General features: G+C 37.6%; 45 protein-coding genes, 4 long non-coding RNA genes and 1 pseudogene across 120 annotated transcripts; 25 read left to right on the plus strand and 25 right to left on the minus strand.

Annotated features, from left to right (window-relative positions):
* Nucleotides 1-1092: 1092 nt before the first annotated feature.
* LOC127962565 (methylthioribulose-1-phosphate dehydratase) lies at nucleotides 1093-8872 on the plus strand. The gene is made up of 7 exons (XM_052562179.1): nucleotides 1093-1297; nucleotides 1426-1526; nucleotides 7764-7812; nucleotides 7900-8017; nucleotides 8092-8227; nucleotides 8392-8559; nucleotides 8650-8872. Exons 1-7 carry the CDS (start codon nucleotides 1244-1246, stop codon nucleotides 8747-8749), a joined length of 726 nt encoding a protein of 241 aa, XP_052418139.1. The 5' UTR covers nucleotides 1093-1243; the 3' UTR covers nucleotides 8750-8872.
* A 55193-nt stretch (nucleotides 8873-64065) lies between these two features.
* LOC127961328 (leucine-rich repeat-containing protein 4C-like) lies at nucleotides 64066-88216 on the plus strand. 3 transcript variants are annotated; one of them, XM_052560399.1, is made up of 3 exons: nucleotides 64066-65058; nucleotides 67003-67106; nucleotides 84818-88216. In XM_052560399.1, the coding sequence occupies exon 3, from the start codon at nucleotides 84868-84870 to the stop codon at nucleotides 86761-86763; it is 1896 nt and encodes a 631-aa protein (XP_052416359.1). In that variant the 5' UTR covers nucleotides 64066-65058; nucleotides 67003-67106; nucleotides 84818-84867; the 3' UTR covers nucleotides 86764-88216. The 3 variants fall into 3 exon arrangements, with proteins under 3 accessions (XP_052416359.1, XP_052416360.1, XP_052416361.1); XM_052560400.1 differs by having other exon boundaries at nucleotides 67003-67064; XM_052560401.1 differs by lacking the exon at nucleotides 67003-67106.
* A 45343-nt stretch (nucleotides 88217-133559) lies between these two features.
* Nucleotides 133560-151885, minus strand: LOC127962458 (very-long-chain 3-oxoacyl-CoA reductase-B). The gene is made up of 11 exons (XM_052562026.1): nucleotides 151619-151885; nucleotides 142926-142972; nucleotides 142449-142524; nucleotides 138508-138615; nucleotides 138144-138208; nucleotides 137969-138013; nucleotides 137392-137426; nucleotides 136314-136395; nucleotides 135987-136052; nucleotides 135606-135755; nucleotides 133560-134604 (listed from the first exon to the last, which is right to left on the minus strand). The coding sequence occupies exons 1-11, from the start codon at nucleotides 151773-151775 to the stop codon at nucleotides 134497-134499; spliced, it is 939 nt and encodes a 312-aa protein (XP_052417986.1). The 5' UTR covers nucleotides 151776-151885; the 3' UTR covers nucleotides 133560-134496.
* Nucleotides 151886-159934: 8049 nt separating this feature from the next.
* Nucleotides 159935-163272, minus strand: LOC127962531 (uncharacterized). Its single transcript, XR_008154599.1, has 2 exons — nucleotides 163003-163272; nucleotides 159935-162689 (listed from the first exon to the last, which is right to left on the minus strand). It is a non-coding gene; the product is annotated as an uncharacterized LOC127962531 (long non-coding RNA).
* A 5453-nt stretch (nucleotides 163273-168725) lies between these two features.
* LOC127962454 (tetratricopeptide repeat protein 17) lies at nucleotides 168726-186139 on the minus strand. Of its 2 annotated transcripts, XM_052562023.1 has the most exons (26): nucleotides 185871-186116; nucleotides 185400-185489; nucleotides 185093-185262; nucleotides 184892-185003; nucleotides 184295-184426; nucleotides 183704-183813; nucleotides 183411-183558; nucleotides 183059-183198; nucleotides 180317-180477; nucleotides 180012-180124; nucleotides 177785-177931; nucleotides 176883-176998; nucleotides 176632-176782; nucleotides 176411-176482; nucleotides 175585-175809; nucleotides 174412-174598; nucleotides 173632-173772; nucleotides 172358-172620; nucleotides 172113-172263; nucleotides 170948-171068; nucleotides 170701-170860; nucleotides 170506-170589; nucleotides 169661-169780; nucleotides 169417-169560; nucleotides 169178-169330; nucleotides 168726-169134 (listed from the first exon to the last, which is right to left on the minus strand). In XM_052562023.1, the coding sequence occupies exons 1-25, from the start codon at nucleotides 186078-186080 to the stop codon at nucleotides 169199-169201; spliced, it is 3600 nt and encodes a 1199-aa protein (XP_052417983.1). In that variant the 5' UTR covers nucleotides 186081-186116; the 3' UTR covers nucleotides 168726-169134; nucleotides 169178-169198. The 2 variants fall into 2 exon arrangements, with proteins under 2 accessions (XP_052417983.1, XP_052417984.1); XM_052562024.1 differs by having other exon boundaries at nucleotides 168726-169330; nucleotides 185871-186139.
* A 1290-nt stretch (nucleotides 186140-187429) lies between these two features.
* Nucleotides 187430-196042, minus strand: LOC127961180 (protein regulator of cytokinesis 1-like). 2 transcript variants are annotated; one of them, XM_052560169.1, is made up of 15 exons: nucleotides 195895-196042; nucleotides 195357-195489; nucleotides 195151-195273; nucleotides 194704-194937; nucleotides 194432-194602; nucleotides 194208-194357; nucleotides 193966-194113; nucleotides 193749-193885; nucleotides 193587-193682; nucleotides 191577-191723; nucleotides 191269-191379; nucleotides 190913-191020; nucleotides 190615-190791; nucleotides 189893-189924; nucleotides 187430-189178 (listed from the first exon to the last, which is right to left on the minus strand). In XM_052560169.1, the coding sequence occupies exons 1-14, from the start codon at nucleotides 195903-195905 to the stop codon at nucleotides 189898-189900; spliced, it is 1773 nt and encodes a 590-aa protein (XP_052416129.1). In that variant the 5' UTR covers nucleotides 195906-196042; the 3' UTR covers nucleotides 187430-189178; nucleotides 189893-189897. The 2 variants fall into 2 exon arrangements, with proteins under 2 accessions (XP_052416129.1, XP_052416128.1); XM_052560168.1 differs by lacking the exon at nucleotides 189893-189924.
* Nucleotides 196043-197431: 1389 nt separating this feature from the next.
* vps33b (VPS33B late endosome and lysosome associated) lies at nucleotides 197432-204414 on the minus strand. 2 transcript variants are annotated; one of them, XM_052562242.1, is made up of 24 exons: nucleotides 204277-204414; nucleotides 203875-204003; nucleotides 203692-203772; nucleotides 203502-203563; nucleotides 203371-203420; nucleotides 203221-203288; nucleotides 203091-203136; nucleotides 202916-203010; nucleotides 202006-202110; nucleotides 201792-201882; nucleotides 201601-201678; nucleotides 201414-201487; nucleotides 201241-201327; nucleotides 201071-201161; nucleotides 200234-200308; nucleotides 200075-200139; nucleotides 199930-199984; nucleotides 199254-199300; nucleotides 198990-199122; nucleotides 198807-198880; nucleotides 198613-198714; nucleotides 198444-198519; nucleotides 198148-198270; nucleotides 197432-198049 (listed from the first exon to the last, which is right to left on the minus strand). In XM_052562242.1, the coding sequence occupies exons 2-24, from the start codon at nucleotides 203968-203970 to the stop codon at nucleotides 197970-197972; spliced, it is 1854 nt and encodes a 617-aa protein (XP_052418202.1). In that variant the 5' UTR covers nucleotides 203971-204003; nucleotides 204277-204414; the 3' UTR covers nucleotides 197432-197969. The 2 variants fall into 2 exon arrangements, with proteins under 2 accessions (XP_052418202.1, XP_052418203.1); XM_052562243.1 differs by lacking the exon at nucleotides 204277-204414 and adding an exon at nucleotides 204079-204270.
* A 254-nt stretch (nucleotides 204415-204668) lies between these two features.
* Nucleotides 204669-205938, plus strand: LOC127961898 (guanosine-3',5'-bis(diphosphate) 3'-pyrophosphohydrolase MESH1-like; annotated as a pseudogene).
* Nucleotides 205939-206394: 456 nt separating this feature from the next.
* Nucleotides 206395-210688, plus strand: LOC127961652 (microfibrillar-associated protein 1). Its single transcript, XM_052560862.1, has 8 exons — nucleotides 206395-206626; nucleotides 207106-207322; nucleotides 207417-207549; nucleotides 207643-207830; nucleotides 208454-208723; nucleotides 208814-208973; nucleotides 209052-209141; nucleotides 210242-210688. Exons 1-8 carry the CDS (start codon nucleotides 206545-206547, stop codon nucleotides 210419-210421), a joined length of 1320 nt encoding a protein of 439 aa, XP_052416822.1. The 5' UTR covers nucleotides 206395-206544; the 3' UTR covers nucleotides 210422-210688.
* A 66-nt stretch (nucleotides 210689-210754) lies between these two features.
* Nucleotides 210755-211818, minus strand: LOC127961653 (huntingtin-interacting protein K). The gene is made up of 4 exons (XM_052560864.1): nucleotides 211610-211818; nucleotides 211240-211295; nucleotides 211103-211154; nucleotides 210755-210984 (listed from the first exon to the last, which is right to left on the minus strand). Exons 1-4 carry the CDS (start codon nucleotides 211769-211771, stop codon nucleotides 210889-210891), a joined length of 366 nt encoding a protein of 121 aa, XP_052416824.1. The 5' UTR covers nucleotides 211772-211818; the 3' UTR covers nucleotides 210755-210888.
* A 738-nt stretch (nucleotides 211819-212556) lies between these two features.
* On the plus strand, nucleotides 212557-228119 carry LOC127961651 (serine incorporator 4). Of its 3 annotated transcripts, none has more exons than XM_052560861.1 (12): nucleotides 212557-212701; nucleotides 219555-219722; nucleotides 219928-220106; nucleotides 220469-220548; nucleotides 221948-222041; nucleotides 222483-222694; nucleotides 222863-222958; nucleotides 225938-226064; nucleotides 226147-226219; nucleotides 226658-226697; nucleotides 226810-226957; nucleotides 227212-228119. In XM_052560861.1, the coding sequence occupies exons 2-12, from the start codon at nucleotides 219639-219641 to the stop codon at nucleotides 227420-227422; spliced, it is 1344 nt and encodes a 447-aa protein (XP_052416821.1). In that variant the 5' UTR covers nucleotides 212557-212701; nucleotides 219555-219638; the 3' UTR covers nucleotides 227423-228119. The 3 variants fall into 3 exon arrangements, with proteins under 3 accessions (XP_052416821.1, XP_052416820.1, XP_052416819.1); XM_052560860.1 differs by having other exon boundaries at nucleotides 212659-212814; XM_052560859.1 differs by lacking the exon at nucleotides 212557-212701 and adding an exon at nucleotides 217113-217544.
* Nucleotides 228120-228350: 231 nt separating this feature from the next.
* On the minus strand, nucleotides 228351-242726 carry LOC127961650 (ADAMTS-like protein 5). 2 transcript variants are annotated; one of them, XM_052560857.1, is made up of 14 exons: nucleotides 242560-242726; nucleotides 241837-242076; nucleotides 239749-239821; nucleotides 236998-237149; nucleotides 235866-235926; nucleotides 234963-235068; nucleotides 234725-234852; nucleotides 232547-232670; nucleotides 231465-231548; nucleotides 230994-231157; nucleotides 230674-230881; nucleotides 230317-230424; nucleotides 229263-229334; nucleotides 228351-229159 (listed from the first exon to the last, which is right to left on the minus strand). In XM_052560857.1, exons 2-14 carry the CDS (start codon nucleotides 241884-241886, stop codon nucleotides 228831-228833), a joined length of 1659 nt encoding a protein of 552 aa, XP_052416817.1. In that variant the 5' UTR covers nucleotides 241887-242076; nucleotides 242560-242726; the 3' UTR covers nucleotides 228351-228830. The 2 variants fall into 2 exon arrangements, with proteins under 2 accessions (XP_052416817.1, XP_052416818.1); XM_052560858.1 differs by having other exon boundaries at nucleotides 241512-242076.
* A 9534-nt stretch (nucleotides 242727-252260) lies between these two features.
* LOC127961602 (CREB-regulated transcription coactivator 3) lies at nucleotides 252261-287207 on the minus strand. 3 transcript variants are annotated; one of them, XM_052560791.1, is made up of 15 exons: nucleotides 285834-287207; nucleotides 280323-280433; nucleotides 279565-279693; nucleotides 275200-275261; nucleotides 268094-268156; nucleotides 267398-267501; nucleotides 262030-262068; nucleotides 261655-261740; nucleotides 260648-260697; nucleotides 260330-260547; nucleotides 259364-259629; nucleotides 257709-257945; nucleotides 257510-257593; nucleotides 257228-257423; nucleotides 252261-256009 (listed from the first exon to the last, which is right to left on the minus strand). In XM_052560791.1, exons 1-15 carry the CDS (start codon nucleotides 285963-285965, stop codon nucleotides 255804-255806), a joined length of 1983 nt encoding a protein of 660 aa, XP_052416751.1. In that variant the 5' UTR covers nucleotides 285966-287207; the 3' UTR covers nucleotides 252261-255803. The 3 variants fall into 3 exon arrangements, with proteins under 3 accessions (XP_052416751.1, XP_052416750.1, XP_052416752.1); XM_052560790.1 differs by having other exon boundaries at nucleotides 257228-257426; XM_052560792.1 differs by lacking the exon at nucleotides 268094-268156 and having other exon boundaries at nucleotides 257228-257426.
* Nucleotides 287208-289234: 2027 nt separating this feature from the next.
* Nucleotides 289235-331388, minus strand: LOC127961601 (ras GTPase-activating-like protein IQGAP1). Its single transcript, XM_052560789.1, has 37 exons — nucleotides 331142-331388; nucleotides 328098-328200; nucleotides 311495-311651; nucleotides 311330-311407; nucleotides 311074-311150; nucleotides 309623-309690; nucleotides 309125-309238; nucleotides 308767-308945; nucleotides 307517-307604; nucleotides 307260-307423; nucleotides 306158-306242; nucleotides 305819-305982; nucleotides 304157-304317; nucleotides 303613-303737; nucleotides 303358-303521; nucleotides 299273-299363; nucleotides 298957-299124; nucleotides 298654-298796; nucleotides 298317-298487; nucleotides 298100-298183; nucleotides 297823-297894; nucleotides 297654-297723; nucleotides 296323-296687; nucleotides 296077-296240; nucleotides 295103-295327; nucleotides 294783-294923; nucleotides 294078-294162; nucleotides 293266-293498; nucleotides 293036-293168; nucleotides 292715-292817; nucleotides 292496-292631; nucleotides 291636-291723; nucleotides 291337-291546; nucleotides 291076-291242; nucleotides 290827-290949; nucleotides 290627-290735; nucleotides 289235-290214 (listed from the first exon to the last, which is right to left on the minus strand). Exons 1-37 carry the CDS (start codon nucleotides 331185-331187, stop codon nucleotides 290101-290103), a joined length of 4968 nt encoding a protein of 1655 aa, XP_052416749.1. The 5' UTR covers nucleotides 331188-331388; the 3' UTR covers nucleotides 289235-290100.
* A 347-nt stretch (nucleotides 331389-331735) lies between these two features.
* Nucleotides 331736-333309, plus strand: cartl (cocaine- and amphetamine-regulated transcript-like). Its single transcript, XM_052562264.1, has 4 exons — nucleotides 331736-332078; nucleotides 332435-332567; nucleotides 332800-332874; nucleotides 332956-333309. The coding sequence occupies exons 2-4, from the start codon at nucleotides 332439-332441 to the stop codon at nucleotides 333061-333063; spliced, it is 312 nt and encodes a 103-aa protein (XP_052418224.1). The 5' UTR covers nucleotides 331736-332078; nucleotides 332435-332438; the 3' UTR covers nucleotides 333064-333309.
* Nucleotides 333310-349417: 16108 nt separating this feature from the next.
* LOC127962444 (cocaine- and amphetamine-regulated transcript protein-like) lies at nucleotides 349418-350384 on the plus strand. Its single transcript, XM_052562003.1, has 3 exons — nucleotides 349418-349729; nucleotides 349826-349909; nucleotides 350089-350384. Exons 1-3 carry the CDS (start codon nucleotides 349568-349570, stop codon nucleotides 350194-350196), a joined length of 354 nt encoding a protein of 117 aa, XP_052417963.1. The 5' UTR covers nucleotides 349418-349567; the 3' UTR covers nucleotides 350197-350384.
* A 2901-nt stretch (nucleotides 350385-353285) lies between these two features.
* LOC127961612 (protein CDKN2AIP homolog A) lies at nucleotides 353286-358186 on the minus strand. 2 transcript variants are annotated; one of them, XR_008154477.1, is made up of 5 exons: nucleotides 358047-358186; nucleotides 357318-357564; nucleotides 355188-355309; nucleotides 354107-354971; nucleotides 353286-354035 (listed from the first exon to the last, which is right to left on the minus strand). XR_008154477.1 is itself a non-coding variant. In XM_052560817.1 (4 exons), exons 2-4 carry the CDS (start codon nucleotides 357560-357562, stop codon nucleotides 354400-354402), a joined length of 939 nt encoding a protein of 312 aa, XP_052416777.1. In that variant the 5' UTR covers nucleotides 357563-357564; nucleotides 358047-358186; the 3' UTR covers nucleotides 353286-354399. The 2 variants fall into 2 exon arrangements, 1 of the variants encoding a protein (XP_052416777.1); XM_052560817.1 differs by having other exon boundaries at nucleotides 353286-354971.
* Nucleotides 358167-365692, plus strand: LOC127961609 (gamma-tubulin complex component 4-like). 12 transcript variants are annotated; one of them, XM_052560805.1, is made up of 14 exons: nucleotides 358167-358339; nucleotides 358721-358849; nucleotides 358941-359063; nucleotides 359155-359208; nucleotides 360784-360840; nucleotides 360937-361016; nucleotides 361112-361316; nucleotides 362479-362644; nucleotides 362718-362842; nucleotides 363633-363683; nucleotides 363739-363844; nucleotides 363931-364093; nucleotides 364165-364281; nucleotides 365199-365692. In XM_052560805.1, the coding sequence occupies exons 1-12, from the start codon at nucleotides 358262-358264 to the stop codon at nucleotides 364050-364052; spliced, it is 1296 nt and encodes a 431-aa protein (XP_052416765.1). In that variant the 5' UTR covers nucleotides 358167-358261; the 3' UTR covers nucleotides 364053-364093; nucleotides 364165-364281; nucleotides 365199-365692. The 12 variants fall into 12 exon arrangements, with proteins under 12 accessions (XP_052416765.1, XP_052416766.1, XP_052416770.1 ...); XM_052560806.1 differs by having other exon boundaries at nucleotides 364224-364281; XM_052560810.1 differs by having other exon boundaries at nucleotides 363739-363769.
* Nucleotides 365693-391120, minus strand: LOC127961608 (TP53-binding protein 1-like). 5 transcript variants are annotated; one of them, XM_052560801.1, is made up of 29 exons: nucleotides 390990-391120; nucleotides 388248-388453; nucleotides 388084-388165; nucleotides 387924-388005; nucleotides 387741-387802; nucleotides 386832-386948; nucleotides 386684-386738; nucleotides 386349-386497; nucleotides 386124-386250; nucleotides 385130-385218; nucleotides 384848-385047; nucleotides 383399-384611; nucleotides 383178-383294; nucleotides 382823-383023; nucleotides 382496-382562; nucleotides 382210-382293; nucleotides 378420-378711; nucleotides 378261-378320; nucleotides 377941-378090; nucleotides 375682-375902; nucleotides 375245-375391; nucleotides 374599-374987; nucleotides 371867-372058; nucleotides 370922-371104; nucleotides 370164-370352; nucleotides 369660-369754; nucleotides 369359-369555; nucleotides 366083-366219; nucleotides 365693-365971 (listed from the first exon to the last, which is right to left on the minus strand). In XM_052560801.1, exons 2-29 carry the CDS (start codon nucleotides 388425-388427, stop codon nucleotides 365790-365792), a joined length of 5259 nt encoding a protein of 1752 aa, XP_052416761.1. In that variant the 5' UTR covers nucleotides 388428-388453; nucleotides 390990-391120; the 3' UTR covers nucleotides 365693-365789. The 5 variants fall into 5 exon arrangements, with proteins under 5 accessions (XP_052416761.1, XP_052416760.1, XP_052416762.1 ...); XM_052560800.1 differs by lacking the exon at nucleotides 390990-391120 and adding an exon at nucleotides 389302-389464; XM_052560802.1 differs by lacking the exon at nucleotides 390990-391120 and adding an exon at nucleotides 389218-389236.
* A 1822-nt stretch (nucleotides 391121-392942) lies between these two features.
* LOC127962556 (microtubule-associated protein 1A-like) lies at nucleotides 392943-417404 on the plus strand. 4 transcript variants are annotated; one of them, XM_052562166.1, is made up of 8 exons: nucleotides 392943-393097; nucleotides 393477-393578; nucleotides 406353-406435; nucleotides 406609-406749; nucleotides 406855-413833; nucleotides 413923-414155; nucleotides 414403-414599; nucleotides 416711-417404. In XM_052562166.1, the coding sequence occupies exons 1-7, from the start codon at nucleotides 393028-393030 to the stop codon at nucleotides 414556-414558; spliced, it is 7764 nt and encodes a 2587-aa protein (XP_052418126.1). In that variant the 5' UTR covers nucleotides 392943-393027; the 3' UTR covers nucleotides 414559-414599; nucleotides 416711-417404. The 4 variants fall into 4 exon arrangements, with proteins under 4 accessions (XP_052418126.1, XP_052418127.1, XP_052418125.1 ...); XM_052562167.1 differs by having other exon boundaries at nucleotides 414403-414576; XM_052562165.1 differs by having other exon boundaries at nucleotides 414403-417404.
* A 1525-nt stretch (nucleotides 417405-418929) lies between these two features.
* LOC127961674 (inositol hexakisphosphate and diphosphoinositol-pentakisphosphate kinase 2-like) lies at nucleotides 418930-449444 on the minus strand. Of its 7 annotated transcripts, XM_052560897.1 has the most exons (32): nucleotides 449373-449444; nucleotides 445907-446382; nucleotides 445456-445651; nucleotides 444965-445055; nucleotides 444773-444858; nucleotides 444122-444276; nucleotides 443424-443525; nucleotides 442967-443128; nucleotides 442679-442800; nucleotides 442496-442597; nucleotides 442257-442343; nucleotides 442087-442162; nucleotides 440366-440475; nucleotides 439688-439773; nucleotides 439485-439610; nucleotides 438042-438163; nucleotides 437767-437949; nucleotides 437532-437673; nucleotides 437176-437399; nucleotides 436632-436759; nucleotides 436416-436530; nucleotides 434805-434912; nucleotides 434526-434639; nucleotides 434265-434405; nucleotides 434024-434117; nucleotides 433033-433158; nucleotides 432669-432698; nucleotides 428928-428990; nucleotides 424991-425170; nucleotides 422970-423107; nucleotides 422749-422862; nucleotides 418930-421084 (listed from the first exon to the last, which is right to left on the minus strand). In XM_052560897.1, exons 2-32 carry the CDS (start codon nucleotides 446054-446056, stop codon nucleotides 420525-420527), a joined length of 4233 nt encoding a protein of 1410 aa, XP_052416857.1. In that variant the 5' UTR covers nucleotides 446057-446382; nucleotides 449373-449444; the 3' UTR covers nucleotides 418930-420524. The 7 variants fall into 7 exon arrangements, with proteins under 7 accessions (XP_052416857.1, XP_052416858.1, XP_052416860.1 ...); XM_052560898.1 differs by lacking the exon at nucleotides 432669-432698; XM_052560900.1 differs by lacking the exon at nucleotides 424991-425170.
* A 255-nt stretch (nucleotides 449445-449699) lies between these two features.
* mtfmt (mitochondrial methionyl-tRNA formyltransferase) lies at nucleotides 449700-454045 on the minus strand. Its single transcript, XM_052560904.1, has 9 exons — nucleotides 453500-454045; nucleotides 453209-453409; nucleotides 452940-453062; nucleotides 452722-452824; nucleotides 451732-451807; nucleotides 451517-451608; nucleotides 451350-451428; nucleotides 450801-450877; nucleotides 449700-450090 (listed from the first exon to the last, which is right to left on the minus strand). Exons 1-9 carry the CDS (start codon nucleotides 453742-453744, stop codon nucleotides 449893-449895), a joined length of 1194 nt encoding a protein of 397 aa, XP_052416864.1. The 5' UTR covers nucleotides 453745-454045; the 3' UTR covers nucleotides 449700-449892.
* A 1991-nt stretch (nucleotides 454046-456036) lies between these two features.
* LOC127962323 (zinc finger protein 280D-like) lies at nucleotides 456037-471659 on the minus strand. Of its 4 annotated transcripts, none has more exons than XM_052561862.1 (19): nucleotides 471521-471659; nucleotides 469762-469924; nucleotides 469448-469674; nucleotides 466024-466126; nucleotides 465412-465642; nucleotides 464988-465035; nucleotides 464801-464886; nucleotides 463893-464119; nucleotides 461953-462110; nucleotides 461352-461452; nucleotides 461132-461278; nucleotides 460403-460537; nucleotides 460101-460312; nucleotides 458369-458509; nucleotides 458229-458291; nucleotides 458030-458148; nucleotides 457911-457938; nucleotides 456931-457105; nucleotides 456037-456824 (listed from the first exon to the last, which is right to left on the minus strand). In XM_052561862.1, exons 2-19 carry the CDS (start codon nucleotides 469922-469924, stop codon nucleotides 456810-456812), a joined length of 2379 nt encoding a protein of 792 aa, XP_052417822.1. In that variant the 5' UTR covers nucleotides 471521-471659; the 3' UTR covers nucleotides 456037-456809. The 4 variants fall into 4 exon arrangements, with proteins under 4 accessions (XP_052417822.1, XP_052417821.1, XP_052417820.1 ...); XM_052561861.1 differs by having other exon boundaries at nucleotides 465412-465645; XM_052561860.1 differs by having other exon boundaries at nucleotides 456037-457105.
* Nucleotides 471660-473659: 2000 nt separating this feature from the next.
* On the plus strand, nucleotides 473660-579845 carry tcf12 (transcription factor 12). 7 transcript variants are annotated; one of them, XM_052560890.1, is made up of 21 exons: nucleotides 473687-473875; nucleotides 474747-474839; nucleotides 475284-475356; nucleotides 504403-504476; nucleotides 512332-512434; nucleotides 536197-536258; nucleotides 542738-542870; nucleotides 543142-543194; nucleotides 559808-559907; nucleotides 561322-561461; nucleotides 561547-561691; nucleotides 562290-562360; nucleotides 565517-565658; nucleotides 570292-570365; nucleotides 571055-571126; nucleotides 571501-571692; nucleotides 575235-575349; nucleotides 575533-575698; nucleotides 575906-576138; nucleotides 576895-577045; nucleotides 577319-579845. In XM_052560890.1, the coding sequence occupies exons 2-20, from the start codon at nucleotides 474768-474770 to the stop codon at nucleotides 577035-577037; spliced, it is 2163 nt and encodes a 720-aa protein (XP_052416850.1). In that variant the 5' UTR covers nucleotides 473687-473875; nucleotides 474747-474767; the 3' UTR covers nucleotides 577038-577045; nucleotides 577319-579845. The 7 variants fall into 7 exon arrangements, with proteins under 7 accessions (XP_052416853.1, XP_052416850.1, XP_052416852.1 ...); XM_052560892.1 differs by having other exon boundaries at nucleotides 565517-565619; XM_052560893.1 differs by lacking the exon at nucleotides 571055-571126 and having other exon boundaries at nucleotides 473660-473875.
* A 4215-nt stretch (nucleotides 579846-584060) lies between these two features.
* On the plus strand, nucleotides 584061-611524 carry LOC127962040 (cingulin-like protein 1). Its single transcript, XM_052561453.1, has 19 exons — nucleotides 584061-584512; nucleotides 586867-588514; nucleotides 588611-588705; nucleotides 590242-590347; nucleotides 590773-590874; nucleotides 591153-591301; nucleotides 591776-591917; nucleotides 592413-592625; nucleotides 601276-601482; nucleotides 601770-601874; nucleotides 602455-602607; nucleotides 602807-602977; nucleotides 605448-605606; nucleotides 605724-605813; nucleotides 608395-608478; nucleotides 608628-608752; nucleotides 608846-608954; nucleotides 609163-609326; nucleotides 610188-611524. Exons 2-19 carry the CDS (start codon nucleotides 586916-586918, stop codon nucleotides 610336-610338), a joined length of 3924 nt encoding a protein of 1307 aa, XP_052417413.1. The 5' UTR covers nucleotides 584061-584512; nucleotides 586867-586915; the 3' UTR covers nucleotides 610339-611524.
* Nucleotides 611525-615948: 4424 nt separating this feature from the next.
* On the plus strand, nucleotides 615949-633847 carry LOC127962522 (myocardial zonula adherens protein). 3 transcript variants are annotated; one of them, XM_052562126.1, is made up of 15 exons: nucleotides 615949-616141; nucleotides 618385-618758; nucleotides 619889-619963; nucleotides 626367-626462; nucleotides 627921-628079; nucleotides 628171-628263; nucleotides 628372-628485; nucleotides 628592-628744; nucleotides 630467-630592; nucleotides 630948-631076; nucleotides 631155-631249; nucleotides 631924-632029; nucleotides 632152-632235; nucleotides 632562-632623; nucleotides 632713-633847. In XM_052562126.1, exons 2-15 carry the CDS (start codon nucleotides 618690-618692, stop codon nucleotides 633047-633049), a joined length of 1698 nt encoding a protein of 565 aa, XP_052418086.1. In that variant the 5' UTR covers nucleotides 615949-616141; nucleotides 618385-618689; the 3' UTR covers nucleotides 633050-633847. The 3 variants fall into 3 exon arrangements, with proteins under 3 accessions (XP_052418086.1, XP_052418085.1, XP_052418084.1); XM_052562125.1 differs by having other exon boundaries at nucleotides 615952-616145; nucleotides 632517-632623; XM_052562124.1 differs by having other exon boundaries at nucleotides 615952-616141; nucleotides 632517-632623.
* Nucleotides 633848-640947: 7100 nt separating this feature from the next.
* On the minus strand, nucleotides 640948-644152 carry gnrhr2 (gonadotropin releasing hormone receptor 2). The gene is made up of 3 exons (XM_052559959.1): nucleotides 643393-644152; nucleotides 642160-642364; nucleotides 640948-642023 (listed from the first exon to the last, which is right to left on the minus strand). The coding sequence occupies exons 1-3, from the start codon at nucleotides 643921-643923 to the stop codon at nucleotides 641530-641532; spliced, it is 1230 nt and encodes a 409-aa protein (XP_052415919.1). The 5' UTR covers nucleotides 643924-644152; the 3' UTR covers nucleotides 640948-641529.
* Nucleotides 644153-653485: 9333 nt separating this feature from the next.
* Nucleotides 653486-670388, plus strand: slco3a1b (solute carrier organic anion transporter family member 3A1b). Its single transcript, XM_052559960.1, has 10 exons — nucleotides 653486-654048; nucleotides 656542-657001; nucleotides 662856-662954; nucleotides 663115-663375; nucleotides 664576-664740; nucleotides 664866-665064; nucleotides 665291-665426; nucleotides 666545-666717; nucleotides 666838-666902; nucleotides 668019-670388. The coding sequence occupies exons 1-10, from the start codon at nucleotides 653911-653913 to the stop codon at nucleotides 668393-668395; spliced, it is 2073 nt and encodes a 690-aa protein (XP_052415920.1). The 5' UTR covers nucleotides 653486-653910; the 3' UTR covers nucleotides 668396-670388.
* A 954-nt stretch (nucleotides 670389-671342) lies between these two features.
* LOC127962035 (katanin p80 WD40 repeat-containing subunit B1-like) lies at nucleotides 671343-682029 on the minus strand. Of its 3 annotated transcripts, none has more exons than XM_052561442.1 (20): nucleotides 681784-682029; nucleotides 680914-680960; nucleotides 680088-680202; nucleotides 679870-680000; nucleotides 679679-679796; nucleotides 679040-679140; nucleotides 678868-678909; nucleotides 678414-678497; nucleotides 678213-678328; nucleotides 678004-678075; nucleotides 677767-677917; nucleotides 677314-677498; nucleotides 676598-676749; nucleotides 676352-676470; nucleotides 676056-676274; nucleotides 674150-674299; nucleotides 673876-673952; nucleotides 673720-673794; nucleotides 672044-672160; nucleotides 671343-671763 (listed from the first exon to the last, which is right to left on the minus strand). In XM_052561442.1, exons 3-20 carry the CDS (start codon nucleotides 680125-680127, stop codon nucleotides 671628-671630), a joined length of 2085 nt encoding a protein of 694 aa, XP_052417402.1. In that variant the 5' UTR covers nucleotides 680128-680202; nucleotides 680914-680960; nucleotides 681784-682029; the 3' UTR covers nucleotides 671343-671627. The 3 variants fall into 3 exon arrangements, with proteins under 3 accessions (XP_052417402.1, XP_052417401.1, XP_052417403.1); XM_052561441.1 differs by having other exon boundaries at nucleotides 681597-681795; XM_052561443.1 differs by lacking the exons at nucleotides 680914-680960; nucleotides 681784-682029 and adding an exon at nucleotides 681597-681777.
* A 227-nt stretch (nucleotides 682030-682256) lies between these two features.
* Nucleotides 682257-684853, minus strand: LOC127962036 (transmembrane protein 208). Its single transcript, XM_052561444.1, has 6 exons — nucleotides 684644-684853; nucleotides 684419-684514; nucleotides 684276-684335; nucleotides 683572-683708; nucleotides 683385-683469; nucleotides 682257-683290 (listed from the first exon to the last, which is right to left on the minus strand). The coding sequence occupies exons 1-6, from the start codon at nucleotides 684647-684649 to the stop codon at nucleotides 683147-683149; spliced, it is 528 nt and encodes a 175-aa protein (XP_052417404.1). The 5' UTR covers nucleotides 684650-684853; the 3' UTR covers nucleotides 682257-683146.
* Nucleotides 684854-686013: 1160 nt separating this feature from the next.
* On the minus strand, nucleotides 686014-690786 carry LOC127962648 (lysosomal protective protein). Its single transcript, XM_052562278.1, has 12 exons — nucleotides 690518-690786; nucleotides 689915-690026; nucleotides 689578-689715; nucleotides 689333-689494; nucleotides 689094-689185; nucleotides 688922-689006; nucleotides 688696-688836; nucleotides 688469-688605; nucleotides 688210-688372; nucleotides 688028-688117; nucleotides 686778-687828; nucleotides 686014-686445 (listed from the first exon to the last, which is right to left on the minus strand). Exons 1-11 carry the CDS (start codon nucleotides 690769-690771, stop codon nucleotides 687745-687747), a joined length of 1458 nt encoding a protein of 485 aa, XP_052418238.1. The 5' UTR covers nucleotides 690772-690786; the 3' UTR covers nucleotides 686014-686445; nucleotides 686778-687744.
* Nucleotides 690787-693173: 2387 nt separating this feature from the next.
* slc38a7 (solute carrier family 38 member 7) lies at nucleotides 693174-699714 on the minus strand. The gene is made up of 12 exons (XM_052562060.1): nucleotides 699547-699714; nucleotides 698118-698547; nucleotides 697935-697988; nucleotides 696931-697075; nucleotides 696650-696794; nucleotides 696400-696498; nucleotides 696252-696309; nucleotides 695897-696011; nucleotides 695643-695790; nucleotides 695348-695547; nucleotides 695195-695246; nucleotides 693174-694740 (listed from the first exon to the last, which is right to left on the minus strand). Exons 2-12 carry the CDS (start codon nucleotides 698379-698381, stop codon nucleotides 694623-694625), a joined length of 1398 nt encoding a protein of 465 aa, XP_052418020.1. The 5' UTR covers nucleotides 698382-698547; nucleotides 699547-699714; the 3' UTR covers nucleotides 693174-694622.
* Nucleotides 699715-700739: 1025 nt separating this feature from the next.
* On the minus strand, nucleotides 700740-706502 carry got2b (glutamic-oxaloacetic transaminase 2b, mitochondrial). The gene is made up of 10 exons (XM_052562171.1): nucleotides 706331-706502; nucleotides 704535-704691; nucleotides 703966-704094; nucleotides 703804-703863; nucleotides 703098-703259; nucleotides 702705-702809; nucleotides 702384-702534; nucleotides 701521-701686; nucleotides 701293-701443; nucleotides 700740-701185 (listed from the first exon to the last, which is right to left on the minus strand). The coding sequence occupies exons 1-10, from the start codon at nucleotides 706411-706413 to the stop codon at nucleotides 701063-701065; spliced, it is 1287 nt and encodes a 428-aa protein (XP_052418131.1). The 5' UTR covers nucleotides 706414-706502; the 3' UTR covers nucleotides 700740-701062.
* Nucleotides 706503-709262: 2760 nt separating this feature from the next.
* LOC127962560 (bone morphogenetic protein 15-like) lies at nucleotides 709263-711931 on the plus strand. Its single transcript, XM_052562172.1, has 2 exons — nucleotides 709263-709958; nucleotides 710375-711931. Exons 1-2 carry the CDS (start codon nucleotides 709625-709627, stop codon nucleotides 711181-711183), a joined length of 1143 nt encoding a protein of 380 aa, XP_052418132.1. The 5' UTR covers nucleotides 709263-709624; the 3' UTR covers nucleotides 711184-711931.
* Nucleotides 711932-715256: 3325 nt separating this feature from the next.
* Nucleotides 715257-717342, plus strand: LOC127962563 (liver-expressed antimicrobial peptide 2-like). Its single transcript, XM_052562178.1, has 3 exons — nucleotides 715257-715781; nucleotides 716092-716261; nucleotides 716357-717342. Exons 1-3 carry the CDS (start codon nucleotides 715713-715715, stop codon nucleotides 716394-716396), a joined length of 279 nt encoding a protein of 92 aa, XP_052418138.1. The 5' UTR covers nucleotides 715257-715712; the 3' UTR covers nucleotides 716397-717342.
* A 456-nt stretch (nucleotides 717343-717798) lies between these two features.
* LOC127962557 (phosphorylase b kinase regulatory subunit alpha, skeletal muscle isoform) lies at nucleotides 717799-739555 on the plus strand. Of its 4 annotated transcripts, XM_052562170.1 has the most exons (34): nucleotides 717799-718874; nucleotides 719952-720087; nucleotides 722117-722353; nucleotides 722534-722692; nucleotides 723156-723203; nucleotides 724000-724168; nucleotides 726206-726288; nucleotides 726403-726483; nucleotides 727096-727194; nucleotides 727299-727445; nucleotides 727550-727603; nucleotides 727702-727824; nucleotides 728149-728244; nucleotides 728342-728449; nucleotides 728565-728643; nucleotides 728749-728883; nucleotides 729050-729159; nucleotides 729343-729487; nucleotides 729591-729669; nucleotides 729774-729937; nucleotides 730722-730892; nucleotides 731189-731277; nucleotides 731368-731513; nucleotides 731599-731752; nucleotides 731922-732001; nucleotides 732092-732170; nucleotides 736738-736867; nucleotides 736953-737054; nucleotides 737147-737262; nucleotides 737777-737821; nucleotides 738486-738647; nucleotides 738782-738835; nucleotides 738932-739132; nucleotides 739230-739555. In XM_052562170.1, the coding sequence occupies exons 5-34, from the start codon at nucleotides 723171-723173 to the stop codon at nucleotides 739401-739403; spliced, it is 3408 nt and encodes a 1135-aa protein (XP_052418130.1). In that variant the 5' UTR covers nucleotides 717799-718874; nucleotides 719952-720087; nucleotides 722117-722353; nucleotides 722534-722692; nucleotides 723156-723170; the 3' UTR covers nucleotides 739404-739555. The 4 variants fall into 4 exon arrangements, 2 of the variants coding, with proteins under 2 accessions (XP_052418130.1, XP_052418129.1); XM_052562169.1 differs by lacking the exons at nucleotides 717799-718874; nucleotides 722117-722353 and adding an exon at nucleotides 719610-719738; XR_008154600.1 differs by lacking the exons at nucleotides 717799-718874; nucleotides 722117-722353; nucleotides 738782-738835; nucleotides 738932-739132; nucleotides 739230-739555 and adding exons at nucleotides 719610-719738; nucleotides 737407-737445 and having other exon boundaries at nucleotides 738486-738576.
* Nucleotides 739556-739702: 147 nt separating this feature from the next.
* On the plus strand, nucleotides 739703-773478 carry LOC127962561 (histone deacetylase 8). 6 transcript variants are annotated; one of them, XM_052562174.1, is made up of 12 exons: nucleotides 743496-743707; nucleotides 746400-746438; nucleotides 746867-746919; nucleotides 747011-747141; nucleotides 747971-748112; nucleotides 748369-748481; nucleotides 749199-749276; nucleotides 750806-750914; nucleotides 751036-751208; nucleotides 752098-752192; nucleotides 761029-761134; nucleotides 773317-773478. In XM_052562174.1, exons 1-12 carry the CDS (start codon nucleotides 743633-743635, stop codon nucleotides 773331-773333), a joined length of 1131 nt encoding a protein of 376 aa, XP_052418134.1. In that variant the 5' UTR covers nucleotides 743496-743632; the 3' UTR covers nucleotides 773334-773478. The 6 variants fall into 6 exon arrangements, 5 of the variants coding, with proteins under 5 accessions (XP_052418136.1, XP_052418134.1, XP_052418135.1 ...); XM_052562175.1 differs by lacking the exon at nucleotides 773317-773478 and adding an exon at nucleotides 768376-769141 and having other exon boundaries at nucleotides 743498-743707; nucleotides 750806-750893; XM_052562173.1 differs by lacking the exon at nucleotides 773317-773478 and adding an exon at nucleotides 768376-769141 and having other exon boundaries at nucleotides 743515-743707.
* On the minus strand, nucleotides 744438-746401 carry LOC127962564 (uncharacterized). 2 transcript variants are annotated; one of them, XR_008154604.1, is made up of 3 exons: nucleotides 746228-746401; nucleotides 745279-745463; nucleotides 744438-745136 (listed from the first exon to the last, which is right to left on the minus strand). It is a non-coding gene; the product is annotated as an uncharacterized LOC127962564 (long non-coding RNA). The 2 variants fall into 2 exon arrangements; XR_008154603.1 differs by having other exon boundaries at nucleotides 744438-745463.
* On the plus strand, nucleotides 773357-773788 carry LOC127961899 (cbp/p300-interacting transactivator 1-like). The gene has a single exon (XM_052561206.1). The coding sequence runs from the start codon at nucleotides 773357-773359 to the stop codon at nucleotides 773786-773788; it is 432 nt and encodes a 143-aa protein (XP_052417166.1).
* Nucleotides 773789-776186: 2398 nt separating this feature from the next.
* LOC127962329 (40S ribosomal protein S4, X isoform-like) lies at nucleotides 776187-780002 on the plus strand. The gene is made up of 7 exons (XM_052561867.1): nucleotides 776187-776247; nucleotides 776729-776806; nucleotides 777067-777247; nucleotides 779021-779118; nucleotides 779224-779395; nucleotides 779484-779641; nucleotides 779849-780002. Exons 1-7 carry the CDS (start codon nucleotides 776245-776247, stop codon nucleotides 779948-779950), a joined length of 792 nt encoding a protein of 263 aa, XP_052417827.1. The 5' UTR covers nucleotides 776187-776244; the 3' UTR covers nucleotides 779951-780002.
* Nucleotides 780003-782816: 2814 nt separating this feature from the next.
* LOC127961088 (NHS-like protein 2) lies at nucleotides 782817-854613 on the plus strand. 5 transcript variants are annotated; one of them, XM_052560021.1, is made up of 8 exons: nucleotides 782817-783521; nucleotides 839551-839703; nucleotides 845315-845457; nucleotides 845951-846140; nucleotides 847529-847666; nucleotides 847939-850428; nucleotides 850520-850667; nucleotides 851321-854613. In XM_052560021.1, exons 1-8 carry the CDS (start codon nucleotides 783245-783247, stop codon nucleotides 851640-851642), a joined length of 3861 nt encoding a protein of 1286 aa, XP_052415981.1. In that variant the 5' UTR covers nucleotides 782817-783244; the 3' UTR covers nucleotides 851643-854613. The 5 variants fall into 5 exon arrangements, with proteins under 5 accessions (XP_052415981.1, XP_052415982.1, XP_052415983.1 ...); XM_052560023.1 differs by lacking the exon at nucleotides 782817-783521 and adding an exon at nucleotides 793638-793994; XM_052560024.1 differs by lacking the exon at nucleotides 782817-783521 and adding an exon at nucleotides 822114-822244.
* Nucleotides 854614-855860: 1247 nt separating this feature from the next.
* On the plus strand, nucleotides 855861-888040 carry LOC127961090 (rho GTPase-activating protein 6-like). Of its 5 annotated transcripts, XM_052560029.1 has the most exons (14): nucleotides 864803-865016; nucleotides 868572-868700; nucleotides 869950-870106; nucleotides 872553-872621; nucleotides 877550-877830; nucleotides 879409-879607; nucleotides 881878-881933; nucleotides 882247-882397; nucleotides 882571-882719; nucleotides 883459-883635; nucleotides 884055-884143; nucleotides 884955-885154; nucleotides 886875-887191; nucleotides 887817-888040. In XM_052560029.1, the coding sequence occupies exons 3-14, from the start codon at nucleotides 869971-869973 to the stop codon at nucleotides 887886-887888; spliced, it is 1896 nt and encodes a 631-aa protein (XP_052415989.1). In that variant the 5' UTR covers nucleotides 864803-865016; nucleotides 868572-868700; nucleotides 869950-869970; the 3' UTR covers nucleotides 887889-888040. The 5 variants fall into 5 exon arrangements, with proteins under 5 accessions (XP_052415987.1, XP_052415986.1, XP_052415989.1 ...); XM_052560027.1 differs by lacking the exons at nucleotides 864803-865016; nucleotides 868572-868700 and adding an exon at nucleotides 855861-856397 and having other exon boundaries at nucleotides 884958-885154; XM_052560026.1 differs by lacking the exons at nucleotides 864803-865016; nucleotides 868572-868700 and adding an exon at nucleotides 855899-856397.
* Nucleotides 888041-889655: 1615 nt separating this feature from the next.
* On the minus strand, nucleotides 889656-905077 carry LOC127961091 (ubiquitin carboxyl-terminal hydrolase 12). Its single transcript, XM_052560031.1, has 9 exons — nucleotides 904853-905077; nucleotides 903240-903320; nucleotides 902712-902925; nucleotides 901955-902226; nucleotides 900925-901001; nucleotides 900751-900834; nucleotides 900229-900426; nucleotides 896001-896079; nucleotides 889656-892780 (listed from the first exon to the last, which is right to left on the minus strand). Exons 1-9 carry the CDS (start codon nucleotides 904898-904900, stop codon nucleotides 892679-892681), a joined length of 1155 nt encoding a protein of 384 aa, XP_052415991.1. The 5' UTR covers nucleotides 904901-905077; the 3' UTR covers nucleotides 889656-892678.
* Nucleotides 905078-906488: 1411 nt separating this feature from the next.
* Nucleotides 906489-910763, plus strand: LOC127962631 (ras-like protein family member 11A-like). Its single transcript, XM_052562251.1, has 4 exons — nucleotides 906489-906971; nucleotides 907298-907354; nucleotides 907566-907648; nucleotides 908291-910763. The coding sequence occupies exons 1-4, from the start codon at nucleotides 906821-906823 to the stop codon at nucleotides 908759-908761; spliced, it is 762 nt and encodes a 253-aa protein (XP_052418211.1). The 5' UTR covers nucleotides 906489-906820; the 3' UTR covers nucleotides 908762-910763.
* A 2428-nt stretch (nucleotides 910764-913191) lies between these two features.
* LOC127961486 (retinal guanylyl cyclase 2-like) lies at nucleotides 913192-924619 on the plus strand. 2 transcript variants are annotated; one of them, XM_052560625.1, is made up of 21 exons: nucleotides 913192-913451; nucleotides 913576-913920; nucleotides 914548-915396; nucleotides 916214-916518; nucleotides 916599-916947; nucleotides 917043-917127; nucleotides 917234-917330; nucleotides 917408-917533; nucleotides 918389-918469; nucleotides 918735-918911; nucleotides 919160-919316; nucleotides 919391-919540; nucleotides 919750-919898; nucleotides 920657-920820; nucleotides 920980-921172; nucleotides 921339-921513; nucleotides 921600-921698; nucleotides 921883-921977; nucleotides 922142-922227; nucleotides 922304-922392; nucleotides 923153-924619. In XM_052560625.1, exons 3-20 carry the CDS (start codon nucleotides 914658-914660, stop codon nucleotides 922389-922391), a joined length of 3315 nt encoding a protein of 1104 aa, XP_052416585.1. In that variant the 5' UTR covers nucleotides 913192-913451; nucleotides 913576-913920; nucleotides 914548-914657; the 3' UTR covers nucleotide 922392; nucleotides 923153-924619. The 2 variants fall into 2 exon arrangements, with proteins under 2 accessions (XP_052416585.1, XP_052416584.1); XM_052560624.1 differs by lacking the exon at nucleotides 922304-922392.
* Nucleotides 924620-926436: 1817 nt separating this feature from the next.
* Nucleotides 926437-950911, plus strand: LOC127961485 (insulin receptor substrate 2-B). Its single transcript, XM_052560623.1, has 2 exons — nucleotides 926437-930222; nucleotides 948600-950911. The coding sequence occupies exons 1-2, from the start codon at nucleotides 926754-926756 to the stop codon at nucleotides 948602-948604; spliced, it is 3474 nt and encodes a 1157-aa protein (XP_052416583.1). The 5' UTR covers nucleotides 926437-926753; the 3' UTR covers nucleotides 948605-950911.
* Nucleotides 950912-957028: 6117 nt separating this feature from the next.
* Nucleotides 957029-1004276, minus strand: LOC127961637 (collagen alpha-5(IV) chain). The gene is made up of 49 exons (XM_052560846.1): nucleotides 1003949-1004276; nucleotides 983841-983900; nucleotides 982977-983066; nucleotides 982800-982844; nucleotides 982674-982718; nucleotides 982344-982406; nucleotides 982209-982262; nucleotides 982080-982106; nucleotides 981877-981957; nucleotides 981001-981063; nucleotides 980791-980826; nucleotides 980664-980705; nucleotides 980482-980574; nucleotides 979345-979398; nucleotides 979110-979166; nucleotides 978970-979014; nucleotides 978834-978887; nucleotides 978431-978475; nucleotides 978218-978311; nucleotides 975846-975881; nucleotides 975435-975686; nucleotides 975237-975326; nucleotides 973946-974016; nucleotides 973650-973841; nucleotides 972687-972855; nucleotides 972390-972482; nucleotides 972172-972276; nucleotides 971823-971920; nucleotides 970440-970590; nucleotides 970213-970326; nucleotides 969697-969864; nucleotides 969486-969575; nucleotides 969245-969391; nucleotides 966263-966361; nucleotides 966051-966140; nucleotides 965814-965953; nucleotides 965425-965731; nucleotides 965280-965330; nucleotides 964981-965166; nucleotides 962281-962414; nucleotides 961851-961923; nucleotides 961665-961736; nucleotides 961456-961584; nucleotides 961141-961239; nucleotides 959655-959867; nucleotides 959373-959550; nucleotides 959165-959279; nucleotides 958446-958618; nucleotides 957029-958334 (listed from the first exon to the last, which is right to left on the minus strand). Exons 1-49 carry the CDS (start codon nucleotides 1004024-1004026, stop codon nucleotides 958253-958255), a joined length of 5043 nt encoding a protein of 1680 aa, XP_052416806.1. The 5' UTR covers nucleotides 1004027-1004276; the 3' UTR covers nucleotides 957029-958252.
* A 649-nt stretch (nucleotides 1004277-1004925) lies between these two features.
* Nucleotides 1004926-1095263, plus strand: LOC127961635 (collagen alpha-6(IV) chain). Of its 6 annotated transcripts, XM_052560840.1 has the most exons (47): nucleotides 1004926-1005000; nucleotides 1005139-1005266; nucleotides 1005424-1005469; nucleotides 1048081-1048158; nucleotides 1060869-1061003; nucleotides 1061187-1061231; nucleotides 1061316-1061432; nucleotides 1061834-1061893; nucleotides 1062698-1062775; nucleotides 1062871-1062906; nucleotides 1063225-1063266; nucleotides 1067877-1067963; nucleotides 1068515-1068607; nucleotides 1072106-1072159; nucleotides 1072248-1072310; nucleotides 1072413-1072457; nucleotides 1072539-1072592; nucleotides 1072680-1072740; nucleotides 1072919-1073029; nucleotides 1073900-1074049; nucleotides 1074225-1074314; nucleotides 1074418-1074575; nucleotides 1074870-1075049; nucleotides 1075731-1075914; nucleotides 1080493-1080543; nucleotides 1083019-1083090; nucleotides 1083216-1083323; nucleotides 1083751-1083969; nucleotides 1084083-1084244; nucleotides 1086759-1086929; nucleotides 1087146-1087289; nucleotides 1087484-1087603; nucleotides 1087816-1087997; nucleotides 1088179-1088242; nucleotides 1088356-1088430; nucleotides 1088576-1088683; nucleotides 1088788-1088895; nucleotides 1089039-1089110; nucleotides 1089208-1089327; nucleotides 1090948-1091064; nucleotides 1091259-1091420; nucleotides 1091535-1091633; nucleotides 1091728-1091877; nucleotides 1091989-1092105; nucleotides 1092919-1093110; nucleotides 1093240-1093526; nucleotides 1093730-1095263. In XM_052560840.1, the coding sequence occupies exons 2-47, from the start codon at nucleotides 1005256-1005258 to the stop codon at nucleotides 1093988-1093990; spliced, it is 5139 nt and encodes a 1712-aa protein (XP_052416800.1). In that variant the 5' UTR covers nucleotides 1004926-1005000; nucleotides 1005139-1005255; the 3' UTR covers nucleotides 1093991-1095263. The 6 variants fall into 6 exon arrangements, with proteins under 6 accessions (XP_052416800.1, XP_052416801.1, XP_052416803.1 ...); XM_052560841.1 differs by lacking the exon at nucleotides 1080493-1080543; XM_052560843.1 differs by lacking the exon at nucleotides 1068515-1068607.
* On the minus strand, nucleotides 1037228-1038893 carry LOC127961638 (uncharacterized). The gene is made up of 3 exons (XR_008154481.1): nucleotides 1038767-1038893; nucleotides 1038574-1038638; nucleotides 1037228-1037870 (listed from the first exon to the last, which is right to left on the minus strand). It is a non-coding gene; the product is annotated as an uncharacterized LOC127961638 (long non-coding RNA).
* LOC127961639 (uncharacterized) lies at nucleotides 1093630-1095597 on the minus strand. The gene is made up of 2 exons (XR_008154482.1): nucleotides 1095431-1095597; nucleotides 1093630-1094012 (listed from the first exon to the last, which is right to left on the minus strand). It is a non-coding gene; the product is annotated as an uncharacterized LOC127961639 (long non-coding RNA).
* Nucleotides 1095598-1109647: the final 14050 nt, after the last annotated feature.

Below are 1109647 nucleotides of genomic sequence, written 5' to 3' on the forward strand. Positions count from 1 at the left end.
ACTTATTCTCACAATACTTTTAATAGTCAAGTTATCTGGCAGACAGGGCTGGAGTGGGACAAAAAAAAAATCAGCCTTGCCATTTTTTGGTCCAGGCAGTCCACCACACACACACACACACACGTGTATGTGTGTGTGTGTGTGTGTGTGTGTGTGTGTGTATAATTTATAATTTATATAAAAGGTCAGAGTATAATTTCCAATTAATATAAATAAGTATGCAACTGTGTACAACATATAGGCTACTATAATTTAAAATGTTGCCAGTAATTTTCACATTAATGGACAGCACAGACCTCCTCTGAATACAACCCTTATGAGAATAAGAGAGAAAGGTGAAGAATGAGTTAATACATTTTTTTTTTTTTTTTTTTGTAATACTTAACTTTCAATATTAAAGAGACCAGTACTGTAATAAGTGATTACAGTACTGGTATCTTTAATATTGAAAGTTAAGTATTTGAATATACTGCAAACTCACAAAATAATGGCGTGTGAATGTATTGTTTTTGATGAGAATAAATTGTCAAGTCATATTTAAATCTAGATCTAGGCTTATCACTCTGTCCCTGCATGATATTATGCAGGCCCTTGGTGGAAAAAAAAAAAAAGAGAAAAAAATAATAATATTTGCCATTCCAGCACTGGCACTATATACATAAAATGAAAAAAACAGATGTCATTTATTGACTTCTATCCAAAACTCTTTTATTTTATTACAATCCAGCATACAATTAATTAATTTACCTCTTGTTTAACCTTATGTGTGTACTTTACCATATTTGTATTAAATATTTATATTAGAATATTATTTAAATATTATTAAATATTCTTAAAAAAATCTGTAAGGCATAGGTTACAGTTTATAAAGCTGTATGTATATAAAAACAATAAAAAGGCGATGTCCACAGTTAGGTATCTAAGCAAACCATAGACTGTAAAAAAAATATATATATAATAATAATAATAATAATAATAATAATAATAATAATAATAATAATAATAATAATAATAATACCTGCCTTTTGACATTTTTGCACGTGCCTAGCTCCTTGTTTGGGGGTCTTTTATCGTATAAAGATCTGCACTTCCGTCTTCCGCTGCATCGCTTGCTGTTGCTTCACGCGTTGTTCAAGTTGTTTGAGGCTGTTTAGCGCCTCGAAACTAAGTAAAATATTTATCATAAAAGCTTGAGTCTTTTCGTTATTTATTTATTTTTTGTGTTTTTTTCATTGTGTTAAGAATGTCGTCGGTCGTAAACACTGTACAAGCGGTGTGCAACAGGCAAGAAAAAGGGGTAAAAGTGGTTTTGTGGAATATGTTAAATATTTGATATCGCTGTTTCTCCAGAATCTTATAAGCTTCCCTCTTATCGAGACATTCTTATCGCATTAAAGATTAACAGATCTTATATTATTGTTTAAGGATAAGGACCATCCTCGTGTGCTGATCCCAGAGCTTTGCAGACTCTTCTATCAGCTGGGCTGGGTGACAGGAACCGGGGGAGGAATCAGCCTGCGGCATGGGTTAGTCAATGCATTATACACCAAAGATAAAATCCACTGTGTTCCGCGATATTCATTTGCTATGTGGATCAGTGACGTGAAAAGTGTTCATAATAAAGAAATGGAAATGCCTTTAAAACAGATGTAGCCTATTGTGGAAAACCTTTTTAACATTTAAGCTAAATCGTACTAGTATCTAGTTAACGTTACTAGGGCTGTAAAGGTTTTTCTGGTCGACTAATCGCACGTTTATTAATAAGCCGTTTGAATCGTAATACCGATCCTGTAATTGACTTCATAACCTTAATCATCCATTTACTCCTCGTGATGGATGATTAAGGGTATTTGGCATTTGTGTTCCTCATATTTATAATCATGTGGAACAGGAATTACAATTTCATGCTCAAAAAATAATTTCTAGGGGTGCCAATAATTGTGGTTAAACACGCATTGGAGAAAAACAATTATTTCATCATGAGATTTTATCCCCACTTTCAGTCGTTTTACTTTAATAATACATTAGAGTTTTGAGAATTTTTGGAATGAAAAATCAAAAGGATAAACAATGCAGATTTATTTCCACAGCCAACTTTGCTCATATTTAGCAAGGGTCCCAATAATAGTGGAGGGCACTATACACACATTTTTTTTTTTTTTTGTGAAAAGTGGGGACATCCCATAGGCGTAATGGTTTTTATACTGTACGAACTGTATAGTCTATGGCCCTACACCAACCCTAACCCTCACAGGAAACTTTGTAAATTTTTACTTTCTCAAAAAAAACTAATTCTGTATGGTTTATAAGCGTTTTGAGAAATGGGGACAAGGGTTATGTCCTCATAAGTCACCCTCTCCTTGTAATACCTGTGTCAGTTGTGTCCTGATATGTCACAAAAACACACACACACACACCCACACACACATTTTAGTTGGTTTATATTTGAGAGACATACATCACTGCTGCTAAGCTTGTTTTCTACTTGGAAGGGCCTCTTGTAGGGTTTCTGCACTGTAATACACATATCTTGGTTAAATTAGTCAGAAGGGGGTGCAACTGTAATGGTGGACTGGAGGAAATGTCCAGTATCCAGTACCTTTCAGAAAAAACCCCAAGGTTCTCCAGAAGGATAAGGGTCCACCATCGCCATATATTTGTAAGGTCACAGTGGAAGACAAAAACAGAGAAATCTTGAAAAATCTAGTGTTACAACATAATAGACTTGTTCAGTATTGCATCATAGCTGTGTGGGCGGAGTTGGCATGGAAAAGCATGGCGTTGATACAGAATGGCCTACATAAAATAATTTCTGCTGCTCGACAGAACAACATACACATAACAACTGAGCTGTATTGGGTCAAACTGTGCATAAGGTATCTGAATGGACAAATGACCCAAGTGTCGGCGGTGTCGTTTCCCAACATTTTTGTCTCCTAATTTAGTAAGAGAGCACTTACTACAAGCTAATATGAGAACTAGACAGCTTGTGAAAGTAAACATTTGTTGTTTTGTTCTGCTTAATTTTAATAAAGTGATAAATACTTGAGTAAAAGCCTGTTGTACTTTTTTATTGATATATTAAAACATTTTTAACATGGACAAAACGGGTAACATTAAGGTCTTCTGAAGTGCCTTGAAATGCGCAGCATTATTCTATGTGGTGTGTGCTGTGGCTGCCTAATAATTTTCACAAATACGTGCTGTAAAATAAAAAGATAACATGGAAATATGTATATAAAATACAAAAAAAACAAAAACATGTTTATTGGTTACTATAGTTAAACTACGGTGACTTACATGACTAATGACATATCATTGCAGGGTAAGTAAGCCTATATGTGCTACCCGCTCAGTGCTAGATAAAGTTTTTTAACTTATTAGAGGTAGAGAACACCACACGGCTAATTTTAGACACTACACCAAGCAAAAATCAAAGGAAATCATCACAAAAAGTAAAGATCAAGTGGCTAACAATGTGTCCACGTGACATAAGATGTAGAGAATACGGTTAAACAACAACAAATAAGTATATTCTTTCTGTAAATACCAAATAATAATAATAATAAAAACCTCCTTGTTACTTTTTTTAACAAATAAAAAGTAACACTATGATTGGTTTATTTATATCAAAATAGAATTTGTCTCACCATCTAAATGAAGAAGACTCCACAGTCCACACCACCAATCTGTTGGCACTTGTCCCAACTTTAACAAACTTCTTATTACCAACCTTGATTTTCAGTAGCACCCATGTTCCAGGTGCATTTTTTTCCAGGTGTCATCTTACTGCAACAAAAATACATGAATAATAAACAGATTTGTTAATATGCTAAGTTACATATAATTTGAAGCTCTGAATCCATGTTCTGAATCCATCATGTCATAATTACTGTGATTCCGAGATGACAACACGTCATCTAACCGACTAAGAACTATTGTACTATCAATGCCTAAACATATCACCTAATGATTCTGAGGTGGTCAGGTGGTACATGTCATAGCTCTCAGAAAACTCCCACTTCACAAGTTGTAATTACGAGTACTTTGAGGACGTGAATGCATTTATTAAGTTATTATATTATCTCATAATAACTGTAATTAAGATATGGCATGAACGCACCTACAGCAGTCAACAGTATTTGGGTCTTTTTAGTAAAAACTGTCACAGCATGCAAAATCAGAACATCATGCAAGTAGCCATAAAGCAATCTTATTAAACTCTAAAAACATCATACCCTGAATGGCAAAACTTGAAAACAAACATTGAACAGCAAACCTTGAACAGCAAGCCTGAAAACCTTCTGTTGAGAACCTTGAACATTTTCACTTCTATTTATTTTTGCAACCTGAAAACTTTCACATATCTCTCATCACCCAACCCATATAGATTGATTGAATCTATGGAACGTGTGCTTATATTTTGGCTTCATGACCTGCAAAATATAGTTAGTAGTTCTTTATCATGACATGGTATCCCTGAATTGTGATAAGACAAATGCAGACAGTTTCCAGACAGCACTGCAAAGTTAAATAGCCAGATTACAAATGACATACACACAACATCCATTGTCCTGGCTTCCTAGTAGGGAAGACTATCTTTCAGTGGAATGTAATCCTATAAATAATATACAAAAAAAAAAAAGTTCAGTTGGTTTAAAATAAAATTGGTCACTGCTGTGAATGTTATATAAATGTGTGGCCTCACTGGAAATGCAAGGATGGGTCCAGATTATGTGGAGGCAACCACGTCACCACGACATATGCATTAGCTGTCCACACATCCATTCCCTAAAATACAACTTTGAGATTTGCATCTTTACAAATACTTGTTCCTTAGCCAGCAGTTCAGTTACCTCAAGACAGATGTTTGCAATCTGCAACTTTTAAAAACAGAACTGTAAAATTACAGACATTTCTTATTGTTTTTGTGTGTTACTTTGTCAACTCACTGTTGCCTCCAACTGCTCATTGAGAACTATATTCCAGAATTATTTCCTTTTCAGAACAGTTTCCAACTTCAGCAGTTGTCTCATATTTGCAGATTATTTGCCCAAGCTTAAAGACAAATTATAAAAGAAAAATAAATTAAATTAACTTCTGATTTATTGTGGGAGTGCCATTGTGACACAATGTTCTGCTATAATAGTAAAAATGGGTAATTACACAATGACTTACATCAGGATATGTTAAGGGGTCACATGATGTGATTTAAATTTTTCCTTTCTCTTTGGAGTGTTACAAGCTAAAGTCTCAAATCCAAAGAGATATTCTTTTTAAGAGTTAAGACTCGTCCAAACCTCCTAAAACGGAGGTCATTGTGTGGGAAGATTTGGAAAACACCGCCCAAAAGTTTACCCAAAGAAAGAAGGCATAACTTTGATGGTTGCTGTAGTATTGTTGCCACTGCCACCATGTCGTGGAGATGATGTGTTTAGTTTCGAACACATAAATAAATAAATAAATCAATAAAAAACACCAGTATGCTGTACTTGTAGGGCTGCACAATTTGGCTTTAGGCTTTCGCTATATAGATGTAGTAGCTGAATAACATGCAGATAGTTGTTTTACTGATGAAACATACAGACAATTAACAATGATTGCGACAATATATGGTTTGTGTGTCCTTCAAGCCATCTCAGGTATTTTTATAAGGATAAAGTATATTTAAAATGCAATGTTAATCGACATAGCCTTTATCACTGTATAGAATAATGTAAAGTCAGATCACAAAAATAAGTTATTGTAAAGACTCAAAAGGCTGATGTTATGAAGTGAATTTGGAGTAAAACATATCATTATACTTTTGTTGGACAACAGGTTTGTAATCCTTCCTTGTGTATTCATGATAACCCATTACCAAGATAGGCTAACATACTGTACAAAGCCAGTTAGCCCTACTTAATCTAATTAATTCAGCATTTCAATGTATTGTATTACCATTTGGACTCTGATTGGACAGCGGAGAGGTACTCATGTTTATGTAATGATCTGTTTAAATGAAGATATCTCCAAATACATTTTCATTCGTATTTATAAGTTTCAAGATATCTACAAAAAAAAAAAAAGAAAGAAACTTTTTGATTTTGATATAATGATTGATTGTTACTCTTTTTGATATAATCAGTTAATTAGTGACTAGTGATTATTCTAATAGTGATATTATCTATTTAAATATCACTAGTAAGCAAGAATTCTTTTTTTTTCTGCAGCAATTTAGAGCTCTTTTCATACTCTTTATACTGGCTAAAGCACATTCGTTTCAATCTATAAGGATAATCAGCCTACACTACTAGTCAAAAGTTTTTGAAAAATAAGATTTGTAATTTTGTTTATTAAATTTTTTTTATTATTAAAGGGGTCATATGATGTTAAAAAGAACATTATGTTGTGTATGTGGTGTAATGTGTTTATGCAGTTTAAGGTTAAAACAAAACCACATTATTTTCCACATAATTAACATTATAAATAAACATTTATAAACATTTGTTGCTCCTCTATGCCGCACCTTTCTGAAATAGTGTAAAACTTACATAACATACGCCCTGTGTCCCGGCGCGACAAGACAAAAACAATAAAACCCAAAATCAATTAAATAACACATTTCCAAAATCACCTTAAATAAAATGCAAAAATCAACAAGCTATTCAAAATCCAAAATATTGCCAAACAGGCCTCTTTGATTTGAAACTAAATCAACTTGTCTGTCTCAGCTCAATCTTCTTGTCAGTCAACGTGACTCACTCTCTTCACTGGATGAAGAGAGAAATGAAATCTGATCAATAATGCGACTGTTGTTTGGCATGATTCATTTAGCAGTTGTGTTCAGTTTTTAATTGCAGTGTCTGCTCTTTTACTGAACTAAATGATTTTTATTACTACACAAAAACAAAATGGTGGGGGTCAATGCCGGGGTGGGAAAGTGACATGAATGGTGTTGCGTCTTAACTTTGTGTATAATTTTGTGTCATAGACTTGTCAAATTTTTTTTTGTAAGTTTGTATGCACAGACATCTGTTATGGGCATTCTTAACCATTTTTATGAGGCTTTTTTTTTTTACAGTGTTCACATCAATATTTGAATTATATTGTTTCGACCGAATTAAGAAATATATATCTTAATATAAATTTTGCCTATATCGTCCAGCCCTACTTAATTGAAAATATACTAGTATCTAAAAAATAAGTAGAAGCATGAAAACAGATACTCGTAAAGCTTATAGATTAAATGTAAAAAAGGCTTGCCACAGATGTACAAAATATTCACAGGACTTATATTTTATGATGACCAAAGTTTTTTTGATGTAAAAATGCTAATACATCTTAACCATGACACAGTATTGAGGATCTGCAGGTGTCCTCTCTGAAATATTCCCTTTTAAAATCAATTAATGAATCTGTCTATACATCCATCCATGAAGTTTTTTATCTTAAATCCAAGAATGAATTTTCTTCACAGGCGTGAACAGGTTGTTCAAAAACCCACGAGACTGTGAAACACTCATTAAAATGTTTCTGTCTCTCCATTGAAAGTCCAGGTAACCAAATCTTTGGAGGTCCAAAAAAGTTATATTAAGACACATGCATAAGCTTCCTTGCGTACCATTCGTAAAACAGTGTGTGAGTGCTCATGTGTGCATCAACCATTGCTTTGATTCAAATAAAAAAAAAATCACATTTTTATTTGAAAAATTAAAAACATGCATGTACCATATACTTGCAAATGTATGACATTTATTGTAATGTATAATTTCTTCTTGCAGTGAGCACATTTATATAGCTCCCTCAGGTGTTCAGAAAGAGAGAATACAAGTAAGTGGGGTTTTTTTTCATACTACCATGATGCGGCATGTAATGAAATAACTTCAACAAACTATCTTTCCACTCTCCTGTTTATAGCCAGAGGACTTGTTTGTGTGTGATATTGATGAGAAGGACATCAGTTGTCCACCTCCACAGAAAAAGCTAAAGAAAAGCCAATGCACGCCCCTCTTCATGAACGCCTACACAAAGAGAGGTGCCTGTTCACACACAGTGGGTTGCTTCTGTTCTGTACTCTATTTACAAGACATTGGCATTTCTTTTCCACAGGAGCTCAGGCAGTTATCCATACACACTCAAAGGCTGCTGTTATGGCAACTCTCATGTTTCCTGGCAAGGAATTCCGCATCACGCATCAAGAGATGATCAAGGGGATTCGAAAAGGAAACTCTGGTACAAACTACAGGTTGTACTTGCTGCTAAGAGGCTTCACTCTTGCCATATTACATTAATAACATGTAACACTTTCTTGTCATATATAGTAGTTCATCCAAAAACAAACAGTTGTGATGGTAATGTCAGCATTTTAATTCCTGCTTTTACTTACTGTTTGTATGTGTTTTGACTCAGGTATGATGACACTCTAGTTGTTCCAATTATTGAGAACACCCCAGAGGAGAAAGACTTAAAAGAGTGCATGGCCCGAGCCATGGACATGTACCCCGACTCCTGCGCTGTTCTCGTCCGCAGACACGGGGTCTACGTCTGGGGAGAGACCTGGGAGAAAGCAAAGACAATGTGAGGCTATAGGAAATTAAATGCACACCTTATGGCTATATTCTGTGTATGGATACAATATTTAACTTTTAAATCTGTATTACTTTTCAGGTGTGAATGTTATGACTACTTATTTGACATAGCTGTGCAAATGAAACAGTGTGGCCTGGAACCCTCTGATCTTCCCACTGAAGATAAAGGCATTGTTTGATACATTTAAGTCTGTAAAGTTACCAAATGTTACCACTATGTTTTCAAAATAATAACCAATGTGATTACCAAATGTTACCACTATGTTTTCAAAATAATAAATTCTTAATGCATTTTTGCACAATGTATGATGTTCACAACAATATTATTTTCAGCATTTGTTGTACAAGTTTAAGTTTAATGCCAATTACCTGCAAACAGAATGTATTGTAAGAATAATGATTAGAATGGCTTTCATGCCATTCTACAGCATTCTGAAATTAATTAATGCCATTCTTCTTTTTGTGTGGATGCTATGATGCATAGCAACAATGGCATCATAATGTCATAATTAGCATTTGTTGCCTAATTTGGCAGCTGTTTGAATTCAAATTAAATTGCTATAAAATAAAAGTGCTTTAAGCTAAGATTGCTTAGAGATATAGATTTATAACTGTTTATTTGTTGGTTTTGTGCACAAGTGTGTATTATTTAATTCATGAAGAAAAAAAGAATAATCAAACTTTTTAAAAATAATATCCACTTAAAGAATTATAAATGCTGTTAAGTGTGGGGTTGGTGTTTTTATATTTTTTTTTTTTTTTTTTGGCAGAATTGCTTACCAAGGCTGCATTTATAAATTTTTATTTTCCTTTTTTTTATATTTATATATATATATACACACACACACAATCTTTTTGTCTCATTTGTTTGATTGGGTTCTCTTTGTCTACTTTCAGAACTTTGTCAACAAACAGTAATAGTAGTATATATTTTATATTATTCATGAACTCTCATGAAGTGATCAAAATGGCCATGTCAATTATTTTAATGACTCGAAGGTGCCGCAGGATCAGTTCAACAGGTCTTAGTATTGTTTGTTAAATATTATGCTTTTGATTTAATGTATTATTGTCCATGAATGTGTGTGTAGTAGGCACACGATTGAGATTCAAACCAGAGTTACTGTATGTACAATTCAGGTCATCTAGCCAGGAGGTGGCAGTGTTGTCTCAATGGCCTTTGTACTTTGCAAGAATTCTTGTGGATGTGCCCTCTCTGCAACTTCAAACATGTTTGTATTAGTCATTTTCAGTATGTCTGCATTAAACAGCTTGAGTGTCAGTGGAATATGAAAACAATTCTGTTGTGCCAGAGTCAGGGTTCAGAAAAAGACTATCAGATGTTATTTGAGGGAATCCATGTAGCCATGTTTTACTGCCATCCATTTAATACTGCTTCTGCTTGCCCATCCATTTGAATGAACATTATTCTCAAAGGCCCTGTAATTCACAAGCTGCCCGTGCCTGCTAGAAGCTACAGGGCTGGTCTGAACTGAGCCTGGGTGATTCAACACCCCTCAGAGGCTGGTCTCATCATCCCTCCATATGCTGTTGCGGTTAACATATCTGAGGCAATGCCTCTTGTTGTTGAGCAGGTTTCATCAGCGTACACAGTGCAATCAAAATATAATCAAATCTGATACACCCTTCTTTCAAAACTGCTGCAGACCATCACTGGCAAGATATGCATGCAACTAATTCTGAGTGAACAATGTCCATCATGTTTAGCATAACACATTATGACTTTTAAAATTGACACAAGATCATTAAAGATATCAAATACCATTTAAGCAAATGTATGTTATGGAGTACAGTCCATTATGTCAATAAGTCTATCATCTCCACGAAAAGTTCCTTTCAGTGAAGCCCAGGGATAACATTCAGATTCATATTTCCGATGTAATGTTCAGGCTGTTTCACTAAATTGAGATATTAGACCTATCTGTTTAATATATTTCTGATATTTTGGTAGGCCCTAATACCATGTTACAGGATTTAGTTTCACAGTGGGTGACACACTGCAGCTTTCTTTTATTAGATATACAGTAGACTATATTAATTGATACAAATTGACTCAAAGGGAGCAACTGAACAAAACAATTGAGGGGGAAACTCACATTATGAAATAAATGTTTTTTCTCAAATGCATGTTGGGTACCATTATTGGTACCCCTGTAAATTCTTATGAGCAAAATTATCCAACCATGGCTTCCTGTTTTTTATAGGATTATAAACATGAGGAACACAAAGTCCAGATTCCCTTAATCATCCATCACAAGGAGTAAAACCAAAAAAATATAGTTTGGTAACACTTTAGAATAAGGTTCCATTAGTTAATGTTAGTTAACTACTTTCGTTAACATGAACTAAGCAAGAACAATCCTTCTACAGCATTTATAAGTCTTAGTTCATGTTAATTTCAACATTTACTAATGCATTATTTAAATCAAAAGTTGTGCTTGTTAACATTAGTTAATGCACTGTGAATTACCATGAACTAACAATGAATAACTGTATTTTCATTAACTAACATTAACGAAGATGAATAAATACAGTAATAAATGTATTATTCATTGATTGTTCATGTTAATTAATACCCCATGTCCAAGGTTAAATATACTGCTTGATCTTTAATGTTGTGGGTCTGTTTTTCTACCGGAGGTCCGGGACATCTTGATCAGATACATGGCATCATGGATTCTTTCAGATACCAAGAGATAAAAGATCTTCCATCCGGACAATGATCCAAAACAAACATTAAAATCAACACAAAAATGTGTCCCTGAGCCCCAAGTATAGGTCTCTGCAGGAAAGTAATGGGAGTTACAAGATCAAGGTGTTTTTATACCATGATACCTGATTGGTTGATGTAATAGTGACGTTAGGTTTAGGGGTGGGGTTGGGTAAGGGGGATCATTTAGATTGCATGATTCAGAAACACCCAGCAGTTTTAAACCACCCACCTTTTGCTCTGCAGAGACCTAAGTCTCCCCTGAGCACAAAATGAAGCTTCTGCCATTGCTGTCCTCTGACCTGAACCCTATAGAAAATGAGTGTGGTGAACTGAAGAGAAGAAGCACTAACATGGAGCTGGTATTCTCTGAAGGATCTGTAGAGATTCTGCATGAAGGAATGGTCTCTGATCTCTTATCAGGTGTTCTCCAAAATAATCAGTTATTATAAGCGAAAACTTAGAAATGTTATCTTGGAAAAAGGGCATTTCAATAATTGGGTGCCAATAACTGTAGCTAACATAAACTACAGAAAAACATGGATTTTATAATGTGAGTTTCCCCCACACTGTTAAAAAAAAGCTGTCAAAAAGACAATACGGTATACTGGTTTTGTAACCCTAAATTTTACAGTAGACAACGTATTTTTTTACCAAAATCATGGTAGAAAAAAATATATATATTTGTCAATTATACAGTAATTTTATGTAAAAAATGCAACTTTCTATAGCTTTTTACGGATATTTGCAGTAAAAAAACAAGTTATAATATAATAATATACTTTCCATTGTTTTACTTCAATGAAACAATAGAATTTTGTAAATTCTTTGAATGAATGGTCAAAAGGATAAACAATGCAGATTTATTTTCACAGCCACCATTGCTCATATTTACCAAGGGTGCCAATAATAGTGGGTGAGCCTCTTTTTTACTTTAATATATGACAGTAATGTACCAAGTAAGGGGTTCTCTATAGATTACTGTTCTTTACAACATATCTTACAAAATTAAATTTAATCATAACCTTGATCAAATTTAATTTAAACCTTAATATTAAATAATTAAATCAAACTCAGTCAAGCACTTGTGAATCAGAAACAAATCAAATTGTGAAATCTGTATTTTTCATATTTTTGTCTTCTATTTGAGACAAACATGCCTGCTTGAAGGCTACATTCAAGAGTATCTGGACATTGTGGGTTATTCTGATTTGCCAGACTGTGTATTGATAAACTTTTTCTGGGATGGAGTAAATTAACCTTTAAAGTCACCATTAATCCATGAGAGTCCCTGTTCTTTTCTAAGCTATTTTTTGGATTTTGCTCTGCTGTGTGTCGGCTCTGTGTTCATGGTGGGTGTCGTGGAGGAACATGACACAGAGTCTGCTTGTGTAATGGTGACTGCACTGGGGCGAGTTCACAAAAAGAGATCAACAACAAAGCCATGTCGTGATACTGCTGTCTTTTCCTAACAGTCAAGTCACAGTTAGTCCCAATGCCAATTCTATTTTATACCCTTTCCCCTACACCTTCCCCTTGTCCCTTGAAACAGAGTGTCAAGGGGTAGGGGAGAAAATATTCCCCTAAGGATTGGGACACCACTACTATGCTATCACATGTCATCATTCGTCGTCTAGCTCTTACAATACACACAATAATTATTATTGTGTAATTTAATTATCGTTCTGTATTAATGAGCTGCTTACTGACACACACACACATATCGGAAAACGCGCAGCTCACAGAAAATAAACTTGTCAATGCTGCCCCACGACTTTTATTAAATACAGTTTAAATACTGAATCGCTACATTATATTTTCCAGCGATGAGAGGATACAATCGCTGTTTTTAAGTAAACTCACTCTAAAAAGATAAATGAACAGATGCAAATACACGCAACTTCCATTTCTCTTTCTCTCTCGAATAGGCAATATTTAAAAAAATTGTTTAGCGATTTCTAATTATTGGGGGGATTAGCCCCCATCAAAGTCTACAGCAGTTATCGCCCTGATCAGACATATGCGGTGGCACTATCATGCAGTCTGTAATGATCTGACGTTAACAAATATTAGCGATTTTTTGAAAAAAAAAATTGAGTAACATTCAATTCAATTCATATTTATTTTTATAGCGCTTTTTACAATACAAATCGTTACAAAGCAACTTTACAGAGAATTATGTTTCTACAATATTTAGTAGTAGCTTATGGTGGTGACTGTCAATTTGTGCACGTTTGACGGGATTTTTAGAAAAAAAAATCATACAAGACGTAGTCAGCTAGACGATGAACAATATTAATATTATTAATTAATAATTGTTATATGATGCAGTGACACATGTAGCAATAATTGTTAGTTATGTTTGTTGATTCAGGGTTAGCATCATCTGAGGTCCTCTGAGGGTCAGCATCATCTCTTCTCAGGTGTTCTGGATCCAGACTGGAGCTTGTGTAAATCCTATCCCGTGGCAAAACATAGAAACAAAATAGAGACTTAGCTTAGACTTAGTCATAGCTGCTGATCCAACAAAGTAAAATTAGTTCAACCCAAGCTAATGAATAAAAATGCACATTTGATCAGATGCAACTACACTCACAATTTAAGAGATACATTATTTGAATGCTTGGCGAAAGAGATGCGTTTTTAATCTAGATTTAAACAGAAAGAGTGTGTCTGAACCCCGAACATTATCAGGAAGGCTATTCCAGAGTTTGGGAGCCAAATGTGAGAAAGCTCTACCTCCTTTAGTGGACTTTGCTATCCTATGAACTACCAAAAGTCCAGTGTTTTGTAACATGACTGTTAATATGAACTCACAATTGAATGTAACATAAAACAAATGAATACTTTTCATTAAAATCTTTATTTATGCCAAAAAAGCTTTTTGTTTGCTGAAGCAGCTATGTTGCCGAGATAATTCATACCCCTACATTCGAAGTGTGGTCCCGAAAAATCTTCATTTAAAGGGCTATCTGGCCCTTCCCCTTACCCCTTCCCCTCCAACCAAAAGAGAATCGAGACACCACAACCCTTTCATGTGAACGTGTGAAACGGAGGGGTAGGGGAAAGGGGTAAAGGGTTGAATTGGGACCTTAATCTTCCTGAGTCCAGCCAAGTCACAGTTTATCGTCATGAGTCAAGTCAAGTCACAGTTGATCTTCATGAGTCTAGTCAAGTCATGTTTAATCGTCATGAGTCAAGTCACAGTTGATCATCATGAGTCAAGTCAAGTAATGGTTGATCTTCATGAGTCCAGTCAAGTCACAGTTGATCTTGCTGAGTCCATTCAAGGCACTGATGATCATCAAGAATCAAGTAAAGTCACAGTTGATCTTCATGAGTCCATTTAACTCACAGTTGATCTTCCTGAGTCCATTCAAGTCACGGTTGATCTTCATGAGTCAAGTCAATTCAAGTAAAGTCACTGTTGATCTTCCTGAGTCCATTCAAGTCATAGGGAAGTCGTGGCATAGTGGTTAGAGAGTTAGAGTGTTTGACTCCTAATCCTAGGGTTGTGGGTTCAAATCTCGGGCTGGCAATAACACGACTCAGGTTCCCTTGAGCAAGACATCGAACCCCCAACTGCTCCCCGGGCACCGCAGCATAAATGGCTTCCCACTGCTCCGGGTGTGTGTTCACAGTGTGTGTGTGTTCACTACTCTGTGTCTGTGTGCACTTTGGATGGGTTAAATGCAGAGCACAAATTCTGAGTATGGGTCACCATACTTGGCTGAATGTCACTTAACTTCACTTAGTTCATCACCATGGGTCAATTCAAGTCACAGTTGATCGTCATGAATCAAGTCAAGCTACAGCTGATCTTCCAGAGTCACATCACATCTCAGCTGTTCATTCAGATTCATGTCACATCACAGCTAATCATCCAGAGTCACATCACATCACAGCTGTTCGCCCAGAGTCATGTCACATCACAGTTGATCGTTCATTGTTACATCACTTCCTGTCTGTTGCACCCAGTTTATCAAGGTCAGTCCTTTGGTATCCCAGTCTGGTATTCAGTGTGAGATGCGCGGCTGGTATCCCCAAACCCACTCACTCTACCCCTCCTGTTCCTGAACTGATTCCCCTGTTTGAAGCGCTTCCCATGATGGGGATCGCTTTTTGGTGTGTTTGGGCTGCATACACCACAACAGAACTTCCTGAGGTGTTGGCGTCCACTATGGCGTCTCCAGAGGTGGCGTCTGAGGCTGCAGAACCTCCCGAGGTGGCTGCGCTCCCTTCAGCTCCTTGTATGATGGAGTCGCCAGATAAACAGTGTACCTGTCCTGTTTAGGATGATGTTAATGAACTCAACCCATTTTCCTGATGTTAATATTGTAGAACCTCCAGAGGTGGTGGCATCTGTTCCAGAACCTCCAGAGGTGTCACTGGTATCCATCTATGAACTCTCTGCTTGTTTAATCATGGCTAAGGAGGCCATCTGTGAATTCTTGCCCTTTCCTCTCCCGAGCAATGAGTCCGACTATGAACTCTTGCCTTGCTCTGAACCTGTTATGAATCAGCCATGGAGGCTGATTGTGAACTGTCTGTCCATCTGGTTTCAACTTGTGAGTCTGATGTTGAACTGTCTGTCTTGCCAGTTCTTGTCACTGGATTGTCTGATTGTCTGGTCTCAGTTAACAAACTTGATTTTGAAATATCTTTCAGTCTTGTTTCAGTCCGTAAGTCTAATATTTGAGCCATTTGTCTGTCCAGTTTCAAGTAATGTGTATGTCATTTCTGTTAGTCTTATTGGAATCAATTAACCTGTTATCTGCCCCCTCAGTCCAGTCACCACCCCTGTAGACTCAAACGTTGTCATTGCCTACAATCCAACTTTAAACTCTTAACTCTGTCTGTCATGCCATGCTCCACTTCACTGATTATACTCTCTCAGTTGCAACCAATGACAAACACTATATAACACTCAATCAAATCTTTCTCATCGCCAAGTTTTTTTTTTTTTTTTTGCATTTATCGCTCCTTAGCTGATAGCACATTACAGAGCCATCTCTTGTTTTCATACTTTAGTCTTGTTTATTTCCTGATTCATTTGTTTCTTGATCCTAGCCTGTGTATCTTGTTTCTGTGTGTTCTCTGCCGGGCCTGAAGTTTATAGCCCGTCTTTGTTTACCCCTCTCATCTCACCCTGTTTGAGACGATACTGTTTACCCCTCGCCTGGACCATAGACTGTGTTTCGGGTTTACCCTTTGTGTTACCCTGTTTAGACTTTGTTCTCCGGAGATCGACCACACCTGTTCACTGGACTACTCTTTTGTCTTGCCCTCAATTGTCTGACCCTCACCTGTTTTAACCATGTCTACCATATCTGTAAATAAAAGCCATAAATATGGATCTGCACATCTTACATCTTGTTCGCCCTATAACAATAATAATGTCTTTAATATAGAATAATATAATATAAAGTTAAATACAACATAATAGTACTACTATTAATAGTAATATGTTATTTAACAAATAATTGATGGTTTGCTGAATGAAAAAATGGCTTGCTTAACCAATATACAATTGTTATGCATAGTTTTAAATGATTCTTAATATTCAGTGAACTTTTTATATCTGAAGAAGAGAAAATCTTGCAAAGAAAAAAAAATATTCACTGGACTTTTTTAGATACACATAGAGCTCAGTACATAATGCACAAACATCAATCACTGTGACAATCAAAAAAACATCAAGTAAAAAAGATGAACTATGAACGTCATCACATCACAACTAACTAACAATGAGAATGAAAAACAATAACAACAGCATAAATAAAGTCAGCAAAAAGCAAAACAATATTAACAGTAGGCAAATAATTAATCCATGCTACAGTACATGCTGGGAGTTCCCTAGACAAATCAGCAATATTCTTGAATATTAAATATTTGCTCAGACATTTGGAGGAATATTGTTGGGCTAACATGTTTGTATGTAGATTAAATGTAATTCAAGGTAATTTATTTGACTCAACAAACTCTGTTTGCAGGAGAAAAATATTTTTTTTTCCATTTTTTTCAGCAAGACTGTAAAATACCTTTGAGCCACATTGAAAAGTTTTGAAATAAGTCACACATTACTCAAGGTGGGCAATGAATTAGCAACAGGATATGTGATTTTTTTTTTCTGTTTGTAATGTATGGCCATCTACCAAGTTATTGTATTATCATTATTATTATTATCATTATTTTTATTTAATTTGAAAGTGATTAAATTTCTAAATGTTTTAGATGACCAATTAAATAAGGCAGGTTTTACTGTTCATAGAAGCCAAGATCAAATTTTATTTTATTTTATTTTATTTTATTTTATTTTATTTTATTTTATTATTGCCATTTTGAATTTGACATAGTTAATATAATGTAAACCACATTTTTTTCAGCAAGACTGTAAAATACCTTTGAGCCACATTGAAAAGTTTTGAAATAAGTCACACATTACTCATGGTGGGCAATGAATTTGCAACAGGATATGTGATTTTTTTTTTCTGTTTGTAATGTAGGTCTGATGCAGTTCACTCTTGCATGGCTAACAGAAAGGAATCTGGTGGAATGGGCATATGCACTGTGATACAGTAAACAAGTAATCACAATGCTTTTTTTGGCTACGCTTCGTCAATGCCTAGCAGTGGAAAATCAGGGTATTCAGCTCTCGCTGAGCTGCGTCTCTAGAGACATCGATCATCCCAGGCCCCTTCCACAAGCTTTGCTTGTTTTGCACACATGCTCATTTGCAGATTGATTCAGACCCCATCGATTCAAAGCCTTGAATCAACCAGCTATGTTCTTCTCACATTTCCAAAAGTGACATCTTATATCTCTGGCCATCGCTGAAGTAAAACACAAGCTATTGATGATTTAAGCTGTGAGTGACAAGTGGGCATGTGTGAAATAGCAGTGTGAAATTATTTGTGATTTATGTTTTAATTTTAATGAGTATATTTGCAAATAATCTATTAAAGGTGTGTGGTATAAAATGCATACCAAGTTCTTGATGGAAAATCTCTTGTCTGTTTTTCGATGAGACTTCTATTTCAAGAGTCAGGTGTGTCTGAGAGCAGTCAAATTGCAGGTAACAATGCTCACATTACTTCATGGAGGCAGCCATAGCAACAGAGATATGCAGCTGAGTGAACAATGAAAAACCTGCATTATACTACTATAGTTAAATATCCTAAAATACACTGAAAACAATTCCAGAACTCAAGGACATAACCATTACAGACACTGAGGGGAATAAATAATCCTAACTGTATATGGCCAAATTGTCCCCCCTTGTATTACTCCATTATGCACAGATTATTATTATTATTATTATTATTATTATCATTATTTTTATTTAATTTGAAAGTGATTAAATTTCAAAATGTTTTAGATGACCAATTAAATAAGGCAGGTTTTACTATTCATAGAAGTCAAGATCAAATTTTATTTTATTTTATTTTATTTTATTTTATTTTATTTTATTATTGCCATTTTGAATTGGACATAGTTAATATAATGTAAACCACAATTATGTTAACTATGTAATGTTATATAAAAGTTATAGAACAGTTATATAAAAGCGTAAATAATTTGAAACCCCCCCAAACACACACACACACACACACACAAAAAGACTGATTAATAAGACTAGCTAACTGCTAACTCATACTTAAGACTGTATTAACATAGAGGCTAAATTTATGCCACTGGCCTCTGGTCTGAGGGTAAATGGAGTAGCTAAAACATCAGGGTTTCCATTACTTTACTACAACTGATGGAGTGTTTATTGCGAAAACAGCAATTTTGCAAGGTGTCTGGAGGCACAACAGACGTGTGAGTCATCTTAATATTACTTCAAGCTTTGCAAATGGTTGTGAGATGGTTCTTTGCTCTGTAATCCAAATTTGATCTCCCTATTTTTGATGAGTCATGTGATGCTTTGCTTCATGTCAAGATGATCTGAATCAGTTCCATCAAGCAAAATGGTGCAGATTGTTTTATAAAGGGATCGTTCTGTCTTCATTTAATCCCCCTCATGACATTCCTAACATCTATGACTTTCTTTCTTCTGTGGAACATAATTATTTATTTATTTATTTATTTTTATTTTAAAAATAGTTTTGACACCAACATTCTACAAAATATTGATTAAATATTATAAATAATTAAATAATCAATTTGACAAGTAAACTAGGTGCCTTTATGGCCATTTTCTCTCTCCATCTCCTCCCTCACTCTCTTTTTTTCATCCTCCTGTCTTTTTCCTGCCCACTGCTCCTCTTGCCGATCCCTTTGTATTTCTTTGAAATTGCTGGCTATTGCTGGGAGATTCCTATCAGAACAGGTTTTGAACTGAGGGGAGACACAGAGCACTTGTAGAATAACAATGAGGCCATGGCTCTGGCTCTAATATTAACTTATTGAAAGAGTCCCCAAGAATTGTGTTGCCATTGCTGTCTTTAGGATATGTCAGCATGAATATTAGACTTTTGATTTTGATGCTATTAATAAAGGCAATGGAAAGGTTAGTCCATCAGAGGAGGCAATGAGTAACATTCAGGAGTCTCAGATGTTTCAATTTCATGTTAGGAAGATAATGTCTTTAAACTCTGAAATTGGTGGGGGCTGGGGGGGGGGGGTCTCTACAGAGCTCTGTATTTCACAAATTCATTGAAAGTATTTTATTATCCTTAGTTTTATTCAATAAATTGGCATTGCGTCATACATAACTGCAGGGAATTGTGTTCACACAGTGTTCTGTTATGCAGCACAAGCCAGCTGCTGGTGTTTAGACACACCACTCTCATTTTGCAGACTTTTTCCAGACACAAAAATAAACCAGGATTGAAATAAACCCAGTGTTACATAACATCAGACAAATAACTCTTGCAGTCTCTCAGTCTGTGCCTGCCTTCCAATTTGTTGTTCATGATGTTCTGTTAGTTTTACTCTTCGCTTCTTAACAAGGACGCAGGTGCCTTGACGGAAATTCAATTTGATACCATTAACAAGAATATTCCCTTTGTATGAAAAACACAGAAGTGCTTAAAGGGGTCCTATTATGCTTTTTCTCTTTTAGAATTTTAGTCAGTGTGTAGTGTGTATGTTTGGGCGTAAAAAGATATACAAAGTTACAAATCAAAAAGTCCATGTCAAAGGGAGATATTTCGTTCTTTGTTTACATTTTTTAATCCCTGTTAAAGAACTACAACGAATTGTGGAATTTGGACTACGGCATTGTTTTTTCCGGGTTTGGTGATAGGCCAAGCTCTGAAGTTTTCACATGAATTGTCATCCAGTTAAGTTCAGTTTAAATAGTATCTGTGCAATCAAGTCAACGAAATCACTGGTAATTAAGTGTCCTCAACTAAGCAAGCCAGAGGCAACAGCGGCAAGGAACCAAAACTCCATTGGTGACAGAATGGAGAAAAAACCTTGGGAGAAGCCAGGCTCAGTCTCTCAGCCAGTTCTCTTCTGACCAGACAAAACCAGCTGTTAAATTCCAGGCTGCAGCAAAGTCACATTATACAGAAGAATCATCTGTTTCCTGTGGTCTTGTTGGCTGTATAGGAAACAAGGTCTTGACTGGATCTGTCTTTGAGGCTCATCTAGTTGTCCTGGTCTCCACTCTCTTTCAGGACTGTAGAGGTCATCTCTAGGTGCTGATCCACCATCTGATCTGGCTGGATCTGGTGGCTACGGTGACCTCGGAATAAGAGAGAAACAGACTAATATTAACATAGATGCCATTCTTTTAACGATGTAGCAGGTACATTGTGTGTTTTGGGAAGTTTTCCCGGTTCCGGTTTTCCTAATTAATGCAGCCTAAAGATTTGTTGAATATTAGAAATGTGTTACTGTGTAATGTGTAAGCCAGGTAAAAGAGGTGGGTCTTTACTCTAGATTTAAGCTGACAGTGTGTCTGCCTCCCAAACAATGTTAGGTAGGTTATTCCAGAGTTTGGGAGCTAAGTAGGAAAAGGATCTGCCGCCCGCAGTTGATTTTGATATTCAAGGTATTATCAAGTTGCCAGAGTTTTGAGAATGCAGCGGACGTGGATATATATATATATGAAAAAGTTTTTTATAAATGATTGCTTATAGTACAATGCTGGACAATGATATAATCTGCAGAATTTACACTTCAATAATGAGACTACAGTGTTTCTCATACATTAAGTGTGGGTGTTTTTATCACTGTATTTCTGAAGGATGTCAAAATTGAATGTCATTTTCATTTAATCTTGAAAGTAATGTTTGATAATGTTTGTGAGTGGAGCACTTCTTTGTGTATGGCCGTTACTGGGGAAACCGCGACTTCTACCACTCCAACAGCGAATCCTGCTGGCAGAGAAAGAATTCGCATGTCCACACCTACAAGGGTATTTTTATGAACTGAGTTTCTCCTTCTTCCACATGAAAATGCAAAAGCATGAAATGAAGCATTGTCAAAAGCATGCCAAGCCAACAGGTGGCAATATAATCTCAACCATAAAGCCGTATTAGCCAATCAGAAGCCTGAAAAAGTTTCCTATAGGTTGAGATAACAGTGTGTGCTCCAACGTCACAAGCCAAAATCTCCGGTTTTGCTGTTTACCCGATAACGCTGCATAATCTTTACCATGGCAGTAGTTTTCAATAATGTTCAGTATCAGTGATCTGGTGCTGCGTTTGTGTGTTGACTAATGGCCAAACTGCATATAAAAAGCTGCATTTTTGAAAATACCTGAAATTTCAAAAAACAAAACAAACAATAGGTTAAACAAAAGTTTCTGCGGGATGCTCTTGCCCAATATTCTCGGGTCTGAACCTTTCTCAAATTGATTTGGCAATATTGACGCCATGCTTAACTATTCTGGAGCAGACAGAACTTGATGCTTTGGCAAGGAGTGTGGCAGCACTGAAACACCGTCTAAGCTGTTCACCAATCAAAATGCACTGGAAACGCTAATTAATCACATCACATTTAGTTTTTCGAAAGGCAGGCCTTCATCAACCTGGAACTAATCGAGCCGATTGTGCCAGACTGGGGAGAAAGGTATTGTAATAATGTAAATTATGTGAAGACTAATGCATTTTTCAAACTACCAAGCATGAGAGCACATTCTAGTACACCCCCAAAACAAAATCGAGACTTTGTAAAAACACATAATAGGACCCCTTTAAGGGAATTTTTTGTGTGTAGATTTTGTGCTACAGTCTAATAACATTATGCACATTTCAGAGTTGATCTATCATGTTAGGCTGGAAGTGCTCATTGCTTTCCAAGGAGAGGTCCACCCTAAAGTGGGCATCGCTTAGCCAAAACCCTTAGAAAAGAAAGACTACCTAGTCATGAAAGCCAGCAGCGAGCACTCAAGCATAAATCACACTCTTTAAGATTCTAAGCCTTCCAGTTAGTAAGGTGCCTGTGTGATTTGTTTCCAATTAAGCCTTGTTTATTGTGTCTATTCAGGCTTAATTCTGGAATTTGGAGGGTTTTAAAGATAATAATGTATTGATCTGAAGACTGCATGCTGTTGTTTTCAATTTTATAAATTTCTATACATTCTCTCTGAAGACAACTCAGAAGAACTGATTCAAAGTTGTATGTTTCATAACACTCCTTTATTGCTAATTATAGGATTTTTGACAATATTCCAAATCATTACGGAAGCACTGGATTACAGAGAGAACTCCATAGTGGTAGATATGAAGGTATTGTGACTTTCCTAGTAGTGACAATGTTTGCCAAGTATAGTTATTGCCTGCAGCAAACTGCACCAGCAGGTTGTGAAGATGGAGCTCATTGAGTGATGGGGGTGACGTCAATTTGTGAGTCCTTTGGGAGCTATTCTCCAGAGCTCCTTATTTTTAACATTCCATATAGTGCGGTAAGTCTTCTGATGGATCTTGTGCTTATTTAGAGAGGGATCGGTATCAAGTGTGAGAGTCAGGCAACGGAGACATTGGTCCCCTTTTGCTAAGCAGATAAAACACTATTGTCGATATTGCCAGTTCCTTTTATTGAGACTTTTCTCCCTTATGCGATCTTTGCAGCGAACAGGAGGATTGATGGATCTACACCCTGCAATTTGATGAGTCTTAATCAGACTAAACAGAGACGCCTTGGGAAGTCATTACCCTTCTATTATTTGAAAGGACATGAAGGAATGACTACATGGGCAAAGCTCCTGCAGAGAGCCCTTCCATTCAGCCTTGTAAATCAGACAATCCATAGAGGAAGTGTCACAGGAGCATTGAAATACTTTGCCTGTGATTAGCCTTTGACCATGTGGCCACATATTTGCTTAAAAACCACTCTGGGCCATTATATTTCACAGCCCTTCAAAAACACTCTTACATCCAGAATGCAAGATGGTGCTTAGATTCAAGCACTGTATTAAAGATGAAATGTATTTGTTCTGGTCTGAAATGCTCTAATCAGCATGACATCTCAGTAAACTGCCCAAGAGAGAATAAAAATTGAAATGAAAATACAGAACGGCATGATTGGTGTCCTTGAAGTCAAAGTTTTCTAATATCATATCATGCATGTTTTAGATGAGGAATGAGATGAGTCAGCAGTTTAATTAATGAGCAATTCCATTTCATTGTTGGCACAAGCATTTTGAGGTTACCTTTTGATATACAAGCTTACAGTTAAATATCCGATAGGATGACTTCCTTGACTTTGGTTCCAGCCCAAGAGACAATTCGTTACATGTGTTTTCATAGGTTTAAAAAGGGAGCACAAACGAAAATAAACATGTCTCCTCAAGATGAATTACATTCCCAGATCATTTTCCCCTCAAGCCCCTTGAGATAGCACTTGCTGAAAGTATAAAGGAGTTTTTGTACTTATTGTTATTGTTATGTCCACTTCATGTGTAGTTATTTTTTGCTTTTGCTCACCACGGGACTCATTCTTTTAATCTTACCCAAATATTGAGCAAATACATTCTCTGCTGCGTCCTATATTTTAGTGCTTCTTATCACAGCTTAAATAATGTCCCAGCTGTGGTTTGCGGTTACCAAGATAAAAGGTTCTTTAATGGCATTTAGCTAAATTAAATATGGAGGAACTAGGCTTGATATGTAATAAAGTTGTATTTTGTTGATTCATAATGCAACGTAGCACATCAATTTCCGGGCCTGGTGCTTGCAACCATCTTACCAGCCGTCATCTGCTTCTGGCTGAGTTCTTATAGCTCTTTAAGCTGGAGAGGAGCATACATTTGAGATGAGTCTCATGAATCTATTTCCTTTCCTTGATGAGCCTTCCATAATTTTCAATCTATTGTGAATGACGAAGCTCAGATGCACAACCAAATGAAAACAAAGGAGCAGCGAACACTGAAAGTGAATCTAATAAAAATGACTGCTCTTTATGTATTTGCTATCACAGCTTACTAAACACCCTGAATGATAATAAACACAGTCTCTTATTTGGCTAATGACAGGCCTGTTATTGACTCTGTTCCATCTTTGTATTGTGAACCCTTGCTCCTCTTTTACCATCAGCTCAACCAGCGGCTCACGTTTGCAATGGTTGGGTAGCTTTTTCTGTAGGAGGGGAAATGAGGACAGTTTGTCATTATCAGAGCAGGCTTGAAAGGAATTTAATCACAACTGCACATTCAGCAAGTCTCTGGCATTATTGAAAGAGATTTTTTTATTTTTTTTAAAAAGAGCACAAGAGAAATATTAATACAGAGAAGCAGACAGATCACTCTCATTAATCAGAAAGCAGTGTGCCTTCCTCCAAATGCATGCTGTGCACGCTGCAGGTTCACGGGACTGTACTGCTGTTACTGTCCTTCCCATTCAGCGAGGTGAGACCAGCCACATGAAAATAGCTTGTGGATTTAGGACCGGTGCCATCCTTGGACTTGTGACATAGTCTCTGTTTCAGATAATGAATTGGATTCAATTTGTTTTAATTTATAGAGAACGGATCAAAAGGTGCAGAGTAGGTGAATTAATAAATAAGGATGGAGTCATGAGAGGAAATGCGTGTGTACAGGGATTATGTGTGATGTGAGACAAAGATAACAGTTTTAGCGCTTATAATCATTTAACAGCAGCGTTTTAATAATGTTTGACTTTTATTTTATCTGGATTTGATTTCAGGCAATTGACTGGGCCACTCTTTGCTATCAAACTGGGACAAGCCCTTGCTTGTTGGAAGGATAGAGTAATTCCAGTGATTCCATCTTGGAGTATTACGCTGCCACAACTCTTTCTTTTGCCACAGAATATGAGATACAGAAACACAGCCCAGAGATAGCTAAATAAATGCAGTCTTCTAGTATTTTTGTCTAAACTTTGTCTTGCTCTCCATTTGCACACTGCATTAAACAATGTTAAATCATCCAGTAGGTCATCTGACAATTTGTAAATTTCAGAAAAGCGATGTTCATTAATTGACTAATCATATCAGCAGCACATGTAAAAGTGTGAATGAGTACTAGTCAGGTTAATCACTATAATAATAATTCGATTGTAAGACCAAACTGGTGGATGGAAGAAGCGCTTCCAATCATTCTGTTCTTGTTAGCAATGGTTACCTCCAAAGAAACATGTGCAGCTAACATCGCTTTGTATCAAAATGGCCACACAAGCAAGTAACATGTTACAATGAATTTTGCCCCTGAAAGAACCATTTACCTGATCATCAAAGGCAATTTTCATAAGGACACTTTAAACCCTGCTCATACTGAGACAAATTTTGAAAATCCTAAAAGATTCCTATAATTCTATAATCTGTAGTCTTGTATCGTTAGTTTGACAGGTTCACCCATCAAACTTGATCCTCTCCTCTGCTATCAATGAGAGGAACATGTACTTCCTCAACAGACAACGAAACAGACATTTTTGGCATATATATATATATATATATATATGGTCACACTTTATTTTAGGGTCCAATTCTCACTATTAACTAACCATTAACTATGACTTTTGCCTCAATTAACACCTTATTTGCTGCTCATTGATAGTTTATAAGGTAATTGTTAAGTTTAGGGTATTGGGTAGGATTATGGATGTTATGCGTTATATGTACTTTATAAGCACTAATAAACAGCCAATATGTTAATAACAGACGTGCTAATAAGCAAATAATTATTAGTGTGAATTGGACCCTATACTAAATATATATGTATATATATATATATGTGTGTGTGTGTGTGTGTGTGTGTGTGTGTGTGTGTGTGTGTGTGTGTGTGTGTTCACAAAAGCACTGTTAAATTAAATAGAAAGGCAAGCAAGTTTGCATGATTTGGCGTGGCAGCCAATACAGCCAATCACATACAGTACAGAGCAAAAGTTTGGACACACCTTCTCATTCAAAGAGTTTTCTTTATTTTCTTGACTATGAAAATTGTAGAGTCACACTGAAGGCATCGAGGGCTATTTGAAGAAGGAGAGTGATGGGGTGCTGTGCCAGATGACCTGACCTCCACAGTCACCGGACCTGGACCCAATTGAGATGGTTTAGGGGTGAGCTGGACCACAGACAGAAGGCAAAAGGGCCAACAAGTGCTTAGCATCTCTCGGGGAACTCCTTCAAGACTGTTGGAAGACCATTTCAGGTGACTACCTCTTGAAGCTCATCAAGAGAAAGCCAAAATAAAGAAAACTCTTTGAATGAGAAGGCGTGTCCAAACTTTGGTCTGTACTGTATGTGCTTTTAAAACATATTATCTTTCTCTAAATAGTTTAGTAGTTAGCTTTGTCTGTGTCGTATGTGGCCGCTTGTTTTACTTTAAATTATTATTATTATCTAAATTCTGAATATATTAACGTATATAGCATGCGAAGAGTGCCCTTTAAATTTATTAAAAACTTTCATTCATCATGATTTCACAAAATTCCAAACAAAAAAAATGAACGTGATGAATTAAATGTCTTTGTTAGAAAGAAGTTACAAGCATGATAGAACTCAGGACTGGACAAAAAAACAAAAAAACACCAAACTAAACACCTCTGATTGGCCATTGCGTCTTAGAAGAAACGTGTCTGTGATTGGCTACATTTCTTTTGACGCTTTCCAAAGCAGAAGGGCAGATACACTGGATCAGTGGTTCCCAACCACGTTCCTGGAGGTCCCCCCAACACTGCACATTTTGTATCTGTCCTTTGTCTGGCACACCCAATTCAGGTCTTGGAGTCTCTACTAGCTGATGATCTGATCTGACTCAGGTGTGTTTGATTAAGGTGACACAGAAAACATGCAGTGTTGGGGCACCTCCAGGAATGTGGTTGGGAACCACTACACTGGATACTATGCCAAATCCATTTTGTTGCTATTATTATGAATAAAACAGATACTAGACCAGGGGTTATAGGCAGCTTTTCCATCTAAAATCAAAAGCAAAAGCAGGCAGTTGTATGAGTAAGACTATTATACACACTAAACTCAAGTTCGACCGTCTCCCTCGGTCCGTGGGGGTGGGTGGGGGTCACATGGTCCATGATGACCCCCTGAAATCCCTCCCCACCCGCCCTCATTCTACTTGACCTTATTCTACATCCCTAATTTTACCCAATTCCTAAACCTAACAACTACCTAACTATTAATAAGCAGCAAATTAAGAATTTATTGAGATAAATGTTGAAAAAATAAACTTGAATTTTATCAAAAATACAGAAAAAAAATGTAATATTGTGATATATTTTTACAATTTAAAATAATTGTTTTTAAATGTATTATACTTTAAATTATCATTTATTTCTGTGATGCAAAGCTGAATTTTTAGGATCATTATCACATGATCCTTTAGAAATCAGTCTAATATGATGATTCATTATCAAAGTTGGAAACAGTTCTGCTGCTTAATATCTTTTTCAGAACATGTGATACTTTTTATGGATACTTTGATGAATAAAAAGTAAAAAAAAAAAAAAAAGAAAGAAAGAAAGAAAGATGATGTTTTTAAAATATAAATATTTTGTAATAACAATATACACTACTGGTCAGTAATTTGGGGTCAGTAATTATTATTTTTTCTTTCTTCTTTTTAAATAAAATCAATACTTTTATTCAGCATGGATATGTTAAATTGATAAAAAGTGATAGTAAAGAAAATATGTTATCAGAATATATATTATTAGAATTTTTTATTTTATTTTAAATAAATGCAGTTATTTTTAACCTTTTATTCATCAAATATATTAAACAGCAGAACTGTTTCCAACACTCATAATAAATCTGAATATTAGAATGATTTCTGAATGATCATGTGATAGACTGGATGTTACATGTGACACTGAAGGCTGGAGTAATGATGCTGAAAATTCAGCTTTGCATCACAGGAATATTTTTTTTTAAAGTATATTCAAATACAAAACTATCAATTTAAGTTGTAATAATATTTCACAATATTATTGTTTTTTCTGTATTTTTGATCAAATAAATGCAGGCTTGATGAGCAGAAGAAACTTCTTTCAAAAACATTGAAAATAGTAATGTTTGTGTGTGTGTGTGTGTGTGTGTGTGTGTGTGTGCGCGTGTGTGTGTGTGTGTGTGTGTGTGTGTGTGTGTGTGTGTGTGTGTGTGTGTGTGTGTGTGTGTGTGTGTGTGTGTGTCATGGTCTGTGTTGGTTCGGTTTCTGTTTCCACATATTTCCCTGAGTTCCCATGTCTACTTTCCATGGTTTTTGATTAATTAGCTCCACGCCTGTTTCAGTTCTTCCTAATTACGTTTCTGTACTGAAGTTCTGTGTTCTCCCCGGTCCTTGGTCCGTTATTGATTTGGATTTGTGTTGCTGAATGTTGAAGTTAGTCTTAGATTCATGATTAAATACACTGTTGACTCTGTTCCTTTGTTGTGCGCTTCCTTCTTAGCCAGCTCACACGTTACAATATGTCTGTGTGTTTGTGTGCGTATATATATATATATATATATATATATATATATATATATATATATATATGATTACATAAAGCACTAGAATTTTGTATAGTCACTGGGTTAACTGCACCTCCTGGTCCTTCTTAGAGAGGACTCGCTAATCTCTCTTCTGCTACAAGAAGACAGCTTTAAAAATACATCCACACACTCCTCATAGCCACAGAGATTGTCCCCCATTGTACTTCCATTTCAGCTGTTTGACTGAGGTGAATCGGGCAGACCATGTGCTGGGGTCTCACAGGATCCACTGGTGCATAACATTGTTTACTGGCCAGTTTTAAGCAAGAAAATCTGTTGCAGAGGATAACTTTTTGAAGAAAAATAAGACTCTCTAGCAGTGTGTTTTGTTACACTTGTGGATGTGAATTAATGTCATTTGTAGATGAAGGGACAGTGAATTTAGGATGACAAGCAGCAGACAAGCCTTGCAAATCCTTTTTGCACAATTTTTCAAGAACATGAAGGACCTGGTTTAATATTAATGGTTTAAGATTTGGGCTACCTGCATAAAAGCAGCTCAGTCTCTCTAATTATAGCTGACACGGTTCCTCTGCTCATAATACACATGTGTGTTCACCACACACTCCTTCTTCATGAATATTCATTCCTGTGATATTATCATACTCTGAGCGGTGACTCATTGTGCTTCACATCTGACTGACATGAACAAGATTGAAAGTGAGGGCCCTCATGAATATTCATATAGCCCTAACAAAAAAGTAATTATGCATAATGTCAGATGGAGTATTTCGCAAATGTGAATGTAAAATGAAGGGAAAAAACTCAGTCATATTAACTTCAATTTGCTTCTCTAATGGTGGGGCACATTTAGTCTTCAAATAACCTCCAAACAAAAATATACACAAACATATTTATATATAAACAAGTATAATTATTTACGCACACAGTATACTATGTATACTATATATATATATATATATATATATATATATATATATATATATATATATATATATATATATATATATATATATATATGCACAGACAGACATTTTGCTGGACAAGAAAAAGGATAAGAAAAAGTGGCTGCCATGCTTACACATCAAACAGTATGGCAATATCTGCAGTGCAGCATCTACCCTGCTGTACTAGATTTACAGCAACAGTGTCTGACATGGAACATGGTGAGACTGGAAAATAACAGTGTTCCATCAAAGCTGTATTTTTGGGGTGCTTAAAAAGCACGTGCCTTGCAGAGACACACATATCCTCGCAAAAAATGTAGACAGCTTCTGCCCTCCTTTGCTCTTTTTTGTTCTCTTTCTATCTTCTTGTTTCCTTACTCCTTGCCAAATCTATTATTCATTCAAGCAAGTTTTTCAGCTGTTATGATAAAGCCATTATCTGATACCCTGAACAAACTTTTCAGTCTTGCCTGCAGCATTTTCTATGAACTTACTCTCTTTCATTCATTATTGGTTGAATTTGAAGTTTTTTAAAGGACAAATCACTACAGTTTAATTCACTCATGGCTTATTTAGGTGGTGCTTCAACATCTTGATCTATTAGATTTCTCACAAATGTGTTTCCAGAAAATAGATACAAATCTGATCTATTCCTGTGCAGTATGCAAATATTCACTTCTGTGTTTATGCTAATAGCAAGCAGCAGAATTTTGCTGCACTTGATGTGGCTCATTAAAACGAAAAACAGCAGGCGGCTAAAATTGTTGATCAATGATTGCTTGCTCACATGTGGAAAACAGGGCTTTTTAACTTCCATATGTGCTGACACAGGTCTGTTTGTGGAGAAGTAAAGGTTATGCACTGAAAACATGCATTTATATGCATTTACCCTTTTGCATCTTATTTGCATGTTAAACAGGTTATTGAGCAGCTATCCATCTTGAATTCTTCTCGGAGGGCATTTATGTTTTGTTTTTTATTATAATTATTATTATTATTATTTTCATTATTGGATAGTTATTCAACCAGTAATAATGTAGTAAGTGTAAATACCACCTCTGAAATAATGCACAAAAGCCTAAAATTTTGCTTCCTCTCCTAGGGAAAATTAACATGTTAAACACATACATATTAAACAACCAAATCATGACAAGTGAAAGAAAAACTGATTGTCTTTGATCATTTTTATATACTGGAGTATTGATAAAAGGCATCATGCTGGTTAAAAACATCTAGATAGGCCAAATTGTGGAGTACACTTTAATCTAAATCCAAAATCAAGTCTATTTTCAGCCAGACTTTAATGAAAATGTTTGCTGCAGCAGATCCTGGCAGACTGGAACAGAAAACAAAGGCTGTTTTTAAAAGAACTGTGCAAAGGGAATCCAGGAACAAGGTGCCCTAAAGTCTACTGAACATGTATCTAACAAGAAACCAATTTATACTGCTCCCAGCTTCTCCAGTATTTTCTTTTGTCAACAAAATGTAGTCCAGGCTTTCTGCACTGTAAATACCAGGATAAAGAGAATCCAAGTCTATAAAGGGTATCATTGTTCAAACAGCACTGCAAGGTCTTTAAATGACTATAAACCGTGAACAGCTGTAAAGTGAATCTTTTCAATACCATAAAACATGAGCTCTCGGGAGCACTCTTATCAAGAGAACAACAGGAAGAAATGTTTATAGAGTTTTATTTGCATATTTCTATAAGGACATTTTTCTTTCTTAATGGAATCATAAACTAGCCAGTGCCCATATGCACATGACATTATCACGCTTGAGAAATCAAAGCCAATGATGTCATCAAAAAGCTCCTAGCTGGCGACTGTTACACTCATTAAACTCTGCTATAAAAGCTCGTCATTCTCAGACATGCATCAAAGCATTTGTTGTCCTTACTCTCTCCACTGGCCCTCTCCTTTAATTATCGGTTAATGAGACAAATGCTTTGTCAGATATAGTTGGGATCGAATCATGACATGAGGTGTAGTGCACAAGTGACCGTCCTAGACTGCATGATACCTGCTTAACCCGAAGACAGACAGGCTGTGCTCCTCTCTGCTGGCTTGCTGAGTGGATTAGCCCTCAGACAAGCTCCTAAAATTAGCCTTCTGTCCAGTCCATCAGCCGTTGCATAAACAGGTTTAATTCTGTTTGGCAACATAATCCAAAACATTGCTTTAATTGATGGAAAATGCATGCACCTTTAGCAGAGGTTGGGTTTTGTGTAAGGACAGCATGGTAAACGTATCTCTGTGTTCATAAGCTACATGTTTATCTTCATATTGTGCGTAGAGGTGTTGCAATATAACATATTAATGTCAAAAAATTCAATAAAGCCAATTAAGCTGAGAACTGTGTCGAAAAAATCTACCCAGTACTAATTAAAATCATGCTTTTTTTAACAAATAAAAGAGAATATGATTGTTTCATATATTGTCAGTAATATTGGGCATTGCTATTTGAGCTGTGTGAGCTGAAGCTGGAGGGTGAATAAAGACTGGTAGACAGAGAAGCTTTGATAGAAGCTATTTAACTGCATCCAATGCATTCAAACAGACCCAGCATCAGATATTCACAATATAAATAATTATTTATATAGCATTATAACTGATAGCATTATTTTAGTAGTAGCATTTTCAAAATGATTATGTGATTATTATTGAGAATTATTTTTGCCATAGTAACCTTAATGAATTTGATGTTGTGACAGTCTTGTCACACCTAAGTTATCTGGTTTTATAGATAGATAAATAAGTAAATACCATGGAGGTCTATGTCTTCAGCTAAAAGTTCAGGAAAGCTTAGCTCAGTTTGGGAAAATTATTTGACATCAACCATTGGAGCAGACCCAGTGCATTTTACATATTTAATTTAAGAGAGCCCTGCAGGCATAACATTGTCTCCAGACAGCGTCAGCTATTGTGCTATCCAATGAAATGCAGTGCTTATGCAAGCGTCAACTGTACTGCTACTAAAAAACAGTTTCACAATTTCTTGATACACAAACTTGGAAGCATAACTGTAATATGGATTCAGTGGCTGCACACACAATCCATTACTATCTATCTTTGCATGGCTTCTGCCAGGCAGGAGATATATCTATGTTGTCTTCATCGCTGAGGTCTGTCAGTGCTGCTGTGTGATTTGGTGCAAATCCTTCTGTGCTCTTGCTGTTTTGGTACTGTGAAACTCTCCAGTCTGCCAAAGCTATATAAGTCAGCTCTTATCAAAATTGTCGTCTCAAAGACAAAAGGTTCTTGTCACAGCCGTGAGATGCAGTCACATCGTAATTCAGTCACAGAGGCACACTAGCATCCACAACCTGATCTGTGCTTTCAACAACTTGTGTCCTTGAGAGGCAGATCTCTCCTTAGCTTTCTCTTTTTTATTCGCGACCACCATTTTGCTAATCCTCAGCAGGATTATATTATCATTATTGTTACTCTATTTTGTTTTGTGGATAGCAAATCAGTTTTACACATTTTGCATTTTGGTATGTGTTTTGTTGTTATCTATAATTTCCCCAAATACTATATATATATATATATATAGAACACACACACTTGTCAGGGAAACACAGATGCATATTTTGCAGAGACTTTATTACACATTTGGAAAATGATGAAGGTGAGTAAACAGATCAACAATGGGACTGCAAATGACTTAGCTACTGTAGATTAACAACCGCATCTTTTTTCAGGACAGTCAGCAAAAAACTCTTAGAGGTTAAGAATACCACAATAAGGATGGAGATACAGGTAAATGCAGACGAAACTGTGCAGTCTTTGTGGTAACAGGAATGAGACTACAAACTAAGAGTGTGACCAAAATGAATATTTGTGCAGCCACTGTGTAAAACACCTACACTGAACCCATAAAGCAAACTGATACTGTAAACAAAAACAAATGTGAGATCAAGCATCGTAGCTGTGCATGAACTATGCATGAATTTGTGTAAAAGGAATAGAAATTAGTTGTGTTTTTCTTATGGGGACTGCAGTGAATTGTATAGACATTTTGGAGTTTTGTAACATTGTAGGTAGAGGTTATTTTTCCACCTAGCCTGTGTTGCCAAATTCATAATATTAAGGGTATAGGGACACAGGCAATTGATGTGTTTAAAACTTTAAAAACAAAAGAAGCAACCAATCATGAATCAGTCAACTTGTATTATATTTGTGCAATATGTAAATGTGCAACTTGCCTGCGGTGGAAAACACAGACTACCTAGTGGCAGCCAGGTAATTTTAAGCTTTCAATCAAATGTATTGCCATTAATATTACAAAACAGAAAACAATAACAGGAGTTTAATAAATTTCATTTCAATTAAATATCCTCACTTTGGAGTAGAAAGAGAGCTAATTAAAATGAGTTATCGTCTAATGTTTTAATATCGTAACTCTCTTTGTGTATTCTGGGGTGTAAACAAGTCGGAGCAAATAAGACAAAATGTGGAGGCTTTTATAATATGAAGTGATATAATTCAGCATTTCACTGAAGTCTGCAGATTTCATCTGATAGCTGTCTGTTATCAGCCGTCTGCTTGAGCTGAAGCTTCATGGGTAAATTCATCGCTCTGTTGGAATCTTGATTCAACTCTCAGGTGAGAGGTCCTGTTGGGCTCCTCCAGCGCCTTATTTAGAAGTTTTATCATTGCTTTAGGGTAAAGAAGCAGACAGAGATAAAGTGGGAAAGACACATCTCTGTTTCCCCAAAACAGAGACATGTTGTCTTTGAAGCAAATGCCTGTTTTACTCAGCTGCATGCACTGGAATTCCTTACTAAACAGTATGAGAGAAAAAGATTGCTATTGTTGCATTTATGTCATAAACTGTTTGGAAGTGCTGGTTTATTTTTGCTATATCAAGCATAAAATTGATAAGCTGGTCAAAGCTGTTTGATTGGTTTGACTTTTTGCACTCCAGTGTTAGGAATGCAGGCTGAGTATGTCATTTTTACTGTATCTACCAAAAACAAGGCCAAATGCAAACGAACAAGTCTTTTAAAAAGACAAGACTGTACAAACCAGTGGTGAGTGATTTAAAATTCTGTTGAATGGCTTACTTGAAAATAATGCATTGAACGTCAACATAAAACAGATTGGTCCTGTGGAGTGCTAGTGGTCGTTGACTGAATATTTTTTCTCATGTAAAGCTGGTTTTATACATAATTTAATCCTACATTGACTGTGTTTTTTATTGCTCTGCTTGTCAAACAAATTGTCATAAATATTTCATACTGGTCTGTTCTCTGGCCAAAACTATGAGGCAATAACTTTTGAGGACTTCAGAGATGTATAAGTAGCAATGTTACTCTTGAAAGAGTTACTGAGTAATTCCTTGGCACATTCTCCATTGGTTTTAATGCTAATTATTTCAGCTTGAAGAATGGAGCTCCAGAGGATAAGCACAAGCACGATGAGCACAAAACACAAAATGTCTGCATTTATAATACTGTGAGCAGGGCTGCAATCGCTCAGCTAAACCCATTTGTGCTTTATACACAGGGCTGGTAATGGCAAATGAGCTGAGATGGTGCAAACATATTGCATAAATCTTACGAACCAGATATTTTGTGCAACATATTGTCTCAGGGGTGATTTCCCTCTAATGTTTGATTTCCCTTAAAGTGCAGTTTTGTCCAAATAAAAATCCAATTGCTTAAATATAACAGGTTCCTAAATACCATTTGGGGCTAAATGTAATCTAGGGTGTAAAGATGCATTGTGTGTCAACATGTTTCCCAGTAAGCCCTCTGACATGCTGTCGATTGCATGCTGTCAAAAGATTATCTATCCGTCAAGGTGGAGCCAAGGTCAAGACAGCACACATGTTCGCAGGAGGTTGAACAAACAAGACAGGACCAAGGGGACCAGACATGATTGCTTTGCATGTGAAGAAGCAGAGCGTTGTGCCCGGAGAGCCATCAGGTCCATCTGTGACACACAGACCTCCGTTTGGCAACTTCCTTTCACACTCTTGTGTCTCTGTACAATAGCCAGAGGAGTTGGATGGGTTAGCTGTGAATAGGATACTTAGAAAATTCAGCTTGACCTTCTGCTTAAGTGAATTGTGTTTATTTTCATAGTTCATGCTGATCTGTCTACTAAAGATATAGCGGTAACACTTAAGAATATTGTTTCTTACTGCATAACTAGTAAGGAATTATTGAAGAGCTAACAGGTAATTATTCATTAACACTTAACTCACTACTGTTAACTACTAAGGAAGATATGTTAACTAATCAGTATGTAATACAATTTTATGATTGTGTTAAGTAACCGTTAGCTAATCGATAAATGGAAGCTTTAGCCTAAGTTCTGCCAGGAAGACTCAATCACTTCGTCACTAATTACCTTCATCATTATCCAATCACGTCTTTATACTCCTGTATAAAACATCATAGTTTTGCATATAACTATGAAATAACTACTACTGAACAGTTATACACAGCTACATTGAATTGTGACCCTTTCATATAAATGTTATTAGCAGAAGTAGAAGTAGTATGTAAATGCAATATTAATGAATGCAATATATTTTATAGAGGATTTGTCAATTAACAATTGTAGTGAATATGACTTTAGGACTATTGTAATTAAGGGCATAAAAGTACCCAGTTGTAGACTTTTTTTCTTAATGATGTTGTGCATCATTTAATTTTACTTGTTTACTTGTGTTGTTAAAAAATACAAGTTAAAAATTTTAAACTTTGTCATTCAGCTGAACTGTGTATGGATGTTTTAAACACTTACAATCCATGCATTAAGTGCACGTCCTTAAAAAGAGTGATTTTTTCTGGTGTATTCCCTAGTAAAAATAGAATAAACTTAGAATCTAGATTTTGTTATATTAGGTATAGTTCAAATCTATTGACATATTTACTGACATATCGCTTGAGACTTATATTGAAAATTATAATTAAACTTTATTTGGAGTATCACTTCTGCACAATGCACATTTCTTAATATTAAGCCTGAAATGTTTTTTTAATTTCACTATTGATGAGGACTGTATAAACTATGAATAATAGCAGTCTTTATATGGGAAGATATTTCAAGTGTACCTGAAGTACACTTCTAATAGTTCCACTTCAGCCCACTCAAACTCTAGTTTGACTGCAGCACTACTTATGCACAATTAAAGTGCATTTAGTGCAAAATGAGTTGTTCCAGTTCAGACTTTAAGTATACCAGTTTAGAATACTCATACTGCAGGCTATTTTATTAAGCATATAAATATGTCTTAATACGAAATAAATCTATTTCATATACATTTTAGTCTATTTTTCACTTGGGTTTACTTTTACTTTTTCAGGTAATGTCAATGGTATGATTCATTTCAGTGATTGCATATAAATATATTTTATTTCTTTGATCAAAATTATTTATATTGGTAGGGAGTCGGGACATGTTGTCCCTACTAAATTCTACACCCTTGGCTGTAATATTGTTGCGGTTTTTGTCTGTTTGCTTAGTGTTTTCTACATTTGTAGCTGACTATTTAATGTTCTCAGTCGAAACATTAAGGTAATACATATTGTGGTTCTGTGGTTCTGAGCACCCTTTGGGGTTTATTTTGTGAAAATGATAGGATGATTGTACATTATGCATATGTACTAGTGGGTATCTTTTCGACGGTTTACAGTAAAGCAAAGAAATATGTTGTTTTGCTGGAAAAGGTTTACGTTCCCTATTATGATACATAACAGCTCCCTTTGTGCTCCCTACAAACCTATACTGTACATCCATTTCCTGTTCCAAACCATCTGTTACTGCAAAATTACCACTAATCTACTTTTGAATGTAATACCTCATTCAACTATTCTGTCATTCTAGACTATCTGTTTCCATACCACCACAGTCCAATATATAGTGCATTCCCTCAGCCATAAGGAAAGGAGGGTCCCAGAGGATGAATTTGTTGTTAATAATAAATCTTATCACTCACTGTGTCATGCATAGCCTCATGGGTCTGTATGTCAATGATGAGTGACACAGGGAATCACACTATTGAATTTCTTGCTTGCAACAAACTACTTCTACTATAAGTTTTTATTATTTGTGCTCAGCATACTCAGCATGGTGGAAGACCAAGATTTTAAAGGCTTGAAGTGAATGTTTGAACCTGCTTTATATTTAATGTCTTTAACTAGTCTATATGTAATGCAAAATTTGCTATGTACATGTTATGCTATATTTAAAAATACCTCCATATGATTACATCTGGAAATAATGTATGTAATTACATCTATAATTGCAGTGCTCCTACCCTTTAACCAAATTTACCTCACTATTTATTTATTAATTTACAATGCATAATAATTACAGACACCTATGGTGAACATGCTGAAAATATGTAAGAGGTTAAATTCATTCTGAATATGAGATTTACACAGACTTATTTGTATGCCTATGGGTCCTAATCTCAAGACATATATGTATTATTATTAATACTGTTGGGAACGTTACTTTAAAAAAGTAATTAGTTATAGTTACTCACTACTTGTTCCAAAAAGTAACTGAATTAGTAACTGAATTACTCTATAATAAAAGTAACGTGTTACCAGGGAAAGTAAATATTTGCGTTACTGTAAAAAAAAAAAAAATTGCTATGTCAGATAATTTGTATTTATTTTTTTGCAGTTTTCACAAGTCAGTTGAAATGAGTAGAACAGACAGGTGTTCGTACATTACTTTCAATATTTATTTCACGTCAACAGACAGCAAGAGATTTATCCTGCACTTCAAGTATTATCTTTGTAAGAAAAGTGTTTTTGGCCACTAGCTTTGTATATATGCGTGTATCACACATTACATGTAGGCTACACATTACATGCACGTTCTTGCCTTTGACCACAATGAATTTGTAGTAGTGCGTGTATCTCCACCTTGAAAATGTCAACTCTGCTGCTGCTGTGAATCTCTGTTTAGCTGTTGCGTGTGTTTGTGTGTGTGTGTTTGGCGCTGCTGGCCAGGCGGCAAGGAAGTCGGCCGGAAGTTGAAGTCGGCTGCGTGCTGCCATCTTGTAGCAGAACTTCACTTGCGTTAGCATTCCCATTGACTCCTATTCATTTTGGCGTCACTTTGACAGTGAATGACTTTACATCTGAGGCGTTTAAAGACTCCGTTTGTCCATTATTTATTTTCAAAGATACACCACAATGTATAAAGGGCTCCATTACCTTGTATGTTACATTATGGCCCCGTAGAAACAGTTTTTGTAAAAAATAGGCTAACGATTGCGTCATAACCACTCGACTCTCTGTCGCATTACTGTACAGACAGGAGGAGAAGCTCGCAGGCAATTAACTTAATATGGCGTACTGGCGTTACATTTTAAAATACTACACAAAATAATTAATCAGAATACTTACTCCTGCTCACTCATGCCAAAGAACTCCCCGCTCAAGCTCGCCGTCTCTGCAAGATTAATGATGGCAGTTTGCACGCACAGCTACTAGAAGATTTACATCTGTCAGACAGGTTGCTGACGTCGTCAAGCTTCGTTTGAGTCTGTGCGTCAGAAACGGAAGTGCTAAAAAACGCTAAAAATGGGCTTCAATTGTCTCAGTTGAGTTCCAATGGGGTCACTGTGTCCATTTCTTTTACTGTCTATGCTGCTGGCGCGTGTGCCAGCATGTGTGTAAAAACACTGGTTCTGATTGGCTACCATGAAACACATGACTCTGCCTTGGCCAATCATAATCGCTTATCTCGTTATCAATTAACCCACCTCCTCACTCACTGTGTGAGCCAGGGGTGCGTTCGGATTACATAGTTTATTAAATCAATTAGGTCTGTAGCTATCGAATATTTTAGTAATCGAGTATTCTACCCAAAATTCCACGATTAATCGAGTAATCGGATAAAATGTTTTTGCTTAATTAAAGTGCAGTATTAATTATGCAAGAGAAAATAAGACTCCTGGGTCTCTTAAAATGAACAACTAAGTTTTCTTTTTTAGAAAAAAAATATATATTTTTTTTTAAATGTATAGAATGAATCAATAAAAAATGCACATCAAAAATAAACATTTAATTATTACCCATTGTTTCTCTGTCTGTACTTGTACTGTGAACAATGACTATAAAGTTGAAAGATGAACTAAGTGCAATAAAGCATTTTCTAAGATGCACATTAAACATTAAACACATAAAACATGAATTAAATTTTATCTTTTAATTATTGAAAATTAACCAGTGAGAGACGCGTCTGTCGCTAATGTTGCACGGCGACCAAGAGATCCCAGCACCGGGCCCTGATTCAAGTACCAAGGTTTCTTCCATTTGAAGGCATTGCCGCATGACCTTGATAGTTTTAGGGATTCCTCCTTGGTCTTGAGCCACCACTGTAGGGGTCTCATGTGCAGGAGGCCAAAAGGTATCACGTTGGACACCGCTGCCATAAGCCCTAACAGTCTCTGAAACTGCTTGACAATGTGTGACTGGCCTTCTCTGACTCTCTTGACTGAGGTAAGGATTGAATCGATCCGAGCAGGAGACAGACGTGCCTGCATCGTGGTTGAATCCCACACTACGCCTAGATAGGTGGTTCTCTTAACTGAAGAAAGTACACTCTTCTTGGAATTCAGTCTCAAACCCAGCACCCATATAGGCGAGAAGACATCTCGATGTCGAACCGCCATCTGCTCTGATTGAGCTAAAATCAACCAATCGTCGGTATAGTTCAGAATTCGGATGCCCTGCATATGGAGGGGAACCAGAGCCGCATCTACACATTTCGTGAACGTGCAGGATGAGAGTGCAAGGCCGAAGGGAAGTACTCGATATTGATAGGTTTTGCCCCCAAAAGTGAACCTCTGAAACTTCCTGTGTTGTGGAAGGATGGATATATGGAAGTATGCATCTTTGAGATCTATTGTGACAAACCAGTCCTCGGATCTGATTTGAGCTACAACATGTTTGACAGTGAGCATTTTGAACTTCAGTGACATTACTGAGAGGTTTAGATGATGTAAGTCTAAGTTCGGACGCAACCCCCCATCCTTCTTTGGAACTATGAAATACCGGCTGTAAAACCCGGACTCCCTGTCTAGAGGAGGGACCACCTCGATGGCCGCCTTCCTTAATAGGGTATTCACTTCTTGTTCCATCACCAGAGCCTGCTGGGGGCCAACTACTCTCGGTGTAACCCCATTGAATGTCGGTGGTGGATTGCCGAACTGAATGCGATAGCCTCTTTCTACTCTGTGCAGGACCCATTGAGATACATTTGGCAGTAGTTTCCACGCTGCTAACTAATGTGCTAAGGGAATCAGTCTCTCAAGACTGACCTCTGGTGTAAGAGGCCCCCGAAGAGGTGGCGACCATCCCAGCTCTGCCACACTCGTGGGCAGAAATAACTGGGAGTGGCGCTTGCTGGAGACCGCTGTGCCCTGAAACACTGGCAGGGTTGGCAGACCGGCCTCCAGAGGGCACTGAGGTGAGACGGGCATCGTGTAATGAGGTGGACACCGCTCTACCCCAGTAGGGGCTACCCTCTGGGTCACTGCGCCTCTGGTGTCAGGACCTCTTTGTCGAGGACTTCCTAGCTTCAATAATTGCCTGAAGATCTGATTTGGGCTTGGAAGTCCCGACGTGGGGGAGCACGAGTGGCGACACTCTGCTTTTGAGCCTCGCGGAATGAGGAGCTGGCATGTGGCATGGGTATCTCCCGCCCAGATAAACCACGAGAGCGACAAGGGAGGAACAGCATTGTATACCTGTTGACGACAGTATTGACTGTGTCGCCGAAAAGGCCCAAGGACTGAAGCAGGGCGTCCAGGAGGCAGACCCTGTCCCGTTCTCTTATTTGAGACAGGGTCAGCCACAAATGCCTCTCCGCGGCCACCAAGGCTGCCCTAGACCGCCCAATCGCGCGAGTGGTCTCTTTGGTGGCGCGGAGGGGGAGATCAGTGGTCCGTCTAAGTTCTGCAATGTCATTGGACTTGATCCTCTCTTCCTCATCTACATCTCTAAGCAGGTCAGCCTGATATGCCTGGAGGACGGCCATAGCCTGCTGCCACATAGCCCTTGCCCATTAACATAGATGTCGTTTTAAGCGGTTTAGTGGGCAAGGCCGGAGCCTTCAGAGACGATGCCGAACCGGGCGACAGAAGCGTCTACTCGCAAGCGTCTGCTCAACCCGGGGCATCACTCTGTAACCTCGCTCTTCGAGCCCCACGACATTGCCATAATACTGAGAGTCTTGGCCGAAGAGACGGGTGGAATAAGGGTGGTTTCACGATCTTGCTATCTTTTCATGGAGATCGGGAAAGAAAGAAAGGCTCCGGGATGGAGGTGGTTGCCTCTGCCACAGAAAGCGTTCATCTAGTTTACTCTTCTGTGGCTCAGATTTTTTCTCGGCAGGCCAATCGATCTTTAACTTATCAACTGCACGAGTAACCACGATTCTCCATACCCTCCGCCAGATCCACCTGCAAACCCCACGAGTGCAGCAGCAGATAGGGGCAGAGCGCTCATATGTTTCTTCCCCCCAGGGCGAGGGGTCGACACTCCACCTCTCGTCGTCTGATGAGGTGGATGTGGAGACAATCCCTCGAGAGCCGACTTAGTGCGCTTCGATCCCAGGCAAACCACGCATAGACTATGTGTATCCTCACCCGTAATATAGCACGGGCAGGGAGGAACAATCTATAACACGATCTAGAATCGCCCTTCAAATGTTGTGTCTTTACTTTGCTTTTTGGCATTTTGTTGTTTTAATGGATAGACAACAGTAAATAAGGCTCACAAGACAGACTTTTGGAATGCACACACAGAGCGCTTGCAAAAAGACACGAAGCTGAAGTCAGCTGCATGGCATGTGCCTTTATAGCTTCCTGGTCGCTACTTCACCCCGCCCGTGATGTCACGCCCTTCCATTGGACAGATCGCACACGATATTCAGAGTTGATCTTGCCAAAGACGTTTCCCACCAAAGCATTCGTCGCAGCTCAAGTTCCTGAAGAGGAACTTGAAATCGCATCATAGGGCTCCTTTAAAAGAGAAGTATGCCAAAACAAAGGTAAAAGCTTTCTTGAAAATGTTCCAGTTTTGCTCTCCATAATGAGAACACTGAACAAATAGAGCCTCTACAGAGTTCATTGAGTTTGCCTCATAACAATAACTTCCTATCAGGCTTTACTACAAAACACAAATCAGATTTTCCACATTTCTATGGGGTTTGAGAACAGCTAAATAAAGAGAGGTGACTGCTGAGCAATGGGTCTGTGATTTGACCTGGTTTACTTGTGTTCAGGCTAAATAGTGCAGTTATCTTCTGCCTGCACCATATGATGGCCATATGCTTTTCTATGAGAAGCCATGCCAAGAACCCTAAAATTTCACCCTAGAGGCTGTGCTTTTTGACGGCCTACTTCACACATTTAAATGCTTAAATTATATATTTAAATGAGTATATTCTGACTGGAATAGACATAAGGAATATTGTTGTTCATACCTAAATTACTGCATTATAGTACTGTAGATATGTTGTAGAAGTGCAAAGATGAATGGATTATGTCATACTGTATCACTATACATATAAATGTTTGTGTGTGGGGGGGGGGGGGGTGTCTAGTGTTCAAAGTAAATTTGTATTGGCCATTATCCCAGGCAACTAACTTCATTTACATTTCACCTACATTTCACAAAAATCTCACAATAAAAGGATTATTATTAAGGTTGTGAATGTAAATGACTGAACAGCAGAAAATGAAAACGAGGCAGAGTGAAATAAAGCAATGCCAATGCAATGGGTTTAATTCCCAGGGAATGTATAAACTTATAACATTTAACGCTTGAATGCATAGTCACCCAGTTTGAACAAATGTGTCTGCCAAATGCATAAATGTAAAAATACACATTTAGATATCCCAATAGGCTCAGTTTGTTCAATTACAAGAAAGTGTAAACCACCTACACACTGTCTGGATGATGTTGTTAGCTGTCACTCACTATTTTGGGAATTCCTATGTTAATAAATTTTAATATGTAATTAATTTCTGTGACAGCAAAGCTGTATGCTTTAACTGTTGTCAGCATTCATAATATTATGAAATGTTTCTTGAAAGCAAATCGGCATATTGAAATTATTTCTGAAGGGTCATGTGACACTAAAGACAGGAGAAGTGATGCAGAAAATTCAGAAAAGAATAATTTATGTTTTGAAATAAGGTTTTGTGTTCGTGTGTGTGTGCGCGCGTGTGTGTATGCATCTGGGCATGTGTAAATTTCTTATATCCTCTGGTATGCTGTTTTCCATGTTCCAAAATAAATAAATACATAAATTAGCTGTCAGTCAATAAAAAAAATAAAAAAAATCTAATTAATTACAGGGTGCTGCAATTAATGAATGTAATTATTGCAAATTAAATTTGGCCATGAAAATACCCCCAAAAGATAATTTAAGTCTATTATTGTGTTAGATGTTTACGACGGCCTAACATAGATTATGGAACATAAAAGAAGATAATTTGAGAAACATCTCTGTATTTTTTGTTCATGCAATGAAGGTAACTGGTAACCAAAACAGCTTTGTTACCAACAGTCTTTAAAATACCTCCTTATATGTTGTGCAAAAGAAAGTAATTGAGGTTTGAGACAACATGAGGGTAAGTAAATGACTTTTTAACTATCCCTTTAATGTTTTTGTTAAGAATTCAGTAAATGGCTCTCTTTATAAATGGAACTTTGAATCATTGGTTCACACCATTCGTTCAAGTCTGGGGGCGAGGCCAGTGTGTTAACTCTGTTAAATCACGTTAATTTTTCATAATTAATTAATTAGCTGCAGTAGGGAACTTTTGGCGCTCTAGCGGTTAATAAACAGAACTGCTTGTGTCTTGCGGAAGAACATTGTAGCCGGAGCTACTTCTCTCTGTTTATATCTATGAAGAATCACAAAGGTACTGGGTTACTCCGCCGCGGTACCCCCGAAGCAATCTAAAATAGTCCGATTATAAACACTTATTATAGGTGTAGTGATTCAGGACAAGCTAAAAACACGGTTTGGAAAATGGATTCATGGTGTACTCGCTTATTGTGTTAATTTTTCTACATTTTGAACACAAACAAAGTTACGGACCGTAGCTCTGATTGGTTGTTTTTTACCGGGAGCGAATGACTTTCTGCAAATGGCAATAGGACCACTGGGAGGAGCCAGAGGAGCTTGATTTTTTTCACAGATTATCTGTCTCATATTCTACTGTCAGGACATAATGACAGGTTTAACAAATATGTAAAAAATATATTTTTACAAAAGTTCCCTACTGCAGCTTTAAGCATTAAACTGACAGCCCTAAAAATAGATTAAAAAAAAATAGAATATTTGGAATGCTTCAGAATGCACTACATAATTGGATACATCAGTGCAACACTATGATGATCATAAAAGGCCAATTAGCCAAACAAGTGGGAGTGTTTTAAAACATTTTCAAGCATTTTAAGAAATTTTACAATTTGTAACTATATTTAATTAATAGTTTCTGTATTTTGCAATACATTTTAGACATTTTAGACAAGATTTCACCATACTTTGCCTAATAAATTAATAATAATAATAATAATAATAATAATAATAATAATAATAATAATAATAATAATATTGGTGGATATACTGGATGTACTGGAATCACAATGTTGCACACTGTACACATATTGATGTGATGATGACATGTTTGCTTTTCAGCATTGACACTCACCAATCACTATCAAGGCTGCTGTTTCGCACAGCCTGTCATAAACAAATTTATCTGGAAATTAAAAATATTTAAATGTATCTCTCACTGCAGTCTCTTTCAGCATGTAAACCAAAGGACTGCAGCTTCACCCATGACGAGGGAGATCTGTCTGGTGAGTTCACGTTCTGTCCATCTACTGTATGACTGCACTGTGTTGAATGTGCATTTTTGTGAGATTTATGTCAGTCTCTCTGTGAGTCTCTGAAGTGGAAATAAATGAGTAAAAGTGCCTTTCACTCCCCAGGCAAATGGTAGGAGGGAGATTCAATGACAGATAGTTATGGTTCACAGCAGACAAGACACTAAATAGATTTATAGAAGTCTACAGATGTCAGGTTGAACCAGACTCCTGAACATTATGATTGTGGCAATTTTGTGATGATATAGTAGATGACACCCTGATTTAATGAGTCAGATCTTATAACTGATATCTTCATGCTTTTGTTTCAAAAGCAGACAAGACCTGAATCTAATTTCACCCATTTCACACTCAAGACTTTTATCATAAAAGCTGCTTTGACAGTTTGTGTGTCTGTTTGTGTGTGCACATATACCACATGTTCACCAAACAGGAATAAACCATATTTATGTGACATATTGTGGTCAAGTTAGCATTATGCAATTTCATTCATCATGGAAAAGCTATTTTGCGTTTCCTCTTTCTTCCAGACTGCACAAATGACACCCTAAACATAAAATTTGATCTCAGAGACACAGAGATTGCAAATCCAAACAGCATCTTGAGAAAGGACAGTGATATCTATTCAGAGGCGCATTTTGCAAGCGATGCACTGGAGACCTTGATGTGTAACAATCATTTTCATCCTCTCCTCATTCAGCCTGAGGTCTGTTCTCTCCTGCTGAGAACAATGTGTTTGTCAATTAGCTTAGGAAGGTGTTTTTGCTCTGTGGGGACAATTTCTGTCTCCGGGCAGCAGACACCTTCCAGAGGCCACCATAATAAGGCTGTGATAACGCAAATGAGATCACACTGCATATGATTGTACTGATGAGTGACTGAAAGTCCCCAGGGTGTGGAAAGCCTCTGAGAATATTATTTCCCTGTCTCACTTCTAAAATAAATGTGCTGTTCAGCAAGACCTTATAGTGATGTCCACACACCAAGGTAACACTGGGTAATTTCACTTAGCCACAACAATGAATAACATAGTGTATGAATCAGTTTAGGATAGTTTGTAATCCTAAACTCCCTCAGCTGACCCAAACCCAAAGTAGAAATTATTGATTATTATTTTGCTTTAAGGACTGAATGAGAAAATTATGGCATTTGTCCATTTTTAAGGAGCCCCCAAAGAGACGTGCTGGAGGAAAATAAAAAGCCCTGAGGCTGAATAGACTTTAGTCAGGGTAAATGCCATATCAATTTTGCGGATAAAAACAAGGCTGTGAGGTATTCCTCACAGATTGGAATCTTTACAATTGCATCTAATGTAATTTTTACAACTCACAACTTTCAAAATTGTTTTATTGAGCTTTTGTCTATTGATATATATATATATATATATATATATATATATATATATATATACAAAATTACTTTTTTTTGAAAAATTAGTGTTTCCAAAAACAATGAACACACTGTACTTCTATCCCTCACACTTATTTTTATTTCTGTAAAAAAAAAAATTATATACCTTGACTAAAAGGCTATTCAGAATTACATAAAAATAAGTTAACAAGAACTTTCATGTGCACACATAAAAATTAACATCAACCAGAAACAATAAAGTGTGAGTATGCTGGTTCCTCATGTGGTACAGTCTAGTGGTTTAAGTTTAAGTGGTTCTTATTTAAAAAAAAAAAAACACCTGCAGAGCCATCTGAATGAGGGATAGTTCACCCATAAAATGTAACCGTCAAGGCATCCTATAGGCGTGTCTGACATTCCTCTTTCAGACGAACACATTTAGAGTTATATGAGACATTGTCCTGTCTGTTCCAGTCTTTATAATTGCAGTGAATGGTGACCATGTTTCTGAATCTGAACAAAAAGAAAGTATCCATCCATCATAAAACTACTCCACACGGCTCTGGGGAGTTAATAAAGGCCTCATTATCCTCATTGTAAATCTTGGACTAATTTTTATTTTTGGGTGAACTATCCCTTTAATAGAAGTCAAACGAAAGCCCTTATTTAGCACAGTGTTGTGATTCTAAAACACTAAAAGATCCTCAAACAGGCCAGCTGTTTATGTTTTATGAGGAATGATAAGACAGGGATTGCTTGGCTAAATAAGTCTATGAATTTCTCATAACTTTGGGACAATATCCTGTAGACGGTCTGTGGCTTTATGCTGCCTGTTTAACAACTGCAATAAAATGGTGCATTTTCATGCATTTATATTGAATTACTTCTGCATTTGCAGTTACACATTCCAATATAGGCCACGGTAAAACATTTTCCACTGTATAATTAGAATAAAGTTTCATGATTCATATTTAAGATCAAACAGAGGGGCAAAACATTTTCTGTGGTAGCCTATTTCCATTGACAGTATAAAATAAGATAAAATAAAAATAAAAATTGTGACTTTTAGAAAATAATAATAATAATAATTGTGTTGGTGTAGATAGTCTAGTGGTTAGTGTTGCTGCCATATTTTGCTGTGTAGTGCAGTGTAGCTATGCTTGTTCAATTGCTGTCCTCTATCATCTCTAACTGTCCAATCACAATTAAAAAGGCATAAAACAAAAGGTAATTTTAACATTATCTCACAATTTAGACTTTTGAGTTTACATCTCACAATTCTGAGTTTATGTTTCACAAATCAGATTTTTTTTTATTCAGAATTCGGAATGTACATCTCACAAGTCTGACTTTTTTTTTTTTTTACTAATTCTGAGTTTACAAATAACAATTGTTATTAGAATAAAAAAAAAATGGGGATTGCAACCTTTTAATCTCAAATTCTGACATTTTCTAGCACTTGTGAGTATATATCTCATAATTGTAGATTTTTACTCAGAACTGAGTTTATATTTCACAATTTGGACAGAACAGAATTGTCAGAATTGTGACATTAAAAGTTACAATTACCATGTTTATTCCATAGTGGAAATGGTTTGTGAGATATAGCATAAACTCAAAATTTGAATATTTGAAGCATGTATTTTCATACTTCCCTGCACAAAACTCTTTGTACAACACTCCCGGTGCTCCACAGGCCTGCTCTCTATTAAAACATAACTTGTTAAGCCATTTAAAATTCTAAACAAAAGTCAAATTTATGAAGACTGATGTCAAACTTGTCACAACAATGTATGGGTATTCTGAGGTGCTGAAGGCACTCTATAGGTGCACTTATACAGATCTCACTGTTCTACATCAGTCATTTTCCAACCTGCTGGACTACATTTGAAATTTGCTGTCAGTTTATGTCCATGTCGTTTGTCTTGAACTGTGTCACCATCAGGTCTGATCAAACTGATGAAAGAGTCTTCTGTCACCAGTCCGTCCTTCCCTGTCCAGACTGAGGGGAAATGGGGGAAGAATGGGTGCCAGCATCTTGATTTAGGCATGATGGCAGCGGGAGGACCTGACTGTGTCTCTGGGCTTTCAAGAGGCCAAGGAGGAGACCATCCATCATCTAGCACTGAGCTCAGCTGGGGAGTCTCTCCTCCAGCCACTCCGTGCTGTGATGGATGATCATATCACATAGGATTCTTATTATTTCAAAAGAGGCCAAAGTAAAGGCCAGTGAGTTCAAATACTGAGTGATCAGTCGCAGTGGTGGATCAGAGTTTTATCTCAGAATCTAAACCATTTATGGTCCACTTACACATTCTTGAAGTGGTAGTTGGTTATGGACAGATATTGTGGTCCGAGGGGAGTAAGAGAAGTACAGTATTCTTCAGAGAAGAGCAACAGTGTCAGGAACAAGACAATGCTCCCTATAACGCTACAGTGTAACTGGGATCTTTTTACATTTCCAGTTTAGTTTTTTAGTTTTTTATTGTATTTTATGTTTAAGATTTATTCATATATGAATATCAGAATGGGTTACTTCTACAATAATTCTCTATTTATGATGCTTGAAAATACAGATTATCTAGACTCGCAATGGATTGAAAAAAAAAATTATGAGAAAATGTTAAATTTATTAATTTGTGTTGTAAAGACACAAAAGTCTTATACTGTAGATTTGGAATGACATGAGGGAAAGTAAATAATTTTTTGTGTGAACTATTCCTTTAAAAATGGAAGACCAAGAATGATGACTCTCCAAATCAGACAACTCCTAAGCTGGTTTGAGTTCTGCAATGAAAAACACAACATCTATGGTTTTCATGAAATATGAGCACGTAACCACACTGTTGTTGCGTCAAAATGTGAAGTAAACAACAGGCAGAATACAACAGAAAAATTTATTTTCTAAAAATTACTTACATAAATCTCAAAAGAATTATGGTCTCCTATGTCTCTGGCTTTCAACATTTACAAAAACAAAAACAAAAAAACATTATTTTACTTTTAGTTAAAAAAAAAAAAAACATTATAACATTAAATTATGTAGTTCACTTGCCTTAAACTGTCTTTGCCTCTCTTCCAAAGAAGCTAGGATAATTGCCTCCTCCTCACACAAACAGGCTTCTGTAACCTTAACTCCAAAGTTGGTTTGAGTTCTGCAAAGAAAAAAGTGACATCAATGGTTTAAATAAAATATGAAAAAGTAATCATACAGTTGTTGCATCAAAATGTGAAGTAACAATTTCCAGGCAGGAAACAAAAGAAACATTTATTTTCTAAAAATAACTCTCATCGGTCTTAAAAGAATGAAGTTATCATGTCTCTGGCTTTCAACATCTACAAAAACAAACATTCTTTTAGTCTTAGTTAAAAACCCATCTTTCCCTCTCTTCTGAAGAAGCTGAGAAAACTGCCTCCTCCTCACAAAAGCAGGCTTCTGTGTAACGTTAGTTAACTCCCAGCACGGGCACAATGAAGACACAAGCTCAACAATTCTGAAATATTACCTGCAAAACATTGCTTTTAACAATTACCACTTCAACAGCCTCAAAATAATTATGCTAGTCTTTATTACATAACACTGTTTCCTTTAGGAAACTAACATCACATTCAGTTTAACCGTGAGAAATAAGATAAGGTTCAAGATTTTTATTTGTCACATAGATGGTTATATGGAGAGCATATGACCAGCAGTGAAATGTAAGTCAGGTCCACTCCATGGACACTGCAATTATTAAAGAATGCAAAGAAAATTATACAAAATAATAAGATATGAAAAAATAAATTAATAAATAAAATAAATAAAAAGCTTATAAAATAAAATGTGCAGGACAGTATACTGTAGACTTAATAAATATTAAGATGAGCAGGAATGTACAAGAGGAGAATGTGCAAACGGGTTGTACAGGGTAATAACATAGCAGCAGCAATAGAGATAAAAAAGTAAATAAATAAAAATAAGAATTATAGAAATTGCTGTGTGCAAGTGTCAATGTCAGTATATTCAATATCTTACTGATAATTAAGTGAAGTCATGTAGATGTTAAGAGACTGAGTTTGAGTTTAGGAGCCTGATGGCCTGGGGGAAGAAGCTCCTTCTAAGTCTCTCAGTTTTTGCCATCAGACCACGGAAGCGCTTACCAGATGGCAGCAAAATGAAAAGAGAGTTACCTGGGTGATTTGTGTCCTTAATGATTTTAACAGCTCTGCTTTTGCAGCATTTGAGGTAAATGTCCCGCAGAGAGGGGAGAGCAGACCCTGAGATGCGCTCAGCTAAGCACACAACTCTCTGCAGTGCTTTGCAGTCTTGACTGGAGCTGTTCCCATACCACACTGAGATACACTGAGTCAATAAACCTTCCATGGCTAGAATAGAAAGTTTTAAGGATTGCTGGTGAGATCCTGGATTTCCTCAGCTGTTGAAGATTGTACAGTCTTTGCCTGGCTTTCTTAACCTGAGTTTGAATGTGGGTAGTCCAAGTCAGGTCCTTGGAGATGTTTACACCAAGGTACTTGAAGTTGCTCACCTTCTCCACATGGATCCCGCTGATCATAAGAGGAGTATAGGGCTGCTGCTGTCTCTTCCTGAAGTCCACAATCAGCTCTTTAGTTTTACTCACATTCATAGAGAGACAATTGTCCTGGCACCATGATGTGAGCTTCTCTACCTCATCCAAGGCTTCACTGTTGTTGGAAATGAGGCCCAGAACCACAGTATCATCAGCAAATTTGATAATAGAGGTGGAGCTGTGGGAAGACACGCAGTCATGTGTGTAGAGAGAGTAGAGCAAAGGACTCAGGACACAGCCCTGTGGTGCTCCCATGTTCAGGGTGATGGAGTTAGAGGTGAACTGGCTTACTTTCACCACTTGAGGTCTTCCAGTGAGGAAATCAAGAATCCAGTTGCATAGTGAGGAATTCAGGCTGAGGTCCATGAGTTTAGAAGCTAGATTGATGGGGACAATAGTATTGAAAGCTGAGCTATAGTCGATGAATAGCAGCTTTACATAGTTCCCATTGCTGCTGTCAATGTGCTTTAAAAAAGAGTGCAGGATGTGAGACATGGCATATTCAGTGGATCTATTGGGGCGATAGGCAAACTGAAGAGGGTCCAAAGCATCAGGGATGGACTAGCAGATGTTGTTCTTTATAAGTTTTTCAAAGACCTTCATGACAGTTGATGTGAGGGCAACCAGATGATAGTCATTCAGGCAAGAGGGGTTATTCTTCTTAGGCACAGGGATGATGACAGATTTTTTGAAGAAGGTGGGAACCACCGAGGTAACAAGCGACTCATTAAAAATAGATGTAAACAAACCTGATCAGCACAGGTCGTCATAATACAGCCAGAAGTCCCATCAGGACCTGCTACTTTCCTGATGTTCACTTGCTTTAGGGCCCTCCGAACCTCGTTCTCAGATATGGTGATCACATGTTTATTGCTGCTCTGACTGCTGTTTCCTGACGTGCTGATCGGCAGACTCTCATTGTCGCGGTTGCTTTCAAAGCGGCCGTTAAAGGAGTTTAACTCATCAGACAGCGATGGTTCTGCTCTCACAGCTGCAGAGGATTTATTTCCAAAGGCACAGATGGTTCTTAGTCCTTGCCACATGCGTTAGGAGTCATTTAGCTGGAAATGTGACCCTATGCGTTCCATGTATCTGTGCTTGGTGGCTCTTACCACCCATCTGAGAGCATAGCATGATGTTTTGTACTCACTCATGTTCCCCGATGAGAGACCGGTGTTGTACGCAGCAGTGCATTTGTTTACTGCTGCACAGATTGTTCTGTCCACCCACCGATTCTGATTTGAGAATGTCCTTATAATTATTTTATCCGTAGCTTTTTTGGTTAGCATGTTTACAAAGCTTAATGCTACTTCCGTGAACCCGCTGACATCAGAGGAACTCGTTTGGAACATGTCCCAGTCTACGTCATCAAGAGCCGCCTGTAGCATGGCTTCAGAGTGGGCGGACCAACGTGGCACTACCCTCTGCACCGGAGGTTCTTGAATGAGCCTTTGTTTATATTCCGGTGTGAGGAAAATGGCAACATGGTCCGTTTTGCCGAAAGCTGGTAGTGAGCGAGCTTTGTAGTCATTTTAAACTGAGAGTAGCAATGATTCAGTGTATTCGGTCCTCTGGTTAAACAGAATACATGTTGGTATAAGTTCAAGATAAGACAAGAGCAGCGTCAGGATGTTTGTTGATGTAGCCGATGAGCACATCATGGAGCTTAGACAAAGCCAAGCCTGTGTCAGCTTGTGGTGGGATGTAAACAGCAGTAACAATGATCGATTAAAACTCCCTGGGGAAGATAGTGTGGGCAGCAAATAATGGATAAATGTTCCAGATGAGGTGAGCAGGGGCACAAAAGAGTGGAGATATTCCTGGGGTCACACCATTTCTTGTTAATCATGAAACACATTCCTTCACCTTTGGATTTACCAGCCTCAGCTGTTATGTCCATCCATAAAACAGAGAAGTTATCAGACGGTGTTACAGCAGTGTCCGGGACCGAGGGCGTGAGCCATGTTTCAGACAAACAAAGGATGTTACAGTCCCTTATGTCCCGTTGGAAACTTATCCTGGCTCTACTGTAAGATCGTTCATCTTATTCTCCAGAGACTGGACATTGGCGAGCAGAATGCTCAGCTGTACTTTTTTTCTTAGTCTGTAGCGAATCCCAGCGCATTTCCCGCGGTGTTTCTTGATCCGTTGCCTTGGGTGGTTATTATACAAATCAATATGAAAATGTGTTAATAACAGTCGATTAACACCTCAAATAGTGCATATATTGCAAAATCTTATGTAAATATGACATAAGACACTCACAGACATTATGTTAAAGTAACATTATCTCTTTAATTCTGAGGCAAATACTCCGTACATGTATTTTTCAATATAAGCTCTTTTATTTCCACCTTCCATGAAACCTCAAAATACCCCTAGACATAAACAATGAATGATAACTTAACATTTTTAATCTTACTTGCTACTTATCATAATGTCTTTCACTCGCTTCTCACTTCTTTCACGCTGAGAAAATGGCTGTTTCTCACACTGGCGTCAGCCGATGTTAACGTGACGTGCGTGCTCTCTTTCACATCCACGCTCCCAACCCAGTGACGCTAACGTCCTAACGTACTACCCAGCGGTCTCAACCAAACATTTGGATTGAAAAAATAACCCAGCATTTTTTAAGTGTATTTCAAATATATTTCAGTATGTTCAGGGATGGATACTATTATTACATGTTATTATTACATTTTATAAAGAAACCCTTTATATATTTATATATATTGTTACTGTTTTTATTTTGTTTTTACTTAGTTATAGCGTCATGAAACTTTTTTTTTCTAACAATAATATTAACATTGCATTGTACTAAAGCCTTTTTGCTTCTTAAACAACCTTAGACAGCTTTGTCACAAAGTGTATTATTTATGCCAGTGTATAATTTATGGAAAATTCAATTAGTATGAAAAAACAAGGAGTATGAACATAAAATAGGAATGTCTGTGAATGTAAAAAAGTGTGACATTTTTTAACTCATGGACTACGGAAGCTTCCATATCTGATGATCCATGAGGTCCAATGAACTAATTAGCACCCCCAGTATGTGGCATTGAGGACAATAAAAATAGACTATGTGCTCCAAATTAGGCTTTTTATATTATTCTTCTTAGTCTGTTTAACAAAAACAAATTAATAGAATATACTAATTCAATTTTAATTGTTTGCACATATTATTCTTGTATTTCTGACCTAATGTAATATGGCTGGGAAAAAAAGAAGCCTTATTTGTTTTTGAGACATATGGGCCATGGATCTGATTTGCAGTCTAGACTGTCCCCTCGCGTCCTCACATGTTCTTGAGTGAAAGAGTGAGCAACAGAGAGAGATAGAAAGTGGGAGAAGGAAACGAATGGGGATTTGGGAGAGAATGCAATGCAGCACTATGTCACAGAAGTGATTCTCTGAGAGCTGTGGCATTCTGTAGTGTCGCAGTGCTCAGGTAACTCTATATACCAAAGACGGACTATTCCATGGATGGTGGTACAATGTTTCTTTCTTTCATATCTCACTTTTCTCTTCACATGCTCAATTGGGAATATCTTAGGACAAGTGTAATTCTGAGTAGCAGCGGTTCTTGTTATCTAAGAGTTGTAAGGCTGTGTCACCAGAGGACTGCTTTTTTGGGGGGAAGTGTTCTTTGATTCTAGTCACCATCTGGAATGCCTTCATAGCCTGGGGATGCAACTGATAAAAGGCACCATCCCAGATGAAAGTGTCATGGGCTACTGTACCTGGATAGGTGAGACAGAAAGAAAGAGAGAAGAGTTTGGAGAATGATCCATGCCCTGAGGTAAAGATTTGAATGATTTATTTTGCCAGTCTATTTAGTGGGCCAGAGAAGCCTCGCGGATTTCTTCAGGGGCTTTGTTGTGTTATTGTGTGTCCTTTGCTGATGAAATTGTATGTGAAGGAAACCAATATGTTCAGGACTAACTAACTCCTGGTTTTGAACTTAGATATGCTTTTGATTTGAAAAATAATAATAATAATAATAATAATAATAATAATAATAATAATAATAATAAAACCTATTTGTGAAAATAATTTGTAATCTATTTATCATTCAACCTTATCTAGATTCCAAAACTAAGAAAATGAATAAACTACATCAATTTTACCTCAACAGAAAATTGATGCCAGTTAAGCTAATTAGAATAGGCTCCTAACAGCATCAGAAATCCAAAGATACAAAATGCTTCTGTGTGAAGATTAAAAGCACTTTTTTCTGATTGTAACAGGAAGTATCAAGAACACCGACTTGAATCATTCCAGACGATGACCAGAGAGTTATTTCCCATGTGTGAAACATCAGTTTCACAGCTCACTTGTTCTGTAATGCATTGGGTACCTTTTCGAATTGGAAGGGTGATTGTGTAGTATATTACATCTCAAGGCAAACAGAATAAATCAAGGACTGAGAATGAGAGATGGAAGGTTTGCTTTTCTTTTTAAAAAGCTGCTTTGATTTCATGACTGTCTCTGGGGAATGCAAGACATGTTTTCTTGCAATAAAGGGCAGTCTAGTCCCCAAAAAATTCTAACTGAAGACAAAAGCTAAATGCTCATTTCATTACGTCTTTTCTTGTTATTTCATTTAATTTATTTTGTCTTCACGCACCAGTAGAGAGGTCACAGCTTCTGTAATTCAGAAGAACTGATAAGACAGAATGATCAAAAAAGGATGAAACAGACAACATTACATCTGTTCAGCCCTAGCATGGTGCAGTTACAGTATTTTTAGGAAAAAATCCACAAAAGAGGTTAGTTTTACCTCAAACAATCAGAGCTGTATCATCCAAACTGCATCAGCAAAACTTTAGTAAATAGTAAATAAATAAATAAAAATAAAAAAACTCACAAAGTAAAATTCAGTACCAGTAAGAGCTGACCCATAAGATGAGATGTACTATAATTATAAATGCAATGAAGCCTTAAACTTGGGACTTACAATCAACATAATGTAATACAAACATATAAAACCCAAACAGAATATGTGTTTTCATTTTGATTAATAAATCCAAAAAACTGAGGATGATGAAAATCTCTCTAGAATTTTGAAAGGAGCAACATCAAACTTCAAAATGTCTTCGAGTTCATTATGCAATGCCTGCAGTAAATATGCAAAAGACACTGGTTCAGCAAAATGAACTGAAAGGTCCTCTAGGGTCCGCAATGTGTTAGATCCAGTATACTCCATTAGGGTAAGATTAGAGCAAAAGCGCTGCACTTAAAATTCCAAACACTGGATTTATTTTGAAAACTCTTTGGCTTTTAATCAAGTTGCTAAATATTTACAATGTTTTGATATAGCCCAAACAAGTCATTGGCATTCCTCTTCCACCTTTACACAACTTTACTCTGAACTTTTTGAGAAGGATGTACTTTGCCTTTAAATGAATTATAGATGAAATGGTTGGTTCTTTTGATTTCCTGCACCATTCATTAATGAATGTGGCTGCTGTTTTCATGTGGTTCAGAGCTGTGCCGCTTTGTGCCTTTGCTTTCCTCTTATCGCTAAACTTGGACTAGACCCCAAAAGTGCTCATTTTCCTTTATCCTTTTATCTAAATATAAATCCTATTGTTTAATTACATTTATTTATGTAAACACTTGTCTGAGTTAATTTGTGACTATATTCAGTTTTATCACCACATTAAGCAATCTGAGATTTCATGTAAAAATTATAGGACCTACTTTAGAGACTGTATTTATTATTATTATTATTATTATTATTATTCAATACACACAAACACAAACAAAAGACTGTTATATTAGCTTTGCATAATCGTAAGAGCCTGTCTGAAGAGTTACTGTCTCATTACAGGAGGAAACATATTAAGGGAAGAGTGTTTCATTCTCCACTGAAAAGTCAGCTAAGTCTAGTAGGAAATATAATTAATTCTGAGCTTATCCACTTCAACCAACTTCAGCTTAACATGGGTCACAGCTAATTTCCAAAGTAACTCCTTAGAGACATCACATCAGAACATTTGTAAAAAAAAAAAAAAAAAAAAAAAAACGCTGATACGCCGACATACTCAGCATAAATGATTTTTACTGAGAAGAGTACAGAATTAGAGTTTTAAGAAATTTGCAGTGGATCGAGAGCTTCCTGTGTTACCCAGGTGATTATTTTTTATGTCATGGCTCATGGCCAATCTTTCATTGCACTATTACTGTAAGTGAAATGTCCATGCCAGTACTGCAGCATTATTTTTATGTGGCATATTTTCCATGACCATTTTTATGTTACTTATAAACCAATGTGATTATGATTAATGAATTAGAGATTTTATTATTTATTTTTTTTTAATAATGAATGTAAACCTATTTATTTTGCTGGTAGATCGCGCAGTGGGAAATAAATCAACTTACTGGCTTAAGTACCTGCATTCAACTCAGAGATGTGCACTGTTGGGTTACTTATTTAGCACACTGATCTAAACCAAACGTGCCTCAAAGGCAAGTGGAAACATTCTACAGTGGAAAAAATAAGAATGACATTTCAATTTATTGAATTAATAAAAACATTGCATTATAATAATTTTCCTTGTCACTAAAATTAAAGAAGTAAATTAAACTATGTCCTCCAAGGTATAACTTGGAGTAGAGTTATACATTTGGTTTGGTGTTTTTATTTTAGAACATTAGATCCTCGTCTAAGTGGTAAGTTGTTGGATTGTTTCAGTTTCACCATGGAGTCAGAATCATTGATTCAGGTGATCAATGACTACAATAGTAATTTTCAGGATCCAGTTCAGTTCCCCTGTTAAATTATAGTCTTAAACATTCCTAATTTTTCTGAAAACTGCACTCCACATAATGGTGATTTGGCATTCACCTTAAATGTGTGCTTCAAACTAATTGTATTTCTTTTCAAATTAGTTTTCTTTCTTTGTCACAAAATACAAGCATGTCAATTTCGTTATGTAGATCAGCATTAATATTAGCATGTTAAACATAAAAAAGCAGAGATCTCTGAGTGAGCAACTATTTTCGAGTGTAAGAGCTATATAGCAGGTTACCTAAATGTTTTTATTTAAACTTTTATTTGTTAAAATGTGACCCTGGAGTACAAAACCAGTCGTAAGTCACACGGTATACTTGTAGCAATTGCCAACAATACATTGTATGGGTCAAAGTTATAGATTTTTCTTTTAGGATATTAAGTAAAGACCATATTCCATGAAGATAATTTGTAAATTTCCTACCATAATTATATCAAAACTTATTTTTTGAATAGTAATATCATGTATTGCTAAGACCTTTATTTTGGGCAACTTTAAAGGTGATTTTCTCAATATTTAGATTTTTGCACCCTCAGATTCCAGATTTTCACATAGTTGTACAGTATCTCTACCAAATATTGTCCTATCCTAACAAATCATACATCAATGGGAAGCTTTCAGATGATATCTCAAATCTCAATTTCAGAACATTGACTCTTATGAATGGTTTTGTGGTCCAGAGTCCCATATTCTTTATTTCGATAGTATACAGTACTTTAGACATTCTACTAATTATAAGTCATTTTCCAACTACTTCTTAATTAACTATTAAATTTGGAACTATAAACTATAAAATGTCAACTAATTCTTATTAGAGTATTAGTAAACTGTTAGGTTAGGGTAAGGTAAAGTTTAGTAGTAGGTTTAGTAATTTGACAAATAGTTACTTATAGTTAGGACTGTCATAATGATTATATATATATTTTTTAATCAAAATTATTTAAAATTCTTGACTTTTCATTGTTGTTGTTTCAATATAAAAATAAAAAAAAATGAAGTTACTGTGACTCATTATTTGACCTGCTCATTATTTGGCCTTTTAGGATCCTGCCAAAACTGTAGCATGTTGCTAAGCCTTCAAGAGAAACTTTCATATCCCAAAGAAATATTGCACTAATGTCAAATTGAGAATAAAACTAAATAAACCACGAATTAACAGACTCTTCCCTCTCTTCTCTGGTCATGAAAGGTCCTCCTCAAAAAAGGTATTCTTCTAGTTGTATAGTTAGGTAATATGTTTTAGTATTTGTATGGTATAAATGTAAGGCCTTATCTCTGATCTCTGCATGGTCCTTATCATATGGTTATTCTACATTGAGGTTTAAGTCATTTAATATTAAAGTGAGATAGGAAAAAAAAAAACAAGAGCAGTGGGACAGCAGTATTAATAATTTAAAGCTATAGCCATAGTAGCATTAGAAAGTCTCTCATCTTGTCTTTATGTCTACATCTTGAAGTCTGTCCCAGAAAGCTGACAGGTTTCTGAGTGCAAGCTAGCTGGCTGTGAACTGCAGATGTGTGGGATGTAGCAAAAAATAAATAAATAAAAAGACGTAAGAATTAATGCTTGAGGTAGAAGAATGCTAGAGAGTTCAATCAAACAAGCAACTGCATGAAAACGACAGATTTTACAACAGATTTTACAACCCATCCATCCATGTAGCTCTTCATCTGACAAACTGCAGTTTGCCACAAAACAAATTAAAATCATAAAGCCTATACTGTACCTGCTGTAGCATTTTCTCTCTCCATAGAGTTTTATCAGAAAATTAATTCATTCATTTTGTCAACATATGCATAAACTGCTGAGCTTCGGAAAACTCAAAGAAACTTCAAAGAAAGCAAAATATCTCTGCATTTTTTATATTAAAGTGTTATTCAAAGTACAGTCTTATAGATAAATTTCATTTTGATGGTTGCCTTTTTTTTCAGTCGCCATAGTCATCTCCCTTTACTACAAGTATAACAGCCTAACTCCCTCCTCCACAAATAAAATAAAATCTGTTTATTTGCAAAGCAGATGAACCATAGTTGTTGCGGCAGCATTTTTCCTGCCGTCTTCACTGCAGCAGAACCAGCAGAAAGAAAACTTCTTATAGCCCATCCTGTCTATAAAATCATTATCAGCAAATGAAAAAGCAACAGACACATAAGACAACAGGGGGTAATGAGGTTTGATGGAAACGGACAGTCACCCAATGGCCTTCAGTGAGACAGACAGACAGACAGACAGACAGACAGACAGATGATAGATAGATAGATAGATAGATAGATAGATAGATAGATAGATAGATAGATAGATAGATAGATAGATAGATAGATAGATAGATAGATAGATAGATAGATAGATAGATAGATAGATAGATAGATAGAAAGACAGATGATAGATAGACAGTCAGATATACAGATGATAGACAGACAGATGGACAGATGATGGACAGACAGACAGATGATAGATGGAAAGAAAAGACAGATTGACAGATGATAGACAGACAGAGAGACAGACAGATAATAGATAGACAGACAGACAGACAGATAATAGATAGACAGACAGACAGATGATGGATAGACAGATGATTGACAGACAGATGGACAGATGATGGATAGACAGACAGATGATAGATGGACAGACAGACAGATTGACAGATGATAGATAGACAGAGAGACAGACAGATAATAGATAGACAGACAGACAGATAGACAGATGATAGATAGACAGATGATAGACAGACGGACGGACGGACAGATGAAATAATAAATAGTTGAAATGAAAAAAAAAAAGTTGTTACTGATTAGCTGATTAGTTCAAAGTGATTTAATGAGTGTTATTACTTACTTGTTCATTAGGGTTTGTTGTTAGTTAATAATAGCTATTAGAATGTTAATATTTTATTACTAATTTGTTCCAGTTATTATGTTAATTAGTCCTACATTTTAAAACAGTGTTCTGAAGTGAAGTTTAAACTAAAACAAAGTAAACCGTAACTGAATACTAACAGGTCTTTTCAAAATAATTGGTGAAAATCCATTAATTTATGACACACAGTAATTGTAACATTAGGTATGAACTACGTTAGGAAAAGTTAACAGTTCTTGGAGTTGAGTTAAATCACAAATAAAGGCAGAGAAATATTGAATCTACAAATAAGGCTGGAGAATGGGTATGCTTTTAAATTTAATTTTAGTTTTCATCTGTGATTTTGATCTGTGTCTTTGACCTTGTTCTAAGCCGACACGCTGTGTCTCAGTTTACAGAGTGTATCTCTGTTTGGTTGCATCATGGAAAAGGGGAATGGAGTTCTGGGAGATTACCTGCATGAAAAAGTTACCACTCACCACTAGTTTTATGCTGAAATACTAAATGTACTAGAGATATACAGTATCCCAATGATGCAAGGTTTTTCACCCGTGTACAAACTCACAGGATCACATAATATACATCTATTTATATGAGATTGAGGTGTTTTAAATTTTTTGAGTGATCGTATTATGCTTTTTCTGTTTACATTATTGCAGCTGCAGTCCCTCCAAGTTAGTTATTGTTGAGTGCTTTACTCTAAACCGTAATGGTGATAAAAAGAGTGCTATCAGTAACTCTCCTTTGATTAGATCACAGAGTAGTGGAATAGGGTGAACAGTATATTGCACTGATTAAACTGAAGGGTGATCTAATGGACCGTGTCTCTGCTGTTACAATTTAACATAAAGTGATCAATGCAAAAAGACAGTTTTTGGTAGATTTGCAAACAAGCTTTCACAGTCTATCAAGTTTATATGATAACACTTCCCTCCTAACAATAAGTGTATCGAAAAAAATATTAATATTATTTTAATATAATAATCATTTAATTTTGGTTCATAGGTGATAAGTTTGGAGTGTTTACTGGTAATTTGGTCTAGATGATTGATCGGTTGGACTAACAGGACTGACATTGAATTGGTCTGATAGACTCTATCAGACCAGGTTAATGTCAGCCCTGATAGTCCAATTGATCAATCATCTAGACAAGTGAATTACCATAAATGAGCGACTTGCTCAAAGTCACACCAGTTTCCATCATAAACCGCATTTCCAGAAGGGGTGACACAAATGAGCTTTAGCACTGCTATACAATTAAGCTATTAAAGCATATTAGGAAATATCCAGGCTCTAACTTGTATGACATGATACCTCATAATAGCATGATGAATAATGATCATCAGAACAATTATACAGAGTGTCCCACTTTGTATTCTTTCTAGGAGGTTATGATTAAGAGCATTCACATTAGTGAATTTTCCAGAGATCTATGAGATGTTGAAGTTTGATCTTATAAATTATTAATTTAAGAAATGTTAAAGAACTTTTGCATGCAGCTTCATCAAAGGCGTTCATTTGCCTAGTTACTTTCAATTACTTTGTCATTTCGTAATATATATCACACTTTATGACAACTTAATTATTTTGTATTCTAAATTAATAAGCTGTTTGTGAAAGAACAGTTTTAGTTAATGTGCATTCCACAAATAAATAATTGTGATTTTCAGTCAATATGGATTCATTTTGCACATTTATTGGTTGTTGCCATGCAGAGCTTTAGTAGAAAATTAAATCCAAGGGGCCTTTTCTTCCACTGGGCTTTTAGCTTTATAGAAAGAGTATGTGCAAGGAACTAAATCTTAGAAAATTAAATAAAAAGTGTTTCAAATTTGATTTACAGATTTGCTAATAATTATTTAACTTTTTACATTTGGGGTGGGGGGGGGGTATTGCTGAAAACCACATTTGAAACATTAGAAAAATATATACTATAATTATTACTTATATAGGCCTATGTATTATATATATATATATATATATGTATGTTTATGTATATGTATATATATGTATGTATATATATATATATATATATATATATATATATATATATATATATATATATATATGTATATGTATATATATATGTATATGTATATATATATATATATATATATATATATATATATATATATATATATATATATATATATATATATATATGTATGTATGTATGTATATAAGGTTCTTTATTAAAGGAACAATAATGCTTTCCTACATGTAAAATGTAGTGTTATCCTGCCGATGGTTGGCAGAGAACAGAAATACCGAGAGGGCGATGCATGCCGGTAGGTGGCAATCCCACATCAATTTGTGCCAATAAAGAAGAAAATAATAATTACAGAAAAAACCCACACATATTAATAAATGCAAGTTTAAATAAAGATATCATGCTGCTCTTTTTATCATGAGTAACTAAAGACTGCGATCGCCCACACACACACACACACACACACACACACACACACACACACAACGATGTGCATCATTCAGCAACAGATGCGTTTCAAACGCGCAGTGCCGGGTTTAATATATCATCCGTCAATCGCTGCAAATATCCCCTTCTCCTCAGCCACATTTTCACAGATGGTGACTCTTTCCGTGCGTTTACACTTTCTATTTACTTTTTTTGACGAAACAAAGAGCTGGCCGGCGCAACGGCGATTTGTAAGCAATACGAAAAAAGCAGAAACCTGCAGCGCCAAACAAACGTCGCTTTAAATGATCCTGGACTGAGCTGAGATGAGATTCACGAAGGGAACCTATTAAGTTTTCTACGCTGACATTAAACGGCAGAATCAGCCAGAAGCTCCCTTAGCAACGCGAGTTAAATCGTTATTCCTGGATGAACTGACGGTTCAAGTTTGAGGAGGCTCTGCAGTGGGCATCGCTCACGAGAAATGATGAAGGCGAGAGGAAGGAGTGCGCACTCAAGGAGGCTGTGAGGTGATACTGTAACACATTCAACAGCGTTCGGCGGAGTCAGCACGTTGTGTTACATCGATGGACTGCGGTGGTGGATGAGGGCAAGATCTGAGGAGCATGGGACCAGTACGCGTTGAACAACTGCGGTGTGTGGCAGTGGTTTTAAAGGGCACTTCTCGATCTAACTGAAACCTACCAAGTTCCAATTCTACTGGATTTTACCCAAAGGGAGGCTATTCAAAACCCATGTGGTTTAGACATTTCCTTCCCGGATTTGGATACTATCCTTATTTTATGTGTCCAGCAAAACGTCAACGGTGGTAGATTTATTCCCTATTTCTCTACAGATTTTTTTAGAAGGTTTGTTCTCTTCCAGCCCCCCTCCCCCTTTTTTGCACCTGCTTTGCTTTGTCAAAGCTCACCGAGCGCTTTAGAGCGCGCTGCTCTTACTTGCATCTCCGAACATCGTGCATGGATTCTACATGCACTGGGGGTTTGTGAGGGCTGCAGTGATGCTCCCATTTACTGATATCACCTCAAAGCTCGCATTTCCTGACAGAAATGGGTAAGGAACCATAGCCTAATCTAACCGGTTTGTTCAAATCTATTTGAAAGCGAACCTATTTTCATTTTAAGTTGACACTGAATGGATGCATCTCATCTTTTGAACGTGTTCCCATCTATCTATCTATCTATCTATCTATCTATCTATCTATCTATCTATCTATCTATCTATCTATCTATCTATCTATCTATCTATCTATCTATCTATCTATGCTGCAGAGGGCTATGATTTGCTTTATTTCTGTGGCTGTGATGTGGTAGATTTGGGGATATTTATTCAGCTGTCTTATGCTTTCTGTTGCTCTACTTACCATTACTTTTGCTAGAATATGGCGTTGGGTCATTCATATTCTGTTCACATGTGCATTGCTATGCTCTAAAGAGACAAGGGGAAAGAGGCAGTGTATCCATGATGGTCGACACAACTGTTTCTCATTGCCTCTAATAGACCCTAGTGACTTTTGAGGCTTCCTGAATACCGCATAAGTAAATGTTATTAGTTAACATATTGCATCATAACCATCTTATTATTAATTTGTGGTTGGAATAAAAAACACAGGACGTTCCAGGAAGGCTGGCAGCTCACACTGGTGCTAATCTGCATTTAACATTCAACCCTCACAAGGCTTCAGAACTTCACTTGGGTAGAGAGGTGCTGTAATGGACACTATAAGCAAGTCTGATTCATTGGAAAAGCCTCTGTGCCATGTATTGGTTTTTGAGAGAGCTTACGTAATTTTTGATGGATGATTCATGGATTCGTGGGTTGTTGCTTCACCAGTGGACTGAGGATTGAGGAGCTGTCTTTTTTGGGAAGGTGCTGAAAACCATTACTGTTTATGGTAGAAAAGAACATTATGAGAAGGTTAATAAAATGGGCTGATATAATTATCAGATTATTGCATTATATACTTGTCAGTGTAAGTATTGTTTAAAAAGTCCAATCAAATGAGACTAAAATGCACCAATTCTTGTTTTTCGTTTTATTGGATGTCCTTAATGCATAATTTCCTTCAAGCATTCTTAAGCTTCTAAATGAAACAGTTACATAGCAACAACAATATCTGACAAGTTAATGCTTGCAGATATAATAAATATTCTCTCTGTGTCAGATAAATATACTAAATGGGCTTTAACTTTCCCTTTCACTGCAAATAATCCATGACAGATGTTCTGAGCATTTTCAGTCCACTGTGGACCATAATCATCTTAGCCAGCTTAAATGAAAGAATCAAATAGCTCAATTACAGTATTTTAGAGAAAATTAATTCTCTTAAATTAAATGTGTGATTAAAATCACATATCCATTGAGGTCACAATAAAAAAATAAAATTAAAAAAAAAACATTAAAGTTATCTGCAATTTGCAAGAATTCTACAGTTCTACTGTTTCCAGTAAAGTATCTCCACATTTCTGTAGTGGAAAGATTCTTTATCTTTCTCTCTTTTCTAAGATTGTGACCTGATATTAATTCTTGGGCTGGACATCCCTTATCCCGAAGCTCTTATTTGATTGTTAATATGTCAGAAGCATTTCAAAGAAACAAGGTTCAACGTGTAATGCAGGCACTGGTGTGCTGTCATGAAGATGAGTGTTAATGTATTGAATGTGTCTGCTGAGCCAAAAAAATGCCGGATACCATTCAGTTCCCCTAAGGCAAGGAGGAGCCAGTAAACGAGAGCATTTAGCCAATATCACACACATTAACCTCCGTAATATCTGCTATTTAGAGAAAAATGAAGCAGTTGAAATGCTCCTGCCCAGCCTGATGCTTCATAAAGAACATCTCTAATGTGGGCTATGCAAAATGTAAAAAGTTTCATGACATAGATTAAAAGGATTGTATGGACTAGCTTCTTCATCGTTAGATGCAAAATATATGCTAAAAATGGGGAGGATTGGGCTGTGACAAAATTATAAAATTTTATCATTTTTTTTCTTTCAGTGCTGGAGTGTTAATGCAGCGAGGCCAAATGAATGACCGCACCACTGGTGTACTGTTCTCAGGTCAGAGGAAGTGCTGTTAGACAAGATATAATCCAGCCAGCGGTGAGCGCTGCTTCTGCCAAACACACAGCCACACTGGCTTTCTCTTTAAAAATTGTGTTTTATTAATCGTGCCTTGTGCCTATTACTCTGTCCCAGCAGAATTTAAAGTAACAATAGTACAATTATGGAATAAAGTAGGATAAATGTCTGACTTCCTCCTTAGTTAAAATGTTTGACCTTTGGATCATTACTGCAGAATCAATAGCACTTGTTAGATGCATTCATGCTTATGTCAGCCATTGTGAAATGGCAACAACCAACATTCAATTCTATTTGTGGATATTGATGAAATCTATCTGTTGTTTTTGAAGACAACATCATCTACACTATACAGCCCAAATACCATACTAGCAATGATACACTATAAAAAATTATGTAAAAATTCATGTTTTTCATATCTTATTAAATCTTTTTTCAAATTTTAATCAGTTTGTTTCGTTCATTAGTACTGCCAAAAAATGAAAGAATAATTATGCTAAAAAAAAATACTGGACACCAGACTACAAGGCAGAAGCTTGTAAAGCTTTGTTTATCCTGTAACTTTTAACAATCCTCATATCTGATCTAGTACCCAGGATGACTGAGCTTTGAAGAAACTCTCTTGTTTTAATGCATTTTATTCAGGCTTTATGTTTACGTTTAATAAAGTCTCCAGTGGGAGATTCTTGCTGATGATAATTCTGAAATCACCAAAGGCTGTTGCTGGGTCATGTGACCTCTGTGAATGCCTGCTCACATTACTCTTCTATGAATTCGTACCGGAACGAAGATACCGTGGTTTATTACCTGCAGTATGTTGGTTGTCACAGTAGATCTCCCTTAACAATTTAGACTGCACTGAGGTGAATGTGCTCCTGGAATGGCCTAACCCGGTTTCCTTGCTCATTGCCTATTTGCCTGCCAAGTAATATTGGGGTCATGGGTTCAAATCCCACTGGGAGCCATTGTAAAATTCATCAAGCATATATGTAATGAGCTACCCTGCATAGTGACACAATCGAACAATTAGATCCATCCAAAATGGCTTATTTTATAGACCCGTGAAGCTGTGAAAACTGATATGTAAGTCCACCCTATTGATGTTTTTTGCACAAACCCATTTTAGATCCTTCATGGTCTCTTTTATTTTGTGATTTCATGTGCAGTGAATCAGTTGTTGAGGGAGATATCAGTGTATGATTTATAATTAGTCTGTGGTCGTTGCATGAAGCAGATTGCCTAATGTGAATTACGTAAGAAAAAGATGTAGGTCTTGGGGAACAGGATGCAGCTCAAATGGCTCCAGATAAATGACGGCGCAAACATGCAGCACTGGTTTTAGTTCTGCAGCAGATGTCTAATGCTATACACGGCCTTTCTGACAGACATTTGGTGCACTGGAGAGGAGCCAGGGTGTTGCACAAATGCATAGGAAAGGAGAGGTTAGAGTTCACGCATTTTAAATCTATGGAGATAGATCCTTTGAGCAGCTTATTAAACAAACCTCTTATTTCAGTGAAAATGAAAATTGACTTCCATGCCCCCAGGCCTCCGATAACTGTAATAAATGTCTGTGTATTTGAAATACTCAGGCTTTGCAGCTCAGCCAGAGCCCGGTATAGAGATTGTGCTGTCACACAATAGCAACAGCCTCCGTGTTGATTGTTAATTCAGAAATCCTATGTCAACACTATATCCTACAGATGAGCCAAATGGCATAAATTGTACTGTTCAGTGAGATTAGTCAGTGGAGACAGAGAAGGAGGTGTTCTCAGCTCAGCTCAGCTTATAAATATCACTTTGCCTTGATTGCACTGTATGTTTGTCATCATCGCCATGGAAGGCACAGTACAAATCTGGGTTTCTCATTATATTGGAACCCCTTTTCAAATAGCCACCTTCCCCTCCCCAAGAGGATGTCTTCTCCCACTATCAGCATATTCCGGATATGGGAGAGGAACTTGAAGGCAGTTGGCGTTTTCAAGCCTTTCAGATCAGTTGGCCTGGATTCACAAAAAGAAGTGTGTCAAAGAGATCCGTGTCTTTGAGGCTGATAAATCACAGACTTCCTAGAATACATACTGGGTCCAGGGTCGAAGCTTGTTCCACAATAAAAACATATGCCAACCAACAGACTCTCCTAATATGATGGCAGAGGTGGATACTGATCGAAACAGCTTGACATGCCGGCAGACGCATACTGACACATACTGCTATCCATGAGAAAGTGTCTGGACAGGATGGTTGAGCAGCAAATGCTGCAAAATCTAAAAACATTTACTCTTGTCTTGATGCTTTTGGTTTAGGTGATCATATTGCCATTTATTCAATAATGCATAAATTGTGTGTTTGTCTGTTGTTTTATCTTATCATATTATTCCATCATTCTGGCGTTCTCTCATACTATTGTCCCATCACTGTATTTGTCCTTTTAGGCCTAGAAATCTTCAAACCCTGTTTCAAATGTTTTTGACAAACTTTTCTAATTAAAAAATTGCAGTCATAATTTCAATGAGTTTTAATTTATTGTGAGTCTGCTTCCTTATGTTCAAATTTATACTGCAATTCTATATCCTGTATGCTACCTCAGTTCTACTCTAAAGGGAGATTGATTGTTCTGATCACTAGAAATTACTTTCTTGTTCACACCAGATTCTTATTACATCTCATATGATGTTGCTAAAAAATAACAGTATTTTGTTTATTTGCTGTAATGAAATGTTTATGCGGTTTAAGGTTTAAAAAAACACATTATTTTCCCGTACTGTAAATTATTGTTTCTGCTCTATGCCCCATTTCTGAAACACGTTTTTTACAAAGCTCATCATTCTGAAAAGCTGCTCTGATTGGCCAGCTATCCAGTGCATTATGATTGGGCGAATGCCTCAAGCGTGTGACAGACTCTAGTCTTTGCAGCTTTATGGATCTTATCTATTAACAAACAGCTTGTAACACTCTGAAGAGAAAGGAAGTCTTGAGATCACATCATATGACTAAGTAAACTGCATGTGTTTTGGCACAAGAGTAGAGAACAATTTGCACAATAACTAAATAGCTTGCTAATCAAAACTGATGAGTTGATTCTCAGTGCAGCTGTCAAAATTCTCACAACTTCTAATCATTATTTAATTGTGTTAGTCATCACATGCAGAATGATCCAAACATCAAAGTTTGTCAGGCAGTCATTTATATTCTAGGACCTGGAATATTTTCTGTTTACATGTAACACATTGCTGCAAAAATAAATTTACTGTATACATACAAATGTGTACAATACAGTATTGACTGTTTCCTTGAAAACTTCTACTGTTGAAATCTACTTGTGATGTACAATACAGTTGCATTATAGATATAATGCAGAATATAGTAGAATATAGTCTTATATATAAAAAAGTGTTGTTTCTCATTCAATTAGAGAATAGAAAGAAGAGCCAAAGTGACTGAGAAAAACTAATATAGATTGCAGTTGACGTGGTCATAAGCTTCAGATTTCACTCATCAGTTCAGAGTTTACAGGCAGATCTTTTTCATAGTTGTTCTCCTAGAGAATTCTTGTATCAAAATTGATTTCATCCTAAACCACTTCATTTGGTTTCTGTTGGAGATTCTACCAACTATCCAAATATTCCAGTTGTTTTATGATACTGGAATACTGAACGAATTGAGGTAATGTGCTGGCCTCCTCGGAGAGCCACTCAGGGTCTTGAAGCACACTGGATTTATGTGTGCCGGCATGCTTGCAGCTGAGTGCTTCAATTTGCCAGGCTTCATGCAGAGTCAATACTAATGACGGAGGAGACTATACGGCCACAGTCAGATTATAGCTTGGAGGCCCTCAGCTGCTCCTATTGTCATCTCAAGCAGGGAAAGTAATGGTTACCACTGTTTGACTCCCCTGTTCTCTCCTGCATTGTCTGTGGTGTGCAGTCATTAAGGTTAATGACTAGGTGGAAATATTTGTTTTGAACAGTGAAAAACATAGCTCACAGGAACATGTAGGTGTGCTGAATGAGATTTGGGGCAGTGTGTTGCCTTCACACCATTCTTCTCCCCAGAAGCTGGATGTTGGGTTGCTGTAGCACGTTCCCCTCACTGAGTGCATGCAGCAGAAGCTCACCTTGTAATTCATGTTTTTTGTATGTGACAGCACTGTGTTGGTGTGATAGATCCCTCGGCAGAGGCGGCGCTTCAGCCACATCTCATTCCCGCAAATGGATGCAGGTGTCCAGCTGGATAATCCCTTTGCTGACAGCAGTGCAAACAAATGAAGGCCTTCCATACGTCGCTAAATTAATCAAGTAGATTGTCATCAGCAACCACCCTTCTCATTTGAAGACTTAAATACAGGCTTCGCTTCATCCACCGCGAGTCAATATAAGAAGCGTCAACCGGTATATGTCCTACTTTTCAGAGAGCAACAGTGGTAGGTATGATAATGACAACGGCTAGCATCTTGGTAACAGGGCCTTTATCGATATTGAGCATGGTGGTTGATCAGTAGAACAGTCTCCCTTGTATTTATCGACCATGGAGGACCACTTAACTGCGTGAAACTGGCCACTTCCACACACTAAGGCATGTCAGTGCATTAGAGGAGCAAAGGCTCTTTGAGTGGATTGGCTGTGTAATGCAATCTGTATGCATGGGATGAGCACCATGCTAGCTGTGGCTCCTTCATTTGTGCCCAACCAGGAGGGTCAGGCAGTTGTTGTCTTTTTCTTCACTCTTCTTGGGTGCTCTATTTTTGCCTTCCTCAATCGTCAAGTTTAATTTAAGCAGAATCACAAACTAAGACACTAAGTTCTCATGGCAACACTGAATCTGCCACATCTGTAGTATCTGTACAGTGACATGCATCACCAACGATTGATTCTTTTGAATGCCTTGTGTACATTCATACAATCTAAGAAATGCATTTTTGGAATCTTCTGCTAAAACAATTTCTGTTTTAGACAAAGATTTTGTGTTTAATTACTACACGTGGTAACTTAGCTAATGAATAATGAATGTGGCTCTGCACTGTATGTGCTCTGCCTTTTAATGCACCACTATCACTCTTTGCCTCAGTCTCCTGACTCTCTCTATTCTGCTCTGTCTTCCTCTGTCTCTTGAGTTCAGTTTAAGAGGCAGACAAAATGGATATATCTTCACATTAGTTTGACAGGAAAAAAAGGATATATTGAAAGGAAGGTGAAGCAAAGCTAATGACTCTTTCTGATTGTGGGCAGAATAACATAGACTCATTAGTAAACCTCATTCAAGTGATTTTTTTGTTGCACCATCAAAACATCACTCTTGTATTTGAAACACACTGCTGGTCCAACATTTAGGGTCAGTTTGATTTTTTAAAACGTTCTGTCTCCTTTGTTCACCAAGGTTGCATTTATGTGATCAAAATTAAAGTACAAAACAGTAATATTATGAAATAGGCCTATTACCATAAATTAAAATTGAATTTCAATATATTTTAAAAATGTAATTTATTTCTGTAATTGCAAGAATTTTCAGCAGCCATTACTCCTGTATTACTGTCACATGATCCTTCAGAAACCGTTCTAACATGCTTAAGAAACATTTCTCATTATTATCAGTGTTTAAATGAGAAACTTCCAACAAAGTCTTTACTATCATCTTTTTATAAATCTAATGCACACATGCTGAATAAAATATACATTTCTTTCCAAAAAAAATAAATAAATGGAAGTGTAGATTCAATTAAAATGTGTAGATTCAGAAAAAGTTAACACATGACAATTCTGTCATGGTTTACAAATTAATTTATCTTACATTTTATTTTCTGTTTTGTGTGCGAAATAATCAGGCTGTATCATAAACCAGGCTGTATGATTTTCTTTCTTCTACAAAACAAAAAATATAAATATATTTTGAAAGTCAAAATAACACTAGACCCCAATAACATTCATTGTATGGATCAAGTGAGACATGTTTTGTAATAAAAAATTAAAAAATACAGTTGAACTGTCCCTTTAAGCTGATATTCACTGAAAATCTTTCCCTCTACCACAACACTCAAATCCCTCACTCATTTAAATATTCAAAGGTTTCTGCCTCAAGAACCATTACAATTCATTTGTATAAATGTTACTCGAGTGACGTTTCCTTTATGAAATGCCCTAGACAGAAGGAGTGAACGTGTTGAAGCTTAGCCATAATGACAGTTATGTTTTGTGACTCTCAAGATCTTTCAAAGTGTTTACATGTCCACAGAGATGGTATAGAGGGATGGAAATGGGCTACACATAGAAATATTGTGCCAATGTTTTTTTTTTTTTTGGGGGGGGGTTGTGAGAGAGAGAGAGAGAGATACAGCCAGATAAACAGTGTGATTTGAGCTAAAGAAGTAAAACTTAGTACCATTATTGTGAGATGTTAGTTCAGTTTTTGGAGCTTTCTCCATTCAGGGAGATAGTACTGTAGCTGTACTTAGATGCCTATTGCCCACACCGAAAATAGCTGTCCCGGGGCATCACCAACTTGCCTTAAAGTGACACTGAATATGAGCGGTACCTTGCACAAATGGAGGTGTAGGACCTCAGATGTTTACATAACGTAGTGTGCCATGCAGCATTGTAAATTCCCATTCCGTTTGATGTGAGATGAAAACAGTCATGCTGTATACTCTTGACAGTATCTCTTTCTCGTTGCCAGAGCAATGTATTATGGACTGGCTGCGCAGTAGATTTAACAGGAAACAATGACAAGCACTTCAAAGTGGAATTGAACTTGGTTGATCTCAGCCATTATTAAAACACCCATTTCGAAGATACAGACCATAAAAACTGTAAACAACAGTATCAATTTGCTTTTGCAATTGCTTAGTAGTGACTGTAGAAGCTCTAATGCAAAGCCATGAATTATTCCTAAGCAAGCTGTCTGTGTGAGAGAAAGGGATACAGAAAGAAGTAGACAGACAAAGAGAGAGAGTAAGAGTAAGCTCTGACTCACAACTGCTGTGCAACAGCCTGGACACAATGTGGGGTCCAGTCGGTGAATTAAAATCACAGCAACTTGAAAGAGGAAAGCCTGCATTCACTGCAGCAAAACATGGCACTGTTCTCTGAAAAAACCATGATGCATAGTGTGCTTCACTCTTTCTGCCCTTTTTTCCTTAAATCATACTAGCGTCAAACAGGGACCACAGCAGAGCAGAGCTGCTTAGACATTTTAGCCTTTCTTTTAGATGTTTTTATTTTATTTATTTTTTTGGATTTAAAGCTTTGCCTTTGTACTATGGGGTTAGGAGGAAAGTAATTCAATCAACAATTACTTTATGACTTTAGCATAAAATACTACATATCTTTAGCATGTTTAATAGAAGATATTAAGCGCTACATATGTAACTATGCCTACAACATTTTTTTCCTTAGAGTAAAGAATGAACATTTACAAGTCATATCAGTACATGCAGCTCAGAATACATGACTCTTGCTAATTTGGGCCAATTTAAATTAATTTGGTTAAATGTTTTTTAAAGTTAATTTCTAGCCAGAAAGCTATTAAACATAAGCTTAGTTGAGCCTTTATATGCTACTGTACATATGTATCTTCACTGAGAAGGGTATTAGTACTACAGGTACTACAGTTATAGAGAAAGGCAGTTATCCTTTCAGCCCAAGAATCTGGGATAAGCTTCAGCATCCCTGCGACCCTACACAGGAAAAGGGATTTGGAGAATGGTTGGATGCATTATACTGGTATTATCGCTGGTTTGACATTGGGTGCTGTGAGGTAATATTTCTGTGCAGTTACCTACACAATAACGTAAGCATTTCGATTTACTGATTTATTTAACAAAAATTTTAATGAAACTGAAAAATACATTTTAATAATGTAAAAACTTCACAATCATCGGGAAGAAGGAGGGCGGGAACCGGCAGACATTCAAATAAATACATTAATTACAAAATAAATACAAAACAGCGTGACAGCCCCTGTTGTGCACAAATAAAAACCAAACACAAAGTAAAGCTCAGGCCTGGTCCACTCACTTCCTTCACTGTCGTCTCTCCTCTTTTGTATCCTTCCAATCTCCTCCGTGGGACTCGAGACCGGTGAGTGTCGCAGGTGTCGCTGATTTCCAATCACTCCACAGGCCTCGCTCCGTTCCCATGGCTCTCGGCCCGCCCCACTCGTCACATAAATGTACACAATTAAAGGATTAGTTCAGCTATGAAATATGTTCAATGGTGTGTCTGAGAGAATAGAGTACCTATGGAAAAATAGCTTCATTGGGTCCTTCACAGAAACAAGTGAGCATATGCATTATCTAAAACAACAAAGAAAACAATCATATGCAAAATTGCTGATTTTCCTAATTGTCAATATTTAGTGATAGCCTCAGTATAGGACATTTTCCTTCACTTTAACAAAAATGTATCATTGTTTGTTACCACGGCAACCACTTACGATTTGCCACTGGATATGTTTCTTGTATGTAAAAAGCACCTGTACACATGAGATACAGCAAGATTGCAGAAAGAGTGTGCCACATACCGTTTAAGATGATAATACAGTATTTAAGACTATTCTTTTCATTTATATATTGATATATGAACCATCAAAGCAGTCTCACACTATGTATACAATGTATGAATGAATGAATTATGAATGAATTTTTTATTAAAATGTAAGAAACAAGGACCACTTGTTTGGGGTTAAGGTATAAGACTCAGGTCAACAGTGTAATTATAGATGTAATTACAGAAATGAATTACATGCAATATACTGTAAAAAAAATGTATTTACACAATATGTACATTGTACCAAATGATTCATTTAAACGTACAATTTAAAAGTACATAGTAGTTAAGTCCTAATATAATATAAAATGGGACTAATTTTTCTGATTTCATTTTTTTATTATTAAAAATGGATTGGCTGCATAACAATTAGGGTAATAATGTGATTTTTTTAATGTGTTTTATACAAAAATACTTTTTTTGTTTTGTTTTATACATTTCAGTGCAAAAACTTTTTAAAATTAATAAATAAAAAATAAAAAGATTAATAATATAAGATTCTCATTGTACAGCATGTTGTGCATATGGGCATAGTGTGAGGTCCAGAATACTGCAGGTACATGTTGAAAGGTGACTCTTGATTTTACATTTCATATTTCATGAGGTACAGTCCCTGTGATTCTGGATTCGTTTATATTGCATTCAGGGGTCAGTGCAGTGCGCTTTTAAAGACTGCTGTCTGCTGTGTTTTAGCATGGTCAGCACTCTGCCTGCCTGATTTTCAATTTGAACACTGAAGTAAACTGAAGGGGCCAGGACCAGGAGTTATCGCTCTGCTTGCATAGTCTGGAAGAAGAGTGTCTTGTGCTCTGTCACTACAAATATCACAAGTACTTTGACTTAACCACGGGGGGAAACAGCAGGGGGAATAAAGTTTAACGAACCGGGTGTTAGTGTAATAATGAATTCTTTTCTCAACCTTTCTTTAGACTTTTATTTTTTTTATATATATTTGTGTTTTACTCATAGACAGTTAAGTTGTGAACAGCTCACAAAAAAAAATCACAATGAGAATATGCAAGATCCTTATTCCTCCAGCTGTGTATATCCACCAAGGCCAGCTCCTGCCAAGTCACTCTTTGTCTAGTAATTGTATTCTTACTCCACAACTTAGCCCATTACAATATGGATTTTCTCCCAGGGATGTGGTTGGAGAGCAACATACAAGTTGTTCAAACACTTCTGCTCTGATAGATTATCTGCTAGGGCCTGTTGTGATGAAGGGTCTAATGTTATATGGGAAAATCTTATAAGGTCCTAATGTTCCCACGTAGTGTTCAGAAAAGCTACAAAGAAATGTTCGGTGCTGCAGAGACATCAGTTTGTCGAGAACTGCTTTAAGTAACTGTGTTAACTGGCGCAACTGTGCTACGTGCTTTAGTTTCATGACCAATGGCGTTATGGTTTCAGTGCAAAAAAATATCAATAACCAGCTTTTTTCACTATCCTGCTGCAGTACTGTGGGATGTGGTTTTGGCAGTCCTGACAGTTTAAAAGTGCACCAATATTTTTGCTAACAAGGCCCTCACGACATCAGGAACATGGGGGTGCACCATCCCACAGCCAATGAATTACCCCCACTGCTCCTGCCTCTGCCTGAGTTTTGCAGTCACATGCTTAATACAACACTGCGTCGTCTATTCTCCAGCAAATGCAAATAGCTTTCTGCAGGACAGTACATGCCATATCTCATGGTTAAATGATTACAGTCAATATTTAAGGCCATCGCAAGACCATAAAACTGACTATCGGCATGAGGTCCTCTAATGATTTAGTAACTGGCCATAAATATAGACAGTGGATTTGATTTAAGTCAATATCTGTAACTCATCTATAACTTGAGTTTCCCTGTAGTATTGCACAGCTGAATGTTGTTCATTAGAGAATGCAAGTTCTCTTTATGCTGTGAATATAAATAGGTGACTAAATTAACTGTGGAAGGTCATAATTTCCCAAGTGAGGGTTGCTAACATGCTTACAAGTAATGATTGCAATTTCATTTTCTTGATTTAATAGGCCAGAGGAAAAATAATTAAATTGCCAGTGGTTCTCTGTGTGTTTGTGCCTGTGTTTATCTTCACAGATTCAAACTCTTGAAAGTTGGAGCTCTCGACTGAAGGCCCAAGGGTATCTGGGCTGAGCTAATGATAATTCTGAGGTAGTTTCTTTAACAAGTTCATCAGCTTGATACTATTAGTAGAGATATTAAAAGTGGCAAGACTAATGGGATGTTCAAATATCAATAGTAATTACATGAACCTATTATTAAAGACTAGGCAATATTAGATGAATGTTAGCAGGATACCATAAGGAAATCCCAGTACTAACTAGAGTTGTACTCGAGACCACCTGAACTGAGACCAGGTCAAGACCCAAACCAGACCAGAATCCTTAAATTCATCTGAAAGATCCACATTTACGGCCTAAATGATGTCTTGAAAAAATATATAATTTTCTTTTTTTTTACTACAATTATAACTGTGTAAACAATGTTATGAGATTAATGTTTTAAATATAATATTCTGAATATAGAAATATTTAAATAAAATGTTTAATTTAAATAAATGTTAATATATAATTGTGAAAAAAGTTGATGGAAAAATAAGTGACATTAAATAATATCAAACTAAAAACGACAGAATGTGCAGCAAATCAATTAATGAGCAAGTCGTGGAATAATTTATTCAACTTCTTTGTTCAAAGAAGCTGATTCATTCAGTAACAGAACACTGCTTGTCACACTGTGTCTTGCTTGGAAATAAACAACAGTTTGTTGCTGCAAAAACCTTTTAAAAATTGTGTCTAAAATGTAAGTCACTTAATATTAGCTTCTCGTTTACTGAATGTTTGTGTAAAATCAATATCACGTTTGCAATCATGCTGATATTTGCAAAAAGAGTTCTCTTGCTCTTGTGATATTACCCAATTACATCATATTAGAATATAAAATGCTTGTTCTCATACAAATACTTTTTATGAACATTATTAATAGTCAGACGATTAATCGTGATGAATCTAATCCGATTTTTTACATAATGTATGTGTGTCTACGGTGTATATTTATTATGCATATATAAATACAAACACATGCATGTATATATTTAATATATATATAATAAAATATAAGAATATGAATATACAAATGTATAAACACGTAAGCCTAAATATTATACTGTATATATATATATATATATATATATATATATATATATATATATATATATATATATATATATATATTCTCTGTATGTTTATATTTATATATACATAATAAATATACCCCGTACACATACATATATAATGTAAACAGATACTTTTATTTTGGATGTGGTTAATCACGATTAATCATTTGACAGAACTAATTAATAATATTTTTTGTGACTAAAGAACAGCCACAAACAAAACAACAATAACAAAAGAAATCAAATTACAAATAAGTGCATATATTTATTTACAGTATGTTGATTGCATTTAAAGCAGTAAGTTTTAGATCCAATCACATTAATAATGTTAACAAATGAATCCGACAATGCACTGGCAATTTAGTGATTATCCCTGCAGCTGTGGTCTTGACAGGTTTTGAAAGAAAATCCCAAATCCTCTTAAACTGCGTATACACTACACAATTTAAAGTGGTCATCGGATGCTACATGTACTTTTACAAGCTGTTTGAACTGAAATATGTGTTGGCAATGTGTGTAAACAACCACCCTATAATGGTAAAAATCCACCCAGTGTTTTTTCTTTTTCTTTTTTCTTCTACTAAAATTTTTACCCCTTTCTCAAATCGTGCCGGTCTCAAATGCCTGTCTTTGTGATGTCACACAGACAGGCCCCTCCCATGATAGTTTGATTGACAGTAGCATTTCAGCAGAGACTGGACTGGTGTTTTACCTCAGACCTGCCCTGAGTGAGCTGTCATCAGTCTACCATTGTTTCAGTGCCGGAGCAGATGTAGACAAGAATGTCTCCGAAGCTATTGAGGTGTTCTGTTGTTGGATGTAATAATGAACATAGTAGTCGTCATTTACTCCCGACATCTGAGGTGCTGAAGATGCAGTGGATTAATTTGTTTTTGAAGGGAATGCACCCCCAATCTACCTAAATGTGTCTATGTTAACGTAAATCATTCATGATCCAGATTCACCAACAGATATAAGGTTTATTAATGAATCTTTGCAAATCTTTGCCTTTTCTAATAATGTGCTAATTAGGGAGTTTCACGATGAATGCGGCTATTAAACAGTCCCTCTGAGAGCGGCTCGGAAAAGGGGGCTATATATCGGTCCTGTCTGTGACTCAGAGCCTTGCAGTATGAAATGCATTATGACTGAAAATGACACCAGCTACAACATACAGCCAATGAGAGAGCAGGATACAGGACAAAGTATATTTCTGTTTCTCTTTTTTTTCTTTTTTTTTGCTGCAATTCAGCACAGAAATTCTGGACCGCGAGTTTCTTATAGCGCATGCCTTTGGTAAACAAGACAGTCTGGGGTTCTTCCAATAGTGAAATATTGTGTAATGTGTAACCCTTGGCTGCCAGTCCGTCATGTAATGTGCAAACCAGAGCAGCTTTATGAATAGACATATAGTATTAGACAGTCAAGACCAAACCCAAAATGGCCCCTGAGATCAAGACCGAGATGTGAGTACTGCAACATCAATACTAACATTATAAAGTTTAGGCTTTAGGCATTTTTGGTGGAAAACATTAGATCCATGGATCATCTCCCTGCAGCCTGATCCACCCACACAGCCTGAGAAGAGTGAGGGGGGGAAAAAGAGTGATTACGGCCATTTCATCTGATTATTCATCAGTGTCATTATGATAATGGAGGCAGCATAAGTTATTTTGGCACAATCCAGTGATTATGGCGATTATACCTGGCCATAGATGCTTCAGTCTAAATGACTTGACAGGCTAAGACTCCTACTGGATGCACAGAGGAAGCTGAGGAAGATCTATGTGGGAGTAATTTGCATTACTCCCTCGTTTTGTATCTATTTTCTCTGGCTAAACTGCTTGAAAGGCCCTTCTAAGAGGCAAGCAAGATATTGATTTTTTACTTGTTTAAACACACCGGTAGGATAGGGCTTCGATCAATTGAAAGATGTGCATCACTCTCCTTAGAATATACTGACATTCAGATGCTGAATTGAATTGCATTGTACACCTTGTTGTTTAATGCAGTAAAGGATTTTTTAATGAGCTGGAGCATTGCAATAATTTTAAAGAGCATGAAATAAATTGCAGAATCAGATCATACTTTTCCCAGTTACTTTGAAATCATACTACAACTAAGTTTTATCCCATTGTTTAATGTCACTGTCTACTCAAGGTGAACATGACATGTACTTATTGTGCACTTCAGTCTTTGTGAATTTAAATGGAGGACTGCCATTTGTAAAGTCTCTACTTTGGCTTCAACACAGTCTACCCATTTAAGTAAAGACCTTGGCAGGCATCCCATAAGCAAAATCCATTCTGTAAGCCATTGTTTCCAGGTCCTGAGGAGCCAACATAGTGTCTCCTGAGAACTCACTTTAGTGTTGTTTGGTTTGTCTTTTTATACTTCTACGGCAGATAAGCAGAGCACACTCCAGAACATTGTACTGTGTATTTACATTTCTTTACATAAAATTTAGATTGAATTAATAACTGCTTCTTTAATTTTATGTTGCCTCTAACCCCAGCAATGAAAATGCTAAAAGGAATTTATGCACATAGCATTTACCTTAGCTAAAAGCATTAAATATTTCACACACATTTTATTAGGTGTCTAGTGTAAGATGTTTACCGCTTTGTACTCAAAACACAGCCATGACTTGACTGCATTTGGATGTATATTCCTCTATAACACTAAATCGATCATTGTCCTTGTGGAGATCCTTGGTGTCCTAAAAGAAGGAAACAGAGATTTACCGAGATAACAAACAGAGTAGCACAGTGTACTGAAAGATTGCTTCCAAGGATAAGCTATAAGATTCTGTGAATATTAATTGGCTGATTGGCTACAAAATACATAACCCTGCCATGGAAAAAGATTGGATATTCATCCAGATCATCATGAGCTCTTTTTATTGATTTTTTAAATATTTATTTTGTAATCTGGGGATAAACAACATAAAATGATAATGAGCAATAGTGCAATAGAGTGCAGTTGGTATAATGACTTTAATTAGTGTCCCTCCTAGTGTCCTTTTTGAGCTGTTAAAAAACGTCTTCTCTCTGATGTCTTAGCATTTTAAAGAGCTATCAGACTGACTTTGAAGTAAATTGCAGAAAATGACTGAGAACAAGTTATAGCCACCAGTAAACTTACAGCTGTGCTTTTTGATCGCAAATGAGCTTAGACTGTAGCACTCATGTGAACATAATGTTTGAGCACAAGATATTTTGAATAGGATGTCTATTTGAGATGATATTAAAATAAATTTGTTTAAATGCTGGGGGGTGGCATTTCAACAGCTCTCTGAAGGAGGTTAATGTTTATTCGATTTTTATACTAATTTCCCTTTATTTTATTAATCTTCTACCTTGTAAAGAAGCCTATTTAAAATTGTTTACTCAAAAAAATCTGTTTCATCAACTTCATCCATGTCTTTATTTTGTGTCTGTGTTATGTGTTAAAGCTTTATCTGTGGAGCACTAAAGTAATTAATTTGATTGGTGTAAGAGACCTCAAGGAATATGCAGGCTTTGGAAAGTGTACTGCGGGGGAAAATTCAGTCAAAAAGCATTAGATTAGTGCTTTACTTTCAAGATTCATCATCATCAACAAAGAACAAGTACAAGCCTTGTACTGTATATGCGTTTGAATAATATGGAATTGTTTATGATCATTAAAATGTTGGGAGGCCACTTTATATTAAGTGGCCTTAACTACTATGTACTTTTAAATGAATCATTTGGTACAGTGCACTTTGTGTTCATATATGTTTTAACATTGTGCTTATATTAAAAAAAAAAAAAAAATACCTGCATGTATTTACATCTGTAGTTAATTTATGTAATTACTGTACATTTATAATTAAACTGTTGACCCATCTCTTACACCTTAATCCTACCCATCCCAACAATTATCATCAAATTATTTAGAATTTTCACTGCAGCATATTTATATCTTAATTATAATAACCATAAAAGCACTGCCATAGGTACATATTAGTACTTAAAAAAATAATTTACCCCTAAATTGTACATATTACTTCCTACAGTGTACATATTAGTACCATTTTAAAGGGCGCTCTATGTCCCCAGTGACCGTTTTGTATCTTGAGTGTATAATGAGGCCTTTGCATAATCAGACAGAAAGGGACTGGTTTAAAATATGTCAGACACATGAGTTTGAATGCGACAATTGTGAAAAGAGTGTGTCAGAAAATTTAGTACCTGCCTAAAACTTGCTGTTTTATACTTGTTCTATACTAGGTTTTATGCAGTTGATGTGAGCTAATCACTCAATCAATACCTGAGAGATTAGCTTGCTACCTCTGTAAATTCCATGGTTATTTTTGGTAATGAAAAAGAGGCTCCTGCCAGGACATGCCCTGATTACCTCACGCATCCCATTAAATGTGCGTCCATTGGAAGTTCTCTCAGCTTCTCACAGTAAGGTGTCAATTACGCTGCTGTTAACTAACATTCATTGCCTACTAGTGAGATTAACATCTCACTGTGACTAAATCAATCTGAGTCCTCACTTTTAACAATTTTATAAGATGATCAGCAGCACAGATGCACAGTGAGACCATCCGAGACGTTTAAATAGGATATTACAGACAAGAGAGATGGATAATTCTAATTGAATCATTATTTTTTTTCTAAGGAGACTGGGATATTTAAACTTGATCATCACTGACAAAGTATGTAATATTTTTCAGTCTGGATTCAGACTGCTTCTAACAACAGACTAATCTAATACTGACAAAAGTCAAGTTCACAATCATCTGCAGCATTTATTTACTGTATATCAACCAGCATGCAACCCACTCATGCACTGAGGTTGATGTTTTTATTGGTGTCATGCATCTTCAGTTCACAGCGCCTGTTGCCATACTGATCTGTCTCATATTTATTTCATTTCTATGTTGAGAGATTATGAGAGAAATTATAACATAGCTCGCTTGATATCAAAAATAAAAGCATTTCTATGTATTTCAAGATACTCAGTTGCTTCACTTCTTAATACACAGAAATTCAATTTTGCTTGTCAAAACGAGTTTCAGAGGTCCTGAATTTCTGTCTCCTTTTATTTCCCTCTCATTATTTATAACAATACGGATTATAGTAACCTATTTGCAAACAGCATAGGTAATAATACATCTTATTTTTCATAAGAACACTTGAGCAGGTAATGAGAGCAGAGACTGGCAGGGTGAAGGGATTTTAAATATAGTGTGTGATGTAGCAGTGGGACATTTCTTGTGGGTTTTGATATTCGGTTGCTCTGTATCTTCATAGCATGTGCAAGCACATAGAGTTGAATATACAAGCCAAGTACACACCCTTATCTGCTAGATATGCCCAGTGATGGACCTGTCTGCACCTTAATCCATCCCTCCGACAGCTTGCTGTGACAGGATTTCCATACATATCATTTTAGTGCATAGCATAAATGATTAAGGGGACTTTAGGGAATTTCACACTAGGCACTTGATAATATTTTAATGAAACAAATGTTCAAAAAATATTGCTTTTAAGAATTACAGTAACATCACACATACATTTCCTTTACTGGGTGTGGCTAGTTTTTCTTTTGAATTATTTTATTTTTATTTTTTTCACTGTGTTAATTGTAGAAAGTCTTGAAAGTGGGGATAAAAAATTGTTGATCAGAGTGAACTCGTTGACTAAGTTCAGATCTGCTATTACATACAGTACAGTGCAAAAACAAATCAAGAAATTGCATCTTGAATGTATTGTATTGTGTGTGCTTCTCTGTGGTAATGATGCTCCATTCATCAATCACATCAGTGCATGTGCACTGCCTAAACAACAATCCTTGTTTTCATCAGAATATCAGAAATGTACATTCATTTCCATTTGACAGAAGAATGTTCTTCTTGATAAATAGCAGAACATCAGTGGAATTTGATGTTCTGTTTGACTGCCATCATGTTATACACTGACAAATCAACATGACATACTATGCTAACAGATTTATTTTCCTCTTTCCTCTTTTTCAGATTGCCCATAAATGTTCGGGGAGAGAAACTCAGCGGGCATTAAATTATGAATGTTGAACAAGATGACCTCTTACCATCAGCGCCAGATGTTGAGAGGTCCTAGATGGAAAGGGGCTTGGTTTGACCCCTTGTTTCTTCTGCTTCTAGCCCTGCAGTTGCTTGTTGTCGCTGGACTGGTACGAGCCCAAACCTGTCCTTCTGTATGTTCCTGCAGTAATCAGTTTAGTAAGGTCATCTGCACACGCAGAGGGCTAAAGGATGTCCCTGATGGCATTTCCACCAATACACGGTATCTAAACCTTCAGGACAATCAGATCCAGGTCATCAAAGTAGACAGTTTCAAGCATCTGCGACACCTTGAAATTCTTCAGCTCAGCAGAAACCACATCCGTAACATTGAGATTGGCGCCTTCAATGGGCTGACCAGCCTTAACACTCTGGAACTTTTTGACAATCGCCTCACGACCATCCCAAATGGCGCCTTTGAGTATCTATCAAAACTGAAAGAGCTGTGGCTTAGGAATAACCCTATTGAGAGCATACCGTCTGATGCCTTCAGTCGCTTGCCCTCCCTGCGGCGGTTGGACTTGGGAGAGCTGAAGCGTCTCTCCTACATTTCCAGTGGAGCATTTCAGGGCTTGAGTAATCTTCGATACCTGAATCTGGGCATGTGTAACCTCAAAGAGGTTCCCAATATTCAGCCCTTGATTCGTTTGGATGAGCTGGAGATGTCCGGGAACCAACTCACTGTCATTCAGCCCAGTTCTTTTAAGGGTCTCGTCCATCTTCAGAAGCTGTGGATGATGCACGCCCAAGTCCAAACCATAGAGCGGAACTCTTTCGACGACCTGCACTCTTTACGAGAGCTCAACCTGGCTCACAACAACCTTACCTTTTTGCCCCATGATTTCTTTATGCCTTTGCACCACCTGCAGCGAGTACATCTGCACCACAATCCCTGGAACTGCAACTGTGATATTCTTTGGCTGAGCTGGTGGCTGAAAGAGACTGTACCAACAAACACAAGCTGCTGCGCCCGCTGCAATTCCCCTCCGAGCCTCAAGGGGCGGTACATCGGTGAGCTGGACCAGAGCTACTTTCAGTGCTACGCACCCGTTATCGTCGAGCCACCTGCCGACCTCAATTTGACTGAAGGAATGGCGGCAGAGCTCAAATGTCGGACGAATTCAGTGACCTCGGTCAGCTGGCTAACACCAAATGGCTCCATCATAACACATGGGGCGCTAAAGATGCGCATCTCCGTCCAAAACGACGGAACGTTAAGCTTCACCAACGTCACCATCCAGGACACAGGAACCTATACTTGCATTGTAAGCAACATGCTAGGCAACATTTCGGCCTCTGCTGTTCTCAATGTGACATCCGTTGACAACAGCGGCGTTAGTTACTTTACTACGGTCACTGTAGAGACAATTGAAACCGTTATCGATGGGGAGAGCAGGACACCAGTGCAGCCATCTTTTGGCTGGGCGTCCTCTTCGACCACAAGGGGAACACCTATTGCCACCGAGAGAGCGTACACCATTCCTGTGACTGATATAGACATTGATGGCGCTCTCAATGGTTTGGAGGAGGTGATGAAAACCACCAAGATCATCATTGGCTGCTTTGTGGCAATCACACTCATGGCGGCCGTCATGCTAATAATATTCTACAAGATGCGCAAGCAGCATCACCACCAGGATCATGATGGGCCGATCCGCACCATCGAGAACATCAACGTACACGAGGATCTTACGAGGGTTCCGGCCTTGGGGAGTCACCTGACTCTCTCACCCCTGGAGCATGAGCATTACAACCACTATAACTCCTACAAAACTTCTTATAACCATGTGTCTGCTCTCAGCTCGCTGCATAGTTCAGTTCATGAACCTTTAATAATCCAAGCCAGCTCAAAGGATAATGTGCAGGAGACGCAAATTTGACCATGTCGGACGAACCAAACTCTACTAATGCTGTTTAAATTTTGGTTCGGACGCGCTGTCGTAATGAAGATGACAGTGTGCATTAAGACATTCAGCAATGTCAGTGAGAGCCAGGGTGTATAATTATTTTAACAAGTGTCTTTACAGATCTTATTTATTTAAAGATATGTGAAGTGACTGAATCATGAAATCATTTTCTTTCTTTTTTTCTTTTTCATTTTGAGAACTGGGGAAATGAATGGTTTACTTTTCATTTGTTGGTAGAATTAAGGTCAGCTGCCATGATTATAAGAGCAATGAGACAAGAGTTGTGTTTTTGTTTTTTAGTTGTGGCATATTACATCCCTTCACACCAATGTGTTTTCGTTTTTTTTTGAGACACTGGAAACAAGAACTGGCCACTGAAAAAAGCAGACTTTAAAACGCATGGAGCACTTAGATATGAATGGTGGGGCTGATGGATGGGGTGACTCTAGAGAGGTGTATAAATGGTTACGTTTCCTCATGAAAAATCCTATTACTGAACAAAAAAAGAGAACGCTTTCATTGTCAGGGCCTGGATTATTCTGCAAATGCAGCTTGTGAGATATTACATATTTCTAGTATTTATAGAAGCCAGTGTTCGGAGCACACATCAATTAACTTCAGTTCAGAAAACAGGTTTGCATAATTGCCTTGAATTACAGCCCTTAAGTCAAGATAGTGTCTAAAAGCTGGCACTGGAAATTCAGCATTTCAGGTTCAGCATTTTTTTTTTTTCACAAAATATATTTATAACTGTAAATGCCAACAACCTATGAATATAAAAATGAATTCTATATACCAGTGAACATCAGGCTATTACAATTACAGCCCCAATGCCACATGTGTGTGGGATATAATAGTATGTTAACCAAATGCAAGATATGAAATAACTCTTGAGTGGCTGAGGACAAGGCAAAATGATTTCTAAGATCGTCTGTTGTGCGAGTTTCAGACAAAAATGCCTATGAGGAACTAAAAAATAGCCTGCTAATGTTACTATGGAAACCAATGACCTACTGAAAAAAAACCACACTGGACACAATCAGAGCGCAGCCCAGTGCTTAAAACATTTTTTTTTTTTTTTTTTTTTTTTATAATTGCATTATTTTCAATAGAGCTTATTTGTAAACCACTTGTTTTTACTGTGTATGTGTTCTTTTATATGTTTGTGTTATATCTGCCATATACCATATAGTTATTCTTTTACCATTGTCTATAGAATTGTATGTTCTGTTTTGTATTTTGAAATCACTTTTCAATGTAATGGAATGGTTTGACTCACCTAACATGAGTGTGTGAATGTATCGTGTGTCCATATGTGCAAAGTTGTATGTTTGTACGCTCTGCCATGAAACTCTGTTTTTCACCAGTTTGTGTATTGCTTTCTCAAAATGTTTCTCAGCATAAAAGCTGATGTGTGATGTCTCTCTCCCCCTTTTAATCATTTTGGACGGCATGATAAGAAGATGTGATACTGGTCTCACCAGTCAACTGCTGAAGTAAACCTAATAGGTTCATTTGTCAAAGGCATCAGAACGGTACATGAAGTATATACCTCTAATTCATCACATGAGTTGACAAGTTTCATTTTAAATAGATGTGTTTGCCAGCAGGGAATTCATCACACAACATTGTGTATGTAAGGTTTTAATCTCACATTTTAGCAGTGAATTAACAGAATCATCTACTGAATGTGACAAGAAAACATATTTCATCTTACATGATTCTTTTTGGATTTAATTTTACATTTTCATTTTTTGGTGGCCCCAGATGTTTCCTTTTACCCTCATTGCCGTTTATATATGGAAGATGAATTATTATCAAATGATGAACTTGCTTCCCAGAATAGGTGTTTTTTTTTTTTATTATTATTCATTAATTTTTGTATTGAATTAAAAAAAATGCTTCTACCTTTTTATTGTACATAACAGATGGGATAAATTGGGAAACTAGAAAAAAACAGCGTAGTGCTGTTATAAAAAATAAAAAAAGAGGACAATGTCTCTGTTTTCAGAGGGTCTGTATATGAATGCTAGCTTGCTCCTATCTGCTTCAGTGTTCCTGAGCACTGCATCAGTTACAGAAGCTACTTGACTAGATCATTGAAACCTACATGGCCTACAGTACATAGAAAATCTGTGGTGTTGGACTAAGCAAATTCTCTTTTGTTTTCTTCTTGTGATCTGTTTGTTATTGGTAACTCATTTTAGATTTCTATGCTGAACTGAAGTGATTTTTTTGGCAAGAGAATGTCTCTTTATTGACATATTTCTACACGAACTGTTATTGAAAAATAACCAATCATATTTCTGTCAACTACACATTTGCTGATCAATTCATAATGCTACTGTATGGGGATAAAGCTAACTAAACGTTAACCATGGAAAAAATAAAATAAAATACCAGAGATTGTAGTTCATACGGTCCATGCTGTAAATGTAAATAAAATGTTTTGGTTTTTTTCAAAAGTGTGAAGTGCTGGGTGGGACTTTTCAGAATTTGATGTCATTTGCTTTGGGTTCATGGTTATTTCCACAAAACCTTTCATTCTTATGTCTCTTTTCTCTCTCTATAATAAAAAGAAAAATCATTTCAGACCAATAACAGCTGGAGAATCACACCTCGAACAGAAAACATTATTTTAAATATTTTAAAATACTGTATTTCTGACTTGTGGCCCAAGCCTTGATTGGTAGTGAGAGGCATTGTAAAACAGGCCTATGCATAAGCTCTAACTATACAGTATGTGATGTTTTCAAGAATTGTATTTTATTTATTTTTATATATCACACCAGTTAGTACTAATCAGTGCTAATGTTGTTGTGTTAAACAGGTGTCGAGTTTTCATAAATAACAATGAGTTTTCAAACTACTGTAGTAAATGTGTTGATGCACAGGATGACCCTGTCTGTTCGAGAAACCAGAGACTAAAGCAGAGATAGTCCACCTGTAGAGTACATATATGTGCATTTTATGATACTGTTGTTGTCAAATTTGATTCCTTTGTTTGAAATATGTTACTATTTTAAAAAACTGTTGCAGAGATTTCTGTCTCTCCCCATTCAAGTAAATATGAGCTGAACTTGCAAAGCTGGAAATAGCTGCCTGTGGGTGTTAAGAACATGGCCGCCAAGTGAAAGGACTTGTTATAACGAGACTTTGGAGAAAGCCACATTCATGATTTCCTGTGTGAATCAGACTATTTAAATCGTGCTATTTAAATCACAATTATAAGTCTTCCACAATAAGGTCACATTAGCTGACATCTGGTCACTTATAAATGCATTTTCGTTTAAAAATTAGACGGACAGGTTTAGAAACTAGTATCTAGTAGGATCTCAAAGATGTTGGTAATGTAATCTTAGCATATGTCTGTGGTAAAGATAGAAAATGTGGTATTAGTTAGTACAATTGGAGAAAATTTTCATTTCTGAGAGAACAATCGCTTTCAAGTTACACACCCATCAAAACATTTGCCCTTTGCATTTATTTCATAATATGTATAGTTCAAATCGTTTACCATATTTACTGACATATCGCTCATACTTATATAAAAATTACAGTTAAACTTAAATTGAATAATTAAACTTTATTTGGAGTGCTACTTGTGCACATTGCACATTTCTTATTAAATTAAGCCAAAAATGTGTTTTAATGTCACTTTTGGCGAGAATTGTATGATCTTTGAATAATAGTCTTTAATGCAAAATATTCAAAGTGTACCTGAAGTATACTTGCAATAGTTCCACTTTAGCACAATCAGATACACTTAGTTATATCTTTAGTTGGACTTCAGCACTATACTTCTGCACAATTAAAGTGCATTACTGTAAGTACAAAATTTGTTGTTCCAACTTGACTTTAAGTATACCAGTCCAATACCAAAAGTACAATTGAAGGCTATTTTTATTATGTATACAAATATGAAAATGTATTTGTAGTACACTTAACATTAAATAAATGCATTTCAAATAAATTATATATTATATATTTTCCCTAGGGTGTACACACAATAATATATATCTTATATGTTTACAGGATGATTTTGAACTTTCTTTTTTTTTTTTTCTTGTAACACCCATGGATCCACAAACCCATTTATACATCGTTTTCATGCATTAATTCATGTAAATGAGGAAGTCTGCATGAAGCATATAGCCACAGGTTCACACTGAACACTTTATAGCACCGATATCAAACTGAGAAACGAGTGACCCCAGACATCCAGAGGCATATTTTGGTTTAAGATGAACTTGATTTTACAGCACCTTCTGCTGAGTTATGAGCCACTTGACATCTAATCCATAGGGTTTAGACTGAGGTCTTCACAGCGCTTGAAACGTGTGAATTGAATTTATAGGTGCCCTGCATTGTCTCGTTCCCCATGTGAATAATTGCGCAGGGCCTCCTGTCAGATGGAAGTACAGCAGTTAATTAATTTTGCCGGGACAACGCCATTAGCCGTACAGGAAGAGGATGGGTGTGCGCTGGAATAGAATACAGGTGCAGTCTGTGTGTCTGCCTGTCCCAGCCCACAGCGCCACCTGTAATAATTAATCTCTTTAGTGATTCACACAAGCTGTCGGCAGACCCTCGTCACATTTACAGGTACTGTAGCAGTATCTCCCATCACTGCAATTACTGTGATTTGGAAGGGATCGATTACAACAACATATAATTTGAGTGATGACTGGTTTCTCTACAAAGAAACCGTGCAGCCTTTGGCATCTTTATCTTTTAAATAGTGCTGATATAGTTATCTGAAGTTATGATTTATTCTGGTGGATTGGCAGTGAAGAGGCAATGAAATACGGAAAGCTTTGCCTCTGCCAGGAAGTCCACTTGCTCCTCCCTCAGCAGAAACATTTAGGCATCACATCAATTCATCTTCATCTTCATCTCATGTTTTTAGGCTGCTGGAGGAGAAGACATGAATAGAGGAATCTGACAAAAACTAATTATGAATGTAAAATAAAACATTTTCTCATGGATTATAAGTGATAATATACAGTTATTAACACAAAACACTGACAAGGAGATCAGGACTTACACTTAGCTTAGTGCACGGTTACTAACCAAACAAACAAATAAATAAATATGTGACATTTTTATCATTTTACCTTTATGTGTATTAAAAAAAGAAACAGTTCTCCCAAAAATTAAGTTTGCTGAAAATGTACTCACCCTCAGCTCCATCCAAGACATAGATGTGTTTGTTTCTTCATACAGATTTGGAGATATTTACCATTACATCACTTGCAAATGGATCCCCTGCAGTGAATGGGTGCCATCAGAATGAAAGTCCTGATAAAAACTTAAAATAAACCATTAGTAATCAATCCAACTCCAATCCATCAGGTAATGTCTTGTGAATTAAAAAGCTGTGGGTAAGAAACAAATCCATCATCAAGTCGATTAAATTTTAAACTATCACTTCTGGTCATGGATCTGGATCTGAGCCTGTTATCCATAATGATGATTCCTGCAGTGATAAAGTACATCTCTGTTGTCCTTTCACATCAAAATTCTCGAACATAACTGTTCTGGGGTGCATTTCCCAAAAGCAATTATGGTCTCAAGTTTTGTCATTACCAGTTGGTTAAGAATGCTTTTGGGAAATGCACCACTGGACTGTTTTCACTAGTAAACAGTTATTGATTTATTTCTCTATTTATCTGACTATTTCTCTCCTGATTCAGACACAATTACTTTTCACTGGAGGATATAGGATAGAGGACTTGTATTCTAGCTGAAAGAAAAGGTCTGAGATGTGCACTTAAAACTGTGCATGTACACTGGCCGGTCTAGCCTGAAAAATTAGCCTTTTTGAAGACTATTCAAGCAAACAACATTTACAGTAAAGTTGCTGTCAGATTTCACTGATGATTTCAAATATGAAATTTACTCATAAGCTTGAACAGTTTTGCAGAATCTGATGTTTCCCCATTCAAAGAGTCAGAAGTGGCACTTGGGCGTAGCACCAAATTTTGGGCCCTGGGTACAAACCATCTTGCTGGGCCCCCGTAGCAAATACCATAGTGATACCAATAGGTGGGATATTTTGAAGAAAGTCGGTAACCAAACGACTGATGGACCCCATTGACTTCTATAGTAGAAAAAAAAAATACTATGGAAGTCAATGGGGACCAGCAACTGTTTAATTACCAACCTTCTTTAAAATATCTTCTTTTGTGTTTAGAAGAAAGGAAATCATACAGGTTTGGAACAACTTGAGGGAGAGTAAATGATGACAGAATTTTTGGGTGATTTACCCCTTTAAAGTTTAAATGTGTAAAATAACAATGCATGGTTCCACTTTATTTTACAGCACGTACTAACATGTACTTATCGTGTACTTACAGTGTATTTATCTAAGAAAGTTCTGGTAATACAAGGTAAATACATGGGGTTGGGTTAGGTTTAGGTTTAGGGGTAGGTTCAGGGTTAGTACCTAGTTATTACATAGTTATTGTAATTACTATAATAAGTACATAGTATGTACATGGGGAATAGGACTGTAAAATAAAGTGCTACCATTTTTGCTTATTTCCTCTTAACACTTAATTACTAATTACTAAGTGTTAAAACAGGCAATTCCGCTAAAAGCTCACCTTGTCTCACTGTCACATCCACCTCACTGTCACTGCTTTCACCTGGCCATGATGAGGGGCCTGATGCTGCAGGGTCTGAAACTGAAATATATGGCTTCAAATGGTTGCTAACATATCCTTTATTGTCACAATTGTCACAAACTGTAGGCTAATTACAAGTTAATTGTTGATTATTTGTCTGTTTTTAACAGCTGAGTCCTTAGCCATCTTCAAGAATCGGCTTAAAACTCATCTCTTCCATCTTTATTTGACCCTCTAAGTTTAACACTCACTATTCTAATTCTATTCTTTTAAAAAATCTAACTACCTTTCTAATCTCTTTGTATTCTATTTTCTTTTCATTTATTATGCAATTGTGTGTGTATGTGTGTCTGTGTGTGTGTGTGTGTAAAGACCTCTAACACTAATTTGCGCTATTCTTTTTTTTATTCTATCCGTTTTCTTTTTATTTATTATATTATTTAAAATCCCATGCTACGTGTACTGTGTTAAGCTAACTGAGACTTGTTATAGCACTTATATATCATTGCTCTTTTTGTTGATTTTGATTGCTTACACTGTCCTCATCTGTAAGTCGCTTTGGATAAAAGCGTCTGCTAAATGAATAAATGTAAATGTAATGTAATGTAAAATAAATGCAGACTATGGAATCACAGGGTATACTAACCGCCAAACTAGACATAGGGAAGTCGTGGCCTAATGGTTAGAGGGTTGGACTCCCAATCGAAGGGTTGTGGGTTCTAGTCTCGGGCTGGACGGAATTGTGGGTGGGGGTAGTGCATGAACAGCTCTCTCTCCACCTTCAATACCACGACTTAGGTGCCCTTGAGCAAGGCATCGAACCCCCAACTGCTCCCCGGGCGCCGCAGCATAAATGGCTGCCCACTGCTCTGGGTGTGTGCTCACAGTGTGTGTGTGTGTGTTCACTGCTCTGTGTGTGTGCATTTCGGATGGGTTAAATGCAGAGCACAAATTCTGAGTATGGGTCACCATACTTGGCTGAATGTCACTTCACTTTCACTTTCTTTCAGTCTTTGAATTATGTTTTAAAATAAGTAATTTTCAATCATTAAGGTGTGCATTAAACTGAGAACAATCCTGTACTTAATGTAAAAGCATGCGTGAGCTAATTTGCATAACAATGTGGTAAGTGGGGTGCACCCAGTGTTGCCAGACGTACGATAATTATCGTATTTGTATGATAATTTTTACATCTGTACGATGTACGATCAATAATTTAAAAAAAAATCCCGTAATGTACGATAATTTCAGAATTTTATGAAAATGTAAATGATGGTAGTTGCAGTCATAAGGCTTCTTTACACATACACAAAATTGGCTCATTACAGACACTCTAAATGCGTTCGTGTGCAACTGAGGGTGTGTTAAGAATGTAGGAGAGTGCCCTGCTTTAAAGCCAATGAGCACTAGTTGCGGTCCATGACAGAAGGAACCCCTTCAACATCTGGCAACACGCAGGATTCCGATGACAGCGGCTCAGATGTGGAGTTACTGCACCACGCAGAAACAGCTAAATTCCTTCTTCACTGGATGCGAAATCATTTTAATATGTTTTTACATGCGCCGCTCCAGAGACAGTCACTGAAAATAATGGGATAGTATTTTGTCTCACTGCTTCTGTCCAACAATACGCCTTGTTATCTATTGTGGTAATTTGCAGGTCGTCTCAACATGTTGATGGTTTAGAATAGATAAATAACTCTTTTGACCCGTGTATGATAATTTTCTTCCAAACACGATAATTTTGAACTTCTGGAACGATACTTGGGCATTTTCAATCTGGCAACACTGGGTGCACCGCTGTTACTACACAGAGCCGTTGTTAACTGAGAAGCTGCGCAAATCCACGTTCATCATCAGCGTTTATTTGTGCAACACTTAACAGCGGCTCTGTGTAATAACAGCTGCTCTATGTGAAATCACACACATGATGGAATTTACCGCTGATTAGAGAACCGGCTTTACTGACAAGATGCAAGATGCGCATTAACAATCGGTCGATCTTGATCAGTGCACCCCTAAAAATAGGCGCTAACGATCAGTGTTTTCGCGGGTGTAAGATTTTGACAATGGAGGGAAATATACAGTGTTTTATGTAAACTTCCAAGTCTGGGAAGAACTCCTCCAAGAGTAGATTTGCCTTTCTCTCTTTAATCTTCTTTTCTTTTCGTTTTTGAGCCCATGATTTTCCTTTCTTAAGGAAAGACATGAGTCTTCCCCTGTCTTCCTAGTTCATATCACGGCTAACTCCAGCTCCTGTCTCATTAACTGATTCACCGCAGGTCCGCAGCAGAAGCACGATTCGAGAGGAGTGGTGGGGCCCTGCACAGCATGAAAATGACTTTTTTTTAAATACCAAACCAGTGCCTAACTACAAGTTCAGTTTTGCACAGGAACTTTTTTTATTTGTACATAAATTCAATACAGATGTTAGTGCATGTATATGCACATGCCCCCCCCCCCCCTCCCCCCTTCCTCGGGCCCTGGGTACCCTTTACCCTCCCAGTCCGACACCCCAGTACATGCCTGAGAGGTGTTTCAAAGACTTTGGTTTTTGTGAAAAGTCAGTTATTTCATTACAGTTGAGTTTTTATCAGCTGTTTGGAATCTCATTTTGATGGCACCCATTCACTGCAGAGGATCCATTGGTGAGCAAGTGATGTAATACTGTATCTCCAAATCTGTTCTGATAAGGAAACAAACTCATTTACATCTTGGATGACCTAAGGGTGAGTAAATTTTCATCAGATTAGAATTTTTGGCTGAATTATTCCTTTATGCAACAAGACAAACACCACAAGAATATTACACATACTGTACAGTAAAAGTCATTAGATAACATTTAAATGAAACTGGAAAGAAAGAGTCCACAATATAATATGAGAGATCTGAAAATAGCACCAGTTTCAGTGACCTGATCAGTCTTTGGCTACCATGTTGCCATGTTTGTTGCCATGGCAACAGCAAATATCAGGAAGTTTCAAATCACAGAATGCTGTGACTGACCAATCAGAATCAAGTATTCCAAAGTAAGTAAATAAATCAGTTTACTGGCTGAAGTACCACTGAACTCCCTGCTGTAGGCAACTTTATGAATGTTTTGTTTTTATTTATTTGACAGTATTATTTAATGAGAAAAAAGCTGCCTCAATGCCAGGCAACCAACCCAGCTCGCAGTGTTGCAGCTGCATCAATTCCAAGGTCTGTTTTTCACCTCTTTGATTAAGGAACTGACATGGCAATTTGTGTATTATTTGATGTGAGTAATTTGTATAGGTCCCATGCTGAGTAGCTTCTAGTTGAGCGCTTGGGGTTTTTGAGGCCAGGGTCACCCTGGAACATCCACAGAGATTGCTCTACGACCCGGGGGGCAGACATTTCGGGCAACTGATGTTCCCTGCTCTCTGAAGTCACAACATCCTTCTTCAAACAGCGGCTGTGATTATAATGCTTATCTTCGGTCTCTTCATCTTTAGCAGAGAGTAATTAACAGCTAGCACGAAGAGTCTGTCTGGTGCTAAACTGTAATTACAAGTCCCATTACTCCAAGGGGGCGTTCAAAGCAATTAGCATTTCTCATACAGCGGACTCAAAAGTAAGATGAGAGCATTTCATTCAATTTGATGGTGTTACATTCTCAAGATGCACGCAAACTATTGCACCAGCAAGAATTTAAGGGAAGATTTGCTTGATGTTTACCCACTTTGATCCACACTGAATTATGCCACTCCTACACAAAATTATGGTCCATTTATGCATATTGTGCATCTTTAGTCTAGCCATTTTCTTCAGAGATGATGGTTAAAATGTATTTTTTGAAAACACTCAAAGTTTTTCAAAGCTTAGTCATCTTCCAGAGTCATTGACAGTGCTTGCCAATTTACTAGAATCCTAAGAGGATAAGTGCTTTGATTTGAAGAAAATAAACCAGCTTCAAAAATGTACACTTTTACTTCTGAATACAGAAAACCAGTAATCATCATAATTTGCAGTTCTTTGTACAAGCTGTGAAACTTTGGTATCTGTACCTTCTTACACGATTCATTTTAATGTAATACTATTTTAAATGTGTAATATCTGTGGCTTTTCTTTCTGGTAAGACTACAAAGACTTTACAGACTACTTTTGTTCTTATTTATACAGTATTGTTCAAAATAATAGCAGTACAATGTGACTAACCAGAATAATCAAGGTTTTTCGTATATTTTTTTATTGCTACGTGGCAAACAAGTTACCAGTAGGTTCAGTAGATTGTCAGAAAACAAATGAGACCCAGCATTCATGATATGCACGCTCTTAAGGCTGTGCAATTGGGCAATTAGTTGAATTAGTTGAAAGGGGTGTGTTCAAAAAAATAGCAGTGTGGCATTCAATCACTGAGGTCATCAATTTTGTGAAGAAACAGGTGTGAATCAGGTGGCCCCTATTTAAGGATGAAGCCAACACTTGTTGAACATGCTGAAAGCTGAATGTTTGAAAGCTGAGGAAAATGGGTCGTTCAAGACATTGTTCAGAAGAACAGCGTACTTTGATTAAAAAGTTGATTAGAGAGGGGAAAACCTATAAAGAGGTGCAAAAAATGATAGGCTGTTCAGCTAAAATGATCTCCAATGCCTTAAAATGGAGAGCAAAACCAGAGAGACGTGGAAGAAAACAGAAGACAACCATCAAAATGGATAGAAGAATAACCAGAATGGCAAAGGCTCAGCCAATGATCACCTCCAGGATGATCAAAGACAGTCTGGAGTTACCTGTAAGTACTGTGACAGTTAGAAGACGTCTGTGTGAAGCTAATCTATTTTCAAGAATCCCCCGCAAAGTCCCTCTGTTAAAAAAAAGGCATGTGCAGAAGAGGTTACAATTTGCCAAAGAACACATCAACTGGCCTAAAGAGAAATGGAGGAACATTTTGTGGACTGATGAGAGTAAAATTGTTATTTTTGGGTCCAAGGGCCACAGGCAGTTTGTGAGAAGACCCCCAAACTCTGAATTCAAGCCACAGTACACAGTGAAGACAGTGAAGCATGGAGGTGCAAGCATCATGATATGGGCATGTTTCTCCTACTATGGTGTTGGGCCTATTTATCGCATACCAGGGATCATGGATCAGTTTGCATATGTTAAAATACTTGAAGAGGTCATGTTGCCCTATGCTGAAGAGGACATGCCCTTGAAATGGTTGTTTCAACAAGACAATGACCCAAAACACACTAGTAAACGGGCAAAGTCTTGGTTCCAAACCAACAAAATTAATGTTATGGAGTGGCCAGCCCAATCTCCAGACCTTAATCCAATTGAGAACTTGTGGGGTGATATCAAAAATGCTGTTTCTGAAGCAAAACCAAGAAATGTGAATGAATTGTGGAATGTTGTTAAAGAATCATGGAGTGGAATAACAGCTGAGAGGTGCCACAAGTTGGTTGACTCCATGCCACACAGATGTCAAGCAGTTTTAAAAAACTGTGGTCATACAACTAAATATTAGTTTAGTGATTCACAGGATTGCTAAATCCCAGAAAAAAAAAATGTTTGTACAAAATAGTTTTGAGTTTGTACAGTCAAAGGTAGACACTGCTATTTTTTTGAACACACCCCTTTCAACTAATTGCCCAATTGCACAGCCTTAAGAGCGTGCATATCATGAATGCTGGGTCTTGTTTGTTTTCTGACAATCTACTGAACCTACTGGTAACTTGTTTGCCACGTAGCAATAAAAAATATACTAAAAACCTTGATTATTCTGGTTAGTCACATTGTACTGCTATTATTTTGAACAATACTGTAAATCACTCAGACCTGTGGAGCAGGAAACTGTCTAGACTCTACCACTGACTGATACGTTTCTTTTTCAGTTTACCTGTTTTGTATTCTTCATGGGCCTGCGTCCTTGCTTAATTCATCGTTTCACTTCTCTAATCGCATCTAAGTGCAATCACTTTTACTTTCTCACAGATGGCAAACATCAGCATACAGCCCCATCTCAAGTGTGTATATGAGACTTTACCCGCTGAAAGAGAGATCACATCGCTTGAAGTAACGAGTATAGTTCTGTGCCATCTTTGACATGACGTTTTAAGACAGTGATCTGAAAAAAAAAAAAAAAAAAAAAAAAACACAATCTTGTGGCTACATAAGGAGTGCCAGCACTGCTGGGACACTCTTTTGACTACCTGGCATATATTGTGGTGTCTTTAAGCATTCTTGATAATGTGTTGCCTTCAGAATTGGCATTCTTTGTGAGTGTTTTTGTTCCAGGATTACTACGGAGACAACAGTGGGTGTTTGCCATCTGTGTAGATAGAAAAACCTGCTGTGCACTCCAGATTACAGAGGAACTTCTCCATTGCATTCATTTGTAAATGTCAGGTGTGAATATAATATAATTTAAGCTTCCATTTCTGCCTCTGATTGCCTCATGCTCTTTTTTTGGGAATATCACACTGTGAACTTATGAGAGCTGTATAGATTGAAGTGGTTGGAGAAACTTCTTTATTCAATAAAAGTGTGCAGTACATGCTTTAATTCATGTTTTTCTAAGATAATGAAGAATTTATTATAAAACCACATTTATGTGGAACAGATATTTAGTTAAGTGCTAAGGCTTGACACGATGGGCCCTATCTTGCACCCAGCGCAATTGACTTTGTACACCGACGCATGTGTCATTCCTATTTTGCACCCGCGCAAAGCGCGCTTTTCCCTCCACAGAAGCACGTCGCTAAACTAGTGAATGAACTTGCGCTCCCTGGGCGGTTCAGCGCAAAAAAGGAGGCGTGTTCCGGCGCAAACGATCCCTGGTGCTATTTTGTTGTTCCATTAATCAATTGCGCCACTGACCAGAAAAAACCTAGTCTAAAGTCAGTGGCGCGTTGCGCGTTGTTCATTATGCTATTTTAAGGGCGCAAGCTTGACCATAATGTATAGCGTGCACAACGCGCATACACTTTGCTCATGTAATCTACACAGATGCAACAGTTATTTTTGCAAATCATAAATTGTACACTAAAAAAAATATTAACACATGAGATGACGGAAATCATTGTGAAATCTTGCTTACAAATTATTCAGGCTAATTGTAGTAATTAAGGATCAGACCTGTTTGCCCGATAGTGGCAAGACATATATGTATATAAGGACATCTGACAAATTTGTTTGTCCGTCAAGAACCAGGAAAAAAAAAATCGATGAAACAATTGTGGCTATTTCCTCCCACGCCTGTTTAACCGACGCTATTTTGGGTGGGTTTCTCCCATCCCCATACAACACAACTTCTCTGTCTTTCACTGCTCTTACAAGAACATCAGTCTCCTCGGCTGTGAACCGCTCCTGGCGTGCGCCTGGTAAATACGCCATAATAATAGCAATCCATAATGGAGCTTGCGCACCTGCTTTTAAAGGGAATGTTGGATAACGCTCCGATTGGTTTATTTCACGTTACGCCCAAACCACACCTATGAATAATGAAGCTACTTCAGACCAACCCATTTTAGATTTGCGCCGGGCGCAAGAGCCATTTATCCCGCCGGGAAAATAGCAACAGCGCCGAGACCCGCCCACAAAGTTACTTGCGCTTCGCGCTTTGACACTTGCGTTTCAGATCGTTTAAATAGGGCCCTTTATGTTAATAAGTAAAGCTAGCATGAAGGGAAAAAAGAGTAGGAGCATGCTATAAAGTGTTTAGAAATGCTGCATCCAATGTGCAGAAGCCATTACAGGCCTATATCACTTTATGTATTGCATGCTAATCTGTCAGTCAATCAGTCACAACAAAACACTTTCAGAATATCTGCACATGTATATAAATAAACAAATGCAGATGAAAATGAAAAGATTTGCAGGTATATATCTTGAAACCATGTTGATATATCTATTATCATATTAATAGTCTATCTAATAAGTAATCTGTCTAATAATCTATCTGTTAATCTAATAACAAAGCAAATGTTTCAAGCATGTGATTTAATTTTAATTTCAATCAAAGATTTCTTAATTTGTGACTTCTTCTTTTTTTTTAGTTTAGCAACTAAACTTTTTTCTCTATCTAGACCGAGTACATGGAAATACTGTGGCTATTTTTGGATATTTTATAATATCGCATATAACAACAACCGCTGGATAGAGATTGCAAGATGTGTATACATTTTTAAAATGTACATTAACAAATGTATGAGCTCAATTAAGTAGAATTACTTTTTTTATCTGTGATGGAAACACATTTAAGACATAAATTCCTCATGTAATTTTGCTTCAACTGATTATGTGACTGTATAACTGGACTGCCGGATTGATTTTAAATATAAAATGTTGTTTAAATGAATAAGATATTCCCAAGCCATGGTCCGTCATCAAAATTATTTGGTATAATTACCTCACACGATTGCGTCATAGACAACAGAACATAAGATAACATGACAGTGTTCATTTTGTTCTCTTCAACTCACTGGATGAAAATGATACTTTGTTTACAAATGTTTAATACAATATACTAATACAAATATATGCTGCCAGTGTAAAATGAAAGTTATTGAATATATCTTGTTATTTCAACTTTTATATAAAAACATCAAACGTCTGAGTCAAATTGCTTAAAATAAATTCAATTCTATTCTATTCTTTTCTACGAGAAATCCAGTCTCCATGTGACATTTGCAAACAAGGAGCCAAACACATGCGCTACATAAAATATGAAAGAGGCCAGAATTGCAGAGCTCCTTAAGCGCTAAGTGCCCTGCTACAGAAATGTATGTATCATGCAACAAAACAGCGTCCGTCGTAAATCCTCACAAATGGCAAGGTGTAAAAGCTTCGCTGACAAGGAATGTATTTCAACAGCAGGCCTGAGATCTGACATCAACCCCTGTAGCTTAAATAGGAACAAAGTGGGGGAGGAAATCCAATTTGAACAAAAGACGAGTGGGACAGATCCACCTCAGCACTAAGACTTGACGGTTCAAAGAGAGGTGTCTGACACAGACACAATGGTGGCGCTGTCACAGTGACATCTCTCACTGTGGAAGAGATGGACATGTGATACTGGAATGAGTAATGAAGGTTTGTGTTCTGAGCATTTGTCACCCGCGCTTGTTCGTGGAGTACAGGGCAAGGTTGATATTACACACTGCATGTCATTAATCTCTGCGCACACAGTATTTTTACACTGCTGAGATTCTGGCACCTGCTACTGCCATTTACACTGATGTTGTGACTCATAATGAATGACAACATAAATGGAAATGGAAATGGAAAAAATCCACCCCTCCACAGTAGTTGTCATATCTCATTCACCTGTCTCATGATGACACCAAAAACCAATAATGTTCAATATCGCTGACATCTAAGCTGCATTCCACTTTGCAAATCCTCGTCTTTTGTAGAATCTTGTTTATATATATATATATATATATATAGAGAGAGAGAGAGAGAGAGAGAGAGAGAGAGAGAGAGATTTTTTTACATTTCATGCTAAAAGATCATAAATATCTACACTTGGGTTCACAGTTCAACTCGCCTGAGGCTACATTTTACAAAAAGACGACATGCAAACGGCCTCTGAGATCTGAGAAAAATACCATTTTACAGAGTGAAAATTCTCAAGCCCCAGGCAGTCGTTTGTTGGCTTCAGCCTTTTATAGAAGTTTGCTTGCTCCCACAGTGCATGGCAATCATTATGATATTCAGACCGACAGCCTTGACCAACCCTTTTATGTTGAATGAAATATACAACGAGGTTGCTTGCACTCTATGAGAAATCATTAAGAGTGCATATCATTCATCAAATGCTAATGAACAAGAATAAACAACGGCAGTCTCAAAATATCTTCAATATGCACGTTTGGAAAAAGAAATGTCCATTTTCTATAAGTGATACAGTGGTTGCCAAAATTATTAGAACACTAGTATTTTCACCAGCTAATATATATATATATATATATATATATATATATATATATATATATATATATATGTATATATAGTCTTTAGCAGAAGAATGAAACTTGGAACAAGTGTTGGTTAAGTAAATTATGACAGAATTTTCATATATGAAATCAAATATAGCTTAAAGTATGTTTTTGGATTCCCCATGCAGCATAAATTCAGTCAGCTCAACCAATATATTTTTGCTTTATGACTGCAGCCAAAAAGGTACACTGTAAATGATGTGCTGTGAAGACAGATTATCACCTGTTTTTTTTTTATGGATCTTAGATTTCCTTCCAGTAATTTGGCACTAGCTCACTGAGTGGGTGATTGTTCTGCTTTACCAAGCGAGTTTAGTACTAGTAGAGAGCACTTGTGCACCTGCACTGTGGATTATTTATTATGTTTTTCACAGAAGCAGCAGCAAATTAGTCTTTGGGTGAACTGAATTCAGTTGTGGACAGTGGTTGCACATACTGAAATAAAAAAGTTTTCATTACATGAAATTGCCATGTAAATATAATTATTGTGTATAGCACAAACTTACTAACTGAACTGAGTCCATTAAAATAAGATCTGCTAAAGTAACTCAAATGATTAGCTTTATGTTTGCTAGAACAGTAATTGCTCACCGCGTAAATCATTATAAAGTCTTTATGCACCCACTCTCAATCTATAGGCACCATGAAATTAACCATTTTATTTTTATAAAGAATAAAGAATATTGCGATTTATTTTAAATGATCTATCCACACACATCATGTGAAGTTGTGGCCTAGTGGTTAGAGAGTTTGACTCCTAACCCTAGGGTTGTGGGTTTGAGTCTCGGGCCGGCAATACCATGACTTAGGTGCCCTTGAGCAAGTCACCGAAAACCCCTGCTGCTCCCCAGGTGCTGCAGCATAAATGGCTACCCACTGCCTCGGGTGTGTGTTCACGGTGTGTGTGTGCACTTTGGATGGGTTAAATGCAGAGCACGAATTCTGAGTATGGGTCACCATACTTGGCTATATGTCACGTCACTTAAAAATCATTATTTATTCATCTTTATTAACATTAACATCAACACACCGACATCATTTCTCAGAGCAAAAGTGGTTCAATAATCCATCCAATCCAATAATCCATTTATCTTTCTTAAATGGCTACCTTACACATAATTCACTCTCTGCTGTTTTCATCTCTTTTTGATTTACAAAGCATGCATCTTTTAGACAAACTCTGCATTTCATAGTTAGCCTTTAAATGGTTCGTCTTTTTACTACACAGCACAGCAGTCAGTGATGGCAGTCAATTGACAAAGCTGCAATCCACTTCAGTAGTGGACATGTGATGATCAAACAGTAATGAGTGAGTGATGCTACAACATAATTAGATGTTTGCAATGTGTCAGATGCTGCTAGATTCACCAGCAGAGATTTGTCACATTACTCCTTGTTATTTCCAAATAAAAAGGTCCATAAAAAAGGTCACAATATTACTGTTTTTAATGCATTTTTGGTCCAATTAATGCATCCTTGCTGAGTATAAGAGACTTCTTTATATATATATGTATATATATATATATATATATATATATATATATATATATATATATATACATACATAAAAAAACATATTATTATAATCTTTTGATCGGCAGTGTACATAGGCAAATTTAATTGTATCTTGATATTACCATGTAATTGGTTATTTTCAGTATGTACAGCTGTAACATATGGCATCTTCTATCATCAACAGACTTAGCTGATGTGGCTCAAATGGTGCCCAAGTTTGCATAAAAAATTATAATAAAAAAATAATAATAATAAAAAAAGAATTGGCAGCAATTTCATGCACACTAGAAGAGACCTAGATCTGCCAGTGGCTTGGTGGGCTGTCCAAAAACAAAAACAAAACAAAAAAACAGAAAAAGTCTCAACATGACAGCCACTCGAGCAGGTCATGTCAAAAGAGCTCTGGAAACGGCTCCTTTAAATACATTCAGCCATTTTCTCCTTTTGAACCCTTTGCCCCCATCACAATACCCCTCGACAACCTCTCAAGAGTTTTTGGCATTAATGTGTGAAAATCCACATTGCGAGCCAAGCCACTCAGGCCTTGTTTCACAGTGGGCTCGATGGACATATGGAAGCGGCAGTTTTAGACAGTATTGTCAGCGCTGGGGAGTGAGTCGCCTGCAGTGCCACATACTGCCTGTCAGGCAAAGATATCTGGGACATGTCAAGAGGTGTCACTGGCGCTTTGATTTCTTTTGAAAGAGATGTGTGTGAGAGAAAAAAAAATGGCTTCAGGAAAAGAAAAAAAAAGTGACGTCTATTCATAGTTTTTATAAATGCAGAGTCCAAAAGAGAGCATTGTGGAGAGCCTAAATGAATTTATCTGTTATCTATGGAAGCCCGTTTCTGCCACTGAATAAAAAGAAAAAGAAAGAAGAAAAAAATTAGAATTGCAGAATTTCTTGCAATTTCTAATTGACATCTCAAAATTTTGCCATTTCAATTTTACATCTCATTCAGTTTATTCGCAAGTCTGAAATTTTTTACCCTAAAATTTAGATCTAGCAATTCAGCATACCTTTTTTACTTTTTGTCTTTTAATAGTAAATTTATATTTGACAATTCAGACTTTATTTCTCAGAATTGCAAGTTTATATTTCGTTATTCTAACTTCTTTCTCAGAATTGTGAGAAAACTGAGAATTGGGGGATATAAACTTTTTATAATAAACAAGGATTTTGTTTTCTTTTTAAATGTGAGCTAAAAAGTCACGATTACCATTTGCCAAAGCCCCAAAGAATCTCAAAGAATCAATATGTCTGAAAGAGTTAAAAATATATTAACAAATTAACTTATTATCATTCTATCACTCATTCCTATAAAAGACTAATATAAAGGGATTTATTATTTTAAACCGCTTTGCTCTCAAAGATGATGAACAAGACAGTGATTTAATAATGCTTCAGAATAATTTTAAAGCCCAATCACTTCTAATGTAAAACTGTCAAGCTGTATGTCTGTTGATGACAACTCTAAACCATTCGGAACTGAGAAAAGTTATGTTTACCTTGGTTGCTTGACAGAAGCTTACAGTTGTTTATGATCCTTGGCTCATGAAATAATATCACTGAGGAGTGTAACAGCTAGTCGCTCACGGTGTCTGCCAGCAATAGCCTGACAGCTTCTTTTTGAAGGTGGGTCAAAAATGTGCCTGCAAACTGTGTTGCTGCAACACACTGACCTGGGGCCTCTGCTGAATTCTTTATTATTTTCTCCCTCCATTTGGTTTGCAGAGGCTAGAGAAAAATTAAAGGACCCTTCAGAGTGTGCAGTGTTGTCATTTGAAATGGATATCTCGATTGTGAAATTCTGCACTCTCATCACTCTCCATTTATATGAAATATGTACCAGAGCAAAACAAATGAACAAGCAAAGACGATGCTCCATTGTAGGTGTCATGATGATTCATAATCCAGTTATGAAAAACCGAGAATGGACATGTATCACTTACCAGCCTGATAAGACCCTGCATCATTTTATGCCAGCATAATATAAATAGAGCTTATTTTCTTTTGGGGTGAAATAAACAGGAATTATTTAAGCAGGACATGAACACGATAGGGCAGACGTTATATTCATTGTGCAGTGTTTTCGTGGTCAAATGTCCCTTTTCTATATAAGCACCATTGAAGAAGGGAAAGGGTGCTGTTTTGAATGTTCTGTGTTCAGTGGAGTCTTACTCAGCAGAAAATCCAGGTCACAAGATAATAAACAGCACCTACAGTAGGTCCTCCGTCATCAGTAAGACTAAAGTTCTTTGTGCTTTGAAAAGCTAGAGACTTTGGAATATGGTTTCTTCCATGGGTTAAAAAAAATATTTTAATAATAATTAAAAAGGTGATTTTTTTTTAATCTCACAATCCTGATTTTTTTTTTCTCACAGTTCTGAGTTTATCAAGATCAAAACTCAGAAAACTCAAACTCAAGACTTTTTTTTGTGACATACTGTAAAAAGTCGCAATTACATTTTATAATTATTATTCCATGGCAGAAAAAAAAAAGAATTGTGAGATGTACACTCAGAATTCTCCGGAAAATATAATCTTGTTTAAAAAAATAAGTGTATTACTCCAGTATTACACAGTGAGTGTGTATAGGGGAGTGTCGGGTAAAATGAACCATTTTTTACTTATGTGGTTCTCAAGATAAGGACAAATTAGGCATATGAAAGTATGAAAGTGATTTCAAGATGTCTCCTATCATTTTAAATGACAAAAGTAGCTATGAATCCTCTTATTTAAAAAAATAATTTGCCCCCAGGTTAGGGGTAAGTTGATCCGAGTCAGTGAGTAAAATGCAAAAACTGGGTGTAAACTGTCCATCTGACTGAATCTGATTTAAACCCATGTGATATTTTACACGTAGTTTACTCTTTTGAATTTAATAATCACATTTTATCCTACAAACAGTCACATTTCTTGTCTTAATGCTTAACAACATAAAACCAACCAAAGTAAATTTTAATTTCAATCTTTAATTGTTTAATTACTGAAACAACATGCTGAACACCAAATTTGTAATCTTGCCAAAAACAGACTAAATAGAGACTGAGTAAGATTAAAATAGTAATAAAGGAATAAATATCACTGAAACTAATAAACATTTTAGTCAAAATGTTTAGCTTATGGCAGCTTTTCTGCAATGTCAAACAGGCCTGAGGAAAAATATTTAAAAGATAAAAAGTTGCAATTACCTGGCAGAAGGCAGAAGCAGGTTTCTATGAGACATTATAATATATGCAAACATGTGAATGTGAAGACTGAAATGGCCATAAAATTTAGTATATGTAGATATGTAGCATTAAATGAAATCCTCTACTGGATAAACTGAATGGGGTTGGAAATTATGAGGGGAATCAGTATGATAAAACAATTAAAACAACCGAATACAACCACTGGACTGTTTCTCTGCCTGTAATCAACTTCATTTTCATGCTTTTCATGCCAATTTGCATTCGAATAAACAACACATGCAGTATTTGTAGACATTTGATTTCAGTTTACTCTAGGACTGGAATATTTAAGTGCCACTTCAATGCACAGACCAATATTTTTGGATGTCACAGCCTACAGCTATTTTGAAAGGCTGAGTAAAACGAGATATTCACTGCTTATCCGATAACTGCATGTCTGTGAGGAGGAGATGTGATTAGGAAAATGGTTGCACTTTAAAATTCATACTAGTAGCCTTGCCTAGAGTGTTAATATAAATTGTGCTGTAGTGACTCATACAAAGACAATAATTTGCATTTTTTATTTTTTTGAATGTCCAAGTGTTTTATGAGATAAGTCAGTTTTACTTTACAACTTAAACTCATATGACTTAAAGTTACATACAATCATGTTGATTTGTGGCCCTAAATGTGAAACTGGCAATTGTAACCTTCCGAGATGATGTCTTATGTAATTTAATGATTTTGTTACGGATGACTATGATATTAGGCTAAATTAAAATGTATTGTCAAACAAAAACTAAAGCAGGCCCTGTTTGGTACTTTTAAATCTTGGAAGCTTACCAACTTGAAAACCTTGCCTCTCCACAGATACAGTCAGTATTTCAGTGCTTCTACAACAAATGTCAAAAGCTCGAACAGCAGCAATCCTCAGGCAAACATATTGTCAGGCTCTGATGCCCAAACATAGCTAAGCATTTCATCAACTCAATCTGTTTGCCACTGACTAAAGACAACTCATTTCATTACAAGGAAAACAGTTTCACTTGATACTGACACTTAATTCATGCTCCACATGATACTAGTATGTTTCCAAGACTCAAGGACGGTAAACAACAGCTCTTCCTGTAACAACCAACTGTCACTACTACAAGATTTTGTAGATTTTCAGACTGTTCCTCTGAAACAGACGACACGTGAAGAGCATTTCCAGCTGATAGGTCATAAACTCACTTTGAGGGACAAAATAATGGATTCCAGCTGCTGCTTGTCACCTTGGCATCTGTCTGCTCAACATGATTTTAAATATTTAAATATGTTGAACAGCATCACATTTATTTACCACAGTTAATTCACCTGCCTAATTTGACATCATTAGAGTTTCGTTCTGCAATTTATACAGACTAGCTGAACTATTGTGACAGTACACATACTGTATACACACATAAAAACAATAAATGAGTGAATCAGATCACCATAACCTCCAAAGTGGTTCCAGTTCAAATCCTCAGGAGATCAGAAACTATTTGCACATTTCTAAAGCTGTACATGTGTGAAAGGGTTCATGATGTTATCATGGCAAAACAAGTGACATTTTTTTTTTATGCTAGCCTAATGGTAAGACTGAACAACTACGGTTTATATGCTGTGGCCCAGTACTGTGCCAGTGAAGCTGTGGGTCTTTTTCCTTGGACAGAGGAAAGTCATTTGGAAAGATGTGACAGTTTAATGTAATTGTGCACGGTGAGTGCTGGGAGAGACAGCAATAGTGCCCTGAGATGAGCAGAGAAAAACCCAAGGGTATTACTGTAGCTGCCACTCTTCTGCCTGTTACCAGCCTGATGAAACCTGGAGCTGAGGACATACATATGTCTTGACCATGCAAAGAACTGAGATGGAAAATGGAGCTGATCGCAAATCAAGCTGACTGACATTTCATGAAGTTTTTACAGAGTTCACTGCAATGGTTTGAGTCATATTTTTGGCATGTAATATCTCTTAGGAATGTGGGAAGCATACATACTATAACTAAGCAGTAACTGCAGCAACAGTGGTGTGAAATAATGGATACTACGGTAAGATTTTGTTTTATAGGGTTCACAAAGCCATATATAAATTATTATTGTAAGTCAGTCTGGAACAGTTTAAGTTTTTTTGGCTCAATGAAACAATGAATTGTATATTTATGTAAAGTGAAAATTCGACCAAAAATTAAAATTCTGTCATTAATTACAAAATAATCCATGTGATGTCAGGGGTTCAACGGTAATTTAACAAAGCTACGAGAATAATTTTGAATTATTAGTTGATCTCCTGATGTGACATTACTACGTTTCTGGACATCCCTTGCTGCCAATGGGAGGGTCAGAGAGCTGTCAGAATGCATCCAAAAAAAAAAAAAAAACTTGTGTTCCGAAGATGAACAGAGGTTTTACGTGTTTGGAATGACATGAGGGTGAGTAATCAATGACAGAATTTTCATTTTTGGGTGAACTAACCCTTTAAGCATAAAGATCCTATAGGACAAAGAAGAAACTTGCTGTAGTTGTAGCAAATGTAGCATATTCTGTAATTGTGATCCAGCATAAGTTGGAGTAAGACTTGAGTTCTGGGCAGGAAAAATATAATGCAATTAGCTACAGCTAGCTAAGCATCCATGTAGAGAATGACATGGACATTAACTGTTTCCTTCGTGTAATCCTCTAAAATGTCTGTATTTTAACTGTTCAATACTATTTAATATGAACAGCAGAGGTAAAAGCTTATGATGCTTAATCCTACAAAAGCTTGTAAGCCTTAATGCTTTTTTTCTCTGCTTTTTAGAACAAACAGGAAACAGGAGCTCGTGGTCCAATGAGATCAATTAGGCCCAACTTTTTTGCCAACTGGGAGCTTCATAATAAATACAGAAGCAGGATCATGTAATGGCCTTGTTTAGAAAGCAACAAAAATACTTGAGTAAATTAGCAGTCGTCCAAATGAGCATGTCCCTGGTAAAAAGTATTTTAAAGCACAATCATTTCTTTGTTTATTTGTTTGTTTGTTTGTTTGTTTGTTTGTTTGTTTTGAGGGACTGGTTGTGTCAAGTAAATAATAATAAACTGGAATTATAGTCTGAAAAAAACACCCTACTCAGCATATTAGTCTCCATTGAAATTTGGCTGAGGTTTCAGTCCAATTAAAACTTCCACCGTTTGGGTTTTATTTACCTCAGCAAAAAGAGACTGACATTTGGGATCCGTCCTGAAGTTGAAATCATTTTGGGTAAATTAAAAAAAAAACTACTATACACATCATCAACACAAACATCATATAGCAACGCTTTCCTCTTTGATTAATTACACCCCTCTTTCTGTATATATTTCCCATCACATTAGCTCATTAGTGGCCGTGTAAATCCCACTTAGTTTCTTTCCTATGTTGCCAAGACATTTATTTTAAATCAAATTCATATTCACTCCTTTTCGCTGGGTTTTAATAGCTCAGTGAGATCGGTCAACCACATTTAGGGCCCAAGGCGATGGCCTTGCCTGAACTGTGGGTGTTAAATTGTGCTGTCGTGAGAAATCACAAACATTACAGCCTTATGCTGAGAGGCAGAATGGGTGATTTGGAAGACTAATGCTGGTTTCAAAAGAGCTTTTGTTATTGCCATTGCGCAGTATTGATATTGATGTACCCTGCACAGCCTCCATTGGGTTCTAGAATAAGGGTGCCGCTGGGCACTCTTAATGATTGCAGCTCTGCATGGACAGTAGTGCAGAGATAGACATATGTGTGATAGCAAGATATGTGATGATTTCTGTGATACCGTATCAATCAGCCAGGGCACGGTGGTGACAGTTTTGTGCAACTACCACTTACAGGCTCATTGGCTTTAGTCATACTACATGCTGTAGCGCAGTAGTATATTATTTTTCCACCTACACTTGGTGCAGATCAGATTTCATTTCTGAGTTTTCAAAACATACCAAAGTCTTTTTTATAGTATGATTTTGTACCATGATTATTACATAAATATTTTGGCCACACTTTATTTTAAGGTCTAATTCCTTCCATTAATAAACCATTAACAATGGTTTTTCCTTGAATAAACTCTTAATTTGCTGCTTATTAAAGATGTTAAGTTTAGGTATTGGGTAGGATTACGGATGTAAAATATAGTCATGTATGCAAAAAATGCTTTATTAGTACTAGTAAACAGCCAATATGTTAATAATAGGCATGCTATTGAGCAATTAGTTAATAGTGAGAATTGGTCCCTACCAATTGCCACCAATCTTTCTATAAACAAAGACAAATCAGAACATTCAGTTGAAAGCAAAAAACCAAGACTGAGCTCTAAAGACTGTGATAGTCAAACAGGTAGACAAATATTATTATTTATTTTATTTTATTTTTTTGCCAGACAAAAATATAGTGAAATTAATTTGAAGTAATTTAAACATTTCATTATGAGGCATTAATACTTCCTAAGCAGAGCTGCTTTTTTGTTACTCTTTTTAATGCCCTAATCTTTATCCTCCTTGTGTTTGTCTCTGACCTCCTAACAATACTGCACTTGTTGCCATAGAAACATAATTTTCATCTCACTCACAGGCCATGCAATATAACTTCACAAACTGCACCCACATTCACTCTCACAATGACACAGGATACAGACTGAGGCACATAACAATTTTTGCATAATGGCACTCACACATAACAGTGGTACATGTAAAAATGTACTACGTTCTTGTTAAAATGATTGTATTCTGACCGATACTCTGCTTGGAGGGAGAGGGAGAGAGAGAGTGAGACTGTGTTCAGATCAAAATGAAGTGATGAGTGTATTGCGTGAAAAGGGTAGAACAGAACAGCCAGAGATGGAGGCTAGAAGGCAGATGGATGGGTGACTCAGGAATTTCAGATAAAGTAAGCATTTTTGTTGAAAGGTTGGTTGTTTATATATATATATACAGTATTGTTCAAAATAATAGCAGTACAATGTGACTAACCAGAATAATCAAGGTTTTTAGTATATTTTTTATTGCTACGTGGCAAACAAGTTACCAGTAGGTTCAGTAGATTGTCAGAAAACAAACAAGACCCAGCATTCATGATATGCACGCTCTTAAGGCTGTGCAATTGGGCAATTAGTTGAAAGGGGTGTGTTCAAAAAAATAGCAGTGTCTACCTTTGACTGTACAAACTCAAAACTATTTTGTACAAACATTTTTTTTTTTTCTGGGATTTAGCAATCCTGTGAATCACTAAACTAATATTTAGTTGTATGACCACAGTTTTTTAAAACTGCTTGACATCTGTGTGGCATGGAGTCAACCAACTTGTGGCACCTCTCAGCTGTTATTCCACTCCATGATTCTTTAACAACATTCCACAATTCATTCACATTTCTTGGTTTTGCTTCAGAAACAGCATTTTTGATATCACCCCACAAGTTCTCAATTGGATTAAGGTCTGGAGATTGGGCTGGCCACTCCATAACATTAATTTTGTTGGTTTGGAACCAAGACTTTGCCCGTTTACTAGTGTGTTTTGGGTCATTGTCTTGTTGAAACAACCATTTCAAGGGCATGTCCTCTTCAGCATAGGGCAACATGACCTCTTCAAGTATTTTAACATATGTAAACTGATCCATGATCCCTGGTATGCGATAAATAGGCCCAACACCATAGTAGGAGAAACATGCCCATATCATGATGCTTGCACCTCCATGCTTCACTGTCTTCACTGTGTACTGTGGCTTGAATTCAGAGTTTGGGGGTCGTCTCACAAACTGCCTGTGGCCCTTGGACCCAAAAAGAACAATTTTACTCTCATCAGTCCACAAAATGTTCCTCCATTTCTCTTCAGGCCAGTTGATGTGTTCTTTGGCAAATTGTAACCTCTTCTGCACATGCCTTTTTTTTAACAGAGGGACTTTGCGGGGGATTCTTGAAAATAGATTAGCTTCACACAGACGTCTTCTAACTGTCACAGTACTTACAGGTAACTCCAGACTGTCTTTGATCATCCTGGAGGTGATCATTGGCTGAGCCTTTGCCATTCTGGTTATTCTTCTATCCATTTTGATGGTTGTCTTCCGTTTTCTTCCACGTCTCTCTGGTTTTGCTCTCCATTTTAAGGCATTGGAGATCATTTTAGCTGAACAGCCTATCATTTTTTGCACCTCTTTATAGGTTTTCCCCTCTCTAATCAACTTTTTAATCAAAGTACGCTGTTCTTCTGAACAATGTCTTGAACGACCCATTTTCCTCAGCTTTCAAATGCATGTTCAACAAGTGTTGGCTTCATCCTTAAATAGGGGCCACCTGATTCACACCTGTTTCTTCACAAAATTGATGACCTCAGTGATTGAATGCCACACTGCTATTTTTTTGAACACACCCCTTTCAACTAATTCAACTAATTGCCCAATTGCACAGCCTTAAGAGCGTGCATAACATGAATGCTGGGTCTCATTTGTTTTCTGAGAATCTACTGAACCTACTGGTAACTTGTTTGCCACGTAGCAATAAAAAAATATACGAAAAACCTTGATTATTCTGGTTAGTCACATTGTACTGCTATTATTTTGAACAATACTGTATATATATATATATATATATATATATATATATATATATATATATATATATATATATATATATATATATATATATATATATATATAATTAGTTACACAATATGATGCATGTAGTGATATAGACTTGATCAGACAATCATGTGTTATATCTATTTGCAGAACACTCTGTGATTTACCAATATAACCACTAGTGAGGAAAGGTTTTGTTCTGATATGCAACTTTATTAATTTTCTTTAGCATATTCATTTATGAAGATTAATTACAAATTGAGTGCTTAATATTTTTGATATTTCATTTTATATAAGCAATAAAACAATGAAAGTAAAAATGTCCTTTAGCAATGACTATATTCACAGTGTAGCACTTTTAAACTATTGCTTAATTGTGTTGATATCAACAAATGTTAAATGACAGAACTGGTGTCTGCCGGTTGTGTTGTTTTATTGAATATATAACATCGACACAAGCTTTTCATCTCCATATTTAAAAAAGCAAAGAAAGAAATATCATAGTTGACCAGACTGGGAGGGCTGCAATGCATTCTATTGTACTTCCACTAAATTGCACAGAATGGGACATTATATACAAGCCATATTGCCACAATTGTGAGATTGATTATATAGACTTTTTGAATTAAAATGCTTGAATGGTTGGTGATTAGGAATGGAATAACAATTATTTTGAACAAGTAAATTTGATTAGCACAATCATTCACAAAGACTGAGTGCTTTGACACTCTTTTCAATTACGTCATAAAACTTTCATAAAAATACAATAAATAGCTTTATGAAGAACTGCATAGAAGTATAAATATCTTGAATTTATTGGACAAATGTTTATATTTATCTTTGATTAGAGGTTAGGCTTTTAAAGGGGTCATATCATGCTGCTAAAAAAAACATTATTTTGTGTATTTGTTGTAATGCAATGTGCTTGTGCGGTTTAAGGTAAAAAAAAAAACATTATTTTCCATATAATGGACAATATTGTTTCTCCTCTATATATCCCCTCTAAGTGCAACGATATTCACTAAGCTCTGAAAAAGCACTGTGTATTCTGATTGGCCAGCTATCCAGTGCGTTGTGATTGGCCGAAGACCTCAAGTGTGTGACAGAAAAGTTGTGTCCCCTTAAACATATGCCGTGCCCTAGGCCAGCAGCACTAGACTCAGTCCAGCTGCTCTGCTCATATACATCCCATCATCGGTTCTCTTTTAGCAGTTCAGTCAATGTTTATTTTGCATCAGAGGGAGTGTAAGGCATGTTTATAAACCGAATAACTTAAATGCATTAAAGTAAGATAAAATGAACATTGGCAATGATGATATGACTTTTTGGCAGCTGCACTTAAACTTGCTCCAGTTTTCTTTTATGAAGATCAGTGGATCAGCACAACTTCCTGACTGATCGCCAGTTGAGGTTATTACACCAATAGAGATTACCTGGTAAATATCTGTAGCATTGTTATGATGTTCTGAATTTTTGCTATTTTTTAATAAACTGTTTTCATAGTTTTTGTTACTTATCAACGCAAAGACTGTGTGATAATGATTTATGCTGATGTTGTCCAAAGCTCCACTTGGCAGATAAGGTTTCCAAACTTCTGAAGGACACTCTGTGTGTGTGTGTGTGTGTGTGTGTGTGTGTGTGTAGTTTAATGAATGTAGCACTCAAAGAATAATGCATCTGACCTGTTACTGGAAGATGAAGCAAAAATCAAAGTGTGTTAGCATACAAGTTTAGATGGAGTTAAGCTCCATGAGCTCCTTCAGTGGCAATAAGCCAGATATGTAATAGCTTCATACATAAATATGCAAGAGTGTCTCTTTTCATCTCTAAGACCAACAGCATTCATTATCTACTTATATTCTAAATAAATAATAAGCTTGAGAGTGAGCTCAACAAAAGTGGTTGTAAGAGACCTGGACAGCACCATTATAGATGAAAGCAGTTCATGAATAAAACTGGCAGAAGCTTGTTGGATAACTCCGTATAGAAGATGTTACACTATGCTATGGCATCATGTTACCCCCGTAAATGATAATGGCCACATGATAGTGCAGCGAGAGGAAATTTGGAGACCTAATAAGTTGTTTCGAGACAAAAGCAAACCTCTGACATGCCTTTGTGTGATGTGGGCCCCCTTCTCATGCATAGTAATGGTTCTGAGCTCTGGGCTTAATTTCCTTATCTGCCTTCCTAATTATCAAGGCATGAGAAAGGTCATTTTGGTGCTAAATTATTTGCTATGCATTTGATTACCTAGCCTTCATAGTGGACGTAGAACTGGAGTGACCTTGGCTTTCAGAATACTGACAACGATGCTTTGAATGGATACTTTCAATTCACACTTCTACTTCAAAAAGTATCTTGTTTATATCTACAATTGTGAGAGAGAGAAACTCATTGAAACTTGTAAAACAAATTTGTTTGTCACACACATGTACTGTGTATATGTTTCTGTGAATTGTGGGGACTTTCCAGAGTCTTCTATAACTTTATACTGACCAAACCATAGTTTTTTAACCTCTAAACCTACCCCTTACAGAAAACCTGTTTGCATTGATACACTTTCAGATAAACATTATTTAATATTTTTAATTTAAAAAAAAAATCCCTTATGGGGACCCAACAATGTCAAAAATGACAGGTTTTACTATCATTGTTGGTACATTTGGTCCCCATAATGTAGCATAAACAGGTACACACGTGTGTGTGTGTGTGTGTGTGTGTGTGTGTGTGTTTTCTTTCTGGTTCTCAAATCTGATCCAGAACCATTTGTATCACTCCACTGTATTTCTCACAGCAAGTGTCATGGATTATGGATGCTCAAATCTACTATATTTTTTATACATAATACTTTTTTTATGACACAGAATTAGTTTTTTTGGCAAGAATGTACTTGTTTAGACTTCTGTGTGTACAGATACATATAGATGATAAATGACATGAAAAAACTAATTGATGACTGTGTGTTTTTGTGTGAATTAATTTATAATTTATTCAATTGACATATTATATCATATCATATATATATATATATATATATATATATATATATATATATATATATATATATATATATATATATATATATATATATATATATATATATATATATATATATATATATATATATATATATATATATATATATATATATATATAATCCTTATTTTTATCTCTTCCATTAATCATTATAGTCAGTAATCTTTGACAAAAAGAAAAATTCAAGATTCAGCCAAGACAATTTGCACTAATAATTAGCTTGTTTATTAGATTTTTCCTTTCGTTCACCCAGCCTTTAAAATTAAATAATAATGAAATGTGCATGGCCAAATTCCACTGGATGATAAAGCACATGTATATAAAACACTTTTGCCCCTTTAATCGCCGTTGTTAAAATGCCCTTTTGGTCCGGGCTATGTGCCCGCAAGCAAGTATAGAAAATCAAGTTTTGAACAGCTTGAGTATTCTCAGAGGGTGGATGCTATGAGAATTATCCTGTCTATTTTTTTCCTTGGGCAGAGAATTTAACCGAGTCAAAACTCATGCCCAGGAAATTCAATGGAAGTGGCAGGACCCATGTTTTTATTTTTTTCCTGGGCGATGGGGATTCCAAGCTTGGAAAAAACTTTTTGAACTGTAAGGATATGCGCAGCTGGAATAGCACCAGGAAGTGAGATGATTAGAAGATCATCAAGTAAGTGAATGAAGTGAAGAATTGCATAATTGTTTGTGTCAAAAATCTTGAGGCTGCTTTTGCAACTGAAAGTTAAATGCAGAGAAAAATTGAAATTCCCATGCCAGCTTGCACCGAAAAGGTGCCATGAATCCAGGTGGATGGGCATCACTTTGAATGCTGAGATGATGTTGATTTTTTTTCCATCCAAGAGCCGTGACCCACTATTTTTAACATATCAATCACGATCAATATTGTGGTATTTGAGAGAAAATTCACTGAGAAGAATCAAGCTGTTTATGCTTGGGAACGGGTAATTATGGGGAGGCGATGTGTCTATTTTAAGGCGTTTCTTACCCAAATATTTTCTGGTGGCTACTCCAATGGGGATAATTCAGAAAATTGGAAAGGGGAAGTGTTGAAAGGGCTCACCATAAAGCCTGAATCTCCTTTTTTTAATCAGATAATCTACAACGTCAGGCTCTGCGAGAGCGGTTTGGAGGTTGTTACAGATAATGCTTTCAGAAAGTGGGCATTCTATGCAGAGTTTAAAACCCTGTTTGAGGCCAGACAGCAGATAATTAGAGAATTCCTTGTCTGGGTGGTTACATAGTCTGATAGATAGGCAAGAAATATTCAGTTGATAAGTAGTTTTTTTTAATATTATTATTATTAGCCGATATCCTTACAAGGACATACATAAGGGGCATGAGCACTGCTGCAAAAACTGCAGATACGGAGATAATGGCAACATTGTCTGGAGCATTTGCCAAGGTCTAAATGGTTCCAGGGCTGTCTGCCATCGGTAGAAGAAACATTCCTTTTAAAATCCAGATTTACATTGGCTGCGGGTCAAAGAAAGAAGACTTGAGAGGTCTATGTACGCACCTGCTTAGATCTGTGCTCGGATGTTGTGAGCCACTGGTGGTGGCTCCAAGGCGACAGTATTTGATGGGATGGGCAGACTGCAGTTGCTCTATTGCAGTTGCTGTCAATAGAGAATATTTTGATTTTGAGTGCAGTAGAGAGGAGTAAGGGATACGATGAGGAGCCGGCAATTGTCGGCGGAGACAGCCTCACTCTTAGATTGGTCTCTGAAGTTTGAGGTGGTCCACTGTAATGTGAAAAAGGAGGGAAAGACTGAGATATGTGGACCTGACTACCAGCCTTCCGCTAGCATTTGCAAAGGGATCTGGAGGCCACTGAAAAAAGAGATTCGGCGTGAGATTGGCTGATCCTAAGATAATGTAAAGATGGTAAATCTTTCGTTCATTCTTCGCAAGAACTGCACTTTAGAATAAATCAGCGCTTGCCTCAAGCTTAATACTGTCTGCTTTCACTTCCACTTTTCAATAGAAGGAATTGTTGACCCTGGTGAACATTAGGAGCATGCCGGGGGAACCAATTGGGGTTGGCCTCTGCGTCTTAGTGAGCATGTGGCTGGCCGTGCAGATGTGTTCCTGGGGCCGGCAGTTTGCGGTATAGGATCCGAGGAGAAGCCGGGATCGTTGTTGGACAGAAAAAGTTTGATTTGCGACATCATGCAGAGAGAGCAAAAATCAAATACTGGAAAACTGTTAAGGAAGAGTGGTATGTCTGTTTTGTATATATGCATAGCTATTATCTTGTTAATTGGGTTGATTACTGATTTTGCACCTCTCATGTTAATTAGGTTAATTATCTAAACGTGCTCCTCCAGAACTTTGTTAATAAAACATCATGTAGTAGAGACTCCAATACCTCAATAGAGTGTCAGCGAAAGGGCTCCAGGACTGGTCCAGATCACAAAGCAATTCAAGCTCGAGATGCCCTTCCTGTACACTAAGTTTGACTTAGGGCACAGAAAATGGGACTGTCAATTTACAATTCAAATCAACCAAATTGCATGAATGTTTGGCAAGAGTTATCCTCACCTAAAGGGCGAGATTAGAGCTATCTGCATAGAGCAGACTAATCATGAATAATTTGACGGCAAAAATGACTTTTGCGTTGTTTATTACCACACTGTCATATTTCTCCTCATGTCAGACATGCAAATGTTGCCCTGTCTTGGCTTAATTAGCTCCACAGTCACACATTTTTTTGTTGATCACTCGCTACTGGAGTTACTGAGGAGAAAACATACCCCAAAGGGTCTTTTCAGATAAAACAAGATGGTATCACTGCAGATGCTTTGCATCTATTTTACATCATGCCAAAATATGTGTAGAACCCAGTCTTTTCAATATTACATCAATATCAAGACTTTTTAAATAATAAGTACTATGGTTTTAGTATCCTAAATGACTGTTCATTGCCTCAACTGTCCAAGTTAGCTCTGTTATCGAGCAGTTTAGTCTCAAATTAATCAGCTCTTTCTTGAATAATCAAATCTAAAACTGATCATATTAATAATCACATGCTTAAATCAGATTTAGCGCAGAAATGTCCTATTCTGCTCCAAGGATGAATTACTGATCTGTTTGTCACCACTGTTGATGAATATTAATTCAGTTGATTCAAACTGGTTCGCAGATGGAGAACTAGATTTTATGTAACCTCGACAGGGTGATCCAGACCATGCCGCAGTATGTTAACTCAACAAATAAATAAATATATGTACATTAAATATTGATACGCACTGAAATTTTCCAATCTTGCCTGCATTTTTACTTTTTTTTCTCAAAAACCCAATCATCTACATGCATGCTGCTCACATATTATTATAGCCCATTTTGTGCTGATTACAGTCAAATTACACTTTAGCCATTTAGATATTTATAAGAAACTGAAAAAAGCACAAATGTCAGGCCATGACAAAACTTCTCCAGGCCCCAAAAATACCCTTAAAACTCCGGAGGGTTAAAGAAAATAGTCCACTACATACAAAACAATTCAAGGTCATTTATACTACAAACCAATGACTAAGACAGCAGTTGCTCTTCTATGAAACAAGTAAGTTCATGGTGTGATCAGAATTAATAATTAAGTATTCAAGCAAAGCAGCATAATAACTAGTTTCTAGATCAGTTTGTTGTTTAAATATTCTGGACATTCAAAATGTAGATGAAAAACATCAGTGGATATAAAACATGCATTTGACGACATTTGCATAGGGCAAGATGGAGAGAAAAAAAAGTGAAAGTCATTACATTTGTCAAGTATGGTAGCCCATGCTCGGAATTGGTGCTCTGCATTTAACCAATCCAAGTACACACACACAGCAGTGAGAAGTGAACACACCCTGAACACACACCTGGAGCAGTGGGCATCTATAGATCCAGCACTCAGGGAGAAACTGGGGGTTCAGTGCCTTGCTCAAGGGCACTTCAGCCATGAGTATTGAGGGTGGAAGAGAGCGCTGTTCATTCACTCCCTCCACCTACAACTCCTGCCAGCACTGAGACGTGAACCAGCGACCTTCTGGTAACTAGTCCAGCTCACTAACCATTAGGTCATAGCTGCCCCTTAAGAACAATGTGCATTTACTTTTAAGCTGTAACATATTTAGATGTACATTTACCATATATCATGATCAATCAGCGTTATTATGTTATTCAGCGTGTTAAATTATTCAAAGAGGCCATCTTACAGAATCCCATTCATTTTAGGATATTTATTTGCCAATATTTCAATTAAAATTATGTCATAACAGTAACACAATTAATTCAAAATATTGATTTCACTCACTTACCCTATAGGCTTTAATAAATATGAAATATACATAAAAATGATGAGTTAATTTGAATTTGAATTAATATGTATTAAATTTAAAAATAACAAACTTGTAACAACATGCCAATTCTGCCAGTTCAGGGGGGTCAACTTCCCCCAAAGATCTCATTTTGCTTTTCATTCACATCTATGTGTCCACAATCCCTCATTAACAAATAGAACATTAATATGCAACATGAGTGTCACAGATTTCTATTAAACTAAATCTCACAAATGTTTATTTTCAGATAAAATTTACATTTACATTTTAAAATGATGTAGCCATTTATCAAAAAAAAAAAAAAAAATTAAGACGAGCTTTTATGCTGTTTTTATGGTTAAGAAAAAAATTAATAGGGTAGAAGGGTCATCTTGACCTGGAGCATTTTACCCCATCTTATCCTCCTGTATCCTACTGTTTCAACATTTCTTTCCATATTAAAGGGTTAGTTCACCCAAATATAAAAATGATGTCATTAATAACTCACCCTCATGTCGTTCCAAACCCGTAAGACCTTTGTTCATCTTCGGAACACAGTTTAAGATATTTCAGATTTAGTCCGAGAGTTTTCTGTCCCTCCATTGAAAATGTATTTTCCGGGTCTCTTCCGGGTCTGTTGTGAGTGCGACTGCTGTGACAATTGACGTACGACGCTGCTGACATGTTTTCTGCCACTATAGATAACACGTCACCAGCGCCACTGAACGCTCTCACAACAGACCTGGAAGAGAAGACAATGCTGTATAAAGTCATAATTTTTGTTATTTTTGGACCAAAATTTATTTCCGATGCTTCAAAAAATTCTAACTGATCCTCTGATGTCACATGGACTATTTGATGATGTTTTTCTTACCTTTCTGGACATGGACAGTATACCGTCCACACAGCTTCAATGGAGGGACAGAAAGCTCTCGGACTAAATATTAAATATCTTAAACTGTGTTCCGAAGATAATCAGAGGTCTTATGGGTTTGGAACGACATGAAGATGAGTTATTCATGACATAATTGTCATTTTTGGGTAAACTATCCCTTTAAATGTCAAAGTCCTAAAATGACTTTTTCCATTTTTCCATTGCTATGAAAACACCAGCCCAAAACTCTTGTCTCGAAGGACAACTTGACAGTGTGTACTTATTCAGAACTAAAAGCATAATATCTGGCTCAAAGGATACATTAATTAACTGAATCAGGTGCATTAAAGGTGTGTTCATGTTGGAACAAAAAAATGCTTCTTCTGAGGTCCTCAAGGGTGGAAGCCTGCTTCCTCATAATTAGAGAACACTAACAGCTAAGAAAAAAAATCTCGCATTCAGACTACCTTTCTTCAAGGAAAATTAAGATATATATATTTTTTCATATAGTTGGGTTATGTATGAGCTGGGAACTCATACCACTCTTCAATTTAGTCTTGTGTTTCAGGTGGTTTGAATGAGAGGTGGCTGTAAATTGCATTTGCATTCATTAGTTTCATCCCTTGTCTCTGCACTGCCATTAAGTTAATATAAGTGTGTGTGCGTGAATCTCCTATTTAGGTGAAAATGGATTTGGGCTCCATTAGCTGATTAGCCGTAAAATGACATTATCTCTCACAATGTGAACTTAATGCCAGTTATTTGAAGATGGATTGCCTTGTGCTGAGACCCTCTCCCTGTCAAACATTTCCATCATAGGTTTGTCATCTAACAAACATATGAATTATAATTGATGCATTAGAGCCAGAACACCTTGTACATAAGGAAATGCACATTTTGTTTATGGTTTGGGAAATGTCAAACTAAGAGAATCTGCCAAAAATGTTCACAATTTATTTGTTGACGTATTATGTTGTATATTCTATCCTGGTAATTAGTTTTAACAAAAAAAAATATTGCCTCATGTCAAAAGTTTCTCATTGAATTAAATCAATATTTTTGTAATTAATTGAACAAATATTTATACCCTTCAAAATCGTACAAAATAAAATTGAGTGCATCATTATAATGTATTCTTCAATAGTGTTCCTAGACATATTAAAATACTAATTCTGAACTTTCTTACTATTGGAAAAGCTGACTGTGCATTCTTGACCTTTCTATGCATTCTATACAATAATATAAATTAATAAATGCAATAATATATGCATAATATATTTCCAGGTTTATCTAAAAGTTGAGGAAATGAAGGAAAATATGACCTTATACTGTAGCTAAAAAGTGTCACGTTAAAGATCAAGGTAAACAAACCGTCCCACCATGATTAAAGTCCATATTACTTTAGCTTGATACTTGTATAGGCACATCATCAATGTGTATTTATGTAGATTAATGTTTTTCCTGGGTAGCTCCTTCCTCAGGTGTGTTGAAAAAAAAAAAACTAATCACAGAGATGTTGTGATTTCATTATGCACAGTATAATGTGCCGGCTGGGAACCCTCAAGATAATCAATGAAAACCTGATGGGAAAAGAAGAGTTGTGTTGAGCTATTGTCGTGGAAAGGAGGGTCTTCAGGGACAACAAAGGCAGCAAAAGGAAAATGGGTCTGCAAGGTGTTGACATAATAGAGAATGTCACATTTACATTTCACATTAGTAAAGTGGTTGCCGTTATGTTTTTCTCCAGCTGTTTAGGCCCAAAGATCATGAAAACCAACACAGAAAGACACAGTGGATTAGCCTCACTCAGATGGCTTCAGTCTCATATAATAATAAAAAAAATAATATGTTTTATTATTAAGCTCCTTTCCCACAGCTCAAGGTCACATCACAACAAAAGTGAAATTTTAAGAGACAGATGCAACTGACAGACATGAGTAACTACACCGAGAGAGAGCTGGAGACAGAGAGAAATACACAAAAACATTCAGAGTCAGAGTCAGAGAAACAGTACTGTGAAAAAGATGCTGTGGAGACTCGATGGGAGTGAGATTCAGAGATATGGGCCATGATACAAAATTAACTTCCACCCACAAAAAGAAAGTCGAAATCTAGGGATGAAGTAACCCACAGATGTAGCAAGAGGCCGTTGGGACATTTAAAGGTTAGGAGAAGCATCTTGTAATGGATACAAAGTAGCCAATGTAATTTACAAAGGATGTGGGCACATTGTTTGGTGTGGGTGACTTTTGCTGCAGAGGTTTGACATATTGCAAGGAATTCAGCAGGAACTGCAGGCCGACCAAGACAGAAGAACTAAAACAGCATAACATCAATCCGTATTGAATGTGAGAAAATTAGAGCAACCTTGCTTTCAAATCACCAATGCAGGCATTAAAAGAAAAGAGTGGGAGGACAGATCTGAAAGTCATGAGCAGAGCAATGGAAGCTGAGACCATGATGGCTGACAGTATGACAAAGAGGAAGCATGTAAATACTGAAGAGCAAAGTCTGTCAGTGGAATACTTTTTAAACCATGAGAAAGCAAAGTCTGTTTCCTTTAGAAGAATGTCAAGAGGGAAGAATGTACTGAACTCAAATGCTAAGATCGAGCCGGATGAGAATACAAAGAGTCAGCAGCTATAAGAAGGTTATTGATATCACTCAAGAGACCAGCATCTGTGCCGTGGAAAGTGTAAAAAACAGACTGAAAAGGGTCATAGAGACTGAGTAAGAAGATGCGATTATAGCTATAAAGCAACAAGCGGTTTAGAAAAGAAAGAAGATTTGAGATGGATGTAAATTGCTCCATACAGATGGATCAAAGCCACGTTTCTAAATTTTAGGGGTGATTGCATCCGTTTTCAGGTATATTGGCACAGAAGCAGAAGAGATGGCATTTTATCAAATGGGAGCAGTTTTTTATAATGTTAAAAAGGTGAGGGAAGGGTCTAGGTGGCAGGATGATGAGTTAGATTTTATAATTAACTCACTGCCAGAGGATGAGAGAATGTGTTTCAAGGCTTGAAGCTCAGGGGTAAACTACAGAGACAAGTAAGAGGAGGACACAAGCCTAGATTGGGTGGGACCGTGTGTCTATAAAACTTCATAGATGGTAAAGCTACCACCATTTAAATATTTGGGGTTGGTAAGTCTTGTAAATGTTTTTGAAAGAAGTCTCAAATGCTCATTAATATCAAGCAAGTCTTGTCTGGTTGAAACCTTTAAAATGTATGTGTAGAAATAAAAGATCACCAGTGTTTCTACAATAAACGGCTGGTTGTGTATATGAGCCATGCTACTTTAATATAGCTTGCAGATAGCCTAGTTGTAATTATAGATTCATTGTTATATTTTCTCACCAACCGAAATGCATATGAAAAGCCAGTATGGGCTTACTTCATTCTCTCCACAACCATCCCCTCAGAGTCAATGAGCTGAAAACATTATTACTAATGTTTGTGAAGGGGGAACATTTCTTTTAAACAATTTCATTAAACTTTTGAGGTTGCTGGTAATATGAATCCATTGTGATGGGCTATAATTTGTAGCGATAGAAACAAATATCTGAATAGCCCCATTCCCAATTTCCTGGTTAGTTCTGATGCCTCTAATGAAAATGTCTCTTATCAGTCTTTCCCTGTACCAGCAATATCACAGATCCTTTTGTCTAGAGCTGTAAAATGAAAAGAACACAAATTATTCTGGCCCAAAATGCATTTTGCTTATTATCTGAAAAATGAAATATGTAACCATGATATTTATTTAGCAACATTACTAACGGTTCACATGGTAAGGGGTAAGTATGTTATTACCTTTGCTGGTTCTATAGTGTGTGAAACATGATAAAAGATTTTTTAAAGTGATAAAGAGTTTTAAAACTCCTTTTTATATTGGAAATGTCCGCTGGTCTTGTTAGTGAACAAAGGGAATTGCTTGGAGAAAGAAGAGTCTCTAGAGTAAGGAACGTTAATTGACTTGGGTAAGCCAAACTTTAATGTACAAATCAGCGTAGAAATATCATCCTGGCCACTATTCTGCTTCTTTTTCATGTGACAGGGACATTCTGCTCACAGTCAAGTAGACATTAATTCCTTTCAATCTTCACACTCAATTTATTCTCAAATGTCCCTGTCGATATGCTTGGTCCTCTAAATTAGTGGCGGTGAATTATAAGGTAAAGAAAGAATGGAAGAAAGAAAAAACTTAATCATACACCATAGCTTCGTGTGTGGAGTCTTGTATTATGAAATATGTTCCTTCTTCCCTGAGGACATAAGTGGTCAATGGAGGAATGGAAACCAACGGAATGAACCAATAAATAGCAAAGAGCTCAAATAATAAGGTCTTTTAGTTCCGCTTTGGGTATTTTGTTAAAGACTATTTTCTATGCCGGCATACTTAACAAAAAGAAGGGTGGAATTCATGAATCACATACAAAACTGTCCAATTTATAGCAAGTTTATCTTTTCTCACCAGCCATATGCCTTGAACGGTGCTGATATACTGTTCATTTGCTTTAGCCCTTCATTACACATACTGAGAAATCAGGTGTTTTTGAATATGTGTGTCCAGTCAATAATGCTGCTGTGATTAGAAACATTAATTACACCATTTATTGATACGGTTTATCAGCGTGCAAATGTTTTAGCATTAATTCCAGTGGGCGGCAAATGAATGATGAGACTGGAATTCGAGGAGAAAAAAACTGAATCATTATGATGAAAAAATTAACCTCTATACCCACCCCCAAAAGATGCAGGCCTTGAATCTAAGCCTTCTATCACAATTGCATGCAAATTAGGCACCAGGAGGCCATATGGGACTTTACACTTCGGTCAAAGAGTTGGCACTGGTGTCACCGTCATTAAAGTCTATCATAGCACTCTTTTACAGACAGACAGAGGCTACTGCTTTCTTAATGTTTGGGGTTCACCATATTACAGTGAATGCATTTCCATTTCGAAGGGCTTGGAACAGCCAGAGAACTACAGTGATAGCCCCTGTGCGCAGACAAGGTCTGCAAGCTGCTGTCATATATTTCAGGGAGACAGTCAAGCTCTGCTGATGCTGAATGTCTACAAAAATATATTTGTATGTTGGAGGAATGGAGGAGGTGTGAGATAGGAATTATGATGTGACAACAGAGACCCCTAATGGAGGAAAGAAATCATTCAACCCTCAGCAGCAATGAGTTCAAAACAATTATGATAATAATAATAATAATAAAAAGTTAAATAAATAATGATTAGATGTCCTGATTAATTACTGCCATGATTTACTTTTCCTGGAAAACTAAGACACAATATAAGATATATGAAAATGTATTTGCAGGTCTTGATCAATAATATATATATATATATATATATATATATATATATATATATATATATATATATATATATATATATATATACACACACACACATACACAGCACAGTATACACATACTGTATATATATTAGTGCTGTCAAATGATTATTCACAATTAATCACATGCAAAATAAAGTTTTTGTTCACATATGTATACTGTGTTTATGTATATATAAATACACACACACACAATATATATATTTTGAAAAGATGTACTTATATATACACATTTCAACATTTATCTTACTATATTATATATACATATATTTAATATATATATGTGTGTGTGTGTGTGTGTGTGTGTGTTAGCTTTATTTGTTGATCTTTCAAAGGTCTTCGATTCTGTAGATCATCAAATATTGTTACAGAAACTAAGGTTTATAGGCCTTAGTACAGCAGCTTTAAACTGGCTCGAAAATTATCTTTCAGATCGCACTCAATGTGTGTCCGAGGAAAATTACAATTCACCATTCCTTCAAGTAAACACTTGGGTTCCTCAAGGATCTGTCTTAGCCCCTCTTTTATTTTCCACCTAGGTCACAGAATAGACTCCGCTAAATTACATCTGTATGCTGATGATACAGTTATTTATACCTCAGCATTTTCCTTAATTCAAGCAATGAAGCAACTACAGAACACAATTCAAGTACTGCAACTCATTATCACAACTAAAATTGGCTTTAAATTAAAAAAAGACAAAATATATGATTTTTAGTCGAATTTGCTCAAAATTAACTGATATCAGAATTACAACTACAAATGGTATACCATTAGAAAGAGTGAGTTCCTACAAATATTTAGGTATGTGGCTGGATGAAAGATTAGAATTTGATGTACATTTTGATAAACGCTTAGACCTAAATTAGTTTTCTTTTATTGTTTAATTTTTTTTTCTTTATGAGGCTCGAAAGAAACTAGTAGAGAGTGCCTTCTTATCTATAATCGATTATGGTGATCTTCTGTACATACACGCAGCTACAACCCTACTTAGGAAAACAGATTCTGAGTATCATGCAGCCTTACGCTTTGTTTCTGGTGGAGAGTCACGGACGCATCATTGTATGCTTCTTTATCATGGTTATTCTTACATCATAGGTGAAAGTTACATATGTATTTATTTATCGCAAAAGCTCTGTTAGGCAAATTACCCTTTAGTATATCAAATCGCTTAATTTACTCAGGTTCCCATTAGGCTAAAAGTGCCAAGGGTATTTTCAAATTTTGGCAAAGGTGCATTTTCCTTTTATGCTCCCTGGGCCTGGAATGAATTGCAAAATGTACTCAATTTATATGCACTTCCAACCCTAAGCACCTTTAATCTTCTTTTGCTAAATGTTTTATCAGATACTTGTGTTAGTTGATCTGGTTTTACTCTGCTTTTGACTGTTGTAAATGCAACCGGGGGGGCCCACACTTTTATAAACAAGTGAAGATATCATGACATGTTCCCAAAATTGTCACTAGGGTGCTGTAAAATGCCAATTGGTATTCTATTTAGAATGTATTATTATGAACATCAGCTTTGGGTCACATCACCATACAACTGTCACCCCAGTGCTCATGTGATTTTAAGAGACCATAAGCCAAACTCTATTCATCAAAGGCAGGGGTGTCCAAACTTGGTGATAAAGTGTTAGACCTGCCTGGAAGCTTCTAGTATGCTTAGATAGACCTTGAGTAGTTGGTTCAGGTTAGTTTAAATGGGGTTGGAACTAAACTTAGCAGGACTGAGTTTGAACACCCCTAATCAAAGGTGTCATGAAAAAGAGGCTCCTAGCCCCATTTTTATTGATAAAGTGTAATGGATATTAGAACTTGACTTCATGCCAATTCCAGAATTAATTTGAATGAAACCGAGGAAAGAAAACAGAATGATTTCCAATTATTCTCTCAATATAACATTGTGAGCCTTTCAATAAACAAACATTAACATTATTATACTAAATTTGCTACACAGCTTAAAGGAATATTGTTCAAAATTAAAATAATTATTTACTTACTTACCATTGGCCTACTTAAATCATGATGCAAGCCCAGAATAATCAATAAAGGAGTTAAAGAATATATATCACTGGTCTCTCAGCATTGGCAGGCAAGTTGTTTGGAAAACTGGCCACCTAACCATCAGATAGCTCAAAGTAGTTTGAGACTATTTTTTAAACTGACGGTGTTTGTATGGAACAGGATTTTGTATGAAAAGAGCAACTTGGGGATTCTGCTAAATTACTTGAGTTCCACAGAAGTGTTTGCAACATTTGGAGCCAAGCTATTCCTTTAAAGCTTGTAAACGAGGGCAGAACAAACAGCAAATATATACTTCTGACTGTTAAATACTGAAGCTTGGAAGATGTCTAAGATCAATGTTCTGATCCCAAGAACAGATTTAATTAAGATACATGCTTGGTAAAGCCTGTGACAAGTCCTTTTTTCATCAAGTTAAGAATCTATAAAAAGTGCAGAACACAAACATTATCAAACTAACTTAAGAATCACACTTGAAGAGTGTGAGAAGCTGATACATACATGCCTAAAAAACTTTGTCACATAACATTAATTTAAGTTTTTAAGAATATCACAGCGAATCAAATTTTAGGACTTAAGATTACTATTATCACTGGGCAACACTGAAAGTGAACCAAAAATGAAAATTGTCATCACCACCATTTAGTTCCAAACAAGTTTACTTTTCCTTCTTCTATGGAACACAAAATCCTATATTTTAACCTAAGATGTTGACAACCAAACAATCTGACTTTAACGGTATGGACAAAAAGCAGGTTTGAAATGACATGAGGGTGAGTAAATGACAGAATTTCCACTTTGGGTGAACTTTTTAAAGACACAAACATAATCCGTTTGTGTAAATCTTGATTACTCAAAAAAATCAAGAACTCAGTCACTCACTAGATCTACATTTCACTTTCAAAACTTTATTGCACAGATCATTCAAAGACAAAATATAAAGCAATTATTTTCATATGCATCTGTGAGAAAACAGTCTCAAGAGAGATTTTGCCTTTGACAAAACCCTAACAGTGCTAAAGTGCTGCCCAGTAATTCCACAGCTTTTCTAAGCTAGATGGACAGGCATGCAACACATTTCCAGTTAACATTAAATGTAACATGCTACACACTAGCCATCTACTAGTGCAAAGAAAAATCAGAACCGACATGTATATTACAGCTCAACCAGTAAATTACCCATCTTTGGTAGATAAAAGCAGTTTGGGTCAGTCAGTCTGGCTTCATTGTGAAGCATCTACCCTGACTGTTCCCTTAAAATAGTCTCCATTCTACACCGAATCTCAATCTCTCAGTCCATTCAGATTCAAGGTGATGTCCACACCAGCCTGCAGGCCCCTCGAGTTACTGACGTCCTTGTGTGCATCGGCGCAGACTCTCCAGTGACTGCAAGAAGGTGCGCCGAGCCTTGTCTTCCTCCACTGTGTATGGTCCTTCCTCGTCCACCTCCTCAGCAATCTTGTCGCAGCTAAACTGCTTCTTCTTCTGCAGGACAGAACGGGCCCTGTCACAGTCTTGGGTCCTGGACGAGCCCAGCATCTGAGGGAATTCCTCCATAGCCAAGGACATTCGGTGAACAGCCAAAGCATTCATGTGGCTCATCTCCACTGCATGTGCAGACATTATGGAAGTCTGGATGAATGAGGACAGCTTCTTTCAAATGTAGTTCTTGCAAGTTGAGTTAGTCTTCCAATGCCACGCTTTTAAAGCAGAAAGCCAGACTGCTGGTAGAAATAGATGAAGAAACTGTAGGGAAGCTCTTCAGTCGGTTTGCTGCTCCTGTTCTGTGTCCGTCGCGAGTGTTTGTAAGCCAGAGCTGCTGTGAGGCTTTATATAGGCCTTCTCTTCCCACACACTCCACACGGCTCCTCCTTCATCACAGGACTGTCATGCTTCCGACTTCCATTCCTTTCCTCCGGAATCACCCCCTCACTACTGCCTGGAACAAACACGCATGCGGTGTGCAACAGGGAGGGGGCTGAGGGACAGCACTTGAGGATTTGGCACTCAGACACAGCATGACAGACATGGACATCTATCAGAGGAGATCGACGTGACACCCAGCAGATGGTCTTTTAAATGCGGCTACAAAGCTACAAAATTAACTTTTATTGAGGCCCAACAAATACATTTTTGGTAGTACTTAAATGCTAAGGGCATGTATATGGGTTAAACACAGATGGTTCTTGCCTGCAGGGGAGAAATAGAGGCGGGGGGGGGAACTCTGGGTGAAGTCTGGTGAGCTCAGCTCAGGACTCAGGAGTGCAGTCCTTACTGATAGTAACTAAGATCCCTGATGGGATGGTAACAGACTGCTTATCAGAAGAAAAAAATAGATTTTGAAAAATGCAAGAAAGAAAAAAAATTGTGATGTGAAATGAAGAAAGTGTCTAAACTACAGGTCACTAATCAAATAGGTATATACTATTGTTCAAAAGTTTGGGGTCAGTAAGAATTAGGTAAGAAATTAATACTTTTACTCGATAAGGATACATTAAATTGATCAAAAGTGACAGCAACAGCATTTACATTAAGGACAATTCTATTTCCAATAAATGATTATTTTCTATTCAAAATCACAGAATTCTAAAAAACATTTTTTTTTACATTTTCACAAAAATATTAAGCAACTCAGCTGTTTTCAATATCAATGTTTCTTGATCCCCAAAATTAGCATATTGTAACGATTTCTGAAGGTGCCACTTGACACTGAAGATTGGAGTAATGGTTGCTGAAAAGTCACCTTTGCCGTCACAGGAATAAATTAAACAATATTTCACAATATAATGCATTTTGATCAAACAAATGGAGCCTAGAAGCATAATAAATTTCTTTAAATCTCAACCAAAAAATAAAACATACTGACCACACACAAACTTTTGAACAGTATTGTAAATTTGTGACATTGTGCAACTCTTTGAACATAAATTAAGATACCCTTGCTACCACTGAAGCATTCAACTATTCATCTATTAGGAAATTAAGCCATGGCAGAATCCTCATGACATCATAGCCTTACTGAATAATGACTAAACCTTCACAGTCCATCTTTATCATTTTACCACAAACACATTTGCAATAAAATTATATATATATATATATATATATATATATATATATATATATATATATATATATATATATATATATATATATATATATATATATATATATATATATATATATATATATATAACAATGTATGAAGTATATTAAAAGTCAACTACCAGCTCCCTTTTTGTGCATTAAACATTAATCAAACATAAGAGTTAGAAGCGTTATTAGAAAGATGCTTTTATTTGCAGGATCAATTCACAAGCAGGCATACTGAGTGCATTAAATCTGTTGTTGCAGACTTTAGACATTTATCTTGTAAAAGTTTTTCACAACCGTATCATTTATTATGAATTCAGGAATTCTAAGAATTGTTTTGGAGCAAATACTGCTTTGTCATAGACCAGACCATAACGGAACAACAGCCTTAGATTTCGAATTAACTGTTTTCAGAACTGTACACCGGATGTACACGGACCTCCCACAACAATGTTAGTGCCATATAAAATCACATCTTCTTCCAAAAAGATGCTCTAAAGATAGAACGCACAGTGCCATCTGTGATGGGCACAAATAGTTCATGTCGTGCTTTTAGTTTGTAAACAACTGCTGAGTCAGAAGAAAAAAAGCAAAAATGGACCAAGATTTATAGGTGCACCATTTTGTAGATGCTGCAGATGCAATTTTTAAATGATTGCGGGCAACCTGCTTAATTTCACTTGCAAATCTTTTGATTACATTAATAGACATGTTGTTGCACGAATAGAAACCGCAATCAGGTTGGGAACTTTTTTCTTTTTTTTTTTCATTGTTCATGTTCATCAGATCACTATTATCAGATAACTACCAATTTACTCTCTTTAAACATGAAAGAAAACCAAACAAACTGTACTGATCAATGCTGTAAGTGACTGTTAGGATACAAAGAACTTCAGCTTTGTCTTACCAAGCTAATAAGAGCTGTGTTGGTCAGCGAAGGCTGTTCAAGCAAATCGTGTTTTAGTAAGTTATGACTCAATAAACCATTCTAATGTCTAGAAAATACTTTGCTTGTTTTGAACCATCCCAGAAGCAGTTGGGTGTGATTTTTTTTTTTGGTTGGTCCCTCCTTTCATTTAATCACACCATCCCTTCATCCCTCTGTCTGTCCTTTTTCTGCTTCTAACCTTGCTTCTGTTTCTTCAGATAGCGTGCACGCTGGGACAACCCCATGCTCATAACATATTTGTTGAGCAGTTTCGCAGGAAGCAGAGCAGTAGTCACCCAACCCTGCGGCAGTGACATAATAACAGACTTGTTATCCTTGTAAATACAGGTTATGAAAATAATCCACTTCCATACTATAGTTTATATCATCAACAAGCTTCCATCATTCAAATTGTGTTAAGTATAGTTTGTAGGATGTTCACTACTGTTCAAATGTTTGGAGTCTGTGCAATTATTATTATTATTATTTTTCTAGAAATGAAAACCCTTATTTAGCAGAGGTGCTTTAAATTGATCAAAAATGATAGTAAAGACATTTATAATGTTGCAGAAGGTTTATATTATAAATAAATGTTTTTCTTTTGAACTTTCTATTAATCAAAAAAAATAGAAAAACTATATTTAAATTTAAAAGAACACTTATTTTTGATGAATTCCGAGAGTTCTCTGACCCTCCGATAGACAGCAATGTAATTAACATGGATCAAAGCTCAGAAATGTAGTAAGAAGATAATTAAATAATTAATGTGACATCAGTGGTTCAACCGTAATTTTACGAAGCTACAACAATATTTTTTGTGCTCAAAGAAAACAAAAATAACAACTTTATTCAACAATTTGTCTCCTCCGTGTCACCCTATGGCAGCATTTTGGAGAGTATCACATACGTAAACGACGTACTCTGTTCTGTGTCAACAGTACGCGGATAGATTTACACTTTGATCTTGACATTTCTGAGCCTTGATCGTGATAATTACATTGCTGTCTATGGGAGGGTCAGAGAGCTCTCAGAATTCATCAAAAATGTCTTAATTCATGTTCAAAAGATGAACAAACGTCTTACGGGTTTAGAACAACATGAGGGTGAGTAATTAATGACAGAACTTTCATTTTTGGTTGAACTATCCCTTTAAGGTAATGTTAGAACATATTTAATATAAAATAACAAAACATGAATTTAAACTGTAATGTTATTTTGCAATTTCAATGTTTTTACTGTATAATGAATTCACTGTAAACCTGAACACTGAATTAAAGATGAATGCATTTTAAGAGGGTCTCACCATGACGGCATGAGGGAAGTAACCATTGGACTGAGTCTGCAGGCCTACAGTGCTCAGCTGGGCTTTAACGTAGCGTTCCGGAGAGGGGATGTCAAGAGTGGCCCTCCTGATCTTGCTCAGTTTTGTTGTCACATAAAATGGCAGCACGCTCTTCAAGGCAATACACAAGACACTTAATCAGTATACCGTAAGTAGTTGAAATAGCATAAATCTGGCTAACCAGAACATCAGTAAAAAAAAACTCATCCACTGCATATCTCAAATGGCATTATACTTAGAATCATCTGTGCATATTGAAATGGTGATGCCTTTTAGACAACAACATGCTGATGTCTGAATTCTGGGTTGACTTTAAGCTACTGTTAATAAATCATCACTCACCTGTATAATAATCCCTTTGCTTTTGTACTCAGCCTCAAGTCCACGGGAGAAGAAGTCCACAAAGGCCTAGTGGTTTTGAGAATAATCATGTAATGTGTGTATTTTAACATCATGAATGTTTAAAAAAATAAAAATAAATAAAACTTAACCAAGAGCATCAAGCTGCAGTATCATTCTAATATCAACAACTAATATGCCCAAAATAGTGCTGCTAAACATTTTCTATACAGCAACGTCCTTCTTCAGCAACAAGACAAGACAGACCTTTCTAACAAAGATATCGAAAAACTGATCAGTGGTTGAGAGAATAAGAGACCGATGACTTGCCTTTGAGGAGGAGTAGAGGGTGAGGAGAGGAACTGGGTACATGCCACTCGCAGAAGCAACATTCAAGATCACTCCTTTTGACCTGGAAAAAAAAAAAGTTGTGTTGTTTCACCCTTTAATGTTCAATCTGTCGCAGTACAGCACATAAGCATGTTTTACACAGACAGCAGTGCTTAAAATGTCCAACGTAGTCGTTCCATTTTCACTTGACAGCACAGAATTATCCCTTCTAACACACTGGTACCTGCTAATGGATCCCTGCATCCCTGTTGCTATGGTAACCAGTGCCCATGCCAGTGTAGTACATACTGTTGCATTGTGTGCTAGTGCACACCAGACTCAAGGGCTCCAGATGGGACGCGCTACAAATACTTTTACTTGGCTTTTATTTTTTTGCAAACTAAGGAAGTCCCTAACTAAATTACATTAGTTGGAGAATGTTCCCATTAAATCGGTTTAATTTCATCGTGACACACTCAGCTTCTGCCATAAGATTAATTAAAGGGATAATTCACCTAAACTGAAAATGTTATCACTCACTGACCCTCATGTTGTTCTAAACATGTATGAATTTCTGTTAAACAAAAAAAATTGAAATTTTTGAAGAATGTGGATAACCAAACAGTTGTCGGTCCCCAAATACTTCTATAAATGCTTTGAAGTCAATCGGGATCAGAAATGTCTGGTTACCCGCATTCTTCAAAACATCTACTTTTGTATTCAGCAGAAGAAATGTTTGTGTGTGTGTGTGTGTGTGAAAATATCTTTAATAGCTTGTCATCAACATGCAACATTTCTAATTGCTAGTCTGACAGATCAAAATGTGAAAGTGGAACATGTGTTCATGATTACTGGACTGAAGTGTGCAAGATGTAAAGGCCAAAAACACTGCGTAAGCATGGGATGACCAAACTGTGCAAAAATAACCACATACAATTTGCATGACACACACTCTTGTGGGACAGAGCCTACTAGTTAGTCATAATGCTGCAAGTATAAGAACCATTCTATCTGCTTTACCAAACAGTACTTTTAATGTCAACAAAAAGTAGTATAGTTTGGTGATTTCTGAGCTTACCTCTCTACCATCCGGGGCAGTACCAGTCGTGTCATCTACAATAGTGTGAGGAAAGAGCATATGAATCTGATCTACAAGGTTTAAAAGTTATTGCACAATAAAGTTAAATCTTATCAACTCAGGCAATCTTGTCAGTAACATTACACACATGCATGAAAGCACACTGTCCCATGTCTATGAATGCACATGTGTTTTTCCAAACCACACAAACACTGTATTATAACTGAATAATACAGTTTGGATCCTGAAGGTGGCAGCATAGACTGGCTGTATAATAAAAAAAGTGCAACGGCAGTGAGCAAAACTCAACTTTCATATCATCATATCGGAAGTGATGTATATTTTTTATGAATGAGTCAAAATTGTTAATCACATTATGAAGAAATGTTTTTTCCTTAATAAAGTTCATTGAAACATGAAAACACTTACAATCAGAATTTAAAAACTCCCTTTTAAGCGCTAAAAGGAGTTCTGCAACTTTTTGCTACCAAATCAATGGATGCATTAACAGTTTTCAGACTCGGTGGATAAATAAAGGCCGTTTCTAAGACAGGAGTGAGGAACTAATTTCTTTTACCTGACAAACTGAGGTAATGTTGATGTTGATCATACTGTTGATGAACTGCAATCAAAACGGTTCAATACGTTACCAACCAAAACCATCAACAGCGAAACGGATCACAACAGACAATTACACTTCTGCTAATCAAATGGTAATTTTGTGTAATGCACAAACAGCTACACAAACTCACACTGTCAATATCAGGTATGTCGAGGAAGAACTCAGGGTAGGAATAAGACACTCCAACATTGTTTACTGCAGGAAGAACAGACATACATGAATTTAAAGGGCAGGTTATTAAAAAACGACTTGCAAAGCGCTTGAGCAATAATAATAATAATAATAATAATAATAATAATAATAATTAACAGGATATTTTAAAAAGAGATCTGGAAACACAGGTAGTTCCCTCCACCTTCCTATAGCTGGCAGCAAATACTAAAGTATCACAGCAGAGACAATTCATTATTTAAATAGAACATATTGCTCTGGACAAAACCAAATAAGTCAGTATGACATCCCACTTTCACCTAAATGAAAGATATGTGATATACCTAAAACTCCGATTTCAAGTCCGGCCAGTCCAGACTCAATCTTAGAGTAGATGTCCACAGAGCCAAAGTCAGCAGAAATGGTTTTGGTCTCGACATTATACTTGCTCTCTGTAGGGTGAAAAAGGAAAAGCAGAATTTGTAAAATGTTAGGAATACAAGAGCTTTATGAAATGTCATAGAATATTAACGACTTGATGCAACGCTGTCTTGCATTGGTTTGATTTGATGAAAACAAGACACTGTTTTTAAGTGTAAAATTCTAACTAAATTCTAAATAACTAACATACTATTATCAAATAACTGCAACAAAGCATGTCACTTAAACTACAACTGCAGTTTCTCTTCACAAGAGCATGATTCATTTCTGTAAAATGCACTAAAATGTTCTATTGTAAAAGTAGGCTACTTTAATTATGGAATATGTCTAAGAATATGGATGGGGGGGGGGGTGAGGAGAGTGAATGAAAGAAAAGAAGTCCATTCAATACACGCTCTAGCAGACACTGCTCTGCTTCACTGAAAGAAATGTGACGTGTATATTTGCACTTAGAAATTCATACTTGGAATATGTGGGTAATATTATTTTATTTTTATTTTTTCTAGATATCACTTGGTAAATAAACAGCTCTGAATGTGATGTCAATTGGACACATTTGGGACGAATGGTACATTTTGGCACAATCATCAGTATAAAATGCTAGTACAATGATATTTTGGCCAATACGCAATCAATGTGATGTCATAAGCATTAGTCAGATCCCACTTGATTGATTAACAGATGTCTGCAAATTTCAGTTCCACATGTAAATACAAAATGAATAATGTGTGGACGGAGGGCTACATGATTTAGATCAATCTAATTGTAAATCTTCAAATAAAAAAATGGCAATTATGATTTAAAATGCAAAAATAAAATACGCTCCAGGTTTTATTTGGTTGCTTGTATGACTGCACATTTTGGCCCAAACTTGTAAATGGAAATAAATAACACAACAACAACAACAACAATAATCATATTACTATTATTAATACTAAAACTAAATGAAAATGTTGAACAATACAAAATATAACTTTTCTCATCTCGAATTGTAAAAAAAATATATATATTTACAATCAAACTTTTGGTGGGGAAAAACAGCTGTTATAAACTTCTCATTAAAGGTTAGGAAGATAGATAAGGAAGATAGTTGCATGTTACATTCCCAAATAAATATTATAAGCTAATGTGCTCCAAGACAATGAAAACACTGGATCAGGAGCTGCTTGTTAGTAAATGATCACAGTGCCCTAGGGATGGAACGATTACCGGTTTGCCAATAATGATAAAATTCCCCACGGTTAGTATTACTGTTTCAGATTTTAATTATCATTAAAACCATATTTGATTACGGCGATTTGAACAACTCATGATGTTATCCAGTATAAAGCAAAGTTTTAAGTAACAGTCTCACGTGCGCACAGCATGCAGAGTAGATTCATTTCAAGTGAAAACATTGTGGAAAGCTTGGAGGTTTTAAAAGAGGGCTAAGGGAATTATACAAAAGAATATATTAATAAACTCATTATATGTATGTACCCCTGAAGGCATGCAATACATAATAATGTTCTTAAGGTGTTCATTTGAACATAAGGCCTAACTAAGGCTGTTCATGTCCAAATTTCAACAATGAAGCTCATATTACAGATAATTCCGATGGCATGTGTGATCACAATGCTGCTTTGTCTATGGAGGTTATGGGAAACAGCTGTAATTCTGCTCTTCCATAAGCGCCACCCACTGTCAGACAGTGGAGTTACAGCTACATTCAGCCTGTGTGCGTTTTTTGTTAGGTCCAAAAAAAAAAAACTGATGTGTATATAGAATAATCTACAGAGCAGATAAAATACATACCGTATTTTCTGGAATATAAGTCGAACTTTTTTCCATAGTTTGATTGGTCCAGCGACTTATAGTCAGGTGCGACTTCTCTATCAAAATTATTTTCACATGAACCGAGAGAAATGAACCGAGAGAAAACATTACCGTCTACAGCCGCGAGAGGGCACTCTATGCTGCTCAGTGCTCCTGTAGTCTACACTGAAGACATAGATCACCCTCTCGTGGCTGTAGACGGTAATGTTTTCTCTTGGTTCTTTGTTCTACATAAATGCCACTTATAGTCCAGTGCGACTTTTATATGTTTTTTTCCTCATCATGATGTATTTTTGGACTGATGCGACTTATACTCCGGTGCGACTTATAGTCCGCAAAATACGGTAATTTATTAATCAATAATCATAGTGACTTAAACCCTTGGCTTTATTAAAAACTGAAATGTGAGGATTAAGATTTCATGTCACCATTTCAGTTTTATGTGAACGTCATCCATTTTATTACATAATTTGAAATTTGAAAATTTCCAGCATATTTTAACAATATTTTGATAATATCGATAGCTGTGATAATTTTGGTCACAATAATCATAAGAACTTTTCATTTAAATTTTTTATTTACCGTTACATCTCTGCAGTGCCTAGCTTCATATTTTACCTCATATTTCTTTCATCAATCCCCACTAAGCCATATTGTGTTTTAAGTTTAATTTGATTAATCATTCAGCCCTAATAGTGTATACAACACAAGTATAATATATAATATACACCAAACAAAAACTCCTGCCCTTCTGGAGGACACCGCCACACATGTAAGAGAGGTTAAGTGTCATTATCTCCATCACTTTTGTCAAATAAGTCCAACTGCATCCGATGAAAGATGCACATGATTGTATTTGCCAGTGTTCAGTGGAGGTCACTGGGCTGATTTCCTCCATTCAATGCTCTCTCACTCTCTCTCTCATCCCCGCCATGACATATCCAGGATCCACCTCCATCTGTGAAGTCGCGCTCTGCTGCAGCAGCCAGGCAGCTCAATTGGCAGAGTGCCTGCCTTTCAACACAGAGCTAAAAATAACTCTGCTCATTAACATCCACATTCATTTAGCAGAGGGAGACACTCTCTGCCTCACAAACAGAAGCAGCACTCGCTGCTCACGACTTTCTGTTTCTCACACACACGAATAGGTACCTCACAGGTCCTCTGCACACAGGCAAACACAAATACACATTTGCCAGCACATGGGAGCACACACGTGTGTGCATGCTCCAAATCATGCCATCCTCCTCAGATCTGGAGTCAGCCAACCAAATGAATCGGTGGGGGGGGGGGGGGTGCATGTGCGATTCAGCCACTGCTGCTTTATTCATTCAATGATGCCATACTAGGAGATCCTGCTTTTGCTTTGTTCTTGCGGTGCCAGTGATAAAGAACAACCAACAATGTATTATACATATTAAATTGTAAATGATTGTAAAAAAAATTTAAATGTTTTTTTTCTATAGCATTGCACACACAACAACATACTTAGGATCACAAAATGATCAGAGTATTAATTTCATAATAATATCTTTTTTTTAAATAATGAATAAACAGAGTGGTGGCTTAATCCAAAGATATTTGGCCATTGGGAGATTGTGCTTTGCTTGTCCAGTAATTTACTTGCACGCAAAATAGACTAATTGTCCATATGAGTCATAAAAATTAAAATGAAGTGATAATCTTGCAGAAAAATACTACACACCCTCTGAATAATTATGATCTATAATTAATAAATAAATCAATATAATTTATATTCACATTTAACTTACTGGTTTAGTTAATATATACTATTATGGTAAATTAAAAAATGTAGTGTCTTTGTTTACAAAATGATAAATGCATGTTTGGAAGCAGGTGTATTTTTTCGATGGAATTATTTGATGGTATTATTTTGAAAATACACACATTTTTAATGAAAATCTGTCAGAACAACTGTATGAATGATTGACAAAAAAAATGAATACAGTTTGCTTTTGCTAAAAGAGGTCCACACAGTTTTATTAAAAAGGTCTAAGCAGATACCTACCGATGGCTTTGGACACTTCATCCAGCTTCTCTTGAGTACGGCTGATGAGAACGATAGCAAAACCTTGTCGAGCAAGCTGCACAGAATCCAAAACATTTTACATTACTTTGATTATACATTAAATCACTCAGGATCAGATCAGAAGTAATCTAGCCTTCACAATCAAATCATCCATTTTTATTCATACTACAAATCAAAATGATCCTACTCATCCTAGTACACTATTACAGAATCAGATCTCGTTTTAATAATTCAGAATGGTATATAATAAAAAGCACAATTCATAAAGGCCATCAGATGGTAGAAATGAGAAGCAGCAGGGTGGCAAATGCTTGCCGGTTTGTCGACTGTACAAGGCAAACCTTTGAGAGCGGAGTTTTCCCTGAACTCTGACTGAGACCTCTAGTTTGATGACTCATTGTGATTTCCGTGAAGAGAGGGGGGAAAAAAACACAAATAAAACCTGAGGAATCTTACCTCCTCCGCATAGGCTTTTCCAATTCCATCGGTGGCCCCAGTCACAACTATAGAGAAAAAGACAATGTAGGAGAATATAAATGATCGAACTGACCAAATATACACATCCCCTCAATGCATGTGTAAAGACAGACTGAAAGGAGGTGTAATTATGTATTTTTATAAACAGAGAAAGCTATTACTTTCTTGAGAGAAGAAAGATTTCATTAAATCCGGCTATAAAAACGAACAGTATTCTTTCAATTTAAAAAACAGAAGAGTCCAGGGACTCTCAGACATGTTAAACCTGGGTGCCTGCTGATGGAAGCATGGAAATTACAGCATTTTTGATTAGCTGTCCTGGCTTCACTTAGACAACAAGCCCCATAACCTCCCAAACATGGTTCACCTTTGCAAAAACGGCTTGGAGACAAGCAAAGAGGAAAACGGTTTCATATTTATAGAAAGATCAGAAAAGCTTGAATTCATGCTCGGTTCCCTGTTCACCGGACATCAAGGACACGGGACACATCCCCACCCTTTAGCCTGGCATCTTTGGTGTCAGAGATGCCAGCACTGATTAAAGATTTACATGGGCAGCCCGGCTGGAGTAACACAAGAGAGTGAGGCGAGGGAGGGGTGGATGACGAACAATAAGACAGCGCAAGGGAGGAGCGAATGAGGACTGATCCTGGGGGCAGTTAAAAATAGAAAGGGAAGAGTGAAAGGCAAGCGGCTAACGGAGAGTACAGTTGGGAGGGGGCGGCACACAGTTAGAGGCAAGGGAACCATTTTCCCAGTTATTTTTAAACACATTTACAATACATTACTCCACATGAACGCTGCTCTATGGCCAAATGCCTTCATCTCATAACACACCCGGAGCAATGTCTGCAAACACACGCTGGAAATGTGAATGAATGAGAGTCTTATTCAGAAAAAGATCTCACGTGTTTAACGCTGTTGTATCACATCACATCTGTACTTTACAGTTTAAATAGACATCCAGTGTGAAGATGTATCTGTTTGCAGAAAGGTGCACAAATTCCTTGATGACTGGAGAGTTCACAAGAACAGCATTTATTTCTAATCTTTTGTAACATTATAAATGCCTTTACTATCAGTTTTGATCGGTTTAATAAACCCTTGCACAAGTGTTCTGACCCCAGATGTCTGAACAGTAGCGTAAATATTAATAAACCTTCCCCAATAAAAGGATTTCAGCTATTTTTAAATATCCGCCACACTATTTTCTGTGATATAGAACTAAGCCTGCATCAAAGTAAAAAAAAAACATTCAGATTTTGAGCATCATCTGTTAGAAAATTTCAGAGAAATATCTTCAGAAGGTGCTGCCAAAACTAGTGATGAGGAATTTGGGTCAGTGTGATTCAAGGTTTTTTTTTTTAAGTACAGAACTAAAAATATATGACGTTCAATTTCTCACACAAAAGAAAAATGCAAAAATAAACCTTCGCTAAAACCACAATATCAGAAGCATTTCAGTTTTGCAAACGTGAGGTAGCAACAGGGAAACACCCTTTGCTAATTTCACATTAGTATAACTAGCGGGTTGTCACAAGCACGAAAAAAAAAGTGTTTTTCGTAGATCTTCTCGAGCTACATATCAAAATATGAAATGCTGGAGTCTGGTCAACTGAGAAATGATCTCATAAGAGTGAAGACGCCCCCTCACAGCGCACACTGATGCTGCTGCTGCTAAATATTCTGAAGGCTAAAAAAAGAACAAGAGATGAAAATACCAGGCAAGCACTGCAGCCTCGTCTGGAACAGCTGCAGCACTTGAATACAAACGAGCCTCAGCTTCCCCCGGCATCACATGCACTGCACTCCTCCTCCCCGGGCTCACGGACCAGGCCGTACGTGCAGCCGTACAGAGAAGCCATGCATATAAAGAGCCATTTACTGCAGCTGCACGTCACACAATGAAGAGTATGTGAATGAATCTACAAGAAATGTAGAATGGTACGCATGATTATATATACACCTGACTGTTGCATTGTGCTAGCTGCTGCCAAAAATGCAGTTTTATTTAGAATTTTCTATACATTTTGAAAGTCACTGCATGTTTAGATGAACTGATTTTACAATATCAGATGTATGTGTTCATTAACAGTACAGTTCAAACTACAGTTTACTGAATAATCCATAAAAAGTAAAAAAAAAAAAATTCAAGGGGTTGTAACAAGCAGACAGTTCTCCACCAAGTTTCTCTCTTCGGAACCTGGAAAACTTTGAGAAAAACAAAAGTGCCATCCCTCACTGCCCTTGGATGTTCCCATGTTTGCAGTGTTATGTAATAGCACGCCCCTCTCCGTCCACAGACCGGGATCCTCCCTCCTCATTGGATGCCGCAGTAGAGGAATCAAAGTGTCTCCTGGGCCCCCACTCCCAGTAACATGCTTCTTAATATAGCATGGGATGCCACGTGCCTCTCTCGACGGCTTTATTTGCTTCACATCAGCAGCACTGTTCAAAAGGACGGTTTTAAAATCGGCTGCTCTAAAAATAGAGCGAGATGCATTTATTTTTCCCTGAGGCAAGATATTTTCAGAAAGGGGGAGAACTATGTGAATGTCTTCTGCAAACGAGTGTGCAGTACAGTAGCGTTACAGCAATTCATAAATATCTATTAATGAAGCATTCAGAACAATGTGCACAAGAGGGAAAGAGCCTTCAATTAAAGCCACGGCAACAAAGAATTGCAATCAACGCCACAATTCTTGTTGAAATACTGCTTATAAATTAATCAATTGTCATGTCATCATATTGAAATGTGTGTGACTGTACGTACGTGTAGTATGCACATTTTAGTATTTATGACTCAAATTCTCAGTAAATGACGAGCCAGTGTACCATGCTAATTCCTTGGAATAAATATTAATCACATTTACAGAGGACATGGATGAGACTTAAAGCTGCACTTCGTCAGTATATGTTCAGGCAATATACTTCTATATATATATATATATATATATATATATATATATATATATATATATATATATATATATATATATATATGTGTGTGTGTGTGTGTGTGTGTGTGTGTGCACGTGCATGTGCCTTGACTGATTCATAAAAAATAAATAAATACAAATATCTATATGTCTAAGTTTAACAGTTAATAACAGTGTAAAAGCACCAGAGAATTTGAGAAAAAGAAAGGATGCAGAGGAAACACTGCACATTGTTCCATGAGAAAGAGCAGGGAACGACAGTAAAAGAGATGGCTAAATGGAGGGAGATAATGTTAACCAAGAAGATGAGACATATCACAGAGGTTGCTCTTCATGAGAGACGTAAATTCACACAAAAACTCAAATGTCCAACTGCAGCTCTCGTTCAGTCAACCAATTACATCCAACCAGCAAACACCTTCATTCACAAAAGTAGCTACACACAGACATTCAGATATTAATGGCAGAGAAATTAAGACAATGGCATTATTATCAAGCCATTATTACCTGGTATTTGAGTGATAGTTCATCCAAAACTAAAAAATTGTTGTAAATTTATTTACCCTCTGGCCATCCGAGAAGTAGGTGATTTTTTTCTTCAATAGAACACTTAAAAAAGGTTTTTAGTTGAAACCATTTTTGGTGATACTAAAAATTCAAGTCAACAACAACCGTGACTTTGGAAGACAAAAAAGCATATACAGGCAACACAAAATGACCAGCCATGGTTTCTGAATATATATTGAAGAGTTCTTATGAAGTGAAACGATTGGTCAGTGCAAAAACTGTACATTATTCACAACATTATTACTTAAAACCTATACCTAATACCTATATAAACCATAGCCTCAGGAAAACAGGAAAGTCAGATTTTTTTTTCCTTAAACTGGTTCTCACAGAGAAGTATTTTAATGAACTGGTTTAAACAACTGGTTCACCAGGTCCTTTCAAAAGCATAAGCAAAAAAAAAGAAAATTCAGAGTTTCCCCACTCGTAATTACAACTTTGTGGTGGCGTTCATGTCGTTTAACTCACAAATATGATGTATACAACATGACTTGAACGCACCAACAGTTCATGCAGGGAGCTCACTTCTAACGAGCTGGTTATCTGAATCATGTGTGTTAATAAAGAGATGCTAAATATGCAGAGCTGGGGGGTGTGAGGTCTGGAATTGAGAACCGCTGGGGTAACGTTAGGTCTACTTGTTAATAAAGGATTTTGTTTCTGAATTATGTTACCATCTGTTTTAATGGGATGTATCAAAATCTGACAGGGTAGCACAAATCGTCAGTACACCGGCGTGACGAGACAAAACGAATAAAACCCATTACAAACAAGGCATTTGGTGTATCCAGTGGGTACATAATTACAATTATCTCTTTGAAACTTTAGTCTTTTTAACTTTAGGGATTGTAACACTCCAAAGAGAAAGTATAACTTAAAATCATCCAAGTATATTCAGCTTAGGCATGTTCTCCCTTTATTTTTTATTTGTATATATACAGTTTTTAAATATTCAATATCGCTACTCATCATAAGTACTTGGTAAATTATCAGCGCAGCACAAGACATTCAGACTAATATCATATAATTTACGTCTCTATGATGATTGGTTGATATACCAGAAGGGAGACTAGCCTCATCTGTGATGTTTCTTTTCTCAACACTCCTAAGCGCTGAAAGTGAACACTCAATGCTGATTGGCAAAAAAAAAAAATTACCAACGGAGGCACAAGAGCTCAGAGATCAAGATGCCGATTAGACAGCGTGATTATTGCACAGGTGTGTCTTAGGCTGGCCAAAATAAAATGTGCAGTTTTACTGTATTTGGGGGGTCCGGGGGGCTGTGAAAATCAGTCAGTATCTGGTGTGACCACCATTTGCCTCACGCAGTGCAACACATCTCCTTCGCATAGAGTTGATCAGGTTGTTGATTGTGGCCTGTGGAATGTTGGTCCACTCCTCTTCAATGGCTGTGCGAAGTTGCTGGATATTGGCAGGAACTGGAACATGCTGCCGTATACGTCGATCCAGAGCATCCCAAACATGCTCAATGGGTGACATGTCCAGTGAATATGCTGGCCATGCAAGAACTGAGATGTTTTCAGCTTCCAGGGATTGTGTACAGATCCTTGCAACATAGGGCTGTGCATTATCATGCTGCGACATGAGGTGATGGTTGTGGATGAATGGCACAACAATGGACCTCAGGATCTCGTCACGGTATCTCTGTGCATTCAAAATGCCATCAATAAAATGCACCTGGGTTCGTTGTCCATAACATACACCTGCCCATACCATAACCCCACCACCACCATGGGCCACTAGATCAACAATGTTGACATCAGCAAACCACTCACCCACACGACGCCATACACGCTCTCTGCCATCTGCCCTGTACAGTGAAACTTGGGATTCATAAATGAAGAGAATACCTCTCCAAAGTGCCAGACGCCATCAAATGTGAGCATTTGCCCACTCAAGTGAGTTACGATGATGAACTGCAGTCGGGTCGAGACCACAATGAGGAAGACGAGCATGAGCTTCCCTGAGACAGTTTCTGACAGTTTGTGCAGAAATTATCTGGTTATGCAAACCGATTGTTGCAGGAGCTGTCCGGGTGGCTGGTCTGAGACGATCTTGGAGGTGAAGATGCTGGATGTGGAAGTCCTAGGCTGGTGTGGTTACACGTGGTCTGCGGTTATGAGGCCAGTTGGATATACTGCCAAATTCTCTGAAACACCTTTGGAGATGGCTTACGGTAAAGAAATGAACATTCAATTCAGAGGCAACAGCTCTGTTGGACATTCCTGCAGTCAGCATGCCAATTGCATGCTCCCTCAAAATTTGCAACATCTGTGGCATTGTGCTGTGTAAAAAAACTGCATTTTACAGTGGCATTTTATTGAAGCCAGCCTAAAGCACACCTGTACAATAATCATGCTGTCTAATCAGCATCTTGATATGCCACACCTGTGAGGTGGACGGATTATCTCAGCAGAGGAGAAGTGCTCACTAAAGCCCTATTCGGACGAGACTAGTTTTACAGGGGGTCGTTAGAAAAATATGTGTTTCACAGACGTACTTGATGATTTTAATTCCGTCCGAATCTGCCACGTCTGTGTTTTTCTCACACAACCTCTGTGATAATTCCAGAGCAAATTACCTACTGTTTTTCAGCAAACTCAGTGATCCTCTGTGAAAACTAATCCTGTCCGAATGCGAATGTCTGTGATTGCCGGTGATATTTTATTTCACAACGCGTTTCCTTGTGTGTTTTGGCCAACGTGAATTACCGTAGATGATCTTACCGCGCGCATGTTTGATATATTTGCTTACCGGCAAAGAAATAGTAATAAAAAAATAATACAAATAATAAAATCAAGAGCAAGATTACGTAAACTGTAAATACCGACTATTGTAATATCAGCATCAGGTAAGATTACTCACGTTCATTTATGCACTCAGTTACATAATGTTTTAATTACATATGTACCTTTATGAAAATTAAACATACGGTAGGTTTAGCCTACTACACAAAAAAAAGGAAAACAACTTAAACTAAAGGAACCACACAATAACATGGTTTTGCTATAATAGCGATTTAGTGTTTATTGTGTAATAATGCTAAGGCAATCATTCTGAATGAATGCAATGCACGCATACAGAGCGCATCATCTCTGTGACGCCCAGATGCACAAATCAGACCCTCCCACCTCTGTAATAAACACGGAGATGTTAGTCCCGTCTGAATTGGCACATGAAAAATCGCAGACGTCAGGTGGTAAGAATCGAAACTCAAACGTAAAACTAGTCCTGTCTGAATAGGGCTTAAAACAGACTCAGACAGATTTGTAAACAATATTTGAGAGAAATGGGCCTTTTGTGTACATAGAAATAGTCTTAGATCTTTGAGTTCAGCTCATGAAAAATGGAGGCAAAAAAAGTGCTGCGTTTATAATTCTGTTCAGTGTATCAATGGATCGCAAAAAAAATGAATGTCAATTAATTTTCAAAAAAGTTGCATCATTAATAATATATTAAAATAATCTAACTCTCATCATAAATAAAATGCTTAAAAAGCACTGTTTTTTTTTTCTGAAAACATATTTCTGAATGATAAAATGAATCTTGGTTAATAAAATATCAATACTATCAGTTTCTCTAAACAAAAAAAAGAATGACAGCCAGGAATTCACTTGATTAGACATGAGCTAAAGTCAAAATCAGAGTAAAGCATGTTGATGAAGTGAGTGACTGGTCTAAACTCTACAGAATGATGGACTTTTGGAACTCCACGTATGATAAGCCCTTGGTCAAAAGTCAAATCTACGTATAAAGTAAAAAATGACTACAGTGTGAGGATCACTCCCACTACTGTGCTTAAACATCATTGGCAGAGTGTACACTAGTTAACTCCAGATCACCCTCTTCACCATCGCCTTCATTACGTCAGTTAAAACCCAGAGCCATGAAATACTTTATGACCTTGTGCTTCTAAGAGCTTCTGTAACTTTACGATTAACAATCTATATCCCAAGAAACTAAAGACCCCACGAAACAGAATGGCAAGCACATTTTCTTGCCCATGCTTTTTACTTCCTTTTAAAAACAAGATGTTTGCTATTAACCATTGATATATTTAGAAATATTTTTCTCATAGGAAAGCATTATAAGCCATGAACCGAACCAACAATATAAAAAGTGACTCACATGATTGGTGTCACCAGGATTATTTAAAAAATAGCTAGAGATAATGCAAACTGATGACTTTTTACAGTCGATTAATGGTCTCGGTGCTCATTGTAGATCTGAGTTCAAAGGGTCACCAAAATAAATAGATTTTCTTTTTTTTACTTTAAGAACCTGTTGCACCTGCGGGAGAAAGGGACACACACACACACACACATACATGTGTATATATATAGAGAGAGAGAGAGAGAGAGAGAGAGAGACTTTAATTTAGGTACCAATTCTCACTATTAACTAGCAGTTTTTTACCATGCATATAACCAACAAACTGGCTGTTTATTGTGACCATATTTTAAATCCATACCCAATATCTAAACTTAAAAACCACATTCCTAACTATTAAGAAGCAGTAAATTATGAGTTTATTGAGGCAAAAGTCATAGTTGGTGGTTAATAGTGAGAACTGATCCCCAAACTAAACTGTGACCAAAATGTGAAAATGGTAATTTATAGTCTGTTTTAAACGGATATAAACTAAAAATGAACTGACACAAAGTTTCAATTTTAATTTCATGTTTTGTTTTTTAACCACTCATTCAATAGTTTATCCATGAAGTAGCTTATTTTTACTATAAAGTAATAACTCATTAAATATTGCACTTATGTCTGTATTTCTGTTCTGCAATCATTTTATAGGACAAGTGGTGCCTAGAGGGCAAACCAAACATCTTAATACTTGGTTCTAGTCCCTCCAATCAAGCTCTTTTTAAACAACAAGGGACGCAGCACTGCACTGAAGCAACGAGATCTTCAGGTAAAGCAGCACAGTGGAAGTCATTATAAAAAAAGTGTAGCAAAACAGAAAATAAAGTTAAGCTCCAGTCCTCATTTTGATAAATGTTGTATAAAGTGCTTCACATTATACGACCATCACGTTACAATGATGACACACAGTAACTGATGGCTGACTGTTAAAGTGGCTTGCCTGATAATAATGAAAGTGTTCGCCTTATCTGTCATTGTAGTGTGTTTACCAACCTGCCCATTTCCCGAGTTTGGTCGCCCGCATCAAATTTCCATTGCCCACAATCCACACGCGAATCCCGCTGAGCAGACAGCACAGAGTACTGACCGAGAGCCAGGCCACAGTGACAGCCCCGATCCAGTACAGTGCATCTGTCAGCAGCTCCATCATCACACGCAAAATCACAACTGTTTTTCACTTGTGTTTGCTACAAATAACGATGGGTGTAGGTAGTGTCGGCACGTTAGTGTTCAGGATGGATTGAAGAACATCCGCTTCCGCGTTAATTACGTATTGTTGCGTGTTCAGCAGACTGCTTTCTGATTGGATGTCAGCTCTGTTCGTTAGCTCACGTCTCATGTCTGTCAGCGAAAGACTGAAGATGCATTATCTCTGCCCCTCCTGCAAACTCATATTGGAATAGGCTTTTTGATCATTTATATTGGAAAAATATATATGATCCATACAACATAGATGTTTCCTCACAAAGAAAGTAAAATATATATCTTTTAAATTAGTTCATAATATTTACCCAGTCAAAAATTTTGACACTAATTGCTGTTTCTGTCAGAATGACACTGATACTCTTCTTCACTTGTTTTGGTCGTGCAGTTATACTCGGAAACTTTGGAAAGAATTAAATGTTTAGATTTTCTTTCATTTAAGTAATGCCAACTTTCTTTATACTTTTCTTTTTTGTTAATGTAACACTCTCTACCTTTTTTCTTCTTTTTTTTACTATGATGTTGTTGAAGTGTTCTCTGTCTCTATTCTTTATATTTTGTTATTCTTAAAATTATTGTTGTGTTCTAACTCTGTTTCATACTGTAAACAGAATGTTCAAATAAAGCATTTAAAAAAAAGATTCAAACATTGAGATACTGTAGAAATATGAACGTCTAAAATGTTTTGGTCCTTGATGAAGCTTAAAATAATGAAATGTTTGGTCAGAGAGATACGATTAGAAACATAGACGAAAAACATAGGCTATTTAAAAAAATCTGTGTGTGAATTCAACACTGTAAAGAGTCAGATGGTCGCTTTTTATTTTTCTGGAACATTTAAGGGAACAAACACTGAAACCAATGACACTAGTAAAATTCTATATTAATCTATGTTAAAGTAGGCCTTATAGCAGTGTACTGACAAAGGTTTCAAAACTTCAAATGCTGTTTCTTAATTGATAAATTATTTAATCCAGGATTTGTATTATACCCTTATGAAACAAAATATATTGCAGTATATTGGAAAATATCATGTAATATATTAGGCATATATTATTATATATATTTATTTTTTCCAATATATTGCAATATATATATAACAAAATATATTGGTAATTATATTTTCCTTTTGTAAGGGTAATTGTAGTGAGCAAAACATGACATCCAATATACTATTGCCTTTTTGAGAATTTTATTCTTTGAATATGAGTGAAAATGTCCTTCATGGGATGAAAATTGAATTTTGTTGTTTGAAGTTGCAGTATTACTATTCCTCTCATACAATCACACATGTAGTATATATACTGTATATATCATTACTTCTTCAGATATGATACTGAAAGGGTTTTGCATTTGAAATAAAATGGCAAGCCGTATCAGGTACTTTTATTATTTTATTGACATGGACAATTTTAACAAAAATGACAGGTAGAGTATATAACAATAAAAACAAAACTGATAATTAAATAAAGAAATAAAACACAAAATAAATGCAGTGATGTCAATTCAATCAATTTCCGGTGAACCATCTTCAAAATCCTCTATGATTGATGCCTTTATGTCCTTAAAGGAGTTTCTCTCTGCAGATGATCATGGTTGTGAGATGCCACAGCATCAGGATAGAAATACACAAATTAATTTAGAGTTGCAATGTGTCTCTTCCATTTGTTTAAAACAAAATCAGGTTTTTTTTTTTTTTTTTTTTTTTTTTGGCCAAGTTCTTGTGATCTTTCAAGGACCATATAAAAAACTAAAGAAATCAGGAAAAATAGTTAAAACAATTTGAAATAGAGCACCAGAAGTTATTGCTGCTCTTGGTGAGGACTTAAAGAAACAAAACTGGAATGAGGTTTATGTAAATAAAGATCCCATATTAATTGAACTATATAATAAACATTGTTTGACTAAAGGGAATGGAGAAGTCATATAAAAGAAAAATGCATACAGGAAATGTATAGCCACTAGAACAAAACAAGTCGAAAATAAATAAGTTATATTAAAAAATAAATTAATAAGCATTACAAGATTTAGACAAAAGGACTATTATAATAAGTTATTGGACAAGCATAAGAATAATATTCAAGCAACATGGTATGTACTTAATAGTATAATTAAGAATACTGGAAAAGTAGATTACCCAAAAGAATTTTTTAAATGATGATAAAATTTGTATAAATAAAACGAATGCCATTATCAGTGAATTGAATGAGTATTATGTAAATATAGGGAATAAGGTAGCATAACAGATTGTAGATCAGAGAACTGGGGATTTGATAGATTAAGTGAATATTTCTAGTAATAATTGCTCAATGTTTATTAGGGGAGTTGATGAAAAGGAAATAATTGACATTGTTAATAATTGTAAGAATAAATATTCCACTGATTGTAATACTGACTTGTCATTAATAAAAAAAAAAAACATATAGAACATATTGTAAAACCATTTACTCATATTTGTAATCAATCGTTTTCAATAGACACATTCCAGTTACAGTACATGAAAACAGCTAAAGTTATTCCTATTTTTTTAAGTTGAGATCTGTATCTTTTTTCCAACTATAGACCAATTTCTCTTCTTTCCACGATCTCAAAAATTTTAGAGAATTATTAGTGTGTAGTCTTGATAATTTTATAGAAAAAACACAAACTAATGAACATCAGTATGGCTTTAGAGCACATAGGTCAACCTCAAAGGCTGTGATGGAACTGGTAGAAGAGATTCCTACTTCAATGGACAATAATGAATATACTGTAAAGAAAAAAAAAAGAAAAAAAAACCTTCGAAAAAAGATATCAGTTTGAACAAATAAATGGTGTTAAATCAGATTTAAGGAAAGTTAATTTTGGTCTTCCACAAGGTTCGGTATTAGGCCCCAAATTGTTTGTATTGTATATAAATTATATTTGTAAAGTGTACAAAGTTTTAAAAATGGTTTTGTTTGCTGATTTTGTTTGCTTATATTGTTCAGGGGAAAAAATGAATAGAAATTTAAAAAAAAATAAGGATTAACAATGAGGAAATAGAAAGAGTGTATGAAAATCAATTTTAGGGTGTTATTATTGATCATAAATGATGTTGGAAATCACATATAAAATTATGCAAAAACAAAAATGTCCAAATCCATTGCAATATTAAATAAAACAAAAAATAACATGCTTAAAATGTGCTTATGTATAGTTGATTTATATACAGCACAGCTAATATACAAAGTTTACAATAATTTACTTCCAAATTGTATTCAGAGGCTGTTTAAAATAAGAGAAAGTCAGTATAAACTAAGAGGAATGTATGTTTTAAAAAGTAAGTGCAAAAATGAATGCTGAAAATAGGTGTATATCTGTCAAAGGGGTAGATATATGGAATAATTGTCATAAGAAATTAAAAGTATGTATTTTACTTTGCAAATGTAAGAAAATGTATGAAAACATCGATGTTAAATGACTCATTATCAATAAATTGTGTAAGTATTATTGAACATATTAAAGTTATAGATGGAATGTGTTCGTTTGTAATTAAATATGTATATTTTGGAAAATCTATTAATGTAACTTTTTGTAAAAGCAAATTGTCAATAAAAAAATTAACGTACATTGGTTTAATATGTGTAATGGGTAGGCTTAATAAAGCTTCTGCCTACACCTTTTTCAGAAATTATGTTACAGAAATTTATTTTATTTTGTTTTTGTGAAAAGTTGTCTGTAACGACCGAAATAAATAGAAATTAAAATTGAATTAAATGTTTAGTAAATATATAGTAATTTCAAAATCTTACAATATGGATCATAAATTCAGTATCACTGTTACTTACTGAGTGGAGAAGAGAAGAGAAGTATCCTCAGCTGAACAGAGCGGCTCACACTTGGTAGGAAACCAGTAACAATTCAGAAGTTAAAATGTATAGACAATTCATAGATTATGAAGGAAATCATTTCGAGAGGTATGTTGAATGGTTTAGTTACATAAATGTAGTAATCGAGTAGCCTTGACAGTTACAGATTTGCAAAAAATTTAAATTAAAATAAAAAAACAACAACACAAAGAATCATTTCAGCATGAGAGTTTTTCAGGATGATATGGTTCTAAATAGAACCTTTACTACATGAAAAGACCCTTTAAAGAACCATCTTTTTTACAGTACATGTTTACAACACACATGCACTGCAAGAGCTTCCTGCAGTCTGTGATTGAAAACTTGAGTGTGTGTGCGTGTGTGTGGTTCAGGTATACCACACATTATGGTGGAAAAAATGTCTACATAAAGATAGCATTATCCAAAATCTTTGTCCTTGTGGGGACACTTTTGGTCTCCATGAGTAAAAACAAATCACACAGAATGAAGTCTTTTGAAAATCTTAAAATGTAAGTGGTTAGTTTATAGTAATACAAGTGAATTTTGACCTTGTGGGGATATTTTTGGTTCCCATGAGGAAACAAGTTTATAAATCACAAAAAATGGAGCGAATTGAAAATCTGAAATAGCAGAAAGTTTCCTGTGAGGGGCAGGTTTGGGTGTAGGGTTGGTGTAGGGTAACAGAAAATATAGTTTATATTATATTTTTATATACAGTGTAAAAACCATTACACCTAGGAAGAGTCTTCACAAAAAAAAAAAAAAAAAAAAAATTATTAAAAAATGGAAACCAGTGTCTGTGTGTGTGTTTGTGGTTGAGGGTACATTTGAAGATAACTCATCAGTCAAAGTAAAAAGATGAATGAAAAAAAAATTAACTGTTAATATGTTTTAGGTGATATCTAACAAGAAATAATAATTAGATATTTCATGCAAATATTGTACTGTAAACATTTTCAAAGCTATAGAAGATATTAAACTATTCTCTGTTTATTATTATTTCTAGTAGTAGTAGTATGTTCTTATTGGTTATCACTGGTAATCCACATTTTATTAAATTTAAAATACATACTCTATCTGCTGCACGTAATTACTTCCATTTTTTTCACTTTTGTCTTGTTTTTTATTTACTCATCTACAACAATGTCTGAAATAAACATGCTTCATACAGAACATTCAAAGTAAGTACAATTTTCTTTTCACAATGCATCTTCATTTTCACAATACTGGCAGATTTATTTTTTGAGGTAGCTATTACTCATCAGTAAGAACAATAAAATGTATAAAAAGAAGTGCAAACAACAGAAGACAATGCTGATTAAGAAGACTGTATGAGTGGGCAGGTTAAGACACAAGACAATCAGAGTGTTTGAACAAGAAACACAGATAAACAGTTTGAATATCAGATCCTTCAACATGGATACACACACCTAAAACACACACATTCATTGTAACACACTATAAACTTCTATTATATTTAATAAAAGACAACTATTATTACTACAGTCTAAGCTTAAGCCGAGTCTTAATTTTTTATTTCTTTTAGAACATCCACAAAAAGATTGTTTGTACTTTGACACACAAACAATTGATGCAAATCATTTCTATGATGCTTACAGTGCTTTTCCTGAACACAGGCCAGATCAGTGTGAATTGTGAATATTTTGATAAACCATAAACAGCGTTTATATGATGGGACAAAATGTTTCTCATACATCTGATGTTTATGAGGGTATGCCTGCATAGCCTGTAGGAAAACTTGTTTAACTTTTTATATAAATGCCTGCATTTAGTGTTCTGGTTGAGCTTTTATTTTTAATATCACACAGTCAAAATTAAAATAACACATAAATGTGTCTTAATAAAAAATATTTTGGGAGGTATTGGTAATCCTGTATATCCCATATATTGGATGCCAGACAGAAAAGACACAGGTATGACTATTTAGTCCGTTTTATGACTTTCAAAAGCCTTAATTTAAATATACAGGAAATAAAAAGGATAAGCAAAGGTAAAAGATTCACAGTAACACGCAAAGAGGAGAGTAAAAATTGTATAAGTTCAATGCTAGAAAGCTGACATTTCCATGTTTTCAGATTGCATGATTTGGACAGTCAGATGGAAATGACAGACAAAATATTTTTGGTAACAGTTAAAGATGTGATCTATTAGTCTCAGTCTCTGTGTGTGTGTGTGTGTGTGTTAAATCTGCCGAATTCCCTCCAACTTCATAGATTTGCCTGATTCACAGCAGTTTTTTGAGGGGGCGTGATATGACATAATATCAGCAAATCTCCCATAATTACAAAATATTTTTTAATTGTAAAGATTAGAGATAATAACTAAGAAGCATAAACGATCCATTCAAAAGTCTTTGAAGAATCTTTAAATTGAGAACAGACAGTTTTCAGTAATCTATTTTCTTTGTCCTCAAGTATTTATATAAAATATTGTTAGGTGCATAAAGCTGCAGGTTTTAATGCAACTTAATTCATGAGAGGTACTGAATGTAATATGTCACTAATAACAAAGATTTAGCAAAATAATTGATATAAAAAGTTAAAACATCATTAAAAAGACATGTAAAATATATCAAATTATAGCCAATCAATGCACAGTACTGTTTGTAAATTCAGTAGCTCTGAAAATATATAATGTATCATTTAAAATGTCAAAATATAAAATCTACAAAATAGCAGACAGAAACGACTGGTGTGTGCTGATGCAGATCTCTCCCCCTTTGCTCTCATTTGTTATTGAAACTGCAATATCAGTGTTTAATAGTGCAAATCAGAAATTATTATTTGCAGTAGTAATGTTATATTCTTTTGTAATTACCATTGTCTAGTCTGTATAGGTCAGATTTAGGAACAGTTTGAGGTTTACTTAAAGCATGCTGAACAATATATTTAAAAGTGACCTACAGCGTGAGCTACGGTAAAAAATTTAAATATAAAAAAAAAGGGTTCAATAAAATCGTAATAATAAATGAATAAAATCTAAATAAACCCACATCATATTACACACATTAAAAAAAAAAAAATCTTTAAGGAGATCTGTAACGTGGCCCGTGAGAAAAAATGAAGACAGTTCTCTGCACATCTCAGCCGTGAGTATTATTTCTGGCAGATGCATTCCTGACTTGGTATTCATAATTGTTTAATCCTGTAAAGTACATAACTTAAAAATCATATGATTTTTTTTCAATGTGAGTAATATTTCAAATTACCATGATGCATGATAGGGTCAATAAATAAATAAATAAAACTATATAAGACAAAACTTGTAGCAAGCGTGTACAGACGTGGGGGGAAATGTTATCCCTTGTAAAAGTTTGTTAGTCATTTTACTTTAAATAAAGAAAGAAAGAAAGAAAGAAAGAAAGAAAGAAAGAAAGAAAGAAAGAAAGAAAGAAAGAAAGAAAGAAAGAAAGAAAGAAAGAAAGAAAGAAAATTCTAGAAGACAGATAGACTGATAACATGCTTTAGTGCAGATCAGTAAAGTTCACACCACAACCTGCTTTAAGCCATGAAACTGCACATTTAAACAATGTGTTAAATCATACAAAATGTTAGAGGCTGTCTGTAATAAAAAAAAAGAAGAAAAAAGAAAAGAAAGAAATTAATATATGAAAATAAATTGTATTAATATTAATATTAGTATTCAATATTAGAACATTTTCTTGTTTAAAAAAAAGAAAAAAAAGTATTAATTGAAAATGTTTTGCGTTCACATTACTTTTGAAAAAAAAAAATGATGTGGAAATAAGTCGAGCACATCATAAAGGCATTATTCACCCAGAAAGTAAGGTTCAGTAAATTCAGATGATAATAAATTCAGGTACGTTTGTAGGCTTTGGGCCTTTCTTTAATAACGTAGTGCAAAAGCCTGAGTTAATACATGTGTAAAGTGCTGTTTCAAGGCTTCCTATACAAGTCACATTCATTTTATATATATATATATATTATATTGCTTCTTACATGATTAATAATTTACTTTGCAGATTTTAAAATTAGATTTTATGAAGGCACTGATGCATAGACAACTAAATCACATTGGAAATTATAGATTTTTTTTTAACAAAATGCTCTGAAAGACTTTACTATAATCATTTATAGTAACTGTTAGTAGAAATGGGTTTAACAGTGCAGGATTTCACAACATAAGGATCGTCTGGGGGTTTACCAAAACAAATTAATCAGTCCAGATCGTCTAAATGTTTTCCCCATTGCAAAAATGAATGAGAATAAAAACATAATTTGTCACTGTAAACATTTATTTCCTTATTATTGAATGAATACAAAATAAAAATCCACTGTTTGTATACATGGTTTTGAGGAGTTACGATATGAGCACATCACCTCTTAAACAGAGTCCGAGGATGAGGGTCAGCCTCCTGTTATGTTTTAGTTCTAAAACATAAAAATGAACAATTCCCGATGCTTACAGAACTGTAAATCTTTATATTTACACTAAATATGTAATCTGGTTACAATCTGCAGCATAATGAAAAAAAAGGACAAAGAAAAGATGATCCATAAATGTTACATATCCAGTGGCTATAAAATAATTGACATGATAACAAGCATTTGAGAAAACACACACAAATGGCATTATTTACGTGCCTGGCATCTGTTATTTAGGCATGGGCTGGATGTGTTCGCTCGGATTCCCATTCCTCCCTCTCTCTCTGAGTGTGTGTGTGTGTGTGTGTGTCTTCTTCTCTCTGTTTTAGCTAGAATAACCTGCATACGGATCAACATGCATTGTTCTTATACATTAGTTTTATTTAAAAGTACTTTTATTTATAAAACAAATTGATTTATCTCTCCTTAATTAGAGAATGTGACTGGAACATGAAATGGAACAAGAACGGGAAAAGGCCTGAACACTGATGGCGCAGTTTCATCATAAAATAGTCTGAAAATACATATTTGTTAGGATATTTTTGATGCCTATGAAAATTTGAGACAAGTGGAAATTAAGGAAAGTGCTGTTAGCACCTACACACGCATACACACATATGACTCGTGTATTTGGATGCATCAAATAATTCTCTTTACAATTTTTTTGCAAACCAATTTCTTGACTAATCATATAGCTAAATCACGGAGTCCCCTTGTCTTTGATCCTTACTAAACTACCACAGTTTAAATGTCAGGCATGACGTAGCATGTTCTGAAACAAGCACAATAACATATTATCCACTGTTTGCAAAATGCATAAACACAGATCTCAAAGCATAATGATAAACACGTAGCAGTAGAAAACTTGCCTTAAAACTTTATGATATTACTGTCATGGTTAACTGCTGCACTAAATAATGCATTTTCATGCTTGCAGCACTGCTGGACCAATACTGTTTTGCGTCTTATTATATTATCAGAGGCTTTCGTACAATGCCATGATGATAACAATTAAATGATTCAGTTAGGTTTTCCTCAAATCACAACAGAGAGTGTGTGTTCTACTTGATGAAGTGTGGATAAATCTAATGCTAGGAACTCTGGGTGGATTTTGAAGACTCCCTTAGGTCAGTTTATACTGTGTACAATTAATCTGTCTACACAGAGAAAAAAATAATAATAATAAAAATAAAAAAATAATAATAATAATAATAATGGTTATTTCATAATATTTTTGAGTCAGAAATTGTTATTACGTTTTCCAATTAATTACAAAGAAGCTGCACTTGTAATACACTTGAATTATGCAGTAAGTAGTGTTTTCTTGTAATAATCTTTGCTTTTTTTACAAATTCGAAAAATAATTTTACACAATGCGTTAAATGTGAACAAGCCATATGTTATGTCTGGACAGCATAACTCCGGCTCCCTAATTTTGAGCACAGGTAAGGGCACGTGACACTACTAGTCTAACATTGTGATATTTTGACCTGTTCCTATATAGTGAGCAGCTAGCATGCGTATTTTTAACAAGGAGTCAGTCAAGGATCAGTGAGTCTATACATCGGCTGCTGTGACTATTTTTCCATTGAAACATGTTGGATTGCCATGAATCGTGTAAGAAAATTGTATGCCAACTCTCCAACCACAACTGATGTTCCACGAGCTGTATGCAACAGCACCTGCGCGCGCGTCAGCTGCGTCTCTGCAAAACTCCAAATAAGATGTCACGATCAAGATGTAATAATATTTTTATTGCATTTGTGCTTTAATTCAGTTGTTTATTCACATGGTAAAACCGTTAAGCATCGCATCGTTTATTTTAGTTATATAGTAAGCGTCCCCAACCCTCAGTGTTAAAATTCAGAATTAAATCACGTTAAATTGATAAGGCGCGGTTGGAGCCACTTGATACTGAAAGGGAGTGCCAGACTCAAAAAAGAAAGAAAATAGTAAAACCGTGGATTTTTTTTTTTTTTCCAGTTAAAAAAAATAAAATAGTACTCATTAGAATTGCAATGTTTGCCGTTCTGGCGATGAATATGGTGATAGTCCAAGAGGAGCAGAAGTAAGAGAGAGCTTTCTTCTATTATTCGCTGTGTGTGCCCTCCGCAAATGCTTTTTGGGGTAAGGGCTTCCCATTGATAGTTGAGAACAGCAAGCCCAGACCGCAAAAAGATTCGTGAAAGACTTTTCCTTACGCTTTGAATGTGACATCTGAGTTGCAGGCTTGGTCCATAATTACTAACAGTCCATGTTGTTGTAGCCAATGGCCGGACCGTGTGCAGTAGACTCCAGTTCTACACATTCGCGCAGAAATGCACAGAATCCGCTCTGGTTTACGACTCCCTTCCCATACGAGCCCGCGCACCGTAATTTTATCCGTGCTCCGATGCCCTTCCTATGGCCATACTGTACATATTCTCATGTTCGTGATGTGGTTAAGCAAAAAGCTGATCTACTCCTGTCAGTCGATAGATCTGTTGAAGGAGGGGGTTTACTGCGCTCCAGCTCACAGTAAATAGAGAGCAGTGAAGGATTTCATTGGAGCATACGAAAACTCGTCATTCGACCAATCCGTGCTCTTCTCACACAGGGACCCCCCTTTTTGAAAAAAGGAAAAATATAGAAAACTAATTCTCCACCGGTGTGCAAAATGCATTTAATACATTTGCTTCATTGTTGCCTTTGTAGCGCTTTTCTAATCCGAATGGGCCAACCTGTCATCCTATGACATATCTTAGTAATAAAAGTGTTATATTATACAGGTTTCAGTTGTTTACCAGGTGTTAATCTAAGAGAATCAAGCCAAAAGCATCTGGAATGGTCCATTTGAAATACAAATGCATCACTCCGTATCAAATAATAAGCATCACCACCGCCGATAAATATCAAAATGATCCAGCTGGACACTTACCACAAGTTCCTCAAGATCCGTGTGTACAAGGTCTGTAGTCACCAAAGCTTCCTCCTTTCCTTGTCTCATAAAATAATGAACATCAATCTCTGAGTCTGGCTATATTTGGATACCCACACATCTCTCGCACGCACGCACACGCGCACACACACACACTCACACAACCATAAAATAACCTCGTCCTCACGAGCACGCACGCACACATAAACTCTATAACCAGAGAGCCCTGCGCTTGCTTTTCTCTGAATGTGTAGAATCGCCTCCGGATTCCAAGGTCAGGACTGAGAGTAACAGGGGAGAACAGCGAGACCCTAACATTTAAGTCTAATCTTAACAGAGATCACTCTCGTGGTGACATTATGAGGTTGTGGTTTCATTTGTGGAAGTCTCCAGTCAGTCACGATTCCCTCCATCTGTCTCCGGCACCCAGCGCTTTGCCCCTACTGACGCAGCCGACGCGCATTACTCACTTTAGCAGTCACGACTCGCCAATCTGTGCTGTTTCCGATGAAACCGCACGCCAAAAACGAATTACCAAGGACCGCTGTGCTCTTACCCACTTCATACGTTTGGCAAACGTGAAGAATTGATTGCTCTTTGAAGTGATAAACATAAACCGTATGTATGACCGAGATTTTACAGCTACATGGTTAGTCTGACGAAATGGATTTACAAAGACCACGCAGTTGGGTCTATAAACAAACCGGATTGTTTGAAAATCAGCGTTGCTGGTGTTGACTCTTTGGTTAATACACACATACAAAAGAAAGGTGTCACCATCTACGTGATCTAGAGGTTCAGTGGTTTTACGCAGGTCCTTGTTAAAGGAATCCAAGGTAGTTTTAGTTTTTCATCAGGGTGGGAGACCATCTCAATCAGCTTGGTCAAATTTAAGACCAGCAAATCATCTTAGGCTGGTTTAAGATGGTGTGTTCAGCAGGGTTGCCAGACTAACCTCAGGATCGCGTGCAAAGACTGAATTATTAAACGTATGTGATACACTGAATTATTGAGGAAATGGTCAGATGAACCAAAGCAGTCTTCAGTGTGTGGAGCAGGCTATAAAGACCAAAAACCTCTGCCTAGAAAACAATTTCCACATGACTAAGGACATGAAAGTACAGTTTTATTCAATGGTACAGGTCTGCACTGGACACTGTGGCGGCAACGTGTGAGTCGACGGATTTCAGCACCACTGATGGTGGACAGCTCCTCTTCATTATAGAGGGTTCATCATGTGATTTCAGCCACGAATGATAAAAAGTGTAAATTAACAGGCAACCTTTTTCTCGTAATTGAGAGTTTTCGTTATTAAACAAAGCGCCAGGGTGATCCCCTTCCAGAATCACTCACTGAATGAAAAAAGTGACCACAAACTGTTCAGAAATACAGATTTCAAGCCAGAACATGCAACCGGGGTCACCAGGAGAGCGAGAGGTCTCGCAGGTGGAGGGAGCCCTCGATGAGAGAAATACATTGTGTCAGTACTGAATGAAAAGCTCAATAACACAAGAAAATATCTCAAGGACACAACAAGAGCACATAACGTGCTGTCCTGGTGTGTTTTTATGCCTCAAAACGAAGGCTGCATATGAGGGTGATACCCCTGTCTATTTCTGGATCAAGCTGTTACTATTTTTAGAGCACTTGGAGGAAAAAAAAACACTCACAAATGCTCCTCAGAGGAATTGTACGTGATCACCGTGACATGCGCGTTCACGTCTACTCTCTAACGCGGTTTGCGTAAAGGATCGTGACGCTTCGGTATCGAGACATGACACGCTTTTAAAAAGAGTAATCGTGATTTCTGCTTTATTTCAAATGGATGCGGATTCGTTTCTGTTATTGCTCTCATTTCTTTCTGATTTGAGCAAGTGTTACGCCCCAATTAGCCTAATTGCATCAAGGCGATATTACCGATTACAGATACAATCATACACAAACTCATAATGCAATTATGTATATATGGAAAATAAAATATTCTGTTTCCTTTATCTTAAGCAGCGTCAGTTGCATTGACGTCACGTTCATTCTCCTTCTCTCGTCGATGCCTTAATGAAAGACATTACCTCTGGATTCGGTGGCTGTTTTATCGTTTAAGGCGATAACATGAAAAATGCTTGAGGCAAAAAAGTAAACATTATTTATAGCAATGGGAGAAACACTCAAGCTCCTCACACCAACCACATAAACAAGTCAATAATGTCAGTGTAAGAGCAAGAATGGACACAATGATTAAACTCTTGAAAACAGATGGACAAAAACGACGTTTCTAATATTAGCTTACTCAGAAACCAGACTATACAATCACACCCGACACAAACAATGATAAAATAGGTGTGCCAATGGCTGATGGTGATGATGATGCAAAGACGAGCACGTTGCCAGTAAAATCCAGTTCTGGATCAGAGGCCTCATGCAAGACCAAGACAACGTCACGACGACGCAGCAAGATGCCACGATGTGTGTTTCTATACATTTATCAAAGAGATATTACAGCCATTTGCATCCATTCAAACGCAACAAACAGTTACAACATCTAAAAACACAGACCGTCATTTTGTAATACCATGAAGTGAATACTGGCCTAGGTGCCCTACTTGTAAAATTTGAGTCCGAGGCGCGGAGTTTACGCGGTCCTTACAAGAAGCCTGCAACACGCAAAAAGATAGTAGACAGAATATATATATATATATATATATATATATATATATGTGTGTGTGTGTGTGTGTGTGTGTGTGTGTGTGTGTGTGTGTGTGTGTGTGTGTGTGTGTGTGTGTGTGTGTATGTGTGTGTGTGTGTGTAAATGCAGGGTAAAGAGTTGCAAGATTATCACCAGCGATAAATATATTTACACTACGTGTTCCATAATGTCATTGCATTCATGCACTTGTTGCGACATATTTCATACTCTTTGTCGTGAAATGTAGTGCGACGTACGCTCTCGAGCCTAGGCCTGAGGTAGTCGCTGTCCGTGGTGCTGAAACCCTCCGTCCGCTCATGTCAACTGATAAGGGAACGCTTTCTTACCAAAAACCTTTCTTTGTTTATACTGGGTGCAACACTACAGAGTGGAGGCGGTCTAGACAGTCCTGGTTGCATATTCAGTGACTTGTTTTGCTACAGATTCCTCATCTGCTACAACTCAAGCTAGGAGGAGTAAAACATGAACACGACTGACTTCATCAAAAAGATTCTGTTGTTTGCTCTTTCTTAAAACGTAGAAGCGTTGCAAAAGCTAAAAGAGTAGGCTACCGGAGATGTCATGCAGTGCGTCCATAAATGTTACAACAGCGCGAATCGTGACCACTCGGCAACAATGAGAACAACACGCTTTGAGAACATCGGATTTAAAGTTTTGAAAAGGCCGCTAATATCAAGGACGAAAAATATGCCACTATTATAACACTCCGCCGAGTATCGAGATAAATGAAAAGTAATTATTAAGACTCAATACATCGCACAAATAGCCTATAAACCGAAGCATGGAACTTTAAGTGGCTGCAATCTTGCAAAACACAAAAGTAGCATCTGATCTAGTTTTGATCTGGATTCTGTATAGCCTATTCTAAATGCCTGTACAATTCAACCACCAGCAAACAAACTCTGTGGAGTTATCAACTAGTTCAACATCTGATCACTGTAAAATATATCCGAAGTCAAAATAAAGTTCCAAATGAGTTGAGAACTGAGACAGAAATAAATCAAATGTCACTCACCGTATGTTCTCGTTCATCGAAGAGCAAAGTGATGTTCGCACACTGTTCACAGAGGAATCTAGACGAGACGGGTACACAGACGGAGCGCCTGCATTTGGACCACAGTCACTGCGTGAATGAGCTCGCTCGCTGTTTTTGAATGAAGGGAAATACCTATATAAAGTATCAGCTTTCCCATGTATTTGGGGGAGGGGGTTTAGATTGGTTATTGAGAAGTTAAATGAGGGCTGGCATCCCGCAGACACGAGAACGCGACGCTGTGAATCGAAAATGTTCACATTCACGGTAAGAATTTACGTAAAGTTGATGAAAATAACAACAATAATAATGATAATAATAATGTAATAAAGTGTAATAAAGAATACTGTATTTTTAAAACGTGTTTTTCATATTCATTCGTCTATATATATATATATATATATATATATATATATATATATATATATATATATATATATATATATATATATATATATATATACTCTTTATGCTTAATTTAATGTACACCAGGGCTTCTTAGATACAGCAGTGTCATTTCTGTTGGTGGAGAGCACAGCTTTCCCCGCCAGCAGCCTATCACTGTGCTATTGACCCGCATTGACGTCATTGCGTCATTAGGTTTCCCTGGGAAACGCAGAAATTCAAAAATAGTATCAAATTAATTCAGCTGACAAAGAGAGGGGGCGGGGCTCTGGGTAACACGGATTTGATGGGGTTGGTCTCCTATATGAGTGAGTGCCACTCAACCAGACTACCTGGTGTTGTTACTACCTGGAGTGTCAAGAAAAATCCATCGAGGTCTATGATTCTGAAGTCCAGCTGCTGATGTGGTACTGCTAGCATATTTCGTAGTAGCAAAAAAGCCCAAATATTCTGTATATATAATCATGAATGTATTTTTATCTAGTATGAACACATATTTGATTACTGAGAAGTGAGAAACATTAGAATGTAATGAGTTTGTTATAGGAACAATTAACGTTACAACCTATAACTGTTATAAATGATAAATTGATAGCTATTTACATGGATAAATATTATTTAAATGTTACATTATACTGTACAGTATATATTATAGTAAGTCTCAAATATAACCTTGGTATGTCTGTAGTTTATCATCATGGCATGTCTTCATGTATTGTCATCATCAGGCTTCACAGCCACCCTGTGGTCAAAAACAGGATAGCGTGAATTATAGCATCAGCCTCTACAGCCAATCAAAGGTCCCCTGTAAATATTATTTAAAAAGTAAAACATATCCATCCAGTATCTCTAAAACCATTTTAACACATTAAACCATTTTCAAGGGGCTTGATTTGGTGATTTGTTTTTAATGTGACCCATTCACAAGGTTGTTGAGATCCTTTATGAGACACATTAGCAAAAAATATATTTCACACTTAACAGTTTTGAACTGGGATTCAAATTTTAATTTAGTAAAATCATCAGAAAACAATCATAAACACATATTTAAAAACCGCATGTCCACTTTAATTTTAGAGGAACCTCTATGTTTTCATATAGACTATGGAACCAGAAATGTTTATCTTGACTTTCTTAATATTAAATAGAACAGTACAGATCAAGAGTCAATAGCTCAGATGTGCAAAGTAAAGTGAATGGAAGTGTATTTTATAATTTTTGAGCTGAACAATCTCCTTATTAAAGGTCCCTTTTGAAAACTAAAAGGAAATACATACATTAAAATCTCAAAATTTGCTAATGATCTTTTGTTCAGTATAAATATATGCAGTGGCTCTGTCTTCAGCCTGAACGCTGATGATTTATTCCATGTCAGCTAAATTTGAATGCAGTACAGTAAACCATCAGGGGAAATTCTCTTTGCAGTATTGGATATTTTTAGCTAAAAATAAAAAGCAACAGGAGGATGTACCAAATGCTTCAGTCTGCCCTGATGGCAGATACAAGAAGTGCATTCAACAGCCTGAACTGTTACCATTAGACATAACTCAGAGAATTGCTGTGTAAAGTAAAAGACAAGAGTTTCTTTTAACGATCTGTATTCTGAATAACATTTAAAGACACCCTTTATACACCTATCAGCTATTGCTGAGAGAGAGTGACATATGGATATGGTGAGACTAAAAGATGCATTGTATTACTGGTATTATTGTTAAAAGAAATAGCATTCAAATGCAGTCCGACACATTCAAGCATTGAATCGACCCCAGCCAAAATATCCCTTTATAGGAATATAAAGATGTTTTACAGAAATAAACAACCCTTAAGCCATAAAACAATATTATACATTTTTTGTAAAGATCGGGAAAAAAAGGGAAACCATTTTCATAGCTCAACTGAACGGCAACCTTATAAACAGTAATGATATGGTCTATATTTATGAAATTAAGACAACAGATAGACAAACACTGTGTTCCTCACTGATAGCTAAGATTAAGGAGCAATGTTAATGTTACTTTTGTGCGTGCGTGTGTGTGTGTGTGCGTGTTGTGTCCTCAGGGAGCTCGCCGGTCCCTCTTGGAAAGGAGGTAGCACTGGATGGTGCGCAGACGATCTTTGGCTGGCCCAAATTCTGGCTGGAGTTTTAGAGTTGACTCGTACCAATGCATGGCCTTCTCAAACTCCTCCTATGAAGACATATTAAGTACATATTAAATACAGTCATCTCTTAACATCAATAAAATCCCTCATAAGACTCTGAAAAATCACTTACCATAGCTATATAAACGTTTGCCAGAGTAAAGTGGTTGACCACAAAGTGAGGAGCAATTTCCACTGCCATGCGTGCCACAGTCAGGGCGTCCTCCCATAGCCTCGCATTTTGGAAGATGTTGGCAAGGCTGATGAGAGGCACATCCTAACACAACAGAAACACACATTCATATCGTGCAGTAAGATTTGCTTTTGTACAAGCCAGCCAATGGAGACAAATCTAATAACAGAAGAACTAGCAGAACCTTCATGTGGTGAGGAGCGTAGTTCAGAGCCTGGCGGAGGCAGTCGATGGCTCTCTTTCCCTGACCTTTCACCCTCCAGTACAATGCTGCCATGCTGGACAGAACCCAGGACGTCTGATTCTAATGGATAGATGATCATCCAGATCATGAATCGGAACAATCTACTAGAGGCCTAACACATTCAACTTAGAGGATATAATTTTAGTCCCATTAACATGGATAACACTATAGTAACATTACCTACAGCACCTTTTAAAAGTTTAGGGTCAGTAAGATTTGTATTTTTTTAAAAGAAATAAAAAAGTTTATTCAACAAGAATGCATTATATTAATCAAATGAAAGTAAAGACATTCATTTGATCTTAATTCTGAAAAAAGTATTTTAGTTTCCATAAAAATACTAAGCAGTACAACTCTCTTTAAATCACATACTAAATCAACACTGAGCACCAAATCAGCACATTAAAATGATTTCTGTAGGATCACATGGCTCTGAAGACTGGATTAATGGCTGCTGTAAATTCAGCTTTACCCTCAAGGCAATAAATTAAATTTTAAAATGTATAATAGAAAATAATTTGAAATTTTAGTCTACTATATTTTTATCAAATAAATGCAGCCTTGATAAACATAAGAGACTTCTTTCATAAACATTACAATCTCTTATCAACCTGAAACTTTTAAAAAGCAGCACAGGCTTATTGCAAAATCTAGACTGGTACGATTTCATTGAGATTATGAATTATATATATATATATTTTTTTTTTACTCAACTGAAGGGAATTTTTAAGAGCATGTGACCACACTTGTAGTTTCATTCTTAGAAAAAACACTCAGTGTAATACCTTTTCCAACACCTTTGCAATACGTGTTCCCACTTGTTCAAAAGACTGTGAGGGAAATGTATCTTTTCCCAGATTCTGCAACACCTGTGACAGAAGAATGAGGGTGAGAAGAGAAAAAAACAGCCCTTTACAAACGTCAGAACTTTTCAGATCAGCAGAATCAGTCACAGCTGTAAACAGAAGATTAAAAAACACCTCTCGGAGTTGACTCTCTCCAGTATAGTGAATGCCTCCACGGTTGGCCACTCCGCTCAGATGGTCCAGTGTGTGCATACTGGCAGGGAGATTGGCATTACACACCGGCTCCACTGCTGGCTCCTGAAGCGGTGTGGCAAAGTCTATATGCTCTGTGATACTGGGAGGAGTTCAGAGTCACATGTTAGTGGAAAAGAGCCCGCTATGAAAGAATTCTCACAGAATGACGTTACGAGTGATATCCTACTCTATGTTCTTGGCAGACACAGCCAGCCAGGTACTAGCCACAGTTGTGAGGTCCACACGACGCGTGCGCTGACATTCCTCTGGACCGGGCCAACCCAGACTGCTGTAGTCCTTCCATCTCTCTAAAGACACATAAAATATTATGAAGTCATGATGCCTTTTGCAGCTACAGTGCTAGCAGAATCATCTCGGTGTCAGCGTTATTGTTGTTATTCCAAGTATTTGTAACAAAAAAATCTTTCAGTTCGGTATGCAAAAATCGCTCAGATTTTTCAGGCAATTCAGACAAAAAAATTCCGTTTTGCTGTTCTTTGATTTGGCATGACATATCATACTGTATAAATGCCTCAGTTCTGAAGGCAGCGCGGAGTGCAAGTGGCATCACTTCCTCTTTATTAATAGTTTTAACACAAAATAAACATAAATTGACATCTCACCCCTCACGTAATCGCTCAATTAGTTTTTCAAAACAGCTTGTAAATAAAATGTCACGTAGCATTTCATTTTGCTCAGGCAAGTCATCAGTGTCCTGTCCACAGCTCATTATTTACTAGAGAAATTAAATTTAGTGAAGAGCATTTTGCGAACTATTAGACTATATCCTTCATTATATTTTACTTTACTTGTTAGTGATATTTAAAAAAAAAATGTTTGCATAATTTTTTTTATTTGAGTGCTAATTATTATAGTTACAACCTTATAGTAATGTAAAAGGGTTCACTAGTTTATAGATATAGTGGTGTTAGATTTTTATCCCTAAGAAAATGTTAATAATAATTTAATTTATTTACAGAAAAAGCAATAGTTTAATTAAAAAAAGAAGCAATTTATGTTTATTTTCTTTCCTCCTTCTGTACCGAAACCATACCGAGCCGTGATGTCAAAAATGAGGTACGCACTGAACCATCACGTTTGTGTACGTTTTCACCCCTAAAACAAACCATAAAAATAATTTGTTTACTGAAATAAAACAAACATTAGATGAAAAAATTAAAATCTTGCCTTGGCACCTAACCAAAGGTAATTTTAAGCTGAGCTAAATAAAAACTGAAATGAAAATGAAAAGGTAAACAGAAAAATTATTAAAAAAAAATATTGAAAAAATATCAAAAATAATGAAGAACTGTATATACATGTAACGTAGGAAGGCAGTTCATTCTCAGCACCTGAGGGTCCAGGCGAGGGGATTGTGGGTCCACTGATCTCAAGGATGGAGTTGCCTGCTGCAGGTTCACCCTGACGAACATCTCCGTCTCCCACCCAGCCCTCCAGGCTATCAGCTTTGGGCTTTTTCACACGTTTCACCTGGAATGTTATCTTAAGAAATGAAGAGAACAGGAAAAAGTTTAATTTTTCTAGATTCCGAAAACAAAAAGTTCTTAACATCTAAACATTTTCAACAGAGACGTACCCATTCAGCTCCCTCATCATCCTCACAGTTGCCGAAGCAGGGTCCTCCCCCTCTCGTCCCCATGACCCTGTCGTTTTTCAGCACGCGGATACCCCGTAGGTCCCCTGTCTTTCCATTCATGTCCAGAGCCCCCTCAAATGCTCCTATCAATTCTTCTCTCAGACGCCAGTCCTGCTCCTCTTCCTCCACCCCGTCAGTCTTTTGCTCTCGGACCCTGTCCTGCCCACTCGCCTCCCCTGAACCGTTGCTGTCCACCACCACCTCTGCAGAAGACGAGAGGGTAACAGAGAGAAAGGGTAAAGAGGAAAGCAGTGAGAGTGCTGCTTGTTTAGAAGCACACAGCAGAAGTCCTTGTTCAGAAAGATTTAATTTATTCTTTTCCATTTGGATTGACATCCTCAATCTGACAATGATGTTTGTAAAAAAAAAAAAAACAACTGCATGTATTCTGCCCGCTATTGTTTAAAAATAGAAAGAGAAACAACATGAAATATGAAACAGTATAAAATATTCATCCATAAATCTTTAACATAGTGCTGTGCTATATTGCTACAGTATATCACATCGCCTCACTACACGCACAGAGCATTTTTTCTAATTCTTTAATTAAATCTGGAGTGAAAATCTCAAATTTAACATGTAAAGGCTTACAATTAATATATGTTTAAGTTCATAAAGCAAGGGGGAGGTGACCGTATTAATAAATGATTCACATGAAATACAATGTTTTGAATTTTTGTCTGAAAATAGCAATAACATTTCAACTTATTGATAGGTAAAATAGGTCAAGTTAACTTCTAGTAGTCAGATCAAATAATCAAAAAGAGTTGATGAAGAGATAAAATTTTATATTTGTATAAACAGATTTTGTATGTGTAGTATTGCAGTATACTTTTCTTTACAGAGAGGCTCTAAGACCCTGGACACATTTACAGCTTAATGTATTTCCAAGTGGGTGAAATACACACATTTTTAATAGGAATCCACACAATTGTGATTTTTTTTTTTTTTTAAGATTTAGGATTTTGAGTAATGTCAAAAATAAAAATATAAATAAATAAGAGATTTAAGATATAATGCCATTTCGAAGTCACTATTGGAATAAGCACATGTGACTAAGTATGTGAACTCACTTAAATTGTTATGCTAATAATGAATACAACATAAAAGTATTTTTGCTAGTGGCCTCAGAATGTTGGACTGAGTCCACTGTATTGTATATGAAGATCAAACACAGAGAAAGAAGCCCCCATAAGCTTCATTATTAATCTTACTCTCAAAGAGAAGAGAGTCTTCTAAAGCAGACACAGGCATGTCATCGGTGTCCCAGGGCTCCTGCCTGCTTCTGCTGCTGCTGCTGGCCGTGTCCCATTCCTCCAGCTCTGTGTCTTCCTCTGCCTCACAGCCAGAGCCAGCTACACACACACACACACACACACACAATTCAGCTCACATGTTGCTTAACTAAGATTTTTCAAATCAATACAACTGCATTATTTATAAGAAGGTAGAAACAGAAGCCACTTGGAAACACATTCACTACTCACATTGTTGTATAAGTGAAAAGTGTGTTAGTTCAACAGGGGTTTGCTATATTAATCCCTAAATCAATAGCTCAGAGTTCCCCCAAACGAGAAGAGGACAAGGAGTTCATTTTTGTCTGCAGAGCGCAGCGGCATCTAAATAAAGCCTGTGCTATTTTTAGTGCCCTGATTTATTGAGGACACGATTTCGCTATTTCAAAGTCTCTCACACTCAGAAGAGTGCCAGGGGAGAGAGAGCGGAGCTACAGAAGGAGAGCCGTGCAGGATGCTGAGGAGAACAGAAAAGGGGAGCAAACCCAGAATAGAAGACGCAACGGTAAAGAGTCTAAAATTGGCTCAAAGATTACAGTGCCTGGCTATAAAAATAGTGCTGAGCACTCTGCCACTGAGGCTGAAACACCAGGGAGGAGGAAAGAAAGAGTGAGTGATGGAGGAAGGTGAAGTGGGGTGGGGGGACTCTCGGTTTAAGTGTTTAAGGGGTCCTACAGGTTAATGGAGGAGGCTACTTACCTGGACAGGCCTGGCGCTGGAGATTGTAAAGGAAGGGGTAAAACTGGAGACAGCGCATTAGAGGCAGGCTGGCACGACACTGGGGACAGTGAACTGTGAGAGTCAGGGCCCGACGAAACACGGCCAGAGCCCCAGTCAGGTTTCCCTGAGAGAGGTGAACGCTGACCAGACTTAACAGGGTGTGAGGCTGGTGAAAAAAAAGAGAGAGAAAGATACATTCATGCCTCTTAATAAACTTCTCTGTTTCGATTAAAGCAATAGCTAACCCAAAAATGAAGTTTGTGTGTTAAGGTCATTCAAGGTGCAGGTAAGCTTGTATTGGAAAAGACTGTATAAATATAGCACTACTACACCAACAGATGTTTTGCAAGTGAATGGGTGCCATCAGAACGAGAGTTCAAAAACATCACAAGTTAATACAAATCCAGTCCATCAATTAACATGTTGTAAAGTGAAAAGTTGCATTTTTGTACTAAATCATTAAGGCATTTTAACTTCAAACCATCACTTCTGGACAAAATATAGTCTACGGAGTTCATAATCCACAATGATGCTTCACCCAGTAAAGACCTCTCTCGTCCAAATCCACTGACGTATTTGGTTAGAAAAGTTTGAGAATGCTTTCATTTGTGAACAATGCTTGATCTGTGCATATTTTTCTCTTGATTCAGACAGGTTGACTTTTCAATGGAGAACAAAATATTTTGGATTACGGACTATTTAATAGCAAGATAAAGTTTAAGTAAAGTATCAACAGCATATGAAACCACACAATCAGATTTTTCTAACCTCACAAATGTATAAATTTTTGTGCAATATTTTTGCACTGATTATTTTGAACACAAGGTAGCCAATAATAATATCTACATAAATAACAATGATATAGCCAATGATAATAATCAATACTGACAACTACAGCCTCTTTTAACAGCATTCATCTGTCAAAACCAAGCAATGTGTTTGGATTGTATTTATCCTGGTTCTTTTCTTTGCAAATATTTATATGTTCAATTGCAATTAATTCAAAAGCAAATCATGTAATTAATGTGATCAGAAACTGTAACTTATTGACAGCCCTAGTTAACACCACTATATGTCTGACATTTAAATTCTTCTGAGGCATCAAAGGAATATTTCCTTGGTGTCATGTTATAGGTCAGTGTCAGTGCATACCTCTGAGCGGTTGATCTGCAGAGCCTGTTGCAGCAGCTCCTGGGCCTCGTCATGCAGGCCGTAGTGCAGCAGCAGGTTGGCAGTGTTGACCAGAGGCATTTCTCTGTGCTGAGGAGGGGCAGAATGAAGCGCCTGACGCAGACACGCCAAAGCTTGTGTGCCATTTCCTTTAGCACGCCAGAAAAGACCTGCTTCATTCTGCATCATCCACCGCGGCCCACTCATCTGAGAGAAAAGGACTTTCCATTTGACCTTCGGTAAAGCTTTTGTTTTTACTATCGCAATCCTAGCTTTACATTCAAATGATGCAAGCAGACAATCTGACAACCAATTATGAGCAGTTAACAATTTCTAAAATTAAAATTAAACATATAACCCATGCTCATTAAGTTGCAATATTTTTTCAGTGAAACACATACACAAAAATAATTTTTAAAGAATATTCACATAGAAATCGTCACGACAGTGACTATGTGATGTTCAGATCCTAAAAGGCCAAAGCAGTACTATAAAAGCATCATTGCACCAACCTGTACCACCACATTTATTCAGTAAAGATGCATAAAACTGATCAAAGGTGACAGCATTTCTAGTTTCTATTCATTTAAATATGCTGGGGGAAAAAAATGTTTCCACAAAATATTTCTAGAACAATAAATCAGCGTTAGAATTGTTTGAGGGATTTTAAGGATCACATAACACTAACAACTAGAGATTAAATTTGCAATTTGCAATTCACTTAATATGGTCCTTAATTATCTACAAAGGGCAAATAGTGCAATTGCTAATGTACTCAACATGAGCCACATGTAACTATTAATCTTACCTTGTCCAGAGCCTGAGCAATCAGTGCTCCAGTTTGCTCCAAACTCCTCCCACCACTGCGCTTCAGCAACACCTGCGTAAAACACACACAGAATGACTCACCTGAGAAAACACAACACTCCCACACACTAAATAGCTCTCCCTGCACAAATAGTTCAGGTAAGCTAAGGGTGTGGTACAGAATACCTCCAGCCTGACAGTGTGGAGTTAGCGGACTCGTACCTCAGCAGCATGCGGGTCAGGCAGCTCCTTCTCTAAGGCCCAGGCCAGAGAGTCCAGCGGGTCTCTAGCAGTGACAAGGTTCTTAAAGCTGCAGTCCGGCGTCTTTGCTGATGATGGAGGACTTTTGCTCTCCAAGAGGATATTCAGAGCCCTGGTAACATGACAAAGATAACAAGGTGAAATGCTATATGGTCTTTGATTATGTGACTGCATACTGTATGCAGTGTTCAAGTCACAGTGCCAAGTCTTACTTAATGTTGCGGGACTCGGGTGGCAGGTAATAGGTGGGAAGCAGATGCACAGGGGGAATTGTGGGGAATTGTTTTGCACAGTCTGACCTCCTGGGCCACAGCACCGTATGACTTTCCTGTTCACACACAACAAACAGAATGTGACTTCTAGTATATAATAAGCAGGATACAACAGATAAAACAGAAATTATAAATTTTTATGGCAACACTAATGAACCATATTTTGCATGCTTGAATGATTTTTATTCTGAGTTATTCCAAGAAAACTAGATTTAAAGGCATACTTCACCCAAAAAATGAAAAATCTGTCATTAATTACTCACCCTTGTGTTGCTCCAAACCCATAAGACCTTTTTTCATCTTCAGAACACAATTTAAGATATTTTTTATGAAATCTGAAGGCTCATTAAAAATATCTTAATTTGTGTCTGAAGATGAAAGGAGGTCTAACGGTTTTGGAACAACATGAGCGTGAGTAATTAATAACAGAACATTTCATTTTTGGGTGAACTCTCTCTTTTACGGCTAAACCTTCCACCATTTTAAGTGTTTTCATTGCAATGGTCAGATGGTACACTTGTATAAATCAAAAAGTTTTAATAACGCATTTGTCTAGCAGATGAACATATTTTTACAAATCTCATAATTATTATAACATCTTTATAATGTGTTCTAAAATAAATAAACAGCATGACATGTGCAGATAAAAATACGCCAAAAAATAAATACATGCCATAAATATGCCAATAATTAATATATCATGGAATCTGTGTCTGAAGAACTTCTCATTCAAAAAGTTCAACACAACTCCTTCTCAAGCATTTGTGTTATTTAAAATTTTAGGCTAATTCTGTTGTTTTCAGCTAACAATAAAAAAAAAAAAAAAATGGACACACTCTTACATCGGTGGAGGTGGTCTCCTTGTCCCAGTGGGCTGCAGGTTCCCATCCTATAGAAACGGTGTAGGACTGCTGAGGACTGTGACTCTCATTCACACTCAACTCAGACACCAGAGCAACACTGCTGGCTACTGACACTTCCTCACCAAACTACAAGCACGCACACACAGAGGAAAACAGGAGGTTGTAACTTCAATATAGCAAAGAAGACTGATGTTATACTGAATATCATCAACAACATTTTTACATGTAAATTATTGCTTTCGTACAACCGTTTTATAAACAAGTTTGTTTCAGCTACTCAGCTAAATTGTTTGATTCTGATCCGCATACAAACATAGTTTTGCATGCAGCCAATGTAGGGAATCGTGGACATGCAAACAAATCAATAATATATTCCTCTGTTGTTGCATGAAACACTGCTTGTTTACTGAAATTTGTGGACTGGCATCACCACAATTCAATTGTGCTGAAATTTTACCTTACCCATCTGATTGTCCTACCACTATTACTGCGCAGACACACATCAATATTGCGACCTTTTTCTCATGCTGAACAACAATGTTCAATGTATTTGTATTACTGTAAGGATAGGTTTAACGTTGTGGTAGGTGTAGATGTTAATAAACCATAATTTTACAGGTAGCATTTTTCGTTGTCGAATTGTACTACCCACTGTTTTAATGGGAGGTAGAAAAATCTGACAGAGCAGGACAAATCGTTAGAAAACCTGCCCTCCAATCATCTTCATCTGGCCGGGGAGAAGAGTCGCACATGCCTCAAATTGTTTTTGCTCTAATTAGTTTGTCCACAAGGTGGCGACACTGGCCCAGGCCATCGTTTCACAGCCAAAAAAGAAAAGGAAGACATTGACGGACAAGCGCTCGTGAGGGGATTATAAGATATCCGCAACTGTAGTTTAAATGAGTATAATGACCAAGCTATCTGTTGTATCTTCTAGTGAGAAAAAGCACTGAGACTGGACAAAGTTGTGTGTCAAATAGAGTTTGAAAGGCTGCACGTTCGACTTTCCACATACGCTGCTGAGCCGCTTCATTGAACGCACACAATTATGTGAAACTGTTTAGTTATGTTGAGTTACCTCATAAACATGGTATTTAATGAGTCCTAAATGACATAAAATATTGTGAGAAAATCGAATATGTGCATCAGGTTTTAAAGAGATCGCACTGCTTTTAAAGTGAAGCCTGATGAAGTCTGTCATTGATGTAAACAAAGAACAAAAGAAATAGGATAAATCACTCCACTGCTCTAGTCGCTGATTAACTTTTATAGTTTGAATAAAGATTCATTTATATTCATTTTATAGTTTATACATATACAATTTGTAGTTTGTGAAGACTGTTTTAAGTTCACTTAAGTTGTAATATTTTTCCGAGCCTATTAAGTGTTAAAAATAATGACTTTCAATCATATTGTAATGTCGAAAGGCTATAATTATTGGCTAAAATTGAGGGGAAATTAATTTAATAGAGATTTAATAGAGATATCAATGATACTGGCCTTCATTAACAGTAGGCTTTTTAGTAAAAAGATGCCATTAAACTGTATTTAAAATATATCATCTTAAAGTTGTTTCTTCATTAATTTGGAGGTTCTATTTGAAATTATGATCATATAAACATATTAATGTGAAATTAATCATAAATAATTACATTTTTAAATATGTGATTGATTAGTTATTTTTTTAATCGATCAATAGCACTAATGTTAACCTTTCAAAGATGTTATTGTTGGTATAATATTTGTTTATTTACAGCTGAATATGCTTTTCAATTCAATTTCTTATTTTAGGTGAAAAAGACATTGGGATGACCGCCCCCACCCAGTCCCCTTCAAATCTTCAACTTGATAATCTGGCCCTCAAATGAAACTAACTGAACAGCCCTGCTATAGACCAATGCTTCTCAATCAGAGGGCCAGGGTCCACTAGGGGGACTCCACACACTCCTATGGCACCCTCAAGGATTCAAGCATTTAAATAAGCTACAACAACTAAAAAAACTAGATATTTCTTAATTTAATTCACTAATTTTAAAAAAAATTTTAGACATGCTAAAGTCAAATTCTGAAACTCCATAAGAACTTAATGAATATAGATTTTGCAAGATTTTTTTTGTGTAGAAATCGAGTAAACTACTTCAATATTTATTCTAATTATTGACACACACAAAGCAAAATAATTCAAACGGTGTGGTTTCAGTTTCACCTGAATGTAGTGGACATTTTCAAACAGCTCTCCACGGTGATACCGTACCGGCAAGTCATACGGGCAGTGCAGGGTGAACTTCTGCTGGCCCATATGACACATCTGGTGATTTCCTGAAAAAAAACAATGAGGTCCTATTATACATATTCATGCAATCAACAGGGAAAGAGAACAAAGGTGGCACCAACTAGATCTGGCAGGCTTGCCAAACTTGTTTATCCAGTATACAGATTAATCTTGAGCTCGTAAGTCTATGTTACAGAGACCGTGTGACTGGAATTGAAAGGTAAAACATGCAGTCTAACCGAGTTGAGCTTCTTTAGCCATTTGGGTCTCGTGGATGATATTTCGCAGGATCTGCTCTTCTTGAATGAGCTTGTGCTTGTCCAGCATCTCCTGCTGCCTCAGGTAATGATCATGCTGCTTTTGGTACTCCTTCAGTTCATTCAGGGTGCGCTGCAAAGACCTGGACAAAGAGTCAGGGAAGACGCACTTTTTTGAGCACAAGATTCATAAAATTAATTTGTGCCCTCCTCCTGGTCATCAACAGAACAACTGCAAGATATTTATCATCCCTGCCAGAAAACAAATGCTTGAAGGGTTAGTTCAGCCAAAAATGAAAATTACCGTATTTTCCGGACTATAAGTCACACTTTTTTTTCATAGTTTGGCTGGTCCTGCGACTTATAGTCAGGTGCGACTTATTTATCAAAATTTATTTGACATGAACCAAGAGAAAACATTAGCCTCCTGTAGCCTACCACTGAGCAGCATAGCATGCCCTCTCGGGCTGGAAACGGTAATGTTTTCTATTGGTTCTAAATAAATGCGTCTTATAGTCCAGTGCGACTTACATATGTTTTTTTCCTCGTCATGACGCATTTTTGGACTGATGCGACTTATACTCAGGTGCGACTTATAGTCCGAAAAATACGTTATGTCATTACTGACTCACCCTCATGTTGTTCCAAACCTGTAAGACCTCGGTTTATCTTCAGAACACAGTTTTAAAAAAATTTGGATTTAGTCCGAGCGCTCTCAGTCCCTCCATTGAAGCTGTGTGTACAGTATACTGTCCATGTCCAGAAAGGTAAGAAAAACATCATCAAAGTAATCCATGTGACATCAGAGGGTCAGTTAGAATTTTTTTAAGCATCGAAAATACATTTTGGTCAAAAAACAAAAATGACGACTTTATTCAGCAATGTCTTCTCTTCCGGGTCTGTTGTGAGCGCGTTCACAACACTGCTGTGGCACTGCTGACATGTTATCTTTGTTACTGGGCCCACCAGAAAACACGTCAGCAGCGTCGTGAACACACTCACAACAGACCTGGAAGAGAAGACAATGGACTTTTATTATTTTTGGACCAAAATGTATTTTCGATGCTTCAAAAAATTCTAACTGACCCTCTGATGTCACATGGATTACTTTGATGATGTTTTTCTCACCTTTCTGGACATGGACAGTAGACCGTACACACAGCTTCAATGGAGGGACTGAGAACTCTCGGACTAAATCTAAAATATCTTAAACTGTGTTCAGAAGATAAACGGAGGTCTTACAGGTTTGGAACGACATGAGGGTAAGTTATTAATGACATAATTTTCCTTTTTGGCTGAACTAACCCTTTAAGTCTGAATGTAACAATTGGAAAGCATCATCATTTGCTTGGATTTTGTTTATCTGGTGTAACTACCAAAATACTGTCAATAATTTATGTCAGAATTTACACAATATCACAAAATATACATTTACTGTTCAAATCTTTGCAGTCGGTAAGATTTTCTAAAAATGTTTTTTAAGTCTCTTACTAATCACAAAAGGCTGAATTTGATCAAGTACACAGAAAAAAAATTAATAAATGGTGAAAAATGTGTTTAATGTACATCATAAATATTGTATTAAAATTACTTTACTAATTACTCTTTCTGAAAAATAACTTGGTTACTCAATAAGTAACTTAATTATTCAAATCGCTAATTAGGCTGCATCTTAAAATCCCTATAAATAGAAATTTTTTATAGAAATTCTTTATTCTTTAAATTTTAGTCAAACATAGAATAGTTTAGCCTTTCAGCTTTAAAACAACTGTAATAATTAAATATTTTTATTAAAAAAAGTAACCACCTTTGGTTAACCAAAATAAATAATCTGAATAACAACATATCAGAATAACAAAAATGCTTAAGAAAAGTTAAACAATATATTTCAGTTTGGCAAGAAAAGCCCACTAGTAAAATCAGGTTTATGTAAAAATAACATGTTAACTAATGTAGGTATGAATAAACTACATAAACAATCTTCTCTGCTGAATAAAGCAGAGAATGAGCTCAGATATGGGAAAGACTCATGGATACCTCGCTTTAGTTTCATACCGATTACATAATCAGAGAATATTCGTCTTCTACTTGAATTAATTCATTTAAAAGTGCACAAGCTTTCTATAGACATATTTCTCATGTCTCTGTGTCAAATATTCGCTGAGTTTGTGACATGTATAAAGTTGCTCACGGAGACCTAGACGGCAGAAAGTGCGCTGTTTGTTCTGTTTATTTTGCAAAAGCACAAATAAAAGTAAGCCCTTTTTAGATTGGATTGATTTTAGTCTTATCTGTATCGGAGTATTTAAGGTTTCTCTTTGAATCATGAAAAACTGAAAGTGAACGCGCTGGCACACAGAGGGTTAAAGACGCTGCATTCAATTTTATCTTTTAGACAGTAAATTTAGATTTCAAATTCAATATTGATTTTGATTTATGTAACGCAAGAACTAAATTACCTAAAAATTAGCAGTAATCCCTTACTTTACTTTTTCAGTGGTCAAGTAATTTAACACTGCCTGCAATGAATGATGCATAATTAAGTCCTCTTTATAAAATGAACAGCAGAAATACACCATCATTGAAAGTACAAGAGCCATTCAATATTAGGAAAAAGGCTACTCCATACTCAGATGGTTTTCTTAATGAGACTCAAGAGTAATTGCACAGAAAAAGAGAGTCAAAGTCACAGCAGTCAATGAGAAAACAAATGGTCTGTCTTACCGATGTTGAGCCTCAAGCCGCTGCTCCAGCTTCTGCTGACAGAGGACGGCATGTTTCCTCCTCAGGGCCTGCTCAAAGCCAGACTGAGCCTGCAGGGCCTGCTCATAGCACAGCACGGAGTGATTATACTCCCCCAACATCTACCAGAGAGACGGGAGGAAGGGAAAGAGATGCAAAAAGGACGTGAGTGTCATTTAATACAGAAAAGGAAATCAGATACTAAAGAAAAACTGCCATTTCCTGTCCAGAAGAAAGTGCATGTGCACAGAGGATTATGAGGTAGTTCAAAAAGATTTTAAAGAGTATTTTCAGTATTTTCAGAAACCATCCTCCTTCAAAACGCTGCACTCACAGCGTAAATGTTGCCCAGGGTGTAATGGCTGGTTAGGAGATCGGTGGTGAGATCCAGAGCAGCGTGGGCGAGAATGGCGGCGTCAGCCGAGAAGTGTGCTCTGTGAAGTATGTTTGCCATGTTGATAAAAGCAACATCTTTGTGCTGCCTACAAAAAGAGAGGAAGTAAATGCAAATTTATGTAAAACAACCTATGCAAGTCTTTGCGCAGGTGACAAAACACTGATTTCACTGTTGATAAGCTGTGCACACTATTTATCTGCCATTTGTATCCATGTGCCATTTCACTTTACCTCGGAGAAAAGTGTAGGGCACGGACCACACAGTCCACAGCACGCCTGGGATCATTCTTCATCCGCCAGTAGAAGGAGGCCAAGTTATAAAGCACCCATGAAGAGGAATTCTTAGTGAGAAAAAAGTGAGAAAAAGACAGTCATCATTAATCTTGTGAAACGACAATTTCAGCCGACTTCTGCTATTATCTACAAGCCTTGCAAAACTGCAACTTAGAAGAAAAACTGAACCATAAAAGAAAAAGCATTGTACTTATATATCATGCAACCTTAAATAATTCCTGACATTTTCTTTGGTTAGAAGAAGGGCTCAGCTTTCTAAGCAAAGATGCTCAAAGTAAAGAACTTTATGCGCCATAAAAATATTTATTAGCTTTGATTTACAAAGACACCATTGTGACTCAAAGCTAATAATGTTCCTTATTGTGCATTTTAATGCTGGGTTTCATCCTATGAAGCACAATAATCTTATATTAGGAGAACATAACTACAAAGATTTCCAGTCAATACTACTTTTCCAGGCCTAGAAATCACAAATGCAACATTTCAGGTGAAAACCCTGAACTTTAGTAATCAAGCAAATCAACTTACTTGTAGCAGGGCCTGGTGTATCCGATGCCCAATCTCATCCACACTCTGTCCCAGCTTAAGAGAAAGGGAGGTAAAGATTGGGTCATCCTTTGAAAGCAAGGGTGATGTTAAGTTTGCCTTCTCTTGTACACCCTGAGAGGGAAACAAAACAATGAGCAAGAAGACAATAAGCCCATGTTCAAAAATAAAGTTCACATGAAATAAAAATTCATCTTTGTATTTTCTAAATGCATCTTATAGATCTTACTGTTAAAAATTTGACCTGTGCATGTTTCATTTGTTGATCAGATAATGTTAAAACAAAAATACACAACTGAAGCTTGTAGTTAGGGTTAAACTACAGACGCATGTAGAATGCAATGCCCACATCTCACAATCCAAATCAACAATGCGTTGAACCAAATCCCCACTCCTACATTTTCCAGTTAACATTTTTTTATAATTATATCTTTAATGATTTTGAAAGTTGTTGTTCATCAAAGCTGCTTTTACAGAATAATAAATATATATAAATCAGCATATTAGAATGATTTCTGAAATATCATGTGATATCTATAAAACTCTACATTCTAAAAGTGTGAAGTTCAAAACACTCACCCTGAGGTGCTGAAAAGCATGAATGCTGTAAGGGAGATCAAGTACTTTAGCACAGTCTGGTTTTTCCAGGTCTGGAGGTAGAGGTGATATCTGATCCAGAAAGTCCTCTGGACTAGAAAACCGCAACAATAATACCATAATTTCACATTTGATAATAACAATTAAAATAATGACATAAAAACACAAGCAAACACCACTCACTTTATGTCTTTGCTCTCCAGGGATATAAAAGTGCCATCATAGAGATCCAAGTCCCCCAGAGGAACTTTAGCTGTCACACAGTCAGCATCTTCTTTATAGTGTCTCTGCTCTAAACCAGTGTCCCGGTCCTCGTTCTCCTCAATGTGAATCTTCTGAGCAACTAGTTGCTTCTGCAAAATGTACAACAACTCACTGTCAGACAAGTGTTCAGGGAAGCACACCTTTACTTCTAGAGCTGCCTTCTTCAAGACAGAATTCACTGTAAAAGATCCTTTAAGGTTTTGATCAGTGTGAGGCTTAACATCACCTCTAACTTCTTGAGGTAGTTCACGCGAGTCTCTTGTTGCATGAAAAGAACTAAATGGTGGGGATGTTTCAAGTTAAGAGGAGAATCCACCTGAAAACGAGAGGGAGCATGAAAAAGGCAAAGACAAAGGCAAAATCAATGCGATTGCGCACACATGCTTTGAGCAAGAGTCATTATCACATGCTTTGAGCAAGAGTCATTATCGGACAGATGTGAGGTCTGAGATTAGAAGACATAAAGAAGCCAAATCAGGCTGCTGATCTGGACAGTGTTACTGAATCACTGACAGTATGAGCAGGAGACGACTGTCAACACATGAGATCGACGCACGCATCTGTCTGACAGCTGTATACAGCAGTGTTAGCGAGTAATAAACAGATTAGAAAGTGACTGCTGTGAACTGTTGATATCTTGTCTTGTAAATATAGTCTAGAGAGCGGAGGAGTGACTAAACACGAAACAGTCTCGTACCTGTTGTTGGATTTTGCCGTCCTCCGTCACCACCCAGTGCGTGGTGGCTCGCGCAGGCTCAGCCAACAGTACACAGATATAAACCACCGCCGCTCCTCGAACAGAAGGGCTCCAGAACCGTTTATTAGTGAAAGGATTGCCTGTGCTATTGCTCTTGTCACCCGCCATCTTTTTGCCGTCTGTCCATTCGACCCTAAAGGTTCGCGTCATTCACCACAATCTGCTTCCGGGTTACACAGTGACGCCGCTCACCCCGCACAACCCAAACATTCGCCAAATTAATTTTAGTTTTCCAGTTACTAAATAAATAATAATAATAATAATAAAATAAAAAAATTACAATTGTTATGCCGTTTGTTTTAAACTACTATGTTAGTGTCGCGGTCAACGGAGCTATAATTTATTGCATTCATTTTTAGTCAGAGAATAATAACAGTTTATAAAATAATTAAAACCCAAAGTTGAAAAAAGTAAAGTATATAATTATACGTTATAACTCAATCACACATATTTTAGAGGCATTAGATACAATACCAACTGTGTAATATAACATACTAATTAAATTAACTTAGCTATACAAAGTTGGGGTTGATATTTGTAAATTGCCATCATATATTTGATATTATATGAGATTTAATAAGTGAAATAAATCTGTGAAACGAACAAATAGTGGGTGTTTTTGTTGTTGTTTGTTTTAAATGGCAGTTTGGTAAACGTTTCATTTACTGAGGTTTTTAACTTTTTTTTATTTTTTTATTCTATAAATGCAGACTTCCCATCTCATAATTTGCAATGGCTTCACTGGTTATAATGGGACGTGTATTGGTTTTAATGGAAACTGTAATGGACCCTGTGGGTTTCTTTCGGCAATTGGTCGCCTTCTATTGGTGGCTTGTTAAAACAGCCAAATCCTAATGGGATATGTCCCCAAACATACTACAGAAAACCATTTTTAATGGTTTTAATAGTTAAAAGCTGAGGGTGTGTAATATTTGTGATGATATTTTTAGATGAAACCATTATAATATCTGTGATCTTTTTTTTTTAAAGTTCTTAAAATCTAGATGTAGTTTAAGACTTAAAACTCAAAATCTTTAATCTTATTTTTTTTAATATGTTTTGGATAGTAACCATGATTTTTTCCAACTGATCAGTTCTCTGCTCAAAAGCAAAGATATGTATAATATAGAAGTAAGATTAAAGCTTTCTATTACAGTGGATCCATTATTAATAAACTTTATATACATTATTAATGACCCGTTATTTTTATCAATTTTTAAGTTATCCACCCGTTGTTAAGTCGCTAAACAAGAGCAACAGCTGGATGTGAATTTACATGCTTAAGGAATATATATATATATATATATATATATATATATATATATATATATATATATATATATATATATATATATATATATATATACACACACACACACACACACACACACACACACACACACACACACACACACACACAAATATACAGAAACTTGTTTGGGATAAAACAGAATCCGAGACTCACAGAATGTTCAAAAGTGAACTGTAATGCAGTGAGTTGTACAATATAACAAAGAATGCAATAAAGTGTTTATTTTTACATTGTGCAAAACATACAAAAGCAACATTAAAATACATTGTGATTCTGACAATATTGCCAATAATGAGAAATAACTAGTTTATTTTAAGTCTTAATTTAGTATTTTAACTTTATTTTAAGTCCTAAATTGTTAGGAACAGCTGAGTAGTTGTAACATTAAAATACACATTAATTTGTTACAAGTACATATAAAGCAGTGCTTGTCTTAGTGTTAAAGTGAACATACATGTAGAATCCCACAAAGAGACATTTAAATATATACAGGCCCGTAAAAAGGTTTTAGCCCCCTTCCATTTTATTTATTTATTTATTTTTTTGTGTGTGTGTATATGTCACAGATTCAGATCATCAAACAAATTTTAATATTACACAAAGATAACCAGAGTAAATACAAAATGCAGTTCTGAAATAATGATTTGATTTATTAAGGGAAAAAAGCTGTCCACATCTGCCTGGCCCTACATGAAAAAAGTAATGGACCCCTAAACCTCATAACTGGTTGTGCCACCCTTTGCAGTAATCAACTACAATAAGGCGTTTTTGATAACTGGCAATGAGTCTCACATCACTGCGGAAGAACTTTGTCCCTCTCTTCTTTGCAGAATTCTTTTAATTCAGCTACATAATGAGCATGAAAGGCCTGTTTAAGGTCATGCCACAGCATCTTAATCGGATTTAAGTCCAGACTTTGACTTGGCAACTCCAAAACCTTCATTTTGTTTTTCTTAAGCCATTCAGAGTGGGACTTGCTGGTGTGTTTGGGATCATTGTCCTGCTTTATAACCCAAGTGCACTAAAGCGGGATACAAACCTTCCAAAAAGTTAAATTTTTGTCTCACCAGTCCACAGAATATTTGCCCAAAAGTCTTGGGGATAATCAAGATATTTTTTGGCAAATGTGAGACGAGCCTTTGTATTATTTTTGGTCAGCAGTGGCTTTTGCCTTTGAATTCTCCCATGGATGCCATTTTCTCATTGTTTCTCATTGTTGAATCATGAACACTGACCTTAATTGAGGCAAGCGAGGCCTGCAGTTCTTTACTTGTTGTTCTGGGTTCTTTTATGCCCTCCTTGATGAGTCGTTGTTATGCTCTTGGAGTAATTTTGGTAGGCCAGCCACTCCTGGGAAGGTTCCAAGTTTTCTCCATTTGGGGATAATGGCTCTGACCTTTGTCAGACAGGTTCTATTTAAATTATTTCTTGATTTAACAGGTCTGGAAGTAATCAGGCCTGGAAGTGACTAGTGAAATTTAACTTAGCTTTCTAAAATAATGTGGTTAATCAGTTATTTCATGATTTAATAGGAGGGGGCAAATAACTTTTCACTTGGGGCTAGGTAGGTTTGGACAGCTCTTTTCCCTTAATAAATGAAATAATCATTTAAAAACTGCTTTTTTATGTACTTGCATTATCTTTGTGTAATATAAAAATTAGTTTGATGATCTGAATCTTTTAAGTGTGACAAATATGCAAAAAAAAAAAAAAAAATGGGAAGGGGGCAAAAAACCTTTTCACAATACTATATTACCTTCATTTAAATATAAAATGCATAGCTAAAGCTATAAAGAACAAGAACCCATAAGCCATCATCTAAAGATCCCAGTCCTAATAGCACAAAGTGTTGCATGCAGTAGAGTTAAAGCTGAATGATGGCTGAGTTCAGGATTTCAGGTACGTGTTTTGATTTAGATGACTTGGAGAGGTCTCGCTGTGACAAGAAAAAGACAGATTAAGAGACATTTTGACATGGAAAAAAAATTATCTGAACACTGATATGAAATTAGGTTATTCATAATACATACTGGATATATTTACAGCTTAAAAACAAGAAAGACAGAGTGGCAGATAATGGCAGTTAGGCATTAATAACTGAATTGTAAATGAATAGAAAGTCTTACTGTATAAGTGTGAATTAGGAAGAAAAACAGTTCAGTTCAAAGAGAGCCCGAGAGGATGTATAAAAGCGCAACTAATCAGATATTATACATGTATCACAAATGCCTTCAGAGGTCCATGAAAACTCTATTTGTTTGTATAAATTTATATCATGGAATTACTGCCCTAATCTGTTCAAATTAAAAGAATGTTACTATATTAGATATAATTTGGTAAGTTCAGTATGTGTTTAACAATGTACAGTCAGCCAATCATTACTGCAAAATAAACCCCTTTAGGGTAATACAGGACCCTGTCAGTCTTGATCAACTAATAAGGGGTTATTTATCGATAATTACCATCTGACTGCATTGTCCCTACATACTTTATTCAAGTGTTTAGTTAAATGTATAAAAGTGTTAATTTTATTATACAGTACAACATAATCAAAACAGTGTTAGCAAATCAAAGTGTGTTTAAGCGGAGTGTTAACCATACAGTTAAATAGGCAAAATTGAGGATGTTGGGAAATAAATCTCTAACAAACCTTGATTATATGGATTCAGGCTTGACAAATTCCTTTGGAAACAAGATTTTTATTAGCATAACATTATGCAAGTATCATCATTTTTTTAAATAGGCATTTATATACTTCTACACTTAACAATATAGTTCACTGCAAACTTAAGAATGTAAATTTGCTGAAAATTCATTCACTCCTAGGCCATCCAAGATGCAGATGAGTTTGTTTCTTCATGGGAACAGATTTGGAGAAAATGCGAGTTTTGAGCAGTGTAGAGTAGCACTTGCTGTTTGTCGTTTCTCCAATCACAAACACAGACAGTTTGTTTACGCAGTGCAATACGCAACTCAGTGCGTAAAAATACATCTTCAGTAATTATAATCTGTCCCCACTGGATGCAGCAAATGGCTTGTTTGTAATGGGTTTTATTGTTTTTGTCTTGTAGCGCCCGGTGTTCTGACACACGGCATGACCTTATAGTAAGGGGCGTAACATTTCTGTCACGAGCTTGAGGCATTCATCCAATCACAAGGCACTGAATAGCTGGCCAATCAGAGCACACCTCGTTTTCTGAACAATGAGCTTTGTAAAAAACGATGTGTTTCAGAAAGGCGGGGCATACAGGAGAAACAATAATGTGTAGTATGTGGAAAATAATGTGTTTTTTTTTTCACTTTAAACTGCATAAACACATTTCATTACTCTTTGATCAGACTGTTAGTTACTGATGGAGGAGATGAATTTACCTGAAATTCTGAATAGGTGCCTGCGACACAGTTAATGCTGAAGTTACGCTGTGGACTAGCTGGTACCTTCATCATCTCAGCCACACCACCAGTTAGATGACAGATATTCTCCTTATTGCGTTCTAGCAAACCTTGATGAGGAGGATTGCCATGGCCTGGAGTCTTCACATTACCCAGCTTTGAAAAAAGACGTGTAAGGAAAGAAGTAACACATTAACTTTGTTCATCAGTAAAGGATTGGACAAATTAGTTAAATAAAAGCTTGAGAACAATGGTGTTGTTACAGCCGTGCACTGACCTTGCCTGCTGAAATTGGAGGACGTTTTATAGGAGAATGACAGACAGTACCTCCAAAGACAGATCGGATAGTGCTGTTAGAAGTGCCAGTACTGGAGGTAGCGTTTAGCTGAGGAAAAGGAAAATGTGTGCATAAAGGTGTTTAATGTGAATAAAACCAACAAGAACACCCACGTTTCACAGCCCAATCAATTTCCAGTGGATAAAGTCATGTCCTGCCTTGCATGTTTTATATTGCAATACTCTTTTTCACTCAGAAATATGACACACTACATGTAAAAAAGGGCTGTGAACAGGGTTTCACATTGACTTGAATTCTGCTGTCATCATCAGGAAATAAAATCCTATTGTACATGCCTTTCGAGCTTTACAAGGTGTTGTGTTGCCCAGAACTCTTCGTTTAGTCGGTGTCCGGATCACAGTACCATAGACCATGTCCTCCTCTGTCTGCTTGCTCTTCTTTAGTTGCTGCACAACAGTTATTGGATTATTCAAATCTATCAATATTAAATCTTCATAATTTCAGAACTGGTCATTTTCTAGTAATGCATAATTCATAAATTCAGGCTACTCAGCAAATTTGGGTAAATGTATAAAATCTGAATTTTAATTCACATCTCTGGAGCATAGGTATATTCCTATGCACAGTAAAGTGAAATACGTACCCGCTCTTGTTTTTCCCGCTCTTTCTCCAGCCGGTACGTCTCCCATTGATCAGTAACAAACTGCATGAACTTCTGACCATTCACCAGGAACTCTCTGTTCTGTTCATGTTCCCACTGTTCAATCTCAGCCTTCAGCTTCTTCTCAAGCTAAATGAGAGAGACTCGATTACTAATGGCTAACCTTATAACGTTATATACTACTGTTCAAAAGTTGTCAAAGTTTATAATTTCACTAAGACTGCAGTTATTTGATCAAAAATACAGGCAAAAAACTACTCCAGTCTTCAGTGATCCTTCAGAAATCATTATAATATGCCGATTTGGCACTCAAGAAACATTTCTATAATAATCAATGTTGAAAACAGTTGTGCTACTTAATATTTTTGTAGAAGCCACATTACTTTTTTCAGGAGTTCAAAAGAACATATTTTATTTAAATTAGAAATATTTCAAACAGTGTAAAGAATCTTTGAATTAAACAATTAAAGAATATCTGCTTAATTAAAAAAAAAAAAACATTTTATATATATATATATATATATATATATATATATATATATATATATATATATATATATATATTTTTTTTTTTTTTTTTTTTAAAGGGGGGGTGAAATGCTCGTTTTCACTCAATATCCTGTTAATCTAGAGTACCTATAGAGTAGTACTGCATCCTTCATAACTCCAAAAAGTCTTTATTTTTATTATATTTATAAGAGAAAGATAGTCTCTACCGATTTTTCCCGGAAAAACACGACCGTCTAGAGTCGTAGCGTGTGGGAGGAGCTAAAGAATCACGTGCGCCAGTAGGCTTTTGCATTGACAGCGTTTGGAAGCTGTGACACAGATCCAAAGGCTAAAATTGAACAAGAGCAGCATCAGCAAAGGCGTCTCTATGTGTTATGTACTGAAACTGTATATATTTGCTTAGCGGTTTTGGAAAATGAGTAAGTTCCACTTTATGTCGTCTTTTTTTTTTTTTTTTAAGCTGTACATGTGGAAAGTGCAGTTTGATGACAACATCGCATGTTGTTTACCTGATGTGCTCACGCGCTGATAGCTAAGTTAACAACACAGAGATATTTGAAGCAGTTTTACTCACCGCATGTGGTTCCAACACACAATCGTGACCCTTTTTCGTTGGGACTGCATTATCCTTAAGAAATAAACGATAGGCAAATCCGTTGTCAAACTGGGCCTTGTTTGTAAAACAAGCATCTTCTAAATGCAGGGAACAAACAAAAACACTTGCACAACTCCATTCATGCTCTGTAAAAATAAACTCCATCCACTGGTCCCTTAATGCTGTTTCTCTTTTGGTGATCTGTGCAGGGTTGTCTTGCCCTGGCAACCAAAAACATACTTCTTTTGTGACTTTTCGCAATGCTCTCGCTCTGATCAGGCTGTGCTCAGCCTCTCAGTGCTCTGCTATACGGGAGCGCGCGCTCTTCCGGCAGAAGTGCCCTTAGCACCCATATAAGGAAATTCCGCTCCATCTAACGTCACACAGAGCCATACTCGAAAAAAACTTTCCGAAACTTGGAACAAAAATACTCCTTCAAACGTACAACTTAATTTTTGAAACTTTGTCCATGTTTAGCATGTGTGGCGAGTGGGGCGGGGCCGAGAGGCGTGGGAACGAGGAGTGAGGCCAGGTGTAGTGATTGAAGATGAGCTGCACCTGCGCCCCACCGCCAGTATCGAGTCCCACGTAGGAGATGGAAGGATATAAAACTGGAGCGACGACCGTGAAGGACGAGAGAGGACCAGGCCTGGGACATTATTTTATGTTTTGGCTTTTATTTGTTTTGGCTGTTGTGTTTATTTGGAATATTAAAATTATGTTTTGATTGTGCGCCGGTTCCCGCCTCCTTCTTCCCGATGAGTACAAAGGTTTTATCGTTACAGCATGAAATAGCATTTCACCCCCCCCTTTAATTTCTCTCACCCCAAACTTTTATATGGTAGCATGTACACATGTGTATCTTTCAATACATGTGTCATAATTACCTTGGGGAGACCTTTGACCAGATCAGCCCGTTGTTTCTCCTCTTTTAGCAGGTTTCCTCCTCTGTTGGTAAATCTGGTTGGATCTTTGGCCTTTTCCTACCACAAAACAGAGTGTTAGGTGATGCAAAAACATGATGAATATTTTCAGTCAGTTCAACTTACTTCAAGCTCTAAGAAAAGTCTCCAGCTTTCCTCCCATTTGTGAACACCTTCAAAAAGATCTTTATGATCCTCATAATACTGTTTAAGCCGCAATATTTCAGCATCATGCAAACTCAGGAGTTCCTCACTGAAATCATCTGAGAGGAGAAAAAAACCTCAGTCTTAATTCAATCACAAAAGACAGCAGTGTAAATAATTCAGAAAAATGACACCTCACCCTCATAATAGGGCACAAAAGCTTGCCGTTGGTCAGTGCTATAAAAGCACTTATCCCAGAACACCGCAATCTCATTTCGAATAGCCTCAGTAACATTCTGAATATTTTTAAGCTTCAGTTCCTCAAGACGTTCAACCTCAGCTTGTAACTGACAATAGAAGAAAAAATTTCAATACAATGACTGGACATTTGGAAGCCATAATTATTTTTTCATAGAGGTAAATTGTCAAAAGGTTACTAACAGCTTCCATATTTCTTTGCTTTGACAGGGTCATGTGTTCACACATTGCATCACGCTCTTCCTGTGGAGTCTGCAACCTTTCCCATAGTTCATGGATCTTCTCCCGATAAGAGCCACAGACACGTTCATTCTCTGCCTTTCTGCTCTCCAACTGAAATGATACATACTGTATTATACAACTGCTTAATAATCTTTATAGTACGTCAGATTCAACTTTTGTTGTACCTGGTGAAGGAGGACTTTGAGTGAATCAAGGTTTTCTTTAGACAAGCAAAAATTGTCTTCATCTTCACAAACAACATCCTTCTCAAAACTGGTCTCAGGCAAATGATCCAGATCGTCCATGCAAAGTATTATTCGCTTCTTCAACGTGACAAATTCTTTACGTCTCTGTTCCTTTCAATAAATATATATAAAACACTAAATATTAAACTGCACACTTCAATAAATGACGTTTATAATAGTGTAGTATTTAAAAGAAAGATGTATTGCCATACTTTCTCAGCAATGAGAGAGGAGATGTGTTGACGGAAGTGCTCCAGCTGTTCCAAGGATGGAACAGAATCAGCGGAGATAGAAAACGGCTGGAAGCAGAGCAGGTCACAGAGATCCTGATCCTGCTCGGTTAAGACTTTGAGTGCTTGCATTCTCTCATTTTTCTCCTTTAACATCACTTCAAGATGTGTACGGAGGTCTTTTTCCTGCTGTAGCATAGTGCCACTTCTGTCCTCCTAAAATGATTATGAACCAGAACCACAAAAAAAAAAATAGAATCAAAAATGGAGTTATGTGGCTTTTAGTGTATCAGCTATGAAGCCATTTTCTAGTTTGGACTCATTAATGCTCACCAAGGCTGCATTTATCTGATCAATAATACAGTAAAAATTGTGAAATAATATTAGTATTTAAAATAACTAAAAGTTGTCTCCAGAGTAAAAACTTACCTGAAATGGGGGAAGCTGTAGTTCCAAACACAATTTACTCAGATCATTTTGACATTTCTCAATACTGGTCGTCAGACGTTTCCGCAGACTCTCTTCCTCAGCAATCATCATGTCCAGAAGACTCTACAGAACATGTTGTGTTAGTTTATCACTGAAAACACTCTTAGGATTCATCAGCTGTTGCTCAAGTGCAACTCAACACTCACTTTGACATGATTCTTAACCACATTTGTCCTCTCTAATCGCTGATCCTCAGGGATGCCGATTTCCTCCCAGATGTCCTTCAGGTGGCAGAGAGCTTTATTCAGACATGCCACCGATTCTGCAGCAATCAACTCACTAAAATCATTGCGAGAAAGAATAGAAAACAGTGTCGACTCGATAAACCTCTATTCTAACAGATGTGTACTTACAGATACAGTGATTACGTCCATTAATAACATTAACAGAAGCTACTACATCATTATCTACTGTACATGCAGGTGTTTATAATATACATTCATTCATTCATTCATTCATCACAAAGCGACATTATACAACCCACCCATTCATACATACAAGCACGAATCTCAGACAATGATCGCGTGTGTGGATTAAAATACGATTCTAATCTTATCACCTTCAAAACAAGCTAATTTAAATTACAACTCAAACTACATTTTGATCAAATGACACACGTGCTTAAATCTGTGTCTCCGCATTCGTAGATAAATATTATATCATATCACTAGCATACACACTCACCTCTTCCTCATCCTCGCCCTAAGACAAGGCTCGTCGCTGTTTATTTGTATTTAACAAGGGAATATTTCACTGTACAGTCTTCGCACTTCGATTGTGTACCGTTTCTGTCTGATTCAAAACACGCGTCAAAACAGCGCTGCTCCTTCTGATTGGCTGTTTGGAGCTGTTCTGCGCATGCGTGAGGATGTGTCAAACAGACGGATTGTTCCAGCATGACCTCAGAAGCATTTATAAACGACCACTCCTGATTTTTTTCCATGAATAATGCACTGTTATAATGTAATAGCAACAAATGAATAACTGTGCAGCAATAATAATGGTCTTTTTTTACCATTTATTTATTAAGAAATATATTGTGTATTTTGTGTCTCTGTTCATTGCACTATTTATGTTTCAAGTCAAGTCAAATCTCCTTTATTGTCAATTCTTCCACATGTACAGTACATACATAGAGAGAATCGAAATTGCATTACTCTCAGACCCCTGGTGCATACAGATAACACTAACAGTAGAACCTAAAAATACAATAAGGGAGTGTAAAAAACAGTGCAGATAAAAAGATTTTTTGTGCAAAAAAAAAAAGCTTATTCAGTCTGATTAAAGTGACAAAGGGCTCAAGAGCTGTTATTTTATTTAAACTGACTGATGAGGTGGTAGAATGACATCAGTTCCATGGTGAATGAGGTAGAAAGCAGCCCAGTGCTGCTCAAAGTGACAGGTGCATGTCATCGTATGTTAGTGGGTAGGTGGGGGCGGGTGGAAAGACCTGGGAATGTGGGATCTTGGGGGGGGGGGGGGGGGGGGGGGGGGGATTTCATAGTTCAGTGGTGTCTGGGGCAGAAGAGGGATAGGGGGCAAGTTCGGGAGCAAGTTCAGCTTCCTGACAGCCTGATTAATAAAGCTTTCCTTCAGTCTGCTGGTCCTGGCCTGGAGACTCCACAGTCTCCTCCCTGATGGCAGCAGACTGAAGAAGCTGTGTGACAGGTGGGTGGGATCACCTGCAATGCAGAGGGCTTTGCGGGTGAGATGGGTCCCATAAATGTCCTGGAGGGAGGGGAGAGAGACACCAATGATCTTCTCAGCTGCTGTCACTATGCGTTGCAGAGTCTTTCGGCAGGACGCGTTGCAGGCGCCATACCACACCGTGATGCAGCTCGTCAGGATGCTCTTGATGGTGCCTCTGTAGAAGGTGTACATGATGGGGGGCGGGGCTCTGGCACTCCTCAGGAAATTTACAAAATATCTTTATGAAACATGATCTTTACTTAATATCCTAATAATTTTTGGCATGAAAGAAAAATCGATCATTTTAACCCATAAAATGTATTTTATGGTTATTGCTACAAATATACCTGTGCTACTTGAGACTGGTTTCGTGGTACAGAGTCACATATTTGTGTGCGTATTGTATGCAGAATTGTTGTACATTTTAACATAAAAAATAAACTGTTTAACTTCCACTTGAACATATACACATAGGTAGACCACTGGGTCATTTCACTGTTTCACTTAATTGACTGGGGCTAAAAGACACACCTGACACCAATAACTGTTTTATTGATCAGTCTTGAATCATTTATTACATGCATGGAAAATTCTGAGCAAACTGTATAAAACATTTTTACATAAATTCAGATGACACCTGCGCAGACATTTAACAAGATAGTTCACCTGAAAATTACAATCTTGTCCTAATTTACTCCAGACATGCACGACTTACTTTCTTCTGTGAAAAATAAAATAAAATATTTTGAGAAACATTTCAGTGTTTTATCCCTCCATGTAATAAGGTCAATGGTCACCTAAGCTGTTTGCTTACAAAAATTCTTTAAAATGTCTTTTTTTATGTTCTGCAAAATAAAGAAAATCATACAGCTTTGAAACACATGAGGATGGGGGAAAAAAAGGCAGATTTTTCTTATTTTGTTAAACTATCCCTTTAAGATCTACTAACCCCTCTAAAAGTACATTCGTTTTGGGATTTTGATGCCCGGGATATGAGGGCATATTCTGTCCTTTTTGCCCTCTCCTGGAACTGATCATTAAGTGTCCTCTTGTGGAAAGTTTTCTCAGACTCAAGCACCGTTCTCCAGTAATGCTTCCAGAAGCCGTGCACTGTTTGTGATGGCTGTAGTGACCACTATGAATCTGCAACCTTTCAAATAGATGATTTCATATGAACCATATATTCCTTTTTCTTTTTTACATAATAAGTATTTATAAAAACAAAAAATACATTCTAGATTGTTTTACCTCTTTCCCTGCCAAGGAACCGGAGTGCAGAGATCTCAGAGAAGGTGCAGCCACCAAGAAACATCACTAGAACAATTCTTTGAGCATCAGTTTTGTTCCTGGCATCTGAACTACTACTGCCACCTGAAACAAAAACAGGACAAAACAAGGGGAAGTGTAGGCTCGATAGCAAAAAATTATAATAAATGGTTTTTACAAATTCAAAATAATTATGAATATATTCTGAAATACTGCACCATCATATGATGTTTCTCAGCTTACAAACAGCTTCATACAAACGAATTCTGTGTTCAAACCTGTTACAGCAAATTCCTGTCCATTCAGCATGCGTGTAACCTCCTCCAGACCCGTCCAACCATCTCTCTCCAAAACCTGCGGACAGCACAGGCCAGAAGCAAACACTTTCAAATGTTGTTTAGCAAGAACAAGAAAGCAGCCAAAGCAAAGCCTCCTTTGAAAGCTCACCTGTTCGATCAGTTTGCAGCTCAGAGGAATATAAGCACCACTGAAAACATATGCCATGTCTCGCGGAACGCGAAGATCATATTCCTCACCAGACTTTGGTACCTGTATGTGTAGATTAGATGATCATGAAGTAAATATCATCATTTTGAACAGTTTTTATTTGATTTTCTTTAAGAAAAAAACTGTTAGCTAACCAGAGCTAGTCTTTTGCTCAGAGCTCGAAAATTGCTTTTCTTAGCCAGTGAGGAAAAGGCATCTGTCAGCTTCCCTGAACAGAAACATAAGAAACTACCGAGTGCATGTATGTGTGCATAGCAGTAAATGTAATAAATATGAGAGCGAGAGAGTGAATTGATTGCACTTATCCACATTCTCACCTACAGTCTTATCAGTGACAAGTTTCCCAACTTTACTCTCCATGACTGTCAGTGTTTCTCCTGCTTGCTGTTCTTCCAGCAAACCCAGCTGCCTCAGGTTTGCAAACGTCAGCAGGTGATCTATACCATAACTCTGAACAAGAGACAACTTACAGTATCATAGAGAACATCATCTCAAAAAAACATATTTTAAAGGCATTCTTATAAAATAATATGCTTTGGGAAGCTTTAGGTAAATGAGTAGATTCATAAATGTAAACATACCTGAAGGTACTGAGCTTTAAGAGATTTATAGTCCTTGGACAAAAGACCTGTGGGACAATTAAATGCATTATTGAACAGATGTTCGTTAAATAAACAGCTAAAAGGAACACTCCGCTATTTTTGAAAAGAGGCTCATTTTCCAACTCCCCCAGAGTTAAACAGTTGTGTTTTACCGTTTTCGTATCCATTCAGCTGATCTTCGGGTCTGGCGGTAGCACTTTTAGCTTAACTTAGCACAGATCATTGCATCTGATTAGACCGTTAGCATCTCGCTCAAAAATGACCAAAAAGTTTCTATATTTTTCCTATTTTAAACTTGACTCTTCTTTAGTAATATCATGTACTAAGACCGACAGGAAATTAAAAGCTACGATTTTCTAGGCTGATATGGCTAGGAACTATACTCTCATTTTGGCAAAATAATCAAGGAACTTTGGTGCCGTACCACGGGTGCAGAAGGCACAGTGATATCACAGTCTAATCAGATTCAATGATCCATGCTAAACTAAGCTAAAGGTGCTACCGCCAGACCCGGAGATTGGCTGAATGGATTCAAAAATGGTAAAACTCAACAGTTTAACTCTAGGGGAGTTGGAAAATGATCCTATTTTCAAAAATAGTGTAGTGTTCTTTTAAGACATTGATTCTATATACAACAACAATGAATCAGACTCACCATTTTCAGTGATGGACAACAGGCAAAGGAGTCTAAGACTGTCAATCATTGACACCTGATGGACAGAGTTTCCTCAAGCATTATTATTAATGTAACATCATCATACCAGCGTCTTCTAACAATAAAAGTGTTTGTTTGTTCATACCTGTCTGTTGATATGTTCTTCAATGTGGGTGATGCATTCACGGATCTCAAAGCCTTCAAGTAATGCTAATAATGGGAGAGAGTGGATGAGATTACAGTGTCGTGTTGCAGAATTCATATTTCAGATTTGCATGAACTCATACTTGTCAAGACATCTTACAATGTTCAGTCTTCAACAAGTCCTGGAAATCTTGCTTGGTCTTCTTCTTCATCATGGATTCACTTGCACCGATATCTAGTGGAAGAACAAAGCATGTTCTTTTATTTACAATATTAACAGTATTCATTATTTGAAAGACATTTCTTACACTTATCAATTGTATATTTATTCAAAACAGACAGTAAATAAGCAGTTATATTATAAAATATTGTTACTATTTAAAATAACTGTTGCGTTTTATAGATTTTATAGTTTATTCCTGTGATGTCAAAACTGATTTTCAGCAGCTATTATTCCGATCTTCGGTGTCACTCCTTCAGGAAAAAAAAAAAAAAAAAACAATTGTGGAAACCATTATTGTCAGGATTTTTGATGAATTGAAAGTAGAAAGGAGCAGCATTTTTTCAAATGGAAGTCTTTTATAACAATATACACTTTATCACAGACACTTTTGATTAATTAAATGTGTCCTCGCTGACCACAAAATTTCAAACCATAGTGTGAGTGTGTGTGTGTGACATATCAGGGACACAACTCTGTATAATGACATGGGTATGACACAGGTATTACAAGGAGAGGGTGACTTATGAGGACATAACCCATGTCCCCATTTATCAAAACGCTTATAAATCATCCAGAATGAGTTTTTTTGAGAAAGTAAAAATGCACAAAGTTTCCTGTGAGGGTTAGGTGTAGGGTTGGTGTAGGGCCATAGAATATACAGTATGTACAGTATAAAAACCATTAAGCCTATGGGATGCCCCCACTTTTCACAAAAACAAACGTGTGTGTGTGTGTGTGTGTTTATGTGTGTGACTGTGTGAGTACACTACTTACGAAGACTGAGAAGACGATGTTCCTGTTTCAGTCCTTTCAGTTCATCTGCAACAAATGCCTTCATCTGCTGGATGTCCATCCCACGCCGTTTCTGTTACCAATTCACATATTTTTGATAACTGTCCCACTGAGAACATGTTCAAATGTATCCTAATGTAGCAAGCACTTACATCATATGCTGTTTGAAGATTTTTGGCCTTCTGACTTAAAAAGCCAAACACATTGGAGAAATGCTCGTTCCTTATTTCATTGAACACCTGATGAATTAAACAAGCAGCAGGGTCAGTTTTAAAACAGTAGTTACTAACCACTGTCAATGTAATAACGTCAGTGTAGCTCTTACTTTATCTTGAGAGTTAAGCATCACTTTGATGCTCTTGTCAGAGGAAGTGACATCAGGGCCAAACTCCACACTGCCTAGAAACAAATTCAAAATGACATAAAAGGGATAAACTTGAAAAGAATTAACCCATTAAATAGACAAGCTTTAAATAATCAAGACAAAGAGCCTGTAATATAAAACTGCTTACCACATTTTATTCTGAAAATATCATCTACCAATCCCTCGTAAACAACTTGAGAGCAGAGTGGAGTAACAAAGTCCACATCTAAAATAATAAAATACAAGTTATGCAAGCTATTTACAACAGAAAAGGACAGTTTGCCAAAAGCGGTAAGAGTACATCTAAATGTAACTGTAATTTCTTTTTAAATAACTGACCTCGGTCAATAAGAAATACTTTTGCAAATTCAGGTTGTCTTGTTCTCTGTTCCCCCTCCTCCATTAGCTCCCTCCAGGATTCATACACCATCTACATACACACACACACACACACACACACACACACACACAAATGCAGTGAAAGACTGCCTTGATTCTCATCCAGGAAAATGTGTAAATCTATGACGGGAAGGGTTTTGTCACAAATCCTCACCTTGGCACATCTACCGATCCCATACACTTTGGAGAAAGAACCATAGACAGACTGTAAAAGATGTAGTGCACTTCCTGCAGTGGTCACCCAGCGCTGGTCTCCCTCCTGATGAATCATATAACAATTACTCCGATGTCAAACAAAAAAATGAATTTCACTACTATTCAAAAGTTCCAGCCCAATGTGATTTATTTTAAGAAATGTATATTTTTAATGAAATAATCTACACTTAGAAATAGATTTCTTGATAAAATAAATGTTATTCTTTCCAAATTTCAAATATCAAGTAGCAATATTAAAAATAAGAAGTAATGTTAAACACCAAAATTCACAATATGTGACCCTGGAGCACAAAACCTTAAGTAGCACAGGTATATTTGTAGTAATAGCCAACAATACATTGTATGGGCCAAAATTACAGATTTTTATTTTATGCCAAAAATCATTAGGATATTAAGTAAAGATCAAGTTCCATGAAGATATTTTGCAAATTTCCTACCATAAATATATCAAAACCTAACTTTTGATTAGTAATATGCATTGCTGAGAACTTCATTTGGACAACTTTAAAGGTGATTTTCTCAATATTTAGATTTTTTTGCACCCTCAGATTCCAGATTTTCAGATAGTTGTATCTTGGCCAAATATTATCCTATCCTAACAAATCATACATCAAAAACTGATTCATTCAGTTTTTAGATCATGGATAAATCTCAATTTCAAAAAATGTACACTTAAGACTGGTTCTGTGGTCCAGGGTCACATATTAGATGATTTCTGAATATTCATCTGAAATTCATTCTTCATAACAAGAAAACATACTACAAATCTTACTAAAACGAATAAAAAATGACAAATAAAATAAAAAAAATTCGGCCCTGAAACACAGTAGCATCCAAATCAGCATTACCAGAAAGTTGTCTCTGAAGAATTCAGGCAGCTCTAAACTCAGGATGTCGTCATCCAGAGGAAGAATGTAGAAATTCCACTCATCGGTTGTAACATCTAAGAACAAAACGTCATAGTTAATGTCTGCATTAGGAGGCCCAGGACCAAAGATTGACACATTAACACACTTAACCTACCTCCATAGACTCCCTGCTCTTCCAAAACCGTCTCGCATGCATAAAACTGTAAAGAATGCCATAACATCAAAATCACACAACAAAATAAAAATGCTGCATATTTTAACAGAATTTCCAGACCACTAGTTACCTTTTGGGGGGTAAATATGATCTTATATCTTCTGAATCTTCCAGCCACTTTGTCTGAATTAACCAAATCTGCAAGCATTGTTAAGACAAACTATTAAACTATACTTCCTCCTATATTATTAATCGTTATATAACAGCAAACCATGCCAACCTGAAATCCACTTCACAGTTTGTATTCTGGGACGTATCAGGAAGCACAGCCTGCGGAAAATATCAAATATGTAGCCTACATTTTACAGAGGAATTAGTTTTTAATTGATAAAAAGGTACTAGTTTACTTACTGGTCTGAACTGCTGGCAATTGGCTTGAGCTCAACTTTGTACAGTTTGTCGACTTCATGTTGCTAAAGGTGAAATCAGGTGTAGATTCGTCAGAGTGTGAATACATAATGGTATATTAATCTATCAAGAAGATATAAAATGCTAGTCATTTAGAAAGACTCCTCCTCAAATATATTACATGATATCATACCTTCAGGATTGTGACATTTGCTATACGATCAAGAGGGCTCATCAAATCTGCATCAATAAATAAATCCTTCTTCCCTGGCAACTGCAAAACATACATGTTGACACTTGCAATACAAATTCAAAATGCAAAGTAGTTTTCTGAAGAAACAGAGAAATTGAAAGAAGCAGTGGATGGTCGTGTCACCTGCTCCAGTAGAAAGATGAGCTGGTCTCTGGCCAGTCTTTTTAGCAGAGAGAAATCAGGCAGCCCAGGAGCATCTCTCCTCTCTGTGTGAGCCATTTAGAGAGATCCCACCACTAAAGATGGATGTACCTGTAAAACATTTCTCTATAACATCACTGTCACTCAGATCTGTGGAAGCTGCATGTACATAATGACAAGTATTACTCGACTACTGCAGCTTCTGTCTGAATTTGGTTCATGTCATTGAAGCTGGTGTTCCTTCAGCAGTTCTAACTGTCTTTCATTTTCACAGTTTATCAGCATATCGAAACTTCCAAGTTAGCTACAAAAACAGCATAGATATAGTTATGGGAATTCATTTAATCTGCATGTAAACTAAAAAGCAGTGAATTTGTCTCATACCTCGTCCACCTCTTTCCGGAAGTGGTTTCGCTATCTGTCTGACAGTCCGATTCATTTCCGCAAATCGGTTCTTTTGAACAGCAAAACCAATTCAGTGATTCTTTTGCGTTTTCCGGAGTTTTTGGTGCCAACGTGGCATTAAAGATTCTGAACGTAGGCACATAAAAAGTATAATACCATGTTAACATTTGTGTACTGCTACCATTGCTGTTATTCATTTCATTTCAAACCGTGAAATGATTCATTGAAAAGATCCAAATCAAAAGAACAAATGTCGCTACACTTGTTTCAGTACGGACATCTTAGACTTGCGGACACAAAAACAGACATACAAACAACATATAAAATATATATAAAATGTAACATTACACTCATTTGTAATATATGATTGACTTGCATGCTGTGTGTTGTATATTATCAAATCAGACCGAACTATTATAAAAGCATTATCTTATTCTACTAAAGTATATGAGCTGTTTGTCCACTTCGCTGCAGAGAAACATCAATCAGCGCGTGAAGATCCTGATGCCACATCATACACCAGTCACCCCGGAGGTACTGTAAGTTACCAAAACACTTCTCTACAAAGACGAAGCGTATATAATCCTGCAGACTCCAGAAAACACAGCTGCTTGTCTTGTCTTTGCAGTGGTGGCAAGGATTTGAAGTCATGAGGGTGCAATCACACATCTTGAAGATTGACAAGTGAGTCAGAGATACGTTTGTGCGTTAATTTGATCAGTTTCTACACTAAAAATGCTTAATTCATAAAGAAATAACTAAATTTATTTAAAGAGCTGTGCACTGATTTATTAAAGAGGATAAAACAATTCCGTAAATGCATTGACTGAACTGTCCACTGTGATGTCTTGTGATGCAGGCTGCACTGCTTCATGACACCGTCGACGACACTGACACCTCCATCGAGGAGCTGAAGTCTGTGTTTGGATCCTCAGTGGTGAGAATCGTCCAGGAGGTTACAGATGATGGGTCGTTACCAAAAGAGGAGAGAGCACAGCTGGAGCATGCACCACACCGCAGCCCTCAGGCCAAGCTGGTCACACTAGGGGACAGGGGGTTTAATCTGCGGGACCTGAATCGTTGCACTCCCACAGGTGAGACATCATAACTGCTGCTCCGGAGTTTAATACATTAACAGTCTGTAATTATACTGTGTTGCATCTGTGTTGTTGACAGGTTGGAGAGCGGAGAGGGTTTAAGAATACTCTGCGTGGTCGTCTCGGGTGGTAAAAGGGCTCCTCTCAAACAGAAACTGCAGCAGCTCTTTTTGGAGAGAGGAGGGGAGTCATGATGATGTCACAACCACTGGTCGAAATGATTGTGCTTTTTTTGTAACTGATCATCATGGGATGTTCTTTACACTAAAGGGACAGTCCAGCCCTCCCTGTAGTCGTCCCAAACATGTTTTGACTTTCTCTCTTCTGTGGAGCACAAGAGACGCTGATAAAGATTTCCTCAACATTAATAAAGTCCTACAGAACAACATCAGGGCGGGTGAATGACGACTGAATTTACATTTCTGAGTCCGCTTTGGTATTAAGATTTTTTTAATTATATTTATTTTTTTTAATAATATGAATGTAAGTGTATAATACTTACACTGATATGAAATGAAATAAAAGTTTTGTTAAATGGGACAAATGTTGCTGTTGTGTAATAATATTCTTAAATGGATCAATATGAATAATAAAGTATAAAATATAATGCTTTATTACCCAGATGTATCGTGTTGTAACTATAGTATAGTTTAGTCAGTAAAACTGAGATTATGAGTCTTGGTACTGTAACTGTGTGGAATAAACCACAGCTATGAAATGAAAAAATTAAAGTAAAATGATGATCCTGTGAGCAAAATCTGCTTGAATGAGATACTAATTATTTAAATTTGAGTGAGAATGGAAACATTAATATTTGATTTTAGGAAGTGTAAACATGTTGTTTTTATAATAATAGTAATGATTTAGAATATACGGCTCTTTTAACTGATTACTGCTTTTCCGCTGACTACTTATCACCAAAAGGGATGGACAGGCCAAAAATTATCTGTTGAATTATAAAAGCTCAAATAAAGGTAGGAACCTCTTAACAGGTCAGTGTTTCCGGGGACGAGTTTTCGTGCGGTTTCCGAGTTTCCGAGTTTCCGAGACGTCCATGTTAGTGGATAAAGGACCGTAAACAGAATTTTTACGAAGACGTTCATCGATTGTTTATTTTCTAGTGTAAAGGGACCCGCGTGAATTCTCCAAGATGTCGGGATCAAACGCATTAAATGCCAAGCAGCCGCCGATTCAGTCGACGGCAGGAGCCGTGCCGATCCGCAATGAAAAAGGTGACTTAACGTGTTTGTTTGAGAAACATTTAGCTTCGACTGTTAGCATGTGTTGACATCATGATTCGTGCGAGTGTGCAGTAATAAAAACATGACATTCTTGGTCTTAAAACAAATCCCCTGTAGTTAAACTGATACATACATATGTAGTTTTCACATAGTTACTGTAGAAAATTATAAATTATAAATTATTATGTAAGTTATACTTATTTTTTCTTAAGGAAAACTGTATGACTACAAGACTTGGTTTCATTTTTTCAATAATAAATCACCGAAATAGTTATTAAACGACGAGAAAAAAAAGTTAAAACAACGTCCTGAAAGCTTCTATAAGTGCTCCGGGAAAAGATATTCACTTAAACAAGAGGAGTGTATATTCATTCATAGTTTTAGAAAATGTATTTTAAACTCTCTAAAATGTAGCAACTGCTTTCTATAGTAAAACATCTTTTGACACTTTTGTTTTTATTGGACTTCAGGTGAGATTTCCATGGAGAAGGTGAAGGTGAAGCGCTATGTGTCGGGTAAGCGTCCAGACTATGCCCCGATGGAGTCCTCCGATGAAGAAGACGAGGACTTCCAGTTTGTTAAGAAGGGTAAAGAGGCCGAGCCAGAGATGGAGATTGAAGTGGAGGAAAAATCAGACCCTCGTCTTCGACGTCTCCAGAATCGAGTAAGCGAAGATGTTGAAGAAAGGTAAACCCTCTCCATCTGTTCAGTACAGTTCTTACAAATATATCACTGCTGTACAAGGGTGTTAATGTCAAATGTGCTGTCGTGTCTTTCCCAGGCTCGCAAGACACAGGCAGATAGCAGAGCCAGAGCTGATCGCTCAAAGCAGTGAGGACTCGGATGAAGGGACGTGGCACCCCGAGCGAGAGGAGAGCAGCGAAGATGAGGAGGAGGAGGAAGTCGATGATGAAGTGGGTCACTTCAACAAAACATTTAGGAAAAGCAAAGACTTGGATATGTATTGAATGAGTTCACACATAAGTGGCTTTACGTCTTCTGTATAGGAAATTGAGAGGAGGAGAGCAATGATGCGTCAGCGTGCACAAGAGAGGAAGAACGAGGAAATGGAGGTCTTGGAGGTGGAGGAGGAGGGGAAGTCTGGGGAGGACTCAGAGTCCGAGTCAGAGTACGAGGAATACACCGACAGCGAGGATGAAGCGGAGCCTCGGTTAAAACCCGTGTTTATCCGCAAGTGAGTTTCTTAACCATAAATGAAGCTTAAAGCGACAGTACATCCAGGAAATAATTTTTTTCTTTTGTTCCAATTCTGTATGAATTATTTTCTTCTTCCGCTAAACAGAAAAGATAATATTTTGAAGAATGATGATGGTTGACAAAGTAGTTGCTGGTAGCTAGCTACTGACTTCCATTGTATTTTTTCCCCTATACTATGGAAGTCATAAAGTAAAGTGTTTTATACTGTATACATTGTAGTATTCACAACACTGTTACAGCATACTGTATAGTGAACTGATAAACTGTAATAAAAACTGTAGTATACGTAGTTTTTACTATGGTAAACTGTAGTGTATTGTAGTGTTATATACCATATAGTTGTAGAAAAGTACAGTATTGGGAAAGTAAATAGGTTTTTTTTTATTTTTTTTACTATAGTTATGTTACAAATTAATGCAAGTGTTTTACTATAGTACGGTTCAAAAACACTATAGTATGGTATTTTTTCATGTGGGAATGGCTACCAGCAACAGTTTGGCGCTAAATATTAAAATGAGAACTGAAATTGTAAGAAATATATTTATACTAAAATAACACAGTGCAACTGATCTAATTCCTCATCACTGTGACTTCTCCCAGGAAGGACAGAGTGACGGTTGCAGAACGAGAAGCAGAGGAGCAGAAACAGAAAGAGCTGGAAATCGAGGCCAAAAAACAGGTTGAAGAGAGGCGGCGCTACACACTGAAGATCGTAGAGGAGGAGGCCAAGAAAGAGTACGAGGAGAACAAACGTACTCTGGCTGCTCTTGATGCTCTGGACACCGACGGAGAAAATGAGGAGGAGGAGTACGAGGCCTGGAAAGTGAGGGAACTGAAGCGTATTAAGAGGGACAGAGAAGACCGAGAAGCGTGAGTACTCATCATAATTGCAAAAAAAACGTTTCATTTCACATCAGTAACACAAACAATAATCTCACATGGCTTTTTCTTAAATGACAGAATAGAGAAAGAGAAAGCCGAAATCGAGAGGTTTCGCAATCTTACCGAGGAAGAGCGTAGAGCCGAACTGCGGACAAATGGAAAAGTCGTCACCAATAAAGCAACAAAGGGCAAATACAAGTTTCTGCAGAAGTACTATCACAGAGGAGCCTTCTTCATGGTGAGTAAAGAGCCGATCATCGTTACCTGATCACATTCTGTTCTTGATGTGAAATAGAAGTTCTTTCTTTGTTTGCAGGATGAAGAGCAAGATGTCTTCAGGAGAGACTTCAGTGCTCCAACTCTTGAGGACCATTTCAACAAAACAATCTTACCCAAAGTCATGCAGGTCAGTGTCATCTCTTTGAATTCATCTTATTGGTTTTGACATCAATGCCATTTTCTAGCCGAGTCGTAGGGGTGGGCAATATCACTAAAACCTTATATCACGATACGAGTCATTTTATTCCACGTTAGCAATATATATCATGATATAGTTATTTTTGCTTTAAATAAGGTCTTTATGAGATAAAAAAAAAAACATTGGTATCGTAGAAATGACAGAATTTTTTGTCACCAGTGTCAATACTAGAAAAAATTCATACTAGTCTAAATTTTTTAAAGGAGAAGAACAAACTAGGAAGCTGCATATTCTTCACTGTCTTATTTCCTATTAAAGTTATAAAAATGATTTATTCAAGAGCAATGAGAGATTTTCTCTTGTTGTTTGCTTAACATGAATGACAGGCAGCAGGAATGCTAGACTGTTGTCACTTTAAAAGCAAACTGTTACACATGATTTCTTTTCCGCGGTTTCCTTTCACTTGCAAAGATGGGTATTTAGACACACACGAGTGTTTGTGTGTGTATTTAATTGTTCAAGGCCTATACAGCGGCAAAAATATTCAATACTCCTGCATGAGTGTGCATCTAGTGAAATGAGATCTTTCACTTGTGTCCTCTGGTACTTCACCCACCCCTCCTGAGCTGCACAGTTGATTTTTATTTATTTTGTTGTTGGGTTTGTTTTTCAAAGCTTACAATGTTAAACACTCAATTCATTGCTCAAAGTCACAATTAAACAAGAATTTGCCACAGATCTTTGCTTCTGTTTTATGATGTACTTCTGCATGTCATTGATTGTCAAAAAAATATAATGTAAGAGGGGTGTATGGGTCAATATATGGGTTGTTGATTAGATGGAAGCAGAATTTTCATTGCATGATTTTCTTTTTCAAGGCCATTAAATAAAGAACTTGTTTAAGAAGATAGTGGCAAATGTTTAAATATTTGGGGGAAACAAATTCTTCATTCATGGCCATAATGATTCAGAGGAAAGTGGAGATGAGAACCCGTTCTAGCAAATTTACACCTTCACCTACAGAACTGCAGTAGTCTTTCATCCATGTGTTGGATGTCCATCCCCTAATTAATCAATGTGCTTTGTAGGTCAAAAACTTTGGACGTTCTGGACGTACAAAATACACTCATCTGGTGGATCAGGACACCACTTCATTTGATTCTGCCTGGGCTCAGGAGAGCGCTCAGAACAGCAAGTTCTTCAAGCAGAAGGCTGGCGGCGTGAGGGACGTGTTCGATCGGCCAACAGTGCACAAGAGGAAGACATAGTCCTATTCATGGTAGAAGAGCAAATTCAGCTCAAACAAGGACACTTTTAAACCTCTTTTTTTTTTTGTCACCTTTGTTTTACTAGTGTCTTTTGCTAGTGTTAAAGAAATCTCATAACAACGACATTACATCTTTATTGCATTTGAATTGTATACATCTACACAACATGTCATTGTGTATACAGAATCCCAAGGCTAGTTCCACTGTTTCTAATGGGAAGACTATTGACTTTTTGTTTTGTGGTAATAAATTATGACACTGATCGCATTGGGTTATCTGGAATGCATTACTAAAATGTGGGTCGGTGCTGCTAATAAATGCAAAAGAGGTCAGTTGTACTGTTAAAGATGGTTTAAAAAAAGGTTCCTTTATTACAGCATAAGTACAGTGAGAAAAGGAAAGGGTCATCACAAGCAGGAAAAAGGCAGTCCCATGTGTCCATAACATCTCAAAGCAGTCAAGTCCACTCAGTTGGTCAGTGCAACCAGTGCCTCCACCACATTGCCCATGTGCTCTCGCAGACTGCGCTCGGCCACTGCTCGCGAAATCTCCATCTCGCCCATCTGTCAGGAACATGTCAGCATAATCATTGAGCTCCATGTCAAAATATAAATGTTTATTCATCTATATTATACACACATTTATCTAGCATGAGAATTAAAACACTGAAAGCATACTTACAATGAGCTCCACATCTTCCTTCTTTATTGTTACTTTGGCTAGTTCTTTTTCTCTGTGGAAGCGACAGAGATGAGTATTGTAGTGATGATCATTTATTAACCACAGACAGATTGTAATCAAACAACTATATTTTTCACCTTTCCTGTTTTGCTTTTTGTTCTCTGGATCTTCTGTCTCCAATCACTGACATTGCCTTCAAAGACACACAAGACCGATAAAAATTCAAACAGCAGCATTCGTAGATAAATGTGCTCTGAAATTATAACATTCAAGTTCTCGGGCTTCAGCGTCTCCTGTAAAGGTTTGGTGGCGGAATGAACATTTGAGAGTTTAAACATCTCACTTTTCTCTTTAGTGCTCACTTTGCTAAACTATTAAAACGTTATGACGGTGTTGATGGATATCTGTTTGAGTGTTCACACAGAAATCTCCTGTCCACTGCCGCACATGGTTACTCCGCGTTAGCATGACTAGCTTCATTCGCTTCTGACACACGGATTAACTCACCGTTTCCAGATTCGAGCTGGAAATTTCCTTTTCCTCCGCATAGTCAGTAACCCTTTCCAAATCAGCAGCTCCACTATCATGTTTCCGGGGCTTTTCTGTTGGTTTCCCCGTGCAGTTCTCCTCAGCCTCCAGGTCCAGATCCACATCTCCCTCAGCCGCCATGATCGCTTCTTCACGGTCACGGAACGCAGGACAAGAGATGGAAACGCCCGGACTGAGATTCATGCAACACACCTTAGAGGTCACGTGCTAGCAAAACTGAAATTAAACTAAACTTAACAATAATAGTTATAACTTATAACACAATATGAAATTGACTTTTAAGCTATAACATATTTAGATACAAAGCATGCGCAATATGATGCATCAGCCAATGTGAATACTTCCTAATCTAGATCTTATAGCACAAAATAAATAAGCAGTAAAATATTAAGAGGGATAAGTTAACTTTTAAAATCATTCTTGTTAATAGTTTTATATATTATATTTGTATATTTATATTTTTAACGTGTAATTAATGTAAAATACTAAATAAATAAAAAAAATACTATTGAAAATTTTATTTTACTAATTGAATAACCAGTGACAGACAAAAGCAAAATCACAGTAAAGGAGATTCAAATGAAAGTTAAATTTATTCTATGATTTATATGCAGGCTTATGTATATTTTTAGAGCATTTCAGAGAAATGTACATTTAAAAATAATAATGTTGAGTGTATTGTTGGTTTCATTTCATTCACAGTTGTGACAATGTTTTTCATTTAATAATAAAAAATAAAAACATGCAAATTAACACAGCCACACTTTTAGGCAAACAGATGATGTTTATGGGTTCAAAAGGGTTCGATCTCTAATCAAAAGCTTTCTCCTAACTGTTTTATCCCTTAATAGGTTTACCAGTGACAAACACTACTACTGTACACTGTAAGTCTGTTACTACGTGCCTTTCTCTTCCTCGATGGGTTTTCTACCTCCTCCTCAACTCATAATCAGCTTAACAAAAAAAGAAGCCTTTTCGGAGCACACCTGAAGTGCAGCACCTGCTCTTCTCACCAGAATATGTTTACCATCTTTGAAGGATGCTACAAAGGTTTGCTAGGAAGCCTTTCCTCATCATTACTAATCTGTTTATTCTACTGTACGATTGATCTCTGACAGCCGGATCTGTGGGGAGTGATGTGTTGTCGCTGTTGCTGGGCCCAAGTAAGTTTTACTGCATGTGATGGTAGCACTGTGTGAGCTTCAGCATGTAGAGATTGACCTAAAATGTAGCTCAATTTTTAATTTAGTAGGGCAGCACTCTTCAGTGAAGGATGGGAATTAGCTGTCGCTGTTACATTAGTCAGTAGATGGAGAGCATTTCTCATAATAGAGAAAATTAGAGAGGACTATATGATAAAATTCTGCAGATGTAAATGTTTAATGAGCTGACAATGTGTTATATTAGCAAACCCTTCAAAGTTTGAAAATACAGCCTAAAACAGATCTTCATTAAGTTTTTAATAAACATTTTTTGAAAGCACATTCTGACCACACTGTGAAAATGTTTTAGCTCAGTATCTCAGTCTTGTTTTCCACTGCAAATGCCTAAAGATTCTTAAATCAAAACGCATGGAGATTCAAAATTTTCCGTGAAAATGCGAAACTGTGGTATGATGAAAACAAGAACAAATATCTGCCAATGGGGTCAGAGATATACTCTTAATTCAAAGGGGAAATCAAGTTGTCATACCTCACTGATGGATATTTTTTTCTTGTTTAAAAGTATAAACTCAATTTTGTTAAATGTCTCATGAAAGAAAACTTCTTCATTTTGAATGTCAAGTAAATTTATCTTCATATAAGAATATTGTTAAGATATTTGTATTGGAAAACAAGACTGAGGAAGATATTAATTTGTGCTGTGAAACCACATTTAATGTGACTCTGGCTAAGATTTTTTTAATGACTTTCTGCTCCAATTTAAACCCTTTTTAAGGCCTTAATTTGTGGAAGGGTGAATGAAGTTGTGATGTTTCTAAGGTGACAGAATATGGAAGGGAATTAACAATCCATTCCTTTAAGCTTTATATTATTATTATTACTGAACATATTTGATCTGTGCATTTAATTTTTTTTATGTATTATGTTTTCTACAATCATTTTTGTAAAGCATTTATTTATTTGTTAACCTGTTTATATCCTTATGTTTTCACGTTTCCATCAGATGATGTTTTGAATCAGATTTGATTAAATGTGTTTCTCTTTTTCTAAAATGCTAAAAGTTAATTTAGTGACAACATTTAACATTATCATTTGATATAATAACACGAGCAGCTACTGCCCTATTTATTGGTAATTGTATGAATTTAAACATGTATTCTTGTAAAGGCCAGATTGTAGAAGAGAAAGAGAGAGAGTGTGTGTGTGTGTGTGTGTGTGTGTGTTTTCCCATCACTTATTCTACAGCTCATGAAATGGCATAGATCAAATGTTTCTCATGAGCCTGGCTGAGTGATTTGCATTGTATGTTATCAGCCGTGCTTTTGTTGGAACAGTGTGCTAGTGTCCCTCTCTCACTCAAGGCCCCCAATTATTGAGTGAAAAGACCTCCAGTCATTCTGGGTGTTTCACTCTGAGAGAGAGATTAGAGGTTCATTGAGTATACACTTTGTAGACTTTAAAAGACTCTAATTGGTTTAGAAAGGTTCATGTCTGTGTGATTTAGGTAAATAAGGATTAAAGCTGCCAAATTAAACTCTCAGTTCCTAGTAACACATTTTATGCACCTATCCACAGAACAAATAACACTGATTCATAAAGCAGAACATTAGTTACAAAAACAGACACATTTATTCCTCTCTTAACCTATGTGATAGACTTTTCCTCTTCTTAGAGAAACACAATGGCCGTGCTGTAATGTGCTGTCACTCTGATAGCTGCATCCCACGAACAGTGTTATGTAATGATGTTGTGTCCAGCAAGGTCTTGGCCACATGACTCTGTGGGACTGTCAATACTCTGAAAAGTTCTCTCCAGACTGAAATAGTACACGAGTCTGTACTGAGAGACGTATTTAAACAACAATAAACTCAAACAGTCACTTGAAAAGCTTCTGTTCGCATTCAGTTCTGCTTTTCAATCACATCCTTGCTGGATTTATAGGGTCAAATAGGTCAAATTACTACACCAGACCTACAGAGCATTAGTTGATTGAAATATCTTTATACAGGTGACTGTCACTTTTTTTATTATTATTATTTTTTTTTTTTTTTACGTTTGACTTCACTGCTTTTTAGATTTTCTAGGTAAAAAACAAATGCACTAGATGGGTATCTTTGACAGTTGCGATCAGTCTTGCACCTTTTTGGGTGCCTCATGCTTGAGCACCATATGTTTGGAGCTATAACATGTATAATAAAGAACATTTTGGAGAATGCTATAAAAGTCTAGATAACTCAGAACAAATTTTCTATTAATATGACTGGTAGGACTGTAGGTAAACCTTGCCAGAAAGTTCTGAAAGCTGAAGTTCTGAGAATATTCCCTGCTGGGTTGACAGTTTTTCCATTTGAAGAGATTCATCAAGAAACAAAGTTTTCAATTTTACATTTAAGAATGTTTTCCTTGTAAATGGCAGCAGAAAGGGATAGTTCACCCCCCAAAAATAGAAATTCATCATGTATATTGTGCATAGTTACAAACAACTAACCCTAAAGCCATGGGTATAAAATACTTGAGTAATTTTACTTAATTACTGTACTTCAGTATTATTTTTTGGGATTTGTACTCAATTAAATTTCAGTTTACACTGACTACTTGTACTTTTACTTTATTACATTCCTGAAAAACAAAAACGGTATTTTTACTCCTAACAATTTTATTTCAACTTGAAAACTACTAGTTAAATTTCTGCATATTTCATTTGATATTTCACACATTAAATATTGTAAACAGAAAATCAAACATACATGCTTGATGTGAAAGTCAATCAGGTTTGTTTTCGTTCCTCAAGCTCACTCATTTCAGCTTCAATTATAACTTTTCAGGGTTCTCCAAAAGTGTTTAAAATAACATTGTAGATTTAAGTAAGATTTTTTTGTAATGATGAAAGATATTCCATTAATTTACCTGGGAGTGGATATGTTGTATTGTATTTAATAAAATAACAATTAGGGCTTATTTTTTTTATCTAAATAATTACGGATTTGCTCATTAATTATTCTAGTTAGTCATTATATATATATATATATATATATATATATATATATATATATATATATATATATATATATATATATATATGCTGAGAAAAAAAGTATATAAGGTAAATATAAGTTAGGGGCAGGTTGGTGGTTTGGTTAGGTTTAAGGGGTGGAGGTAAGGTCAACAAATTCTAGATGTAACTACAGAAATTAATTACAGATGTAATTTCAGGTGTTTTCCAATAAATACAATGTAAAAACATGTATGTACACAATAAGCACATTGTAGCAAATTATTAATTTAAATGAAAGGACATAGTTAAGAACACTCAATATAAAGTAAGGGCTGTAAACACATTTAATTAGGGTTACTCAGTACTTAATTGTGTAAATAACACTGTAACGGCATCACATAAAAAAAATGTAACCAGAAGATACTGTGAAAAATAAAATAAAATGAAAGTCAGTGTAGTCCAACTTCCACAAAAAGAAATATGAAAGTCATAAAGGTTTGTAATAACAGGGTGAGTTAAATGGCAACAGTTTCTAAATCTGAGTGATTTCAAGTGTGACTTCTGTATCAGCATCACAACCGTTGTGTCCAATGACAAATCTGTACACGGTGCTGAAGGCTAATGATTCAAGTGTGGGCATGTGTTTGCCAGACCCTTGTTGTCTGGATTAGTGTGTCACTCTGCCGGAGAGAGAAGGTCACCCAGGTTGAGACGAGGACTACAAACTCCAGGATAATCCCAGCATACATCCTCACACATCCACACTGACCTAAATATAGAGATACCGGCCGCTCTGCACGCTCATAACACAGCCAGAGACATGACACACTGTCACATATATGATGCTTAATATCCACATATATGATTCTTATCCGCTTCATAACAGCCAAAATAATTGTGGAGATTTTGTATGTGAAATTTGCTGAACTGCACACCAAATTTACACTAGGCTGTGGTCAATGTATGCAAAAAAATGCAGGACTGGACCTGTGCCACTTTTCCTGTGCATTCCTCCAAACACTGCTTCATTCGCATCCCTCTGTTTCTGGGTCAAAGCATAATGACCAGATTACATACGAAGCCTCTTTATAGTCAGACAAGAGAGCAGTTTCTAAGGTGTCACTTAGCCAAAAAGTTTGTATCCAAAGTTATGCCTACTTTGACAGAGCATTCACAAACTCGCAAGTAATTACATTATTTTGCCCTAAAGCGATTAGCAATCCTATTGTGCGTGTGACGGTGCTCTGGAGCTGGTGCACTGGAGCGAGGGGGAAGGGAGGGACAGATGGGACAGCACATGGAAGCGGCCCCCTCCTCCTGCTGCTCTTGTTGACTAATCTCACAGGGTGGAGGGCAACTGGGCATCCACCCTTGCTCACACACTCTTCCTGGCACCATTCGATGCTACCAGGCTGCTCGTATAGGATATGGGAATTCTGTTCGGATGTTCCCACAAGAGCGACATGAGGGTGTGCATTTGGGGATTTGTGGAGCTACACCTGCAGGAGAAACTAGCTGAGGACTCTTTCCTGCAAAGCTGAGGAGCTCTTACAGATAATACAGTGTCCTGACTGGCTATAGCATACTTTTTATTTATATTTTCTCCTTTATTTTTTTCTGGAGGTCTTGTTTAAATGACTAATTGTCCTTGAGAAATAAGGTAGCCATGTCGACTTCTCAGGCTTTACACCACAGCGGAGTCTACAACTATTTCCTGAACATGGTGGCTTATCAGGTGAGAGAGAGAGAGAGAGATGGAGATCAGGTGACATTTTTCAGATGATTATTATTTTTTGTCAGAATGTATGATGAATGATAGACATAAGGAACCGGCCTGTTTGTAATGGCACTTATCATATAAGCAGTACATTTTCAGTTACTGGATTATCAGATGGCTTTAGAAAAAAAAGTTGGATTACTGGAAAAATAATTAGCTTGTGAAGTGACACAGTGTGTTTCCAGGTTGTCATAATGCTCTGAGTCCTCAGCTCATTTCTTTTTAATTGTATCAATTATTTAACCCTGCATCAGTGCATTTTCATTTGAATAACTCAGTGGCTGAGCTTAATCACCAGAACAGAACAATCCACTTTTAAACTCCACTCCTGTTTTAGATGACTACTATTTTTATTGCACTGTTAAAGTCATTTGGTCAGTTGTTGTTGTTTGGTATGCGAAGGTAAAACTCCTCTCTCAACAGAAACGCACAGGCATCATGGAAAGTGCTTTCTGTCAAATGAAATTAAGAGGATGGATGACTCATTCTATCATCACGAGCTTTAAGAGTCAGTGTGTTTTCATCCTCCTTCACTGGCTGAAGGAATATTGCACTGAATTATTAAGAGCAGTTTGAGTTATACAGTAATTAAACAGCTTGACTCAAGTGAATTTTGAGTAACATACAGTGATGCACCAGCAGTGAACTATTAGACATGTTTTTAATGTAAATGAACATAGCTAGATAGATAGATAGATAGATAGATAGATAGATAGATAGATAGATAGATAGATAGATAGATAGATAGATAGATAGATAGATAAGACAAAGATAAGATGGGGTAGCCCAATTTCGTTTGGTTAATAAGGAAAAAATTAAATAAGATTTATTTTTTAAGTTTGTTTGTTTTATTTTTTTCTTTGAGATGTGAGATTCACTGATAAAACCTTTGAACTTTTGTGAAATCTTCGTAAATCAATTTCTATAAAGGGCAAAATCAAATCTTCCAGATGGTAGCAATATAGTCATAGGCCAACAGCGATGTCAAATCAAATCTCACGGTCATTTTCTTACTTTCATGTAATCCCAAACCTGTTTAACTTCTGTGGAACATAAAAGAAGGTATTTTGAAGAATGATTTAGTTTTTTTCCATACAATGAAGTCATTGGCATTCATTGCACAAACTATTTTTCTAAATATCTTTTGTGTTTCTGAGAAGGAGAAAAACCAAACAGGTTTTGAACATCACGAGGGTAATGACAGAATATACAATTTGTGTATATCATCCCTTCTGTGTGTTAAAAGAAAAATGCATCACCTAATTTGATGTCCATGGTCAAAAATGGCCAGCCTTTTAAAAAATTGCTTGTAAATCTCTCACTATGCTATATTAATCACCAAATCTTATTAATCTGCCCCACTGTTTACAATTTTGACTCCAAAACTGAGGCGCATAAGCTCATATAACTGAGTCAATTAGTACCAAAGACAAATACAAAGTCTGTGCTAATCGAGAAAAAAAAAGAAAAAAAAAGAAGAAAACTAAGTTTTAGTCCAATGTGATAACACCAACTAGTTTTTTCAGGAAAAAAGAAATCCTCCAGGCCACAATGACTGGAACACAACAGAAGGTCAATTGCAAATGAGTTAGACATTTACATAGCTTGACATTTCATCTGAGAATGATTATATATTCTGATGGCCTTTCCCTGCATTTCATCCAAATTGTGAATGACTGCACCAGGATATTAGATTGAAGCAGTGTTAAACATTTCTGAAAGATTTTTCACTATAACACGTGCCGTTAGCATTAAAAAACATGTATATGCTCATAAAAGATGAATTGTTAATCCGTAAAGTCAGTGGGAACCGAGTTTCAGCCCAATCTATGCTTCTGGGTTTAGCTGAAGATAAAAAATGCTTGGACCTCATCCAGGCAACCGGCCCCGATCCATCAGAAAAATCCAGATGCTTTGAGTGATCTCCATTAATCACAACCCCTGACCGGTCTGCTTTTCTTTCATCAGATATGCTGCTGCTGTGGCCCGGCACCGTGTTCCCTGTGCTGCTCCTTCTGTCCGCCCGTCAAATCCTCAACCACCACGCGGGTCATGTACACGCTATTCCACATCCTGGCCTGCACCGTCTCATGCCTCATGCTGTCTAAGACCGTGTCAGAGGCAGTGAGGGAGAATGTAAGTTTTCTACGAGTTGCACAGGCTCCAGTGGTTCTAACCTAGTTTTATGTAAACACCCCAAACTCGGCTTCATTTGTAGTCTCATCCAATCAAATCTTGGCTAATCTGCTTGGCAGGACACACACCAGCTACACATGCCAGCAGTCTGTGCCCTACAGAAACACTGTGGCACGCCATGATAACAGATGTGATTCTTCCTCAGGTGCCTTTCTTTAACGTGGTGTGTGATGAGGCTCACGGTGGAGGAGACTGTCAGATGCTGGTGGGCTACTCTGCCGTCTACAGGGTGTGTTTCGGCACAGCTTGTTTCTACCTGATGATGGCCATCTTCCTCATCGATGTGAAGTCTAGTCAGGATTTCCGAGCCCTCATTCATAACGGGTCAGTGTCATTATTCACTACACTCTTTAAAATAAAGCCATCTTATGGTTTCATAAAGAACCTCTAACATCCATGGAACCTTTCCATTGCACAAAAAGATTCTCGTAGAAAAAGGTGCACTTCTTCTTCTTCTTCTTCTTTAGATTATTAAAGCTTCTTCTATGAAGTTGCTGAGAAAAGTTCTTATGAGGAAGAACATGATATGAACAAGGGTCAACCAGATCTTTGGAGGTGCTTGTACGACCAACCCCAACTGATTTTGGACTATGAATATATGACATGTTGAATCGTCCATTTAACAGGTTTATTGAGTTTCTTATTATTAATAAACTAAAACATTTATTCTCCTTGTCTTCACTTAGGTTTTGGTTTCTGAAGTTCATCACCATGCTTGGAATGATTGCTGCTGCCTTCTTTATTCCCACAGAATCCTTTTTGCATGGTGAGCTGATCATCCCTGAAGGTTTATATTTCTGATAAATCATATATAGGCATGCACCTTTATCAAAATTTGCAAGATTGATTTAATACTGATAAATCCAATAATAACACTATAGTTCAAAAGTGTGGGTTTTTTTTTTTTGGGGATGACAGAACACATTATTTATAAAATTACAAATTTCCATTTCTAATAAATGCTGTTCTATTCCTCAAAGTAGCCTATCCCTAAAATAACATATATCTAAATGTAACCCTGTCTGTGCAATCCAGGCTAAAGTCTCAAAATCGATTTATGATATAAGCAGCATCAAAGTTTGATTTAAATCATTAATTTCATTATGATTTCAGGGTACATTTTCACAGAATGTTTTTTTTTTACCTTATGAAGGATGAATTAATGTAGTTTTCACAGCTAGGGTCAAAAATATTAAGTACAACTGTTTTCAAAATTGATAATAATAAGAAATGTTTATTGTATGCCATATCTGCATATTTCTGAAAGATCATGTGACACTGTAAACTGAATGATTGCTCACCATTTTTTCAGCTTTCACAAGAAAAAATTGCATTTGAAAATATGTACAAATAGAAAACCGTGGTGTAAATAATAATTCTCTATTTGACTGTATTTATTTATTTATTTATTTATTTTTATAAATAAGAGACTAATTTCAAACACATTAACAAAATCTCACTGACCCCAAACTTGCATGTTAAGGCCAACTCTAAAATTAAGTCATCATTAATTAGAATTGTGCTTTGTCTTAATACTACTACTACTAATAATAATAATACTAATAATACTAATATGGCTAAAACTAAAAATAAATAATTGGAAACAAGCTAGACATCACAACATTATAATGTGAGATAGATTTTTATTTTGAATTTTGCTTAGTATTTCATTTAACTGTGTAATTAAAGTAATTTTAAAGATAAACTTTAAATGAGTGTTACATGACGGTCTAAATTTAAAAATAAGGGAAATGCACAATTAAATATTCAACATTGATAACCATAAATTAATCTCTAAAATTGGAAAATAACCAATACGATACCGATATATTGTGCATGCATACTGATATGGGAAGAAAGTATATCGATCAAAACATGGAGATTGTAGTGAATACTAGTCTGTGTCTGAAGTGATTATGTGCTTAATGGGATTATATTAGAGGCTCATGGCTCTGCAGTCTGGGTAATGTGAATTGCACTTCTTATTTAAATCCACCAGGTGGCACTATAGACACACTGAACATTTTCCATTAGCGCACAAAGTGAGGATTCACTCAGTGCCAGGCCTCATTTATGAAGGACAACCTGAACACATTTCTTTTATAATCGTTCAAAGACTGTGTGTAATAATTGTCATTTTTCTCTTTTCTCCTCTCTTCATGTAGCCTGGCATTATGTTGGAGTAGTGGGAGGCTTTGCTTTTATCCTCATTCAACTCATTCTCATCACTGCTTTCGCTCATACATGGAATAAGAACTGGTGAGTGAAGAAACTAGGTTCCCACAGACAGTATAGGTACGACCTCCTACAACAAACCTGCAATAACCCACAAAAACAACTGTAGGAGAGCACCCATTATCAGACTATGAAGAACCACATCTGGTTCATGTCGGAATCACATCTCGCTCTGGAATGATAAAATATCTCCTTCCACAGTTTTAGAGTTTTAGATAATCTCTGTCCTTCACTCCCTTCCTGTTTCTCGCTCTGGTATCTCACTTATTCATATACACATGCATACAAACACGCACTATTCAATCTCCCTGTTTTCCCTCCGACATCCAGCTTCCCCCAGATGTTTGTGGAGTTTACCTTAAGCAACTCTGAGGCAGAAAGTCATGTTAACACAACAGAATTGTGAATTCTCTTTTCAGTTTAGACACAAGGAGTCACAGATCTGACTCCGTCTCTCATTTTCAGGTTAACCGGTGCAGCTGAGAATAAGAGGTGGTACGTGGCAGTCATGTGTGCTACCCTCTTTTTCTACACCGTCGCCACCATGGCCTTCACTTTTATGTACAAATACTACACTCACCCAGCGGGATGCCACCTGAATAAAGCCCTGCTGTGGACCAACCTGGCCCTCTGCACCATCATGTCCTTTATTGCAGTCACTCCCTGTGTGCAGCAAAGTTAGTGAACTGTTTCTGTTCTCTCACCGAAACAAAAGTTTAGTAGTTTAAAGCAGCAGTTTTGATATAATCAAATCAAGAAACGGTGAAGGTTTTGTGGGAATACTCTTGCAACACTTCAGCCTTGAAGTGATTTAAGCTGAGAGTCTGTTTTGCTGTCCCTCTCAGAGCAGCCTCGCTCAGGACTCCTGCAGGCTTCCATCATTTGCTGCTATGTCATGTACCTGACCTTCTCTGCTCTGTCCAGCCGCCCACCAGAGAAGGGTAAGTCTGAAAGACTGCTAGTCATATGCATAACAGTGTTGTCAAGTTATGTCAAGGCAAGATACTACAGGCAAAACCATTATATTTTCATGCACTGGTACTTTTTAAGATTTTGGGCCATTTTTCTCTCATAACATGTCTTCTTTCAGACTAGTAAAAATATCCAAAATACGCTACTTGCGTCAGTAGATTGGAATTATAATACATATTTAAAGGTCATTTTCTCACAATGAGTCACTTCACTTAATATAATTTTCCTTATTTATGTAACCAAAAGAAGGGTGATTTGATTTTCTGGATGATTACAATTTTCTGATGTAAGGAGTACTGAAAAGAGATTGCCCACTTTTAAAAACCTTCGACTAATACTGTATATCAACAAAATGTATCAACAATATTTAAATAGACTATAACATTTCCGAATTCTTGTAATACAAAATCATTTTCTGAATGTGCTTAAAACGAGTCTCAAAACGAGCATGCATGGTGACATCTGTAAATTAATATTTACCCTCTGGTATCTTGTCTTAGCATAAACGTATCTAAAAACATGGTGCTCTGGCGTATTGGTGTTGTTCTTGTATGGAAAGCATAAAGGTGAATAATAACTAATAAATTAAAGCATAGCGTACCTTTAATTATGAAAGGATGTTTTGGGCAAATTATTTAGGTTCTCCGTGGTATCAGGTCAGCATAAACTATACGGAGAAAATAAACAGTTTGTAAATGCTTGAATCAATAAACCTGCTGTAAGGACAATGGCAGACAGACTGACGCTAACACCTGAGCTGAGCGTAATGATTTGACCAATCACTGGGCGCAGATTTACATACAACACACCTCCAGAGCAGGACCGAGATGCTTTTACGTTCATTTTTAACTAAATAAAGAAACTTCAACAAATAAATCCTGTCAATACAAAATAGACTATGTACATAATATTTTTTATTAAATGTTTTCCTTCTCAACATAAATGCAAAGTCTTTATTTAGTCGTCGTTATCGAGTGGGGAAAGCTCACTGTCACGAGCAGCGTATTCGTCATTTGATCAATCACTTTTGAGAAGGTCTGAGACATTAACCAATCGCTGTCCTCACAAAACATCATCTGAGCAGATGAGCAAGAGCTGAACTGTGAGTCCTTCTAAAATTACTACAATAAAACCGAAATAAAAATAAAGATAGAATAAAATAAAATAATAGATAAAATAAAAATACAAAATATCATTAAGATTACAGAAGCACATAACAAAACTTCTAAAACCTTAATTAAAATGAAATAAAATTATTAAAAAAATGCAATATTTGAAAATATGTATAAATTCTGCAAAAGTATAAAAACAATTCTTAAAACGGATCACAACATTGCAGATGCGTCAAGAAACACTTTAATGACCCTGTTAGCCTAACTATTGGCAAGATCATTAAACACTTAACCCTGATTGTTCTGGAAGAAACTAATCCTGGATCCAGCATGTGTGAGTCTGTCTCTAGCTGTCAACATAGAGCCAGTAACTAACCATCCAGTCAAAGTAATGATGATGGCATTTGTAGAGAGATTGGTGACTTTTTTAAATACTTTTCGCTCTTTATGAAACACTAAAATGCTTTCTAGAGCACATCTGATATTTGAAGGTCACAGTGCAGCCTCATGCAGTGGTGCATGCAAAGTAACCGAATAGATTTATCCCTTAGCAAAATTAATTAAACTGCCTGTAATCACATAGTCATTAACAAAAAGTCCTCAGTTGAGCCCACAAAATTCTTCTTGGTTCGTCATCTCATCTCACTTAATTTCATCCATTAGTGGTGAATTTTAGAGAAAACTGTGGCTTGCGGCAAATGTGATGAATGGTGCATGCTTAACATACGACAGAGATGAATGAGATTTCCAGAAAGAAAAGCTTTGCTGACTGAGGTCATAGAAAAGCTCTCAAGCATGTAACACAGATGTAGCTGAGGGTGTTTCACGTGGGTATTTGAAATACAGATGTTATACTGATGGTAAAGTTCAGAGGAGAAAAATTGCCGTTGCGGTACAAGGATTGCAGAATAATTTGTACATCTGACAGGTCTTGGATTTAGTATGATTTACATATTGTCTGATGAAGAGCTTAAAATTGACTTGAAATATTGTGTGTGGTGAGATTAATATGGCAGTACTGCTTCTGGAAACGGTGTACTGACTTCCTGCACTTTTTTTTTCATTCGGTGAATGGCACTGTGTGTTTATGTGTGCTTGTTGTGTCCTGTCTTGTTCCCTAACTATCAGCGGCTTTTTAGCCTTTGTTTGCTGCATGACTTCATAAAGGACTGAAGTGCACCCTGAGGCATGCTGGGAGTTTAATCCCATCTGAGAGGAATTCTCTTAGACACATAACACACAGTATCCACAGACCTCTAAAGCATCTCTAAACCCAGCAACAATGGGCTCAAGAATTCCTAAATGGACTGTGTAAATGTAATAAATCATTTTCAATTAGTTGTTTTCAAATAACTATGACTTTGCTGTTAAAGAAATAGTTCACCACGAAAGGAATATTTTGTCATCATTTACTCACCCTCATTTCATTCCAGACCTGTATAAGTTTCTTTCTTATATTAAACATAAAAGAAGATAATTTGAAGAATGCTGGAAATAAAACAGTCGATGGTCCCCATTGACTTCCATAGTATTTCTTTCCCTGCTACAGAGGTCAACGAAACCAACAACTGTTTGGTTGTTCAAAATTCTTCAAAATATCTTCTTTTGTGTTCAACATAAGAAAGAAAGTTATACAGGTTTGAATGACATGAAGGTGAGTAAATAATAATATTTAAATTTTGGGGTCAAGCGTTCCTTTAATGCAACAGGAACTTACAGAGCATGATTCTGAAACCCTGACTGATGAGTTTGTAGGAAAACAAATCAGGAATTTAATTCACATGAGGACAAAATACATGTTTGAAGAATAACACCAGCTTTTGTGTGTTCTTTCAGTGGAGTATCAGGGGGTCAACATGACGGTGTGCTACCCCAAAGTCAGCAGGGATGAGATTCAAAACGAGGGCAATGCGGTGGCCATTATTGGGGCTACAATCATGTACTGCTGTGTTCTCTTCGCATGGTGAGTGAAAAAGTACAAAGAGTAAAGAGGCATTCGTTTTGGGATATTAATAGAAAGGCTAACCACTGATTTTCTCTCTCAGCAATGAGGCTTCATACTTAGCTGAGGTCTTTGGGCCTTTCTGGATGATAAAAGTTTACCGTTATGAGTTCCAGGTATGTGACTTTCTCAGAAAAATATTAATGACTTGACTTCCTTAACTTTTGAAGGGAAAGTTAACCCCCCCAAAAAACTAAAATTCTGTCATTCCAAACTTGAATGACTTTCGCAGAACACACAAAATAATATATTTTGAAGAATGTTGCTAACCAAACCGTTTCAGTTTTCCCCTTGACTTTGCCTGTATTTTTTATTAATACAATGGAAGGCAATGGTAATGGAAACTGGCTACCAACATTCTTCAAAATATCTTCTTTTGTGTTACACAGAAGAAAGTCATACAGGTTTGGAACTACACAAGGGTGAATTTATTATGACAGAATCTTCATGTTTTTGTTAAAGTAAACTTTTACAATTACGTAAATGTTGTACTTAAATATATTGTCTTTGAATGAATGTCTCTGACAATGTCTCTGACTCTCTGTCCTGAACAGAAAGCCTCCTGTTGCTTCTGCTGCCCAGAGGCCGAAGATGGTGAGAAGAATATCACAAGTTCCAACATCCACAGATTTCACAAACACATAAATGTCTCTAAACACAATAGTGTATGAGAGAGAAGGTAACAACTTTGTTTCTGTCTCGTCAGAGGAAGAGTTCGTCATTGACGAGAACAAAGGCTGTCAGAAAGTCATCCACAATGAGACCCAGCGCGTCGCCTACAGCTACTTTTTCTTCCATTTTGTTTTCTTTCTGGCTTCCCTCTACGTAATGATGACCCTCACTAATTGGTTCAGGTTAGTGTTAAAGCTGTTCTGGAGATCAGAGTAGAAATACTGAGCTGAATATATTCTCTTTTATTTTTTTCTATTTTGATAACATCTCTACAAGAAGGTTTTTCTTCAGATTTAACTAATATCTGGAGAATTTTTCTGCAATTGTGTAGCCAAACATATAGCACACACATACAAATGTTCATGAAAGTTAAGAGGGTTCTTTGATAATTTTTCTACAATTCTACAATTTTGATAATCTGCTCTGTCTCCTCCAGTTACGAGACTGCTGTGCTGGAGACCACCTTCACCCACGGGAGTTACTCCACATTCTGGGTCAAGCTGTCCTCCTGCTGGGCGTGTGTGGTTCTGTATCTGTGGCTCCTCCTGGGTCCCCTGTGCCACTGCCAGTCTGATCACAAACGACCTCGCCGCGCCCGCATCAAGAGACGGGCCGCCACCCACCGCCACGTTAGCGTCAGCGTCTGATTTACAGACAGTGGGGATTCGTGCCAGTTACTGGGGATTTCCACCGCAAAGGAACTGGGTCACGGCGGATCTCTGAACGCTGAAGAGCAGACTTCAGTTCAATTAACATTGATCCTCCTGACTGTCCTGTTAGGATTACTATCACCAGCACGATGAATGCAATTCAACATGGGAACAGAAAATGTTAAACATGTTTAAGACTGTACAAACATACCTTAAGGGGATGTGCTACAATTGCCAAAAGGAATATGTCATTAACGTTTTCTGAACAAGCTGGATGTCTGTATGTTTAGTGTTATTTTTATTTTTTTTAAATGTAGAATTTTTTTTTTTTATTGGCTTACAGCGTAGACATATGGAAATGACTTGAGATAGGCTTTTCCCGAAATAGGCTTTAATTCAAGCTTTTGTTAAATGTATGCATATTAAGATGGATAAATTATGTGAGCAATGCTTTATTTCAGTGATCTGTGGCTTATGTCTATATATATAATTTTTCTCTGGGGACTTGCCCCACCCACTCTCTCAGCCAATCAAAGGCCACAGGGAGAAAAAGCTGTTATCTAAAGTATAATGACTTTAATAGCCCTGCGACAGCCACAGTATTTAGCCCTAATTGCATGTTTATGTTAGAAACTTAGATGTGACTGTCATAAAAGAGAAGTTATTTTTGTAAATATATTTTCAACAAAACACATTCTACAGTTTATGTGTGTTTTATAGAAAGGCTGGACTACAATTTAACAACCACATCAAGGTAATATGATTATCTTAGTGTGCGATTGATGAAAGGGAAAAATGGCTGCCAAATATAAAGCAGAAAACAACTGTTCGTTGGCAAAAGCGCTGCGCCATAGACAGTTTTATGTATATGCTGCTTAACTTGAATGTGTAAATGTATATGTGACTCATAAACACTCATCACTCATAGACTTTATAACGGTTTATAAGAGCAAAAATATTAACGGTAAAACATTCAAAATTATAAGGCGATATATAAATCAAGGTTTCCTCTAGAAATACTGTCAGCTTATATAAATACATATATAAAAACAACATCAAAATGCACATGATAAAGATATACATGCCATCAAGTGATTTTATGCCATTAACAAACACGTGGTGCTAGAAAAGGCATCATAGATTCTGCGTATAATATTTACTTTGGTGTATACATTTTAGAAGGTGACTGTCCACCTAAAGTGCTTCATTTAGTGACTCTCTTTGCTTTGGTTTGCCTCATGCCCCCTCGGACATAATTCATCGTGGCAAAGTGTCCACTGTCCTTATTGAGGAATGCAAAATGCTTTAGTAAAATCATCATTGATCTTCAATTCTGCACCTTGTTTTTTGGCACAAGAGTGAACTTCAGAATACGTGTGCAGTGAGAGTGTGATCGTCCCTGTGTTTACCCCCTGAATGGAGTCCTGGTGCCCCTGTTACCGCAGAGCTCCTCTAGGGGGCGCAGCAGGCTGTGCTCACGTGCTCGATAGGGCTGAGCATAGCTGTCCTCCTCCAACAGAATGCGATTGAGAGTGTTTTCATAATTAATATGCCTTCGCAGCATCAACACATACTGATGCCCCTCTTCCAGAAAGGGACAGTCACATCTGTTGGGCGCCCACAGGAACTCCCGGTGCTCCAGACGAAAACGGTTGCGGTATGTGTGGATGATTTGGACGTCATAGCGGGTCTCCTCACCATGATAGACTTTTTCCAGCACTTTTGCTCGAAATACTGTCACAGTAGACAAACGTATTATCATCATCCAATTATACACTATGTATATTACACCACTTGTATTATGTTGGCACTGAAGAGACGTACGGATTGAACTCACCAAAATCTTTTTGGCAATACTGTCTCTGGCGCTCACCTTTCCCTCGTACCCGGCGACATTTCCCACAGTGGGCTACAAAAGGATGCCATGACATAAAAAAGCCCAGACTTTGTCATCCATACAAAAGAACAATTAACAGAGGGCATGATCAAGTTACAAGATGATATGCAGATAATGGAAATAATTTGGTAGCAAGTCTACACTGAATTTTTTTAAATTGTAACATTGCCATTTCTGCAGTAGCCTATTGGTAGAACCAAGTATTTGGTACCCCCTGATAGATTCCTCCTTTCAAACACGCCTGTGCAAATGGTTTTTGAGTGAAGCTTCAGAGGTTTCTATTTGCAACATGTCCTCTAAGAATTATAGCCAATCAAAGACATCTGCAATCAGAGGCTTTCAGGATAGACACAATCTGCAGGATGCCATTCAAAATGCTGCCATTTGGTTCAGCACAATCTTTTGTGTTCTATACGCAAATGAATCCCTCCATAAACACAATGTTAATAAAAGATGATTTGAGCAGTATCTCAGCTTCATTGATTATAAAAGGGGTTTTCGCAATAGTGAAGAACTCAGCCAGTGACCACTTTGTGCTGAACTGAAGTAATTGACATCTTCAGTAATGATAAAGGGAGCACTATATACCTGCTTGAATAGAAAGATTTACAATTTGAATAAAAGTTTTACTTTTCATGTTCTAAGAACACATAGCAACATTTTGAAATAATAACTGTATTAAACCCTTAAATACATGGATGTTTCACCTATCATTATTACATATTAGGGTCTTTAGCGACCCAGACCTACATATCCAACATGGATGGATCGCTAACTGCTGCAACAGCATAAAGCTCTCCTGATATTTTGATAACAATTACAAAAGAATAAGGTGAAGCGTGTTTCATTACCTTCTGAAACTTAGATTTGATCTGAGCAGATGATAATGCGCTCTTACACTGACCGTACATTCAGCATCTGGCTCATATTCGAGATCTTAACCATATTCTCAAAACGATCCTTTTCAACGTAATGGCAATGATAAAGTGCTAACCTCTACGGTGTATTGCAGGCAGTCGGTTCCTGCGGTTTTCATCTCTTTCCAAACGTGGGACTGGCTGCTGTTGATAGGGGGGTTGGAGAGGCCAGTGAGCAGCAGGACCTGAGGGCATGACCTCGTAAATCACAATTGTATTTACAAAAGACTCCAAACATTACTCTTTAAGAGACTGGGGCATTTCTGCCAAATATTTCCCATCACACACACTTCAAACAAACTCCAATTAAATATATATCTATATCATAATCCACAATCTTGTCAATGCACAGATAAGATACTTCTAAATACTTTAATAGATATATATATATATATATATATTACTCCTAGATACAAAGAATGAAAGGTTTTTACCCCAGAAATGAGGTTTTGTGATTGGCTGTGTTGTGGTGGTGGTTGTGGTTGTAGTAGTGGTAGTTGTAGTGACTGGAAGATCAAAGGGCAAGTGGTTTGACGTGTGATGAGGCTGGCGAAGCTGACGTCTCCCATGATACAGGGCATAACGGTCTGGAGGCAGCCAGTACTCATATTCAATCCCAGAGATCTTATCAGTGGACAAGACCTACAATCAGACCACAACAAATCAACACAGATGTACTGGCTACCAGGGTTTAAGAATTGTGTTTAATTATTTTTTGTGCATGTGCGTGTGTGTGTGTGTGTTTAAAGCTAACCATGATGTGTATGTCCTCCTGAGTAGGTCCTGGAACTTCGAAGCTCTCCCAGGTATCAGCAGAGCGCCGGTACTGAAGTTTGGTTCCTGCAACACTGTACTCCCCAGGAACATTGATCTTCCAGTTCCCATTGATCACAAACTGAGAGCGCCCATTCTGGAGCGCTTTGAAAAACATTTACAAGAAGTGATACATTTTTTATGATAATTTTTTTTATTTTTCTCCTTAATAAAGGTCCATAACTGTAATGTTCTCATACAGCAATCTGACAAACTGCATAAAGGGACAACGTTTTGTTGCTGCAAGAATATAGGGAAAAACTGTTCTCCGATATTTCATATTATTGTGCTGATAAAGACAAAGTTCATGCTTTTTTTAGTCTTCTACAGTTCTGTCTCACATTGTGCACCTTGCCACTTTTGCTCTGAGAAGCACATGTTGGAGAGATCTCACAGAAGTCTGAGCTCTAACCTAGATAGTTTCTGCTGTTATCAGTCACTCTGATGTGTGTGGCTCCGGCCGGGATCATAGTGACCTCACTGTACCCAAACAGTCCTGCAGGGAAACAGATCAGAATTTTAGTAATGCATCTCAGCCCATTTGAAAAAAAGAAAACAATTATTTCTGACAGGTGCGCAGTCCTGCTCAAAACTGTATGTTTCCATGATATGTCTTGCTGCAGCTGCAACATGGATTGGTCTGAGGCACTGAACCGCAGAATTATGACCCAGGCTGCTCTTTTCTCATCTCCTTTGACTTTTGACCCTCTTTACAGAGCTCCGTGCTGGCAGCTTCGAATCTGTTATCCTACTCTCAGAAATCCAGATGCGGAGAAATGCCTGGGAAACTAAGTATTTTTTGGGTGGCCAAACAATACCAGTATTATCGCTGTGTTTTCCCCAATGTAAATGCTCTGTCTTTTCAGTTGGCCAGCATGAAGGAAGATTTTAAAAGAGGTTCTGTTTCATGCAGAGAAGTTCAAAGCCGGAGGTGTCGGTGTTCAAGTGCACAGATATGTGTGAGGGTGAGAGAAACCATGAGATAAAGAAGAAAGAGAGAGAGAGTCACCCAGAAATCACTTACACTACAGTTTAAAAGTTGAAATAAAAGATGACCAAAAGTGACAAAGAAAACATTTTGTTTCAAATAAATGCTGTTCTTTAGAAATTTCTATTCATCAAAGAATCCTGCAAAAAAACGTTTTTTTTTTTAAAAAAAATCAGCTTTGCCATAACAGGAATAAATTATATTTTATATAATAATATTTGAACTTCAAACTTTCAAACAGTAGTGTCAGGTGTAGGTTAAGGATTTCATGGCTAAATGGCAAATTTTACAGTTGTGTTGCTCTAAATAAAATTATAAATAAAAGGATTCATTCAAATCAGATTTATACAGTTACCATTTATTCACATTTCTTACATTACATTTAAATAAAAGTAATGATTTCAAAGTTATGTTATGTCTATCAGAACATATCTGCAGAATTCTGAGCTTATTTTCATGTTCTGCTGTTTAAAGTCACTGTGAGTGTAATTAGATTCATTGCTGACCGTTGTTCTGCCCGTTGCTTTGATAAACACTTCTGTGATGAAGGCAGGTTGAGTTGTGGCCTCCACACACCATGCAGGCGTCCTCCTGCTGCTCAGATCCAAAGATCAAGTCACATCCTGGCTTCTGCACACACACACACACACAAACCCTGTGATTAGAAGCCAAAATATCAAGCTCCGTCACATTCTGTAACAGTACAAGCTGATCCGGTAACGCTCCTGATGAAAACTGGAACAGCTTATGGCCCACAGAATCTTGGAGACCTTCCAGGAAATAAATTTAGACACTACTAAAGACAAGAGTGAAGCATCCAAGATTAAAGACCCTCAAAATAAATGCATTATCTACTAGACTAAAAATGATTTTTCCATTGTAAGAGCAGCAACTATTAGTTTTCATCCATTAATCTCAGGCATAATGGCATTTGTAGTTGATTTTATGAGTTTTCAGCATTCCAACTTCATTTCTTTAATTATATGTGTATTCCGAATGGTTGGATTAGGGATAAAAAAATTTACATTGTAATTTGCACTTTATAGGCTGTAAGTCTACCTCAGTTCCCAGTATGCACTAAAGTATACACAGTGCAGATTACTCATGCATTTATTTATTTATTTTTATACATTTTATTATATTATTTTTGTTAAAGAAATGAATACTTCTATCTAGCAAGTATGCATTTAATTGATTAAAAGTCACAGTAAAGATATTTATAATGTTACAAAACATTTCTAATTCCAAAAAACCTCACTCATCAAATAATACTGAAATTTTTTTATCACAACTTCCACAAAAATATTAAGAAGCAAAAACAGTTTTTAACACTGATAATAATAATTAGAAACCCTATGTTTTAGGGTCTATCATATAAGTGTAACTGCACCGTCCTGAAGGGTCTCTGTGTGTGTTTGTGTGTGTTTAGGTCCACAGGTCCAAATAGAGTCAGGTGAAAATAGACTGACACAGATCTCTCTTTCTGAGACACCGCACACAAACAAGAGTGGGATCATGAGGCCCGGGCAGGGATCAGGACCATTCAGGCAGAAGTATGGCTTAAGCTCCAGAGCACAGGGGTGGAGGAGGAGACATCAGGAGAGACTGCAGAGGTGGAAGGGAGGTGTGCAGGAGTGCACTGTCCTCAGCAATTTATGCAGGATATAATTAAGCCCTTGTTTGTCTTTAGACCTCCTGTGCACTCCATTTCACGCAGGTGCAACCCTCCTAATACATGACCTCCCGCCCTTATCTCTTTCTTTGCCTTTCTCTGCCTATCGTAATCTTGGTAGTGTGTGCAATAATGATTCTCAATGGCACTTTCCCATGATTCGGGGGCCTCACAGAGGGGCAACCACACACACACAAGGTGTGCTTCACACATATGGATTCAATCTGCCACATGGTGCTAATGATTGGGCCCCACTATGCATGTGCTTTTCCTTTCCAGTCCTCATGTGATGGAAACCAAATTCACACCAGCATGACTTCAGGGCTAGACGGGGCTTATGGTCCATTCAGTCATCTTTACATGCACAAATATGTGTAGGATTCTGTATTATGTACCTTTTAATATTTCAATTTTCCTTACAAAAATACCTGTGGTGAAAAATTGTACATTGGTGGTATCAGATGGTGATATACCCCATGGTACTGAACACCATACACTAGTGATAAGCAACAATACATGTACAAAATACTATTGTAATACCATGGCACATGAAACAATATAGAAAAAACATTAATAGCAGGAAAAGTTTAGACAGAAGAAGAGGATGACATAGACAAATTAATCTAAAAGATATGATGGAATAACCCTAAATAGATTCCAAACATTTTCTACTTAGCTTTTTATTTAAAACATCAATTTAAAAATACTGTTAAATGTCTATTTTTAGTCAATTTAAAAATAATTATTTATTAATTCGAGGTAAACATGTGTAAACATTTCTAATAATTTGTCCATTTAAAAATAGATTATATATTTTTATGTTTTAATTATAAAATGTGATGTTTAGTATTATAATAATATAATATTATAATATTTGATTTGTCAGATCAGGTAGAAAAAGGTCTTTAAAATATATATCTCTCTCTCTTTTTTATTTTTATTTTGGTAGGGTGCACAGTACTTTGTGGTTGTCAGCTATTACGAAGCAGGGTCCTAAGAACCATCTACTCACCAGACACTTTCCATTCACACAGACTGTCCCCTGATCTGACTGGCATGGAGTGCCATCAAGGACCCGCCCAAAGTTGTAGTAGAAGTTGTGTCCAATCGCCAGGCAGCTGAGCTCACATGGGTCAGATCCTGAAAGCAGTATAAATCAGGTTTCTGTCGGTTTAAGCACCTAGCAGATGGAGAAATCCCCACAGTAACACAACACATACTTCAAAAGAGAAGAGTCATGCTTCACTGACCTCCATGAAAGGTAGTCCAACGGTAACTGCTGCCAGCGACCAGGGGTCTGTCATTGAAAGCTTTACACTGCAGTTCTCTGAAGTCCATTGAGTCAGCAGGACACTCCTGATGTTACAGACACAAAGCTCAGGAGAGAAAACACACATCTAGAGCTGCTAAAGGCCCGATTCATTAACACTCTCGGGGTCACTAGCAGTCCTGGAGGACTCAGGATGAACTCAACACATTTTAACATCTGTACCAGGTATTGGGATCACAGGTGTAAGGGAGGTTCAGTATGTTTCATATTATCAGTCAAACCACATTCAGAGGTAGTCAGGAACACACACTGCTAATCCATCTTGATGTGTCCCAGAGAACAGTGAAAGGCCGCTTACTCATCTTGAAATTATCCATGTACATTCTTTGTCACTGTGCACAGTTTGAAAAAGTCCATACATACACAAGCACAAGACTTCAGGGAACTGTTGCTTGCCTGACATCAATAAATAGTGACACAGATCATATGAACCATGCACATCCAAAGTCAAATTAAAACAGGAGATTGACTAAAATGACTGCAAATGTAAAAAAAATTAAAGTAGTAAAATATAGTAAAATTGTGTTTTAGGGATGAAAAAAATATTATTATTAGTATTTGTTGGTATGTTATAATGTTAGCCTGCATCAACAAACTTATGTATTAAGTGATTAAAAAAAAGTGAAGTTACGAAACTGAGAACCATCTGTTTAAAATCTGACAGGTTTGGGGCTGGATGACATCATGTCCAAGCAAAAAATAAAAATAAAAATAGATAACCATATACATAAAAACTATCTATATTTAGCACTAACATGCAAGGTGTTACTGAAATGTTTGTCTTTGTAGACATCCTGTTCAAACTGTACAGAATTTACTGCACCTTTGTGTTGCAGATCTTGTATTGCCTGGTGTCCCCCGAGCAAGGCCCTCCAACCAGATTTCTAAAGAGAGAAACATGATCAAGTAAAACATCATAAGGCCTTTCACACTACTGTTTTACTGTCAGAAATTTTTTGCAAAAACTGAACCTTTAAGGCTACAACAGCTAAAGGAACTTTACTACACCTTATCTACCCTTAAAAGGTGCATATTAGTACCTAAGTATAGACATATGTAGTTTTAAGATACTACTGTGAACCATTTAGAAGGAAATAAGATATAAAGTAAAGAGAAAAAAAATTGGCTCTCTACCTGCAGCAAGAAGCCTCTTTTACAGAATGTATAAATTACTTTTGAAATAATAATTATTAATATTTATTTAGTGCTGTCAAACAATTAATTACGATTAATCGCATCCAAAATAAACGTTTTTGTTTTCATAATATATGTGTGTATTGTGTATATGAATTACGTATATATAAATACGCACACATACATACAGCATATATTTTGAAAATATTTACGTGTATTTACTGTATTTCATTGCCTTGTACCCACATGTGCAATGACAATAAAGTTGAATCTAACTTTTATGTTAGATGCGATTAATCCTTTGACAGCACTTAATTTATATTTTTATAGTGTCATTAATGGAAATATTAAATCAGCTATTCAATTTAAAATTGTGTTTTTACAGTTTAGATGAATAAGTGAAAGTCCAATGATAAGAAAAGCAGAAACCCCAGTAAAAGAGATTCATCTGAAAGGTAAATGTATTTTATAACTTTTATAACTTCATGTTTGATTGGAAGATACAGTGTGTCATAATCGCAACAGTGTAACTTTAAATTGAACTTTAATATTCAACATAAAACACAATTTTCCAGAGAATAACTGAACTAAAAATATTCTGACTAAATCTTAAACATTATTATTCAGAAGACATGACAAAATTAAGAAGAGCGTAATCATTTATTAAATGTGTTGAGATGAGATTGTGGGCCTTTTATGGTCAAGAGGAAAAATTAAGGGTACAATAACTTTCATACCTACTAATTTTTCTTTGCCTACATGTATAATCATCTGACAGCAGAATAGATGGTGTTATGGGGTAAACAGAGGCTGTGCTTTACCTGGTGATGCAGGTGTGTGTACGGACAGAGGCCCCTCCCCCACAGGAGCGGGAACACACGGACCACCCGCCCCACAAGGCCCACTCGTTCATGAAATGTATTTGACCATGCATCTGTGGTCTCTCACCTCCCAGCTCTACTCGTCTGGATGACTGCAAATGTATAAACAAAGAAGTGAATTAAAGGTTGCAGAACAGCAACAAACAGAGACAGCAGTTGTGCAAGAGTTGTGCTAAGTGTTTTTTTTGCAAGCTTATACATTAGAACAACATTATGTAAAATATATTAAGTCAATTATATTGGTTCAGAAAATCATTTGATGTATGTTAAGCACTGTGCTCACAGTGTAAATGACTGCACACTAGTGCTCAAGACACATGATATGAGAGGCCACCAAAACATTTCCTGCTCATCGGCTATGCTAGACTGCACTTGACATTTGTGGAAGTGTTTGAGTGTTCCCCAGGTGCTCTATAACACACAGCCTCCGTAACACAAGCGGTATTCCTATCAGACCACCACTAATCGTCTTCAAAGATAACATGACTCTGTCATTCTTAGACCCGCTGCTGGCTTTGATCCGAGACAAACATGCACTAACAGCCCGTGAAGAGTGAGGCGCTTGAGGCCTAACATCTCCTCAAGGTCTATCTGTATTCTTCTAAATGTAATGTAGGTGTGGAGAGCATGTTTTTCAACTTCTATCGTGTTAAACAACTTCATACAGAGCAGCTGATTGTCTTCCTAAAATAATATTCATCAACAGTATCACGTAAATCTAATTTGAGCGACTCAGAGAGTCACATGAAGCGTGTTAACACGTCGCAATAAAATGAAAAGATTTCAGCATACAAACAGAGCATTGAACTTGCATTCCAAAGTTTGACCCCTTAAGGGATGTTTTACTGGCACATAGATACTACTTTTTGGTGTAGAGCTGTGTACCGGTTCCTAAGATTAACCCTTTCAATGGAAAATGACAGAAAAATTAGGTTTGGCTGGACTCATTACAGGAAGAAATGCAATGTGTGTCAGAATCTCCTGAACTTGTTTAGGCTAGAGACCTGTGGTGAATAGAGGATTGGTGATGAGTGAGGATGTCAAACAACAGATGACTGCACTCTCACAGACACAATAGTGCTTTATGACCGACGTCCACCATCTTCAGTACCAGAATGACCTGGAACTGCCCTCATTACCGCAGCAAAGACTCAAATTAGTGTGTATGACAGTCTGCCTTGGGGCCCGTGGGCAAGGTGGATTAATGAAATCGACCTTTCACCTTTAGAACACCAGCTTCCCCCCAAAGGCAAGATTTTAAAAAGGACATGTTGACTTCTGAGTTCTTGGAAAGAGTTTGGGGAAATTCATAAGTCTGAATTGAACTTGTTGGCCTCCTGTCGATAGGTCTTGTTTATGTTGATTTAAAGGAGATGTAAAAGTCATTCCAGTGGAATGAAGCTGATAATGACTGCTGGACAAGACCTAGCTTGGATCCTGGGAGGGGAACTGAGGGAAAATGACTGGGTGAGGTCCAGAAGGTACGAAAGGCAGAGTAGTACATGCAAGCTTTCCTTATAGCTACCAGTCAAACTTAAAGGGATAGTTCAACCAAATTAAAATTCAGTCATCATTTACTCACCCTTGTGTCTTTCCAAACCCATATATCTTTTGTTCATCTTCAGAACATAAACTAAAATATTTTAATAAAGCTGAGAGATTTCTGTCTCTCCACTGAAGAATAAATAATGCTTTGGTTGATATTGTAAGCAATCAATGTGAAAAGGGTTTAATCCAAGTCTTTTAAAGAGACACAATCACTTAATATGATGAACAGATTTAATGAAGGCTTTAATTTATATATAAACATCAATCAATACACATACACTCTTAAGCTTCCAGTTGGGTGTTTTCACAGCAATGCCATAGAAAAACCATGGTTTCTCAAAGATCTTTTAATTTATTTATGTGTTTTTTTGTGTGTGAAGAACATTTTAAAAATCCAAAGAACCTTCTTCCACACTAAATAAACTTTGGAGTAATGGAACGGTTCCATGGATGTTCAGAGTTCTTCATTTGCACTATCCAAACGTACACTTTTATTCATGAATGAAAACATTTTGTCACATTTTGTACCAAAATTGTACAATTTTATGGTAATGCAATGTCTTATTTTAAAAATGGTGTTCAAATGATTAATTCTGAGATTTTAAGTTTTCAGCTGATAATTTCTGACTATTTCTAAAGTGTGATAGACAAAAAGGCAACAAAAAAGACTTTTTGTGACAATGGTCAGAATATTTTGTCATAATTAGATTAGGATTTAGTTGTAATATAGTGAAGTAAACATACTGTAGGCATCCCACAGATGGGATGGGTGACAATTAAGAGGTTAAAGGATAAAGAAAGAGCATAAGCCAAATGGCATGTTCATCTTAACTTATCACTTCTGAATTGTGTATAAACAGCAATTCCAAAACAATAGAGGGTGGCAACCCAGTCTCTGAATCCCCCTAGATGATCCTGCCCGGGTTTCTCTGATTAAGCTCTGCTCTTGGCAATCAACAGGAAAGACAACACTCTAGTTAAAGTGAGCAAAACCCTGGCAGCGTGCCTTGCACAGTCTGAGCATACCTAACAGACTGTTCAAGCTTGTCCTTAAAAACTCAGTTAAACTGTCTGACAGGACATTCAAGTTACTGTTGCAAACAGTCTATAAACTGAAGGATAATGGAATAGGGACAATCTTACAGGCAGAGAGGACAGGCAACCTGGAGACAACAGCAGTGTTATGAGGGTGAGGGCCTGGCACAGGGACAGCTTCCTGGAGACAGAGAAAATAAATCATGTAAGTCAATCACAAAGTCTTACAAACCACCCTATTTGACTTTAAAATGGAGCCCGGACTTCAGGGTTTATTGTATATGTGTTGTCACTTTCCATCAAAGACTCTTGATTAATGACCTATAGTGTGCCCTATACATTGAGAAATCAGCACCACTGAGAAAACATGTTTACGTGCATTTTTTAGAGTACGAGTCTGACTCCCATCAGTGAGGTCAGAATACTAAGAGACCACACAACGACTGACTCATCAAAGGAGCAGATTCTCAGAAACTCGCCACAGCTTTGCTAAAGCACAACCGTCTTCTTTTATATTGTTGCAATTTGAAATTTGAGAAGTTTAATGGGAAAAACTCAAGTAAACACGCTACAATAGTTCTTTCTCTATCATAGATTTGTGTACAAACATGATTCCTCTTATTAATCGTCTGTGGACATGTGCTTATGGGCTAAGAGGCTTATTTTAATAGCAACCCAGAGTGGACACTGGTCAGTTATAAACAATACACTCCCATGAAGAACTGATTCAGAAGAGTCATATGATGAAATGCATCTTCCTTTGATTACATGTGCATCTCTAATCATTGTGAATAAGGATCAAAAGAGATACAGATAGTAAGTAATGCATAATAATGACAGTACAGTCTGCACTCAACAGTTTAGCATATTGAAGCTCAATTTATTGTCAAGATCAAAGGTCAAGAGGTCTATAGTTAAAAGGCAATAATGATGTTCATTTCAATGGTCTTGACTGCTATAGCCTTCAGGTAAGAACATAAACCTGTGACTCTCATGACAATGTGATAAAAAAACAAAAACAATATGACTTTAACACTAATAATACTTAAAATTTAAAACTTAAAATATAGGCTATATGTTTTTACAGTTAAAGCCACATGAAATAACCCTTAAATGGGTCTGCAACCATTAGGTTTCTGGCAGATGAACCACAAAGTGCTAAATCTGAACTTAACTGGAGTCTTACATTTGTTTATGGGTCATGCCGAAGCACCTCAAGTTTATGTGAACAGTAAACTGTTCTCCTCTTAAAGATTAGATTAGATTAGATTAGAACAGCTGTTTCCTGGATGTGGGATCATTTTAAAACAGTTTAAAAAAAAAGTTCATCCATAGCCAAGAAGTCTACTAATAAAAAAAAAGACATAACAGTACACAATACAGGTATGCAGTCACCAGTACTGAAAAGCTATTATAATAGTTAATAGAAAATTTTACACAAAAATTCAAATGCAATCAATAGTGAGCTTCCAGAAACTGATGATAAAAATGTGGAACAAATATAAAAAATTGTATCTGTGACTGAAATAAAATTTAGCTTTGTATAATTAAATTGCAAAAAAAAAGTGGGTCAATAACACATGAGTAAATCTGAGATGATAAAAATGAAAAACATTTTAAATCCATTTCAAATGTTTTTTTGTTTGTTTTTTCCTGAATTTAAAAGGTTAATTTAGAGATGAAAACATGTTCATCATAGGAAAGGTGAATTTTTACTGTATTTTTTAATCATTACACCATAGCCTTAACTAGAAAGACAACTTGAGTCTACTCCAGGTTATTTTCTTTGTTCTCTTCCATCTTCCCTTCAGCAATTCAATAAAATCATCAATGTGTTTCCATACAGTAGAGGAAATGCATGATCCACATACCTGTATGACTTCTGCATTTTAGATCTTTGTCAGGTGTCACAAAATAACTTCTTGAGATCTGAAACTGGACTCATCTGAAAAAGTAAAGACTTCGAGATGTGTGATCCCAATGGTTTTTATCATCAAAAAAGTCGGGAAACCTAATTGCATCCATGTTTCACACACGTTTCCTCTGCTGGGACTTTTCCTTAAGTTTTCTCACACGCAGAGCCCAAAGAGGATAACCTGAATGAATCCTACATTATCCTGAATAGAAATGAATCATTGAAAATAAATAAACTTCACATCCTCTCCACTTCTTTGCATTATTTGAAGTCCTCCTCACTTTTTCAAGGTGCTGTTTCTTAGGGCAAACTGAAGCACTTTCAGTTTCATATCAGTGAAGTGTCCGATCTCACAAGGAGAAGGTCTGGTTACAAGCCTTCAGATCTTCTGTCTTCAGGTGGGTTTCTGTGCACTTCACCTGAGCCTCTCAGTCACAAACAACATCCGTTTTCCTTGAGATTGAGAGTCAGGACACTTGATCCTCATGTAGATTTCACATTCAGTTTCAGATTCACATCATCTGAGAAGAGATATAATATTGCGTTTGACCTAATTTTATCGTTGCACAAACGTTATGCGTCATTACATTCATAAACTCAACAGCTATAGGCTATTGATGATGATAATATAGTGATACAAATAATAAAACATTTCTATAGGCTATCTTAGCATACTATCGTTAAGTTAAATCACATTTAAATGCTGTCTTTTTTCAGTAAAATCAAAGTGACAGCGCAGTGATCAGTTTTTATTTCCAACCACTTTGAATTTTATTACTTATGTTAATAAATCAAGTTGAAACTCTGATTAGAAATGACTGAAATTATTGTGGCGCGTTAAAAAGATCGGGGGGGAAAGGTGAATATAATAATGAAATATTTTATAGAAGCTAGCCAATTCGTTACAGGCTCTGTGAGCATCATCTGTGAGAGTAAAACTTCTTTCCGATCACAGATAAAACATATATAAACGCAGCGCGTATAATAAAGTAGTAGTGAGTTACCTGTCAAAAGCAGCGTGTGTGATGATCCTGCGTGTGCATTAAAGTCAGCCTGAGTTTGGACTGATGTGAATGAGAGTCGCAGCATTGCGTGCCGCCGCGTTCACCTGAAGCTCAGCCCAGTGTGTGCCTACATTCCGATGAAAACTAGTAAACACGCCCCTCTTAAACGGAATGTTCCCCAATCCAGATTGTAAATGCTCCAGTAGCTGTAGCTCGTGCATTTACTAAATGGTCCCTGTATTGCGAGCATTAAGGCGAGACACTTCAGGTGAATAAAAAAAAAAAAAAAAAATTACCAGTCTGGTTATCGCCTTATTTACCCAGCTGATTGATTAGACTGATAATTGCAAAAAAATTGTATTACAAGTTTTCTAAATTATTAGGTTTATATATGCAAATTAGTCATTATTTAATGAAATACGCGCGAATTTGTATACTTTTCTTGTATAAAAAATGTAAACACTATTTTTGACATATTAGAGTCAAAAGTTTTTACAGAGGGAATTTTGAGTATCTAATTTTTGGCACTCCATAAATCAGAAAATGCTTAAAATGGACAGAAAATACTAGTTTTTTTTTTTTTTTTTTTTTTTTTTTTTTACGATTTTGGGGGAATTAAAACTTTGTATCATCCAATACATATATGAATAAACAGGTAAAAAAAAATAAAAGAATAAAACACCTTCAGGATATACAGAAATAAAAATGTAGAATTTGGTGAGTGTTTAAGTACTACTTGAGTGGAGATTTATGGCTTAGTGTAGGATTAAAAAAAAAAAAACGAATTTTGAGAAATCGGTCTTTAAAAATATGTATTGTAATTGAACTCTATTGACAGAGATAGATAAGGTGCTAGAAAATAAACACTTAACAGTGTATTTTGGATGTTTTATTTCCACTAGTCTGACAAAACCCATTTTGAAAAACCAAAAAGTCCAAAATATCAAACGTGACAGGTTCATGAAAATATTGTGTTTTTGCCTGCAGTGTCTCCCCTCAAGTTGCAGAAAGATTAAATAAGACGAAAGACGTGCATGCCATTAGAAAACAACCTCCAGAGGGATTAACTTTTTAAATAGATTTTCTTCAAGGCTCAATCTGTTGAGGCTCGTCTTGTGGAAGTCAGATTGTCTTTTTGGCACTGCTGGCACAGTTAGGCTTTTAAAACAGAATATGTTTAGGTGTCGTTGTGATCTATATGTGATATATAACTCTATAAGTGAAACAACAAAGATATTTTATCAATATACTGTCTGTAGAAGTAATCTGTTCTACTGTTGCTTGTGTTTGTCAAGGTTTGTTTCTCTATTACATCAGATCATTCAAGCATCAGATCATTCTTGTGAAATACTCATTGATCTCTCACTGTTTTCTAGTCAGTCAATATGTTTAGAAATATCACAACGATGACAAATCACAGCTCAACAAGTGGCTGCAGTTATATTGAGCTCTCCTGCAGACCCCAACCATGACCATGGAAACAGACCCTAAAATAACTGCTATCAGCTGCAATGGATCATCACATACAAACCACAGACCCAGGCGTTGTTATGTCTCTTGTCTCTGGGTCCTTTGATTAAAAAAAAGAAAGCAATGCTAACTAAGCACTTTACCAGAGTATGATGATTGTTTAAGTCCCCCAGAGCCTCAAATGGCAAGTTTCAGCTTGCAGAGAAATAACTTTAGCAAGTGTAGCACATCTTTATGCTCTTCAATGAACATGGCCAACCTCTGTGATTCACCACCATTTAAAGGGATAGTCCATCTAAAAATGACATTATAGGCATCATTTGTTCCAATCCTGTATGAATTTCTGTTGAATGCAAAAGAAGATATTTTGAAGAATGTTTGGTTAAAAAAATTCTTCAAAATATCTTCTTTTGTGTTCAACAGAAATCAGTTTCGGAACAACTTCAGGGTGAAGAAATTATTATTTTTTAGGTCAACTATCCCTCTAATCTCTACGTAGGTAAAGATCCCAGTCAGCATTTTTAAATTGATAAACTTGTAATTTCGCCAACAGAATCCTCCATGCATTGCACCATCATCTCTTTTGCACATTTTGAAGAAAATAAAAGTATATGACTGCTGTCATAATAGTATTATTATGAGTCTAACATATTTTTACAACAGTAAACAGGACCAAATTCCAGCCCTGATCGCTAAAGGAAGTTATTATAAACACTCGATCGGGGTTTAAAGTGAGTTTTGACTAAAAGTGTACTAATAATTTCATAAATTGTCTGATGTAGCTTGATGCTAACGTTAGCTCCAATGCTACTAATAGCAGGTGTATTTCTTCTTCATAATGCATTTTTGTCTCAATAATTCATGTAAGGTCGTGAGAAAATGTTTTGTTGTATTTTTATAGTTAGACTTTTGATAAATAAGGGCTAAATGCAAAGAGAGACTGAAGTGAGATCGCTGTTTTGTGTCTTTGTAAAGCCTGAAAAACCACAATAAAGGCTAATAAAGGTGGAATAAAAACAAAAGAATTATGATAAAAGAATAATGCGGATAATGTGTCGTACCTGGCGGAGGTGTGAAAGACTTGTTTGGTGAGAACAATACAACAATGAATCGGGCAGCTTTGCAAAGCCCACACACATACAAAATACACAGAAGAGTTTACATGTGAGATCTTACAGAGATGACAAGGGCCATAAATCAATCTGATTAGCCTTCTCTAAAAACACACATGACATGGCCTTAGAAAATACTTCATAAAATTCACAGTTTTACATATTCGATTTATGAAATTTTTTTATGAAGTTTTGGAAAACTTGTGGCCTTAGCTACACTGTGTTTTCAAACTCATTTCCTACATCAACATTTTTTTAAATACATTTAAAACATATATTTTTTATATTTTTATTTTAGTTTTTATGTTTGAGCTTATATATCTCTATTATCATAACAGTCTGAGTGATTCTGATTCCTGAACAGTAAACTTTAAAGTGTCAGCTTTGTGAACAAAGGTTGATTATGAATCTAATCAGAAAGAATCATGAGCAGAAACCTTTTTATTTTGGGTATGTAATTTCGGTCTCCTTGCCAAAAAAGTGGGGTTACTAGTAATGGGTTAAGAATAAACCGCCAATTTATCTTAGATATTTTTGCTGCATATGCTACAGAACAACAAATTCAAACATGCATAAATGGCTGTCAACATGTTTCCTCCTGACTGCTTGCTCCACTGACTGTCTACCTGCTGCCGAGCTCTGCCTGGATCTGGTTTTCCCGTTTTGCTGAGCGGTGCCAGTCTGAGTTATTTTAAGTTAATTTCCAGTTCATTCAATAAAACAGTTAACAATCTAGCTTGAGTATTAAGTTATTAACCCAACAATAGCAGGGTCAGTTAATCCTGTATAACTTTCTTGGAATTGTTGTATTAAAACAATCACATTCATGGATGTGCTGCCAGTCTGGATTTCAGCAGGACTGTGATTATCTGCTGGTGTGATATAGCTTAAAAACTTCTCTTTTTTCCCTATACAGCCTTAAAACCACTTACAAATGAACTCATTTTTCAGAACTGGGGGGTTACTGAGTGTAAAAGTCTGACGAAAACACATCTAAATCACTCCACATACCAGCATTGCATGCAAATATATACATGATGGCTGTGTATGATATACAAACAACAGCTAGTTTACACATTGTCTCTTATATCTGTACACAACTCTTCTGCATTCAGCAAGAGCCAAGTTGAATAGTTACCCTGGCAACCTGACTAGCCTTCAGTTCGCATGCTGTTTATTAGTGGCAGTAGTGATGTATCCCACAGTGCAAATGAATCCATTCCCTGTGTGCAGTTACTAGGTATGTGAGAGTGGAATGACTGCATGGTGAGGGCTGTTTTGGGATAGGCCTTCTGAGCCAGATAGCGCAAATGTTTGAGAGTTTCAGTAATGATAACAGGTCTCTGGAGGAGGGACTCCCTCCTGTACACTTCACTTATGACGGCTGCTCTAAATGGTTTATGCCAGATGTGGCGGATGTTTCACAGGTCACAGCTACTAATATTATACATAGGCAGGTGTTCTCTCTATTATTCCCTCTTAGAATAGATGCTATTTAAGCTTTACAAACAAGGAGCTGCAAGAAGGCATTCTTCATTCCTAGTAGAGAGGAACAGAAAACCACTAATCGTGTGTTGACAGATCGTTACATGACATCTTTTAGCTCAGAGAGCACTTACCCCAAACAATGTTCTGACTTAAATTGAGTTTAATAGGAAAATTAACAAGCACGTCAACTATTTTGACCCGGGAGGTATTTCGTACGAGGCTCTCCTCATCAAGATGTAAATAGCTGAGTGATTTGGAATGAAATCTCGGAGGATCATCAGCTAAAGGTTAAAATATAGAACAGCTGCTTAGTAGCTGGAATAATCTCACAGTGTGAAAGCCCAGAGGGCAGCAGATGTGTGAGAGGTTTTTTCCACCATCTCAACCAGAAATGTGCACAAACACCATGACAGAAAAAGAGTGTGGGAGGCAAGAATAAAATAAGATTTTAAAAAAATCTAAACAAATTACCATCGAATGTCATTCACAAATACAGCCTTGAAAGGGAATTTCCCTTGTAGCCATAAAACACATAGTGAGAACCCCTTCAATAAATAATGACATTATCTAGTATCACATCAAAAACCACTGATGGAGAAAAAAAAAATGTTTGTACGCTAACTTTAGGTGGTTTTTGTCTTTGTGCAAAAAAGGATTCATGCAAATAATGCGAGATGGAAACACATTTTCTGAATAAATTCCTCTATGCACATCAAAAAAGTTCTATGGAACGGCATAACCTGACTAAACAGAGGATGGATCTTGTTGCACAGCATCTGAAATGTTATTATGGTCATTCTGAAATGCCCGATCAAAGTCTGTCATCAAAGTATTTTTGTATAATTGCCTCCCAGAACTGTCTTACACAACTGCATTCCCAAACAGGAGGCATCCACCTCCAAAAGCAATGACCGCATTTATTGTGTTTCATCTGCTCGCTCTAAGAGGTATTTTATAAAATATGAAAATTATTATATTCTGTGGCTTCTCCCACTTTTCTTAGTGATATTTAGTGCCACTTTATCAGGAAGTGATGATTTTGTTTTCTTAGACTCTTTGGATGGAAACAGTGCTTATTTGGAAATGTTTTATGCGATATTCCAATTTTGCAAACAAGTTAAATTCGCAACTTTAGATGGAAACACAGCTTATTTAATAAACAGTCAGTTTAAGGTAGCCACAATTATTATGCATTTATTTCTCAAAATAATTAATTTATTTGTGTGTGGTGGGATAAATTTAACGTCATCTGCCATATCGTCACAATCATGTTGCATCATGGTATATGGAGCTCCTGAAGTATACCTTGTTGATTCGCTCCCTCAGTTAAAATCTAGGGGTTGAGTGTCTGTCCCTTGTCCACTTGATGTGGTAGAATGCACTTACAACAGTGGTGGAGAAGGGAAGTTTGTGAGTATATGTCTAAAGTGAAGTTGAACGCACCCCTGGTCCTGAAGTGAAACCCTCCACCTCCCCAGCTCCACCTGTCTAGATCTGCTATGGGTAATTTCATGTATGCTATTTGCGCAGCAGCGCCACGGCTACATGATCTCACAGTAGCATGGCTGTGCAAACTATATCTCGAGAGTTGTCATGATAAACTATGGAGTTCCCCTCCCTGATTCTATCACTATATCACGCATCTTTTTGTAGAGATTTACTGATAACACTCTAGGAGAATTAAACCCAAGTTCAGCCATTCCACCGTTTGCTTAATGGGATCCTTGGGAAACACAGAGATTTTACATACAGGAAAGGAAGGGGACCCGAGGAGATTGGGGTGAATAAACTTCTCCTAAGTATCTTCATAAAACACAATGTTTTTAAACACAGCTGTGCTCTGACTCAACACAAGGTCATGTCCGTGATTACACAGTGTCAGTGTTTGTGTCTGTGGACACGTTTATGCCAGACAATCCTCTGTTTGCATGCCGGTCTGTTCAGTTGGCTGTATCTTCATCACACTAATGGGTTAAATCTGCCTGATTTGTCATAACATACAAGATCTGTAAGAATGCTTGCAATAGCTGGCATGAAATTAATTGGATTTCCACAGTTTGACAAACCGAAAAAGTTAAATTCTTTAAGAGAAATTAACTAGATTAAGTATCACAGGAAAATAACCTTTCAATTTTACTTTCAAAGAATTTTTCAATTACTTCCCACATATATCAGTTCCTAAATGAAGTATTTATTATTAATTTGCAAGCACTTCCAGTGCATTATTTTTGTGGTTGTTAACTGATCCTACATCAGTGTTGGCTATTTCTGTTCCCACTAAGCCAGTATATTGTAATCCAAGAAGCAGCCGGATGACTATGAGCTAAATTTATGCCAGTGAGTGTTACTGTTTGAAATAAATCCCTGGAAAAGGTTATTGATGGACTTGCTGTTGTTACTGTATGTTTATGTTGAGCTAACAGCCACAATCACACATCAATCAGAACGAAACAGAAGTCTGATAAAGAGCAGTCATGTCCACACACAGGGTGTCTGAATGACCTGTGGAAAAGACTCTCTCCCCTTTGTTTGTAATACTGGGTAGAAAATGAATGACAAAACCTGTGTGTCCGGGAAGTAACTGTAAATCAGGTCGTGCTTACTTACCTCCCAGACTTCTAACAAGGACAAGACATTCATCAGGAAAAAAACTGATTTCAGGGGCCCTGCAACAAGTTTAAAATCAGGCTGGCCGGACTGAATAATTAGCCAAGATCAAACCTCCTTAAAGTCAGTGATGCAGAGAAGTCACTCCAACGTTGAATAATGCCAACAATGAAACACAGAGCACATTGTCAGTCAGACTTGAACAATTTGTGAGAGATTCGTTCCACATGGTACCTCATCATGTTTATTTTGTAATAATGACCGGCTGACTGGATATCTATTTATATCAAATAAATTAATTTGGGGAAATGCAATATTGATTTTAAGTTGAAATTATTTTATAATCTTATTTGTGCATTATTTACTTTTTTATATTAACTATATTTTCCAATAAGAAAAAAATAGTCCATTACAACTCCTTACAGTCCTTACAACTGTCAGTCTAGCAACAAGCTAAAAACTGCAACAATAATACAGTAATATTAGTAGTGAAGATCTCTAAGGTCATTTACAGTACTGTAGTTGAAAACTGAGTTGGAAGATGGCATCAGTTGGTTTTGTATGAAACAAGAGAGAGTCCACTGAGAGATACAGGACACATGATGAAGTAAAGCTAACGCTTTGTTATTGATGACAAAAGAGATTCCACTAGTCATATATAAAGAGTTTAATCCATATAAACAATATTCACATCACATTTAACTCAATAATAATCACTCTATTTTTAATAAATCAGAAAAGTAAGGAGGAATTTGTGGCAGCACAAATTTTTCAAGAATTATTAGAGATGACTAAGTCAAAAGAAATATGTGACTCTTGAGGATGAAGGGGCTGTCCAAGTGCAGAGAGCTGAGAGCTAAGTGCAGGATGAGGCAAAACAATTAGTGAGTGTAAAGAAAAGCTCCCAAAAGAACTCGGCTAAATCTCTACAGCACACACCCAAGGGGTTGAACTGATTTAACAAGCCCAGTGAGGGTTGAAGTGTGAGTGGTTATCGACACAATAACAAAATATAAAAGTTAGTAAGAAAGAACTTGGAACTTGCCTGGTTACTTTGAATGTGTGATTTAAAGCTGTTTAGATTTCGTCTGTGTGTGTGGTCATCATCACATTCAGCTGCAGTCAGAGGTCAATGGTCTGCAGGGAAGGATTTGCTGGCATCCTTCCTAAATAATAACAAAATAACTTGAAAATGACAAAATTAACCATTCATTAAGCTAAGAAGGGACATGCAGAGGGGGTGGTATCCACCATTCTGACGGGAAAATTACAAATCCCACGAAAACACTGACCCATCTGAAGTGACCTTAGATTAATTTCATAACTTAGCAATGTAAATAAACTTTTTCTTAATATCTGAATTCTCTCACTCCCTGCTTGAGATTAGAAAGGTATTTTATCTTGCTGCTATTAAGAGGGGAAATATTTATAGATCTTACATTTTAGTTTCAGATCCCAGTTAAGTTAAACAAACAAACACACACACACACACACAATTAAAGATGTACAGCATTAAACTGGCATTATATTTTTTAGTTTGTTCTATTAAAACAGAATACTAGCTTAGATAGTAGGGTCTTTGGGACAAAGGGAGACTTGGAAGTCGAGCAGAATTTCCATGTTTCATGTCCAACACTGGAGCACAACATCACACACTGACATCCAGTGCTTGCTGGGATTTTTATGTACATTTTTTGACTGTATAAGGAATCTCCAGGGATGTTTTATATGGTTCACTCTTTTGTTAAGTTCTCTCTGTCACCCACACCCAGAGTTTTTATCATGTCTACCTTATAGAGCTTTAAGATTTTTAATATAACTAAATGATTTATGTTTTAAGACTTGCCCTGGAAGTTTGCAGAGGCCCTAATGAGCCCCGGCTCCGTTTTTGGTAGGTTTAATTGCTACCTAGACCTCAGTTAACACCCAGTCTGAAAGAATGAGCTCAGTGAAAAAAAAATAAAAATAAAAATGATTACCATAGGCTACCAAGTATACAAAAAGAAAAAACCTGAAATAATATCTAGCACACAGTCTTACGATCAGACTTTCAAAAGGCCATGGGTGAGAACGGTTTGTTCTGAACACAGCATCTTGACTTCCTCTTAATTAAAAAACAACAATGAAAGAAAATTCAGCTTGGCTTCAGTAAACAAGAGTTGAGGGAGCGATAGCTGGCTTTTATGAGTTTATGTGAATTCCAGCGGTAAAAGATATTAGCATGCTCTTATGTTCTTCCTCTCACGGCTGTCCAACATGTTATTACTAAGCTAGCCGTGTTTTAAAATCCATTATCGTGAGTAGCCTACTGTATCACAGTAATGAAAGGCTTGCCAGGGCATCTCTCCACATAACTGAGGCATGTTACACGCTTCGCTGCATTTGAAGCACAGATTGTTCACACCTTATAAAAACATCTAGACAGGACCAGCCCACATCGGTTTGTACCAGCACTATATCATATCTGATGGCATCAAGCTATGGATTAGCAGATACCAGAGTCTAGTAGATCAACGAGATCAAAGCAGATGAGATTTCATCTGGATGCACAGGAATCCAAACCCTCATTCACCCTTTAAGTGTTTTTTTATGCTTTTCATAGCATCAAAATACAGTCTTATTACAATACTTAATTCTGTCATCTGGTTTTGTTTTGTTGTTGTTGTGGTTGTTGCTACAATGGGAAGTTAGTGGTCATTAAAACCTTTTGGTTACTCATTCTTTTCAAAACGGGTTGAAACGCATGAGAGCGAGTAAATAATGACAAAATTTTCATTTCTAGGTCAGGGGTTCTTACTACTTTCATCAGCTTAGTGATTTTAATATCTCTCTCTGATCATTTCGCTCAAAATGAGCAATCTTTCAAGTCATTTTCTTTAGAAGCAAATTAATCTTCAGAGCGCGGGTGTCTCGCTGCCTCCATCTAGTGGTTTAGCGTAAAAGGACAACAAGTGGGAGAGATAAAAAAAAATGTCTGCCTCCAGTAAGTTAATGTCACAAAAAAGAAAATCCACAGCAGATGTTTGAGCCAGTAATCTTTTATTGGTTTATATTAAATCAAAGGAAAGCACTATAACATACTTCACAAACCAAACGCCTTGTGGTAAAGTACAGAGGTTTTCAATCTGGGTTCTGGAAACTCACAGCACTGCGTATTTGGTATATCTCTCATAGATTTCTTCTGCTGATGTGAATCAGAGGTGTTAAATAAGGAAGATATACAACATTTGTGCTGATGTTGGTGCCTAGGTTTAGGATTGAAAACCACTGGTTTAGTAAATCTGTAATATCAGAAAAAGAAAGATTTGAATATGGTATATTACAAAAAAAAAGAAAAAAAAAGGAAGTAACACTAGTGGACAAGAAAATATTTTTTAAATAATATAACTGTACAATTTTTTAAAAAAAGGTGACAAAAAGACAACAAAAACATAAAAAGAAAAAAAAGGATTCCTTCTATAAACAAACAAAAAGAAAAAACTAATAATATCTTATTATGAAGACTACATTAAAAAAAGCCAATAAACACCTTTTTTTTTGCCATTTGAGCACAGGGCCTGGAAACTGAAAATAAAAATAAAAGTTATCACAGTACACTCAAGAGGGACAGCAAGTGGTCAAGAGCAAGAATAAGGCAGGAGAAGATAAAACCTCCTCCCAGAGAGAGAGAGAGAGAGAGAGAGTGATGGGACAGAAACAAACCATCAGACCCAATGAAACCACTGAAGAACGTCTCATCTCTTAAAATGTGATGCCACTGTTAATATTCATAAAAACTTCAGAGGTAACTGAGATGACAGAACGAGAAACGATAAAAAATGTTAGTTATATAAAGAGATTTTTTTTTTCAAAACAATCTCAACACTTCTGCCTGCTTGACTCTTAAACATCATGTTCTTTTATAACAGGTGCAAACACACCTAAAGAACAACGTTACAAAACAAAGAAACTGCAGCTGCAGGGGTGAAAGCCCAATCTTGTTTTGCCTTTTGTACATAGGGGAGCAGATTTATTATGTTTTTTTTTTGTTTGTTTTTTTACGAAAGCTTAAATATAGAAAATTATAAAGGTGGGGTCACATTTACAACATTTGGCTAATTTTCATGGGCTAAATCCAGTCATTTCAACAGGGAATTTCAGCAAAAGTTGAGTTTGTAGTTGGCCACACAGATTTTTTGCAACAACAGAAAACTGCTTGGTGTGAAAGTGACTTTTGTGCTTCATACATCGCTACACCATTGATAATAGACCTTTTTTCCCACCAAATGTTGCTAATGTCACCACACCTTAATCTCTGTTTGTGTCAATCATCTTCTCTTCTCACCTACTTGGACCACAATAAACAATGCACAAAAAAAAAAAAAGTATGAATTGTAGTAAAAGCGACTTAATTGATTTGACCAACAAGATGCTTTTGAACTCAAAACTCTAAAATGACCTGGATGAATGCAAAAATACATGGCAAAAACAAAAAACAAAACAAATTTTGGACATGGCACACAGATAACATTGTTATTGCTTTCTATTACCAACCTCCAGAAGTGGAATAGAAAGCTACACAGATAACAACACAGAGAAGAGTGCCTTTTGGATTTCTGGACCTCGGTTAAAACATTAGAACATTTTTACCTGGATCTGGCAGTCAAGAGGCAAGAGATGGGCATAAAACCACTCACGATATGGTGAAAAAAAAAGCATTCCTGAGCTATATTTAGATATCTTTCTTCATCTCAAAATATTTGGTCATTTGAATCTAGTAATTCACAAAATATACTGCATTCACATGCATAACATGCTGAAAAGACAACGTCTTCGCCTCATCGCAAATGACATCTTCGCCAAAATAAAACTACTGCTTAAAACCAAAAGATCAATTTTGTTCAGATCAGTGCAAACTTCAACATGAGCAATAACAATGATACGTGTGTTCCACGTCCACAGATCAAACCTCTTAAAGACGTTTTTTTTTTTTCTCCATAAAACCCCTCACAAGGATCAGAGCTGCAGAGAGAGGGCCCATGCTGAACAACGGTGAGAAATACCATCACAACAAACTTTCACAAAAGACGACGTCTACAACAAAATTCCAAAAGGAGAGAACATGAACAGATTAACAAGTACAAATACAACGGACATATCAGAAGCCGCATTACAATTCTGTATAAAATCTGAAATAAGCACAAAGATATAGTAAATATACAAGCAAAATAGTTCCTTTTTATGGTCTAGATTGTTCCAGCCATCTGAGACAGTCCTGTGCTAAAGATCTGCATAGCCAAAGCTTCACTAACTATGGACTGGATCAATGCCAGCACGATACAAAGGTTTTTCTTTTAGACTTATACCAAAAATCATAAAAAGTTCAGCGCCTACTCACAATTCGTAGTTCTTAAATTTTACCTTTGTAAACAGTTTGCCCTTTTTCGGTTTCAAAAATACATTCTAGTCAGAAAATTGTGAGGCATATATATGTGGCAAAGCGCTCTTTTATCTTTGTATACAAAAAAATATGCAAAATAACGCTCTATACACATCATCTTCACTCCTCCTCTCTTTATAGTACGCGACTGTGCAGGAGGAGAGGTGCAACTCAATTCAATCTGTCATTTGAATAAGGGGGACTGGCCACATTCTGAAGGATGGACTGAGCGTGTTAAGAGTGGCTTTGGCTCACATACGTGCCAGTAAAGTGATCGATGATTGGTCAGAAAATCACAGCATTATCATGCGGTTAGCTTAGCGCATGCTCCAAGCATCAGGCAGTGACACCAGAGTCTGCTGGTTAATTTAGATGTGTCTGCTACTCAGTAGCCCGAACCAGACGGTTCAGGACCTGTTCTGGTCTTGGTACTGATAAAGAGTTTGGGTTGCGTGGCGAGGCGAGGGGAAAAGCTCAACCCATCCTGCTGGTGTCTTGTATCACAGCATTTGGTGCATCAATATGGGCTGGTATTAGGCCGGCTGTCGACTCCTTCTGTTCCATTACACGTCATATTGTCATCTTTTCACCGTCTTTGCATTCAGGACCGTCCCATCCTTCCGCTGCTGTCGAAACGTCACTGAAAGCTGCTGTGACCTTCAAATAACATCCAAAAGCAATGTGTAAAACAAGCACATTCATTTTGTTTTGGTTGCATGGCTTTGAAATAGACCAGCAATGCAACAGCCTTATCCAGTCATCAGTCTGGCATTGCTATGGCTTCTGTGTTCTGATTGTCGCTCAGCACAAGGAGTGGATAGACGGCAGGTTCATGTTTGTTTGTTTCATTGTCTTTACAAATCAAAGCATGTGATGTGAAGCATCCAGATTGGCTTCACACATCTGCTGAGTGACGAGCGGCGTCTTGGGAGGCAGATGGAGCATGCTGAGCACTGAGAGACGGCGTCTGGGTGACTCATACGAGCATGACGATTCGCTTTATATCAATATGTAGTGTTTATGCATGCACTTTTGTGTTTAGGAAAATGTAAAGATCTTTTTATGGTTTAAAGAAGTCTGAGTGCTATAGTTTCTGTGCTTTAGTCATCATGGACTTGTATGCATGCATACATGCATAATGTGGCTCTTTAAAGTCTGTCGCTGCGAAAGCTGTCCTCTACTGAGGGGTCAGGGAGGACCATATCGGGGTCACTGAGCATGCTCAGTCCGTCTAAACTGAGCGGCTCGATACGTAGTTCATCCTCCAGTGGAAAAACTCCTTCTGAGTCCAAACACCCGGGCACTGCGGACAACACACTGCTGAAGTCCTTAGACAGGCTGGGATTGGAGTCATCTGAGAGACAGAATGAAAGACAACAGAATTGTGAGTGAGTACAGGAAGAGATGTGCAAACTGTAATGTTTGTTTTCAGTGGGTCAACTAAATGACTAGTTAATTAATCAGTCTTAAGACATCCCTTCATAATCTATCTGGTTCTGGTTGATGTGGCCTCGATTGGATGCGTTTCTCCTGCGGGATTTACATACATTACATTGCACATCCGCGAAATGGCATGCAATGGAATGGAAAACAGTATAGAGGTCTTAACATACTACTTAAAGACTGCAACACTTCAAAACAAATGAATTGAGATGCCAAAACATTCATGATCAAAATGATCATGTGACACTAGAGTAACGGCAGCTGAAGCTTTGCCATAACAGGAATTCATTTTGGTTTCAAACTTTAGAGAAAAAAAAAAGAAGAAAAAAAAGGACATATCAGTAGGATTTCAGTAAAATATTCAGTTGTAATTTTTTTTTGTTTGTTTATTTCTCATATCTTTTAAAATAACCGGATCAATCGCAGACAGGTTTGTTAGAGACTTTACCAGAGGATGGAGAGGTTACCTACATGAAGATGAGTTATGATTGGCTGAAATACAATGCTCATCTGCCAGCCAGCAGTCTCAAACACCTGTTTGCTGCTCAACAGTTGCTTTTTAAAGCTGCCTTTATAATAAAATGAGTTTCAAGAGCTGATCAAGCTCTTTGACTGAAAGCTTCCTTAATAAACTTTAATCTGATCAAGCTCTTCTGCGCTCTAAATCACTCGAAAATCTTTTGACAGTTTAATAATCTCTGATCAGTTTTTGAAAGATGTTTTCATGCCTTTCGCAAGATGTTTCACTATTTCATACTTTTCATCTTTAGAAAGATCTTTCTTCCTCTCCATACTGCATGAGAACTGTGACTTCCTTAATAATGTGGAACACACTCTTCAATCAGTAGGTTCACCATTTACCTGGAAAACTATTCATCAGACCAGACTGAGACTGATATCAGTTATCTTAAAAGATGCGAGAAATCAAACAAACACTTTCTATGAATGTGTATTTTACTGAAATCCTCACTTGCATAATAATTTGGAGCACACTGTAGTCAGCGGACTAGGTGAAGATCAACTAGCATGTCTTTTGAATGTGACATTTCCTTGTTATTTCCATTTTATTGGCAGTTACACAAAACAAGTCCATGAATGAAACTCTTTTTAAGAATCGAATCTTCCGCACCTGTAAGGATGATGTTGGGCACTCCTCCTCCACAATTAGAGTAGAGCATGTTGGGTCTCATCTGGAGGTGGTCTTGCAGGTTGCCATGACTGCCACCCAAGCCCATGAGGGCAGTCTGGGAGCAGTAGAGGTTGGAGGAGGGGTCAAATCCTCCTGCCATAGAGCTCATGACATTCTCTAACATATTATACTGATCCTGCTGTTTAAACACACACACAATACTCGTTACAAAACATGATCAACTTGGGAATCAGAGTGCGCCTCAAGATGTTCTATATTTACCTGATAGGACGAACACTTGGACTGACGTCCAGAAAACTGGTGCTCCATAAAGGGATCGTTGAAAAATGCTCCCAAGCTGTTGTGCTGCGAGTAAAAACAAGATTCAGTGTTTTTCTGTTCAGTCAAGAATAACCAGCATCTGTAACAGTGTCTTTCCCCTCAGATGCCTGCTTCCACTAATGTAACAAAGTGAACTCACAGCGCTGGAATTAAAGTCGAGTGGGACGTTCTGCAGCGGGGACACGGGCTGGTGCTGTTGCTGCTGCTGTTGGCCACCTGTTGCTCGTTGCTGCACCCCTGGATGTTGGGAGCTCTGCTGCATAGACGGATGGGTCTGAGGAGGCTGCTGCTGCTGCAGGGGCTGCTGGGTTTGCTGGTAAAGGGGGTAGGGAGGGGGAGGCTCCATCGGCAAGTTGCTGGTGTCCAAAGCAACCCCCTGAAGAGAACGGGAAAGTTCTTAAAATCATTTGACTGGGAGCGTGGCTCGTGTATGCTGCAGAACACCCTGTTCCTGGCAAAAATGAACAATAAACCAGCTGCCACATTTCTAAGAATAAGGCTCCACGAACTATATAAAAAGTACACAAATACATGAGTGATTGCATTATGATTGACAGATGGCACTAGCATCTGGTTTGGAATTGTGTTTCGTAAAAAAAAAAGATGATGTTTGATTTTTGAGGATGCTATACAGGTCATATGGACCACTGTTTATTTTCATTTTAGCAGCATGACAGACATGGTAATTATGAACAGCCGTTGTTTGGAAAAGATCTCCTTCAAAATGAATAACCGGGGATGGTTTCAATTAGACTGCATTTCGATTACCAAGCTTTTCATTCAATTTGATTTCCATCTTGCTTCCACTGTTCTTGCTCTAAATTATACAGCGAAGCTTCCGATTTGGTACATTACAAAAACATTATTTTTGAATTAACTACAGGGTCTAAACTTCAATTGCTCGTACACTACCATTCAAACGTTCCAAATGTTTACGAAAAATAAATGTTTCTTCAAAATCAGCAGATTAGAATGTTTTAAAGTAAGATTATTGGAATGGCTGAAGTAATGGCTGCTGAAAATTCAGCTTAGTCATTACAGGAATAAACTGTGTTTTATATACAAAAAAATAAAATAAATAAATAAATTGCATTTCACAATATTTTGTATTATTGTATTTGAATGGAATGACATGACAGTATAAAATGAAATTTGAAGGTTTCAACCATTTGTAGTAGGGCTGGGCAATATATCTAACGATATGATCATGATAATGAACGCGATATTGCGTAGCAGGTGAAAGCAGGTGATGGCGATTTAGCGCTTATCACGGAACCAGATTTACTGACTAGATGCGCATGATCAATATCGTTAGATATATCGCCCAGCCCTAATTTGTAGCAGAGAATTCAATGTTGAATTCAAATGGTTGTGGCACAAAGTCCAAACCAGTTTGAACAGTGTTGCAAAGAGCAACCATTTGAACTCAACACAGAAATCTGTTACAAACCACTGCAGGGTCAAAAATGATCACTATCCAAAGACTAAGAGTAAACAAGCCTTTCCTATTCTCTCACACCATGTACATAATAGATCTTTGCTGTGTGGTTAAATCAGTAGTGATGTATCAACACACATTTGAGTGTTTGCCTTTCTGCATTCACAGCAGAAAATGGTAGTGCATAATTACATTTGTTAAGCTTTTTTAGTCTGCAGTCCAGAGATGTCGAACAACATTAGACACTGGAGCCCTGTAAGCAGTTTAATACAAGCAGCTAGTGATGTTCTGGATGAGGAAGATACCACCAGAGAATGTGAGATGCTGGATGAGTAGATTTAATGAGCATTTCTCACCTGTGTGATCGGGGACAGAGAGGGCGACATTGTCGGGGAGAGCTGCTTGCTCAGGCTTCGCCTCTGATCGCCCCCTGGAGAGAGCGTCAGGGGACTAATGGGGGCCGGCCGTCTCCTGGGTGAACTCGCCATGCCTGTCGGAGGAGGGTTGGACAGCGAGGAGAGACGCAGAGACGTGTGGATTGATGGATTGCTAAGAGACGAGTGCAGCTGAGAGTTGGTGAGGGACGCCTGGATAGAAGGGTTGCTTAGAGAGGATGACAGCCCTAGGAGGACAACAAACATGACATAATCAACTCCAAAGGCCAAAAGTACTTATTGAACTGCCTTAATGAAACCGAGATAAACCAATAATGGCTTCATGAGTCACTGCGTGCATACAGGCTCCTGTCCTGATGTCCACTCCTCAGAAAAGACACTGAGCAATTGTCTGCAGGTTACTGGACCAGCGAGAGCGAGAGAGAAAAGAGCTGTTTATGAGCTGCCAATTCAGGGGTTAAAGGTCAGCTGTGTCTCTGGGGGTCGGCCAATCAGCTAGCAGCACAGCTGAAACGGGCAGCAGAAACATCCCAGCACACTCTGTTCCCAGACATGAGAGCGAATGGAAAGAATAAAGCTCGAGAGAATGGAAGTCAAAGAGAGCGATCAGATGGCGAAGAGAGAGGAGGAGAGCTGTGGTCTTCTGCATGGATGTGGCCCTTTAGAAAACACATGGCATTCATTCCCCAGAAAGCGCCTACAGTGTAAAGCCTACAGTGTGCGTTAAACAAAGACCGGAGTGTTCAGCCAGGCTCTTCTAAAGCCAGGAGATGCTTTAACAGCAAACGAGCCTCCTTGAATAACGATTTGGTCCCAAACAAAAGCTCTTTTTAGTCTTCGACTGTGCAAGAATGGGATTACGTATGTGTGAAAACCAGTACAAGTATTAATGTGTCTGTTAATGCCCCAAATAGTAAACCCACTGACCTTGTGAGTTTCCGATGCCCAGATGCATCATGGCTGCGGGGAGGTTGCCGGTGCTGCTGCCTCCGCTCAGGTTGGGATATCCAGCCTCGTCGGGGTCCAGCGGAGTGGGCAGCGGAGAGGGGAAGTGCAGGTTACTGAGGTCAGGAAGAGACCCGCCAGTGTTTAACGTGCCCTGGTAGTGAGACAAACCGGCATTCTGCTCTGGAGATGGGAATATACTGCAGAGAAACAGAGTGGGACAATGTTAAAACGCACAGTAAATATCTAGCAAGCAACCAATAACCATGGACACTCAGACACAAATTTCTCATTACTTACTTGATTCCAGGCACTTCACAGGACTTTGGCCGGGAGGACAGAGACTGCACCTGCAACCAGGCAACACGTGTATTACACATCCACACTCCCAGAGATACATTTAACAGCCTACTGTCTACAGACAATCAATTGATACTGTAGCTAGTAAGACAAAATGGCATCGTACTTCAATCAATATACAACTTTTTCTATAATCAACAGCACAAAAATTCTGTTTAAGTCACCATGAAATCAAAACCGACAATTCCTGTGTGTTCATGTAATATTGCAGCATCCGCACACACATTCGTTTTTCAAAGAGAAAGAAAAAAAACAGTACCCTGTTAAAACATTAACATGCCTCTCTCCTTACAAATCCCATCTCTTCTCTGATGACGTGTATACTGACGCAAGGGCTGAGTAATAACGTCTCCAAGCTTCAATCATTCACACAAAACGACTGAGTAATTAACAAACGACAATGATCCAATCAATTCCTGATGGACAATACAATTCCAATCTACATGTTTTACCAGGTCGAGAAGATTTAATGCTAGAATATACGTTACAATTGGGAAGAAAAACTATTGGAAATTCTTTTACATGCTGACTTTTAATATTATTACTTCATCAACAAGACCAAAGCTATCAACTTGACTAGATTAAAGCTAGGCAATGAGTGAATAAATAGCAGGCATAATACTACTGTATATTGGCTTATGGGACACATTTAGAAGAAACAAAGCAAAACATCATCAGTGAGATTACTGGGTAAAAGGTTTATGCATTGAATACAATACAAAATGCATAACCAAAAGATTTCAACTTAATTACACAATCATTGTCAAATCAATGGTCAAATCAAAAACTCACATGCGATTGAACACAGGTCTTTATTTTGTTAGCAATATCAAGTAAGAGGTCTATTAGGCTGCCTTTACACATTTCTTTGGTCACAACCGAAATGTGTTTTTAACCCCTTACTACAGATAATTTTGCATTTAACATCCCAGCCCACATGCACTCACCTTTTTGGCCTCCCATAACTGTTTGGGCAGTGGCTTATTCACTCCAAGCAGATTCTCCTCATTAGGGACAGCAGGAAATGAGAACACTGCAAAGGAAAAATGACAGCGTCTCATTAAATAATTAAAATCATCCCTGTTAGTAAAAATAAATACTTAATCTGCATCGCACAACTCACACAAAATGTGGGATTTATTAAGTTATCTTAACATAAACCATAAGAGATACATGTAATCTGAGTGGGACCGCCAGCAGGGGACACCAACACCATCCATCAGCCCACTACAGCAAACCACAGCGGAGTACTGTGAGGGCTGATGATGTCATTAAACGGGTGAATCTTTCTTTGGTGTCAACAAGCATGACAGCACACTCACCGTCTCCAGTATTGTCCACCTCTGCTTCATTCATGCTTGCTGTATGACCACAAACACACAGAGAAAAAGAAAGGCCAATTAGATCAAAGAGCAGGTAATCATTTTGCATTCTCACGTGTAATTTCTCCACCCACTCATTCATTCATACAAAAAAAAAAAAAAAAAAGCATGTGCACTTGGGCACTGACCCATGTCTTTCAGCATATTAGCATTAAAATGGCTAAGTGAACCACTGCTGATGTAATAAACGGTATATAAACACATCACATGTGACATGGCATGATTAACACTTTAATTGAAAACTTTCATGTAAAATAAATCCTGAAATGAATCATGTGTCTAATATCCATGCATGAATTAGTCTGAAGCACTGAAAGTAATTATTTCTCAATCATCAAAACCTTAAAGGCATAACTGTGGTGAAAATAATATTTTATGAGTGTAATGAAAACAACAGGTATGAAGTCATTGCACAAATAAATGTAATCATATGCCCTGAGAATATTATTCTTGGTAAATTGATTATTAAGAAATAGCAGAACAATATACTTTCAGAATGAGGGACTCAAACCAGAACCTCCACAAAATCAAAGATGCAAATACATCTCATACTAAAAGTAACAATGTAACAAATTGAAGTTTAAATTAAAAATAAGATGGGAAAAGCACCTAAAAGTACATTAAATATAATTGGGGCCATGGGAGCACATTAAATATATTGTATAAGGTCCAGAAAACCTTATACGTTTTAGAAGATAATTGTGAAAACAGAAATGGACAAACAACCCCCTCTACTTTTTCTCCCTTTGTTTCTTATTTTGTTTCTCTGTTGTATATTTGGATTATGCCATAAAAAAATAAACATAAAAATACTCTTTTCAATATAGTTAACTGTCTCTTTGATGATTTAACACAACATATTAGCAAGCATCACTAAAATATTATGAACGCAAGCTTTTACGTAAACCAGACGAAATTGATCACATGTCTAATATCCACTTCTCAAATTAATCATCCTTGAGTATTAACAGTAATTAATTATTCCTTGATCTTTCACACAGATCCTTCACCCTCCTCGGATGCCTGGAGTGAAAAAGAAACCGCCTCCAGCAAAGTAACTAGAAACGTTTGGGGTTGACAAGATGTTTTAAAGCTTCATGCTCATCAAGCATTTTGAAATGAATATTATGAAATATTAAACAATTACATTGAAAATAAGACATTTTTAATTATTTTTTATTGTGATGGCAAAGCTACATTTTCAGCAGCCGTTACTCTTGTCCTCAGTGTCACATGATCCTTTAGAAATCACTTTAATATGAGGATTTGCTGCTCAAGAAACATTTCTCATTATTATCATACTGCAAACAATTGTGCTGCTTATAGTTTTGCGGAAACAACTTTTCTCTTCAGGATTCTTTTTGAAAATTATAAATCTATTTACTATCAGTTTTTTTTTTAAGAAAAGCATTTTATTTTTATTTTTTTAAATAAAAGCATTGATTTCATTCAAACAAACAAAACAAAGCTTTCTGACAACAAACCTTTGAACATTAAGTTCAGTTCAGTCTTCTCACAAACATTTTATTCATTGACATGTCCACCCCGCTGAAGACAGGGGCTCAAACTCCCGCGGGGGGACTGAAAAAAGGCTTCTTAATGTCCACTGTCTCTTTAAGGAACATCCCATGAGGGGGAGAAAAAGGAGAGGACAAAAAAATTTATATCGGGAGAAATCTGTGACCACACGCACAAAATGAATCAATGGAGAGGCATTGTTTTGTGTGCACCACAGAGATCCTGTGGAAAACAAACCTCCTTTCTGCTTCCTCTGCTGATGCTGGCCCAGAACCGATACAGTGTGGGCCAAGAGCCAGATCAACCAGCAAAGCTGCCGCTCTCAGACGCCCAACTGCGACGCACAATGAATCAAACAAAAAGTACGGCGACACCTCATTTCCCCCTCACTGAGAGTCTCATTCAATGCCACGGCTGACGGAAAAAGACAACTAGAACAGAAAAACGTTGGCCTGAGTCCAGAGTTTGGTCACCTTTTATCTTAAAGCAGTGGTCTCGAACTCAATTCCTGGAGGGCCACAGCTCTGCAGAGTTTAGCTCCAAATCACTCCGGCTTGGAAGTTTCTAGTAATCCTGAAGACCTTGATTAGCTGGATCAGGTGTGTTTGATTAGGGTTGGAGCAAAACTGTGCAGAGCTGTGGCCCTCCAGGAGTTGAGTTTGAGTCCAATGTCTTAGTGTAAATGTATCTTATGTTAAAGCACATTATCTGCAATAAATGTATCTAGAATTACCCATATAACAAAATCTTGCACCAAATCAGTTGTTATATGAAAAGTAAAAACAGCACTTGTTATTATAGCTGGTGTCAAATCATAAATCCCAGTAGGGTCAGAGTCAAGCGGTTGAACGTGGCACACAGTTACAATACAATGCTTTTGGGAGATCCACACATGAATAGCACAGTTGCATCACACAGTTGAGTTGGCTGACAGGTTTGGGATGAGACCACTGTGATAGCGGAAGCGAGACTAATTTTGGTCCCATGTGAGAGGCTGGTTTGTACTTGTTCGCATTACATGAGCCTCACTGCACACCTCCACACAGTCAACTGTATCCATAATTCAGATGAGATGCCAGACATATATTAAATGCCTGGTGTCTGCCGCGTCCTTAAGTGAAGCTGTATCTTATCGGCTCGATCTGAGAAAACAACTGCCCTGGGCCACAGACATCCTCTGAGTTACAGTGCTCCATATGTCAGTGTTCATGTGAACATCACAGCTGCTTCACATCTTCATTCACTATCTTATTTAATCCTGCATAAAGATATAATACACAAAGATGCCTTTTATAGAGATGAGCTACAAACTAGAGCCTAAATGCTTGCAAATCAATTTGTGAGAGAGCAAGTAATGAACAGAGTGTAGATTAAGAGAAAATACCTGACTCCTACCTAAGTTATAAAAAAACAAAACAAAAGAAAAACAGTAGATTTGCAAAGAAAATGTAAATGGGCTAGGCAATCTGTGATGATGTATCAAATACCCTTTTAAGCCTCTACTCCATTTCATGTGAGATTACTACATTATCTCTCCAGCCCTTTAAGAGCACTATTCATTCATTAGTATGTAGTGTGAGTTTTTAAATGCTTAGCTTGCAGTATCTGAGCTCACGGTGTCCCACACAACAATATTGTAATGATTCAAAAAAGATTAATCCCTCTCTGGCCAACTGAACATTTGTTTTAAAGGGGTCCTGAAATGAGAAATCCAAACTCCCTTGATCTTCTGACATATAAAAGGCCATTGTACTATAAAACGTCCTGTAAGTTTCAGAACTCAAATCTTCCTCGTTAGTCTAAAATCATTTTATATTAAAGCCAATATGCCAAAACAGCAAAATAGTATGGCTAAACACCAACTATGCAGAAGAAAATGGATTGAATTTTTTCGTACCACCTACTTCTACATCGCTGCCTGTTTAGTAGTGTAGTGAAAATAATGAGAGAGGCGAACACAGGTCTACGCAGAAACCAAACGCTGAAGATGGCTCTGAAAACAACAAAACACTGTGCAGTGGCAAGTTGTGGAAAAACCAAGTGGCAACCTTCCGGTCTCTCTCGTGAAACCAACACAGAAGTGATTAAAACTCTGTCTCTGTCCAATAGACTCCCAATGTTAAAATACCTAACTTTACAGCAGAAAAAGTATGTTTATAGAGTTGTACAAAAAGTGGTTTTGGTCTACATAGCTAATTTTGCCCTTCATGTCAGCTGTGAGGGGGGGGGGGGGGGGGGTAATTTTTTTTTTATAACTCATTGTTTAAATTAACCCTTAAAATTCTGAATAATTAAGGGCGTGGCCACTTGAGTGACAGGTGGATTACCACTGCTGTCACCACCGTCAAGCTAGATGGGCATGGTTTTTGCAACAAGCTCCTGCCTCTTTGCCCATTTTCGATTATCTGGCAGTTCCAAACAGCGTCAGTAAGAACTTGGTCCTTTATTCACTTAATTTTACCGTGGATTACAAACAAGGCAATATCCGATGCAGGATTTTCACCTAAAAGACAATTATGTTGACTATATTGGACCCTTCAGTAATGTTGCAACACAGTGTTTTTATTACAAGGTCACTACTGGTTTGTATGTTATTAAAGTTCATTTGATGTGTAATGAGCATTTATGAGTTTTTAACCTAAAACACAGCAGCGTTCATCTGCGTAGGATGTAGACTGTCAAACATAGACAACTGTTAGCCAATCATAGCAGTGGGCGTTTACTTTTGAGTCTACAATCCATCATGCCTATTCAAACAGAGCGTTCTGATGAGGCGGTCAAAACGTTACAGAAAATGGACTATTACTTCTAAATGATGTTTTTTGATGTAAAAATCTTCAAAACATTATAAGTGTACCTCAGAGAACAGTACAAAAAGCATTTTATAACCCTTTAATGCATCCTCCCTGAATAAGAGTATTAATTTATATTAAAAAGAAAGAAAGAAAGAAAGAAAGAGAACGTGAACAGTTGTGTATGTGTTGGCATGAGATTACTGTATTAGACTCGATCTGTTACATAAACTCTTCACGTCATGACCATGTAAATCCTGTAAAGCTTTCACGTGAAAGGGAATATTAGAAAGGGATGTGATGTAACAAGCTGCAAAGCAAGGTTTATATGTAACAAACATCAGTAATACACAAGCAGATCATAAACATACCTAATTATATTATTGAATGTACAAAAGGACCTGAACTGCTGATGAAATGTCATGTAATAAAGATCAATACATAATTGTATCAGCACATCCATAAGCTTTTCTGCCAGACATTCACTGCTGTAATGATGAAACACTGACCGTCCCACCCTATGACATAATCCTATAGTCTAACAAACATCTTCACTGCAGCATGTGTCTGTGAACTCTGGCTACGTGTGTTTTTAGGGGAGTATGAGCCAGACTATTGCATCTATAAAGCTCGTGGGGCTGTACATTAATTTGTTTTCAAGAGCTCTAGAAATCAGAAGAATAAGGGTAGAGGGAACATCCTTTAACAGCACCCTGGGCGGGCTGATTGTCAGCCATTTTCAGCATACCATCCGAAACGTCTGTTTGTAACCAAGACGACTAGACAAACAAGAAGACAGTGAGCTCCAGCTGTGTCATGCAAACACGCTGAACTACGGGTGGGACCGGTTGATTTGGGTCTGGTATAAATCATTGATTTGTCATCCATGATGACACTGTACAATCCATTTGACCCCTGCATTTCTGTTTAAACCGCATTGTTATGCCATGCAATAACAATGGCTTTTAAAAGTAGGCGGAGGAGGAGTCCGAGCTCACCGTTTCGCTGAGGAGGTCCTCTGCCCATCTGCTGGTTCTTGCCGAAAGGATCCTGTGGGTTTGGGCTCATGGCACTGGTGTGCAGAGCTGAGTCAGAGTTTGTTCTGTGGCAGAAGGAGAGAGGAAGAAAGGAGGAAAACAACTCAGTCAGTGAGCCACAAAAAAAAAAAACTGCTGAGCCGAGCTGAGCCATGCCAACATGACCCTTTGCCCTCGCTCACTGCCTTCATCAAGCAACTACACATGAAGAGAGCACTCTCAAGAGCACCTTACTGTACTCCAGCGCTTCTCTCGGCTTTATCAGGTCTGTCTGACCTTTAAACCATTCTCAGGTGACGTAAAAAAAAGGTCCTTTTTTCTATTTGTAGAGCAATAGTTCAAGGGTGAAGTCACTCTACATCAAAATAATGAGTGAGGTTAAGAGATAAAAAAACATTAGTAGAAATAATGATCCCAGGTTTGGATTAGTTAGGTACAATGACATTAGTTCATGTAGAATAGCCGGCTGAGTAGAGAAACAGCATCTGTGATTGGCTTGAAATCATTCTGTTTGTATGAAGACTTGATCAAGAAACAGTTTTAATCAAAACGGGCTGAGATAAGGAGGTCTGCAGGGGATGACGGAAAGAAATAAAAAAAAAGAGAGACAGTTCCAGAGGAGATCTGTGAGAGGGGAACTTGAAAGTCAAAGGTCACCTGTTAAGCTGTGATATTAATCTAAATCCGGGTCGTTTCTCTTCGGTCCATGGCGGTTGCTCCCTTTAGAAATGGAAACAGTCACGTGTTAATCACTACTGTACTGAGTCTGTAGCCCTGGCTCAGGGGTTAGTACAGCTGGACGAGCAAGCGAGAGAGACAAAGAGAGAAGAGAGCGAGCAGGGTGGAAATTCCTCTGTGACACCTTCAAGAAAATGAAAACAGAGCCGTAGAAATCAGAGCCTATTCCCCCAGGTTAGTCTAATACTGTGCAGCACTGATTTACTGCTTCAATTAGATTGGAGCTGCCACGTCTGAGAGCAAACAAAAGTGCTATAATAACTTGAATGGTTAATGAACCAAGAGAAACACGCAGGCAACACCTCAGCAGAGCAACAACATTAGGAAATCAGGATATAGACTCAAGCAAACAAACAAATACATCTTACTGGCCACAAATGCTATCGACAAGAATTAAAACCTTAATCTTTGTGACAGCCAAGCAATTCAGAGACTATTTCTAAAGGAAATGAGTCCAGGACTTGACTGTGGAACTTGCTTTCATGACGCAAGAATTGCTATGTGGTTGCTAGGGTAAAGCATGGTGCTTTCTACAGCAAGGTCATGGGTCGAGGGAACACAAAGTACTGGTAACTGCACAATTTAAAAAAAAATGTAATTGCAAAGGCAAAAAAAAAATCACGATTAGACAGAAGCTGCGATTGTCATGCGTATTTTCAAAGTCCTTTTAGGCAAGTCGTGCCACTCGGTTATACTTTTACTATGCACAAGTTATACTTTAACGTGGATTACAAACAAGGCAAAATTGGATGCAGGATTTTCACCTAAAAGACAATTATGTTGACTATATTGTTGGATTGTTATTTATGACTTATCTTACAATTCTGACATTTTTTCTTACAACTGCGATTTTAAATCTTAAAATTGAGTAATAAAGCCAGCAGGGTTGGCGATGTCTACAGTGAAACATCGCGATGAACAATGACATCATCTGATGACGGAGGACGATGGCGAATGATTTGCAGATCATCAGCACAACTGAATAACATCTAATCTTGTAAAATGTGAGGTAAGTCATGATTCTCGAAAGTGAAGGTAAATTTCAATGCCACGAATAAGCGGCTCCCTGAGACACGCAATTTTTATACAGTGTAACTGCCCTATGATATTACTGCAAAAGAAAGAACTGTAATATATATTTTCATCCCATCTCATATTTATACCCTTTATGGGTTCCATAGTACACAATTTTCTTTCCAAACACGATAGCCAATTGGGATCACAATGTCAACTCAACATCATGATGTCTAACAGCCATCAACAATAGACAATGGCATCGTGTATTGGCTGAACCCTAAAAGACAAAATTGCTAGATATAAAGGGGCAATTATGACTTTATTTCTCAGAACAAAAGTAAGAATTCTAGTTTGTATCATGCAATTCTGAATGATTTGGATCACAAATTGCAAGATGTTAACTCAAAATTGCGAGAAAAACGTTGCAATTACCTAGCAATATAGCATTATACTGACTCATAACAAAAGCAGGTCTTGGTAAAAGTTGCTAGAAAAGGATTCATAAACAGATTGTTATTTAAAGCTGACCTGTGGTCAAAGACAACATGAAAAACAGATATTTTTAAACTGGCATCAGGCAGACCACCAAAAACGGAGAGATTCTTTAATGAAATCTTATCGCTATTGAATCACACTTGAGTCAGAATGAATGCCTTTCTAGAAAACCTCCCAGAGGAATTCTTGTCTGGGAAGAGCAGAGGCTCAGATCCAGGATGGGAGAGCGTGGGACTAAGAGTGCAGCGCTGACCCGTGTTTCTGACCCAGTCCAGCTGAGCTCCACAGGGAAACGTATGGAAGTTGCCCAGGATTCAGAACCAGCCCTGTTTACCCAGACACCAGAGGGACAGCTGTACCCCTGGAAGCAATGAGCCTGAAAGTATCATAGTAGCACTGTCGTCCCTACGGACGCAACGGAGCACTGGGGCAAACTAAAACACTGACATTCAGATCGCACACCACATTAAATGTTAGTACTATAAGGGTCACAAATCCACGTGAGAATATGTTGTGAGAATAGTCAAAGAAAAAAGTTGAAAGGAATGGACGTGAAGTCTCCAAAACACTTTATATTAATGCTACAGTATCAGCCGGTCTTCCTCTTGATAATTTCAATGCCAACAATATCTTTTTATTGGCAACATGCTACCTCAGTCCACTCACATTTCCTTTTCTGGTGGTAGATGTGAGGCCCTGTGAACTGAACTCAAAACACATCCGTCATCCATACACCAGGTTATTGTCTGAATAAGCAACAGAAGTCAGCACTGATTGCACCAAGTTGTGTGGTGAATGGACGGAAGGGGTTAAGGAGCTGCGTTCACGCCTTTTTCAGCTCATTAACCCTTACCCAGTGTGTGCTGCGGTAGGAAACACATCACAGATGTGTTGAGAGAGCTGTAAACAGTCCCTCCAGGGCATAAATTAGGATGAGACTCCAGTAAAGCAGGAAAATCATCCTCTGCTGCCCAAACACCTCATACTGCACTCCTCTAAACCAATAGAGAACCAAGAGCAATCCCCTGCAGACTACTCATACTAGCAGCAAGTGCTCATTTACTCCGTATTAAATGCTACAATAGCTTTCAAAAGCTAGGGAGATTTTCATTATTAAAAACATTTATTTACAAAAACACTTTATATATTTGCGCGCACACACACACACACACATATATACACACATACACATATACATATATATTAGGGGTGTAACGGTACACAAATATGATGGTTCAGTACGCACCTCGGTTTTAAATTCACGGTTCAGTATTATTTCGGTACAGCAGGGGGTAAAAACTAAGCTTTTTTTTAAGGTTTAGTAAAAAAAAAGTGTCTCTTTCTTAAAATACACTGAGTTACATTTAAAAATTTCTTAGTGATAAAAATCTTCTTCAGCTTATGCTTAAAACTATAGGGAGCCCTTTTACATAAGGTAACAATTCCCAAAACCCAAACTTAAATTTAATTACTATTTGTTTTTAAACAGATGATCAACACACACACACACAAACTGTATTTTTATGCTCTACTGTTAGTGTTATCTGTATGCATCAAGGCTCTGAGATTAACGTAATTTCCATTGTCTGTATGTATGTGATGTACACGTGTAAGAATTGCCAAAGCAGACTTGACTAACACTCAAAATGCATATATGTCTAAGCTATTTGTTCAAATATATTAAATTACACAATGGCTATAACAGCATGTTTCATAACAGATTAATTTAAACATACATTAAATAATTAAGACTATTAGGTTTAGTAAAATATAATGAGTATATGGTGTAATATTTATCAAAATGCTGCTCTCTAGACGTCATTTCTCTAGTGAACTAACGAGCTGTGAACACTGATGACTTGCTGAGGTAAATTAAATGCTACGTGAAATTTTATTTCCACGCTGTATTGTTAATGCATTTTCGCGGTTGAAACACTGATTGAGCAATTACATCAGGCATGAGATGTTCAGTCATGTTTATTTGGTTTAAACTAGCAGTACAGAGGAAGGAATGAACACGTTTATTGGCACTTCGCTATGCCCAAATCTGCGGGCCGTCACGGCTCAAACACAGGATCCCGAGCTGGTGTTAGGATTATTAAAGCATGTTTCTAAACCATCCCAGAAGCGGCTCTCCAAGGTGTTTATGCAGCGATCATTTGTTCCTAATCTAGCTAGAGGCGGCCGAGTGATAGTTTAATTTAGGCTACATCTGCAACCTGTTACACAGGCTATTTATGTAAATGTATTTTTTTTTTTTAAATAACATATTTAATTGAAAAGCTTTCCTTTTGTTGCAAGCCTCAGAATATAATGCTCATATAATTAGTTTAACCCCTTAAGAATATTTTCTGAATATTAAACATCTACTAACATGGAAAATAATTAAAATAATCTATTATTTTAACCTTCATGAACACTGCCCTTAAAACCATGATCACCAATCTATTGCCAAATGGCCTTGATTTCTCCCTTGAGCAAAGCAGTAACTAGTTCCTTATGCCTCACTTACTTACTTAACATGCGTTAAAGCATCACAAACATCCAAGCAGACATCCCTTGAGCCATTTTATAAGAGCACAAACCAAACACTGGTAAATCTATGCCGTGTCACACTGTCAGACAACAAACGGCAGACTTCACAAACACCACCAGCATCATTAAAAAGGCCAAAAATCATTTGCAATTGCTCCCAGACTCCTCCTAAATCTAGCTTAACCTTAATGTCCACGCAGACAGATAACATCTGTTCAGCTCTTCGTTTATTCACGTGAGGTGATATTAGAGCACAAGATCCTAAAAGAAAAAAAGACACAGCAGCACACCCAAAATTCAATCACACATATCTGTGCTAGGTCAAACAGGCACACTGGAATAAAACTAAAACCAAACCAAAACATGGACCACGGTCATTAGCGAATGTTAATCTGGTCCAGAGCAAAGAGGGAGGAGGGCTTACAAACACGCTGAGCTCACAATCTGTTCTGGGGATGGAGGAGGGCGGCTCTGAGGGGTAGCTAGCAAAAGATCTGGCAGGTTTAGTTAGCGCGGTTTACACTGAGAAGTGATCTGAGGAATAGCTGAACATTCATCCTTGAGGAAGAAAAAGAGACGGTTAGAATCAGAGAGAAATGCTGTGGTTAGTATTCAGGCTTCACCAGGACACAATTTGAACAAACAATGACAAGACTCTTGAAGAAGAGAAGAAAACTGGATTTAATTCAAAAGGTTAAACAGGAAAGCATTGCAAACATTTCAGATATATACATTGTAGTGGTGAAGATCTAACTGTGCTTGATCCTCTGAATCCTATGTTTCATAATTCATAAGAAGCCTCTGAGACACCCCTTGAAGTGGAGTGAACCGCTCACTATTTATGCATTTATAATGAAGCTCTAAAAGTTTGCCTAAGATCATATATTCAGCTAAACTCCCCATGTGAGCATCATCCTCTGCTACCCCCATCTGCTTCTGTACACACCAACTACAGCACTGAAGTTTGGAATAACCATGATTTCTTTTAGTGTTTAGAGCTTCTTTAATGTTTTTTTCATGTTTATGCCCACCAAAGCTGAATATATTTGATCGAAAGTTCTACAAAAACAGTGATATAGTGACATTGTTATAAATAAATTATATTTCTATTTGAATGCATTTTAAAAAACGAATTTAATCCAATGCCAAAGCCAACATTTTCCGCAGACATTACTCCAGTCTTCAGTGTCACATGATGCTTCAGAAAATATTCTAATATGCTGATTTGTTACTCAGCTATTATCAATTATTATCGATGCTTTTATTAAGTAATAATGGTTCTTATTAATGTTAAATTGATGCATTATTATAAAAAAAAAATGTTAATGCATAATTTTCTTTCTTTCTTGTTTTCTTGTGATTACGACTTAATTTTCTCTTGATCTCGACACAACGGGTTGTTTTCGGGTGATCACGACTCAATTTTCTCTTGATCTCGACATAACAAAAGCAGTTATTTTAACAATGACAGCTTGATTTTTTTAAATATGATCAAAATGCATTGTGAGGCTACTGCTATAGTAAAAAACACAACTTTGACGGACATTCTAGAATGCTTAACGTTGCTTAATGCGTTTACTGAGAGTGTTTCTAAAATACCAAACTCATTATACACATAATTAGCAAATCATACAATTTATATCCAAGCAAATAAGCCTGTAATAAGAACGCAATGTGTTAAATTACGCATAAAGCATTTTACAGATTGTTATAAGGAAACGCTTAACGTGTCTTAATGCTTTAAGAGAGTGTTTTTAAAAGACAAAACTTCGTAAACATTCTTAATACAGTATTCTATGTACAGACAAGAAAATGAGCCGATAATAAGAATGCAATGCATTTAACGCATTAAGCATTTTACACACAGAAAACCATTACAGGCTAAAGAAAACATGTTGCGTTCGAATTCTGGAAGAATGATTTAACACTGAAGTTCATTCAGCTTTGCCATCAAAGGAATTCATTACTTTTTTTTTTCCACAAATTTATTTACAATAAATCGCAATACATGCAGCCTTGGTGAGACTTCTTTCAAAAATATTACTAAACTTTAATAATTCCAAACTATTCCTACAAACAATTATACATCAGTGTTTGAACTTTAGTTTATTTTCGCATTTTAATCTGAAAGCAATAAAATAAATCAGTTAAAGCCCTGGATCTTGTGTGTTGTGTCGTATGTGAGCTGCTCTATGGCATATGGCCGTCACAGCAGTGTTTCGCCACAGTGGGAACAGAAGGCTGTGCCAAAGCTGATCAGGCCAACCAGTTTTCAGGTGTAAACAATGCCACAGGGCGTGGACTCTGAAAGTTTTACAAGTTGAAGAGTCAACATGGAGGCCAGGTAAGAAGGCATACTGGCTGCCTGCCAAGCCTGCATTCAAAACATGACTATGATGAGGAGAAGCTTCCTTAAGCCTTTTATTACTGGCTGCAATTCACTCCTCGGCAAAACAAATGAGGAAAACCGTCCAATTGTTATGGGTCACTGGGGCTGAACCAAGAAGAGCAACATTTGTGCAGAGCAAACGTGAGCGTTTGTGGTCAGAGAAAGGATTTATAATCTCCCTCAGAGTCGAAAATGACAAAACAACGTGCGTATGTCTCTTTGAACACTTCTGTTTTCTCTAACCTTTTGCAAGTCTTATCTATCGCTGCGGATGCGCTAAAAAAACAAATGTGTCATTACTGTTTTCTTTTCAGGCATCTGTGGGGATAGCGTATGCAAATGCAAAACACACATTAACACTCCCTCTAATGTGACACGATCTCTCTCGCAACACTGCTTGATGTTGCTACGAAAGGCTTCGTTTCAAGATAACATCATCTTTGCACTCTGCCCTGCAACTGACAGGAGATATGATCATTAAGTAGAACGTAACAATGTATGTAATGAATGCACAGACACATATTTGTGGGTGGTGAATGGGTGTGTGCAGGACTATGTAAGTCCTAATAATTTTAAGGGCAGGACTCACCTTCTCCAGCTGTTGTCAGGGGGAGGAGAAAGGTACATCGTTCCATATGGAGAGCTCTCAGCGTAGTTCAGTCAAGGAAATCCTCTGAAGCTTTTACAATCAAATCTCATAAACACATATGCTTCTATCTTTGTTTATATAGAAGGTATAAATCTCAAAAACATGTTCATTTATCAAGACCATTTTCCAGACTCTGTCTAGTTTTGACTTTTACTGTATTTTTATCTCTGCACTACTGTTCAAAAGTTTGGGGTCGATGAAATTTTGAAATCTCTTACGCTCACTTATGGCGCTTTTCCACGGCATGGTACGGCTTCGGTACAGTCCACTTTTTTGGGGGGGTTCCACTGGTTACAGTACATGGTACTTTTTTGAGTATCACCTCGGTTGAGGTTCGAAGTGAACCGTACCGCTACTAAAAAACGTGACGTGTAAACTCTTCTGATCACGGATTGGCCGGAGAGAATCTTTACTACCTGCTTCACTGAACTCGCGACATAAACAAAACAGAACTGCTAGATTTAATGAAAGATCGAACGTAACTGTTTTGAACGAGCACAAAAAGTTTTGTTGTCAGTTGAGGAAGTACAGACGGTCCCTTTCACTGATAGCAAATGAGCAGATCCAGCGAGAGCTTGATCCGGCGACACAGAATGAAAAAGTTTTTTTTAGGAGTCGTGGCAGTAGCGGCGTCACAACCATAATGACATGTGAATAATCGCGCTCACTCTAAAGTGATACTAAACTGCAGTGGAAATGCAAATAATCCCGAACAATGCCGAGTCGTACCACGCAGTGGAAAAGCGCTATAAGGATGCAGTCATTTGATCAGAAAACGGTAAAACATTCATATTGTGAAATATTATTAAAATTTAAAATGCCTGTTTTCTGTTTGAATGCATTTTAAACTGCAATTTATTCCTGCGATGGTAAATCTGAATTTTTAGCAGCCATTGTTCCAGTCTTTAACGTCACATGGTTATTTAGAAATCATTCTAATATACTGATTTTTATTGCTCAAGAAACATTTCTTATTATTATCAGTGTTGAAAAGCTATTCTGCTTATTTTGGGGAAAACCGGATTCTTTGATGAATGGAGGTTCAAAATGACAGCATTCATTTGAAATGGAAAGCTTTTGTAACACTGCACATTCCCAAACTTTAGAATTTTAAATGCAACTCAATGATCAATTATGCTGGAAAACAATGCTCCTCTCATAAATTCGAAACATTATCTTTGGAATTTTTAAACTGTCTCTTCGGAAGACTTCAGACTTTAATATTAATTCAATCTATCACACTTTCTTCTTGTTACCTTACTGTGATTAGTGGACAATGTTTCAAGCAGCCCAGGCAGGCACAACTGAGTTCATGCTGTATTTGGCAGATTAGTTTCAATAGATTTTCTCAGACTGCAGAAGGGTGGAGATCATGATTTCATATTACACAAAACTTTGATCTCACCTGATTTGTCTTGATATGACCCTTTTAAAATCTCCCTTGTGCTTTCCAAATCCACTTAACACTCTAAGAAAAGTTACAGGAATTATAGTAGCGAAAACAGTCCAGCTGAAGAACTCCTTGAGTAAACATTGTTTCCTCAACTGAGACCAATGTTGACAATGCTGCCTCGTCATGTCCCTCTGTGCCAAGACTCTCACATCCAGATGGGAGGAGGGGTGGATTTACAAGGCAGAAAGCAGGACAGAGTCTTTGTCTGTACAACATCTGCCAAGGCCTGGAAAACCTAGTCATCAGTTCTGCTGCAGTAATGAGAGACTGAGCTCCTCATGCCAACCTTTCAACCACAAGCCCACCTCGTGACCCTCACCATGACACAACACAGAATAACCAACCAATGAGCAGTCAGATCCAGGCCACAGAAAAACCATCCTTGGCCTCCTCGTTCGAACACCGCAATCAAATGTATGAAATCCCTGGCGTGACATTTTGTGAATACTGTTGTTGATACGCAGACTGGGAGGGGGAAAGCGATGATGACATAAGCCAGACAGCTTGGATTACAAGGGATCCTTCCTAAAATCTAATTAGCCCATGTCTGCTGAAGCGGTGTGGACAGACAGGGTGGCTGTGACAGCACCTTCGTCTCGGAAGCTCCAGGATGGCGTGGGTGAGCTAACCTTTCTCTCTGACATTTCACACTCGACCCACACCGCTCGTCCTCCAGCTAGACATCATTCCAGAAACACTCCACAGACAAAGCAAGATCCAAGGCATCTGGCGTGATATATGCGGCTCGAAAGCAACTACATGGGTTTGGAGGAAGTTGGCTAGCGAGTCTTTGAGAGAGTCTAATCTTGGCAAATGTGGATCAATCGATGAGAGCAAAACAAGCCAACACTGTGAGGGACATTTGGCACTAAAGTGAAAAAAAAAACAGAGTGAAAGCAAATTTGGGCTTTGCATCCTTCCTAATATTTAGATTGGCATGAAAACGAAATGTTAAGTGGGTGAATGTCTTTGATGATAAGATTAAATGTAGATTGTACTGTAGTTTTTTACATGTAAGTGAAAGTGAAAGAAAGTGAAAGTCGTGACATTTGCCAAGTATGGTAGCCCATGCTCGGAATTGGTGCTCTGCATTTAACCAATCCAAGTGGACACACACAGAAGTGAGAAGTGAACACACCCTGAACAAACACCTGGAGCAGTGGGCATCTATAGATCCAGCACTCAGGGAGAAACTGGGGGTTCAGTGCCTTGCTCAAGGGCACTTCAGCCATGAGTATTGAGGGTGGAAGAGAGCGCTGTTCATTCACTCCCTCCCAACTACAACTCCTGTCAGCACCAAGACTCGAACCGGCGACCTTCTGGGAACTAGTCCAGCTCTCTAACCATTAGGCCACAGCTGCCCCCATATAGCAACATATAAGTGGCATATAAAAAGCAAAAACGTAAATGCAAAAACCATTATTAAAAAATATGAAGGACAAGTTAGTTTCCACAGTTAAACATTCAGGGGTTTGTTTAAATCTTTAATTTGAGAAACAGTGATGCACCACAATCAAGTCCCTAAAGAACGAGTTAGAATGGAACTCAATATGGACTCTCTATTGCATCAGATTAATGAGAGTTAGTAAGCCTTCTTATTGACAGGGATGAGACACATGCTGAACTCTCAAACTGAAAGCAGCAGCAACAACAACAAAACATGAAAGCTTTGAGCCCACAGCAAAGAGATTTGAAGACAGTAACAGCCCATTAAAAATATTTTTGGTTTAAGAGACAAAAAGAAACAAGTGTTTAGCAATAAATGTGAGCAATCAAAAATGAACGTCAATGGACAAAAATAAATAAATCATAAGAGACTCTGAAGGAACCCGCGAGAATAAGCAACAATATCTTCAGCTCTTGGGGAGGGAGTGGTTCAATTCACAGAGCACAGAGTCGACAGAGTTCTGACAAACAGGTCTTGCAGTTTTTAGCATGACTGTGGTCACAAATGCCTTTTCCCGCTCAAAGAACAAGGGCGGCAGTGGCAAACCGTGTGGAATTACTTTGAACCCATCATTCAAAGCTCTTACGTAACTCAACTCCGCCACACTTTTCTTCTTCTGTCTCCCTCGCGCTGCCTTTGTTGTCTCTCCATATGGCTCGGCATCAGAGCAAGTGGATTATTCCCAAACTATCCCAATATTAAGGACTAGCTTCTTACTCTGGTACTACATAATTCAAAACCTCAGTGTGGCTTCAAAACTAGATCAGTGGACGACAATTCATGCATTCCACATCTTCAAAACAGTGTGGAAACACATAGGCATTTTTATTTGTAATTAATCTGCAGACCGAGATTATCTTTGAGCCAACAGACGATTAAGCTTACAGACAACCGCTGAAAAATTTATGAAAGAAATCTGCCAACTACACAACCGAGGAGGAGGATAAAAGACCGGCTGGGCCGGCATAGCCAGTGACTTCATCAACCTGCGTGCTGAATGAATGCAGAGCTAGCGGCAGAATGCGCAATACGATCGGCGGCGAGGTTTGATAATCACCCACTAATGAGGACACCAGAGTACTGATATTCAAATCTCTAAACGGTTCTCACTGATAAAAAAAAAAAAGAAAAGAAAAAAAATGAGTGGAAGAAAACAGCAGGTTATTGCAGTTACCCACTCATTCACACCCACAGTGCAGCAGTTGGAAATATCAATACATAAAGGATCATCACACAGCCTGAAGCCTCAAAAAAGCTGCCCACATGAGCAAAGGTCAACATGCATGACACATGCAACATTGTGAGCTCATAATAATGATGCATCTACTAGCAAGAGTAAGTAAAGACCCTCACAGATCACTCTTTTACTCGTCAAAGGCTTTACACTAGTGAACTCAAAGGATATCTGCCGCCCGTGTTTGTCAATGGGCCTGCGGTGCGGTGAGTTGATCCGATTGCGGTCTCGATGGACCCTCTCCACCAGACCATGGTGTCTGGTCCCTCGCACAGAGTCCAGCCCGGAGGGAAAAGTCCCCTGTAGAAAAACACATCCTTGGTTAACACTTTCCTCACAAATGCAAAAAGGTGTCATAAGTGACTTAATAAATAGTAAAAAGATATCAGCGCCTCCGTATTTCAGAACACGCAGAATAAACAAACAAAATATACACACGTAAATTTAAAAGTGCCACCATTAGCTTTGTGTCCCCAGGTGAATTCACTCAACTCCAAAGTAAAAGCTTCTAGGTTTGGTTTCTCATGGCAGACAAAAAGTAGGGATCACTGCTTGATGTCTCAAAGAAGCTTTATTCGATGCAACAAGAGCACTTTCACCTGAAGGTATACAACACTCCTCTCCATAGGGGATAGACACAGATACAGTTCTTTGGTTCTTGGATCTCCCCGCTGTATCAAGTGTACTCATGGGGAAAGCAGTGCACTGAAGGAGTAGGTGAAGTGAGGGCAGACTAAGAGGTGGGGACAAATACACTCTTTGTTTTGTTTTTTTTAAGAAAAAGGTTTGCAATTACCATCTCTTGACATAATTTATCTGAGGGTAGAGAAGCAGAGTATACGGCTGGGGCTTATCTTCTCCTAAATGAACATGACTTGCTGGACAGATTTAGTGGACTTAGATAAGTGGATGAAGGGCAACTCGGGTACCTGGAAATCAGTGCTGGCATTGCCTATTTGGTTGACGTTGGGCAGCGAGCCACCGTAGTACTGTGCCCGGTTCTGTGACAGACGGAGCTGCTGGACCTTCTGGAACTGCACCTTTAATCAAGAGGAAGACACAGTGAATGCATTTGAAAAAGAAAGGAGAGTGAGAGTCCGCCGAGGCATTTCAGAACCTGTGTGTTTAACTGGGGTGGAAATTCTTGGAAAGGAGTGTTTGGTTTTAAGTGTACCTCTGAGCTCAAGCTGGAGGACAGTGTGGATTTTGTTGTGCGGCAAGGGTAAGCAATGAAAATTATCAATTCTGATCAGGCACAAGCAAATCAGGAGGCATTCCTTCCTCCTACTAACCAAAGGACAAAATTTGAATCTCAAAGACTGACCTCATTTAGTGATCTCAATGGGTTACTACACAGAAGCTCGAGTCCGTTTTTTTAATTCCAAAACACTTTTTCAAGATAGACCTTCAATACACACTGCTTAGATATAGGACTGTTTAATATGACAAAAAATAATAATAATTGCATCATCTGAAATATATTGTATTTGTTTTGACAGATTTTGGAACTGCCATTTGAATTGCAATTTAATAAATATTTTAAATCTCACGTGGCTGCTTAGACATCTGTGAAATAAATTAAACAAAGAAAATTGAAATTATTAAAAATGCATACAGTACAAACAGAAACAAGGTAGGCAAACACTACAAACTCAGAAGCAATGTCCCCAAATTGTGTTATATTTTGCCCACACTATGCTGCTAACAAATAGAGCTGCTCTTTAAAGTTGTGACGAAATGGAATGAGTGAAAGATCTTTTGTACAATGAAATGGTTCTTATGTTGTAAAAGTGTCTCAGTCTACACTCACAATTGAGTCTAATGCAGTCAAGTTGGAAATTAATGTAATTGCGCTTATTCCATTTAAACTGTCAGAAACACAGCCTATGAAGTCTAAAGTGCATTTTATGTGAACAGTTGAGAGAAAATCAGATGTGCTTCATTTCATTAGATCTTAAAATGACAGCAGATTAATAAACCTATTGCTGTCTGTGTCCTTAATGTTAGTAAGCTAAATAAAGAGAACATTCTCAGTGCTCTTGGCTGAAGAACTTTAGTAGCTTTAATAAAAACCAATGCTTAGCTATTTCATGCAGTTAGACATTTGGCTCTTTCTTATTTTAACTTATTATACTTTCTTGTGTATTGGTCCTATTGATTGTTGAAAAAAAAATCCAATAAGCATTAGTTACCATGAACCATATTTTTCTACCTGCTAGCTGGTGACAGGAAGTATTAGAGGGAGCATGTGATTGGACAAAAATCTGTGAAGAGCATGCTGCGTCAGTGTTTTTGGTCCATTTTCTTGATCATTTTAAATGCCAACTTTATTTAAATGAACAGGGCATTCCTATTTAGATGTGAGAAACACATTCATGTATCATGCTTTGCCCATACTGGCCTCTACTAACATAACCTTGCTGTAGATTATTGTGTTTAAAAAGATTGGCCATAAAAAAAAAACACACCATAAAAAACTCCCTCACTCACATCACATCACGCACTTAGAAAAATGCTACTTCAAACCCATTGCTGACACTGTTCCTGGCAGACAGCTTAGAAACATGGGCTTGTTAATAAACAAGCACAGATCCTCGCTCTCAGCACACACTCTGGGGTCACATCCAGCCTTTCAGTGTATGCCTTTATCAAAACAATGACACCCCAGCTGTGGAGCAGCACCAAGCTGCTTATAGGGCCAGAGGATTTCCCTGGGGCAGCTTGCATAGGCTTATGCTTTTCCTCTCCTATCAACATCACGCATTGTTATTATTACTACAGTAAAACCTCCAGACTGCTTTTTTTCATTATTTTACATAAAAATTAAACTAAACATTGAGAGTTCCTTGGTTTCCCTATTCCAATGTTTTTCTCATGCAGCAGTGCATTTACTTCTTTTATTGTTAACTTTCACCAATGAATGTGTGAAAGACCGAAAAACTGTGCTGATGTCTAAAAATAACAGACACCTTGATCCACTAGCACTTGCCAACGGACAGCCAGCGCGCCTGCAGCTGGACGACTTCCTGCATGCAAACATGTAGTGGGCTTATAGACAACAAGTGATGTAACAAAGCTGTGTTTACATTTCTGTGTATTAAGTCCTACTAAAAACTGAAAGGGTGACTACTGCTCTGAAAACATCTGCTCGCTGCCTTGTGCCCAATCTCTCCAATACATAAAAGCCTGAAGTTGTCAAATCTGTTTCTATAAGCTTTTTCTTGTTTTAGAAAAGGACAACTGCATGACCAAAAACAACAACAAAAAAAGTGTCAAACGCTCTCTTTGTTGATACCAGTTTAATGTGCAGACACCATAAATATAATTAAGTCATTTGTAAGTTCTTTATTTCCTCGAAAAGTATAAAGTGTAAACACTGTGGCATTGCTGTTTACTTGAGTGGCTCAAGAGAAATCAAGCAATGCTAGAAGCACGGTTAGTCATTTCATCACAGTCAGCAGCACTGACAGATTCGGCTGCTTCCTTTGGGATCACTGCCACACAGGCAACAGTAAATATTCATTTGTCATTGCCACGAACAAGGTTAATTACTAACAAACACAATTCTCACAATATTCACAATTTGGCTATCAGCCCATTCCGAATTACGTATGTAGTACTGAGTAGTTTGTGACAACACAATGTTTAAAAATGTATACAATTTAAGAAATGCTTTTTTTTTGGTCACAAACTTGCTATTATTTTTAGCATTTTCCTCCAGGGCTCATTCCATTGTCAATGCGGATTGTTTGTAAACAGGTTTGACTTTAAACTCTGACACTTACTATAACACAACCACATGTTCTGGTGCCCTAGAAAAGAAGGCAGCCAAATAATGAACTGGCAGATCATCATATTCATTCATTCATTCATCCGCCTACAGACTCCACACAGAGACAGTGCGCTGTCTGAGGCAGAGCTGCTCTCTGCTAAACCATTTCCCACTGGTGAAAGACCTATAGTTAAACCACTACACATGACTGACATTTCTTAACCCTTCTCTAAACCATACTTTGAAAAGCTAAAAAAAAAATCTATTGCAGGCATCAGCAAAAACTTAAACATAACCCAAACTCTAAAAATGTTTTTCCACAACTCAGAGTTAAAGGGATAGTTTACCCAAAAAATTTAAATGTATGATAAACATTACATTTAAACCACTGATGTCACTTTGACAATTTTAACAATGTCCTTTCTTCCTTTCTGGGCCTTGGATGTGGTAGTTCATTGGCGGTTTCAGAAAGCTCTCGGATTTCATAAAAAATATCTTAATTTGTGTTCCGAAGATAAACGAAGGTCTTACAGGATAAGAACGATATGAGGGTGAGTAATTAATGAGATAATTTTCCTTTTTGGGTGAACTATCCCTTTAAGCACCCTGAATTTGTTTATTTACTGTTCAGTCTAAAGCTATAGAGGATGATGTTCAACATTACCAGTGTGATCATGATGTATTAGGACCTTTAAATGTTTACCAGATGTGCATGTAAATTAAACTGAAAATGCAAAGCAGCCTAGCTACTACAGTTACTACAGTAGCTGTATGAAATCAAACTATTAGTGAATCTTCTCAAGGTGGGCATATTAAATCAGTCAAGTTTAAGCTCTCTTAATTTCAGGGACTTTTATTGGCGTCTACAGAACCTTTAACACCCAACCGCTGCACAGGAGTCTTTTTGGAATGTTTATTTTTAAGAGAGCTGATTGGTTTTCACACACTCTCTTGTTGACTTGACATGATTCTGGCTGGTTATGCTGGGCTCACACTACAGTTTTAAAATCCTAACCGATTATGAAATCTGGTTTGCAGCACACACAAAGAGAATCTTTGCAGATTATCTTCCCTCAAATATTAAACATGCACACACTACAAGATTTGAAAATCATGGTGCATCACGCACTACAAGATATTACTGAGATTATCATGCCAGAGGGAGCGCCTCACGTGATCCCAAGCAGCAGATCATCACTATTTCAGTGATGTTTATTGTACATATGTTAGCTAGCATGCAAGCAGCTTTTTGCACTCACAAACTACAATTCAAAACGTAGGCGATTTCACTCCAGCACTTCTCTTTATCACGGTTGTGATACCTTTTCAACACATTATACAGACAGTCGTGTTACTATAAAATATCAAGAAGCAGTTTCCTCCGTCTCCACTATCCAACTGAAGCTGTACAGCAGCTGTTTTTTGGTCGCGCATTGGCTATTGTGAAAGTAACTTACTGACGTAATCATATAGCCGTCATCATACAGATTTAAATCCTAAAAATCAAACATGTTTGATATGATCGGGACTGGCCCGATTTGTGTGCAAGCAGATTGGGAGCGGCAAGATTCGATCTGTGAATTCCACACATTACCAGATAGTTTACACCAAACATCAGGACGGATCGAGGTGCTCTTCAAGATTTTTGCTCCGATTCTCGGGCGGGGAAACATGGGCTAAAAATCCTGTAGTGTGACCCAGGCTTTAGTTGCTACAACCAGTGGTAAAGTATTTCGGAATTATGATCATGTTCAAGGTCAACACTGTATAACTAACCACTATATAACTTGTGTTGTCTTATTATAGATTTATTTGGTAAGCTGATATGTAATATGTAAGATTGTGTACAGTCAACTGGTTACTATCGCCAAACCAACAACTCTGTAAAGCAACCTTGAGTTTCGAAAAAAAGCTATTTGTAAATGAATAAGAAAAGTATTATTATTTTACAATAAAATTCAACAAATTGAATAAGATCTTGAAGGGGTCATATTAACCTTATTTAATAAGAACCTTGGTCTGATAGCCATGTTGGGTTTAATTTCCAATAACCACTTACTGACTGTACATTATCAATTACTAGTGCATAGAAATAAACTCCCTCCTTTGCACAGCTGCAAATGTACTATGCACAAGCTATACATTTCTCACACTCCAAATAATAACTTGCATAAAATGTTTGGAAAGATTTTTACAGGCAACATTTAGCTACCCACCCAACATATCCAAATGCATGCCCACCTATTGTAACATCACTGCTGTTTCAGTGCTCAATCAGTCGTGTATGTTGTTATTTAAAACAGTTTTATAGTAGTGTAGCAAGTATGGCATCTTGGCTGGAAACTATGGGTGCCACAAAATCTATCACAATCATCTGCACTCAAATAACAAAAAAAATTTTTTGCAACTTTCAACTCAGGCAAAATATAATTAACGACTCAGCAGGTGAAGACAAATTGAAGGCATCGGCCCTGTCATGATGTCCATATGAATGCATGCGGAGTGAATGACAGCAGTCAGCCACTGCATCCTCATCCCTCCTCATGAGCTCGATGTGTCGGGCATTTCACATTCACTGTGGTTCAGGCAGCCGCATAGGACAAATTTAGGCGTATTTGACGTATGAAATCTTGAGAACCAGGTAATTACTAAATTAGGCTGTGCTTACCCTCGAGACGGTGAGGTCTGTCATGAGCTGCTCAAAGGCCCGCGTCTCCTCCGCCTGTTTCTGGTTGTGCAGCGCGATCTTCTCGCTGAACTTCCGCGGGTTGGAGCCACTCGAGCCCGGGGATCCAGACATGGTTGGGCCGCAGAGTTTCGAGATCAACTTCGCAGGGAACTGACGGTTGAATGTTGTCGATACAGAAGTCAAATGTGTTAAAGTTGTCCTTCCATGTCTGAAATGCGTGTAAGGGTACAGCCCAGATGCTTTAGAGAGGTTTGACGGGGTCGCTTTAATGATAAGAGCTTTGCCACCATTAATGAGTTGGGAAACGCGATGAAACCGTATTGTTAACAATTTAACGGACTTAATTCAGCTTAAGTGCAAAGTAAATAAGATGTGTATATATATAGGTATAACTTGTAACGTTACGCCAATAAGTGTATAAAGGCGATTAAACGAATTTGCTAAAAGTTTGTCAGGAAACTGGACATCGCTTGATATTCAAGCGTTTATGACAGTTTCGTTTGGATTCATTAACTTAAACCAGCTTTTATTTTGTATCATGGGGGAAATAGGAAAAAAGGTGTAATACTGTGCAATGCCAAACAGAAAAGCTTAAATATTTCACTTGGATTTACGAAACAAGTTCAGTAACGACTCTAGCTTAGCGAGCTAAATAACGTTACTTTAGATTCTGACGAGAACGATTCCAATTATTTTTTTATTTTTGTTATTCCGCATAAATATTTAAGAGCCCACCATTATTCATGAATTAAGATAGACAGTTGGTGATATAACTGTCTAAATGTGTGTAATTGATTGATATTGCTCGGTCAGGTAACTTACAGGATAAAGTCAGCCGTGACAGCTAAGCAGCTAATGAGCGATATGACACAATCAAAATATCACAAACGAACTGTAAATGGCAATAGTCCTTCGACTCTTCAAACGGCCCACTTGAATGGTCAATTCAATCAATCTTATTCCCCCCAATACTGAACTTGGTTTCGTGAGATTTCAACAAGTGGTCGCGCCAATGTAAAACTCATATAAACAGGTAACTTAACGTTAGCGCGACAGCAACTTCGCAGCAAGGTAACAAATCAAGCTCGGCAATCAGACACTCACTGACCGCTGTTGACATACGAGTCTGAGAAAATGTTTAGATGTTACTGATCGTGAAATGCAGCGGTGAAATCGGATCTTGCAGTCCTCGTGTACTCCTCCGGACTCTCTTCCCCGTGTCCATCCTCTAGATCCACCTGAACTGCGACCCACCGACTCGTGACTCCGCGGCACACATTTGTTTTGTCAACTCCTAGTGAAAACAAGCCGAGGAAAAAAATACACAAGCCTGTCCCAAAACTGTACACCAATTTTTTTTTTAAGTTGTGTCCACAAGGAGGCAGTGGAGTTCTCTTAAAGGGATACACACAACAATATTATTTACTGTATGTTATGAGTACCATCAAGAAATTATTAGAAATAGCAATGAAAACTCCAAATTTCCTCTATATTAGATAATCTGTTTATCTGTATTAGATTAAACGGATGTAGAAACTCTGAATTAATGACCACTATCTATCTATCTATATATAAAACATGTCTTGAAATACTGATTACATCTATCTGTTCTTGTAAAAAAGTTATTTTATCAATAAAGGACATATTATTGATCATAAGTATATATTCCAGTAAGGACTTTTACATACAAACATAACGTAATTCCTCAAATAAAAGCTGGGGCCTTTATTTACCTGTACTGCAGAAGGTAACAAGCTTTTATTTGAAGCAGGCTTTTATTAGAGGCAGGCCTTTATTTCTAATTCCATCTGTTTGAAAAGTAATTGTTTTAAATAACCCGTTTTAAATTAAAAGCAATAGCGTTCCAGTGGACAGAGATCATAACATTAGCACAGAATCAGTTCAGAATCAATAACCAAATGAGCCAGTTCAGTTCAGACGCGTTCTGTGTCAGTCTGCTTCACACTGAATCATGCATGCGCAGTATCATCAGCTCCTCAGTTCTCGAATCGGACGCGTCCGACAGAAACGGTTCTCGGTTCAGTGTTCTGGTGATCTGAAAACCGATGCAACCGGTTCTAGACTCGAGTATGAGAAATGCGCTGGCAGTGGGCGTGTATGTTCGTTATCTGGCTATGCTGCACAAATTTTCCCCCGGATTTTATTTAAGACCGGCCTTTATTTGTCCGTGTTGACCACGCCCTGGCCACTATAAGAGGCCTGGCATTTATTTGACTACCGGTTTTTATTTGAGGAATTACGGTATATATATATATATCACTGGTTCCAGAAAAAAATAAATAAATAAGGATCATGTGACACTGAAGTAATGGCTCCTGAAAATTCTGCTTTGCCATCACAGGAATATATTACATTTTAAAATATATTTAAATAGAAAATAATTATTAACTTTGCAATTGTAATATTTCACAATATTACAATTTTTACCTAATATTTATCAAAACATTAACAAATCATATTGACCCTTGAGTTTTGAACAGTAGTGTGTGTATACAATAAGGCTTTTTAATACTTTGTTCTCTTACTCCCTTCCCTTCTACAAAAGGCAAGTGCCAACCAGCAAGACCAGCTCTACGAGACGTTTGGTGCTGCTTAGCTAAATCACCTTCTATATTAAGTAACTGTATTGCTACCTCAATGGGATCTCTACTTTATTTTCTGTGAAGCTGCTGGAAACATTCTGTTTGTGGATTTTGTTACTGGCTACATTGATAAACACACTTAAGATGAGATGCACTCATAGCCAAACTAAGCATCATGGGTAAACGGTGAAACGGGCACTGAGCTAGGTCAGATGCTCTCAGTTCCTAACACATGAAATTATATTTAAATCCACATTATGACCTCAATAAAATAATAGAGCTGTCTATGAGAGTAATTGTTATGACTGCTTCCAGCCAATTCTGTTTAATTTGCCCAGAAATCTTCCTTTTTGTTCAGGACAGTACCATTTTTTCCGGAAATCTTCCTTTTTGTTCAGGACAGTACCATTTTTTTCCAGAAATCTTCCTTTTTGTTCAGGACAGTACCATTTTCCTGGAAATCTTCCTCTATTGATCTTTTTTACTAAAGGCTCTGGGCTGTCACATTACCCCCCCCCCCCTTTATTATTTTTTTGAAGGCATGTGCAGACATATGCAACATTTGTTCAGTCTATAGTTCCTTTATACTTAAAGAAGACCTCCATTGTGGCAGTTCTAAGAAGCCCAGTATTTTGGGCAAAAGAGATAAAAGGAGGATGATATCACCACTGCTGTCTTGTCATGCTCAGAAAAGAGAGGAGCATGTGAGAATGATCTTTGCAAAATACAAAAAATAAAATTTAAAAAATAAAACTAAAAGAAAAATGTCTGTACATCTTTTAAATTTCATAATGAATCTGTTTATTATATCATCACTGCATTTTCTCAACATAATGAGTGTATAAACCGGCATCACTGATCAGTACAAATATGTAACCATTATTCAGCTATTACATATTGTATGAGACATTATTTGAACAGACAATAATGAGATGGACTGACATGATGATCATGATGTGTTGATATGATAAGGATTCTCCACAAATTTTCCCAATGGTTAATTCAAGTTAAGGCCCCTTTAAAAAATAAATGGACACATGGCTGCAAAAATTATAGGGACGTAAACGTAAAACTCATCCAGCATTAAGTGTCCAAATGCTTTGAAAAAAAAGTTAGTCCTAATTTTTCAACCAGCCAATGACGTATACCTATTCATTGCCATTTTCTTTTCTTTTACTTTTTTTTTTGTACAAATAAAGAAACATAAATTGCTCTGATAAATATATTTTGGTAACATTTGGAGGAATGTGCCTATAACACTCATTACTCTCCTACACGATAGGGATACTTGGAAACAATTTTAAAATTGTTTCGCCCTTAGAATAGATTAGGTAATAAAAAGGTTCATTTTACATATAACATATACAGTATTCAAAGCTCATGCAAGCACAGTTTGCAAAAGATAAAGCAAACTACTATTGATACTCTTTTGGACACTTACATCTCAGTAAAAACAGAAAACAGTAAACTGCTACTTATCTGGAAGATACAGGTTGGTGGTCTACGACAAATTTAATAATGTACATTCAAGGAATCTATCCTTCAAGAAACTCAGAGTAGTGCAGGAAAGACATGTAACTTTAAAGACAAATGGGGTCTGGGCTTCACTTTTTTATGACACAGTCTATCAAGACCCTCTGAGTTTATTTGCCGTAGAACTTCTTGTTGAGCAGGAAAATTAGGAGGTTAACATTTACAGTGGCTCGATCGAACAGCTTCATCACTGCCACCCCCTCGTACTGCAACTGGAGTAGGTCCTGTTATTAAAGACATAAAAAAATATATAGTAACACTTAGTATATATAAAATATATAGTAACTCAGTTTAGGGACTGATTATCACTATTAACTACTTGCTTATTAGCATGCCTATTTATGTTTATTAGTACTTATAAAGCACATATTCTGAATGACCATATTCTACATCCCTAATCCTAACCCATTCCTAAACTTAACAAATATCTTACTAACTATTATTAAGCAACAAATTAAGAGTTTATTGAGGCAAAAGTCATAGTTATGACATGGTCTGTTAATATTGAGAATTGGACCTTAAAATAAAGTGCATATAAAAATTACATATAAAGTTCTTAAAAGAAAAAAAAAAAATCAAACATTCCTTCTGAATTACATGAGATAGAGACAAAAAATATCAAGAGAGAACTATCACCTGGTATTCTAACATTAATGTCTCCAAATGGACTCCCATAAGTTTAGCTTTCACGTCAAACACGCCAACAGCCTCAGATGGCGAGATCTCGAAAATCACATTCTTATACCTGTAAAAATAGGAAACAAGCACATTGTTACAGGAAATGCATAAACATAAACATATAGTACTGTAAGGCATGGCCAGAAGTTGAAACTCACTGATTTGGCTGCAGATCCTCGATTTCAATGAGCACTCCCTTCTCATGCAGACGGGCTGCTGTGTACTTCTGTGACACCTGCTTACTCTTCTTTGCCTTGTTGTCTCCAGGTTTCTTAGAAACTCTGTGTGTGTGTGAAAAAATGGTTATTTCCATGACCGTAAGCTAAGAGCTCAACAGCAATTATTCAAACAAAGATAACGACATGAACTGAACTGGACAGTAAATACTCCAAACGCTTGCCACTCACTTGCCCTTGCTGGCTAAATTGTCCATGCAGGTCTTGATGTATTGATTGTAGTAGTCAATCTGCACATTGTAGAAATTGGTTTTGGAGTTGAGGCCAGAATTAGTCTGCTGAAGCTTCACCAATTCTGCCTTTCGCCGCTGACGGTATCGCCTCTGGTTCCGGATGTCCTACAAATATTATCAACAAATAAATCAAGATGCATTATGGTGAATTCGAAATTCATATACATTCTGAAAATCCCAAAGGACATAGGAATGGTACCTTGGAGATGTCATTGATAAGATCCTGGTATTTCTTCTCTGGGTGGACTTTGCCCAACTCTCCTAGTCTTTGCAAGTTGCTCTTGATTTTGTCCTTCTTGCCTTGTAAGGTAAGGCTGTCATCTACAACTGGTTTGGCTTGCTTCATCTTCTCCGGGGTCTTAGCATCACGAATAGCTCTTCGCTGCATGGCACGCTGGTACTCTGTTTCCTATTCCAAAAATAAATGCAGATTTGAATACAAACAACTCTGATTTGATGATGAAGTTTTTCAATAGTACATTTTTGCATTTAAAGTACCTGCTCTGGTGAAGCTACAGTCTCTAGAATCTCAGTGAGCGTCTCTCCTGGCTGAAACCTGATCACATCCACTATGAGCCTCTTGGTGCTAAAAAACAAAGATGAATGGTTAAAGATGCATGTTAAGTACTTAGCAAAAAAATGCATTAGCAAAGAAAAATATTAGTTCAAGAATCTAGTGACCTGAAAAGGCAACATCTCCATGCATTTCACAATGGCATTTTACACAGCAGATTTAAATTACGATTGATTGCCTAGCTAACACTCACTCCGATAATCAACAAATACCAAACAACATACTGGTAGTCATTCATTTCCAGTGAAGAGTAGTACTGAAGCTGCATGAAGTCCCAACAATGTGTATGTGGAAATTTTAGATCCGATTTAAGGCTTTGTACGCACTGAAATATTTGAACTTTCGTGGCAAGACCAGATGTGACAGCCCGACCTGATTTGATTTATAAGATCCAAGCCAAGCAAAATGAGAATTACCAATCATTTTTTACCAAAATGTTATTCTTTTAACAGTTTCTTTAAAATGGGCAGTTATGAATATTGATGTACAAAATAATTAATTAATTAATTAGACACAGATAACCTGCTGTTTTCTAGACATACTAGTGGTTATTTGTTTTATGTGGTTATATTCATGCATTCATAAATCACTCATTTTTACAACCACTGAAAACACAGTCCAACTGCCAGTGAATTGTGAAAACCATATGCAAATGTTGGAAATAGCGGAAAGGTTTTTGCATTAGTGGATTATCTTCTCTGGGAAGGAAGCATGCTGCCTTAGAAATTGAACCACCATCACTCGGTTTTGTAACAGAAGAATTTGAGTAAGGCACTGTCCTTACTTGAGGAGTAGAGTCTTGGCATCCATTTCAACATTGGCCTCATCAGGAACATCAAATTTATTGGTGAGGGTGAGAGAGACTTCTGTTTTACCCATCATTTCCTTATTAGGATCATCAGCGGGGAGTGGGCTCTCACCTGCGAGGGAACAACAGTCGATCACTCGTGACTCAGCAGAAACTCAGCGTCCTGAGACATTAAAGCATAGCTCAGAGGCTCACCTATTAGAGACTCAATGGTGGGCACCTCTCCCAGGTCATCTAGCAGCTCATGGATAGGATCATTGTGATCTGGAGCGATGGCATCCTGGTGATCTAGCAAGAGCTAAAGAAGATACCACAATACATGAGGTTCAGCTACACTGGATGTTATCTCTACCAAAAAAGGGGTGGTCACAAAGGTGAAATTCCACCTAAACTTCGTCTGTATAAAAGGTCCACTATCTAAAATATCTGTGAGGAAGTTTTTACCCCCAGTCAAAATCACAATTAACTGAATTTAATTTTTTTTACAGAGCAACAGTAAATGTCTCTGATGGTTACCGTGTGAGTGTTGATGATCTCCCCAATGGAAATGTAGATCACAGGCTTTGTCAAGGTGACCAGGTCAGAGTATTGATCCACATTGAACTTGTCTTCCAAGGATGGGACGTCACAAGCGGACAAAAAGAAACGTCTGGGAGATAGAAAAGTCCTTGCATTAGTATGGAAATAAAGAAACTGCTTGAAATAATAAAACAAAACAAACAGAAACCCTTTGATGTCACTTGTACCTAAATTTCTGGTAGGAGCTCGAGAGATATTCATTGATGGGGTTCAGGTGAGCGTTGTCTCCCAGGAACATCTTGTTGGAGGCTGCGTGCTGCAGCATTTTGGCGATTGATCCCAGGTTTCGCCTCTGTTCGGTGGTCAGCTGTCCTCCAGCCGAGAGATCAATGATGTCAAAGGCATCAGGAGCCACAATGGCAGGGTTCATGTAGCGGTAGTACAGCAGATTGCCCACAATCTTAAAAGATAACAAGGATGAGTATGTCCTCCTTTTTGTAAGCGAACACAACATCTGTGCAATTTTCTTTGTGCAATTAAAGATCCTCTGCTTTTACAAAGGGGGTAAACTAAATTACTGACAGAAAGAGAAGCAGCAAGGCAAGAATAAGAAAGAAGTGGCTCACCTAGTTTGGGTGCTCATCAAAAACCTCTTGAAAAGGGTATAAGCAAGGGCCAATAGGAGTGCTGGAGCCAGGCCATAGAGAACGAGAGAAACAGAGCAGGTGTGGGACAGATAGAGAGAAATCGAGAAAGAGGAACGTCTTACCAGAAGAGGAAATTGAAACCAGATTTATTATTCAAAGTAAGAAGACTGGAGTTTCACAACAGAAGTGAAGCACAAGAGCAAAGACGTGCTCAGGATTCAGCACAATGTTCCACAGTGGGACAGAACTGATATGGAGAAGCAGCGGGTGCCCGTTTAGCAAAGAGGAAATCAGAGATATCTGAATAAAGACCATCTTGTTTTGGGGACTGAAGCGTACAATTACAACAGCCAAACGCTGCACAGGAATAACGTTGCTGTGATGTAACAAACCTTCAAAAGCTCATCCTCTGTGGCATCAGGGAACCTTTCGTTAAGTGTGTCCTTCAGTGTCTTGGCAATGAACCGCATTCCATATCTACAGAGAAAATGAGTCACACACACAGAGACTTACACAAGTTTGAACGTGAAGTATTGCGAACATCAATAAGTCTACAACCATTCAGAAATATTTCATTCATAATGTGATCCATAAAGGGCTCAAACACAATAACATGGTAATAGTTCTTGGATTATTTCAAGTCAAACGTGAATAAATGTTATTATGAGTTAGCATTTAGTAAATTCATAATTGGTAATCGTGCTCAGGTGGATTCAGTGAATTATTTATTTGAATGATAGCTCATGAGCCTATTAAAGAATTGATTCATAAAAGAGTCAATCATTGTATGTTATTTTTAGTCCAATTTGTGAAGAAAAGGTAATATAAAAGTCATTTTAGGTTTAGCTTTAGTAAAATGAAAGCAGCAGCACAGCGCCATTCTTTAACAGTGTTGTAATACTGACTTGTACACAAACATGAACAAAGAAACGGCTCATGTAACAGACATGTATTTGAATATTCAAATCTAGGCTTGCTAAAAGTCATTTTCATATATTCAAGAACAATTTATGGTAGGTGCAGCTAAAAATAGATGTTAGGCATGGAATTTCTTGATCGCTGAGAGAAATTCAGGTGGCGGGATTCAATCAACTCACGGGATTTTATCCACAGAAACAATTATGGCTGAGAGGAATTTGTCTGTGACCGTCCTCATGTTCTTAATGGAGGCTTCCAGCCGGGTTCGAACCTCCTCGTGACTCATTGCCTGCTCTGGAGTCACATCATAGGGCAATTTACTGCAAAACAAGATTACACGTCATAGTTAAATCATTTAATACATTAAATGAATTAACCATGTTCATTTGACACATCAATAAAAGTCTGAAAACAAGCAGCTTTGTCATAATTACAAAAGAAATGACTGAAAATATCTTTGCATAAATGGAGGGGAGAATATTGTGCTGGACAAACACACCTGGCCTCTCCAGTTTGACTCTCCATCTGGTTCACCCAGCTCTTGTATATGTCAACTGGGTCAGTTTTAATGTTGAGTGCCTTGTCATCCATGATTTCCTTCACGACTGGAGCCAGGATCTGCCGGAGTGCGTTCTGACCTCGGGCTCCTCTGTTAAAGCTCACCACCATCTTAATGACTGTTGGGTTTCCTGTCACGATCTCCTGGATGTGGTCCACTTTTGATCTGCATTTACAAGACAGATATCACTGGGAGATCGTAAAAGATGCAAATGTGTCTTGATAAATATTTAAAAGAGTACAGTGCCTTGCGAAAGTATTGCTTGTTTTATTTTTTATATTTTTTCTCATTGTTTGTTATGTTGCAGCCTTATTTTAAACTACTTTAAATATTTTTTCCCCCCCACATCAATACACTTCATACACCATAATGGCAAAGCAAAAACAGAAGAGTCCTGGTTGTTCCAAATATCTTCAATTATGGATAATAGATGCTACATGGTTCTGTGAACCTTCAATGCAGCAGATATTTTCCTGAACACTTCCCCAGATGTGTGGTTTAATTCAATCCTGTCTCTGAGCTCTACAGTTAAGTAACCTCAGGGCTTGGTCTTTGCTCTAATACACATTATCAGCTGTTCCACCTTTTACTAAGACGTGTGTCTTTCCAAATTATACCCATTCAATTGAATTTGCCACAGGTTAACTTCACTCAACATGTGGTAACATTTACAAGCACATGGTTTCAACTGTCCCAGATAAGGGTATGAATACTTATGCAATGGAATAATTTTTTATCTTTAATAATTTGCAAAGACCTGTTATTTGCTTTGTAGATTGATGTGGGGAAAAAAGTAGTTTTTAAAGCAGTTTAACATAAGGCTGCAACATAACAAAACGTGAAAAAAAACTAAGGGGTTTGTATACTTTCGCAAGGCACTGTATATAAAACATGGAATATAATGCAGTTCCTACTTGATTTCCTCCTGCAGGGCCGTCTTGAAGAGATTGAGCAAGAGGTATTCCTCACGCTGATTGGAAGCGTAGTTGTACAATGTGAAAATGACAGAATCCATGAACTTGGTGGACTTGTTCTGTGGCATCTGAAAGATCAGCTTGGCCAGATAGGTTGGATTTGTCTGAGGAAAACAGAGGAAAATCAACAGAACCGCAGTAACTTGATTTTTAAACAATTCTTGGATTAGAGTTGATGAGGTTTACCTGTAGCAGGTAAAAGAGGAACTGATATGCCTCTAGCTTATCCCTCTTCTCTTTACTAAGAGCCTTCAGTCCTCCTTTCTGCTTGTTCATCATCATGAGGTTGGACAGCTCGCCCTTGTTCTTCTTGGTGAGCTTCTTGCTGTGAGAGACCACCTCCTGAAGGGTGATCTTGTTTTTCACCAGCAGGCCGATCTTGATGTCCATCAGATTAAGGTCGTTCTCCAGCTGCTGGTTGGAGCGGATGTTGGTGATCACCTCTTCTCTTAGCCGCATCAGTTCCAGCTCTTCCTGGAAGTCCTGGTCGCTGTGATCCAGCAGGTGGACAAACTTGCGAACCACTGCCATCGGAGGATCATCTGCGTTGACTGTTAAAGACAGGATTATTTTAAAATTACTCTCTTCAAAAAGTATTTAATTACTTATTACTAATTACTTTAGAAATCCTACATCAACCTCGATAAGTAAATGATATAAGGATAGACATGAAACTGTTCTTTTAATTCTTTCAAATTAATAATAGATAACTATATAAATTATTCTGGTCACACTTTATATTAGAGTCCAATTCTCACTATTAACTAACTATTGACTATGACTTTTGCCTTAATATACTCCTAATTACTGCTTATTAGTACTTAGTAAAGTAGTTGTTAATTTTAAGAATTGTGTAAGATTTAGAATAAGGTCTTGCAGAACAAGACATTAATACATCGCATAAAACAATGTTTATTTTTTTTAAGAATTTAAGCGAGAAGGTTAAATAAAAAGCATGAATTTTAAGGTTAGATTTTGATGTTAAATCCACTATTGCATTGTTAGAAATATTCTACAGTCTATACAAAGTATTAAGTTCAATTACATAAGAAGAAACTAATTAAATCACAGATAAATAAGAGTAATCCATTACTTTACTTCAAGGCAGAAGTAATTAAATTACAGTAACTAATTACTTAACTAACACACCCAACACTGGGTATATACAGTAGGTCACCCAAAAACAATTCTGTCATCCTTTACTCCTCCGCATGTCATTTCCAAACCTGAATAACTTTCTTTATTGTGTAGAAAAGATATTCTGAAGAATGTTGGTAACCAAATGGTTAACTTTCATCGTATGACATGAAAGTGACCAGCAAGTGCAAAAATAAATAATTTTTGGATGTGACATAAAAAAGCATTAATGAAACGTAAACTTCAAGTTTCAACAATAATCAGAAACAACAATGAAATGGCTTCAAAAGACAAAGCAAGTTATGTGTATGGATATTTGAGGCGTGTTCTCAGTGAGAGGATGTGAAACAGAATTTGACAGAAGTACATGAGGTGCTTACTGAGTGTTTTGTAGTCATCTCTTGCTTTGTTGGCTCGAATGAAAGCCTGAATTTTCACCACATCATTTATCTGCGATGAGAAAAAGAATGGAGGACATTAAAGACTGACCACTGTGCAGTCAGAAATCAGAAAAACATACAAGTCCTTGGGTTTTGGCTAAAAACTCACATGGTCTTTGAAGTACTGCAGACGATCTCTGTATTTTTTGCGAGCTTGATGCATCCTGACCATTGACTGAATCTACAGAAAAAACATCATGTTTATACAAATACAGATTTTACATTACATTACGATTTTTCTTCATTGAAAAAAAAGGGGCAAAACCCAATTAATAGGAGGTGTCCAGCCATTTTCTGCCATGTACTCGATTACCCAGTCCTGACATTTTATCATGCAAAAAGTGTGACTCTTTTATTCCATCAGTATTTGTCATGCTGCTTCTCACCTTGACAGCATCATCAGTGTGATCCTTCAGGAACTGCTTCCTGTCATTGTAGTTCTTTCTTTCCTTATAGCCTCTCCAGTGGGCCTAGAATTCAAACAGAACCAGAAGGTCACGATTGGTTTGGCCCCAGACCCACTGATGTTATTCTTGTCATCATTTACATGAATGCCTTCCGGTCTAGTTTAGGACTAAGTGAAGAAAGCAAGAGGAGAAAGACCTGTATGCATGTGACAGACGGCTCCTGAGACTTCAAGAACCCAAGACGCTCTTTCATTCCACGTCGCACCAGAAAGCCACGGCACCGGGCCTGCAGCTTGGCGATCAGACTCTCATTGGCCAACCATAGTTGTTCTCGGTTATATGCTGTGGTTACTCCTGACACAACAGACTACAAATACACAGTAAGTTAATCAGGAAGAATTTTTTTTTTTTTTAAACCACAACAAAACTGTAAAATTACAGTTGTTATATTAATAGATATATTATATCATAACATGTTGTAATATATTTTATTTATTTAATGCATTGTAAAAATAAATACTGAATGAAGATACCTGTATTTCCTCCTTGTTGAGCTGAGTGTTGTTTGGAGTAAAGTCTGCAGGCTCCTCCCAGGTGCCTTGTCCGGTCTTGAGGTTATAGTAGTAGTTGTGTCCTCCCTTCACCCAGTGTTTCATCCATTCACTGCCATTATCCCCTACCAAAAACCTCTATTACTCTCTCCGTCACAAAGTGTAAATGATATGACATGTTGTAATATCACCAAATAGTTAAAAAAAACTTGAGTAGAAAAAAGAAATTGCACTTAGATTGTTTTGTACCAAATATCAAAGAATCAACCCAAGAGCCCATCTTACCTTCCTTTTTCTTGTCTTCTTTAATTCGAAACAGGTCGTCCTGGTAGGTCTGAGCACATTCAGAAGTGACTCCGTACAGACCAGCAGCAGGTGAACGCAGAGCTGTCAGCGTCTGAGACGAGTCCTTGTTATCCACCGCCTCATTAATGGACTGGATCGCCTGGGAGACTGAAGATGGGAAATGGAAAAATCATTCTTTAGATTCCAAAAAAAAAAAAAAAGGAATCATCCTTTTATACAAGAATCATATTTATATTCAAACCGAGACCGAGTCAGGCTAAACAAATAAATACACAAAGACAAATATGATTTTTACATTGCAGAGCATCCTCTGAGTCCTTGTTGGCTCTTAAGATCGCATCCTGGATCTCATCTAACCAAAGCACTGCAGAAGGATCTCCACATTCCTGTAAAGACAAGAAAAAAAGAAACAAGAAGTAAATTACCAATGAGTAACCATTTCAAAGAATTAAATCAAATATTACTTACACAATTCATCTCCATTTTTTCAGGACTTTTGCAGGAATTTTGATGCCCACATAAGCATTTGAATGATTCATAAGATATATCTAGCTAAATGTAACTTAACTACATTTACATGAACTACATTTCACACTTTTGAAATTGCAGATTTTTAAGGACCATGGTAACAATGTTTAGAATTCTGTGCCACCAAACAGAACAGCAAAAAAATAACCATGTTTCCAAAAAGTAAAAAAAAGATGATCAAGCAATTCCAACTATATTTGTTTGTATTTACATAGGACATAGGACTGACACTCATGTGGACACTAGGTGTCAGTCAAACCCTCTGTAGTGAGATTACAATTGTTGACAGTTAAAACATTTTTAATAGAATTAGTGACAGTTAATTAAATTAACCCCAAAACTTCTTTAACTCACCCTCATGTTCCAAACCTGTATGACTTTCTTTCTCAGGATCACAAAAAAAGCAGTTTTACATCTATACAATGAAAGTCAGTGGGGTCCAGTGTTTTTTTGCACCTCAATGACATTCACTGTATGGACACTGTATGGATGTTTTTAAACATCTGTTGTTTCCCACAGAGGAATGTTTATTGTGATTTAAGTCAAAAATGTGGGTGAGTAAATAATGACATTTTGGAGTCAACTGTCACTTTAATTCAATTAAATGTTTTGAAGGGGTCATATTTTATGGTAGGGAGATTGTTTATGTCTTTTGGACTAAAGGAATGCAACACCCATTGAGTACCATGAAAAAACTTGACAGAACCAAAAAAAATGTTTATATAACTCCAACTGGATTTAGTATGAATAAAGTCATATACACCAGGGATGCCTTAATATAAATCTTTGGGTGAACTAACCCTTTAACCAATGACTTTGGCATCTTTTGGAGGCCAAACAAAGTAATTTAGCTTTCACAACGAGAAACACAGCTTTTCCACAACATGGTGGTGACAACAGTGAGAATAAAAGTTACACCTTCTTTCTTTGCTTGAACATTTGGGCAGAGTAATGCAAATCTTCCCACATCATGACGTAGACATGTTGGGACGTGTTCGAATGAACCGTTTTAGCACGGCGTGGTTGATTCTTAACTTTTTTTATTAATATATCAATATCTCTTTGGGTTTGAGACTTTAGTCTTTGCAACTTTACAAATCTTCTTTATGCACCGAGAGCTTGTAACGCTCCAAAGAGAAAGGAAAACTTTAAATTGCATCATCTGACCCTTTTAACTGTCAACAGGTACAGTATGATGTGGAAAAACAAATGCTGTATGAACTGGAAGAGACAGTGTTTCATTATTCATCAACATAACTCTATAAACACTCACTTACAGGAAAATAGTAGTTGCCTTCTTGAAGTGCTTCAGAGAGCCATTCATTTTGGGCAAACACATGCTTACTAAGAACTCATTACAACCACCAGCAGGTGGTGCAGTTGCTCTATCATGATAGTCCCTGACCGCATGCTGAGCTCAGTTTCCGGAGCACAATTTGCAGCTCTCTGATTTGCTGCGTGCATCTGCCCGCCTTTCTTGCAAACGTACAGCAGCAAACCTGAGGGTGTGGCAAATTGTGCAACAGAAGAAAACGTTGTTCCTTCAGGGTTGATCAGGCTCCGCTTCACTGAGTTGCATTTTATCGTCTGTATTAAATGAATGCTTGCTTTATTATAGCGCAAACAGGACTTAATGTGTCCCAGTGGGGTGGAGCAGAAGTGATCAGGATCTAAAGATGTGAATAAAGTTTGCCAACTGTAACTAAGGAAGTGAAAAAGGGTGTGGTGTAATATCCAAGATTACATTACCAACCCTTCTGGGACTGTTTACAACACTGGATGATAAAAGAAGAACTACTTCTCTCTATTCCTGCTAAACTTTGCTAAAAATCATTGTGGAACACGTACGTAGGGAATGTAACACAGGATGTTATGTGAATAGTGATGTACTTCTAAAAAGCATACAAATTAATAATGTAATAAAAACATGTATGTTAGTGTGTGCACGCATAGAATTTCACACCATTGTACATAAACTTCCCAACGAATTCTGGAATTCTGCACAAATTCTGAGTATGGGTCACCAGACTTGACTGTATGTAATGTTACAAAAGTATATCAAATCAACTGCTCATTAATATTACACAATTCGTGATTTTTATCTTTTCATATTTTACTCATTACAAGAATGTCACTTTTTTTGTTTGTTGATAAATTGTGATAACTGAAGTCAAAAAGAAATTTCTTGTTACTGACTTGTCACACATCACTCCATCTTTTGAGATTTTTGTTAAAAACATAAAATCTAACTTTCTTCCTTACCACTTCCTGTTTCAGTTAAGCGAGACCTTGTTTTAGCAGTGCTTTACACTTCACAGTGACCCAAGCTAGCGTAAGCGTTAGCATGGAGGAGTGATGTCAGCGCTAAAAACCCTTTACGGAGCCACGCCAGCTAACAGGACCAGAATTTTGCCCTTTTAAGGCAGAGAAAAAGTCATAAGCCTTGTTATTTCCGATGCTTGTGCAAATCACGGCGAAAGGAAACACTTTGTTTTTCCAGCCATGTTTTTTTTTGGGGGGTAGCATGAGTTCAGCAGTGACTTTGACAGCTATTATGAGTACAAGAGACAAAAATTGCTGTTCATGTGATCCTCTATTAAAAGAGTGGTTCGAGAAATAAATGGGAAATATCACTGATCAAACTCAGAAGAACTGTTTTCATATGGGTGAATCAAAAAGAGAGGCAGATTTTAGATGAGTTTTTTTTCCCCGTAATGCCTCTGAAAGACTATTCTGGGTACTTTTTCTCAAGCTGTCATTGTTAAAGAGTGCTCTCGGCCTCAGATGTCGTCAGTTCTGCTGTGAACCACACTGGCACACTGCTGTGGTAAACCATGGTCTTCTCTTTGTCCATTCACCTGCATCCTTGAGGTTTCAGTTTCACATCCCCAGGAAACATGTGAGGCATGGCCTAAAGCACTGACTAAACATAAAGATGAAATATGCTACAGAACCTAATTTACTTCTTCAGTGAGCCTCAGATTAGGACCAAAATGTCCTATTTTCATTTGCAAAAGTGCTGTGTATGATACACGAGGTGTGAGAGATCAAATGAATCAAATGTTATTTGCACATATTACAGTCATTTGAAGATGTAAGGGGCTTTCTAATGAAAAGAACAGGGGAGGTGGCAAATAAAAGCCAGACCAAGTATGGGGGTGAGGAATGAGACGGTATGAGCTCAGATGATGTCATCAGTCTAGAGTCAATGGAAGCTCACATGATGCATGAGAGAGTGCGACTTTCAGATAGAGCAATTAATAGAAATAAAACAGAAATTGTGACATTCTCTTTTTTACAGTAAAGCACAGCACTGTGTTCTTTCACACGTGAGCAGCTCAGTAAAAAATGTGATGTTTTCATATTTGGAAATTTTGAAATTAATTAATATTAATACTATAATATTAATATAAATAAAAAGTATATTATTGTTTATTATTCCTAATACTCTATTTTACTATTATTATTATTATTATTATTATTATTATTATTATTGTAAAAGCACAGCAAACCCGGCGCTTTTTGTAAATCACATTTTGAATCACAAATACAATTTCTATCAAAAAACAACACATTTTTTTTCATTCCACTTTTAGACCTCAGACTTCCCTTGAACTGTTAGGCAAATAAACCAAACTCATTCAATGACCGGTAAGAAAGTTTTACATATCCTCATCAGTTTTCAAACATTAAAAAAATAAAATAAATAAACTTCAGTTAGCATTTGGACAAAAGGAAACAAAAACTAGACAAAAAACGGAATCGTATATGAGAAGATGAAAGCAGTGGAAGTGGCCCAACATGCTGAATGTAGGCTGTGTTATTGTTGTGGGTCTGTAAAGGTGTACATACGTGGGCCTTCTCTCTCCGTGCCTGCTGCAGAATATCATAGTAATGCTGGGCCAAAGATGGATCTATGTCTGTTAGCTTGGCGGCTGGGTTCTGTAAAGCAGCCATTGTCTTCTGTAGGTCACCGTCATCCAGAGCCTCGTTGATCAGACCAATAGCAGCAATCCCTAAAGTTTCAAGAGGACATGTACATGGTCCATAATGCACATCGGAGTTTGATCCATTTCCAATCATATTTAGGACGATTGTGTTGCTCACTTTCATGTTCCTCTTGAATAGTACTGTTGACCTGGTCCACACAGGCCTGGATGTCATTCCAGGTGAGATAGTCCCCACCCTCTTCACGCGAAGCTGCCTTCAGACGCATCAACTCATCTATATACCTGCAGGGAAACAACAAACAGTGGCTAAAACCAGGAGATAAATCAACACTCACATTTACCACCTCCATATTTGGCCATATTTCTAAGCAAAAACAAAAAGTTATGTAGTACGAGACCTGATTTTTCAAGAATAGAGCCAGACTCGAATGAGAGTTGGGTAAAATAGTGTCCAAATAGCTATTTGGCTAATAGTTGACGATCCAATGGCTCATGCAGCCAGTGACTTTCAGCTGACAGTCATTTCAGAGGCCGAGTAAGATGTTGTTATTTAATGAAAAGATACGATTTTTTATGAATAGCATGCACTGATAAAGCATATGAGATAAGACCAGGAATGTGTCTTAAAGTAAACAGGACCAATTCTGATAGCATGTTGACTTCAACCGGTCATGTCAGTCTGAGCCGTCCCAAACTCTCACCTCTGGGCGAACTCGTCCTCTACATTGCTGAGGCCGGTGAGGGAACTGCTGAGCTGCTTCCACACTGCTGCCCTGTCCCCAACATCCAGCGCCTCGTTTATCAGCACCACCGAGGACAGCATCTCCACAGCAACCAGCAGCTCCGGGTGTGACAAAGAGCCCTGCGCAGTCAAGCAATGCATGAAAATCACTCAAACTAAACTAAACGGTACAGGTCGTCCACTTATGTAAACCGCATGTAAATTATTGCTCTGTTCTAAAACCTGGTAAGCTTCTTACAATGGCAGCACAGGTGAGCAACTTAGATATGACCTATTCTGATGTCAGCATCATATGTATCTCAGAGAAGGCAAGCCCATAATTCATTGTGACAAACTCAAGTGAAAAAAAGAAATCAGCCAAGGCGAGAGAAATCAATAATATCATGGTATCAGATTTTTACTACCAAAAAAAATTGTGAAAAAGTTATTGTGAAACCTATAAAAAGTTTGAAAGAAAGAAAGAAAGAAAGAAAAAAAAAACATCAGTCAATGCTATCAAATTCATCTTTAACTTCTGCTTTTTGGCCAATGAATCACACTCAACATACAAGTGCAGGGTCTCAGAAACAGATTTGTAAACAAAACTGAACAAAAACTTGTTGATTACCACCCCGTTTTTTTGTTTTTTTGTTTGTTTGTTTTTGTTTTTTTTGCAGGCCTTCATGTGAAAGCCCATTTCCACCACTAAATAATTTTTATTTATTTATTTTTTAAAGGTAATAGCAACTTTTTTTTTCTCGCAATAGCATGATACAACTGTCTTCTAATACTTCTGTCTTTTTTTTCTCAGAATTGAGAGATCTACAGTAAACTTAAGTTATAGTTATAAAGTCAGAAGTACAAGAAATAAAATCAGAATTGTGAATTCTGAACTCACAAATCTGAGTTTTTTTTTCTCAGAATTGTGCCTTTGTATCTTGCAATTTGGAATTTTTTCAGAATTGTAGGTTTATATCAAGATTCGGAGGAAAAAAAACAAGTAAAAATTGTGAGTTTAAATCTCACAATTCTGACTATTATTTTTGCGATTGCGGGAGAAGTTGCAATTACCTTTTTATTTTTTTATTCATTGGCCTCCATACTTTCAAGAAAACATCTACTCCAACATGACTTTGTGCACCAGAAGTAGCAACAAACTGTGTTGTTGTTCTTTTCTGTTTTTCCATTTCATGATGGGTAGCAATAATATCATCACGTATGTAGGAGTATCAACTGGTGTACATGGTACATGATTATTTACAATATTATCATTTGTGTACTATTGTGAAAAATTCGGAAATATTAATAATAGAAATAGGTTGACTGTTTCACATAGTTCAAGTTAAATTAGAACAATTTACTAAATATATGTGTGCCATGTATTTGTAAACTTGATGCTCTTATTAAAATATCATGACAGTAGCTTGGTAAGATACCGAAATCTACCGATTTGTACCGAAATCAAGAGCTGGTGCCTTCGCAGAGAACTTCAAATTGATCATTTATTAGGGGCCATTACCATTAGGGTTCTGCATTATTAAGGCAGCTCACTTTCTTCTGCGGTTAATGTCTCAATAAAGGGATGGTGAGAGCAAAATAACCAGGGTGAGCTGAAAGTGTGTGGATGTGAGTGTGTTTTAACCTCTGCGCTCTGTTGTTGCAGGCTGGCGAGTTCTCTCTGGTACAGATCTGCAGCACTAGGGTAAACCTGCGGCAGTTGGGCGTCTGGGTTCATCAGTTCATTCACTGTTTCCTCTGCTACACCTTTTCTTATGGCAGCATTAATCCTCTCCACAGCCCGCAGCACTGAAACACACACACACACATCTTATTGTTCTTTTCAAAGGATGATAGCGTAGGACAGCAAAAATGAACACATAACAGAGAAACAAAGAAAGCACTGGCGTCTTTCTTATGTACCGTACTCTGAACACAAACAACTCGCAGGTTCAAAAGAATGTTGCGATACAGAAGTACATACATTTTTGATAGTCTGCTGCTTGTGCATTGGCTGCATCTACTCCAATCTGTAACTCCTCCTTCATCAGAGGCTCTCCTGGGGTATTCTAGGCATGAGGAAGAATGGAACAAGCCGAATGTGATGAGATTATAGAATTTAGAACGAACAGCTTACATGCAATGACATGCAATGATTAGGAAAGCTGAAGCTGATACAGATAAGCAAAATGACTGCGAATATTTAGTGCCAATATTTTTTTTTACCACTTTCTTTCCATCAATCATAGAATCGTAGAAAATTCCACAAAACATTAAGCAGATATAATTATTGTCAACTAATTTTAACATTGATAATAATTACAGAAAATCAGCATATATGAATTATTTCTAAAGTATCATGTGATACTGAGGATTGGAGCAATGACTGCAGAATAAACTGCATTTCAAAATAAACTGGATATTGAAAACTGTTATTTGAAATATACATATTATGACACATATTACTGTTTTTACTGTTCTTGATCTAATTAATGTAACCTTGGTGAGCATAAGAGAGTTTAGCTTACAGAAAAAAACTTGATATATTTCTTGAAATATACATAGCTATATACAGCTACGGATCGTTCTATAGTTTCTATAAGATCACTGTAACATACAGGCAATTAATAAACAATATGAGTTTTTAGCATCACACACCCTAAAATCATTCAACAAGACATTCAATATTATCTTCAGAAGTCAAAATCCGGTTAAGTGAGAAGTCATTAATATCTACAATTTGTTTACACTATTTAATGTTTTTTTTTTTTTTTTTTTTTTTTGAGTTAAGTAACAAATAATTAATAACAAAGTACTTTTATGGCACGTCAGCTATTTCAGGATAAACTGTTTTTGCTGTTATTATGGTTACCACCATAACACACACACGTGTTTTTATAAGGGACTATTACACGTGTTGTTATAAGGGACTATTACACACACATGTTGTTATAAGGGACTCTCTAAAAAAAAAAAGAGAGACACCACACTACCCATATGCATTTCATATCTAGAATTTCCAAGGGACAATTATAAACTGTAGTACAAAAGTGTATTTTCCCCCAGTGAGTAGCAGAAGCTGTTACCTGTTCCTTCAGCTCTCGATCGGCCAGCAGCTGTTTGAGGTACCATGCCTTGTTCGGAGCCTGCACGGACTGCAGGCCTAGCGCAGGGGATCGCAGAGCGTCATACAGCTTGTCCTCATCACCACTCAACAGCGCCTGTTCTGCTGAATTCAAGGCTTTGGTCACTGAGAAACAGCACAAACACAGAGAGCTCAGATCACATCATCAACCTCAGAAGAACACAAAGAACTGGAAGTTGATATGGCTGAGGTACGTACAGTTGACTTTGTTGACGTTCCCCTGGATTTCAGCATGTGTGAGCAGCTCATCATAAGCGTCCCTTTCAGCCTCAGCATTCTCTCCAATCTACCAACCAAAAAAACATTTATACCATTAGAGACATACTAGTTTCAATTCATACACAATGAACAGATAGCCTGTTTACCAAATCTAAAACTATTTTTGTTAAATGAAAAAAGGTGGAAATAAATGAGATGAAAAACTTGATTAAGTTTTCATTAAGATAAATGAAGCTGATAAATGAAGCTGAAGTACTAAAACGGAAATTAAATTTAACTTCAATAGAAATATTCAGAGGGAAAAAATAAATAAATAAATAAATAAAAGGGATAAGCAAACTGAATAAAACTTAAATTAAGGAATATGGTCACACTTTATTTTAAGGCCCAGTTCTCACCATTAACAAACCATTGACTTTGACTTTTGCCTCAAACTCCTAATTTGATGCTTAGTAATTGTTAGTAAAATAGTTGTTAAGTTTAGGTATTGTGCAGGATTCAGGATATAATATGTGCTTTATAAATACTAATAAACAGCCAATATGTTAATAATAGACATGATAATAAGAAACTAGTTAATAGCGAGAATTCAACCCCTTTACTAAAGTGTTTCCAAAATTATACTAAAATGATAAAATAAAAGCTACTCCATAATATTAATGAATACTGTAATAATATAAAAATAATACTGAAATAACTGATTAGCAGTAGTTTTTAAACTGACTGGACTACACAAAAAGTGCTCTAACAGTTGATCCCAGTATAATCTGACAAAAGAATTTGGCCAAGCTAAAGACACCAAGAAGAACTAAACATACAAAGCATGCATAAATATTGGGTTAAAAAGTCCATTTTGCATATTTATGTAATTATTTATCAGATGGGGCTATTGTAATTGATACTTTGCAGTACTGGATAAAGTGCAAGTATGTCTAATGCATATATTTTCAGTGGTCTTGTTGCAAAGCAATGACAGGCACATACCATGATGCCTGAATTTGATCAAAGTTATTTATCCATTTCAGTGAAGTTTATCAACATGAAATTTATTTAATAATTCTGCTGTCTATTTAGAGAAAAAGCCTTCACATCACGCTTCTGATGCCTTAAATGCGATCTACTTAGGCAGGTCAGTGAGTTTTGGAATAGAGATAGTGTGTGCATATATTACAATACACCCTTAGTTGCCCAAATATAGCAAATGTTTCTCTGTAAAGCAAAATGCATACTCTTTTTCGGGAGCTGGCCACTTTCTCAGTCTTGGCCTGGAACAGGGTGTCCTGGTACTGCTGGGCAGCGCTTGCGTCCAGCTGCAGTAACATGGCGTTTGGGTTTCTCATGGCAGCTAGAGTGCCCTCGGGGACTCCGTGGTCAATGGCATCATTGATGGCGATAACCGCAGCGTGCACTGAATCGTTGCAACAGAAGATAATGCAGATCTTTTGAGCTCGAAGCAATGTTAAACAGATCGTAATTACTGTGCTGTTAAACTCTTGGCTGTCCGAGTTAAGTCTAGTTAATTATGTTTGCAAGAGAAGGAGTTGTGCCAAAAAGCCAAGAGTAAATTGACTTTGAAACAGTGCTCACAGGCTGCTTCGTCCACTGATAGCTCGTTGGCTAAGATCCCGCCAATTTTGCTGAATGCTGGCATTTGAATATTGTACTTCTCTAATTCAATCTTCATGTTGTTGATCTCCTCCTCTGAAAAGACAAAAACAATATGCAAATAACATAAAAATGGAGATTATTTGGCTCGGTGGAAAGTCTCATTCATTATTTTATACTGGACAAGCTCTGGATAAATATTGCTATGTCACGCTTTAATAAGCATGGTAACGTAATCTTGGCTTTGCATTTTTCCTTGCTTTGATGTGATTGGCTGGACATTGTTCTCAAAATGTCTGGTAAATAATGTTTTCCATCCATGGACTTGGAAGGCAGTTTCAGGCCAGCCAAAATGGCAGGAAACGCACATACAATCGCTAATGATTTTCACATTGACCACGGCTCCTGGGAACAGTGGCATTTCCAGCTGTTACTGAACAAACCCAAGCTTCAGTATGATGCTACAGTGAGCTGACTCACCTGTGAAGGCCACCTTGCCATACAGGTCTGTAATCTGGGGCGCAAGCCCAAGTTTAAACAGGTAGAGGCTGTTGAAAAAAGCAAAAAAAACAAAGTGAATATGAGAAACAAATTTCCCAGTGGACAATTATCCTATTCCATAGGTGTGTGCGGGAAAAGACACTACTGGGAAGAGAGTCAGATGTTATCTGCATGGCTTTCAAGTTTCACACACACATCCCTTCATCAATATCAACTACAAAGACCAACTGGATTTAGTGCCCCTCACCCCACGCCAGGCCTCTGCCAGATTCTCGCCCCTGAATGCTGTTATTTCCTGTGTCTGAAGGCCAGATTTATGGCCTTTGGGCCCAGTGTCAATTCTGCATTGAGCCGTAATGCGAGAGTTACTAATGGCAGGATTCTCTAGCCTCATGTTAAGTGACTCAACAGAAACCAGAACAGGTTTCCTCATTATTTCTGACTCATTAATTCTGAGATGAGTGTAGACGCAGATTAAATCTCACAGTGTCATACTCTTGCGCTTTTATCACGATTCATTTCTTAAAAAAGGAGAGTGGTTGGGTCTAAGTGTATAAATATCGTACTTGAATTGTACTTTGTACTTTGAAACTGCAAGTAGGCAGTCTGTAGGCAGACAGTTTTTATTTGCAACAAAAAAGACATTCAACCCATAAAATAACACTAAATATAACTATTAACACTACAAATGCCCTAATTCTAAAATTATTTTGTTCAAAGTGAACTGGTTCATTTAAGCGGAAAATCACTAAAATGAATGAGACTAAACAGGAAATGTCTAACTGAATAGACTACCTAATGAGTCACTAACACAGATTCATTTTTATACTACCGTTAAAAGTCTGGGTTTGGCCCGTTTTAAGAAGTCTCTTATGATTACCAAGGCTGCATTATTTGATTAAATATACAGTAGTATTGTGAAATATTACATTAAAAAAATATCAGTTTTTTTATTTTAATATATTTAAAAAAATAATTATCTCCTATAATAGTAAAGTTGACTTTTCAGCAGCCATTTCACCAGCCTTTAGTGTCATATGATCCATCAGAAATCTTTTTAATATGCTGATTTGCTGCTCCAAAAAACCTTTTTAATATTATCATCTGTGCTCAGTTCAGTTGTGCTGCTTCATATTTTTTTTGTGGAATCCATGAAAAATCTTCTATAACACTATAAAGATTATTTACCTCACTGCTAAATGCATGAGAGAACCATTTAGAACAGTGAAATTAAGTTTTAATAAGTGCATGTAGAACTGTGGCAATAGTCAATGCATACATACCAAAACAAAACAAAACAATTTCACAATAAGTTCTACTATTATGAACACAACTGAACTACTGCAACACATATAAGCTACTAGCAACACTTCTCTTGGTTATGTCTCCTCAACAAGAGATTTGAGAATAAGCCCACAGTGAAAGGGTACCTCAGAGCATGTATGCAGTAGATGCAGCGGGGCATGTTCTTCCTGTCGTAGATGTCTGTTGTCTCAGGATAGAAAATCTGACAGGGACAGACAAGTACATGCATTAGGATTTAATGAGATTGAATGCAGCATTGTTGCCAAACATGGGAAAGAGGTTCAGAGGCAAGCTCTATCATGTTAGTGACTCAATAAAGCAGAAGAAATGCCACTAATGAAAGAAGTAGGCAGTCTGGTGTTCACCATCTACACTCCTCACCTTAGGGAGGCCCTTATCTGTCATTGCATTCAGCCATTGGATGATATTGTCTGTGTGTCTGAAATGGAGCCCAGTGGCCTACAAGTGGGACAGAGAAGAAAGCAACGAGTGAATCCAAACGGTCTGCTATTTTCATATCAGTGCTATTGAAAACTTCAGTCTTACCTTGTAGCGTGTTTGTTCGCGGTCATATATTCTTTTGAGAGAGACCACAGTAGGAGCAAAGAAGTTCCCCAGCTTGGCCAGGTACACGCCGTTCCTCAGGCCCTCCTCCAGCTCGGTGGTGGGCGGGAGATCCTCATTTAAACACGCTTCAATCCATCTGAAACATAAAGACACATGCCACTTTCAGCAAAGCAATGCACACTACTGTACATGATGCAAGTTTTATACCAAAAGAGCCTTTATTTTGTTATAAAAGAGACATGCTATGTGCTAAACTGCTTTATTATAATGCACTTGCAGTGTTTGGCACAGTTTTCGAATACATTTGAATACCTTTATATAAGTTAAACCTCTTGGGGACGTACTCAAATACAAAGTCAAATACCTTAGATCATCTAAAAGAACCAGTACAATAGGTGATACTCATGCTATGAAAATGAGCACATTAAGGCACACCCTCTTCTCTTCTTCATGTGTTATGAAGTTTGATTACACGAGGCAAAATACCACATACCAACTACTCACATGTTCATCACATTGATAACATTCTCCTGTACATTTCAACCTGCTGAAGCGGACACAAAAACATTCCATGAAGGCCAAAAAAAAGTGTTGTTTTAGAACAGAAACAACAAAACCCAACATACTTCATATGTTGAACATCTGCAAAATAGAAACCAGGAACTGAGATGGAGACTAAAATAAAATTTTGCTCTGCTAAGTTTGTCCTCCACTTGCAGGTCAGATGGGTGACGCAACAATAGATGGCAATGCAAATTTCCATTACCATGCAATTTCCATGTCATTTACATAATGCTAGTTGTCTGCTTTGCAAAGGCTAATTCTGTTTGCTTTAGAAAAGCAGCAGGCTCACCGTCTCAGTTTCTTAAAGTCATAGTTCGCCCTCATGATATTCCCAGCCTGAAACAGGAACACGGAAGTAGAACACTTGAAGAATGCACATACAGTGCAAACTGACTGTACCTAGGGGGCAGTTTAGCTCTGAAATGGACAAAAAGGTACAATAAAAGTAATCCATCTGACTTATACAATATCTTCTAACTATTCTAAAGCCATACAAAGCAATCTTTGTGTAAGGAACCTGACACATCTTATTCATACAAGTCTCTGACGGGACGTTTCTAAAAGTCTGTTTTCGAGGGAGTAGTGTGGACAGCAGACAGCAAAATGTCCACGAAATTAATACATTATAAAACGAAAATGCATTAGTTTAAACAAAGCATAAATATGCATATGCACAAATAAGACTTGAAAACTACAGCATAGGGAAAAATTATCCGTAAAGAATGATTTAGCTTTTTAAGTTATGAACAAAGAAATATATCATATTAATTTAAAAAGACATGCTATATGTGAGCACGAAACACAAGCACAAAACCAGTCTTAAGTTGCTGGGGTATATTTGTAGCAATAGCCAAAAATACATTGTATGGGTCAAAATTATTGCTTTTTCTTTTATGCCAAAAATCATTATTAAGTAAAGATCATGTTCCATGATGATATTTTGTAAATTTCCTACTGTAAATATATAAAAACGTAATTTTTGATTGGTAATATGCATTGCTAAGAAAATAATTCAGACAACTTTAAAGGTGATTTTCTCTATAAAAAATTTTTTTGCACCCTCAGATTCCAAATTTTCAAATAGTTGTATCTCAGACAAATATTGTCCTATCATAAACCAATCGTCAATGGAAAGCTTATTTATTCAGTCAAGTAATTTTTTATATTGATAATGTAGACATGTATTAAATGTATTAAAGAAGTAATGGGATATAATTACAGTATTTCTTGCGATTAAGTTATATAATTTGTGCATTTATACTAAATGTATTTATACTACAGTTTTTCCTACAAACAACTAGAAACCACATAGTTACAAGTTTACCAAGTTGTTACAATTTTACAGATGTTACTGTTTTTGATAAGGAACATAAATTTACATCTGCATCCTAACTCAAGCTACATATTTATTGCAAACTGTGCTGAAGATACATGTCATCATAGTCAGGCAACACAAACCTGTTTCATGGTTTGCAACAATATCACTCATTAGAACAAGAAGCAACGAAGGAATTCATTTTTATATTAGGATAATTATTTATTTTTCTAAGGAAAAATGGCTGGAAAAGTGTAAAGAATTCAAACGTTTTTGTCATGTTGTGACCATAAAGAGTAGTTTAAAACCACAAGTGATGGCTTGGTTTCTACACCTTTCACTTAAGAGTAAACATCAGCCTTTAAACTTAATTATCAAACTCAACTGATATACATTTTTTGTTTTTGTCAGCAGGCACACAAGATGGAGGGCTGCAAAGCACTATCCATTTATTGCATAATTCAATTTTTCTTTTACTTCACCAAGGCAAAACGCACAATACATAATCCAAAATGTGGTGGACATTACATTGTAGCAGGGCCATAACATTGAGTGGCACAAGTCTCGCCTATTTGATAGGAACTGCCAAATTGCTAGTCTGCCTCAGAAATCTAACATCATTCAACAATGTCAAAATGTTTGAGAGGGCCAAAAAAAAATCTGAGACAAGGTAACAGTAGACAGTAGACATTTACGGTAATGTGCCGGTATTCGGTAATGCGTTATGTCACAGTAATGAAAATGAACGATATTGTTATCGTGAGCACTTCTAAATACCGTAAATTCGGAATTTGGGATGCATTTTAAAAATACTTGTTTCCATCAACTTGTTTAAAAAATAAATTAAAAAAAATTAAATAAAAGAACACAGATGTATGCTGCCTAAAAGACTAGTGAGAGACGCGCTGAATGAAAGCAGATTCACTCTCTGGCAGCAGATGGCGCTAAACTGCAGAAAATGCAGCCGTTACCCTGGAAACCCCATAAATAAAGCAGCTGCACTACTTTCTAAGATGTATTTTAATAGCCATTCAAGTTTGTGGATTTGCTGTGTTGTTCATCACAGCACCAAATACTTAAGTATTTAGGCTATTTATTTTCAAACTTTTTCTTATATTTTCATCTGGACTACAAAATACCCTAAATATTGTTTGAAAGTGTTTTGATTCTTTATTGTTCGTTTACACTTTACAATAGGGCTTCATTAGTTAACATTAGGTAATTCTTTAGTTTACATAATCTGCCAATTAAAAATTATTCAAAACATTCATTCATCTTAGGTATTCCAATATTTAATAACGTTGTTAAAATCCAAAAATTGCAACTGTGTTATTTAATGAGCCAACATGAACTAAAAACTGTATTTTTTTTAAACAAAGTTGGATAACTTCTGTAGCAAACGTAACTTTCTCATTGTAAATGTTAACGCATTAACTAAGGTTAACAAATGAGATTGGTATTTGTAGTTCTTTTGCACTTTAATCTGTGTAAAACTTAACTTGATATATTTCTGTATTGCTTCATTGTATAGTTATTTTTGTTAAAAGAAAAAAGTTATTAAACCTGTTATACTGTATTATGACCTATTATATTTTAATGATAATAGCCTATACCGTGAAAAAAGCATTAGCAATTATTGGCAACATGAAAATTTGATACCGGCATATCCCTAGCTTACAGCCTTGAATAACAATAGCAACACATCTACCTGATCTATGAGTGCCCACACAGGACACATACTGATAGCAGCAGCCTAACAGCCTTCTCCCTGCCTCTCTTTTACACTTTTACGCTCTTCGTGATGGACATGCCTGCACTTGCGCAAGCACGCACACACACACACACACACACACACACAGAGGAGACACACCCAAGTCTATGCTATTAACGGGCCCTAGAACTCAAAATAAAACCTGTATTCCATAATTACCATATATTAAACTATATTACCATATATGAAACTATTCATGTATTACATGCAATTTGGAAACATTTCAAACTTAAGCCAAAAATAACTGAGACTGTATCTGAGAATGTGTAACAGCATCCACTACAAAGGACATCCTTTCAGTGAGACACAGGAAGCGTGAAGCCGCACAAGTTCACAGGTCATTCCAATAGGAAGAGGTGAGAGTGAGCTCACGGTCTCCCAAGGAACACACACAAGGGCTTTCCGCTTCTGTTTTGTAACACTCCAAGAAAAACATTTCATGTCGTGAGAACATTGAATCACACAGTTCCCAATTTTCCTCAATCTTTACAAATAAATTAAAGCAGGGCTGGATGATACATTGAATAGAAGCAATATTATCGCAATAATTTTGCTGATGATATAAAATGACAGATTATTATGAACATCATGTAAAATAGAGAGATCTTAGGTTGTCTTCACTCTAGGAAAGTCTGCTAGTCCACTTACTTTGGTCAATACAATGTTGTTGTTGTTTTTTTGGTGCAAGTCATTTTCACACTGCCCTTTTTGCAAGTGAACCAGACATTGTAAACAAAACCACATGTGTGCTAAGTTCATACATTCATTGGTTCATCCATTCAACCGTTCTAGAGTTCATTCTATAGCTATATCACCTAGCCCTGATTAGAGCTGCTATAAAACACTACTGTGACTTTAATCACCCTCATATAACATATTTAGATCTATGAAGTCAAAAAAATGACAATGACACATAATCAGTGCTGAGATACTTGGTCCACAGTGTGATAATGAGGAAGGAAGAAGAGCAGAGTCTGTTAAACAGCAGACTGACTAACAGTTTGAGAGGCAGATTTCAGCGCAGATGTTTTTGTGATCCTGGAACAGTGCATAGGACAGTTAAAAACTATACTGGACCAGACACATCTGTAACCCATCAGTGAGCCCCGTTCCACTTGTCATATGGGAAGAGGACATGATATAGGAGTCTTAAAGTCACAGCAACAAAAACAAGATATCTGATTCCAAGAAAGTGATAAAAATATAACCTTATTTCAAGTATGATGAGACCTGTTCTGGCAAAACAATCACAGAACAAAATACTTATCAGTTACCATCACTCATCAGTAAACATCATTTTGACACAATTTCACCCGCCTCACAGCTGCAAACCACAAACAGTCACTTCCTCGCTCATACAAACAAAAAAAAACTTCAAAGGGCAAACTCCTAGAAATTTACTCCACCAATCACAGCACAGCACTGTGTGAGAGGGCGGAGCCTTTAGAGGGAGTCCACACAACCACGGCTCCACCATTTACAGTTACAATTATGCTCATAAGTTAATATTTCCCCTGAATAATCTCCAAGATGTTTATCCTACAAAAAACTAGCATTACCCTGAAAAATCTGCACACAACAAAAATCTCAGATTATTGAATAAAAACTAAATAAGTCGTTAAAAATGCTCCTGTTTAAAAATCCCCTTTGATCTCTGCATCTGATCAAAATACTTGCAATTTAAAAATTTCTATTTCAGTTAGATCAATCAAGAATTTCTCTTTAAAAAGTTATGTAAATTCTTTAGCTCATTTAAAATCATACCTGTCTTATTTTGCAAAGTCAGACAAACAGACCAAGAGAATGTGACTGCAGCATGGCTTTATCCAGCAAGTACACATTAACTGGCAACAAGTGACCACGATGTCCATTTAATCTTCCAAATATTCGATTACGCATTGTGTCACATATACTTGGACAGACCGATGAAGACTGTAGACCGACTACGCAACTAAGCAGCTGTTCTCAAATCAGTTATTAATGAATATGATCTAAATGTTAATCTCACTAAAAACAGATTACACCATGAAACAACCAGCTGTACATGTTTATTCTTGCATCTGCACCAGTTCAGCTGGGCAAAGCACAGGCAAATCAGTGGGGGAGCTTATCTGACCACATTGAAATATCTGACTCTGCAGAAAAGCACAGGCACACCTACTTTCACCCAACCTTTCTCAGCAGTCTTTCACTGTGACAGCAAAAACTAAAAGAACTACATTTCAGCTCATGTAACCATTAAAAACATATAAAAAAAGATTGGATTATGGGAGAAAGATAAAGACAGGAAAAGCCCCAGCACTAAGAAAGAGAGCATTACACAGCATGCAGTAGCCAAGTGCTCCATTACATGGTCAGCTGCAGCGGAGGAATTCAGTGCAGGATGACCTGCATGATCAGGTGCCACAGACTGAGCCCATTCACCTCTCAACAGGAAGCCGCTGTCTGAAACGCACCCACCCAGAAACACCCCCATGAACCGCTTCATGTTTGCCAAGTCTTTCACTGGGTCTTTTTCAAATGTAGAGTTTTAACCGTTGACACATCACACATACATATGGGAAGCACTGGGGATATTAAATCCACAACATTGCTTCAAGATATTCAAGCAAGTTATTCAAGTTATTAAAAAATTTGCCTTTCTCAGATAGCACATGATTTTGAAATGACTTCTCATACACCACTTATTGTGTAAAAAAGTTGTCAAAATGCCGATCTTGGTGAGTATTCACAAACAGTAGAGATAGAGATCAGATGTGTATTAATATATTGACTCTGTGCATCAGGTCTTAAAGTGACAGCAGCCTAATAAACCTGCCGAGGTCCGGGTCCCTAATAGGGATGTGCAACAGTGATCGAGTACTCAAGTACTCGACCGCGACAGCGATGATCGATCACATACACGATGATCGAAATTATTATTATTTTATTTTTTTATTGGTTATGGCAGCACGTTGGGCGGCGCCCTGATCTCTGATTGGTTAGCTTCCCACTTGATACCTCAAAAGACGTTAGAAGACAGATAATCATGGCCTCAAAATCACGTAAGTGATGGCTGGTTTCCCTTTGAGAAGAACGATGAAAATACAGTTCAGGGTAAGCTGTGCAGCGCCAAGCTGTCACACACATCTACAACAAATATAATCCACTATCATCTTAAATGTGTACATAAAATATTTGGCGATAACAGAGCGGCAACTCAGACAAGCATTGAATCACTTGCCGTAAGACCTAAATGCAACGCAGGCAGAACCAAGAAGACGACAGAGCTATTGTATCTCAGTTATCTGATTTATCATAGGATGTGTCATAGAATTACCGCCCCCCGCATTAAGCCCCACCCCCGATTAATCGTTTTTGAAACCTATCGATGATCGAAATGAGAAATTTCCCAAAATGCCCATCCCTAGTCCCTAATGCTAACCAAATAACAAAAGACAGCGAAAATTACTCTGTTTTGAACTAAATAATTTTAGTAGCTTTAATAAAAATCTGCATATAATTGAATTCATATAGCCATGTAGTTTATTTTACATTTTATTCAGTTTCATACTTAAATGCTACTGTTGAACAGGCATAAAAATATTCCATATATTGTATTTGTCCTGTTGTTTGATCTTTGATCTTATTTTATTAACAAATGAATGTGAAATAAATAAATAAATTACTCCTATTGTGATATAAAATGTGTCATATTTGGACACCAGAAAGTTTCGAACACATTTAAAATCCAACCAACCATCTTATTGCTAAATATCCTGCTTGAAAAGTGGGTTTGTGCTATATTTCTTAAAATATCAAATAGGGATTTAGCACTTACCTTTCCTTTTCTTGTCTATCATATTCTTAAAAAAAAAAAAAAAAAAAAACTGGCTATGTGTTCTGTACTAGACTAAATGAGACTTGTCATGGCACTTGTATATTGTTGTGGATCTCTGGTTGGTCTGACTGCTTCTAATGTTCTCATCTGTAAGTCGCATCTGCTTAATGATTCAATGTACAGTAAATGTAATATGATGGATGTAACAATGTGTCCCCCGACCCAGTTGAATATCAATGCAAATGTGTGACAATTCAAATCGGTTGAGATGTTAAACAAACAGCTATACAATTGGATGGAGGTGTTTATAAAACAAAAATCTGACAATTCTGTTTTTGCTTCAAATTTTGAAATTATACAAACTATCTCATAAAAACGGATTAAAAATTGATTGCTCCTGCTGTATTAAATCAGTATCAAAATGCAGTGGTTGCCTCTAATTTTAAATGGAAAGAGCACAGGGAAAGCTTCCGTTTGTTTAAATGAAGAGATTTATCTAATTTGTTCAAAATAAATATGTGAGAAAATTGTATTGTGAAATCAGTACACTGAATTATATTGCATTGTGAAACAAGTGAATTGTTACATCCCTAATATCAATGCAAATATTACTTATTTTAGTTACCCAATGAAATGACATTCAATCATTTTAAGAGCTTAAGTGTCATAAGATCCTACTTTTGGGGCTCCTCCAAGCATTTGGCGCAGAGGAAATGGACCTTGCAGCCAAAATCTCCAATTTCCCAAACATTACAGACAAGATGAGGCATCAAAATGGGGTTGTGCTTTTAAAAAGTGCTGTCTCCCCTTCCTCATTTTAGTGTGTGACAATGGACTTAGTGTGAGCTTGTTTCATTGATATCACAGCTGTGACCCAGGGGTCAAGAGATCCTGTAAAGTATTTATGCGTTTCAAAAGAAAAAAAAAGGGCTTCACGGACGGCTTTTTTCCCTTAATCTCACTCCCACATATTCTCACAGAAAATGTCAGAAAAAGCCACAACTGTCCCTAAGATTTCCAAAAGAAACGTGTCTAAAAAAAAAAAAAAAAAAAAAAAAGTAACTTCAGATTTATAATAAAAATACTGACTAGGGCAATCATTCTTCTAGTCAAAGCAAAGTGGATGCTGCCATTTTCCTTGGAAGAGCACCTGTGAAGGGAAAGTAGCGGGTAATGAAGGGTGGGGTGGCCAAACACAGAGGCGTGGGCTCTTTCCTGACCAAACAAGGGAGAGGCTGTTAAATGTGTGAGTGAATGAGAGCCGTACTAAAGTAAATCACATAATGAACAATGACCTCATGTTTCTGTAGAATGATAATTATATCACGCAGCAGAAGTTAAGAGAGAAAAGTGTCATCGGTTCCCCTCCCTGACACCAAAGGCATTCATTTTCTCTACATTCACTGCAGTCATTTACGCTCTCACGGCTGTTGGCAAGTGATTTATAGGTAACTAGGGGTTCAACGAATCGTAATTGATCTATACACACCATGCCCCTTTGTTGAGCATGCATGTGATTCATGGATTAGTTGTAAGTTTAACCATTATTGTGATGAACGTGTTTCAAAGTCTTCCCAAATTTAACATTCAAGCAATTTGAAACTATTCAAGAGAAAGAGACACTCACTTAGTTTTCTGAAGACAGAATTTAGTTCCCTTTCATGTCTTCTTGCGCTTGAATGGACACATACTAGGGGTGTGCATGGATAGTCGAACATTCCTATATTCGTTCTGCTGTAATTATTCGATAAATAAAAATGATATTCGAATTTCGCTAAAAAAAATCCACAATAAAACCTAATTCGGTCACTTTCTGTGATTCTCTACCGCATATTTGAAGATGTCTGAAAGCAATAAATAATTAATAAATGAATAAGAACTGTGGTCTTTTACAGTCCTTGAAATATGCTGTGGAGAATCACAGAAAAAGAATGAACTCAATAACATTTTTGCAGCATCTCAAGCAACTAATAAACACTGCTAACTTGGAGAATGCAGGAAAAAGTCTTGTTTTCATGTCTGCCCTAGACCCTCTGCACAAACATTTCAGGTTCCTCGATGAAAACATGAGAGAAGCAATAAGAAAAAAATACTTTTTTAACATTATCAGAGCATTTGGCGCGGATGCAGCCGCCACCACCAACGATGAAGAGGATCCAGCAATGCCCACTTGTCGGAAAAGGCTGAGCCAGCGATGATTACAGAGAATTAATTCGATTCAAGCAACAACAAAATCACAAATTTCAAACTCATAGAACTTTTATTGACGAAAAGAATAAAAACACACAATCCTATATTACCTAATATAAAACAACTAATTACTTAGGCTACTAGGGCTGTCAAAAATAAATAGAATTTCTACTATTCGAAAAAAAAAAAACAATTCCACATTCGAACAATGCATTTGAATTTTAGGTCTGCGTCAGCCGTCAGGTAGCCTCAACAGTGGCGCACGAAATGCTAAATGACTCTCATGGCTCAGATATTCCAAACGGAAGGAGAATCACACACACGTTACAAGTTTCTATTGATGCAACGAACACATGATCTAACAGCTGGATTTAAAGTTTATGAGTTTTGAAGCATTAAATGTTTATTATACACTTCAAGATGCATTCAAGATTTAAAATGGGTATTTGCAGATGCCAACAATATATGGAGAATTATTATAGTATTTGCCTTCCAGTGTTTAGACAAAACTATTAAACAACGACAGTGAAAATAAGATGAAGAATCAGAAATTGTGTGCATCTGCTGGGTGGTTATGTGCTTCTCAGAGCTATCAAAATAACAGAAGTCCTGTTTCTGACATTTATTGAACAAACAGTAAAACTTAATGTCCATAATTAAAATAATGGCCAACAATATCGTCTTGGCGAAATATGCCAATTCACTACTGATGCAGTATTTAGCAGTGCTGCCACTACACCAATATGTTACATACAATATACAGCCGAGTCTGTTCACTTGTACAGGAATATTTTGTGTCCACTGATAACAGAATAACACAGAATGATTCCGCCACATCCTTCAGTTTGAAACAAACAAGAAACGTGTTGTCAGTGATGCACTAGCAATGGAAGTCTACATGGTGAACATACTTTACATGAGGAAAAAAAAAAAAAAATCAACCTGAAACTTCAGGTTGAGCCAAGGAAACAAGCTGCATGATGCATGATGATAAAAGATGCTAGCCACCAAAAATGGCTTTACACTTCTGAAGACAAACACTGAGATGCATTGAGAATCATTTTGGTATCAGATAAAAAAAGATAAGGAATTTAAACCGAATTTGAGGTGAATAAACATACATTTTATAAACTAAGGAACAAGTCTCAATCATTTTCAGGGGTAAATCAATAGCCTACCACAGATCCTGTCCATAGAGTTAAAAGTAGCAATGAAAGAGAAGTAGCAACAGTTATTGAAGTATATTCAAGTGCTGTCAAACCCAAAAAAAAAAAAAACTGTGGGCACTTGGTTTATTTAATCGGTTATTGATTGGATTTTGAGATATTGGCCTTGCACTCAAAAATAAATGCAAGTTTGCAGTGGATTGGAGAAGGAGGGAAGTTCATTCATTAAAATTATGACGTTTTGATTGAACATTACAAGGTTTAAAAAAAAAACATATACCCGGATGAATCATTCACAATAAAATCTATAACATTAATTTACTACAAAGATAGTGTGATTTTCCATTTCATGCAGACAAAGTTGTATTGTGTTTAAATGCATCTTTAAAAGGATGTAAGGAAGCGGCAGTGTAATGCACAGTTCCCCACATCCCCTGTATTGTTATATTACAGCTCTATTCCCTACAGACAGCCTCACAAACACAGAGAGAGAAGTGGTTCCTCTACTGCACTTGAGAAGATATTTAAGACCACCTGCAGCTCAACAGGAAATTGCATGGGGTTTTTTCCCCCTTTTTTAAGAGAAACAGGTCGCTGTTTTTGTGTGGCAATTTAATAAAACATTTGGACAGACATAGCTAACTGTCATTAAAACTGACCTTTCTCAGTCTGCTTCAATTTTTCCACTCATGAAAATTAAAAAATGAATAGTGGAAAATACTATTCAGTTCTGAGGATTTTGTGGTGGAGAGCAGCAATTCAGCTGGAAACTGGAGTCTAAAAGGCATCAAACTCTCAGTTATGTGCAGGAATAAAGTGACCTAAAATGATATTCCAGTGACATGAACAACAGTAACTCTGGTGAAGTGAAGTGAAGTGGACGTGTCCATAAATGCATTGACAAGTATAACTATGTAAATAAGCAGCGACATGAAGTGGCCAATAGAATGACATTGAGAAGTTACCGTACTGTGAGCAAGTTGCCCACATAGTTATGTAGCAAAAAATGACATCCCTGTCTGCATTACAAATGAGTGCATTTTTAATCAAATTATCATGAAAAGATGAACAAAAGCTAATTATATCCAAATATTGTCCACTACATCCTTCTTCTTGTAAAATCAACAATTATTATAACTATAAATTAACTATAATTATAATCATTATAACAAATGTATTATTAATTAATATTGTAATACTTTAGGATTCTGTTGATTAAACCAATCACTTTCTTTTTAACTCAAATATTTAGTTTCATTGAACTCTAAGGCAACCAAGTTACTTTAAGTTAAACATACAATATGTTTTACAGTTTATATTAATTTTTAGCAGAAGAAGATAAATACTGCTATCAGTCTGACACAGGCAGAAATTAACACAATGCTTTTCAAAACAAAGTGTTCCATTTTGGATCAAATCATCAATTTAAGTAAAAGATGCTGTAATGGCCATAAAAGTATCTAAATATTAATACATCTGATCTAAACATTTTTCTTGAGGAAAAAGCAGACCATGAAATGAATCACTTTTATTAACATGATACTAGCACAAGAGAATAACAGAGGAATCTGACATAGGCTACACCTTTATAAAGTTATGTGAGGGGTGGGGCAGTTCTGAAGGGCTGAACCAAATATACACACATTCCAGCATGAATGCCAGTAATAGCAGCGGTGAACCATACTGCCTCATGGACAACTGTGCTGGAACATATACACTGTTGGTTATCTTCTCACAACCCTCTCTCATGCTGCTCCTTCCCTGTATCCTCAGCATCGATCTCTTCTCCACATTTAAAGAACAGAAACCTACAATTAACAGCAGCTGAAATGAGAGGTTTGCATAACACCTCGAAAAACTACAGCAAGCTGCTGTGACACAGAGATTTCATACAGAGAAGATGCTTTGCACTTCGATGTTGACCTGTAGGGCAATGGCAAATAAGAGCGTCAACAATACAGTAAAAAATCTTTTTAGCCTGTAATTTTTTGCATAGACGTGTTTGTGGGTCCACCCAATTTGGCAAAAATGCTGATATATAAATCATGGAGACTAAATAACATGCAACTGTACAATTACAATACTAATATTCATTTTAAAATTAACTCATTTTCAAACATTTATAATGGGATTTCAATTCTATTTTAATGAATCATGCAACCCTAATCTACAAAGCCATCTTTGTTTACGGTCACTCCAGGTTATTTACAGTAGATTCACTTTAGATCACCTAAGTATGTTTCCCTTGGAAGACCATGCAGGAGACGTTGAATTGGGCATGACTTTGAATAGACAGCATACCGGAGACATGCTAGACAACATTCCCCAAGAACACTTCACTAAACAGAATTGTAAAATGAACAAACAAAACAAAAAGCATCTGAACTGCTAGGTAACCAAAAATGACCGACTCCCAAGGCTAATCCATCCAATACTAGCTGCACAGCTGTGACCTCTTCTTAATTTTATTTTAAACCCAATTTTACAGCAGTTCCCCTTCTTCTGTGCTCACAATATTCTAATTACAAGACAAGATCATATACACTTAAAAAAAAAAAAAAACTTGTTATATAAAGGCTCTTTACATTTATTAGGCTAATAGTTCAACTTAGAAACGTACAGCCCTGAAGAACCATTCTATGCTTAAATTTGGGCTAAGAGTTTTTAACTTTTAACTTGGGTTTATGTATAAAAAAGGCACAGTCACAAAAACCATTACATTTAGTCATTGAGCAGACGCTTTTATCCAAAGCGACTTACAAATGAGGACAATGGAAGCAATCAAAATCAACAAAACAGTAATTATTCATTTTTGGTACAGTTTTCCATGTCAATAACAAAATAAAAGTCCCTTATTGACACAATTTGCTGCCAGCATTATTAATGTAACCCTAATAGAGGCTAGATGGTGTTAACAGACCCAGACAAATAAAGAGGTTAAAAAAATTTAATGTTTAAATATGAAAATAATAACTATTATTTAGATTTATTTTTTAAAATAATGGTTCTGCTGTTGTTACAAGCAGAAGAACCCTAATCTGATTAAATTATCATTTTTCTTAAGAGTATAAAATAAGAAATGGCACAGTTGACTGATGGAAATAGAGAGGACAAAATACTGTAGGAGCAGAATTTGCATTGCACAGCTCAGACACACACACAATTCACTTGAGCCCATCATCACACACAGCAGGCTTTCAGGCTTTATAGCAGACAGTGATATGAAAATAAACCAATGATAAAAGCCATTTTGGAAATATCTGCACTTTGTTATTCTAACAGCTAACACAAATTCACAAGCATTGGCCACTTTCAGACACTGCATATAAACCTGTGAAATTCCCATCATACCACAGACTGTTGCACGCCATGATCGCTGCAAACTCTAAGCATTCCAGCATTTCTGAATCAGGCCCGAGGGCAAATACTGTCAACGGAGCAAGGCCTGAGAAGAAAACTTTCTCTCTTCCTCCAGGCAAAAGCCTGATAAATGACGTCAAGGATAGCAACGTGTCAAACTGTAAAGATGCGGTATTACAGCAGAACCTATGAGGACAACTGAATGCTAATATGTTACCCTGGACCACAAAACCTGTGCAATTTTAAGTTTTCCATTGATGTATGGTTTATTAGGATCGGAAAATATTTAGTCGAGATATATTTGAAAATCTGGAATCTGAGGGTGCAAAAAAATCTTAAGTACTGAGAAAATCCCCTTAGAAGTTTTCCAAATGAATTGTTAGGAAAGCATATCACTAATCAAAAGTTACGTTTTTATACATTTACAGTAGGAAATGTACAAAATATCTTCATGAATCATGATCTTTACTTCATATTCTAATGATTTTTGGCATAAAAGAAAAATCTATAATTTTGACGCATTCAATGTATTTTTGGCTGCTGCTAAAAATATACCCGAGCAACTTAAGACTGCTTTTGTGCTCCACGGTCACATGTGAGACTATGACTATTCTGAACCCACGATGAATACAGTGCTGATTCTTTTTCTCCCACTATGTCACGCACTCAATCCCTCAAACACGCAGACACCGGAACCAGTCTCTATGACAACCTCATGTTGCCACAGCTACAGAGTGAGATACTGAAATCAACAGGGACTGACTCACTTCCTCTCGCACCACTGATGCGTCTGTGTGTATGTGATGAGTGCACTGACAGGCCATAGCCTCCGTAACCTCCAAAGGATCAAAGAATATATCAATACAGCTGAGAAAAGACTAATATCTACCCTTAGTTTCAAACTTTGCCGTGTCCTCACATCTTTTGTGGTTCTTCAAAATGTGTGACTTGTTGATGAGAGGCGTGTTATTACTTTTCTAAACCAACCCAATCTTCAATGCCCTTAAAACGACAGCAGCAACTTCAAATCACTAAAATACATTAGAAATAAATCACAAAGAAACACCATGACACCCACAACCCATTAGCCTTGTAGGTGCTACCAATCAAATGTTTGTGGTCTAAAATATATATATTTTTTTAGACATGTTCTTTTATTCATGCATTAAAGTGTTCAAAAGTGACAGTTACAATATGTATATTATCAAAGTCTATTTCAAAGAAATGCTGCTCTTTTGAAATTTCTATTCATCAAATAATCTTATATAAACTATATATATATATATATATATATATATATATAAACAGCAGCACAACTGATTGCAACTTTGATAATAATGAGAAATGTTTCTTAAGCAGCAAATCATCATATTAGAATGATTTCTGAAGGATCATGTGACACTGAAGACTTGGAGCAATGGCTGCTGAAATTCATTAAAATAAAAACCTAGGCTATTTTAAATTGTGGTAATATTTCATAATATTGCTGTATTTTTAATCAAATAAATCCAGCCCTGGTAAGTAGGGGTGCTCCGATCACGATCGGCCGATCGTTATGCGCTTCTCGTCAGTAAAGCCGGTTCTCTTCCATCAGGTGCGTGATTTCACATCGAGCAGCTGTTACTACAAAGAGCCGTTTTTGTTAACGGAGAAGATGCGCCAAAAAACGCTGAAAATGAACGTGGATTTGCGCATCTTCTCAGTTAACAACAGCTCTGTGTAGTAACAGCTGCTCGATGTGAAATCATGCACCTGATGGAATTAACGGCTGATTAGAGAACCGGCTTTAATGACGAGATGCGCATAACAATCGGCCGATCGTGATCGGAGCACCCCTACTGGTAAGCATAAGAGACTTTGAAAAACAAGTGTGTATTTTTTTCCCCCGAACAATTATTCTCTCATATCTAATTTTCTTTGCAATCTTTGAGTTAATTAAAGGGATAGTTCACCCAAAATTATATTTCTGTCATTATTTTCTGTCATTATCCACATGTTCTACCAACCTTCCGCAGTACACAAAATACGTTTTTTTACAACTGTTTTCCAATTAAGGTTTGGACCTGAAATATTTTCCAAAATATCTTCTTTTATGATCAAAAGTAAAAAGAAAGCTAAATGACGATAGAATTGATGGGGTGAACTTTCTCTTTAGGGATAAACCCATAGACTGAAATAAGAATTCAGAGCTTCGTGGAGAGTCTGGGCTCTATAGAAATTCACTGCAGTGGGTCTTGCTGGGACATGCAGTGAAGACACCCACAATCATGTGACAGCCATTCATCACAGAGACATTAAACAAACACCAACTGAAAGCTAAACTGCCATTTGAAGCGAAACACTGAATTAATATGTCAAAGTGCCGGAGGGGCTGAAATGGAGAATTGGTCTCTTACCGTTTAGCCTCTTCCAAGTGGCACAGGTACTCATAGGCCATGTTCTGTTGGCGCCGCTCGTCCATCTCCTCAGCGGTGAGCCGCTCCATGCCATCCAGAACAGCTGAACGAGATATGAGAGTGAAACACACACTTCAGAGAGCTCGAGATATGGAGATGTGAAGCTTATACTGATAACACTGATAAGAAATGTTTCTTGAGCAGCAAATCAGCATGATTTCTGAAGGATCATGTGACAATGAAGACTGGAGTAATGGCTAGAATTATAACAATATTTCAAAATATTACTGTTATTAATATTTTCTGTATTTCTGAGCAAATAAAGGCACTCTTCTTGGCCAGCATGTAAGTGCATCTTTGTAGTGCATAAAACTGACCGACCACATGCTTTTGAACGGTAGCATTGATACATTTGTCACATACTTGTACATACTCGCTAGATAAAGTGGCGTTAAATGGTTAAAATAAAATGTAATTCAACTGCTATCTACACTCCAAGCGTTTTAGCAGTTTATGCAAACTTTGTAATGTGTTACATGTCTTGCATGCCTGAGCTCTAGCAACCTTAAGATCTGGGTTTATTCCATAATGAAATCACTCAGTAGGGGTTAATGTCATGTGGAAGAAGAAGATAAATCTAATTATTACTGTACTGGAAGTAGCTGCACATATTTCCAAAGAAAAAAAAAAGGAAATTTTGGAAAAACATATTTGTCTGTGAAAGACCTCAGTCAGAGTAGATGCCATATTTCTATATTTTTATTTGAATGAAAATGATGCTGTGAGGAACGAACTTAAAGTATTTTTAAAAGCATAGGCTGTATATAAAGTTTCATCACACAGAATCTTCATGTTGTTAAACAACAATACTTCTGCCCCTCACAGCCTCATTTTCAGGCCTTTAAAAAAATGTATATGGCGACATCCTGACTAAGTACATAAAAAATCCTTAATTTCTGTCTCTAGAGCATTGCAGGAATATAAGAATATGATCTATTATGTTATGGTCCAGTTTATTTGCAGCTTTTACAAATTTGACCCTAATAATATCTAATACGTAATTCTAAGTCAAACTTCTGTTGGAAAACCAACATTAAGGAAATAAATAAGACTGCAAAGCTCTAACTCTTACACTGGATTTGATCGGACTCTTTGATTAGTTCATAAAATTGTGAATTTTTAATGTCTAAATGAGAGTAAGATCATAACAGTATTGTAGTCTTGAATTATGAAACTTCAGACAATCCTTTGCACCGCTACCACAAGCTGCAAAGAATCCCAATTCAAATGAAAGGTTTGCATGTTCAGACATGAACTGAACTATAATGAGGACAATCCTTGGATAATAATACTACGTCATTTCCAGTGATACTATTCCAAAAACACAATTATTGATGCCATTTTTACATCGCATACAAAGAAAAACAAAGAGTCTTTAAGATAATAAAATTATATGATTAAACCACTAAATGATTGTTGTTCATAGGTCAAAAGCCTACATTACCCTTCAGTAATATCTAGTTTAGCACTGATATAGCACTGATTTATGAAACAATCTGTTTCTGTACAAATCATTCTCCTTCATGTCCACGCACTGAAGTCTCTCAGACTGAATTAGAGCATGGCAGTTTGTGAACAGATAAAATTAACTACAACACCTACATTAATAAAAACAATGATTGCTCAGTTTGTCATGGAAGTCAATCCTGCAAAAAAAGCAAAGACTGAGGGCGGAATAAATCTGAACGTGTAAAAGTTTCTGATAACCATGCAGAATTAAAGTCACCTAAAGAGAGTACTTGAAGGTGTAAAAGCACCACTGGCATAATGACTAAAGAAAACCGAACTAACGTTTACTGATGAATACCTGGGGATATCCTGGTGCAGGTATCACATAGAAAAATACATTTTTCATTAACTTATACTACCTCAATTTAGCCTACTACTACCATTGCATCAGATCAAAGCTGGCTGAAAGTCTGTGACTTATTCATTAAACTTGGTATTTACTTTATTTTGACCGAATAGTTTGATAAAACTTGTGTAGTTTAAACTTTGTTTCAGTCAACCAAGTGTTTTTTAACGAATCAGATGGGTGAGTGATTCGATGACTCGTTCATAAGACGTCAACGATTCACGAGACCTATACTTGACGCAACGTGCTGAAAGCGCTCTGAATGAATCAGCGAGAGAATCTAAACGATTCTTTAGTGCACTGATTCAAATAATCCAGTTTACTGGTATGAATCACAATTAACTGCACTAACGTGATAGACTTTATATTTCAAACTTAGAAAATAAGTGGTCCGGCAGCTGTCGGCTAGTAAAATAGATCACGGACACTGTATTAGTACCAGCAACAATTAACCGCCTTCACAGTAGCAAAGTAACTCCCCATCAAAAGTCGGTTTGTAATGGGGGTTTCACTCAAGGCCAGCGGGAAAAATAAACAGCGCGCGATACAAAGACGCTTTTACCAGAGCCAGAGTCACTTAAGAGTGACGTTTGACCTTCATTGGAACCTTTATGGTGACTGGTTTTCTTGTAATAAAAACAACCCTTCTAGGTGAGAGAGAGAGCTTCACTGTGCCCTAGATTTGACTAACGTTACTTAAAACGGTCTTGTCTAGATTGCAGATCTATATACAGACAGTAAAGTAATTTTGGCAGTGCACAGTCGTTTGATGCTCAATTTATGTAATCTTGATTAGTACTGCGGCTCAGCGGAGAGGAAGAATGAGGATGTCGATGCTTTATGTAAAATAAAGTATAATAACAACAACACGCTTGGCAGTTCAGAAAAGTTGCCCAGGTGATCCTCGGTTGTGTCCTACTCATACAGTATTATAACGCGGAAGTTGTAAACCATGCCGATGCAAACTTGAGCATTAAATAATGTGCAGTTATATAAAACATCAAAATAAATTGATTGACACGCTCCTTGAATTAAAGCATTTGCATTTAGAGAAAATGAGTAGCTTTCTTGTAACACACTGAGCATCACGTTTCAGGAGAACGCCTGAAGAAAACGCATTAATACTTACACCCATATCTAGGACGGAAACCGTCTGTCTCGTCAGAAGTTGACATGTTTTCTCAAAAGTTTTACAAGTCTTATTTCCTTGCGAGTTCTCGATGCAGATCTCTGTCCTTTGAGATTTATATTTAGACCTCGAGAAGGCACCTCTGGCCCCCTTACTTTGCTGCACAGTTTCAGCGACTTTTTTTCTTGAAAACCCACTGATGTCATGGGCGTGTTCCTTCCTAAATCCTGAAGTATGCGTTTCAGGAAACACCCAACTCAAGAATATCAGCTCCAAACTCTTAAAACTGTGACTGCATCGCCCTCTGCTGCCCACATGGGTCACAGTCTGCCCCCGCACTCTGTGATTCTCCAGCAGAGGGCCTTAGGATAACTAATACTTATTCATTTATATAATATTTGGTTTTAAAATCATTTCTATAATAAATTATTAAACGTAATAAAATAAAAAAAACATTTACATGTACGTAATTTAAATTACATTATATTTAAATGTAATTTAATTTAATTTGTCATTTTTTTATCACAAAATTAATCATAATTAAGTAGTTATATTTTATTGACACTACTTTTGTTAATAAACAAATACAAAACAAGAGGAAATGTATAACGTTTAGACTCTTTAGCCTATAAAAGTAGCCGTGGCCAACATTATTATCAGCCTAGGAAATATCAGTTTACATTTCCAAACATTCATTTTGCCATTAATTGTAATAATCCAGTGAGATTTATGTCTGTCAACAGTCAGTGCTTCACACCGAGATCTGATCTCTTCATCATCCTCATGTCTGTCTGGAGTGACATGAAGAAGCAGAACAAACTGAGACAGACTCAATCCAGAAGAACTGCGGCAACATCTCCAAGACACTTCAAGACCATCTGGCACAGTCTGAGCTTCACTTAAGACTAAATCACAATAGGTTATCAGATATTAACGGGTAAGTCGTGTCAATATAGGCTAAATGTCCCCCCCCCCCCCCCCATAATTCATGAAATGTTTTTTTCTATTCTACTCTACTCTACTCTACTCATGTAAGTACATCTACAGCTGCAGTATGCCTGCAAAGGTACAGTTTCTGAGAGCATTCAGGAGAATTACCTACTGAACATGCAATAACCTGCGTCTTTGTGTTCCATGTCTCAGCCACTGCGAAATAAATAGGCTTTCCTTTACCCAATAGCTGACCTGATATAATCCATTAACCGAAGTCAGGGCGGAGCATATCAGTTTATAAACCAGCCAGTGAACTGTTAGGTAGTGTGTGTTTACCTCACTGTGCTGTGACTGACTCAGGACCATGAGGAGCTCAGATATCCTGACCGGACTGATCATAGTCGGGCTCTTCACCGTCATGTGCTCTGGACAAACTTCCCAAGAACTCACAGATGACATACAGCTGTCCCAGCAGGAAACGGAGAAGGAACTGGTGAGAAGGCTACCAAATAATATATCTTTTTATATTTGTTTATTTTCCGTGTGAAATAGTGAGACCTATTTGGCCATTTATCTGTAAACCAAACACTGAATAATTGGTTGGTGAAGTGTCAACCTTGTTTGTGTTTATATTTAGGCTATATTTTTTAAATATTTGTATTCATATCTTAAATAAAAATATGTTTCATATTCAGTTACTTATGGATACTTATGTTTTTGCATAGGCTGAGGCTATGACAGCACTTTTGGAAAGATATCAGCCTCATGTACCATCTTCAGAAAAACGTGGCATTCCACAGGTACATTTTGCTCCACCTCTTATATATCCTCCTTTTCATTCTTCATATTATCATCATCTTCTGATCTCTCTCTCTCTTCAGTGTGCTGTGGGGTCCCGCTGCGCCATGAGACTGGGTCCACGCTTTGGGAAACTGTGTGAATGTGTCAGAGGATCTAACTGTAACTCGTTTCTCTTAAAATGCATCTGAGTCATTCAAAAAGTGGCAAATCCATAATCCTTCCTCAAGCTGTAAAGTCATACTCCTGAAAGAGGAAGTGGGTGGAAATCTGTATTCTGAATCACTTGTGCGAGCTTTATGATAAGCATTCATGTATTATATATATGCATTAAAAATGCAGCATGACAAACAATAGCAAAGCATGGCTTTAATGTGTTTATTCATTAATATCTTTAAAGCTGGTCTTGTGTTATCAATAAACATGGATATTCTTCATCTTATTGTCCTCGTGAATTATGCACCTGTTTAATACAACCCTAACAAACAAAAACTAAAAAATGATTAGAATCAGGATTTACCCGTTCTGAAGTAGCTTGGAAAATAGCATTAAAAAGTAAGTTTCAGCAAATATTCAAACTGAACACAAGCAGCTAGATTATAAATTGAAGATTAAAATGGAATTGATTGTACTTTTCTTCTATGGTGACTCAATGATGATAGTTTATGTCTTCACCCACATACTGTATAAATTAGACAGATCTATACAAATCTTTTGTATTTATTTTTTTTGTATAAGATTTTTTATTAATTTTGTAGTGGTTACTTTATATTTTATACTTCCATCTTTTATATATATCTATAGTTATAGTTATACACACACACCTTAGACAAGGATGTTCAGCCAGCTGAGGTGTTTCTCTTCAGTCAGTGATAGGGGGTGGGGTTATACAAATTGTCTAAATGCATTATGGGCAATGTAATTCGTATAGTCACTGTGAGCTCGATTGGAACATGCAGCCCATCCCCCCAACCACACACACACACACCCATCACAAATCGCTTTGCCGAAATACATGCAATAATTTAGTCTACAGAAAATGAGAAACATAAATTGCAAAATGTGAATCACTGGCTACAGATTCACATCAGAAGTCAATGAACTAGAAAATTACTCATTTAAAGACCCTGTACTTCCATTGCCTTTAGGGACAACAGTGATCCTGAATGCTTTCTGCCAAGACAATAAAGTGATGCTAGTAGTTCACAGAATGTAGTGTTCACAGAATTTCAGTTCATGAGGGCATCCAGGCCTTAATGTTTGGGTTTAGTTTCTCTTGATTACAGTCAATCATGGCAAACCCCAGGGGTTCAGTATAGTTCCTCGGTGCAATCTAGGCTCTGTCCCAATTGATCTAGACAAGAAACAACAATGCCCTCTGAGGTACAATAAAAAGCATACTGTTAGGCAGGTACAACATATCAGATATAACATGGTATACCATCTGAGACTTACCTATTTCTTACATTATCATGGTGAAATACACAAAATAAGTTTTATCTGCTGTCACCTGTCAAAATCAATCAACATATTAAATGTTGTACTTGGGAATATTCAAGCAAACTAACAGTAATAATTTTAAAAATTAAACAAATAAACCAAATATGGTTATTATGACTCCCTGTGAAATATAAAGTAAGGCCTGCCATTATTTAAGCCTTTCTTAAATACTTTGTGCTGATGAATGATTAAAGATAATAAGCTATTCTTTTCTTTTCTATAATCTATTCTGCATTTAGCTGTATGACTTGTAGGAGGCTGTGTAACAAGACTACAGCGTGAATGTTTCCCTAGAGAAAATACACAGTTAATATATTGGTAGTTGAGAGTGCACTTTTCTTGTCCATTTCTAGAAACTGTCCCCTCGAGATACAGTGGTGCATTATTTAGGTGTCCTGTGTTATAAACATGCCACATTAATGACCCCTAAATAAATATGTTTAACCTGTCATGGTCCAATCTACTGAATTATTCATTGTTCCAGTGTTTCACTGAATGATATTGTGGTGTTTTACTAAACTCGCTTCACAGATGTGTTGTTTTGTTGCATAGTGTTCATGGCTGAAAAGTTTTTTCAGGCCTTAAAATTAATATATGCTGTTAATATATTTAAATGAATGTTTTATTCACTGGACAATGGTTGTTGTGCAGAGAAATCTTTCTTGAAATGGCATTATATTAAGTACATTTACAGTTTGATTACACAGTATAAGACATTTAACATAAACAGTGAGATTTGATGTACTCTGACATGCCAGTTATGTAGTTTAACCCATAATGACCAGGATGATTACTTGTTTTCAGCATGTTTGTTGCTTATAACATTTCTGGCAATGTGATTAAACACTCCGAGCAGAACAGCCAATGCCTTTAGAGAGGCATGTTTGCAATATGTTATTCAAATATAAAAATATTTTGCAGTTTTTTCATCACTTTTATTATGATGAATGATGGAAAATATGTCTGTAATATTATTAAATTATCTGTGAGGTGGAAAGGGACTTCATCAATATTTCTATCACCAGACATTTCTTACGTCAGCTGAGAATTGGGAGCGTTTTGGTTCTTTGCACACACTACTTCATAAAAGCAAATGGATTTCAGCTGAATGCCTGCAGTTCTTTTATTTTACTGTCTTTATTAAGAAAACACAAATTAAAGGCTTTTCTTTGTTTGTTTAATTAGTTGGACAATAAATAATGAGTGGAAATTCAGCTGCTAACTGCAGTTTAGATCATCATTCTTCACAAGATAGACATCTCATAGATATAGTTATTAGTAAATAGATAGTAATTTAAAGGGTTAGTTCACCCAAATAGCAATGTCATTACTGACTCACCCTCATGTTGTTCCAAACCCGTAAAACCTCCATTTATAATATTTTATTTAAGATATTTTAGATTTAGTCCGAGAGCTCTCAGTCCCTCCATTGAAGCTGTGTGTACAGTATACTGTCCATGTCCAGAAAGATAATAAAACCATCATCAAAGTAGTCCATGTGACATCAGAGGGTCAGTTAGAATATTTTGAAGCATCGAAAAGACATTTTGGTCCAAAAATAGCAAAAACTATGACTTTATTCATCATTGTCTTCTCTTCAGTGTCTACTGTGAGAGGGAGTTCAAAACAAATCAGTCTGGATATCCGGTTCGCGAATGAATCATTCAATGTAACCGGATCTTTTTGAACCAGTTCACCAAATCGAACTGAATCATTTTAAACAGTTCGCGTCTCAAATACGCATTAATCCACTAATGACTAAAGCTGTTAACTTTTTTATGTGGCTGACACTCCCTCTGAGTTCAAACAAACCAATATCCAGGGGCGTAGATTACACGGGGGACCTGTCCCCCAGGGCAAGACAACCCTGCACAGATTACCAAAGAAAAAACAGCATTAACGGACCAGTGGATGGAGTTTATTTTTACAGAGCATCAACGGAGTTGTGCAAGTGTTTGTGTTTGTTCCCTGCATTTAGAAGATGCTTGTTTTACAAACAAGGCCCAGTTTGATGCCGGATTTGCGTATCGTTTATTTCTTAAGGATGATGCAATCCCAACTAAAAAGGGTCACGATCGTGTGTTGGAACCGCAGGCGGTGAGTAAAACTGCTTAAAATATCTCTGCCTCCTTGTTAGTGCGTCTGCCTCCCATGCCGAGACCCGGGTTCGAGCCCCGCTCGGAGCGAGTCGTTGCTGCTGCTGCTCTCGTTCAGTTTCAGCCTCGGGATCTGATTCTGTATCATAAATATACGCTGAATCTGACTGTTAGCCATGGTTTGTTTTGGATGTTTTTTTCCTCACGGTAAAGTCACAGCTTCCAAATGCTCTCAACACAAAAGCCTACTCTAGCTCGTGATTCTTTAGCTCCGCCCACACGTCACGCCTCCAGCCGGTCGTGTTTTTCCGGGAAAAATCGGTACAGACTATCTTTCTCTTATGAATATAATAAAACGAAAGACTTTTTGGAGTTATGAAGGATGCAGTACTACTCTATAGGTACTCAAGATTAACAGGATATTGAGTGAAAACGAGCATTTCACCCCCCATACGACTGCGAAAATATATGGTTTTTCAAGTCATCTCCAGCAGGTGATAAATACAGTATATCAACAAAACAGTGCTAATTGACACAGATTTATTACAGTATAGAAACTATTCTGCCTTATTATGTGATAAATAAGTGTTTGTAGTATATAAAAAAATCATTATTATTTGCTATTGTCCAGCAGTTATAGATTTCTAAGACAATTAAAAGCTAGAAGTTAGAGAATAATTAAAGTTGCCCATAATATCCACTACCAGTCAAGTCTCTTCTGTTCACCAAACCTGCATTTATTTGATCCAAAGTACAGCAAAACAGTAAACAGAATTTTTTTTATTAGACTATTTAAAATAACTGTTTTCTATTTGAATATATTTCAAAATGTTATTTATTGAGATTTTAAAGCTTGCTAAATAAAAGTATTAATTTCTATAATTTATTTTCCAAAAAAATATATATTTTAGAATTATATACTGTATAATGTTGCAAAGGCTTTTTATTTCAGATAAATGCTGATATTTGGATCCTCCTATTCACCAAAGAATGCTGAAAAAAAAAATGTGTTCATGTATTAAATATTGATAATCAGCAAATCAGCATACTAGAATGATTTGATTTCTTAAGGATGTGACACTGGAGTAATGATGCTGAACATTCACCTTTGATCACAGGAATAAATTACATTTTAAAATATATTCAAATAGAAAATAGTTATTTTAAATAGTGAAAACTTTTACAACTTTTGCTTTACTTTGGATCAAATAAATGCAGAAATGTTCTATTGTAATGTTATATATTATATTGTAATGTGTGTGTGTGTGTGTGTGTGTGTGTGTGTGAGTGCGTGTGCGTGTGCGTGTGTGTGTGTGTGTGTGTGTGTGTGTGTGTGTATGTGTGTGTGTGTGTGTGTGTGAGAGTATATATATATATATATATATATATATAATTTCTGTCCTCCTCACTTCTGAAAAGATGGCTACGCCCCTGCCAATATCCCGGAGTAATTCATTTACTCAAACAGTACACTGACTGAACTGCTGTGAAGAGAGAACTGAAGATGAACACCAAGCCGAGCCAGATAATGACTCGTTCACTAGTCAATTCTGTCAGATGCGTCCGATTCGTGAACCGAGGAGCTGAGAAGCAGACCGACACACAGAGCGTCTGAACCGAACTAATTCTTTTGATTGATTCTGAACTGATTCTGTGCTAGTGTTATGAGCGCTGGTAAACCAAAGGCTTGAATCAAGGGCAATCATCGCAAATGACTCCATTACGTCGAGCACAAAAGAACCGGTGAACCGTTTTCTTCAACCGGTTTATTGAATCGAACTGTCCGAAAGAACTACTGGTGATCGGAAAACCGATGCAACCGGTTCTTGACTCGTGAACAAGTCAATCTTTCATTCGTTATCTGGCTCGGCTCGGTGTTCCTCTTCAGTTCTCTCTTCACATCAGTTCAGTCAGTGTACTGTTTGAGTCAATTAATTACTCCGGGATATTGGTTTGTTTGAACTCTGAGGGAGTGTCAGTTACATTAAAAAAGTTAACAGCTTAAGGAGACGAGAACCGTTTCAAACGATTCGGTTCAATTTGGTGAACTAGTTAAAGAAGATCCGGTTACATCGAATGATTCTTTGAAGAACCGGATATCACAGAAAGCTTTGTTGTGAACTCTTTCTCACAACAGACACAGAAGAGAAGACAATGCTGAAAAAAGTCATAGTTTTTGCTATTTTTGGACCAAAATGTATTTTCGATGCTTCCAAAAATTCTAACTGACCCTCTGATGTCACATGGACTACTTTGATGATGTTTTTATTATCTTTCTGGACATGGACAGTAGACCGTACACACAGCTTCAATGGAGGGACTGAGAGCTCTCGGACTAAATCTAAAATATCTTAAACTGTGTTCAGAAGATAAACGGGTTTTCTTACGGGTTTGGAACAACATGAGGGTGAGTTATTAATGACATAATTTTGCTATTTGGGTGAACTAACCCTTTAGTGAACTTTTTAATCACTATTCCAAATAATGTTAACATTCTTTATTGATGTGTTTGTTTTAAACATTGTCCAAATATTAGTGCACACAATAAAAACTTTAACAGAGGGGGAAAACATCAATTGAGTTACAAGTTTTGGTAATATAAATAATAATAAAGGATAATAATTAAAATAGAATAAAATAAACTTTCAAAAAGACAGTAATGAACATTAAGAATATTCTGTTACAGAAAGCTGAAATATTCTGGTACAGTTAACTGTTGAAAATGAAGATCATAGCAGTAATTGGTTTCTGAGAGTGTGACAGAAGCTTGATGACTGTCCACCCTCAGTAATACCTGCATTTGATCTTTTTCTGACCGGTTTCTGACGTGGAATGAAATGGGAAAGTTTTTCAAATTATTTCATTATTGTATAATGAAATGTATGGCAGGTGGAGAAAGTGTGATCTCTGTATCGACCTCACTGACCCTTTCTTCCTTTTGAAGAAGTGCTTGTCAGTTGCAGTGTTTTTTTTTTTCAGTGGCCAGACTGTGATCACCTCTATTTAGTGAGGATCTGTCTCTGCTTTGTGCAGTATCTCTGATGGTGAAGAGATATTTCCCCCATCTATTTGAAGACATAATCCAATTTACCATAATCTGTATTTTTATTGTCTAAAATCTTTTTTACAAGTTAATATATATATATATATATATATATATATATATATATATATATATATATATATATATATATATATATATATATAGACATCTCATACACAAACACACACACACCAGCATAATTTGCCGCACAGCATGTACAATATGAGGCCTATTTGTATATGCTTTTACTAAATATTGCATAATTCAAGTTAACATTTAGTGAAATAGTTTGTCCTCATAATGAATCTAATATAAAGTACAGTTTTAAATTTGTATTCGTTATTTTCATTGAGCACTAGAGGGCATTATTTGTTTACTTATCGTCAACATAGAGTCTAGCCTTACTTGTTTATTGCTTATTTAGTCCATTTTACAAGGTCAAATTAATGATGATTCAAATACTCAACAACACCTAAAAACTAAGATTTTACAGAGCCTTCGTTTATACATGAAGACCATATTGAGATGTTTGTCTGACCCTTAATAATGTTTGATTTGAGCAAAGGAACTGACAGTTCCGAAATGCGATCAGATCATCCAAATGTTCTTTTCCAGTTTTTTAGCCTCCCAAACGCTATTAAATGGGTGAAAAGCAAATACATTCTTCTCATAATTCCATAAAACGTATAATTATGAAATTGCAGACATGAGAAGTGAGAAATGCCAGCAGGGGAAGAGAACACATGAGCGCTGAACTCGTCAGAACTGAAGCCGTCTTTCTCAGTCCTCGATGGAGGAAAGCAGTCAGTGAGAGACTGAGTGAGTCATTAGGTCTGCAATAATCAGCCGCTCACTTCTTTAATTATTTATGCTGTGTAATTACGCTTCTGTGGAGCTGGTGGAGGAGTCTGGCAAAATGAAGAAGCGCTTGTTTTTCAAATAAATGCTCATTGGATGATGGAAACTCAATTTAGTGATGGAGAGGATGCTGCTTGACGTGAGACACTTGTGTGGTGGGTTAATGAACAGCTTCCTTGAATCACTTAGAGAGATACTTGCAGTCCATCTAATGACTGCTTGGCTGACACTCATCATTCTGTCCCCTTTTGTATCTTGCAGATCCTCTATCCTCTGTGACAAGCCACCCAAACCTGTCCTGATTTCTTCCTGGCTGCTGTGAAGATGACAGAAACCTTGTTTTCAGAAGAGGCATCTGAGGCACACTGGTTCTGTCTTTGATGTGTGTGTGTGTATGTGCATGTATATATATATATATATATATATATATATATAGTACAGACCAGAAGTTTGGGCACACCTTCTCATTCAAAGTGTTTTGAGTTTTCTTTATTTTCATGACTATGAAAATTGTAGATTCACACTGAAGGCATCAAAACTATGAATTAACACATGTGGAATTATATATGGAATTATATACATGACAAAAAAGTGTGAAACAACTGAAAATGTGTCATATTGTAAATTCTTCAAAGGAGCCACCTTCTGCTTTGATTACTGCTTTACACGCTCTTGGCTTTCTCTTGATGAGCTTCAGGAGGTAGTCACCTGAAATGGTCTTCCAACAGTCTTGAAGGAGTTCCCGAGAGATGCTAAGCACTTGTTGGCCCTTTTGCCTTCTGTCTGTGGTCCAGCTCACCCCTAAACCATCTGGATTGGGTTCAGGTCCGGTGACTGTGGAGGCCAGGTCATCTGGCGCAGCACCTCATCACTCTCCTTCTTCAAATAGCCCTTGAAGCCTTCAGTGTGACTCTACAATTTTCATAGTCAAGAAAATAAAGAAAACTCTTTGAATGAGAAAGGTGTGTCCAAACTTTTGGTCTGTACTGTATATATATATACACTCACTGGCCACTTTATTAGGAACACCTTGCTAGTATCGGGTTGGACCCCCTTTTGCCTTCAGAACTGCCTTAATTCTTCGTGGAATAGATTCAACAAGGTTTTGGAAACATCTCTCAGAGATTCTGGTCCATATCAACATGATAGCATCACTCAGTTGCTGCAGATTTGACGGCTGCACGTCCATGATGCGAATCTCCCGTTTCACCACATCCCAAAGATGCTCTACTGGATTGAGATCTGGTGACTGTGGAGGCCATTTGAGTAAAGTGAACTCATTGTCATGTTCCAGAAAGCAGTCTGAGATGATTTGAGCTTTGTGACATGATGCATTATCCTGCTGGAAGAAGCCATCAGAAGATGAGTTCACTGTAGTCATAAAGGGATGGACATGGTCAGCAACAATACTCAGGTAGGCTGTGGTATTTAAACAATGCTCAATTGGTACTAAGGTGCCCAAAGTGTGCCAAGAAAATATCCCCCACACCATTACACCACCACCACCAGCCTGAAGCGTTGAGACAAGGCAGGATGGATCCATGCTTTCATTTTCTTTACACCAAATTCTGACCTTACCATCTGAATGTAGCAGCAGAAATTGAGACTCATCAGACCGGGCAACATTTTTCCAATCTTATATTGTCATATTTTTGTGAGCCTGTGCGAATTCTTTCCTCCATTTCCTGTTCTTAGCTGACAGGAGTGGCACCGGTGTGGTCTTCTGCTGCTGTAGCCCATCTGCTTCAGGGTTCAACATGTTGTGCATTCGGAGATGGTATTCTGCATACCTTGGTTTTAACAAATGGTTATTTGAGTTACTGTTGCCTTTCTATCATCTCTAACCAGTCTTCCCATTCTCCTCTGACCTCTGACCTCAACAAGACACAAGCAACTTTACAGAAAATCTTGTTTTTTGAACATTTAGTAGTAGCTTATCAGTGGTGACTCATTCTATGCGCTTATGGCAGAAATGTACGGAAAAAAATCAATTAAAGACATAATCAAACAGATGATGAACACTATTAACAGCAGTTTTTATATGAGGGTTAGCATCATCTGGGGTCCTCTGAGGGGGTGACATCATCTCATCTCAGGTGTTCTGGATCCAGACTGAAGCTTGTGTAAATTCCAGGCAAAACAGAGAAACAAACAGAGACATAATAGCATAGCTGCTATTCCAACCAATTAAAATTAATGAGTTTAACCCAAGCTAAAGAATAATAATCCACATTTGATCAGATATAACTGCAGTCCAAAATTATGAGATGCATTTTTTGAATGCTAGGCCAAAGAGATGTGTTTTTAATGTAGATTTAAACAGAGAGAGTGTCTCTGAACCCCAAAAGTTATCAGGGAGGCTGTTCCAGATTTTGGGAGCCAAATGCGAGAAAGCACTTCCTCCTTTAGTGGACTTTGCTATCATAGGAACTACCAAAAGTCCAGCGTTTTGTGACCTAATGGAGCATGATGGATTGTAGCGTGGTAGAAGACTACTACGCGCTGCTCCTACCTGTAGCTTGTTTATTGAAAATGCAGGACAAGCACCTAGCAGTGCATCACAAGAGGTTGTGAATGCATGAACTATCTTTTCTGCATCAGAAACAGGTAACATGTTTCGTAGCTTGGCAATGTTTCTAAGATGGAAGAATGTTGTTTTTGTAATATGGGAAATGTGGTTTTCAAAGTTGCTGTCTAATACAACACCCAGATTTTTGACTGTAGAGGAAGTAACAGTACATCCATCTAGTTACAAACTGTAATTTACAAGATTCTGTGAACTCTGTTTTGGTCCAATAATTAATATCTCTGTCTTATACAAATTTAATTTTTCCCATTTTTAACACACTGTTAGCTTAGATAATTTAGAAGTTTCATCTGGTATTGTTGAGATAGCTGAGTATCATCAGCATAACAGTGGAAACTAATCCCGCATTTTCTAATAATATTACCAAGGGGCAACATATATATTGAAAATAGCAGAGGACCTAGGAAAGATCCTTGTGACACTCCATATTTTGGTAATAAAATAAGATGACTCCCCATTTAAATAAACAAAATGGTAGCGATCGGACAGGTAGGATCTAAACCATCTTAAATCCTGTCCTTGAATACCTGTATAATTTTGTAATCTAGGCGTATGTCATGATCTTTAGTGTCGAACACAGCACTGAAATCAAGTAAAATAATCAATGAGATGCAGCCTTGATCTGACACAAGAAGCAGGTCATTTGTAATTTTAACAAGTGCAGTTTCTGTGCTATGGTGGGGCCTGAAACCTGACTGAAATTCTTCATACAGATATTTTTTTTTTTCAGATAATTTTCAGATAATTTTTCATTCAATTTCAAATGGGCCTATACTTTGCCAGTTCACTAGGACCTAGTTTTGGTTTCTTAATAAGAGGCTTAATAACCGCCAGCTTGAATGGTTTTGGGACGTGACCTAAAGATAACGACGAGTTAATGATATTGAGAAGTGGTTCTTCAGCTACAGGTAACAGCTCTTTCAGTAATTTAGTGGGTACAGCATCTCATGAATATGTTGTTGGTTTAGATACAGTGATAAGTTTATTTACCTCTTTATTTAAACTGCAGTTTATCTTTGGGTGCAATGGATGAAACTGAAGTATTAGACACTGTAGAATCTACATTTGTTATTGTATTTCTGATGTTATCTATTTTAACAGTGAGGAAATTCTTAAAGTCATTACTATTACTGTGAGGGAATACTTAGATCGGGTGTCATCTAGTTATTTTTTCATTTAGCCACTGTGCTAAATAGAAACCTTGGATTGTTTTGGTTATAAAAGATAATACAATATATTATTATAAAATTCTATAAAACAAACACAAACAAAAATGGATACAGACTGGAAATGGAGCAACTGAACAATACGTAACACATGCATAATATATTTTAAGCAAGTTTGTTTTTTAAAAGGTCTTTATAAAAATGTCAATAATTAGAATAATTTTTATTATAAAACTCTGTATATATTATATACTCTATATAGTTTATTTTTCAAGCAAGTTTGACTTTTAAAAGGTCTCTGACACAGCAGTGTTCTTGGAGAGAAGAATTCCTCTATTAATATTTACCACAGAAGTCACCCAAAGTTCTTCCTTTGAATTTCTTGGCATTTTCTGTCCCCCTCAGCCCGATTTATTCTGTTATGTTGGCGTTAGCTTAAAGATGTGAAGCTTTTGTCTAAAAATGGATTTGAAGAGAGTGGGTGGAATGGAAGTGGAGTCGTTAAGCAATATTATAAAGCTTAATGCCACACACACGATAGTTATACAGTGCAATTACGGAGATAAGCAACTCCTCATCAGAACAAATAAAGCTTTGTAGGCAGGAACGAGTAGAGGCTGATTTTTCAAAGACCCCTAATTACCTCACAATGACGCACAACAACTCAGACTGCGGACCCCGGTATGTGCGGACAGCCTTTTTAACAATTTTGTGAATATATCAAACACATACTTTTTGCCCCAAGCAGAAAAAGTATGGATGTAGAAAAGCTTTCCCTTTCTGTATTTGAAGTGAAACGAGGACAATTTGGTAGAACAAATAAAACCAATGCAAATATGCATGTGACAACGTCAATAAAAAACTAACATTTTAAAAAGACAAATGTCAATCCCATTAAAGTCAGCAATGCTTGTTAATTCTTCAAGGGCTACACACTGCTGTTTTGATCCCTCAGAAGCAAAGATGTAAATGGAAGAGTTTAATTATTCATCAACTTGAAAAAATGATTAAAAATGATTAAAAGACAGATGATTACATATGAGCTCAAGATCCCCTACCAAACCTGCAAGAACAGAACGTTGCACAGTGTTATTTAAAGAAGCGTATCGTACCCTTAGCTTTGCTCTGTGTACTTTTTCCCTTTAATCTTCTCCTAAGGTATGTCAGGACAAATACAGACTTTGCAATCAAACAAGCTCGTTCACATCTGCTCCTCTTGTTTGGCTCTTATTTATCATTCTTTGCCTCAGACCCAGAAACAATCGAATTGCTCTTTTGCTTTGTGCTTGACCATCTCATTTGCTCTCTAGAGAGTGTTTCTGATAGAGGTGAGATGGGTCAGTTCCGGTACAAATAGGCTCTTGCTGCTGTAACAGCTTGCATAATAATGGCTATAGTGATTTGCATTGTAGTGATAGTGGATTGTCTTGTAGGATGCCCAGGACATTGATGGATGCATCTGTTAAGGAAACACACTAACAGGCAAAGCTTCTGCTGTTAGCCTAATGACTGACGCAAGCAGTGGACTGGAGTGTGGCCGTCACTGACACATAAGATAATCTTTGCTGCACAGTGAAGTGACCTGATTCTGTGTCTCTCACCAAGCTGACATCTAAGCATCACCCACTGGCCACTTCACAGCTTGATTAACTGACTTGAGTCCCATTTATCAGCTCCATTTTGGGTTTAAGGATCTAAAGGCTGTCTGAAGCGTGACTGTTTGGCTTGTGTTTTGGGTCTGAGTGTTGACTCCCTCCCCGTGTCATAATGGGGAGTCTGTGTTGTTGGGTCTAGCACTAACAAGGGACCTCTGGCGCTGTGGTAAAGTGTTACAGCCCTCTGAGTAATTGACAGTTCAGATGCAGATATTTCCTCTCTCTGAGTTATCAAGCCCCCTGTTGCTATGCTGAAGCTCTAAAACTTCATGTTTTTTTATTATCCTTCATAAACCAGATTTGATTAAAGAATATTCTTCTGAATTTAATCATTGCTCTGACTGCCTTAGCATGGGTTGTGAGTGTGATTTTAGTTTTATTCGGCTCAATAAACAAGAGTTTAATATTGAGTAATTGCAATTTTAGATAAAGTGCATCGTCTAGTTTTGCTTCACCAACAATGTAGTTACACAGTGGTGTGTCGGTACTGAAGGGATCAATGTTTTTGGATTACTTGTTGAGGGAATGATTCAGTGTCATCATAGTTCAAAGTTTTTACTGAGTTTTATTTTGATGTTTAGATAATTAGTTAATACTTTACACTTTAAAATGTCTGACCTGTTCAATGTCTGTTCAGTAGTCCCTATGTAACAGATAAAATAATTGAGTAAATATGATGCTTCTAATTAAGTCATAAAAAGAAATTGCAACACTGTACAAAAGACACATTCTCGTCTCTGCACCAAAACAATGTGCAGCTCATTTTACAGTGGTGCCAAATTAACAACATACACTAGAAATCTCAACATTTCGGACTACGTAAGTTCTTGAATGTGATGAATGATGTGATACACTTAGTCTGAAATAGTCCCAATTAATTCTATCATTCCTGATTAAATCAGTATTATGAATGAACTGGTTAAATACTTATTAAAACACTTGCCGCCACCTACTGACGTGACGATGCAACCTGCAGAAAGCATCATTGAAAAATCACCACTATTAATGCAGAAATTTGTTATAACATAGTTTATAATACTATTTTTATTTTTCTTTCCATTTTTTTCTTCTCCTTCCAATCTATTTTTAAGCATTTAGATCATCATAACAACTGCTGATGACTGGCTGGAGAGTCTTAAGAATGAATCCACCAAGCTGATGTGACACAAGTATGTCAGGTCTTAATTCACTTATCATTTTTCGACATTAGAGAGGCAATCAGGCCGTAATGCGCTTAACTTGATCACCTGAGGGAAAAGGGAAATCACACACCCACACGAAATCAATTCCAACGCAGGGGCTTTCCGGTAATTTGACTCTCTCAGGAGGATTCATAAGGTAGAAAAAGGGTGGGAGATCACTGACACGCCAGCCAAAGGAGAAAACAAACATCTCTGAACCAAAACAAATGTGCCAAGATCTTAGAGTTTGGAAGAATACTTGAATAAGTCAGGAAGATAATGAATTCTGATCTCTCCCACACAACACTCCTGCATATTCTTTGAGATTTGCCTTCAAAGGACAAAACCCATCTTCTTCTTCTTCACTGCAAATACAAACAACCTCCTTTAGTGGCTCAGGAAGCTAGTTTCTAGAGGCCAGTAATCTTAAAGGAAACTTAAAAGTGAGAACTTAATATTAAAATATGTCAGACTTCCTTTGTTGTGGCTATTTGGCAGAAGATATGTTATATCCTCAACTAAAACCAGAGCTAAACCTTATTAGAGGGTGGCAAAACCACTCTGAAAGATTGCAGCAAGCTACCATTTACAAGCTGACCAGTCAAATTGTGAATGAAGTCTGCATGCACAACAGCATGAAAATGCTTATGAGAAGTTTACTGCAAATGTCAGTGTGTATTTTAGGTTTTGTTGCTTTCAGCCATTCTCACACTTGGTCTGGATTCGACACCCTGTGGCAGTCCTGTCCTATCAAGTAATCATCTTCTCAAAAATGGTCTACACTGTTTTGACAGGAATGACACCCTCAGGATCTCATTTTTTAGCAGTGTGGAGAAATGTTATGCGAATTATGACTGAAAAGCTAAATGTTTTGCTGGTGTTAAACCACTGACATGCGTCCTTATGCATATGAACTATCTACCTGCACATACTTTGAATATTTGTTCTTGGAAGAAGATGAAAAAAGAGCTCATTTGATGTGAGTGGTGAGCAAAACTACCCCAACAGTGGTCGTATTAATAAACAGGTAAGCGTGCTGAGGGGAAGTTTCTGACAGGCAATAATACATGTGGTAATTGGACTGATATGACTCATGCAGCCCACAGAGCAGTCAGACGGACCTGGTTTGATTCCTGCCTCTAACCGCCAAAAGATCCTCATGAAGCAACTAAGACCGGATCAAAGCGAGGCTTAGCTTTGCATTAATCAGCAGGAAACAACAAAATAACACGTTCTGTGCCTAGAATAGGATTAATCAACAAAAATGGGCAGAGCACCTTCTATAGCAGCAACTTCTAAGTGAATTTGATGGCCATTGAATTTGTATTAACTAACTCTTGTGTGTATAGGATTTATTTTTATTTTTTGTCCTGGTCTTTTGCAGGTTTTCTTTGATGTTCCTTTTTCAAAAAGGGCTGCGTCTGCTACACAAAAAGCTGACAAAACTGAGATGAATGTAGAAAGCAGGACAGCTGGTATAGAGGGACACTTAAACTTCACCATCTTCATCACAATTGCGTACATCCTTCCATTACTAAAAATAACTATTATGGTCATGCTAAACTTAAATGCCCTCATCTCACTGTTTTTCTTATGTGAATACAGATAAAAATGGGCCTCTTTCAAATAACTTTTCATTGGAATTGTTTTTTAAATGTTTTATGGAGGTTTTAAAATGATTGTCATCAATAGAAGAAAGAGTGGAGTAAATTGTCACATTTATTATTATTATTTTTTTTTTTTTGAATTCTAATACTTTAATATAGGCTACTGATTTAACTTATTACCATAATACTATACTAAAGCTGTTGTGTAACAAAGAAACACAGTGAAAAGTATTTCTATAAATTGCAGGTCGGGTAAAAAGTGACATGTGTTTCACATGTCACATTTTGCTGTTTTATTTATTGTTTCATGATGAAAATTCCCGGTTTACATCCAGTACTGTCGTAAACCTTTTCCCCCAGTCTGTTGGCTGGTTCTAACAGGCTTCGGGAAATTTTAATAGTTTAAAGTTTACGTGTGTGTATGTTTCATTATATTACAGTTTAAATGTTGCATAGAAAGCCCATAATAAACTATTTGACCTGCTTCATTGTGACACATGTTGACCTTCTAAGGCATGTTGAGTTTGGAGTTAGTGGAACAGGTGAAAAGTGTTTTGGAGACAACATTTTAAGATATTTTCAAAAGTAAACCTTGGATGTAAACTGTGTTAGAACTCGCCCATCTCCCCTTTTCCGAAAAGGATCTGGAATCTGTTTCATACTGCTATTTTTTATGTAGGCGACGTGAATACAAACATTATGCTGAAACATTCAGTAAACTGAATCATATATAATAATGTGTAAACATTTCCAGCATAAGACTTGTTTTCCTCCCCTCAGACGTCTTTCTGTCTTGTTTTGGACATACACTCGCCAGCTTTACGCAATGAGTCATCGTCGGCGTCCTTATTACGCATGGACAAAAATCAATGTTAGGTGGAGCAAAAGAAGGACTGAAGTGAGTGGTGTGTCAGTGGAGCAGATATAAGGTGCTTGGACCGCGGGGAGCGAGTGTTCACCTGAATCTCAGTGCAGAGGACGCGTTCAGTCTTGGCTGTGACCATGGACAGCTCCAAACTCTGGACCACAGCGATGGCATGCGCGGTGCTGCTCTCCTGCATTCAGGGTGCCGAGATTGACTTTGACAACGAATCCGACTTAGAAACGAGAGCTTTGAGGGAGTTTTACCCAAAGGACCCGAACCTGACTAACGAAAAGCAGCTCGTAAGTATTGCGCAATTCTCGGAGCATAGAAAACAAATGATGTTCCCTTCTTTAAAAGATTTTAATGATACTTTCTTGATCTGAACATGTTCACAGCTCGGGGCTTTACACGACGTTCTGGAGAAACTGCAGAGTAAACGCATCTCACTTTGGGAAAAGAAGTTTGGGCGCGTTCCGACAGTGAGTACTATAGCACAAAACAGTAATGTTTTATGAGATTTATGTGTCTATTTTGATATTTAAAATAATGGAAAGTGCTCTGATGCCTAGATTAAAATCACACATTTAGCATTTACATTTGCTATTCACAAAACACTGACAATGGTTTCTTTAACGTTTCCGCTTTTCTTTCACATCAGTGCGATGTCGGGGAACAATGCGCCATCAGGAAAGGATCGAGAATCGGCAAAATGTGCGACTGTCCACGTGGAGCGTTTTGCAATTACTTTTTGCTGAAATGTTTGTAAAGATACAAACGGATTGAGAATTGGAAAATAAACACGATATTGCAGAGATTTATATATTATGTGATTTCTATTTTTATGATTACGAAGTTCTGTGAGAAGAACGGGTGAATTTGAAAGATTGTTTAATTATTTGCTGCTCTTGATGTGTAATTGAACCTGAATAAACTGGGTGGACTTTTGTTTTCTAAGGCAGTCTGTGTGTTTCCTCTAGTTAGTATAATACATGTTTCATGGTGGCATTTTAAACAAAACGTTCTGAACTGCAAAAAGAGTAATTTCTTTAATTTCTAGTGATATAAAACTGTCAACCTGCAGTAAAAGAATATATATATATATATATATATATATATATATATATATATATATATAACTGGAATATTTCAACCAGTTTTACCTATAGATGAAGACAATGTAGTTAAAATCAACTAAATGAAAGTTAAAAATGAAATATAAATTTTATTGGTTGTAAAACCAATAAGAAATTATGATTATATGCCTAACAGACATTTACACTGTTCACTTACAAGGTATTACATATTACATTACAAGAAAACAATGGCAAATTTGTGTATTTAAGCCATTCTTTCTGGAATTACACAAATCAAGGTGATGTGTTTAATAAAACCCATTCTCTGAAACTCCAATTTCAGAGTTAGTGTTTTATAAGTTTTCAGTTCCTTGTAATTTTGTTCAGTTTGTCTCACACATCTCGTTCCATCCGCTTGCATGAATTCAACAGCATAGTTATAACAAGGGTTCAAAATATGTGACATTTCTGTATTACACAAAGCCTGTGACTCATAGGAGAGAATGAGAAAAAGTGCACAGTTAGTACAGGCTGTGTCCCATGATTAGCTCAGAGCTCGCAGCCAAGCAGAAAAAACACTCCCGAATTCCCTCAAATGTCAACCAAAGCCGGCACTTAAATGGGCGCTTTCACTCTTTGTTAGCTTAATTTACAATTGTTAACATTTGACAGATTGCCAGCAGAAGAGGACGATGGGAAATATGCGTCTGCTGTTGCTTGCTGGCACTGCAAAACAGGTCAAACACAGATCTGCATAAAAATAGTAGTTAATGGGTCTAATTTTTTATAACACCAATCATACCATTGCGCATCCTCAAGCCATGTCATTTTCAGATATCATCATGATTTGTCATCATTCAGAGTTATTCATTTGATTGTGTAATTGTATTTGGGTTGCTGGAGAGGAAGCAAATTGATTGTAAACATGAGCAAAGCTGTATGCCATCTGTAATAAATCTGTCATTTGCTTTAAATAATAATTTGATATTTTGAGAGATTCAAAAAAACACAACTGAGCTTACATAAACATTTTTATATGATTATGTCTGATAGGGAATATATCCAAATAATTGATACACAACACACATTTAGGATGAATCTAATGATACCCCTTTAGTGTTAACATTAATATCACTCTGTGAATGAACATTTTCTGCCCTATCACTGAAAAAAGTAATAAGTAAATTTACTTAATTTTTATTTGCCAAGTTTTTGCACAAGCATTTTTCAAGTAAATTTAACACATTTGGAAATTAAGTAAATCTACTTAACTAAGTTAAGTAAAAAAAAAAAAACGAATAAGTATATTTTAATTAAATAATATTCAATTAATGTATTTAGCAGACACTTTTATCCAAAGCAACTTACAGTGCATTCAGGCTAACAATTTTCACCTATCATTTGTTCCCGGGGAATCGAACCCCCAAACTTTCACTTGCTAATGCAATGTTCTACCACTGAGCTACAGGAACACTTCAAGATTGTGTAAAAATAAGTGAAAATTTCACTTACTTACTTTTTTTATTTTGGAAAAGTTTTTACACTAACAAAAAACCCGAAACAGATATTCTAGAAATTTCTAAATGTAAAATAATTTTTTTCAAAACAGTTTTATCAAATGAGGGTAAATAAGTCTCTGATAAATATTCTGCAATTAAGAAAACAGACAAAAGAAATAGCACTGTAAAACCCGATAAGTAAACTTTACTCAAACCGTTTGAGTAAATAGATTGCCTTGATTTAAACCATGTAACTTTTAAAACTTTGCATTTAAGTAATGAATTGATTAACTAAGTGCTGATTGAGAATTAGTGATGAACAGCTGCTGTTAACAAACAGAATCACTGAAGAAAAGAGAAACACAAGAACTACTACAACTGACTTCAGACACAGCCTTAGATGAAATCAACTGAAATAAAATACATGAAATCTCTCAAGATCTGATTAAACAGCATCACCAGCTCCACTTATTAATAACCAGACTGACTTTATTTCTGTCAGACGTCTACAGAAGATGAAAATTGTTAGCCTGAATGCACTGTAAGTTGCTTTGGATAAAAGTGTCTGCTAAATACATTAATTTAATATTATTTAATTACATTTTACTCAATAAAATGTACTTATTATTATTTTATTTTTTTTACTTAACTTAGTTATGTAGATTTACTTAATTTCCAAATGTGTTAAATTTACTTGAAAAATGCTTGTGCAAAAACTTGCCAAATAAAAATTAAGTAAATTTAGTTATTACTTTTTTCAGTGTATTAATGGGAATTGATCGAACCAAACCAACAAATATGTAAACAATTATATGTAAGATTAAATCCCGCAAAAGAAAACTGGTAACACTTTAGTTCCAGTTTTAATTTTCACTATTAACTAGTTGTTTATTAGCATGCATATAAGCTGTTTATTAGTACTTATAAAGCACATATTAATTAATGCCTTATATAATATATTCCTTACCCCACACCTAAATGTAACAACTTCCTTACTATCAATAAGCAGTTATTAGGAGTTTATTGAGGCAACAGTTGAAGTTAATAAATAGTTAATAATTAGAAATGGTCCACAAACTAAAGTGTTTTAACAAAAAAACATTTTCAGTTACAGCTTCAAATGACTCATCACTAGGGACCAACCATCTTTTCATAACTATAATTAGTGAAAATGGGCAATTCCAAAGTTTTAACTGGCTTATGTCATTGCAACATTTTAATAAAATAATTTTTATTTATTTATTTATTATTTTCATGAGGGTCTTGGAATGATGTGTGCCAAGTTTCATGTGAATCAAACCAAAAGGCTTGGAAGAGTTTTTAATTATTAAATTGCTGAAAAATCACCTGAGGTAAACTGTAAATCTCCAATCTTTTGATTACAGACAGTTATGAATTCTAAAGCAATTGTGCCATATAGTGTCCGATTATGAACCCTCCCATCACGTTTGAGATTTGTAGAGATTCAAGATTTTTTATTTTTTTAAATGTCACTACCAAATGAAACGAAGACATTCGGATAGATGAACAACACATCTTCTTATGAAATCAGAAAATAAACCCAGTTATACCTCAAGTAAAGCTAGTAGTTTCTGAAACACAAACAGAGATACATTTAACCAAACACTTACACTTCACTGATAATCTTCTGCTTGAACATTTAACACTGGACTGAACTGGACGGCAGCAAAAGACTCTGCCCAAAGGTCCACGACATGATCAAACCTCATTACAGTGTATGAGCAAGAAACTGGTTATGACATGTATTCATAAATAAAAACTGTCCAATACATGTGAAGCAAGGGAAAAATATAACAGTGTAAGGAAATTAAGATATGAGATCCCGTTAATTTACTCTATTATTGTTACTGTAATATTTTCTTTTAACTATCAAAACTAAGTCTTAACTTTATAATTTTGTTATCATTCATGTATTAATCCAAAATGTATTTTGTGAACATTATCTTTTTAAATATTGGACATGGACAAATCCAACCACTCTCAACCACAGACTGTATTTTCTCAATGTAATGCTTTAGAAATGCACAAAACAAAAGCTATTGACATTTCTTCAATTAAAATAGCAGCGTTTGAAACCACAAACGTTTTTTAGGGTCGGACTGAACTATAACCAAAGTTAATGGAAGTTTAACAAACCGTTCTAAACCGCAAACAACACTCTGAAGCAACAGCATAAGCATTTTACAAGGCACAAAACTATTGTTTCTTAGTCACTTAGTCACAAACAGCTATAAACCTACCAGTCTTTCCCCATAGTGCCATTCTTAATGAGAATAACTGAAATCTGAACAAATGCAACTCTTTGGAACTGCGGTGAAAAACATCTCCATGGTTGCCAGAACTGAGTCTACAGCTTTACATCATCGTGACAGAGATCTACTGGTCTTCCTGAAAGGGGTGGCTGAGAGCTGGAGGGAAAACCTGGCTCCTGGACTGTTCGTCCAGCAGAACCAAATCGTCAACGTCTCGTCCTCTGAATCTGCGGCGGCAAACTTTCACAGTCACTTTTTGCCCTTGAAACACTTTGAGTGCTTCTTTGGAGGCCATTGCCCTGGCGGCAGCCTCGTCTCGCCCGTAGCCCGTACCCATGTAGACGGTGCAGCAGCGCAGTTCACACACCTGGCCTTCTTTCTGGGTACGTCCCGTAGGCAGGTCAGGAATGTCTTTGAGTGGAACAAACACACAGGTAAGACTGGCCTTGCATGACTCCACACAGCTGCGCAAGATTTCAAAGTGTTCCTGGTTGGGGCCAAAGCCACCAGCAGACACCAGCTTCCAAGCAACGGCCTTATAGAGTCGATTAAAAAAGGGCTGGTGTTGTGCAGGAGCCCCTGGCGGAGGGCCAGATTTCAGAGCACTGGCAGCTGGACACCCAACACTCTTCACATGAGCTTTAACATCTGTATCACCGGGTTTAGCCTTCTTACTCTGGCAATCAGCTTCCACTGCTACAAAATAGAGTTCAAGTGATCAAATCATTCTGTATTACTACAGTAAAATCTGCCTGGGGTAAAATTACATTTGAAAATATATTCAAATAGAAAAGTTTTAATAATATTACAGTTTTTTTTTATTAAGATATTTATTTTAAAAGCATTGAAAAGCTTACCAACTCCAAATGTTTGAACAGTAGTGTATGTTAATTCGATAGGTAGCCCATATACCTGAAACAGCAGGTCTTTTTGTTTTCCCCATGATTTCATCTCTAGTTCTTCGCACAGGAGCCTCAGTCACAGTGATTCCTTCTGCCATCTCATTTACCTTGTCCATTACAGGCTGTGGATACCTGCAGTAGAAAATATATATTTTTTAAGATTTTATTCATTTTTTAATTTATTTTTAATGTAATCTAAAAGGTTTTTAGTTATTAGAAAAAGTTATTAGAAAAGTATCTGTTGTTAGGTGTGATTATTATTTTCAGAAACATTTTTCAAATGTTAACATACCAATAACAAATAAAACAAAGTGTCATAGATATATGAAATCTATGACACTTATCGTCTTCTCACTACATCTAAATACAGTGTAGGGTTCAGTCAGTCATATGCTATAGAATGGATAAAACATTTTAATGATGAAAACGAGCTTGTCTTATCAGAAGCAACACTAAATAATATCTCAAAGTAAGTTTGTTTTTCAAGGACACTTTGAAAGACTTCAAAGTTGTGTTTTTGTCAACATCGTCAGACAGTCATTAAAATGTAATCAAATCAGGGAATATCAGGGGCAGCTGTTACTCTAAAGGACCCCATGCCACATTCCACCTCTGCAGAGTACATCAGTGTCAGACAGGCTCTGGTAAGTTTTATAATTTTACAATAATTTTTTTATTCTAATGTTAAATTTTTTTATTCTAATGTTATTATTTCCTGTCACAATCATATGTCAACAACATCTTCCAATTTCTGAGGAAATTCTTTGAAATGTTTAGATCATTTTATTCTCCTGAAGCAGGTTCAGTTAGCATCTAGCATCAACAGAGAAAATAAATCAGCTACTACATGAACTCTGTTTGTTTTGTGAAAGAAATGAGGGAAAATAAACTGGATGAAACATGTCTATACATAATACAGTTTGTTTGTATTCAGATCATTTTTGGATCATTTGTTAAGATGTTTTAATGTGAATATTAAGATCCTGGTGAATGTAAATGGACAGAGGTAACAACAGTTTTATTTGTTTGAAGTTACCTTGTTAAACGCAGATGAACAGCAGATACTTTTCTGAGATGAGAGAAAATTAATCATTTGTGTCCCAATGATATATCAAAATACTTAAATGTGAATCTGGAATAAAACTTTTATAAACAATAACATACTCATTGTTTGTTGTATTTGTTTTAATACAGTAATCGATTGATTCAATGTATTTGATAGTTAAAATGACTACAAATTCAGGTGTTTGTCACCACCGTCAGATGTGTAAACCCCCATCAGTTGAATATTTCGATAACATTTCCTTAGATTTTATATTTGTTGAGGAATTGTTGGTCACATATGAAAATATGTAACTGTCTGCTAACATGAGAATATATTTTAAAATGTTAAAAACATGTTAAATGTTGTATTGCAAAAAAAGTGACGGCAAGGTGACAAGCACATTTTGATTAAAAAAGAGAAAAGTTAGTAAAGTTGAATCAAAGCATAGCTCAGTAGCTTATATAAGATATATAAATGTGGTTTCATTTGTACAAGGTTTTATTTTGAATATGGCACCCTGTTTTGTCCCACCTCTTAAGAATCAGTGATACTTCAATATTAACTTTAATACTAGACATTAAAATAAAAGCGTATTCAAGTCATTTTATGTATGCATTGTGCACTACCTTTCAAAAGTGTGGGGTCAGAAAATGTTTTGTATTACTTTTTAAAAGAAGTCTCTTATTCCCAACAAGGATACATTAATTTGATTACAGTAATATTGAGAAATATTTTAACACATTTAAAATAACTTTATATTGTACTATATTTTAAAATATAATTTAATCCTGTGATGGCAAAGCTGATTTTTCAGGAGCCATTACAGCCATCACTACTATCAAACATTTTTCAAGATACCTTGAAGTAGGTATTCAAAGAGTATTACATTGAAACAGAAATATTTTGTAACATTATAAAATATTTAATGTTTCGCTGAATAAAAGTCTTGATTTCTTAAAACAAACTAACACAAAAATAAAAAATACCAACCCCAAACTTTCAAAATAAATTGATTAATTGACCCACTAACAACTGAAATTAGAAATGATTTTTGTGCTTATGAAAAAAAACAATAAATCCAAAAAAGACAATTACCGACAGCCCAAAAACACATGGTTGGCCCAAACCATGGACAGAGACAAAAGTCTGTCCAAACTAGAACTGGAGGTCCCAGGTTTGATGGTAGGAAAGAGCTCCATATTGCGCAGGACAAACTCTCTTCTGGCGTGCCACTGTTTGTTTGTCTCACAGGGTCCTCTTAAAGAGTCCAGCCAGTTCTCCAGCTGAGGATTCTGACTGAGGAACTCAGAGACGATGTCTCCTCCTCTCTCCTCCGCCATCACTGGAAACATGCAAAACAATCAAGAGTCAGATTGAGAAGTCCAGAAAACAGCAAGTTAAGGTTTCAGGGCCTGTGAGCTCTAGACATGTTTACAGTGACAGACAAACAAACAGTTCAACACCAGTAGGAAAGATATTAATTCTGCAGACTGAACACTTTACACATAAACAGAAGTACGTTATGTAACCTATTTTAATTTGACATTAGACCTCTCAGTGCTGAGTTAATTGTAGTTTTCGGCTTGTTTTCATTCGAATTCGAACACATTATTTTTTATTATTATTATCATTATTATAGGTTATCACGTTATAATTACAGAATCATTTTAGTAATACATTAAATTAGCACTTAGTTTACCCTTCAGGGATTTACATGACTCTACGCTTAACTTCAACGAGTCCAAACAGTCGATCAAAATATATAATATAAATGAAACAAAACAACTCCACAACAGATCGTTAAGAGAAAAATAAGCAGTTTACCTCTAAATGTGTTCTCTGCAGGTGAGTCCTCATCAGCTGTTTGTGGTAAGAATATAATATTTAATGTGAGTGTAGTGGAGCTGGTTTAGCGCTTCCCGTGTCGCGCTAGCCTCGGGATCTGCGTCATCAACATGCGACCGGGATTATCTGTATCTGTATTTTTATCATCGTGCGTTTCATTTGTATACACTATCTGACTAAGAGACACTGACAAAATGATCCAGGAACTGCTGTTGGCTCTAAGTGGATATCCTGGGACAATATTTACCTGGAATAAGCGCAATGGATTGCAGGTAACGTATTGAATGTAATTTAACGTTACTCCGTCAGTGATGATGCCTCTAATAACATTTGTGTCTATAACGTAACTTGTATTATAGACTAGATAAACTGCAATAAAATAGCTGTACAGAAGTACCACAGTAATGTTTAGCTGACATGCAGTCTTTTTATTTTATCAATACATTTATACATACACTATTTATATAAAAAAAATTGTGAACGTGAAATTTACATACAGAGAATAACGTTACCGTGATTTAACAACAATACATGAAAGGTATTACCATGACGCATGCCCAAAAACATGGTAATATCATGGTATTCTGAATTACTTAAAAAAAAAATACCATTTCCATGTCAGTATAATGGGAATCAATTTTTGCTGATCACAGGTGTCCCAGGACCTTCCGTTCCTCCACCCCAGTGAGACCAGTGTCTTCAACCGGCTCTGTAAAATGGGCACTGACTATGTGCGCTTCACAGAGTTCATAGAGCAGCACACGGGTCATGTCCACCAGCAGGTAATCTGAGAGAAGTCTACATGCATTATGTGTGAAGCACATGATCAGATCAAGGCTGAAGTGTGAGTGAGTTCTTCTTTATGTCTCACAGGAGCATTACTGCAGCCAGCCGAGTCAGACTGAGCTTCATGGCATTTACCTGCCAGCGTTCTGCACCGGCCTCAACTCCATGCTGCAGCCCTATCGACAGGCTTTACTCGATCTTGAAAAAGAGGTTTTACATTTGAAGCCCTTATGGTGCTTTTATGGCCGCATTTTAAGATTATATTAAACATTTTCAATATTTAAAAACTTTTTCCCTACAGTTTCTTGGTGATCCACACCTCTCCATTTCTCATGTAAACTACATGCTGGAGCAGGTAACTCCAACAGTTAAGAAGTTTCACCTATACATCCCTTCCACTGAATTATGCTGAATTATCTAATTGATCTATTCACACTACTGTTCAAAGGTTTGGGACCAGTCATTTCTTTTTAAGAAATTAATGCTTTTATTCAGCAAGAATGCATTCAATTGATCAAACGTCACAGTAAAGACAAAATGTTAAATTATCTTATGTTAAAGTAACATTAGATTTATAAAAATAAAATAAAAATACCATAACACAATGGTTGTCAACATTGATAATAATAAGAAATGTTTCTTGAGTACCAAATCAGCATATTAGAATAATTTCTAATTAAGAATGATTTTTCTGACTTCACTGAAGACTAGACTGATGACTGCTGAAAATAAAGCTTTGCATCACAAGAAAATAAAAAAACTTTTTAAAAATGTTTTTTGAACTTAATACTGTATGTTTGATCAAATAAAGTGCAACCTTGGTAAACACAAGACTTCTTTTAAAAGCATTAAAAAAAATCTTACCAGCCTCAAACTTTTGAACAGTAGTCTGTATATAGTTGTATAATATTTTTTAACTATTCATTTTGATTATATGAAATTACACTGCCGTTCAAAAGTTTGGGATCAAGTTTGGGATTTCTATGATTTTTAATGGAGTCTCTTATGCTCATAAGGCTGTATTTATTTGATCAAAAATACAGGAAAAAAACTGTAATATTGTGACATTGCAGTTTCTAATATTGGTTTCTTATATTAATATAATTTAAAATATAGTTTTTCTGTGACGCAGTGCATTTTCATCAGCTTTTACGCCAGTCTTCAGTGTCATTCTGAATTATAAATCAGTGCTGATTTATTATCAGTGTTTATTATCTGCTTAATATTGTTTTTGAACCTGTGATACATTTTCTCTTCAATTCTGATGAATAAAAAGTTTAAAAGAATGGCATTTATTAATATAGAAATATTTTCTATGTAAGTCTTTACTTTGACTTTTAATCCATTTAACACATCCTTACTGAATAAAAATATTAATTTCTTTTGAAAAAGAAGCCAAACCTTTAAATATAGCACCTTTTGTTATAGCACTTATATATCATTGCTCTTTTTGTTGTTTTTGATTGCTTCCACTGTCTTCATCTGTAAGTCGCTTTGGATAAATCGTCTGCTAAATGAATAAATGTAAATGTAATGTAAATGTAAATAGTAGTGTGTATTTTAACACATTGTCTTTTGAATAAACAGTAAAAAAAAAAAAAAAACTTTTTTAAAAGATTCCTGGGGAAAAAAGCATCACAGATCCCAAAACATATTAAGCAGCACAACTGTTTCCAACATTGATTATAAATCAGCAATTTAGAATGATTTCCGAAGGATCATGTGACACTGAAGACTTAAGTAATGATGCTTAAAATTCAGCTTTGATCACAGGAATAAATGATATTTTAAAGTATATTAAAAACTGTTACTTCAAATATCAATAGTGTAAGCAACTGATTTTAACATTAAAAATCCCAAAACTTTTAAAAGGCAGTGTAAGTCTCAGATAATTCATATGAACCCCAGTGTAACTTGCAGTGTCGTTTAGTTTCAGCTTCTCTTCCCCTCTGTGATGGTTGTCGTTGAGACCATCAAGTCTCAGAAGGTTGGTAACTTGACTGGCGCCACTGTCTGTGGTAAATGATCAGAAGAGTGTATGGTTGGAAATAATAACCTTTCTGAAACTTTCTTGTTTCACCAGATTCACGGCTGCCAGATCCTAGAGACTGTGTACAAGCACAGCTGTGGAGGCCTGCCTCCTGTCAGGATGGCCTTAGAGAAGTGAGCTCTCAAAAACACAACTAATGCACGTGGCGTTCCGACGTAAGACACACAGTTCTATTTTTACTGCTCTAATGGTAGTGTCTGTTTCACAGGATTCTTGCAGTGTGCCATGGCGTGATGTATAAGCAGCTGGCTGCGTGGATGCTGCACGGGCTGCTGCTGGATCAGAGCGAGGAGTTCTTTGTCAAGCAGGGCCCCAGCGCGGGTGGAGCCACAGCTGCACAGGAGGAGGAGGAGGAGGAAGACCTGGGCATCGGAGGGCTGAGTGGAAAACAGCTCCGTGAGCTACAGGATTTGGTGAGTGACTAAATATCTGAGGTTTTGTGTTCCAGGGCAGGCCGGGTCATGTGATATCTTAAGGCCCATTCACACTAAGAGTGTTAACGATACAGATCTTTATAATTGTAAAAGTCGTTCTCAATATTAAAGAATAGCACAGCTATCCACACCACAGCTGTAACAATAAAGGCACAGAGAAACGATGTTGTTGGAATCACTTTCAGATTGATTTTTTCCAGCTGATTAACGATAAAAACATTGACACCCAAACAGAATCCATTCTCCTTTAACAAACGACAACGCGTGTGTTTAGAATAAACAGACGATATCGTCCACTGGTGTGGACGCTAATATAGTTACCTTTAGAGTTATCGTCCTTGGTGTGAACAGGGCTTTAGTCTCTTAATGCATAAATTATTATATGTATATGTAAACAAAGAGGTCCAAGGCTCAACAATAAAGGTATAAAAAAAAATTTCAACCAGCCCAGTTGTTTAAAGTTTTCACTTTCCCTGTGAATATTTTCAAAGGCACACTGAAATAACACAAAGACAGATTTTATCTTGGCAACACTTTTTTTTTTTTTTTTTTTTTTTTTTTAAATAAAATGAATTTATTATATTCTTGTATTTCATTAAAAAACATATCAACAAAATCACCTGTAAATTGAAAAACCATAATCTAACTTCATAAATTCATCAACAAACCTTGTCTGGATGCAAAACACTGCTGATTTGTTTAAAGTTCGTTAACAAATCCTGAAGTTTTCAAGGCCTAAAAATATATGAAATAAAACCAATTACACTTTCAGAATGCCTCCAAAAATAAACTGGTCCCTAGAAAAACGTCTATTATAATGAGCAATTTTTTATCTCAGCAATGTAATTTGATTTATTTTACTTTTTATTTATATTGTTTTCTTTAATAATGTTACAAATAATAACAGTAAAAACATACAATAACAAAAGTATAATTAACATCATGAACCTATTTCTGAATGCAAAAGAAATACATGCATAAAAGAGTAAATAAATAAAACCACAACTGTCTTTGAATGCTCATCGGTGGAGAAATGGTGCGGTTGCCAGCCAAACAGCCAAACTCTGTCTGCTTGTACATTCATGGCTGTGATTTATCATGATTGATTCGTTTTCTAGGTTTATATTGTCTTCCTCTGTAGAGACTGATTGAGGAAGAGAACATGCTCGCTCCATCCCTGCAGCAGTTCTCCTTGTGTGCGGAGATGCTCCCCTCATACATACCTGTTCGAGTAGATGAAAAAATCCTCTTTGTTGGGGAGTTGGTGCAAATGTTTGAGGATCACAACCAGAGCCCGTCCCGAGCTGGTGAGTGGGAGAGCGTTGTTGAGGTGTGTTGTGATGGTTTGGTTTGTAACGCTGCCCTCATGTGGTTGCTCAGGGTCTATTCTGAAGCACCAGGAGGACATGTTTGCAGCGAAGCTCCACAGACTCAAACAGCAGCCTCTCTTTAGTCTGGTGGACTTCGAGAATCTCGTGGATGGCGTTCGGAGCACGGTTGCTGAGGTTTGTATTCAAAGGTGAATCCCACTAAAAATCTCGAACATCTCTGGGTCGTAAGTTTATTTTTTATCAATTAGGATTTTTGACATTGTAACATTATTTTCATGCATAAGATCCTTCATTGTGTTCCCTATTCATATTACTGTAATGTGAATAAAAGGTCCCATTAGTTAACGTTAATATTTATTTATTTACAGTATTTATTGATATTAACATTAGTTTGTTAGCTCACCTAATTGAACAATATTAATAGATAAAACGTTTGATTTTAATAATCTATTAAAGGAATCGTTCACCCAAAAACCTAACCCTCCACTTCCAAACCTGTGAATTTCTTTCGTCTGTTGAACACAAAAGAAGATATTTTGAAGAATTAATAGCTAGAGAGCTCATGGTAGCCATTGACTTCCATAATATTTTTCCATACTTAATAATTGATTAAATTAACATAATAATAATAAATGTTACATTTAAACGAATGTTACCTTATTGAAAAGCGATTTGCGTTTGAAATATTGTGTTGTATTATATTGGTAATGAGAATCTAAAAGATGATAAGATCCGAGGTGGGGCTTCCGCCATCACAGAATATCGGGAAATGTCAGGAATAATTCGAATTCTCATTTCACTTTTGGAAAGTCCATGGAAACGAATAGTCTCAGAAAAAGATACATTTCCAAAGAAATCCTTATATACTTTTTTCAAGCTAAATTATGTGCATGTTTTCATGAGATCCACCCAAACTAACAGCACGACTTCCAGATGCAGTTATGTGTCTTTGTTCCCCCTGCAGCACTTATGGTCCCTGATGGTTGAAGAATCTGATCTTTTGGGACAGCTGAAGGTAAATAAAGAGCAGTTTGTTGATGCCGTGCATAAATGTTTTGTTGTTGTTTTAGATCATAAAGGACTTCTACTTGTTGGGGCGAGGTGAACTGTGTCAGGTCTTCATTGACCTTGCTCAACATAGGCTGAAAACCCCACCATCTGCCGTTACTGAACATGGTATTAAGATACTTTTCTTATAAATCATGAGGTCACCCTCTTCTTTCCTCTACATAATTTCTCAGAATTTGCTTTATTTGTTTCAGATGTCAATGTGGCATTTCAGCAAGCAGCTCATGAAGTGTTGCTAGACGATGACAATCTTTTGCCCCTCCTGCATCTCACCATAGACTACCAAGGGAAAGATCAACGCCACACGAGACTTTGAGAGCATTCGACTGGTCCTGGTCTTTCATTCTGCTCAAGCCTGTGAGTGTCCATAACAAAACCCTCTTTATATCAATATGCTCTGCTTGTGGTTGATTTAGCTTCTTTCTCAGGTGTTTCACTGTTTGAATGAGATTCTGGACCTCTGTCACAACTTTTGTTCCCTGGTCAGTCAGAATCTCGGGCCTCTGGATGAAAGAGGAGCAGCGCAGCTGGATATTCTTGTGAAGGTGGCTTTGCTTATGTGAACTGATTTCAGAATTATTCAACATTATATTTATAGAAGCCAATTTCAGCCTCGTGAGGGGGAAAAAAATCATGTTTTGGTAAATCAATAATTATACATAAATAGTTATGATTATGACAAAGTCAAAATGTTTAATTACAAGGTCGTTATGAAAGTAAAAACTGAACTACTAAGTGAAGTCAATTGAGAGTCATAATTATGCTATAAAAAGCCTAAATTAACCAGTATATGCAGTCTTTTATGACTTTTGAAATTAGGAGATACAAAGTTAAAAAGTCTAAATTATGACAAGTTGAGATTGAGATACGTCTGTTAATCATGGCAGTTGAATATGAGCTACTAAGTCAAAATTATGACATTGTAAAACATACAAAAACTGTATTTTGACAAAGTATTTTGACAGGAAATGGGCTTCAATAAATACAAAAGTCTTGATTTTACTGATTCTATTGTTTTTCATAATACATAATTGCCATATTTTTCAGACTATAAGTCGCACGTGAGTATAAGTCGCATCAGTCCAAAAATACGTCATGATGAGGAAAAAAACATATAAGTCGCACTGGACTATGAGTCGCATTTATTTAGAACCAAGAGAAAACATTACCATCTCCTGCCGCGAGAGGGCGCTCTATGTTTTCAGTGTAGACTACAGGAGCACTGAGCACCATAGAGCGCCCTCTCGCGGCAGGAGATGGTAATGTTTTCTCTTGGTTCATGTCAAATTAATTTTGATAAGTCGCACCTGACTATAAGTCGCAGGACCAGCCAAACTATGAAAAAAAGTGTGACTTATAGTCCAGAAAATAGGGTACAAGTTGTCAAACTAAAAGGTCAGCTTTTTATTTCACGATTTACCAAAGTATGATTTATTTTGTGTGTGTGTGTATTACTTCTCAGGGTTTTAGTCGTCAATCATTCCTGCTCTTCAAGATTCTTTCCAGTGTGCGTAACCACCAGATAAACTCTGACTTGGCACAGCTGCTGTTACGACTCGACTACAACAAATACTACACGCAGGCAGGAGGCACGCTGGGAAGGCAGGCATCAGTGATGCTGCTATGCATTATTAAGCTGATTCATGTAAAAATGAAACTCATGTTGTTTGTTATCCTACAGGTTTGGGCTATAATCCTGAAGATCTGAGGCAAACTTCACACAATGGTGCGTTTCAGCTTATTAAAGCTGAATAAGTTTGAAATAATACAATAAGTGTGTTGATTTGTATATTTAAATTATTGTAAGACAGGACTCTTGTCTGTCAATTTGTGTCCAGCTTTTTCTGCACTCTCATCTAAAACCAAGATATTTTAGAGAAGTAAATATATTCCTTGAACGTGAAACACTTAATTTGTAAATACCATATGCTTTATGAAATAAAATAGACAAGTGAATCACTTTTTTAAATTTTTTTTTAATAAAAACTATGTACAGTAAAACGCATGCACTAAAACACAGAGGACGTTTAAAAGACACCAGAGGAATGATGGTTTATGTGGAAGGGTTGTGACAGAATTCAGAGCTGCTGTCATAGCTGAGGCACTTTCCACAGACCAGGCTCTGAATCAGCCACTCCAGACACACAACAGGCATGTCCGGGGCCACACGTTTCAGTTCCTCAGATGGACATGCAGTCGACGTCACTGCCAGGTCAAACTTCACCTTTGGAATGTCTGTCAAAAATTGACATCGCATTATTCCACATGGTTTTTCTAATCACTTTGTCACCAGATTTTTCTCTATATGTTTTTCCATTGAACTACCGTAAGTGTACTATTACCCACCAGAAAGATCTTCATTTTCTTTATGGTGATGAACTTTTGCTGCACCACCCATGGAAAGCAAAGATGTCCACAAATCCACACGATCCTCCGATATGAGCACCACCTTCAGAGCTTTGAAAGGGTAACAGCGAGGATGCCTGAGGACAGAGCAAAAATGTGTGTTCATAAAAGAGAACTCAAGCTTGCAAGACTGTTCAGATGGGCAGTAAATCATTTTGTGTGTGTGTGTGTGTGTGTGTGTGTGTTGTAATCAAATCACATTTGTTCTGTTGTTTGTAGTCTGAATAGCAATCCAAATCAATTCCATATGTAATAATTATAATAATAATAATAATGCAGTTTTTTTAACTGCCTTCTCACACTCAATGTTCTACGGTACAATATAAAAGCAAATATAAGTACTAATACTATGTAAAAATAAAGCAAGTATAATAACAGCACAAGATTAATATGTATTTTTTATAATTTCTTAATACAGAGAGTTGGAAAATTTCAGAAATCAGTTTTTAAATCTTTTGGAAGTTGGTTTATACATTAATCAATCTGATTTTGGGAAATGAGATTTTATCTGAACAGTCAAATTAGATTTTATTTATTTTTTTCTCAATATTTGAGACATGACCAGTCAAATGAAGTACTGTCTACAGCACTGTTTGAATTCACAATTTTTTGAACATTAAACATTTTATGTTGAAAGCAGTTCAATAAAGCGTAAAACCGTACAGGCTTGATTCAGTTTTGAAAATGTTTCACTATGGGAATCGCTATGGACGTGACCAACTGCTGAAGTTCCTATGACGCCACGTCTGTTTTTGGCATACAGGTTGACCTGTGACCAGGGTCTGCCTCACGTATATCAGTCAGGTCGACCCCTACCAAAGTCATTTATGTTTTCCTGGGAGTCTCCAGCAAGCTCTCTTAGCACATCCTAACTTTGATTTCACTAAACTGTTGAACAGACGGCCCGTCATTGGACTCCGTCACTGAACATGAGGTAAGTTGGATGGAATTGTGTTGAGTGATATCATAAGAATTAGAATAGTCTGCATTAAGGCAAAGTATTCTAATCAGCCTACTGTGTCTTAAAATACTGCGCTAGGTGATGTCAAGTCAACTAGAGGTTTAATGCCTCAAGGCAAGCCTTCAAAAGGTTGAATTCTTTTAAATGACTTCTTATGTCGAGGACCATCACCCCACCAAAGAGAAAGAGTCAAAGATCAGGGAGGTTGCATCCCACACGTTTCCATCCTCATGAGTTACCATCTTGGGCAGGGACCCTCACCCCATGTGCATCGTGTATTGCTCCAAAGCACACTCAAATGTCGCTAGTGGATCCACAAACATCCACTCACTGTGTGTCATTGCCGGTGGAAATCTTAGAAAGGAGCCTGAGAGTGGTGGCCACACAGTCTGCAGCGACTGACCATTTGACCCCAGCCAGTACGAGCTAGGCAGACATGACAGAAGCCGAATCCCCGGATATGCCTCCACTGTTTGAGGGCCTGCTCATGCAGGAGGAAGATGATCAGGGGGACAAGGACACAGAGGGCAATGCTAACTCTGATCTCAATTTGGACATGAATGACGAAAATGAGGAAGACAACTCCCTCTTTGCCGTCCAACAGTCTAGGAATCGAAGCATGAATAGCCGCGTTTCCACAGTCGGGCCTGAAGCTCCTCTGCGCTTCACTAAAACCCACCCTTCACACGCCTCTCAGGAACAATGTCATACATCCCCTTCATTTCACAAACAAACAGAAGTTATCAAAAAACTAAGAAATAAATCGATGGAAATAGCGCAATTTCAAAACGAAAATGATAGAAGTGGTTATTTGTTTGCATGCTTTGTTAAATATTTAAATTCAAACGCTCTCCAAAAAACCCTGGCCGTTAGCCCAGAGGAAGCCCCGACGAGCCACACTCAAGCTCTAGAAGTGACAGTGGAAACGCGACTAGCCCTGGCAAGCAGTAGCATGCCCGCTTTGGCCCGACAGTGGAAACGCAGATATTGACTCTGGCTTGCAAGTAGACTGTAAATAGCCTGTGGTGCGCAAACGGGGTAGTCCGTGTGCTCGCTGAACACTGTGACTTTACTGTCAGCATCTCATAATCCAGCACTCTGTGATGAAATTTGCATGGTGAACGATATGATTCTGTAGTCTTCCCACAGCGCTGTTCAGGGCTGTGGCCACATGATGGGCTTGGTTGTGGCAGGTGAGAGAGTGTTATGGCTAAACCTCTCAGGCTTGGGTGATGCGCAGAACTTGGAAGTAATGGATGCTGCACATGATCCTACTAAGGGCCTGTTTGCCCCAGCCTTCAAGAAAATGAGGGAAACCAGCACCCTCAGGAAACAGGATGAAGCATTTAACCTCTGCTTGCCATGTGAGCAAAAGTTGAATTCATTATATCCGGAACGGGCTCTTCATATGAATGTGAGGAGAACACCCGGCTTTAGGACTCATAACCAGCTGTTTGTGTTGTGGGCTAATCCTCGCAAAGGGAAGCCATTGACTTGTTAACGGCTGTCTCATTGGATCACATATGCTATATTTTAAGGCTCATATCTGCAAGGGTATTCAACTGCCTAAGGGCTTGAGAGGCCACTCCACTTGGGAGATGGCTACATCATGGGCCTGACTCAGGGGAGTTTTTGTTCAAGATATTTGTTCAGCAGCAATTTGGGCTACGCCACATACTTTTGTGCGGTCTTAATGAGCAGACGTGTCTGAGCCATCCTTAGCACATGCAGTGGTGGGAGCCAGCCGGTCGGTGCCCATTTAATTATTTTGTTGGATAGCAGTGGGTCTATATCTCCCATAGTGAAACACTGAGTTAAGTTAGAATAAGAACGATGGGTTACTTAACTTAAAACAGGGTGAGGTGTTTCAACAGGAATTCCATCCTTGCACAGGTATGGGAGGACATCTCTCTATAATGACTTTTGTCAGGGGTCGACCTGACTAATATAGGTATGACTGATTTAGGAGGTGTCAAAGACAGATGATTCCCATATTAACAAAGAACCCGGGTTTACGTTAAGTAACCCATTGTTTTACAGTTCTCTCTTTCCACTATCACAGTTACTCTCTCAAGTCTCCTAGCATCACACAGAGGCTGAACTCATTACTACAGCATCTAGTGTAGATACACTGGATGTTTCCTACATACACATGGATTGCTTGACATCTCTCAGATGTAAAGACTGGATCTGACTTATTTCTTTTTTTAACATTAGATGAGAAAACAAGGCATGTCAAAACGAGAAGCTCTTACCACTCCACAATGCCTCCCTCTGGCCCCAGACCGGCAGGAAGGAGGTAGTTCCTGTAGTTGAGCAGCTTCTTCTCCTGGCAGCAATCCCTCACCCATATCTGAGACACGCAGGGAACTCCACCTGCCACACACAGCAGGTACTTCCTGGTCCGGCAGTGCTGGTCGGCAATCAGCAAGCTTTGATATGCTGCTTTACACTGACGATGCAGAACACACACATACATAAACATGCACACACAGCAAAAACTATGCTGTGCAACTCTTGCAGGACAGAAGGGAGTCGTGCTGAATATAAGCTCACCTGTTCTTCATTAAAGTCAAGCAGGATCATTCCTCCACCTGCCTCTAGCTGTCTCTCCGTATAGTGTTTGTTGTATGGCGCTCTCTGAACATACTCTTAACGAGAGAGAAACCGCATTTTAGAAGTCACATACCAACAAACACACTTCCAAGTCTTATGCTTTCCAAGGGTGTAATTATTTATACATTTCAGTAAAAAAAAAAAAAAAAAAAAAATGTAATTTGAAATAATGGTCCTGTATTTTAATAAATGTTAAAATGTATTTTATTCCTGTGATGCAAAAGCTGAATTTTGAGCAACTATAACTCCAGTCTTCAGTGTCATATGCTTCTTTAGAAATCATTCTAAAATGCTGATTTCATGCTCAAGAAAGATTTCTTATTAATGTTAAAAACAGTTGCTTAATATTTTTGTGACATTGCACAGAAACATAATAAACATTAATTTAGCTGCCTTATAATCGTTGCATCGCATGATGCAGTGTTTATTTGTTCTACCCCTCACCATCATCCTCATCACTGGGCTGGTGGTTGGAGTCTCTGTCGTTTTCTGAGGATGCCGTGAGCATGAAGACAAACCCCATAAAGAGAGAGGAGTTTTCTGGCAGAGGTCCATGTGTTGCCACCAGGTCATTAGGGTCAGGGGGCAGGTCTGCTCCGCTCCCAGATGTGTTACAGGCAGCGATACGCTGTCCTGTTCAAATGAAACAAAAAGAAAGTAAGTATGGCATAACACTTGATTCCAAACACCATTTTAAATCAAAGACTGGTTGTGTACCAAAGAGCCCATAAATTATAATGAACTGTGAGGAAATAAACAGGCACCACTCCCATCTACCCTGCTCACCCACACAGAAGAAGAAGCATGTTATGCCACATACCGGTTGCTGTTTAGAGCTGGAGATCTGCACTGCATTTAGTTCTATCAAAAGCAGTATTTATTCACACCTTCAGGTGGTTTATAAGATGTCTTATATTGTAAAATCAGACACTTACATACAACAATGGAAACACTAGTGGGAAAGACACTCAATCTGCTTATCATTCATATGTCTGAGTTCATTTTAAAATACACATTCAGATAAACATAAAACAATTAAAACAGTTTTATTAACCACTAAAATCAATAAAATGTTGTTAAAAACCCTGAACAATAAAATACCTATAAAATCAGGCATACGATAAAACATTTTTCTAATATTGAGCAAATTCTTTGGTCCATATTGTTGAATTAATAAAGTCTGTCAGCAAGGGGCACCGTACCCACTCTGGCCCCTCCCCCCCTGCGTCCTCTCTTTGCAGGAGTCCTCTCATCCTCTGCACCACTGATAAGCTTTCGTTTCCCAGAAGGCCCTGGGTTTCTTGGGCTGTTGCTGGAGCTGCGTGTAGGGGTCCCTGCTCCACTGGAGTTTCCTCGGCGTCTCCGCTTTCCTTCTACCAGGTTATCTGAGGACAAAATAACACTGTGATGCCAACTGTGACAAAACTAGTGCCCTTTCATCTTGTGTGACAAAGAAGGTTAGCTAGCCTCTGCTGGTAGACTCTTTACACCATTAAAGAAATATTTTACCCAAAAATTTCAATTCTGTCATTAATTACTTTTGTGTTGTTCCAAATCCCTAAGAACTGCGCTGAAAACTGTTTCTCATTAGTTGCCCAATAATTTTTTTTATTAATTTTTACAATAAAATTAAACAGGCAATAATAATTAAAACATTTATTATAACATTCACACATAGTGTTCAAATTTGCATGTGTAATATTTTCTAATGTTTTAAAATAATTGAACTGATTGAAGAAGGGGGTCTAGATATATAGAGTCATTATTTTTTAATTCTTTGCACACTAAAAGTATTCTTGCAGCTTCATAAAAGTAAGGCTGCACCACTGATGTCACATGGACTAACAATGTCCTTACTAACTCTCGGGAACTCAGATTTCATCAAAAATATCTTAATTTGTGTTCTGAATATGAACAAAGTTCTTACAGGTTTGGAACGACATGAGGGTCAGTAATTAATGACAATAATCATTTGTGGGTGAACAATCCCTTTAAGTTGAAAAACAGAGGCCATAAATATTCTAATGAAATCCAAATTTGTGCAAGCATTATGTACATTTCAAGTATCACATTATATTATAGATGTTAAGTTTCCATAGTAAGCCTGGCTCCAGATACAGGTTCAAACGTGCCAGTTGAAGACTCACCAAGGCTGATATCAGAGGCCATGGCTTGGGGTGTAGATGGTTCATAGGGTCCCAGTCCAAACTGCTCCCTCAGGCGGTTACCTTGCTCCATGCTGAGAATCACAGACGTCCTGCTGTACCAATTACTCTGACCATCTTTCTCCACACAGTAAAGGAACTCAGAGCCTTGAGTCTTATGACCTTTCACCACACCTGGACACCAGAGACAGAATCAGTCTAGGTTTTTTTTCCCCCACATGATAATTTATCCGCCCAAAAATGATGTAATACTTGTTTAAAATGTTTTTTTTTTTCATTATTTTCTGCATTTTGACAAAATAACTAAATGATCATTAGCAGGGATTTAAATTAACACTTTTACTCACCAGCCAATTTGCCTACTAAATTTATTTAAAAAAAAAAGAAGGAAAAAGATATAAACCACCAGTTTGAGGCTGTCTACACTGGGCTTGACAAAGCGAACATTGAAAAACATTTTGTGTCAGAACTAGGGGTGTGCAACAAAAAATTATATCTCAATATTTTCTGAAATTATATCAATAAAGATGTTAGACAATATTTTGCTGAGCGTGTCATTGTGCTGATATCTAAATAACTACCGTGGAAAGCTAACTCCTAAAGTTTTTGATACAGCAGCCTATATCTCATATTCTGTGTGGTCAGTCCACAGCAGTGATAGAAATTAATCTTTTCCTATAAGTTTAAATAGATTTTTACCTTTTATGTGCAATTTTACCTTTATAAAACCATTTTTCTAAAAGTTTACATCACTTTTAGAGTCTAATTCTTAGATTTAATAAGTGACTTTTAATAATAATACATTTAGGCTTTTACTAAACAAATGAAATCAGTATCAAAAAATGTATCTTTGCAGAAGTTGCATTTAGATGCATTTACACTTGTTTATGCAGCTCAGAGGGACATGGAATGCTTTAACATGCAGTGCAAATGCATAAATAATGTTTTGATATTTTAAACATGAAATATTGAATACTAATATTTGAATTTATATTTTTTAATGAATGAAGACACATTAAATGTAAAATTAAAACAATTAAAACCACCAGTAGTTGTCAGAAAGTGACAACTGTGTGGAATATGTTTTTGTTGGCAAAATAGAGCAAAAGCAGGCATGGTCTCCTGATATTAACTTATTGTTTATTGAACTTGTTTGTAACCATGCTGATTTTTTTTTTAACTGCATTCATCGTGTGATATTGATCCACTTTATGAAAAGATATTGATATATACATTTTCTGCCTCATCTAAATTTATGTGATCATTCTCTGCCACTCAGTGTAGTCACCTATGCCTGCACTCTATAGCTGTGTTATGTTTGGTGTTTACAATATAGGCTACTCTATAATGTGATGTCTCACGAGTTCAGTATTTGTGCTAAACCTGCGCAGATTTGGCTTGCATGAACTTCGCCAAGAAATTAATGAGTGAACATAATTGCCAAAAAGTAACCAAATTGGCTAGTGATTTGACAGAGTTAACCGCCACAGCTGATTTTTACCCACATTTGGCGGGTGTTCATTTTAAACCCTGATCATTAGACCATAATGCTAGAAACATCATATTGATTATGCATGTTTTCAAAATAAAGGAGGAGACAAATGTAGATAAAAAAAACAGACAGACAGATACATATAAAGATAGGCAAAGGTGGACTGACCAACAGGCAGACAGCCAAAGATATACAGAATGACAGAAATATATATAGACATAAGACATAAAAAAATATATAAAGACATAAAAATGACAAAGAACAGACAAGAAAAACAAACATATAATGACAGACAGACAGAAAGGTATACAAAAACAAAGACGGCAAGATATATAGACAGACAGGCTGACATAAAGAAAAAATATAAATATACAAAGACAGACAGACATATATAGACAAAGATAGAATAACAGACAGACAGACATAAACAATGCTATATAGACAAACAGATAGATAGGCAATGCTTCTGTAATGTCTAGGGATGTTAACTATTCAAACACTCACAATGCAATATGATTCACTATACTGATTACATGATACAATTATTATTATTATTATTATTATTTACCAAAATTAGATTTATGACAAATTATAAATGCAAAGGTGTCCTTCTTAATGCATTGGACAAAAGCTGCACATATCTTTGTGAAACTGATTTAACTTAATAAAACATATATTGAAATTTTGACAAAAAAAAATAAAATAATAAAAATTAACAATAAGACAAAATAAATCTCTTCAGATAAAGAAGCTAAGGTTGTATCATTTAAATTAGAGGCAACCACTGCATTTTAATCACTATCCCAACAAAGATGCTGCATACATGCAACATGAGCCGTTTTTAATCTAAATTAGATTGTATCATTTCAAAATTATACATTACTGAATTCAGTAATGTGAAATTATTATACTACATAAAGTATCTCTGCATGAAACAGAAACAGCAGACTAAATGAGATGCCAATTCACTCTGCCAGCAGGTGGCGCTCATGGAGCAGCAGCGATACAGCCCGCTTATGAACAAAACTACTGTAATATGTATTATTCAGCAGCAAGTGGAAAAGAAAATACCATCTAAACTTTTCTAAAGGCAGTCAGTCCCCTCAGAGACACATTCATAAACCCCCAACCATATCGCAACTCGTTTAACATCTCAACCGATTTAATAATGGCTTAGGGTGCAACATTATATCCCTAGTAGTGTTTTTTTGGTCCTGCTTACCTATATTAAAGTACTCCTTCTCGGTTAAGGCAGTGACTTCCGTCTCTACAGGAATGGGGTCACAGAGCAAGATGTCTTTTCCTTGTACTTCACACTCCTGGTTGTCATCGAACAGAAGCCGGAAACGGTTCTCTCCCAGGTCTCGAGTGATACTCCCAGAATAGAAATACGAGTTGGATGACCACTTGGCCAGCACACGCAACCCAACAAAACTGCTGGACCCAGCGCTGTTATCTGGGGAGGTGGTGTTTAGAGATTCAGAGTGGCTTGTAGCACTGGGCTCTACTGGGCTGCCTGGTGCTTGGACATGCCTTTGGACAAAGTGCTCCTCTTCTGAGGATGATGCTCCCTGGCCATGGGCACCACCTCTCTGTCCTGTCCTGCCACCTCTGAGAGTCAGTATTAGCAGGTGATGGAGAGAGAATAAAAACAGAAAAAGTGACACAATGAGCATTCACAACACCCAATAATAATCGAAACAGAGAGCTCATCCATGAGCTACAAAGAGAAGCGTTTGAGTTAATATTAATGGCTAAGTCACATTTGAGGAAAATAAGGGGAACAAGTGATTAAAAACAGTGGTTTTAAATTAGTGCCTAATAAAAGAGCGTCTTGGACCCAGCCAGCCAATCCTGGAACGCCTCACCTGGACAGCGGGCCGCGGGAAGGAGGCCTTCCTCGCTGGGCACGGCCACGGGGGCTCAGCTGGGCGGTGACCTGAGACCCCCGTGCATCCGTCACCTCAGACCCCACCACCACAGTGTGACTCCTCGGCTGCTGCCGTCCCCCCCGCCTGGGGTTCAAACACACACAAGGAGAGGATGCGCTCAGCTGAAACGCCCTCGACCAAATGTGTATGGGAGCAGCAGCCATGAGAAGATACTAAAATCATACCGTGTCCAATAACAAGAAGGTGAGAACATGCTCTAATGAAACGTATTGGCAATAACATGCACACAAGACTTTCTACGCACCAGCGCCTACTTCCCTACAACCAAGACTCATGTGTTAACTGCAGAGTGTTAGTAATGGAGACAGGAAGACGGAGAGTAACAGAGTAACAGAGACAGGAAGACTTCTCACCGGCCAGACTTTGCCCCTCGGCTGGGGGGCATTAGAAAATCTGGCATTCTGATGGGACCTAGGCCCGTGCTGCTTGTCCCACTGGAGCTGTGGTGTGATGGGGCCTTCGAGGAGAGTGAACTGACATCAGCCAGGTCTCCAGATGTCATGGAGCTTCCTGTACGGGACGGAGAGATGTCATTGTCTACGACACAGCGATCCACCATGGGTTCCTCTGACTCCTTGGAGAAAAGATACAGCAGAGGTTTGATTATCAGCTTAAACTGTCCTTAAAACCATTGAAGGTGCCCCTTCATATTTTCCACATTAAAAACCATTTACACCTAAGGAAATAAATGGCACATCTAAAATACTTTTAAAGTCATTTCCCCTCACAGAAAAACTAAGATTCCAGCCATATCAATAGCTTACTAAAGTGGAGTATTCAAGAGAAATGAGAATTCCTGAAAAGAACAAATTCTTAAAAAGCACTGTAAATGACCTATAAAATTAAGGATAACCTCCAACTTGTCTTAAATCCCCAAAAGTTTAATGAAATCATTGGGATGTTGTACCAAACCCTGACATTTTCTTCACGGGGATTTATTTTTTTTTTTTTTACATTTAAAAGAAATATTTGAGAATATTTCAAGAATTGGACTTAAAAACATCCTTACTAACTTCTTACAATTTAAATTTCTTGAATCTGGTCAATTTATGTGAATCCGGCACCTGGTCACCTTATGGGGCCACCAAAATAATATCTAGCAGTGTTGGGGAAAGTTGAATTTAAAAGAAATACATTACAATATTTTGTTACTCTCTGAAAAAGTAATTATGTTAGTTCATGTTACTTTGGCTTTACTATGTTAATATCTTGGCTGGGTTTGCTGGTTTTTAATATAAGGGTGCTTTCACACCTGCCTCATTTAGTTAGTTTGAATCGTACCAGAGTTCATTTCCCCGTTTGGTGCGGTTCATTTGGGCAGGTGAGAAAGCAGCAATTGCACCAAAAGTGGACCAAACAAGCGTACCGAGACCTGCTTGAAGAGGTGGTCTCGGTACGCTATCAAACGAACTCTGGAGAGGTTCGTTTGTGGTGAGAATGAACCTCGAACAGACCAAACTACAAAAAGTACTGATCATTTTTGGACTAAACCAGCTGCCGTAGTCAGCTGCGTTGTGCATTATGGGATGAGGAAGTGTTTGTTGACAGTTTTCACTTTAGCATGGCAGCTCGTGGACAAACTTGGAGTAGTGAGGAGGTGCAGAGCCTCATAGAAATTTGATCAGATGACCATGGAGCATGTCAGAGTTAAGAATTAATGCACGCCTCTGCTTGCAGTTACGAGCGATTCCCGTTCGCCGTTTGCAGTTCATTAGAACGTTGTTTTCAAGCCGCATCCGCGCTTCATTATAGAAATTAATTTTTTGCATATTGTGGTGTATACAAACAATGTAATAGATTATGGCCAGGGACAAAACCAGCCCACGGAGTCGTCTCTCCATAGTTGTGTTGTATCCGTGTTGTTTGCTGGCTTTTCCTCTTATGTTGGAATTTTCCCGCACGTAAATTCTGACCAATCGAAAAGCAGTTTAGGAAATACGTCATGGCCAATGAGTGATGTAGATGTTGTCATGTGACTGCATTTTGGTTCGTTTCAACCAAAGCAATCAGTGTGGTGTGAAAAGGAACCAAAAAAGCTGAAGAATGCTACAATGTATAATTGTTTGACCTTGGTTCGGACCAAATGAATCGAACTAGAGATGTGAAAGCACCCTAAGAAACTTCTGTTTTTGGCAAATGTAAAAAGCCCTTTCACAACCAAAATGTAATGAATAAGCCTCATGCAGAGATGACTAATGAACAAGCCTGAGCATTTACTCTAGAACAGTAACCATCATGTTTACACAATACACACATCTGCACTTTCTCCTGATTTCTCTTAACACGGGCACAGGAGAGCTGTCAGTCAATAAATGGGAAAACAAAAGTAACTGGTGTTCCATTTTTGAAAAATATTATATTTTCTTGTAAATGAAAAGTAATCTGTTATTTTACTAATTACTTCAAAAAGTAATCTGATTATGTAACTTTTGTTACTTGTGATGCATTATCCAACACTGCTACCTAGTAATGTCCCAGTTATCAGACACTTTTGGTCAAAGGATTAAAATATTCATGCCTGAATCAAAGCTATTAATTGTCACAAGATGTCATTATAAATAGAGCAACATGAACAAAAATCATGGCGTTTAAGCCAAGGCAACACTTCTTACATGGGTAACCTTGCGGTCAACCTCTCTGCCATCTTCATAGTAGACATCTGTAATGATCCGAGTGACCGTTGTTCGGACTTCCTGGATGGTGCGAACATGTCTGCGCAATGATGGGGCAGGATGGGTTCTGGTTGGTGTGCTTGGTTCTCCCTTTAAGAGTAAGACAAAACTTGAAGATACATCTAAAAGGTTACAGCCCTTTATATTTAATCATAAATAACTTCTTGCAATCTGTCATGGTGCAGGATTTTTCCTCATTCTTTGTGCTTGCTAACATATTTACAAAAAAGTCATTATGAACACTTAATGAAATTGTTTACCCTTCCAGACAGGTTATGCGGTCCAGACAGATCAAAACTAGTCTGCTGAGATACAGCTCTCTGACAAACCGAAAGAGACAAAAAGAAAAAATATAACACATGGCACCGGTTAAAACACTTTATCATTAAATGTATCCTAAATAACCAACACTTTCTTACTTTGCTGTGTGGGCTGGTGGTCGAGCTAATATCCACACTAGTCTGCTGTGACACGGCTCTCTGTCGGACAGGTGTCCGTGGTTTGTCAGAAGTGCTGGGAACCTCTTGTTCTTTGGCAGGAGAGAACAGACTACTGACCAGAGGTTCAGAGTTTGCTCCCGCACCAGCAGGATGCAGAGGTACAGCTTCAGTGATTCGGCCTGAGGCTCTGCTGTCCACGGTTTCTTTTGGGCAGTTGGGAGACAGCCCTGAGTCATTCGTGTTGGGGGGCCTGAACAGCTGGCTTTCTTGCCTGTTGGAGAAGTGGAGAGACAAACACATACAGGCAGGATTTTAGAAAGACTAATGAGTACATGTTTAGTACAGTGCACATGACCATGCTTAATAACTTTGTTAACTTATTTTTGACTTGTGAAGCCACTTGCACACAAAATAGGGTTGCAGGATTTAAAGACAAAAATCTAAATGGCGGTTTTTCTGATAAAATGTTACTTAAAGTGGTGGTTTGTTTTGGAGGGATTGCACAAATTGTCCCAAATATTTGTGATTTATGGCTGTTTTAATTTCTTCATTTTTAAACATTAAACATCATCGATAGCCTCATGGGCAGTGTGCTGACATATAGCACCATTGTACTTCGGCTGTCATGAGATCAAGTCCTGGCTCATGGACCTTTTCCAATGACATCCCCTTCTCTCTCTTCCACTACGCTGTCAAAAACTTTCTGTCCTATCAAAATAAACACAACAATGCAAAAAAAAGAAAGTTTGGGAAGATTCATTTTTATGCTATAAGCAACCCAAACTCAGAAATTAGTCTGTGAGGGGCAGCATTTACTGTGAACCAATCCGCTCTGACACACTTAAGGCACAAGATCAAGAGTCACTTATGCATGAAAAAAAAGAGTGCCACGCCTTCTTCTGAAAGACACAGTATATATATTTATTTAATTAAATCACAGTCTTTACATTTGAAGGCTCTATTGGGATTTTGGTTTATTTCAGCCCTACCAGGATCACCAGAAGAACACCTTGAGGAACCCACGACAAAGAGAAGACCAACACAAAACCAAAAACATCCCAACCTTGAGCTGTGGAAATGGGTCATGCTCCACTGTATGGCTCTTTACAAACCTGACCAAGCAGGAGTGGCACTATCAAACCTACTTTAGGTTTCTAAAGATATCCAACACAGAGGGAACTCTATTTATAACCTCAAAAAAAAAAAAAAATAAATAAAAAAAATAATGAATTGAAGGTCAGTGGTGCCCAGGACTATTCTTATGCAGTCTAGTTACTCACGACGGGGCTTCACGCTTGTTGTTTAGAAGCACTCATGCCCCTCCAAAAGCAGCACTGATCACCTTATGACTACATTCACTAACAATAGCAAATTGAAATAGGGCTGGGCGATATGGAGCAAAAAATATATGATATATATATGATATATGATATACAGGAAATATATTTTACAGGAAAAATAACCCCCCAAAAACTATGAATTTGTTAACAAAAAAAAAATCTTAAAATAACATTATGTGAAATTTTTTCCCCCTCTGAGATTCTGTGTATTCACATTTTTCTGGTTATCAAATTGAGGCATAAAACATTCATTTAACTTATCTTTTAATTATTGAAAATTAAGCAAACTTTATTTTTTGGTAAACAAAGGAGATTTACTACTAAATATAAAACATGGAAGAAATGTTGTGTGATTTTTCCTTAAATTATGTTCGTTTCATTTGAATAGTAGTAGTAAGCTATGTACAATCTGATGAACAATAGTAATAGATTGTCTTTAAACTAAACCAGACTTTTATTTTGACGGGGTTCCCGCTAGTTATGGGTTTACCGTTGCTGTGTATGTGATACTACTGTCTAAGATGTGATATGATGCTAGTTTTACTTGAATCAAACGTGAAGTGACTCTCAGTGCAGTTCCTCATGTGTTCACATCCTCATTTAGTGAGAAGACAGACGCAGAAATCACTGGAGCATCACGCACACTTGCGTGTGACGAAGACGCGCTTCTGCGCCATTTATTAACACAGACAGACAGAACATGCAGGATTCATATTTAAATAGACTTTTCTGGCTTAATATTTACAGATATTAGTCCATATCGCAGTTTGATGTGAGTGCAATGACCTACTTTTGATTAATTAATAAAAAATGTGACAAATTCTGTGATATTCCATGTTAAACTGTAAATTCTGTGTTATTGACTGGATTCCGCGATTCCCTCCGCAATTTTTGCATCGTGGCAATCATAGGGCCCTACAGTAGACATCTGCCAAAACCAAGGCATCTCCATATAATGGAGCCAGTTGTCTTTTTTTTAGACTAGTTCTGCAGCCTCCGGTCTGGTTGCGGACGACACCATGTTCAACGTGAGGGGAGGGGGAACAAAATCAAGGAGGCGGGGGTGAGCACAAGCACAGAGAAGACAAACAAGCAAAGTGGTGGAATCAGAATTAAATATAAACAATATATCGATATATACGATATGTCAAAATCCATATCGTGTTTAAAAAATATCGCCCAACCCTAAACTGAGTTTCTTAGTTTCTTTCATTTTTAAACATTAAACAATAGAGCTCAAACACGCTGTGCTAAAACGGCTCGTTCTAACGCCCCCACATGTCTACGTCGCTATGTGGGAAGATTAACTAAGAAAGGAGTCGTAACTTTGTATTGTTGCTGCCGCCGCCGCTGTGGAGATGCTGTGTTTTGTTTTGAAAGTGAAACTACTTCGTTTGGACACAACTAAAAATCAGTGGTTAAAGTTGTATTTACAACATTGTTCCAGAACAGTTCAACCAAAATATTCAGATGTGTGCAGCACATTTTACGGAGTATGAGGACTGTTTCCTGAACCAGTAGCTATGATGCGTCTGTGGTACAAAGGCTTTTTCTATAAAGTGGGGCAGTTCCAACTTTGCAAGGACATTCAGTTGTTAGTGCATGCTATATATATATTTAAAAGATTTGCCACAGATTTTTGAGAAGTGTAGAGTAGCGCTTGTTGTTTATCGTTTCTCCGATCACAAATGCAGACATGGTTTTATGTTTACGCAGTAACATTTCTGTCACACGCTTGAGGTATTCAGCCAATCACAATGCACTGGATCGCTGGCCAATCAGCATATACCTTGATTTTTCAGAACGATGAGCTTCGTACATATTGATGAGTTTCAAAAAAGGTGGGGAATAGAAGAGCAACAATAATATGTTATTACAGGAACAAAGGTCTTACGGGTTTGAAACGGCATGATGGTGAGTAATTAATGACCATTTTAATTGCATAACCATCGCTTTAATTGCAAACAGAGCAGCACTGAAAACATAGGATCATTAACTGCTTGCGCATAAAAGAACAGCATTTTTTTTTATTTGACAGCACAAAATGCTGAGAGACCCCCTCCCCCTACTCCCAATTTCAAAATATGTATTTTACAATACGCATTGACGCACTATGCCTTAAATTCAGCACAACATTATTATCAACAGGGCTTTCTACACTGCACACAACACGCATTAGGGATTAATAACAACAACAAGATTTTGATCCTGATGTAATGATGTTTTGACCAGGTGCATACAAATAATTTTGCACATAGTAATTTTCAGTACCAAATGCTCATTGTAAAGCCCCGTGAGAACATATAATTCAAGATACCTAGCAAACAAGCATGATACTATTTTTAAATAGATTTGCACAAACATATACTTTTATCTCTAATGAACAGCTAGTGGTGTGACATGTTTCTTATTTCACAGGAGTGTGATACCTGAGCGGAGGATCACTGGACTCTTCATCATCCTCCACCTGGACCTGCCTGTGGGCCTCCCGAACACGACTGAACACAGAAGGACTAAGAAACAGACAGTAAAAGAGAAATAATATACCACATGATTTCCCAACAATGAAAACTAAAATCTGCAGTTCTGTCCAGTATAAAATAAAATAAAAAGATCCTTATTAAGGATCTGTATTACAAATGCAGGTCTGAGTGACAGCTGAAAAATTCATCCATCCCCCAGATAAGCTTTTGCATAGCAACCACTGCAGGTTACCTGGTTACATCCATGGTAACAGTGGTAGCCTTGGAGACAGATCTTTCCTCCTCTGTTAATGGTGGTTCTGGGGAAGCATTAAAATCAAGCTTAATGGGTTAAACATTAGACCACTTAAAAAGAGTACTAATATTTACTAACTTACTAAATACTCATTTACTCACTTCTTTTAATTAATTACTTCTCACAGTATATAACCATGTTTGAAGTAATAATAATAGAAGTATAAATAATTAAATAGTATAGTATTGTAATTATACATTTTCAGTTATACATGAAAATGTGGTGCAATGTGTCAAAATCAAGAACAACAAAAACGGCTTTTACTCTGCAGGCTGAAGTGCTCTGATCCCGAGCTGCCCTCCTCCACTGGTGTCACCAGCTTCATCCTGAGACTCAGTTTCCCATCTTGCTCCACCGCGGCTGGCTCGTCACCCTCTCTGCTCTCCTCTACTGAAATCTCACTGGCCGCCATTGTCGTCTCCCTGGTAACGCTGGCCTCTGACGGCTCTGAGAACGAGGTCATCTCTGCAAAACATAAAAAATGCACGAAGAAAAAGAAAAGTGGTTCACCACAACAAGGACAGGAAGGTTAAGAGGGAGGGTCACTGTGCAGTTTCATCTCAGCATACTGATATTTGAAAACAAATATGTTATGCAACGAAAGGAAAGGGACACCCACCAATAGGAGTGCTGTGTCTCGGTGTCTTTTTCAGCTGACTAATCTGTGGAGGAGTTGCACTAACTTCTGGGCGGATCAGCTCGCCCTGTTTGGGCAATGTGAAGTGAAACGGAAGCTCTGAACAGGAAAGAAAGAAACAGAAAACGGCTAGTTGGATTTACTGCAAACCGGTTACATAATCAGCAGGGATAAAAGATCACTTGTTTGAGGCTTAATCCCACCTCCAGAGCTGTCGCTCAGACTTTTGTTGGCAGCACTGTCCGAGGTTTTTTTGTGCTGTCCTGCATCACTGGGCTGTGTGCTCTGGGACTTAGCTCTCTCAAGCTGTACAGGCGAAACCTCAGTTGATCTCACTGGCTGAGACCCTGAGATCTTGGCCGTGGCCTCACGTTTGCCCTGCACAGAGCCCCTCACAGGTTGCGAGGAGCTTATAAATGGCTGTGACGTTCCATCCTTCATTTTGTCTTGAGAGACCCTCTGGCTCTCTTCAAGCACCATGACACTGAAGCTGTCCTCTTTGCTGGAGGAGTGGTCGTCTCTGCTGGGTTCACGCTGGGATGTCTCCTTCTCCTCCTCTCCATTCTCCTCCTCCATGGGTTCTGGAGAAAGCACCTGGCTCTGAGACAAGCCCAGCTTGATCCCAGTGTCATCACCTGTCATCTCTCTCTGAATCTCACCTTCATCCATCAGCTCCTCCTCTTCAGTGTTTCTAACACTGTCTGTAACAACACTGTGGCTGTGTGCCATGGGCTGACTGAGTCTCTGGCTTTGACTAACACTTTCTTTTTGCTTCTCGGTGTTCTTTTGGGATGAAACGGGTAAGACTGACTGAGACAGAGACTGTTGGGGGACGGGAACAGGACTTGTGAGCGAGGCTTGTGAACAGTCAGTGACTGTGGTTTTACTTGTTTGTGGTGCAATAGGGGTGTCTGAAACACAATCTGCACCAACCAGCTGGGATGGAGTCGCACCTGGAGAAGCGCTTATGTTCTGGTTCCCTACATTAACACCCTGTGAGATCTTTTGAGAGGGGTTACGGTCTTCTGCTTTTTCGGTACTTTCTGAGTCAGGCACCCTGGAAAGGCTTTGTGAATTTGATGTTGTAACAGGCTCAGGGTCCGTAACATCAGGTTTTTTAGGGTTTGAGTTGCTCTTGTCTGCACCAACAGTTCCTTCCTCTTCCACAATCTGTGTGGCTTGGCTATCCTCTTCCACAATGAACAACTGTGTCTTCTGAACAAAACTGCTGTCAGCCACCTCAGAGGGCTGTGAACCGCTGCTTGAAGACTTTTTTAGCTGCTCCGTTGGGCCGGTCCGCTCGGGCGATCCTGACTCGGTTGCTGATGGGTTGTTTTGAGGAGGCAGCTTCTTTGAGCTCTCAGTCCCTTGACTATTGTTCACAGGTTCAAGACTTGGAGTGGAAATAAACACGTCCTACATTGAGAAAACATGGAAAATACATGGTCAACGAAAGGATGTTTCAGATATGTTTAAGTGGAATGCTATGAACGGTTTCTGCAAGAATTCTGCAATTCTATTGTCAGTGGTGTAGTAATATATAAAGCACAGCTCACACAGAAGTCACTTTCAAACGGAAAGGCTTTCTATTGGTTAACATTTGCCCAAAATCTGCATGGTAAAATCTTGCACTCTCAATAATTGATGCCTACATGTGAGAATTCAGGCTGGCTGGGGACCGAGAGGCTCTTCTCTAGAACAAATCCAGGGAAATTCTGAGACACTGGAGTGGAGGCTGTGGGTTGTGGTTTGGGGCAGGGGTCCATGTCCATTGGCTCCTCTTCTCTCCCTGGTGGCTGGTCCTCAGGGGGCACTGATGTGTCCATTGGGGATGCAGCAGCTTCATTATCATCTAAATTCAATAATTTAAGAATGCATCTGAAAAACATTGTTTTACATCACATAAGCCTAATCTGTAAGTGAAACACACTTACTCTGCTCTTTTTCTGTGGGTGAATTTGGGACAATGTAAGGTGTTTGGCTTAAATTGTCCTGAGTGGCAGCCACAAAATCAACAGATTGCCTAAAGAAGTGAAAGAAAAAATAGGCAGTTATCCAATGCCACAGTTAAAGGGTTAGTTTACCCTAGTGTTGTTCCAATCCCGTAAGACCTTCATTCATCTTCGGAAAACAAATTCTGATATATTTTTTTATTAAATCCGAGAGCTTTCCGTCCCTGTATAAACAGCAATGCAACTGACACATTCAGGGCTCAGAAAGATAGTAAGGACATCGCTAAAATAGTCCATGTGACATCAGTAGTTCAGCCTTAATTTTATGAAGCTACAAGAATACTTTTTGTGCATCAAGGAAACAGATATTTAGACTTGGTTCAACTAAATTTTTGAACCAACATTTTCCACTAGGGCTGCACGATGTGTCATTTAAGCATTGATATCGCGATGTACTAATCCACGATAGTCACATCGCAGGATGTGCGATGTAGGCTGTCGTAGTTGATCCGTTATTCATTAACTGTAAGGGCCAGCTGCTCCCCGGCCCTTGACGAATGTGATTCGCGGAATAATTGCACAGCTTAACCATCATAGAGTGAAAGTTTTAACAGGGCAGAGAGCGCGCACGCAAGAGAGAGAGAGAGACAGCGCGAGCCCCAGCCGCACGCTCCCATCTCCAAACAACACGAGCGTTGTTTTGCTCTCTCTCCCTCGCACATATTAATCAATTGACACGATGGTGTCGATGTTTAAATCATTTAAAATGAGAATGGAAGTGTGCACACCCCATTTTTGTTTGTAAGAATTTTTTTTATTAGATTTCATATTGCAATATATATCGCAGAAAAAAAAATATCGCAATGTCATTTTTTCCCAATATCGTGCAGCCCTATTTCCCACAAACCATAAAACAACAGTTTAAAATTTTACCTTCCAAAATGATCAATAAATCATGCTGAGAATAACCACTTACTGTGAAAGACTCTCCTGTACAAGTGTGCCCTGTCCAGACAGATGAAGCAAGCGCAGACTATGTGCAGGTGTGGATGTCAGCAGCTGTTCTCGGTCAAGCTCTGTAACACTGCTGTCTGCCTTGGTGCCTGTCACAGTGAACATGATTCTATAACAACAATAAACTGAACTAAAAACACATTTATACAATAACAGATAATAAGTGGACTAATATGGGTCTACACACCGTTTCTCTCCTTTCCAAACATGTCATCCTGAGAGGAAACAAGCACATCTTCTTCATCTTCTTGACTGTCTGTTAACTGAGAGTGCAGTAGGGCCTGAATACTGAGCTTCCTGCTTTCCCCATCCTGAGGCTTCGAACTGACCTCTGACCTACAATATCACCAGGAAAATTAGAAGTCAAACTAAACGATGGACAAACTATTATTACTTAGAACTGTACAATAGCATCAAAAAATATTGTTGAAATGACTGAAAACTGATTTAAAGCCTCTGATTCAGTACTGGACGTGTTGATATTTTCACACAATGTTTAATGCTTTTGAAAAAGGTTCTTGCCCTGTAGAAGTTCCATCTTGATTGGATGATGTTCTTTCTGAACTCTTCAATCCACCTGACAGAAAAAATGATCAGAAACCAATTTAAAAAAACTTGATGAAAACTAAAAGGCAGCAGATCAACAGTTTGCAGTAAAATGTAAACTTACATTGGCTGGCTGGTTTCTGACTGTTTGTTTTATTTGCATGAGCTCCATCCTGCTCATCTTCCTCAAAGACTCCCTGGCTCTCCGACAGCTCCAAGAGACCGAACTGAGACATCTCATCTGTGGTCAGATTAACACAAAACATTCATTCATTCATTCTATTCATAAAGTATTTTATAATAAAAAACACTTCTGGGAGGCAGCACCATATGAAATGAATGGCCATAGTACTTTAGTGTTGTTACGGTTAACTAATTTAAATTAAGCAAAAAAAAATAAAAAAATAAAAAATAAATAATATATATATATATATATATATATATATATATATATATATATATATATTTTAAAAAATAATAAGTTTAAAGTAATAAAATTACTAAAACTGAAATAGACACGTTAATTAAATAATTAAATGAACAGTTGTTCAATAATTATATTAATAATAAATCCAATAATTTAAAAAAATGAATGCCGAAAAAAATATACAAAACTAATTAATACAACAAAAGCACAAATTAAATTATTGAAACAAACTAAAATTAAAGTGAAAAATTGAAAATATCAAATAAATGCTAATTTAAAATATGAATGAATATCACAGTAGGGTAGCCGTGATTTTGCCAAGTAAGACATGTTCCTGGATCAACATTATTATCCAAAATTATAAACTCAACCCTACCCATAATTTATTCCTAAAATCAGTGGGAAATGATATCTGATTAACAAGAGTTAGAAGCACCTAACCCTGGTTTTAAGCCTAAAACAGATATTTCTTGAAAGTTATCTCTTAATTCTGATTGGTTGATTGGGATGTTGATCCAGGAACATGTTGTACTTGGTGAAATCATGCTCAGCATTACAGTAGTACACTAACAATTCTAATAAAACGCTATTGTTTCAAAATCTTACCATGTGTTTCTGTACAGTGTGTGGTGGAGTTGGCCTCAGACTCCATGTGCTCTGTAACACTTCTGCACAAACACAATTACAAACAAAGACAGCAGATAAAAACCTCAATTAAAGATTTTTCGTAAAATTAAATATTGCATGGAAATTATAGAAGGTGTCAAGGCAGCTCAATATTTTTAGTACCTTTTTGAGATGGGGTAAGAGTGAACTTCAAAAACTTGACTATGCTCTGTAGCTGCTGAACACAGGTTGGACTGCAAATTGTCTGAGACAAATCAAAAACCCTTTTTCAATAAACAAATAATAAGTGAAATCTCATAAGTTCACAAGTGAATGTGCTCACCTGAGTGGGCTGTAGTTTCACGCTTCTCAGTCTGACTGTCACTTTGTAAACAACCACTTTTAGCAGGAGAAGAAATTAGCTCCTGCAAAGGCATGATGACTCAATATACATTTTTTCTTTATAGAAAACACACACAAACACTGCTATGGCTTGTGATGGCTCACCAGCACAGGGCTTTGTGATGTGGGCTGCAGGTTAGAGAGGCGGCGGGCGAGAAGGGCACGGTAGCTGGTGTCAGGATCGTCCTCCAGGGCCACGCTGTCAGGCTGCGAGTCCTCTACTATGAGGCAGGGGTTTTCTGTCTGAGGAAAACTTGAATCAAGATCACTCTCACCAGGATCCATAAGGATGGGACAGGGTTAGCAGATGTCTACATGCACAGAGATCAAACAGGAGGGTTAGAGCACAGATGAAACCAACTAATGTATCCAAGTACATGATTTCATAATGTGAACTAAATAAGGTTATGTGTTAATTTGTTTGGCAGGGGTTTTGTTTAGATGTTAGTGTTTTTGTGTTTATGCATTATAAATCACCTTGTGTACAAGCTGAAATCTATGTATAAACTTAACATATAATTTGTACTTTTATTATTATTAGTAATTCTGTCAAAGTCAAGAGAAATGTTGGTCATGTGTTTATTGATTTTCTGCAAGTATTTCGAAGTTTCAACTTTAGTTTGTACTTTAGTGAAGCCAGTGTTTTTAGACAATACAGCTTGTTTCAAAGCATCTTTACACTGATTAACAAGAATATAATAATGAATGGATGCAAAAAGTATTAAATTCTGCTATCTCATGTCAGTCAACAGCATTTTGGATATTAAAGCAAAAACCTGTGCATCTTGGACAGAACATGTTTACCAAAAAGTTGTACATAAAAAAGATGAGTTTCATTTATACAAATGGCGATCTTTAATCGCGAGATTTCCTGCTGCTTGGCTGCACGAGACGAGACTAACGTTACAAGGAAACGCAATGCAAATAATCACACAAGTAAAATCTATACAACTAAACAAAAACAAGAAATGCACGAACGATTTGCTAAAACTAAAATAGCCAAACACGTGGATTAATTACACAGCGCATTTTCCCACGAAAAGCATTAGCTTTGTCACGAAGAGACTGCGCATACCATGATGCAAACACTCCAGCTATAACCTTAAAAGAAAGCTGCCCTTCCTGTAAAACACAGCGGAGGAAAAAGTAGCGATCTTACTTGCTGGATCCCTGGTAGGCGTTAATCCATCTCAGTGAACATGTGTTGTGTTTTACAGTGCAGTGACTGCACGTACAGAACTTCTGCACACTTTCACAGCCTAACCTTAGCGAAAGATTTTACTTCGCGGCAAAACCCCTGCTGGAATACTCGCCGTTGATTGGTCGCCAGCGTCCCTGGCTCAACCGAACGAAGAGAAAACGTGTTTTGATTGGCCGAGAGAGAAGGCGGGGTTATGTACTCGAGACTTGGCGCAGATGTGTAAAGGCCGCGATAGATCTTTTGGTGTTTTATTTACCATTTCCCATATGCAAAAACCATTAAATTAAGAAAAAAACGTAATTATAACTGTAAGAGTATTATTAGTAATGGGTTTCTTGACTTGAGGAGTCAACTTGTTTCAGCCATTTCTCTAGCCGACACTGATGCATCACAAAGTCAGATCCTGTATCAAAACACGCCCACTAAGACTAAAACAGAGCCCCAGCTGAGATGAAGCAGTGGCTAGGTTTGATTGCAAGTTAGCTCAGTGGTTAGCTAAGTCATGTATATAGATAATCTTTTTTGTTGTGTTGCATCTATTTAATATTGTTAGATCTGGAAGATCCACATATTTAAGCTGATATGATCATTATTAGTATTATCATTAATAACAATTACAACAAACTTAGGGTAAAATGATATGGGAGCTGGTTCTTTAGTCATCTGTAGTTAGTTTTTTTTTTATTATTAATAAAAATACAAAAAAATCACTATACAACCAGGTGCCATTTGTGATATCATTATATATATATATATATATATATATATATATATATATATATATATATATATATATATATATATATATATATAATGTTCACAATGTTGATTTGCACTTTTACTATATTCCTAAAGGCTATATGTCTTTTAAAAATACATCCAATATAATGCGATCACTTTATTTATTTTTCCTTTTATTTCCATAATGAAAAGGCCTATTTTGGCCTAGGTTTTTTCTTTACTTTTCAGTTTCTCCTTGCTATGTTTTACATGCATATACACACATATATGTTACAACTCACTGAAAAGTTATCAGTAGAAATATAATTTATTTCAGAGACTAAGAAGCACGAGGCTTGTGTGCTAAGTTACCCATCATAATTACATCCCAGCACATCTTCAAATGTATTAATTTATGTTAAGGCATAATGCAGTTTAAAATGTGTTTGTCTGACAGAATTTTTGAAATCTTCCAGAAATGTCCTTATCAAACAGGAAAGGCATCAGTTTCATGGACTGACCCATAAACCTGCTTTAGTTCTGTGTTGATCATCCTCGTGTGTTGTGTTGCATCATGCTTTTCATTGGTTTAGCGGCTGCAAACATATGAGATGACACAATGTCGATAGCACCGATTGATGGGTGTTTACTACAGCCATTTTGGCATTTCCGAAATAATATTTTAACATATCCCTCATACGCCATGTTTCTTATCAAGCACATGACAGCTAACATTCCCTGGCGTCTCGGCATCGAGTGAATACAGCGACGCGTTATTATCCTCCCGACACTATGTGCTCACACGAGGAACCATTGTTTTCTACAGATTATTAAATCACTTCGTCCATCGGTCACAAAATATCGCGATGGAAGCACAAAATGCAAGTCACAGCGATGGCGACAGCTTACAAAAATGAGCCAATTACCTGAAAAACTGATCCTGTGCTAAACCGCAGGCTTGTCTGTTTCTGGAAGAAAGCAGGAAGAAAGGAAAAAGGAAAGGTTGTGCGAGGCGATTATCTCTGTGATGATGATGGGGTGTGTGTGGGATACATGGGTGTCACTTGACGGTGCCTTGACATCTTTTAATATGCGCGCGCATGGTAATTAATAGGAACATATTTCAAAACCCATAGGAATACTAAAGGGCCAAATTATCGTTTTTTTCTTCTTCATTGTTTTATGTTTATAAACGCGTCTGTTAGATTTCATTTGAAAGCTTCAGATTTACAAAAATGAAAAAGCCTGTACTAACAGTGCTATTACATTTAATGGATAAAGCTCTTTTTTCCCCATATGTAGATAAGTGAATGAAAGGATATGAATAATGACTCTTTGCCAAAAAAATTACAACACACAGATCACCTTACTGACAATTGTCAAGTAGATGAGAATACCCAAATTATGTTCAGATTAACCTGTAAGTAGTATGAAGTAAAAATAAATAAATGATTATTTAGAAATATGTCATTAAGGGTCATTACATTTTCAAAGTAAATATGGCTACAGGGTTTCCGTGCAGTAGAAGCATTAGGGCCTTTAATGAGGAGCAAAACACCTTGTCACTGCCTAATAAAGAAGTAGGAGGGGGATCAGAAGTGGCCATGCTGGGTGGCAGCTGACATTATAACTGCATAGCAGTCAACCAAAATAAATAAATATAATATAATGTGACACAACTAAACAAGTGAGACCAGAAATGTACTAAATGTACATAATATCAAGCAAATTCTAAGTACTCTAGCAGCCAGCTGAGAAGATTTTCCAGAACAGACAGTCATTCAGCTTTTAGAAATAATGGCAATTAAACAACTAATGGTAAATAACAGAGACAAGATGTCACTTGTTACAGGAAAAGGTTAATGTTTATAATCCTAAGCGCAACACCAGTTTATATAACTATGATGTAATATATGTATTTTAAAATATGACTGGGTAAATTCGAATAGGACTGTTTTTATTTTTCTTATAAAATGTTTCCTTGCATAAAATCTGTGAAGACAATATAATGTAATATTGTTTGTGCTATGAAGTAAACAGCAGAGGGCAGTATATAATCCTTCTCTTCATGTTTGCTGCAATAAGGACTTTGCAGTAAACCTCTTAAAGGATGCTGACTCATGACACTGTGGAAATGTTATATATCAGATATCAGCCAGTAAAAGCCATACTAACCCAACCCATGTGCTTAAAGATCAGATTTCATCTGCAGTGCATAAGACATTGCACATATCAGTAAATCTCATATGTCGGTCTTTTAAAAAAAAAAAAAAATTTATAGAGAATAATCTTTGAACCACATGTCATATTTATGAGATTTACAAAACCCAAATCTTTAGCTTAATCTTCCCACACTGACATTAAGAAGAGAGAATTGGCATTTTTTAGTGCATCTGTTTAAAATGAGAAAAACAAAGGAACAAAGACTTTCCGAAATATTTGTGTGTCATCAAAAATTAGATAAAAAGATTAATTGATTGTCGATCACAAATATAGGCCTATGATTATAATAAGATACAATATTGGCTGTAGTTGTCTTTCAGTAAAAAGAGAAAATCCGTTTTTGAGAATACATTTATTCTGGATTGCATCCAATTTTCTTGGCATAATGAAAAGTCATTTGCAGACGGAGCGTAAACAACTATTTCCCCCAGGTGTCTCAGAATACGTTATTGATGGCGGAGTTGTCATGGTGAAATGTAAGCGTTTGTTGCAGCCGATAACCAATAGGAGGCCGTCTTCTCCGAGCCACTCTTCCCGCTCCTCCTCTGATCCCGCCTCACGGGGTGGGCTGATGGATGCAGTTGTCATGGAAATACAAGAAGTCCCTCAGCTCCAGATTCGGTTACCATGGAAATGCCGCTAGGAGATGCTGCTGCAGGTCCTCAGGAGAAGCGCGAGAGTATTCAGCACCTTGGACAGCAGCGGTGCGTCGGTCCTCCTTTTTGCCAGACGCGATACTATATGCTTATTGTGATTGGAGAAATTGCATCAGATCAGCAGCTTGAGTCAGTGAAAGAACACATTAAACAGGGTGAGTCGAAAACTTTTGGGTTTTCTACCTTTGGCTCAGCGTGAAGCGTTATGTGAATCGCTAAAGCGAAACAGTTGTTCATATCTGAGCATCATGTTCGCATTCCACAGATGACATTTGATCATTATACACTGAAAGAATATTGCAGAAACAATTTTCTCTCAGAAACTGACAGTAAAAAATACTAATATATGAAGTATTAAACAACATTTTAAAGGTAAAAAATCCGTAATATGATTTGCATGTAACATATTCCCATAATCTTTGTTATTATTTTCATTTTATACAGTGCATTTTTTGCAGGTATTTCAATGGTGTAACCGTTGTGTGGGATATTGTATTGCGTGCTATATTGATTTATTAAATGTGCATCTAACAGGGATCCTGTCATGGGACGTTGATTTGACCATTTGTGACTTGAATAAGGAACTGAAGCTCTTTGAAGCAAGACACTCTGCCCAGTTTTCATCAGAGGTGAAAGGTTAGTTATTAAAGTTTCCGAAGATGATGCATGAGCTTTTGCAAAAAAATCATATATATATATATATATATATATATATATATATATATATATATATATATATATATATATATATTTATATTTACAATTTTAACCACCAGCATATAATGTGATGTCTACAGTAGCCATGTGTGTTTGAATATTAATTGATTGATTTTTCTTTTTTAAGTATACCATGTTTAATACTGCAAAATGTAAAAAGGGGTATTTACACAGCCGAATTGAAGCTGCCCGGTGTCTTCTTAAAACTCAGGGTAAAGGCACATAAAAAATACTGCATAAAAACCAGAGTGATTTCTGCCAGTGCAGACCAACCTTAGCCCTTAGTAGAAAAGTATACAGCTGTATTTGCTTTGTAAATGCATAAGGCATAAGGAATAATAAACACCTGTGATGCTGTGAGATTCAGAATATATTATATATTATACATGTTATGTTTACTCTGTCACAGTATTTATGATAGCAGGTAGCTTCCTGCCATCTGACAGCCAATAGATTATAAGGTGAGAAGGTGAGTATGAAACAACAGCTATATGAAAACACAGGGAGAAAGATTAGATTGCATTAATGTAAGGCTTCCTGCGAGGTTGCCCTGGCAAAAAAAACCTGAGGTCCCACAGCCAATGAAATGACAGCATTCTTTAAATCCACATTCAATTATTTTATTTTACCCTAATTATTTCCATCATAAATATTCAGTTTGGCTCTGTTTGCATTGACAGTAAGCTTCTAACATTTGTATGTGGTAAATTCTTCAGTAGAGTACATGCAGTTTGGAGTGTGTGAATGTTGTTTTTCACCCGTGTTATCTGTTCTTGTGCATCATGAATGTTTATAATTCATAATTAGGCATGCTTCAGATCAGCATGTCACCTGTTAGTTTCTCTTTTCTGCCAAATTATTATTGTTCCATAAGAAATGAAAGCAAAAGCTTTGCATGTTTCCAGGCAACACACAGACTAAGAGACTATTTGGAACAGCTATATGTGTGGAATAGAGTGACACTCTTGGGATTACACAACTGTTATATTTGGGAAACTTGTGAATTTGGGAAGTGCCTTTATATGTGTAAAAGTATAGGGATTTTAAATCAGTAGTACTTCAGTTATATAACAAATAAATAAAATGTGTATGGTTAAAGGAATAGCCCATCAGACAATGGACATATGCTGACAATTTACTCTCAGGCCATCCAATATATAGATGAGTGTTTCTTTATCAGAACAGATTTGGAGAAATTTAACATTACAGTATATCACTTGCTCACCAATGGATCCTCAGCAGTGAATGGGTACCATGAGAATGAGAAAACAGTTAATAAAAACAACAATCCATCAGTTAATGTATTGTGAAGCAAAACATGTTTGCATCAATAAGTACATGAAACAATTCATCACATTTTAACTTTAAAATTATGCTTCTGGCAAAAATATAAATCTTCTGCCCACTATATTTATGCAGTTATAATTAATCTTATATGAATAAAGAAAGATCTATACAAAGATCAAGCACCGGTCAAGTAACAGTTTTATAAAACACAAATATATCAGTGGATTTTTATGTGAAAAGACTGGATTTTCACTGGATTTCAGAAGTGATGTCATGTTAAATTGATCAATTTATCTGTTTTATTGAAGAAAACAAACTCATCTACATCTTGTATGGCATGAGAGTGAGTACATTTTCAGCAAATTTTAATTTTGAACTTTTTTTTTTAACACTCACACATATATACATACCACCGTAACGATATTTGATCTATCATAAAGAACATAACATTTGCTGCTCTGTTTGTATCTAAAGTGTTGGCATTTCTGAGCAGCACAACTGATAACAATTAATATTCTATGCTGCACACTGCAACCATCAGCAGATATGAAGCTAAAGAGGATAAAGCATTAAATCTAAATGTACTTCCTCTGCAGCGTGGCATACCATCACCCACACACGTACTTGCATGCACAAGATTGCATGCATTACATGGTCACTCTATCACTGCTTACTTTGTCACCTATTTTTCTTGTGTTTCTTAATCTCTCATTCTGGGGCATTGTAATGTCATGGCTTCAATATAAATTCTCTGTTAGCCTGCCTTATGCCATATGGTTCGTCATATGTGACTACTGACTCCCTATCTATCGCTGCATGAATTAATCATCAGTGCCTTTTCTATTATTATTTACCAGTGGATCATAATATTGATAACAATATCATATATAATATATCTTCCAGATGATTTCCTCCACCAGAGAAGCAGTCCACGTGAGACCCTCTCAGTGTATAGTGGAGTCTATAATGGGCTTAGGGGTCTTATAGATCAGCGTGCTTGCACGGTGGGATGCTTTAACTCTTTCAGCACCACGCTGATTTAAATGCTGTATTTTATCCACTTGCATATCAGGACACCAAATAGGACCATATCATTGCTAAATGTATTATTCAGTGGTTAATGCAGCTGCAGAGTGCTTTCTGTTGATCAGGGTTATTATAGTAAACTAAAACCATAAAATACATTTTGTTACTTGAAATAAATGTTAAATGAATTTATTTACATTTTATTTTATTTATTCTATTATTTTTATTTCAGCTAGTTACCAAAGCAATATTTCTTCTTTTCCTTTAGTTTAACTTGATGTACTAAAATAACTAAATGGAAATAAAATATAAAAAAAGTAATCTATACTATATTAAATAAATTCTATGAACAGTGGCCAATTATTTAGTTACTGTTAAGACATGCCATTGTTTTAGTGATTTCCCCAAGCAAGCTCTGGTGGGCAAATGCTATTACGCTGTGTGCACTCAAGTGAAAGACGCAATTAGCTCTCTGAATAATGGCTGGACAGATAAAATGATATAATGCTCCACTGTCACTGAGGGACAAAAATGCTTTGAAGTCAGAAAGGCTTTTTCTCACTCCCAAGGGCAGACTTTGTAGAGAGCTATCTAAGTGTCAATCCACTGATCTCTACAGTCCAGCAACCTCAAAAGACGAGGTTCAAACAGCATCAGGGACCAAGGAAACTTTGTGGCTCCAGTCCAAATGATGTTTGAACTTGGTCATTAGAGGTCAGTCACTGTTGCTAGATTTGAAGTTAAAGCTATTCATCTTATATTTTTTGTTCTGGGTTATTTTTGTTTATTTAAATTAACGACGAATAGTTTTAGTTGTAGCAGCACTGTGAATCAGAGCATAAACAATGCTGTTCATTATCATCTCATACCTTTTGAAGGTTAACCACACTGAAGAACAACAGAGAAAAGCTTTCAGTTGGGTATTCACTGATGCTAAACTGAAGGTAGTGTCTAGTAACCTGGCTGATTCATCAGTGAATTTCTAGGATAGATCCCTGCAATCATTCAGAATCAGAGTTTGACCTAGTCTAGAAGTGAACTGGCCTCACTGTGAACTCCTGTTCACTACTATTACCTCTAATTCTGGCTTGAAGGCAAAGAGCTGCTGCTTTTTTTCAGCTCAGAGAATCTTGACAATAAGAATCCCTTTGTTACTTCACAGAACCTGGCTTTTTTGACTGCAACATCTTTGTTTCTATAAGCTTAGGATTTTTCTGCTAGTGTTGTTTAGTATCATTCGATGCTTAGACACAAAACTAACTTCAATCAATAATGAATTCCTGTATTGATTATTAGGTTACAAGGCGGATATTTCACCCAGTTGTCTCACAAACCATAAAAAGCATACCCATCCCAGATGCTTGACAAGAATATTAATGGGAAAATGCACCCACACAGCATTTCAAGTGTTTCATTTCTTCTGCACATTCCATTATTCCCTCTAGATGCATCTTATCATAATGTCCATATTCTCAGTGAGAGATGAACTATATCCTGTCACCTGTCATCTATATCTGCAGACTGACTTGCTGGTTTTGTGTGTGCATTTTGAGATAGAAAGGCAGAAGTATGAATAAAATCTTTCTGTAATGAGAAGAGAGGAGCAGCTCCCTCTTCTCACAGCACACACAGTGGCTTCCTCCTCTTCATCTTGGTCTCTGACAGGTGGCAGTCAATGCTACTCTGTTCTGTACAGAAATGATTTCCATTGTTTTAGCCCGCAGTGGAAGATGATGGATGAGGACTGAGCATGCTCAGTACGGCTGGTCTGCCGCTCCTGCAGCTGTGCTTGGAATACTGATCAGGCCGTGAGTGCAGTGTCATCATGGCTGACTGCTTCTAAATGTCAGAGCACAAAACTAAAAGTGACTTTTAGTTAATGCAAGGTTTGAAGCACGTGAATAAAAGCAGTTTTTGACTTCTGCTTCTTTGTTCTTTTACATGCAGGATGGAAATTGTCTAATATTATATACTGAGACTTGTCATAGCACTTGCATATCATTGCTCTTTTTTTGGTTTTGATTGCTTCTATTGTTATCATTTGTTAGTTGCTTTGGATAAAAGCATCTGCTAAATGAGTAAATGTAATGTGTGTGTTTGTGTGTGTGTGTGTGTGTGTGTGTGTGTCTGTCTGTCTGTCTGTCTGTCTGTCTATCTATCTATCTATCTATCTATCTATATCTATCTATCTAATCCATCCTTCCATCCATCCATCCATCCATCTATGTATGTGGGTGTAAATACAAATATGCTGGATATTTTAATATATGACCAGTCATATTTATTTATTTGCTCTTTAATAAGTATTTTACCATAGCTACACAAAGCAGTACGGAGCAGGTTTTCAATGAAGCAACATTGACTTGTGTGTGAGGTAATAACTTAAAAAAAAAATGTATATAGATTACATTCATTTTGTAAAGAAAGCCTGCGTTTTCTAAGCAGGATAGCAAGATTTGTGCTTCTAAGTGCTGCTGAATGAATTCCCATATGACCTTTGTCTCCAGAGGAAAAGTGCAAGAGATGAGACATGAAAGGAACCTCTGGCAACATGTCAACCCAATAAACTTCAGGACAAGTGAATAGAGGTCAGGAATTTCTTTAGACTGATACAGTACATAAAGAATTTGCAATGTATGTTATTAGAAAAAAATATTTTCTATATAAATAGATCAAATTACTGTTTTGATTCTGAAATAGTATGATGAAAGTGCATTATAGACCTCCCATATGTGTTGCTATTCCCTTATGAGTGGTTGCCTTTTGAAACTTCAGCCGGGGATTTTACAACTGACACAGATGGATGGGTTGGTGAACAATCGTTACAGATCCCTTTACCTCCCTAGAGGCAGCAGGGAGGAGGCTGGAATGGTCACCATGGCCCCAGCTGTCTCGGGCATTGTTCAATTCATTTAGAATTTTCAGCAACATGCCGCACATTAATGACTGCGACCACAGCAATCTGCTGTAATAGCCCTTATGTGTAGCATGTTTGGTTGTAAAAGCCTCCATATATGCAGTTGAGACTTAATGAGTTTCTATGTGATTCTCAGAACATAATTAAGTCAATAACCAGAGGAAATTGACAGGGCGGAGAAAAATGAGCGATGAGTCTATCGGTGCCACTGCAACCCCCTCTGCACTGATAGAAAGACGAGGAGAAGCTGCTTCTAATTCAATAGCTTTTACATTTGTTTCAATCTAAGCTAGATTTAATCAATGTTATATAATATGACAAAAAGTATATAAAATATATAAAATGACTTTAAATCCAGTTATAGCTCACAGTTGAAGTAATTTATCCATAACAAACAAAAAGTGTGGAAACTGTTTTCACTGAGAAATTGCTAGTAAATGTCACAGTTTATTACAAAGAAATGGCAAGTAGCATAAGTGACCTTGGAGCACAAAACCAGTCTTAAGTCGCTGGGGTATATTTGTAGCAATAGCCCAAAATACATTGCATAGTTCAAAATTATACATTTTTCTTTTATGCCAAAAATCATTAGGATATGAAGTAAAGATCATGTTCCATGAAGATATTTTGTCAATATCCTACTGTAAATATATCTAAACCTAATTTTTCATTAGTAATATGCATTGCTAAGAACTTCATTTGGACAAATTTAGAGGCGATTTTCTCAATATAAATTTTTAGTTTTTTCCACACTCAGGTTCAAGATTTTCAAATAGTTGTATCTCTGCCAAATTTTATCCCAACAAATGCATCAATAGAAATATTATTTATTCAGCTTTCAGATGATGTATAAATCTCAATTTCAAAAAATGTACCCTTAAGTTTTGTGGGTCACCCTTAAGTTCCAGGGTCACATGTTAAATTAAACAACATTTTGAAGTAGAAAGGCTGAAATATTATTTATTATTATTATTATTATTATTTGAAGTACTCCAATAATATTAGTTTTATTAATAAAATGTATTTATTACAGTGATTCTCATCTTTGAACCTTATTTAACCCTGGATTGTACATATTTGTAACTTAAATCTGTGTATTACTACCTTAAAGTTAGATAATAAAAAGTACATATTGGTACATAAAGCGTGTATATTAGTTTCTGTTGAAAGCTTACCACCCCAGAGACAGTTTTTTATGTAAAGAATTTTATTATGAAATCATAAATTGGAGATAGGATACTAAAATATATGTAAGTAAGTATATGTATATATAAATAAGTAAGATGTTTTTTACTGCCAAATCTAATCTTGGATATTTACAACACTGAATATGAAACTGATTTTCACATATGCAGAAACTTGATACTGAAACTCGAGCTGTTAAGTGAGGTGTTGGTTTGTGATTATCTCACTTTAACATTAGCACAGGAAATCTAGTCTTAGACATTATACCATATAAGACTATAAATCTCTCCACTTATGAAGCCGAAGCAGAGAGGGCTTTTACAAGGGTCCGGTGTGTTTTCTAGCGTTGATTAATTATTCAGGATGGGCTATTGATTGTGCTCTTTTACACCCTGCAGTCTGCACATGAATACTGCGCGTCAGCATACTGCTCAGCCGACTCCAGTCTGCTTGATGGTGACATTGATTGCAGGGCTGGATCTTGCACCACGATGAAACCTGAGCCCACGCCCAGACTCTGGAGCAAAAGTCTTAGGAAAGAAGCTAAACCACTGCTCCCTACTGTTAGGATCTAGAGCATAAAAATAGCGTCTGTAAAGAATTTTGACCAGAAAGACATTTAAAGTGCTTTGCCTTGTACATTTTTCCATGTAAGAAGCTTTAAATCTGCAGTAATGTGCTAATGCATTACCATTTAGTAAGGGCAAGCTGTTATCATGGGACTGTATCAAAGGATGAAATAACTGAGATAATTCAAGAGATGGACAAAGGCTGTCTAGCAGTAAGGGCGCGGCAGCCAGACTGCTGCTTTGAACAGCTGCTTAGGATTTGTCTGGAAGTGTCTATTTATAGTCTTGTAATAGCATCAATTTCAATTTGATTTAACAAATGCAGACCCTTTAGCAGCTAGATGCATTCGTCACCTCTGGCTATTAAAAACACACTCCCTCAATTATAACCTTTTTTTTTTTCCAGTGGAATAGATAAATCATCATTTTCCTCATATTATATCTCATATATCTCATTTTGGTTTTTGTTTTGTTAGTTTTAATCTGCATGCTCACTCTCTTACTGTAAACACAATTCTGCGCTGGCTTGCTGTCAAAAAGGTGGTCAGAGTCCGGCAGACTGTCTGCGAGAGAGTGCTGATGGAGTGCAGTTAATGGGCCAGATTTTGGCAGTCTTGCCCTGCAGCTGTCTGCCTGGGATCAGCTGTACATTAACTGCTAAATGGCCCATCCTTGCAACTCTTGACCATTAGAAGATAGACAGACAGATAGACAGACAGACAGATAGAGTGCTTTTCTAAATAGGCTTGAATCGTTCTTTGTACTAAACTGACTGACTTTTCTTTATGCAAATTATTATTATTATTATTATTATTATTATTATTATTATTATTATTATTAATTGATAGCGTTGGTCAGTCCGTTTAAAAATGGGTAGTATAGGGTGAAAGCAGGTGAAATTGAGGCCCTCGGAATGCTTGTTCTAACACAGATGGTAAATTGGGCCACCTTTACTTGTGTTCACCCTACATCATATTTATAAATGACTTATTCAAGGTCCAATTAAAGACACAGCAGTGTACACTGACATGCTATCACATTGTTGCATATTTCTCATTCTTCAAGTGCCATCTTCCTATATCGTAGTACGTAAGTGAAGACAGGCTCATAGGCCACACCCACTCCCTCTCGCGCACTCGCTCGGGTGTCTGTGTGCGCGCTCGCGACGCGCCATACGCACAGCTCAGCATCAGCAGCGGTAGGTCTAATCTGTCATATAATTCCTCAAATGTTTGATTATTGGCATGTGGATCAAATATATTTCTCTCTGTTCGAGGTTGTTCATTCATGAAAGGTTGAATATTGCTGATCTGTTGTCGTATCAGTCTTCCTCCGTCTAGGTCTGTGAGGGTTCAGGTCTGTTCGCGGATCTGTCCGCAGGTTTATTTATCTAAAGGTCGCAGAAACGAGCCGTTTTAACGCCATGTATGATTATGCCATCAGTGATTGTGTATGAATGTACAGGATCACGCCGTACAAGAAATCGAAGATGCTGAATCGATAAGCAAACGCCTTCGACAACATAAACGAGAGAATTTTGGATTAGAAATATTAGTGAGAAAAATACGTTTATTTATGACCAGTTTTCCCACTTTTGCTAGATTAGATGTTTTCTATATGAAATTTCGTTTTTTAATGAGCCCCTAGGTTAACGTTACTTTTTTTTTTTAAATCACAGTGCTAACATTTTTAATAACTGTACGGCTCTGAATATGACCAGAAATCACTGGTTAATTTGTTGGAAACACAATTTTTTTTTCACTCCGACCCAAATTTTTGCCGTGTTTCTGGTTGTTATAGGATGAAGGAGAGCTGTAGCTCGCGCGCGCTCTCGAGAATGAGGTGAAAAGATGTGCGTAGATTGCACAGGCCAGAAATAAATCTCGTAGATTACTTAATTAGATATCTCCGTGAAGCAGAAACAGGGTGATGTACTGTGCTCTTCATACGTGGAAAATAATTGCATCTTAAAGGGATAGTTCATGAAAATCCAGTCATCATTTAAAATAAGAATGACTGTGAAACGCATACAGAGATGTCATTGAATGGAATAACGATCATATCTGGGGAAAACATCATTTTGTTTTACAGAAAAAAAGAAGAAGAAAGTAACGGCTTGGAGTTGGAACAACATGATGAGAGAATTTTTGGTTGAACTGTAATTTTAAGGAGCAACATATTTGTCATGTAAAAGGATTATGTAAATTCCATCAGTATTCATCTTTTTTATATGATCAAAACATTTCAGTTGAGCTGAGACTATTAAGTGCTTCTTGCGTTTAGAATGGCAATGACTGGAACATATCTGTTACTGTCTCGGGTGTGGATCGTTCTAAACAATGATCAGCCATTTGCTTTGCTGAGGTCAGCGTTATTGATGGGAGGCCAGAAGGATTTCGCATCAGCAGCACCCTGTTCCAATTCCAAATGAGCATTTGTCTGTTTTTACCAGCCCTTTTACACCCGAAGTTTATTTAAAGACCAAGACGGGGCCAAAAGCACAAGCAAATGTTATTGTCCCTGGTCATTAATCCGCAAAAGCGATTATGGATGCAAATTATTTCTGTATCATTTTAAATGGACCCTTGAAGCTTTCAGTTTATCTGCATGTAACAAATAATTTCCAAAATGGGCACTTTAGGGCTAGTGCCCCTCTGTGCTTTGTACAATTGATCCCTTTTAGTCATTTATTGCATTTAGATGAGCCATTTGTATAAACTCTACTCATATTCCTCATTCATTGGCTCCAGCTGTTTACAGCATAATGGGGTTCATTACACCGCAAGAGCACATACATATGAATGAGAGCTCAGCACTTGTCTTTCTTTGCTGTGAGGGGACTTTATCTCCCCTGCTTGTTAACAAGTCATTTGACTGACATGAACTTGTTGCTGCGGTTGCAAATGCACGGATAGGACACATGTAGTGGTCAGAATTTCACTGCTATGGATACGATTAGGTGGCTTTAATAAGATTACAGCTGCTTATTGAATCACTATCCTTAGATAACTCTTTAAAAAGTGTTACACACCGCCTCTCTCTTCGTGTCACACACTGTGTGATTCAGAGGCAGCTGAGCAGTGATCAAGGGCAAGGCAAAGATAAAATGAATCAACACTGGATCAACAAATGTAATACTTCTTTCATACAGAAATGTTGTGGTTATTGCTTTTGTGTTCATGGACAGGAAAATGTTAATCCAACAATAGCTGAAAATGTTTCAAATATAAAAACTTTTGATTCTCTTCAGTGATGATGTGTTGAAAAATTCAGCCATGAGACAATCACATTTACACTTCTTCATCCTGATGAGTGAAGATCCAGAAATGCAAGTATAGTTTCAGCTGTCAGGATCATGTTTTATCTGGTGGCAAAGCTAAATTTGAGCTCAGATGTCGCTACTTTGAAATAATAATCTCTTTACACAGCAGCATGTGTTGCTGTTCTAAAATAGTTAATGCAAGATTTTGGAATAAAGATTTTGGAGGCACAGTGAGTTCAAAAGCAAAAGTTTAACGCTGTTTAAGCCTGTGAGGCAATCAGTCAGTCTCACTAATTTCTTCCCACTGAAAGTGTTTCAATCGCCTGGGTCACTTGTGTTTATCATTTAATCCTCAAAGCCAAGATTGCTTGTGAAGCTTATAATTCACAAAGTAAAGTTCTTTTCTGGATTGCATTGAAATCTAAGACTGACTTTTACCAAATTAGTCTGAGCAAGTGTAAAATACATCTGACCCCATTTGTCAGTGTTTTACATTCTCAGTTAAGTGATACTGAATTAGCTAATTTTAGAAACCATCTGCTAAGCTGCTAAATATTACTGTTACTGTGAACATGATTCAAGTGCATATAAAACACTTAAGGATATATGTTGTTTTGAAATAGTATTTGATATGTTTTTTTCTTGTTAACTAGGGAGAGTTTCTATTTTTTCTGGTCCTAAAACAGCAAAATTTCCTGTCATCCAGATTGTAAAAAGCGGAGCATATTGTTAAGTGAAGTGACCTGAATATTTGACTCCATTGGACTGATTATTATTGGATGAACTCCATTCTTAACCTTATTTAGTGCAAGCCGATAACTCATAGAAAAACCTTGCTGGTTAACTGTTTGTGCAAAGTGATACATTTAACTGTTTGCTCCACAACAAAAATGACTAAGAAGGAGGAGTTTAATATCATAGGTGGATTTCTTCAGCATGTTTTCATACGCACAATCATCTGCACTTACCTGGATCCTAGTGCTACACAGTACATACATAGCAGATGACTATGGATATTAAAATATGAATATTTTTATCTGTGGTATCTGATATTGTGCCATTAGTATTACATTTAAACTATGCATCTAAGAAAACCTCTTTAGAATAGTTTTCTTATAAAAGCACAAAGCAATTCCACATCCATTTGATTTAATCTGACATGAACTACAGTAGAATTTACAAATGCAGATTTTATTTTAGAATGGTAAGGTGAAGGTGTAGTAAGCCTGTGTTAGCTGCTCAAAACCTGTTATCTGTTCTTTGTCTCAAAGTGAACGCACATCTGAAGGTCAGGTTGACAGCTGTCCCAAAGCATCCTGTTAGTTGTGTAGGAAAAGATGTCTTAATGATGTCAAATGTCCGGAAGGTCAAAACTCGCCCTAGCATATGAAGGTCTAGAATTATTTGGAGATAAATATAACAAGCTACAATTCTCTAAAAGGTTTTCACTTTCAAATAAACATTCGAAGATGCACTCAAAAGAGTCTGCAGGATAAACTGGGTTAGGACTATTAGAAGTCCACTACTACCATCCAGAATCCATTGTATGATCTCACAGGACTGTACAGTTTTTAACTACTCCATGTTATGCCAGAAAAAAAATCATTTATTCAATTTTTTTTTTTTTAAGTTTTAGCTACTATCTGATCCACATTTTTTTCTTGCTTGTATCTAAAATCAGACTCATTACATTTCAAATATCTTTATGATAGCTTTTTTCAAGCTCATCACATGTTTATCATGTTATGTACATAACGCTATACTGAGATTGTTTGAGAGGCCTAGTCAGATCATCAGTGTGCTATTTATGTCCAAACGCCCTTGTTCCATTCCCACTCTGTGAAAATGACCCATAAATGTCCTATAGAAAGATCTAAATCAGTGATTTTTAAACAGCCAATGAGAGGTTTATGCTTATTATAGCCTAATAATACTCAGGCTCATAAACTTGTTTATATGTTTCAGCTGTGTAATGCTGGATTTACATTTTTAGCCAGAGAGAGATTTTTTCACCCTTTCAGAAATGCTGCAATGCGTCGCGCAGCACCAAGACTGGGTCAGTGTAACGCGGCTGGCGGCAATCGGCAGCTCACTATCCCCATGGCAACAGCCAATAGATTTGCTTGCAGGAGCTTTGCAATATTGTTTTGATTGCATGGAATTGAGATGACTGCTTTCATGGGATTAGTGTACTCTTGCACAGCAGCAGGAAGAGACAAAGAATAATGAATAAACACTAATGAAATGCATGAAGGCAGTGATTGCATCATCCCAATAGGGTGCAAGCTTTTATCTCAGATTTTTCTCATCTTAAAATTCTTTAACAAAATCTTACAAATTGTCAATAAATATACCATAATAATAAAAATAAAATGATAGATAAGATATGAATATGCATATTTTAGTGCATTTTAAACACTCAGTTTTTTTTTTACTTCCTTTTTTAGGACAGAGACTTTTGCAATACAAGAGTGATGTTCTTGAGACTGTTGTGTTGGTGAATCCTTCTGTGGAGAATATTGCTATAGAGGTAATTATAAATACGTTATAAATACATAATATGTTTTTTTTTTTTACTTCACGAAGTTCACCCATCTTGTTATTTGCATGTATAATAATCTGCAACCATATAATAATCTAAGATATCCTATTATTGCTTTAACTGTCAAATATAACAGTAAATGTATTCTCTTCCTTTTCTAGTTCAGAACACTGCTCTGTGACTCAGCAAGACATAAGTTATTGGTCCTAAGTGGGCAAAGTACTGAACAGAGCGGTGACATTGTCCTGCAAAGTGGATTGTTTGGTTGGAAAAATTTATCTGACATTCTCTCGAGTCGTAGGGTAAGTGGCCACTGTACCATTATAGGACCCATGATATTTCACAGCTGATTTTTTTTATTTATTTAATGTTAAAAAATAATCTATTAAAAAATATTTTCTTTGTAGATTAAAGATCTCTTAAACCAGCCATCTGCAGGTCAGCAAGCCTGTTTGACTGTGTCCTGTAAAGGAGAAGGGGGCTGGAGCTCCCTAGCGTACGTACAGGAGCAGAGCATACTGAAGTACAGACTGAACCCAGAGCCAGTGCTGCCTGAGATGGAAGGGGTGAACGAGTTTACAGAATATGTCTCTGAGACAGTAGATGTTCCCTCTCCTTTTGAGCTCCTGGAACCACCAACCTCAGGAGGCTTCCTCAAGTTGTCCAAGCCATGTTGCTATATCTTTCCTGGAGGACGGGGCGACTCTGCTTTGTTTGCAGTCAATGGTTTTAACATTTTAATCGATGGTGGATCAGACAGAAAATCTTGCTTCTGGAAGCTGGTCAGACATTTGGATAGGATTGATTCTGTTCTCCTTACCCACATAGGAGCAGATAATCTAGCTGGAATAAATGGACTGTTACAGAGAAAAATTGCAGAGCAGGAGGAAGAGAAGAACCGTGGTTCAAATACTTATGGAGAGTGGATGAAAAACCTGATCTCACCGGAGCTTGGTGTTGTTTTCTTTAATGTACCAGAAAAGCTGAAGGCACCTGAGTCCACGCTGAAAGCAAAGAGGAGCATTGAAGAGTCCTCTCTCACACTGCAGTATCTTGACAAACTGGGCATCAAACCTGAGCCTCTATACAGAGTTGTGAGCAACACAATTGAGCCTTTAACACTCTTTCACAAGTTGGGTGTTGGAAAACTAGACATGTATATTCTAAATCCTCTCAAGGACAGTAAGGAAATGCAATTCTTCATGCAGAAGTGGGCTGGTAACAGTAAAGCTAAGACTGGCATCGTCCTGGCCAATGGCAAAGAGGGCGAGATTTCAGTTCCTTACCTCACATCAGTGACAGCTCTGGTTGTGTGGGTACCTGCCAGTCCAACTGAAAAGATTGTCAGAGTACTGTTCCCTGGAAATGCCCCACAAAACAAAATATTTGAGGGGCTTGAAAAGCTAAGGCATCTCGATTTCTTGCGGTATCCAGTAGCCACTCAGAAGGACATGTCATCTGGAGCTCCGTCTCCACTGATTAAACAAACTAAAATGAAGCTGAGAACTGAGAGCAAAGAAAGTCTCAAATCATCCCCTAAAATGTCTTCCACTCCAAAAGCAAACAAGAAAGAGGCAAACGAAGACATTGAGTCAAAGAGTGACTCTGTAAAAGAGAACAAAGTTGAAAAGAAAGATAAGAAAATAAAAGAGACTGTTAAAGCTCCCAAACCGCTTAAACCCAAGACAGTGTCACCCGATTCACTTAAGCAAGAGAAAAAGAAGCTGCAGAGAGAAAAATCTCCTAAAAAACATACCAAGGAGAAAGCATCTAAGATGGAGGAGAAGAAAGATCAGGAAAAGAAAGACACAAAGAAAGAAAGGGCAGATGTAAAAAAAGAGGACATTAAAAAAGACCTCAAGAGTAAGGAGGAGAAGAAAAAAGAAAAAGAAAAAATTAAGCCAGAGCTGAGAAAAATCACAAAACCTGACTTAAAGCCCTTTACCCCTGAGGTCCGGAAGACCCTGAACAAAGCAAAGGTTCAAGTAAAGCCTAAAACAGAAAAAACTAAAGCAGCTAAGGAGAAAGAAAACAGGCCAGCTGCTAAACAAGCATCAATAGAGAAACAGGAGAGTGACAGGTCCTTAGTCTCCTCCCCAGAAGATCTTACCAAGGACTTTGAAGCCTTGCGACTGGAGGAGGAGATATCCATGCCCACGGAGAGCAAAGTGCTCCCAGATTTTCAGCCTGCAGCAGACAGTGTTGTACCTCACATTGAATCTCCTGATGAGGGAATAACTACAACTGATGTTGAGACAGAGTCCCCTCATGAAGAAAGGGTACTGTATGGAGTAAAGGAAATTAAATCCCCCTCTAAAACCACTGATAGATTTGAGGATGAAGATGCTACTACAGAAGATGACATAGAGGATGACTATACCACAAAACAGAAAAGTGCTAAAACATCTGACTTTTTGGAGATGGGCAAAAATAAAGAATGGCAAGAAAAATCCAAAGAAGAGAAAGAGATTGAACTGAAACCCAGAAAGAGTGACAGTGAAGAAGAAGATGATGTAATTGAAAAAGCAGAGCTAGAGGAGGCAGAGGATTTAGTGCATGAAGAGGAGCTCAAGTACAAATCTGATGAGGCTAGGAAAGAAAAACTTGGAAAGGACTGGGAGACAAAACAAAGTGACATAAAATCTGCCAAACCGCCAGGTGCTACAGAGCATGTTTCATTCATCCAAGATGAGACCATTCCAGGTTACTCTGAGACAGAGCAGACCATTTCTGATGAGGAGATTAATGAGGAAACAGAGGAGCGAATCCCACATCTTCAGTATGATGTGGGCTCTTATGACATCTCAGTTCCTGATGAACCAGGGACTTTTGACACCATCCATGGCATGAAGCCACCAACCATATCTGTTGTTTCTGAGTTATCATCAAAGGGTTTTGCAGTAGACCAGGAGCCAGTCCTATCAGGTTACGCAGCAAATATAATTGCGGCTCCATTGGCTGAAGAAGAGCATGTATCATCAGCCACCTCCATCACTGAATATGACAAATTATCTTTTGCAACATCTGTTACTGAAGATCAGTCTATAGCATCCGTGACAGCACCACCTACTGAAGATGCAGGAAAAAGCTCTTTACTCTTAGATACCGTAAATAGTATACCACTATCCATACAGACAGATGCCACTCAAGGAAAGGAGTACCTCCACTCTGCTGGAACTATTTCTCCAACTTCTTCCTTAGAGGAGGATAAGTGTTTTAAATCACCTCCTTCAGAAGAATATCAACCCATTGTGCCAGAAACAGAAACTACAGTGAAGGCTGCTGTTCCCACAAATTCTGAGGATGAAGAGGATGAGGAAGAGGATGAGGATCAGACACCGAATGTTGATATGCCACTTGGAAAGCTCCATGAGGGTTATGCATCTGCTTCTATGCTCGAAGAGCAAGCTCATGATAAGTTTCCCTTATCAACAGCACCTATTTCTCCACAGATGTATGTTGGCACACAAGAAAAAGATGAAAAGGCAATCTCACTCTCTAAGGATGAATCTAAATTGGGCACCTCTGAGAAAAATTTCCCTTGCACCTCAGAGACGAGTATTACTTCGAAGAGTGAAGAAAGATGCTTCAGTCCAGATGACAGCACTGTGAGGTTTGCCTCACCTACACAATCAGGACCGACCAGCAGTAGCTACTCTCCCACTGAGGAGAAGTCACAAAAGCCACTGATTATGGAAGAGGAAAAACTAGATAAGGAGACTTTTGATTCTCAGAGGTGTTTGGCCCAAGAGGCTCCTGCTGACAAAAAGTCTGTGAAAATAATTGATGATGAAGTGGATCCTTTTGGAAAGGAACTCTCCAACACTAAACCTGCATTATCTGACTCAGAAGAGGATGAAGAGGGAGTGAAAGATGATTATTATGGAAAGGAAAGCTATAATGTGTGTGGTAAAACTAAATACAAAGAGGAGAGGGAGTGCACTTTTCTTGATGAAGAATACTCTGAAGAGACATCACCCCTAAAAGAGGAGAAGCTGTTTGAAAATGAGAAAGAATCAGAGGATAAGGAAGATAAACCACAAAATGTGACCTACTTGGGACATGAGTACAAATCCCAGATGCTCAGCTCAGGAGAGGAAGATGAAAGTGAAACCGAAGATGGTACTTACTCAAGCGTAAAAGTACCACAGGGCAAGTTAGATTCCATGTCAGCAAGCCAAGGCAAAAACGATGCGTCATTCTCAGAAATAGATGACCCAAACGTGATTTCTAAAGACAGCGATAAAAGTGTTCACTTCAACTTGTATTCCTTCCCTGAATGTGAGAAAGGCCTCAGAGGGGAATTTGAGAGGGTGGTTAGGCAAGATACACCCTATGTTGGGAAGAGCTTTACATACTCTGATGTGTACGATAGTAAATCGAGTTCAGTGGATTCCTACTCTCCAAATCTACCAAAGGAGCACACTTTTGATGATACTGATGTTACTCCAAAGAAAACAGAAAAGGATGATTCCATAGATTCTTCCACTGGCAAGATTTCTGACCTTAAAGCATCAGAGGAAAAGGAAGCATCATCAGCTTCATATAGTGAAACACAAGGTATATATGGGACAACACAGTTAAAGGATACACCTGAAGGAACATTCTCTGAGAAAATAAAGGAAGCGGAAGAAAAGAAAACTGAGAAAGACTCCGCTGTTTCAACAGAGAGAGACCCATTTTCAGTTAAATTTGAAAAGCCAGATTTCAGTGGAATGGCAGAAGGTGGTGCATTACAATCAGGCCATTATGCAACTGACAGCTTCAGCTCTGATTACAGTGCAAAAAATATGAGTTCTGTGTTAGGCCAGTCTACATTTAGCACAAAAGAAGTCAAACCTGGAGACATGAAGATGTTTGCTGATGGAGAGGATGAAGATGAAGAAGATGATGATGATGAAGATGATGATGAGGATGAAGATTATGGAGAGAATGTAAGTGATAGTGATACAGAGAAAGGTACCAAAGACAGACAAGAGAAAGATTCCAAGCACTCTCTAAGTACTGTCATCAGCACTGTGCCTACTCAATTCCAGGATGTAAAGAAAGACACCATTACACAGGATTACAGCTTTGGATCTGACACCTATGGGAAATCTTTAGGTTCATCAATATTTGAATCCACTCTATGCCACGAGGGCCCCAAGGACTCGATGCAAACTGTTAAAGGTGATGCCTCATCTTTTCATACTAAAAGTCATATTACTGACTCATCTGGTTTTGAACATTCTTCAAGTGAGGGGAGAGATGAGTTTGTCGAAAATTACGAGAAAGATGTTAAGTCATATTTACCCCTTTCAACAAAGTCTGCTGAAGATAAATTCTCGACTCACTATGATGGCAAAGATATTGAGTTCGACAAGCAAAAGACACCTGATGGAGCAGAGAAAAAAACAGGAGACCCTGTTTCTTTGGGCTTCAGTTACACAACTATGTCAGCCACAGCATATTCCTCTTCATCTTCTTACAGTCATTCCTCGTCAGCTTCTGCCTCTCTGTCCACTAGCCGCCAGTTTGGGGATGAGATAGGGACTCCAGCCAGTACTGGATTTGAGTACTCATCTTTCAAAGATGAACATTCTCCAGTAATGGACTCTCCCTTCTCTAGTTCTGGTGGTCAGGCTAAGGATGAATATTTGGAAGTGTCCGAAAAGCTGACCCCTGCAACCACTACAGCTGAATCCACCTCTAGCCTTGCGAGATTCTCACCATTATCACCCTTTGAGGAGATCAAGCCTTTCCCTCCACATGCTGGTACTTGCATAGGTGATAAGAAAGAACCTGCTTACTCTACAAGCAATATCTCAGATCAAGGTCTACAAAGTCAGTGCTTTTACAAATCGGAGTGGGAAGAGGACTCAAGATTACAAGATGAATTTGGTGCAACTGGACCTTATACCTCTATGCCTCCAACCACACAGAAAGACAACATGCCTGAAGACCTGTATGGTGCTTCATCAACACTTCAATTTGAGTGCCCTGAAAAACAGTACTATGAAGACACAGAGAGTAGTGAAGAGGAGGATGATTATATGTACGAAACTGAACAGGATAAACTTCAGTACCAAAAATCTCCACTTACAGCTCAAGCAGACAAGAAAGATACCACATTTTCCTTGGGAGAGACACTAACAAAAGACATTTCTTCTGGTTTGGGAGCCTTTATCCCAGATGCGCTTACCTCACATACTTCCTCTTTCCCTGAGCCCACAAAACCAGACACAACAAACGGGCCTGCAGAAGTTAGTTTGAGTGCACCAGAGGCTTTTGGGGGAACCAGCAAGGTGGGGATAGGCTTGTCAAAAATAGAAATGCAAGGCCAAGAATTTGACGTAAAGAAAATTAGAAGCCCAAGTGAATGGGAAATGCAGCAGAAACAAGACATCTACCCAGGAGCATCCCCAACTCATTATCAAAATGAAGATGATTATGAAGAAGAAGAAGAAGAAGAAGAGACTGATCCAGAGCACCCAGCCCGTCCTCTTTCTCTTTCTTCCACAAACCAACCTTTCAAAACTTCGTATTATGGAGATGATCCAAGTAGACACGATGATGACTCTGACTATCCTTCAGATGTTGGTATCCGTCCACATCCATCCACAGCTTCTCCAGGCTATTCCACTTGTGAGTACAAGCAGAGAAGAGGAGACACATCTCCATCCTTTATCAACCCAAGCTTATGTCAACTTTCAAGTGATGAAGAAAACGAGGAACAGAGTAGCCAAACATCTGATCAACAGCAACCTTCTGGGAAGACCAGATCTCACAAACAACCCCATCACCAGTCTCACAGTCATCATGGCGAGGACAGTGAAGTGCAACACTTTGCTGGTGCCATGGCTGCTGGGATTTGTGCCAGTGGAGAGGACACACCTCCAACCTCTGTCAGTGAGCCACTGCATTCCCAGTCAGATTCTGATGTACCACCAGGTACAGAAAAGTGTCCATCAATCACGGCAGAAGTAAACAATGACTCTGATGAGGATGCAGATTACCTGCCTGTAGATAAATCATCTGGAGCTTATGGGGGGAAGCATTACTCATCAAGGTCGCCTGCCAAAAGTCATGATCCCTTCCCGTCACCAATGATGGATCCTGCTCCGTGTCCACCTCGCCCTGATGTATGTATGGTTGATCCTGAGGCTCTGTCAAGCCTAACCGATAAACCAATCAAGAAAGATTCAAAATCAAAGGGTTTGCGCAAATTAGGCAAGACAAAGTCCTCATCTCCTGCTCGGAAGACTGATGCCAGGCGGAAGAGGTCCCCATCCAAGGAGCCCTCCACACACACCACTTCTCTTAGAAAGAAGGAAATGGAGGACGATCTGTCAAGGTCAAGCCACAACACCGGGAAAGGCCTTGTCAATGGCCTTAAGAACAGTGCGGGTATGAACATAAATATTTGAATATGCAAATTACGATTTTGCAAACATCACACTGACAGCAAGTTTTTGTTCATTTTAATTTTCCAACAGGATCCAATTCCGCAAAATTCAGTGCATCTGTACCCCCTGGTCCTCCTATCTATGTGGATCTGGCCTACATTCCCAACCACTGCAGTGCTAAAAATGTGGACCAGGAGTTTTTCAAACGTGTTCGTTCTGCATATTATGTTGTGAGTGGAAACGACTCCAGCAGTGGAGAACCGAGCCGCAGTGTACTAGATGCCTTGCTAGAGGGAAAGGCACAGTGGGGATCCAATCTACAGGTATAATATTCTTTAATTGCTCTCTCTGTGGTAGATGTCAACATTGGAACATTGTAATTTGCTGATTAATTTGATGGATATTTTATGGATGCTATGCATATAAATATTTTGGTTATTAATTAATTTGTTTTTTTGCAGTCAGTTTCAGTTTCAATGAAGATTTAAAGTGGCTAAAAATAGTTAATAAATAGCCATTATGCATTAATGTCATAGTATATATTAATGTCTTACTCATTCCTATTTGTAGGTAACATTGATACCTACTCATGACACAGAAGTGACACGCGAATGGTATCAGCAGACCCATGAGAAGCAACAGGAGCTGAACATCATGGTCCTGGCCAGCAGCAGCACAGTTGTGATGCAAGACGAGTCATTCCCAGCCTGCAAAATAGAGTTCTAAATTCAACATGGCTCCCAGGTTCACATATTTACTCTCAAATGGTCCATAACAGCCTTAATTGTAGTTTACTCAGTGTAAAATTCTTAACCTTTTGCTTTTAAACTTCCCAAGGTTTAAACAGCACATAGTGTTTATCGCCCAAAAACCCAGTCAGATGGTATGAACTTTGATTATTATTTCTTGGTAATGAAATTTACATGAGTGCAGGAGGACAGAGGGAAGACGTGCCTTTCACTATATACTTTTCAGGGTGGCTTTTCCCTTTACGTTGTACAATACATACATACACACAAACCTGTAGTAAATGGGTCTCTAAAATTATTCACCCTTCAATTTTGGTCCAGGACCTGTTTTCATGGTTACATTCCCAGTTGTAATTTTATACTGAACAAGGTTACCAAATGAATGTGCTAAATACAAAAACAAAGTATACAGCCTTGTTTACTATGGCATCTAAAGCACAAATATACCTCCTTACTTACTTTTAAACACAAAACACCAGAAATTCCCTAATACTACAGCTAAACTAGATCTGATTAGTTCATCAGTGGTAACTGATGCTTTGAGGGGCTGAGTTACACATCCTGCAAGATCTTCTTTCATTGCCTCACACATACACTCACTATATATACTGTACAATAATCATCTATTAATCAAGTTATCACACATTCAGATAGCTTCTGTGCAAATAGCAATTGAGGCTTTGTACCTCAGAAGAGAGATTAACAAATACCTGGGTGCTAGTATTTCAGAAATAAGAATTTAGTAAACAAATACGATTTTAAAAATTCTAACAATTAATAAGATACATAAGCTGGAGATGGAGTTATGCACAAATTACTTTACATTCCTGACTCAGCGACTAATGCTTTGAATTTGTATAGTGGAATGATGGCATCAGCAACCATTTTAAAGTGATAATAACAAAAAAAAACAAAAAACAAAATTCTGTTTTTAAACTCATTCTGAAAACTGATGTTTAGATGGTAAGTTTATTGTCAACGCTGAATAACAGAGTGGGGTCAAATCTTATTTTGTCATTAGATGATGTATAAATTGTATGTTCTCAAGAGTTTATGATTATTTTTAGTTCTTATCAAGTTTGTTTTATTACTGATTGTATTCAGTTTTGAAGAAAATTCTTTAAATTCACTAGCACCTTGTAATGAATTCCCCTTGAATTTTATTGGTTATAAAATGTATATAGGACAAATTAGCTTACTGTAAAGGAATGGAAAGAAAAGATGACTGAGAATACATACTGTATGTAAGCCAAAGTTTCCGGCAATAGAAGCACATGGTCAGTGAATAATCTATGAATGGAGGTCATTTCTCTGTTTTTGTGTAGGGTTACATGAAAGATATGAGCCATGGACACTGCACTTAAACCTATTCCAAAACTGTTAGAGAGTGTTTTAAATTGTTCAAAGCACATTTTTTAATGGGACATAAACCTTTAACTTGCAAGAGCTCTTCTTTTCCAGTCAATATACGATGAGGATATAGATTACATTTTGAAAAATAAAAGTGAATTCTTAACCACTGATTCAAATACACAAAGCCAGTTCACTACTTCAGTCTAAGTCAGAATTTGCAGTAATTGATAGTAGAAAACATGCTGTCATGGAATGCCCAGAATTGCAAGAATGTTTCCTTGTGTATTGTCAAGCAGTGTAACATACAAGGCTTAAGATAACTGATTTAATGAAATGAATGATCGTGCTGATTTAAGCTTCTGTCGTGGAGCAGGATCAAAGATGAGAGGGATGATGATTGTGAACCATCGTCTGATGAATAAAAAACTCTGTAAAAGTACTGTATGCATTGCATGTATATTACCATCAGGTTGAACATGGATTTGAGTAATGCTACGCTTTTAAGTGCTTGGCTTAAATCTTTTATTAACGAAGGAAGGTTTGGTTGAATTTGAGTCTAAATTTATCTATAATCTTCATGCTTTTCACAAGATGATTTAATTTCTGTTTCATAGTCTTGCTCATTGGTCTCTAAGATTTGATTGTTGACCTTCACCTTTAGAGAAAAGTCTGTATTTACAACAGGGCAAGAATATGGTTCAGCATAATCCTTTATATTTCTCTGATGAGCAATCTATGAGGATTCACATTTAATATTTGCCTCTAATGTTTTTAAGGTGCTGTAACTTTTGAGCTTCTGGTTATTTGGCTGTGCTGCTGACATGGTGAAACCCAGATGTGACTCCGCAGTACCACAGAAATTAACAAACACAAACACGTTACCAGACTGCAGACTGCCAGATCAAGTGACTAGATCACTGATCACATTTTATATTCAAGATTTGTAAGTGTCTGTGTGATTATCTTTACTTTCTTTTTTTTTTTTGAAGATGAAGACTAAATGTTTTAAAAAGATTTAAAATAGTCATGATGTGCTGTGCAAATCATCCCTTAGTTGAAATGTTGAGTTTGCCATCTCAAATATAGCATTCCATCGCGCCTAGCTGTTTAATGCATGTGATCTTAAGTTTGAACTTGTATGTAATAGTTCATAGTTACAGTATATTAAATAAAGTACTATTTTAAACATATATTTAAATGATAATTGTCTCAATTGTACTAAAAGGCACATATAACCAGACCGCGCTCTCATTTCCAGCGTGCAGTGTTGTTAAAAAAAATAAAAAATAAAGATGTGTACTTGGATTTATTTTTAGTTTTTCATTTTTTCATGACCTTTGCTTTAATTTCTCTCTTTTTTATGTGCAATACTCTGTATCTTTCTTTAAGCTCTCTAAATGAGTGTCTACAGATGTTGTAGAAAGGTAAACCTGATAATCACTAATAAAATATGTTAATGGGAAGCAGCAACCAGTTTTTGCCTTTTTAATCGAGTCAGCTGACAACGAATCATGAAATGTCTGTCTCTAATGAAACTCAAATATCGGAATACGTATAAAAGTAATACAAAGTAGGGAGCCACTTTATACCAAGTGCCCTTAAATATGCTGTAAGCCTAAATTAATTAATTGATACAATGCAATTATTGTGTACATACATGTTTTTACATTGTACTTATTTGAAAACACCATCAATTAAATCAATAATTACACTGTTGACCCTACCTCCACCCCTTAAACTTAACCAAACCTGTCCCTGATCTTTCCCTCAATAACAGCAAAAGTGTTTTATTATGAAGTACATAGTACTTAGAGTCATCTAATAATATAAAGTGGGACCAAAATGACATATGCCAAATATTATATAGCTTGTTACTTGTCTGTTATTTTAGTTCTGTTGAGACCTCTGTTATAGATTATATATTATATTAATGCTTAGATGTTTTTATTTATATATTTTTAATTGTAAAGTTTTATTAAAGTTTATTAAAATTTTAGTTTAAATGAAACTTTGATGTTTCCTTTGCAGCTACCTGACTGTGATGTGTGTGTGTGTGTATACATATGTATACACACACACACACACACACACACACACACAGACATATATATATATATATATATATATATATATATATATATATATATATACATACACACACAATTTATTTAACGTTATTTTTTTTTAATGCCTATCTTTCTTTTTCTTATGCTTAACTATGAAAACCCTGGTACATCTTATGTGCAGTACAGTTTGATAACACTGAGTATTATCTCCAGATAATCTTAAAAACTAAACTTAAATTGAATCCACACTTATTGTATGTCAATCCTGAGAGGAGACGATTTGGTTTGTTGTATAATAATATAACACTCTAACATAAATACATTCCACTGATCTATAATATAGAACATATTATATATAGTCATATATAGATCAGTGATACATTCACACGAAAGGGGTTCAATGATTCTATATGATCGAAGGTTCGAGAGAATACAGGATCAGTGTGTCACAGCAACATTCCAGCGGATGACATCACTGTCTGGGTCACGTGCCTATTATCAGTGAGTACCATAGACTGTATAAAAACTGGTTAGTACCCTCCCTGTCTGCTTCAGAGAGAGAAGGCATGGATATGAACAATGTCCTTGTGTTGAGGAAAACCGATCACAGTCACAGTGCTTGGCACAGCAGCGGGCGATGCCAACAATGCCCCACTGTTCAGTGATCCTAATCATATGCAAGCATACAGTATGGATTATGTTTGGCGGCGAGACTTGAATTCAGACGTATTGTGAAATGTTTGAAGCTCTGATGATTGTTTACTCTGTCTGGTTGAAGCTGTGTGTCGTGGGACAGTAGCGGTTAACAGAATGAAAACCCTCCAGGTGATGAATAGCAAGAACCTCGCTGTCAAGCCAACGACTATGAAGATCAGCTTTTTTTAATGATTCTGGAAATCATTACAGGAAATGATAAAAAGACAACTGCGTTCTGTAGACAACGCCACTTTTATTTGAAACACTGTAAATCAAAGTGCCATTTAATACTACTGCACAGACGCATACAGCACCAACAGTACGACACGTTTGGGTTGAATCTGTCCGAGGCAGATGCTTTAATGTGTCAGTGATTTCAGAAACAGACATTGCTGCTGGAGGGGAAGTGAGATGCTCTTCTCTAGATCCTAGAGGTCTTTCAGGCTGGTGCTACATCAAGGAGAGTCACTTATTTCTACACATGTTCTGCATGCTCATTAAAAAACGTTCAGATCAACAGAAGAACAGGACCAGCATCTCTCGCTCTCTTTACTGTATACTAAAAAAGAAGGAAAAATAATAAAATCACACTGCACTCTTCATTTGATCAAACAGGAGAGTTCATGGTACAAAAAAGTACTTCAATGTTGAAAAGGTGAGCAGTACAAAGTGTTGTTGTAATGTTATTGAAATGAAGACCTCTATTATTTAACACCGTGACAGCACTGTATGATTTACAAAAATAAAAACTAAAATATAAAAAAATGAGACTCGTTCATTTGCGGTCTCATTGTTAAAAGTAAGCTGCATATTAGTCAATAAATATATATCGTCTACATATATATGTATTTTATAGTGATTTAATAAATTATGACAGTGGTATAGCAAGCTTTGGCAAATAGTAATAAAATGGTTAGTGTTCATTTAAAGGGATAGTTCACTCAAAAATGAAAGTTCTTTCATCGTTTACTCATCCTAATGTCGTTATAGATCTGTAAGACTTTCTCTTTCATCTTCGAAAACACAAAGACAAATATTTTTAGGCTATATTGAAAGTCCATTCTCACAAAACTAAAAGAAATATGCAGTTTAATCCTAGTCTTCTAGAGACATGATCTATGATGAAGAAATTTCATTTAGGCTTTAATACACTGAACAACACATACATAGTTAATAAAAGCCTGAAGTGCATCTGTTCATCAAATAACGTGATCATGTCTCTTCACAGGATTTGGATTACACCACTCGGTTTATATGAATTACTTTTATTATGTCTGTGAACATTTTGAAGAATGAAGCTTTCCATGGAGGGACGGAAATCTCTCAGGTTTCATTAAAAACATCTTCACTTGTGTTCTGAAGATGAATGAAACGTAATGGGTTTGTGATTAACCGATGATTAATTTTGGGTAACTATCCCTTTATTATATGCATTTAGCTATGTAAGTTCCTTATTGAAGAGTTCAGCTTGACTGATATCAAATATAACGTTCCTTTGAAAAATATCTTCCAGACCAGCTAATGAAGAAGATGCAGTCGTTTGGAGACGAGGAAGATAATATGTGCACATTAAAATGTTTCAGTGCATTTAACAGCTTATGTTTGATCACTGGCCGTTTGACTAGAGTGACGCGTTACACACGAAGCATCTCTGAACCACACTACAGAATTAAACACATGGAGAGTTTATTAAGATTTCCAACATGAGCATTTGCGATTCGTGTTTCCTCAGCTTCCCTTAAATGATGTTGGCAAATCCCACTTTGACTCATTATGAAGGTCTGAGGCACTACAGCGAGAGCATGCTGAGACGGGGGCTGCGTTTCCTTCACGGCTCAGGCACATGTGGAGATCCCACTTCTAGAGGAGTGCCGGGGTGAGGGAGGGTCCCCGGGCTTCCCCTCCACACGTCCAGTGTTTCCTGTGTATCAAAGAACTCATCGGGCTCCTCCGGGGTGAGCGGGGTCTGGGCACTGGAGCCGGCCTCTGAGCTGCTCTCTCTGAGCTCCAGGAGCACAGGCAGGGAGTCGGACAGCCTACAGAAGGACTCTGATGAGCTGGGCTCATCGGGGGCCGGACTTGGCGCTTCATCACAGAAGGGGCTCTCTGTAAGACACTGGCCTGCAGAGTCTGTGCTGTCCACTGCTATTTGACTGGGTCTCTCCAGGATGGGGGATGGCACTGACGGGTGGGGGTCCTCGGAGGGGAGGCTGGTTTCAGACGTGGAGGACACGCAGTGGCTGTTGTTGTGAGGGGCCGGGTGGGTCTCCTCACTGCTCTGCGGGGTGAGGGTGATCTTCTCACTGAAGCTGAAGCGTGGGGAGGTGTCAGCCGTCGTGGGAGACGAGGGGCCGGCGCTTGACACTGTACTGGAGGGACCACTGCTGTCTGCACAGAGACATACACGCAAACACGCATATTATTTGGCTCATTTTACAAAAGAAGTGTCATTTGTGTCTCGCGCGTGCATGTGTGTATATGTAATTACTTTAACAATGAATAGTTTATGCCAACTTTGTTTCTAAACATTCTTCTAAATGCATCAACAAAAATCCAGTTACTTTCTTTTGATTTGAATTTTAATTCATCATGAGAAATGCCTTTTTTTTTGCTGTTTTTACTGCTTCTTGCTGTAACGGCAAATACAGACATTTTGATAAAGAAATATATGAAAATTAAGAACTAGAATTTTTTCTATTTGCATTTTTGTGAATTTTAGTGACCATATTATTACAATTAATTAAAGCTGTGACCCGAATTAGCATGTCACCCATCGTGTTTTCTCTGTTGAAAGTCAGCAGGACTCTGTAATTCTAACTTGTGAAAAAGACATACACTTTAGCATACAGCACTATCGAATACTTCTTAAAGAAATGATTTACTTTTTAATGTAGTTTAATGTAGTGCGAACTGAATGTACCATTTTAGGACACTTAAATGCATGCCAACTGCAAATAAATAAAAATGTATTGTAGTTTAAATGGTAACACTTTAGGGACCAATTCTCACTATTAACTAGTTGCTTATTAGCATGCCTATTATTAACATATTGTCTGTTTATTCTAGATCCCAAATCCATCCCAGTACCTACATTTTACTATCGTCCTTAACTATTAATAAGCAGCAAATTAGGAGTTTATTGAGGCTAGTCATAGTTAATGGATTGTTAATAGTGAGAATTGGACTTTTAAATAAAGTGTAACAGTTTAGATTAATATTAAATGCAATTATTTGGACTTTAGAGTGCTTTTTAGAACCACTAATAATTAAACCATAATTGTGTTGTCTATAAAACATGCTGTACTGATAAGCAATTAGGGTTAAATATACTGTTATGTCTATCAAAACGTATGTCATGCATTTAAATATATTTGTAATTAGAAATTAGAAATGAAGCTTCAAGTTGGTACTTTTAAAATATGTTAACTTTAAATGTAATTTTAATGTTACGCACTAGTTAAAATTATAATCAAGCACTTTACATGTGCCTTAGGAAACAAAGTAAGTGCACTTCTTTAAAGCCTGTCAAAAGATTAATAAAACTTAACGAATTAAAATACACATTACACACACTTTTCACACACCGTCAGGAAAGTGTACTTTCTGTGAAAAGACTTAAGTAGACTTTTTATTTCATTAATACAGCATTATCTGCAAGAACAGTTTTTTAAAATATACTATTCAGATTTGAAGTGCTCTACAAGTGCACAAGTCTGACTTTTTTTTTTTCCCGAAGGGGGCTTCAATACAAGTCATAGCCATATTTTTCACCACTTTACTGTTGTGGATAAAATATTAGCAATGTTACCAAACAACAAAGTTTATTTAATTAGCAGAAGACTTGTCATGTCAAATAAAACGGTCAACCCCTTTACTGTCAACATTTGTTGAAGGCATAATTTTATCAACATACAAATTCATGAATTTGTTATTTGTTACCACTTAAATATCAATTGTACACCTGATCCATGCAACATATGTAGCATGTGTTTGCAGAATGACTGCTGAGAGAGCTTTCTCCATGTGAAGTAGATAAGGGCAGCAGTACTCACACCAGGGCGGCCGATCAGAGCGCTGGCGCAGTGAAACAGAGGAGGACAGCACTCTATGAGGGATGTAAGAGTCCCCTGTGGGCTGGTTCTGGGAGTCAAACATAGCTGAGAGAGCTACAGGAGGAGAGGCAAACACACATACAGTTAGGACACTGGTGCATCAAAACAACTGAAACTGACCTAAAACTGTCCTAATGTTAGAGTGGTGCTATGGGCATTACCTCTGGTTGTCCTGGTGTGGGAATCTCCTGCATTCTCACACACAGTCGTCAGGAACTCGTTGACTTGCTTGAGTGAGAGTGAGTTATGGAGGGTCTCCAGGGGGTAGATGGAGGGCACCATGGAGCAGCCTTCAAAACCTGCAGAAGAGAGAAGTGATGAGAGAAGACAGCCCTCTATCCAGACATCAGTATGCACCCAGAGTGACACAGCAGTCTATCACCACCGAACCAGTGTCAGTAGACATTCCACCTACTGCCAAACAGAACCACAGTCACGGGTGGGAGACATTCAGATACACTCTACACACACACACACACAAACAAAACCACCACTTCCTCTTCATTCGAGACTTGTTGTGTATTACTGTACATAGGAATTCTAGATCTACATTTAAAAGTTATACAGTTAGTAGTGTCACACTCTCACACACAACTTTAAGTAAAACCAAAAAGTTCCTTTAATTAGTTGTTAGTCTCTATGCATTTATTTTAGTTAAAAAAAACAAACTCTTAATGTAGATTAAAGCAACACACATAAATTAGGAGGGAGCTGGCAAAATCAATAATAATAAAAACAGGAATCAATGTGAATATTGCACCAGTGGATCATCATGTAATCGGAGCATGAATTTTATAAAAGATGACAATGAATCACTTATGACTTTTACTTATGAAAAAGACCCTGTACCCTGGAGAATGGAATTAAAAAAATAATAATAATAACAATGTGCATGTGTGATTATGTATGAAGTAATAGAGGTTTTATTTAAATATTGTTGAAAAAAGTACAAATTGAAAAATCACTGTTGGAAGAGAGAATAACAATGTCTTATTTTGAAAATCCCTGGAAGCCTGTGGCATGCAAGTCAGTCATGTTTTGACACGTCAGAGAGCCGATGTGACTGTAAGCTGACACAGTTGCAATCAGATGCCACACCACACACCCAACACACAGCAGTGACAGATCACTCTTAATAACACTCCAGCCTCTTCTGTACAGAGCACTGAATTTGACATCTTTAAATCTGTTCTGTTCTCTGTAGAAATATTTGAAAAGTTTTGAAGTGCCAAACAAGAGTACTTTTTTAATTTATGAATTCAATCTGGCTGGGACCTTTAACAAAAGTCATTTACAATCTTTTTTATGGTGAAATTAATTTCTCTCAAAAAGTCTGAAATATCACCTAAATGTAAAAACTTTTTTTTTTTTTTTTGGTAAATGATTCTGTTTTCTTTTATTGCGAGAGGAACTGAAAGAACTACAGTACCATTCAAAAGTTTGAGGTTGGTAAGATTTTTAATGTTTTTTTAAGTCTATTTTGCTCAACAATTTTGTATTTATTTGATCATAAGTACTGTAAAAACAGCAATATTGTAAAATGTTATTACAATTAAAAATAACTGATTTCAATTTTAATATATTTTTCAAAGTAATATTCCTTTGATGGCAAAGCTGAATTTTCAGCAGCAGTGTCACATATGCTAATTTGGTCCTCCAAAAACATTTCCTATTATTATAGGATTGTTTGATGGATGGAAAGTTTATTTTATTAACTTTTTTGTTTGTTTGTTTTTAAATAGAACTGACTCATAACATTAAGAAATACTTTGACACTTTTTATCCATCCTTGATAAATAAAAGTTAAAATATCTTAATAAGTAAACCTTACTGACCCCAAATATTAAAACAGTCTTGTACGTTCCGAAAAAGAAAACAGCTCAGGAGGTAAATTAAAGGAAATTTAATTTTAAAAAGTATACATTTTAAATAAATAAAAAATTTAGTTAAACCCAAAACCCAAGATTAATTAAGATTATTTAGTATTAACCTAATATCCCCAAAAAAACATCCTACATAAACTTCAATATGCTAAAAAAAGAAAAAGCATGCTGCTTTTCCCAAAACACAAGCATGCTTCAAACAGCAGAGGCACTATAGAGCAAAGCTAAGGCGGCTGTGGTAGTGGCCATTACTGCAGTCACGGCACAGCAGGGCATGGAGGGACCTCCGCAGGGCTGACCGTAGAGGTACTCTAGTGGGTCCTGGCCAGAGATTAACCAGTTGCGGAAGAGGCGGAGATGGTAGGAGCACTGATGGAGGTGGTGGGCATAAGCACTGTCCAAACAGAACGGGTGGCCAATTTTGGGGTCGTTGGAAAAGCGCCTCAGCAGCTGGGCTACCTGGTGCTCTTCCAGGGGTTCTGAGGAAGAAGAGGCAGAGCAGGGAAGAGAAGAGAAGAGAAGAGTGGGGAGTAGGGGGTTTGAAAAGCAGACGGGTGAGGGCATGGGTTCTCATAGTGGACAGTGATTACCCCTTCGTTACTTCGCATGCTCTCAGAAAAACTCTCCACAACAGGTCTCACGGGGTTACAGACACTTCTCCATATCTAAACACATCTAAATAAAGAGGAGTTAGCCTGAGCGACTGGCCACCAGCACATAATCCCAAGCAGACACACAGCATCAAGTCCATTGTAGTCCACAGCCTTCATTCACAAACAATGTACTGTGCAGAGGAAACCAGGAGTACCATCTCCTGGGGTCAACATCCATCGATTAAGGCACAAGACCACAAGGGATTCAAGGAAGTCACTATACACAGAAATGGTCTACATAACCACACAGACATCTAGAACTTCAAAACAAAAACTACTGTTCTTTCAGCATGCATATGGCCACTGTATCGACCTGATTGAATTAAAGCTTGTTTGTTGTTGTTTCATACTTTTAGATACGCTGCCGTTTGTAAATGCTACTGCTTCTGTTAGCTTTTAATATACGGTTTTATTCTGATTAAAGCTTTAATACAGCACAGTGACTGTGTGCGTCCATGTATAACGCTTCTCATTGCTTTGTAAAAATAAGTCTATAAATGGAAGTTTGTTGGAGCTGATCTGACGATCTGAGAGAGAGAGAGAGAGAGAGAGAGACGCAGAGCAGGGGGACGCGAGGAACAGGATTGAGAACCGCTGCTTTAGAAGATTGGTTTTGAAACTTGTGAATCCATTAAAAGCGTTAGAAGACAGAATCGCGATTCATATGTACAGATTTTGTGTACCCCTAGTTTTCTCCTCCTCTTCTCTAAAGCAGCAGAACATGGCCTTGCCCCCTTTGTTGTGTGTTCCAGGGGGCGGCGTTTATCTGGGTTCATGACGCAACGGACCTGGGAAGAAGCTCGTTGCAGTCCCTTACCAGCCTTTTTTTGTAGGCATTAAACTACCAGAATTGTATAATCTCTGTAAGCATTTTTTCCGATATTGTTTATGCTCAAACAGCAACATTACACATTAACATTAAAAAAGTAAAATCGCAATCAACCACCCCCTTTAAATAATAAAGATATTTAAATTTAAATTGTAATAATATTACAGTTCAACAGTATTTCGATCAAATAAATACAGCCTTAGAGAGAATAAAAGACTTAATCTTACTAAGCCCAAACTTGAACGCAAGTGTAAAGGCCATTTTTATAGATGTTTAGCATAACCACCACTTTTGGTAATTTTGCTGATTGTTACAAATATAGATTTTTTTTTCTGTCTATTTCAGTTTCAGTTTCAATAATTTGAAAATATTACAAAACGAATTATTCCATTTGCACACGTTTTGTTGTAGAAGTTGTTAATAAATGCAATTTATAAGGGAAAATGTATTTAACAGTTGATGTGATTAAAAAACGTGCACACATGAGTTTTATCAGATTAACAGTATGTCATTAAATCATAACCAATGCTTCCAACATATATCATACCGTGTATTTTCCGTTTAATCGAGTCAGATAATTATATTTGCTATACCCTCTACACCTACACCTTGCAAACATTTAAGATTTTTACATTTGAATAAAGACATTCTACAGTCTCTTTATAAAGCCGTTTTATAATGTGTACCATTGGGAGGTGCCCACAATGTAGATGATTACAGGTTTAACTATCCTCGTGGGAACATCTGATCCCCACCTGACCCGTACATGTGCACACATTACCAGGAAAACACACAAATGTATAATTAAGCAATTCAAAGACATGAAGGTAAAAAGCCTATCTCAAAAACTACAGAAACATAATTAGGTTGGACGAAAGGCTCCTACGTGAGAGGTTTTGAGAGCTGGGTGGCTTGGAATGTGTGGTGGGTGTTGTGTGTGGGATCTGGCAGGGAATGGGGATTGTGTAGGTGGATCAGGGACCATCTTCAAGCTCTGCCTGAGATGTACTGAACACATACAGAACTGTGTCCAGATATCCCTACAGTACAGAACACACTGCAGTAATTCACAGCACTTCACAAGCGCTTCTTTTGCATTGCTCTCGACCTTTGTTATCACCTACATTCAGGTTCGTTTATGGTAGACAACATCTCCGGACATCCCCTCGATCACAACATATGAAAGCCCGAGAGAGAAAACCCTGAAAATCTTAACCCATACAACATCAACATGCAGTTTATACACAGCACATGTGTCTATCAATAAAGTGTAGATAACTATAAAAGACACCGGCTAGTTAATCTTTATCTGCAAGTGCGGCAGGTTGTTTTATTCATATAGACTGAAGATGTCGATTTCAATTTAAAAGAAGTCTTTGTGGCATTTTAGATTTTAAGCTGCTTCCCATGAAGAAGAATCAAGGGGAAACGGAGTAAAACACTCCTTGGCTGCATAGCTCAACATTTACAAATCTATAATTCTCAACAACATTCATTCTAAATAAAACTGGTGAGAGGATCGATGGAGTAAAAGAGTGACAGGTGAGCCATTGGCCTGTGAACTATCACTTTCTGCTACAGTTAAATACAGTGAAAAACACTGTCCAACAGTACCAGAGCAATGACAACTGTTGACAGGGGAAGGGTTCTTGACTGGTGTCCAGCAGTGGCTCAGATTCACTGTCTTGAGCATCTATTCAGTATTGTATTGCAAAAAAAAAGAAATCAGTAGTACTTAACCTTATATTACAAACTAAATCTTATTTCAATAAAATATTACAACTTGTTTGCAAAGAATATATCTTGAATGAACATTTTTCACAGTGCACTGTCAAATTGTTTTAATTAAATTACATATATGTTCTTACACACTACTGTTCAAAAGTTTATTTTTTTTATGTTTTTAAGGGCTATTATAGTGACCAAAGCTGCATTTATTTGATCAAAAATACAAAAATATTGTGAAAAATCATTAAAATTTAAAATAACCCTTTTCTTTTTTATATCATAAAATGTAATTTATTCTGTTGATGGAGAACTGAATTTTCAGCAGCCATTATTTTATTCTTGAATCTCCCATGATCCTTTAGAAATCTGGAAACTGGTTCTTGAGACACATTTTTTATTATTAACATTAAGACTATGCTGCATAATATTTTCGAGGAAACTATGATAACATTTTAGGATTATTTCATAAACAAAGCAACATTTATTTAAAATAAAAATATTTTATAACATTATAAAATATATACTATCACTTTCATTCAGAAAGCATGCTTCGATCAAAAGTATTAATTTCTTTCAAGAAAAAAAAAAATCTACTGACCCCAAACTTTTGAACGGTAGTGTATCTTATTTAATTTTGCTTCCCAAATGTAAAAGAAGACAAAAATACTGATTAAGAACTAGATTTTTTTTGCAGTGTAATACACCCACCTTCCCACAGACGTGTGCACATACAGTCACAGGAAACAAACACGTGCTTAAACTCATTCCCACAAACAGTCATCCGTTACTGATTAACACTGGGTGAGGGTGAGGGTGACAGATGTCCGCAGGAGGCTACAGATAGTGATAGTGGTGGATATTTAAAATGGATGGTTAAAAAGTTGATGAAACTAGAGAGGTCGAAGGAAACATGAAATCACGTCAAAACAGAAGAACATTTCCGAAATGAAAAAGAGTTTTCCACTGACATGCAAAACAAAGGGAGGTGGAGGAAGTGGAAATATACTTGAAGAGAAGCAGACGTACCATTAGTCGGATGCTTTGCAAACGACACAGAAAATCGCTTTACTGCCGGCATAGACAACAACTCTGAGGAAATAAAAAAGGTCACTAGAGTTACCATATTTTACAGCACACCTGTAAAGGATGGGGATGGTGTTACAGAGCTGAAGGTGTGAGACTGGCAAGGATAGAAGGGTGACTGAGGGGTTTTCTACTGTGACTACAGACAGAAGGCAGAAGAGCAGCATTTAGTGTCTTAATACTTTTAGCTAAAGAGTGAGAATGTTCCTTATTATGTGGAAGTTAGATGTTAATCTCACAGATGGGTTCACTGAGGCCATGGCCGTAGCCAGCTGTGAGGTCACCGAGGTCCGGACCTCGGTAAATTTTTCATGTTCGAAAATAAAATTTGCTCTCTGATTGACTAATTTGCTGCCAGACTCCTCATATGAATGTCTGCATGTATAATTCATAATGTTTAGCGTCTGTGGTATGAAAATGATCGATGCGAGATGCTTCCGAAGTGAACGAGTCTTCAGAGAGTTGTGAGCGAGAGCGCGAGACGCAGCCAGCTCCATCTATTATAAGCTTTTTTAACTTGTTTTTGTATTATAAGTGTTTTTTTTTACTTTATTTTTTATTTCATTTATTTATAGGTTTTTGTTTATTTTAATAGCAACATTGTATCGCCGGCATTAGTCTGGCAGTTATCAAAAAAGTGCAAATAGCTATAGATTTTATTTATACTATGTTAAAATATCAGGATTTTCTGCTACTTATTTATAATATACTTACTTCAAATAGTGGCAATTATCTGCACCTCAGTATTGTAGTACATTATAAAACAGTATGCAATAATAACTTAATGAGTCTAATTAAATGGATGCCACCTTATTGGGACAATAAATCCCTCCCTACACCTACCCTTATCTTTTTGATTGATTACTTAATTGTTATGGAAAATAAATGCTTTTCTGATATGATTAGCAACTTGAAGAGTTGGATTCGAACCCAGGTCAATCACGTCAAAATATGTATGACACACATTTTGCCTTCTGCGCCACTGGGGCTGACTGTCAGAGATTGTCTTTTGTAATCCTGACTATCCAAAAACAACACGATTTGTGGGCAATATGTATGTTTGCATGCATAATAAACAACTGATAAAATTATCCACCCCAAAAATATAGTATTAACAAACTTTTTGCAATAAACAGGGTATGATTTTAAAATGAGCATCTCTCCAAAAACATCTAAATATCTGTGTGTTATCTCAAGTGTTAGAGTATATAATTAGTTGTATTTATAGGGGTTATTAGTTAGTTGTATTTATAGGGGTTATTAGTTAGTTGTATTTATAGGGGTCCATAATAAGGGGGTTATTATAGAAACCCCCCGGACCTCAATAATTTTCGAAGCCTGGCTACGGCCATGACTGAGGCTATTCCTAGCTCAGGTAGAGAAAATAAACCCTTAAATAAAAATAAAATTCAAAAGACAATGACAATAAGAGGACAGATTTTTATCCTAACTGCTTAAATGTCTTCACAGAGTTGCCACAGTAAATTAGTGGATCTATTTATAACACTTTGGCTGCGGTAATATTTTTGGGCACTTCTCTACTATAAATACAGATGCCATCTTATCAGACGTCATCTCTGAGAACAAACAAAATGGCGGACAGAGGCATGAAAAGCTGGAGATGGTCCGATCGACCCCTCACTTCTGTAATATAAGCAGCTCTGAGAGGCTGTAGTGTAACAGCACATGCCTTCACAGGACACAAGCACACACAACAGTGAAGACAGAGACTGGGGATTGTGCTAGATGACCGATGACAGTCCTAGAGACCAGCCACAGATTTTAACGGAAGCTAATAAGGTTAAATGAACAGGCTCATGTATAAGACAGCAACAAATGAGAGAGTAGAGTTAACTGCAAAACGGCAGCAAACAAAACAAGACACAGGAAATGGGGACTAAAATGGGGAGAACTCCAAACAATGTCACACTGACACCTTGTGGACAAAAGGTTTCACCACGAGCGAACTACAAACTGAACATTCTGGAAGGAATGGGGATGTGAGGGACAATTTGTCAATGCAATTTCAGATAAGATTTCAAATTAGGGTTAAATCCAAAGCTAATGGCCACGTATCAAATTTAGTAATAATTTTAATAGCCAAATAATGGATCACACTGAAAAAATAAGATTCAGTTCATTAACATTACGTATCATGACTAACAATGACCAGTCTTTTTAACATTATGTATTAGTTTAGGCTAATGTCATTAATAACTCAACATTCAAATTCATACTGTACATAAGTGATGTTAAATACTTTAAATGTTACAAATGTATTGATAATTCTAGATAAATAAATGAGTACAATTCTGTAAAATTATAATTTTATGTTAGCTACTGCACTGATTAGTGTTAAAGGGATAGTTCACACAAAAATGTAGTTGATGTTTAATTGCTTACCCCCGGGGCATCCAAGATGTAGGTGACTTTGTTTCTTCAGTAGAACACAAACTGAGATTTTTAACTGAAACCGTTGCAGTCTATCAGTCATACAATGGAGGTGGATGGGAATCACGACTAAATAAAAAAAAGCAGTGCTACATACAATTAAAAAAAAAAAAAGCAGCAGACAAGTGAGGCATATTCTTCTTCTTGCTTTACAATAGCAGACGTAAAAATGCATTACCACCACCTGTCTCTCAAATGGACCATTGACACTATCTAAAATCTGGTCCATATGAGAGATGGCGGTAATGCACTTATAAGTCTGCGATCCGCTGTAAAGCAATAAGAAGTAGACGCCTCAAGCACCTGCTTTAGAACGCACTCAGGAGAATTCGATCAATTGCACATTGCCTGAATCAGAGGTAAAAAAAAAACACTTTATAAATACTGTTCAGTTTCTTGCACAGACTGATCGTTTTGTGCCTTTACACATCAATGTATCATCACGAGCCGCAGGGTTTAAATTGGTTTTGTTTGTATATGTTTTTTTTAGTTTTATTGTATGTTTTAGCCGTGATTCCCATTCACCTCCATTATATGACTGACAGACTGCAATGGTTTCAGTTTTGGGTGAACTATCCCTTTAACATATATAACCTTACTGTAAAGTGTTACCAAATCAATCGATGTGATACAAATGCAATATACACTACTGTTCAAATGTTTAAGGTCAAAAAGATTTTTTTAAAGAAATGTATCTTTTTTTTCAGCAAGGAAACACTGACAGTAAAGACATTTACAATATCACAAAAGATAATGTATCGCATATACATGATGTTCTTTTGAACTTTCTATTCTTCAAATCCTGAAAAAAAATGTAGCAACGTTTCCACAAAAACATTATATAGCATAATATAGCAGCACAACTGTTTTCAACATTGATAGTAATAAGGAATACTACTTAAGCACCAAATCAGCACATCAGCGCTATTTATAAAGGATCATGTGACAAAAAATTCTTCTTTGCCATAAAATTAATACATTAACTTTTGAAATACATTCTAGACAATAAAAATATCATTTACTGAAAATTTTTAACTTTTCATGTTACATTTCAAAATATTACTGTTTTTACTGAAGAGACTTCTTAAAGAAAATCTTACAGACCTCAAACTTTTGAATGGTGGTGTATCTGAGATTGAATTGTAAAATGTGATCATGTTGCAAAATTCCCTTTATGTAGTAGAAGGCAATAGTTTATATTCAGTTTGCTGTTCACAAAATCTACATTTTTACCATGTTTTTGCTTCAAACTTTTTTGGATTCCTGCAGTGGTACACAAACATATGTTTCCAATTAAATGATGTCAAAAATAAAACACTGCTAACAAAATATGACCAATGACAAGAAACAAAGACATAATTTCTGAAAGACAATGAATGGCACTGTAGACTCCACAAGCTATTGGACACCACACATTCAAGACCATGAAAATGAACCAGACTTGAAATATGAATATGACAGACGAGATCAGGACCTGATGCAACTTAATCCTAAACTCCTACATTACCCACATTTACAGGAAGTGCCCTTCAACTATAGTTTCTACCTTCCAAACTCTATTATATCTATTAGAAAAGGAGCTGAACTGAGCACATACCGTCTTTATAGGTCAAACTGCCCGAGGGGAATTTTTTGCGGTGTGTGCGTGCGTAGTCCTGAAGGTTGGGGGCACTAGAGGAGCCCCCCAGGACGGTGGTGCTGAAGAGACCAGCGCACTGAGACCCTGCAGAGGGGGTTAGATCATGGAATTAGTGTGCACACCAACCACATGCACTTATTCATCAAAACACAGCAGTTACTGCAGAGGGAGTGAGAGGATTATAAAGTCATAATATATGTCTCATGCCAAAACCATTACGGTTTGGCGGACGTCAATGACAAAATCTAATTAACAAAAGACAGAAGCAATGTTCTTGCCAGGGAGATGTTGATTAAAGTAAATCCTTTACATCTATTAGAAGCAATTATGACCAAAAAAACAACAACTATACAATAATTAAACAAATATAGTGAATATGCAGATGAGTATGTGAAATATTCAAGTATTAATGGACATCAGCGTTAACATGTTATTGATAGTTACTATATGATTACACAAATTAATCATTTCAAATGTACAGATAGTTAGGAATAAAACTGACTTCATGCAGGATTATTTCCTCTTTTACACTGTTGTCAAATGTGTTTTATTCCATGCAGAGCTTTCACGTTTTAAAACTGCAGTAAAATCGTGGCACTTTCTTTCATAGGAAACAGCTTTGCGTAAAGATAACAAACTAGACTGTTGTCGGAGATCACAGCACTAGTTTTAAATAGAGCAGAAACTGAATGATCCCTACGAGAGGTCTAAAAATAAAATAAAAAAGCAACCCACTCCCATACAACAAACTCCATCTCTGTCTGGAACCAAAATGTGTATCCACCAATTTCCTTGGTAATGCCAATGAAAGCAGTCAGCTAATGGATTTTACATTCAAAATAACATGCAATATAGTGTTGCTTCGGATTCAAAGGTTGATTTCCTGACACGGGGAAGAGATAAACAGCAGTTGTTGAGGCTGAGTGAGGGACAGACACATGATACCAACCTAATCCGCTCTGCTTCATCTCTGGAGACTGACGTGAGCAGGAGGGGAAGAGGCGATAGCTGCCCCCTTTAGAGGATGAGCTTTCTGACAGGACCTGTGCACACACACAAATGAAGCGCTTTTAAATCATAGTACATAAAACCCAGCCTGACTCTGTCAGTTTGGTACCACAGAGATTCAGAAAAGTATATTTAAAGCACACTGTACAACGGTTGGCATAGTAGGTGGCTGAGTGTGATACCTCCATGGAGCCAGTCTTGCGATTCCGGATCAGAGGGGATTTCCTCTGGGAGCTGATGGTCTCTAAAAGGGGCAAAGCGCGGTCAGGCTCATCTCGTATGAGATTTTCCAAACTTCCAGGGTCTGTTTGCTTCTGATCATTCTGTGTGAACACACACAAGCATAGACGTGAAAATATCAGCAAATGAACCTAGATATTATTAGCTGAATAAAACTAATGCAATACACAATGACAACACAGAACAAAGAAAAGTTTGTATACTTCAGCAGAGGCTGGTCGGAAGCCAAATCCCATCGGAGCGCTCTCCTCCTCAGATACTTTGACCCCAGGGCTGAAATGCAGTTCCACATGGAAGCGCTCTTCAGAGGATGGGTCCTGAGTTAACACAATAACAGAGTTGTCACATTTCTTTGAAGTACTCTGTTGAGACTGCACAGTCCCCACTCAACCATAAAACATTGGCCAGCTCAGTTATTACAGTTCACTTATGTTTATTCTGTGCCTCAAAGGAGCAGAACGAACAGTGAGAGCAGGATGTACCTTATTGTTGTCTTCATAGAGCATAATAACGATCTGGGTCATGTAGTTGAGCTCAGTCACTTCACTCAGATAATCCATAGCTCTCTTCCACTGCTGGTCCTTCACCTCCTGAAACATCACATAAAAAAAAACAGTGAAAGACAACTGCTTTAAAAAGTATTTTTGTTCTCGCTTTTACATTTTTGGCATTGGTACTTCTGCTCTAGTTTCTGTACTTCTTTACTCTTGTGAAAAGTAAGTAAACTTTAGCATACAGTACATTTAAAAAGAGTACTTTTACTAAAATAATATACAGAAAGAATATACTTATGTGCATACTGAATGTTAAATGCAATTAAAATGGATTACAGTTCAAATTACAATTATAAATTTATTATTATATAACTATAATTATTTTCATATTAAGCAAAAAAAATTCTAGGAGTGTAATGGTTCACGAAATTCACGGTTCAGTATGGGGGTAACTGGTTGCGTCCCAATGTTGGAAATATTTCTGTTTTAAACCATGAAGGCAAACCAATGGATATGACACACAAGCAATGTGCAAACTTCAGGCAAGAGTTATGCCTGTAAATGTCTTAATCTTAGTCAATTTACTATACAGTAACTGAAAGTAAAAACAGTAATGACGGAGACGACGAGATAAATCGACTTCAACATATGCTGATAATGGCATATAAGTAACAGTTTTTATTTATTCCCTTAATATTTCTACCATTACACAGTGAAAAAAAAAGAAAAAACTTATAGTTAAACAGGTTGTTTTTGAAAGTTATAAACCTTTTGATGACTGAAGTGTTAATATTTTAATCATAGGCCTATAATTCATTGTATAGACCTGTTTTAAAATACCTCTTTTAAAAACATTTTAATTAAGGAGGAAATATAAAGCCTAATCTTTTGTTATCATCGTATCACGTCAGTTATTTGTTAATTATTGCGGGGCAAATTTTCATTTGATAATAAAAGTAACTTCATAATAATAATAATAATAATAATAATAATAATAATAATAGGCCTAATAAAACTAAGTATGTAACAGGCCTACATTAATTGGAAATGTCAAATATCTTAATATTGCCAACAAATGATGTTTTTAACAATATCTCTGGCTATCGTCAACACAAGATCATCGTCTTTCGATGCAAACCCAGCAAGGGGTCTTTCGTGACCCATTTGTAATAATACATTTCCTTTATTTTATCTAATCGTTTGGTTTGTTATGTGTACTATATTGTGTTTTTGTTGAATCTTGCATGTCTGTATTTACATATACCATATTTTTCGGTCTATAAGTCGCACCTAAGTATAAGTCGCATCAGTCCAAAAATATGTCATGACGAGGAAAAAAAGTGTGAGCAGTCAAATCGCTACTCGACAATCGGACCGTACAGTGAGCGCATAAAAACCGTGAGCTTGGGCTTTACATCGCATGCTATCTACTCGTACATTGTGAGTTGGTACCTTGCCGAAATCGCACAGAAATCGCACAGTGTATGTCCAGCTTTATAGTCCGGAAAATATGGTAGTTGTAATTACAATCCTGTAATGATTAAGTTTGAATTTATTACATTTAAAATATGTTAATTTAAAATGTGTTATGATGCTTACATCCAGCAGGCCACCATAACGAAAGATGCTAAGCAGGGAGTGGACATGACTCTCACTCGTGAAATACAGCCGAGTGCGGACATGCCTGCCTGGTGACAGCACTCCACGTGAATATCTGTGACACAAAGAGATGGACAAGTGTGAGCCTTCATGCTCAATAGGAGAGAGCAAATAAAAGAAAGAAAGAGATATGAGTGAAAAGACAGGGCATCTCACAGTGGATGCAGCTTGTTAACAGACTCGTCCTCGTGTGTCCTCTGAAGGTCAAGCTGAATCTTCTTCACTAAAGGCAGACAGTACGCATATGCAATATCCAACTTCTCCACCTTATTAATGCCGTACTCCTAAAAAAGTAGTTTGAAGGTGAGTTGTACTGAAGTTGAAGTACTAAATTAATTAAAACTTCATTAAATGTATAAAAATATATTTTTTCACAAAAAAAGTCTTCAACTAAAATTAAAATGACAACAGAAAATATTAAAATAAAATCTTCTTCAAAATATTAACAATAACATTATAAATGAATGTACAATTATATATCACTCATCAATAATAAAATACCAAATTAATATTAGTTTTTAAGATTGATGTGGTTTGGAATTGGTCAAATGTAGTTGGAAAAAAAGAGTTTAAATTAATTAATTAAATTAATTTCTAGATTTAACTTATGGTTGTGGTGTCCAAGGACTGGGAGACTAGTATTCTAGCAAAGCTGGTCAAGTTTTTTCACAAGTTCACGTTTCAGAGTTTCCTCACACACCTGTGGTATGACAATGTTGGCTAGTTCTCGAGAGAGCTTGAAGAGTTCCAATGTGTCCTCTAGGCCCAGAGAGCTGTTGTGCTGCACGTCATACTTCACACAGTCATAAATGTCAGGAATCTTGCTGATGTCATAGCGGCCACTCTTCATGCGGAAGTCCCTTTCTAACTTAGACCAGCGCTGCAGCATCATCTCCAGTGTCTCACTGTGGTACAGCTGTAAATCTGAGAGAGGCAACACCAACTCATTTACTCAGATCGGGTTTTTTTTCACAGGTTTCTCTTTTTGGCCTTCTAAAAAGTGAGTATTTTCTCTCTCTCTCTCTCTTTTTTTTGATGTGAGCACAGAGCAATCACCTGCTGATTTGGGGTCTTCAAGTCTTTTGCGGATCTGTGAGGTGAGGCTCTGGACAAGGGTGTAGACTTGATCACACATACTAACTGGATTCTCCACAGCCTTCATAGAGTTCACCAGAGAGCTACTGCATGTTGGAGCCAGCTGGAGAAATAAAAGGGATGAAGTGGACACAGATGTGTTCTCATATAAAGTCAGCAGAGGGCTGAAATACAGCTTTCTGATGCTATGATTTACCCTGTCAAAGTCGTCTTCTGTGAAGATTTCGTCTTTCTGCATGATCTCATGAAGTCTAGCCTTAACCCTCTGCTGACAGCCGCTGAGGGATTCGATATCGTTATCCAGCAGGCCGTTCATATTTGCACTCTTTACCATCTGGACCAGGATCGGTGTCAGTTCCCCTTCCAGTGCCAAGAGACCCTGACAACAGGACAACCAACACCAACTTAACATCCTCTAATAATTGAATATCTTTAAACTTTATACAACCTGTATTTGTTGTGGCTAAAGACCTTTGCAAAGGCAGCAGCAGTCATTTGCACCCTGCCCTCATCAGAGGCATAGATCTTGAGGTCATGCCGGTAGGTGCTGTGGAGCCTCAGCAGGCCGCAGCCAGGAAAACCAGCATAATCCCCTACAAGTGGACAAGAACACAAGACTCAGATAAACACATGATGAGACTAAATAACCATATAAAACTGAGGCAATTAACCCTGTTCCTAGAAACCCACTGTCTTGCTGGGTTTAGCTCCAAACTTTAATCAAGGTCTTACTTGACAGTTAGAGGCATGGGTGTTGGAGCTGGAACAAACTCTGCAAGAAGGTGTCTGTAGGAGCAGTGTGGAACAAAACCGATATAGGGTAGGTGAACATGTCCAAGTTAACGTGTCCAAAATGTTAACAAGTCCAAAGATTGTAAATGTAATCATAACATAACTGCAAATGTGTATATTTTGCTCTCAAATCTCATTCATCCCTGTGTTCAGTTTGAATTTGGCAACTTCAGTCACAAAACCAATCGGGAAGTAAAACATGACCTCAAATAAATTTGGGAGATAAGGAAGAGCCAAAGTTTATCTGTGAACAAAAGCTAAAATGTAAGTCTGATCTTTACACAAATGTATCAGAAGACAATACAGACATATGAACAATATATTTTTTTTTATTCTGTAAAGAAGAGGCAGAAATTAAAACCAAGAACAAATAAAGAAAGAGGGAAGAGAATTATATGAAAATTGCTGAATAGGCACTGGGTTTTATCCCAAATTTGGAAACACTTCATACTACCTTACATTTAATAAATTTATTGGACATGGAGAAAAAAAACAATAAATATATTGTTGTATAAATATATTATAATAAATACTTTATAGATCTTATATTTATTATATTACAATAAGTAATTAATTGAGTGCCGCAGGGATGACTCATTTTTGTAGGTGAATCCAGAAGTGAACAAAAAGTCAAAAGCATTTTTCCAGAAATAAAAAGTTAAAACTTTGATCATCACCACCATTAAACTTCTAAAAACTCCTTCCATTTTTTTTTATTGAAATCTACAAGTTGCAAACTTTCCTGTTTGGCATGATGAGGTTTATTGTCCCCAGCAGCCTCTGTAGTCCCCAAAAAAACATTATCCTCGGGACAATGGAACCGTATGTACAGAAATGTTTCTAAACTTTAGGACTCATTCCAACAGCACTCTATGTATCACCTGTATTGTATTAGTCACTCCTAGTCAGCTAGGTGTTAATAATTTTTTTTTTTTGGCATAATGTTTACAAGAGCTGTTGTATTAGAATGGTCTAAGGAGGAGCTTAAAGCATGAGATTTGTGAACTCTAGATGGTCTTCATCATGAGTTTCTGAGTCCACTAATGTGTGAAATAAGAAACAACCAGTGACGAACGTGTGTGTCCATAATCTTAAAAGACTAACAGACAGGAGACACTCTACCTTGGCCTCCAGGGTACATGCAGCGAAAAGCCCTGCCAAGTTCTTCAGCCTGAACTCTGCCAGCTGGAGTCAGCTCTCCTCCCCACTTCAGCACCAGCAGTATAGAGGGGCTCTCCTTCCGAGTATCTGCACACAACACACACAGCAGCACCATCAAACACGAGATGACTGAAGCCAAAGGAGACAATCAGCAATGCTCATACCTTCTTCCTCGCTGGATGTTTTAGGTTGCCCATGAGGAAGGTATGTTAGCTGCACTTTCCTATTGATTCCAGAGAAATGGCCATACCTTAAAAAAAACAGAGACGGAGACCAGAGTTTAAAAAGGCCATATCCTTCAGGCTTAAAAGAAGTTTACCCTCCACCTTATTTTTTTTCCAGATGTCTATATTAACATATAGCCACAAGGACATGCCAGATCAGCTGCTCTGAAATCCATCCGGCGAATCTACGCTATTTCAATAAGAGTGATGCTTGACAAGGGTTGTGAAAGGGGACACTGCGATTTCATTGTGTCACAGGACGAATCTTCCTACTGACAATCTAAAAATACTGCATGCTGGAAAATCACTGAACATAGTGTTCATATATAACATCCATCAACTACATCTCCTTTAAGACATGTTACAGATGACTCCTTTGACACACTAGAAACATTATTGTATTTTTGTTGTTTTCCTGTAAGAGAGCATGTTATGCATTTGTTATGGCAATTAATGTATTGTTTCAGATAAAACCTTAGCCAGTAAAAATGTAAATGAGACATGATGTATCTATTTCTTTGGAAAATATGTCATGTCACAAGACTGAAAGGAGGCCACCTCGGGAGACTGCAAGTGTGCCAGTTAGCATGGCCCAGTTAACGGCTTACATTAACGTACATTTCTAGAACAGTCTTAAGTTGTTCAAGCTTGGACGACTTCTCCTCTATTTCACAGTCAGTATGCTGTCCTATGTCTGCCAAAAGTGTCCTGGTAATGTCCAGAACTTCCTGTGGAAACAGCACAGCACAGATATGGAGTAGCACCACAGTCTTTAACAATATTTCAACATTTAAATGACTGGCTCACAATGCGGCCTCAGCATACTTCCAAAGAGGCCTAAAAATGACTTAAAGTGATGCAAAACAAGACAAAACAGGTATTAAATTAACTAAAACACTAAAATACAGAGGTATTTCTTATTTATTCACACTAAACTCTACTCAGCCTACTCTGAGTGGATTGAACCAACTCTATTCAGCTGTTTCCAATCTCAGTTCAAGCTTTAACTCAGAGTTTGTTGAACCTCCTTTCTGGAATACCACCCTGGAACATTCATGCAAGTAATAAATTCTAAAACACCATAGACACTTTTATAATGAATATACATACATCAAACTACCTTAGCCAGTAAATAACAAATGACTGGAAGAGTCATGAAGATACATTGGTGAAAAACTCATAGATTAAAATAGGTGGACTTTGTCAATAAGGCTGAGAGCGTCTGGGGCCATTTCAATAAGGAGGTTCAACTAACTCGGAGTTAAAACTTGAACTCTGAGTTGACTTACTCAGAGGTGGGAAACTCTGAGTTTTCGGTTTCAGAACAGCTGAATTAAGTTAGTTCAGTCAACTCAGAGTAGGTTGACTCTGAGTTTAGCATGTGCACCACGATTATGAAAAGCCATGATCAATGGAGCACCAGTATTACAATTCACCATGGCAATACAAGTTTAATTCTTATCCCTGTTATAATAGCACAGGTGAAAACTGGCAGAACGGTAGGTTATTGAACTAATAGGATATTCATTTTCATGGTATCCCACGGGCAAAAAATTTTAATAAAGTAGTAATAATTTTACTGCATTTTTCTTATATTGCAAATTATCTGCCAATACTGTAAGAAAAATACAGCAGCGGCTATTTACACTTAGTGAAAAATATAGCCTATTCTATTTACCATGTAAAAGAATCAGTTCTTTGAAATAAGTGTAATTAATAATTAGATGCTATTTATACTGTATACTGTCAGATATACAATTTGCACTTCAGTACAGTTGTATATTAACAGGATGCAATAATAACAGTGTAAATGATTATATTTATAGACCCTTCCATTTTTAGAAAATGTTCTTAATTTTTATTGAAAATGAATTCTAATGTTACATGTGATGGAAAAGTAGGAAGAACAAGCTCGGCAAAAGCCGGACTCGAACCCAGTCAATCGCGTCACAAGCTTGTTATCCGCGCCCAACTGTCTATACCACTGAAGCCGTTATTCACGTTTGTTGTTTTTAACCTTGTGTGACATTGGAGGGCAGAGCTACTGTAAATTTGCACTTTGTAAAGGACACTCAGAATAATTTTGTTTTACATTTGCTATAAGATATTATTTATTACCATACTGTCAGATAATTTTACTTAGGTAAAATGCACTTCATTTAGAAACCCTCAGAAACGGGCTTGACTTACCCTGCTTTCTCGGGTTTGACATACTTCCCTTTCTGAAACGGAAAACCCAGATTTTCCTAATTTCATGTTTAACATACTCAAAGAGTTTTACGGGCCCCACGTTTAAATTCAATAAAACTTCAATTAATTAAAATACATAAAATTGTTACCTGCAGTTGTTTGGGTTTCTTTAGCTTCAGCTTGCCCGTTTTATACCCATCGTATTTTTCAAAAAGCTCAAAGAACCTGGAAGAATGGAAAAAGCACTACATTTTACAATTTGGATCTATTAGTCATGCTTTAAGTGATTAAGTCTATTGAGGAGATGACAAGAACACACATGGGATTGCGCACTTCCATCTTCATCTTCTGCTTTGGTGTACGATCTCCATGACGGATCACAGCTATCACACAGCGAAGCTCCATCCTAGCAGACAGAACCACAAAAAGTCATTCTGATGCACTCATAACTGGGTCACTTGGCATTTATTTTACAGAAAGATGAATCTTACTACCATTAATGTATAGTATAAACTACTTTAATGAGTAAAAGATGTGAGAGTAGCATGTGATAAGTACATGGTCCCTGATGTAGTGGGTACAATAGGAATGTCCTCTGCCTCTGTCGGTATGGACCAGGGGATCTGGAACTGAGGAGCCAGCTCCCTCATCACAATATTTCTAAGAGAAAGAACAAGCCACACTCATCACGTGTTGTGCATTTTGTTAACTATATGTTAATTCATTTTCATTAGGATTTACCCCAGGATCTTAGCACAGTCATCATAGTACTTCATGGAATTCTTCACGAAGCTGAATCCATTGACATCACACACATATGAGTGGCCATTGGCTCGGAGAAGATCGAATCCACACACTGTTTGCTAGAGTGAAATAAGTCTTTGAGAATAAAATCAATATGAACTGATTTTTCTGAGCTTAAAGAGAAAAAAAATGCCTTAAACTCTAAAGCCCAGAAAATGTAATCTATTGGAAACATTTTCATTCTGTACTGTTTCAAGAAACCAAGAAACGAACAGCCCATCTGACCTTGAATGCCAGACACACTTTACGGGCCACAAGCTTCTCCATGGCAGTGAGCATGACTGGGTAGCGGATTTCTTTGCCTTCGCTGTCTCGCTCAACTTTCCCGTCGAGAGCAGGAGACTTACGAGCCTCTGCGTGAGCGTAGTCTGGCCCTACTGTATACACCTGTAACATTACAAACACGCATAAAAGAAAAATAACATTTTCATTTTATGTTCACAGGAGAGCTGTAAACAAAAAAAGGACGAAGACATTTTACAAATAGCATCAGATTCCAGGGAAACAGCATAAGATGAATGAGAACTAATTCTAAGACACCAACCAGTCTGAGAAATGTTGCTGCACCTCTAAAAATATCACATTTGCAATTGAACTAAACAAAACTTTGCCCTATTCAGTAGATCAAGAGAAACAGGGTAATGCAATCCCCACGTGAAGAAGATGCTAAATTATTTAGTACCTTCACATCTGTGCCATCAGTTGGCATGAACTCTTCATAGATATAGGAGCCAGTTTTCCTCACACAGCTCTCTGGAGAGTAAACACTGCTTCTGCTCCCAATCTGAAACAAAGACACATTCACACTCAGATCATTTACTTAATATTGGGCCTTATGTGCAGTATTCACAGTTTTGTTCATAAACTATAATTCAGTGCTACAATAAGAAGTTACTATGAAACATAAACCCATTTAAGCTATATAACATTAAGCATTATAATTAATGTACAAGCACCAAACACAAACACATACATTTATATTAATACAGCTAATAAAAATTCAAATCCACTCAAATTATGTAACTGATGTATCAAATACGCAGTGATAAACAACAAAAAGAGTTATTGCTTCTGTTTCCTGTTTTAGGACTTTCCTGCAGCCCTCTATAGCTCTGGTTGGGAAATCAAATGCTTTAATGAATGAATGAACTGCTAAAACAAGACTTCAAGTTAGTAGTATTCAAACACTGCCTAAATACACTGATAAACTCTGCAATATATTTTTAACAGCTGACAGGGAATGCCAAGAGAAAATGTCAGCATGCTCTTCTTCGTGTCTGTTACGGACCATTCCCAACAACAAATGATGTGCCTGTGTGACTGAGAGGGACGCAATTCAAGCTCTACAGCAGAGATAACAGGAAGTTATTGCAACAAAACCTTTCTAAAGAGACGCTGGCTGCCTCCTCCAGCTGAAGTTGGGTAGTAGATGTACACATTATGGTCCTCAGCAGAAACTGGCTTCTCTACAAAGGGTTTTAGAAAGACTTCACCGTTGACTTCAACTTGGTCTTCTCCCTCAACCAGGTTACACTCTATGACAAAACACAAGAAGGAAAGGCCATTCAAAACAGTCTCACAGTGTAGAGAATCAATATCTGAGCAGATATGCAGATAACATAGTCATCATCTGAGAAAAGACCATTATGCGGAATTATAACTGGATAAATATAGCACTTTGATTGTCATTTGTTTAGAGCAGGATTAATTTATTTAGGTCCTCAGGGAACTGTCATAGCTGCCAAGAACATAACAGCTCGCTGGATTCCAGACGGTCACATCACAGGCCTCAGAGCAATACTTGTATCTTTGGCCTGAAAAACACTTGAAATTGCTCTTTGTGAGGGGCTATATTTACTGAGAGACTAAAGAATAAGAATAAATCAGTGCAGAGACAAAGCAGGACACTTTGCTAAGATTAAGGTTTCCACTTCACTATTGGATGATGAGGAAACAAGCAAGTAAACAACATAAGACGGATATAAAAACACAAAAAGAATGTATATTTGAAAAACAAAAGCTTTGACTGACCATCAGGTTTGTCAGGGTCACGGTTTAACACAGCGTAGCGTGGAAGATCTATCCCCTCCTCCTGCAGGATACGATATACTTCCCTCCTAAATATCATTAAACAAAAATTATTCAGGTATCATACAAGATGCTGAAATGTATGTAAATATGAGATATAATATTCAAAACTGTGTTTGAAGAATATGCGAATACCTATCCTGTATGTAATACTGCATATTCAGATCATTGATGAGCAGTGGGTTGCGCAGTTTTACATAACTCGCTGCCTTATCCAAGGGGAAACCTAATTCAAGAGAAAATATTAACATGGTTAAATATAAAAAATGACTTGCCAAAGACACAACACACTGGTAAATACATTTGTAAACTGCTTATCAGGTATATTTGCACACTAAAGGACAAATTCATTGTTTGGCTTATTTGCACAGGAAAAAATCCAGTCGTTTCAACGGGTATCCATGTTTTTTGGAACTTCATATGAGAGCAAAATGCAGGCCACAGATTACAAAAAATGTTGTCTGCACCTTCATTGTGTCTCCTTAGACTAGTTAATGATAAAGGAAAGCTTGATAAATGAACAAGAGATCTCTTCCATAAAGCTGCTTCTTGATTTTATTGACTTGCTTTACGGTTTATGAACGCGATCTATAACCAGCTCAGAAGGACACAAGCACCTGACAAACCTTTCGAGTGAAATGAGATCAGGCAGTCACAGAGTGGCCACTTCTCCACCGGCTCATTGAGTACGACGTCCTCTGGAAAGATGACCACTGTGATGTACTCAAACTTGCAAAGACGCTCCAAGATCTGAGTCATGGGTTTGGACTTGGATTTCTTCATCATACAGCAAATCCCCACCACGATCTGACGCTCTGGAGGCTTAAGAGAAAAAACAAGAATTTAAATAAGACGTATCAGTGTCTACCTAAACATGTCAAAATCAGCAGCAAGCCTGCATATGAGTAGCCATACTTGTGTGTACAGATGTTGAAAACAACACTTGGAGAATCCCAGGAATGACATACTGAGACATACTGCACAACATTAGCTTCTGTCCTCTAACTACTAAATCTCCCACTTTTTGCAAAATCTCTGTTAGACCAGACACTTAATCAAACTGCACACCATTCGTACCGAGTCATCCTCCAGGTCATCTTCGTACAGCTCCATGTCTGTCCTCATGCTGGTGTAGTCGTCCAGGCCTTCGCTCTCATCCTCCGCGCAGCCCACGAAGAATCTGGGAGCGCCGCACTGGCTCTCGCCGGGGCTGCTGGGCTCTGACATTACAGTCCACAGCGGCTACGACCCTCTGCAGCCTGCCGCTCCATCTCACACTAACACACAGAGCTGGAGGGGCACGCGGCCAGACCAGCTCCGTACCCAGCCTGCAGGAGCCGCGGTGGGTCAATGGCGAAGCGTGGGAATGTGAGTTAGCGGGGTAGAGAAGAGGCTGGACAAGGCCTGCCAAAGTGCAGGTAAATAGTTATGGGGAAAGATGTAAAGTTGATGGAGTTGATGTTTTTCAGTTTATATGAGAGAGGATCTTTCTCCAGATGTCTTAACAAGACCCTCAAAGAGTGAACTGAAGAATAAAAAAAGCATCTTCTTTCCTACAAAAACAAACAAAATGCTTAGTCAATAAGTGATCTAATCAGCCAGTGCACACATAAACTGTGATTTCTGTGTAAGGACTTATGTTTGTTCAAGCATATCCTTGTAAATTTACATTAAAATTAATTTACACTAAATAACACCAAATTAAAGTAACACAAAATGCAGTTTCTGTCATTATTTATTCACCCTGATGTCATTCAGAACCCATGAGACTTCCATTCATCTTCCAAACACAAATGAAGATGTTTTTAATGAAACCTTAGAGATGTCTGTCCCTCCACGCCAAGTCCATTCCACCAAAGGTTTGATGCTTCAGAAAGTTCATAAAGACATCATGAATGAATCCATATAAATTGAGCCGCTTAATAAAAGTCTTCTGATCACTTTATATGACAAAAGGATTATATATGATGAGCAAATTAGGTTTTTATTCACATATAAACACTGATCAACGCACATACATAGAGCACATCAAAAAAGGTAAATGGAAACTCAAATTAGGGTTGAGTGATATTGCAAAAATCTGTTTTTTTTTTTCAGACAGGATTACAATTTTCTCACAATTTTTTTTCTCACAATTTTTTGTAAGTTACAGAACCGCACAGCGACTACAGACAAACTAACTTCCCTAATTTCCCAAATTCATTTCCCTAAAAGATGCAAATTACAAATAAATGAACACAACATAAAAAAGTGCCTTACATTGTTCAAGTACAGTAAGTCTATTTAACAGTAGCATTCTAGTAAGAAATACCACAGAAATTGAATGTCAATGTAACAATGAAACACTTCATATAGTCTTCACTGTATGAATTAAATATAAAGTAAGAAAAGATTTTCAGTCAAGAGCATTGAGTGATATTTTCTTTCTTTCTTTTGTGATTAACATTAAGGACACACAGCAGCAAGTATATTAAACTGCTGTCACTTTAAGACCTTATTCATGGATCTATGCGTTGGCTAGTTGTTCTAAATTCAGTGTTTAATTGGGCTTCTTGCTTTAATATTGCTCAGTTCTAGCTCAAATGTGCTTGACTTGCAAGAGCCAAGGTGGGTTGTACCTGTAGTTGTACTTGTGTGGCATGCAAGTATGGTTGAGCCTCCACGAGAACCAACATGGATCAAGCTAAAAGTTTCCTGTGGCTTTCCAATGAACCAGGGCAGAGTGGTAAGTTGTTGTTGGATGTGCACTGACCATTGTTTTTATGCAAGTAAAAAGATTAAATTAAATCAGTTTTTTATAAAAAGCAACTGTTTTTAGGACTTGGATTAAACAGGTCAATTCATATTATGGATTACTTTTATGGTGTCTTTATGAATTTTAATTTGTGTTTCAAAGATAAGTAAAAGTCTTTTGGATTTCGAATGACATGATGGTAAGTAACTGATGGTTTTTGGGTGAACTATACCTTAGACTCTTTATCAATATCAGTTTAGCTGCGATTCAGCTTTAGGTGGAGTTATGTGGTTTATCATGGCTGTGCTAATATTGGTCTATTTCCTATTATTTATTAATATTTATTATATCTGTTTGTTTATTTCGGTTTTTCACCGCTACGTGACACCCAAAGTTTGATGCTTTGGTTTCTCATGAAACTATTTTCATTAGCTGAAAAGAAATGTATGAGCTAACTAGCTTTTTCTGAAAACTTAAAACAACAGCACTTCTGCTTGTTTCATATTGCTTAATTATCAAGCTGGCACTCATGTTACAGCTCCTGCTTACACGTCAGCAAATTCTGCCCAGTCCTGCCCAGTCCAGACTAACCACAGAGCTCTGTTCACAGAGATTGAAAATACATGTGTACCACTGTAACCAACCACACTGCAAATTCAACCCTTCACGTCAGCTAACTGACAGACATATACACTGAATTATATCAAATGATCTTTATTTAGGTTATAGATTTGGTTTAGTCACTAAACAAGAAGAATCTCCCTCCGGATCTCATACTCTTGCTTTCGAGTCAATTTTTTTTTTTTTTTTTTTTTACTAAATCAACCAAAGTAACACAATGAAAGTGGTAGCAAGCTTGAACAATTCTGAACAGTTGAATAATCCTGTAAAATAATTGGATTTAAACATCATATCAAGAATACAAGACCGAGAAAAGTTTTAAATCTAGACTGAATCACTCTAAGCCCCAAATAAAATGAAGACAAATCCTTTGAGAGCAAACAAATTGAAACAATTCAATTATTTGCCTTTGACCACAGTCTGAATCCATTCTTGACACAAATGTTATTTTGGGTAAAGCTGGTTCCATACTTAACTCGATTATCCTTCTGCTGCACAATGTATTAGAAGTTCAGAAGTATTAGACGCTTAAAATCCCCTATTTACACCTGTTCAATTGCTTGCTCGAGTAACTCTTATCACGGCCATAAACCATCCATTAGCTGTATTCTCACAGAACACACGTTATATACTGTCTATGCAATTACTGATAACTAAAGCTGACACGTAAGCTGAATAGTTTATGAGCAAAGTCAACGTCTAGAAGATTTTACATTGCACATAAAGTGTGTTCGGCTAATGTCTAGAATCTTAGTATTACACATGTGTAACTGTGACAGCGCTATCTACGTATCAGGTTACTGGATAACAGTTTCAAATCTATATAACGTTATCAGTGAACACTGCACTGACTTTACAATTATTACACGAGCAACCGAACAGAACAACACAAACAAGCCCAATGAGACCCTAAACAGTACACCTGGGGGGGAAATAGACTAACGGCACGTTTCATTTCTTGATGTTTTCCATTTATAAATATTTAGGAGAAGTCGTGAGTTGGTGGAGAAGGCTCGCTAGCTAGCAACGCGGCTATTCGTTAGCTCAACGTAAACAAGACACTTTTCTTCTGCTATTATGAGAAGTGAATGACAACGGAAGCTAATTAAACTTAGTTTGACAATATTAAAGCTCTTTGGTTTCACGCAAAAATACGGACATATACGGCATTTTCTAGTGATGACTTACTACGTGATGCGCGAGGCGGTGTTGACTGCTTCTCAGCTGTCCTCAGATTTGACAGGTTGTCAATGAAACCGAACTTTACAGAGACGCAAAGATAAACAAAGCTTCCAGCCAATGAGAGAGCAGGATTTGCAGACAGACAGCTGCGACTAACGTATGAGGCGATAACAGGGTGGGACTTACGTGGCAGCACGCCCCAAAAATAGGAGTATTTAAAAAGGCTTTCTTTTGATGAAATTGTGTAATATATAAGATTAAAAAAATAATAATGATGCTAACTTCGTGTGCAACTGGTCAGTGAATCTAAATCAAACAGACCAACCATTTAAATTAACATTTCCAAAATCATTGTATTGTATTCACATTCATTCATGTCACACGGCTATACAAATGTGCAGAGATCTGCAAACAATACAGCCCATTATTACATACAACATCGTCTTAAAACAGACTAAACGTTTTCAATGGCATGACAATTTATATGATTATATGTTATTATTCATGATTGCAATAAAGTCAGGTTTCAAAGTGAAGTGTTATTCCGCAGGAGCATGTTATTGTGGTGTCCTCCAGGTGAATCAGACTCTTTATAACTCTGGAACAGACAGGTGTTTGTGGAGGGAGATTTCTTCAGCACGCTCTGGTGGAGATACCCATTAAAGAAATCTGATGCCGACAGCCTTTTCTTGAAATTCACTGCTTTGAATCCAACCCATCCATCCTAAAATAAATAAATACAAATAAATAATGAAAAAGACAACATGAACTACACTGAACACGACCTGTTAAATAATGCTAACTCTGCAGCAGATGTTAAAAACAACACTGTTCTCCTGATATCAACACTGATACAAGTTAGAACTGAAATATGAAATAAAGCATAATGTAAAGTACATCTGCTAAATGCATTGTTTTAGTAAACTAAAACTAAACCATTTAAATCATTTTTTAAAGGAGAAATTAGGCTGAAATAAAATTCTGGTATTTGTTGAAAAACTTACATGAAATGTTGCTTTGGCAACAAAACTGAAATATAAGGCTAAATACCAATATAAAAAAATAATACAAATGAAAAGCACATTATTTCTAAAACTTAAAAAAAATATATAAAAGCTAATGCATATATTTATAAATAAATATTATGACAGTATATCAATTCTATTACATTGTTGTAATTAATACTGACTAAGTGGTGCTTTCAGATTAATTTTGTATAGAAACTGGAGAGCAGAGGATTGACAGCAGATCAGAGTGAGTACTGTGACGATTAAAAAGAAGGGAACAGCTGAAGGGGAAAACTCGCTGTACGTTGTGAATCCAAACCAACAAAGTGGTGCAACTGCCTCTAGCAGTTTGATTGTTATTGAGCATTTTTCTTCTGTGCTAGTCAGCTTGTGTATGTGTTAACATTTCTTAACTGCACGTGCATACCTTGCAGCGGACGAGTAGAGTATTGGATTCTTTCTGATAATGGACAGACCCTGGCACTGAAGATAAATAAGGAGCAGCTGGAAAGAAACATGAAAGAAAGTGAGATGACTTTTTCCAGTGGACCAACGTAGTTAGGACACTTTCAATCCTGCAGAATGTTTGCTTTGTTCCGAAACGGGGACCTAAAACATCACAGTTTTGCATTATTTCCTTGGTACAGTTCACTTTCAGAATGCCACGTTTCACAGTGTACCCACAATCTGTTTTTGCAAGTCACATGTGCATAAAACGGTCCTATCTGGGACCATCCATCAAGATAAATTATTAAGATTGCAATGCACCCGTTTCAGAAAAGAACAGTTTTTAGAGGAAGACAGTGTTTTAGATAAAGTAATTTTTTTACCCACAAAATTAAGATACTGCTGCTTTTTATGTAACACATTTCCCATTATGAACAATCATTCAGCTTGATTCTGTGGGTCATTAGCAAGGAGTAAAAATGCCCTTAAGTCAATAACATAAAATCTCCACCTAACCAACTCTGTTTACCTGTAAACGACACACTGCATTTGCCAACAAAGTCCAGAAGTTTGAGGGGATTGCCCATCCACATTGTTTTCAACGGAAACTGATTGAGAAAGACAAACATTGTGTTTAATGTTGTTTAAAGCTTAACTGATGTAAATGTACATTTCTTAGGATCTTGGTATTCCTACCCGAGATCCAATGGCTCGAAACAAGCGGTCAATGTAGTCACAGCTGTGCTCTTCCCACATTATCCAAGCCATTCTGGAACTGATTTTAGGGGCTGATGGAAGTAATGTAAATGTTGTATTAAATGTAGTCCATCTGTTTTTACATTATTCTCACTTCATTGCTTCAGAATTTGCTGACTCTTGTGTTTTGGTCATTACCTGAAGAATACACTTACCAAATGATGCTCCCTCCTTCGGCTGCTCCTTTCTGTTTGCTATCCTTTGTGGTAGATGTTTTAGAGTGTCCATCAACTGTTGATTTAAAAATGAGACAGAAGTTTTAAAACGGCTCAAGATAATGAAACTTTTGATTTCATAGCAGATAGTGTTAATGAGTAGTGCATAAGCATATCCAATGAATAAATGAATCGTTCCTGTAGCTCAAAGTGTTCCTGTAATATTGTGGAGTACTACTGTAGTTCAAACAGTAGAGCATGACACTAGCAACAGATTTTAAGGGAATGGATGAATCGAGGAAGTGTATTTCATGAACGCAATTTACATTACCAATCAAGTTTTTTTTAGAGTTCAAGAAGATTTTTTTAAATGTTTTTGGGGAAAAAAATAGTTCTTGGCAAGGCTGCATTTTTTAAGTATAAAAATACTGTAAAAACAGTAATATTGTGAAATATTATTACAATTTAAAATGACTTTTCTATTTTAATATATTTGTGAAAATTTTATTATTCCTGTTACGGCAAAGCTGGATTTTCACCAGTCATAACTCCACTCTTCAATGACACGTGATCCTCCAGGAATCCTTCTATTATGCTGATTTGGTTTTCAAGCAACATTTATTATTATTATTATTATTATTATTATTGTATGTTGAAAACGGGTGTGTTGCTTAAAATTATTGTGGAAACTTAAAAGTTTTTTCATGTTTTTATTCTGATGAAGTGAAAGTTCAGAACACCATTTATCTAGAAACAAAATTAACAGTATAAATGTCTTTGTCACTTTTGTACAATTTATTTATGTAGAAGTATTATTTTCTATTAATTTCTTCTTCTTTTTTAAAAAACTTTCTGGACCCAAACTTTTGAGTTTCTGCTAAATCTTTAAATGCTAAGAAAAAACAAATCTACCAAAATTTCTACAAATGATATACACAAGAAATGTTTGATAACAGGGGTTAAATATGTTAAAAGGAGGGGGTAAATTACCATTTCTGAACCCTCAGCTGCTAAAGTGGCACCGAGCTCATCAGCAGTGCAGTTCTTTGGAACCTCATACAGCTCTTGCTGAAGAATGGGGCCCACATCAAATCTACAATATAAAATACAAACCATGAAAGTAAAATACTTGATAATTGAAAGAGTATTACACAGAAATTTATTTTATGTGATTTTCCTATTGATTCTGCCATTAAAATTTAATTGACCTTTTAGGCCTTATTTGCATGATAGTCACTCCTGTGACACTGTCTCCATGCAGAATCGTATGAAAGATTGGAGCAGGACCCCGCCAGCGTGGCAACAAACTAGGGTGCACATTCAGGATCCCGCTGAGAGACAAAAAACAAATTAATTACGGTCTATAATGGGCTGAGGGCATGTAAAAAAAAAAATCAAAAAGCTTCATACACAATGGGTACAGGACCCATCCAGTCATTGCATCAGTCATGCTTTTCCCCGAATCCTCATTACTTACTACGGCATTTTGTTGATGAGGTTCTCCTTGATTAAGCAGCCAAATGACACCACTACACCAACATCAAACTGTGCAGTTAAATCCACATCTGGCCAGTGGTGAAGAGGAAGTCTATGCTCCTCTGCATACTTCCTGACTGGAGCATCTCTGGACAGCGTCACAACCTCAAGTGAACCTACGACTCCAGCTTTTCTGTCATCTCTACAAAACGAACAGCAAACTAGTCACGTGAATAATGCAGGGTGTTTATCATCACAGATAGAAATGCAATATCAAACTGAATATCATTACCGAGATACATGAAGCCGTTTCAGTGATTCCAGTGCAAAATCATCACTTCCAAAGAACAAAACTCTCCAGGGTGGTTTTGAAGCAGATTTTATTTGAGTCACAAAAGATTTATTCCTGCTGAACAAAAACAAGCCTCTTCTATGACTGCCGTCACATCGACGAAGACGGGCGATGCAGCTGCTACAAAGTCCTTGAGACAGCAAACGTCCCTGATCTATGAATTTTAAGTAGTTTAGGTTCCACATCCTTTAATGTAAGGTTTCATGAATGACACAAACTATCTTGAACAGCTAGCACATCACAAAACCGTCACTCCTCGATTAACGGATAAGCACGCAGTAGTCAAAGTCATTCTATTATTTCACGATAACTCTAGTCGAGACACTATTGATATTTCCACAATTACACGTCCGAACTATATTCATTATACTAATCAGTTTCGCAAACCAGCAGGTGGCAGTTGCAAGGTTACGGTGAAGCGTTATATTATGTACAAATAGGAGCATGTGTGTGTCGCCATGTTGAAATCGACGTCATTTCCGCTAAAGGTTTCAGATAAAAGTCATACAATATACGTTCATAAATATTATTTTACAACATTTGCATAAATAACGGGTTTTGTTGTAATTAAAACAAAACACTCACACTGACTATATTTATTCTTTCGTGGGGTGTGTTTTGTTTATTTTTATTTTTTTATCGAATATTTTGTGTTGACAGACGCCCTGTCATACTTCATGCTGCTGTATTAATTTCTCCAATACACATGTAATGTGTTGTATTATTGTATTGTATTTATTAATGTATTTACTGTAACTGGTTGGTTGAACAAAAATATTTGGATTTTATATTTAAAAATTACCTCAAGGTATCATCAGGGAGATCAGCATCAGCTAACAAAATGTTTAAAATCGGTAATTGTAATTTTGTAATTCATAATTACAGATTATACTATTCTAAATGGTTAAACTAAAAAATGCCTATACTCTGATTTTGCTGTAAATGTTTAAAGCAAATTGCTTTGTCAGACTTGGGGGGCATTTTACCCCACCCATGTGGCAATACAAGATTCAAGATACTGTGGCAAAAATACTCTTGTATGAGTTTTTGTCTCATATTTATATAAGGCCTATATAAGCAAGATCACACAAGTGCTGTTTTTGTCACGAAGAACAAGTGCAAATATGATTTTATACAACAGTTTGGTAAATAAGAAGTTAATAATGTGTTATATTTTAAACACAATATTGTGTTTTTGTTCAATTTTGCCAGTGAAAATAGTACCTAAAAGCCACAGCAGAACTGTTGTGTCTGTGAGCAGCAGCCACTGATCTATAATATAGATATATATATATATATAGTTATATATATAGATCAGTGGCAGCAGCGCTTGTTTCTGAATGAATCCGCGGTTCGAACTAATCGTGTGAACCAATGATTCAAAGACTCGTTCATAAAGAGAGCCGTTTGTTTCATTCCTGAGTGAATCAGCCGTTTGAACGAATCGACTCAAAGCCATTTACAGCCACCTGCTGGTAGTTTTAGTTTCTTCTTTAGAGTGTCGTTTCACTTATTATACATAAATAAATAACATTAAATGAATAGTTTACCAAAAATAAATAAATAAATACATTGTCGTAATTTTTTACCCTCATGCTGTTTCAAACCTGAATGATTTACTTTCTTTTGCACAACAAAAAAATAAGTTATTTTGAAGAATGTCGGTAACGCCGTTTTGGTCACCAGTAACTTTCTTTGCATGAACAAAAAATACTGAAATGTTTCTCAAATGATCTTCTTTTATGTTCAATGCTTTATCTTAGACTGTTGTCGCCTAAACATTTTAACACAGTAATACCTTTAAATTATCCTCTGAGGGTATTTTCACAGCTAAATCTAGTTTCCGATTATTTAGATTAATTGATTGCAGCACCATGTGACTATACATCATTTACATAAACCCCATCATATTAAAATGTCTACTCGTTAAATCTTATTTTTTAGCACGAATTTCTGTTTCTTCAACAACATAGGCTACAAGTTTCAATGTTACGTTAATTCTGACAAATCTAAAACTACAAGTAGCAGCAAAGTAAGTCCTTTTTGTTTATTTACTTTTTTTATTTATTGCTTTGAGTTTGAGATCTTTCTTTAAAATATAAATAGTTCACTACTTGTTTTGATATGCATGAATGCATTTTTATTTTATTGCAATTCTTTTGTATGTGTGTGATATGCCAAATGAAAACTGATTGCATTTCTCTGTTCTGTAGAGCACTTAAAAAAATATTGTTTTCGTCAGAATCAATTAAACTCTTTGTTAACGTTCTTTGAAAATACCTTTTTAAACCAACCTATTGGCATAAACGAGTCTTCCCATCACAGTAGCACTCCTGTTTAGTGAACTACACAGAATGATCCCACAAGAGGGTGCTCTTCACCAAATCAAGCTCTAAAGAGAAACGGAATTAATTGTCTCCTGGTCAAAGGCAGAGATTTTTTTGTGAATCGCCATCCTATTAAATAGCAGAACTCTATTGAATGTTATAAAAGTTTATTACTGATTAAGACAAATTCATGGGATTTCTACAACACTTTTAATCTGAATATGAGAAATGACTTTCAATGCAGGATCCTATCCAGATAAAGTACACATAACAATACACTAAACACAATCTAAAAAATAAAATGAAAAAAAGGGACAAATTAAGGAAGAATTTGGTCATTCCTAAATACAGTATACAAAGTAACTGCTCAACTTGTTCGTTATCCTATGAAAACCATCATTTGAAAAGGCAGATGTTGGAATAAGCTCAAGTTGGATACTGTCATGTCTCAGCTTTGTGATCATCTGTAGAGTCCAAACGGATACCACAAATGTGGACAGACGGACTTCAAAACAATCTTAAGTAAAGAAGAACATTCACATTGCTGCCATTGCAACCCAATTTCAATCTAGAGGGCGCTTCTTTTCAAACCTTACACAAGTACAGAAATATTGTACTCAAATGGCATAAGATTTTAGAGTCATGATTTAGCACAGTATGCTTTCATTTAATTTTGGAGTCAGAAAAAGATCTCCTATTAATGTTTTTTGTTGTTGTTTTTTTTAATGAGGGAGAGCGAGTCTTGCGATGCTCTAAGAGATCCTCTGTTCTGTTCGTGCCGGGTTGCAGTTAACCTTCCATCTCCACTTGGGAGTTCTCAGTGGCGTCGTCCTCAAGGACCTTGGATGGAGTGAGAGGTTCCAGCTGCGAGTCGGTGTTCATAGACTCCATTCCATCAGTTTTGCAAAGAAAATCAGTGGGAGTTACGCCAGCTTCATCTGTGAGGGCAGAAAGGGGGCTGACGGGTGAGTGAGAGGGAAGGCTCTTGGTGGATTCCTCTACAGACAAATCATTGGTTTCAGCCTCTGCGGTGTCATCCCTCACCTCGTCTGGTACACATTTGTCAGCTCCAAGAACCTCTGAACCATCCTCCATTATGTTTTCCTTGTTTGGTATAGCTTGTACATCACTGATCTGAATGGATTCGGTTTCATCTCTAGCCTCAGTATCAGGTTTAATGAGCAGGAGCTGCTTGGAGTTAGCGTGGTTCTCTATTGACCTGGATTAATGGGGCGTAACAACAAGAGAAAAGCAAATAAAACAAACAATGCTCCCTTAAGATCATAAGCTGTAAAAACACCTGACTGATACACAAGTTTCAGTTTTAGATTTTTAGTTACAATGAAAAGGAAAAAAGACTGAAGATGTCTAAGTGTATAGTGATTATGTTTTGAACTGATTGGGGGGGGGAGGTCGAGTTCAGTAAGAAAGCAACAGACTAAATAATACAAATATTCTCCAACTTGCCTTTCGCAGCAACTCACAAGCTTTTCTTTGTGGTCCACATTAATATGTTCTTCAGCCTTAATTAATGCGAAAACTACTGTTTTAATTTAAGCAAGGTCTCCCGAATACCACTTAATAGGAGTCCCAATTAGACTAATGGAAAAAAAAAAAGATCGTTTTTTATAATAAATTATATTTCCAAACAATTCATAGGCCAGAGGGTCTGTATTCACCCCCCGTTTCATCAGAAAAGGTAATTTGTCTCAATCAGGCAAGCTACACTTCCCAGTCTATTTTTACTCTCCTCTCTTCACAGCTCTAACCTCTACATTTAACAAAAACACAAATAAGCATATGGTGTCATTGTACACCAATACATCATGCGTTTAACAATGAGAGCAAACCAGAAAGTAGAGAGCAACACCACCGACATTTTAAAACAGACACAAGCATTCACAATTAACAACAAATTGATTTTTAAACGGCAAGAAAACCCAAACCCTTTTATTCAACTTAATTGCATGGAATGAACAACTGTAAACTAATAAATAGCTAAAAACAATAAACAACTTTCATACCTGTTCATTTGCGATCCTCCATTTTTAACTTTAAAGAAATAAAAAAATGTATGCAAGTGTGAAAATCTGACATCACGACGAGAAAAATATTTTTGCAACGAGTTGGTTGGGCATCATACCTGGCTCCATGATGACCTGGCAGGAGTGGTTTGACCTGTTGAGCAAATGCTCGGTCATCTGGTCAGCGCCAGTAGCGTCTGCCAGAAAGTCACACTTGAGACACACAAGCGTTAGACTCCTTAAAAAAAAAAACAGAAAAGAAAAATAACTTTCACAGTTCAGAGTTAACCATCACGTACTAATTAGATCCAAACTTACCGCAAACCACGTGGAGTCTTCCTCACCCTCCCGAACCGTACTTTAGAAGAATTGCCATGAAACCTGCAAATGAACAACACCAACTATAGACTGAACATAATTTGAAATTGTTTGTTCATTCATTCAAGTTTTCCCCTTACCTGATCATATGTTGTCTGAAGGCTTTCTGGCAATTCGATCTGAACTTGCATGTATTGCATCTAAGCAATAAAGGATAATGAGCATAAGGGTCCATAACCTCTGAGAGACACTCAACACACTTATTTCCTCCACTGGGAAGCCTGTGAAAAATAAACACGTTAATATAAAACAACAGGCTGTGACTCTTAACTTCTAATACAACACAATGCAACAGCTGAATCATAAAAGTATATTTGGATGTTACTGTACACTATGCAACAAATCGTCAACGACTATGAAGATACGCCGATTAGAATGGAATGTCAACATGTCACACCTTTAGCCACGCACACTGTGCGAGTCTGTGGTTATCCACGTTTTTCTGTCATGTTTAACACAATAAAAGACTCAGAGCAGAAGGTAAAGGCTAGTATGGCAACATCACTTCATAGAGTTGCATTCATAGAGCAATATAGCCGAGCTGACACCTTTACACTGAATGCGGAATCTCCATCGCATTCAAAGCTGTGCTGAATGAACGGAACAGCACGGGACATCAAGTTGCCTATATAAACATCATGACGAGTTTGGTCACAGTGAAAGCCAATCCGGCGATCCACAGTTGATGTATTTCCTCAGCGACCTGCACGGATCAGCTCCAGTCATGAAGCAGATATCGTCCTCTTTTGAAAGGACAAACAAAAGTAGTTTTGCTTTCACAACCAAACATAAAGCATCTATACGACATTACAACGGCAGCAACAATACCACTACTAGAATAAAAGGTAACCTTCTTTCCTTGCGTGAACATCTGGGCAGCGCTATGCAAATCTTCCCTCATACTGATGTAGAGATGTGGGGGTGTTAGAACGAGCCGCTTTAGGAGGGTGTGGATGAGTCTTAACTTTTATAAAGAATATATTGCATCATATAACCCCTTTAAAGTCATTGTTAGGTGTTTAACTGTGTGATGGATTGTATTGGACAAACCTCGACTGGATTAATTTATTTAAAAACGGGCTGTCAACTCTCTGTGATCAAACCTCCCGGTGTTTTGACACCATTTTTGATTCTGTGCTCTAGTGTCCTGAATGCAGTTGTGACTCAGCTGTTCAGCTGTTTATTTATACAGATATGTATACAAGCAGATGTTTTATCTGCTAAATAAATAAAACATTTCAAGTCTCTCACCTCCTGTAAGCAAGTCCCAAACAGTAACTGTGAATGCAGCCATAATGTGCATTTCTATTGATTGTATTGTATCACTTCCCTTTCTTTCTTGTTATTCTTTTTTTCTTTCTCTTATTTTTTTTCTTGCTTTGTTTTTTTATTTCCTATAATTTGTCTCTCTTTTCTTGTTAATTCTTTATGTATTATTATTTTCTTTCTTTGCTGTTTTTTTGTGAAGTATTAATTACGAGAAAACGTTTGAATACAAAAATGTTAAGATTAATAAAAGATACTGTTATCATATATTGATAGTCTAACTAAAGAATTCATCAACTGATCAGAAAATAATAAATAAATTCATCGAAAAATAATCAACATATTAGTCGGCAATAAAAATAACCGTTAGCTGCACCCCTAAATGAGTTGCCGCGGAACACTGCTTCTGCTTCACATTCAAAAAGAAACGGAAGGCACTGAAGGACAATAACAACAATCTACTGGACACGGGAGCAACAACTAGACTCCAGATGAGCACTTGTGTGTGTTCAGTTGTACACTTACTTTGGGCTTAAGAGTCCTCACCTCAAACTTCTAAGCTCATTGTTTTGGTTGCTTCGGTTCCAGCTGAATTGGTTTGTGGTCTTTGCCTTTCCTCCATTTACGTTTGGTTTGGTTGTGTTTGCTGCTACTCTAACAGGTTGTTTGGTCGTTTCAGGACTTGTGGGTATGATGTAGGCTTTGCTTGACGTTTCAGAACCCATTTGCGCACCAGAAACTGAGGCCCGAATCGTCACCTAAAATGGAATAAATAATGCTATTGAAAAGTTAAACTCAAATCATTTGTGATTATTTTTACTATATAGTTAATATAACTACAAGCAGACCTTGGTTCCTGGAGGCAATCCTTCAAGTTTTCTAGGCTTCCTATAGGTTCGATGGAAGTGTGTCTTGTGTTCCACTTTTTCCTTATAGGTGAGGAAATTTAGTCGGCACTTTCCACACCTTTGAATCCTTTTTTTCTAGAACAAAAAATAAAATAAAATAAAAACATAACGTACAAAGTTAAGTGACAAGTTACATTTAACAACTAAATTGTGCATTTAATTTAGACGTTTATTAATATAACTGCAAATTTAAAAAAATAATAATACTGGAATATGCCACAAACTTGGCGGTCTCTAATCCGCATCATTCCACCAGCACATGCACTATTTTTTTAGTTACAAATCTAGCTGTTGGCCGATATGACTCGTGGTTAATCTGGTTTGCTGTTGCCAGGGAGAAGCCCATAAGGAGTAACCAGGGAAGGTGAATAGAGTAAGCCGTCACTGTCAGCCTGTTATATATTGCACCAAGGTGTTCGGCAGACAACCAAATCAATCCAACCTTAGAGTGAGAACCAATGGGGCAGCACACAAATGAGTTGCACATTATGCTGACTTCAGATCAGTGAAGTCTCAATCTCCAAATCCACAGACAAAGAGACAGATGATGTCTTATCCAAGAACAGGTCAAAAAGACTCATGTACACAGTCTTTGGTTTAAATTAGTAAGCAAGAAGTAGGAAATAAATCAATTTCCAAGTGGAAACACACACAAGGTAATACACTCACTTGATGTCTCATGTAGTGCTGCATGTACATATGGCCACTGCGAAGGACTTTTAGGCAAAAGGGACAAAGCAGGTCTTTAGTGTTTTCATGGACTGTGCGGAAATGGTTATCCACATCAGAGAAGAAGGAGGACCTGTAGTTGCAAACCTTTGAGAGTGCAAAAACAAAGTGAGAACCAAGTATTTGAAATACAAATCACATCGAGCAGCAGAAGTTTTACCTGACAGGCATAGGGCATCTCTCCAGGTTTGTGATTGTCCCTCATGTGCTCCAGAAGCACTTGCTCCGTCTCAAAAGCCAATTCACATATTTTACAGTTGGCTGGGAAAGAAAAGATGAAGATACACTCAAAATATACCTAACCAACTCATTCTCCTCTGGGGAAATACCCTCATTCCAATTACAAATTCACTGTTTTTACATAACCTCAAATCTTGTAGGAAACTTCCTACTTTAGTTAGAAAAGTCACAGTTATGATTTGATGGGCCACTTTTGCAACGTAAGGCCTGTTCACACACAATTTTAATACTGGGAGAATAGCCATATCAACAATGTCAACAATGACAGAGTAATGATATTGTCAGAATCACTTTCAGAACCATTTTTTTTTTTTATCTGATGTAGAATAATAAACAATGACAGCCAATGAGAATCCACCTGACTTTAAAAGGCTTGATAACTTAAAGCGGAAGATGACAAACTTATAACAAACTGGTACTCTAAAATAAATGTGCTTTTTCCAAATGGACCAGATAAGACCAGAATTCTTTTAAACTATCCCGGATGCGAAATTGTATGTTCGTGTTATGTAGTGACTTACTGGAGGACTCGAAGGGACTGTGGGCACTCTCTATGTGACACTGCAGTTGAAAAGGAGTTGAATACTGCCGGTAACAATGCTGACATGTAGTGTGACTCTCCCAGCTCTCGCTGTTCTGCTTCTCCAACTCCAGGTGATGTTTCATGTGGTTCATGAACCTGATTGAGAGGAAAACGAAAAGAGGGATGAGGAGCAGCAAAGGATGGCATTACTACAACTAGCTGATTTTCAGCTCTAGTCTTTATTTACATAGTGGTGGAAGGATCAAAGGGCCCACATTTAATAATAATAATGAGTTTAAATTATACAGTGCTTTGCTTTTTATTTGAATGTGTGAGACGATATAGAGCCCAAACGAGTGCAAAACTCCAGGACCCCAGGTCGGTGTTACTGTTAACAGCTCCAGTGACCAACTCAATGATAAATAGACCTTGTCGGTTTTGATTACTTCTGACATGCTTAAAATTATAATCTGATCTTAAAATCTGATCTATTCTCTGTGTGTGGAGATTTATGCAAAAAACAGTCAGTAGGTGTGAGAGCGAGAAGGCATTGGGTACACCTGCAACATGCAACATTAATGATACTCTTTAAGGTAAATGCCTTGCTCCACAAACAGTTGCCGTCTTGGGAGAACTCAGTGTGACACAAGCGGGACCGCCGTTGACAGAGGTGTGACAACTAAACAGGAAAGCTTTTGATGTGCGAGGAAGTGAATGTCAAACAGATGTACAACATTCAAACTGGTAAACCACTACAGTGTGTATATTCTCTCAGGAGTGGATTTCCTTTTACTTTTCAAAAGGCACCTAAAAATAGACATAACATCCTTTGAGAATCATGCCGTTTCAGATGTTGCAACAAAGTGCACAAATCTTATTTTTTGAAATGGGTCATACACCAGCTTTGTCTATACATTACACTGGATTTACAAATGAGCAGAACATGAACTATCAACTCCTCATCAACCGTAATTCATCAAACACGTCTGAAGGGAAGGGAAAATGCCAAAGTTAAAGTAGCTAATGTTCGGTGTCCTTTAGGAATAAAAAATAAAACTCTCGCGCAGTTAAATATAATTAGCCAAATTACAAACACACGCCATTAAAAGTCACCTTTGACCAGTGCAAGGCCTGTGCGTGTGTACTCAAGGAGTGTTTGAGCTCCCAAGGGTTTTCAAGAGATAAATTAGCAAATTTTCTGCTTAAAGTTCATGTTCTAACTGTGCATAATAGCCATTATAATACCAGCAATTATACTGCGCTGCTTCTTTGTTTAATGATGTGATGCGCAGGCTGCCTCTATCCTCTCTGCCTCCTGCCATTGGCGCCCTGACGTTGAGCAGCCAATTTTTCAGTCAGCACGTTCTGCAACCTCAGCTCTCCTAATAGGGATTTTTATGCGGCTGAACTGTGACCCCCGCCGCCAGAACTTGGGGTGCACTGCAAACGTACCTCCCCATTAAAAGGAGCTTACTGAGGCTTTTCTCACGCCGTGGTTGAGTAAAGTTATTTAATCACAGGAACAGTTCTTATAGCAGCCAAACTACCCTCCATTATTCATCTGGGGCCCCGAGAGAGAACGGGGGTCTGATAATGTCATCCATCTGAGGGGGATCCAGTGATGGGGTCTCTCTTTCTATAACTATTGCTCTCTCCATCTCTGGGCCCCTGTAGCTAATGGCTCTTGTGAGCAATGTTCGATCTAAACCGCATGCGTGGTGTTGCTCCCTCACAGACCAAAACAATTATACAAAGCAGCAGACTTATATGACTGGGGCTGTTGGAATCGTTTTCATTCGTGACAAACTACATTGCAGCTACCCTGACTAAGGTCTACAGAGCTTCAACCACCTCTGCACCTGGCTGATTAAAGATGGTAGTTCAAGAAAAGTGTAAGCTAATAGGTTTTTCTTTAGAACTAACACTCAAAAAAAGTACCTGATATTGTTCTTGAGCATTTTTAAACAGCTGTTGCACTTGAAGGTGGTGTTGGACTTGAATTTGGGAATCAGAGACGGATCCCCTTCACACTTCCCGTAGTAGAAGTCTGAAACCAGCATGATGAGTTTGCCTTTGTCAGACTCGTTGAGTTTCGGTGCATTGGCTTGTTTGTCAGGTTTCGATGTTGAGGGGAACACGGAGTCTAATAATTCAGGGCAGCACAGCTGAAGAAGGAGGGGAAAAAAGCATCATAACATCTCAATAATGCCGAGGAATCAAAGTATATCTGTCTCTACATCAGGAGGTGGCAGCATTTTTAAAATGAAGTGTCATTTTTAATTTTGGGTTATGCTCAAACAAACAAACCTAGATATTATGTTTACTCTAGTTGATGTGCTCTATGTATATACATTGTCAATGTTTATGTTAATAAATGCCTACATTAAATCGGTTCTTCATAAAGTGATCATTCAATGATCACTCATTTGAAGACATGGATTAGACTGCTCAATTTTGTACGAATTACTTTTACGATGTCTTTATAAACTTTTGGTAGTATGAAAATTTTGGTTGTGTCCAGTCAACAGACGGAATGTGGGGAAAACGATGGGAATATTTTAAAAAGCTATTTATTTATGGTGCAAAGATTTATGCAAGTTTTAGGAGTTAAGTATTTATGCAAGTTTTAGGAGTTAAGTCTGTCTTGGCATTGCTGTTTACTTGGTTCAGTGTTTTTCTTCACACACAGCTCATAACTAAATAAAACAGGCTGAAGGACAATGAAGAGGATGACACTCTACAGATGTAATAACCATTTAGGTTAACATTGAGATTTAACGCTGCCTGACTGCAGGCAATAATGCTGTGGCTAACACAAGAAACTAAACAACATAAAACATACCAACCTTCATATGATTTTTTAAATTCTGAAAGCCAAACACATTCTGACACCTGGGACATTTCTTTTTGAAGTGGAAATCATTATCTCCAGCTGTCAAAGGAGGGAAAAAAAGATTAAAATATGAACAGAGATTTTGCTTTTAGAAATTCTACAATACATATTGGACAAAACCCTACACCTGTCAAACTTACCTCCTTTGAACCCACTGTTGTTTGTATCATTTATCATTGTGCCATTATCTGAGGATCATAAAAAGAAACATCCAATCAAGTCTTCATCTTCAAAGAAAAAAACTTTTAGAAAAGCAAGAGGGGCTTTGGGATTTCAGTGTATTTTTGAAATTTATTTTTTTAATTATTGAATTGTTATTGTAGATTAGTACATGGACAACAAACACATCCAGTTTTGTTGCGATTATGTCTAATTGCAGTTGCTCAATCATCCAAACATTATGGTGGGTGGGTGGCAACCAGGATAGTGGGTGAGTGGTAATTTAAAAAAAAACATTGGTTATAATCCTTTCACTTCATTAAATAACACTAAACTAGAAAACAGGTCTACTGGTAAAAGTAATGGATAAACTGTTGCAGCTTAACCATCCACACACAGGCTTACCTTTGCTGTTCATAGTTGGTGGGGATAAAGTTTTTTGTTTAGCTAGTGTTGCTGGAACTGTTGCTGTTGTGTTTTGAGATCCTGGAGTAGTGTGGGACTGAGCATAAAGGTTAGCTGGGGATTGTACATTGGACAAGGTCACCACATTGTTCTGGATATGCTGCACTTGGGGCCTGTGAATGACCCCCGGCTTCGGTGTGACACTGACTTGCGGCAATATCTGCTGACCAGCTGCTTGAGAAACACACACAAAATAATGATTTTTTTACTTCAGATAAATGCTGCTCATCAAGAATCACAAAAAATGTAACATGATTTCCATAAAATATTAAACAGTGCTGTATTCAAATATGATGATAGTAATAAGAAATGCTTCTAGAGCAGCAAATCAGAATGACTTCTGTGAGAACATGTGACCTTGAAGACTGGAGAAATGTCTGCTGAAAATTCAGCTTTGCCATCACAAATACAGTACATTTTAAAATATATTTCAATACAAAAAGTTATTTTATAATGCAATAATCTTGCCGTTTTGACTATTTTTGAACAAATAAAAGTCTTCAAAAACATTTAAAAATCTTACCAATCATAAACAAAACTACACATTTATACCTGGCACAACCGTGAGGGTGGTTCCTAGTGGATACTGTGACCCCAAAGAGCTGATGAACGAGGTGCTGCTGTTGAGATTCTGTGGCGATGCAACAATGTAACCCTGGTGAAATGATAAAAGAAAAAACAAAAGATTCCTTACCCTCATCAAATTCGGCCTATGAACAGACACATTAAATTTAAATTGAATTAATGCATGTTTATGACAATCAGTTGTAAATTCCAACACGTACGTGATTTCACATAGAGCAGCTGTTACTACACAGAGCCGTTGTTTACTGACAAGCTGTGCAAATCCACGTTCATTATCAGCATGGATTTGCACATCTTAACAGTTCATCGAAAAATGAAAATTATGTCATTACTGACTCACCCTCATGTCGTTCCAAACCCTTAAGACCTCCATTTATCTTCAGAACACAGTGCCGAGCCAGATAACGAACAAAAGATTGACTTGTTCTCGAGTCAAGAACCGTTTCTGTCAGACGCGTCCGATTCGAGGAGCTGATGATACTGCGCATGTGTGATTCAGCGTGAAGCAGACCGACACACAGGGCGTTTGAACCGAACTGGTTCTTTTGGTGATTGATTCTGAACTGATTCTGTGCTAGTGTTATGAGCACGGGTAAACCGAAGGCTTGAATCAAGGGCAATCATCGCAAATGACGCCATTACGTCGAGCGCAAAAGAACCGGTGAACCGTTTTCTTTAACCGGTTTATTGCATTGAACTGGTTTGTGTAAAAAGAACCGAACTTCCCATCACTACTGGTGATCTGAAAACTGATGCAACCGGTTCTTGACTCGAGAACGAGTCAGTCTTTTGTTCGTCATCTCGGCTCAGTGTTCATCTTCAGTTCTCTCTTCACAGCAGTTCAGTCAGTGTACTGTTTGAGTCAATGAATTACTCCGGGATATTGGTTTGTCTGAACTCAGAGGGAGTGTCAGCCACATTAAAAAAGTTAACAGCTTTAGTCATTTGTGGATTAATGCGTATTGGAGATGCTAACAGTTTAAAATGATTCAGTTCCATTTGGTGAACTGGTTAAAGAAGATCCGGTTACATCGAATGATTTGTTCGAGAACCGGATATCACTAAACTGCAGTGTTTTGAACTCTCTCTCACAACAGACACGCAATAGAAGACAATGCTGAATAAAGTCGTAGTTTTTGTTATTTTTGGACCAAAATGTATTTTCGATGCTTCAACAAATTCTAACTGACCCTCTGATGTCACATGGACTACTTTGATGTTTTTCTTATCTTTCTGGACATGAACAGTAGACCGTACCAGGGTTTCTGCAGGGTTTAATCAGTCAAATTTAAGACTTTTTAAGACCTTTTTATGAATATAAGGATTTGAATTTATGACCTACACGAATTACGATAAATAACTTCAGTCATAAAAATTCCTTTCAAAAGTCTTTTTTAATTATTGACTTTCATTGAAAGTAACAAGTTTAATTATTTAAAGAGTTATATTATTTCTTAAAATTAAGAAACTGAAGCCTTCGCCCTCTTTCTTGAGTATCAAGAACACAGGAACACTTAACAATTGTAACATTGTAAAGTAACATTGTAAATTAACAATTATTTTATGGCATTACTTTCCAAAATAACAAGTGTTATTGGTGTTTGGTCAGAACAAATTCGTCTTGATATTGTCATAACTTTGATAGAAATGTACGTAATGGATTACAATCAACCAAAACTACAGACAACTGTTATTATGACAATATTTACACAACTATCAATACTTTGTTGACCAATTACCAAGCAATGTTTCATTTTGTTCAGACTGTGGTGTGAAAAGGTTGCATTAGCAATTCAGAAAAAAACACAAGCAATGCATGGTGCTTTATAAGGTGCTGAATAATTTTTGGTCCCAATTTTATATATAGATAAAACATTTATATCTATCTATTTCACTAGTAGTACACTGTATGAAGATTCTTTGGGTATAATATGTAACAGTTTGCTTATACTCACTTACAAAAATGTATTAGTGTCCTGTACCTACTAGTAAAATATGTATATCAAAAATTATATCTGGAGTCTGGATAATTTTTGGTTTGACTGTGCATAAATTCTTGTCAAAACTACAAAGTAATGCAGTCGAGAGCAGTGAGTGATTTTTCTTTCATTTTCTTGGATTAACATTACAGCAGCTAGTAGCTAAATTAGGCGCGGTCACTTTAAGAGAAGATGAACACATCTTTTCCCTCAACTGTTTACTTTCACTTAAGAAATAATGGTTTTAAAAAATACAAGTTTTTTCGAGCATACTTTACAAGGCAGGTATTTTGACATATTTTGTATGTATTTGTCGGCACAAGAGTAAAAAGAAGCAAATTCTGTGTACAAGCGTTTTGAGACGCTTTTCTCTGCGTGAGTCCTGAACACCGTGGTACTGAATTGGGCTCTTTGTTCAAAACTGCGATTAGTATTTGTTCATTCATGTGCAGGAGGGACTGTCCGTGAGACGCGGCTCTCTCTCCGCACTGAACACAGCGCGCGAGTAACCAGCAACTCAGTTCAGCTTTTCCACGTCTTGTGTTTGGATGCTAGTTAGCGACGGGCTTGAGCCGCTAAACGCACCGTCTTAGAGCCATGGATCGATAAAGGTACATTTTCCCATTGTGATAGCCAGGATGATTTCAATTAAGCTAAGCAGTGACTCAGTATGACACAGTATGTTCGGAGTTCACGCGAGTTTCTGTGAAAGTCCTTCTGACATGTCTGTATGCTGCCGCATGGACCTTGTAGTTCTGGAACACTGTGATACCCCCCAGATTCCTCATACAGAACTACAACAGGCGAAACAGATGAATGCCATTGCCGCTGCGAGCGCATTTTGATGGAAGAACAAATTAATGGACTAGCATATCAATTGAAGACGTGGCAAAATGTTTTTTATGACCTTGTATGGAAAAAAAATCTGTTTTTATTACCTTTTATGGCCTTAAATTCTTATTGTTAAATTTATGACTTTTATGGACCCACGGAAACCCTGCCGTACATACATTTTCAATGGAGGGACAGAAATCTCTCTGACTAAATCTAAAATATCTTAACCTGTGTTCCTAAGATGAACGGAGGTCTTACGGGTTTGGAACGACATGAGGGTGACACATTAATGACATCATTTTCATTTTTGGGTGAACTATCCCTTTAACAACGACTCTGTGTAGTAACCACTGCTCTAAGTGAAATCATGCACGTGATGGACCGCTAAATAGAGAACCGACTTTACTGACAAGATGCACATTAATTATTGCCTGATATTTATTGTGCACCCATATTAAAATGTAACGCGAGTGGGAAGAAGCCTTTGGCTACTATTTGCAGAAAGCATATTTATAATTTGTCTCAGCATTTGTTGAGCACTGATTTCACCTGAGAAAGTCGAAGAAAAGTCAAGCTACCTGATTGTTAATAAAGATGGGTTGAGGGGCTGTTTGAGGTCCTAGAGTTGTGTTAATAGGGATGAGGATGGGATTTCCTCCTGACTGGGCAGCACCTCTGACCATTATTGTAGGACCTGTAGCAACACTAGCGGGGTTAGGCGGAGCTTGCGGAGGCTTTTGAGATGATGCCAACATTGTGGGTTTTTGAACCGGGACATTTTGCTGGTTCTGTTGGTTAACAGCACCTGAAGATCACAAGAAACAATGAGCAAACAATATTAATACAAGACCAGAAGAGAAGTGGCAGTATGCCCCAAAAAGAAGTGTCATACCTTGTCTTGTGTTGGCCGCAGGCTTGGAGCTACAGATTTCACCGACAAATATTGGTTCATCATCATCATCGTCATCATCAAGATCTATCAGACTGACTTCTGGAATGGTCTTCTGCCACGGCTCCAACTCCTCCTCTTCACACTCCATAAACAGCTCAGACATCTAAAAGAAAACCAAAGATATGTGGTTAATGAAATTAATTTAGGGATGCATCAATCCGATACTCCGGATTTGTATCAGCTCCGATAATGGCATTTTCTGCGGATCAGGTATTGGTCAGACGAAACTGATCCAAATCCGATATTGTGCATGAACTATTTGTGGAGTCATTGTTGAGCCACACAGAAGGCACAAAAACATTGTGAAGTACCAAAACGTTTTCGTGCAAGTGTTCTGAAGATTCCATAGTTCCATGTGAGGTACAGATTAATATTGAAGTCATTAAATTCAAGTTCACATGAACTCTTCTGCTGCAGCTGCTCATCCTCCAATCAGCAATCAAACTGCGTGTCGCGTTGTTACTACAGTCAAAACCATGAAACTTTCTTCAAGAGTGCACAGTAACTATGGTTTAAAACTGTTCAAAGAAAAGGCTCATTAAACTATTCCACAGATTTAAATAATACATTACGTATCAATATCGAAGATTGTTAATAGTCTTTCTTATTCTGTCCCATCTATCATATATTGCTATCTTTATTACTGTGCTAAACATTTAAAAGAAACGTCTTTTATATTCATATATAAATGTATATACTTGATTTTTACAACAATACAAAGAGCAATGTGTAACATTTTACCAGATTTTAGACTTATTCACTGTTATTTGTAAATAAATATTTCACTAGATTTTATAAAATTTTTGTGCACACATGATTTTTCTAGAATCTAGATTATCTTTTGCTGCTGAATTATCCACTAACCTAGTTTATTATAGTATTTTTGTCATAGATTATGATTGTATATTTTTTTGGGTTATTTTTCATTAAAATGAAGTTGTATTTATGTAGTAAATGGTGTTTAACACACAAAAGAGTGACGATCAGGTCAATACAGGGAAGAATAGAAATTCTACATTGATTTTAATAAAATCTGTGCTGGTATCGGATCGGCAGATACTCAGAATTTTCAGTATCGGTTCTGAAAATTTTTTATCGTCGCATCCCTAGAAATTATACCAACAATCCACAAATTAATCATAATCTGGGTTTAGACATACCAGCACAAATCACACCTCAATAAATAAAAGCTAGCTAGAGATTGAGACTCCAGCAAAACTAAGGTGCTATAGATCAATTTAATGCCACAAAACAAGTTATGTGTTAGAACCAAATTATCTTTGCGTCCTACAACGAAATATATATCCAGAAAAATTATCATTAAGATTAAAAGCCCGATTCTTTTGATGCTAAACCTGTGATCCACCTCTAGCAGCCACGAGACTGTTCCTGCGGACACAGACCGGCTAACATGCTAACTCAGATTCCCACCAATCACTCCTAGTTCATACTTAGAATCAAAATGCAGTCATTAAAGAAGTGCAGCGATATGGATGTAGCACATCGACATGGATGTAGCACATCATTTCGAGATCCGTTAGAAATCGTCTCTGTCTGGATGCTAACATGCTAAAATGCAAGAAAAAATAGCAAGCGGCTGCAGGGATAAACGACAAAGCACACAAGAAATCTCCATTGGATTTGATATGGTGAACACATAAGCAAACATTCCGGATTTAAAAGCGAAACTCGGTTTTACCTTTTAAAATCTCGGCTTATTTACAAACAACATCAGTGTTGATTCAGACACGCTCGCCGCGGAATGAAGCGCGGAGGCTCATGGGAAATCAAAGGGGCTTTTGTTGAGACAAAAACCTCACGTCTCTCACAGAAGAACCAATACTTTCTTTGTTATTAACACTTAAAAAAACTCCCAGCTTTGGACAACATTCTAATACATAACGTAAAGTAATTGTGTGCAGAGAAGAAAAAAAAAAAAAAAAAAAAAAAATATATATATATATATATATATAATTTACAAAGAAGAAAATAAACGAATCATAACAAAAACATTATGAGTCAGACAATAAACACTAGGTCGAAACAAAGACAAACGCAGTCCACGGATAAATAACAGAACAGAGTAGAGTTTAAGACTTGAAGACATATTACAGTAAAATTACAAAAGAAATGTCAAACATTTAAGTAATCTAATGGATTGTTAACATAAAACAACAAATAACATTTGAATAACATCAGAAAACTATGAGTAATAAGTGAAGTAATTAAATGATGATAAACTAAATCATAGTAATATTAAAATCACTTGTGTTATTAGTTCAATTTGGCAGTTTTGTCTGGTCGCTTCTGTTTATTTTGACCAACAGGTGGCACTATGAGTATTGTGATAGGTTTGAGATGCATGCCATTTATAAAAAAATAATGTCATCATCACCAACAGATAATAATATTTAATACATCTCGTTATTTCACTCAGAAAGTTTGGAGGGAAGGAGTATTAAGATTGTTTTTTATTTTTATTTTTGATGGTTTATTTTTTGTTATTTTGGTTTAGTGATTTGAAACTGTACAGTCCTTTGTTCGGTAAAGGCAATTGTTTTGTGGGGTTCATTTTCCAGTCTCTTGAATTGGTGAATGTTTGAAAGAACATAATGACATACATGTTCCACCTGTTCTTGTTCTTTATGAAGTATTTCTGTAGTTTTAACGAATATCACTATTTCAGATATCACTGAATATAAAAGTTAAACGTATTGTAATTTATCTTACAGCATCCTATCATAACTAAATTTCAAGATCAACTAATTATCAATTTGCATTGAGTTTTAGAGTACTGTGGAATATGTTAAGCTGCTTTTAATTCTATGGCAAACTTTCTATAGTAGTAGTGCAGTTAAGCACCCTTATATTGACAACCCGAGACACATATGTAAACAATAGTATTAAATGGTTATGGGTTCTTCTAAAACAGACTAAAAAACTATTATGCAGCTTATTTATTGCTTTATTCCTCTTTGCAAGTTTCATTTGCACTAAAGATAGGGAATGATACTGGTCTTCTGAACTCTGGTAAAGGATTTGCAGAGCCCACTTAATCACCATCACACAGTTTTGACAGACATAGTAAAACAGCAATGTATAAAAATATGTTTTAATACAAATAGGATTCAAAGATTCAGTCATTACAGTTATGAAAAAAACATTGCAAATTAATTTATTTATTATAAATGTGTTTTTTTAAAGCATACATTTTATTAATTTCACGAGTCAAAAAAAGAACAAAAGCAACAATTCCGAATTATTTCAAGCATAATAGTTTTTACTTTTTACTATTTTTCATAATTCAATAAATCATATCAACCTATATGCATATAGCACTATTATTTCATGTTGTTGCACTGTAGCCTGTTCTTGATGTTTCAGTGGTTGCTTTGGCAAATTAAAAAAAAAACAAAAAAAAAAAAAAAAAATCCAGTTCTAAGGATGAAGGAAGGAAAACAATTAAAGTAGTGTGGTCTACTTATATACAGTTTGAAAGGAAGAATAGCAATATAGCATAGTTTTTGAGAGAATTTGCACTTCATACAGTCTCCAGCGCATTTATGCTACTGCACTTGTTCCAGCAGAACACTTAATAGAGCTAAAATTATGTATTACACTCTTTAAATATGCTCAGTTTCTCCCAATACTAATAATACACATAACAAACGAAGCCCACATTTACGTGGAGTGAGTTGAGTTGGGAGGTAAACCAAACTGACTTTAGGAGGTGCTCCAGTGGTCCTTTACTCCCCTAGCAAGGTTGTGTGTCAGGCTTTATGATTCGCCACACATGATATTCCTCCGCGCCGCTGAAGAACAGTCAAGTCTACGCGCTGGCGGAAGAACACGATTTCAGACGTCATCGTCGTGCTTCGGTTATCGCCAAGCAAAAAATGTCTGCCTAAGGGAAACTCACAAGTTACATAGTGGATATTTGCAATATACAGTCGCAAAACAAACCGATTTCATTATCTTTCCGACGCGAAACAAGGACACCTACGCCGTCACTGGTACACCCGATCGCCCTAGTTGGATTTTGACAACGAAACAGGTAAAATAATGCACAGAGTTTGTGAGAGGTCTCGGACTGGGTGAAAGAAGTTGGGATAGAAGAAAAGACGGGAGCCGATGTGGAGCGGAAGGTGTCGGCTTTTCGCTTTAACATTTTCAGCTTGACACCTCGCTGTTCATTCTCCACGTTAAAATGTGTCATTCAGTGCTACTGGCCGGTTTTCGCTTAATCGTTTCATGCTCGCACCATTATAATGAATAGGTTAACTGGCAATTAGCGAACAACAACAATAGCAGCGGCGTTGTTTGTAAGTATCAATTCTCCTGTAATGCAAAAACAAAAGTGTGTAGCGGCTGATGTTTTGACAGCGCGTGAGCGTTCATTGTACGCTCGTGACTTTTGATACACTGAAGAATCAAACACATGCAGTTGAAAAATGATGCTGCGGGTCCATGTGTGTGACACCGTCGAGCACAGGGTCTTTCTCAACATGTCCACGTGTGGTCATCCCAAAAACCCGATTAGACCTGCTCTCTAACGTTAGAATAAAACCCTGTTTGCATTGTGTCACCTCATGGGATGCGATTGCTGTTGTTTACCCAAAGAAATTCCGTAACCTCGTCTGAAACTGTCAGTAATACGAGGCTGGGGAGGGGAGATTTTTATTTATTTATTTCTATTTAATGGATAACACAGGTTTCGATCAAGGACAAACAGGTCCTCCGATAGCCCGCAAGGTTTTGGAAGAGCGCAAAGTTATTTCTGCTGAAGGACTGGAGATGGGGATGTTTCGCAAATGTCAAGCTGCGGATGTTCGCCGATCTCATTTGCATAAGCTGTGCTGGCTAGCATGAAGCTTCAGCGCACATCAGGCTCTCAGATTGAGGGGAATGATGTTTGTGTTTTGTAGATTTAGAAAAGGATCGTAAGGATGAACCCTCAGCAGCGGATCGCCGCTATCGGGACGGATAAGGAGCTGAGTGATCTGCTGGATTTCAGCGCGGTAAGACATTCATCACTTATTTGACTTCTTCAGGACTCTCTTCCAGCTGTTGTCATTGGTTCAGTCACTCACTTGTAAGATATGCATTAAGTTGAAGTATTACTTTTTTTATGTTTTTAATATTTATTTATTTTTCTCCCAATTATATGACACATAAGACACATGTGCGCGCGCGCGTGTGTGTGTGTGTGTATTTATAATATATATATATATATATATATATATATATATATATATATATATATATATATATATATATATATATATATATATATATATATGCATTTTTAAATAGTTTAGAATATGTAATATATGAAACATGCACTTGTTTGTGTGTGTGAGTGTGTGTGTGTGTGTGTGTGTGTGTTCATTAAGCATGAGACACTCTTTGAGTAATGTTAGTACCACAGTATTTCAGAGAAATGTTTGTGTGTCTTCCAATAGATGTTTTCCCCACCAGTAAACAGTGGAAAAAACAGGCCGACCACTCTTGGAAGCAGCCAGTTCAGCACATCAGGTAGGACTTCCTGTGGAAATCCTTTAATGACAGATTGTCTTCCTCTCCTGCTGTCCAGTCACCTTCTCTTGATTCTCAATAAAGTCTTTTTGCTGTTGATTTTAGTCATGAATTCCATCTCAAGGTGTTTTTTGATTTTATTTTTTTGATTAACAAGGAGTGTGTAGAGAAGAGTTCAGTAATGCCAGTAGTGGCCTTTGAAATTAGATACATCCGCTGTTAGTAAAAATTTTTCATACATAGTTTACATACATGCTTGCATCATTGCTTTCCTTAGATTTCACATTAAAATTTTACTTTTTGATAGAGTTCCTGTTTATATATGAATCCTTTCATAGGTGACTACACGTTTCTGTAAAGATCATCCAGTGTCTAATGTGCCATGGATGAAGGAGACAATCAAGCACTATTCCATCTCAATGCTTGTTTTATGTAAAGCAACAAAGCAGAGCCCTTGTTGCACTCATCTGCTATCTAGATGACTCTTTTAGTGGATTACTGAATAGCAGCAGAGCTGAGAATGCAAGACGCTTTTGTAAAACTTTTCAGAATGTTTTGTAAAATAACCTGACTTTGTTGGCTAGCATCAGCCAACAGTAATAAATGAAAAGTTTACAGACATGTGATCTTGTAATTAGTCTTTGGCTTTGATGTGCTGTGATGCTAAATGTGATAAGTACATCTCTTGTTAGTTTGTTGCTCCTTACAACTTGTTTCAGAGGTGGTTTGGAAACGCTGTGGGGCGTTGTTTCAAGCACCGGCAGAGATTTGTGTGTGCGGAGCATCAAGATAGTAGGGAGAAGCCATTTTGCTGCATCCATCTATGCTAGATAGTTCAATAAAATTATTATCAGGTGACCCAGATCAGGTGAAACTAGGTGAATCTCTGATTCCCAAACTAGACTAGCAGTCCTGTTTTAGAATAAAGAATGTAAAGTAATATTCCAAATTCATTACAGCATTTGTGTTGATTACCACAAAAAATATTTAACTTGTCTCTCATTTTCTTTTCTTACTTAATAAAAAAAGCAGGGTTACAGTGAGGCATTTACAATGGAAGTGAATGGGTCCATTTGAAAGTGTTAAAATAATTCCTGTTTCAATGGCATAGCAACAAAAATGTGAACAATATGTGTGTTAACATGATTTTAGTTTCACTTACTAACGGTATAACTAATAATACACAAGTTTTAACAGAGGAGTCCTAAAAAACTTCCATTATGAGTGCATCACTATAACCTTGATGTTTGCTTTCTTAAAAAAACAATGAAAAAAACATAAAATAGGGGACTTGAATTTTTTCATTTTTAAATTTTTATAAATGAAAATCAACTTGGTACTCCAAATGATGTTGATTCAGCTTAACTTGTATTGAATCTGCAATATTCTCTTAAAATATCCATATGTTTATTAGAAGGTTTTGACGATGGAAATGTGTGCTAAGGGTTTGGTCATGTTTCTCACTAGTCTGTCAGACCTTTGTAAAGAGCAGCCCTTGTGTGGGAATGCTGTGATATGCCCTGCGTTTCATCCACAGCTCTGCGAGGCATGTATCACCTGTCTGATAACAAAATTCTCTTTTGTTGTCTCCAACACTGTTATTTCTCATGTCGTAACCGCTGTTGTACAGGCATGAGGTGCTGTGCAAAGATAAATGTCCTTGGCTTTTTCTAGAAAGTTGAAACAGACCCACCAAGAAGCATTTAAAACAACAGTGGACTAGTGCCATCGGAGGATATTTCTGCAAACACAACTCTTCCTCTGTTAGACCCCACCCAGTGCCTCTTCGTGTGAGGCAACAGTTCAGTTAATTGCATGTCAGATCAGTTCATAAATTGAATGAAAAAAAAGTTTTTAAGAAATTCATCCTTTTATTCAGTTTTTTTTTTCATTAGACTGATCAAGAGTGACAATAAATACATTTATACTGTTAAAAATGACTTCTGTTTTCAAATTAATGCTGTTCTTTTGAACTATTTCCTGAATATGAAAAGGTCATGTTTTCCACACAAATATTAAGCAGCACTACTGTTGTCAGCATTAGCGATAATAGGTAATTTTCGTGCAGCAAAATCTAAATTTCTTTGCTCTCACTGGAATAAATGACATTTTAAAATATGTTAAAATAGGAAAAAGTTATTAGAAATTTAGTTTTGATCAATTATTAAGCTTGGTGAGTAATAAGAGATTTTTTTCAAAAACATTTAAAACATTTTGAACCGTAGTGTCTGGATTATCGGTTACAAAATTTAAATATGAAAATTCCTTGGTCAAGTCCGAGTTCACTACTTCTTGTTGATTTAAGTTGTTGAATAAAATAAGAGAAAATTCTGGATTTATTCATTTATATTTTAGATTCCCTGAGTCTTTTTTTTTTTCTTGCTTTGTCAACAAAGCTGTCTGTAGTGTGGCTTCGCTCTGAGCTTTTGAACTTGTACCTGAAGTCATCCTCAGAGAGTGAGCTGCGAGGAAACCTCAGACATCACTGTCCTTATTGTCTGTGGATTAGAAAAAGGCTTTATCTACTGATTAATAATTAATGAGAGGGAAAGAATCTGTATGATTAGTATTCAGAGTTTTATATCCTCTCTGTAAAAAGTCTCTGAACTCAGAAAAAGCCTCAAATATGAAGATAATTTCTGGCAAGGAAAATAAAACTGCCCTGCTGTATAATGAAGATATTAAAGGTGACAAAACCTCACTTGAGCACAGCTTATCATCAAAGGCTTCTCAGCGGATTCTGTGAGTTTTGTTTAAAACAATGACGGAGTCGCTCCCATTTAAGCATGCGTTTGTTTCAGAATGGATTATTATTTTTAAACCGCTCCACATCTATAACCACCAAACTGGCTTTCAGTAGTTTCGGGTAAAGAAACGAACCTGTTATGTTTCTGAACTCCGGAAGCCATTGTCTCCTGAGACTCCCTCAGCCAGCTTCTGTTTCTGATGTTTCTATATTCATATCTCTTTTTTTATTATTTGTTTTAATCCACCCTTTCTTTTTGAGAAAACATTCAGTCTTAACACCAAGCTTGCTAGATTTAACTTACAGAGTCTTACATGATTTTCTACATTTTTCTTATATGTATGAAATGATGCAAGAAAAAAAAAAGTTTTGCTTTTTCACTTTTTTTTTCTCATACTTTCAACAACGGCTCTGTGTAGTAAATGCTGCTCCATCTGAAAGCACGTGCTGGAGATTTACTACTAATCAGAGAACCGGCTTTACTGGCAATATGCACATGATAAATACATAGAATTTATTGTTCAGCACTAATATATATATATATAGTACTTGGCAACGATAATGGCGCGTTAACTTTGCTGGGCAAGTTAACACGTTATTATCATGTTAGCGCATTAATTGATTAACGCCTTCAATTATTTTATTGCACATTAATGCAGTATTTTATTATCATGAAAGTCCGTTGCTCATTGGCTCTGAATACACATACAGACAAACCATTGGAGAGCTTGGATGTAGATCAGTACCAAACTTAGGATTGTCATCACGCATCTCTACTACTGACAGTATTTGCGGTGGGTCTAAGACTGCAGCACTTACATGAATGATCCGTTGCACCCCTAATAACTTGTGGGAAAATATGCTATTATGTTGCAGCAGTATATAATTTTAGTTTTTTTCAAAATAGTCTTACAAAAGCTCAGTGTGTTTTAGTGAAGGTCCCCATCTCTTTGGCAGGAGGCTGTTTATTTTTAGCTAACCTGCTGCTTGCTCTGTGGACCATTGGGCCACGTTGTGCATATGATGCTGTCGGAGCAGTGGCTTCCTCTGGCAGGCTGGTGCCGCCACGGCAGGAAGAATTCTGGGAGGGTTTTTTGGACATCTCATGTATGTATCTCAGGTCACCTCATGGCTTGGTTATGGAAGATCATGCTGTTGCCATAGCGATCAAGGCCCTTTGAAGGCAGGTTACTTGGCACGGCGTGTGCATCTTTTCCAGCCTTTCAGCAAATCTCCCCCTAACAGCGGATTTGTTGGCATTTTTGGTGATTGATTTGGATTTTAGAGGGAAAAAAACAACCAGTTTGATGTGAGTTAAAAGAATGGAAATTAAACTAGGGCATATTTAGATTATGGTTATTCTTTCACTATATTTGAGAAAGCTGAGTTTATTCTGGCTGTGATGAATAAATAAGTGTCTTGTGGAGGACAGCTGTGTTTGAAACAAAGGAGAGATGTTGTAAACTTTCACATCTGTCGTGGAGCAGTCTGCACGATGTCTCAGGTGTGTCATTGGAAGTTACGACAAAATAATGACAACAGTAAAATAATGCATGGTATTTCTAGACGTTGGTTTCTTTTGTGCTTTGTGACAAGTTTTTTATTTTTTTAGTTTTTTTATTTATGAGTTTTTATTAAGATTTTTAAGTTCCCACAAGCTTTCCAGTTTATCCAAAAGCAACAGTAAGTTCTGTTAAGAAACCTGTGCAGTTTTTAACTAACCTTAATAAATGCCTGGAAAAGCAGCCTAAGTCATTTAAGCCATACGATTAGCTTATGCTATTTGCATAGTTTTGCAGTTCTTCTTCTTTTTTTTTTTGGAGCCCAAGACACTAAGGCAGGGCCCTATTGATCCCCTAAGGATTTTTTTTTTTAGATTATTCAGGGCTTTTTTGTGGGTGCTCATAAATTCTTTAAAATGTACACACACGTTGGTTATAATATTCTGGGTCCCACTTTATATTAGGTGGCCTTAACTACTATGTACTTACATAAAAATATAAGTACAATGTACTTATTGTGTTCATATTGTATTTTAAAACACTTTTGCTGCTATTGAGGTGGGATAGGGGTAAGGATAGGGAGAGGGTTGGAGGTATGGGTAAGTTTAAGGGTGGGTTAAGGTGTAAAGTATGGGTCAGCAGTGTAATTATAAATGTAATTACAGAAATTAAATACAGATGTAATTACATGTCGTTTTTAAAAAAAAATATAAGTACAATGTAAAAACATGTATGTACAGAATAAGCAAATTGTAATAAATTATTAATTAAAATGTAAGTACGTAGTAGTTAAGGCCAGTTAATATAAAGTGGGTCCATATTCTGTTTATTTTATATAAATATCTTAAAAATATCTAAAAAATAGATTTTTGATATCTAGAACGGTTTGGCCATGGCGAGGTGATGAATTTATGGCGAGAAATGAGAAACAGTAAGTGTCTAATAACTGTTGAACACATTGTCTGATTTTGATTAAACTCCAGCGTTTTTTTCGCTGTATGAGGGCAATCACAAAGATGTGGCTGAAAATGTTAGTGCCACCACCTGGCAGCAGGAAGTTTCAAAATCCTTTGAATTCAGCATCTAATTTTTACTTTATTTGCTCCACACTTCATCGGAATAATGTTAAAACACGCCAGATGCAAAACTGGGAAGGGATAAGTGATATCTCAAATACTGTAACCATGGCAACGCGTCAAACTTTAACATTTGTCTCCTGTGTCTTTGAGGCAGATGAAATGTTTAGAATTTCATGAAACTCAACACACACATCAGTATTAATGATAGTTAGACAATGGCAAAAGCTCATAAATGGGTGTGGAGGAAGCACTCTGTAGCGCCACCTTTTGACAAAACTGTGGGGGTTCGTTTTTCCTATTGTCACTATACTCAGTACATATATTGTTCTCATCAAGCCGGACAACTGGAATTTGGCTACTTTGATATCACCCAGAGGGATAACCGCTGGCAAGCGAGCAATAGAGAAAACTGCATACTGACGTACATTTTGAGGAAATAACTTCTCATAGTCACACAGTCTGTAAAGACCTATAAATACTATTCAGTCACATACTTGGCATTTCAGATCAAAGCCTCAGCCTCTAACTGCACTCGTCAGTGTCAAAATAACTGAGGTGGCCAGTCAAATCAAAGTAGGCATATGTGTAAATTATCTGTGTATGTCTCGCTCTACAAACAATGAAGCTGAGTTTAGTTACTTAAAAATTGTGATTTTACCCCACCTGAAAAAATCTGCAGAAATAATTTGAATGAAATTCAAAAAGGCCTATTTTTTTTTCATCGTATCATTTAAAAATGTGTTTGTTCTGTACAAAGCATTAATGCATTCTGTATAATACAGAAAAAATTTAAACTATCAGACATCTGATCTCTATCTCTAAGGGTGTGTGTATGTATATGTGTTGCGTATGGGGGTGGGTTGGAGGGTGAGAGAGAGAGAGAGTAAGGGTGTATTTAAATTGTTGATAGTTTAAAGTATTCAAGTATTCATCTGTGATTTTGTCTGTATTACAGCCTAAGAAATCTCTTGGGCCTTATTCTTTTCTGTCTGTTTTAGGGACAAAAAAGTCCTAGAATCAATTGAATTGTTGAATTGCACTGACAGACAACATAATTTTATTTAATTAGGTTAATAATTATGTTAATAACATTAAAAAGATCTAAAGATACATACAATTATAAATGTTTGTGCTTCAAATAAAAATTTGACACTGATTTGATACTGACCTATGACATCCTGTGACATGACATTTATCTGAATTTACATAACCTAACTGAAAAAAGTAACAGTATAAAAAAAATAATAATTAGCTTAGATAATTGAAGGCTTTGGTAACACTTTTCAATAAGGTCTCATTTGTTAACATTAGTTAATGCATTAACTAACATGGACTAAAATAGTTTTTTTATCTGTGTGTGTATCACAGTCTTAAAGTTATAGAGTAGCCCTTTCATTGCTGTATCCCTTAAAACCAGACTGACAGAGGGTTACTGTAAATGCATGTGCCCGCTGTGCACAGTTTTACTGATGCCACCAGGGAGGCTTTGCACTGATGGCTTGGGCCCGTCATCGCTGCTTGCAGCTATATTTTTTTGATTGTAATCCTTTGTTGTGGGTGTACTGGGTCCCAGCAGCTTCCAGTTCTCTTTTAAATTTAGACCTCAAACTGAAGCATTGGCAGAGAGTCATTCTGAATAACACCATGTAACACCAACACTTTAATCATTGTGACCATATTAATGTTCTTATGTTCTTTTTTGTATCGTAATATATTGCCTATAAATAAAATCTTGTTAATTCTGTATTTTAAAACAGAAATGTTTATTTAAATTGAGAATAGACTATTAACAAAGCCAGTTAAGTCCAGTCCCCTTATAATCACTAAAGCTGTCAATCACCTCAGTTGAGTGTGAGCTCACTAATTGGGTTCTGCACTCTAGCAGAATTCTGTTACAATCAATGAAGCTTGCTACACTGCATAATCCATCATATATTTATGTCGTATTTATACTTTGTTGGCATTGTAATAAGGGTATAAGTGTCCGGAACTCAGTCAGTGAGCTTGTGCAAAACAAAAACCCTGGTGTTTTGACAGGCATTAGGCACACTCTGAATAACTTAAATAGGTCTGATTGGCTGTGTTCTCAACAAGTGCCCAAAATTGACTTACCAAATTGACTTGGCACTGCAAGTACTACAGAGAGGCTTTATGTGGTGGTCACAACAGCAGACAGGGAGTTGGAGGGAATGGGTGAAACTCGTTTGACTATATCTTTGTTATTTAATGTTTGCGAGCGAGTGAGTGGAGAATGTGTGTTGACAGTCATAGCTGTATCCACCAGTGATTTGCTCATCCACACATGAGCTCATGCTAATGTCACTGCTCCAGCAGTCATTGAGCTGAAGGTGAGAGTCTTAGCTAAAGATGTCTTTAACTTTACCCATACCTTCTTCGTTCATCATCAGATGCAACAAACTCATAATAGCCTATTTGTGTCGTTAGCAAATTAAAAGGCTTGCATTGCAACAACTTTTAAAGTCGGCAAGAGACCAGGTTGTAAAATTCTGAACCGCTGTTTTATTTGGGCAGTTATGAGTAACTGTGAAAGGGGGTTTTGATATTGAGGGGGAAATCCCTGGAGTTATTAATCTCAGTCAGAGCTGAAGGCCTGTGGGCGGAGACATATCATCCTTTCTTTATGAGAGATCAACTTTCCATCACATTCCAATTTCATTACATATCTGACCCAAGTCCTACTGTATGTGGAAACAAGATTAGGGCACTGCAAGCTTAAACCATACCTCAGAATTCAATTTTAAAGTATTTGCCCTGGACTCACAGAGGTACCTGAAATATTTTGCAGGTGCATCCATAATGTCTCCCTACATGCCCATCAGTGCTAATCTAAACAGCACTTATTTCAGAACCGTGATGCTGAATTGTTGTTACACTCAGAATCATCTTGTTCTTTTCATTATTTGTCACACTTTCCGTTAGGGATGCACCAAAATGTTCGGCAACCCAAATTATAAGCAAAAAGATTTAATAAATTGTACCAAACAATGATGTGACGCGATCAAATAGAGGCACGCACTAATGTAACAAATATGTTCGCAGTGTGGAAGCTTTTAAAAGTGTCTGAGAAATACTCAAAAATCATAACAAGCATCGACAGCAAGAGACTGTTTAGTACTGCATCGCATGTTTTCGATGAGAAGTGGAAGGGGTGGTTGTTGCTGATTACTGCATGACAGAAATCACAAAATGCCCTTAAACAATTAAATAAACTGCAGAACATTGTGTTTCCTAATACAATAACTTAACATCTATTCAAACAGTGCTGCATGACCTTGCTGCACCAGGGTTCAAAGTCCAAAGCGTGAGGAATATCTGCACAGAAATAGTGTATTTCGTCAGTCACTTAGTAAAATTTTTTGAATTTTTACAAGGCATATGACAATGTGATACTTGCAACAAACGTTTCCCCATATTCGTTATGAAAATCTTTTATAAATCTACTGTTGTCAACAAAAAGAAGGACTGAGCCTGAGGTCTTCCTGTGGGTTTCTGCTAAAATTAGAGCTGAGAAAAACTCCATCAACATTAATAAATGTTATTATTGTAAGTTTACTGTTGTTCTATAAAATAAAACAATAATAAGGATAATAATAATTACAACAGCTCTGTTAATACATCCATTATAGCATTCACACATAGTGTTCAGCCTGGGATCTGTAATATTTTTTTATGTTTTAAAAGAAGTCTCTTCCGCTCAGCAAAACTGCATTTATTTGTAGAGTAAAAAATGCATGCCTGATTCAAGAAGGGGGTCTCAAAAATTGCCAATAAAATGAATCCACAAAAAAAAAAAAAATATATATATATATATATATATATATATATATATATATATATATATATATATATATATATATACACACATGATAACAGACTAACACCGCTCCCTTTATATTAATCCTGTGCAAAAACACAATCACTTAATTTCAACATTTCATCTCCTAAAAAAAATCCATAGCAAAAAATAAAAGATAGACATGCTGGAAAAGCATGTTTTCCTCTCTTTTTCACATGTACATTAATTGTGTCCCACTTCAATTTCTTTGGTTGTTGTTACAGATGAAGAATATTCATATGGAATAATTGTAAAGTAATAAATGTAGTTCTGAAAATTGACCAGTATAATTTCTCTATTTAGATTGAAATGTAACACAGCTTTAAAGTATCTTAAAAATGTAATATGATAGTCAAATGCTAATTTCGTGATTAAATACACTTAATTTCGTAATTAAATACACTTAAATATTAGATGTAATTTCAGTCAGAATTAACTGTTGGGTGTTTTTTTTGTGTTTATTTTGGCATGTATTAGGCAGTATAACTTTTTATTATTGTGTTATTTAAAAAGCCACTGAATTACCGTATTGACCCAAAAATAAGACGACCCTGATTAGAAGACGACCCCCCTTTTTTCAGATGTACCTTTAGGAAAAAGGCTTATTGAAAACCAAATCTTGTTTTTTTTTTCTCTCTCTCTGCAAAACACATACATTATTTTCATATTGCGTATTTCTCCTATTCAAATTTTTGTTTTGAAAGTATGATAAATAGCCTACTGGTAAAATGTAACAACAATAATCACATTAGGTATTTCATGGCACACTCGTTTTGTGTGTTTTTGCTGCCACCTATTGTCGTGGGTGTATTATTGACATGTCAAAGTCTAGCGTTTTTGCAGATGTATTTCCAAGAAAACAACATTGTCTTATATTCGGGACAATATGGTACTTTTTAAAGTGTATGCTCCAGTGAGCTTTTTAAATTTAATGTGTGTGTGTGTTTGAGAAAGAGAGAATCATAATATATCCCAGTTTTTGTTCTGTTAACTCCTATTCTGAGGGTCATCTTGCTCTGATGCTCCAACAGCCTGGAGCCGTTCACACTCTGCCTGGCCCGAGGTGCACCAGCAGGAATGCTTCAGAGAGTGAGCAGACTTCGACGGGGAATAAGAGAGCAGATATTTGGCATGAGTGGGTGCATAATGACCTTTTTGATCTCTCAGTGTCCCTGTGGTTTTCTGAGCTCTCCGAGGAGATGGCACAGTGCTGAGTGTATGAACTGGCCCATTTGGTCCACTCAGCATGATCCACAGGGATTGAAGTTATGTGTCCTCTTTGAAAAAAAAAAAATCCTTGTTGAAAATGAGAAAGTATCAGGTCTTTTTTTTTCCATTGAATTTCAGACCCAGTAGTTGTGAAGCTTGCGCAGGTAATGCAGGTTCTAGTTCAGCCTGTGAACTGTCAGTTTACATTTATTCTATTATAGATCTATGAATGTATTTTTCTGTGCATTTAAAATGTGCGTCATTGCTGGTATTTATTATTTCCCACACCATTATTCAAAGCTTTTTATCAGCCACTAAAATAAGTGTCTTCTGCATCACTGTGGTTCAGAGTGCAAGAGGATTGTGTTGTGTTCAAGGCTACTCCTCATCTTCTCTGTTCATTAAACTTTAAACATTACTTCTTCACCCCTCGCATGATCACTGAAAAACTTTGACCTCTTTGAGCGACAAGAGCCGTCTTCGAGTGGTTTGGCCAGGCCCAGCCTTGCTGTGCAGGTGGTGAAGTGGGCCAAAATAAGATGCTCCTTCACGCCGACTCGCACTCGGTCAATAAACACCTAGTTCGTCACGTAAAGAGCATAGCGCTATTGATAGGGTCACCAATATGCACTCCAAACTCACTGCGTGTGATGGGCAGAGTCGGAGAGCGAGTGCCGGGCTGTACGTGCCCTGCGCCCTGATACTTCTATCAGGATTTCCATTTTAGATACACAAAACGCTGATGGTGAGAAACACACAGTGTGGGTCCTAATCCCCCGTAGTAGCCAGCTCAACCTCTCTCTATGTATAGATTCAACCGCAAACGCAATTTGCATGTAACGTGGCTTGGTATTTTTAGGACTGGAGTCTGAAATGATTTTTTTCCCCCCTCTTCTCTATCCTACTGTGCAAAATACCAATCAAATTGAAGTTCAATCTCTTCTCTTGAAAAAGACTTGAGGATTAGTGTGTACCACTGATTTGTTCCTCGTTTTTAATTTGTCTTTTGAAGGATTTGGAGTAATAAATTAAAGATGATGTACTCCGGCTAAAGCTTTTGCAAAGCTCTCCGATTTGCATTGTGGAGCCTTGCGCTTGTTTGTTACCGCGGTAATTACTGTGATGACGTTCTTCCATTTATTGGATGGAAATTGTCACATTTACAAGCCCTAGTGTCAAATTGAATGGACTGTAATAATATTATTCTGTTTGTGGATTTCTGCTTTAGCCCTATTTCGCTCGGTAGCTCAAAACCGATGCTTGATTCGGCTTCCAGAGCCATGGCTTCCAGTCATAATGATGATAAATGCTCTGTGGGTTCGTGGTTGTCGGGAAAGATTGTGATAGTGGGCCGAAGTGCTCTTGGCAGCACCGAGACACTTCTCTTTACCTTGCGATTAAGTCTCAGTGTGTTTTCACCCGCTCAGGGCCAGAGAGAGTTAATCGATAGAAAGCTAACATGTGTTATGTTGGCTCGGTTCTCCCAGTGACAGATGGGTTCTCTGAGGGCAGCGGTCATAAGCTCCTATTGGCTATCAGTCAGTTTATTACATCATTAATATTGTTCTGTCGTTTCCTTTTATTCCTCTTCATGGGCGGATAAGTGTTTTTCTTTATGTCGGAGTACCCTTGACTCTGTTCTGACGTGAAGAAGGATGACTCGGGGATGCTGGTGTTCTTGTGGAGGACAGGAGAGGTATGAGGCCATGCTCCTGCCCTGCCAGCCCTAGCACAACCCTCTGCTCCTCCAGCGGACCCCATGAGAAAATGAGGTCTGAGTGCCCTTCTGTGACGGCTTACCCTGATACATGGTGCGAGAATAAGGGGTTAACTTATTTGGTTTCATTATTGCCATTACTGAGCATATTCCTCAAACCAAGCTTATTGGAAAAATGTATGTTTGGGGATGTTTCTGCAAAAAGATGTTAAATTGCTTCTCCATGTTTCCCAACACATTCATAGTGAAATCAGTGGCACTGAAAGAGCCTTCAGTTTTAGTCGAACTTAAATCGAATGTACCCAAATGCAGTGTTGTACCAGGTGAGCTACTGAGCAAGTTTACTATCAGAAAAGCCGTACGTATGGAGCTGGTTATGTAATGCAAACATCAAAATGTATTCGTTTACAAATTTTCAATGTGGTAAAAGTGTTTTGTATGTCATAACATATCATTGTGCAAGGAACTGCTCAAAAAATCCATCATCATCCAGGTGGATGCTGCACACTGGTGGTGGATGAGGAGATACCCCCTGACTATGTAAGCGCTTTGAGTGCCTAGAAAAGCGCTATATAAATGTAATGAATTATTATTATTATTATTAAAAATACGTTTTTTTTTTTTATTTATAATCTGCCCTTGTGATCATGACTTCTGTTAACAGGAATAGAACTGTAGTTTTAAAGGCATAGTTCACCCAAAACTGAAAATTCTGTAATTAATTGCTGCTCCTTCATGTAGGGGTGTGTGATATGATGATTTTTGATCGTAAAAACCTTGTCAAGCAGCTCCTGATTACTGGAGTAACTTAGTTTTGTGCTGATACTGTCAAACCACACCGTGTTTACATAAAGACTAAGTTGGTTATGTTTAAAAGGAAAGTAAACAGTTGAGAGAAAGTCGGATATGGGCCTGTATATTAGATGCGTGCAGGTCTTAAAGGGACAGTACAAAACATGCTGTCGACTGTCATTAAAGGGATAGTTCGCCTTACAATGTAATTTCTGTCATTATTTACTCACTAAGATGTTGTTCCAAAACTGTATTTATTTCTTTATTGTGCTGAAAACAAAAAAGAAGATATTTTGAAAAATGTGGGTAACCAAACAGTTGCTGGTCCCCATTAAATTTGATGGTAGGAAAACTACTATGAAAGTCACTGTGGACCAGCAACTCTGCTTTTTCAGGTTCTTCAAAATAACATTTATATTCTGCAGAAGAAAGAAACTCATTCAGGTTTAAAACAACTTTTGAGTGAGTAAATGAAGGTGTAAAAATGAAACAGAACTGACAGACACATGACAGAATTGTTATTTTTTGGGTGAACTATTCCTTTATTAATAAAACAACAAATCACAAAGAGAAAAATTACTCGCTACTCTTGACTGAAGAAATTTAATACAGTTGCTTTTCTTTAATAATAATAATAATAATAAATCTATATGTGTAATTTTACATTTGTTTATCAATTTATTGAATGCTCCTGCTGAATATTGTACCTTTAATTAAAGCACTGTTTTATTTGTATATTATGTGTTGTATTTGTATTGTGTATCTTTGATCTTATTTTTTAATAGCAGATAAAATAGTGAAAGATTTTTATCTTTGCCTACCTTAGTCATTTAAAAAAAATATATATATTTTGTTAACTTGAAATTCTTTGTCTTTTGTCAGCTGGAAATATAGGCCTATTCCCTCAGAAACAACTTCCTTTAGGTGTCTGAGCACATGCCTGCATTTGTAGAGTATGTTTGCTGGTAATATTCACGTGCAATTGCATATCTCTACATGATTGATTCATATTCATGCTATTGTCCTTGTATGTGATGGAGAAGAGGCTGAGAGTTGCCGAGGGGAAGGATTGAGTTTGTTTGCTTTTTCTCAGGCCTGGCTGATGAGTGATGCGATATCAGTGTTAGAACAGTCATAAGATAGGGCTCTGATTAAACCCTGCTAATGAGCAGCTCAATAAAAATAAATCTTCCTGATGCAATAAACACCGCCTTGATTGCAAGCACCCGGGGGTGTGACAGCGTAATCCTTTTGTGCACAGCGTGTTAGATTCATCCAGTGCATGCTTGAGAATCAGCAGTAATCACAGGCACGTCTCGTCTGATAAAAGAGCGCTTTACATATGTCCCTCTGTCTTTCTCACTCTCTCATTCCCTTTATAAGTGCTTTGAAGTACTTTTTGATATACTTTTGAAAAGTTTGAGGTCAGAAATTGTTACAAAAAATGTTCTGTCACAAATAAATGCTGTTTTTTGGACTTTCTATTAATCAAAGAATGCAGAATTTTTTTAATATTATGGCTACCAGAAAAATATTAAGCAGCACAACTGTTTTCAATATTTCACAATATTACTGTTTTTATTTATTTATTTTTGTTTGTTTACCAGAAAGCTTTTTTATCTTTACAATTTACTGTACTTTACTGATTTACTGTACTTTTGATCAAATAAATGCAGCCTATGTGGGCATAGACCACTTATTACAAAAATATAAAAATGTTACATACCTAATTTTGTTTAATGGTAGCACAGTTGCTGACTTATTTTATGTAACTTATATTTTTGAAAATTCAGAAGATTTTACAAATCAAAGATACCTCTCATTAGATTATAAATTTTTTTGATAGATGCAAACAAGATTTTTTTTTACACCTGCATCATGTTACATTTTATAACAGTTGCAAAATAGCTGGTACACATACATGTTTCTACATATCCTATTAAGGTTCTGTTTTCAAATATTTATAGTAGCTTGAGTAAATGTTGTGAAAAATCTTACGTAATTTTAGCAATCATTTGCTACCATTAAATTTTATTATATACATTGACCATTGGCCATCATTTAAAAAAAAAAACGGTATCCGTCAGCTACAAATACAAAAATCTCAACTGATCGACAGCCCTAGCCTGAAGCATCACAGTTTTGATTTGCTATCAGGCTGCTTTGAGCCGACAGTTCAGTTCAGTTAATGCCACACATTGTCCCATGAAATGTGAGGAGAGGAAGTGGGAGAGATATGCAGTTTAATGTGCACTCTAACACAACTCAATTTAATTATGTGTTAGAGGAAGGGAAATCTCTTGGATTTACTCCGCAAGCCCCACAGCAGTCTGGCCCTTTTTTATGAGGAAGATAAATTTCTCATCTATTTGGCTTGTGTGCCTTAGTTCCTCAGATGAGGCTCAAGGTTGGAGGAAGAAGCACCTTTCCTCCGTTAGCGATTGGGAACATATGGTGCGGGGCGCAGCACAGGAAGGAAGTGTGGAAATTGCAGAGAATGAGAGTTTGGATTAATGCATCTGAACTGGGCATGGCCAGACAAATCCAGCACAACCGTGCTGCCCGGACCCCTTAACGGCCCCTCCACTGGATGGAACGGAGGGGGAAGGGAGAGATAGGTAGAGGAACATTTAAAACCCTTCCTTTTTTCAAAGGCACTGCATTATGAGCTGTAGCACTCTTTATTGATAGGAATTTGAGGGGCGGAGTGAAGCGTGCTCAGTGGGCATGCCGGGGAAATGAGGTAGCCCAGCAATGACAGATAAACTGGCTAACACACAACTAAAAAATTTATATATATATATATATATATATATATATATATATATATATATATATATATATATATATATATATATATATATATATATATATATATATATATATATATATATATTTCATTCACACCAAGAAGAGGGCTCACAGACACTTTTAATATCTAGGATTCTTTAGACAAAAAGGGATCAAGTGCTCTTTAAATATCTGGCTGGTGTTCGTTTTCTATAGCCTTTCTCTGTTTGGCAAGATCTCAGATATCGTGTGCTATCTGGGCTGAAGGGCATGCCAGAATAAGTGCTGGTTGTCGGCACTCGGTGTATGTGACTGGGAATATGCAAACTAATGTAGGCCACAAATGAGTCAGTCCAAATCGGTAATTGGCATTTTGGAGCAAATGAGTAACTGGGGTGTAATTTTGCTTCATACGAGTCCCTTTGCTGCTTTCATCCATCATAGATCTTAATGTGTTAAAAGGACACCACAGTATTGTAAGACATCATCAGGTTTAGTCTTTTATAAAAATAAATAGTTTACCCTAAAATCTAATATTCTGCTTAGGCATTTTACTCATCCTCATGTTGTCCCACACTCATATTTCTTGCTTCAGCTGAGTAACCAATGAGATCATTTTCGTTTTTGAGTGAGCTGTTGTTTTAAGTGTGATACTCTTGCTATTATGAAAAGTGTCTGAGTTATAGATGTTGCTTGAGTCTCCATTGCTACTACAAAGGAAATCCTTTTTTACAGTAATGAATGTCTGCAGTCAGAATGGTACTTGATTAAATAAAAAAAAAACAGACTACTGAAAAATAATGGCATGTATCGAAATAAAACATGTTTTTCTATCGAGTAGTCCTTGCACACTGAATTTAGAAAGCAACGGGGCCAGTAAAGTTCGTTTCATAAAGCAAATGAGCTGGTTCTTTGTAGTGAATCATAAATATACAGTGTGACAAGCTTACTCCGATTCATGAGCGAATGACTCTTTTGAACTGCTCCATTTTAGTCAATCTGAAAGACTCAAATGACTAGTTTGAGAGGTGTAAGAAATCCCTCACTAGAATAAACTCACTGAATCCTGTACAGAAGTTACTGACTCAACATTTGAACTCAACTGTGATTTATCTTTACTTTTAGTGATGTAGAAATGAATCACATCGCCTCATTTAATCTGATTTGGTGCTGAAAAAACATTTATTTTTATTATCAATGCTGAAAACAGTTGGGCTTAATGTGTGTGTGTGTGTGTGTATAAAAAATTTCTGTAAAACAGTCATATGTTAATATACTTTACTCAAACAGTATATTTAGATGAGCAGTTTTTTTTTAAAGTGGACATATTATTTGAAATGTTGATGAAGAGAGGAAACCCCTCATATGGAGGCAGGGCATCTAGCTCAGAGACACGCCCCTTCAGATTTAAGGGTGGGGCTATTTTGAGAGTCAAATAGTCTCCTTCATGCATATAACCAGATTGTTGAAAATCTCAAAACAGCTCCTTGTTTGCGTGTAGGAAAATGAGGCCTGGCACTTTACAGCCCTCCTCCCGCTTTCACAATGTTTCGAATTATAATTTCAAGCTGCCGTGACCCATTCTCATGTTGATCTCCTCACAATCATTTAATCTCTATGCCATGGATGTGTCAGAAGTGTGTGTGTGTGAGATTTAGTGACATGTTGTTGTGTGCATAGGAGCTGTTGTGTTGGTGTGATTCTTCAGTGTCCTCCATGTGTGACAGACAGCATGACGTGACTCGCTGCAGTTGGAATAGAGGAGGCCGGTCTAATGAAGACGCTTTTCCAGCCATGACAAAGTCCCTTGTCGCTACAGCTGTGCTTCATACCGCCTCTACACAACCAGCATTTCTCTTATGTTGTCAAACTGCAATATATTCTCAAAAACAACAGTGTAGGTTTGGTTTTTAATTTATATCCACTGGTGAGGATCTTTTAAAATCATAGAGATGCACAGAAACCCCCAATTCTGCATGTTTTTTCACCAGTTTTTTTCAGTAACGCAGGGATTCGAAACACATGGACTGTGTGCAGTCTGGCAGTTTTGTTTGAGGAAAATAAAAAAAACTAATTTTGACAACTGAAATACAAGGTGACCCATAAGTGTTCAGCTTGGTGGGATTATAAATTTTTACCCTGTTTTTGCAGTTTCAGTCAAACATTTGTATATCTGAAAATGTTTTTCTGTGGATATATGTAGAGGAAAACAATATAAATTATTATTATTTTGATTAAAATACATACAATTTAAATTAATAAGTAAAACATGTAAATGTATAATACTAATGGGAGTATAAAATATCATAATCTAATAGAAGCTAAATATTTATGTCAGAAATAGACTGAACTTTTTTTTTTTACATGTTATATATATTATTAGTTTTTCACAGTGTATGTGGGATCTTATATATTAAATTCTAGGATGGGGATCCCTTGCACATATTTGGGGTCTGTAAAAGACTGAAAACTAATAATCAGCGGTCTAGTTAGCTTCCTCCAAACCTGTCTCATAGAAACCCAGGTCATTCTCCCACACGTTGTAGGAATTACTCACAGTGGTAATCACATCATGGACATGCTAATAAATTACAGTTAATTTATTAAACACGGTGAAAGATTACAGTTAATGAAATGCTCAGTTGTTTCCAAGTCTAGTCTGTTTGTTAGGCACTGTATGATACAGTAATACTGATTACACTACAGGGCCGTTGAATGCTTGACTCTGATTGGCTGACCAGTGTTCGAAGGTGTGTGAGGCAGCTCTTGAGCGCATTACATGTCTGTATCACTTCGCCAAATGATTTCAGTTATTTCAAAGGTCCTTACAGCTTGCGACAGCAAAATAACCAAAGCCCACAACAACACTGGCCAAACAAATAAATATAGTAAGCAATGAGATAAAAACGAGATATTATTTCCATGTTTTGCCACAAAATGTTGTTTTATTGTTATGTAAAGCACATTCTCTGTTTCTCCTGCTCTCTCTCCCTTGACACACACACATAGTTTGCACAAATGGATACATATGCACTTATGTTGTTAGCGCTTTCAGTTTTATCAGTAAAATAGTTTAGCAGCTGAAAAGCTACATGACATTTCTCACAAGCGAGGTAACAATGGCGCCGTTCATGAAGAAAGTGAACTTAAAGTTTCACTATTAGAGACGCTGCTGCCGAACACTTTTGAGAGATGCACAGGCTCACAGAGGTAATATCTCTCGCTCTCTCACTCTCTCTCTAATAACTTTATTGATATTGCATTTTAGTCTGCTATCAACGGCTCAAGCCTCCATTACTAGGTTTAAAATGATGTTTTGGAATTAGCAACAGAGGTGTAAAAGAAACTAATCCTACTCATAATAGCGTTTTAAATACATAAACCAGAAGAATGCCTTGAAATATATCATCTGATCAATGTCTTGGGTTGTGGCAACCGTAGTATACACCGCTTCGCACCATGGCCACATCGCTAATCTCAGCTTTAGACGTCACGCCCACGGACCACTGACTGAACATCTGATGCATATGGGACACAAAAGTGGAAACACTTTAGGAGTTTCGAAGTCGTCATCGGATTGGTTGAATTACAGGATTTCCAGGAGACGTGTGTGTCGCGTTCTCTAACGGTCCACCTGGAAACAAAGATACCGGGGTGCCAAACCCCCTCATGAAAGAAGAAAGAATCGTGTTTATCACTGTGATGATGAGCGCTTATCAGGAACAACTAATCGCTGGATTCTCAAAAGTATGTGAAATATTTAATGTTCTCGGTATAGAATCTTTAAAATATTTCTGAGAGTTTTACACACCAGTCTGTTATTGTGGCTATATTTCAAATATAACCAAAATTAGATTTTAAGGCCTCTGTTGAATGAAATGTGTGTAGTCCCCATTCTCCCTTTTGTTTTATTCCGAAATATTAAAAATATAGACATTTAAAGCAGAATAAAGTCAATTCTGTGCTGTCTTCACTTGGTGTAACCAGTTGCCAGATCTCTCATCCAATTGTTGTCTAGCTGAATTTCAACAATACATCGAATGGTGGATATTTATCCCTTAAATTCACAGCCAAATCTACACCCATGTAATTTTGCATATCACGGTTTTAGAGTTTTGGAGCTTTGAGGTTTTATAATAGTTTTTTTCTTCCTAATCTTTTTCAAGCCTCCTCCTTTAGCTGTGGCACCCATCGGTCAGGTCTTATCATGTTATTTCAGATGACTAAGTGTAGTTCTGTTGTATGGCATCAGTCTCTCTAATGAGAGCCGAGCGGTCATCTCTCTCTCTCCAGAGTCCTGGGATTTCATCGCCCCTCTTGATGAGGCCAGAGAGGGAGGCAGTACCTCTCCAGCAGTCTGCTTTCACATCATTTATCCGCTCTGTGCTTCTTCCCCATGGCTCTGTATTGATTGCAGCTTCGCCGCTGAACCCCCGATGCAGCGGCCGTCTGGCCTGTGAGGGGAATGTTTGGTTTCCGTGGCAATTTGGCAAGAAGCAAATTCTTCCGAATGACTCAGACCTTGGGCTTTGTGATGTCACGTCTGGGGCTCTTGTTTTCGCAGCAGTGGCAGGCAACGGTCAATTGAAGTAATGAATGCGATTCTTTTTTCCTGCCACCGCATTGCCAGAGCGCATAAGTGAGCCACTTGCTTCAGGAGCAATTGGTACATTGCCCTTGTTTCTGCCCCCCTCACCATGCGTCTGTTGTGGAGGGGCGTGGACACCTGTTCGACAATTAAACTCCAGAAGAGAGCCAGACTGTGCCAAGAGAAATATTTGCCTCTTAGTCAAGGTTGCGTTCATGTGTGCTGCATTTGATTTGATGGGCGATCAGTTCAGTTCACTGTTAGATGTGTTCCTGAGTTGGTCATGATTTGCATGTTGTTCGTTATGTTTAGTGCATTTTGTGTGGATGCTTGTTGATAGGACATACAGACATCTTAACATGAGATTCAATAATTATTTACAAATGGGTTAATGAGTTTCTGAAATGTGAAAAATCTGAAATTTTTGTAGTTATAAATAATACAAATAGTATAGCAGTATGTTTTACAAGAAAATACTATTTCAGTCTTTAATTCAATGTGTGTACAATTTATTTAAATGTGTGACGTGCCATTTCTTTGTAATTAAATGTGAAATTGTCTAGCAATTTCTGAGAGAAAATTGTTTCTGCATCAATATGTTTCAGTGTAGTTTGGCATAATGTTCTGTTGTTGTTTTTAAATCATTATTACTTATTTGTTATAGAACCATTTTTATTTATATTAGTGCTGTCAATCGATTACAAAAATTAATCACACATTTTTTTCACACCTAATATTGAACAAACAACATAAAGACAGTATATTCTTAAATATTTGTTTAATGGCATATTTTTTTATGACTGAAGGCCAGTATCAAATCAATGATACCAAAACTGATTTCTGCCCCACAATATTTAACCATTGACTATAGCCATTCAGAAGTACAGTATAATTGAGAGCTATCAATTTTAACATTTATTATACTTCAAAAAAATACTTCTAATTCCTTCTAATAAATATATAATTCCACATGTGTTAATTCATAGCTTTGATGCCTTCAGTGTGAATCTACAATTTTCATAGTCATGAAAATAAATTTATATATATGTATATATGTATATGTATGTATGTATATATGTATATATATATATATATATATATATATATAATGATTCTATACACGTATGTTGTGTGTGTATAGGAGAGGATGTATTTTCCTATACATGTTTGTACATGCTCATTGCAAATGCTTAAGATAATAACGCAAAACTTATTTTTGGCGTTAAGTCTGCATTTGGTTTTAAAATCCCTGCATGTGTCTGTATAACTTTAGCCTACTGGAAATACCAGCACTCCTCTTCCCAACTGTATAACCACTATGCCTTTTTGCCCCAATGCAAAACCACTCAGTCGGCTAGTCTTTTTGTTATTAATGCTGCCATGCATTACTGAAGGTTTTCGTCATGCTTTTTTTCCTCATTAAAGCTGACACGCAGGACAAAGACACCCTTAAAATCCCCAGTAATTCCATGAAAGCAAATTAGAGAAAAAGTCTTGATTAGTCTGGAAATGCAGAAGTAAAACAATGTTAAAGAAAAATCTCTCACGGTTGCCAGACGCTAAAACAGTAAAGACAAAGATTTGCTCACAAGGCAGAGCCTGTGCCAAGTTAAATCCATATTTAAATCCTTCTCTGGACGAGAGCTGCATGTAAATGAATGCTTTTTGGCATCGTGCTCGAGCGCAGAATCCACAGCAGTTAGGTCGGGAAGCCTATGCATGCATAATTTGCATTTATTTTGGAGCTAATTTTCATAATTAGGCATAAAAAATTATGCCTCAGAAATAATTATAAAGATGAGCTATATGATACATGTATAGCTGACGATGCTGCGGGAAAGCGAGCTGAGGGTCTATCAAAGGCGTACTTGGAGTTTGATTATACTTGCGCAATTAGAGCATACCCTCCTGAAAAATCCAGATGAAACTGGATCTGATGGTGGCTTCCAGAAGATTCTACCATCAAAAATGTTCAGTGTTAAGGAAAACTATTCCACACAATTAGTTTAGATCGATAAAACCAAACTTAAACAAGTTAATTAAAAAATGATAATGTTTTGTTGAAGCAGTTCACAAAGGTACACTGTACACTGTGTAACTTTTGGCTCTACAGCAGTTAATAAACAGAGTTGCATGGATCTAGTGGAAGACGCTCAGTCACACAGGTACTAGGCCACTCCACAGCTGCTGTTGTCTTGTCAGTCAGAATACAGTTTATGTCCCAGTTTATGTCAACAAAAGTGATTCATTTAGACCCCCATCCCAAAAAAACAAAAAAAGAGTTAATGTAAATTTTTACAAATGATGTAATGTTTTTAATATTACTACAAGATTTAAATTAATCTGTTGTGCTTCAGCTCATTTTAAAACAAGCAGCCACTCTGTTTGTGTGTGTGTGTCTGTGTGTGAGTGTGTGTGTGTTAGGGGTCGGTAATATGAGCTTAATATTTTCATATCACAATATTTTACACAGTCCAGGCAATATCGATATTATATTGCTATATGAGAAAAAAATGACTACAGGCAAATTATTTTAACCTTATGTAAGTAAAAAAAGTGAAGGATTGGACATAGACCTGAAAAGTCTTTTTTTATTGTGCTATTGTTTTTCTCAAAAAGTGCAAACTTGCAACATGAGGTAGGTCTGAATGAATTCAATTAAATTAAATATCGTGGGTTTCAGTAGGCCAGTTGTTCCTAAACTTTTTCTGCTGGGCCCACCTTCTGTTTCTTTCTGTTTAAATACAGTAACCACTGTAATATTGTCAATTGAAGTTATCTTTTTGAATGTTTTAACATATAGGCTACTCTATTCCTGTGATCAAAGCTGAATCTTCAGCATAATTACTCCAGTCTTTAGTGTCACATGATCCTTCAGAAATGATTCTAATATGCTGATTTGCTGCTCAGTAACCTTTTCTGATTGTTATCAATGTTGTAAACATTTGTGCTGCTTAATATTTTTGAGAAAGCAGTTTTTTCACGATTCTCTTAGTTCTGAATAGTTGAAATTGTTCTTTGTCAGAGTGCTGGAGTTCATCAGAAATATAGCGGGGCATCAGTTTACTGTCATGGATTTGTTGTGTCACGTGGATGCACATCCACAGCAGATATCATCACTGGGTTCTGTTTGCTTTTGTCAAATGATGCCACTCGCGTCTGGTGTAGACACTTAGAGCAGAACCATGCATTGTTCATTTATATTTCTACATGGCTCCCTACCTGCAGAGGTTTCTTTTGCAAAATAATCTGCTGACTGTACACTATCCCTTAGTTTGGGAATCTCTGGAGTAGGTGATTTGTGCTCTATTAATTTGGTCCGTTATGATGCTCTATGTGTTTGATTACTAATGCCTGTGTAGTACGGCATTGCACAGAGGACAGAAACGTTCAGCCTTGACTCTTTATCATCATTTGTGTTCAAATTTGCAAAGAGTACCAAATTGAACATAACTATATAAATGCAAAATGTGAATTCATGAATATACAATGGTATCGATCCACAGTGTAGCAAAATCCATATCATGGAACAACATAATTCTGGTAGTCACTTTCATACAGGTGTCCTGACATTTTACCCTACCCATCTGATTGTCCTCCCAGGGGTTACTGCGCAGGCACACATCAATATCGCGTCCTTTTTCTCATGCTGAACAACAATATTCAATGTATCTGCATTACTATAAGGGTAGGTTTAGGGTTGGTGTAGGTGTACACTTTAGTAAAACACAATCAAATAGGTAGAAAAAAATATTTATTGTTGGGTTTCCTGTAGCTGAATCCCTTCTGGCTACAACCGCAAATATAACACAAAATTACTGTATCTGCATTACTGTAAGGGTAGGTTTAGGGTTGGTGTAGGTGTACACTTTAATAAAACAATCTAATAGGTAGATACATTTTTTTATTGTTGGGTTTCCTGTAGCTGAATCCCTTCTTTCTACAACCACACATATAACACAAAATTACTGTATTTGTATTACTGTAAGGGTAGGTTTAGGGTTGTGGTAGGTGTAGATGTTAATAAACCATAATTTTTACAGGTAATTTGTATTTTAAAATGTAACATTTTTCGTTGTTGAATTGTACTACCCACTGTTTCAATGGGAGGTAGCAAAATCCGACAGGGCAGGACAAATCGACAGAACCCCACTATAGCACTCACCCCTAGTGTGTGTGTGTGTGTGTGTGTGTGTGTGTTTGATTTGGCTGTTTTGACCTGCTAGACAATTTTGATCAAGCTGGTAAAAGGATAATTTTTCAACCAAAAAATTATTATTCTGTAATTTACTGTACATTCCTCCTGTCTTTGCAAATTCTTTTTATGCTTTTGTGAAAAACAATTTGACTGTAATTTTTCCATTCATTCAAGTCAATTAGTATTAGTGTTCTTTTTAATCCCATTGCTTTTCATCATATGAACAAAGTGTTTTTATTTTTTGCAATAAATAAATGTTGATAGAAGTTAGGGCTGCACAATTAATCAAATTTCTAATCACGATTACAATTATTGATTCCACAATTACGTAGTTCAAAGTCCACTCATGTTATTCTGCGTGCTTAAGATGCGTTTTTTTTTTCTACGTGTTATCTTAAGGGTTTTTTCATTTCATTTTTTTTGTTTTAGTATAACATTATAATACCATTCATGTTTTAACTTTTTTTTATTTTTTTTATATATAATTTAAAGAAGAATTGTTATAATCACAATTAATAATCACAATTACAATTTCTAGTTAATAATCATGAATTATATATATACATTGTCATAATCGTGTAGCCCTAATAGAAGTTTCATCTTGGGTAAACTATCCCTAAACCTAAAGCTGTATCCTCCTCCCGGTGTCCTTAAAGCCTGTTAGACGGTAGATCCCTTGCACCATCAACAGTTCAGCTACCATAAGATAACTTGTCAAACCTAAATTGGTATAACTTCTTCGTTTTTTTTCTCTTGGATAGAAGGGTTCAGTCTGATTAATCAGTAAGTCATTTCTGTCACTAACGTCATGCTCAATAGATAGCAGACACATTTTTACATGTTTAAAATTGGCCATCAGGAATCGTCCTGTATGTTCAGCGCGAGGACCAGCGATTGTGAATCAGTGTCTTGGCTGCGTGAACTGCTGTGAATTGGCTGCCGGCTCTGCAGCAGTAATGTTTCATACTTGTGTGTTTTATAAACCTCTCACATATGGATTGTAGGACAGACTCCTGGTATAAAAGTGATGAATTGGCGTAAAGAGAAGCTATAGAAGCAGGTGAAGCTCTGCACTGCTAGACTGGCGAAAGTAAAAGAGCTGTTGTAAATTAGCTGTTCGGGAAATGGCAAGTTTTTTCAATCACTGACCTTGACGGAGAACATTTCATGACATCGGTCCTTGGTGATTTGGCAGATGGTTAAATTGAGCAGCTGACTCATAACAAACTAAACCACAGAAAGGAGGAGGCTGTTTCTATCTCTCTCCGTTTCTCTCTCTCTCTCTCTCTCTCCCAATCACTCACTCACTCACTCACTCACTCACACACACACACACACAAACACACACACACGCACACACACTTTATGTTTTACTGTATGAAACCTTTCAGAGTTAGCTTGTCATACCCAGTGCTAAAGATAAGGCTATTTGTTTGTTTGGAATTTATATTAGACGTGCTGATTTGATCATTTTTGCAGGAATAAAACTAATGGATAGTGTTGTAAATATATACAAAATTCCTCAATGGTCCTCAGAGGGGAACTTCCCTATGAGGTAATTTCCTCTGTTGCAAATACTAAACACATGTCTCCCCTTTTACACATTCCAGCTCCGACACTGAATGAGTTACACCACCCAGCCCCTTATATAACCTTAGAATCTAATGGCTGCTTTTTACCCGTTTATTTATTCTTTTTGTTTTTAACACTTGTATCAACACTTATTATCATCGACTAAATTTAGCCTATATAATGAGAGAGTAAATCATTAATCCATGTTATGAACCAAACATAGATTTTTTTTTTCCTGAATCACTATAATATGCCTATAATACGTGTTGATATAAGTGTTGTGCTCTGCTCTGATTATAAGTCTCAACATGTGCACAAAAATGTTCATATTGTGTCAGTAATATTTTCCTTCATATTACCAATTATTATCCAGAATGGATAAACATGCTGTTTTAGTGAAGTATAGTCCTAATGTTTTATGAGTTGTGTTAAGAGAAAAAACCCAGTCTGACTTTGAAAGGCCCCTGTTCTGACTGACCTGCTCTGCCACATACACAGTTCTGCTCTGCACTGTCTCTGGCATTGGATCCGACCACACACACACAAACACACACACACACACACACACACACAGAGACTAATTATGTGTGTTAGACCTTGTGTTAGGGAAAAAGAGGAACATGCTCTTGCTGTCTTGCTTTTTTTAACTTGAAGCTATGTGCCTGTTTTTATCATGAGAGGGTAGATGTTTTATAAGATATATCGGATGGATGGACTGATAGAAAGAGAAAGAAAGAAGGAAGGAAGGAAGGAAGGAAGGATGTATAGAAAGGAAGAAGAAAGAATGGAGGTTCTCTCTCTATCTCTCCCTCTATATATATAAAGAAAGATGGTGGAATGATGGAAAAAGAAAAATATGCATGAAAGAGATAAGGAATTATGGATATAAAAAGCGAAGGATGGAAGAAAGGGGAAAAGACACTAATATAGATGAGTGCAAAGAAAGAAGGATGGATAGACTGAAAATATTTATAGACGGTGAGTAGGAAATAAGAAAGATGATTGAAAGAAAGGGAAAATAAATGAAAGATGGATGGATAGAAAAAAGAAGGAAAGATGGATGATTAAAATAATAAATGATGGATATGCAAAGATGGATGATGAGTGTAAAGAAAGAAGTATAGATAGATAGATAGATAGATAGATAGATAGATAGATAGATAGATAGATAGATAGATAGATAGATAGATAGATAGATGGGAAAATGATTGGTATTGTATGAACGATGGAAGTGTAAAAAGAAAGATGAATGAATGGGAAGAAATAATAAAGGATAGGAAAAGAAAACAAGGGATGAGGGATGATGGCAAAAATGATGAATAGAAGTAAAGAAAAGAAAGATGAATATTAAAAAAATGATAGATAGTTGAAAAGAAAGATGGATGGTGGATGGAAAATTATGAAAAAATGGATCTAAAAATGATAAATGGGTTAAAAGGGGATGTATTAGATTGATAGATCAGACTTCTGTCTTTCTCTCTCTCTGTAAATAGATTGCTCTCTGTATGCAGATGTTCAGCTGATAGTGATTCGAGTTTATATCACGCTCAGCCATGCAGTACAAGGATCACTTACAGTTTTGCATATTGTCAGCTGTTCAGTTATTATGAAAATAACACCACATTTATATGATCTGCTTTTTTGAGACCCTCTGCTCAGTGTTTGTGTAAAGACCACCGTCATTTTCCCCCGATTGTTTACTCCCGTTTGATCCATGTTGCATGTTATAATGGGCTGGAATCAGATAAGAAAGACTGGTTGAAATGACAAACATGGATTCTCAATAGTGTGGAGAGATATTGATGTTTTCTTCTTCTGCAATTTCGAGGCTCATACATGAGTCTGAAGAACGGAATATTGTTACCTGAACAACAATATTGGCTCAAACAGCCTGAAGAAGCCAGCGATCATATATCTTTACCCAGCAGCCTCGGGCCAAATGTAATTTTCAAAGCCAGATATTGTTTTTGTTCATCACGTACCAGATGTTGAATCAAGTCAATTGCGTCAACTTTACGTTTTTATTTGTTTATTCGTTTTTTTTTTGTTTTCTATGGCTGTCTTTTGGAACCGAGAGGCTTTGTAAAATATGAGGTTTATCAAACTTTCAGCGCTCAGCTATTTTGACGAGCTTCGGTAATACATCACTGACAACTCGGAGCGGCCCGGCTGCACCGGCACGAGAGCGTCAGCACGGCGAAGGAAGCGATGCATTTTTGGAAGTGATTTATGCGAAGCAAAATAAATGACGCGCCGTGGCCGGCTTGTTAAGTGCAGCCTTTGAATGGAAGTGTAGCGGATTAACAGCTCTGCTGCGCTCTTTCTTTACTTCTGCCAAGAGAGCCGTGCTGGACATGACCACTCGCCATGAGCTCAACATTTCCACTCCTCAAGTGCCCTGTAGTGTCAGCCATTGGCCCTGGAAACCGCTTTCAGAAGTCTGGCTGAGAATGATGACGGGAAACGCTGACCCCTCCTTCCTTTTCATTTTAGAATAACATTCATTTGAATTGTCAGTCGGTAAATGCACAAGTAAATAATATATGAGATCATTTTGTTCCACTGAAGTGCAGCAGAGTACAAGGGGAACGCTGCGCTGGGACCATTTAGAGTTCCACCAGGTGCATTGTTCTCTAGTATTTTATGATCAACATGATTCATTAGATTCAAACTGCTGCAAACTGTATCATCAGTAGTGCATCATGTATAGTATACTGCAATCTCAGTTTACTGTGAGGGAACACAATCAGACTTAATTATGTATTTATTATTAATTTAGGTAAAAAAGACACGTTATGTAGCATCATCTATATAATATTATGGTGTTTAGTTATAGATTTGCATTAGCTTTTATTTTAAGTAGTTTTAAGTTTAATAGTTGTGTCAGCCCAACAGCCTAAACAAGATGATAAAACGCCTTTCTTTTTTTCCCTCTCACTTTTGTGTTGTGTTGGATGGGCATGTTTTGATGGAGTTGTGAATCTGTGTTTTGGACAGGTATGGATGAGAGGACAAGCCAAGCATCATGGGCCTCAGGTGGCCAGTCCAGCCCGTCCTATGAGTCCTCCAGGGTAAGACCGGTCTTGCCTCGCCTCACATCACTTGCCACACACACACACACACACACCCACTAATGTGATCACACCAGTATGGTGCATTTCCATTAGTCCAGTTCAGAGATATCTGTCCTCAGCTAAATGAAATATTAGCATCTTATTTGTTCACAGGCTCTATATTAACATGAAATTACTATTTCTATTAAAAATCATTTAGAAAGGCACATCATCTGTACACTTGCTCAACATATGAAACTAATTACTTTTTAAGAAAAAACTACTGTTTAAAAAAATGTAATTGTGATGATGCTTCTTACAGGGAGTTCTGGGGATATCCTTTAAAGGCACAATATTTAAGAAATTATTTTATTATTAAAATATCCAAAAACCACTAGAACAGTGTTATATATATTTTGCTAACTTGTGTACACTACTTACATTATCCCAAATGGTTTGATTTCCTTTTGTTTTGGAGAAAACATGGCAACACCATAGACGCTTTAATATGTTATGCGTTTTATTAGACAGGTGACGACCGCACAGAGTCGCATTATAACAGAATTTTCAAATGTATCTAGTATGATAAAACAGCGCTGCTTTACCTCACATATACACAACCGGAAGGAGCAGAAGCGGTCGACTATGGCAGAAAAAAGCTCTGCTGCTTTTGAGCCATGGGTCACACTTGTCTTTTCATTAGCAGTTGCTTCAGCGGCCTTGTTTCATTTCTACGGCTTTCAACCTCACCCTGCTTCATACTACGTTGTTAATAAATCTTTAATACTTTCTGCCTGAGTCCTGACGGATTGCGTCAGCACACTCAGTCACGCCGTCATCTAACTACGCCTTTGTTTCTTTGTTTGTTTTGAATATGCCCTCTAGCAGCAAAAACGTACATATTGTGCCTTTAACCGTTTTTTATAGTATTTTTTATTTTTTTTACTTACAACAGTACATGTACTTCACCATATAATACTGTTAAGCAAACACTATCATTCAGACATTTGCGATCATTAAGACTGTTTAATGTTTTTGAAAGAAATCTTGAATGCTCAGTAATAAAAACACAGTAAAAACGGTTATATTTAGAAAATATTTTATGAATGTGATGACAAAGCTGAATTTTCAGCAGCCAATAATCCAGTCTTTCACATGATCATTCAGAAATCATTGTAATATGCCTCCATCGCGATATGATTGGATGTGATTGGTTCATGTGATAAATCCCGCCTCTTGTTTTTGTGGAAGCTCCAGGCCTGAATAAAGAAAATGATGCCGTTATTGACTAAATATTAAGTAAACATCTCATCTCACTGCTATTTGTCACGTCAAAATAAAACTTGAAATGGGCTGAAAACGTGATGACTGTGTCAGTTAGTGAGCATTCAGCATTATGAAATGAAAGATGTATCTTTGTGTCTGTGACCGTGTTTACTGGGCTTTATGAGGATGACTCGAAAATAAGTTGACAATTAAAAAGAACAGCTGAACATCAGTTTAATATTAAAAAAATGTAGTGTCTATTACACTAAGTGCAAATAGGCAGCCTTGTTGGCAGAAGCTATTTACACTAGCTCTGCCTATCAGTGTAAGGTTACTACAAAAGACCATAGTTAATTAAAAAGTTCAGTGGCGTAGACATTAAAGTCATTCTTGATCTGATCAACCCGGGTTCGATTCCGCCCTTTATCGAAAAAAATGTTTTCCCAATACAGTGGCATCCATTTAATAATTCAAATTTAAATTACAATTTAAAATCAATATGTTATTATTACATACCGTTTTGTAATGTTCTACAGTAATAAGGTGCAAATATTTACCACTATTTGAAATAAGTAGTATAAATAGCTGAAAATCCTGCTATTTTAACATAGTATAAATAGAATCTATAGTTATTAGCACTAACAGTAAATAGCATCTAACTAAGATTAATAAATGCTGTAGAAGTGTTGTTCATTCTAAGTTCATGTTAGCTAGTGTTAGCCTAATTAATGAAGTCTTTCCAAAATCTTGTTCAAATTGTTATATATAAATTCATGTCCCTGTTACATGAATGTTATATGTTAAATGCTGTTAATTACCGTGAATGAGAATTTGGACTCTTTGGCAATTATTAAGTAAAAAGAGCATCAGCCAACCACCTGCGTTTGCGCATTAGTTCTGCCCACTACCGGAAAACCCGCCAGTTCTTAAAAGCTGAGAAAATCCAAAAGAACTATTTTATTTTGAGAGGAAATACAACAAAGAATATTGTTTACATGTAGTTTACAGTACGTTAAATACAGGTGCGCTTCGCATCCATTGAGATGAACTGAAAAATATCACAGCTCGCCTGACAGACAGAGAAACTCTGAAGCACTCTGTTCGGTGAGTGAAAATATATCTGTGCTAAACTTATACTTAGCCTCCAACTCACACACTGGCGAGTAAATCTGAGGAGTTATTAGACATTGGCTAATATTAGACATCATTTAGTCGCATTTGCGATTGATTTACTTGCAATGTAGAGGGTTTTCAAGAAACATTTATTATTATCAATGTTTAAAACAGTTGGGCTGCTTTTTTGTGGAAAACATAATACATTTTTGATAAAAGAAGTACATTTATTTGAAATACAATTTTTATAATAATGTGAATGTCTTTACTGTTACTGCTTTCGATCTATTTTCTGCATCCTTGATAATTAAAAGTATTTATCCAACCGAACTTAACTTTGAAACACTATTGTATTTTCAGCATAATTTATAAGGTGGTTCATACTTATAAGAACCATAACTACTTATTTCTTATTCATTCATAATTTTTTACCATAACATTACATGTTGTCTTATTAAATGAAATGTACTTATATTTCATTACTTAAACATATATTGTATCATAATGTCTGATTTGCAGAATTCTGATTAGAAGAATTTTAGCATTCTTTTTATAAAATAACGTAAACATTTTATAGCAAAGAAAGCACTGATGACTTTTAGTAAACAGCAGTTTTTAAATCTGAAAGTTAATTGAGGAGAGCCCATATTGAAATAAATCCACTCACAACACAGTTTTTGTTTTTGTTTTCCCCAAAATTTCCTTGGTAACATTCTGAAAAAAAAGCTATTAACTTTTGAGAAAAGCATTATGAGCAGCTGTTCCACTCAAAGAACACGGCAAAGAAAATATCTTTGCTTTTCCTGCACGGCAAAAAAGGAAATGTTTTTGTTTATTCAGTTTATAAGAAGAGACAAATGAAAGTGCACACACAGCCTACTTGACGATATGATTATATTAGCAGTATTCATGACAGAGAACAAATGGTTGAAGTTTTTCCCGGCTGTGTGTTTGTGACTGAACGCAGTTGGTGCAGGAAGCATTGATAGATTTCAGACATACCATAAGCTCAGATTGATTTTCATGAATGCAAATCATACCCACCTCATCAAAAAAAAAAAAAAAAAATGAATGGTTGTGATTTTTATTTTGCGCTCAACCCTACTGCAGATCGTGAAGATCTCTCGCTTCCTATTTGTTTGTTTGTCTTTTCCACGGTGGTGTGTTCAGGGTGCCCTGTATGAATTTCATTTCATGTCAATCTCCTGTCACTTCCTATCAGAAATCAGTCAAATGTCGGAGGCTCTCACACCACATTGTCTTGTTTATTTCCGATGCCCTTCCTCTCCGCACTTCTACAGGCGATGGCTTTGCTGGCGGCCTGATTTGAATTATAAGATGGAGACGCATGAGATATCTTTGCTCTAGGTGCATGGAAATTAGTGGTTGTGACATTGCTGGGGATGGGGTCAGGAGACAGCTGTTTGCACCTCTATACAGATTGTGTACACGCACACACACACTCACATACACACAGGCACATGCATCTGATAAACACAATACAGCTGTTTAAGTGTGTGTGTGTGTGTGTTTAATTTAAGTTTAAATTAGAGAAGTGTTTGTCATTTCCTAAGCATTCAACTTATAATCAATATAAGCAATATAATCATCATAATTTCCAAGCCAGTGCCTCCAGCTAAAAATACACCACTGTTCAAAAGTTAGAAGTCAGTAAGGTTATATCAAAATATATATGTCACAGTTTCCCCAAAATGCATTATGGTAATAGTAAGAAATGTTCCTTTTTCACCAAATTAGCATAATAGAATAATTTCTGAAGGATAATGTGACACTGAAGACTGGATTAATGGCTGCCAAAAGTTCAGTTTTGTCATCACAGGAATAAATTACATTAAAATAATTTAATAGAAAAGAGTAATTTTAATAATATTTCAATATTACTGTTTTTTAATCAAATAAATTCAACATTTGATAAGCATGAGACTTCTTCCAGAAACATTTTTAAAAATCTTAATGACCCCAAAACTTTGAATAATAGCGTAATTAAGTGAGGCAGTGTGTTAAAATGATGAATATTCCTGTATGTAGTAGCCATTGTAAACTGTCCATGATCATACTCTCTGGATTTTATTTTATTTTTACATCAGATTCAGTGTCAGCAGGACCGGACCGCCAACCATTGTTTTGTTCAGAAATTTTTAAAAGATCAAAATGCATAATGAATGTGTACCAGGCATTTCAACTAGATTTTTTTTGTTTAGTTACAGGTTTTCGGCAAAGGTCAGATTAAATGAGGAAAAGCATTGTGAAAGAATGATATAGCGTAATCAGACTTCCTTATTCAGACAGAATTTTATTTCTCAGAAGACCAGAAGAGTTAGAAGAAAACCAGCCGGTGATTTGCTCCATTTTTACAGAGCATCAGACATCTTTATTTTTTTTTCAGTGTTCTATAACAATTTACAAAGATGCCAAACATATGACGAGTAGTGTTTTAAACTCTAAACAGATTTCAAAAGTTGTGTAGTGTATTCCACCCTTTACACGTACAAGTTACTATTCAAACTAACTTCCTGATATTAATTGGATCCCAGCAGTGTCCATTGCTCACGGCCAACAACAAAGTTAGAAAGCTATTGTCTGAGGTTTGATCTTATCGTGAGAATCTATTTCTCTCTTTTGTGGTTTGCCCTTAAAGAGCCACAAGAGCATTAGCAGAGCTGCAGCCGGTTTCTGTGAAGTACCCGCTAGATTTAATCAGCGTCTTCATCCGTCACATTACTTTTTTCACAGTCTTGCTTCACACAGATCTCCTATCAGATAACTAAATAGGGTCTACGGCTTTTCTGTATTTTTGTGTTACCTGCAAAGAACAAGGCATCCGATCGACTAATGTTTCCCTTGTTCTCTCAAATGGAAACTGTGAACCATTTTAAACAGGATCTTCTTCACAAGAGCGACTCTCTCTCTCTTTCTCTGTACGCGTGTGATTAGTGGACTGTGAACAGACTGGAGCCCTGGCTAGCTGACCTTGGCCCACAGCCAGGCATCACATCCTGGGCAGCCGTGGCTTCAGGCCTCCCATCTGACAGCCCAGCCCGCATGCACCACCTCTGCCGCGCACCCCGCTGTCCCACAGTGCCTCGCTCCCGTCCATCATGCCACTATCTCCCATCCCCAACGTCTTAAAACGGGACCAGGGCACTCACCTGGGATGCGAAGGAGCATCTGAGAGATGTTTTCTTGAACAGTGCTGGTTTGCATGCTTAAGCAGCAACGTGGCAGTTATTTAGACCAACAAGAACAAGAGTAACAAGAAGCACATTCTGAGATCACAAGACAGCATGATTGATGATCTAATGGTCTCACCGATCTCCTCATCAACTCAGCTTCACCATTTCACTCAGACTCAAAAGGCCAGGAAGGAAAATATGGATGATAAAGAGGGTAAAGGGGTAGTTTACACATAAATTAAAATGCTGTCATCATTTACTCATTTACTTGTGTTGTTTCAAACCCATAAGCATGTTTGAAATTCCATAAGAACCAGTGAGGATTGTATTCACATGCCAAGCAAGCACATAAAAGCACAAATTAAATCTGTTCAGAACATAAGGTGAAGATGTAAACCCATTACTGCCACTGAATAAAAAAAATAAGGTAAACTTTATCTCACAATTCTGAATTTTTTCTTGAATTGTGAGTTTATATCTTCAGGTTTGTGTATTGTAATTCTGACTTTATTGCCTAATTTGTGAGTTAAAAAGCCAGAATTATGAGATATACACTCACAATAGTAAGAAAGTGGGTAGGGTTTTTTTTTGACTTGCAGCTATATTTTCATATCTCCTAGTTCTGACTTATTTTCTCAGAAATTGAGAGATATTAACTTTCAAATGCGAGAAAAGTCAGAATTGCAAGATATAAACTCACAGCTGCTAGAAAAAAAGTGAGAATTGCACGTTCCTATGACTTGAGACCTCGAAACTGTGAGTTTATTTTATATGGAATTCTGAGAAAAAAAGTCAGAATTGTGAGATAAAATGCAGCAGTTGCCTTGTTTTATTATTTTTTTATGTGGTGGAAAAGGGGCTCCATATGAAGCAGACATGAATGAAACAGTTTGATTCATATAGATTATTTTTATGTCTATTTGAACTTTTAAAGTTTTGGGTGAATAGACGTTTTGTCAGGTTTCATTAAAATATCTTCCTTTTTGTTCCTAACACATATGAAAGTCTTATGGGTTTGGGATGATATGAGGTTGAGTAATTGATTTTTTTTTTTGGGGGGGGGGGTAAACTATCCGTTTAATCGTATTTGTGCATACATTTGCCTGCATCTGTGTGCTAAGCTCAGTCGGAAAGCTTACTAAATTATGCTTACCAAATTGCTGGGGAGGACATTGCAGTTGGGGGCTTGTTTTTCGCCTGCCACCCCCCCTCCCACTGTGTCTCTTCAGGGGGAGAAGCCATTAGTCAGGCAGTTCATAGCGCTATTAACACAAACGGCAGGAACACGATAGGGAACCTCTCTGCATCGATTCTGCCCCGCACAACACTCCATTGCCTTTGAAATTACTCAGTCGCCATCCGTTTAGGAAACAGACACAAAAAATTCCGAACAGTAATAGTCCATGATATATTGTTTCTTGAAAACAGAGAAGGAAAAGCCCACAGTACTGGACAGCCGGCAGCTGTAGGCCCCTCAGGAGAGAGTTAATATGGTTTGGGGGACACATTTGACTGTAGCACCAGGCGGATTTTCACCAGCTCTAGGATTAACACAGCCACAGAGTATCTTTTATTGGAGGGAGGGGGGGGACTCTGAGTTTTAAAGGCCCATACTGTGACCGATATTTAGACCTAAGCCCCCCAGAGCTGATAACGGTCATGAAATGGCAGACCTCAGCTGCCGAGGAGAGAACCGGACTTATTTATTCTACTTTTTAAGTACAAGCAGGCTTTTGGCTTAAAGACATGATCTGTGTCAAGCTCTAATAAACACGTCTCTTCATCAGTTTTATGACATTTGTGACCAACCAAGCTAAAAACTATTAGAAACATCTCTAAAGATCTTTGACTCACTTAAAAAAAGTGTGCAAAACATAGTGCACTCAGTCGTTAGAAAACAAGTAAGTAATGTGTGAAATATTGTTATATCCCTATATATATGGAATGGCAGGAGAGAGCATGGAATCAAACAAAGCATTTTAATATGACATGAATTTAGTTGATGAATGCAAATGGCTTCTTTTGTTGTTGTTTGTGCCCCATTAGCTTTATTACAATTACACAATCACAGCACAAGCGCTATTTTCTCTTCAGGGCTTTGTTTGCCCTTTTAATGAAATTCACCAAAGACTTTGAAGAAAGTGTTTTTTAATGAGGAGAGTGGAGAAATATCGATCGTTTCGGGGGCAGTTGACCAGTCGCGCTCCCCTCTTTTCCCTCAGTAATTAGAAGAGTGTCATCGCACTCAATTAGCAGGTCCAGCTAATAATGTGTTTAATGCTGTGATCTCTTTCCCCCAGGGGTTCGGAGGCAGCACTCATTATGCTGATCACTTGAGTGACAGTCGATTAGTGTCCCATGAAGGATTGTCCCCAACACCTTTCATGAGCTCCGGCATAATGGGTGAGTATCTAAGGTGATTCTGACCCTGTCTCGCTTTCACACCCATCTTTCTGTTATCAATCCGTTTAGCAGTGTGTGGACTGATCAGGCTCTTCTCTCTGAAGGCAGTCACCACAGGAAGTGCCAGAGATGGGCGAAGGTGTTGTGTATTTGCAGACTGAAATGTGTTTAAATATTTGAACATTTATCCATTTTAATATGAATATAAAAGATTATGAATAACAAGTGATTTTATACCATGCTATTAAGGAATTTGGGTTCAGAAAGATTTTAACATGTTTTTCAAAGAAGTGGACTCATCATGTTTACAGAGGCTGCATTTATTTGATCAAAAATGCAAAAACCCATACAGTTTGAAATCTTGAAATCTTTTCAAATACATTTTCTATTTTAATCTAATTTTTAATAAAATAGAAATCAATTAAACAGCTATTTATTTCTGTAATTGCTGATTTTCAGCAGCTATTACTCCAGTGTCTTTAGTGTCATATGATCCTTCAGAAATCATTCTTATATGATGATTTGGTGATTATTAAATATATTTCATTATAACTTTTGTTAAAAGCAGTTCTTTGTTGAATAGAACAGCATAGAAATATTTTGTAACATTGTAAATGTCTTCACTGTCACTTTAATCTTTCTGACCCCAAACATTAGAAAGGTTATATATAGTAAAAGATACATTTAAAAATGCTTGATTTTTTTATTTATTATAAAACATAATAATCCTGGCTCTTTTTGAGTCAGACATGAAAGTCAGAAGTGAGTCAGATTCAGTAACTGCGCTGAAAGATTCATCCAAACATTCACACAGATTTATGAATCTTTTTTTATCCGTTCATTAATTAGTCATTCGTTCATGAATGGACAACAGACTGCGCTGACTAATAATCTATAATAAAGTTGTATTAGAAATGCTTTATTTATCTGATCTATAATTCATTCTAATTATATTATTATACAGTATATTGTTCAATATTATATGAATTTTCCTTTAGCATCTTCCTGCGCTGTGACTGTCTTCAGAAGTTGACCCTCCCCCAGGGTGGAAGTCACACCATCAGTACAGTTTTCCATCACAAAAGCCACCGGCCTCTTCCAGTGGCACATTGCATTTTTCTGCAGAGGAGAGTGAGAAGGGATGGGAAGGAAAGGAGAGAGAGAGCGAGAGAGAGCGAAGGAGGGGTTTCAGGGGTGGTAGTGAAACAAACAGATGGGCCAAAGATCATTTTACACACACAAACCCCCTCAGCCACGGACTCTCTCAAATCTCTCTCCTCTTTCCGAAGAGGTGTGTGAAACTCTACTCAACTCGCTCCACTTCCTCTTTTGCTTCCAAAAATGTTTCAAATAATTTTCCATCTGTATCAGTTTGTGAGTTTGTGCTTGTTTGGCCCTTGGTTTTTACTTCTTGTCTGCTGACTCCACAGACACAAAGCGTAATACACATTATTCAGCATCAAGATGATGTGCAGTGCAGACTCGGAAAATTGCACACGGTTATTTCTGTTGTGGATAATTTTGTCGTTGTGAAGTGAACATTCCATTGCTGTATTTATAACTGTTTCCTTTCTGAAAGATTGCACCCTTTTTTTTCCCACAAGGTAGCATATTTGTAATCAGTATATGATATAGCCTACTTTGTGCCATAATTTTATTTTTCAATAGGTGGGGTGTCGTTTGTTTATGAAGGTGTTTGTTCTTACTATTTTACATGAGAGTCATGGTGAACAAGCTTTAAATTTGACTTTTTATTTGTATTTTTGTTGAAAAGATGATTAAGATGATAACAAAAGCAGCATTTTCTTATATATTTATCAGTTTGGCTTGATTAGATTCACAAGGGGCTGTTTATCCCTTGAACGTGATTGATGGATGTTGTTAGATCTGAGGTCTCTCTGTCTGCTGCTATTGTGATGTGCTCGCACATGACAGCTTTATGGGCTGCTGAACCCCGGCTCTTTGTAGCATCACCCTGGAGACCGGTTGCCATGTAAGGTGGCAAGTTTTACGGATGGGTGCAACTGCACGAAGCCCACCGGAATAAAACGTTATCTCTCTACCAGTTGATCTGCATTTGTGTGTGTGTGTGTGGAGGTAGGGAGGATGTTTGGTTTTCCTCTGTCCTGTTGATGCGGCACTAATTATGCCTATAAGTAGCAAAATATGGAAATGATCTGGAACAATGATGTGTCAGGGAATTAGGCAATCTGATTGCACGGCTAAATTGCCTGCGCTATCTTGCTGGGATTGGACGAGGAGGCCGAGTCTTATCAAATTGAATTTCAGCAGTAATATCTGGGATTTACATGGAATTACCCATTCCGGAGCAACCTCATTAAATCATCTCTGAAAGGTTATTACTCACCAATGAAAAAGGCAGAGCTCCGAATGTGAATGTAATACAATTAAGCATTACCATCACAAGAATGGCATTTCTGAGGGAACCCTGGCCTGTGAGGTACTCTTGGGTTTTGTGTGACCCATTTTTTTTCCCTGCGTGTGCCGTTTAAAAACAGAGCCGTGGTAATCTAAGTGGATTATCTCGAGACAAATCCCGGTGGTCTGCGGTTTCTTGAAGGAAATAGGAATTGTAGGCTGGCACTTGTTTGTTTACCTTTTCAAACTGTTTGTGGCTGATAATACCTTCTCGAATTTCGTTTTTAATAAATACATAATACATAAAATGTCTTTATTTAAACTGTATAATCTGAACAAACATATAACCTTGTTTGTCTACAGCGTTAATATAAGAAATGCCTCTGATTTGCTTTCATAAACCATTATCCCATTAAGCGGTTTAATTTGAATGCTTCATTTAGTAGTCTTAAATATGCCTGCGGGGGCTGCATGCGTTGACCTGGTTCCACGCGCTCTCTAAGTGAAGTATGACATGTTGAGAGCAGCTTGGGGTTACCTGGGGTCAGCTATTGTCTATGATAATGAACTTGTTACAGTTTATAGTGCTAAGCAGATGGCTGGTAATGACTGTTTATTTGACATAACATTTTAATTGGAGTAACCGCTGCTTGTTCTGAATAATGGAGATCCATTTTAAAGGTCACACTCTCTTCTGCTGTATTGGTAATGGATTTGAGTTTATGTAGAACTACGTATCGGATGATACCTTTGAGGTTTGTCTCGGAGTGGAGAGATATTTCGCTTTGTTGCATCATCTTCCTATATGGTGCGTTAAGACCCCATGGGCTGGTGATAGTGAATGTGCTGGTGTGTATTTCAGCCTGTGTTTGTGTGTATGCTTGAAGAAAGTCTATGAGAGTGTTGAGGTCAGAGGTCAGTCAGTCTGCGCCACACGTGCCAGTGCTCTGATCCAATCCTCTTACCCAGCATCCTCTTCGCCTTCCTGCTCGCACGTGGCACCCAAACCGTCCCGTGCTGTACACGGTCCTCTGATGCGGCAGCCGATGACATCAGGTAATGCGTAATCACAAACCTTGTCCGACGTGAACTCAGTTCTGCAAAACATAAATTATCTCTGTTCCATTTTCAGAAGCCTTAACATAATTTGTAGTGTGGTTTAACCCTATAATCAATTGATCAGCCAACCATAGCACACAGAGTGTGCTTGCTTGTGAGCTTGTCTGTTTGTAACACTGGAGTGTGTTGCATAATGATGACTATGTTGAAGTTTTAAGCATAATTTAATAAGGCTTAATGCAGCTTTAGATTAAGAAGAAATCTGCATGCACGTAGAGAATCCTGCTTCTTCAGCGCAGCCAGTATTTACTGGTCTAACAGATTACCATCACAAAAGACAAATTAGTTTAGTACTTTGTTGACATTCCAAACTCCATGGGTAACAGTTGGCACAGACAGGGCCAGCCTGGCTTTAGACTTGATGAAACGGAGTACAACCAAACACGGTACATGAGTTTTAAATTGAATGCTCATTGGAAAAAAATTGTTGCAATCAGTTGTACATGTGTTTTGCTGTAAACTTCCTGAAACCTAAGGTGAAGCTTGTTGCTTTGCAGCTCAAGGGAAGCTTGTGATTTGCGGTAGATGGGAAGAATGCACATACATGATCTAAGAAAGCTGTGTTTCCTGGCAATACGCTCTCCTCCGCTGGAGTTTAGTGCTGGTCTGTTGGGTAACGCTCATTTCAGTAAACCTTTTTCCCGAAAGCGTTGTGCTAGTCATCAACAAGGCTAAATGAAATCTGTGGCTGCAGAACTGCATTAAAAGCTGCAGAATAAGATGCTATGACTCAGTACGGTGTGATCACATTTTGACTAATTTGTTTGTTAATGCAGTTGAAGTATTTCAGGAAATAATTTTAGAGGGCCAAAACCATTAAAAGAAACAATGGCATTTCATTTGCACTTCTGAAATACTTGCATTTTAGAGTGTCATCATCTACTTTGTTCACAAAATGTGGATAAGTTTCAACAGGTAAACATCTCAGCATTGTGGACGCACTTCATCCTTGACCAAAAAGCATTCTAAAACAGTAAAATGTCAAATTTGTTGAACTAGTTGGTTTACTGCTCTCCCGCTGGTTTATTACCTGAGAATACAACACCCTGGAAAGCATACAAGTTAAATTACTTAATTACCCAAGTTAAACAGACTAAATGAAAACTTTTGTGTTTCTGTAAAAAGTAGTGCTGTCAAATGATTAACGATTGTGGTGGACAGTCTTGTTACAGAGCATCTGATTGGACAAAAACTATGCATGAATCTATTTATCCTATAAGGCAATAAGTAAGACTATATACATTTGAACTCTGCCAGAATTGAATTCTCACAAACGAATGCAAGCTCATATTCACCTCTGTCTCCAGTCAGCAACACAGACTTGGTCCTAATTTTTATTTGTCTTTTTTTTTTTTTTTTATTACCTTTTTTCACTCAGATGAATGTAACAATATGGAAGAATTATTATTTTTTGCTTCTTCCTTTACAATGTGACTTTCAGTCTGTTTAAAAGAATCCATTCCGCACATTTCCAATTCAACACCGAAAATGTCATCAATGACCTTTATCGTTCAGTGACCCTTCATAAAGATCTCACTTTACCTCAACCTGTCATTCGCCCCCCTGCTGCTCTCAGATTAATCTTTATCATTTGTCTTCATTTTTTGTTCATGTTTTTTTTCTCTCTCTACATAAAGCCTCCTGGTTTTATTTTCAAGATGACATGTATTGAATTTTCAACATCACACATTCTCTGATGAGATGAAAGTTAGAGATGAGAGAGAAGAGGACATCTGATGAAGTCAGTGAAGTTACCATCTCATTGTGGATTTCTGGATATCTGCTTTCAGTCACACTGATCGCTGAGCATCAAACGGAGACAAAAGATGTTACAAGGACATTTCCGGACTTCCTCGTATCTGAGAAATTCTCTCTTTTTACTCCTCTGTTCTTCCGCAAGCCACTCATGAAAGATTTCAGCTGGTTTAGATTAGTCCATTTTATTTAATTACCATGAGCGAGTCTGTGTGTGTGTGTGTGTGTGTGTGTTTGTGTGTGTGTGTGTGTTTGAGCATGTGACTGTGTGTTTGTCACTCGCCAGCATTTCAATCCATGTGCCTGTCTATATTTTTAATAGTGCTGACTGGCTTGTGGATGCACTCACGTTCCTGTGGCCTGCCGCACATCCTCTCTGTTCTATTAAATATAATCTGCTTATTATTAGCAGCATCAACACACACACACACATCCAGCCCTGTTCGCTACTGAAGTGACTCAGTAAGACTTGGATTTCTTCGGCCGGGTTCAGGCCTTCTTTACACATCTATATTAAAGGGTTAGTTCATCCAAATATTACAATTATGTCATTAATAACTCACCCTTGTGTTGTTCCAAACCCGTAAGTTCATCTTGGGAACACAGTTTAAGATATTTTAGATTTAGTCCGAGATCTCTCAGTCCCTCCATTGAAGCTGTGTGTACGGTATACTGTCCATGTCCAGAAAGGTAATAAAACCATCATCGAAGTAGTCCATGTGACATCTGAGGATCAGTTAGAATATTTTGAAGCATCGAAAATACATTTTGGTCCAAAAATAGCAAAAACTACGACTTTAGTCAACATTGTCTTCTCTTCCGGGTCTGTTTTGAGAGAGTTTAAAACAAAGCATTTTGTGATATCCGGTTTGCGAACGAATCATTCGATGTAACCGGATCTTCTTGAACCAGTTTACCAAATCGAACTGAATCATTTGAAACAGTTTGCGTCTCTAATACGCATTTATCCACAAATAACTTAAGCTGTTAACTTTTTTAATGTGGCTGACCCTTCCTCAGAGTTCAAACAAACCAATATCCCGGAGTAATTCATTTACTCAAACAGTACACTGACTGAACTGCTGTGAAGAGAGAACTGAAGATGAACACCGAGCCGAGCCAGATAACGAAAAATAGACTGACTCGTTCTCGAGTCAAGAACCGGTTCCATCGGTTTTCGGATCACCAGTAGTTCTTTCGGACAGTTCGATTCAATAAACCGGTTTAAGAAAACGAGTCAATGTTTTGTTCATTATCTGGCTCGGCTTGGTGTTCATCTTCAGTTCTCTCTTCACAGCAGTTCAGTCAGTGTACTGTTTGAGTAAATGAATTACTCTGGGATATTGGTTTGTTTGAACTCAGAGGGAGTGTCAGCCAAAATGTATTTTCGATGCTTCAACAAATTCTAACTGATCCTCTGATGTCACATGGACTACTTTGATGATATTTTTCTTACCTTTCTGGACATGAACAGTAGACCGTACACACAGCTTCAATGAAGGGACTGAGAGCTCTCGGACTAAATCCAAAATATCTTAAACTGTGTTCCGAAGATGAACGGAGGTCTTACGGGTTTGGAACGACATGAGGGTGAGTCATTAATGACATAATTTAGATTTTTGGGTGAACTAACCCTTTAAGCTGAGTTAGTCTGTGCTGATCTCTGAAGAGACATCTAGTGAATGCACCCGTGTGATTTCGCCTGTTAGATTAAATCTTTTAGTTGGCCTGGAGCTTGTGTTCCTCACCTGGGACATCAGAAGGTTTACCAGCACTCCCCCAGGTCAAATCTCCATCCCCGTCTCTTCCCCAGAGAAGAAGATCATGGCTGGTCTGCCACCTCTCAGCCTAGTGGCACCTAAACGCTCTTCTCCCAGGAGCGCTGTATGAAGACGGCAGTAAGTGTTACTGTTGTTCTGGTGCTCCAGAATGATGTAGCCTTAGCGACAGAAAGCAAAGGTGTACATGTGAAGGGAGTCTCAGATTCTCAGCTTGACTACAATAACTCTGAACTTTAAATCGCTTGGTTCTTGTTTTCCAATATTTTTTGTAAAAATTTGTATTTTCATCATGTATTATGAATTTATTGACCAATAAATATATATATATATATATATATATTATATTATATTATATTATATTATATTATATTATATTATATTATATTATATTATTTTATTTTATTTTATATTATACGATTTTATTTGGGGCTTAGTAAGAATTTTTATTGTTTTTGATCACCAATGCTGCATTTTTGGTCAGAATATGATAAAACAGTAATATTTTGAAATATTTTTACAGTTTTAGATTAACTCTTTACTATTTAAATATATTTAATAAATATTTATGTGATGGCAAAGCTGATTATTATTCCAGTCTTCACTGTTATATGATCTTTCAGAAATTATTTGAATATGCTGATTTGTGGCTTAACTACACCAAAGTGCTGGTGCTAATTTTGTTTTTCTTGGTCAACATTATTCATCATTTAAATGTAGTCTTTAGTTAATATCAAAACGACATTATAATGTTGTGCTGCTTTCATTCACTTGTAGTGTTTACGGTCAGTTTATTTTAGGTTTTAGTATTTTATTTATTTAGTAAAAGTAGTGTAGAAATGTAATGACTGCAATTTATTTATTAACGACTTGTTATTTTTTAAGTTTATCAGTAGTTGTACTGTCAGTGCATCAGAATTTGAAACCTTTTTGAATGAGGACCAGAGATCCAGCAGTTTCAGTACAATCTTACCCTTACCCTAAAAGTTTTTGTGTCATGGGTTAGGTTAGGTTAGGGTTAGGCCATTTCATTTAGCAGAATTATATATTCAATTCCTATCACTCTATATTAGGGCTGAAACGATTCCTCGAGTAACTCGATTACAAAAAAATATCGAGGCAAATTCCTCTGCCTCGAAGCCTCCTTTAATTAATTTAAATCTCACGACTGGTTCTTTCACAATGCTTTTTTTAATGTGACACAACCCGTTTACGTCACCCAGAAAGCGGAAGGAGACACAACCGAATGGCACTTAAATGCACTTAATTAATCTGTCAACTTTATTGTCATTGTTCACAGTACAAGTACAGACAGAGAAACAATGGGTAATAATTAAATGTTTATTTTTGATGTATGCGTTGCATTCTATGCATTTAAAAAGTTAAAAAAAAATTTTTATAAAAAAGGAAACTAATTGTGGAATGGCACAGTAATTTCTGAAATTTGCATCCCAACTTTCTGCCTGCAGTGAGTTTGGTGTAAGCGTGGTGCTCCCGCATATGCCGCGCCACTAAATGAATTCTCTATGCATAAGAGAATTGTTCTCATCTGTTTCTCATCTCCTTTGATGAAACCTAATGGCTTTCCAGGAAATGAAATTATGCAGTAATTTAGTGACAATGCAAAGTGTGCAGAGCATTTGTAGCCTGTGTGTGTGTTTTTTTTTTTCCTGTGTGCACAAGAGGAGCAGCACAGAGATGCCAAGATGCATCTAACTATCCTTTTGTTCAGCTGGGGGAAGGAAAAAAGATTTGTCCTGGTGCTCGGCTTATTTGTACGTATCTCGTACTGCATGTGATTTATTTATTTATTTGCTTTTTAATTATTCCTTAAGGCTGAGCATGTGGCTGTACGCTGTGCTCTGGTTCCCTGGTGTGTAGTGGTAGAGGCAGGTGTACGTGTGGGGCGTCTGAGGGCCGCTCCTCTGGCTGGCGCTCTGATTGTGACCAGGTGCTGCTCAGGTGCACGATCCTGTAGAGCAGCTACACAACACAGCAGGGCCGCAGGTGCATTCGAGAACTCTCTCTCTCTCTCTCTCTCTCCACCTTCTCCCTGTATGCCATCATTTTATCCTCCTCCTGCCTGTCACTCATTCCTTCCTCTCTCTGCTCATTAATGCATCCTCTAAAGGATGTCTATCTTATTAGATGTTTGTCTAATGCAGTGGTTCACAACCTTTTTTTTTTTCTCACTGGGCCACACTATGGTCCAAGTGCAAGTCCACGGTTTTCTTTCATTAAATAGTTGATCTATATAAATAGTGCTGCTAGTAACAATTATTCTTATAATTGATTAAACAGTTGATTTGTCCTAAAATAATAATTATAATAATTATATAATAAGATAATTATCAATTAGCCGTTGCAGACATATATAAACGTGCACTAGAACGTTTTCAGATGTTTTCACACTGTTTTCAGCATCTCACGCCATGAGTACTGATTTTAAATGGCTGTGTCAAGTTACAAGAAGCTCCTTTTTTTCAAAACACCCCTCTCTTCCCTCGCACTGCCCTGGATCTAGCTGTTTTTGAATGCAACAGCATGTTCTGTGTGAACGGCCCTTGTGAATCAGTCAAGGTTGTGAATACGTTAACAAGGCACTGTACAAGACATTTGAGCAGCCTTATGCTTTAGCCACTCACACACAGGAGTGTTTAAGATGCTGGAAGCAATGTGTGCTGACACAGGCTCAGAGCGGACATCTGTAGTGGTGTGGGAGTCTGGTGGCACTAGTGTGAAGTGTAGTGGATGTAGCTGGTCATTATGCAGAGCTCCAGGGTGCGCTTATCTGTTACTGCGCTCAGCCAAGCATGAAGAGCCCAAGATGGCCTGAAAGGCCACAAATCCCTCTCCTTCGCTTCTTCCTCCAATGACGCCCCTCCTCCCTTCCTTACATCTACACATCTATCCATCAACCCGTCATGCGCCCTTGCCCTGGCTTCCCTAGGCCAGGGCCTCTGTGTGGAGGGGGTGAGGCGAGCGGGCAGGCAGGCCAGCTGCAGAGATCAGCTGTGGCCTGGTGCGCTCATGTCTGCGGGGCTGTTCGCAGAGGGCCTGAAGAGCTCTGAGTCGTGCGGGGGAGGGCGGCAGAGCTGATTGAGCCCTGCTGATAGAGGTCCTGGAAGCCTGCTTTCACAGGCCATTGGGGGTGACTGAAATTACCGCCTGAGCTAATCTGTCTACTATGCGTCTGCGTCGTCTATAGAGTTCTGTTATCAAATGTACAAGCACAGGAAAAAATCCCGACAGTAAAAACAACAAAAATATTAAGGCCATTCTGAAAGCTTAAGCCAGAAACCAATACAGTGTTAATATTGAATATATGTTAGTTTGAAAACTGGAGAAATGGCTGCTGAAAATTAAGCTTTGCTGACACAGAAATAAATTACATTTGAAAATATATTAAACTAGAAAAAATGTAATTTAAATTGCAATAATATTTCAAAATATTATTATTTTTTTTTTTAATAAATGCAGGCAGAGACAAACCCAAACTTTTGAATGTTAGTGGTACATTGTATTCGTATTATTTCTGTATTGTTTCTTAAATACTTATTACGTACTTGATAAATTAACTTAAGTACTTTACTTTAGTGCCCTTTAAAAAATATATTATATACTCAACACGACATTGGGAAAAATCATAGAAATGCATTAGTCAAATGGTGTTTATTTGAACTAATTAAAATCCCATTTAACTATTGGAATTATTTTAACTAACTTGCTATATTTTCTTTTTAAATGCCGCCCATACTTATGTCCTGACACATATTAGCATGCAACTGTATGAAATCAAGCTAGTGTAGCTGGAACCGTTGTGAGTCAACGCTCTTGTATAGTGTATGTTTTAGGCCTTAGAATATTTTGAATTCTTGTATCTTTAATATCCCACTAGTTCAACTCATGATGGCATCCAGAAATGTGCCAGAAATCTCAATAATGCTGAATGACACATGAAAAGGCGACGCCTACATTCGGCATCCATGTGCAGCACAGTTGGATTTACTCAGTAACACGAGCAGCATGTGGCACTTTGGGCTTTGATGACTGTATCATTAGCTGGCATTATTTAATCCAATCCCGTTGCATGCATAACAAAGCCTGAACAAAACAACACCCAAATCTGCTTGCAGTCCTTACAGGACTGTGTATATGCAGGATTCTGGGCTCTGTTTCTCTGTCCTTCATGTTTTCTTTGCTGTTGTCCTCCATTCAGCATCCTGCATCACTTGCATTTCCCTGTACTCTCAATGTCTCCACCCATCATCCACCCTCCTCCCATTAACCCCCTCTTTTCCACTCATCTATTGCCATTTTTAATCTCTCTGTCTGGACTTCTTTTTCCATATTTTTCTACCTCTCCCTCCCAGTTTTATCCCTTGGTACTCAGCAGCAGTTCATGCCAATGAAAATGTTAGCGATTGTTAAATGAAAATGCAAAGTTGAAGGGCAGTGATTCATTAGGAAGGAATTCTGCCAGTGAAATGAATGCAGTCTGGACCCAGAGCACCCTGCTGCTGTCAATGACTTTACCAGACTTCTTCCTATCTCTCTCTCTCTCTCTCTCTCTCTCTCTCAGTCTCTCACTCTCTTTCCCTCTTTCTGTTTCTGTCTCTCTCTTTGAGTTTTCAGTTTCAAAGTACTTAATTGGCATGATTTTTACACACCTTAATTCCAAAACATCAATACAAATCAAGAATAGTGATGAAAAAAAAGAGATGCCAGTAATGGTCATAGAAATAAGATTTAATATATCAAGAAACAAAATACAATAAAAATAATACAATTATTCAGCAAGAGAATTTTTTTTGGTTACATTGTAGTTGTATTCAGAGAATACCTTAGTCCTTGTGTGTGTGTGTGTGTGTGTACTGTATATGTTTTTTTTTTTTTCATTTAAATAAGCACAAACTCTGAAAGCAGTGCTTCTCGGTGCGGTCACAGGCACTACTAGATGCTGGTTAAAATGAAAGTGAACCTGCAGGTATATAATGCAAACTGATATAGGCAGATATTGAATATGTAATTGTGTAATCACTATTTCATTATATGAGATTTAAAATATCAAATTGCTCAAAAAATAAAGCTCTGGTTATTTTGCCCAGCACTAAAAACACTAATGATCAAGTAACACTTTAATGTCACTCTTTACCGAATATTTAAGTTACTGCTTATGCAGATTTTCTCAATATCACAGCCATTGAAGAACATTACGGTGTAAAAAAAAAGCAGTTTGTAGGTATTCTTAGGCACCGTGTCCAGTGGAAGACGATCTCCCCCACAGTCTTTCACGCGTAGGCATGCGGTGTGTGGCAATGTTGCAGCATATGTTCTTCTGAAGGCTGATGGCTAATGGGCTGTGTTGAGTATAATTACGGAACGACCTGTTGAAACGAGAGGGGGCTCATGGGATGGACAGTAGGGCTTCTGGCTCCCACCTGTGTGTAGCTGGGCTCCTGCTGTGCCCCACAGGTGCTGTTCTTACATATACACACACTTACATGCACACGCACACACACCTGGCTCGGGGTCTCAGGTGGTGAGTGTGCAGTCAGTCTGCCTAGAAATAACCCATCCTCCCCCACAACTAATCCAGAGAGGAGAGCCGAATCCCATGAATGAGTGACTATGTGTAAGACTCTCAGTGCAGCAGCACTCCAGCATTATCTACTGGACACATAAACATACAGGGTATACAATCCAAGGGCTGCTGTTGTTTGTGAAGGAAAACAAATGTAACCTTTAGATTTAAATCCTCACAATAAAACAACATACAGATGCAGTTAGCTCATGGCAGCTGCTATAGTTGCTGTAGTTTATTATAAAGATCACTTTCTGCTCCAGATCATCCTTATTTGCCCTTTTAATAAGGCAAAGAATTACTAATAGAGAGAAATATTTTGAGCGTTTTCTGTTTTTAAATATATTTTTAAATACATTTTCCATACACATTGTATAATATTAATTAATTGTTTAAAGTTTAAATACTTTGTTGTATCTCAGTTGCTGACATAAAAGTACACTACTGTTCAAATGTTGAAAATGTTGTAAAATGTTGTTAAACCCCCTCAGCTGTTTTAAATTCACTGTAAACCACGGCTTCACAGGGTTTATTGCTTTTATAAAACGGTTATTTCATATACCTAGTAAGGTTTCACAGAATAAAACAGAGATATAAATAAAAACAGTATTCTTTCACCAAACAATGTAGTTCCTCAGAATCAGTGTTTGTTGAGCAACACACAGAAGTAAACAAAGGTGTATGTTTGCAGTGTAATTTACAACAGCTTCGAACGCAGCTCAACTATGTAATATAAACCACCCATCACCCATATTTTCATCATTTGGTGTGGACAGTGTCCACTCCACCAGCAGTATTATAAATATCCCCGTGGGTTGGTAGCGTCTAGGCCCCCAACACACTTTCACACATACAGAGTGAATTGTGTTCACACGCTTCCCTCTCTGTGACACGATTTCTCTCTGACAGAACCTTGCGAAGTGTTACTAAACACTTCTCCAGTATGAAAAGAGAAATGTTTTAATACTGACAACTCTTTCATTGCTTCTGACATATGCCTGTTCTCCGCTATCCGAGTCTCTCAGCAACTTTAAACAGGATTTTAAAGAGCGTGCTTGCGTGTGAGTTTGAGAGTACGCCGGCAGCGCCGCCCGAGTGGGATCAAAATTCCCCTCCTGCATTCATCCTTCTCCATCCTTCCAGTGAGGCCCCATTGTTTAACAGTTGCTTGGCATCTGATACCAGCCGGCTGCAGAGCCTTTGATGTGGCTCAGATGATGCGATATCCATCCTGGGACATAAAAGTACGCCCCACCCTCCTGTTTTTCCACCGGGTTCTCGATGCACAGCATGGGCTGTGACCACAAGCGACTGTCTCACGCACACGTGAGCCTGCGTGGGTTAGCTCGAGGGGAGTCATCGGCCAGCGTGGCGAGATGGGTGCGTGGAAGAAAGGGTTATTAGATAGCTCATCACACTCCTCCGCTGAGGGGAGAGCGAGAGGTGGAGAAAGGAGAGAGAGAGGGATGTGTGATTATGAAGTCATCAGCCATGAACCGGTGGGGTAGGGGAGAAGCGCACGTCCTCAGGGGGCCATTGATTGGTGACCATGTGTTTGTGGCCGATAGACTGTGAAATGGTGTGTTGCTGCACGGCTGTGGCGCACCTGCGTCCCACCAAGGTGATTGATTGGTTTGGTCATGTGGAATGTTCCCATCTGGTCTGCAGTAATGCATTTCTCTCTCTTTCGCCGTCTTGTATCGGGGAGGAGCGGGCATTGGCTGGAGAGGGTGGTTAAGTTAGGGACCGCAGAGGTCAAAAGAAAACATTTTCCCCCCACTAACAACCGAAAATCACATTGCGCAGACCTGGTCATCCCATTGACTTTCTGAGGTGGGGGTGTTTAGGTCAAATCCAGCTGCTGTGGTTGTTGATAAGTCCACACACAGGACCCTCTTCCCCATCTGGTGAGTCAGGAGATCCTGCAAACCTGTGAGATTCTCAACGAGAAGGAAAAGAGTCACTGCAAGGATTGTGTTTCATCAGGGTCCTCAACAAGGGTTCTGCAGAGCTACTCGGGGAGGTAGTTGTTTCTAATTTAATTATTTTATAAAATTATATTAAATTGTATTTTATATTTTTATTTACACACTTAAAAAACACTAGTTTATAATTTTTTTTTTTTTTACATATTTTATAAATTAATCATATACCAATCGTTTTGAGATGCTATTCTTACATTAGGAGTCTTCTGTAGAGCAAAGAAATTAAATTTTAAATGAATTTGTATTTTACTTTTATTACAAAAATAATAATAATAATAATATTTTGAGATATTCTTACAAAAGGTGTCTTTAACAAGGATTCTTCAGAAGCTGTACTGGGTAGTTATATTTCATTTATTTTAGTAGAAGATAATGTTGAGTAAAATTGAAAAAGTATTTACTTGATTTATTATCAATAATGATATTCTTTTCAAACTATGTATATAGATATTGTTATTGAATGCTAGGCCTATTTTCAGTTTTATACAGCATTTAATGGGGGGCCACTGCTCTGACTTTGCACTATCCACCAATGGCTTCCCGGGCCTGAAAAAGGTTAAAGACCCCAGGTTTAACTGTAGGAGACACCAGGACACATCCTCCACCAATGAGAAACGCTCATGACTCACCTTAACATGACAATCTCGTTCTCCACTCCCATAATCCTCTTCAATCTTTTTTCTGATTCGTCCTCAATCCGGTCCTCGCTCCCTCCTTTTAATTGATCTATTCATTCCATCTAATGACTAATTACATATCAGAGTGCATCAGCAGAGGCATTCATCATCGTAGAACATAATAATCAATGACATTTCAACAAAGAAAAAAATAAATATGCAAATAAGAGCTCATTAACATTTGCGCGAGCTGTTTGAATAATGCCACTGCTGACAAGACTGTAATTAACAGAAACTGATGCTGAGCTCAGGGGTAGCGCGTGTTTGAAATTGTGCCCCTCAAAGAACAGACCCCTCCACCCCCTTCCTACCTGCTCGGCTGGGATCGTGCGAAGGAGGGCATGGAGAGGGCGGGAGGGGACCTTTGGATTCGGGCCCCGTCCTTGGCGATTGTCAAACATCAAAAGCCTCGAAAACAATGGCGAGATACACAAACACTCCAAACGAGGAAACAAAAGGATCCATTTTAAAAGCCACAGAGCCAGTGAGCGAGTGGGTGTGTGGCTTTGTTTGGCATTGTTATGTCTGTGAGTGTTTGCTTGTGTTCGTGTGTGGGCATCGAGCGTTCAGGACTCTGCACTGATAGCTCAAGGTTCTTGCCGACACAAACTTTAGACAGCTGTAGAGCTTTCTTTTTCTTTACCTCTCCCTCCCTCCCTCCTTTTGTTGGCCTCCAAGTTTAGCCCCAGTCCCCCGCTCCGCTTTCCTGCCCGCTTTCCTGTTTTTCTCAAGAATTTTAAGAGAAAATGCAGCAAACACAATAAAGCTGTTCATGTCAGTATTTGGAAAGCCCAATGTGCTGATTATAACAAGTTGAAGGAATTTCCTTTATTACGTGTGTTAGCCTCGCCATATGGCTCAACACGGCACATTAACTTGACAGGGATAATGAATTACACCGGGGTTCTAGAACTCCAGAACATGACATTCAGACGAGGGAACGCGGGTGGATTCTGAGGGACGAAGGGCATGAGAGGTTCATTTGCATTTGGTGTTACCCGCTACAAAGGATCGAGCTCCTTGTCGTGTGTATGTATACGCATCTGGGTTTGTGTGGAGAAAAAAAAAACAATTCAGCGAGGCCCTCGGAATTTACTAGAATGAGAGAAAGAGAGAGTAGAGAGGGATAAAGAGAGGGAGGCTGTGGAGTGTGGCTACTAATTGGCTGTTTTTGTGGCTGCGCTTTCCAATTGATCCCTTGAGATGCTCAGATCTGTACCTATCTGAGTATCAAAACAAGAGCTCTGGTCTTGCCTGGCAGAGCTCTGATCAATAGGGAGCCACCCCAGGAGCCTTTCTACATGGTCACATTTTAATTGTTCCATGTAATCTCAATATTTAATATTGTCTGCCTATTTATACATCCCTTATTAACCCCCTCGACAGGACTCAATGCACCCCTCTTTTGTGTTGGCACTTGTGAAAGTGCATCAATGGTATTTACATACTCCACTGACTGTTAAACAAATCTCTGGGCTGCTGTATTCAAAGTGGTGTTAAAACATACTGATTTGCAGACTTCTGTCAAAAGCTGCAAAACTGTAAATTAATATTTTAGAATTCAGACCTTTAGTTGGTGGGCTAGTAAATAGAAAAATAATCATGCACTTTCATGCTTTTGTTCTAAAGTGAAGGGTTGTTTCTTTAGTTGTGATTTTTTGCAAAGACTTGTGTTATCACTGTGCATTATATGCAGATGTATCGTAAAGGTTTTAAAGTTTAAAGGGGACATCAAATGCCCATTTTCCACAAGTTGTTATGATTCTTTATAGGCTCTTCATGATACGTCTACAGTAGGGCTGGGCGACTTTTTTTTTTTTTAAGTTTGACCAATTTAAAAAAAATGTTTAAATGATTTTAACTAGTCAACCTGAAAATTTAAATAAAACATTATTCACGCTACTTTTTCTTTATTAATCCTCTGGTTAAAGATAATTCTGTTCCAAGTGCAGCACACATGAAGTTGTCAATATGATGTAAATGTTAAACAAATCACTTGGTAAATATCTTTGCAGAAAAGATGCAAAAAACTACAACTACATATTGTGCAAACTTGTCTTATACATATTGTGTTCAGAAATAATAAGAGGAAAATTCTTTCGGAAAATCTCAAAAGTAAGGTCATTCAAATTCAAAATGACTGAAGGTATAACACCAGTAGACTTTTATTAACTATAAATGTTCTTTAAAAACAACAGAAGCTTTCAGCCTGTCACCATGATGCAAACATGAAATATCAGACATACAGTAGTAGTTCTTTAGAGGCTTTTTTAATTTGATTGTGCTGCTTCTCTATTGTTTTTTTTCTGTGTAAACATTGATGTGGTTGACTGTAGCTCTCACGTCTCTTGCAGTGTCTCATCCATGAAACGGCATTCAAAAAAAACTGCGCTCAAGTTAAGAAAAGTTCACTCCCATCTTCTTGCATGTTTCACCTATTCCACTGCCCGCGTCGCATCTTTGTCAACACAAAAGCAGATTCTGTGTGAATGACGCCTAGCGCTATACAGTATTTATGGTCCTTCACAGAGCGTGTCACACGTGAACGGTTAATCATGCACCGATCTTTCTTTCCTCTTTACTGTAGTCACCAGCATATTGTCAGAAGGCCTAATTCTAACATTTGGAATATTCCTCAATTCCTAAAAAAATGTGTCCCTAGTCTACAGTATACGTTGGTTAGACTTCCTGACAGGTCATGTAAAACAACATGCTTTTTAGCTTGTCAAAACAGCTCTTTTCACAGATTTCAGTGCATGTCTCTTTAAATGATAATGAGCTACTGCTCACCCCACCCCTCTCTTTTGATTTTTGTATATTTGGTGGCTCTCAGTGGCTCTCATGTCTCATCCAACTACCGAACACCTGCATTCAGTGCAATTCTTACGAGAAATCTGCTTAAGAGCATGGAGAAAACAGTGAACAGGCTGAAGGCAGAGATATGCTAATATGGGCAGTCTGTCAGCAGTCATGGGAGAGGCCTGAGCAGTACGACATCATACTGCTCAGAAACTCAAAAGGTTTCATATGATAATTGTGACAGAAATTATATAGTGAAAATCTGATATTTTGCCAGGCAACAGCACTATTTTAGTTACGTAAATAGATTAATCGCAGTTAATCGCATCCACAAAAGTATGTTTACGTAATATGTTTGTACTGTGTATATTTATACATATATGTATGTATGTATGTATGTATATATATTAATATCATATATTGATGTAAATATTTATGACATATGTTTGTTAAATATGTACATGCATCTGTGTGTATTATTTATACATGCCTGTCAGCATATATATATATATATATATATATATATATATATATATATATATATATATATATATATATATATATATATATATATATATATATATATATATATATAAATATACACCGTACACACATATTTAAACACAACCTTTATATGGATTGTGATTCATCATGATTTGACTTGGTAGCCCTAATGAAAAAATATTTTAATTTTAATTTAAATTTTTATTTCACAAAATGATTTCACATAGGTTTAATAATCGATATATGGCTATGACTGCTGAAATCATTAAATATCATTTGCACTGTCGTAACGCTACTATATTTGCGATATGTTGTGGTCTGCAACATGTACTCTGCCTACGGGTGTGTGTGCATGAGCACATGTGATGCCAGGCGCACACCACACGGACACGCATGTCAACACCTGGACGTCTCCTTGTTGCTTCTCCCAGTTCCTCGTGGGGAGATTGATGAATTCATTTTCGCTTCCATCCATCACTCCTCCAGTACAGCCCCTGTTTTCCCCGGAGAGACAGGGTGAAAATCACTGTTGCTGACAAGCATTGCCGGGGCAATGCCGCAGAAGATTATTGCTTTATTTTCTTTCTTTCTACTCGGCACAAATCAAGGAGGGCTGATATGAAGATGTTTTAAGAGTTCTGTTGCGACAACACAGGCCTGTGGTGAGAGATAGCCAACAGAAGACGTGCTCATAACTAAAGACGTTTTTTTTTTCTTTTTGCTGTGTATATTGTTTCCTTGGTTTTGATGATCTCAAAATGTCTGATTATTAGCTTGAACCTCCTTTCTTTTGACAGATTCTGTAATCTTTAAATGCTCATGGGCGTCAGAATCATGAACAGGGAGAGAATTTCAGGGAAAGTGCTTTTCTCTACTTGAGTGCATTATTTAATGACATATTGGTGTCAGGACTAGTCTGTGCCTAGTGTCTTGATTGGCCTACACGAGCTGCAACTGTTAAGCCAGCTGTTCACTAACCAACTCAAAACATCTCGACAACTGTAGAGCATTTCATAGCTACTGACTGCTGTTGTTAAATTTCTTGCCACTCTTTACTGGCAGAGTCTGTTGCACTCACGGTTTAAAAATGGTAGAGGTGTGATCAGTGAAACAAGTGCCTCTGACATTTCTCACTGTTTCATTAGAAGCAAAACCCAAATCAATGTGAAACTCTCTTAAAGGGATAGCTCACCCAAAAATAAACATGGAACACATGATATTTTGAATATGTTTAATCCTTGTGTTAAACCAGAAATAATGTATTATTTTGTATTCCTCAAAAGAACATTCAAACAGGATTGGAATGACATCAAGGTGAATACAATGACAGAAATCAAAACGTTTTTGCCAAGTGCTTTGCAGGTTGTGTTGATTGTAGTAAAGAACCAAAATAAAATTATGTTATAGCCGATAACTGATAAATAGCTCATAAAATAAGGAAGTGTTTAAAATATTGCATGTAAATTTAAGTATTACAACATCAAAATGTACAATAGAAAAAATGGATATTCATTTTTAGATTTGCTGACAATTGTATTTTAACAGTGTTATTAAATTATTAGTTTTTAAAGATGCATTAAATGACAGCAAAGGAAATGTAAGAACGGGAAATGACGATGCACAATTAAATATCTACTTTTATTTTGTAAGGGGAAAGTAGGCTGTTTTCTGTGAATGTGCCCATCTTCCAGTTCATTAGCTACTATAAAGGTGCAAAGAGCAGTAACAGGTAAAACTATTTGCACTACAAACCAAAGTCTTTATGATGATAATAATAATAGAAAATAATGATTAAAAAAAATACAAGCAGCATAAAAAACTGTTTTTATACAGCTAAAATAACTGGAGGTGAATGAGACCAGAAACCTTGCATATTCAAGTTACAAAAGACCACACCCACACCCACACTTAAGTAAAAAATAAGTTGCATATATCCAGTAACTCAATAAATTAAAAATATCTCCCATATAGCCTGGTAACCAATATGTTACGATATAAAGCCATTTACATTTGTTTGTTGTGGAGTTGGAGGGGCCGTTAACGCTCCCCTGCTGACTGACAAGGTCACATGCTCCAGCTCTCCTAGTCCTCCAAACGTCTATGTAAATGAGCAGACTGCTAGCTGCAGCAGTCCTGATCCCGATTATCCCTGCTACAACCCCAGACATTAACCATCTCTACATGACTAGTCTTCAATCTTCAGTGATCCCATGGTTTTCCTGGCATAGCCTTTTCTCGTCAAACTTCATAACCTCATCGGTTTCCTTCTGTTGCGGCCATTCCCTGTAAACATCTTCGGCTCCCCAGTCACCTGTTTGATAGATTGTGTGACTAGAACGCTCATTAGCTGTGAGTCAGCAGGGGCATTGATAACCTATAGCACGGTGGCTAACCTCCGCGCTTCCCCGTGTGCTGGTGGTGCCGCCATCCCCCGCGTCAGCCCTTCCCCTAAAGGCCGGCGAGGCCGGGACATTCATCATCCGCAGTCAGATCCTGCTTCTATAATGTATGATGTGTCGCGGTGCAGGGGTAGGCGAGGAGAGAGGGGAGGCCAGGAGAAGCAGTGAGGCGGGTATTGATCAGGCCAACCTCCCTTCATCCGTCTGTCATTGCTCCAGCTAAGAGGAGGAGGAGGATGGTGTGATGAGATAAAAGGAGGAGAGAGGGGCTTGCCAGGCTGTAGAGGACGTGGCTAATCGACAGCCTCAACGCCCACTTCTTGAAGTTCATTTCTAGAGAGATTCCCCCTAGTGACCCCTTCTCACACATGTACTCACTGTCACTTCCTCTCACACTCACACACTCTCCTTTCACCTGCTGTCTCGCATATTCTCTGAACTCTCTCTCTCTCTCTCTCTCTCTCTCTCTGTCTCTCTCTGTCTCTCTGTCTCAGAGAGTGTCTTGGCTGAGAGAGGAGAGGAAAGGAGAGGAAGGTGTGTGTGTGTGTGAGGGTGTGAGGGTGTGGATGGTGGGGGCAGTGGCCTCACAGCTGCGCTAGCTGGCACTGCTTCCTCAAACATCAGCGCCACAGCCAGCAGCCTGCTTGGCACAAACACTCGCCAGTAACACTTAAACAAATTGCTATAGCAGTGGAAGAGCTGTCTTACATTGTTGATTTTTAACATTCCGAGAGACTTTTTCTCCCCCCACCCCTCGCTTTGCCTTTCTTCGCCTTTGGATGCTTTCAGCTTTTGGAACCCTCTGTGTTTTGAACGCACGCCCAATAATTTTCCACCGCTCGCTCTCTTTCTCTCGCTTTCTCTCTGAATATCAGGCCCCCATGGGTCTCCTCTTCCTCCACAGCTCTCTCAGAGTCATTCTTAATTTTTCTGTTCCCCTCATCCGGTTCCTTTTTTAGGTTTATTTTTGTTCATCTGCTTCTCCTACATGTCTTTTTCTTAAAAATAAAAAAAATCACACCCCCCCCCCACCATATATTTCTTTATTACCGATTTATTTTTAATTCATTATTTTAGAATGTTATATATAGTGATTTAAAAAGAAAAATAAATGAGTTAGAATTAGTTACAAATAATAATAATAAAATAATACTGAAATATAATTTATTTGGTATGTATAATTTATATTTATAATTTTTTAATGTAACAATAACTATGATAGATAGATAGATTTATATAGTCCAATATAGTTGTAATTTATTTCCCCAAATGAAAAAATAAATAAATAATAACTTTTCTCACTAATTAAATGAGTTCTTATTTTAGCTTTATATGTGGGTGATTGTAAAGATGTCATTGGAACAATTAAAACTCATTAATGTATGTGTCATAATTTCTGACTCTGAATATGTGGGTGTATGTGTGCAGTCAGGTGAATAGGTTCATCTCTTTGTTCGGCCGTTCACTCTGGCACGCTAGACAGTTAAACGCATGTTTACCGTTCAGATCCTCTGGGACTCCTCCTTAGTGGCTGAGGTTACGGCGCTGATCGCGTTAAGGTCCCTCGCCATGTTTACAGCGCATGGCTGTGTTACGCTGCACGAGAGCTTGCCAAGCCATGCGTGCAACTGCTCGCTGCATCCGAGAGACCCAGACCGAGGGAGGATGTTTTTCATGAGTAGCGCTTCCAGCTCTGCCAGGATCTAAAACAACAACGCGGTCTTATAAATTATTCAGCGTGGACAGAGAGTGTGTGACAAAACACATGCTGTAAATGAATATTTCAATGCTGGACACGAGTGCATCTGTAGAGGAAAGGCTGCCTGTGTGCGCCACAAACTCAGAAACCTAAACCTAGCCGAGTAGCAGCCCAGGAAGTCAGAATGAGGGGAAAAAAGCCTCCTAACCTTTAAAGTCGCTGAAAGACAGATGTTTTATTCCTTTGTGGTGACTAAGGGGGAGGGAGCGCAATAGTTTACCCACAACTATACTCCCTCTTCCTTTGCAGGAGCGCAACTCTAAATGTTATATCACGTCTATTGAGATCAGTTTACACCACAGGGGAAGCAGCGTTTTCAGTTAAATCACTGTACCTGATTACGACTGCGTCTCAGAAACTCGCACGCTCGCAGACACGTGGCCTCATGCACCTGAGCGCAGCAGAACCGAACCTGAACGCAGAAGGTGTAGCGCAAATACTTAACGCAATTGAAGTTACGCAAATATTTACCTTTTCCCTGAAGTAAACAGAATTTAGCTTCACTGCTGTGTTTGTTCAAATGTTTGAAAGTCTGACAAGTATAATATATGATGTTTTTAGAGTTGTTTATCATTTTCCTTTTGGAGTCTCCAGTTTTTTTCTCGCCGAGAGCTTGGAACTGCTGAGTTTAGATATTGTGAAGTGCATGATTCATACGGCTGCGCGCTGTGCACTTTTTATTTGCCCCTTGCAAGCTCACAGGCTGTTTCTGCGACAGGAAAAGGATGGAGATAGATTAGTATCGTCGACTGAGACTCATCTGACCCTGTAGTTTACTGTCTGATGGACAGCTAGAAAAAGTACACACGGAAATAAATTACACATTACTGATGTAATATGAAATATAAATCAATTCCTTCTGACCTTCCGCAGCCTTCATCTTCCAGAACTCACACGGAATGTGTGAGTTTTGGCAGTTATTGTTTGCCTTCCTTGAAATCCCCCTGTTTTTCACATGATTAATGTTTATATGGTTAATGTGTATGGTGCTGTTCTGATTGTTTATCTCTTTGTTTATCTATAGGCAAGTCTGAGAGGCCTCCATTCTCTGGTTATGGAAGAGAGCCAGGCGTCTCTGGATGCCAGGTAACAACCACAACTTTACTGTTATTATTATGTTTTTACATAGTTCTGCTTTTGTGTGAATCTCACTTAGCCCCTGATTCATCACAACTACCAGAGTGCTGAAAAGTGAACGTGCCAAATACTCCAACACATGGCTCAATTCTGTATACAAGTCCCACCTCAAATCATAAACAGTCTTGGGAATAACTGTAGTGAATATACTATTTTTTTTTTTAGTCAAGCTGAGCTGTAAACTATTGTTTGGGATGTTTTTTTTTTTTTGTGGAACAAAATGTTTTTTATTTTAATATATTGTCAAATATAATTTATTCATTTTCCTACTCTGGTTTTCAGTGTCACATGATCCTTCAGAAAATCATTCTAAAGAGAACAGGTTTTATTTGAAATTTTACCGTTACATTTGATTAGATAAATTTGTCCTTGCAAAAAAAATATATATATATATATATATATATATATACTGTATATATATCAAACTTTTGAAAGTAGTGTATACTAATGTCTATACCTTTTATAATTGAATAAATGTTGTTTAATGAACATTAATGTATTTTTTTGTGATACCAACTGTAATACATGGACTATTTGTAACCAAAAATAAAGTGGTGCCTAAAATCATTTGATAATCACAACTGAGAAGAGTCATCAAAAAGTCTGGGAAATTGCAGAAAAGCAGTGGGAACTGTTTATAGGTTCTGATCAGTTTTTCCACATCAGATGATGCTGAAAGAGTGTTTTGTGATGTCTGAATGCTTTCAGTATGAATGCTTTTTAATAGCATTTAATGTGTGATTTAGAAGGAGTGTTTATGTGTAGGGAGCAGGCCTTCAGCACACAGAAACATGACTTTCAGCACTTCCATTAAAGCGGGGTCACAGAGCCCGGCCCTGCTCCCCTCCCTCAGCCACACAGATGTTCCAGACAAAGACAGGATTGTGTGAGCTCTCGCTCTCCCGCTCTCTCGCTCTCCTGTCTGCTCATTCTCTCTGACACGGTTGACGTCAGTCAGTCAGAGAGTATACTAGGAGACCCCCCACCCTTTTTTCCCTCCAAATTTTTTTTTTTAAATTGCCTGTTGCTTGCACTTTTGCTCTGTTTACGTTTTGTACGCTCCCTCTCCAACCTTATGGTAATGAGTACAGGGAAACCAAGAAATAAACTCTTTTCCATTCTAGTTCAGTAATACTGCATTGCATATTAGTTCTTTACCTTACGGTTATTAGCAGACAGATTGAGTGGGCATGCAGGGTCTTAGCTTTAAGATTCAATTTAATGCCATGACTAAGAGACGATATTAGAAGAAGGCTACCTCTCCAGCTTAAGTGTGAGGTCAGCACAGCCCTCGACCCGGACGACCCTTTAATAACCTCGCCCTCTGAGCCCAGCGCCCATCTCAGGAGAGGAGAAACTAACAAACGCACCTTTAAAAGCGGCGTGCGGTTTGCGAGCAGTGAATGGCGCTAGTCAGAACGAATGAAAACACGGCAGGCTCTCCGGCGCGTTCGCTCATTCATAAAAGAGCTTTCTGAAAGGGAATGCCAGTTCAGACATTTTGTGTGGGAACTGGGGAATTTATGCTGGCCTGCAGCTGCACAGATCAGAGCCTGGCAGAGACTCAGTTTGTCTAGTCGCTGAAGAAAAACAGGAAGAGCGAAAAAGCCGTTCGGTTCCTGAGCGAATGTGGGAAGAATGCGGGCTGCAGGGTGGCTGCATTAATATTCTGAACCCCGCGTGTTAATACGGCCACCGCGTCTGCTGCGCATATAAACAGATGACTATCAGGTGCAGAGATTATCGGAGAAGCAGTGTTTTTAATACGCGAATCGGGCGCCTAATAACCCAGTCTGCTTCGAAAATTGAGCAATGCACATTGCGGAACCTAATAAAAGGCCCTATTTGTTCAGCAAGTGCCAAGAATGGAAATATCTGCACTAGTAATCTATCAAGTGTGTGGCAGTGATGGGAAGCGGTTACAGGATTTCCACAAAGCCAAACAGCCCGTCTTTTTATGAGGTTTGTCATCATTTGCAGGCTAAACCTCTCCCTCAGCAAGGCATTATTGCATCATTTGAACCTGATGTGGAACTGTACACCTTTTATTGAGTTAAATATTCAAACTGTCTCAGCCAGCTGTGTCCCTGTATCTCTGCCTGCCAAGCATCTCATTGGCTGCTTTCTTTTACTGGCAAGTTATTCAGCAACAAAAACAGTGGATTTCACATAGGCTTGGGAAGGGAGAACAATTCTCGCAAGTGCATTCTTTGTCTGATGTGAACCAAACAACATACAACAATACTCTGTGTTTCCTGCATGAAACATACTTCACAGACAATGTAGTCAGATTCCCGAACGGTTATGAAACAGGTTTTTTTTTTTTTTTTGTAAATAAATATTGTACAACGCCGCCAACTAGTAAACTAATGACTTTTACAAATCAGTTCTTCATAGTGAATCAGAAATAAACAGCACAAACAGTTTTAGTTGATTCCCAAACAAAGGACCCTGGTTACAGTGTAAACAATGTAGTTAAATTCCATGAGCAATATGCCTTAAAAGGTCAATTGTGTTTGAATCTGAACCATTCATTACTATAGTCAGATACCTGACAAATAACAAAATAACACTCAAAAATGAAAATATTCTTCACTTCATGTTGTCCCAAACCTTTATTTGTCTGCATAACACAAAACAAAAAATGTGTGGTCTTTTGTTTTTGTCCATGCAATTAAAATAAATGTTCTCCGTCCTAATCTGTTTGGTTACCATTATTCTTCAAAATATCTTCTTTTGTGTTCCACAGGCATATAATCATTACATTTTTGGGTGAATTATCTATTTAAGAAGCAAATGAATCAAAATCTCACAACGCAGTGTAGTTTGAATCCTAAACACATGACTCTAATAAACTGTAATAAGTGAATAAAAACCATTCAATGGTACCAGTAAAGTCAGATCAAACGATTCTTATGAGCCTTTTTAGTAAATCAAAACCAAAATGCTTGACCAGTGTAGCAATACACATGTATATATATGCATAAAAGAGAAGCTTTATTTGTCAGTTAAATTTTTTTACATTATAAATCCTAAAATGCTACAGTTTATTCTTTTGTTGCTAGCTGTTGTTTTGCAATATGTCACTAAAGGCTACTCTTCCGTTGCAATCTTTAACCTTGTAACATGAAATGCCATGATCCAAACATGAGAAATGTGAAAATACAGAAGCGATAAGAGGCAAGCGGTAGAGAGCTGTAGGTAAGCTTTGCTCCCGTCCCCCGTGTGGAGGATTATTCTGATTGTTGCGGCAGGATGCGGTTGACAGATGACTGCTATTATCTCCACCAATCTGCCTGACATTTCACTCAGGAAGATGATTGTTCAGATGTGAGCAGGCTCAAAAGCCCCTGTGATTCTGTCGAGTGTTCTTATGATGAACACTACTTCTCAGTATCCCCAAGATTGACCGGACTGTGGTGTAAGCGGAGTACTTGTTTTAAAGGCTAAACCACCGAGGGCAGTCATTTTCCTCTCACCTGCTAACACACGGCCGTGTTCACACGTAAACATCCGTACCCTGGAGAGGAATGAACAGAGCTTTTGTCAGTATATCGCCGCTGTGATCGCTTGTACTCAGTGTTAGGGATTTGAACACAGCCCAAACCCCCCAAGTATTAAACATCGCTGTGTAGCTCATCCTGAAATGATGTGAATGATACCTGGGTGTATTATTACTTTTCTAAGAGATCAGACTTACCATTTTAACTTGGAAGATGATTTATATATATATATATATATATATATATATATATATATATATATATATATATATATATATATATATATATATATATATATATATATATATATATATATATACCCACGTCTTATCTAGAAACCTGAATATGACTAGAGCTTGGCCTCTTTTTATTTATTTATGTATTTTATTTTTTCTACTAGCAACAGCCTGGCGTCATACAAGTTTTGCTTCAGGAAAACGTACATTTCTTATTAACTCTAAATTTAATTTAACTAAGATCTCACTAATCCCCTTGTGTTTCATGGAACCACTAGTTCTCTGAATGTAATCTTTAAATAGGATTTGACTAATTTCACATCACTGTAATAAACCACAGCAAATCCCCCTAAAATCACTCTCTACCGAATGTTAAATTAGTATTCTATCAGTCATTCATCTGACCCCGGCGCTTCCCTGTCTTGCTTTTGCATCGCGGCTAACAGTAAGAAGATAATATTGCTGTAAGGATTTCATATCATTGTACAAAGGCAACACTAGTCAGTCTGCTTTGCCTCGTCAATGTCAATGATGCCACCTCGCTGACAGCCTGTCACTTTGGAGAGCTGGTTTCCCCCTCATTCCTCCTGCAGTAAAGGAGAAGCCAACCTGATTTTCACACGATCTGATGGCCCTTGTTTTAATCGGCTAAATTCCAGGAGGAGTAGCTATTTTTAAGTGCTTTCTTCTGTAAGCCTCGACAAGTGCTTTGATTATGACTTCTATCTGACTTTGACATTGAATTTATTTTCCTGTATACCAGGGTTAAGCAAAAAAATATGATTGCAATATTTCTTTTCCTATCGTGCAATATCAATATTCATCATGATATTACTTTGCCATTAATGGGGAAGGAAGCGCTTTTCACATGTCTGTCAGACCTTGAGAATGAATGCGACGTAAATCGTTTGTTTACAATTAAACTCCACAGAGAAAGCTGCCATTTAATTTCGCGCCCTATGAAATCAATTTGATTTTCCCCCTAACAATAATCCGTTTTTGTTATATGATTTAATACAAACCTATCATCAAAAACGGTGTCTAATGAAATGAATGAATAAAACCTTAACGTTTTAATCGAAGTGCAGTCAAAAGAAAACATAACAGCTAATTTACAACAAAACATTGCGTTTTTATTTTTGTGAGGTACAGTAGTCAAAAGCCGCTCTCTAATGCATGCTGGGTCTCTCAGTCCTGTTACCTGATTTTTTCATCCCCCTCCTCACACTACTCTTTAACTCGGCAGACGATTAGGCTAATTGGGCTTCTTCTCTAATTGGCCTCTTAACCCAGTTTGCCGGGACGAGTGACGAAGTGGATGTTGGTCAAGGGTGTGATAGCCTCTGGGAAAACCATTTACAAAGCCTGAAGCCTACGCTAATCTCCTGGTCATCAGACACGGGTTTGGGGTCACTGTCTCTCTTCTCTCCTCTCGTAATTGGCTCGCCGTCAACAGTCTAGTGGCCCTGTCGACTTCATGGGCTCTATACACCGGGTGTTTTGTCAAGTTAAGGCAGCACGTTTTTTTACAGGGGAGCTGACAGCTCCTGAGATCAGACAGATGGTTTAATGAGGCTTGAGCAGGCCACTGTCGTACCCCCCTGCTCCTTCCTTCACTCTCCTGGGCCTGCTGCTCTTTTAAGTGAGGATGTGTCCCTGGCTGCATGTGGATACGCCCTGGGCCGTGATCAGGCCTGATCAATAGCAGTTCACCGTGAGCAGAAGGGGAGGGAATCACTAGGTCAGACTGATTGGATCGATTTCTCCTTGGACTTCACTGAGCTGCTGGCACTCTCACATCAATAACTGCACAATTGTGTTCAGTAAAGAGAGGAAAGAGCAGAAAAACTCTCAGGGTTTTTTCCCCATAACGAGTTCTGATTGTGTCCTTCTGTGAAGCACTAAACCTTCATTCACGGGTCACACAATAATCTAAAGTAGTCATGCATTCACCTTCATATTTTATATTTTAATCTGGGTGATGCTCATTTTATTTTTTGCAATTTACTACTTTTAAAGTTACAGTTCAAAAGCCCTGTTACATTAAAGACTTCAGAATGAGCTTTTATTCAGAATGAGGTTTTTTATTGCTGATATTATCGAAGTAAAATTAATTTCATTATTTTGTATATTTTCTTTGTTTCCCGTCAAAACTTTGGGCTTGACACCATGTCATTTTATATCTTATATCACAGTTAGGGATGCTTACTATAAGATTGCTATAAGATTTAATCGATTTATTTATTTATTTTTCCAAAGTCAGTAGTGGCATATATATTGTATACATAATAGCAGTTTTTTTTTGTTTCTCATTTTTTACATTTTACAATCCAAACACTAATCTTTATATGTAATCTTTCTCAAAATAATTATCTATAATATTATTTTTTGATTGTTCATTATGTACATTATTTAGATATATAAATGATTTATTTTAGTTTTTATTTTTAACTTATTTGATGATAATTGTATATAATATTAAAGTATAAAATGTTAATATCAGTCATTAATGGGTTGTCAACCATATTGTGAAAACAGTCATCGGCTTTTCTGTTCTTTTTTTTTTCTACATTTCAGTTTGTATTGATTTTATTTCAAAATATGTTTTTGCACACACATTCACTTCTTTGTGCATTAAGATGTTGGCTCTTGGCCCTGGCCTGAACTCTTTTCTTTTTTGTCTGTACAGTCTAGTCTGAGGTCGGACATGGGGCTGGCAAGCCCAGGGCCCGTCACCACCTCTGGGAAGTCGCCCACTCCGTTCTACTCTTATACTGGCTCCAATCCACGAAGACGTTCCCTTCAGGACTCTGCTTCACTGGGTTAGTGCATGTCTGATGCCCTCAATGAGGAAGCATGATTATAATGCCATGGTTATGTATAAAAATGGACACTACTGGAAATATACATTGAGCATTAGCTTTTATTTTTTTTTACGTTGAATTTAAGAATTCCTCGATTTCTGATGCTTTCATATTTGTCTTTGTAAACCTGTAATCAAAGAGACATCTGACTGAGTGCCACCGCATGCTCATTTATTTCTTTTTTTTCCCCCTCAAATGTCTCAAAGTTGTTTTTGTATGCTCTCAACAGATCCTCTGCAAACAAAGAAAATGCGCAAGCCCCCTCCTGGCCTGCCTACATCTGTGAGTACAGCATCATTTCATCTTCCTGCCATCGCTTTGCTTTAAAAATAGATGCTAGTGCACAAACAGACGGTTGGTACGGCGGCACGCGTTTTTGATTTCCGTCTTATCAAAGTCGTCCTCTGACACGGCGGCGGCGTGTACCTGTGCGTATGTCGGGCATGTGTACACGGGAGCCCAAACCTGCCTCTCAAGTCAGCTCTGTTGTGTTTGCGGATCCTCCGTTTGGAGCGCTGCGGGCGTAGGTGTGAGGTAATGATGCTTGATTGATTTGTGAGGCTGCCCCGTCAGCGCTCTCGCCCCCCTCTCCTCCTCTTTCCCGCAGGAACAAGGGCTCAGGGACACGAGCTGTCATGCCGCATCCCCGCCACAGCTCTTTTGATGTTTAATTAGTCATTATGTAGCCAGAACAGGAGGACAGACAGAGATTAATAACGTGGAATTGGGGGGAAATTTCCATGGGTGATAATCCCAGTGGAGCACCAGACATTAGGATTCGGAGGAAGTGTGGAGCTCAGCTTGACTCCGCCTGTGACCTCCATTGGTTCAACTCCAACTCAACCTTTCTGTATGCATAAATCGCACATTCAAACAATCATTGTGGGAAAACGGAGGGCAGATAGTGAAAGCCTCCTTTTAGATTCTCCCTTGTGAATGCGTGAATACAGCAGCGGCTTTAGCACAGAGATCCCCCTCACGTTAATGCAGCAGGAATCGGATTCCTCCCGCAGAACAAAACGAGGCCTTTGAGGGCTGCGTGGCAGCAGGATTAGTCTTCGTGAGCTCTCAATAATCGCACGGCGCACAGGCGAGAAATCAAGCGCGACTCTTCGTGAGGCGTGAATAAGAAGTTGCGCAATGCACTTTTGTCTTTGAATTTGTGTTTGAATCGTAGCTTGTCTGTGACAGAGTCGCTCTGGTGATACGAGACTCGGGGGGGGGATGGGGAGCCAGATACTTCTCGCTATTAATGCCAGAGGAAAAAACAAGCGGAGACAGAAAAAGACGGAGAGGTGGGGTGGTAAGGGGGTTGAGGAGAGATTGGTGGCCTCGTGGGGTACATCTCTTTGTTGTGTAAATGGACATAGGGCTTTTATTTGTCACTACTTAACACATGGCCGCAGGTGCACTTGTGTGATTCATAACTCAAAGCAGCTCAATTCAGCACAGGGTAGAGCAGTGACGGTGCACACCGGGAATATAGATCTCTACTCTTACAAGAAAGGATGGATTCTCTTCGAAATCCCACTCAAAACTGATGAGAGAGTGTGTTAGGACCTGTGTTTCCATCTAAGTTGCGAATGTATGCAAAAAAATATAATTGGTAAAATAATTTGTATAAAAGGCAGCTTTTCCATTCCGTGTGTTCAAGAGCACAAAATCATCACATTTTAGAAAAATGTATGTGAAATATAAATACAAAATTGTGGAAACCACGAGGGCTGTTTTTTTCTAAAGGGATATTTCACCCAAAAAGTAAAATTAAGTTATCATTTACCCACCCTTGTGTTGTTTTAATGCCGTATGAACTTTTTTTCTCTTTAGGACCACAAAAAGAGAATTTTCGAGGGTTTGGTGGAAAACAAAACCAAAAGTTCGTCTATTATTAAACAAAAATCCTGACCTTGGCCATTCATCTCTCTACACAGCTGCACTTTCACGAGACTCTATTAGTGCAGCAATTCACTCCAAAAACGCAACACAAAATACAATCCACATGCTCTCTTCTCAGAGGTAAATATGTATGTTGTGTTCATCGCAGCAACAAGCTATCGCATTCACTTCTGTCAACTTCTGACTGTCATGATAACCGGAAGTTTGGAGATATTTAACTCAGTAGAGAAATTACACAGATGCTTTTTGGGGGGAATTTCTTTTCATGTTGTGTTTATTCATCTTAATTTCTTACAAATTGTGTGCTTTTCCCCGGCAAGTCTGAGTGAACTGCTGTGCTTATAGAGTCTCATGAATATGCAACTGTGCACAGAGACCAACGGCCAAGATCAGGAATTTCGTTAAATAATACATTAACTTTTGTTTTGTTTTTCAGCAAAGCCTAACGTAAACCCCCAGAACACTTGCATTTTATGACTTGTTGCATAGGATCATTCTGTGATACTTTTGTGTCTGCTTTTTAAAAGCTTGATGCTGTTCACTATTCACTGCCATTGTTATATCAACAAGCATAAGTGTGGCTTTTTTATACTTCTGCTTATGGGGTCTGAAAAAGAAACAAGGGAATACAACATTAGAACAGCACAAGGGGAAGTTAACAATGCCTTCATTTTTATTTTTTGGTGAACTATAGCTTTAAATGTAAGGAATGAATTGTGAATAACAGCGACAAAACTTTTTTGCATATGATAGTGTATAGAGCATAAGGTTTGCATATAGTGTTGCCTTTCAGTAACTGATAGTATGTGCAAACATATGTGCTTGACACATGTGCACTAGAAAGCTTCATACTTGTCCAGTGTCTGCACTTTTTCTCTCCAGAAGTTATAAAAATGACTTTGTACTCTTTAAACTGAACTCCTTCATGCAGGCAGGCATCAGTGCAAACATTTATTGTATTGCATCTCCAATAATTTGTTATTATTGCTCCATCTCAATCTTTTCGTCATTTTTTTTTTTTTTTTTTTTTTTTGTGAAACAACGGGCAGCCTTGTGGACAAACTAAGCAAAAAAGTTGAGTATGCAGAGTATGCATGGTTAGAAAAATTCTAGCTGCGCTTGGAGTTATTTTTATACTCTTCATAGGAGTAAATGTAAATCACATGCAATGTACACATGGACTTGAGAGCAACAGTAAATGATATGACTTGAGGAAAAGTTATGTGACTCTTTTTTTGACATGTATCAAAGAATTTGTGCTTTTATCTGCATTTTCTACCTGCTTTTACTCATGTTGTTGTTTTCATCCAGCATTTTTATTGAATATCCCACTAAATCCATGGATAGAGACCTAGGTATTGATCCATGTAGACAGACATCGTCCCATTACTTTTTAAAATCTTTTTTAACTATGAATTTATTCCAGTAAATGTTTTGTTACTTTTTTTTTTTTTGCAACAATTTAAATCTCATATTTGTGTTTCCATCCAAAATTTTTACTACAATATCCAAAGATTTGCATATACATATGGATGGTTGGAAACCTGGTTTGCGTGGACTGGCATTTGGTGACAGCCATTAGTCATCATGATTGGACAAGAGATGTCGAAGACATAGACGTGGGAATAAAGGACTCTGATACACCTGCAGAGCCACGTAGGGTCGCTGGGGCAGCTGTGTGTGTGTGTGTTGTGTGTGTGTGTGCATGCAGTCTGGAGGGTACCTGTACAGTGGGCTTGCAGCTGCAGATGCCTGGAAAGCTTTTGCTTGTGTAAGCAGACGAGCCCCACTAGAGGCCCGTAGAGCTGCTTGATAAACAAAAAGAACACAATGCTTCCCATCATCAAGCACTCCGCAGGGAATACAACCCCCAATTCACCTAAAAATACTTTAACTATTTACCTCTTACCAGCTCATCCCTTTTTTAAATGCAACACGGCTGATGGATCGGCGTAGTTTAGGTATAGATGTAAATATTTATGGAATAACATCCTCTTCTTTTTGGAGCAGCGAGGGCATGCTTTGCGATATAAAGCCCTAAATTAGACATGGCAGCAGACTGGGGATGTACAAATATTTATAACCGTGTTTGATTTGTGTACTCGCTGTGTTGAGAAGATGAGGGAACCATATTAACCCTTGAACTGCAGGAAAAGGTTTAGAGAAAGATAGCGGATGTTTGTTTTTCAGTCACTAAACATTTGAAGATTAGACATAAGTAAAGCGGAAGGCTTTATGGGGGAAAAAAATCTAATTGTGATTTTCCTGCTTAAGAAATAGAGATTGAGATTTAAAAAATAAAAATCATATTGTGATTATGTATCAATACGATTATAATAGTAATAGTTGCGATTATTATTCAATATAAATATTAAACAAAATTAGTGGACTACTGATTTATTAGTGCTTCTTATTACCAGTGTATTGGAATTGATGGCGGACGAGTTCCCAAATTCACGTTACAAGTAGGGCTGGGTATCATTCTAAAATTTTCGATACTGATACCGATACAATGACTTCCTGAATGATACTTTGCAAAATAGTGCAAATAGTTTTAATACAGCTCAAATAGTCTTCAGTTTACACATTTGTTTTAAAACACATAGCTCAGACAGAATCATAATTTCTATTCATTTTCCACTGATTTATTGATGAACATTAGCAGCTTCCAGTGCTGTCTGCCTGTGTTCTCTATTCTATGAGTGCTGTTCTGACTCAAAGGTAATAACATTTAATTTCAGTAACAATACATGGTCCAAACACACATTAGACGGCAATCGGAAGATATTACAAACACTCGATGGTGGTTTAAAGTGAGTTTTGAGTAAAAGCGGAATATAAATCTTATTTATTGTCTTATGTAGCATGATGCTAAAGTGTGCATGAATGGTCACATAACACGTGCTTTTGGTCGTGTTGTATGAACGGACATCTGCATATGATCGGAGCAACACGCAACTCCCGCGCTACCCTCCGTTGGAAATGAATGACTTTTGGTCTGTCATGTGTTACTTGAGGCAGTGGAAAGCCGGATTGAAATGCAGTGGAAACGCCAGTATGACGAGGATCGTTTTCATTTTAAAACTAAAACGCACCAGTGTAAATGTAGCCTTACATAAGGGGGCTTGGACGCATTCACACTAAATCCACAGGTGTGAGCCACGTCTCTGAGTGTAACCGGTGACGCAGACTGATCGGTGTATTACATTACCATGAGAGCTACAGAGAGCAGACTGATCCGTACACTTTCGAATCGCTCTCCTCTCAAAGATATCAAACAATGATAAATTTGCACCGCATTGCTTCCAGTCGAGCGCACCTAGCTGCAGACTTATTTTGCTCACTGACGTTGATGAGATTAACCCCTTTAGTGGAAAATCCCTGGTGTGTTGCTGTATTTACTGCAAATCAAGCCACTCTGAGAAACCGCAAAGCATTATCATTTTGAGCTGCTCACTTGTAAATGAACACAGGGCTGCATTTCACTGTAAAATGTGAAGTGTATATATTCATTTATTTGAATCATTGGATTATCGCACTAAATGTATCCCACTTTCAGCCCAAGACATTTCTTCAGTTTTAGCATATGATGCCTAGTGTTTTTATGAATGTCTGCAAGCAGATGTAGGTCGGGTGCTTTGCTCGTTGCTATGAGCGTGGCAGGCGTGTGCTCTGCAGTTTGCATGCGTCTGGTGCAGCGGCAGCCATGCTGTCAGGCAGCTGTGTAGGCACCTGTGCTGAAGGACCCTGGCCCTCCTGAAAGCCACAGAGGGAGAAAAGAATCAGAGGCGGATGAACGGCCCCATGACTTTGGGCAAGTAACTGCATCTAGTGGGAGATTTATACTTGGTGGTGAGCCTGGAGCTGCAGCCTATATGTGTAAATAGCCAGGCTTTTTTTAAACACCCTTGTCATGGGCACGACTGTTTGATGTGACAGTGCCTGTACCGGGGCGCCGATGTTCAGCCCAGAAGAGATGATCGGAGAGAGAGAGAGAGAGAGAGAGAAAGGAAAAGAGGCAGGGAGAGAAAGCAGCAGGGAGCGCTCGCATTCCTTCGGGCCCTTTTGCATGTGAGAACACTGGCTGTGAATGACAAAAAAGATTGTCATTTGCTCTTGATAGATCTCTCAGGCACCCTCGCTCAGGCAGAAGTTGCACTTAGCAAAGAAACGAGCACTAGGAGAGAAGTGAGAAGAAGGTTATGATCCACTGTGGTGACAAGGACACGAGACTAGCGCCCTAAGCTCGGAGATGTCAGCTTGACTGGAGCTCCACCATTCAGAAGATACATCCTGCATTTTTGACTAGACAGCCATCTACAGGCCATGCAAGCTGATGCAGGTCACCAACGCCATATTGGGCTTTTTGTGTGCATTTGTTCTGGGTTGTTTCCTCCCTCCTTTTTTTTGCCCACTCTCTTTGAACCCCCTGTCTCTAATGCAAGGTCACAACCTGGCAGCGAAGATCCTGTGTAGTTGGACATACCTTGGGATAAAAGGCCCCACTAAAGCTCTGTTAAGAATAAGAGTACAGTTTGATGTAGGTCTTTCATGTGGCCACTGCTCTTTGTTCTGGAGAAAATCTCTGTTCTCTTTTGTATTTCCTCAGCGCTGAGTTTTTATGGCCTCACATCTCTGCTCTAAAAAGCATATTCTGCAGCTAGTGGTATAAAATAAAAGCCGCATTTGGTTTGATACCTCTGAGCTTAGAGTCATGTGATCTGGTATCCTTACATGACCCACGTGTTCAGACGGCATCCTGTAACCTGTAGCTTTTAATAGCTCTCTTGATCTTCAGACATTCCACTTCCTCCCAAACTTATCTGATATTTAGGCTCATTATGTCCTTATAACCCATGTGTCTGTCTGGGGTTTGTCCTCTAAGCCATCAGGTCATAATCCTGCCACCAGGGGGCATTGCACTGGGTCAGTGTGTGTGTGTGTGTGTGTGTGTGTGTGTGTGTGTGTGTGGGTCAGTGTTTAGTTGTACTATAGAAAATTGATATTAAAACTAAAAAAAATCCGAACCCGTACAGAGGATTGTATATGAAAAAGTTTCACAACGGTTTAATGCAATTTCAGTACCGCAGCTAAAACTAATACATACATTTATTTTATTTTAAAAAGGAAATATTAACAAATTAAACAGTGTCATGTAGCAAGTATTTAACAAACAATAACCCAGGTATTAATAATTAGGAAGTTATTATTATTTGTTACATCAGCTCTGTGACCTTAATACCTCACAAATACATGTCCTTTGATATTTTGCTATCATCATCTATTATCTTTAGTAACAACTTTTAACAAAACTAGTTTGCAATCATTTAAAATAACTTGATTACACAAAAACAATAAAGTCTATGCCATGTCCTCGTTTAAATAGGTAGGTAAACGTGTGTTTGTGTGTGTGTGTGTGTCTGAAAGGATATGAGCTCATCAGATAAGTGATTCGATAGATGTTCCTGGTTTGAGTCTGATGCTGAACAGAGACATGTCCACCTCTTTATCAGTTTAGGACGAGGGAACGAGCCTCTTTATCTGTTTAGGCTGCTGATATTTACCTCCGACTTCAGAGCCCTAAATCCTGAAGCCTACAAAAGAGCAGAGACCCACGCCTTTCATCTGTCAGTTAGACTACAAGAAAACCTCATAGAAATATCTGCTAATTTAGACCCACATTCAGACTCGCAGATTTACGGGAATCTGTTTTATTTTTATCCTCACAGCTGTGGTCACTTTAAGAGCGTGCTCAGTCAACAGTCAAGAGCTGATTATCTTAAGATGTGATGTGTGTAAAGTAGAGCTAATCTAAGCCACACTGGCATGGTTCACCTGGCTGGAGCGCAGCCTGCACGTGAGCCCCAGACGCGCAGGTTGTAGGTCAGCAGACAGCAGATGTCACGTATAGAGAAGGTGTCACTGCGTAGGTGCAAGTCAGGGAAGTGGGTGAAGCTGCTTTTGTGTTGCTTGATGTCAGGTACGCAGTAATTGGATGAAGACTTGTTGCTCGACTCGTGTTTTGGCCCAGACATGTACGAAGGCTTCAAAACCTGAAGCTCTTCTCCTGGACCCTGATGAAAGGGCCCCGGTGGATTTATCATGTCTGGAGGAGATGCTCTCTAAATACCGGTGTTATTCTAATATAATGTTCGTGTCGTCTTTTTTGTGTTTTGTCTAGGCGCTGTCCTCAGGCAGGGAAACATTAATCATTACAAGCACATAACCGAATGCTCATAAGCCCACGAGACCCGTGGAGAGAGATTTTCCTCCTAATGTGTTGTGATGAATGGCCTTATAGAAACACAAAGATGTTAAATTAGCTTGTATGGGCTGAGATGAGCGTTCTGCATGTTTCTAATTTACAGACGTGGGATGTGTGTGGGGATGTTGATGTGGAAGTGTGTCTAGTTTTCAGATTGATTAGTGGGACAGACTGTCTGCAGCACCTATTACATTTAACGCCGTAATCCACACAATCAGTACAGGTGAATCCCAGACCTCCTGTGTCTGTGGTGTGATGAAGAACTGGGTTGGCTTAACAATGTCTTAACAGGTGCGTCTCGACTGTATTAAGTTTCCAGCATTAAGTTTTGGTGCCTTGACTAAAAGCAAAATACAGCACAAAGTTACACAAAGCAGAAGCCTGTTTCAGTGTTTTGCATTAGCGCTTTTGTATTAAGTAATATATATGCCTATATACTGTTTTGTTTGTGTGTGTGTGTGTGTGTGTGTGTGTGTGTGTGTGTGTGTGTGTGTGTGTGTGTGTGTGTGTGTGTGTGTGTGTGTACCTTTAAAAAATATATGCACGTTAATGAATTGAAAAATATAGATACTTGAAATTTAAAATGTATAAAATAAAATGCACTTCCATTCAAACATTGTAATTTGAAAGAAATTAACACTTTTATTAATCAAAAATGCATTAAGTTGGTCAAAAATGACCATAAAAACATTTATAATGTTACTAAAGATATCTGTTTCAAATAAATTATTTTCTGCTGGACTTTCCATTCATCAGTCCTGAAAAAATATCATGATCTCCACCAAAATATCTATAAAAATGAAAGATTTTTGATTATAATAAGCATAAAGTCAGCTCGGATTATTTCTAAAGGATCATGTAGCACTGAAGACTTTAGGAATGGCTGCTGAAAAGTACATTTTATTATTATGTTATTACAATAGTATATAGATCTTTTAAGTTAAGTTTAATTATTGTTTAAAAAAATATATCTAAAAATAAGTCTGACAATCTTTTTTGCATATATATCGTTTTTTATATTCTGGAAAACAAGACAGTGTGGGTGGAGCTATCCAGAACAGCGCATCTGAAATAAGAGCTGGAAAATTGTCTCCTTGTGCTTCGAGCAGGCAAAAAGTGGCTTTATCATGTTGTATCTATAGTAACTAAATGTAACCAACAGTGTCTGGTGTAACTAAGTTTATGTCCAGTGAATCTCACCAGTGATTGGTTATTTTCACGGTGGTGCTCAAAATGAAGTTATATGCGGCAGCTGTGTGGAAATCTTGCGAGAACAAAGCAAACACGAGTTGCGAATGCTCCGGACTTATGTCCGTGATTTCTGATTTCAGTTCTGTCCCTTTTCATTTGTCTCTTTCATTATTTTTTCTGTGTTCTCTTCCTCCCAGCAGTGCATTCTTTATCTGGATTTGTTTTATGGGGCCTTCAAGAGTTCCTCCATCACGGCCGTCTCTCTCCTAAAGAATCGACTTGAAACGGCTCCAGGTTTAAAGTGGTACCAGCCTGTCGATCTCAACCACCTTGGACACATTTGAAAGAGTCTCACCCGGAGAAGAAAAGAGAATAAATAATAATAGAATTAGAGGGGAAAGCATAATAAAGTATCGTTTTCTGGGAAGGCTTTCATCTTTCCATAACAATAATGTTGAGAATGGGACGGTGTTTGGACTGGGAAGCCTGCAGTGACAGACATGAAAGGGCCCGGAGTGGAGCGGCCTAGAGTGGGCTTTAAAGAGACCGATGGTGCTTCAGGTCAGCGTGTTCACAGCACGTGAACAACCTCGGCCTCCCCGTCTATTTTTGCACCCCTGTCCATTCATTCTCAATGACTGTGTCCAGCGTTTTTCTTTTGCCTCTCTTCCACCCTAACATTTCCCTTCATTTTCCCTTCTTTCCCCTCATTCTTTTCTCCCACCTCCAGTGCGCCTGTTATTTGGGTTGGTACCCTACCTCCCCTACGGTCTATGGGCAAGAGGCCCAGGAAGGGGAGCAGTGGGTACAATGAGAGCGAGAGAAGGGGACGTGTGAGGAAGTGGAGCGTCATTGCTCTCGGTGCTTGACGTCAGGCTCGGCCCCTCTGCAGCTGTTGGATGTGTTCAACAGCTCTCTGTGTTTACTGTCACGCCTCTGTGGGCACTATTAAAACAACAGCCGCAGGTCAAAACATTCAGAGCAAGACTTGGTTAAGGGCGAACAAGTGCATGGCATGAGAAAAGCATAGTCTAATCGCAATATTAGCAGTGTTAGAAATTATTCTCTTTTTGTATCACCACTGATTATTATGATGTCTTTATTAAAGAATATATTATTAAGTAAGTTTTTATTCATTTGTTTGTCTTGAAAGAAGGCTCCTTTAAACACTTATACTGTATTTATTGTATTAAAAATGCTTTCATTATATTATTTAATAATACTTCATTATATATAATATTATGAAAATTTATTTGAAGTAGTAGGAGGAAAATATATTACGATTAAGTATATGTAATGTATTACTGTACCTCTAACTTTTTTTCATTTACAAGATTATTGACGCAGTGAGGAAATCCTCTCCATTCCCTCAATCCAACCCCTCAATAAAAGAAAAACAATAATCACTAAAAAGATTAATCAGCTGCGGATTTAGACCAGTGTGTGTTTGTGTTTTTGCGTTTGCATGCCCTTCTTAACTATGTCAGTGGATGTTTCATTTCATTTTCTGTTTGCCTGTGAAAGAACAGACAAGAACAGCCTTCCTGAATCCTGATAACGTTCGCGGTTCAGATACACTCTCTCTGTTTGAGTCTAGAATAAAGACATCTTTCGCCAAGCTTTCACATAACGAGTCTCATAACCCTGTGCATCAGTTACATCTGATCAAATGCACATTTTCATTTGTTTTCGGGTTGGCATCCTAAGGTGGTAACTAAGAATTAGCTTCTTAGTTTAGATCCAGCTTCAGTCTGGGTCCAGCCCTCACAAAGACCTGAGATGACTGAACACCTGAGAAGAGCTATAGTAAATATAATGTAGAATCTTTCATTTTCTATAAACCTGCTTTGCAACGATTTGCCTCGTGAGATGTGCTATACAAATAAACTTGAAGAATCAACAGGTAAATAAACATAGCAGTCTTTTGAGCGTTTCATTCAGACCCTTTTTGCGCACAAAAAAATCCACCATTCTAATTTCCTTTCTGTCTCTTTTTTTAAAGTACAAGTCAATCCACTTACTCATTTGTTTTCCACCCCTCCCTCGCTCTTTATCCTCTATCTCCCCCCTCCTCTCTTTGCTTCAGCACTTATGGGGCTTTAGGGGAGTCTAGCTCTGGGTATTGGTCCGTTCGCCTCCCCCTCCTCCTCCCATAAGCCTCCTCCCCCCCTTGCTGCCGGCTGAGTTGGTACGGTCCTGCTTTGCATAAGTTGTGTGTGAGTAGATCCATGTGTAAGGGGCCAGCACTGAAGGAATTAGTCCCTTGTGCAGCGGGTGGATGTATGTGTAGGGAGCAGGCTGTTGAAAAGAGATCATCTGTATCAGGCTCCACGTCTCTCCCAGTATCACTGAGGCTTTTATCATGTATTGCGCCTACCCCGTGCCAGGAATGGGCAGCATGTATTACTACAACGGAAAATCGGTGAGTGCCTTCTCTCCCTAGAGGGAAATGTGTATAAGTAAACATGTTTTTCATGCGCGCAGTGGGCTGTCGGGTTTAATGGAGTGGTGAGCCGTGTCTGTTCTGTGTGTAGAAAGTGAGTTGAGGGTCTCGTTGCTCTCGGCTTTGCTCGTGTGTGTGTGTGTGTGACTGCTGACTGTGTTTCCATTACCTCAGTCTGAGCTGGGTCAACATTTACTTTCATTTACAGTTTACAAAGTGTAAGTTCTTAACTGCTGTAGATACTTTAAAGCCTTTTTAAGTCACACGAAATGTGAATCTGAAATATAACTGCTCTTTGGAGGGAAAGTGACACTTCTGCAAGCCTGTCACAGTTTTTTTGGATGAAAACGTCAGGTTTTTCTGTGTGTTGGGAGTTGTGTGTGACTGATGCTGGCGGTGCTTGTGGCTCACTGTGAGCTCTGAGCGGCCGCTTTGCTGAGACGGGTTCACAATACTAACAAGTGGGAGTCTGGGAATGATTAAGGAAGAGTCTGTCTGTTGAGGTTTGACTTTCCTGTTTGCAGATTGAGCTCAGAGCTGCAGCATCGCTGTTTCTCCATCTGTTTTTAATCAGCCAGGCATTCTTCTCTCTACAGGAATCCTGATGGGACTCCTAAACCTCTCCACCACAGGCCCTTTGATTTCTGTGTGCCTCTCATGATGCCTGTTTGCCTGGCTGCGTGTGGCTGTCCGTGTGAACGCTCGTGTGCATGTGTGCTGAAAGTTAGTCAGGTGCTTGATGATTGGATTGGTGGTACATGCTTACGAGAAAGAGGAGGGGGCGACTCGAACCTGCACTTGCGCCTCACGAGTGGGTGTTTGAGTTTACTCGGCTTTGCTTGAGGGGTTTCCGGAAACATAGCAAAATCTGATAAAACTTGACATCAGTGATTCATAAAATTAGAAAAAATAATGATTAACTGTAAATGGGAATGGTATTTATTTAATAAGTTACTTTAATATTTACTTTTAATTGCTTTGGTTTACACCCACACACACACACACACACACACACACACACACACTGATTTAGGTATAATTAGCTGTATAAAAATATCTATGCTCTGTCCTAAATTAGATGGCCAAGTAAACATGTGTGTCGGGGGGGGGACAGAATGTTCCACCTACTTCCTTCAAGTGAGACTCGACTCCCCAGACAATGCAAAGCACTGAACGCTCAACTTCAGCAGAGAGGGAAAAGTTTCCAGGAGATTTCCCCGATGTCTTTCTCTCTGTGTTTGTGCAGGGCTCTGGAGATTTCTCCATCTGTTTGATGAATTCAAGAATGATCCGTAACCCATTTAATAAGAGCCTGCTTATTAAATGTCTGTGTTATTCACATTATTACTGCTGCTTTTAACAAGGGCGGCAGCAGTCATGTTTGCACAACTATCTAAAATGCTCGATCATTTCTAAAATGCTCGGTCATTTCTAGGGACAGAACATGAGACCCCAGCTTGTGTTTTCACTTCTTTTGAGGTCATCTGACAGAGTCCAGACTTAGCTTTCCTCGTAGGCCATTATGACAGATCTCTTTGTTCCTGCACCACAAAGCTCACTTTGATCTTTTTATATTAAGTATTTCCAGCCTTGTAATGCCGGCTGGGAGGAAAGAGAAAATGAGGAGCATGTGGCTCACTCGGGTCAGAGTTGAGCTTTATGATCCAAAGCAGCGAGTAAATGCCCAATAAACCCTTCCTTGTGTTGCTTTATTTATATCTTGGCGCACGGATCTTATTTATTTATTAAATGTCAGATGCTCTGAGCATCAACAAAGATGAAAGTCACATTGATTTGTTTGAATGTCAGGCTGGTACCAATAGTTTTATGGCCGGGCCCTGGAGGGCAAGCGGCCTCCCCGGCTTTGATTGGGTTAGTTTATGACGTGTGAGCTATTTTATTTCCTCTCTGCTGTTCTCACTTTAATTCACGTCTTTGTGAGTGTTTGTATAAGGTGGTAGCTTTTCCTTTAAGATTTGCAGGGCTAATGTGGTGTTCGCTGGAAACGGTGCTGTGCTTGATGCTCTTTTTTTCTTTTTCTCAGATACATACTGAGCCTTTTTGAAGGTTTTGTTCTGGTAGAAACTTTGCATAATGAGTCAGCGGTGCTCGTCTGTAGTTGCTCAAAGCAAAGTGTGTGTTGTTTTTCTGCTCTCGAAAGGCTTCCACCTGTATCTGTAAGAAACAAAATGCTTTTAACTTTCAAACTTTTACCGTCTGCTCTTTGTAGACAGACTTGGCATTAAAAGTCAAAACGTGTCCCTTCAGGACAGAGCTGCTGTGTTCAATAGGGGCTCATTGTGTGCGTGTAGCGTGCCTTTTCGCCTTGATAAGTGTGTTAGATGGGAGTTGAAAAGGAAGGCCCTCGGGCCGCGATCCGACTCCAAACAAGTGACATGCAGAGGCAGGATATTTTCTTGTCACTCGCAGCCCGTCCTTGTGGGTTTGTCTGTTGTTCGGCCTTTTTTCCTCCCTCCATAATCATTTCTCTCTCTCTTTATTCCCAGCCTCTTTCACTGTTGTCATTGGGCTTATCCATATGTTGACAGTTTAGTGGTTTTTCCCTGTATTGTTGTGATGGATGTCGTTTTCAGATCAAACGAAGGTGTGACAGGCGAGAAAAAAAAAAAGAAGAGAAAAACTCATTTCACTCATCAGCGTGAGACTTCATCTCCATTTACTCACACAGGAACTGAAAAATAAAAGATGCTATTTATATTGCTTTTTGCCTCGTGACCAGCTATATTTTAATAACAGCTCGAGACGAATTTAGTCTTTTTGGAAACCATATACAGGGTTGCTGGGGTTATGAGAAAATCTCTAGGCCTGAAAAAATTAGTGGAAATTAATTCTTAAAAAAAAACAAAAAAACAATAAAAGTAATTTAAAAGATATTCAAATATTTATATATATATATATATATATATATATATACATTTCTCTTTGCGATTGCAATCTCTAGACATTAAAATTCTTATTACAAATGATTGGAAAAGTCTTCGAATTGTGTTGGTTAAAACATTTTGGCGCTCTAAATAAACACCATTTATTTTGCGTAGTTTATTTCCACATTTAATAATTAAAAAAAAAAAACAATGAGGGGAAAAAATTTAAACGTAGGTGTTTTCTTTCTCACTTTTTCACTTTTAGATCAGAAGCTTGTGTACAAGTGACAGCTTCTTAATTAAAGTCCTGGTCCAAGGAAGCGTTTCCTTTGCTCTTTCTCTCACACTTTCTTTTATTCTCCATCCTGGTGGTGGAGCGGGGCGCCGGTGTTTAGGAAGGTTTATTAACGGGTCGACTGGTTAGCTCGGGGTAAATCGGACAATTAGCATTATCCGCTGCCATATGCTGCCCATTGAGCCATGAGGCGGAGACAAAGACCCCTCTCCCACGCCGCCCTAACCTGAGATCACCAGGGGACTTCCAGCGCCGGGGTCACATGTGTGCGCCTGCACACCCACGGGAGCCCGCCGCAGCTTATGAACACACTCACTGCCAATCACATGGGCACGTACTGCCGCCTCAGCAAGGTGCCCGGCCGCACACAGCTGGCTTAGCGGACTGAAAGCTTTAGATGTTGATCGTAATGCTGAGTGTGTCATGACATGCTGCAGCCGTGTGTTTGCGTGGGTGATCGGCGTACATCTGAAATATTAATGACAGGGGGATCCTACCATGGAAATTAAAAGCAATTAATATTTGAATTTAATTACTACAATACTTGACAGTGCATTGGATATTAATTTCGTATTTGTGATCTTTTTTTTTATGAAATGTATTTTATTTTACAATTCTGTTTTGCTAAGTATTTCTCTACAGTGTGATTAACTATGAATTTATAGTTAATAATAAATTATTGAGTTATTAAAAATAAATCAAATACATTTCAGATTTTATGTAGTTTAGTAAAGAATTGTATTGATGCCTTGGCACAGTTATTCTTTTATTAAATGTCAGATACTGAACATTAACAAAAAATAAGTCGCACTGATTTGATTTGGTGTAACTAATTGACAAATTTAAGACATATTTAGACAAATTAAAGATAATGTTTAAACAATGTAATTTAGTAAAGAATTATAACAGTTAATTTCAGGGCAGGTGTTAATTCTGTTTAAATTTCAATGGCCTTTTACACACCTGATGGTTTGCATTGTATCAAACGTCTAGTGTTTCTCAGAGAGCGTTAACATTTAATCATGCGGTTTGATTTGATATAAAGAATAAAAGTTTCTGTGATGTTGAGCAGAGGGAGCGGTTGTGTTTAACTTAAAAGTAACTTGAAACACATTGGGCTAGACATCTGCTCTGCGTTACAGTGATTGGTTCTTACGGACATGATGGGACGGTCAGGTTCTCACTGGGTGGAATTTAAACGGCAGGTGACACAGACACCTAAAAGTGAGGGTCGCGCGAGTCTGCCATGCATATCGACAAATAATGTGCGAGACTTTCTTTAACATGTTTACCTAGCATTCTCTTTCGTGCCATACATGCTAGTGTTTTCTCTCTCGCTCCGAGAGGTTTTGTCCCATCTGGAGCAGATGAACTGAGAGAGCCACATTACTGGGCTGTAGCCTCATGCCTTTGATCCTCCTCTACTGGAATGGGCACTTCTGCAGCTGTAACCACTGCTCCGCTGGCCCGACCCAATCCAACCCCACAGCTCCTAAAATACTCTTGCATAAACACAAACACACATGCACCCTAACATATTAGTCCATTTGTTTTGATGCTTTTGTTTGGCGGGCATGAATGTCGTCGTAATTATATTACAATTAAGCGCTGAAGCGCACATTACGCTGCAGATAATCCTCCCTTTTTTTATAAGACTTCTAAATTAGCCATCTGTTACATCAAAGAGTTTGTGAATTAGCCATATGCGTTGCATTGCATTGTTTGTGTTCTATTATGCAGTCAGCTTTCATGGTATGTGTGATTTGGACCGGGGGTATGAGGATATGCTTAATGACACCGTCTTTACGATGGTCGCTGGATTTTATAGAAATTACAAAAACAGCAGCCGACATTCCCTCAAACCTGTCTGTGAGCAGTTGTTCTTAGTCGTAATGTCTCATTCTGTTTTTCTTTTTGCAGGTGTATGCACCATCTCCCAGCTCAGATGACTTCAACAGAGACTCTCCGTCTTACCCGTCCCCCAAACCCCCCAGCAGTATGTTTGCAAACACTTTCTTCGGTCAGTCATCATCATTTTATTTGCCAGTTGCTGTTATTTTAGTTTTGACTTAGTAAAGTTAGCCTTTTTTGTTTTTAATGTCAGAAACATTAATTTATACAAATATGCAAGTGCATAATATATACTTTGATTATAAACCCAGTACTAATGGGGTTCATTGATATATCTTAAGATATGTTTGTTGTTGAACTAGTTGTGTTATCACTGAGGTGTATATTGATTTGAACTTCAATCCGCTCGAAATCGCATACTGAATCAGAGTAGGTACTAAATTTGACGAGGAACAAGCTTTGCGATCATTAAAAAGGACATTCTATATATAGTATGAATGAAATCTGGGTGTACGACATCTGCCAGACTGACTTCGTCATATTACCGATGGTGTCAGTTGCATCACTTCGCTGCCATTCACAACTCCCGTGGCTTCATGGGAAAATAAAGTGTCCATTTCAGAATTTTGGCAGAAAAAGTGGGTCATCCGAATACTTTTGCGCTTATTGTTTCATGCATACATCATGAATTCAGACATGCTACACTCACAAACTGTTTTTCTCATATTAAATAGCAGGGAAGTTTGTTTGTTCAGACGCAGCGGTCTGGAAAGAGAAAACTACTAGATGATATGCACAATGTAGCATTGCATTGTGGTCTGCCATATTTCATGACACATAGCTAGATGCATTTGCATTCATGTACTTGCATAGAGTATTCAGGCCAAACACTAAATGAACCGCTATTAAAATATGTAATAAAGTTGAATATTTTCAAGGACGCATCCTAGTGATTGTAGATTTTTTTTAATTCTAAAGCTGAATCTTCTTCCAATCAGCTTTAGTTATATAAACATTTTCAGACCCTGAAAATATACGGTTTCTGGTATGTTCTTTCTAGCTCACACTTTGAACCTTTTTTTTTTTTTTTTACTCAATTTGGAAGCCTTCTCTTTACGTTTCACTCACTGCCTATCATGCTACCGACTTCACAGACGTAGATAGTAAACCGACCATGTGTATTCCAACTTTGCCAATCTGGACTGATAAAAAAATTATCTGGCCATTTCAAGCCGTGTGTTTGAGGCTGTGAGGAATTTCTCCTTTAAAAGTTGAGGCGGAAGCAAGTGAACTGCGGCTGGCTGAATGTTATCTCAGCTGCGCTCAGAGCTTGACTCTGACTCAAGTGTAAAAGCAGACTTAAAGAGAGGCTGGTCTATTTGACAGAATAAGGAGTGTTGGGGTCAGGCTTCACCTCACATATCAAACTATTCTGTGTTTTACCTTGTTTATCAGCATTATTGATCACAAATAAAGTCATCTTAGTCTCGCTCACAAATTTAAACCTTCTTTGCCAGCGTATACGAAGTAAGATATTTCCCATGTTTTTAATGTTCAAATTGACTTCCTTGTCACTTAATCAGATGGGACCCACAATTCCTCTGACCCCTGGAACTCGTCCAGTGGGATCAGCCAGCCCGGCTATGGGGGGATGCTGGGAGGATCTTCATCTCACATGCCACAGTCTGGAAACTACAGCAACCTGCACTCACACGACCGCCTGGTGAGAATCAGATCAAATACAGACCTTGAAGTATAACCATTTATAAAACTAAAGAAAGCTCCTCCTCCTTTTGTCTCTGTCACAGAACTACCCGCCACATTCAGTGTCGCCCACAGACATCAACGCTAGCCTGCCACCCATGTCCAGCTTCCACCGCGGCAGCGCCAGCACCTCACCCTTCGTCACCGCATCTCACACCCCACCGGTCAACACCGCGGAGGGTGTTATGGGTACGTTGTCTGCACACACCATATTTGTAGTGTTGTCTTTGATTTTTTTTAGTCATGCTTAGGCCCGCACATAATGTGTGCGTCTTCATAGAGTTATTATAGAGAGTTAATCTGGCATACTCTATACACTACAGGTTTGGGGTCAGAAAGCCCCCCCCCCACTTACCTTTTTATTCAATAAAATAATACTTTTAATAAGCAAGGTTGAATTAAATTGATCAAAAGTGACAGTAAAGACTTAAAAATTCTGCTCTGCCATCACAGAAATAAATAATAATAAATAAATAAAATAAATAAAAAGTTTTTTTTTTTATTGTAGTAATATTTCACCGTATTACTGTTATTACTGTATTCTTGATCAAAAAGATGCAGCCTTGGGGATATATATATATACTGTATATTTGTTATATAACAACATTAATTAGTATTTTTCTTCACGCAAATATCACATACTTTTTTTTTTTATAGCGGAACAACTTTTTGTAGTTCGACACATCTAGCACCAGCTGCTACTGGCCCATAAAAAATACATGACATTAATATCTCTGTCAGCTCTTTTCCGATGTGAATGCCGTATCTCTGTGTGGTCTTTGTGTAGCTGCTGCCAACCGAGGAAACGCCGCTGGAAGCTCTCAGACTGGAGACGCGCTGGGAAAAGCCCTGGCTTCGGTGAGATCCTTCCCCATTCAGCCAGACCTCGTAATCGATGCATGAACCATTTCACAGAACAGGGATTGACTTCCATCTTTATACATCCCTCCATCTTTTGCAGACTGTGGCTATGGATAAAAGACATTGTTATAATTTGTAACTACTGAGTGCTATACATCGTAAACATGCCCCATGTTGTCCAACTTGCTTTCAGGATCTTCGTGTTGTAGACGCGGGGCGAGATTACCCGACATAATGGCGCAGTTAATTCTTTAAAGGACAGGACTTGTGCTCTTAGGCTGGGTATTAGTAGCAGTGCAGAAGGTTAAGAGATTGAATAAGGTCAGGGGATCTGTTTGTGGATGTTGCTGGACGTAAGCCCGGATAATTGTGCTCTTAATCTCGTAGTATACAAGAAAAGGAGCTGTACATAAAAGCCCGTGGATTATATGTTGGTTTGGATAATGAGTGCCGGCATTCGTGCGAGTTCCTAATGTGTCCCTGAAACTGGAGCTTACAATAACCTCTAAAACTTGCCGAGCTTAACTTAAAGACTTATTTAGCTCCCAAAAAATCCTGCAGACTTGCTTATCCTACAGTAAGTCACAACAAGCCTTTTGTAAAGTAGGAACACATCTGGACTGATTCAGCACTGTTTCGGACGGGAGCCGTAGACTCACCTCCCGGCCGAGGACAAGGACAAGCTTTTTCTAACCTTTTGATGTCGCAACGGTCCTAGCGCCCTCCCTTTCTGAGAAATTAGATGCCTAATCGCTGCTCTTTGGTTGAGGAAAAGAAAGAAGAGAAGAAAAAGTGTAATCAGATACTGTGGGTGAGGCCTGCCGGACCACAAGAGCACACTCTGGCACACAAACAAACACAAGACAGTGCGGCTGAAAGATAATCACAAATTAAGTCTTTTTGTATTTGCAGACTCAATTCTATTAGCATGATAAAGCTGTGGTGAAACCGACTCTGTCAGGCTGGGGTGGGGGGAAACGTCCTAACTGCTGCGGCTCGGCTCTGCATGCCGCCCATTGTGCCACTTTTGTTTAGGATCCTTTTGGAGGGTTTGTGCTCATTGGGCCCCCGCTGGCGGAGAGCAGCGTGACTGATGAGGGGGCGGAGATCCGTTTGTTGTTTGTAAAATGAGTGGTGTTACACTGGAAATACAGCAGAAGTCGGCCAGGACGCTCCGAATGGCTCGCTTCAACTCATTAGGTCAGGACTCATGACCATAAGAGGTTCGGAAGCACAAGGGCGAAGGGGACGGCCGCCACGATAGAGCAGATACTGTGTTTTACTAGCGAACAATAAAGAAACATCCAGACAAAATATACTTGAAACGAACTGTTGGAGGCTATTTATAAAATTGGGATTCGGCATAATTTAAGTCTGGAAAAAACTAAAGTTTTAGTATTTTGCCATATAAAAAAAAAAAAACACCATGGCATTTTGACAAAATGTATAATAAATATTTCAGATCCAATGCTGTTTTTCATGAACTTCACACAGCTCAAGTCTTTCTAAAGCGGAAGATAGTCAAACCAAGCAATTAGATGTTATAAAATTCAAGCATAATTGAATTTGTAATGAGTACATTTGCATTAAATAAGAAAGAAAAGCCTCTGATATCAGTAAATATCTGTTAATATGGCAGAGGATTTCTCTCTTTGTATCTCTCTGTCTATCACCGGCCCCCTCTATCTCTCCGTCTACTCTGAGAGATGAATGTACTAAAGCCCCAGGCAGGATTTGCAGAGTTGATTGAAACACAAAAGTGTGGCATTCAGGGTTTAATAAGAAGATTAATAACGATAGTATCCGCAGTTTGATGCGTTTTTAAGTCAAATGGACTTCATGATCCCCTGCAAGTGATGGCCCGCAACTTTAGAGCTGTTTTTCTCAAATCCTGCCAGATAATTGGGATCAAAACCTGCATGTTTCATAGTGGTTTCCATCATGGGACCAAAAACCCATTTTAGCAGAAAGCAGAGCATGGCAGGGATGTTAACTTGCATTTGACATTTGGCTTAACCAAAAGAATCCCTTTTCTAGTTTCAACGAGAGAATTTTCTGAATTTGTTTCTCACACAAACAACACCGGTAAAGTGGAAAAACCTGCCGGTGGAGCTGCACTATGAGGTAAAGGCTGGAGGCCTTTCTTCTTCATAGCATCTGTTTGTTTATTATGGTGTGGGCAGGGCTGTGCCTGTCTCGGTCGCTGTTTATTGGGCAGGCAGGGAGAGGCTTTATTACCTCTCATCCATAACTGAAGATGAGCCAGAGACGCCCCTCCACACAGCCACGGGCCAGACTCATTCACTCTAATGAGCTCCAAAAAGAGAGATTAATGACCATGTCTTCTCTCTCTCTTTCTCTGCATCTTCCAGCTGCTTTTCTCTATTCCATCTCCTCTCTGTTATGCATTAGAAGAGACGTTAAGGACATGATGTAAACAGAATTTGTGACTATATTTTGCAGTGGCTTCGAATGCGGCTCATCCAGTCAAGTTTAAAAACTGAAACGTGAAAAGTATTATATCAGAATGTTATGACAGAATTCATTTCAGAATACTGTTATCTTTTGATATGAACCTGGTTACAAGCAAAGTCAAATAATGGTTATGTAATATGTAAAACATTTGAAATCGCTATCGTTTCATGCGTACTGTCACCATGCTGTAAGATTCTGGACATATGGCCAATGTCTAAAGTGAATAATTACCCCCACTGTTTGTTTAGCCGTTTTCCCGCTCTCTTGCAGGGTTTCGGATCTTTTGTGCTCATGTGGTTTCACTTGTGATGTGCAGCATGCAGCGGGTGTGTGGCGTGAGCCCAGAACCACAGATGTGTCCGAGAGCCAGGGAACGCTGGCTGGACTGCAGGTGTCACACAGCATTGAGAGTGCAGGAGGGGTTGTGCGTTTTCCTGCAGACATTGTAAAAGGCGGCGTAGGCTGTTAAAAGCCCATATGTATGCTGTGAGCATTTTCTTACTGCTGCTCTGCTTGTAAAATCAGCAGAATTGATGAGACAATTCTGGCTGAGCACAGACTGAGCGATGCTAACCGCGGCCATAAAGCCGGAGAGGGAAACAACAGGTTGCAGGTTTTAAAGGTTGAGCGTGCTTCCTCACAGACTGATCTCTCTTTTTCTCTCATTCTCATTTGCAGATTTATTCTCCTGACCACACCAGCAGTAGTTTCCCCTCGAACCCCTCGACTCCAGTGGGCTCTCCCTCTCCTCTGACGGCTCAGGCGGGTGCTGGCTCAGCAGGTACAGTGGTGACGGCCAGCGGCCCCGCAGGAAGGGCAGGTAGAGCACCAGTCTGCCTCTCTGACCCCACACACACCCTCACCGCGCAGTCACACAGTCGCCCTCATATAACACAATATCTGTAAGCATGTAAGCATGTCTGTGCCAATAGTACGTTTTGCAAATCTTTTTAATTAGTCCCAAAGACATTTTCTAGTATTAATGTGAAGTCACAAGGGTGTACTGTTAGAGTCAACGTAGGTATGAACATAATACAAAATAATCTACCAGTAAGTTTTTTTTAAACTGAAATTGTGCTAAAAAAAGTGGCAGTTTGTTTTCCATTAGGCATATAATGCATTGACATATTTTAATGGGACTGTGAATCATTTATGTTTATTTGAATCATTTTTAATTGCATTTAATTCAATATTTGCTTAGAAAAGGTGTCAAATTAAGATAATGCAAATACAAATAATACTGCAGATGAGTAAATCATGAAATGTGCACTGTTGGAAAATCTGGGGTCAGTATGATAAAATAATTATACTTAAAGTCAGCAAGAATGCATTAAAATTGATCAAGAGTGACAATTAAGAAATACATGTATAATGTTCAAAATAAAATCTCTATATATAAATATATACACATTAAAACATAAATACTATATATATATATACACACACACACAAATACACACACAAAACTGTAAATATGATCAATTAAATGCACCCTTGGTGAACATAAGAGACTTAAAAGCTTTCGAAAGCAACCTTACTGCCTCCAAACTTTTGAGCAGTAGTGTACAGCTTCAAAAAATATTACTTTATTCAATATATAAATAATTATATTAATTTTATGCAGTCTACACAGCAATACATTTTATAGGAGTTTGTCAGTCTGATGGGCCGTTCACACAGAACACATTCTTCAATACTGTCCGCTTTGTTTTTTAATTGTTGGTCAGTATATACATCGTCCATCAAAAGGGACATATACTTTTAGGGGCCATTGTAGCTTATTATTTCACACATTTAGACAGACCCTCAACACAATCCACATTTAGCATTTCATTTAGATTTCATTGTGTGTATATAAGCATGTAAACATGATCCATTACACACTAAACATTACTAAACAACACTGACGCAGTTTAGCCCAAACACAGCGAGCCCCGTCCTCCTTCACGTAAACGAGTAAACACACAGTCCCGCAGCCGCTGAGATTGAAGATGGTGTCGGGGGAGTTATGCCCTGGTTAGCGGTGGACTGATAACCGACCACTGTGAAGATTTTATCTGCGCCTGACAAGACTGATGCACAGTCATTTTAAACGAAAACTATTTTGAAGCACAGAGGGATAGACCGAGATACAAGATGTTACAAATGTCAGTTTCTCAGTGTGTTGTAGCAGTGAGAGGGCAGTTGTGTGTGTGTTCATTGATATAGTAGTGACAGCTGTGTCGGTGTCTGTCCCACTCCTTAGCTTCAGCTGTTGCCCTGTTCCTCACACAGCTGTTGCCCATGACAGACCGGCCTGCAAAGATCCTCATTTATTAGCATGACTGACTGAGAGGATGACTCAGCTCAGAGACAGCCTTCCTCTCCAATCAGCAGTCTGTACCTTACCATGTAACTTCCTGTCTCTTAGCGCACCTTTTTTAACTTAACAAAGAATTCCTTTTTTAAATATATAAATGGACTAAATGTGCAAGTAAATAATGTGTTTAGATATTTTATATATTTCAATTAATGTACACTCCCATTTGGGTTTGGTAATTTTTTTTTTTTTTTTTTGAAGATGCTTAGGCTCATTTGGTTACATGCAATAATATTATAATATTTATGATTATATGATTATATATTAAATATTTAATCAAAAATAGATAAAATTTTTAATATTGTGACATATTTTTACAATTTAAAATGTTTTCTATGTAATAATATTTTTTAAATGTAATTTAATCCTGTGATGACAAAGCTACATTTGAACGTTCCATATAGAAAAATGTAAGGACCCCAAAACGTATGAATAGTAGCGTATATTTAAATTGAAAAAAATAAGATTTAAAATAAGAAATGTATTGACTTGAAAACAGTTTTGGAAAGAGCCGAATTCATTCATCAAATATTAATCAAAATGTTGGTCTTCTGTTAGTATTTAGTCACTTTTGGCGTTCTCTCTGCCTGAAATGTTATCACTTCATTATGTTCATTTACACTCACAGGCAGGCAGTCAACATTCCCTTTGATATCTGAGGACTTTTATATATATATATAATATATAGTTTGTTTTTTTGATTAGATGGTTCTTAGACGTTGGTGCACATTGTTTCATGATGTTATGATTAAGCGAAGCACATCCATCTGTTTCTCTGGATTAGTTATGAAATTCAGCTATTATACCCAGTCGTAGCCAGGTCTCTGCTGCCCATACCAGCCAATTAAACCCCAGCAGCACGTGCAGAGTGCCGCACCAGCCCACGCTCATTTGTCAAGCTGGCCGACGATGAGGAAGCCTTATTAAACACGGCACTCTATTCTCATAGCCCCAATTTAATAGGCCCTTAATAAGAGTCTGCTTGTGAGAGCTTTGTGGTTTTAAAGAGTGAATTCCTACAAATTAGAGCTGCTTACGTTTTGGGAAGGATCAATGGTTGAATGGTCGAAATGAAATTCACCGATAGTTTCCGAGAAGTATATGCACTATGCTAGCAGAGCTAGACGTATGACCACAGCAGGTCCATCATAACAGTTATGACAACCAGCAAAATTGGAAATCTGTTGTGTCAACAAAGCACCTAGAGTCAATGGTTGAGTCTGTGCTTGGTGGAGTCGGGTCGAAGGACAAATAAGCTGAAAAAGCTTCCTTTGGGTCATGCTACATTAAGGGTCCTTGGCCTGTTTTATTGATCTCCACAGCCTTCACGCGAGACTTTTGTGTAGTGGATTGTTTGCCAGTTGGAGTGAAGTAGACTTGGAAGGGAAGGGATTGAAAGCGACCCCCTCCACCGGCGTTTTGATTTGTGATTAGCAGATGTGCATTCTTTTAGAGCGACTGACTGATTTACAGCCAGTCAGAATCAGCACGTTTAGACCGAGACCAGACCAGAGTCATTTACATCCTCATTATAGTCCCTTCCAGCCTCTGCCACAGAACAAAAACACATTCACTGAATTCTTCCAGCAACTGAATTTTGAAGGGGGGAAAAAAAGCTAAACTTCGAGTCTGAGGGCTGAGAATGTGACCAAGCCAAATCAAATCTTATGCTGCTACTGGAGTAATGTGGCAAAACAGTGCTTTTTCTTTTCCCTGACAGCGTCTGACATGAGATTGGTCACATCAGCGCTCACCGTCCAGTAGTTTGTTTGTGTGAGTTGAGATCTAAGAGAGAGTCGTGGTCTCATCCTGTTATGTCTAGAAAATTGAGCTTCTCCGTTGAGCTCATGCAGTATTAGAGTCAAGGGAAGATGCTCAGGGTCCAAGTCAGCGCCCTTATCGAGGTCCTGCATTGTTCTCCCAGGTTTTTTTAGTCATGACTTCATTAATGAAGGGAAGTAAGAGATGTCCCTCAGCACTGGTTTGTGTATGTACGCATGTAAGGCTCGTCCTCGAACCCTTCTCGCATTGCAGGATATGACCCAGTCATAGGAAATGATGTGTCTGGAGACCTGGAGGAAAACAGCCCACATTGAGAATAGCTGGAATCAGTCAGGATAGGAAATGAGTTTTAGTCTATTGTGAAAGTGCATTGTACCACATGGTGAAAAGTATCGTATTATATTATGAACATATATTGTTAAATATATTAAAATACTACTTATCTATAGAACAATGAAAGGGTTTCTTAATCTTTTAAATGAAACTTTTTTTTTAATCTATTTATAGTACTCGAGTTTTCAATATAAAATGTGACCCTGGAGCACAAAACCAGTCTTAAGTTGCTGGGGTATTTGTAGCAATAGCCAAAAATACATTGTATGGGTCAAAATTATCAATTTTTCTTTTGTGCCAAAAATCATTAGGATATTAAGGAAAGATCATGTTCCATGATGATATTTTGTAAATTTCCTACTCTAAATATATCAAAACTTATTTTTGATTAGTAATATGCATGCATTGCCAAGAACTTCATTTAGACAACTTTAATAGCAATTTACTCAATATTTAGATTGATTGCATCCACAGATTCCAGATTTTCAAATTGGATTTTCAAATTACAAATATTGTCTGATCCTAACAAACCATATCAATGGAAACTTATTTATTCAGCTTCCAGATGATGTATACATCTCAATTTAAAAGTAAATTGACACTTATAACTGGTTTTGTAGTCCAGGGTCACATAAATTATTTATTTGAAACATCCTTTGTTAAAGTAAATGTGCTTCTTAACCAATAACTCGAGTTTAAGTTAAAAAAATATATATTTTATTATATTATAAAATGGCATTTAATGTAGGAATGACAACACTGAATGTGTTTTTTAATCATTGACTCATGAGTTTTTTTAGTCTTTGAATTCTATTATATTATATTTATAAATTATAAATAGTTGACATGTTGCGCAAAAAGCAATGTTTTCCATTGCTCATTCATTTCAGATTCACCTGTTGCAGTGATGCCAGCTAGTTGTTATGTGTTGTAATGTAGTTGTAAGGCGACTAAAAAGCTCTTCTGCCCCTGTCCGCAGGTACAGCTCAGTGGCCCCGTGCGACTGGACAAGCACCTTCCTCCCCAAACTACGAGAACTCCCTTCACTCTCTGGTAAGAGCGCTCTCCCCTCCCCCTGGCACTGAGCACTTTTTAATGGACACTGTGTCAGTAGATGACTTGCTCCTGGAGGGCAGGGGGTAGCTTCACATGGACATTCCTGGCTGACAAATGTCAGGAGCGGGACTGGGAGGGGGCTGTGGGGACCGAACAATACTCGTCCCTTGGGGCATGTCTCCTGCCATCTGTCCTCTCTCGTCTGGGGTGGATGAAGATTGGCCGGGGTGTGTGAAGGTGGGGTGGTTAGGGATTGGTTAGGGTGTGTGATGGGGGTGGGGTGCCGGCAGCTGCTGCGTTCAACCACTGCCGCGGGATTCCAGGGCCGACCGGGGAGCTGAGCCACAACAGGAGATCAGTTTACACACACACTTTCCTTCCCACGTCATACATTCACACTATGGGGTGGGGTGTGTAGGTAAATATTTCCTCTAATACTTGTATGCCAGCTGCAAGTGCATTTTTATGGACCGTCCATGAGCAGCAGCCCTCCAGGAATCAGGAAATGAGCGGTGATCGGCAGAGGGAACCGTGGTTCATCGTAATTAGTTACTTGAACAAGAACCAAGATGTGGGCAGTTGGCGCTCCGCTTCGATTCCCTGCCCTCTTTCTCTGCCGAGCTCTCTGCAGTCTTTCTGTCTCGTCTCTCACTGTACATGTCTCTCCTCTCCCTGTCTGACTGTAGAAAAACCGTGTGCACCAGCAGCTTCATGAGCATCTGCAGGATGCCATGTCTTTCTTAAAGGATGTCTGCGAGGTATTCCCGCTTTCTTCAGATTGTCACGTCCTGTCCTTCTTTTCCATTCAGCCATCGGCTTTCTTTTGATTTGGCTGTGCTTTTTCTGTTTGTGTTTTGCCATTTCATCTTTGATGATATTAATACATGAAAACTACCATATTGCAGTTTATTTCAGTTCTGTTTAATTCAACAGATGTTTTTTTTAAGTGGCTTAACATTTCACTTTTTCTCTTCTTTACCTTTTCACTTTGTTTTCGAATGTTACTTTGCTTTTCAGTTTTTGCCATATTGTAATTCTGTCTCTTTAATAAAGTCTCAGTTGATATATTCATATAATTTATGGTTATGTTGTTTGTTCTTTCTTTCCCTCTACTTTGCATCACTCATTTCAGTCTCCGATGGAGGACCGGCTGGACAGGCTGGACGATGCAATCCGTGTCCTGCGGAATCACGCCGTGGGCTCCACTGCCGCCCTGTCCAGCGACATCCACAGCCTGTTGGGACAAGCGCACAACGGGCCAATCTCAGCCATAGGCAGCGGTTTCCCAGCTTCTGGATTGGTCACCAACCGAACAGCACAAATGGTAAAGAAAACTTCCCTGTCTCAAAGGAAACTTGTGTTTCAGAGCCATTGAATGTCTCATGGCTTTTGAGGTCTCGTACAGTTATTACAGACACAAGGGAAAGAAATGCATGTGTTTTTTCATTGTGCCTCTCCAAACAAGCGTCAATAAACAGAGTTAAGCCACCTGTTTAAAATGAAGGCCTGGCAGTGTGATGAAACTGAACTATTTTCCACTGAGAGAAGTTTTACTTAAACCCACATACTTTCCATAAGCATAATGGCTGGACCCAAGCTTGAGCTGCGTTCTTCAGGCTGAATGGGAAAAGCAGTCACAGTAAAATCTAGTAGATCAGTGTCGGTCTGGAAGATATTTCCACACCGTAGCTCGCTGGGGACCTGCGTGATGTGAGACCCACTGAAACTAAAGCTCTCTGTATCTCCCCCACTATCCCACGACATTCATTCCCTTCTGCAGAGAGCTAAGCGCACAGCTGTAATAGTCGGAACAAGCGAGGGAGGCGTTTCCCAGTGGTTTTCCAATAATAGGAAATAATCATGGCCTTTTTTTGGTATTCAAAACAACATTTGGATTTTCTTTCAACTTCATATGCTTTTAAATGAACTTGACCTATTTGTTTTTGTCCAAAGACTAAAGCAGCACTCAGAAATGTTTTGGTGAATGACCACTACAGTGGAGAGTCTAGTTGACCACGGAGAGCTGAAATTTCCTGATGAACCACCCACTGTTCTCATTTAACATTTCAAACAGATAGTTAATGTCTGGAATGCTGTAGCAAAAGTTAGTGAAGCTTTCATAAAACTATTTATTGACGCTTAAGTCAAACAAAGTTTGACATACTCAACATGTACAATTATAGAAATCATCTCCTCTCCACGCAAGACACTCTATGTGTGCCATTAATGTTTCATAGCCCCAATCTAAAAGAAACCCATGTGGAAATACAAATACAACACAAACACTGTTCTCTAACCAGGGATTACAAAAAATGACAAAGCTATATTATTCATGTAAACCGATGTTTAAAAAACTAAATTCTGCAGTGTCACACAGGGTAGTCCACGGTGAAATCTAGTTGGTCCAAAATCCAGCTCCACATGTATATTAAACATTAGATATCTTAATAGTTTAGCATTGACATACACAATAGTAATTCAAAGTGCTTTACATAAAGGATAAGGATAAAAACTTAAAATAATTATAATAAATGCATAAGACATAAAATGAACATTTTGATTTACAATTAATTAAAAACAAATAAGAAAAGGTTATAGAGTGCAATAAAACCATCCTTCAAGTAGGTCTATATAAATACATTTTGTTCTGTCATTATTTACCCACCCTGGTGTTTCAAACCTGTATGGTTTTCTTCTGTGGAACATAAAAATAAAAAAAAACATATTTAGCAAAATGTGTGTTTTTTTCCATTCAGTGGTCATCAGGACAGTTTGGTTACCACCAGCATTCTTCAAAATATCTTTCTTCAGATTCCATTGAAATAAAGTCATTTTTTTTGGTTAGCTATCCCTTTGTGGCTGTAATTTCCAACAACAATTCAATCATTCTCTGGTTTGCCGCATAGTGACAAAAGTGATGTTCATGAATTTTTGGCTTGGCACAGCTTATGTTTTCAATGCTGATGAACAGAGGTGCATTTCATTCAGCCAGAAAAGAGGAGATTGCAGCAGAGTGACGGAGCGGTGCTGGGGCTGTGTCACGATCGGTTCGTCTGCGCGGGAGCTGTCACACTGCTTCATACACACACAAACAGAGCTCTGTGCTCCAGACTCGACCCAAACACACACTCAGACAAGGTCCTGATTCAGCACAGCCAGCGTGCTTTTATTTTGGCGCACACTTTTCTATCTCTGTCTCCCCTCTTTTCTTTTTGACCACCCTCGTCTTTTTAACAACTCAGGAAATCTGACGCTTTAGTCGTGTGTGTCTGAGCTCCTCAGCTGTATGGTAATCAAGCTCAGACAGGAAAATGGCCGCCTTCTTTGGTTGGCACCCTCCTCTCCTCCGCCCCTCTTCTGCCACAGACAAAGAGTTGTTTGGACACCTGTTGAGAGTGGTGCTGAGATTAGAGCACGGGGGAAGGGGTCTGGGCCTGGGCGGCACAGAGGTTAACAGAGGCCAACAGTGACTTAGGATAGCATTCCTGCAGGAAAAGGGGGGAAAGACCTCTCCTCCTCCCCCATCTCTGCTCCTTTCACCATGACTCCCAATCCCATGGATCCTCAAAAAGGAAACTAGATGGCGGACGAACATGTGCTCCCGCCTGCTGTGGCAGAGGTTGGGGCGGGGGTACTGCAGCAGTTTCTTCTCCATTACTCCATTACATTACGTCTCTATTTGCATGGCAAGATATTGTTCAAATCCAGATGCGTTTGGAAGCCACCAGTGACGAATGCTGGTCGGTTGCTGTTCAACATGAAAGGGCAGATTGTTTGTTGCCGTATCCACATGTGAATAAGCCATTTTGTTTCGATGGAAGGTTTTTCTACATATAAATGCTGACAGCTGATGTCTGTGTGTCTATTACAAAAATCGTATTGTAGAAATCGATCCTTCAAGTCAACTTTAAAAATCATTTTCATTGACTTTGTTAAAACACATTTCTGGTCTGGCTGTGCACAATACAGCAGTCCATGGTTTTTATAGAGAAAAGAAGAGTTTTCATAACTTCTATAAAAATATATCATAACGTTTGGGGTCAGTTTTTAGTACTTTAATTCCTTTAATCTGAAAGGACACATTCAGTTGGTCAAAGACTGAATGTGACAGTAAAGACTGAAGACCAGCTACTAAAAATTCACAGGATCACAGGAACAAATTGCAATTTAAAATATATTCAAAACAGTTTATTTGCAATTGTAATAATATTTTACAGTTTTGTGGTTTTTACTGGATTTTTTAATCAAAAAATTCAGCCTTGATGAGAAAAAAAAAAAATTACAAATCTTAGCGACTCCACACTTTTGAATGGCAGATAATTATTTGTTTTAGGCTACTGTTGTAAGTATTGTAGCCTTCCTAAATTCTTGTTAATTCTTCTTAATGAAGAAACATTAAAATTGAAATGTTTTTAAATAATCAGATATTTGCAGTTATCCTTCTACCAATACCCTTAAAATACAATATTGTATGAAGCGGTGTAGCATCCAGTGTTGTGTTACAACCAACCTGCCTCTAAAAGTATAGATGCCGCCTTTCTAATCGAAAACAACATGAGAGTGTTTTTTGGTGGAACCGAGTCAGAACTCAGGACTGAAGTGCCGCGTGTCTCTCTGAGCACAAATTTGGGGCTGTGAAGGTCGTTCTTTGTAGTGTGAATACCACTCAGTTCTTCAGAGGGGAGGTCACACTCTACAGTAAGAACACAGAGACTCTCTCCGCTTTGAAGTCCAAGTCTCTTCCCCGATTTAATGTAAATCACTTCTGTTTTCTCGGCACTGATCAGATGGCTTCATGATCAGAGGGACTCTTGATGTTTTGCTCTGTTCTCTGCCTCGTGTGTTTATGGCTATCTGTTCTGACAGGGCTCTGTTCACCGCGAAGAGACCGTCAGCCTGAACAACAACCACGGCGGCCTGCAGGCCACCGCCGGTCCCACCTCCAGCTCGGAGCTCAACCACCAGGCAGACACATTCAGAGGTCGGAAGCTTTTTTTACACCACTTTATTTTCAGTTATTGTTTTGTTTTTGCATTGGTTGTGGTTGCCTCTTCAGTTATGATTCATACGCAGTTTTATGACCTCACAACGAGTCACAAAGCGCTACATTTTAGAGGTTAAGTGTTTACTTTAAGTAACCGTGTACTTTTGTTGTGTGTGACAGGAATCGCTAGTGCTCTGGCCAGTCAAGTTGCTCCTTCTCTGGACCTGAAGATTGAGAATCAAGAAAAAGACGACATGCATGATAACCACTCCTCTGACGACCTCAGATCAGATGACGAGAGTGATAAAAGGGATATGAAGCAGAATCGGGGAAGCACTCGAGCAAGGCAAGGCAACCGCTCATGGAAGTGTCCTTCAGCACTTCAACATTGACCTCAGAGACAGTGAATCTTTTCCAGTGTGATGAAATATTAGCACAGAGCACTACTTCTATTTACTTAATGCATGATATTAAATGTTGCATCAAGCACATATACGTTCAAGGCCACATTGTTCCACATTGTCTGTTCTGACATTTGTGAATTGTTCTGCAGCAGTGTCAATGAAGACGAGGACCTGAACCCTGAGCAGAAGGCAGAGCGTGAGCGAGAGAGGAGGATGGCCAACAACGCCCGCGAGAGGCTGCGGGTCCGGGACATCAACGAGGCGTTCAAAGAGCTGGGCCGCATGTGTCAGCTGCACCTGAAGAGCGAGAAGCCCCAGACCAAACTGCTCATTCTTCACCAGGCCGTCGCTGTCATTCTCAGCCTCGAACAGCAAGTCAGAGGTCAGACACTGTCCAGCATAATGCAATGATCTCATGTTTATATAAAATACTTAATCACAATTCATCTTTTTCAGTCCTTTTTTTTTGGTGGGGGGGGGGGGGGGGGGGTGTAAAAATAAATAACTGTTAACAGCATTAAAAAACAAATGTAACTAATTCTAAGTGACAGCTGGCAACGCATCTAACTTTTAATCAGAACTTGCTGTCAACAAAATGTCTTTTTTTTTTTTTTTGACACTATTATGGATATATTTTGCATTTAGCTGCCATACAGAGTCGTTCACAAATGATCGAAGATGTTTACAAGTTTCATGCAGTGCATTGTAAAAATCTGCCTCTTCTAGTGCTCTTTTTGTTTTCTAACTTGTAAAGTATCCGGTTTTAGTGTGATAAGCAATCATTTATGCCTCAATGCCTGTCTCAGTGTAGCAAATTGAGTCACAAAAAGTTGCAGAATCAGTTTTTAAACAGTTAAAATCAATAGATATTCATTCACAAATCTGCCATCGCCAATTCTGATTCTAAACAGACACATCATGATAGCTGAAATACTCTCAGCAAACATGCTTCTCAGGTTTATCAGTAATGTTTCACTCGGGGTTCTGGCAACAGCCCTAATTAATATTAATCAGTTCAACAGATCTCAGAGAGCTGGTTTTATAAGGCAAGGAAAGCTCTATAAAAGTGTTACAATTCCTTTTATGTAGTGTTGCTTTATAAACTACAGTGAGATGATATGAATTCTCCTGTGTGCAGAGAGGAACCTAAACCCCAAAGCAGCCTGCCTTAAGAGGAGGGAGGAGGAGAAGGTGTCAGGGGTTTCAGGTGACCCCCAGCAAGCCCACCCACCTGTGCACCCGGGCCTAACAGACGCATCCAACCCCATGGGCCATCTGTGAACAGCCAGGTAAGCACGGTCAGCTACACACAGAGATTGAAGAGAAAATAATGAACGCGATATTGCGTAGCTTGTCAGTGATCTGCGGCTCTGTCTATTAAATGCTGCTCCATATGAAAGCAGGTGATGGCAATTTAGCGCTAATCACGGAGCCAGATTTACTGACTAGATGCGCATGATTATATCGTTCGATATATCGCCCAGCCATAATAGACATTTGAATGATTTGAGTGTCAGTACAGTGGGTCATAAGCGATGTCCTAATCTTTCCCTCACTTTCAGATCAAATGGATCCCGATGGCGTGTGTTAGACAGAGTCGGTGACCTTGCTTTCCACGGGCGGACGGGACTCACAGTTTGTGACACAAATTTGAAAAGACAGACCCACTCGAAGCAAAATTCCACCGTTAAGCAATCCTGAGATAGAAGAAAACTGGCAAGTGCCCAGCTCCCTGTGAAGACATCCCATATCGATAAGCAACGTTCTGCCCACCAGAGAAAAAAACACCAAACAAATCAAGCATCAAAGCCCCTCCGCACATATCGCTGTCTGCAGAAGCCGTGTGCCGCAGCTGTACAATCAGAGACTGTCGCCACCCCTCCACCCCGTACGTGGAAGTTGCCTTGTGCCTAAACTGAATTGACGAATGCATTGTAACAGCAATTTGTTCTTTTCTTTTCTTTTTTGTTGGTTTGTTTTTGTTTTCCTATTTATTATGTTACTGAGCTGTAAGTCTATGCTTAAAGGGAAAGTTCTGACATTGCTATGAGAAGCTGGTGGCGTTTCAGTAGATCTGCAGTTTGTCCGTCACATCTGCGGTCCGCTCGGCCAGATTAATATATATTCAGATCAAATTCCGTGCCCTTGTGAAAGAATCGGATGCGTCTAAAAAGACAAGGAAAAAGAAATAATATATTATTTATATTTATCATACGTTCATTCCGCAAATAACAGCATGAGAAACCAAAACTACCTAATTCTTTATAACGTTTGTTGATAGTGTAGCGTCCTTGTCCTCGTCGCAGACTGAAAGTTATGAGTGAGGCGGAATGGGATCCGCCTGTGCGTTTTTGACCGGATTCCCTGGAGGCGACGGTGGAACGGCAAACTCTGGCTTTACTGAAAGGTCAAAGGTCAAACAAGCTGACATGTTTATACTCATTAGTGAGCAGTACAGATACGGAAAGCAGAACGTTACAAAACCCCAGCATTCCCTGCATATTTCTTAGTGTCTTAAACGGGAAAGGGGACGCAGTCTCGTCCTTTTGATTCCTTTGCCATATAGTGTTAAGGGTGAAGCGATTCAGTTCGTTTGTTTTCAGACGTTACTTTATTTGGTCGAAGAGCCGTGGTTATGCCGAGGGCATCTGTACTGACGAATCTGTTATACCGCGAGACGTGGATTTAAAACGAAGACCATTCATTCACCTGGCCTGAATTGAAGTTTTGTTTTATGTTCTTTTGTTTTTCTAAAACCAGTAACAACTTTAAAAATAGAGAAAAAAAAAGTAGTAACCACATGTTATATGTTTATTTGTAATTGTATACAAAGCATCTCTCTAGGCTTCATAGTAAAGCGTATATTTGTCGTGTGAAAATAGAAGGATGTTCTAAGATACTTAGAATGGCTTTGTCTTTCCCCTCATGCATTGAAATACTTGATACTTGATCAGCAGAATGTGAGCGCCATGTCTGTTGGAAAAAGAGAAGCTCTATGAATTCAAATGATTTGAGGCGTCCAAATCAGCAAACAGTGGAAATGATGAACAAAGCCAGTTTGGATCAGGATTTTTCTCTGCCGTTATTTGTCGTCTATGTAAACCTGAAGAGAGCAGCAGTCACCACTTTCATTTTATACTTCATACTATGTTTTTCTTTGACCAAAAATGTTTTCCTCTCTTTTCTGTTTGTCTTCCATGCGTTCACACAATTGAAAAAAAGACTGCCCCATTCTCATATGAACCACTCTCTCGAATACGAAGAACAAAACTTAATGAAAGATTTCAGAATATCAGCATTATTTTCCTTCTGTGTTCTTTTTTCTCTTTCTTTGATATGTGGGGAGTTTCCTTCCTTAACAAAATTATCGTGAAAATCCACTAGTCTTTGTGGCCTTGTTATACATTTCAGTATTCAAGAGCTTGTATTTTTGCCGGCTGAAAATGAATCGAGGATATGAGTCATCTCTGTTGTTTTGTTTTCCCTGTTTTTTCCCCTTCTTCTTTTTCTTTTTTCTCTGTTCTGTTTTTCCTCTGTTGGATATGTTAGATTTTGCTGTATGCCCTGATGCTTTCCCTCATAACAAGAAAATTATGAAAAGGATAAAAAAAAATCATTTGGCTTATTTTTCACTATAGTTAGTCTTTTATACAATAATATTGTAAGAACATTTCTTGAATTCTGAATATTACTCTTTCTAGATTTTTGAAATCAAAAGTTTTGAGTAAAAAAGTTTCTTACTTTATTTTACTATATTAGATAGTAAACAAAAAAAATGTACGGTTATTTACCATAACCGGTCCATTATTATAAAAAAGATTATGGATAGCATCTTAAGAACATAAGTAGGATTGTAGCTGGCAGTCTAGTGCGTGTGGGGTATTGTACGAGCTCTCCATCTCTGTCTCCAGTCTGCATTGTTGGTTGATGAACGATTTGTACCCATGTCAAAATTCAAGGTATTGTCAATGCACATCAGAAAACCAGCAGTAAGAAGTCGAATTCTTTTTTTCTTTTTCTGTCTCTTTAACAGAAAACACAATATGTATATAACATTTATGTAGCAATAAATGTGCCATCTTTTTTTAACTCCGTTGTATGTGCCTGTATTTCCCTCTTTCAGCATTTGGTTTTCATCTACAACTTCATACACAGCAAAACTGATTTAAAATGCATAGCTTCATTTTACTCGTATCTGAATTATTGAGTCAAAGCTTGGCATTACTTCTGCTGGGCTTCTTAAAAGATTTTGGACATATACGAATAAGGTAAAAAAAAAATCTCACATCAATCCAAACCTGTATGGCTTGCTTTCTTCTGTGGAACCTAAAAGATGTTTTGAAGAATGTTAGTAACCAAACATTTCCCATTGACTTCCGTTGTACGGCCAAAAAATTTAACAGAACTAAAGGAAATCAAAACTGTTACCAATTCATCAAATTATATTTTTGTGTGTGTGTTGAAGGTGGGTAAATGATGACAGCATTTTTATATTTGTGTAATAATAATAATAATAATAATAACTTTATTTTGTATAGCGCTTTTAAAAGTCAATTCTCAGAGCACTTTACATTAGTAAAATTAAGATCGATAAAATAGGGATGATAGACTCAGTATAAATAAAGCATTACAAACAATTTTACAAACCAAAAACAAGTTTAAAAATAAGTATCCAAAACATATAGTAAACTCATAAAATACATCTCTTAACCAACCACAGAAAATCCCCTTTCACCCAAATGCTTCCTTAAAATAATAAGTTTTGAGTAAGGTTTTAAACATTTTCAAGGATGGTGCATTTCTAATATCGGCAGGCAGATAATTGCATAACTTTGGGGCAACTGAAGAGAACGCCCTATCACCCTTTTTTTTTTTAGGTGCGTTACCGGAACAACTAAAAGACCAGCGTCGGCCGAGCGAAGATTACGTGTCGGAATGTAGGATATTAAAAGCTCAGAAAGATATTGAGGAGCAAGTCCATTTAATGCCTTGTATGTCAACATAAGAATGTGTGGACTTTCAATTTAGACAACAGCACAAATGCTGTTCATTTATCATATTAACAGTTATTTTATGAATTAAGCATTATGAAAACTTTTCTATTTTCAGTACAGTGTAAAAATGCACAATGTAATATTTAGGTAAAAAAAAAAAAAAGGTTTTATTATTTTGCCTTTATAAAATAGTCTGTATAGCTTTAATTGTTTCGGAAAAGAAAGTATTTGCACTGAGAAAACAGTTTCTTTTTAAAGTCATTCAGATTTCACGTGTAAGAGTTCAACATCTGTCTTTAACTTGCCTGAAAGACAAGCATACTTTGCGTCTCTAGTGAGTGATCATGGGAAAATAGCACAGGAGTATGACACTCTTGACCGCCGCTCTTTCATTGCTGGGTGTGTGCATATTCCCACGTATATTCCCAAGTGTTCATTGACTTTGCTTCCTAATTAAATGATTTGTGCTTCCCATTTCTGTGTCAGTTATGAAATACGGGATCACCTGTTTTGTCCCAGTTCTGATGAATGGTTTACAGCTAGTCTTTCTGCGCAATGCAACTTCCAGCATACCTCACAAAACAGTTCGCTCTGTTCATTTCTCCTTTTTCATCTCATCCGTACATTTTTTCTCAATGACATCAGTCCTGGCTGTCCAATTAAAAGACTAAACTAAATCCCAGAACTCATCTCCTTGGCTTATACATCTGCCTTAAATTATGCCTCTGTACATGTGTGCGAAAGACGCTTTCTCACTGGATTTGTCCTGCGCTGACAGGTTGGGCCCCAGATCTGCTGTGAGACAGGAACAGCACTGGGGAAGAGCTTGCTAAATGCTGGAGAGACCTCGGCCAATTCCGACTCTGACAGCCTTCCAACACGACACCTCATCGGGAGGCCGCTGGGTGGGAAGGCTTTGTCCCATTTCCTCCCTGTGTGTGTTTTTGTATTCCTTCCTGCCTTTATCAAAACCATGCCCTGGAGTGTTTACTTGAAGTCAGCTAGAAAAATGGGCAATGTTTTATAAGCATGGGACCACCGTGTTTGCGAGCTGACTTCCTGTGGATCCTGGGAGGGAGTGTCATGGTGGGCTTGCTGACAGGAGCATCTTGGCTTCTGCTGCTGGACCGCAAACAAGGATGTCTCAGGCTGACATGCATTCGATCATGATGTTCCTGCTGACTCTTTTCCTTTCAGTGAAATCGCTATTGGGTTTATGTTTGATGACCAGAGTCAGACTTTTATATTTACCATACCATACCATTTTTTATGTTTGAAATTCATGAACTGCATTCTACTAAACAGGTACTAATGTGATACTATTACTAATACTGGCTTATATTACAGTATACCAGTGCTACGGTTCTGCTTAGCAGCCAAAAATCATTCTCAAATCAGCCTTTTGTAAGTGATGTATTTAATCTGAGAGCTGTTGAGAAACTATTAACAAAAATTCATCTTGGATGAAAAGTTGTAACTTTAAATATTGATATACATTCATTAAAATGGATATGTTGGTCCAGTCAGTGTCAGAGGTCTTGAGTACAACAATTCAGAATCATACATTTTTGCTTAATCTATTTTTGCTAAAACTGATTCAGTTGACTGTAATAGTCTGAGGTAGGCCTATGATCAACATTTCCCGAAGGCTACGCTTCCGTTTACATCGGTTGAAGAAGAAGAAGACGAAGAAGAAGAAGAAGAAGAAGAAGAAAAGCTTTACCTTGTAAGATTTTTACGCCCAATTTCAAATCCAAAATGTGGAAAATTGCATTATAACTGCTGAAACCAAATATTTGTGCACGTCCTATTGATGTATGCTAGTCTTCATGATCAGGGAGCGTTCACACAGGGTCCGTTCTTGGGTTTAAATAGCTACAGCAAAACAGAAGTGGAGCACTAGAAAACTTGTCATCTTCAATACGAACCGCAAAACTGACAAAATAGAGGAACGTGAGTCTTAATTCCTTTTTTTTTGTGAAAATGGGCTGCATTAAACTTTTTAAGTGAAGTTATTTTTGTATCTACAGTAGGCCTATGTAATATGTGTGTCAAAGCTGAATGAAAGTCGTTTGTAGAAAATACTGTAACGCCCAAACAGGGACAGACAGCGCTCTCTGCTGAACAAGCGCAGGGATTTTAAAGCACCCTTTTGTGCTTCCCTGCAGCCCCAACACCCCCCCCCCCCCCCACTAGTTAACGCAGGTAGTGTTTGCTCTTAGTTCTTGTGTTGGTCTATAAGCACAAATGCTAAGTTTCTAGGATAATTCAGTTATGTTACTAACTTAGAAATCACACGAGGATGAGAAGTGAATTTTCATTTTGGGATGAACTATCCCGACACCATGAATTATGCACAATAATTTAAAAACAAAGACGTTTGATAAACGATTGCTTGTGAAGTTATCACCCTGTACTAGTGCTCCTCCAGTCGGTGACCCATTTATCTCCTCGAATTATATTAAGGAGGTTGTTTCTTATTTTCCTATAACCGTCATGTCATGTCTGTCACAGTAAAATCTGGTGAGATCTGTTCACATTCCCCCTCAGAACTCAGCAGTGCATCTTCCCCATCATCTGTACAACACTTGTCATCATTTAGGTTTTGTTGAAGTTTAATTTATTCAGTTGTTATTAAATTGTTTTCAGATAGGCCTAGGTTGATTTTATTAAAATTACTAGCCTCCTCTCGTCATATTATTTATTTATTTATATATCAGTTTTCTAGCAGTGTGAATACACTAAGGTGTGTTACAGTGTGTTTCAATTGGCACCACTGGAAGAGTCGATCTTATTTGCATTATGTAAATCTGCTGTCTGCAGTGTTCTGTCACTAGATGGCGCTGTCAGGTTAAACAGCTGTCAGGGAATCGTTTTATGATTTTATGATGGTGGTGAATGATGATGCTGAATGATGGGGGAAATCAGCCTATGCCATTGAATCATTAAATAATGAATTAATTAAAATCTTCCACACCCGCATTAAACAATACACAAATGATAGGCTGTGGAAATTAACCAAGTGGGATAAACTATTTAAAAAAATGAAAAGTGAATAACCATACTTTTCTTTCTTTTTTTCTTTTTTTTCTTTCTTTTTTTTGCTTTTTTACTTGACAAGTTTAATTAATTTAAAAAATGTTTAAAACAAAACAGATCCAAACTATTAGCTACTGCATATTACAAGCTACATCCTTCCCAGGATTGTACCTGAAAAAAAAATGTTATGAAGGATTTTAGCACGAATAAAATGTTATGATATTTAGTAGGCTACAATATTATTAGGTTACTAAATGTGTTTTTTCTTTTCATTACTGAAAAATCAAGAGACATGTTTGTTCCCATCTTGAAAATGGCTCTTACACTTTCTCTAATCCTTTTATAATAATTAATCATCACATGAAAACCCTTGATTTCACCGATACTGGAAGCACAAGGGCTCGGATGGCCTCCACCCAGTTTCTGCGCTGCGCTTTGTGTCTTGAGATCAGATGAAAGGCGAAATGCGCTCCGATCGTCAGAGTCCTGTGGAGCAGATCAGCTGATCCTGGATCAGGGGTGGAGTCAGTGATGGATGTGGGCGGGGCTCTGCGCTCCTCAATAACCCGAGAGCGTGAAGTAAAACTAGTCTGAAAACAAGACGTGCAACAAGTGACTTTGACCATCTGAGAGGAGATGGAGCTTTCTCTTTGTTTCACAGCTATTTACAGAACTTGATCAGCAAATCAAACGCTTATTATTTTGGATAAACGACAGACAGCGGTAAGTGCTGAATTTAGCTTTTGTTTTTATTTATAAGTGTGCGAATCTCTGCTGTTATAGAGGCATTTGTGCAACATGGTATTAACGTTAGATGAAATAGTGTATTAAAACTTTGAAATTAACGTTTATAAACTTAAATGAGCAGCCAAACTGGTAATGTTCTGTAAACCAAACTATTTAAAAATGCAACTGCAATGCTTGTTGCATCTGTTAGCATGATTGTTTGGTAGCCTATTAATTAGCATGCAGAAAGCAATTCAACAAAACAGAAGTAAATTAATAAATACAACTTTTGGCTCAACCATATGCATGTGTAGAAATGCAACTTCTAAAAAAATAGTTGCATTATTCAGTATTATTAAAATTGCAGTGTAGTGTATACCAAAATGTACATTAATCAACTTGAATTAAAAACATGAAATGAATCTGGTATCGTACAGTCTGCTTGATTCAAGGAAATGCAAAGGAAAGTTCATTGTTAGATGGCTGAGTATCCTTGCTATCCCACCTGACGGAGTTATGGTGTTTGCTCTGTCATCTAAAGAATGATTATCCATCCATAAACCTTATTTGTTTTTGGTCTAGATCAGGGCCAAAGTTTAGGAGTTGGTAGCAAGAGTTAAACTTAAGACAGTTTCATCAGAAAAACGTGAGTTTCCCTGTAAGAGGAATGCAGGTGGAGGCCTGGTTGCAAGAGTTGGCCCAGCCTGAGTTAGCTTCCCTGTCAGCGCTACACATTTCCAGTGGGTACAATGAGAGGAAAGGAACTACATTAACACCATAGAGTCCCTCTGCACATAGTACATGTGATACAGGAGCTGAAAGAGGCTATTGTGTCATATCCTTTTTTCTGCAGCAGAGCTCTGTTCCTTTTGGATAAGGGGGCTTGCCGCTTTTTAACTTGCCCTTATTGTTCTTTCTCATCCCCCTCTATGGAGCTGGAAAGTTTGAGTCTCTTCTGCTCTCTTGAGTGTGTCGGACAATGAGAAGAACTTTCCTTTTGGCTTGTGTGTTTATGATGATCGTTTACTGTTTTTGTGGTAGTTTTTATCTTCAAGACTTTAGGTCTTCAAATCTTATGCTTTCAACCTGTAGTGTCAAGTGTCACCTTCATTCTTTTTTGAACGGATTCTTTACTTGCCCATTGAAAATGAACCAATGCCGTCTTTGTTGTCTTCATTGTCAAGCCCTCAGGGATCTCACAGGTTGCATGCATCATAATGCACTTCATGCTTTGGTCATACCATTTGCAGTTGCCACAAAGACATCAATATGAATCATGCAATCTTTTGTTGGCTTTGAGGTGAAAGGATGTTATCAGTGGGGTCCAGAAGAAACTGATAAAAGCCTGTTGCCTGGTGTGATGCCTGTAGTCGGGTGATATTTTTGCAGCTTTGTGTTTTGCCATCCCTTAAGGCACAATACTGTTCCTCATTGCGTATGTCACTGAAATTCTTTTGACATGATGGCACTGTCAAACATAGAATGAGTGCAACTGGGTATTTTTGATTATTTGTAGTCAAAATTGGCAGTGTTTTGAAGTTGTACAAATTATATAAAACCGTCTTCACTGCTATACTTCAGTTTATTTCCATAAAAGATATAAGCTCTTGACAGATAATTTAGTCACCAGCTGTTTCAAGACAATTGAATACCAAATCTGACTTCCTCCTCATCTTTCTAACACAGCCCCCATACTGTACAGTGACATCATTCAATTATTTTTTTTTGCCAATGTTTGTTTTTGTTTAGATGTAATCTACATAGCAGTTTCTGGTAGGTTTAGTCAGCAATGTCAGCATGATTGAGATTATGAAGTCAGAAACTGGGCTGAAAGTTACTTAATTTGCAGTTACTTAATTTTTTTGCATGCTTGCGATGCTCTTAAAATTTATGCGTGTAGCGGACACTTTTATCCAAAGCAACTTACAGTGCATTCAGGCTATCAATTTTTACCTGTCTCATATGTATCATATATATATCATTCTTATGAAGTTAGCTGTCATTATTGCACTTTTCCAAGTTCCTTGGAATTACTACAAAGAATGTGGCATGTGCCTGTGTCAGTGTTTGATTTAGAATACATTCCAAACACTGAGCAATGAAAGGCTTTTTTGGAGTCTGGTTCTGTCCAAACAACCATTTTTTGGATGGAGAATCATGCTTTACTTTGACTTTGGTTTGGGGTCAAAAAAGCCTTGCTTCCTAAATTTTGCTAAATTATCTTAGATTAAAGATAATCTATATGGCATAAACAAATGGTGTCAGACAGTCTCATTGTGGTCTTTTAGAATTGCAAAGATAGCATCACAGACTACTTGTGTAATAATGAGATTATGGCTTTGTTTGCACAGGTGAGCTACTCCACAGAGAGGGATTTAGTTGTTTCTCTCAGTGTTCCTGATGGAGTCCTATAGAGTTAACGGCATGCCAAACACTGGACTATCACAAGGCTATACACAGCCTTCCCGCTCGAGAGGCCAGACCAATGGTACTTATGGCCTCAGTATCAGAGTTCAAGGAATAGATGGACATCCCTATGTGGTCCTCAATAACCAAGACAGAGGTCCGAACCCCTATGCAGTTCCACAAAACAATAATGGATACATGGATTCTGAAAGCCCATCCAATTATGATGAATATGATTTCAAAGGAAGCCGGAAGAATCTTTCTGAAGGCCCATATATGGATTTTATGTCTCCAAAGCTCCACGGAGGTCCTCCCAATGGGATTTCTGATCCTAAGAAGCACTCTAGTCTATTAAACTTCCAAAAGCATCCAGAGATTCTCAAGCCATATGATCCTGAGAGCAATACTCTCGATAGCTTTCAAAGTCTGCCTTCAGTTGAGAATCAAAATACCTACCCAGGATCCCTACCCAGAGCCAACTCCCCAAACATAAGCCAAGCTAGATCCTCCAGCAATGTTCCAGAAACATCTTTAGCAGATGACAGGGGACACGCCCAACCTCAGGTTCGTCCCCAGACACTCCCGTTCAATGTCCAGCCTCAAACCAGTCTAGCCAAAGACCACGTTCTGTCACAGCCTCGGGCCAAACCCCCTGTTCTAACGCAACCTCAGGTTAAGTTACCATTTAAGACTCCGGTTCCCTACCAGACTCCATCTCAGCCTTCACAACGCCCTCCAGTTTCTCAGCCATCTACAATAACCAATAACCCCATTGACCAAACCAAGGCCTCTTCTAAACCTTCCAGCTCAGTAAGTAGTGCAAACTCCAGTTTGGAACGAAGTCCCCATGAACCAGACGTGTTGCCCTTGAGCCGTGTTGACTCCAGTGGCCCAGTGATGCAGTCTTCCTCCTCCCGAAACTCCTCTCTGGGCTCCACCACACCAACCAAGGAAGACCAGTTGGACCAGCTTTATGCAGAGACTATCAACCGCCATGAGAACCGGCGATACATCCCGTTCCTGCCTGGCACAGGGCGTGATATTGATACTGGTTCAATTCCAGGTGTGGATGAACTCATCAAGAAGTTTGACAGTAAAGAGACTCAACAACGCAGGGGTCGGTCAGGGCGGAGGAATCGACTTAACCCGGAAGACCGCAAGCGTTCCCGTAGTGTTGATAGCGCCTTGCCATTCAGTCTTGAGGGTGACTCTGACTACTTGGATGAAGTTAGTCGGAATCGAGGCAGGTCTTCAGAGCATCTCCTTCGCCCGTCACTGCTCCTGCAGAAGGCCGCTGGAGTGAAGACCTCCCCTATGTCGCCAACTTCCACTGTTGGACCCAGGTTAAACCTAAGGTGCACAACACAAGTTAAAAGTGCTCCAGGCTCTCCTCAGGGCACAGTCTCCAACTCTTCAGCTGCTATTTTAGGGTACAAGAATCCCCAGAGTCGTCCCTCTGTAGCACCTGTAGAGAATAAAAATGAAGAGGCCAAACCATCACAGGGTATGAAGTACCTGTCGAGTGTGAAAATGGGATCCATTTCTCGTCCCGTTGTCAATGATAAAACATCAAGCACTGAAGTGGATGCTCAGGTAAGAAAGAGGTCTTCCTCTTTGCTATTCTGATTTATTCCCACCATAATGGGGTCACTAGTAATTTGTTTTTTGCATGTATACATTGTTGCCCAGGTGACACCTGATCTTCTGAAAGGTCAAGAGGAGCTTTCACAACAAACAAATGAAGAGACTGCCAAGCAGATATTATTCAGTTACCTCAAAAATGGGTGGGTGCAATTTTCAAATATATATATATATATATATATATATATTATTTTTTTTTATCAACTTTCTATTTTTTTTACATTAAAGAAAAGCATTAACTTAAAATATTTATTGATTAGTCGATGGCAAATAAGTTTATGATAAAGTCGAAAACTATATATAATATATGCATACCGTTTTCTAAAGAAGTTATATTTATAATAACTTTCACAAAAATATTATTATTGAGGTTTCACTACTTGACTTTAATCTGGCACATTTAAGTTCTTGACAAATTAAAACAGCGGCAATTGTGCCCTTATTACTGTATGGTTGTTTCCTACTCGATAGTGTTCACTCTTTTTCTGAGAAGTGAGATTTTGCTTGGAATTTAAGGTAGTTTCCACATCGTCTGACACATAATGATAACACTACAAGAATTTTACCTCCCCTACACTGATTTGTGTACAGTAGAATCATCCACTCACAACTTGTACTCCCACATCTCTATCTCTCCCTTTCATGGAAAAAAATTTGGTTCTTAATGTTCCTTCTCTAACATTCAAAATCAAAATGGCAGGTCATTTATAAAAAGCTGCTTGTTAGATGTTCCAAACCATTCTTTGCCTTACTTTGCTCGGACTAAATTTCCACCCAAAACAGCACTGTTTCCTGCTCTCGTCTAATCCTGCATGATCACTGCACAGCTTCAAAAGCATGCTGTAGGTGCCAGACGGCCCAACCTGCTCTAGCGAATAGCTGAACCCATGCCCTCCCTGAACTCCGTATTCTTGATGTCAAAAGTTCCGCCCCTCTGCATTCCTTATTTGCTGCATGGAGGGAGGTAAGCAGAGCGGATTATACACCAGTGTCTGTGAACCCTCTGAAGCCTTGCAGATGTAGGATCAGATATCTTCTGGTCAATGGCAAGCTTTATTAACCAGCCCTTCACACTGAGGTAGTGGTTAGTTACCATTCAGAGGCACGTGCCGTAGATGCACCAGGGTCATGGTAGTTCTAATGGAGCAAAACTACCTTGTCAGCGGTGTTGTGACATGACACGTCTGTTGGCGACAGCAGCTTACGTCATGAAACCGTTAATGACAGTCCGCTCTGTGGGAAGTATGTGTGTGTTTGAAGGAGAGGCGGTGCTAGTCTGTTGATTTCTCCTCTCTCTTTGTGAAATCTAATGATACGCTTTAGTCTGTATATGCATGGCAGTAACCCAATGTTCTTTGCTATTCCATGATGCATCACTCTAGTGCCCTGGGAACATGCGGGCGTCTGCATCCCTGCTCAGACACACATTCCCAGACATGTGACTTTTTAAAAGAAGGCAGTAATAAGGGTGGGCAGGTCATGAGGTGACACATCAAAGCTTGAGTACTCTGTACTCTCCACGCAGGCAAAGAGCCAGGCTGGTTTTTCCCAGAAATATCAGGGATTATACTCTGATCCAGTCACTCACACACACACACTATCAGCACACAGTTTGGCTAAGAGAAAAGGACTCTCAAACCATCTGAATGAATTATGAGCACTTGGGTCATGTTTTGCAGGAGTAATGATAACGATGACACCACCAAGAGGAAGGTCAACCTGGTGTTCGAAAAAATCCAGACCTTGAAGTCACGGGCCGCTGGGAACGTGCAAGGCGACAACAAAGTGAGCCGTTGTTATGCCATTGTAATTGGGTTCAACAAACAGCTAAGACTGTGAGCCTCTTATAAGAGAGACTTAATCTATCTCTTGGAGAAAGTATAAAGGCTGACTGAGGTTATTTACTCAGTGAACAACAGTCATGGCTAATGTTTAAACATGTGAGCAAATTCAGACTTCACATTATTTGTAAAAAAAAAATGTAACACTCGCACCTACAAAATCATGAAAACTTGTATATGGAAATACAAGCTTGGAGTGAATAAGCATTATAAATTATTATAATACTTTTGAAATATTTATGTTTAGAACAGATATTTTTCTTGAGAACCTGCTGTTTTTATTCGGCTTGTACTGTATGTGAACCTCTATTGAATCACTTTTATATAGTGTTAAAAAGAGCTCTGTTGCTTATAAACCTTCTCTTTCAGTCTCCAGACCTGGCAGCCCAGGCTAGAGCCCTTCAGGAGCAGAAAGCAGAACTGGAAAAAGAAATCACTGATCTTAAGAAACAGCTAGAGGATGAAAGCAAGGTGACGGTGAAACTCTCTCTCTCTCTCTCTCTCTCTCCCTCTCCCTCCACTAACATCTCTGCAGATTTAACTCGTCAACTGTACCTTGGACCCCTGTTCTGTCTGTTTGGTCTGTTTGCCGTGTTGACGGAAAATCCCACTCTTATCACCCCTTAAGATCAATAATCAAATCAACCAATTACTGGCTTGTTATAAAGACTTAAATCCAAAAAAGTCAGTCAATACTTTATAAGGTTCAGTAAGGTTCCCGTCATTTCTTATTATGTCTCTCCCTGCAGAAGTGCATTGATCTGAGTGAGACTCAGCTGAAGGTGGGAGCAGGAATGAAAGACTTGAGGAGAGAGCTGGACCAGAGTCAAGCTGAGTGCAGCAGACTGCGGGACAAGCTTAATAAAACCGAGGCTGACCTGCGCACTACAGTGGAGGAGTAAGATACTGTCCTGTATCTCACCAAAAATAGTACACCTGTAATTGACAAACTCAGTTAAAAGCTCATGTGTTAAACTTCTAGCATGCAATTTTTTTTGTATTATATTTAAATCCATTCTGCAGAATTTGACCCCAAATTCAAAGCAGAAACTGCTGGTTAATGTCTGCCTGGCTCTGTGTGTTCACTGTGAACTTTGGAGCAAAAGGAAAACTTACAGGTGTTGGCCCAGATGTGAATCCTTTGTACGATTTGAAAATCTACAATACCCTCAGATATTCACGTTTCTGGGATTTCTCCATTCCGGGTTCTAAGAGTGTCAAAATGAAGTGTATATTATCCTCTGTAACACTATTGATGGAATTGGCAGGGGTTTATATGGACATGAGCTCAGCATATTGCCAGTCCTGTCTGCGTTGGCTCTTGTTTCAGGTCAGACTGAAGGTATTCTGAGTGTTTTTGTGTGTGTATCAGACTTTACCAGGTGAAAATGGAGAAAGAGCAGTACCAAACTGAGATCCGAGATCTGCAAGACCAGCTCTCAGAGATGCACGATGAGCTGGATCGAGCCAAACAATCTCAAACAGACAGCACAGACAAAGAGGCCATGATCGAGGTACAGCAAGCAGATGTTAAATGAAACAAAACTGACAGACATTTATAATTTTACAGATTTAGATTATCTATTCATCAGAGAATCCTTAAAAATGTGTTCGTTTCCACAAAAATATTAAGCAGCGTCACGAATTTGAACATTGATAATAATAAGTAATGTTTCTTGTTTCTGTTTTGCCTTCACAGGAATAAAATATGCTTAAATAGAAAACCAGCATTTTAAATTGTACTAGTATTTTATGATATTGATGTTTTTTAACTGTATTTAATAAATGCACCACCGAAAAGCATTGCAGAAAATCATACTGATCCCAAACGTTTGAACAATAGTGTAACTTCTATTGAGGCCTATCAACTTTCATGGAAAGCTGAATATTTCCCATTCAAATTGTACTCTTCAGTAATCTGTAGCATGACAGATCCAGCTTTGCATATTCAAGATAATTAAGACTTGAAACTGATGGCAGAACCTCTAATATTATTCTGTCCTCTCTAGGACTTCATGCAACTGAAGCTAGACCTCCAGGAGCTGCTTCAAGCCAAAGAGGAGCAGGAGGATCTGCTGAGGAGGCGTGAGAGGGAGCTGACCGCTCTCAAAGGAGCTCTGAAAGAGGAGGTGGCCACTCACGATCAGGAGGTGGATAAACTTAGGGAGCAGTATGAAAAGGAGATCCGTAAGCTGCAAACGGCAGTGGAGGAAGCAAAACAGGTGATTTAGATCTGCCTTTTTACGTTTTTAACCAAAACACCTCTCAAATCAAATCGGCGACAGCAGAGGTTTGTGTGATGTTAGAAACCATGTAAACATTTCCTGATCCCATTCCCTCTCTATCTCCCTATCATTTCCTCTCCTCACTAAAAGTGTCATGTTGCAAAGGAAATATGAAGTTTGAAGTATTTTTATGCAGGTTTAGCTTGCAAGCATAGACGTTAAGACACACACACACGTACTATTTGTCAAATGATTCAGTTGGTTCAACATAAGTATTGTCGCAATATTAAAAACACCTTCAGCCTTGCCACAAGTTGAAATAAGAAATGAGTTTGTAGCAACTTCCTGTAGTTGACCATGATTGTTTTGTTCAGATGAGGGGAAAACGGATGACAAAATCCCCAAATTCTGAATAGACCCATACATTGAGAACAGGATTAAAGACGTAGCAACTTACAGAATAGAGCAAACGGGAAGAGAAGGAGTGAAAGAGGTAGTCTGAGGACCGATGGGTGTCCACAGGTGGCTGGAACTGCTTTAGCCTGCTTCTTAGCTCACTTCCTTTCAGCAACAAAGGAACTTCCTGTCCAGAGGAGGCCATTGTTGTCTCAGTTTAGATGTATTTTAAAAGAGTAAAAAAACGAAGTGTTTAATCTTGGTGAGGTGCCACGGTAAACCTGGTGCAGAGCTCATTTTGGAAATGGCTGCAGCCGCAGATGCTGGGAGAATAGTGGATGGTTTTGTCCTTGGATCTTTGAGAAGTGGACAAAGAGACAGATTATGGACATCGGGGTTCTGGATATCTTTGCGGGCGACCAAGCCATCAGTCTCAACGAGTATTACAGTGCGCCTCTTCTTGATGGTGTTAGTGTTGATAGGAAGGCCCCATGTGGAGGAACACTGAAGGGTGAAGCACTAAATGGAGTTTAGCGCTGCTTAATTGCAGTGGCAGGCCGTCACTAATCTAATGAGGCTCTGATGGGATGGTTAGCTGGTATTTCTCTCTCTTTCTTTGAAAATGAATGATGGGTTTTGTTTCATATGCAAATAGCTGGGGGAATTGCACATGGCCAATAAGTGGGTCACTGTGCAGACAAGGGGTCTTACAGATGACACAATGAGGGGAGGTCTGTACAAAAAGGTTAGTTTGATTTGTTTGCCTTTGTTTTTTTTCCCATGAGGTATCTCCAACGTTTGCATTCTTTTAGACTACTGGTCTCAGGTTTCTCTATTGACCTTATGTGGATATTTCTACAAGGCTTTTGTTACCAGCAATGTAGAAATTGTTGGTGGTCAGTATAACTCTGTGTTTGTTTCTGTCCGCTTGTATGGGCTGGATATAAAGGTATTGCTCTGCCCTAATAGCAGGAGGGGGAACAGAAAGGGAAGTGGGGGGTCACAATGTCCCCCTCTCAGCAAGAGATTCCTGATTCTCAACGGTTAGTCATCCTTGTGAAGGGATTCTCTCCCTGCTCCAATAGTCTTCCCTGTTTTCTTATTCGTAACTGGATTCTTTTACAAAAACCAGACCCTTACTATTATGACTAAGATTAGTTATGGACCGTTATATCAGCCAATTATTTCCATTTTGAGACCATTCCAGTTGTCAAAATGTCCACTTGGGGGGGATTTAAGAGTTTTACCAATAATCTGTAATGGCATTGTGAATGGAAAAGGTGTTTTTTTTTTTTTTTTTTTTTTTTTAAATGATTGTGATAAATGTGTTTATATTAATAATTTATAACTGATTTCTTGTCAATAAGTGTGTATTGTATCTCTAGGTTTTCTACTTAAAAGATCCCATGAATTATAGAAATAAAGTCATTGTATTGCTAGTTATGAAATAAACATTTGCATTGACTAAATAACAAAACAAACAATCCTATACATAATTTATTTTATCTGTGTATCCTGATGATGAGCTGATTTTCAATTTTAAACACCTATAATTCCTGACTGCTGAATTGGTGCCAGAAACACAAACTAAGTAAAATTAAAGCAATTTGATTATATCATATATCAAATCTTTTGAGACACCGTGGGTTAATATTACAGTAAGTTAATAATTTCTTCTTGAAATAAGTCTCTTATGCTCATCAAACCTGTATTTGATCAAAATACAGTAAAAATGTAATATTGTGAAATATTATAAAATTAAAATTAAATTAAAGATTAAATTTATGCATTTAGCCGACGCTTTTATCCAAAGCAACTTACAGTGCATTCAGGCTATACATTTTTTACATATCATGTGTTCCTGGGGAATCGAACCCCCAACCTTGCGCTTGCTTGCTTGCTGTGCAGTGCTCTACCAGTTGAGCTACAGGAACACATTTATAATAATAATATAATGTATAATAATAATAATTTAATTCATAACAAATTAATATATGGTAAGTTTTACAACATTTTCTAATAAATGTCATTTATTCCTGTGATGGCAAAGCTGAATTTTTCAGCATTCATTACTCCAGCTTTCAGTGTCTCATAATCCTTTAAAAATAGTTTTGGTGCTCAAGAAACATTTCCTCTTATTATTGTTATCATTTTTGAAACAATGAAACCGTTGTGCTGCTAAATAGTTTTGTATCAGTGAAACTTTTTTTCAGGATTATTTGATGAATTGAAAGTTCAAAAGAACACCATTTAGTTAAAGTAGAGATCTTTTAAAAATTATATACAAAAAACTTTTACTGTCAATTTTGATCAATTTAATCTGTCCTTGCTGTTTTATTTTTATTTTTATTTTATTTTTTGTTTTTTTGGTGAAGTGTAAGTTATGAAGGTAAATGTAAAAAAAAAAAAGTCTCTGTTGTCTCTGTTCTACCCTACAGCCCCTCATGAACAGCTCGTGTCAGTCAAGCATTACTGGAAACCCACAACAGATCTTGCATCGGTTGCTGGTATCTAGATGTGTAGCCTCTGGTGTTTCTGTGGTATTTCTGAGTGCAGCGGCGTTGCTGTGCTGTATGTGTTTGTTTTGTGGGCTGTGGCTGAGAGAGCGCTTACTGTCTCCTTGGGGCTGTTTGGGGAGCTGACGGTCTCGCAGGACGTGGTGTGTTTCCTCAGGTGATGATAGCAAACCGTTCTGGCTTGCTCTTTGGTGTTTCAGCTGGACGCCTGAGTGGAAACAGTGGAAGTGTAGGAGGAGATAGAAGAACAGAGAGAAAAAAAAGAACAAAAACAGTGAAGGAAAGCCATATGAAAGCAAAGAGCTTCAAAGAGATTGTGAGTCTACATCTCACCCTTCAGCCTAACAACAACAAGCTCAGTCGGCACCTTTACAGTGTCGTGATGGACAGTGACAATGATTGTAAGCGATTACAGTGACCGTTCATAGACCACATATAAACAGCGGCCCTCATGCGTGACACACACTTTGCGTGTAAGTAGGCCATGGCAGGGTCCTCACTACAGGCTGAACTCACTCCAGTTTTGGCCTGGATTCCTCTGCCATTGTTCTCACTGTCCTGCAGAGCCCAAGTCCCCTGCTGACACATCAAGTGTGGCGTCCTGGAACACTACGAACCCCCCACCATGAGCTCAGCAGAGGGGGTCCGACCCTCTGAGCTCCTGCCTTTATGAGATCAAACACAGAAGCACAAAGCTAAGGATTTAGCCCAGGCTCCAATTGAGTCCGAATTTCTTGGCAGTGGTTTTAAGGAAGGGAGAGAGTTGAACATGATGGCAGTTACATCTGTAATGGTAGTGGCATGTGTCTTTGTGTATAGAAAACAAGTGATGAGTCGCTTTAAGTTACATTCACACCCAGTCTCACGACACCATCTGTATGTCTGAAGTGTTTCTAACAGGTGTTTTGAATTGGGCTTTTATTAAGGAGGAGGCTGGGAAAGTTATTTGCCCAACCTGCTTCTCATCTCTGTTCCAGAGTCATAGTTACAAGGTGAAGGAGTTGTTTTATTTATTTACAAAACAGTTCAAGGGTTTGGAGTCAGGGAGATTTTTTTAAAACGTTTTTTTGAAAGAAGTCTCTTATGCTCCCAGAGGTTGCATTGATCTATATAAAATACAGCAAAACTATATATTGTTAAAAATAACTGTTTTCCATTGGAATATATTTTAAAATGTAACTTGTTCCTGAAATGGCAATAGCTGAATTACTCCATTCAACACATTTAGGATTTATTCAAAATAGTTACCATGTGTACTAGTATACATTTATTTACTGTAATCTGATCATTTTAATGCATCTTTGCTAAAAGTTATAATTGCTTAAACAATCTGCTGTCTGCAAACTTTTGGTAGCTTACAATAAAGCAAATGAACATTTAAAAACATTATGTAAAGTACATAGAAACTAAAGGAAAACGACTGAAGCCCTGGATATTATCTGGATATGCCACATCCGCCATCTTTGCATTGTTATGTGACCAAGTTTCCAACTATTTATGAATCCAACTTATGTCTATTGTTTTGATGGTAGTTTTGGCAGTAGAGAAGTAGGCGTATCTAGACACGAGGCGAGGGTAAATAAATCCCAAAAAGTTTTGTTCCTAATGCGTCCTGGGCCACATAATCCTTTCACCAAAACAATGGTTTTAAACTTTGCAAACAGGGTAAGGCTCTACAAGTGCTTGGGCGAAACATTTGGGGAAGACTTGCACTAGATTTCATTAGCCCTTTTTGACATCTCTGTATTTGAAATCTGTGTGCACTTTAACCCTACAAGCTGTCAACAATGCCTTCCTCAATCAAAGAAAATGTTTTCTTCCCTCCTTCTCTGAAGGACGAGGGGAGGTTATTACAGGCGTCTTATGCAGCTGGAAAGAAGCCAGTGCTTTTCAAGCAGCGCTTTTTCATTTCCACCTTGAGCACCTCTTGCCCGTTCTTAGTATTTCGTCCTGCTTCGGCACATTTGTGTCTATGTGCCCTTTGTTTAGGAGCAAAGCTATTGTAACATATACCACCAGGATGCAGAAACAGACCCGGTGTTGTTTGGAGCTGGAGTGAAGCTTGAATCTTTGGTGTTTCTGTGGTATTCAAAGGATGAACACTTTGTGCTTGGCTGATAAAGTTTCAAGTATCTCGGATGACCTGCCGCTTATGTTTCTGTGGTTGTGTATTCTTATCTTTCTGTCGAGTCACAAGCTTTTATAGAGAAAAGTGCCTGGCATGTAAACAGAGGTCACATTGAAAAGTTGACCATAGGAATAGATGACTAATCGGTCTTGGCTCTCGCTGTGAAAACACAAGCTTGGTTGTTTTCATCGAGGTAAAAACAGAGCTGAATTTTGGATGCAAGGAAAGCAGGATTTCCTGTAATTTTGCACATTCTGAATATAATGTGGATGAAATCACTGCTTACACATGCTGAGGCACAAGTATCAGTGCATCTGTGTGGGTACAAGACAATGAAACATTGTGCACTGTTATGGTTTGTTGTAACAATTTTGATACGTGATGTATTTATGAAGGTCATTATGTGTTTTATTGGGAAAAAACATGTATGTAATAATATTATAGTTTTATAATTATTATATAAAGTGAGTTTTTTTTAATAATTATGTATCTATTTTATATATAGAATTACAGTATACTGTATGCAATTAAATGAATTGTTAGTATAGGAGAAAAGACATTGCCTGCAGAGCAGTATATACGTAAATGGCGTGACGATGATCCTGTGATTAATTTTGTATGGCTTTAAGATTATGTTGTACCCCCTCAGATTAAAAATTGGACATGTAAACCTGAATGATTTTTGAATGGATTAGAGGTTTAGCTCTTTGGAAAAACTGTGATGCATGTGAAGGAGAAAATCATGGTGAATTTGGGATGGCTTTAAGCAGGTTTATAAGTTTCTCTGATGGTTTAGGGAATAAACGGTGCTTTAAAGATTTCGCAGCACAAAGCATGAGGACGCTCCGTGTCCTTGTCAGGAGTTCATGAACTGATTTTGTTATTCTTATTCACAATGCTGGTTAATGCCCAACTATACATAAACAGCCCAGGCAAGCTAGAGCACCATTCAGAGCACACTGCTTTCTCAAATCTCTCCGAGTCTTTGTAATGCCTCTGTCAAGAAAAGAAGCACAGGAACATTGCTCCGCTTGGCCCTTTCTGTTCTTCAAAGACCTGACTTTGGGAACTGGGGCACGGAGGGAAAGAGAATGTGTGAATGTTCGTTAAATACAAACAAGAGTTTCATCAGATTCCCCAGTGTAACCGTTTCTCTGCACGTCCTGTAGATTATCAGCGGTGAAATGCCTCACTCCAAGTAAAGGGAAAAGGATATTGCAACAATTAAACCGTGGTAACCTTCTCTGAAGGACACAGACATCGTGATAAGCGGTGTGATCATGTGATGCCGCAGCTTTTCTGAAGGCAAAACCAGTGATATTTACTATTTTAAAAGGTCATTCCTCACTAAACTTTGTCAACCTTTGTTATCTTCTGCAGTTTTGCAAGCGTAGAGTATGTTTTCTTGTGCTAGGTACATATTAGCGAGGCACCGCTGTAGTTTAGGGGTGGTTGTGTGGCGTAACAGATGTTTGGGTTTGTTTTGGGGCGGTTCGCCATGGTTATTTTGAGGGTGGTGTTGTGGTTAATGAGTAAGGTAGTACTGACCAGTCAGGGCAGTGGAGAGAGAGAGAGAGAGAGAGAGAGAGAGAGAGAGTCAAAGAGGGGCTTCAGGACTTTGAACTCTAAGCAGAACTGACATAAATCCACCCCAGTCTGCTAATGAGTCACTGTTGTGTTAGGCTTGGAATGACTTTACATTAACACACACACACACTCAAAAAGTTGTGTGTCGTCGTCCGGATGTTCGTTGATCACAGGGTTTGCAAATGTAGTTCCATTCCATTAGAGCACAGGTATTTCAGAAAGGATCTTACCTGTAACCTATAGTCCGTATTTAAGGCATTTACTTTTTAGAAAAGCACTTTAGAATTTGGAGAAAATACAAAGTCCCCTACAGCTAGCGTTTTTCAGACAGAACCAATTTTTTGCTCAGTAGTAGCTTTCTGTTTAGCTATAATTTGAGTATTGTCTTTATCCACAGTTGCTCACGGTGGATGGTTAAACCAGTTGGGCAACATTCCCTCATGCATAGCAGACGATCTACCTGCTCGTCCGGTTCTGGGGCCATCCGTGTTGTGTGTAATCTTTGAGCTGTCATCAACAAGGATAAAGAGTCCTTCCTTCGGTGCATGACAGCTGAAAACCTCACAAGGAGTTCTTTTTTAGGTTTCCTTGTCTAGAGCAGAACGAGTTTGGAATGACACAATGCATTTTACATGTACAGAAGCTCTACAGGACAGTCTCGCTTATTCATAAAACTTGGCGAAGAAGAACGGCGAGCGCTCTGATACTGGTTGGAGGAAAAGCCCAAACCAGACAAAGAGGCAGCCACCAACAGAGCACAGCCTGATTAAGGAATTTGCTCACGTTCTGAGACGGCTGCTGAAGCCGTAACTTGTCAAAAGGCTTAAGGAATCAGGAAACTGTATAATGTGTCAGGTTGAGTCATTGAGAAACTGAAGGAGACATGCTTAGCTAACTCCAAATGGATGGTGCTAGTAAATGGTGCAGGGTCGTTCAGTTTAACCTCACCTCGGTTGCCTCTGATTCACTGCATTTATATCGGCCCATGTCATTTAGGGGGGTGTCAAAGGTCAGAGGCCTGTTGTCCCACACTCACTTTTCCATTAGACACATTGTTGTAGGAGTTCATTGAGGAGTATTTCAACTCCAGCACTACAGTCTAAATTTTAACCAACTCAAAAATTCACTAATTGGTAAACTGACAAAATATAAATATGTTTAAGCTGTCTAACAAAGCTGTATTTTGCATTATTTTGTTAAATAAGTATGTTTGCCCCATGCTAATTGGGTTAATGCTTTTTCTTACATATTACAAAAAAAAAAAAAAAAATATATATATATATATATGTATGTGTATATATATGTGTGTGTGTGTGTATGTGTGTGTGTGTGTGTTTTTGAAACTATGTAATAAAAAAAATAGTGTTAGAGGCTCTTTTTTGGCTTTTTGTTAATTGTATAATAGAACATTTTAAAGAATAGAATTAGCATAGAGAGTGCTAGAGTTAGAGGGTCAAATAAAGATGGAAGAGATGTATTTTTATCTGATTCTTGAATATAGATAAGGACTGCTCTGATTGACTTGGGCAATATATTCTGTTATTTTGAATATTCAAATGCCAGCACAAATGATAATAATAACAAATGTTTCTTGAGCACCAAATCAGTATTCTGAAGCATCACGTGACACTGAAAACTGACATAATGGCTGCTGAAAATTCAGCTTTGCAGTTACACAGATAAATTAAAACGAATATAGGAAAGTTTATTTAAAATTGTCATTATATTTCACAATATTACTGTTTTTCTGTATTTTTGATCAAATAAATGCAGCCTTGGTGAGCATAAGAGACATCTTTCAAAAACTGTCCAAAAATGTGAATGACCACAGAATCTAAATAAACCTAAATTACATTTTATTGACAAGAAGTCTTTAACAAGAACAAAATGTTCTTTCAGTTCAGCGGGAACCAGTGTTTTGCCTGAATTTGGTGTTCATTTTGGAGCCTGAAGCTATGTGTGTTTTCAGGATAACTAATTTTATGTAACATTGTGTTTCTGTTTTGCCCTCTCTATCTAGAACAATGTTACAGCCAGTAAGCAGAAAGAGGAAGTGGAGGCGGCACGGAAGGCATCCGAGGGCCAGGCGGGCCGTCTCTCTCAGGAGCTGGAGAGACTGCGCAGGAGGGCACAGGAGCTGGAGAATGAGGTTGCCAAACTCAACCGGATCATTGATGAAGCCAAGCTGCAGGAGAGCAGGCTGGGGGAGCGAGCCGGCCGTCTGGAGGTACCTTCCGCTCTCTCTCTGACTGTGGGAAAAAGAAACACACTTACATTTATACTCACAACCCCAACGCAAACGTCACATGAACTTCTCGTGTGCTGAGATTTTCTTCCACCTAGTTTTATATTACATTCTAATGATTACATGAACATGAGGCAGTTTCCCCAGATGAAGATTAAGATTGTCCATCAGTTCTGAATCTACATTAACTCTAGGGAATGGCTTAATTTGTGTCTATAAATGCAGACACAGAGATGTAAATTGTCTGTTGTGTGTTTATTTGTGACTAGAAAGAGAAAAGAGAGTTGGAGGAGTCTCTTGCTGAGGTCAGGGAGCAGGAAGAGGAAATGACCCGTGCAAACCGGGCTCTTGGCACTCGGTTAGAGGATGTGCAGGTGAGACCCGGGAAACCCCAAAAATCATGTTTGGTTGAGTTTTTATTGATTTGTTGCTTGTTTGGTACACTACCATTTAAAAGTTTGGGATCTCTGTGTCACATGATCTTGCAGAAATCATTCTAAGATGCTACTGTAATGCTCCAGAAACGTGTTGAAAACTGTTCTGCTGCTTAATATTTTTGTGGAAACCACTATTCATTTTTAAGTATTCTTAGATGAAAAGAAAGTTAAAAAGAACCGCATTTATTTGAACTAAAATTATATCTTCATAACAATATAAAACCCTTTATAATCACTTTAATGTACTGTATCTTTGAAGAATAAAAGTATTTCTTTCTTTCAAAAAATCTTTCTGAGCCTAACTTTTGAACATTAGTGCAGAAGTCTAAATGAAACAGTCAAATTCCTGAATTATAATGTTTTTTTTTTTGTTTTTTTCTTAAGATTCAGATATGTATATGATGTTTCATTTAGGTCACATGACTTAAATCTACCATTCAAAGAAGCTTTGCTATTTTAATAATTGGCCTAAAGGGTATCAGTTTTACTGTGTTGTGTGATACTTTCCCATCCATAGAGAAACTTGACCAAAATGACTCAAGAGCACCATGAGCTGCATGAGCGACTGAAGGATGAGAGGAGTCAGAAAGAGCAGTTTAAAAACACCAAGAATGAGATCGAGGATGAGAGGAGGCTGCTGGACCGGACTGTGGAGAAACTGCAACGGGAGGTCAGAATAATCTGCTAATGGTCTTAATAAACTTCTTAATAAGTTGCTTTCAGTACATGCTTTTGAATTGACTGAGGAGCACAAGCGGGGTCGGTTAAGTATTGTGATTTGTGTCACAGAAACGGCTGAAGCCGATAAATATCAAGTTTTTATTTCTTCCATCCTACTGGTTCTTCAACATCTCTTTCTGCCTGTATAGATGTATGAGATAGTGGAGGTGTCTCAGAGCTCAACTCAGGAGCTGCAGGAGCAGATAGACATGTACAAGGAGAAGAACCGGAGGGAAATGGCAGAGCTGCAGAAACAGCTGAGAGAGGGAGGTCTGGAGCTGGAGAAGTCACGACTTACCGCCAAGAACCTTCAGGAAGAGGTGGGTGGAGGAGTTATATCAACAACGTTTAAGAAAATCGCCAAGCCTGAAAACACAACAGATCATTTGTAAATCCAGAAATAGACTTAGAACCAGGTGGTCTGAGCTGCAACTGCTTTATTAAGCAGTTTTAATATTCTGTTTGTTAAGCACACGCTGCAGTTATTTTTTCTGCTGCTTTAAATGCATGCACTCTTAAAAGTCAGGGATATTCAGATTGGCTGTCATAGATTTTATTTGAGAATTTTATTTTATTTTTAACTGATTCCAACTATCATGTTTCTGTGTGCTGTTATGGTTATGGTGTGGACTTCCCTATTTTCATAGAGTTAAAATGATTTTTTTAAAATATAATTATCTTTATACTTCTCAGCCTTGATATGAACCGGCATGTACCCCTTGATACTTAGTGCTACAAAACACACAAATATGTCCCAAACCCTGGTATTACCATTGTAACTGTCAAAAAAATTAAGTTTGACTTGGAATACAGATATAAAAATCAGATTTAGGATCATCTGAGGTAAACATTTGAAATTGAAACAGAGAAACCTGTCAGTGTTCAAGCCCTTATCCTCGGAGTTTATGCTTTATTTATCCAACAGCACAAAAAATCATGTAAATACGGGAAGTTTATCTAGCTAAAGTGAAGCTTGCGTTTCTTATAACGATGTACTGCGTGTTTCTGAAGAAGCAAAACAGTTGGCTAGAGATATATTTTAATGTAAACTCCGCCAAATGCCAAGTTAAACATAATTTGCATAACTCCCATGTTATTCAGTTGATCTCCTTCTCTGTGGAGATGAACATCACCATATCAGTTTGAAATAAACCTCTGGAATGTTCCCCGCCACCATTAATCATCGGCCGACATTCTTTTGGCAGATCAGATTTTTCAATCACTTCGGCCCTTATTCGCAGTCCTTATCCAACCCTTCAGTTTATACACTCAACAACCCCAAGTGGGACTAACCTTTGACCTCTGCTGTTACGTGCTTTAACCCTGTCAGCACTGTGGCATTTGAAGAATGTTTTTGTTTGTTATGGGAATCAGGCGTTATTGGTCAGCCCTGTGAATGGGGTCCTGTGGAACAGTGGGGACGGGACCCATCCCCCAATCTCATTAACACTTTATGAGCTGAGAACAAGAGTGTAATCTGGCTCACTGACCGACTGTAATTCTGCACTGCTGCCTGTGAAATATCCGTTCATGAGCGGAGAGTGGAACAGAGAGTGTCAGGAAGAAAGATTCAAAGAATAACAAACCGTAAAAAGAGGAGCTGCAACAGTGAAACGTCCTCCGCTGAACAGCTGTGTGTGAAGGAAGAGGAGTGTTGGGTCTGAGCGATGACCTACCGACTCCTCATCCTCCCAGAATTCCTTCTTACACATGTTCTCCTCTCTGACACACTCTCCTCAAACAGATCGTGACCTCAGTCACACAGCTGCTTCCTCTGGAGCGATACACCTCTGCTGCTCTCTGCTATAAAACCAAATCACACCCATTAAAGCTGTGTGCATGCAGTACACACATTAACTCATTTTATCCTTCTTTACTGAATATTTACTACCCAGTTTCTTTTTTTCTTTTTTAAGTTAGATGTACATCTCAAAATGATTTGTATTTATGTTGAATTGTATATTTCACGTGTGTTTAGGAGTCCACTCTTGACAAAGGCAGCATCTTGTGGCCGAAAATGTAACTGCATGTACAAATCAGATTAATTTCACACATGTAGCACAGCATTGAATATCATGGAACAAATTAAATGGTAATGATGTTTAAAGGACAAAAATCAATTGCAGATGTTTTCAGTTATATATGAAATTATGAAAATATTCATATCACACTGCTTGTCGCTTTAAGGTTGTAGGACACAGTATTATATTATAAATCCCTCATCACTTACACTATGGTTCAAAACAATATATATGTTGTAATGTGGTTTCCACAAAAATAAGAAGCAACACATCTGTTTTCTGCATTGTTTCTTGAGCAACAAAACATAATGATAGAATGATTGTGACACTGCAGACTGGAGAAATGACTGAAAATTCAGCTTTATCATCAGAGAAATTAATTACATTTTGAAATATACCCATATAGAAAATAGTTAAACTGTAATCATATTTCATAATAGTAGCAGTACTGCTTTTACTGTATTTTTTTATCTAATAAATGCTGACTTGGTGAGTATTAGAGACTGCTTTAAAAAATATATATTTTTAATATAAATCTTTTCATCACTTCTGTATGTTTATTGGTTCATTTTAATTATCCCTTCAGATGCCAATAAGAGTATAATAGGTCTGATTTACCTATTTTTACCAAATCAAAATCCACTAGAGAATTCTGAAGGTTTCCTCCTCAAATCAGTGCTGAAAATGTAAAAAAGTGCCTGTTCCCAGCCATCCATCTGGATGTGAAAGTCTTCCCAGACTAAAATGTGACTGTGTTTGTGTGTTTCAGCTGGCTGGTGTGCAGGAGGATCTGCGGCAGTGTCAGGAAGACCGAGATGAAGCACTGCAGAGAGTGAAGGACCTGGAGCAGAAGGTTTTTGAGCTAGAGGTCGAGACTGAGACCAAAGCCCATTCAAACGACAAAACCAGACAAGTCAAACTCTTGGAGGTGCAGCACTAATAGAGACGTGGTGTCTTTTTACCCTAATCAAATGTTGCTTGAACTGTTGACTATATTACAATATACATTTATTCTAAAGTACAAAGTGCTTTCATCTGTCAACAGGAGCGTGTGTCTGCGCTGCAGATGGAGCTGGAGGAGGAGAGACAGAATGGAGACTCACTGTTAGAGAGAATAGACCGAGGAAGAGAACAAGTGAGATCCTCTTGACACTCAGTTTCTTATTAATTTCTTCATTTCTTATGCTTTTTAAATAGTATTGAAGAAAGTTTCATGTACATGTACCTTTTCCTCATTATCTCGCCCAACTTGCCCATTTAATTTGTTTAAATTATATTTTAAATTAAAATTCATACAAACTAATGTAAAACATTAAGTAGTCAGCCCCTTTGATTTGACTGGTGTCTGTATTGTAGTTCTATATATAATCTATACATTTACATTAAAGTGAGCTGAAGAATTGAACAATTTCCAAATCATGTCTGTGCCACTCAAAAATGTAGTATTTTTAAGATGTCTTTCTCCATGAGTATATTGTCACAAGCTACACACATTCCTGGTGAAAACAAGTGACGGAATTGAAGTTGAATGCTTGATCCGCTGTTGGGTTTTTCTTTTTAAAGTTGCTCTTGAGGTTCAGAGTTAATTCACACCAGAGCAGCAGAAAGATGGAGTGTGAGAGGGAGTGCATTGTAAGAGGAGCTTGCGTAATCGTTCTCTTTGGCATCCTGCCTCGTGGTGAAAAAGAGTGCCTCTCCGAATTTCAGGCATCAATTAGGAACTTTCTCTAAAGCTCCACTTCGGCCAATAATATGCAAGCGGCCAGGCATCTCAAGCCGGACAGTGGCAGAGCTTACTCTAAAGCATTTTAGCGAAACATCCAGAATCGCCCGAGCAGAGGTTTGAAGCAAGAGGCCGGAAAGCATTCTTCCTTCCTGAACGATAATCCCAGTAAAGGAAACATGTTGCAATCTCAGGCACAGATGATGCATGTTTCGTGAGAAACAAGCTCTGGTTTCTACAGTCTCAGACTTGCTTTGCTTTTTAAGGAAGCAAGACAAACTTATAAGTGCAGTTTATTTTTTGAACCAAGCCTTTTTAGAATCTTGCATCATTTGGTTGGACCTGTGACTTCTTGAACTTGGACCTTTTGAAACTTTCTTCACAAGTAGCCCGAATTGTCCCCTCCTTTTATTGTTTGCAAAAGCTAATCTGGCGCATTGGTCCGATTGCACCTGTCGTAACACATTTAGACCCCTTAAAAAGTGACAAATCTAGATCAGGGCTGAAGATGTGATTAATAGATTATGAAGGAGTGGAGCGCGTGAGCTTTTTTTAATAGTCTGGAAATAGAGAATCGAGGCGAACACAATGACACAATAGTGTTACGCTGTAAGGCCGAGGTGAGTTTGTGTGGAAACAGTAGAGGGCTCTGTGGAGACGGGTGGGTTACAGGAGTGAGGGGGGGTGTCAGGATGGGCACACCTGCGTCCATGGCAGCAGGTGCATGAGCGGCTGTCTAAATGAGAGTAATCTCCCGCTCTTTGCTCCCGTGCTCTCTGGCTCTCTCTTTCTCTCCGTGTCTGTATCGCTCTCGTGCTTTGATTAGTTTCAGTGTGTTTTCTGCTCTGCTGACGCAGCGCCCTGCAGGGGAGAGCGGCACACGCGCCCCATCCCTCATCCCTGAGCCCCGCTGTCACACACTAATTGGCATAAAATATCATCCACTCTTAGCGCCTGGCAGCAGACAAAAAGAGCCAGCTTCTCTCTATCGATAACTATTTCTTCTTTTCAATTTCTATCCCTTATTCCATATCTGTCTTCACTTCCACTGTCTTAAGGCAAGTTCTCTCTACATTTTCAACATCTTTGATGGATTTCATGCTTTGAATTGATGGATGTTCAAGAGAAATAGTTTGGTTCAGGGAACCTGCCTGTAATTCTCTCTAAATGTTTTGGAGAAATGATGGAGAAATGTGAACAATTATGAACACCTTAGATATGTAAAACTACACACACTTCTGTACTGCACAAGTTGTAAAATAAATTAATGGTTTTATTAAGCAAGGATACATTAAATTGACCAGGGTTCCTGTAAAGACATTTGTTATAATTTAATTTTTAAATATGTTCTTTTAAATGTATTAATCAAAGAATCTTGATGAAAGTGTATCACGCTTTCCACAAAAAAATATTAGGAGCTGCTTTTAACATACTCTTACGGTAATAATAATAATGCTGCTGATGATGATGAGTGGAAGAAATGTTTGAGCACGGCATCGGCATTAGAGGATCAGAATGATTTTTGAAGGATCACGTGACACTAAAGACTGGAGTAATGGCTTTTCCATCGGAGCAATAAGTTACATTTTGAAACAAAAATATGATAAAAATATGAAATATGATTACACATTATTTTGGATCAAAGAAAGGCATTTGATAGTCAAATAGAAAATAGAAATATATATATATATATATATATATATATATATATATATATATATATATATATATATAAATAAAAAAGTTGTAAACAATAGTTTTTAACCATTTATTTCTTTTTTTATTTGAAAGTTAAAGAAAAATGATCATCAAATGAATAATGATAATACGGCCTATTAGGGCTCCTTTTAGCAATGGTGTGAAGCAAAATGTAAATAGCAGACAAGACAGGAGAGGTCTTCACATACTGGCATGTTTTTAGTTAGGAAGGAGTGTTCTGTTATTGTCTGTGAGGTTTAGCACTAATGTTTGTGTGTCTGTGTTCGTGTGACAGCTGGAGCAGATGAGGAACGAGCTGATGCAGGAAAGAGCCAGCAGACAGGATGTGGAGTGTGACAAGATCTCCCTGGAGAGACAGGTGAAAAACAAACGCGTCTGACGCTGATCGATGCCTTAAACCAACCGTCCTCTGCTCCTATAGCTCCTGACCTCTCAAACTAGCAAAACTCTGCACCTGTAACTTCCTTTATGTATCATTATACCTTCCTCTTCCTCTTCTGTGACAAGAATAAGGATCTGAAGAGCAGGATTGCGAATCTGGAGGGATCTCACAAGCCTAGTAAAGAGGGATTGGTGGCCCAGCTGGAGAACCGCATCCAGGAACTAGAGGAAAGACTGGAAGCAGAGGAGCGGTAAAGGAGAAAACGAATGCATTTAGTGTGTCCTAGACATCATGTCTGATATTAAGTAAAAATAAATAAAAAAAACTTAATTCTATTCAACAGGGAACGAGGGAACCTGCAGCTGGCGAATCGTCGACTAGAGCGCAAAGTGAAGGAAATGATGATGCAAGTGGATGAAGAGCATCATTCACTGCAGGATCAGAAAGATCAGGTCAGTAAACATCCTCCTCTGAGAAGAAAATACAATTTGGAAAGAATTTTGAATGGGTCCTTTTTAGGTATGTTGCAATACTGCGCAACAATGTTGAGTTGTGATGAATGTGTAGTCAGTATTGTTCTTATCTGGTGTGGTGCTGTGTGTGTGTGTGTGTGTGTGTGTGTGTGTGTGTGTGTGTGTGTGTGTGTGTGTGTGTGTGTAGCTGAACCTGCGTCTGAAGGCTCTGAAGAGGCAGATGGATGAGGCGGAGGAGGAGATCGACCGACTGGAACACAACAAGAAGAAACTGCAGCGAGACCTGGAGGAGCAGCAGGAGGCCAATGAGCAACTCCAGAGTCAGCTCAAAGCACTGCGCAGTGAGATGAGGTAACCAGGAGATAAATACATTACTGCTGATCCGGGTTCAACTCTGAGCACCGTGTTGTCAGCTAAAATATTTCATTACCACTGATGGAGTGATGTCTCACAGTATGAGCAGTTCAGATCGAGCTACACCGTTCATCTCTGTCACGGTGTGTCATTTAATTTTGGAAGGATTCAATACAAGTTGTACATCACCTTTCATAATTCAGAAGCCAATCGTAGTCTGATTAGCCTGTATATATGCTGGATGAATCTGAGCTACTCTTTTATTTCTGTATCTACTCTATCTGTTAGTCAGACTGCACAAAATTCAAACCAGTACAATTTCAGTCAGACTAAAGCATTTACATTTACATAAAATGGCTAATGATTGTTTAAATCTAAGTTGTTAAGTACATGTCCAGTACATGCATCCAGCGATACGTTATTTATGCTGCTGGTTAAAGTTTGGAAAAAAAAATGTTTTTGAATTAAGTCTCTTATGCTCAGCAATGCTGCATTTATTTGATCAAAAAAAAATAAATAAATAAATAAATAAAAAATAAAAATATATATATATATAAAAAGTGTCATTACATTTTAAAATGTTTTCTGTTGTAATATGTTTTCAAATGTAATTTATTCCCACGATCCTGTGTAAAAGTATCATTTTAAATGACGTTTTTCTTTAGTGTTGAAAACCGTTATTGCTGCTTTATATTTTTGGCTTCTTTCAAAAACATTATTACCATTATTACTAATTGAAAATCAGCTCTTGAACATATTTTATACATTTACACAATGGACAGGCTTGTTTAATATACGAGATTATACTCTTATTCCTTCGTCTAACTAAAAATTGGCATTTTGTTGTTAATCCACAAGGCGCAAGACCAACTCTGCACCAGTCCTGAATGCCAATGATGATGATGATGATGATGACATCAGCACTGATGGCGAGACCTACTTCAGTTCTTCAACCGGCTACAAACGCTCCAGCAGTCAGGACGCCATCATCTCCAAATTCTCTCGGTGAAAACGCTACTGGAAAGATCCATCTGTGCTCTCAGTTATGAACTCTTTCATGTAACAATGAGCCCAATCCCAATGCCCTTTTCCATTATATATTTTTGCTATATTGCTATATTTTTGTATAAGTCATCTTTTATGTGTTCAACCCTATTGAGAATGTATAGCACTGTATATCTGCGCAAAATACAATGTTTGTCAACTGCATTATCTTTTTCTTTCTTTACTGTTAAATATTTTAATTGTGCATTTCCACTAAAACCACTGACATAAAAAGCCTTTAAATGATGAAAAACCTCCATTTGATATTTAGCTGTCCGGAATGTGAAGTACTGACCGATCTGAAGACAATTCAGACAATACATATTAAGGGAAATATGTATGAGGGACATTTTTTATATATATACATGAAAACATACAGTTACAGCTACCTTTTTTTTAACTTAATGAACAATCAGATTTAATGGTTGTTGTTTTGTTTTTTGTTTTTGTTTTTTATGAAGCAACTTTCACTTCTGTTAATGTTCATTTCATCTTTTAGGATTATTCCGGACAGTGCCATGAAAGTGAACAGCAACTTTAGACACCAATCTGTAGACCTGTTACATTACATTGACACATTTATGTTTCCAGGATTTTTTTCCTTTCTGAAATGCAAACCAGTGTTATGGACTAAACCATATGAGCCTATTGTATTATAAAACATTCATAATTGGTTTCACTGTACCTGTATACTACTCATGGGACGCTGCCCTGCACCTACACAAATGTGAAAGCATCTGTGTGCCTCTTGATTTATATTTGGAAAAGAAATACGTCCTTTTTCCTTATGCAAACTTTGTATATTATAATTTTGACAATCACCCTATGAGAACACTGTGATGATTTGCACTGTATGTTGAAGTGAACTCTTTGTGTCCGGTGCTTAAATGTTGTTTAATGGAACAAAAGCACTGTTATTAGTCATTAGTGGATTTTTTTAAGGTTAAAAAAAAACCTACCTCTACCTCTCTGTACACATCTACATATTAAAAAAATAAAATATACTCCAGTTAATCCCGTGATGTGCTGATGTTCTCAACCAGCGGGTCTCTGCAAACTACTGGGGGACCAAATATGTCCAGAAATTATACACATTTTTTTTACAGTGCTATAAAATGCTAAATAAATAAAGATATACAACATTAAACTGACATATGTTCGTCTGTTTCTTACAATAAGATTAGATAGGGGGGTGGCCTTGCATTTAAAAGGTTGAGGAAAATCCACTATTTAAGTTTAGATCCTGATCCTGATGTGCCTTGAGCTAGAGAAACCAAACTGATATAGTTCTTCTAGAAGAGCAAGAAGCCTCCCCCATTGTTGAGAGAGGACTGCATTTGTGTGATATTCATGTCTATACACAGCTGAGCTGTAGAGGAGAGCCCCTGAGCCCCATTATAAATCTGTTGGCTGTTGTCTTGAGAGCAGCACAAAACAAACTAACCTCCTGATGTGAGAGGAGCATCTCAGCCTGCTGTGCAAATTCTTGGCAAAACCTTCTCTCATCAGGGTGGGGCTGACATGGGGACTACAGTGAAGATCCAAGATTCATGAAATTCTGAACCCACTCCTCACAAACTCTCTCTCTCACACACATACACACACAGTGCTTTGGTGATCTAGGCTATGGCAAAGTTTTCTTATATTAGTCCATTATTTTAGAAACAAGTTGCTTTTTGAACACCACGGTGTGGCTCTACCGCCCTCTGCTGGTCAGTAAGAAGTGCTGCAGGGTTGAACATGTAAACAATGTCAACAGTACAGACGTTCACAATGACGTATACATCGAACTTTTGGAACCAACTAACGATTCTGAAAACTTTTTTTTTTGTCTTCAGCTAATGATTTAAACGACGTGACTTTGTAACGGCTCTTGTTCTAATCATTTTTTATTTAAGTTCACAACCCCACTGATCAGACTATGCCTCGGCTAATGACCAGTAATCACAGTATAATTGAGGAAGTGACTCAAATACATAAACAGATTATAATGACACCATCTGGTAGTCAGTCAACCTTACAACATACTTACATAACTTTTATGATCATTAGTCACAGATTGGATGCCTTTTAAAATAATACTACACGTGATTGGCACTTTTTCAGAACAATCATTGCCAACTCAAGTTTCTGATCATGTGTTTTTAGTAATAATAATAATAATAATAATAATAATAATAATAATAATACAGCTTAGTTTAAAATTTGTTGTTTTTTGTCATCTTTAGTATGTATAAATTTAATAAATAATTTTAGGTCATCCTGTTGCCCTCTTTTTGAGAAACACTGTGTTAGGATATTGTTCAAATCTGTATCCAAAGAATGTGCAATCGCAATAGTATGCTTGCCTTAGTAAACAGCTGTAATAAATAGACAGGATTAGTTATGCTTGATTGAACAGTCATCAGGGACACGTCCTGTCCCTATCTGGAGAAACATGTATGATGAGCAGACTTGTGAATCCTAATAGTGTGCGGTGGCCCCTGGCAGACAGGATCTATTAGGGGCCGGTCCATCACTGATCTGAATGAGAACAGGAAGATGTTTAGCTGCCAGCCTCGTTTTGTATTTCAAACTCATCTTTTCACACCACTGTTTGCTCATTCTGGGGACGTCCTCATTTTTATTGTGTCTTGAGATTCACAAACAGAGAGTAAACAGAGCACAGGAGAACAGGATTTTCTCTTGCCCGTTCTTTCATTATTTCTGGCTTTGGTTTTCCATTTTCCCCTCAGTCTATTCTTTAACTTATTCTTCTTGAATCATTTTATCCAACATATTTTGGTATATCCGTGATTCTATAAAAGATCTGGTTTCTCTGGGAGACTTATTTGTTTGATTGCATTTCATCCTGCCTTTATCTAATGTCGTTATGATTTATAACTTTTGTTTTATCCTCTTAAGTGCCCTTAAGATACTCTTGGTTTACTGCTGGTTAATTAAGCCCTATAATCAAGTTAAAATTAGAGGAAATTAAAATTTAGGCTATTGATTCTTATCAGTTTATTAAACTGTTCAGTGTAGTAAAATACCATTTAAAGTTTGGGGTCAGTAAGATGTTTTAAAATGTTATTATTTTTTATAATTTTTTTTATATAAGTCTCTCATGTTCACCCAGACTGTATTTATTTGATCAAAAATACAGTTAAAAATCTTATATTTCATTTCATAACAACATGAAATATTATGACTTTTTTTTAATGGTGGTGGTTGACAAGAGACCCCCACGTGACTGTAAAGTGCCTTGGGGGTACAACAATACACAATAAAGCACTATATAAATGAAAATTATATAAATGAAAATTTAAAAATTCAAATATGTATTTATTCTTGTGTCTTCTACTGTGTCACTTGATCCTTCAGAAATCATTACTTCATGTTTGAGAAACGTTTCCATTATTTTCAATCTTGAAAACTGTACTGCTTAATATTTTTGTGATAACTTTGATCCGTTTTATTTAGAAAGCTCAAAAGAACAGCATGTATTTGAAATATAAATCTTTTGTAACGTTACAAATACCTTTACTGTCACTTTTGATGAATGCAGTGCATCCTTGCTGAATAAAATAATTGTTTTCCAAAAAAATCTTACTTAACGAGTCAAACTTACTGTGTAGGCAGACTTAAAATACATCTGCTGTGACAGAACATACAAGTGGGTGTTTACCTCTGCTACGCTCACAGACAACATGTTCCCAAGTGTTACTTATAAATGTCAAATAACCAGTTCTCAGTGCTCTTTCTTTGTCTCCTGTGTGGACATCGTCACAGAGTAAGATGTTGTTAGACAGTCATTCATCTGTAATTACGCACCTGTCAGCTGCAGGTGAGCCTACTACATGGTTCATGACGAATAACAACAAGGCAATTATTCCAGGACAGCAGTATTGCTGGCTAAACAATATGTGTTGTTTGTTACAACAGCAGTAGGCCATCATGCACATCTTTCAAGCGCCTTCCGAGATTTGTTGGTTTCGATTTACTATTAAATCATTTATTTTTTTAATGTAGGTGGGTTTGAAAGTGAAGGTAGTGTCACATTGCATAACATATATACAGTTCAGCCAGCCATGTGCTGTTGTTCCAGACCATGTTAAAAGGCTGAGAACACTACAAAAAGGCAAAGCACTATGCCATTGTTTCAGGCAGGATGTACCTTTTGCACTGGAAAATAAAAAGTGTGGGCCTGCAAATTTAAATAGGGTCTTCTATGATATTATATGGGATATAAAACTAGACCACACATCAACCTGAACACAAAACTGAATTGTTTCTTCAGGAATAATCAAACTAAGTCATCTTCCTATGGTCAAATTATGCCATAAACACATAGTATTGTATTGTTACCTTTCTACCTTTAGCAGATCTCTTTTCAAAATGGCATGTCTTTTATTTGTTAACATTTGCTAATTGACTTTCTTTCATAAAATGGTCTGGTGAGAGTAACTGACTTCATTTTAGGCCCACTACATTTCCTGATATATAACCTCTCCAAACAAACATTTGCATTCTGTTTCTCCCTCTCTCTGTTTTTCTTCCTTTTCCTGTTGTCACTCCTCATCTCAGAAATGTGTCTCTTCTGCACCTCAGGGAATCCACACTATCTAGTAAGACCAGGTAAGCAAGGTGACGATACGTAAATAACACTACATTAGGCTTCTAACTCACCTTTTCTTTTCCTTGTTAAATGTGAGAACTGTCATGCATAGACTGCATGTAATGGATGTAATAATGTTTACCAGTAATGCTGTGTGTTGGGAAATGGTGTATGTGAACTTGAATAATATGTCACATGGTTGTGAAGACAAAGCAACTGTAGATTTATCTTCAGGTCAGAGGAGGGGAGAATTCATCTGCCATATGCTTCATCCTGTTTTAGCATTAATGAGGAAAACCTCACAGCCAGGAAAATGTTGTAATGTGTGTTGTCCTCTGAAAAAGCCAGGAGCTCCCCTGAATAATTTATGCAGGCTGTATAAATCCATTCAATTCTATAAACAGTAAGTACTTTGTGCTTTAAAACCTGAGCACTGTTTACAAGCCTGCAGACGACATACAGTGGTACAGTTTTCTGTCAAATTACATCCATAACAATTGCACTATTAACATAAAACATAAACATTGAAGTTCCATAAAGGCTCACGGGATAATATGAAAGAGCATATTACAAATTGTTTATGCTGTGCTGATTTTTATTATCGATTAACGATACACTATTGGAATTTGTCAAAAGAAACAGGCTGCGTCGGAAAAAAAATCATAGTCCAATACAAAAAATACATAACTAGGCTAGGCAACAATCTACCAACAGCATAACGGAGAAAGAGCGTGTAGTACATGCACTACGATTGACTTTTTACAGGGCATAGAGTGTCCCAGTCATAGGATCGCTATCTGAGGTATGTGATTGGTTATTGGAACGCCCAATTCACAATTTTAGCCAATCACAGCTTTCTATACAAGAACGAGTCACTAGCAAAACAGAATCAAGTTGAGTGAGTCGATTCTGATATACACTACTAGATTTATAGGGTATTTTGGAGTCGACTCCACATTTTTTTTTTCAGTTGTTTTCAGTTACTCTGATGGAATAGGGGATGTTCACACGCAAGCTGGCTGCCAAAATGTATTATTTTTAGTTATAGATGAGTATTATTCTAGTCATGTCATCTCAACACGGAGGCCCCCCACGACGCACTTAAGCAGCCATCTCTCTGTTTAATAATTCAGCGTTTATTTGACTCCTGATATGACTGGAGTCATTTCATGTAAGTGAGTATGATTAAACTGTTTTCAAAATACCATACCAACTGAGAAAAGGTTTGCGTGAGAACAGGAGAATCGATCCTCACTTGTTAGTCACACGAGTCGACTCACCTTTTCAAAGAAACTCCTGTTTATTTGTAGTGAGGAAATATCTCATATGTGACCCTGGAACACAAAACCAGTCATAAGGGTCATTTTTTATTGAAATGTATACACCATCTGAAAGCTCAATAAATCATAAGAATAATAAATGAGAATAAGCTTTCCATTGCTGTATGGTTTGTTATGATAGGACAATATTTGGCTGAGATACAACTATTTAAAATCGGAGGTTGCAAAAAAATCTAAATATTGAGAAAATCGTCTTAAAAGTTGTCCAAATAAAGTTCTTAGCAATGCATATTATTATATCTTAATGATTTTTGGCATAAAAAATGTGTAATTTTGACCCATACATTGAGTTTTTATTGCTACAAATATAACCGTGCTACTTATGACTGGTTTTGTGCTCCAGGGACACATATATATTTGTATATGTAGAACCAAATTTCCTAGAAGATAACCTACGTGTGCATTTATTACACACACACACACACACACACACAAAACAAATGTAGGCACTGTTCGCTTGCAGAAAGTGATGAACACAATGCTGAATGGTTGTTATTTAAGTACCTCTTTGTAGCCTCATATTGATCACAATATTGGATTGAATGGGACTAGCAGAGCTTCTCCAGTAGGACTACTCCTAATGGGATCCTGTTTTCCATCATGAAAGGCTGGAAACATAATCCCTGTGACCTTTCACATGCTGCTTCAGCTGTTCATCATGCTCATGGATTTCTAAATAGTTAAAACTTTTGTCATACAAAAATTGATAATCACTCAAATGGCCCATTTATCCCTGTGATGATTGATTAAATTGCCTCAAGGTCTATTGTGCTGAGGGGAAAAAAAGCAATAATAAGTGCAATTTACAGCCTTTATGTGTTTTCCAAGGGGTTCATTTCACAAATATGGAGGCTTAATGATTACACTGGTAGTGGACTGTCGGTTCCCTAGATTAATGATTGACCTACACCTTGCGCACTTTGAAATATGTTAAGCAAACAAAATCACACATTAAAGATTTCTTCAAACAAGATCAAGGCATCTGCAGTCCAGTTTTTTCTGACTGAGACAATTGTTCTTTGCACAACAAGTAAAATGGTAATGTTTTTTTAAAATGGTAATTTATTATAATTATAATTATTAAAAGGATAGTTCACCCAAAAAACATTCTCTCTGTGTCTGAATATGCATGCTTCCCTGTAGTAGGAGAAAAAACAGTATGTGAGATGAGTAGTATGTCAGAATTCAAGTACCCTTATGACCTACTATTTTTAGTGAGAGTCTGAATCTTGTATGTGATTAACCCTTTATTATCCCATGAAGTTGCAGTGAAATGACACAACTGTTGCTGAAGGTCATGTGACCGTGAAAACATGTCAGAAAGAAAGTCAGGATTTCATCCATACTACCCATATTCATAATTTACGTGGAACAAAAAAAACAAACTTTTTTTAATGGTTTCAAATGTAGTACCTACTAGACTGTCACTATTTACTGACTTTCGTGTCGTTCCATACTTGTATGACTTTCTTCTGCAGAAATCAAAAGAGAATATTTTGAAGAATCTTGGAAACCAAACACATTTAATGACTCTTGATTTCCACTGTTTGGACAAAAACATTTAGTCAAAAGTCAAACAGGTTTGGAATGACGTGTATGAGTAAATGACGAGAAATTTTTTGTTTTGGGGTAAATTATTTCTCAAAAAAAAGTTCTTAGTTATGACTCCATGAATCACAATAACAACAAATTATATCAATTATATCATGCTTTTTTCTTTTTCTTCCTGCTTCCCCTTATTAGTCACTGATATGATCCTATTACTAAATTAAATTAAATTGAAATCCACCATAATTGTAAGCATAATATCTCAAGCCACATTACAGTCAAAAGTGGCGTAACCGCCTAAGGTGTGACACCTTCCCATGTAGAAATGGAGAGGGCTCCACCCCAGCATTATCAACCCAACCCTGCAAAAGCAGCTGGCTACAGGTAGGTGGGAGCTGGAGAACACACAGGTGAAATGTTGCTCGACGGGTCTTATGGGAAACAAAGCTTACGTAGCCAGCACAGATACTGAAAGACTGACAGCGCTCTCTCTCTCTCTCTCTCTGTCTCTCTCTCTCTCTCTCAGTCAGGAGGAGTCTATATGGGACGCTGTCACTCTGGAGTTGTCTGTTCACTGGAGGGCTGTGTTTCTACTGACCTCTGCACATTGGAAAACAGAGCCTCTTTTTCCCCTCTCTTTCGGTCTCCAGTCTCATCCGGGGGAAGGAATTCTGGCAGAGCTGCTGAAGGGAACTTTTTTTCATTCTTCCCCTCTTTAACACACACACACACACACACACATATCTTGTATCTCCTTCTTTGGTGTGTAGCCTGCAGTGGTGGGCGCAGACGTTGATAGTGTTTGTGTGGCGTGGACCGTGAAAAGGAGACATGCTGAAAAATGGCAGGGCTGGTGCCATCAGCACCACAGCCACCACTGAGATACCAGACCTCAATGAGGTAGGAAACACTCAATCATGTTTTCTTGCTCTTTTGAACTTTGCATTTTCCTGACTCAAGTGGTTCTCGGTTAGGTGTTTGCTTGCCTGTGTTTGGTTTGGTTTCTGTCCTCTGTGTCTCTCGGCTGTGACTTACGCATTGGACTGTGCCCTAATGACTCGTCCATATCCAGGCTAATCGAGCGCTGTTGACGTGTCCGAGGCAGTGTTGTGTTGTTCAGAGAGGGGCCTGTAATAAGAGCCACCGTCCTGGGAGGCAGGGCCCTGTCATGTTTATTTTATCAGGGCCTGGTGCTCAGCTGCTGTTGCTGCGGTCAGCTTCCTTTCAGAGACATTCTTACAGCTAATCAACTGACACCCTCTCAGATGGCACTAAATGGCAGAGAGGGCATCAAACCCACGAGAACCACATTTTTGAGTCAAATAGATTGCCACATCTGAAGTGGTTAACCCTCTGAGGCCTAGGGGGTCTTGGGGGCCTGGAAAAATGTTGACATGCCTTGACTTCGGTGCTTTTTTTCAGTTGTTTATAAATATATTCATGGCTAAAGTCTGAAAACACTGTAATCAGCACAAACTGGGCTACAATAAAATATAAATAGCATGTATGTACATGATTGTGTTTTTGAGAAAACAACGTTTATGCATGATTAGTGAAAAATGACAATTTTGAAGTCACTGAAATAAGGTCATAAAACACACACAGAACATCTGTTCACAAGACTGTCAAACCTGGAGCTTTTAGCCTAGAATTTTTGAGAGGGCATCAAACCCATGAGAACCACATTTTTGACTAGTACTGTAGTTATTGATCTGTGTCGAATAGATGTCCACATCTGAAGTGGATAAACAATGAAATGTTTATGGGCACTCATATTTTAATACTGTTTTGTCTCAGTGATATAAAATCACTTGGAGCATTTTTTTCTTTTCTTTTCATGCGTGACATTTGTCTCTCAGTAGATAAGCATTATCTTTGACAGGACTTAAAGTTTTTGTTTTGGTTTCAATGAAATTGCTTCCATCTTATCTTGAGATAACAATCATCACATTGTCCACCTATTAAACTTTTTTGATTGTGGCTAATCATTGTTTGTTTGTTTCTCTGTGTGTATGTGTGATGTCTGTCAGAGGAGAATCAGGCGTCTCAGATTAACCCTCCGGCCTGAGGACAGTCCCAAATCCCAGAATGAATCCGTCAACTCTGTAAGTATCTGTTTAGCATCTTTCAGTAAAGTTCTTGCAGTCAGACAGATTGGCGCTAGCTGTCTTTTCACGTCATAATAAACAAACTTCCTCTTTTCACACTGACTTCACACAGTCCCCAATCTGTTTGACTACCACCACAAATGGCATGATGTCCTGATAACAGGATAAGCTCAACAAGATGACCTAACAATAACCTAGCCTAAAACAATACTTAACATTCAAGTGAGGTAAATGGCCGCTTAGGGCCCGGGGAATCAGGAGGCCCCATCTGATATTGATGAATCATATTTGCAGTATTATGCAGCCAATCATAGACATATCTGCTGACTAACTTGAAAAGCAATGACCAGAAGTGTTTAAATTAGAATCCAGTGCTAAGTTCTAGCTAAGTGTAGATATAATGTAAATAATGACTGGAGATTTTTGCTTAATAATAGATTACATTATCCATTTGTTTCTTGGCAAACCCTACCGTATGCCTTCAGAACACTTGGAATATGGAATGAGTGGCATGGGATAATTTCATAGTTTATAAATTGTATATATTTTTTTATAGTGTTCTTTTTTTGATCAGAAAAAAATAAGGTAGCCTGATATGGCTTTAGAACAACATCAGGTTGACTAATTACTGGTTGTGAAATGATAAATAACCGAAGCTATAAACTATGAGAGCGAGTGAGTGAAATAAGAGTTAGGTGTAAAAGAACACAGTTACTGTGTAGGGCCCCATGCTTGGAATTTGCTTAGGGCCTCCAAATCACTAAGTCTGCCCCTGGATATTTATATTTGACATTTTGTATTATATATTTTGTATATATGGCAAGTTTAATTAATTATAGGCTTTAATTTAAGGATTTACCTTTAGGCTTACTTTTTAAGGATGTGAAAAATGGAATTTCAGAAAGGGGAAATTTTCAACATTGTTTTGTCTGTGTCCGTGTTCAAGAGATATAAATCAGAGACCGTGTCCTTCCTTTTGCTCTGTCACTTGGTTTGTGTGTCAAAGATCCAAACTGCTTGCCCGTAACATGCCTTGCACCTTTACTGATAAAAGCACGCAGATAAGCGTGCATTCTTGGAACTACATGCAAAGATTCCTTAGTTTACTGTCACTTTACATTCTAAGCCAGTATGTTTAGAAACAAGTTAGGTTTCATGCAGATAAATATCCTTGAGCGGCCCCCAAAGTTCAGAGTCACATGAAACAAAGCTCGGGAATTTGAGTCACCTGTTTACCAAGGGAGGTAAAGTTAATTTTAAGCTTGTTTGCATATACAGCTTAGTCTGTGTGAGAAATTAATTTGTATATTTGACAATAGTTGCTGTAAGCCTTCTATAGACAGTGGTGTGCTGGGAAAGAAGTTAAGAGAGGTGTGTCTGCATGTACTTCAATGTTTTGATCTGTACCTTGGCCAGGAACTTGCACCCTGCAGCTCTTAGTCCTTGAAGTTCAACTGATATCCACCTTGTTTGGTCTCTGATAGGAGCTGCGTTGGGAACATCAGGCACTTTCATAAGCCAGATACTAATGAGAAGTAGAAATCCAGGAGCTGTGCCAACATAGAACTGTTGATGGTCTTATCAGTGTCTGTCTCATGGGAAAGGCCAGCTGTGGGCATTTTGCTGTGTGAAGCGTCAATAAACAAAACCCAGGCCTGTTTGTTTAGCTGCCAGTCGCCAATTCGATCTGGAATTTGGATTGAGAGTTTCTAGTGAGGGCAGATATCAGACCGCACAGATTTAACAGTTCAAGTTGGTCACACAAATTTGCCACACTGCTTTGTTTGAAAGTGAGTTAATGCATTCATTATTGACAATGGACTATGGACTTTTTCTTCTTGTGAAATTTTACTGAAAATTTGCTAATGCGACTGCACCTTTGGCTACAGAGATGAACTTCCATGGAGCATTCAGTGTCAGCATTTGAGAAAAAAAAACTTTTTAGCCTTTATGTTAATATTAATTAGTTGGCTATGCATAGAAAAACTTTCCAGGTATGGATATCCAGTATCTGGGAGATGTCAGGGTTTTTGCATTGATTTTGAATGTAGAGGCTTTTTATATGCTGTCCTTTGCAGAACAATTAAGCCCCTTTCACACTGCACGTTGGTCGCCTCCTGTGTGAACGCAAACACGTGCCGGGATCGATTGATTCTAGTAACATTGCCTGGTTCAGTCCCGGGACGAGCGCTGTGTGGTAAAAAGCCAGAGCCAATGGCGTAAAGGGTGTGTTGTAGTGATGACGAACATTATCGCGCAACTATTTTACCGGTTGTTTTGAAGACAGATCAACGTTCTTGACGAAAAAAAATTGTGCAAACTGTAACGAAGCAGAGATCAGTTAGTTCCTCACTTTCGGCGCTGAAGCTGAGATTGTTCGCTAGCTTCAGTGAAAGTTAATGTGCTTAGCGTTTTCGACGAGACTTAGGTCTCTGCAGAACAAAAGTGGGCGTTTATCACAATGTGGGTGTTTTCAAACTGCTTGGTTGTTTCTAAATCATGCAATCTAAATGATCCCCCTAACCCAACCCAACCCCACCCCTAATCCTAACGTCACTATTGCATCAACCAATCAGGTATCATGGTGTAAAAACACCCTGATCTGGTAACTCCCATTACTTTCCTGCAGAGACCTATACTTCTTTTCGACTCGTACATTACACATCAAATCCAGAAGTCACGTGTCATTACGGGACCTTTACGGGTTACGTCATATTCTGGGTAATCACTGGCAGTGTGAAAGGAGCAAAATAGACCCGGGAACAATTGCTGGTACACATTACCCATGTATTTTACAGATTCTCAGTGTGCAAGGGGCTTAAGTGACAGCCTACTGTAACTGTTTACAAAAGTTTAAACCAGGTCAAAGGAAGACTAAATGAGAAGAGGGAAAAATACAGTCAGGATAGTTAAGTGCAAAATTTAGAGAGCATTTTATTTAAAGGGTTAGTTCATCCAAATAGCTAAATTATGTAATTAATAACTTACCCTTATGTCGTTCCAAACCCGTAAGACCTCCGTTTATTTGGAACACAGTTTAAGATATTTTAGATTTAGTCCGAGAGCTCTCAGTCCCTCGATTGAAGCTGTGTGTACGGTCTACTGTCCATGTCCAGAAAGGTAAGAAAAACATCATCAAAGTAGTCCATGTGACATCAGAGGGTCAGTTAGAATTTTTTTAAGCATCGAAAATACATTTTGGTCCAAAAATAGCAAAAACTACAACTTTATTCAGCATTGTCTTCTCTTCCATGTCTGTTGTGAGAGAGAGTTCAAAACAAAGCAGTCTGGATATCTGGTTCGCGAACGAATCATTCGCTGTAACCGGATCTTTTTGAACTAGTTCACCAAATCGAACTCAATCGTTTTAAACTGTTTGCATCTCTAATACGAATTAATCCACAAATGACTAAAGCTGTTAACTTTTTTAATGTAACTGACACTCTCTCAGAGTTCAAACAAACCAATATCCCGGAGTAATTCATTTACTCAAACAGTACACTGACTGAACTGCTGTGAAGAGAGAACTGAAGATGAACACCGAGCCGAGACACATAACGAACACAACATTGACTCATTCACGAGTCAAGAACCGTTTCTGTCGTACGCGTCCGATTCGAGGAGCTCATGATACTGCGCATGTGTGATTCAGCGTGAAGCAGACCGACACACAGGGCGTTTGAACCGAACTGATTCTTTTGGTGATTGATTCTGAACTGATTCTGTGCTAATGTTATGAGTGCAGGTAAACCGAAGGCTTGAATCAAGGGCAATCATCGCAAATGACGCCATTACGTCAAGCGCAAAAGAACCGGTGAACCGTTTTCTTTAACCGGTTTATTGAATCGAACGGTCCGAAAGAACTACTGGTGATCCGATGCAACCGGTTCTTGACTCTTGAACGAGTCAGTCTGTTGTTCATTATCTGTCTCGGCTCAGTGTTCATCTTCAGTTCTCTCTTCACAGCAGTTCAGTCAGTGTACTGTTTGAGTAAATGAATTACTCCGGGATATTGGTTTGTTTGAACTCTGAGTGTCAGCCACATTATAAAAGTTAACAGCTTTAGTCATTTGTGGATTAATGCGTATTGGAGATGTGAACCGTTTAAAACGATTCAGTTCGATTTGGTGAACTGGTTCAAGAAGATCCGGTTACATCTAATGATTCGTTCGCGAACCGGATATCACTACACTGCTTTGTTTTGAGCTCTCTCTCACAACAGACACTGAAGAGAAGACAATGCTGAATAAAGTCATAGTTTTTTATATTTTTGGACCAAAATGTATTTTCAATGCTTCAAAATATTCTAACTGACCCTCTGATGTCACATGGACTACTTCGATGATGTTTTTATTATCTTTCTGGACATGGACAGTATACCGTACACACAGCTTCAACGGAGGGACTGAGAGCTCTCGGACTAAATCTAAAATATCTTAAACTGTGTTCCAAAGATAAGAGGTCTTACGGGTTTGGAACAACATGAGGGTAAGTTATTAATTACATAATTTTGCTATCTGGGTGAACTAACCCTTTAACTGAGATATTCTATTACTGCCATAACAAAGAACCAAGACAAGAAGCCACTGCAAAATTAAGATGGGTGTGTGTAATCCTATCCTCCATGGGATACTAGTCTACCTGTGGTCTGAATTCCCCAAGTTACACCTGTTGGATTACAGGAAGGCCTGAAATTCAAATTGACCCAAGGCAATGTTTTCTCATAAAAGCATTCAGCTGAATGGCACAGAATGATGACAAAACTGGTTTCAGCAAAGCTGGAGTGGGAAGCTGTCCCGACACCACCCACTGCATGCAAACAGATATATACTGTTCTGTAAAACACAGATGCTAGACTTGAGTTTACACCCTCAAGCACATCTTTATACAACAACAATACAGCTCAGTGAATAGTGTTCAGTTCAATCAGTAAGATTACCTGAGCTAGGTAGAATATGAAACAGGGAAAACACATGCTTTTATTTATCTAAGATGATAGATAAATAGTTCTGTATTTGTATATGAATATTGTGCACAGAAATATCGTCAAAATGTGCATGAAAGTTTAATGCAGCTGCACTTTGTTAGTGTTGTCTGTCATTGTATGAATAAGCTCTTTTAATAGATGAAAGTACATTGCATGCAGAGAACACAATTCTCACGTTGTTTACAACAGTAACTGTATCTTCTAGCAAAAGGATGGTGCTTAGTAAATTTGGTCAAGTAATGATTTTTGATATTTAGTTTAAAGATTTAAAGTTTACCCAAAATTTACATTTTGTCCTCTTTTACTCACCTTCATGTCGTTTCTGATCCATAATACTTTAGTTCATTTTTCAAACACAAATGAAGATGTCTTTACAAATTTTATTTCAAAATTGTATGCCTTTATAAACTTTGTAAAGCGCCCGCATTAATGGAGTAGACTTTCAGCGAATGGACAGAATTCTTTTAGGTTTCAACAAAAATATCTTAATTTGTGCTCAGAAGATGAACTAAAGTTTTATGGTTTTGGAGTAACTGATGACAGAGCTGTAATTTTTGGGTAAACCTTTAATATTTTATTACAAAGTAACCTTTTTTTTAAGAAATAATGCTGCACTGTAACATCAGGATGGCCACCCCAGAAAGTTAATGCCTCTGCTAGATTTATTAGGCTAAATTAAATCCCCAAAATGATTCACTTATCACTACACATAACTCATATCACTACTCAAAAGGCCAAAAACGGGAGGCCCTGTTTTCAACATATTAAATAGCTTTCTCTTGTTTGAACTACTCAAATGTATTCTCATGGGCTTGTGTTTTTGTGGGTTATCTGTCAAGTTCAGTGAAGTCTAGTGCAGAAGGCCACGCGAAACACTGGCATCATTGTTCTGTCTTATCTCCACCCACTCACACACATTGCTCCCCTTCATTCAGAATCAGAGAGAAACATTCATCATATTTTCTCAACATCTAATTCTCTATTTTAATGAAGAATGATTCTCCTGTTTGCCCTGAAGGTTGAGACAGAATTCAGTTTGTCTCGGTGAGGAAGCTGAAGCACTGTGTTTTGGTTTGGAGAGGAGTTCTGAGGAGGTGTGGTCATGACATGAATGAGATTACAGTTCTGAGAAACTATGTCCTGAAAAGAGAAAGGGGAAAACCACACCCTGAGCGTGTGATCACAGCTGGACTTCATCAGTGTTGTTCCTCCTCAGTACGATGTGAAAATAGCACACATGAAAAAGATGGAATATGGTTCCTCATAAACAGGAAAGCTTATTAGAAGTAGGATTTATGTGTTGCATAAAAGACATTTGGCAAGGATAAAACCTTTGTCCAGTTATCACCCCAAGCATCAGCATGTCTGAAAAATTTGATAAGACCTATGAAAATAATAAACGTTACATCACAGGGCGAGAAACTGCTCAATGGTTCCTGGAAAAAGAAAAATGGGCTCATGCAGAGAGAAAGACCACCTGGGAGAGAATCACCTCAACAAGAAGACAAGGTATGACAGCTTCTGAGAACACAAACGAACCCGAATACCATTACCCATGCATATGTCAAGATTCATATCTGATTCTTCTAATATTTACCTGACAAAAAATTGGAGTTGGTAAGAATGAATTTTTTTTTTTTTTTTAAAGAAAAGAATACTTTTATTCAGCAAGGACTCAAAATCTGAAAAGGGATGCATAATGTTACAAATGATTTCTATTTAAAATAAATGCTATTCTTTGCAACTTTCTATACATCAGAGAATCCTGAAAAAAAAAAGTATAAAACATATAAGGCAGCATAACTGCATCATTTTTGGAGGATCATGTGACACTGAAGTAATGTACAGCTTTACAATCTCGGTAATACATTTTAAAAATACACTTTAATATGAATTAAAATATAAAAAAAGAAAGTTGTAATCATATTTCACGTAAACATTGCTGTTTTACTGATCAATAAATGTAGCCTTGGTGAGCATAAGAGACTTCTTTTTTTTTTAAAAACATTACAAAATCTAACTGCCCTAAAATTTTGAATGATAGAAGACACAATATTTTTCCACTGGGTCATTATATAATGCTGTGTCCTTTTGGAACATAATAGACCACATATGATTTTAGTATACTGTATGTTTGAATGTTTTTGTGTCACCTGGTAATATTATCAGTGTAATTTTATCTTTGATAGTGATAGTGTTTAAAACACAGGTGCCTGTTTCCCAAAAGATATTCAGTACTGTATGTTATTGTTTGCAAAGCAAGCATGAGCTGAAGTGTATCTGCACTATATGGCTTCAGGCCTTTCTTTGCACAGTAAAATGCTTGTTCACTTATTAAACATATCACAAAAGAGCTTCTTAATCCATGCAAAACATGAAATATGACTCCTTTAGACACTAAATCTTAAAGACAGAAGTGACCCAGTGTAAAAGGTCCCAGAATCCAGAATCAGAATAAACTGTAAGGCCATTGATCCTCATTGCTGTGCTCTTGACTGAGATCTTCTCAGCTGTAGTTGCTCCTGTGGTTTGCTCTTATGACACCTTTTTCACTTTACTTTGCCCGTGGCATTGTCAAGAAAGAAATATTTTCTTTATGTACTTTCACTGGATAAGGTTAACAGCATTCCAAGTTTCAAGTTCAAGTATATTTATGGTGAAACTGTAGATATACAAAGGTTTTTTTTTTTAATTATTATTCTTTCTGACTGGCATGCAGAAATATGGACACCCTCACTGAGGACTATTCTGACTGTCTATATCCCATCCTCTCATTGTGAACACTCAGCAGCAATGCTTCTAATACCAGAGCATATCACTCACAAATACAGTCTATCAGTCTTATTTATCAGCCGTGATGTTCCCGGAGGTGTACACACACTCAGACACACAGCGGTGACATTGGACTTCACAGCTGTGAACACATTCACAAGCTGAAATCTGAGCCCTGTTTTCCTATTCCCCCAGCACTCTGTGACTAATGGCATGGGCCGGGAACAGCCCGCTCAGCACGGGCCCAGAGTTTACGGCGTGGTGCAGAGCACAGGCAGCAGCCACCAACAGGAAGTGATGGCTCGCGAGTGGTCTGTCAGTCACCTGAGGGATGAGATGAGGTACATCAGAGAGGTAAAGACTAGTTATTGCTTAACCAGTTAGCATGTTCTTCAGGAATGTACATCCAAGCAGATAACTAAAAACCATCTTTATTTTCTCATAGGTACGTGACTCTTTGGAAAAGGTCAGAGAGCGAATGTATGGCCAGTTTGGAGGGATGCAGCAATCAGTGCAAAAATTAACTCAGGAATTAAAGGTGAGCAAAACACAGCAAGCCATCAAACCTTTCCCTGTCAGGCTTCATCAAAATGCATTTTTATAGTCGTATGACAGGTTCTCAGTGTGCTGACTGTGTTTGTCCCAGGCAGCCAACTCTCATAAGCGTTACCTTGAGTCAGAGGTGAGGACGAGAAGGGCAGGAATGGATAGCTTTGACCAGATGAACAGCTCCCTCATATCAGCAAACATTGATCTACAGGTACACCATCAGTGTGGTCACTGCCAGCTGACAAAGGCTTGTTCTGTCCAGAGAAACTCGTGACATCTGTTTTTTTTGTCAACTTTTGAATATAAACGTGTTTTAGAAATCATTGCTGGAAAGCTGTCAGAATCGAGTGGGGAACAGAGATGAGATGAGAACCCTGCGCAGCTCGCTGGAGAAGACAGAGGAGAAACTCAAGGAAACGGAAAGACAGCTAGCAGCAGCACAGGCTGAAAACCACTCTCTCAAAAATCAGGTGCAACACTATTATTATCATGCAAAGCCTTCATGTTACAACAACCTGATAGGCCTACCATAATACTTTGGACTAAATATTTTTTTTCTTTTACTTATAGTTTTTTATAATTGTTGTATTGCTTGTTTTTTACTTTTTCTAATGATTGTATATACAATTTTGACTACTAAATTATGAAAACAATTTTTTTAAGTCAAGTTAACTTTATTTATTTAGCACTTTTAAGAACACAGGTACAGATTGTGTTAAAGCAGCCTTACAGTATCAAAAAGGGAAAAAAGTGTCATTAATGCAAAAAGACAATAGCAAACACTCAATTTTAATTTAAAGGCAGTTCATCATTGAATTCAGTGATGTCATCGTCCTGCTCAGTTCAGTTTAAACAGTATCTGTGTAATTAAATCGACAATATCTTTATTATCATCTGTGGTTCCATGAAGAACCTTCAACATCCATGGAACCTTTCCATTGCACAAAAAGATTCTTTATAGTAAAAAAGGTTCTCTAGATTATTAAATGTTCTTCACGCCCAGAAAAATATTATCTTTTAAAATCTGCTCACTAAAAAGGGTCTTTGTTTGGGGACCCAAAATGGTCTGAACGACCAAAATGTACTGTACACAGAATATTTGTACTTAAAAGTTAATAGGTAAAGCTAGAAAAGTAAAAAAAATAATTAGTCATACACTAGGACTATTTATGTAATCTGTAATCTTTACTTCTACAAGTTGATTTAGAAAAACATAAACCCTTTCTAAATTATTTATTTGTATTATTTACATTTACATTGTCATTTAGCAGATGCATTTATCCAAAGTGACTTACAAAAGAGCAAAGATATGTGCTATAAAAAGTCTCAGTTAGCTTAACGCAGTACATGTAGCAAGTTTCGTTTATTATATAATTAATAAAAAGAAAACAGATAGAATAGAAAAAGAATAGAGCAAGCTAGTGTTAGAGGCCTTTTTTACTTTTGTTAATTGTATAATAAATGAAAAGAAAACAAACAGAATACAAAAAAAAAGAAAATCTAGTTAGTTTTTTTTTAAGAATAGAATAAGAACAGAGTGCTAGAGTTAGAGGGTAAAATAAAGATGGAAGAGATGGGTTTTAAGCCGATTCTTGAAGATGGCTAAGGACTGAGTTGGGCAGGTCATTCCTCCAGGAGGGAACATTTAATTTAAAAGTCCGTAAAAGTGACTTTGCGCTTCTTCAGGATGGCACAATCAAGCGACGTTCACTTGCAGAACGCAAGCTTCTAGAGGGCACATTAGTCTGAAGTAATAAATTTAGGTAAATGGGTGCAGAGCCAGTGGTGGTTTTGTAGGCAAACATAAATGCCTTGAATTTTATGCGAGCAGCTATTGGAAGCCAGTGCAAATTCATAAACAGAGGTGTATTCCTTTCGGCTCATTAAAAATTAATCTTGCTGCTGCGTTCTGGATAAAATAATTAATTATTTAATTTTATTAATTACATTTTTATTTTATTTATTTAATTATTTAATACACATATTTTAATCAAATTATATTATCAGAACAATAACTTGACTAAAAGGATAGCTTTACTCAGATTTTTGTTCTATAGCATGTGTAGAGATCTAAAGATCCAAGCAGGAGTGAATTTGTTTGAAGTAAAAAAAGAAAAAGAAAAAAGTCACTGTTTTTTAAATAAATAGCATGGTTATTAACATGAGACGACTAAAGAGCATTTTGTACGTAGGTGGAGACTTCTCAGGAGGCCAAGACCCAAGCATTAAAAGAGCTGAGTGCAAAGCTCCAGAAGGAATATGAGGAACAGCTGCAGGAACAGCAGAGGAAATACAGAGAGGAGATAGAGGCTCTGCAGGTACAGATATAACCAAACAAACAGACTCTCACAACCTCTTACTGTCCAGCTACTTCAACAAGAACTGCACTGCATGATAATGTGACAAATGCATTTATTTGAATGTGTGAAAGATTGTAAACCACACTGTAACAAGACTACATTTGTATTATACTCCACAAGCAGGGTGTAAGGATTCCAATCTTAACAGGAAACATCTGTAGTTATTCACCAGGGAAGAGAGAAAAATGTTGACAAAACTTTTTTCTAACTAAGGCTGCCACCTAGTGGAAATAGTGAAGATTTCCAAGAGAATGCTGATGATGATGACAGATGAGCAGAGTTCTGACTGTAGTTCTGACCTGTGTGTCTGCAGGCACAGCTTGATGACTACATGAAGAGACTTGAGGAGGCCGAGAGGAACGCTCAGATAGCTGAGGCAAAGATCGCTGAAAGGGATCAAAGAATTACTGAAGTGGAGAGGCTACTAAACTGTATGGCTCAGGTAAATAATATCAGTCGGCTCAGCCTTTATCTGTTACCAGGAAGGAAACTCTGTTCAACACTTGTCTCTTTATAACAGGAAAAGGGTGACCTGATACAAAAGCTTTGTGAATGTGAACAACGCTTACGTGGTTTGGACGAAACTGACCATGCAGATAAAGCTGTGGCCAAGCAGTAAGACATTTAATGTATACTTACAGTACAATAGGTTTGCAGCTGAAACAGTGTTGATGTCATGTTTCTTTAATTCAGGATGGTTTCAGTTTCATAACAACCCAGAAATATCACCGAACACACTATAAGACATTCATTATAATGGGTTTGTGTGAATATTGTTTAATGTTCACTGAAATTTAAAGTTGTTAGAATAGTTTCAGTGTTAAGTAATTGTAAAAAAAAAAATGGTTGATTTGTAGTTTAGGCCTGGTCCATAATTATACTGATGAATGGCTATAATTACTTATTTTGTTCCCAGAAATTAAAAATAAATTAAAAAATAATAATAAATGCTTTTGGTATCCGTGGTACTGACCTTCATTCATAGTATTTAATATAATAAATATTAAAAAATTATGTATTTTTGTTGTTTCTATATTCATTTGGAATTTCAGAGAGAAAATGCTTTTCTATCTACAGATTATTATGTTAAGATTAATCCCGATTAATTACATAAATCTAAGTAATTAATTTGTTTTATGTTTGTTTTTCCCTCTTAAAAAGTCTTAATTTTGTCCTCTCAGAGTAAAAAAAAAAAGCTCCCGGTGAAACTGAGCAATACCCAATAATATTGTGTTTCAGTATTTAATTGCATAAATGATATCTCTCCTAAGCAGCATGTTCTTTCTCAGGTCGGAGCAGCTGAAAGAGGAAGCGGCAGAACTGAGAGAGCGAATAAAGCATCTCAACGATATGGTGTTCTCTCAACAGAGGAAGGTCAAAGCCATGATAGAGGAGGTGAGGATTTACAGAGACTTATCAAGAGTATACTATTTACACAAAATGTCCTTTCAAGAAGTCATGACACGGTTATTTTAATGTAATCTTTTGAATTGTAAAACAAACAAACAATTCTGCAGGTCGAAACACTGAGAGCAAAAGTTGCACAGAAGGATATGTTCATCTCCGAGCTGCTGGACAGGATTGCTATTGTGGAGTGCGAGGTAAGAGCAACGGTTTCCATGTAGCAAGATCTGATTTTTGCATGCACCTCGACTTCACCAATCTAGAAAGACACAGATTGGTTGGAATAAGCACGCTGAATGTGTCTATTCCTGAATGCATTGCTATTCTGTCAGCTGGGCTCTTCGAGTCCCTTTGGTTGTCACACATCTAAACTGAATCGGTCTTCGTCGGGTGTTCTCTTTTTATGTGAAATTAATTTTCTACTTAATTTCCCATGCCTATGGTCTGACTCTGTCCTTTGCTTTGCTTCTTTTCCTAGAATAATGAGTTAGGAGACAAGTTGAAGTATTTTATGTCTATACAGAGCGCATCTGAGACTAAAGTAGCCACCAGGGACATTGGAGTTGGCTGTGACCTCCCCATTAGGTAATGAGCGCCAGATCACCTTGCCATAGGAAATTTAAAACTGCTTTCGAGGCCATGGCTTTACACACATGCTCTTCCTGTGTTCATAGATCTGAGGAGCCGGCGTACGTCGCTCCTGTCCAACCCAGCCCCATCTCATCGGCCTTGAGATCCTCTAGCAGACTGAACTATAGTCTTCTTAGATACACTCCTGGTCAGTACAGCTCAATGCTGCTCTCCAGTGCAGTAAACACACAAGAAACTGGAACCAGTCCCACACAAACATCAAGTTATGTTCAGACCAGCCCTGAAGACGGGGACTCCAGATCTCCAACAGCCTCAGAAGTGTCCTCCACCAGCAGTCCTAGAGCGAGGACCGGCCCGTCACAGATCTACACTCCTTTCATGAAGCTGATGGAGTTAAGCGCTAAAAGGGACACAGACTGAATGCAGTTTTCCTAAAATAGCGGCAGCAGAAGGTGTTGTTGCGACATGAAGTATTGTGGTTTTGTTACTGTTTATGTAACATTAAGGTATATGTAAATAACATACTGATCTGTGAATAACTTATTTTGGTAGTACACTTTACTGTATTCTGATGCACTCTGTTGCTTTGTTTACCAAAAATCTAGTGATTTTATGTGATAGCTTTCTATATTTTACACTTATCTATTTATATTTCCATTTTCTGAGACCGTATTTAGATTATTTTTTAAAGCGTATTACACCAAATATTTTGTTACAAAAAATTCCAAATAGGCTCTATATACAGTATGAGGGTTTCTTTCAGAAAAGGAATGATGGTAGCTATCAACTGTGATCACAGCTCAGTACTTTTGTTTTTGCTTCAGTGTGTATTGATGTGTTTAAATGTTTTTTTTTAATTGTACTAAGAGAGTTGTGAACATTAGTGGTTTCACACTCTCAGTTGCACTTTTCCCCCTGGAGTCACTGATGACCTCCATGGTTTAAGACTCAAAATGTTCAGAATACCAGTTTAAAGAAAGTATTGGTTATGCACCCCCATTTTTCTAGACCAGAGGGCATTAGGGAAGCAGGCCTCTGTGGATTGTTTGCAGCGTTAATGTGTTAAAGCACTTTTCATTGCCAAAATCACATCATTTATGATGACTGCAAATTAAGGTTTCTAGACTACATTTGGTGTTAACATTTTTCACTCACTGAGCACTGTATTTACATATAACTGGGTATATTGTTCAAGAAATAAAATGTCTAAATCTACAACTTGGTGTATATATCTTTTTTTTTTACTAAGGTTATAGGCCTATTTATCTGTTCATAAATAAATAAATAATCTTTTTTTTTATAATGGTCAGATGAGCATGTGCTTCCAAATTATGTCTCATTGTTATGTCTCAGACTGAAATACAGAAAAAGTAAGAAGGCTTTAGCAAATAGCATATTAACAGTAGTAGTAATATTTATTAACATTATTATTAAACGTGGCATGGAGCTTGTTTAGATTATTTCATTGCCTGCAGGAATCTATTGGTGTTGTTTCATGGTGTTGTGATTCTGTCCTGTGTCGACTGTCGAGAAACCAAACTGAATCATGGAGGTCTCTTTGGGATAATAAGCTTCACTCCATCAGCAGCTGATGGAGTGAGTGCTGCTGAATGTGCATGAAACTGCTCTGATGAATGACTTTACGTGTTTCTGGGTCACCCTCATGGTCTGTTAGTCACTAGTACATCCACTCACACCCGTGTAAGAACACGGCATGTGCCTCGCTGGGAATTGCCACAGACAACTGTAATATAAAACAAAAAATACAGGTAACTATGAGTCCTACTGATTCATTAATGCTGTTTTGGGAATATTTTCAATGAAGCTAGTGGATGTGTTTGCCTGGATGTCTATTGCTTCCTTCAAGCTGTGTGGATCAAAGAGCTGGAAACAAACAGGTAACTGCTTTAGTTGGAAAGTTAGCTGGTAAACCTTCTATTCTTGTTTACTGTATTTTACATTTTAAGCAATTCTTAACATGGTGCTTTTGTTGTTGTCAGTTCAAAATTCACAGTTTCCTTGGAGGGACATTTTAAACTGATATTTTTTTTAATTCTGTATGTTTTGTTCCTACAAGTATGTTTGATTTGTTTGTTTTTTGGCATAGTTTGCTAAATTACTTTAATGAGAAGATCTTAATTTTCCTTCCATAGGCTCTTCCATAGGCTACACAAACCACAGAAGCCAAAATGTCACGAAGATTTCCTCCAGAAATCCCTTCAGGTATTTAGTTTAAAGCATTGCTCTAAAATGAGTTTGTATGTCTTTCTTTTACTGTTCATGTCTTCAAGGAACCTCTCTGAAAAGTCCATCTGAGATCCTGCAGAAGACAGAGGAAGACACCTTAATAGGCTCAGGCCAAAATCACCTCATTAGTAGACATCGATGCGGCATTTAGGAACATTTTCATGAAGTATCTTTACATTATATAGACATAACAACCAGTCTATCAGTACAACCAACAGAAATGTTTGCCAGAAAGGCAAACAAACACATGAAATACCCTAAAGAGAAGGGTACTCCAGCTATAACTCATACCTTTATACTGCATAAATAAGAAAGAAAAGGACACATGTTTTGTGGCCCAATTCTCAAGAAATCCTCTGCTCTGCCGTCAGTGCCTGCACACGGTTCATTGTTCTAGGGCTTGACGGTTACAATATGGGACCGACGGTTTGGTAGATCTGCTTCGGTATTGAATTATTTAAGATTTATTTATGATATATTGTGTTTCTCAATGATAATAATAAACCATGATATAATGGCACAATACAATGTCTCAGTGATCATACTGAGAGAAGGAATTTTACCCTTGAATGTCTTCTGCAGGATGTCCATGTGCCAATATTGTGATCCCATGAGATCCCCTTTTGCAGAGTCAGTTGCCAGTGACTCCACTCTTTCGGGAACCCTTTTTTCCCCACTCTACAGTTAGTGCTCACTTGCAGAAATGGGACATGCTACAGTGTGACAGCAGGCAGAGGAGGAGACACATGCACTTTTGCACTTATTGAAAGGTACAAAATAAACAGTTATTAAAATGGGTTTAAAAATACTGAATTTGGTGTATAAATAGTTAATAGTCTGGTTCAGTGTTTGCTGTAAGCTGGTCCTGCAGTTCCTCTAAAACCATCTACCTCCCCCAGTTCCACATGCCTAAATTTGCTATGTCTATTAATGTAGCAGCAGCACATCTTACAGCAGTATTTATTGACATGCATTGCAGATTTTGCCCACCAAGACAAAATACATTAATGTCATATCCATTAACATACTAAAACTTGACATGATTAACAGAATTTAATGACTGTGTCTAATCAGACCTGCAGGCCAAGGCAGTTCTGTCACTGTTGCTGAACCTGTGCCCTTCCTGAAGCGTCTGGTTAAGTTACATTTTGCAGCATTGAATTTGACAGAAGTTAGCTTCTGGATTGCTTGTTTATATATATATATATATATATATATATATATATATATATATATATATAATATACACAACCATACATGCTTTGTGTGGTTGTGACAGGAATGCTAATATCTTCGTTCGCAGTTGTAGTTAGCTTTAATCCAAAATATTGTCACTTAATTAAGAAAGTATGTAAATGTATCAGTACTTATATATTATATATATATATATATATATATATATATATATATATATATATATATATATATATATATATATATATTAGGGATGCACGATAATATCGGCACAACATCGGTATCGGCCGATAAAAGCTTAAAATGACCATTATCGGTATCGGCCGATATGAATATTTCTGCCGATGAGCCAAACCGATATTCTCCAAGTGAAATAATTGACCTGTTTTTCAGATGTGAATGTCTGTCTACATTTGTAAAATAATAAATTTATGGTAGAATCAGTACAGAAGAGATACATGGATTTCTCTTCAGTAAAATTAAAGTTTAAATTTATCAGTATATATTTGTATATATATCGATATCGGTATCGGCATCGGCCAAAATTATTTCGAAAATATCGGCATATCGAATATCGGCCAAGATCCAATATCGTGCATCCCTAATATATATATATATATACATATATATATAAAGAAAGTATTTAAATGTAACAGTACTTATATATTTTATTGATGCAGAGAAATGGGCAAGTATCTATATGGGAAATGGAGGATGTAGCACCAGTATTTATCTTAAGCCTGCTTTCAAATTATGTGCTTGAGCCAGTCCAAAAAAAAAAAAACTAAATATTACAGCTAAACTTCCAACAAATGAATTATTTAGCTGAAAAAAAGAGGTTCTGTCATGTTAGTTATTAGATGATTGACACCTTTTCCAAGAGGATGTTCACACAGAACAACTTTTTGCATTCCGCTGTGCTCCTTTTCCATTGTTTTCGATGTTAACATGCAGACAGATGTGTTTGACTGTTGCATTTGCTTCTCGCATCTTTTGCAATGTCTCATGCTTTATAAAGAATTTCTTTTTTGATCCCAGAGATCTAGTTAACGTAATATTTTGAAAAATGTTACCTTTTTTATTTTATTTGCAATGCATCAAAGATGAATTTTTTTATTTATTATAATATGTTATTTACAGAGTTACAGTTACAGCATTGCAGCAGCATTGTGTTCATGGTGATACACTTGATTTTTTTCAGATGACAGAAAAACACCTTTGGTGAAGATGACTGATAGGTAAGAGGATGAGAGCTCTCTCTTCATCTTCATCTTTTCAGAATGCTCACCGAGGAATAGATGATAGATGATGACACCTACTGACTTGTACACTAAAAGTGAAGTGAAGTGACATTCAGCCAAGTATGGTGACCCATACTCAGAATTTGTGCTCTGCATTTAACCCATCCGAAATGCACACACACAGAGCAGTGAACACAAACACACACACACACTGTGAGCACACACCCGGAGCAGTGGGCAGCCATTTATGCTGTGGCGCCCGGGTAGCAGTTGGGGTTTCGATGCCTTGCGCCCGGGGAGCAGTTGGGGGTTCGATGCCTTGCTCAAGGACACCTAAGTCATGGTATTGAAGGTGGAGAGAGAGCTGTTCATGCACTCCCCCCACCCACAATTCCGTCCGGCCCGAGACTAGAACACCCTTCGATTGGGAGTCCAACCCTCTAACCATTAGGCCACGACTTCCCCTATATCATGTCACAAGTTCACTTGTAAGTGAAAAAGTGTCTAGAGCCACACTCTCAGATTTGGAGGAGGCCTGCAACCTTTGCCTTCAGGAAAGGTTGGTGAAGTATCAAACAGTAAAAGAACCAATTTTGAGAAGTTTTTAGTAAATAAGACAAAATGTGACATGCAAACTCATTGAAAGCTAAATTATTAGATGGGACTAAATGTGTATGGTAAAAGAGCACAAAAAAAGATAAATGATGAATTGCATAAAGGCACGTTCACACCAAGAATGATAATACAAAGTATATCTAGTGGCGTTAACCCCCTCTACTCCAGCCCCTCCAGTCTGTCTTGGGTTTTAGTCACCTCAGTCACCATTCAGTTTTTAGGGCATTCATTCTTCCGATGTCCTTTCTCTCCACAACGAAATCAGACATCCGGATCAGTTTTCCACATTCCACGTCCTCTGCCTCTCCCATGTCCACATCCTCGCCCTCTGTTGTTGTCCTTGGGTAAGGGATAATCCCCTTTTTTTATATTAGGATGATAAATCAACAATATTTCAGGTTTCAGTGTTTCTCATCCCCTTCGGCTGTTTGTCATGGAAAAATTCTAAATATTGCATTAAATGTGAGACTGAGAGTGATAAAGGATCATGGGATTTTTCTTTGGTTGTTTAATTCTTGTAAGAATGGTCAAGTCAACGCCGAAGCTCTGTAGTTAGAAAGACAGAACGAAGGCTGTCCAAGGATCATCTGTGACCTTCAACAGTATCTTCTGGTACTGGTCATAGCCATTTCCCTTTTAGAAGAATGCTAACAGAAGTTTTAGTCACGTACACAGAGAAAATAATGAAGGTCAATATCTGTGCAAATAGAGAATATACAAAATAGAAAATAAAGAAATATATATACATTTACATCACATTCCTATTCTAGAATTAATGTTACCATTCTTGGTGTTAATAGGCCTTTGCAATGATTTGGCCTGTCACTTAAAGCACTGAGGATGCTTTACATGTGTAATGTCTTTGTGTGTGCAGAGCTAATTCTTGGAAAGAGAGGAACAGAAATTTGGCTTACCAATGGCAACAGCTTTTGAAGCGTAATATTAAATAAAGCTTCACATACTACAAAGAGATTCAGACATGCTGTGCCGACAGACAGAGAGTGCGTTTTCTTTTTTCTTTTTTGCTATATTAATGTGGATCAAATGCATGCATTCATTCACCATTCAGCCAGAGAAAATTGTACGAATTAACGTTTAATGTCATATTTTTTTTAATACTATTGAATACTGTAATTATAAAATTCTAATAAAAGTTAATTTCAGTTTGGGTTTATGAAAAGGTAAGATGTCCTTTTTCACAAGAAGCTATTCTACATTAAACCAGGCCAATGCAATTATGTTTATATATATACACATATGCTAATATATGCTTATATATACAAGAGTAATTTGAGTAATGAGTAATTTGATTAAGCTTATTGTGACTTGATTCTGGCATTTTTCCTACATTTACAGTTCAGTTGCTGTAAATAGTTGATCTTCTTAACAAAGTTAAAGTAAACAAAATTCAGTATAATTGTTAGTATATCTATTATGCAGTCTGTTCTGAAGTCAGAAAATGTTAATATAATATCACAGCTAATCATGTCTCCAACACATTATACTGAATGTCAGCACAATTTTTCAGTTTTTTTTTGTTCTTATGTATTTCATAAGACAGGCCATAGGCACTGGTTTTAAGATTTGCTCTACTTAAGTCTTTTCCAGCAAGCGGATCTTTTCACGATTAGTACATTAGTGCTGCTTGTGCTGAACATCAATTTAATTGAATTTGAGCTGCAGTATTCATCAATGTAACTAGTTTTTCCTTCCTCAGGGTTATTAAGTCCATTCATGTCATTTTATTTATTCAGTTTTTAGTTAATTTTATTTCTTCTATTTGTTCTTCTTTCATTTAACTGCCCATAGTTAGTTGAGAGGCTGTATCAAGATTTTTGTGTGGTTATGGAACATTAAATGTGTCACAGTCTGTATATTCATGAGCTGTATGGATTTAATAATCTGTGCCAAAGCTTTCAGTTTACAATTATTTAATTGTAATTTCAACTTTTAAAACTACAAGGCAAAACAGGGTTACCATAAAGCAATATTCAATATCAAGCCTTATATAATTTTAAATCACTGTACACAAAAAGATCCCTGCTCATTTTGCTGCTGCCAGAAGAAATGCAATTAATGTGTGTTAAAATATCTGTCAAACCCAAGTTCACAAAGTACATGAAGAGTTTTTCAAAGGTCATTGAATTTATTTGATCAAAAATACAATAAAAACAGTAATATTGTGAAATAGTATTATAATTTAAAGGGGGGGTGAAATGCTCGTTTTCACTCAATATCCTGTTAATCTTGAATACCTATAGAGTAGTACTGCATCCTTCATAACTCCAAAAAGTCTTTAGTTTAATTATATTCATAAGAGAAAGATAGTCTGTACCGATTTTTCCTGGAAAAACACGACCGGCTGGAGGTGTGACGTGTGGGCGGAGCTAAAGAATCACGAGCGCCAGTAGGCTTTTGCGTTGAGAGCGTTCCAACACACGATCGTGACCCTTTTTCGTTGGGATTGCATCATCCTTAAGAAATAAACGATACGCAAATCCGTCGTCAAACTGGGCCATGTTTGTAAAACAAGCATCTTCTAAATGCAGGGAACAAACACAAACACTTGAACAACTCCGTTGATGCTCTGTAAAAATAAACTCCATCCACTGGTCCCTTAATGTTTTTTTTTTTTTTTTGGTAATCTGTGCAGGGTTGTCTTGCCCTGGCAACCAAAAATACACTCCTTTTGTGACTTTTCGCGACGCTCTCGCTCTGATCAGTGAACGTCTGTTGTGCTCTCAGTGCTCTGCTATACGGGAGCGCGCGCTCTTCTGGCAGACGTGCCCTCAGGACCCATATAAGGAAATTCCGCTCCATCTAACGTCACACAGAGCCATACTCGAAAAAAACTTTCCGAAACTTGTGACAAACCGGAAGGAGTATTTTTGGAACAGAAATACTCCTTCAAACGTACAACTTAATTTTTGAAACTTTGTCCATGTTTAGCATGGGAATCCAACTCTTTAACAGTGTAAAAAACTCAGTATGCATGAAATAGCATTTCACCCCCCCTTTAAAATAGCTGCTTTCTATTTTATTTATTTATTCTTTTTATAAATTGAAATAAATTCCTGTGGCAAAGCTGAATTTTCATAGTTAATATTCAGTCCTCATTGTCACAAGATCCTTTAGAAATCATTCCAGTATGCTGATTTGCTGCATAGGAAACATCACAGGGGAAACCATGATACATCTTTTTCAGGATTCTTTGATGAAAAGAAAGTTCAGAACAGCCTTTATTTGAAATCAACTTTTTTGTAACAATGAAAAAGTCTGTACTGCATTTACATTAATTAATATGTCCTCGCTAAATAAAAAAATAACAACTTCTTTAAAAAAAATCTGTTATTCTGTAAAATAAACTCCCAAACAATGATGGACCCTATTGACTTTCATTGTCTGGTCATCTTAAGGCTCAGTGTCCAAAAGATTTACCTCATTAGTCAATATGAACGAACTAATTACAATAAATTAAACCTTTTTGAAACATTACATGTGAAACCTTTATACATATAAGATAAGATTAATGTGCCTTAATGGCTTTCATAGAAATTTCATGGCTTAACTATCATACATATGACACCTCATGTGTTTTGGCTTTTAATCCATACAGGTGGAATGACTTGCAAAGGCCACACTGTTCTTTGCCCCATCATCTCCAATCCTGTGCACATACTCTCCGTCCCATTCTAGCTTTTCTCTAGACGTCTGCTGAACTGCCAGTCTCTTTAAAGTGAGAGAGGAGGTGGAAGTTCTGATGGAAGTCATCATAGAGTTATTAGTGTTCTCCAGCTCAAACGTGTTACGTTCACGCTGTCTGTGCCTCATGCATAGTGGAATGGTGAAGAGACCGTAGATGATGGGGTCCAAACAAGCATTTAACAGGCCGAATATAAAAAGGATGTGTGAGAGCGACTGGGACACTGTTTCCTCCAGGCCAGCGGGACAGAACCAGTACCACAGGCCAAGCATGTAGTACGGTGTCCAACACACCATGAATGACAGCACAATGACCACAGTCATCTTCAGCGTGCGCATGCGTGCCCTAGGGATGTTGTTTCTTGACCTGCGCAGCTGCACTTTGTTGGACAGCACTAGATGTGACAAAGATCACAACAGAAGCAAGACATTAGCGTAATAAAGTCAGGGCAAAGACACCTCAGGGTTATGTTACTCGCAAACTGATCAAGAAATTATCATTATGTATGTTTTTGTCAAAAAAGGACTTACAGTTGTCGTCTGTCATTTTCTTGGAGATCTCAAACAATATCCTGCTGTAGCAGGAGATCATGATGAAGAGTGGTAAGAGGAAGAGGAAGATGAAGGTCAGCATGTTGTAAAGTGTCTCTTGCCAGCGTGAGCTAAAGTTGCCATAGGTTGTACACTGAATAAACCGCTTGGGGCAATCGATCACTACAACGTGGAAAAGAAACACCTGGACAAAGAGCATATTACAGGCATAGATATTCTAGATAGGCTGATGTAAGCCATCTAACAGGCCAGGGCTATTGCTAACTAAAACTATAACCATTAAAAAAATATTTTTTTGATTCTAAACTGAACTAAAACTGAAATTAATACTAAAACTATATAAGCTAACAAAAATTACAAAAACACAACGAAATTAATGCAACTTCGACGTTAGAAAAACAGGAAATGTAAATAATAAATATAAAAAATAATTCAAACTATTTATAAAAACATTGAAACAACTTTCTTTCTGTTTTGAAATATTATTTGAATAGTAATAATATAACACAGTTTTCACTGTGACATCTTACACTATATAGTATATTGTGACAACAGCTAAACAAACAGGCCTTAGATGGATGGTCTTTTTTGGGCTGTTTTTTGAGGTGTTTGGGGCACTTTTCTGCTATTTAAGATGAAAGATCATCTTAAATCAGAAATCCAGGTTGGGGAGTCTTTTATCAGGGTAAATCATCATAACTTTAGAAAGAAAAGACAAATGGAAGGGGGAGCTGCCCTCCTTAAAAACAATGTGCATTTTCTTTTCAAATGTAACGTGGTTAGAAAAGATTAGCATGTGCAGAAAGAGTAGCATGTGCAGAATGTAATGTAAAATATTAAATCAACTAGGCTATTCTATTTAGCCTATTTAACAATTTAGTTAATTAATTTAATAACCAACAACAGACAAAACATAATCCCAGTAAAAGAGATTAACTCATCTGAAAAGTAAAAAAAACTTAACTTATTTAACTGCCCATATCTTTAATTAAATATATAGGCTATATAAAGCCTATGCCATAATGACATCAAATTTGATGATTTCACTCACTTAGCCTATAGCTTTTAATGCATTGCGATTCATGCAATTCACGAACCTCATATGATTATTCAATAATTAATACATGAAAAAATAGTAACAAACGCAACAATATGCCACCCAGGTCATTTTGAGGAGGACGCATCTTCCACTACCTCAAAACTGTCTCTTACCTGTGGTATGGATAATACGACACTCATGGTCCATGCCACACTCAGCAAAACTTTATTTCTCTTCCTCGCTTTGTTGATGGACAGAGGGTTGAGAATAGCAGCCTGTCGGTCCAGACTTATCACCACGGTCACGAAAGCGCACGAGTACATGGCAACGAGTTTGAGGAACATCATCGTCCTGCACGCGAGGTCCCCCGCGAGCCACTGCACCGTTATATTCCACCCCGCGTCCAGCGGCATGACGACGAACGTCACGAGCAGATCCGCCACCGCCAGGTTGGTGATGAGGAGCCGGACGTGGGACCGTTTCCTGTGGTTGTGGCTGGCTGAGTACAGCACGGCGAGATTGCAGCACGCGGAGAGCGCGCACAGGAGGAGCGTGAGCGTCACTCGGACCTGAGCCGCGGCGGTGAAGCGCGGAAGATGAGGAGCAGGATGAGGAAGAGCATCCGCGCTGCTTGAGTTAAAGTCATACTTACAGGTGGAGTCCTTCTGAGAAACATCCTCGATGTTATAAGCTGTTGAGTTCATGCTTTCGTGCTTTAACGGCCAGGTCAGTTAAATCAATGTGAAGAGTTAAACACGTGGACGCTGAAAAATTAATCCGCAGAGGGGGTTCAAAAACTTTACTTATTTTAAATGACAGTTAATAAACTATTTTTCTTCAATACTTTTTTTTTTAGTCTACAAGAAACATAAAGTATCCTTAAACGTAAAAATACACATTAAGTTGTTTTATGGTCATGGCTCGTTGGTGACTCCGGAGGTGTGTGGTCATTTGGATGGGCTGGACATCAGTCTTAAACGAATCGCAGCAGCATCACCGGAGAGAAGGCGTGGTTAATTAGGAATCAAAGGACCTCTCCTTTCGTGGCTAGTGGAGGCTTGAGATAAAAGATGTTTTGGTAGTTTGATGCTTCTCTGAAAAACGTGTGTCCTTTCAGTTACTTGCATCTTAATAATTATACAGGCTAGTGAAATAATATGAGTAGTGAGGACATTTTTACTGGTTCTGACTGCTGCTTGTTAAAAAGCTTATGACATGTTTTATTTCAATGTTTTGCACGTATTTTTGTGAGGTTTGATTAGGAGACAGAAAATATCAAGAACCCGATTGATAAAATCAATGGAAGTCTATACAGTGTCCTCACTAAAAAAAAGAGATTTAGTGAAACGTGTGTGTGTGTGTGTGTGTGTGTGTGTGTGTGTGCGCGTGAGATTTAGCTTTTGGTCTGTGATGTGCTTAGTAAGTATCCTGCTCAGAGGCAATATAGACACATGTGATGTGAAACAGAGTTGTCAGGAAGGTCAGAGTGTCCCACAGCAGGACAAACGCTGAGCTCAGAAGCTACTGATTCCATTCTGCAGGCCTTGAAGCCTTTAAACGGTTTCAGTTTCAGGGACGAGAACATTAAGCTTCTTTATGAATCCAAGTCTTTTATTTGTATCCAAATGTTCCAGCACTGGTTTTATCATGTCTCCTTTAGTCGTCTTTATTTATTGATTTTAAACAGAAAATTAATTTAAACTGAAAGAGATGTAACAATACAGCACTAATAAGTATACATATTAACAGACTTAAATTTTAACCTAATTCCATATCTATATGTGTGTAAGGCACCTAATCCTGTTTAGGCAAAAAAAATTCCATAGGGTTTAAAGAGTGTTTTGGTTCCTATGGACTGTATACTGTTACTGGAACTGTTTGTTAACAGGATATCACTGTTTGCTAAACATGGAGATTTTTCTGTGACATTAGGTTATATCATCGCCAATATCTGCCAATACGTGTCTTTATGGCTGAGTCATTATGATTTATTGACCAGATTCATCTTAAAGGTATAGTCTACCCAAAAGTTACAATTCTATTATTCTGTTGATAGCCAAACTGCAGCTGAAAAAATAATAGTTTTGGACCAGCATGTGGGTCTGTAAATTTTGACAGAATTTTGGACAGACTATACTGCACCTAGTCATTGAATCATTCACTCAACCAGTTCATTTAAAACACTGATTCTTTCAAGAAGGAAACATGACTACAGTATGCTGCCAGTCACAATGTTGATTTGCTGATGTGGACAAGGTTTGGAACTATTTTTGTTGTTAGAATAAAAATAGAAAATGGTTTTGTGTAAAATGTCAGTTTCTTAAGATTTACTAAACTTGTTTCTAAAACTGTTATTATGCACTATAACGTGTTGACCAAATATCAGCGCATCTGTGAAAACCTGCGTCTTTGTGCCTCCGGCCTCATAATTGTGCTGATATTTGGAACAACAGAAACAGCAACTCAACCGTTAATGTTCAACCCTGGCTGAGATGTAGAGAGATCACCGGTTCCTCTGCCCAGTGATGACTGCATCCTTGGATGTGACATATATTCCAGTTACATGTCTCCTCCTCTCTTTGTCTTTCCCTCCTGTAGGCATGAGCAGTGAGAAGCTTAAAAATAGCTCATCCTCACATGAGCAATTTAAACAACTCAGCAACACAATGATTTAGACCCCCCTCCCCCCACCATTGAACATATTAAATAAATATAAATGTAATTAAAAAAAAATAAATTGTATCCATACAGTATAACAGTATAAAAGCAGCACTAATGTTATACCAATATCCATAGTAAGAGCTCCAAAAGTGATACTGATAAACAGATAATTTTACTTTAAAATATTGTGAAAGTTTACAGCATTAAAATCTAAGTCAAAGTAATGTTGTAAACTATGCAAAAACTAGATTATCTCATGACACATTTATAGAAACTGAATAAAGATAACTAATTTGATTCTTCTGTTGTGGTTTCACAGTGCAGTGTACTACATCATTAGACCACTAGATGCCCCCTTGCACTATATTCTCCATACTTGGAGCATTTATCCATACTTTTCTAAACTCAGTACTAAGTGCCTCAAGCTGTCTGTTTTTGTCTTTTAATTTATACTGTGTATATTCATATTCATTGAATATTTTGAATGTAAATGCAAACTTGCACAAAGTAGCAGTGCTTAGGTGTCAATCGCTGTTTTTCTATAGCTTACAAAATTATTATTGGAAGCATCTATTTGACACCTGTGCTTTTAAGGGTTAAATGTTAGCGAACATTGTAGTCAGGACCACAGTGGCTCAGTGTGGAAGACAAGACCAAGACCAGTGTATGCCCATTACATTAATACCTCACAGTGATCAATACTCATGTATAAAACATGCTTTCTTACTAAACAAACAGTATAAAATAACCAGCATGCTGCCTTTTTTTGTTTTGTTGGATAGTTCATTTTATAAATTATTCCATGGATTAATTTTGTGCATAGAAAATTAGGTGTTGTGTAAAAGGTGATGTTTGGAGTTCCCTTGAGTCTCTTTAAGCACAATAGTACAAACTGTCTTTTTTACTGACATTATTACTGCAGCAACACTTTCATATCCTGAAGTCAGTGGATTAGCCCATTACAGCAAATTAATTATAAATTACATCATATCAACTGATGAATATTAGTGTATGTTATTATTTTAAACTAAGACATCAAGCAGGAAAATAAAACGTATGCTTTAATTCACTATATGGCCATGGTTGAACTTACTAGACTGAGTTCTACTAACTAGAATTGCCAGATGCATTTTCAACTAGTCTATTTACGCACTAGCTGAGTTGTATAATTTAATTGTAGAAGACAAGAAGATGGTTGAATGATGCAAGTGCAGGAAAAAGAGAGCGGTCTATGATGCTATAATTGAGTACAGCGCCGTTTGGCTGAATATGAATCACTGTAAAGGCCCAGCAGACCCATAGACAGATGGGAAAACACAAGGAGTGGTGAGTCTTGCTCTGTAGGGTGGATAAAAAAAAAAAAAAACAACCAGTCAATAATATGTGTGTGTGTGTGTGTGTGTGTGTGTGTGTGTGTGTGTGTGTGTGTGTGTGTGTAAATCAACCCTGCCTCTAAAGACAGTCTGAGATATACTGTTATGCTATTGCTGAGTCCATTCTCTAGGCAGCAGTAAATTGTCTTTGCCTCAGAGTATTGAAGCACAGAGACCTTCGGCGCAAAACCAGCGATTACCAACAATCACACTTGCTGTGAATATAGCCACACTAAATGACTGCTGTTTGATGTAGTCTACACTATTGTCTGTTATCTAAGTGACTAAAAAGATTACATCTGTTTGCATATGGAGTATTTTAGTCATTCCAAATGTTTATAGTAAGAACAACTAAGAACTAAATTACAGAACCACATTTTAAAAAAGTGCTGTTAACCTGATCTTAATTAAGTTTTGTTGGTGTCACTTCATTTATTCAGGTTGATTCAGTAAAGTTAAATTACATTTTTATTTAAAATCAGTTAATTTAGAATGTATATAAATGTATATATCAAACATAATATACAATGCAAGATGTTTTCATCTTATCTTGTTTTCAAGTATAATCACCTCATTATTGTTAAATCAGAATACATTTAATTGAAATGCAACATGACTGAAGATGTAATGTCTTGTTTTCTTAAAAATGTATCAAACTATGATGAAAAAACTAGTAAAGATATAATATATCTGTCAGAGAAATTGACCACATTGTAAATCATGAATCTGATATTGTTTTAAGCAAAAACAACAAAAAAAAAAACTCTTAATTTTTAAACATTTGTCAAAAAACAAGACTATCTTATGTCATCTGCATGTCTATTAGGCTCAGAGGCGAACCAAGATGAAGTGGGGGCCCCAGGCAAAATGAATAGATGAGGCCCTTCTAAAACATGTTTTGTTAATATATCTTAGCTACTTTGATGAAAGTGAAAGTGAAGTGACCTACAGCCAAGTATGGTGACCCATACTCGGAATTTGTGCTCTGCATTTAACCCATCCGAAGTGCACACACACAGAGCAGTGAACACACACACTGTGAGCACACACCCGGAGTATAGAGCCAAAAGAGTCTCAATAAAGATAAATGCACACACTTCATTCACATATGCACACATAGGATTCATACATGCACACACATAATTCATAAATACACACACAGGATACACAAATGCACACAAAATTTACAAATGCACACACAAAATTTAAAAAGCACAGAAGATTCACAAATGCATACAAAATTCAGAAATGCACACAAAATTCAGAAATACACACACAATTCAGAAATGCAAACAACATTTACAAATGCACTCAAGATTCACAAATGCACAGGACAAGATTCAGAAATGTATTTCTGATGCACACACACATATATCTTGATTTACAAACTGCTTGCGGTCTGTGAACTTCACTGCATTCGTGTGTGAATTTTGAGACTCCCCTGACTTGACTTGACACACAAATGCTTTTTTTTAAAACAGGGAATTGTCAGCAACCAATCAGATATCTCCCTTCTTTTAGCCAATCACAAGAACGCACTCCACATGGGGGATTGTTTACTTATAAGCCAATCACATGAACGCTTTCACACAGTGTGATATGCCTGTGGTGCTGCATATTAAAGCCTATATGAAATTGTATGAAAATAAAGATGTTTAGATTACAATTCACGTTTACTTTTTTATAATTTTTATATCAATTTATAAATGTCTCAATACATATAGCCCAGTGACTGCAGAAAAAAAGTTAACCATGGATTTCATAAATTTGCAATAGGCAATTATTTAATTTTATTGAAATATTTTAATGAAAGAAAAAAAATACACCTTTTTGAATATTTAAATATATCTAAATATTCTTTTGGATGCAATATAGAAGTCACTTTAATTATAATAATTCGGTCCCTACATGAAGAGAGAGTCAGTGGTCCACTGCAAGAGGAAAGTGACTCTACAGCTGCGCAAAGTGAGTCGCCGGCTGCATGAGGAAAGTGAATCGTTCGCTTAGGAAATGAGTCGTTCGCTGCGTGACTCGTGAGGAAAGTGAATCGTTCGATGAGGAAAGTGAGTCTTTCGCTAGGAAAGTGATTCATTCGCCGCGTGATTCGTGAGGAAAGTGAGTCATTCGCTTAGGAAAGTGAGTCGTTCGCTGCGTGACTCGTGAGGAAAGTGAGTCATTCGATGAGGAAAGTGAGTCGTTCGCTGCGTGACTCGTGAGGAAAGTGAGTCATTCGATGAGGAAAGTGAGTCGTTCGCTGTGAGAGGAAAGTGACTCTCGGACAGTGAGTCTCCTGCTGCGCAAAGTGGGTTGCCGGCTGCGCAAAGTGAGTCGCCGGCTGCTTGAGGAAAGAGAGTCGTTCGCTGCGCGAGGAAAGTGAATCGTTCGCTGAGGAAAGTGAGTCGTTCGCTGATTGGCTCATAAGTAAACAATCCCCCACGTGGGGTGCATTCTTGTGATTGGCTAAAACAAGGGAGATATCTGATTGGTTGCAGATCATTCCCTGTTTAAAAAAAAGGCATTTGTGTGTGGAGCCAAGTCAGGGGAGTCTCAAAATTCACACACGAATGCAGTGAAGTTCACAGACCGCAAGCAGTTTGTAAATCAAGATATATGTGTGTGTGTGCATCCGAAATACATTTGTGAATCTTGTCCTGTGCATTTGTGAATCTTGAGTGCATTTGTAAATGTTGTTTGCATTTCTGAATTGTGTGTGTATTTCTGAATTGTGTGTGTATTTCTGAATTTTGTATGCATTTGTGAATCTTCTGTGCTTTAAAAATGTTGTGTGTGCATTTGTAAATTTTGTGCGCATTTGTGTATCCTGTGTGTGTATTTATGAATCATGTGTGTGCATGTATGAATCCTATGTGTGCATATGTGAATGAAGTGTGTGCATTTATCTTTATTGAGACTCTTTTGGCTCCATACTGGAGCAGTGGGCAGCCATTTATGCTGCGGCGCCCGGGGAGCAGTTGGGGGTTCAGTGCCTTGCTCAAGGACACCTAAGTCATGGTATTGAAGGTGGAGAGAGAACTGTACATGCACTACCCCCACCCACAATTCCTGCCGACCCAAGACTCGAACTCACAACCTTTCGATTGCAAGTCCGACTCTCTAACCATTAGGTCACGATATATTGATATATATTTATACAACATTCAAAAAGTAGTTAAAACACATAACAGAACATAAATTTCACACACACACACACACACACACACACACACACGAACACTCTTTTCAAACAGAAGCTTGTAAAGCAAATTATATCAGTCGACTACTAAAAATGAGTTGAATCCAAGCAGCAGATTGTAGAATAGTTCTTTATCCTTCTGAAGGCACTGTGCCTGTGTTTGCTGTATTGCTTTATTTGTTTCGTTGTCGTGATCAAGCAAAAAAAAAATGTTCGTTACATTGAGATCACTGGAAAATTAAGTCATGATAACGAGAAAATAACTTTCATTATGTAAAGATCATGAGAAAATTAAGTCGTGATCACGAGAAAAACTACTTTTGTTATGTCAGGATCACAAAAAAATAACGTTGAGATCATGAGATAATTAAGTTGTTATCACAACAAAACAAGAACGAAAAAAATAATAATCCATGGCCTCTTAGGACTTCCATAGATAAAGGCTATGTTGATTAGCATTACATTATTATATACATTCACTGGCCACTTTATTAGGAACACCTTGCTAGGACCGGGTTGGACTCCCTTTTGCCTTCAGAACTGCCTTAATTCTTCGTGGCATTGATTCAACAAGGTGTTGGAAACATCCCTCAGAGATTCTGGTCCATATGAACATTATAGCATCACGCAGTTGCTGCAGATTTGATTTTCATCCACACAACTACCGCTCACTAGATTTTTTTATTTTTCTGACATTTTTCTGTAAACCCTAGAGATGGTTATGCGTGAAAATCCCAGTAGATCAGCAGTTTTTGACATTCTCAGACCATTGTCGAATTTGTGTGTTTATGAATCATGTTGAATTAATGAAAGGAGTTAAATCTTCTGTTTATTTAGCAACCACTATAGGCATTTCCTGGGTTTCTCCTGTGAGGTGTATTTGGAGTTTGAGCATGAGAGCGCTCTCTGGGCTTCGGTCAGAGATTTACTGCTGATCACAGAACCGTGCTTCACTGCCTATTTGCGATTTATCCTTTTTGTAATTTAATTTCAATGAATCGTACAGCCCTAACATGAATTGTTTATTTTTTTAAACAAAGTGCTTGGTCTTTAACAAAATATCAATCTTCATTTTTATGGCGGAAGATTCAAAACTGTACAATACAACCTTTAAGATTCACAGCAATCTTCGTATTAACAGTAATGGATCGTCAGCTTAAAAATGGTGCTTACGAACCTTAGCTACAGAAAATGTTCTATATCAAAAGATCTTTGTATGTACATTAGCGCCAGTGCTGACAGCCTCACCTTGCCTCATTGTTGACCTGATGTGTTTTTATCAGCTTTTTTTTCCACTTTTGGCTGTGACAAGAAACAGTGGCCGAGGAAAAAGCAAGCACATCCAGCGTAACATGAGAGGGGGCCCCGTTGGGGGGATGCAGATGTATTGCTCCATGTTATAGAAATAATTACATTTCCTATTGTTCCAATGGTTAGCTGTCGGGGGCTCCCTCAAAATGGAGGGCCCAAGGCAATTGCCTGCCTTGCCTGTCTCTGGTTAAATATATATTTCTTTAAGAATGCTTTTTTGCAGTTATAATACACTATTACACATGGTAAAATTAAAGGGGAAGTTCACTCAAAAATAAAAGCCCTGATATCATATAGCTCATGTTTTGCATATTTTTCTGCCTTATACTGAAAGTGATTGACTAAAATTGTCATTCTGCCTGACATTTTCTGTCACATGGTATAAAGTAATATGGTTTTGGAACAACATCAAGTGAATGCTGCTAGATGTTGTATTTCAGGGTGAACTGTAGGCTACCTTTAAAATAGGCCTGTGTGATCATTTTGTCAGAAGCTCATAAAGTACATCCCTAGTTTGGCACATTGCACATTGCTCTCAGGAGACACATACTGAGGGTTATTTCTAGTCTGGAAATAATAATCAGTTTGACATTACAGAAACTGCACTAATTTTAAAAACTAAAGCAGTTTTTTTTACTCTTGATAGAACCCTTTTATTATTGATAAAGCTATTAAAGGGTTAGTTCAGCGAAAAAATAAAATTGAGCCATAAATGACTCACCCTGAAGTCATCCTAGGTGTATATGACTTTCTTCTTTCACATTAATTTAGTTGGAGTTATTTTAAAAACTGTCTTTGATCTTTATAGCCATTCGATGCCACTCAGCGGGTGTTGCTGCATCGGTCCATGAGAAGTTTAATAAAAAGCTCATCCATTTAAAAAAAAAGTCTCACATGGCTCTGGGGGGTGAACAAAAGCCTCCTTTAGTGAATCGATGCGTTTTTGCAAGAAAAATATCCATATTCAAAACGTGATAATCACTAGCACTAGCTTGCACTCACAGTTCTGGGGGAATGATTATGAGGTCAGCTTTGCGCATGCCCTGCTCAGAACTGGGAAACACAGAAACGCAGCGGAGAGATCAAAACAAAACAACGGTCACTAACTAGAAGTACAAAAAGAGGATTGGTAAAGAAGAATGTCAGAGGATTTCAATAAGCCAAGAGGAGACTGGTTTTCTTTTGCTAAAGTAAGGAAACTTTGCTTCCAACACTGACCTCATAACTCATTCCCCTGGAACAACTTCTGTTTTACAACAGTGAGCGCAAGCTAGATTAAAGGGATTATTACATTTTGAATGTGGATATTTTTCTTACAAAAACTCATCGATTTGCTACAGAAGGCCTTCGGACACCCCCTGGAGCCACTTTTTTTTATTATGGATATGTTTTTTATTAAATTTCTCATGGTCTGATGGAGTGCAACACCCGCTCAGTGGCATCAAATGGCTTGAAAGATCAAAGACAATTTTTTAAATAGCCCTGATTGGATTTGTATAAAAGAAGAATGTCATATACACCTAGGATGACTTCAAGGTGAGTCATTTATAGGCTATCTTTTTCATTTTGGGGTAAATTAAGGCTTTAATATAATCTGCCAATGTGAATATCTATCTATCTATCTATCTATCTATCTATCTATCTATCTATCTATCTATCTATCTATCTATCTATCTATCAGCTGTGTTTGTGGGAGGGGGAGGAAATAAAGAGAGCCAGTAGAAAGGGAAAGGAGAGCGAGGTCATCATTTGGTGCAGGCTTTGGTGTGGATGAAGACACGCATGGGCTGAGTCCTCCACAGACACCGGCAAACTCTCCTCACGGAAGACTCACTGTAACCGTCTCACGTAACACCGAACCGCAGTTTCCGTGTCGGTGATGTTCATGGTTATTAATAGGCTGCCGTCTTCCGTCGGTTCCTTTGGACCATTCAGATTACCAGATCATACGTGAGTGCGCAGTTTTTGAGGTGACAGTAGGCTACTAGGACGCTCCAGAGAAATTTCATACGATTTAATTCGAAGGCGGACCGGAACCGGAGGCGATGTTAATGGAGCCGCGCACGTCTCGTTGAGGATCCATCTGCACTCGTCCTCAATGGTCACCTTCTGTCTGAGCCTGTCTTTCTGCTTGCAGCAGTCCGCATCAGAGGATGTACACGGAAGGAAGCACGCCAGACACTGAGCCAGACGAGTGCCAGAAGAAGACATCATGCTTCTCCAACATCAAAATATTCCTCATATCAGAATGTGCCTTAATGTTGGCACAGGGCACTGTAGGAGCCTATCTGGTGAGTCGAGCCATTAACACACGCAGCTCATACTGCGTACGTACTGTATGTGGATGACATTGAATGGTGTCCGATGCGCATCGCTTATATTTTCCCTAAAGCGATAGAAATAAACAGCATCGTGAGGTAGAGGGCTCCTTGCGCGTGTGTGTATCGCTACTGCTTTATTTCCTTATGATTTATAGGCGCTATAATGCACAATGATCATCAGTCCAGTGAATGGCCCAGTGGTCAAACACATCTCTCTCATTTTCATCATTCTGTGCATCAGTGGTTCCAAGACAAAAATAAGATAATCTCAACGATCGATTATTTTATCTTTAAGCCACTTACAGAAATATGTCAGAATGATATCAGATATGTCAGAGCAATGAGATATGGCAAGCCTTTTTGGCATTTATTTTTCTTAACATATTTTATTTTACTGTTACTGTATAGTACTACTAATTTTCTAATTACTAGAAGTAATCTGACAAGTACTTTTTTCAATTTCTCCATTAACTTTCCAATTAATATTCACTAATGTCTAGGACTAGGTCCTGTGACTGGTCACTTTATAGGGACAATATTACTGTGGAAAAGTAAATAAGCATTTTAATTATTTCTTACCTTTTTGCATGTTTATAACAGTTTTAATAATTTTGTCATTTAAATATTAAATGTTGTTATTAGGGTGTTTTTGGTTGAAATTCGGTAGGGCTGATGGAAAATAGACTTTTGCTAACTAATGCATTTACGGTCATGTTTAAATTTATATGCACCATCTCTGATTAAAATAAATAAATAAATAAAACAGAATAGAAAAAGGATTGCTATTACATTTTATTGGGGGTCTGATTCCAATTCCATTTTATTGGGGGTCTGAATTTTTATATATATATAATTATTCAAGTAGCCTAGATACCAATCGGCTATATATTCTAGTTTTCTAGTATTCTAACTATATATACAAAAAGAAAAAAGAAAACGTAACTAGGTAAGAATTTGGCACCAACGCGTCCACAAAAGTAGTTCATTCAGAGGACACGTTCATGAGCATTCAGGCCTTTTTTCCAGATAGCCTTCAAGTCGTTATATTAACGTTATGTTTTATAAATAACTAAGCGTACAGTATACAGTCCATGTCCAGAAAGGTTAGAAAAACATCTTCAAAGTAGTCCATGTGACATCAGAGGGTCAGTTAGACATTTTTGAAGCACTGAAAATACATTTTGGTCACAAATAGCAAAAACTACGACGTTATTCATCATTGTCTTCTTTTCCGGTCTTACGGCTCGGTGTTCATCTTCAGTTCTCTCTTCACAGCAGTTCAGTCAGTGTACTGTTTGAGTAAATGAATTACTCCGGGATATTGGTTTGTTTGAACTCAGAGGGAGTGTTAGCTGCATTAAAAAAGTTAACAGCTTAAGTCGTTTGTGGATTAATGCGTATTAGAGATGCGAACACTTTCAAATGATTCAGTTCGATTTGGTGAACTGGTTCAAGAAGATCCGGTTACATCGAGTGATTCGTTCGCAAACTGGATATCACTACACTGCAGTGAACTCTCTCTCACAACAGACACGGAAGAGAAGACAATGCTGAATAAAGTTGTAGGTTTTGCTATTTTTGGACCAAAATGTATTTTCGATGCTTCAAAATATTCTAACAGACCCTCTGATGTCACATGGACTACTTTGATGATGTTTTTATTACCTTTCTGGACATGGACAGTAGACCGTACACACAGTTTCAATGACAGAAAGCTCTCGGACTAAATCTAAAATATCTTAAACCGTGTTCCGAAGATAAAAGGAGATCTTACGGGTTTAGAACGACATGAGGGTGAGTTATTAATTACATAATTTTTATTATTAGGTGAACTAACCCTTTAACTATCTTAAAACATTATTTAACCAGTTTGTATCTGCGGGCGTCTGTTACACATTTTCCCTGTGTGTTAACGTCAGTAATAGGCTGTGTTTACACTTGGCATTAACATGGACCTGTATCCGGATGTTGTCCACATACATATTAAAAAGACAAGTGTAAATGCGCTTCTGATATGAATGTTATCCGATCAGCGTGTACTGGTCCAGAGGTAGTCGAGGAGGACGCATTGTGATCGGATCTCAATGTAACATTAATGTAAACGCAATCCAGCCATCGTGTCTGCATTCACAGCTCGACGGCATACAAAACCGCCGCATTTCTCGCAAACTGTCATGTAGGATTGGGAGTGTATTGATATCATTGATTAGCATTTTTTTTCATAGTCATTTTAACAATTTGACAACACTCATATGGATGTGTATATTTGATTTATACATTCAATAAAGCATCTATGTTCTCAACAAAATATCACCAATCTATGTTAAGATCCATAAGCCTTGAATTAAATATTGTTAGTTGTGAATATTGATTTTTTTTTTAAATAAACAGACAACTATTGATTTGGTGTCAGTTCTAATGTGCATACAGCTTTGTAACAGAGTATGTTTCTTTATATTTTAGGTCAGTGTCCTCACCACGCTAGAGCGACGTTTCAACTTGCAGAGTGCTGATGTGGGTGTGATCGCCAGCAGCTTTGAGATTGGCAACCTTGCCCTCATCCTATTCGTAAGCTACTTTGGGGCCAGGGCCCATCGGCCGCGGCTGATTGGTTGTGGGGGCATCGTGATGGCGTTGGGAGCGTTACTCTCAGCGCTGCCTGAGTTCTTGACCCACCAGTATGAATATCAGTCTGGAGAGTCACGACCTGTGGGACAGGGAAAGAATGTGTGCTCCAATACCAGTCGAGCAGGGCTCTCTGATCCTGGTTACATCTGTGGGAATAGAACCAATACCAACATGATGTACCTGCTGCTTATCGGAGCTCAAATGCTTCTGGGGGTTGGAGCGACACCCCTGCAACCTCTGGGAGTGTCTTACATTGATGATCACGTCAGACGAGAAGACTCTTCCCTTTATATTGGTGAGAGTTATTTGCACAACCTTCCTGTGTTATGTACACTACCTCAGCCCTATCAGTAAGGCTAAAGTGCCCTGATATCATCATAACTGTATGACAAACCTAGCCAGTAGCACATTTATTTTAGTGCTATGTACTTCCTAGTGAAAAAAGTAATACATTTATTTTATACTATAGTTAAAATCTATTAACATATTTACTGATATATAGCTCAAGACTTACTAATATAAAATGATAATTAAACTATCTGGAGTACTACTTGTGCACAAGGCACATTTCTTAATATTAAGCCTAAAATATGTTTTAATGTCCCTATTAATGAGGATTGTATGATATTGAATAATATCAGGCTTTAAATGCAAGTTTACATAAAGGATACTTGCAGTAGTTCCACTTTAGTACAATCAGATATACTTCAGTATATCTTTAGTTGACTTCAGCACTACTTCCGCACAATTAAAGTGTATTTAAATTAGTTGTTCCATTTTAGCAGACTAGCAGACCAGTTTAGTACTAAAAGGGCAGGGTGTTTTTATTAAGTACATTAATAGGTAAATTTAATTGTAGTATACTTAGCATGAAATAAATATATTTCAAATACATTTTAGTAAATTTTTCATTAGGGCTACAAATATAGGAAACATTCATGCATAATACACTTTGGGGCAACTGTGGCCTAATGGTTAGAGAGCTGGACTAGTTACCAGAAGGTCACCGGTTTGAGACTCCTGCTGACAGGAGTTGTAGTTGGGAGGGAGTTAATGAACAGCGCTCTCTTCCACCCTCAATACTCATGGCTGAAGTGCCCTTGAGCAAGGCACTGAACCCCCAGTTTCTCCCCGAGTGCTGGATCTATAGCTGCCCACTGCTCCGGGTGTGTGTTCAGGGTGTGTTCACTTCTCACTGAGTGTGTCTGCACTTGGATGGGTTAAATGCAGCGCACCAATTCCAAGTATGGGTTACTATATTTGTCAAATGTCACGACTTTCACTTTTTCACTTAATTTTGTTCTCTTACCTTAATAAGGAACAGAATTGTTAGTAGATCGATGGGTACTTGGCGACGAGGGGTACTTGGATTTTGAAATTGATTTTATTAAACTATTATATAAAACCTTTATTAAACTAATTAAAACTATTAATTATAATTATTGCAATAATAATTATAATAATATGAAATATGAATAATAATAATAAGTTAGTTATTAGTTCATATTAGTTCATGATAGCTATTGTTAACAAATGTAAAGTTTTATCAAAAATAAAAGTATTGTACAATGTTGGTTCATAATACCTACAGTAATATACAGAACATTATTGTAAAATGTTACAGATTAATAATTCTGAACAGACTTTTTTGCCTTAATCTGTTTTACTCCATTTTAGAAGAGAACAATAGGACCTGCTCAAAAAGCTCTCCTTTTGTATTTGAACCAAGTGCCATGGCAATCACCAGCATGTACACCAAACAATAGGAAACAGTGAACTAGAAGTGTAATAGGTTGGACCTAGAGAGTTTGTGTTTGTAACCACAGTAGCCTGAGAAAGACTTTTTGGATATCTCTCTCAATATGTTTAAGAAGCTGTATTTTAAATACTACTTGAACCCCTGCGAAAGCATCTGCAAATGTGCTGGTCAGGCACTAAAAGAAACACTACAAAAGTACTGTTGTTGTTTTAGGGTATATCATGTAGCAGTACCGTCAATATCCTGCCATTGCAGCAATTACAGCACTTACTATTATTAATGATTTATAAGCCACAAAAGGTTGTATCCTTAGTGCATCCTGCATCTTGCAGGACTCTATGGCAGAAAGCCATGAAGGTATACAAACAGCATAGATATTGTATTTGGCTGGAATAGCTATAGTATAGGTTTGCAGTAAACTCACTTGGGACATTTGCAAGTATCAAGCTTACACCCATTGGTTTAGTGTAGTGCGCCACTGTCTTAATCTCCTGTTGCCATGATGTTAAGGAGTAAACAAGAAGCAGTGATGGCCTTGTTACTTCTGCTATGAAGCTAATGTGTGCTGGCTGCTCTGTCATCCCTCAGGCAGCTCCCTCTCCCTCTCTCTCTGTTATTCTCACTCTCTTTCTTACGCATGACTACAATGATTCTCCATACATTTACAAATAAGGAACAGATTAACCCCAGATTTGAATGTCTTAAAAATCTCCTGAAATGAAACCCTAGCATGGAAATTGATCAATGTATGACTGTTATAATTGAGTAGTGTTAAGAGGCCCAGAAGATAGTTGAGAATGTCTGTGGGTTTGCATGTGTGTTTTTTTAAAGCATTTACAGCATGTCTTCTTTTCTGCAGTGTTTCTGATGTCTTTGCATTGAGCTGACTTGTCTGTCTTTGAGCATTAATGTCTGTGTAACCCATGCAAGCATCTTTTTAGCCTTTCAACTTGACGTATCGCTTATTTAAGCAAAATATAAACTAACATAAACATGAATGTCCTCTTTGGAGACAGACTTTGGTGGGCATGGTAGAATCAAGTTATTTAGCTGTTTGATCACAGAGGCTCTGGTGAACTGAAATGCATTTGGTGTCATTTGCAAAGGCACAAGAAAGGCCCATTTGTTTAAAGTGAATTATCCAGGATCTGTATTTATACTGAAAACCAGAGTAAGAGAACTGATCTAGGATTACATTCTCTTGTGAGGTGTAACATTGCAAGATGCTTAATACATTTTCATCCAGGCTAATGGATAAAACTAAAACCGTTTTTAAAGATCAGAGTAAATATACAATTAAAGGTCATGTTACACGCCTTTCTCCCTTCTTAACTTTACAGTAGGTTTATTCTTTCCATTGTAAAGACCTGTTTACACCAATGATGATGACTATATAGTGGTAACTATATAGTTTTAATAATCATTCTAGGGGGGCATTTATTTTGTTCTTTTTCACAAATTGACGTATTGTGGACTGAAAATACATATTTTGGAAAAAGGGTTTAAAAAGTGCAAATATTTGAAAACGCCACCATTATCGTTTCCGTGTAAACACCCAAAACAGGAATCTTTGAAAATGGTGATGTCATGCACATGCATAGCACGTGCTAGATATGTAGACATGTGCAGGACAGTACTTGTCAATTTTAAAGGCAAGTGCGAACAAACATATACAATAAATGGCAGAGTATATAGTACTGTTGTTGCTGCTCAAGAGTTTGCTAACACTTCTTCAGCAAAGTGTGGATTTACTTGACCAATATTACAACCAACAGCAGAGACGCATCATATAGGCCTACGACATATAATCATCACTTCCCTACATGTACTGTTTACAACAAGGTCACAGCACCAACTACTAGCCTGGCATTCAAAATACAGCATTTTTGGCCCTTTTTGCAGATATGTGTGAATGCGAATCATGTTGAAAAGGTTGTCGTGTATACGTGAAAATTTAAAAAAATGCAAGGGAAAAACATTTCAGTTTTTGACTATGTCATTGTCATGCAACTGCAGCATAATTCAATGAGTATAGTAAAGTCCAGGCCACAACTACACAATAGTGACACAAAAACGATATCGTTGGAACATACCTTTCAAAACTCCCGTTTTGCAGGTGTTGTGATGATTTGCAGAGCATTTCGTTTATGCATGTTTTGTGATGATTTGCAAATTGCAACACTTGTGTTGTCAAACTCATGAATATATTTTCTTCATTTGCTGATGTTTTTTTCAATTTGAATGTGTTTTCTTAAGTTGGAGCGTGTTGAGCTGTCTTGTACGGTGCCCTTAAAGTGACTTGTTCGGTTTACTTAGTTTTGTCTTAAATTGAGTCAAGAAAATGAATATAAATGAAATAAAAAATATAACTTATAATAATAGGCTAATAATAATAATAATAATAATAATGTACACATATTACGGGGGAAAGACTATCAGTTAATGGACTAACAAGACTGTGGGATGGATAAAAAAAGTTTTTTATATTTTATTATGCACTTTATGTAATATTTATTTATGATAAACTTCTTTTGAATGCTGACAATCGCAGGTAATACCGCAATTCAAAATAAAATATAAATGATTCCATCTCTTATAATCCCGGGTTGCTATGGTCACACAGGTTTTTTTACACATTAAACTCGTGGCCACAAGAAAAACATATCGTTCCCTCAACATAAGAAGTCGTGGCCATGAGAAATGGATGTTGTTCCCTCAACATAGCATCTCGAGGCCACGACATAAGGATGTCGTTACCTCGACAAAATGATCTCATGGCCACGACATAATATGACGTTCCCACAAGTTAATATGACGTTCCCACAAATTAATATCTCGTGGCCACAACATATTATCACGTTCCCACGAGCTATTATGTCGTGGCCACGACAAAACTAAGTAAACCGAACAACTCACTTTACGGGCACCGTAGTCTTGGCCACCGTACAAAAGGCATATTTATCTCAAATAATGTTCACAAATCTTTCTAAATCTGTGTTAGTGAGCACTTCTCCTTTGCCGAGATAAACTTCGTATATTTGATTGTGCTAAAGTGGAACTATTGCAAGTGTACTCCAGGTACACTTTAAATATTTTGCATTTAAAGACCAATATTATTTAAAGATCATACAATCCTCATAAAAATTACAATAAAACACATTTTAGACCTAATATTAAGAAATGTGCATTGTGCACAAGTACGCCAAATTAAGTTTAATTCTCATTAACTATGCTCGGTGTGAAATAAATGTCTTTTAAATATATTACTTTTTTTACTACGGATTATGCATTTAATTGATCAAAAGGAACATTAAAGACATTTATGATCTTACAAAAGATTTATATTTTAAATAATTGTTATTTTAAAGAATGAAAATTCTGTTTAGCCATCTCAGGAAAAAAATCCATATAAATATATATATATATATATATATATATATATATATATATATATATATATATATATATATATATATATATATATATATATATATATATATAAATGGTTATTTTAAAATTAACTGATTTTATTGTAGTTTTATTCAGATGAATGCAGCACGTGGTGCAAATGCAAATGGTGAGCATAAGATATTTTTTCAAAGACATTACCAAGCCTACATTTTTGAATGGTAGTGTATTTATTTGGTAAGTAGGCATGTAATGCATAAGAGAATGAACAGTTGGCCATTATCACAAAATAATCCCCTTCAGGATGAAACAAGATTATCCCATCACCTGTGTGTCATTATCTCTCACATTAATTTATAGAAGTATATGGCTGTTTATGTACTTCAATGTTCTCTGTTAATGATTATGCTGTGCTGCTTCTGTGTCTGGACAGATAATTACTCGCCGAAGGGTAGAACATCTGATGGTACAACCTGTACCAACACATGCACAATCTATTTGTTGGCCTCTACTCTTTTAGTACTCCCACAAGATATGATAATCAACAGAGAAATGTGTGTATTATCAGCTTTTACATAAACGCATCAGGTGCCGGTTATTGCAGTGATGATGTAGATTATGCAAATTAACTTTTTCACCCAGAGAATATTTTAAATGCACAAAATAACTAAATGAAATGGTTCTTTTCCTTTGGGCTACTTTAGGTTCTCTTTCCGAACAGAATATGATATTTGAATATTTTTCCTTCTGTAATAGTTCTAATAATAAACTCTAAAATACTGCCCTAAACAGAGGCTATTTATTGTACATAAGCAGCTAGATTATTAGTGTAAATGCCTTGTTAATAACTGAAGGGTTTGAGTCAAGGGTTTTTTAATGAATTTCATTTAAGTGAAAGACAACAGTTTAGCCAAGGCAGCCTGTATGAATACACTTTTATTAAATAACTTAATTAACTCTAGTCTTTGGTATTGCATTACAGGTATCTTATTCTCTACACTGGTGTTTGGACCAGCCTGTGGTTTTATTCTTGGCTCTCTGTGCACCAAAGTTTATGTTGATGCAGTCTTCATTGACACAAGTAAGTGCCGGCATCAACAATGGACACACTGAAATATAAATGAATTTTGTTATTTTTTTTGTAAGTGGTTTTAGATAAAGGCAGGCTGTTAAATCATTACATGTAATTAAACATGATGTCTCAGTAAATATCTCATCAGATCTCTGTTCGCTCCTAACAGGCATGCTGGACATCACTCCTGACGATCCGCGCTGGATCGGTGCCTGGTGGGGCGGCTTTATCATCTGTGGCCTTTTCCTCTTCCTCTCCTCGCTTTTCATGTTTGGGTTCCCACAGTCGCTGAACGAGCCTGGGGAGGGCCCGGGGGGCGAGAGTGAGCAGGCCATGCTGCCTGCTGAGCTGGTGCAGGAGTATGAAGGAGTTAAAGCCTCAGATGACCCAGAGATCAACACTGGTCTCACCTGCTGCCAGCACCTGAAGGGTGAGAGAGAGGACAAGACAAAATGAGTCTAAACACACACAGGTCATGCATAAGGTTTTATAGGTTTTTAAGGTTTTATTCATACATAAAATAAATAATTATTTTGTTTGATTTGTCATTGCTGTCAGTTCATTATTTATAGTAGTTTTAGGACAAGACTTATCTCTCCAAATGCTGTAAATAGATTGCAAAAGGGACTTTTAAACAGGGGTTTGGGGACCCTCCTAGAGAGAAAAAATAAAAAACCTTCTATCGATCTATCTATAAATCAATTCTCCAAACTGCTTGTCCTTTGTACATTTATGGGGATGCTGTAGAAAGTTAAATATTGTATTATAATGTAACATTTACATAAAAATGTGTCAAACAGAGCATTTTAAAGACTTTAATATGTTTAAAGCAAATCACATTCATTTTAATTCCTATTGTTTTATCACAGTTAATTGAAGATACATTTTTTTATCTATATAAATACATTTCAAATAAAATATTTTTATGTAAAATATAAAATGGTTTATAAAATTCAAATTCATTATAAAGGTTCTTTATAATATTACAAGGCCAGTAATTCAAGTCCACCTGAAATCAAAATTGACCATATTTTCTTTGTTTGCCTACATTGATCGTTTTTTGGTGAACAATTCATCCATGAAAGTCAATCCACACAAAAAACAATTTTGGCTTCTTAATTTTAATTAAAATCTGAAAATGCCCCTCCCCTCTGCACTGGAGGACCTTCCCTGATGACTAAGTTTGACGATTTGGGTGTCTGCTTAGCATCCGTAACCACGCCCCTCCAACTGACAGTAAACAGGCTGCCTGTGTGTTTGATTAAATCAAGACAGATTCGACATAGCAATCACCTACTTTTCTAGATCCAATCAGGTGCTAGTTGGAAAATAAAGCCACACCCACTATTTTTTCCTCATTAAGTATTCCGTTTCTCTCGGAAATACATCACAACACTGGAGAAAATTCATTTGCAACTTCTGGTTCACACGGACTTTCAATTTTGGAAAATGTTGTCTTTATTGTATTATGCTTTATATTTTTCTTACACAGTTTAAACTGATCTTTAAATATACAAAAAAATAAAACAGCTCTCGTTACATTTTAATAAAAGGACCCTTCAAAAGAGGGGCATCAAATTTGCATATCCTTTTTTCATACAAATTTTAAACGAGTCTAATTTCTTCCCAGTTATCCCTAAGGTGACTAAGCATCTGCTGTCCAACCCGGTTTTCACCTGTGTCATTCTCGCTGCCTGTATGGAAATCGCTGTGGTGGCTGGATTTGCTGCCTTCCTAGGGAAATATCTTGAGCAGCAGTTCAACCTCTCAACGTCCTCCGCTAATCAGCTCCTAGGTAGACAAAAACTGAATATTTTCAAAGCTGCATATAACATTATAACATCCAACTTATAAAATGCTGTTTCATATGCAATCCCTGCAAGTAACTGAAAGCTGCCTGTCAAATCTGTGTGTTTTCAGGTATGACAGCAATCCCCTGTGCTTGTCTGGGCATTTTCCTGGGTGGGCTCCTGGTGAAGAAGATGAATCTGTCTGCGTTAGGGGCTATTCGTCTGGCTATGCTAGTCAATATCATCTCTACAGCCTGCTACGTCTCCTTCCTCTTCCTTGGCTGTGATACGGGCCCGGTCGCTGGGGTTACTGTTGCCTATGGCAACGAGTGAGTAGAGCGCTTCACCATAAAAGCCTCACACAAATTTTTAATGATCCACAACAATTGGCAATAAATACAGACACTCAGAGTATAAACACTTTAGTGTTCACATCACAAAAGCAGTAAGCTGAATTGGAGCATTAATTTTACAGAGGATCAGACTCACTAAACTATGAGTTTGAAAGGGAACATGTGGTCCTACTTTCATCCCTTATTCATTCTCTCCATTAAGGAGTCTAGGTTCATGGGAGCGGACGGAGGCCACATGTCTGTCAGGCTGTAATTGTTACACGTCTTCTCTAAGCCCCGTCTGTGGCTCCAACGGCGTTACCTACCTCTCTGCCTGCCTGGCTGGCTGCACTAAAACCGTGAGTCTTCTCCCACATCCATTCATATTCATACAGATCAATAAACTCAGACATTCATCTGCCTCCAGGGGACATTGAAATAAGAACTCTTTGGAGCATGCACATTTTATAGGGAACTTGTAAGAAAGCTGCACAAATAAACGCTGATAATGAATGTGGATTTGCGCAGCTAGTCAGTTAACAACGGCTCCGTGAAGTAACAGCTGCTCTATGTGAAACCACACACCTGATGGAATTTACCGCTGATTAGATAACCGGCTTTACTGACGAGGTGCGCATTAATTATCGGACGATATTTATCGTGCACCCCTACTGCAGAGCACGTCATTGATGCAGCCATCCTGTATCGGCTCCAGCGAATCTCCTAAAAAATACCTGTTTATATGTAATTAAGGTAGGTTAGATTAGACTGTAATACAAATTATTGAGTTTGCCAGGTGCATACAACATTTTTGACAGGTTTTCATGAAAGTGTTGGTCAGTTTGTCTGCTTGACTATCCCATTTTGCACTGCAGCAATAAAAAAGAAGTGAGATAAACTGAGACAAGATTCTTTTTAGTTAAAATAGATGTTGCCAAAGTTTCCATTTGGGTACATAATTTGCATATAAAGGAAAAAGGTAATAAATTACAATATATTGCAATATATTTAAAATCACAAGAATATTGTATTGTGATACAAGTATCGTGATAATATTGTATAGTGAGGCCTCTGGTGATTCCCGCCCCTAGTCAGTACATAATGAAATTGGCACAACACAATAAAAACAAGCTACATCGGAACGGAAACAAATTGCAACACAATGAAAGTAGTCCTATGCTTCGTGTTGTGCACTACTGGGCCACCATAGAAAATGGTATCAGAATTGAGTTTTTATCCATCAGTTCTATATTTCTTGCAATTATGTTTATATCTCTCAGTTGTGAGTTAATATAACACAATTCTATGAAAAAGGTCAGAATTGCAAGGGAAAAAAAAATTTTTTTCAGTGGTGGAAACAGGCTTCCAAATCTTTGGTTGTTTTTTCTCTTGATGGTCGCCTGGAAATCCCCAGAGCAGCGCTTAAGATCCATCATCAAATATGCACCAGATCTGCTCTCCTTCCTCTCTTTCTCAGAATCTGACAGGCTGTAAGTGCATTGCCCATGGTGACGGGCCTGGTACAGCCATGCCGGGCAAGTGCTCCAACCCAGGCTGTCAGCAGGCCTTCCTCACCTTCTTAGCAGTTGTGTGCGTATGCAGCATGATCGGAGCCATGGCCCAGACTCCATCCGTAATGATCCTGATCAGGTAATGCTGCTGACATCCTTTGAGTTCTTTATTTTTTTATGAGTCTTAATCGGTCAAATTGTCATCTGCACATCATAATGAACTATAATGTACTAAACCATCAGTTGTTGTTGTCTGTAGAACTGTGAGCCCAGAGCTGAAGTCATACGCTCTTGGAGTTCTCTTCCTGTTGCTCCGACTGCTGGGTAAGATATTTGCATAACTAGTAACACCTACAGTGTCTCTGCAGGATAATTTTACAGTTTGTTTACAATTATTTTAAGCTTGCGTCTTTATAATATTAAAGTTTGGTTACAGTAAACATACAAAATACCATTTAAAATTTGAGTCTGTAAGATTCTTTAATGATTTTCAAAGAAGATTTATTTAGATTGATCTAGAAGATTTGCTCTAGACTGCCAGAAAAAAAAAGATTTTTTGCATATCCATATTTTATCCAAGTTTGAACTGCATAAAAAAACAACAACAACAATGTGATGTGATTTTTCGAATCGGAATCAAACCACATTTGGAGGAGGTTTGAAATGCAATTCCAGACAGGTTTTTACAGATGCATCTCAGTCTAGATGCTCTGGCTGCTCAAATCAGATTTCAAATGTTCTTTTGTGTCACTTAATGCAACATACAACGATAATGTCAAAATCAGGGACAGAAATGCAAAGGATTCCTATAGTAACTACATCATTGAACACGTTTTCTTGTGCGACAAAGGAATTTTGCACTGCAATGAAAACAGGTTGCTTATTTGGAGAGCAAGATAAAGCACCTCCATTATTTCACATCCCTTTTGAAAGCCTTGTCACATACGTGGGTACACCTATATTACCAAAGCAACCCATGCAGATAGTCTGGTTATGTCTGGATACACAAATCGGATTTGATCACTGGATCACTTTTATTTTAATATATTTTGAATATAAACTGAATTTTCAGCAGCCATTACTCTAGTCTTCAGTGTCACATGATACTTCAGAAACCATTCTAATATGATTTGGTGCTCAAGGAAAACGATTATTTTCATTGTTGAAAAACATCAGTGCTTAAATTTTTTTATTGGAAACTGATACATTTCATAAGGATTCTTTGAATAGAAAGTTCAAAGAAGAGCACTTGTTTGAAACCGAAATCTTTTGTGACATTAATAATGTCTCGACGGTTACTTTTGATGTGTTCTTGCTAAATAAAATTACTTAGAAACTAAAAAATCTTGAATGGTGACAAATTTGTCAATTTGTTATTAGGACATGGGAAATAAGTATTAAACAATTACAGTACAGTCAGCCATGCTTTCCTCGTTCCAGGTTTCATTCCTCCACCTCTCATCTTTGGCATGGGGATTGACTCCACCTGCCTACTGTGGAGCTCCGTGTGCGGCATTAAAGGGGCCTGCATGCTTTACGACAACATAACCTACCGTTACCTTTACGTCAGCATCGCTATCGTTCTCAAATCCAGCGCCTTCATCCTCTATGCCGTCACTTGGCAGTGTCTGCGTCAGAACTACTCCAGGTACATAAAGAACAGTGAGGACTACCTGACCCCAAGCCAGCTGTTCACCTCCAACCTCACCCTGGACAATCTGGGCAAGGACATTGCACAGAACCCTTCCAGCCGCACCAAGTTCATTTACAACCTCGATGACCACGCCTGGAGCGAGAACATGGAGTCAGCCATATAGTCCCACCCCAAAGAGTGCCAGCCGGCTTATATGCACATGATCATTTAGTCTCATATCACTTCTATTCAAAAGAAAGTCCATATATAAGCAGATTTCTGCACATTTCCGCTGCCTGGGAGAAATAGGCACTCTTTTAGCATATCCAGGGTGTTTTGACTAAACAGAGCCAAATGAATTTGACTGTTACTGTAGTCAGGACTTGTATGATATGTGGGGATGAAACGCATCCATTAGGGGATGTGCTAGGTTGCAGTTCCAAAACTGAACAATTAATCTTCCTTAAGTCAAAACTAGCCCCAGCTTACATATACAAGCACCTTTTTAGGTTTCATTTTGAATGGTCTTTTTAGTATTTTTTTAAGAACTGTAAAGAATATTAGCATATAAGTTCTATGAGATATTAGCGAATACATTTACTCGAATATTGTGAGGCTATGGAAATTTTATTGGTCTATTTTTATGGAGGGTCTTAGAAAGCTTGATGTTATTACTTGATATCTCCTCTGTACAGGCATTAAACTATTAAAAGCGTAGATACAAGTGCAGAGTTCACACTTCATGTAACCTATTAATCAACCTAAAGACATAAGTGTACATTTTAGGCCCATGTCTGTAAAAAAAAAAACAAAAAAAACGTATAGCTTGAATAGACAAAAGGTTCATTAGTTTTGTGATGCTTCGTTATTTGTCACCTGCAGAGATTTAAACTCGAGCAACATGCAGCGTTAATCAGTAGTTGTTGTTATCAAGCAGAGGACATTGAAGGATGGAAGGATGGATTTATTTCAGTGCATGGAGGTATTGCATGTTGATGCATCAGGTCAGGCGCATGGGAATCTTAAGAGATCAGTTGTTTTGGTGAAGGTAGACATTACCCTTCTACTACTGCATTATCTTCTTAAGTGGTGTTTTATAATAGTATTACAGCACCTTATGTACTTTTTTCTTCCAATCTGTCATCAATATGTTCAAGGAAATTCGTTCGGAAGACCAAATGCTAGGATTAACAAAGTTTTACAACAGTACATTGTAAAACTTTTTAATGTTGCAATATACGAAGCACGTAAATAAACAAAAGTTATTTATGAACTACTAAAACGTCAATCCGAGTTACATAAAATAATAATAATAATAAAAAAAGACTTATTTCAAACATTTTTGTATGACATTGGACCTAAGAATTTGTTTAATATACTCATGAATTATTTTCTATGCTTTTTTATATAAAAAAAGACAAATTAAAAAAAAGAAATAAATGTAAAAAAAAAGAAAGAAAAAAAAGGACAGGAAGGTGGTAGGTTTATGGTAATGTAATAAAGCTAAATGCTTTTTATAGAGGAAAATTATTTGTTTTTCTGCTGCTCTTCAAGGATGGTTTACTGGATGCAAGTACACTTAAGAGACCCACATAGGGCAAAACCCAAACCCAAATGTAAATGGCTTCCCCAGCACATTATTTTAATGCACTGCAATATACGCCGAAACGCTTGATTGCTTGAATGTTGAGGCTGGTGTCAAAACAAATGGGATGATATAAGAATGATGTCATTGTTTATATAATCATTCCTCTCTATAGATAATTCATTGCCGTAAAAGTGCCAAAGTGATGCCATTTAAGTGTTCTGAGTTCTCTCCGAGAGGCAGTTTTTCATAATGCTGGAACTGTATATTAGCGCGAGATGCTTTATTGTATTGTATGTAGACATATGTGATATCTTAAGCAACCTTGTACATAGTGCCATTTAAATCTATTCTCTCCAGAATGTAGAACATAGCGATGCTTTAGGCTTTTACAGGTGATGTTACAAGACTTAACTTTGGAAAAAACATATATTATTGTTAAATGCAGATGGAGATTAGGTTATGCTTACAGAGGAATGTTGTGGTATATTTTTCTACCCATGTCTGTATTATGAAGCTTATGTGTAATGACCATAAAAGGTGTACAAATAAAAAAAAATAATAATTACATGAACATCTATCTGCACTAAAACATTGTCTCTGCATTTTTATTATGATACGCTCCGTTATTATGAAATACTCTGTTGACCAAGCAAAGGTCTCTGCACATAATGCATGTTTCACAGAACAGGATTATAGCAAATGAATATGAAACTGAATTATTTACAAGCACCTTTGAGCTTTCGGAAGGCTGTCTTCAGATTATGTAATATGCTGCTTCATAACATGTCTAGATGTATCTTGCACTTGTTTTCTATCTGAAGGCAAACATGACTGTTTCTGCATTCTTTTTTAAAACCCCAAAGTCATTATCATAGATTTTTTTTTTTTGCTAATATCACACACCACACAAATGTGCCGAATAAGTGCAGCATTTGTAGGTTGCTCTCATATATAGTACATACTGGATTGAAAACATTAACCTTGAAATATTAGTTTTAAATTCATTCTGTAATCCACCAATTACGACTAAAAATACACACAAATATATTTAGGTTTGATTTAAATCGCTTTTCTTTGCTCAGGCTGTATACAGTTTTACAAGCATGACCTTACATGTCTGCAGCATCTGAAAATCTAAAAGGCTTTACTTGGTTATTCATTACTTTTTCATTGCGTTCTTGCTAATAATAAGTTGTGGGCTTACGTGTAGAAATATGTAATGTTAAAAGCAGTGTTCATGCAAACACAAAATATTTTAATAGTGCAGTACTACACGAAGCACCACTTGCACAGAAGTCCGTTTCCGATCAAGCAATTCTCAGTTGGACAAAGTGGGAAACTTGAAAAGGAGCATGAACTTCTGTCGTCACAAAACTGCGGATCACATGGATTCCTATTTTAAAGACTGGATTTCACCCATGAAATTTGACCACACATTTACAGAGTTGATTTTGCAGTTATAACTGATCGAGTTCTATGGTAAATCTTTGAGAGAAAAAAAAAAAAAACTTAAAGCATACCAAACAAAAAAAGATCACAAGACTACTTTGAAAGATCTCCTTTATTTCTGACAAGTGTTTACAAAAAACAAGTAGTGCATTTCAAAGAAAGGAAAACAAAGGAATCTAAATTTAGCCACTAGGAAAATAACCACCTGAAGCCTACATAAATAGTTCACTCCAAAGTGTGCTTGTGTGTGAACAATCATTTAAGTGCCGAGTGATAAGTCCATTCAAGTTCAGTCATGAAGCTCAGTACTTTGACTGAGCTTCGTGTTTGGAGACTGATTGTGTGTGTGTGTGTGTGTGTGTGTGTGTGTGTGTGTGTGTCAGTAGTCCAATGGGGCCAGAAGTAGTTGTAGCTCTTTGAATGTGCTGCCATGACGACCAACCTGCTCTGCCCGGCTCTTCACTACATTACTGAGGTTCTTCAGCTGCTTATAGCATGCTTTACATTTCTGAAGCCTGAAAAACACAGGATAACAATCTCATAAAAACCTATTAGTGTCCCGTGAAACAAAAAAACAAAACAAAAAAAGCTGTATATGCATCTAGTGAAGGTCATCAGTAGATCAGTCAGCACACATTTAACGCTTAATAAAACTTTGATGCATGGTTTAAGTTTTCGTTTAAATAAACAGCCACTGTGTGTGCTGTATTCAAGCAATGTAAGCTAACAAAGACTCAGGCTATTTAACCAAAAAAAAAAAAAAAACCCACAGCATGAGTGTTTGTTGGTACTAACCTCTCCTCTCGAGTAATGTCCACTCCTACTGATGGAGGAGCAGTCAACGTGTCTGAGATTAATGGCCAGAAACGCTTCAGAATCAGTTTTAAAGACATGCAACCAGTCTGTACATAACTGTAGAAGGACAGGGAGAATGTTACTAGATCGCTACGTTTGTACATGACTGATAAATGGCCATCTCAAAACCTTGCACCATAAATTTCCATAAATGAAAGTAGATTCTAAAGCAACTCCTCTGAAAAGCTCACCAAACAGGAGACTCATTAACAGCCAGTCAAGCGCTCCTGACACATAACACTCACCTGATTCTGATCTTAGCATGAAGCATACATTTAAATAAAATGCACCCAATATTTTACCCATGGAACAATTTTACTTTATCTTAATAGTAGAAAGTAGCTTAATAAAATGGTTTAGTAAACCTATAGCAAATTAAATGTAGAATTATAAAATGTGTATATAAATACAATTTATAGACATAAAAACCTACGGTCCTAAAGGTGTTAAAACATTACAATTACATCAAATTCCATCCCTTCAAGACTAGGGCTGGGCAATATACCAAAAATAAAATCCTGATCACTTTTCATACAAGTCCATAATTATCACAATACATTTTAAATCTTTTCTTTCAAGTTTAAAGGCAGATTTTTGCTCCAAAGTGAAAGCTGTAGACACCAGATTGTTTATGATGTTTTTACTTTTTCCAGTAATTTTTCCTGAATAATAATAATAATATAATAAATCTTAGTTTCTGAATGTTCTAATGAGTGACAGTTGATGAAATCATGAAACAGGTTTGTGTTGCCTGACTTTGATGACATTCGTCTTTCAGCACAGTTTGCAGTGCAGGCTGCAATATTAAGATTACATTTTTTATTTCCTAGAAATGCACTTTTGACAGCAGTAGTAGTAGCTTGAGTAAATTTACAGATGCAATAGCTTAATCAAAAAATACTGTGATTATATTCCATTACTCCTTTAATACTTCTCAATCAATAATGATAATATTCGATAAGAATATCCCTCATTTCTGCAACAAAAGCATGGTGCATAGGGATGTTTATTTCGGTTATTTTTTCTAACCAACGCTTGTTAGCCAATTATTAACCATTAAACGACAAGATTAAATTTAACGGAATTAAATTAGAAAGGATACGTGTCTGTGACCCGTAAAAAATACTAACATTAGTTTCCTGGGAATTAATTTTAAATGCACAAAAAGCAACAAACAACAGAACATGAGGATTCACATGGTCTTCATATCACATCAAGCACCTGCAGCGCTGCTACAAGTGGAAAAAAAACATAATAAAGACAGTCTATATATAGCAAATAAATAGACCTATACAATAAATATTTTTTTTACTTGAATAGAAAATTACGAAAATGAATTAAATGAGTTTCGGTTCATTTTTGTGTTGCACGAAAGAAAACAGACGGCAGAAAGCAGCATCCTATTCTTCTTTAGGCTTATTTTACGCACAAAGATTTGTTTTTATTGTAAATGTGCAAAAATAAAAAGGCAAACAACGGTCAGTTAACCGGTTAAAATGAACATCCCTAATGGTGCAGTTAGTAAATTCATTAATGTTATTATTTTATCACCCAGCCCTACTTGAGAAACTAGAATTACTATAGACATAGACAGGTCATAACCTTTAATAAGGCACCTTTCATATTTGCTCTGCAGCAATTCCTCAATCTGTGGCAAGACGGATGTGCAGAGGTCCAATTTCCACAGTGATCTGAAAGAGAATAACTTCTCGTTATAACTTCTGAAAATGATGAAGGGACAGAAGTAGCGAGCGATGTGTGTATACTCTTACGGTTTGAGGTTGATTATGTTAAGGACGTCCACCACAATAGAAAGATCATTCATAGATACAGCTGAATCCAGTGAAGTCTGGGAAACATGAAGGGAAATGCAAACACTGCTTTTAGTGTACTGCTGCTTTCAATAATAGCCCATTACTAGATTACATTAGAAATACATTTTCGATGTGTAGCAGTAAATGTATCCACCAGCCAGTAACATCTCATTACGATCTGTCTGTCCCACAATTTATCAAAGCTCATCAGCTTGAGTGCGGTTGCACTTACCTTGACATCACCACTGGCCCAAACGGAGCGTACGGTGTCCAGGTTTTTATATCGACTGGTCAGCATTACGCACATGGTGTCATGGCCTTTTCGGATCTGTGCTAATGCCTCATCATCTCCCATCACACCAGCTTTGGCGTTCCGTGCATGCTGTTAAAACAGACACAATTCAGAATCACTCAGCATTTTACATACTGGTACACAAGCGGTCAGTACAGTACCCTTTTAAAAAGGAACCGATAGGGCCTTTCTCACCACGGAAACCTTTTCATAGTACCAGAACTAATTGTGGAACTACCCACTTTTGGGAGTTTTCGAACCCCCGGAACTGGGTGCGATTTTAGTACCAGACCTTTTTCGAGAACCAAATTAGATCCGGTACAAGCCAGCATGGTGGTTCCTATGGTGATTTTCCACTGCATGGTACGGCTCGGTACGGTTCACTTTTGGGGGGTTTTCCACTGGGTACAGTACTTCATGAGGTTCCAAGTGAACCGTACCGTTACCAAAACGTGACATGTAAACTCTGCTGAACACAGACTGGCTGGAGAGAATCATCACCTGCTTCACTGAACTTGCGACATAAACACAAAAGAACCGCTAACATTAGATTTAAATCAGCACAGCCAGTGAGGGATCGAATGCAACTGTTATGAAGTTTTTTGAAGTTTCCTTGTCTGTTGAGGAAGTACAGACATTCCTCTCATTGATAGCAGAGGAGCAGATCCAGCGAGAGCTTGATTGGGCGACAAAGAATGAAAAATATTTATTTTTATAGTCTCAGCAGTAGAGACAGCACAACCATAACGGCAAGTGAATAATCCCGCTCACCCTTAAAGCGAGACTAAACTGCAGTGGAAACGCAAACAGTGCCGTACTGAGGTGTGCAGAGCAGTGACATACCACACTGTGGAAAAGCACCAATAGAGAACCAATTTCTTCCTCGGGCCATTTTCCTGACTACATTCGCACCTGCAGCTCACAATTCTGAAGTGGCCGACATCGACATCTTTATTCTCGCAGTTTGTGAATGCTGTGTGTAAAGTCAGAATATATAAATATAAAAATCAAATTCACTTTTTCTATTATTATTCCAGTTGAAAACCATTTTCTGCCACTAGATAATCTCCGCACACAAAAAAAAAAAAAAACCATCATCCCCGTTTCGGATCTGCAAGACTGTCCCATTATCATAGGTCATTTTCATTGAATAACAGTGCTTATCGGTGAGTGACAAGCTTGTGTAATATGCAATGAGCATTTTGAAAATTACATCTAAATCAATATAATCGGCAATATTTTTAAACCTAACAATTTTATACTGCATCCGTGTAATTCTCGATCCGTTAAGGCTATTCGCTCCCGGGTTTTCTGAAACCATGATGCACGCGTATCCTGAATGTTTACAAACCTAAAATTGGCCTATATACTCTGAAGTAGGAGTTATTTTAGTTCCTCCAAATAGAGTTGCTAGAACTAAATACACTCCTAGTTCCTGTGTTGCGAACTCACCAAAAAGCGGGAACTAGGAACTATGAAAAGGTTCATCCGCACAAATTAATTGCACCTGGGACTGGTGACAGCTGACTCTGGGTATAATAACAAACACGCACAATATTACCTAGCACACTTTGTTCTTCATTATTTTTTTATCTGACAAATTGAGAGCGATTAAATATTCTGCCATCTTTATCAAAAAAAAAGCCACACGTGGATTCATTTAAGGTTATGAACATTTCCACATAAAATTATCAAAAAGGACGTGAACAGCTCCAGCAGCTCCAAGAATTTCTATATAATAATTATAGCAATTCAGACACGACATGAACGCAGCATAATACAAAAGTGAATCATCTTAAGGGAACAATAGTGCTAGACAGTAACATTAAACATCCATTGAACTCACAGAAAGGAAGTCCCCTGCTTTGAGGCCAATTGGCTCGTTACGTGTCGAGAGGATCATTCCTGTAGAAGGTTTAGGTTTGGTGGTCGTAACCACAGGATGAGAGGGAGAGGTCACTGATGTGGTCCCCACAGCTACTGGACGGGGAGCAGCAGCAATCACTGTTGGTTCAACTCTTTGTACTGGAGTAGAGGAGGTAATGGGACCTTTCAACTGTCCTGCCTGAAAATACAGTCATCAGAAATAACAACCTAAACTTATGAATTTATCAAGAGACGTTTAAGAAACGGAAAACCTACCCGGTCTATTACTGGAGTTACAATCTTTACTGCCGGGCCAGGTTTCTCTAGCACACTCTCTGAGAAAGAGTGCTCTAGGGGAGCTGGGAAGGGTTCAGTTGTTTTGGGTGGAGTACGTGCTGCATGAAAAAGAAAAACAGAAATGACCCAGAAACAAAAGAGAACTAGATTATATACCATGGCACATGTGAAGCAGCATGTGTGAAAATTGCCTAACCTATTGTATTTTGTGCATCTAAAACTCACAGATGACACTGCGCGGCTGAAAGATCTCTTTATAATCTTCTGGGTTGGTGATTTCTGCACTGCTCTCTTTGTCTTCCTTCTCATCCTCACTGCTGGGACTTCTCCGCTCTCCTTCTGGACTCCGGCGATCGGCCTCTGAACTCTGCTTCATCCTACACAAGCACAGAAGATCAGCATGCTTAAATGCATTTAAAAATATACGCTTTTTATTTTTTGCATGGTTATAAGTGAAAGATGGAGATACGATTCAAGTTTCAGTTCGGTAAGATTTTTAAACCATTTTTAAATAAAGTCTCTTATGCTCACAAAAAACATGTATTTGTAATGGGGTTTTTTTTTGTTGCGTTTCCAAGATTATTTTTAATGGAGTTCAAAAGAACAGCATTTGTGAAATATATATATTTTTTGTAATGCAAAAGCCTTTCCTGTCCCCGATTAATCGAATGCATCTTTGAATAATAATAATAATAATAATAATAATAATAATAATAATAAAAGCACATTTAGATTTAAGCTTTCATTTATATATTAAAGAAAATGCATTTAAGAAACATTTTCTAGGTTCATGCACTCTCTGGGAACCCTTTGAACCCTGTTTAAGCTACAAGGAGCATAAAAACACCAAGCCGATTTTATTTTCCAGAAATGACATTCCAAGGTCTACCTGAGCAGAAGTGTCATGCATCATTAGATGAAGACAAAAAGAAAAATCTCACTGCTGTCCGGTGCAGGATGTAGTGGGTCGCTCATAATTCCGCCTTAGTGTTGTTCCCATTGCAGAGGTGGGAGCTGGGATCGGCTTGTCCTCAATCAGCCCTTGGATCACAGATCCTGACTTCTTCACTCGACTGAGATCAACAATGTACCAGCTCACATTATTTTGACTGCAGGACACTGCAATCTATTCAAGAGACAGTTAGAAACTGTTAAAAATGCCTTTTAAAGCTTTCCTCCAAAAGAGTTTCTCAGAAAGCGTTTCTGGTCAGATGGCCCCTGTACACGTCTTCAGAGATCAGAGTGGAAATGGTCACCACAGGACCTCTCCCACCAAAACAGGTTCTTTTAATCATCCCAGAAAGCAAGTGGCACGCAAGTTCACAAAATAGTACAGCTCCCACTCATGTCTATATGTACAATGAAAAAGACAGATTATGTAGAAAAGTACAAACCATTTGGTTGTTGCTGATGGCCAGGTCAGATACTTTGCCCCAGCCTACATGCACTACATCAAAGCAGCGGTCAGGCTCCCAGCCATACACTCGTAGTGTGTTCTCAGAGCCGCTATACAAGCAGCTACCATCAGGATTAAACAATACACTCCTGCAAAAAGGGAAAAGAGCAGAGTATTCAACTAGGGGTCAAACAGGGACTAACAAACATATCCAGAATGGAAAACAGATCATCACCTTACAACTCCCGTCTCGCCCTCTGATGAGCCAATCATGTTGAATTTCTCCAGGTCCCACAGCTTAACAGTCCTGCAGCAAATATCGAAACACATAAATAGGGTGCCAGAGATAACAAACAAAGGCGAAAGCAGCACTGAACACATTTAAATTTAAGCCGCATTATTTACAGATGGACAAACACAACCTCAAACAAAAACACTTCGTACCGATCTGCACTCCCAGAGGCGAGCAGGTACTCATTGGGGTGGAACTGCACAACATTGACTGCTGAGGTGTGTGATGTGAATTCAGTGATCATCTTCCCTGCTATCAGATCCCACAGCTAAATGGGGAACAGAATATGCATACACATTAAAAAAAACAATCCCTCGTCATTCATCCAGGCAAGATAACAGCACAGCTCTCACCTTTACTGTGCTGTCATCACTGGCAGAAGCAAGCCACTTCCCATCAGGACTGAAGGCTAGACAGCGCACAGCCTGAGTGTGACCCTGCCAAGAGACACAGTCATAGAACCACATAAACAAGGCCATCACCACATTCATTAAGAGGTGTATCAGATAAGAGATGCAAAAGTCCAAACTAAAGTGCTTTATTAGGACTCACGAAGATGTTTTGTTTAATGCCTTTTAAACAAAACAAATATCAAGACTTTTAAAGCTAAAGTGCATAAACCAAAGGCTGACTCTTGCAAAACAAGACAAAACAGACCATTGTGCAAAACAGTAGAGTAAGATAGATGGAGAGCACCTCACTAATCCGCAGTTTAATCATGTGTTCAGACACAACCGAGTGTTAAGGGTGATTAGCCTGGCTTCTGATTGTACACACACACACACAAAACATCAGTCTTGTACTTACTTTATATCGGAATACACATCCTTTTCTTCTCACATCCCACAACTAGACCGGAAATAATGACATGAAAATTAATCTTTCAAGAAATACACACAACAATTTCAACATACATATCAGTAAATGAGAGAGAATCAAATTATTTCTATACAAGTTAAGGCAAATGCATTTAACAAACCTTAATATTGCTATCCACAGAGCCAGACGCCAGGTATTCTCCCATGGGGTGAAAGTCCAGACTGCAGATACTGGCTTTGTGCCCCATCAAGGTGCGCAGAACTTCATAAAAAAAGAAAAAAGAAAATTCAGCTATAGATATACATCCTCGGAACAATCTGCTCAAGAAGTGTTTCTGGTCAGATGGCCCCTGTGTGTCCTCAGGGATCAGAGTGGAAGGATAACTACAGGATCTCTTCCACCAAACAGGTTCATTTAATCATCCCAGAAAGCAAGAGGAATGCTATTTAACTACATCTATTTTTCTACATATCTACAGCAAACTGAACCCCATCAAGTGTGCAGAACATAAATTCAGTTTATTAAAAAAAAAAAAAAAAAAAAAAAAAAGTATATACTTAGTCTATATTTAGGATGATTACAATATTTTACAGACCCACTTTTAATTTTGAAGTGTCTTTCCTAACAATTTTTAACAAGTACACACCCAGTAAAAAGTCAGACCATAATTTCTTTCTCCTGATTTTTGAGATCAACATATGTGCCACATTTTCTTTACTGGGTTTAAGAGAACTGCCCTGTATCTTATTGCAGATTTTATGCTAACCAAAGTGCAAAATCTGCAGCACAAACTACTTACTTTTAGCAGCCTCCAAATCCCAAAGCCGGAGAGAGCCGGACTGAGAACCGGCCACCACGCGCTCCTCAGAGCTGTTGAACTGGATGCACTCCACAGGGCTGGTGTGGCCCGTCAGACTCTACACAACAGACATACACTGAATCAAATAACTGGGATTCTCTCAAATAAACAAATAACAGAGAGGGTTTTACCATAATGCAGTTTGGTTTGCTGACAGCCCAGATATTGACTCTGCAGTCCTCGCCGCCGGTGGCCAGCAGGCGACCAGATGATTTCCCCAACACCAGTGAAGACACATTGCTGGAGTGAGCCACAATCTCCTCTGAACAACACGTATGACAAAAAAAGCCAGTCACATTTCCCACAACTTCAAATGAAGATCCTGACTCTTTAAAACCTGTGTACTCACGCAGCTTCCATGATGTTATCGTGGTGCTGGTGAGAGCCATCGTGATGATCGTGTGATGGAGTCACCGACCCCTATGTCAGGGACGCGACGGTATTACTTTATCTTCCCTGTCCATCTGTTAAAATTAAAGAATTTATTTAAAGACAGACAAACAGCAGAGTAATAAATATGCAGTGCATAACAATCACTCAGGACACACCACTTCACTAAAACGTGTCTCTTTCAATCGCTTTTGGATAGATCACATTTTTCAATTAGTCAATGCATGAATACATCTTAAATCTTAGATTATAGTTGTATTACGTCCAGTTGCCTTTGCCTATAGAGAACAATGTGCAAGGGGCAAAATCTAAGAGAAAAAAAAAATTAACTGACTTGAAATTCTTAAGTTAACTTCATCTGAATATCAACATATACTTTACTTTGTCGAAATGTCTTTAAGGTTAAATGGTAGAGTTTGTGTATCTGGAAAATTGTATTATGTTGAACATCAACGTTTTTGTGCCTATGCGTAAACACTAAAGTTTTTTTTTTTTTTTTTATGCTGAGTAAAGCGTTTTTATTTTTGGAGTGAATAAAATTACATTAGACCTTTGGGGTAAGACTTGAGTATCATGTCGTTACTAGCGCTTTTAATTTTATTTAATAGCTACTTATTGTAATGAATTAGGTTACTCAGTTTCATGAATCAGATGTACATTTCCGACATCGATATGCAAACATTTGAAATCAGTGTTGCGATTATGTCTTTGTGTTGTTGTTTAATACTCATTTTATTATTCACCATTTTATTATCCTATGTGCGCAAATCACAGAATAAACTTACATTTCAGACGAATCTCTTTCATGGGTTTCTGTTTTTGTCCTTGGTTACTAAATTGGAAAAAAAAAAAAAAAAAAAAAAAAAAAATTACAAACATTATAAGCAAGATGTCCCAGGTAGGGGGTCATGTTACTTACCCCAATAATAAATGCATATTGTTCTTTAGAGCTAATAACACCAATTAAAGCAGTCATTCGATGGAAAATAATGTTTATCATGACACAGCGGTCAAATGCAGGGCGTTTATGGACAAAGAGCAGCCAGGTAGCGCAGTTTCAAACTATGATCTTTCACGGGTGGCTAAAACCTAACCTTATAGGTCTAACAAAACATATACCCACACGCACATATTATACCACTTGAATAAAATCCGAAACTGGTGAAAGATATAATATATAATCGACGTTTATCCAGCTGAAGTCAGTTTGGCACGGGCGCGAGTCTATATCACAGCTAAGGTAACGTTAACGTTAGCAGTTGTATTTGAAGATTAACAATGTGTGAGCGATCAATCAACTTTCGATCATTATCTCTTTTTAACCATGTTTTTAACATTACTAACAAGCTATTCTAATGAACATATAATAACAGGTTAGATACTCGAACTTTTTTTATAACTTAAAGTTAGCTTAGCAACGTGGCTAACGAACTCATCTCTGAACGGCAAACAAATACCATACATTTACCTGATTGTCTCATCTGTTCTGTGATACTGCTAAAGTCCAGAAACCGTTGGCGTGTATTTATTAGATGAAAGTTGACGATAACACACTCAACCGACAAACATCAACCCACTTTAAACACTTAAAATTAGCTGTTGCGTTGTTTCTGATTGGTTGCTAACTAGCAGTACTTAGCTAAAGTTCTCCTTACCTTCCTTGTGCTGCTGATGACTCTCGTGGCTGCAGTCTGCCGAGACAGATCAGATCAGCACTAATGAGAAAAAGATTAGTTTAAGACGAGGAAACGAGTGCGCAGTGGAACGGTGTCCACATTAATACATTTATTCTCGATCCTGGTTTTGCAGCAGCAGCCTTCATTAAACACGATTTATTAAGTAATTTAGCGGAGAATCCAATCTGTAGGTCAGACAAGGAAAACATCCAAACTGTGCAGCACCAGGGGCTATCACAACAGAAAATAATGTCTTGACAAATTCTCAATAGTAATTATTTAATATATTTATTGTATCTGATATATCTAATATGTCTTTAAATACACTACTAAAAAGTTTGTGAGTTGAATAAGGTGTGTTTGACATCCAAAGCATGTATGGTTGTGATTATTCTGAATGAACCAGGAAATTAGAAATGATATCAATTTAAAAGAAATTTTGCATCAATACATCATTTCATAACAAGTTTATTTATAATCACTGGGTCTCCATAAATTTCAGCTGAAGCAACTTTATTTTCTTTTAACTAGGATATCAAGACAGTGTTTATATTCAGTCCATTGAATTGTTAAATTGATGTTGGGCCAGTCAATAGTATGAGGTCATGCAAGTTATTCTTGATACTAACCCATGCAACTTTCATAAAGCAGTACAGTTCCACTTGAACAGTTAAAAATAAGTAACCAGAGAGTCCTTTATTGCCCCTCAGGGTCAATTATCTTTTTATCTTTATCTACTTTGCGTTACATCAAGGCTGCACCTATAGCTTCACCGTAATACCACACACACCTCAAAGATTTTTATCTTTGATTCAGAATCAGCACATGATTTCCCCCATACTGAACAATCACAGCGATATTCTCTGAAAGGCGGAAGAGGGAATTTATCTAAAAGCTGAACTGAAGTGCTTTGAAATATCATGTGGTTGGTGAAACTCATACAGCCTCGGGTCTAAATGGCTGAGGTCAATGGGTCATGTAGCTGCACCTGTTGAAAAGTATGTATTAGCAACTGAAACTAATGATATGAAAGCTCACCATAGTAAGCAAAGGCATATTGTGTGAGTTTAACTCACTTTGATTAAAAAAAAAAAAAAAAAAAGTGGAGCCCCACTCAGAGGCATACCTGAGCTAGAGATTTTAAGATAGACAAAGTGAGAGAAAGGGACCAAAGGGCTGAAAAGGACGGAGCAGCTGATGACACATAAGAGAAAGTCAAATACACTTTACACTGCCCATCTACTGTATGGACTAACCTGTCATGTCAAATATCTCAGAATAATTTAGATTGCATGTTCTTTGTAATTGTATAATACATGTAAAAAATTAAGCCCAGACAAGTCTAGAATCTCTTCATCTGTCGTCTTTCCTGTCGCCTCTGTTTCTTGTCATTCTTCTCACTCTCTTCAGGGGCTGCCTGTGATTCAGCAGAAAAATAGGGGCCCAGGAAGTTCACCCACAATAAATGCAAAGCCCTTGCAGGTGCCTGATGTGAAGAGAAAGAAAATAATATGGTTTCAGTGAAAGTGCAATTGTGAAACCTAAAATATATCACAATCAGTGGAATTATGCAGTCTCACCAAGAGCCAGAAGTACCAGCAGTAAGATGACAGAGTGCTGAGGACCTGAACAATAGCAGTAAGAAGAATCACATCCTTCAGGTGTCTGCATGTTCATATAAGAAAAGTCATTAGGTCACGAAGAGCATTAATCATTGTCTGGAAATATACAGCATATAAAAATGTACAGATTAAACATCCAACTCACTCTGCCAGGCCCTGTTCCATATTAAGGTCAATTCCTCCATCCAGCAAGCTACCGTCTTCACCAAACGTAGCTTTGGCCATCGCTGACATAGATCTGTAGCTGCCAATGTAGACCGCCACTGCGAACAGCAGAAAGAACTGGTACAAAGGAGACAAAGAGAGAGGTAAATAATATTTACCAAAATACTGGAAAAAGTTTATCATCTCATATTTTACCAAAAACCCATATACAGTGTTCTACATTAATATAAGCAAAGTCCTAGATGTGGACAGATGGACACTGTCTTCTAAAGGTTTTATTTATATATATATATATATATATATATATATATATATATAAACAAAAATATATACAAAATCAAGATGAAAATTTACATTTAAATAAATAATACACATTGTATTATTATATTGAGTATTAAAAAAAATTATAGTGTATCAATACACACTAAGTATTATTTTTTTATAAATTAGGTTTTTATAAATACAAAATAAATACAGCTGCCTTATACATTTTATCATGGGTGCCCCTCACATACAGATAATTATGGGGGTCCATGACATCTAAAAGATTGAAAACCCCAGGTCTATTTGCCACGAGCAGATATGAATCTGTCAGATTTGCTCACACACACCACTGAATGCAAAAGCCCAAAACATACAAATGCTTAATTATGATGCTCTTATTCAGATCATACTCTGACTCACCCATGTCCAAAATGTAGACGAGTTGTAAAAGAGCAAGAAATTGACTGCTAAATAAATAGCCTGAAAAGAACACAACAAATAAATCAATTCAAAACATGAAACACGTTTATAAAGGCGCCCTGGATCTCAGATGCATGCCTCACGTTTGCTCCCAGGATGATTCTGTTGTAGAACTTCAGAGTATCCTGGTTCTCGTCGTGGATTTGTTTCTTGCCTTTGGTTCCAACTTTTCCTTTCGGCTAAAGAAAGACATATTACTTAACAGGACTGCACTGACACGCAAGAAATCTCACAAGACATAATACACATTTATCACATGAATACATTTAAAGACACACAGACATTTATTAAACAATATTGTCTCGTACCGCCATCTCCCCGGAGTTCTCCTTCTCGTGCGACTATTTCACCTGATAACGCCTTTCTCTTTAGGCATCTAAAAAATTAACCGATCTGATTATATTTTAAAGAATAATCTTCAAAATCAAACAAATAGCAAATTACACCTAAGCAAAATCACACATCAGCGCTCGCGAGCACGTTTCCGGCGCTTGGAAAATGCGTCACTAATGTCAAAAGGAAAACGACATGGATTTGACGCCACCTCGTGCTAATTTAATGCACGAACCGGAGTACAGGGACCAATTAAAAAAAAAAAAAATATATATATATATATATATATATATATATATATATATATATATATATATATATAAACTTATTATATTTTTATAATTATAAACCTTTATAATCAACAAACGATAATTCCTTAGATGTTTGCATATATCAATGTTTAAATATAGACATGTTAATGACCAAAATATGTTAGAAAAAAAAATCTAATTCAAGAATGGGAAACATCTCTTTTACCTCTGCATCCCTACCAGGAGAGTCAATTGCGTGTGTTTGGTTTTTTATGGATTATATGGATTTTATGGTCTTCAATGTGTGCTTGTGTCTGTTTAAATACATTTTCAGAACAATGTCAGTGGGAGATTGATTGATGAAGTCCTTGGTGATCGTGAACATGTCACATTTGAGGATATAAATGCCATGCCTTATATTTAAGCAGTGATTCATGAGGGTCAGCTTGTCAGTGACATTGCTCCTCTTAATATTAACTAATCAATCCATTACCAAATTATTATTGTAACCCCTTAACAGCAAGGGAGAATTGTTAATTTTGTTAAAAAAAATTTTTACAGGCGACAATTATCATCCCGTGAGAGGAAAGTCAGTGGAAGTTCCCCCATGAATTCAACCCTCAAAAGTTCATGAAGGATAAAGGGGAATCTGTGAAGCTTGATGCATTCATGCCTTTCTCTGCCGGTAGGCCTATGTTCTTCAGTGTGATGAGGTCTTTAAATGATACAACCTGACTTATATAGAACTTATATATTTGGTTGGACAGTCACTGAAACCTTACCATCTGACTGTACAACTACACACACCTGGGCAGGCTTATAAATCTTGTTTACTGAACATATGTCACCCTTCAGTGACAAGATGCTCCAATAGTGGGTTATGTTTTCACACTATATATCATGCAGGATAAATTATGACAATTATATCTGCTATTAAACGAATACTATTGTTAGCTCTTCACCAAAATTGAAAACATTATGACAGGCACAATTATTAAACATGCAAGTAAATTTAGTATAAAATCACAACCTAAAATCCACAAGTGAGAACATACACGGACAATAATAAATAAAAAATACATCTGTACTAAATGTTAAACTCAATTAGGTTTTTTGTTTATTTATTTATTAAACAGCTACATCGATTACAAAATCACTGCAAGGAAAAGTAGCTCTTGTGCCAACTAGCCCAAATCTTACATGTTCATGGTGAAACTTTGATCACAACATTTAGATGCTTTATTGCATTTTACATACAACTGTTAAGCAAAACTATTGTGTAATCACAGTGTTTTAATCATTTGTAGTTTTTTTAACCATTTTTATACAATTACATCTTGGCAAGCTGCTAGAAAGCTCAGCGTTAAAACAGTATATATATTTTTACGACATAAGAATTGAATGTACTGGGTATGAATTCACGTGAAATACTGTAAAAACATCAATAAATGAACAAAAATCTCTTCAATGCAAAACATCGATGGGCACGATTCCTCTTCGTTTACACGCACGTGTTCTTCCAGCTCCTGTTAGACAAAGACACCCCATGAGTGACATAATCGAGCAACAAATGAGCTTATATATCAAGCTCATATTAGGAACAGAAGAAAATTTGTTTCTCCTTTCACAAGGGCTGAACCAGCAGTAAGATAAAGCCCAAACAATAGAGAAAGAGAGATACTGTTGCACCGCAGCGTAGCTCCCAGAGTCACACAGACACGGAAACTTAAACACGGTGCAGTTCGACGCAAGAACTAAAATAACAGTTTTATACACTCGACACTATCAGTAGAGAGAAGTAAAAATATGCAACGCAAAGTGACTCTTTGCCTAAAACTGACAATAACGTTTCCGTTACCTGATAATCATCCTCTTCCTTAACCAGTCCTGCACGTGTGTCTGTTGGCTCGAGTGAACGAACGACTTTACGCTTTCTTCTTCTTCCTCTGGTAGACACGACCTCGTCAAAGTACCTTATACCGCCACCTACTGTACATTTAAACTCATAACATGTTACTGCCATTGAACTGTTCTCTTTTGGGTCCTCACGCATCATCTTTTATATCTATAATCGGTTTCCTCTTTATTAATAACCCACCACACGTTACTGTATGTATGCCCATATCCTTATCTAGGGTTTACACATAACAGGGAAATGACTAAAAACTATTTATTTTCGGTTCTCATTTCTTGTGGTTTAAACAGTGGCCATAATGTTGGTCAAATCATAAGTTTACTGAATGCAGATGTAGACAGACAAATTACTCTAAAAACAGCCTTTTATTTCTTGTTTTCTTGGGTTGAATCTCAACATACCTTACATTCTCATCCATATAATCCTTAATAAAAGATTTGACAATCAGATAGGATTGTAAACCATTTATAACCATAGATAGTGTAGGAAGAATGAAGAATATAAATATTTGTCCTCAGTACTTATAAGAAATAATAATAATAAATCTCACCTCTTTTTCAATTAACAGATTTTATAACAGTAACCCATGATTTACTGACACAAGTATTTCAAAACCATGTGATATCCACTAATACTGTTTTAAAAAGTGCATGGGATTATGTGGTTTTGTTATAATCAACATGACTATGAAAACAACTCATAGTGTTAAAAAAAAAAGATTTAAAAAAAGATTCAAACAATAAACACAATAAAGAGCATAAAAACAAACAAATGCAAACACACAAAAGTCCCTGAGAAAATTCATTTGCAACTTCATGTCCATATTTCAACAGTTTCTCTAAAAATCACACTCCACAAATCCATTCCAGACAAAAAAATGTAGATTTGGTGATTTAAATCTGGAGGAAGTTCAATAAGGCTTATTGGACAGGAACCTCTGTAGCATCTGGAGAGATGGACCAGGAGCCCACTGAGGAACCATGTGACCTGCACCCTGCAAGAGCAGAGTTGTATGTCATGCTTTAATACATGTAAGCTGTCACCATTTAGCCTGAATTTGTAACTGATCAGAGCCAGTCATCTGAATCTCTATTAGACACAAACAGCAGCCGCACATCAACAGATCTTATGGAAGCTGTAACTAAGAAAAATATAACTACACCTTGGAAAAGAGCAAGATGCCTGAAACTTACCTTGACAGTGAGGAAAGTGATGTTGCCAAATTGCTGGTAGAATCCAGCAATCTGCTTATCATAAATCCAGGGTTGATACTGTGTGCTCGCCTTGAAGAAGAGGAAAAACCCAACATTAAACTTAGAAAGTGCTATAAAATCAGCAGAACATCACATCTCACAGATCATACAGTATATCTTACCTTCTGCCCAAGCTGCTCAACAAACCACTGGTCCCCGAGGAAGTTACAAGCCATATCGGTATCTCCATTATAGACCAAAGTTCTCAGACCCAAAGCCAGCAGCTTCTCATAGACATCCTTCACAGTTTCGTAAATGATGTGATACTGTCTTCCCACAGTATCGCTGCATAAAAAGGAAGAACTCAGGAAGAGCTGCACGCGTGTTCATGCACACACACACACACACTGAAACTGTAAGTGAGGACAGGCGTCTGTTTACCTGCAGATGTCCCATGGTGGTAGTACATCAGGAATGTGCAGCGCCTTCCTCACATCTCCTCGGTTAAGCCAGTTCATCTGAGCAGTACTGTTGATGCATGGAGGCACTCCCTGAACATTTGGAGGACTTCCTCCTGTCTAAACAAACGAAAGATATTTTCCCCTTTGTTCTATCAAGTTGATCAAAGTGGATTGTAAGGCTGCATGATTAAATCGAACAAGACTCACCTTATTAGCTTCCCAATGCTTCCTGAAGTTTCTGAAAAGATGCATCATGGCTCTCTGAGATGTGACGCCACCAGCACAGTCAAGATACAGCGCATATGTATTCAACCCAGAGTTATAGACTATATTAAATGCATGCGATACCTGCAATAGACAGAAGACTGAAGTCACCTTAAATAATAACAAAGCAGTATAATGTTACAAGAATGTGTGGATGCATTCACGTTACCATATGAGAGCAGGACTCTTTAGAATTGTTGTAGAAATTACAGACTCCATTATGACAGCAGTTGTCATTAAGATCCTTCCACAGCCTACAAACAAAACAGTGTTTAAAATAAATAAATAAATAAAAATTTTCAAAATATTAATTCTCAGTATTGCAATAAACATGAGCTTACTGTTCTCCAAACAGGCCATGATAGTTGCCAAAGTAGACTAGTGATTGGTCATTAAGTGCAAAGCTACTAATGCCATTTCCCACAGCAAAGCCCTGCAAAAGAAACCAAAGAAACAATAAAATAAAAATAAAAAACATAATAGATATAACAGATTTTCAAATATTAGAAAACAAGTACAAAACATAAGTTACATTTTATACACTACATTTAAAAAAAATTAAATAAGCATTAACCTATACCTTAAAGTTCACTTTCAGCTGACCTCCAGTGGCAACTCTCAGACTGAGTGTTGGTGCGTAGATGCCTCCATAACTTTCACCAAAAATGAAAAACTCATTCTGGGTGAAATTTGGGAACTTGATGAAAAAACTTTGCAATGCTAGGTAGTTGTTATTTGCCACCTAAAGAAAAATACACATTAGGGATTTAAAACTAAAGTCTGTTTTTATAGGCTATGAAGGTCTATGAATGTGTAGACACCCACCTCATCATCATCTGTCTGATATTTTTGGTCATCTGAATAGGAATAACCCACTCCAGCAGGAGACTCAAGATAAAGAACATTGGCGATTTTATTCCAGCTGAATTCGTTCTCATAAAGTGTGGCTCCATTATCATTGACCTAATGACACACAGATCAAACCCAATGTTTATTGAGATATTTATGAAAAGCAATTAAGAACTACAGTAACTGAAATTACATTAATGTTTTTCACGGTCTAATCTCTTTTGCTTTTGGGTCTTTAAGATTAAACCAGCAATGAATTGTAAATACATGTTATTTTGTTGTTTTGTCTTTTTAAAGACAACTTTTAACATACATGAAAGGGGCCATTTTCTGATAGAAACCCATCCAAAGAGCTGCAGCCTGGCCCTCCATTCAGCCACAGCACGACCGGATCCTTGAGCGGGTCCCTCTGAGACGTCACAAACCTGCAACATATACACACTCTCTTTAATACATTAATGAATACACAAAACAATTCTAGTGTGTTACTGAAGAGACTCAAAATATAGTACATTCATTATTTAACAATAACCAAAAACAAAAAAATACACACACACACACACACACACACACACAGTATATACAGTTAAAGAATTATACATGAACAAAATGTAATACAACACTCTTCTAGACAGGAACCATACAATGGTATATGAATATTGTAATATACGCCACAGTGTCATCAAAGTACCTCAAATACTATTACATCGCCAAAATAAAGAACATAATATAAAAAATATTGAAATAACTTAATATAGATTAAATATAGATTAAATATAGCATGTTGCATTTCGGACGTGTTAGTTTTTCTGTCTTTATGAATGCGGAAACGCTAAAAGTACCGTACTCACAAACAAAACATGCTGCATATTCTCATGCTAATAACGTTGTGACAGAAGACTAAAAAAAAACTCACCAATAATGCAAAAACTTGCCAGAACTGGCCTTTAGATATCCGGACCACTGGCGGTAATTGGGTTTGAAAGACATGCCCGGCAGACCCAGCACCTCATCTGGATCATACACGCCGCTCGCGACATACACAGACACGGACAGAAGACAGAAGAAGACGCGCAGAGAAAACATCTCACACAGCCTGATGGACATGGACCTGTACACAAGGCTTGAAGACTCCTGCGAGCCTGCGGTTTGCGTTTCCCTTTCTGTCATATGACTTTGACAGTCGTCAGGTGATGAAGACACACTAGACTCCGCCCATTTAACAGACTCGTCTCTCAAGCTGTATCCGTGAGTACATTACTGTCACCTTACTGATTATTATAATCAGATTAAGGATCATCATAGCAAATAACATTCATTCAAATGACTTTGCTGGATCAGCTAGGTAGAAAAAAATACAGAAGAGCAATTATATGCAAATGTAGGCCTATAATATATAATAGGTTTTTAAAATAACTGCATATATCTTATTGCATTTATCCAAAACATGCAAAGGAAGAGGGCAGGACATATATATATACACACAAACACACACACAGTGGGTAAGGAAAAGTATTCAGACCCCATTAAATTTTTCACTCTTTGTTATATTGCTACCATTTGCTAAAATCATTTAAGTTCATTTTTTTTCCTCATTCATATACACACAGCACCCCATATTGACAGAAAAACACAGAATTGTTGACATTTTTGCAGATTTATTAAAAAAGAAAAACTGAAATATCACATGGTCCTAAGACAAGTATTCAGACTGTTTGCTGTGACACTCTTATATTTAACTGTCCAGCTGTGTTTGATTGGACTTGATTAGGAAAGCCACACACCTGTCTATATAAGACCTTACAGCTCACAGTGCATGTCAGAGCCATAGACAGTAAAAGAAAGAGCAAATGAGAATCATGAGGTCAAAGGAACTGCCTGAAGAGCTCAGAGACAGAATTGTGGCAAGGCACAGATCTGGCCAGGGTTACAAAAAAATTCTGCTGCACTTAAGGTTCCTAAGAGCACAGTGGCCTCCATAAACCTTAGATGTTTGGGACGACCAGAACCCTTCCCAGAGCTGGCTGTCCGGCCAAACTGAGCTATCGGGGGAGAAGAGCCTAGGTGAGTGAGGTAAAGAAGAACCCAAAGATCACCGTGGCTGAGCTGCAGAGATGCAGTCGGGAGGTGGGAGAAAGTTGTAGAAAGTCAACCATCACTGCAGCTCTCCACCAGTCGGGGCTTTATGGCAGAGTGGCCCAACGGAAGCCTCTCCTCAGTGCAAGACACATGAAAGCCCCTATCACCTGTCCAATACAGTCCCAACAGTGAAGCATGGTGGTGGCAGCATCATGCTGTGGGGGTGTTTTTCAGCTGCAGGGACAGGATGACTGGTTGCAATCGAGGGAAAGATGAATGCATTCAAGTTCAGGGATATCCTGGATGAAAACCTTCTCCAGAGTACTCAGGACCTCAGACTGGGCCGAAGGTTCACCTTCCAACAAGACAATGACCCTAAGCACACAGCTAAAATAATGAAGGAGTGGCTTCACAACAACTCCATGACTGTTCTTGAATGGCCCAGCCAGAGCCCTGACTTAAACCCAATTGAGCATCTCTGGAGAGACCTGAAAATGGCTGTCCACCAACGTTTACCATCCAACCTGACAGAACTGGAGAGGATCTGCAAGGAGGAATGGCAGAGGATCCCCAAATCCAGGTGTGAAAAACATGTTGCATCTTTCCCAAAAAGACTCATGGCTGCATTAGATCAAAAGGGTGCTTCTACTAAATACTGAGCAAAGGGTCTGAATACTTGGGACCATGTGATATTTCAGTTTTTCTTTTTAAATAAATCAGCAAAAATGTCAACAATACTGTGTTTTTCTGTCAGCATGGGGTGCTTTGTGTACATTTAATGAGAAAAAAAAACTTAAATGATTTTAGCAAAAGGCTGCAATATAACAAAGAGTGAAACATTTTATATATATGTGTTTGTTAACACTTAAGAATAGGTAACACCTATTAGTTGCTTATTAGCATTCATATTACTAGATTATAAGCCATGTTTTAGTGCTAATTAAGAACATATTAATGTCTTATTCTACTTGACCTTTTTCTACATCCCTAATCCTACCTAAACCTAACAACTACCTTACTAACTATTAATAAGCAGCAAATTAAGATTTTATGTGTGTGTGTGTGTGTGTGTATATATATATATTTTTTTTTAATAGACCTTCCTTTCAAATTCCAATGCATTTCCAAAGAAATCATCTGTTAATTAAGTGCAGTACAATTTATTAACAGCTATGTTTAAACTGCTAGATGAACAATATTTATAATTCAGACATCCAAACTGACCAAACATGATTGGTTAGGATACTTACACCAAAAAAAAAAAAAAATCTTTCAGACTTGGAAATGTTTACAGCATGGTAGCTGGATGAATTCTGTTCATAATAAAGTCATCAGTTAAGTGAATAAAGTGAAACTCAAAAGGAGCTCCAGATGTTTGGAAAACCCATCATGCCCCTGCCTCAAATTACATGCATGAGTCTTTAGGTGGAATAAATGTTACTACTTTTAACTTATCCTTCATTATGTGTCCAACCATGTACTTTTTCTGTGTATTTAAATATTTTTTGTACTTTTTAAGTTGCATGCATGAGCGTTGAACTACATCTTGCAGTTGCAGAACAAAAAAAGGTTCACAATGGAGCACAAAAGCAGTTTGCTGATTTCTCATGGAACATCCCTTTAGTGATTGCACTGAAACAGCAAAACATACAATAATACATGATTGTGCAAAAGCAAACATGCATCTAGTGTTAATGATTAAATCCATGAGGAATTTCCATGTGTAGGCATTATTTTGAATTGGAGCATGTGGTACAAAAGGGGTCACCAGCACAACATAATTGTGACTTGCACAAACTGTTAGGAGAATGGTTTCATGGAATCTAGACATTCTCATTCTCCCACTTCAGTAGCAGAATTTCTTCCCTTAAACAAATTAAACACAAAATTATCATTGAGCTTTCAGTTAACCATCTAGTCTTAATTATACTTACTCAAGTACCAGTGAACCAATAAAATAGCAACAATGGCTTAAGCAACAATTTCATAAAAACACATTCAGAAGATGTGGCTTAAACAACAATCCATTACATCAAAATAAAAACCATTCATCAAGTATTGTCTGAAATACAATTTAAATAGCGGTCCCTTTGTGTAACTTCTGATCTAAAGTGGTACACACACACAAACACACACACACACACACACACACACACTTGTATTTGTGGTTTACAGGGACTCTCCATAGGCATAATGGTTTTTGTATTGTACAAACTGTATTTTCTATTGCCCTACACTTAAACCTACCCCTTATAGAAAACAACTGGCAATTTTAAAAATCATAAAACACCATTTTGTATGATTTTTAAGCCTAATGTTTTATGGTGACACAGTAAATGTCCTCATAAACCATGATTATGTTGTAGTACCAATGTCATTATACACATTTGTGTCCTCATAAACCATATATATCAGCACACACACACACACACACCATTAGTATTCTCAGATCTTATGGAACTGTAGAATTACATGTTTGTCAGTGCATGTCATCAAGAAAAAAGTTTGCAATAAGATTCTAAGGGTAAACATTATGAACACTGGCCACATTTGCAATGTCAAGTATACAAGGCCTTCATAAAATCAGTTTCTTAAAAAAATATATAAAAATTAAAAAAGAGAATGGACAAAAAACAAAATTAGATTTCAAAAGAAAGCGGCTATATTTGGAAGATCTAACACAATGTTCATATCCATTCAGTAAATAGTGAAGTATAGTGTTCTTCACAGGGGTCCTCCATTCACAAACAGCCAGAGCAGAGATGCTGCATGCAGGTGGATGATCCACTACATCAAGAGGTGCGCTTTACAAGACGAGAAGATTTCAAACAGTCTCCTGAAGACTTGATAGAGGTCAGTTCTTTGGACAGGCTTCATTCCCTTGTTTTTATTCTGTCTCCATTGGTTCATAGCCCAATATTCATGTGGTCACACCAACTCGTCTATGGGCTGCTGGGATAATTCATGATATCTTGGTAGATGGCATTAGTGGTCGTCTGGCCAAAGATGAATGCACCAATCGTAACCATAACAACCCCATAGGCCACCATTGCCTTCCAACTATAGAGAAATAAATAAGTTATCAGTTTTATCTTAGAATGCACAACTCTTTACACATTGCTGAATATTGTTTTGTAAAGATAGTTCACCCAAAAAGGAGAATGTTGTCATAATTTACACCACTTTCAAATCATTCCAAACCCAGAAGACTTTCTGTCATCCTCGAAACCCAAATGAAGTTATTTTCGAGAGATTTCGGTCTTCGGTTTTGATGTGCTGCATTGTTCAATGTGTAGATGTTTATAATCCTAAATTAAATCTGTTTATCATGAAATAGATGGTGTCTCTTCAGAAGAGTTGCTTTATAGAAGTGTATTCCCTTTTTCTACAGTTTCTTCCTTTGAATTTTAGACATGAACAAATGTATCATATGGGTGCAAACTGACATGAGGGTGATTCATTAATGATTATTTTTGGGTGAACTCTGCCATTAATAAGTGATGAATGAGTTTACCTGGCTGATCTGACATCACGCTCTGAAAGCTTTGCCTGAATCAAGCACAACCCTAGAGACAAACATGAGAAGAATAAATGCAGTCACTGTTTGTAAAAACACTGAGGTGATATAAGCATAATGTAAAGTCTAAGATCAATTGAACTGTAATACCTGGAAAAACAAAAATGAAGCATGCAGCCAAACCACCGATTAGTGAAATCACTCGTCCGATATCAGGAATGAAGAGAGCGAGAATTAATGTGAGACAAAACCAGACGAGTGTCTGCAGTATTCTCCGTCTCCGTTCCCTGGCCACATCGGTCTCCACCTCCTCTCCTTTAAAACGCAACCACAAACCTTCCAGCACTGCCCTAAAGCACAAAACAAATACATGTACTTTCTTTAGATTTTACACTAAATATGTATCTTTCATAGACACACACCTATAGACCATAAAGCCTGTTACCTTCCACAGAAGTGCAGGATTGGATATGAGGTAACAACACAGATGATGATGAAGGCTCGAGCAATGGCCACCGCAATGTCATCAGATGGATATGACATCAACACATCCTGGCTTACGCTTGAGCCAAAAGACAGGAAGCCACAGACACCTGTGGAGAAACAACAAGCCCAAATATTACACAACCAGTTCATTTTGGCATGAGTGCTGCTGCCTGCATTCATTCGAATATTTCAGCAAATTCAAAATATGCACACCTGTGCCTGTATACACAAAGAGGCAGATGATCACGCTGACTGTAACAACTGCCCACCAAGGCCGGATTTCTGGCTTCTTCATGCTGTTGAAAACAGGAACGCTGCTGACATGACACTGGGAAAACGAAGGCAAGGAGAATGATCGAGTTAGATCTCGCTGGATTTCAAAAGTAGTGAATTTAGACATGTCCTTGGCTAAGAAACATGTTACCTTTATGAATACAACAAGAATGCTTCAAATTAATCAAATGACAAATAAATGCAGCCTTGGTGAGCATAAGAGACTTTTTGAAAACGTAAAAAAAAAAAAAAAAACTCACCAATCCAAAGATTTTGAAAATTAAACTTCACACACCTGGAAACCGAAGCAGATTGTGGGCATGGCATTGAACACATCGGTCCAGGATGCAGGGCTGAAAGATAACAAAGATCACATTACAGTAGTGATCACAGTCTCTTCTGTAATGTGTAACTCAAATAACTACTTCAGATGTACTTCTGACCTGACTGGGATGACTCCTGGAGAGACGTCTTTGTCGGGCCAGATGTATTTGACGATGATTATGATTGTCACATACCAGGTGCCAACAACACTCAGGGTGCTACAGATAAATCAGAATGATTTAACCAGCAAATACTCAGAAACATCTTGGATAATCAAAAGTGCAATTTAAGCAAAAACATTTGCACTAATCACAACTGTGACATAAAACTGCACTGTTAAACAATGTGGAAAAAACAAGAAGTTTCTACCTGGCATACTTCTGGAAGCCAATCTCTTTGGGTATAGACAGAGGAAGTATGATCAGCACTGAGGTCAAAGTGATGGTGAACTTGCGATCAGTGTACCAGTGCGAACTAATCATTTTCTCTGACTCATGATTTATAGCGCCAATCACTGTAGGAAGAACGACAGGAAATTAGACTACTCTCATTAGACTATTTTGACATATATATTCTATATAATATATATATATATATATATATATATAATATATATATATATATATATATATATATGTGAATATACTTACGCTTGTCTAACTGATCGCCAATAATAATAAGGAAGGCTATGCAGGTGCCAAAGGTGTAAACAGCAATGGCCAGCTCACACACGACACCCAGAGCCTTCCCACACACTGCACGGATCACCTCCTGATATGTTGTTTCATTGCTCACCTGAAACAATGTGAATTGTAAAGCAGTGGATTTCAGCCTTTATAATTCTGAGGTCAACTAGTGTCAAACTTGATATACAGCTTGGGCTGTCAATACAAATACTGAAACTTACATTATGATTCATCTCAAGATTTTTGTAAATAGTTAATACATTGTCCCTTTTTAAAGAACAGAAATACACTACCGTTCAAAAGTTTGGGGTCAGTGTAATTTTTTTTATTTTTTATTTTTTTAAAAAGGAAGTCTCCTGCGCTTACTAAGCTGCATTTATTCAATCAATAATACAATAAAAAATATATATATATATTGTGAAATATTATTACTATATAAAATATCTTTTTTTTTCATTAGTATCCTGTTAAAACATTTTAGCAGATATATATATATATATATATATATATATATATATTAGAGGTGCTCCAATCACGATCGGCCGATCGTTATGCGCCTCTTGTCAGTAAAGGCGGTTTTCTAATCGGTGGTTAATTCCATCAGGTGCGTGATTTCACATAGACCAGCTGTTACTACACAAAGCCGTTGTTAAAGCTCTATGTGAAATCACGCACCTGATGGAATTATCCGCTGATCGTGATCGGAGCACCTCTAATATATATATATATATATATATATATATATATATATATATATATATATATATATATATATATATATATATATATATATATATATATATACAGAGATAATCTTTTTTTCAGGATTCTTTGATGAATAAAACATGTAAAGGAACAGCATTTATTTAGATAAGAAATACTTTGTAACACTATTAATGCAACTTTTTAAGCCTTGCATTGAACAGTAGTGCATATTCTCTTGATCTCAGACACAGATATTGGCTTACCTGAGAACAATAAGCCAAGATCACCAGCCCAGTGATGATGAAGACCATCATACTCTGCGAAAGGTTAAAGTTGCATAAGGCTCATTTGGAATTTCAGGACATTGAACTTCAAAGAACAGACACCTCTTCTTCAAGGGAACACTGTATTGATGTTGTTTACAATAGTTTGTAAATGCATCTCACCATCTGCAGGGTCACTCCGGCTGTGACGCCTCCAGCCATGTTGAAAGCAGCAGGGAAATTGAGAAGTCCGGCTCCCAGAGCAGCATTCACCACAATAAACACAGCCCCAAGTAATGAAGTCCCTCCCCTTCTGTCGTCAGTTTGATTGGGTGGTGGGACGGAGTCCACACTGGGGCTCTGCAGGAGCCATGCTCTTTCACCAGCGTCCTCACTGTAGCCCCAGTCACCCGATTCACTGTTAATCGCCCTGTCTGCCCTCGACATGACGCTTGCTTTTCAGAAACACTCTCAGATAAACAAGGACAACATAGAGCAAAAACAGAGGCAAACACACTTGTTCTGTCAGTCAGAGATGCCACTGATGAGGGGGCAAATGTGCAGAAACACACCTGGATTAACACACATCCACAGAGTGGTGTTTAGTGATCACCTGTGAAAAAAGAGAAAGAGAAAATATCACATGGTAGTTTTCACAAACTGACAAACTTCACCGGCATCATAAAGTGACAAAGGACACATTTGAATTCACAAGACATGACTGCATTAGTCAGCTGATCAAACAGAAATATCAATACAATTTAAAATAACTCCTTTCTATTTTAATATACTTTGCAAGTCTTCAGAGTCACATGATCTTTCAGAAATCACTCTAATATGCTGATTTATTATGGAAACCATGATATATTATTTTCAGGACTCTCTGAAGATCATAAAATTCAAAAGGACAGTTTTCATTTGAAATAGAATGTATTTACTGTCACTTTCGATTTAATTCATCCTTGTTAATTAAAAGTATTAATTTCTTTCGAAACTATTATAACCAGTGTATGTGCGACTGTCTGGACGATGTGTTCACGAATGGACTAAAACGCCTGATCAGCATCATAAAAAGACAACCAGAGTGGTTTGCACTGTCGGACACGTCTGTAAGTCACGGGACACGATCGTATTTCTCAGCTGATCAGTAAGCAGAAATTTCAGACAAGTTATGAGGAAATGAAATATGCTGTCCACAGGAGAAATAAAAGTGCAGCATTGTCTGAACCTTATTTTTAGAATAGCTCGAGTTCTTGAAATCTCAATCGTAAATGTCCAAGGAAGCACAAAAGATAGTGGCAGAAGATGAGGTTTATGTCACCATTACAGCAGTGACATTGCCACAATGTAATGGGATTATCCTAACAATGAACAACTCAAGATTCAATCTAGACATCAAGCCAAGTCTAGGCAACTGACATTCATCCTCAAACACAACTAGGCAACACCGACTTAATTCATAACTATCATATGCTCAATATTCACTGCTCTAGGAGGGTAAACAAATCCATGACAAACCCGAGCAATCACATGACTCACATAGCAACACTGCATTTGTTTAGCTAATAAACTCTCCTGGTACGAACAAGATGTGATCGAGCAGATGTCTCACCTCATGAGTATGTTCTTCACTGATCTTGTACTGTACTGAAGAGCATCGATGTGATGTTTTTCAGCGAGGAACAGAAGAAAAGACGTAGCTGCTGCCGCCTCCGCTGAGATCTGTGAGGTATGTTTCGCTTACACAGCAGCAGCAGCTATAGGTGTGTTCGATCAGTGTATGGTATCAAAGTATCGCGAGAGCGATGCGAACGCACAGGGGGCCGGCGTCTTCGCTCTCGCGATACTTTGATGCCATGCACAGATTTTCTTTTCCTTCTTCGGTTATATGGCGGGTGGGTTGCACCAACGTTAAAATGCATTATCGCCACTACTGTATTGGAGTGTGGACCAGAGAAGAGAGAGAGAGAGAGAGAGAGAGAGAGAGAGATAGAGAGAGAGAGAAAAAAAATCTAAATTCTCTTTATCGGCTATTTTCTCTTGAGATAAAGAAATAAACTCTCTTAAAGAAGTAAAATATATTTTTAAGCTTTAGTTCATGTTCATCCATACATCGATCTGTTCGATCGCCGCTTCATTTGGAGCATTTAGCACTGCAGACCACCAAAAACAAAAATTTATTTTATTTTATTTATTAAAAAACTATTTAATTTGAATAGATTGATTCTTTTTTTGTAGTAAAACTAATAATTTATTTACTACAAGTAATTAAGCAATCCAATTTCATCCACTTTAAATTGACACAACAGTTTCATCTTTTCTACAGCCCTGCTGAACTACAAGGAAATATTCTTTGGTTATTTTTATTAACATAATTTGTAGTGTTGAATACATGTTGTCCATTCATCCGTCACCTAAATTATTGAAGAAGAAAATCAAATAAATGTCTTAATTTAATTTAGGGGAAATGCAGTCTTATCAGTTAGCTTGCAAAAATATTAATTTGATTAGAAACCTAAACCATGCAGAATATTTTGCATTAAATCTTAAAGTTTAATTTAGTTTTAAATTAAAGAGCCAGCAGCTATTATACATAAAACACAAAAATGTGTCATTACTGTACATTCTGTACATTAGAACAGACTACAAATACTGCTGTTATAATTCTTGATCTGATCACAAACTTTGACAGCTTTTAGTACAAGTGTACAAAAGCTACATTCATTTTCATAAAAAAAAATTAAAGAGTTTCAGTGTGGTTTACTGTGTGTGTTTTTTTTAATTATGACAATAACAAAACGGCAGTAAATGGACACAATAACCTTTATTATTGTTGTTGTTCATTTCACTTCACTCACACAATAAATAAAGTTCATACAGAATTTTAACAGGATGAAAACATTTCTCAAATGTGCTTATTAGTCACAGAAGTGATTTAGTCACACAATATCCTGTGAAATGACTTAAGGTTACCGTTAGACACCCTGATAACATGTTCAGGATTCATGTTGACCTAGCAAAACAGCCAAATGAAGTGAAGCCGAGATCTGAGTCCAAAGAGGAACAGTGGGGCGGACTAACAGAAACAGCACCAGCAGATCATTCTCCCATTTCAACAGAAGTTTGATCTACTTAGTGACCTGATGAATGGCATGTGCAAGGTATCCCACATTTCCAGAGGTCACACCAGCAACGCTGATACGGCCGTCTTTAGTCATGTAAACAGAAAACTCCTTTGTCAGACGCTCCACCTGAAACACAACAGCATCTCCTACTATTAGAGCTTGTGCCAATTTACAACATTTAATTCTACATATGCATTAATATTCAATTTTTTTGAGTAAGCAGAAGGTTGTACCTGCTCAGGTTTGAGTCCAGTGAAGCAGAACATGCCGATTTGGTCGATCACGTGCTGCCAGTTGTGACTAGAGCCCTCCTTCTTCAGATTAGTCACCAGCATTTCTCTCATTTTAATGATACGGTCGGCCATTCCCTTCACCTCCTCCAGCCTACAGAAATACACGCATGTCAAAAAAATGAACTCTTATAAAAGCAGTTTATTAAGAAGTATTCAAGCAAGTGTCACCATGTAGCACGCAGCTCTGGTGTGGCGAGGATCGTGGAGGCGATGCGTGCTCCATTCATTGGTGGATTGGAGTAAATGGGGCGAATCAGGATTTTCAGCTGAGACTCCACCCTCTTGGCCTCCTCAGCATCAGCACACACCACGGTGAACCCTCCAACACGCTCACCTACAACAAACACATCGTAGAACTATGGTGGTGTCTGAAACCATTAGAGGTAAAGAGATTGAGGTCAATATGTTTTTTGCTTTTTTACAATTAGTCCACAAGGACTACACTGATCAAATGTGATTTACAATGTTACAAAATATCTTTCTATTCAAAGCAAACTTTTTCTTTGACAGACATAACATTTATTTTAAAATACAATATAAAATCAAAGTTATTTTAAAGTGCAAAAAAATTTGCTGATTTCTTGCAAAACATCTTAACAACCTTAAACTTCTGAGTGCTAGTGAATGTAAGCTTTTTCTTTCAATGACTTCATTTTCTTTGGACATTTTGTGTTATTGTCTGCCCTAAATGGTCATTACAATTAATTTTTTTTTTGCGCTATTAGGACAGGCTGTGTCTGTCCAGCCTACAGAACAGATGCATTTAAGGGACACACTGTGCTAAACTTTACTGACCAGTGAAATGTTACACTCACCATTACACTCTATGGTATCTATGATTTTAATTAACTAAAAAATAAAAAAATATTACACTTCTAAAATATATATATATATATATATATATATATATATATATATATATATATATATATATATATATATATATATAGGTAGTAAAAAAAAAAAACAAGAAAAAAAAACAAAGGAAATGGTTTACAGTGAAAATGCAGGGTCCTGCACAATATCCTCACCATAGAGACCCATGTTCTTGGCAAAGGACTGAGACAGGAGGACGTTGTGCCCCTGCTCAAGGAAGTATCTCACAGCCCAGGCATCACGATCAATATCTCCACTAGCAAAGCCCTGGTATGCCATGTCGAAGAACACCAGAAGTTTCCTCTTCTGCAGAGAGAGAGAGTGGACAAGGTCAGCATCTTATCATTAAGGAATTCAAAAGAAACAGCATTTCTTCTGCTATGCTAAGCAAAAAATGCCTATGTGAAATGAAGGTATGAAGTACAAAAAAAAAAAAAAAAAAAAAAAAAACTAAAATCACAGTAACAGACGCGCACCTTGATGACAGCTGACAGCTCCTTCCACTGCTCTGGTCGCGGGTCGACACCAGTGGGGTTATGAGCACAAGCATGGAGCACGATGACACTGTGCTCTGGAATTTTCTGTAGGTAAAGAAAAGATGATAAACATTCAATGCATCTCAGACAAACATTTCTAGCTCACGGTCACAAAATTCGGTATTCAAGAAACATTTCTTATTATTATCAATGTTGGAAACAGAGGTGCTGCTTTATATTTTTGTGGAAACTGTGAAGCATCTTTTCCAGATTCTTTAATGAATTCAAAAACTTCAAAAGAACAGCATTCATTTAAAACAGAATTTGTAACATACAAGTTTTTACTAGCCCGTAAGACTGTATAGGAAAGTGTACAATGTGCCACTGGCTCACCGAGATGTCATCGAGTGCTCCAGTAAAGTCAAAGCCACAGGTAGCAGGATCATAGTACCGGTATGCTTTCAGCTGCATACCAGCATCACGGAAAATAGGGGTGTGATTCCCCCAGGATGGCTTCGGCAAATATACATCCCTTGCCACTGTGTGGAACCGCGACTAATGGAGAAAAAGATGAGAAAGGGGTGTTAGATGTTATAAACAATTACAATATGACATACCAGTGCTAAATCTGAAAAGTGAAAAAAAGTGTCCTGACATTTGCCAAATATAGTAACCCATACTTGGAATTGGTGCGCTGCATTTAACACATCAAAGTGCACACACACTCAGTCAGAAGTGAACACACCGTGAACACACACCCGGAGCAGTGGGCATCTATAGATCCAGCACCCGGGGAGCAACTGGGGGTTCAGTGCCTTGCTCAAGAGCACTTCAGCCATGAGTATTGAGGGTGGAAGAGAGCGCTGTTCATTCACTCCCTCCACCTACAACTCCTGCCAGTAGGAGACTCGAACCGGTGACCTTCTGGTAACTAGTCCAGCTCTCTAACCATTAGGCCACAGCTGCCCCCGGTGTGTTTGTGTTTGCTTCTTCTAAGATATTCTAAGGTTATACTAGATGAGGCAAATAAATTGTCCTTCTTCTCAATGGGGAGATGATAAACAGCTGCAAGAATGAACAGAATGAATGAAATACACACCAGGAAGTTGGCTCCAATCCTCAGAGAACCAGTGCCCGAGATTGTCTGGACAGTAATGCTCTAAGAAAGAAAAAGAAAGAGAAAAAGAAGAAAACAACCAAAGGTGTTATAAAGTGAACACAATAACGAAAGAACCAATAGGTCCTAGAGAAACATACTCACCCTCTTGCTTTTGAGAACCTCACTGTCCGGCCCCAGTGCGAGCTCAGCACAAGCCTTATTAAAGTCACCCAGACCTCCAATAGGCAGGTACTCTTTATCCAGCATCTTAGAGGCAATCAGAGCCTCGGCCTAAACAAAAACACGCTTCATTAAAAAAACAAAACATAACAATTACATAAAACATTTCCACAAAATGTTTAGATTGACTGAGGGACAAAGCTGAGGGTTATGAATGTAATTGGTGGATACTGCTTAAACCGAGGCAGCCTCTCAAATCACTCAACTCAGGGTGACTTTGCAGAAATAGAGAAAATAAAAAGCACATGTTAACACAGACACACCACCCCCTGAATTTTGCCAATGCCACTGGAGCAGTCTAACCCTAAAAAATATGAAAACTCTTGGTCAGTCCCAGACAAGTCCCCTAAGACCTTAATAAACCATCTTACACAGAGCACCACTGTGAGTATTATTTTCTCCCAAAATCACTACTGCTCTGAAAAGCAGTACCCAGGTTTAAACTCAGAACTCTTTTGCGTGTGGTGAGGTGACGCAGAAAAGGTACATACCTTGCGGACACAAGTGAGTACATATGGCTTGCCACTGTCATCCCTGTATGCCCCCACACCCAGGTTCATTTTCTTAGAGTTAGTGTCGCGTTTGTAGGCTTCTGTCACCCCCAGGATGGGATCAGGGGGTCCCATCTGCACCTCAGTCCACCATGAGCTTAAAAAAGTGAAAATAGCAGGCCGGTAAAAATAAAACATTAGAAAGGAGATCAGTTCTACTAAAAACAACTATAAGACAGGCTTGTCTGTGGTGATCAAACTTTATGTTGAAAAGCTTCCGAAAAAAAAAAAAAAAATCAATCAATCAGGTAACAATTTAAAAACTTTACCCCAAATGATAGTTCTTTACCATTTTTCTTTCTTTTCCTTTATTCTATTAAATCTATTATTTAATTCTCTTCAACAAAATGGACCATTACAACCCAATCCTCCCAACCGTACTGGCTTGTTCCCCTCCAAAGGTCAAAAGGTGGTTAAGGCCTTGCAATAAACATGCACATTAATGGATACATTTCAAAGCACATATGACTTTCTGCATACTGGCTCTCTAGACAAAAAAGTACAATTAATTCACTACCTACTGATGCCATTCATGATATTGCCAGTTTGCTCTTCTATATGTTTGTATGTTCAGTAAAGCATACACTGAGGCTGAGCACAGTCAAAGGTCAGCTCTGGAATCAGGTTGCAAAAACTCCTACTGCATGGTTTGCCACTCTGCAATTAATCCAATGTTTTAGTGTTTTAATTACAACACTTGGACTTAGTAGCTGACATTACTTAGGAGCTTTTGTTTGTTACATAAATTACACGGACAATTAAAAACACAAAGTTCAGCTCAGTTTACAGTAGCAAAGTAATTTAATATCAGTGTTAAAAAATTTAAGTGGGTCTTGGTTGTGAGCAGAGACTGTATAAAAACAGTTTGTGACTCTATAACCCTTTTGCCATAACTACAAAATACGCAGAGATGAGGGCTTTTGGTGTGGTTGTGTTACTTCAGGGAAACTTCGTAACATGCTAAATAAAGGTCAATGATATTCTGTTTATCACTAGCTCTGCTCTGCCCTCCAAACGTGGTGCAAAAGGACAGACGCTACCATGATTTCTTGACAGAAGTATCCGGAAGCAGCAGAGCCAATCAGGAAGCTCAACCTGCTCGTTTCACCCAATGAGCGCACAGGAGACCTGTAGGTACGGTCCCACAGTGAGACCAAAAAGGACGCCATAGCGTTCATATGAAAGTCATTTATTCAGTACACAGCACACTAGGTATTATCATATATCCGTTAGTAAAAAGTAACGGACAGCTCTTACTAAGAATTAATTCAGAATACGAAACGCAATGCTGAGTTTCTTGACTTATGCGAGATGAAGGTCAGAAGGATGCTGAATGATTCGTTTGACGGAGATGCACTGTACTTGATTTAACTCTGATCCAGTGGCTGCTAGAAATTGGCTTAAAAAGATAGAGATAATAAAGGCAGTCACTACTTCCGATATCTGTGTCGACACCTACATGGCTTAATATCATGATCTGCAGTGTGTCTCTTCACAGCATGACCTCCATGTGAACGGATGTGACTATGTGCGCTCGTGATCGTGAGCACTGATCTCATGGCGTGAACTGCAAGAATGCATTTAGTCCATTAATATTATTCTGACAGTCTGAGGAGGGTCAAAACATGTTTCATTCCACGTGTATTAAAAATTCAAATAGAAGTAATTCAGTCTCTTAAAATGTAACATACTGGTTACACAGAAATCTAAAGACGGATTATTTTAAGTTCTCTTACCTGGCTCGAATGGGTAGTGAAGCCAAAGACGGTGTCAAACTCCCAACAGAAGATATGAACTTGGACGTCTTGAGGAGAGCCATCGCTGCTGCTGCTGCTGCTGCTGTCGGCTGAACTGAAGCGAGCAAGAGTGTGTGTGTTAATCAAGACAAACGCCGAGGGACAGCTCCATCTAGAGGGAGGTAGATGATGAATACATTTACATTTATATTTACATACAAAGCCATTTAGCAGATGCTTTTATCCAAAGCGACTTACAAATGAGGACAGTGGAAGCAATCAAAAACAACAAAAGAGCAATGATATATCAGTGCTATAACAAGTCTCAATTAGTTTGAACACAGTACACGTAGCAAATGCTTTTAAATAATATAATAAAAGAAAACGGAATAGAAAAAGAATAGGGCAAGCTAGTGTTAGAGGTCTTTCTTTTGCTTTTGTTAGTTGTATAATAAATTAAAAGAAAACAGACAGAATACAAAATTAGAAAGAGATTAGAAAGTTAGATAGAATAAGAACAGAGAGTGCTAGAGGGTAAAATAAAGATGGAAGAGATGGGTTTTAAGCCGATTCTTGAAGATGGCTAAGGACTCAGCAACTCGGATTGAGTTGGGCAGGTCATTCCTCCAGGAGGGAACATTTAATTTAAAAGTCCGTAAAAGTCACTTTGCGCTTCTTCGGGATGGCACAATCAAGCGACGTTCACTTGCAGAACGCAAGCTTCTAGAGGGTACATTAGTCTGAAGTAATAAATTTAGGTAAATGGGTGCAGATACAGTGGTGGTTTTGTAGGCAAACATCAATGCCTTGAATTTTATGCGAGCAGCTATTGGCAGCCAGTGCAAATTGATAAACAGAGGTGTGATGTGTATTCTTTTTGATTCATTAAAATGTTGTCTTGTTGCTGCCTTTTGGATTAATTGTAAAGGTTTGATAGAAATGGCTGGAAGACCTGCCAAGAGAGCATTGCAATAGTCCAGCCTAAATAGAACAAGAGCTTGAACAAGGAGTTGTGCAGTATGTTCTGAAAGAAAGGGCTTGATCTTCTTGATGTTGAATAAAGCAAATCTGCAGGACCGGACAGTTTTAGCAATGTGGTCTGAGAAAGTTAGCTGGTCATCAATCATAACTCCAAGGTTTTGGGCTGTTTTTATGTTTTTCTCGCTGAGTTATGGTTGATGTGCCTAACTTGACGGTGAAATTGTGAACAATGGGTTTGATGGAACCACAAGCAGTTCTGTCTTGGTAAGGTTGAGTTGAAGGTGAGGTCCTTCATCCAGCAAGAAGTGTCTGTCCGACAAGCTGAGATGCGAATAGCTACCGTTGGATCATCAGGATGGAATGAGAGGTATATTTGAGTGTCATCAGCATAGCAGTGGTATGAAAAGCCATGTTTCTGAATGAAAGAACCTAATGATGCCATGTAGACAGAGAAGAGAAGTGGTCCAAGAACTGAGCCCTGAGGCACCCCCAGTAGTTAGATGTTGTGACTAGGACACCTCACCTCTCCAAGTTACTTTGAAGGACCTAACTGATAGGTTTGACTCAAACCACTGGAGTGCAGATCCTGAAAATGCCCTTTGCCAGTAGGGTTGATAGGAGGATCTGGTGGTTAACCGTGTCAAAAGCAGCGGACAGATCAAGCAGGATAAGTATTGAAGATTTGAATTCTGCTCTTGCCAGTCTTAGGGCTTCAACAACTGAGAGCAAGGCAGTCTCAGTTGAATGTCCACTTCTGAAGCCAGATTGGTTGCTGTCAAGGAGGTTGTTTTATGTGAAAAAAGGAAAATATTTTTAATTTTATAATTATTATTATTTTGAATACAAAATAAAACCATTATTTCTGTTGGTTTTTTACACTAAATTATTGTAGGGTTCACCTTTTTTTTATATATATATTTTTTACCACCATATAATACTAATTAATACTTAATACTACTAATAGTGATTCAATAAATGAACATTTGTAAATTTTACCTATAAAGCACACAAAAAGAGTTAATGATTTCACACAGCTGTCAATAAATATCAGATATAAACAAAACAAATGTGACTGTCTGTGTTGATTTCACATGTGCATTTTTACTTTGTTTGCGAAAAGTTAAATGTTTCATTTAACTTTAATGTTTTCATTCAGTGTGTCAAAGCTCCATAAAGAAACACTCCATTATATACACATTATTTAGACTGCCATGTCTTATTGTTTGTATATAGCAGATATTATACTAATAGCATGTATTTCAATACTTTGTTTTATTTTGATAAAATAACGGATTACATTGTGAATTATTTGAAAATCTGGAATCTTAGCGTGCAAAAAATAAATAAATCTAAATATTGAGAAAATTGCTAAGTTCTTGGCAATGCATATTAATAATCAAAAATTAAGTTTTTATATATTTATGGTAGGAATGTACAAAATATCTTAATGGAACACGATCTTAATGTCCTAATGATTTTTGGCATAAAAAAAACTAATTTATAATTTTGACCTGTATTGTTGAATATTACCACAAATATACCTGTGCTACTTGAGATTAGTTTTGTGCTCCAGGGTCACAAATGTTTGTCAAGATTACCAAAATATTTGATATCCTAAAACACAAGCCACAAAATCACACAGTATGTTTTTATATCTTGATTTATAGCCTACCCCTAAAAGGGCGACATCCTCTGAGATACAAACATTTAGAGACAGATTGCAAAAGAGTAAGCATTAAATTAATACAATTTCAGTGTAAACCTAATAAGCTAATGCTGAACAGCTTTTTAATCAGGTAAGTCCCCAAGTCACACAACATGTATAAATACATCAACTTTTGGAGGGTGAGTAGATTTGTGAGCTAAACAAAGAATGTAGAAACGAATAATGTCACCTCACCTAAATATTCACAACAAAATGAAAACAAGAAATAAGACCCCTAAACTTTCAGTTCTTCTCCCCAAAGCTTCTCAGAGTTTGTACCCCGAGGCTACTTCGCCCCTTTTAGGGTTAAATAGGTCTCCTGTAAAGACCAAACCTGCGTCCCAGTGTGATATTAGTAATTTTCCATAGTATTTAAGGCAGATAGGGACGCAGGGGAACTGTGTTCTGCACGCAGGAGCGAAACGTATCGACACGAAATCAACGCCGACGTCAGATAGGTAATTGGGCATGACGTCACACGATTAGCTGCGCCGCAAAAAGGTTGTCACCTTCAGGTCACAGGTGATGTTTAGGTTGAATTCCGGCCGCTGATTGTCTTAGACGATGGTAGCCTTTCAGGTGGCACTCGTCTATACGAGGGGCTGAACATGAAGGCTACCAGCAGTCACACCTGTCTCAGACTCTGTTTGTTTGTGCTGCACATTTCTACGCGCGTGGCCGGAAACATGGCCTCTCCGACCCAGTTTGGCGTCACCAATACAGAAGGTCGCCTAAATCGACACCCCAAACAGAGGAACTCTTATTTTAGACCTTTCAAAGAAAGCCAAACTGAAGACGAAGCTATGCGACTCATGTTACGTCTATACAGGATCGCGGCGGATGCAGATGGACGACCCAAACAGCACAAGTTATTCGGCTCCAACACTGTGAGACTGCTTCAAGCGTCCACCACTGAAAAACACTTTATCCCGACCTCAAGCGGTAAATAACTCTTTATCTTTATCTCATACACATACTTCACAAGTAGATCTAGAACACATTATGCCTTATGTTTTAGAAGATGTGCTTAATTCTTTTATTCGCATTTAAAATAAAAGTTCTAATGTTCCATGAAGAACCTTTAACATCTATGGATGTTTTTATTGCACAAATATAGTGGACCAGTCTGTTTCGGATGGTTAAAATATTCTTCACACTCAAACTGTTCAATGAAAGGTTCCTTTGGGAGCCTGAAATGGTTCTTTTATAGCATTTCTGCATTAAAACTCTTATTGTAATCTTTATTTTTAAGTTGTACTGAGCAGTGTAGCCCTTACATTATTAAAATATAGAGGCCTATTGTCTGATTATTTGTTTTCTTTGTCTCTCTTCTATCTGTAACCCCTCCTCTGGACTAGACCTTCAGTATACCTACACAGTGAAATATGAACTGGAAAACCTCTCGTTGGACAAATTGGTGAGGGCGTCTTTTATGCACCTAAGGTCGCCTGTGTCATCGCATCTTTCTTTTATCTGTGAGGCAAGAGTCACGTCACTTCAAGATCTTCCTGCAGGAGACCGTGTCGTCATGGGTCCTCGAAGCCTGTGGACCGAATCTGATGTCACAAGACACGTGTCCGAGTCGAAAGATGGCCATGTGTCCCTCTTTGCCCATTATCGATGCACACAACAAGCACACGCCAGGTCCATTACACAACGGAAACACTTCCCACCTCAGCACCATCTTCGAGCTCCAGTTTTGCTGCTCTTCTTGGAGGAGAACAAGCAGCCTGTGGAATGGGGGAAGCACTTCACGCCCCTTTCTCGCCCCAGGACCCGTCGGTCCAAGGAAGCTGGGAGCATCGTCTCTGACATTCCCAACTACAAGCAAGGGCTGAACAGTGTGGCCAAAAACCAGTGCAAGCTGCACTCCTACCCTGTGGCCTTCAAAGATTTGGGATGGGACCACTGGATCATTGCACCCCCCAAGTACAATCCTCGTTACTGTATGGGAGACTGTCCTCGTATCCTGCATTACGGCTACAATTCACCCAACCACGCGATCATGCAGACATTAATCAGCGAGCTTGGTGCGGCAGATATCCCGTTGCCCTCTTGTGTTCCTTATAAATACAAACCTGTCAGTGTGCTGATGATGGAGAAGAACGGAAACATAGTTTATAAAGAATATGAAGACATGATTGCAGACTCCTGCACCTGCAGATGACTTTGGGCTCAAGGTCAGATAAGGACAAGAACTAAATGGTCCTAATGGACAATGTGAATTTGTACTAGCACAGTTGGAAAAGGAATGGCAATGTTGGGTTTGATTTTGCCTTTTGCCATTTCTCGTGCAGTACTAACAGCATTCACACAGAGAGGTTTCTGTAATACTTGAATTGTGGAGAGTGATCAATTCAGTCTCATCTCTCGCAGTACCCAACTGTTTGGGGATGTAGGTATGAACAAATGGATTCTGATTGGTAAATTAATTTTTTTTCTTCTATTTACTCTATGTATGTTCATTGGTTTCTGTCTTGTGTGTATTAATGTTAAATCTTTCATTATGTATTTATGGAGGGGAATGGAGATGGAAAATCTTGGCACTTTATTAAAGACACTGTACTGAAAAGTCTGTCTAAAGAAAATAGGAAAATGGAGAAGAAAAATAATGGAGCATGAGAGAGCCCTGTCTGTTGTATTATAGGCTTTAATGCTGTTGTGTCTCTTGCATTTGTATTCTCTTTCTGAAAGCAAAGGGCACGGCATTCAAAAGCAAGCAGAGAAAAGGAGCAAATGCCAATTTTGCACTACCCCGAAGAAGACATCCATTAAGTATATGAAAGAGAGCCTTTCATAGATTCATTTCATAGAGGAGAAACTGAAGTCCATGCACTTAAATGAATGTTTTAATCCCATGATGAAAGATGATGAAATAAAATGGTTGTTTTGTATAAAAAAAGAAAGCAAACTTACATGTACCTGTTGTGTGGTCATTTCTCTCTCTTTTGTTTATGTTAATATTTGGTGAGTAGAGAGCGCCCCCTTATTTTTTTTTTTTCAGCTTTAGTAAATCTCAGAAGTCTGCAGGAATTCTGGTCTGAACTGGCTTCTTTGATGTTATAGAGGTGGTGTAAATGTGGGTGAAAGGGCATTCAGAATCTTATGCAAAAGTGTTTAGCCTCTCTGCAATATCAGGACAAGATGTTGATGTACTGGAGGAATGTTTTGAACAATGTCTTAATGCTATAATGCCTACAAAATTGTGTACCAAAAAACACATTTACACAAATGCAGAATACTAGCAACGTTTGCTCTGTGTGGCGTTTTGGACCTGAAATGTACACGTTTTACGTTTTAACCCGAGAAGGAAATAAGAAATCAATGCAGCAGCTCAACAGCGCCACACAGCGTCTCAATTGTAGAACTGACAATCACAATCACGGACACGGAAACCGTGACGGAGGTGACAGTAACCGAGGTGGCCGATCAGATAAAGGCTTGAAGACGTTACAGAAACTTAAAAGGTTGTGAACGGTCCTCAACAAGTTGAGCAGGTAGAAGTCATTAGCCAAAACCTGTTAATATAGAGCAGCTCTTACTGTTTACAGTTCACCCAAAAATACACATCCTGTCATCTCCATGTTATTCCAAACACTTTGAAAAGTGCGATCAGAAATATGGATTATGGTCTGTGGACTTTATAGAGAAGGTCTGGGATCTCAAGCTAGAAATAAAGGAAACCATACTATAGTGTCTTACAACAAAACATCACTTAAATTTCCCATAAGAACGGAAAAGTCAAAAGTCTCTATGCCATTCCATTTGTCCCAAAAAGCTGACTTCTCTGTACAGTGCATGTATGTCTACTGTTTTTTTCTGTTTGTTTTTGTCTGCTTGTGTCGTCCTACTTGATGTGCATTTAGATTAGTTTTACTTCTTTTAACACATTTTACAGATTATAATAACAAGGTTTCTAAAACTTAGAGACATTTTTCTTTCTGCTCTGTAAACTTGAATCTAAAGAGGTTTAATCTTCATACTTTGTCATAATATATATATATATTTTTAAACAAACATTGTTTTTTTTGGCACAAACATATGGCATAACCTTTGGAAATAGTATTCCATAAATGAAAGAAACAAGATGGCATAAACAAAGAACATACACATCATCATTTATTAATTTATCTTTACAATTGCAAAATAATTGTAGACATGGACAAATGCACAAACATTAAACTCCTTTTTGGCACAAATGAAACCTCATATGTCTAAGTCTGTGTATTATTGAATATTCTGCTTTGCGATGAGGCCAATTTAAGATTTATCTACTCTTAAAAAAACCTTATTGTTCATTTTATGTTGGTCAGAAGGTCTGTCTAACCTTTATATAAACTTGATGTGATTAATTAGAGATGATGTGACTGACCTTCCAATTTTTCTGTCACAGAGGAGCAGAGAAGTTAGAACTGAATTACATGAGTCACAGTTCAACTCCTTTTCTACAGATGCACAGACGTATGTACAGGTAGACTATATTTTATAAAGCGAATAAAACGGGATGAATCTGCCGAGGCCCTTTTCTCCTCTTTGGCAACTGATAATTGTTTCACTTCCCAGCGGGATGATGTACTTTGTCTGAAATCTTTTGACTAAGTGCCAAAACTGACAAACATGCCAAACAGGGACAGCGATCACAGTCCTTGACCTGGGAGCACTGAAGGAACACCTCAATGAATTGTCTTCATTTGATATAGATGGTTAGTATAATGGATATATACAGTAGTTCTTCCCCTGCAGCTGAATTCCTCAAAAGTTTTCTTAAGGTTACTGATGGAAGAAATGTAGTCTCTTATCTTTTTCAAATGATAGGATGTCCCAGTATTGCTCCATAATCTGTTGTTCAGTTCACAGAATTATCTCCACAAAACCCTCAGGGTTTGTTCATTGAATCTATGTAAAGTGAATTCATTTGCATTTTAAACTGCTAGTTTGTGTGATACTAACAGTGACCTGAGAGGAGTCACGTCTGTGCAGGTAGAGCTAGATACAGATCGTGTACTGATCATTATAAACACATGATTGGTGGTTTTCTGTTCATTAATGCTGATTACTGAAGTCTGCTAAATGTTTCAAAGGTTATTTTTGTCAAGCTAGATTTACATTTCAAATGCTGCAACTTGCAATATGTTTTCAGTGACATGAATCACACACCTTGTGTCACAAGTTTGACTACACAAGTAATGTCTTAGCCAGGATTTCTGGCTTTGTGAATAAAAAAATAATTCAGATTTATTAACTATACACTGCTGTTCAAAGTTTGGGGTTAGTAAGACTTCATCAGAAATGTATTTGGTGTTTTACTTTTATGTAATAATATGAATATTTATTTATTTATTTTATTATTCAGCATTACTATCCAGCAACGTCTGTTTGTTGTTTTTCTCCCCCTTGTATCATAAACATAAATATAAATAAACAATGTAAAATAAATTATTTGAAACATTATTTATATGATTTATAAATTTATATATATATTTAATTAAGAAAACTGTTGCACTGCTTCATATTTTTGTGAAAAGCATGGTAAATTTTTTTTAGGATTCTTTGATGAACACAAAGCTAAAAAAAAAAGTAATTTACTTGAAATATAAAACTTTTGTAACATTTATAAATGTTTTTACTGTCACCCTTGATTAATTTAACATGTCATTTCTGAATAAAAGTATAAATTATTTAAAAACCAAAAATGTTTGAACAAAGTGTAAACACCTCAAGCATAAAGAAGAAAAGCAAGTTGTAAAAGTGTAGTAGTCAGGAGCCCAGTATGCTGAGCTTGACCTCAATAAACACTTAACCAATATAGATTTAGATGCAACCTTGATCATGTTTGCGTCTCGCTCAAGAAGGAACTCACAGAACTTAGAAAATTCCAACCTTGAGCTCTATCACAATATTATGAGCAATACAGGGAGCATGCTAGAAATATGTAAAACAAGGCCACCAGCTTATGAAACAGTGCTGGGTATTATGTACATGCCAATCCCAAGATGATAAGCAGCACCATTTCCAGTAAACACCATGAGTCAGTGCGGAACCTTTGTGATGAGCTGGATCAGTGGTTCGACTCATGTCTGCCATTTTTGCAGCAACTTTTTTTTCCATTGTGTTTTTTGTCCATTTGTTATTCCTCATTAAAACACAGCAGATCCTCTAATCATCACTGTTCTTTTTCAAGGCCCCTGCGCATGTATATATGATAAAAGGGAGACAGAAGAATTATGTGAAATGAACTTTGAAGAAACAGGGTGGCCTTAGAATCGTATATCATCTCAACTACACATTTAAACCTGTTTTTATATTTGTAAATACCACTGCATAGCTGTCTAAAATGTACAGTTCAATAAACTCTGGTAAAACATCACTGAACTCTAAAATGCTGACAAGCACATGTCCAAAATATGACTGATTTTTGTTCTTGTCCCTCATTCCTCTTGTTCTTTCTTATCCCTTGCTTCTCTCAACTCTGGCTGCATTCTCACCCAGAGCCCCGGAGGACAGCTTATCCAGATCACAAACATTAAGCAAACATGTGCCACATCTGATAATGAAAAAGCAGAGAGACAGATGCAGAGAAAGAGAAAGAGAGAGAGAGAAAGGGATGAGGGAGAGTCTCTCTTCTGCTGACTGGAGGGTATATAAGACAGTACATCGTCTCTGTGGTCAGTGTTACTGAAACATTTCTCATCCAGCATGCAGGATCACAATCACAGAGGGGCTCTTCTCGCCTGCTGCCTGGTGTGTTTGGTGCTTGTCCAGCAGGTAATTATGATAACTTTTCATTTTCTTATTTTTAATAATTAAAAAAAGGTATTTGTTCACAGCTCTGTAAACGGTTGACTTTTGATATTTATGTTATTGTGTTCACTTGGAATTAAGAAAAATACTCTAGATGACCTAAAATATTACGATAGTAAATTATATTAAGTATTATAATTTTTATATTATTGCTTTTTTTATATTATATTTATGACTAATACTCAAAGCATAACATAAACTATGAAGAAACAGTTATAGAATTTGATCTCTTTTATGAAACAGATCTAGCGTTTTATTAGAGTGTGTGTTTCAGGTGACCTGCAGTCCTGTGCCAAAGTCGGACACACCTTCAACCTCTGTGCAGGAAGTTCAGAGGTCACTGAAGAGAACAGCTCGAACGACCCCGTTATGGAGGATCATGGGTACTAAACCTCACGGCGCCTACTGCCAGAACAACTATGAGTGCTCGACAGCAATATGCAGGTGAATGTTTTTCTGTCCTGCTAACAATACTTTCAAATATATTTTTAAAACAAGAACTGTAAGAACCGATTCTCAAGTTTCCGTCTGTTCCACAGGAAAGGCCACTGTTCCTACAGCCAACCAATTCACTCCTAAAATGAAGACTCCTACCTTCTCTGATCTGACGTTTCGACACCATCATGCATGACGAGAGCTTGATTCAGTGAGCAACAGGAGGCAACCGAATGTGCAATGCAGTTAATCATCACTTAGACATAAAGTATAAGCCACAAATGAGGCAATAGGTAATGTTTTGCAAGATTATGCTTATATAAGGTACATAACATGTGAACTCTTTTCTTTTGAGAGAGAACATAAACCTCATAATCCACAATGGTATTGTTATATACAAGAAGCATTATGAGTGGGATTTTCAATAGACATATTTAAGGTGGTGCTGGGAAGGTGATAACAGTTGTTGGGGCCAGTTTCCCCAAAGCAAATGAAGTCCAGTCCCTGTCCTGGATGTCCACAGAGCAGAGTATAGCCTTTGGCACTAATAGCTCATCTCATCTTCAAACATAGAAACTGGTCTTCTGTATTAGATCATGTTACGTGTAAGCTATATATGCAAGCATAGGCAAACGCATCCTCTAGTGCCTTAGCTCAACCCGAATGTTGTTGAACCAAAGATAGTCTGGAGAAAAAGGGACAGAGAAAGTGCAAAGGTTGCCATTATTGATTGTGCCTAGATTTTATTAACCATTTGCCTCCATCCTTTGCCTTTATCTGTTTGCTCACATTTGTTTTATTACATTTTAGACTTATTTACCTGTCACTATTTATGTTGTTGAGCGTCTCCACCTCATCTAATAGATCAGGATTTACAAGCATCGTTTCAGTATGGGACTACTTATTTATTGTATTTTTTCTTTTCATTTTGTATGACTCATCTGTTCATTTAAAGGTCATTTACGTATCTGACTATGTAAGTCTTTAAGATTTATATGTTATATTTACTGTACTGTAACTTTATATGTGCATGCCTTATATGAGTGAACTTTAGTGTTCTGAAATAAAAAATGTTCGGAAAAAAAGAAAACAGCTTTTATGTCATGAACCATTTATTGCACTTACAGTTTACTGCAGTTCCAGGAAAAAAAAAAAAAAACGTAATTCTATAGTGCATTTAAAAATGTTAACATTTGTGAATTTAGCCTGAATAGTTGGATGTCAATCACTGTTATAAATTTGTCATGCAAGCCTCGGTGGTGTCATCAGGGTTTCTGAGAGACACATGCAGCACACAGCAGTCATTTGGCTGATATGGTAGACCTCAAAGAGGTTAGCCAAGCATGTGCAGTGCAGACCAGGGACTAAAGTTCAGAGACACATAAATCAGATTCTAAGAAGACAACAAACACAACAAAAGTAAAAGTTTCTTCTTTTTCTGGGATTTAGTCATTGACGATTTTGTTGCCAGACAGATGGATCAAGAGATATTAAGATCACGACACATGAAGTCATATGGTGAGGTATGTAAGATTTTGAGCAGCAGCTCAACACTCAGTCTCGGTGTGCTGTTCACACACAGTCTGAGTGACAAAGTAATCTGGATTTCACCGAACCCAAGTAAGTGATCGATGTCATTTCTCCTGACTGGTGTAAATACTAAACACTAGTAGATGACCCATACCTCATGAAGAGCAGTGAAAATAAACCTCTTTCTACACTGTAAAAAAATCTTTGTAATTTTAAAGACTGTAAAAATGTCACAGCAAAAACTGTTAATTGGCTAATGTTAAATTTCCTTATCTGCAGAGGTAGAGTTTGTTGCAATTTATGTTGTTAAATGAATATTTATTGCATAATTTTAGTGTCATGAGTTACCATGATGGTGTTTTATGTTTGTGTGTATGGCATTGTGTACCTTATTCATGTATTTACTTACGTTTGTGGAAATGTGATGGACTTTGATTTGCCATATGGCTTTCTTTTTACCATTTTCATGATGATGTTTAATAAAAAATCAGACTCAATCAGAATGAGCTTTATTGCCAGGTGTGTTTACACATACGAGGAATTTGTTTTCGTGATAGAAACTCTGCAGTACAACAGAATGACAGCGACAGAACATAAAACACATAATAAAAGAATACAAAAAATACAAAAAGTAGGTAAGGAATGACAATATACAAATTGACAATTGTAGGCAGGTATTTTACAAAAAGCAGTTATTTATGTACAGGTATATATGTGCAAAATTTAAGTGCACAAGGTGTGTAAGGTGGTTTGTTTTGACAGTTTTAAACTGAAAAGTGATCATATAAATATAATATAAATTTTGCTCTCTCTTTTTTAAAACCACATCTGCATACTTTTTTATGTAAAAAGGCAAGGATTTAAAAAAATGAATCATCTTAAACATCCCAATGGGATTATAACTTTTCAGAAATGAGTTTAGGTTTACACAACAAACTAACAAGCCAAGATTAGCTGTGGATACTGATCACCTTACAGAACTAGAGCTGAGATGGAGGTGTGTGACATTCTGAGATGATGATGGATGGAGCAGACAGAACAAAATCAAAACAGCCTAATTATTCTTGAAACTCAGAGGATACAAGATGAGATGTAAGTAAACAAAGAAATGAACAAATAAACTATTCCTTCAAGTAGATTTAAAAAGCTTTCTCAGACACGTTAAGATGTGACTATACTGCCACTAAGTGGACATGTACGAGACACACATCCTTGTGATTTTACTGATGTTAAAAAGTACATAAAAAGTATTTTGTGCAAAACCAGTTCATAGTGCGTTTTTTTTTCAAAACAAGAAAACTATGACAAAGAATTAGACATAGGTCTACTGATGATTTACAAAGTGTGCTTACTGCTACAATCATAATAGCAAGAAAATAACCAATTAAGGAGATTATTTAAAACATAAATTGTCAGTGGGATGATTCATTCAAATGAATTAACAAGGGAATTAACAATGGATTTTAATTGCTTTATATAGAATTTGTTTTCTTTCTTGCATCAGATAAATTATTAAACATAATTTTTAAACTTTAAATCTGTTTGTGAATTTTTAACTCTCGTTCTTAAACGGTATAATAAAAAAAGCCAAATATTTATTTTTGTTTGTCCAAATATCAGTAGACAGCCTACTCATGTCAATGCAAAAGAAATATGGATACACGGATGCAGATGACGTAAGGAACTATTTTAACAAGATGTGTATTATTATTACTATTATTTGTTTTTTAGTTTAAAGTTTTTACGACCTTACTCCATCACAGTAAGCTTTTTATGAATAGTTAATAAACGGTTTTCCTTAAAAAAAAAAAAAAAAAAAAAGTTTGTCGCTATGTCGCAGTTGGCTCACTGATGTTATTTTGAAAAGTAGGAAGATCCTCCCAGCAGACTGTAACATAATCGCGAGTGTGTACGAGTAATTTACTTTCCTTCCGGAATTTGCCTTTACGTGATCAGGTTTGTTTATATTCACGGAATCTATCCGAGCTTTGTCGGAAAAAAGCATTTATTGTAAACACTGCGAGAGAGAGAGAGAGAAAGAGAGAGACTGCATGTCACAGTGTTTGGTCATGCAGCGCGAGCGTTTCTAAACAACCGTCTGACAACTTGGTTTCATGTTCGTCCAGCTGCTCACCTCCTTTTTTTAATATTCATATTGGTTTATTGCAGGAGGATGTTGGCGGTTTTTGAAGCATAAAGATTTTTCGCAAACTTGCTAAGACCTAAAATGAGGAGTCGCAGCAATTCTGGAGTTAAACTTGACAACTACGCGCGGATAGTTCATCATACTATTCTGCGTCACCAAGTGAGTGTCTGCACTTCACACGGACTCCTTTCAGCTGTTGAAGCTTCACTAAAGCACGTCTTCATTCTTTATATGTAGATATTTTTGATCTGGCATAGTTCTTGAATTTGTATTCGTGCAGAGAAAAGAGTAGTGCAGTTTAGTGTTTAACGCTGTGTTAAAAACTTACTATTTTTATGTATAAAATATCAAGTCTACACGTGTATGCTAATGAGGGGCAGAGATTAAAAATTTTTTTAATTACTAATCTATCTTAATTTATTTCATTATAGGGCTGGTTTCACAGACAGGGCTTAGAGTAAACCAGTATTAGGCCGTAGTTCAATCAGGACATTTAAGTCATTTTTTATTGATATATATAAACGTGGTTTGGGGGGAAATATTACTTCTCTGCATCTTTTGAGACAAAACTAAATTTTAATATCAGTCTGCAAATTTATTTCAGTTGAAACAGCTCAGATTTGCATTTTGGTCTGGGACTAGGCATAAGCCTAGTCTGTGAAACCAGGGGTTAGTGTGTTTTAGTATTTACGATTTAATTCTAGATTTATTTCAAGTATTTGACTTAAAGGGATAGTTCTCCCAATAATCAAAATTATGTCATTAATGACTCACCCTCATGTCGTTCCAAACCCATAGGACCTAAATATTTTAGATTTAGTCCGAGAGCTCTCAGTCCCTCCATTGAAACTGTGTGTACGGTATACTGTCCATGTCCAGAAAGGTAAGAAAAATATCATCAAAGTAGTCCATGTGACATCAGAGGGTCAGTTCGATTATTTTGAAGCATCGAAAATAAATTTTGGTCCAAAAATAGCAAAAACGACTACTTTTTTCAGCACTGTCTTCTCTTCCGTGTCTGTTGTGAGAGAGAGTTCAAAACAAAGCAGTTTGTGATATCCGTTTCGCGAACGAATCATTAGATGTAACCGGATCTTTTTGAACCAGTTCACCAAATTGAACTGAATCGTTTGGAACAGTTCGCATCTCCAATACGCATTAATCCACAAATGACTTAAGCTGTTAACTTTTTTAATGTGGCTGACACTCCCTCTGAGTTCAAACAAACCAATATCCCGGAGTAATTCATTTACTCAAACAGTACACTGACTGAACTGCTGTGAAGAGAGAACTGAAGATGAACACCGAGCAGAACCAGATCACGAACAAAAGACTGACTCGTTTACGAGTCAAGAACCGGTTGCATCGGTTTTCGGATCACCAGTAGTTATTCACCAGTAGAAGACAATGCTGAATAAAGTCATAGTTTTTGCTATTTTTGGACCAAAATGTATTTTCGATGCTTCAACAAATTCTAACTGACCCTCTGATGTCACATGGACTACTTTGATGATGTTTTTCTTACCTTTCTGGACATGGACAGTAGACCGTACACACAGCTTCAATGAAGGGACTGAGAGCTCTCGGACTAAATCTTAAATACCTTAAACTGTGTTCTGAAGATGAACGGAGGTCTCATGGGTTTGGAACAACATGAGGGTGAGTTTTAGATTTTTGATTATTGGGTGAACTATCCCTTTAAGTAAAAAACATGTTCCATGTTTTTATGTGGATAAAATAATGTACCTTCACAAGGGAAAACTGCCCATGAAAATAAATTCAAATGTAAGTTTTTACACAGGAGTATACAGTACTATTTAAAAAGTATCCTATGCTCACCAGTGTATTAAGTTGATGAAAACTACAATGAAACAAGTGATATTTAGAAATATTATTACAATTTATATATATATAAGTTTGGACACACCTTCTCATTCAAAGAGTTTTCTTTATTTTCATGACTATGAAAATTGTAGATTCACACTAAAGGCATCAAAACTATGAATTAACACATGTGGACTTATATATGGAATTATATACCAAACAAAAAAGTGTGAAACAACTGAAAATATGTCATATTGTAGGTTCTTCAAAGTAGCCACCTTTTGCTTTGATTACTGCTTTGCACACTCTTGGCATTCTCTTGATGAGCTTCAAGAGGTAGTCACCTGAAATGGTCTTCCAACAGTCTTGAAGGAGTTCCCCGAGAGATGCTTAGCACTTGTTGGCCCTTTTGACTTCTGTCTGCGGTCCAGCTCACCCCTAAACCATCTCGATTGGGTTCAGGTCCGGTGACTGTGGAGGCCAGGTCATCTGGCGCAGCACCCCATCACTCTCCTTCTTGGTCAAATAGCCCTTGATGCCTTCAGTGTGACTCTACAATTTTCATAGTCATGAAAATAAAGAAAACTCTTTGAATGAGAAGGTGTGTCCAAACTTTTGGTCTGTACTATATATATATATATATATACAGTATGTATACAGTTATAGTATGTATGTGTGTTTGTGTTTATGTGGTAAAAGCAATGTTTGCATATTTATTATACATATAGTGCAGTACCTGTAGCACTGGATATTTTTAACTAGCTGTATTGATAACTTGTAGGACCCAGTGACAGGTCTGTTACCAGCAAGTAAAGAGCAGCCTGATGCCTGGGTGAGGGACAATGTCTACAGCATCCTGTCTGTCTGGGCTCTCGGCTTGGCTTACAGGAAGAACGCAGACCGCGATGAAGACAAGGCTAAAGCCTATGAGCTTGAGCAGGTACAAAATGGGATTTATAATATTTTTGGCAGTGTGTTGGTATTGATTCTGTTGTTACCTGAATGAACTGAGTGAGTTCTCGTATTAATCCAGTACAGCTTTTATGATATTTGTTCAGTAACAACGTCTGTTCATGAGAAAAACATATTATACATAATCCTACTAATTATGGTCTGCTGGATGAATATTTGTGATCACATGAGCATGTGTGGCAAATGTTGTTTTATTTGAATGATCTTACATTAAAAGCATACCAAAATACTCACCACTTTAGGGTATTATTTACTTCCAAAGAATGCATGTATGCGTCAGTGAAGTCTGTCTCTTTACAGTTGCGCTGAAGTGTCTTGCTACTCTTGCCTGTGCTATTAAATAGGAGCTGAAAGGTCACAGTAGAGCATGTGTCCAAGTGTTGTTTTTGGAGGCATTCTGTGTGTCTTGATCTATTTTTTTCTTCTTTCAGAGTGTGGTGAAGTTAATGAGGGGAATTCTTCAGTGCATCATGCGACAGGTACTGCCCACCATTAACCCTCAGCCTTCAGACTATACGCTTAACAAATAAAAAAGAGACAGTAGTAGTAAGAGATAAAACAGCTAGTCTAGTCTGTACATTGCAAAACATGCATTTATAGCACCTTCCTTTTTTCAGTTGCATTTTATTTCCCAATCTGCCTGTAATTTAGGCCATAAAACAGTAAACATGCATACATACACTACCCTTCTGAAGTCTATTTCAAATAATGTTTTTTTTATTATTATTAAAGAATACTGAAAAAAATATATATCTATACGTAAATATATGTAAATATACTTTCCACAAAAATATTATACAGCTAACTGTTTTTAACATTGACAATTAGAAATGTTTCTGGCGCACCAAATCTGCATCATTTCAAGAATCATGTGAAACTGAAGAGTGGAGTAATGGTGCTGCAAAATTAGCTTTGCCATCACTGAAATAAACTACATTTGAAAATATATTAAATTATAAAATGTTTATTTTAAATTATAGTACTATTTTACAGTTTTACAGTTTGTACTGTATTTTTTTCGATCAAAGTAATATACAGCCTTGGTGAACATATCACATTTTCCAGAAAAAGCAAAACCTTACATACCCCAAACTTTTGAACTGTACTGTACATGATGTCCACACAAATATACAAATGTGCGTACATAGTTATGCTATCTGTCAGTCTCATACGCACCCACTTCAGTTGTGTCACTTTGTCTATTACATATTGTCTGAAGTGTTCTTTTGTGCTCTAAAGTGCTCTCTCTCATCCTCTTACATTTTATCAATGCAGCTGGACAAAGTGGAGAAGTTCAAATACAGTAAGAGCACTTTGGACAGCCTCCACGGCAAGTACAACTCTAAGACCTGTGCCGCTGTGGTGGGGGACAAGGAGTGGGGGCATCTCCAGCTCGACGCTACCTCAGTCTATCTCCTCTTCCTGGCTCAGATGACTGCCTCAGGTACTCCAGGTCTCACTTTAGAGCTCACCTCTTAGGGGCACTCACATCTTCCTCTAAAAGTGTTCTTCTTAGGCTTGCACAAGTATTATTTATCGAATAAATAATAAAGATTATATAGACTTTGATCAACAGACATACGTGGAACCCATCACAAAAGGTAAACTGAGGCTCAAACTTGCTTGCTCGATACATGAGAACAAGTATATGGAGCCAAAAGAGTCTCAATAAAGATAAATGCACACACTACATTCACATATGCACACATAGGATTCATACATGCACACACATAATTCATAAATACACACACAGGATACACAAATGTGCACAAAATTCACAAATGCACACACAAAATTTAAAAAGCACAGAAGATTCAGAAATGCACACACAATTCAGAAATGCAAACAACATTTACAAATGCACTCAAGATTCACAAATGCACAGGACAAGATTCAGAAATGTATTTCTGATGCACACACACATATATATTGATTTACAAACTGCTTGTGGTCTGTGAAATTCACTGCATTTCACAAATGCCTTTTTTTAAACAGGGAATGATCTGCAACCAATCAGATATCTCCCTTGTTTGAGCCAATCACAAAAATGCACCCCACATGGGGGATTGTTTACTTATAAGCCAATCAGCGAACGACTCACAGTCCTCAGCGAACGATTCACTTTCCTCAATCAGCGAACGACTCACTTTCCTCAGCGAACGATTCACTTTCCTCACGCAGCGAACGACTCACTTACCTCACGCAGCCGGTGACTCACTTTGCGCAGCCGGACACCCACTTTGCGCAGCAGGTGACTCACTTTCCGCATCCGGAGAGTCACTTTCCTCTTGCAGCGAACGACTCCCTTTCCTCAGCGAACGATTCACTTTTCTCACCCAGCGAAGTTGAGCGAACGATTCCCTTTCCTCACGCAGCCGGTGACTCACTTTGCCCAGCCGGAGAGTCACTTCCTCTCGCAGCGGACCACTGACTCTCTCTTCATGTAGGGACCGAATATTATAATTAAAGTGACTTCTATATTGCATCCAAAAGAATATTTAGATATATTTAAATATTAAAAAAGGTGTAAAAAAAATTTTTTTTTACTTTCATTAAAATATTTCAATAAAATGAAATAATTGCCTATTGCAAATTTATGAATCCATGGTTAACTTTTTTTCTGCAGTCACAGTCTGGGCTATATGTATTGAGACATTTTTACATTTATATTTTGTAAAAAATAATAAAAAATTAACCTGAATTGTAATCTAAACATCTGTATTTTCATACAATTTCATAAATAAGTAGGCTATAATATGTCGCACCACAAGCATATCTCGCTGTGTGAACGTGTTCATGTGATTGGCTTATAAGTAAACAACCACGTGGAGTGCATTCTTGTGATTGGCTAAAAGAAGGGAGATATCTGATTGGTTGCTGATCATTCCATGCATTTGAGTTTTGAGCCAAGTCAGAGGAGTCTCAAAATTCACACACAAATGCAGTGATTTTCACAGACCGCAAGCAGTTTGTAAATCAAGATATATGTGTGTGTGCATCAGAAATACATTTCTGAATCTTGTTCTGTGCATTTGTGAATCTTGAGTGCATTTGTAAATGTTGTTTGCATTTCTGAATTTTGTGTGTATTTCTGAATTTTGTATGCATTTCTGAATCTTCTGTGCTTTTTAAATTTTGTGTGTGCATTTGTAAATTTTGTGCACATTTGTGTATCCTGTGTGTGTATTTATGAATCCTGTGTGTGCATATGTGAATGTAGTGTGTGCATTTATCTTTATTGAGACTCTTTTGGCTCCATACACGTAAGCACAATGCAATCGAATTAATCCACTCGATTCGCATGGATTACTTTTTGGATTACCGTAATCAAACAGATTGACAGACAGATGACAGAATTTTTATTTATGAGTTACTTGTATTGCTAATTCTGTCAACGTTTTGTTATGATTGTACAGCACCTAAACTAATCATGTCTAACTAACATCCCACATATCCTTTGCCTTGTCTTGTGTCCTTCTAGGGCTGCACATTGTGTACACTCAGGACGAAGTGGATGTGGTCCAAAATCTGCTGTTTTATATTGAATCTGCATACAAAGTGGCTGTAAGTCACTTAGTATGGATCACATAGACCTTATATATTTGTGTGTTTTAGTCATTTTAGTCTGTAATTGACACTCTGTGTCCCTAACTGGCATTTTCTGCTATGATTATTCAGGACTATGGGATGTGGGAGAGAGGAGACAAAACCAATCAGGGGATCCCCGAGCTTAATGCCAGCTCAATCGGGATGGCCAAAGTGAGTTTAATGAAACAAAATAGACAAAAGAAATGTCATTCTCTTTCTCTCACACTCACACACTTCTACTTAATGTAGTCAGTCCTCTTCTGAGCAGCTGTGAATTCTCAGAATGGCATGATGGGGAGGGGGTGTTCATGCCGTGCACTCGTGAACAACGCATATTAATGTGACCCAATGTAACCTCAACAAGGCCTTTCTGGTATTAATGTTACTTCCTGGCTTTCCCTGCCATCTTGTGTCATCTCTGTTTGTTCCTATTGTGACACTTTGTACAGAGGAGAAAGGTTCTAGTTGTTCTTCCTTGGTTCTAGAAATCTGAGTACCATTCTAAGATCAGGGAACTAGCCCTTAATCTTGAATTAATACAATGTACTGGTTTGAATTGAGAAAATCTGAAAAAATGTAATTGTGGCAGCCTCAGTTATGTTAACACTGAACATAAGAGTAAAGGTCATCTCTGGCAGAGGATGTTATGCCTAATTTGTCGTCTGTGCCCCTGGATTTCAGTGCACACTGGATGAATATTGGCTTTGTTGTGACTGTTCAATTGAGATTCTTGCCAGGACAGAATACTGTAACAGCCCCTGAATGGACCCTTTGTAACTGCAGGCAGCGCTCGAAGCCCTAGATGACTTGAATCTATTTGGGGCCAAAGGGGGACCTGACTCTGTGGTTCATATCTTAGCAGACGATATCCAGCACTGCCAGGTGAGGCTATGGAGGTTATAGTGCTCAGAATTTTCCTATGCATGTGTTTCATCACCAGTTGACTTGATAAAAAAATATTAAAATGATTACCATCTCCACTCAAGTCCATTCTGAGCTCCATCTTGCCCAGAGCTTCAACATCTAAAGAGGTGGATGCTGGCCTCCTGTCCATCATTTCATATCCAGCTTTTGCTGTGGAAGACATGGAGTTAGTCAATATCACTAAGGAGGAAATTATCTCCAAGCTTCAGGTTAGGATTTGATCTCAGACACGAGGTACTTGTTTATTAACAGCTGTCTGTCTCTCACTGTAGGATGGGGTATATTTGTCCCTTGCATCTCTTTTTGTCTGTAGGGAAGATATGGCTGTTGTCGTTTCCTTCGAGATGGTCACAAAACTCCTAAAGAGGTCAGTACATCACACAGTATTTAACAAATAGACAAACTGTATCTAATAAACTAAATTATTCTTTTTAATTGGAATTTACTTTGTTTTTCTCCCAATAGGACCCCAACAGGCTGTACTATGAATCTGCTGAGCTGAAACTTTTTGAAAACATTGAATGTGAGTGGCCACTTTTCTGGACCTACCTGATCTTGGACGGCATCTTTATCAACAGTCCAGAGCAGGTAATTTCATCCAGACCTTTTAGCCAGTTTGGAAATATGGGTGATGAGATGTTTTCCTTGCAAACCAATTACAATATGTTTTGCATTATGTTGTTTATTTGATTTGCTTCAACATGTGGCTTAAGATACTAATATCACAAAATATACAGATTTTGGGCAGATTTCACAGAAAATGGTCTTGTGTATGATAGACATTAAACTCTAATTCCATCCAGTCTAGAGATTTCAGCAAAGATAAAGCTTGAGAGAGACTTTCTAGTGGCTGAAAATAAGTTTGTGCTGCAGATGCAGGCAGGTTGAATTTCCACATTTCTGTCCTCTCAGGTTCAGGAGTATCGGGATGCTCTGGAAGGGATCATGATCAAACATAAAGATGGAATATGGCTGCTGCCTGAACTCTATAGTGTTCCTCCAGATAAGGTGAGAGATTCCTAAATAACCAATTAAACTGATCATTATTCTTTAAAATCTGAATAGCAATGAAGTATCATTGGATTAACGTTTGAAATGATTTCAGGTGGATGAAGAGTATGTTAATCCACACACAGTGGAGAGGATCCCAATGGGAAAGTGCCCTCTGAAGTGGGGCCAGTCCCTATATGTCCTGGGCAATCTTTTAGCAGAGGTGAGAAGTTATAGGTCATGTATTTGCTATATGTCTTGTTTGAAAGCTTTGTACCAAGTTATATTTGTGAAAGTATGTTAAACACCTCAAAATGCTCTTTTTCTTACCATTTCAGGGTTTTTTGGCTCCTGGAGAGATAGACCCTTTAAACCGCAGGTTCTCTACCATCCCTAAACCAGATGTTGTTGTACAAGGTGTGTTTTATTTAAAACATTTTTTTTACGACTTACACTTGATTCCACGTTATGTATTGCATGTTTGAAATTTACCCTGATGTGTTTGCATTATGTTCTGACAAGTATCCATCCTTGCTGAGAATGAGGATATTAAGGCACTCCTGAAGAAGAATGGGATTTATGTGGAGACAGTGGCAGACATCCACCCACTCAGAGTGCAACCATCTCGAGTTCTCAGCCATATTTATGCTAGACTAGGTAGGAAATGGTACACCATAAGGTCTCAGTTGACACTAGTATGAAAAAATGCAAAACATGCTATTTTTTTTTACTTTTCTTTAAACTCAATGCTGATAAATTATTTATTTTTTTTCAGAAAAAAAATGTAATTAGTTTATATTGTGTGTGTTTATGTTTCTCTAAGGGCGTAATGAGAGACTGGGGCTGACCGGCAGACCTTACCGTAGGATTGGTGTGTTAGGAACCTCCAAGCTTTACATCATCCGCAACACCATCTTTAGCTTCACACCTCAGGTTCTTCATAATGTGCTGAAATAGGCATTTTGAGGCTTTTGCTGAGGCAGAAAGCCAGAGAAAAATGATCACAGTTTTTTAAATATATGCTAAATGCCCAATGTTTTTCATATTCTCAGTCTTTACATTATTTGTCTTCACATTATTCGTCCTAATTTCTCTGTTTGTGTTACTTCCCTGTAGTTCATAGATCATCAGCAGTTCTATCTGGCTCTTGACAACAAGATGATCGTGGAAATGTTGCGGACTGACCTGTCCTACCTCTCCTCTCGCTGGAGGATGACCGGTCGTCCTACTGTCACCTTTCCCATTTCCCAGACCATGCTTAGTGAGTGAAAACAGGCACCTCCGATAATGTGGAGTCATCTCAATAAATGTTAAATGTGAGGTGTGAAGTTCTTTCCTCAGTTTTTTTGTATGTTACTTCTTAGACCATGAACACACAGACTTGGACCCTGCTGTGCTGGCTACACTTAAGAAACTACAGGATGGGTACTTTGGAGGGGCAAGGTAAGACAATCAGGCTATAAATAAATGTAATGTCATCAACAATACAACAATACATTTTCAAGGACCGTCTCCACTTACTTGCTTGATGCTCTCAATTTTGCTAGGATCCAGACCGGCAAGTTATCTGAGTTCCTGACCACGTCTTGTTGCGCTCATCTGAGCTTCCTCGATAGTGGTAAGACACGCTCCAATAGGGGCTGTTATGAAGATGATGATGTTGAGGACGACAACTTTAGAGGTGCTGTGCATGACCTGAGCTTCAATGATGGTAAGGGGAAATAATATCCTAATGAAGAGTTTTTGTTTGATGATGACTTCTGAATTGGTCAAATACTGATGCTGGTCATTTTGGAGATGAAGTTCTTGATGTAGGTTTGTGATATAAATAGCACACATTGATAAATTCTTCATTTTTTGTGTTTGATATTATATTAGTTATTAGGAATCATTTGCATTTTCCTTTTTTCACGCATTTAATTTTAATTTTTAGGTACATTTTTTGTGTAAAAGTTCCCAAATTGTATGTATTTTGATCTCTTTGAATCCAGTCTTTATGGATACCTTGTAACTAAATGATTTAAACAGGTTGCATAATGAAGAATTATCTGCAGGAAACATTTAAACATCCCTGACTATTCTGTTTTTTTCTCTGCCATCATTGCAAGTTGTGTTATCCTTGTGATCTTTTTTTATTTATTTATTTATTTTTTTGATCATTTGCAATGATCACTTGCAGTGTGAAAACAGCATTATGTTGCTCAAAATGTATGCATTTCTTCTGCCTTTTAATCAAGGGTCTATGGCATTTCTGGTGAGAAATGAAATGGAGGATTGATTCGAAATGAACAGTCTGGTTTATCAAGCTTGAATTATTCTCTAAGGAATGCATTTACACTTGACTGTAGGCTGTAATGTCACAAAAGCACTTTAGTTTGCTGCATTGCAAAAAATGTTCCTTGAATGTCATGCTGTTTATTGTCGCCTCCAGTCCAACAAACTCTTTTTCTCATGTCTTTTTTTTCAAATCCTGACTCCTAACCCTTTTCTCTCAGATACAGATGATCTAGCACAATACCTAGACCAGCTGTTGACTTCAGCAGTGCCTCAGCGGGGGTTCAGAGACGAGGCACAGGCAAAAGGAGTGAGTGGCTTCAAGGCTGCAGCCTCTAAGACGTGTGAGATGGTGTCTCTCATGAACAAAGCCAAGGAGCTCCAAATCCACAGTAAGCTGAACCAATATCAACCAATACCGTGCTCAAACTGAAATCATACTTGTTGAGGCCTAATATATATTTAGGGATGCAACAACTAGTCTTTAATGGAATTGATCTACAATGTATTGCAAAATTGATTAGCTTTGTCTTTTTGCTTGTATATCACTGCTGTAGTAAAGATGCAAGCATGAGAGGATGTTACATTAAAATAGTGTAAAAGATTAACTGTATAGTTTTATGTGAAGAGTGCTTTTGCAAATTAGCAGTTCAAGATACCTGATGCTTTTTTTCTTGTCTGTTTTCAGATGTGAACATGTATCTTCCCAATAAACTTTTCCACTCCCCTCAGCCTGTGTTTAATCTAAAAGATTTCCAAGGACAACATACAAGTCATGTGTGTATATGCACAAACACACAAAGGATCTTTTAAAACTGCAAAACTGAGATGACAAAAACCTTTTTAATGTTTCATTGATCTCTGTAGAGTCCCGAGGTGCTTGTGTCCTCTGAGTGTAACCTGCCTCGGGACACTCATGGTGACATTGACTACAGTGGATTAGTCCAGGTGTTTAAAGATACCCAGAGCCTTCATGACCAGGCAGACATCCTCTACATCCTTTTCAAAGACAAGTAAGTCCAATGCCATATTTAAATCAAAGTTATAAGAGTTGTCTGTACTTTTTTTTTGTATTCAGTCTAATGTGTGTTCTCACAGGGGAATGGACTGGGACACTCAGCTGCATGGGAAAGTCATCACTGTCGAGAGTTTGCTGCTGGAGCTCTATGAGAAGGCTGGAGATCTGCGTTGCTGGGATCTCATCCGTATGATTTCAGGCATGCTCCGCAAGAAAGTGGAGGAACTGGACTGGGTAAAGATCTAAATGCAAGCTTGTGGAAAAGAAACTATAACATCGGCTGATATTTGCATTCCACTTATCCCAGAAATGTTACATATGCTCTTTTTGTTAGATTGGCACAGGATGTGTTGTATATCATTCATGAATTGTTCTGTATTTTGCCTGATGGTCATGTTTGTAGGCCTGCTCAGATTTGCTGGCTCATCAAAAGCACTTGACAGTGGGTTTACCTCCGGAGCCCAGAGAGAAGACCATTACTGCGTGAGTTTTCATAGTCATTCACAGTGCAGATGACACCAAAATGCTGTACTATGTTGTTAGCATGTGAGTGATCTGGATGTTTCTCTGCAGGCCTTTGCCACCTGACGAACTGGCCTTACTTATTGATCAAGCCAGCGAGAACAACATTACTGTTGCCATCCTCACACAGGTTACTTGAAAACATACAATGGTTTTACAATACTGTTCAAAAGTTTGGGGTCAGTAAAATATACTTTTAACAAATTAAGGATGTGTTACATTGATCAGAAGTGACAGTAAAGACATTTATGTTCTTACGAAAGATTTCTAGTTAATCGAAATGCATTCAAAAACACACAAAAAAATCTTAACAACCCTAAACTTATGAACAGTACTTTCTGAAAATTATTTGACCAAGCACACACAGAATCTGTAAACTTATTGAGACTAATATGTTCATACGGATGGTGCACAGACTCATCAAATTAGCCAAAATATTTCATAAACGTCTCAAATTCTATAAAGCTTTCTATTAAATTCTGTATGTACTGCTTCCATTCAGGCCTTGCTTATAAAACGTTTAGGCACTGTATTTTATGGCACAAGTCTCGCTATTAAAGGGTTAGTTCACCCAAATAGCAAAATTAGGTCAATGGAGCTCTCAGTCCCTCCATTGAAGCTGTTTGAACGGTATACTGTCCATCTCCAGACAGGTAAGAAAAACATAATCAAAGTAGTCCATGTGACATCAGAGGGTGAGTTAGAATATTTTGAAGCATCGAAAACACATTTTGATCCAAAAATAGCAAAAACTACGACTTTATTCAGCTTTGTCTTCTCTTCCGTGTCTGTCAGGGCCGCGGGAAGTAATTTTGAACAGGGGGTGCTGTGAATTATTATTATTTTTTTTAAAAAAAACCTATGAGCCTATAGGCCTATTTAAAATACATTTTAAAAATATATACATTGAGATTTACTACTTTATTGTCATATACACTTCAGTGCACAGCCAGCCAGGGTCTGAAACACACAGACATCAGTTCTCAGATACGCGCAATGCGCTATTAATCTGAAGCAGAAGCAGAATCAGAAATAATAGTTTAAATAATAGTTTAATAATCGAAAAAAACGAAATAATTACTTTCATTACAATTTCAGATAGCCTATACATACATGCAACTCATTTAGATACAACAAATAATATTACAACAAAATATAATATTAATCAAACTTCACAATAACGCTAAAACAATGCAATCGATTTGGTCAGCTGGCTTGAGTCACTGCACGTTTATGTCACACGCAACTCTATTAACTCCAAAATCTTTTTACGCACACCACAAGGAAATAATCTCTGACTATTTAAGCAATTTGTTTATTGAACAGTTCTCCACATCCATTACGCAAAGAAAACACGCACAGTATAAAGCTTTCTGTCTCCATCTCCAACCTTTTTACACAAACCACAAGGAATCTCCGACTATTTAATAGGGCTGGGTAAAAAAATAGATTTTTCGATTAATCGTTTTTTAAAATGTGGTCGATTCAAAATCGATTCTCAAAGGCCATGAATTGATTTTTTTTCCATATTTATTTCCGCAGACATTGAACGTAAGATTAGCGTTAATCTAATTACAAATCTTCTCCACTATATGTCACCCTCTTATGTGCCTTGTGCGATGTTACCAACGAACCTATCATTCATTCATTCAGTTTAAAGCAGTGGTTCCATTTTCTGCAATGTGCGTCCGGTCATGCTCCCGTTCGCGTCTTACAGACTGCATCTTAAAGCTTCTTATACTTTCTGCGTCCTCGAGTCCGCTATGGACCGCTATGCAGGCTTGATGTAAACATCGCCATCGGAGAGTGTGTACCGAGTCTGAGCAGACAACCGCGCGGACAGGTGCGCGTGGTCAGTTGTCTTCAAAAGCACAATTGCACATGTTCAGGCAGTGTGAATAATCCCATTGCCAATCGATCCAATCGGGCCGGGCTCAGGCTTGTGCAGTAAATGAGCGTTCATGTAATGTTTCGATTAGCGCGAGAAAGATGCGAAAATGTATGCTGAGTAGTTGAAACGGAGGCTAGCTTCTGACGATTACGTTTTGGTAGCACCAGCAACTAAAGCAAAGTCTGAGGTTTGGAAAAGTTTTGACCTTGTTTATAATGAGAATAATAAGTGAATAATGACGCACCATCAGTGAGCGCAGGAGCGCGCTGAAGCCATCTACAGTGGATTCAATCATTTTTCTCCACAAAAACACTTAGGCCTTACCTAATCTTGGTGAGTAAATGTTTTTCAAATAATAACTAAATATTACTTGAGTCTTAAATGCATAATGTAGACAGAGTAGGCTATATAAGCTAATGTTGGCATTATTATTTTATTATGTCAGCTGCTATGGCGAAGCAAATCCGGCAGAGCCTTTATCTTAATTCATTTCGTTATTGCCAAATACCCATCTTAATTTATAATTTATCTTAATTAAATTTTTTAAGAAAGACTTGTTTTTATTGGTGCGTTGGCCTATTTATATGCTAAATTAGCCTATACCTTAGGGCTATTTATAGAGTGCTGAGATGTTACGATGTTACAGAGGACTTATTTTATTTCTTTGTTCAAACTTCCAAGTGGCCTATTACGTTAGTCATGTATAAATTATGTTAAACTATGTATAAATGACTCATTCCTGACAAAAGGCAAAAGAGCTGTGTGCTGCATACATTTGAATAATGTCGGGTTGTAAATGGGTTCGGGCTTTTAAAAAGCTGTCAATCAAAATGTACGTGTCGGGCTCGGGACATATCGGGCTTAACTTTTAAGGCCCGATTACAGCTCTAATAGAAAATCGAATCGAAAATCGAAATCGAATCGAGAATCGAAATAGAATCGATTTGAGAGCTTGTGAATCGAAATCGAATCGATCTGGAACATCTGAATCGATACCCAGCCCTACTATTTAAACGTTATTTAACAGTTCTCCACAACCATTACACAAAGAACACACGAACGAAATAATACTCTCCATCTCCATCCCCACCACCTTAAAAAAATACTATAATGTACTACTTACAATTGCTTGGCTAGTCAAAGCTGATCCCACACTTGTTGCCAAAAAAATAAATGTTACAAGCGCGTTCCAAATATTTTAATAGGCCTACTTTTTTTTTAATCTCCCTCTCGTCACTAGGGGGTGCTGCAGCACCCCCAGCACCCCCACTTCCCGCGGCCATGGTGTCTGTTGTGAGAGAGTTCATAACAAAGCAGTTTGTGATATCCGGTTTGCGAACGAATCATTCGATGTAACCGGATCTTTTTGAACCAGTTCACCAAATCATACTGAATAGTTTAAAACTGTTCGCGTCTCCAATACACATTAATCCACAAATGACTTAAGCTGTTAACTTTTTTAATGTGGCTGACCCTCCCTCTGAGTTAAAACAAACCGAGGAATTCATTGACTCAAACAGTACACTGACTGAACTGCTGTGAAAAGAGAACTGAAGATGAACACTGAGCAGAGCCAGTTTCAATGGAGGGACTGAGAGCTCTCGGACTAAATCTAAAATATCTTAAACTGTGTTCCAAAGATAAACGGAGGTCTTACGGGTTTGGAACAACATGAGGGTAAGTTATTAATAGCACTATTCGGACGGGACTAGTTTTCTAAACTACGTTTGAGGTTCGATTCGTACCACCTGACGTCTGTGATTTTCATGTACCAATTCGGACGGGACTAGTATCTCCGTGTTTATTACAGAGGTGGGAGGGTCTGATTTGTGCATCTGGGCGTCACAGAGATCACTCGCTCTGTATGCGTGCATTGCATTCATTCAGAATGATTGCCATTAGTATTATTACACAATAAATACTAAATGGCTAGTATAGCAAAAACCATTTTAATGTGTGGTTCCTTTAGTTTAACTTGTTTTCCTTTTTTTTTTATTAAATGTAATTAAAACATTATGTAACTGAGTACATAAATGAAAGTGAGTAATCTTACCTGATGCTGATATTACAATAGCCGGTATTAACAGTTATTAACATCTTGCTCTTGATTTTATTATTTTTTTTATTCTTATTTATTTGCTGCTAAGCAAATATATCAAACATCCGCACGGTAAGATCATCTACGGTAATTCACGTTGGCCAAAACACACATGGAAACGTGTTGTGAAATAAAATATCACCGGCAATCACAGACATTCGCATTCGGACCGGATTAGTTTTCTCAGAGGATCACTGAGTTTGCTGAAAAATGGTAGGTAATTTGCTCTGGAATTATCACAGAGGTTGTGTGAGAAAAACACAGACGTGGCAGATTCGGACGGGATTAAAATCACCAAGTACGTCTGTGAAACGCAGATTTCTCTAATGACCCCCTGTAAAACTAGTCCCGTCCGAAAAGGGCTAATGACATAATTTTGCTATTTGGGTGAACTAACACTTTAACAAACCATTAACTATGACTTTTTCCTCAAACCCCGAATTTGCTGCTTATTATTAGTTAGTAAGACATTTGTTAAGTTTAGGAACGGGGTAGGATTAGGGATGTAGAATATGGTCATGCAGAATATGTGCTTTATAAGTACTAACAAACAGCCAATATGTTAATAATAGGCATGCTAATAAGCAACTAGTTATTAATGAGAATCGGTCTTATACTAAAGTAGTATCAAATGTCTTTTGATCTTTTAATTTGTGTGAGATCATTTTTGTTTTTGTTTATAAGTGTTTGTTTTTGTGCATGCATTAGGAGATCATAGTGTATCTAGCAATGATCATCAGAACACAGCCCAGTTTGTTCAGTGAGATGTTTCGGCTGAGGATTGGCCTCATCATTCAAGTTATGGCAACTGAGCTGGCCCATTCTCTGAACTGCTCAGGTACTGCATTTATCATTCATGAATTCATAGAGCATTTTAGAATGTGCTTTTCATTTCTAAGCAAAATAATATGTGTGTGTCAAAGGTGAGGAGGCAACTGAGAGTCTGATGAAACTGAGTCCCTCCGAGTTGAAGAATCTTCTCCACCACATTTTGAGTGGCAAAGAATTTGGTGTTGAAAGAAGTGGTGAGTATATATAAAAAATGTAAGTTTAGCATTGATAGCTAATATTCTATAATTGGTTTGGTTGTCTGGATGTGTGCATGCTTGCTGTTCAGTTCGTTCAGTTGAGCCGGGCACCAGTCCTGTTATCTCCATCCACGAGGTCGGCAATGTTGGTGCTACCAAGAGTGAGCGTGCAGGCATCAGCAAACTGAAGAGTGACATGAAGATGGTAGGTGACCGCACATCCAGACTACAGAGACAAAAACATACAGAGGGCAGATTTTACAAAGGCACAATTAAATTAAGTTGTGTGAACATTATAGCGAGCATATATGTCACGACTCTGTGTTTAATAGTTTTTAAATATTTTCAGCTAGAAGAACTATGACTGTCATGGTCGATCCAAAGTAAGGTGATGTGTCTAATGAGCTGGGACTCAGTCTCATGTAAGGGTCTAATCTTAAATTAACTTTAGAAACTCAACTCAAAGTGAAGATACAAACTGACATTAGTTGCTTAATTTGGCAGTTAATTATCGCAATGCTGTGGGAGGAAATCCTTGGTACATCTGAAGTTTGAATCTGTCTTTTACATAAAGGGGAATATAAAGGTTTCATGGGGTCAGAAGGTGCATGCCAATGTGTTTAATTCCACAGGTGATGGAAATATAATATAATTTTTTGTCCTGTAGGAAGTTCATAAAACTGACCACCCCCATTGGTGTCTGTCTTTTCCCTTTGTAGACATTTTTTGGTCAATCCTTCGATGCTGAGCATGTGGAGTCAGGGGTAAGCTGTGATAAACTAAAACTAATAACAGCTGTGATAAACTAATAAAAGGCAGACTAGTAAGTAGATAAATTTACCTGTTCAGCATTGAAAAGGAAAACCTATCGACTTGCTACTAGTCAGCCTTTTATTAGTCCACACATCCTCTGTGTTTATAGTTGCACCCTTACAAACTATTGTATTTAGGTTTCAATATTTATAAACCTGAACATAACTTTTGGGTTAGCCTACAAAAATACATAATCTCTGTACACATTCTTTGGCCAAGAAACATAAAGTTATTATAATAAACTAGATGCTCCACTTTCCCACCACATTTCTGTAATGATGTTCCCATATACCAGGATGTTACTTCTTAACTATATTATTAAATCAAGTCAAACTTGGTGTCAGTAAACACCAGAATGAAGTCACATACCTTCCCAGTCACCCCTTTTTTTTTTTTTTTTTTTTTAAACAGATATACATTTTCTTCATGTCTTGAGTAGTGTTCAATACTTGAATTACAAGTTCTGAAGCCAAAGGGGTGTCCAACTTGTAATTTAGTTATTAAATCAACAGCTGTTTTTATTCGTTGCCTAATAGACATAATGTTGTTGTTTGTATGTCTTACTACCAAGCATTTTCACAGATTGTTGACCTGTGTTAATAATGTGACTTACAGATGTACCGGATGCCTTCAATTGATGAATTCGACAGCTCAATGAGTGTTGATGCGTCTCGGGACAGTCGGCAGGGCCAGTGGCTGCGCAGAAGAAGGCTTGATGGTGCGCTCAACAGAGTTCCTGTAGGCTTCTTTCAAAAAGTCTGGAGGATTCTGCAGAAGGTTGGAAGAATTTTAAAGAGGACATTGTTATGCTAATAACATTAAATAGACTGTAAAATTCATAGTATACATTTTTTTATGTAGAAGAGTACACTACTATTAATTTATTTTTTTGTTCGTGTTTTTGCTCATAGTGTCACGGCCTGTCAATAGAAGGCTATGTTCTCCCATCTTCTACTACAAGAGAGGTTTAGGACGATTAAAAGTGTCTTAAAAATCATTTCACCAGTTCCTCTCATTGCTTTCTGTGGCACTGACTGTAATTCTTCTCTCCCTCTCTCCAGATGACCCCGGGAGAGATAAAGTTTGCAGTACATGTGGAAAGGGTGCTGAACCGTGTCCCCCAGCCTGAATATAGGCAGCTACTGGTCGAAGGCATCCTAGTGCTTACAATGCTGGCTGAAGTGGACATTCAAAGCGTAGGCAGTATCATCCACGTAGAGAAGATTGTTCACATTGCCAATGACATGTTCTACAAGGACCAGGTATGGGCATTTATCTCAAATGTTTTCAGTAACATGATTTCCCTTGGTATTTATTATCATCAAATGTCAATTAATTTCCTTTCTCTTGCTGCTGCAGAAGGATCTTGGTGCAGAGGACAGTATTTTAGAGAAGGATCCCTCTACGGGCATCTGCCGCCTCCTGTGTGACACTGCACCCAGCGGTCGCTTTGGCACCATGACTTACCTCACTAAAGCTGTGGCTACCTACGTCCAGGACTTCCTGCCTAGTGGCGCCTGTGCTGTACAGTGATATCATAAAGTTTTTAAATAGTATAGTTTTTACTGTACAGGGGAAGAGACCACTATTTTAGAGCAGTTTTTAGGGGTTCGTGTGAGTTTGAGTGTGAAAGCAAAATCTGTAACCGTTTTAAACCAGAATAAATGAACTTGATGTTGACCACATGCACATGATATAGGTTTTCCATTGACCTTCGTCAGGGTAGCTACATATTTTATTTTCGACAAGGCTGTGAGGAATGGAAATACAGGAAATGTATTGCAGTCTTGTTTAACAAGTTCTTGACTGCAAGTTTGTCCTCATACAGGAAAATCTGAGTAAAATTCAGTGTCTATCCTGAATTAGCGCCATTGAGCATGAAACTCAGTTTTTGTTATTTTTGTTTGTTTGTTTGCGAACGCAAATGAAGAGCTATATTACATAAACTAAAAATGTAGTGTGTTTACAGGTGACTACTTTTACAGGTGTTTTAGACTGGCATTTGGTGTCTTTACAGCTGTTACCAGCTAGTAGTAGATGTTTGCATGTACTTAAAGGGGGGGTGAAATGCTCGTTTTCTCTCAATATCCTGTTAATCTTGAGTACCTATAGAGTAGTACTGCATCCTTCATAACTCCAAAAAGTCTTTATTTTTATTATATTTATAAGAGAAAGATAGTCTGTACCGATTTTTCCCAGAAAAACACGAGCGCCTGGAGGCGTGACGTGTGGGCGGAGCTAAAGAATCACGAGCGCTAGTAGGCTTTTGAGTTGAGAGCATGTGGAAGCTGTGAAACAGATCCAGAGGCTGAAATTTAACAAAAGCAGCATCAGCAAAGGCGGTATGCTATGTGGTATGTACTGAAACTGTATATATTTGCTTAGCGGTTTTGGAAAGTTCCACTTTATGTCGTCTTTTTTTTTTTTTTTTTTTTTAAGCTGTACATGTGGAAAGTGCAGTTTGATGACAACATCGCATGTTGTTTACTTGATGTGCTCACACGCTGATAGCTAATGCCGCGTTTCCACCGAAATTACCCGGAACATTTTTACCAGGAACTTTTTTTCCCAGGAACTTTTTTCCCCCCAGACCTGTTGCTTTCTGCGTTTCCACCGCGGTGTAAAGTACCGGGTAGATTAGGCAAATAGACTGGTGACGTAGGTCTGCGCGCGTTTCTCAATACAAAGTACTGCTGATTTGTTTGTTTTTTTAAAGTACGCTGATTTTGGACGTGCATCCTCGGTAGTTAGTTCAGACTTTGTGCATTCCACTCGGGAGTGTGATGTCCGCGACGACGCAAGTCCGGTAAATCTATAAACAGCAGCATACTTGATAACTTCAGTCTGCTCGTCATGGCTACTGCAATTTTCCTATTTACAATAAAACGAAATGGGATATAAAATACCACTGCCTCCTTTGGTTTTCATTTAAGCATAATAACAGCTGCAGAAATGTACTTAGTTCAGGGATATGTGTATATGCAGCCATTACAATGAAACGAAATATTATATAAATTTGCCTTTTTTATTTTCATTTTAACATATAGATAAATTGAATACAGACCAAAGAAAACCTGTTAGATTTACCCCGCAGCTGAATTATATGTTATGTTTAACCACTAAAGACACATCAGAGCCAGCGGCACATATCAGAAGGTCTATCCCAGGAGAGGCTGCTTCTCGGCGGATACATGAGGACTGAGCTCCCGCTGATCGAGTGGAGCTCACCGTCTCAGAGATCGGCGAAACACATTTTTAAATAGGCGCTGTCTTTATAAATAAACAACAGATTTGAGTTTTAAACAACTACATTCTCGCCTGAAATACTTTTAAAATTACATTTCATGACACAATAACAGTAATATTTGAAAATGATCCAAATAAATGGTGGTTGAACTCAACCAATGCTGCGTGAACTCAGATGGCTTTGGCTACTGTTATTTTCCCCTCAGTATATTTACAATAAAACGAAATAGGATATAAAATACCACTGCCTCCTTACGTTTTCATTTAAACAAAATAACAGCTGCAGAAATGTACTTAGTTCAGGGATATGTGTAACGTTATATACATCCATTACAATGAAACGAAATATTATATAGACTTGCCTTTTTTATTTTCATTTTAACATATAGATAAATTGAATACAGACCAAAGAAAACCTGTTAGATTTACCCCGCAGCTGAATTATATGTTATGTTTAACCACTAAAGACACATCAGAGCCAGCGGCACATATCAGAAGGTCTATCCAAGGTGAGGCTGCCTCTGGGCGGATAGATGATCACTGAGCTCTCCCTGATCGTGTGGAGCTCACCGTCTCAGAGATCGGCGAAACACATTTTTAAATAGGCGCTGTCTTTATAAATAAACAACAGATTTGAGTTTTAAACAACTACATTCTCGCCTGAAATACTTTTAAAATTACATTTCATGACACAATAACAGTAATATTTGAAAATGATCCAAATAAATGGTGGTTGAACTCAACCAATGCTGCGTGAACTCAGATGGCTTTGGCTACTGTTATTTTCCCCTCAGTATATTTACAATAAAACGAAATAGGATATAAAATACCACTGCCTCCTTTCGTTTTCATTTAAACATAATAACAGCTGCAGAAATGTACTTAGTTCAGGGATATGTGTAACGTTATATACATCCATTACAATGAAACGAAATATTATATAGACTTGCCTTTTTTATTTTCATTTTAACATATAGATAAATTGAATACAGACCAAAGAAAACCTGTTAGATTTACCCCGCAGCTGAATTATATGTTATGTTTAACCACTAAAGACACATCAGAGCCAGCGGCACATATCAGAAGGTCTATCCAAGGTGAGGCTGCCTCTGGGCGGATAGATGATCACTGAGCTCTCCCTGATCGTGTGGAGCTCACCGTCTCAGAGATCGGCGAAACACATTTTTAAATAGGCGCTGTCTTTATAAATAAACAACAGATTTGAGTTTTAAACAACTACATTCTCGCCTGAAATACTTTTAAAATTACATTTCATGACACAATAACAGTAATATTTTGAAAATGTTGATCCGAATAAATGGTGGTTGAACTCAACCAATGCTGCGTCAACTCAACCAATCAGCATGTTTAGCGCCAAAGTCCCGCCCCCGAAAGTTCCTGAACTTTAAAAAAGTACTACCTCGCCAGCAGGGACTTTCTGGGGGGCATTTTTTTACCCGGAACTTTTATTTAGTTCCTGGTTCCTGCGGTGGAAACACACCAAGTACCGGACCAAGTCCCTAGTTCCTGGGTAAAGTTCCTGCGGTGGAAACGCGGCTTAAGTTAACAACACAGAGATATTAGAAGCAGTTTTACTCACAGCATGTGGTTCCAACACACAATCGTGACCCTTTTCCGTTGGGACTGCATTATCCTTAAGAAATAAACGATGTGCAATCCGAAATGCAGGGAACAAACAAAAACACTTGCACAACTCCGTTGATGCTCTGTAAAAATAAACTCCATCCACTGGTCCCTTAATGCTGTTTCTCTTTTGGTAATCTGTACAGGGTTGTCTTGCCCTGGCAACCAAAAACACACTTCTTTTGTGACTTTTCGCGACGCTCTCGCTCTGATCAGGCTGTGCTCAGAGCCATATAGAGCCATCTCTCTATATGGCTCTGGCTGTGCTCAGCCTCTCAGTGACATGTTCTGCTATATGGGAGCGCAGAAGAGCGCGCACTTAGGACCCATATAAGGAAATTCCGCTCCATCTAACGTCACACAGAGCCATACTCGAAAAAAACTTTCCGAAACTTGTGACAAACCGGAAGAGGTTTTTTTGGAACAAAAATACTCCTTTAAACATACAACTTAATTTTTGAAATTTTGTCCATGTTTAGCATGGGAATCCAACTCTTTAACAGTGTAAAAAACTCAGTATGCATGAAATAGCATTTCACCCCCCCTTTAAGGAAGCCAATATTGTATGTTAACTTTTATTTATTTTTCTTACAATATCACAACTGATTGCAAATAAAAATTAAATTTAAATAAAATAATTTTACTTATTGAATTACCCAGACTTTTGTGGATTTTTCTATCAGAAAAGAGCAAAGCCAATACAGCAAACATTATTACAGTATCTTGATGAGAGCAGAGGTTCTCGTTTAAAATCCGGACTTTTATTTTGAAATAACGGACGTTTGTTGTGGCGTTCATCGTCGGAACACCCAGAGCTCACCAACATCTCTATCGGTTTATGAGGTGCTTTGATTTTAATAATTTGATTTTAAATGAGTGATACAAGCGAGACTAATGATGATAAAAGCAGAAATCGCAGCGTGGTGTATGTGTACAGTCCGGAGTACATCCAGACCAGAGCCATATAGAGAGAGAGTTGCGACAACGGAAGTTCGAAATGTTTGGTTGTCACGTGATTCGTGTAGACTTCAAATAGTTCCAGGAAGTGCATTGGCGGCCATTCAAACTGATAGAGTAGAGTGACAGAACTGCGATTTCTGGTAATAAGGAGTCAATAAATGCATTTATTTTATATGTTTATACAACACACTGACATATGTATGTAGCATGAGTATGTAGTTACAGCGATGTTGTTTTTAAAATATCAAATCGGGTAATATTTGAGGATTAGTGTTCATTTACCGTTATTTTAAAAACGTATTTCAGGCTAACGTTAAGTTTTATAAACACGGGTTGCTGTTGCCTTTTTAACGTTACATATTGTCCATTTTTTCACTGATCTAATGTTAACTCATGTCATATTGATGACTTTCAGGTAGTACAGAGACAGGCTGGTGACAGGTGATTTTCAGCTCGCACCGCACTATGGGTCAATTAACTGTTAGCAGCAGTAATTAGCATGTTAAATAAATGTAAAATGAAGCTTACTGTTTATAATTCTTACAATTACATATAGTAATATAATTATGTATTATAAATAATATACCTATTATATCTAGTATAATTCTTACAATACTTATTCATGTACACAATATATTCAGGTTTAAAACAACTTAAGAATGCTCGTATATAAACATGTACACTGCCATTCAAAAGTAATGATGCTGAAAATTCAGGTTGGCATCACAGGAGTATATTCCATTTTAAAATAGAAAACAGTTATTTTAAATTGTAATTATACAATTAACTATTTACAGCAATTCATGAATACATTTCTAATAAATTTAATAGCATGACAAGCATTTTGTATGTGTCCTTTCTTTCATGTTGTCCTTGCATAGTCTCCACCGTGGTTTACTGTGCTGCATGGGGATGCTCCACTCAGTCAGAGAAAGGTGTGCGAATGTATGGCTTCCCCGCTGACATAGAGAGGAGAAAATAATGGTTGGCTCAAGTCAGCAGGAGCAATCTAAATACAAATAAAAATTACAACAACAAAAAATTGTTAGGTAATTATACTTACATTTATTTGCACTTTTTTACATTGACAATGTTTTACTAGAAATAAGGAACAAGCAAAGCCTTGCAAAACCCAGGGAGCTGAGACTCATGGTGAGACATTGCAGGGAGTCATCAGTGTTACCTATAACTGTGCATTTAACCACCATGTGATATGTACTGTAAGTGGGTAGACAAAAAAAAAAGGTGTGTGTGGAAACTAAACTGAAGTCAGTATGCAGACAAATTGCGGCAATGCAATTTGTCATGACCAAAAAATTCAAGAGTAGGCTGAGACCAGATGCTATTCCCACAATCTTTGTACATCGTCCTGTGGTCAAAAAGAGGAGGGCCCTGCTCCACGATGCACCCCTAGACCTGTGAACATACAAGAAATGGCTGCTGATTACAGCTATGTTATTTCAGGTGATTCATATATAATAAGTACAAACTCGTACTAGTTGAAGTAAAGTGATGTGATATTTTCAATATTTAAAATTAGCAAAACCATGTATTCTACCTCTATCAGTTTCAAAGGTTGAGGAAAAAAGAACGAGGACACTCAGAGAAAGGAAAGTGAGAGTGAAGAAAAAGGACATGGCTAGAGAGGAGAGACAGGGACAGGTGACATTGCCCAGTCAACCAGCAGCAAGTCAGCCAGCAGCCAGTCAGCATTCCAGTGAACCATCAGCCAGTTACCAGGGTCTATTAAAAAAAATTTAAGAGACAAGAAAAAAAAATAAAGATCAAGCAATGCAAAGGCAGCACTAAGAAAAATAATGAAAATTCAGCTATCAAAAAAAAAAGGTCCCCTCAGCTCTCCTGATCTGCATCCTCACTGATGCTCCATCACAGAACACTTCAGTGGCACAACTAATCCTCCACCTACCAGCACCCACAGAATGTTACAGTATGTTACTTTTATACACTAACAAGTCTAAGTATATAATACAGTATTATTATATAATATAGACAGGTAATAGTAAATGAATCACAATGACTAAAAACACTCCACCCATGTTTTTGCAAACTCAATTCACTCTAAATGTATATCAATAGGGTGCATTTTATTATTAAGTAATTGAATACGTGTAATAAGGAACAAACTTTATAACCTCATTTTTACCACTTCCACTCACCGCTGTCACACGTTATATTGAACTAACGTAATAGGCTATGTAACGTTAGCTAACTTTCCCCACCCTGCAAAAAAATATGTTTATACTCCTTTTTTTCTAATTGCAAACACGATGGATGAAACTGAATTATGAGAACAGATTTTACAATTATTAGGGTGTTCGTTACTAACTTTATGCAGCTCCAATCCTAGCCTAATCTGTTAGTTATCTGATAACAAACCTTAAATCTACTCATTTAATGAGTGATTATGTACTAGAAGGTTTTAATTTGCAATTTATTGTTATTAAGATGTACTGATAATATTCAATCTTATTATTTAAACGTCTTACCTGTTAAAAGTGCGTCGCAAACGGTTTGTTCTGCTGCATCTTCTACAGCGCGGCATCGCTTTGCCGCTACTTCCGGGAACTATTGAGAGGCTCCACGAGCCGCCATTGCTGTAAAAAAAGCGTTCCATTGGAGTCAATGGAGTTGTCGCAACTCTCACTCTATATGGCTCTGATCCAGACATGCGACTCGCTGTCTAAAGTGCCAAACCGGGTGAGATGAACTGCACTTTACTTCACACACTCCCAAAACACACATCTGGCTTCATGAAGATAAAGAACATTATATGTAGAGACATTACCATGAGAAAGAACCGCGTTTGCTCTTGCTGGTTTGACACTAATGGAAAAATAACAGTGTTAGAGACATGTACGTTAACTTACCGTTTGTATTAACGTTAACGTTACCCCGGAATTCTTTTAATTATTCTGTAGTATATAAATACAATGGTGCAAGAATCTGGTAATCAGCTAACGTTAATACCATATAATATATGAAAACATATTATTGACTGTATTTTCTGAAACAATTAAAGTACCGTAGTACTACCCAGTATTGTTGTATTTTAACGCATAGCCTAAAGTATATACGAGTAACTGTTATATGGTTGGTTTTCTTTCCTCTCTCTCTTTCTCTCACAGGCGAGTATGGTGCATTCATTGATCGAGGCGTATGGTTTATTGAAATACATGAGGTGTGTGAAGATATGCAAAATTATCTCTTTCTCAGTAAATAATGTTAACTGATGTTTATGTTGTGTTGAAACTGTTGTGTGTGTGTTTTAGGGTGGTGAAGCCACATGTGGCTTCAATAGAGGAGATGGCCGTTTTTCACACAGACTCTTACCTGCAGCACTTGCACAAGATCAGCCAGGATGGGGACAATGATGATCCTCAGTCTGTTGACTTTGGGCTGGGTGAGACCTAATTCAGATGGTTAGGCCCATGATTATTCTACTACATGGCGAGGAGTATGTATATGGACAACCATTGTTTCTGGCCGCATGAATTAAGACATGAGCATCAGTGAGGCACTGATGTTGTTGGCCTGGCTTCAAATGCAACTGCACGACTTTGGTTAAAATTTTCATAAAGCAGGTGTTTTAAATGTTTTGAGTACTATGCCCCTAAAACACAATAAACCCCTTAGCAAGAGACTTCTTTCCTAAAATAAAATAGCAGCTATATAGCTATAAATGTTCATGTAAAAAAAAAAACTTTGTTCTAAAAAAATAATGTGATATAAATACATTAATTATAAATAATAATAGACTTGCACTCCATTTACTAACTGCTTGTTTTCTTAAAAAAAAAACACACTTCTCTAATCTTTTTGTATTCTATCTGTTTTCAAAAAAAGCAAAAAAAGACCTCTATATCTAGTAGTGTTCCTTATTTTATTGCATGCAGTTCCCTCTTGCTTACAGCAGTGGGCAGTATTACATATAAATCTTTCTCAAACATTTCAGTTATTACAGTTGGTGGTTCATTATTCTACTGGATCACAGCCATGTGTAATTTAAAATGCCTGACAAACTGACACTTCATACTAATCTTCAGGGATAGAGAATAGTGTTATTGTTTTTGAGGTGAAACAAAGCTCTTGCCAAAGGATCTATTTTAATGCAGCTCAGAGTTTATTGTTCTTTCTCGCTCTCCCTCTCCATCAGTATCTTTCCTCTCACCTTCCTCTCTACACACCATCCCATTGTCCCTCTGTGTTATCAACCCCCCTTTTTTGTTCAGGTTATGACTGTCCGGTGGTGGAAGGTATTTTTGATTACGCCGCTGCCGTTGGAGGAGCCACTCTGACTGCTGCCCAGAATCTGCTGGATGGAAAGTGTGATGTGGCCATCAACTGGGCCGGAGGGTGGCATCACGCCAAGAAGTAATTCGGCACAACCGGCCTTGTGCCCAACCTCTAGTGTTTCACATCCACATCAATCCTTGAGATGCCAGTGGCGTCTTTAACATAAGTACTATTGGCAGTTTAAAACCAAGTTTAAACCAAATTTTGATGTTGCAGTTTGATTGCGGCAGCTTGATATACAAGCTTGTATACTGTAGATGAATGTGTATGTATGTGTCGGACATTGTTCAGTGGGTCACTGGAGCAGCTGATTGAATATGTTTCGTTATATAAGGGACGAGGCATCTGGGTTCTGTTATGTGAATGACGCTGTTCTTGGAATCCTAAAACTGCGCCAGAAGTATGAGAGAGTTCTCTATGTGGATGTGGACCTTCACCATGGAGATGGTAATAACACTTCCATAACAATAACCATAACAGCCTGTTGTTGTTAATAGCATTTAACATGCGGCTTTTCCGCAAGTAGTCCACAAATTGGCTTTAGATTTGTATCTGACTTCCAAATTCACATTAACACCAAGAAAAAATGTCAGTGACAAGACACTTATTTTTATTAGAAATTTTAAATGAATTTATTAAAAAAGTGCAGTGGTTTCAATGCACCTTTTCTATGATGAGCGTTTTTTAATTTATTTCCAAATTAAACATCAAACGTAAAAAAGTCAGGTTGCTGCACCTGTCCTGATATTGAAATAAGTTCTTGAATGAAAACCTTATCACATAGTATTGCATAATATTTTATTTTTATATCTTAAAAAACAAAGAAACATCGTAACAAAAATGCTTATAAATATTTTAAACATCTTTGTCCACCAAAATAAAATCATGTGATGCAAACAACATTCGGAAATTCTATCATAGAAAGAACAACTGTAGACCCTTATGGCTGTGTGTTAAGGTCTTTAAAAATATGATACCATTTTTGTTCATAGAAAGGTTTTAAAACATTTTATACCAGGTAATTTTGTACATTCTTTTATTCCTTCTTTTGTTACATCTGTTATCAGTTCGGGTTATTTCTCAAATCCATCAGTGAAAAAGGGCACTTCCTCTAAGCTTTTACTCAGATGTGTTTTAATATCCTTCCCATTGTTTCCTCTCTAGGTGTGGAGGACGCTTTCAGCTTCACCTCTAAAGTCATGACAGTGTCTCTGCACAAGTTCTCCCCTGGCTTCTTCCCAGGTTAGTTCGGCATGCCTCTACGCCTCAGTGAAGACCAGCACTTCTTTTAATTCCCTTAATTGACAGTCATGTTTCAAGCCATGCCAGAGCTGGAGCTGCAGGCTCCACTCCAGCACCCAGAGTCTGATTACTCGGCTGATAACAGAGACTGGAGCTCTGGGGCTTCTTGGAGACTCTGAGAGCCCCTTCAGTAGTTTAACAATAGGGCTTGGAAAGGTAACTGGGCAAATGCTCTATGAAGGGAGGATGTAATGCGATTTGATTATTATTTACGTAATGATTTATTCATGGATTGTTCTTGCCAAACACAGTTGCCAAGTGATCTTCCCAAATGACACATTCAGAATTCATATTAAATCATTTGGACATTTTTGGAATCGATTTTCTTAACATTCAAATAAAATGAGAAACTGACTGAACTGAGTACAATTTCAAAAAACTGGAATGTATGGTTTAGGCGAGAAGCAGAAGAAACTGTACAGTATTCTCTACTTTGAGTAAAGGTCTTTATTTTAGCCTGTCCACTTCTGAGCACCGCAGTGGTAATACGGTACCTAAAAGTCCAGCATAACAGAAACTCTTCTAAATCCAAATATAACAGTGAACATTAAACACTAGCAAGCTCCCCCAATTTTCACTATTCAAAAACATGTGAAATAACACTTAATTTCAACATTTCTTTCCCAGTCCAATTCCATGTATAGCATGCTGGGAACTGGAAATCCCCTGCAAAATTTCAGCGGTGGTGCGCGAACGCCAGTTAAAATTCATTCATGTTATGCATTTGGTTTAAGTAAACATGTGTACATTTCAACAGACTGCACATCACGAAGTTAGTTTTAAAAATCATTCAATAATTATAATTAGGCAATAATATATTTTTTGAGTATGTAATAGCACTGCAACAGCTTCATCTGAAAAGTGCACTATCATTCAAAAGTTAGGGGTCAGTAAGCTATTTTTAATGTTTTTGAAAGAAGTCTCTTATATTACCCAAAACTGCATTTGTATTGATAAAAATGCATGAAATATTAGTACAATTTAATAACTGGTTTCTAATGAATATATTTTAAAATGTAATGTTTTCTTGAATTTTCAGTATCCATTACTCCAGTCTTCAGTGTCACATGATCCTTCTGAAATCATTCTGATATGCTGATTTATTGTCTTATTTCTTATTAGCAGTGTTGAAACCAGTTGAAAAGTTGCTCATTGTTTTTTGTGGAAACGGTCATACTGTTTTTTTTTTTTTTATGTTTTCTTTTTTTCTAAAGAACAGCAGTTATTATGCTATGTTTATTATGTGTAATGTTTTTCATGTCAGTTTTCATCCAATTAATGTATAAATTCATTATACAATGAATTAAAAATGGTCTTACTGACCCCATTCTTGTGAACAATACTGAAAATGACAGCATATTTGCTCACTAAAACTTAATGTAGATAATTGATACTGGCCCATCAGTTCTATCAGTCATATGAAAGAGACCAAATTTAGTTTGTCATTATAATTCTTCATTCTTTGACAGGCACAGGAGATGTGACTGACACTGGGCTGGGCAAAGGACGCTGGTACGCTGTTAACGTCCCCCTCGAGGATGGCATCCGTGATGACCGGTACTGCCAGACCTTCAGTAGGTCTGTAAAGATCCAGTAATTAGCTACTGTATCTAATCAAGTCCCATGCACTGTTTTATTTATCCCCATGGTTCAGTGTCATTTAAACAGACATTATTTCTTATTGGAGGTTTTCTCTCAGTGTGATGCAGGAAGTCAAAGCTCTGTTTAACCCTGAAGCAGTTGTGATGCAACTTGGAGCAGACACCATGGCGGGTGACCCCATGTGCTCCTTCAATATGACTCCCATTGGAGTTGGAAAATGTCTGAACTATATTCTGAACTGGGAGTTACCCACTCTGCTTCTAGGAGGAGGTTTGTGTCATTGTTTTTGTTCATTTGTTTTACACTCCCCAAAATTAAAATTCTGTCATCATTTACTCAACCCACGTGTCATTTCAAAGACTTTTGTTCACTTTCTGGACAAAAATGAAAATTAGTTTCTCTTTTAATAATACACACATCATTCCTATCCATCCACGCAAATGAATCTTTCAGTCTCACACAGTTTATAAAGAGAACGTAAAAGCAGGTTATCTGTTTAATCCATGTCTCTGAAGAGACATGTTTGGTTTTATGATGAACCGATTTAATTTCTGCTTTTATTCATGCATTGTTCAATGTTAATTGTGAATAAAAGCTGGAATAAAATCTGTTCATTCTGTTCAACCACTTGATTCATACAGATTACGTTTACATTGTCCTTTTGTACTTATTCATGCAAGTTTTAGTTGCATGGACTTCCACTGGATAGGCAAAAATTATTCTGAGATTATCAAATGTATCGTCATTTGCATTTTAAACAATGTTAGTGTGAGTAAATGATGACTGAATTTTCACTTAGGGTCAACTAACATTTCAAAAACTCATGTCGATAGACGTATTCAGCAGTGTTGCCTAAGTTTGTTCTCCCTCCATGCCTTAAGACTGACAACTACATCTTCTGTCCTTGCTGCCAGCACACTGACTCGGCCAAAAAGTTTATTAGTGTGTTGTTACGGCCAGGGGGGGCTGGGCTGAGAGAAGAAAGTGAACTTTTGTGATTTTAGCCCATTTTGAAATGAGCTCTAAGCTGCAGACCTGCCTAGCCAAGCTCTAGATGAAAGGTAGTAATTACACTAGTACAATGAAGCCCTTTTGCTGACTTCAGTCCCCCTTTCTCGCTCTCTGCGTATACAAATCTGCCTCTCTCTGTCCTTCTCAGGCGGCTATAACCTTGCCAATACTGCCCGCTGCTGGACCTATCTGACGGGGACCGTCCTAGGACAGAGTCTGTCTTCTGAGATCCCGGACCACGAGGTGAGACCCTGCTCTCTCTTCTTTCAGCAGCTGTATAAAACTCCACTCTCTCCTCCTCTTCCTCTGCCATTCCTGCTGAGTCACCCGGTCTAATCAAAGATGTCCAAGCACCTCTCAATAACCGGGTTTGTTTTCATGTGATTCAGGAGCAGGGAGGGGGGCGTGCGTGTGTGTGCACACCACTGAAGGGGTCTTAACAATACTACTCTGTCCCTCCTGGTTGACTGAGAGGGACTTGTGCTTTTCTTTCCTCAACTGTTTATGCCCCCTCTCTCCTCTTTCTCTTTCCTTAGAGAAAGAGAATGTGTGTACCCAATTCTGAGTGAGCCCTTTTAAGAGCTTTTTTTTGAGGAGCTTCTGAGGAGAGATGAAGGGCTGGAAAGGCCTTCTGGTTGGTCTGGGAGAGTTTGATATCTCTCTTTTTATCCAACTCACAAAGAAGGTCTTTTAATGTTTACAGAGAGCGCTTTCACGGTCACCGCAATAAAAGATGCCATTGTTTCAGCTGACATGACCTTCAGCGTCATGTTGACCTTTGACCTTTCCACAAGGCAAGCAACCAAAATAAAGCAGTGTAGATAACCGCCAGGGTGTTGGTTGTGGTGATGATTAATGCACTGGAGCTTTCTGGAAAATGTCAAGACATGTTAATCAGGAATTTTCTTTTTCTGAGGGGTATTGTTTAAAAAAAAAAAAAACATGGCACTACAAGTTACAATATTATAATGTAATGATGTCAAACTGTAATTGGCTCTAGAAGTCAATAACCCCTGCTGGGAGTAACTTCACCATCTAGTTACAGTATATAAAGAATCCTTCTCCAATGAGAGCCATTAAAAATTGCAGATGCATTTGAATATTTTTGCTACATACATTTTATAGTTTGTTTTATTGGTTGTTTTACTAGGGCCAGTTTTTTTTTTTTTGATGGCTCTAAAATGTGTGAAACGGACCTGCAGAATGTTTTTGAAAGAAGTCACATATGTGACATATTATGTATTATATCACATATTATGTAATTATTCCAGTCTTCGGAGTCACGTGATCCTTCAAAAATCCTTCTAATATGCTAATTTGGTGCTTATGAAATATTTATTATTACTATCACAGTTGAATATTACTTGGAAACGAATAAAATGTTCAAAAGAACAGCATTTATTTAAAATAAGATCTTTTGTAAGATTATGAAAGTGTTTACTCTCACTTTTGATCACCTTAAAGGGTTAGTTCATCGGAAAATTATGTCATTAATGACTCACCCTCATGTTGTTCCAAACCCATAAGACCTCCGTTCAGAAAGGTAAGAAAAACATCATCAAAGTAGTCCATGTGACATCAGAGGGTCAGTTAGAATTTGTTGAAGCATCGAAAATACATTTTGGTCCAAAAATAGCAAAACCTACGACTATATTCAGCATTGTCTTCTCTTCCGTGTCTGTTGTGAGAGAGAGTTCAAAACAAAGCAGTTTGTGATATCCGGTTCGCGAATGAATCATTCGATGTAACCGGATCTTCTTTAAACAGTTCATCAAATTGAACTGAATCGTTTGAAAAGTTCACGTCTCCAATACGCATTTATCCACAAATAACTTAAGCTGTTAACTTTTTTAATGTAACTGACACTCCCTCTGAGTTCAAACAAACCAATATCCCGGAGTAATTCATTTACTCAAACAGTACACTGACTGAACTGATGTGAAGAGAGAACTGAAGATGAACACCGAGTCGAGCCAGATAACGAACAAAAGAATCAATCAAGAATCACAGAATCAGTTCTGAATCAATCTTTAAAAGAATCAGTTCAGTTCAGATGCTCTGTGTGTCGGTCTGCTTCACGCTGAATCACACATGCGCAGTATCATCAGCTCCTCGGTTCTCGAATCGGACGCGTACGACAGAAACGTTTCTTGACTCGTGAACGAGTCAGTCTATTGTTCGTTATCTGGCTCGGATCAGTGTTCATCTTCAGTTCTCTCTTCACAGCAGTTCAGTCAGTGTACTGTTTGAGTACATGAATTACTGTGGGATATTGGTTCATTTTAACTCTGAGTGTCAGCCACATTAAAAAAAGTGAACAGCTTTGACCTTCTTTGACTACTTTGATGATGTTTTTATTAACTTTGGACAGTATACCGTTCACACCGCTTCAATGGAGGGACAGAAACCTCTCGGACTAAATCTAAAATATCTTAATTTTCTGAAGATGAACAGAGGTCTCACGGGTTTGGAACGACATGAGGGTGAGTTATTATTGACATAATGACATTTTTTTTTGTGTGTGCTTTGTAACTTTAGACATCCTTGTTATTAATTCCTGGTTCTGCTCTCTTCATGTTCTTTGTATGATGCAGAGTTCATTCAGGTCTGTTTGTCAGTGTTGGCCACACTGCTTATTGTCCGTTGTGACTCCTATTGAAATCTGTTCACTATTCCTTCCAAGACTGTTTGTCCAGACTTCACCCGGTTCAGGTCAGATGATCTTTAGTCAGTAACCTACCAAAAGTACCTCAGAATCATTGACAAATGGGCAGTTATGCTGTATCTTGGCAATGCTTTCACTCTTTCAGCCCCTTTTTGGCAGCATTTTTTAATTATTTTGTAAAACATTTTATAGTTTAGAACCTTTATAATTTAAACCTTATAACTTTTGGTATTCATAGTTCATTACATTGTAGTCAGTGTACATGGTGTGGTGTGCTTGTGGTCTTTGCCCTGATAACTATACTATTCTATTCTATTCTATTTAATAGTGAAAGCTTTTATTTGGTTCTAAACATTATGTTCTCTATATGATGGCCTTATGAACCGGCCCTTCCTAAGAGCTCTGCCAGTCCACAGCATATTTCAGGTTTTAGGACCAACACTCTCCTTCTCCCCCTTCCCCTCATCATCTTCTCATTCCTCTTCTTTCTCTCTATAGCTTCTTTTCCTTTATTGTTCTCTCCATCGGCTTTTCAAAGCATGAAACATTCTCTCCTTCCCTCTTAGAGAGTGGAACCCCCATCTCCTTACCAGCACTGTTATTGTGTGTCCATCCCAGCCAAACAAAACACTATTTAACTGTAGTGTGAGTCCATAAAGACAAAGATGAGAGAGAGGGAGGCAGAGAGAGCGATAAGGATGTTAAAAGACAGAGAGGCATCCACCAATGGGGGGTATAAAAAAAAGATAGAAGAGTATTACAGCATAGAAGAAGCTGGGAAAAGAGAGGTGGAACAAGAAGCACTTTGTACCTGTGCAATCTCGCTCTCTCGCTCGCGCTCTCTCTCTCTCTCTCTCTCCGGTCCAGCTGCTGAGACTCTGAGGCGGCTCGGTCTGGGTTCTGCCCTGCCAGGACTGCAAACAATGAAGACAGACTGGAGTGGAGGCATACAACGAGCTCATTCAGGCCCTGTCACAGACACAGAGAGATGAAAAAGTGAGGCTAATATAGACAGTCCTCTCACAAGGGAGAGTCCCATAAAAAAAATGCAGAGCCTTTTATTTAAACCTGAATTGTTTCTCTTTAAGAAGCTGATGAATTAGAAAAGCTTGTGCTGTGCTTGGGCCAAGACGGCCCTGATATCGGTCTAAATAAACGCCATTGTTGGCACTATAAGCACCATTGTCTCCTTTAAATGCAAGACCATGGTCTGTCAATCTAGATACTTTCTGACAACACTTTTGCACCAACTATGCATCTCTCTTCGTTCTCTCAGCTTATTTTGATTTAATCATTGCACAAACATTGGCAAGATTTAGCCGATTGAGATGTTGTGATAGTCAGCATCTCTGGACACACAGTTAGCAACAGAAGCAGTGAATTACTTGCCTTTTAGTGTGACTAACATCATGAGACATGCAAGACTCTGAGATGCTGTGGCATTAAAGTTGTTGTGCCACTGGGAAGTATGTAATTAAAGTTGTTGTGTAAAGGTGAAGTGTGTAATTTTTGTGCCACTAATAACACCAAATGGAATTCCAGAGAGGTATCCCAGACACGTCTTCTGTTGTGCACGACTGTAATTATTCAATAAATCACCCCAGCACTTAACTCACAGTATTGATTTAGCTAGATTTATGCATGAGACGTTATGAAAGTTTTCATATCACAACTGCTAAAGATATCACAGTTTATTATTACTGTACTGATTAACATTACAAATGCAGTTTGAGAAGGTAAGCAGACATAGTGTTGTGCTCATTAAGTTTAAGTACTTTCTTTTTCAAATACCAAAAAGAACCTTGAACATTTAAATATACAATATAACTGCAAAATATAAATGCCTAAAGTAAAGAAATGTTTGAAACAGATTAAAGTGCAAAAAAGCACTACTTTAAAGAACAACAGTGAAGATTCTGAACCCTTTCAATCAGTTTCTTTTATGGGTTGACCTCTTTTATTCCAGATGAAAATGTAAACGTGTTGGTGTAAAAAAACATTGGAAAATGTGAGTACCGCTGTTTGATAAACTTTTTGTTTACAGGGTTTCTGTGATATTTCTACTTTTCTATAACACCTACTCTAAGATTGAATTTTACCCTAATGGGTGAACTAGTATCGCAGACTTTCTCAGTGTGACTAAAGCTTTTTTTTCTTGTCTAAGAGAAAGAATATTGTAGAGTTGACAACTTAGCATTGTTGTTTACTTGCAAAAATATGTGTTATATAAAAAAAAAAAGTTAAAGGAATAGTTTAATAATGAAATCATGAAAATTCATATTGTTCCAAACCTGTATGTCTTTCTTTTATTCGGTGAAAAAATTCGGTCTTCTTGGTCACACTTTATTTTGTGGTCCAATTCTCAATATTAACAGACCATGTCATAATTATGACTTTTGCCTCAATATACTCCTAATTTGCTGCTTATTAATAGTTAGTAAGATTAAGTTTAGGTATTAGGTAGGATTGGGGATATAGAATATCATCCATAATGTGTTTTATAAGTACTAATAAACAGCCAATATGTTAATAATAGACATGCTAATAAGGAATTAGTTAATACTAAAGTGGTAAGATAGTAATCATCTTTTAAGTAAATGGTCACCAAAACAGCTTGGTTACAAATAATCTTCAAAATATCTTTTAATACAAATTTGCAATGTCAAGAAGATGAGTATATGTTAACATTATTAGTTTTCAGACCTGTACATTAACATTATCTGTTTCAGTTAAAGGGTTAGTTTACCCAAAAATTTAAATTGTCATTTATGACTGGCCCTCATGTCGTTCCATGTCGTAAGACCTCCGTTCATCTTCGGAACACAGTCTTGCACACTCTTGCAGACTTTATTTAGCATCGTCTTCTCTTCCGGGTCTATTGTGAGTGAGTTCACGATGCTGCTGACATAAGACGCTGCTGCCGCCACAGCAGTCTTGTGAACGCGCTCATAGCAGACCCGGAAGATAAGACAATGCTGAATAAAGTCATAATTTTTGTTATATTTGGACCAAAATTTATTTTCGATGCTTCAAAATATTCTAACTGACCCTCTGGTGTCACATGGACTACTTTGATGATGTTTTTCTTACCTTTCTGGACATGGACAGTATACCATACACAGTTTCAATGGAGGGACTGAGAGCTCTCGGACTAAATCTAAAATATCTTAAATTGTGTTCAGAAGATGAATGGGGGTCTTACAGGTTTGGAACGACCATTTTATGGTGAACTTACCCTTTAAAAGGACAGGGAAGTGTTAAATCTACAAAGTTCCTGTTGATGGGCAGTTTGGCTAGACTGGGACCGTGTGGCTTTGTTCTGGTCAAATCTTATCAGTGAGTGGTAGGAAATTTGCTGTGTTTTTGTTTGAGTGCTGTCAGGGACTCAGCTCAACCCGCGGGTGGAAACGGCCCTCACTGCTCTGTGGCCAGGCAACATCTGTACATCCTCTCCTTAAAAAAAAAAAAAAAAAAAAAAAAAAAAAAAACTTATTTTCACTTGTTTCTGCCAAGTTATTTTCAGCACAGCCCAATGAAATAACAAACACCCAGAGCTCTGTTTCCCCCCTGCAGCCAGTCAGTCAGCCAGATAGATGTCTGATTCTCTCTCTCTGGTTCTTCTTTTATTGAACTCCACTGCACATGAGAATTCAGAGCGGGTTACAAAGAATTTACAATCTGGATCGCTTCTTCCACTGTCTTACAGACAAACTTCAACATACCATTGAGCAACTGAAGTACTCCAAATAATCCATGATCTCAAACACTTAGCCACTTAGAGTTTACAGGATGTATCGTTCATTAATGAGCTCAGACAGCTAATATGAACACAATCTCAAGATGACAGCTGTGGTTACGCTAGTCAAGTGCTAAAGGGATTGTAAGGTCTTCTGTCCTGTCTGAATAACTTGAGGAGGGGATGAAGAACCCACCAGGCACAACAGAAACATACAGCGCAGACCTTTTAGAGAACCCGAGTATGGGTGGAGCCATTTTAGATGGGCAAGTTGCCTTGCAAATTGATTTGTATTGAGTCATCATGCACAGCAGGGTAGACCGCCGTCACAGTTCAGCTGGTTTAGTTACTTGTCTCAATGTTACAGCATTTTAACTCTTTTTTTTTTTATTTATTTTTTTTATGCACGTACACAAGTTCTCATTGGCTGCCAGCTTTTCACAGCAAGTTCAACAGGATGTTATGAGTGCCAGGAGTGTTATGTTTGCATTGTCTGTAGTTTTGCCCCTTGAACCAGGTCTGGTACTTCACTGTAAAGTGCGAGACAGACAGACTGTCAGCACGGGTTTGGCTCAACACCGCCCGCACGTACTGACCAATCTAGAAGGGAAGTGTTTCAGACAGTAGATGCTGTTTGTCCGCCCATGTTATTGACTTAAGATGATACTGTAAACACCCTGTGTTCAATGATTTAGGGTATGTTTTTGAGAGCTTATCATTTCATAAAGTTTTTATCAATATGAATTTTGAGCAGAGGAGACTACAGGTCTGCAGGTGTTCCTTAACCCCTCCAATCTCATTCATCTTGAAGAAAACCTGTGACGCCACAGCAGTAACACTTAGTGTGGCCTCTGTATCTTCTTCTATGGGTGGGACTGTTTGTGCCGTTGCGTCTAGGAAGTAGCTGGCTCCCAGAATTCCGGAGTGGAATAAATGCTGGAAATGAGCATTGGGGAAGTCCATAATGAATGCTGGGTGGTGTTGATAGTTAAGGGTCAAAGTTCAAAAGGTAAAGAGATGAAACCTAAAGTCACCTTTATGATGGGACACTGAGAGACAATGAAGTGTTGGGTCATATTTTGACTCTGAGAGTGGAGGTGGATCATTATTGTTTTTTTCCAGTCCTGTTCTGTTGAGGAGAGAGTTACTGAGCTTATTCTGTATGGTCTAATTTGATCTGACTTAACTTTTATTTGTAATCTATTTACATTTTTTTTAGGGATAGTTCACCCAAAATAACATTTTATGGCACCAGTTCAAATGGATTATGTTCTCTATATTTTTATGCAAATATGGATATATAGTAGAATGGACTTTTAATGGAGTGACAGTAATCTCTCAGGCTTCATTAAATATAAACATTTGTGTTTTGACGATAAACAAGTCTCATGGGTTTTGGAACAGCCTGAGTAATTGATGACAGAATTTTCATTTTTGGGTGAAGTAACCCTTTAAATAAAGAGAGTTTCAACCTGATCTTAGCGCGGTCCAAACCAAACAATCAACAGAGCTGTGGACTGTGCTGTTTCAGATTAGCCTGCTTGGGAAAAGTTGAGTTCATGGGAAAACAAGTGGCATGCTGTGGTGTCCCATCTGTGTGAATGCTTACTAACAGCATAATCAAACTAATTATGTGTGCAAAAAATTAAATGTCCAAGTGCTTGCTATTTCAACATTACTTAGGCGTGTGTGCATAAAAACGTGAGACTGCACACATTCACAGACTCATATGTTGTATAATCCCTAACATGTTGGAGCACACTGGGACCGGAGGTAAGCCGGATAAACAAAAGACAAGTAATTGAAAGCAGAGCTGAGCTAATGCATGTAACACACATACAACCAAATCTGATCTCTATCCAATTTAAAAAACAGAAACCTTACCAACACAATGCAAAGAGTGTTTTTGAATGCCTGGCTGTCTTTTTGGCCAGTTCATAAAGTTTCCATTTCAAAATCATAATGCAACGCTAATTGTAATTCAGATGCAATTCATGATAGGGGAAACTTTAACTGTTTTTTGGCTTGTCTTCTCAATCCAAGGGTCAGAACACTGTGACAGACTAAGCACAGCTATCCAGCAAGCTGATGTATATTTGTGTGTGTGTGTGTTTGGAAGAAAGTGGAAGTATGACTAAACCTTCCCAGATTTATTTAAGTATATGCTGCTTCCTAGCTGAGAAAAACTCACAAAAACATGATTTATTTTATTGAAGGAAACCTAGATCACATTAAAAGGTCATTAGTTAAACAGTTTTTAGCAGATATCTGTTCTAGCTGGAGAAATGTTGGTTTGCCTGCATGCTGGACATTTGCACTTCTTTTGAGTGCAAGTTATAAGATGTGTGAGTAGCATACACATAATTACACATATTTAATTAAATGGATAGTTTGACCAAAAATAATCATTCTGTCATCATGCACTTGCCCCCGTGTTATCTCAAACCCATAATCCATACATCCATACAATGTCTTTTGAAGACATTTCAACTGTGACACTGTGGTGAAAGACAACCCCTTGAACATAAAAACCTTTTTCAAAATATCTTCATTTGTGTTTCGTGGTTTTGGAAAAAAAATTGGTGTGCAAATAAATAATTTATAATAAACGCTTGAGTAAAAAATTGTCACTTTAAGTGATGGTGACTTTAAGTATGTTTTGCTTCTCTCTAATCCAGTACTTCACAGAATATGGGCCGGATTATTCTCTGGAGATCAGCCCGAGCTGCCGACCCGACCGCAACGAGAGCCAGCATCTGGAGCGGGTCATCAGCACCATCAAAGGTAATCACCACGACGACGGCCAGAAACTCACCAAACACCAACCCTGAATATCACCCTCTCTCCACGCTTAATCCAATACCGTTTCCACAGATGGAATGACTTTTGTCCATTTCAAAGCTGGTTAAAATATTTAAAGTAAGGGTCTGTTTATTTGGAAAACCGTTGATGATGGGTAGGATGGCGTGTGAGTCATTCGTTCATCCAGCTGTCCCTCAGGCCTCCTCCAGAACTTTGTGTCCCACCCCCCTCCAGTGTCCAGAGAGACCTTTAAACCAACCACAGTTGTCCCCTGTGACAGGCTGTCCTCAGCTGTAGAAAAGAGAAACATGTCTGTTTGATGTTCCCGGTCATCAGTAAACAAATAAGCAAAGCATTCTTAGAAACTTGAAACTGAAATCTCAAGAGAGCGGCTGGAATGAGAATGAGAACAGGCTAAACTAGGAACATTTGCACACATGTACGTGCAGGATCCCAGACAAGCACTTATCACACATTTATGAGATGTTCTATGACAAAGTGTCTAGTTTGTTCCTTTGACACAAGGTTTTGTTTTTATGTTCCCCTTGTTGTAAGTTAGAACTTTAGTGTATTTTTATGGCTGCCATTGTGCATGAACTCTCGGTGTGTGTTTGTTTGAGGTTTCAGCTAACTCTTGCCTTTTCACCTTCCCCAGGGACAATAGTCTTTAGACTCAAAACATGTTGCAAAGCTATGCTGAGAACATTTAAGATGCCCATTGGATGTATAAAATCAAGATTTTTCCTTTTGAGCTCATTCTAACATTTGTGTAAATGGGCAAAAACCTGGCAGTGAAAAAGGAAAAGCAATGTTCCGAATATTAACACATGGGCATTGTTTGTGTCTAAGAACAGGAAGTGGAAAACTGCGAAAATGAAGTCTCAAAATCCAAATGAACCGACACAAGATCGACTTGAACTAGATGTCAATTAATGCACGCATGTCACGTGATCCACATATGCATGTATTCCTTTTTGCATGAGCAATTTATGATATATTAATGCAGAACAGAACATTTTTATTTGCAAATATGTCTGAATATGTACAAATCACTGCACAATAATTTAATCCCGAATGAAATTGAAAGGCTTTTGTTTGTGGTTTGTAAGATACATGTATAAATTGATGTAGTATATTGATATTTTTGCGTGCATCTATTAATCATTTTGATTCTAATTTCATCCCATACAAATGGGATTTAGAGAAGCCAACCTAAGTCTCACAAAGTCCTTCACTTTACTTTACTAGTGTGGTGCAGTGTTATTGTTTACAATGCCATATTTTCATATTTACTGTAACTCAAACGTAGTGATTTCAAGACGAGCCAAAAACACTGTTTTGAAAATGGATTCATAGTGTGCTCGCTTATTATAGAGAATTGGTCAATTGACTTTTGTCATTTTCTATTTCATTTGATTTGTCATTTCAGTACTTGATTTAGATTTATTTATAGTACTTATAAAATAACTTATTTTAAGTAGTTGCCAAGGCAACATTTCTAATCTAAGTTTTATTTAATATTTTATTTTACATCAGCTTTATTTTAAATAAAGATTTATTTATTTATTTTTAAGTTTACAATAACTACACTGCTGTGATGTATTAAGTTTCTAGTTCAACTATGAACTATCTGTTTAAAGAAATGAGTGTTCATCCCTCTTAACCACTGTTGTTTATGAGAGAGACAAGAGAGGCGGTTTGTGGTCTCCTGTTCTTATCACCTCACTCCTTATGGGATGCAGTTGACCTGTTTAACCACCCTTGACTTTTGTGCACCCCATGAGTTAAAATACTCATGAACAAGCTGAAGAAACAGACAGTCACATCTGCTCCACCTTAGCGTCAGTCTACTTAGTGGCGTTTCAGTTACGACTAAACATTTCTCCCCCCATTTACATCTCATTGATCTCTCGCTCGGGCCCTGCTCTGCTTAACGTCTTCTCCACTTACTCTTCTTGAGAACAGGCATCTTTGCTGCTAACCTAAAGGTCCCTCAGAGGTCACCACCTCATCGTACGAGGAAACCGTTACGACAGTCTGACAACTGACAGCCTCGTTTTTGACCATCACTTTAACTTAAGGCTGGAATACACTACATGACTTTTACAGTCTGAACAGATTTTAAAAAGACTTTCGTCAACTAGTATCAAAATGTCCAGACTGTAAATTGAGGCAAAATGTAGGCAAAAGTTGTGTAGTGTATAATAGCCATCTGCTGCTTTAAACATTTAAAGTAACACTCAACTGTTTTTGAAAATAGGCTTATTTTCTAACTCCCCTATAGTTAAACAGTTGTGTTTTACTGTTTTTGAAACCATTCAGCCAATCTCTGGGTCTGGCCGTAGCACTTTTAGCTTAGCTTATCATAGATCATTGAATCTTATTAGACCGTTAGCATCTCGCTCAAAAATTATCAAAGAGTTTCGATAGTTTTCCTATTTAAAACTTGACTCTTCTGTAGTTACATCATGTACTAAGACCGAGGGGAAATGAAAAGTTGTGATTTTCTAGGCTGATACTCTGGCTAGGAACTATACTCTCATGCAGCATGCGCTGTGATATTACACAGCGCCTGAACATAGTCTTAGTACACGATGTAACTACAGAAGAGTCAAGTTCCTTTCCTATCAAAGTGCAAACATGATCTGGATGTTTTTTTATGACGGAGGAAGGTTTTCAGAGGCAGTGTGTGAACATGATTGACACAACGTGAGGTCGTATTAATCTTTTTACGTCCTTAAAATTTTGACTCAGGTCTGCAATGACTTTAACAGACCTAGATAATGTGATTGTGAATCAGCTTTATCCAGCATGTATGCATAGTAAATGAACTACAACTGTATAAACAGACCAAATTTGAATTTGTTAATTGCTGAAAATATTCCCCTTCCCTATAGCTCTCAAATTTGAGGTGCATGTTGCTATCCAGTCATTTAAATGGGAATCTGTAAGATTAGGAGTTTCTTGTGAGGGTGAAAAAGTACCCCATGTTGATTTCACTTCACTCCCAAAAGAAGGCTTCTTAGTTTGAAATTGACTGCTTCAAGGGATGCTTCATGCATCATTACACTATATGCAATAGACAGTGGATCTTTTTCCTGTGAAATTTTACTTAAATGTGGCAAATGTGACTATTAAAAGAGATTTAAGAGCTGTGGTGCAGTGAAATGTTGCCTTTGTATGTCACATATTACAAAATATTTGATATTTCTATAAATTTCTCAGAAGATCTATTCATAAACAAAAATTACACTTAATTCTAGAGAGAGTTTTGCTTATTGCTTAAAACGTACATGACAAATATGCACAAACATGCTTATTTTGTGTGCCCACGCGGGATGGGTAGCATGTGCTACACGTTTGCTCTGTCCCGCAGCTCTAGGGACTAATTAAAAAGGGCTTAAGGCGCAGACTGCTCAACTTCCATTTTAGGGTTTCCACCCATCTCTTAAGACTGCTATATACGACTGCTATATGTGCAAAGCTCTCACACATGAGCACAGATTCCAGATCAGTTTGGCTTGTAGGACCTTCTGCTTACAGAGGGTCATAGTGAGTGAAATAGTGTACAGAGGTCAGCTTGTGGAGCCAGGTTAAGTGCTCTGTGCTGCACGCAACACATCACATCTTTAGTTTTATGAGAACTGACAAACTCCTGTACTTAGATTCTATATGGCTTCTTTAGGTTAACCAGTGTGTTTATATAGGCATGCATGACTTTTCAGTGGCATCTGTTCTGCCATGTTGAAACACAGGATGTATATGTGGTATGTTAAATGTGCTAAGTAAAACCTCTAACTACGTCTCAGATATAATTGTTTTTGGGTATTTTTAGTTTATAATGTATTTTGACGGTGCAATTATCTGTCTGTAATTTGACTTGTACGTGGCACATCTTATGTAAGGTATCTAGAGTAGGTTCCTGAAATCTAACATGTACAAGATAAGTTTGTGTGCAGTTCAGAAGTTTGGGGTCAGGAAGTTTGTTATTTCCTTGAAGAAAGTAATAGCTTAATTCAGTACGGATGCATTAAAGGGGTCATATGATGTGATTAATTTTTATTTCTCTTTGGAGTGTAACAAGCTCTTGGTGCATAAAGAAGATCTGTAAAGTTGCAAAGACTAAAGTGTCAAATCCAAAGAGATGTTCTTCATTAAAGTTAAGACTCTGCCCTGCCCCCCTAAAGTGGCTCTTTCAAACACGCCCCCACGTCTACGTCACTATGTGGAAATATTTGCATAATGGCGCCTAAATGTTCACGCAAAGAAAGAAGGTGCTGTTTCAGTAACCACAGTTAGTTTTGAAGCAGCCGTGTCAGGAAGATGCTGTGTCTATCTAGGCGAAAGCAAAAACACTTTATTTGGCCTCCCGAAAGTAGATGCATTAAGGAATCTTTAAGATAACTTACAACAGAACAGCTACACGTTTTATGGATGACTGTTTTGTGAACCTAGGAGAGGAGGTAATTCTGACTTTGCGACGACAGTCTGGCGCTTGTGATTCAGCTATTGTAAGGATGTTTTGTTATTAGATTTACGTATTTGCTGTTGACTGTTCAATGCAGAGTTTTGCTCGTTGTGTGTGTAGCTTCATCACTGTGTCTGTCACACGACTGTTTCCCTTTCGGGCTTGAATTGATTGTAAAACTAAGGCCATTATTAACTGTCTTTACATTTATTTTGAAAGTTGAGTCTCGTGATTATGGAAAGGGGCGTTACATTTCCGATGAGTGCTTGTGATGTTCGGCCAATCGCAATGCACCGGGTCAGTTGGCCAGTTGACTGTGCTTGTCTAAAGGAGGGACTTTGTAGAAAACAACTCATTTAAGAGAGGCGGGGCATAGAGGACCTACAACAATATACAGTATTTGAATTTTTATATTTGATAATGTGTTTTAACATTAAAGCATGTCAACATATTCTGTTACACCGAATAATGATCTTTAAAAAAGCATCATATGACCCCTTTATAGTCATCAAAATTGCCATAATTTTATGTTACACAAAAGTGCATTTTAAATAAATGCTGTTATTTTGAACTTTATTTTCAGCAAAGGATCTTTATGAAGTTTTCAATGAAAACACAAAATTCTTGATTACCAAATCAAAATTTTTTTATTGGTTTCTGATGATTTATTACAATTAAAATGTTGTAATAAGTTATAAACAAATTACAATTAATACATTAATTAGGAATAAATAAAAAAATTAAATATATTAATATAGAAAGAATTTATTTGATCTTCATTTTAAAAAATTTTAGTTAATGCATCAATAATGATTAATTAACACAGATGGATTAAATAAACCTTTTAGTCTATTTGTATATGTATATTGTAAGTGGATTGAACAAAATCCTTGGTTAGGACAAAATGTATAGCAATTGTGTTGCTTTTGCTCATTTTAATCAAATAAATTGAACAGGACTGAATGAATTTTTTAAAAAAAATAAAGTTTACTAAACAAATTTTATGAGACATCTATGTGCCAGGTCAATTGTATGTGGTGTTACACTCGGCCAGTGGCTTGGATTAAGCTGGCACTATTTGTGTGGCAGTTATTTTGTGGTAATTGTAGTTTTTGTTTGGATAGTCAGGTCAGTGGAGCACACTGGTCAATAGAAGACAAATGGCTGGGTTTATATTAGGAGGAAGTAATTGTTTGTGATGAGGTTTTATTAGGCACTAAATTGCACCACTGAAGTGCATGAAGTTTTCTAAAGACTCCTGTATTGTTTTTCAGCAAGCTTGCACAGCCCCATGTGCCTCAGCTGAACAGCTCACATCAATGAAACTCTTTAATTAGGATTTTCTGTTGTGCTCAGTGGTTGGATGTATATCACATAAGCGCCCTGTTTATGAGGGAAAGTAAAACTGTACAGATGAGGGATAAGACGAATGCCGACCTGTTTGATGAGAGTTACCTGAAGTCTGTTTGCCTGACCCTCCCAAACAGTTGATGTTCTGATCATACGCACAACCATTTCTCTGTGAAGAACTGCGATTGATTAATGCAGGTAATAAATAGAGAGGCTTGCAGTTGTTACACATTACCAGAGTTTTCAAGCACATCTGGGTAACATTTACGACACTCTGCCTTGCGTTATAAAATGCTGGGAGAAAAAGAGACAAAAACGAGTAAACACCATACATGGTTGTTTTCAGTGGTTCTGATCAGCAAATACTGCAGTTTATCGATCTCATCTTGAAGGCCATATCATTTTAAACAGTGGGTGTTAATAGAGACGTATTGTTTGTGCATAGTGTAGCCGACTACAAACAAACTGAACATCTTTGTTGATTCCATCCCTGAAAACAATCCATGATTGAAAAGAGCATGCATATGTAGGCACATCAGACATCTGCTGAATTCTACATGTAAATAGATTCATAAACATTTACGGGTTTCCTTAATGTGAAACCACTTGAGTTTTAGGAAAGGAAAACCCTGCTCCTTTCAAATGAGAATTGAAGGTAATTAGTTCCAAGGGCTTCGGAACCGCAGTCTTCAAAGTCAAAGGAACATGTTGCATTTAAAAATAGTGTTAAATTGTCACTGTAAATGTATGGCTTCCGATTAAATCACTGAAAATGCGGGAACGCTTTTTGTCCACAGTCAAACATTCATCTAAATTTCTTGACAAACTTTGGATTAAAATGTCTATTAAAAGAGATTACATTTTATTTAATGATTATAAAGTGGCTTTGTATATAGTATGGTTTCCTGTCGATTCCTTTTTTTAAACCAGGATTTCCTTTAGTGCCTTAAATTCAAATTCATTGGCCAACCATAATGTTATCAAAACACCAGCTGGTTGAGAACAAAGGGGACGTCCTTTTTCAGCTCAACTGTATAGTGTTCGTGTGAATGGCAGGCACAATTCCAATGCAAATCCATGTAAATTGATTTAGGTTTAGAAATATTTGAATAGCCTGTGCTTCCGTAAGAGATGTCATAGGAAATCCTGTCCAAATCAACCCAAATTTGAATCCTCTTTTCTTTGTTTCAGTTTGTGTCATTGTGACATTAAAGTGGGGTAGGTTCATGTTCAGGTGGACGTCTTTAGGTTTGTCGGCACTGATTTCATCTGTAAATCTTTCACAGTTACATTCATTAAACCAAATGTCTCCATCACTGTATTAATATTGCTCAATATGTTTTCTGTAATTCATTTCGACCCATTTTTTTAAATTGTCTCTATCTCCTCCCCTGCTTGTTTACAGGGAATCTGAAGAATGTAGTTTAGGAGTGGGCTCCCGGCTCATGTTTCCAAATCAGGCCCAGCTCCTCTAATGAAGACAGTATGTTGGAGCCATCACCAGAGGGGAGCTTGGAAAACATTGCTTGAATGTTTCCAGGGGGAACATTTTTTTTTAATGCAGAGATGGGCCACTTTTTTAGTCAATGTTGGATCTGGTGCAAACATTTAATGGGTGTACTTTTTTACAGAAATCCAAAGCCATTTTTGGATCAAATGTACAGCATAAATGCAATATGTTGTGGGTGCAGTATGTCACACATAACATGCTTTTGTGTCACTCTTTCTGTTTTTAACTATTTGGGATCATTTGAATATGAGATATTGTCAAATGGTTGAAAGAGCCTTGTCAAAGATGCATCCCAGAAATATGTCTAACCATGGTTTATATGGCAAGTCACTCAGATCTTTACGGTTTGGCTTCACACTATTAATGAAACTATCTTTTATGACTTTTAACTGCAATATCTTGTCCCGTTATGGACTGGATAAGTGAAATTGAATGGGCAGACTGACCAAATTCCAAGTTTTTTTTTATTTTTTTTTTTTATGTTGCCTATGGCAGGCTTTTTACCACAATGTTTATTTTCTTTTGCTTGATGAGTGAGTCAAAAAAATTGCAAATGTTTTCAAGCTGTCAACTTTTATTTTTTTATTTTATTTTTTTGTATAAATGCTTTCCTGTTATATATTAAAATACAAAAAAATAAATGATGGGGCTTTTTCTTCCAGTGAGTGTTGTCCTTGTGTTTGACTGGGGGCTGCCACATGTGGAAGTCCTGTTCTTTATGGATTTTTTGGTTGCAGAGGTTTCTCTGAATGGCACACCAAGTGTGATTCATTAAGTCCTTTATTAGCTTTGAGAGATGGGGCTTATTGCATTTTAGCCCAATAAACCGATCCATGCTACCAAAAGAGCACTGTAAAACTTGCAGAATTAAACAGAGACAGGACTGATTTTCAGCAGCTCGCCCTATTAAAACCCTACTGCACGTAGAACCAAACAGTCTACTCAGTACTTCATGATCCTGCTTTTGATTTCTCCTCTGTGCTTTCTGCAGCAGGTTACTTTTGAAAGACTAAATAAATAAGAGAATTAATACATTTATTTGGGGGCTGGGGGGTGAAATGTGACACTCTAGTATACGGTTTCATTTCAAGCTTTAATAGTTTAAAATATGCATGTTGAATACTTGCAGCTGTATTTTGAGTCAAAATAACATGATACCAGGTTTATCTATTAACTTTTCTGTTCAGATTGATTAGGTTATTTAAATGCATTAAAATGCTATATAGAAAATGACTGGAATACAATGATGTTTCCTTTTTTTCTTAAGTAAAATTCAGAATTGTTTTTTCTTTAATGGGGGGGGGGGGTATTATTCCCCGTATATAAAAAAAAAAATATATATATATATATATAACCTTGAAAAAAATATTGACATTTCTGAGTAATTGTTTAAGAGAAAGATTTAGTCTCAGTGTTAAATCATTTATTGATTTATTTTACATTATTACATTATTTTACATGTTATTTTTCCCCTTCCACCTTTGTCATGACTCATAAACTGCAAAGTTGTTGATCATCTTGTACCTTGGACTAGTATACATTTCTACTGGCATCTGATGTTTGACATCCCAACGAATTTTATGCAAAGTGTGCCCCTGTCTTCCCTGACAACATGTTCCACTTTCAGTCTGAATAATCTTCTATTCACTCCATTGATCACAAACAGATTTATACTACATCATGTATGTGTGTATACTGTGTATATTTATTATGTATATATAAATACACACACACCGTATATATTTTGATCTATACATGAATGTTTGTGTATTTATACATACATAAATATACACAGTACACACACATATAGGCCTATTCTGTAAACAAAACTTTTATTTGGGATGTGATTAATCTTTTGACAGAATTAATAAGAGTTTTATTGAGAGTTTTTATCAGCAGCACTGGACTGAAGGATTTGAGGAGTGAGCCATTATTCTATACAAAGTGTACTTATTGACATTAGTTCTCGAGTTGTGACAAACAAAGGGCATGTCAAAACCGTCTGTGTTCATTTGCATAACGTTTCCCACAGGGGTGAAGCAAACCCCTGCTCTTTACCCGTCACTTCCCTCCTAATCTACATGTGAAGTGTCTTCATGAATGACGACAGATGCGGCCTTTAAACCCGTTAAAACGGAAAAGAAAGCAGCTGTTTGGCTGCATCTCGTTTTTAATCAATACTGAGTCGAGCAGCTCAAGTTTTCTTAGATGTAGCTTACGCTAGTTTCGGTCGAAACCGTTTTTTTGTTTAATTGATTCAATTTAATTCCTGATTCAGTGAAGAATGACAAAAGTAAAAAATTCTCCTTTAGTCCGTTCGTTATAGATTTTGCAGCAGCTCTTTGCTACACTTGTTGTCTGATTACCATATTGTGTTTAGAAAATCTGTATGACTCGAATAATTGTCTCGATATAGCGATATTTGTTATTGTCTTTTGCATGTCTATGAATCTAATTATTAAGTGAGCAATTATGGCAAAAGTAATTGAGGTGTGTGGCTGAATAGTGAATGTGATAATTCATCTCTGTTCGCGCACTTCATGAGCGTGAAATAAAAACATACGGATTAAACTCCACTCCGGCACACGGATCCTAAATTAATTTATATCCTATACTGTTTATGACACATCAAACACATTTCACAGTTTCCAATGAAACCGTTAAAGCAAAATTTATATTATTATGTTAATTCAAATTAAATATTCGTCTCAGCAAAAGCTTTATCACATTGCCTCAGAATACAGTAGCAGGATTAATGTACTGTACTTTTAATGTAATGATTAATGTAATGCTACTTTTTACAGTTGTATGGTTCCAGTTACGTTACAGAATTAGCTTCTGTATCTCAAATAAGAAAAATATGGCTTTGGCGAGTAAATAATTACAGAACATTAATTCAAGTAATCCTTCATGTGCTGTGATTATAAATGGTCCTCGACTTGACACAGTCCAGTGTCGCAGATGATCCAAGCCATGTTTTCAAGCAGACTCAGGTCCCTCTTGAGAGCGTCGAGTGTGTGTATTTAGGCTAATGCCTTTGATTCAGTAACAGTTCATTGAGGGTGCTCTCTCTCCTGCAACAGGACGGGAAACATTTCCGTAACTTCACGTCCAGAGTCGACTGCGTGTCTGTCTTCGCCAAATACAACAGCACCATATTTCAACGGCTTTATATTCACGCAGTGCATTCTCAACGCGTATAGTCATTTCTGTAAGTTATAAAAAGTCTTGTCCTTTAGTCATTCTGGATTCACAACACGAACCCAAGTTGACCGCTTCTCCTATAAAGGTAAGTTATCACATAAACATTTGCATTTGTTAATTTACTGTTGTTGTTGTTTTGAACTTTAATATATGTCCATTCTGTAGCCTAAATTCCAAAATGTATTTAACTTTTTAACTTTATTGTTAAAAACCCTTTAACTGTTGTTTATATGACGCAAGAAAATAATTATACAGAATGATGCACATAAAAACACTTATTATTATTATTTTTGTTCATAGAGCTTACTACATATTCCTCTTTCTCTCTTGAATAGTAAATATGGATATATTTATTATGCAACATTTTTGGATTTTTGAACAATTTTGGGTCTAATCACTGGTTGTAATTCAGCTGTTTAAATCAGTTGAGCGTCACCGACTAATGTTTTCATCTTGTTTGTGTCCTAATTGACTGTTTAACTGACACCACTAACCCACAACATCTCCCTGACTAGTGATAGTAGCAAATGAGAAGTTATCTGTTCTAAACCACACATGCTGTGACACTAAAAAAGGTAATCAATTTGAATGGCAAATATAGAAAAATAATATTTAATGTAAATATAATAAACATTATGCTTTGTTACATTACATTTTGAAGTGTCCAATTTTAAAGTTGGGATTCGCAGATAACCACAAAATACGTTTTTTTTTACATTTGTCTTGGTCTAATTAAGTTGTAGAGCTCATCGAGTTTTATGTGACTGCTTCCAGGCCATGAATAATGAATACAATGAGCTAAACACAAAGATCTCGAGATGAATGCCCTACAGCTGTGAGTGTCTGAGATGAGCCTGTGTGCTGCTCGTTGCTGGAGGTCCATTGCAGCTGCATGCCAGCTTTCAGCAATTATGCCTTCACCCAAAAAGAATGGCTTTAAGTGGGGATTGAGGAGAGTGGAGCAGCACATATGATTAAGCGGCTCATTACTTGTCGTCCGTGTGTGCGAGCACATGTGAGACGCAGGAGGATATGGAGTCACAGGACGCTCTCACGTACTCCATAATAACCCCACATCTGAGGGATTATGAATGGCTCATCTCTACAAATAGTCTTGGAACGTCATATGACTTGCTGCCTTTCTGATCCATTGATAAACTCTTGCCTTATGATCTCAGTTAAAGCCATAGTTCACCCAAAAATCACTACACTACAGATTTGTTTGGTCTTAGATTTGCAGTCCAACTCAAGTTGACAGATTTCAAAGTAAATTGTGTAGTGTATGATGAACACAGATGTTTTTCTAGCTTCAGCCTGTGAATCCGTAGAGTAAGAGGATATCAAACATGTTTTATCATTTGAGCTGAAACACATTGTTTTCATTTGCCATCCGACTCCTTGCAATGAGGCACACATTTTTGTATGAGTTTGCTGTGTTCACACTGACCTAAAAGCCTTGTCATGTGTGATGTCTAGTTCTTCTCTGGAAACATTTAATGAAATGTATAATGCAACATATTTGAAACTCTGTACCGATTCTAAAAGTCATGTAGTGTATTTAAGCCGTCATTCCGAACGTTCTGCTGTGATGTTTTGAAGAGACTTTCATGTTATCGTCTTCTTTTCCTTCAGGTGTTTCCGTCCAATGAGCCTCCTGCGTTCTAGTGCCACCATGAAGGATCGTGACTCTCTCTCTCTCCTGCACTACTCTGGTTCAGGCAAGACGAGCCCTCAGTTCCCCTCCGCTGCCCTCCATCCCAGCTCCCCCGTGTTGGGAAAACCCCAGACATTCTGCCTGCAGTCCGGCCAGCATCTCATAGCCTCCATGCAGCTCCAGAAACTCAACAGCCACTATCAGAATCTGTCCTCTGCAACCACAGCCGGACCCGGTAGAGGGTACGGAGCCACCATGCTGGCCCCAGGACAGATCCCCTCCCCCGGGGCTTCACAGGCACCTGGGATCATTGATTCGGATCCGGTCGATGAGGAAGTTCTGATGTCACTTGTGGTGGAGCTGGGTTTGGACCGTGCCAATGAGCTTCCGGAGCTATGGCTGGGTCAGAACGAGTTTGACTTCATCGCGGATGTGCCGGCTGGGTGCTGACCCTCTCAGGTGCTTCCAAAATAACCCCTCGGTCTTCAAAATCAAAGTGTCCTAATAATGGCAATTAGATATGCCTATGAAGAGAAAATGTAACCGTCAGATATGAACTGTCAAGGACTGTTATTTACAGTTTTGGAGGGCAGACTAATGTTATGTGAGCTGTAGACTTCTGTTTGTGGAGGAGAAGTCTAAGCCACAGACTAAAATGGCCATCCTTTCCCCCTGCCTTAAATCTCATTCACACCCTCATAAAATCCACATCATGATATGTGGAATGGATTTGAAAAGTCACCTCACTGTGAGGTTAATGGAAGAAGAGATATACAGCAAATATGGTTAGTAGACAAAATCTTGCCTGCTGGCTGCCGGTTGCTCTGACTTTGAGCCCTATTTGGACTAACGGCCGGATGGTGTTACACGTGTGTAATGGAAGGTGGTTGTGAAATTGGTGCGCTCAGCCGAGCCCCTCCATCATTCAAGAGATTCCCTCGAGGAGCCGTGTCATCGCAAGCTTCGCTGGTCACAGAGGAACTCGACCTGGCCGAACGTTTTCCATGGTTAAATATATTAATGAGACGTCTCTGTTTACCCCACGATTCAGACTGCATGGTCTGATAGCCTTATTTTTATGTTAGGTTTTTTTTTTTTCTAGAGATAATTGGTTTATAAACTTAAAAGTTAATGTTAAGTTTAAAAAAAGTTAAAGAAAAGAGTATTGCCTACTGTCTTTTTTTCCCCCTCTAAATTGTGTACTAATTCAGTTCTGTTCTCTCTTTTTGTTTTGGGGTCTTGTAGGCTGTACGAATAAAACAAGTTAATTGTAATGTAGATCTGTGCTGGTCTTTTCTAAAATCCAGAAATCTGTTAGACATTTTACATGCTTAAAATGCATCCAATTTACCCATTGAAATAGGACTTTGTCAGATATTCTGTCATTTTTATATATTTTTTTTTATTTGCTGTCTTTGAAATTTGTGACTTACTGAAGCTTAATCAAAGATTTTTCGTTTAGCACTTTTCTTCCATTCATTTATTTTTCTACAAGAGAGTCATTAGCTATTATATTTAAGTGTGTACTTTTCATTTTTTTTCCTGAATGTGAGAAAATAAAGTTACAAAGCACAAGTCTTTGTCTTTTTCTTTCCAATAAAAACACTTTAAGAAAATGAAAAACATAAAACGATAATTTCAGGTGAACAAGTGCTGACCAAATAAATGCAAAATCTCAATATAAAAGCTAAGTAACCTATTTACTATTAAAATATAATTTAAAATTGGAAACAAATAAGCTAATATAATATGGGGTGTATAAACCTGTTGCTGGCAAAGCTAAAACCGGAAAAAAATTTTTTGTTTTTTGTTTGTTTGTTTTTTTTAATCATGTAATTGTAACCAGTGATCAGTTAGTCAGACCCTGCGCTGGACAGTGAAAGATAACTAACTGGTTAGTACTGCCATCTAGTGGCCAACTTCATTAAATACACCATCCCGTCTAGCTAATGTAGAAATATCTTCAGATCCGTTCATTTTCAATTTAATACAAAACCTATGCTTGAAATGCGTTACTCGAGATATAAATGCACATTTATTTAGACTAAAAATGCTACAGAATAGGCTAGATAAGGCAGTTCAGGTTTGTCTGGTGATGATGTGGTGACCAGTGAATGACTGGCCCTACATCTGCTTATAACACAACCCTGAAATTATCAAGGATTTTTCCCTATTTTAAACAATGAAAGATCATTCGTTTTTATATGGACTTTCCCCTACAGACACTGTTTTCCAACAACTTAAAAGATGAAAAAATATTCGTTGTTGATTTTGATGAAAATGAAGCCAATCTTAATACCACAAAACATTATATAATTTATTTAATCCATTGCAAATTCTGTCATTCATGCCATTCAAGGAACTGACTGAAAAAAATTGGGGCCACCTTAAAAAAAATATAAAATATATTTAATAGCAAATAATATTGGCAAACATGTTTCATTTGAAACATTTTGAATATAGCAAGGGGACAAAAGAAACAGCTTTACATTTTGCGTGCATAGCACCCAAGTAGTAAAATTAGTTAAAAATCACCCTGATGTTCACTCAGTTGTGACATTGTCCATAATAGAATACAAACTATGATTTGACTATCTTTACAGTTGTAAGCTGAACTTTTTTCAATAGGCTAAATAGCAATGTGGCAATATGACAATGCTCGCACCAGGACTGACTCCCGTTCATGAAGAAGAATACACTTCTACGTTAAAAGAAATCGAAGAAGGCTCAAGACATCCAGTGAAGGAGCACAGGATGATCTCAAGCGATGTTTTGAGGTGTGATTACAGTCCTCCCCACTCGATGGCAGACGCTCGCAGAAGCGTCGATTGTCCCTCGTCGGCGCCGGTAGTTGAGCTTATCTTCCGCTGACAGGAAGTGGCTGGTCCTTTTCCGCAGACTCCAACATGGTGAGTGCCTTTCGGTCGCGGTAGCCTCCCAAAATAATCCACAATCATCAACGTTTTAAAGAGCAGAGTCTTTCATTAATGTATAAAATAATGTTCTCTTGCCCCATTAAAGATGAACAACATGTAAATTGTCACGAAACAGCGCAGATGTAATGTTATAACGGTTAACGGAACATGCTTAGCTCAACCGCCCAGCGGTAAAGCGCACTCGCTGGGTTATGACAGTATAATGTAAGTTTTTGAACTAGTTCTAGAGTTTTAATAGGTTTTTTTGAATGAATGTGAAGTGGAATTTATTATAGGCTTACGGTCGGTTAATTTTCGTGTTCCATGTATTTTAATAACACGAAGAAATCTAAAGGCCTTGCTTTGTCCGAGCTGGTGCACTTGGTGCAGAACACTATACAGTGCATGTGTACACGTTTCGGCTGCACGATATTAATTTCTATTGTCGAGTTGAATTATTTCTGTTCTTGTTCAGGCCCGAGGACCGAAGAAGCATCTGAAGCGTGTCGCAGCTCCTAAACACTGGATGCTGGACAAACTCACTGGAGTGTTTGTAAGTGGATCTTTCTTAAAGATGCTCTTTCAGTTTGTAATTAAGAGTTTTAGATAATAAAAATAATGAACCGCATTTTTGAGAGAAATTTGTAGAATCTGCCAAGGGTTTGTAAGAAGCCATGTTGACCTGTTCAGTGTAAAGTCTTGTGTGCGTTAACGAAGTTATGTTACCTCTGCTAACAATTATGCTCAAAACAATAAACCAAGTAACGTGATGTTGTATGGTATTGAATTGATTTGTTGATTTGATTTCCATAGGCTCCTCGTCCGTCCACCGGTCCCCACAAACTGAGGGAGTGCCTGCCCCTCATCATCTTCCTGAGGAACCGTCTCAAGTACGCTCTGACCGGAGATGAGGTCAAGAAGATCTGCATGCAGAGGTTCATCAAGATCGATGGCAAGGTCCGCACAGATGTCACCTACCCCACTGGCTTCATGGGTGAGTCCTGCTGCACTCGGCTCCAGTGATTCATTCTGGTGTTTTAGCTGTCATCTACAAACCTACAGATTAAAGCAAGATGGATACATTAGCATCCTGTATGAAACTCAAATTTTATAGTAAGATGACCGCAGTTATGTTCAAATGCAAGTGGAAAAACCGTTAAGTTTGAGTGTTTCTCATTACAAATCCAATGAAATTCTGCAATCATCTGTCCACAAATTGTGACAAATGAGTTTATCTGTTAACCGTGACGCTGAGAACGTTGGCTCGGGAGCTGGGTGCATGTAAATGAATGCAGGGCCACACTTCCTTGTGGAGCACGCAGCTCAACAGATTGTGTACTAAATTTCAAATTGCAGTAAGCCATACCAAGATTTCAGATTTAGCTCAGTGTAGATTAGCTACAGCAATGCTTCCAAACTGTGTTAACCCCGTGGAGTTGATATACGTGTTATGAGGCATTTTCTCCTGATAACCCCAAAAAGAAATTACACTTTCAGTTTTGATCGTAGATAAGAGCAATAAATCAATCGAATCTGTAAAGGGTCTACTTTTTTTGTATACAGACATAACAAAACTTTGTGCACTTATAAAATAAAGATGACAAACAAGGTGTGCTGTCTGCAGCCTTTGTCTGCGCTGATCTTCATTTAGACATCATCTTTAAAATGAACTGTAACTCAGTGAATACTCGAGGAGACATGAGAGAGATATCTATAGAAAGCTGGACATATCTACTTTTAAACTAAACAAGTGCTGCCGAAAACAGATATTCTGTGATCGAGTAATCCATATGAAATCAACACAATGTTCACGTCTTTCTTTATTATATTGAACGCGCCATTGAGAATTTTTTTTTTTTTTTTTTTTTTACTGTTTGCTTCGCGATGAGAGGAATAAGACAATTCACCCCAAAAAGATGTGATGTGGATTACCTCAGGATTTGAGATTTGAATTTACTCAGAAAAATGGCATTTTGTATTCTATATCTGAACCTTTAATCAGTGATGCTGTTCAAGTCCTCCAGTACATTCCTATTCCCAGCTGCATAACACGGAGATGATTCACAAACAACTTTTGTTATGCTTGAGCTTGTTTAACATGTTGTTTAATTGTTGTGTTTTACTTTCTACTTTCAACAGCTAATTGGCTAATTTCAGCTACAGCCCTGTGTACATGTTTAGGCCTTTGGCATATAGCAGTGTCTCTGTATTGAGGCATTGGGTTTATGTTTAAGTTAGTCAGTGTTTTGGATGTGTAACCTTGAATGTTCCAATCTATGAATACCATTTTTTATATATATATATATATATATATATATATATCTATCTATCTATATCTGTAATGTCAAATTCTGCTTCATTACTCATGCCATTGTAATGATTAGAAATGTGTGGTTTATTATTAGTCACTCTTAAATGTCAGTCACATGGTTAATGCCGAGTGTATTGCATTCAATACAATAAGACGTTCTAGTCTCTGCACTTGCGCTCACAATTGAGCCTGTGAGAGCTGAATCTTACCAGATGGTTGGTCTGCAATCGTCTCATTGATTCTTATCCCTCAGTGTTATAACACACTCCTTCTCGTAGCGTTTCCACTGTGCACCCATACTTGCCTAGTAGGTGCCAACATGATATTAATCTGCTGTGAATGATTTTCCATCTCAGGGGATGTGGCAGGCTGTTTTTCAGGATGTGATTAAACATAAGCTGAGGTGGCAATCTGATGGTCAAGTGTTAATGAAATGTTGTGCTGTCGTTTCTTCAGATGTGGTCAGCATTGAGAAGACCAGTGAGAACTTTAGGCTGATCTATGATGTCAAGGGACGCTTCACAGTTCACCGCATCACAAACGAGGAGGCCAAGGTGAGCTTAATGTTCTTGTAAAATAATGGATGGTTGACCGGATTACATCAGTTTAATTTGAGACTGCAGATTTTTTTTTTAGCTTATCCTTTTGTCCTGTTTTAGTACAAATTGTGCAAGGTGAGGAAAATCCTGATCGGCACAAAGGGAATCCCACATCTGGTGACCCATGACGCCCGCACCATCCGTTACCCTGATCCTATGATCAAGGTCAACGACACCGTCCGCATTGACCTGGACAGTGGCAAAATTACAGATTTCATCAAATTTGAGACAGGTTGGTGAGCATATTGTCTTAAACTTACACATTTTTCTTATGTGTTGTTGAACATCACTTATTGACTTTTCTTTCTGTGTGTCAATAGGCAACATGTGCATGGTGACCGGAGGTGCTAACTTGGGGCGTATTGGTGTGATCACCAATAGAGAGAAGCATCCTGGATCTTTTGATGTGGTGCATGTTAAAGACAGCACTGGCAACAGCTTTGCCACCAGGCTCTCCAACATCTTCGTCATCGGCAAGGTGAGCACATTTAAGATTTAAAATGTTACTACCTGTTGTTTAATATGGGCTGTTAGCAAGCCGTTGACTGCTTATCTGCTCAAAATGAAGAACCTTGTGAACCTTACAATTATTAAATGGCACGTTTCTACAGATTTAGAAAAGATAACTTTTATTTTAGAGTATTTTAAGGGAATAGTTGTGCTAATACTATGTCTCTGTCATCAGGGTAATAAGCCATGGGTGTCCCTGCCTCGTGGAAAGGGTATCCGCCTGACCATTGCTGAGGAGAGAGACAAGAGACTGTCTGCCAAACAGAGCAGCAGCTAAGTCAACAGACTAGCAAACGCCTTGGTTTCAAATAAAAGTTTATTTACAACTACAGCGAATCTTGTCTTTTGTTGAAACATGAAGTGAAGAGACTAGAAGGATGTTTTGTTGCAAATGCAGATGCCCTGAAATATAAATGGTGGTCTGGTTTTTTTTTTTTTTTTTGCAATTCAAATAGTTCTCTATTAGACTTGTCTTTATACCCACACTTGTGCTCTTGAGAGTGTGTATGTGACAAGTGTGCAAGACTGTCCCAGATCTGGTAAATGCCAGAGCTAAATGCACACTATCACTAATACTGCTTCATAGCGCTATTTGAGGCCCAGTGTATCCAATCATTCATCATTTTCACAAACTCTGGTGCTCTGGAGTTGTGTAATGTTAAGGAAAACTTTTCCAATATTAATTTAACTTGATATCCCATTACCTGGGCATCAAGTGTTGCATTTTTTTTTAAATTGGTTCAGAGATGGGTTTAGTAAAACTTTGACAATTCTCTTTTAGCACCTTAATTTAAAGCATCACAAATACAAAATTTTGTAAACTGTAACATACGAGTACTGAACAGACATTTGTAAGTACTGAAAATCTAGAAGGGTTCCAGTCATGTTTGTACACGTGTAAAAGGTGTTGGGATAGGCTCATAGTTTAAGGTGAAGTATACTATAAAGTATTTTTTATTGTCACTAGGGAGAAATTGATCTTGGGCTTAGAGGCCCCTGCATCACATAACTCACAATTAACACATGCATGGTCACAAAAATTCCTTGAGTTCCTACTTTAGTTCCACACACACCTGCGTTCTTCATGCACAATTGAACTCTTGGGCCAAATACAGGACATATGTTGAGTAGGAAAGCAGTACTTCTTTAGCAGGTTCAGGTGTGGGCTGGAACTGAACTTTGTAGGAGGATAGGTCTCCAGGAACCGGATTGGGCACCGCTGTTGGAATTTATATATTTAGTTTAAAATGTATTAGGAACATAGATGAGGAAAAGCTGGATCTGAGAAATTGCTTTAAAACTGGAAGGAACTTCATCTTCGATTAAAGATGAGCTTGCACATGCTCATTAGATTTATCTAAATCAAATAAGAAGGACGATTTCAGCTCAGCAGTAAACATCAGCTGAACTCATTTCATATCTTTGGCAATGTTTGAATGAGTGGGTGTTTATAAACTCAAGTAAATATTTGTATATATGAGTCTGCCTTTGGATTTGTTGATTCTGTGGTGTGATAAGATTGGAACACACCTGTGTGTATGTTTTCCTCTTGTGCCACATAGCTGAGGCTCATCTCCAGAAGGCCATATGGGTCCTGCTGAGCTTCAGCCTGTTCCTCCTGCAGCCTTTGGCTTGCTGGTCCACAGCAGCACAGCACGGCTCACCTCAACACACATTGCAGGGGCTGTCTGCCAGAACGCAATACAAACTAAAAACACACAGGCTCTGGTGTCCTTGAGATTAAACATTCTGCTGCATTTGAAAACATAATCATCCTCAGACTGCTCACCCGCCTCCCTGTCCTGATGGACTTCTGCTAGATATTTCTGTAAATGGAAGTCTGTTTCTACAAAAAATTATTTGGTAAGTCATAACAATGCCGTAAAAGGTAAAAGTTACGAGATAAAAAGTCACTATTATCACAGAAGTCAAATGACAAAACAATGAAGTTCCACATGTTCGGGAGGAACATAATCATTCAGTCTTCAACAGCAGCCACATTCGTTTACCATTACCCATCAGCACTGGATGGGCAGGCGAACTCGTGAATTAGAAATGAGAAATTGACTTTTTGACTTGGTTTCACATCATTTTGACCTGTAATTTTGACTTAGTATGTCATATTTTTTCATCATAATTATGACATTGTGATTGTGTGATTTTTTCACTTTGCAGCAGAAATAGGCTTCTGTCGTCATCACGCATTCAAAGATTATTAGCTACATAAAGCCAAAATTATGACAAAAAGTTTAAATAATGAGTTAAAATGTCAATTATGACACGAAATGTAAACGTTGTTACTTGTTATTATGACTTAGTATCTAATGATTTTCTATTTTATCTCATAATTGGCATCCAATGTCACATTGTTGATATTTCATACCTTTTTGGGCTTCCATAGTCATCACACATTTAAAAGATGAAAATAAATCACCTAAATCACATCAAACTTTAGGTCAGATTTTAAGCATTTCCTCATTTATCACTCATTATCTGGTCCGCTATCATAAGCTAATAAGAATCTGGCTACCGCTATCCCATGGATCTGATTGCAAAAATATGATATTATGAAAATGAAATGTGAGCCTCGCCAGGCCACCTCACTCCCTCAACTCAAACTTGGCAGAAACAGTCTATTGCAGGAGACATGAAAAGAAACCAGGAACAGAAGAGCAGAAAGTAGTCCTTTCAACAAAACAAGGGGGAGGAGGTTTGCCGTGAAGAAAAGGTCCACCAGGAGTGGTTCCTGTCATGCACTTGGGCCATGTGGAGTAGGGTGGGGAACCAGGAACAATGAAAACAGTCATACGGTGAGGCAAAACAAGACCCAGATGTTTCCAATCAATTCCCTGTATGAGATAAGGTTTCAAATGAAGCCATGGAGAAACATGCCTGATAAGATTATAAAACATGGAGGACTCTCAGCCTCTCTCTGCCCTCCGCTCCTCATCATTTTGACTTCACTGTGACTGTACGCTCTCTTTTGCCGTCCAGTGTGGAAAGACTGGATGAACAAAACATCTAGGTGAGCCAAGTTCTGGTTCAGGGTGGGGGAGTGCGTGCACATACACTCTCTCTCTCTCTCTCTCTCTCTCTCTTTCACACACACACACACACACACACACACACACACACACACACACACACACACACACTATACCAGATGGGTGTTTATAGGGATGTGCAAATGCAAGGTTAAAATATGGGGTTTTATCACTCTCATTGTTCTTAGTCCTGTTGGAGTCACGTTTAAAACCTTATTTTGTGAGCACGGGCAGAGCAAGGCTGCTTTCTCAACGCACAGTTGAGCTTTCGTGAAAGATTCAGCTCATATGGTCTTGTTGCGCGAGTGGGTGAGGTCTCAGACGCAGTTCATGGGAGTCTGGAGCTGTGATTTGCAGTGATCTAGTGTGAACTGGAGCGCTGCAGAGCTCCTCACAGTGGACAGTCAATTATAATGCATAAAATGCCTTCACTGTACGCGCAATCCCGAGCAAGAGTCTCCGCCAACACTCTTCAGCGCTGGCGAAACACGCACTTTTAAAGGGAGTTTACCGTTACAGCAGAAAAGATGCCCTTCTGCAAGAGGACCATAGTCCCTAAAGATGTGTGCAAGAGCGGCGGCAAGAGTCGCGGTGCGATGTTCACGGATCTGGTGGATGTGTGCGGCTTGACTCTGTGCGCGGTGCTCCGGCAGCTGTCGGATCTGTCCCGTCAGTCGGTGAGCATCCTGGAGGAGCTGGAGGGAGAGCTCGCCTCCATCTGCTCCCGCTCCGGAGCTCTGGAGAGTAAACTTATCAGCCTGCAGAAGCACATCTCAGCACTGGCCACCAAACCGCCGGCCAAAAGTAGGAACTTTTCACTACTTTACCCGCTCTTGCTGACTTTCAGATGTGAGTGCTTGACTTGTTTACTCACTTTGCTAATGTCAAGTTCAAGGTCTTCTTTACTCGTGTTTACGTTCGGTAAACAACATCGCGCGCATTTTGCAACTATGTAAACAAACATCACTTGACTTTCATTCTTGGGCTACTGAGCATATTTCGAGGACAATGACGTCTTTATTAATTCTATAGATATTGTGTTCAGTCTCTAAATGTGGTTGTTTCTTTTCTCGCTGTAAATATGACATGGAGGGATGATGGTCCTATTGGAAAGAACAAATGTCCTTTTGTTTAAAACATGAAGCTAGTTTTGAAGTGCAAAGTAGGAATCAGGAATTCTATCATTGTGGTTTCTGCAAATATAGCCTACTACCATATTTACTACATTTATTGTTTGTTCTAGGGGTCAAATTTGACCTATATTGAACACTATTTAACAGGCCAACAGGTGTGTTTTTATTTGGTGCCTAGGAATGTGATATATGTTATTAAAACATAATTTCATTATCAAATATAGATGGAGTCAGTAACACCATTCATTTCACAAATAAGAGGCTGAAATGTTAAAGAATTTTGGAACAATTGCTGCAAAAGGTGTCAGGTTTCCTGGTTAATCACTTTTAGTATTTCATATTGGCTCACATATTTTATATCAGCTTATTATTTTGCTATTATAACATTGTATACAGAGCTGCAGCTTTATGTGCTTTTTATGAATTAACCTCCATTGTAACTCAATCAATCACTAAATAAGCAAAATAAATAAATAAATAAATAAATATATCCATTTCTCATATGCTATGCAGTTTGTAGCAGTTCTGCAGGTGTTTAGAAAAGTGCTGTAGTCGCTTTTATTTATTTTTTGTCATGCAGTCGAGTATTTTAGGAGTAAAGTACAGCTCCATTGTATCCAATCATAAAGAACAATATATCGTAATGTGTGTCACCGTCTTAAAAAATATTAATAATTATTTATATATATATATATATATATATATATATATATATATATATATATATATATATATATATATATATATATATATTTTACATTTGATTAGAAATTTTGATCCAAAAGATTAAAATTGATAACTTGTTCTTCAAATGCTAAAGACCACTGATTAAACAGTTTATTTATTTTATCAAGCATTTTTAATTGCTTTTATTGTGTTGTATTGTTTTGCAGATTTAGTTTAATGTAGGTTTATGATTATTAATAGGTTATTACTAACAATAACTTGTAACTGTGGAGTTTGGGAAACTATGGTTACCATGATGCATTTATGTATGAGAACAGAATCAGCTCTGGTATCTTTTTGTAGATTCATTTGTGACGTGTGTTGTCAGTTTTGACTATTATTACTGCCACTGTCTCTAGGCTGCATTGGCAAGAGAGAGAGAGAGAGATGGCGTAAAATTGCTATTGCCACAAACATATAGTGAACAAAAAAGAGATGGTCTTGTTTAAACAGAACAAATCAGTGTCAGTAGAAGTCATTTGACAGCTATTCAAGTACCAGCACAACGACCAGCACCTTCACTTCTTAATGAACAGTAAACAAATGCATTGTCCATTCCACAAAGACTGTTTATTACCAACGCATTCGCACTTGGCTTCGTGTTTAACTTTCACATTATAATCTGTTGTTTTTAAATCTTTTCCCATTTGCATTTGAGACACATTTGGCATCTACTCCTCCTGACACCTCCCACACTGCTCGGTGCACTGAAACTAGATAAACCCTGCCAACTTTCACCATCTGAAGATGTGCAGAATATTTCCTCCATCCATTTCCTTTGTCTTATCAGAGAAAGCCTCTCTTATTGTTTAGCTTAACCCTGAGCCCGGCACGTTTGGCAGGAGTGCTTCTTTTCCTGTCCTTATCATTTTACAGTGGCAGACCACAGTAGAAACAAAGCGTGGAGATTATCCTCTAAGTTCATGAGGAGATCACTGGTACTGTATTTGTTTAATACCGTAATCGTGAAGCATTAGCAGCTTGAACATCCGCCATGCTTTGACATGTGGAAGATAAATGATGTGGATCTCTGTATGCAGCGGATTCTTTGGCTGAGAACTCTTCTCCACTGCGGTGTGGGGAGCGAGGTCAGGTCCCTCTGGAGACTATTTGATGGGGACAGGAGGTGAAGGAGCAGACTGGAGGCTTGTTTTTACAGTGACTGAACCAGGGACCGTTTTGCAGTTGTATTAAAACTGACAGTTGATTCAGCTCTCCCTGAATGTCAGTCAACTCCAGCGATTACTGCCTCACTCCTCAGGCATTCATGAGAAAGTCACAAGTGTGTTTAGGCAGAAGACAGAAGGATCTAGTGATTTATTAAAGGAGTTCTGATGCTTAAACCTTTTCTCTCTCTCTCTTTAGTTCAGTTTTAGTGCTTAATTTGATAGGACAGCTGAGGAGAGATTGGGATCAGGAAAAGACGGAAGTCCTGGGACTCAAACTTGTGTTGCCTGAAGGCTATGGCTCCAGCTCTTTAACCTTTTCTTTTCTTCATTGTGGTGTATATACGCTTTATCTCTTAGTTTCTGTTTTAGAGATGCATAATGACTTGGGAATTCTAATCTGTCAGTACTGGCTGATGTTGGACATTTGATTGTGTTTGCTCTTTCTCTCAGTTTTCCGTTTTGATTACTTTTGCCATCATAACTCTCACTTAAATCTAAAAAATAAAATAAAATAATAATAATAATAATAATTTAAAAACACAATCAAATGTAGTCTTAAGGAAATCAAATTAAATAAGTGATGTACGTTTTCACAGGGCTGGCGCTCCGCACACGCACATCACGCACTGCGCGTAGGGCACCAAGTGTTTGCGGGGGGCACCAAAAAATCTGGGTCTTGAAAAAAATCATCACAATAGGCTACTAGTATAAATAACAAATAAAATATTTCTAAAAGCATGTTAATATACAAAAGCAATACAAAAGTAATATAGGCCTAGACCAAATTAGTCGAGAAAAAGGTGAATCTCTGTGCCAGTCTCCCTCTGGTGCCCCCCCTTCCCCACCTCCCAGTGGTCTGTTCGATCTTAGGGCACCCAAATGGCTAGCGCCGGCCCTGCGTTTTCATACTGTATTTTATTTCATAGTTATTTTCTGTAAGTGATTCATTGGCCAATCAAGTGTTTGTGATTCTGATAATACATCAAAATAATATGATAAGAAATATCAGATTGCAATATCAAGCAGCATAACAGACAGCAAAAATTACTGGAAGTGGTAGAGTTCACACCCACTCGTACATTAAAAATTAGGCCTAGAGGCATTTAAAGTGATTTAATTTAGTGTGATTTTACAAATTAGCTCATTGGTATGATTTCATTTATTTATTAATTTTATACATACATGCACTGCTTTGTATCCCTGCTGGTGGCAGGTGTTTAGTATCTGTAAGATGATAATGTAGTGTCCATTAATAGACTGTTCTTCCCAAGCAATGCCAAAAAAGCAATTCAGAAATTCTCAAAATGTACTTTTAAATGAATAGGCTTGATCTTTTTGAGTTCGTCTCCCTTTGCTGAGAGTTTCATATATCTGTAAACGGTTATGTGCAGAGTGTCATGAGTCTGGTGCAGATTATGGATGTAAATCTTGAAATGACTTTCATATTAATGTTTGAAGATTTATATAGAGAGAATATCCCTGACTTTTAGAGGCAAAGTGTGAAGAATGCTCTGAACTGAGAGCAGCCATGGCTTTTTTCAGTGGCGTTTATAGTCTGCAAGATTAACTGGAATTTTAATAAGAGTGTGTGAGAGAGCAAGGAATGAGTGAGATGATCAGAGACACAGAGGATGGAAGGAGAAAATGAGAGGGCCAGTGTGTTCAAGGACAGAGTGGCAAATATGTATTCAACCGAATGGAGAAGAAACAAATTGTCTTATTTTTGGCCTCTTTTGCTTCTTCAGCTCTTCTGGTCTGGGCTCCTGAGTTGCCATAGTAATGGTCATATTATTTTATATTACTATAAACCCATTCAGTCCTTTTCATTGCTTAAACCCAACCATAGTTTCAAGAATGTGTCACTTCTTATGCTAAAGCATGACAAAATACAATGCTATGTTCCTATCTCAAGTTGGATTATTTCTTACTTTGACTTTTTTACCAAAGACAAAAAGGAATGAAGTCGTCTGAAATTAAATGCAACAGTTGCGCAACAAGTCAAAAGAGCTTCCACCTCCAGAAACTCTGTTTCTTTCCACCTTTAATGTGCTTATTTTTTGGGCTAGCGGCTAAGAAGGGTTGACACATAAATTCTATAACATTGTGCGTCTGTCTGCCAGATGCCTACAGACATATCTGGAGAGAAACTCAGCTCCAGCACACTCTCTCATGCCAGAGTTGTGCTGTGCAGACGTTTTGTGTGTGTTTTTATGTTGAACATATGTAAGTCACTGCTCGCCCTTCCCTGTCCTGGCGTCCAGTCTCTAGGCAGTTGTGCAACTCTTGGCAAGAAAGGGTTTGGCTGGGAGACTAGAACGAGTGTGTGTGTAATACACTACAGTCCGTCCAGCACTTACAATGACACAATAGTGCTGTAATGTAGCAGAGGTCGACATGCTTTTGGCCCCCAGACACACTGAAATATTACTAAAACAGATACACGTTTGCTTAAAGGAATAGTTCACCCCAAAATGAAAAGTTGTCAGGCTATATGAGATGTAAATGAGTGTGTTTCTTCATCTGAACATTTGGAGAAAGGAATATAGCCTTACATCACTAGCTAACCAGTGGTTCTTCTCCAGAGAATGGAGTATGCTGATGTAATGAGTTCAAGCAAAAGCGTAAAAATATGAATCACAATAATCCACAAGGAACAGCATCCTTCCCTGTAGAGGATCCATTGCTGAGCAAGTGATGTGATATTAAATTCTCCAAATCTAAAGGAGAGTGTTCTAGTATGTTACAAAATGCATAGGCACATTTTTTTTTTTTACATTGTAAAATATAAATAAATATTAAAATTAAATAAAATAAAAGACTATTTGAGCTTACGCTTCCATGACTATCTAAACACAATGTAGCACATTTTGTAATATCAAATAATGTAGAGTATTACTTTACAGTACATTTTAAATCATTATGTGTTAATGATCTATTGTTTTGATTTAAAAAGCACACTCATTGTGATATGCTGACTAACACAATAAAGCGCACGTAAAGCACTTTTAATTTTAACTGCAGTGTGTCATTTTGCATTCAATGTAAATATATTTTAAATGAACTAAATTAAAACTTAATTTTAATTACATCATTCACAATAACAGTGTGGTTGGGTACAAAAACATTTAAATACATGACTCTTGGATTTTAGTTTACGATAAATGTTTGTCAGGTTGTATCACTGTTTAGTTCCTGTTTCCTTGTGTCTTATGTTCTTAAGTATATCCCTATTCAATTCTATTACTGATTTGAGTCAGCCTGTGTGTTTTTAGCTTATTGTTTAGTGTTGTACATATATAGGTGTGTGTGTGTGTGTGTGTGTGTGTGTGTGTGTATTCTTGTTTTAATATGGATGACAGTACAGCCCTGACAGTACTTAAGACCCAAGTATTTTAAGTTGAACTAATTGCATTTAAATGTTACTTATAATATATTTAATTTTATGATAAATAACATCCAAGTGTCTGATAACATTACATTCAGTTATTCTTTAAAATACTTAAATATATTATTTCCAAATAAGTACTGTTTACTTCTTTTTCACAAGAGTACATGGTTTAAGTATGCCTTTATTCTAATTTAAAACATTTTTTCATTCTTGACATTAATATGTTTTGAAATATGGCTGGGAAATGCCAAGCACGTTCACACACTATGTGAATCCCATTATGTGTTTACTTGGTCTGCTCCTTTAAGATTCCTATCAAAAGAGAGAGAGAGAGAGAGAGAGAGAGGAGGAACTACATTTCCTCTGGGCCCTGACAAACACACACACACACACACATCCCACAGAATTAGACCAGTCACTGACGTTTGAAAAGTGTTTGTGTGAAGTTCAGCAGCTGTGTACAGTTGCATCATACTGTAATGTGTTTCATCATCATCTTCCTCCTCATCTTTTAGCATGATTAAACCTAACTATTGTGAACAGCTGTGCAAAAGCAGCTGTTTATGTGAAGGTAGCTGGAGATACACCAGAAATATCCATACCTCTATCTCAAAAACCATTCACAAGCAGACTGGAACTATTATCCACTTGTTACCATGACAACCAGACAACAGGTCTTCTTTCATGAGAACTGAGCATTAGCTTTGACTGAAGTGACCTCTTGTTACCTCAAAGGGGGAATCATTCTGGGTAATGGGACCTGTGAGAGATCCATGTAACAGCTGCCATTACTATGGAGAGATTTCATACTGGGACCTGATTGGCGGAATATGGCAGGAACTTTCCAAGTAATGCTGCTTTACATGTTGTGCACTTCAAGTCTCAGTCTCTGTTCATGGTTTGAGTGCCAGGCAGCCACAGAAAACAAAATCCCTCTGCTTATATTGTATGGACTTCAACTGACCAACCACTCACAGCCATAAGATCATGAGAATTAGTAAACAGAGCAGCGCTCGACACGTTACGTTGCCTTTTAATTCACCAACTCTAGTTTGTCTACATCTACACCTGATACTGGTACTGTAGTGTTTTATCAGTACACAATTACTTAGCAATAAAAGAATCAATATTTAGTTGGAGAATGGCTGCTTGTCAAGATCAACAAATGGCCTGAGTCTGGCAGTGTTGTAATAGATGAGAAATGATTTCCAGATGTTGGAGAGCAAGTGAAGTGGCTTATAGCGGAGGGAAACATGGAAGTGCAGAAAAGACACAAAATCAAGAGAAGAGCTGTAGGATCTATATTTATTCAAGATTTGTTTTACACATATTACTGCTGTAAATCCCAACACGTTTAATAAAATGCTCAGATAATTTGAGTCCTTTCATTTTCCAATGGTAGCTTACTGTGGTAATTAGGGTTGTCGTTGTGGTAATGAGTAAAGTCTGTGGTTAGGTCAGAAACAAGGCTGTTAGTAAATGAAAAGTGTTGTTTTGTAACAAGTTATAGTATATGTTACAAAATGCATAGGCATAAAAGTATTTTTTTAAATGTCAAAATAAATATTAAATATTAATATTAATGTGTGGTGTCATAAGAAATTGGGGCCTCTTCTGAAATTGGCTACTGTCTTTAGTGCCTGATTACAATTCCTCCAAAATCATGTCATGATATTATGTTTGTTACAATGACCATAGTTAGCTTATGTACTTTTGTAGCATACAAAAACATGATTAGGTTTGAAAACTGTTTATCAAGTGAAATTATATACCGTATAGTGTCCAATATACACTATGCCCAACATGATTTAGAAGGAGGACCCAGTTTCTTATTTCTTTTGAAGTGGTTCTTTTCAGTAAAACACCTGTTTGGTTTGCCAAACTACACTGAATCAGTTCATACAGATCACATCTCCAGTAAACACTGTTAACAACTTACTCAATCATCCAAACAGTTTTACAGATATATTTAAGAGTTGGACTCAAAATCTAATTCTAAAACTTGTGATATGTGCTTTTGCAAACACTCCTTTGCGATGAAACACTCTGATGAGTTAAAAAGATTTGTGAAGTAGCGGGCCTTGAGGTAATAGTGCACTGACTTTATGATCACATGCATCATGGTAGTGACATGAACGCATGTCGAAGACTGACACGTAGGAGATGAATGGTTGGATAATGTTTGTTAATTTTGTTTTCTTTGCACACAAAAGCATATTCTCACAGCTTCATAAAATTAAAGGGATAGTTCAGCCAAAATTAAAATATTGTCATTAATTACCCTCATGTTGTTCCAACCCCGTAAGACCTTTGTTCATCTTCGGAATACAAATCAAGATCATTTTTTATGAAATCTGAGAGCTTTCTGGCCCTTTTAGACAGCAACTGAATACCCAGTCAAGGCCCAGAAAATATTCTTGGAGGATCATACAATTTCGGTTGAACCACTGATGTCACATGGACTATTTTAATGAAGTCCTTACTACTTTTTTGGGCCTTGAACTTGGTAGTTGCATTGCTGTCTCTGCAAGGTCAGAAAGCTCTCAGATTTCATTAAAAATATTTAATTTGTGTTCTGGAGATGAACAAAGGTCTTACAGGTTTGGAACAACATAAAGGGTGAGTAATTAATTACAGAATGTTCTTTTTTTGGATGAACTATCCCTTTAGAAGTGGATCTGCTATGCTTCCAACTCTGGAGCATTTTGGACTAGTGTTAGTACCACTTTGAAGTCAGAAGTGTACAATACAAATTAAATTGACCCATAACAATTTAAATTATAAAAGCCCATAACTGTGCGCAAAAACGAGAGTCTTCTTAGTGTTGTCTTCTTGGGAGTTACTCCTAATATCCCAACACTGTGCAGGCAGGTTGATCAGTCTGTTCTGGAGGAGAGAGGTGTTAGAGTGCAGTACAAGAACAGACAGTACCAGCGCTGAGGCTCACACTGAGTTTTAATTCTGGTGCCATAATGAGGACCGTATGTGTGAACGCACCCCAGTGCTGTGCAGCGCTACAGGACTCGAGCTCCACCCAGTCCACACACACACACACACACACCTGCCTGTTCATACTGTGAATACACACAAATATGTGTGAACATTTCAAGGAATATCTTTTAATTATACACTCATCACAGCATGACAGTAGCCGAGCCATCTGATAAATGCATCAAAAATACACTACATGTTGTGTGCAATGATATTGTTTAGTGGTTTTTATTCCACATCCTATCACCGCCAAACTCCGACCCAACATTCCTCTGGTGGGTCCAGCATGTTTCTTTTAAGGGGGTTCCACTGGCCACTAATTTCCAGTCTTTAGAGAACTTCCGACCACAACACAAACACGGGGAAAATAGACGGATGCCATCACATCACTCCAGGTGTCAAATTCTGCTGTGGATGTAAAGTGAAACAGAGTAGCTTGCTCTTTATTTTAGACAGACACCATGAAGTGCATAAAATTTGATGTTACTTTCCGTGTAGAAATGAATGATAGGTTGTGCCTTACTATAAACATATGATTTTATATTGTTTGCTGTGTTACAGTCCTAAACGTCTAGAGGGGTAAACCAGCTTTGATTGTAATTGTGTGACGTTAGGTTTCCTCAACATCCATTGACCTTTGGACTATTGTAGATTTTTGGATAATATGTGTCCAACACAATGGCTAACAAATTTCTGTTTGGATATTTTAGATCCATCATGGGCTCTGTGTCTCACCTGGTTGACCGTTGTGATGGCAACATTTCCCAAAGTTGCTCAAAATGTTGCCCAGATTATATATATATATAAGCCTAAACCTTCGACAGATCATTGAAAGGATTTCAAATGGGTTGAGTTTCTGCAGCACATTTTGATCTGCTGATGTTTACTTTGTGGGCTGTAACTGCACCTTTTCCAAGTGTCTGGTCTAACTTTGGATAATTCATGTTTCTTCATGTGCAGTAGATGATATTGATCAATGATTCTCAACTGGTGGGTCACAATGAAAATGGATCACAGGTCTAGTCCAATACAATCAAACAATGCAGCAAAACTATTTCAAAGTGGAAATAATAAAATGTAACTCACCATAATTAGGATAATAAATCAATAGCCAATGGGTCTATATTTTATTGCTGTTAATGTTAAATCTGTCTGAACAGTCAAGCTCCACAGATTTTAATACTTTAGTTTGTCTATTACTTGGTAGAAGTAGCCGAATTAGGTAGTAGGTGAAATATTGCCAGCATGGACAGATTGCATGATATTTTACCTCTATGAAAAAATGGCACTGTATTGCATCACCAAAGTGAAATCTTTCCCTGAAACAAAACCAGTTGAGAACCACTAATATAGACGCGTAGATCCATCAGGAAGTGATGTGAGAACAGCAGGTGTTTCATGCCGGTGATACAGCGTGAAGGTGCTGCTTCTAATTTTCAACAGTGTTGCCTTGTTTGTGTATGTGTGTATGTGTGTGTGTGTGTAAACTGTGATTTGAGGCTGACGCTGCAGGATTTGCTGCAGTGGGGATGGAAAGACACAGAACTGATGAGAGAGCGCGATCTGAGGAGAAAGTGTGAAAGGAAAAGCAGCTGCATCCTCTCATCCTGACTCTCTGTGAACTCAGGTGTTAGGTGTGTGTGTGTGTGTGTGTGCTCAGAGTATGACGCCGTTCACGGGGGAGAATGCACATTCCTGACTTGTCATTTATTCAGCACAGTCAACTTTAAGAACAGAGGATCGGCAGAAAGGGTGTGTGTGTTATCGGACTGTACAGTGATGCGTTGGAGGAGGCGGAGGTCTCCGGGACAGGGCGGGCAGGGGGAAGCGAGGGGATCGGAGGCAGCATTCACCATGCCCTTCTTCAGAGGTAACGGAGATTTACTGTTCTCATCTATGCAGTGCTCTTTAACACGGTTAGGTGAAGGTGTGTGCCCTCTGTGCATGATTTGTAACGTTCAGTATGTTTGTTCTGTATGTCTTGTATTTTATAGTGCTGTGTATGATGTGCTGCTGTCTCAGGTGTTCACTGGTCACTCATTCATCATTCTCTCTATTCCATCACACACACTGATTGCACACTTCTTCAGTGTGCTTACACACACAGATCACTCTTCTGCAAAAAAAAGTTAGCTGTAAAAAAGTTTAAATATGAGGAATAACATAAAATAAGGTAATCATATTACCTTTTTACATAAAAGTTTATTAAAATCATACAGTTACAATTATATTATATGTGACCCTGGACCACAAAACCAGTCATAAGCAGCACGGGTATATTTGTAGCAACAGCCAAAAATACATTGAATGGGTCAAAATTATTGATATTTCTTTTATGCAAAAAACCACTAGGATAATGTCCTACTGTATATATACCAAAATTACATTTTTGATTAGTAATATGCATTGCTTAGAACTTCACGTGAACAACTTTAAATGTGATTTTCTCAAATTTTTTCTAAAAAATTTTTGTACCTTCAGATTCCAGATTTTCAAATAGTTGTATATCGGTCAAATATTGTCTCATCCTAACAAACCACACATCAATGGAAAGATTATTTATTCTGCTTTCATATGTTGTATAAGTCTCAAAAAAGTAAAAAAAAAACCTTCCTTTTTACCCTCACCTCAGGGGCCCAGTAAATGTTAACACATTTAATTGCATGTGTTATCAAATGTGGAATGGTAGTGATTTTCTGGCTTCTTTTCTCCATCTCTTACGTATGCTAACTAGTGAATGAGGACTGATATGTTGGTCTTATGACTGCAGTATCAATTTACTGTTTATCAACTAGCCAGGCCTCAGATTTCTGCTCATTGACTCGGTATCTGTAATTCCTTTCATACTTTGTGGGTTTAAACAGATAGAAAGCAGCAGAATAAAGCCGAGCATTGAGCTGTACCCTCTGGGCATGGGGCATAGAGACCTTCAGCTCCAATCATCATATGACACTATCAGATGAGAGCGACTTTTACCTCATTGAAGCCAAACCAGATTTTTCGTTTTTCATGTGTGCATTCAGTAAAGGACTGAATGTTTCATACTGGCATTCATCTGTGGTGTTTAATCCATTTACAAGTGAGTATATTTGTTTTAAGTCTTAATAGAAGGTCTGCGAAAAGTGACCTAATCGGTTTAGATGTTTGTGTTTTCATTTTAGGTACTAAGAGAAGTTTTTGGCTTTCTGGGTGAGATTCTTGCATTTCATTTGATCCCTATTTCATGAAATGTGTTTCTCAAACTCTTCTGATTCTTGTCCAGGCAACAGGTCCAGAATGTTGATGCTCTTTTATATTTTTTCAGTTCGGGTTGCTGGAGGAGATTAAAAGAGATCTTTCACGACTGGTTAGTGCTGTATTGATTCATTTCTAACTCAAAACAGACAGTTTCACGATCGGTGGTTTCTACACAGACCCTTTTTATACACTGATTGGATGTTTTTAATAAAAATATATTGGACAGGTTTCATTTTAATTTATAGGTTATTACCTTTTGAGTCTGTATATCTTCCTGTCATTTGGGTTCTTGACCACATAACCACAATTGACTACCCATGGACCACAACAGAGAGCAATCAGATGTACACTACTGCTCAAATGTCAAAGCATCCTAAATTGAAGTATCATGATTTCCAGAATAAAAATATGTTTTCCACAGTGATAATATAAAGTGTTTCTTGAGCACCAAATCAGCTCATTAGAATGATTTCTGAAGGATCATGTGACACTGAAGACTGGAGTAATAACTGCTGAAAAGTCAGCTTTGCCATAGGAATAAATTCGATTTTAAAATATATTACAAAAATAACTGTTATTTTAAATTTAAATAATATTTTATGGTCACGCTTTATTTTAAGCTCCAGTTCTTGCTATTTACAAACCATAAACTATGACTTTTGCCTCAATAAACTCCTAATTTGCTGCTCATTAATAGTTATAGTTAATAATAAGGTAGTTTTTAAGTTGAAGCATTGGGTAGGATTAGGGATGTAGAATATGGTAACGCAGAATATGTGCTTTAGAAGTACTATTAAACAGCCAATATGTAATTATTAGGCATGCTAATAAGCAAGTAATAATGCTAATATTGAGAATTGGTTACAGATTTTGCAGTATTGCTGATTTCACCGTATCAAATTCAAGTAAACAGATTTTGGCTTGACTGAGTTTTGCAGGGAAAGTAGGTTATGTAGTCTGGGACCACTTCTTTACTCAGTTAAAGTCTTTATAAACACTGAGGTCTGGCCAGATCTGTGGTAATGCTTTAAAAGGGGTTTACAGAGAATAACAGTGTTTTCAATCTCTAAATGTTTCTGGTAGTATTTCAATTAGGGAAATAACTAGGGGTGGTTTGGCATAAGATTAAATATGTGGTCCAGGAATTGCGGTTGTTCAACTTCTTGAATTCCTCCTGGTTTGCTGAGGTAACACAGAAGTTGTTTTTTGCCCTCTTGACTAATGCCATTAGCTCATATTTGGCTGATGCAACTCAGCGCAAACCCCAGCGTTTGTTGTTGTCGTTGTTGTTTATTTTTAGAGGAAACCGCTGAGAGTCTTCTGCCGCCTTAGTGCCATGCTACGACATTCACGGGCATGCTGGGATAGCTAAATCCCCAGACCTGCTGACAAGTCTCAATAGTGTGTGCCCAGTGTGGGTCTTACAGCAGATTTGTGGATTCTGTTACATGATTAATATTTAGATAAGAAAAACATCCCAACAGGAAGGCAGATCTGAAAACAGAGAGTCTGAATCATCTGCTCTTTGTTGAAAGTTTGGTCAGCTAACCATCACCATGGAAACAGACAGAATGACTTTCAGAAAGTCAGTCGGATGGGAGCCTGATGTGAAATCACCTGATGTGAAAAAGTTTTAGATGCATAATGTCCCCGTGTTGTCTAATTACATTAACGACCGTCATGAGCCAACTAGTGAGCTGATGCTCAACACTCATCCTTGTAATTAAATCATCTTGCACTTTAAAGCACTTTTATCTCCATCCCTCTTCCTTTCCCCTCCATTCGCAATGATGTCATCCTCTCCATTTGTTTGCATTGGTTTTACATTCCTCAATGAGTTAGGGCTTATCACGTATCTGGTTGAATAAGTGTGCAGATGGCATGCTTATGTTTTACTTTATGCTAGTGCTGTTGTGGAAAATAACTTCCACTTGACTTTCTGAAATCTGGGGGGATGGGAGGGAAGGTATAGAACGAGACGGCCTGGCCCCGCTTTCCAAGCAGGAAATGAGCACCGTGTGGATTGTGTAAATGTGAGCGTGCGTTTTGCACGTGTGTTTGTGAGGCTCCAAGGCGCAAGAGGTGCATGGGCGTCCCCGGACGGCTCGTAATGCTGAGCAGATGTTTTCCACTTTCTATATTCATATTAATCCAGTTATGTGGACAACAAAGAAGCAACCTTTTCCAATACAGCGCTCTATTTTCCAGCACAAAACAACCCATTGCTCCGTTCTCTCAGCCCTGATAGTTATCTCAGCTAGGCGGCCATTCCAGAGCAACAGCGTTCTCTCCGTATTTCTCTCACACTCTCTTTCTTCCCTACGTGCCTGCACTCCATTGTTCAATTTTCTTAAATACAAGCCAGTTCTAGCTATTGAGTAGTTATTGAAGTTTACACAGTTGTGAATTACGGGTAATTCTTCTTTATAACAAGTCAGTTAGGTTCTTCACTGTTTGTTTTGTTTACATTCTCCAAGAGGCTTGAGGCAGAGGGCATCGAATCGCTTTTTCCGCTAAACCCTTTTCATTAAATGCTATTCAAAGATCAGTATTGTTTATTTTGAGAGCTTTTCAGGGTTGCAAGGAGAGAGCTGACCACCCAGGCCAGTGCCAGGGGGGAGACTATGGAAACGTTTTCTTCACGCTCTAGGGGATTTGGCCCGGATTGGACACGTGTCATTGTCTTAACACCGTTCATTCTTTCAAATGTTTTCGTCTTTGTGAAGGAATGAATTCATAACCTGTGTTTTTTGCTTCACTACATGCCTTTCATTCCGCTCGTCCTTTGAGTCTGAATCTTCGTGTTGGCTGCGTGTCCTGGCACACGCAGACTCATCTTGGATGCTGCAGGCCCACATTAGGAGCTTTTCCCTGACCACACACACCTCCCAATGGTGCAGTGAGGCCACGGACCTATTCTCTTTTGCTGGTTAACCCAACTCCACTTCTTATACTGCGGAAAATATCTTTTCACGGCTTCAGGCGAACAATGGCATCACTCAGTGAGTCAGTGCATTTTAAAGCACTGTGAAATGTCTATTTATTTGTGCACACACACACACACACACACACACACACACACACAGCTTTTTAATGTTTTTGTCTCTTATATGCATCAAGACTGCATATTTTTACTTGAATCAAAAATACAGTGAACAAAATAAATTTTTATTTTAGTTTTTATTTTATTGTGTTTAAATTTGTAATTTATTCAGCAAAGTTGAATTTTCAGCATCATTGTTCCAGTCTTCCATGTCACATGATCCTTCAGAAATCATTCTAATATGCTGATTTGGTGCTCAAGAAATGTTTCTAAGCGGATTAATTTTTGAGGAAACTGATTTTTTTCTGACCTTTGATAAATGTTTTCACTATCACGGTTCTGATCAGTTTTATGCATCCTGAAAAGTTCTTTATAAAATCTTACTGACCTAAAAAAACTGATTGGTAATGAAGTGCAGAGAGCAGAGAGATATAGTTATGACAACCACCAGCAGGGGCTATAGACCTGTCTGAACCCTTTATAGAAGATGGTTGTTAGAGCTCTTCTTAGACTAGATCAAGAAGGTACAGGTTAAGACACAGTATTTTATTAAGTTAGACAAGCTCTGAGTGTGAAATGAGTGTTGTGTGTATTTGTGTCACTCTTGCGTGTGTGCAATGTCACCGTCTCAATTATATCCTTATTGTGGAATGTCTGACTCACTCACACTCACACACACACACCAATCAGTGTCAGATTTAATGGCGGTGACAGAGGGTTATGTGAGTGGGTGTATGGGAAGGGAAGGCCTTTGTCAGTATGCCTTCTGGCCAGTTTGAGGGAGACACACACAATAAGGTCTGTAGCATCACTCAGCATGCGCTTCATTAGCTGCAGCTCTGAGTGAAGTGTTTAGTATCATAACATCATCAGTATGGATTGTGTGTGTGTGTGTGTGTGTGTATATATGGGCCCATGAGGAATTGTATGTATTACATGTGTCGTTGCTCATTAATTTAACTGTTAGAATGAGTGTGTCTCACCACAACAAACAATGGTCTGACAGGTTTGGATAAATACTAGAGAACCTGCAGTGGAATGTAACCTACCATCTTAAATTCATCCAATCATATTCTGAAAATATTCTGTCATCATTTACTCACCCTCAAACCTGTATGAATTTATTTATTTTCTTCTGCAGAACACAAAATAAGTTATTCTTAAGAACACTGAGAGCCAAACAACATTAGAGCCCAATGACATCTATATGTTTTTTTTTTAAATATATATATTCCACAGAATAAAGAAGGTAATACAGTTGTGGAATTACATGAGCATTACATGAGTTACCTGTCCCTTTAATTATACTATTGTGAGTTTTAGTGTGAGATCACTATATATATATATATACACACACACACACACACACACATAACAATATTTGAAGACTTCCTACATTAAAATAAGTAACTGAAATAGATACAATTGAAATTCAAATAATGAAATTTTAGGTAATAGTTTTTGGTGGTTCTAGTTGTTTTAGTTCGTTTAAACACTTATTTTGTCTTATTTCAAAACATTTTAAGCTATTTTGAGGCCCATTTGGAAGTCTGCTGAGGCCCCCTAGTGGACCCCGACCCCTGGTTGAGAACTAGACAGAGTTATCTAGAAAGAGTTTGACCCAGTCCTGCTTAAATACCAGGTTATTTCACTCACATGCCTCTGTGTTCAAAATGTGTCCCAAATGTATCAGTGTTTGAATTTTTGCAAACAGCTGACTACAATTTCCTTTCTCTGTCTGCACTTGTCATAATCACTAAAATCAGTGTTTCTGAGACCAGATATTACAGAGAATAAAACTGAAGAAAAAAAAATCAATCTGAAGGGCACAGAGATGTTAATCAGATTATGGGTGGATTTGCTTCTGTGGGTTTGGTGGGCAAAGAAAAGAAAATTGTGAGGTTGGGAGACGGATATAGGAGGAGGGAGGGTGTCTGACAGACTTAATTGAGTTTATAGGCAGTTGAGAATGGAGATAGTGGTATCTTTATATACTGGAGAACAGATCAGCCCAGTGCTTAACTGAAAGACGGGCCAGCTGAGCTGGGAGCCTATGCACAGCTCAGTCAAAGAGTCACACTACCTCAGAGAGTGTGTGTGTGTGTGTGTGGAGGCCTAACTCCTCCTCCTCCTCTCTGTAATTCAGTGTGTGTGTGTGTATGCTGGCCTCAGTTTCTATATGTGTTCAATATACCATTGGACTGTTTGTTTAGCCGCTTTTGATCCTTGTGAAAAGGTTAGTATATTTGCTCGCAAATTTGATATATGCGTATACATTTGCATGTTTGTGTATCCACTTTCTTCTCTGCAGTAAATGGACTCATGCCGCGTTGCAGTTCTGATTTGCTAAGATGTGTGAAAGCAGAATGCAGACACAAATACGCACAATTAAGATTGTGTGATGTTCATCCAAGAGTCATTGATTTTGAGTCAAACATGGTTTTAGGTTGAGGTGTTGCATAAGTGATGGATTAATTGCTGTTTAACTGTCTTTGGTTTGTTGTTTCTTCAGTGCGGTTTACTAAATCTGTCAGTTTGTTTGGGTGGGATAAGCTACACCTCTAGATGCAAAGGACAATGGGCAAGTAAACAGCAGGTGTGTGTGTATATGTGTCTAAGGGCTAAACACCTTTAAAACGGTTGATAAGTGCTTGCTTTTAAATGACCTACTCTGTTGTTCTCCTACATTTACTTCACATTTTGCCATCCTTTTTGTGTGACCCCGTTAATCATGGCTGTTTGTCAGTTAGATTACAGAATAAATGCACTTTCTTCACTCTCTTTGCTGAAAGCAGTATCCCGACACTTAACTCTCTGTAAAGCCCTTCAAGATTCACTAATACTGTCTTGTGTGTTTCTGACTTTCTGGTAAAAAAAGGTTCAGTTTGAATCAGTGAAATGGAGTGACTCTTCGCTTATGAACAACTTTATTCATTAGAGAAATGGACGAATGTGTTTAATAAATGGCCAGTAGAACTGTCATATTGTTTCTTCGGTTGGATGTAATCTTTGTTTCTTCCTTCTCTACTGAAAGTCCAGTATGCACATAACGGGATTTTAGTTTCAAAATTGCTGGCTTTTGCACATTCATCTCTTAGTAAATGTTTCACAGGTGTCCTCCTCATAACAATTGCTTGATTAATAAGAGATTACATTTTCTAGCATGCATCGTTTATACTATGTCTTCCAATGCCAGCTTAAAACCTTGAAAACAATATTTACAGGAACATTTTGCATAGAAAATGTTATTAAAATATTTACACAAGAATTGACATCATTGTGAACAGATTTCCTGGAATTAATTATAATAAGCATAAACTGTACAGGAATATATTATATATATTTATAAAACTGCGGCAGCATGTGTAGTTCCATTCACATCCACAAGAGGGAATAACAACACTATTCATCACTGCCTTGAAGTGTGATTTTCCTGTATCTGCCCTGCTCATGTCCTCTTAACTTTGTTATGGTCTTTATTTTAAATCTCGGCACAATTAAGCACCTAGATATCCGACGGATGGTTCATCCGCCTACATTTGTAAAAGCTGTTATGTACAGAGAGATCGGGGAACAGCAGACTCAGTGGCCCCGGGCCTTGGAGAGAATCCTCTTCTTTTTTTCTGAGAGAGATTATGATGTCTACACTGCTGTTTACATTATGAAGAGGAAGACAGAGAGAGAGAGTGAGAGAGAGAGAGAGAGAGAGGAAGGGAGCATTTGCCTTAGTAGGATATAGGTTGAAGTAGACTGAGTATTTCCTATTAAGATATGATATGCCAGAGAGTGGGGTTTTGTGCACGCAATCGTAATGCAAAGTCTATTTTAATACTATTTAATAGTCTTGCCATGGGTATGCAGAAGACTGACATCATGCATTATCACATGCACATGATTACGTATATGCACACATGAAAAAACGTGTCTGAAAGCATGCATTCATGTTTTGATACCAATAACATTACAGGAAATGAGAGAGATTATGCTGCTTTTGTTCCTTCTTCTGTTTCCTCTATTATGACTCTTGGGATCTGGAAAGATAAGACGCAGTTCTACATCAAATGCTGTCCAAGATGCAGCTCCGCCTCCAACTCTTCATTATAACTCTTGTGCTGTTTGTGTTCGTCTGTGCAAACCAGTGGTGTGCAGTAGTGTTCTGAAGTGAGGATGCAGTCACATTTTTTAACGTCAATTCATGTTCCAGTTACACTTAAGGTTAAATAAACTACTTACTACTTACACATCAAGAAAACAAGATCAACAACAATCAATGTAATTCTTGCATTTTTTCCATGCAATCTAGTTATTGTTCTATTTAATAATTATTATTTATTGTACGTTTTAAGCTGTTTAATGTTTATTCCAAAATAATAACAATAAGAATGCAGTAACAAGTTTCACATTTAATTATAGAGAGAGAGAGAGAGAGAGAGAGAGATGGATAGATAGATAGATAGATAGATAGATAGATAGATAGATAGATAGATAGATAGATAGATAGATAGATAGGTATATGTTGTAAACTAATGTTCAGCTATTTATTTTTAATAGTCAAATGATGTAATTATGTACCTTTTATTTCACCAAACTTATGCAGTAGAGAAACCCTCTAGTTTCAATGTGACATGATATATATTGGTGATATCTAAGTGGGTGTATTGTTTATGTATGTATAATTAGTTTTCCCTTTAACCATTATTTATTAATTCAGATCAATTCCTCATTCGCAGATGACATTTCCTCATTCGTTCTCAATTACCCCCTGCCAAATCTACGACTCAACTGGCTCAAGTGAGGAAAGAGAGACGCTGCCTCCTGCTGTAACTTTAACTGCTGGTGTTGCTGTGGGACAGTGTCACTTTAGAAAAATCAAGTGATTTATTCCGTTTAATGTCATGTTTTGTGCTAATTGCATTGTTTTATTTTTATGCTGTGGAGGAGGCACTGCCCCCCTTGCCTCCTTGGAGGAAAGTGCAAACTCCATTGGACATCTAGACCTGTGTGAATCAGAAGGGTTGTGGCAGGAATCAGATATTTGAAACTTTTAAAAAGCTGAACAAAACAAGATCATCCCACTTTAAACAACTACACACTTAAACTATAAATGGCTTTAGTTTTAGTTTGAGTGATTTTTCAATGACTCTTTCAACAGGTTACATCGTTACACCAGTAGGTGCCAACAAGTATCGTTTCTCATAAGGGATTCACTGAATATTTCATTCAGTCATTCGTTTTGTTCACAAAATTGGCTTCATTTGAAAGCTGAAAAATACTGCATCCAAAGAGAGGTAGGATGCTAACATATGAATCCCATTCTGTTGACTGAAATAACTTCATCTGATCATAATTTTTTTTAATGGAGCATAGCTGTATCCTTCGCTGCTAATAATACCCCACTATCCTGTGTATTCTTTTCCATGGCAGTTGGACTACACTTAATGTGTAAAGACAGACATATCTTTCACGTAGCTACGAGAAGTGTTAAACGTGGACGTGCACATGGTTGCTGTGGTAGCGAGCAATACTTGCTGGCAAACACTTCAGTACATTAAAATTATATTTAAAGTTATCATAAGCAGTAGCATTTACAAATAACAGCGTAGCTAAAGTTATGAGATAACATTTGTATCATTTTAGCGTGGTTGTGTACACACACTGCCAACACTCATTTATTTTTAAACAAATTGTAAAAGTGCATCCGATGGCCCCTTTAAAAACATAAGCAATATATATGTTGTTTGCAAAAACATTTTAGTCAGATTGCCCAACAAAATGTGTGGTCAGAGAAGAGGAGGAGTCACAGGATCATCTCGTTTTAGAGGAAGGGGTGTAAAAGGGAAGGAGGTGTGAAGCGATCGTATGAGAAAGAGAAGTTCTGTCTTTAACCTCTAGAGCAGTTCTAATCCTCTCAGATGGCTAAGTTGAGGGCATTCTTTCTTTGGGTTCATTCATCCCTCTCTTTTCTCCTCTCATGTTACTCTGTTTCTTCCTGCCTACTGAGAAACTGAGAGGCCGACTGAAGGGCCAGGTGCTGTTGCTGTAGGAAAGTTGCACAGTATAAAGTCACCCTGATTGCTTCTGTACCCAGCGTGCCCACCCAGGACGCCAGTGGCAGCGCTCACAAAGCTGCTGTAATCAGATCACATGTGCTGCTTTCAGACTGATCTGATATTTTAGTCACAAACACGTTCAGAATCAATGCACTAGTCTTGAACTCATTCCCAGCCTTACGTTCTCCTTTCAAATGTGTTTTCTCTTTCTTCCCTCCTTTTCCCATTGCTCCTTCCTGAGCCATACGATTCACTCGGAGGTCATCTTTTTTTCTGCTGCGTTATGCTGTGTTTGTGTTTTGCCTCCAGATGGTGTAGGCATGTTTGTGTGTCTAAGTTTAATGTGTGTGTGTGTGTGTGAATCAGAGGTCTTCAGAGTTTTGCCAATCCTGCGCTCATATCTATAAACGCTCTTTCTCATCCATCATCTCTGCTGCACGTGCATCTGTTTCTGCTTAAAATACATTGTGCGTTTTCTGATCTGTTTTGAGTTTCTATGGTTTTCGCCTCCTCTCATGACACCACCCCGTTCAAACAATATTATTTTAAGACTACTAAAACTGCAACCTCCTCCGTGTTGGTAATGCGAATGACTGTAGATGTAAGGAGTGAATTATTTATTTACTGCAAACTAAGTAGCTAGCTACATGTAGTTTCTTTGCGAAGTCTGGTCCTCCATATTCTTTCTTTCTTTTCTTCAATAACATCTATGTGGTGAGGAGCTCTGGAGGCCTCAACCCCCTCCCCACTAATCTCTCCACAATATTGCTGGAAATGGCTCCGGAGGATGGAGTGGAATAGGAGGGAGTGAAACCAGGATAGGCGTTCCCTCCTCCAAGGGTTGGTTCATGGGGTTTTCACAAAGTTTTTCAGGAGTTAAAAAAGAAGGGGGGCTCTCTCTCTCCTGTTTCTCCTTTCATTTCTCTCTCCACTCCACCCTCTTTCCCTCCTCTCTCTCTAAGCCCCCTAAACATGACCGCGTTCTTCTGCACCCCTCACCCTCTCTGTTGCTGTAGAGCAGAACAGCACAAGCTAGTGTCCTTTCCCATTCCCCTTTTCTTTTGTCTTGTAGGAACTGGTCAGGTTGCTCCTGGTCTATGATCCAGGTGAGTGGTGAACAGGTAAACTTTGTTTTTTTATACGCTTCTGAGCCAATGTCACTCGAGCTTGCTTGTTAGAATGAGATAAAACAGTCTAAAAGTTTTGCTTTCAGTAACCATTTTTGTTTTGTTGGCTTGACAATGCAACTTGCGAAAGCTGCGTGCTGAGTCCTGGCAAGTAGTTTCACAGACTGGCAAATCAGATTTCGATGGAGTCTCTGGGATTTGAGCTGTTTATTACAATTACCGATGAGGCTATGACAGTGAGAGAGAAGCGTCGATTTGCATTTATGTTTTTATGACTAATGGCTGGCTAGCGACAGAAAATTCCCAGCATCTAGGCCTTTGGAGACGCTTGCGTATGGAGCTGATGATTGACAGCCAGCGTACTGTAAGAGCCAGAGGGGTGAGAGATGTCGTGAGAGATCTCACAAGCTGTTGGAGTAATGAAACCTGCTGTGCTATCAGACTTTCACCACCCTTTACTGTTTCTGTTTCCCGTGTAGGAATGAAGTAATGTTTTTTTGAGCAACTCTGCAGGTTTGGCAGAAGGTGCTGAAACGAAAGATGCTGACACAGCTTTTGCAATGATTGAGGGAGCAGAATATGTTATGGTCAGAAGACAACTGTGAAGAAGAGCCAAACTTATTGATACCATGTCTTATCCTAATATACAGTTTTGTCTCATGGGGAAAATCCAATCATTCTCCCTTTTTTCATTAGCACAGTTCTGCTGGAGGTATAATCACAGAGACTTAGCATACAGATGTTCCCTGAAGCATTTTACTCTTTAACTGCATTTCACTCACTGTTAGTGTCAATGTCAGTCAAGCATTTATATGAAGATGAACAATATTGCTGTTGTCAGATTTAATCGTGGTAACTGCTGTTTGATGTGATACACAGGGTCACATTGTAGCTGCAGTCACCGCTGTGGGGCTTTTATGATGACTTTTGCTTTTGCTTATGGTTCAGGTTCAGTTTCTTATTATACCATGTTGAATACCTAGCCTTAGTATTAATATAGAAATAAAGACAATGGATGTTACCTTAACTATTGGCATTCTTGGAAAATTAAGTATCTTAAAGTGATAGATCATCAAAAATTAAAACATAGATGATTCAAAAGGTTCATAAATCCATAGTAAATGTAATCCAAATTAGTCAAGCAGTTTAATCCAAGTCTTCTGAAGCGACACATTCACTTCATATCAGATTTCTAGCTGAGGGACATTTGTGTTTTGAAGATTGACAAGTCTTTAAACATGCTTTTCACACTATTTCTAGTTTATTTGGTGTCATTTGTATACAAACAATATACACTAGTGGATCTTTGCAACATCTTTTTTTTCCTTTTTTATGAAATGTATAATATTTCTCACCACAGTGAGAAACGCTTTTACCATATTCAAAATGATGTTTGGTGTTTTAGCGCTGTGATGCGATGTTAAAAAATAACATTTTAAGCATGTTTAAAACTACCATCAATTCCATTTATGGAATTACATATTTGATGGGTGTTTATACAAAGACTGGGACATGAGTAACATGAGTAAAAATGCAAATACAACTGTAAAAAATGATAGGCTAAGTGATGTGTAGGCATGAGTTTGAGGCAGCTCTATATGTTTTCAAACAATGGAAGGAAGAGGTTGTTGGAGTTTCTTTGAACAATAATTATTTTGGCAATTACGTTTTGCTAGTGGCACAGAACAATTATTGTTGAAATGTTTACAGTTTAGAAAGCTTTTTGGCATTGCGGTTCACAGTCATTTCACAGTTAAAAAAGCTCAGGCCTCAAGACACAGCCTAAATAATTACTGTAAATATTTATAGATTTAATGAGTGTAAATGAGCTTTACTTTTGTAGGGGCAATACCAAACATACACAGCGGAGCTATGACTTGCAGAAATTAAGAAAAGACGTATTCCTGTAAAATCAGCTACACACACACACACACACACACACACACACACACCTGCTCAAACCCAGGGGACATAAGCCTGCAAGCTGACTGACAAACTCTTCTATGAGGCTTTTTTATGTGTACTGTATACTGTAGATGCAGCATTTGGTTTCTCTCAGTTGCTGAACATTGTCTCTTTTGTTAATGGTTAGATTCTTCTTACGAACTCTTGTGTTTAACAATGAATGTGTGTGTGTCTGTGACTCATACAGAGAGCGAGAGTGTTTCTGTGAGAGTATATGTCATTCTCTGAGTATAGATCACACTTACAGAAGGGTATAGTGGAGAAAGCAAAGACATTTCTCAGCACTCTGTCACCAACAGGCTTAAGTAATGGAGTATGTGAGAGTGCGAGCTGAGGGGACAGATCCGGGGTTCCTTTACATAACTAAATGACCCCAGCGATTGTGCCAGGAGCTTCTAGTAGCACACAGATCATCATGTCTGAGCTCAATTCAGATTGGTGAAGAGGAATCATCTCAACAAAAGATCTGGATCAGAGGTTTTCACGCTGGTGTCTGGGAAACCTTGGGTGGCTGCAAGGGAATAAATTAAATAAGAGCAACAGTGTTCTGGTAGCTCAGACATCTGGACATGGGTTTGATTTCCATGGAATGAATGAACTGATTTGGCTAAAATCATATACCAAATGTAAAATTTAGTACAGTTTAATTCTGTTTTAATATTTTTATTTCATTATTCATTTAGCAGTTATTTAATATATCATAAGACATAGAGAACATATATTTTTATTTATACTATAATCTAAAGGCTTGAAATATGTTTTTGAAATAAGTCTATCTTGCTCACAAATGGTGTATTTATTTGATCAAAAATACAGTAAAAACAGTAGTAATTTCTGTAACACTTTACCTAAAGTATTTATGCATAATGCATTATAAAGGTTATTATAGGGTAGAAGGCATTATAATTAATTAAACTATGTGTTGTAATACATTATATCTTGTTGTAAATCATTAGAATTTAAAATGCATAGTGTAACAATGTTTTACATTCATGAGATTGTACAATGCACTGGTGCATTCCGAGGCATTATTAATGCATTAAAACTACTTCTATAATTCATTATATATAAAGGCTTTAATTTTACATGAAAAAAAATCTATAATAATTTTTATATTTTACAAATATTTTTCCAGTATAAATAAGCCTTTTGCACATTTATAAATGAGACTTTAAGGGTATCATCATATTTGCGGTCTGTGGCATAAAAACGTTTAGAATCGCTAATCTAGATAATTGTTTTTCTGGGAAGAACTCCTTTTCCCCACAACCATCTGCATTAATTAACATTCTTGCTGATGGATCTGTTTTATAAAATTTGTGTTCTGTATCCCCCATTTTTCCACCTTACAAACATAAGTTTCGAGCATCAGCCTATAAACAATAGTCAGTTTCTCAGCCATTCAATCCACACAGTTGCTGTGTTGTCTGCTATTTTTGCTTGCAAGAAGCAAATCATCCTATGCTTCCGTCTCTGGCAGCAGGTCAGCCGTCCTCATTTGCACGGAGACTTTGGCTGTAGGATTTGAGCTGCTCCACCCCGCTCTCTCCATCCTATCATAGCTCCAGCTGACAGACAAAACCGATGTCCCTTTAAACCTCCCCTGCTCTCCATGCAGAACCCACTCTGCCTTCTCATTCAGATCAACTGAGCTGTTTAGCTGGAATTACAATCCCCTAATCCAGCGCTGCATGGAGGAGTTTAAAAAGAGATGAAAGAACGCACAGAATAATCAAATGAAATGAACAGAATGAAATGAAAGTTTGAAATACATAAATAGATGAAATAGAGTCTGAAAACCAGATTAAGGCACTAAAGTACGGTTTTATAGACGATTGTCGAGAACAGAGGAGAAGTGCAGTTGAAGCACTAGAGGTGTGTGTATAATCCGGTGGGTGGATGGACAGTTAGGGCTTGTAATCTGCCATGTTCTTGCTTCTCTTTGCTGCCAGCGGGTTGAGTCGAATTATTAATCCACAACCAATTATTCCAAATCTCAATCTGCAGCCAGATGTCCAGTGCTCCAGATTCAGCTTCCTGATGATAAAACATGGACTGTCACACATACATACACACCTCTCAGTGACAGTAGGACATCTGATTTCATGCTGTAAAACAGGAACTAGGATTGGTGCTGAATGATAGTGTGGATTGACGGTGCTGATCTTCACTAAGGTACCGTAAACCCAGATTTATCCCCTTTGTTCTGTTTTCTGGATCCATCAGCCAGCGTTTTCCACTATCTGCTTCCAGCACTGTGTCTGTGATTCAATTAGTGTGGAGAGAGCCACCAATCTAGATATAGTAAGACAGTAGTTTATTTGTTCTGTGGAGTAAATAGGCCTGATTTGGTTAGCTCATTTCATTTGATGGCAGAGGTGCTCGCACACATCGATGGACTTTACGTGCCGACTACATGTTCTGTAGAGGTAAATGTGACGCCATGCACATCCGCGTACAGACCCCAGGGGCCGCTTTTTTCATTTTTATTAACTCCTAAGAAAACAATACACCACAGCAGATGATTTCAGAGTTTAGAGGTACAGTATGAGAGGAAACGCTCAGTAGAAGATTTTTTAGCCGGTTATGTGCAGTGTTATTTTAGTGTTATTTATTTATATAATGTTATAGTATTTATTATTTTGAATGAGATTTTATTTATATATGTAACAATATAAAAACTTCATAATCATGGGAAGAAGGAGGCGGGAACCGGCGGACATTAAAATCAAAACTTTAATGATAAAATAAACCCAAAACAGCGCGACAGCCCCTCACGGACGACTGCCGTGCACATTCGAAACCAAACCCAAAATAAAGCCCAGGCCTGGTCCTCTCTCGTCCTTCACTGTCGTTGCTTCTCTTTTGTGTCCTTCCGATCTACTCCGTGGGACTCGAGAGCGGCGAGTGGCGAAGGTGTTACTCATTTCCCAATCACTCCACTGGCCTCGCTCCTCGTTTTTAGGGTTTTCATCTAATGTTTATATTGTATTATATTTTATTTCAGCTCAAGTCAATAAATGAACATACCCCTAGTTTTAGTTCACAATAACAATCCTGGATTTCAGCTGGTTACAGTGAAAGTGCATATTTCGCATGGGTCACTCTACAATGTGTGTGGTCTGAGAAAAAGACAAGGCGAGATGGCAGCAGCAGCAGTAGAGCGGCTCTGATCTCGTCTTACTCTCACACTCTCTCCAGTCCAGCACCAGATGAAAAACAATAGGATCAGTGCAGCTGTGAAGCCAGCTGTCACTTTCAGCTCGAGAGCAGGACAACCCCCTGTAGTACAGTGAGAAGACATAGACAGCTGTTACTGTATCAGCTCTAATCATCCTTAATGTTTCTCAGCATCTTTATAAGATATCAGCCTTGTCTTCCCTCTTCTTATATAAGCATTTGTCCACTTGCACATAAAAAGAGTTTTGACTTCTGACATCGAATGAATTTGACCCTTTTTAAAATGTTGTTCTTCTGCATATCTTTGAAATTCATCTGCTTTCATGTGATGTAATGAGGTGAAAAGATCAGAGGGCGAGAGCTGTGATCAGTAAGATGAGAAAGCGTGTTTTTGTGTGATGTTTCAGCTTCACTTGAGTTGAGAGATGGAGGTGCAAGGCTTCTGGTAGCAGTCAGATGTGCTGATTAATGTTGCAGGTACTGCAGTTAGTGTTGAGTTATTCCAATTTAGTCACATCACTGCACACACAAAACTATTTGTTTGTACATTTTAAAGGGATAGTTCACATAAAATTTAAAGTTCTGTTATCATTTACTCAACTTCATTTAGTTTCAATGACTTTCTGCTGCTGAAACCAAATGAAGCCATTTTCAAACATCCGGTTTTGTATTTTTCCTCATAGTATTTTTGTTATTTACTGCCACTTAGCAAAATAGTCTGCTCATAAGCTACACCAAACCTTTGTTTTATGTAACAGCAGCGGCTCTGGGCATGTGACCAAAAGCTTGAATCTCATTGGTTGACCAGCTTTATTCATAGCGCAAAGGAAAAAAAGATTAGAACAGACTGAACAGACTAATCAACAGCCGTTCAATCAAATAAAAATATTTATCAGACCACATTTTTGCACTGAATCTTCTGTGAACAGGCCTTAGTACTGTATTTTTGTAACATGTAAAATAGGATATACTGTATATCACCACAGTGTGGTCTCAGAAGTGAAAAGTAATATTGATATAAACGGGTCGATATCACCATAGAGTGCCTTTCAAACTTCACAATACTCAAATATAACAAGTTTTTAATTTTCCATTCGCTTTATGTCATATCATAAATAATACACACTCAAGTACTATAGAAACATATTAGCTGAGCTCCCACACATTTTTTTAAAAATATAATTATGGGCCATTATTCAAAGCATTAAATATAAGATAAGTCCACCCTGTCATGGACATATGTATTACTGTTAAATACATTTTCATTTCAAAATTACGATGCAAATTATATTTTATGAAAGGTATGATGTCCCTTTCCTAAATAGGGTTATTATAAAAAATTATATAATAATAATAATAAATAATATAATAACATCCTCAATCACATTGATCATCCCCACCCCTCATAATCATTTTATTTTTTTGGCAATATTATCTACAAATGAATGGTATGTCCACCCTGTCATGTTTATGTCCAGTCTGTTAAGTCTAAGTGGCCGACAGAGACATTTTTAGCTTTAATTAGCATATTAGCTTATAGAGAACTGTGACTAACTAAATATTTAGTCTGGTTATTGAAGAAAATTTTGTACTGTATGGCGAAACTCTGTTTTTTATACAGACAAGGGTGGACATGTTAAGCTTTGGCAAAGCAAGGAACCAAACTCAGACAAATAAAAATTTGTCAATTACAAAAAAAAGTCTCCAACTTATTCACCTCAGCCGCTGAAATTCCCGCCACTGAAGATGTGAATAAAGGGGATGGCCTTTTCTTAAAGGGGCGGAATCCCCAATACAACAGGGTGGATACCATTCAAGGGACATGGACAATGTCTTCTTTTTTATTAAATAAAAATATAGCCTTTATAAAATATAGCCAAATTATCAATACACTCAAGTTGAGTCTTATTTAACAAAATATTAATAAGATATTTTTTAATTTTATTTTATGATTTGACAATCTACTATCTACTAACCTTTCCACAGATGTATGGTTTGTTATGATAGGACAGCATTTGCCTGAGATACAACTTCTTGAAAATCTGGAATCTTAGGGTTCAAAAAAACAAACAAACAAACAAACAAAAAACAACACAAATTCCAAATATTGAGAAAATTGCTCAAAGCAATTTTTCTTAGCCATGCATATTACTAATCAAAAATTAAGTTTTGATACATTTATGGTAGGAGTTTAAGGAGATATTTACAAAATATCTTCATGGAACATGATCTTTGCTTAATATCCTATAATTTTGACCCATACAATGTATTTTTGGCCATTTCTACAAATATACCTGTGCTACTTAAGACTGGTTTCAAGATCCATGGTCACATATTTCCTAGTCATTTGTTTCATGTTTCGTAGTTTTAAATTCTAAAACATTCTGTCGAATTCCAGGCTCAAATTAGAATCAGAGATTTTCAATGTGGTCTCAGTCTTTTGAACTCCACTGTATAACAGCAACATAAGTATTCATGAGTGGGTATGAATGTGCATGAATAGTACATGAACAGACTTTAGTGTGTGTAATTGTGCAGTGTGTTTACTCAGGTAATGTTATTGTCAGTGTGTGTGTTTGACCTCAGATTGCCCTGTGCAGAGCTCTCAACAACTGAGCCAGTCTTTGCCTGAGCACTTCCTCTGCCCCTTCCTTCCTCACTCTCCTGTTTTTAAAGGAAGGCTGTTTGATCACTACAGAGGGTCCTGGAAACACTGACATAGTATTTGAGGTGAAAGAGTAAACCCTGTCTGTGTTTGGGTTTGAGGGGGAGAGTGCCTACAAGTATGAGTGAGTGTTTTATAAAATGTCTGAGATTTGAATGTTGAATTCAGTGGAAGTGTATTAGATATTGCCATTTAAATGGCCTCTGCAGTGGAAAAGTGAGCTCCACAAATGTCATATCTTAATTGATCTTAATTTTAAATTTGACTAAGTTTTAAAGACCCTCGTTAAATGTACACACATGGTTTTTCGATATCTTCATGTTCAACTTGATCTCCTCTGCGGTATCTATCACTGACACTATATCCCACCCCTCACTAAGTGCAAGTTAATAAATAGGAATTGTGTTGTGATTGGCTTCTGTGAGTAGTCTACTCTTGTGTATCAGAAGACTACTACTTGCTGTATCACTCAGCAAATAAAGAAATGATAGCTGAAATGGACTGTCCTGAGACGCCAAGTCTCCCCCGCTGTCTCAAGTTGGTCATATTCATTCTGTGCTATATGAAAATTTAGCTTTACCTGGTCTTTATTTGAGAATATATTATCTCCAGCAATTTTCCAGATTACTGAGTACACAGTTCAAGTGTTTGCTTCCTTTTATTTATGTCTTTATTTTGCAAAACACCATAATAAAGAAATTTTCTAACTTGATAATTTTCTAATTATTTATTTTCAATTATTCTAGTAGATGTTATGTAAAATAAATACAAATGTAATTACAATAAGTACTATGCTTGTGTTATTTATTATCTTTCAAAAAACTTAAATTGGTCAACCACTAGATACTACAAATTAAATGTAACTGAATTCACCTTTAAATATACCACAAATTTGTCAATTACTATTGATTTACATGAAGTGTAGAATGTCACACTGCTAGCTAAACATGTCAATACCTGTGTGTGTGTGTACAGTATGCCTGCACAATAATGACAAAAATCATAATTTTTTAGATTATTCCCTTGAAATTGTGATGATTAATTACGATTATCACAATTTACATTGAATGATGTTCATACCATTGTTTGATGCAACTGCATGCCGTATATTTATATGAAAATAAACAGGCAAAAAACACTCTATAACGCAAAAACTTTTGGTGCTTTTCTATAGTATTTAGCCTCAAATGTCAACTATACATTGGATTGGTTTCTTCTTAAAATTATATAAAAAAAATATGAAAGATATTATAATGTTATACTAAAACTAAAATAAAATAATGGGAAAAACCCTTAAGATAACATGAAGAAAGAAAAAAGAACATATCTTAAGTGTGCAGAATAACATAAGTGGACTTTGAACGATTATTTGCCGCTTTGAACAATTATGTAATTATGGCATATATAATAGTAATCACGATTAGAAATTCAATTAATTTTGTAGCCCTAGTGTACAGGTTTGGTTATACTATCAAGGGGCAAATGGCCTCACTAATACGGTTAAATAGAATCAAATACCCTGAATATTATGTTACAAATGCTCATAAATTAGCTGAATCATATTTATATTTTGGTCTGATCATGTTAGGTTTAAGAGTAGAGGTTAGGACATAGAAATATCATTTAACCGGATATATAAACAATACATGTATAAACGTGTGTGTGTGTGTGTGTGTGTGTGTGTATTATCAACATGCACAAGGCAGGTTCTGGTCACTGGAGTGTGTGCTCTGCTGATTAATCATTGTGCTGTGTGCAGTTTGTGAGGGAGAGAGAAAGAGGGATGTGTGTTTGTCTTTTTATTTTATAAACGTGTGTGTAGATTAACACTGTGTTCATTCACAGCATACATGATGTTGAATGTGATGTTCTTATAAATATATGTTCTTAAAAGTTCATCACTCCCTCTGGTCTTAAATCTATCTTGCAAGAAGGCATTTGCATCTGTGTGTATGTATGTGTGTGTGTGTGTGTGTGTGTGTGGTAAAATGTGCAACTATGACGTCATGAGAGTGTGAATCGATCTCACTGCATCTTTTGGTCTGTGAGAGCAGGTGAGTGTACACATTTACAGATGTGACCTCTGTGTGTTTGTGTGTGTGTGAAGGGGCGGGGAATGTGATGTTTACCAGACAGATGTCTGTGATGAATTGATAATGGAGAACAGTGCTGTGGCTTTGAATGCTAAACCTCCAGTCTGCAGTAGAGGGAGGGACCTGCCCTCTCCACTGCAGTGTGTGTGTGTGTGTGTGTGTGTGTGTGCAGCCAGTCAGCAGCTCGGACAGCAAGCCGCTCTCACAAGCAGCCTTGGCTCATAACAGGATTTTACACTTGTTTATTATCCTCCGCTATTTATTACTCCATCCCTCAGTTCCTAACTCATCCTTTCAGGAAAATGTGGGCTGACAGTCATCTGTCCTTGGGAAGCATCCTTCCTCTACCAATCACACATTTTTCCAGTAAACACACACACACACACATACTAGCTCCTATGTAGCAGAACTCTGTGTTCGTGTGTTTGTATTTAGTGGTGAACTATCACTGCTGTCGCCTTACATCACCTTTCTCACCAAGAGCCACCCTTTTTCTCTATTTGCCTTTCTCGCCTATAGCGTCTGTTTTTTCTTACCGCGTCTGCTCTCTCTCCTTCCACCTCCCCTCCTCTCAATATTCCTCTCCAGCTCTCTGCCTCTTGTGATTCTCATCTCTCGCTCCCTCTCTTTTCTCTCGCTCTCTCCCTGTTTGCCGCATCTTTGCTCCTTGCTCCGTCCTCCTCTATCATGCCCACCATCATCTCTCACTCTCTCAAAGTCTTTATTGGCATGACTGTGGTACAGTGTTGCAAAAGCAGACCAAACAAATGCAATGAGGTCTCACAAAATGCTTGAAAAATGAAAACAAGGTTAAAGTCAACATTAATGGAAATTCACCCTTTTTCTTAAATGCATACTATTGAGTTTATTTTGAACGATTCATCCATGCACAATGCATACGTTTGTTAATGTTTTTCAGTCTTCTCTCTGGTGATGTATGCCAGACCTCTCCAATCATTTAGTCCAATAAAACCCCATTTATTTCCTGTCTCTTTGCAGGATGGCATTTAGATCTGCCTCCATCCAATGAATCCATTTTCAGTATCATTCAGCAAGTCATTCGGGTCATACAGCGGTTCCATTTTTTGGTGAACTATTCTTTTTTCCTTTTTTGTGACTCAGTTTTGTTTAGTTTGGTTGCCATACAAAGTGTTTTTTTTTTTTTTTATTCTTGGGAAGAAAACATTGAATGGTTTGATGATGGTCACAGTACAGCATGTGAAAATGTTCTTCATGTGCACAGAGTCTCTCCTCTGTCGCCCCTCTCTCTATCTGTTTTTTTTCCCCTTCAACCGCAGCGGCTCCACCTCTCCTCAGAATCACTCAGCGGTGATAAAGCATCCACCTCCCTCCTCTATCTACACCCTCCCTCTTTCTCTCTCCTTCTCCTCATTTCGGTATTCCCTACATCCATACATTCCCAAGCTCTCAATGAAATGAATGCAGAGCCTGTACTCTGACTGGCTGGAATCGAACTGGATTGGGCGCATGCTCTCTCTCTCTCTTTCACACACTCACACACTCACACACGCATGCACCCTCACACACTCACGTTCACGCAAACAAACAGACTCAGTCTCGCCGACTGCTCCGTATCAGGCGGGCACACGCACATGCATGCGCTGCCGTGCTCACTCACATAGACGTACCAACACACTCTCAGTCATTGTCAATCCGGTGGCTTTAACCTTGGGATGAGGTGATGTTTTGGGACAGGAAACACGGAGCAATGGGCAATTCCCAACGCCGGGCCAAAGGGAGGCACAAAACCAAGGGGGCAACAGGTAAAGTGCACACATATGTACCTATGTCACACCTAGACGTGTGCACGGATTTATCACATGCGCATTCTTGCACTACATCACTCTTCACAATTCCTCGCTCTTATTTTACCATCACTTCAGGTGCTGTACATGTCATCTTGTGTGTGTGTGTGTGCACGTGTGAGAGGATATCAATCTCAGTGACTGTTTCATGTGGTTAATCAGGGATGCTACTGTGTTCAGGGTCACTGCTTGGTTTAAAATCACGGTTCGGTCTCTCGTTATAGCTGTGAGCTCTTTGAAACTTCTTGCGCTTTCTTCCCTTTATCCAAAAAGAGAGAAAAAAAGGAATGGACCAAAGAAGTGACAAGCCTTTAGAAGCGTGTACCCACACAGACACAGAAGACAGCCGGAGTCAGAGAGGATCAGAGAGAGTGAGGAACAAAATAAAAGATGAGAGTAAAGAGGGGAAAGGGGGGGTGGGAAATGGATTGGGAGGAGAGAGGTTTAAGACAGACGAGGAGTGATGGCAGTTGGAGAAGACGAACAGGATGGGGAGATGAGAGAGACAGAGGAGGAGGGAAGTGTTGAGATGGGGAGCTGTCACTCTGTCTCTTATCTGTGAATTAGAGAGGACACACACATGCACACTAAACGGGTACAAGCAAACATACGTCTTATTTAACACAATCACACTCTCCAGGATCTCCTAAGATATAAGAATGCAGATAAATTCCAGTGCTTTAGAGACACAAAAGTGTACAGGTCTTAAGTAGAGATGAACCTTTTCATGGCAACAGAGCTCAGCTGAGCCTGTATGGTGTTTAAAACAAGGCAGCTTCATGGTATTTTTACAGAGCAGAATCAAGCACACGTCTCTTTGTCTTCTAGTGTTGATTTGTTAAATGCTGCTTGGCTCTCATTCAGAATCCACTGTGCAATGTATTGTGACGTTTTCCTGAATCTGTTTGGTTTTACGAATCATGTCTGATTCTGTTTCTTATTTCTGATTCTGAATCCAGCATTAAGTTTGGCATATATTTTAGTAGATGGTTTCAAATCGGTTTGGAGTCAGAGTGAAGTGATACTGTTTGGGATTCTTATACTAAATCTTATTGTTTTCTGATTCTAATTCTGATTCTGAATCCAGTCTTTGCTGCACAGTGTATTTATTTTTCAGTCTTTTTTGAAGATTCTGAAGCAGTGAATCAGATACTAACTTCTGGTTCTGGATCCAGATTATTTCTTTGTGCTGTGTGTTTTAAACCAGTGATTCAGAATAAAGTGATTTTTATTATTTATGTTATTTGATTTTTGATCCCAATTGGTACTCTGATTCTGGATCCAGTGTTTGTTGTAAAGTGTATTTTTTCACTGTACTTAAAGGGATAGTTCATCCAAAAATTATGTCATTAATGACTCACCCTCATGTCGTTCCAAACCTGTGAGACCTCCGTTCATCTTCAGAACACAGTTTAAGATATTTTAGATTTAGTCCGAGAGCTCTCAGTCCCTTCATTGAAACCGTGTGTACGGTATACTGTCCATGTCCAGAAAGGTAAGAAAAACATCATCAAAGTAGTCCATGTGACATCAGAGGGTCAGTTAGAATTTGTTGAATCATCGAAAAATAAATTTTGGCCTAAAAATAACAAAACCTATGACTTTATTCAGCATTGTCTTCTCTTCCGGGTCTGTTGTGAGCGTGTGCAGTGTAGTGATATCCGGTTCGTGATCCGGTTTCAATTGAGGGCCTGAGAGGTCTTGGACTAAATCTAAAATATCTTAAACTGTGTTACGAAGATGAACAAAGGTCTTAGGGGTTTGGAACGACATGAGGGTGAGTTATTAATGACATAATATTCATTTTTGGGTGAACTAACCCTTTAAAGATCTGAATCAGTGAATCAGAAAAAGTAGTTCTGATTTGGTTTTTGATTGCAATTCCTGATATTAGCTTCTGGTTCTGGATCCAGTGTACACAATAGCAGTGACATTCTTTAAAAGTACTCAATGTTTTTTAAAGAAGTGATTGAAAATAAAGGGAATCTGAATCTGAATCCAGTGTTTTTTTTCTTTTGTGAGTACTGGAATGATCTGAATCTGAATCACATCGGATTCGGGATCGGGATCACATGTCTGTCATGCAGTGTATTTCAGTAATATGGAATAAAGTGGTTGTATTATAATTCTGATTCGTATTTCTGATTCTGATTCATGTCACTATCTCTTGAGTGTGCAGACTGCTGTTTTAGATCAAGTTATTGATTGTAGAGCACAGCTTTAGCCCTCGAATATTGCATCTGGTGATGTATGTGTGTGTTTGTGTATTGTCTGGAGTGCACAGTGCTCTGCACACAGATTGCTGTCTATACACACATTGTTTTCATTCATACTTTTCTCTCCCAGTCTGACGTCATGCTCTCAGAGAAGGGCTGTACCCTGACATAAACAGAAAGAGAGAGAGCTGTGTGTTGCTGTGTGAGACCGGGCAGCTGTTTTCATGGCAACGTACAGGTGGTATTGCCAGTCAATTGAAAGCCTGTTCGATGTTGCCTGTGCGTGCTTTTGTGTGTGCGGTGTGTCCCTGTGTCAACCTATGAGATGTCTTAATTCTCTGTACCTCATAGAACTGCATATAAGTGGCACGTCCTGATTTTGCCAAGTCCGATGTGTTCCTAGGTCAACATATTTTGTTGACCCTGGAACAACATTTTACTCCAAAAATATATTCTTAACCATATCCCTACACCTAAACCTAACCTTAACCATGAGTAATCCCTAAAATCAGAGGAAATGATAGATGAATGACACTGATGTACAAGCACCAAACACTGATTTTAAGCATAAACTTCACAAAATCTATAAACTGGTTCTTCAAATCTGATTGGTTAATCACAATGTTGTTCCAGGGTCAACAACGATGTTGTCCCAGGAACATGTCTCACTTGGTAAAATCAGGTTAGGCATATAAGTGACCGTAATATATAAACATTCAAGCAGATGATCAGTAAGACACACCTGGTGTTCCTAACAGAAGTGTGTGAAAATACTTGAAACCTGTATTTGACCAGTACAACATGTGCCGTACTTAAAAGAGTGTTTTTCTCACCACTGGTTCAGTGGCTCTGATTGTTTTGTACCAAAACACAGCTATATCTGGTTTGAGTATTTGTGCTTTTGGTTTTGTGTATGTGAGATAGTGGTCCTAATCTGTGTGTTGGTAACCTTGGATGTCACGAGCCGTTTGGACACATAAATGCAGCTGTTGGTTAAATGGCAGTCATAGAATGAAACTGTCTGTGTTATGTATTGGTTATCTATTTATGTGTATTTATGTTGTATCTGTATTTTTGTGAATAAAATTGTACTCTTTTATTTTGCTGAAATCATAATATGTTCAGGATCTAAAGTTCTCTTCATGTTTCTACAACTGCCAATGCAGAATGAACTGCGAAGATTTACCCCCTACACAATTTTTTTTTTTTTTTTTATAAAAAAAAATATACACTAAATTTTGTCTTTTTCAAAATCATATTATTTAGCTGTCTCCATCTCTTAGTTGAGCAAAAGGCACATCATGATTTTGCTCTTACAGATTTTTGTTTTGGTAGCAAGATGTGAGAAATATATCACATTCACTATTGTATTATAATCTGTGGTCCACAAAGTTGTGATTGTTTGATCAAAAAATACTGCAAAACCAGTAATATTGTTAATTATTATTACATTTTAAAATACCCGTTTTTTAATATTTTTCTTGTTTTGAAGTAATTTACTCCTGTGATGGAAAAGTTGAATTTTCACCATCGCTTACTCCAGTTTGATGTGTCACATGATCCTTCAGAAATCAATATAATATGCTGTATTACTGCTTATTATCAGCATTGAAAACAGTACTGCCTGATATTTTTGTGGAAATCATAATACATAATACAAGATTCCTATATTTATAGAAAGAATTTGTTTGATTTTTTTTTACTTTACTTCAATTTCAATTAAAAGTAGCCTTTTGATTTAAAAAAGACCCCGAACTTTTGAACAGTAGTGTAAATGTCACCTCACTCAATTTAGACATTACATTTTCTTTAAACATCCTACAAAAACTTTTTATTTATTCATTTGTTTTTTTAAACAAAAGATGGATGTTCCACCACAGATGTATATTATGTATATTTGATCTTAGGTTTTAAGGGATGGTTGAACATTTTTTCATAATTTACTCACCCTCATGTTGTTCCAAACCTGTATAAGTTTCTGTCATATGTTGAACACAAAATAAAATATTTAGAATATTTTTTTGAATAACCAAGTTGTTGGTCCACATTGACTTCCATATTAGGGATCGAAATACCATGGAAGTCAATGGGGACCATCAGCTGTTTGATTACCAGCAAATTTCAAAATATCTTATTCTATGTTCAACATAAGAAAGAACCATACGTTTGGAATGACAAGGGGGTGATTAAATTGTGAATTTTATATATATATAAATTTTGAGTGAACTATCCCTTTAATTGCATTTCTATATAAAGTTACCATCCATGGGCACTGAACTCACCAGTTGATGCCGGGCAAGTGTTAACTTTGGACACTGGTAAGTGTTTTGCTTGAGCAGTTGGTTAATGTTAAGTGTGGCTGTGTTCTGTTGGACTTTGTGGTCTTTGTGACTGCATTGATCTCCTGTGAGTGTTTCCAGACGTCTCATTGGTTGTTTTGCTGTCACCTCCAGCAGGACAGGAAGGCACTCGCGAGCATGGGAAGGAAAAAGCAGTGCTGCCTTGACAATAGAGTAGGGAGGGGTACAAGCTAAAACACTGAGTGCTCATTTATCCTGCCTCTTTCTCTCCTTCCCTCCCTCTCGCCCAGTGTTTCACTCCCACCTCAGATTTTTTGGTAACTTTAGGTCTGTGCCTCTAGAGCATTTCCTTCTCTAACCCTCCCTTCATCTGGGGATGTTATTATGGAGAGGCTAGATCTCTTCAGAGGAAAAACAGGTAGGATTAGCGATCCTGTGTGTTCTGTGTGTTCTGTGTAGACCTTAAGAGCCATGACTGGAACAGAGTGCGTAATCGGATCGTTTATTAAATATTTTAAACTCAGAGACCCACCGTGACTGCTGGAAGTATAAAGACGCTCTATAGAGAGACATTGAGGTCAGACAGTAATGCAGGAGGACGTCTGTCAGAGGGTTTCTTTGAGATGGGAGATCATCTTCTCTCCTGAAGCAGGATTTGCGAGCTTACGCTGTCAGCATTTGTGTTGTAAAGGTTGTAGTCTGTCATATTTAATAATGAGTTTGAGATTTGAGAGTGTATGCTTTTAGACTGCACAGAATAAGTCTGTTGATGACTTAAAAATAATATGTTTTGGTTGAAAAAGTTAATGGGATTGATGTAATATGAGTGCTGCATGTAAATGGACCGTTTTGTGTGCCATGGTATGTGTGTGTGTGCAGTAGTGTGTGTTTACCTTGCTCATGGAATCATAACACACCTCTGTGAAAGTGTTCCTGGGTCACAGAGATTCATAACAGTCTCACACACACAAAACATGCTTGAGCTCAAGACATGGGACTGCTGCCCATTTGCCATTCCAGTTTTCACTCTCCCTTGAGTTCATATTTCACCACTGAATTCCAGCTTAAAGTCCCACAAACTCGGAATAATAACATTGACAAACTTACTGTAATTTACACACAGACACACACATAAGGCCAGTTCGAATTTAGACCTGCAAATGTTCTGAAGCTGTGCAGTCTCATCACATATATTCATGACAACACACACTTTATCTGCTCATAAATTACATGCACACTCTTACGGAAGGCTTCTAGAGCTCACTGGATAATTATGCATGTAAAATGAATGGGAGAGAAAATTAAGCCTCATAGAATTTTTATGCAAATGAGTTTCTAAATGAAGCCTTTGAGTCCAGGCGGCCACACAGTTGACTGACAGTCTAAATGCCTGAGAGGAAAGAGCTGCAGCGAGGGTTAAACCAGTGACTGTATTTGTGTGTGTGCAGCACTTATGTTTTCCAGTGTGGTCACACATTTATTTTTTGTTGAGACTTCTGCCAAACCTCTGTCTTTATCAGTCATCTATTGATCCTGCCACTGACAGATATGCTCCAGCAAAAGCCAGCTGCTCACAAACACAAACTCCTTCTCTCTTTCCATCCAGTTACACTTTCACACAAACGCAATCTTTTTTTTATTTGTGATTTTCACACTGCACTTTTTGCAAATATCTTGTCTTGCACATGATCTTTCCATTTCTGTCTCTCATTGTCCTTTCCCTTTGTCCTGAGCCTGTATATCATGCTGGAAATTAACCATATTTGAGCAGGCACAAGTTTTTAAATTATACTTGTTTGTCAGACAAATTAAACTAGGCATTAATCATTTATCAGCACCAAAATTAAGCAATTTAATGGTTATCGGTATCGGTCATTTTTAAAACCAATTTGTCTATAAAATATTTTAAAAGCATTTAAATATAAAATAATTTAAAAGCAATTTTTTTTTGCAAGAGCCATTGTTATTCTTAATTTTAATATAAATTTTCATTTTTATACCAGACATATATCGTTCAAAATATTGGTTATTGGTCGAATTGATTTGTAATTATCGGTATCGGCATAATGGAAAACACATATCGGTCGACCCCTAAATTAAGCTCTTACAAAAACTACACTGCCAGTTCTGCAGATATAGACCTGTAATTAAAAAAAATTATAATTAAACCAGTATTCACTCTTTCAGCTTAATTTTCTTTCAGTTTTCACATGTCTGTCAATGATCCAGGTAACACTTTAGATTTACAAACACATTTTCACTGTTAAATATTAACTATCACTATTAACTTTTCCATTTATAAATTCCAAATTTACTTTGATATCTAGAAAGGTAATGGTTTTAGTAGTTATGTTTAGGTATGGGTGCAGCTGGTTAATTGTGAATAGTGTTACTGAGATTGGGTCACATATTATTTAGTGTTCAATTCTCGATTGCTCGATTACCGATATGATGTTAATATGCATGTTAAGTAATAATGAGAATTAGTTCTGAACATGTGTCCACAAGAGATTGTGTCTCTTTTATAAGACTTGGATTAACCTCTCATTTCTCACATATTGACTATGTCTTGATAGAAACCATAGAAAACCCATTGGAATTATCATGAGAAAGCCATGATACTGTACTTCTTTCCCCAAAGTCACAGACTTTCTTCATAACCCCCTCTCTGTCTGTCTTTCTCTTAAGGAGGTCAGATCCACTTAATCCACCCTTATGTGTTCCTTCCTGGGCAGGAAGGAGCTCTGAAGAAGTCCCTTCTTCCTTTAACCTTTACTGAGGGTTCATTTATTTACCCCTCAGTAGGTTAGTGTAGCCTTTTGTGTTGGACAAACTTTAGATGCCTAAATCCTGATGTCAGCACATTAGAGCAGCGTCCTCCAGACTTTGTCTGCCTTTGACCTCTGTGTTCATGCCCATGAGAGTCATTCCCTGAGGAATGAGCCGACAGCTCACTGCCTCCGTATCCACTTCTCCTGTTACATTCATTCATCTACACCTTCAAAGATCTCTTTTCATCACAGAGTCTGTTTGCTGTGACAGGAAGTGGATGAAGTGCTGTTTCCTGTCAGTAATGTTGTTAAGACAATAGAACCTGGAAGTTATCTAAAGAGCATTAGTGTCTACTCTTCTTGATTGTGTGTGTATAAACTGGAGGTCGAAGCATTAGCAGTGATTATTACACAGCTCGCTGGAATACTTTACTTTAATTGGTCAATTGTGGCATACTGGGGTTGAATATTTTTGTATAATTATTATTAAACTGACCGTTAATTAACTGTTGTCCCAGGCAACCAATTTGGAACATAGTTGTGCTAGCTTCATATCTCTCATATCACTCTGTGGACTCTTTCTTCTCACATAATGAAATCATTTAAACTCAAATTATTGTGTTTAATTGATTTCATTCCATTTTTTTATTTATTTGGTAAGTAATAAGTGTAAAAATATAGTCTGCTTTTCATTAGCGCCCCTTACTTGTATTATCCCTTACTTATGTGTGTACATACTTAATCATGTTTTGGGGACAGATTTGACAAACTTGACAAAATCTCCAAAAACTACCCTTTGGGGATGTCCTCATTTGTGAAACTGGTATAAAAAGAAAGTAAACAACGTTTTTTTTTTTTTATTGTTAAAGTGCAGAAAGCTTCCTATGATGGGTAAGGCTAGGATTAGTTTCCAAAATCCATAACTATCTGTATATAAAACAGTGTCCTCATTTAGATGGCTAAGTAAATGTGTGTGTGTGTGTGTGTGTGTGTGTGTGTTTGTGTTTGTGTGTGTGTGTGTGTGTGCGCTCACATTATACTGTGTTTCTTCAATGTCTGGACTGCAGTACATTGTAATTTTGTTTAAATGTTTACTCCTTTATCTCAATGTTCCCAGAAAATGTTTAATTTGACAGTTGACTTTGGATTGTTGTAATTTAGCCTGTACCATCATAACTTATTTCTGTTTATCTCTGTTCTGCTGAAAATTTCTTAAATCACTGATTCTTGAGATATGGGACAAAATGTGTCCAACAATTGTAACTGCTATGAGGTTTTAATAGGGGTTAATAATATAATGTATTTCACACAATTATCCCCTTCAATTGAATTTTATCATTATTATATCACATCTATGCTACTATAACCTTCTCACTACATCAAAGGGAAGGGTTCAATCATTCACATGCTAAAAAATGCATTCAATGTTTTTTAATTATGAAAAAGAGCTTGTTTTATCAAAAGCAACACTTAATGATATCTCACCAAAGCAAGTTTGTTTTTCAAGGACACTTGTGTTTCACAAGGTTTCAAAGTTGTGTTTTTGTCAACACAGTCAGACATTGTTTAAAATATAATAAAATCAGGGAATATCAGGGGCAGCTGTTACTCTAAAGGACCCCACATTCCACCTCTGCAGTGTACATCAATGTCAGACAGGCTCTGGGAATATATATATAGTTTTTATAGTTTTAGAATATTTTTTATTCTAATGTTAATATTTCCTGTGTCACAATCATATGTCAACACCATCTACCAATTTCTGAGGAAATTATTTGAAATGTTTAGATCATTTTATTCTCCTGAAGCAGGTTCATATTCATTTGTTTCATTACAGTGTAAGAAATCTTGGCTATAAGATCTGATTTAAGGATGAAGGGGTTATTATTACTATTATTTTTGAAATGCTTTTCTGCACAGATTAATTTGATGATGACTGATAGTGTCTGCTGCCTTAATAGCTGGACATTCTTTTCCCTGTTTACGGACATGATGTAAACACAAAAAGACACATGACATGAACTGAAATTACCCACCAAATCCATCCCAGTCCAAAATCAGTCATTATACTGTAGAATTAGAACTATTATTAAAACTTTATAGTTATCATTATGATATTTTATATTTGTTGTGGAATTGTTGGTCACATATGAAAGTGTAATCTGTCTGCTAGCATGACTGAGAATGGGTTTTGAAATGTTAAAAACATAAATTGTTAAAGGTAAAGTTAAAACTGTATTACATAGTCCAAGGTAAAAAGTTGGAAGTTTGAATCAAACCATAGCTCTGTAGCTTAGTACATATAAGATACATAAATCTAGTTTCATTTGTCTGAGTACAAGGTTTTACTTTTTTCAATATGCACCATGTTTTGTCCCACCTCTCAAGAATCCATAAAATACTCTTTCTTTGCATGAACATGATATCAAAACTTATGTTAGTGCTTCTATTGTGTGGTTTATTCAAACTTCCTATACATACATTTGCCATAGAGTTCATTTTTGACATGTGGCATAGAAAACATATGTGCTGTCAGAAAAAAATGTGAGCAGTGTTCCAATATAGTGCTGTTGTGCTTGTGTATCCTAAATTTAAGCCAAAAAAAAGTACATAAAAAAAAAGAAAGAGAAAAGAACAAATTAGCATTTCAAACAACTTGCCACTGGGGCAGTATCCTTTAAAGGAACATCTTTGTACCTTTTCAACCCCTAAAAGGTGCCTAATATTAACTTACTATTATAAACCTTTTAAGGTTAAATAAGACACAAAGTTGTCCTGATAGAGGTACTGCAGTAGCAAGCCTAATGGTGCAATTTTTGTAATTATGTCTAAGAGTGCACACAAACACCCTGAGTCACATTCACATATGAATTTTGAGCAAGTGCCAGATCCTACTGTAAATGAGAATGTGCTTAAATGTGGTGCCTGTGAAAGCTCAAAGAAGCCTGGGATTTTTTGCCCAGTTTGAAGTCAGGTTGAGTGGATACCACGGACCCGGAGCCAAAATAAACCAGGGCAACAAATGACATCATAATAATGCTTTCCTGTGGGATTGTTCTGGATTTTTGTGTCAACACTGCAAGGGACGGAAAATAGAGCTCACCTCAGCCAATCACAACAATCAAAATGTCGATTAGACTCATAGTCTACAACCCCTTTATAAAAGCAGGCATGACATTTTACATGGTTTTCATACGATGCAAGGTTCTGATTTCACATGCAATGAATTTTTTTTCATTCATCCATTTAAAAAAAAATTTGGGTAACGATTCACTTCTATATTTTTTTTAACTTTAGCCAATGAAAAATAAATTACCCTTAAGGCAAGATATTTATTTTTCATTGGCTAAAGTAAAATTGTTTAGATGTGAATCATTACCCAAAATTTGTTTAATTGGACGAATTCAACTTTTTTTTTTCAGTGTGGGTCTGTATCACTTTTTTAAACTTTAAAGTTCTCTTACTGTAGTTGAGAAGTGTTTTCTCCATTAGATCTGCTTGTAGTGTGATTCATGACATCATTTAAAAGCTTCACTAAATGAGAGTAATGGTGCTAACTACTATAAGCAGCAGATTAAGCTCTGGCTCTGACACCACAGTATGACTGTACCACATTAATCCCCTTCAGCCTCCACCAAACACGCATAAAACCGGAAATTGGACAAAAGTTCACAGCATTTGTAGCATGAGCTCATTTTGTTTTTCGAGGAAAAATGGCTCTTGCCCTTCCTTTTGATTGAGTCATTTCTAGCCCACTCATGCTTGGACACCAACTATCTGCTGTAGATCATAGGATTTTCTGTGGGGACTTTAAAACATTGTGTCAGCTCAGCTTGTATAAGCGCTGTATATCTGTTTCATCCTTCTATCAGCTTTCTTAGTTGATATCCCATTTCCTTTACACAGGCTGTCAGAGCTTGTACTGTTTGTTCTTTAAATTCATTTTAGTTAGTGACACAGCTTTTGCCTTAAAATGAATTTCTCATCTCCCATTAGCATGTTTCCCCTGAGAAAGGGACCTGTTAGTGACACATTATCCCACTTTCTGTGCATGTGTGATCTGATTCCACTACAGTGCCATTAGACTATTTACAAGGTTAAGACATTTAACACCAAACACTGCACAGAAATCATATGGGATAGTTGATTTGTCTATCATCCCTCCAGTCTTTACTGAAACAGTACTATTCATTTGTTTCATTCATATATTTTACTGTCGTTTTTAATAAAGTTCAGGCCATAAAATAATTAGCGCATATTATTCAATAAATGAAGTAAGAGCATCGCTGTAGCCTCTTGTCAGTGTGTTTTGTAATGCTGTCTAATCTTCACTCTTATGAATAATGTAACCACATTTGGGACACATCTGCAGGATAGTTTGTACTTAGGAAATCTTTGTGTTCAGTGGAACATGAGTAGATGGATAAGGCCGAAGGGAATATGAGGTAAAGATTATTGTAGAGGATGAGAAGAGGACAAGCGGACGATTAACTCCAGAAGGCCAGTGTTCACATTTCCTGTCCTCCACACACTTCCTCTATGGGAAGTGTCCAAGCATGTGCGTGTTTGTTTATCAGACATACTGACACATAGACACACTTTCACTAATAGTCTGTCTTTCGGCACTTGTCGTTCACACACGCTCACTGGCACCAGAGGAAACAGACGGGGAGGGGTGAAGCAGTGCAGAACGGGCCGTGAGAAAGTGGCAGTCACTACAGTCAGCACTGCTGGGACCAACACTGCAGCATATGAAAACACATCACAGACTCACCAACACTCAGTGCCATGTTTCTGTGGAAAACATGTGGAATGGAGGAGGTGTCATGGAGTCTGTGTGTCCTACTGCTAACTCGTGCGACTGGGAAAGAGGAGACTGTGGTCGTGAGAGAAATAATGCCACTAATGTGTGCATGTATGTGTGTGCGTGTGAGAGTAAGAATAACTAAAGTCTACACAATGGACATAATTTATTTACTCTCAGGTTGACGTATATTGCACACTGTTCTATTCTATATCCAATATATATGCCCCGTGATATCAAAATTGGTGTTTTGTGTTTTTTAGTTAATGTCTTTCACTTTATATTGTTTCATAATTTATGAAATGTGCAGAATCAACAGTGATATCGATCTGAATTAATCAAAATTGACTTGAACTGAATAATAGTAACACTATTGCCTTCTGTAGATCTGCTTATAGCTGAATTGATTTTGGACATTTCAGAATTTATAACATGGTGCTCCATCATGCTGGGAAATTCAAAGATCATCAGCAAATTGCTCATGGATCGTTGGGAGAAGTCACTCTTGCAGGATGTTTCGATACCATTCTTTATTCCTGGGAGTGTTTTTGGGCAGAATTATGATAGATTCCACTCATGGATGATCTCAGGATGCTTCACTGCTGGCACAACACAGGACTCATGGTAGCATTCACCTTTTCTTCTCCAAACTATTTATTTTCCAGTTGTCCAATCCTTGTACTTTCTGCAGAATTTCAGTCTGTCCTTGACGTTTTTCTTGGAGAGAAATGGCTTCTTTGCTGCACCTCTTGACACTAGGCCTCTGTCCAAAAGTCTTAGCCTCACTTTGCATGCAGAAGATCTCACACCAACCTGCTTTCATTCCTGAGCAAGCTCTGCACTGCTGGTGATACGATTCAGTAGCTGACTCCTCAGGAGGAGACAGTCCTGGCGCTTACTGGACACTCTGGGACATCCTGAAGACTTCTTCACTGCAGTGGTGCCTCTCTCCTTGAAGTTCTTGATGATCCGGTAAATGGTTCTTTCAGGTGCAATATTCTTTGTAGCAATTTCCTTGAATGTGAGGCCATTTTGATAAAAAGCGAGGATGGCTGCATGTGTTTCTTTGAAGGTAACCATTACTAACAAGAACACAATGATCGGAAGCACTTCTTCCCTCCTTTTATAGCAATCATTGCTCTTACAATCTATTGTAACTCATGCTAAAAGAATATCAGCTTTTAATAGGTCATGAAATGCCTTTTTTATTATTTTTTACTGTTCTCTGAGGTCCACTTATTATTATGTTATCAATATCTTTACATCAAAAAACAATTTAGAAGTAATAAGCTATTGTCTGTCCTGTTTTGACTTCCCTCATCAGAACGCTCTGTTTGAATAGGCGTGATGGATTGTCAGAAGTAAACGCCCACTGCTATGATTGGCTAACACTTATGTATGTTTGACAGCCTACGTCCTTCACAGATGGACGCTGATGTGATTTAATACTCAAACCGAGTCAAAATTTATTTCTATAGCAGATTTAAAAGCAACAGAATTGTGCCAAGGTGCTGTCCAACAAAACACAGAACATAATAGGGAACATGCATCATATGAAAAATAAAGACATTAAAATAGAATCAGAGCAAACTGACATCAAAACCTTAAACTGACATTAATCAAAAGCCAGAGAAAACAGATAAGATTTGAGAACAGACTTAAAACTGGCTAGTGAAGGAGCAAATCACACATTTATAGGCAAACTATTCCAAAGTTTAAGAGCTGCAGCTGAAAAAGACCGACCAGCCTTGGTTTTACAGCGACAATGTGGGACAGTTAAGAGAAGCTGATTACTAGACCTAAATGATCTTTATGGAGAGTGAGGAACCAGAAGGTCACTGATGTGTTTTGGTGCAAGACTAGATAAAGCCTTGTACACAAAGACAACTCTTTTAAAATCAATTCTAAACTTTACGCTAAAATTGGAGCAATGTGATCCCTCTTTTTAGTTCCAGTAAGAAGCCTCACTGCAGCATTTTGGACAATTTGTTGACGAGAAATCGCCATTTGAGGCAGGCCACAGTAAAGGGAATTACAGTAATCCAGGCGTGATGTTATGAAAGCATGGATTAGAGTCTCCAAATCTTTGTGGGGCAAAATCTGTTTCAGTTTAGCAATTGATCTCAGATGGAAGAAGCTGCCCTTTACCACTGTGCTAATTTGTTTCTCAAAGTTGAGTAATGAATCAAATGTAACCCCAAGATTTCTTACAGTACATAGGGTTGAACAATGGCAGAGAGGAAAACCTAAATTAAAAACAGAGGAAGTCCTAGAGTGGTCTAAAATCAGAATTTTGCTTTTGCTTTCGTTTAATTGCAAAAAATGATTAGCCATCCGTCATTTTATCGTGTATCGTGTCGTAGAGCACATCCAAAGAATCGCCGCTGTAATTTTTTGCTGGAAGATAGAACTGTGTATCGTCAGCATAGCAGTGGTAGGAAATCTTATATTTCTTAAAAAGGTCACCCAAGGGAAGCATGTAAAGTGAAAAAAGAAGACGGCTTAAAATGGTCCCTTGGGGCACACCACATGACAAAGGAGACGACGCAGAAGAAAAAACAGTACATATCAAATAATCTGTAATAACAGACAAAGATATAGTGATCATGTTATAAAAAAAAAATTACTCATACTTGTTTGGTGGGATGTTAATGTCAGATCCAATATTTTAAGCACAGCATCGTCTTTTAGTTTCTGTCTTTCTGAAAATCCTGTGTTGAATTGTGCTTGAGTTCTTACTGACACTGTCTGGAAAATCACTAAAGATAAAGTTCCATCCACAATTTCCTAATGCTTTCCAAATGTTTTCGGATCCATACTTTCTGCGTAGACCTTCTCCTCTTGCATTATTTACACTACATGCGCAAATAGGTGGGTGGGGCTAAACAGGCAGCAATGTAGAAGCAGGAGTGGATCTTCTTCTGCGGAGGCAGCGTTTAGCCACACTATTACATCATGGAGTAGAAAATTCCTCAAGCTGTCATTTTGGCAGACTGGCTTCATTATAAGCTAATTTTAGACTAACAAGAATGTTTTGAATTCTGAAACTTACAGGATGCTTTTATAGTATGATGATCTGATGACCGTATGATAGACATTTTGATTTCTCAGTTCACCATTACCGCTTTTAAAGGCTAATTCACACTACACTGACAGATGTCACCCAATGATGACAATTACCAGCTTACATTACATCACACATAAGACATTCCACAACAAATTATGACTGAACATGCACCAACCAACAGCAACAGAAACACACTACAAAATCCAACAAAACCCAACTAACACTGGACATCATCTTTCAATGCAATGTAAATTAGCCCTTAATTTTTTTTTTACTTTGCCTTATTTTTACATGGAAACATTGACAGAAAATTTGATGACTTTTAGATTTTTTTCCAGTAAAGTCTTATAGTCTTATATGAGTGTAAATACCACCTGCCTCCTCCTAGCAATAGAAAGTAGCAAATCATGGTTTGTTTTGTTTTAACTTGTCTTTTGTGCATAATTTCCTTTTTTATTGACTGAGAATGAATTGTCTGAAATGTATTCATTTTGAAAGTGTCTTCATTGCTTTAGTCCATTGTAAAAGCTGTCAAGTGTAGTTTTGCTAGGAAAAGGAAAGACCAGAGCCTATGGCACGTCCCACCCATCTTACTATTTCAGTAGGAAATGCATCAACACTGGAAAGAAAAGAGAGCTCTGGCTTTAACTGTAGAAGAAAGCTATACGTGCTTTCTTACATGCTTACAGCTTCTCTATCAGACTATATAGTTACCATGGAGAAAAAGATAACAGAGAGACACATTATTTCCATAAATATGAGCTGTGTCTATGTAGGGTGTGAGTCTGGCTTACACTTTATGTGTTGAGTTCACACTTGGTTCGTAGGTTTCAAACCTCAGCTGAATATTTCCATGTAGATGTGGCACCTCAGAGTGGATGTTAGTGTTTTCATTATAAGCTGATCGATTAAATTATTTGAGCGTTTGTTTTATGCAATCACTGTGACATCTGTGATTGGTTTTGCCTCATATACACCATCTGCTGTTGTACATCATGTTCATTCACTGCAGTGTTTTGCAGCTTTTCATTGGTGCTTGTCCAGGTGTGGTGGTGATGTTGTCAGGAGCCTTCCCTTAACTCTATTGGACATTTTTGAGTAACAGATCACTATCGCCTTCCGTTCGGTGCTGCTATGTACGTTCTCTGTGTGCACCCAGTAAAAAACCCATCAAGGGCTCTAGTCCTGCTTGACAGTGTGGAAAGGCTTCAATCTCACACATCAGTGAAAGGAGAGGAAAAGATTGGGTGATGGGCAGAAAGAGAGTTTGGATTGGGATTCATGCCACTACAATTATCCTGTGAGAGTAATTGCTTTTGGCAGCACTCTCTGTACGATCACAGATCAAAAACACAATTTGATTCCTGCGTGTACGTGAGAAAATTTTGCAAGCCGATATAGGTTGGTGAGGGACACTGACACCATTTTACAAGTGTGTACTTTACTTATATTGGATCTGTGCAAGCTTTTATCAGTATGTTTCCATAACACTTTAGATTAGGGAACACAACTTTACTATGAACTAAGAGTTTTCCCTCAATAAACTGCTTATTAATAGTCAGTAAGGTAGTATTGGGTTGGATTACAGCTCTCTTTTTCTTATTTTCCACTGTGTCTGAATGAAGGGATGCTCTAGTGCAGGGGTTTTCAAACTGTGGGGCGCGCCCCCCCCGGGGCAAGCAAGAAAAGAGACAAATTTTAAGTGTGCGCACTCTCTCCGTGCGCGCACCCCAAGTTTGTGCGAGAGCAAAGTAAATCTGCAATTGCGCATTGTATTAATGTGCTATTGCACTACAATAATGCTTCTCAACATTTGTCAGTGAAATAACACCATCATTTCTATCCACACCACACCCACATACATGTGAAGTGCATAAACAGATAGCCTTAGCCTTCTCAGACAGCAGGTGAATACCAATGGTTGTCTAGACAAGTATCGTTGTAAGTCGGTTGTTTTAGGTGAACGTAAACGGTAAAGAAAATATTGAATTTGCATCTAACGGATCTGTGCATTTCTTATGTAAATAATGTTATTGAAAAAGAGCAAATAAATGTTGTTAGCTGCTTTAATAGCTTTAATGGATATTTGAATTTATGCTAATGTTAATAAAGTAATAAGGTGTGAATATGGGGAGGGGTTGGTTGGGGGGGGGGGGGGGCGAGTAAAATTAGATAAACTTTGGGGGGGGGGGGGGGGGGGGGGGGCGTATGTCCTAAAAGGCTGAAGATCCCTGCTCTATTGTCTGATTTAAACAGCTAAACAGTCCCTTAACAGTTTATACTACTGTTTCAGCTATTAAAATAGTTCAGTTTTGTATGTAATGGCAAAGTAATTATATTTTGTTTAGTTTTTTTAAGTTAATTTAGAAAAATGTTTGGAGCATTTTTTTTGTTTGTTAGTATTAGTTTTTTTTTTAAGTAACGACCAAGCAGCCAGTGGCAGATAGTGAGCCTGTGCTTGATCAATTAAGCCTTCTCAAATCATCACAGCTTGCCTAAAATAAAATAGATATATAGATATAAAACAGTTCAAGCATATAACAATGTTTAAACGTTAAACCTATATAAATGTGTGCTATATCAAATAGTTTGTGTGGAGACGCTTCAGGAAATTGAGGCGACAGCATTTCTTTCTTTCAGTGGATACGCCGTCATTTTTGATCATAAAGGTAAGAGCAATACATTATTCGTAACTGCAAAAGGTCTAAAAGCCTATTGAGTGTATTTGAATGCAGAACTGTTCAGCTGTGGTGACGGCAGGCATCATACGTTTTTTTTTTCACCTTTGAGAAAATAGGTCCCACATGCGATCAAATTGGTTGCACTCTAGAGCCCTGGATTAAGGGTTCTAGAACATGGTCATGCAGAATAAGGTAGTAATATATACCCAATAAGTGCTAACAAACAGCCAATATACTAGTAATATGGATACTAAAAAGCAATTTGCTTATAGTGAGAACTGGACCTTAAAATAAATTGTTATTTTTAATGTTTCTAAATAATGCGGCGCTTATATTTCAGTCCCCATGTGTGAAGTAAAGAGTCCAGTCAAGCTATGGATAAAAATGTGATAATGTCTGAATAAAAGGGAATCACTCATCAAAGCTCCCAGTGTCGACTGAGTAAAGAATATTTTATGGAAGTGAATCTTAATTTTATGCACTAATTATTAGCTTATGTATATATAACCGAGGAGTCTTTGAGAGGGCAATCATGCAACTCCTCAAAAAAAACTAAAAAAATACCTGGGCTGAGAAAATAATTGGCTATAAATAATTGACTCAAAAATAAAACAGAGTGCTTACCAAATTTCACTTTTCTTATCAAGCTACTCTAGTCTGCTGTGAATGTGAGGGAAGAAGGACAACACACTAGTCTTGTGAAAGCTGATTACCTTGTCAATAATGCCCACCTGTCATGTTTTCTTCATCGCTATAATTGGATGATTACACTGTCAATGTAATACTGAACACAGAGGTAGACCTTGCCTCTTGATTTCATAAATCCACCTCATGCCACTGATATCGTGTGGTCATAAGTGATCTGATCTTAACTCAGCCAAAAATGAAAATTCTGTCATTTACAAATATAATTTACAAATGCTTGATATGTCAATGCTCATTTCTCATCAGAAGACTTGAATTGCTTGACTAGTATGCATTAATTTTACGATGTCTGTTCTTACCTTTAGATGTGTCAAAGTTTTGGTGGACTAAATTTTCAGTAGAGGGACAGAAATCTCTCAGGTTTCATTAAAAAAAGATCTTTGTATTTCAAAAATGAACGAAAGTCTTTTGGGTTTAAATAAAAGCCCTCCTTTATTATAAACGCAAAGCCTAAATTAATTTAAAGCAAAACCGAATGTCTTGATGTGCTTTGCCTTTCCTAACAAGCACAAACTGTTTTAAAAATTGAATGTGGGTAAGATAAAACTAAAAGATTCCCACAAGATAAAACATTTCTGCACAAACTCACAGACCAGTCATTTTGGATTATGTTTTTAAGCAATCAAGGCTTATTTGACTTGTGTCTCAATATGTAAAAAAAAAATTACATACAGAAAAATAAGTTTGGTGTACCACGGTGTTGGGGTGGTTGCCTGGCACAGCCCTCCTGTACAACAGAACATTCTAACCGAGCTCTGTACCTTTTCAATTGTGATTTACTACATTTGAGTCTGATGATGAATAGGCTGTTTTTCAAGTTAGTAATTCTAGATGTATAGTGTTTGTGTGCATTTTGCATGCTTAACAATAATTGCATCATATAAGTTGCAACACATTTCAAATTTTAAAAACATGACCTATACTACAAAAACTGATCACATGATATACATTTTTAGGAGATCTATTTACATATATTCCTAAGGAGATTTATGCCTCATCAAAATATCATTTTTATCAGACTATCCCCTTTATATAAATAGTAGAAATATAAAAAATGACATATAACAGAGTTTAAGAAATTGATGATAAATATTTATTGAATAAATATATTGATAAATATCATATTGAAATATTCTTAAATATATTTTAGCCTGAAGATAATTTTTTAATTGTGAGCACAGACCTTCTGAAACTCTAGAGGGAGGCATATGTGTGATTATTTCAAAACCGAGGCTTTAGTTCCCAATTCTTTTTAAATTCATGTGATGTTGTTCAGAAGTCTGAGAAATATCCTCTGGACAGTTGCTCCACCATGACAATGAGATGAGTTAAAACAAAATGTCTACAAATGTTGAAGTAGGTAACAACAGTAGCATGGTTGTTTCTCCATGTTTCTCTTGGCTGTTGTCGTCTTTTAACTGGATATGCCACTTAGAAGAGCAAACAAACATGAGAAACGAATGCATCATATAGAGTTTCTAGAGACAGGCCTGGTATTACTAAAATATACACATAAGAAATATACTTTTAAACCACACGGCGTGTTCGCAATGGCCTGCATGACATGATACGCTTGCTTGGGAAGAAGCCAAGTGGTTTCTCAGGTGGCCTCATGTAAGGGTCTTGCTGCTGAGACGTCATCCCATGTTTAATGTCCTGTAGTTCAAAGATCCAGCTCATGCAAGTTAATCAGCCGCTAATGAAGGTGAGTACATTGGGCAAATTAAGCAGATGTTCAGATGGTGAGCAGGAAATGGAAACATGGAAAGATTAGATTTTAGACTTGAGACTGTTTCCGTGAACTTACTACTGTCGCACCACTAAGGAAGTAATTGTTTATTCTGTGGATTTATTGTATTATATTGACATGAATATTTCACCGATTGGCCTGTATTGGTGAAGGGGCCAAAATCAAATGTAGGTTGCTGGAAATAAGGTATATTGAGTTTGTGTTTGAAAAGTATTGTATCTGAACCCGACAGAAGACTAATAGACCAGGCTAGTTGCACCTTTCCTATCTTATTTAACCATTCCCACACATCCCTAAAGCCGCTTCTGTTTGTCCTGATGCTCAGCATGTTGACTTTGCTTTGAATTCCATAAATCTTTATGCTTTGAAAATCAGGCAGAGTTATGTAAAAGGAAGAAACAGCATATTAATTTCCTCTTGGAGAACTAGTACTGAAGTTGTAATTAAGTGTGCTCAGTTAACCTCTCGGGAGATAAGTGAGAGTACGTTTTCATCAGTGTCTTTTTCTGTCTCTCTGCAGCAAGCTTTAAATAAAGACATCTTGTTGGTGTTCAGGATTATAAAAGTCTTAAAAATGTATGAATCATTTTGCCCACACCACCATTACATTTAGGCCTCACCATGCTATGTTTTTGCTAAGATAGTATTATGTTTTATTATTTTTTTCATTATGTAGATTATCAGTCACAATGAACACCCTAGTAAAATGTACATATTTAAAAAAACACTTATTACCACATATTAAGCCTAAAATGTGTTTTAATGTCATTATTGATGAGGATTGTGTGATCTTTGAATAATGTCTGTTTTTAAATGCATGATATTTAAAGTGTACCTGTCGTATACTTGTATTAGTTCCACTTTAGTTCAGTTCACCTTTAGTTGGACTTCAGCACTACTTCTGCACAATTAAAGTGCGTCAAGTATACAAAATTAGTTGTTCCAATTCAGCAGACTTTATGTATACCAGTTCATTATACATATATATACAATATACCAAAAGTACAATTGCAGGATATTTTAAGTACATCAAATTGCAAATGTAATTGTAGCATACGTGGCATGAAATAAATGTATTTCATATACATTTGATTATATTTCTTTTTCATAGTTCAACAGTCACATGTAATATGTAATCAGTATTCATCTGAGTAGTCAAATTTAACTGATGAGACTATAAAGATAACTATAATGATAACTGTATTAGTGTCACAGAACCTGATTTTACCAAGTGAGACATGTTCCTGGGACAACATCTTTGTTGTCCCTGGAACAACATTGTGATTAACCAATCAGATTTGAAGAACAAGGTTATAGATTTTGTGAAGTTTACGCTTACAATCACTGTTAGGTGCTTGTACATCAGTGTCATCCATCTATCATTTCCTCTGATTTTAAGGATCACTCATGGTTAAGGTTAGGTTTAGGTGTAGGGATATGGTCAAGACTACATTTTTTGAGTAAAATGTTGTTCCAGGGTCAATAAAATATGTTGACCTAGGAACACATCTAACTCAGCAAAATCAGGACGTGCGTTAGTGTCAACACCAACGGATGTTAATATTTTGTTTATTACAAGTTTGTGTTACAGTAGCCTTGTGCCGCTTAAGATATCTGCACTCTCCAGATCAGGTGGATTCTCACCGCCCGTCAAAGTTTTTTTATCGTATATTAGGGATGTAATGATTTAATTGTTATCAATTGTTAGTCCTTTGATTGCAAATTTAGTGTGCGGTTCATTTGCTCTGTTGCATGATTGCACCTCTCTGCTGCCATAGTATGCAAATGTATAAAAACATATGAAAATTATATTTATGTATCTTTTTTCTCCCCTCCCTTCTTTCCACATCCCTCTCTCTCTTTCTCTCCTTTTCTCTTGCTCTGACTTCCTCCTTCTATCTGCATCTCTTGTTCTTCTCCCCTCCCTCTGTCTCTCTCTCTGTCAGCCGCCACCAACTTGGACTCGGAGAGCAAACGAACGGCCCACTTCCAATCGTCATGGCAACAGCATGTGAATGTGTTCGGCTCGTGGAGTAGGCCGGAGTGTGTGCAGGAACTGCACCAGGAGGCTCAGCTGAACCTACAGAGTCTGCTGCAAGGTAGGAGAGTCAGCTGCCGGCGCTTCGTCTGTGTGTTCCCGTGCCACTAGAGGTTGTGTAGCCTGATCGTCTGCCTGCCTGGATCTGCCTATCATGTGTTTTCATTTTGTTTTTGTGGGTGTGTGTTTTGAGTCGCCTTGCATGCTGGCTTGTCTGTGAATATCATCCACTTCCATTCCCATTCTGTGTTTCCCAGTGCGTGTAAGAGAGGCACTATTTGTTTTTCTATTCCTCTGAGCATCTTCATGTTTTCCCTCCACTCGCCTCCCATCATTCCCTCTCTATTTCTGACTCATACTCTGTCCTTCTTTATGATCCATTAGAATCATTTCCATTTGCAGATAATACACAGAGTCTCCCTTTATCTTTCGTGGGTTTTTTTTTTTTAGTTCGCTGAATGAATATGCCAATGCGTGTGGCTCTTGCCTGTTGTGAGTGTGTGACTGTACATGGTTGAATTTCCCTCTTTTATCTCTTTCTTGTTTGATGTCTGCTATTAATATATATCTGTTATGAGATGCTATTCTGGTTTAAGCTCCGCATCAGATCGACTGGGCAGCTGTTGCTTAAACAACAGTGAGTGGGTGGTCAGTGTTTACGAATGTGTGGCACTATGCTATGTGCATAAACAGCAATTTGCCTTTGCATATGTCTGTCTGCCATGCAAGGTTGCATTGCAATATCATGACATGGTGGGAGCAAGAAAAGTTTAAGAATCTGTTGCTGAAAACCTGCTGATTTACCATTTATTCAAAATGGGAGACATAGCAGTTACAGTCTGATAGACTATCTGCCATAAATATTTATTCCTTTCAACTTTAAGGACATAGAAATTTGTAGAAAAAAAAGCCCAGTTGATATCACGGTTTGTTGTTATTAAAGGTGCTCTATGTAAGTTTTTGACTCTAATTAGGCACAAAAATACTATAAAATGTTTGCAGATATTTAAGAAAACTGCTAATTTAACAATATATTTATCTGAAAAACAATGCTACAGTCAGTTATTCTCATTTGAAAATGTGTGTTGAAGGGCAGAATGTCAGTCTTTGTTTTGGTTTGTGAAATAATATACAATGTAACATTAAAACATTTATTTAGTTTACAATAGCAGTATATGTTTAGTAAAAACTTTTGATTTTAGTAATTGAAAGTAAATATATATATTTAACATTTAAAGTCTAAAGATTTAGTGGTATCAGAAAAATGTAATCAGATTTTCCTAGGCAAAAAGACTGTGTCTAATGTCACTACAGCAATGTACTTTAGCTCACACACAAGTCATTCTCAAACACTCTAGTTTTCAATTTGTTAATAGAGCACTAGAAGTGCAGTAAGCTATTTCTAAGAAACACGATTGAAAGTGAATCTGGCACCAAAATACATTTATTGTCAATCACCTGTAAAAGGTCTGTCTACTCATGATGGGGGAGGTGTCTGTGTTGCATAGCAAAGTTGTGAATTGGGGGGCGGAGCTATCAGGATTGGGGTGTGGTCTTTTCAGGTAGGGCCATGTTTGTTTTGGAGATTTCAAATACTAATAACATTTCCCAAAAATTGTGTATTGCACCTTTAAATTGTGGAATTTGCATGGGAAAATCTCCCCTCACACTAAATTCCTGACCACATGGATTCCTATTAAAATTATTTTGTTCGCGAAATGTTAATCATATTAACTAAAAACGATTGTATATAGTGCATAAATACAGTAAGTTTGTATAATGATGTAGCTGGTTTATCTTTTTGTGGCATGGTTTTTAATCTTTTTAATTTTTTTAAACTATATTCTTAGTATTATAGTTATTATTAATTATTTTGTGAAATTATCACAATATTCGAATTTGATAACAGCCCGGTGTCTTGTCCATATCTTTCACTTGCATATTCATATAATGTAAGTCAAATAAAGAGCCATGCAATATTAAAGAGATTATGCATCCATAGTGCTTAAGATAATCAATAATACTGTATTTATATCCAATCCCCCCATGCTTATAAATTATTTCTGTTCAGTTATGCACAAGACATGTAGTAGAAATTCTCCTACGCATTCCCCCTGACTTAAGTTTAGCTGGGAGCATCTACTGGCGACACCAAGCATCTAACGATGAAACTTTTAAAGTTTATAGTCTCTCGCATGTCTGCTGGTGACACCCTATTGAGTCAGGCAATGTCTGGCCCCTTTTGAACACTATCACTTGGGACTAAGATCTCAAGTGGCTGCACAGCAGTAACCAGACAGACTCCAAACAATGCCCTTGAATATGCTTTAATCATGGCCTGGAGGACCTCATTCCAATCAAAGAGAATCCCCAGCATCAAGGATACAACAGTTTATATAAGAAAGGTACATAGCCAAGGTAGTCACGTTACATAATTTTCCTCTAATATGATTGGTTCACTTATTTGGCAAATCATCTTTTTCCTCAAATCATGAGATTGTACCGTTATTAGTATTTTCAGACATCTAGTCATCTTGTCTTGTCCATGTTTCATTATTGCAATGCTACTAAAGTTTAGAACATTTCTGTTCCTCAAAACATACTTAAAGGTTAAAAAGGGAAATGTTAGTCATCATTTAGGGTCAACTGATTTTATGATTAATTTGAAAATGATTACATTTTAAATTTCCTTCACAGAAACAAAGACCGAAAGGAAAACAGACCAGACAAAAACTGCACAAATTGACATGAAAAGGGGCATTGTTGCTCTTGACCTCTTCCATTCCTCTACTGCATACACAAGACAAGGAGTGACCCATATTTAATAAATGGGTGGTTTTCAGTGAGCATCTTGTTAGGCGCTGCTTTGAGGTCATTCATGACCACTCATTCACGCCCGAGTGGTTGGCATCGTGTCTAGACGAGCCATTTGATTGGCTGATAAGAATGGAGATTAGTTTTACTGACTGGCCTAAGATCAGTTCAGGGGAGGAGGGGAGAGTGTGTTTGAAATACCTTCACACACACACACACACACACATACGCAGACATATATATATATATACACACCTACTCAGTCTGTTGCTTCTGATACTCGCTCCCATACATCATCTTTGAAGTTTTCATATTGGTCTTTGAAGCCTACCTTTCCACTGAGGCTTGAATGAACCAACCAGTGTTTCGGTGAGTTCTGACGCTCTAGTAAATCTAGTTTACTTTCTTTCTTGGAACTGTCTTTAGTATGAATTTCAAAGAATGCTTAGCTGCAGCCATTATAATTCTCACATTTTACAAGTCTTTAAATTAACATGAGCAACTTTATTTATTAAAATACCATTCAAAGGTTTGGGTAAATAAGATTTTTTTTAAATACATTTTTAAAAGAAGTCTTGGATCAGAAATACAGTAAAATACAGTAATATGAAATATTATTACAATTTAAAACAACACTTCTATTTTACTATATTTAAAATGTAATATATTAGTAAAGCTGAATTCTCAGCAGTCATTACTCCAGCCTTTGTTGTCACATGATCCTTCAGAAATCATTTTAAAATGCTTATTTAATGCTCGAGAAACATTTCTTATCATCAGTGCTGAAAATTGTTTTGCTGATTAATTTTTTTGAATCTATGATACTTTTATTTATTTATTTACATTAACAATGTTATCAATATTATGTTTATTAAAGGCAAGTATGAATCTCAATAAAGTTAGTGTTTTTTACCTTTTTCATTTTACCTTTATTCCAAAATAATATCTCAAGGCAGTATATATATATTATTTTTATTTGTGAACTTATGTTAAGCTTTTCTTTTAAATAGTTAACTTTAAACTCTTGATGAATTTTTTGGATCATCAATCATAAAAGTTCGGAAAATATTAGTCACAGACACTGAGATTTTACTTTAAATTTCACCAGGCAAATTATTCTCTAAAAAGTCCCAAAAATCATTTTAAGACTTATTTTGATTTAACAAAGTGGTAGTTGTTTACTTTTTTATTAGTCTTCCCATTTATGCCATTATATTGTTCATTCAGATTGATTCGCGGATGGAGGAGGAGGGATTTATCACATGAACCAATCACAGCCAAACATAACATAACACAGATATCCAATCATATTGCGATTGAAGCTTTGCCTTCTCTCACATGACTTTCCCCCATTCATTCTCAATTACCCTCCACCAAACATACCACACTCTTAAGGGGGTTTGTTAAAACTTGGGCTCAAGGGAGGCATAAGAGATGAGGACTCCTGCTGTAACTTAAGCTGCTGGTGTTGCTGTTGGACAGTGTTTCTTTAGAAAAACAAGTGAATTATATACTTTTTAATTGTAAGTTTTGTAATATTGGCATTTTGTTTTTGTACTATGATTTGTTTTCTCATCAAATATTTTGAGGAGGCAATGCCTCCCTCGCCTTCTCAGAGGAAACACCCGTCTCTAATATAGCTGACTGTTTGGAAAGTGAGGATAGTCATGTATATTAAAGTGGATTTTGCTCTGTGGTTTGTGTGTAGAATGCTTTGCAAGTTGGCCTGTGTTTGCAGAAGTTGGTTCTTGTTACAGATGCAGGGAAGTAATAGTCATAACACATTCCAAAACACAGTCTTTTTTACATTTCTCTTTGCTTTCCATGGGACTTTGCATAGTTTGCATAGAGATTGCATAGTTTGGTCCACCAGTATTTGCAGTGCAAGTGTTTCCTTGAATAACTTGGGGTCTAAGGCTTACTGAAGGATTGTCTCTCTGTGTATATCTCATTAGTGTAGTGATTTGAAAGCCAGCTGGTTAAGCATCATTCCTGGAATAGAACTGTCTCCATACAGCATGATAAATAAAATGCCACCACATATTTAAAAGTTGCACATGTGGCGGTAAACAGCGCTAGGCTGTTAGTTTTGCTGAAGTCTCAGTCTTATTTTAGTGGAGGTTTAGGATTTCAAGTGTGTGAGCTGTTCGGCTATGTCTCAGCATGTGAAGGGGACTCTACTCAGCAAGGCTAAACTTGGGGCTTGGGGCTATTGTCGACTCCGGAGGTATGCCATTGTCTTAGACAGCCCACCATTGCTAGGCAACCCCAAGTCTAAGAGTGCGGCATCCCAGTTTGGAAAAAGAGGGATCAACCCCCACTAAAAACCATCGCACACACAGACCATATTATTGTGGACCTCACATAGGAAAAAGTTTTATATACTTAGATGGCATTGACTAATAACTTACATTTAACCTAACCCTAGCAGTAATCCTGTTGACATTTTTAAAGCGAAACATAATTTGGCCGATTTATGAGCCTTTCAACTACCTAAATGTCCTTACAAGGGAGTATTTGACATTTGAGGACATTTTTTTAAATTCGGCTCTCACTAGTATAGCCAAATCAGTGCCTACTTACTGAACTGTAAATTATAAAGACATAAGTATGTCTGTTTTTGAGTATATAGTGGGAGGGGAGAATGTTTTGGGGGATTAAAATGGCTACAAGAATGGGGTGGGGTCTTGTGAGGGGAGTCCTTGGAATGAATGTAATGGTAATCATTCTGTTTACAAGAGCCCTAGGGAACATTTCTGACGAAGAGGGAGAGAGATTTCATTAACTGATTTTAGTGTCTCTTAGAGCTGTTGCTGCAATAGCTTTAAAACTAGCATGTTGTGTCTGTGTCTACTCAGATTTTGAAGAGCAGTTGTATGATAACAGAGTGACAGGACAGACATTCAGACACCCTTCCTCTCAGAGCTCAGAGGACACGTCAACCACCCTCAGCCGATCCCCTTCTTCACTCAACAACAAGAAGACAGAGTTCGTCTTTGTGGTAACTACTTGTATACTGTCTTATCAGTTCTTACACTGATGAAATTAGAAATTTTGGCTTTTATTAAGTCACTGGATTCTGACTTGTGTGCCACCAACAAACTCATTTGTTTTCTGGGGAGCATTAATGTTCTCTGTAAAGTTTGCAAATCTAATTAGATGTGGTTTGTCCCCTGAATGAAAACAGCTACAGGCTTCTCTGTGCCGATGGTTTTGAGCATGTAAATAAGCCGTAATTTAAAGAGCCTGCCAAGACATCTGCTAAAAAAAGATAAACTGAACCCAGTGTTTGAATATAAAGAATATTAATTATTCAAATGAATTATATAATTATCACATATACCAAAAATCTATATTTAGAAATTAAGTGCTTAAATGTATACATAATTTGGGTAATAATACAAATCATTACAAATACGTAATTAGGAATTAATCATATTGGTTTATATTCATACTCTGATTTTCTCTCTCTCTCTCTCTCTCTCTCTCTTTAGCCTGCAAATAAGCAGGTCTGTGAGGATGAGACCACAACATTAGGGGTCCGGGCACAGGACCCAACCCCATGTGGTTCAGAGAAGTCACTTCTAGGCTGGAATGCATCACTGAGTCCACCTGTTGCAGAGAAACCTCGCTGGTACCTGGGCCGACATACTCCAGCTCACCTTGTGCCCATTGAGATCACAGGTTGGCAAACTGTTATGTTGAGTGTATCTGGATACTTCTAAAGTCTTTTTAGAGTCTGAGGTGTTTGGAGGTGTCATTGATGTGTAATTAATGTTGAAAACTTTCAACAATTTATTAGCTGTTTAATTATTTGATGAAATTAGTCCATATCAAGTGGTGAGAATGCTTTGCTGTCTACAGCACAGACTGAACAATAGTTTCTCCTTATTACATTATCATCACCATCATCATCATCATCACCACCACAGACAACACTGTTTCTTAGTTCTTTTGCTCTCTTTCCAAGGAGTTCACAGATCAGATATGATTTATTATGAAAGTACTTAAACTGTTAAAGCATTTCCTCCTCTCTATAGCTGTCACCCTGTTTTTTAAAGCAAGACATCACTTTCCCTCTCTGTCTCAGCTGTCCCACACCCATCTTCCCCCTAACTACCTTCCAGATCCCTTCTCTGTTCTGGATTTAGTAGAGAGGTGGCTGGATCTGTAAACACAGATAATGCTGTGCTTAGACTGCCTGGAGTCTGATTCCCAAAGTGGTGCTGCTCTTCACCCGCTAAAGATAATGAACAGGTAGCTGTTGCCATGGCAACATGCAGCTCTCCCTACTTCGCTTAGCTTGGAGGTGCAGAAAAAGCTGCATAGAGAGAGAGAGAGATGGAGATAGAGAGAGAACTGTAGCGGATGGGTGGGAGTAACAGGGCCAGAGGAAGTAAGGTTTTTTTCACCTCCTTGTTGTTGGTATTTTCATGAATGAAGCCAGCTCACATGTAGGGAGGTAATGAGGTTTTGTTGGGAGAGCTGTTTTCTGAGAGACACAAGGGGTATCTATGTAAAGAACATAGTGAGAACTGGGTTTAATTAGAACATTATGTTCAGTTCTTTTCATCATTGTGGAATGGTGGACCATTTATTACAGCACTCCTTCCTGCGATGGGTGTTTAAAATGATTAAACACCCAGTCATTGCAGTGCTTGAAAACATCACATGTATTGTCCCACAAAAACGATAGAAAGTTACATAAATCTGCCATTAGGTAGCACTTATCAGTGAATATTCAGCTCTTGTTTTGATGTATTATCCAGTGTCCATTGTCTGATTTCATTTCTCCAGATCAATCAGGTACCATGATCAAGTGTCCGGCTAACCATCTATCTCATGTTGGCTATTGCTTTTATCCATAAAAGATTGTTTTTTCATAAATGGCCAAAATGCTTGTCATTGCCTTTACTCAAGTCTGATTAGGCAGTCATAAGTTATGTTTTTCAGCCTGATCCTAACATGTATTTAATAATATACCTTTTATACAACCGTTTTAAGGTAACATAATTTATCTGACTTAAGACTGTCAGTTAGCCTGACAGCTGGTATCTCATATCTTGCCTCAGGCCAGTGCTTTGATAAGCACTCCGCACAGCGCAGCGAACTGCGGGCCCCCTTTAGAACTGATTCAGCGGTCAACCCAAAGACCGTTCGCCGCCCGAGGAGTGTGATTGCAGGCCCCGATGTCACGCTGCACTGCCAAGGTGACTAACAGGAAGTTAGGCAAGTTACTGACAGGGTCAAAGAGTGCAAAAGGAAATAAACAGGAAAAAGACAATGGGCACTGACCAATGATTTCCACCTAGAGTAATTTGTAAATCTAAAATCTAATGTTTGTTAGAGCCACACATAGGCTTTGACAACTTGTTTTATTTAACAATATTCGGAATAATATATTTTAGAATCTTTACAAAAATGTATAAACAGCAAACTTCTGTTTTAAACTCCTTTAAAAAAAAAACTATTTTGTCTTTAGGTGACAGCAAAATTCTTGCTGTTGATCTAATACAAGGGGCCTGTTCCCCTGGATCCTCTCAACCCAGATCTTTGGAGCCAACTACAGAGAACACAGGCCAACAGCATATTCCCCTTCGGAAGACCCAGAGTGACCTGGAGTATAGTGTCCCCCCATCTCCAAAGACCCCATCAGGCATGATGGATCATGCCACTCTGATGTACCCTAGCCCCTCCTGGAATGGCCCAAAAGGTTCTACATTTTCTCCTTCCTGGAATGACTCTTACAACTATGCCTTGGTTACCAGCCCTGCTTCCAAGCAACCAGTATCTAAAACTGGAATGCTAACACCTGGAGGTGAAGGAGGTGGTCTTATCTGTCCATCCCAGACCAGTTCCGGCCTCTCCATGAGCTCAGGGTCACATTCCAGCTCTTTCGCCTCCATCTCGGAACCATGTGGAAACCGGATGTATACAGTGTCTACACAGGGGGGTGGCATTCCTGTAGGAAAACGGAATGACACTGAGGGGGCAACTTCCACTGCAGGCATGGGAAATAACAAAAGTGATCAGGAGAAGAGGTCAGTGCGGTCCAATGTCTTCAGGTTCCGTGAACGTTCACTTTCAACACCAACAGACTCTGGATCATTTTGCTCAGCAGATAATATATGTTCTCCAGGTGAAGCTGTCCCTGTTGTTCCAGAGGGTGAGAATTATGCCCTGTTATATCCGAGCAACAGCTCCGAGGATAGCACGAGCACTGATAATGTTTCTGTGACCACAGGTTCAGACTTTCTTCCAGATGGTCGCCTAAGGTCACGCTCACGGAGTATCTCACTTAAGAAATCTAAGAAAAAGCCACCACCTCCAGTACGTAGTGTATCCCTAATGAAAAACCTATCAGAGGTTGGAGGAATGGGCTCCTACCACAGTGAAGGGCACTTCAGAGATGGTAGACCCAAAAGTCTCTTTATCCCTCGGGATCACCATATTCAAGATTCATTCCAGCCAGAGTTCCTAATTGTCAAGCCTGATGATGACACAGATCAGGCCCACAGTAGCTTGGAGACATCTTCTGATATTTCTCAGCCTCCTGACAGGGATACAGAGCTTGGGTTTCCTCCTCACTGGCAGCTTAACGAGTGGAAGTCCAACAATGATCCCTACCACTCACTGTCAGGTTCAAGCACAGCCACAGGTACCACAGTTATTGAGTGCATGAAGGTGCAAGGTAGCTCAGAATCCCTAAATTCACCCTCAACCTCACGAGCTACATCTCCATCCCTGCTCTCCATTGAAGCTGAAACCAAGGTATACCCCTTCAAGCTCCCATGCCTCTTGTCCCCATCCAGTGGCTACTCAAGCCAGTCTGAAACTCCAACCCCAACTATATCAAACACCCTCATCACTGGACCTTCTCCAGTTGGCTGCAAGATGCGCCCAAAGATTCCAGAACGTAAATCTTCCCTCCCAGCTTCTGCAAAGGATAAATCACGTTCACGTCTTTCATTTGAACTACCTGCAAACTCTCAGCTGGATCTGTCCTCTGTCAAACCCAAGCAGAAAGCCAGCCGACGCCACTCTGACACATCTACAGCCAACAAACCAGGTAAACTGAGCCCTAGTCAGTCTTCACTGCCTATGGTCACAACAACAGAATTGCGAAACATCCGACTTCGTTCAGTTAGCCGCTCAGAACTTGAGGACAGTCCTGATGGCTCTTCTGACATTATAGAGGAAGAGCAAAGTCGAGATCTCAGCCCTCCTATTACTCCTTCTAACACAAAACAGTCAAAGCCACCTGTTGCAACGAAGCCACCTCTACCTAAACGACCCATGAACTTGATGCTTAAATCTCCCTCATCCTCCCCTCTGGCACCTGAATCTCCTCCATCATCCCCTGTGGACCGACCCATGCCTGTGGGTAACATCTATATGGTTGTAAGAAAGCCCAAACCTAAGAGACCAGCTCAGTCATCACTCAGCACACCTGCAATAGCCCCACAAGAGCCACTCCATTACCATGTACCTCATCTTCCTGAGTTTGATCTGGAGCATGGGATTCCTATTGAAGAAGATCTACCGTCCCCAAGTAGCCCAGAGAGAGAGGACAAAAGTAAGACTCTTCCAAGTAGAATGACGATATCCTGTTTAGCGGAATTAGACAAAAGGAAGCCCAAGGTGCCTCCTCCGGTGCCAAAAAAACCCAATGTCCTTCTTCTGCCCTCTCCAAGCATCCAGACCAATGGTGGTGCAGAAAGGCAAACTCTACTCTCCGACAGCATCTCCCAGTCACCTACAGGTCCATCAGCATCTGACATTGAGGGTGATTTGCTTAAAGATGAAGATCAAGATGATCATGCAAGGGATCATGCAAACTTTAAAAATTCAGAAAGTTGTGCGACCTTTGGAAATCAAGAGAATGTTGTGGTAGCTGAAGAGGACAGTTCAAAAGATTCAGATTCTCTTCAAATTACAGAGAGAGAGGCACCTCCAACAGAGACAGTAACAGGTTAAACATTTGTTTACATTTTCAGTTAAGATATCTTTCTTGGCATAATCAATCTGGGGTTTAATTTATATTCTTCTATGTTGCTTCACAGAAACTTATGCAGAATCAGAAATACTGGAAGAGAACAACTCTGCAGCTGACAAGACTGAACTACACATAACAGAGGAAACAGACGATGATGTTTTTGTCAACACAGCCACAGCTCACACCACTGAGGACCTCTTCACCATCATACACAGGTAAAATTTGTACTTTAACATTCATGCTGATTTTATCTATTTCTCTCTAACTAGAATTACTTTGGTATAATTTGAATACATATGCAGATATGGTATTGTACTGGATTATCTGTCCTCCAGTGCAATTTTCTATGTGCAACTAAAAAATTGTATCAATATAACATAAATTGATTGCTAAAAATCAATTTTTTAGCAATTTAATTGCTAACCATTTTATACAAATCTGTTTGTGATGCCCTCTAATTTAATTTAATTTTTGTCCAAAAAACATATTTAATATATTAACTAAACAAATGTAGCTCTTAACATAGCATAAATAGTAAATGGATTAATTAGCCAGCCATGATAAACTCTTACATCCAAGGAGGGCTCTGGAGGGCTACTGTTCTGTGATTTATTTCAAATCAGTAACTCTTAAGGTGTCTTTAAGTGGGGTTGGAGCTAAAGTCTGCAGGGCAGTGGCCCTCCAAGTCCAGATTTGAGGAACCCTGGTGTAAATGCTTACAGGGTTGCCAACTCTCATGCATCTGGTGTGACACTTACGCTTGGACTTCAGTGTGAGATTGATGCTGAAAGCGTGAGTGTCACGCCAGATGCATGAGAGTTGGCAACCCTGCGCTTATGAACCATTTACATTGTTTTGCCTTTCCTAGGTCAAAGAGGAAAGTTCTTGGTCGCAAGGAACCAACGGATTCTTTTGGAAGCAGGCAGTGTCTGGTCTCACCTGTGAAAAGCAGTAGCACAGACCTCCGAACTCTGGGCCTCAGCACCACTCCTAGGGCAAGCTCACGAAATGAGAACTTTATGGCTCTTCTCCAGAAGAGAAGCAACAAAGCCAGCAGCGGGACCAGAGTTTCTGCCATGGAGTTGCTGAAGAGCACAAACCCCTTGGCACGACGAGTTACTGAGTTCTCTCAGTCACAGCCAGATGGGAGTGCAACAAACACACCAAAACCAGCTCCACAGGACCAGTGATTCCACTTGTAGAGAACTACATGGTGGATATCAATATGGCTGGTTTTCCGTTACACTCCACTGCCCATCTAAATGGTTTAATTTACAAAGACCACATGCTGAAGGAAATTAAGTGGGTTTGAGTTGTTGCTTTCAGACAAGGGGATATCATTCTGATGATGTTAGATTTTTGTGGAGTATAGTCAGTTTTAAGGGAAACTGAGCCCACCACTGATACAAAATTCTGGCCTATAAATCTGCTATTCTGGAAATATAAATGCGATGACTAAACTCTTGAATGGAAACTGACATGAAGAAATATTTTCAGACTGTTCACTATTTTAGGAGCCCAGCCTATATTTGTGGCCAAAGCCTGCTCTGCCCACTTCAGTGGTGGACTTGAAAGTGTCTTAGTAGGATAATTGTTGAAATAGACTGCACAAACTCACACAGAGAGAGGAGTGTATGACACAAGTCTGAATAACATTCCACAAAGGTTGTAAGCAAGGTCTGGTACCCCTTAAAATTAAGCACTTTCACCAGTACAGGAACTAGTTTACAAGACAAAAGCTATATTTGTTATTTTCCATTGTTTATTTTTCGTTTTATTTTTTCCAAAAATATGAAAGGCCATATAAATGTCTTCTTGAATTTATTTAATCTTTAAAAAAACAACAACAACGATGTATACTATATATATATATATATAAGAAAACGTAACTGCTTGATCAAAGACACAACAGACAAAAAGCTGTCTATATATGTGACTATTCTTGGGAAACTGCCTATTATTTTATAAGCTCACAGCACACAAGGGATTGAAGTGATCATATGGAATCATCATAATGCAATACATCTGAACCCACATCTAGAGATCTTCACACACTGCCAAAAGTGTAAATAGACAGCATATAGTTATGCTTGTGCACAACGTACAACAAAAATCTAAATTGTCATAAGACAAAACCTTTGAAAAGAACATTTGTGGACAGTACAGAAGAGAACAGAAAGTGATGGTTCATGGGAGGGACATTAGACCACAGAAGAAGGTCCAGTAAGAGCTACTAGGTGGTTTGGTTCTGGCTGTCCCTTGTGTCAGATCTGTCCATGGTTTCTTTACAACTCAGGAAACCCATCATGGCTACCAGTCCAAGTGTAAAATCTCAAACTAGGCAGGTGATTTACTGAGGCCTATGGATGGTTAAAAAGATGACCGAATTCATATATCTCTCCACATTTTTTTCCAGAAAAACCAGACACTCATGACCACAATTCCAGATCATCTCTCAAGACATAAGTACATTCAAATCCAAGTGCAAAGCTTCTCACTTTATGTCCATTTCAGACTATGCATCAAAGATGAATCAGACTTGCCCTTCTGTTGGCACTGGCAATGAATGCCTGTGAATGTTAGAAAAGGGTGAGGCAGAGCTTAACAGTGTTATGTTTAGATTAGAATTTTTGACCAAAAAGAACATAATAGAAAATTAATTTTTTAATGATTGCCCTCCACGAAACTGCATTGTAGATCGACATTTCGAATGCACAAAGACTTTGTAGACTTTGATCAAATGTGGTAATTCACTCAAGGACTTGAGAAGGTCACCTGTGGTAAACTGATCATCATCCTTCATTAAGGGAATATTTTGGAAACTACTGCAGACGGAGAGACTGAGATTTCAGAAACTGCTTCTTCTTACCATTCCATATGAAGCTCCCCTTCCTAATGTGACTGTTCTTCTGGCTCCCAATCAGACAATGGACAGAAACCTGGTGCTACTGAGCCGGAGCGCCCTCAGCAGTCCAGGAGAGGATGTGCGTGGCAAAAACCTGTTCTAAGTCTGGAACAAGATCGAGATGGATCTTGTCTTGATGTTCATCTTCTCAGACTAGTCCTTCAGGTATTCAGACAATATGAAAAGCGTTAAAGTGAAAAAAAAAAGTGACAGAATACCACCACATTAAAATAGTGTGTGACACTTGTTTTAAATATTTAGTGAATGAAAAAAAAGTCTGACAACCAGTGTTTATTTGCCTTGTATTCTGGCGTGAAGCCTCTGTGTTTTTAAATGCCTTGGTATTGCACTTCCGTAGAAGTATGCAGAGTTTCTTTTACTCTTTTTAGGATTTACTACTATAATATTTATCACTACTCTTGTGTACTCTGTGCTTAACCCTATCAATGTCAACAGTACTCTCACAGGTACAAGTAAGAGAGAGAAGGAGGACAGTGGAAAGAGATGGTATTATATGGGCAAAACAAATGGAACTCAAGAAATGTACCTTAGTGGACTGTTAGAAACCTTTTGCATCAATAATGTAAATCCCAGAGAGGGGAGACAAGTATCCATTGGAGAGACATACAGTATATATGTATAATGATCACATTAGAAGTGTTTGACAAACTGACCCGAAAAACCAATTCCTCTCTAGTTTCACTGGCTTCACTCCAGCCATTTCTTTCCTCGCATAGCCGATAGTGATTCATTCTGAATCCCATTTCGGTACACAGAAGAGAGTCAAATGTGCCAGCTAAAGGAGAAAAAAGGGAGTCCAGAGCAAGTTTGTTAACAACCATCTGGTTGCTGTCAAGCATAACCATTGACTTTTAATCAATTCTTGACATCACAAGCTGACAACTCCTTGTATTACACACGGGACTTGGGTTTTTGTCACAATTTACAGTACATGCATGATAAGACTGAGCATAGTAGTCCTTTCTCAGATTGCCAGAATGGAAAAAGCTTTAAAATGGTCAGATTGTCCTTGTTGGGAATAAAAGAAAGATATGGTGGGAAGGCAAGATAATAATGAGAATTATATTTTTGTTATTTTTTCCTTGGAAAGACATATTTTAAAATGTGCATATTATAGACCTCACCCTCCAGCAGAAATGACGGTTGCTGTGAGATCTCTAATCAGCTGAAGTATGTATTGCCTGTGTGGTAAAAGGTATATCATTCAAATAAATTATTTTTCTTGCATAACAGTCCTTTGCAGTTATGGTGGTGGTTTTTTTCTTTTTCTACTTTAGTTTACACAATACACATTGCCTTTTTGCATATTCAAAATCCAAATTTGATAATTTATAAAGAAAATTGTATCTATGACGATTCTCCGTAGGATTGAGATCTTAGATCAGATTCCCTTACCAAACTGAGACCACACAAAACATTAGTAATTCCACAACAAATTTACGTAATCGTTTCCATTATGAGATTCTTGAACAATATTGCCCCCTTGTGGGTTTATTTTTACACTTCATTTCTGCTGTTTGTCAAACGTGTGCAGCGCTCACCTAATGCACAGCCAGCGCAGCACTTTCAGAAACACCTGTTTTCCGATGCGATGTTTCATCGTGTGCAGTAACAAAAGATCACTGAGGTACTTTGAACTATTTTTTTATTTTTAAAGTTGAGTAGTCTAATACTACCCTTCAAAAAAAGTGGTTTACTAAGATGTGATCTAAGGTTTTTGAAAGAAACTCACCAAGGCTGCATTTTTTCTATGATGCACATCTGAAAATCCCAAGCAGTAAGCTAATATTGTGAAAGATTTTTTAAAGTATAAAATAACTGTTAAAATAACCAAATTAGCTGTGTTTTAATATTGTCATATACTTTATTCCTGTTATTTTTGTGGAAACAGATACATTTTGCTTGATTCTTAGAGTCTTTGAAGTAGAAATCTCATAAATGAATGTAAAAGTCCTTAATGTCATGTTTGACCATTTGATCTCAGAATCTCAGAAATAATCATATATATTTTTGAAATTAACTACTTGGGATTTTCAGATGTGTTAGAGATTATTAAAAGATTATTTTATTTTTTTGGCTATTTGTTGACAAAAAAAAAATTTCATTATAATAATATAAAAATAATGCTTTCTTAAAATCATATTTTATTTTATTTATTTTTTCTAAATCAGTATTGCATTTGGCTGTACAAAGGACAAAAATTATTTGTAGGCCATTTATGAATGTGCATTAAATGTCTTCACACAAGACTTTGAGCATGGATCTTGCAACTTATTTGTCAGTTTAGGAATGTGAATGTTTGACATTTAGAATTTTTGAATTATACACTTTCCATCAACAATTAAAACATTTCAGCATATTACTTGTTCAAGTATTTCAGTCAGATCAAAACTTCACGGAGCAAAGTTCAGTCATCATACTGCAGTTACTACCAAGACACTGACCTTCAGACCTTTGTTTTATGGCATGTGCAGTTAAGGAGGTGGAAATGGAAGGATAAGTGAGACCTGATCCCGGCACAGCCCATACTAATGCATTCCCAGTGCTTCCAGTGCTTGCATCAGAGTGAAGGCTGTGAGCTTGTCAAACTCTGCGCTGCCAGTGGCACATTTCCTGTTGTTGACAGACGAGGAGCAAGGCAGAGGCTGCACTGAGCTGCATGTAGGGACTCGCATTTTATCAGCTGGAGTGCACACAGACACACTCAGAGAGCACCCCTTCACAGGAAGAGCTGCTATCACTTCTCAGATACACAGACGCAGAGGAAGCACTGACACTGAACCTCTTACCAACGGCCCAGAAACAGGAGCTGCTCCACAGATGGACTGACTCCCTCCATCCAGAGTTTGACTGATGAGAACAAGTGGGATCTCCTTTGTTGTTTTCTCTGTTTTCACCTGATCTGAGTGTCTACCCAGGAAGTGTGATGGTTTTGTTCTTCATGGGATCGGATAAAACCTCGTCTACCCTCATACTGCCTGAGGACCCTGTACGCCAGGACATGCAGTTCTACTATGTGGTGAGTAGGGGGAAATACCTACACTTGTATGCAGATGTGTACAGGTTTTAACTCTTTCTCAAGCTGTATGATTCCCTACACATCATTTTTACATTTAAAAAGTATTGTAAACTAAAGTTACTGTGGTGCTGTCTTAGATTTTCCATAAGACTCATATTCAGTAACACATTTTCTCAACCATGTGCCCTATTTTATGCAACCTACATAAGCATTGCACAGCTGAAATAGTTATTTCTCTCTCTTTATTGTTCTTAAGACATGGCGGTAAATATTAATCATTAAAAGCATCAGCATAAACCAGCATTAATATCACCTGTTTGGGGGTCAGCAGCATTGGTAAGCATGCTATAAAGCAGGCTGTATACTTCTGCACTTTGATCCATGATCCAGCAACAATTTCTGAAAACTGCTGTAAAACTAATATCTACTGTTTGAACTAAAGGATCTTAAAATCTTACAAAAAAGAGTTTAAGTATATATATATATATATATATATATATATATATATATATATATATATATATATATATATATATATATATATAAATGTTCGTAACAAAGTAGCCCGTGTGCACTCCAGTTTGGCTGCTAAAGATAATCATGGTTGAAGAGATCGCAGGTTTAGCTCTGGATGTGGATGCTCCATGGACATTTAACCCCAAATTGCTCCACAAGATCTGTCCCTGCAATTCACACAACCTGTTTCTGCTAAATGAGATGTAATGAAGTTTCAGAAGGATGATCAATTCAGAAAGAAGGCTTTGTTTCTAAAGGTTGCTTTAATAGGTTCTTCACCCGTTGCGTCAAGCCAATCTGAACAGCGTAAATTTAATTAAACTTATTGGATATCACATGAGCTAATGAGCCAAATATAGAGTACACCCGTACTGAAATCTCAGGATTCATGTCAGCTGATCCGATCATTTTGTTGCTCTTGGTGCTAAAATCCTGAGTAGAAATAGTTTAGGAAGTTGCTTTCATGCTTCAAAACAGCGTGCAGTGGAAAGTACAAAGATTTGATGGATTGGCCAACATCTTGGACAGTGTTCAATATAATGAAGACCATATGCTGTGAGTGTGGGGGAAGGGGTCCCCCTTCTATTTCATCCTGCTGTCAGCTGTTTGCAGATAGCCATCAGTGTCCATTGGTAGAAATAGGGCAGGTGCAAAACCTGCGTTTCTGTAGACATCTGCGCTAATTTATGCACCGTGTCCCACAGCATTTCTGATGATGTTCACATTGTGGCATTGCTTTTAAAGCGCTTTTAGTATCATTAGCAAAGGTAAAGCATGCAAGAGTCTATTCTCAGAGGAAACAAAACAGGGCTACCAACTTTTACACACTTCTGGGTAATGCAGCACATTCCCGCAAAGTTAGTCAAGGTAAACAGATCTATCTCTAATGTCAGTACTTGATCAGTGAGGGGCTTCTCATCTCCATATAATGTTTTATAGATGTGTCATACTTAATACATATGGTCAAACATACTGCAAAACTATTTTTGCCAACAAGCTGTCTGGGGAAAAAATGCTAAATATGTGCTGGAACATTAGAAAACTCTGGATTGGGGTGTTGGAAGAATTGGAGGCAGGCAGATGAGGATTAGATTGTCTCCATGTGTCCTGATTTTTAGTTTGGACCAATAAAAGTAGCATGAAAACACAGCAGCACACAAGCTCACAGTTTCTTGCTCTAAACAGCCGAACTCTACCAGGGTTACGTCAGGAGGTTAAGTCTCACTGATCTTCTGATGAAAGATGATGTGCTGTCTTAATACAAGGGTTCCACAAACCTTTTGGGGAGCCATTTGGCAGGTGTAATCACATTTACACAAACTTTACAAAGTTTCAGTGAAATATGAGGAGGAAAATCCATTTAGTTCTCTTATTTTTTGTTTTCCTTGTCATTTTATTAGATTGGGTATGCTTGCTTATCAATTTCATTTCATTATCATAAAGCTTATGGTAAGCCAACATAAAAGAGGATAAATATTAACAAAGACACGAGTTATACAGACAGAGAGAGAGAATAAGACTTTTCTTTTATTTCCCGCTATTTCCACAGCTTTGCAGTGTAATGTCATGATGCACTGAAACAGTATATGTTTTCAGATTGTGCCGCTGCTCTGATGGGTTCAGTGAAGTATTCATCAGACTGATAACTGAGATGGTGCCCGGTTGTCAATTTTGTACACTTAAAGGGTACTGCAAGAAGGGGATGCCACAAAGTTTTAAGCAACAGTCATCCTCTTTACAAAGGGTCTATGTCTATGTGTCACTTCAAATAATTAATTATAACTTTTATGATCATGAAAATTCAGAGTGGCAGGTCACGTTCATCTTAATGCTAATGCTGGCTGGAGAGTTCAAGCTCTCGTATAAATGTGGGTGGAATATTTTTTCGGACTTCATGCAGTTCAGTCAAAACAAATCAAAATTCACCTTATTTTCTTTTTGCAAATGCTTGATTGTGAATTATGAAGGATTCATCCATGCATATGTTTCATGTTTTTATTTCTTTTGACCGTAGTTTTATTTTAACTCTTTCTCCACCGCTCTTTGGTGATGCCAGGTTTCAATTATTTAGTACACCTGACTGCAAACTTGTATTCAGATCTGAATCCAGTAAACAACTAATGGGTAAGATGTATTTTTTACTCAAAACTCGGATATAAGTCACAATACCGAAGACCTGTCAATGTTTCCGTTCCATCTAAACTCTGTAAGACTTCAAAGCTTGTCACCAGTTTCCTCAGTGAGCAGTCGCATGACTCAAAGCATTTCAAGTTGAAAGGTTTTTATCATATGATTGATGATCATAAAAGAACAAAGGAAGTCTGACATTCTGAGAACTTCCTTTTTCACCCCTCTTCCTGGTACATTTAATGGTCAAGCCCATTGAAAGGTGTTCACACTATGTGATGTGAGGTCTCCTGAAGGACACCAATAGCCTTAACAATGATTTTAATTGGAAATAATACTACTGTATTATCTGGGGGATTTGTGCAAAGGCCACTCTGTGGAATGTGCGTGTTCAAAAGTCTTGCCTTCATTAGAGAATTAAAGCTTAAATCTTCTCTGTGATTTGGAATTGAAGAGCGTGGTCTAAGTGGTTGGAGTTGCATCACACACAAGTCAAAAGTAGCCAGAAATACGTTAAACCCTTGTATCCTCTTGAGAGTTTCCAGCTATTTGGACCATACTCGCATGTATTTGAAGTTTCTGACCTAAAGTACAAAGAGGGTTTTCTTTTTACAAGAGTTTTTATAGACTGTTATGCGCATAATATTAAACCTCAAAGAAAATTCAATCTTCTTTTTTAAAGTTCAAGAACAGCATCTTCAGACAATGTGTCCCCATCTAATGTCACAAGCCTCTACGAGCTAAAAGGGAATCATTTTATGTGTTTATTGAAAAAAACTCGATGGGAGTAAATTGGATAGCTAGGATTGAATTTGCTTGACCAGCAGAGACAAGCAATAATGAAAGTCAAATGAAACTAGAATGTGTGGGACCAGGGGTCAAGAGGTAAACTCATGCATAAATGGAGTGCAGTCAACCAACAGACATCTAACCATCAGTATTACATCAATGGAAGCTTATAGAGAAAACTAAGCATGTGTAAATTGCCATAGCTGATCGATTGACTGATCAATAGCAAGCAGTGAGTGCAGTCAATGCAGCCTTTAGCAATATTGTTATGATGTCTGTCCCAAATGCGATGTCTATATGGTGAGATTGATTGCTATTTCTTCTTGTTTGGAAGGGCTGGTCATCCACATGACATAAATAAATCTGTTACATGATGAAGATATATATATTTGGTTCCATTTGCTTGTTGTTTAGTAGATGCTTTTTCTGTAAACTGAGTAAGGTCAAATTGGGCTAAATGTTAGATCAAATTACCCCAAATGTAATTTTTGTTGTTGCATGTGATGACCTCGAGGTACAATTCACAGTTCATCGTGACAAACAGGTGTTTAGGAAAATGTTGTGGTGCTTTCTGGTATTTACTGTTTGGGGAGAAAACACTAGCACCACCATACTCAGGGGTATTATTTATTGCGGATGTCAGTCAGCGGTGGTTTCTTCAGCATAATGGAGCAGAACAGTAGAGAGCTGTGACGATGGGTGGAGAATGTCCTGTTTAGAGAAGCATGGCATCTTTGCTGAATGTTTCTGTAAATGGCATTTCCTCTCCGTGACCTCTAGGGATCTTTTGAAGAACAGATTGAGATAAGAGGATTGAAAGGATAAAAGAAAAATAAGACAAGTTATGACTCATGTTACGCAATCTGTCCTCCTGTAACGGTGAAATGAGACCACACTGGCTCACACACACACACACACACACACACACACACACACACACACCTTTAGTTTCTGATTTACGGGGTGACACGACCGATAGAAGCCAAGTGAATCTTTGCTTTTGCACTGCTGCTCTCTCTCAAATCTGTCACTTGGTGTTACAAACTATGAATCAAAGTCGTCTTAGGAAAGACATTATTATTTAGTGCGTCCAAGCCTTAAAATATAACACATGCTTGCTACTAAAAATGGATTCTTTCATTCAATGCAAATTAAACGCAACATTCTTCTACACTGTTTTTGATTGACTGTGATGTGAAGTAAGACTTGACATACAGTAACAGAGCTCATTTAGATGTTAGTGTGGATGTATTTATTATGGATGTGTTGTGCGTGTGATTTGTGTGTATTTGTGATGGTTCAGCTGTTCTATATTTATATGTGTATATATAGTCAGGTTGAAGCAGGCAGTGCCATATGACCTATAATATTGTTATGTGGAACCTGAGCATTACTCCAGATATTCACTGTTCTCTGTATTTTCTCTCTTTCCGTCTCCACTATCTGCTGATACACAGCTTCTCATTGCAAGAGAAAATAAACACCGTACCAGCAGCAAACATGGATCATTTCCCCTGTCTGTGACTGTACTGCAATGTGAACATTAGTCAGCGTTACCTTCTCCACCTCAGCATGTCTAGACAGAGCTCTGCAGAGGACATGATCCATACTGAGAAATGTATGATGGTAGCTAGTAGAACAGGTGAATGTCATGATTCAAATCAGGTTTTATTGTGCTCGAGATGTAAAGGTGTATTTTTTTCAAAATAACATGTACATATATATATATATACCAAAAGTTTGGACACACCTTCTCATTCAAAGAGTTTTCTTTATTTTCATTACTATGAAAGTTGTAGATATATATATATATAGTTTATTTTAATGCCAGAGAAACGTCAGATGCTGTGGATGAGATTTATTGTTTTATTGTTTTATGTTGTTGAAACCAATGTTGACCTGTAGTGGGCAGTGCAGTCTATAGCTTTAAATTACAGTCAGCTTCCACTAGCTGCTAGCTGATGAGTGTGTAAATTAAAAAAAAAAAAAAAAGTTGTTGTAAACATCATGGGAAAGTATACATTTAGTATGTATCACTCCTCCTGTATCATCTGAGCATCTGCACCAAACCTGCATACACTGGATTTTACTCCTGTCTGCTCTTTTGGGACAGGTCCATTCCTGTTCCTGTCCATCCTGTATCAGGGTCATATAATCCTATACACCTAACAGCACTATGTTATGGCCAAAACAGGAAGAGAGCATCCTTGATGTCAGGGTCAGAGGTCAAACTGATGAAACTGAGGGGCATTTCTCTTTTAATGGCCGGATACGAACATTCTTATGTGTATGGAAAACCACTGGGACAGTCATCACTTTTTTTTTATTTTTAGGGAGAAAGAAAGTCCAAAGATTTTCATGGTGTCTTCCTGCCAATGATTTATTAGATCTCATATATGAACACAAATCAAAATGAAATGTTGCTGTTTTCTTATTGAAGGACATCATTGAGGATGAATAGTTTCTGAATCTTATGCAGTCCTCCCTAAAATCAGCCAAAAAGGGTTTATGTTCAGCAGCCTTCTTAAGTGATGAAGGCTCTTTTGGCAGTCCTGACGTTGTGAAAACAGTATGATTGTGAATGGATAGTGTATAAAAGTGATGAAGACATCTGGGCTGTGTTTTCATCCTTTATGGAGATGGAAGAATCTCCAGAGAGCTCGAGCACATCTAAGCCCTGCAGATGGTAAATTAATGGCAAATCCAAGACATAACGCACACAGCCTCACACCACATTCCAAACGCATTATTCAGAGCCGCACATTTATCAACCTGAAAAAAGTCTACTATTGGTGGCACTGCAGCTATTTTAGACCAAAGAGGTTTTGATATCTATTGGCATGGCACTTGCTTAGCTGACATAGACACAGAAAAATATCATCCATATGTGTCACTGTTAACATCTACAGTACTAATGAACCTTTGGGGATTTATATGTTGCCAGTAACAATGTCCATCAGTATTTACATGGCAACTTTTAAATGAACATCAATCCAGAGAGATGGTAAACCATCTCAAATAAAACGGTTCTTTATTGCAAACTGGAGCCTTGTTAGCTTGTGCTTGTCGCGTACTTCCTGAAGGTGAATGTGTGTCCAGGCTTGAATGAAGACTAGTCCGGATGCTACTGACAGTGCCTCTGTCCAGGAGCTCTTTGGCTAATGTGCTCAATCTGTCAGTCTGTCAGCTAGCGGCACAGAAGTACCCTAATAGGATCATTTGCTGAGCCGTCAGCCACTGACCAAACAAACATCACAAATATATACTCACCCACACACAACACGGGTGCCACTGGTGAAAATTATGATGTTATTCAAATGATTACAAATTATGTTATGCAAATTATTTTACAGCATGCATGACCAAGCACCTTGCTCATTCAAACTGCATGGTTTATTATAAAGTTATATTTTTACTACGCTGTTTTGTTCCCACATTCATGCTAAGAACTATTAAGTTTACTGACATAGTGTTAGGGTTAAGTCATGCCTTGCCTAGAGCAAGTGAGTCAGAACTGCAACAGGTGCCCCTTAAAAAACAAACTGCTAATAATATCCATGATTATTTGAGAATCATTTTGTGTTTTAATAGAAACAAATCCATTTTTTTAATTAAATTAAAATTAGGGCTGTCAGTTTAACATGTTAACTTAATTCAATAGTTCTGAAAAAAATAACGCAATTAATTTTAGGCCATTGTAGCCTAAACATTCATGTGTAATAAGTTTTATGTTGAATCAAATAAAAGCATTCTTTCTAGAGCTGCTATTTTTAATGTCTACTTGATACTTTCTCATTTAACATAATAATGGCTTTAAATGATCTTTTGTGGGTAATTTCACAGCCAAATTTAATTTGCGTTTCATTTGATTAATTAATTGGCACATCATGTCATTTATTCAATTAAAAATTGTAATTAACTCACAGCCCTAATTCAAATATTTTTTTTTCAGAAAGGATGTATCAAAGAACGCATAAAAACGTGACAGTTAAGACATTTAAAATGTTATAAAATATTTCTATGTTGAATAGCTTAGATACTGTTCTTTAACGTTTTAATCTTCAAAATAAAAATAAAGTATCACAGTTTTCACAAACATTTTAACTTATTTTCAACATTGAAACATTTCTTGAGCAGGAAATCAGCATTTATGAATGATTTCTGAAGGATCATGTGACACTAATGACTGGAGTAATGGAGTAATTCAGGATTAATTTTTTTTTTTTTTTATATTATAAAATAGAAAATAGTTCTTCTAAATTGTAATAATATTTCACAACATTACCGCATTTGATGTATTTGTACTAAATGCCAAAAAACTGAATTCTATTTCTTCTTCTTCAAAAATAAATAAAATCATCTCAATCAATTAATGTTACCTACCCCAAACTTTTGAATGGTAATGTTCACCCAGATTTGAAATTTCAATGTAGTGTCCGACGTTTCCCGCAGTATTCCCAGTTTAAAACACACACTGAGCACAAAGACTCTTACAGCATCTTGCCTTCGACTGAAAGGTTATCATGAAAAAGTGGAATCTGTGTAACAGATAAAAGTGAGACCTATGAGGTCAGCACAGAGTTGAAAGGTCAAGCTTTATTTGTATGTGCTCATCACGAGGCAGCTAGTTTGTGAAAGTATCGTGTGTAGCCCTCACAACTATAATTATTTTCTTCTTATGCTTTCCTGCTGTTTCCTCTTTATCATGCTCTTCAATTTTTCCTTTGTCCTGACTATTGTTTTCATTTCTGTGAAGAAGACAGGATTTCAACAGGAATGAATTTCTGAGTACACAGAGAAGGAAAAAGGAGTAGAAAGCCTGCAGTGGGAGATGGGAAGGGAGGACAGTGTTTGTTATGCTGCTGATGAGTGACAGTCTGACAGGGGAACTGGTTCAAAGCTCTGCTGGATCTGTTTCAGGCTCCTCCCCCTCTGCTCTACGTCACCGAGTGAGTGTTTATGTGAAGTTTGCTCTTGGCAACCCCGAGGCTGCACTCTGATTTCCATGAGTACATGGCAGATGGAGAGGACAGACCTCTCTCTGGCTCTTTATCCGTCTCTGCTTCTGTCTGTCTGTCTCATGCTCGGGTCGGATTGGCTGTACTTGTCTGAAGAGTCTGAGGAGATTGCTCTTATTCACAGAGTGTGTGTTTGTGTCAGACACACTGCCCATCTCCCAGTCTGCAGGTAGAGTCAAAAGTGTGTGTGAGTCTGTATGTGAGCTAGTTTTTCAGAGATTGTGACTGCATTATGAGACTATAATGAAAGTGTAGAATATATTCAGTGAATATAGAAATGCAATGATATGCTTGGGGAATATCATACTCGTAGTGTTTATGATGCCACATGTGATTGTTTGAGATGGTGAACACTGTACAGTGTGTTTTGTGATTGTTATGTGAGTGTGGCTAAATCTGGATTTTCTATGTTTAACCATCAGCTACCGCATACTGTTTTATGGTAAACATATATTGTCCTTCTGTTGTGTATGTGTACTTGTTTCTTGAAGAGTTTAGCAGAAGGATATGGATTTACAGTGTATATCTACATAAGGGTTAGTAACATGATGTTCTTATTTTTTTTTTTATAGATATATGAAGTTATAAAAAAATGTAGTTCATACAAACCTGACTTGAATACAACTTTTCAGTTTCTGAATTAAGAGCAATTTTTGATATTTTAGTGGTGCTTAAATATAATAATAATAATAATAATAATATAAAAAATGCTTACTGTAGGTCGTGTAATGGCTGATTTTATGTATTGAAAATATATATATATTATAAATTATATAATATATTATTATATATTATTTAATAATTTTTATTATTTTTTGACAGTTCAAAGTCAGTGTGTTGACTATTTCAGGGTCATTATGTTTTTCAATTTTTTTTGTGTATATATATATCAGATTTTTTAAATTAAATTAATTAAAAAAATGTGTGTGTGTGTGTATATATATATATATATATATATATATATATATATATATATATATATATATATATATATATATATATATATATATAGCTGATTTTTTAAATTAAATTAATTAAAACATATTTTTTTTCAGGTCGCATTGAGTAACTCTAAGAATATTTGAAAATGTAAAAGTAATATTATTTGTTAAAATAACTGTATTCAGAAAATTAGTAAAAACTTTTACACTTGTATTTAAAGTGCAAAAGTATTTGAGGAAAGTATTTCACTGTTTTAACAGGTACATAGCTTGTGATTAAATCTTACTTATAAAATAATAATAATAATAATAAAAAATGTCTGAGATCATATATATATATTTTAATGATCTCAGGCTACCTACTTTGTCACTAAACCTTATTTAAAGAGTTACAGTCTACACAATTTTTGGATGATTCTGTGACATCCTTGCGTAGGAGATAAACCATAGCAGAGATACGGCAGTCTCTTTCTCCGACTAAACCAAGAGCATTGTGCCTGTTTATGAGACTTTACCTCCTCTGAAGTAGTGACATTTTTTCATGTCAGTTTCAATGGCCTTAAAACATAAAGCAGACCTCACATTCCTTAGGATTCAGTTTTCTTTTGTTGACCTTATCCCATCAGGTACATGAATATAACCACCGATGAGGCCACCAGACAACATTACACACAGAATGATGAATTTAGATTCTTGCTCCAAGGCAACTTCCTTAAGAAAAAACAAAAACATAACATACTTAACAGAATGCAATGCAAGTCTTCAGTGAAGACTTTTCGGCTTCCTTTGATGCTGTCCTTCCTTTGAGGACTGTCTGAGGTCGTCTAATTGTTTTGCAGCACAGAGATCATCCAGTGTGAGAGCAGATATTGAGTTTGCCTTTTGTTTTTGTTCTTTGACACAGTATAGCTTAAATGGATAATTGAGAAGGGCTGACTGCTGCTGTTTTATTTTCTCTCATTTTTCTTTCAGTTCTCTAAATGTACAGAGAGATCAGTCTTGGGTTTGGTGTTGCTCAAGAGCAGAGAGGTTCTCCGTAACTTTCCACTGTATGGAAGCTTAGCTGTTTATTTTCTCACACATTATCATGTACCCACATTAATGCACATTCACATGCATCCATGCACACCAAAACAAGCCATTTATGTAAATGCTAAACAGATGTAGCTGAGACTGAGTACACAATAGAAGTTTATCGCTGTACTGTATGCATATCATACTCGTGACGATGACAAGAATTATCTGATTGTGCTCCTTCAATAGAAACACCAGGATTGTTACTGGCTGAACTCTTATACAAGCACTTGGAAATAATTTTAAAAGGGGCATCTGGGAACTATCAGCATGTTTCTAAATACAAGTATTTATATCGAAATTCTCATGAGGGACCATGAGCCAGGTTTTAAGGATCAGGAGACAAATATGGTCAGGGCTCAAGAAGTATATGAAGTGGAAATCGGACAAGAATTCAGAAAGGAAATAAGAGCATGGACTGAGAACGACTTTTTAAGGAATAAGCTATTGTTTGCTCTGGATGGCTAAAGAAATCTCTTCAAAGGGAAGCAGTTTCACAAAACTGTTTACTTTATTGTTCTAGTACTCGAGTGGTCTTGCAACAATATTTATGGACCTCTGATGTTTTTGTCTGGGTCTTGTCATGCACTAAGGTATGTCTGCACTTGGATTAGCTGTCTCAGACATGAATGCAAGAACCTGATTTACACGTGGACATGTTGTAGCAGCCTTGTCAAATAAATGTATTGTCAAATAGATTTCTATTTGATATTAGAGGGACATTGTTTCAGCATAATATGCAATCAATCCAAATGACTATGATTTTTCTCAGAATTGCCAAACATAAAAAAGACACAATTATGAGATCACAATTACCTTTTTTATTCTGTTATGGAAATAGGCTTTAATACAATCATGATTATTGCATTGTCCAATTTGTGGACTGTTCTTGTTTAATAACTATATATTATGTAGGTTTATCTTTTCATGGACTGATGGAGCTTCCCACATTCAGTCTTGTCTCATTCTCAAAAATGTCTGGTCTCCATAGGGTCTCAAGATGTTCTTGGGTTAGTAGGGTTTCATTATGGAGTAAGAGTTTTTGTATTGGATAGATTTTTTATTTTCTTCATAATTGGAAAATTTACCCAAGAGTCCTGATACGTCATATAGGATGTGTGCTGTGTTTGTTATGTCTGTTTAGTTTTATGAAGGCAAGTGTTTCTCACAAAAGCCTTTGTGTCCAGCACAATACTCCTGATGAACGATGAGTGCGGTTTGGGTTTCAGTGGCCTTTGGAGTATGGCGTAATGTGACATGTGTTTGTGTTTTGCTCTTCCCTTCGTTCCTGACCTTCACTTTTTTAGTTTTAAAAGAAGGGACAGTGTATGTGAGAAAGAGAAGGGCATATGAAACAGAGTTAGGGAGGAGAGGAGTTGGAAAAGGACTCTGTGGCTTGCATTGCCCTGAGGCCTCTCTCATCCTCCCAACCTGAAATTGCATGATACTAATGAACATGTTGCTCAGCCACAGTAGTTTTTATGATATGTTTTTCTTGTAAGTACATTATACAACGATCCTGCAAAAGATAAGGGATGTTTACAGTTACATACTAAGAAAAGTATACAATGATAGCTCAGAATGCACAGCATAAAGAGATTCTCTCAGTAATACCAGTTTCTACACACATTTGAGATACTGGTATCAACAAGCTGCTTGATGGATCTCATGTTGTTTTCACTGATCTCTATTTTCATCCAAATAAACAGAGCACAACCTGTGACCTCTATCCTTTATTTGACACTGGTGGGCGTCTTGCGTGACCACGACTTGAGTGGAAAGTGACCTCCCACATGGACACAGAATACAGACACACTCCTGCTTTCAATTAAATCCTAGTAAGATGACAACTCACACATTGTTTAAACAGTTTCAAGCCTGTAAGACATTCCTTCAACTTTGGAAAACAAGTTAAGATATTTTTTTATGGAATTTGAGAGCTTTCTGACCAAAAGAGAGGAACGCACACACAAGTGCTGTGGTATTGTCAGGAATGCACTTCAAATCCTGACACGGAAGAGAAGAAATTGAATAAAGTTGTGGTTTTTGTTTCCTTTATTACGTTTGAACCACTGATGTCACATGGACTATTTTAATAATGTCCTTACAACCTTTCTGGGCCTTGACCATTCAGGGTCAGAAAGCTCTTGGGTTTCTTCAACAATATCTTAATTTGTGTTCAGAACATGAACAAAGGCCTTATGGGTTTGAAACGATATGAGAGAGTAATTAATGACAGAATAATTTTTTTGGGGTGAACTATCCCTTTAAGAATACTTTATCGTGTGATACTTTAAAATTGGATATGTACACTTTCAGGATGATATTTTGCCGTTAACGGGACAAGACATTATATTGTGATTTGTTGATCTAGCAGTATTCAAATAAGCACTGATGTTGACCGGCAGCAGATTTCCTTTCAGTAAATGTTTTGGCTTTCAGTTTTTCTCGTTGTCATCACATCAGATGTGCCAACACATATCACTACTACACACAGGATGTATGCTGTCAGAGGAATTACATAAGGTCAAAAAATGTCCACTAGCTATTGTATGTTTACCCAGCACAGTGCTGCTGCCAAGTCTAAAAGTAGCTGTCCTTGAATCCAAATTAAACTGAGAAGCTCAAACAGTGCTTTTCTCATATACTGTAGCATGTTTTAAGTGCTTAGACCTTTAGGCTTTTGTGTTTCTAGTAACCCAGACAGGCCTTTTAGACCATGTTTATCCAGACGTGTTCCTATTAGGGAAAAATATTTAAAACTATGAATGTCTAAAAATCGCTCTTAAGGACTGTTGGGAGTGATTTCACACCTCTTAACCCCAGCTTTTGCTGCACAATATTTGATGGTTGGTTTGTAAGAGGTGTGCCAAGCACTTTAACAGCAGTATATCACTTTCAGCAGGGTAAATCCTGCTCTCGGCGATACGCCTTGCTGCAGAATTCCAGCTCTGATCAAACACACATGAATCAGCTTCCCTTTCAAATCACAACCAGGTGTGCTCGAGCTGGTCCACAACCAAACTCAAAAAGGCCTGCTGAGTCTGAAAGTAATGTGTTCACTGTATCACTTCTGCTTTCTTTCAGGGTGACCATACGTGGGCCACCATGTTGGGGCAGAGCGTGAAGCTTCAGCCGGTCCCCATCCAAAGTCTCTCAGAGCTGGAAAGAGCACGTCTGCAGGAGGTGGCCCTTTACCACTTGGAAAGAAGAGACCTAGACTTTAAAATTGGCATTCCTAGAGGTACACTTATCTTGTTTCGTGAAGACTGGTAATCATGCATGACAGAAGTAGTGCACAGATCTAAATACTAAATGATAAATCACTTTACATATAATAACCATAACTAGTCTAGATATGATTATTTCAGACAGATGCTTAACGGATCCCCAAAAAAATCCATGCAAAATTCACATTGCGGTCAATTCTGAGGCATTTTTGAGGGATTCCCGATAGTAAATCTAGATAAGACCAGATAAGACTTCTGAGAGGTGAAAATGAGATTTGTAAGATAGAGTACAGCAGTAGCTACCATACCAACAGATCATCTGAATTGTTGCACACCACTGTGGGGTCATGACCCCAAAACAGGTTCCTGGCCACTTCACCATAGACAGCAAGGGAAAAAACAGCTCTGAATCCAATAAAATGTAATCAACTATATTATCTTGTATAGTTATAAATAGACTTTTCTCTCTATTATAGACACATCTTTTGTAGCTGACACCGGTCGAGGTATTTTAAAACAAATACATCTGTCACTTGGTGGAAGCTGCCAAATTAGCCAAACGCCAACATGGACAGATTGCGTGACATGTCCTTATCTCTGAAATCCAGGAACAAAACTGTGTGAAATACAAGACAGTACAACTTAGCCCAGTTTTTGTTCCATGTGCTTGCCTTCTGCTGACTTTTATGCACTTATAAATTTGTCATTCGTAATATTGTTGAGTCATTGCAGCTCAATGGAGTTTGTTGGAGATATCACATTCAATATGAAATAAACAATATTAATTAACAGGACCATCCCTGTTTATTATTTGATAATGTGAGATTGGATACTGTTATCATGTGAGAAACCCCTTATGTCCCACCATGGAAAACCGCATTGTTTATGGGAAGTGGTATTCCCAGCACGTACAGGCAGCTCCACATGGACAGATCAGAGGAGGTCATCCTCTGTTCTCTCTAGTGGAGTTTTCAACCGGTCATCTGTGAGAAGACCACAGCTGGCACGTTAGCTGATCCACGGGGAAGCAGCCACCACAATTTATGGGAATATTTATGGAACATTTTCCTCCCAAAGGAGAAATCTGTCATACTGAGCCTGGTGGTTTAATCAGACGCTCCTCTTGGAATTGTTTTCAACGTGTTTGGCAGCCATTTTTGGGGAAGATGAATGTCCTTTGGAGAGTTAAATTAAACTTTGTGAAATGCACTTAAGCGATGTCATGAAGTGACTGACCTCTCTATTTTCTGGTTTGTTTGTGGTTATTTGAAAGTTAAGTACTGTAAACTTTCTGCATTTTCTCTGTAATATTGTGATTCCTAATCTTTGTAAACTCCGGCTGTATGCAGCCTGGAGCTGTTGTTTTGTTGTCCTGGTTTTGTTTTAGTCTCTTGCTTTATAAAAGTGGCTCCTTTACTTTGTTTTCAATCTCTGCATTGGCCCGAAGAGATTATTTATCCTGAATCAGGCTTATATCTCAGCATGCTCTCTGTTCATTCCCCTAATAATCCTCTCTATGATGGGAGCCGATGGGGGCTTCAGCCCATGATGTCTTGGCGTGTGGGGAGGGTTGGGGGCAGTTGCCATAGAAATAAACTCTCATTTCCTGCAGTCATGGGAATATGACCCCACCTAAAGCCCCTCTGCATGTGCTACAAGTCATTTGGTTTTCTCTCAGATCTCTCTGGACATCTCTGCAGAGCATCTTTTAAACCTTTTCCCACTCAGTCCTCTTCTGATTCAAATTAATAAAAGTATAGCTGTAAGTTGAAGGCATATCAAAATGGAACCAAGTTATCAGCACTCACAGACAGGAAGAGGTTTGAGGGTAAACACGTCTATTGGTTTGAGTTTAAAAAGTTGCAGCACTGTGGGGGAAGTTTTAACCTACTGTAGTAAAGGGAACAGCTATTCATCACATTTTTACTGTTCTCCTGAGGGCCGTATAGACAGACTTCATCAGCGATATGAAAACACACAGACAAAGGGTGTTTTAGTTTAGCTATAGGCTACTTATTTTGAGCTCCAAATCTGGAAAGAATGCCTTTTTTCTATAGCAAACATTTTGGATAATCTGTTTATCTGTGTAGAAGATGCTTCTGCTTCTAATTTTGTCTTACAGCTTCCACTAATATAGGTTTTATATAGTGTTTGCTTTGTCAGCTCTGTGCCCATACTCGGTGCTTAAGAGGTTTCACTTTATTGTCAGCCATCTAACTGGAACAGTTTATTTCTGGCAAAGGAAGACTTGTTACATGCATCTGTTTAGGTGTTTGTGTTATGTACCTCTTTTATGTGTTGTCAGCATTAGATTTACATTTTTATACAATACTGTTTTAACGTTTGAGTTATTTTTGTTATATATGTGTGTGTGTGTGTGTGTGTGTGTGTATATATTTTGTTGATCTATGTACAAAAGCAACCATAATCCTGTTTTTTTAATTTTTTTTTTTTTTTCAGAGATTCGTAAGAGGAGGAAATCACTACGGAGAAAGTTTGACTCTTTCTCAAAAGAAAAGAAAGAGCGAGGTAAGAGATGTTATTTCATTTTTCATATATCTTCAGATCTCATGCAACCTGCGTTTAAAGGACTAGAATGGCAATAGTTTCAACATTAAACTTTCATAGATAAAATCTAATTCCATTTCCAAACTATATTTTTTTGTTAAATATCCCATTTTACTTTTAAATAGCGTCACATTATGGAACTTGAGAGTGATGAATTGGATCGTCTTTAAATGCCCTGTGTTTGTCAGGCAGCGTTCCTGAGCTCATGCAGTATTGTAATCTTTGTTTAACAAACAACCAACAAGACACATATACTGAAATGTTAGGTCTTCAAGTCTTCTCTTTTAGATTCATTTAAACTTACTTACAAACAAATGATAATGAAACTGCCTTTTAAATTTCATCTAGATATCACCTTATAGTTGTCAACTTATGTAACTTCTGTCTTCATGACGTCATTGTTAAACCATTACAGTACTACTAATCGCCATTCTTTGGTGGTGGACAGTGATGGTGAACAGAGAATAGAGAGAGACTTATAAATGGCTGTTCGCTGACTCTGGTTGCCAGGGCTGCTTGGTGTGTCACAGTTCTTGCAAATCTCCCATAGGCCTTTAAGACACAAAGCTTTAAGACTTTAAGACGCAAGACAATTTTACATCCAATGTAGCTTTGCTTCTTTGCAGTCTGTATATCCCTGTGAATGCATGTTTTATATACAATCTAAACGATTCTGAAACCATTCCTTCACACTGTATAATGTGTAAACAGCAGAACCAGTTTTGTGTGAAGAAACTCGACAAAGACTTAAGAGTTGTATCGATGTAACTGTATTTTAGGGTTTTATTTACACATTTATTTTTGGTGTAAGTACACAGTTCAAAAGTTGAGGGATTGTACAATTTCTCATTGTTTTTGAAAGAAATCTATTATGCTTACTAAGACTGTATTGATTCAAACAAAAATATAGTAAAAGATAAGAAAAGAAAGATATGTGAATATATTTGAAACATACAAATTATTCCTGTGATGGCAAAGCTGAATTTTCAGCATCAATTTCTCCAGCATCAATGATCCTACAGAAATCATTCTAATATGCCTATTATAATATGCACATTTCTTATTATTATCAATGTTGAAAACAATGCTTAAATTTTTTTGAGGAAACCATAATGCTCTTTTTCAGGATTCTTTGATGCATATACATTCCAAAAAGACTTTACTCTTAATTTTAATAAATCGAATGCATCCTTATGGAATAAAAGTAGCAATTTCTTTCTACAAATAAATAAATAATAATAAGAATCTTACTGACGTTAAACTTTTGCTCAATAGTGATAATTTTGATGGTCCCTTTTGAGCATTCTGTCGACAGTAAGTAACTTTGCACCCACATGTAATATATATACATATGTGTGTGTGTGTGTGTGTGTTTTATAGATCTGTGGACTAAAGCAACCATAATCCTAGTAGACTGTCTGATTAATATCTGTGATGTCGTCCCAACATACATTCTACTGACTATGAGTAACTTTAGTTCAAGAGTGACAGTTAAAAAAATTGAAACCAGGTAGGGTGTTGTGCACAGTAATTTAAATAATAATAAACTCATTAGTGCTGAATCAGTATTTAACTTTGCTCTAAGAGCTCAGACTGATCTCAGAGCGGCTCCGAAAGTTGCCGGAGCTAAAGCAGCACTGATTCCCGAGTCAGTCGGATTTGTTTGGCCATGTTCCTGGAGTTCGGCCAAACGCCTGCCACCTGCAACCACAGTCTGGCGCTTGTTTCCAGCATGTGCGTCAGCTCCAGGTAGCGGGCGGGGAGGGCTGAATGAAGGACTGCAGGGGAGGATGGTGATAGGGTAGAGGGAGGAATTTAAAGTCTCAATCCCCATATCCATCCAGCTTATCGGAGGACTAGCAGCCAGTGGACCAGACTAACCTGACCCGCCACTAGACCTTTAAGCCCTGGAGCAGAGATAGGAGAAAAGGGATTGTGAGGAGGAGAGAGGACGGCAAGACTGCTTTGCTTTTGTGTTGCTTTGACAGCCAAAACAGATTAGATGTAACCTCACAGTAGTCCTGTTAGGGTGTTAAAGATGCTATTTAAAAGTGCGTGCTTTACGTATTCATCATGTCTTTGTCCCTCCCCATCTGCATAAATACTGTAGTAGTTCAGTTACATTTAAGCTGCTTTAGAAGAACATGTTAAATAAAGCTTTCTTTGAGGTGAAGCATGTAAGATCCAGTAGAAGAGTTTTTTGAAGGTGCTAATACATCTCGTGTTTTAATTAGGCTAGTTCTGAAATCATTTAATTGAGTAAACTGTTAAGTAAACCCTCTAAGAGGCTTACTTGTACACAAGAGAGGCACACTTGTAACAGTTGTTTATATATATTTTTGTTACTTTGTTTTGGAATGTATTTATTTTTGTTTTATGTATGCATTTATGAACAGTGGTGTGAAACATTTTTGGCCCCTTCCTGGTTTTACTTTTTTTTTTTTTTTTTTGCATATTCATCAAATTTGATTGCTTCAGATCAAACAAATTTTAATATTACACAAAGATATCAAATACAAAATGCAGTTTTGAAATAATTATTTCATTTATTAAGGGGAAAAAAGTGGTCCAAACCGTGAAAAAGTAATTGCCCCCTAAATCTAATAACTGGTTGTGCCAGCCTTTCTTGGAATTTTTGCCACATTGGAAGGTTTGAGCGTGAATGGACTGTTTAAGGTCATGCCACAGCATCTCAGTCTGATTTTTGACTGGGCCATTTCAAAACCTTAATTCTGTTTTTCTTGAGCCATTCAGAGGTGGACTGTGTTTGGGATCATTGTCCTGCTGCGTAACTTGAGGTCACAAACTCACGGCTGGACATTCTCCTTCAGGATTTTCTGTTAGATTGAAGAATTCATGTTTCTATTAGTTATAGAAAGTCATCCAGGTCCTGAAGCTGCAAAGCAGAACCAGATTATCACACCACCACCTCCATGTTTAACTGTTGGGATGATCTTCTTTTTAGGAAATGCTGTGTTGGTTTTACACGAGATGTAATGGGGCACACACCTTCCAAAAACTTTTGTCTCATCAGTCCATAGAATATTTGCCCACAAGTCTTGGGAATATTCAAAATATTTTTTGCCAAATGTGAGACAAACCTTTGTGTTCATTTTGGTCTGCAGTGACTTTTGCCTTTGAACTCTCCCATGGATGCCGTTGTTGAATCATGAACATGACCTTAATTGAGGCAAGTGAGGCCTGCAGTTCTTTACTTGTTGTTCTGGGTTCTTTTGTGACCTCCTGGATGAGTCGTCGTTACGCTCTTGGAGTAATTTTGGTAGGCCAGCCACTCCTGGGAAGGTTCAGCACTGTTCCAAGTTTTCTCCATTTGTGGATAATGGCTCTGACCGTAGATCGCTAGAGTCCCAACGCCTAAAAACTGGCTTTAGAACCCTTTTCAGACTGATCTAGTTTCTCATCTGTTCTTGAGTTTCTTTAGATCAAAGCATGATGTGTTGCTCTTCAAGCATGCTTCAGTTTGTCACTCAGGTTCTATTTAAATGATTTCTTGATTCTACAGGTCTGACAGTAATCCGTAGTGTGGCTAGTGAAATTTAACTCCGCTTTCTAAAATAATTTGGTCAACAATAATTTTTTTCACATAGGGCTAGGTAGGTTTTGACATATTTTTTCCCTTAATAAATTAAATCATCATTTAAAAACTGTTTTGTATTTACTTGCATTATCTTTGTGTAATATTAAAATTAATTTGATGATCTGAATCTTTTAAGTATGACAAATTTGCCAAAAAAAACAGGAAGGGGGCAAAAACCTTTTCACAGCACTGTATGAATGTATTTGTTTATTAAAATTTCCAAATAAGTTTAAGCAGTGTGTTGACGTGCCAACTCTAGCTCTCTAGATTTCATATCTGTGGGCAGATAAAGATGTTTTCCTCCTTTGCACAAGAAAAGCAAACAGAAGTTGAACACCAAAACTGTACAGCACAGGAAGAGTGAACTGAGATACTGATCATATTAAATCTGAAGATACGTCTGAAACATTATAGTCTTTATATGGCACTTTCAAGTCATGTAAAAATTGACCTAATTGAGGTCTAAGAAGTGCAGAATCATTTACAATCTAAAAAGCAAAAACAAGCCACAGGAGACACTCAAAAAGGGCAGTTCTTGTAAAAATAAAAATTCTGTCATTATTTACTCATTCTCAAACGGTATGACTCTCTCTTATTCTCTCTTCTATCGCTAATTTGCCCAGTTTTCTCAAATCTGGCCCCAAGTCTCTTTCTATTACAGGTGAACAGGCTAAAAAATAATAGAAATCACCATACTTTCCCAGTTAATAAATCACAGTACATTTAGACAGTTTTTATTGGAATGGAACATTTAGTAAATGTAAGTGTCATTGAAATGGAGATTTCTGTAAGTGCAGGAAAAAAAAAATTCATTTTGAGAAAACTGCTTTTAAAGATATGTATTTTAATGTAAAGATACTTACGCAAATAGCTAAAGTAAAATAAAACCAACAATAAAATGTGTATTTTGGGAGTTTTTCTTTTTCACTAGTCTGAAAGCAGTCAAGTTTGGATGCAAAAGCTCAAAACTGACCTAAAATAGGATAGGATAGGACTTATGGGCTGATAATGAGTTTGAGGTTTTTGTGATGACATTTGATATGATATGCAGAGTCACTGTTTACTGAAATAAAGAATGAGTTTGACATGTTTCACACACTCCCTTCCTGAAATGTCGTGTAAAACTCCAAAAATTCCAAAAAGTTGATATTCACTGTAAGTGACATAAAAGCTTTGGAAACTATGGACACTTTAAATATCAAAATCTATCTATGTAATTCAAATGAATGAAGTAGTCCACTAGCCTACTGTCAAGGTCATTTGTTTGCTAACTGTTTGGATTCTTCCACAGAGTCTGCAGCCAAAGCATTCGGTATCCCGCTCTCCCAGGTCATTGCAAACGACCGGGCCTTCAAGCAACGGCAGGATGCCCTGAAAGAGAGCCGACGGGACTGTCTGGACCTGGAGGCCAGTGTTCTTCACTTCCGTGCTGAGAAATGGCAGCACAATGGAAACCGGCCGCGGGGCAATACAGCCTTATCACCTGATGCTGCCTCCTCACCAGCACTGGAGGCCCACAGCAAACCTCCCTCATCAGCGTTCATGGACACCACCTCACGCACTCACAGACGGGTAAGTGCCTATTATCTTTAAAACTATACCAACATCCTCATCCAAAAGTACTGTCTTCTGAAAGATGTGGTATGTATATTTAAGATAATCTTGGTCTTTTGATCTAGTAATCAGGAGCCGATTTTTTAAACCCAGAACCCAGGTCATGTTGAACTTTAAACACCTGCAATTCATTACACATAACATCACATGCATAACATAACAGCTATACATGACGACACAGTTAAGTGTGGGTTATTGCTTTGAGAGATCGTTGCTGTCATCTCATACGTGAGCAAATGAAAGAAGAGGACACTATCTACGCAAATATAAATCAGAGCCAATAAAAACTCATTACTATCACTAAGCTGGCATCATTTTATTCAAAGAATTCCCCACGGTCAAGTGTTGATATGGTACATCTCACAGATAAACTCCTAGCTGAGGCTTGTAAAACAATTTGAGCAACAACAACAAAAAAAGGCAAAAGGAGATAATTCACTGAACTGATCTTATTTAAACCTGAATCAGAAATACAAAACAAGACAGACATGCTTTATGTGTATGGAGTCAAAAAATCAGTTATTCTTTGTTATCATCCCTTGTGTGTTTTTGTTTTTTTTTTGTAAAATAGACATGTATAAACTGAAAATGGCAGTTAAAAAGCTATAATGTACCAATTTAATTCCAAGAATTTTAATTAAAATTGAAATAATAAAATATACATTTCTAATTAATTTGAATTAAAATACTAAAATTAAAAATGTCATTAAAATGAACAATCAGTTCATTTGTATTGTTTCATTTTCTGATGATTTAGCAAAGATTATTACCAGCATATGATCATTCAAAACCAAAACGTCTGTTTCTGCTGTTTCTTCATCTCTATTGTATAAAAATGGCACTATATAAATAAATGTGACTCGACTTAAAAATAAATGCTATGACCACTTAATTTAATAAAGGTACAAGAATTTAGATATCAGAGTCAAGTGTAGACAATAAGTAAGCACCTTTTTAAAAACAGAGAGTCATAAGATGAGCTAGGCAATACCTTGAAGAACATACTGTAGTATTCTTCAGCACATTAATAATGGCTGTTTGTTATTACTGAGTCAGTCAGCGTGGTTCAGGTTATTGTTTGATGCTGTATGGGTGATTTCCATACCTCTCTCAGTGTGACTGGAGACAACATCTCTATGGGTGGCTACATATCAGCAGGAGGGAATGAGATTTACGTCTGTGTCTTTGCCAAATCAAACTCTCCATTCTCTCCGGCCAAACATGGAGAGAGAAAGAGAACAGATTACTGGGTTATTCAGTCATCGTGTTGACATCTGAAAAGCTTTCATCGAAATCTGTTTACATTTCTGTTGTATACAAAGCATAAATAAATATATTTCGTTCAGATTTTTCTCACCAGCTTAGAGCTCATTTCTGACCAGCGTGAAAGTGTTTCAGGTGTTTATCTGTTTTACTAATGCATTGTAATTGGAACAAGCTTAGTTTATCGTACGCCGCAAACCTACATTCATCTGTGACCATTGGCTATCATATCTAAACTCTCTATCTTTCTCCCCACCTCTTTCTCTTCGTCAGGGAGGGATGTCTGTGGACTCCATCTCTGATATGGTGGAGAGTCAGTCCAGACTACTTGAAGCTCTGCAGCTCTCTCACCCCCATGAGCTGGAGCTGAAAAAGGCCGCCGGTCGCACACAGGCCAAACTCAGTCTCAATCCCATCTACAGACAAGTTCCCCGAGTGGTAGAGCGCTGCTGTAACCACATCGAGACCTACGGTGAGCTGCAAACCGCAATACAGCACACGTCCAGTCATTCATTTCAAAACCGGAAGGACAGGAATTTGAATTTGATAACAAAATCGTATTAATTCCTTATTATTTTGCCATTCATCACCACTATATATATATATATATATATATATATATATATATATATATATATATATATGTGTGTGTGTGTGTGTGTGTGTGTGTATATGTGTATATATATATATATATATGTATGTATGTACAGTATTGTTCTAAATAATAGCAGTACAATGTGACTAACCAGAATAATCAAGGTTTTTCGTATATTTTTTTATTGCTACGTGGCAAACAAGTTACCAGTAGGTTCAGTAGATTCTCAGAAAACAAATGAGACCCAGCATTCATGATATGCACGCTCTTAAGGCTGTGCAATTGGGCAATTAGTTGAATTAGTTGAAAGGGGTGTGTTCAAAAAAATAGCAGTGTGGCATTCAATCACTGAGGTCATCAATTTTGTGAAGAAACAGGTGTGAATCAGGTGGCCCCTATTTAAGGATGAAGCCAACACTTGTTGAACATGCATTTGAAAGCTGAGGAAAATGGGTCGTTCAAGACATTGTTCAGAAGAACAGCGTACTTTGATTAAAAAGTTGATTAGAGAGGGGAAAACCTATAAAGAGGTGCAAAAAATGATAGGCTGTTCAGCTAAAATGATCTCCAATGCCTTAAAATGGAGAGCAAAACCAGAGAGACGTGGAAGAAAACGGAAGACAACCATCAAAATGGATAGAAGAATAACCAGAATGGCAAAGGCTCAGCCAATGATCACCTCCAGGATGATCAAAGACAGTCTGGAGTTACCTGTAAGTACTGTGACAGTTAGAAGACGTCTGTGTGAAGCTAATCTATTTTCAAGAATCCCCCACAAAGTCCCTCTGTTAAAAAAAAGGCATGTGCAGAAGAGGTTACAATTTGCCAAAGAACACATCAACTGGCCTAAAGAGAAATGGAGGAACATTTTGTGGACTGATGAGAGTAAAATTGTTCTTTTTGGGTCCAAGGGCCACAGGCAGTTTGTGAGACGACCCCCAAACTCTGAATTCAAGCCACAGTACACAGTGAAGACAGTGAAGCATGGAGGTGCAAGCATCATGATATGGGCATGTTTCTCCTACTATGGTGTTGGGCCTATTTATCGCATACCAGGGATCATGGATCAGTTTGCATATGTTAAAATACTTGAAGAGGTCATGTTGCCCTATGCTGAAGAGGACATGCCCTTGAAATGGTTGTTTCAACAAGACAATGACCCAAAACACACTAGTAAACGGGCAAAGTCTTGGTTCCAAACCAACAAAATTAATGTTATGGAGTGGCCAGCCCAATCTCCAGACCTTAATCCAATTGAGAACTTGTGGGGTGATATCAAAAATGCTGTTTCTGAAGCAAAACCAAGAAATGTGAATGAATTGTGGAATGTTGTTAAAGAATCATGGAGTGGAATAACAGCTGAGAGGTGCCACAAGTTGGCTGACTCCATGCCACACAGATGTCAAGCAGTTTTAAAAAACTGTGGTCATACAACTAAATATTAGTTTAGTGATTCACAGGATTGCTAAATCCCAGAAAAAAAAAATGTTTGTACAAAATAGTTTTGAGTTTGTACAGTCAAAGGTAGACACTGCTATTTTTTTGAACACACCCCTTTCAACTAATTGCCCAATTGCACAGCCTTAAGAGCGTGCATATCATGAATGCTGGGTCTTGTTTGTTTTCTGACAATCTACTGAACCTACTGGTAACTTGTTTGCCACGTAGCAATAAAAAATATACTAAAAACCTTGATTATTCTGGTTAGTCACATTGTACTGCTATTATTTTGAACAATACTGTATGTATGTATTTCTTTCACATTTCATTCTAGTTCAGTGTTATGTAATTCAGATTTCATTTAGAATCCTGCCTCTGGATTGGCTGCTGTAATTAAATTTTTAATTTAAAAGTTTCAAGACAAGGCATTCTCAATTTAGTTTCGAGTGGTTTGAAGACCATAACATTCATCAAAGTGATATGTTTCTGAACTATAACAATGTCATGTACCAAATACTGGATACTAAATTATCAGCAAACTAATTAGAAAACATCCTCAGGCTAATAGCTCATAACCTGGTTCAGGTTGCAAACAGAAGGACACCAAGATGAGACACCACTCAAAAAAACTAAAAGAGATATGAAATCAGGACAATGAAATATAAGCCCACCACATGTTTATGATCTCTCTCTCTCCCTTTCTTTAGGGTTACAAACTTTGGGGATTTTCCGTGTAGGCAGCTCCAAAAAAAGAGTCCGTCAAGTAAGTTTGTCAGTTCCAGCTTCTCTCCAAAGCCAGTTTACGCCACATCTTTTCTCTCTCGCGTGTGGCATGCGCCCCCTGTCTTTCATATTGACTCAGTTAAACACTGGCATACTGTTTTATCCTGTTCCGTGAGTGTTTAGATACTGATCTTAGCATGTACGGTGTCTTGTTTTCATGGCTGACTGTGATTTGTATGTGTATATTACACTGTGTTTGTGCAGGCACAGGATACACGGGACACTTGAGTCTCATAAACAAGGGTTGTCTGTTCGATGATGTTTTCTCCTGCTGTGTCCTTGTGTTTTTTCAGCTGCGTGAGGACTTTGACATGGGGATAGATGTTGCGTTAGACGAAGAGCACAGCGTTCATGATGTGGCTGCATTACTGAAGGAGTTTCTGAGGGACATGCCTGACCCCCTGTTACCACGAGAACTCTACCAGGCCTTCCTGCACGCTAACCGTATGAGTTTACTTTCACAGAGACCGGCACTCACAAATCATTTATTATTGATATCATTACACAGGAATCAGGATACACAATAAAACTCTGTATTATCCAACACGCTTCTCGTTATTGTATCAGCTGTTATGAACTCAGCTCACCTCGCCAGATGTTGTGTGTTTGTCTGACAGTGTTGAGGGGGGCAGATCAGTTGACATACCTGCAGCAGTTGTTGTACCTGTTGCCGCCCTGTAATTGTGACACCCTGCTGAGGCTCTTGACGCTTCTCCATACAGTACAGGAGAATGCAAACAGCTCCACTGGGCCAAACCAGAAGGAGGTACGGTCCCACAACTTTATAAGAGCCTTTATAATGTATTAAAAATGACAGGGATGGTTATCTCATACAGATGAGTGGTTGAGCAATTTCCTTTAATGTGTTATAATGAGTGGTAATATCAGAGCTAGATATTATTTGATCAATTTTTTAAATTAAAGTATGTTAATTTTTCTCCAATTTGTAGTGAGTGAATTCCAATCATGGTCTCTTTTGCACACAGCTCTCTGAAAAATAAAACTAACTAGGTTCCGGTTTAAATTACAGTGTAACTTATATACACATTGTGCGTGTTGGTTGATGTAATTTATATACACATTGTGCGTGTTGGTTATTATTTTTCTAAATGCTTTTTTGCCTCAGTGTATTTGTATGCAATAAATCTTTGTTAAAAAAAAAGAGATAAGAAAATATATTTTCCAGAAAAACCGAGTTTAGATATTTACATTAGGTTTTGTGACAGCAAAACACATTGCATTGATAAACTGTACACTGCCCTTAAAAGTTTGGTTTAAAATTACATTCATACATCATTAAATAAAAAAAGAAATAAAAAATCCCTTGGGGCATTTGTGTAAACCAACAAGTCATTATTGTGTAACTGAGAGTGCCAGATTTAATAATGGCGATGCTAAACTAAATATATGACAGCCCACCACAGAAGACTGTCACAAATGGTGCAACCAAATGTTTCAAATCACATCAAAATCCTGACCTGTTTTTAAACTGGTGTTGTGATTAGATCTCAGGTAATAAGATGACGTCGGCAAACCTGGCAGTGATCTTTGGGCCCAATCTCCTGCAAAAAGAAAGAGGATCAGAGAGAGAGCTCAGCCCTCAAGCTCTGGGCATAGAAGACAGCTCTGCCGTCATCTCCGTCATCCTGATGCTCATCCAGAACCACCAACATCTCTTCACGGTGAGAGCTGCGGAATGATGGACACCAGAGAGCCAATACCATTAAATGAAAAGCTCATACATTTTTTTAAATTATATTCCAAACACTTAAGACTTTCTATTGTCTATATGGAGCACAAAAGGAGAAATGAAACCTTGTTTCTCTTCTCTTTTCAATGCTATGATACGTTCAAAAGGCCATCAGCACACAATTTCTTCTTTTGTGTTCCATGGAAGAAAGTCATGTGTGTAAATGAGGAAAGAATTTTCATTTCTAGATAAACTAGTTGTTTTTTTTTTGGGGGGGGGGGGGGGGGGGGCATTGGATAAAATCTTAGGCCTGCATATGATACATATATTATAACTTTGTATGCACAGAGCATGAAAGATGACTTTTCATTGAGTATTCATATTCTAATAGAGGGAGCATTTCATCTGCAGGTGTCTGCTGAGCTGCAGCAGGAGGTGCTCATGAGCCTCATTCAGACGGACCCTGATGTCATTGACTATCTGCTGCGCAGGAAACTCAGGTCAGCTTTCTGACTGATAATACTCATCTGACACAAGAATCATATATAACCAATATGTGAGAATATGGGATTTTATTTGAAAAGTGAGTCATTTTCTCCAAAGGTTTTTTTTGTTTGTTTTTTGTAAATTTTAAAGACAGGCAAGATTGTTCAACAGTGATATTCTTTGTGGGAGAACCTTATTACCTTTGATTCTACAAATCTCTACCAGTTGGACAAGCAAATCACTTGAAAATAGTTTCTCTGTGCCTACCCACTGCCATGAAACACTGCACTTATAAAACTGTTGAATACTGTTTACAAGTCCAAGCCTCCACTATCTCATCAGCTGTTTATGAGCACAATTTATTTATAGCACAGCTTTTAAAAGATCACAGCACTATAATCTCAGGATCATGGCTTCCCGGACACCAATATTTTTATGATTCATAAAAGATGAATCAATGTCTGACCAAAGGACATTTTATTATGGAGATAACTTTTAGGATCATGATTTTGTTGCAATAAATATTTATATATAATATATATATAAATATGCACATTTTACAATGAATGTAAAAAATATGGTTGGCTGAAAAAGTGGATGGGCACTGCTGTACTCCAAAATGTAATTTAACCTTAAGAATTTTAGATACTATTGCATTCTTTATCTTTGTCTATTCAAAGACACTTTAAAATTGTTTACATGGGTTAACTACCCTAAATTAAAGGCTGCCATTTTAACCTCATATTTAACGTGCCTGATTACAGAGGTGAAACCACAATAATTGCTACTGTCCAAACACTAGTATGCATCTCTCCATTGTGACAGCAGTAGTAGCAGCCTGACGATGGAGACGGACTCCGGTGGATGGAGGGACACACAGGCCTCTCTGGACTCTGTGGGTCAGTCCAGTGATGACCTTTCATCCCTGGAGCCACTGTGCTCTCTTTACCCAGAGACATCTGTGATTGGAAGTCTGAGCAGTGAGGTCTTCCTCAATGTTCTTCATCTGAACACCAACAGGAAACGTTAGTACAGCGTTCTTCACAATGACTCATTTTTAGAGATGTAATTTTGAAATGAATTTTCAGCAGGCATTATTCCAGTCTTCAGTGTCACATGTTCCTTCAGAAATCATTCTTATATTCTGATTTGGTGCTCAAGAAGCTTTCTTTTTATCATTGCCAAACACTAATGTTGACAACAACTGTGCTGCTTAAAGGGATAGTTCACCCAAAAATGAAAATTCTCTCATTATTTACTCACCCTCATATCATTCCAAACCTCTAAGAACTTTGTTCCATTTCTGAACACAAATTAAGATATTTTTGATGAAATCCGAGAGCTTTCTGACCCTCCATAGACAGCAACGGGAATTACCATGTTCAAGTCCCAAAAGATAGTAAGGACAGCATCCATGTGACGTCAGTAGTCCAACCAAAGAGTTCATCAGATGCAAAATTCACTTTTACATGTTGTTTGAACATAAATGTGTGTTAGCAGTGTTTGTACACATCCACCCTATAATGATAAAAATCAATGCAGTGCTTTTTTAAAAAATCCCCTTATAATAAATAATATGATGTCACACAGACCCAGGCCCCTCCCACTACTGTTGATTGACACTACCGTCTTACCTTAGACCTGCCCTGAGTGAGCTGTCATTAGTCTGCCATTGGAGCAGTAGACAAGAATGACTCCTAAGAGACCGAGGTGTTTTGGATGTAATAAAGAACTTCCCGACATCTGAGCCGATGAAGACGAAGTGGATCCACCCCCCACCCCACATCTACCAAAATGCAATTTATGTTTGTACGAATCGTTCATCATCCAGCTTCACCTACAGAAGAAGTAAATATATATATATATATTTTTTTTTTATATATCTTTGCAAATCGCTTTTCCTAATAACGTGCTAGTTAGAAGGTTCCCTGGCTAAATGCAGCTGAAGTAAACAGTCTCAACGGCTAGCCACCCCATGGATGAGAGGGGCAGGGTGTTGCTGGTGTTGTTTTGAACTACCATTGAGAAATACTATACAATAACACAACTAAGGTGCCCCTGAGCAAGACACTGAACCTCCAACTGCTCCCCGGGCACCGCAGCATAAATGTCTGCCCACTGCTCCAGGTGTGTGTTCACTGCTGTGTGTGTGTGCACTTTGGATGGGTGAAATGCAGAGCAGGAATTCTGAGTATGGGTCACCATACTTGGCTGAATGTCACATCACTTCACTTTACAAAATAGGCATACGATGACCCCTTTAATTTTATGAAGCTAGCAGAATACTTTTTTGTGCAGAAAGAAACACAAATAACGTGTGTGGTACTGCTGATGAATTGATGTCACATGGACAATTTTAACAATCTCTTTACTACCTTTCTGAGCCTTGAATGTGGTAGTTGTGTTGCTGTCTATGCAGGGTGAGAAAGCTCTGAGATTAATATTTTAATTTGTCTTGTGATGAAAAAAGGTCTTACAGGTTTGAAACAACATGAAGTTTAAGAACAGAATTGTCATTTTTGGGTGAACTGTCCCTTTTAAATTTTGTGGAACATTTTTTTTTTTCATGATTGTTTGATGAATAGAAGCAAAAGAACACCATTTATTTGAAATAGAGAACTTTTGAAGCATTATAAATGTCTTTACAATCGCTTTCAATTATCAGTTTACGGCAGCATGTGTAAATATGTGTAAGTAAACGCAACCTATTATTATATGTATATTCCGTATGTTTGTCTACAACAGGCTCCTCTGAGGGCCCACCCAAATCCATTGGTAAAATGAGACAGTTTCATTCCCACCACAACCTGATGAGTCTGTCCCAGTCCTCCTCTAATGCCCAGAATGAAGAGCGAGAGCTCCAGGAGCAGAGGCAAGGCAGTTCAAGGCACACGTGCTCCGAGGAGCGCCTACATATCAGCCTGGGACGGCAGGACAGCGGTTCTCATCCACAGAGTCCCAGAGAGAGAGGCATCTGGGTACGGCAGAGCTCCAACGCCTCGTCCACGACATCAGACGACAGCAAACCACCAAGCAACTTCTGGGACTTTTTCACTGGCAAGGTGTCAGGCTCAGAGACTATAGTTTGATTCCTGGGGGTTGAGGGGGGACCCGTAAAACTGTAGAGAGAGAACTGGCAGTAGATACACACACAGACGTAATGCATCTGCGGACGCTATACTGTTTATATAATAAAATCTTAAATAACCAGACTCATCAAGAACAAAATAGTTTTTCAGAACACGTCAGATTATCAAAAGAATCATTATAAACCTGCCAGAATAGTGTATTTTATCAAGATACAGACCTGCGACTATAGAATGTAAATATAGCATATGGCTGTTATAAACCACTCTAAATAGAAAGCAGCGTTTATATATATGAATCCTGAACATGCACTCAGTGGGCACTGTAAATGTCAAAATAGTCCACATTTCAAAGGCTGAAATCTCTTATATTTGTTTACATTAGCACTGAAGCGTTCTGAAGTTCCCCATCTGGCTATTTTTCTAAAATATAGTGATAGCTGGCTGAGGCTTGGTCTTTACCATTACAGAATCTTTTACACATAGTAAAGCATTATATTTTTTAAATAAAGTGTTTATATAACATTTTGGTAGCTTTGAGTTCTTTTTACCTGGACTAAATGAATTTGTACCCTTAAATGTTGTACATGTTGCTTTTCAGATACCGGTTGTCAGACGAAGCCCTTCGCTGCAAAACTTCTTCAACGACCATTCGCAGTCTGAAAAAAATTAAGACACATGGAAGATGCTTTTGGAAGAATATGATTTTTGTTAACTTTTAACCACTTGGAGAACATGCTCTGAACTCATGACATCCCTGAGCCACAAGGGGGTGATATTTACTGGGCTCAAACATTACATTGACATTAAAGTTGAAGTTAAATAGATCCTGTCCATTGCCTCTATTAATGCTGGACTCTGTTGGGATTGGTTAAAAAGTAGGATTTCCTTCAATAAGAATTAAACCATTAAAGACTAGATTAAACTAAGAGAGAGCACTTCCATTTCTAGTGGCAGAAAGTACAAAATATGTATTGATTGAGTTGGAGGAGCCAGGCCTTCTTTGAGCACAAGCTGAATATCAAGGTAGTTTCTCTACACCTCATTTCCTATAAATATTTTTTTTTATCGTGATTTTATCTAATCATTTTTCAAAGTATGTAATAATTTTAAAGGTGCATTCAGTACTAACGTTACTTTTGTCTAGCATTAGCTTCACTGCTTTAAATACTGATAATCGGCCATCTATCGATGTGTATCGCGATGATCGACTCGACGATAGTGAGTTTTTATTCATTTCCTTATCTGCCCAAACAAAAGAGAAGCAATTTGGGCATCAATAATCGGGATTATTTCCATCTTTAAACCGTTCCACCTTCTGAATGTCGTGACGGTGCTGACACGTTTATTCGTTGTCTGTCTTGTCTCTGATCTTAAAGCATGTTAATAAAAGTGTTCCATTGTCAAATTTCGCTTTTTTGCATCACTAAACAACACTACGCTATTAGAGTAACTAGAGACGGGAGCAAGTGAGGCAGAAATACTGAGAAGGGATGCAGCTATTGCAAAATTTCGCCATAAAAGCAATACATTACATTTGCCACCGGACCCTGACGGATTATTGTGTTCCTGGACACGCAATTTACGTAGCTGACTGTAATTTATAGGCGGGGATTGTGCTAATTGTGAAGTGCCCTATTTACCAATGATTGGAATTCATTAACATACACGTTGTGGGAAGTCGTAGCCTAATGGTTAGAGAGTCACACTCACAATCGAAGGGTTTGAGTCTCGGGCCGGCAGGAATTGTAGGTGGGGGGAGTGCATGTACGGTTCTCTCTCCACCCTCAATACTACAACTGAGGTGCTCGAGCAAGGCACTGAACCCCCAACTGCTCCCCGGGCGCCGCAGCATAAATGGCTGCCCACTGCTCCGGGTGTGTGTTCACTTCGGATGGGTTAAAAGCAGAGCATGAATTCCGAGTATTGGCTGTATGTCATGTCACTTGTTCACTTGTTAACTAACAAATCGGACATTTACTAGGCATTTGTGAATCCGGGGGAAAATTTTCGGGGAGGTCTGTTTTACGCGCAAATTAATCCGAATTTTCTCATAGATTTACGAATGTTTCATGAATGAGCCCCATTGTGTTTTGTTAAGGTCTACACCTACCCCAACCCTAAACCTGTACAATAACGCAGTAATGCATTAATTAATTGTTGTTCAAAAATGACAATGTTGATGCGCACGTTGCCAGTTAGGCCAACGGGTGATAGCTCAAACTACTGAATGCACCTTGCGATGACGTTTTCAGCCTCTAAACAGTGAAGCATGAACCTTACTAAACAGGAACAGAATGTTTTTTACTTGGTGTTGCAAATTACATTTTTGTGAAAATTTACCTTCTAGAAATGTCACAAGCTATACTTGCTGGAAACCACATGGGTGTTGCCCAGTTTAATGACATCATAAAGAAACAGACACCATGAACCCCCTGGAGATGGTTGATGTGTTTTTGTTTGATTTTATTTGGGACAGGGGGATCCAGTCCCATCTTTCATCCACACGGTCCACTCCACTCCAAAACCAGATTATTCACCTGGTTTACAATTTGTACATTGCTTTATTGAAAGTGCACATTTTTTTTTTTTACGCCCAGTTTGTAATAAACATTATTACAATGTTATGGAAAGGGGCGGATGAAACACAACTAACGTTAGCATGACATAGCATTAGTTTGTCTCATGTTTTGATGTAGTTTGTGTGTCTGCTAATGCCAAAACACTCAGGGTGCCATTACTGTGATCAGTGTATAAACTGATTCTCAAGATTGCAGCATTAATCTGGTAATTCCAACATTATCACCCTTACGTTTTTGTATTAACTCTCTCTTCGCATAACATACAGCAGACCCGGTGTCCAAATAAGGGACAAATTAGCAAATGTATAAAAATGAGAATGTCAAAGAAATGTTAACATAATATTTATAATTAAACATAAATAAAATCATGAAATATAAGAGCCCCAATAAAAGAAACATTCCTTCCCCCGTAACTACTAGATCACAAGCCAGTTTAAAAAAAATAAAATATCCAGTTAACTTAATGCAACTGATGATGACAACACATCTACAAACACTCTTACATAGCATGTGTAAATGAGTAATTTACATGACATGGCAACATATGTCAGTTTATTTCAACATATACCGTATTTTTCGCACTATAAGTCGAACCGTAATATAATTCGCATCAGTCCAAAAATACGTCATGATAAGGGAAAAAACATATTAAGTCACACTGGACTATAAGTTGCATTTATTTAGACCCAAGAACCAGGAGAAAACATTTCTGTCTACAGCCACGAGAGGGAGCAATATAATGCTTATTGTAGACTACAGGAGCACTGAGCAGCGTAGAGTCTAGCGGCTGTAGATGGTACTGTTTTCTCCTAGTTCATTTCTCTTGGTTTATGTCAAATTAATTTTGATAAATAAGTCGCACATGAATATAAGTCGCAGGACCAGCCAAACTATGAAAAAAAGTGCGACTTATAGTCCGGAAAATACGGTAGCTCAGTCTTCTTAAGAAGCGCAATGCCAGCAGGTTAACTGACCCGCAAGAAGCTTAAACCTCTTTACAGACATTGTTATGTGTTGTTTATAAGACCTTTACACATGCTTTATAACAATGTCAAGAGACTTTAAACCACACATCCACTGATACAAAGTAGACTTTACAGGATGAATGGAATAATAACCAGCAGCACTGTCAGTTTTGACCCCTCACAGATTAAAGCGCATTTTTGTCAAACCAACAACCAAATAAAGCCAGTGTAGTTTACAAAGGAAACCTGAAAAAAAAAACACCTTTTCAATCGTATACCATCCATTTTAGCCTCAAAACTATAGGGTTGAGAGAGAAGTAGATTAGGACAACAGGCTAGGCAACTGTGTGTTTGAAACTCAAAGCAAAGCAAAACTGCAGTATTTTGAGGTACCTCGCTATTATGTACTTTTCTCCTCACATGAAAATAATACCTAGTTTAGTTGGGTGTGTTTGTTTTTTGCCTATAAATCTTGACTAATTGCAGGGTGGTCTAGTTGTCTTGTAATATTTACTAGCTATGTGGCTTATTCTTCTGGCCGTGCAAAATCTTTTACTGAGTCCCCTTAACCAATCTAACTATTACCAAACCAAGTCGCAGCTTAAACTCGACATTTACAGACAGATCTAAGACTGTATGTGAGCACTGGCTGTGCTTCACTTCCCATCTATGTCTATACGGAGTTGAAACATTATTAATTAAGAAGGCAGAGGAGACTATAGAGATCTAGAGAAGAGTTACTGAGATTAAACAGAATAGATGCAGTCAATTCAATCGGCTTAATGAATCAGGAGAATTTATAATAGAGTGCAGAGCCACATTATGTTTGAATTATCCAACATTTCTACTGTTTAATGGGTAAACTGAATGAGTCCACATTCATTTCAGACAATCTCACAGCGCCAGAGTGTTCATGAAACATGATTGGAAATGTGTGCAGCTTTTGGTTTCAATATGACTTCTATTCAGAATAATATAAAGCCCTAATTTCTATCTCCATCTGTTACGCTTTACAGTTAGTGCACTACTAAGTGTGCACTATATGACACAATCAAGCTGTACACTCACTTGCAGTGCACAAGAACTGGCAGAATGTTTTACATTAATCGAATACTGATAGAGCATTCTTAAGCCAAGCTACATCTGTTATACAAGCACTACTCTGGTATCCACAATCCTCTCTGCATAAAAAAAAGCAGAGCACCCATCAATCCACAGGCCCTACATAAAATCACCTGTCAGGTTCTCGACACCAAAAAATGCTCATCCCCTTCAAGCTAATTTAAACCTGGTCAGTTTCATCCATTCAGGTGGAGCAGCTCTACTACAATGACAACATGAGCCACTGGTTCTGCATTCAACACATTTATAACTAGCTGGTTGACATGGACATAGCATGATGTGTCATGTTTGACACTGCAGATCAACATCTGAGGGTGAAGAACCGCCGTGCGGCTTTCTGGACTGATCGTGATATTGAGCCAAAACACAAATCAAGACACCGCCCAGCGAATGTGAAGTAAACCAGAATATCAAAATGAACCTTGTGACTCCGTGTGGTGGAAAAAAAAAAATTTGTACATTGTCCATTCTCAGGCCATCGAGACGTATGTGTAGCTCATTTCACATGTGTATGTGCGTTTTTGTGTGTGCTGAGCAACACAAAGCAGGCGAGTGAACCAGACGGCGATTTCTTCTGCCTGGGGATTACTGTGCTGTGTCCAGGTCACTCTGGCATCGACTGCTCCTGTCTGAGGCCTGACTGAAGCTCCACTGATAAGCCTGGATGAAAAGGGACTTGACTGAGGGGATGGAGCAGGGGGCGAGCTGTGTCAACAAAGCCCAAGCCTCCCTATCTGCCTGATCCGGACCCTCACAGATAACACGCTCCCATTCTTTCAGTCACTCTTTCCAGCTCAGTCTCTAGACTGGTAGAAGAGTATATACCCTGACTCAGAGTTTTTGGAGATGTCCGATGTCAGACCGTAGAATTCCTCGATTGCTTGGGCGTCTATTTTCTGTGGGGACCAAAAAAAGAGAAAGAGATACATAACTGGATATAAAGGAAAACGTATTTAAACTGGTGCACTAATTTCTGACTTCCTTTATGCATGAAAACAAACCTCATTGGTTCTTGTGGAAGCTTAAAACATGCTTGCATGACACATGAGAACATGGTTCATCATATTTCATGTTTATCATATTTGATGTGGACTACGTATGTGCATAATCAATGTTTATAAGTGAATAAAAGCCTAAATTAAATCTGTTAAACATATAAAGTGATTGTGTCCCTTGAGAAGACCTGGATTAAATAGCCAGGCTCAGATGGATCACAAGCATCAAAGTTTCCAGTGAATGGATTTTCAATGAAGGGACAGAAATCTCAGATTGCATTCATTCATTTTCTTTTGAGTTGCAAATATGAGGAAAAGTCTTTGATTTGGAACAAAATGAGTAACAGGATATTTCAACTAGGGATGCATGATATTATTGGAATCGGCCGATAAAGGCTTAAATGTTTTTTGCATAAGGTCATCGGTTAAAATTAAATCAAAAACAAAATGTTATGGTTTCAACTGCATTTGTCTGGAGAAAAAAAAAAGCAGGAATTGATTTTATTATAGGATTTTCAAAGCTTTCAATGTAATCCTATATACAAATATATACAATACAGACCAAAAGTTTGGAAACATTACTATTTTTAATGTTTTTGAAAGAAGTTTCTTCTGCTCATCAAGCCTGCATTTATTTGATCAAAAATACAGAAAAAAAAATAATATTGTGATATATTATTTCAATTTAAATTAATTGTTTTCTATTTGAATATACTTTAAAAAAATAATTTATTCCTGTGATGCAAAGCTGAATTTTCAGCATCATTACTCCATTCTTCAGTGTCACATGTAACATCCAGTCTATCACATGATCATTTAAAAATCATTCTAATATTCTGATTTATTATGAGTGTTGGAAACAGTTCTGCTGTCTAATATATTTGATGAATAAAACGTTAAAAAGAACTGCATTTATTCAAAATAAAAAATACAATTCTAATAATATATATTCTAATAATATATTTTCTTTACTATCACTTTTTATCAATTTAACACATCCTCGCTGAATAAAAGTATTGATTTTATTTTTAAAAAAGAAAAAAAAAACTGATTTACTGACCAGTAGTGTATATTGTTATTACAAAATATTTATATTTTAAAAACAATTATATTTTTTTACTTTTTATTCATCAAAGTATTCTAAAAAAGTATCACATGTTCTGAAAAAATATTAAGCAGCAGAACTGTTTTCAACTTTGATAATGAATCATCATATTAGAATGATTTCTAAAATTCAAAAATTCAAAGAATTCAGCTTTGCATCAGAAATAAATGATCATTTAAAGTATAATACATTTAAAAACAATTATTTTAAATTGTAATAATATATCAAAATATTACTGTTTTTTTTTATCAAATAAATGCAGGCTTTATGAGCAGAAGAAACTTTTCAAAAACATTAAAAATGGTAATGTTTCCAAACTTTTGGTCTGTACTATAATATATATATATATATATATATATATATATATATATATATATATATATATATATATATATATATATATATATATATATATATATATATATATATATAAACTAACCAAAATTAAAAATGATTTGTTTATCATTTCTGCACAGGAGAAACTTCAAAACAAAAAGGAAATATATAGTGGTACTGGAATAAGCTATAGACAATAATTTTTTTTATCAGATATTGGCAAAAATCTAATATCAAGCATCCCTGATTTCAACCAAAAATTTATATTCTATCATTTACTTGCATTCATGTAATTTCTTACCAGTTTTGTAGATATTTTGGAAAATTTATTTTATTTTGATTAATTTATTATTATAAATAATATTATTTAACTGATTCTTTTGTGTTTCGCAAAATCAAACAGTTTTGGATCCCTTCGATCTGTGTAATTAGCAACACCGAACATAATTACAATCTATTTGAGAGTCACAACAGGATCAAACAAAACAACATCTGCTCAAGCAATAACCAAAAATTCTGCGTGATGTCACTAGCGGTGCAGAAATGACAGTTCACTTTGACTTCTAAAGCTGTGTAAATGGAATTTTTCTCTGTCCAGAAAGCTCTTATGTTTCTTTTTCCAGATATCCAACTGGGAAGATATCAGATAATAATAATAAAAAAAACAGATAAAGAAATCTGACTTTAGCGTGTAACAGAGCTAAGCCGTCTGCCTCCAACATCCAGTGTCTTACACCACTACTGTGCTTGCTATTTATAAAAGACTGCTGCTTCCCCATGTTAAGGTATGAGAACTACTTCATGTTCTGAGAAGCATCTGAAAGTTTGTTCACAACATGTGTGTAAATATTTGTCAAGGTTACTGTGCAGCAGAGCGGAAATCACATCTGTGTGTCAAAACCAAATTAATATATACTATACATGTGCATGCAGGTGATGGAAAATCTGTCTCAATGTACGCTTTTAGTCTAGTAGTGTAAAACAAACAAGTGTCATGAGGATGTAATGGAAAAATGGTGCTGGATCACAATCCATATAGTACTCTTTTAAGTATGTTATATAGCAACAAAAATTGCTCTTTAAAGCAAAAATACTAATTCTGTGCTCAAAACAACAAGGGAAACTGTTCAAATGAATAAAAGAGTCTTGGTCTCATTAATGCATCACTATGCCAATAATTCATTCAGAGAACTCAAAAGTATTTGGGTCAATGCGAGGACAACTCCAGACAAGCACTCAGTGAAGAATAAACAGCAGCTGCAAATCACCTGACAGTTGAGGTTAATGCATGTGCTACTGTTCAGTTTTAGACTTCCAGATAATTCCAGACTGCAAATCATTTATTGTTAGGCAACGCTAACTAAATGTGAAAATTACTGTTATAACAACTGGAAGAAGAAACAATCAAGTTTGCTGAACTGAAACTGATGCTTCAAGGTCTCTGGTGGTTTATTTAGATACTTCTACTTTCTTTGTTCTCTTCTTTAAAAGTAGTACTTCAGAAAATTATTTCACCTCTATGAAAACACACTTAATGTGCATGTGCACAATCATTGAAGTCTATTATTCATTAATGTACATGATCTTTTTTCATTTGGGCCAAAACTGATTTTCTCTGGATACTGACTGCATGTTACCGATTTGTTTCATGTAAACTGTAAACATCATACTCAGACTTACCTCTACAATGTCATCATCAAACAGAAGCCAGAAGCCATGACTCTTCACTATAGTGATATAATGACCTCGATTTGGACCACTACAAAAAATAAAACATAATAAGATATGATGAGCAGAAACAAATGACAATCCACAGCACTATGAATGGAAGAGAAGATTTTTGTTTCAGTGGAAGACCGATTTATGGAGAAACAAGATTTATCTAAGATATCTGAAAATATATGCATGTATAACTCATTCAAAATAAGATGCATTTTTATAAAATAGAGTAAATTTTTATTTCATGCCTACTTTAACATTACCACACAGACAATATACTGTGCTCTTAACTCAATACACAATCCTTTATTGAGATAATAAATCCTGGTGGTTACTCGAAAATAAAATTGGCTGAAAATTTACTTTGGAAAAAATTTACTAGGCCAGGTGCAGATGAGTTTATTACTTCTTCATCCAAACAGATTTGGAGAAATCTCATCAATGAATACTCTGCAGTGAATCTACATGACTTCATCAGTTAATGTCTTGTGAAATGGGAAGCTGTATATTTGAAACAAATTCATCAAGATTATTTCTTAACTTCAAACTGTTGCTTTTGGCTAAAATATGAGTACTCTATCCCTAACACTGCATTCTCCAGTGAAATAAGTAATCTTGTCTGAATAAGGAGAGAGGTATGCACAAATCAAGAAACATTTAAGTGAAAGCAATCTAAAAAAAGTTCTAAACAAATATGTCAGCAGATTTTGATGTGAGAGGACAACAAGGGATGTACTTTTTCACTGAGGGCCCTATCTTGCACCCAGCGCAATTGACTTTGTACATCGACGCATGTGTCATTCCTATTTTGCAACCGCGCAAAGCGCGCTTTTCCCTCCACAGAAGCACGTCGCTAAACTAGTGAGTGAACTTGCGCTCCCTGGGCGGTTCAGCGCAAAAAAGGAGGCGTGTTCCGGCGCAAACAATCCCTGGTGCTATTTTGCTGTTCAATTAAACAATTGCGCCACTGACCAGAAAAAACCTAGTCTAAAGTCAGTGGCGCGTTGCGCGTTGTTCATTATGCTATTTTAAGGGCGCATGCTTGACCATAATGTATAGCGTGCACAACGCGCATACACTTTGCCCATGTAATCTACACAGATGCAACAGTTATTTTTGCAAATCATAAATTGTTACACTAAAAAAAATATTAACACATGAGATGATGGAAATCATTGTGGTGTATTTTGGGTGGGTTTCTCCCATCCCCATACAACACAACTTCTCAGTCTTTCACTGCTCTTACAAGAACATCAGTCTCCTCGGCTGTGAACCGCTCCTGGCGTGCGCCTGGTAAATACGCCATAATAATAGCAATCCATAATGGAACTTGCGCACCTGCTTTTAAAGGGAATGTTGGATGACGCTCTGATTGGTTTATTTCACATTACGCCCAAACCACACCTATGAATAATGAAGCTACTTCAGACCAACCCATTTTAGATTTGCGCCGGGCGCAAGAGCCATTTATCCCGCCGGGAAAATAGCAACAGCGCCGAGACCCGCCCACAAAGTTACTTGCGCTTCGCGCTTTGACACTTGCGTTTCAGACCGTTAAAATAGGGCCCTGAACGTGTTATTATGGATTATGGACTGGTATTTTGACCAGAAGCAATGGTTTGATAAAACTAGGGATGCTCATTTTAACCAGTTAACAGTTAAGAGTTTCAACCGTTTAATACAATAAGTTAAATGGTTTAAAAGTCTCTTTTTTTTTTTTCAGTAATTTATTAAAATATTTAATATTGCTATGCATATAAAAAGAAATCTCAAGAAATTAAAATATTTTCTCAAAGATCAATAATAATAATAATAAAATTACAAAACAGAAATGTTCAAGATCTCCAAAGCAGGCTTAATTACGAACTCAATACTTGGTTGGGACTCATTTTGCACAAATTACTGCTTTAGAGTGGTGTGGTATGAGGGAGATCAGCCTGTGGCACTGCTGAAGCGATATTGAAGCCCAGGTTGCTTTGATAGCGGCTCCTCTGTATTGTTTTCAGATGTTACTTATCTTCCTCTTCACAATACCCCATGGATTCTCTGTGAGGTTCAGGTCAGGTGAGTTGGCTAGCCTATCAGGCACAAGAATATCATGGTCATTAAACCACTTGGAAGTGGTTTTGGCACTGTGGGCAGGTGCTGAAGTCCTGCTGAAAAATGAAATCAGCATCTCCATAAAGCTTGTCAGCAGATGGAAGCATAAAGTGCTCAAAAATCTCCTGGTAGATGGCTGCATTGACTTTGGACTTGATCCAACACCAGCAGACATCACGGCAACCCAAATCATCACTGACTTCAGAAACTTCACACTGGACTTTGGATTCTGTGTCTCTCCAGTCTTCTTCCAGACTCCAGACCTTAATTTCCAAATGAAATGTTAAATTTACTTTCATCTGAAAAGAGGACTTTGGACCACTGAGCAACAGTCCAGTTCTTTTTCTCCTTACCCCAGGTAAAATGCTTCTGACATTTTTTTCTGGTTCAGGAGTGGCTTGGTTCTAGGAATGTGACAGCTGTAGTCCTTTTGCTAAAGACGTCTGAGTGTGGTGTCTCTTGATGCGCTGACTCCGGCTTCAGTACACTCTATTCATTCACAGCTCTATTTACTAATTCGTTCCCTCTATGCACTAAAACATGCGCACAATTTCCTAATTTGTTCTCTGGATGTATTAAAATGTGCACACGATTACCATTTCGTTTCCTTGATTTGCTAAATCGTCCGCACAATTTACTAATTCGTTCTCTCAATTTATAAATCGTGTACACAATTTAGCAAATCGAGGGAACAAATTAGTAAATCGTGCGGACAATTTATAAATAGAGGATACGATATAGTAAATTGTGCACACGATTTAGCCAACTTTTTTCCTGCATGTCATGTGCGGGGCTCTGTAGACGGACTAAATCCTTCTGAATGGTATAATTGGTTTGTCCACCAGAATGCACTCCATTGTTTGCTACTGGAGACCCAGGCCAGTGTAGTCCAGAGATACGCGGATGAGCTCAAACTTAATCCGAGTTCGCTGCTTTAAATTATCCGTTCCCCACCCACCAGCACCTTTATTTAACTTCACATTACAATGATTCTAATTCTTAGTTTTGCATGATGATATGATGAGTGGATGGTTCATTTTCAACAGCAGATTGTGACGTTAGAGACTAGCGCTGATCTGCGCATCACGGCATGCGTCTTTGGTGAATTAAAGCCTGTGTTACTGCCATCGGAGCTGATCGAGGCCACTCAGTCAATGCTGCTGTTTTTACGGCCACACCGTGGCCCAGAACTCATGCTTATCACATCGGTCACATCACATGGCATGGTGCGACAAAATACAATAGTAGAACACAACCCATTATAATCAGTGATGTTGACTACACTGGATGCAGTAAACTGATGCCTCATTTTATTTATGACGTGCTGACACAAAGTTCAAATGATTTTCAATGGTTGCTTTGTTGTGTCCTGTTGCGGCGCAGACACAGTGTCTGCATAGTTTGTAACAAAGTTAGTATCTTTCTGCAGTCCAATAGACAGCAATGTGGTGGTGGCTTGAGTGTGTTGAATAGTGATTTAATGCTATATTGTCATCCAGTTGGAGATTCTCAATGCCTCCACTATAAAGGCCTATGTTTGTCACACCATTATAAGTGTCTGAAAACCACATCGGAGTTATCATTGCAAAAATTTGTTTATGTGTATATATATTCTGTTTATGTAGGCTATACACTTTATACTATATACACAATACCAGTTAAAACCTTTGACTATAATGTACTATAATATAGACTACACATAAAGAATATTGGCCGTTATATCAGTATCAGTCTTTTTTTACTCCCTAATATCGGTATCAGCGTCGACCCACCAAAAAACCTTTATTGGTCGGGCTCTAAAAGAAAAACCTGAATGATGGATTAATTTTTTTACAAACATACAGCTTTTCACTTTATAGAGTCATGTGGATTACTGTGGATTATTGTGATGCTTTTTTCAGCTGTTTGAACTCTCATTCTGACGGCACCCATTCACTGCAGAGGATCCATTGGGGAGCAAGTGATGTAATGCTAAATTTCACCAAATCTGTTCCCATGAAGAAACAAACTCATCTACCTCTTGGATGGCCTGAAGAGGAGTTTTTGGGTGAAATATTCCTATGACTTGACTGCCACACCAGAAACCTACCTCCCACAGTGCACCACTACAGCCACCAGGTCGTACAATCGATCAGGGTTGGTAGCATCACCAGAGGTGTTAAAGAGCCTCAGCTCCAGAGGGAAGACTACACGATAAGAGAGCTTGGTAAAGCGATGTATCTGGTCCATGTACTTAAAGCGCTTTAGATGCAGGGCAAGGATCATGGGTAATTTCTTCACCCGCATCCTGCAAGTAAGAAAAGAGACAGGATCAATTTTAACTTCAAATTCCATCTCTATTCCTTCTCTATTCTCAGACACGTTATTGCACGTTATTAGCCAACTGTAATTGTTAAATGCTCCAGGATTAAAATCTGTCTCTTCTGTGCACAGAACCAACACACTAATGCATTGAGTAGAACACCAAGATTCATTCAAATAAGGAAGGAAATGCTACATAGATGGGGCTGTCCATAGCATCAGGCTTACATTGGTTGATATGAATATCACAGCAAATGCACGCCCGGAACAAGAGTAATTTCAGCCATGCCAGTCTGTTGGAACTACATACCTTTTCTGAGCCTCCTGTTTACTTCTGCATTGCTCACAGTAGTACTTGTATTCACTACATAAGGTCTCTGTGTTGCTGAAGCCCCTGTTAGTGCAGAGAAAACACGCTAGCTTTCCAATAAACAAAGAATTTGCATCAAAGGGACATTTGTTGCAGTTACGTTTGTGGCTTTACCTAAGACAGTGTGTGATGGAGGTATTCTGCTCCACATCCACTGAAAGGTCTAGGAAGTCTTCATCTTTACTGCTCACCTGGGGAGAAAGAGGATAGATTGTATGATGGGAAATCCTAAGGCTGCATATTATCAAACACAGCTAGGACATGTCCTAAATGCAATCATAAGCCCTTGTTTTTCTACTCTGTGTCCACACTTCAATGCTGTAATATCAAACTGTAGAGAAGGAGCATGCCGCAGAAAACACATCATCTCAAATCAGTACATCAAAGGTGTGTAATGGCAAAACAGAGGGCACTCATGGACAGCCTTCAAAATCATCAAATAAAGTACATTTGGAAATGCAACAAAAGAGAAGCCTGAATAGTTTCCTAAGGTTTTCCACCAATTAAAAGACATCTGTAAATATTTTACAGTTATAATGTAAAATAAAATGACTATTAAATAATTTTTCATAAATACGTCATGTAAAAAATAAAAAGGTCAAATGTTACAAAATAGTAATATTTCATATTTGCTTTTAAATTTTGTTTGCCTCTAGTAATTTATTTAATTTTATTCTACTACATATAATAATTTAATAAACATTAACATATATATATAAAATTTGGGGCCTTATTGTGCAGGCTTAAAAACAAGCATAGCAAACCTAAAGCTTTTCATAATTTTTTTTTATAAAAAAAAAAAAAAAAGAACAGCCTTATAATAATAAATCACATTTTAGATCACAATGGCATTTTTTAAATACTTGAAAAATCCTCATCAGTAATCACCTCACACCCCTACATCTCAGATCAGCAATAACAGTTAACATATTCCACAATCCAAACATTTAACAGACTTCTTTGGGCCGTGACACACTGTTGAAAACTGTCCTCCCATCACATCCATAACAATCCCCCAGATGCTGATTAGTCCAAGCCAAAGTGACAAAAGCATACTCCCGAAAACTCACTCATCCCATATCTCATTAATAAAAACAAGATCCCTTTAGGGCACTTATGACTCACTCCACCTCCTCTGACTCACCGCTTCACAGTTCAGGCAACGCGTCTCATTGGTCAGTGTGCCTTGGAAGATCTCGTGCACCCATGTCTGCTGGGTCTTTTCCTCCGTTTCAGCCTCTCCTGTGCTGCTACCGCTTCCACCTCCTCCTCCACTTACACTTCCACCATTCTGTACTACCTTTCCATTCTGCTGTCTCTCCTGGCTCTTTTCCTCTTGTAGCAGGTCTGCAATGGTGTTGAGCAAGTAGTTGAGGAATTCGTGTGCATCTTGCTGCATGTAGTTGTCAAACAGCTCTGTAGGTAAAAAAAGAAGTGTCGATAGCATCAGGTAGCTGCAAGTCTAATACTGTATATAAACAGCAGAAATGAACAGTGAAAAAATGATTTAATCATTTAATAGAAATGTTTCCCCATAGCTATTTAAACAGTGCAGCTGAATCTACTGCGCCATGGTAAAAGAAATGACATTTTATGTCAGTTCCTAATTTGCAGTCAAAGCAAAACTATACAACAAAAATAAATGGTGTTGTCTTTGCTGGCTGCATGAGCAGTATCTGAAGCAAAGCTGAATTTTCAGGAGGCATTACTCCAATCAGTGTCACATGATCCTTCAGAAATCAGAAATGTTTACACATATATTAGTTATTACATGTATATTAATAACTGTATAGCAACATTTCACAGATCTCTAAGCACCTGCATAACATTCCCACTAGCCCACATCAACAAGCCCTCTCTCGTCAGTCAGTCAAACTGCAGGACTCAGAATCTTTTCTCACCATTTTCCTTCCTCAACCTGGAGATGAACTTCTTTGGTGGAATGACTCCCACTTTCTTCTTCTGAGTTGCAATGCTGTTGAAGAGGTCAGCCAGGCAGGTGAGCAGGCTCTCTTTCCGTCGTGGCTGGATCTTATAGGCCAGCACTTTCTCCCGGAAGGGCCGGCAAAAGTACAGGGCCTGCAGCACTGAGTTACAGTAGCAGGTGTTGCCAAACTGAGCGAGCAGATTGCAATAGGAGAAAGAACAGATCAAAGATTGAGGACGGATATGTGAGGACATACATGCAAATATAATATGTGTCAAATATGCAATAAATGCCTCTGAGAAGGAAAGCAAACCATTGTTGGATACATGGAGTGGTTTTATTATTAGATTTTGCTGCCTTTTATGCATGCTTGCCAAATCTGCCATTAAGTGATGACATAAGCACATTACATAAAAAGGTGTTTTCAGATTTAAAAGTGATATGGCAAAGTCATCTTCTATTTATAGCACATTCACTGACAAACACAATAACGTAAACTTACATTGACCAGCCCAAAGTAGTGTTCATTAACAGGGAACTGTTCCGGTCCAATCTCCTTCTCCAAAGCAGAGGCATTGGCGCCCTACAGGGAACAGCCACAATGGTTATCTTTGCTCATGGGTTTCAATAATACAAGTGGCCAGGAACACCCTGGACCTATTGGAGACTAACAGGAACATCCTGTTTGTGAAGAATGATGCCTGACTTGGCATTAACAGGATGCAGTTGCTGGGCAAGTGCACCCACTCTGTTTCACCAGGGGAGAACATCAAGGCAGAGCTGTAAGTGGTATCAGTATCTGAAGTATAATGCATAAGTTCTCAGATGATAAAAGGGCCAAGTCAGAGGTTCTTAAGCTTTTGGAACCGAAAGCCACCCCACTGTCCAGTATTCAAAGACCCACTTCCAGCCATATAGGAGGAGATATTTCTGGTGTTTCTGCTGCAGTTATGATAAAGCTATTTCTTTCTATATTTTTTAAACAGAAACTGGGAGTATAAAATATTTAATTAATTAACCACAATTGAGAACTGTATGTTTGTCTACAGGATTTATTGTTTTTATGTGTTTTAGCATTTTAACATCGATTTGGAGTTACTATTTCAAAAATATTCATAATAATTAATTATTTAAATACCTAAATACTGTAAATATCGTTTCTGGAAAGAAAAATGATCAAAATTTAACATTACATATAATGTCAAGCCATGACTTGATGTCCTAAGGTATGATGTATCAATACATTTTACTCACTTAATAAACAGCATTTTTTTTTTTTAATACATACCTCATAGCTCTTTTACTGGTCCATACTGGCACCCTGAGGTGGCTAAGCAAAATCAACAAGATCTAAATCCATATGTCCTATTTCTATAACTGTTTATCAGTATTTGCTGGTAAATGAGGAAGTTGCCACATAAATATCTTTCTATAGAAAGGATTCACTGATTGATAAGAATTAAATCTCAAGCTAGAAGCTGTTCTATAACTCCCAGTACCTACCCAAATAAATAACATTTTAAATTCAAATAACCAACTGTATGTTCGTTGCTAGTCTGATCTACTTCGAATGTTCTCGTGTGACAGTTTAAGAAAACCCTTTCAGCAATACAGACACTGAGCTCATAAAATCAGTTTTTAGTTGTGTCCTTGAAATAATGTTAAAACAACAACAGAAGCAGCAGCAGGAACTGTAGTCTCGTGCATGACCTCGCCTGATACCCTGTCCACCCTTCCTCTTAACAAAACACTCGTAAACATGCATACAGTATCCACATGACAGATTTTATCTAATGATAGATAAAGTTGAACCGCCCGGCTAATCAAACACGGACATTATTTATGTGTCGCTTGCTAATACGCTAGGCTATACATTTGACCCTTGAGCAGAATATCAATTTATCTAACAAAAAGTCCGTTCAACCACGTCTTCAAACTTATACTGTGTCTATAAACCCGGACAGAGAGGTGTGCAAACTTTTTGTGGCTGCGCTGCCATATCATGACGCGGTTGTTTATCTGTTAGCTGTTGAGCTAGCCTGTTAGCAGGCTAATCCAAACACAGGTTAGACGCAGTGGACGGGACAACACTCACTTACGCGAGGAAAAACTCACCATCGTACAAATCGAGGCGATCTTTCGGACTGTCATCAGTATTTCCATCCGTCTGTCGCCATGTTGGACCGAACCCTTATTTAAAAGTGTGACAGCCGCACAGGCTGAAGTTCCGGTGAAACCATCAGTCGGTCAGCTCGCGGCGGAGTGAGGGAGTGTCGCCTCGCGCGCTGTAACCTAGCAGCTGCGCACTACACAACATCAACAAACCTACTATGACGAAGACTACTGTTGACAGCAACTTTGGCCCCATTTATTTATGTTCAACATAGTTCACAAATGCTGGGAAATTTAGCATAAAAATGTCAAAGCACGGAATAGAAAAGAAATGATATGCAAATGTTTACGTCAAATAAGTAAATATTTTAAGTGGCAATTAAATTTTTGTTCACATATTTTGTTATATATTTTCAAACATATTTTGTGATAATTTATATGATCTGGCCTATGTAGTATTTCTTATCAATGTGATGTTTATGGTTCTAAAAAAAATCAATATTATTTAAATAATCATTAAACCTATGATTAAATGTCTTATAAATGTAATATCATATTAAGTGGGAATTGGCAAAACGAAAATAAGCGTAAAACATTTGATAATTTCTAATTATCTAAAAAGAAAGAAACCTTTGGATTCTTTTTTGTTTCACTTTCTTTTGAAAACAAATAGGCTACATTTTGCTTTAGTAACCATTAAAAAAAAAAAAAAGGATAAGTGACATTTTAAATAAGGATACATTAATCATTTTATTTCACGCATAACCAATTGAATATAAAGGCAGACAACGGTGAATTATGGATACTATGTGTAAAAGGAGTAGCCCCGAGTTACATCTTTTGATGTTTTCATATTTTATGGCGAAGACTTACCGTGTATATTAATTAGGTAATACTGACGTTGCTTGGTAACCTTCCTATCACGTGGCCTATTTAATATTCATGAGTCCAGTCTTCTTCATAGTAAGATTCGTACTCACCCGCCCTTCTCTGGTTTCTCTAACGAGCACAGGGTCATATGTGCCCCCTGGACGCGCTGTGCTGCTTTTGACCGTTGTACATGTTTTATAGATTAGCGGGAACCTGGACAATGAGGAGAAGACGACAATGCGCTCGGCTGTTTTCGTGCTGTCTTTCCATCTACACACACACACACACACACACACACACACACACACACACACACACTGCAAGAACAACTCACTACAAATATGAACTTTGGTGCACACTGTTTGGAAGAATGTTATATATTGGTTTCACAATTTAAAGTCCACGCCTACAAAATGTGTGATGAAAAAAATGAATAGCGAAATAGTAAATTTCGACATAGGTTTATGTATTTTTTTTCCACTCAAGTATGTTTTCAGTTACCACAAAGGCAGCTATTTGCGTTTTGATGTAACAGTTCTGTCTTAACTTTATGCTTCGAAAAAGTCATTAAATAGTTAATAATAATTAAAAAGTCATTAAACAATATCCATACTCTTTTCGATATAGCACGCTTATTATTAGCCTATATTTATGCACTTTTAAATGCATGAACGTATTGTCTGACTGACTGAGTGATCTGGTTTATTCACGCCCCTCTTCGGCTTGGCCACTCTTTTTTTTTTTTTTTTTTTTTTTTTTTTTTTTTTTTGCTGAAGGCGCAGTTGCGGTCTGTGGAAAAAAAAAGGTTTTGCGATCAGGAACTGCGGGCTGTGGACGATTGTGTTAGACTTACTTCATTAGAGGGCCGGTATGCAAAATTAACATTCATGTCGTGCAGAAGCGGAGCCATCGTTTGGGGTGCACTGGATTGCATTTATTTAAAACAGTCTATGAAGACCTCTGTCTGCCAAACGGAGACAACAGAAAGCTTCTCGCGTTATGAGGAGGACACCTAACGTGTGGAGCGGGCTCATATAGCGCCAGAACGCGTGGGAAAAGAGATGCATTTCTAGACAGTCGAATATAGTTCCAGCTTTCTAAATGCGTCTTCTTATCGAACAGACAAGAACAATGAGCAGTGGCTCTAGCAACTTTCTGCTAGTGCCTATACCGGAGTATCCTGTACTAGACTGCGTGCCAAGCAAAAACGTCAAAATAGTTGTACTTGGTGCAAGCAATGTCGGAAAAACAGGTAAATATATAACACAATGTGGTTTTTAATATGTACAAGTAATATAACTCATTTTACTTTATGCCATCATATTTTTTATTACATTGTAACTTATTCTAAAGGCACTTTGGCGATTTAATGTTTATACAGTTTATTATGTTTAGTCATCAATAAAGACGCGTTTTTTCTAATCCTTATAAGACGATGATGTTAGAGATATTTAAGCTAGTTTAACGCCAGGGTGCGACATACACTGGAACACTGCAAAGTTGTGCACGAGCTATGCGAGTGACAATGCTTATGCCTATTATGCTGATACAAAGTTTCCATTTGATTTAAATTTTCAGCTCTGATTGTACGATTTCTTACTAAGAGATTCATAGGAGACTATGAAGCCAACACAGGTAAACATTACAATGAAACAATGCTATTATACTATGATCCTATGAACTGTAAAAATGTGTTCATCATCATGACATTTTTGTTGCAGACCAGTCTACTGGTTACAGTCATTTCTGTTATAATAAACTTGATCAGACTTTCAGCACTTTATACTGAAAATACACTGACGTTTATCATTTTAGAAAGTGGATTTTTCTTTTTCAACATCCCTAGGAGCCTTGTATTCAAGGAAGATTAATTTGGATGGGGAGCAAGTTTCTTTACAAGTGCAGGACACTCCGTGTGTTTCACTCCAGGTACCGCCAAATCACATTCCTAACACTTCCTTCTGTCGTTCAGCTCAAGCTTCATCAGAAGCAGTGTGCCTATGGCGTATTATCACAGTCATTTAGATCAGTCAGTCATCGCCTGTGGGATTCCTGCATGCTCCAGATGAACTGTGGGGAATATTAGTTCAAACATTTGGCCAGTAAACAAAGTATGCAGCGCAGGGGAGATAAAGAGGGTGTGTTCAGCCATAAGCTCATTAGTCTGACTCATGTGAAGCCTTCTGAAGGACTCTCTCTCTTCAACTGAATGAATCTGATCCTGCCTCAAGCGCAGTGTGTATATAGGTGTTATAATGATTGAGAATTGACTTCTTAGTTGTTATGTTAGAACTAACTTATTGGTAGTCAGTGCTTGTGTTTCCCTACTAGAAATCTCAGTTGAAATCTCAGCAGAAAACTCATTCCCTGTTTCCCACAGTAAAAGGAAATTGTGGTCTTGGGGTGGGGTTTAGTTACCCGGTGCCCGTTACTCAGTACTTAAATGTATAATTACAGTGTAACAATGACACCTTATTAAACGTTGACCCAATTTTCAGCCAGAAATTGCTTATAAAGTTCATAAAAAATGTTATATAAAATTGGAATAAAACACCAGTTTTCTCATTCCAGGATGACGCAGAGGGTCTTTACTGTCAGGAGCAGATCAACCGCTCCATTTACTGGGCGGATGGATATGTTCTCGTCTTCTCCATCACTGACCTCAACAGCTACCGTACCATCCAGCCTCTCTATCAACATGTGCGCCGAATCCATCCCAGCGGCAACATCCCTGTTATCATCGTGGGAAACAAGAGCGACCTGCTGCGCGCACGACAGGTCCCGGAACACGAGGGAAAGGCACTAGCTGATGAATTGGGAGGGCCCTACTTTGAGGCTTCGGCCAGGGAGAACCATGAGAGCGTCCAGGCTGCTTTCCTGAACTTATGTCAGGAGGTTAGCCGAGCGCTGGGAGGAGGAAATGGGGAGAAGAGAAAAGGTGGACTCCACCTTGCCAGGCCAAAGAGCCCAAACATGCAAGAACTGAAGAGAAGGTTCCGGCAAGTGTTGTCATCTAAGGTCAAGTCAGCGAGTGCACTATGAAGAAGATCATATGATTGAAGAATGTGACCGTGTAGGATTCAGAGAGTGTTAACAATATGCTGTTGCGTAAGTGATTGTGAAACACGAGGCAAAACATTGAAACTTTCCAAGTACAGATGAGCAGTGAGATCACTGTGCTCTGCATGAACTGCAACATGGGACTCCTGACACTGAACTTCTAATGGTTTTAAGGCCAAAAAAATAGTTTTTTGTTTAATCTTTTAGCTGCAGTTATGCAGATGTTTCCTAGTTTTCCAGGATTATGATTCATTTCTTAAATTTGGTTGTTTGATAGTGAATTTCTTTCATTTATCAATGAGGATTATAAATGAATCTCTATTAATGTGAAGCAATGATAAGATTATTTTTGACCAATGTATATTGAAAGTAACAAAGTAAAACAAGCATGCTGAAGGGCCGTTTATTGGACACATAAGTTGCAGTCTGTTCCTAAGATTCTCATGTGACTGGAGCAGTTTTACAAAACGCTGTTCTAGGATTATCCCAGCTTTTCCTGACAGTGAGAGACATAATCCAGCTATGTTGTTTAGAATCGTGGGAGGAAAAGGTTGTTGACTGGTGGTTCCCATGACCTTTGACCTACTTACACTGCGTCAAGGATTTGAGTGTACTATGGAGGTTCATAGATGTTCTCCTTCGCTATTTCTTCCAGATGTCCCACTCAAATGGACATTTGTTTATCTTGCAGCACAGATGAAGTAGCATTTCTCTGAAGAAGGTCTTGAGATTCCTGGACTAAACTATTGGTCATGCACCCAGTTAGTCATTGACCTCTAACCTTTCACCTCTGATATGGCCTACCATTTTCCTCTCTTCACACACTGACCTAAATGAAAAGCAGATTCAGTAAGTGACTAGCCTTGAACTCTCTGCTCTCGGGAAAGTGTGCGCATGCCCGTTTCCTTATACTTTGACCAAGTAAAAGACTGGTAAAATATACAGTATATCCTGTGCTGATTTGATTTCTTCCTGCCTTCTCTCATTATCTATATCTTTTACATAAACCCCCAATATTTTCAAAGACTTGCGTCAACATCTCAATTTCATTTCAACTGAACTTTTCTCAAATTCTCTAAAATCGTTGCAAACTAGAGAACTCTCGGAACTTGCTGGTTTACCTGGCCTTACCATAACATTTAAGTAGGCCTACAATTACAAAAATCAGAGGGATCTGGTGCTGGATTAGAACACAAGCCTGAATCAGTGGCGCCTCTCCTTTAGTTTGCGTAAAACAGATTTAATAAACCATCTCTCTGACATTGCAAATATTAATGGCTTCCTGTAGCTACTATTGCCTGCAAAAACTGAGAAAGATTGGACTTATATTGTCCTCTGACCAATGGGGAGGATGAACTGGTGTTTGTCCTAATTATGGTTCTTTTGGGAAAGCTGGTCAAGGAAGTTCGAATTCTCAGCAGAGTGATATTAGAGGAGAAACAGCTGTGACGTGAAATGCTTAGAGACACTTTTTTCCCTCATCTGAGCTCATTACGCTATCACAGCCACAGGAAGCATGACCGAGACCATTCCCATAGGAGGACCGGGGGTGGAAAGAGGGAGAAAAACAGTAAGAGAAAGGAAAAAAGGAAGTGAGGCAAGAAGCTAGAGGGAGAGCTATTAATGAAAATAGAGAGAAGGAAGGTCAACAATCTCCCAACCGGTCCATTCAGAGTGACAAACATCAATGAGGTTTGAGACCTGCTAGTGTCTGGCAAGACTGACTGCAGTATTAACAAGTTGTTTAATTTCTGTTTGAATACAGGGATTTACGTTTACATCTGCTTTCATATTTGTTCAGTTTTGGAAAGAACACCAAGAAGTGATTCATGTCGGCTGAACTCTTCAAGATGAACCCTAGTAATGTTTGGTTTAGTCAATGAAAAGTCTCTCTAAACATTGGAACTGTTTCTGTCCTTTTACATTTGAGGTCATTTTTTGATGTTTCAGGTTTTTAAAAAATAAAAGGTGAAAATCTCTTTCAGATTTTGCTCTGTACTCTGCAGATTCACTGAAAGTACTCCAAAATGGGGAGCAACTACCTAATTAACATAACATTCTGATAAAAGTGAAGCACAGGATGCATCTGGTCAAATAATATGGCTGTATATACCATCATACCCACCCTACATGTTTAAGGGCTGTCTCTGTTCAAACTTGAACCATCTGGATGCAGACCAGTACTTGGTAGGTTACAGGTTATGCTTCACCGCATGTTGGCTTTAATGATAATAGTCTCACAGACCAGCCCAACAGTGTTGAAACTTAAGCGAGAGTTTGTAGAGACTTGGTCAGGGAGGTGCAGATTTGGTTTGCACTCATTTTTGTCTATTATGGTATTTAGCAGCTGACCTCTGATGCAGCGGCATCCCAGAACATTGTCAGAACTTTGACTAATGGTTTGGCAAAGTCATGAACAAAATGTCTTCTAGTAAGGTTAATACAGTGCTCTTTTAGAGTTATCTAATCTTTAATAATGTTCTTGAACAAATACATTATTACAAGTCATTTATGGAATGTTTTATTTTTGAAACAGTTTGTTTTTAAAATGTGCTACTTGTTTCGGAACATTCAGAGAACATTCAGAGTAAAGTATCAGAAATAATATTTTTCATATATTAATGGGAAAGTTTGAATTTTATTTTTTCAAAAAAATAAAATCAGGAATGGTTTCTGCTTCTTCAATATATATATATATATATATATATATATATATATATATATATATATATATATATATATATATATATATATATATATATTTATATTTATATATATATATATATATATATATATATATATACATATATATATTGATAACGTTAAAATAAAATAAATAAATTGCAAGACACTCCTGCTGTAAAGTGTCCTTTTGAACCAGAGCAGCTCATCTTTATTTGGCATCTGCCCTCAGTATTTTTTTCTGACTTGACACTTTCAAGGTATTGTAAGCATTTTTTTTATCACAACACAATAAAATAACCCTTTACTAAAATAACCCATATGATAACTCTTTCTGAGACAGCCGTAAAAACAACAATAATAACAATAAATCTTTGTTTCATACAAAAAATGCTCTCTATCAACCACTGTGTGCATTCAGGTTTTATTTTTTGTCTTTTTTATTTACGTTTAGAGAGGGTGTGGGGAAAAGTTAGCAATTACTTAAAATCTTTAAAAGTATCTTGTCATTTTGATGAATTCACTTTTATTTTGTTTGTTAATAAATCAGTTGCCTTGATACAGACCTTATCTGGTCTTTGATAAAAACATTTCTTACTGACATTTACAGACACATTTATAATTGTGATCTACAGTAATGTGATCTAATGAGCTAACTGTGATTCTAAATTGTGTTTTCCTCAGTAGTCCAACTCCCCATATGCTGACAAATACATACAAATACTTTCTTAATTAATTTCACATATAAATACATAATATTATAAATGTGTGTTTATGCACATTTTAGCCTATATTAACACATGCACACACATAAAGAACAGAACTGGATCACTGGGCAGTGTTTTTGAGCTGTCTCCTGGTTACTACAACAGCAAATCATTGAACTCCATCTGTTTTTCTTCTAGACTATATGTGGCATTAAAGTATTACATAAGCCTCATCATAACCAGTCAACAAACTGAGCCTGGAATGATTTAGAAAGTTTCCATTCCATATTAATCTGTGATATAAATAGTTATGTGGGTTTTGTTTGCTATTCTGGATGGCATTTTAATCTCTAAATAGTCCGAATCAAAATAATATGAATTTTGAGTATTTGTCGATCTAAATACCACGCCTTGATCTGCAGCATCTCCAGTTTGTCACCAGAGGTCATGCTTTCCACAAAACTATTAATCATTGTCATCACGACTGTAGCAATAGCCTACTAGTTTATTTACTTACCTTATAACTTTGAAAGTATTCAGAATTCACTCACTTAGTGTGTGCTTTTTGTTAATGTCCTCTTATTATTATTATTTTATTCATTATTATATCTTATTTATTTATTTTCACTGCTCTACATTTCTAGTACTTTGTGTAGCCCAAGTAAACAATGCGCAAGAACGCCCATCTGTCTGGATGACTGATGACGCAAGGTTTGGATGGCACCGAGGGAATGTTCTGAGGCACTAATATCTGCCACAGCAATCTTTCCATATTCATTACCTTTGACATGTGAGTGACATGTTCCCCTGTGCCTCTCCCCCGGTGAAATGTCCTGACCCCAGTGACGGCAGGTCAAGTCTCGAGGGGAATTATGAGAAATATGGATGAGAAAATCTACCATGAGCTTTGACTGAGCACATAAAACATGGAGATATGGCATATGGAAAGTTTCTTAGGCAAGGCATTACTAAAACACTCTTTGATTGGTCTGTGACTTAATTTTGGTCACTCGCTGCATAAGAAAGCAATTATCTGGCAAGGGAAAGTATTTGTGTAAGATTGCAGGGAGGAAATTAAGAGAGAGGGTGGTGGGACAGATGGAGCAGATTATGAAAGTGAACCACAAACATTTGTCACTTTTGTTGTTGAAACGTAGCCAGCTTTACCAGAATTAGGTGTTTGAAAAAAAAAAAATTTGATAACAGAGATCTACGCACAAAACCAAAATAATATCAGCCAGACACTCAACTGGGAACTTTATTGGATTCTACTGCCCTCTACAGTAAGTGCTGGTGCAGTTCTTGTTCTTGCTATTCTTGCTATTTCTTTGCTATTTTTTTTTTAAACAAGTATTCATTATGTCAACACTTAAATGATAATATGTTTGGATTTTGTTTGTATTTTAGCATCAATTGCCAGCAGCTGTGATTTTCGGAAGAACACACACAACACTATAATGTGTCCATTACACAGACTGAAAATTGGATTGATATAATCTTCAGGTCATTCATTGAGGTCAGCAGTGGCATGGTGCACAGTACAAGAGAAGATTATAACTGTAACTCTCTATAACTGTAAGTTCTGGATAGGCCGTGATCGAACTTGCTGCTCATATCTGGATTCATTTCACAACATATTTGCAAATAATAAGAAAATAATGCATTTTTGCAAATGGTCACAGCGCTTCCATGGACAGGATTTGCACAGATGAAGACAACTAGTTATAGAAATGACTTTGGCAGTTACAATCTGTAAGTAAAATACAATTTCATTAATTGGTAATGCTAGACTGCAGTTTTAAAAATTGACAACAGTAACTATGAAGTCCAAACAAAGTCAATAAGTGTAAAAAGTGTTGCAATTGTTGATTACTGCTGCTGGCAGGTAACTTTCAAATTAATGGAATTACTTATGTTACTTAATTAATAACTTAATGGATACTTACTTTTAACTTTTGGCTGTGTTGATCACGAAAAAAAAAAAACTAAACTAGCAGAGCCTTACTTGGATAATCAACATTTAAAGTCCCTTAAGTTTAATATTGTCATATTGATAGACAGTATAGTGAAGGATATACACGGTTGTTTTGCAGATTGATCTGTTTTGGGGTAAACAATACAATAGCCTAAATGTATTATTTGCAGCTTTTGATAAAGCTGAAGTGAGTAGCCTAAGCATTATGCTGTACTCTTAACAGGATTTCAGCAATCCTCTCACTCCCAATCTTACAGCATTAATAACCAGCACAAATGTATAGATTAAATCTTGCTGTTCTGAAGGCATTTTTTACAGCATGACATGCTAAATATGAACAGATAATCATTTTAACAAACAGATCTATCAGTTCTGTCTGTTTACGTATGTTCATGTTTTCTTAGTTTGCTGTGGCTGGTGACCTGACTCACATTAAGGGCATCTCTCATGTGACAGTGCAGAAGTTCCACTGTGTGCCAACCCACCAGCTGTGTGGCTGACCTGTTTCCCTGCAATGCGACGGCCATCCAGTGCCTTTCAGAGCTTACGTCCAGCATGGGCCACCAGAGGACTCCAGATCCCTGACCATAGTACTCATAAATATACCTATTTGTGTCTCTGGCCACTGTTGTCTACTGTAAGCTTCCTGTGCCTTTTCCCTGCCAGCTTTGCTGCCACCGTCAGGGTTGGGGTGGTGGGTCCTTGGTCATGTGACCCCCTCTTTACTAAAGCTCAGCCCGGCGTGGCTGCGCAGTTAGCTGTGGATCACATCAACAGGGACCCTTACCTCTCTCAGGGCATCACGTTTGATTATGTCATCCTGGAGGAGGACTGTGAGACGTCCCAGGCTTTTGCCCGTTTCCTCGGTTTCTACACAAGGGCGTCTGGGTTTATTGGTCCAGTGAACCCAGGTTACTGTGAAGCTGCCTCTCTGCTTGGAAAGAGTTGGAATAAGGCAGTGTTTTCCTGGTCTTGTATTGGACGTGAGTTGGATGACGCCCGTAGTCACCCTACGTTTGCCCGCACCATGCCCCTACCCTCCCTCGTCCTGCTACGCTTCATGCACCACTTTCACTGGGCACATGTGGGCATCATTACATCAGCAGAGGATGCCTGGTTTGAGGCGGGTATAAAGCTGGCCAGTGCACTGAGGGGTCATGGGATGCCTGTTAGCATTGTGGCATCTGTTCGTAATGACCACACCAGCGTGCGCAAGACCCTGGCCAGAGTCAAGAAAGTGGCAGATCTCCGCTGTGAGTTTGAACGATATGTGATAAGTGGTCTGCTCACATTTAAACTGTAACATTTACTATTGCGACATATTAGTTTAATGTCATTCCACAATTTACACTTCAAATGAGTTTACTACAGTACTTTGTTTTGATACTAATGCTTCTCAGTGTTTATACACTACCGTTCAAATGTTATGTTAACAATGTTTCAATGTTAGTATAAATTTAGTAATTTATTCCTATGATGGCAAAGCTGAATGTTCAGTATTCTTTAATGAATCAAAAGTTCAAAAGAACATCGTTAATTTTTAATAGGCAATTTAACGCATCTTTGCTGAATCAAAGTATTATTTCTTAAATCAAAATATTTCTGACTTCAAAACCTTAATTAAATAATTAACTAATTTGTCAAATTCATTTGAGCACAAAACTTTTCGTAAAAAAATTATAGTACTAGCAATTTTGTCAGCATTTTGGCTGAAAAAAAAACTCATATTATGATCAGAACACTGAAAAACTATACTGAATCTATACTGAAATATTAACTTTTTTAAGTTATATTTTTTCATTAAAAAAAGAAAAAAAAGAGTTTTTACTCTATTACATTAAGCAGTCCAAATCAACTTCCAGTGCATTCAGGCTATACATTTATTTTTACCAGTATGTGTGTTTCCTGGGAATTGAACCCACAACCTTTTGCACCACTAATACAATGCTCTACCACTGAGCCACAGAAACTCTATTAAATATAATGTTTTAAATATAATGATTTCAAATAATACACAATATACTGTTCTTTCTACCTGTCCTCTCATATTTTCAATACTTTTGTTTGCAGTGGTCATCCTCGTTATGCACTCGGTGTTGATTGGTGGAGGAACCCAGAAGTTGCTGTTGGAGACAGCTTATGACATGCGGATGACAGACGGCTCGCTGGTGTTTTTATCTTACGATACACTCTTTTACAGTCTGCCCTACCATCATGTATCCCAGCCTGCCCTGCGCCATAACAGCAAGCTGTTACGAGCCTACGATGCCGTGCTCACTATCACTATAGAGTCTCCACAGGAGCAGTCTTTCTACCAAGCTTTTGAAAAGGCCCAGGAGCAAGGAGAGCTTCCCAGGAACCTTAAACCACAGCAGGTACAGCGATGGTTTAAACTGGCACTTTAACACAAAGATAATATACAGCAGCTAATGTAAAACCTTCACATCTCTTACAGGTGTCCCCGTTGTTTGGCACCATCTACTCTTCAATTATGTTCATGGCTCATGCTGTGCAAAGTGTCAGAGCTTCAGGTCAGTGGATGTCAGGGGGGAACATCGCCCAGAATGCCCGAAACCTGCTATTAAAAGGTTTTAGCCTACAAGCAAACTTCTCTGACTTTGGCACGCTGGACTACGTGGTGCTGGACACAGATGGCTTTTCTTGGGAGTTACAACCTACACACCGTATTGAGATGCAGACAGATATGGTGCGTTTTCTGGGACGGCCGATTCATTTCCCCCCAGCTGGACCACCAAAAACTGATTCCAGCTGCTGGTTTACACATGGGATCATCTGCCGTGGAGGTGAGTGTGTATGTACATGATTTTTTGTTTTTTCGTTCACGTTGAAATACATGCATTTTATGTATCATATGTATCAATCACCCTCTGTGTTACAGGTGTGAATCTTTTACACATGGTTTTAATCTTCCTGTCTGGTTTTCTGTTCATCTTCTTCTCAATTGGCTGTTCTTACTGCATCAGGTATTCATCAAATTATAACCTAAATATATTGTAACATTGAAGGTTGTTCAAAGTGTGTAGACTATTACAGAAAGTTTATTTTATCATCTCTAAATGTTTTGTATAGGCGTAAAATTAGTAAGATCCGAATGGTGCGGGGTCCGAATAAGATTTTACTGACTTTAAATGATGTCACATTCATCAACCCATCCCTGAGCAATAAGGTCAGTAGCACAAGTACACGTGCACACAAATAAAAATTCATATACTCATATATTAATCCTTGTATCTGAAAAAGCAGAAGCTGAGCTTGGATGACAGCAAGGCCAGTGATTCGAGAATGAGCTTTTCGGAGCGAAGCCTCAAATCTCCATTGTCTGTTCAGTCGCCAGCCACCCATGAAAACTCTAATGTTGTCATTTATGAGGTAAAATAAAAACTCTCAATAGGTTATGTAAAATTACTGATTGAATTTAAAGGCTCATATTATAAAAAATATTTTTTTTTATTGAAAATAAACTGTAGATTTAATAGTCACCAACAAAAAAATCCCTTCACAGTCCACTTGCAGCATTTATGAAAATGAAGTTGCAAATATGATTTGTCAGAATTAACAACATTTAGTAATTCAGCATTCAACAGCATGACCCACCATGATAAACAACAGTGTTGACTACAATATCATTCAAAAGTTTGGGGTCAGTAAGAAAGTAACTGAACATTTTACTAAGTAATTAAAGCAAAAAATGCAGTCAATTGGTCAAATGTGACAGTAAATACTTAAGTCATTGCTATTCTTTGTTATCCTGGAATTTTTTTTTATCACTGTTTCCACAAAAATACTACGCAGCCCAACTGTTTTCAACGTTCCTAATAATAAAGACGTGTTTCTTGAGCAGCAAATCAGTATATTAGAATGATTTCTGAAATCATGTGACACTGAAAACTGGAGTAACGGCTGTTGAAAATTCTGCTTTGCCATCACAGGAATTAGTTACATTTTAAAATATATTCAAACAGAAAACAGCTATTTTAATATTAATTTACAATATTATTGTTTTCACTCTTTTTTCTTTCTTATTCAATTATAAGGACTAAAAAGATGGTGGAAAATGGTCATTTAGAACTAGACTGTGACTTTAAAACTAGATAATGAGTGCAAGAAAACTTAGCATTATAAGTAAACATCATGAAAGATTATGTTATGCTATATAAGATACATTATTTACACATATTTAATATAAATGACTGAACATTTTGTCAAATGTTTCTCACTTTGCAGGGTGATTGGGCCTGGCTCAAAAGACTGCCATATGGAAATTTCCGGACCATCACTCCTCATACCAGTGATGTGTTTGAACTGGTGAGATTTGCCACTAATTTTTACATTTATGCATTTAGCAGATGCTTTTATCCAAAGCAATAGTGCATTCAGAAAATCCCCTTTTTCATCAGTATCTGTGTTCCCTGGGAATTGAACCCACAACCTTTTGCACTACTAACACAATGCTCTACCGCAGGAACACTATTTTTACATAGTAAAAGTTTAAGAGTAGTGCTCATTCTGTATGTATATCTTTTGTTGGTGCTTATTTCTTGTTATCGTACAATTTCTCTCGATATTCCAGATGAAAGATCTGAGGCACGAGAATGTGAACCCGTTTCTCGGCTTCTTCCATGACTGTGGTGTGTTTGCCATAGTAACAGAGTATTGTTCGCGAGGCAGCTTGGAAGATCTGTTGCTCAATGATGACGTCAAACTGGACTGGATGTTCAAGTCCTCTCTCATTCTAGACCTCATCAAGGTACTCTACTCTTACTAGGAATGTGTTTGGTGGAATGTAAAATTTAAAGTGAGCACATGTTGATAATGACTTCTCAATTTAAACTCAAACCATATGCCACAAAAAGAGACTTTATAAGCATTAAAGTCATTACAAATATGATTCTTATTATTATTTTTATCTTTATTAGTTCTCTAGTATGTACAGGTATGTTTATTGTCACATAAATGCCAAATGTAAGCTTATATGTGTTTGTGATTGGCATGCAGGGTATGAAATATCTTCACCACAGGAACATCTGTCATGGAAGGCTTAAATCCAGGAACTGTGTGGTTGATGGGCGTTTCGTGCTCAAAATCACTGACTATGGCTACAACGAGGTGTTGGAATCTCAGAGATTTCCTTACGTTGAACCTCCCGCTGAAAGTAAGGTTTACTGGGAGACTTTTCTTGATGTCTATCTCCTGAGTAGGATGTTAAAGTATTTTTATCCCCCACAGCCCTTCTGTGGACAGCCCCTGAGATTCTGAGAGGACCCTACCCTGGTCTGTATGGCAGTCACCCTGGTGATGTGTACAGTTTCTCAATCATCATGCAAGAAGTGGTCATGCGAGGGCCTCCGTACTGCATGATGGAGAACTCTTTTGATGGTAAATTCACATGACCCCACCATCTTTACCAGGGCTTTTCAAACTTTTTGATGACTCAGACATACAGACATTTTTGTTTCACATTGGTTTTCTCTGAACTTTTCTGTGCACCCCTTAACTGTACTGTCCATATTGATAGATTGTTGTGCTGACATGTCATTACAGTAATTTTACAGTGTTTAAGTCTTTAATACATCTGGATCATATAGAAATCATCCAGAAGATCCGGAAGCCTCCTCCAATGTGCCGGCCCGTTGTGTCTCCGGATCATGCTCCCATGGAGTGTATTCAGCTTATGAAGAACTGCTGGAATGAACAGCCGGAGAAGAGACCCACATTTGATGAAATCTTTGACCAGGTGAACATTGACACCACTGCCAAGCCATCACCATAATGCCAGATTTATGTGGTTGCCAGAAATGCAGTGTTATATTGTTTCTAATTTCTAGGGTCATTCATTTCATTAAGTGAAATAATATACGGATGTACCAAAATCTCCTTTTTACTGTAAAATGTACTCACAACCACCATAATAATACAGGTAGTAAAACATGATGAATCAGAGTAGACCATAAAACATGGCAAATACTTACAACATCAGGGTAAAGCACTGAATGTTAAATAATGCAATAAACATACATTAAATAACACATAACAAAAAACATTACATTATAAATGTGCATTACTGATAACAAAAAATGAAAAGAAACAATTATTTGTATGCAATGTCATGCAGGGACTTCTGGGAAAGTCTGTTTTTCATTATGACATGACAATGGTAACCATAAAGTTACATAATATTAAAAATATATTAATATGTATTAAACCATATTATTAAACCATTTGCAGTTTTCATCATGTATCAGAAGGTAACTAGCAATTAAGTTTATTTGTTAATTAATTAATTAATTAATTAGCTGAAGCAAGTTTTTTTGTGTAAAATTACAAACTTTTTTACGGAGTAGTCAATCTTGTAAGACTGGAATTAAAACAGAGATTGATAATGTAAAGGTCTTCGAATAACCGAGCAATGGAGACAAACTGTATGAGATCAGTCTGCTTTGAGAGATTCTGTATTCTCTGCTGTTCTCCATCTCCTCCTTATCCTCTCCACAGTTCAAGAATGTTAATAAAGGGAAAAAGACCAACATCATAGACTCCATGTTGCGAATGCTGGAGCAATATTCCTCCAACCTGGAGGAACTGATCAGGGAGAGGACAGAGGAGCTGGAAATAGAGAAACAAAAGACTGAGAAACTCCTCACACAAATGTTGCCCCCGTAAGTGACAGATGCACAGTTACAGCAATGACTTTAACCACCACACTATGCAAGGATGTTATATTTAGAGAAATAAACAGGGAACAGCTTTCATACATTCATATAAGTAAAGTTTTTTTCATTTTTTAAAGTGTCTTTGTTTTTGTTCATCCTCTCTAGGTCAGTGGCAGAGACTCTGAAGCGGGGCACTACAGTCGAACCCGAGTATTTTGACAGTGTCAGTCTTTATTTCAGTGATATTGTTGGCTTCACCACAATTTCAGCCAACAGCGAGCCCATAGAGGTGGTCGACCTCCTCAATGACCTTTACACAACATTTGATGCTGTAATTGGCGATCATGACGTCTATAAGGTAACACTACAAACGTGATGTTAGTTTTTTTTTAGCTGTGTTTTGATTATTTGTAACCACCGTATTAGCAAATTTGTTTGCTTTCACATAGATTTCTTTCAGTGAAATTAAGATAATGTAAGCTTTCAGTTCACTAATGAATGTCTCTTGTCTTCATTGCCTGCAGGTGGAGACCATTGGTGATGCTTACATGGTAGCATCAGGTGTGCCAATGCCCAATGGGAACCGACATGCAGCCGAGATCGCAAACATGGCCCTGGACATCCTGAGTGCTGTTGGCACCTTCAAAATGAGACATATGCCTGATGTACCAGTCCGCATCCGAATAGGACTTAACACAGGTCAGACTGATCCATCCCATTTGGTTGATTCCATTTTTTTTTAAATTGTAAAACGTTTTCTTTACATATGTATACTTTCTTATTAGGTCCTTGTGTGGCTGGTGTGGTGGGTTTGACCATGCCACGGTATTGTCTGTTTGGGGACACGGTCACCACTGCTTCCAGAATGGAGTCTACAGGATTGCGTAAGCTTGTGACAGTTTCACCATACACAGCTCTGTTTCTATATTTGCAAAGTTGAATATGGAAAGATGCATGTCTCATTAAATTACAGATATAAAAATGATTAACATCTGTAATTAAGTTGGCCATGCCAGGCAAAGAAATTACTCTTAATCTGTATGTGTGTGTGCGTGTGTGTGTTTGTAGCGTACAGAATCCATGTCCATTCCAGTACAGTGAAGGTCCTGATGGAGCTGAAATTGGGGTACAAAGTGGAGCTGAGAGCCAGAACAGAACTCAAGGTAAGCTAGTCTGAGATCATCTGTAGGACAACTAATGAAGCTATTTTACTTAACAGAGAGTAAGTAAAATATCCAGTGAGTGGCAAGATCAACAATGCAAAATAACACTGGAATGATTAAGTTTGGTCTATTTGGGCTGTGCTCTTATCCTGTCATCTCCACAGGGCAAAGGTGTCGAAGAAACCTACTGGCTCACCGGGAGAGACGGCTTCACCAAACCACTTCCCATGCCCCCCGTACTCAAGTCAGGGTAAGGGGTGGCCTTTCCGCGGCCTGTGCCTGCAGTGTGTGTGTTTTGTGTTTATCTTCTTCAATGTATTTTTCAGGCAAATGGCTCATGGCCTGCAGATGGAGGAAATAGCCGCATACAAGAAGCGGAAAGCTGAAGCACAGCTTGCAAAGAAGAAAAACTGAGGTAATGTTATGCATGGAGAATGTATAACATTACTCAATGAGGCACAGAGAGTCGGGGGAGGTGGGGAGGACGGCATGACGGGGCTAAACAGTCAGTTGCCAATTTTTCCCCATTTTGGTTGGGTTTCATTCTCCAACCATTAACAAGACTCAGTTCTTCTACTTTCAAGTAATGTTTCTCAGAGGATACTACATTATCCTTCTGTTTTATCTTCTAGGATTTTTAATTCATTTCTGTTCATTTCTGCAATTTTAAGTTTAGACATTTGCACATGAAATAGATGAACAGAGTAACCGTTCAACGAAATGTGTGTGTGTGCATGATTTGATGTCATAATTTACGGTAACTTATTTTTGGACTTGAAGATGTGTGACTTGCCTAAGATAGCGGTTATAAAAGCTCTCTCCTTTCAGATCGGATGGCACTCCTCAGATATGGATAGCCGGCTTTTCAAAATGGACCGTCGCTATGTTTGGCATGCTGTTATGATTCTGTTTGTGTGTTCTGTCATGCTCTGAATGTCTTGTTTGTTCCCAGTGTTTCATGTATCATGTCTTTACATAGACCACAACAAACTATATATACTCAAGTTCTGTTTTCCCAAGTGACATAATGTAAATGTTTTACATAATCCAATGCAAATTAGATATAACAGTTGAATACAGTTTTTTCTTTCTGTAGTTTTTTAGATCGAAATGCATTTTTTGATGAGCTCGATCGACTAAGGCAGGTGTTCCTTCTTTGTTTTTCTGTCTTACAGACGCGAATCAAAAGATTTTAAAGTGATGCTTAAGAAGGCAGTGAGGAAGATCTCCACCGTGCGCCAGGTGGCTCAGATCACCCTAGCCGATGAGGGCAATGTCTTGATACACCATCACTGATGACCTTTAACCTTTGCCTTTTGGACCCCACACCTGCACGCAGAATGAAACGGAACGTGGAGAAACAGAAGCTTGTTCTCAGCCTGCTTTTCTTTTAAAAGCACCTGAATGGGCAAGCTTTACTGAACAGGAACATCTCTTTGTTATTGTAGAAATTCAGACTTTTCTGTAGAAGATTCGCTATGAAGAAGCTTTCAATATATCAAACCGTACTGAAACTACAGTACATGGCTTCTCATAAGCTTCTCATTTGGAGCTTTGGTGGTCCAGCTCACTCATCATGCTCATCATAAACATATACATCTCTGTCTGAGAAGCCACATACCTCTATTCTCTACATGAAGCACCTCTATGAAATGAACCAAAGTCTCACAAGGAGCTAAATTTACAACATGGGAATCTATTACTCAGCACGAATGGTGTCAGGTCCGGCTCAGAAACTCAATACATACAGTGCTTACACATCATTCACTTGCAGATTATCTCTCTTGGTAAACATGTGTGCGACTAAAGAAAATAGTAAGTTTAGTATTCCAGTCGATAAGCTATTGTGCAGCCAGCATTAATATGGTGCATGTGGTTTAATGATGATCTGTAATTTTAGATTTAGAGTTCAGTTTTACCATGGGATTTTAGTTGATTTTTTTCTTTTTGTGAAAAAACTGTTTTTCCTCACTGATGATCAACTAGCATAATCAATAATAGGATTACCATGAAATCTCAAAGAATATAAAAATATGTATTAGAAAGCATTCTTGCAATGCATGAGTGCATTGTGGTGGTTGTAGAAATTAGATTTAGTTTTGGTAAAGAATTAAACTATGAAGTTGTATTGTACATACTACAGTTCAAAAGTTTGGGGTCAGTAAGATGTTTTATGTTTGCATTTATTTATCAAAAATACAGTAAAATAGTATTAGCAACATTATTACAATTAAACATAACTTGTCTATTATAATATACAGTATTTCAAATGTTAATTTATTCCTGGGATGGCAAAACTTTCAGGAGTCATTACTCCAGTCACGTGATCTTTCAGAGATGCCAATTTGGTGCTCAAGAAACATTTTTTTTATTATCAGTGTTGAAAACATTTTGTGGAAACCATGATTAATTGTTTCAGTATTCTTTGATGGAAAAAAGTTAAAAAAAAAAACCAAAAAAAAAAAACTTTTTTCTTTACTCTCATTTTTGATCAATTTAATGCATATTTGCTAAACAAATGTTATTGACGGCAAGCTTTTGAACATTAGTATATATATTTGAAGCAAAATATTAATTTGTGTTAAAATACTGAATTACTGAAATTCCTAATGTACTGTAAAAAATTAAACCAAAAAATTGAACATGCTGTGCGTTGTTTCTTTAAAAGGATGAGCTATATTGTTTAATGGGAAAGGGTCTAATGTGTGTAGGAGTCTTGAAATGAGTATGATATCATAGTTAAATGCATTCATCCTGAGATGCAGTAGAAGTTCAGAAGCACTGAAGTACTGTATTACAGTGCCCTCTTGTTATTGTGTCAGTAAACGCAGCAGATGGCGACCTACATTATCAAGCCCTATGTGGATTATCCAGCACTGACTCCATATAAGACTGCAGAGCCACCAGGTCACCCCTAACCAGATTACCTTGTCTCAAAACCTGTTCATCAACTCACAGCAACATTACCCACCTATACTTAAAAAGTGTTTTTTAAAATATATAATTATGAACTAGCTATTTCTTCTTCTTAGTGTAACTGTCTACTACTAAGTGAATCTGCTAAAAAAAAAAAAGGTTACCTTTGGTTTATATTTCAGAATAGTCAGGCCGTGGAGCATTTGAGGCATTATTGTCTCTGTAGCGTAAATAAGAGGCACAAACTACACACTGAGAGACAAAAAAAAAAAGCAAGTTAAACCCTTATTAAATTAAGAGACTCCGAACTACCTTAAACGGATGACAACTTGCCATCAATTAAACAAACATTAAACAATGAACTTCTGATTAATTAAATTTCACCAAAACACATTTCGAGCTCATATTCCCTATTTTGCATATCATATGCAGCATTTTAATTTTTTTTATTTGTTAGCAGTGTTGGGCAGTAACTAGTTACAGTAATAATATTACTTTTTGCAGTAGTAGTGTAACTTATTAATAATAAGATTTCAGTAATAATATTACAGTTACTATCCATCAAACAGTTAGTGGTTACTTTCTATCCCTCAACCCCTATTGATTTAAAGTCCAACAATCCAATAATTCCTAGATTAATTTTCAGAATTTACACAACTTGCACTGGCACATGAAGTTACCGGTGCAGCAGGCAAATGGAATATAAAAAAAATCTTATTGCATTCAGCGGATGGAAATATTTACATTAAATTGATTTTGTGAGGAGAAAAGATGGATCAGAGGGCCAGTTGCATAAACTTAGCCACCTGTGCCTTAAGAACTAGTTTGAAGAACTAGCAGTTGCTAAGTCGTAATCAGTCTTACTTTTCCAGTACAATTAAGACCAATCTACCTTTTCATAACTGAATTAAAAAAGTTATGACCAGTCTTGAAGAATTTTTTTTTTTTAATGATATGCAAGTTATTACTATGAGCCCAGTCCCAAGCTCACAATAAGAATTCTCTCACACACACTTACAAAACACCAACTCAATGGCAATAGTTAGCTAAGTTACTGTGACGCGAGTGTCTAGCAAGTTAGTACATTATGTATCCGGACTACTTTTGCTAAAATATCAATTACCGGCAAACTACAATAGTAATGGGGTCAATCCGAAAAAAAGGACGCATTCACTTGTTTGGCAAACATGTAACAAATGTAATTAAGCACAATCACCTTTTGTACACATAACACTTGCAAGCGATACGCATCCCAAAAGGCACAATCAACAACACAGGGAACCTTGAAACCTTCTGTGATTGGGCAGTTGACTCTTCAGTCAAACGCTACATCCAATGAACACTCGACGTTCTATGACGCAAACTGCTTTACAGAATTTTATTGGACAAAAGCATATCAATCATCAGACGTCACCTTGCCAGTTCTATGAAACTCCGAGCGAAACCATTGGACAGTGACATTGACGTAGATCCGACAAGGTCCATCGTTATTGGTCACAGCAGCTTTCAATCACACGTCTCGTTCAATCGGCTGCCTGCTCCCACCCTCAGGTGAATGACGCAGGAGTCATGAGTTGTTTGTGCTGCGCTCCGTAGTGTACACAGGGCGCAAGCAGCAGATTGGTAGCCCGCTAGGAGGATCTACCGATAATAGATCGGGTAAATGTGGTCATGTTGCAGTTGCTGGCATTGAGTTCGAGGAGCATTGGCTGGGATACCTGCTTTTCACGTGGCGGCCGACAGAAGCTCAACACTGAAAAGACTTAAGTGCGCCGCCTGAGACACGGTTCCCCCCAAACAAACAAACATGGGGTCTCAGTCTAAAAGCCTGAGGTAAAGTGACCTTAAATCTTTTATCTGATGGCAAATTTCGAGAATTACCAAGAAGGCAAAGCCGCTATGTTGATGCTGGAAACGCAACAGCGGGCTATCGGGACTAAACCTGCAGCTGCAACGGCGAACGGAGACACTTCTGTCGGGGAACCCTCTTCCATACTTGATGTCGGCGACGCCGCGTTTCATCAACCGAGGGAACAACATCAACAGAAGCAACAACAACAGCTGGAGTCTCCGGCAAGGAAAGCATCGGCGTCCTCTCTCAACCGGGCGCTCGAGGACTCTGCAGTGAGTAGCACACATTCTACTACCTCAGCTTGCCCTGCTGTGAACACCGTGTCAGATGACATTAGGAAGTGTGGCTATCTGAGAAAGCAGAAACACGGCCACAAGAGGTTTTTCGTCTTGCGGGCGTCAAGTCGTCTGGGGCCGAGCAGGCTGGAGTACTATGACAGTGAGAAGAAATTTCGAAACACACTGCGCTCAAACGCCGCCGCCTCAGCTGGCGCCTCTGCCCCCAAAAGAGTGATCTGTCTCTACCAGTGTTTCACCGTGAATAAAAGGGCGGATTCTAAGAATAAGCATCTCATTGCTCTGTATACTAAGGATGAATACTTTGCGATTGTCGCTGAGAATGAGCATGAGCAGGAGGAGTGGTACCAGGCGCTCAGTGAGCTCATGTGTGAGGGCAAGAAAGGCCACCTGGACGCGGATGAGATTGACGATGGATACGGTACTGTGACCCCTGGGACTGACTTTAAGGAAGTATGGCAGGTAAATGTTAAACCGAAGGGCTTGGGCCAGACGAAGAATCTAACTGGTGTGTATAGACTCTGTCTGTCCGCCAAGAGCATTCACCTGGTGAAGCTGAACTCTGAGACGCCTTGCGTGAACTTGCAGCTGATGAACATCAGACGCTGCGGCCATTCAGAGAGCTTCTTCTTCATCGAGGTCGGCCGCTCTTCGTCTATAGGGCCTGGGGAAGTTTGGATGCAGGTGGATGATTCTGTGGTGGCTCAGAACATGCACGAGACCATTCTAGAGACCATGAAGGCACTGAAGGCGTATGCCGAGTTCAGGCCCAGAAGCAAAAGCCAGTCTTCTGGCACCAACCCGATGGGTTTCATCACCACGCGGCGACACTTGGGCAACCTCCCGCCCAGCCAGACGGGGCTTCAGCGGCGGTCTCGGACCGAGTCTGTGGTGGGCACGCCACCCAGCAGGAAGAGCAGTGGAGCAAGTGGCTACCGATTCCGCACCTCCAGCGAGGGAGAAAGCACAATGAACCGCCCCTTTCGCTCTGTGACAGGTAGCCTAATTCATCTCAACACAGCCCGTGCTAACCTGAGCCGACAGGAGAGTAGTAGTGGGACAGGGGCCCGCTATATTCGTGCCCCGCCAGGCTCCACTTATCATGCCCGTTCTGCCTCGCTGCCAGTGTCACACTTTCCTTCTACCACCAGTCCCATCAGCATGTCCAGCAGCAGCGGCCATGGCTCTGTGTCAGACACGATCACTCGCCCCTCCAGCGCGTCCATTTGTGGATCCCCGAGTGATGGAGGTTTTAACTCCTCTGATGAGTATGGCTCCAGCCCCGGAGACTTCAGGTATTTCAGAGTGCGCAGCAACACCCCTGACTCCCTGGGAAACACCCCACCGATCCGTGAGGAGCACTGCCTCAATGGCTACATGGCTATGGGCTATGGCAATCGTGACATGTATGGAACGAGTGCAGCTGAGGCCATCAAAGATGAGAGTGCAGATGAAGATTCACGATCAGGCTCTTTAAGGAGGCGGACTCCCTCCTTCTCCAGGCAGGTTGGGGGCGCTAGTGCTGCTGGAGTTGCTGTTTATCAGAAGATGACCCAGACCACCTTCTCGCTGGACGAGGCTGTGGCTGAGAGTAGCTCTTGGGGTGGCAGTGTCCAGACTGTCTCTACCTCCTCCTCCCTCTGCTCTGACTACAGCTCCAGTTCTGAACACAGCCAGGACCGGCCCCCTAGCCTAAGGCCTGCAGACGCGTCTAAGGATGATGGATACATGCCCATGATGGCAGGTGTGCTGCCCTCCACTAGTGATGCAGACTACATGCCTATGCAACCAAATATTCTCCTCTCTGCCTCTCCACAAGTCCCAAGTACTGCTTTACATGTTCCCCAGCACACGGACTCTCAAGGCTATATGATGATGCTCCCTGGTAGAAGTGGGGCTACTGACTCTCCCGTCCCATCCAGCCCTGACATTAGCAGACGAGCAGTGGGACGTAGAGCCTCAGACCGCCATGAGAATGCAGGATACATGGATATGTCTCAGAGCAGCACCACAGCTAATGCTCAAAAGGTTTCTGCTGAAAATTATTATGCCTTGACCACTCCTGGTGTCCCCAAGTCCCACAGTCCGTATTTCTCCCTCCCTCGCTCATACAAAGCTCCATCCAGAGAGCAGGCTGAGCATGACGATTACGTCCCAATGAGTTCCCCAGCAAAACCGCTCTACATTTCACCCACAGCCACCCCAGATCGTAGTAGCAGGTGCCCACCTCCTGAGTCCTCTCAACATAATGGCTTCACAGACCACCGTGCCATTCGGCCAAACCGCCTGCCCCTGGGAAGGCGGAGTTTGCACGGCTCTCTGCGAGCAGGAGAAGTGCCAATGCGTCCTTCCAGCCCTGGAGAATACATTAATATTGAATCTGGGGATCGGCCCACATATTCTGCCTGTTCGTTGTCTGCTGAAGGCTCCCCCTCAATCCAAAGCATCAACCGTGAGCAGCGCAAGTCTCCGCTGCCACAGGATTACATGTCTGTCGAGGTGGATGGTCTTCCACCAAAGAGTCGGTCCCCACGCCCCTCCCTGGTGGCCCCCTGGAATCCTCCTTCATATATCTGGCCCTCCTCATCCTCCCACTGCAGTGGGCTCCCGGTGGGTAAGCCTGACGACTATGCTGAAATGTCTTTTGAGCCCGAGGAGGAGTCCAAGAGCCCTACAGCCATGCTTGAGCATCTGTGTGTCCTGGAGCAACACTTTTTCCCCTTCAGCCCCCCGACTGAGCCTAAGGTTGTCCGTGCTGACCCCCAGGGCAGGCGGAGACACAGCTCGGAGACCTTTGTCACATCATCAGGAGCATCAGGTGGAAGTGGCCCGGACACCAATGGCACAGTGCCTGGCAATAGTGGGGCTCAGCAGGTGGGCCGCAGCAAGGGTCAGAACTTTGACTGTGTTTGGACTGACGGCATGACATCTGGCAGTGAGGCAACACATGGAAACTCCTCAGATAGAGACAATTCCCCCTCTGTGAGGTCTGCAAGGACTCTACCTGTGGAACACCAGAATGGCCTGAACTACATCGCCCTAGACCTGAGAGACGACCTCCGGCCTGCGAACAGGCATGATGCGCTTCCCTTGTCATCGTCCAGCGCTCCTCCTCCAGAGAACGGTGCCTATGTCGGCATAGATTTAGTGAAATCTGAGGGGCTTACTTCGGTGTCTAAAGGTGAGCAATCTTAAAAATTAGTGATTTTCTTTATAGTCATGTCTTCTTAAATCTCTTTTTTTCTTTTTCTAATCAGACTTCTATTTCTGGCAGTGAGTGTCTCTGATTTAAATGTTTAATATAATGATATAAAATATACTTTTCTTGAGTATGTCAGCCTTGGTCTCAGTTTGCAGTGTTTCAATACTAGAGGAATCATTTTTATTTTGTAAATAATAAAGTAGTCTAGTTAAAAAGATTAGCTGCTTTATTCATTTAGTACTCAACCTGTCATTCCAAACCTGGCTGACTTTCTTCTGTGTAACATAAAATATAGTAACAATAACATAAAATGTCTCAATGTTTTATTTATTTTGTCTGTGCTGTAAGTCTAATGCTGTTTGCACAGCGTTGACTTTAATTGTGTGGGCAAAAACAGTTGCAACATTCTGAAATATCTTATTTTGTGTAACTAGAAGAAATTCATTCTTAGAGGTTTGGAATGACACAACATGAATAAATGATGACAGAATTGTACAATTTTGGATGAACGATCCCTTTAAGTGTGTACAAAACACATCTTTATTGTAATGGACCCCCTTCTCTTGGCATCTCCTCCCTGTTGTGAATTCTCTAACTCTTTTGCCCTGAATGTTTTTCTTTTTTATATCCACTTTGTTTAGGAGCTGCTGTGTGCTTGGCTGAGTGTGTGTTGCTGCAGGAGGAGTGAGAGAATGAAGCGTTAGTGAGTCAGTGTTCTCAGTGAGCCCTAGATGACTCATTTGTTTATCATAGTTGAAGCAGAGATGGATGTGTGTGTGTGTGAGAGAGAGAGAGAGAAAAGATTGGTTAAAAGCATGTGATAACTTTCTAGCATCTCTCTCACCCTCTTGCTTTCTCTCGTACCCTTTTTTTCCTTTGGCAAACAAATGTTGTAGATGTATGACTCAGGTGATGATACACGGGCAACTTTATTTTCAGGCACCATTGCCGCCAACTAGTTACAGATATAAACTGCAGGGTTTAGCTGTAAAATATTTTGCATGATATGTCATTGGCTAAAGGATCTGCAATACACGGCCATACTGTTAAGGGCACTGTGTGTAGGCTACCATTTCAGTAGTCTTCACTAGTTTATTAAAGCTGCAGGGTAATTTCTGGGCCATTACTGTCTCCCTCTTTGATATCAGTGTTGACTAATGCTCAGAAAAAAAAGTTTAATGTTATACAAGGAGTTCGACCTGCAGATTTAAAGTTTATTTACATAGTAAACCAATAGTAGATAGTATCTGATAGTAGATAGTAATCGTGTATTAACAATAATCAGATATCAACGCAAGCAGATTTCTCTGTCGATAGTCAAGACTATATTAGGCTCATTCTCCTATTAATGTATTTAATAATAATAACTATTTTTAGTTTTATTAGGTGGCCTATTATAATCTAGCTAATTCTCTTCTGCATCGCATCTCACACACACACACACACACACACACACACACACACACACACACAGTGCATGCAAAAGAGGATCAGGGCCTGTAGTCAGTGAAAAAGTTTAATGGCTGGTATACGGCAACGTGCTCTTCTCATTCATGAGAGAATAACTCTTTTCCTTTTTTTTTCTTTTTTTTTGCATTACAAATAAAGAAAAGACAAAATAATAAGGCTGCAGAGTGAACTTCTCATCCATAGTGGTTCTCATGTAGTCCTTCTCTAAAATACTTATCACTTAACTTCTAACACACACTATGTGGTGATGACCATTATGGATGATAAATTTGCTCTGCCACCTTATTATTCTCATGCACACCGCATTATAATGTGATGCATGCAAAATACATAGTTTTGGCCGTTACAAAGTCTCCATCCTCAAAAAGACGTACATCGTCTGCAGATAAGGTATTTCATTGCACTTTAACAAGTAATCTGAATGGCCTATATATGTGCAATATTTTAAACGAGCCCTCACTAACTGAGTTTAATGCCACAGTTACGATAGAAAGAATCTCATTCTTGTTTCTGTGGCGGTGCGTCGGTCTCATCATGAGGTGTGCGGTCCGGAGCGCTGTATGATGCAGCAGTACAATTCAACTTTACTCCAAATATATGAACTTACCTGTTTTGAATACTTTATATTTAACGTGTTCATTATGTCCAATATTAGTGTTAAACTGTTGGACTTTAAATGAAATCTACTATTGTTTTTCACTGTTGACTGATTTTGCTGAACATTTAGACTTCCGTGCATAGATGCGGCAAATTTGTCACAGGACGAGCGATATGACAGTTGCATCGGACTATATATGAACTAGCTGTTTTAAATACAGTATTTTTATATTTAATGTTAGTGTATGTTTGAAAGTATATATTTTTCGATTATTGGTGATTCCATAGGATCTTTCTCATGTAGCAGCGCGGTTTAAAACACCAAATAGTTTTATGAAAAGAACAAAGTCTCTCTCTTGCTCCACAATGCACGATAATATCGTGTATCGTTGATCTCACGGGCTGACGATATGACTATTTGAAAAATTACCACATCGCCCAAAACTAATACCAGGTCTATACATTTTTTTTTCTTTTTTGTGATATGCTCTACTGTACTATCTTTTTGCTGTAGTGTGCGAGTAGGAAATATCAGTTTACGTTACCAAACATTCCTTTTGCCATTAATTGTAAGAATTCCAGTGAGATTTTTGTTTCCACAAGGAGTCTGACAGCAGCCAGTGCTCCACACGGAGATCTGATCAAGAACAAACTGAGACGGACTAAATCAACATCAAGATCCTACCTGCAAAACTACAGTACTGTGAAAAGTTTTAGGCACTTGTGTAAAAATGCTTTACAGTGAAGATGCTTTCAAAAAGTGTCATAAATTGATTTTATTTATCAATGTGCGTAATTTTTAAGGCAGTTTTGCAGTTCTGTTTCTTAAAGCATCTATGGAGATGCTGCCACATTTCTTCTGGTTTTAATCTTTAGTTTTTTTCTGTTTCTTCATGTCATTCCAGACTTACTGTTGAGAGCAGTGGCTGTCTCTCTCCTTGTGTGTATAAAATCTCACTGGAGTATTACAATTAATGGCAAAATTAATGTTTAGAAATGTAAATGAATATTTCCTACTGACGCATTGCAGCAGCAAATAGAAATAACTGACCTAAAACCATTGACTTCTCTAAATGTCTGTGTTTGTAACTATAGAGTGGCCATTTGTTGTCTTTCCAAAAGTCAGTGAATTATCTCAAAAATGATCCTCCGCTTCATGTATGCATTGCATCATTGCTGTGTGGCCTAGACACTCACTTGGTTTGCACATGGCTAGTGTAACAGCAGCCACATCATTCAAAACTTTTTATGCTGTGTCTGAACCATTGGGTTTATTATATTTAATATCAATAACTTCTTTCACTTGGTGTGATATCAGCTGGATTTGCTTCACTAGTGCCTACTTGTTGTTTTTGAGTCATAGATACAAAATGTCCGTAAATCAGCAAGTGACGGGCTTCTGACGCTCTCTTTTCTCCCTGGTACTATTTGATTTTCTCTCTCTCTCTCTCTTTCACACCTCAATTTTCAAAAGTTCCCATGCTTATAATACAGAAAATTTTAGCAAAAATGTATACATTTTAGTAGGACGTAGGTAGAATTAGTTTCTCAATGTTTTTTTTTTTTTTGTGTGGAATCTTTCAGGGCTTCAGTGGTCTGCAGAGCTCCGTTTGTTCTATTGCTACCAGGTGATGGAACCAATCATGTTGTAGAGTTTCGTGTATCAAGCTTGTGCATGTTTTGTTGGCTCATCCACTGCTTTCTTTGATGTGGGCTTATAGTCTCCGCATTTTGCAGTGCGGGACAAGTGCTGCAGGAAATGCATCAGTGTTGAAAAATGTTGTTCTTAAGCCTGCTGCGTTCATCCACCTGGAGAAGCTATGACTCAGTCCAGCAAGTTGTCTTTCTCAATCTCTCTCTTTCTCTCTTATTTCAGGATTATTGACCTCTTTTTCACTATTTCTGAAAGGGATACTCTACCCCAAAATGAAAATTTTGTCATTAATCACTTAACCCCATGCTGTTCCAAACCCGTAAAAGCTTCTTTTATCTTCAGAACACATTTTAAGATATTTTGGATGACCAGGAGGCTTGTAACTGTCCCACTTACTTTCAAGTAAAAAACACTGTCAAAGTACAGAATAGTATATATATATAGTCCAATTGCCATCAGTAGTGCCACAAGGAATGCACTATTTTCTTTCAAATCAAAGCATAAATGTACGTAGAAAATGTGTCCTTGTGGCGTGGCTTACACCGAAGCATGTAAGCTGCTTGCGGTCAGTGGATATTCTCCAAAATGGCACTACGTTGATATGGAGACACAGAGGAGATGAATTGTTGAATAAAGATATTTTTGTTTTCTTTTGCAAAACATTTCTCGTCACTTCTTAACATTACGGTTGAACCTCTGATGGCAGATGGACTATTCTGACAACGTCTTTCATACATTTTTGCACCTTGACCGTGTAATTTACTTGGCAGTCTATAGGACAGTCTCAAGCCTCTTGGTTTTCATCCAAAATATCTTAAATTGTGCTCCAAAGATGAACAAAGCTTTTACGGGCTTGGAACGACATGGGGCTAAGTGATGGAGTATCCCTTTTAACTTATTGTACAACAGTAGTGGCGTGTTACTTGAGTACGCAAGTATGTGAATGTGGTAATCATTACCAAAGTACTGTTGCACTCATTGGCATGCAGTGGTATTCTGAAACAAGGAAGCAAAGTCCTTGAGGTGGTTTTAAAAAAAATGTAAATTCATGTTCCAGTTACACTGAATGTTGACACATTTGGCAAATAAGTAAACATTACTTGCTAGGGCTGGGTAAAAAATATCTCTATTTTAATTGATTCTCATTTTAACGGAACAATATAGATTCTTAAATCCCAAGAATCGATTAGTCTAGCCTTTTTTCAGTTAATGGACGGAACTCTGTCTATTGTATTGCGTTATTCAAACTATGAATGGCATTTTGGCACTGTTTAATGTGGACTGACAGATCACCGTAGCCCCTCAGTTTATTTATAAATCAAATTTGGCATGTATCCTACTGTACCTGATATATATATCCAAAATAATCCAAATTTATTTGAATCACGAGTAAATCTAAGAATCGAATTGTGAAATTTGTTTCAAAACCCAGCCCTATTACTTACACTACTGCTCACAATACACTAATGGAAAAAAATGACAAATACAATTTTTATATTTTTATTGCGCTGTACTCTTAATTTTAACAAGCAGGTTGCTTACTAAAAATGTACAGATCATGTGTTCAAGTCAGTAATTTAAAGTTTGATTTTTGACACGACAAAGCAGTGAAATCTAAGTGGGTGAGTTGTGTATGTTTAATTAGCCTTCCCATTTACACCATTGTTTAGCTATTCATTCAGATCATTTTGTGGATTTAGCACAAACATAAGAGACAGGGTTTTATTGCATGAACAACATAATGGGTCAGTCAAAATGCTAAAGTCATTGCCTCCTTTCATGTGATTTCTCCTCGTTCATTCTTAATTACCTCTACCAAACCCATGGCATGCATTAAGGGCACTGTCTCTTTTGCTTCCCGCTGTAGCTTTAACTGCTGGTGTTACTGCTGGATAGTGCCACTTTATGAATACTCAATCATCAACAGCACAAGCAGCTACATCCTGCTCAGTCAGCCTCTGACCAAATCATTGTTAAAACTGGTGGTTTATTATAAAGCTTGTTTAAAAGATTTTTACCAGTGGTTTGTTATAAATGTCCATACCTGACAATTATCCTTGAAATAGGCATCATGAGAAATCTCACCTGTATACTGTGACAGCTTTTTACTGGGCAAACAGCAAAAAGAGTGTCAAGTGATGTGCTTTTTTGCCAATAAGAAACATTTTGCAGATTAAGGTTTACAGAGATGTGATTGCAGGCGAGGTTTTGGAAGCAAGACATTTGAAGTTAGCACAAGTAAAATGGCACAAGAAAGCAGAATGGATAAAATTGCTTCCAGCCCCTCTAACCTCAAGCCCAATTTAGTCTAAATAGATTTTATTTGGAGTCTGACGATGAGAGCAGGTCAACTGTGTGTGACACTGGGATGTTAATAAGGCAATGTTTTGGCTACGCCTGGTACACGGGCCTGTCTGAATATGGGGTATGTTCACTCTTTGTGGTGTTGGAATGTAAATTAGCGAGTGCATAACTACACAGGAATGCGTTTTAATCACAACACACAGCGCTTTTCAGAGCTCACTCTGGGACTATCACACATCACGAGGTAAACAGCCATGGTAGCCTAGAATTGTCACAGATTGTCCAAATAAGCAGAGAAATGTTGGAAATGGTTATTTTGGTCTTTGCGGCATGTTTAATAGTTTATGCATCTCTGTAGTTTTCTCTGAAACTAGGCTATGTTTTATTGTGAAGCCTTTTTCTGTGCACACCTTTCTGTACATAAATGTTCTGTGATGGTACCATGTTACAGTTATTAGATGCTAATATCATGGAATGTTGGAATTATAATATGTTATGGGTGTTATTTATGTGATATTCCAGAGTAGAGGTCTGCAAGACCCTCAGAACCCGACATTCTGAGTCCATTCGGGCTGGGATCGGGCCATGTCTTTTATATATATATATATATATATATATATATTAGGGCCGGGACTTTAACGCGTTAATTGAGAATAATTAATTACACAAAAAATAACGCGTTAATTAAGATTAATTAATTACAGACAAAATTTCCCGCATTTTTAATAACTTATTTTTGCACCGCGGAACGTTTCTCACTGGATGAGTTTCGGCGAACCGATTATACTGGAGCACCAACTAGCGTTCGCATATCACCGCAGCACATCGAGCCTCAAGTGTCACCTATAACAAAGTATTTTGTTGGTGCAACTGGCACTTTATGTTGAACTCTTTATTGTTTTGGCCAAGGTTATTGAGAGTTGGACTAAGTATGTTATGGCCTCTTAAGCAACAGAGAGATGTTTTCTAATAGTCAGGGTTTCCAATGTTCTGAATGTACTTGACAGTATTGTGTTTTACTTAAACACTTTACAGAAGGTTCCAGCACCTATAAGCTTCCTGAATTTCTGAAATGTACTATTTCTAAATTATTTCTAAATATGCTATTGTACACTTAATGGCAAAAATTGCACTGGTCTGCAATATTTTGTTGCTTATGTATTCAGTCATTATTCAATGGTATACTATAAATCCATGTGAAAAAAAAATACTTGTCACTGTTCTCTGGTCAAATATTTATATGCGATTTAAAATGCGATTTAATTTCGATTAATTAATTACAAAGCCTCTAATTAATTAGATGAATTTAATTGTGCCTATATACGCACAGAGCACACATAGCAGGGCTCCAGACTGCCGGTGCGACAAATCTTTGTCAGCGGTCCACCGCGTTGCCCAACTCATAAGCTCTGCCATTTCTGTTGCATTTGAAAAACAGCGAACGAAATGAAAGTGAAACTAAAATGAGCTACATTTATCAGCTCGGACCGCGATGCAAACAAACTTGTCCTACAAGTTTACATTTTCTGTATATTAAAAGTATATTTTGCACCTTTTACTGTTGTAAATAAAAATTAATTTTGTATGCATCTTAACTCAAGCTTAGTGCTTTACTGTCGAATCTGTATAAACAATAAAAAAATGAACATGACATAATATTAGTAACTGCACTTATTAATTCAAAACAATAGTCATTTTATGATTAAATGATCTATATTTTGAAGACCCACGCACACCACCCCCAGCGCTATCAAATCTGCTCCTGGCCTCACCATCTGTAGAACTTAGTGGTGCTGGTGCCACTGCTCTCAAATGTTAGTACTGTATGAAATACTGTTATAATGATGATAATCTATTATAAATATTATACATCACCTATGCAATATGCAACACATGCAGCTGACCATGCAGAGCATCGGGGAGAAGTTGGAGTGTGGCGAGTTATTAAAAGTTCCTAATGCTTCTGAAAAAGCTGCATTTTTAAAGAATTTGGATTTGATTGCCAATTGGTCATGTGCATTGTTCGCCATCTCCTCATTAGACGTGCCTTTAAGAAAATGCATCTATATGGATTGATTATAATAAGAGTTATTGTTTGATATGTTTTATTTTAAGTACTAATTTAAAGCTTTCTATAGATATATTTATCATGTCTGTGAGGCATGTATTCACTGAGTTTCCATTTATTATTGTGAAGCGCTCCTGTTCGAGACCAAATGTCAAAAATGTTTCTTTATTTTATAAAAGCACAACATTTTGTTGATTATTGTGAGTGATCAAAAATAAAAGTAGACCCTTTACAGTTACGAATGATAAATTACTCTTACCTCCACGTCCAAAGTGCGCATAGCTTCCACTCTCCACACAAACTATTGGTTATATCCATTTATCCAAGTTTACCGTTTAAACATTGTAATATGCTTTAATTGTTTTTATATATCTATAGATTTTATTTTTCGGCAAGTCGTGATGATTAGAGAAGGCTACATTTATCAAACATATATGATCAGCTTACTGTCTGCCACTGACTGCTTGTTCATTAAATTAAAAAGTAAAAACGTATATTTAACGAACAAAAAATGCTCCAAACCTTTTTTGAAATTAACTTAAAAAAAAAAAGTATAATCACTTTGCCATTACATACGAAACGGAACTATTTTTAATACCTAAAACAGCAGTATAAGCTGTTTTTGGAGAAGGGGCAGGCTCGGCTCGGGTCTGAGCATCTTGGGCCCGTGCAGAATGCCATGATTCTGTTTCTGAAAACATAGAAATCTCATAATACTTGTAGTTGGTACAGTTTTTTTTATATATTATTGCTGGCTGCCACTGCAGTAACATCTGCCCCATCATCTAAAGTGTCTTCATGTCTGATACATTAGATGAGTTAGTGTTGTAATTATTTCTTCTTTAGCGATTATATTTTAGTGTTTACTAGAAAGGCATTATATATTGCTGCAGTGAGCTGAATGAATCACATTTAAGTGATGTTGTATTTAGATTTAGTGGTAGATTTTTACTCAATATAAAAAACTTTATTGCTTGGCTGTAGAGCTTAATTACCGGTACATTCAGTATTTTATTATCATAGTATCAAAAATGTATCGAAATGTGCTATTAACAGGTGACCCCAGTTAGTTTATGTCGTGGAGAAATCCTCTTATCTAGAGAATAATGTTCTGATGTTTTCATTTTATGTGTGTATAAAGCTTTATGTAGGGAGATCTAGGTCCTCTGTTTCAGATGAACTGTGCTGAGCTAAAGTCCTGCTCAAGAAGCATCATGCTCTTCTGTACATCTCACATGCCTATATTTACAGCGTTATTTTGAGAGCACACCTTATTTACGACCATGGCATGTGCTGAACTGTATTTCTCTTATTGCAGGAAATGAGGACCACAGGTAACGGGATCCTTTTCCTGTGTTAAATTCTTTTTGAACACACACACACACTTATGTCTCTTTTATTGCTTTACAAAGCACACGAGAGAATCAGAACAACAAAGATGAGTTAGACTTTATAAAATCTACTTTTACTTCTGTAGCAAGTGCAATATTTTCTATTCTCTCTCTTTGACACTGTAGCTTTTAGGGCCTAAATCTGAGGCTCAGTCCCAGATGTGATTTTACTTCTGTATTTCCATATGTAAAAAAAAAAAAAATGCAAATTACTTTCTGAAATATAGCTGCAAATCATTTTAAAAACCAACAAAGTACAGTTTAAATTAGTTTATCAGTTTTCCCCCCTTGAAAAAATTAGATTTTGTTGTTAGAATTTAATACTTTTTATTCAACAGCAATGAATTACATCAATAAGACCAGTAATAATATTAATATATTAAATATTTTGTATGTTCATCAAAGACGCAGCACAACTGTTTTTGAATTAAGATAAATGTTACGTACGCACCAAATCTATATTTGAGGATGTTTTTTGGAAGATCATGTGACACTGAAGATTATAGTAATGGCTGCTGAACATTTCTAAATGTTAATATAGAAAAATGTTGTTGTAATATTTCACAATAATAATGTTTGTTGTATTCTGATCAAATAAATGCAGCCTTGGTGGGCATAAGAGACTTCTTTCAAAAACTTTCAAAACTTTACCAAGCCCAAACTTTTGTAATGTTATAGACCTGTTTTTCTTTTGATTTAAATACATTAAAATGTAGTAGCGAGTCATGTTAATATCTAGACACTTGTTTGGTTTTGAGGTCTTTAAAGGGTTAGTTCTACTGTGTGTACGGTCTACTGTCCATGGTTAGAAAGGTAATAAAAACCTCTTCAAAGTAGTCCATGTGACACCAGAGGGTCAGTTAGAATTTGTTGAAGCATCAAATACATTTTGGGCCAAAAATAGCAAAAACTTTGACTTTATTCATCATTGTCTTCTCTTCTATGTCTGTTGTGAGCGAGTTCAAAACACAACAGTTCAATGATATCCGGTTCGTGAACGAATCATTCGACGTAACCGGATCTTCTTGAATCGGTTCACCAAATCGAACTTAATCGTTTGAAACGATTTGCATCTCCAATAAGCATTAATCCACACTTAACCATGTTAAGCTGTTAACTTTTTTTAATGTGGCTGACACTCCCTCTGAGTTAAAACGAACCAATATCCCGGAGTATTGATTTACTCAGAGTACACTGACTGAACTGCTATGAAGAGAGAACTGAAGAGCCGAGCCAGATAACGAACAAAAGATTGACTCGTTCTCGAGTTAACAGTTTCTGTCAGACACTTCCGATTCGAGAACCGAGGAGCTGATGATACTCCGCATGTGTGATTGAGTGTGAAGCAGACTGACACACAGAGAATTGGTCTCTGTGAACCGAACTGGTTCTTTTGGTGATTGATTCTGAACTGATACTGTGCTAATGTTATGAGCCCGGGTAAACCGAAGGCTTGAATCAAGGGCAATCCTCACTAATGACACCATTACGTCGAGCGCAAAAGGAACCGGTGAACCGTTTTCTTCAACCGGTTTATTGAATCAAACTGTCTGAAAGCTCTACTGGTGATCCGAAAACCGAAGCAACCGGTTCGATGTGGTTCGATGCAACGAGTCAGTCTATTGTTCGTTATCTGGCTCGACTCGGTGTTCATCTTCAGTTCTCTCTTCACAGCAGTTCAGTCGGTGTAAGTTACTGTTTGAGTACATGAATTATTATTGGTTTGTTTGAACTCAGAGGGAGTGTCAGCCACATTAAAAATGTTCACAGCTTAAGTCATTTGTGGATTAATGCTTATTGGAGACGCGAACAGTTTCAAACTATTTGGTTCGATTTGGTGAACTGGTTCAAGAAGATCCGGTTACATCGAATGATCCGTTCGTGAACCGGATATCCAGACTACAGATTTTTGAACTCACTCACAACAGACACGGAAGAGAAGACAATGCTGAATAAAGTCATAGTTTTTGCTATTTTTGGATTAAAATGTATTTTCGATGCTTCGAAATATTCTAACTGATCGTCTGATGTCACATGGACTACTTCGATTATGTTTTTCTTACCTTTCTGGACATGGACAGTATACCGTACACACAGCTTCAATAGAGGCACTGAGAGCTCTTGGACTAAATCTAAAATATGTTAAACTGTGTTCTGAAGATGAACGGAGGTATTATGGGTTTGGAACAACATTAGGGTGAGTCATTAATTACATAATTTTCATTGTTGGGTGAACTAAACCTTTAAGTTAAGCTGGTTTTGGATTCACCTGACCATAATCAGATGCAGTTTTTAGGGAACGCTTGCATAAGATGCTGATTTATATGCAGAGAAATGCACAATCATTGTGATTACATTTTGAGGTGATGTATTGCTGTGGGCCATTAGTGTTTGTCAGTGATCGTCGTTAAGTCTGTATCAGCCTTTAGAGTTCAACCCCCACTAGTTTACTGGTATACTGAGTTACTGATCTACGTTGAGAGACGGAATTTTGACCCCATACACAAGCAAACAAATTTCCCCTCCCTAGAGAGACCTTCACCCCATGTTTGTGTGCACAGTGATTAGTAGATCCATGACAGTTTCCTTTAACCACACACACAAAGACATGCACAAACACATCTAAGCCTCACATGTTGACCTTTTAAACAATTTGACAATGATTTTTATGTGTTCAGGCAAATGAGGCAGTGGTGGATCGCATCGCATGAGCGTGTGATGCCGTTTAGCACATGTTGAGTTGTTCTATAGAGTACTACGCAAGCTATAACATGAGCTTTAAAAAAAAAAACACTAAAAACCTATGGACCCAAATTATGGTTGAGAGATGACAGGAGTGTTTTGATCCAGAACATGGAGTGCTGAGCCTGAGAGTCTTCTACACACATGCGCTCACACACAGTCACACCAGCTCTTATCGTTTAATTATTGTATCTGTGAGTTACTCTACCAGTGTTTATTTTATAGTAATATCCTGTGTGTTTCGTTTACAGCAAAGACGAATCAGTGCCTGCCTAGCAACCACATCATAAACCCCTTTGTTATTATCTGTCCTGTCTCTCTCTCGCGCTCGCTCTCTCTTTATATATATTTATCTGTCGGTCTCTCACACTTGATTCAGCTTTAGTCAGTGAATGGATCCATCCAGCATCAGTGTAGCAAAATACAAGCTGAACGCAAGGAAAACTTTTCTTTGTGTTATTGACAATAGTTTTTACACTACCTTTCGCTACTTAAAAAAAGGATCATGTGACACTGAAAACTGGAATAATGGCTGCTAAACATTCAGCTTTGCGTTTTAAAATGCATTCAAATAGAAAACACTTCATATTCGACAAATATTTCTCAATATTGCTTTTTTTTATTTTTATTTTTTTTTTTTATCAAATTAATACAGGCTCTATGAGCGTAGAAGATAAAAATATTTTTTTTACATTTCTGACCGCAAAACTCTTGAATTATATTGTATATTTAATGCAGTAATAATAGTTAGCACATTACAGAGTTACTCAAGGCAAAGATAAAGCCATCCTTGAAGCTTACAGTTAATTTATCAGCTTGTCCCATTTTATGACTGTTTCCTGGCATAGGTGGCTCAGACGAGCTTAAGTCCCACCTATTTTTCTCTCGTATCATGAATTATGTGGCCAGTCGTCATGGTGAAACAAAGCGCCTTGCTACAGGTCAGCTGATTGCCTTTAGAGAACTTTCCTTTCCACAGAAGGTGATGTAGAGTGTGAGTGTGTATTTGGCACAACCAAGATTGCCATGATTGGTGTTTGTGGGTCACTGTTATCAAGGGGAAGTTCTTCGGTGTCTTGATCACATGAATCGGCTCTCTGTGCCAATGCAGTCTTACTGGACGATTGACGTCTGCTGTTACTTAGGTTCATGTCCTAGTGAAAGAAGAGACTCCAAGGGGGTCAGGGGCAATCCCACCGTCTCATAGGCTAGCAGAACAGCTCCAGAAATAGTCTAAAAGGAGCAGTGGTTCGGTTGTTGTTCCTCCTATGGTGGCATTGCACTATGACATGCGTATAATGTGTGAGCGGTGTTACAGAGCTTCGCACCTGCGCAGGGATGCAGATGCCATTCAGTTTTTAGGACAGTTTGAGGCAACGGCTGGCTCAGATCTCTTTGATTCCAGGAAGGCTGTTAATATATAACACCTGACCAACCCAAACTGGACTTGCTCGGACTTGAAATGTTCACTTTGATCTTTTGTGAGGGTGGGAAAGTTTGTAATGGTGTTGTTGTCACTGTGGGGTAATGATGGCATCGAGGCCGGGAGGAACTCTAGGACCTTTGGTACCCCATCAGACCTGCCCTTCAGTTGAACAATAAACTAGCAGCATTCCTGCCGCTCCAGACGCCGCTGTGCAGAGAGCTCTGAAAGCGGCGGCATTGTGCCCCCACCACCATTGTTAGGTCAGACAAAGCCCTTTATCAAAGGCACTGCTTCTGTGTACCAGGGTCAAAGCAGGCCACCGTACAACCCCACTGCCTGCCAGAGCTGTAAGGGGATAGAGAGGGTCAGTGCAGGTGAAGGGCACGTCATATTATACTTAGACGGGACAGGTAGGACAAGGAAATTAAATCGGGAGAGCAGGCCACAAATGCGCAATATATGTTGTCTTTTTTTCATTTACTTAAAGCGGAATACAAAGGCAACATGAAAATGTTTTTTCAAGAGACCTAACTGTAAAGCTACCTGAAAATCTATCCACAAGTGCTCTTTTAGGGCTAAAGCTGCTTTAAACACAAAGGATGATCACACCAAATGTTGATTTAATTTAGTTAATAGAAGCTAATTTGATAAAGAAAATCTATTTATGAATTTTTTTTTTTTTTTTTTTTACAGCATCCTCATTTTACAGCATTTTTGCACAAGTGCCTAAAACTTTTAACAGTATTGTAGCTTTGCAGTTAGGTTTTTTGAAGCATCTTGGAGACACTGCCACAGTTCTTCTGGATTTAAACTGTTTCCGTTTGTTCATATCACTCCAGACAGACTGATGATGGTGAGATCAGATCTCTGTGTGGAGCACTGGCTGATGTCAGACTCCTCGTGCAAGCTGAAATCTCACTGTAATATTACAGTTCATGGCAAAAATTAGTGTTTGGAAATGTTAACTGATATTTCCTATTGCCACACTAAACTACAGCAAAATATAGAAATGACTGACTTAAAACCATTTTTAGCTGGTGAAAATACTAGTGTTCTAATCATTTTGGCCACCTTGGTGAGAGAAAATGTGCTGGTATAATTGAAGGGCTCTGTTTTCCCGCCATGCAGACAGTATTGTGGAATCAATTCATAAAAACAGAATTCACAGTTTAGTGCATGCCGCTCGCAGTGATTTCAGCATCTGGCGTCTTACTTGAGGATGAATACACATGAAGAACATCTCCAGAACTGCTCTGAGAGTCAAATCATGAGCATCTGACTGTTTGATTTGAGCAAAAGCATCTCATAACATGCACAGAACTGTAAAGGTATTCATTTATTTTGCAACCCGTCAAAATAAAAGTCCAGTTTTGAAGTCTATTGTTCAGTAGAATGTACATAGTTTACTACTACTACTACTAAAATGAAACAAACATTATTTTTTAAGGAATAATCCCACATTTCTTCCAGGTTTTAAATTTAATAGTAAATCCCCTTTGTTTGCAAAAAAAAAAAAAAAAAGTTTGCTTAATTTTAAGTAATTAAAAGAAATAAAATTAATATTTCAAGCCTTGATTTGATAACCATAAACATTCAAATACACACAGAATTTTTTTGTTCTTAAACTTTGTTCTTAAAGTTGTTAAACTTTTATTAAATTGATTTGAAAATGTAGAAGTTTCATGATTTTATTTAATTAGACATACTTTGATGAATAAACTTTAACTATTAAAAGGGAGTGGAGTAAAATTTAAAATGGAAAAAACAGAATCCAGAAAAATTAAATAACAGAATTTGGAAATAAATAAAATGGAATTCAGGAAAATATTAAACAGATTTCATAGGGCCCTATTAGAGTGTGGTAATTTCAACATGTACTATTACTGTTATCACTACTACTACTACTATTAGTACTAGTACTACTATTAGTATGGTTCAGTACTGTTTTTTTTTTGTAAATAATGCATGATATTATTCCATATTCCCACTATAAAAGTTGCTGAGAAATATGAAATGTTGATGTTCCCTAATTTTTTTGTGGTGCCCGAGAGAACCCTGATGCTTTTAAAAAAAAAAGTATTTATTTATTTTTTATGAAAGGCTTTTAATAATAGAAAGTTCAAAACAACAGTGTTTGAAATAGTTTTTTTTTTTGTGAACTTTACTGTTTTCTTTACTGTCAGTTTAATGTGTCTTGCTGAAAGAGTCTTAATTATATTTCAAAGACATTTCTAATTGTTTAGATGTTTCATTTACTTTGAACATTGTTCTTTGTCACATGAAGGAAATCTTTTTAAAACGTAATATTTATTTTAAAAACCATTGTCAGATTAAATGGAAATTGACCCTCCCCCACCTTAGTTATCAGTGTCAGTGTCTAATAGATTTCAGTTTATTTTGGTCAAGACTACACTCAGTGGTGGTCCCCACTCATATGACCACAATTACTACTGACCATAATTACTGCAGAAATTATTTTATAATATCATATCTTGTATTTTAATATTGTCTTATTGTATACCTTTTAACCTTTCTTCTGTAGAATACCTTGGTAATAAGATGCTCCACCTGGATCATGTGGTGAAAGAGATGATAGGTTAGAAAGATGAGGAGAAAGTTTAACAAATCAATAAATACAGCAGTAAAAGACAGTAAGGGGACAATACAATAGTTGGGACTCTTATTCTAGATGCCTTTTTAAATGTCTCCAAATCAGCCTTGAGTGCAGACTTTTTAAAAGTCTGTTAAGCACTTTGTGTTTCTTTCAGAACATGCTTAATTTTCTGTAGCCTTATGTGACCTTATTTAGCATCCCTGGCCCTCGCTTAATGAGCAAATTGTCGTCTTTGTGGATTCTCCTTTCGTCAGGATGAAACCGAGCACCTTGCTGCACCAAAGGTGATCTTAATGACACCAATCAGCTTCTCGGATCAACACCGTCCTACTTGACCAATGACGTCTGTAAGAGCTGGTGCCACCCTTCGTAAGTCCATCTACTAGTGAAAGAAGAAACTCCCACAGGGTCAGGGGCAATCCCACTGTCGTAGGTTTGCAGAACAGCTCCTAAAATAGGCTGGGAATGAAAGGGAGGCAGCAGTTGTTTGGTCATTGTCCCATTTATAGCAGTGGCCTGCTGTGGAATGGCACTATGACATGCTTATTATGTGTGAGCCATGTGTGTGGTGACGCACATGGAGTTTGGTGTCCATGCAGTGACGCTGAAGGTACTGCCGTTCACTTTTTAGGGCAGAGGATGGCTGGATCAGATCTCTGAAGGTGGTTCATATGTAACACATCACTGACTCAAACTGGATGTGCTTATACTAAAAATGGTCATCTTTGTTTGCTTGCATGTGCACAGTAGTAAGGCTAACTACTTGTTGGCTTCCTGTTTTAGGTTGAAGAGATTTGTTTTGTTTTATGTTTGAGTACTGCTTTCCTTCCTCGAATGTTGCCAAGGCAAGTACAAACCAGAACTGGCTAGCAGACAAATCAACTTTTTGATGTGCCCTGGCCTGGATCAGATATTGGATTCTGTGAAGGTGGTTCATATGTAACATCAGGCCAACATAAATTGGACGTTGTTAAACTTCTGAAACTGGTTGCCTTGATTTGGATTGCTTTGTGTGTGAGCAGGAAGAGAGATTGCAACTTCTTTCTGTCTTAAGCCAAAGTTGAAGATGACACCCATGTTGACTTCAGCACATTGGGGTTGTTAATAGCATCTCTCCTGGTGAACTGAGGGTGTGGTTGTCACTGTGGGGTTATGATGGCATCGAGGCCGGGAGGAACTCTAGGACCTTTGGTACCCCATCAGACCTGCCCTTCAGTTGAACAATAAACTAGCAGCATTCCTGCCGCTCCAGACGCCGCTGTGCAGAGAGCTCTGAAAGCGGCGGCATTGTGCCCCCACCACCATTGTTAGGTCAGACAAAGCCCTTTATCAAAGGCACTGCTTCTGTGTACCAGGGTCAAAGCAGGCCACCGTACAACCCCACTGCCTGCCAGAGCTGTAAGGGGATAGAGAGGGTCAGTGCAGGTGAAGGGCACGTCATGTTATCCTTAGACGGGACCGGTATTACAAGGAAAGACTGGATCAAGGAAAGTCAAGATAGTTGTGAATCATCATGATAGGATGGTCCTGCCAAATTCCTTTCAAACTGAATTAAAAAAAAACACTGCATTCTGTCATCATTTACTCACACCTATAAGACTTTATTCCATCTTTTAACACTAAAAGAAGATATTTTTTTATGAAATCTATGCATTTTCTGCCCTTCCATTTGAAGTCCATTATACAAAAACTTTGTGAATGATATCCAAGTACGCTTGTATTCATATGTAAACCTTGATCAATGCATAAACATAGAGCACATCAAACATGATGATTGAGAACTAGAAACATAACACTTTATTATGCAAGAATAAATCAAATTTCTGAAATGAACTTTCAATCAAATCTCTCAGGTTTCATTTATAATATCTTCAATTGTGTTTCCAAAATGAGCAAATGTCTTATGGGTTTGAATAGAATGACATGAACTTGTGATTTTCAAAAAAAAAATGAGCTAACATTTATACTGTCTATAAATGGCATCACCATTAAACACTGAGTGCTAAGATGAATTGAATGGGAGTGATGGTATCCACCCTTCAATTGGTTCGTGGGTTAATCCTGCCTCTCTCTTTTTTTTCTCATTACAGACTAAAGAGGACTGTCCCATGAAGCTCCTGCAGAGATGCCGGAAAACATAAGAGCCCTAGCACATACCCCTGTGGCACAACAAAAGGATCCTTTTTGTTTTAATGGACTTCTATGGTTGTTTTTATTTGTTCATGTGCTGTCTCCAGAGCAGATCCATGTGTTCTGTCTTGTATGAGTTCAGTGCTTTTATTGTGATTTTATTCACTGCATAAAAAGGGAGGTTCATCTTATAAAGACACCATAATCCAAAAGTCTGGTTTGGCCAAGGGGCATGCTGTTTACAAGCATCACTCATATGTACAAATTGTATTTATTTCCCAGAAAGATTTCAGGTGCAATTACAGATTTTAGTGTTTATGTTTACTGTTTGCTTAACAGAGAGCATATATTGGTACGGTGCAGACTGCAGATGGGATGGGACTGTACAGCAGTACTGTCTTTTTTTACGAATGTCTGTCTCTGTTAGGTCCTCACTCAATGTTCCACGCACATCTTCAATTTTAGATCTTTGTACTATCAACACTGTTCTACAGTATCTGTGAGTGTCAGGCGAGTCTTGATGTTTCAGCCCTGCTTTACCCCGTGCGGGGCCCCAGGTGTTTCTCGTGGTGCCTTCTCGGCATGTGGCGCAGCCATACTAATTTCCTGTACTAATTTTTGACCAGCACCTCCTTCGCTTTGCCAAGAGAGCTGTAGAGCGAGAGGGTGGAAGGAGTGGGGGCAGAGGAAAAGAGGAAGGGTCTATTCTGGGACTCCCCAGATGAAATCTGCTGCAGTTGCTAAAATGTCACTAGGATGAGCACAGAGTTGGTGATTTATATCATCTAAATAAATCTAAATTAGATCTCTGGTTACGTTTTGGTACCCACAATAAATAAACTCTAAGTGGAGCCCTTCTCCAACTTAGTGGAAATAAACAGCACAATATGAAGGTACAAAAGCCCCAAACTGTCTGTATAAATCATTATGCATGCTGTTCCAAGGGTATCCTTCAATCAACAACATAAAAGTCACAACATTTCATTAATATTTGTATTTATAATTAATTCTATTTAATATTTTAGTATTACCAACCAGCTGCTCTTTTGTTCCATGACACCCGTCTCTCAGTATTGCAGTATGTCCTGCTTCAATAAGGCTGTTTTTTTTTTTTTGTTTGTTTTTTTTTTCACTGTTTTTTTGCATTTGTTGCATTGAATTTTTTTTATTTTCCCAAGAGTAGTATGCACAAAACTCAGCATGCAGCTTCAGGTTAATTTGTCTTGGTTACATAAACAGCCTTCATTTTTATTTTATGTTTATTTTTCCCTTTTAATGCCTATTGTTTTAACAGACACAATCAAATGTGAAACATTGTGACCGGAAAATAATGCAAAAATACTGTATTGTACAGTCTTCATTGTTATGCTGTCAATGGTACGAAAGTGAACTCTATTGTCTGCGAAAAGGATCCATTCCTCATGGAATTACCAAAGCAAGTCTTAACTAGCACAGATTGACCATTACAGCCCAGCTTTGGTTTTGTGGAAAAGATTTACCCAGTGTCCAAAACTGTATCGAAGACCCAGATTGCCTCAATGTGATATTTAAAAAAAGGTACAGAATATTTTTTTGGCTAATGTTAACATAGTATTTGTAGCTGTGAGACTGACCTCTAAGAATTACACAAATTCTGTCATACATGATAGCTTTAAATCAGCCAAATTGTTGAACTCCACATACATGTATTTGATATCAGCTTTTTGCTAATGTATATGATCCAGCTGACTGCTTTTTGCCATGATTTTCATTGAATTGAACTTGATTCAAGTAATTACATAGAGTACAGATGTGCAGTGGTACAGCATTAATATGTTTTTATTACCCCTTTTTTAATAGCTCAGTTTTTTTTTCTTTTGGAATGTTTTTTGAAAGGCAATTATTTTATTTGGCATCATTTCAGAATCAAAAAGATGAGAAGTTTGTGCATCCTCATGCCAGTTTTTGTATGTTTTGGTACACTAGTGTTCTGTTCGCAGTTGTTTTTGTCTGAGCTTGACGTAAAGCACAGTTCAGGTGAGGAGGTCAGTTCTTCAGATGAAGTCTGAAAGGAATTATTAAAAGGAAAAACATTTTATGGTTGTGTACATACTGCTGCTTTGATTTTTTTTCTTTCTTTCTTTTTCTGCAGTTGATTGACATTTCCTTTTTCCTCTGGTGGGGAAAAAGTGAGTGATATCAGACAAATCATTTTTAAGCATTGCTTAGTGTTTGTATTTATCTTTTTCTTTTGCTTTCAATAGAGCTATTGCAATAAAAAAAGTTCCTGTGACATGTTTAAGTGTCGTTTGTTTTCATTATAAATCTGTTACTGAATAAGAGCAGACTAATGTCTTGCATTTTATGTCCACAGTTGTTGAACTTTGATGTTTGCTTCAGATTCAGGACAGTAACATCCAGTGACCCTTCTTTCTCACTACAGCTCCAGTGTAAATATGACATGGACATATTTGGCATGATTACTAGCAGAGACGCTCCTGTTGTTTGTAATGGTTTACCAAAACACGATGACACAATAATAGAAAATCCAAAGGCCCTCTGTTGTCCAACACAATATTTGAAGGCTCCCCTATTTTCCTCTGCTATTGAATATGCTGAAAATGTAGCTTTGATAACGGGAATAAATTATATTTTACAATATATTCAAATAGAAAGCAGGTGTTCTACATTGTAAAATATGTCACAATATAACAGCTTTTGCTGTTTGTATCAAATAAATGCAGGCTCCTCACTGTTCAAAAACCTTTGACTGGTATTGTGTGTATATATATATATAAATATATATATATATATATATATATATAGTCATCCTGTGGCCCCCTTGGAAGCATTCTGAGGCCCTCCAGTGGTTGAAAAGCCCCGATAGAGTTTTCTTGCCATTTCTGTTCATCAGAACATGATTATACTTTTTCTATGAATCACAACATTCAATACTGTGATATTTCCAGCAGGCCAAATGATATTTAAAAATGCAGAGAAACCAAAGCACTTGTATATTAAAAACAAAACCAGGTCAATCAGAGGAACTGATCAGACATAAGAACTGATAAATAAACGAATGGACATTGTCTATTAAAAGATAACAGTCTATTGTGAAAACAGTAACTGTTGCATGAAGATTTGCAAGTTTTTCAACATTCTCTAAACTTCTGTTTAATTTCATGAACTTCAGTCTACATCTGATAAAAGAGACAAGCACATACATGTATGCGTCACTGGGTGCACACCACAACACCCCTAACAACCCCCCACCCTCCCCCAGCGCGCTCATGCCAGTAAACAGTGTCAGTAAGTAGCTTGAGGAAATCAAAGCGGATAACTGACCATTGCAAGTGAACTTTTCAGGGGGGTCGACTTCTTTCCCAGAATCTCAGAGCGTATTTGCCCATGACACTTAAACCAGGAGACTATTATCTCCTTCGGGCCTCAAACCACTACAGAAGTCTACTCGCATGTATAATACTGTCTAGGGAGTGATACCGTCCTTCTACACACACTGACCATGTCATGAACTTTTGTTGTTCATCTATAATGATGCCCTTAATTGGATTTTCAGTATTTAAATGTAAGCATTTGGCACGGCTCGCTAATGTACAGAATCGAAACCTTCATTGGCAATTATTTGTAGATACTTAATCAAGATGCTGTGACATCAATTTAAATGAATTTAAAATGGTAATAGAAAATTGGAAATTAAGTTAATTAGTTTAATGTATATGTATGCAAACATGGTTGACATTCAGTTTACATCAAATCACTATCAAGTGTTTGATGTCAGTTTGATTTGCATATTTGTACCTTTTTTATGTCAATGTGAAGTCATTTCAACATAATTTGCACACTGGGTAAGTCACATGACAATGACTACATGATAAACATATATACAGTATTGTTCAAAATAATAGCAGTACAATGTGACTAACCAGAATAATCTAGGTTTTTAGTATATTTTTTATTGCTACGTGGCAAACAAGTTACCAGTAGGTTCAGTAGATTGTCAGAAAACAAACAAGACCCAGCATTCATGATATGCACGCTCTTAAGGCTGTGCAATTGGGCAATTAGTTGAAAGGGGTGTGTTCAAAAAAATAGCAGTGTCTACCTTTGACTGTACAAACTCAAAACTATTTTGTACAAACATTTTTTTTTTTCTGGGATTTAGCAATCCTGTGAATCACTAAACTAATATTTAGTTGTATGACCACAGTTTTTTAAAACTGCTTGACATCTGTGTGGCATGGAGTCAACCAACTTGTGGCACCTCTCAGCTGTTATTCCACTCCATGATTCTTTAACAACATTCCACAATTCATTCACATTTCTTGGTTTTGCTTCAGAAACAGCAAGTTCTCAATTGGATTAAGGTCTGGAGATTGGGCTGGCCACTCCATAACATTAATTTTGTTGGTTTGGAACCAAGACTTTGCCCGTTTACTAGTGTGTTTTGGGTCATTGTCTTGTTGAAACAACCATTTCAAGGGCATGTCCTCTTCAGCATAGGGCAACATGACCTCTTCAAGTATTTTAACATATGCAAACTGATCCATGATCCCTGGTATGCGATAAATAGGCCCAACACCATAGTAGGAGAAACATGCCCATATCATGATGCTTGCACCTCCATGCTTCACTGTCTTCACTGTGTACTGTGGCTTGAATTCAGAGTTTGGGGGTCGTCTCACAAACTGCCTGTGGCCCTTGGACCCAAAAAGAACAATTTTACTCTCATCAGTCCACAAAATGTTCCTCCATTTCTCTTTAGGCCAGTTGATGTGTTCTTTGGCAAATTGTAACCTCTTCTGCACATGCCTTTTTTTTAACAGAGGGACTTTGCGGGGGATTCTTGAAAATAGATTAGCTTCACACAGACGTCTTCTAACTGTCACAGTACTTACAGGTAACTCCAGACTGTCTTTGATCATCCTGGAGGTGATCATTGGCTGAGCCTTTGCCATTCTGGTTATTCTTCTATCCATTTTGATGGTTGTCTTCCGTTTTCTTCCACGTCTCTCTGGTTTTGCTCTCCATTTTAAGGCATTGGAGATCATTTTAGCTGAACAGCCTATCATTTTTTGCACCTCTTTATAGGTTTTCCCCTCCCTAATCAACTTTTTAATCAAAGTACGCTGTTCTTCTGAACAATGTCTTGAACGACCCATTTTCCTCAGCTTTCAAATGCATGTTCAACAAGTGTTGGCTTCATCCTTAAATAGGGGCCACCTGATTCACACCTGTTTCTTCACAAAATTGATGACCTCAGTGATTGAATGACACACTGCTATTTTTTTGAACACACCCCTTTCAACTAATTCAACTAATTGCCCAATTGCACAGCCTTAAGAGCGTGCATATCATGAATGCTGGGTCTCATTTGTTTTCTGACAATCTACTGAACCTACTGGTAACTTGTTTGCCACGTAGCAATAAAAAAATATACGAAAAACCTTGATTATTCTGGTTAGTCACATTGTACTGCTATTATTTTGAACAATACTGTATATAATATTTAATTCAAGAAGGTGAACAAAAAATATTAAATGCTTAAAAATTACAACCATTTTTACACACAATTCCCCAAATTTTCAGGGGCTCAAATGTTATTGGACAAATAACATAATCATAAAATAAAAGTTCATTTTTAACATTTTGTTGAGAATCCTTTGCAGGCAATACTGCCTTCAGTCTGGAACTAATGGACTTCACCAGAGACTGGGTTTTCTTTCTTTGTGATGCTTTGCCAGGCCTTTACTGCAGCTGATGAAAGGTGTTGTGTGTTTGTGAGTCTCTCTGCCTTTAGTTTTGTCTTCAGCAAGTGAAATGCATGCTCAATCAGGTTGAGATCAGGAGATTGACTTGGCCATTGCTGAATAATCCACTTCTTTCACATTCTAAAACTTTTGGGTCATTATTGATTTGTACTACAGTATGAAGCGCTGCCCATTCAACTTTGCTCCTTTTGGCTGAATCTGGGCTGAAAGTATATCCCTATACACTTCAGAATTTACCGGCTGCTTCTGTCCTTCTGTCACGTCATAACTAAACACCAGTAACTCGGTGCCACTGGAAGCCATGCATGCTCAGGCCACACGGTTTAACCATGTTTCACAAGTGATGTTATATGCTTTGGATCATGAGCTGTTCCAAGTCTTCTCCATACTTTTTCTTCCCATCATTCTGGCACAGGGTGATCTTAATTCCAACCATCCAAAGAAATGCCCTTGCTAAAATCCACTGCAGAAGGGGAATCCTCCTCTGATAGACGTTTCTGCTTCATTAGGAGCTGAGCTTTCTCCCTGCAGCTCTTTTGATTTCAGTAGCTTGTACAGTATGTGCACAAATGAAGGTTCTATTAGGGCTTAGGTTTATGTGGATCATGAGCTCAGGGACATCATGTTAACGTTTATGCCAAATTCCAGCTCTCAGGAGATGTAGTATTTGCCACTAGGTACTCATGCTTCGAAACAGACACAAGCAGTGATTCCTTTTTAAAGCTCATTAAGCAAAAGATAATTTCCTAAATCATGCAGGGCATCCGATATGCTCTTAAGGGTCAAACTACCTGGAAGTACAGATTTGACGTGTCTCATTCCTTGAACCATTCCATAGACACAAACTTAATCCAAGTCAAAGTTAATCCAAAGTCAGACTGTATGGTTATCTTCGGTTTAAATGGCTTATCTTAAAGGGGTGGGTCGCAGTTTTTTTCTAGTCTTGATTTTGTTGCTGAGTTGAATGAGAGAGAGAGAGAGAGAGAGAGAGAGAGAGATGCAGACTGTGTGTAGACCAAGGGGACATGTGGAATAGTATTAAAGGGGTGCTATTATGCTTTTTCAGTTTTTCAATTTTAGTTAGTCTGTAATGTTGCTGTTTGAGCATAAAAAAAGATCTGCAAAGTTACAAAGCTCCAAGACCAGTTCAAAAGGAGATATTTTATTGAACAGAAATTACTTTTCAAAAACTACAATGAACGACTCGTTTGGACTACAACACATATATTTCCTGGGATTTGTGATCTACGAATGGGACAAGACCTGGTTGAGTGGTTACAATCACCTGGGTTTAAATTGCGATCAAATTGGTTCGATTTTGATGCAATATTTACACTGAGGCTCACATCAGGTGGTAGTATGGTAAGGTGCATGACATTTCCCGAACAGGCGCTGAGTGCTGTCAATCACAACACACACTGGCCCAGTTAACCAATCACAGTGCTTTTAGTATTTTAGAAGGCGGGCCTTCATTTGATAGAGGAACTATTCTAGCTGTTCATGCCAGACTAGAGAGAAAGGTGTTGTAATAATGTAAAATATGTGAAAAATATATATGTATATATCGAACAACCTAGTAGGAGAGCCTGTTCTAGTACACCCCAAAACAAAATCAAGACCTTGTAAAAGAGCATAATGGGACCCCTTTAAGTTATGAATATGCAGGGTTGTATATGCCTACTATAAATTTTGATACATATTTATGACGGGTAACCATTATATGGATATATAAGTTGCCATCTGTCTATTATTGTCCACAAATGTTAAAAACAAAGAAAACATTTTTATTTAATTTACTTTCATAATAGCCTGACTCATTCAGAGCCTGACTGAATGATTCAGTTGCACAAGTAGTGAACAATGAACTTTCGGGCCAAGCTTTATTAATTCACAGCCAGTGTTGACCCTTGTTTTGGTTCCGTCTAAGAATAAGACCACTTAAGTAATTTTTGTAAAGAGCTTGGTCGTAGCCTCGGTCTTGTTGTTGGCTGGAACAAATACCATTATCCCAGTGGCAATAGGGTCACTGTCATCTGTTCACTGATCCTATTGAGAGCTTAGCTCTTGCCAAATATCAACACTCCGTTTGTCAACTGGATCTTATATGGACTATTTAGGCCCTAATATCCTCTCCTAAGCTCAAAGCTTAGTCATTAACCAATCTTTTCTGGAAAACAAGCACATTGTTAGAATCAGAAAGAGCAGGAAGGAGGGAAGGGGAGTGATCCACTAAAAGGATAAAAACAACACAAACCAGATTTATTTGAATGGCTTTTGCATCCACTTAATCATGTTGTGATTGGTACAGTAACTCAACAAAACATTAGCTGGAAATCTGCAAAGTTTTGCAGAACTCTGTATCTAGGCTATATACGGTAATGCCATAGAAGTCTGACAGGATAAAGACAGCTGTTTAGAGCAGCCCTCCAGTCCTTGTGACTCAGTTCTTCCTCTAGTGGTCCACCACCATAAAACTGTAATTTTGGTTTCCATGAAGCAAGACTTGATGCTTTAGATGAAGAAATGTTACACTGTTGTAATGTACCACACTAATACTGTTGTAACTAACCAGAACAAATCATCCAGAATCGCACTCTAAAAAAAGTTCACCATGCACAGACGAAGTTTGTTTCTTTTATTTCAGTCATTTAAGTTTATAACACTTTCTGGATACTAGACATAAAAAGGGGGAAATGATTTTGAAATGTACATTTTTGCAACCCATGATGACGAGTGAAAAGATCTTCACCGTTTCAGGTTAGATGAACCACCACTATAAGCAAATTGTAGGTATGTACTGTGTACAACTATGCATACACAAAACTATGTATATATTATTTAACCGAAATATAATATGCCACAGTGTAGTTTTTGTTCACATATGCTGACAGACAGTGGTTCATCTAATGTGAAACAGTGACAGGCCACACTGTGGCACATAAGAACTAATGAAATGTTTACTAATTCATAACACTAGTATTTGATGGGTTTTCACAGAAATGTCCTTACTGGTTAAATGAAATCTGAAGAGAGGTCTGTAAAAACAGTTTATGCAGGTGTGTCAAGTTTCTGGATATATACTTTCTTTTTAATATATATATTTATAAAATACTGTTTTATTTAAAGAAAGTTCTTTGTACAAATGTCGGGGTAAAAGAATGTGGAACTAATATGTGAATAAAGGAGTGAGTGGTGAGCACACTGACAAAGAACCCAGAAATTCATTAAAAAGATCTGTTTAGTTTTTATGCTAAAAAAGGTGTTTTACACAATATACACATTTTATGACTTACAAAAAGAGATAAATGACACTAAAAAGTCCTGATACAGCAGTGTTAGTACCACCAATAAAGAGGAAAAAGTGATTGGGGAAAAATGATAGCCTTAAAAAAGCAGTCCCATTAATGTAACGCTTCAGTGCATTTCGTCTCTTTGATGTTCAAAGTGCCGATTTGGTAACATGGAGACCATTCCACTCGAAAGAAAGAAGAAAAAGCGAGAGAGCGCTTCTCTCAAAAAATTTATCATTTGTGTACCAACAACAAAATTCTTGTAGGAAAATATTACATGAAAAGAATCTCTAGAGAGAAAAAAAAAAATCTAATGCACATTGTCACAACTGCTATGGCACCTTGTTGGATCTGCATTTTTCTTTTGAGGTACTTCTTTAAAATAAAAAGACTAATAAATTCATATATTTTGTTCAGTTTCTTTTGCTGTGTCACACAGTAGCACCATAGAGTTATATGTGAAGAAACTTCACTGGTAATCAGCTGATGGCTGCGGTCGTTGGAAGTGATGGCTGATCCTCAACAACAACAACAGACTGCAAAAATGTCACTACGTTACGTCCTCTTCATACACACAACACAGCGGCTCACACGGGTCTCCAAGTCTCCAGGTTTCAGTGTCTCTGACTGCGGCTGTCTGCTTGGGCAGAGAGAAAAAAACAAACAGTTTGACATTTACGGTTTACGAGAAGGTTGCCAAGAAGAATTGTTGTTTCTGAAGTTGTCATAGTCTGGAATGAAACATTACCCGAACATTTCATTCGTATCCACAGTGGCCAGCCAGAAGCTGTACGAGTTGCTGTAATAATTGCAGGTGCCTCGACCGTGGCACTCGATGAACGGAGACGAGCGGAAGTCCTCCAGACAGGAACCGGGAGAGGCAAGAGCCTGACCTGAGCCCTCAGCACCTGCACTGGTGTGCTGTTACACAGAACATACAGCAATCAGTGGGAGGCCTTGAAAAACCAACAACGATGTGTGTGGGATCTTTTACAAATATGCCAGTTCTGCCAGCACAACATTTCAACTTGGACTTGAAGAGTTTAAAAATGTGAGGTAAGCCAGTTTACACTTTATTTTAAAGAATCCTTGTTGTAGTGTAATTATACATTTAAGTACTGAGTAATATTAATTAGCTACATGTACTTACTTTAGGTTAGGGTTAGGGTTAGGATTAGGGTTACTTGCATGTAACTATGAATCATTTATTGTTATTATAATAGTAAGTACATGTAACGTGTAACAAGGAGACCTTAAAACCAAAAAAAATATTGCTGTTACTTTACTGTTGTCAAATTTAGTTGTTGCTGTTGTAGTTTTATATGAATCTCAAGAAGTAGTTTTGTTTTATCACAATGGTCTTGATGCAGTGGAGGCCGGGACTCACTTAGAGGGCCTACGAGGACATCAAATAACAATAACGAAACAATGTTTAAAATAAGCCAGAACTTTGCATATGGTGCATACCATCATGAAGGAGTAACCGATCCAGAGCACCTCCCAGTTGTTCGGGCAGACTGGCAACTGAATGGTCTGGCTGTGTAAAGCAATCACCATGGCTGGAGTTTCGCACACAGAGCACCTGCACACACACACACACACACGCACAGATAAGTTTGCCACACAACAGATTCCACTCCTGCTCATCATCTGTGTCAGAGTGACCTTCTCTTACCGACTGATGAAAGGTTTGATGTTCTCCCCAGTGATGGGCGCCATGTTCATGGGCATGGATTGTGGTGTGGACAGCCAATAGGAGTAGTCATTGCGGGAAGCGAAGTTGCAGACATTGTTGATGTTGCAGAACATAAAAGGCATCGTGCTGAAACGACGTAGACAACTACCAGCCGTACCTGATATTCATTTGAATGAAGAAAAGACATATTAGCCATGATACATGTGATGTGAGAAAGAAAATACTACATGCGTGTGCTCTATTTGTTTTGGTGACACTCACCCAGGTCCTGTCCGTGCGCCCTCTCATTTCCTTGCACATAGAGTAAAGAGTAGCCTTCATAGATGAGTCTTGTATTTTCAGGACATAATGGCACATTTGTGTTCTGACTGTGGCGCGTGATCAGAAAACCGTGTGCGGCAGACGATGATCCTGCGATGCCTGGAGGGCCCTGAATCCCTTCTGGACCAGGAGGGCCGGGGTAACCCCGTGAACCTGTACACGATTACAGTTATGGTTATTGTGAAGATGATACACTGCTTTTAAGCTTCCTGTTCATGCTGTTTCCAAAAATCTGAAAAAAGAACAATAGAGCCACCAATTTTAAGGATGATCCTTAAAGGGATAGTCCACTCGGAAATGAAAATTCTGTCATTCATTCACTCGCCTTCATATCAGCAGCGATGTCAGGTATTATAACTTACCTTCATATCAGAATTGGAAATCCATACAAATCAAGTAGTTTAATCCAAGTCTTTTGAGGAGATATGATCACTCATATATATGAACAGATTTAAAGGGGTCATGAACTGAGAAACCCTAATCCCCTTGATCTTGATCTTTTGACCTAGTTTCAGAATTCAAAACATATTATTGAAGCCAGTCTGCCAAGACGACAGCTTTTGTAATGTCACTTTATGATGTAATAATGTGGCTAAACACCGCCTCCGCAGAAGAAGATCAATTCCTGCTTAGCCCCGCCCACCGCTTCATGCATGTAGTGTAAATAACGAGAGGCGAATGCAGGTCTATCCAGAAACTAAATGATAATGATGGCTAAGTTATGGTAAAACGGTCTTTCAATTGCCTTCCTTCTGATCCCAACATTAGAAAAGAGTGGATTAACTATTTTTAATGAAGTTCCAAACTGCGCCATTAAATAATTAGTCCTTTGTTCACTTCTTTTTACCACGGATTCATTTAAAAACAAGGCACAATTCAACTGAGGGGAGTCTGATGAGGGGAGTCAAAACCGGACAGAAAATAGCTTATTACTTCTAAATTATGTACTTTGATGTAAAAAATCTTGATTAAAGATTAAAAACCTTTAATTTAGGCTTTTATTTACATCTAAACAATGATCGACACACATACATAGAGCACATCAAATATGGTAAACATGGAAGCTTGAGCACGTGTGCAATGCACAAGGACCATGAGGTTTGTTCTAGTGTGTGACACACATTACGTACAGTAGACATAAGCTTCAGTGTTTACTGCTTGTAACGCGTTCTATGTATGTGTGTATATGTAAATAAAAGCCTAAATTAAATCTGTATAATCTTTATAGGGTTTGGAAAATGAGTAAATGATGACTTTACATGACTTTTTTTTTTTTACTTGAATCTTTAAAGGGCTTTTTGCATTTATTGGACACGACAGTGGAGATGCATCAAGTACTGAAAAATGAACAAAGTTGGATTTGAATTTAGACAGGCCCTGTGCAACATGTCTACCCGTCAATCCACGTCTTGGACCTTAACATTACCTGGTTGTCCAGATGGTCCTGTATCTCCCTTCCTTCCTGGTGGGCCGGTAAATCCTGCAGGTCCAATTGGACCTGGGTCTCCAGGTTCACCAGGTGAACCTAAAGGTAGCAATGAAATCACACATGATGAGGAAAAAGACCAGGGCTTTTTTTCCACAATCATTTTAAACCTAGCAGATCATAGAACTAATGGTGCCAATGGTCTCTACGATCAGCTTGGTTCACAATGTTTTTGAGAAGTGGAGCCCATATCAGGGATCAGATATAATATATTTTTTTAACTTTACTGTGTTGACTCTAAATATATTTGCTAACCTGGAAGACCCTGCAATCCCACAGGACCCGTTGGACCTTGGAGGCCTGGGCGACCAGGTGTTCCAGGTGGACCACGCTCCCCCTTCAAAACAATTGGTTCTGGAGCATAGCCTGGGTCACCACGTGAACCTGAGATCAACAGAGTATTAGAAGATGCATTTTCATTGGAATTGGAAGGGGAAAAATATCCAGGTTTTAAAATGACTCACCTGGTGTTCCAGGGTCACCACGTTCTCCTGGGCCGCCATTAGATCCTGGAGGACCAGGCTGTCCTTTAGGTCCTATAACAAACAGATGTTATGTGGATAAGACTCATTCATAAAGGTGTATAAATAATTACAGACATTTATTATTTTGGTAAACAAATTCTTAATGCTTGTAGAAGGAAAACCGACCCGGGAATCCAGGAACACCTTCAGGTCCAGTATCTCCTTTCAGACCGCTAGGTCCTGGATTTCCTGGAGTACCCTTTTAAAAAACAAATAACAAACATTATTATCTGATTAAATTAATATTATAAATGGAACTCTTTATATTATTTGAAATGTTTTATCACAGCAGAGATACCAAAGACATTCTAGAACAACTATGCAGGAAACTGGTTGCCAATCACAGCATTTAGCTGTCTTTATCAAGAATTATCTGACCAGAGTATGTTAGAATTGACAGCCATTAATAAAACAAAACAATGCCCTTTTTAGCAAAGTGTCAGAAAACCCACATAAACCAATTGCAGTCTACAGTGATTCTACACATGCAAATTGTAGGAAAGCCTTCGCTAACAATAACTAAACCTTCTTTATAAACCACATCTATAATGCTTACTGGAAAGCCAGGGGGACCATAATCTCCTTTCTGTCCTGGTGCTCCAGGTATCCCAGGGACTCCGGGCATGCCCTTCTCACCTTTGACTCCTCCACTACCTGGAGGCCCACGGGGACCCTCAGAGCCAGGAGGACCTTCACATTCACAGAAAAGAAATCAGTTTCTACCTGTTTCACTGGTACCTGATTAACAAACAGGATTCATCTTACAACATGAAATCAATATTATTTAACCAAGCATTGATGTCCGGATTTGTGTGCATGTTTATCATGTCAGTTGTTATATGTGGTGTGCTGAATGGTTCTGGGATATTGCTGGAGATGGCACAATCATAATCATCATCAATCATAACTACATTCCTATAATTGGATGGGGATGAGAAAATGAAACATCAAAAATGAAGCTTGAATCTGAGTCCCACTCAGCCTCACATGCAGAGGTAAATCATCTAATAACAAAAGGAAGTGCACAGCATGACACAGGTGAGTATCAAACCAAGATGTCTAACCTGCAGGACCTACAGAGGGGTCAAAGGTCAACGGGTTCCCAAAAGTCCAACAAGAGGAGAAGCAAAGAACAAGGTAAAAGTTTTAAATACAGAGCACAGCAACAAAAGTAATGTGATGTGTTGAGGAATAGATAAGTTTTGTCAAATTCTGTCAAACCCTTTTTTATTTTTTTTTTTTTGCCTCCAATGGTTTTACAGAAGGCTTTACTGAAGAAACAGATTAGCATATTTGACACTGCATAACCACTCAAAAGTTTATATATATATATATATATATATATATATATATATATATATATATATATATATATACACACACGCACACATATATAAAATAAAAAAAAATTCCACAAAATTTAGAAATTCACATTACTGTTCTGCTGTTTTTTTTTCAAAATATATAGCTTTGGCGAGGAAAAAACACTTACAGACCCCAAACTTTTGAATGGCAGTGTACATGCTCATCATTATTATGGTTAAGCCAAACTTAGCAAAAAAGGTTCACATATTCAACACATAACTGAATATAGCTGTACATAGTATAGCCATTATGTTCCAAATAATCAAGACATGCACATTCTTTTCTGCTATCATCTTCCAAAACAGTTGCTTTTGTAATTCTAGGTTAACTGAGTTGTTGCAGTTGGGTTGAGACATTCATACATACAGTATACTACAGGTAAATTTCAATATAGTAATGTTCTCGTGCAAAATCTGATAATCTACTCAAATACTAACAGGATATGGTCACCTACACTTACACTACACACTTAAAATGTGGTAATACTACCTTTTATATATATTATTTTGTATATACTTCTACAATCAAGGTAGAACTACGTGTAGACACATAAAATAGATGAAAATTCATTTGAATACAGTTAAGAGTTGTAACATAAAATTCAGCTCAATAACATAAAGAAGCTGACCTGCCGAGCCTGCAACGATCCAATGTCATCAGGAGGAGCAGAGCCATTTCCACGAAAAGTGAAGTAAAACAGAAAATGCATATGATACCCAGAATGTGCCTGGGTAAAAATAAGCCCAGCAGACACCAGCCAAAAATGGTCTCCTTTATATCTATTTTATATACAGTGCAGCAGAATTCATTAATGTTTTTGCTTTTTTTTTTCAAGGGGAGCCCATTTTAGACAGTACTGCAATGGCTTTTCATTTCTTACAAATCTGCACATTTCCCATGCAAAAATGCCAGATGCACCCTAATTTTATTTGGTGACAGACAGACATCCTGTGAAGAACACTGCAGTTTTTACTGCTGAAAAGAAGGGATGTGTGGAAGTGAAGACACACAAGGGTGAATGCAGATAGATGAACGGATGGGTGAACAGCTAACCTTGGATAGTGAAAGCTGTGTGTAATACCAGTAAAGCCCTGACTGGGCAACTCTGAAACAATGACTGCACAAAACCTTTTCATGCATGCACATCATTCACTTCTGTCTAACACATGACAAACCGGTACACAATAAAGGAAGGGAGTGTTGAGAACAGAAGAACACTTGCAGTGAAGGTAATGCAAACAGTGTGTCTTGTGCTCAGTCATCTGAGAGTGAGTGTATTTGTGCTAATTCGACATGGATATTGCATAATCATGATTGCTTGTGGATTATTCCATGCAAATCAGCCAAACCAACCAAAACAAAAGCCAGCATGCCCTCTGGTTCACAGCCATAATTTAACATGTGCTGATGAAGTGATTCCCAACCAGGGGTACTTTTACCTGACTTTTATAAAATAGATTTATGACTTAGTATTGGGGCAAAAGGAAAAACAAATTCATGTTGTTAATGCACTCAGTTCCTTTTTAAATTAAACAGTGTGTAAGTTGTGTGAATAACCAGACAGTTTGTCTTTATTTTTGTTGGGTGTAGGCATACATAAGAAAAACAACAAACACTGTGGTTAAGCACAGTATTAAATATTAGAAGTATGTAGTGAAGTCAGCATTTGATGGCATTACAAAATTGTGTTTTCATTGGCCAATTTAGAAGTTCTGATTAAAACAATTCTTTGGATACTTATTTTGGATAACAAACTTATTTTAAGAGTTTGTTCTTTTTTAGACATTCTACTCCAGGCTACTCTTTTTTAAAATTAAATCAAAATAAAGGCAAATGTTGGCTTGAAACCCAGAGGGCAGAGCTGGCCGAAGGGATAAGATGCTTCACTTACCAGCTCTTCCGGGGGCACCAGGTGGGCCTTGGATGCCTTTAGGTCCCTGCAAAGGCAGGCCTGGAGGCCCAGGCGGTCCTGCAGGACCACTTTGGCCAGGAACCCCAGGAAATCCTGGATCACCCTTTGGACCAGGAAATCCAGTACTACCGGCAGGACCCGGAAAACCAGGGTCTCCTTTAGGCCCTATAAAATCAGTCAATTCTTGTAAATTTGCTATGAAAATTGTGATAAGGAATTTGTTATAAGTTCTCTGGTGTAAAAGTGAAGATACATGAAAATATCAATCAGTACTTTACCTGGTGTACCGGGGAAACCGGGTGGGCCTGGGCCACCGAGACCTGGAGCGCCTAGGTAGAAAGTTAAAAACAAAAAGATTCTAGATACCTATGCTACATTGAGCACATCCAATGCACTTTTGATTTCTTTTGGATTCAGACTAACCTGGGTCACCCTTTTGTCCTGGAGGTCCTGGAATACCATCACGTCCAGCAAGACCTTTATCACCAGGGAGGCCTGGTAATCCAGGGCGTCCAGGATCTCCTGGCCTACCAGACGCTCCACTAGGACCAGGAGTGCCTGGAGCACCATCCAAACCTTTAGGGCCAGGATTGCCAGGTGCACCCTGGAATCCTGGGAGTCCTGGATCACCCTTTGGTCCAGGGCTACCAGGAAAGCCTGGAGATCCTGAAAGGCCAGGCTGGCCTTTCTGACCAGGGTTTCCAGAAAATCCTTGAGGGCCTGGTTCACCCTGGGAATTTGATAGAATTTAATAGGATTAATTATTCAAGTAAATATTCTCAGTGTTTAAGCAGAAATCATTATGTTTTTACCTTTTGCCCAGGAGTTCCCGGTAATCCAAATCCTGGTGAGCCAGGATCACCTTTGGGTCCCGGGAACCCGGCTGTTCCTGGGGTTCCAGGTTGGCCAGGTCGGCCTGGTTGGCCAGAGATTCCTTTATTTCCAGAAATTCCTATAACAAAAAAGATTGGCTCAGTCTAGCTTCAAGATTCCAAAGCCTCAGAAACAATGGTCAATGGTTTTGAGTTGTACGAAAATGAAGAGCTGACCTGGTAATCCCATCTCCCCCATGCTACCCTTCGGTCCTTGGGCACCTGGAGACCCTGGAGCTCCTGGAATACCAGGATCACCTTTGGGGCCTAAACATGAAGACAAAAACTTGTCAGCCTAAACCTACTGAATAGTACATATGCACATATAGGAGGCTAGTTGATTAAAGATGCTTTTTTTGATGGCTTAAACGTGTACTTGTCTTCTTTACCTGGAGGTCCCGGTAGACCTGGCCTTCCGTCTTGCCCAGGGAGACCAGAATCTCCAGGGATACCGGGAATACCCTTTGGTCCTGGTGGTCCGCTAAAACCTACAAAACAAATAAAGAGAATTGTGGAGTGGCCAAAATTTATGAGAGGATTAAAAGGATCCATTTTTTTATTCTGAATTTGGAAAAAACAGAGGTCATGGGGGAACCCAGTTTTATTTATGTAAGAGATGGTCCCACTGATATACCGATCACAAAGAAAAGGTATGAGAAAATGTAATTATGAAGAGAGAAGTGGTTGACCAACATTTCGCCAAGGCTGATACGCCAGCTGACACTAATTATTGACAATGGCCAATATGTTGTTCTGTTCAGTCAACAATTGTTTAAATATACTTTTTTGGGCATTACATGTTCTTTTTTTGAGAAAATATAACCCCCAGTGCACACAGACTTTTTGGATTACTGGGTACACTGAGTACACACGGTTACATTATTTATTTATTTGTAAAAATGCCATAATACCATTTTGTTCCTATCTAAAGCATGTATTTATTTCACAGATTTTAGTAAATAAAAAATGTACTCATTTCGAAATAATTTGTAAATATTTGACAAAAAAAAATGTTCAATATAAATTTAATAGAAGGTTTTTAGGTTATTTCTTAAATTGTGCAGTATCATATGTTTTTACTTTATATTGGCCATCGGACAATCAAAAAAATCTTGTTGAGCACTAGTATATGGGTTTAGATTCGACTGCGCTGACTGTCAAGCAAAATGTGACTAGATGCAGCAAGAACATGCTACAGTACGATTGGCCAGCCAAATGTGGATTGGTGGTAGAGATATTTTTATTTTTACAAAAAAAAAAAAAAAATTCAAAAATAAATAGAATGGGATTTGCCAATAAAAAACATATTCATTAATATGTTTTTATGTCACAAATGCAACTATACCTGGTATTATTTTTTAATTCACTGCACACATGGATTTTAAAATATCTCTAACACCAATCCACATTTGTGTATATATATATATATATATATATTGTGACGAGTCAGCTGCCTCCTCCCTGATTATCACCGGCACCCCGTCCTAAATCGCCGCCCTTCACCAGGCTCCCGACTGGAGTGGGTGTGTGAGAGGAGGGGCGCTGGACGAGTCAGGGCTGGCGGCGTGTGATGGGGCACACCTGAAGGAAGTGGAGCCTCATTACCGCCGCTGTTTAAAAGCCCAACGCGCCTCTCCTCAGGAGACCGGTCTCTTCCCCGTGCATGCACACTGGTGTCCTCGTGGGTCCAGGAAGGGTGCGTTGAGGGACTCCCGCGCCACCAAGACGTGAGCTGCCGGACCCGCGATCCGGATGGGAACCGCACCCGTATACACGGCCGACGGGCCAGGATGCCGGGCCGTCCATCCCCTACCAGCGCCGCGGCCAACGAGAGAGACGCGGCCGCTAGGAGAAGCCGCCGCCCCTCGCGCCCCGGACCAAGGAGGGGAGCGCGTGCGGCCGCCGGACTCCGCCCCTTGCCTGGACTCTTCCTTGATGAACACTGCCCGACCTACACAAATCCCGCAGCACGACGAGGACACCAGATTCCCTGTTATTTTGGACACTTTCCCCCTTTTGGCCACTTTTATTCCCTTTGTTTTATGATTTCTGTTAATAAAAGCCTCTCCGAGGCCTGACGCCACGCCCACTGTGTCTGTCTTGTGCTCCTCCCGTGACACTGGTGGAGAATGTGGGCAGGCGGAGCCTAGACAGCGCAGTTGGGAAACGTCTGGTGACGTCACTCCCTCTCGCTTGCAAACGTTCGTGAGAACCCAGACTGGGACGGAGGAAAACTGGGGACAGCCTCCCAGCCACGCAAGGGGTAAGTGACTTTTCCATTGTCATTTTACCCTGTGGTTGGTTGAGGCTGTCACTAAAACCCGGTTTCTCTGTCCCTGTTCTGGTGCGCTGCGAGAGGGAGGACCGCCCGGAGAGGAAGCCCCGCCCACTCCGACCGTTTGGAGCCTGGTTGAGGATGGTAGCACTCCCGTGTGGGCGGCGCCCTGATGACGGGGATGTCGCTTGGGAGGGGGAATGTGACGAGTCAGCTGCCTCCTCCCTGATTATCACCGGCACCCCGTCCTAAATCGCCGCCCTTCACCAGGCTCCCGACTGGAGTGGGTGTGTGAGAGGAGGGGCGCTGGACGAGTCAGGGCTGGCGGCGTGTGATGGGGCACACCTGAAGGAAGTGGAGCCTCATTACCGCCGCTGTTTAAAAGCCCAACGCGCCTCTCCTCAGGAGACCGGTCTCTTCCCCGTGCATGCACACTGGTGTCCTCGTGGGTCCAGGAAGGGTGCGTTGAGGGACTCCCGCGCCACCAAGACGTGAGCTGCCGGACCCGCGATCCGGATGGGAACCGCACCCGTATACACGGCCGACGGGCCAGGATGCCGGGCCGTCCATCCCCTACCAGCGCCGCGGCCAACGAGAGAGACGCGGCCGCTAGGAGAAGCCGCCGCCCCTCGCGCCCCGGACCAAGGAGGGGAGCGCGTGCGGCCGCCGGACTCCGCCCCTTGCCTGGACTCTTCCTTGATGAACACTGCCCGACCTACACAAATCCCGCAGCACGACGAGGACACCAGATTCCCTGTTATTTTGGACACTTTCCCCCTTTTGGCCACTTTTATTCCCTTTGTTTTATGATTTCTGTTAATAAAAGCCTCTCCGAGGCCTGACGCCACGCCCACTGTGTCTGTCTTGTGCTCCTCCCGTGACAATATATATATATATATATATATATATATATATATATACATACATACACACACACACACACACACACAGTGGGTAAAATAGGTATTGAACATGTCACCATTTTTTCCAGTAAATATATTTCTAAAGGTGCTGTTGACATGAAAATTTCAACAAATGTTGGGAACAACCCAAGTAATCCACACATACACAGAAAATGTTGAAGCTAGCAGCTCACCTGGAACTCCTGATTCTCCTTTTTGTCCCTTAAAAAGACCTGCAGGTGGGACTATGCCAGGAGGGCCAGGAATGCCTGGGTCACCTTTGTCTCCCTTTGATCCTGGGAAACCTGGGCTTCCTGGTCGTCCTGGAACACCATCATCTCCTGCAGGACACAGAGCACAATAATATTTTATTCTAAAAGGGACTTTATAAAATTGTTTCATAAATTTGAGCTAAAGCCAAAACTGGTTTCAGACCTTTTGGTCCTGGAAAGCCTTGTCTGCCAGGATTGCCAGGGGTACCTGCAGGTCCTGGACCACCCATCCCACCAATGTCTCCTTTAGGCCCTGTAATAATGATATAGGATTAGTAAAGAAAGACCATACAGAAACAAGACATATAGTGTATATATTAAATAAATACAGTCAAATGTAATAATAACAGGGGATGTTGCTCTCATCATATTACCGGGCAGTCCTGGTAGGCCATCTTGACCAGGTAGTCCTGGACCCCCAGGTGGACCAGCTTGACCAGGAGGCCCAGGAAATCCTGGGCTTCCTCTGTTACCTTGCAACCCTGGAAAACTTGAACCTGGGGGGCCACGGTCTCCTTTCTCTCCATTGGCACCAGGGACTCCTGATGAAGAGAAGAGGACAATGGTTTGATGTAGTAAAACACTAAAGAGTAGTTTTACTAAAAACCCTAACAGTGGTCCTAACATCGGTGTATGATAATGCTTACGAGATACACTTTATCGAACGCATATCTTTTTATACTCCCAAGAAGTTACTGGCAAGTTTTACATGTATAAGGTTTATAATCCTCAAAATAATGTTTTATTAGAAAAAAAAAATATTTTTACAAGAATATCTCTAATTTAAGATTCTTTCTGGTCTCACAGTTCATTAAATGCTTGAATAGTCCACAGGAAGAGATTCTCCGTTTATGTTTGGACACGTTTTTACTAAAAAGTAGCAGACGTACCAGGAGACCCCATAGAGCCAGGAGCTCCAGGGGGACCAGGGGGGCCCTGAAGGCCAAAGGCTGGGGGCCCTGGCGGGCCACGGGGACCAGGACCACCGGGAAAACCAGCATCACCTAAGTGCAAAATCAATATGCAAAGATCATTTGCAAATAATAATTAAAAAATGCTAGAAAAATGTTGATGCATTTAATTAGTTTGCAGTCCAACATTACTATTTAATCTCAACCTTTAGATCCAGGAGCACCGTCAAGACCCGGACGACCTGGTCCACCAGGGTTTCCAGGGAAACCAGGATCACCTTTAGGACCAGGAGTACCTTTACTGCCTGGTGATCCTGTAGGGCCTTGAGGTCCAGGTAGACCAAAACCAGGGTCTCCCTTTGTGGACAAAGACACTCATTTGAGCACTTTAAGCTTAAAGCTATTCATTTCTAATACAGTCCAATTATTTATAACCATAATATACGCTAAGTTATTGTATACAACCAGTAAACACTATATTGCCCATAATTCAAAATTAAGCCTAAAAAATAAAACAGATGCACATAGCAGCTTTATTTCTTCCTGCAAATTACAGTTCGCAATCCTTTCATCGCTCAGTCATATACCACTGAACATCCAAGCAGACATTATACCAACAAAGCACAATTCAACTTAAAATTAATATTTTTGGGCCATTTTTGAGACCCCCTTCTTGAATCAGGAATTCATTTTTGACTGTACAAATAAATACAGCTTTGCTGAGTGGAAGAGACTTCTTTTAAAACATTAGGATATTCCAGATCCTTAATTTTAACACCATGTGTGAATATAATAAATGTATTAATAGAGCTGTTGTATGGTAATTATCACTATCATTACTATTGTCTTTTTATTTCATTCTACAGAACCACAGTACAATTACTGTACAATACTAACATTTATGAATGTTGATGGAGTTGTTTTTTTCTCTGCTTTTCTTTTGGCAGAAACCCAGCAGGAATATCTCAGTGCTTTTTTTTTGATCTACAAATGATTCTAATTAAGAATTTGGGAAGATTTTTAATTTTTTAATTTTTTTCAGCGCAGATTTTCCTCGCGCTTTGGAATTTGAACCCTGACCCCGCAAAACATGCAATCTGTGCATATAGAAAACATAATTCTGCAGTTTATTTAATAATTGTTTAAGGCCACTTCGTGATTTCAATCATCAGTAACAGTACAGTAACCAGCAATAACTACCCCTTCCTTTTCTCATCGAAGACATGAGATGCAGCACTAAGCAGTCTCTCGCTGTCAGCATTTTGTGCTAGTTTTTTTTTAACGTCTTTATCTGACAATTTTAAATACATTCATTTACATAAAAACATTAGTGCCTGCCTCTATCTGATCGCATCACGTCATTGTTCGGTACATATTATTTGGTCTTTCCGCTTAATCACTACAATCTTGGTTGTTGAACATTCGGTGCATTCTTAAATGAAGGTTTATATAGTATTCTGTTAATGTTCAGTGGAATGATTCAGAAACTGATGATTCAAATATTCGGTTACCACCTGATGGTAAAATACTCATGTATAGGTGAAGTTTATAAAAATCATATTGCATTGTTTAGATTAAATGTTTTATACTTTGGGTCCAGGTAATCCAGGCTGACCAGGCAGTCCGTCCAGACCTGGCCGTCCAGGAATACCAGGTCCACCAGGGGAACCAGCAATACCAGCAAAACCTGAAGAATATGGATAACACTGTTAGACATATGTACAAAACTTTTTCTCACTGCCCAAGTTATAAAAATGACTCTGTGGCACAATACACACTTCTAGAGAAATTAAGTGGCACGTATTTGGCCAAATCTGACTTTTTTCAATGAATAATGCTAATTTATGCTTTAAACTATTTTTAGTGAATTGTAAAACACTCAGCAGCAGACAATCTACATGAGTCTAGTAGTGTTTCAATTGCAGAAAAACACTTTACCTTTAGGACCAGGGAGTCCTGGCAAACCGATACCAGGAAGACCAGGATCTCCTTTGGATCCAGGTAAGCCAGGGAACCCAGGCTGTCCCGGTAGGCCTGGATTACCTGTACAGATACACAAGCAGTCTCTGTTGAACTCTGAAATCCCCACCTGCTCCATATACATTTAAGACAACGAAATGTATGCTGACAACTGTAGTCGGTTGTTTTTTCTTTACCTGGACTTCCTGGCAAACCTGGTTCTCCATCGCGTCCTGGGGGCCCACGTTCACCTTTATCTGACACTGCCAACCCAGGTTCACCTTTCTGACCTACCCATTCAGACAAACATTGAGATGAAACACTGAAACATGCCAAGCTACAAGTTAAAGAAGTCAGCTGCACTTCTAGTTATCACATAATGGGTAACTACGCTTATTAACTTAATTAGTGCCAAAATAGCATGTGTAATTAATATGATTTGACGGACATCCTTAAAATAATTTGAACTTAAAAACAAAAGTATTGCTTTTTACCTGGTGCTCCAGGGCCCCCTGGTCGTCCTGAAACACCCTGGATACCTTTCTCTCCAGGAGGTCCCTGAGGACCAAATCCTGGGGCACCCGGCAGACCCCTGTCTCCTGGAGGTCCTGGCAAGCCAGGTTCACCAGATGGACCTTGTGAACCTTTCATCAATGCAGAACCCTGTAAGAAAAATTGCTTATTTCACTGCAAATTGTTTTGTGAACCTGTTCTTTAATTAGTTTATTTCTTGTAATAAACACAGAAAGTAAGTGTACATAGACATCTTCAAAGCAGAGCAATAATAATAATAATAATAAAAACATCAAAACTGGGGATTGACTAAGTAAAAAATTACAATTTAGTAGTCTGAGAAGTATTTTTTTCATCATCAATTATTATTGCCTGGCCTGCCTGGTTTTTATTATATCTGTGTATTATTTTATATCTATGTACTTAATCACAGTGGTGGATCCTGTCAATTCTCTTAAAGGCGGGGGTTGGGGGCAAATGTTTGCATGATCCGTTTTTCATATTTGATAAAGATATTATTGGATGCCACTGTTCCCACCAATCCGTGCACAAGTTAAGGTTATGCATGATGACGGAAGCACGTTAGGGCTAGCCCTCCCAGAATTCATTGAGACTGCATTGCAGTGACTGCAGTTAAAAAAAGATCTTTGAATTGAAGTCAATGAGAGCACTCGGGGTGATTCTTAGTCAGACAGAAACTCCCCAACAAAGGGGCGGTACTAAGCGAAAAGTGACTCAACGCTGATTGGACTATTTAGAGGCAGAACAAACAGTCTAGAATAGTAAAAGCTAGCAAACACTGTTGTTGAATGTGAAAAAAAAAATCCCTCCCTTTCGCGCTTTGGTGGTGCATCACCCAATCGCCCTAATGGAGAAACCGCCCCTGCTTAATTGATACAAGACCCAGAAGTTGTATGTTTATTGAAAAGTGTACAAACACTCACAGGTGGTCCTCTGAGGCCTGGGGGACCGGGAACTCCATCACGACCAGGTCTTCCATCGAGTCCGGGGAGACCTGAAGGGCCAGGAAAGCCTGTGTCTCCCTTTTCTCCTTTCACACCCGGAACAGAGGGTGCCTCGCCTGGGTCGCCCTTCTCTCCAGGGACTCCAGTGAGACCCTGAGGTCCTGGTATTCCCTAAAGTGCAGAAGTGTTAAGTACTTCAGTGCCTCTTAATCACTCTGAATCATCTATCACAAAACAAAAAGTGAGTTATCCAGTATGTGTGAGGAAGCACTCACAGGTGGTCCCATTAGCCCTGGCCCTCCCGGGTATCCTCTGTCTCCTTTCGTTCCAGGCAATCCAGGTGCACCTGAAATAAAAATTTGTTTAATGTGCAGCTTGAAAAACATCTGGGCTTTATATAAAACAGCTGTTTGTTGAGAGATTTTAGTCCTGGAGTACATGGACAAAACGTACTGTGAAGATACTTATTTTAAAGGTGCATTCACACTTGTAGTTCGGCTGTCTTGGTTTGTTTGGTCCGGACCAGAAAAGAAAATTATAGATTTGGTCCAAGTCCGCTTAGCATTCACACTGGCATTTCTGACAGTGAACCTAAAGATACCGAGACTAGGTATAGCTAGATACTTTCACATAGGGGTGCTCCGATCACGATCGGCCAATCGTTATGCGCATCTCGTCAGTAAAGTCGGTTTTCTAATCGGGGTTAATTCCATCAGGTGCGTGATTTCACATAGAGCAGCTGTTACTACACTCAGCCGTTGTTAATAGAGAAAATGCGCAAATCCACTTCATTTTCAGCGTTTTTTGGTGCATCTTCTCTATTAACAACGGCTCTGTGTAGTAACCGCTGCTCTATGTGAAATCACGCACCTGATGGAATTAACCGCTGATTAGAAAACCGGCTTTACTGACGAGATGCGCATTAACGATCGGCCGATCGTGATCGGAGCACCCCTACTTTCACAACCTGATTTTTCGGGTTAAACTCTATTTCGTTACGGAACTTACTGAACAACCCAAACAATAGATGTAATTGACTTAAAGTGCCACTGCGCAGACCGAATGATGAATGGTACTTTGATGTCATACACTGATCAGTCTGCACAGTGATGATTACACTTAATGCCATCTGCTGGACAAAGCACGCTCATTGTTGCGTGTACACAACATTTTATTTTTATCACCTAGGAACTCACGAGGGGCTCATAAAAGACACTTTTCTGTCTTGTTGCTCCACATTTGCCCTCTGTCCATTAAACACTGCAAAGCGTTGAATCTTGTCATTACATCCTGTATTTGGTTCATTTCGTTTTATATTAATTCATTTAGTAAGTTTTTGGTCCATATTGCGTTATATTTCATTCAAACTACACCAGAATTCACTTGGAAGCAGACTGAGACCCATCTTTTTAACGGTCTAGATCTGCCTGTTTGGTGTACATCAGGGTTCGAATGGCAGTGTTCACACTTACTAAAATGAACCAGACTAACAGAGCAATTGCGCCAGAGTTTAATTGAACGAAACATGACAAATGTGAACACACCCCAAATTGACTTTAATCTTACCTGGATTTCCCGGAGGACCTGGAAACCCTGGGGGTCCTGGAACAGGGTTTCCATTACTGAAACAATTGACACATGTCTCTCCTTTTTGACCTAAGACAGTTGGTATTATAAATGATTAGACACACATTTCCTCAAACCTTCCAAAGGTTTGTGTGTATGCACAGAATTGTATTTTCTAATATAAAATAAAAAGTGAACCTTTCTGTCCTATTTCTCCTGTAAATCCTTGCTCCCCCTGCAGGCCTGGAGGACCAGGAGGACCACGATTACATTCTTGGTCGCCATTAAATATTGCTGGGGGACCAGGAGGTCCTGGGACTCCTTGGGGACCTGGTGGACCTGTTTTCCCAGGTTGTCCAGGGAAGGAGATTCCAGGCTCGCCCTCATCACCTTTTTCTCCTCTCTCTCCAGGTAAACCTGGTTGACCAGGAGGACCTGGACCTCCAATTCCTATAATGACAGATTTATGTAATTCGCTGCATTAACATATTAACATGAATCACACATGACTCAACTGCAAATAAAATTCTAAAATAATTTTTATGAAAAGCTATGTGAAAGACAAAAAAATATAAAAAACGTTTAATATAAAAAAAGCTTGCCGCTTACCTGTAGGACCTGATGGACCAGGTGGCCCCTGAATACCTACCAAAAGACAAATATGCAATGACTACTTACACACACAACATTGTACAAAAAATATGTATGCATAAACAGGAGATAAATTATATTTCTAGTTGCTTTCTTCAATAACTGAGAAGAAACCAAATTATGTTTCATGACAATGACACAAATGGCCAATACAAACTCTTAAATGGGACTTATTCATTTGATAATACATGCATGCTGTTCAGTGAGCCATGCATGAGAAGAATGAGTAATGTTTTATTCTTTTTGCAAAAAAGTATAAACTAACTTTAATTTTGACCCTGAATGGTGTCTAAAGCAGCCTTCGCACTCTGTAGTTGGAGGAACTGGCCAGCCTTTTTCTCCTTGGGCAGTTTTTCTGATTACATTCGGCAGCAGGAACTCTGAAGTGGCTGACAGTGATGTCTTTATGTGCAGCATTTCAAAATGTCAGCAACCCGTGAATGATGGACACTATGATCGGATCAAGATATTTTTTTCCATATCAGTCGATATTAATGATTATTAATATAATCAATATAATTAACAATATAATTGTCAAATCTATATTTCTTTCAAGTTTAAAGCCACATTTGTGTTCCGAAGTGAAAATTGTAGAAACCAGACCAGTAATTTTCCTTAACTAAATAAATGTCTTAATAGAAAAATGTATCTCTTAGTTCCTGCATGTTGTAATGTGTGATATTGTTTTAAATCAAGAAACAGGTTTGTGTTGCCTGATAATATAAAAAATAATATAACTTTTCTGTCTTTTAGAAATGCACGTTTGATAGTAGTAGAAGCTCGAGTTAGTTCCAATTATGTTCCACTTGCCCGCCTTTCTGAAACAGTTTTTTAAAAAGCTCATTGGTCTGAAAAGCGAGATGTACTCTGATTGGCCAGCTATCCAGTGCGTTATGTGGCGTTTGACGGAAATGTTATGGCCCTTACTATACTGTGATGCTATACTATACTGTGTGTCCCGGCGCCACGAGACAAAACCAATAAAAGCCATTACAAACAAGGCTTTTGTTGCATCCAGTGGGAACACAATTACTGATTATAATGACTTTTTTACACGTTGTGTTGCATATTGTGCTGAGTAAACATAAATTTGTGCATTTGTGATCAGAGAAATGACAAACAAGCGCTAATCTACACTGCTCAAGTCCTTTATATATGTAAAAGTACTTACAGTCTGTGAGTCAGAACAGCTGGCATTGTAGTCTACTCTCCCAGGTTCAGGAAAACTCCATAAAATTTGTATTTAAAATTGTAAAACTTTTAAACTATCTGACGTAGACATGTAAGGGTCTGTTTAAACGAGCCGTTTTAGGGGAGCATGGCCGATTCTTAACTTTTATAAATAATATCTCTTTGGGTTTGAGACTTGAATCTTTGCAACTTCAGGGATCTTATCTACTCACAAACAGTTTGTAACACTCCAAAGAGAATGGACAACTTGAACTTGCATCATATAACCCCTTTAGCCATTGGTCTTCCATAATAGCATATATTTAAATCATGTTAAACAGAGTTATATAACTATATGGTTTTTAGGTATTTGTATATATAAAAAAAAAGAATAGTATAAAAACATTCAATATAAATGCACACATAATAATAATAATAATAATAATAATAATAATAATAATTCCTTTCATTTATATAACGCTTTTCTAGGCACTCAAAGCACTTTATATTGTCAGGGGGTATCTCCTCATCCACCACCAGTGTGCAGCATCCACCTGGATGAACGCCCACCACACACCAGCTTATTGGTGGAGAGGAGACAGAGTGATGAAGCCAATCAGCAGATATGGGGATGGTTAGGAGGCCATGTTGGCCTCAAAATTCAATAGGCTATGAATATACTACATTTATGCAACTGTAAGTGTTGCTACAGTAAATCCATGGTAAATGACTGTTATTTGTAGACTCAAAAGCCTTCTGACTGTATTGTTGCGCACAGTGTTTCTGCAGTTTGTCAGTGCTGTTTTAAACATCGGGCATTAAACTAGTTGAAATCAGTGAGTCACTTGTGTTCTTCGCTGAACTCAAGTGCTACACACTCGATCTCACAGCACTGTTTAGTGTTCTCATGTCAGCAAGTAAACGCATCTGCTCTAGAAAGCTCGCGCTGCGCTGCCTTTCAACTTTAAACCTAGCAGATAAACAGTCCGTCTGGCTTTTGGCGCATAAATATTATACCCAACATTTATCAAATTCTTCATATCGTTTTATAGGGGAAATTTATATCACAATTATCACTATTATTTTTATCGCCCATTCCACCGAACATTCCCAAAGCAGGTGTTTCCGCCAATAGCTCTGTGCGAAAGCCCCTTAAATACCTGGCAGTCCTCTGTCTCCTTTAGGGCCAGGGAATCCTGGCTCGCCCCTGTCTCCTTTCGGTCCTGTTCCACCTATGCCTATGAATTGCCCATCCTATTGGGTGAAAAGATTTTGTAAGTAAAGTAATAAATGCTAAAATATAATTAATAATCATAAATATCAATCATCTGTAAAATGTCAGAAAAAAAAAATCAGAGAAATAGTCAACATACCCTGTATGATGGGGGTCCAGGAGGGCCTCGATCACCTTTCTCACCCTAAAAGCATTAATAAAAGAATATATATATCAGAGGAAGCGAGGGAGGCAGTGCCTCCTCACTACTTTTTGGATAAAAAAATTGTATGATAATGAATACAATGTTATGTTAATATCCATGTACATTCACAGTATGCATGCAAATATGCCAGACAAAAATGGGAACTAACAGAATAATTACAACATCCTAATTTAAATTAAATTCAATTAACAAAATAACCTGTGTGTGAGCTGTTTTTTTATGAATGCTCAGCTCAAGTTAAATTAAAGCTGCACCTCTGTACTTGTGATCATCATTAGTCAAGGTTTACTATGGATCTAATGTTACGATCACACTGAAAGAAACGTTCAGTACTTACTCTGGCACCATCTCGCCCCGACAGACCAGGAGGACCTGGTTCTCCTTTATCACCCTAAAAAAGAGATGTCACAACAGTATTAAAGAATATCAGCTGTGTTATACAACTTCCTAAATATCTATTGTAGACAGCTTACTGGATATCCAGGCAGGCCTTGTTCACCATCTTTGCCAGGTTTTCCCTTATAAAATAAATATATCACCACATAAATGTCATAAATAATTCTATTCTGTAAACATAACTGAGTAGTTGGGGTTTCAGTAGGCTTCAACTCACCCTCTTTCCAGGCTCCCCAGATTCTCCTTTCTCACCTTTTTGGCCCCCTTGTGGACCCTGTCAGACAAAGACATAACTGTTAATTACAAAATAAACAAAAACAAGAAAGATTATTATATGTATATATAATTTAATCTGTAAGAGCAATACTATACTACTGTGAGAGGTCTAGATGCCAATGTGTTTTTAATGAATGTAGAATTGAACGAAAGGAAACAAAAATTTAAATACATACAGGGGGTCCAGGGGGACCTGGAAAACCAGGATTTCCAGGTTGGCCGCGATCACCCTATTAAAAAACAAACATAGCAAGACACTAATCAAAACATACATTAACAAAAGAATGATACACTTGCTGTCATGAAATGTAACTCAGGATCATTTTACTGTTTGTCACTGTGCATGACAAAAAAGGAACCGAGTCGAATATGACCAAAAACTGGATTTAGGCTGGGAGTAAAAGGAACAAACAAACAAACTAACTAAATAAAAACTAAGATAAAATGTTAAATTAATAAGACTTTAGATGTGAGATTAACTCCTGTTCCTGCCAGCACAACCCCTTTTTGACATAAAACCCCTTACTGTCAGGATTTCCTAAAGACACGCTGAAAATGTGTATTTTTGTGGCTAACCTTCAGTGTTGGGGAGTAACTAGTTACATGTAATGGCGTTATGCAATTTAATTACAAAATAAATATAACTAATCAATTACAGTACTAAGAAAAAAGTGTAATTAAATTAGTTACTTATGAAAATGTTAACAATTACAAAGGTTAAACTTGAATTTTTGCACACATCCACATAAAGATTGAATTAATTTCTTTCCCAAATTGCACTGACTACTCTAAAATATGAGACATAAGGCGATGTGGAGAACACAGACTGGTCCATAGAATCCAGTCATAAAAACAGAATTCCTATAATTCAGAATGTCAGAGATATAACACATTTTGGATGAAGAGATCAAAAGTAGGCCAGTAGAACTGAAACAAAATGCAGCAAAAAGACAATACATGAACCCTGCACGTTCTGCGTGTCTATGAATGATGAAATGAATGGTGTGTTTTTTTTTATTCACTACACATACTGATGCTCACAGTGTTTTCAACCTCTGCTGACCCTGGACCACAAAGCCAGTCATAAGGGTCAATTTTCTGAAATGGAGATTTATACCTCATCTCAAAGCTGAATAAATAATCTTTCCATTGATGTAAGAATAGGATTTTGTTAGGATAGGACCATATTTGGCCGAAATATAACAATTTGAAAATCTGGACTCGAACATCGAAATCCTGAGAAAATCGCCTTTAAAGTCGTAAAGTTGAATAAATCTGGTTCTAAAAGGTTTGAAGCAAGTAAATGCTGTTACCTTTTCTCCTTGTTGAATGACTGTATCAGGTGAGCCTGACACTTCGCCCACCTGCCCTGGTGGCCCAGGAGGTCCTTGTAATCCACGGTCACCCTTCACACACAAAAAATACACACATTAAAAACCCAACTGTTCATAAACCTGATGAACATGTTGTTCTTGTCACAGGACCATTTGCATACCTTCTCTCCTTTGGGTCCTTGGAAGTTCAATCCCATGTTTCCCTTCAAGGTAAAGAGACGCATTAGCACTTAGAAAAAGTGAGATAAGTAAAACTTGACACTGTCCAATGGCAGCATTCAATCTTACCTTTGGCCCTGGTGGACCAGGAGGGCCTAGACGCCCCTGAAAAAAAAACAGAACAATAGAATTTACAAAGAAAATAAATGATAGTATTATTTTAAATTAGAAACCGTATGAGCCAGATTCAGACCTTTATCTGAAATATGCATGGTGGCGTTTAATTCATAAAAGCTTACAGACGTTCAAATTAACAAAAAAGTGCAATCAGTGTCTTACCTCGTACCCTCGTGGACCAGGAGGACCAACAGGGCCTGGAAGACCCGGGGGTCCAGGATCACCCTATATATTGTGACCAAAATGTTATTAACTAGAGTTATTTCATATTTATCGGCACTTCAAGAAACACATATAGTTTGTGTTAGTTTGCTGGTACAGTATAAAATGCGGAAATGGTTTGAGACATAAAGTTGCAATTATGCTGCAACTTTGAGACATAAAATTGCAATTATGACCAACTATTAAGAAACCCTTTTAACTTTAAAGGTGTTATCGGATGCAAATTTTCCACAAGTTGATATGATTCTTTAGGGTCTTAATGAAAAGGCTGTAAAATACTTTGGTTACAAATTTTCAATGGTAGTGTAAACAACACTTTTTAAAAAACAGCTCTTTTCCCAGTAAGCCATTTGAGTGCATGTCCCTTTAAATGCTAATGAGCTCTGCTCACCCTGCCCCTCTCTTCCATGGGGTGACGAAAAAGTTCTCTGAGAGGTAAATTTTAGCCATGGAACTTGCTAACTAGCACATTATTAGGAAAGGCAATATGCAAAGATTCTGCACTCAGGGCGGGTTTAAGGTAAGACACCAGTGTCAATCAACAATCGTGGGAGGGGCCTAGCAGTGTGACGTCACACCTCCAAGAATCTGAGAACAGCTTAATCTGAAAAGGGGGTTATGATTTATCTGAAAAATAAGTCTGGTTGTGTACTGTGTGCTGAAGGAAAAGTGAAATCCACTATGAGCATATCCCCAGTTTGGGTCAAATTATGCTTTGATTTCAAAATTATTTTTTCATTTTACCCCAAACATTCTCGGTTTCCCTGTTATTAGGAAAAATCTTGTTCTGTTGCTGATTGATTTAGAAATGCTCACCCTGGAGCCAGGTAAACCCCCAATGCCAGGATCCCCGTTTTCTGAAAGGCGACTAATTTCTATGATGTCCCCAGGCTCCCCCTACAGGAGAAAAGAAAAGGTATTTAGAAACATAATTTCACTGGTATCCTAATATGTAGTGAAGGAAGTGTGCCACTGCAATGTAGAACATAAGCAGGTGCATTATGGAATGAAATAATTGCCTTTGGTCCTATAGAACCCGGTGGACCCTGTGGAGACAAGAAAGTATGAATTATTTGAGAATAATGACCTCTGTGAGTGCTTGCACAGTATGCTTGCAACTTTGAAATGTGACATAAAGCAGCACTTACTGGTGAACCCACTAAACCTGGAAGACCTGGATTTCCTGGGAATCCTCTTTCACCCTTGTAAAGAAAAAAAGTTGTTGTTTGTTCGCTCTTTTGAAAGTTTAACTTGTGAACAGACACTTGTTTTTAGTTTCATACCTTGGTTCCATTACAGCCTGAAATTCCTTTGGGTCCTGGGGGGCCATCCTGTCCTGGGATACCCTGTCAGTAAAAAACAGCACATACATATAACTATTACAATTACTAATGAACAACATGTTATTCTATCTTCTGTCAATGAGCAATGAGTTTTCTGCTAATTATGTCTGATGATATGATCCAAGCCAAGGTGCACATATTATACTGACAGTGAACTTTATTTTCAACAATATTCAATGTGGAATTTATCAGTCAGTTCTTGCAGCCATAATTATTTAATCAGCTTAAGAAATGTCCTCTAAACATGTGTTCTCATATTGATCCACTCACTGGGATTCCTGGTGTTCCTGGGAAGCCTGGTAATCCAGAAGGTCCCTGCAAAAACAGAAACGGTCAGCATTTGTCGATAACTGTGGATCCATCATGAGCCAGAAGCTGTTAGAGAGAAACTCTCACTCTTATTCCTTTAGGCCCACTCGGCCCGGTAGGTCCATCATCACCCTGCGAGAGAAACAAAGTCCAGTTTTAATCGAAGCAATAGTAGAGCTGATCAATAACAGATTCGGGTCGATCAGTAATTATATATATACAAGTATATGAATATCACAGAGGACTAATGTCCTGACCACTGACCTTCTCTCCACGAGGTCCAATAGGCCCCTCTGGTCCCTGGAAACCTGGAACACCTAGCTGGCCCGTTAAACCTGGAAACCCTCGCTCACCCTGTCAGTATAGTTAGGAAAATGTTTAAAGAAAGACATAAAAGAGACCAAAGGAGAGACAGCATCATAGAGAGCCATTATCATTATGGATGTACACAGAAGATCACATCATTCTGTAATGGAAGTAATGTAAACACTTCATGTGATCCTATTAGACAAGCGTCTCACATGAGATTTCTAAATCACAGACATCTAAGCCTACAGTGATACATTACCCAGTGCAGCACTTCTGGAAGCACAGGTAAAAATGAAAAGAGTCAGGCTTTTGTTGAGCTCATGTTCAATTCTTTTGAACTTTAAATGAATATGGTTTGGCCTAGTGAAAGGGCTAGAATAGGCACACAACGGATGCATTAAATACATACATATTAGCCTACAGACATCAGTCTACAGGTGCGTTCCATTCGACCGTAAGTGCCCTACAAAGTGGATTTCACAGGCTATTCCTGTCTGAAGGGAGCAAACATGTTCCGTTTGAAAGGCACAGAAAAGAGGGAATAATGGAACATCAATTCATCAATACATACCTATGCATATTAAAGTGTAGCAATTTATATTATACTTATCTAAAGAAGTGTACTCTGTTATCATTCCTCAAACTCCTCTAATAAGTGCAACTCAAGTTTCATCTGTGTTTGATGATGTTGTTCAGAATGAAGGTATTTTTGGGGTGAAGTGAATTTTAACAGAGCAATGAACACTGTGCCGGGACCCTGTCGACTGGAACGCAGCTTATGTATAGTATGAGGCTGTTTGTTTGAGGATAAACCCTCACCTTCTGTCCTTTCACCCCACTGCAGTCACACTTCGGTCCAGTCCCACAACCATGACACGCCTGAAAACACAAAACACTATTTATTTACAAGCACACAGAACTGATTTTGGAGATAAAAAAAAAATTGGAATAAAAAGATGTTTTGTGTGTGTGTGTGTTCACCAAGTCTACATTTATTTAATCAAAAACACAGTGAAAACAATGATATTTTTAAATACTACTGCAATTTAAAAGAACTACTTTCTATTTTAAAATGTCATTTATTTATTTAATGGCAAAACTGATTTCCAGCAGCCATTTCTCCAGTCTTCAGTGTTATATGATCATTCAGAATTCATTCTGATTAAAAAAAAAAAATCATATTATTATTATCTGTTAAAAACAGTTTGCTTAATACTATTTGTTAATATAATATAAATACTTTTATTCAGCAAGAATACACACAATTTATCAAAAGTAACAGGTAATTTATTTTTGTAAAAACCACTTTCAGTCATGAATGAAATCTAAGCACAAGAGCATCCTTACAGTTTATTTATATTAAGTTTCACCATACATCTTCATCTTCATCATCATCAGGGGAACAGTGAAGTCATTAATCCTGACAGTCCATTATCCTCTTCATATTTTTACAATTAATATTTGCATGACATACTGACATCTAGTGGTAAATACAATAGCTTTTATTACGCTACTGTAAGTGAACATGACATGATGAAACATTTATCAAAAGTACATTCATGTTTATATATATATAAATATATAAATATATATATATATATATATATATATATATATATATATATATATATATATATATATATATACATTTTACTTAATTTACACTATTAATTACTTAATATACACTATTAATATACACTGCTGAGTCAGACAACCTGAGTGCTTTCTTTTTGTGCTATAAAAGGCCCATGGATATTTTTGGTACAAACACTAGATGACGCTATTTTCTCACTCTTAAAACAAGCTCATAAAGACCTCAAGTAGACCAGCTGTATTTGTCAGATTGTGGAAAAATAGAGAGAAATGTTTCTTGAGCACCAAAGCAGCATATTAGAATAACTTCTGAGGAATCATGTGACACTGAAAACTAATATGAATAATAATCTGAATATTCAGCTTTGCCATCAAAACACTAAACTACATTTTAAAATAGGCAAACATTCATATGGCAAGCCGTTATTTCACTTTGCAATATTGGCGTTTTACATGTATTTTTAAATAAATAAATGCAGCCTTTCCAAATAAATTCAAAAAAAGACACAACCATTATTTTACAGTCTATGTAAAAAAAATTATTGCAAAATGAGATTGCTATGAGAAGTACAACTATTTTTCTATAATTGTGCTTTAGTTTTGTGAGCTTGCGTGAGGCTTTTGGAAGACAGGTCTTCAATATGAGAGAAGTGATTCTGAAAACATCCAAAGCAACTCAAGCACAGCGTATATAGTGAACTACACTAGTGAAAGCCACACAGGAAATGTGTGCATACTTATTTATGTTCACATATGAAACAGAAACAGTTTCATAGCTTGTTAGTTTATAAACAGACAAGCTTGCCATTTTTCTTAAGGTCAGCACAGTCATATACTGTCAAAAGTTCACTTTCCATCACATCAAAACAACTGACATGACAATGTATTGATCAGGTGTCAGTAATACAGGAACAAGGCCCTTAACAGTTCATGCATAATAAAAACCACAACACTGAAGTGTGACATTAAACACAAAGCTGCATTATCTGAAGCAAGCAGCGGGCTGAATATTTACTCTGAATACTGCTGAAACAAAGTAAGCATACAAACAATGATAGCTATATACTGTAATGCTAGTAGGATAGAACTGGGTAGATTTCATCAAATCAAGGCAGACCTCAATATTTAAGATCAAAGCATCTTTGAATCACAATAGAAACAATCCAAATCCCTGACAAATAAAAGGCCTTATAAAAAGATTCCTCTTTTGGCAGATTATCTCATGACGACCTGCAGAAAAGCAGACTAAAAACTATTCTGACAAGCACACCTGCTCGATTCAGCACCATTATGCTACTGAAAAAGACAAGCACAAAGAGTCCTGGAAAACAAAGGAAAAGATGAGCTGTGAGCACTCAGTGCACCTTCTTAAAGGTAGATGTCATGACTAATAATATCCTGCATGTTATGTGTAAACTACCCTTAAGATTTTAGATTAAATGTATATCAATGTTTTTGGAAAAGTGTATACAAAATGCTGTTTAAATTCGTTTTTGATTTAGCATGTCATAGCAGGACAAAAACCTAAATGTGCGAATTCACAATTACTGTACTTCCACAAAATGAATGAAAAAAATGATGTCTTGATGCATTCAACAACATGCCAAAAACTATTCATTGTTTTATCTGAAATTAAATAATTAAGTCCAATAGCTAATTCTAATCCTAATACTACCCCTACTCCTATCATGAACCTATGCATTTTTACAATAAAAAACTATTTTTTAAAGAGAGATTTTGTCATATTTGGCTATCCTTTGGTAACACATTTTTCCCCAAATTATATAAGTCTCCACACACACACACACACACAAAAGAAAAACGTTAGCATAATACAATAATTCACACTACTATGCACAAAACAAGTTCAAAGGTTTTTGACTACAGTTCAAAAGTTTAAGGGTTGAAAAAAAAATTTTTTTTTGAAAGAAGTCTCTTAAAATACAGTTAAAATAGTAGCTAATACGGTGAAATATAATTACAAGTGAAAATTATTGTTTTCGATTTTAATCTATATTTTTCATTGTAATTTATTCCTGAATTTTCAGCAGTCATTACTCTTGTCTCCAGTGTCACACGATCCAAGAAACATTTCATATTATAATCTAAGCTTAATATATCTTAATATTACAGTCGTTTTTAATCAGCTTATTGCATCCTTGCTTAAAAGTATTCATTTATTTAGAAAAATATGCTGACCCTAGACTAGTGAATGGTAATGCATCAAACATGACCCAACAATAGTTGCTACTAGTAAGTGTGGAAAAGAAAAAAGAAAAGTTTTTTTTGGTAACAGGTTTTAATGGCGGTGTTGACAAATGTTTTTGGGTGTCTAGACTCTAGAGGACAAGAGTTTAGATCTAAAGAAAGATCAGATTCAGACAAGTTATGCTCTCTGAGTCTATGGACAGATGAACAGGGCCACCCGGTGGAGAACATTGAGCAGTGCAACAGTTCATCCACAAAGGGAAGGAGCAGATTCCAGTGAAAGCTGGCCTGAGGGCAAATGTATGCTTGGAGCAGACAGAATAAAGTGGCAGCAGACCACAAGTAATGCCCAATCAAACACACATATACAAACACATGATCATAATCACGCACAAGCTCACAGTGGAATGTTTCTGCCATTTACACTAATTTTATCGGAAATATTTCAAACCCGCAAGCTCATCTATATGAAAATCTTTTACATTGTTATTGTTTTAAGCTGGGGTGCATAATAGAGTCTGTATCAGCTTGCAGCAGCTCAAAGTGTTAGCCTAATGAAGAGATACACAGTGGAGGTACAAGGAAAAGCGAATCATCCAGGCATTGATTACTGAGGTGAAGGTGCAATCCCTTTATTAAACATTATTAACTTTTCCTCTCTGTCCCATTGTACCACCCATTTCACTCTCACAGCCACGCACACATTGAGACTGCAGATTACAAAACTAAGTATTAAGTGCTGTGAGCATTTTGAATGACTTTTTAGCTTTCACTTTTTCATTGAAATGGTTCTGTATTGTGACAGATTCATTTTGCTCACAGTTCCTATAAAGTTGCACAGAAACAGAAAGCTCTTTTTCTCCAGGCACCATTCAGCAATAACCGTAAGAATAACACATTTCACTGCATTCCTTTTCCACAGTCGCTGTTGGATTTCATGAGTTCAAGGTCCAAGGGATGAGAAATCAGAAAAAAATATCCAGAGAGAATCTCTTCTTAAACATGTTTTTAGGCTACAACTCTTTGGAATGGAATGAACCAGAAGGCACCTCCTTCAGATCTCCCTCAATGGTTCTTCCCTGGAATTCTTTTATTCCTATTCCTGTGGTCTGAGAAAAGAATGACCTTTGACCTCTACCAATTAACCAGCTAAGGTCAAGTGGGTCATGTGGGGGTGGGTGAGGGACAAAATGTAAATGGGGGTCAAATGTTTACTAAGATAATGCCAGAAAATAAGCATACTGCCCTGCTGATCTCTTTTTAAACTCTGTTAGAGTTGTACTCTGAAAATGACAACACACTCAGTATGTCCCTCAATCATTTTGAGGAGCTTTTCCAAGGGGAAATCCACAGAGGTGTAAGTTACAGATAAGCCAATGTTTGGTTTGAGGAGTATTTTAACAGATATTCACACTTTCATGCTCAGTTTAGTATTGGTCATTTAATATTCACTTCTGTTCAAAAGTTTGGGCTCAACATTTTATTTAAAGCTGCAGTAGGTAACTTTTGTAAAAATATATTTTTTTACATATTTGTTAAACCTGTCATAATGTCCTGACAGTAGAATATGAGACTCCTGGGCTCCTCCCAGTGGTCCTATTTTCAGAAATACATCGCTCCCGTTAAGAAACAACCAATCAGAGCTGAGGTCCGTCACTTTGTTTGTATTCAAAATCTAGAAAAATGTATATAATAAGCGAGTACACCATGAATCCATTTTCCAAACCGTGTTTTTAGCTTGTCCTGAATCACTAGGGTGCACCTATGATAAGTGTTTATATTCGGACTATTTTAGATTGCCTCGGGGGTACCGCGGCGGAGTATCCCAGTACCTTTGTGATTCTTCATAGACATAAACAGAGAGAAGTAGTTCCGGCTACGATGTTCTTCCGCAAGACGCAAGAAGTTCTGTTTATTAACCGCTAGAGCGTCAAAAGTTACCTACTGCAGCTTTAATATTATATTAATAATAGTAATAAAAAATAGGCTTAATTTTTCAGAAAGGACACATTCAATTTATTAAAAGTGACAGTAATTTAATTTTTTTTTTAAACTGTTAAAAAAATACTATTATTATTTTTTTTTTACTTATTATTTATGTTGAAACAAATGCATCACAGTTTCCACAAAAAAATATTAACCAGTACAATTTTTTTGAACATTGATAAAAATAAGAAATGTTTAAAAAACAACAACGTTTTTACATAAAAGCTGTTTAAATTAATAATCAAAAAGGAGTATTCCAGAGACAGTATATACTAATTATTATTAATAATATTAAAATTAACTGCTGTAGAATTAATATTATTGGTTTTATTATTATTTTCAGATAATAAAAATAAAACAATAATTGAGAATCAGCCATATCGGTTACTTTCTGTTATAAAAACACTTAGGCCTATCTCACCAAGGAAGAACCCTGTATCTTACTTAAATTGCATGCAAATGGCACACTATGTCAGATAATGTTTCTGAGTCAGATTGGACAGCTATAGGATTCATCACAAAAGAGTGCTAAAATGGTGAAATCAGTTCAGTGATGCATGGTTGCTGTATTGTGTGCACCTTCTGTGGTGGACCAGATTCAAAACAGTACACACGCAAGTGTGCTCCTGATAAGGAGGATAAAGACATCTCTCTCACACACACACCGACAGAGAGACAGTAAGGTTCTCAGATAGCAGGGGAGGCTTTTAAATCAAAGCCATTACTCCAACACCTAATCTGGGATGTATCAAACAAATAAAGTTTGCTTACTGAATTCAACATGAGAACGTTTGACATTAATACGCATCAATGCAGCGTTTGAGTCTAAAAAACATTTTACTGAAATCATACATGAACAATGCCTGTCTTTCTGTGAATTGTTGAATATTTGTGTCCACATGACTGACTGAACAGCTAAAGCTCTTTATCAAATTTCCAAAACAGTTTCCCAAGAGAAAGAGAAATTGGCAGTAAAATGTCTGAGAAGGCACAATATTTACAACCTAATCTCTACTTGTTTAAAACTCAACTACGTCAACATCTCCAGGTGCACTGAATGTAATTTGGTATAAAAGCATTATCTCTAAATATTTGCAGATCAGCACTGAACAGTTTATGCAACAGCAGCTGGGCTTATGAACCACAGAGTCCCTCCTCTCAAGGGCTGTAGTCAACCAAAGAAATGCTTAGTCGACCAAAGTCCTGTCCTGCGCAACGATCAATCGACAAACAAAAAAGACGCAATGTTTTGCATTTTGATTGAACATTTATTAAACAATTGTCATAGAGCATTTATAAAACAACAATGAAAAAACACCAATAATACATAAAACTATAAAAATAATACAATTCTTTGAAAATTAAGTGATTTTTTAACTGCAAAGTGAGTCACAATCGTGCACCTGACCACACCACACATTACAAAAAATATAACTGCTAAAACAATAATAAAACAATGCAAAATAATGAAAAATCCTGACAAAAGCTCTCGTTTATACAGGCTGTATATTCTTCTTTACTTTCAAAGCTATGGGTTAACTTTTGTCAAAAAGCCAAAACAAGTAGCATTCTAACTGAATGAATACAGATAAACTACCTACCGTATTTTTCGGACTATAAGTCGCACCTGGGTATAAGTCGCATCAGTCCAAAAATACGCCATGATGAGGAAAAAAAACATATATAAGTCGCACTGGACTATAAGTCGCATTTATTTAGAACCAAGAACCAGGAGAAAACATTTCCGTCTACAGCCACGAGAGGGTGATCTATGTCTTCAGTGTAGACTACAGGAGCACTGAGCAGCATGAAGCGCCCTCTAGACGGTATTGTTTTCTCTTGGTTCATGTCTCTTGGTTCATGTCAAATTAATTTGGATAAATAAGTCGCACCTGACTATAAGTCGCAGGACCAGCCAAACTATGAAAAAAAGTGTGACTTATAGTCCGGAAAATACGGTATATTCTGTGAAGCAGCAGTGCAGCCAGCCACAGGTGCGGTTCCCGAGTGTTCATGTGGTGCGCTAATCTGTGGCGCTGTTATAAAATAGCCTAAATTAAAGCATTTAAAGTTTGGGATAAGACATAGGCTAATTATATTTAGAATACAGTAATATATAACTGCTAATAAAGGAATAAATATCAAGGAGTAAATCAATTAAAATTTCTTTATTGGTGAAAAAAAAAATAATAATAAAAAAGAAATTATGCAACTGGTCGACCAATGAGAACGTCAGTCGACCAAGACGGCATCGACCGATTAGTCGACTAAACCACTAAAGTTGACAGCCCTACTCGTCTCACCGCTAGAGGAATCTACAAAGAGGGTTGCTGTTTATAACTGCAATGGTCAATAGTTATAGACTGCTACAAGTAACACCTCTTTTGAAATCAGCTTTCATTTGTAATATCAGAGTAACAGTGAAAAGAAAAACTACAATTACAGTGACGGTCGCAAAATGGGTATCATAGACGTGGACTAGCACTCCAATGATTTTAAGACAAGTTCTGACCTGAGCTATAATCTGGAGATCTAATTCTATCCCTAACAGAGCGTGTTCAAACCTGCGTGCCATACCCAGCTTGCATATGAATCTAAAACGACAGGGCTCAAATCAAATAAGTCTTCAAGCCCCTTTGTCATACAGCAGTATGCTTTAGAAGCTTTTGTCAAACCTTATTTTTAAAAGAGGATTTTCGAACACATCATGTATTATACTGTGTTTTTCTCTCTCCCATTGACAAAGTCTTAAAAAAAATCCTGTGTTGTCACAAGGGAAGAGGAGGATAGATGATAAAATGCCACAGATGCCAGAGCATTGTTGGAAAGTTTTGTCATGCCAAAGAAAAAAAAAGACAACATTTCACAGGAAATTTATATATTTATTTATTTTTTATCTTGCTTGCAAATAGCTACATACGTAAAATATATTATTAAAAAACAACACTGCTTCATAATCCATAAATTAAATTTCTTTCTTTTTTCTGAGATCTAAAGCATCATCTGATTTACTGTTTACTGAAAACAGAGCAAACATATGCCGCTCTTCACGTGCACATCCACACAGTGAAACACGGCTGCCCAGACTTACACAGGGGAGCCACTTCTGCCTCCATTCACCACTAATAGCAGAAGCAGATGGGAGTGAAAAAGAGGCAGAAGATCATCCAAAAGTTGAAAAGCAAGGGTGTGTATTCCATGAAAAGTAAATATGTTTGCTGTTTAGGGAAGGGGCATATGACTAGCTCTCCATAGCTGTAAAACTGATACATGTTGAAACAAGATCTATAATCGCCCATTGTTGAAAAAGACATTGAAGAAACATGCACACACATCTCTATCTGACAAAAGCTATATAATTACAACCTTGTTTTAAAGCAAGCTAGACACAGCTAGACACTAGCATATTACATTGTCTGTCTGGCACAGATTGTCTCACTCCCATCTCAATGGCCTGGATGACATGCTTTTTCACTTTCTTTATAATAACACCGGAGCTAATTTAGATTTCCATAGTGTGTCAGAGGAATGAATAGCTCACTCCTTAAGGTCTTTGAGTACTTTAAAGGTCAACGTTAGTGTGATTTCAAGTTTAGACTTGATACTATAATTCCAGTGCAGTATGTAAAATATGAATAAAAACCTATACTTACAGTCGTTCTCAGTGGCTTTGGTGCATTTCTCAGATCAGAAATGAAATTCTCAAAACCACTTGTTGTAAATAAATGGATATATGGCATACAGAAGAAGTGCAGTCTTCTGCATTTCAGTACAGTAACTGTCATCCAAACGGTTCCCATAGTTTACATCCGGTGTGCAGTATTATATTGACAACATGACTAAGAATGTTGACTATCTTGACTATCAAGGACTTTACATTCTGATGGCACTGATATGTTCATTGACATGAATACTTTTGAGAGATGAACTACAGATTTTGAGTAAAGGCTGATTTTTAATTCTGCATCAAAACTACACAATAGGTTGTGCACCTCCCCAAAAAAAATCACAGCGCATCAAATCAAATGCATTTAGCAGACGCTTTTATCCAAAGCGACTTTTTTTTATCAGTATGTGTTAAATAAATAGATAGATATAGATAGATACTGTAGATAGATAGATAGATACTGTAGATAGATAGATAGATAGCTACCATATCAACATTATATACAAAAAAGTGCACCAAAATTAAAAAATCTTTTGAAGATACAGCTTAAAATTTATTTTACCATATAAAATCACAATTCTGACTTAATAAGTTTTCATCTCAGTTTTTATTTTTTATATAAAATGAGACAAATCAGTTATTATTTTAATCTCCAATCTGCTATTTATCAGTTCAGATCATTTTTTAATGCTTTAATAACTAGTAGAATACACTAACCAGTTTTAAATATCAGATGCTCAGTGCTATTCTAAACATGGGATCGTGCTGGATAAAAATGCACAGCTGGATTTGACTAAGTTTGCAAGGTTTGTGAAATTAAATGTTTAATAGCCATTCAAATATTTGTTTAAAATATATAAATGGATATTTGCATGCTGACGGCAAACAAGAAAATATTATAATGTGTGCCTTTCTATTACTAATAATGTAAAAGCAATCATTATAATATTTTTTGTACACATTAGTTCCTTTGTTTAAAGTGGTCATATGATGTGATTTCAATTTTTCCTTTCTCTTTGGAGTGTTACAAGCTCTTGGTGCATGAAGAAGATCTGTAAAGTTGCAAAGACTAAAGTCTCTGTGGCGAGTGGGGCGGGGCCGAGAGGCGTGGGAGCGAGGAGTGAGGCCAGGTGTAGTGATTGGAGATGAGCTACACCTGAGCCCCACCGCTAGTATCGAGTCCCACGTAGGAGATGGAAGGATATAAAACTGGAGTGACGACCGTGAAGGACGAGAGAGGACCAGGCCTGGGATATTATTTTATGTTTTGGCTTTTATTTGTGCGCGTCTGTCGCCGTGAGGCGCTGACGCGCCGTTTTGTGTTTATTTCTGATTATTAAAATTATGTTTTGATTGTGCGCTGGTTCCCGCCTCCTTCTTCCCGATGAATATGGAGATTTGTTTGAATCGTTACAGTCTCTATTTATCATCTCGGTTTGAAATCATAATAAAATTCCCCATGGTTAGTATTACCATTACATCTTTTAATTATCATTAAAATCATATTCGATTACCACGATTTGAACAACTCACGATAAATAAATACTGTCCAGCATAAAGCACAATTTTCAGCAAAAGTCTCACGTGTGCACAACATGCAGAGAATTTAGTTAGAAAACAGTGAAAACAGGGCAGAAAAGCTGGGAGGTTTCAAAAGATTGAACATATATGTTCCATTCAAAGTGCATTGAAGTGTGTGAGATGTGAATTTAAATTTTATATATTAACAGAGGTATATGATATCACACTTGTCTGTGTGAAGGCATTGCACAGTGCAAATCTGTGAATGAATGTTCTGAAGTGAGGTAAACTTCAACAGATTTCCCCTGCTCAGGGAGTGGGGAGCAATGAACACTGTGTAGAGACCATGCCAATGGGAACAAAGTTCATGCACGGAGCTCACTTCTAATGAGCTGATTATCTGAATCAAGTGTGTTAACAAAGAGACACACACAATGTGCAGAGCTGGGAGTCACGAGGACTGTGATTGAGAACCACTGAACTAAAGGAAGTGTTCTTAATTGCAATGTTGTTTTGTCGACAGAGGCTCAGGAAACAGCTGTAATTCATCTTTTCCATAAGCGCCACCTGCTGCCAGAGAGAGGATTTCCCAAGATTTACATATACATTCAGCCTGTGTGTTCAGTTTCTGTCATGCCCTGTGATGAAAAACTAGCTTTTGTGGATTCTACACATTTAAAAAATTCAGATAAGTTATCTAGAATTATTTATGAAGCAGAAAAAATACATATAATCATTTATTAAGCGATTTTAATTTTGACTTATATCCTTATTTAAAGGCTGAAATATGAGGTTTACCTTTTTATTAAACTTTTTCAAAGCTTTATTTGAACATTTACATTCGATATCTCAACATGCTATTAAACTGTTGTCAGTCAAGTTGTCATTTAAAATCTGGACATTAAAGGTAATTTTATTGTTTTAGTGAATATGCAAACAAAAAGTCATTTTATTTGTTGTTTGTTGATTTTTAAATATAAAACTTGGTTAAGTGATTTATGTGTGGGTACTTTTTTAACATCTCCAGCACATTTTAACAATACCGTGATAAGAAATTTTCATACCGTTACATCCCTGTTAGTTTAAGTATTTGAGTTTTGCACATTGTGTGTGTGTGTGTGTGTGTGTGTGATAGAGAGAGAGAGAGAGAAAGAGAGAGAGAGAGAGAGAGAGAGAGAGAGAGAGAGATGGTCACACAGTAACTGTTTATGGCTTGTGTACTGCAAACACATAGGAGCTTCATCACTGTGTCTGTCAAGTGATTTTGTTTCCCTTTCAGGCTTGAACTGATGGTAAAATGGGCATGTTGTCACATTTCACTTCACATTTTTTGAGGGTAAATTAAGAAAAATGTATACACTGTAATTATGAAACAAAGCGACATGGTTGTACTAGACAAAAATTAAAAATAAAAATAAATTTTACTACAAGTGTAAAATAATTTTTCATACTGTGGATTAAAGAATATCTATAATTCTAAAGCCCATGTGGATTTATGCTCTCCCCTATCACTGTAAATAAATACAATATAAATTTACGTCTTGCGCACTTTAATGCCCTTTGAATGTAATGTGTATGTTCTAATTAGAAAGAGGGCCTCTAGACGTACACTCGATTTGTGTTCAAGAGGGTTTCTCAAGCTGAAGGGTCCTCTGAATTTGGTGCGGATTCGCCATGCCATTACGCAGATATGTCCATTCAAAACTTCAGTGGTTTTCCATAGACTTAAGCGTTAAAGCGTTTCATCCAGGTCGCCAGTAGCAAGCAATGCAGCTGTTACCAATCTCTGCTGGACAAACTAAGTAATTACACCATTTCAAGCATTTTATCTGCATTATATGTTCTGAAATAAAATGTTCATATCGTAGGCATATTGGCCTATAACGATAAATCAGCGACAGCCTCATATTGGCCAATAATATTGTCAAAACTATATATCGGTTGGGCTCTAAAAGATAAATAGATTTTATATTAACGTCATAGGGAAGTTATGGGGTAAGCACAAGTTTGAGACATAGCACTGAAGAACCAGCAATCACTTCATCTACTGATAGTGCAGTTCAGACAAAGTTTTACAGTTTAAGAAAACAGATAAAAGAGGAACGAGACATCTTGATCAAGGTGAATCCTCGAGTTTCCATTAATTTCCTCCCTTTCAAAACAATTGAAAGCTCTAGATCAAAATGTTTGCATTACTACTCTCATATATTGCTCTCATCACAACTACATTAATAAAACTATTAAGACATACTTTGTTATAACAAAAAGTGCCAGAGAGGGCAAAACAACAAAAGAAATAACATAAATAGAAGAGGAAAGAGAGCTGCTGACTAGACTTAAAAACATATACACATAAACAGACTGTTTTCTTGGTCTTAAGGTGGGGCTAAAGTGTATCTCCAAATATATATTTTTGCTACATATACAGTCCATTCCAATAGATAAACAGAAGTCCAATTAAGACTGTCCTGTTTTTTTTTTTTTTGTTCTACTGGAAGCGTACTAGTTATTAAACTTGTCAATCAGCTCAACTCCACCAACAAGTATTTGCAGTTTACACAAACAGATGTCAACACTGCTAGCAAATCTATCAGGACCATAGCACCTCTCCCGTCTGCTCCACACTTCCTGTTTGTACTTCATTACTAGTCTTTGAACACTGAATCTGACATCCCTTATGTTTTTAATGTCTCTGATTTTAGATCACTTTTATTTGCCCTCCACATGCTCAAATGTAGCAGAGCAAAAATGCCTCAAACACTTTCAGGCAAAACATATTTACAAAAATAATGATATACTGCATGGACTTTATTCTGCTAAAGGAGGAATGCAGGATAGTGCCCTGAACGCTGGGCGCTGGGAGTTGGCACATGTTTAAAAGGTTCAAACCACATGTATGGGCTTGAGCAGGTTTTCTACTTCAAACCTGGCTGAAGTCACTATGACAGGGCAGGTATACATCAGGGGCTGTATTCACAAAACATCTCAAGGCTAAAAGATAAAACAAAAATAATGGGCATGTCAGTGTAAATTTTAGTGCTCAAATGTTATGTATTAAGTCCAAACATTACTCTGAAGGTTTCCTTCCCTTTTACACAAGGATTTACAATAAAGGCATAGTTTACCCAAAAATGAAAAGAACACCAGAGATATTTTAAAGAATTTTGGGGACCACTGACTTGCATTGTATGGATAAAAAACACAGAAATTGATAAAAATATCTTCTTTTATGTTCCACAGAAAAAAATTAAGTTGTACATGCTTGGGTAAGTAAAGTTTTTTTTTCTCTTTGGGTGAACTATCCCTTCAAATGGCATACCAGCATATCATATGTGTTGATGCTCTGTTGATCCTCGACTTGATATCCAATGTAAAGTGTGGGTCCTGGAACAAACCACTTCAGAACTTCTGCTCCCATCTTATACAGAATGTATGAAGAATTTATAGCAATGAAGGTATTTTGCACCATTTTTGGAGGTGGCTAGCATGTTTGCATAGTATTGGTAAATGTAATGAAAAAGTATTAAATGAACTTTAAAAGTATGAAATGTAAATTCTAAGTTCTTAGAAACATCTTGTTGCTCTCTAATGTGCTGGATCTGCTAAAAGCAATGTAATGTACCACAGATTTCTGTAATGCACTAAACCACAAACCCACGTGTCTGCCTATCAAACAGAGAGAATGATAATAAAGGTGATGTCTGGAGCAACAACAGATGTTCTCTAACTCCCATTCAAACTCTGACGAAACATGTCTCAGTCTCAGACTAGATGAGACGATATCTAAAGCAGACAAACCTCTGCACACACACACACACACACATATACAAAAAAGTCCAGGTAACTTCTCTCTCACCGTTCTTTCACAGTTTGATGACCTCTCCATCACTTAAACAAACACACAGTCCATGCATGTGTTTGTATGTGTGGTGTAAATTAGCCACCCACTGAAAAAGTTGCTCTTTGCCAGTTTATTTAGGGTTTAGCGCTGTGGGGGTGGGGCAGTGGTGGAAATAGAGATTGGGTGTGAGAGGAGGATCACTCTCCAGCTAATCCTAAATAATATTTGATTCTCTTTCACACCACATTGAAACTATAAGCACCCCAACAGTGCACACATACCATTTAATCTATTAACTAGGGATGCAACGAAATGGCCAAAGGGGTGAATACAAAAAACCCCATATACTGTATACTATTTTGCCCTTTTTTTTCACCACTGCATTAATTAAAGCCAAAATGTGCTTTTTACTGTTTTGTTCTGCTTTTCAAAAAAAAAAAAACACTCAATTAGAAAACAATAATTTAAAAATATTTACTTTACACTATTTACTTGTTACATTCTAGCAGACATTATACCAACAAAGCACAGTTTAACTTAAAATTAATAATCATTTAGTAAAATAATATTTTTTGGCCATTTTTGAGACTTGAATCAGGCATGTATTTTTTACTGTCCAAATAAAGGCAGGCTTGCTGAGTGGAAGAGACTTCTTTTAAAACATTAGAATATATTACAGATCCCAATTTGAACGCTATGTGTGAATTTCATAATAAATGTATTAATAGAAATGTTGTAGGGTGATTATTATTATTGTCTTACTTTTTGAAGGGAAGTCGTGGCCTAATGGTTAGAGGGTTGGACTCCCAATCAAAGGGTTGTGGGTTCTAGTCTTGGGCCGGCAGCAATTGTGGGTGGGGGGGTACATGTACAGTTCTCTCTCCACCTTCAATACCACGACTTAGGTGCCCTTGAGCAAGGCATCGAACCCCCAACTGCTCCCCGGGCGCTGCAGCATAAATGGCTGCCCACTGCTCCGGGTGTGTGCTCACAGTGTGTGTGTGTTCACTGCTCTGTGTGTGTGCGCATTTCGGATGGGTTAAATGCAGAGCACAAATTCTGAGTATGGGTCACCATACTTGGCTGAATGTCACTTCACTATGTTTAATTTTATTTTTCAGAACAACAGTACAATTACAATATACCATCATTTACTAATGTTGATGGAGTTGTTGCTTTTTTTCTGCTTTTATTTCAGCAGTAACCCGCAGGAAGAGCTTCTTTTTGTTGACAACAGCATGCAGATTTATAAATTATTATCATTACGAATTTGGGAAGATGTTTGTCACATATATCACATTGTCACATGCTTTAAAAAAACCTCACAAAAACGTTACTAAGCAACTGACGAGTAATGAGTGCAGCACAGATTTTCCTCTTGCTTTGGACTTTGAAACCTGGTGCAGAGAGCTTAAACTGTCAGATTACATGCAATTTGTGCGTGCATTAGAAAATATAACATTCTGCAGTTTTTTTTTACTAATCATTTGTGATAATTTCCCGATTTCAATCATCATACAGTAACCTAACCACCAGCAGTAGCCACCTCTTCTTCTCATTGGAGATGTGATGCAGCATTAAACAGTCTCTCGCTGTCTGTGCTTCATACATGTAATGATTTCTGCATCTTTTTCTGTTAGATTTAAATACTTTCACACTAGCGACATGTTTGCTGCATTAGTGCATGCCTCTATTTGATCATGTTAGTCATTGTTTGTTACACATTATTCAGTCTTTTATGTTTATTTTCGGTAGCTGAATATTCAGTGCATCCCTACTATTAACACTCACTAGGCCATCAAGCAGCAGTAGTCTCCAGCTTGATCAAAAGATTTTGATCGAATTTCCTGCTACTGTGATGTTTCTCCTGAGAAAAATACCTTAGTAATGTATCTTCATCCAATGTGTCAGAAACAGTACAAAAATTACAAATTTTTAATATGTTGAACAAATGATCATGTCTGAGTGAAACTGAACTTTTACAATGCATGTAAATTTAATAAATGTTTTAAACTGTGATCAGATTTGCCAAGATACCAAAATCTTCCATATCTTCCAAACTTAAATTATCTGAGCAATATGCTTACTATGCAACAATCATTTTCAAAACCTTTTGGAGGAACATCTGAGAAGTCAAAACTCAGAACTGTATAATGACTAGAACCCGACCGATATATCGTTTTGCCGATATTAGGGGAAGATATGAGCCTGTATATGCCTATAAATTCTGCCAATATATATATATATATATATATATATATATATATATATATATATATATATATATATATATATATATAAATTTTTTTACAGAACATATAAGGCAGATAAAATGCTTGAAATGGTGTAATTACTTAGTTTTTTCACCAGAGCATGCTCCATTGTTTGCTACTGATGACATGGATGAAACACTTTAAAGCTTAGCAAATGCTTTAAAGCTCCGCTACGCATCGTGGCCGCATCACCACCTCGGGTGAGCATTATTTTTATAATAATTAAATGGCCCGTCGTCAATTATTCCTTACTTAATCAGAGGTAGCCTATATTACTGTATGTCACACTTCACACTTGTCTAGTAAGTTTCATTTGGGTGTGAAGACAGTAGCGCAAATCCATGGATGAATGTTCCAAAGTGAAATAAACTTCAATGGAATAAAGTTAAATGGAATTGAATTTAATTAAATTAAAGTTGAATGAACTTCAACTTTTCTGTTCATTGCACTAATGTTAGACCCATTATGGACGTCACGTCATTATAAATGTTTGATCACCACAATTGTGTTATCATTGCAAAAAATGTGTTTATGTATTTCTGTTTATGTATATACTGTATTCTATATATAGTACCAGTCAAATGTTTGGACACACGAATGGGAAACTGTCCAAACTTTGACAAGCACTGTACTATAATACACACAAAGAGTATCAGTATATGAGTCAATATACCACCCATGGGTATTAATTTTATGTACCTTGATAAAGATAAAAACAATTGGGCAGCCACTGACTCTGATTTTAAGCATCACCAAGGACCACGGTTTTAGCTAAAAATATTCTTTACTGTACAACTGAAAGAAAAAAGTCACCATCATCTTTTATGGCCTGAGGGTGAGTAAATTAACAGCAATTTTTCATTTTTGGGTGAACTATCCCTTTAACTAGTAAAACTAGAAATCCATTTCAAAACAATTCTTTTTTAATTAAAATAATAGTTTCCCAATGCGAGCTGTCATAGCGAGCATTGCCAGTGCTTTTGGGCCTGTTTTGAAATAATTTTCTTGCATGGCTTCCTGTACATATCTCGTGACCCTCTCTCTCTCTCTCTCTCCTGCAGGTGAGATAAGACTGGAATTTGCTTGTCCTCCAGGTGAGACAGAACTATCATGAGCTGCCAACCCCCACCTTGGTCCCCATATCCTGGCATGAGACTGCAGCAAAACCCGGGCACTCAGGGTAGATTTCTTTGTACTGAATGGATGTTATGGCTGCGAATACAGACTGCTGATCTTTGGAGTTGACTTCATGGGTGTGTTTTCTTTCTTTCCTTCTTTCTTTCTTTTTTTTGAGAGCTGAGGTGCTTCATCATTTGTGACACCAACATGTATGTGCATTACCATATTATGTATATACAAGCAGATATGCACACATCCCAAGATGTAAGTGTGCTCATATCTGCGTTCACACACTCATATCTGAAGCAGAACACGTACAGACGCCACACACATCCATACAAGTTCATACACCTTGACCTGCAATGTATGGAGTCCCTCAAGTATAAAAAGTTCAAAGCAGATCCCCATGGTTTAAGTTACCAGCAAACTCTGTGACCTGGTGACTCCAGGTTCTGGCACCTCCAAAAGAAACTATCATTAAAATACACTTTGTCATGTGATGCTAGATTTTACCACTAGGCGGCCAGTACTGAAAGACAGAAGGGTGGGAATTGTGGCCAGGAATTCCATTCTACTTTGAGTTAAAAGGCTTTGACATTTTAAAAATAGGAGAAAATCTGTCCTTTCACACTGTAATGGCTCCTCAAAAGGACATCTCTTGGTTAGATCGAGCGGTATACACCAAGAGCATTTCTAGCCTTTCATCCACACTGTTGCATAGCCAACCCCAGCAGCAATATAGCTGCTTCATTGTTGACAAACGATAGAAGACATTTGCAAGTTTTGTTACCTACAGTGGATTCATTAACTTTTTTTTATTTTTTTAACAAAACTAGAAAAGTTACATCAATATTTATTAATTATCAGATCTGGCATCACTATCTGATTCTAAACAGACACGTGACATGACTGCTAAAATATAATTAGATTAGGATTTATCAATAATAGTTTACTTGGACACAGTGCTATTATTGTCCCCAATATAGCAATGGTCCTGGTGTCCATCGTGTTTCTAAACGAATTTGCCCTATTAACTCTATCGTGAACAATATCAGATTTACTAACTGTATATTTGTAAAGCATCACTGAGCACGAGCCAAAGCAAGGAACTCTAGCCTCAAGGATATATCTATTTGTATCACATTATAAAACAAATGTTTCAAATTCTGAATTATTCCGAATAATCAGTGCCACACACTCCTCGGGTGTCTCCTCGTATCGTACCTTGTATCGTCTCCTCAATAATCCACATCAGACAAACACAGAGACATTCTGGACTGGGGGTGGGTGGTACATATACACTGGATTTTTGTTTGAAGGGCTTTAGGGGTTAAGAGGTTCTGTGAACAATCGGCTGTGGCCAGATTCACTTATTGTATAGACCTGAGGGTCGTGCAGTCTTGGTCTCGGGGGATGGGTGGCACTTTAAGTCTACATGCCTGTCCTGATGGCTAGCAAACTCCTCCCTCTATGAATGACAGATGCCACCTTTCACCTTGTAAACTGAGAAACAGAAACTGGGCGGAACCTTAGTAGTAAAGAGTTCCAGAATTCTTACTGAGAATCCGAATAATTCAACAGCCGGTCATTGGGAAAGGAAGTGCAAACTACATTTACACTCCCTGTTGGGATTGGTGCACAACAATGCCATTTGGGAATGTAGGAACATGATGTGCTTTGTTGTAAGGTCACACGTGCTCTTTTATCCCTGCTGTATCTGTACCCCTAGGACAGGTCCCTCCCTAAACATGTCCTCACCTGTCTGCCTCCTGCTACTGCCTACTTTGACAGCGGGACAATGAAACGGCCACATAGCGATGGCATATCTTTGTATTTGTGACAAGGTATCCAATCAGGACCAAAAATACAGGCATGCAAAGCATGTCAGATTGCCCAGGATCACTCTGTGGTGTAGTGGCTAATAAGACAATTGTACACAAAGAATGTGTTTATATGGACATTTTACAGATAGGGTTAGGGTTAATCCTTATCATTTCACATCAAGTAAATAACTGGCATTTAATTTGGCAAAAATGTCACATGTACTGTAATGTGCAAATACAAATACAGTGCCAGTAATCAGACTGCAACACATTTGCTTATAACAGTGTGCAACAAATTGTTGATGCAGATTAGAAACCACTGCTAAGAAAATATATTTAACATAACCTCTGTGAGGTTAATCAGTATGTGATATTATGAGCATGAGATTGACTACATGTGTAGGTCTATTTATGAAAAAAAAAAACAAGCAAACACAACAACAACAAAAATAAGAACACACATATAGCTTATAATCTTCACAAGAGTTACCAGAAAGTAAGAAACTTTACAATTATTATTAAATGATGTATTAAATAAAGTTGCTGTTTTATATCCAATATCAATAATACATTTTTAAAGAACATCATGTTTCTTCAAGCAGCTGGGACTATTAACATGTGATGCGCATTTGCACTTGCACTCAATAAAATTGTTCTAGGCAATCAAATATAACGGATTGTATTTTAACAGTTGCACATGGATATCCCATGATTCCAGTCACCTAGAAGTTTCGCACTTGTTCTTAGAGCTCTCAAGGAAACCAATACCTTCGTGTGATAAAGTAACCTGTATTTATAAACTTTAGCTAAAACGTGTGTGATTGATCCAAAGCAGTGACAACAGTTGTTTCACTTTAAGATGTAACTAAAATATGTAATAAACGATTATTACTTACCGCTGCCTCGGATTTGCGCACCTCTGTACTTATAGTGAGGAACAGCAGTAACACCGCGCCGAGACAATGTAAGTTCATGCTGATTTTCAAAGAATCTGCCCTCTTAACATTGACAGTTACAGCTATGAGCACTTATTGAACTTATCATATTCCTCTGTTAAGCTAACTGCAGAACCAGCACGTTTTTTCAAAAGTTACAGAGGAATTCGTGAAAAGTCTCAAAAGGCTGTCCAGTGCTGGCGCGCTCGCAATAATGTAACCGCACTTTAGTGAATCCCCTTAACCTGCTCACCGCACTACTTCATATCCCTCCGCTAAAGAACATTCTAGACCCCAACATACTTTAAGCTTTAAAGTCATGGGAGGATTAAAAGTTACATTTAAATTTATTTTGTGGTTTTTTTGTTGGATAAATCATTAATAAAAAACTATTTTACTGACTGTTTCTTTCTTTTGATTTTATAAGGGGATTTGTTAGCGATGTTGTGGCGGAGGACGCATCACAGAAAAATATTGACATTAAATTAAACATATAGCCTATTTGCATTCATTTTTTAATGCATTTATCAAACAGAAGGATGTAGCTATATATGCTAGCACAGAAAGGCTATATCATTTAAAGTTTACTTTTTTTGCCCAATAGTTCCATAGGTTTGCTTGTTCTCTTCTGCTATTTTTAAGTTAAAATGTGTCATTTTGCAGCCTATTTCTCATTATTAATAAAGAGTTAGACATGCATTAGCTATAATATGTATGGAGTTAATTGAATGAACTCTGATCAGTTTATGTGTTCGTGTAGCCTAATTTTCATTATTTTTATTATGTCTAGTGAGAGATATAGGCTGCATTAATGATATTTCAGGTTACATAAGTGGCACACTGTTTACTGATAAGTTTGTGGTTGTTATCGTTGTTTGTTTGGAGGCAAGAGCGTGAGGCGAGGATGATTAACGGGTGGAAACCCCGCCCTCTTTTTCAGAGCACGGCGCACTTGCAGCGGTGCGTGAATCGACTCTGCCGCGAGGAGAGCGTTTCCGACACAGAACTTTCTTGTGAGTGAACTTCTTTTATTCTTAGAGGACACATAGAAGCAACATTTCATACAATACGTTGTGCATGTGCAAAATTAGATTCCCATCTCTCGTTTAATTGTTTATATTTATCCTTATCTCTCTTCTTGCCCTATGAAGTGTTCGAACTGGTCATCGGATTCTCAAATGAATAGATTTGAAGCCATTAACAGAGGCTTACCGTGAAGACGCCGAGGATAGCCTACATTACCTGCGTTTTCCTCAGAGCTTTGCAAAATGAAGCCTTGGTAAGTACATTAATATCTAGAGATGTCATTTGATTACGCTTACAAATTCAGACACTTGTATGTTAAACAGTGAACTGTCAGTTTTAGTCACGGAGTTCAATAAAGCGCTTTATTTCTGTAGAGCACAGATGGTGGTTTTGTTCTTCTCCCTTCACAGGAGTTTTGTGTTACCAGTTGTCTTGTTTGCAGTGTCTGCTCAAGGGGTAAGTCTTCTATCATTATTAAAACGCATAACCGTTGTTTCCCTTGTGGATTTTGTCGCAAGTAGGTTGGATCATTTGTTATTTAACTGATAGCCCAAGTTGTTTTTAGTAATAGCTTACACATTTGGCTCATCATGTTTGGGTTAACTTTTGCAAACACATTTGAATGTTTTCATAAGACACAATCACTTGACAAATTACAACCCATTAAGTTTTATGTAAACTATTTGTGTGCCTTTTAAATGGTTAGTTACTGCTCACAAACCATTCGTTTTTCAGTGTGATTTCTTGTTTGATGATTTGTGAAGTATCTCAGTCCTCTCATCACCAAACTGACAAAACACTCCTCCTTCTAATTAATATGCAAAGTGTTTCTCTGCCACACCCATTTACACTGTTACTGCCATATTGACACACAGTATTCCAAGTAAATATATGATTATGTTTTATTCTTCCTTTTGTTTTATATGATTTATATTTTACCTGCACATTTTCTTTAAAAGTAGTTAGAGATAAATTTTACAGATTAGTAGAGTCATTCAATTGTTGTAATTGGTGGAAAATAAATTGGTGGTATTAACGTGCAGGTTTAATTGTTACATATAAGGTTAGTGTGAATCCTAGAGGTGAATTATGAAAAGTTGTCTCTTGAGGCTTTATTTGAAAGTAAGTTGTGATTTAACTGTTCTGGGCTGCGCTTCCCAAAAGCATCGTGAACCTAAGTTGATCATAGCTCTGTTGGTTTCAGTGGGTCTAAAATGTACTTAAGCTTACGAAGCTTTTGGGAAATGCAGCCCTGGATGCCTGTAGAAGTTAAGGAGTGGTATGGGTGTGGGGAATAGAAAGAGATAGCAGTTAATAATAGAGAGCATGACATTAGAGACTATATAGAGATTAAACACTTATCGAGTGGCAGCATTTTGGTTGGGAAAAACTGATGTGAGAGTAATGCAGGTGGGATGGTGAGTAGTTGCTTGCAGTTTAGTCTAGCCATGAAATAATTAGAGCCTGCAGTAACAAACAGCTTAGCAGAGTAATAATTAATGGAGGGCTGGATTCTCCTCTAGTTCCATGTGTAGCATGAAGCACTCATGTTTTGCTTCTGTATAGTCTACATAGGATGTTGTGCCTTTAGATGCTTGTTTATTTGTAATAAAATAATTGAATAATCTTCATTTAATTTGACGATTGTTTTATTGTCCACAGTAAAAGAACACTTCCCAAAATGACAGTACTTGTAAAAATAGTTAGAATTTTAATTCAGTAAAAATCTACTACCTGAAAATCCAATTTAGGATCAAGTTCAACTTCCTGTGTGGGGTGGCCACTGGTCAGTTCAAGTTATCACTCAAGAACTGATAAGGAGCCAGTTCTCAATTGTGAATTTTGCACATCCCTTGTATGTAGTCATAAAATCAGACAGAGAATCCAGTCACGTGGTCACAGGAGCTGCATTGCTTGTTAATACCAAATGTAATCTCTGTGAATGCATTTGGTGTAAATGACATGCAGATTGTTGTCAGTACTCAGTACAATATATGCAGTGCTTGAAGTGGAAAAAAAGAAGTGCCGGTAAATTTTTCTGCATAATTGCTGTTTTGAACTTATTTATTACTATTGCATTCCCTTACTGGATCCTTGAACTTCAAATGACTTCCTGGGTAGTGTGCTTTGTAGTGTCATCATTTCTAATCATCCAAATAATGACACTTTGACTTAGAACTGGCAACATGTCAGAAGTGCCGGTACACACGAAAAAGTGCCAGTATGCTAAAGATTAAAATATTAACGTGTTGGTACTGGTTAAACTGAGTATATGAGAAACTGAAAATTTAAATGACACAATCAAGTTTTTTGGTGTGGATGGAGAACAGTAAGGTGCCAAGCAGTGATCCCTGTGGGACACCAATGTTGTTGATGGGGACTTGAGAGTGGGTCTTACCACTTTGCATGTCTTATTTTCTAGTATCAAAAGTAGATCTTAGACCAAAAAAACAAGTTCAGATAAAAAAAAAAAAAACATTATTCACCCATGTTTAATAGATGTTTGGGAACTACAAGTTAGCTAAGTGAATGTTTTTGGACAGTGACTCCATTTTCTTTAAACAACTCCTGATGTAGACATAACTTTAACTCAAACTTTTTGGAGGTAGATGGAGCTTGTAGAGGGATCGGACTCCCAACATCATTGAGATAAGGTCAGCAAGAATGAGGAGAAAAGTTCTTAGGAGTTTTTGATTGGGTCAAGACAGAGGTCAGGGTCAGGTGAATGGTTTTACCATTCTTTTTTTCCCTATGGGCAAGAACAATCAAGCTTTATTCAGTGTTCTGATATTTAACAGCAATCTTAAGCTTCTACATGGATTTTAAAGGGTCATTGGACCAAATTCTTTAACTGGATTATGGTGAGCAGGGCAATATAAGGAGCCAGGTATTAGTGATTAAACATAAGTGTTACTGTCAGACTATATGAAAACACACCGTTCATTTGCTTTTTTTTGTTATAAAAATTTGTTATGACTAAGCAAATGTTTTGTTGATAAAGTGCATTATTTAGTCTTTTTAAGAATAGGGGTAATTTAAAAATATTTCAAGCCATATTTCATAAAAAAATTGTCAAGAAGCATGAAGAAACTGGTTGGTAGCACCAGATTAAAGATTTCACTGAGCCCTTTTAGAATAAAGTCTCTGTCTTTGTGTTGCAAAAATCTAGAGTTTGTGTATTTTATAATGCTACAATATAAATATGATATCATAAATGATATCATATGAGTAGGGTAGTAGTTTAAATATTTATATAAGGACATATGGAACACACTCCATATCTTTTATTTAGATAAATATGCACAGATAAGCCATCACTTTTGGCAGTTCTTATCTGCAGACACTCAAAAGCATTATTATTGCAATGACTGTGTATTATATTCACTTTTCTTTAATAATAAGAATAATCTAAATCAACTACCTCTTCTACACACTATATCAGTGGAGAGAGAGAGAGAATGAGAGATAAAAAGGGGGGATGGGATAAAGGGGTTTATGCGATCTAGAAAAAACATGAATGCATGTTTTAACACTACTTTAGTTGAGGTGTTTTGTGGTTGAGTACTGTGCAGATACATAGATAATTTATCAGTATTTTAACTAAGCCAAAAGCAATGGATTCCAATAGTTAGGTGCACACATAGAGTAAGGGATCCCTTCCCTTTAGAATTCCCTAAAGCTCAGAATAAAAAATGGGCTTGTTCAGAATATTTAATGTAAAATATTAGTTTTATTGTCACATAAAATAACTGCTTACTTTAGGTGTGGGATAGCAGTAGGGATTGATGTTAGGTCAGTGTTCAGGGGATGGAGGTGGATTGTAATGAAAAAAGACACAAAAACATGCATGACTAATCTTTATTATCATTCAGTTCTCACAGTTTCACAAAGAACTGTTGTGCTTTTGTGTGAATATTGTCCTAGTGCTATCACAGAGGACAGTCCATGCTTCCTCCGCCATGAGAAATTCCTGGGTTGAGCTCTTCTGCACTTTTCCTTGCTGCGGGTGTCACTTTCTAGAACATTCCTCCAGGTCAGACCGAGACACTTTGTGATTGCTTTGTGATTTGTTAGTGCCCCTCACCATTTGAACCTTCCCTGGGGCACAAATTCTCATGTCCCCTCCATATATTTAAAAGCTGTAACACCAGGAGGTAATGTTTATGGCCCTTAATTTGATAGTAGGATAAGTGGATAAGGTGGCTTCATTTATTGTTCCCTACATGTTTCTCTCTTTGCCTCGTCAGATTTGGTTTAGTTACTGAGCAGAAATGAGTTAATCTTACTGTCAGTGAGAGCTTTACTCCTTACATGGCCTGATTTTACTGTACAGAGGCTTGTGGTTTGACATTTAGAACTGCACATTTTCGCAGTGCCAAAAAGCAGACAGTTTTACTGCTTTTTCATCTTTGTTGATGATGGATAGCATCTGTATGTAGACCTGTGTATGTTTGTGGGACCACGTGTGTGGCCTTGCTTTTACTGCTACACTCTGCCACATGTCCAGCCAGGTTCTTCTGTAATGTCCCGCTGTTACAATCAATACAACTTGAGTATAAATCACAGCATGATACTGTGACATGTTCGGCTGCTAAGGATCATTTCATTTTGTTTAAGTTGTAAAGTGTGTGTCTCTTTCCCTCACCATTTCCCATAGCTCTGCATGGCCTTTTTTTTGCCCATCATAAGTCATTTCTTAGCGTATGATCTCTTTTTAGCTTTATATCTTCTAAGCTGATCTCCCTCTTTCTGTTCTATTTTCCTTCTTCCTGTTGAACCATTCAAATCATGCAGCAAGTAGCTCTTCAAATAATAAATTCCAGAGATTTTGAAATTAAAGTCTTCACGGTGATGACAGATTTTTCCTTCAGAGCTGATTTAAGAGAGTGACAGGATTTAAGGCATGCCATTGACTTCTCTGACTTGCCGTCAACTCTGCACACATGATAGAGCTCACCAAGATCCGTGTTCACTCATGTTCAAAGCATACAAAGGGTCGAAGGTTACACTATGGAACAGAGTGAGAGTGTGTGGAGAGAGCATCTTAACATTCCTTCCTTCACTCACAGGGTTTCTGAAACAGTGTAAAAGAAAAAAAAGAAAAGAAAAGAAAAGAAAGGACATAGGATTAATAAACAGAACATTACTTTAGTGCATTGTTGTGCATTTGTTAAAGCATTCTGGGTAACTGCTAGGGCATTTAAATGTGGTTTATGACTGACAAATCTAAGAAAACATGTCTCACTTTTCTTCAACAAGCATAGATGGGACAGGAAATGTTTTGTGGGTGTAGATATTTGTTTAAACCTCTACCCCAAAATAAAAAAGAGCGGAATTAGACTGTTAATGCATGGGGCTATTCTTTTGGAATTTTTATCCGGATACTTTAGATTGGTCCTGGGGCATGTGTCTCATCTGGTTTCCTGTTGATCGCAACATTGCCCAAAACGTTCTCCATGTATCATCAGCCGTTAATTTTCAAGAAAGAAATTAATGAGACATACAGAGAATAATCGTTTATAATGATGAGCAAATGCAGTTCTCACACTGAGAGCATGGAAAAACAGACAGATGAAAGATTGATGGATTGATGGAAGAAAAGACAAATTCCCCTCAGGGTTTAAGAGCTTTTTCTGCTTTTTATCGGAAACATATAGGTAGGTTTATGTTTATGTTGTTTTAGTTCGTACACCCCTTGTCTTAAACCATCTACATGTCACTGCCTTGGGCTGGATTTACTCATTGCTTTGAAATGGATTTTTGCTCTTTTCTTTCTTTCATTTGTTGATGGCTGCTTGCATTCACTCATTCAAATCCTTCATGTACCCCACCCTTCTCTGTCATCCGTATAACCTTCAAGGCAAAACCCCCAATCCCACTTTTTTCATATACATGTTTACCGTTATTGCGAATGAGCCTAATATAGACATAAAAATAGAAGCACACTAATATTTTGTACTGGCAGAAAGCAAGTAAATACCACATTCATAATTGCAGTTACTCTGTGTTTTGCTGCAAGAAAGCCTGTAATTGGAATAGCTGTATTTATTCATTTGTGTTTGGCCTCCCCTCCCTCTCTACGGAACTAAATCATCCTTTCTTCCCTCTGTTGTTTTTTCCCTACATATCTATTGTACAGGATCTTCTTAATTCCTGCTTCATTCTTTACCTATGATGTGTATCCATGTGAATTATATAAACAGTTTTCAGTAGCTGATGCCAAGTGCTCAAATGTACCCTTGTCTAAGCTTTGTTTGTGCATGAACTGTCTGAGCAGGCTTTGTAGTGCTAGTGAACATTTAAAACAGCATGAGGGGCCAGGTGTAATAGATGTTTTTTTAAATCTAGTTGCTAAATTAATTAAAAACTAAAATATTTTGGTCATCGTTGGTGTACATATCACATTTTATTTTTATTCAGAAATAATGTTAAATACTGGTGTATGAAATGAACATTCTCAACTCGTCATGGGTTCACATACCTCTCTCTGGATCATTTTGCTCATGTTCTGCATGTTTGAAGTGCACTATATGCACCTAAGCCGCTTTGGAATATAAGCCGTAGCATGTTTCAGATGAAGAAAAAAACTTGACTTAAAGTCTAGGATATACAGTACTGCTGATGCTTACCTGAAACTCTTCTAAAGCTCAAGCATCAGTGTGTATCTGTAATATTACAGTGTAATCAACTATAGCATAGTTTAGCTCAGCACGGTCAAGTACTATCATGCATAAACCATCGAAAGTATGCATGTCACATTATTGTTAAATTAGAGGTCATTTTAGTGGTAATATATATGGCTGCAATCTTTGGAGATTCAGTGCATTTCATCGCTTGCGGATGTTAAGATGGAATGAAAAATGGTATACGTCAGCCCCCCTCCAGACTTAAGGCCCTGGAGCTAGACATTCCCATGATGGCATTCCCAAATCTGTGACAGGGGCAGGCCTCAGCTTAGTCTCCAACCGTTGGCTAAGCTGCTGAACCCCCTCACCTGCACCCCCCCCCCCAGTGAAGTACTACACACACACACACACACACACACACACACACACCACCTCTGATCCTTTGTTTTATTACCCTCAGCTCTGATGCTTTCTTCTTTCTCCTTCTCAAACATTTACCCCCCTGTTTATTCTAAGAATATCATATCTTTTCCGAAACCCCATTTACTTATTGTCTTTTTCTCCCCTCTTGTCGCCCCTCTATCCTGTTTTGAAAAATGAATGTTCTTCAACACTCTCTCCACGACCTTTTTACCTGTCTTTCTCACCTGTCTGTTCCTGCTTTACTGCTCCAAGGCAGATTTAAGGCAGATCAAGACAATGAAGGTGTGCTGTTCATTATTAATTATATCAATGTGGTGGTATAGGAGAGAGGGGTGTAGGAAATGGAGTGGTGGTCTTCACATTTAAAGTTTTATAAATTCAGTTGTTTCAGAAATGGTTGGCTGGGTTTGAGTTTTTATTTACTGTGTGCAAAGTTTTTCAGCTCATTGGTTGGTGGAGTGTCCTCCAGCCAAGTCATTATGTTTTACCATGTTTTACATCCAGATGTGGTCTGTGGTTTCTGTTAATGGCCAAGAAATGTACCTCTGGTAAAGAAAAGCTCTACTGCATTGGTTCAGTACCAGGTCACAGCACAGAAACTACTTGGTTGGTCTCATCAGTACGTGCATTTACATGGGCACTTTTTGTTTCCATCAGAATGAATTTCCATCATTCTGTCTCTCTCTGTCTTCTTTGAATCTCCCTATGAAATAACAAGAGACAGAATACAGTCAAGTTCAACAGTTAATAAATATTAACATCAAAACTGGTACTTTAACCTGTTAATTTGCATACCTATATTTTAATCTCTTTAACCTATTGGTGCGCCAACGCCAATGGAGTAATGCAGTTAAAGCACTTCTAATTCAGTTTTAATGTGCGTCTAGAATGGCTGCAGATGAGGCATTAAATGCAAAGCACTGTGACCAACTTAACATTTTATAAAGTTGAATGTATCAATGCATATGCACATAAAACACATACAGAACATTGGTTCCCGAGATTTTTGAGAACTGGAGCTTGTAGCCTAGAATTTTTATTTTTAAATTATGTGAAAATCATCTTGTTTACTCACGTACAGAAGACAATATATTGATTTAAATTTTCGAAGACACTTTTTGTCTGTAAAAGTCATATGCGAGTAGGCGTCAACTATCATGAAGGTCATTGTGATTTACACCTGAGAAGACAAAGATCCGCATAATGAGCTGCATAATGAGCCTCTCATTCAGCTGTGTGTCACTGAGAGGGAGGTGTTACAATAAAGAATGTGAGGACAAAATAAATGTATATAATTTTATGTTTGTAGTTTATTTAGAATATATTTAAGTATCCCACAACATAATTTAATATCCACTTGGGGGAGCAGTTAAACAGTTTCCATCCATCCATCCATCATCTTCCGCTTATCCGGTGCCGGGTCGCGGGGGCAACAGTCTAAGCAGAGACGCCCAGACTTCCCTCTCCCTAGCCACTTCCTCCAGCTCTTCCGGGGGGACCCCGAGGCGTTCCCAGGCCAGCCGGGAGACATAGTCCCTCCAGCGTGTCCTAGGTCTTCCCCGGGGCCTCCTCCCGGTGAGACGTGCCTGGAACACCTCCCTGGGAAGGCGTCCAGGAGGCATCCGAAATAGATGGCCGAGCCACCTCAGCTGGCTCCTCTCGATGTGGAGGAGCAACGGCTCTACTCTGAGCTCCTCCCGAGTGACCGAGCTTCTCACCCTATCTCTAAGGGAGCGCCCAGCCACCCGACGGAGAAAGCTCATTTCGGCCGCCTGTATCCGGGATCTTGTCCTTTCGGTCATGACCCACAGCTCATGACCATAGGTGAGAGTAGGAACGTAGATTGACCGGTAAATCGAGAGCTTTGCCTTACAGCTCAGCTCCTTCTTCACCACGACAGACCGGTACAGCGACCGCATTACTGCAGAAGCTGCACCGATCTGTCTGTCAATCTCACGTTCCATCCTTCCCTCACTCGTGAACAAGACTCCAAGATACCTGAACTCCTCCACTTGAGGCAGGAACTCTCCACCAACCTGAAGTGGGCAATCCATGGGATCATGGGGTCCGGCCGGGCTTAGCCCGAAGGAGTGACGTGGGGCCGCCCTCCTGTGGGCTCACCACCTGCAGGAGGGAGCGTAAGGGGCCGGTGCATAGAGGATCGGGCGACAGTCGAAGGCGAGACCCCCGACGACCCGATCTCTGGACACGGAATCTGGCTTTAGTTAAACAGTTTATTAGGAACAATTAAAGATGACTTTCAAACTGAATTTTTTGCATCATTACTCCAATCCTTCAGAAATCCTTTTAACAATCTGATTTTCTACAAAAAAAACATTTATTGTTATTATTATCATTATTATTATTATTATTAATGTTGAAAAGAGCTTAGAAATTTTTTTCAGGTTTTTTTAGGGGGGATAAATTGAAAGAACAGCATTATGTTACATTTGTTACAGTTACATTTATTTGTTACATTTATATTATTTACATCAAGCTTTTGAATGATATAGTATTGTATATTGTTATTGAAACTTCATAATATTTCACTTGATTATACATTTAGTCAGGAATTATAGTTTGGAAAAAGTCTAACTAGTAAAATGTTTACACCTTATGTTAAAACTAGTACATGTATATAAATAAATAAAAAGAGACTTACTCATGTTTATGATCTCTGCTGAATAAAGTGCTTCATTCTTTTTTCTGAGGAAATCCAAATCTCAATCATTCTGAATAGTGCGTTCAGCACGGGGGCATGGTCACATTAGAAGATAATGAAAGTGAAAAGTGGAAGGAATGTGACATCCAACCAAGAATTCACACTCTGCATTTAACCCATCCAAAGTGCACACACACAGCAGTGAACAACACACACACCCAGAGCAGTGGGCAGCCATTTATGCTGCGGCACCCGGGTTTTGATGCCTTGCTCAAGGGCACCTACATCATGGTATTGCCGGCCCGAGACTTGAACCCACAACCCTAGGGTTAGGAGTCAAACTCTCTAACCACTAGGCCATAACTTCCAGTGAAGGGAAGGGAGACGTGCAAAATGGACATCACATTGTTTTCATATGGATTACTTTATCACAGAATATTTGTTTTCGGCAGCAATAAAAAAGTAGACATGTCAGGCTTTCTATAGATATATCTCTCATGTCTCTTCGTTAAGTATTCACTGAGTTACAGTTCATTTTAATGATGTGTTTGTAAATGAAGATCAGCGCAGACAAAGGCTGCAGACAGCACACCTTTTTTTTTAAGTGCACAAATCTTTGTAGTTATGTCTGTATACAAAAAAAAAAGTAGATTCGATTGATGTATTTCTCTTATCTGTATGATCAAAACTGACAGTGTAATTTAAGTTCTTTTCGGGGTTATCAGGAGAAAATGCCTCATAACACGTATACGTGTCAATCAACTTCAGAGGGTTAAATTTCATTTTTGAAGGAATTGTACTCAGAATTTGTGCTCTGCATTTAACCCATCCAAAGTGCCCACACACAGCAGTGAACACACACAATATCATATATCATTTTGATCTGAAAAAAAAAATGACATCTGCTTAATATCATTGAAAAGTAAAGTTCTTGCAAGATTCCTAAAGAAAACAAAACAATTGTAAAACAATAAAATAAATAAAGATGTTGAACATTCTCAGACCCTTTCAACTTGGATTTCTCAGGTTTTTCAGTCTGTATTTCTGTTCTGTGTGGAATCACAGAGACTGTGACATGAGCACCATCCCAGCTGCACAAAATGCCCCCATCATGAGAGAAAGCTGCACCGTGCGACGACCCTACCGCCCGCCAGTGGCAGAACCGAGGTGCCACCTGGGCCGCAGTCCCGGGGCAAACTTTACCACAAAAGCCCAAATATTCAAATTAAACACGGTCTACTGCAGCGCACATGCCACAGTATCGATACAGAGATAGCTGTACTGATACTCGTATCATCAAATTTCATTGTCGTATTGCTGTATCAAACACAGCGCTAGTATTAATGATAACCAAACAAAAACGTATTTCACACATCCTGCAGACTGTTCTGTTTATTCATTGACATTCAGATTTGTATTGTAGTATGGATCACACCAAACTGTGATCAGAAGCACTGCAGGTTTCAGTAGGACACATACACAAAGATGAGTTTGGCTCAAGGATTACTACATTGTTTGGTTCAGGAGCAGCAAGTTTTGACATCAGCGCTTCTTCTCTTTTTTTTTTTTGTGGCCCTGTTAGAGCCAATGTGGGAGGGCATTTCTTTAGTTAATGGGCAATATATAAAAACATACTTGCACTGCTGATTAACTTTGTCTAATGATCCATTGAACTGATTCAGAGATATGCCCCCATCTTTCCTAAAATAATTACATCTGTATCACAGTCTTCAAACCACATGGACTTCAACCTCACCAGGCTTGTGTGGTGTAAACCATTAGCTGTTTCAGCACTTTGTTGAGCTCTAAATTTGCTTCCCATGGGGGATTCAGACCACTGCTCAAAGTCTAGTGTTGATTTCCTCAGGCGGTGATGGAAAAGAGACTCCTTCTCTTTACACTTTGTGCAAAAGGCCAGTTGCTGCCCTCTCCTCTAACTCAAACTGAGTTGTAATGTTTCCCTGGTGTGACTTCAAAGCCTCAGACTCGGACCTGCTGCTGAGTGGTGGTTTCCTTTAGCGCTCATAGCAGGTGGTCTGCATGAGTCAGCCTACAGCCTGAGATGCTCAGTTTCCTTCAGCCATCGTAAGAGACCAAGCCAGCTGTGGCACTTCCAGGCTCTTCTTGTCTGTTGAGAGTGATATAAAAATGCCAGTTTTAATGGAACTTTGTGAGGCTTCATCGGAAATTTGAATAAAATTAAACTTACGGTATATGCTTTTAATCTTGGATGGCTTCAGTAGTTCATCCAAAGAATCAGTCAGTATAACTCCAGATAGTCCTGTTTGAAAAGGGGTCTGTCCTTTTTTGTTGGCATGTAACAATATTTAGTTATCACTGATAAAGCATTGCAGTTAGAAAATGGGTCGTCACAATTTGGAAAGAGTAAAAGGAGAAAGAAAATAGACAAATAAATGTTTTGTCACTTGAACATTACAACTAATTTAGTGGACTTTTTTCTGTCCTTCAGAACCTTGATTCAAACCGTAATTGCTTCTTTCTTTATCCTGCTTGTAAAAATGGTAAGATTAATTGCTTTAGTAGCTTTTCTGTGGATTCTACTATCAGACATTTTCTTCAGAAAAAGGTGGCTTACATTTAGCGAACCTTACATGTGTCATACATACAACATTTACAGTCTCACATGTTTGGACAGTTAGTCAGACTTTGGAAAAGTAATGCATCATTTTACATGCCTTTTGTTTACATGCTGTTTATAAACTCTGTTCGGTGTTGTGTGGATCCAGATGTGCTAGAACATGCCAGGATGTTTTTACAAGCTCCATATGGGTCTTCCATCACAAAAGGTACAACAAACTAAAATGGTGTTCTTAAATCATAGATGTAAACCTTACAGTTTATATTAGCTGTAAATCAGCAGGATCTCTCGTTCACAACATTAAAAAAATGTGTCCCAGTTGGGAATAAATGAATCACGCTGTAGTAAATGCTCATCTATGATACCTAGCTGGAGAGCTTTGACACTCTGCATGGTTGTGTTGGGTTTTCCTAGCACATTGAGCTTTCTCTTTTATTTTCTTAAGATGGAGAAATATGAGCCCATATGTGTGATTGCTTAAAAGTGAACAATATTTTCTTATATTCAAAAGGATGAAAGCTTGGCCAAATAGGGTTTACAGAAACAAGCTGAACTAACAGCTTTTAGAGCACTGCAAACTGAGATCACACCAATGGTCCATGGTCCCCTTCCCCTACTCATCTTTTCCTTGACATGTGCCTGTGATATTACTCCAGCTTTCAAGTTCTGCTTCACACCGGCCAGCAAAGTTTTCCTATACACATACTTTGGTCCGAAAGGGAGCATATGGAGGATAGACCTACGCAGACCTATGAAATTGCAGATATTTGGTTACAGTATCATGGATCATGGACTTTGTTAATGTGGAAAAATTGAGGCATTCTTGATTTTTTTTCTAAAACCAGTGGACACTGGAAATTTAAATAATAAATACATATTTTATTTTGTTTACTTGAATGTCATGTCAGCCACGGGGCTAAATTATGAAAGATCGATGGATTGATATCAGTACTGGAGAAATTAAGAAAATACACATACATTTATTATAGCTATATAGACATTATCTTTCGGTGTCGGTGCTTGTGTTGCCCTGGGTCCCAAAGACTGTTGGGCTGAAATAAGCTCTGCTGAACTCGGGGGTTGCCAGGGGCCAAGGATCTGTTTCGTTACAGACCCTAATCATCTCAATAACACACTGGCCGGTGTTTTTTTTTTTGTTTTTTTTTTTGGCAGAACACTGCCTAAGGTTGCCAGGCGGAGCTAGAGTTGAATGACATGAATGGATTTTAAATGGCTAGAAGAAACCAAAATGGGGGTGATGGATGTGATCGTGTTTGTGAGGATGGGCGATCTTCACGCTAGGACATGTTAGCAGAGTTCTGAATGTTGTCTTTTTTCACCCACTCCCCATTCCTCTGAATTTGTCCATCCCTTCATGTGTTTGTTTTCCCACCTTAAGGAATGATGTACCTGGTAGACCCTAACGCCATGTCCACACTAATACATTTTCATTTGAATACACATCTTTTCTCTCCATTTTGGCCTTCCATCCACACTGAGACATAATTTTTAATCAAGAAAAACTGAGCTTTTTGAATATGCTCTTTAAAGTGAATAGATTTGAAAACAATGTTTTCACGTTGTAGTGTGGATTGTGAAAACTGAGGCTTTTGAAAATGATGACAAAAGTTTAGTCATGTGATGCATATTATACCAATAGATACCCGTGCTATGCACTTTTACACTTTTGCTATAGATGTGTTACTTTGTACACTCTTCATATCACAGTCCTGCAAAGATTAAAGCAAATTTACTTGCGTTCACTATTTGCGGCAAAACATGAGAGCAGTTGCATCTTAGATAGAGTTGGATATCGAAACCTGGTGCCAATATGGCAAGTATTTGTCCTGGTTCTCCGAAATGTACACAAGAAGCACGGACGTCGCTAGACTTTTTTTAGTGGGGCTATAGCATTTAATTCCATGAACTGTACACAAATTCACGATCGCCTCAGAGTCCATCCCATTAAATTTCTTATGAAAACAGTGGCAGACCGGTCTCCTCCCGTCTTTCAGCATGCTCCTCAATCCGCAGAGCGAACTCAGAGACTCATAGCACTCATTTTAACTAAATATCAGAGTGATTGACAGAGATACAGTAGAAACATTATGTGTGGCTTTGTATTAAATAATGACCCAGGTCATGAAAAACATTTATTAGGCTTAGAGTAAGGGAAGCCTGGGAAATGAGAGCATCCAAGGAACGTGTGAATGCTATGGATTTATTTGAAATCTTTTTAATGTTCTTTAATGTTATCCTTTTTAGGCTTTTTAGATTTATTTTTATGGAAGTATCCGTTCAGGCATCGTTTAGGCACTGGGACTGTTTTAAAAGTATGTAAATGGAACCAGTATCGAATAAAACCCAATTGATACCCAACCCAAGTCTTAGATCAGACATACAATCGTGAGCGTGGATGTGTCTGGATGTGTCAGTGAATGGGGGGTTATTTTCAGAAATAAAATATTCCTGTCAGAAAAACTGAATGAAAATGTCTCATGTCCGTTCCATGTTTATCATCTTCAGTGAGCTTTTTGAGGCTTTATGTATACGCAGGAAGCAAATGTAAAGTTTTCTGATGTTTCAGTGTGGATGAGACACTTTTGGAAAACACTTGAAAACACTAGTGTGGACGGAGACGAAACGAAAACGAAACGAAAACGAAAATTTTTCAAATGTCTCCGGATTAATGTAAATGTAGCCTAAACTTCCAAGCTGCATTCCATGGTATTAATATCTATTAAGGGTTGTTTTTTTCCCTAAAGTCTTATTGACTGTAAATATTGTCATTGAAGTGTATCCAAAAGCCGGTAGGGGGAAAAAGCTTTTTCATGACACAACAAGCTGCTATATGTTTGGAATTTACCCTCTAAACAGATCTCAATCATAATAGATGTAACGGAAAGCCCAGGAACTGCTCAACACCTGTGAAAACATAATTAGATGGCACAAGAACGATTGTAAATATTCTTCTTATACTGAACACACACAAACAGAGTTTTCCTCAAGTAATCCCTATTAATTTAACATGAAAAAAAACATGTAAGAGGAGAGAGCACACACATACACAGCCATTTACAGATCTGAAAGATGGCTGTTTTTGAACGTTTCACCTCCGGTTCTCGGTTTAGGAGTGTACACTTAGGAGGGTCTGTGCTTTACTGAAATAGAGCTACTGAGCTACTGTTTCACTGGGTGCTTTACTTTGTTTGAGCCTCGCTCCCCTTCACATTTCCCCATTCATCAAACATGCTTTCAAATCTCAGAAGATTGTGATATCGCTGTCCATTGAAAATGCTTTAACATTGATAATAATACAAGGTGTTAATCTTGGAAATGTAGCAGAGAAGATTGTTCAAGGATGAACTTTAAAAATGAGTAGTCTTTCAAAGCTTTAATTAATTAGCACAATAAATTAAATCCCCCCTGCATTAGGCTATACGAAGTAAAATGTAATAAATGGAGCTGATTCACACACTCTTATTGATAGCTGAATACATTGCTAAATTAACCAACCATTTGATAAACAACTATGCTTGATAGGCATGCATTTATGTGGAAATCAGAAGAACTTTCTGCATTAATTCCATGTGTGCACGTTCTGTATGGGCCTATTACTGATGGTTATTGATAAGAGGTCAGATAACTTAACCTTAACTTAACTTTAAAGTTAAGATTAACTTACCTTTGATAACCTGAAAACATTATAGTTATAGTGTAAATGAATATATTTGTTCTTTAAAAGATGGAGCTGATTATTATAGATTTCTATAATTAATATGGCCAACACTGCTTTGAATCATTCATCCACCATAGTATTAGTTAAGCTGGATATAATTTGTTTTAAATATGAACTCAATAAATAAAAATCAATGTGCAATAAAGAAATGAATAGTTCTCTCACCACAAAAGAACCACAAAAGATAAAGAAATCAGTAATATCTGCATCTTAATAAAAGCTATTATATTTTACATGAATTTACATGACACAGAATAAATTAGTTATGGCTGACTGTAAATAGCGCATTTATAACGTGGCATTTGCACCTGATAACTGTCTTGTTTTCCTTATATCTATAATGGCCAGTGCAAAATAAAACATTACAGTGCATTATTAATCCAATTTGAAAGAAACTGAATTCTGCGTGTTTCCGTGTGAATGTGTGTTTATATAGCATGGAATGTCTGAAAGGGTCTATCTGGTCATGCCCAGTGACAATCATTTGTCAAACATCAGATAATCATGACGATAAACAGCTTTTCTTAAGATGTCAAACCAAAGTCTGAACTGATGAACATAAACAAAAGACAGCAAGGAGTGCACGCATTTGTTTTTCTCTGTCTTTTGTGTAGTGAACCTGGGCACATACAAACACATGTGCGTTTGCACGTTAGCACAGGTTCATGTGTTGATGACTGACGATTAGTTATTTGATGGAGGGCTCCCAACTTCAGACTGGGCCTCTTTGCACTGTCATTAAACTCGAATGCCAGAAAGTCAACCGGGCAAAGAAGGGCCCCTATGGTATTGAAAAGCTAGCGTAAAACTAAACATACCTTTTGACACAGCACCTCAGCTCCTGTCATTCTACACCCACAATCTGAAGTAGAGCTGATCACTTACCCCCTCATATCAGTATTCAGACAAGCACGTCAGTCCAACACCAAAAGTTCTCGCAGGGTAAATCACTAAGAAAAAATGGCAACACTTTAGTATAGGGACCAGTTCTCACTATATTAACTAGTTGCTTATTAGCATGCCTTTTATTAACATTTTGGCTGTTTATTAGTACTTATAAAACACATGTTACATCCCTAATCATAGCCAATACCTAAATTCCTTACCAACTATCAATAAGCTTCAAATTAGGAGTTCACTGGGGCAAAATTTGTTGCTAATGGTTTGTTACTAGCGATAAATGGAACTTAAAATAATGTGTGACTGAAAAATTGTGCCTGATAAAAGAATCTATACATTACAAACATGCCATGTATTGTATCCGAATACGCCTTCTTCCTTTATATATACATTAGAAGGTGAAAAACAATATGTGAAATAAACAAATTCATAAGTACCCGGAAAATTATGTGGATGACCCGCTGCTATCCCACAAGGCCTCATAAGAGGAGTTGTGAATGGTGATGAAGTGTCACAACTGATGCCTTAAGCCACAAGATACTGAGAAGATGATGCATGTATGTAGTATAGATTTCGTTCATATACACAGTCATACTTTATTTTTAACAGTTGTGAAATGTGCTTATTAATCAGCTATGAATAATGTTTACTGGCAAACTGCACTGTGTTGTAGTTTTTCCTTAATATTAATGTATTTTGTCACTTTGGTGATGGAGTTATCACCTGAATTCATAGTGTGTATAGTGTATAGTGTATAGCACACTATTTGTGCATAGCGTGATTCAAGACAGGCCTCCAAGATCTTTCCACTAATTCTATCCCACAATTTGTGTAAAAAATGTGAATAAAGAGATAGTGTCACGGCTTATAATGGTGGGATATACATAATCTCACCTTTGCAGAAACATGTCAAGCTTGTCTCTGTATTTTTCTCTATTAAGGAAGATTAGAAGAGGAGGTGAGAAAAGATTGGCATTTTTGAAGTTTTTTATATAAATGCATAGTGCATTAAATAAATGCATGCATTAAAACTTCACATGACAGTAACCATAACTAGTCATTTGTTTTTCATTTTCACTACGTATGAGAATTTTTTATGAAATCGTGTGAACTTTTATGGTAACTTGTGGAAATTCTTGATGTGTTCAAGCACAATATTTACATTGTAAAATGTACTTAATGTATGCATTTTTTCTATTGTTATTTCTTAAGTATTCCAACCTGTTAAACTTTTTAAACCTCAATGTCTTTATTCCTTATTAGCCACTAAAGATTTTCTTACACACCCTTCCCCTGTTGTGCTAAACAGGCTACCATAGTGACCAGTGCTGTTCCTATACTCAATTAAAGGTCAGGAGAGGGCATGTCTTGCAGAGACCACCAAAGGACAGTGCATAACTTTTTGTTTAGTTTCGTGTTACCACAAGCCAGAATGGGTGAAGAAGAGCAACATAGTTATAAGTTGTTTAGCCGCATTTAATGAAAAATAGCATCAAAGTGTTGAAAAGTGCCCTGTTCTTGTTGATTTTGTCCTGCTGTGGAATCTGGTGGAATGTTTCCTGGCATTAGTGTAAATCTTAGACATAATACCTCAAGATGTGGCCTGACCTCACCTATTCAGTCCTAATCTCTCTCGACTAAAAGAAGCTTGTTGACATTATTAAATAAAGCAGTCTCTGTCACATTTTTATTGAACCACCTGAAAGAATTCATGTCGATTAATCTGATTTCTCAGTGATGACAAAAAAGGTGAGTGACTGGCTACTGTGAACCAAGCGAATGTCTTGGAAACGCCATGAGCTAAGAACGCTCTGTCTGTCGAGTTCAGACCAGCTCAGTTGAGGTTTAGTGCTCTCATTAATCAACGGTGCAGAGAAACCGTGAAAAGAATGTTTCCAGGTGACAAAGGAAATGCAGCGCTTTGTCTCAATTCACGTTTGATTTATATAAATGAGAGAGGGTTTGAAGGCAGTAACTATGGGTGGTTAACCTTGATATTTGTAGAATAGTTGACTGTTATTGTGCTTTCTATTCACAATAACCTTTAGCACTTTTATAGCTAATCCTGGATTTAACAGGCCTCACCAAATCCAGTGTACATGCACCCAAACAGACAGGGAAAATAAGTTCCTTCACTCTGTGTGTTCACGACCTCTAAAGCGTTTTAGGGATGCATCATCAAGCCCAGAGGGTAAGTGCACCTAATGGCCTGACGATAACCTCCACAGACCCCTGGGAACTCTGGATCCTCATGCTGCATTTGATAATAATCAGTGGAGCATGACCCCGCTGCTGCTTCACTGTCTGTGCTGAGTTCATAAAGCATTTTTCAGTGTAAAATATGAATGCTGGTAGGTGGAGTTATAAGAAATATATAGAGAGCTATAAGAAATGGTGCTTCATTCCTGTAGCTTAAACATTTGAGTACACTGGTTTTGATTCCCAGAGATTGCATGAGTTGAATTTTTTATTTTATTTTGAAGCTCACAGTTAATCGTCACATCCCTAGTTAACATTAATAAAGTAAAAAAAAAAATGTTTTCAATGTTTGATCGAAATTGCTCTCAGATACAAGATCTTTTTTTATTTTTTTTATATAATTTCGCCTATTACTATTATGTTTTGCAGTCCATTCTTAAAAAAGATTTCACATACCTTAGTTTAGGATATAATCATTCATTTTTACAAAATAGCAACACTCAGATTAAGTCTTAAGATTTTCATGAATCCACACCCAGAGTTAGGATGCTGTAATCCTTTTTTTTTCTGATTTAAATGCGTAACTGTGCGATGACTTTTCCTGCTTCAGCAGATCCAATGGAACAATAGTTTTGAAATTGCTAATGAGCTTCAAAAGGCCTGCTTTATATATGTTAAAATGGAGTGGGTGTGTAGAACAGCAGGTGGTGAAGAAATGTCTGTTTCTAGAGTTTTAAGGAGTGGCGTCGTTCAGACACATCTGTCCAGGATGCAGGAAAAAATCACAGTGGGCTGTATGTAGTGGTTCTCTACCTCTATCCCCTGGGTGGGCTTGCTGTGGCGGGGATAACTGTAATGTTTTTCTGTGGCCAAGGAAGGCCTCCAATTATCATTGTAAAGGACCCACAGAAAGGGGTGTGGGAGTTCTCACTTTGTCTCATGAGCTCCACACAGCTCCTGCTGTGGGACCATCAACACCCTTGTTCCCTTTCACTGTCCACTCCACCAACTGGACTTCAGCATCCATATGGCAGGGGAGCTCATACTTTAAGCCTGTCTCTCCCTCTGCTCTTGCTGTTCTCAGATCTATCTTATCTGTTGTTTACACTAGAGAAAAGAAAGATTTGACTTGATTTACGCTTATATAAAAAGACTGTGTGGTGACCTTTTTGACAAAGGAGAAAGACAGGCAATAATTGAATATCTGCCAGCAGAGGAGCCAAATAAAAGCAATCACAAATCACTCTTTTACGAGCTTAGCATCCCAGTGAACCCCCATTGCTAAAAGGAGCCCTTATTTAAAGCTCCTACATTCTCTTCCCCTACTTTGTCTCTGACCCATGTTTATCTCTCCTTCTTGTCAGGTGGGGGTAGTACGTTTTTGTCTATGTCTGTGTTTATGGATGGGAGTGTTTAGTCTCACATTAAATTAGCACTAGTGGTTTAAAGGGACAGTTTACACAAAAATAAAAATTCTGTCATTATTTACTAACAGTCCTTTTATTCCTGACCCACAAGACCTTTTTTTATTTTCAAATCACAAATTTAAATATTTGTAATTAAATCTGACAGATTTCCGTTCCTCAATTCAATGTCCAGGTAATCAAAATGTAGAAGATTTAAAAGGGTTATAAAGGCATTGTAAAATGAATCCATATGAACCATTGATATTTGTTCTAGAGTGTGATGCACGCACATGACACATGAATGAGCTTCCGTGTTTACCATATGTGATGTGTTCTGTGTAAGCATAAATTAAGTCATTTTATATTACTTTAAAGGGACAGTTCACCCAAAATGTAAATATTGTCATTAGGCTTGGGTGATGTCTACCAAATTGGCATCGGATAATGTCTACAGTGAAACATGTCAGCTATTTGCAGCAGCCATCGACCAGGGGCGTAGCACCACATTTTGGGCCCTGGGTACAAACCATCTTGCTGGGCCCCCGTACCAAATACCATAGTGATACCAATGGGTGGGATATTTTGAAGAAAGTCGGTAACCAAACGACTGATGGACCCCATTGACTTCCATAGTTGGAAAAAAAAAATACTATGGAAGTCAATGGGGACCAGCAACTGTTTAATTACCAACCTTCTTTAAAATATCTTCTTTTGTGTTTAGAAGAAAGGAAATCATACAGGTTTGTAACAACTTGAGGGAGAGTAAATGATGACAGAATTTTCATTTTTGGGTGAACTATCCCTTTAAAGTTTAAATGTTTGCTATAACAATGTACCCATTTTGCTTATTTCCTCTTAACAATTAATTACTAATTACTAAGTGTTAAAACAGGCAATTCCACTAAAAGCTCACCTTGTCTCACTGTCACTGCTTTCACCTGGCCAGGATGAGGGGCCTGCTTCTGCAGGGTCTGAAACTGAAATATATGGCTTCAAATGGTTGTTAAAATATTCTTTATTGTCACAATACCTTTTTTAAAGTGTAGGCTAAGTACAAGTTAATTAATTATTTGTCTGTTTAAAATAAATGCAGACTATAGAATCACAGGGTACACTAATCGCCAAACTAGACATTCAGTCTTTGAATTACGTTTTAAAATGAGTCATTTTCAATCATTAAGATGTGCATTAAACTGAGAACAATCCTGTACTTAATGTAAGAGCGTGCGCGAGATAATTAGCATAACAATGTGATAAAATAGGCGCTAATGATCTGTGTTTTCGCGGGTGTTAGATTTTGACAATGGAGGGAAATATGCAGTGTTTTCAGGTAAACTTCTGACTCTGGGGAGAACTGCAGCAGAAGAGGAGACACGCTGCACAGCTGCCTGGAGTGGCACTGTGTTGAGCTCCCAACTCCGCCTCCGTCTGCTTTTCACTCCCTGTTATTTACCCAGAAATATTGTTTGCTCGCTATGTAGGTTGTGATACTATAAAGTATTGGTATATTATTAAAATAGGGTACGAAGTACCTGGAGTAGATATTTATGTTAAAACAATGTCAATGCTCGATGATGCATTTGGAGCTCACCTTTCTTTTAAAAAAACTGAGTAAGCAACTGCTTGCCCTCATTTGTCTTTCTCTCTTTAATCTTCTTTTTGTTTTTGAGCCCCTGATTTCCCTTTCTTAAGGAAAGACATGACTCTTCCCCTGTGTTCCTAGTTCATATCACGGGTAACTCCATATCCTTTCCATAGGTGCCAACTCTCGTGAGGCAAATACGCAACTGGAGCATCAAAACAAGCCCAATATTATTAGATTATTTATTTTCCGCATTACCAGTTATAACCAATAAATGAGCCTGCAACATATTAAACTGAAACCACTCCTTTATTAGAAAAGGATAAACTGATATTAGGAATAAAAAGAATAAAAATAAAATCAGCAAACTGCAACCAAGCGGAGGGCATGCACTTTCCTCATCTCCGATCACCTGTGAGGCTGGAGGCATTGTTTATAGAAATTGAAATACGTGTATTTCTGTTGATCATAGCAGGATTACAGCATCGCGCGAGACGCCTGCACATTGAACGTGATTTTTCTCCAATGAGGGGGATAAGGGTGTGGATTCACCGGAATGTTTTGAAGAATGTTACACCACAGCACTCATACGAATGCACTGATTGGCTATATCTGTGAGCAGACAGTGTCAATCAATGTATTGGAGATTGAGAAAACAGCAACCACCATAGATTTAAAGAAAACTAAGTTGCTTGTCAGATTTTACGAAACAAGCAACCATATATTTTTTAATAAGCCCCTCCAAAAAATACGCAACCTGCAACCCGTGCTGTTTTAACGCGACTTAAACAAAAAAAAGCCAGAAGTCGCGTATTATAAGCGTACTTGGCAACTATGCTCCTGTCTCATTAACTGATTCCCCACAGGTCTGCAGCAGAAGCACCTGACCTGCGGGTCATACCATTGATTCAAGAGGGGTGTTGGGGCCCTGCACAGCATGAAAATGACTTTTTTATACCAAACCAGTGCCTAACTACAAGTTTAGTTTTGCACAGGGACTTTTTTATTTGTACATAAATTCTATACAAATGTTAGTGCATGCATATTTATGTACAGAAAACTGACTTCTAACTGACTCCCCCGCCCCCAACCTGGGTACTTGGTACCCTTTACCCCCCTAGTTCGATGCCCCTGCCATCGACCATTGCATTTTCTAACAACCCCACCCTAATTGTTATCACTTACTCACCCTCATGTTATTCCAAACCTGTTTGGATTTTAACTTTGGAACACAAAAGAAGACATTTTGAAGAATGTTGGAGTTTTAGTGACCCTTTACTTTCATTGTATGAATGAAAATACCCTCTCTTGTGTTCTACATAAGAAAGGAAGTTCAACCACAAATTCAACATCCAACCCTAAATATTTTATATGTTACCTAACCATGTAGTCATCTAGTGACTTCCATACTTAACTCAAATGCAATCAAATTTGGAATCTCAGAAATATTATATAGCACTTGTTTTCTTTCAGTGTTTTCTTATTTAAATGTTATAAATGTACTCAATATGTTGGCCTCTAAAACTCCCTCTTAAAAGCACTGCATGGGAGCCCACTGACACTCAAAATCTCTGATTTGTCCAGTCAATAGATATTAAGGAAACATCAAATGGATGTCATTGTGACCTTCATGGAGGCCAGGTCCTCTTGACCATGCTTTCCAGTTTAAACACATGGAACTCCCATGGAGTCTTCCATCTCAGCGTCTGTCTCACACAAAGCTGTCTGTATATGAAGAGCTTGTGGAATTTCAGAAAGATGTCTTTCTTGTCTCTTCCGTCTTTATTCTTCTGTCTTGTCATCATAGATCTATTACTAGAGACCATTGTGGACCTTTAATCTCCTCAACTGAGAAGAGAGATTTTTCATCCTTGTACACACTCTCTCTCTCTCTCTCTCTCTTACACATACACACACACACACACACACACACACACACACACACACACACACACACACACACACACACACACACAAAGGCATGCAGACATTCTTTACCCTCCAGGTTGACAATCTAATTGAACTTATCATTTTGTGACTCAAATGCCTGCAGGCTGGTATAATGTTATCCTGTTATCCAACACCTCTCACCAACACCTATCAAGGCACCTATCTGCCCACTTTGCTTTGAACGCCTGCTCCTTATCGGATAGATTTTTTCAATGTCTTATTTTCTAGCTCTGTTTCAAAGCATCTTTGGGGTAAATGTAGGCTAATTTGCAAATTGAATATCTCAAAGTATGCCATGGAAAAGAAACACTGACAAAAATGGGTGCGGAGGTGGCTCATAAAACCAATTATTTTTGACCCAAATATCAAGAGTAAGCGCATTTAGTGCCAAGTGCAGGTGTGTAACAGAGCTTAAGAATAGGACAAATAGGTGTAAAGGTTATTGACAGTCATAAAATTCACAGGTTTGATTGACAGCCAGGGATGACAGCACTCAGTTTTCTCTACTGATATACAGTGATCTTCAACCTTTCCACTTTTCCCTTGAAAGTTTTTTCAGGAATTCTCATCCCTTGTGACCACTGTGGCAATCTTTGCAGCTGTTGCCCAGCACTGCACAGCTGTATGCAAACTTTTCTCACTCATCCCATCTTTGTTAACTGCCTGGCGGGGCAGCCAAGACTGGAGGGAAGGAATGAGAATAAAAAAATGTGACATGCAATAACACTTTGGAAAGTAAAATTAGTCAACCAATTTGCACCTATTTGTACGACCATTGCTATGGCTCTTCTTTTTATAGAAAATGACTGTTCATTTGCTACATACTGTAAGACCTTTATTCCTTAGATGGGATCATGTAGAGCCCTTTGAAGCTGCACTGAAACTGCATCTTGGACTTTCAACCCATTGATCCCCATTGAAGTCAACTATATGGAGAAAAATCCTGAAATGTTTTCATCCAAAACCTTAATTTCTGTTACATTTTGGATCAGGATATTCTTATTCTGGAAGTGAACTAATCATTTAAAGTGATTTGTCACATGACCTTTATATGTACAATAATGTTCAGATGTGCTACTGGCCTGTAGCAGATGTTTTGTCCGAAAGCTACACTGAGTTAATTGTGGGTTTTTGTGGTTCGAAGTACTGGGTGTACTTTGTGGAAATGGACGGGTGATGATTCACTCAGTTAAACATCTTCATTCAGCACCTGCTTGGACTTCATTTATAAAAATAAAAAAAAAGCACCACTGACGTTGGGTGTGTCCAGTCTCACTAAACCCCCACCCCACACCATAACCAGTGTTAGGACAAGCCGTGATTTGTGACAGCCAACAAGCACTATTCAATGCCAATCAGCTTGACATGATTAGAGTGAGTGATAACAATCAGTGACTGCCAGCTGCAAACCAACGACCGACGTGTCTGGTCACATCTGTTCCTTGTCACCTCCCTCTGTCCTCCCCTTAATATTTTCTTTTAAATGCCATTTCAGCAGATAAGGATTTTAAATATGCATGCAGTTTCTTAGATACTTGTTGGTGTTTTTTAAGGTTACAATCTGAGGTGAAGTGGTTAGTTCATGTCACAAAAACCTGGTTAGATATTTGCTTTTCCTCTGTCTCTTTAAATGGGCTTACCTTTCATGCTTATAATTCAACTTTCCTCAATAGTAACCAGAATGCTTTTGTTTCGTTTCTGGTCATTGCTGTTAGAAAATACCAGTGTGGCACATTTGAGCATTAATGTCAGTAATTATGTTGTCCTGTAGTCCTTCCAGATGTTTTTCCAAACAACTGTTTGAAGATCTTTGATATAAAGCAGAACGCACAGTACAGTGCCCACACAACTCCTGGGAACACCTGGTTCACTTACTAAATCCCATCATCTCTTCCCCCATCGCTGTGACCTTCTTCAACCCTGTTTACAAGAGACTTTGATTCCTGACCTCTGACCTCTAACAGACTGGCACATCTGGTCAGGTGTATATGAGCATTTGCGCTGTTCTCAGGCAAGACATGTGGATATGTGACCGTACACACAGACACAGTGATTAGAGTGGTGCTAAAGTATTTCTAAAACAACCACCTGTCAGTTGGCAGTCTGCAGTGGGACAAAGCAAGCAGAAAGTAATATACAAAAGAATCATGGGATGGCTTTCATCTTTTCTTTTCAAGCTTTTGTTTGTCTGCCTCAGGCCACACTCAATCTTTTATTGTCTTGTGTGTAGCAGCAAGTTATGAATTTTCTCTTTTCCTTGTTTTTACAATTCCACTCTTTAGTGCTCTCCTTGTGTTGTAGGATTAGTTATGTATCCTGACTGGAAAACACGAAGGGAACTTGTGGACATTTGTAGGCCTTTCTTCACTTCTTTTAGGAAAGTTAAGCTTCTCTGTCATATTTGCTAGGCCCTGATTCTTCTGAATGAACACTTTTTTACCTTAAACATTTTTGCAAAGAAAAAAGAATAGAGGAAGGTGAACTTCAGAAACTGCTTTGGTCTTCTGTTCTTTCTTATCTTCTTTTCTCTCGCCGTCCTCCTTCCCTCCTTTCTCTCATTTCTTCAGTACCCGCCCCTCGCTTATTCATAGCCCTGGGTGTCTTTTGCCATCAAAGGAGGACTGGCTTAATGGTGTGTGGGTAAGTCTGTTGTCAGTCATTCACCCTGCCCATGACAAAAAAAGGAAAAAAGAAGTTGGTTTCCTAACAAAGGACAGGTCCGACAGAGAGATATTTTAACCAGATCATGGCCCCACTGCAGGAATCTGTGAATGGGGTCATTGTTTTGAAGGAGACAGAGGGACAAGGGGGAAGGGAGGGTCAGTTTTTCTTTTCACCTATCTTTCTTTTTTTGAAGAAGTAGTTGGAAAATTTAATAAAAAATTGTGTCTGCTAGTTTAGCATCTCCTGTCAAGGTAGTTGCATCCTTTCTGTGTGTGAGTATAATGTACTTAGGAGACTATACTGACACTATACTTTAAATTTATTTAAAAAAATAAAATAAAATAAATAATAATATAACATAACGTGTTAAAATTATTTACGCATTTGACACACTTGCCCTATCCCAGACCTATGTGGATCATCTGCCATTTCATACAGTCGATTGATGACTAATATGAGGCAGAGCAACAACTCACTGTGTGATGGAGCCTAGAAAATATCCCTAAAATTCAAGATATGGGGCAAAATGCCCTGTTTGAAATGTTGTCTTACATCAAATAGTTAAGAATCATCTTATACAACAGTTCATTAAGAAGTTAATATTGTGTTATTTTAGACACAATGTTGTCTGTTTTGCTCAATTTTGCAAACCAAAATATAAAGATAAATCAGAACTGTTCATCCAAGAGCAGCCCACAACAGCATTTCATTTCTTAATTCATGTTTGAACGAATTTGGTGAACATTTGTCACTTTGAATCACTGGCCTATGCTTTGACTTTGAAGTGGCGCTGCACAGAACGATCGGTGTATGACATCAAAGTACCACGAGAGACTTTTGTGGTACTTTGATGTCACACACAGATTGGTCTGATGGTGATGACCCGCTTCAGGTCGAGCACTCCTCTATTTATCATATATTGCTGCCTTTATTTCTGTGATATTCATTTAAAAGAAATATCTTTAAATTGTATAGCTTATATTTATATATAAATACATTTACTTGTTTTCATTGATGTATTTTACAACAATAGAAAGAGCAATGTGCAACAGATTTATTCATACACTTATTCACTTTTAATGGTTCCCCAATAAATAATGTTATTTCACTAAATGTTTAGATTTTATAAAATTGTGCACTCATGATTTTTCCTAAATAACTTTTGCTGCTAAATTATCCACTAACCTAGTTTATAATAGTATTTTTGTCAGAGATAATGATTTTATATATTTTTTTCCATCAGTTATCTTTCACTGCAGCGAAGTTGTCTATGTTTAGTAGATCATTTTTAACACACAAAACAGTGACGATCAGGTCCACACACAGAAGAACAGACATTTTACATTGATTAAAGAAAAAAAGATTAAATAGAATATTAAAATAGATTATTAAAACCAGCCATTGTATTTGTAAAATTATTTAATGAACCGTAACAAGAACTTCCAATCAACAGTTATTAACCAACCTTAACAAATGTGTTGCTCATTGTTAGTTAATACATTACCTAAGGTTAACTAATGAGACCTTATTATACAATTTTAACAGGTTTTGCTTTAGCTTAGGGTAGTTTGTAGTTAGCAAAATTAGCTGTATATATATATATATATATATATATATATATATATATATATATATATATATATATAGGACCCAAAGTGGCCAAGAAAATATCCCCCACACCATTACACCACCACCACCAGCCTGAACCATTGAGACAAGGAGGGATGGATCCATGCTTTCATGTTCTTTACATCAAATTCTGACCTTACCATCTGAATGTAGCAGCAGAAATCGAGACTCATCAGACCAGTAAGTGTTGTATGTTCAGAGATGGTATTCCGCATACCCTGGTTTTAACAAATGGTTATTTGAGTTACTGTTGCCGTTCTATCATCTCTAACCAGTGTGCCCATTCTCCTCTGACCTCTGACATCAACAAGGGATTTTTCGTCCGCACAACTGCTGCTCACTGGATAATTTCACTTTTTCTGACTATTCTCTGTAAATCCTAGAGATGGTTCTACACAAAACATATTCACGTGCTTGTATGTGAAATCCACTGATGTTTGGTATCAGATATCACTTGATACTTGATAACTTCAGTCAGCTCGCCTTGGCTACTGCAATTTTCCTTTCTGTATATTTACAATAAAACGAAATAGGATATCAAATACTACTGCCTGCTTTCGTTTTCATTTAAACATAATAACAGCTGCAGAAATGTACTTAGTTCAGGGATATGTGTATATATACAGCCATTACAATGAAACAAAATATTATATAAACTTATATTTTAACATATAAGTAAATTGAATACAGACCAAAGATAACCTGTTATGTTTAACCACTAAAGAGACATCAGAGCCAGCGGCACATATCAGAAAGTCTAGCCGAGGTGAGGCTGCTTCTCGGCGGATAGATGATCACTGAGCTCATGTCTCCGAGATCGGCGAAACACATTTTTAAATAGGCGCTGTTAACTACATTCTCACTTGAAATACTTTTAAAATTACTTTTCATGACACAATAACAGTAATATTTTGAAAATGATCCGAATAAATGGTGGTTGAACTCAACCAGTGCTGCGTGAACTCAACCAATCAGGATGTTTAGCGCTCAAGTCCCGCCCCCGAAAGTTCCGGAACTTTGAAAAAGTACCACCTCGCCAGCAGGGACTTTCTGAGGGGCATTTTTTTACCCGGAACTTTATTTAGTTCCTGGTTCCTGCGGTGGAAACACAACGAGAACCAGGTCAAAGTCCCTAGTTCCTGGGTAAAGTTCCTGCGGTGGAAACGCGGCAAATGTGTCCTTCCAGCCAAATGGAACTCATTGACTCACAGCAAGTTCACAGCTTTCCACCACAGCTGAATCAGCTCAGATAAGACAACTGAGAACCAGGGTGTTGGTGGGGGTGTGTATTAAGCCAGCTCAATGTTTACATTAAATAGGAGATGAGAAATTCCTCAACATAATTTAATCAAGGTTTACAGCAGACACACACACAAGTGGTCTTGCACTACAGTCACACAAGTACACTACAGAGTATTTGAGGCTCACTTATGTGTAGTCTTACACATACGTTTCAGGTGATCCCTCTGGTAAAAATGTCCAAATAAGATCCCACTACTGTGAGACATCCTTTTTTTCTATAAATAGCAGTGCTGATAGGTGAGATGCTTGCTCAAAACCTAGAGTGTGCCTTCGGAGGAAGCATTTTATTTGAAATAAAAAAAATGTTTTAACCAAATTGAGTGTACCTTTCAGTGCAAGAGCTTATAAAAAAAAAAGAAAAATGGTGAATGCAATTATTAAAAAGGCGTATTCAGTAATTATTTATTTCCGATAAAACACTGTTTAAACGTTTTTTCCATTCTAAATTTATTCACTAAATGTATTTTTATTTAGCAAGGATGTATTAAATAGAACAATAGTGACGGTAAAGAATTTTTACGTAAGTGCTGTTCTTTCGAACACTATATTCATCAAGGAAAAAAATGCATTATGGTTTCCAGAAAAATAATAGGAAGCACGATAATTTTCAACTTTGATATCAAGAAGAAATGTTTCTTGAGCACCAAATCGGCATATTACAATCATTTCTGAAGGACCATGTGACTCTGAAGTCTGGAGGAAAGCTTTGTCATTGCAAATAAATAAATAAATAAATAAATTTTAAATGGTTTATTTTAAATTTTACTTTTTTATCAATTAAATACAGCATTGGTAAGCATAAGAGACTTCTTTCAAAAACATTAAAAGTCTTACAAATCCCGAACTTTTAAACAGTGGTATATATTTCATTCAAAAACTGATTATTTTACTCATTAATAGTAGTATTATTAGTATTGTTATTATTAGTTTGTGCTATGTTATCCTATAGAATTAGCTGATCTGAACCTTTAGCATTAGCAAGCTGTTTTAACATGCAAGTGAAATGATTTTGTGGCCAAACATGAATTTATTTTGTAATTTCTGGTAACCATTCATGACCTCATGTGTGGAATTCTCTGCTGAATGGAAAAAGGAAAAGCTCTTCCTCTTTTTGTTGCTTGCTGCTTCCACTTCAAAGAGCCTTAATAGCATCCCAGGGCTTAGCCTTGGAAATCACAGGCCAGAGATACGAGGCCAATGCCTCACCTTTCATCAGTGTGATTGCACATAAGTGGGTAATGTTCACACCGGCAGCAGTGGCACTGGCTGTCTGATATATGCTCTGGATTGACTCTCACTAAATGCCAGAGTTCAGATAAAAACAAATAGTTGCAGCGATAAAAATAACTTTTTCTATATATTACCATACAATTACCTGATCGTGTTGCCCATAGCTCTAGTTATAAGGGTTGTGCTGGCTGTTTTGGTCTGGCTGTAAAAGAGTCTGAATGTGAAAGCTTGTAAGAGGCAGCAAAAGGTAAATGCTCAGAGTGGTGAGGAATGATGAGTCTTAACTTCAAGCATGCTTAACTTACAATGTCAACATTAGCTGAGGAAAAACCTCAACCTGATCTGGATGTAGTCATCACTCTGGCAGTAGTGTAAAGGTGTGAGCAGGATCTATTCTGGGATCAGCAGTAAAGAATTAGCTCTGTAGTGTTAAAGTACATGCTCAGCTACCTTCACCCACTATTGATGTATTACTATTGGATCATAGGAGTCATAAATCTGTGCTATGCTCAGCACTTGTAGAAGCTCTGTGAGACACTCAAACACAAATTCTGAGGGACCTGTTAAAGCAGTGTCCTGAGGTAGGCAGGTGCTTGCTAGATTAGGGTGTAGAGCTTCTGTCCAACCCATGCCTTCAGTGAGCGTGCCAAGACTTCCGTGTACAGGGCCCCAAACCAAAATATCGAGTAAGGAGCCACTGGCTCCTATTAGAAAAAATTACAGGCACTAAATTATTTTTCTAGGTGCCAAAGAATAAACTTATTTCAATCATACTTTCATGTGTTTATGTCTCATTATTTTCTTGAATATACACTCTAAAAACTGCTGGGTTGAAAACAACCCAATTTGGGTTATTTTGACAACCCAGCGCTGGGTCAAAAAGGGACGAACCCAGCGCTGGGTTATTTTAACCCAACCAGTTGGGTTATCATATTTAACCCAGCCTGCTGGGTTGCCTTTTTTATGGTTTAAAATGACTATATTGCAGGGTTTAAAAAAACAGAGCGGGTGGTTTTTTTATCACTGTATTTCAGAAGGAAAACTACTGTATTTAGAAAATGTTCGATATCATTTCGCATGTGCTTGATAAGGCAGCGTTTGTGAGCTCAGCGCCGCTCTGCAGCCGTTACCGGAGAAACCTACCTCTCCCGCTCTTAGCGCCTCCTGCTGGCAGAAAATAAACTCGCAGAGTGCAGCCATGTGGGGAAACAATGCATTTCTACGTTAAAATTAACCCAAATTGAGCTAGGCATTAAACCTACAAATGTTGTTCATTTTAAATATCACTTTTACACACAAATAATAATTACCAAAAGGAAAATATTTATTAAAAACAAGAGAAAAGTCAAAAAGTAACATGTTAGAAGAAATGCAGAAAAGGATGGCATTAACAGCTACAGAGTTCATAAAGCATTGAACATTTGATGAATATAACTTAAGATCAAATTGGACTTTGTTCAATTGTATATATTGTATAAAAATATACGAAAACACATACAATAAATTTACAATTAGTTAGTTTTTTTTCCAACTATTCTGGCATGACAGTACACAAATAAATCACAACATTAACTTTGATATTATAACATTTAACAGACGCGTGTGTGTGTGTGAAAGAATGTGAGCAGGTGTATGAATGACAGAGTGTAAACTCTTCTACTAAACAACACAGAAAAAGCATTTAACTTTTTTTTTTTTTTTAACAAATTATACACTTACAGTTTGTTTCATAGTCCATTAATACAGATCATGCATCACGGTCAATTTTCATGATCTCTTTAGCATAACTGATGTAGTCATGAAGAAGCCCCATCAGCACAGCATGTGACATCTTCTACATCATCCAGGGCAGCGTCCTCCTTTAAAACCACCGCTGTTTAGGGGAAAGAAGATTCTCCTCTCTGACCAGCATTCATCCCAGTCACCGCCTGCTCTTCATCAGTGGCCTAAGAGAAACAAATTTGAAAAAATTAAACATTTAATTAAACTATCCATTTTCAGGTAGAGGTGTATTCACATCCGTAAGGATAGGTAAATAATCGGTTTTAAAGTTTCAACACTTTGTGCGGTTGTTTAATGTATCAGTCCACCACAGCTCTCATGAAGTCTATAATGGCAGCACTAGTGTGAGGACATGCGATATTGTTTGAATAAATATTGCTTTCAGAAAGCTTCTTTACTGAAACATTAAAACAGACATGACATTCACATACCTCACAATATTCAAGTACATGGAGGGCTGCTCTTCAAACCGTTAGTTCACCAAATAATTAAAATGTTCATAATTTACTCTCCCCATGTTTTTCCAGACTCATACAAACTCTGTTCATTTTTTGGAAAACATATGAATATATTTAATATTCTCTTTTTGTGTCCTCCATTGCTGGTCTGGGAGACCAATATTTTATTTTGAACATACATGTTTGCTATCATATAATTTAAGATGTATTCATATATAAATATCAGAATTTACTTCTACAATAACTCTATATTTATGAAGCTTGAAAATACTGATTATCTAAACTATAAATGGATTAACAAATATTATGAGAAAACTAAAAATATATTAATGTTGTAAAGACAGACAAAAGTCTTATAGGTTTGGAATGACTTGAGGGCAAGTAAATGATTTCTGTGTGTGAACTTTACCTCTAAGAGCGCAGACCAAGAATAATGACTCTCCAAATCAGACAACTCCAAAGTTGGTTTGATTTCTGCAATAAAAAACACAGACATCAATGTTCTTAATGAAATGAGCACGTAATCACACTGTTGTTGCATCAAAATGTGAAGTAAACTGGCAGGAGACAACAGAAAAATTTATTTTCTAAAAATAACTTACATAAAATCTCAAGGGAATGATGATCTCCCATGTCTCTTGCTTTTAACATCTACAAAAACAAAAAACAAACATTATTTTACTCTTAGTAAAAAAACAACAACTGATAACATGAAATTATGAAGTTTACTAGCCTTAAACGATCCTTCCCTTTCTTCAGAAGAAGCTGAGAAAACCACCTCCTCACACAAGCAGACTTGTGTGTCCTTAACTCCAGTTAGTTTGAGTACTGCAAAGAGGGGCATCAATGGTTTCAATAAAATATTAACATATACATACATACATATATAAAATCACACTGTTTTTGCATCAAAATGTGAAGTTAACAGGCAGGACACAACAGAAACATAATTTTTCTAAAAAAAAAAAAAAGTAATAATAATTTAACTTACACCAGTCTCAAAAGAATGAAGTTATCTTGTCTCTGGATTTCAACATCTAAAAAAAAACACACACATTATTTTAGTCTTAGTAAAAATAAAGATAACTTGATGTTATTCTGAAGTTTACTCTCCTTAAACCGTCTGTCCCTCTCTTCAGAAGAACACCTCCTCCTCATCCTCACACAGGTCTGTGACTCCTCACACAAACAGCTTCTGTGTCTTTAACTCTCAGCGCGAGGACAATGAAGACAGGAGCTGGACAAGTCTGAAATATTACATGTAAAACATACTTTTAACAGTTACCACTTCAACAGCCTCTAAATAATTATGCTAGTCTTTACTACACAATGCCGTTTCCTTTAGGAGACAAACATACATTCAGTTTAACCGCGAAAAAAAAAGACAAATTCACATGAGCGTAACCGTGACCATAACCGTCTGTTAACGCCTCAAAGAGAACAGATAATGTAAAATCTTATGTAAATATGACAAAATACATTCACAGACGTTATATTAAAAGTAAATCCTCCGTTCAGTAACGTTACATGAGGCAGTTAAGACCTCCGTGTCCGAGGCGAAAACCGCGTCCGTTTTTTTTATATAACGTTAGATATAACGTTAAGCTCCTTTGTTTCCGCCTTTCATAAAACCTTCCGCCTTTCATACAACCGGGTAAACAATAAAAGATAACTTTACATTTTGAATATTTAACGTTACTTACCATAGTCTTTCACTCGCTTCTCGCTTCTATCACGCTGAGAAAATGGCGGCTGCTCGCACTGGAGAGACGTACGATTTTGACGTGACGTGCGTGCTCTCCTTCACATCCGCGTCCTCAACCCACCCCCGCTGGGTTAAAAAAGATAGTTATTTTCAACCCAAACTTGGGTTAAAACATCCCAAAGTCCTATCCAACGGCCTCAACCCAGCAGTTGGGTTGAAAAAACAACCCAGCGTTTTTTAGAGTGTATCAGCATTTCGAAACTGTCTTGTAGATGACCTGGAAAATAAGGTTCACTTAATGTGGGAACTAAATGTCTTTTCAAACTTGAAGCATATAGTCACAAATATTTGTTCATGTCTCAGAATCTTTACAAATATCATGGACCAAGTTTGCTATAAAATAAATGTATTTGTATTTAATACTAGGACTGCCTTTTATGCCTTTGTTCTGGGTTTTATTTTTTAGCTTGTTTACTGTAACACCTTGTCGCGCAGCTGCTTTTAGGCGTTGCTCTGTATGTTGTTATAAGTCAGAAATGACAAGTAGGCAGCTTCCTGACATAGAAACTAAATGGAGGGCATTGGCCTAATTGTACTCTGTTCCTAATAAGCTTTCCATTGATTTATGATTTGTTAGGATAGGACAATATTTGGTATCGTACAACTGTTAGAAAATCTGGAATCTGAGGGTGCAAAAAATCTCAATATTGAGAAAATCGCCTTTAAAGTTGTCCATATGAATTCTAAGCAATGCATATTCCTAATCAAATATTCATTTAAAATATTTAATATAACTCTGATTGTATAAGTCTAAAAGAAGAAAGTCACAAGTGTTGGGCATTAACTGTCACACTGTGTGTGTTGCGAGGAACAAGGAAACACTGAATGCACAATTTTTTTTTTTATATCAATAATCCAAAGGGGTAGACAAGAGCCCAGGACACACATGGGTAGACATATAATCTCCAACAAATATGAACTCAAATGACTGGGGTTTTAAACTTAGGATAATTGATGAAACACAGGTGGATGGAATGACTAAATAAAACAAGGACATGGAACACATGGGGAAGAAATTAGACACACCTGGAAACCAAATAACCATGGAAGACAGAAACTGGGTAACGGGCAAAAACACACATAGACAAGTCCATAGTTCTGACAGTTCCTAGTAATTTAATTACTGTAATAATAATACCTTTTCAGTAACTAGTAGTATAACCTATTAACTTAACTATTTTAGTAAGAATATTACAGTTATCATCCCTAAAAAAGCTTGCTTAGTTACTTTTGATGCCTCAACCCGCTGATTTAAAATCCAACAATAAAATAATTTCTAGATTTATTTTCATAATTTTCACACCTCGCACATGCATGTGATGTCTATAATTACTATAATTAAAAATCTTTTTGGAAAATTGCACAATGGAGAAATTACAATAAGCTTCAAGCTACACATGACAATTAATGAGATTAATACAACACTTCTATCTGAATGTCACTATCAATCAGAAGTAATAACTTCTGACTGCGATCTAATGTGGATTTTGGTCAAATGACGAGGCAGAAATATGTTGTAAGCAACATTCTAGATTAGGAATTTTATGTGGAAGATACACAGTTACAACTTCTGTGGGGAGTGATAAAGTCATGCACAGTAACTAGTAGTGTAATTAATTACTGTTGCCGGAAAGTAATAAGTAACAAAATTACTTTTGAAAGAAGTAAATAGTAATGAGTAATATATTACATTCTTTGAGTAACTAGCCCAACACAGAAAGGCACACCTAGTATGAAAATCAGGTATTTTTTAGAAGTTATCTATTAGAAAAAGAAAGCTGCATTATAGCCTAATGGGTGAATCCAGTTTGAAATTAATATACAAAATCATCAGTTTGCTGAAATGGGTAAATCTGGCAGTAATCTTTCAATAATATATAAGTGTTGCATTTCACTCCTAAACCAGCAATTAAACACTATATTATGCTAAAGGTTGTAAAAGACCATCGAGATATTTTGCACAATTTTTGTAATTCACCAGGTGTTTAGTGGTCTACTATAAACCATAAGTGCGAACTAGCTGCAGGTAATGTGATTTTTTTTTCTCTCATTTGCGTAACGCAAAAAAAATAATAATAATTGTATGTATTGTTTGTCTATTTTTTTTAAATTATAGTTGACAAAAATAAATAATAATGTGACCTGTTGAATTTCCCCCTTGTATTTTGGTCTTACATATTTCCCAGGTGTCATCAAGTCACTGAGAAACATACACAAGCAGTTATGAGTAGGCTTCAGTATTTTCTGTTCATTCTGGCGTTTGAAGCATGCTGTGTGCATTGGGATTTATGTTTTACTTGGATGACATCAGACATGTGTAGGTCAGGGTCTGTCAGTGGGGGGCCTGGGGTTTTAAGAGCCCATCAAAACCGAATGTATATGCTGTTGATAGTAAAGGAATGGGGGTTGTTTGGCCTGAGGTAAACTGTGAAGTACTGAGAGTTTAAACACAGCTGTGAGAATGGACACATATGACCAGCAGACCCTGAAGCTATACGCGTGTAGGAGCCCAGCCTGTTTTTCGTAGGGGGTCTGTTTAGAAAACTGCAGAAACAATGATAAAAGACGAAGGATAAAATAAAGGAACTAAAAAAACGTGTGCATGCCAAGATGTCTGTGTGTCTTTATGTTCATCTGGTTAAAACATACAAAAAACTAAGCACGTCCTGTCGGATGTTGATAAGACGTTCTGCAGCTGGATTTTGTGATGTTTAAAATCTAGGTTTTGTTTATGTGAATCTTGCTGTTTCAAGATGTTAATTAGATGTTTGTACAGGAAAAGCATGTTATAAATGGAACATGATGACAAACATTCTAGTTTACATGCTCTTTTATAGGCACCTCATCTGCAATCATGTAAATATAAACCTTGTTCACTTCTTTTGTTTTGCGGCATTAGCATTCCTGATTCTGACATTATCATTTCAGAGATGTCATGTCCATTCAAAGTGAGCTTTGAATGGACATGACATCTCTGAAATGATAATGTCAATTCATTTCTATATAACATTAGCTATAATTCATTCGCTGTTGGAATAACCATGGAAAGGAAACTGTATAGAGCCTAATTATAAATGTCTAATGTTATTATTAAATTGTAATCATGTTTAATACAAATTCAGTCCCATTCAACATATTTTATTAGCCTACATCTACCCGTGTCTGGCTGTGGCCTAAAGAGGGTTTTATGATTAATACATTTGGCTGCTTTTAGCCTTATCCTGGCATTGGTTCACCCTTCACCTATGATCTCACTTAAGTTACATAAGGATTACATAATCATAGAATATTGATTTTCGATTTGAATTCATTCATTTAAAATTAGACACTTCAAGCTCAGATACAGAAAAGACTGTACCTCACTTTGGTTTCATACGGATTACTGTATTTTTCAAGGCTATAAGTCGCACCTGAGTCGCTTCAGTCCAAAAATACGTCATGATGAGGAAAAAACATATATAAATCGCACTGGACTATAAGTCGCATTTATTAAGGAACAAAGAACCAAGAGAAAACATTATCGTCTACAGCCATCACAGGACCAGCCAAACTATGAAAAAGAAGTGCGACTTATAGTTCGGAAAATACGGTACATAATCAGAGAATATTCGTTTTCTATTTGAACTCGTTAAAAAGTAGACACAAGCTTTCTTTAGACATATTTCTCAAGTCTCTGTTTCAAATATTCGCTGAGTTTGTGACGTGTAGAAAGTTGCTCACAGAGACCTAGACGGCAGAAAGTGCACCGTTTGTTCTGTTTATTACCTAAATTAAATTACCTAAAAATGAGCAGTAATCCCTTACTTTACTTTTTCAGTGGATAAGTAATTGAATTACAGTAATGCGTTAGACGTTACACCATACAGTGATGTTGATTTTTTGCTGATTAATATTTTTGTGGAAACCATGATGCATTTTTTCAGGATTATTTGATGAATATGAAGTTCAAAAGAACAGCATTTGTTTGAAACAGATTTTTCCTTTGTAACAACATGAAAGTCTTATTTTTATTTATTTTTATCTTACTGACCACAAACGTTTGAATGCAAATTTACATTATATCAAAATATTTAAGAGAATTGAATATTCTTAATTATAAAACATAGATTTGATTAGATTAACCCTTCTTTCACATTTTTAAAAAACCTTTTAACCATTGTAAAATCAATTTTGCACACACCCTTAGTTAACTTAAATTCATAAATGTGTTGAACTTTTTTTTTTTTACTTTACTATTAAAGGGAGAAAAAATTATGTGTTAGAACTTGGAAGTGTAACAGAAACAAAATGCAGTACTGTGTATTTTTGTAAAGGCAAGTAAAGACACACAGGTGAAGCATTTGTACCTCAGATTCATGTCCCAGTATTTTTTCTTTGCTCTGTTCTATGGGCCGTGCCATTTGTCAGAGGAGCTCATCGATCACAGGAGAGCAAGATAAATGTGCCTTCTCTTATATCCTTTCCCTTTCTTCTTCTTTGGTTTTTTCAGTCTTGTTTTCTGTTCTGTCATGAACTGATATGGGTGGATTGATTGAGGACAGCAGTTGATGGAGGGAATGTGAGCAGACAAACATCTCTAAACCCTGAGAGGAAACGGGAGGTTAACCTCTCTCAGAGTCTGTGTGTGGCCTCTGGGTTTCTCAAATACACATGAATGCATATGCCTGTGAATCTTAAGCCTATTGGGGTCTTCAGTTGTTCATGCTGTGTCGTTGCCCAAGAATGAACAAACATCACAATACAACCATAGCAGTCCTGATTTCACAAGTCAGAATCACAGTCATGATATGCTGGATTTGACCCTTATGTGTACAGATCATCTTTTTCTACACACACATTTGTTCCTGTGGGTCAAATAACTGAGAGTTTATGGATGATGCTTTGCATGTTACGGTTGGCTAAGGTTAAGGGGGTGTAGGACATAATACGTACAAACATAATTCAGGTGTGTCAAGCTCCTCTGCTTTGGAGGAAAACAATAAGGAGTAAAGCAAGACCCCCAATTTTTTTCTTTGGTAAAATGTGTAAATGTATCCTGTCCTTTTCCCTGTAGGGTTGAGTGTGTGTGTGTGTGTGTGTGTGTGTGTGTGTGTGTGTGTGTGTGTGTGTGCCTGGACATGTTTGCTTAGAGATTTCGCCTTAAGTTGCACTCTTTGTCCTGCTTCAAATAGCTCAATTCATTTCCACTGAACAAGTTGCAAAGGAATGTCAAGGTGTGCTATTGAGAGGGGCTTGTTGCTCCTTGTAGTGGAGGTTTGCTTAACTTAAAGGAGAGGGGCCTGAATTCACATATATAGCTTATGTTTTCACTCCTCACCAGGTGGGTTAAGCATCCTGAAAAGAGGGGGACAAAGGTGGCAGATCTCCTCAGGGACAGGATCAGACATTTAAAATTGAAAGAGAGGTGCTGGATTATCCTTCTCCCCTTTCTACATTGCCACCTGCTGTCTGCTTTAATCTGGAAGGTAGTAGTTATGGAATAGAGTAATTACTTGACACTTAAATTTGCGCCATATATCTGTGTGCCCCTCAAGACCCATAAGTCAGCTGCTTATTTGTCATCTAAAAGGTTAGTTCACCAAAAAATGATGTTCAGGATAAAGTGTGCAACAACGCTGATGGAAAATGGTAACTGTGGGAGAAGAATCGCTAAATAAATTATTTTATTATTGTTATCTTTGCACACAGGAAAGTATTCTCGTAGTTTTGTAAAATTGCTACTTTTCTGTCTGTGGAGGGTCAGAGAGTGCTCAGATTTCATCAAAAAATATCTTAATTTGTGTTCTGAAGATGAGCAAAGGTCTTATGGGTTTGGAACGTCATTCTTTTCTGATTCTGATTATTTTATTCAAAAATCACCCCCCCTCCCATGATTGTTACCTTTTTACAGTATTGCTGAAGTGTAATTAGTAATGATCCAGAAAGGAAATATCTAAAGTGAAAAAAAATAAATAAAATAATGGGACACGGTTAAAAGTACTACCAAATGAAGATTTGAGAGAAGCTCAATTTCAACCAGTCAAATTTAAAAAATATATTTGCACCTACTATTATTATTTTTTAAATTATTATTGTAATTGTAATGTATTGTAATCATTTTCAGAATAAAATAGGAATACACATAGAAATATAATAATAGAAAACACATTTTTGGATTTTGGAATTCTGTTTCAGTCTCATATTCTCAAATGTTTTGTACATTTTTCACAAAATCATTCATTCTTTGGTTTCCGGGATTGTTTTGTGTATGTGTTTGCCTTTTTCTGCAGTCAGACTAAGGTCAGTATTTGGTCAGGATTTGTCTTGCGTAATTTTTTTCCTCCTCTCTCTCAGTTACTACTTCTATCTGAATCCCTCTCTACAGATTTTCTGGCCTGTTTCTGTCAGAGCATTTAGTGGTAAACAGGAGATCAGTAGAAGAGAGGCCGAGGCCTGTCCAGGGCAATCCCGGCTTTCTAACCTACTTTTTACTGGTTTCCTCTCATGTACCCCATTTTTTTCTATCCGCACTCATTATCTTACTCCTGCTTTCACTCTCTTTATATCCCCCCATTATAAGCCTGAGCCAAAACTTCACAGAAAAAATGCGGTCACAAGTTAGAAAAGTCGCAGGCTTTGTGGAGTCATGTGACGTTCTGAGTGGAGACAGGTTTTCACAGGGGGGCTTATATCACCCACACACACACACACACACACACACACACACACACAGACACTGTACACACATGCCCTTTGTGATTAGTAAATAAGGTCTTGGTTATCAGTTTAAGACCTTTGAGGATTTTTACTAGATGGCTGTCCGAACACCCCTGACCCTTTGGGCAAGTACCACTGCCCAAGACCTCATGGGGCCCTCATCCCCGCTTGTCTGCACCTTTTCATCCTTTAATCAAAGTGAAATGTTATCCAGTGACCTCTGAACTCCAGCAGGGGATGACCACTTAAAAGACCCTCATATGTGCAGCTTTCATTTATCACATTATTCACAGGTCTGCTGAATGAAGGGGATTGGATTTTACAAGAACATGTTGCTACCTCGAATCTGAATTTGTGCATATAATGTTTCTTGTGCTAAATGAAGAATGAGCAAAATAATCACATTACAACCCCAAGCCATGTCTACAGACCAGTACACTTAATAATAATATCAATAACACTATGTATTGTCTGTTATGGTATCTGGTTAGCTAATGACCCAACAAATGCATAAGTATTTTTTAAATAAAATGCATACTTTTATTCATTTAGAGCATTAAACGGATTAAACAAGATTAAAGGCAATAACTTAATACTGAAGTTTTCTAAATAAAACTGAGAAATGGCTGCTGAAAACTCTTCATTACCATCACAAGGATAAATTACATTTTAAAATATATTCAAATATAAATTGTAGTTTGTACTGTATTTTTAATCAAATAATTCCAGCACTGGTGAACTTCTTTAAAAAACTTCTCACCAACCCCAAAATTCAGTATGCATTTGGATTTGGCAATGAAATATTAGAGTCTGTTTAAACACTGTATGAATATAGAAGGTTGGGGGCTTTCAGAGAAAAAAAAAACAGCATTGAAAAGAGATAAATAATTGGGAAGGGTGAAACAAGCATGCTTTGGAATGTGATCTCAGCATGGGGCGAGGGGACAATAGAGCTCATATATATCTTTGTGTGTGTGTGTGTGTGTGTGTGTGTGTGAGCACGCTATAGTAAAAAGGCTTAAGTTTAGCATTTGGAATGTATAGGGTAACTAATCGTCTTTGCCAGTATGAACAGAATACATTTTTGTGAAGTAGATCTTTTGGTATGCTGTACCAGAGGCTAAAATCCAGAGCAGGGTTTTGTCTTTTGTTCCTCTGTGAGATCACATAGCACTTACTGCTGTGCAGGTGATCAACTCTAGCCTGCGGGAAGACAAAACAAATCAATCTTAGACTGACAGGCACTTTTACAAACTACGCTACAACCGCTTGCTGTTACACACGTCCACAAATATGCCGATATAATTTCATTGCAGTTTTGAAAAATCACTGATGTAATCTCTGTATTACTTCTCACTCATTTCAGAGTACAGTTATCTTTGTACTGTATTGACGTATGGCTTTGACAGTTGTACAGGATGTAATATGTCTCTCTATGTGCTTTTGTGTGTGCAGGGATCAAAGCTGCAGGAACCGTGTGCAGGCCGGGACTGTAGTGGGCCGTGTCCGTGTTTGCCCTTAAAGGGTAGCAGGGTGAGTGATGAAGAACTCTGTTTGCCAATGTTGAGACTGTTCATACCACTCTCTTGACCTCATCCAGTATATCATACATCACTGTTAACTGCAAATTTACCTTCAGAGCTGCACGTGCCTTCTGACTCACACACACAAACACATCTCCCATGTGCCAGGTCGATGCATGAATGAAAATCAACCAAAGAACGTATATCTAGATATTCATATCTTTCTTTTTATTTTCGAATCACGAATTTCAAACATTATTCTCTTTTATTCTTACTGCAATCTCATCGACACATTAGATATAGAAACAGCACTCAAGAACAAACATAGTGCAGGACACACAGCCGAGAGTTCATTGTTCAAACCAAATTGATTCGAGACTGTCTCAGATGCCCTGTTCACACATACCGCTGGAGGTTACAGGGTCACTGCACTGTTAATTGGTCATCACCTGGTCATAGCTTGTCATCGGTCTGATCATGTATGAGATGCATAACAATTTGAAATAGGATGCCTTTGTATTTTGACAAGATATCAGATAACTTTGACAAGGAATATGTTTTATTGGGCACACCCACATCACATTACTCATGTGATTGCTATATTAATCACAAAACATGGGCTTTTTTTTAGGCTTTCTGATTTTTAGGCACCATTAACTGAAGTCTGGTTAATTTATTTAGTCAGAACTCCTCCGAAAACGCATGACGTTTTAAATGTTTACAAAGTTATTCCAGATCATCAGAAGGCACATTTTCCCATGCGCCTCATGTGGAACTGATGAAGAAAAATGTCCATTTCCATTTCCCTGCTCTTTTCATACTCATAACTTGTCACTCTCAGTTGTTTTAGAAGAAAGTCACTTGGCAGTGTGTTAACGTCATATCATTGCTATCGAAACAAATGCAAAAAGCAGATATTACCCTGACTGAACAAACACATCTGATTTGAGTGCCTGCAAAATAAGAGTAGACAGTAGGGTCTTAAGATTAAGACATATTTCATTCTAAAAACTATTAAAGCTGCAGTAGGTAACTTTTGTAAAAATATTCTTTTTACATATTTGTTAAACCTGTCATTATGTCCTGACAGTGGAATATGAGACAGATAATCTGTGAAAAAAATCAAGCTCCTCTGGCTCCTCCCAGTGGTCCTATTGCCATTTGCAGAAACTCCATCGCTCCCGGTAAAAAATAACCAATCAGAGCTGCGGTCCGTAACTTTTTTTGTGTTCAAAATTTTGAAAAATGTATATAATAAGCGAGTACACCATGAATCCATTTTCCAAACCGTGTTTTTAGCTTGTCCTGAATCACTAGGGTGCACCTATAATAAGTGTTTATATTCGGCTTATTTTAGATTGCTTCGGGGGTACCGCGGCGGAGTAACCCAGTACCTTTGTGATTCTTCATAGACATAAACAGAGAGAAGACGTTCCGGCTACGATGTTCTTCCGCAAGACGCAAGCAGTTCTGTTTATTAACCGCTAGAGCGTCAAAAACTACCTACCACAGCTTTAAGGAAAATACTTTATTTACACACTTTGAATCTATGCTATTTTTTTCTACCTGATAGACTCGTTGGCAAAAGTTATACAGTGTTATACAGTGCCAGAGGAATAATTTGGTAAAGTACAATGCATTAGGAAAGAGCCAGAACAGAAATATTCATACCCAGTAGATATGGAGTTTCAGCTCACTTAAGGTTGCCAATCACAGAGATGTGAGGCATTGTGCAGGAGTGAGAGAGATGGGTGTTTGCCAAGAAGAGGTGTCTCCTGAACTGTGTATGTATTTGGAGTTCATCCAGGCCACTGTTGAGTCCTGCTCACTCACACCCAGTGTGCCATGACTGATAGTTGATTTTTACAGCAAAGTCTTTCAAAATCATACAAAAAAGATCATGATATTTCTTTGGTTGTATGAATATTCTCTAAGGTTCAAAGTTTGGGGTCATAAAGGTTTTATTTCAGTAAATAAATTAATGCTTTTATTCATCAAGGATGCATTGCATTGTGCTAAAGTGACAGTAAAGACTTTTAAATTTGCTACAAAATATTTCTATTTAAAAAAAAAGTGTTCTTTTGAACTTTCTATTCATCACAGAAAATAATATCAGTGTCCTCAAAAATATTAAGCAACATAATTTTTCACCATTGAGAATAATAAGAAATGATTTGTGAGCCCTAATTAATCATATGAAATGATTTCTGAAGGATCATGTGACACTGAAGATTGGAGTATTAGCTGAAGAAAACTCAGCTTTGCCATCACAGGAAAAAATTACATTTTAAATATATTAAAATGTAGTTATTCAAAGTTAATGCTGAAATACTATTAATGTTAATTATTGAAGTAAAAAAAACATTGAAAATTTGACATTTCACTTTATATTAAATTTTTTTGTTAAGTACTTTTGATACATAAGATACTTTTTTCAAAAACTTGTAAAAATTTTACTGACCCCAAAATTTTGAATGGTGCATTTTTTTATGTTGCTATGCACATGAACTGTTATCATAGAAAGGCATGTAGTGAGAGGTTGGGAATGAGAGCTGAGAGCTTTTTGACCCTCCATAGACAGCAATGCAACTGCAATGAAGCGTAGCAAGGACAATGGTAAACATAGTCATATATAGTTCAACTGTAATTTTACGAAGCTATAAGAATACTTTTTTTGTGCAAAGAAAACAATAATAACATAATTTAATCAACAATTCTTCAGTTCCCGAGTTACTGCCTTAGTTACCTCAGAACGTAATCAACGTAATCACTGTAGTTTAACGTTCAGCGAACACACGCTGTCTACGAAACGTAAACAATGCTGATTACATTTATTATGTTCTGGGGTGCTCTTCAAAATGGTGGAAGTCTGTAATGCGGGGAGAAGAATTGTTGAATAAATTATGCTATTACTGTTTTTCTTTGCGCAAAGAAAACAATAATTGCCAGCCTACGGATGGTCAGAGAGCTCTCAGATTTGATCAAAAATACCTTAATTTGTGTTCTGAAGATGATCAAAGGTCTTAAGGGTTTAGAACGACATGAGGGTAAGGAGTTAATGGCAGAATTTTCATTTTGGGGTGAACAATCCTTACCATGATACCATTATCAAGGTCTGAAATAAGCATCATCGCTTTAACACACAAATACAGATCTCAAATACAGATCAATGATTCATCAGGTCAAACCACAGCACACCAACACCCACAAACCATAAATACTCAGACAAACTTTGGTTAATGATGGTGCAGATTAATACCACAGTATGAAACAGTGTGAGTTCTTGTGTATGTTGTATGTCTCAAATCATCAGCATCCCTTTGATGTCAATTTTAAAGTCTTTTTACATAAATAAGTTAATACATTCATATGAGATGAAGCTCTTTTTTGTCTGAAAACAAAAGCATGGTGCCCCTGACCGTGGCCAGCATGTTTGAGTCATCTGACCATGTGACAAAATACAGTAAATATTTTTTGGCATGTCAATTTGCCTTTTTCCTTTTTTCTGCATTTTTTCAGTTTTTCCCCTTGAGAATTCAGAATAAACACAGAAAGACATGCATACACATAGTCAGAATGCAAGCGCATCATACCACATCCGTTCCATCATCCTTGAGGCATGCCAAGATGTTGGCACACAAGAACTGCTCTTAATGTCAGATTTATGTTTACTTGTGTTCCATTCACACCTCCAGGATGAGAGTTGTATTTTATGAGCATGAGAGCACGCATGCCAATCATAGCTACCTGCATGATTTCTACATGACAGTGATAAGACATAGTCTTGAGAAATCAGCAGCTGTTTTGCTGTTTGGAACCACAAACTCTAATTAACAGACAGGATAACAAATGAAGGGAAAAGTTGCCACATCCTTTTCTGATATAAACATTGCCACATGCTTACAACATGATTTATTTGAAGTACTGCAGGGTTTTCCACAGGCAGGGGTGACGGTAAATAACCATAAAAGAAAGAACAGGATGTTTCCACTCGCTTTAGTCTGCTAGTATAATTTCAGGATAAAGTGTGGAGGAAGATACTGTAGTAGTGTTTATTTTCATAGTTATTGAAAGAACAGACTCAAAGCTTCCTTTTTTTGGCCTTGAGTCGCTCAGGGTTTGACATGCATGTTTGGTGCTGCAGTCAAGCATGGTTAAGATACAACATAAACCCACTGTGTTATATCACAAGTAGTTTAACATCAGAGACAGAGACCTCGTGACCCAGTAGGCCTTGCCCTGTCAGTGTCTGAACCCTTGCAACTCAATGCACCCAGCACTGACTCAAAGTGGGCACAGTGTCAAGTCTGAATGGAGCTGCAGTCAGTGTCCAGGGCAGAAAAAAATCGGTGTGGTTGTTTAGCTACCTATATGCCCATTGCCATTACCTTTGATTCCAGTAATCCATCTACACAAAAGACACGGCCTGAGTGGGTAAACCATCTTTGAGCCTGACTTCACCACCACCAATAGAGCTGCGGCCCCCAAAAACAACAGGAGCCAATGTGATGCAATGCAAAGTGAGTGAGCTCTGAAAAGTGCAGTCAGCCGTACTGGGAATGTCTGCTTCAGAGGAGCACAAAAACAGACAGAGAGAGAGAACGGGAGAGGTTAGCAGTTAATCATACGTTTATTTGCATCATCGGTTAGGGGCAAAATATGCAGAATAATGCTGAATTTAAGTTTAAATCATTGTTAAAAATATAAATAAATAAAAAACAGAGACAGTTGGAGGGATACGGAGAGAGCACAGCCTTTATTTGATTAACAGTATGCTGTACATTTTTTTCCCCTTTTTTTGCAAACCACCACAAAGAATTATAAATTTAACACATAGAGACTTCCATAACTTCAGTGAAACCCTATGCAAACCTAGCTGCTAGGTGTGTGAACGTACAAAAAGCTAACCAGCGGGGCACATTGCTTCATGAACATATATTGTATGTCACATGCATGAAATGTTTTGTTTTTGAAAGCTACTGCTAATAGTTTCATACTGTATATACACTATGTTCAAAAGTTTAGAGTTGAGAAGATTACTAATGTTGTGCTTACCAAGGTTGCATTTATTTGATCAAAATATAGTAAAAACAGCAATTTTGTCAAAATGATTAAAATGTTAAAGGACTTTTATTTTTTGAATACATTTTAAAATATGATTTATCTCTGTGTGGCAAAGCTGCCACTATCCCAGTCTTTATTGTCACATGATGCTTCAGAAATCACTCTAATATGATGAATTGCTCCTAAAGAAGCATATCTTATTTTTAGCAGTTTTGAAAACAGTTGTGCTGCTTAATATTTTTGTGGATTTTTTTTCAGGATTCCCTGATTAAAAGTTCAGAAGAACAGCATTTAATTGAAACAGACTTTTTTTTTATAATGTAAAAGTCCTTGCTCTCACCTTTGAACAATTCAATGCATCCTCGCTGAATAAAAGTATTACATTCTTTAAAAAATCTTACAGACCCCAGACTTTTGAACAGTAGTGTATATTAATGAGATGAGATGTTGCTGTTTTAAAAATTGAAAACTTTTAAAAACCTTTGTCTGACGTCAAGAATAAGTGGAGCTTCATAGAAAGTGTTACCGCTGTAGTTCTCAGACAAATACACATCTGTTTCCAGCTGTCTCATAGTCCTCCTTAAAGACAAACATCAGCCATGATGAGCCATCTTTAAAGAACGTTCTTCTTTGGTCAGCCACCCAACAAAAACAGGCGACCGTAGTGGTCTCGTTTGGACCAATAACATCCGCATCCAGACAGGTCAGAGGTCGCAGGATGCTGACATAATGGTTGGGTTAAAGGCAGCCAAAGAAAAGCAACACTGGCTTTCATGTATAAAAAGCATGTGTGACCACTTTAGCTCCCCTGACTCAATCTGTCCACTCAGCCTCGTCTTTAACAGTGATAGGAGTCTTCATATTGTCTCGATTAGGATTATGAAAATACACTTTGTCTTTCTGGCAGTACATACTTATATTTGCCATTACCTTTTGAGGAGAAATAAAAATCACATAAGAACACACAGATGTGCAGTTTTATCCCCTTTTTGTTATCGGTTTCATCCCCATACCCCATACCCCATTCCCTTTTAGAGGGGGCTGCCTCAAATACAACCAAATGTATATACTACAAACCAAACAAATGTGAGTCATGGGTTTAGGCTACAGATGATTTAACCAAACAGCTTAAATAGAAAGAGTCTCATGCATCATTCAGTATGCGTGTTTACATGCACAGTTATAATCATACTATAATCAAAATGTGTCTTTCAATGCATGCACGCAATTGAGGCCAATTGTAGTCCAATGAACATGCAAAACTTGAAAAAAACTTAGTGCTATTATTTGTAAGACTGGCATAAATGCAGTCTAAAGGAATAAGCAATTTATATGATGAATTAATTATTGTCTAAGTCTGACTGAAATGTTACATTTAAAATGCATGTAAACCAAGTCTCTGTAAACGGCTGGGTGTCGTGTTGATCCAGATCAAGAGGAATTAACCAGCATTTCTAATAGTTTATACAATCCTGACCCAGTGTATTTAAGTGTTACAGATTAGTTTAAACAAGACTCATAAAGTTCCATCCAGATGTAAATTATTTACACTTCCTGCTTGTTTGCTTTATATTTTTTGTATTTGGCGTTGTTCTAAAGCGTAAGCATCTACAATAAGATGAAAGGAGGGGAGAGGTCATTTAAAAAAAAACAACAACATGACCTTTGGACCTAGTGACCTTTGACCCCTGGGGTGACATCTTGATCTACTGTACCAGGGTGAATTTATTAGAAAGTGTCTTAGTTAAAAAACACTTTTTTGCATGAAAGCCAGTTGAATTTATGTAAATAAGACTGTCCCCTACTGGAAATCACATGTAAGTACAAGAGCAATTTTGATAGAAATTGTAACATTTGCATAGTAAAATGGATGTGGTTTTAATGCATCATATTCATGCCAGCATATATGCAATATGACTGTACATATAACAGGATAAGATAATACTGTTTACTGATAATACTGATTTCAGATGTATAATCTGATATGAGGTTATCTCATTTGATCTACATGCTGGTAGATTGCAAAAAACTGTGTAATAAATACATTGCTCTCTCTCCATTTCTCTTCTTAAACCTTTTAATTCTTTGCCTGTGCATTGTTATTGCATACACATAGTTTATGGAGTCTTTATGTCTAAATGTTTTATTCATGGATAACAGACACATACAGTGTTTTGCTTGGGATATATATATATATATATATATATATATATATATATATATATATATATATATATATATATATATAGCTAGTGATGTGAAAATAGCTCAAGGCCAGCTATTTTCCCCGTCATGATAGATGATAGCGTTCTGTCCAGAGCCAAACTGTTCCTAGTTTTGGTTTTGTTCAAACCTACCATGGAGTACACTCTCTGCATCTGCAATGCCACAGTACTTTAAGTGAGAGCCCTCTACCCCTCCACCCCTGTCATCCAGGCATCAAAATGTGTATTCTCTCTCTCTCTCTCTCTCTCTCTCTCTCTCTCTCTCACACACACACACACACACACAGACACATACACACACAAACACAGCTTGACATATATATATAAATAAAAACTCATCCAAGCATGCACAGAAACACATTTATTTGTATTATGATGCTAAAAAAGACCTGAACAAAATTAACAAACCAGGTAAATGTTTCCGGAGAGTAGATATTTGTAGACAAATAAAGGCCTCACATTAAACCATTAGCATTAAATGGACAGCTGTTTATAAAGGTTGCACGCACACTTGAACACACCGTGACTCATTCATATTTTACATTTGCATGTCTGTGGGGTTAAATTATGAACAAGAGAAAGACTGCTGAGTCAGAGCTTGTGTGTTTTCACTGCTGTCTGCCTGGCACTGCTGCTTCTTTCGCTTCTGCAGGCAGGGTGGTGTTAAATTTGGTTATCATGGCTGAATCACTCAGTCCGCACCCTGCCACTTTTTGATGTGTTTCCTAAAGCTGCTTCCATCACCGCTCCCGATGAACACACGGCGCGACAGGTAAAATCACGCCTGAGCCTCGCTGCCCACAAACAATGGTTCCTACCAAATCCTCAGAGCCAACAGGACTGAGCCGGGGGAATCTGTTGGCTCATGGATTCTGTCGGCCGTTCCGACAGGAAGTGAGGTGCATGCTCGCTAGCCAGGCGAGTAAGGCTGGGCGGCTTAGAAAGGCAGAATGAGGTCTATTGTATCCATTGTGAGGGGCCAGATTTGTGCCACAAACGGAGCAGTCTAGTGTGTGTTAATTTGGCTGGAAGTCATTTTTTCCATCTTCGTGTTGTTAATATCAGTTTATACAAGTTGAAACCCTATTAAGCGGTGTGTGAAGGAGACAGATGAGAGCAGATCACAGTCTTGAAATGACTTGTTGTGATAGAAAAGAGCGCTTTAGTGATTTTAAAGTTTTGTTGGTGGAATGCAATTCAAATGATTATCAGAATAGTCCACTAAGTGAGCACACAACTTAGCATAAACAACTAGATTTCTATGTTTTCTAGAAAAATGAAGTCACCAATCAATTCCTGTTCCTACAGGGCTGCTTCCCGTGCTTAGGTATGTTTTAAAGCATGTCAGCTGGTTTCAGCTGGTCCTGAGCTGATTATAAGCTGGTTATGAGCTGGTCCTGTTTCAAGTTTCAAGAACTTTGCTTTTCAGCAAAAGCAGTAGTTGTCGAGGGTGGAAAAGAGAAATATACAACTTGGTTTGTTGTGGTACTGTTGTGAATGGCAGCGGAGACTGACCTGAAAGAGAAGAAATTAAATAAATTCATTATTTTTGTTTTCTTTGCACACACACACACACACACACACACAAACATTCTCGTAGCTTCATAACATTACAGTTGAATCACTGATGTCACATGGACTATTTTAACAATATCCTTCCCTTACGAAAGGAAAATATATTTACCAATATATTTCTTAAAATATATTGTGATATATTGTTATATATTATTTTCCCTTTTTATTTTCTAATATTTTATATATTTGAATACATTAAATAATATATTGATGATACATATATTATATAATATGTTGCAAAATATACAAATGATTGCCTCTTTCAATATATTGCAATATATTGGAAAAAAAAAAATATATATATAAGAATATATGCCTAATATATTACACGATATTTTCCAATATACTGCAATATATTTTTGTTTCATAAGGGTTTCTATGTTTCTTGGCCCTTGAATGTGGTATTTGTGTTGTTGTCTATGTATGGTCAGAAAGCTTTCAGATTTCATCAAATATATCTTAATGTTTGTTCTGAAGATGAACAAAGTTATTAAGGGTTTGGACATTAGAGTAAGTAATTAATCACAGAATTTTTATTTTTGAGTAAACTATCGCTTTATTGTTAATTTCTCCTTTACTACATTATTAAACTCAAAAGCTGTCTGTTAATATTTAATGGACATGAGCTAGGGCTGTGCAATTAATCGATTATTCCTCCAACGATTATGAAAATACAGTAAACGAGATAAAATGATTATTTGGCCCCATTCTGCCCACTTCTGCAGCGCTGTGCTTTCGTTCCTCCATAAAAGCCCAATTTCCCGTGAAAATCAATAAAATCATGTAACGTGACATTTGCAAAATGGAAAATGCTTGTTTTATTGAAGTACATTTATTCATTTTTGAAAGCGGGAAAGAGAACTTGCGCTGCTCCTCAGGAATAGAAATGTGCTAGTAGCCCCCGGCATCAGGGTTGAGAACCATTGCTATATATTACCAAGAACAAGTTTATTTGATTGTTTTGCTCATTTGCTTGTCTGTTCATTTATTTGTTCTCCACTGAACATATGTAGGAGATCTTCAACAGACTCATAGCATTCAATAACAGGTGAAAATTATACTGTATATTACTCAACTGCACACAGATCTTGTCTAATACTTGGTGGTTTCCCAGTACCAACCACTGTTAAACCTCAAACCAAGACAGCAAGTCTGGTTTAGCCTCAGATTGAATGTTCAGCAGCTGACTGCTGATGTGGGCAAGAAGTTACACATTCCTTCTCTCTTCATCACTGTCAGAGGAATAGCTTGAAGGATAAAATGAAACCACATTAAGTGAAACTTCCTACAGAAGACCTTATGGAAAGCTGATGCATCTATAGTTTCTGTTCTATTGTTCTGTTTTGCGCCACACTTACACTCTATACTTCTTTACTGTGGTTGAAGAGCCTTGTAAGAATCCACACGGTGATGGCACATAGATGCATACCGATTCATGCTGAAAAGAGCCTGCAGCTGATTGCTTGAATCTAAAAATGTGCATACACCACCAAGGATCATGGGATTTTTGTGGCTGTAATCCTTTTAAGATCTCAGTTCTTTTTGTTTTGTTTTGTACCATGTGGAGAGCTACAGAGAATGTTGATACTGTAGTTCCAGTAAAGTTGAAAACCTTTCCTACGCAAGCAGAATGATTTAATTTAGACACTGTGTTTTAAATGTAATCATGAAATGAGAAACCAAATTTGCCTTGATCCTTTGGAATATAAGAGGTCTTTGTACCATTAAAACGTCCTGCAAGTTTCATAGCTTAAGACGTCCTCCCCATTATAAACGAGCCATTTATTTAATCAAGCTCTAAAAACAGCTCGTTCTGGATCCATGGTAAGAAGTGATGTCACGGTGCGAAGTGACGTTCCAACCATTTGCATATGACCGCCTCCAGCACAAGACAACTACGCTCATTTCGGATCGTTGTCGCGCCGCGCGCCTCACAAGTGTTCAGTCGACGGACAGCGAGTGGGTCTGTGTACAGGAAAATTACAATGCCACGCAGATGTGTTGTTCCTGGCTGTGGACAAACAACATCTTTGAATACGCTGCCGAAAGATCCTGACGTCAGGGAAAAATGGATGCAGTTTATTTGTATAAGAGAATTTTGAAAATATGTCGCCTTTCTAGTAGGCCTACATGTAATAGAAGATTAAAAAGTGAGTGAAAAGTGAAGTGACATTCAGCCAAGTATGGTGACCCATACTCAGAATTTGTGCTCTGCATTTAACCCATCCGAAATGCACACACACAGAGCAGTGAACACACACACACACACTGTGAGCACACACCCGGAGCAGTGGGCAGCCATTTATGCTGCGGCGCCCGGGGAGCAGTTGGGGGTTCGATGCCTTGCTCAAGGGCACCTAAGTCGTGGTATTGAAGGTGGAGAGAGAACTGTACATGCACTACCCCCCACCCACAATTCCGTCCGGCCCGAGACTAGAACCCACAACCCTTCGATTGGGAGTCCAACCCTCTAACCATTAGGCCACGACTTCCCCAAAAATGTTGCCTTATCAATGCTGCATCTTCAAATATGGCCTGTGCATGCATTTTTGTCCACGGTACACCCTATCATTTCATTGAAATTAGGTAAATAATGTTGAACTGTTAGCATATTAAGCTATAGAATAATTATGCAACAATAATCCGTTTTCAAGTGTCTCGGGTTACAATTTTTTTATTAATTCAAAAAAGTTTCACTTTCCATGTGGAAACGGGCTGATCCAGTCTTCGTTGTTGTGGTGATGGTTCATTTTCCTCTGATTCCTCATCTGATTCCGGCTCAAACATATAAGGTTTTATCATTGCAAGAGCCATCGCTTCGAATGCATCACTCGCTACTAAACAGTTACGCTCAATCCGCAAATGTTCCGTCAAATGTCGTTAGCCAATCATACCAGTGGGCGTTAATACTGAACTCTTAAAGGGGAAACAACCCAAAACAGACTGTTTGAATCAAAGGATGAGAAACAGGGTGGGAAAATGTCATAATTCACTACATTTTAAAAGTTTTTTTTTTTTTTTTTTTAACTATAGTAATACTATAATTGCACCTAGGGGACCATAATAATAAAATAAAAAAAACCATGTCATGACCCCTTTAATTTAGACACTGTGTTTTGAATGTAAGGCTTATTCAGAGTGACTAACCACAATACCACAGCTCTAACAATATTTTTTAATGCTGCTTATTATTATTTCTTAGCAATATAAGCTTTAACTTGCCTCGGATAATTGCGGTCATGCATATGCTCATTTCCAGCCTTGTTTTATATGGGAATAATTCATAATGAGGATCTGACTGAGTGGCTGTATTTGGCCAGTCTTCACTCTTGAAATGCAGTGACAGCCAGGCTCTTCTCTGAGAAGAAAATATCTTAAATTAAGTTTTTCTGGTCTGCTGAATCAAAGATGAGTATGTTGCCAAATGATACTTTCTGCTGTCAATGCTATGCCCTTTTATAACCAATGCCCTGAATAATCCCCTCAATCGTTGTGGACTCTATGTACAGAGACCAGCTGCACTGAGTTAAATGCTGGATTGTGTCGCCACCATTTGGTTAGCAGTGAGTGTTACTGGTGATTATGACAGTGAGGTCTAGTAATATTGCTATTCTTACTATGCAGATTATATATTATTATTTTTTATACACTTTCTGTTAAATCTGCCTATCTGCTAGATTAATAAAAAAATAAATGTATACACACACAGATATATATATATATATATATATATATATATATATATATATATATATATATATATATATATATATTTACAAATGAGGAATACAACAAACCGATTTATTTATGAAGGCTCTGTACATCTTTATCCCACACTAATTTTTTCTCCTTCTAGGGGCAACCAGGGGAATTTGGACAGGCAGGCAGCAGTGGTCCTGAGGGTCTCATTGGGGCCCCAGGGCCAGTTGGACCCAAAGGAGAAAAGGGCCATGTAGGACGAAGTGGGCCCTCTGGACCAAATGGAGATAAGGTCAGATTTCATGGAGGGCAATTATGATACATACAGATAGATATATGCGTTTCTATTTACCAATATTTTGAAATATTTTGTTAATGAAATGAACTGTGTACAGACGTATATGTGCCTTTATATTAAATCTAAATACAAAAATCAGTGTGTTGTGTACATGGTGTTTTATTTCTTTTTTGACAGGGCCCAATGGGTGTTCCTGGGTTTTCTGGTAATGATGGTGTTCCAGTGAGTACACAGCTCTTGTCTATTACCATAGTTTCACCCTTCTCTAAAAACCGTTAACTAAGCTGATTTTACTGTCCTGTTCAGGGACACCCTGGTCAGGAGGGGCCCAGGGGACCTCCAGGCTTGGACGGCTGTAATGGCACACGAGGTGATCCAGGCGATAGAGCCCGTGATGGATTTCCTGGTCTTCCTGGTGCTCCTGTAAGTTTGAGGGCTTTTTCTGCATTTCAAGAAGATTGTATCATATCATATTTACCAAACTGAATAATAGTTGACATTTCACTTATTAACTGAACAAATCATCTTATCAAAACCAGTTGAATTATTTTTGAGGATCACATATGTTTCTTTATTTAAAATGTAATTAAATAATGTCATACAAATATTTTAATTATAATTCAATATCAATAAACTATTATAAACAAAGCTCCATGCACCAGACACTAAGATATAAACTCAATTTTTATTATGATGTTGCATGCTCAGTTGCTTATTAGTGTAATCATTTTTGTCTGTAAGCATATCTGTGAAAATGTAGTGATGTTCCTAATATAAAAAATAGATCACTTTTCATATACAAACTTTTTTTTGCTTGATTTTAGGGCCTCCCTGGTCCAAAAGGTCTAAAAGGAGAACCATTTTATATAAATCTTTCTGGACAAGTAAGTTGCAGCTATTCTTTATGAAACCCGAGCAAATCACACATGTGAATACTTTATATGTATACACTCATACATGCATCCACATTCAGCATGTGTTGATACTGCAGCTCATGTGACTTATACTGCCAGCCCTGTTAATAATATGTGTTGTGAGGTAGTTCTGAGTGTGGAGTGCAGACCTGTCTGGGAAAATCCCTCTGTCATTTTCAACACCTGATGAATCTTTTATACATTATCTGTGATTTTACATCCTCCCGGGTGGGCCATGTGTGGATGTGCATGTTCTTAATGTTGCCACACATACAGTACATGTAAGGGGGTTAATAATCCTCTGCTGTTTCAACACTAAAAGAAGGCTGAGATGAACACTGATGACAATTTTTAGTGTTAAAAAGAGGTGTAGTTTACTCACTGTCATGTTTAATAAATAAAGACTAAAGCGTCTGGACTTCAAAATAACAAACAAATGAATGAATGAATGAACATATAAATGAATAAAACACTATAAAATATGATAAATAAGTGACCATTTAACTCAGTTGTAAATACAGTTTTTTTTTGCTTTTTGTGTTCTTTTTTCATCTTTAACATACCGTTCCTTTTCACTGTAATTATATGAAAAATGACAAGTACATTATTCAAAGCTTCTCCTTTTGTGCTCTATAGAAGAATGTGTAAAAAAGATGGGGGGGGGGGGGGTCTACCTTGGTCTCTTCTCATTTCTGTCCTATTTGGGATTTTGACTTTTTTTGTGCAGCCATATTTTGTCTTTTTATAACTATAATTTCTTTGTAAAATCCCTAGAATTTTTCCATCAAAGGCCCTCCAGGTCCAGTGGGATTTTCAGGTCTAATGGGGCTTAGAGGTCCAGATGGATTTGCTGTATGTATTATATCTTTACATCTACCTAGACTGTCTACAAAAACCATCTGTCTACAGTATAAAGACTGTAATCTCACTGTTCTCTCTCTCCGCAGGGTCTGCCGGGTCCACCTGGCCCTCCTGGACCTCCAGTAAGTTCAGCTGTCTAAGGAACAGTTTTTAAATAGCATTATGTTAAATAATCCTGTCATGTTCAATGCTTCATCCTCCTGTCAGACAGGGGGCAGTGTGCAAACATATATGTACATCTAAGAACTTGCTTTTGAATGAAAGGAAAGGATGCAATCATTACGGGTCCAAGAAGTCTTATAATTGTCTGCTTTATACTGTAGCTCCTGAAGAGCCAATTAATAAGTACAAATTTCCTTTTGTAAAAGTGATCTCTTACTCCAGAATGGCTGAAATAACCATGCATAGAGGTTTGCTGAATGTCTCTGCCTATTCTACAGGGAAGTCCAGGTCAGGGATACAAAGGAGAGCCAGGAGAAAAGGTATGGGTTTCATCAGCTTACATACAACTAAGCAAGGCCTCCACATAAAACTGCTTTTAGTTCCACCATTAGTGTCATTAGGTTCAGATAATTACCTCATTTCATCCAAAACCATCTGCATATTTGTTCCAGAAACGCTTAAAGGGATAGTTCACCCAAAAATTCTGTCATTAATTACTCACCCTCATGTCGTTCCAAACCTGTAAGACCTTCGTTAATCTTCGGAATACAAATTAAGATAGTTTTGATGTATTGCGAGAGCTCTTTGACCCTCCCATAGACAACAATGTCATTACCACGGTCAAGGTCCGGAAACGTAGCAAGGAGATCATTAAAATAATCCATGTGACATCATTGGTTCAACCGTAATTCTACCAAGCTACGATAATACATTTTGTGCATAAAGAAAACAAAAACAATGACTTTATTCAACAATTTGTCTCCTCCGCGTCACCCTATAATGCCGTTTTGGAGAGTATCACATACATTAATAATGTATGTTGTTCTGCGTCAGCAGCACCGTACGGAGATACACTGATTACGTTGTTTACGCTTTGATCTGAATGTTAACAATTTATCCACATACATACATTGCACATATACATACGTTATGTATGTATGTCATACACTCCAATTAATTGTTGAATAAAGTAATTTTTTTGTGCACAAAAAGTGTTTTTGTTGCTTCGTAAAATTACAGCTGAACCACTGATGTCATGTAGACTATTTTAACAATCTCTTTGCCATGTTTCTGAGCCTTGATCATGTAAGGATCTTTGCTGTCTATGGGAGGGTAAGAGGGCTCTCGGAATACATCAAAAATAACTTATTCAGTGTTTCGAAGAAGAACAAAGGTCTTACGGGTTTGGAACGACATGAGAATGAGTGATTTTTGGGTGAAATATACCTTTAAGATGCATTTTAGATATAGATCTGTAGCTGAGTCCTGGGTGTTTGTTCTTGTTTGTTTGATTGTCTTAATGAGAGCATTGTTTTCTCTCTACTGAAGGTGTATTGCATGTGTTTGTTGGTGGTTGAAGCCATTGCAATTGGCCTAACAAAGAAAAAAAAACACTTCTCTGAGTGTCTCTGACATTAAAGACCCCAAAAAATTGCTTGATGACCAAAGTTTTCTGTCTTGTGGTGACAGATTTCCTATTGAAACAGAAAGTCTTGGCAGGGCATATCATGACTTGTCCCTTTATATTTCAAACAGTAATTTCACTTTAATTATGTCACAGCCAATAACTGTTATTTTGTACTTGTACTTTAAACCCAAATGCTAATTTGTGCTAAATGTGACCAACAGACATGGACTAAAAGCCCCAAAACTCTTATTTTTTTTCCCTGGGGTCCTACTGTTTCTATGTTCAAGTATTGAATGTTTTTTCATATATCTGTACAAAAAAAGATTCCATCCTCTTTAAAGAGACTGGCACACTCAGAGAATGTTTACAGTGTAACATTCAGTTCGAATGGTATTTTAGTCTGCTAGGGGTCTGATTAAGGACTGGATATTAAATGATTATACTGTTTTTGTCTTGCACAATGAGAAGGGTCTGGCTGCAGACTTGCACTTGCACTCTCAGACTTGCACTCCCAGACACTTGTGCTTCCGCTAGCGACGTCACTTGCAGTCTTTATTATTATTATTATTTCTATTTATTGATAACTTTTTGTTTGAATCTTTCAACATTTTACAACAGTAGCCAGGTGGTGAAGACAAGAAAAAAGAAACTAAATTACAATGTCACTTGCAATCGCTACTTGCACTCTCCGCTACCTGAGATGTCACTTGCAATTAACACAAATCGTGCTTGTTGCCAATGGAGACAAGACGCTTTGGTGGTGATTAAACAATTAAAACTAAATTAGTATGCCTACTACTATACACAAAGTTTTTCGTTAAGCGTTTTCCTCCTGTAGAAAAAAACTAACACTTAATATGGCATAATGTATTAGGATACGTTAAGTTCAATAAAAAGACCAAATTCGATATATAGTTATTATTTAATGTACAATAAGGCAAGCAGATGGCTATGAACACAATGCGAACACTTAATGTGGCCTAATAACAGACTAAGATGATAAAGACAATTCAGCATGCATAGCCTATATGTCTTGTTGTTGACTCAACCTATATACAGACCAGCAAATATGAACGTGCATTATGAAATGCATTAAGTGATTTTAAAAGGATCAGCTCCGTACAGGCAAGCAGACGAGTACAGAACGCAGTGCGTTAAATTGTATATTAAATGTTTTCCTCCTATAAAAATCATTATAAATAAAACACATAATGTAGCTTAATGGACAAAGACAGTGATATAAACGAGTTGTAGACAGTTTATTCTATATGGAAAAATGCTTAACGCGAACCTTTGCGCGTTGCGTTTATTCACCACCACAGCTTCTTGTCTCCATTGGCAACAAGCAGGATTTGTGTCGATTGCAAGTGTCGCAGGTAGCAGGGAGTGAAAGTAGTGATTGCAAGTGACATTGTAATTTAGTTTATTTTTTTCTTGTCTTCGCCACCTGGCTACTGTTATAAAATGTTGGGAAATTCAAACAAAACGTAAAAAAATAAAAAAATAAAATAAAAAATAAAGACTGCAAGTGACGTCACTAACGGAAGTGCAAGTGTCTGAGAGTGCAAGTCTGAGAATGCAAGTTTGAGAGTGCAAGTGCAAGTCTGCAGCCAGACCCTCTTGGGCACAATAACACTATATCACTCTTTCATTCTTATCATCTTACCTTTTCCTCTTGTCTTCCCTTTTCTCCAAAATAGTTCTGTACTCCCAGCATGCCTACTGTATCTTGTTCCATTTATGTTTTAACCCAAATGGAGTATGTTTCCACTTATCTCAACACACACTACACATAATAAAAGCCTTTTCCTGTAAAGGAATGTTTCTCTATGGTATCTTACTAATAAGCATGATAACACTACAATTTGGAATGGATTTCCCTGTGCTTTTGGATGGTAGTTCACAGATTTCATAGGTTTACAGAACAGTACATGCAGTTTCTGTATAACTTGTAATGTCACTCATACTGAGCGTGAAGTCTCTGAGCTGCTATTCAATTAGCTGTTTCTGAGTGGTTTGTGCTGGTGCTGGAATCACCTGCTCCAATCTTTTGTGTGCCTTTGTTTCCTTTGGTTGGGACACTTAACCCACTGAACTCACGAGAAAACAAGGACCAGCTAGTTCTATAATAAATTTATTGAACTTTCCATTAAAATCTATGAAGTAAATTCAAAATAAAGCAGTGGCAGCCATAATACGCATGCGTTTGTAGCAGTAAATATTACAAATGGAGCCCTTAGTCCTAATGCTCTCACCTTTCCTTTCACCTTTCATTCTCTATCACCTCTTTCCTGTTTATTCTCTGTGAAAAAAAAATCACTTTCTTTATGTTTATCTTGTTTTCCAGCTAAAATGTAAATTTAAAAAAAGCAAATAAAGCCCCCATCAAATCAAAATGAGGGTTTTGTGTTTTTAAGTCCATGTGTGTTAGCTTTGGTTCCATCTCAGATGATGCTAACCCTGAAACAAAATACAGAACTACCAAATTTAGCTAAAGTGTGATTGCATCATATAATAATTGCTGTTAATAGTGTTCATCATCTGTTTGACTACGCATTTAATTAATTTTTCTGAAACTTTCTTATGCACATAAACTGATAGGCACCACTGATAAGCTAGTACTAAATATTGTAGAAACTAAATTTTTCTGTAAAGTTGCTTTGCAATGATTTGTATCGTAAAAAGCACCATACAAATAAACTTCAATTGAAACTTTAATTGAATCTACCGTATACACTAGTGTACTCTAAAAACGGACTTTTGTATTTACAGTCTTTTGGTGAAAAATGACCAAAAAATGCTGACGACTCATTTTGCACTACAATTTTTTTTTTTATCAAATTAAAATCATTTCTAGAATGAAATTTAAAAACTGACTTCTGACCATCAAATAGCAAATTATGGTTCATTGCTGTGACATACCTGAAGCCTTTTTCTTTCTTTTTTTCAAACACTGCAATAATAATAATAATTAAAAACCGGCAACATGGGAAAATACAGAAAACTATGTTCATTTAGCAAAGGAAAGGGGTGTTTTTTCATAAGCTAACTCTACTAGAAAACTTGCCGCAAAATGAAGACTTAAGCGAAGTTGTCTTGAACTAAGTATATTTTTCTTATGCAAAACAGAACTTGTTAATTGATTGGGAGTATAAACAGGATATATATATATATATATATATATATATATATATATATATATATATATATATATATATATATATATTGTTTTAAGAATTTTGATACATTTTTACTGGAAAATAAGACAAAAATCCTAAACAAGAATCTGATTCATGCAGTGTTTCCTCTGCCTGTTTTTCTGAAACTCACTACCCTTTGCTTTTACATCTGTCCCTCTTCTTTTATCTTAAAATTTCCATTTTTCTTTCTCTCTCTCTCTCTTCTTACACTTATCTTTTTTTTTTTACCTGACCAAGACTCTTTCTCACGTTTTCTTTCTCTTTCCCTCTCTGATAAAATCCTGGGCTCTAATGTGTCAAATATCTGTCTTGTGGATCTCAGGGGGAGGTTGGTCCACCAGGACTCAGGGGCAGTCCGGCCGTTCAGTTTAACGCACCACCTTTAAGCACTATCAACAAAGGAGAGAAGGTAACACACAAGGGAGCAGTGATTCCAACCCAGGGGGTGTGGGGGGCACTGCCAGGGTGAGAGGGTGTGGATGGTGGGGGAGAGAGGAGCGTTAGACGGCATTGAATCACAACATCGCTCCAGGGAAAATGGTCTGGAACGTTCTGATAATTTATCAGTTGGGACTGACATTTGAAAATACTTTGATTATGGGAATGTTTTCTGAAAACACATCATAGAGACATTGATAGTAAATAAAGGGAGGGAGGTTAGTTGTATAATGATTGAATGGGGAGAGATACAGACACATCTGTTGTGTGAAATATGTGGTTCACTGCCAATGCTCTTTTATTCTGCCTGTGTCCATTCATCTCCTCATCACCTTGATCTCCCCGCTGCTCTGGCAGTGGTCACAGTCCTCTTAACATCCTTCTTCAGAACCCAAAAAATTCTCATCACATGCCACCTCTTCAACATGCTCCGCCGTTGCCGTCTGCAAACAGCCTCCCCATCAACCGTCATCTTGTCCCATATAAAAAAAAAAATCTTTCTTCCTTGGTTACCGTATCCAGGGAGATGTGGGCCCGCCCGGTGACCCAGGCCTCCCACTGGTCAATGGAGTGGTGGAGCTTGTTGGCTTTCCGAAAGGAGACAAAGGAACTAAGGTTTGTGAGGAAACGAAGCTGTGAGGACCTAGACCTAGGATGAAGTCAATCGACACCGTCCTCTTCAAAATCTTTTCTACAGTTTCTTTGTACATCAGACCTACTATCCAGGAGGGTGACGTTCACTTTGTGCTTGATGTATTCATACCAAACTTCACCCTGTAAAGTCTTCATATCTGGTGGTTATTTGAAATGGTTGAATTATGTGTGCATCTATATGGCGACCCTAAAGAGGACACATCAGGCACACTTACAAATATATAAATATCACTCTCTAATGTGGATAATGTTAGATAATAGATCTGTGTCTTTTTTTCTTCAGTCGCAAAAAAAATTTGTTTTTGAGGAAAACATTCCAGGATTTTTCTCAATATAGTGGACTTCAGTGGCGAATTGCATTTTCAGTGCAACTTCAAAGGGCTCTACATGATCCCAACCAAGTAATAAGGGTCTTTTCTAGTAAATTATCATTTTATATATACTGTATTTTCCGCACTATAAGGCACACTGGATTATACGGCGCACCTTCAATGAATATTTTAGAACTGTTATAGTCATATATTAGTCATATATAGTCATATACTGTTATAGTCATATATAGGGCGCACCGAATTGTAAGGCGCATATAATAGAAGATACTGCAATCAAACGTTTGACTGGGTTTGCGTTATGCATCCACCAGATGTGTGGAAGTGACCTTTTTCAATGTGATTATGTATTGTATGAGGTAGAGCTAGTGCAAGTAGAGCATTTGTGATTAAAAAGTATAGAAATTTAGTTCGTTTTTTTTATAAAATGACCAATCGCTTTGCTAGAAAAGACTAGGACTTGGAGAATAAATCGATCATGAATCGAGAAATGATTCAGCATCAATTCTGAGATTTTCCGAATGCATCGCAATTCTTTCTTATATCGATTCTGAGCAAAAAGGCAACGAGGAAGTCTTTTTTTTAAACAAAGGTCAAAGCTCCTTTTGTAATGTAGATTTCTGAGGGTGCACTCTTTTCATAAATTCATCTATTACTTTTCCTACATAATTTTTAACAAAAAATATTGGTAAAATATATATTTGGGAGTCTTAGACCTTTCCAACGATATATAGTTTGTCAAGATTAGATTAAATTTGATTGTAATATAGTATAGTCAACGTAGGTGTCCCGTATACGGGACGGGGTGACATTTAACAGGTTAAAGAGCCAGTAAGATGAAGCTTCCTATCACTGTTTATAAGTCCTGTACAATAGGTTTAAATCCATCCCAGGTTAAAAAAACATTGTCATTTTGTCAAAATATAATTTTAAAATTACCTCAATTCTCAGAGATCCCCAAACGGTTCGCGCGAAGCTGTTCAAAAGATTCAGTTTCCTTAAACCCCACCTTTCGGTAGCATACTGTGTTCTGATTGGTCAACTAACATAGTTTAGATTGGTTGTTCCGCACACAACTTCAAGGTAAACAATGCGTTAGCATCTTTTTGGGGTGAATTATGTCTTATTCCTCTCACCGCGAAGCAAACAGTAAAATAAAAAACTTGAACAGTCTCGCTGCTTTTTCTTCTGTGTTGGCGTATTCAAGCCACACGCTTCAGTTTGAATCTGAATAGCGCGTTCAGCGCGGGGGCGTGGTCACATTAGATATAATGAAGGGAGACGTGAAAAACGGACATGGATTACTTTATCACAGAATATCTGTTAGAAGCACTTGTTTAGTTTTAAATAAGACATGTCAAGCTTTCTATAGATATCTCTCTCATGTCTTTTCGTTGAGTATTCACGGAGTTACACTTCATTTTAATGACGTGTTTGTAAATGAAGATCAGTGCAGATAAAGGCTGCAGACAGCACACATACTGATTAGAAAACAAACACATAACTTCATAATCATACTTCGCGTTGTGATTCGGAGATGCTTGTTGGTCCAAATAAAGTTGGTAATGAACCCTCTTTTATGGCAAAATGCTTTGAAAATCCCACCTTGAACTCACCGAGATTAGAGAACCAGTCATCAGTGAAATGTTGTGAACACAACAAAAGGGATTTGTTGTACTGCTCTGGTATTGTGGTAAAAATAAATTTTAGCCATTGGTTCTTCTGATCTTCATTCTTTGGCAGTGAAAATAAAACAAACTTGCCTTTACAATTAAAAACACACTGTCTCCTCGATATGATGCTGTCACACCAACCAGAGCGTCTGTGTGGGGGGGTGGGGCAAGTCAGAGTTCCGTTTCTCCCAAGACGGTAGGCGGAGATTATTATGCAAAGTGTTCCTAGTGACGTACATAGAGATGGGCAAAAGATTTGAAATCTATAACGACTCGTTTCAGCGATTCAGAGTCGACTCCTTACTTTAGAAGCCAATAACTTTATAAATCGTGTACTTTTTGGTTTAATTACTTTGCAAATTGTTTACACAGATGGACAGCTACACCATACACTGTAATACAGGTAATTTTTGATTTCCCATCTGTGTGGCTCTTTAATCTCGCGTCATAAAAGCATTCTAGGCTAAGGTGAAATTACATGATATGCAGAATGCACTAGCACGCTTTAGCCCTCTTCTTCATGAGCATTTGAGTTTGCGGATAAAAACTATATTAAAAAATATTAGAGCGCCATCTGCTGTTAAAATCTAAGCTCAGAATCGATTCCAGAGGAATCACGATGCAGTCTGAAAATCTAAGAATCGATCCACGAATCGAGTCTGCTTCAATTTATCATCCCAGCCCTAGAAAAGACCCTTATTCCTTGGCTGGGTTCGCATAGGAAGAAGCTGCAATGAAACTGCAATTTGGACCTTCAACCCGTTGGCTGCCATTCAAGTCCACTATATGTTAGAAACATTTTGGAATGTTTTCCTCAAAAACTTTAAATTTCTTTTCATCTGAAGAAAGAAAGACATGAACATCTTGGATGACATGGGGGGTGAGTAAATTATTACTTTTTTTCTGGATTCGAAAATGATTTACACTATTATAAAATATATTTTTTATAAATACTTTTATTCAGCAAGGATAAAGTGACTACAGTGACTTTTATGTTATAAAAGATTTATATTTCAAAACATTTCTGTCCTTTTTTGAACAATCCATTCATCAAACAATCGTGAAAAAAAGTATCAGTTTCCACAAAACAGTATATTAAACAGTATATCATTCATATCGGTGCTAAATGTTTAATGTGTCACCAAATCAAAATGGAAAACAGTTATTTGGTTTATGTCAGTACTGTTTTTATTCCATATCTGATCAAATCAATGCAGCCTTGGAAAGCATATGAAATGTTTGTAGCTGTAGATTATATTATGTAAGTGTTCAAATTTACAATTCTTGTTTGTTTCATTTGGAGCCCAAATCACAATGAAGGACATTCAACTGAATTTAAATTTGTGGATTTCAAGCATAGATCAATGTGTACGACAGCAGTTTGCTGCATAATGTATTAAATATTGTTTCAAATTTCTCAGTCTTCTTTCTTCTTTCTCTCTCTCTCTCTTCTCTAGGGTGAGAAAGGCTATAACGGTGCTACAGGTTCTCCAGGGAGACCAGGACCACCAGTGAGTAATCAAAGAGAGCTTGTTCTCCAAATTCAAGTTTGATATGTTGCTGTTTGAAACTGACACACATATTGTTGGGCATATGTAGGGCCCATTTGGGTACAGAGGTGAGACTGGAGAAAAGGGAATCCTGGGCATGCCAGGCTCAAGGGTAGGTAATGTTACTGCTTCATTTTGTGATTCACCACAGGCTGATATTTTGTTTGTTTCAAATTAACCTGAACTTCCTTTTATATATTGTTCAAAATGGCAGGGCCCACCTGGTCTGAACGGTCCTCCTGGGCTTTCTGGGATTAAGGTAGATATGAAACACTTTACTCTAAACTGTTTTCCGCTTATATCTTCATTAGATACCAACCATCTTCTCTCTCATCTGTAGGGTTTCCCTGGGACTGCTGGTTTTCCAGGACAACCAGGTTTTACCGGCCCAAAGGTAAGAACAAGTAACACGAAAAACACAAATATAAATTTCATAAACAGAAAAAGGTTCCACAGTATTATATTGTTAATATATTTTTAGGGTGAAAGAGGAGACCAAGGTCCACCTGGACCGATTGTGGATGCAGTGGATGGAATTAAAGGTATCAGAAATCACCTGTATTGTAGTCATAGAGGTTGCGTTTATCATAATAAACTCACTTTCATACAATTTTGTGATCTCAAGTGCGGTTATTGCTTTTTTTTTTAATCTCTCATGTACATACTCATATGTATGCTGATGTACACTCTTCATTGATTATTCAATTTACTTGCACCTAGGTCCTCCAGGTGATCCCGGCTTTCCTGGTTATCCGGGGATAACTGGAGATACAGGTTTTCCAGGGCTTCCTGGTCAGCCTGGTCCTCCGGGACAGGCTGCTTTTGTCTCAGGTATTAGTGACATACTTTTGCATTTTAAGGCTTTATGATTCAGGTCATGCAGCCTGTTGAGGACTTTTTTTGTCCCACATTGGTTGTTGACAAAGTAACGAGTGCATGATAAAGATGTTATACTGGAGAGAACATGGCACATAGAAACAAACATGACAGAATCCCACCAAAAATGACAAAACAAGACTAAATGAAACACCATAAAACATGCTAAAACATCCTTAAGACTACACACCAAACTAACCAAAGAGCACATGGAGAGGGAATAAACAACCCAAGCCACATCCCCACAATGAAAGACACAACAGGGAGCATCTGGATCATGACATCAGAACTGACAATGAACTAAACAGAATTGTAACTGCCCAGACACAAAAGGTAAAGGAGAGCTCACAACCAAGAAATAACCCCAAAGAAATAGGCACCAGGAAAATATATGTAACATGGGTGTCAGGATACTCTTGCCAATGCCAAACATGACAGAGCAAAGCAACAGGATAGGCAACATCTAAAGACAAGGTTATCAGAAAACCAGTGTAAACAATAGGGATGTGAATCAAAAGAAAAGTAATAATCCTTTGAGTATTTTTATGAAATAAATATTTAGGAAAAAGAAATGGAGTTACATTGTCAAAGAATGACAATGAGTTTAAAAAACATTTCACAAGGTGTTTATACAGACTTTTTAATGGCTTTTGGTTTTTGTGTATTTTTGATTCATTGAAACAACCACATAGCAGCATGTGAACAACCACTCAAAACTCCTTAGCAATGGCATTGAAATGCCTTGACAACCATCCACAACATCCTAGTATCTATAAACTATTGTGTCAATATGATGATAACCATGAGTTTTGTTTTACTATCAAGGTCGTCCAGGCATCTCTGGGTTCCCCGGTGGCCGTGGACCCAAAGGACCAAGGGGAAACCCAGGTCGGGATTCTTATGGTCCTGAAGGTCTTCCTGGAAGTCAGGGCTTTCCTGGACCTCCAGGTCCCCCTGGACCACCGGGAAGTACATGTAAGCCTTTGCAGATGATGATGGCCTTCTTAATTTTTTACAAAACTTAAGAATTTGACAAATTAGATCACACTTAGAAAATATTTTGTGTGGGTCAAATAAAATAGAAGTAGATCCTTGGGGTAGCACTTGCAGGTTACCACTTTTCTTATTTTACCTTCTACCTTCTATCTAGCAAACCTGTTTCCCACTGGATCACCTGGATTTCCGGGTCAGCCTGGTCTAAGAGGACGTCCTGGAGACAGAGGCTTTAAAGGGTTTAAAGGTGAGGCAATTTGTTGTAGAACTGAATTGAGAATTATTAATTAGCTATTAAGATAATTATGTTGAATGACTTACTTCCCTTTTTCCTTGATTGACTCTTGCAGGAGAAAATGGTGACTGCAACTGTTTGGGTGGAGGAACGATTGGTGCACAGGGACCTCAAGGGCCTCCAGGGCCCACAGGTTTTATAGGACTCAATGGAGTAAAGGGAGAAATTGGTGACCCAGGCTTCCAGGGACCCCGTGGACCACAGGGCTTTGATGTAGGATATTAATTATTAAAATATTAGGTGGGATCAATCGGGCTAATGCCTTGATTTTTTTGGGGGGGATGCTGAATGTTTTTACATGGAAAGGTAGCGACTTGGTGTTGAGAGTGGAGTAATATAAATCACAGAAGTTCTTTGCCAAGGTTACAGGTTTTGTTGTTTGTTTAGGAGTCCGGTGCAATGCATCTAATACAATATTATCTTACTGATCATTGAGAAACACTGGGATCATCAGGTTACTTCCAAAATTGTTTCAAATTATAGGTCTTGCTTTGCTTTTTGCTTTAGGGTCGTGCGGGTGACAGAGGATTTAAAGGGCGTAAAGGAGAAAAAGGTAATTATTTCTTCCCTGAAGGACGAGGGCAAAAAGGTGATATGGGTCAACAGGGTCTTCCAGGACCACTTGGACCAAGCGGCAAACCCGGAAAGGATGGCTCTCCTGGCTTCCCTGGAGAACCAGGTCTACCTGTGAGTAGATTTTCCTTTTCCCTTATATTCTTTTTTTGTGGTTGTCATTTCATTTCATCAGTTAATTAAATTATTTTACAGTAATTATTACCAAAGAAGAGTTATTGCTTGTAGTTATGCTGATTCTGACATTCAACTAGTGAGATCTGTCATGATTCTGCCCTTGTGTTCTTGATTTTTCTCTAGTCTTGTGGCTGGATCATGATAGGCCGTGTTTTGTGTGCAAGCACATGGCCTTGTCTTTGGGTCATGTTCTTGTGTTGTCTCGTTTCCTTGCCCCGCCCCCTTGTTATCCTCTTTTTATATGTGCTTTTTGTTTTTGTCATTATTGCTTTACCTGTGTCACCTGTTATGTTATCATTAGTCTCCCTATTTCAATCCCCTTGTGTCCTCTGTCTAGTGTGGTTCATTGTTACACTCTGTCAAAACGTTGTGAGACCTGTGTATTGTATCTCTGTCGTGTGAGTTCCAGAGTGAATAGTCTTTTGTTTTATTGTTTGTTTCTAGTCTAAGTCAAGTTATTTGTCTATTCCCTAGTTGTTGTTTTCCCCCTTGTGCGTTTTGTTTCCCCCTTTTTGTCACTAATAAACCTTGTGTGTAGTGCATTCTGTCTGCGCTTGAGTTCATCCCCGCTCCCTTCTGTGACAAGATCTTTAAATTTCTAAAGTTCTTTCTTTACAGGGGGAGCCTGGTTTTGGGGTGTCTGGAAGTAAAGGGTTTCCTGGTATTCCTGGGCTCAAAGGTCGTCCTGGTGACAGGGGTGAATCTGGTATTGGCTATCCTGGCGTAGCTGGGTTCAAAGGGTCACAAGGTGATCCTGGATTCAATGGTCTTCCTGGAACACCTGGACCTAAAGGAATTCAAGGCAAGTAAAATAAAAATAAAAAACTGTAACACTTTAACAACATCATATAGAAATAAAAAAAATTATACAGATTACATGATATTGCTAAAGGTTATTATTACTGATTAATAAACTGGTATATGGCAAGCAATTTTATCTTAAATTACTCACAGCGTTACTCGTCGAAATTACAGTAACAATTCAGTTAGAGAGTTCTACAATTAAATTCTTACCAGTAACAATGCCAGTTACAGAGCTCTAATTCAATTCTTTCTAGTAACGATTATAATTAGAGAGCTCTCTAATTCAATTATTACTACTAAGAATTCATATGACAGAGCCCTCTAATTCAATTCTTCATAGTAACAATTCCAATTAGAGCCCTCTAAATAAATTTTTACTAGTAATAATTCCAGTTAGAGAGCTCTTGAATTTTTTTACTAGTAAAAATGCAATTACAGAGCTCTATAATTAAATTGCAGATGTAATGATTCCACTGAAGGCAAGCGTAGTGAGAACCAATGTGCAGTTTTATTTACAGAAGTGAAATCCAAACAAGATACACAGACTTGATTTAATAATGCACGAACAGACTTGTCTAGGCCTGAACAGACTTGACTTGACGAAGCAGGGAACAGACTTGACATGAACAGACTTGACTCACCAACAGCAGGATACAACATTAGTACACACCAAGGGACAATAGCAAAAACTTAACTACTTATAACATACAATAGCCACATTTCCACTGTCGGGCCAGTGTGAGCCAGGGCTTAAAGTGGGCCGGGCGGGGCTCATAGCCTCGGGCCAGTAGCATCGAGGCCAGAATAGCGCAGGGTTTCCACAGTGGAGCTTGAAGCACCGCTGCACGTCACTAAAACACTCCCTTTACACGCCTCTCAGAACAACGTCATGCAACCTCAAAATTTCACCAACAAAGAGAAATTATCAGAAAACTAAGAAATAAGTCACTGGAACATGCGCGATCACAAAACGAACATGATAAAAGCGGCAGTTTGTTTGCATGCTTTGTTATATATTCACATTCAAAAGCATCGATGTTTTAACTATAGAATTTATCAGGACTCAAAATTATTCACACATAAATACACTTATTTCTATTTTATTTATTTTTAACGCTCATGAAAATAGCCTGCTTATTCAGTCGAGTCTGTTTCTGTTTATTAGCCACAGTAGCCATCATATTTAGAATGAATGATAATATCTCTATTTTTATAAAAGCTCCCGAACAAAAACATTATTAGGCTATAATTTTTTTTATGATAGGCAATGTGAGATAAACTCTCGAGACGAGGCTTGTGACCGATAATATAAGTTACTTAATAAATACACAATTGTGATAGAGAATAAGAAGGTGACGTCTGATTTCTTCAAGCGGTCATATTTACCATGTTTACTATGGTAACAAGATTAGCGTGCATACCTTTTTCATCGCTTATAAATATTTCTGCCTTGTTTAGTGTTTATAATCCACATTTGATCAAGTTATTTCAAACACTCGCTGCTGACTGAAAGAGAGTTTTGAGCTCGACTTATTTAAAAAAAAAAAAAAAAAAAGTGTTTAATGCTGGTGTTACAGCTCTTATCTTTCTGAAATGATCCTCAGCGCAGACTCTCTATTTTTATAAAAGCTCCCAAACAAAAATCATTATTATATTTTGATGATATGCAATGTAGAGCTAAACTCACGAGACGACAGATAAAATGTTACTTAATAAATACACAATTGTGATAGAGAATAAGAAGCTGACGTCTGATTTATCCAAGCAATAAACGTTAATGTTTAGCGTGCATAGTCTTTTACATCGCTTATAAATATTTCTGCCTTGTTTAGTGATTATAATCCACATCGGATCAAGTTATTTCAAACACTTGCTAACTAAGAGTGCCAAAAAACCCTGGCCGTTGGCCCCGAGGAAGCCCTGGCGAGGCACGATCAAGCCCCGGAAGTGACAATGGAAACGCGACTGGCCCTGGCACGCACTAGCACGCCCGGTCCTAGCTCGATAGTGGAAACGCTAATGAGGGTCACATGACATGAACAAACCAGTGAGCAAACAGACACATGACTAAGACAACTAATGAGAACATGACACAATGAACGAGAGGAACCAATAACATAAAGACAAGAGGGCAAGGGAAGCATGACACAACCAGCATGAATCAAACTACAAAATAATGCCACGTTTCCATCGAAATTATCCGGAACAATTGTACCAGGAACTTTTTTCCCCAGGAACCATTTTCCCCCAGACCTGTTGCTTTCTGCACTTCCACCGCAGTCTAAAGTACCGGGAAGATTACACACATAGACTTGTGACGTAGGTCTGCACGTGTTTCTCAATACAAAGTAAGCACATTTTGGACTTTGCATCCTCACTAGTTCAGACTTTGCGCATTTGACTCGGGAGTGTGTTGTCTGCGACAATTCTGCAAACAGCAACGTACTTGATAACATCAGTCAGCTTGCCTTGGCTACTGCAATTTCCCATCAGAGCCAGTGGCGCATGTCAAATGGACTAGCCAAAGTGAGGCTGCTCTCGGCGGATACATGATCACTGAGCTCCCACTGATCGCATGGACCTTATCGTCACATTTTTAAATAGGCGCTATTTTTATAAATAAACCATGGATTTGAGTTTTAAACTACATTCTCGCCTGAAATACTTAAAAAAAATTACATTTCATGGCACAATAAATGTAATATTTTTAAAATGATCCAAAGAAATGGTGGTTGAAATAACAATGCTGTGTGAACTCAACCAATCAGCATGTTTAGCGTCCAAGTCCCGCCCCCAAAAGTTCCAGAACTATGAAAAAGTACTTTGTGAGCAGGGACTTTCTGAGGGACATTTTTTTTTACCTGGAACCTTATTTATTTCCTGTTTCCTGCGGTGGAAACATGGCTTAAAAGACATGAAAACAAGAAAAACAAAACCCTAAAAGAGACATTACAGCAGAGCTCTGTAAGTGTATTAAAGAGGTCTCTAAATCCGTGGGAGTGGGAGACTGAACCGCTGAGTTGTTCACTCAAACAGTTTTTAATGATGACTAGCAACACTGATGCTCTAATGATCTATTAAATGGCCTATTATATTCATTAAAATAATTAACATTATTATGCTATACAGAGTAGAAATATAACCTAGGTAATTTATGTACTGTAAGTTTATTTTAAAGGTAAATTCACACACAGAAAAAAGATTTTGGGCTAGGACTGTGATAATATCATAATTGATGCTGAGCATGCCACACACTTTGCCAACAAAGGAAAAAAAAACCCGAAGAAAACCACGTCCAAGGCATTTACTACATGACAAACCTTTTGGAATGGCGTTAGAATGCCCCTATAATTTAAGTTATGAGGGGAAAAAATATCCGTGTATGTAGTGTTTTAGAATTTTCAATTTAAAGTTACGCTGCTCTGCATTTATTTAACCTTTCATCAATATTCCTTTCGCCACATATAAATTATAGTGTGACTTGTGTGCTTTCATACATATGTCAGCACTACATTAGACAAACTAATAGATAGATTTCAATCTAACAAATTGCTTTGTATCACAAAACACTGTAAATAAGCAACAACTAGATAATTTGGCAACAATAATTAATCATAAATCTTTAATGTTTTTTTTTTTTCTTTTTATAATGTTCAATAGAGAGAGCGGGAGTATGCCACTTGCTTTTTACTAGTAAGATTAAATTAGAGAGCTCTCTAATTGTAATTGTAGCTAGTAAAAAAATATTTAGAGGGCTCTCTATTAGGCATTGTTACTAGTAGGAATTTATTTAGAGCTCTCTAAATGAATTGTTACTAGGTAAAAGGCAAATATGCAGTGTAACGCTGGGGATATTTTCTAAGCTAAAATGGATTGCCATACTACCATGTATTGTATGTGATTAGCCTACTTTTTTAAAAGAACAAATATAGTCATATGCAATGAATTAATTGGATCTACACAAATCAAGGTGGTATTTTGTCAATACAAGCCGACTCCTCAAGAAGCCCACTTTAATAGCATATTAAGCTTGTTTTCTGAGTTTACAGTAAAAGATGAGCTTGGTTGAAAAAGCTTCAGTTTAGAGGTTGCTATACCTCTTCTTGACAAGCATTTATCTCGTCAAGCTTTGGACGTGTGTGAGAGTGAATCGGTATACAAATGAATCCTTACATTTTCCCTGTGCTAACAGAACTTTTGACCTCTTTGCAAGCCATTCCATTCAGAGAGAAATTGAGCAGGTGCAATTAAATCATAACAAGTCTTAACATTCATGTCTGAATAACCAGATCCTTTCACTTCTCTGCATGCTCTCCATCTCTCTCTCTTAGTAATGGAATGGCATTGACGCAGCCATGCACATTTTCTCCTTTTGATTTCTTTATTTGCACTGCTTTAACCTAATGTGCTGGAATATTTGAATGAGCTTTTTTATTTTTCCTACTAAAGGTAAAATCATTTTCATGCTTATGCATTTGATTTCTTATTGATGCTGCCCGAATGAAATGATTCCTAAACCGACTGATTGACAGCTTCTCTTGCCATCTCTCTTGCCCTTGCATGTTGTCTTGACTAGGTGACAGCTGTGGGCAGGCGGGGCTTAATGGTGCCTCTTTGGAAGAGGGAGGTGAGATGTGAAGCCCAGAGCGGCAGCCAGTAAAATATAAATCATCATTTTCCAATGGCCTGACTGTATCAGACAGCTTAACTATAGAGTGTCCACCAAGCCCGACCATACCTTACATTCATCATTACTTCGCTATAGGTTGAGATGTCTAATCCAGTTAGTCTCTTGCCATTCTGGAAAATTGATAGTTGCCATATTACAGCCCTCTTTTGCCAGTCATTTAACAATCTTTGTGCATGTTATTAGCCCTTCTATACTGGCTTTACTGTGGGAGGATGGGGTTACTTTCTTTTTTCTTTTTTCTTTTTTGAAGTATGAAAGTAAATCTCATTTTGAAGACTCTGCTACACCATCACAGGCCCATTGCTCAAATTTGCTTTGCATACCCTTTGAATCGACACAACATTAGTCCCAACGCTTGTTCACCTTGGTCACAAACACCCATGGCATGCCATCAGTTAGATATTTTGACTTATCCTTCACAAGCAAAATGTGCCTACAGTACATGCACTTACAATGGAAGTCTATGCAGCAATTTATTGCAACACTAAAATATACAAGTTATGTGTTATTTTGAGCCTAGATCAGGGGTAGACAAGTTTAGTCCTAGAGAGCCGCAGTCCTGCAGAGTTCAGCTCCAACCCTGAAAAAAACCCTCACCTCTGCCTGTAGCCTGAAGAGACTGATGAGCTTGTTCAGGTGTGTTTGATTAGATTCAAGCTGAACTCTGCAGGACTACGGCTCTCTAGGACCTAACTTGCCTACCCCTGGCCTAGATGGATAAAGTATACATAAAGCTATGTCATCTGCTTACATTATTTCCGGTATTTTGCAACACTTTTGCAACATACACCAAGGATGGACAAATCCAACAACAGAAGTATTAATATAATAATTAATATAAGCACTTTAATTAATATAAAGTTCTTCAATAAAAGTACAAACTGCACATTTCTTTTTTTAAACACTCTGAAAAGCATTTTCATTGTATGTGCATTACTATACACATTTCTGTTGTCTTTATAAAATATGTGTTTTCTGTAAAGCTGCTTCAGAAAATTATGAATTCAAAAGTGTTATAGACATTTTCTGTGGTAATTGACAGCATATGAGATCTCCCTGCCCTCCACATTAAAATGTGGTTCTATGTGTTTTGGAATCATTTTCAGGACAGTTCATGGAATTATAATGCTGGACTGCAGTGTAATTGCACAGTGACAATACAGTCAGGTCCACATATATTTGGGCACAGCCACAATTTTTTATTTTATTTTAAATGTTGACCAAAACATATTCAAGTTGCAGTTATACCGTATAATGAGCATGGGCTTAACAAGTACACTATGAGATTTAATTTGATGGTATTCTCATCACAATTGGAGGAAAGGTTAAAGAATTACAGCTTTTTAATATGTACCTCCCCCCTTTTTCAAGGGACCATAATTAATTAAACATTTGATTCAAAAGCCATTTAATGGACAAATGTGGGCTATTCCTTCATTATTTCTACATCAATTAAGCAAGTAAAAGGTCCGGAGTTGATTCTAATCGTGCCATTTGCATTTGGAAGCTGTTGCTTTGAATCCACATCATGCGGTCAAAGGATCTCTCCATGCAGGTGAAGCAGACACCTGTTAGGCTTCATAAAACAAAACAAAAATCCATCAGAGAGATAGCAGGGACATTCAGAGTGGTCAAATTAACAGTTTTGTACATTCTGAGAAAAAAGAGTGGACTGGTGCGCTATAAAAAGCCCTGGGTGTCCACGGAGGACAACAGTGGTGGATGTTTGGAGAATCCTCTCCATGGTAAAGAAAAACCCTTTCACTACATTCAATCAAGAGAAGAACACTCTCCAGGAGGCAGGTGTGTCACTGTCGAAGTCTACAATCAAGAGAAGACTTTACAAGAACAATTACAGAGACTTCACCACAAGGTGCACAAAAGGCCAGATTAGACTTGGCCAAAACATATCTAAAAAACCAAGACCACTTCTACAAAAGCATATCTTTGGATGGTTGGAATTAAGATCACCCTTTACCAGAATGATGGGAATAAAAAGTATGGAGAAGACTTGGAACAGCTCATGATCCTAAGCATATAACATCATTTGTAAAACATGGTTAAACAGTGTGGCCTGAGCATGCATGGCTTCCAGTGGCACCGAGTTACTGGTGTTTAGTTATGATGTGACAGAAGGACAGAAGCAGCCAGAAAAATTTGATTGGGCGTGTTGAAACATGAAAAACGTGTCAGTGTCCGAAAATATATGTAGACCTTACTGTATATTCCCTCCCATCCATTTTCTTATCAGCCAACTTTCACTGATCTTAGGTGCTCAGATACATTTTTTACTAACACAGTCATCCATGTTTTAATTCTTGGTTTGTCATGGTTAGTTGTAGGAAATGTGTGTTGAATGGGCCATCATTCATAGTTTTTATAAGTTACTGACCATGATATGGATGTCAACAGGAACACCCCTGCCCTGTAGGATTCCTGGTGAATTTGGAGATCCAGGATACTTTGGAAATCCCGGTGTGCCAGGTAATTTTATTTCTAAAAGTATATAAAAGTTGATTATTGTAGTAATTTAACTATAAAGAGTATTTTAACATTTAAAATGCTAAAACGTGTTCTTTTGCATGTTTGTGTCTATAAAAATATATTAGGGCCAAAGGGTCGGCCTGGTTCCCCAGGAGCAAGTGGGCGCCCAGGGTTTGATGGGCCAAAGGGTGAGAGAGGAGAACAAGGCTCTGGAGGTCAGCCAGGACCTCAGGGTAAGATTACAGCCCCAAATGGGTCCGCCGTCTAACCACAAATATTATATATAATTTCTTTGGGCTAGCCATATATTTAAAAAAATAATAACAATTGCATTATTTTGTATAAAAATTTTTTAGGTGCGCACACATTTACTGTCATCCTTACTACACATTACTACACATCCAGTCATTCAAATAGGAATCTGTGTGATTGGGATTTTCGCAGGAGGGTGAAAAATTTTCCCATGCAAATTTCACTCATTTTCATTTTGGTAACATGAAATCACAACAACATCCTTTGCTGCTTTCGGTTTGAAATTGACTTCTGTGTGCAGAGCTTGTTACGTCTCTGCACTATTGAGAAGAGACAATGGACCAATTTAATGAATATGACTTGCACCTTTTCAAATTGGCTTTTTATTTCAAATCTTATTATGATTAGGGTTCCCCGGACCCAGAGGAGATCCAGGTTTACCAGGAAAAACAAATGCCGGCTTACCAGGGCCTCCAGGAAGAGATGGTTTTCCAGGTTTGCCAGGAGCTAAGGGGGAACCCGGTGTGGTGCTTGGGGCCACTCCTGGAGGTCCAGGTTCTCCAGGGAGACCAGGAGAGCCAGGAGACAAGGGTCAACCTGGTGTGCCTGGTGTACTAGGGAGGCCTGGTAAGTTTGATGAGATGTTTTCATGTACTGTAGCTACTACCAACATCATTAGCACCAATCCTGTTAGACATTGTAAGTCATGCTAGATATCAAGCTAATGCATTCCTCCTTAGGTAATGATGGACGCAATGGCTTTCCTGGCATAAAGGGAGAACGAGGTGTGGATGGAATTCCTGGTCTTGTAGGTCCCATTGGTCCACCAGGAGAAATCCCTCCCGGAGGTGTTCCTGGTCCCAGAGGGCCACCTGGAGCTAAGGGATTTGATGGACCTCCAGGTAACCAAATCAAATCAATTTTCGTGTTTTTTTTTTTTTGGCAATTTTTGGCAGATCTACTTAACTTCTAAGACTTTGTCACAAGGCATAATTTCTTAAGTCTATCTTTACCTGGGTAGTTATTAGGGGTGTAACGATACGCGTATTCGTATTGAACCGTTCGGTACGACGCTTTCGGTTCGGTACGCGGTACGCATTATGTATACCGAACGGTTCGTTGGAGTAATTAATTATATTTGAAAAAAAAAAAAAAAGAGAGAGAAAGAAATATAATGATATGCATTCAACAAGGTAGTCCAATAACCCAAACAACGTAACAGGCAACGCCCCTGACACTCCCGAAGAAGAAAAAAACACCATCTTATATGTTTATGTTAGGCTACTCAGCAGGCGCTCGCTCACTCAGTACGCGCTGAAGGCTCGTTGCAAAATAGCCAATGCGTTTAACAGACTAGAAATGAGAAGATCCTCCAATAACCAACAGGTCTGGTGTTTGGGTGCACTTTGGATTCCCTTTAAGCTATAATGGTGATGGCAAGAGAGTGGTGGATAAAAAAACAACGGTATGTCGCATCTGCAACATGACAGGGTACACCAGCGGGATTACAAAAAAAAAAAAAAAAAAACCAGCGGGAATATCTGGGATATATGCGTCAGTACTATCTGGGAAAAGACGAAAAAAAGGAGAAACATGCACGCAGCAAACTATCCCTGCAGCATTTAGACACTATAGCTTACAGGGAATCCAACCCAAACACCAGACCTGTTGGTTATTTTAGGATCTTATATTTCTGGTCTGTTAAATGCATTAGACATTTTGCAACGAGCCTTCAGCGCGTGCTGAGTGAGCGAGCGCCTTAGGGGCCGTTCACATATCGTGCCTAAAAACGCATGGAAAACGCTAAGCGCGTCTTTCTCCTGAGGCGTCTGTCTTTGCTAAGCAACAATGACGTGCTCTCTCCATGAGACGCGGAAATTTCAGCGAAGGATAAATGGATTTGCAGCTCTAAAAATCGCTTGCAGTAGCTCTGCTACTGAATTTATTTCAAAATTGCAATCCATATACAACTATGATCAGCTGTTCCTTCATCTTGGCTGAGCTCTCAACGTTGTTACGGGAAAGGATGAAGCTGATTGGTTGGTTCTTGTCACATGACCCGCGGTGCGCTTGCGGCATTCTGAAAAGTTGAGATGTTTTTACATTTTGCTGTATCTAAAACGTATCGAACCGAACCGAACCGTGACATCAGTGTATCGTATCGAACCGAACCGTGAATTTTGTGAACCGTTACACCCCTAGTAGTTATGGTTTGATTTAAATTTTGATGTGAGTATTGTTTTACTGTAAATTTGAGTTGTGGTAAAATGTTTCACTGGCTCTTTTTCTTCTCATGAGTCTTTGTCTACCTGTGTTTACTGATCTTCCACACAAAAATATCTGTTCTCCTTTATTCTTTTCTCTATGGTCATCCTCCCCTCCTCCTCTTTTTCCATCACCATCATTTCCACCCTCCCATCCTTCCATTTGTGGTCTCACCCTCTTCTATTTTTGGTGTTGGGTCACCTCACTAGGCTGCCAAGGTGAGAAATATTGTCCTCCCTGATGCCCTCCATTTAGAGTTGATTTTCCTCTATAACACAATTCACACTCTTGCAATGCTTCCTCCTAATGCACTTGTCTTTCCTTGTGTTTCCAGTGATCCTAATTAATATTTCACCCAAAATGATTACAGAATATTCAATTTTGGGTGAACTCTCCTTTTTAGGCATCTATTTCAAACCAATAGAGCAGTTTGTTCAGTTGTTTATGTAGATCTGCAAAAAGTTAATTTGACATTGCTTGGATTGACCATGTATTAAAAAAAATTTCATCCATGGTCTTTTATCACTGGAGTTGTTTAAACGGTATTGGTTCATTTTTTTGTGTGTTTGTGTACAATGAAGCAGGAAGCACATAGTGCACTCAACACATAAAAGATGACCTAAAACTTGTGTGCTTAAATACTAATGCTCAGGTTCAATGAATTTGAGCAGTCTAGACTCTAACAATCTAGCCTCAGAACTTGCTTTAACCCTGATGTGCTTGTGTGCCTTTAACCGCAAACCCACCTTCTGGTAAACAGTAGCATCTTTAGTTAGCCATATCAACTTTAGTTAGTCATGTTCCAGCTTCTTTTACATTCAGTCTATAATTAGACTTTACATTAAACTGACATTTCCACAAATTGTGAAATATGTTGTGTTCATTCAGTATAACAAATATCAGTTAATGTTTTTTCTTCATCGTTTAGTAATTTCAATTCTTTAGAATATGCTTTTAGAATGTTTTTTTTAATTACCTGTTATTTAAAGTATTTCTTTAGTGGGTAAGTGTGTTCACCTGTACAGTGTTGTGTACAGAGTGTATTTACTCATCTAAAAAAAATCTGAATGGATTTTATTTCAGTTAAATCCAAGTCATTTCTAGGCTCATTTTAGAGCTAAAGCCTATGTTATATGTTTTTTACTCCACAGGTTTCCCAGGGCTGAAGGGTATGAGAGGAGATCCAGGACCTCCAGCTCCTGGTGGAATAAAGGGTGTACCAGGACTTCCTGGACTCCCAGGGTCTCAGGGATTTAGGGGACCTCCTGGACCCCCTGGCATTGGGACACGTCCCGGCATACCTGGAAGACCAGGAATAAAGGGTATGATATTGCAAAAAGAGATTATTATTTAAATGGATTTGACTTTCTTTGGTTATACTGCTGATAGAATTACTTGTGCAGTAATTTTTAACATGCTTCTACAATCTCAAATACCACACTATTGAAATTTGTAATGCTGTGCATTAATACCATGACATCAAACAAGCATCTCAAAGATTCTTTCAGATAGCATTAAATAGTTTAATTCTGTTCAAGGGGAGAAGGGGTCTCTTGGATTGGTGGGGTTTCCAGGTTTACCTGGTTCTCCTGGAGTCCCAGGTGGCCCAGGTGTTAAAGGTTTACCTGGTTATGCTGGGCAGGATGGCTCACCTGGAGGAACCGGATCAAGAGGAACCAAAGGTATATTGATGGCACTTGCAGGACATTTCGTTGTGGATTTTTAGTTAAGTGAAACCATAGATGGCACTAAAACAGAATTCAGAACTTCAGAAAGAACCAAGATATAAAATAGTTTATAGTAATTATATTAGAAAATGCACTGCAGTAATACAATGAATGTACTAAATTAATTGATATATGTTCGTGTTTTAAAGGGGATCGCGGTGATCCTGGTCGTCCAGGACCCTCTAAAGTGCTTCCAGTAGAGCAGCTGGAAAAGGGCCAAAAAGGTGAACCAGGAGGTGGTGGACTGCCTGGTTTCACAGGACCAAGAGGTACAAAAAGTGGACAGACCATCCAACTAGACAGTTCCTTAGAATCTAATGAAGAATCCATGCTGTTTAGTGGCATAAAGGTGTTCATGGACTTGTTCTTGTAGTCCTTCAGTGGAGTTATTAATGAAATGTTCATTTAAGCTTGTGATAAAAGAACTACTTATTCAGCCATTAGAATCTCAGTAAAACAAAATGTTTTTTTTTTTTTACAGGTGATAAGGGTCTTCCAGGGTCTCCTGGACGTCAAGGCTTTCCTGGATTACCTGGTGTTGCAGAGCAAGCAAAAGGTTTTCCTGGCCAGCCTGGACTCCCAGGTATTCCTGGCTCCTTTGGCTTCCCTGGTCCCAAAGGTTCACCAGGAGTTATAGGCTTCCCTGGCTCACCAGGCCTGAGTGTAAGTATCACGTATTTGGGCCAAAAGTACAGTATATGTATACAAGTTTACTATGGATGCAGCAGTCCTAATACTGTTATCAGAAACAGGTCTAGTATGGTCTCATACTTGCAACTGTCAAAATGTTTTATGCACAGAAATAAACATGGTCTCTTACTTTTTGTGTTGTTCTCCATTGAAGGGTGATGATGGTGTACCTGGGGTTCAAGGTTTCCCAGGAACTCCAGGACAACCTGGTGGCAAAGGTGAGATCTCTGTGATTGTCAAGTATAATAATAATAATAATAATAATAATAATGCACTTTATTTCTGACCTACAATACATATGGCTCTGATGCCTGTAAACATTGTCTTTAAGGTGAGAAAGGTGATTCATATGATTTATCTGGACCCCCTGGACCAAAGGGTGTGATTGGAAATCGTGGATTCCCAGGTTAGAATGACAATTTTTTTTTCAGGTTCTCAGTATGCATATGGTTTATAAAATCGTCTATTTTTTGTACTATATTAAATTTTGATAATGTAAATTTCAGTCTAATTTCTTAAAATATTTTTGTCCTTTACCTTTCCATAACAAGGTGGTCCAGGACTTCCTGGTGAACCAGGTGATCCTGGTTTCCCAGGAATAGTGGGATTACAAGGCCAGAAAGGTTTTCCTGGAGATCCAGGAGCACCTGGATTTGGTGGTACGTGGAAGTTTGGATCCACACTTATGATGCTGGTGAAATTATTTCAGCTTTTAAATCAACAACTTCCCTAATTTTATTCATGTTGTTGTATTTGTTAATAGGCTCACCAGGCCTCCCAGGCATTAGGGGTCTTCCTGGTTATCCAGGACAGAAGGGGCGTGATGGAGATTTAGGCCGTCCTGGAGCTCCAGGTTCACCAGGAGAGAAAGGTTAAACAAGAACATGTACCATTTTTCCATTAGATATTGCTAAAAACATATGTTTTTCAGTTGTAGTCATTCATCTTTCTACACACTAACAGAACCCAGCATGTTGACATTTCTGAAACAGCCTTTTTCAAATCTTACTTCAGGTTTTCCAGGATCACCTGGTTTAGATGGACTCAATGGTCTTCCAGGATCCAAGGGGTTGTCTGGAGTCCCAGGTACATTATTAGATGAGCCTCTGATTATAAGTTTCTACATTATACTTCAAACGTGAACAAACTAGTGAATGCTCCTTTGTTTAACATATGTCCTCAGGTGTGACTGAAGGTGGTCGGACTGGAGCTCCTGGTGTGAATGGCCTGAAGGGGGAGAGAGGCTCATCACAGCCCGGAGCACCTGGGCGCCCGGGAGAAAAAGGATCCAGAGGAGACACTGGTGAGGAGAATCATGTGTTTGGACCACTGAACATGCAATTAACCTCACCAGACCTCTGGCTTTATCTGAAACTCTTAGAATAAAGGGAAAAAATACACACACACATATATTAGTGCTGGGCAACGATAAAAAAAATTAAATTGTGGTTAATCGCATTATTGTCTGGTAGCAGTTAAAATATTTATTGTAGCCTAAATCTCAACATTAATCTAATTAAATTAAATATAAAACAAGCCATTTGTCACTGCCAAGATGTTTTTATAGATAATATTTGATAGTTTGTTATTGAAAAACAAGTTATGCTCCTGAGTCCTGAGCCTCGATTATAACAGGCACCTTCCTATTAGACCTGCATTAGTTGCGGGACCCATCATTCATTGTAATAAAAACCTGCATTAACACAAGCTAAAATAATTGTCAGCGTTAATCAATTAATGCGTTAACGCAATAACACGTTAAAATCATGAACGCGTTTATAACGTACTTGCCCCGCCCCAGACCTATGTGGATCATCTGCCATTTCATACATTCGATTGATGACTAATATGAGGCAAGGCAACAACTCACTGCGTGATGGAGCCTAGAAAATATCCCTAAAATTCAAGATAAAGGGCAAAACGCACGTTCGAGATTGTGTCTCATATTTACATCATATAGTTAAGAAATATCATACGAGCTTTAGGCTAAGTGCAAGATCACACGAGTGCAAATGTGATACTCATCTCATATAGTTCATTAAGAAGTTAATGTGTTATTTTAGACCCAATGTTGTCTGTTTTGCTCAATTTTGCCAACCAAAATATGATGACAAATCAAAACTGTTCATCTCCGAGCATCCCACAACGGCATTTCATTTCTTAATCCATGTTTTGAACGAATTTGGTGAATCATTTGGTGCGTTGAACCACTGACCTATGCTTTGGCTTTGAAGTGGCGTTGCACGGACCAATCAGTGTATGACATCAAAGTACCACGAGAGCGATTCAAAAGCACAATTAGACGTCTGCTCTCTAAACTTTTGCGATACTTTGATGTCACACACCGATCGGTCTGATGGTGATCATCCGCTTCAAGTCGAACAAGCTTAATGATTAGATGAACCATTTATAAAGAACCATTTACTTCACTCCTGAATGAACAAATCAAACGAATGAATAAATTACTCGATGACTTAATCATTAAGATTAAGCTTTACCACCACCTACTGGCAGTTTTAGTTTATTACTTAGAGTACCATTTCATTAAATAAATAATTTTATATTTTCATAGTAATAATAATACAATTAAGAAAATAAATTATTAAAGTTATAGTTCACCCAACCAAAAATTACAATTCTGTCATCATTTACTCACATGGTCCAAAAGAGTATATGTAATAAATTTTATCAAACAAAATATTTCTTGCTGAACCTACTTTTTGTAATCTCTGTTTGATGTTTTGCACAACAATGATTTTAAATGATCTTTTCAAAGTAATTTCTCCAAATTTGAAGGGCAATTAATTCGATTAATTAATCACAACATCGTGTAATTAATTAGATTAAAAAAAATTAATTAGCCATTGCTTCGCCGATCAGCTTAGTTTCTCTTTGTATTTAATGATTATGAAATGGTTTTCAGGTGCCTCTGGTTTGAGAGGCTTCCCTGGTAATCCTGGCCCCCCTGGCCCACCTAGTCCTTCTAATATCCCAGGTCCTTCCGGAGACCCTGGACTTCCGGGATTAGATGGACGAGAAGGTAAGGAAATCTCTGTACTCTCTGTTCTCATCTTTGTTTTGGTATATATCTAAAACAAAAAGATGTTTGATCCAGAGGACTAGCAGTTATATTTATTCGTAGATCTGTTCCTATTTGAGCATAAACTTGTAACCTTATGCAGAGGCCAATAGTTCATGTGATGCATTGAAATCAGTTGAACTGGATCTTTGTAGGTCCCATTGGCCCTCCTGGCCTTCCTGGTCCACCAGGCCCTGGAACAGTCCAAGGAGACAGGGGAGATGCCGGAGTTCCTGGACGACCAGGAATACCAGGACCACGTGGAGACCCCGGTGGTTCTGGTCAGCCTGGATTTCAAGGCAGTCCTGGTTTTAAAGGTGTTTTTTTTTTTTCTTTTTACTGTTTTCATATTTTTCCGTTTCTTTATCTGTGCTGCTCCCATGTTTAATTAATTGGAATTTATTCATTTTTCTGCTCTCTGGATTTAAAAGGACAAAGAGGTGACCCTGGCTTTGGTGGTGTACGTGGAGCACCAGGGATCCCTGGAGAACCAGGAGATTATGGGAGGAATGGACCCAAAGGATTAAAGGGTCAGTAGGCATTTTAAATCTTAAAAAAAGTTAGCTGACATTAATAAATCATGAGCATTCTTGAAACATCAGCTTTTGCTTACTGTCCTCTCAGGTAATTCCGGTCTTAAGGGACCTCCAGGTATTGTGGTCCTACCTAACAGAACCGAAAGTATGCCTTTGGGGGAACAGGGCCCACCAGGTCTTGATGGGTCTGTCGGTCAGGCAGGATTTCCAGGCCTGCCAGGCAGTCCAGGATTCCCAGGTGAGTCTTTTTTGTCTTTGCAAAAGAAAACAAAGAAATAAGAAATATTAAACTGAAAGTCAATTATTGAACCTTTTACCTCCAGTTTCAATTCCTCTTTAAATTCTCTAGGTCCCAAAGGACGCAGAGGGCCAGAGGGCAGACTTGGTCCTGTTGGTGCAGCTGGATCTCCTGGAGCTTTTGGTGACCCCGGACCTGCAGGAATCCAAGGACCCACAGGAACCCAAGGTACAAGGTCTTTTATATAAATTCTTTTGAGCCATGGCTCTCAAATGGTGGTACACAGATCTGTTCTGTTCATGGATCAGTAGTAGTTAAAATAATGCCAAAAATCTAATCATATACCCCCCTAAGTTGTAGAAGTCATCAAATTGAATTAAGATGATTATTTATTGGGATTATTAGGATGCATTAAAGTACTCAGAAGTGACATTTATAATATATTTAAATAAATCCTGTTCTTTATAACTAACTATTCATCAGAAAAAAACTGCACAAAAACTGCACTGTTTTCACCGTAATAATGAGAAATGTTTCTTGAGCAACAACTCAACATATTAATATGATTTCTAACCATGCTGAAGACTGGAGTAATGGCATCTGGCAATGCAGCTTTAATATCACAGGGATAAATTACATTTCAAAATAAAATAAAAAATAAAAAGATTGTTTATTTGAAATTTTTTATTGTGCAGCATTGGTGAACATAAGAGACTACTTAGAAAAAAACATACCCCAAATGTTTGATTTATAAATATGGTTTTTTTTGCAATACACTTTTTTCGTAATAAACATTTAACATGCACAAACATACATTGTGCTATAGAAATTTTTTACCTTGTTTTGTGTCACTTGATTTCTAGTTTAAAATTTTATTCTGAAGCAAAACCTGTTAATCCTAGCAAATCATATTATTTAATCACTGTGATTTCAAATGTAATTAACAGTAGCATATTGTCAAGTGCATAAGGTAACATTGCTTTTTCTTGTCCCTGCTGTAACTCCCCTTCAAATTCTTCCACTTTCACATATCTTCTACAGGAGCCCGTGGCCCAACAGGAATGCAAGGTCGTCCTGGTCCACCGGCGCGCAGTACCAGTATCGGTTATACTTTGGTGAAACACAGTCAGTCCACCCAGGTGCCCATGTGTCCTCAAGGCATGGCCAAGCTGTGGGAGGGTTACAGTTTGCTCTACGTGGAGGGACAGGAGAAAGCACACAACCAGGACCTGGGTGAGACACTAGTGTTGTTATTATAAGGGTTGTCAATTTTCATACCATTTTGATCATAATATTTTTTGTATGCACTAATAAGTTGACTTGCCTCTAGATAATTGAATTCAAATGTTCTCTTCCTCACAGGATTGCCCGGCTCCTGCCTGCCGCATTTCAGCACCATCCCCTTCCTGTACTGCACAGTCAATGAGATCTGCCACTACGCCAGTCGTAATGACAAATCCTACTGGCTGTCCACCTCGGCACCCATTCCCATGATGCCTGTGGCAGATCAGCAGATATCCCAGTACATTAGCCGCTGCTCAGTGTGTGAAGCTCCAGCTCAAGCGGTCGCTATCCATAGCCAAGACCTCAGCATACCGACCTGCCCACAGGGTTGGAGAAGTCTGTGGATTGGTTACTCCTTCCTTATGGTAAAATTCAGTTCTACCTCGAAGCACATACTATAACTTACAGAGCTTACGGTGTAGAACATGTTCACTCATGTGTATAAAATAATGTTCAAACACTTGACAGTTAATAATAATAAGTTATTTAATATGTATAATAGTATAAATGTTCAAGATTTGGACACATTTGGAAGGTCTCCTCACTAGTGTTCATCTTGGTCCTCTAGCACACAGCCGCTGGTGCCGAAGGAGGCGGTCAGTCATTGGTGTCTCCTGGTTCTTGTCTGGAGGATTTCCGCGCCACCCCCTTCATCGAGTGCAACGGAGCCCGCGGCACCTGCCACTTCTTCGCCAACAAGTACAGTTTCTGGTTGACCACGGTAGAGAAGAACGAACAGTTCTTCCAGGGTCCTTCCCAGGAGACGCTGAAGGGAGATGATTACCGGTCACGCATCAGTCGCTGTCAAGTCTGCATGAAGATCTTGTAGCTGGTAGATGCACTGCTGGAGACTTTAACGAAACAATTGGAAGTAGAGTGGATGGGATGAGATGAGTAGAGGAAGATAAAGGAATCAAACATGAACTGACTGAATCGATTTCATGCCTTTGGTGCCCAGCAGTGGTAATACGAAGAGCTAAAGAGAGCCCATGAAGTGGAGAAAGAGATTCTTTATCCGTTTATTAACAGTGGTGCTATGTTGAAAATAATATGTTGTGTTTTTGTGTTAGCGCTTTTTTCTTTAAGTTGTTGGCTATATTCACGGCTACCTCGGAGAGTGCATCCCAGACTCCCAGTGACGGCACAGAACAATACACCTTGATTTTTTTCAAAAGAATCCATGCAGCGATGAAAACATTACTGCATTTCATGTTTACATTTTGGCTTCAGTCGCCCGTGTTGGTGCTTTATTCACGTTCACCAGCACTTTGCAATCTACATGAATAAGATTGACCTCATCGTTGTCACTCGAAATGATTAGTCTAAACCCAAACATATTCTGTATGAATTGCACTGAACTTAAAAAAAAATTATGTTAACACACGGTTGATCTAAATTCATCCAGTTTACCTAATGATATATCATTTTCATTACTGACGAGAGCATTCAAACATCCATCAAACATGATGAGGATGGTTAATAACTTACAGATCATCTATTGGCCTCAGTAATTCATTACATGACCTAAAATGTGTATAATATTTTTTTATATTCAAAATTTCCTTTTTATAAAATGTTTAATTTACTGTGTGCATTGCAGATGATAAATAGACTAATTTTAATAGAGACTGGTTGATACATAACCACTATGACCACTAAGCCTTTCAGTCTCTCATTGGTAGCCCTGAGTATACTTTTACTTCTATTCATGTTACATTTCATTTTGTGTCTGTAAGTGGTTAGATTATGGTCTATTCATTTCATCCCCTTGGTAGAAAGATGTACATTCAATTCATTGTACATTTAATAATAGGGAAAAAAATTATATTTCCCCATTTATGTTGCTTTTGGTTATTTTCTAAAATAAAACAATGTACATCTGTGAAAATTAACTGTCACAAGTGGACAATTTTATTAGGTTTCTACTGCTGTGAGACTAAAAAAAGAGATATATACTTTCAGAACCCAAGAAACGTTAACATATTTTCAATGAGAGGATGACATTTTCCAGTATTTCATATAGTGGTGTAAATGTTTGATCTGAATGCTCACAGTGAGTACATGTATGAAACCTCTCGAATAAAAGTATTCAAACTTTTAAATGTTGTCTTTGATTACATTAATGTTGTGATATATATTTTTTAAAATCTCAATTACCACATGACTGGCAAAAATCACTTAAGAAAAGATAAACCCATAGCACTGACAATTTTGGGTTTATACCAGTAAGTTTTTAGAAGTGATTGAATGGGAGAAAACTCTGCAATACCTCCAGACGCAAACATTGCTGCTTTAAGTCGAGGCCCTGCAATACGTTAAGGCCTGAGTGGAGGAATGGAAAGGCCACTCATGTCAGTCCAGCAGATGAAAAGCAGACAGAAATCAAGGTTGGCCGTGACAGGAGTTGTTTTCTGATGTTCCCCTTGTCTTAATCCATGACCTGAAGCAAAATCACATTCCATGTATTGTCCAAATACATTTTATTTACAGCACATTTTAGCACCAAGTTTATGATTATTATGTAACTGATGACCAAGCTAAACTAGAAACAACTACATGAAACAAGATTAAGCTTATAAGGACTTATAATAAAAAAAAACTTAAACCTTGAGTCCATCCTTGTGGCAAGTTCCTACCTACACAGCCAATTCCACCTTCACCCAGCTTCGGACTGGTTTTATAATGCCTCAAAATGTGGCCAATTAAAAGGTAAACAACTGTAGTTAGTATGAAATACAGTTTTAGATATTTTCAAATTTTATTTTACAATTTATAATATTTTATAATTCTCGTTGATTTATGGATATGTCATAAACCAATCATTTCATCACATTGTCACCATAGGCCACGCCCACCTGTGTTTAATCCATTTACGCTCGCACACTACTTTACAGTCATCGGAAGGATTCAGGCAGTGATTTGACTGGCAGGCCAGGTTCGCTCGTATGACTGTTCAAGGCATTTGACTGGATATTGTTTTGTAAATTAGGTACAGTGTAGTGGAGAGTTCACAAAAATGTGTTAAAAGATTTAGCAACCAACTTTATTGAATCTTACAGCTGCAGGAAAGGTAAACAATTTCATGATGCTTTGTCTGTAAATTACGGTTTGTTTTTAAAGTGAACCTCAAGTAATGTATGTTATAAAAATAAAAATAAAACCGAGTCATGACCATCATAGACTGTATAGGTCATGATATTTTAAAAGATGCGATTATCTCATCAACCAATCAACATCGCGCGCGAGAGAGGCAAGCCATTTTCGAATATGAGAATCTTTAAGCGTTCTAAAAATCCTCTGTATGACATACGTCACAATAAGAACTCTAACAATGTTAATCAAATTGATAATTAGACCTGTACTAGACCTGTGCTGTTTTTGTGCCCAAAAGCACAAGTGCAAAAGTTATTTCACAAGTGATTTCATACAGCAGGTAAGTAAAAAAGAAGTTAATTTTGTGTAATTTTGTGTTTTCAACACAATATTGTCTATTTTTGCTCAGTTTGCTGACACAAATATTACCTGTTAAAATATAACCTAACAAATAATGCCTTTAAATGATCTTTTGTGGGCCGTTTCTCATCCAATTGCATTTCATATGCAATTCATTATATTAATTACTTGCCACACTGTAATCAATTAGATACAAAAAATTAAATGATTAACAGACCTAGTAAAAATACTCCTAACTCAATAGTCTTAAGTGACTTATTAGTAATAAGATGTATAATAATACAAAAGCAGGACATCAGAAGCCAGCATCTCAGAGAATTGGTAGTCTTTGCATTACAGCTCCACTTATCACAGAGCTTGATGAAGCACCTCAGTGGGTGACAGATGGGCTTCTGTGTTCAGTTTCCCATGGGATTGCTGTCTTGGATGGTGATGTTGAGTGGTGTCCCTCCACACCATATCTATGGGAAGGAACCAAGGTGTCCGGTGGTGTGATGCTCTCACTCACCCTTGCTCAGCTGAGTCACTCTTACCATAGCGAATACCTGCTTTATATCTCTCACTGACAGTGAAGATCAATAGTGAATGCCTCGCTCGGTGGGTGACGGTTGGGATCCAGTTCAGCTTCTCGTGGGAGGCTTACACATATTTGGGAGGTGCACTGAACTTGGTGGAGATAGATGGAGGCAAACACCTCCTGTGCCATGGTGCATGAGAAATATTAACAACAATAATACAGTCTATTTGGAAATAAGCTGTGATGCAGTGACTACCAATTCGAGAAAAGAAAGTGGTCCTCAATCTGATACAGCTGGATATGGAAGAAGACCAATAATAAGAAATAATAAAGAATAAGGATAACAGTGAAAACTAAAATAATAATAATGCATAGTAATAGTAGTAAAAAGTCCATGTAAACAATAATTATAAATTGTATAAAATAAGTATATATATAATTGAGTTTTTCAAAATAATCTGTTGAAAAATGTGATGCAGGACAACAACTATATTGTCCATAAATGCAGTTACTTGACCCCAAAATTCAAGATATTAGGCCAAAAATAAGCCACCCTATGAATTTTTGTTGCATATTTATATCATGCGATAAGCAATATAATATGAGTGCTGTTATTGTCCCCAATAGCATGCATGCAAAAGTTATTTCAGCAGTGATTTTATACAGTAGTTAAGTAAATTAGTTAACACTGTTACATTTTAGATACAATATTTTCTGTTTTTGCTCAGTTTGCCGACTCAGATATTACTATTAAAACCACATCACAAGTGTTGTGTGTCTCCAAGCACAAAAAAACTATTTTTGAATGAATCCGCATTTTGAATAAATGGTGTGAACCAATGATTTAGTTACCCATTCATTCAGATTTACTTAATTCATGAATGGATCAGCCATTTAAACGAATCATTGAATGAATAAATGGCTCAATTACTTATTCATTAAGACGTTTTACTGCCACCTATTGGCAGTTTTAGTTTCGTTTTCTTTTTTATATATTTTTAAAAATCATATTTACATATTATAAAAATATCTGTATTATTAAAGGGATACTACCCCCCCCCCCCCCAAAAAAAAAGTTTTATATTGATTGTATGCTTTTCTCATATAACACAATGGCTTTAAATTATCTTTTGTGGTACATTTCTCAGCCAAATTTTATGCTCTATTATTATAAAATTAATTAGATTAATTACTTGTCACACTGTGTAATTAATTAGATTAAACAATTTAAACAATTGACAGCTCTATTAGAAATACTTTAAACTCGATAGTCTTAAGTGACTTATTAATACGTTTCTTATCAGAAGCCAGCATCTCAGAGAATTGGTAGTCTTTGCATTACAGCTCCACTTATCACAGAGCTTGATGAAGCACCTCAGTGGGTGACAGATGGGCTTCTGTGTTCAGTTTCCCATGGGATTGCTGTCTTGGATGGTGATGTTGAGTGGTGTCCCTCCACACCATATCTATGGGAAGGAACCAAGGTGTCCGGTGGTGTGATGCTCTCACTCACCCTTGCTCAGCTGAGTCACTCTTACCATAGCAAATACCTGCTTTATATCTCTCACTGACAGTGAAGATCAATAGTGAATGCCTTGCTCGGTGGGTGACGGTTGGGATCCAGTTCAGCTTCTCGTGGGAGGCTTACACATATTTGGGAGGTGTGCTGAACTTGGTGGAGATAGATGGAGGCAAACACCTCCTTTGCTGTGGTGTATGAGAAATATTAACAACAATAATAATACAGTATATTTGGAAATAAGCTGTGATGCAGCGACTACCAATGGGAGTCCCCTACTTGATACAGCCGGGTATGGAAGAAGACAAATAATAATAACTAATGAAGAAAAAGAATAACAAGACAAATAAAATAATGAATAATTTAGTAGTAATAGTATTCAAAAATACACATAAATAATAATTATAAATTGTTTAATAATTAATAATTAAATAAGTTGTATATTATATGTAAAATTAATAATAATAATAATAATAATAATAATAACTGACTCTTAAAAAAGAATAATAATTAAAAATCATTAATTTTAATAAGCTCAAACTTTTATGTTGAGTGTGTGGCTGTTTAGAATCTCTTATACTTAATGTTCACCAGCAATAACTACCTCTTTTGCTAAAAGCATTGCAACAAGAAGGTTTAGTCGAACCCAAAGCATATTTATTGATAGCTGGACATATGCAGATATAAGAAATGCTATAATGGAAGGCACAGCAGGTGAATAAATCAGATAAGAAAACTAAATACAGTAGGTGTGGGAGATGGTGGGATGAACAGGGAAGTAATTAAGCTGACAAACTGAGACAGGTAAACCAAAAGCGCTGAGTGCTCCAATAAACAGTCCAGTGCAGTTGTGACCAGGAAAGAGACAGATAATGCTGGAGACTCAGATAAGTACTGGAAATCGCTGGAGACTTGAGGTGAGTACTGGAGATTGCTGGGGACTCACAGGTGAGTATAGAAGATCGCTGGAGATCTGAGGTGAGTATTGGAGATCACTGGAGACTAAAAAGAAAGTATTGGAGATCGCTGAAGACTTAAGGTGAGTATAGGAGATCGCTGGAGATCTGAGGTGAGTATTGGAGATCGCTGGAGACTCACAGGTGAGTAAAAGAGATTGCTGGAAACTCACAGGTGAGTATGGGAGATTGCTGGAGAACTGAGGTGAGTATTGGAGATCGCTGGAGACTAGAAGAAAGTATTTGAGATCGCTGGAGACTTGAGATTCGTCTTGGAGATCGCTGGATGCTCACAGGTGAGTATAGGAGATCGCTGGAGACTTTAGGTGAGTTTTGGAGATTGCTGGATACTCACAGGTGAGTATAGGAGATCGCTGGAGACTAGAAGGAAAATATTGGAGATCACTGGAGACTCACAGGTGAGTATAGGAGTTTGCTGGAGACTTGAGGTGAGTATTGGAGATCGCTGGAGACTAGAAGGAAAATATTGGAGATCACTGGAGACTCACAGTTGAGTATAGGAGTTTGCTGGAGATTTGAGGTGAGTATTGGAGATCGCTGGAGACTCACCGGTGAGTATAGGAGATCGCTGGAGACTCACAGGTGAGTATTGGAGATCATTGGAGGCTTGAGTTGAGCATTGGATATCACTGGAGACTCACAGGTGAGTACAGGAAATCGTTGGAGACTTGAGGTTAGTATTGGAGATCCCTGGAGACACACAGGTGAGTATAGGAGATTGCTGGAGACTTGAGGTGAGTATTGTAGATCACTGGAGACTCACAGGTGAGTATAGGAGATCACTGGAGATCTGAAGTGAGTATTGGAGATCGCTGGAGACTCACAGGTGAGTAAAAGAGATTGCTGGAAACTCACAGGTGAGTATGGGAGATCGCTGGAGAACTGAGGTGAGTATTGGAGATCACTGGAGACTAGAAGGAAAGTATTGGAGATCGCTGGAGACTTGAGGTGAATCTTGGAGATCGCTGGAGACTCACAGGTGAGTATAGGAGATTGCTGGAGACTCACAGGTGAGTATAGGACATCGCTGGAAATCTGAGGTGAGTATTGGAGATCACTGGAGACTAGAAGGAAAGTATTAGAGATCGCTGGAGATTTGAGATGAGTATTGGAGATCACTGGATACTTAAAGGTGAGTATAGGAATCGCTGGAGACTCACAGGTGAGTATAGGAATCGCTGGAGACTCACAGGTGAGTACAGGAGATTGCTGGAGACTCATAGGTGAGTATAGGAGATCGCTGGAGACTTGAGGTGAGTATTGGAGATCGATGGAGACAAGAAGGAAAGAATTGGAGATCGCTGGAGACTTGAGATGAGTTTTGGAGATTGCTGGATACTCACAGGTGAGTATAGGAGATCGCTGGAGACTAGAAGGAAAATATTGGAGATCACTGGAGACTCACAGGTGAGTATAGGAGACTGCTGGAGACTTGAGGTGAGTATTGGAGATCGCTGGAGACTAGAAGGAAAATATTGGGGATCACTGGAGACTCACAGGTGAGTATAGGAGATCGCTGGAGACTTGAGGTGAGTATTGGAGATCGGTGGATACTCACAGGTGAGTATAGGAGATCACTGGAGACTTGAGGTGAGTATTGGAGATCGCTGGAGACTCACCGGTGAGTATAAGAGATCATTGGAGACTTGATGTGAGTATTGGAGATCACTGGAGACTAACAGGTGGGTATAGGAGATCGCCGGAGACTCACAGGAGAGTACCAGAGATCGCTGGAGACTCACAGGTGAGAATAGGAGATTGCTGGAGACTTGAGGTGAGTATTGTAGATCGCTGGAGACTCACAGGTGAGTATAGATCACTGGAGACTTACAGGTGAGTACAGGAGATTGCTGGAGATTCATAGGTGAGTATAGGAGATCGCTGGAGACTTGAGGTGAGTATTGGAGATCGCTGGATACTAGAAGGAAAGTATTGGAGATCGCTGGAGACTTGAGGTAAGTTTTGGAGATTGCTGGATACTCACAGATGAGTATTGGAGATTGCTGGAGACTGGAAGGAAAGTATTGGAGATCGCTGGAGACTTGAGGTGAGTTTTGGAGATTGCTGGAGACTCACAGGTAAGTATAGGAGATCACTGGAGACTTGAGGTGGGTATTGGAGATCGCTGGATACTCACCGGTGAGTATAAGAGATCACTGGAGACTTGATGTGAATATTGGAGATCACTCGAGACTCAAAGGTGAGTATAGGAGATCGCTGGAGACTTGATGTGAGTATTGGAGATCGCTGGAGACTCACAGGTGAGAATAGGAGATCGCTGGAGACTTGAGGTGAGTATTGTAGATCACTGGAGACTCACAGGTGAGTATAGTAGATCGCTGGAGACTCACAGCTGAGTATAGGAGATTGCTGGATATCTGAAGTGAGTATAGGAGATCGCTGGAGACTCACAGGTGAGTATTGGAGATCACTGGAGACTTACAGGTGAGTACAGGAGATCGCTGGAGAGTAGAGGGAAAGTATTGGAGACTCACAGGTGAGTACCAGAGATCGCTGGAGACTCACAGGTGAGAATAGGAGATCTCTGGAGACTTGAGGTGAGTATTGTAGATCACTGGAGACTCACAGGTGAGTATAGGAGATTGTTGGAGATCTGAAGTGAGTATTGGAGATCACTGGAGATTAGAAGAAAAGTATTGGAGATTGCTGGAGACTCACAGGTGAGTCTTGGAGATCGCTGGAGACTCACAGGTGAGTATAGGAGATCGTTGGAGACTCACAGGTGAGTATAGGAGTTCGTTGGAGACTCACGAGTGAGTATAGGAGATCAATAAAGACTTGAGGTGAGTATTGGAGATTGCTGGAGACTCACAGGTGAGTATTAGGGTTTGCTGGAGACACACAGGTGAGTATAGGAGATCGCTGTAGACTCACAAGTGAGTATAGGAGATCGCTGGAGACTCACAGGTGAGTATTGGAGATCGCTGTGGACTGTAGTCTCACAAGTGAGTATAGGAGATCGCTGGAGACTTGAGGTGAGTATTGGAGATTGGTGGAGACTAACAAGTGAGTATAGGAGATCGCAGGAGACTCACAAGTGAGTACAGGAGATCGCTGGAGACTTTAGGTGACTATAGGAGATCAGTGGAGACTTGAGGTGATTATTGGAGATCGCTGGAGACTCACAGGTGAGTATAGGAGATCGCTGGAGACTTGAGGTGAGTATTGGAGATTGCTGGAGACTCACAAGTGAGCATAGGAGATCACTGGAGACTCACAAGTGAGTGCAGGAGATCGCTGGAGACTCATAGGTGACTATAGGAGATCAGTGGAGACTTGAGGTGAGTACTGGAGATCACTGGAGACTCACAGGTGAGTATTGGAGATCGCTGGAGACTAGAACGAAAGTATTGGACATCGCTGGAGACTTGAGGTGAGTATTGGAGATCACTGGATACTCACAGGTGAGTATAGATTATTGGAGACTCACATGTCAGTACAGGAGATCGCTGGAGACTCATAGGTGAGTATAGGAGATCGCTGGAGACTTGAGGTGAGTATAGGAGATCGCTGGAGACTCACAGGTGAGTATAGATCATTGGAGACTCACAGGTGAGTACAGGAGATCGCTGGAGTCTCATAGGTGAGTATAGGAGATCGCTGGAGACTTGAGGTGAGTTTTGGAGATTGCTGGATACTCAAAGGTGAGTACAGGAGATCGCTGAAGACTAGAAGGAAAATATTGGAGATCACTGGAGACTCACAGGTGAGTATAGGAGATCGCTGGAGACTTGAGGTGAGTATTGGAGATCGCTGGAGACTAGAAAGAAAATATTGGAGATCACTGGAGACTCACAGGTGAGTATAGGAGAACGCTATAGAATTGAAGTGAGTATTGGAGATTGCTGGAGACTAACCAGTGAGTATAAGAGATCACTGGAGACTCACCAGTGAGTATTGGAGATCACTGGAGACTCACAGGTGAGTATAGGCGAAGGCTGGAGACTCACAGGTGAGTATTGGAGATCATTGGAGACTTGAGTTGAGTATTGGATATCGCTGGAGACTCACAGGTGAGTACAGGAGATCGCTGGAGACTCACAGGTGAGAATAGGAATTCGCTGGAGACTCACAGGTGAGAATAGGAAATCGCTGGAGACTTGAGGTGAGTATTGTAGATCACTGGAGACTCACAGGTAAGTGTAATAGATCGCTGGAGACTCACAGGTGAGTATAGGAGATCGCTGGAGACTTGAGGTGAGTATTGGAGATTGCTGGAGACTCACAAGTGAGTATAGGAGATCGCTGGACACTCACTAGTGAGTACTGGAGATCGCTGGAGACTCACAGGTGAGTATTGGAGATCACTGGAGACTTGAGGTGAGTATTGGAGATCGCTGGAGACTAGAAGGAAAGTATTGGACATCGCTGGAGATTTGAGGTGAGTATTGGAGATCACTGGATACTCACAGGTGAGTATAGATCATTGGAGACTCACAGGTGAGTACAGGAGATCGCTGGAGACTCATAGGTGAGTATAGAAGATCGCTGGAGACTTGAGGTGAGTATAGGAGATCGCTGGAGACTCACAGGTGAGTATAGGAGATCGCTGGATACTCAAAGGTGAGTATAGGAGATCGATGGAGACTTGAGGTGAGTATTGGAGATTGCTGGAGACTCACAAGTGAGTACAGGAGATTGCTGGAGACTCATAGGTGAGTATGGGAGATTGCTGGGACTTGAGGTGAGTACTGGAGATTGCTGGAGACTTAACACGTGAGTATAGGAGATCGCTGGAGACTCACAAGTGAGTACAAGAGATCGCTGGAGACTTTAGGTGAGTATTGGAGATTGCTGGAGACTCACAGGTGAGAATAGGAGATTGCTGGAGACTTGAGGTGAGTATTGGAGATTGCTGGAGACTCACAAGTGAGTACAGGAGATTGCTGGAGACTCATAGGTGAGTATAGGAGATCGCTGAAGACTTGAGGTGAGTATTGGAGATTGCTGGAGACTAACAAGTGAGTATAGGAGATCGCTTGAGACTCACAAGTGAGTACAAGAGAACGCTGGAGACCTTAGGTGAGTATTGGAGATCGCTTGAGACTCACAAGTGAGTACAAGAGATCGCTGGAGACCTTAAGTGAGTATTGGAGATCACTGGAGACTCACAGGTGAGTATAGGCGAAGGCTGGAGACTCACAGGTGAGTATTGGAGATCATTGGAGACTTGAGTTGAGTATTGGATATCGCTGGAGACTCACAGATGAGTACAGGAGATCGCAGGAGACTCACAGGTGAGAATAGGAATTCGCTGGAGACTCACAGGTGAGAATAGGAATTCGCTGGAGACTTGAGGTGAGTATTGTAGATCACTGGAGACTCACAGGTGAGTATTGGAGATCATTGGAGACTTGAGTTGAGTATTGGATATCGCTGGAGACTCACAGATGAGTACAGGAGATCGCAGGAGACTCACAGGTGAGAATAGGAATTCGCTGGAGACTCACAGGTGAGAATAGGAATTCGCTGGAGACTTGAGGTGAGTATTGTAGATCACTGGAGACTCACAGGTGAGTGTAATAGATCGCTGGAGACTCACAGGTGAGTATAGGAGATCGCTGGAGACTTGAGGTGAGTATTGGAGATTGCTGGAGACTCACAAGTGAGTATAGGAGATCGCTGGACACTCACTAGTGAGTACTGGAGATCGCTGGAGACTCACAGGTGAGTATTGGAGATCACTGGAGACTTGAGGTGAGTATTGGAGATCGCTGGAGACTAGAAGGAAAGTATTGGACATCGCTGGAGATTTGAGGTGAGTATTGGAGATCACTGGATACTCACAGGTGAGTATAGATCATTGGAGACTCACAGGTGAGTACAGGAGATCGCTGGAGACTCATAGGTGAGTGTAGGAGATCGCTGGAGACTTGAGGTGAGTATAGGAGATCGCTGGAGACTTGAGGTGAGTTTTGGAGATTGCTGGATACTCAAAGGTGAGTATAGGAGATCGCTGGAGACTAGAAGGAAAATATTGGAGATCACTGGAGACTCACAGGTGAGTATAGGAGATCGCTGGAGACTTGAGGTGAGTATTGGAGATCGCTGGAGACTAGAAGGAAAATATTGGGGATCATTGGAGACTTACATGTGAGTACAGGAGATCGCTGGAGACTTGATGTGAGTATTAGAGATCGCTGGAGACTCACAGGTGAGAATAGGGGATCGCTGGAGACTTGAGGTGAGTATTGTAGATCACTGGAGACTTACAGGTGACTATAGTAGATCGCTGGAGACTCACAGGTGAGAATAGGAGATCGCTGGAGACTTGAGGTGAGTATTGTAGATCACTGGAGACTCACAGGTGAGTATAGTAGATCGCTGAAGACTCACAGCTGAGTATAGGAGATTGCTGGAGATCTGAAGTGAGTATTGGAGATCACTAGAGACTAGAAGGAAAGTATTGGATATCGCTGTAGACTGTAGACTCACAGGTGAGTATAGGAGATCGCTGGAGACTTGAGGTGAGTATTGTAGATCACTGGAGACTCACAGGTGAGTATAGTAGATCGCTGGAGACTCACAGCTGAGTATAGGAGATTGCTGGAGATCTGAAGTGAGTATTGGAGATCACTAGAGACTAGAAGGAAAGTATTGGATATCGCTGTAGACTGTAGACTCACAGGTGAGTATAGGAGATCGCTGGAGACTTGAGGTGAGTATTGGAGATTGCTGGAGACTCACAAGGGAGTACTGAAGATCGCTGGAGACTCACAAGTGAGTACAGGAGTTTGCTGGAGACTCATAGGTGAGTATGGGAGATCGCTGGAGACTTGAGGTGAGTACTGGAGATTGCTGGAGACTAACACGTGAGTATAGGAGATCACTGGAGACTCACAAGTGAGTACAAGAGATCGCTGGAGACTTTAGGTGAGTATTGGAGATTGCTGGAGACTCACAGGTGAGAATAGGAGATTGCTGGAGACTTGAGGTGAGTATTGGAGATTGCTGGAGACTCACAAGTGAGTATAGGAGATCGCTGGAGACTCACAAGTGAGTACAGGAGATTGCTGGAGACTCATATGTGAGTATAGGAGATCGCTGGAGACTTGAGGTGAGTATTGGAGATTGCTGGAGACTAACAAGTGAGTATAGGAGATCGCTTGAGACTCACAAGTGAGTACAAGAGCTCGCTGGAGACCTTAGGTGAGTATTGGAGATCGCTGGAGACTCACAAGTGAGTACAAGAGATCGCTGGAGACCTTAAGTGAGTATTGGAGATCGCTGGAGACTCACACATGAGTATAGGAGATTGCTGGAGATCTGAAGTGAGTATTGGAGATCACTAGAGATTAGAAGGAATACTTTATTGGATATCACTGTAGACTGTAGACTCACAGGTGAGTATAGGAGATCACTGGAGACTTGAGGTGAGTATTGGAAATCGCTGGAGACTCACACATGAGTATAGGAGATTGCTGGAGATCTGAAGTGAGTATTGGAGATCACTAGAGATTAGAAGGAATACTTTATTGAATATCACTGTAGACTGTAGACTCACAGGTGAGTATAGGAGATCACTGGAGACTTGAGGTGAGTATTGGAGATTGCTGGAGACTCACAAGTGAGTATAGGAGATCGCTGGAGACTCACAAGTGAGTACAGGAGATTGCTGGAGACTAACACGTGAGTATAGGAGATCGCTGGAGACTCACAAGTGAGTACAAGAGATCGCTGGAGACTTTAGGTGAGTATTGGAGATCGCTGGAGACTCACAGGTGAGTATAGGAGATTGCTGGAGACTTGAGGTGAGTATTGGAGATTGCTGGAGACTCACAAGTGAGTATAGGAGATCGCTGGAGACTCACAAGTGAGTACAGGAGATCGCTGGAGATTCACAGGTGAGTATAGATCATTGGAGACTCACAGGTGAGTACAGGAGATCGCTGGAGACTCATAGGTGAGTATAGGAGATCGCTGGAGACTTGAGGTGAGTATAGGATATCGCTGGAGACTTGAGGTGAGTATAGGAGATCGCTGGAGACTCACAGGTGAGTATAGATCATTGGAGTCTCACAGGTGAGTACAGGAGATCGCTGGAGACTCATAGGTGAGTATAGGAGATCGCTGGAGACTTGAGGTGAGTATAGGAGATCGCTGGAGAGGTGAGTTTTGGAGATACTGTAGAATTTACCAATGTAAATGCTAAAAATTCATCTTTGCTATCACAGGAATACATTTTAATATATAAACTGTTATTTTAATTTCTAATAATATTTCACTGTTATGATCAAATAGCCTTGGTGAAAATAAGAGATGAAAAAAGGCATAAAAAAATCTTACCAACCCCAAACTCTTGAATGGTAGTGTGTATGTGTTTGTATTATTACAGTTATTCATTCAGAGTGTCTTTGTAGGACATTGTTGAAGAGTTCTGGAGCATAAACTCATTGGGTTGAAGAGGAGAAGGATCTCTTTAAAGAAAGGACTGGTATGATTTCTGAAAACAAAGGAAACATTGATTTCCAATTCTCAATGATAGAAGGAATTAAATTGTTTTTTTGTGTGTTTTTTTTATGTTTGCTAGGCACAGTTTGGCTGCAAGTCGTCAAAGTTTGCCAAACTAAATGGCACTAGGACAGTTCTACAGCTGAATAACTACTGTATGCTTAGGCAGAACTTCAAAAATAAGATATGACTTTAGCCCATTACCACATTACCATATGAAAATTCACATGCTTTTGGTTCAGATGTGTCTAGTGTGTTGAAATTAATTGATTTATAAGGAAATAATTATAAATATAGATATCCGATGTGGTATTTTTTAAATCTAAATAAAACAAATATTTCTAGGATTATGTACTTTTTTTTTTTTTTTCAAATAATATATTTTCTTTAGACCTTAAAAATTATAATACATAATTCATAATTTTTGGGATCATACCACTAAAAAGTTGATAACCTAAACTAATTTTGCATGTTATTATATTTTTTATATTTTTGACTATAATGATAAAATATCTTTTAAGAGCGTGTGTAACTTTTGTATTTAAAAAGAAATCTATAAGAACAAATTCTAAATATCAAAGCATCACAACCAAAGAAGTTATTGTATGGAACAGCTGCAGTGAAGAGATGAAATCATGTACAACAATAAGTCATTTTAAAAGATTATTTAAACTGAATATAGTAAATGAATACGAAAAGGACTTGAGATAGTATTGTATACAGATTCATTGGTCTACATGTTAAGTATAGTATGGAGGTTTTATTATTAGATTTGTTATAGATAGATGGAAAAGAAAGAAGAAAAATGGGAAGGTGTGTATGCATCTGTATCTATGTATAGGTTTATGTGAACAGAAGGTAGGTTGTATGTAATATATATATATATATATCTATATCTATAGGATGTATGTAAAGATGTATATATAAGTGAAGCATCAAATTGTTTTGTATTTAATTAAAGGATAAAAATAGAGAAATGGGGTAGGACCTGAAAAGTTTGTTATGAACTTCTTCCTACTCCCTTTGAACATGAGAATTTCTATTTGTTATTTACAATAATATGGAAAGATTGTGCTGAGAAGTATGACTTAATTTGGCTGTTATTTAAATTTTATATATGTATGCATGCCTGTATGTATATACATTTTTATTTGTATTTTTTAAAATTTATTTACATATTCAAATAAACAAACAAACAAAAGAGACATTGATTGTCTACCGATATGGCCTTTCTGACAATAAAATGACTTCCTGTATGTTGGTTATACGATTATGTTATATCATACAGATTGCATAGTAATAAAAAAAAGTTATAATAGTAACAAAATATACATTACCATTCAAAAGTTTAGAGTTGGTAAGATTGAAATGTCACTTGGAATGTCTTTTCTGCTCACCAAGGCTGGATTTATTTAATAAAAAATAAATAAATACAAATTTTGTATTGTTTAATATTTTAAAATGTTTGCAATGGCAAAGCAAAAACCTAGAATTTTTTACATTAATTACTCCAGTTTTCAGTGTCACATGGTCCTTCAAAAATTATTC

The sequence above is a fragment of the Carassius gibelio genome, chromosome B7 (assembly GCF_023724105.1).
Source record: "Carassius gibelio isolate Cgi1373 ecotype wild population from Czech Republic chromosome B7, carGib1.2-hapl.c, whole genome shotgun sequence".
Taxonomy (NCBI): Eukaryota; Metazoa; Chordata; class Actinopteri; order Cypriniformes; family Cyprinidae; genus Carassius; species Carassius gibelio.

Excerpts from the sequence above, each read along its gene's own strand:
- LOC127961637 (XM_052560846.1), bottom strand. The coding sequence starts at position 1,004,026 with ATGAACTTACATTGTCTCGGCGCGGTGTTACTGCTGTTCCTCACTATA. Across the intron at positions 972,277-972,389 it reads AGGTTTGCCAGGAAGTCCAG|GTAATCCAGGCCTACCGGGA; the intron begins GTAAAGAAAAAA and ends GTATCTGTACAG. Across the intron at positions 958,335-958,445 it reads GATACGAATGAAATGTTCGG|ACAGCCGCAGTCAGAGACAC; the intron begins GTAATGTTTCAT and ends CTGCCCAAGCAG.
- LOC127962454 (XM_052562024.1), bottom strand. The coding sequence starts at position 186,080 with ATGACGCGAACCTTTAGGGTCGAATGGACAGACGGCAAAAAGATGGCG. Across the intron at positions 173,773-174,411 it reads CCAGCGCCAGGCCTGTCCAG|CTGGCTCTGGCTGTGAGGCA; the intron begins GTAAGTAGCCTC and ends GTGTGTGTGTAG. Across the intron at positions 172,264-172,357 it reads ATGATGAGGGAGCTGAATGG|ATAACATTCCAGGTGAAACG; the intron begins GTACGTCTCTGT and ends TCATTTCTTAAG.
- LOC127962565 (XM_052562179.1), top strand. The coding sequence starts at position 1,244 with ATGTCGTCGGTCGTAAACACTGTACAAGCGGTGTGCAACAGGCAAGAA. Across the intron at positions 1,298-1,425 it reads GCAACAGGCAAGAAAAAGGG|GATAAGGACCATCCTCGTGT; the intron begins GTAAAAGTGGTT and ends TTATTGTTTAAG. Across the intron at positions 8,560-8,649 it reads TGGGAGAAAGCAAAGACAAT|GTGTGAATGTTATGACTACT; the intron begins GTGAGGCTATAG and ends ATTACTTTTCAG.
- LOC127962040 (XM_052561453.1), top strand. The coding sequence starts at position 586,916 with ATGGAGTCCTATAGAGTTAACGGCATGCCAAACACTGGACTATCACAA. Across the intron at positions 588,515-588,610 it reads GCACTGAAGTGGATGCTCAG|GTGACACCTGATCTTCTGAA; the intron begins GTAAGAAAGAGG and ends ATTGTTGCCCAG. Across the intron at positions 601,875-602,454 it reads CTCGGTTAGAGGATGTGCAG|AGAAACTTGACCAAAATGAC; the intron begins GTGAGACCCGGG and ends TCCCATCCATAG.
- LOC127961602 (XM_052560790.1), bottom strand. The coding sequence starts at position 285,965 with ATGTCTGGATCCCCGGGCTCGAGTGGCTCCAACCCGCGGAAGTTCAGC. Across the intron at positions 275,262-279,564 it reads TTGACAAACACGGGCGGCAG|GCTGAGAGCTCTCCATATGG; the intron begins ATATCCTTTGAG and ends TGACTGAACTAC. Across the intron at positions 257,594-257,708 it reads TCGACTTTAATTCCAGCGCT|CACAACAGCTTGGGAGCATT; the intron begins GTGAGTTCACTT and ends TTTTACTCGCAG.
- LOC127961650 (XM_052560857.1), bottom strand. The coding sequence starts at position 241,886 with ATGAAACTGAAAGTGCTTCAGTTTGCCCTAAGAAACAGCACCTTGAAA. Across the intron at positions 235,069-235,865 it reads ACAAGATCTGCAACACAAAG|GAGTGTCCTGCTGACTCAAT; the intron begins GTGCAGTAAATT and ends CTGTAACATCAG. Across the intron at positions 229,335-230,316 it reads GCCTGCAATACACCGTAGAG|CCCACTGTGGGAAATGTCGC; the intron begins GTTAGCACTTTA and ends ATCCTTTTGTAG.
- mtfmt (XM_052560904.1), bottom strand. The coding sequence starts at position 453,744 with ATGTGGAACCTAAACTACTTAAAATTCATAGATCAGGGACGTTTGCTG. Across the intron at positions 453,410-453,499 it reads AAACGGCTTCATGTATCTCG|AGATGACAGAAAAGCTGGAG; the intron begins GTAATGATATTC and ends TTCGTTTTGTAG. Across the intron at positions 451,609-451,731 it reads GAAGGAGGGAGCATCATTTG|CCCCTAAAATCAGTTCCAGA; the intron begins GTAAGTGTATTC and ends TACTTCCATCAG.
- LOC127962323 (XM_052561859.1), bottom strand. The coding sequence starts at position 469,924 with ATGTCTGAGCTGTTTATGGAGTGTGAAGAGGAGGAGTTGGAGCCGTGG. Across the intron at positions 458,510-460,100 it reads AATGAGCTTAGAAGTTTGAG|GCTTCCCAGTGGAGGAAATA; the intron begins GTGAGGACTCTT and ends TATTTTTCACAG. Across the intron at positions 457,939-458,029 it reads CCAGGTCATCATGGAGCCAG|TTAAAAATGGAGGATCGCAA; the intron begins GTATGATGCCCA and ends ATTTCTTTAAAG.
- LOC127961612 (XM_052560817.1), bottom strand. The coding sequence starts at position 357,562 with ATGGCGGAGGAGAGAGGAGGAGACATCGTCTCTGAGTTCCTCAGTCAG. Across the intron at positions 355,310-357,317 it reads CATGTGTTTTTGGGCTGTCG|GTATCCACAGCCTGTAATGG; the intron begins GTAATTGTCTTT and ends TTTCTACTGCAG. Across the intron at positions 354,972-355,187 it reads AAAAAGACCTGCTGTTTCAG|CAGTGGAAGCTGATTGCCAG; the intron begins GTATATGGGCTA and ends TCTATTTTGTAG.
- gnrhr2 (XM_052559959.1), bottom strand. The coding sequence starts at position 643,923 with ATGAACTCAACAGCTTATAACATCGAGGATGTTTCTCAGAAGGACTCC. Across the intron at positions 642,365-643,392 it reads TCGTATTATCCATACCACAG|GTGTTTCTTTTCCACGTTGT; the intron begins GTAAGAGACAGT and ends CTCTTTGTCCAG. Across the intron at positions 642,024-642,159 it reads GAAAATGACAGACGACAACT|TGCTGTCCAACAAAGTGCAG; the intron begins GTAAGTCCTTTT and ends TGTCACATCTAG.
- LOC127962329 (XM_052561867.1), top strand. Across the intron at positions 776,807-777,066 it reads ACAAACTCACTGGAGTGTTT|GCTCCTCGTCCGTCCACCGG; the intron begins GTAAGTGGATCT and ends TGATTTCCATAG. Across the intron at positions 779,642-779,848 it reads ACATCTTCGTCATCGGCAAG|GGTAATAAGCCATGGGTGTC; the intron begins GTGAGCACATTT and ends CTCTGTCATCAG.
- LOC127961653 (XM_052560864.1), bottom strand. The coding sequence starts at position 211,771 with ATGGCGGCTGAGGGAGATGTGGATCTGGACCTGGAGGCTGAGGAGAAC. Across the intron at positions 211,155-211,239 it reads CAAAAAGCAAAACAGGAAAG|AGAAAAAGAACTAGCCAAAG; the intron begins GTGAAAAATATA and ends TCGCTTCCACAG. Across the intron at positions 210,985-211,102 it reads AGGAAGATGTGGAGCTCATT|ATGGGCGAGATGGAGATTTC; the intron begins GTAAGTATGCTT and ends TGTTCCTGACAG.
- LOC127961088 (XM_052560021.1), top strand. The coding sequence starts at position 783,245 with ATGCCCTTCTGCAAGAGGACCATAGTCCCTAAAGATGTGTGCAAGAGC. Across the intron at positions 783,522-839,550 it reads CACCAAACCGCCGGCCAAAA|CCGCCACCAACTTGGACTCG; the intron begins GTAGGAACTTTT and ends TCTCTCTGTCAG. Across the intron at positions 845,458-845,950 it reads AGACAGAGTTCGTCTTTGTG|CCTGCAAATAAGCAGGTCTG; the intron begins GTAACTACTTGT and ends CTCTCTCTTTAG.
- LOC127961180 (XM_052560168.1), bottom strand. Across the intron at positions 193,886-193,965 it reads TTTTGTGCCCTATTATGAGG|ATGATTTCAGTGAGGAACTC; the intron begins GTGAGGTGTCAT and ends TTCTCCTCTCAG. Across the intron at positions 191,380-191,576 it reads AGCGGGAAAAACAAGAGCGG|CAACTAAAGAAGAGCAAGCA; the intron begins GTACGTATTTCA and ends ACTGTTGTGCAG.
- LOC127962458 (XM_052562026.1), bottom strand. The coding sequence starts at position 151,775 with ATGATGGAGCTGCTGACAGATGCACTGTACTGGATCGGGGCTGTCACT. Across the intron at positions 136,053-136,313 it reads CCCTCTACTCCTCCTCAAAG|GCCTTTGTGGACTTCTTCTC; the intron begins GCAAGTCATCGG and ends CAAAACCACTAG. Across the intron at positions 135,756-135,986 it reads GCAAAGGGATTATTATACAG|AGCGTGCTGCCATTTTATGT; the intron begins GTGAGTGATGAT and ends ATTGCCTTGAAG.
- slc38a7 (XM_052562060.1), bottom strand. The coding sequence starts at position 698,381 with ATGTCGAGGGCAGACAGGGCGATTAACAGTGAATCGGGTGACTGGGGC. Across the intron at positions 696,499-696,649 it reads GGCTTCCAGAAGTATGCCAG|CACCCTGAGTGTTGTTGGCA; the intron begins GTAGAAACTTCT and ends ATTTATCTGTAG. Across the intron at positions 694,741-695,194 it reads CGTGATGTCAGATCAGCCAG|TTGGAAGGCAATGGTGGCCT; the intron begins GTAAACTCATTC and ends ATTTCTCTATAG.
- LOC127961609 (XM_052560805.1), top strand. The coding sequence starts at position 358,262 with ATGATCCAGGAACTGCTGTTGGCTCTAAGTGGATATCCTGGGACAATA. Across the intron at positions 361,317-362,478 it reads TCCGTGAGCTACAGGATTTG|AGACTGATTGAGGAAGAGAA; the intron begins GTGAGTGACTAA and ends CTTCCTCTGTAG. Across the intron at positions 362,645-362,717 it reads CCAGAGCCCGTCCCGAGCTG|GGTCTATTCTGAAGCACCAG; the intron begins GTGAGTGGGAGA and ends GTGGTTGCTCAG.
- LOC127961090 (XM_052560026.1), top strand. The coding sequence starts at position 856,305 with ATGGTTTTGTTCTTCATGGGATCGGATAAAACCTCGTCTACCCTCATA. Across the intron at positions 882,720-883,458 it reads CTGGGCCAAACCAGAAGGAG|ATCTCAGGTAATAAGATGAC; the intron begins GTACGGTCCCAC and ends TGTTGTGATTAG. Across the intron at positions 884,144-884,954 it reads CTGCTGCGCAGGAAACTCAG|CAGTAGTAGCAGCCTGACGA; the intron begins GTCAGCTTTCTG and ends CCATTGTGACAG.
- LOC127962444 (XM_052562003.1), top strand. The coding sequence starts at position 349,568 with ATGGACAGCTCCAAACTCTGGACCACAGCGATGGCATGCGCGGTGCTG. Across the intron at positions 349,730-349,825 it reads TGACTAACGAAAAGCAGCTC|CTCGGGGCTTTACACGACGT; the intron begins GTAAGTATTGCG and ends ACATGTTCACAG. Across the intron at positions 349,910-350,088 it reads AGTTTGGGCGCGTTCCGACA|TGCGATGTCGGGGAACAATG; the intron begins GTGAGTACTATA and ends CTTTCACATCAG.
- LOC127961899 (XM_052561206.1), top strand. The coding sequence starts at position 773,357 with ATGAAGGATCGTGACTCTCTCTCTCTCCTGCACTACTCTGGTTCAGGC.
- LOC127962631 (XM_052562251.1), top strand. The coding sequence starts at position 906,821 with ATGCGTCTTCTTATCGAACAGACAAGAACAATGAGCAGTGGCTCTAGC. Across the intron at positions 907,355-907,565 it reads AGACTATGAAGCCAACACAG|GAGCCTTGTATTCAAGGAAG; the intron begins GTAAACATTACA and ends CAACATCCCTAG. Across the intron at positions 907,649-908,290 it reads CTCCGTGTGTTTCACTCCAG|GATGACGCAGAGGGTCTTTA; the intron begins GTACCGCCAAAT and ends TTCTCATTCCAG.
- LOC127961608 (XM_052560801.1), bottom strand. The coding sequence starts at position 388,427 with ATGGATCCTGGTGAGAGTGATCTTGATTCAAGTTTTCCTCAGACAGAA. Across the intron at positions 383,295-383,398 it reads TCTGAGCGACAGCTCTGGAG|AGCTTCCGTTTCACTTCACA; the intron begins GTGGGATTAAGC and ends TTTCCTGTTCAG. Across the intron at positions 369,755-370,163 it reads GCCCAGTGATGAGGATGATG|AGTATGTTCAGAGAGCGCCA; the intron begins GTGAGGGGTAGA and ends TCTCTCGTTAAG.
- LOC127962563 (XM_052562178.1), top strand. The coding sequence starts at position 715,713 with ATGCAGGATCACAATCACAGAGGGGCTCTTCTCGCCTGCTGCCTGGTG. Across the intron at positions 715,782-716,091 it reads GTTTGGTGCTTGTCCAGCAG|GTGACCTGCAGTCCTGTGCC; the intron begins GTAATTATGATA and ends TGTGTGTTTCAG. Across the intron at positions 716,262-716,356 it reads TGCTCGACAGCAATATGCAG|GAAAGGCCACTGTTCCTACA; the intron begins GTGAATGTTTTT and ends TCTGTTCCACAG.
- LOC127962522 (XM_052562125.1), top strand. The coding sequence starts at position 618,690 with ATGCTGAAAAATGGCAGGGCTGGTGCCATCAGCACCACAGCCACCACT. Across the intron at positions 628,486-628,591 it reads CAGCAAACATTGATCTACAG|AAATCATTGCTGGAAAGCTG; the intron begins GTACACCATCAG and ends AACGTGTTTTAG. Across the intron at positions 632,624-632,712 it reads GGCTGTGACCTCCCCATTAG|ATCTGAGGAGCCGGCGTACG; the intron begins GTAATGAGCGCC and ends CTGTGTTCATAG.
- LOC127961635 (XM_052560840.1), top strand. Across the intron at positions 1,061,004-1,061,186 it reads CTGGACCAAATGGAGATAAG|GGCCCAATGGGTGTTCCTGG; the intron begins GTCAGATTTCAT and ends CTTTTTTGACAG. Across the intron at positions 1,072,458-1,072,538 it reads CTGGGCTTTCTGGGATTAAG|GGTTTCCCTGGGACTGCTGG; the intron begins GTAGATATGAAA and ends TCTCATCTGTAG.
- LOC127962648 (XM_052562278.1), bottom strand. The coding sequence starts at position 690,771 with ATGACAGAAAGGGAAACGCAAACCGCAGGCTCGCAGGAGTCTTCAAGC. Across the intron at positions 689,495-689,577 it reads ATCAGACAGATGATGATGAG|GTGGCAAATAACAACTACCT; the intron begins GTGGGTGTCTAC and ends ATTTTTCTTTAG. Across the intron at positions 688,118-688,209 it reads TTGAGCAGCTTGGGCAGAAG|GCGAGCACACAGTATCAACC; the intron begins GTAAGATATACT and ends CTCTTCTTCAAG.
- LOC127962557 (XM_052562169.1), top strand. The coding sequence starts at position 720,010 with ATGAGGAGTCGCAGCAATTCTGGAGTTAAACTTGACAACTACGCGCGG. Across the intron at positions 720,088-722,533 it reads ATACTATTCTGCGTCACCAA|GACCCAGTGACAGGTCTGTT; the intron begins GTGAGTGTCTGC and ends GATAACTTGTAG. Across the intron at positions 736,868-736,952 it reads CCATTCTCTGAACTGCTCAG|GTGAGGAGGCAACTGAGAGT; the intron begins GTACTGCATTTA and ends TGTGTGTCAAAG.
- LOC127962560 (XM_052562172.1), top strand. The coding sequence starts at position 709,625 with ATGAAGGCTACCAGCAGTCACACCTGTCTCAGACTCTGTTTGTTTGTG. Across the intron at positions 709,959-710,374 it reads CTTTATCCCGACCTCAAGCG|ACCTTCAGTATACCTACACA; the intron begins GTAAATAACTCT and ends CCTCTGGACTAG.
- vps33b (XM_052562242.1), bottom strand. The coding sequence starts at position 203,970 with ATGGCTCACACAGAGAGGAGAGATGCTCCTGGGCTGCCTGATTTCTCT. Across the intron at positions 203,011-203,090 it reads AGAGCAGGGAGTCTATGGAG|ATGTTACAACCGATGAGTGG; the intron begins GTAGGTTAAGTG and ends TTTTGTTCTTAG. Across the intron at positions 198,520-198,612 it reads GCTGCAAACTGATCGAACAG|GTTTTGGAGAGAGATGGTTG; the intron begins GTGAGCTTTCAA and ends TGCTGTCCGCAG.
- LOC127961652 (XM_052560862.1), top strand. The coding sequence starts at position 206,545 with ATGTCGGGATCAAACGCATTAAATGCCAAGCAGCCGCCGATTCAGTCG. Across the intron at positions 207,550-207,642 it reads AGGAGGAAGTCGATGATGAA|GAAATTGAGAGGAGGAGAGC; the intron begins GTGGGTCACTTC and ends TCTTCTGTATAG. Across the intron at positions 208,974-209,051 it reads ACAGAGGAGCCTTCTTCATG|GATGAAGAGCAAGATGTCTT; the intron begins GTGAGTAAAGAG and ends CTTTGTTTGCAG.
- LOC127961091 (XM_052560031.1), bottom strand. The coding sequence starts at position 904,900 with ATGGAAATACTGATGACAGTCCGAAAGATCGCCTCGATTTGTACGATG. Across the intron at positions 903,321-904,852 it reads TCGCCTCGATTTGTACGATG|GGCGCCAATGCCTCTGCTTT; the intron begins GTGAGTTTTTCC and ends TGTTCCCTGTAG. Across the intron at positions 902,227-902,711 it reads CAGGTTGAGGAAGGAAAATG|AGCTGTTTGACAACTACATG; the intron begins GTGAGAAAAGAT and ends TTTTACCTACAG.
- LOC127961328 (XM_052560399.1), top strand. The coding sequence starts at position 84,868 with ATGTTGAACAAGATGACCTCTTACCATCAGCGCCAGATGTTGAGAGGT.
- LOC127962556 (XM_052562165.1), top strand. The coding sequence starts at position 393,028 with ATGCTTATTGTGATTGGAGAAATTGCATCAGATCAGCAGCTTGAGTCA. Across the intron at positions 393,098-393,476 it reads GAAAGAACACATTAAACAGG|GGATCCTGTCATGGGACGTT; the intron begins GTGAGTCGAAAA and ends TGCATCTAACAG. Across the intron at positions 414,156-414,402 it reads AGTGGGGATCCAATCTACAG|GTAACATTGATACCTACTCA; the intron begins GTATAATATTCT and ends TCCTATTTGTAG.
- LOC127962036 (XM_052561444.1), bottom strand. Across the intron at positions 684,336-684,418 it reads GAATCATCCTGGGAGCAAAC|GCTATTTATTTAGCAGTCAA; the intron begins GTGAGGCATGCA and ends TGTTCTTTTCAG. Across the intron at positions 683,470-683,571 it reads ATGGAACAGGGCCTGGCAGA|ACACCTGAAGGATGTGATTC; the intron begins GTGAGTTGGATG and ends ATGAACATGCAG.
- got2b (XM_052562171.1), bottom strand. The coding sequence starts at position 706,413 with ATGGCTCTCCTCAAGACGTCCAAGTTCATATCTTCTGTTGGGAGTTTG. Across the intron at positions 704,692-706,330 it reads TCACTACCCATTCGAGCCAG|CTCATGGTGGACTGAGGTGC; the intron begins GTAAGAGAACTT and ends CACTTTTTTAAG. Across the intron at positions 701,186-701,292 it reads CTGGACTCAAACCTGAGCAG|GTGGAGCGTCTGACAAAGGA; the intron begins GTACAACCTTCT and ends GTTGTGTTTCAG.
- cartl (XM_052562264.1), top strand. The coding sequence starts at position 332,439 with ATGAGGAGCTCAGATATCCTGACCGGACTGATCATAGTCGGGCTCTTC. Across the intron at positions 332,568-332,799 it reads AGGAAACGGAGAAGGAACTG|GCTGAGGCTATGACAGCACT; the intron begins GTGAGAAGGCTA and ends GTTTTTGCATAG. Across the intron at positions 332,875-332,955 it reads AAAAACGTGGCATTCCACAG|TGTGCTGTGGGGTCCCGCTG; the intron begins GTACATTTTGCT and ends CTCTCTCTTCAG.
- LOC127961485 (XM_052560623.1), top strand. The coding sequence starts at position 926,754 with ATGGCAAATTTCGAGAATTACCAAGAAGGCAAAGCCGCTATGTTGATG.
- LOC127961601 (XM_052560789.1), bottom strand. The coding sequence starts at position 331,187 with ATGTCAACTTCTGACGAGACAGACGGTTTCCGTCCTAGATATGGGT. Across the intron at positions 298,488-298,653 it reads TCAACAAGGAGGAAATACAG|TCTGTTGTGTCAGGAGTAAC; the intron begins GTATCTTCATTC and ends GTGTATTTGTAG. Across the intron at positions 294,924-295,102 it reads AGTCAAACTGGAGAGGCCAG|TAAATTGCCCTATGATGTGA; the intron begins GTGTGTTTGTCC and ends CTTGTTTTGCAG.
- LOC127961486 (XM_052560624.1), top strand. The coding sequence starts at position 914,658 with ATGCGACGGCCATCCAGTGCCTTTCAGAGCTTACGTCCAGCATGGGCC. Across the intron at positions 915,397-916,213 it reads GAAAGTGGCAGATCTCCGCT|TGGTCATCCTCGTTATGCAC; the intron begins GTGAGTTTGAAC and ends TTTTGTTTGCAG. Across the intron at positions 917,128-917,233 it reads GGCTGTTCTTACTGCATCAG|GCGTAAAATTAGTAAGATCC; the intron begins GTATTCATCAAA and ends TGTTTTGTATAG.
- tcf12 (XM_052560890.1), top strand. The coding sequence starts at position 474,768 with ATGAACCCTCAGCAGCGGATCGCCGCTATCGGGACGGATAAGGAGCTG. Across the intron at positions 536,259-542,737 it reads CAGGCGTCTCTGGATGCCAG|TCTAGTCTGAGGTCGGACAT; the intron begins GTAACAACCACA and ends TTGTCTGTACAG. Across the intron at positions 561,462-561,546 it reads TGCACTCACACGACCGCCTG|AACTACCCGCCACATTCAGT; the intron begins GTGAGAATCAGA and ends TCTCTGTCACAG.
- LOC127961651 (XM_052560859.1), top strand. The coding sequence starts at position 217,476 with ATGTCGACTTCTCAGGCTTTACACCACAGCGGAGTCTACAACTATTTC. Across the intron at positions 222,959-225,937 it reads CAGCCGCCCACCAGAGAAGG|TGGAGTATCAGGGGGTCAAC; the intron begins GTAAGTCTGAAA and ends GTGTTCTTTCAG. Across the intron at positions 226,220-226,657 it reads TTTACCGTTATGAGTTCCAG|AAAGCCTCCTGTTGCTTCTG; the intron begins GTATGTGACTTT and ends TGTCCTGAACAG.
- slco3a1b (XM_052559960.1), top strand. The coding sequence starts at position 653,911 with ATGTACACGGAAGGAAGCACGCCAGACACTGAGCCAGACGAGTGCCAG. Across the intron at positions 654,049-656,541 it reads GCACTGTAGGAGCCTATCTG|GTCAGTGTCCTCACCACGCT; the intron begins GTGAGTCGAGCC and ends TTTATATTTTAG. Across the intron at positions 665,427-666,544 it reads TGGCTGGCTGCACTAAAACC|AATCTGACAGGCTGTAAGTG; the intron begins GTGAGTCTTCTC and ends TCTCTTTCTCAG.
- LOC127961674 (XM_052560897.1), bottom strand. The coding sequence starts at position 446,056 with ATGTCAGAGCCCAGCAGCCCCGGCGAGAGCCAGTGCGGCGCTCCCAGA. Across the intron at positions 439,611-439,687 it reads AACATCCAGCGAGGAAGAAG|ATACTCGGAAGGAGAGCCCC; the intron begins GTATGAGCATTG and ends TGTTGTGTGCAG. Across the intron at positions 436,760-437,175 it reads CCAACATTGTCATACCACAG|GAGTACGGCATTAATAAGGT; the intron begins GTGTGTGAGGAA and ends CTACTTTTTTAG.
- LOC127962561 (XM_052562173.1), top strand. The coding sequence starts at position 743,633 with ATGAGTGATACAAGCGAGACTAATGATGATAAAAGCAGAAATCGCAGC. Across the intron at positions 748,482-749,198 it reads GGACCTTCACCATGGAGATG|GTGTGGAGGACGCTTTCAGC; the intron begins GTAATAACACTT and ends TTTCCTCTCTAG. Across the intron at positions 749,277-750,805 it reads CTCCCCTGGCTTCTTCCCAG|GCACAGGAGATGTGACTGAC; the intron begins GTTAGTTCGGCA and ends ATTCTTTGACAG.
- LOC127962035 (XM_052561442.1), bottom strand. The coding sequence starts at position 680,127 with ATGGCTCTCACCAGCACCACGATAACATCATGGAAGCTGC. Across the intron at positions 679,797-679,869 it reads GCAAACCAAACTGCATTATG|AGTCTGACGGGCCACACCAG; the intron begins GTAAAACCCTCT and ends TCTGTTGTGTAG. Across the intron at positions 678,498-678,867 it reads GATGTGTATTCCGATATAAA|GGTCACACTCAGGCTGTGCG; the intron begins GTAAGTACAAGA and ends GTCTCTTGGCAG.